General features: G+C 46.6%; 6 protein-coding genes, 1 non-coding gene and 2 pseudogenes across 35 annotated transcripts; 3 read left to right on the top strand and 6 right to left on the bottom strand.

Annotated features, from left to right (window-relative positions):
* Positions 1-15,716: 15,716 nt before the first annotated feature.
* Positions 15,717-72,175, top strand: TAMM41 (TAM41 mitochondrial translocator assembly and maintenance homolog). 5 transcript variants are annotated; one of them, XM_059076115.2, is made up of 8 exons: positions 15,717-16,098; positions 18,570-18,752; positions 21,407-21,499; positions 28,704-28,854; positions 45,402-45,547; positions 61,371-61,536; positions 62,800-62,862; positions 72,040-72,175. In XM_059076115.2, the coding sequence occupies exons 1-8, from the start codon at positions 15,964-15,966 to the stop codon at positions 72,114-72,116; spliced, it is 1,014 nt and encodes a 337-aa protein (XP_058932098.1). In that variant the 5' UTR covers positions 15,717-15,963; the 3' UTR covers positions 72,117-72,175. The 5 variants fall into 5 exon arrangements, with proteins under 5 accessions (XP_058932098.1, XP_066899519.1, XP_066899520.1 ...); XM_067043418.1 differs by having other exon boundaries at positions 15,726-16,098; positions 66,392-72,175; XM_067043419.1 differs by having other exon boundaries at positions 15,726-16,098; positions 70,331-72,175.
* Positions 72,176-133,069: 60,894 nt separating this feature from the next.
* VGLL4 (vestigial like family member 4) lies at positions 133,070-292,589 on the top strand. 5 transcript variants are annotated; one of them, XM_059076126.2, is made up of 6 exons: positions 133,070-133,425; positions 146,863-146,928; positions 252,997-253,186; positions 285,898-286,120; positions 289,339-289,459; positions 289,826-292,589. In XM_059076126.2, exons 2-6 carry the CDS (start codon positions 146,865-146,867, stop codon positions 290,095-290,097), a joined length of 870 nt encoding a protein of 289 aa, XP_058932109.1. In that variant the 5' UTR covers positions 133,070-133,425; positions 146,863-146,864; the 3' UTR covers positions 290,098-292,589. The 5 variants fall into 5 exon arrangements, with proteins under 5 accessions (XP_058932109.1, XP_066899540.1, XP_066899539.1 ...); XM_067043439.1 differs by lacking the exon at positions 133,070-133,425 and adding an exon at positions 133,874-134,082; XM_067043438.1 differs by lacking the exon at positions 133,070-133,425 and adding an exon at positions 134,453-134,514.
* Positions 292,590-293,577: 988 nt separating this feature from the next.
* Positions 293,578-613,387, bottom strand: ATG7 (autophagy related 7). Of its 7 annotated transcripts, none has more exons than XM_067043420.1 (19): positions 613,313-613,387; positions 515,520-515,689; positions 514,989-515,043; positions 508,474-508,591; positions 506,335-506,412; positions 502,664-502,780; positions 501,242-501,391; positions 489,999-490,087; positions 488,211-488,332; positions 484,063-484,153; positions 483,164-483,308; positions 477,778-477,936; positions 473,998-474,192; positions 470,664-470,867; positions 468,832-468,947; positions 463,744-463,819; positions 449,402-449,482; positions 412,188-412,310; positions 293,578-293,860 (listed from the first exon to the last, which is right to left on the bottom strand). In XM_067043420.1, the coding sequence occupies exons 2-19, from the start codon at positions 515,677-515,679 to the stop codon at positions 293,828-293,830; spliced, it is 2,112 nt and encodes a 703-aa protein (XP_066899521.1). In that variant the 5' UTR covers positions 515,680-515,689; positions 613,313-613,387; the 3' UTR covers positions 293,578-293,827. The 7 variants fall into 7 exon arrangements, with proteins under 7 accessions (XP_066899521.1, XP_058932080.1, XP_058932078.1 ...); XM_059076097.2 differs by lacking the exon at positions 613,313-613,387 and adding an exon at positions 532,473-532,614 and having other exon boundaries at positions 515,520-515,692; XM_059076095.2 differs by lacking the exon at positions 613,313-613,387 and adding an exon at positions 532,473-532,558.
* Positions 539,363-613,405, bottom strand: HRH1 (histamine receptor H1). 14 transcript variants are annotated; one of them, XM_067043426.1, is made up of 5 exons: positions 613,313-613,401; positions 564,600-564,910; positions 563,934-564,050; positions 557,352-557,424; positions 539,363-542,756 (listed from the first exon to the last, which is right to left on the bottom strand). In XM_067043426.1, the coding sequence occupies exon 5, from the start codon at positions 542,719-542,721 to the stop codon at positions 541,255-541,257; it is 1,467 nt and encodes a 488-aa protein (XP_066899527.1). In that variant the 5' UTR covers positions 542,722-542,756; positions 557,352-557,424; positions 563,934-564,050; positions 564,600-564,910; positions 613,313-613,401; the 3' UTR covers positions 539,363-541,254. The 14 variants fall into 14 exon arrangements, with proteins under 14 accessions (XP_066899527.1, XP_066899526.1, XP_066899531.1 ...); XM_067043425.1 differs by lacking the exons at positions 563,934-564,050; positions 564,600-564,910 and adding an exon at positions 612,204-612,812 and having other exon boundaries at positions 613,313-613,379; XM_067043430.1 differs by lacking the exons at positions 563,934-564,050; positions 564,600-564,910 and adding an exon at positions 612,384-612,812 and having other exon boundaries at positions 613,313-613,378.
* Positions 613,406-648,421: 35,016 nt separating this feature from the next.
* Positions 648,422-656,648, top strand: LOC131763661 (store-operated calcium entry-associated regulatory factor pseudogene; annotated as a pseudogene).
* Positions 656,649-714,787: 58,139 nt separating this feature from the next.
* On the bottom strand, positions 714,788-731,553 carry SLC6A1 (solute carrier family 6 member 1). The gene is made up of 14 exons (XM_059076103.2): positions 731,230-731,553; positions 730,466-730,597; positions 729,843-729,943; positions 728,958-729,067; positions 728,421-728,553; positions 725,320-725,454; positions 724,983-725,086; positions 724,605-724,729; positions 723,180-723,292; positions 722,692-722,823; positions 721,741-721,843; positions 720,482-720,582; positions 719,441-719,608; positions 714,788-717,148 (listed from the first exon to the last, which is right to left on the bottom strand). The coding sequence occupies exons 1-14, from the start codon at positions 731,465-731,467 to the stop codon at positions 717,044-717,046; spliced, it is 1,800 nt and encodes a 599-aa protein (XP_058932086.1). The 5' UTR covers positions 731,468-731,553; the 3' UTR covers positions 714,788-717,043.
* A 69,149-nt stretch (positions 731,554-800,702) lies between these two features.
* SLC6A11 (solute carrier family 6 member 11) lies at positions 800,703-928,925 on the bottom strand. Of its 2 annotated transcripts, none has more exons than XM_059076100.2 (14): positions 928,593-928,925; positions 925,541-925,675; positions 925,285-925,425; positions 921,931-922,021; positions 905,394-905,526; positions 876,347-876,481; positions 833,801-833,904; positions 827,728-827,852; positions 814,958-815,070; positions 812,094-812,231; positions 808,023-808,125; positions 807,102-807,202; positions 806,131-806,301; positions 800,703-803,267 (listed from the first exon to the last, which is right to left on the bottom strand). In XM_059076100.2, exons 1-14 carry the CDS (start codon positions 928,849-928,851, stop codon positions 803,115-803,117), a joined length of 1,902 nt encoding a protein of 633 aa, XP_058932083.1. In that variant the 5' UTR covers positions 928,852-928,925; the 3' UTR covers positions 800,703-803,114. The 2 variants fall into 2 exon arrangements, with proteins under 2 accessions (XP_058932083.1, XP_066899554.1); XM_067043453.1 differs by having other exon boundaries at positions 800,714-803,267; positions 925,541-925,606; positions 928,593-928,916.
* Positions 824,837-824,941, bottom strand: LOC131764725 (U6 spliceosomal RNA). The gene has a single exon (XR_009337927.1). It is a non-coding gene; the product is annotated as a U6 spliceosomal RNA (small nuclear RNA).
* A 22,578-nt stretch (positions 928,926-951,503) lies between the features above and the next one.
* On the bottom strand, positions 951,504-952,673 carry LOC131763694 (26S proteasome regulatory subunit 10B pseudogene; annotated as a pseudogene).
* Positions 952,674-1,010,311: the final 57,638 nt, after the last annotated feature.

Below are 1,010,311 nucleotides of genomic sequence, written 5' to 3' on the forward strand. Positions count from 1 at the left end.
TGTTTAGCATCATGGTTTTTACTTTCATGTAGTCAAATACATATTGATAGATCTTTTTCTATGTGTTATCTGTCGTTGCTAGTATACTTTAAAAGCCTTTTCCTAAATGGAAGTAAATATTCATTAAGGAGATTGCTTTGCAGGGAACAATATGGTTTGGGGTGTATAAACACCGGTATATTGTTTTTCAAGTCTTGGTGCTTTATAGTCACACTTATTAATGTATTCATTCAATCATGTTTCTCAACCAACATCAGATGAATACCTCTATTTTCCAGGCTCTATGCCTATAGTTGGGTCAGATATTTTCACAGATCGTGAAAATATTGTCACGGATCACCTGACCTCACTCTACTTTGGCTGAAGCCAAACTTGGCAACCCATGAGGCACAGGAAGAAAAAAAGCAGGGTCGCTCTCCTTAGTCTCCTCTCCTTGACCTCAGCGTGTCCCTTAGATTCATTGCTTCTTGGAGTTCTAGTCTAGGTCTTCCTTTCCTCTCACTCCTTACGAGGTCCCTGCATGGTCACCTCCGATGACTGCGGGGTCACCCTCCTGAACGTCAGGATATATGTTACCTTCATCAGCACCTGTGGGTCCCACAGGCACCTCACACCCAACTCATCATCTAACCCACAATCCTCACTCGCCTGTTCAGCTCAGGAATGGCCCCACTGTCTACTCAAAGTTCAAGCCAGCAACCTGGGCTCACCCTTCATTCCTAGCCTCTCTATTGCCTCTGTTTTCTAACCAATCACCAAATCCTGACAATTCTACCTCCTGTCATATTTCATCTCCACCCCCTTCTTTCCAAACCCATTACCATGACCTCACGCTGGGCCCGCTCATCTTGCACCTGCATGATGTCTCAGCCTCCTAACTAAACTCCATGCTTCCCGTCTGGTCCCCTTCCAACGCACCTTCCACATGGCAACCAGAATGATTATTCTAAAGAGCAGCTCCGACCGCATCACGTCCCTCCTTCAAGTGGTCCTCCCTGGCCTCAGGATAAAGTCCATGCTCCTTAGCTGGCCCTACAAAACCCCCTGTGATGTGGCCCGTGCCTGACCTCTCTAAACTCATCTGCCATATTCCTTGCCCTCCGCGCTTCCTCATTCTGACTACATAAACTACTCACAGATCCCTGAATGTACCAAACTTTTTGTTGCCTCTAGCGCTCTTCACATGCTGTTCTCTCTGCTTGGACCTTTTCCTCCCTCATCTTCACCTGGCTAACTCCCATTTTTCCACAGGTCTCGGTTTAGATATCACTTTCTCCAAGAAGCCTTATGTGAAATCTACCTCCATGTCCAATGACTTACATACCCCTCCTCTCTGCTCCCACAGTCTCCCTCCCTCCTTACCTTAAATACAGTAGCACAATGGCCTATTTACTAGTTTGCCTTCCTCTCTAGACTGTGGCATAGCTGCATGGGTTATACGTTGCACAACTCACAGGAGACAATGAAGTAGAGAGTGGCCCCTGAAGTTATGCAGCATCTGGCAGTCCTACCTGTGACCCCTTGAGGAGGACTCTTTCTGTTCACCCTCGTGTAACACATGTGCTCGGAAAATAATTGTTGAATTGAGGGATAGAGAGATGGATGATATGGGTTGGTGGACGGATAGGTAGATACAGAGCTTCCTCCTTGGCCTCCATGTCTGCTGGCCAGTGAAAGTCCACATCTTTATCCTAGTCGTCTCCCATCTGCTTTGCTCACCTCTAACCAATTCACCTTCTCACCTAGCTTCCAAGCGAAACCTCATTTATGGGGATTAGTCCTTATATTGCTTAAATTCAAGACTCATTGCTCTTTAGTTGCCACCCCAACTCCTAAGAGTCTCCTGAAGGTTTAATCAGGAGTGACTAATGACCTAGGGTTATGTGGGGTTTTGCCTTTGACATTGTGAAAAGTTAACTAGCCTGTCTGCTGTGTTTCCTAAGGCATAGAAGATTTAAACAGAAAACAACTCAAACCCTCCTTCCTCCTCCACCCCTTTTCCCACTGTTTAAAGAGAAATTTCCTTTGGAAAATTACAGAGTTGCTTTTTCCCCTGCATCCTAAGGAAGGGAAAAAAAAACTTTATGAGAATTATAACCAAGGGACTGTGCCTAGGAAACCTTTGAAGATATACTATGCATATACGCCAACTGAAAGAAGCCCGACTCCAAAGGCCAAATGTTATATAATTCCATTTCTATGACATTCTTGCAATGGCAAAACTGTAAGTTCAGAAAACACATTAGTAGTTGCCAGGAGTTGAGGGGCTGGGGAATTTGGGGGTGGGGGGGATAAAACTGTTCCATATCTTGATTGTGTTGGTGATTATACAACTGTATACATTTGTCAAAACTTGCAAAACTGTATACTAGACAGGATGAATTTTACTGTAAGTAAATTATACTTTAAGTTTTAAGAATGAAAAAGGTTGTAACCTCCAGAGACCATTAACAACCATGTAAATGTGAAGAATGCAGAAGGCAATGTATGGTAAGTTCAGTTCTGTTCATTTCTATTCAGTTTCTACCTCTGGAAATCCACTGAGAACGTCATTTTTTCTCACCCTTTACTCTCCCCACCTTTTCTCAAACAAAAACAGACTTAGGTTTGAAACTCACTTTGCTACTTCCCAGTAGATGAATCCTGGACATATCACTCAACCTCACTGAGTCTCGTTTTGGGGTTTCCTTATCTTTTGACCAGGAAAAATCGTATCCATCTTTGAGAGGGTTTCTGTGAGTGCAAGAAAAAAGATGATGTAAATTCAGGCAGGTACAGTGTCCTGGGATAACCTGTAGGACAGGTAAAGTGCCATTGCACCCATCCATCCATCCATCCATCCATCCATCCACCCACCCATCCATCCATCCACCCATCCATCCATCCATCCACCCATCCATCCATCCATCTATCCATCCACCCATCCATCCACCCATCCATCCATCCACCCACCCACCCACCCATCCACCCATCCATCCACCCATCCACCTATCCATCCACCCATCCATCCACCCATCCTTCCATCCATCCACCCATCCATCTATCCATCTATCCATCCACCCATCCATCCACCTATCCATCCATCCACCCATCCATCCACCCATCCTTCCATCCATCCACCCATCCATCTATCCATCTATCCATCCACCCATCCATCCACCCATCCATCCACCTATCCATCCATCCACCCATCCATCCATCCATCCATCTATTCATCCATCCACCCATCCATCCATCCATCCATCCATCCATCCATCTATTCATCCATCCACCCATCCATCCATCCATCCATCCATCCATCCATCCACCCATCCATCCACCCATCCATCCATCCACCCATCCTCTATTGATCACTTAGGGATTAAGGAGGAAAAGGACCAGTGAATTCACTTTGTTAAGGGTCTAGTGGTACTGTAGACCAAACACTTTCATTTAAAATTTCTCATTTAATCCTCCCAATCTCATGATGAAACTCAGATTCAGAATATCAGGCTGCATCCCCAGGAAAAGGAGTCAAAAGGATGCAAATTTTCTGAGTCCACCCACTCCTTCCCCAGCTGTCAGAAATCCTGTTTTTCCAACGCCATCTCCTTTGGCCCTCACAAGAACCCTACAAGGCACACAATCTCATCCCATCTTATAGCTGTGGAAACTGAGGAGCTGTCCCTTGCCCAAGAACACATGAGGCTAGTGAGTGACTTTCTTCTACAGCTCCAGTCAGGCTCCTGTCACTGTAACTGGTCCTGGTCATGTTGCCAAGGATGGCAGCCACCCTCTTTTGCCAGGCGAACACCTGGGCTGTGTGTGATGCAGTGCACCGTCAGGGCACATAGGAGGAAAGGCTGTCACTGCCCTGAGGGGTGGGAGACACTTGGGAGTTAAAACCACCCTGACAGGTAAACAGTCTTCATAGTATGTGGGCTTTTCCATTATTCAGAGTGTGACCCTGTACCTATTGCTTCCACCTTTGGAATCCCCGTGGCCTCCTCTGTTAAATGAGATTATATCATGCATACCTGTCAGAGTGTGATGGGGATTTAATGAGATACATATGTGAAATCACCTGGCACGGAGTTGGTCCATAGTAGATGCTCAATAAAATGTAGCATTTCTCTCCCTTCCTTTTCACAGTCCCTGTCCTCCCAAAGCTCAATCCACCTGTGAGCAAGTAGTGGTGATAGTCACGGCTCGTTTATGTGCAATGGTGGAGGGGAACTCAAATCAGCAACACCTGTTAATATGATTAGGATGGAATGGAATCATCTTAGCTCCTGTCCCCATTCAGGTCCCAGGCTTGGAAGAAGAAGTCTAAGGAGACAAGTTTATGGGGTTACACACGGATGTTGGGCATTCAGATCAAGGTCTCCACCGTCCATGTGAGAAGGATCAGGAGTGTCCCGCCTTAGATGTGGAAAGGGGAGTAGTTGCCATGGTTACCATGTGCCCCGGACAACGCATCTGGATGGGACCCGGCCAAGTCTTGGGGCCCAGGTGGGCATTACTCCCGCAGGACCCCGCTGGGTGCTGTTGAAGGAGGTCTTCACTCCTCGCCAGCAAGACAGCAGAGCCCTTAAAACGGAGGCTGGGAAGCCCCAGGGCTCCTGCTGGCAGGTGAGGGCCAGCATTCATGCAGGTAGAAGCTGGATGGCGGGGAGAGCCCGGCTCAGCACCTCTGCATGGGGTCCTTTCAGGCCCACACCCACAGACTCCCCACCTCCTCATGCCCTGTCTGTCTCTCTCCTCCTCTCTAGCACAGAGAGTCATTCTGTAGTTCTGAGGACAAGAGGCCTTGGTCAAGAGGCCTTAAATTTTTCTCTCAAATGTGTTGAGTGTGCCCTGAGTTCTTGTCATTCTCTTGAAAGTCTAGGCTTTGGGGACTCAAAACCCAGGAGATCAAAACGCTCTTTGCTCAGTCAACATATCCCCTCTCTGGGATAACCTGTCCCAGAATAATCTAACCCACCCTTCAAAGTGATTAGCAGTAAATGCATCACCAGGAAATTTGTTGCAAGTACAAGTTCTGGGGCCTCACCCCTGACGTACAAGTGGGAATCTCAGGCGGGGGGTGGGTACTGCTCAGGAATCTGCTGGAACATCCCTCTAGGCTTTGGTGACGCAAGTTACGGTTTGAAAAGTCCTGCTTAGCTGATGGCTCAGTGCGGAGGTGAAGTGGGTTGGGAAGGGGTCGAGGAGGAAGTAAAAATACTAAGAGGAACCAAAGCACTTACTATTTCAAATATGTTCTCCTCTTATAATAATGGCTAATAGTTGTATTTGTAACGACTAAGGCCCTTGACTGCTTACAGTGTACCAAGCACTAAAGCAGGCGCCTGACCTGCCTTGCTCACAACGTCCTGTGAGGCAGGCACGCTCGTAATTCCCATTTTCCAGATGAGGAAACTGAGGCTGAGAGAGACGGTTAGGAATTTGCCTTTGGTTATATAGGAAGTAGTGGAGTCAACATTGGGATCTTTTGTGTGTGTGTGAACAAAATGAATGAAGGCGATCGAAAGGTACAAACTTCCAGATATAAGATGAATAAGGCCTAGAGCTGTGATGTACAGCATGGTGACTCGCGTTCATAATACTGTGTATTATATTTGAAAGCTGCTCGGAGAGTAGATCTTAATGGTCCTCATCACAAGGAACAAAACTGTGTAACTTTGTGTGGTGATGGATGTCAACTAAACTTGTTCGGGTAACCATTTTGCAATATATACATATAAGAAATGATTATGTCATACACCTAAAACTAATGTAATGTTATATATCAACTAGATTGCAATAAAAAAGATGAGGATCATGTAAATATTCAAGAACTCCATTTGAGCCCTAACTTAAAAATATCAGATTACAAAACAGTCACTAGTATGGAAAGTAGCATTACAGATGACTTTAATTTTCTTCTTTCTAATTTTCTATATTTTCCACATCTCTCCATGAACGTTGTTGCTTTTTAATCAGAAAAAGCGTTGCTCTTTAAAAACAAAAAAACCCACAATTTGTACACTATGGTCCCTTATTGGTAAAAGAAAACCTATAAGACATATAATTATCTATAAATGCACATATATACTTACATAAATAGATATATTGATAGTTATTTATTCATTAAAGACTAGAAGGCTCGCATAAAATGTCAGCAGTGATTATCTCTGGGTGGTAGGTATCTAAATGATTGTAATTTTCTTCTATTCTCTGCTCAGTATTCTTGTATAATAAACATAAATTACCTTTGTAACTGGAAAGAAAAATATCTTAAAAAGTCAAAAGGCTTTTTTTTTTTTTTTTTTTTGGCGCTTTGGGTCTTCATTGCTGCCCGTGGGCTTTTTCTAGCTGCGGCGTGCGTGGGCTTCTCATTGCAGTGGCTTCTCTTGTTGCGGAGCACGGGCTCTAGGTGCGCGGGCTTCAGTAGTTGTGGCACGTGGGCTCAGTAGTTGTGATTCGCGGGCTCTAGAGCGCAGGCTCAGTAGTTGTGGTGCACGGGCTTGGTTGCTCCGTGGCATGTGGGATCGTCCCGGACCAGGCCTTGAACCCGTGTCCCCTGCATTGGCAGGCAGATTCTTAACCACAGCGCCACCAAGGAAGCCCTACTCTCTGTTTTTATGAGCTTGGCTTTTTTAGATTCCACATACAAGTGATATCATACGGTATTTGTCTTTCCCTGTTTGACTTATCTCAGCGTAATGTCCTCAAAGTCCATCTGTGTCGTTGCAAATGGCAGGATTTTCCTTTTTCCATTGTGTGTGATATATATAAACAGCATCATCTTTATCCATTCATCTGTTGACAGGCACTTAAGCTGCTTTCATTTCTTGGCTATTGTGAATAAAGCTGCAATAAACATGGCGGTGCATCTGCATCTTCAATATCCTGTTTTAATTTTCCTTGGTGTATATCCAGAAGTTGGGTGGCTGGATCCTTACTAGCAGATCTTGTTTCTGTCCAGGGGATTTACTTCTCCCCCAGGGAAGGCGGAAGCTGATAACCACCCTCAGCTCTAGGAGACCAGGTAGGAGATGAGACAATCCACCCTCTGGTGATTGGTTCAGGTAGCCTGGCTCAAGCCAATCAGTGCATGTTGTTCTCTCATCAACTGTTATTGGTCCAGGGGTGGGCATGTGACCCAGTCAGGCTGAAAGGAATAAGGAGGGCGGAGAGAGTTTTGATCTGTCCCACCAGAGGTGGAGTGAGGAAGCATGCCGGTCTAGTTGATACCAGCAACCATCTTGAGACCAAGAAGCCAAGCTAGAGGAGGCTAGAACCTAGAGGAGAAGAAAAGAATGGAACGAGAGCCTTGTTCTATACCTGAAGCCTACTTAACCCCTGAATTTATTTTAAGCTACTTTGTATCCAGACCTGTTATGTGTAGAGAAAGAAGCCAACTGGATACACCTCTCAAAGCATAAGGGTGGGAGCAGAAATTGTTCGTTTGCTAATCCTGTGGCCATCCTCTTACCCCAAGGGTTCTACAGATAAAGAAACGGAGTTACACTTAATAAATGCAGTTTGTGATGGAAGTTATTTCAAGTTTCCACAGGGTATAGCTGTAGTACATTATAAATTTTAATTTTTACATTTTACATTTTGTATTTTATAGTACAGTTTCATTCTAATTTTTTTCGCTGTTGTAAGACCCAGGGTCCAGCCAGTGACTGACATACACACACACTCATAAAATATGTGTTGAATGAATACATCACAAGAAACTCATAAAAATGGGTCCTTAGTGGTGAGAGGGTTGGGAAGTTATTTAACCATTGTAAACACAGAAACACTGTGTGCTTTGGGTTAAATAAGACAGTGTATCTAAAATGCCTAGCACAGAATCTGGCACCTAGTAAATAAATGAAAACTGACATTAAGATTATTGGAGTCATCTAAACCAGTCCATCTTGAAGATTCCTTTTAGATTTAATTATGTTGTTGTTCTAAGACATATAGTATAGTGACTAAGAATGTAGCCTTCATTCATAATTTTCTAAAACCAGAAACTAATCCAAATTCCATCAGCAGGGGAATGGATAAACAAATTGTGGTATAGCCATATAACAGGATACTACTCAGCAATAAAAAGGAACAAAATACTCATACATATATAACATGGATGAATCTCAAAAGTATTAATGTTAAATGAAAGAAACAAGAGACAAAAAACTACATTCCATGTGATTCTGTTTTTTAGCATTATGTAACATTCTCAAAAAGACAAAACTATAGAGACAGAAACCATATCGGTCATTGCCAAGAGCTGGGGATATGAGTAGGAAATTAACTAGAAAGGAGCATGGTGGAGCTTTTGGGAGTGATGGAAATATTCTATATATTATTTGCAGCGGTGGTTAAACAATCATATATTTACCACAACTCATTGAACAGTACCCCCCAAAAAAGTGACTTTTACTGTAACTGTAGCATACCTCAATAAACCTGGCTTTAAAAAAAAAGTAACATGCGGACTGTTTGTATAGCCTGAATTCACACAGACTTGGTTTCAAATCCTGGCTTCATCACTTTCTGTGTAGCTTCAGAGATGTTTCCTTAATCTCTTGGGGCCCAAGTTCACCACCTAAATAATATCAGAGGAGATTTTGTTCTGAGTAAGATGGATTAGACACATTCTACCCTCTCTCACCCACTGAATACAGCTGTAAAACTTAGGCATGGTGCTTGGCACAGATATTTGAGGTTTCTGAAAAGTAAATACTAGCAGTCAAATTAGGAAAGTAGACTAGAATTTGAAGTACCGCTAAACTGAAATACAACTTTTTTTTTAAACTCCTGTATCTCCCAGGCTGGTCTCAGTATAGTCTCAGCCTGGACGTCCACGTGGACAGAGAGAAGTCCTCTAGTTATGGTTCTGGGAGCAGGATAAGGGTGTCCTGGTGTTCAGAGAAAGTTAGGGAAGTCTCCTGGGGGTTTTAGCTTCTTTTTTTTTTTTTTTCTTTTCTCAGCTCCTGTGTACTCATCCCCAAGTAATTACGCGGCAGTGGCAGTGATGTCATTGGTAAAAGGGACTCACAGGTGCCTAAAACTCTGAGAGGGGAAAATTCCTCTCTGATTATAGCAGAAGTGGTCCTAGAGAGGTGGGGCAAACTTGTTTATTTTTCTCTTTCTTGATCCCAGATATGGGCAGTAGAACAGGATAAATAAATCCCCGGCTTTCTGGCTAAGGGCCAGAAAATACTTAAAGTGTTAAAAGAAAGAAACTACAAAAGAAAACTGAATAAACAGAGAGACTGACATACCATGTTAATGGATCAGAAGATCCAACGTAATGAAGAAGTCAATTCTTCCCATATTGATCTATAGATTTAACATAATCCCAATAAAAATCCCAGTGGGACTTCTGAAGAAAAAACAAAAAGACAAGCTGATTCTAAAATATAGGGAAAGGCAAAGGAACTAGACTACAAACCAATTTTGAAAAAGAAGAATAAAATTGAAGAAAACACACTATCCAATTTTAAAAAAATTATTTTATTAATTTTATTTCATTTTTTTTGGCCGTGCTGCGCAGCATTCAGGATATTAGTTCCCCGACCAGGGATCAAACCCATGCCCCCTGCAGTGAAAGCACCTCCAGCGAAGTCCCTAGTTTTAAAATTTTGTAAATCTCCATTAATCAATACAACTTTTTAGTGGTACTAGAGAAGGAACAGACATATAGATCAATGGAACAAAAAAGAGTGTCCAGAAATACACATAAAATATAACCAATTGGGCTTCCCTGGTGGCACAGTGGTTGGAAGTCCGCCTGCCGATGCAGGGGACGTGGGTTCGTGCCCCGGTCCGGGAAGATCCCACATGACGCGGAGCGGCTGGGCCGGTGAGCCATGGCCACTGAGCCTGCGCGTCCGGAGCCTGTGCTCCGCAAAGGGAGAGACCACGGCAGTGAGAGGCCCGTGTACCGCAAAAAAAAAATAATAATAAAATTAAAAAAAAAAAATATATATATATATATATATATAAAACCAATTGATTTTTCACAAAAGTGAAAGGGCAACTCAGTGGAGAACTGACAATCTTTCCAACAATCGGTGCTGGGTAAATTATATATCCATATTTTTCAGATTCTTTTCCGTTATAGGTTATTACAAGATTTTGAATATAGTTCCCTGCACTATACAGTAGGTTCTTGTTGTTGATCTGTCTTCTATACAGCAGTGTGTATCTTTTAATCCCAAATTCCTCATTTATCCCTCCCCCTTTCCCCTTTGGTAACCATTAAGTTTGTTTTCTATGTCAGTGAGTCTATTTCTGTTTTGCAAGTAAGTTCATTTGTATCATTTTTTAAGATTCCACATATAAGCGATATCATATGGTATTTGTGTTTCTCTTTCTGACTTTTTTCACTTAGTATGATAATCTCTAGGTCCATCCATGTTGCTGCACATGGCATTATTTCATTCTTTTTTATGGCTGAGTGGCATTCCATTGTATATATCTACACCACATCTTTATCCATTCATCTGCCAATGGACATTTAGGTTGCTTCCATGTCTTGACTACCCAGTGCATATTAATATATTAATGCCCTGAGAAATCCCACAGCAAAGAAATCTATTTACCTCTACTTAATCTGATTTCCCAAACTTAGGTGACTATGGAATTTTTTTCCAAATAACTCCAAATAATAATTCAATGAAACCCACTTTGAGACATGCTGCTCTACACCAAATCCAGATTGCAGACTTTGGTGGCTAGAGATAGACTAGGTATATAGTAATGAATTCTTTCTTCTCTAACTGGGTTCTTTGCCAATTCAATTTCTCCCAAAATTCAGGGCCAGTTTTGCAAAGAGATAAAGTAGACAGTTGCTGACTTGCTTGAAATTCAGGAACAGTAGATGATGATGATGATAATAATAATGGCAAATGCATACATAGTACTCACTACGTGTCAAGTGTTTTTCTAAGCACTTTACGTATGTTAACGAATTTAGTCATTGTGACAACCCGGTGAAGTAAACACTACTATTATCCCCATTTTATACATGTGAAAACTGAGGCACAAAGCTACTTGCCCAAGGTCACACAGATAATATGTGGCTGAGCTAGGATTCAAACCAGGAAGTCTGGATCCAGGGTCCATACTCTTGTTGGACACTTTGTTGACCACTGTATTATACTACCTCTCAGATGAGACACCTGTTCTGTTCCCTGAAATTCTACTATTATTCATTCATTTCTTTAGTACTGTAAGAGTGTGATCGTCCAGAACTTCATTGGAAAACACAGTGCCAAGAAGTTTTCCCAGAAATCTTGAAGAGCTGTCTTACCACAGGTATGGTACAGACCATATCTGTATTTTACTGTAATTGGTTTGTGTACATGTCTATGACGTTCTCAATTGCAGAAATTTTGTTTCAGGCACTGTGCTAGGTACTAAAGAATAGAAATATAAATAAGATATGGCCCCTGACCTCAGAGAGTCCCCAAGCCTTTTATAACTGTCCTTGATGGACACATTTCGTACTCAAGACCAGGGCTGGAGAGCTATAAGCAAAGGGTTACACGTGGGCATGGAGGACAGAACAGTTACTTCTGATTAGAAGAGGGTGATATTTGAACTGAGGGTAAAGGAAGAGGAAGATTTTAATGGGAGAATGAATGAATGAATGAATCCCTTGGGAAAATAAACGCTTTGCATTGTTTTTATGGTCCAAGAGGAAAAGAATTAGATTTGGCACTGCATAGGGACTTCAAGCAAATGACTTCATTTTTCTACACTTCAGTTTATCTATCTGTAAAATTGGACTAGTAACCACTAATTTCCCAGGATTTGTTTTAAGAATTAAATAAAACCATGTCTGGAAAAGTTCTTTGTGTGAAATGCTAAGTGCCATAAAGATATTAGGTATACTTATGCTTCTTAATTCCTCTTGTACATTGTCTCTTCAGAACCCAACACGACGGAGAATGTTTACTGAGAGCTTGCTCTGTGGCAGGCACTTTCTGGATACTATTTCATTGGTTGTCCCAACGATGCTAAAAGGTAGGTATTATCCGCATGGCCATCCTACAAATGAGGAGAAGAAGGCACAGAGATCTTCAGCTGTCTTGCTCAAGGTCACACAGCTATTAACTCCTGGGGCCCTGATTCAAACTCAGGTGGTCTCTCAGCGCCCCGATGAGAGACTAAAAATGTATTCAAGATGCTCTCAATCTGGCCCAGTTTTGACACATCCGTCAGCTGAGAGTGGACAGATGGGGCAGGTGACCCACCTCTGATGAGACAGATCAAGACCTTTCTCCTTTATGGCCATTAGCAGGTCAACTGAAAATATGGTTAATTGTAAGGATCACAGAACCTGAAGTTTCTTTTCCCAAACACTTAATGCCTTTTACTTAAACACCGATTAGAAGAAAAACTAAGGCATAAAAGTTTTAGAGATTTCACAGGGTTTTTTAGAAAATGGAATAGGTGAACATTGTCCTGGTGAAACCTAGCCTGACAAGGTCATTGTTAAGGAGCGCAAAGCCGACAGCGGTATAAATCAGAAAAATGAGATCCAACATGCAGTCAAGTGGCATTTATCTATATTTTAAAATGGCTCTCTAATGCTTTTATTTCATTGATATGAGAGTTCCAATAGAACCCTAAAGCGATTAGAGTTTTTTAAGAGCTTCTAACTTAGCAAGCCACGGTAATTTTAAAGGAAGTAGATGAGCTGCTAGGAGCAGGGAGAATTCTGATGAAGAATTCAAATGTGTTCTTTCTACATTGCTTCTCCCTCTTTCTGGGGAGAAGCGAAATGCACACAGAAACGTGATGGAACTTTCCAGTTGGTGCTTTTGCATTATCAGGAAGGAAAGTGTTTATGAAAACGAAAATTACTGATAATTACGTGTGAAAGCCTGCGAGGGAAAAAAAACGGAGAAACATTGCAGAATCTTTATTTATATCCAGGGCTGAACACCATTGGTGGGAGTGGAAATTGGTACAATTTTTTGGAGGGGACTTTAGCAATGTCCTGACACTTTGACCCAGCAAGTCCCCTTCTAGGAATCTCCTTTTTAGCAATACTTGCATATATTCCAAAGCTCTATGTAAAAGGATGTTCACTGTAGCATTGTTGGCATGTACCAAAAAAATGGCAATAATCTATATCCATCAACATGAAAATGTTGCTAATAAATGGAATGAGATAGATCTATATATTCTGATATGGAAAGGTGTCCCTGGTATTTTAAATGAAAAAAAGCAAATTGCAAAAGAGTATCTATCATATGCTTCCATTTTAAAATGTTTTTAATGTTAATATATTCATAGAAAATTATGTTGAGGAATGTGTGCCAAAGATTACCAGTGGCGATCTCTGGGGGAGGGTATCCATATTTTTGAAATGTTTACATTTTTATGAGTATGGATTACTTTTGCAAAGAGAGGGAAAAAAATAAAGCTGAATTATTTCCTCAAGGGAAGGAAGAAAAGAAATATGCCGGCAGAGATTTATTCACTATCTTTAGGTGAAAGGTTTCACTGTAATTCCACGGTGAGTGCATGTCAGATTCTGGCCTCTGGGCAAGGGTAGTGTTTAGTCAGAATGAACCAAAATGCCTGTGTTCCCAGAAGGAGAGCGAGCCGCACTGTGTCTCCCTTCTGCCGTCCTCTTTCCGGCCTTGTGGTGGCCATGGCAGCTGCTCCACAACCTTGGTTGATGGAGTAAAACCAGCTGGTTTCCCATTCCCTTCCCTTGCCTCACAAGCTGCCCACTTTAGAAGGCTCTGAAACAAGGTGGTAAAGAGCTCGGCCTTTGGAGCTCAGGAGCCCTGGGTTCAAATCCTGACTTCGCCACACTCCTAACCGTGGGATCGGGGAAATCTGCTTCTCCTCGTAGGTGGTCTGTTTCCTTTTGTGAAAAATGATAGTCTAAGAGAACCTGCCTCAGGGGTCTCTGGAATGAAGAGAATAGATAAGTATAGAGAATGCTTGGAATAGAAAATAAACAATTGTCACCTATTGTTATTGTCCTATCGATCCGATCCTTCCTTGGTAGAATCTCCCATCTGTCTTCTGCTTAATAATCTCCTACCCATCCTTTAAGGCCCGGCTCAAATGCCATCACTGCAAAATCTCCTCTGGTCTCTCCCTGCACATCCAGAACTGATTGACGCTCCCTCATCATAGGTCCTGCAGGGCACTGGGTACCCAGCTTCACCACCGCATGTTATATTCTGGGTTTGCTTGTCTGTCTCCTCCATAGACCCCGAGTGCCTGCAAAGCGTCATTCCTCGTCATCTTGATCCTCAGCACTTACCTCAGAGTTTGAATTCCAATAATCATTTTTCAAATTGAATTAATCCCATTCCTGCCTCTATCACCCCAGGCCAGGCAACTTAATTCACAATGAAACTATGGTAACAGCTTCCTAACTGGTCTCCCCGCCTCTCTTTCCCCACTCTGATCCAGGCTAACATTTGTGCCTGACAGGTCCCTGCTCAAAACCCTTCAAGGACCGAGTGGAATTGTAGGACATGGAGCCAGATTCTTCATTCCGGTTTTGCCACAGGCTGATGTGATCCCAAGCACATTGCTTTCTCTAACGCTTAGCTGCTTCATCTGTAAAATGAAGGCAATCACATCCTCCCACAAGGCAGTAGAGGGAACTCAATGAAAAATGCATGTGAGGCATCACCGTTACCCAAATTTAGCTATTACTACTTCTGTTATTGTTGAGAGGACGTGATCATCAGCGAAGAAGGGAAGAGTATCTGAAAAGTCTCTGTCTGGGGACTCAAACTACATCCTGAATGACCCTGTGACCTGGAGCAAGTTTCTCTAGTTATACACAGAGAGGTGAGCTCTTCACCTGGGGTCCCGTTTCCACCAGAAACTGCATTTACTGTGCCCTTTTGTGAGCCCAGTCCACAAAACGAAGGGGAAAATACTCCTCCCCATCCTTAAAATTAAATACAGATATCAGTGAACCTTGGTGCAGGCTTTTTGTTGTTGTTGTTGTTGTTTTTGCTTTTACCATTTACGGAACACTTTCATACCCATTATCGGATCTGAAAAGGATTTTTTTTTTTTTTTTTTTTTTTTTGCAGTACGTGGGCCTCTCACCGTTGTGGCCTCTCCCGTTGCGGAGCGCAGTCTCAGCGGCCATGGCTCACGGGCCCAGCCGCTCCGCAGCACCTGGGATCCCCCCGGACCGGGGCACGAAGCCGTGTCCCCTGCATCGGCAGGCGGACTCCCAACCACTGCGCCACCAGGGAAGCCCTGAAAAGGATTTTAATGCGAAGAAGGCACAGCAAACTCTTAACAGTAATAATCTCTGGATGGTGGGATTGGGGGTGATTTTAATCTTATTTGTGTTTTCCTAAACCTTCAAAATCTTCTGCAGTTTTGGAGCTGCATAGAGACATGGTTACACATGTTGCGTATACAGTAAATGCCACTGAATTGTAAAGCGTACAATTTTAGGTTATATGAATTTCACCTCATCAAAAAGATCGTCTGCAGTACTACACGCATGATTTCCTAGTCACTTATTAAAATGCGGTTTGAGGCGAGAACAAAAAGAACTTTTAAGGTTCAAAAGCAGTTCAATCTGCTGTTACTTTCCCTCTCTCATGTTCAGGTCACCGTCCCTGGCTGCCAGCCTGCAGTGCGCTCCTCCGACCACCAGGGGTCTCTGCGAAGGCCTCGCGTCCCTGCTCGCGCGCGAGCGCCTGCTCTTACTCTTGCGCCTTCGGGGCACGTGTGCGTGCAGGAGGCGTGGCCCGGGGTGGGTGCCAGCCTGGCCCTACCGATCCCCCACAGGTTCCCTGTCGGCTGCCTACCGGCCTCGTGTCTGACTGGTGCGCAGCCCCGAGTCCTTGCCAGCCCCTCCACTCCCCGCCCCCTCCTCCGGCCTTCTCCCGTCTGGGCCGGTCCCCGGCTTCCATCTCCCACCCTGAGCCGGTACTTGTTCCCCGCCTGCTGTCCTCCAAGGGTCCCTGTCTGAGCCCCGGCCCCATGGCTCTGCAGGCTTTGCAGAGCTCGGGGGTGGCCTTTCGCAAGATCCTGTCTCACTTCCCCGAGGAGCTGAGCCTGGCTTTCGCCTACGGCTCGGGGGTGTACCGCCAGGCGGGGCCCAGCTTAGACCAGAAGGTGAGCCCGGGCCGGCCCCACGCCGGGAATGTTCTCACGAGTTCCCTTTGCCTTCGGTCTCTCTAGAGTCCTAGAGCTGCCTGTCTGCTCTGTGCACTCCACGTATCAACTGGCAAAGTACAAACCGTACAAAAGTGCTCCTAGTAGAATGACAGCATGTGCTGAGTTTTGAAGGATACGTAGGAGCCAGCTTAGGGCTAGAGCGGGAGGTGCAGTCATGCGGAGGGAAGAGCTGATGCGGGGAGAAGATGGAAGAAAGGAAGAGAAATGTTTGCCAGGAGCTAGTTCAGTGTTCCCAGCCTTGGCTGAACAGTGGAGTTTTCTGGGAAGCTTAAAAAAATACTGATATCTGGGTTCCAACTGCGGAGATTGAGATTTAATTGGTCTGAGATGAGCCTGGGCTTCAGGAATTTTAAAAACTTCCCAGGTGATTCTACTACGCAGCCAAGCTTGAGAATCACGTCTCTGGTTGTAGGAGAAAATACAAAATGATTCTCCTGACTTCAGGAAGCTGACGGACTGATTGTAGGGTCAGGGCATGTGCAGTGACGTTAACTAACAGCAGAAGTTAGTGATGAGCAGTATATTTGCCCCTGCTCTGGACATTTAACAAGAGTCTGGTTAGGGCTAGGCACTGTTCTCTCCAGTGTTGGCTGAGCACAACAGTAGTGAGGGTACAGTTTTCCTTGTGATTGCAGTTTTTTTTTTTTTTTCTTCTGCAAGTGGAAAAAAAACTTTGCTTCCAAGGTGGCGACAAGATTCAAGACATAGCAGACAAGTGGCAGGCAGATATTTTCCATTTAAATGAGGCTTTTAATTGACTTTGATACAGCTTTTGAGGTCTTGCTGAATTAATGTAAAAGGAGCCGGAGTCTAGATAGAGATGTTTTCTGTCTGTGCAACTCGTGTTCTGGACTGGGTTTCTTTAATAAATGAAGGAAATGGTAGTGTGCAGTTTGCAATAGGGCCTCGTGGATTTGGACACCTGGCTGTAATCTGTCTTTCAGTTAACCTTCGTCTGTTCGCTTCCGGGTGAGGCCGTCTGTACTGGTGCTTGGATTTCCTGTTTCCCACCTATACTAGTATTTAAGTAATAGTTTTCTTTAAATTGAAAGCATGTGAGAAATTACAGACTTGGGGCATATACGTTGGGCAACCTAATTATAGTTTGCAATAGGCTAGTTATTTTCTTGTAACATACATTAACATACATTTTTTAAAAGCATGTCCATCCCAAATCTTAAGTGTCACCACTGGTTTGTGGATCACACTGTGGGAAACTCAGAACAGGCCTTGGCCTCCTGATTTTATAGCTGCCTCTTCATTTTCCTGTGGAGATTTTCCTTTGGGCAGCCCTGGAATTCCCTCCAAGAAAAGGTCCTTCGTTTTCCCTCACCCTCATTCCCTACAAGTTAGCAAGTAAACTCCAGCACCTTCGTCTCTGCCAGATGAGCCCCTGCCCTCAGTGCCTTAGTGGCAGTTAGCCTCTGCCATCCTTTAGTCTCTCCTCCTCCCTTTTTACTGCAGGAACATTTCTTAGCATGGCAACCAGCCTCCCTCTCTGGTTCCATCTCCCGCCACGCCCCTGCCTGCCTCCCATTGCGGTCCTCCTGGGTCTCATCTCCACAGGAGGGTTTTCCTCTAACGGTACTCCCTTCCTTCCTCGGGCCTCCTAGGACTTCACCAAGCCCGCTTAACTCTTGGCACTTTCTTTTAAGACTCAGACTTAACAGAGTCTGGAAGAATATAAAGCCGTAGGAAAATTCGTCCTTCTTCTCTGACCCCACTCTGAGTGAACTTAGTGCGTTTTGGGTTCTCCTACCAAGTCCTTTTGCTAGCAACCTGTCTGTTCTCCCCAGTAGCCTTTGAGGTCTTTACCTCTATCCCAGGACCTATCAGAGCTCATCGTAGGCGCCCAGTGAGTGGTTGGCAAATGGGTGAGAGTTAAGATAACTTATTTCCCTTTACATAACGCTTTATAGAGCTTGTCCACGTGGTGTTATTTGATCTGGGAGGAAAGTAGGGCGCGTTTAGCTAGATTTGGATGAAAGACAGTGCGGCAAAGTGGCCCAGCACAGAATCTGGAACCAGATTATGTCTGTCACTCAGTAGCCATGTGTCCTTGGGCAAGGAACGTACTCTGTGCCTTGGTTTCCTTTCCTATAAAAGTGGGATAATGACAGTACCTACCTTGTAGGATTGTTTTGAGGCTAAAAAGAGTTACTATATATATAAAATATATATAAAGTATTTAAAAGAGATCTGGAATGTCACTTCAATAAGTGTTACTGTTATTATGTGAGTTGACCAAAACGAAGCTCAGATTGGCTTCAGAGACTTGCTTAAGTTTCTGATCACAGCCCTGGGTCTGCTGTTAACCACAGCAGCACAGAGTCTTAGAGCTTTCCACTCCGCCTAGGTGCCTTTCTAGGAATTAAAACTAAAATTACTCTCTTTTCTTCACCTCCCAGAATGCCATGCTGGACTTCGTGTTCACAGTCGATGACCCCGTTGCATGGCATTCAAAGAACCTGAAGAAGAACTGGAACCATTACTCGTTCCTAAAAGTTTTGGGGCCCAGCTTTATCACCACTGTGCAGAATAACTACGGCGCCGGCGTTTACTACAACCCATTGATCACGTGTGACGGGAGGGTAAGTGACTGCGGGCCTTTGTCTTGACTCGGGTGGTTATTAACCTTTGTTAATAGAATACCGGCTGAATAAATGTGTTCTTACAGTTAGGAAATGTTCACACTTTCGCCGGATGAAGGTGGTGAATGTGACTTTTTATTTTTTGCCTTTGGCCAAATTTTTTTTGGTTCTCAAACTTCAGTGTGCGTCAAAATCACCTGGAGTAAAAAAAAATAAAATAAAATAAAATAAAATAAATAAAAAATAAAAAATAAAAAATCACCTGGAGTGCCTATAGGACTCACAGATTGCTGGGTCCCACCCCCAGGGTTCCTGATTCAGGAGGGTCTGGGGTAGGGTTTGAGGATTATCATTTTTTAAACATTGAGCGGTAATTGTCATATAACATTGTAGTAGTTTTAGGTGTGCAACGTAATGATTTGAGATATATATATATATATATATATATATGTATTTAGTGAGATGATCACCACAGTAAGTCTAGGTAACATCCATCACCACATGTATTTACAATTGTTTTTTTTTCTGGTGATGAGAACTTTTATGGTTTACCCTCTTTCCCGTTGCGGAGCACAGGCTCCGGATGCACAGGCTCAGCGGCCACGGTTCACGGGCCCAGCCGCTCCGCGGCACGTGGGATCCTCCCGGACCGGGGCACGAACCCGTGTCCCCTGCATCGGCAGGCGGACTCTCAACCACTGCGCCACCAGGGAAGCCCAAGATTTGCATTTCTAACAAGCTTTCAAACGTTGCTGATGCTACTGGTCTGAAACAGACTTTGAGAACCACTGGTTTGGGTAGTGGGAGGAAGAGGCAGGCCCGCTGCGGATCAGGGTGGAAATCAATCTTATCTACATGCAGAGGGGCAGACACTCCCGGAAAGAAGTCGGAAGTGGAGAGGGTGTCGTAGGAGAGAATTTCATAGGTAGATGGGAGCATGAGGTGCCTCTTGTTGCCGTCGGGTGGGTGGAATTTGATGAGGGGTATTGGAGGGCAGGTGAGAGCCCGGATCCCAGCAGAGGGCTGTGTGACAGCGGGAACCCTGCCCAGCCATCTTTCATGTGGAGGGCCCGGGCTCTGAAAGGGCTTCCGGGAACTAGGCAGGACCCCAGTCTGAGAGGACCAATGGGGACCTGAGCCAGGTGCCTCCTCGAGGTCGGCTGGGCTGAGGGAGACTCTGCTGTGCCCGCCTTGCTCCGCGCTGCTGCTGGCTTAGAGCAGTCGTCCTCTGGTGTGCAGGCGAGTCACCCGAGGCTCTTGTTGAAACGCAGATTCTGACCCAGTTGGTCTGGAGTGGAGCCTGATATTCTGCATCTGGTGATGCTGGTGCCGCTGGTCAGTGGAGCACACTTTGGAGGGCAGGAGGTTGGAGCACTGACTTGAGAAGGATTTTGAAGACCCATCTGAACGTGGCAGGAATGAGTGCTGTGTTTGATTGGTGACGTCTTTGGGCCATACATGTACTTTTCCGGTTAAGGTCCCATCCGACACCACCTGTGGTTTGCAGATGAGGAAACCAAGGTTCAGAGAGAGGAAATGACCTCCCTAAGGTCTTGCAGCTAGTTAGAGACAGGCCCCTGTGATGTTCCCATTACCTCTCAGCTGTTACGCACCTGCAGCAAGAAGGGCCGTCTGCAGTGCTGTGGCCAGAGTGGAGGGAAGAAGGTTATTCAGCCCAACCTTGCGCATCCACTCTAGTCCTGCCAGATGCCTGGCTTTGTTCTTTCCCCGTGTTAATATTACGCTGAGCCGATCTGTAACTACTAGTCTCAAATCATATTACGAGCTCCGGTAACCCAATGTTTGGGCATAATTATGTGCCAAAGGGACTGTACTTTTTAATTGAAATTCTTTAGCTACTTTTTAGAGATTTGCAGCCTGAGAAGGCTGTTCGGGTCCTGAAGTTCAGTGAAGTGAGTCTGAAGATATTTGTTGAAGCAAATGGGGTTTCATAACCTGGAACAAGTGCATTCAGGGTTCGTGTGAATTACTGCTGAAATGAGCTGGACCATAATTCCATGTGTTCAGCACTGATGAAGAGGTTTTATGTTTGAATGTTGTTTTGTGATTATCGAAGTGTTTGAAATAGTCTGTAGTGAAAGAGAAACTCCCCGTGTAAAGGATGTCAGTGGAAACGTTAAAGAGAATTTCTTGTGCTTCGTAACGCAGCGGGCGTTGGAAGCCCAGACTGAACGTGAGGGACCTAGGTGAACTCTGCCATCCGTGGTGCCAACTTGGGCACATCATTTATTCTCCCGGAGCTTCAGGTTTCGTATTTCTCAAATGAGAAACGTGAACTATATTATCACTTCTTGAAGTGTCTGTGGTGAAGGACCAGTTTTTTAAATTTCCAGTCCACTGAGGACCAGTACCAGACAGCCTCTAAGAGCTACTCTGCCTCTTACCGTCACAAGAGCCTGAGTTAAAACAGTGGTCATTTCACCCCGAATACCTGAGGAAACACACAGTCTTGGGAACTAATCCTTTGCAGAAGATTTTGTGGAGATGTGTATTTTCACAAGGTAGGCAGCTTGAGTGGCTTTGGAAATCAAGCTTCTGCTCTGGTCAGAAATTTATTTTATTTCTTTATGTTTTGTACTTGCATAAACATCAGTGTGGTATTTTGCTATTTTTCATGCCCATTTCTTTTCCAGCTTATCAAATATGGCATTATTAGCACTAGTGTTTTGATTGAAGATCTCCTCGACTGGAATAACTTATACATCGCTGGACGACTCCAGAAACCGGTGAGTGAGTGTTTTATTAGGGATGCCTCTCCTCTCTGAACCTCACCTGACTTTGATCTTCATGACTGCAGTGATGTAGAAATGAGTTTCACGCCCCTTTCCCTCCCTCCCTCCCTCTCAAGATTCTCCAGTTGTCTGAATGGATCAAGTTCAGAGTCAGTCCGTGTGGCTGGGGAGGATGGCAGAAGAGGTGTCCAGTGCCTTGGTGGAGCCTGTGTCAGCCTCCCCAGATCGCCGCCCCTTCTGGAATGCAAGTGCCATGGGGCACTGTTTGTCCAGTGACATGTCCCAGCAGTGCCTGGGACGGTGCCTGGCATGTAGCACGCATTCAGCACATATTGGTTGAATAAATGAATGAGACAGGCCATCATTCTGAGGCAGGTGGACCCTGATCCCCTTTATCCTCCTCCTCAGGCCCTACCCTCATTTGGGACGTTGCTGGAGGAGGCTGTAGGGGCAGGCTTCTCCTCCGGCTTTACTAGAAATGGAAACAAACAGAAAACAGGAAAAAAGTCAAGAGGACTTGAACTTTTGACTCGCATTCACAAGTACCAGGTTTCTTCTTTTTTACACTTGTATAGTCTGTTTTCTGAGAAGGGGTATTTTCGTAGTTTAAGAACTGTTTGAGGAATTCCCTGGTGGTCCAGTGGTAAAGAATTCGCCTTCCAGTGAAGGGGACTCACGTTCTATCCCTGGTTGGGGAACTAAGATCCCACATGCAGCGGGGCAACTGATCCCGCGTGCCACAACTATTGAGCTCGCGCGCCTCAACAGGAGAGTCCACGTGCTGCACACTACAGCGTCCACACGCTCTGGAGCCCGCGCTCCACAACCGGAGAGAGAAAACCTGCATGCCACAGCTAGAGAGAAGCCTGCACGCCGCAGTGGAAGATCCTGTATGCCGCAATGAGGATCCCACGTGCCACAACTAAGACCTAGTGCAGCCAAAAAAATTTTAAAGATAAATTTTTTTTTAAAAACTCAAAACTATTCGCAGTTGTCACAGTTGCTAATCTCCCAGCAAGGAAGAATTTTCCCTGTGCTGTCAGAGGGTCTTAGGTCCCAAAGAGGGTTCAGGAATTATTCCCAAATGCCTCTCATGGGTGACTGTGCTGCTCCTTTTTTGTCCCCTATGGCAAGAAATTAGAGAAACTTACACAGTCCTAGCTTGCTTGGTTGTGTCATAAAATCTCTGTTGATATGTGGGGGAGGTTAGATTCTCTTGCCTCTTGTCTGGGCTTAAAATTTAACAGTGTAGGTCATTAAGACATACAGAAGCATTTGATCAGGGTGATAGTTACATGGGTACATCCATGTGTAAAAATTTGTCAAGCCATTCTGATTAGATTTGTTTGCTTTACTGTATAGTATATAATTTTTACTTCAGTAAAAACACGTTTTAAGTCTGGAAACAATAGGTTACTGATTTAATTTCATATTTATGTAGATGAATTTCTAATTTCTAGGCTGGATAACTAGTAAGCCTCATAATTAAGCAAATAAATGTAATTGGAAATTTGTAAATACTCCTTTTCTTTCCAATTTTCTTTTTAAATATACAAAGTATGTAGTTTGAGGGGAAGATTAATGAATGTGGAATTAGAAGCCTTGGGCCTTATTCATTCCTGCTACTTCTTAGCTGTTTATGTGATCTTAGGCAAGTTGTTTTACCTTTCTGAACCTCAGCTAGTTTCTCTGTAGAATGGGAGTAGCAGTCCTTGCCCTGCCTACTTCACAAAGGTGTTGAAAATTGGAAGCAGATGGTAATGCTGGAAAGGACACAGGTGTTTTAGGATCAGACAGATCTGGGGTTTGGGCCCCAGCTCTGACACTCCCCAGCTGTGTGACCCTGCGCCAGTGACTAATCTCCCTGGGCCTTGGCACACCCTCACCTGGGGACAAGGCCAGTGACACCAACCTCAAAAGGTGTTTAAGAAATGCCTAGATCTAAAATGTCCGGCATCTAGTAGACACTCAGGAAAGTCTTTCTCTTCTCTCTGTCCTCTCCTGTCTCAGAGTTATTTTGAGATAAAATGAGATATTGAATGTGAAAATGTTATATTATTCTCTGTACTATGTTTTGTGCTTGGAATAGTTCAAGTTTTTTTAGAAATAGGCTGTAGGAAACTATAATGCCATGAAATCTCAGAAAGTAAGCACTGGAAATGACCTCACATTTCATCTAAATGTCATGTATCCTAAAAAAATAAAAACATCAATTCAAGGCAAGTAGTGACAGCTATACTCAGATCATACAAAACCTGCATTTCTCAGCTAATTTGGAGAAGAAAATGTTCTTCATAACAGTGACTGCCCCTCCGACTTATTAAGAAGCTTCTAGCACAAGAAAATTAAACAATCTTAAAAACCATTTGAGGTGTTGAACATGACATGATTTTTAAAAATCAAAAATCATAAATGGGTGAATTAACTCTTCCACCCACACCTGCCTCCAGTTTCCCTTTCCCGCAGAAATCACTGTTAACTGGAGAATTCTTAGGATAACTATCTTTAAACTAACTACTTTTACCTCTAGGTGGCAGCAAATATTAATCAAACTCGATGAAACAAATCCGATGAAAAGAAAGGGTTGGTAGCATTTTAGACAAAAAAAAAAAAAATGGGTGACTATCTTAAGAAAGAATTGTGAGAATGAGTGTGAATTTTTTGTTTTTTATGTGTTTTAAAACGAGTTACATTAAATTATATTGTCTAAAGCTCTAAAATTATCTTCCATATTGCAAATAGAGTAGAATTTCTCAGTCACTAGCAATTTAAGTCTTTAAAAGGAATATGCAAAGGATATATGGGAACTCTGTACTTTCCATTTGGTTTTGCTGTGGACCTTAACCTGCTCTAAAACATAAAGTTTCCTGTCAAAAAAATATATAAAGGAGTACTTTGCTTATAAAGATGGACATTTCTGGAAAAAAAAAAAAAAAAAAAAAAAAAGATGGACATTTCTGGAAAAAGTTGAGTGCAAATTAAATTTCTATCAGACTTTACCATTACCTTACCTCATAATTGAGGAGATAACCCATTTTTACTTCTAGTGCAGCTTTAAGTTTGAGTTATTTACCATGCAGTTTTCCAAGTCAAGAAACATGAAAAGTGTTTAATAGAACCTTGTTGTGGCCAATCTTTTTTTAAGTCAGAAGAAGTCTAAAGTAGTATTTTCACTTCTCTAATTTATTTAATGTAAGTTGGATTTTTGTATTTCATGTTGTTTTGTATTTCATGTATAGGTAATATGGGTTGAATTTTTAAAGCATTCGCATAGGCAAACAATGGTATTTTGCCCCCTTGTTAAGAGGATTTTAATTTATTTTAATGTATTCATTCCAATATATTTTCTCTTTTACTTGCTAGTCATATAGCTCTTTATAACAGGTTTACTGAGATATAATCACATACCATATAATTCAGCCCTTTAAAGTGTACAATTCAGTGGTTGTTAATATATTCACAGTTTGCAAGCATCACCATATTGTAACTTTCTTGATTTACTTTTTTGTAGATAGTAAAATCCCAGTGGTATAAAAGGTCCCTGAATGGGACTTGGAAAGCCTGGCTTACTAGTCTTGGCTCTGCCCGGCTGAGAGCAAATCTTTGGACTTCTAGCCTTGGAAATGAAAAGATTAAGCCATTCATTTACTTATGCAAAAGACAACTAAGTTTTTTTCTCTGTGCATGCCAAAAGAATTTTTTTTAAAAAACCACCACATTGCTAGCCTCAAGAGCCCGTAGTCCAGCAGGTAGATGATAAGGTTTTTGTTTTTTTTTAATCCAGCTCAAATGTTCACTGTTTCTTTTTGGTCCTCAAGCAAAAATTAGCCTTTCTGTTCATTTGGAATGGAAAACTACTGTGGGAAGTGTCATTTGGTTAATGGTCGAGTATTTGAACACGAGGTAGGACTGTGTTCTTTGTGACTGTAACTTCCCTCTTTGCGATTCAAGCTCTGTCTCCATGTGACTATTATAGGGGAGACCACATGTGACTTTCTCTTTTTTTCTATCTTGAAAGGTACTCACAAATCTCTCAAGTTGGGCTTTTGAAAGTCCCTTCAAGTGTTGCCCCTTCCTCTCTCCAGTAAAGCTTTTCCCCTTGGCAGTAGTGCTAATGCTATATCTGTGGTTCAGTTCGGGGCATTCCCAGTAAGATACAAACAGCTATTCACACATCTGAGGACTTTCTTTTTTTCCCAGGCCTCCCTGGCCGTGTCCCAAGAGTTCACTGGCTTTTCACTCTGAACAACAAATAACAGTGCTTCTGAGACAAGTTCCTAGTTCACCTTACACTGGAGAACCAGATCAGCACAGTAGCAGAGTCTTCTGAATTGACATTTTTCCTTTGAGTAAGGATGCTTTTATTTTTACTCTCTTAACCTTAAATAGCAAACAGACTGCCTTTTTTTTTTTTTTAACAATCTTACATAGACACTTTCTTGGAGAACAAGGGTATTTCATTGAAAAGGAAAATTTCCCCAAACTTACTCTTTACTTTGCATCTTTGTTAGTATCTCAGAATAACTTCTATTTTCATTGAGTTTCTGTAAAAAGTTCCCCTCACCCCCCCCCCCCCACACACACAAAAGAGGGTGAAGAGTTATTGAGCAGACCTGGTGAATGAGGATGAAGAATAGGAATTTGGAAGTAAACGGGCTTCACAGGCTCACTTCACGGATCCTGGCTCCTGGTACGGCGTGCCACTGTTCCTCGTGGGGAGATCTTTTAACCCTCTGGGCCTCAGTTTCCCCGTTAGTGAGATGAGGAGGTTGCCCTCCTAGCTCCTTGATTCTGTATGGAGTGTAAGGCTTGGGAGCGTTATTCAAGGAATAGACATAGGCATTATTATAGGACCTTAAATTTTGTTTTAATTATCTTTCAAGATTAAAAGTTAACAAGAAAACACAATGCATGAGGATAACTCAAAATATTTAGAGCTGGATTTGCCAAGTACAAGGGTGTTACGCTGATTTTTGCCATCAGCTCATTATGCAACCTAGGGCAGAGCATGCTCCTGGACTGCCCCTTGCTTTGACTCTCTGCAGCTGTTCGCAATAATACTGAACTCACCCAAGTGCTGCAAGGCTTCACTCAGGGCCATTAAGTCCTTGTAATTATGAGGGAGGAGGTGGTAGTATGGAATTGAGTGGCTTACCTATCACGTGAGAGGTTTACGTTATAAATATTCCCTTAAAAAAAAGTAGGGACAAAAGGTAAAAGACAGATTTTTAGGTTCTTAAGCCAGATTTATAAAATAGTTATGTTTTCTAACATTGCTTTTCACAATTAATAAAAAAGGGAAGAAACTATACTTGGGGATACACATCATTCCTGTCATTCCTTGCTATCTAATAAAATTTTAGTTTGGAGTTTCTCATACTGTATGTGTCTTTTATGTGCCATCTGAATTTTGTCAGCAATTATCTATATTTGATAAATAAAAGGCAATTTAAGCCCTACTTTCTAAAACACGAGAAAAATGTGGTGACAGCACTAAATGATTTAGAGATGGTGGTTACATTTCAGATACATGGGTGTCCTTATTAGGGATTTCTAGGCCCTTCACTTGTTGAGAAAAGCAGTCAGAAGCAACGTGATAGTTTAAGATTATGTCAGGAGTGCAAATGGGCACAATCGCTACAAAGAGCAATTTGGCAATTCTAGTTCAAAGTAAATATACACCTTAGAGCAGTGGTTCTCAAAATGTGGACCCTGCACCAGCAGCGACATTACCTGAGAACCTGTTAGGAATGTACATTTTCAGGCCTCGTGCAGGCCTACTGAGTCAGAAACACTGGAGGATGGGCCTAATAATAGGTGGTGGGGTTTTTTTGTTTTTGTTTTTGTTTGGCTACCTTGGGTCTTTGTTGCTGTGCACGGGCTTTCTCTAGTTGCGGTGCACGGGCCTCTCATTGCGGTGGCTTCTCGTTGTGGAGCACGGGCTCTAGGCGTGCGGGCTTCAGTAGTTGCAGCATGCAGGCTCTGGAGCGCAGGCTCGGTATTTGTGGCACACGGGCTTAGTTGCTGCGTGGCATGTGGGATCTTCCCGGACCAGGGATCAAACCCATGTCCCTTGCATTGGCAGGCAGATTCTTAACTACTGCGCCACCAGGGAAGTCCCATAATATATGTTTTAACAAGCCCTGCAGGAGATTCTGATGCTTACTAAAGGTGAGAGCCCCTGGCTCAGAGAAACGCTTGCGTTGTGCACCAAGAAACAAACAAGGAGTCTCACTTCAGCTGCGGCTTCAGATGAAACATTTCATTTAATCTTCCCAGCAACCGTATAAGCTTGGTTCAGTTATTAACCCTGTTTTACTGATAAGGAGTGATGCCCATAGTCACAGAGCTAGTAAGAGAAGGAGCTAGGCCTTGAACGCATTCTCTTAACTGCAGTGCAGTCTTTAAAACCAATCAGAACACACTGGAGCAGTTTGTCTCTTGATGGATTAGGAGAAGTCAAAGACAGCAGGTTCTACTGTAGCTAATTTTCTTTCCCTTTTCCTTAGTCACATTCAAAATCAGTTCAAAATAGAGCATGACCTGCTTAGGTTATGTATGTTTAAGAACAGAGGTGAGTTCTAAATAAAGAAGTAAAATGCCTCTGTCCACCATAAAATTAAGTGAAGAACAATGAGATTAAAAAATAAAAAAATAGGGCTTCTCTGGCGGTGCAGTGGTTGAGAGTCCGCCTGCCGATGCAGGGGACACGGGTTTGTGCCCCGGTCCGGGAGGATCCCACATGCCGCGGAGCGGCTGGGCCTGTGAGCCATGGCCTCTGAGCCTGCGCATCCGGAGCCTGTGCTCCGCAACGGGAGAGGCCACAACACTGAGAGACCTGTGTACCGCAAAAATTATAATAATAATAAAATAAAATAAAAAATAAATAAATACTAAATTTCCCAAAGGTCATTTATTCCATTTTATGCTGACTTATTTTTCAAAACTCATGTTGAGTTTCCTCATTTAAGAACAATATTTGTTTTTCTTTCCTTTGTCACGGGTTCTCTGATTTGAGCTTAAAACAGGAGACTTCAGAATTGCTTATTAGAATAATAAATATTTCATGTCATCTGGCGTAACACTCAAAGATCTTCAGGACTAAGTGTTTAGGACAGTTCCAGTGTATGTATAAACACATAGATTGGGCAATACTCCACTTCTGGAATTTTTCTTCTGAATGTTCTGCTTTTTCCAGGTGAAAATCGTAGCAATGAACGAGAATGTCGCTCTCAGGTCAGCCCTGGATAAAAATCTGAAGAGTGCTGTGACCGCTGCTTTCCTCATGCTCCCCGAAAGCTTTTCTGAGGAAGACCTGTTTATAGAGATTGCCAGACTCTCATATTCAGGTCAGTAGGTTTCATGTCCGTACTTTCTACAGGAAGGAGATTCGCTGTCGGAAGACTGCAGGCCAGACACCCCACCCCTCGCCCTGCACTGGAGCTGCAGCAGCCGAGGCTCGAATCCCACCACCTCTTTGAGGGTCGCTGCAGGAGTTCTTTGATTTGCCTCCTTGCCCCCAGGGTCTCTTCCTTTCCACATATCTACATAGGGTAACCTTTTCATTGTTGTTATTGTTCAGTTTTATTTTGAAACAGTTTCAAAGGTACAGAGAAGTTTCAGTAATGATCCAGAAAACTGCCATATGCCCTTTCCCCAGATATGTTTCGCCACACTAGTTTTATCGTTCTGTGGCCGTGATTTTCCAAAGCTAGCCAGCAGCAGAATCCTCGGGAGGGCTATTAGAACAGACGAGACAGCTGATTTGGGAGGTTTGGGATGGGGCCCAAGAGTCTGTACACCTAGCAAGCACCTGGTGACGCCAGTGCTCCTCCAGGGCCCCACTTTGAGAACCACCGCTCCCTCTGTACGTGTAAATGCGCCGTATTATAGATTGTTTTCTGATCTATTAGACAGTAGGTCACCGATATCACGTCCCCTTTAGGCCAGATACTTCAGTACGTGTTTCCTAAGAACAAGGACATTCTCTCACATAACCACAGTACAGTCACCAAATTCAGGACATTTAACATCAATACAGCACTTCCGTCCAATTGATGATCCTTATTCCGTATGTTGTCACTTGTCCCAATAACGTCCTTTATACTATTTTTTTCCTTCAAGTACATGATCCAGTCAAGGATCATATATTGTACTTAGATTCCATGTCTCTATTATCTTTTTTTTCTTTATGTTGGGCGTGGGAGTTTATTAATTAATTTATTTATTTTGGCTGTGTTGGGTCTTCATTTCTGTGCGAGGGCTTTCTCCAGTTACGGCGAGCGGGGGCCACTCTTCATCGCGGTGCGCGGGCCTCTCACTGTCGCGGCCCCTCCCGTTGCGGAGCACAGGCTCCGGACGTGCAGGCTCAGCGGCCATGCCTCACGGGCCCAGTTGCTCCACGGCATGCGGGATCCTCCCAGACCAGGGCTCGAACCCGTGTACCACTGCGCCACCAGGGAAGCCCCTCTTTTAGCTTTTAATTTGTAATGTTTCCTCAGCCTTTCTTTGTCTTGCATGACATTCACATATTTGAAGTCTACAGACCAGGGTTGTTGGTGCCCTGACAAGCGGCGTTTTCTCCTTTCTAAGCGAACTCTGGGGAGACATTTGACGGTGAGGCGAATATGCTGCTGCTTAGCAAACTGGCCCTCCTAGTGTGCGTTTCCACTGATGGTCCTTGCTTGAGCCCGTCTTTACTATGATGGGCACAAAGTGGAGACTTGCCTGCTCCGTCTTTCCTCACGTCAAGGAAAGCTTGCCCTCCTTCCGCATTCATCTCTTTATTTATCTAAATATTAACTTCTTTTCCCCTGAAACCAGCTGTGCTCCTCAGAGATGTCAGGGCACAGGGGAGGCTGCGAGGGCGGAGCCCGACCCCTCAGCGCACCCCACCGTGGACCCTTTTAATGTGTTAAGGGTCCATGTAAAACTCCGTTTACAAAACAGTAGCCTGCTACTTAAAAAATAGTTTGAAAACCACTATCTTAAATAAATATCCTCTTTCCCAACTTTTAAGTATGAGTCAAAAACTCTTTACTCACAAAATTGCAAAGGCAGTTGACTCATTTTCTGAATCCCTGTACAGATAAGATTTCATGGAAACACAATGCTGAAAGAGACGTGAAAGGTCTTGTTGTTCAGTCTTTTTTCCAAAATGTGTGTGCTGTGACCACAGCTGTCATTGCAACACGGCCGAGAAAGGAGGTGACATAACCTTGGTCTCGGTTGCTTCCAGCTTCTCATGGCACAGGCAGGGGAGCAAGCGTGGCGTGGCTGCCTCCAGGAGGAACGTGTGGGGAGGGCCTCTGGGTGCCTCCCTCCCCATGCTCCCCTGTGAGACAAGGGGGACCAGAAGCCTTTTTGTCAACTTTGTGGGAGAAGATGCAGAGCCGTTCTCTGCTCTGCCCACGTTGTCAAGATCAGCATAGTGTTAGGTGGGTTCCAGTTCTCTGTAAATTCGGAACACTGACTAAAGACATTTATCGAATCTTATAACTGCTCCCACCTATTTGCAGACTTTAAGTCAGCATTCAAGCTGCTCTCAGTCTTGAGCTGAGTTTTGCTCTGCCTCCTGGAAGGACTGTGTCTTATGCTCCTGGTTTCTCCTGTTGTTCAGTAAACACTTGCTGATTCATAGCAGTATCATCCTCTGTTTCGCTTCTTCTGTAATATTTATTAAGGGCTGCTAGATAGAGATGCTGTTCCAGACACAGATAAGGAAGTCAGTAAGTAGGTAGATAGATATGTAGGTAGGTGGATGGATCATTTATTCCTTTATTGCAGTACTGAATCCTCGTACTACGGCCCTGTGTGTTTAACAGATGTGTGTTTTATCGTGTGTCTTCCCTGTGGCACCCGCTGCGCTAGGCCTGGGAGCACATAGCAAGCGTGACGCGGGTGACACTCCTCGTGGAGTTTCGGGTATTTTAGGGAGAGGCAGGCAGTAAAGAAGCGCCATGGCCATTTCAGATCGCGCTGAGTGCCATGAAGAGGAGAAAACACATCAGGCTGAGGGCAAGGCTGTCTCGCAGTGGGTAGTCCGGGAAGGCGCTCTGAGGTCGTGATACGGAGCGTAGGTGGAAACAGTGACAAGGCGCCGGCCCTGGGCTGTTGGGGGAAGAGCTGGCAGAGGAAGCGGGCTGCTCCCCACAGCCGGGTCTCGCACCTCGCTGTGTCTGACTCCAGCCCCTCAGCCCCCGGTCGCTTCCATTTCTCATCTCGCCGCTTCCTGCTATTTGTGCTTGCTTAACTCGGATTTGGATCTGAGAATTTGGCCAGGTAGCCTACATTAATCATTTCAAAGAGATTGGCTTCTTTTTCCCGCAAAACTTAGGACACGATACTTGGCAAATCCTCTCCAGAGGGACTGATTGCAACACCGTGTAGTCCCTACCTTATGAATGAGACGTTTTCCAAAAAGTCTTCTGTTAAGCCACTCGTTAAGACTGGGGATGTATTTTCCCGTTGAAACAACATTGTATGTGATGGTTGTTCCTAAGCCAGGACACAGTATGATTAATGGTTACCTAGCCCATAGTATGATGGAGCTATACTAGGGGTGTGCAGATGGGGAAGGAACTAGGCCCTGCAGGCAGGTGTCCTTCATAGGTATGAGACTTGCCCCAGGTGATGTGTTGAAAGGCAAGCTTTTCTACCTGCCTTTCTTAGGCTTCTGAGAACCCAGTATTCTTGAATTGATCAGATTCTATCCCTTGGGCAAACTACCTAAACCTCCCAAGCCCTCAGAATATTCCAGACTTCAAATTACCCACCAATCTATTTTTATTTCCAGCTTAGACATTTATTTTCCACCTGGTTCCAGTTGAGAGAGAGAATATGTTGTCGCTAACCTGTGAAATTCAACATTTCTCCCGGGCGGGGTCGGGAGGGACACAGAGAAAACAGCGTCTCCGTGTTATTGGACACGTTCCTGCCAGTAATTACCGGCAGAGGCAAGGTCTGTCAGTATTGCTAGTAGTAATAATAAGCCCTATATTTTATGCAGTATTTCAGGATCACTTTAAGTGCCCTGGGGTCAGTATTTATGGCATTATTGTTATAAATGATGGTGAGAAAGGAGTGGGTGGAAGATGAGAGCCTGCAGAATTGGGGAGGAGAACCTTTCTGATCCTTTAGTTATTCTTAGAAGAGTCAGCATTTGAGTAAATCGAAAAAGAAAACCAAACGAACTTTAAAGGGCCACCTTGAACATTCTTATGGAAGTACAAACTATTAAAATGACGAATTTTAGGTAATGATCCTGGTTTAACGTTTATCAGGTGAATCAGTGTACCATGACATATGAAGAACTAAAGCTACAGTTTCTGCTGTAAAGACCTGCACATTAAGAAACATGTACAGTCATGGTGAGTCAGTGGTAGATTTAAAAACCAGCCCATGTGGAAAAGGCAGGGGAGTGTGAAAAGCATGGCTTGTTTAAGGGAGAAGGGGCAGATTGACACGACTCAGGCCCATGGCTTACGGCAGGGGAAAGTCGCATTTTTTATTGTGTACCAGGAATGACTGTCAGTACTTTTGATCTAATGACTAGCTTAATCCTCACCACACCCCTTCGACTGGGTGCTCTATTATTGTCACCATTTAACAGGTGAGAAAACCAAGGCCCAAATCCGTCTCAGGTCAGTTGTTTGGTAGATCAGTAGGTGGTGGGGCTGGAATCTTAGCCCACACTCTTAACCATTTAAATTCACTGCCTCTCTGGTATTTTGGAGAAGAGGTTAGGCCGGGGTTGGGCGGGGCATTGAATGCAAAGTGAAGAGATGGGAATTTGACAAGCAGCACACAACTAAGAGCCACAGAAGTTTTCAAGCACTGCAGGCTGGTCCAGGATGTGTTGTTGTGGGAAGATAATTTTGCCAGCAGTGTGCAGGAGGGAAGGAGACTAAAAACAGGAAAGTTTTTTCATTCAGCATGTCATTAGGGGAGTCTTCTCTGCCCGGCGCCCTTGTGAGCTCTGGGGATGAAGGAAATAAACAAGGCAGGCACAGTCCCTGCCCTCGTGGGGCTTTCTTTGTAGTTAAAAAATCAGACAGCAAGCACGTGGCAGCACAGAATAGGGGAGGAAGGAGAGCGTCACTTCAGTGTAAGCAGGGGAGGCTTCTCCCGAGGTGGCGCTGGAACTGAACAGCAGCACCTGAGGACCCGTGACAGAGCCCGGGTGAGAGCTGACCAGGCAGAGAGGAGTCCGTGGGGGGGGTAGTTAGGACCGAGTCTGTGTCCGTCGCCCTGCGTCCTTGGCCTCCCGAACTCTGCCGTGGCTCGTGGCGGGCATCTGTGCACGTGTGTTGGGTGGATGGACAGAGCCCAGCAAGTCTGGATGGTGATGAGGGCGCGAACTAGGGCAGTGCCTCAGAGATGCGAACAGTTTCACGTGAAAATAATCAAAGTCAGACCCTTAACTGCTTCAATTAAGTATTCTACTGATATTTAGTACTTCGCTTTTTTTTTTTTTTTTTCTAAATCTTAATATTACTTCATGGAAGAGAGCATGAGTAAAGTGTTAAAAACCCAGTCAGACTCCTGGGTTCACGTCTTAGCTGTAACCTTAATTAACTTTCTGCCTCCTGTGACTCAGTTTCTTTCTCTCTGAAAAAGGTTTTTATAGGGATTGAATTAAATCTTACATGTAAAGTGCTTAGCCCAGTGCCTGGCACATAGTAAATGCTCAGTAAATGTTAGCGCTTATTATTCTGGATACCTGTTTGCTTGTATTAACACAGACACTTAGAAAGGGCAAGAGTACAGTCAGACATGAGTTTGAACACCAGCCTTGTGGAAGTGCTGGAACCTTTCTGAGCCTGTTTTCTTCTTTGTAAAACAGAAATAACTATCTCATAAAAGAGTTTTCAATGAGATCATATTTATAAAAGCCCCCAGCTTCATACCTCATTGATGGTTGGGGCTCAGAGAATGACTGCTATGATTATTCACTACTCTTACTGTGTACTGTTGCTGGCTATAGAGGGTTTCCTCAGGCTGAGACACCTTTATTTGCTCGATCATTCGGTGATCGGTGGGCGCTCACGCTGCCTGTGTCCATCGTTGTTTTATTAATGACACTGCTGCCAACCACTTTGGCCAAATTCCTTTGGTATGGAAGGGGGCAGAGTTGGAAGTTGTCTAACTTCCTTGGACACATTGTCCAAATTGGAATAATGTTGTCAGTTATAATAATCATAAAACTTGTTACATGTTGACAAATAATGCCTGTTGAAGTTAGCAGAGAACTTAAATCGGGTGGATTCACTTGGCCCTTTACAGTCCTTAAGAAACAAAAAACACCTTCAAGCCGTGTCAGTAAGAGAGAGAATGGGTTTGTTTTGATGCCAGATTGTCTGAAGGCAGTCTCAGCTACTTCTAGGAATAAGACAAAGCAGTGAGGAAGTGCCAGTTGAGTGATTCTTGGAGAAAAAAATTAGAAATGGGTGCCCGAACTCTGAATTGTGAGTAAACATCCCCATTTCTGGATCCTGGTCAAAGCCAGGAAAGAAGCATTTTCTCTGGGGTGAGAGTGTAAAGATTTATTCCATGACAGTCACACGATCTGTGACCTTGCAAGCAGTGTCTCTGAATGACTTGCATGTTGAGGATTGACTCTTTGAATAATTTGGAAACGTATTTCTCCAGGCTTGGCAAGCTTGAGCTTTTGCTGAAGCCTCCCTTGGAACTCTTTTTACTCAGTCACTTGCTAATTTCTGAGCATGCGACGCTCCTGAAGGGATATTAATCACCAGTCATATCTAACGTTTCTGGATTACTTACTGTGTATCAGGTATTGTTCTAAGTGCTTTACATGTATTAACTCATTTAATCCTGGAAACTGGTAAACTAACAACTACTGCTGCTTCCATTTTACACTTGAGGATACTGAAACCCAGAGAAGTAAGTAGCTTGTCCTGGGTCATGTAGCTTCTAGTCCTGAGCTTGGATTAGAACACAGGCACTCTGGTTCTAGAACCCTTGCTCTTAGCCCTTCACTGTTCCACAGAGTGTCTGTGAGGCGTGTGTCCTTCCTGGTTTACACCTGGGACACTCTTCCCCCAGGGCCCCTTGTGTCTCGCTCCCCATTTCTGGTCAGCTTTCTCAGCTTGTGTTTTCTTCGGTGCACTTTCCATCATCTGAAGTACTGTTTATTTGTTGGGATTCTTGTCTCTGGTCTTTGTTCTACCACTAGGATGCTGAGGGCAGACATGTTTGCCTTGCTTTGCTCACTGCCCTCCAGTGCTTGCAGTGGTACCTGACATGTAGTGGGTGCTCAGTAAATACTTGATGAATGAATGGGTGGATGGTTGTGACATTGGTTCCTTCCTGAACCAGTATCGTAAATCCAATTCCTCCCCATCCCTCCCTACACCTCTCCGTTATGTGTTCTCTAAAGGAAGAGAAATTTTTATTGATTGATTTATTTAAAATACCTTTATTTTTGGCTGCGTTGGGTCTTTGTCGTTGGGTCTTTGTTGCTGTGCGCAGGCTCTTCTCTAGTTACGGCGAGCGGGGGCTACTCTTCATTGTGGTGCGTGGGCTTCTCATTGCGGTGGCTTCTCTTGGTGCGGAGTACGGCCTCTAGGTGTGCGGGCTTCACTAGCTGTGGCACGCAGGCTTCAGCAGTTGTGGCTCACAGGCTATAGAATGCAGGCTCAATAATTGTGATGCATGGGCTTAGTTGCTCCGTGGCATGTGGGATCTTCCCAGACCAGGGCTCAAACACGTGTCCCCTGCATTGGCAGGTGGATTCTTAACCATTATGCCACCAGGGATGTCCCAAGAAATTTATATATGATTCAGGTTTATATCACCGAGTACATCAGCTATTTATTCTTATCTCATTCTCTTCCACTTGCACTGATGGTATGTTTTCTGCAGCCATGGAGGTATTTGGGGGATGTATTTCGAGTGATGTGTTAGGCTGCCTCCTAGAAACACTGCCTTAGTCATCTTTTTAAAAATAAGAATTATTTTGTCCACATGCAAAAGAATGAAGTTGAACCCCCTAACATCCACCCTACACAAAATTAACTCAGAATGAATCATGGATGTAAGAGCTAAAACTGTAAGACTTTTAGAAGAGTCGCTTTGGGTTATGCAGTGGTTTCTTAGGTATACACCAAAAGCACAAGCAACAAAAGAAATAGATAAATGGGACTATATAAAAATTAAACTTCTGTGCTGCAAACAAAACTGTCAAGAAAGTGAAAAGGCAACCAACAAAATGGGAGAAAATACTTACAAATCATGCATCTGATAAGGGACTAGTGTCCAGAATGTATGAAGAATTCTTAGAATGCAGTAAAAAGACAACCTAATATAAAATAGATATGGGCAAAGGACATTTTTTCAAAGAAAGTATACAAATAATAAGTAAGCACATGAAAAATGCTCAGCATCATTCGTAATTAGGGAAATGTCAAACAATACCACAGAGACCCCATTTCACACCCACTACAATGGCTATAATCGAAACGACAGGGCTTCCCTGGTGGCGCAGTGGTTGAGAGTCCACCTGCCAATTCAGGGGACGCAGGTTCGTGCCCCGGTCCGGGAGGATCCCACATGCTGTGGAGCGGCTGGGCCCGTGGGCCATCATGGCTGCTGGGCCTACGCTTCCAGAGCCTGTGCTCCGCAACGGGAGAGGCCACGACAGTGAGAGGCCTGCGTACCGCAAAAAAAAAAAAAAAAAAAAAAAAAAAAAAAAAAAAAAAGACAGATGAGAACAGGTGGTGATGAGGCTGTGGAGAAACTGAAACCCTCATACATTGCTGGTAGCATGTAAAATGGTACAGCCGCTTTGGAAAAACAGTTCGGCAGTCCCTCAAAATATTAAACTTAGAGTAACTATATGACCCAACGGTTATACTCCTGGGTATCTACCCAAGAGAAATGAAAACATATATCCAGACAAAAAGACATACACAAATGTTCATAGCAGTGTTATTCATAAAAAATGGCCAAAAAGTAAAAACAACCCAAATACCCATCAACTGAGAGATGGATAAATAAAATGTGGTACATCCATCCAGTGGAATATTATTTAGTCATAAACAGGAATAAGTACTGATAAGTGCTACAACATGATAAACTTTGAAAACATTCTGCTCATCATAAGAGACCATATGTTGTGCAATTCCACTTACATAAAATGTCCAGGATAGGCAAATTACTATAGAGACAGAAAGCAGATTAGTCTTTGCCTGGGGCTGGGGGTGGATGGGTGGAGGGAGAGTGAATGTTAATGGTACAGGGTTTCTTATAGGGAGGCTGAAACGGTCTAAACTTATTAGATGGTTGCATAGCCCTGTAAATATACTAAAAAGCATGGAATTATGTACTTGACATAGATGAATTCATGGTATGTGAATTACATCTCAAAAAAAAAAACTGTTTCAAATGAGTGTTATGTTGCCATGTCGACTTCCAGTTTGGGCTCCTATTCTTGAACGCTTTCACATTGGGAGTCCCACGTTGTAACCTGCACTGAAATGCTCTGTTTTCATGTCACTTGCCGCCTGGGCAGAGCCTGTATCTTTGTATCCCCAGAGTCCAGCACGGCTCCTGGCACTTAGAAACCACCCAGATATTTATTGAACTGAGATGACAGCGGTAGTGCAGTTAGTCTAAGAGGGGAAAGTTACCCAGTCAGTGTCTTAAAAACTCATGGCTTCCTGCACCCTCTATCCTTGCCCTTCCCATATACACGTCATCACAACAATATCTGCTTCACTATTTACAAAGCATTTTCTAATACCTTAATCATTTGAACCTAAAAGCAATTTTGTGAGGTTAGTATGACTATTACAGACATTTTGCAGAGAAGGAAACTGATTGAGAAAGATTAAGTAACTCAACCGCAGCCACCCTGGAACATTGCCAGACTTGAGAGCCGGGGCCTTTCCACTCGCATCCCTACGTCCCTGACCGCCGCGGACATGCTGGAATCATAGAGCAGGCCAGCTACAGATGGGTTACAAGCCTCTGAGTTTGTCTTATTTCAGATCAAGGAGAGGTTACCCTTTTGGTTACCCATTGAATTAGACTGGCAGTTCTCTGGCTTGAGCAGTTAAGAGTTAAACCCACCAGTACAGGCATAAAAGAAAAGTCAGCAGTCAGTTTTTCTCAATCTCCGTATTTTGTTGTAAACATATATCTGCACGTAAGAAAAATTGAATCTTATGATCAGATGCTGGTTCATGCTGTGCTCACGATTTTATTCATTTTGTTCTGAAGCAGCAGGTAATAAGCCCATTTGCTTGCTGTTTCCCGTGGCTGAGCTGGTTCTGCTGCACAGCAGTTGGAGAAATGCAATTCAGCAGACATTTACTGATGTGCCTCCATGTGCCAGGCAGTGCGTGGGAAGCTGGCGGTTCAGGGACAGATAAGCTTCAGTCCGCGTTCTCAGAAAGTCCATGGTATTTTCCAGCTCCTTTCATCGTGGCTTGCACTTGTTCTTTGGGGAGAATTTGGATTTGTGTACCCTTACATTTTGGTAATGTACAGTCCCTCCCTCAGAAAGTTACTATCTAAAACATAAGAACTTTTTGTTTGTGGAATGTACAGGGGAGAAGAAATGGCACAAATATTTAGAACTCAACAGTGATGCAATGTGATCTTTCACTTCTGAGCCAGCCTGATAGATTCAGAGTTTGATGACATTTCACCCCTTCAGAGATTAATAGAAAACATTTATAGCCTCTGAATAAAAGCGTAAGGATTTACACAATTGAAAGTTAACCCAGCTGCCTCTCCATTCACATTTGCTGAGACAGCATGTCTGTGCATCTGTGAATTTATTTTAAAATGCTAGAAGTAGTGTGCCAACATTACAGAAGTGAGGGAAATGGAGGACAGTTACAAAGTGAAGTAAAGCTAGTACCTAAGACATCACTGCCCTGATACTAAGAGGTGGCTGGGCCTTGGGCAAGCTGTCTTTGCAACTCCATCTCCTCATCATTGAAATTGAGAATAATCAGTACCTTCTTTTCTTTTTAAAATTTATTTATTTATTTATTTTCGGCTGTGTTGGGTCTTAGTTGCTGCGCACAGGCTTTCTCTGGTTGTGGCGAGCGGGGCCTACTCTTCGCTGCAGTGCACAGGTTTCTCGTCGCTGTGGCTTCTCTCGTTGCGGGGCACGGGCTCTAGGCTCGTGGGCTTCAGTAGTTGTGGCACGCGGGCTCAGTAGTTGTGGCTCACGGCCTCTAGAGTGCAGGCTCAGTAGTTGTGGCACACGGGCTTAGCTGCTCCGAGGCATGTAGGTTCTTCCCGGACCAGGGCTTGAATACGTGTCCCCGGCTCTGATAGGCAGATTCTTAACCACTGCACCACCACCCGGGAAGTCCCAATCGGTACCTTCTTTACGAGGCTTTGCCAGCCCTGAACCAGACAGCCAGTGTGAAGCACAGGCCATTAAAAAGCCCACAATAAGTGTGTATCTTATCAGAGCAAACATAACCATTTAAAAATTGTCCTTTTGTCTTGCTTTTCCTGTTTTTTTACGGTTGTTTCTTTCTTGTAGTTTTGTATCCTGGTTCCTTAGCTGCACGTTATTACATGGCCATTTTCCAACTCACAGTGTGTTGTGCCTGTAATTTTTAGTGGTTGCACCCTGCTCCGTGGTAGGTGTGGGTGCACCGTTCCCCTGTCTCGGGGCATTTGGTTACTGCCAGGATTTCAGTGTGACAGATAGTGCTTCAGCGAACAGTTGTGTGTGTGGAATGTATTCAGTCTCTTCCTGGGAAACCTCAGGTGGGTTCCATCATCCCTGTGTCTCTTTTGCCTTCATGCTAGATCGGGATAGGGCAGCATCCACCCGAGGGGACAGGTGCGTGGACAAATGAGGTAATATGACAAAGCAAATGCTCGGTGAACTTTGCCTCCTAACCTCTGTTTGGGTTTACTGCTTGGGGCTTCCTCTCCAGAGATGAGGTTTCATCCTTCACCGCTTCCAGAAGTGTGTTAGCAGTTTATAAAGTCAAAAGCATTATGTGAAAGAACCAATTTCTCTACACCCTCACTAGCAGTCATCCCAGGGTTTAACTATGTAACTCTCTTCTCTTTAACATAATAGTGAAAAAGCAGTCTCGTCTGTATTTGAGCAGCTTGTTAGGACAGGGCTCACTTGAGCTCACTGCCCTAACCAGTCCCGACCTCTTCGCACAAAGGTTGGGTTCCAGAGGCTGTTTGTAAGTCTTTTTCCAAAGCTTATAGTCCCCACGTGCTTTCTACCAAATTGTAGTGTAAGTTGGTCCTTTGAAGCTTAAAAATCCAGTGTATTTTATTCCTTACTGAAGTACATACTTACTGTTGGATATCTTTTTATTTTTCCAAACAGACCAACAGTTCGCTCTAGAAGATCTGCTGTGGCTGGTCATAATTTTGATGATTCCCTTCCCTGCTCCCAAGAAAAGAAATCGGTGAGGGTAACCACGTGTCCTGGTTTGCCCAGTTTATACTTGTCCTGATGACTTTGCATTGCCCACTTCACCCTCAAAAGTGACCTAGTTCGGATGACAAGTTACACTGTCACCCTCCCCCCAGGGCATTCCTCAGCACCTGAGGTATCTGCCTTCTCTCTCCACCTCACTCCTCCCCCAGACTTCTTTCTGTCTGCCCAGCAAAGGCTTCAGCCACACGGCTTTCTCCAGGCTTCCCCAGGGGGTCCTCACGTGTGCCCAGCCTCTTCTGAGTTACCGTTAGCCCGATAGGCGTTCACACAAGTGTTCCCATTTCCTCACTCTTTTGCCCCCGTATCTTGCTGATGGCCGCCAGTGGCATGGGCAGGGTAGGGCACTTTAAGTTTGCTTCAAAAGTTGCTCTTTGTCCTTTGGAATTAGTATTTTGCAGCTCAGTTCATCCCACAGGCAAATGTAAGGTTCCTCATTTCTCACCACTTGCAATTTTTTTTAACTTTAAACTGAGCGTAGTCTTTTTTTTTTAAACTAAATTTCATACCTTTTTTCCAGATGCTTTGGCATCATATAGAGGCAGCCTTTTGGTGCTTTTTTTTTTAAATTGAAGTATAATTGACTTACAATATTATATTAGTTTCAGTGTACAACACAGTGATTTTATATTTTTATACATTACAAAATGATCACCATAAGTCTAGTTATCATCTGTCACCATACATAGTTACTACAACGTTACTGACTGTATTCCCTATGCTGTATATTACATCCCTGTGACATTTCTTTTACAAATGGAAGTTTATGCTTCTTAATCTCTCTCACCTATTTCACTCATCTCTCTACCCCCATCCCCTTTGGCAACCGTATGTTTGTTCTCTGTATCTGTGAGTCTGTTTCAGTTTTGTTGTTTGTTTTGTTTTTCGGTTTCCACATATAAGTGAAATCATACAGTATTTGTCTTTCTCTGACTTATTTTGCTTAGCATAATACCCTGTAGGTCAATCCATGTTGTCACAAATGGCAAGATTTCATTCTTTTTTTTTTTTTTTTTTTTTCCTGCAGTACGCAGGCCTCTCACTGTTGTGGCCTCTCCCGTTGCGGAGCACAGGCTCCGGACACGCAGGCTCAGCAGCCTTGGCTCACGGGCCCAGCCGCTCCGTGGCACGTGGGATCTTCCCGGACCAGGGCATGAACCCATGTCCCCTGACTCGGCAGGCGGACTCTCAACCACCGCGCCACCAGGGAAGCCCAGATTTCATTTTTTTAATTGCTAATATTCCAGTGTGTGTGTGTATGTGTATGTGTATGTGTATGTGTATATATATATATATATATATATATATATATATATATCCCATCTTATTTATCCATTCATCCATCAGAGGGCACTTAGGTTGCTTCCATATCTTGGCAGTTGTAAATAATTCTGCAGTGAACATAGGAGTGCATATATCTTTTCAAATTAGTGTTTTGTTTTCTCTGGAAAAATACCCAGAAGTGGGATTCCTGGATCATACAGTAGTTCTATTTTCAATTTTTTGAGAAACCTTCAGACTGTTTTCTGTAGTGGCTGTACTAACTTACATTCCTGAATGAGGGTTCCCTTTTTTCCACATCCTTGCCAACACTTGTTACTTGTAGTTTTTTGATGATAGCCATTCTGACAGGTGTTAAGGTGGTATCTCTTTGTGGCTTTGTTTTTCATTTGCTTAATGATTAGTGATTTGAGCATCTTTTCATGTGTCTATTGGCCATCTGTATAAAACTTCTTTGGAAAAATGTCTCTTCACATCTGTTGCCCATTTTTTAATCAGGTTGTTTGGGTTTTTTTGTTGTTGAGTTGTATGAGTTGCATATATCATTTGCAAGTATCTTCTACCATTAAGTAGAATGCTATTTTGTTGATAGTTTCCTTTGCTGTGCAAAAGCTTTTTAGTTCGATGTAGTCCCATTTGTTTATTTTTACTTTTATGTCCCTTGCCTGAGGAGACAAAGCCCCCCAAAATATTGCTAAGACTGATATTTAAGCTCATATGGACAGAGTTTTATGGTTTCAGGTCTTATTTTTAAGTCTTTAATCCATTTTGAGTTTATTTTTGTATGTGGTGTGAGAAAGAAGTCCAGTTTCATTCTTTTGCATGTAGCTATCCAGTTTTCCAGTACCATTTATTGAAGAGACTGTCTTTTCCCCATGGTATATTCTTGCCTTCTTTGTCATAGATTAATTGAACATATAAGTGTGGGTCTATTTCTGCACTCTCTGTTCTGTTCCTTTGATCTATGTGTCTGTTTTTGTGCCAGTGCCATACTGCTTTAATTTCTGTAGCTTTGTAGTGTAATTGGAAATCAGGGAGCATGATACCTCCAGCTTTGTTCTTCGTTTGCAAGATTGCTTTGGCTTTTGGGGGTCTTTTGTGTTTCCATATAAATTTTAGAATTATTCATTCTAGTTCTGTGAAAAAGGCCACGGGTACTTTGATAGGGATTGCACTGAATCTGTAGGTTGCCTTGGGTAGTATGGTCATTTTAACAATATTAACTTTTCCAATCCATGAGCATGGTATATCTTTCCATTTGTTTGTGTAGTCATCAGTTTATTTCATCAATGTCTTATAGTTTTCTGAGTATAAGTCCTTTACCTCCTTGGTTAGATTTATTCCTAGGTATTTTATTCTTTTTGATGTAAGTGTAAATGGGATTGTTTTCTTTATTTATCTTTCTGATATTTCATTGTTAGTATATAGAAATGCAACATATTTCTGTATATTAATTTTGTATCCTTCAACTTTACTCAATTCATTTGTTCTAATAGTTTTTCTTGGTGGCATCTTTAAGATTTTCTATGTGTAGTATCATGTCATCTACAAACACTGACAGTTTTAACTTCTTCCTTTCCAATTTGGATTTCCTTTACCTCTTTTTCTTGTCTGATTGCAGTGGCTAGGACTTCCAATGCCAGGTTGAATCAAAGTGGTGACTGTGGGCATCCTTGTCTTATTCCTGATCTTAGAGGAAATGCTTTCAGCTTTTTACCGTTGAGTATGATGTTGGCTGTATGTTTATCATATATGTCCTTTATTACGTTGAGCGTGTTTCCTCTATACCTACTTTGTTGAAAGTTTTGATCATAAATGGGTGTTGAATTTTGTCAAAAACTTTTCCTGCATCAATTGAGATGATCATATGATTTTTATTTTTCAATTTGTTAATCTGGTATATCACATTGATTAATTTGCAGATATTGAACCATTGTTGCATCCCTAGGATGAATCCCACTTGATCATGGTGTGTGATCCTTTTAGTATATTGTTAAATTTGATGTGGTGATATTTTATTGAGAGTTTTATATCTAAGTTTATCATTGATATTGGCCTGTATTTTTCTTTTCTTTTCTTTCTTTTTGTGGCCTGTTTGTCTGGTTTTGGTATGAGGGTGATGCTGCCTGCTTGTTTGGTTTGGCATCAGGGTGATGCTGGATGTTTCCCAATCTTGGAGGAGTGGCCTTGATGTAGGAGACATCCTGTGGGTCCCAGCAGCACTCTTCCTTCTGGGCACCAGGACTATATAGGGGTGCCCCCTGTATGGGCCACATGGGCCCTTCTCTTGTCGTGGGGCTGACTTCTTTGGGCATGCTCATAGGCAGGGCTGGTCCCTGGCCCAGTTAGCTGCCAGGCCCTGCCTGTGTGGTGGCCACTGGCCTGCTGGTGGTTGGGGCTTGTCCAAGGGTGATTGGCTGTAGGGCCTGGGGCTGGTTCTGACCCAGCAGTGAGCAGGCCTGGTGCTAATAGGCTAGAGGGAGGACTCCAGTATGGCACTTACCAGCACCAGTGTCCTCATGGTAGAATAAGCTCCTCAGAATGGCCACCATCAGCGTCTGTGTCCCCACGAGTCCCAGTTGCCTCTTGGCTTCTCTAGAAGATCAGCAAGTTCACCACTTGCAATTTTTAAAATTATATCTGCTTTAAAGTTTATCTTAAATGTAAACCTTGCCCTTATCAAATATAATAAGGTTATTTATATTCATAAAGCACCTCAAAAGCCCTCACGCAAACAGCAAGCAGCAAGCTGAGTAAGCAGTACCAAGGACACAGCTATGGTGAGGCCCACAACCCCCATCTCTGTGATTGGACACAGGCAGAGTTTTGTTCACAAGGTGAAAGTTTATAAATACAGAAACTTCTGCATTGGAAAAACAAATACATGTTAACCTCTCAATGGTGACTACCTTTTGTTCTTAGGTAACTGTATTTTAACTGGCTAGAGGGCTTTGTGATTTGAGAGGCTCTCTTTACCCCCAAACATGTGCCTGTGTTTCTGGGGTACTGTGTTCACAGTTTTAATGTGGAAAAGCAAGTGTTTTGAATGAGAGATCCTGCCAGGTTGAACTAGTGCAGTGTCAGCTGGGGGACTGTAGTTCACAGGTCAGAATGTGAATTCGCAGTGGAAAAATTCGTTTTTCTGTTTGTTTTAACCAGGTGACTTTCGGATGGTGGTCGGAGAGGATAAGGCAAAAGTGTTGAATATTGTGAAGCCCAACATAGCCCACTTTCGTGAGCTCTATGGCAGCATTCTACAGGAGAATCCCCAAGTGGTATATAAAATCCAGCAAGGCAGCCTGGAGGTAAACTATCTTTGGGAGATCTTGTGGATTTATGTTCTTCCATATATTTGAAATAAGGCTAAAAGGTACACAAATGACTAGTAAGTGACTAGTAATAAGAGGCTGCCTTTGGAGAAGGGGACTAAGGGCTGACATGAGGTGGGGGGATGGGGGTTGGTCTTCACCGTGTGTGTCTTTTTTGCCATTTGAAGTTCTTACTATGTATGTTAATTATTAATGAAAAATGAGTGAAAATAAACTCTGAAATTACCTTCTTTCCATACCCAAGCCCATCTGCCTCCCCAGAGGTAGCCTAATTAACAGTTTGGCATGTTTTCTTCCAGATCTTGTTGCATGTATTTTTGTATGTATTTATACATATACACATGTATGAAGCAGTTTGGTCTTTTTTGTTTGGTTTTATTTTACATAAATGTATTCATACAGGTTATTCTGAAGCTTGTTTTTTCCCCACTTGTTATATGTATCATGTCTTGGAACTTTTCTTTTGATACATCAAACAAAACTTTCTTTCAAAGCATTCTTCAAAATATTAAATTTTTTGAAAAGAAAAATCAAAGAGCCTTTCTTTTGAGAAAAGTAATTTGCATTTAAGATTTTTTTAAACTATAGAATTCATAGTTTTATCTTTAAGATAAGGAACACTTTTACTTTTTTAATGCTCTTCCTCTTCCACATAATAGGGGCCATTAATATTATGTTGAATGACAAATTAATGGCATTTCTAGAACTGAAAGGAAATTTTTAAAAAGTAGGAATTATTTTAAATGTAATGTTGGAGAATAACATGAACGACCAGAGTACCCACCACTCAGGTTAACAGATTTTGCCCTGTTTGCTTTAGATTGAGGTTTTTTGTTTTTAATTTTTACTTTTCTCAAAGTAATGCATGCATATTGTTTAAAAACCAAGTGGCACCCCAAGGTTTGTGACAAAAAGCAGCAGTTCCCTGCTGTACACCTTCCTACTTGTCTGTGCTACTTCCCAGAGCAACTGTTTCGTCTCCTTCACCGATTCTTCTTACGTTTACCTCCATATTTCTAAGTAATATGATTTGATTGTTATTCTTTTTTTTTTTTTTTTTTTTTTTGCGGTACACGGGCCTCTCACTGTTGTGGCCTCTCCCATTGCGGAGCACAGGCTCCGGACGCGCAGGCTCAGTGGCCATGGTTCACGGGCCCATTTGCTCGGCGGCACGTGGGATCTTCCCGGACCGGGGCACGAACCCGCGTCCCCTGCATCGGCAGACGGACTCTCAACCACTGCGCCACCAGGGAAGCCCTGATTGTTATTCTTGATTTTTTCAATTTGTACTTTATTTTTGTCATCTTTCTATGGAAAATGAGGATTTTTTACTCTCTTATGCACCACAGTCAACAACACACATACATTCTGTCTCTCTCTTTCTCTCTCTCCTCCTCCTCCCCCCCACCCGCTCCTTTACCGCTTATGCTCCATGTATAGTTAATATATAATTTTGGGTTAGGGTAATAGTCGATAATTACTTTAGTATGACAACTGACTTTCTTCATTGCTAAGATATACTACTATGAAATTTCCTTTCCTGTACAACTTTGTTTTTCTTGGAGTTAATCACTGTCTCATTTTTTTCACTAGCTTAATTTCTACGTACCTGTAACTAATTCACCCTCAAATTCTGCTACAGATCTGTAAAACATCTTCCACTGTAGACAAACACATCAGGTGTGTTCTCTGTTCCTTAACTTTTCTTGGGGACGTTCTTCCTGGAGCCCTGTGTCCCCTGTTGGGGCTGGTTGCGTTCTACGCTTGATGCACAGCGCTTCTGAAACTTTCTTTCATTAATACCCGAGATTTCTTCCCCTCTCCTTTGCAAGTTTTTGGTTTTCTGGATCTTTTCCTCTTTCACGGTTTACACTTTAATTTTGATGAAGTATACCTTTTAGTACTTCCTAACATAGGTTGTGAAGGAGGTAAATTTTTTGAGACCATGTACATCTGAAAATTCTACCCTCACACTGATTGATAGTTTGAGCTAGATATCAAATTCTAGGCTGGAAGTAATTTTCCCTCAGAAGTTTTAAGTCATAGCTTCATTTATTCTAGCTTCTCATGTTGTATTCAAAAGTCCAACACTAGAGACTGTCATACAAAGTGAAGTAAGTCAGAAAGAGAAAAACACATATCATATATTAACACACGTTATGTGGAACCTAGAAAAATGGTACAGATGAACCGGTTTGCAGGGCAGAAGTTGAGACACAGATGTAGAGAACAAACATATGGACACCAAGGGGGGAAAACCGCAGTGGGGTGGGGATGGTGGTGTGCTGAATTGGGCAATTGGGATTGACATGTATACACTGATGTGTATAAAATTGATGACTAATAAGAACCTGCAGTATAAAAAAACAAACAAACAACTAATACTAAACTTTCTTTGGGTTATTTGTATGGAAATATGTTAATATAAATGTTTCAGACATTACATGAAATTTCTAAAAATCTTATATGTTCTGGTATAACGTTATAAGTCGTAATTCTAGTTATTACTTTAAAATGTATATCTCAGAAATAACTAAATTTCCTTGTCAATGCATTATTATGAACTTTCATCAAATCTTTAACCGTGGTCATTTTTAAGTCTTTTGTCATTTACAGACAGTCTGGGTGTACTCTGATGCTTTTGCAAAAATGTTCCTATAAAAGGGTTTCATCTTCAAGAAATTAATGGAAAAGGCTCTGACAAGTACAGGTTTCTGGTAACTGACTGTACTGCTGAACTGAATGAATAAGCATTTTCAGAGCTCTGATGGAAAACTCATGAATTCATAAAAGTGCTAACAAAAGATCAAGAATGAAAAAAAAATTAATTACATGGGACTGAGTGAACTGATGAGGATGATTATAATTTTTGTGACTTTCTGTTTGAATTAAAAAATAATTTTTCCAACACTATTCAGATTCCCTATCCTTTGGATGTGACCTTTTTTATCTCTCTGACAGTATTTAGGATTTTTTCCTTTTTTCCAGTATTCTTAAATTTCATGATGATTTGCCTTTGTCTTTGTGTATATGTTTTTCATTTATTTTTTAAATTATTGTTATTTTTTTGGCTGCACCACTTAGCTTATGGGATTTCAGTTCCCCAACGAGGGATCAAACCCTTGCCCCCTGCAGTGGAAGGGTGGAGCCCTAACTGCTGGAATGCCAGGGAATTCCCATGTTTTTCATTTATTACTCTGGCATTTCATGAGCCTCTTCTGGAAATTCACGAGCTTCAGTTCTAGGAAATTTTCTTTTATCATTTCTTCATATCCATTTTCTTAGTTTGTCCTTTCTAGAATTCCTGTTAGTTGGTTGTTGGACCTCCTTGTTCGATTGTTTCTTTCCCTCATTCCTGTTTCTTTGGGTTTTTGTTCTGTTTTCCAGAAGAATTTTTTGAATCAATCTTCTAACACTTCTGTTGAATTTTTAATTTCCTCTGAATGTTCTTTTTTGTAGCATCCTGTTCTTGTTATATGAATGCATTATCTTTCCTCATCTCTTTAATGATCTTTATTATAATTTTTGAAGATTTTTCTTGTTCTCTATATTGTCTCTTTTTCTCTTAGTTCCTTTTTTTCTATGGATTCACTCTCATCTGTTGTGTTAGAAGCTTTTCTCAAATGTTTGCACATCCTTAGTGGCCTGTTTTTTAAAGAGCAAGGCAGTTTAAAAAAATGCAGACTGGGAGTTCTTTGTGATGGATAGAGCTTGTCAGCTGGTGAGCTTCACTATAGGATTTGGGACAAGGACCTGGCTGTTTCATTGGAGGACCCCAAGTTTCAGTATCTGTAGAATTTCTCCAGAGAGACATCATCTACTCTCTGGTTAGAGGATAGGGAAAGATAATGTGCCTAGCTGCCAACTTTTAGAAACTGAGCAAGGGAAAAGAGGTGGGAATTTCCTTTAACTGTGAAAATAAACTTCTAAATCCCTCAGTTTCACCTCTGAAAGCCTGGATGATCTAGGTTCTAACTGGCTTCTTATTGTGGAGAAATGCACAAGAATAACATCAGTGGGCTGAGCTTCAGTTCCCAGAGATGCATCTAATATTAAAGCTGCCACTGATACCCATCTTCTCCTTCTTTTGCTGCCCATTCCAAATTCCCCTCACCCTTTCTAGCATTTCGACTGGTCTAGGTGAAGTGGCCCAGACCCTCATCCCTGAGGAGTCTGAGACCCTAGTCACCATGCCCATCTCGGACTGTAGCTACTACAGTTTCCATTTACCATCAAAGTTGGGCAAGAGGTAGTAAGAGGTGTGTTCCAGCAGCCCTACCTTCTGATGGTCAGGTTTAATTATTTCTCCCAGTATGGTGATTGATTTCTTTGTCTTCTGGACTTCTTGTCTGCCTGGGATTCTGAAGTGATTGGACGGAAGTTATAGCTTTAAGTTGTTTTTTAAAAAATTAGTTATCCATTTAATACATATTAGTGTATACATGTCAATCCCAATATCCCAGTTCATCACACCACCAACACCCCCCTGTGACTTTCCCCCCTTGGTATCTATACTTTTGTTCTCTGTGTCTGTGTCTCTGCCCTGCAAACCTGTTCATCTGTGCCATTTTTCTAGGTTCCATATATATGCGTTAATATACGATATTTGTTTTTCTATTTATGACTTACTTTACTCTGTATGACAGTCTCTAGGTCCATCCACGTCTCTACAAATGACCCAATTTCGTTCCTTTTTATGGCTGAGTAATATTCCATTGTATATATGTACCACATCTTCTTTATCCATTCGTCTGTTGATGGGCATTTAGGTTGCTTCCATGACCTGGCTATTGTAAATAGTGCTGCATTGAACATTGGGGTGCATGTGTCTTTTTGAGTTATGGTTTTCTCTGGGTATATGCCCAGTAGTGGGATTGCTGGTTCATATGGTAATTCTATTTCTGGTTTTTTAAGGAACCTCCATACTGTTTTCCATAGTGGCTGTATCAATTTACATTCCCACCAACAGTGCAAGAGGGTTCCCTTTTCTCCACACCCTCTCCAGCATTTATTGTTTCTAGATTTTCTGATGGTGCCCATTCTAACTGGTATGAGGTGATACCTCATTGTAGTTTTGATTTGCATTTCTCTAATCATTAGTGATGTTGAGCAGCTTTTCATGTGCTTCTTGGCCATCTGCATGTCTTCTTTGGAGAAATGTCTATTTAGGTCTTCTACCCATTTTTTATAGGGTTGTTTGTTTTTTTAATATTGAGCTTCATGAGCTGTTTATATGATTTGGAGATTAATCCTTTGTCCGTTGGTTCGTTTGCAAATATTTTCTCCCATTCTGAGGGTTGTCTTTTCGTCTTGTTTATGTTTCTTTGCTGTGCAAAAGCTTTAAAGTTTCATTAGGTCCCATTTGTTTATTTTTGGTTTTATTTCCATTACTCTAGGAGGTGGGTTAAAAAAGATCTTGCACTGATTTATGTCAGTGTTCTTATGTTTTCCTCTAAGAGTTTTATAGTGTCTGGTCTTACATTTAGGTCTCTAATCCATTTTGAGTTTCTTTTTGTGGAATGTGTTAGGGAGTGTTCTGATTTCATTCGTTTACGTCTAGCTGTCCAGTTTTCCTAGCACCACTTCTTGAAGAGACTGTCTTTTCTCCATTGTATATCCTTGCTGACCATAGGTGTGTGGCTTTCTATCTTGCTCCATTGATCTATATGTCTGTTTTTATGCTAGTGCCAGTACCATATTGTCTTTATTACTGTAGCTTTGTAGTATAATCTGAAGTCAGGGAGTCTGATTCCTCCAGCTCCGTTTTTTTCCCTCAAGACTGCTTTTGCTATTCGGGATCTTCTGTGTCTGCATACGAATTTTAAGATTTTTTTGTTCTAGTTCTGTAAAAAATACCATTGGTAATTTGATAGGGATTACATTGAATCTGTAGATTGCTTTGGGTGGTATAGTCATTTTCCATGTTCTTGGATTGGAAGAATATTGATTCTTCCAATCCAGGAAGAGGGTATATCTATCCAGCTGTTTGTATCATCTTTAATTTCTTTCATCAGTGTCTTTTAGTTTTCTGCATACAGGTCTTTTGTCTCCCTAGGTAGGTTTATTCCTTGGTATTTTATTCTTTTTTTTGCAATGGTAAATGGGAGTGTTTCCTTAATTTCTCTTTCAGATTTTTCATCATTAGTGTATAGGAAAGCAAGAGATTTCTGTGCATTACTTTTGTATCCTGCAACTTTACCAAATTCACTGATAAGCTCTAGTAGTTTTCTGATGGCATCTTTAGGATTCTCTATGTGTAGTATCATGTCATCTGCAAACAGTGACAGTTTTACTTCTTCTTTTCCAATTTGTATTCCTTTTATCTCTTTTTCCTTCTCTGATTGTCGTGGCTGGGACTTCCAAAACTATGTTGAATAAGAGTGGCCAAGAGTGGATATCCTTGTCTTGTTCCTGGTCTTAGAGGAAATGCTTTCAGTTTTTCACCACTGAGAATGATGTTTGCTGTGGGTTTGTCATATATGGCCTTTATTATGTTGAGGTAGGGTCCCTCTATGCCCGCTTTATGGAGGGTTTTTATCATAAATGGGTGTTGAATTTTCTCAAAAGCTTTTTCTGCATCTATTGAGATAATCCTATGGTTTTTATTCTTCAGTTTGTTAATATGGTGTATCACATTGATAGATTTGCATATATTGAAGAATCCTTGCATCCCTGGGATAAATCCCACTTGATCATGGTGCATGATCCTTTTAATGTGCTGTTGGATTCTGTTTGCTAGTATTGTGTTGAGGGTTTTTGCATCTATATTCATCAGTGATATTGCTCGGTAAATTTCTTTCTTTGTAGTGTCTTTCTCTGGTTTTGGTATCAAAACTATGGCGACCTCATAGAATGAGTTTTTTTTGTTTGTTTTGTTTTTTTTGCGGTACACGGGCCTCTCACTGCTGTGGCCTCTCCCATTGCGGAGCACTGGCTCCGGACGCGCAGGCTCAGCGGCCCTGGGTCATGGGCCCAGCCGCTCCGCGGCATGTGGGATCTTCCCGGACCAGGGCACGAACCCGTGTCCCCTGCATCGGCAGGTGGATTCTCAACCACTGCGCCACCAGGGAAGCCCTCATAGAATGAGTTTGGGAGTGTTCTTTCCTCTGCAATTTTTTGGAAGAGTTTGAGAAGGATGGGTGTTAGCTCTTCTCTAAATGTTTGATAGAATTCACCTGTGAAGCCACCTGGTCCTGGACTTTTGTTTCTTAGAAGATTTTTAATCACACTTTCAATTTCATTACTTGTGATTGGTCTGTTCAGATTTTCTATTTGTTCCTGGTTCAGTCTTGGAAGGTTATACCTTTCAAAGAATTTGTCCGTTTCTTCCAGATTGTCCATTTTGTTGGCATAGAGTTGTTTGTGGTAGTCTCTTAGGATGCTTTGTATTTCTGCGGTGTCTGTTGTAACTTCTCCTTTTTCATTTCTAATTTTATTGAGTTGAGTCCTCTCCCTCTTTTTCTTGATGAGTCTAGCCAGTGGTTTATCAATTTTGTTTATCTTCTCAAAGAACCAACTTTTAGTTTTATTGATCTTTGCTATTGTTTTCTTTGTTTCTATTTTATTTATTTCTACTCTGATCTTTATGATTTCTTCCTTCTACTTACTTTGGGTTTTGTTTGTTCTTCTTTCTGTAGTTCCTTTAGGTGTAAAGTTAGATTGTTTGAGATTTTTCCTCTTTCTTCAGGTAGGCTTGTATTGCTTTAAACGTCTCTCTTAGAACTGCTTTTGCTGCATCCCGTAGATTTTGGATCGTCGTGTTTTTGTTGTCATTTGTCTCTAGGTTTATTTTTTAATTTCCTTTTTTATTTCTTAGTGATCCCTTGGTTATTTAGTAATGTATTGTTTAGCCTCCATGTGTTTGTGTTTTTTACGGTTTTTCCCCTGTAATTGATTCCTAATCTCATAGCATTGTGGTCAGAAAACATACTTGATATGATTTCAGATTTTTTAAATTCACTGAGGCTTGATTTGTGACCCAAGATGTGATCTATCCTGGAGAATGTTCCATGTGCACTTGAGAAGAAAGTGTAATCTGCTGTTTTTGGATGGAGTGTCCTGTAAATATCAATTAAATCTATCTGGTCTATTGTGTCATTCAAAGCTTGTGTTTCCTTATTAATTTTCTGTTTGGATGATCTGTCCATTGGTGTAAGTGAGGTGTTAAAGTCCCCCACTATTATTGTGTTACTGTCGATTTCCTCTTTTATAGCTGTTAGCAGTTGCCTTATGTATTGAGGTGCTCCTATGTTGGGTGCATGTATATTTATAATTGTTATGTCTTCTTCTTGGATTGATCCCTTCATCATTATGTAGTGTCCTTCCTTGTGTCTTGTAACAGTCTTAATTTTAACATCTATTTTATCTGATATGAGTATTGCTACTCCAGCTTTCTTTTGATTTCCATTTGCATGGATATCTTTTTCCATCCCCTCACTTTCAGTCTGTATGTGTCCCTAGGTCTGAAGCAGGTCTCTTGTAGACAGCATACGTATAGGTCTTGTTTTTGTATCCCTTCAGCGAGCCTGTGTCTTTTGGTTGGACCATTTAATCCATTCACGTTTAAGGTAATTATCGATGTGTGTGTTCCTATTACCATTTTCTTAATTTTTTTGCATTTGTTTTTGTAGGTCCTTTTCTTCTCTTCTGTTTATACTTAGAGAAGTTCCTTTAGCATTTGTTGTAGAGCTGTTTTGATGGTGCTGAATTCTCTTAGCTTTTGCTTGTCTGTAAAGCTTTTGATTTCTCCATCGATTCTGAATGAGATCCTTGACGTGTAGAGTAATCTTGGTTGTAGGTTCTTCCCTTTCATAACTTTAAATATATCATTGCCACTCCCTCTGGCTTGTAGAGTTTCTGCTGAGAAATCAACTGTTAACCTTAGAGTTTAGTTGTATGTTATTTGTCATTTTTCCCTTATTGCTTTCAATAATTTTTCTTTGTCTTTAATTTTTGTCAGTTTGATTACTGTGTGTCTTGGCGTGTTTCTCCTTGGGTTTGTCCTGCCTGGGACTCTATGCACTTCCTGGACTTGGGTGGCTATTTCCTTTCCCATGTTAGGGAAGTTTTAGACTATAATCTCTTAAAATATTTTCTCAGGTATTTTCTCTCTCTGTTCTCCTTCTGGGACCCCTATAATGCAAATGCTGTTGCGTTTAATGTTGTCCCAGAGGTCTCTTGGGCTGTCTTTAGTTCTTCTCATTCTTTTGTCTTTATTCTGTTCCACAGCAGTGAATTCCACCGTTCTGTCTTCCAGGTCACTTATCCATTCTTCTATCTCAGTTATTCTGCTATTTATTCCTTCTAGTGTATTTTTCATTTCAGTTATTGTATTGTTCATTTCTGTTTGTTTGTTCTTTAATTCTTCTAGGTGTTTGTTCTTTAATTCTTCTAGGTCTTTGTTAAACATTTCTTGCTTCTTCTCGATCTTTGCCTTCATTCTTTTTCTGAGGTCCTGGATCATCTTCACTATCGTTATTCTGAATTCTTTTTCTGGAAGGTTTCCTATCCACTTCATTTAGTTGTTTTTCTGGGGTTTTATCTTGTTGCTTCATCTAGTACATAGCCGTCTGCCTTTTCATATTGTCTATCTTTCTGTGAATGTGGTTTTTGTTCTACAGGCTGCAGGATTGTAGTTCTTGTTGCTTCTGCTGTCTGCCCTCTCATAGCTTTAAGTTTAATAGGATGCTTACTGTGTCCTCTGAGACAAGCATTTCTTCTTTGGAAACTAGGATCTCTAGACCCACAGTCCTAAAGTTGTGGAGATGGGAAGCACAGATTGCCTATGTGGTCCCTGGGAATGACAGTAAGCAAGGCTGTTTCTCCTTTTACCCTGTGGTTCCCAGATTCATGTAGTCTAGCAGTTGGGAACATAGTACTCTATAATGGCCATTAATTTAGGGCATATACTGTGCCGCACTGTCACAGGGTGTCATCTCTAAGCTGTTGCTCAGCTCTTCTTCAAAGCTCTTTCACTGGGTTTTTCAACAGTGACACTATTGACATTTTAGGCTGGATAATTCTTTGTTGTGGGGGCCAAAAATGTCCCCTTTTTGAGAACTATTGCTCTCCCAGGCTGGCAGCTCTGGCGCACTGTGTGGTAGGAACAGTGGAGCCGTGATCCTGTGCCCCTCCTGCACCTTTGCCCTGTGAACCCTGTACAGTGGTATTGGCTGAGTCCTATGGGAAGGAAAGGAAAGGCAAGCCCATGCTCAGAATACGAGTCACTTCCAAGCAAGATGAGTAGCTGCCTGTTCCCAGGTGGAAGGGATCCAGTGTAGTCAACTTATCACCAAGTGGCTGGTTAGTCTCAGGAGATGGTCGTGTTATGAGGATCTCAGCGTTGGCCTCTGTTGCTGTCAGGATAGACTTTCAACCGCAGCAGTGGCCCAGTCAGAGCCTTGGTGAGGAGAAGCCCCTGATATTGGATCTGGGCAGAGCCTCTATCCCTACCGCCCACTCCTCCTGCTACAAGCCGTTGTGCCGTCACTGGGATGACAGAGCCTGTTGAATCAACTGGCTAAATTGTTCTTTTGGTTGTTGTTGCTTCTGTGTTGGTTGCTCTCTGCAGGAAGCATTAATGTACAATACAAAGATCTTCATACTTTGTGTCCCCTCCCATAGGTCCATCCACATGCCTCTTCCCCCAAATCCTGTCTTCCACCTTCTAACCTTTTTCCTTTTAGGTCCCGAGCCAACCAGTGAACCATTGTCCGCTCTTTAAGTCTTTGTATGTTCTTATCTTGGGCCACTTTTTCCGTATAAAGCGGGTAACCAGGTGTGCCACCTGCAGCATACGCATTGGGACGACAGCTCCTCATCAGTGCCTTCCAGGGCTATCCCCGGGTGCGGCTGTAATGCATCATTTTCACCCCGCACATACCACAAGCCAAATCATCCATGAAACAAGCTCATCCTTTATCCTCCTCCAAAAGCCTCCTTGTAGCCATGTGCATGAGCCAGTGGAGAAGTAGAACATTATGTCCTTGTGCAACCATGGAAATTAAGGGGGTCTGGGTTTCCTGTTTGTGCAGGTGACTTGTGCCCTCTGGCCTTGCTCATGTCCAGTGCTGGTGTGCCTCTTACATCCTACAGTGGATTGCTCTTGAGCTTCCTGACCTTATGACTTGGTGAATCTGGCAGATCCCAGTTCATAATGGGCAGTCCTTGATACATGGTCATTTGATGTCCCATGGTTAGAAGCGCCATCTCTGCCAGGGTGTAGCATCTAGGAGCTGCTTTCAAATGGTGTGTGGTTCTTCACTACAGATGGCGTGGCCTTGCTCCAGAACCCTAGCAGTCTACATTGTGATCTCCTACTGGGAGCCCACTGTAACTTCCTGTGGCTTCTCTGTACACTGAGGATACCTTTAGTACCATAGTTGGCAGGGAGGTATGGCCCACGTGGTGGAGGGCTGCTTACCCTGCCGCCTGTATCTATTGCAGAGCTCGTTTTCACTCTGGCCCCTCACAGACCTGGCATCCTTTTATATCACTGGGTAAATGGCTCTGAGCATTATTCCCAAGTATGGAATATGCTGCCTCTAGAACCTGAAGAGGCCTATCAGGCAGTGTGCGTCAATCTTAGTGGTGAGAGGTACAAGATGCCGTAAGCTGATCTTTACTTTGGAGAGGATGTCCCAGAGTGCTCCAAATCACTTGACCCCTAAAAATTACCTCCCTGGTGTGGCGGCTCCTCAAAATCCATGAGCTTTATCTTTTACCCTCTGGAATGCATATATCTACCAAGGCCTCCGGTGTACTTGCCCTTCAGTGCTCACCAGGTGACAGCAGCAACATGTCATTGACGTAGTGGACCAATGAGATTACACAGAATATCCAAATAGTCTGGTTTTCTTTGAATATCTTATGACAGAGGATGGGGGAGTTAACTTAGCCCTGAGGCAAATCGTAAGGTGTACTCTCATCTGTCCTGCATGAACGTGGGCCGCTTCTGACCCTCCTTCCTCTTGTGGATGGCAAAGAACGCATTCGCCAGGTCCGTGGCCCCGTCCCGATTCCTGAGGTTCTGTTCGTACGCTTCAGCAGACTTACCACATCTGGCACAGTCGCTGCAGCGGGGCTTCTACTTGCTTGAGTCTGTGGTGGTCTGCTGCAATCCGCCAGAATCCATGTGGATGCTGTGAGGGCCAGGCTCAGTGGAGATATGGTGGGACCATCAGCTCTAGTATTGGTCAGGGTTCTCCAGAGAAACAGGACCAATAGGATGTATAGAGAAAGATTCATTTTAGGGAATTAGCACACAGTCCCGTGAGGGTCAGCAAGTCGGACGTCTGCAGGGCAAGCCGGCAGGCCGGAGACCCAGGGAAGAGTGCGTCGCACTCCTGAGCCCGAGGGCGGTCTGGAGGCAGACTTCCTTCTTCCTCAGGAGACTTCAGTCTTTCTTCACGAGGCCTTCAGCTGACTGGATGACGCCCATCCATATTAATGGGGGTCATCTGCTACTCAAAGTCTACTGAGTTAAAAAGGTACCTTTACAGTAACATCTGGACTAACGTTTAACCAAGCACCTGGGCCCTATAGCCTAGCCAAGTGACATACAAAATGAAACATCGTACCCCTGCATCCTTCAGGTCTATAGGTGGCATTAATCTCTGCCATTCCTCCCGTGACGTGGTTTTGTTTCTTCATTACTCTTGGCCAGGGGGCGAGAACGGCAGCTTCAGAGGCTTCCACTTGGCCTTCTACACTATGATAGCTCCAAAATGCTGTCTGAGAATGTGCTTTCTGGGACCACTCTTGGTACCAATTGTGTAGGATCAGGATTGGGGAGATGAGAAACAGAGACTTCATCTGATCCTGTGATGGCACTGTGGAGCTCCATGGCCCTTCCTAGCTGTCCCCACTTGGGGCAAAGAGGCCAGGCCTTTGTACTCCTGCGTTTTCTAGTCTTTGGATACAGGCAGCTCCCTTTGCCTGAGGACAGTTCTGGGAGGGACTCCGAGAGAGGGAGTGAGCCAGCTTCCCCAGCAGCTATAGCAGAATGAGCGCCTTGCCTCCAAAGCCAGGATCTGGTCGGTGCAACACAGCATCCACTATCATATGACCGTATCTGCTTTTTTAAAACATCAGCCCTATTGAGATATAATTTACATACCATAAAATTCAGTGGTTTTTAGTCTATTTACAGAGTTATGCAACCGTCACCACAGTCTAGTTTTACATTTTCATCACTCCAAGAAGAAACCCCATTCCCAGGAACAGCACCTAGCTTCCCCTCCCGCCAGGCAGCCAGTAATCTACTTTCTGACTCCGTGGATTTGCCTATTCTAGACACTTCCTATAAATGGAATCCTAGAACATGTGGTCTTTTCCATGTCTGCTTTTAAAATGCAATGTGACTCATAATTTAACTGAATGCTTTCATTTTTGTGTTTTAATGAGAATTAAAGAGTAAGGATAATCAGAATTTTGCAATTTATTTGAACATGTCACCCCTAATATTTTGTCTTTAAACACATGCTTTCAAACAAAAACTCCAGTGCATTCTTTTCCTCAAGAGAAAGCAGTGGCAAATACTGTTTTCTAATTCCTCATGTTACTCAGCCATTTTGGCATCTCTAAAACTCCTGGAAGTTTCATAGGTAAAGCCTTGAAATATAAGATCCTAGTGACTAATCTCAATACTTGGCCCCCAAATATGACTCTATATATGTCATTTCTAGCATATTTTACAGAAATATTCACATTTTTTGTCATTTATCTAGCCAAAGCTAAGCAGAGGTTGAATCCTGTGAATTTAGGACCATCTCAATGATAAATATGAAATATTTAGGTTAAAAAAAACTTCACCTTATTGGAGCCACTAAATAATAGCATTTTCTTCTTTTTTGCATAGATTTTATAGATAAAACTAGAAAATCTAGACATTGGCATATACCCAGTAAATATTTGTTGAATGAAAAAAAATGGTAGAATGAATGAATTCTAATTAAGAAAGTTGGTCATATCTGGAAAATCCCAATCTAAAATTTAATACATTCATTTATCTCATTTTTTTTCTTACTGTTCTCTTAAAGTTAAGACCTAAACGCTTGTTAAAAGAATACAAGGGCTTCCCTGGTGGCACAGTGGTTGGGAGTCCGCCTGCCGATGCAGGGGACGCGGGTTCGTGCCCCGGTCTGGGAAGATCCCACATGCCGCTGAGCGGCTGGGCCCGTGAGCCATGGCCGCTGGGCCTGCACGTCCGGAGCCTGTGCTCCGCAATGGGAGAGGCCACAACAGTGAGAGGCCCGCAAAAAAAAAAAAAAAAAAAGAATACAAGACGGATTCTTACTGGGAGAATAATGTGATGAGCTGCTGAGGGCAGTGGTACTGGTTTTCACCTCGGCAGGCAGTCGGTGTTTACATGATTTTGGAAAAATTTAGTTCCATGACGTAAAATATATTAGACTAGGAGTTAGGGAAGCTGGGTGTGGGCTTAGCTCTATGGAGAACTTTTGATTCACAGGTTTCCAAGTAAAGTCTAATGCATAGTTTTATATATGTTTTATTTCTGTATTTTTCTTTAAATTTGATGTATTTTAGAATACACTGGGAACAGAAACCATTGGTATAACTTACTGCTATTTAAGAAATAATGACAACTAAGCTTTATTGGTGCAGTTATTCATCCTCTTATTCAACCGATGTTTTTTGAGTACCTACTGTGTGCCAGGGGATTAAAAGTGAATAAAGATTAGTCTCTGTCACCAGTTTATTCCTATAGTTTATGAAATACAGCATGGTACATAAAAGGCCCTACAGACAGGAGACACAAATTTAGATCCCACTCTCTGATTGGCTGCATGTTACTGGCTATGTTACTTTGTGCCCCTGTGTTTAAAATGAGTACTTGGGGAACTTCCCTGGTGGTGCAGAGGTCAAGAATCCGCCTGCCAGTGCAGGGGACCACGGGTTCAAGCCCTGGTCTGGGAAGATCCCACATGCCGTGGAGCAACTAAGCCCAGGTGCCACAACTACTGAGCCTGCGCTCTAGAGCCCGTGAGCCACAACTGCAGAGCCCACATGTCACAACTACTGAAGCCCGCACGCCAAGAGCCCGTGCTCCGCAACAAGAGAAGCCACCGCAATGAGAAGCCCGCACACCACAACAAAGAGTAGCCTCCGCTCGCTGCAACTAGAGAAAGCCCGCACGCAGCAATGAAGACCCAACACAGCCAAAAATAAATAAAGTTTAAATAAATAAAGTTTAAGTAAATAAATAAAATGAGTACTTGTATGTGCCAGTGTGTCGATGAATTTTAGCTGAAGCTTTACTTTCTTTAACTACCGGATTTAGAACAAATAGAAAATTTTAAACTGAGAGTCAAAAATTGATTCTTGAAAGAAATTTCTCTTCTTAAGTACAGATAGAATGTCATAGGAAAAGAATTAACTTGTTCGGGGCTTCCCTGGTGGCGCAGTGGTTGAGAGTCCGCCTGCCGATGCAGGGGACGCGGGTTCGTGCCCTGGTCCGGGAGGATCCCACGTGCCGCGGAGCAACTAAGCCCGTGAGCCGTGGCCGCTGCGCCTGCGCGTCCGGAGCCTGTGCTCCGCAACGGGAGAGGCCACGACAGTGAGAGGCCCGCGTACCGCAAAACTTGTTCGAAGGAACTTAGAATCCTTAACACCTAGGCATTCAGTTTCAGAAAGGAGAAAGTCTCCTTAGCACGCTGCCTAGTCTACTAGGTGTGAGTTCATATATGTTTGTGTGGTTTTAAGGAGAAGCCATGTGCTTTGAATATTTATAGAATTCATAGCACTTTCCATAGACATCATCTTTTTTTTTTTTCCTTAGATCGATAAAAGCCCAGAAGGACAGTTCACTCAGCTAATGACATTGCCCAAAACCTTACAGCAACAAATAAATCATATTATGGACCCTCCTGGAAAAAACAGAGATGTGGAAGAAACTTTATTACAAGTGGCTCATGACCCCGACTGTGGAGACGTGGTGCGTCTAGGTACGTTCGTGAATCTCACGGGGAGGAAGTGTTGGCCGGAGGGGGTGGCTGCGGGGAGCAAACGTAGTTTGTGGCTGAGACGGGTTCCCTATTCTTTCTTGCCTGGTGAGATGGAGAGAGAGATTTCCTCTCAGAATAAGAAAGCGCTAATAGTCTGGGAGTTTTCCCAACCTAAATCCTTGTTTGTTTGAAGTAGGTGCTGAAAGTACTTCTATGTTCAGATCGCTGGGTCCTAAATCACTGACAGAGAGGGAAACAATGATTCTTTTGGTCCCAAGGGCATAACTTGTAGAAGTTATTTCAAAGACATGTGTTTGTTCTTCATGGTGGTCTGAGGAGGATGGAGACTGGTGACATTTTTAATGCTTTTATAACATCAAGAACGCCACTCTCCTCGGCCGACACGCCCCCTCGGTGTGGCTCCTGTGTGCACAGTAGATCTGCTCCAACACGGCCCCTGTTCCTCACGTCATCCCCACTGTGGACCAGAAATCTGAGCCTGATCTTCAGAGACTTGCTGCCTTTTGAGGTGCTATGGGTAATTTACAAGGTCAGTCAGCAAGGAAGGAAATCACGAAGTTGAAAATGATGTCCTCCGTCAGAGGAGCGCACCGTTTTCCGTAGAGTACGTATTTGCTGAGCTTCCCCAGGGAGCAGCCCGGCCACCTGGCGGGGGGCAAGTCACAGTGACGGTGTCCCGTGGAGAGACCTGCCCGGCGGGCAGAGCGGAGCATGTGCCTAGGGCGCCGGGTACCTCTTCTGAAGATACGTGTGGGGGCGTGGCTTTTCTGGTCGTGGTGTGAGTTCTGCCTTTCCGAGGGCCTGCAGGACTCTCCCGCCGTCCTCACCGAGGCGTCCTCTGAGTGATTGCAGAATCAGTTTTCCTCCTAGGCAGAAACGTTTGGTGTTTTTTTCCCCAATCTTTTCACATCTTGGAATTGAGAACCAGCAGACTTAAGCAGATTTAAAGTGAAAAAAATGACCTTCAAGGGTCACCTAACCCACTGGTTGTAAGACGAGGCGTGCCAGGCCCAGAGTGGGGCGGTCATGTGCTTGTGTCCACACAGCTGGTCAGCGACACAGCTGGCAGCTCCAGCCTCCTGGACCTCCATCCTGACTCTCCTCCCACTGCCACTCTGACACCGGAGATAGACTTGCTGGTTTTATTGGATAGCTGGGAAGAATATTTAGTTTCAAGTTTTAAAAGTGTTAGGATGACTCACATCTGGCTTTTTTGGCCTCGTTACTGTTTTTTTCTCACAGGGCTCTCGGCAATCGTGAGACCTTCCAGTATGAGACAGAGCACCAAAGGCATTTTCACTGCTGGTAAGAATTGTTAAAAAATCCACACTTCACGTACCTGCTGGATTGAGCAGCCTCAGTGCTCCTGCTTAAAATGTACAGCTTTATCTGTATCCTGCAAGTTGCCTGTGAAACGCTGAATTTTGATGGTCATAACCTAGGACACGGCAGTAACATATAGACAGGCAGGCAGATGGCGCTGTAATCTGGAGTCTGAGGTGCTGCTGGGAGGATTTGCTAGCCCTCTGTGTTTTCCCAGTTACTCCTTATGTGCAGGTTTCCCCTTGCGTTTTTATATCTGTGGGAGTTACGCATGATATTGTTGCAAAAACAGCAGTACCTTGCCCTCCCCCCGCCCAATGTTCCTCTGCAGAGACAACCACTGCTGACTCTCCTGGTGGGTTATTTTTGTTTTCACTGCTGTTCCTCTAGATAATGAGCTTATATTGCTGCTTCTCTCCTTTTAATTTTAGACATCACATGTGGACTTCTCACTCTAGCAGATTAGAATTCAACTGGCCCCCCACCAACGTGCGCGCACGCACACACACACACACACACACCCCTGCACCCATCCCTCTGTTCCAAATATGGTTGTGCCGTAGCTTTAGCGAAGCCAATCTTGAGTTTCCATTGTCTGACTGCGTTACTGTGATTCATAGCTGAGCCATGTGATACACTTTTCCTTGCCTGCACAGCTTTCTTTTCCCACAGAGGCTGTCGTCACCTGTCTCATGTGAGGAACCCTGTTTCCTGTATCTGGTGTCTTTGACTTTTGTGGCGCACAGCCTCATTTTGGTGAAACACACCATCCGGGAACTTCGTGGGAAAGGGTGCAGGGGAGGCAGATTTGGAGCCCGTGTGTGGCCAGGTGTATCTTTAGTCCACCCTCACGCCTGACTGAGATTTAGGCTGGAGATGATTAGAAATAGTTGTCTTTTAGAATTTTGATACCGTTGCTCCTATTATCTTCTGACTTCTAGGATTGCTGTCGAAGTCCAAAGCCGTTCTGATTCTTAATCCTTTGTGTATGTTCTTTCTGGAAGCCTTTTAGGTCTTCTTTTAACCCCAGGGCTCTGAAGTTTCTCAGTGGTGTGTTTCGATGTGAGGCTGTTTTTATCTGTTACACTGAATACTCATTGCCCTTCAGTTTGGAAACTCAGAGTATAAGAATATAGGAAAAATTTATTGTATTCGTTCTTCCCGTCTGTTTTCTCTCTTCTCTTTCTGGAACGCCTTTTATTCAAACATTGGACCTCCTAGACTAGACTGGTCCTTTGGTTTTCTTTCTTTTCGTGGCCTTTTGTTGATCTCTTTGTCCTTTTGCTTTGCTTTCTCCGCTTTAGTTTCCATTGAGTTGTTTCGTTTTTGTTGTTTTAATTTCTAGGAGCTCTTTTCTTTTTTTGTTCTCTGAATATTCCTTTTTTTAAAAAAAAAAATTTAAAACATCCTGTTCTTGTGTTATGGGCTTAAACATTTGAACACACCTTTGGATATCGCCAAGTTGCCTAAGTGGTTTATCATTTTATCATCCCATTAGGAGTAAATGAAAGTTCTTGTTTCTCCCCATTCTTTCCAGCACTTGGTATTGTCTGATGACGGACTTTTCCAGTTCAGTCTCTCTTTATGCAACTGCCTGCTGAGCGTCCCTTATGTGCTGGCCATGCAGGATACACGGTGAACCCTGTACCATCCTGCCTTCAGGGCCTTCATCATCTAGAAGGGGAGACAGACATAGAAATAGAAGTTTGCAGCACTAGGGATAAATGGCACAGAGGGAAGCTGAAGAAGGGAGTGGTCTTTCAGCCTGATTCTGATCCCTGGCTTGAGATTGCCAGGGAGCTGCACGATCACACCTCTTAACGCCTCGCCCCGGCTGCCTGGGGACACAGGCAAGTGTTGCCCTCCTGGATCTTTGGAAAGATTCAGCCCATCAGCAAAGGTTTAGTAGCACGTGTGCCAAATCTGCTCAGCTGGAGATTGTCCTACCACTCAGGGGTGCAAAGCTTTGCATTTCCAATTAAGATATTTATTTAGTCTGTTTTCTTGCTGATTTATCCTGGCAAGGCTGAAGATGAGGTGCTTTTGTTTGCTTGGGTGGCTCAGGCTATTAATGTGTGTTTTTGCATGATTGCGGCTCCCTTACCATAATCCTTGGGTGAGGCTGGATGCTTTGGCTTTTTTATTTTTGGCTTCCTGTGCTATAAGCAGCTACTAGATTTATTGATATTTTTTTTGGTTGTGATAATGGTGGTGTTATGGGGTTAAAAAATCATTTTCTCGTAGAAATGCATACTAAAATATTTACAGATGAAATGACAGGATGTCTGAGAATTGCTTCAAAAGAAAACATGTTGGAGGGAGTTGGGTAAGGGTGGGGATGACTCGAGATTGGCTGTGAGTTGATACATTGTTGAAGCTGGTGAAGATACATGGGAACATATTATGCTGTTCTTTTATAAGCTTGAATTCATCTCTAATAAGGGGTTTTTAAAAATCCACCCTCATCATCTCTTTTTTTTTTTTTTTTTGGCTGCATTGGGTCTTTGTTGCTGCACACAGGCTTTCTCTAGTTGTGGCGAGCAGGGGCTACTCTTCGTTGCAGTGCACGGGCTTCTCAATGCGGTGGCTTCTCCTGTTGCAGAGCACGGGCTCTAGACATGCAGGCTTCAGCAGTTGTGGCTCACGGGCTCTAGAGCGCAGGCTCAGTAGTTGTGGCGCGCGGGCTTAGTTGCTCTGCGGCACGTGGGATCTTCCCGGACCAGGAATCAAACCCGTGTCCCCTGCGTTGGCAGGCGGGTTCTCAACCGCTGCGCCACCAGGGAAGCCCATCCTCCCTTATCATCTCTTGACACGTCAACCTGAAATGGATCTTTGGTCCTCTTTCCTCTTGTTCTTCCTGGTTGCCAGCAGGGGGCAGTGGGTATCATCTCATGGAACCCGCAGCCCAGATTTCCTTGTGGCAGTGGAGTGCCCAGTGCTGCCTCCTCTAAGTGCTCACTGCTTTTCTCCCTCCCCCTCTAAAGATGCCTCTTTGGATTGTGGAACCAGAGTGACAGAAGGTGTGCAGCCTGCTCTGGGGTTGCAGGAACTGTGGAAGGTGAGGCGCATTCCTTCAGGTTCACTGGGTTTGCTTACCCCGTGCCCTGGCTTCTCTGGTTTATAGTGGTTGAGTGCTATGATGAAGGTGGCCCGGGCCAAGGGCAGGGGTTTGTGAGCCTCAGAGATTAGGGTTCGAACGCCAGCTTCACTACTGTGACTTGGGTAAGTTACCTAGTTTTTCTCAGTTTTAATTTCATAGGGGTAATTATGCCTGCCTCAGTGGGTTGTGAAAATTACATCTTAGGACACATAAGAGCGCCAGCACTGTGCCTGGTCTTTCCTCTTTGGCATCGTTACCTAAAACCTTCCTGACGTCTCTTCAGAACACGCCTCCTTGCACTTTCCTATTCAACCAGCAGTAGCCCCGTCACTAGGTCTCCAGCTGGAGTAAACCAGCAACCGCAGGCCCTGAGGGGCTGGTTTACTCTTTCTCTGTGCTCTCCCTCCACAGCAAGCTTCAGAAGCTCTCTCCCCCTGTGCACTGCTCTTTAGAAGTCCTCTGGATGTGGCCCTCATTGTCGTTGTTCTGCCTGCCTCGTGCTGGGCGCATCTTCCCGAAATCTCCCAGGTTCTGCCTCTGGTCAGGTTTTCAACCAGCTGATGTATCACCCGCGGGGTGAGAAAACCCCAGGTTATTTGGTTGCACTTTTCCTCCTTTGTAGCCCTTATCATTCCTCCCCTCTGCAACCAGCCACTCGTAGTGGGGGTAAAAAGGAAGGGTCTCCTTAGCTAGTGAATAACTTTTATATTCAAATATTGTTAAATTCAGAGAGAGCGAAGCTACGATTGTGATAAGAAGGCCTCGGCTCAGAGTTGCAGTTCACGTCTTCGCTCTGTAACCTTTGGTGCGTTAACAGCCCTTCTTCCTTGAGATGGAGGGGAGACTAACACCCAACGCGTGGCACGCTGTGACAGTGTCCAGTATGGACCCAGCGCCTAGTAGGTGCTTTATAAACTTGAGTGAGTCTAGATCTCAGTATCAGTCTCTTCCTGGAAGAGACGGAAGCCAGGCTGTATGTCAGCCCGAAGGGTTGCCCTTTCTGATGGACTGTGTTGGGTGACACGGCAGGTGTCCTCATGGGGTCTGACACTCTGTCTGTGTTAGCTCCCTGAAATTCCCCTACCATCAGATATACCCATGTTCCAAGGTGAGTACAGAGCTACTTCCAAAACCAAACACTGTTTTTCCCTTTAGCCTGGGAGTTGGTTATTGGGAAGGTCACACTGACTTCTTAGACTGTGCTGTTGATGGAGCAGCCTGGTTTTCATCAGGGTCTCGGGACAGCAGCTGCGGCCAGGCAGCTCGGGAGAGCAGGAGACTGTTTAGCCTCCCGGTCGGTCCTTGCCTGCGCCGCCCTGCAGGGCAGCAGCACACGGCATCACGGCTCAGCCCGGCCAAGCAGACATCGTGTTCTGATCGGCCGCAGCCGTTTATGTGTCTAACCTGAATGAGCAGAGAGGAGTGGAACTGTTTGCATCTTTGGGGTATGGCGGGAGCTTGGGGAGAAATGGGTCAGGGGCTTAGCAGTTAGACTGAGAAGCAAGCAGGAGCCAGACAGGGGAAGGCCTGTAAAAGCCTGAAGGGGAATCCAGAGTTTCACTGAGCGGAGAGGGAAGCCGCTGAACGATTGTCGAAACACTGCTGTGGCGAGAGGATAGAGAGCAGCTTGCAGAGACTGAGCGGCTACGGCCGCAGCTCGCCAGGCGAGGAGGCCTGGCTGCCCTGACTCGGGGTTTTGCAGGAGAGGCAGAGGAGAGACGCAGGCAGTACTTGGAAGGCGCATCCCCAGGCCTTGGTGGTGGGAGGGATTCGGGCAGTGAAGCAGAGGGCAGTCAGAGAAGCTCCCAGGTCTCTGGCTTGGGGAGCAGAGTCGGAGGTGCCCTTCCTGGAGGTGAGGGAATGTGGGGGAGGATGGCAAGTTTAATCTTTGAAATGTTGCTTTATTTTTCCCCACCTGACTTTCTGGTCAATCAGAATTAACTTTGGGGTCAAATACCTATTTACCTCTGTAACTTCAAAAGATTCAACTTTAACAAGACAGATTTAGTCTTGTTCCAAAAAAGATCCCGGCATGCCTTGGTCAGGCCTTACCAGCCCTTTCTTGAAAGTGACAGAATGGATCATTGATTATCCTCTCCTTCTCATCTCTTATAACTGATACATTTTATCCCCATTTTTTGGTATCTACATGTTTCAATAAGAAGAACACATGATAATAAATATTTTTCTGGTGATGTATTTATCACTTAAACCTGAAAGTTTAAAAAATAAAACTGCCTCAGAAAAGATTTTCTTTGTAGATGTAGCTGACTGTGGTTGGAAATTAATTGGAAGAATGTTTGGGGCTCACTGATTTTCTCTCCTGAAAATCTGAAATATAGGATTATGGGAAGGTAGAGACCTCTCACAACCTGGTCTCATCTCTGCGTCACATTGTTTCCTGGAGAATTTTGTCTGTCACTGGACCTATCAGTTTAAGGTCACACAGGGAATTCATAGTCTTACATATGTAGTCATTTTGCTGTAGGTAACATGAAACATGCTGGAAATCAACAGAAGAAAAACCTTAGGAGCCGTATATCAGAGTAGATTTCCATTTGCTTCCAAAACAAAATCTGACTTTGGATACTAATCAGCGTTCATAACGACCAGCTTTACGTAAATAAGGATCTGCCTAAACAGGATGTCACTAAGGAGATGTTGGCACCTTTATCCACTGGAGAAGGAGCAAAGTCAACAATGATGGTTCTCAGAGTACAGTTTCTCTCTTAGCAGGCTGTCTTGCTTCAAGACGCATTCTAAATGCAGACTTCCTAAGTCACCATCCTCTTCTTTAGAAAGGAAGCAGAAACCAAAGAAAAGCTCAGTGTCGGCCAAGTAGAAGTCTGTGGATTATGAACTCTGTGAGGGCAGAGGCCAGGACTGTTGTTCATACCAGTGTCCCCAGCAACTAGCTCCATGTCCCGTATGTGTTGGTGCCCAAGAAATGCCTGTTCAACGTATTTCAGTGACTGAATAAATGGAAGATTCTGAATTTTCTGGTAGTAGGGAGAGTCTCCGTATATACAGAAAAGTACACGAATCATAAATTTGGTGAATTTTCACAAAGTGAACAGACTCGTGAACCCAGTGCCCAGATGAAGAACTAGAATAGGGCCGGTTCCCCCAGAACCCCACTGTGCCCCGTCCAGTCACTGCTCCTCCGAGAGTATCTACTGTCCTGACCTCTAATGCCGTGCTTCTGTTTTGCCCATTTTTGAACTTTATATAAATACGTGCTCTCTCGTATCTTTCACTCCTTGTAACAGCAGTGAGATTCCTCGTGGTGGTGGGAGTGGTCCGTTTATTCTCATTGCAGCTCCTCTATCGTCTGACTAGAGCACAGTTCATCCATTCTACCGTTGGTGATTTCCCGGGCTCTTTCCAGTTTGGGGCTGTTTCACGGAGCCCTGCTATGCATGTTTTGGTACCTGTCGAGTGAGCATAGGTATGCATTTCTGTTAGGTTTTTAGTTACGGGGGGAATTGCTGTATCATAAAGTGTGTGAATGTCCAGCTGTGGTAGATGCTACCTAACAAGTGTCTAGGTTACACTCCAAGCAGCAGAGTTCCTGCTGCAGTACCTCCGTGACCAGTGCTTGATAGTAGGTCTTTCTCTTTTTAGGCCCTCTGGTAGGTGAGTGGACGTGTCATATTGGGGTTTTAACTTACACTTTCCCGATGACCAAAAAAGCTGAGCATGTGTTCGCATGCTTGCGTGGATATCCTCTTTGGTGAAGTGCTTATTCTACTTCCACTCATTTTACTTTGGAATTGTCTGCCTTTTTATTTGTTTTTACACTGAAATCTCTGTTTAGTGTGGATACGGGTCCTTCGTTGGACAAGTGGAACGCAAAAGTCCCCCACTCTAGGGCATGTCGTCTCACTCTCTCAATGGTGTCTTTTGATGAAAAGTTCTTAATCTTACTTAGTCCAGTGTATCAGTTTTGTCCTGTAAGATTAGCAGCTTTCTGTGTCCTGTTGAGGAAATATTGCCTGCTCCACGTTCATGACGTTTAGTCCTCCACCTTTGCTGCAACGAGAATATTAAGGCAGGGTCCTTCCTTCTAATCTCTTGGTTCTTAACCTTTTGAAAATCCTGGCTCCCGGTGAGACTCTGACTAAAACTCTGGGCCCTCTGCACAGACGTGCACGCGTGCGCACACTCAGCAAACCTCCCTGCAGCTTCAGGGAGTTCTCAGACCGAGGCCTGTCTGTGGGCCCCTCATTGGAGCACCCGTAACCTAGTGCAGCCTGTCAGTTTGCAGATGAGGAAGTCGATGCCCAGAGACGGGGAGCCTCCCTGTCCCCAGCGGGAACTAACATCGCGCTCTCCTGACTCCCTTTCCAGCGCCCTTCCCAGATCAGCCCCCCCTGCTGCAGCCATCCTGAGAATATGTCTCTGGCAGAGCTGTGGAAGGGAGAGACTTTTTAATTAAGGGAGGTTTCTATCCACTAGCAGCAAAAAATGGCTCCACGATGCCGCTCGTGGACTGTGGTATATTTACCTTAAATGTTAAGCTCCCCGGAGCCTGTGAGGAAGGTTTGTGAAGCTGAGCTGGGACTCATTATGGTCGATGCCTCTTCCTCTCGCTGTGACTCAGTGCCCTGGGGTTGCCGCATTGAGCCTTACTGTGTGCAGCTACCTCGGTGTCTTGATCGGTTCTGCCTGGAATTTTGAAAAGCACCTTACGTAATAAGATTCCAGTCCCGGTGCTCGAGTGGGTGAGGTTTACCAGAGTGGTTGCTCCAGGGAGAAAATTAAAAGGGGTGGAGGCAGGAAAAGGAGCTCTGAGTTTCTTGACGAGTCTCGGTTTGCAGGAGGCAGTCAGTGGACAAGCGAGGCCACAGCTTCTAGAAGCATTCACTAATGACTTTATCGGTACCCTGCCTTTTTACCTGCCGCTGCCTGCAGTGGCCTCGTAAAAGGTCCTAAGTGCATGAGGCGGCCTACAGGTAACATGATCAGGTAGTTTTGAGAGTGCTTACACGCCAGTGCTCAGAGCCTCCGGAACCGGTCCTGTTATGCCTCGTGAGCGGTGCCCACACTACGTGTCACACCTGCAGCGCAGACCACGGTCTGGATCCCAGGGTGAAAAAGACTGTTCGGATCTTTGGGCCACACCCTGAAACACAGACTGAATGATCTCATCCTCAACACAAAGAAGGTCAAGCCCATGGCACCGTCTGCAAATAGGATCCTGTGAGGTCTGACAGACAGCAGCAGCCCTCTTAGTCCATGCCGTCGGACTTCTTTCCTGTAAACCCCCCGAGAGCCTCTCCTCTTGTTTCATCAGGCACTTGTGACTCAGTAGATGGGGTGCTGGAAGGGTAGGTGTCTGAACAAGGTGCATCTGTTCCATCACTGCAGGTGTTTACTGAGCACCTGCTTTGTGCCGCGTGCTGCACCAGGTGATGGGGAACCTGGGATGAATAGGACAAGGTCCCTGTCCTCGAGGAGCTCCCGGGGTAGGCGGAGGGACAGGAGAGCACTGTGCAGTGTGGTGAGTGCTGAGCTGGGCGTCAGCACAGGCGCCGTGGGACCAGGAGTAACAGTGTCTGAATCGGCCGGGGAGCCCGGTGCTTCCAGAGGAAAAATCTGAACGGGATCTCGGCGTCTACCAGGCAGGGCGTGATGGGAACGCCCTTCACCACGGGCAGACCGTGTGCTGGGGGTAATTGGGAGGCATCGGAGGCATCGGGGGAGGCATCGAGGGCCAAGGACGCTCACTTACGTACGGCGCCTTGTTTTTGCCTTCCTTTCCTCTCCTTTTTCAAAGAGCTGCTAAATTCAAAGGTTGCAGCGTGCTCCCATCTGAAAGGACTCCCTTACCCCAGAAGCTTGGGTGCCTTTGGCATCTGTATCGCTGCTTCAGCAGAGGCGGAAATCGATCTTTTCCCTCACGTTGATCACGACGGCCCCCGGGCTCTCCTGGATCCCCAGTCAGCCCATAGCTGTTCTACTCCAAGGATGCGTCTGATCCGGATACCGCAGGACCTCCACTGAGCATCCACTCAGTAAGCCTCAGTGTTCTTACTCTCTCTTCTTTTCTCTTTTAGGCCTGAAGAAATCAGTGATTTATAGTTCTCTAAAACTGCATAAAATGTGGAAAGGATGGCTGAGAAAAACATCCTGATTTTGCTTGCTTTTATCTATGTTACGTGTAGCTGAATAAAATGATCCTTTTTGACAGAACAGCGTCTGTTACTCTGGCCTGTTTGGTTGAATTTGAAGACGTCTCGGTTTGCATGATACTGTACTGGATTTTGGAAATGTATGCGTCAGACATTTATCTGGGGGAAACCAATACCTTTGAGGACTCAGCATGAGAAGAGTCCTCTTTACACACAGCACCATCTGGGCCCTGCTTTTCTGAGAGCTTCGGCTGTGGTCTGTTTGGCAACGAGGGTCAGAGATCTAAGTGGCGGTGCGTGCGCTGTGGACTGGCAGCCCCATGCTAGGGCGGGAGCTTTGGCTCCATCCGCTCACTCGGTCTTCTCCAGTGAGAGCGCCAGTCAGCATCTTCCTGGATCCAGGTGTTTAACATTTCTCCTTGTTCTCCATGAGGGTGTGTGGCAGTGACTCAGGTGAGGAACCTGCAACAGACCGGTGCAGAGCTTTCCCATGTAACAGGAGTGTTTGGGGAGCAGGAAACGACAAAGGACTCATCAGCTCAAAGAATCGCGAAGTCAGAGTATGGTGGGCTTCAGACGTGGACTGATTCAGGGGGTTGACACACCAGTTTCCCTCCTTTCTCCATCCTTTGCCACGTTGACATCACACTAAGGCCAGTTCTCCACTTAACTCTGAGACCCCTGACAACAGCCTCAGGGGCTGTGTGCACCCCCATCTGCATCTGGGGAGACAGAGGGAGTTCCTTTCAGAAGCCCTCTTAGAAAAGCAGCGGAACTCCAGCAGTTCCCAGCAAGCCTCTGTCTGGATTCCTGGGCCCTAATGGGTAACTTTCCCATTCCTGCACCAGGAATGGCCAGGGGGAACCAGGCCAAGGAGCTTGGACCTGAGCCTGCCTCCCCTTCAGCTCATGGGCTGCAGGAGGAGCCGACAGATGCATGGAAATGGGGGGATGGGGGGGAGGCAACGTCTGTTCCCTTGCCCGACACATCGTCTCTTCAGTCCAAGCTCACGTTTTTAAATTTATTTATTTATTTTATATTTATCTTTGGCTGTGTTGGGTCTTCGTTTCTGTGCGAGGGCTTTCTCCAGTTGCGGCCAGCGGGGGCCACTCTTCATCGCGGTGCGCGGGCCTCTCACTATCACGGCCTCTCCCGTTGCGGAGCACGGGCTCCAGACGCACAGGCTCAGTAGTTGTGGCTCACGTGCCTAGCCACTCTGTGGCATCTTCCCGGACTGGGGCACGAACCCGTGTCCCCTGCATTGGCAGGCGGATTCCTAACCACTGCACCACCTGGGAAGCCCTAAGCTCAGGTTTTGTCTTTCTTTTCTCAGACCGTCTCCACCTCACCCTGTTTCCATTGTCCACTGCCCTAGTGCAGACCCTTAGGTTGTTTTGAAAATTTGAACAATAGTTTTCTACTAATTTTTTCTACCTTTCATTCCAACCCAAAAGAGCCCAGGCTTAAGATATGACCAAACTGGGTTGAATCTTCACTCCACTGCTGACTAGTTGTGTGACTTTGGGCAAGTTATTTAGTGTCTCTGAACAGTTTTACCATCTCTGAAAAGGGAATAACAGTACAGACCTCCTTGGGCTGCAGTGAAGATCCTGCAAGCCAAGTGTCCTATGTAGTAGGACACTGCCTGGTAGCATTCAGTAAATGTCGCTTCTGTCATTACTCTCTATTATTGTTTTTGTTACTGTTTTCTTCTGCAAGTGTTTTTGTTTTGTTGGGTCACATTTTTCCTCAAGAAGCTAAAATGATTCCCCACTGCTTATGGGATAAAAATAAGTATTTCTCATCAGCCTTGGTCAGTTTGGGCTGCCATGACAGATACCACACATTGGTTGGCTTATAAACAGCAGAAATTGATTTTTCACAGTTCTGGGACCTGGAAGTCTGAGACCAGGGTTGCTGATATGGCCGGTTTCTGGTGAGAGCTTCTTCCTAGTTGCAGAGGCCTGTTTTCCCAGTGTCTCCTCTCACAGTGGAGCCAGCAACCCAAAGCAAGGTCTCATGTTTCTTCTTATAAGGATACTAATCCCATTCATGAGGGTTCCACCCTCATGACCATGTTACCTGCCAAAGGCCCCACCTCTGAACATCATCACATTGGGGGTGGGGGTGGTAAGAGAATTCTGAGGGGACACAAACATTCAATCCATAACAAGATTATTCAAGACCTATAAGCTGCAAAATTGGTTCAAGATGGTGGAGTAGAAGAACGTGTGCTCACTCCCTCTTGCGAGAGCACCAGAATCACAACTAACTGCTGAACAGTCATCTATAGGAAGACACTGGAACTCACCAAAAAAGATACCCCACATGCAAAGACAAAGCAGAACTGCAGTGAGATGGTAGGAGGGGTGCAATCACAATAAAATCAAATCCCATAACCGCTGGGTGGGTGACTCACAGACTGGAGAACACTTATACCACAGAAGTACACCCAGTGGAGTGATGGTTCTGAGCCCCACATCAGGCTTCCCAACCTGGGGGTCCGGCAACAGGAGGAGGAATTCCCGGAAAATCAGACTGTGAAGGCTAGCGGGATTTGATTGCAGGACTTCGACAGGACTGGGGGAAACAGAGACTTCACTCTTGGAGGGCACACACAAACTAGTGTGCGCATCAGGACCCAGCAGAAGGGGCAGTGACACCATAGGAGTCTGAACCAACCTACCAGCTAGTGTTGGACGGTCTCCTGCAGAGGCGAGGGGTGGCTGTGGCTCACCGTGGGGACAAGGGCACTGGCAGCAGAAGCTCTGGGAAGTACTCCTTGGCATGAGCCCTCCCGGACTTGAGTCTGCCATTAGCCCCACCAAAGAGCCTGTAGCCTCCAGTGCTGAGTCACCTCAGGCCAAACAACCAGCAGGGAGGGAATGCAGCCCCACCCATCAGCAGACAAATGGATTAAAGTTTTACTGAGCTCTGGCCACCACTAGTCCCTCCCATCAGGAAGCTTGCACAAGCCTCTTAGATAGCCTCATGCACCAGAGGGCAGATCACAAAAGCAAGAAGACCTAGAATCCTGCAGCCTGTGGAACGAAAACCACAGTCACAGAAAGACAGACAAAATGAAAAGGCAGAGGACTATGTACCAGATGAAGGAACAAGATAAAACCCCAGAAAAACAACTAAATGAAGTGGAGATAGGAAACCTTCCAGAAAAAGAATTCAGAATAATGATAGTGAAGACGATCCAGGACCTCGGAAAAAGAACGGAGGCAAAGATTGAGAAGATGCAAGAAATGTTTAACAAAGACCTGGAAGAATTACAGAACAAACACCTAGAAGAATTAAAGAACAAACAAACAGAGATAATACAATAACTGAAATGAAAAATACACTAGAAGGGATCAATAGCAGAATAACTGAGGCAGAAGAACAGATAAGTGACTTGGAAGACAGAATGGTGGAATTCACTGCCATGGAACAGAATAAAGAAAAAAGAATGAAAAGAAGTGAAGACAGCCTAAGAGACCTCGGGGACAGCATTGAATGCACCAACATTCGCAATATTGGGGTCCCAGGAGGAAAAGAGAGAGAGAAAGGACCTGAGAAAATATTTGAAGAGATTATAATGAAAATCTTCCCTAACATGGGAAAGGAAATAGCCACCCAAGTCCAGGAAATGCAGAGAGTCGCAGGCAGGATAAACCCAAGGAGAAACAGGCCAAGACATAGTAATCAAATTGACAAAAGAAAAATTATTAAAAGCAACAAGGGAAAAATGACATAACATAACATGGGAACTCCCATAAGGTTAACAGCTGATTTCTCAGCAGAAACTCTACAAGCCAGAAGGGAGTGGCATGATATATTTAAAGTGATAAAAGGGAAGAACTTAAAACCAAGATTACTGTACCCAGCAAGGATCTCATTCAGATTTGACGGAGAAATCAAAAGCTTTACAGATAAGCAAAAGCTAAGAGAATTCAGCACCACCAGACCAGCTCTACAACAAATGCTAAAGGAACCTAAGTGGGAAACACAAGAGAAGAAAAGGAACTAAACAAACAAACTCAAAACAATTAGAAAATGGTAATAAGAACATGCATATCAATAATTACCTTAAACATGAATGGATTAAATGCTCCAACTAAAAGACACAGGCTCGCTGAAGGGATACAAAAACAAGACCTATATGTATGCTGTCTACAAGAGACCCACTTCAGACCTAGGGATATATACAGACTGAAAGTGAGGGGATGGAAAAAGATATTCCATGCAAATGGAAATCAAAAGAAAGCTGGAGTAGCAATACTCATATCAGATAAAATAGATGTTAAAATTAAGACTGTTACAAGACACAAGGAAGGACACTACATAATGATGAAGGGACCAATCCAAGAAGAAGACATAACAATTATAAATATATATGCACCCAACATAGGAACACCTCAATACATAAGGCAAATGCTAACAGCTATAAAAGAGGAAATCAACAGTAACACAATAATAGTGGGGGACTTTAACATCTCACTTACACCAATGGACAGATCATCCAGACAGAAAATTAATAAGGAAACACAAGCTTTAAATGACACAATAGACCAGCTAGATTTAATTGATATTTATAGGACATTCCATCCAAAAACAGCAGATTACACTTTCTTCTCAAGTGCACATGGAACATTCTCCAGGATAGATCACATCTTGGGTCACAAATCAAGCCTCGGTAAATTTAAGAAAATTGAAATTATATCAAGAATCTTTTCTGACCACAATGCTAGGAGATTAGAAATAAATTACAGGGGGAAAAATGTAATAAACAAAAATACATGGAGGCTAAACAATACGCTACTAAATAACCAAGAGATCACCGAAGAAATCAAAGAAGAAATCAAAAAATACCTCAAGACAAATGACAACAAAAACATGGTGATCCAAAACCTGTGGGATGCAGCAAAAGCAATTCTAAGAGGGAAGTTTATAGCATTACAGTGCTACCTCAAGAAAAAGAAAAATCTCAAATAAACAATCTAACCTTACACCTAAAGGAACTAGAGAAAGAAGAACAAACAAAACCCAAAGTTAGTAGAAGGAAAGAAATCATAAAGATCTGAGCAGAAATAAATGAAATAGAAACAAAGAAAAAAATAGCAAAGATCAGTAAAACTAAAAGCTGGTTCTCTGAGAAGATATACAAAATTGATAACCCTTTAGCCAGATTCATCAAGTGAAAAGAGAGAGAGGACTCAACTCAATAAAATTAGAAATGAAAAAGGAGAAGTTACAATGGACGCCACAGAAATAGAAAGCCTCATAAGAGACTACTACAAGCAACTCTATGCCAATAAAATGGACAACCTGGAAGAAATGGACAAATTCATAGAAAGGTATAACCTTCCAAGACTGAGCCAGGAAGAAATAGAAAATCTGAACAGACCAATCACAAGTAATGAAATTGAAACTGTGATTTAAAATCTTCCAAGAGGGCTTCCCTGGTGGCACAGTGGTTGAGGGCCCACCTGCCAATGCAGGGGACGAGGGTTCGTGCCCCGGTCTGGGAGGATCCCACGTGCCGCGGAGTGGCTGAGCCTGTGAGCCATGGCTGCTGAGCCTGCGCGTCCGGAGCCTGTGCTCCACAACGGGAGAGGCCACAACAGTGAGAGGCCCGCGTACCACACACACATACACACACACACAAATCTTCCAAGAAACAAAAGTCCAGGACCAGATGGCTTCACAGGTGAATTCTATGAAACATTTAGAGAAGAGTTAACACCCATCCTTCTCAAACTCTTCCAAAAAATTGCAGAGGAAGGAACACTCCCAAACTCATTCTACAGGGCCACCATCACCCTGATACCAAAGTCAGACAGAGATACTACAAAAAAAGAAAAGTACAGACCAATATCACTGATGAATATAGATGCAAAATTCCTCAACAAAATACTAGCAAACAGAATCCAACAACACATTAAAAGGATCATACACCATGATCAAGTGGGATTTATCCCAGGGATGCAAGGATTCTTCAATATATGCAAATCAATCAATGTGATACACCATATTAACAAACTGAAGAATAAAAACCATATGATCATCTCAATAGATGCAGAAAAAGCTTTTGAGAAAATTCAGCACCCATTTATGATAAAAAAAAAAAAACCTCCAGAAATTAGGCATAGAGGGAACCTACCTCAACAAAATAAAGGCCATATATGACAAACCCACAGCAAACATCATTCTCAATGGTGAAAAACTGAAAGCATTTCCTCTAAGATCAGGAACAAGACAAGGATGTCTACTCTCACCACTCTTATTCAACGTAGTTTTGGAAGTCCTAGCCAACGGCAATCAGAGAAGAAAAAGAAATAAAAGGAATACAAATTGGAAAAGAAGAAGTAAAACTGTCACTGTTTGCAGATGACATGATACTATACATAGATAATCCTAAAGATGCCACCAGAAAACTACTAGAGCTAATCAGTGAATTTGGTAAAGTTGCAAAATTAATACACAGAAATCTCTTGCATTCCTAGGGACTTCCCTGGTGGCGCAGTGCTTAAGAATCCGCCTGCCAATGCAGGGGACATGGGTTCGATCCCTCGTCTGGGAAGATCTCACATGCCACGGAGCAGCTAAGCCCATGTGCCACAACTACTGAGCCTGCGTTCTAGAGCCCGCCTGCCACAACTACTGAGCCTGCGTTCTAGAGCCCGCGTGCCACAACTACTGAAGCCTGCACGCCTAGAGCCTGTGCTCCTCAACAAGAGAAGCCACCGCAATGAGAAGCACGCACACCACAACGAAGAGTAGCCCCCACTCGTCACAACTAGAGAAAGCCTGCACACAGCAACGAAGACCCAACGCAGCCAAAACTAACTAAATAAATTTATTTAAAAAGAAATAAAATAAATCTCTTGCATTCCTATACACTAACAATGAAAGATCAGAAAGAGAAATTAAGGAAACAATCCCATTCACCATTGCAACCAAAAGAACAAAATATCCAGGAATAAACCTACCTAAGGAAGTAAAAGACCTGTACTCAGAAAACTATAAGACACTTATGAAAGAAATCAAAGATAGCACAAACAGATGGAGAGATATACCATGTTCTTGGATTGGCAGAATCAATATTGTGAAAATGACTATACTCCCCAAAGCAATCTACAGATTCAATGCAATCCCTATCAAATTACCAATGGCATGTTTTACAGAAGTAGAACAAAAAATCTTAAAATTTGTATGGAGACACAAAAGACCCCAAATAGCCAAAGCAGTCTTGAGGGAAAAAAATGAAGCTGGAGGAATCAGACTCCCTGACTTCAGACTATATTACAAAGCTACAGTAATCAAGACAACATGGTACTGGCACAAAACCAGAAATATAGATCAATGGAACAGGATAGAAAGCCCAGAGATGAACCCACACACCTGTGGTCAAGTGATCTATGACAGAGGACACAAGGATATACAAGGGAGAAAAGACAGTGTGTTCAGTAGTGGTGCTGGGAAAACTGGACAACTACATGTAAAAGAATGAAATTAGAACACTCCCTAACACCATACACAAAAATAAACTCAAAATGGATTGAAGACCTAAATGTAAGACTGGACACTATAAAACTCTTAGAGGAAAACATAGGAAGAACAGTTTGACATAAATCACAGCAAGATCTTTTTTGACCCACCTCCTAGAGTAATGGAAATAAAACCAAAAATAAACAAATGGGACCTAATAAACTTAAAAGCTTCTGCACAGCGAAGGAAGCTATAAACAAAAGAGAAAGACAACCCTCAGAATGGGAGAAAATATTTGCAAACGAATCAAGAGACAAAGGATTAATCTCCAAAATATATTAACAGCTCATGCAGCTCAATATTAAAAAAACAACCCAATTAAAAAATGGTCAGGAGACCTAAATAGACATTTCTCCAAAGAAGACATACAGATGGCCAAGAGGCACATGAAAACTGGTCAACAACACTAATTATTAGAGAAATGCAAATCAAAACTACGAGGTATCAGCTCAGACCAGTTAGGATGGCCATCATCAGAAAATGTACAAACAGCAAATGCTGGAGAGTGTGTGGAGAAAAGGGAACCCTCTTGCACTGTTGGTGGGAATGTAAATTGATAGAACCACTATGGAGAACAGTATGGAGCTTCCTTAAAAAACTAAAAATAAAATTACTGTATGACCTAGCAATCCCACTACTGGGCATATACCTAGAGAAAACCATAAGTCAAAAAGACACATGCACCCCAGTGTTCATTGCAGCTCTATTTACAATAGCCAGGTCATGGAGGTAACCTAAATACCCATCAAAAGATGAATGGATAAAGAAGATGTGGTACAGATATACAGTGGAATATTACCAGCCATAAAAAGGAATGAAATTGTGTCATTTGTAGACATGTGGCTGGACCTAGAGACTGTCACACAGAGTGAAGTAAGTCAGAAATAGAAAAACAAATATCGTATATTAACGCATATATGTGGAATCTAGAAAAATGGTACAGATGAACTGGTTTGCAAGGCAGTAATAGAGGTACAGATGTAGAGAACAAATATATGGACACTAAGCGGGGAAAGCAGGGGTGGGGGCCTGGCGGGGGTGTGATGAATTTGGAGTTTGACATTGACATATATACAGTAATGTGTATAAAATAGATAACTAATAAGAACCTGCTGTATTAAAAAATAATAAAATAAAAAAAATTTTAAAGCCCTATAAGCTGGCTTTATTTTAACTTTAACTTGTCCCCCCTGTATCTAATATAGCCTTTTATGACCCCAACTAGTTTAAACAGTATATACTCAGAAGAGCACAGAATATCAGGGTCATTTTCCAGTGTGGGGATATCTGAGGCCCCAAGAGAGAAAATGACAGCCGAGGGTCAGAATGCACATGAGCATCGTGGCTGAGGCTTGACGCAGGCCTGCAAACTCCCTGGTCTGGTGCCTTTTCCTACACACCCCATAGCTTTCATAATTGATGAATGCTTGAGTCTCTGTGTTCCACTTCTCCTAGATGTATTCTTATCTTCCTTTTCCTCAATGCATTTTGAAGTATAGATGTCTAAGTTGGGAGTCATCAAACAGGTATATAAGGATGAGGGCTGAGACTTCCTCTGAGGAGAAAGGAATTCTGTGGCAGGAAGTAGCTCTTCTCAAACTCCAGAAGACCCAAAAAATAAATGTACTTGAGAGTCAGACTTCCTTCCAGCCGTGTTCTTGGGCAAGTTATTTAACCTTTCTGAACTTCAGTTTCTGTGTGCTGAGGTAGGTACACTCATACCTCTCTGGCAGGGCTGGTATTAGAATTAAATGAGGAAGCATATGTTGAGCACCTAGCATGGTTCTTGGCACATGATCATAATTCATGTTTCTACAAGTCGCCCTACTATTCAATTCAGATGGTGAGTTTGGATAGCTCGGGATAGCCCGCATATATCCATCAGGAAAAGAGAAACAGTCCTGGGTATATCAAACAGAGGGGATTTTATCAAGGGAATTAGTTACAAAAGGGAGAAAGAGGAAGGGATGACTCGCAAGGATCAGGAAGTGGCTAACATCCTGGGCCTTCGATCTCCAAGCTGATCTGCTTGCTGTGATCCAGAGGTGCTGCCTGTGGTGGTTTCAAAATATGTTTGCAAATTCTTGGGCCATCTTCCCATCAGTAGGTGGACTCTTAATTCTCCTTCCCTGAATATGGGCTGGCCTCAGTGACTTGTTTCTAACAGATAGAATGCAGCAGATAAGATACCCTGACTTATGAGATCCTAAAATGTGGCACACCTTCTCCTTGGCTCTGAGGACACTCGCTCCTAGAGCCCAGCCGCCATGTTGTGAGGAAGCCCAGGCCACACAGAGGGGACGTAGAACTGCTCTGGCCGACAGCACCAGCCGCCAGGCAAGTGAGTGAGTGACTGCGGCCAAGCGTGAGACCCCAAGCCAGGACCACCAGTCAAACTCCCAGAACTCTGAGGGGGAATCACAAAATGATTATTGTTAAAAGTTGCTAAGTTTGGGGGAGGCTTGTTTTGCAGCATTAGATAATTGGCCCAATGCCTCTGCCACTGCGGGAGCTGCTAAAGCAGTCCCACCCCTGCCCAGAGGCCACAGGGGACCACGAATGTTGGAGGCAAACCCGGGAACTTCGCTCTTCCCTCACCCTCCGACCTCCTGCCACCGTCTCCACCTGGCAAAACCTGATAGAAAGTCATCAGGTAAGAAAGCCTAAGAAAGGTAGTTTACATTCCAGAGTGGAGTGTGAAGAATAGGCGTGTCTGGGTCCTACCAGATAAAAACTGCCACGTCCACTCCAGTGACAGGGCATCCGTGCACACCATTTAATCCATATGTGACCTTCCCACGGTAACAGCAGCACCAGCAGCTCCACCGACGCCAGGCACTGTCCTTGGTACAGAAGAAAATACTCTTGCCTTTTGGCAGAAAAGAACACGATATCTGTCTCTGGGTGATGCTAATTCCTCTTGCAATCACAGTCTCACCTGACTGTCGTGTAACCTAGAAACTAACCTGTGAAGTTCACCACCGCTTCTTACAGAAAGTAATAGAGGACAATAAAGGGGGTTGAAAATACATACGAGCCGGTCAGTGAGTGTGTGTAGTACGCATTATCAAGCAAGGAAGAAAATACACCCACCTCATTTTTCTGAACTGGTCACGGTGTCACAGCAGACACGTCCAGCATCTTTCTTTCCTCACCCATTCCATGTTTCTAGTGTCCTACTGGGGTGACCCTACCTTCCTTCCTGCAGGACCTGCATCCTTAGTGGTCCTGTCTTTATTGGGTTGTTCTAGTCTTTTATTAACTTTCACTGTTGAACATGGTTCCAAGTTTTGCACATTGAGCAGTCAGAATTTGATAATGCTTACTGTGCTAAGGACTGTTTCTTGCATTTACCCTCACAGCAACCCTATAAGGTCGGTACTATTACTATCCTACAAATGAGGAAACTGACGCTCAAAGAGGTTAAATAATTTACCCAAAGTCACACAGCTAGTTAAGCGGTAGAGCCAAGATCCACACACACGTTTGAAGAGTCTGAATCCAGTCTCAGTGCCCGTAACCACCGTGCTTATCCACAGCTGGGCACACAGAAGGTACACGGTCAACGGTAGCTGTTATCATTCATGTTGCTTCCATTTGACTAATACTTGACTTTGGGGGAAGCTTTTACTCTCTGCCCTATAAAAATGACTAGTTGAATAAATAAAGCCTAAATAAAGAAATCTCCCTGATATCTGGCTAGAATTCCTTAAAACACTCTTTGAGAATTCACAACTGTCTAATGCAAAGCCTGATTCCCAAAGTAGCGTCCCCTAGAATTGAGTCATGGCTTCCGGTCATAACATGTCTCTTTCTCAGCCGGGCAACCTCGGCAAAAGTTGGGGACTTGGTGACCCAAGACTCATGAGCAAATCCCAGGTGAGCTCTGCCCCAGACCAGCAGGGAGACATTGGGCCTACCTGAGGGAGGCGATGGCTGAACTTGCTCATGTGGTTGCAGGAGGAGCAGTCTTTGCGGATGGGAGGAAAAATGGCAAGGGCACACGTACAAGGCAGTGCGGCCCTGGAAGGCTGCCTCTGCACACTGAGTGTGCCCGCACGATCCCCAGGCGAGCGTTGGGAGAGCCGCATGCTGAGAGGCCTTCTATACTCTGTCACGTGAGCAGAACTCCTTACAAGTAAGAGGCAGTCCAGTTGTTCCTAAGGTGTCTCCATGGCCACAGTCCTGGGTTGCGGCTCCAGCTGAATCATGGATTCCTGCTCCACTGAGGTACTGTGTGGCCCTGCGTCTCCCCCCCTGAGCCCTGCCCTCCAGGACGCCCGGAGCTGGTGGTCCCCTAACTACCAAAACACCCTCAGTGAACAGAAAGAAGCAGGAGTGTGAATTAGATCAGACTCACTGTATCTGACTAAGAGAAGATGCTCGTCGACCCAAGCACTCTGTCTGGTCCTGACCAAAATGTTCCCGAGCTCATATAACCCACAGAAATGCCCACTGCCAACCTGTGCTGAGGAGCAAGTGGGTCCAGAGGCACAGGTACCAGTGAGTGTGCAAGTCCTTTAAATTAATGGAGGATGGAACGGAACAGGGAAATGACCCAACATTTGCCAAAGGCCTGTGAACACCAGGGGTCATACGTAAACCATTTTCTTTAATCCTTACCCTGCTTAAACAGCAGCCATATGATTCCTTTTTTTTTTTTTTACAACCAAGGAAACTCAGGGTTAAAGAGGTTCCATAGCGGGCCCACCACCCCACAGCTAGTACGTGGCAAGGCTGAGGTTTGCATTCGGGTCTGTCCGACTCAGAAGTCCACTTGCTGTTCAGCATCACACCCCACTTTGGGCCTGGCCTGCAAGAGGTGGGTAATTCTCTCCAAGTTCATCCAGATGATCTCTCCTGTGATTATTTTCAGCCATCACTAGCCATGGGACTAAAGTCATCTGGTTTAGCTTCTCCTACACTATTTCTATTTCTTCTGAGATTCAAGTGGAATGATAAAAACATTCCTTCCTAGAATGAGCGCCTTCTGGAGAGATGATGCATGAAATGTCAGACTCGCTGGGGAGCCTGGAGACCGTTTACCCTCCCTCACTGTCCGGGTGGGGATAAGGTCCCAGACGGGTTGCACATGTATTTGTTAACAGCCTGGACTAAAACCTGCAGCTTTTACATCCCACTTAACCCCCCTTTCACTTCAGCCTGCTCTTCTACCCACCCAGCAGGTAGGTCAATTATAACTGCACCTAGGGTTTCAGTAGCTTTTATGAGATCAAGAAGAACAAAATCTCTAGGCTCACATTCTTTTCAAAAATTACAGGACACCCCACCTAAATGTAACTACTGACTCTAACTTGAGTTTCATTATCCTCAACCCCTTCCTATATGACTGACCAACTATAATGTTTGGGCTACAGATAAAAGAAAGTGTTTCCCTGGAATTCCAGGTTACCACGGGTTACACGGAAGTATTATACATCAGGAACTGTAGCAGGTGGAAAAGCAGGAAAAGGCTAAAGGCTCTCAAGAGAATTGAATTCAACTGGTAGTAATTCAATGTTGCTTAGCGATGTGGGGCTGGGGTGAGATGGGATCCCGCCCTCTGTAAGATTAGCAAGTAGGGAGGACAGAGTTCATCCTCATAATACAAGATGAGAAGGGATCAATGCCATGAAGAGAAGTTCGTGGATTAATTGACTTAGTACTTAACAACTGTTTAATAAATGCTAACTACATGTCAACTAGAACACTAATAATGAATAAGACATTGTCCCAACTCTAAGGATCTTACAATGCAGAAAACTCGTGAGGTCAGTAAATTGTGAATTATGTTTGATAAATGCTGAATTATAGGGGTCACTATAGGCTGCTATGAAGGTACATAACAGTGAAGACAAGTGTTGTTTGAGTCCTCCCAGTGTGTCAGGCGCTATTCTCAGCATTCTCTCTGTATTTATTCATTTAATCCTCCCCACAGCCTTATGTAATAGGGACTCTCATTATCCCCTATTTTATGCCTGAGGAAATGGAGGCCCAGGGAAACTATACCCTGCACACTGTTTCACAGCTCATAGATGACAGCCAGGATTCAAAACTGGGGCGTCAGGTTCCAGAGTCCTCCCTTTTAGCCTCTCAGCTAAACCATCTTCCCATCACTTAGTGATCGCCTAGTCTGAAGGAAGGAGCAAATGATGCCCAGTCTATTACTTTAAGAACAAGTACAATGTACCCAGAAGAGGAGGAACAGTATCGCACACATGGGGATAAAAGCCCTGAGTGAAGTCATCACCGTGCATTTAGGGAACTGAAGTTAGCTCAAGAGCAATAAAATGCCAGGCTGATACCGTACAGAAGTGAGGCTGGAGAGATGACTGAAGCCAGATCATGAAAGGTCTTACAAGACCTGTTAGTGTGTTAATCATTATCCCCAGAGCAATGAAGAACCAGCAGGGATTTTGAGCTGGAGAGTGGAAAACGATTTTCATTTTATGGAAATGATTATGGCCTCAACATGGAGAATGGATTTGAAGGGACAGGACTCTGATCATCCAGTGGAGAGACAATGGTGGTCTAGGGCACAATCACCAAGAATGGACCCAGAGAGACAACTTCAACTGATGTTTAGGAAGCAGACTCAGTACAGCTTGATGGTTGAATATGGAGAAGGTGGTGTCAAGGTTCTAGCTGGAGCAACCAGGAGAATGGGGTGCTGTTTCCCAAGTCGGGGGTTGAGGAGGAGGAGTAGATTTTGGGGTGGCATGAGGACAGTGATAAATTCGGGCCCTGGCATGCTGAGTTCGGAAGGAAAACCAGGAGAATAAGGCATCAAGTCGTACAGGGGATAGTGAGGAAGTGTTAAATTGTATTCCTGTTCCCCTGAATAATCAGTGTTTCCTCCTTGGAGTGTCTACCCTACGGGAAGATTAATTTTCTTCCCCCATAGACATCAGGTTTAGCCTATGACTTGTTTTGGCCAATGAAGTGAGAATGGAAGAGACACATGTCACTTCTGGACAGAAACTTAAGGGGTCAGCCCAGAGTCTATCCTATCTTGTTTCCCCCTGCCATAGGACTGGCAGTGTTCCAGGGAGAGGCAACGCCAACAGTCTGGGTCGTAGAGTGAAGAAAATGTGGAGCAGAGCCACAGCTGACCCACGACGCACTCTTAGCATGAGTGGAAATCAAACTTTTGTGGTTGTAGCCTCTGAGATTTGGGAAATACTTGTTACTGCAGTATAACCTAGCCTACCCTGACTGACAAAGTGGGAAAGGTCACATTCAGTTGGGAGGGTCAAAAAAGCTGAAGAACCCTTACCTCACACCATACCAAAATTCACTCAAATGGATCAAAGCCTAAGTGTAACAGCTAAAAATATATAACTCTTAGAAGAAAACATGAGTAAATCATAACCTCGAATTAGTCAACGGTTTCTTAGACATAACACCAAAAGCACAGCAACAAAAGAAAAAAATATACTCGACATCATCAAAATTTTAAAATTTTTTGCTTCAATGGACACCATCAAGAAAGTGAAAAGACAACCCACTATGGGTTGTCTTTATGGGAGAAAATATTTACAAATCATATATTGGAGAAGGTCCTTGTACCTAGGATATATAAAGAACTATTTAATTCAATAATAAGAAGACAACCATATTTTAAAATGGGCAAAGGATCCGAATAGACATTTTTCCAAAGAAGATAAACAGCCAATAAGCACATGAAAAGATGCTCGACATCATTAGTCATCAGGAAAATGCAAATCAAACCACAATGAGCTACCACTTTACACCCACTAGGGTGGCCCTAATCAAAAAAACAGAAAATGGCAAGCATTGGTGAAGATGTGGAGAATCAGAACCCTCAGGCACTGCTGGTGGGAAATGAGGGTGCAGCTGCTGTGGAAAACCATCTGGCACTTCCTCAAATGGTTAAACAGTTACCACATCGTCCAACAACTCCACTTTAAGCTACGCACCCAAGAGAAACGAGAACAGATGCCCAAACAAAAACGTGTACGTAAATACTCACAGCACCGTGATCCACAATAGCCCAGAAGAGGAAACACCCCAGTGTCCATCACGTTGCGTGGATAAAGAAAATGCGGTATGCCCCTTACAATGGAATATTATTCAGCAATAGGAAAGAAGGAAGTGCTGACACATGCTGCAGCGCGGATGCATCTTGAGCACATCATGCTCAGGGAAAGAAGCCACACGCAAAAGACCCCACATTGTATGACTCAGTGTCTATTGCATACCCAGAATAGACAAATGTATAGAGAAAGTAGGTGAGTGGTTACCTGAGGCCGGAGGTGGGTAATCGAGGGGGCTTGGGAATGACAGCTAAGAGATGAGGGGGCTTCTTCTTGGGTTATTGAAAATGTTCTAAAACTGATCGTGGTTATGGTTGCACAACTCTGAATACACTAAAAACCATTGAATTGTACTTAAATTCAGTAGTTTAAGTACAGTGAATTGTATGGTATGTGAATGATATCTCAATAAAGCTTTTAAAAATAATCAGGGGCTTCCCTGGTGGCGCAGTGGTTGGGAGTCCGCCTGCCAATGCAGGAGACGCGGGTTCGATCCCTGGTCCGGGAGGATCCCACGTGCCGCGGAGCGGCTGAGCCCGTGAGCCATGGCCGCTGGGCCTGTGCGTTCGGAGCCTGTGCTCCGCAATGGGAGAGGCCACGGCAGTGAGAGGCCCGCGTACCGCATAAAAAAAAAAAAAAAAAAAAAAAAAAAAAAAAAAAAAAAAAAATCAGAAGAAATGTCTTACGGAGAAGTCCCTGGAGATGGCCTCAGAGGAATGGTGGGAGTTAAGGAGTTGACAGGAAACAGCAAGTAGGGCTTTCATTTTTTTGCCTGCGAATTTAGAGTTTAGTTTTAGGGTCTCAAACCAGGGCTGCCTCTCATCTCTAAGCCAGGCTAGACTTCAGGACACAGGGACAACTCAGAGGAGGTCCTACTCCATTTGGTTGCCCTCCAGTGCAATGCCAAGAAATGCCTGGGTACATTGCTTGCAGCCCTCTGCTGGAGAGTAGGACTCCTCAGCCTGCCCCAGAGCCGGTGGTGCTCTCAGAAGAGCTTCTGGGACTTTCGACTTGAGTATCTACACGCCTCACATGTGAGGCAGCAGTGCCGAAACGGGGGGCCCATTGTGACGTCCGATGACATCCAGTCTTACCGCAGTCGCATACTGAGTGCAAGTTTCTCACTGTCTTACAGAAATTGGAGAAGCAAGTACGATTCCTGAGACTGGAGGGGCTTTGGGGAGGGAATTTGCAGTGATGACGCACTTTCCTCGTTTGCTGCAGAGATGTAGCTACTCATCCTGCAAGAGGCCCACACTCCATGTCCTTGGGCAACTATGGCCGACGGAAGTCTCGGTCTGTTGATAGAGTCGCTTCCCTCGAGAAGGACTGAGCGTGTAAGTCCTAGGCGGGTTCCCTGGGAAACAGACTCTGAGAAGGGGATCGGCCTGCAGGAGGTTTCTCAGGGAGCGGTGGAGGAACAGCCCCTGGAAGAAAGCGAGGGCAGCGAGCGCAGGTAGAGGGAGAAGCGGGGCTGGGGTGCAGCCTCAATAGCGGCCTCCGCTGGTCCTCCAGGGAAGCTCCGGGGCCGGTGGCCTTGCGGAGCGCTCCCAGATTGGAGCACGGTAGCCGGGTCTGTGTTCCAAGGCAACAACTCTTTGCAGAACAGTTTCTCTCCTCTTCAGTTGTCTGGAACAACTCTCTTCCAGATCTTTTCCGCTATAACACCTCAGAGCCCCTGTAATATAGAGCAAACATTCAAATATTGGCTGTTTATATGTCAACACTTTTTTTAGCCCTTTTCTCTAAAGATCTCACAGACCTGTGCAGCCCAGCATGGTGGCCACTAGACACGTGGCTATAGAGCCCTTGACATATGACCGCTCCAAAGTGAGATGCGATGTGAGTGTAGAATGTATGCTAGATTTCGAAGACTTAGCATGAAAAAAATAATGTAGGATGCCTCATGAATAATTTTTGATATTGATTGTATATTGAGTTGATAATATTTTGGATACCTTGGCTAAATATATCATTAATGCTAGTATTAATACTAATTTCACCTGTTCCTTTTTACTTTTTTAAGATTTTTTTTTTCCTGATATGGACCGTTTTAAAAGTCTTTATTGAATTTGTTACAATATTGCTTCTGTTTTCTGTTTTGGTATTTTGGCCATGAGGCATGTGGGATCTTAGCTCCCCGACCAGGGATTGAACCCACACCCCCTACATTGGAAGGTGAAGTCTGAACCCCTGGACCTCCAGGGAAGTCCCTAGTTTTTTGTGTGTTTTAATGTGCCACTGAACAGTTTAAAATTGTGGCTCCCATGATGTCTCCCCTGGGCAGTGCTCCCCTGGACCTCTTCAGACAGTCTGTACCCTGGTTTCTTTCTGAAGTGCGATGAAGACTGTTCTCTCTTCGTGGAATGACCGGTAAGAACTCTATTCATTTCTTCTAGTCACCCATGCCTTGCCCATGGAAGCGCGCACAAAAGTTTGTTGGGGAGAATGATGGAGCAGGAACATCCCACTTTGTTTGACTTCCCTCTTTTAGATGTTCCTGTGCCATTGTATCAGCTTCATCACGGACGGGAAAGAAGAAAGATGGTGGGTGTGTCGAGGGTGTGTACAAGACAGGTAGCTTATTAGGACTTTGTGATGTCATTCAGAGAAAGCAGTTGGGAAAAGATTATACAAACACAGTGGCCACTATTTGTGCAGAGTCTTCAGAGCTATATACATGTGTCTGAATCCTTTTTCACGGGCATTATCTAACTTAAGCCTCATAACAGTGCTGTGAGACATGTATTTTTATTATTCTCATTTTGCAGGTGAGGGAACTCATCTCTCCAAACTCTAGTTTATATTACCTGCCTGGCACTGTGGGATCTGAGGTTTTGACACCCTGTTCCTTGGCCTATTACATATTTTTATATTGAAAACTTAATTGAAACCAAATGAGTAAGGTTCCAATGATGCTTTAGTCCAAAAACCTTGATTGAAAAATTTAATCAAATGCATTTATATTGTGATTTAAATATTTATTTAGACTTGATTCCATCCCTGGTACAGGAGATTCCATTTCAGTTTTTCTTTTGTAACTATACCCTAGTTGTTTAACATAACCTTATTATGCATCCTTCATAACTCAAAGATAATTTTAAGGTTTCCTTTTTGGGAGGACCAGATGCTGAAAGCAGTTTGGTTTTCAAATTTTGGACCTCTTCCAGAATCCGATGCTAATCGAAGCACATAACTGAATTTACTGGGAGGTGACCTATTTGCAAATCAGCAGGTCAGGGAGGGGCTTGGGTAATATTTTCATTATTTTTATTAAGAGTACAGCCACAGCCACCACAAATGTAGAGCTGTCAGTGGTTTTATTTAACCAGAACAACAAACATATGTTTCCCAGATATCTTTATTCAAGACAAAAGAAGCAGATTTTCTTCCAACAAAAGAATGAAAGTTTTAGAAATGTTTAACTCATTTATAAATGTAAAATACGTTTATTTTTAAAATATGCAATAAGCATATTTTATGATGTTTCTATCAGAATTCTTTTATGCTTTACTTTTATATATATTTTTATGTTTCCATCGGGTTTGCGTGTGAACCTTAAACTACATGATTATTTTACACGATTACGTACGTACATACGATTATGTAGCGAACGCTCTTCTCAGTTTCTCTTTCCTTTTTACTCACAGAACAGAAGAGAAAGCGTTTCTACTTCCAATTCCCAAATGATATTTCCGCATAGTATTAACTTATCTAAAGGAAATACATATTCCTTCTATGCTTATTGCTGTTAGAAGCTTAATTATCGACTCAGAAAGTGCGCGGTGTCACGGGAAAGGTGTGACCTCTGGGGGTCATTAACTGGGGTCCAAATCCCAACCCTGCTGCTTGTCAGCTGAGAGACCCCGGGAGGTCATTCATCCTCTAAGAAGTTGGGTTTCCTCGTCTGGAAAATGGGGATAATGCCTACTTTGCAAGGCTTGGCATGAAGCTCAAATTTAGTGACCGTGGTAGTATTTTATCCATTGTAAAGCTGATGTGTAATATCCTCTCTGATGAAATGTGGTGATGAGGAGGCAGAGTGGTATAATGGAAAGAGCTCAGAATCTGAAGATGGAGGGGAAGGAAGGCAACATTGCTGCTGCTCTCCTCCCCTTCACGTAAATTGTATCATTTTCCTACAATAACCCTGCCAGGTGGATGTTAATATTCCCATTTTGCGCTCTGTTCTTCCTACTGTACCTCTTAGATTTAAGTTCAAGTTTCCATTATACCAATTACTATGTAGCCTTGGGGACAACATTTATTCTAAGTCTCAGGGTTTGTTTTTTTTAACTGATTGATCGATTAATTACTTTGGCTGTGTCGGGACTTAATTGCTGCATGTGGGATATTTAGTTGTGGCATTCGGAGTCTTAGTTGTGGCATGCGGACTCTTAGTTGTGGCATGCGGGATCTCGTTCCCCTACCAAGGATTGAACCCGGGGCCCCTCCGCCCCGGGGAGTGCCGAGTCCTACCCACTGGACCACCAGGGAAGTCCCGACAGGGTTTTTTTTTTTAATCTGTAAAACTGTAGTGATATGAATCCTGACATCACATAGTAGCACCACAACTGCTTTTTTAGAGATGCCCAAACCCTTTTTAGAGCTAGATTAACTATAAATACAAAACTAAACGTTCAAATGCCTACCTTTAGGATCCAGTGGGATAGTATGCATCGTAACACCTTGCTTTCAGTAGGAGTTCAGTAAAAGTCTGGATCTGTACTAAGATTCCTGCAGCAGCACACACTGGCTTGACTTTGTTTTAAGACTTCTCGGCACACACGTCTCTTAAAATGTGTAGCAGTTTACGTAGTGGAGTTGGGACTGCAGAACGATTAGACCCTGGCCACCTTCCTGAAACAGCAATGCTGTCCTGAGAAACATAGTTGAAGGGTGAGTTGTGCACGTAGGTGTCACAAATCACCAGGACAGCAGCAGGGAATGTGACCCTGTGGGGGGGGGCTGCTGAGCAGGGCTCCAAGGCCTGCAGCGAATGTCGGAGGTCAGCAAGAGGAAAAATGCTCTGGCTCGTGGCCTGAGCCGGAAAGGGAGAGAGGTGAGGTCCGAGGGCAGCGGCGGAGTCAGGAGATCGTGGGTTCCACCCCCTGGGCCTGCGGGGTGTGGTCCCTTCATGGCAAGTGCCCCCCTTCTGTCCGTGGTCCAGCTAGTCCATGTGTGCTAACCCCGCCAGCTCGTCAACAGCCACCCTGGATCTCAGTGACTGCTCTTGCTGGCAGGGTGGAGGCCCTGCCTGTGTCAGTCTGCTTTGACAGAGAACTTTCCAGGTGCATGTTTAAAGGGAAAGGGCATCTTCTGACTCCCCGGGAAGAGGAGCAGACACCTCGCAGGTCTGGGTTTCCTAGGGTGCTGAGAGAGCTCTCCCTCACGCTGTTCGTCCAGGAAGTTCTCCTGCCCATAAATTGCACTTTCATGGAGTCAGAACCAGGGTGCGCAAACCTGTTTTTGGTCGCAGAGCACCTGGAAGTCAGCCTCCTTTGCAGAAGATGATGAAACACCTGCATTTCTATGTCTCAAGTGAGCCATGATTTAGCTGAGAATATGTTGATGTACTTAGCATATAGTTGGGTCAGAAATGTTCTGCTTGATTAAACTTGCACACTGACGTGCCTCGAGCAGACTGGTTCAGGAAGGAGACGAGCTGCTGAGGCTCCAGACAGGTTTCCTCAGGATCCAGTTTCCAAGAGTCTCCAGTACATTCGTTTCATTTCCAGTATTCATTTTCCAAGAGGTTTGGGTGTTCTGCTACTATTTGATTGTAGTCATCAAAGAAAAATATTGGGAGAAAAACATAAAATTGACCAAGTACTAGTCATTAGCTTTTTTTTTTTTTTTTTTAAGCAAATCAAAAAGGAAAAAAGTAATTATATTTGGGGAACTTTGCAGTCAGAAAGACCTGGGTTCAAATTAAGAGTATTAGCTGTGGGACGGTAGACAGGTTAGTCAATCTCTTGGAACCTGCTTCCTCTTCTGAAATGGAGATGATACCTACTTGGCAGGATTAGTCTCAAGATTAGCATCAGTATCTGTAAAGCCCCCGGCACAGCACCTGCCCCATAGCAGGAAGGTTAATAAACACCAGGCATTGTTAACACTTTTGGTGTGGGAACACCTCGTTTTGCCCCTGGAACACCAGTGTTCCATAAGCCTGAGATGGAAAAGGCCTGGAGATGATTGGATTGTATCCCGCGTCCCACAGGGGAGGCAACAGAGACTCAGAGAAGAGCCCAAAGGTCACACAGCAAGTCTGCAGCACATCAGGGGTAGAATGCCAACCTCAACGGCTCCCCTGCCACGCTGTGCTGTTCCTTTCTGCAAACCCAGAGCCTTTCTAAAATGCCCCACACACCGTCCCTTGAGGCCACCGGCTGTTTTGCCTGCGTTCTCTTCTCCTCTGGTCGCCTGCCAAGGGCAGAGGATGTGTGCAGTGACTCCCCAGGTGAGCCCGGCCCCAGCCCCTGTTGTGTTAAAGAAAACAGTCCTCCCCCGGCTAGGCCGACACGTTCGTGCTTCTCGTCATGTTCATTGCTCCCGCTGTGGCTTTGCTCTGTTGGAGAATTTGTCAGGGAGGCTGCCTGCCCCAGCACCAGGGCACAGCTCGAGATGCTGCCGGCATGGCGGCTGAAAGCAGCGAAAGCCCCGGGGGCTCAGCTTGCCTGGGCTGCCCGCCTCGGGGCTGCAGAGAGCAGGTTTGGGCAGAGAGGGGGGACTGGCGGTGGAGGCGGACCTGTCGGCACTTGCCTGCAAGTCTCCAGGGAGAGAGAGGGTGAGACACCCGGGATGGGGGAGGCAGAAGCGACACAAAGGAACCCAGGAACACCTTAGGGACCATGCAGAGATGTCACTATCTTGAACACCATCTTTATTATTTAAAACAGGAGCCCGGGTGCTTTACGGTGTGTTGGTTGGTGGCTCCCTCCACAATTCTGTTCCTTTTTTTAGGTTCAGGGCTCAGCAGCCGTGCCTGGCCCACCAATCACCTTCGTGAACTTCTATTATGTCACCAGCAGCCAATCAGAGAGGCTGGTGAGTGTGCGATTCCAGCGTTACTGCCTAGGTTGACTTAATCCCGGCCAAGAGCAAAGAAGCTTGACAGTTTTCATCAGCACGCTGAGCCTTTTAAACGGATTTTTGAAAAGCCTGCTTATTTTTTTAGGGCCACTTACAAACTTTCTCCGTGTCTCCACCCCAGGCTTATGGATGAGCCCTCCACACACCGAGGTAGAAAGCTGGCTTGCAAAGCCTGCAGCAGACACTGAAGTAAACAGGCACCTGCTTCCAACTGTGCAGCTCCCGGCTGTGGTTCAGGACCACCTGTGCATCCCACCTCCGGGTTCCAGGGGGTGCCCTGAACAAACTCTTTAAATTACCTGGAATCAAGCCTTCCTGTCCCAGACCAAGTTATGCTTTGCCAGGACTTTCTACTTTGTTATCCAGGCTCCTTCTTCCCGGACTGTGGTTCCTTGGCAGGATGGTCCCTGATTTAGGCTCCATATCTCCCACGTGGCTAGCACAGGGGCCAGCAGAGAACTCCAGTGGCCTGAAGGAATAGTGTGCTTTGGCAGAGCCTCGGAGTTCTGCCTTGCCTCGTACCAAATGCTGGCTGAGGGTTGGGTGGGACTGGGAGGCAGAGTTCCACTCTCCAGAGCAGCCCATGTTGAGGACCTGACTCTTCTGGCACTCTGAAGGTAGCATCTGCCTCAACTAAAACTTCCCTTGTGGAAAACCAAAAAATAACATGCAGAGGAATTCCCATAACGTTATCAGCTGATTTTTCAATGGAAACTCTGCAGGCCAGAAGGGAGTGGCAGGATACACTTAAAGTGATGAAAGAGAAAAAGCTACAACCAAGATTAGTCTACCCAGCAAGGATCTCATTCAGATTTGATGGAGAAGTCAAAAGCTTTTCAGACAAACAAACGCTGAGAGCATTCAGCACCACCAAACCAGCTTTACAGCAAATGCTAAAGAAACTTCTCTAAGCAGGAAACACAAGAGAAGAAAAAGACCCACAAAAACAAACCCAAAACAATTAAGAAAACGGTGATAGGAACATACATATCGATAATAACCTTGAATGTAAATGGATTAAATGCCCAAGCCAAAAGACACAGACTGGCTGAATGGATACACAAACAAAATCCATATATATGCTGTCTACAAGAGACCCACTTCAGACCTAGGGACAATACAGACTGAAAGTGAAGGGATGGAAAAAGATATTCCATGCAAATGGAAATCAAAAGAAAGCTGGAGTAGCAATACTCATATCAGATAAAATAGACTTTAAAATAAAGACTGTTACAAGAGATAAGGAGGGACACTACATAATGATCAAAGGATCAATCCAAGAAGAAGATATAACTATTATAAATAAGCACCCAACATAGGAGCACCTCAGTACATAAGGCAAATGCTAACAGCCACGAAAGGAGAAATCGACAGTAACACAATAATAGTAAGGGACTTTAACACGCCACTTACACCAATGGACAGATCATCCAAACAGAAAATAAGTAAGGAAACACAAGCTTTACATGACACAACAGACCAGATAGATCTAATTAATATTTATAGAACATTCCACCCAAAAGTGGCAGAATACACTTTCTTCTCAAGTGCACATGGAACATTCGCCAGGATAGATCACATCTTGGGTCACAATCAAGCCTCGGAAAATTTAAGAAAATTGAAATCGTATCAAGCATCTTTTCTGACCACAGTGCTATGAGATTGGAAATCAATTACAGGAAAAAACTGTAAAAAACACAAATACCTGGAGGCTAAAGAGTGTGCTACTAAATAACCAAGAGATCACTGAAGAAATCAAAGAAGAAATTAAAAAATACATAGAAACAAATGACAAGGAAAACACAAAGACCCAAAACCTATGGGATGCAGCAAAAGCAGTTCTAAGAGGGAAGTTTATAGCAATCAATCTCACCTCAAGAAACAAGAAAAATCTCAATCTAATCTTACACTTAAAACAGGTAGAGAAAGAAGAACAAAGAAAACCCAAAGTCAGTAGAAGGAAAGAAATCAAAGATCAGAGCACAAATAAATGAAATAGAAGTGAAGAAAGCAATAGCAAAGATCAATAAAACTAAAAGCTTGTTCTTTGAGAAGATAAACAAAATTGATAAACCTTTAGCCAGAGTCATCAAGGAAAAAAAGGGAGAGGATGCAAATCAATAAAATTAGAAATGAAGAAAGAGAAATCACATCTGACACTGCAGAAATCCAAAGGATTAGAAGAGACTACTACAAACAACTGTATGCCAATAAAATGGACAACCACGAAGAAATGGACAAATTCATGGAAAGGCACAATTTTCCAAGACCGAACCAGGAAGAATTAGAAAATGTAAACAGACCTATCACAAGTAATGAAATTGAAACCGTAATTTTAAATCTTCCAACAAACGAAAGTCCAGGACCAGATGGCTTCACAGGTGAATTCTAACAAACATTTAGAGAAGACCTAACACCAATCCTTCTCAAACTCTTCCAAAAAATTGCAGAGGGAGAAACACTCCCACATTCATTCTATGAAGCCACCATCACCCTGATGCCAAAACCAGAAAAAGATACCACAAAAAAAGAAAATTATAGATCAATATCACTGATGAACATAGATGCAAAAATGCTGAACAAAATACTAGCAGACAGAATCCAACAGCACATTAAAAGGATCATACACGATGATCAAGTGGGATTTTTCCCAGGGATGCAAGGATTCTTCAATATACGCAAATCAATCAATGTGATACACCATATTAACAGTTTGAAGAATAAAAACCATATGATCATCTCAATAGATGCATAAAAAGCTTTTGACAAAATTAAACACCCATTTATGGTAAAAACTCTCCAGAAAATGGGCATAGAGGGAACCTACCTCAACATAATAAAGGCCATATATGACAAACCCACAGCAAGCATCATACTCAATGGTGAAAAACTGAAAGCATTTCCACTAGGATCAAGAAAAAGAAAAGGACGTCCACTCTTGCCACTATTATTCAACATAGTTTTGGAAGTCCTAGCCAACGGCAATCAGAGAAGAAAAAGAAATAAAAGGAATACAAATTGGAAAAGAAGAAGTAAAATTATCACTGTTTGCCGATGACATGATACTATACATAGAAAATCCTAAAGATGCCACCAGAAAACTACTAGAACTAATCAATGAATTTGGTAAGATTGCAGGATAAAAAAATTAATGCACAGAAATCTCTGGCATTCCTATAAACCAACAATGAAAAATCAGAGAAATTATGGAAATAATCCCATTTACTACTGCAACAACAAGAGTAAAATAAATACCTAGGAATAAACCTGCCTAAGGAGGTGAAAGACTTGTACTCAGAAAACTATAAAATGCTGATGAAAGAAATCAAAGATGACATAAACAGTTGGAGATATATACCATGTTCTTGGATTGGAAGAATCAGTATTGTGAAAATGACTATACTACCCAAAGCAATCTATAGATTCAATGCAATTCCTATCAAACTACCAATGGCATTCTTCACAGAAATAGAAGAAAAAAATCTTACAATTCATATGGAAACAGAAAAGACCCGAATAGCCAAAGCAATCTTGAGAAAGAAAAATGGAGTTGGAGGAATCAGGCTTCCTGACTTCAAACTATACCACAAAGCTGCAGTAATCAAGATAGTATGGTACTGGCACAAAAACAGAAATATAGATCAATGGTACAGGATAGAATGCCCAGATATGGTCAACTAATTTACGACAAAAGAGGTAAGCATATACAATGGAGAAAAGACAGTCTATTCAATAAGTGGTGCTGGGGGTTTCCCTGGTGGTGCAGTGGTTGAGAGTCCGCCTGCTGATGCAGGGGACATGGGTTCGTGCCCTGGTCCGGGAGGATCCCACATACCGTGGAGCGGCTGGGCCCGTGAGCCATGGCCCCTGAGCCTGCGCGTCCAGAGCCTGTGCTCCACAACGGGAGAGGCCACAGCAGTGAGAGGCCCGCATACCATTAAAAAAAAAAAAAAAAAAAAAAGTGGTGCTGGGAAAACTGGACGGCTACATGTAAAAGAATAAAAGTAGAACACCTAACACCATAACCAAAAATAAACTCCAAATGGATTAAAGACTTAAATGTAAGACCAGATACCATAAAACTTTTAGAGGAAAACATAGGAAGAACACTGTTTGACATAAACCACAGCAAGATCTTTTTTGACCCACCTCCTAGGTAACAGAAATAAAACCAAAAATAAACAAATGGGACTTAATTAAACATAAAAGCTTTTGCACAGCAAAGGAAACCATAAACAAGACAACACTCAGACAACACTCAGAATTGGAGAAAATATTTGCAAATGAAACAACAGACACAGGATTAATCTCCAAAATATACAAACAGCTCATGGAGCTCAATATCAAAAAAATGAACAATCCAGTTAAAAAATGGGTGGAAGACCTAAGTAGACATTTCACCAAGGAAGACATACACATGGCGAAGAGGAACATGAAAAGATGCTCAACATCAGTAATTATTAGATAAATGCACATCAAATCTACAATGATGTGTAATGGCCAGTCAGAATGGCCATTATCAAAAAAGCTAGAAACAATAAACGCTGGAAAGGGTGTGGTGAAAAGGGAACCCTCCTACGCTGTTGGTGGGAATGTAAATTGATAAAACCACTATGGAAAACAGTATGGAGGTTCCTTAAAAAGCTAAAACTAGAAGTACCATATGACCCAGCAATCCCACTACTAAGCATATACCCTGAGAAAACCATAATTCAAAAAGAGACATGCGCCCCGGTTTTTATTGCAACACTATTTACAATAGCCAGGACAAGGAATCAACCTAAATGTCCATCGACAGATGAATGGATAAAGAAGATGTGGCACATATATACAATGGAATATTACTCAGCCATAAAAAGAAACAAAATTGAGTTGTTTGTAGTGAGGTGGATGGACCTAGAGACTGTCATACCTAGTGAAGTAAGTCAGAAAGAGAAAAACAAATACCGTATGCTAACACATATATATGGAATCTAAAAAAAAAAAAAAAAAGGTACTGATGAACCTAGCTAGAGGGCAGGAATAAAGAGGTAAACATAGAATAGAGAATGGACTTGAGGATATGGGGTGGGAGAGCAAAGCTGGGGTGAAGTGAGAGTAGCGTGGACATATATACACTACGGAATGTAAAATAGTTGGCTGGTGGGAAGCGGCAGCATAGCAAAGGGAGATCAGCTCTGTGCTTTGCGATGACCTAGAGGGGTGGGATAGGGAGGATGGGAGGGAGGCTCAAGAGGGAGGGGATTGGGGGACATGTGTATGCATATGCTGATTCTCTTTGTTGTGCAACAAAACTAACACAGTACTGTGAATCAATTATACTCCAATAAAGATCTATTAAAAACAAAAACTTCCCTCGTTTGGTTTCGATTTTTATCACCAATAAGAGAACTTCTGGAGAGTCAGGGCCTACTTGCTTTCATTCTTCCCTTGGCCTAATCTAGCAGTCAGTAAACCAGACAAATAGACTCTGCCTTGTTTTGTAAATGAGCTGTATTCGGACACAGCCTGGCTTGTACGTGTAAGTATTGTCTATGGCTGCTTTCACGCTACAGTAGTGCAGCTGAGAAGCTGCGATGAAGATCGTATTTTGGCAAGGCAAAACATGTTTACTATTTGACCCTTTAGAGAGTTTGCCAGCCTCTTAAATCATCTCCCTGGCTGCCCCACACTGATTGCTTAAAGCCTCAAATTCAATCACACCATTCTTCTGCTTTAAAAAAAATCTCCAGGTTTACACTGTGTAGACAGAAGCTCTTTCGTGCGGCTCTACACAGCCCGGCCCTCACTCCCGTCCATCTCAACTTTGCACCCTCTGCCTCAGCTCATGATCAGCCCTGATGTCATGCCTTTGTCCAGCCTAGAACACCCTTCCGCTTTCTCCATCTGCCAAGCCTCTAGACGTCCTTTAACACCAAATTCAAATGTCCTCTCCCCTATGCACCCTTCCTAGATGCTTAGCAGAATTAATTGCTCCCTGCTCTGTGCTCCCATGCCTGTTTGGACAGACAACCGCCATTGTCTTGACCATATGGGATGACAGTGGTGTCTTTCTGTGCTTGTCTCCCCCACTAGACAGTGAGCTACTAGAGATCAGGGAGCTTATCTCATTGGCTTTCTGCCCCTGCCAGGGATGAAGGTGAATCATCTGGATGATATGTCAAGTCAGAAGAAAACCTTTATAAAAGTGCCAGGAACCTGACTGCAACATCTTATCCATGCCACCTCTCATGATTGACGGTAGGGTTTTTTCTTATCTCTGTACCTCCTCGTAGCTGGAATATCATGGGTGCTCAGAAAATGTCTTAATAGTGAGCGTGTAAATACATATATATTTTTTCTTCTATTCCAACATCAAAATGCAGTAAACACAGTATTACATTCCCTTTATCATCAAGTACCTTCAGGACTTTTAAAAGTAGTCTATCTCCACCCAAAGATATACAAATGGCCAATAAGCACATTTAAAGATGCTTGGTATTATTAATCACTAAGAAAATGCAAATCAAAACTACGATGAGAAACTTCACACCCACTAGGATGGCCATAATCAAAAAGACAGATAAGCGTTGGTGAGAATGTGGAGTAATTAGAAGCCTCGTACACTGCTGGTGGGAGTGAAACATGGTACAGATGCTGTAGAAAACAGTTTGACAGTTCCATCGAGTTACCAAATGACCCAGTAAATGTGCCTCCACACAAAAACACACACAGCAGTATTCCCGGCAGCATTATTCATAATAGCAAAGAAGTAGAAATGACATAAATGTCCATCGACTGATAAATAAAATTTGTATCCCATGCAGTGAAATATTATTCAGCCTTAAAAAGGAATGAAATTCTAATATGTTCTATGAGATGGATGACCCTTGAAACATTAAGCTAAGTGAAAGAAGCCAATCACAAAAGACCACATAGCATATGATTGCATTTATATGAAATGTCCAGAATAGGCAAATCCACAGAGACAGAAAGTTCATTAGTGGTGGCCTAGGTTAAGGGGGTATGGAGGTGGGGGAAGAGATGAGCAGTAACTGCTAATGGGCAGGGAATTTCTTTTGGGGTTGATAAAAATGTTCTGGAATCAGATAGTGGTGATAGTTGTACCAGTTTGTGAATATACTAAAATAAGTGAACTATACACTTTAAATGGACTTATTTCATAGTAATGGATTATAACTGCATTGTGAGTGTGTGTGTGTGTGTGTGTGTTTTAAGTACTCTATGTTGAATAGAGCTAAAATTGGTGAATTTATCAATATCCAATTCAATATCCAAATCGTACTATAATTTTTTCATTGTACTATAGTTGATGTACAATATTAGATAATTTCAAGTGTACAATATAGTGATTCACAATTTTAAAGGTTATGCTCCATTTATAGTTATTATAAAATATTGGCTGTATTCCCTCTATTGTACAATATATCATTGTAGCTAATTTTATTTTATTTTTATCTTTTGGCCATGCCACATAACATGTAGGATCATAGTTCCCCGACCAGGGATCGAACCTGCACCCCCTGGAGTGGGAGCATGGAGTCCTAACCAGTGGACCGCCAGGGAAGTCCTTAATTTTATACATAGTAGTTTGTACCTCTGAATCCCCTACACCCATGTTGCCCCTCCCCACTTCCCTCTCCTCACTAGTAACTGCTAATTTGTTCTCTATATCTGTGAGTCTGTTTCTTTTTTATTATATTCATTTGTATTTTTTAGATTAAGGGATATCATACAGTATTTGTCTTTCTCCTTCTGACTTATTTCACTTAGCATAATAACCTCCAAGTCCATCCATGCTCTTGCAAGTGGCAAGATTTCATTTTTCCTTATGGCTGAGTAATATCCCATTGCGTGTGTGTGTGTGTGTGTGTGTGTGTGTGTGTGTGTGTGTGTGTATCACATCTTCTTTATGCATTCGTCTGCTGACGGACACTTAGGTTGCTTCCGTATCTTGGCAATTGGAAATAATGCTGCAGTGAACATTGGGGCGCATGTATCCTTTTGAACCAAGTTTTTCTTCGGATATATGCCCGGAAGTGGGATTGCTGGGTCATACAGTGGCTCTATTTTCCGTTTTCAGGTACATGTATCTTTTCGATTTAGCGTTTTTGTTTCCTTCAGATATATACCCAGGGGTGGAATTATTGGGTAGTTGTATTTTTAGTTTTCTGAGTAACATCCATACTGTTTCCACAGTGACTGCACTGATTTACTGTCCCTCCAATAGTGTATGAGGGTTCCCTTTTCTCCACATCCTCGTCAACATTTGTTGTTTGTGTTCTTTTTGATGATAACTATTCTGGCTGATGTGTGGTGATCTCTCACTGTGGTTTTGATTTGCATTTTCCAGGTGATTAGTGATGTTGAGCATCTTTTTATGTGTCTGTTGGCCATCTGCCTCTCCTCTTTGGAAAAATGTCTATTCAGATCTTCTGCCCATTTTTAATCAGGTTGTTTGTTGTTTTGATGTTGAGTTGTATGAGCTGTGTATATATTTTGAATGTTAACCCCTTATCAGTCATATCATTTGCAAATATTTTCTCCCATTCTGTAGAGTGTCTTTTCATTTTGTGGATGGTTTCCTTTGCTGTACAAAGGCTTTTAAGTTTAATTAGTTACCATTTGCTTATTTTTGCTTTTGTTTCCTTTGCTTTAGGAGACAGATCCAAAAACAATATTGCTATGATTTATGTCAAAGAGTGTTCTGCCTGTGTTTTCCTTTAGGAGTTTTATGGTTTCTGGTCTTACTTTTCAGTCTTTAATCCATTTTGAGTTTATTTTTGTATATGGTGTTAGAGAATGTTCTAATTTCATTCTTTTATATGTAGCTGTCCAGTTTTTCCAGCATCACTTACTGAAGAGATTGTCTTTTCTCCATTGAATATTCTTGCCTCCTTTGTCATAGATTAATTGACCATAAGTGTGTGGGTTTATTTATGGGTTTCTTATCCTGTTCCATTGATCTATATGTCTGTTTCTGTGCCAGTGCCATACTGTTTTGATCACTGTAGCTTTGTAATATAGTCTGAAGTCAGGGAGCGTGATTCCTCCAGCTATGTTGTTCTTTCTCAAGATTGTTTTGGCTATTCGAGGTCTTTTGAAATTGAGACTCAAAGAAGTTAAGAAACATATCCAAAGCCACAGAGCTACAAGAGGTAAAGACAGGATTCCAAACCAGGTCACCTCTGGGTTTCAAATTCTCATGAAACCCCACATTAAATATTAAGTATGTATGATACACACATACACACACACACACACACACACATGCACGCATGCACACACAGAGAAGTATATGAGCTGAGTTGAGTTACAGCTGACTGTTTGATGTAGGATCATAGTTTGTAGACATGTAAACATTTGTCAATGATTTTGTGGTTTTCTTTTCACCTTTTGGAGTCAATAAACATTTTTGGCACATCCAACACTTTGGTCAGCTCTTGAAAAATTCATAGTGTCAATGAACTGGGCCTGTGGTTTCCAAAAGCAAAAGATGCCACCAAATAGCAACATCATTTAAAGAACAGGGACATGCTGCTCCTGGAAAAATTCTTATTTTGGGAGGAGAGGAACAGGAAAGAGATTGAGTATGTTTTTAAATTATATTTTGTATTTTTAGATTACTGTAAATTCCATGCAGTTGTAATAAATAAAAGAGAGAGATCCATGTGCCTTTTATCCAGTTTCTCCCAGTGGTAACACCTTGCAAAACAAACTAGAACAAATAATTTTAAAATGCAATCATACGCTATGTGGCCTTTTGTGATTGGCTTCTTTCACTTAGGTTAATGATTTCATTATCTGTGTAAAGAAAATTGCAGTGTCTACTCCATAGAGGTGTTGTGAAAGTTAAAATTACATGAATAACTAATTCATGTAAAAGGCTCAGTAGATTACATGCCCCATAGTAAGGAAGTTATTATGATGATGATGTTACACAGGACAGTGATTTACTCACTGTTGACCCTGATGGGTATTTGTAGGTCACTGGGGCTGATGATAAAAGCCTTGATCCCAGGAGGTCCTTGGGTCCACATGACAATGGCTTTGTACTTCAGTGGAGCCAGAGTGATGGCTTCTGTTGTCAGCTCTGCTGGAGGAACAGTTGAAGCAGGAGAACAATGACCTGGTTATAGTGGAGGCTCCAGCTAACATTATTTTAAATGAAAGCTACAAAAACAGTGTGGAAAAACCACCGGAGGGGTAGAGCCAGCTAAGGTTTGCATCCTGAGGTCAGCTGGTAGTTGATTGAGTCACAAAGCATTTCATACAAATTATGATCTGACAATGACTGTATTTTCCTTGCTACAACACAGGATACCTATTTTTTGAAAGTTATTTTAAAAAATCTGTGTGATTTGTGGTGTCTGGCCTATGAAAATGTTTGCGTAGAACTTAAATCAAATGTGGTTATACATTTACTCAGTCATCTTTATTGAAAAAAGTAAGATTATGTGCCGTGGGACCTCCCTGCCAAGCCTGAGCTTTAAGGTTGTGTCACGTTTGGGATCACTGTTTAGGACAGCTCTGAAAACATGTGTCAGGGGCTGGCACCTCACTGAGCACTGAGGACGCAGAACAGCAGCTCTGGCACTCACAGTACCATACGTATAAAATGTAAAAGACAAACAATGATAAAGCAAAACAAAACAGTACAAAACACACAAAGAGATCTTTAACAAATAAAAATCAGTGATTCTGTGAATGTTTTATCCTATTAGTCAAAGACAATGTTGAAACCAAAATGAGGATGAAGGTCATATTCATGTTTCTGGTACTTGAAAAGTAGTGTTTTAGAAAAGCACTAGAACAGTAGAAATGCACTGATATACTAGGCAATACAAAGATTAGATATGAAAAGATCTGGGTTGTGTTATAGGTTCTGCCACTTACCTACTGTGCAACTTTAGCCAAGTCACTTAACCTCTCTGAGCTTCATTTTCCTCATTGGTAAGAAATGAACAATACCCACCTCACTGGTTTGGTGTGAAACTAAGTAAGAGAAGTTGAACCTTATTCAAATATAAGCAACATTATGGGAAGTTATAGCAAATGTTCTCAGTTGTGGGCTGTTTACAGATAACCAGGACCACAGAATTGTATTATTTCTAAATGTGTTTGTTTTTCAGGGTTTAGGCCACAATTAGAGTGTGAAGTAAAAATTCCAGGACAGTAGAAGGAGACCACTGCACGAAACTAATTTATAAAATTTTCCTGTTTTGTTTTTCAAGAGATTTAGGACCTTCAGTTGATGAAAGAAAAATTTGTGTCTCCTCTGGGAGACCAAATGCTCATCAACTAATAGTGAGTGTCTGAAGTGCTGGGTATGGAGGGGTCATGCATCAAGGTCTGGGCAATAAGAGGGAGTCTGAATGATTGTAATGTTTGCTCTGAGTGAGGGAAGGGCAGGATAGGTAAGAATTAAGTGTTCACTGACCTTGCATTTCTAAGGAGAGGGATACAGTGTTAGCTAAAGGAGGATTATGATAAATCTACAAGATAGCAATGGGAGTCTAACGTTAAGTCACTCAACAAACATCAAATGAGCACCTGTTTTGTGCCAGTTGTTTATTCCTCAGTGTTCTAGACAAGAGGCCTTGGAGTCAGTAGACTGAAGTTCAAATCCTGGCTCTGCTACTTGACCTATGGCTTTGGGCAAGCTGCGGAGTCAGCCGCGTAAACCCTTTTAATACCAGGTAGTTAGCGGGCTAACAGGAGTGTGTGGAGAGGATCTGGGAGGCTTCTGCTTGAGGTGGTGTCATCAGGTCATGGTCTGAGGCTTTGCGCTGCTCCAAATATATGAAATGACAGAAAAAAGTATGAAAAGAGAGAGAAAAAACATAGCCGCATTAAAAGACATAATAAATATCTCTGTGCAGCGTAAATGGAACACAGCAAGTGATAAATGGGCCAGCAGGGCTCTGGGTGGGAAAGCGGGCAGAGGTGACCAGGAATCGGCCTTTTGTGTAGTGACAGGAGAGGCAGGGGCACCAAGCAAGGGGAAGGGCCAGGCTCAAGCTCCCTGGGGAAGGGTGTCCTCTTTGTTCACGCACGTGCACACACACATATGCACACACACGTACACCCAGGAAAGGAGGCTAAGAAATCCACAGCTCTCTGCACGTGTGGCTTGTGAAGGTATGTTCCCTGGGAGACGGAGAGGCCAAGACCTGGGCAGCCTTTCCAGTGACTTGTGCTTGGATTGGCATTTCCCCTGTGTGGGTGGAGAGCCCAATATGGACACCCAAGGCACCAACGTGACACTTGATTCTGGAGTAGGAGCCCGAGGGGCTGGATGGAGGCCACCAGAAACCTGGACAGGGAAGAAGGAAGGAGAAAAGCAGAGAGACCGGGCGGGGGGCAGGGGGTGGTCAGGAGGGGAAATGCGGCCTCAGGATGAGCATGCAAACCAGAATCCCAAAGTCTATAAGGAAAGTCAACGCTAAGACACAGAGCCAAAGAAAATATATTTCTTTACTTCGGAAAGCTTCCTGGGAGTGCAGCAACTCGCCCATCCAGAATGACTGCGGTTGTGTGTTAGGGAAATATTATTAGGTCCATCAACTTATGGGTTTTCTACTAAGGAATGTTTTTTTAAACCTGATTTATAGAATTTGGTTTTAGTCTAGCTACTTAACCCTGGAGAGAGGAAGAGCTGGTCTGGGGTGGTGGGAGTGAACATTTACTGAGTCACTCACTGCCCTTGTTTTCCATACACTTCTCATTAGTCTCCACACCAACTCTGCAAGTTGGGTGTTTTGATCCCCGTGTTGCACGGACTAAAAGGTCCTTGTAACACGGTCCAAAAGGTTAAAGGACTTCAAATTTTCCCTGGAGCCCAGGAGGTGGTGAGGTGGGAATTTGAACCCATGTCCGCCTGTTCCAGTGCTCTTTCCACTTCAAAATCGAGACTGTGTCACATTTCTGTTTGTATTTCTGGTGCCTAGCACAGTGTTTGGCACATGAAAGATGCCTAATAAGTGTTGGCCCAAAGAATGGAAGCCCCGTTGATCAACCCATAGGTTCCTAAACGGGCAATCAGTCCTTCCCCTGAATAGTACAGACAGGAGCTGATTAATACCAAGCACAGGGACTTCCCTGGTGGCGCAGTGCTTACGAATCCGCCTGCCAGGGGCTTCCCTGGTGGCGCAGTGGTTGAGACTCTGCCTGCCAACGCAGGGGACATGGGTTCGAGCCCTGGTCTGGGAAGATCCCACATGCCGCGGAGCAACTGGGCCCCTGAGCCTGCGCATCTGGAGCCTGTGCTCCGCAACAAGAGAGGCCGCGATAGTGAGAGGCCCACGCACCACAGTGAAGAGTGGCCCCTGCTTGCCACAACTAGAGAAAGTCTTTGCACAGAAACAAAGACCCAACACAGCCATAAATAAATAAACAAATAAAATTTTAAAATCTTAAAAAAAAAAAAAAAAAACCCGCCTGCCAATGCAGGGGACACGGGTTTGAGTCCTGGTCCGGGAAGATCCCACATGCTGCGGAGCAACTAAGCCGGTGCGCCACAACTACTGAGCCTGCGCTCTAGAGCCTGCAAGCCACAACTACTGAGCCCATGAGCCACAACTACTGAAGCCCGCGCACCTAGAGCCCGTGCTCCGCAACAAGAGAAGCCACCGCAACGAGGAGCCCGCGCACCGCAACGAAGAGTGGCCCCCGCTCACCACAACTAGAGAAAGCCCGCGCGCAGCAACAAAGGCCCAACGCAGCCCAAAATATAATTAATTAATTAATTAATAATAAAATTTTTTTTAAAATAGATAATACCAAGCGCAGGCTGGTGAATCCCCGATGGATATCTTTTATGAGAAAGATGAAAAGGAGTTGCTGTTCCATCATCACACTCTGTAATCTCTCTCAAACCATTCACTCCTCTCCACGCCCACCACCTGCATCCCAGCCCGAGACGCCTCGGTTTCCCACTTCCACGGCCGCAGTGGCCTCTCGCCCGCCCGCCCTCTTCTCCCTTCCGTCCATCCCACGCTGCCGAGACGGTGGGATGCTTAAAACCCTTGAATGTCTTCATCACCCTTAAAAAACGAAAAGCCCTGAAACTGTTCCCGCCTTAACCTGGCCTACGGAGTCCTGTACAATCTGCTGTGACCCGGTGTCCTCTTCGTCTTGCAGTGCCCTCCCTCTGGCTCTCTACCCTTCAGGCAACTGGAATTGTCTCCGTTCCTTGGACGTGCTGTCTCCTGCCTTCGTACATGCTGTTCTTCCCTTCTTTTACCTGCCTCGCTCCTACTCTACCCCCAGCCTCAGTTAGACATCGACTCTGCAGGGAAGCATCCTCTGTCCTCCCAAGACTGGGCTGGGACCTGTGTTGTGGATGCCCAGGGCTCTTTGTTCACCTCCTTTAAAAACTCCTAATACGACTCTGTTTCTTCAATGTCCCCCTCTCCCACCTTGCCTCAGTTCCTAGCCCACGGGGACTGTCCCATCCTTACGCACAATCATCTCCTGAGCACCTTCTCGGTGAATGGGCGTGAAACTCTCCATGAATACATGTTTGTCTGCATGGATGACTTTCACACCGCACTGAAGAAGTGGTGACACGCCAAGTGATTGAAGGGAGATGACACAGAATTGCTGCTAAATCGCAGAATCAGAGCAAAGATTAAACAACCCTGTGATTTACTTGTGAGTGACTTTTAGCCGGGGAGCTACTGATGGTCTGAAGACTATAAAAGCATTGTCATCTGGCTCTCTGCGGCTGGCGGTTAATCAAGCCCCAGTGGGGCCCGATTCCCACGAGGGGAATAAACAAGGTGACATCATGGTGACACACTCCCGAGGGACTGTGCAAGCTGTCCGCTCTGTTTGCTGCTTGGAAGAGTCTGTCCTTGCTCTCCTGGGCCGCTCATCATCTTTGTACGGCTTCTGACTCTGTAGGTCTCCAGGGATGGGTGACAAACTTCATCTCCTGCTTCCTCTGCCCTCCTCGTGACCCTCAGGACCTAGCCCGCCCTTCTGTGGTGGTGGCCTCCACTGCACATGCAGAGTTCCAGGAAAACAGTGCCTCTGTACACAGGCTTTCAAACCCTGAGCCTATTCAGTATTGCCCCTCCCCTGAATTTCAGCATAACAGCTAACGTCAAGGTGTGTAAAACTTACCCACTTATTCCCTCTCTCATTTGGTTGTGGGTCTTATGCTCCTTGAAGAAAAAAGATAAATTGAAGAGTGCAGTGTTCCGCATGTTATATATACAAATAGATTCTGCTCACGGTCTGGACAAGTCATTTCATCTCCTATGCTTCAGTTCTTCTCTGAAAAACTGGATAATAATAGTTCATAGGGTGTTTGCAGAAGTTAATTAAATTAATACATGTTCAGAGTTATAATAATAATTCCCAGGAAACAGGTAATCACTAAGTGCTAACTGTTTCTATGACTATTATTGTTATATTGTAATTTTAATGAGAGGAAACGTGGTCTATTTATAAGGATACGGGCTTTGGAATCCAGAAGACTGGCTTTCTATCTTGACTCTCGCGATTACTGGCTGTGTGACTTCAGGGAAGTTATTTAACTTAGAGCCTCAACTTGGTCAGAGTAGGATAGAGATTAATACTACCCCCAAGAGTCATTGTGAATATTAACTGAGGGACTGTCTAGAAAACACCTGGTGAAGGTCAGACACAGAGTAGACACCTAGTAAGTGATAGCTCCGGCCTGTTACTCTGCATGGAAAATACATCATTTCCAGTACATAATAAATGAAAATTGCACACGTTAACCTGTAAAGGGAGGTCAAGGAAGAAGGGAAAGGCAGTGCTATCAGAAACTGCAGGTAGCATCCCACAGACTAGCTGTTCGGTGCCTCTAGAATTAGGACCAACATTTATTGAGTGCCTCGAGGGCAAGAAAGAGAGCTGACATTTACTGAGCACCTACTATGTGCCAGGCACTTTAAATAAGTGCATTTGAGCCTCAGAAAGACCCACAAGGAAGGGTTTGTCTACTTTCCTGGTAATAAGACAGACAAAATGCTTGCTAAGGTCTCACACTGAGTAAACAGTGTAGCCGGAGCTCTAATCCGGGACTGTGCGATGTGCAAACATGGCTTTCCTCCCCCTTACGTAATGCTCAGACATGGAATGGCGGTCGTAAGGAGGAGCAGAGCATAGCCAGGAGATGGACAGGGGTGAAGCCACTGCAGGTATGAGAACAGCGCGCGGGAGAAGCCAGAGCCGCAGAGGCTCACGGGAGGGTCCGAGTCCTTTGCAGGAAGGTAACAGAGGAGGTGGGAGAGGTGTGTGCGAGGAGGGTGGCCGCGGAGCGCCCTGCGCGGTGGTGACCCCTTCACAGTGAGAGGCGGGCACAGGGTCCAGCAGCTGTCGTGCTGGCCAGCGAGGGCGCATCGGTCACGTCGGTCACAGGGCCACGCAAAGTGGTCCTTCTCTTCAGGTTCAAGCTGAATGTTCCCACCCGACGGCATCCGGCGCGCACAGGGTCCTCCTGTCCAGATGCCGTTTCCCATCTCCTTGACCTGCCTGTGTCCTCAAAACCTAGATAGCGACCCTCTTTGCATAGCTCCAGTCTCTGTGTTGTTATGCTGGGTCTCTCCCTCTACCTTGAATCCCATCCTCAAGGCTTCCTTTTCTTATCCTGGCTTTAGGCATCTGCCAAGGTCAAGAAGAACAGGGCTGGGCGGAGGGAGAAAAAGTAGGTCCCGCCGTCGCCGCCACGCTGGCAGGAATTCGGACGTTTCCAGGTTCATCCCCGGCAGACTTCCGCTTTAGCACGTTCAGAGGACAGGACTGGGGCGATGCGGGGCGACTGCGGCTGCCCAGGGAGAGCCGTGGCCCTCTGGTTTAGGACTGTCATTAGGCAGGATAGTGAGGAAAAGTCAGACCTGAGACCTATTGACGAGACTAGAATAAATCGGTAATTGGCTGTGGAGGTGAGAGAGAGGGAGGGACTCAGGAGGACGCCCTGGTTTCTAGGTGGTCGTCTGGGTAGCAGGGAGCGTTGTTACCTGCTGCAGATACAGGGGTGGAGCCGGTTGAAGGGGAGGCTACCGAGGACCTTGCACAAGTTTGAGGGGCCTCTGGGCTAGATGGGGGGTCCGGCTGCATCTGATACATGGGCACCAGACCCAGGAGAGGCCTTGATGGCCAAGTGAGAGCAATCGAGGTCCCCCCACCTCCCTGGGTAGAATGAGAAAAACCAGGGTCAAGGAGAGAAGCTGGGAGAACAGCAAAGCTTAAGGGGCAGGCGGAGAGAAAGCAGCTCTCGGAAAACTCAGAGACTCACGAGAACACAGCGGGTATGTGAGGCTTCCCGCTGCTTTGACGGTAAGTCTGAACTCCTTACTGCTGCCCACAGGGCCTCCTTGATCTCCTGCCTCCTGCCCCTCCTGCCTGGATGTACACCCGACCTTCCTCTTTCCTCTGGCGCCCCCCAAAAGCTCATTCTTGTCTTGGGTCTGTCCTTCCCCACCTTCCAGGGCAAGCATTTATTAAGCCACTTGATTGAGGTATGATTGACATGCAAAAAAGCTGTGCAGATTTCATGTACACAACTCAGTGGGTTTGGGGATAAGTATACACCTGTGAAACCATCCCCCATCAAGGCTATAAACGTATCCATCACCTCCCCATTATTATTATTGGGTTCCTCCACCCCCCTTAGTTAGTAGTATTTGTGTGTGTGTGTGTGTGTGTGTGTGTGTGTGTGTGTGTGTGTGTGTGTGTGTGTGTGGTAAGTGCACTGAACAAAGATCTATCCTCTCAGCACATTTTAGGTTTGCAGTATGATACTGTCAGCTCCAGGCACTAAGCTGTATAACAGATCACTGGAAATTATTTATCTTGCCCAACTGCAGTCTGTACCCTTTGATCATCACCTCATTTTCTCCCTCACCAGCCCCTGGTAACCACCGCTCTACTCTTTCCTTCTATGAGTTTGACTATTTCAGATTCCTCACGTCACTGGAATCCTACATTATTTGTCTTTGTCTGGCTTATTTCACTTAGCGTAGTGTCCTCTAGGTTCATGCATCTTGGCCCCAAAGGCAGGATTCCCTTCTTTTTTTTAAGGCTGAACAGTATTCCATTGTCTATATGTGCATTTATCCATTCATCCGTCGATGGACCCTTCGTGTGCTTCCATGCCTTGGCCGCTGTGAATCACGCAGGGCAGACACTCCCGACCATCCTGTCTCAGGTAGCTCCTTTTATTCCTACTCACTTCCTCCTGAGCTACTTCCTTTCTAGCTCGGAGCACCATCTGAAATCTCTGGAACCTAAGTAATTTTTGTCTCTTTTCCCATCCCCCATTAAGACATAAGCTCCATAAAGACGTGAGCTTGTCTGCCTTGTTCGTCTCCATATGCTCGGCACCTAGTGCACACTCAGTACGTACCTGCAGAGAGAATGAACGGACCGGGAGGGGTGATGTCACAGCAGCCCACGGCAGTGGTTCTCCATCAGGGCTGCTTGCATCAAAGTCACCCGTGAGGTTTTGTAAACGTGCAGATGTCTGTCCCCTGCCCCAACCTCATACCCGTGGAATCTGAATCCCCTGCGCATGGGTAGTGTAAAATCCTCCACTTTGATGTACTTTGCTGACAGCCAGGTCGGGGAACCTGTAGAGTAGAGAATTTCAAGGATCAACAGTGCCAAATGCAGCAGGGGAGTTTCATGGATCTAAGAACTGAACAACGTCCAGACTGGACATGTTTTAGGGTTCAGCCAGTCAGTTCAAAGTATGGAGGAGGCTACTCAGGAGGGAATGCACCCCCATCTTCTCCTACCACCCATGTGGTTTAGAGGGTCTGACCCCCTCCTCCTCCAGAGCAGGCACTTACTGGTCGCGTTCAGCTCAGGGCTGGACACAGCCAGGGACTTCCAAGAGGATGCTTGCTTGGGCTCCCGAGTCAGTCTCTTCTGGAAACTCCTGGAGAAGACTCTTCCTCTTCCTCTGGATGTTGTGGTGTGAGAGTGTGCAAGCTGGACCTGCAGCAGCCACTTCACTGCCACAGAAGCAGAGAAGCTTGGAGCCTGCAGATAAACTAGGTCCCCCGGGAAGGGAGAGCTGAGGGAGGGAGAAACCGGGCCCTGTCTGGAGCCCGTCCCCTCCGAAGCTTCAGTTCCACGACTCGGTACACGAGAAGGAGCCTGACCGATTCAACCAGGATGTCAGCCTGCACGTGTGCCGAGTTGACAGTGAACCGGGGCTTTGTTGTTGTTTTATAAATTTATTTATTTTATTTATTTTTGGCTGCGTTGGGTCTTCGCTGCTGTGCATGGGCTTTCTCTAGTTGCGGCGAGGGGTGCGTGGGCTTCTCATTGCGGTGGCTTCTCTTGTTGCAGAGTATGGGCTCTAGGCACCCGGGCTTCAGGAGTTGTGGCTCGAGGGCTCAGGAGTTGTGGCTCAGGGAGTCTAGAGCGCAGGCTCAGTAGTTGTGGCGCACGGGCTTAGTTGCTCCGCGACATGTGGGATTTTCCCAGAACAGGGCTCGAACCCGTGTCCCCTGCGTCGGCAGGCAGATTCTTAACCACTGCGCCACCAGGGAAGCCCAACCAGGCCTTCGTTGATGTGCAGACCCTTCAACAGACTTTCCTGAAGCAGGATAGGAATCTAAGCCATGGGCTGCAGTCAGCAGAGTGACATGAGCAAATCACAACACCCATCACCATCTGTCCATATTTTTAGAGGGTTAGAACCTGGGTCTAAAGGGTTGGAAGCCTAACATGGCCTGATTCTGGGAAGTAGATCTTTTACAACTGATACAGAGAAAACTATTTAGAAATAGACACTCTGTGAAATCTTTTATCTTGTGGTCACACACCAACGCCAAGATGTTCCAAGATCCAGGATGGCCTCAGTACTCTTCACAACCAAAGTCAAGTCTTGACATCTTTAGAAACCAACATGGGAACAAGCAGAACCAACGGGTCTCAAGCTACTGTGGGTGCGAACGAACATCCCCTTTGGCTTCATGGCCCGAAAGCTGTACATCTGTTCTGGATTGTACATTGTGTCTGTGCTTTGATCCACAGTAACTTCGCATTTATGGAATTGATGTGCATTGAACACCACTGTAAATAAAAAGAAATACGTGTCTGAGGAAGAAAGCAACCTGCCAGCAGATCCTGACCAACAGTAGCAACAGTGGACTGTTTGTCCTATGTAGGTTGGAGTTGCACAGAATTCAGGGGCTCTCTTGGGGACCCTCATCATTGTAAAGCAAAGGAAATGGGCTTTGGTGGCAGGACCCACAGCATATGACCATAGGATTCCAGTTTCGGGGTTTGTGGTCAAAAGAGTATGGACTTTGGAGACAGATTTAAATTCAAGCCCTAGTTCCACCACAAGGAAGTTGTTTAACAGCTGGAAACATGAGTGCAGTCAAATCTATTTCTTGGGTATTAAGGATCAAATGGTAATAGATATCATTTGAAGGTGCCTTGCAGGCCCCCTCTGGGCTCTCAGACTTTTCATGGTAACAAAATAGTGGCCACAGTTTCAAATGTCAGGCTGTCCACCACAGCATCCAGATGACCCCTCTGGGTCCTCTTCTCCCCCTTCAAAGAGAAAACTCTGGAAAGTGTCAGTTTTTGCTTCTTTTCTTTCCCTATCGTTTTACTGCTGAATTATAAGAGTACCCCAAACATTTATAACATTATTGTGAGACATTCTAATTACTTTGAGGCTGAAGAGTGAGCTCTAATGTTTGAAACATAGATACTGAGTACACTTTCTCATCTGCGTCCTCCCAACGTTCTTTCAACTTTATCGACATATAATTTAGATCTGTTTTAGGTGCACGCCTCAAGGACTTTTGACAAACGCATGCACATATGCAACCACCAATAAAGTATAAATGATTTCTACCACTCCAGAAAGTTCCGTCATGCCTCTTTGCAGTCAATCCCTCCTAAGCCCTATCACAGGCAACCACTGACTGCATCTCCATCACCATAGATTAGATGTGTCTCTTCTAGAATTTCATAGAGATGAAATCACACATGTAGTCCTTTGTATCTGGTTTCTTTTTTTCACCATAATGTTTTTGAGATTCATCTCTGCTGTGCATGTATCAGTAGGTTATTCCTTTTATTGCTAAGAAGTAATCCATGGTGTCAATCTATCTCAATTTGTTGATCTTTTTACCCAGTGAGGGCATTTAATTTTTACTATTAAAAAGTTTTAATAGTTTTTTGCAGTTTTTTACTATTATAAGTAAAGCTGCTCTGACGTTTGTGTGCAAGTGTTTTTGTAACATTTCATTTCTCTGGGGTATCTATCTAGCAGTAGAATCGCAGTCATGTGATAAGTAAGGCTTCACAGCCTTTACAGCCTTCACAGCCTTTACCAGTACTTGACACCCTTTTAGCCATTCTAGTGGCAATGAAGTGGTAACACTGTGGTTTGTTACTAACCTTTTAAAACATTTGTGGAAAAATACATATAGCATAAAGTTTACCATCTTAACCATTTTTAAGTGTACAGTTCAGAGGCATTAAGTACATTCACATTATTGTGCAACCGTCACCACCCTCCATCTCTAGAACTCCTTTCATCTTGCAAAACTGAAACTCTGCCCCCATTGAATGCTATCTCCTCTTTCCCCCTCCCCCCAGCCCTTGGCAACCACCAGTTTCCTTTCTGCCTTTATGAATTTGACTAGTACTCTAGGTACCTCGTATAGTGGGATTGTACAGTGTTTGTCCTGTTGTGACTGACTTATTTCACTTCGCATAATGTCCTCAGGGTTTCTCCACATTGTAGCATGTGTCAGAATTGCCTTCCTTTCAATGCTTTAGGGTAAATATCCAAAAGTGGGATTGCAGGAGCATACGATAGTTCTATTTTTAAATTTTGAGTAATCACCATACTGTTTTCCATAGAGGCTGCACCATTTTACATTCCCAGTGTCAGTGTACAAGGGTTCCAATTTCTCCACATCCTCACCAACACTTGTTTTCTGTCTTCTGAGGTTTTCTTCTTCTTCTTCTTCTTTTTTAAAAAAACAGCAGTCCTAATGGGTGTGAGGTATAGCTCACTGTGATTTTTTTTTTTTTTTTTTTTTGCGGTGTGCGGGCCTCTCCCATTGCAGAGCACAGGCTCAGCGGCCATGGCTCACGGGCCTAGTTGCTCCGCGGCAGGTGGGAATCTTCCCGGACCGGGGCACAAACCTGTATCCCCTGCATCGGCAGGCGGACTCTCAACCTCTGTGCCACCAGGGAAGCCCGCTCACTGTGATTTTGATTTACATTTACTTAATGATGTGCTTATTCACCACTTGTATATCTTCTTTGGAGAAATATCTATTCAAATCCTTGGCCAATTTTTTAAAAATAATTTTTTTTTTTTTTTTAATTTTTGGCTGCATTGGGTCTTCATTGCTGCAAGCGGGCTTTCTCTAGTTGCAGTGAGCGGAGGCTACTCTTTGTCACAGTGCACAGACTTCTCATTGCGGCAGCTTCTCTTGTTGCGGAGCGTGGGCTCTAGGCGTGCAGGCTTCAGTAGTTGTGGCTCGCGGGCTCAGTAGTTGTGGCTCGCGGGCTCTAGAGCGCAGGCTCAGTAGTTGTGGCGCACGGGCTTAGTTGCTCCGCAGCATGTGTGATCTTCCCAGACCAGGGCTCGAACTCATGTCCCCTGAATTGGCAGGTGGATCCTTAACCACTGTGCTACCAGGGAAGTTCCTCTTGACTAGTTTTAAAAATTGGGATGTTGGTTTTCTGTTGTGGTCGCCACTAACTTTTCAACTGTCCTTTTCTTAGTGGTGTTATTCCATTTCATAGATGAGGAAACTTTAGTTCAGAGCAGCAAAGTGACCATAATAGTACTAGTCAAGGCATTGTTCTTATCTCATCAAAGTTAAAGGTGAGCAGTCATTTGAATTATCATTTGAAGATTGACTGAACATATACTAAGGGCAATAGGAGTGTGACACAGGCTGGAGATACCGGTTTACAGTTCCTGGAGGGAGACAGATAAGGAAACAGGCAATGTTATTACAGTGTGACAAGCACCGTAATAGGGGAAGTACGTGCCGCTCTGAGTATTTGGGAAACTGGAGGGAGTTTAGTAGAGCTGGAGCACTAAGTTTAGGAGTGGCTAGCAGTGAGGCTAGGGAGGGAGACTGGTTACAGTTCTTTTTTGTGTGTGTGTGGTACACGGGCCTCTCACTGTTGTGGCCTCTCCCGTTGCGGAGCACAGGCTCTGAACACGCAGGCTCAGCGGCCATGGCTCACGGGCCCAGCCGCTCCGTGGCATGTGGGATCTTCCCGGACCGGGGCAAGAACCTGTGTCCCCCGCATCGGCAGGCGGATTCTCAACCACTGCACCACCAGGGAAGCCCGGTTACAGTTCTTAATTGCAAATAGCAGATCCTCTCAAGCTTATTTGAGCCGAAAATAAATTTGTAAAAGAATATTAGAAATTTCCAAGAGGACCAGAGAGTGGGTGGGGCGTGGAGGCTACAGGACCAGAAACAATGCCCAAACCACCCCACGGGACTTTCAGCAAAGACCCCACTGCCACAGCCCAGCTTGTGTAGTCACTGAAGCTCACCAGCTGCAGTGATATGGACACCCAGCCCCCACCAGTGCTGCCCCCAAAGCCGGTTGCCTCTGCCCTCCTCCTTGTCTTTTTTTTTTTTTTTTTTTTTTGCGGTACGCGGGCCTCTCACTGTTGTGGCGTCTCCCGTTGCGGAGCACAGGCTCCGGACGCGCAGGCTCAGCGGCCACGTGGGATCCTCCCGGAGCGGGGCACGAACCCGCGTCCCCTGCATCGGCAGGCGGACTCTCAACCGCTGCGCCACCAGGGAAGCCCCTCCTCCTTGTCTTAACATGATTCCCTGGAGTGCCTGCTTCCTCACGCTGCTCACGTGTGAACAAAACCTTGCATGGCTGTGTCTGATGGACAGAACTTGCTCCCCAGATAGATGCAAGTTGGGAAAATGAGGTTTTCTGGCTCTGTCTTCAGTGAGCAGGACTCTAAAGGAGGGAATTCCCCAATCACAGAAAGGGTTCAAAACCAGTGGGCAGGTTCACACAAACACTTGTAACAGGAACGTTCACAGCAACTTTGTTTGTAGCAGCCAATAACTGGAGAGAGTCCAGATGTCCTTCAACATGGGAATGGTTAAACAAACTGGTCCATCCACACCGTGGAGTATTCCTCAGCAGTAAAAGGAGTGAGCTATTAATACACACAGCAGCTTGGATGGCTCTCCAGGGAATCACGCTGAGTGAAAGAAGCCAGTCCCCAAGGGTTGCATGCTGTGTGTGATGGAAGTATGACAAATAGGCTGCAAAGCTGCAAATCCAGCCTTGAGGCAATCAGGGAAGGCTCCACCGAGAAAGAGATCTTTTGAAGAAATGCTCGCAGAGGGAACTGTACTGCAGGTACCAAGGCCTAAAAGGGCCTGTCAAGTTTAAGACAGAGAGGAAAGTCTAATGGTGTTGGAGCATAAGAGTGTTTTAGGAGTGTTAGAAGAAAAGGCTAGAAAAATGGGCTGGGACCAGAACGGGAAGAGCCTTGAATGCCGTGCTAAGTCTGGATTTGTTTCTATAAAGCAGCAATTCTCAGACCATAGCATGCTTCAGGATCATCCGGGGGGCTTGTTAAAATGCAGATTGCTGGGCCCCACTGCCAGAGTTTCTGACTGAGCCTGTCTGGGATGGGGCCTGAGAATTTGCGTTTGTCCCTGCTCATGAAGGGACCCCATGTGGAGAACCACAGGTGTAACGAATAGTAGACAGACAGAAGTTTTCAAGCAGGGGAAGAATGAGATCATTTTTTTAAGAAGGATCTTCAGTGGAATTAACCTGGGGACTGAGTGACTTCCTGCAGTGTAAATCCCTCAGATGATCCACACAGATGGTATTAAAAGCAAAGGGCTGGGCTTCCCTGGTGGCGCAGTGGTTGAGAGTCCGCCTGCCGATGCAGGGGACGCAGGTTCGTGCCCCGGTCCGGGAAGATCCCACGTACCGCGGAGCGGCTGGGCCCGTGAGCCGTGGCCGCTGGGCCTGCGCGTCCGGAGCCTGTGCTCCACAACGGGAGATGCCACAACAGTGAGACGCCCGCATACAGCAAAAAAACAAAACAAAACAAAACAACAACAACAAAAAAGCAAAGGGCTAGGTGTTGAGAAAATTTGAGCTCCAGTTCTGTCTCTGTGACTAGCTGGCTGTCTGAACTGGGGCAAATATGTTAACCAATTTGAATGTCAATTAGGATGCCAATAACAATAATTACTACCATTTATTGAATAGTTACGTAATCATCTTGTGACATACAGCTGTTCTAAGAGATACGTTTTATTATTCCGTTTTACAGGTGAGAAAATTAAGACTCAAAGGAGTTAAGTTGCCCAAGATTCCAAGACTATTAAAGGGTGGGGTTAGGATTCAAAACTAGGATTTTTCTTTTTTTTTTTTGCGGTACACGGGCCTCTCACTGTTGTGGCCTCTCCCGCTGCGGAGCACAGGTTCCAGACGCGAAGGCTCAGCGGCCACGGCTCACGGGCCCAGCAAGGCACGAACCCGTGTCCCCTGCATCGGCAGGCGGACTCTCAACCACTGCGCCACCAGGAAAGCCCTAAACTAGGATTTTTGCGTTAAACTCTAAAGCTTGTGCTCCTAAACTGCTTTGTCATGATTTCTGAAACTGAGGTTTAGAAATGTAGTCTTAGGAAGTTACGAGTTTTCTATGAGAATTTTTAAACTCTAGTATTTTTTATGTTAGTCTTTAAAAATTTGGTATAAGCAAATACTGGGTCATCTGGATGACCTTTCTAGCTGATTTCAGGCCCTGCATTTGCATATGTGTTTACAGTGGCATTTAAGCGGAGTAGCATCATTGTAATCGTCCCAGCCAGAGCCAGAAGGACATCAGTGGTCCTCAGTAGTGGATGGTGTGCCCACGTGCAAAATAGCGAGCCAAGGACCCCAGGACAGGCTGGAGGAATGAAGCGTTCATGGTGCTTTGAATGGAGAAAAGGCAAGAGAGTTATACCGCCAAGGGGCCCACGGTAGTAAGAAGATACAAACACATGAGGCCACCGGTGAGTTCCATATTCACACTGCTAACAGATTTAGTTTCACAGAACAACATCATCTGTCATATTAAGTTAATGCTGTTAATTTCAACATTGCTGATTTAGTGGCATTGCATATATTTAGCTTGCAAATACGTTTGTGTTTTACAATTGCTTAAAAGCTACAAGGCAGGGAATTCCCTGGCGGTCCAGTGGTTAGGACTTAGTACTTTCACTGCCGAGGGTCAGGGTTCAATCCCTGATCGGGGAACTAAGATCCCACAAGCTGCACAGTGTGGCCAAAAAAAAAAAAAAAAAGCTACGAGCCTTTGAGAAAGGTACAAATCCTAAGAGTTCTCATCACAAGGAAAAGGGTTTTTTTTTTTTTTCCTATTTCTTTAACGTTGTATCTGTATGAGATGAGGGATGTTCAAAATGTATTGTGGTCATCATTTCATGATGTATGTAACTGAAATCTATGCTGTACACCTTAAGCTTATACATATAGGTCAATGATATCTCAGTAAGACTGGAAGAAAAAAAAAGCTGCAAGCCTCTAAGGGACTTACGTTGAGTTTTATGGTGTCCATATTCGAGCGACGTGAGAACAAAAACAATAGAAGTGAACTCTGGGAGTCCAGGGGAATTTTTGTTCATGAATGGGGGTCTGCAGATGACTTAAGAGTAGGCCAGGGTTCTGGGTTATAGTCAACAGAAAAGGTCTCTGGTTAATATAAGCAGAAAGAGAGGTTATAGGATGGTATTGGGTGGCCAAAGAATAGATGGGAGGCTAGAGATTCAGACTCAGAATGCGGTCAGGAGCTCGGGAAGGGAAGAAGCCCTGGCTCCACTTCAGCCCAGGCACCGGTGTCCCAGGACTCTTGACACGGCTGCCACCACCAAGGCTTCATATCACTGTCTCAAGAATGAAGAAGCCTGGCAGGAACGTCCAGTTGGCTAAGCCTCGCTCATTCCCCTACCTCCTGGCTGTCAGGGAGGGACCACGTGGCCCCCTTGGGATTCTGTAGACCCAGCCAATGGAGAGTTTCCCCCCCAAAAGGATAAACGTCTAGATGCCGGGGAGCCAAAACCCAGTCCAGTATACACACTCCACTGTGGATCAGAGAAAACGGGCCCAGTTCTAGGGATGTCAGCATTCAATAAGGCCACCTCAGGAGTACCAGCTAGAAAGCCCTACCCACACGTCTGCAGTTACTGCCGGCAGCGGCAGTGTCCTGCCCGGTCCCACCAAGATCAAGAGCAGAGATAAAACGCCCGGCCTCCACCGTGGCGAGTTTGGTTCCACGGCCTCACTGCAGTGGGCAGATCGGGAGGGAACCGTGCACAGTGATTGAACAGAGAAAACAGAAAAAATTTTTTCTTCCTGGAAAACAATTTGTTTTTCATTTAAATCAGCTTCTTCTGATGTTTATAAAAAACAAGCCAATAAAAGGCCGATTTTGGAGCTGAAATTCAGAAAACATAGTATTTATCATTGCAGCGCTTTTCTGTTCCCGTCCTCCTGGGCTGATCACGCAACTGGTTTTGCTGGGAGCAGGAGTGCTGGCGGGTGTTCGTCCGGGTCTCCGATGGCACTGGCTTCACACACTCCCCTGCAGTGCTTCACATGTGGCTGCAATTAACTGTGCAGCAAACCCACTGCAGGAGGAGAGATCGCGTGTCTCATACTTCGCGGTAGGAAACGGTGACCCTTTCTCATTTGGGTCGCAAATCCCCCACTTCGAAGGTGTTTCATTTGGGGAACTGCACAGGAAGTCCTTGATTGTGTGATACTTTTTTGGTAAAGATTTCTGCACCCGGAAATAGTGTTTTTCTCCCTCCTTCTCCAGTTACATGAAGGTGTTGGGGGGGAAAAAAACCTGTTTTGGCTACTGCATAACCTGCCCCCTGCCCATCGCTCTGACCTCATCGGTACCAATCTTCCCCTCCCACCCCTCTCCAGCTGCACTGGCCTCCTGGCTGGTTTCGAAATACGCCAGGCCCTCTTCTGCCCCTGGGTCTTTGCACCTGCTTGGTCCTTGCTTTGGCACACCCTCCCCCCTTAGAGACACACGATTTGCTCTCTCAACTTCCTTCCAGTCTCTGCTCACGTATTTCTTACCATAGAAGTCCTCCTGCTTCTAGTGTTTTCTTACTCACCCTGCCCTGTTTCTCTTCAGTGTACCTGATGCCCTATACTTACTTCTTTATTTGTTTATTATCTATCTTCTCCTACTGGAATAAATCTTCATGAGGCAGAGACTATGTCTTCTTCCTTGCTAATCACTAGTGGTCAGCACATAATAGACACTCAATAAAGTGTTGGATGAGTGAATGCATGTAATAGTAAAAGCTATCATTTCATGCGTAGTGGAATTATAAACATTATCTCTAAGGAGGAGTGAATTTATGCTGATGTAGTTAGTGCACTGAGGATGTAGGGCAATGGGGGACCCGTACCAGGATCAGAAGCCACCGGCAAAAGGGGAAATGCAATATTTAAATCTTCGCTCTTGATACCTCCTTTGCAGTCCCGGCTCATATACACACCTGCCTTTCCAACAGTCCCTTTTGGATATCTCGGAGGCAGCTCACATTACATACGTCCAAAGTGGAAGTCTTAATTCCTCCTGCTCCCAGGATAAATCTCCTTCCCGAAGTTCCCATTTCACTTAATGCCCACCTCTCACCTTGCTCACGCCAAAAGCCAAGGAGTCACCTTGGGTACCTTGCTTTCCTCCAACCGTTACGTGCTAATCCACCAAAAACTCTGTCAACTCTGCCATGACAGAAATGGCCAGCTGGATATGCAAATCCGTCCCCTTTCCACAGTGTAGGACCGTCGATGGGAAGTAGTTGCCCAAACAGGGGCTACATTTCCTAGCTCCTGTCATTTGGGTGAGGTCATGTGACTAGCTCTCATCAGGAGATGTAAGTGGAACGATCTGTGCCACAGCAGGCCCGCGAGTCCTTCTCCATCTGCCTGCTGGGTGAAGAGGGTCCTCAAAGGGTTCTGGGACCCCAGGGGTTGGCAGAGTCACGAGATGAGGACCCTCGGTCCCCGAGTCACCACTTGGAGGAGAGCCACTTGCACTTCTACAACTGCTCAGTGTTTAGACTTTGTGTCAAAAACCACTAAGTTCTGGGGGTCGTTTTGTTCAGTAGCTGACGTTACCTTACCTAGTACATCTGTCTCCGAACTATACCTCAGATCTGTCCGCCTGTCTTCATTAGTCTCTTATGTTATTTGGAACCTCCATCCTCTCTCATCAGAAAGATTGCAGAAGTCTCCTAACTTATCTCCTTCCTCTATCCCTGCTGGCTACAGACTGAATGCTTGTGCCCTCTCCCCCAGTTCATATGTGGAGACCTACCCCCCGGTGTGATGGCGTTTGGAGGTAGGGCCTTTGGGAGGTGATCAGGTCATGAGAGCAGAGCCTTCATTAATGGGATTAGTACTCCTATATGAGGCTCCAGATAGCTCCCCTGGCCCTTCTGCCATGTGAGGGTACAGCAAAAAGATGCCCATCTAAGAACAAAGAAGCCAGGCCTCGCCAGACACCAAATATGCCAGTGCCTTGACCTTGGACTTGCCAGGCTCCAGAACTGTGAGAAATAAACGTTTGTCATTTAAGCCACCCAGTCTACGGTATTTGTGTTATAGCAGCCCCGAAGGACTAAGACCACCCCCCCACCCCCGAGAGTCTATTCTCTACACAGCCATCAGAGAGACCTTTTAAGAATCCAAGTCATGTCACCCCCTCAAATAGCTTCCCTTTGCACGTAGAATAAAGTCTGAACTCGTTCCCATAGCCAGTCCACCGCCCCAGCTTTACCTCAAACCTCTCTTCTCCCCCGTTTATTATGGTCCAGCTACCCTGGCCTTCACTCAGTTCTCCAAACACAGCAGACTTGCTCCTGCCCCAGAGCCTTTGCACTTGCTGTTGCTTCTGCTTGGAAGTCTTTCCCCCAGATCGTAGCATGACTGGTTCCTTGTCACCATTCAGGTCTCAACTCAAACGTTACCTGCTCACGGGAGTCCTCCCTGGTCACACTGTCAGAGTGATGCCACTCTGCTGCAACGACGGGTCATTCTCTGTTTCATTCCCTGGTTTATTTTCTTCATTGATCTTATCACTGTTTTAAATGATCTCTTTTAAGTTAACTTACATGACTTAAACCACGTTTCCTGGCTAATCATGTCTCTCCCACCTCCTCCCCAGCACCCCTCCGTTGGAGCATTAGCTCCGCGGGGGCAGGACCTTGTCTGAGTTATTGGCAGTTGAATCTTCAATATCTAGAACAGTAAGACAGGAGGTGCTCTAGATCGAAGGAAGAAAGGGAGGGAAGGAGGGAAAAAGCGTGGCGGGGGGTGGGGGGGCGGTGGAAGGGAGAGAGGAAGGATTGCCCTAATCAGATCAAGGACCCTCACAGCACAACCCCAGGATCCACACGAAGTTGCCGGAGAGGAGGAGTGAGCTGGGGAGATGCAGACGGAAGGCAGGCTGGGCAGCCCTTCTGAAGCAGCCTCCAAGGTACAGAAACACATCACCTACCACCCCAGGCCATCAGCTTCCTATTCTCTGGGAAGCTCTCTCCCCCTTTGGAAGGAAAAAAAAAAAAACAAACCATACCTTTGCCCTTCTATGTTCCCTCTGTACAGAAACCTTATCTATTGTGGACCCAAACCCACTTTCCGGGCTGCCAGTAAGCGCTGGAAAGGTTTCCATGCCTCCTTGTCTGTGTGATTCGGAAGGATATGAAGCTGTGACTGTAGTATAAAGAAGACGTGGTTTGTCCAAGGTGACTAGTTATTTATCAATATAACTCAAATTCTTCAAAAAGTTTTGTACATTGTGGTGTCCTAAACACTAACACAGTCTGCTTACTGGGTATTCCAGGGCTGCAGGCAGTGGGGTCATTTTGGACTTTGAAATGGGACCCACTTTTATTGATTATGAGACTGTTCCAGTGTATACAAACACTTCTTTAAAAAAATACAAGCTAATACAAATTCATCAGTCTAAGCAAGGTTGACCTGGATTTTAAAGCTGTCCTAAGTAATCAACTGTAGGGTCAATCAGATGAATGATGAAGTGGAAGGAAAAAAAGCCATTAAAGAATTTTAATACTTTATAAAGTACTTAATAATTTTTAAAAACCTGCCTTTTTTTTTCCCACTTAGGCCTTCTTCTTTTTCTTTCTTTTTTTTCCAGTTTTACTGAGATGTAATTGACATACAGCACTGAAGAAGTTTCAGGTGTACAGCAGACTGACGTGACCTACGTATACCGTGAAACGATTACCACAAGTTTAGTTAACATCCATCATCTCAAAGAGATTTTTAAAAAGGAAAAAAAAAAAGTGTTTTTTTGACTCAGAAAGAGAAGTCTTAGGATTTACTCTCCTGACAGCTTTCCAATACACTATACAGCAGTGTTAATTATGTGGATCAAGATGTGTGTGTTACATCTCTAGTACTCATGTGCCTTATAATTGGAAGTCTGTGCCTTTTGACCGCCTTCACCCCATTCCCCCCCCCACCTCTGGTAACCGCACATCTGCTCTCTTTTTTTTTTCTTTTTTTTTGTGGTATGCAGGCCTCTCACTGTTGTGGCCTCTCCCGTTGCGGAGCACAGGCTCCCGACGCGCAGGCTCAGCGGCCATGGCTCACGGGCCCAGCCGCTCCGCGGCACGTGGGATCCTCCCGGACCGGGACACGAACCCGTGTCTCCTGCACCAGCAGGCGGATTCTCAACCACTGAGCCACCAGGGAAGCCCTGCTCTCTTTTTTATGAGTTTGGTTTCTTTCTTTTCTTTTTTTTTTAAGATTCCACATATAAGGGAGATCATACAATATTTGTCTTTCTCTCTCTGTATCTGTCTGTCAGTATTCGTCTTACAACACTTTCTAAGTGGGAATCATCCCTGTTGTATAGGTGAGAAAATGGCAGTTTGAGGAGGGCCCACGTTTGTGCCCGGTGTCATGCAGCTAGAAGATGGTGGAACCAAGGTTTGAACTTGGGTCTGTGTGATGCTGAAGTCTCAGCCATTCTCATGTGCCGAGGGCTTCTCCATCCGTTGACACACGACGTCAGAAACGTTGTTAAGACCCCGCTAAATTCCAATTCCACACGGTAGCCCACAGGGAATGGGAAACCAGGAGGAGATACTCCCCTTCAGAACTGAAGTGTCGGTCTAGGAGTGTAGATTCAGTGATTTATTTAGGGATCATCAAAGGGGTCTTTCCTGGGTGAACTGAGTGATATTGTTGAGAGATTATTGAATGAGGAGTCAGGCCAGGTGGTTTGAATCTCGGTTTGCCACTGCTCAAGTAGTTGCACTCAGGCACATGTTCTACCTCCTCTGAGCCCCCATTTCCTCATCCGCTGAACGGGGTCATCAGTGCTGCCTCACAGGATCCCACTGCATTAAATGAGAATGCTCAGCACGGCACAGCGCCTTGCACGTGGCTGGCACCCGGGAGGCCGAGCTCCTTCCTTCCCTGTTTACTTTCTTCTTGCCTGTGTACAGCACATGCTTGTGAGAGTTGATGCCAAAGAAGCAGTTGGAGCCAAGAGAGACACAGCAGTCTTGGTTTGAAGAATTTCTCTCTGAGGTGATGTCCTCTGAGTGTGTCCGCCCTCAGAAGAAAAACCCATGCTGATTTTTGGTGAAGTTCCCCAGCTCAAACCACTCGCCCTTTGAGAGGTAGGTAGTTAACCGTGGCCAAACTCTAGCCGGCCTTGAACCCAGCACCTGCAACATTCTTTTCTACGGAATATGGCTCTTCTTATCTCCCGCCCCGGCCCACCGAAGTCTGTGTCTAAGAAGGGCAACAAAAATAGATTGCCAGGCGCGATCATCCTTACAGTATTCGAAGGAAAATTCCTTGTGCGAGGAGGACAAAGCCGATCTTTGGACCAGCGTTAAACACCACTTAGAGATCTGAGGTCTGAGCGATTGTTCTGGCCATAAATGTGGTCTTGCTTAAGGGGACTCATTCAGATGCACGCTGTGAAAAGAGCTGACATTCAGAAAAAAGCTCACCACCGACTCCTTGACAGGTTTCAGATGGTACGTTCCCTTGGAACACAGCCCTGGAGCGAGGCTCTCCGTGGATTCGGCATGGGGCTCGAGGCTCAGGTTACTACTCCAGCGGCCCCACCATGGGATTCCATCCAGGTGTGTGTGGGGTAAAATCCCTGTTGGGTCATGGTGGAGGTGAGGCTCACTTCTGCGCTCTGAAACGGAAAAGAAGAAAGGGGACTGAGTGCTTACTGTCGCCTGTCTGGCACAGTTAGGGGCCTTCCTATACACCTGCCTAGAAATTTTGCAAATGTTTTAACCATTCACAGCTCTGTTATTTACCACGTGATCCTGTGAGCATATCTCTGAGATCTGGGCACCAGAGGACTTGGCAAGGAGCTCTGGGTTTGAATTACGACTGCCCGCCCAGGAATGACAGCTCAGTGAGGGCAGTGTGTTCCCTGCTGTAGCCAGCCTCCTTGCACATAGGAGGGCCTCCATACTCATTTGTTAAGTTGAATTACCCTGGGCCTGCTTACTTAGCCTCTCTAAAGCTTCTGTTTCCTCAACAATAAAAGTAGGAAAAATAAAACTTAGATCATAGGATTTTTAAATTATGCTTTAAATTGTGAGGTTGCTGTAGATTCATATGCGATTGTCAGAAGTAATACAGAGAGATCCCATATATCCTTTACCCCACCAGTAACATCTTGCAGAGCGATAGCTCTACATCACAACCAGGATGTTGACATTGATCAATCCATTGATCTTATAGGATTTCCCTTCTAGGACTTTTATGTGGATTAATTGCAATTATGCAGGCATAATGTTTAGCAAAGTGCATGAGTACTGTACACATTTAACAAAGGCAGCTAATATCCTTCTAGGAGACAATATGATGCAGACCAGTGCTGCTCAAAACATAATGTGAATATGAATCACCTGGGGGGCTTGTTGAAGTGCAGATTCTAATTCAGTAGGCCTGAGTGGGCGGGAGAGTGTTCATTACTAGCAAGTTCCCAGGGGGTGTCTGCTGTGGCTGACCGGCTGAACACGTGGTCTCTAGAATCAGACTGCCAGGGTTCAATTCTAGCTGTGCCCTTATTATCTTTAAGACCTCGGACAGGTTATGCAACCTCTCAATGCTTCCGTTTCTTTATTTGCTTCATAGGGGTATTTACAGTCCCTATCTCACAGGGCTGTTGTGAGGCTTAATTATCTTAAACACGTAGTGCCTGGGCCGTAGTAAGTGCTCATTAAGTGTTAGGTATCATTATTATTTCAGATTATTTCTTATTCTGTACTCTCTCACTGAAATAAGACCATTTGGGTTTTCCCACTAGTTACTTTGGCCCCCAGAAAAGTACAAATTCACCTGTTCTCTATGAGAAAAGAGAGAAGTTATTGCTAGAAGGTATTTGTAGAGCTCTTCTAGATCAAAAATGGCAAACATCTGATTCACCAGTTCCTATTCCCCACCCACAGCAGACATTACTAATCAATCTTGTCATTCTTTTTTCATTGAACCTCAACAATAGCTTCAGAGGCCTTCTTAAGGGAGGGCTCCAGGCACAGCTGGTGCTCAAGATGAAACCTGTGTGCGGAAAGTGATCTGGTCTAAGCTCCTCCCAGAAGTGGAGGCTTAGCCCCAGGGCTGCAAACTGACTTTCAAGGCTCACACTGTCACCCGGAGACTGAGTGTGAACTAGAACCCGCATCTGTGCTCTCTGAGGAACGAGTTGGAGTGAAGAAAGCCAGAAAGGAAGACCAGGAGACCTTCACGAGAGCACGTTAGAAGCAAAGGGATACAGGCAGAGAAAGACTTTCTTCATAGACAGGTTAGTGCATCTAGTAGAACAATAAGAGTCCCTGTGCACTGCGACCATTTCAGACTGGCAGCCGTTGGGGTTTCCCTTATGACCCCTATGGAGTGTGACATGGGAGGACACCCTGAAAAATGAGCTACTTATCGGGAATGTGGTGTGGAAAAGAAAACAGTCTTTACAGTACTAACTGGGGAGGCCTTAAAAAATCGACAGGAGCAAATGGAAAGGCAAAGACCTTATTCCCACTTAATTGAACTCCTGAGGGCTTTTCCACGTGTGTGAGTTATATCTGTCTTGGTGGGGCAGCCGTGCGCTCCACCCTGTAATCCTGCCTCTCCCCGCTCTCAGTTTTCATCCTGGACGCCGCTTGACTTCACAGACCATCGTGGACCCGGGACTTCAAGGTAGATCAGATTGTGGCCATTTTTGTGGATTGGTAGAAAGACAAGAATCAGATCTTCTCTTTGAACAGTTTGAATGATGGAGGTATGAACGGAGTCAGTTACTGGTGGGGGCAAAAGCCAAAAGTGGGAGTAGGGGCAGTAATGAGGGAGCCAAAGGGAAGAGGAAGCTCCTTGGTAGGGAAATGAGGAAGAATTAAAGTGCAAGGAGGCACAGAGAAACGGAGAGGGAGTCTGGGTAACGACTCCGGGGCCCGTGGGGGAGGCAGAACCGTGGTTCCCAGAGCAACCTTTTCCTGCACTTTCTTCCCCTTTTAATTAATATGGAACATTTCAAATCTGTGCAAGATTAGACAGAACAGGGACTTCCCTGGCGGTCCAGGCTGCCACTGCAGGGGGCGCGGGTTCCGTCCCCCCGTGGGTCGCTTGGGGAACTGGGATCCCGCATGCTGCCAGGCTTAAAAAAAAAAAGAGTAGACAGAATAGTATAACCCTCGACCCCCGTACCCATCCCTCCGCTTCAGCCGTGATCGACTCAGGGCCCATCTTGTTTCTTCTCTATCTCCACTCGCTCACCCTCTTGATTATTTTTATTTATTTTAAATAAACTTCTGGTGCACTCAGAAAATCCTTGCTTTGAAACACATTCTTATCAGTGGTCCATGCACAGCCTGCCTTATTATCTTTTTTAGTTACTTATTTAAAGTCGTTTTTTTGTTTGTTTTTCAATTTACAAGCTTGCCCGATTTTTTCGTTTACCTCCTTAAATATATTTTTTATTATGGTAAAATATACATAACATAAAATGTACTATTGTAACCATTTTAAGTGTGTAGTTCGGTGGCATTCACACTGTTGTGCAACTATCACTTAAGTGGTTTATTTTAATAGTGAACCCATCAACCAAAAACTAAGACTTTGACAATGACCTACATCTAACCAATGGTTCCCTGCCACCCACCCCGTGCAGTTCCCCCCCCCCCCAGGTAACCATCATTCTGAATTCCCTCATCATCCTTCCCTTACTTCTTTTTTACATAGTTTTATTGCAGGTGCATATACTACCACGATTAAGTTTTATTGCAGGTGCATATACTACCACGATTAAGTTTTACTGCAGGTGCATATACTACCACGATTATTTTTCATGCTATTTGTAACATTACAAATAGGATACTATGCTGCAAGTAATCTTTGGGGGCTTGGTTTTTTCACTCACTACTGTCAAGATTCCTGTCTATTGCTGCAGGCCTCTGTGTAAGTCACTCATTTAGACTGCTGTCTACGTTCCCTGGTGGGGACAGTCTGTGTCTGACACATTCCACCTGCAGCGCACTTCTGTCTTGACAGCATACCTTCCTTTTCTCATGGTAGCTTGAGCGTGTCTCTCATCTGCTTGATCAAGATATTCAGACTGAAACGACCCTGGTTAGATGTGGCCAGGGAGAAGTCACACTAATGCTGATGTAAGGGAAGCAGCGAGATTAGTCCTTGGAAAGGTTGAAGACTGGTCACATCCATGAGAAAAGGCCCTCTGTCCCCGTGATTCATCTGCAGAGTAAGGCTCACTCTAAGCAGTGATGGAAATTAAAGAGGCAGCTTTAGGACCTCCACCCTGACCCAAAATGGAAATCATTTTGCAGTACACAAATGGCAGAGCCGTCATACAGATCAAATGAGATAATGATATGTGGGGACACTTTGTAAACCCCGGAGCCGTTTTATAAATGTGCAGTTGCATGGTGATTGTTACCATTACTCATTTGTATGATCTGGACAAATCATTTCCCTACCCCTCCATGATTACGGTGGCTGTCTGTTCATACGGTGCCCCAGCAAGACGGGGTTTAAGGGAGGTAGAGAGAAGGGGAGACATGCGAATGTTCACCAAATATTCTGTCTGGTCTTTAGTCCCGGCAACAGCTCTTCACATTAAGAATTGTCTCTGTTTTACAGATGAGACAACTGGGCTTGATAACATGCCCGAAGTTAAAACTTAGGGCATGTTATAACTTCATAACTGACAGAGGTGGGGTTTGATTCAAATTCAGGTTTGTTCAAATCCAAAGCCCTTTCTCTATCGTCACACCTTCCGAAATCTGCCCCAGCAGTCCTCACCCTTTCCTCATTCCACGTCTTAATCTGGCAGGATGAAAACCTCCTCTTGATGCTCTTTCTCAGGATTTTTTTCCCCCTAGTCTGAGACTACCGATGAACTAAAATGGAGTCTAAGCAAAAATGTCTTTGGCAAGACTGGGAGCCTTCCCGAGCTTTAATCTGGGAACCAGGGAAACAGGAGCGGTTATGCTTGGGTCAGCTTGTCACCTGGGTCATCCTGTCTCCACTGGCCCTGTGTGGACAGCAGGAGAGTGTATTTCACGGGGGGCCGCAAGACCGTGGCTCCGGTTCAGGCAACGCCTCTCCGCGGCTTAGGTAAACCTCATCTCACTGTAAAATGGAACTATCTATACCTGTCCTGCTCCCCAACCCGGGGCTAAGATCAAATGAGGTAACAGGCTGTGACCCCATATAATTGGATGAGGTACTGGATGGGAAAACAGTTTGAAAACTGCGAAGCATTTCCCCCCAGCATCAACGTAAGCCGGTATTTGTTTTTGTTATCGTTCCATCTCAGCAGAGCCATCTCCCAGGGAAAGCCCTATATCAGGAACCCCTAATAATGACTGAGGTTTGAGAACAGCCAGAAGGCAAGCAAGTCCAGTCCCTATTTATTTTATGAAGTGAGCGGCTGGGTACGTTAAGCGAATGTTTTATTAATTGTGGCAGTATGAGAAAACAATGGGGGCAAGGGCTGCCGGGGACCGGGGAGGATCGGGCCTCCACCCCTCCTACCCACACCCCGAAATCTCCAGAGGATGACAGCAAAAAATTAAAGACAGGGCTTTGCTTTTCGTGGTCACATGTCTCCGCTGCCGCTGTAATAAGAACCTGCCCCCGATTAGAAATGTTTCGCCCCCTCCTCTCCGCCCCTTCCCGGACACGTTCCGGAGCAGGCCGGGCTGTGGCCTCCGGGAGTGTGCCAGACACAGCAAACACCGGCGTGTGAGCGCCTGGAGGGGGCTCTTTCCACCCCGAACTCTCTCCCTTCCTCCTCGGTTCCCTCCCTTCCACACTGACTTCATTGACTAGGACTTCCTCCTCCGGGCGAGGGAGGGGGAGGAAAGACGCTGCCGTGCGCCTGTGGGGTGTGTGTGGAGTGCGGGGTGTAAAATGCTGTAATGAGAGGCAGCCGCGCGGCGTCGGAGAGCGCGGGACTGACTGCAGCAGCCGTTCCGACCGCGGTCGCACCTGAGCGCTCACCTCCCCAGGCGAGTGCGACCTGTCCCTTCAGGTGCGTGTGTGGTCGCCGGCCTGTCGGGCAGAGCAGCCGGGGGTGTGCGGGTCACGAGCGGGCGAACCACTGCCCCAGGTCGGCGGCCCGCGGAGCGTGGAGCCCAGGCGGCGGGAAGCGCCGGCGTGCGCGGCGCTCCGGCGGCTGAGCGGGCGTGGACGCCGACCCCCGGGCGCCTTCCCTGGGCAGCTTAGCGAGACGGTCCGCGTGATAGGCGGGGACGCGTGCGGGTCTGGAGCCGAGGGCTGCGGAGGTGCCGCAAGTCCGGCGCGAATGCGCGGCCACTTGGCCGGCTGCGTGGCGGTTAAGGGGCAGGGAGGTTAAGGGACAGCGGGTAAGGGATCGGGTCGACTGCGGTCGTCGTGGTCACGTGTGCTGTGTCCACCGGATGCGAGAGCCTACTGTGTGCGTGCGGGGGAGGGGCGGAGGCGTGCTGGCTCGCAGCGGCGAGCCCCTGGGCGCGCACGAGAGGTTCGTTTACGTTCGTGCTCTGTGCACCACAGCTGTGTTCCCGCTGCCTGGGCCTCTGGGGTCCGGTCCGGTGTGTGTCAGAGGCTGCTGCACACCGCGTGCGCCGGGTCCGCGCGCTCCCCGGGGTCGAGCGCTGCCCGGGCCCCCTGCGGACACTGGCCGCCCGAGCGCGTCGGCATCCGTTGGGTAGGTGCGAGCTGCCGCCAGGCGCGGGGCGGGTGGGGGGACATGAGCCTCCCCCGGGCGCGCGAGGCCCGCCCCCGCCGTCCCGCTGGCTCACCTGGGCCCGGCCCCCACCTGCTGGGCCGGAGGGGCGGGCTCGGGGGCGTGGCCCGGCGGAGCCCGGCGGAGCCCGGGAGAGGGCGGGCGGCGCCTCATTCCAAGGATTCCTCGCGCTCCCGCGCTCGCGTCCGCCGCGGAGCCGGCTCGGCGCGCGCCGCCCGTGTGTGCGTGTGGGTGTGCGGAGCGGCGGGGGTCGGTGCGGGAGCGCGGGCGCGAGGGCGCCTGCGCGTCGGCGCGCCCCCAGAGTGCGCCGGGTCCCGCGCGCCCCGTGGTCCCGCCCCTGCCCCCAGCGGGGCCCGGCCGGCCCGAGGCGGGCGCGCCCAGAGCCGCCCGGCGGTGAGTGCGGGAGAAGGGGGCAGGGCGAGGGCTGGCTTGCGGGGAGCTCAGGGGTGGACTGGCTCGGAGCGGGACGGGGGCGTCCTCCTGGAAGGACGGACGAGGCGGCTTGTTCTTGCGGGGCAACTTGAAGCTCCTGGTGGGAACCGAAGCGCCAGGACACCCGGAGGGAGAGGTCTAGCGTCTGGAGTGGAAGCTGTCCTGGGAGTCGGCGGCGACGGGCCGGCCGGGGGGGCCCGCGCCCTGTAGCCGCTTGGTCGTGGCCAGCGGCAAAGGACGGCTGTGGTGCGGGACCGCGGGCCATGGCAGAGGATGGGCAGCTGGGATCGGCCCTTTCCTCTCTGTATACTTCCTGCCCCCTTTCCAAAACAAAACGGCACACTCTTCCTGCAGTGAGTGCAGGCCTCGCCGCAAAGCAAAGGTCTTTTCCTTTTTTGTTTTGCTTAAAGTCTCCTTTTATTCATCGCCCTAGACCTTTAAATCTCTTAGGTTAGGATGACAGCACTGTTGGGGCCGCTGGTCTTTATGCGCTTTAGTTGGCATGTGTTCGTCTGTTCAAGCCAGCTGACTTAAAAAAGTCGGTTTCACTTTGATCATTGGTGCTGTGTGTTTGTTAGTCGTTATTTCCTTCTCTGCGGTTAATAAGAACCAGCAGCCTGGGGGGCGGGTTGGAGGCGGCTCTTCGAGTTTTTACCAGCGGTTGGTTGCCCCCTCTATTTGCAAGGTCCTGTCTCCAGTAGAGTTTGAGTATCTTTCTTTACAAACCCAAGCCTACCTTGACGAAAATGAAGGCTCTCATTTGTTTCCTCTGAACTTTCGAAGACAAAGGCAACAAATGTTAATTTTCCTATTAGTATTTGAAGGTCAGTTTTGCGTTCCGTTTTAGCATACCAAACTTTTAACTCTTTGCACTAAGCCTCCCAGTCCACAGACTTGCAATGTTCATTGTTTCCTGCTTGCAGCTGATGAAGTCTGCGCATGAGCGTGAGGGGAGCAGTGTGGGTCGTTTAAAGAGCGCTTAGGGGTCAGCGCCTCAAGGCTGTAGGAGGGGCGCGATCTTGGAACAAGTTATTTATCATCTATCTCTAAATCTCAGTGCTCTCATTTAAATAATGCGTTTAGGAATACTCAGAAGTTTGTTGTCTTGTACTCAAGACAGTTGTGTGTGTGTGTGTGTGTGTGTGTGTGTGTTTCCTGATGTATCTGCCTGAAAAGTCTTCTCAGTCCTGGTAGAAATGAGGTAATAAACCCCTCAATTTGTTGTTAGACTTTGGCAACATTTTAATCCCAGGCTAATTTCCCCCGCCACGTTTTTTTCACACTTCTGGGCAGCCTGCCTTTGCTTTCCTTTTGGAAGGGAATGCAAACTAATTTTTATGTTGACCAAAACACAATACAATTAAGAAGATAATTCTGCTATAAATAACCATGAACTACATTCCAAAACTGTGAATGTTGTAGTAAAAACAGCTCTGGCTTATTTCTGGAGACTTGAGTTCAAGTCCTCTCTCTGTCACCTACTAAGTTTGTGACCAGAACAAGTTACCTCTAGTTAACATTTGTGCTTTATTTTCCTCTGTAAGAGGGCGAGAAATCTGTTCTGATACACCACAGAGTTAATTACAAGGAACAGTGTGCTTTGAAAAGTATTTTGTGTTACGTTATTTATAAAAGTCTTTGAAGACTTGAAAGCGCTTCCTAAAACACAGTTGTCAGCGCTTCTCCCACCCTGTTTAGAACTATGACTTTACCGTAAGATTTTAACACTTCTTACAAAACGATAATTATGAAATGAAATCATTCCCTTTCAAATGGTCTATTTGACAAGAGTTCTGCAGTGTGAAATTCCTTTTAACTCCTTAGGGAGTCAGCCTTGTCAAACCTCTGGTGGTTGCCCAGACAAATCCAAAGGAAGATTTTACTTTGTGTTTCTTCCAGGTGTCTCTCCTGGACAGTTTTGTTGTGCAACTTTTAGTTTGCCTTAATAAAATAACAAGTCATATAACCATAATAAAAGTTGCTTTGCAACTTTGAGTATGACTTAATAAAATAATGAGTTGTCATAAGTTTAGGAGGTAAGAGTGAAGTACATGGGGAAAGTTCTAATATAACTAAAATGATGACACTATGGCAATTTTAACATATCAAGTTGTCTCTTCATTGCTTGTGTTAGACAAGCTGTTGCAGTTCTGGGAACCTGGTGAAAGAGAGGGGTTTTTTTTTTTTTTTTTTTTTTGGTTAGCAGCTTCTGCAGGGTATGTTGACTGAGGCTTGTCTGTGATTCTTTTAGGGAACCTCTCTGAAGTTAATCAAGTCTATATGTGGGAGCTTAAGAGAAAAGGGGATAATATCAATCAGTCTATTGATAATATCAATAGCCATTTAGTATCTGTCCACATTAAAACAACAAACAAAAAACCCAACAAATTAGAAATCAGACTGCCCAATCTTGGTAGTATAGACTGCCAAGGTAAGGGAGGAAGAGTGTATGCAGGAAGTGCTGAAATCAGAAAAATTCTTTCCACCTGGGCTACACCGTAGTAGCTCTTTTGCAAAAGAAGAAACCCTTGTAGAATGTGCTTTCAGTATCTCAGGCCTCGGGTCTTATAACCAGATACTTCAGTCCTCATTGTTCGCGGCTCCCTGTATTTGTGTCCTCAGTAAAATTTAATTGTATCTCCAAATCAGTACTTGGGGCAGTTTCCTCCTCGGCACAGTGGTTCAGTACTCACTAATTTAGAGGTCTCAGAGGCTTTATAGAATATAATGACTGTGAATGATAAGAATTTGCCGTATTTCATGATGCCGATAGTGAAAGAGCTTCCTAGTGAGGCAACGTGTCATGGGTTAGAAGACTTTTCTAGGCTCCTAATAGGCTGGGAGTTGAGATTTTTGAACAGTGGGGCGCTCGACCTGGGTATTACGGGAAGTTTGCCCACTGAGGCTGTGATGCAGGTCCATGTCTGTCATTCTTGGGCGTAACAGGTCCCCAAGAGGACCTGGCACCTCAGTACTTCTGAATAGGAGATTCTAGGTATCCAAGTAAAATAAATGGCAGTAACAAGCATATCCAGAGTAAACTAGAAATGCCAAGGAGTTTCTTTTATTTCCTATGAGGTGCTGTAGAAGGCCGAGGTATTGAAAATGAAGAGACAGGTTCACAACAGCCTAAATAGGAGAAAGAAAAGGATAGTTCATCGTTTGTTTGACAACCGCGTTGAAGACTCGTGGCAATCGGTAGTCTGCTCAAAAAGTCCAGATCTGAATTTTATTTTTCCTCTTTGGACAGAGCGGTGGTGTCAGCGTGGGCCTGCATACGGGCACTTTCCAGGGGGCTCTTGCGGGAGATGGATGAACTTCAGCCAGCAGTAAGAATTTTACACCAGCGTTGGGCAGCCTCTCATGAAGGACATGAAATACGCTGTAACCCGAGTGTGGTTTTGCAGCTTTAAGTCCTGTAGGTGTGACCCTGACAGGCACGCGACCGCGTCCCTACAGTCCGTGGGTTTGCACAGCTGACACTGATGCCAGACTGTGCTACAGCCATTACGGATTTTACTGATTGTGTGGTAGCGCCGTTGGGCAGCTTCTGTTGCCCAGGTCGTCAAGATGACTAAATATCACATCCCTACGGTCCCCACCTGGGGGGGGGGGGGGCGGTTGTTGCCTAGGAGGCCCATGGAGCCTTGGGCCATTTTAGCATCAGAAAACCGAAGGTGGCTGAGTTGAGCATTTGTGCAAGGATTTCCATCCAGACTGGTACCTGTTTTTCAGCCCAGCTAACTCTGTGTTGATGTGATGGGAGGTGGAGATGAGCAGGAGACAGAGCTAAGTTGATGGCAGGCACCTGAGGTAATCTTGTTCCTGATACCCGATGTGTCCCACGGGGGGGGGTGGGGGTGCATGAAGAGATGGATGGCTGCCTAGCCTGCAGACCTGCCCTACTGAGGTTTCATGGGACGGGGAGGGGCGTTAAACCCTTATGGGAAGGGTACACACCCTGTAGTAGCTTACTGAATTCTTTAGTTTTCTAGGACGGGGCTGAGGGGGTGGGGGAGGAATTGCCAACAGAGCCGGCTCTCATCCTGGGACTTACACTTGAGGTTGACAAGCACCTGAAAGAAGCCTCGCAAGGGGTTTCACACAGATATAGATATATATGTGTGTGTGTGTGTGTGTGTGTGTGTGTGTGTGTGTGTGTGTGTGTGTGTGTGTGTGTGTGTGTGTATATAGTTTTTATTAGTTAATTTATTATTTTTGGCTGTGTTGGGTCTTCGTTTCTGTGCGAGGGCTTTTCTCTAGTTGCGGCGAGCGGGGGCCACTCTTCCTCGCGGTGCGCGGGCCTCTCACTGTCGCGGCCTCTCTTGTCGCGGAGCACAGGCTCCAGACGCGCAGGCTCAGTAGTTGTGGCTCACGGGCCTAGTTGCTCCGCGGCACGTGGGATCCTCCCAGACCAGGGCTCGAACCCGTGTCCCCTGAATTAGCAGGCAGATTCTCAACCACTGCGCCACCAGGGAAGCCCCCCCAGATACATTTTTAATTGTCTGGAAATAAGCATAGAACATGTAGATGTGTTATTCAGATTTCAGACATTGGGCCTTCAAATGAATTTTCAGAAATGATTATGTGTAGAAATAAGGAATTGGATATAAGGGGAAGTCAGGCAAGTCCTTCTGACCTTGTTCCTGGTCGGATGCTTCAAATTACGCAAGACACGTCCATAATTCATGGGTGGCTCATGCTTCGATAAGGAAAGTAGACAGGCAAAGGGTCCAGACGGTTGAAGGAGTATTTTGAATAAGGACTGGTTTCTAGTTAGGAGTGTGACATACAATTTCAGGTTGTGAGGAATACAAACAACGCGGTGCAAGTTTTCAAATATCATTCATTGAACCTGCAGAGTTATCCCCTGGCGTTTAATAGCAGGTTGTCTGGAACGTGACTAAGTAGGAACCATCCTTCCTGAATTCTGAACCTGCTCTTGGAGCTTGCCGTCCTCAGGGCTTATGTTAATTCCTGTGTGGCTGGAGCCCCAGGGATCCTTCGGCATGGCTGCCAGCGTTGTCTGTCCCAGTCTCACCAGCCGACTTGGTGTGAGAATCTTCTTACCTGCCTTGGTGGCTTTTCATGTGACTCTGTGCCGCTCTCTTTTCAAAGAAAGTGAAACGTGTCCTGGTTTTTACGTTCCTAGGAGAGGAGGGCTTGTCTTCCTTTGCTCTCTTCAGAAATTATCAGATTATTGCTTCATATATATCTCAAGGTATAGGGGAAAGAGCACAGGACTAGAAGTCTAGCTGGAAGGTATTCTTCATTTTGGGGTTTTTTGGTTTGTTTGTTTTTTAGATAAGCTAAAAGATTGCTTTTCTCTAAAAGGTCTTTATGAAAATCAGCTGAAAAATAGTTAAAATAGCGTTGGATGGTGAGTCAGGAGACTTGGATTCTAGAGTTAGCTTCTTCAGGAAGTCACTTACATTCTTGGCACCTTGGGTTTTCATCTGTAGAAAAATATAATAATCCTATCTGAGGATCAGTAAGCTAATGTATGTGAGTGTGTTATTAAAAGTATATAGGCTGCAGGGCGGTAAGGTGGCATAATGTGAATGTATTTCTCACTTGCCTTGATTGGGCACTTTTCAGTTACGTTGTATCATTTAATCCACGTGCCAAGCTTGTGACCACGTGAAGCAGGCAACGTTGTGACCGTTTTCTTTAGGTGTGCGAACTTGGGCCCAGAGAGGTTAAATGGGCCCCACAATTGGTGTTAGGCATTTAGAGTACAGTCTAGAACATCATCGCTTTCCAGGATGACGGATTGAATGAGTTCAACGTATTAAAATAGGGCTCAGGCTCAGGTTTTCTGATGCTAACATCCCAGCTCTGCTGATTTAACAGATGGTAAAGTGCGAGAAGAGAAGAGGGTTCCAGCAATGAGAGAGGTTTTGAGCAAAAACAGAGGGATGACCTGAGAATCGGATGGGTGTCAACAGAGACGATCTGTGTGTGTTGCCGGAAGTTAGTGGGGCCTCAGTTGGACACGCTGTGGGGAAGAAACAGCCAGGAGGTTAATTCACGTCTACTTGACGTGCCTGAAGCTGCGCTTGCACGTGGCCCCCGGAATCTGGTGACGATTCGGTGTGAAATTTCGTTTCAGTTGACCTCATTGAGACTCGCAGCTAGGCACATCGGCCACAGTGATCTGCATGTGGTGTAAGTTGCTCAGGGCAGGGGGTTCATGTTTTCTTTCCTGAAAAGTCTCTATGTAGTGTTTGCCAGACATAGGAGATACCCAGTGAAAGCCTCTGAATTCTTGATGGCCCCAAGGGCCACACACCCCCTGCCATAGTGAGATACTTCATACTGTAGGCTCGTCCTACAGTTGTATTTCTTAGCTGAGGCCAAGTTAGATGAGCTCAGGAAGTGGTCCTGTTAGAGTGGTGGGACGGGGCCAGCAGGAATTATGGATACCGAAGAGTGTGCATCTGGGAGTTGGACGTGCCATCAGGATCCCAGGAGAGTGACATCTTTCTGTTTCAGGCTTTTGGTCAAGTGACAGTGTGGCAGGGACATCAGGAGGTTTGAATGGGCCTCTCAGAGCCTCCACTGGTTTCCACCTCTGGCCAAGACTCTCACTCTTTCCTAAATTACACTGTAGTTGGGCCAGTGTTACTGGAGGAGCTGTGCAGTGAGCCAAGCTTGGTGCTGTGGTTTTCACCTTGGAAACCTCCTTGGAACACTTCTATGACGTATCTTGAAATTCTGTTCCCTTGCCTGAAAGAAACAAAATAAAAGCAATACACCCCATAATTCTATTCCCAAGATAGGAGTTCATGTCCTCTTGTTGATAAAAAAAAAAAAAAAAAAAAAAAAAAAAAAAAAGATGGTCCTTTGTGGAAGCCCAGAATAATGGTGTTCAAATTTAGAGCTGAGCTTTTCATTAGCACCGAATATCCCTAAAACGTAGTAGCTTTATCATTGATACCTATTATTCCCTAATTCTCAATCTTAAGCTCTTTGGAAGAATGTATTATTGCGGGTAAGGGAGCTTCAGGAAAGGAATATGGGCTGGCGGAGAAAATACCGACCATTGCCTGGGAAGAAAACAAAATATGTGTTCTCTTCACCATGAGTTAGGTTCATAATTGACAGCAACCACGAAAAGAAGATGAATGGATAGACCAGAAACGGGTTGCAGTGCAGTAGAACCCTTACAGATGGACTTGAGGTCTTTTTCCAGAAGCACATTCCTCTCCCTTTTATGGGGTTATTATGTTCCAGGTGTCAGTGTTTTAAGTGATAATGTTTTCGGTGATCACGATATTGTAGAAACTATCACGCCGAGCGGAACACATCACTGGCTTGTACTTAGATTTATTTTCCAGATGCTGTGTAATCTTTTGCAAAAGCTCATAGATGATTTATGGTTCATGAAGGATATAAAAGAAACCAGACGTGTCACTCCCCTCTTTAAAACCACTCAGACCATTCAAGGACTTTTCACTGACTAAAGCATAAGATCTCAGCTTTTGTCACACCCCGCAGAGAACGCATGATCCAGCCTGTGCCCGCTTCCCCGCCTTGCCCCGTCCTCTCGCCGTGGTCATGGGAGCCCCCCGCGTCCACAGGGCCAGCTTGGTCTCTCCCCCACCTCCCCCTTCACAAGCCCAGTTCCTCTTATCCTTTAGGTCTGTCATCTCAGAGGCATCTTCTCTGTCTCAAGTAGTGGCCGGTGCCCTTTTTCCAGTATGCTTACCATCAATTGCAGTTTATTTAATATGTTTACCTTTGTTTTGACACATAATTATTTTAATACATGTAAAGCCCGTTCACTTCTGACACCCTATGAGGGAGGCAATATCAACATCCCCATTTTATACATGAGGAAGCAGCCACACAGACATTAAGTCAGTTCCCAGGTCACAGAGGTGGGGAGTCTCTGTGCTCATTCAAGCTCACACGGTTAGTGTCCAGAGACCCCCCTCTTCAACCACCGTGATGCTCATTTCCCTCTCCGCACACTGTGACCCTCCATCAGATACTGTGACCGTAGTTTTTTCCCCCCATGTTACTCACATGTCTCACATGTTTTATTGGGTTTCTTGGACTGCGGATATTGTACAAGATGTAAAATTCAGTTGTTTTTTTTTTCTTCTTTTTTACTGTTATCTTCCACCTTTATTTGCTTAAGGCCGCTTGTGGCTAAGTAGTGCCCGCTGCCTGGTCCTCCTCTCCCACCTGTATCACTGTCCCCGCTCTCCTGGTCCTTATCTCACACCTGGCTCCTGCAGAAGCCTCCTAGCTGATGCGTGTGACTCCTGACTTCATCCCCGCAGGTCAGACCGCCCTCCCCACACCTGCTAAACTAAAACATCCTTGACATCCCCTCCCCAGCCCTGCTCAGGGACTCGCCACTACCCGTTGCCTCCTCCAGGAAGTGGACGCCCGTCTGTCCAGCCTCGCGCTGCCTCCTGAGCTCCCCCACCTCGCGCTCCCCGCGCTTGGCTGCCGTTCCTTAGCAAGGGCCCTCCATCCTGCCTGGGCGGGTCTCAGCCTCCCTCCCGGGCTCTCCTACCTGCCGCCGGGCCTTCCCTCAGGCTGTGGATCCAACAGGACTGTACACGTAAGGATCAGACAGGGTCCTTGCACCCAGGGAATATTCAGACCGTGTGATCCAGGTGAGTAGGAGAGATCAGAGCGTAGAGACTGCCCAGGGGAGAGGAATGGGAAGGAAACGTTTGAACTGGCTTTTTAAAACACACACACACACACACACACACACACACACACCCCAAACTGAGAAAAAAATGCATGTTCATGAGGTAAACACTTCAGCTGACCCTGATCTCTCTTTTATAACACACTACACATTTTAGTGTTAAATTATATTTTGTCTTTTATTATGCTCTTAAATTTGTCTATTGTTATCCCATTCCATGTACTTTAGTTTCATGAACAAGGGCATAATTCCTTAAAAGCAGGGATCATATCTTCTATTTCTCTGTGACCTCTCCCGAATACTTTACTGAACTCAATAATAATTGTGTAATAAAAATTGGTTGCATTAATAAGGTTGCAGCAGGTGGCAGGTGCCTTGTAGATGAACCTTAAACACCTAATCTTGGGCTTCCCTGGTGGCGCAGTGGTTGAGAGTCCGCCTGCCGATACGGGGGACACGGGTTCGTGCCCCGGTCCGGGAGGATTCCCACGTGCCGTGGAGCGGCTGGGCCCGTGACCCATGGCCGCTGAGCCTGCGTGTCCGGAGCCTGTGCCACGCAATGGGAGAGGCCGCAACAGTGAGAGGCCCGTGTACCGCAAAAACAAAAACAAAAACACCTAATCTTTTATCTACCTACTTTGAACCTAAGTTGCTTGGAGTGAATGAACTTAAATAATCTTCCACGTGCTAGAATTCTGGGTCTACTTTTTTGTCATTTGGTATTTTTATGCTTTGATATTTTGCTTCAGTGCACATACTTTGCATAAGAGGCACGTGTTAACATGTATCTTTTGGGGTTTGGGATTTTGAAAGCATTGTCCTTCAACTTAATGAGGCAATTAGTTTAAGGAATTTTGAGTCGAAATACTGCTTTACAGAGTGGAATGCTTATCGGCATTTACTTAAAATAAAAGACTTTAAAGTTAGGGACTTTCCTGGTGCCACAGTGATTAAGAATCCGCCTGCCAATGCAGGGGATACGGGTTCAAGCCCTGGTCTGGGAAGATCCCACATGGCATGGAGCAAGTAAGCCCGTGCGTGGCCACAACTGCTGAGCCTGTGTTTGAGAGCCTGCGAGCTGCAACTACGGAGCCCATGTGCTGCAACTACTGAGCTCATGTACCGCAACTACTGAAGCCCACGTGCTCCAGGGCCCACGTGCCATAACTACTGAAGCTTGCACACCTAGAGCCCGTGCTCCGCGCGAGAGAAGCCACCACAATGAGAAGCCCGAGCACCGCATCGGAGAGTAGCCCCCACTCGCCACAACTAGAGAAAACCCGCACGCAGCAATGAAGAGCAAATGCAGCCAAAAAAACAGACTTTAAACTCAAATCTTGCCTGACTGGGAAACTGGCTTGTGTGACGAGAATGTACATGAGTGCTTGTGAGTTCAGCAAACCTTTTCCTGTCAGTCTGTCCCAAACTTTTGTTTTCTTTGCCTTTGAACAAGTTTCCAAATCCTTACTCTCAGGAGGTGATCTTTTCTATTTTACAAGGAGGACAAGGCTTGTGAATGTCGTTCATTTTCCTCTCATATACCTCTGATTTTACTCACCTCCTCCTTGTCTCTGAAAAAGAAGAAATTTACTGTTTGCTTTACAACCTCACTGTCCTCCCTGTCACTCAGAGTCCTCTTGGACTCTCCTCTGACACCTTGAGACCTCCCAAGCTCCACCACTTCTGTCTGTGTTTTCTCTTATCCCCACTGCCCCCGACGCACGCCCCTCCTTACTTCCTGCCCGCTGTATCCCTGTATCTTCCAGACTGTCCCCTGCCTTTGGCTTCCTCTTCTGTAGCCTACGACTACAGGGCACCACCAGGAGAACTTCCCGGGAACACATCAATGGCCAAGTTATTGCTCGGCTCAGAGATATCAGTGGCTCCTTAATGCGGAGAAAATACAGCCCAACGCCTGTTCAGGCCCTCGGTCCTCCCCTGCTGTGGCGCCGGTCCAAGTTTCCATCCTCGTCACTTCCTGTCCCCACGTTACTTGTCTTCTGGCTGATTTGGGCAGCTTGTTCTCGAATGGATTCTGCTTCTGTCCTGCCCTTCCGTGCTTTTACATTGATTCTTCAGAGGCTCAGCTCGTCTTCTCTTTTCTCCACAAAGCCTTTCAGAATTCATTGATATTTCTATAGGATTTTGTTTATAACACTGTTTTGGCACTTAGCACATTTTGCCTTAATCCATGATTTCCAGGTGTCCCCTAAGAGGTGTTTCGGGTTAGAAGAAAGGCCAATGAAGTTTGAGAGACTGCAAGTATATAGAGCTGCCCTCTACTGCCTCTGCCCCTGCAGAAGGCACAGCAGCCTATCAAAAGCACAGGAAGGAAAAGAAACTGCTTAATTTGGTTTATTCCAGTGTTTTCCCAACTTATTTATCATAGAAAAATTTTTTTTCTTACAGAATATGAACATCCAGTGCAACACTTGGGGAAAACACTGCCTCAAACTAGATTTCTTGCAGGCATGCCTACTGTATGAATTGAAAGCTCTTTGAAGGCAACTGTTGGGCTCTGTTTATTTTTCCTGCCTTAGTACATAGTAGATAATGTTTGTTGAATGAAATCAGATAGCAAGATCAAGAGCTGATGTTTCTTTGGAGGCCTGAGGTATTAATATTGTAAAGTAAAGCTGGTCTGCTGTGTCTTGTAACTGGCACATGCATAGTAGGTACTCAGTAAAGGCTGAAGAATGCCGAGTCAATGCTGAACATCTCCAAAGGGTGCACTTAAAGTGTCTTCTCTCAGTTGTTGAACCAGTAGGGTGTGTCTCTTTTCCTAGTAACTGTGTGTGCGTGCATGCATTTACATAATCCTTAAAAAAAGGAGAACTGGGTAAAAGTGGCCTGATTCTCTAGGTTTTTCACCATCTTTAACTCTTTTTCAGTGTTTGCTTTTATAGGTGTGCTGTAGTTTAAGAAAACAGAGTTAAAAATTAAAATCCAGGTTTTATAAAAAAAAAAAAAAAAACATTGGTGTTAGGTGGTAGTGATAGCTATAAAACATGACATTTAGAAATAAAGATTCCTATTGGACTTAAAATACCATTTAACTCACCAGTGGAATTCACACACTTTTCATGAGTCCATTGCCTATTTTAAGCTACACAGTTTTGCGGAGTCTCAGCTAAGGTGGCAAAAGGACAGAATGGTTCAATCTTAGTAATGTTTGTTAAAACTAATAAACCAGCAACAGCAACGACTACCACCACAGTCTCAGACTGGTATCGTGCTGTGTTCATAGAGTAGCCTTTGTTCTGAGAACTGTGTTTTACTGGGTATGTCTGGACAGGCACGTTGATACGTTCGTACATAAACATTTATAAGCACGAATAACACGGGCATGAATATTCACAATATCCCTTCTTTTAGTTCTGACTTGAGCTGCTTCCTGGAATTGGCAAGGTTTGGCGGAGTAGATGGAGTGGAATTTAACCCCTTTCTCTCTCTGTTCCTGAACCACGTCCGTTGGATCTCATCACAGGCTTTCATCTTCAGCATTGTGATTTGCATTTGGTGGAGGCATCATTCTAATGGTTAACTGCCAAAACTCTAAAAAAAAAAAAAAAAGTCTTTGGAATTCCATTTAAAGTCTTCTTTTCTCTCTTTTTTTCCTTCTGGGCTCCAACCAGGAATGGAGACGCCATTGGATGTCTTGTCAAGGGCAGCATCCCTGGTACACGCTGATGATGAAAAACGTAAGTCAGGAAAATCCATTTTAAGTGTTTTTCACCCATACGCCCTTGTCTCGTAGAGTATAATAAAATCACGTGCTTTTCCACATGGTTTTGTGCCTATATACTGTTAACTTTGGTTGTTTTCTTCAGAGATAACAGCTTGGTATCCTTATTTTTGTTGATTTCGAGTGCCAGAACATGTAAGTCTTCTGTTATTTTTGGATGCTAGGGCTCGAGCTGTTAACTCAGGAAGTTCTTTTCCTCTGCAGCTTACTGTAGTGGGATCTGGAGTGGAGATACTCCTTACGTGTCTCTAGAAGTTTAGATAAATAGGTGTTTGTTGATAGACTCATTGACCCGCAGAGAACTAGAGATGCCAAGAATCATCCAAGATCATTCATGTCATTGGAAGTGTGCATATAATGGGAAATAGTCATGCAAATTCCACTGGCATAGCTAAAAGAGAACAAATACTGCGGGGGGTGGGGGAGAGCGTGCGCTAATGTGGTGGGGAAGGGGCACAAGAAGAGAGAACACGGACATTGGAAGGTCATTTGCCATTGTGTCAAAGTGATTTTCCTGCTCGTCTTAAGGTATATTTGTTTTTAAACGTTACTGTTCACAGTTGATATTTGCAAGAATGACAGTTTTCTGTGGAAGCAAGGTTGAGTGTTCTTTTGTAAGCACTAAAATGCTACTGACAGAAGATTTGGTGAGATTGAGCTTTTATACATGGTAAGTTCTTGAAGATGAGCAACTTTCCAGTTTCGTTCTTAATAAATCGGCAGCTGAAGTGCCTGTTGCTTAAGATGTAAGCCTTTCTACTCGCTGGTAGGACTTCTATTTGTCTAAGGCTCAGTTTCTTCATTAGTAACCCGGAAATAATAGTAGCTACTTAGAAAACATATGTGAAGATTCACTGGACTTTATGTGTATAGTACTTACCTTAACTGTCAACTCCTGGGGCGACTGGCTTGCCCTTTCCTCTCTAGGCACCTTGTCGGCCCTCAGATAAGACTTTCTCCAGTCCTTTACGTTATCCCCGTGCCTTCGGCTTCCTGCCTTCCCCCACTACCACCACTCACACAAGATGATCTTTAGAAGAGTGACTGAATGAAATAGCCATTGAAGTTTATTTGTTTTTTTTTTTTCTCCAACCTCTTTTGTAATTTACATTTATTTAGCTTTTGATTGTTGGGAGGTATAATTATCCTTTCCTAAGGAAACTGAAGCTCAGGGATGTTAAGTGTCATTCCCAGGGACATTGGGCTGGGGAGAGGCAGCTCAGGTTGTAGGCTTTTATCGAAACAAGAAACTCCTTTATGCCTCTAAGATTGCAACAAGCGTTACTGACTTGAGTAGCTAGTTACAGATTTCGTTAACCATTAATATAGCTAATTTAGAAGTTTTAAGACAGCATTTTGAATTTCTGTGTTTTATAATACCCACATTTAGTTAGGATTAGTAAAACAAAATGGTGTTTGTATAAATGAAAAATAAGTAGTGACCTCAGGGTAGCTTTTTGTGTCCCGAGTGAAGAGAGTAAGAGTTTCTTCTCTTTTTCTGCTGCCTTCTCAGGTTCTCTCCTGGAGCCCAGCTTCAGGGTCAGTCTGCTCAGGTTGGAGGCCTGAAGAGTTACCAATTCAGTGAGCAGTGATTGAAAGCGTACGGAAAAAGGGGCCTTTCTGGGGGGCAAGTGGCAGTCCTGCCTTCATGGAGCTTATGAACTGATTTATGCATTGACTCTTGCGGACGTAAAATGTATGTCAGGGGAGACTGGGTGTACTTGTGACGTAGATGCAGGGCCTCCGTGGAGCCTACAGTTTGAGAGAGCTGTTTTTCATAGAAACAGAACGATACTGCCAAGGGAGAGAGGAATTCTTACTTTCCTCCTGCGTTGAACACAGTATTAGTGTTTTACAGAGGAAGGATAGATACCTATGTCATTTCAAAGTGATCGCAGGGTAGACTTTATTCCGAACTCCAATTCATTTAGGAATGGGCTGGCATGATTCTGGAATCCCTCTCTAATGGTTTCAGCATCTCAGGATCATTTTTTTACATTTAAAGAAAAAGAAAAAAGCCCAAAGATGATGTCTGTAATCATTAACACGGAGGTGACATTTTTGAGAAACTGTTGTTTTACTGTGGTGCTCTGTGTACCACCCGCAAGAGCAGAATCCAAGAACCAGGGATTCACCGTATTTTCTCTTACCTAACGATGTAAGAATGTGAAAATTCAGGCAGTTTATAGACAAAGTTGAACATTAAGTTCACAGCCTTTCAGTAGATTTTTCAGACCTACTTGTGCTTGTTCAGCCTGATTCAGCTTTCTCTGCCCCAGATTAATTCGATTTTAGCTTTTGTTGAAAATTGCTCTTATACTTCACGTTCTCCTCAACTTTAAAAAAGTCTTGTGTATGTAATCTGATTTGGGTGTCTTATTACAAACCGAAAAATGTTCTACAGCTTGAGATCAGTTTTCCAACTTGTGTTGGTGACCTAAATGGTTCTCTTTCTTTTTTGCTCCTGGAGAACCAGCAACTTAGGCATTTTTGAAGATGTTATTGTTTTAGCATTTGGAGGAGAACAGTGTCTGTTAGGAATTGAGTATTTAATACCTGATAGCCTTAAGGCTTCATTATGTCTACCAGCAAAGAAAGCAATATCTCAATAGTACAGCGCAGAGCTGAAGTCAATAGTGAAATGGTGGTTTTGTAGTCACACAATAGCCACTTATCTGGATGGCCTAGAAGGAATACACTTCCTTAAAATCATCACTCCACTGCTCATGAGACATTGATTTAATCGGCATCCCGGGTAATCCTGGAAGGTACTTAATGAAAATACAACGTGAGACGGCCGATTTTCCATGTGCTTGAGGAATCTCTCCTTTCAGGGATCATTAATACTGGTGCTGGGAAGACCTTAACCTTTCTCCGAGTCTATTTTTTAGGAGTCACAATTGAACAGAATTTGTGGACAGGACACGTAGGCACCTATACCATCACCTGGGTGTGTCTTCAACGTGATAACTGCACGCCATCGGGATATGTACAGAACGTTCTCTTTTTGGTAGCTTTCTTCTTATATCTTCTAAGTTCTTGTACCTGCTGACTTCGTTACTTAGGCTGAAATAGTTTTAAGAAACACGTAGCTTTGCATTTGAGGATTTTGGTGGAGGGGGGGTAGTACTTTTGATCTGGTCTGACGCACGTGTGTATGATCAGGACAGGCTGGGTAAGGTCCGCACGAGTGACATAGAGTAGTAGGGGGAAGAAGGCGGCTTTTGCAGTGTTGCTGTTGCATCTGCTGCTAGAAATTCACTAACTCCTTGTTTGGTGAAGGTCACTGAATGTTGAGTGATTGATGGAGCATAAATTAACCATCATTCCCCAGGGAAACCATTCCTAGGAGCATAAGCTCTAGTTACTATGGGGGCCAGTGCCTCAGATGTGTGGGGCATTTTCATGTGTATAGGTTGTGTTCTGTTTTGCCTTAAAAAGGGGAAAAAAGAAACCTGTATATGCTTCATCGTAACATAAAGAGGAGTCGTGCCCACATACCGTCTCCTCAGATGGACTTCTGTCCTCTTAGATCACCATCACTTCTTGCCAGCCTCCTCGCCAGTCAAGTCACTGTGTGTATAGATCACGGTGCTTTAGCCAGTGCTTTCCTGTGACCAGACCAGTTGGGGCCGCTTCTGATTTTTTTTTTCCCATTCTCTCCTTCCCTCTTAATCCTCTTGCCTTTCCTCTCAGCACCTGTGGCTTTCAAACACTTTGGCCACGGCCCAGAGTAAAAAAGCATTTACCTTGTGACCCTTGTACTCATATTGACATACTTGATACAAAAGCTCCGTGAAACAATTCTTACCCTGGCTTTGTACAGTGTAGCTTGATTTGCCTGTCTTTCTTCGCATTTTACTTTGTCCAAATAAAAGTTGGGTCATGACTTGTTAAGTTGACTTTAGGATCCACGAATGAATTGGGACCTGCAGGTGAAAAAAACATGGTTTGGTTTACGTATCTCTTTCGTTGGGTAAACTTGCTTCTGGCTCCTCCGTGTATGTACTGGGGCGATTTGACTCACCCGTGGGGCGTGGAGGTGCAGTGAGCCACGGTATTCAGATGAAGTGGAATCCATTGGTGGCTGGACGGGGATGACATCCTCACGTGGCTCTCGGTCAAGAGCACTGGAGGACTTGGCGTATGCGCTGTGAGCAAACAGGACTGCCCCGTTAGAGGCAGTTCCTCTCTGCCCTAAGCCTGTATTGTTCCTGATTTTTAGAGTCAGTGCTCAAGAAAATGGTCACTCCCCTTTGGTTCAACCTACTGATTAGGTCCCTCTTGCTTGCAAAAGCGTGTTGCATTGAGACTGCCTAGCAGACACTGATGGAGAGCCTCCCGATCGGATCCTTGGCAGCCTAATTTGATGGCTCCGATCACTGCCTTTATGACTTTTCTCCTTTATATCCTAACACCTGTAGAGAGACCATGTGTCCAAGCCAGGGGCTCACCGTGGCAGCGATTCCCGGAGAGAGGAGGAAGGAGTTTTTGTAAGCATTTTGCAAACGCCTACCCAGGTGATTCTGAAACTGGGTCCCTTCCCCCAGATGTGACTTACGGAGGTGCTGGTCTAATAATACTCCTTCGGGAGTTCTGGATCTGCATCTTTAAGAAGGAGGGGCTAGATCTTCTAGGTATGAGATGCTGTAATTCTTTGGCCATCATAATCGTTTAACCAGGTTGTTTATATTTTGTTCCATTTCCTTCTCTCTCTCTCTCCCACTCTCTCTCTCTCTCTCTCTCTATATATATATATATATATATATATGTATAATATATACATATGTATGTATATATGTATATAGTGTATGTGTATATATACATGTATACACACATATATATGAGGATTATTTTTACTGAAACATTTGAGAGTAAATGGAAGATAGCATGCCTCTTTAGTCCTAACTACTTAAGTATGTGTTTCCTATGAATAAGAGCATGCTGTTGAGTGACCACAGTTTGGTTATCTTTATTACAGTGTGACTTAAAAACATATAAGCAGAACACTGGGCATAAAATCCTTATGCTTACAGTTCTTTTACAGCTGCGTAGCCAGAATATGAACTTACCATTGAAATGTAGCCCGTAAAAGTCAGCCATAACCCAATAGATGATGAGCTGCTGTGGCTGAGTTCTGTTGCCCTGGCATATGGTGCCACCCCTGCCGCGCTCGGCTTGATTCTTTTAACGTCACCATGCCCACAATTTCCCCACCGTTTTTATCTGTGCAAACTCTTGTGAAATATTTCACTGCATGCACCATGGTGACATAAACTGGTTTTCTTTTAGTGCAAATACCTCAATCTCACATTAGGTCTGTTTCTTCATTTTTCTCATTAGACCAGGAAAAAAAATGCAAACACAGTCACCAAAATCATGTGCCAACACTTGGTTATATTTATGGTAGGTGTCTGATCCGGGATATACTTACGTCAGATTTTTTTTTTTTTTAAAGATTCTCAGTGAAATAACAGCACAAGTGAAAACTCCTTCCAGATCCCTCAGCATTTGCCTGTGGACCTCAGTTTAAGGGTTACTGTGTTATCTCATTCAGTTCTCGCAACAGCCCTACTCAGGAGGCACTGTAATTAGTCCCATTTTATGACCAAGGAAACAGAGAGGCACAGCACTGAAATAATTCGCCGAAGGATGCTTAGCTGGTCGTGGCGGTGCTGAGGTTTGAACTCGGCAGCCTGACTCTGAAGCCTAAGCCCTCATTCGTCTGCTGTGTGCGTCCTCGGGTGGGAGGCCACTGAAGACGTGGCTGCAGATTAAAAACAAACAAAACTGTACATGCCTCCTCCACTAATAAGTCAGCAAGGAGCTTTTCATTTGGAAAAGGTCTCCCAACCAGTGAAACAGCATTTCCTAGGTATGCAGGAGCTGTCATCGGCCACATGTGGAGGACGGGTGTTAGCACGTATGCAGGGGCTGCCCGGACTGTCCTCACACACGCCGGTGGCTCGGCTGCCTGCCGCCCCAGAACTCCTCTTGACCCTGAGCTTGCTTTTCCTGTAAGTGCCTCAGTGACACACAAGGGGAGGATCTCGGCTCTGATGACATGGGCTGCTTACAGAGTAACAAGATCCCTCATTGCCAGAGTGCCCAGGCAGAGAGGAGGTGACGACTCTTCAGAGGCAACGAGGAAGGGAGCAGGCCCTGGGTGAGCGGCTGGACTTGAGGACCTAAGGTTCTGTGGGTCGGCGTCCGACCCCAGACCTGTTCACGGCAAGGGTTCTGCACGATCCTGCTTCATATTCCACTCGTGGACCATTTGGTGCATATGATCAGCCTTTAATCAACATCTGTAGGTAAGAAAGTAACTGCTGGAGTGAAAGGCTCATCTCTGAGGAATTAATTTACTGAACACTAGCAAAAATGACTCCCTCATTTTATCTCTATACTCACTCATATTATCACTATTACTACTGATAACATACAAAGTCAAAGGAGTACTGATTCCCTCTTGATAATACTTCATAGTTTGCAAAACATTTTCATTTGATTCTTACAACAAGAACCTTTGCAGTAGGCTGAGTGGGGGGTGTCAGAGAAAAAAAATGAAGCTTTAAGACTTTGGATGCCTAAGTCAAGTTTAAAGTTTAAAAAAAACCTTGAGGTGCTTCCCCCAGCCACCCCAGTGTCCTGACGTGCCATCACGTGCTAAGATGATCAGAATAGCGGTGAATAACTGAGCATGAGCTGTCGCTGGGCAGTGCACAGTCCTCCAGGCGGGAACTCACAGGTCCTGGGGGAGCTGGCTTCTTCTCTGGCTTCCTGTTCCCAAGCCTCCTTTTGATTTGCAAAATAAGGAGGCTGAATTTACTGCCTTTTCTAAAGGTTGGAGTCACTAATAATTTGTTTTCTGCATTCAGTTATTTACCTTTCATGAACAATGGCATTGAAAAGATCATTGCCCAGTAGCCCATTTTACTTTAAAAAGCTTCATAAAAACATAAGGCAGGATAGTATTATGTGCTTATTTTAAGACACTCTCTAGGTGTGGTCAGATGTTTTAATCACCGTTTGCTTCCCAGGGAAGGCACCTGGCATCTAAACAGAAGGGCTACCCCCGAGAGACAGCTACTACAAATGTCTCTGCTATTTTTGTAGTTTTATATCAGATCAAATTAGCATATTAAGTGTTAGAAATGGATCTCACTGGAGAAAATAATGGCTTGTTAATTAGCATAATGGATGTTGGAACTAGATTCTTCCACTGAATAGCTCTTTAGACACTTGAGGATGGTTTATTATTTCCTTTAAATGAATATTTTTCAGTCTTCAGAAATCCCTGCTTTCCTTTAATACACATAAAAATGTTTTGAACTATTTTAATTTCATTCGCAATTCAATTAAAAATATCAGAGTCAAAAATCCTTGGCTGATAAACGCATGCACATATGGTCACCTTAATTTTGATAAAGGAGGAAAGAATATACAATGGCGAAAAGACAGCCTTTTCAATAAGTGGTGCTGGGAAAACTGGACAGCTACATGTAAAAGAATGAAATTAGAACACTCCCTAACACCATACACAAAAATAAACTCAAAATGGATTAAAGACCTAAATGTAAGACCAGACACTATCAAACTCTTAGAGGAAAACATAGGCAGCACACTATGACATCAATCACAGCAAGATCCTTTTTGACCCACCTTCTAGAGAAACGGAAATAAAAACAAAAATAAACAAATGGGACCTAATGAAATTTAAAAGCTTTTGCACAGCAAAGGAAACCATAAACAAGACGAAAAGACACCCCTCAGAATGGGAGAAAATATTTGCAAACAAAGCAACTGACCAAAGATTAATCTCCAGAATTTACAAGCAGCTCATGCAGCTCAATATCAAAAATAAACAACCCAATCAAAAAATGGGCAGAAGACCTAAATAGACATTTCTCCAAAGAAGATATACAGATTGCCAACAAACACATGAAAGGATGCTCAACATCACTAATCATTAGAGAAATGCAAATCAAAACTACAATGAGATATCGTCTCACACCAGTCAGAATGGCCATCATCAAAAAATCTACAAACAGTAAATGCTGGAGAGGGTGTGGAGAAAAGGGAACCCTCTTGCACCGTTGGTGGGAATGTAAATTGATACAGCCACTGTGGAGAACAGTATGGAGGTTCCTTAAAAAACTAAAAATAGAACTACCATATGACCCAGCAATCCCACTACTGGGCGTGTACCCTGAGAAAACCATAATTCAAAAAGAGTCATGTACCACAATGTTCATTGCAGCTCTATTTACGACAGCCAGGACATGGAAGCAACCGAAGTGTCCATCAGCAGATGATGTGTTTTCCCTCCTTACAGAGCCAGTTGTTATCACTGGCTCCAGCTGACTACTTTTACATGTGAATGTGGAGCTCTGATTGTTCAAGACATGATGAGGCTGGATTTTTATATAAAATTTCTAGATACTTAAAGTTCCATGTGAGGCCAACAGTAGTTCCTTTGCCAGGATGGAACCTATAAGCATCTATCTAGTATGTGCTTTCTAGTCTAGTTCCGATACTTCTATTAATACAACATAAAAGAACAGATTTTTTTAAAAAGCAACTACCATCAGCTTCTCTTCCCTCCCCCTTTGTAGTTGTGAATTCCTATAGCAATTCTTTAAGAGCTGGAAAAGGTGATATTTAATATTGAAACATCTCCAAGTATCTGTCATGATCTCAGTGTGGACACGAATCCGGGTATGTGTGTTTTTCTCCTTCCATTCAGATTGCTTATTTTTAAAAGACAAAAGGCCACATCTTTTCTTCACCTTCTTTTGTTTTCTTAAAGATTTCTGTTACACAGTTATGAAATGCTTGTTGACTTGGCATTGTTTGTGGATATAATTTGTAGCAGCAATAGGTGTGGCATTTACACTTTTAGAGAAATCAAATTCAGTTCGAAAAAATCAAACTGTTACTTCCTCAGTGGCTTTTTGATTTACTGTAACTGCTTTTTATTATATCAAACTCTTGATTCCTTGTAAATGCAATGAGTACATCTTCTTTCCATTTGAAACCAGGGTAATTTACCATTTCTTTCTCTAGGACTGCCTTTTTCATCAAACTTCACCTACGTGTGTTTTTTTCTGCCTCTGAAAAATACTGCTTAGAAGTCCCTTCTCTCGTGGAACTTAACCTCGTTTAACTGGGCTGTAGTCACTTCTGAAATGAACTAGGCAAGGCAGAAATCCGTTTTGATCACCGGTAAGCAGGGCTTGAGAAGAATGATTTTTTTCAGTTCCCCAGCAAAGTGCTAGCTTAGGGTGCTTTGAATAAAACACTTTAAATTACAAAGGAAGGTTTCATTTAGGAATTCAGGAGGACAAACTGGATGTTAGGAGTAAAATGACGGCCTGAACACATGCATCAGGCTCCCCTCTTAACAAAAATCCTTTAAAATAAGAGAGTACACGATACATTAAAAAAAAAAAAAAAAACAACCCTGTAACACTGCTGGAAAACTAGCAAGGGTGCCTCCCTTCGTTAGACTAAAAGTTATAAAGAATTCCTGGAGAACTGAAAACAGATGGGATTAGATTGACAAAAGAAAACAAAAACAAAAGTAAAAAAAAAACAAACAAAAAAAACCATAACCCCAAACACAGGTGCAAAGCTGAATTACAAGCAGAACTTACAGTGGCTAACAACTGCCGATGGGAAGGGGCCCTGGAGCAAAAGTCAGGAAATTAAAGTATTCCGTTTGTAACAGTGAGCCCCTGGCTAAGGACCGACTGTGTTCACAAACAGTCAACATCCTGTTTGGGAGGGTTCCTCAAATGGGTTTAGGGACCCGAGAGAGAAGCGGAGTCGAGTTTAAGGTCACCGCGGACACCCACAGCAAAGAGCTTGCCGGGGAAGGAAGGCTGAGCCTCCCAACAGGCGGTATCTACTGAAAGCCTTCACACTAGAGGCAAGACTTTCTTATTTTGGCGGGTCTGTACTTGTCTCCCAACCTGCCTGCTGCTTCTTCCTCACTCCTACGGCCTCAAGCAAAGCCCATCATCAGACGCATCCGTAGAGCCCCACGGTTGAGCCTCCCCAAGGAGAGACCTCCTAGTGCAGAGGAGACAGGCGTTAGCCGCCCTTGCGGATCAGCGCGGTCTTTTACTCTTAAGTAGGAATGCATATCAAGGGATCGTGCGACATTTGAGGAAAACAAATAGGATGAAAGAAAAGAACCCGAGTCAGAAGACTCGGGAACATAGGAGAAGTAGAAACACGTTCGATCTTCAAAGAGATTTGACGGCATGAATATATTAAATAAAAGTACCCTGCTGTGAAGAAAAAGATCATTTAGAACAACAAAGTTCATGGAGATTAAAGCGATGATTATTGAATTTAAAAGATTAAGGAAGATCAGCTTGAGAATTGAATGGATGTGACTAAAGACAAAATTGGGGGTTTGGAAGATAGACAACAAAATGTTGCAGAACTTTACAAAGTTATTAGGATCTTACACATCTGCCAGATTGAAATTCTGGTGGGATGAGGCCAAAGCAGTATTGAGAAGAGGATGCATTTATTAGGAAAATAGGAAATAAGTGAGTCAAATGGACAACCGAAACAACAACAACAATAATAACAAACGTAGAAAGAAAAATTTATATCTGCTTTTACCTTTCTTTCTTTCCTTCTTTCTTTTTCTTTTCTTTTTTCTTTTTTTTTTTTTTTTTTTTGCGGGCCTCTCACTGTTGCGGAGCACAGGCTCCGGACGCGCAGGCTCAGTGGCCACGGCTCACGGGCCCAGCCGCGTGGGATCTTCCCGGACCGGGGCACGAACCCGTGTCCCCTGCATTGGCAGGCGGACGCTCAACCACTGCGCCACCAGGGAAGCCCCGTGCTTTTATCTTTATAAATGAAAATGAAAATAAACCAGCAAACCCAAACAGTAAAACCCCAAACTGTGTTTTTTTAAGTATAGTTTATTTACAATGTTGTGTCAGTTTCAAGGGTATATACTGCAAGCGATTCAGTTATATACTGAATATGTTTGTTATTAGAAAACTAGCCATCCTTTAAAAGAAACAGCCTTGTAGAGGTTTATGTATTTCAGAAACATTTAGAGAAGTCAAACTAAGACCAGTGAACAATAAAATTCAAAAAATGTATGGGCTTCCCTGGTGGCGCAGTGGTTGAGAGTCCGCCTGCCGAGGCAGGGGACGCGGGTTCGTGCCCCGGTCCGGGAAGATGCCACGTGCCACGGAGTAGCTGGGCCTGTGAGCCATGGCCTCTGAGCCTGCACTTCCGGAGCCTGCGGTCCGCAACGGGAGGGGCCGCAACAGTGAGAGGCCCGCCTACCACAAAAAAAAAAAAAAAAAAAAAAGAGTCTGTACGCTTCTGGGCTCTGTGATAAAGAGCCCAACTAAAGAAATTTGATCTAGACAGTTTAATATAATTCTTGCTCTGGTGCAAGCAGTGAGGGAGGGGATTTACAGGGTTTTTCATTCATTCAAAAAATATTATTGAGGGCCAAGTTTGTGTAGAGAGCCATGCTAGATTTGAACAGAACACATTAAAATGTGTAAGACAACATTTGCTTGAAAGCTAGCAAGAGATAGATGTTAATAAACAATTGTGTTAGTTTTCACTTGCTACTGTGACAATCACTGCAAACTTAGCAGCTCAGAATACCACCTGTTTATTTTATTGTTCCCTTGATCTTAATTTGGTTTCTCTAAATCTTCCTGAATTAAGCAATTTTTGTTTTGACTGTAGTACTGTAGGTCTACTTTGCCTTATTATTTTCCTTCTCTCTGAGCTTTCAGAAGAATTTCAGAGATAAATCACAAGAAGCTACTTTACCTTTGTGTGAATAGACCATTAAAAAAATCTTTCTGTATTAAATTTTAAACTTTTTTCCCTCTAAAAATGGGTCAGTCTGGTTCCCAAGGAGGTGGCCTTTTAGATAATTCAGTGTGAGGGCAGGCCCTGCTTGCCTTTCTCCTCATCACTTTTTTGTGTGTTGTGTAAATATACCCTTCATGAGCGAAAGAAAGGCCTTGTTAATATTTGTATCATAACTGAGCATATGCTCCGTCAGCAGCATTTTAACCAAACAGAGTAAATTATTCTTGAGACTCGTTGAAAACCCAGCTGCACTAATTGTAGAAGACTAGATGTTATTCATCTATTTTTCAAGAGTAATGAATTAAAATATAAAATAATTGTTAATTGTCCTTGAGGTATATGCATAGAGCATATTTAGAGAGTGAGTCAAATTTTGTTTTCTTCTGTGGGTTTGGTTATTTTTCATGGTATTGAACCTGAATTTCAGTTGAGATGTATGGAAGTCTCATTATTTGATATTCCCATTTCATATGTGTGGCGCAGATAATTTTATAAATTAATGTCCTAGTATTAATAGCATGAAGGAATAGCATGGTGAAAGGTTATCAGTTAGAAGATAACCAGTGAGTAAAGGAATTGTTTACATCTTGGAGGAGAGGGAAGGGTTTAAAAACGTTTAGTTGACATTTAATTTGAATATTACTGGTTAATTTTGGCTGTCAAACCTCAAAACCAGTGTCCTAGGTGAGGATTCTCAACCCCCTAAATTTTGCCTGTGGAGATTGGGATGGGATATTTCTATAATAAGAATGAAACTTGGTTCTTCTTTTATTAGATTTGTTTGTAAACGTAATGATATTTATGTGCTGTGATGTTTTCAAGCGAGACCAGCGAGCTACTAAATATTTTACAGCGCAGTGTTGTGAAGTGCCAGCATCTGGTTTTGGCATTTGACGTATGTTATCCTGCTGAAATAACTGATTCACAAAAATTTTACGGAATGCTTTGTCATAGATGCCATGCTGCTGGTTGTGTGCCCCCTGGCGGCTCTCAGCCAATGGGAGCCTCCCTCAAGGTCGTGCCCCTTCCCCGGTGCAGCCTGCAGGCAGTGACGGGTGGGTAAGGGGTGTAAAGGTCCAGCCAGCCCTCCTGCCCTGACTCCGAAGGTCGCTGTGGCCCTTGTGACTGCATTGAAGGCCAACTTCTCCCTCTCTAACTTCTGCCCTTCCCCCACGGGGATGATCCGGAGAGAACCCCCCAGCAGACTTCCTGCACACTCTCTCCCCTCAGTCTGCTTTCTGGGGAACTCACCTTGCAGCAGACCTCTCCTGCCCTCTGAGGACTTCTGTGCAAACAGATGCTAATTTAGGACCATAGGACTTTTCTATATAGATAGGACTTTGATTGTATCCTCTTGTTCTTATATCCTCTAATGCAGAGATACCCTAGCAGTGCTCCTGATGTTTGCCTCTCTATCCTCTGCTTGGCTGTAAGAGTTTATTACTTCACTGCCTTGTCCGTTGTTAAACACTGAGGAGCTAGGGCAGTTGGATTATTGAGTGGAAATCTACATTGCTTTAACTTTCACTCCTTGGACACATTTCTACTCCCAGCTACTTAGAACATTTAATCCTTGGAATTGTTCGTTTCCATCCTTGCAATATTTGAAGAAGATTATCACAGTCCCTTTAAGTTTTCTTTCTAATCCTGAGATGCCTCGTTTCTCACTTATTTCGTATATGATGTGCTTCCTTTCTTTTTTCCCCCAGCTTCATTGAGGTGTGATTGACAAAAGTTGTATCGGGACTTCCCTGGCAGTCCAGTGGTTAAGACTCCACACTTCTAATGCAGGGGGAATGGGTCTGATCCCTGGTCAGGGAACTGAGATCCCACATGCTTTGCGGCCAGAAAAATTTTTTTTCAAGTTGTTTATTTACTTGAGGTGTACAGCATCATGGTTTGATATACGTATACATTGTGAAATGATTACCACGGTCAAGTTAATTAACACACCCATCACCTCACATCGTTATCAGTTTTTGGTTTTTTTTGTGTGTTTTTTTTTTTTTGGTGGCGTGAACACTCAAGATCTACTGTTAACAAATTTCAGGTATATAATACAGTATTATTAACTTTAGTCACCATGTTGTGAATTAGATCCTCAGAACTTATTCATCTTTATAACTGAAATTTGTACCCTTTGACCAACATTTCCCCATTCCCTAACCCCCAAACCCTGGCATCTACTTTTCTGTTTTTTGTTTCTGTGTGTTCAACTTTAAAATTTTTATTTTCTATTATTATTTATTTTTTTTCTGGTTTTATTGAGATATAACTGACATGTAGCACTGTATAAGTTTAAGGTATACAGCATGAAGATTTGACTCACATACGTTATGAAATGATTATCACATAGGTTTCGTAAACATCCATCACCTCATGTAGATACAAAAGGAAAGAAGAAAAATTTTTTTTCCTTGTGATGAGAACTCTTAGGATTTAGTCTTTTAGCAACTTGCATACGTAACATGCAGCGGTGTTAATTATAGTCCTCATGTTGTACCTTACATCCCTAGTACTCATTTGTCTTATAATTGGAAGTTGGTACCTTTTGACCAGCTTCATCTAATTCCTCCAACCTCGACCCCACCCCCACCTCTGGTAATCACAAGTCCACTCTCTTTTTCTGTGAGTTTGTTTGTTTGTTTTTGAAGTATAATTGACCTGTAACACCGTGTTAGTTCCTGGTGTACAACATAGTGGTTTGATATTTCTATGCATTACGAAATGATCGCCACGATAATAAGTCTGGTTACCATCTGTCACCGTAGAAAGATATCACATTTTTATTGACTCTGCTGCCCTGACTGTACATTTCATTCCTGTTTCTCATTTATTTTGTAACTGAGAGTTTGTACCTCTTTTGTTTTGATTGAGATAGAGTTGATGTATAATATTATATAAGGTTCAGGTGCACAACGTAATGATTCACAATTTTTTAAGGTTATATTCCATTTTTAATTATTAAAAAATATTGACTATATTCCCTGCATTGTACAATATATCCTTAAAGCTTATTTATTTTATACATAGTTTGTGCCTCTTAATCTCCCTCACCTATTTCTCTCATTCCCTACCCCACCGTCGCCGGCAATCACCTGTTTGTTCTCTGCATCTATGACTCTGTTTCTCTTGTTACGTTTGTTCGTTGGTTCTGTTTTCCAGATTCCACGTGTACGTGAGATCGTATGGTATTTGTCTTTCCCTGTCTGGCTTATTTCAGTTAGCATAAGGTCCTCCAGCTTCAACAGGTTGTTGCAAATGACAGGATTTCCTTCTTTCCTGTGACTGAATACTATTCATATATATATTTATATAAATATATAATATCTCATATTCTTACATTAATATATATTGATATATTCTCACTATATTTCTCACAGTAATATCTACAAATATAAGGTATATTAATATATAAATGTCTTACATTTTTTGCATTGATATCGTGTATATTATATATACGCACACATATATATCACATTTTCTCTATCCATGCATCTGTTTACCGACATTTAGGTTGTTTCCGTATCTTGGCTGTTGTAGATAATGCTGCATTGAACATGGCAGTGTAGCTGTCTGTTTGAGATACTGATCATTTCCTTTGGGTGTATACCCAGCAGCGGAATTGCTGGATCATATGGTAGTTCTATTTTTAATTTTGGGGGGAGCTTGCATACTGTTTTCCGTAGTAGCTGCACCAATTTACATTCCTATCGACAGTGCACCAGTGTTCCCTTTGCTCCACACCCTTGCCACTTCTTATCTCACCTTTTCATTTAATTTAATTTTATTTTTTTTCGGTACGCGGGCCACCTCTCACGGTTGCGGCCTCTCCCATTGCGGAGCACAGGCTCCGGATGCGCAGGCTCAGCGGCCATGGCTCACGGGCCCAGCCGCTCCGCGGCATGTGGGATCTTCCCGGACCGGGGCACGAACCCGTGTCCCCTGCATCGGCAGGCGGACTTTCAACCACTGCGCCACCAGGGAAGCCCTCACCTTTTTTCTAATAGCCATCCTAACAGGTGACATCTCTTTGTGGTTTTGATTTGCATTTCCCTGATGATACAAAAGGTGTAGTTGAGCACCTTTTTATATACCTGTTGACCATTCATATGTCGTCTTTGGAAAAATGTCTATTCACCTCCTTTGCCCATTTTAAAATTTCGTTGTTGTTGTTGGTAGTTTTTTTTTTTTTGCTGTTGAGTATTGAGTATCATAATACTAAATTTAACCCCTTTATATAAAGGGAATTATATAATATTAACCCCCAATATTAACTCATAATATTAACCCTTTATCAGATACATAGTTTGACATTTTTTTTCTATTCCACGGGTTGCCTTTTTATTTTGTTGATTGTTTCCTTTGTTCTGCAGAAGCTTTTTAGTTTGATGTAGACCCAGTTGTTTATTTTTGCGTTTGTCACGTGTCCTTTCCATGTCATATCCAAAAAAATCATTGCCAAGACCACCGTCAAGGAGCTCATCCTTTATGTTGTCTTCTAGGAATTTTATGGTTTCAAGTCTTAATTTAAGTCTTTGATCTATTTGGAGTTGATTTTTGTATATGGTATAAAGGTCCAGTTTCATTCTTTTGAATGTGGATATCCAGTTTTCCCAGCATTCTTACTGAAGAGCCTATCCCTTCCGCATTGTATATCCTTGGCGCTCTTGTAATAGATTCGTTGAACTGTATTTGCATGGGTTTATTTCTGGATTCTCGATTCCGTTCCACTGGTCCTTGTGTCTGTTTTTATGCCAATACTATACTGTCTTTTTTATTCTAGTTTTGTAATATAGTTTGAAATGAGGAAGTGTGATGCCTCCCAGTTTGTTCTTCTTTCTCAAGATTGCTTCGGCTCTTCAGGGTTCCATATAAAGTTTAGGATTGTTTGTTTTATTTCTGTGAAAAATGCCAGTGGAATTTTAGTAGAGATTGCTTTGAATCTATGGATTGCTCTGGATAGTTTGGACATGTTAATAATGTTAATTCTTCCAATCCATGAATATGAGACATCTTTCCATTTATATGTGTTGTCAATTTATTTTATCCATGTCTTACAGTTTTCAGTGTACAGATCTTTTACCTCCTTGGTTAAATTTCTAAACCCCTTTTCGATCTTAATTATATTCCAGCTTGTCTTTATTTTAAAATGTGGTTCGGACCAGGCCTTGCCATGGTATTACATTTTCCACACAGACTGTTACCCCATTTGAGAACCTTTGCACAACCTGCTGTCTCTGCTTGAAGTGCTCTGCTTCCCCATCTGAGTGGCTGGCTCCTCCTTCATGGTCAGTCTTCACCTTGAATGTCCCCAGGGCCGCAGTTTGACTTCTGTGAGCCAGAGGCGTGTTTGCTCTTGTAGGCGCCTGCCTTCATCAAGAATGTTGTAAAAATTATATTTTACAACTGCTTTGGTATAAAGATGAATATATTGGTATTATATGTGAAAACATACTCTTCAACCTAATGGTTCATATTTTCCTTCTTATTTTGAACACAATCAAACCATTCTCATGGGCACCCCTGCTCTGCCACGTGATGCTACGGTACATAGCGTATTTACCTCTGTAACCTCAGTGTCTAGAGCAGAGCCAAGCTCATGAATGAATGAAGAAAGATACACTGGGCTCCAAGTAAAGAATTCTCTGACCAGAGTACGTGAGAATTGTATATTTTTAAAATGTTTCAACCCGTATTAAGTTTTTCTTATCTACCTAATACCTGCTCGTTGTGGAAAGTCTGATAAATTCAGAAAAGTAGGAAGAAAAAACTCATAATGCCACCATCCAGAGCGTCACGTGTCTCTTCTGCTTTGTTTCTTCTCACCAGTTTTCTGTGCCTGCTTTCTTGTTTCATACGATCTCTGTTAGAGGCTGGAAGCACTCTTTAATATCCCTTTCCACTTAACATAATGTAAGCATTTTTTAACGTGAGGAAATGGTCCCCAATACTTTAACGGTTGTATAATATGCCATCCAGTGCATGGGCCAAAACAGGTGCTCCTTTATTGTTGGAGTTTAAAGTTATTTCTAATTTTTCCCTTTTATACACAATACTGCAGTGAATGTCATTTATTCAGGCAGCTTCTTCTTCCCTTTCCCCCCTTTTTAGGGTTATTTCTTTGTGGTGAGTTCCCAGACATGAATTACTGGGTCCAAGAATGCATGTATGCTGTTATCACTGCTTCTATCCTGGCTGTCCTGGGGTCTTTTCTTTTTCTTGTTTTCTTTCTTTCTTTCATTTTTAAAAAAAAATTTTTCCCTGGCTCCTATCTTTATCACATAGAGCTGAATTTTCAGTTAAATGAATTTTTAATGGGTGGAATTAATACTTTGCTATTTATAGTTTATTGTTTCACACGTTTTAGTTTATTATTTCCAAGTAGGTATATAATTTTGAAGGTAGGATTTTATATTCTCAGTTTTTCATTGTGTGCAGCACAGTATAGAATTCATAGTGGGTACTTAGTTTTGGTTGATTGGTTGAGAAAAAGAGAATTTTAGAAGGGGACCTAATGCAGGGGAAAGATGACACAGTTTTATTGCTGTCAGATCAGAATGTCAGTGCTAGACATATGAATTTGGAATTTATTCTAATAATAATAATAATAATCGACTCCATGGGAATGGATCATCTCTGAAGGAGAGAAAACCACAGCAGATGAGAACAAGGGCAGGGGACCGAGCCCTGGGGGGGGGGAGGGCTGCTGCCCTCTACTGAATACCTGTTATAATGGTGTGAGCATTTACACGTTTAATTCCCACCCATCCATCCATTCATCCAGCAAATAGTTACTGAAAGCTTATGAAGTGTCCGATGTCGTGCAAAGTAGTGAGATGGAGAGTATTGTCTCCGCCTGGCGAAGATTGGGAGAGATGGGGTGAGAAGGCAGACTTGACTGATTCCACAGTGCATATCCTTTCCACTGGGCTGTTTCAGTGTAGGTGGAGATTATTAAATTGACTATTTGGAGTTCACCATGCAGGTTTTATTTAGAATTTAGTTAAGGAGCTTGTACAAGTGCTGTGGATGAGAAAAATAAATTGGCTAAATGGTGGCCACCAAGTGTGTGGCATCTTCCCACTCTCCCCCCGCTGCCCTTCTGGGATTAGTCTTAGAATATTACCGGAGCCACGTTTTGGTCTAGTCTGCCTTGCTTGTCACCATGGCTTGTCACCATTCAGTCTGCCGTCTGCCCCAGGCGTCTTGATCTTTTGTGTCGTACTTGAAGCAAAATAAAATTTTAATTTTAAGTTGAATATTATTTTTCTTAGTGGGTGTACGTTTGGTAGTGTTTGGGGATATTTGATTATCATACCTGCTGTAGAAAATAGCACATGGTTGTCATAGTAAGGAAAACTTAAAAATAAGATGGCATTTCTTAGGAACATCCCTTTGCTGTGATTTTTTTTTTTTAATGAATACACTTAAAATTTTTTGTCATGAAAAATTTCGAACATAAACAAGTAGGGAGAACGTCATAATGGACTCTCTTATTCCCTTCAACCAGATCAGGATGAGATGTTGAGGATCAAAGCTAAACAAAAGCCGGTTTAAAAGGAAAGGAGAGTCGCCAGCGGGAACAGAATTCCTGCTGAAAGATAATTAGTGCTTAGATCAGAATTAATATTATGTATCTTTGGAGTGAAAAATGCCATGATATTAAGGATTTAGCTGTGGGTCTGAGCCATTTATTTGATGTGACTCTTTAAGGAGCCTCTATTCTTGGGCTTCCCTGGTGGCGCAGTGGTCGAGAGTCCGCCTGCCGATGCAGGGCACGCGGGTTCGTGCCCCGGTCCGGGAAGATCCCACGTGCCGCGGAGCGGCTGGGCCCGTGAGCCATGGCCGCTGAGCCTGCGCATCCGGAGCCTGTGCTCCGCAGCAGGAGAGGCCACAACGGTGAGAGGCCCGCGTGCCGAAAAAAAAAAAAAGGAGCCTCTGTTTTTGAGAACTACCAAATGAGAACAGTGGCTTTCATTGAAGTAAGCCCATAGAATTGTTGATTTAAATTGTAAACGATATGGCTTCAACGTTAAGCGAAATTTTCAAAAATGACTGCCTGTGTATTCTCTCCTTTGTGTTCACATATATTCTACTCATTATAGCACTAAAAAAATTTGCAGTCAACTTGTTTTTTCTTTATTCTAACAAATCATATGCATAGTCACTGATGGGAGTACAGATTAGCAGACTGTTCATACTTATTAATTCACTAGTTCTGCTTCTAGGAATTTATCCTAAGAAAAGAATCTGAGGCTTACACAGTGATGCTAATGGTGGTATCACACGATATAGAAAACAACCTAAATCTTTAACAATAAAACTATACATGCGGTATGACACTAATTCTGCCAGAAATGTGTCTCACATAGGTAAAAACTCGTGTCAATTTTAGCTATAGTTACCTTTTTTTTTTTTTTTTTTTGCGGTACGCGGGCCTCTCACTGTCGTGGCCTCTCCCGTTGCGGAGCACAGGCTCCGGACGCGCAGGCTCAGTGGCCACGGCTCACGGGCCCAGCCGCTCCGCGGCACGTGGGATCCTCCCGGACCAGGGCACAAACCCGCGTCCCCTGCATCAGCAGGCGGACTCTCAACCACTGCGCCACCAGGGAGGCCCTGGAGTTATCTTTTGATCCATAATATTGGAGATGCAGTAAGCCCCTTGTATCTGGAAACTCATTCCTGGGGAAATTTCTTACATAATTTCATTGGTAATTCTTACCTTTTTTTTTTTCTTCTTCTTCTTTTCTCCTTCTGGAAGGTTTATTTTTCAGATGTTGGGCTTCCTGGACTGGTCTTCTCATTTTTCCACCCCGTTCTCCCTTTTTTCCTTCTTGACTTTTTATTTTACTTTTGGGAAGACATTTCTCAACTTTATTTTCTAATTCTTCTGTTATTTTTTAAACTTCTTCTATCATGTTTTTAGTTGCTAGAGCTCTTTTGAAAAATCACACCCTCTTTCAGGGCTGCTATGTCTCTGAGGCAATTGATAGAGTATTTTTAAAAGTTTTCCTTCTTCTTGCATAGTCTTCGTGTCCTTGGGACGCTTTGGGGGTTTGATTTGGCCTCCATCTTCCATGTTAGTGGCTTTCCTAAAATAAATGTCTGCATGTCTACTCATGGTTAAGGTCAGAAAAGAAATCACAGAGTTGGGCTTCCCTGGTGGCGCAGTGGTTGAGAATCCGCCTGCCGATGCAGGAGACACGGGTTCGTGCCCTGGTCCGGGAAGATCCCACATGCCGCGGAGCAACTAAGCCCGTGAGCCATGGCCGCTGAGCCTGCGCGTCCGGAGCCTGTGCTCCGCAACGGGAGAGGCCACAACAGTGAGAGGCCCGCGTACCGCAAAAAAAAAAAAAAAAAAAAAAAAAAAGAAATCACAGAGTTGAATAAAAGGGGGGGGTGGCAGCTTGTACTCTGAGCCCCACTGTGGAGGGACCTCTGGGGGCCACCTGTCTGTTGGAGAACCTGCAGTCTCAATATAGTGCGTCTTTCATCTTGGCCTGGTCATGTCTCAGAGCTTCCCAGAGTTTAGAAGTCTGGCTGCTGGCATTCTGGAAGCCAAGAGGGGGATGTGTCATCAGCCTGCCCAGTGAACTTGGCTAGGTGCTCAGCTAGCAGAAAACTGTCATTTTATACCCGACCCCTTGTTCGCTATTCCTTTACTCTGCATTTTTAAAGACAGCTTTATTGAGATACTTAGATTGATGTACCATACAATCGACCAATTTAAAGTGTACAGTTTGATGGTGTTAGAATGTTCCCAGGGTAGTAATATTTGTAGCTTTGTGTAAATATACCTTTTTCTTTTTCTTTTCTTTTTTTTTTTTTTTTTGTGGTACATGGGCCTCTCACTGCTGTGGCCTCTCCCATTGCGGAGCACAGGCTCCGGACACGCAGACTCAGCGGCCATGGCTCACGGGCCCAGCCGCTCCGTGGCATGTGGGATCTTCCCGGACCGGGGCACGAACCCGTGTCCCCTGCGTCGGCAGGCGGACTCTCAACCACTGCGCCACCAGGGAGGCCCTACTTTTTTATTTTTTTAAATTGAAACATATTTGACATATAACATCGTGTAAATTTAAAGTATACAACACGTTTGATACATTTATATATTGTGATATGATGGCCATTGTAGTGACGGCACCTCTGTCACATCACATAAATACCATTTCTTTTTTTGCGATGGGAATAATTAAGATCTAGACTCTTAGCAGTATTGTATTGTGATACAGTATTGTCTGTGTTCACCATACTGTGCGTTAGATCTCTAGGACTTACACCTACTCGTTGCAAGGTTGTACCCCGAAACACCATCTCTCCTGTCTCCCCATCCCAGCCCCTGGTAACCACTATTTTACTTTCTGTTTTTATGAATTTGCCTTTTTTAGATTCCACAAGTAAGCGAAACCTGCATTTCTTTTTAGAGCACTTATTTCTTCCTGATATTATCTTATGTATTTGTGCACTGTCTCTGTCCCTCTCTGGAATGCTAGCTCCTCACAGGCTGGGACTTTGTTCACTGCCAAGTCCCAGCATCTAGAACAGCACCTGGTCTGCGGAGGCTCTCAACAGTGTATGTTATCGCGTGGAGTTCTGCTTGGAAGGCTTGTATGGGCTTCCTTCCCTTTCCAAACCCCTCTGTACTCTCAGCTTTTGTCAATGATTGCGAGGCTGCTTGATGAAGTAGAAAAACATTGAACTAAGATGAAGTTTTGGGCTAAATATGTTTCAGAGACCTGTTTCACTTCTTGCTCTGGCAGTAACTGTGTTATTTATTTAATCTTTTTTGTATTCCCATTTTCTTAGTGGGACCAATACCTGCTGTGCCGGCTTCCCATGAGATGATCTTGTGAAAGTGCTTTAAAAAAGTATACAGTGCTGTTGTAAGTCAGGGCATTTACAAATTAGGAACAAATTTGTTGACTAATTTTCAAGCCCTTAACTTTGGAAAGTTGGCCATTGTTACCGTTGTCTATTACCAATGTTAATGGTAATAGAATAGCCTTGAAGGCAGTTAGAACAAGTAATGTACAAGCTGAGTTTATGAATAATAGCGGAGTCTCTTTGGGGATTAGGGCAGGCGATGGAGGGAATATTGTGATAATACAGTATTAGGAAGGTGATAATACAATATGGGTAGAGAATATGATGTTTATGTTCTGGGTGTTTTAAAAAAAACTCTTAAGTGGCCAAATTTGTGTCGTTAACTTAGTGACAGCTGGCTCGGGAGACAGTGCCGCGTTGCTTCTGAGAGCCAGCTGCAGTGTTGTTTGTTTTCTGCCTGAGGTTAATTCACGTGAACTTGAAAATGTGCACTTTTTTTTTCTTTTTTTTAAAACGGGATATAGGTAAATGGGATTCCAAAATTCCTTCTTTCCAAACTAATAAGTATTATTTGGAATTGAACTCCCTGTTGAGTGACACTTACTAATACATATTGGTCAGTAAGCAGGAACCGGGAGCCTAAAGGCAGGGGTTGGTCCTCAGCTTGGCTTTTTCAGGCCTGGGGGATGGAGAAGTCGGTTGCTAATGTTTGAAACTGATCATTCTTCTCCATCCCAACCTTTTCCTGTCCCGGCCCAGGGCTCTTCTCTTTCCCTTGGCTGAACCTCAACTCATGGCTTATTATCTGTCATTGATCCACACAGAGCTCAGCTCTGCTTAATCTAGTTTTCACACTTAATCCTCATTTTCCACCCATTCCCCATAAACAGCCATCGTAGTTTGCTCAATGTGTGTGTCCATGTGCTGCAACTTTCTTCTCTTTTTTCCCTTTTCTCTTTTGAGTCATTAATTCAACAAATATGTGTTGAGCATCCGTCCTGTGCTTGGCACTCTTTTGGGTACCGGGGCACAGCAGCAAACACCCCCAAACCCTGTCCTCATGGAGTTACATGGACTGTCTTCCATCTGGGATGCCTCTTTTAATTACCTCCAGTATAAAGTAAAAGTATATGATGAGACAATCCATGAATATCCTGGCTAAAGTTTATTGGTCTTTGTTCATATTTTAAAAAGTTAAGGTGATAAATTTTTCTGAAAAATTAAGCTTTAATTCTTTGACTTATGAATGATCCTTTGTTGACTTTTTTTTTTGGTCCTGCTTGGGTCAATGGTACTCAATAAAGAAGGATTTCTCCACTCTGGGTAAAATGCTATCAAACAGCATTGTCAAAACCTCCACCCAGATCAGTCAGCAGAATCAACTTTGAGGCAAGAGCCTCCACCAGCAAAAAAAAAAAAAATTACGATTTGCTGAAGGCTCTGACGATGCTTAGTACTTTTAGCATTAAAGTATTTTTAATTGAGATATGTACACTGAGTTTTTAGGCATAATGCTATTGCACAGTTAGTACACTACAGTATAGTGTAAATACAACTTTTATGTGCACTGGGACACCAAAAAAATTGTGTGACTCACTTGATTGCAACATTCCCTTTATTGTGGCATCTGTAACCAAACCTGCATTATCTTCAAGGCATGCCTGTACTGTTCTTTCTGTGCATTATTTATTTGCATTTATCAATACTATTATTTTATTAAGAACCTTCAAGATTGTTGGCATAAGTAAGATTGGTCTACAATTTTGTCATTGTTTGCTGTCGTTCCCTGAACTTTTTTTCAGCATTTGGGATTGATATTATGTTTGCCACACAAAATGAATAAGAAACTGTTACTTTTTCTAAATCACTCAGGAATAGTAAAACAGTTTTCATGTTAAAGAAAGAAAGAAAGAAAGAAAGGATTTCCTCCCTCTACTGAATAGTGGAGATTTGCTGTGAAACCTGGCCTGGTAGAATAGATGAGAGAGTACTTGCTGTTATAAATTCAGTTCTAGGACTAGTGGCCTGAGAATTCACTATGATGTTTGCCCTTTCTTTTTCCATTAAGGTAAAGCGCTCTGCGTTCTCTTTTTATTCCTTTTATAGAATTTTTTATCGGTAACTTTTTAAGTAAATGTTTATAGAAAGCTTTTATTTCTCATAATTGGCTGTCTCTGCAGGTCTGTGGATTATTAGAAAGTGAACAAATGAAGATGCTAGGGGACTTGGTTTCCATAGCAGTGTGGCTTTGAACCTGTTTGCTTCTCTGTGGTCTCACCCGTAAAAGGAAGGGGCTGCAGGAGGCTGTTTGCAAGGGTCTTGCTCTGCTAAGAAGTTTAGCACAGCCTCAGCAAGGGAGCTATGATAGAGGTCAGGATGCAGATGACACTTCCTTGCGGAAGTTTGACAGGTGATGTTTGTACAAACTTTGACTTGGAAACCCACAGCTGTGCTGGAAAATTCATGGGGAAATATGAAAAATTTGCCAGGATATTGAATGAGAATGAAGATGTTTTTAAAAATAAGAAAATAACAGGACAGTAAAATTTACAACAGGAAGAAAAAAACACTAAGTAGAAGCACATGTTTTCTTCTTGAGCTATTTTATTTTATTTTTTTGAAATCCCGTTCTTTTTTTTTTTTTGGCTGTGCTGTGTCTTCACTGTTGCATACGGGCTTTCTCTAATTGTGGCGAGCGGGGGCTACTCGTCGTTGTGGTGCGCGGGCTTCTCATTGTGGAGCCTGGGCTCTAGGTGCGCGGGCTTCAGTAGTTGTGGCCTGAGGGCTCAGTAGTTGTGACTCAAGGGCTGTAGAGCGCAGGCTCAGTAGTTGTGGCGCACAGGCTTAGTTGCTCCGCAGCATGTGGGATCTTCCCGGACCAGGGCTCGAACCCATGTCCCCTGCATTGGCAGGTGGATTCTTAACCACTGTGCCACCAGGGAAGTCCCTTCTTGAGCCATTTTATTTTATTTTATTATTATTATTTTTTGCGGTACGCGGGCCTCTCACTATCGTGGCCTCTCCCGTTTCGGAGCACAGGCTCCGGATGCGCAGGCTCAGCGGCCATGGCCCAAGGGCCCAGCCGCTCTGCGGCATGTGGGATCTTCCCAGACCGGGGCACGAACCCGTGTCCCCTGCATCGGCAGGTGGACTCTCAACCACTGCGCCACCAGGGAAGCCCTTGAGCTATTTTAATGCTGAGAATACAGTCTTAGAAAATCAAGTTACTTCCTGGATGCCTGAAGGATCTTTGCATCCTAAATTCCTTTGAAGTTGACCTTCTAACTTAAATTCTAGTTTTGTAGCATTTTTGCTCAGCAAAGAGGACCCTTCCATGGGGTGACGATTTGAAGCAATTACAAACTTTGAGAAAGTACAAAAGTTTTTGTTGGTTTCCTGATTCCTTAACTCTGCTGCATGATACTGTGTGTCGCTGGGAATCTAAAAGAATTTAGAGCAATAGGGAGAGGCTGGTAAAAAGGTTCCAGCTTTCAGCTATAAGATGAATAAGGTTTGAACATCTGATGTGAAGCGTGGTGACTGTAGTTGATAACTCTGTATTGTATAATCAAAATTTGCTAAGAGAGTAGAACTTAAATGTCCTCATTAAAAAAAAAAAAAAGATATGTGAGGTGATGGATGTGTTAATTAGCTGCATGGGGGATCCTTTCACCAAGTACATGTATATCAAATCACCACTGTGTACACTTTCAATATCTTACAATTTTATATGTCAGTTATACCTCAGTAAAGTTGAAACAGAAATAAATAGATGAAAGAATTTAGAAGTTGCAGGAGAGAAGCAAACGGCAAAAGGGGTTTCATATACGTGGCAAAAAGAACAGGGATTTGGCAATTTTGCGACACAGTTTAATGCCATGGTAGAGCAGGAAGTGAAAATTGAAAGAAGGATGAAGTTAATAAAAGAAATAATAGGGACTTCCCTGGTGGTCCAGTGGTTAAGACTCCTTGTTCCCAATGCAGGAGGCCCAGGTTCAATCCCTGGTCAGGGAACTAGATCACACATGCATGCTGCAACTAAGACCCGTCATAGCCAAATAAATAAATAAATAAATATATATCTTTTAAAAAATTTAAAAAACGTTGTCGGATTGGTGAGTATCAAGAACTTTGCCAGAATTTTAGGCAAATATCCTATTCTTTTTTAAAAAAATGCTCGGCATTTTGAAAACCTATTTTTAAGAGGAGTGTGGCTGGTATCCTGGGCTCTGAGCCAGGGTCTGGCTGCACAGGATTTTCCCAGTTGAAGTTTAAAAAAAAAAAAAAAAACACGCATTTTTAGATTACATATTTTCAGAATGCATCTGTTTAGGAAGCTTGTTACTGTGTAGAATATACTCTCTATCTCTTTGCCCCTCCAGCGTGGTCCATGGTGTCACCTGGGAGCTTGTTAGAAATGCAGCATCACGGCCTTCATAGCAGGGCTACTGATGGAGAGACTGCATCAGGACCACTTCCCTGAATGAGTCCTGTGCGCGCTCAGATTTGAGGAGCGCAGCTTTACAGCAGGGTCAGGTGTTCTCTTTACTTCCACATTTTCTTTCTTTTTGGGGGGAGCAGGAGAGGAAACTCAACCGTTTTTTTCTTTTCCCCAGCATGAGGTATAATTGGCCAAAATGTATATATTTAAAGTGTACAGCGTGATGATCTGATATCTGTGTACTTCGTGAAATGATGACCACCATTAAGTTAATTAATACATCCATCACCTCACTTAGTTACCACTTAAAATTTTTTTTTTTACATATTCTTACTGACTTGGCAAAATGGTATTGCAATGGTTTTCTTAAAAAAAACGTTTGATATGTTCATGTGACTGTCTCATTACTTCATAGGAACACTATTTGTGCTTGAGGCCAGATTGTAATCTTAAGTACAGGGGCTCTTGCCACAATGATCATCTCTCCTCTGCACAGAGCAGGGGCTTGTTAATATCCATGACTGTCTCTCAGTCAGGGGGCTCCAGGGACAGTAAGTTTTATTTATATTTATTTTTGTCTAAAAAAGAAAGTGAGCTTTACTAATATGAAATATAGATATTGATGACATTACTTATATGTACTTTTTAAATGAATATACATATTTGGGGTATGAATGTTGGACATTTTTAACGATGGGTCACTTGGTGAAATCAAATCCAGGTAATAACCATGTATGTGTCTGCATCCTGAAAGGGATGATGGGATTCAGGTCAATTAACATGTTCTCTGTTAACAGGGTTGAGGATATTTGAAATAGGTAGCATTTTAAATGGGAAGCAACCCAGGCTTTCCTTATTTTCGTAGAAAGAAACTGAGACCCAAACAGTAGAAGTACTTTCCTGAGGTTATAATACTGGGGACTAGGACAGAAGTTTTCTAGCCTATACTTCAGTTTTCTTTCCATTGTTCCTTTGGCTCCTGAATGTCTCCCAGGGAACCTAGGGGTTACGTGCCGCTGCCTCAGATGCCAAGTTGTGGACAGAAGGAGGAAGGGCGATAGGAGGGGTGTCAGGTAGCCTTTCTCTAATCTGAACACTTTTACTTTATCTGTTTTAGAAATAGGCTCTCGCTTTTGTACATAGTTCATTCCTGAAAACTCGTCTTAACAGACTTACCTGCTGGAAGAGGGATTCTGTTTTCCTATTTAGTTTTAAAGATGCATGCCAGAATTGATACATTCAAAAGAATGTTATTCTAAACATTATTCTAGAATAAATAATATTACAGTGATACTGTCACTGTTTAAGACAGTTTTTCTTTGTTTTTTTTTGTTTTTGTTTTTGTTTTGTGGTACGCGGGCCTCTCACCGCTGTGGCCTCACCAGTTGCGGAGCTCAGGCTGCGGACACGCAGGCTCAGCGGCCATGGCTCACGGGCCCAGCCGCTGCGCGGCACGTGGGATCCTCCCGGACCGGGGCACGAACCCGTGTCCCCTGCCTCGGCAGGCGGACTCTCAACCACTGCGCCACCAGGGAAGCCCTAAGACAGTTTTTTAGTTGCCTTGGGAAAGAGTTTATAGAATGCACCAAAATAATCGATTTTATTAATATGTGAGCTCTGTTTTGTAATTGCAATGGTATTACCTGTCTTAGCCACCCCTTTCATTCACACCACTTATATATATGTATAGTTATATTTGATTAAAGAAATTTTTACACCACTTATATGTAAATGATTAGGTATTTCTTAAAATTCTAATTGTGCCTTCAAACGACATTTTCCATCAGTTAAATGAATGCCATTAAAAAGGAAAGTCGGGCTTCCCTGGTGGCGCAGTGGTTGAGAATCCGCCTGCCGATGCAGGGGACACGGGTTCGTGCCCTGGTCCGGGAGGATCCCACATGCCGCGGAGCAACTGAGCCCGTGAGCCATGGCCACTAGGCCTGTGCGTCGGAGCCTGTGCTCCGCAACGGGAGAGGCCACTGCAGTGAGAGGCCCGCGTACTGCAAAAAAAAAAAAAAAAAAAAAGGAAAGTCACAGTAAGGATTTCCAAAGCATTGTGAACAAAGAAAATTTTGTCTCTGATTTGCTTTTTAGAAAACATTTAATTAAATGCCGATTTATTCCAAGCCGTGTGCTAGGTGCCGTGGCTATAACGATGAATCATATCTGGTCCTGCCCTTTAGGTGCACACTGCCCCACGAAGGAGAAAGAGATGTTTAAATACAAATCACAATGTAGGGATGACGCCCTTGCTGTGTTGGAGGATAATCGGAAGCCCAGAGAAAGGAGGGATTGTTTCAGCCTGATTGGTATTGAGTCAAGGACAGGGCGTCGGGTGGGTGGAAGCGACTTTGTCAATGACCAAGTGGGGAAGAAATTCAAGGTAGAGGAAACCGTGAACCTGGCATGAAATTGATAGCATGCACGGGTGTGTTCGGAGAAGGCTGGGTAAGGTCATCCGACTGGAACACGCAGGTGATGGGGTTGATGGGAATTGAGTGCCGAGAGCAGTTTAGCCCTGCCGGAAGGTAAGCTGTGTGGGGAGCAGGGGCCTCGGTTGCATCCTTGCTACCTGCCACCGTGCCTGGTGCGTAGCAGCGCGTCAGCATGTGTCGATTGATTTAATGGGAAGATTGTTGCAATTAAATTTTGAAGATACTTACTTCACTTTTCGCTAAGGTGTTTGGACTTGGTCCTGTGGCCACTGAAGGCTTTTTATGAGGCATATGACATGTTGAGGTGTGTTTTCAAAATGTAACTCCGCTAGCGGGATAGATGGGGTAGAATTGTCCTTCTCCAGTGTTTACCTAAAGAGCCGGTCTGGTGCAGCGGGTCTGGGGGGGGCCCATTCATTTGCATTTCTGACAAGTTGCCAGGTGGTGCTGATCCTGCTGGTAGCCTCACTTTTAGTAGCAAGGGGAGAACGGATGGGATCCTTTCAGTAAGGAAGTTTCCAGGAGCCATAGTGAGCACGATACATTTAGAAATTGTGGTGACTCTAAAAGACTGTCTTTGGGATGTAGAAGAGGAGAGTGCAGCTGTTTTGATGCTTAAAATTCTGTCTGCCTTCAAAGTACTACTCTTGAGTTTGGTTTGTCTGTCTGTCTGTCTGTCTATATGTAAAAGAAATGGATTGTTTCCTGTGGCTTAAAGATAGGAAGTTGAGGTTCTCACGAAATGTGTCAGGAAGGTTCCCTAGTTGTAAGGAACCTTTGCTAATTGCAGAATGAAGAAAACACAACCAAAGTGATAAGGATATTTAGAGAGTTTTAAAGGAAGTGACTTTAAGAAAGTTTTTTGAGTTGGCTTTGATGTTTGGTCACTTTCCATTGTCTTCTGTACATTTGTTTGTGATACAGTGAATTAAATATTTTGTGGCCCTTCTATGTGCAAAGTCTGTATACCGGTACTAGGCAGAAGTTACAGAAAGTGAATCAGTAGGTCCTGAATGATTGTATAGTATAGCAGGGAATATAAAGCAATCAGACTAGTGAAAAACTGTGTGTGTGTGTGTGTGTGTGTGTACACGTTCTAAAGATATATAAATAGATCTGTCACTTTTTACTTTTATGTCAGGTCAAAAGTAACACGAACCATAAAAAGAAGACAGATAACCTGTTATGTAAATTCAGAGGAAAGATAAGGAACGGCGGTCAGGAGACTCACCGATGTCATTTGGCTGCTTGTCAGTCATCGAATGAAGCCCAAGATGTGGTGCTTGTCACTCAACATCTCACTCCCCTGGCTTGAGCCAAAGAGAACAGTGAAGATGAGATACTCAGTTTAGGACTTTGTGAATTTGAGAGGCTGCAGGGTCCTAAGACGTGTCAAGGACGCAGTGTGAAGTAGGAAACTGTGGCCCAAAGAGAGTCAGGCTAGAGATGTACAATTGGTGTGCCCTCCACTTTGAAGGGGTTATTGCGCGAAGTGATTGCAATTGCTGAGTGGAAGACGGTGGAGACAGGAAGAAAGGCGAGGATAGATCTTTGGAAGGGATCGGCTGCGGGTGTGTCAGTGAGGCAGTGGGGTCAGGGAAGGACGTGGGAAGGCACGGGTCTGCAGGAGAGCACCTCCGAGGCTGCGAGGGGAATTGCATCGGGGAGGGGGTTAGCAGTCTTCACCGCACAGAGAGGTTAAGAAGACAGTGAGGGGCTTCCCTGGTGGCGCAGTGGTTGAGAGAGTCCGCCTGCCGATACAGGGGACGCGGGTTCGTGCCCCGGTCCGGGAGGATCCCACGTGCCGCGGAGCGGCTGGGCCCGTGAGCCATGGCCGATGAGCCTGCGTGTCCGGAGCCTGTGCTCCGCAACGGGAGAGGCCGCGGCAGTGAGAGGCCCGCGTACCGCAAAAAAAAAAAAAAAAAAAAAAAAAAGACAGTGAGAATTAAAGAAAATGTTGTTAGTGATTTATGAGAATAAATAAATTCCTCATAAATGTATATGAATCTCTACAAACAATAGAGTGGGAATAAGTAGAAGTATAGTAGCTTAACATTTTGTAAGTGACTAGTATTGCAGTGAATTTCTTTTGTGGGTTTGGTGTTATGGAGCCTTAGAAACTGTAGGTTTATAGTTCCCTGTTGATGACCTTTTATAGCTTGCGAGGGCTCCTTGGCTCTGGATTCCAAACCTGTTTTCAGTGTGAGTGGTAGTCATACCCAAATATATGTTTTTGAAAATCTTACATGGAGGCCAAAAAGCTTAGAGTCACCCTTGACTCTGTTTCTCTCACAAACTGTCTGCCAGCAAATTCTGTTGGACTTGCCTTCCAATAAATTCCAAATCTGACCTCATTCCACTGCCTCTGTTGCTGCCAGCCTAGTCCACAGACACTCGGATCTTTTTTTTTTAATTGAGCTGTAGTCGATGTACAATATTATGTAAGTTACAGGTGTACAATATGGTGATTCACACTTTTTAAAGGTTACGGTCCATTTGTAGTTATTATAAATATTGGCTGTATTCCCTGTGTTGTACAGTATATCCTTGTAGCATATTTTATACCTAACTGTTTGTACCTCTTATTCCCCTACCCCTATTTCACCCCTCCCCCTTCCCACTGGTAACCACTAGTTTATTCTCTGTATCTGTGAGTCTGCTTCTTTTTGGTTATATTCACTAGATTGTTGTATTTTTTTAGATTACACATATAAGTGATATTATACAGTATTTGTCTTTCTCTTTCCGGCTTATTTCACTTAGCATTATACCCTCCAGGTCCATCCACGTTGTTGCAGATGGTAACATTTCATTCTTTTTCATGGCTGAGTAGTATTCCTCTGTGTGTGTGTGTGTGTGTGTGTGTGTGTGTGTGTGTGTGTATCTCACAGCTTCTTTATCCATTTGTCTATTGATGGATACTTAGGTTGCTTCCATATTCTGGCATTTGTAAACAATGCTGCTATGAACATTGGGGTACATGTATCTTTCTTTTTTTTTTTTTTTGCGGTATGCGGGCCTCTCACTGTTGTGGCCTCTCCCATTGTGGAGCGCAGGCTCAGTGGCCATGGCTCACGGGCCCAGCCGCTGCACGGTATGTGGGATCTTCCCGGACCGGGGCACGAACCCGTGTCCCCTGCATTGGCAGGCGGATTCTCAACCACTGCGCCACCAGGGAAGCCCCCATGTATCTTTCTTTTTGAATTAGTTTTTATTTTTTATTTTTTTTCCAGATAAATACCCAGGAGTGGAATTGCTGGGTTGTATGGTAGTTCTGTTTTGAGTTTTTTGAGAAACACTTACTTCTTTTTTCTTTTTAATATTTATTTATTTGGCTGCACTGGGTCTTAGTTGTGGCACAAGGGATCTTTGTTGTGGCATGAGAGCTCTTAGTTGCAGCATGTGGGATCTAGGTCCCTGACCAGGGATTGGTCCCAGGCCCCCTGCCTTGGGAGCGCAGAGTCTTAGCCACTGCACCACCAGGGAAGTCCTGAGAGACACTCATTTCTCGCTTGGATTATTGCAGAAGCTTCCCAGCTGCTGTCACTACTTCTAACCTTTTTCCCTTTCAGCCTATTCTTAACTAGAATAGTGATCCTTTAAAAATGTAAATCAGACAACATTGGGCTCTTGAGGGTGGTATGGCCTTAGACTAAAAATGTAAATCTGATTATGTCGCTCCTCTGTTCAGAAATCTTCCAGTGGCTTTCCATCTCATGCAGAGATAAGAGCTGATGTTCTTCTATAACCTCTAAGCTAAGCTGACCTTCTTACGGTTCCTGGAAAGCTTGCCCCCCCTCTCCTGCCTCAGGGCCTTTGCACTTGCTGGTCCCTCAGATATCCTCCTGGTCTGTGTCCTCCCTTCCTTCACTCAGATGCACCTTCTCAGAACAGCCTTTCTTGTCTCCTGCCTCCCCCCCAGCCATAATCTGTGACTTGACTGCACTTGTATGCTTTATTTATCTTGTTTCTCTCTCACTTCATTACAATGTATGATCCATGAGAGCAGGGATTTTTTCTTTAGCAGTTTGAGGAATGTCCTTCATATTTTATTTTTCAAATTATTATTTTCATTGAAGTATAGTTGATTTACAATACTGCGTTAGTTTCAGGTGTATAGCATAGTGATTCATTTTGTTTTGGTTTGTTTTTGCAGCTTATAGTCCATTGCAGGTTAGTACAAGACATTGGGTATAGCTCCCTGTGCTATACAGTAAATCCTTGTTGCTTATCTGTTTTGTGTCTAGTAGTTTGTATCTGTTAGTCCCATACTCCTAATTTGTTCCTCCATCACTTCCTCTCCCCTTAGGTAACCATAAGTTTGTTTTCTATGTCTGTGAGTCTGTTTCTGTTTTGAATATAGATTCATTTGTATTATTTTTTAGATTTCATACATAAGTGATATCTTACAGTGTTTGCCTTTCTCTGTCTGACTTACTTCCCTAAGCATAATAGTCTCCAGGTACATCCATGTTGCTGCAAATGATATCATTTCAGTCTTTCTGGTGGCTGATACTCCACTGTATATATGTACCACATCTTAAGCCAGTCGTCCGTTGATAGGCACTTGAGGTGCTTCCGTGTCCTGGCTGTTGTCGACGGTGAGAGCAGGGGCTTCCGTCTTGTTTTTGTTCACTGTAGAATCTCCAGTGCCTGGGACGGTGCCTGGCCCGTGGTAGGCAGTCAGTGACACGTGCGGACTGCAGGAATGCCGTCTCTTCCTCCTCTCGCTGCTGGTGCATGGGTGGGTCGGGTGGGGGGGATGTGCACGGGCAGGACGGGGCTGCTTTCCCGGGGCAGCACCCTCAGTCCCTCCCTCCTCTGCAGCTGCTTGGCCAGCGCTTCCTGCCCACGTAGAAGTTACTCATCCTCCAGGCTGCAGGCTGGCAGCGTGCTGTAAATTGGCTTTGGCAAAGTTATAGGTGCATGAAGGCATGTTGGGATTTGAATACAGTGGAATTTTAGAGTAAATGAGGACATTCAGATCTCTTTCATTTTGGTAAGCAGTGTTTGGAACTTTATTTTGGAATTAATCATATGTATTAAAAAAGGTAAGGGGAGGCGTTCAAGAAAACCTCCAACAGTCGCTACAAAGGGCCTGCATCCTGAAAGAAATGCCGGAAGAGGCTGCCGGGCTTTGAGGATAACAGAATGGGAACGTACTTTGGCTAATTGGGGCTGTGACTGTTGTTTGGGGTCAGTTTTGTTTTCTGAGCGAGAATTCTATGGATTGCGGGGATCTGCGGCTGTATAGATTGAACATAGAAGAAGCACACTTTGGAAAAATCTCAGGGGTTAATGTTTATTTTCTTCCACTTATTTCTGGTGAGAACTGTGTTCTTTTTGAAAAAATTGTTCCTGTCATAACCCTTGACAAGCCTGTCTCTATCTCCTAAGGTCTAGACCAGTGTCTCTTTTATGGTGGGAAGCGTTTCACCTCTGGGCATATCAGAGACCCGTGCAGGAGAAACCCGTGTGTGTGCGTGTGTGTGCGTGTATACATGTATGTCTTCAGAGATTTTAACACAGTACACTTCTGTATCTTCTAGGTAAGAGACAAATGACAGAAAAGAAACCAATATTAGGGATTTAAAACTATGATTACAAGTTTATTGTCATTTGCTTCTTGCTCATTCATTGAAAATTAGATGTATAAAAAACAATCACAGAAACCACCTGAAGTCCTCCCTCCTGCTCACAAGATAACTTGCTATTAGTTTTAGTGTGCAGGCTTCAAACATTTTCCCGTACAAGTGTATAATATATCACAAAAATAGAATAATAGCTAATGTAATAATATTTATATGTTGTTAGCTTGATATACAATTATATACACTGTTTATGAAACAAAAATGGAATCATACGTATATAAACAAAACTGGAGTTACACTGTAGATATCGCCTGTTTTTTTCACTTAGAATTATTGTGAACATTTTTCCGTATCACTGCATATAGATCTACATTATCATTTTAAATGACTACATTATATAGATGTAAATTCATTAGTTTATAAGTTCAGGTCATTTTCATTTATTTTTTCAATTATAACAATGCTATTATGAATATTTTTGTGTTAGACATTTCTGTGTTTATTATATATGTGTTTTTTTTGGCGGGGGATACGCGGGCCTCTCACTGCTGTGGCCTCTCCCGTTGCGGAGCACAGGCTCCGGACGCGCAGGCTCAGTGGCCGCGGCTCACGGACCCATCCGCTCCGCGGCACGTGGGATCCTCCCGGACCGGGGCACGAACCCGTGTGTCCCCTGCATCGGCAGGCGGACTCTCAACCACTGCGCCACCAGGGAAGCCTTATATATGTGTTTTTAAACGGCAGTTTGCTAGATATCTAATAGGTATAAACGTTTTTCTTTAAATAAAATACTAAGACGTGGTCACACACACTGATTTGTGAAGATGTTACCTAAGTATTAACAATAAGATAGAGACATCTAGTTATATTTAGCTGTACTTTAAAAGAATTGCAAATACTGGGAAAAAAATAGATGAAGTTGGAATTGTCGTAGAAAATTGGGAGGGATGGTTACTAGTTATTAGTATGTGTTGGCTTAAGCCCATTACCTGCTTTACATGCACCCCTGCGCTAAGGTCATTGAGCTTCCCAGTGACGACCTGCTTCAAGCATTCCAGTATGTCAGAGGGAGGCCCGAGTTATCTTGCGTGGTTACGGTTCCACATGTGCTTTGATCTGAGTGTTTATTAAAGTAATTGTTGTGTGATTGTCTTACAAGTAATTGAAAATTAATTATTTACACTTGGTAACTTTCAGTTAGCCAGAGCATTTACTTAATACTCTTGTTTCTCCCAAACTTCAAATAAATAGGAGTTTACTGAAATTTCTTCTTATATTAAAACTACACAGTATAGGTAAGTCTGTGTATGTCTGGGTTATTGAGTTCAGATGTTTAGGTAATTTAAATTGACAAGTTAAAATGTTGATCTTGATGAGATAACACTAATTTTTAAGGAATCTACTTCTAAAACATTACACCGTAGATTTACTTGGCAAAATTCCACAAGCAAACAGAATTTCAATTATGAGGTAACTTACTCTCTGGACTCTGATGCATATGAGTTCTCTGTTCAGACAGGTCCTACCAGTTCTGATTTTTCTCAAACACACTTTAAAAACTTACCTAGTAAATAGTATCAATGCTGTGTGGGTTTTTTATTTGTTTTGATTTTGCTTTGTTTTGGTTTATTTCACTTGCTCCTGGGAGCAAGGGACAAAGGAATCTAAAGGAGACAATTAAGGGGATGTAATAAAAAACTAAAGAATCACTAGTAAAGAAGTGTCAGATTACAGGAAGCAACAATCCCATTCTACCGTCCACTTCTCTTCTGAAATATTGTGTGCAGTTGTGCGCTATTTTAAAAAGAATGTCAGTAACAGTCTAAACTCGCATGAAGAAGGAAATTAAATGGAATGATACAGGGTTAAGGCTGTGAAATCCTTTTTTTTCTCCAGAATTGAGAGAAGAGCCAGCTGCTAAATGACAAGTACCCTCGTTTTAGAGGAAGGATTAGGCTTATCCGTGTTGCTCCATTGGACCCCAGTAGGATCTGTGGGCAGAAATTCTAGGAGTTGATTTTAGTTCCCTGAAGATAACTGTCTAACATGAAGAGTGGTCCAGCAATGAAATAACAGGCTCCCAGGTGAGAGAGTGAGCCCAGAGCTGGAGCTGAGAAGGGCCCACGACCCACAGGTCTTCCGTACAGTGATTTTTTTTTTTTAATTCAAACGACTGAGCTGATTTTAATAAGATCACAAAAGCGATAGCACACTTAATGTTGATGGGGAAATTCAAATTCTAAACCTACAAAGAGAAATATAATCTCCCTAGACAAACAAATAAGTAGACCGTCATATTTAAAGTAGAATCTCATAAGATTGCTTTGTTCAAGTCAGGCAGTCTCAATTTTATGATGACAGATATCAAATAAGTGTAAATCAGTAAACCATCGTCTCTTCAGCCTGGCTTACCCTTAGTGTCCTCAGGATAGCTGACTTGTAAATACTCTGCCACTTCTATCCTGTTCTATAAAACAAGATAGAATGGCTAGCCAAGTGTTCTATATAATTTTTTAATCAGAAGGATTTTATTTGATATCTTCAGAGAAGACACAAGGCAAGACATAGTAATATCAAAAGAAAAAGAATGATGAAGCCATATTATTCACATCTGCCTTTTGTACAATGATTTCTTGAACTCTGGTGAGGAGATGAGATTTAGACAGCCCATAGGTCCCTTCTAATTCTGAAAGTTGGGATTTTATACGTCGGGTAGTGAAATGCCCAAACCAAATGCTTAGTCATAAAAGTGTATTTCCTGTCATTTAATTAAAAAATTTTAAATGCTTTTCCGTTGAAACTTCTGAGGGCTCTGCGGCTGCTTTCTGCAATGACACAGTTACTTACTTGAGCCTGGGTTGCATCCTAGTGCTATAAACAGTCTTCTCCAATCCCAAAATTTCTTTTTAAAAAAAAAAAAATTTAATACGTTTATTAAGGTACCTGAGGCTGTAGATTTACGGCAGAGAATATCTCAGCGTAAGAATTCTATCATTGCATTAAGTAACAGTGAAAATTCACAGTTAATTTCTAAGAAGTTGATTATGTAAAGATAGTGCTGACTGAAAGGCTGAATATATAAAGATGATTTCTGTAATTTATTCAAATGGTATATTCACCTAAGGGCATCAAGATGTATTTACTAGGTGATTCATCACAGCAATGTGTATAGAAACAAAAAATATTATAGTGAATAATATAACTCAGTATGTATTATTGGTGCTTTTAAATTTTGGAAAGAACAATTAACATGAAATCTACTCTCTTAACAGATTTTTAAATGCACACTATAGTATTATTAACTGTTGGTACGGTGTGGAACGGCAGATCTGTAGAACTTGCTCACTTTGGGTAGCTCAGGTTTTATACCTTCAGACAGAGCGACTTCCAATCTCCCCCGGCCCCTGGCAACCACCATTCTGCTCTGGGTTTCTATGAGTTTGCCTGTTGTAGAGTCCTCGTCTAAGTGTAATCGTGCCGTTTTTGTCCTGTGACTGGCTGACTTCACTGAGCATAATGCCCTCCAGGTTCAGCCGTGGTGTCACACATGGCAGGATTTCCTGCTTTTAAAAGGCTGAATGGTATTCCATTTGCAGGTATGTACCACATTTTCTTATTGTGCAAAGAAATAGAAGGGAGCTGACTAGGATGAAAACTGGAAACCATTTATGCATTAAGATGATGGTATTCTGGGTGAATTTTTACTCTTTGTATATCAAGTTGCTAATTATCCAATGTTTCAGAAGTTACATATATGTATATATGTAGTATATAATGTATTTTATAGTCATTCTAGGATTAAGGATTTAAGGATTATTAAGGATTCCCCCCACCCCACCCCACCCAGGCAGATACGAAGTGGCGTAGTACAGGTTCCTAAGTGTAGGACTTTTGAACTATTCAGGAAGTTGGAAGCAGCATGATTAGATTGCTGTGTGCTCAGGCGTCATGGGTAACCTGTTACCAGGTAGTCTCAGTTACTCACTTCCAGGTCTCCAGCTCTGCTCCCAGATTCTCTTAGCTGCCTTTAATGCCAGCTCCAAGGTTAAAGTAGACACAGAGCTGTAGACTTAAAAAGGACACTTTCGGTCCAGTTCCTTTATTTAGTCGATGAGAGTGCTGAGCTTCGGAAAGAGGCGGTGACTGCCTAGGACCACAGACTGGAGACTAGAAGCCAGGTCTGCAGACTCCTCATTGTGCGCTGTTTATTATTTCACTGTGCAGAAGTGGGAAATTGGACTCTGGCTGCCTTCCTTCTAGGGAATGGTCTGTGTCCAACTACTATTCTTTTTGAAGCTGTTTGGATGGAATTTATACCGAAAATGAAATGGAAAAAGAAATGGCAAATGTGTATTCTCTTAACATTGCAGTTCAGCATTGAGACATGAAATCCATCATTTTTCTGGTCTCAGAAATAATATGTAAAGAAATAGTGTGTGATAATAGAACTGTCCAAATTCTTTATCATTTGCAACAACAGAATTCCTTTTATCAAGTTCTGCTAATTTAATTTTGAAACCTGAGGAGAGAGGTGGGAGAATACAGCTAGAGAGGGGGGGCAGGGGCCAGGTCAGAAGAGACCATGAAGGCCTTGGAAGAAGTGTGGGTTTTTATTCTAAACACAGTAGGAAGCTGTAGGAAGGTCTCAGTCAGAGAAGGAGCGCATTTCATTCTTTATAGATTGCAGCTTCTCACTAAAGGACTTATAAATGGAGGGGGCGGAGTCAAGATGGGGCACTAGGAGGAGGCGGAATTCGCCTCTCCTCACGACTAGGGCACCTGCCAGGCGCCGACGGGGGACCATGTGCACCTAAGGGGACGGGAGGAACCCCCAGCGACCAGTTGTTTCAATTAGAGTTTTATTTTTCCTTATGTATTTTTTAATCTTTCTAATTTTATTTTGGTTTTTACTCTTTGTTATTGTACTGTTCCTTTTTTTCTTTCTTTCTTCCCCCCCCCCCCACCTTTTTTCCTCTTTAAACCGCACCACGAAACTTGTGGGATCTTGGTTCCCAGGCCGGAGGTTGGGCCTGAGGTCCTGTGGTGGGAGCTCTGAGTCCAAACCGCTGGACTCACAGAGAACCTCAGACCCCAGGGAACATCAGTTGGAGTGAGGCCTCGCGGAGGTCCTCATTTCAGCACGAAGACCCAGCTCTTTCCAGCTGCTGGCAGACTCCAGTGCTGGACGGCTCAGGCCAAACAACCAGTAAGACAGGAATACAACACCACCCATCAGAAAATAATTTTGCAACCTGAGAATTGAGTTGAATGAACTGGTTGTGATTGTCACTTCAGTTTTCTTTTGCTTCTTTCTCTCCCAACTGATTTTGTATCCTGGACTGAGCTTTAAACATTGTTTTTACCGTATTACTCCCTCCCTTTCCTCAAAACGAACCCATGGGACTCTTCACTGCTGTGCGTTACTGCACAAAGTCGGATTTGATTTCTCTCTGATTTATTGCTGGTCCTCAACCTCTGGCTGACTTTATCTTTTCAGTTATATTTTCTATTACTTTCCTCTCCCCCAAACCCTTTGCTTCAGTAAATTCATGACTCGTGTCATTTTGATTGCCTCAACGCCTTTTCGTCTGCTCTTTTGCTTTCACTTGTCCCCACTTTAAAACCTCCTAAGTACTCTGAGTGACCCCTAATAACCTTTCCTTCTGTATCTCTTAAAAAAAAAAACTTTATTTACAAGTTTTTGTTATAAAATGTGCTTTTCAAAAGAGATTCAGGAAAGAAAAAAACAAATACTGTATGCTAACACATATATATGGAATCGAAAAAAAAAAAAAACGTTCTCATGAACCCAGGGGCAGGACAGGAATAAAGACACAGACGTAGAGAATGGACTTGAGGACATGGGGAGGGGGAAGGGTAAGCTGGGACAAAGTAAGAGAGTAGCACTGACATATACACTACCAGATATAAAATCAATAGCTAGTGGGAAGCAGCCTCATGGCACAGGGAGATCAGCTCAGTGCTTTGTGACCACCTAGAGGGGTGAGATAGGGAGGGTGGGAGGGAGACGCAAGAGGGAGGGTGTATGGGGATCTACGTATGCATATAGCTGATTCACTTTGTTATACAGCAGAAACTTACACAACACTGTAAAGCAATTATACTCCAATAAAGATGTTTTAAAAAAAATAAAGAGATTCAGGCAGTGAAGAAAATCCCTCCTATCTCAAGTTCCTAGTTTTTCTGAGGTAACCACTGTTAAGTGTCTTTTGTAGCGTTTTCATGTTTTTCACTCATGGTCACAAAATGGCTGCCTTATCTCTAGGCATCACATTTGCATTAAGACAGTAAGTCAGGAAAAGGAGAAAAAAATGGTGTCATGACCCATATCTGAATTTTTTCTTTTTTAAAGCAAGAGCTTTCCCAGAAGCCCAAAGCAGACTTCTGTTTATGTCTCACTGGCCAGGTCTGTGTTACATTGCTATTCCTGGCTATAAGAAACTCTGGTATACAGAGTATGTATTTCGTTTTCACAGTCCCTCCAGTGGAGAAAATAAGGAAGAGAAGGGAGTTGGGAGTATATTTTGAATGAGCCACCAGATTTTGTCCGTTGGATTTTGATAAGTTAATTTTACAACAAGTCATTTTGCTATATACTCTTATTGTTTTGAATAACTTTTCAGCTGTTTCTCTTTTGTCTTTGTGGTATGTTATTTTAAAAATATGAAAAAGTTTCCTTTTTCTGTTTTAGTAGTATTAAAAATCTCTTATATGAAGAAGCTTATGATGTAGATAATGGAAAACTCAATCAAAATGAGTTTAAAGACAAAAGGAATTTATTAATTCGTATAGCGGGACAGTGTGAAGGTAGGGTGGGCTTCAGGTGCAGTTTGATTCAAAGGATCCTGGTGTTTTCAGGTTCTGGCTTAATTTCTCTGTGATTTTCTTGGTATGTGGCTTTGTCCTTGGCTGACCTCCTTTGTAGGAGCAGAATGGTTGCACCACGTTCACCAGAGAAGAATGTCCCTTCTGATAGCTCTCCTAGGCTTCTTTCCAGAAAGTCTACAGAAAACATGGACACGGTGTCTGCTCATTCTTGAACCAATCCCTGTGATTTCCTGAAGCCTGCCTGTCCTTTATAGACTGAATTGAGTTTTCATCAATGTCTCTGTTTCTTTTATTGTTTTTAATGTGGTATCCATTTCTATCATAGCCTAATTCTTCTTTTCTATTTCTTCCCTGCACTTTGCTAGCTCTCTTCATTTCCCCTTGTTGTCTTACTGTTTCCTCTTTGAGCTCTGATTTCAAAGAGGTTATGCCTTGTTTTTTAATCTCATAGAGAAATGTTGGTTCATAAATTTCAAATTCTTTGCAGCATGATTTCTCTGCTGTGTTTTCTTTAACTGGTTGTTATTTGTAACTGTCCTTTCCTTTACCTTGCACATCACTTGCATCTTTCAGTGATGGTTCCTGTCTCGTTATTTCTCAGTTTTGAATGAGATTGTTCTTTCCGGGGTAGCAATTTGCTGCATGATGTGTTTGGGAGTGCAGGAGCTGCAGGCAGCTGCCTCAGAGTACTTGCTTAGCAGCGCTCCATCCCGAGGGTCCTTCTCTCCAGTATGGCAGGAATTTTGGCTGTGAAATCAGTTTGCTCAGGTCCTTCTCACTTAGTGTCTGAATAGAAACAAGCAGGGTATATGTGTCCATTTTGGGGAAGACCGTAGTGTGTGATCATCTTGCTGTTTGGTGCCACGGCTGCCCTGATGAAGTGAAGTGTGCGGTGGACTGGTCACCCTTTGGTGTTCTGCGTTTTCCTTGATTTGTGGGAGCAAAGCTGAAATGCAAGTTCAGTTAACATAATGCTTAAAAGTCTTCTCTTAGGACCCCACAGTTACTTAGTAATTTTTAATTCTGAGAACTAAATTCAAATGACTTTCCACTGGCATTTCGTATACCCAAGTCCCCAAAGAAATATATACATATTTTAAACCTGTAACATTAATCAAACAAAAAATCCTAGTGGGATAGAGGTGCGCTGACGAGTGCCAGGTAAAACTCAGATTTTGAAATTGGCATATTTCACAACTTGAAGAACAAAGGAAAGTATTTTCATAGTAAATAGAAATTCAGTGGAAGGAGGAGAATGTGGCAATTATGGGGTGTCTGCTAGTACTAGCACTGTGCTGAGTGTTTCAGACTAAGCAGAGGACCCCAGGAAGCTCTTGGTCTGTAGGGGAGGTAAAGCCATTCGAGACCAGAGCAGGCTGTGTTTAGTGCCCTGCTAAGAGTGCTGGCATCCACAGAGAGGAACTGCCTTTTGGGGGTGCCGCCATCATCCCCATTTTCCGAAGATGGAGAACTAGACCAGAGAGGTTAAGTTATATGCCTCAACTCACAGAGCTAGTTCGCAGCAGAACCGAGATTGGAACCTGCTTCTGACTAACTCCTGCCCCCCGGAATTGCACATTTCAGATATTTCTATCATTTAAGTTGCCCTTGTCCACAGCAATCAGAATTCACTTCATATACCTCTGGAATAATTGATGAGTTATATCAGATATTTACTTTTGTTTATGTCTAATGGAGTACTCAACCCCGCTTTGGAATTCTGTTCTTTTAAGGGCCCAGACAAATGCCACTTTCTTCACAAAGCTCACCCGTAAGTTCCTTCAGAATATAGGGTTTCTCCCTCCTCTGCCTTCTCTTTTTGTTTGTGGTTCCTGTGGTCTCTCGTCAATTATGAGCTCTTCAGAGACAGGGACAGTGTTGGCTTCATCTTTGGACCCCATCCTGTTCTAGACCAGTGAAGTGGAACCTGGGTTAACATGGCACCCTGTCCATACTATTTATTGGGTGTCTTGCTTCCCATATGTCTAGGGTTCTGAAGACAAGTGCATACTTCTTGGGGGCATGAAGATTGTATCTGTGTTGGGTGTAAATTCTAGATTTTTACTTCTCTCCTGACCCTGGACAGGATAAATTTGCATCTGAGGCTTGGCGATAAGAGGAGCGTATGGAGAGCGTCGCTAGACGGCTCTGCCTCTGGGGCTCAGCAATGCTCTTTTAGAAGTAGTAATAATAATAAACTCTGCGTGGTACGTTCTGTGTAGTGCCTTCTATCAACAGCCAAATAGCAAACTTTCTGGGTCTTCAAACTATTTTCACATTCATGTACTAAGTGTACACTGTCGGCCTTTAAACATTTTAAATAAGTGCCTATGGGGCAAGTTATTCAGATGCTCTTTTCATTCAGTGCGTTTACGAGTGAAAATTGAGGGCATGATTTTCCTCTTTCACGAAGAATAGCGGGCCACGTGCCAGATGAATAAGAGGAAAGGTCCAGAAAGAGTTCATGTATTCTTTTTCCTCTTTGGCCTTCCCAGTTTGTTAAAACGGGCAGCTGATTCTTTCATTAATCGTGACATTAAGACAGCAGACACACTGTGGTGCTCTGTCAGGAGATGATTCGAAGGTTCGCTTTGGTAAGAGGAAGAAGGGGACTTCCCTGCTGGTCCGGTGGTAAAGAATCCACCTTCCAATGCAGGGGACACGGGTTCGATCCCTGGTTGGGGAACTAAGATCCTACATGCCGCAGGGCAACTGAGCCTGCCCACCACAACTACTGAGCCTGTGCGCCTCAACGAGAGAGCCCGTGAGCCACAACTACAGAGCCCACGCACCCTGGAACCCGTGAGCCACAGCTAGAGAGAGAAACCCACACGTCACAACTAGAGAGAAGCTCACATGCCACAAGGAAACATCGTACATGCCGCAACTAAGACCCAGCGCAGCCAAAAATAAATAAAATAAATAAATAATAAATGCATCTTAAAAAAAAAAAAAAAGAGGAAGGAGGCTTCTGTTTTGTGTGTCCGCCCTCCAGAGGAAATCATGTCAGTTACCTTTCCTTGGTGGTTGCAGGTCAAACTAGAAGTGGTCCACAATGAGGTATCACCTCACAGGTCAGAATGGCCATCACCAAAAAATCTACAAACGATAAATGCTGGAGAGGGTGTGGAGAAAAGGGAACCCTCTTGCACTGTTGGTGGGAATGTAAATGGATACAGCCACTATGGAGAACAGGATGGAGATTCCTTAAAAAACTAAAAATAGAACTACCATATGACCCAGCAATCCCACTACTGGGCATATACCCTGAGAAAACCATAATTCAAAAAGATAGGTACTTCCCTGGTGGCTCAGTGGTTAAGAATCCACTTGCCAATGCTGAGGACACGGGTTTGATCCCTGGTCCGGGAAGATCCCACATGCCGCAGAGCAACTAAGCCCACGCGCCACAACTACTGAGCCTGTGCTCTAGAGCCCGTGCTCTGCAACAAGAGGAGCCACCGCAATGAGAAGCCCACGCACCACAACTAAGAGTAGCCCCTGCTCGCTGCAACTAGAGAATGACCGTGCACAGAAATAAAGACCCAATGCAGCTAAAAATAATTAATTAATTAATTAATTAATGTTAAATTTATTATTTTTTTAAAAAAAGAAAGATACATGTACCACGGTGTTCATTGCAGCACTCTTTACAATAGCCAGGACATGGAAGCAACCTAAGTGTCTATCGACAGATGAATGGATAAAGAAGGTGTGGCACATATATACAATGGAATATTACTCTGCCATAAAAAGAAACGAAATTGAGTTATTTGTAGTGAGGTGGATGGACCTAGAGTCTGTCATACGGAGTGAAGTAAATCAGAAAGAGAAAAACCAAATACTGTATGCTAACGCATACATATGGGATCTTAAAAAACAGTACTGATGAACCTAGTGACAGGAATAAAGACAAGACGCAGACGTAGAGAATGGACTTGAGGACATGGGGAGGGGGAAGGGGAAGCTGGGACGAAGTGAGAGAGTAGCACTGACATATGTACACTACCAACTGTAAAATAGATAATTAGTGGGAAGAAGCCTCATAGCACAGGGAGATCAGCTCGGTGCTTTGTGACCACCTAGAGGGGTGGGAGGGAGGGAGATGCAAGAGGGAGGGGATGTGGGGATATATGTATATGTATAGCTGATTCACTCTGTTATACAGCAGAAACTAACACACCATTGTAAAGGAACTATACTCCAATAAAGATGTGAAAAAAACAAACAAAAAAACCCCCAAAAAACCTAGAAGTGGGTTAGCCTGTGCTCCAAGCTGTTTGTACCTTTAGCACGTCTGCAAATAAAGTAAGGCCATTTGGTTGTTGCTTTGGGGAGTAGACACCACGAAGTGTGCAGGTGCAGTGCTGTTCTTTCTCGTGTTTCCCTCTCTCTTTTTAAAACTTGCTTTCCTGGGGAAATGGGGAAGAGAGGGCAGGAAGAAGCATTTACTTAGATGCAGTGTAAATTGGCATTACTGCCACGAGGGTCATAATTTTCTTCTTGGCAGCTCGCACAGGGCTGTTAGCACAGATATCCTGTCGCGGTGATCCTTGAATAACCAGACCGTCACAGAACACCGGTAGGCATTCAGAAGTAATAGGATTATACCTGACACTTTTATGGGTGAAGTGGTTAGGCTCCTTAACTCTCTCGTAACTAGCCTCACCTAGAACTAGAGACAACTGGTAATTTTAGGTTTTTTTAATTCTTTTTTTGGAGAGAAAAGCCAGATTTCTTCTAGGTAGCCTTGGTGTTTTCCCCGAAGAAATGTAAAACAGGCACTTGGAGGCCTCTCACAGTTACTGTTGCTGAAAATGAGCTAAACAATATTGTTAATGTCTGTTGTGATAACAAATGGCTCTCTCTAGTTCTCTGTCTCTTTTTTTTGCCCTGGAGGGACAGCTCTAATTCACTCTTCACATCCCTTCAGTAACAAAAACCAAAGAGAAGCTCATTAGCTCATCCAGAAAGAACCATCTCTAAATAATAATCACCATCACTTATTACAAAATATGAAACTATTGAGATTGCAAATGAAAGTGGCAGCCTGCAGGTGGTTGGGGGTGAGGGGTGAAAGGGAAGAGAGGGATTGTCCAGAACCTGAGAATTTTAGCGCTGATTCTGATACGAGAGAGGAGGAGGAGGAGAGGAGAGTGTATCTATGAAGCGGGGTGGACGGGAGAGGGGAGACGAGGCCTGGGGGTGGGTGGGTTGTGGTAAACGTGGTGCGTCCTGTGTTCCATCAGCAGAGTAACTCGTGTCCGGTACTAGACCCTGTTTTTAATGCCGTCTTCAGGATGTGCTTTTGTTTCATTTAAGTGATGGATGAGTAGTCCATGTGATTTTTGAATATTTGACAGCCTGTAGGGTAAGAATGCTAAATTTAACTGAGCATGACTTATGATCATACTTTTAAAGTTTAAAAAAAAAAAAAGGTGTGTGCTGATACCTTCACAGGTCCCCTGCAGGCTTGAATTAATGCCCCGGGACTGCTGGCCTCTCCTTTCAGAAATCCATGTACTATGGCCTCATTAAGCTGGAGGAAAGGGCTACTACGACCTTTGTTCCCGCTGCTTTTTTATGTATGTTGTTTCTGTTTGAGGTTCTTGGGGTGGGGCAGGGTGGGGCTGTCTCCTTGTCTGAACAGGCCCTGCTTCTCCTCGTGGGATACAGAGAAAGCCTCATCTTAAGGAAGAATGGTGGCCCTCGTTCCCTACGTTTGTGCGCACTTTGTGGTTATGGACCCCTGTGATAGCCGGGGCTGTGCTGGGCAGGGGAGGTTCGATCTACCCCTTTTGCAGATGAGGAAACTGAGGCCGGGAGGTAGATTTTTCTTGATCACCGTCCCTTGATCGTGGGTCCGAGCAGGATAGGACCCTGGTGGTTCTGACTCTGGGTCTGGTGCTGGGAAACCAGCGTGAGGTGCTGAGAGCTCAGGAAATTGGGGTTCCTCACCCCCTCGGCTTCTAGCTTCTTTCTCCTCCTTCGGGGGAGGGGAGCCACTGCTGGCTGCACCTGTAGGTGACAGTGGTGACCTAGAGCCCTTTCCTGCTTGCATTAGCCCCAGGCCCTCCTCTCTCCTTCCCTAGGGTCTGACTCCCTTCCCAGGGCTGTGGTTCCTGTTACTGGGGCCACAGTCGTTGGTAGTTGGTGCTTCCCTGGGAGGCTGGGACGTCGCCCGTCCGCTAAGCCTACTTGGAAACCTCGCTCCGCAGAGCCCCCCAGCTGCTCACGCGCTCTTCCCCCGGCTCCCCCAGACTCCATCCGGAGCTCAGGGTGTCCCGTCCTTCCTGGCTTTCCTCCAGGCCCAGCTTAGGTTCTAGAGTTCTTCCTTCTCATTTTTTCTTTCAAAAAAATCTTCATTCATCGCCTACCGGGTGCCAGGCATTGTGTCAGGTGCTGGGGAAGCAGTGAGACGGGAGCTGGGAGGAGGTGGGCGTTAATCAGAGGCGCACGTGTGCCGCTAAAGTCCTCGGATGGGAGGTTCCTGGTGCCGCGAGTCACTACAAACTCGCCACCATCAGCCGTAACTAGACACGCGCTGGCGACCCTGCTCTGCTCCTCCAGTGGGCGCTCTGTTTCGTTCCCGGGACCCCTCACACCACAAATCCCTACGCACGTGGGGATAAGCAGGAATCCTGGCGCACACATTTCTGGGGTTAGTACAGTGGAGTATTGGTAGTTTATAAAACTCTAGTCCTATTCTGGCTACAGAGCGTTGGTAGTTAAAAGAGAGGCTGAGAATGTAAAGCATTCCCTTCCGTGTCAAGCAGGATTGGAGCTGCGAGAATTCGAAGGAGGGGGTCGCTTCCTCGTGGGGAGGAAGTTGAGCTGTTTCTTAGGTTGGCTTATGTTACCCCCTGGTAGTGCCCATGCGTGGGTAGCTCACTGGGATGCCCGTGAGCTCTGGAAGGTTTGGAAGGGCTGGAAGGCAGGGGGTGTGAAATTCAGTTCAGAACCCCCAGGACGGTGGTCCTGATCCGCAGGGGTGGGGAGTGTGTCACAATTACCTGGGGAGCTATTTTCAAACTAGTCTGAGTATAGTCGTTTCCTGGGTATAAATTCAAAATATGTCTTTCCACCGCCACCACCCCCCGTGCCCCACCCCAGCTTTGCTCAGTCACCTGCCAGATCCGGGGCCTGGCATCCATGGCCTGGCATCCGTGACTCTCAAGGCTTCGTGGGTGATTCTAATGCACAGCCAGGGTTGTAAACCTCTCTTCCAGTGAATTGATTTCTGGTGAGCCTACGATTGCAATGCCCTAACTAACAGAAACATCAGTAAATAACGTCCAGAGGATGGTGAAAAGGCCATGCTGGCAAATCCATCCTTGGAAAAATTGAATTGTTTGTGCTGTGAAAAGAATTTGATGGTACTTTTATTTGATTTAATCGAATATTTTCAACCAAAACATCTAATTCTGTTTTATGTTACTAAAATATAGTTGACTTGGTGAAAAAAATAAAATCAAATCTGAACCATCTGCTTGCTTTTTGAAGACCCTTTCTTCCTTCTTTGGTGATTTTAGGTCAGTAATTAATCCAGGAAACTTTAAATATCTACTCCTACAGGCACTGGGGCATATAGAAAGAAAAGTAAGGCACAGACCTAACTTTAAAGAGATCACAGTGTGGTGAAGAAGATGAATTTGTTGAAAAAGTTTAGGGTACAGTTCTTACAGGTGCATGTTAACTTAACATTTGCAAATGATCTAGTTTTCATACCTAGTTTTTATTCAGCTGCTTTTTGCAAATCTAGAGTGAAACTCGCCCCTTGCAAGATAAGTCATTGTAGACTTTAAAAACTCTTCTTATTTTTGGCTACAAGTAAGACCCTGGGTAGAGTGGAAAATCACAGCTTCAGATCCCAGTTCTACACGCTTTGTGTGAGTTTGGACAAGCTTCTCAGCCTGATATGTTTCCTCATTTATAAAATGGTGAAAGTACCTCCCAGCATTGTTGTGAGGATTTAACAAGAAACAAGATACCTGAGAGAACCTAGTGCTCTGCCGTGTGCCACGCCCAGCACGTAGTAAGTATCCTTTGTCTTTCTGTTCCTTCAGCTTGAGGAAATTGAAGACAGTAGGAAATTGACCTCTTGAGCTGTACCGGCCATCGATTACCTTGATTACATGACTAAGGGAGATGATTCTAACAGCAGTCCGCTTAGATGATGGTTTCTTGGCAGCAGCATTACTGCCATTTTGGTCCCGATAATTCTTCGCTCAGGGAGGCTGTCCTGTGCATTGTGGTGTCTTTGGCAGCATCCCAGGCCTCCATCCACTAGATGCCCGTGGTACTGCCAAGCTGTGACAACCAGACATTGCTAAAGGTCCCCTGGGTTGAGGGAAGCAAAATGGTTCTGTTTGGGAGCCAGTGGATTAGCCCCTTTCCCCACTGTTCTGTGTGGTGAATCCTATCCCTCTGCCTCTTTTGGGCATTTAAATGTTTTTACTCTCGGTCAGAGAAGTGTGAAGTAAAACCACAGCAAGGCTGCTCTGTACCTACCATGTAGTAGGAAGGAAAGGATGAAAAAGTGCTGGCAAGCCTATGGAGCAACCTAAAATCCCATAAATGGCTGGCAGGAGTATAATTGGTACAAATACTTTGGAAAACTATTTGACAGTATCTACTTAAGCTGAATGTATGCAACAGAAATGCAGTCTATGGTCACCAGGGACAGAGACTAGAATATTTGTAGCAGCACTATCTATAATATCCTCCAGATAGAAACTACCTAAATGTCCATCAACTATAGAATGAAGTGTGGTCCATTAGAGCGATGGAATACTATACAGCCATGAAAAGGAATGATTCTCACCTTCACTTAAAAATAAGGATAACATTCATAAACATAATGTTAAGTGCAAGAATCCAGTCACATAAAGGCACATACCATATGATTCTATTTGTATTAAGTGGTCACACTAATCTAATGCTCTTAAAAGCTAGGATAGTAGTTACGTCATGGGGGTAGTTACTGGAAGGGGGCACAGGCTGGGAGGAAGCATGACAATTCTATTAAAAAACAGGTGTGTTGTCTGTTTTCTAGACTGGATCCTAGTTGGTTGAAAGGGTGATTCTGGAGGTAGAAAAATGGTGCCTCATAAATGAAATACTGTGAAGGCAAATTAAACTGCTAGGTGAGGACTGAATCAAAAATTGGGACTGTCAGTGACATTGACCTTCAGATGTTAAATATTTAGGACTCTTCCTCCATTGGACTTCTCCTGTTTTTACCATGGCAGTAAGTGCTAGCCAACCTGGCAAGAATATGTCTGTGGATAATTATAATTGGTGAGAATGTGAGTATCAGAATAATATTTTATTTATGAAGGTTCTTTGAACAGGATTTACTGAACTAAATTGTCTGCAATAATGAAAATCACTAAAATAATCATTTTTGTTAATAAGGAAACATTTGTTTCAAGCATATAAGGCACTAGTTTAAAACTAGTAAGTTAGAGTGTTTTGCAAGAGATTCCTCCTTTTTTGGGGAATGTTAATTAATTATATTCCCTTCCCCAGTACTGATTTATTTGAAACATCAATCCTAGTCTGAACTTTTAAATGCTATTTTTATATTAAATTCATGTTAGTAAAGCAGATTTCCTATTCACTCATTTGATATCAAGTGAATTGGTTTTGTTAGGATTTTAAAAATTTTTGCAAAGCTTAATGAGAGTGGAACTGTTTGTTAAAAGATATTCACTGTGACTTTTTAAGTTAAATAAGAGGCTTATTGTGTTTGAACTCACGTGAGAAATTAGGCACTTTGCTTTCCCAAAATTGTCTTTGCAATTTAAAATTCACCCTTAGAGGGTGCTGTTGTACTGAAAGTTTAAATCTTTGCTTTGAAGAACCATTTTAAGTTTTTTAAAAAGTACATACATTTGTGTTAAAATCCCATTATATTATAGCACATAATCTAGTATACTTAATAGAAGTTGAGAGTGTTTTAGCTTAGAAATGTTACTATTTTATAAACAATAAAAGTCAAGACATACAGCTTAATGGCATTTTCTTTTGTGAAAAATTTGACAAAATACTGTATTTTTCATCGTCATTTCAGTGTGAGCAACTCCAAGTTAGAGAAATAAGCAATGTTTTGTGATATATTTAGGAATTCTTTCCTTGACAGAAAAAGTAAAAAACACAGAGAACTTAATAGATATTCAGGTTTATATCCTAGATACTTGAGGCATTTGAAAATTGTTTTGTTTTGGTGTCTTCTTTGATTCAACAGCTACACTGTTGAAGACCTATTGTGTGCAAAACAGTCTTTATAATCAGGTAGGGGAGAGCTACACAAATCATCTCATAGTCTGCCATGTTTTAGAATTCAGTGCAGTATAAACCTAAAATACAGTGGACTCATAAAGAGATTAATCCTAGCTAATGGGGTTCTTGTGCAAGGTGGGATTTTAGCTGAGCTTTTGAGAAGCCACAGAACTTTGCATTCTAAACAGTATTTAAAAGAAAAATTTCGTTCCGTAAGTCGTCTTTCTTACCACTCAGTGCTAAGTTTGTTTTCACTTAAACACTCTTCCATGCTTTCCTTCTTTTACAACCTTGTTTTAGTAATTAAGAGAATCTAAAAACGTGTGAGTGCCTTGACCAATGAAGTATTTAGCAAACATTATCATCACCGTTGTTACTGTTACTGTTCATATTATACTGAAGAATGTGCCCGTACATCGCAGTGGGGTCTAGAGATGCTCTTGAACTTGGTACTTTTGCACATCCAACCTTTTGGTTAGTTGATAATGTAGATCAAGTTACAGTCAGTCTTAACTTTCTTCCTTTGGTACGGTTTTTGATTATTAGTCACATATCAGGTTAAAGTGATTTGAAAAAATAAATGTGTGGTAAGGAGAAAAAGAAACTTAAAAATGAAAGCATTAGTTAAATATATTGGTTACTTAGCATCCTGGAAAGAAGAGGGCAGTTGAATCCACTGCGGGGGACCAAGTAGCCCTGTAGGGTTATTTACCTTTCCTAGTGTCTGTGAAAAAATAATTGTTAGACTTAACATTAAAATATTCCTTGCTAGGCAAGTGTGCTAATGAAAGCATTTTATTTTATTTCTTTATTTAAATTTTATTTCTTTATGTATTTATTTGTGTCTGTGTTGGGTCTTTGTTGCCGCATGCGGGCTTTCTCTAGTGGTGGTGAGCGGGGGCTACTCTTCGTTGCGGTGCGTGCGCTTCTCATTGCGGTGTTTTCTCTTGTTGCAGAGCACGGGCTGTAGGCGCGTGCGCTTCCGTAGTTGTGGCAAGTGGGCTCAGTAGTTGTGTCTCGCAGGCTCAGTAGTGGTGGTGCACGGGCTTTGTTGCTCCGAGGCATGTGGGATCTTCCCGGACCAGGGCTCGAACCCACGTCCCCTGCATTGGCAGGTGGATTCTTAACCCCTGCACCACCAGGGAAGCCCCAGCATTTTATCTTTTAATAAGTGTCTCGAGAGTGATTTTGATCATTTGGCTTTTATGAAGCAGCTCACAGTTTTGCTGATTCTATTCGAAACTGGTAGTCAACTCTCTAGCAAGTAGAACCATTTAACCTAGTAATTTGCCTGGGCTTCCTGCTGTCATCATTTTACCATCATTTTTCCACCAAGATGTTGAGACGCTGCCATAGTGAACATTTATGGAGCCCTTATTTTATACTGTGGGGAGCTTTATACCAAGAACTGAAGCTTAGTTTTCCTTTTCTCCAAAGCTTATGGTCTAGTTTGGGGAATTGTTACTAATACATGAAATAATTAGTAAATAATAGAAGACAAAAAGCACATGCATACATGTCTACATTCTCTGAAAGTTTAAAGTACAGGGAGTTTCTCCTTGTAGACTGTTTTCCTTAGCCCCCCAGTTTTACTGAGATATAATTGACGTGCACCGCCATATTGTAGACTGTTCTTTAGGACAGATACCTCATTATAAACATCTTTAAATCTTACAGAGTTCTAAATAAGTGTTTAGAATTTTTAAATCTTTAGCTGTTAAATCTAAATGAAAAGGACATACCACGGTGTTCAAAAACTAGATATAAATGATCCATTGCTTATGCCTCACCAGGGCCTATTTTCTCATATGTCCCTGTTTTTTAAAAAGTGAGGACCTTCCTTCACCCTCACATTGATTATATAAGGAATATAGTCTTTGCAGGTAAATTAGAAACACAGGAAAATGTAAAAAATACCCACCCCTGCAAGATAGACACTGTTAACATTTTGGTATGCTTTCCAATCATTTATTTATTTTTATTTATTTTTTTCCTTTTGACTTTTTCCTTTTCTTTTTTTTCCTTGTTTTTTTTTAATTTAATTTTTATTGGAGTATAGTTGCTTTACAATGCTGTGCTAGTTTCTGCTGTACAGCAAAGTGAATCAACTATAGCTATACATATACACATATCCCCTCTTTTTTGGATTTCCTTCCCATTTAGCTCACCACAGAGCACTGAGTACAGTTCCCTGTGCTCTACAGTAGGTTCTCATTAGTTATCTGTTTTATACACGGTGGTGTATATATGTCAATCCCAATCTCCCAATTCATCCCACCCTCCCCTTCCCCCCGGGTATCCATATGTCCGTTCTTTAAGTCTGTGTCTCTATTTCTGCTTTGCGGATATGTTCATCTGTATCATTTTTCTAGATTCCACATATAAGAGGTATTATACGACATTTATTTTTCTCTTTCTGACTTACTTCACTCTGTATGACAGTCTCTAGGTCCATCCACGTCTCTGCAAATTGCACAGTTTCGTTCCTTTTTATGGCTGAGTAATATTCCATTGTATGTATGTACCACAGCTTCTTTATCCATTCTTCTATTGGTGGACATTTAGGTTGCTTCCATGTCCTGTCTACTGTAAATGGTGCTGCAGTGAACATTGGGGTGCATGTATCTTTCTGAATTATTGTTTTCTCTAGGACAGTCCTTTAAATACATGTGTGTGGGTATTTCTTTCTGCATATGTGTGTATACTTACAAATACATAGCAAAATTGGTGTTTAGTGTACATACTATTTTTATATTTTTTATTTGCTTGTTTTCATTTAACATATGTAGTTCCATTAGCATATGTTTTGAGTATATCATTTTCTCCTGTCATTATATTTTTTAGAAGGAATTATAATGGTTGCATACTATTCTGTCATTGATATACCACAGTTTTCATGCATTCCCTTATTTTTGGACTTTTAGGTTTTCATATTTTCATTATTATAAATAGAAGCATGATAAGCATCTTTATGTAATTCTTTGACCAAATCTTATTATTTTCTTAAGACAGAGTTCTAGAACTAGAGTCCAGAGCAAGGAAAGTATGTGAACATTTTCAGCACTGCAGACAGCTTGATGTGTATGTTGACTGCTTTGTAGAAAGGCAATGACTACTTACACTTTTACTAGCAGTGACACAAATTCCAATGGCAGCTCACCTCACCAGCATTAAATAAGATTGAAATCTTTCTCTTTTTGTTAATTTGGCAGGTAGAGAATCACTTAATTTTTTCTATTTTTAATGAGATTGAATAGGCTTGGTTTTTTTTGTTTGTTTTTTTTTTTGCGGTACGCTGGCCTCTCACTGTTGTGGCCTCTCCCGTTGCGGAGCGCAGGCTCCGGACGCGCAGGCTCAGCGGCCATGGCTCACGGGCCCAGCCGCTCCACGGCATGTGGGATCTTCCTGGACCGGGGCACAAACCCGTGTCCCCTGCATCGGTAGGCGGACTCTCAACCACTGCGCCACCAGGGAAGCGCTAGGCTTGTTTTTAAGAAAAAAATTTAAAGTGTATTTATTTTATCTTTTATTTGTTTATATTTTTGGCCGTGCTGTGTGGCTTGCGGGATCTTTCCTGCAACCAGGGCTCGAACTTGTGCTCCCTGCAGCGGAAGCATGGAGTCTTAACCACTGGTCCGCCAGGGAAGTCCCTCGAATAGGCTTTTTAAAACTGTATTGACCATTTGTTTCTCATGTTCTTTGCTTATTTAAAAATAATTGAGATTAAGTTTTTTCTTATTTTCTATTTTTTAATGTTTATATACCAAGAACGTTCATCCTTCACCCACCATAGTATATGTCACAAATATATTCTTCCGTTTTGTGTTTTGCCTCTCTACTTGGTTTTGGTGTTTTCAGATGTATGAAACATAAAATTTGTATATTCAGTCAAAGTCTACAGTAGTTTCCTCTGTGACTTCTTTCTTTGATTTAATTCTTTTTCAGGCTTAGAAAATGTTTCCCTATTCCAAATTAGATAGTCTGACCATTTTCTTACAGTTTTTAAAGTTTTTTACTATATGACAATATCTGTTTCATTTTTCTTATTCTCTTCCCAGTTCCACCACAAAAATGTTCTTTGCTTTATGTTTTATTTATTTATTTTATTTTATTGAAGTAGAGTTGATTGACAATGTTGTGTTAGTTTCAGGTGTACAGCAAAGTGATTCAGTCATGTGCGTACATATATATATGTATATATATGATTCTTCTTCAAGTTCTTTCCCATATAAGGTTATTACAAAATATCAAGTATAGTTTCCTATGCTATACAGTAGCTTTATGTTTTAAATATCTGATAGATCAAATTTCTTCATCCAGAAAAACCCAACTTTCTACCTGATTTTTTTTTTGGTGGATAAAATGTAGAACCATCCTTCCAGTTTCGTGAAGGAGAATCCTGTAGGTAGTTTAATTATGACAATGTTAGTCTGTGAATGAACTTGAGAAACACTGACATTTTCCAGCACTTGGAGTTTTTCGGTGGATATGTTGACCCTAACCTGAAGCCTGATCAGAATCTACATGAGTTTTCCTCAGATGTGAGGACTTGTGTCCCCAGAAGATTCTGACAGAATCCAGTTGGAGAAACGCTGAGTTAGAGAATCTGGTATGTGCTGGGAGTAGGGAGCAGGAGATGGAGAGTCTACCTTTGAGGTGTTTTCATCTTAGAGATTTTATTCAATAGGAATCTATTGATGGCCTGCCATGTGCCAGGCTCCTGCCAGACCAACCCTGCAGAGGTACAGAAGGCATAACAGCCCTTGCTCCTAAAGCCTAGACGTGCCTAGGATGGAAGCATGTCTGTGGGCAAATGATGGCCCAGGCCTGGGAGTGAGGGCTCAGAAGGACAGGGGTCCCACAGGACAAAGGAGACGTGTGCCAAGTCCTGAAAGGAAGAATGGGTGTTTGCTGGGAGAGAGGCTGGAAAAGTCTTGTACAAAGAGGGGACGTGTGCACTGAGACATGAAATAATTTGGTTTTCGGGAGTAACTGTAGGTAGTTCACTGCTTGAAGCGGAAGGTGGACGATGTGGGGAGCTGCGATAGGATAGGTCCAGCCGCGGGGACAGGCTGCCTGGCGGAGTCGGCGGGTGTGGCCGCGACCCTTCAGGGCGGGGCTTCTCGAAGGGCGGGGCTTCTCGGACTGTCTGCCTGGAAGATTTACAGGACCTAAGATTACTCTGTCAAATCGCTATCAAAGTTTCTACCTGTTCACTCTCCTCATCTGTAGCTCTAAGTAGGACCACAGTAGCGTCCAGGTCAGTGGGAAACACGCGGTGGAGGCCAGGGATTTTATTTTCCCACAGCTCATTGCAAACACGGGTCAAGGTGTACCTGTGGGCCTGTGTCCACGTGGGTGGTTGCCTCTTGGAGACTGAAAACTACATTGTAAGTGACACTGAGTCATTAAAGGGAAGTTTCTAAATATTTTACTCATATCGTTACCACTGGATTGTTTGGATCTGGTTAAATCACTGTACTTTAAAAAGAAAACTTTCCTTCTCAAAGTAAGTTGTGCAAAATGAAGTATCTGAAGGCAGGTGATTTTTTTTTCCCTCTGAGATAAAAGCAGTGGTTCTCAATCTCGGGCGCATGTTAGAATCGCCTGGGACTCTTTAAAATCGATCCCAACACTGGGCCCCACCCCCTCAGATTATTTTGGGGTGCACCCACAGCCTCAGGGTTTTTAAAAACTCCACACTGATTCTAAGGTGCAGCCAGCTTCCTCCCGTATGGGGTGTGCTAATGACTTTATAACGTTTTCTGATTGAGAACTTACGTCAAACAGTGTAGCACAGTAATTGTTCTCCACAACCAACTGGGTAATTGAATTTGAACCAAAACTATCATCAGTTGAACTTGAATCTGTACCTAAAGATATTAATATTAAGTACAATAATATATATTAGATGCTGTAAGAGTTTTCTTCTGACCCTCCCCATCAAGTACCATCAGGTATTTTAATTACAATTGATGGTGTACATACCTTTCAGTATAGCTTATTCAGATTCTAGAGTATGTAATCTAGCATTAATAGATAGCCTTGTAAATTAAATCTTGTGAAATCTCGATTTTTCTGTGGACTCCTTCACCTGCTGCTATGCCAGTTACTACTATTGCAGCAGGGACGGCAGCAGTATTGGGTGTTGTATTTATCTCCAAATAGGATTCAGTTAGAACAACTTGTCATGAACATGCCTGTTACCCAAAGTGCAACTGCTAATCTTTTAACATGTAAGCCCTTGAAATTATTTATCCAGTTCTTATTTTAGAGTATTACAGTGTCAAGTCTTGGTCTACAGTATAGCACACGCTTTGGTATTTTCTAAATCTCCAAATAGCATACACTAGTATTAGTATAGAAACACCTCCTGTGGTGAATTACTAGTCTTTGCATGGTGTCAAAAGCTAGGTGCCACCTCCAAAGGGAAAACTATTTTTTTCCCCTTTATTTTGCTAGCGTGTTCTTCATGTGCTGAAGATTCTGAACTTTCAGTGATTTACTGACTCAGTAAATAGCTTTTAGGCACCACTTGTGCTGGATATTGGAGACGTGAAGTTTAAGGCCCAAGTCCTTACAATAAGACGTGACATGGCGGCATGCTGTTCTCTTAGCCTCTAATACACAGATGCAACAGCTTTCCCATGTGCAAAATGAAAAGAATTTTATCCCTCCCACCCATCCTGTCAGGTAGGCTTTGCGTTTGGGATATGTAGTCTTACTGCCTTAAACTCTCTCTTTCTCTTCCCCTCCTTATTTTTTAGAAGATTATAAGGGAACAACTCACTCTAAAAGTAGTTCTACCAACTATCTTGGGAGCCACATATACTATTATTTAATTCCTCTGAGCCCCAGTTTCCGCTGCTGTAGAAAGGTGATATCATCATCCCAGCCCTGCGTATGTGAGCTGTTAGGAGAATTACGAGAGAAGTTATATGTAACATGACATCGAAATTTTAAATATACAGTTGAAGTGTAAATGGACCTTGTAAAACGACTTTTAAAAGAGAAGGAAGGGAAGAAAAGAAAAGAAATATGTGGTATATGTACCACAGCAAAGCCCTTTGGGTTTCTGAAACCCTAAAGCGAAGCTCCACCAGAGTCCAATTCCATGGAAGTTTGCTTCCATGATGGATTTTTGACTTTGTACTCAGCTCCTGAAAAAGCGACTTCCTGGGTTTTCTCTTCCCTCCTCCGGTTTTGCAGCGGCAGGGCTGCTTCCTGTCAAGAGCAGCTCTGTCCCGGCCCCTCCTGCCGTCTCTCCACCTCCTCCTTCTCTTTCTTTCAAACGCTTAGTACATTTAGAGCCTGATCTTGTGCAGAAAACATCCCCGACATGTGAAGAGCCCCGGGGATTCAGTGAGCATGCTCCGCGCTCCCTCCCGCTGGGAAGAGGAAGCTCTCCGCATACGAGTCATTCCAGGCATAGTCGGCGTGTCAGCGCAGCGAACTCGCAGCGGGCTGTGAGCGGCGCGAGCGCGGCTTTGTCCTAGGAAATGGGCTTCGGGTTTTCCTTCCTTGCTCCTTTCTTACGTCGAAGAAAGACCCGTAAAGACTTCTGAAACGATTTTTAAATGCTCGATTGAGGATCCAGGACGTATACCGTCTGCCCACGAACCCTTGAAGGGTTTTCTGCAAGTTCGATTTTGTGTGCGTCTTTTTTTTTTTTTTTCTTCCACTTTTACTTTGTTTTGATCCGAGGCCGGGCCTCCGTCTTTGTGAAGTTTAAGAGAAGAGCCAGGAGCTGCTCAGCGCTAGTTGATTTTGGAAACGTACTTTTTTGGGGCGAAAGCAAAGAGCTGGTTTTCTGTGCTAGCCCAATAAATGCTATTTATGAAGATGGACCTGTTGAACTACCAGTACTTGGACAAGATGAACAACAATATCGGCATTCTGTGCTATGAAGGTAGATGTTCCCTTCTAGAAACTGCTTACCCCATTGCTTTGGTCAAGGCCACTCCTCCTTTCCGGTTCTGATTGCCTTCTGTGCGTTTTGTTCTCTTTCTTGAGACTTCAGGGTGCTTTGAAAGGCAAGAGGTTCTTAGGTACTGTTTTCAGTACAAAGTTTGTTGTTTGTATCTTAGCCTTCAGGGGTTACAGTGGAGGGGGGGTGCGGGGCGGGGGCGGGGAGGTGGTAAAATATACATTGTTAAAAGTTTGCTTTATGCTTGCAACATACTAACTCCTCGCATTTTAAACTCTTAAATTGTATTTCTTTTTTGATTTCTGTTGGTGTTTTCTTTAGAGGAGGAACTTCTGGACCCAAGTAAAAAGTTAAACATGCCAGGTTTTCTCTCTCTCTCTCTTATTTTTTTTTTGTTTTTTTTTTTTTTTTGCTTTCATACTTATTTTAAACATACACTATCTATTTCTGTTGTAGTCCAACAGCCAACAAGAACTTTGGATTTTCATGTAGAGGGGAACAGAAAGTTACAGTGCGTTTTTGTGTTCAAGAGCGATTGTCCCAAACAATGAAGAATTTTTCTATTCAGTTTGGGGGCCTGGAAGGGCACCCATGTCACAGAGCACAGACTGGCTCTTTGTCTGATTTCCCATTTCCTGTACAGCTCTGGGAGAGTTCTGACATTGAAGGATGTTCCCTCCACACTCCTGTCCCTTGTGGAAGCGATTGCACAAGCCACCAACCAGAAAGCTAAATTAAGGAAAAAAAAACCCCACAACTCTGAAATCTTATCATTTATTACCTCCTACTAAACCATGAGGTATTTCCCCACTGCCCTGTAGTATTTCAAGCTGTCTCTATTAGTAGTCAGAAAAGGGAATTTCTCAATCCAACATTTTCTACGTGCGATTTGAAAAAGTGGTAATGGTCTGAGTAGCCGGAGACACATCTCGGGGGGGAAATCAGCTTGGCAGGGGAAGTGTTTTTTGTTGTTACCACATACAAATCAAGGGGACATCTCCCATCTGATTCAGCAGGAGCAGTTTCCATGTCTCTGCGTATAGTGATTGCTCTAGAAAAAACATGGAAGAAACTTGGGTGAGCGGATCCACTTGTATTTTTCGTGTAAAAACTTTAGCCCTGTTGCCCAAGCAGTTAAAAACTTAACCTTTCCCCTTCAAGGAAAAATCTCATTCTTATTGTTTTTTATTTAACTTTATGGATAAAAATCTCGTATTTAAAGTAGTCTTTTTTTTTTTTTTTAATCCTACTTGTTCCAGGAATGCGAATTTGGGTGAATTGCTTTCTTTGAATCTGCTGCTTTAGGTATCATCTTGCTTCTAAAGTCACTCATTTAAAAGGCACACTTTTTTTTTTTACATCTTTATTGGAGTATAATTGCTTTACAATGTTGTGTTAGTTTCTGCTGTACAGCAAAGTGAATCAGCTCTATGTATACATATACTCCTATATCCCCTGCCTCTCAGCCTCCCTCCACCCTCCCTATCCCACCCCTCTAAGTGTCATAAAGCACCGAACTGATCTCCCTGTGCCATGCGGCTGCTTCCCACTAGCTATCCACCCTACGTTTGATAGTGTATATATGTCCACGCCACTCTCTCACTTCATCCCAGCCCCCACCCACCCCGCGCGTGTCCTCAAGTCCGTTTTAGATTGGTCTAAGCAGCAAGCCACCAGGCGTGTTTCCTGTGGAATTAACATTGCAGTTAGTTTAAAAGACTTTTTTTTTTGGTGAACAAGAAACTGAAAACTTTTAAGGCACTTTCTGTTGGATTGTCTTTGTCATTGAGTAATAAGATATTTTCAAAGTAAAACAAAGCATAATAATCAGCCTGAGAGAGGAATATAAGGATTATTAGGAAATTGATACCACATTAATTTTTTATGTCTGCAGGTGGTGAGGAAAAGCTTACAGAAAGCTTGTCCAGGTTGATCTGTTGTTTAGTAGGTACCTTACAGGAGACTGGTCTTCTAGGCTCCCTCCTTAATTGGGAGGAAGAAACTTTGATTCTGAAAGTTGAGTAGATGTGTGGGATGATGTGTTGTAGTCTGTTTGGTTTAAACATCTGCTGCTATTTTCCTTATTATGAAAGTTCACATTATTTTAACACCAAAATAAATACACAGGAAATGAAGAAAAGCACAGCAAAATCTGAGTGGTGTTTATAGTGGGTTGTTTATGTCCTAGTGGTTTTCTCGGTGGAAACATTGCACACATCTGCTCTGAACTCAAAAGGGTGTTTAGAAGATGGGCTTAAATCTTAGATGGGATTTTTTTTTGCCGTGTGTGTGTGTGTGTGTGTGTGTGTGTGTGTGTGTGTGTGTAAGAAAAGTTGGAATAGTTATTGTTCCTTTTAAGTCCAGCACTTTGAGAGTATTTGTATTAAATCTGTCAGCTCACCAGCATTCCAGGGAAGTTATTTGGAAAATGGAATGTACAGTTGGTGGGCAGTGTTTGATTTCACTTAGGGCCCAGGCATGTTTCACGTCTCTTAAAAATAAGGGACAAAATAGCTTTCTGAATTTTTAGTTTTAAGAAGGTAAGATGTTGACAGTCAATTATTCTCTAGGTTAGTTGTACTGTTTTCCTTATTTGTATTAGAGCTCTACTCCACAAAATAAACCATGTGTCTGCGCCATCTTTCCTCAGCCTCTCTAGGAACTTATACACAAGTAGGTCTTTTTTAGCCAATTATCTCATAGCATACAAGGTCTTCCTAAAACCCCACATTTAGGGTAGACTCCAGATGGCTTAGATATGGACTCTCTGCTTGGTGTCTGCTCCTGACTTTCACCATAGAAATCCACAAGCATAATTGGAAAGAGAATTAAGGAAAAAATGAACCACAAATCGATTTGGGGTGGGGACCTGTTGGGATAGGAGAAGATAATTGGCAAAGGGCAGGAAGAATCTGCATTTGGCTCCCTTATGGAAACTAGTTACCTTCATTGGTGATAAGCCAATTAGCAGAACTCTGCTTGGATATTAATGTGTCTTTTCAAAAATCTCTGGTTTATTACTGAAATTCTCAACAGTTAAGCCAGTTTGTCATTCGTCACCCTTCCTACTGTATGTTCAAATTATACCCACTGGAATCCCAGTTTCACCTCTGTCTCCTTGAAGAGGAGGCTTCATTTCTTCCCCTCTGCACTGCTGAGAATGCGCCACTAGTGGAGCGACGGAAAGCCTCACGAAGGCGGGGCTTTGTCTTGGTCACTGTGTCCCTGCGTCCTGGCACAGTGCCTGGTGTGGCTCTCCAGAAGTGGTGGACTCAGAAATCACTGAAATCTCTCTGTCGGCAGCTGTAGTCGCTACTGTGTAATTTAGCACTTAATTTTATACTGTCTCATGTTCTCTAATTATCTAATTATTGCAGAGCTATCCAGGGCCTTAGATATAGCTAATGCATTTGCCTTGTTTTTGCCAAGAAAACTGAGACCTAGAGAGGTAAATTGTCTGTCCCAGTTTATTCAGAAAGTTTGTAACAGAATTGAATTGAGGAACAAAGTGGTTTCATTTAGTCTGTGATTCTTCTGTACCATCCCACCTCTCTAAAATTATTTGATGTCTTGCCTCCTTAATTAATCATCACCTCCTTGATGTTAGGGGCCACGCTGTGTCCCGGGGACCTTCACAGCTCGCAGCACAGGGGCAGCATCTTGGATCGCGATGCACAGTTGAGTCTGACCTGGATTCTTCTTGGCTCTGAAACCAGTTGTTGCTCTAGGTTCCCAAACTGTTGTGATAATCAGGGAAGATGGTAATCAGGGCTCTAGGCGGGTAGCGTCGTTGGAATTCGCTTTCCTCGCTCCTCCGGGCACGTAGCTTTGCTTAACTTTGCTCTGAGTGCAGGGGAGGGTGTGGATTCCAGTCACAGAGAGTTTCCTTAAGGGACCAGGGAGCTGATTCGACCGTGGACGTTTCTCAAGATGGCTGATAGTTCTATTTACATAATTACTTAGTGCTGAAAACTTAGGTCCTAATAAATGTACTCGTGGTTGGCCGTGGCTTTAAGCTGCTGTTAGTGATACTTTAATTATGGGTTAAGAGCCATTAAGGTGTAATTTGGTAGAAGAAGTCTCCCGTTTTAATTTAATGGTATGATTTATATTGGGAGAAAGGAAGAATAGATTGTATCTTCAGCTCTTCTGAAAGCTTAAGCGAAGAGCGTTATAAGTTCCTGGACTTTTAGAGTTGTTCATTGTTTCAGAACTTAATTATCACTTGTTTCATCACAGGCTACATGTAAATTAATTTTCTAGAATTGAAAGGAAAATGTACACAACGGGAGGGTGGTTGAGTCAGTGAGACCCAGCTGGGGATGTGAGCAAGGCCTCTGCCTGGCTGATGGATTTCTTTTGTTTTCTGCCAGTTTAACCAGCAGCAGTTTAAATGGAGTCCTGGTTTCATTGTTCTTTGTCTGATGAGCTCAGAGGCTGCAGGAAACTTAGGAGTGTCGGGTACTAGTGAGTTGAAAAGGGCACAGAGCAGAGCCGTTTTGTACTGGCTGTATTCTGTCCCCAGCCCCGAACATCAAGTGACCAGCTCTTCACCCATGGGTGAGGTAGAATATCTGCAGCTGTTTTGCTGTGGAAATTCATTTTACTGTAGCTTTTAATTTGTAGGAGAGGGTCGGGAGTGAGGGGGGCAGGGTGGGGGAAGGAGAGATGGAGGGGGGGAGGGGGGAGATGAGGAGAGGGGGGGAGGAGCTTGGTTAATAAAACAAGCTCAGGTGAACCCAAGAGCTCTCCTTCAAGGACCTGGCCAGTATGTATTGCTTCTGTCTACAATTTGGGAGGGAAGGTGGGATTATCCCCTCCTTCCTTCCGGCTCCCCTCCCTTGTTTCTCTACCCTTTTCTGGAAGGATTATTTTACTTGGCTGTTTCTTGGAACCTACACCAGCTTTGTTTTGGAAGGCGGATTTCTCTTCCTTCCTTCTTCCTTCCTTCTCTATCGTCCGCAGGGCCTTCAATTCCTAGGGTGTTTGGATTCGTCGCTGTGAAGGAAGATTATTTTAAAAACACACCGTAAGATATGAAGAAATTCCCCCTCTGCATGTGAGAAGATTCAGTACCTCTCCTTAATAGTTTGCTTCTGCTTTATTGTGAGGATGTTACTGAAAACTGGGTTTTGTCGTGAAGAAATTAGATCCAGATTTAGCACTCCTGCATGTACACAAAGATGTAGAATCAGTCTTACCAGGGACTGTTTCTGACTGTATCTGTTTTATCATCTCTCTGTAGCTGCACATTTATTCCGTGACTGTTTATATTTAGTGGTATCTCTGTGTATATACTGGGCTCCTTGGAGCTGAGCTCCAGCCCTCCTCAGCAGCGTCAGTCTGGCTTACAGAATAGTCCTTCTCCCTTTTATTTTTTAATGAACTCATATATCAGCCCCCACCCCACCAACCCCGGCCCCGAAAAAACTTCAACCGCTTTATTTTAAAAGCAGAGTCTGAAATGTTTATTTTCTCTCTTTTGCTTTCTTTCTCTCTGCCTTCCTGAATGTTACACGTTCTAGTAAGTTCTAAGGGATTATCGCCATCAGTTTGCTTTCTTATCTTGCCTTTTCTGCATTTTCTTTCTTAGAATTCTGTAGATTGTTTTAATTTCGGGGTATTGTATACAGGATATGTTTTAATCTTAACAATGTGAATCGCTGCTAGTTGAAAGAATGTTTATTTATGCTAAATAAAATAGAAAATCCATTCTGAAAGTTGTGTTTAATTTGTGGCTATTTATATGATCTTTTCTGAACTCTTAGCATTTCACCCATCTGTTTGCAAAGAAGTCTGTAAACATAACAAACTGAAAAATATTTATTAAGTGATTGGAGAAGACTCAGTACTGTGCTTTTGTAACCCAGTATCCATTCTCTTAAACATGTATGGAATGCCTCTGCTGTGCTAAGGAATGTGTTAGGTCTTGGGTTCTTGGGTTGATCTTTTTCTGTCTGTGTCTGTCTGTCTCTCTCTCTGAACATTTTTTATTATGAAACATATCATATAGACATAAAAGTACATAAAACATTTATAGTTAAAAAATAATCAACCTCGTAATCATCAGCAGGTGAAGAAGTATTCAATCGCCTCCTTCAAGTATTGTCTCCCAGTCAGGATTCCTCCTGACCCCAAGAGGGCGTCGCAGTTGTAACTTGCTTTTCTTTATATGTTTACTACCTGTGTGTGCTATTCTAGACACATTAGCTTAATTTTGTCTGGTGGGTTTTTTTTTTTTCTTTTGTGTTTTTTTTTTAGCCCTGTATAATTGGAATTATCCTGTAAGTCTTCTCTGTGTCTTGTTTATGAGATCTTTTAAAGTAGTGGCCATGTCCTAGGAGGTTGTCTTCTCCATAGGAAGCCTGCTTCTCGGGTTGGGGGCGGCTTCACCCTGGAACTTTGGCGGATGTCCCAGCCTCCCTTTTCACTCACCTGCTGCTCCCCTGTTAACAGACGTGGGGTTGCTTTGGTCTGAACTTTTTTTCTCAGTCAGTATTTTGGTCACAGTCTTCACCACTGTTAAAGCCCACCAGCATCCACGTGTAATGGAAAATTGAGTGTTAGAAAAATTCTGCCCAGCACAGATGTAGAGAACAAAACCTGTGGACACCAAGGGGGGAAAGTGGCGGGGGAATGAGGGGGTGTGATGAATTATTGGGAGATTGGGATTGACATGTAGACACTGATGTGTAGAAAATGGATAACTGATGAAAGCCTGCTGTATAAAAAGATAAATAAAATAAAATTCAAAAAAAAATTCTGCCCAGTTTCGGAGAGTGCAGGAGTGGGGGGATGCTTCTGGAGATACGTAGGTTAATTAGGGTCTGAACAGGAACTTTAGTTGTGCATTAACGAGCAGTTTGCTTAAAGGCTGAGACTTGTTACAAGTCAACTTTGTCGCAGCGCCAGGTTTCTTTGGATGGTAATCCGGGGACTTTGAGATATACAGAAAAAGCTTAAATTGTTTGTTCCAGAACTCAAACAATACTCTACATTGTATAGAGATGGCTGCTGGAGAGCAACAGAGAGCTGAGACAGTGGTCGGCCTTAGGCACCATCTAAAATGATGAATGAAGGAGGATCATCCGTGTGTATCACTCTTGGTGTTTATTTGATATCTGTTTTGCATGAAAAGAGTTGCCTGTTAATTCTTCTTGGCTAATGATTAGATTTTAATAGAGCGAATTCCAGAATTTAATGGTTTGATGCAGACGCTTTCTGCAGAGCAGTTTGGCACAGTGCTCACGTCCCCTCACCTTCCGCTGGACAGAGACTGTGCTGTTGCCCTGTTAACAGTCGAGGGAGTGATGAGAGCAGATTTCTCCATGTTTTCCCCCCTGTGAAAACAAACACATCTTCCATGATGTGGCAGCGCTATTAAAGTGACAAGGGATTCATTTAGAATTTTATTTCATCGTCGGCAGCTTTCTCCTGTACCCATTTTCTCCCTTTCTTACTATGCGTGTCCTTTTAAACTATTATTATTATTATTATTATTATTTTTTGTGGTACGCGGGCCTCTCACTGCTGTGGCCTCTCCCATTGCGGAGCGCAGGCTCCGGACGCGCAGGCTCAGCGGCCATGGCTCACGGGCCCAGCCGCTCCGCGGCACGTGGGATCCTCCCGGACCGGGGCACGAACCCGCGTCCCCCGCATCGGCAGGCGGACTCTCAACCACTGCGCCACCAGGGAAGCCCTAAACTATTATTTTTTTGATGAGCAACTGGTAAGCTACTGGCTGACCCCACAGAGAACCTGTGTTTTCTTTCCCCGCTGAAAAGCTCTGACCTCTTTGCCAGCGCTTAAAATCACCCGGGAGAGATTTGGGTAGCTTTGTAAAGAAATACGTTACAGCAGCTGTAGTACCAGGCTTGAAGTTCTATTGAGTGGAGGGTAAAAGGGAGGGAAATTCGTAGTCATTCTCGGTGTGAAACCTATGTAAAGTTTTGTGACACTGCCCCACTGAATTCCCAATTGGGAACAATTACCACCAATTTCTGGAGATGATGATGGAGCCCTTTTTCCGTTAGAGGCTTTATTTCAATAAAGAGAGGGAAGTGGTAGAGTGAAGTAGAATTCCAGGGCTAACAGCAGACATCAAATATTGCTCTTAGGGTCCAATAATAAATATAACACGTAAAATATATATATAATGTATATATATATATAAATATATTTTTACATATTCTCTCTCTATAAATATATAAAATACACACACATAGACGTGTGTACCATACATGATTTTATATTGTGTTCGACAGAGAGAGAGAATGAGGGAGAGCCCTCTTGCAGAGTGGAAGAATCCTTATACACCATTTAAGGAGAAAATAGGGGAACCACCACATCTCCTGGGCTTTCCTACCTGTAGGCTGTTCAGAACCTGACTTCACCCTTCTTTCCTTTCCCCGAGGCTCAGTGCAAGGCTGGTTCTTCTATTTATCCTCACAAGTCCCTACCCTCTGGCCTCAGGGACTTATCAGTGATTGGTTTCTTTTCTGATTTCCTTTCTTCCTCTTTTTGGGTCTTTCTCCTCATCGTGTGCTTACGCACAAGTCTCTCCCAACTTAAAAACAAAAACTAACCCATCTCTAAACCTTGTGTTCCCTTGTTGCCTATTAGAGCTCTTTTCCTTGCCATCCAGGTTATCGGAAGAAGGTCAGTGTTCTCTGTTTACCTCTGTCCATTCGCTCCTCATTTCTCTGTCATCTGATTTCTGTTCCCACGACTCCATTGAAATTGTTTTGGACGAGGTCACTAAATGTTACCCTCGTGGCATGTTCAGTGGACACTTGTTAGTCCTTAGTTGCGTCTCTGTGCCTGTGGTGCTGACTCAGTCCAAATTTTTAAAATTCTTGCATCGCTTGGCTCAAAGACTTACCGGGTGCCCACTCCGTCGTGATCGAGGTGCTGTGCGCAGCACCGGCAGGGGCTCTGTGTGCTCCTGGGGGTGGGTAGGACGGTATATAAGAGGGAGGCAGGCTGATAAACGTTTGTTCTTAGCTTGAGAATAGATTGGAAGGAAGTAGGAGAAATAGGAGAGGACGTGACTGTGCAATGCTTTGGGCAAGAGGTGGTGGAAACCCAAGTCACAGCGGTGGTCGTGGAGGAGAAGGGGGTAGATTTTAGAGATGTTTGGAGAGAAGAGCGAAGGGCGTGGTTCTGGATGGGAGCAGGGGAAGAGGCAGACGATGGCGAGACAGTGAGGCTGCTTCCCCAGCTTCCGGCTTGTGCACGTGCAGGGACGCTGCTGCCATTTGCAGAGACGGGAAACACGGGGCGGGGAAGACTGGCTTCTGTGGTGAGATTGTGAGTTTCATGAGTTTAGTTTTGGGTGTGTTGAGTTGGAAGGATCTTTGAAATTTCAAAGGAGAGGTAAGTATTAGAAAGTTGAGTGTATGGGTCTAGAGCTCAGAGACGTGGCCGCTGCCGGAGGTAGTCATTTGGGATAGAGAATAAGAATGGCCACCTGGGAACAAAGACTGGAATAAGAAGTTGAAGAGGTCCTAGGAACTCTTCTCTCAGTCAGGTGTCCGTGGGTTTTCCGCGTTATCACTAAAATAACCGCATCGCCGACCCCACCTCCCATCACGTTCTCTCTGGGCCTCGGTCTGTCACTTCACCGGTGTGCCGTGCCTCACGTACCCCTCCAGCCTCATCCCCCACTACTCCGCCGCCCACGTCACGTCTCCCATCGCTCCCCGTCACCTACACCTGTGGTCCAGACACACCCGACTCCTTCCTTCCAGTGAGCCGTGGCCTCTTCCTGAAATTCCACCTCTTCTTTCTCATGACTCCTGTTAGCCTCTCCCTCGCGGGCGGAGGCTTCTTCTGGAGGGCGACCCTCTTCACCCCTACCTTCTTGGCGGGGTTAGCTGTTGTGTTTGTGTCTGCACGGCGTGCCACGTGTGCTTCTGTCACAGCGTGCGTACTCACCTGTCTGCCTTGCCGTAAGCTCTGGGAGGGCCAGGCCTTTGTCTTTCGTCTCTTTGTTCTTAGCATCAAGCACCAGTGGTGTCTGCTTATGAGTGAATCCACTCCACTGTCTTTCTTTCTTTTTTTTTTTTTTAACATCTTTATTGGAGTATAATTGCTTTACAATGGTGTGTTAGTTTCTGCTTTACAACAAAGTGAATCAGTTATACATATACATAAGTTCCCATATCCCCTCCCTCTTGCGTCTCCCTCCCTATGCCACCCCTCTAGGTGGTCCCAAAGCCCCGAGCTGATCTCCCTGTGCCATGCGGCTGCTTCCCACTAGCTATCCACCCTACGTTTGGTAGTGTATATGTGTCCATGCCACTGTCTCACTTTGTCACAGCTTACCCTTCCCCCTCCCCATAACTCAGTTTTGTTTCTTTTTATGGCTGAGTAATATTCCATTGTATATATGTGCCACATCTTTTTTTTTTTAACATCTTTGAGTATAACTGTTTTACAATAGTGTGTTAGTTTCTCCTTTACAACAAAGTGAATCAGTTATACATATACATATGTTCCCATAACTCTTCCCTCTTGTGTCCCCCTCCCTCCCACCCTCCCTATCCCACCCCTCTAGGTGGTCACAAAGCACAGAGGTGAACTCCCTGTGCTATGCGGCTGCTTCCCACTAGCTATCTAATTTACATTTGGTAGTGTGTATATGTCCCTGCCACTCTCTCACATCGTCACAGCTTACCCTTCCCCCTCCCCATATCCTCAAGTCCATGCTCTAGTAGGTCTGTGTTTTATTCCCATCCTACCACTAATCTCTTCATGACATTTTTTTTTTAGATTCCATATATATGTGTTAGCATACGGTATTTGTTTTTCTCCTTCTGACTTACTTCACTCTGTATGACAGATTCCAGGTCCATCCACCTCATTACAAATAACTCAGTTTCATTTCTTTTTATGGCTGAGTAATATTCCATTGTATATATGTGCCACATCTTCTTTATCCATTCATCTGTTGATGGACACTTAGGTTGCTTCCATGTCCTGGCTATCGTAAATAGAGCTGCAATAAACTTTTTGGTACATGACTCTTTTTGAATTATGGTTTTCTCAGGGTATATGCCCAGTAGTGGGATTGCTGGATCGTATGATAGTTTCTATATGTAGTTTTTAAAGGAACTTCCATACACTCCACTGTCTTTTCATTAAAGATAAAGAGACATTGGAATTGTGTGATTAGCCCAGGGTTGCTGAGTTAGTTGAGAACACAAGGGAGTTTGTTAATTCTTAGAATGTTCTTAGAGGGGGGACAGAGAGCCAGGAAAAGGAGGTGTATGAAGGTTGGGGGGCACTCTTTAGGGCTCAGTGTCTGTAGAGAAACATTTTGAAGTGGGCTGGTTGCTTAGAAGTAACTGCCCCTACTCGTCTGGGTTTTTTTTGTTTTTAATAGAAGGGGGACAGCCCACTGGGGAGACACATCGATCTCATCATTTTATTTTTATATTTATTAGGTTTTGGCTGTGTTGGGTCTCTGTTGCTGTGCCTGGGCTTTCTCTAGTTGCAATGAGTGGGGGCTGCTCTTCGTTGCGGTGCGCAGGCTTCTCATTGCGGTGGCTTCTCTTGTTGTGGAGCACGGGCTCTAGGTGCGCGGGCTTCAGTAGTTGTGGCGCGTGGGCTCAGTAGTTGTGGCGCACGGGCTTAGTTGCTACGCGGCACGTGGGATCTTCCCGGACCAGGGCTCGAACCCGTGTCCCCTGCATTGGCAGGCGGATTCTTAACCACTGCGCCACCAGGGAAGCCCCTCATCCTGTTTTCTAATCACTTGCCTATAGTCTATGAAGTGAACTGATCAGTTATGGGAAAATATTTGATACCTGTTTCATGCCAGGCACTGTTGTATGTGCTGGGGATGTAGATGTCAACACAATGGACAGCAGGATCCCTGAGTTTTTGGAGCTTAACAGCGAAGATGGGAGGCAAACAATGAAGATATAAATAAAGAAGGTAATTACAGATTATGAAAAGTGTTATTATTACAGGTTGCTGTCTCTTAGCTCACTTACCGTTTTACAGTAGTTTTATCCTTTCTCAAAAAGTGACTGCTTTCATTTCCAAGCTTTGAGTGGATGATTTCCCTTATTGTCTTGTGAAGGACTTAAACGTATGTTGAGGAAACTTGAGAAAAGTTTCCTTTGGAATCTTAGACGTGTGGCGTCTCCTGCTTGGTCTGTTCACTGTGATCGGAGCCAGGCTGCCTTGCTTCATCGTACGAATAAAATATATATTTAGAATTTACAAATTCAGTGATTTTTTTTAAAAAAGCCCAGGAAATCAGTGGATTAGTCGTATGTTCTTTTTAAACGACTCTAGTCAGACCTTAAAAGACATTGCCCTGTCTGGGATAGATGCTCCAACAACCCAAAGGAATTTTTATTGTGAGCTCTTCTTTTGTGATCACAGAGTATCTGCTGAGGGCTAGACAGAAAGTCAGTCTTGGGCTTCATGTGAACGATGGACTGGAGTGTCCCACCTGGTTGGTTTTCTTTTTTCTTTCGTTTGCATTGAGACATAATTAATTACGGTGAAATCTTAAGGGCCTGGGTTCATGAGTTTTCCCCCTATGTTTTTACCTTTCGTAACCACTGCCCAGATCAAGACATAGCACATTTCCATCACCACAGAAGGTTCCTTCGCGCCTCCTTGCTAGGCAGTGCCCGCGCCCCAGCGGTCACGCCACCGCCGCGGTGACTCAGTGGTCACGCGTTACTGTTGCGTCAGGGGAGTCATTTGATTCCGACTTCCTGTGCTCGGCGTAATATTCCTGAGGTTGGTCCACGTTGTTGCCCAGGTCAGTAGTTTGTTCTTTTGGATTGCCGTGCTATATCGCCTGTCCTACGAGTATATCACAATTTGCTTCTCTGTTCTCAGGTTGATGGACGTTTGTCTTGTTTCCAGGTTTTAACCACTATGAATGAAGATGCTCCAAACAGTTGCTTTACTGTGGTGAAAGTATACCATAAAATTTGTCATTTTAGCCGTTTTTAGGGTACAAGTCAGTGGTATTCAGTCTGTTCACTTTGTGGTGCAGCCTCCGAACATTTTTATACAAGCCTTTTTGTGGACATGTGTGCTCCTTTCTCTTGGACGAATGCCCGTGGGTGGACTTGCTGGGTCATCGGGTAAAGCTGGGCTTTTTGTAGAAGCTGCTTACCTGTTTTCCAAAGTGGTTGTACCATCTGACGCTGCCCCCGGCAGCAGCTTAGGGGCCCCAGGAACTCTGTGTCCTCAGCGGCACGTGGTGTCGCCAGGCTTAAAGTGTAGCCCTGCTGGGGGTTTATCCTTGGACAATATCCAGGTGTTTTTCACCGCGAACTTATAATCCGTTACTTGTTGGCATACCTCCTCTGACACTGCTGATGGGTATATGATGTGTGAAAATACAGTCTCTGCTTTGGATGAGTTGACGGCCTCAGTTAGAGGCTGGAATATGTACGTTTGTTGTCTAATTGCAGGGCAGAGGTAGTGATTTTGATGTTGTTCAAAGGAGGGGTTGTTTTTGCAAGTGGGTAAATCCAAAGCCATGGAAACCAGCAGGCAGCCAGATTGAGAGATGTGAGCAAACACCAACGTGGCACAGAGGACTCTTTTTTTGGGGAACGCTTTCCTGTAGTACAGTGTTGCTTTGCTTCAGTTCATGTTGGGTAATGATTCATCTACCCACTGGCCTGTTAAAAGAGAGCTCAGGGATTAAGCTCTCTCAGCTCCAGTTTGATTTATCTCCTGGTTTGCCTACCATTCCCTCTTTAGGTTCTTTTAATCTGTGCCCCCCCCCCCCACTTTAGAATGCCCTCCACGCTCCTTTCCAGCAACATGAATTCTATAGGTCCTTCAGCCTCCGTTTATAAAACTTTACCTGAAACTTTTTATAGGCAGGAATAGTACTGTAACCTGTTAAATTCTCAATTCCTGGCAAGATGCCTTGTTATCTTTCAATGTGTGATGATGTTTATATCCTTTTCTTTTGAGTTTCTGTAGAGTTTACAGTCTGTAATATTCATTTAGCAGTTATATCACCTTGTGTTTTGTTATCTGTAATGTAAATACAGCGTGACATTGAAAGCAAACAAATGTAACAGCTTCCAAGGTGCTGAAGCTTGTCTTCAAAATAATTACCCTGGAAAATAACACACTTAACACTGTGATGATCTCATTCCCAGAACGCTGCTGGTGATTTAGAAGTTGCCTTCATGGTCTGAGATACATTCTTTTGAACATTTTAAACAGTTACCAGTAATTAAATATATATATATTAGATACTTGTAGAGGACTTACTCTCTGCCAGGCTCAGTTCTTTGTAAGTGTGCCTATAAAATGATGAGCTGCTTTGTCCTATGTCATTCTAAAGCCAGTTCCACAAGTGGAGTTGGAAAATACATTTTAATCAGTGACGGTTTTCTTTGGAATAAGTAGATTCAAGTCATTCCACAATGACTCCCTTGAAAATGACAAAACTCATTTGCATGCTTACCAATAATTTTTAAAATGCAGTTTTATTGGTGTGTGTGTGTGTGTGTGTGTGTGTATACACATACGCAAGGCAAGGAGTCTACTATCTTTTGTGTATCCCGCTGCCAGTAAGTAGCACATCTCGTTGTGACCTGGCAGGCACCAAGTGAATGTGCGGTGATTTGAGATCAGAGCCCTTATTTTAGAGGGCTGAGATAATTTGGCTGTTATGCAAGGTAGGCTGACAATCTCTGGCTTTATCTGTGTACTGTTCAGCTTTGCTCACTCATTTGTATGTTTGTGAAGTTCTAGCGACATGTTCTTCAGCTCACTTTATGGAAGATTTGAAGGCTGCCTAGTTTGCCGGTGAGGGATTTTCTGTAGAACGACTCCCCCATTCCCATCGCTGATGGGGGATAAGCACAGCTTATAGTGGCCACAATGGTGTCTAGAGTGCAGTTCAGGGAATGGTTGGTGCACCTTAAAATACTTATTGCTGCCTTTAAAGGTTTTGAAATCTTCAGCTGTGCTAGGTCTTACGTGTCATGAGAAAAAAAAAAAAAAAATCAAGTTCCTGCCCTTCCCAGGGCTTATCTTTTAAGTAATAAGAGGGAGAGTGAGAGAAACTCTGGTGACATGAGTGACACTGGGACACATATATACCCATACAGGGACTCATGTTGTTTTGATTTTGTGGTGTGTGTGTGTGTTTCGCACAGTTCATTTCTTTGGGTTTAGAAACTTTCCCTTCTGTGTTTGATTCATCTCACTTTGGTTACATTGCAGCCGTGATGGTTGATGGACTAATTCTTCTAATGCACAGGGTTTATCTTGAGAATCTTGGAAAGATAAGGAGCCACCATATTTACTGTCCTCCATGTTGGCTCTGTTTCTGCTATAGCTTTTTATTTATTTATTTTTTTGGGGGGTGCCTCTCACCGCTGTGGCCTCTCCCGTTGCGGAGCACAGGCTCCAGACGCGCAGGCGTAGCGGCCATGGCTCACGGGCCCAGCCGCTCCGCGGCACGTGGGATCTTCCCAGACCGGGGCACGATCCTGCGTCCCCTGCATCGGCAGGCAGACTCTCAACCACTGCGCCACCAGGGAAGTCCCTGCTATAGCTTTTTAAAGATGATAGTTTTTTTTTTTAAATCTAGTGTTTTTTTAACAGCTTTCCTGAGATATAATTTGCATATCATAAAATTTTCCCATTTAAAATGTACAGGCTTGCCTGGTGGTGCAGTGGTTGAGAGTCCGCCTGCCGATGCAGGGGACACGGGTTCGTGCCCCGGTCCGGGAGGATCCCACGTGGCACGGAGCGGCTGGGCCCGTGAGGCATGGCCGCTGCGCCTGCGCGTCCGGAGCCTGTGCTCCGCAACGGGAGAGGCCGCGACAGTGAGAGCTGCCTGTGTACCGAAAAAAAAAAAAAAAAAAAGTACAGTTCATTGGTTTTTTGTATATTCGCAGAATTGTGCAACCATCACCACAATCTAAGATGAGAACATTTTCATCAGTGTCAAAAGAAATCTTGTTCCCATTGGCAGTCCCTCTTCATTCCTTCTCTTCCTCCCAGGCCCTGGTAACCACTAGTTTACTTTCTGTCTCTATAGAGCTGCATATTCTGGATATTTCATATAAATGGAATCATATAATATATGGTTTTTTGTGACTGGCTTCTTGCCCTTAGCATAATGAAAGACTCAGTCGTGCTGTAGCAGGTGTCACTACGTCATTCTTTTCTGTGGCTGAATAATAGTCCCTTGTATGGATAGATCACATTTTATTTATCCAAAAGTTAATGTTTTTTAAGAAGCAGTAATAGCTCCTGGATAAAGGTTAGACTGAGCAGTTATACAGACTGTGATGTCTTCTTCAGCCCTGAAAAGCGAAAGAAAAACAAACCGTTTTGTTTGCTGATCTGCCCTTGAACCCCAGCAAAATGTCACGGTCACAATCCAGTGGTATCACGGCCTGGAGCAGTAGCATTTTCAGTATCTGAGTGATCATTTCTGCTCACAGGTAGACTGACAGTCTCTGCCTTTGTCTTTAATTCTCTTCCGTTTTGGTCACTCACGTACATGTTGCACAGATGGCTCTAGAGAAGATGGTAGATTCCTTGCTGTCAAGTAATTTGCACTTTAGATGTGATTTATATACACACATCTCTGTGTGTGTGTGTTTATGTATGGCAGTGAAATTGGAGTTTCTATGTTAGACCTCTAATTTTACATGGATGTCTATTGGTAGATACGTATATTTAGAACATTTCTATTATATATAAAGTTAGAAAGTATATATCTATACACATGTACCCAGATAGGTTAGATAGATAGGTAGGTAGGGAGAAGGAAGGTCTTTGGCATTTCAAAGACTTCAGAACCAAAATGTCATTCAACCTAAACCATGATGGATTATCAATTAAGTGTTGTGTAGTTTTGTCCTCAGTTTTCGTGGGGTTAGATAAGATAGCCTGCTGAATAATACTAGCAGTCCTCCCTAGGAGGCCCACTCGTCGGATAAAAGAACTGTGCTACTGACATTCACACGTAAGTCCTGCGTACTGTGTTTCATGATGTCACCTGGTTGTTCAGTTTATTTGTGCTTTTTAATAAACTTCATAGGGCTTCCCTGGTGGCGCAGTGGTTGAGAATCCGCCTGCCGATGCAGGGGACGCAGGTTCGTGCCCCGGTCTGGGAAGATCCCACGTGCCGCGGAGCGGCTGGGCCCGTGAGCCATGGCCGCTGAGCCTGCGCGTCCGGAGCCTGTGCTCCGCAACGGGAGGGGCCGCGGCGGTGAGAGGCCCGCGTACCACAAAAATAAATAAATAAATAAATAAATAAATAAATAAACTTCATACGTCTAGACATTTGCAGGTTTCTTTAAAAGAAAAACAACCACCTTGTAATCAGATCTCTGCAAGATGACTTCTAGTTTAAGTGTTTCCCTCGGTACAGATTCTCTTTGGATTTTTGTTAAAAAGCCTTCACATATTTAAAATATCTAGAAAGGTTCTATACTTTGTGTCTCTGACATTCATGGAGACATCACCTCTTGTTAAAGCCTTCCATAAGTGTTGCAGTCTTTGTGTCTTTTCCCCTTTAGAGTGTTCTAGTGTGAATCCAACTGGTACAAAAAGATTTCTGAATGCTCAGAATCCCGATAGGACTTTCTCACTCATGTGAGCTTTTTGGATGTCTAAATGATGGCTACCCTGACAGATATTTCCTGACATTCATTGTACTTATAGGATTTCTCTCGTGTGGTTTCCATGTTGTACAATGAAGTATGACTTCTGGGAAAAAAAGAAAGAAATGTGTGGCCACAGGTCAGGAACCATTCCTCTGTCATGAAGTAGCGTTGGAAAAGCAATCTGGGACTAAAGGAAGAGCCTCTGGTACTTTTGAATTAGCCTGAGATTCTTTTTGTAAATTATTTTATTTCTTTTTTTTTTTTTTTTTTTGCGTTATGCGGGCCTCTCACTGTTGTGGCCTCTCCCGTTGCGGAGCACAGGCTCCGGACGCGCAGGCTCAGCGGCCACGGCTCACGGGCTTAGTTGCTCCGCGGCATGTGGGATCTTCCCGGACCAGGGCACGAACCCGTGTCTCCTGCATCGGCAGGCGGATTCTCAACCACTGCGCCACCAGGGAAGCCCTATTTTATTTCTTATTTTATGACTATCCCCAGCCTGAAATGAGATGTCTTAAAAGGCAGATCTAGCAAAGGGCGTTTTGATCTCCTCCTCTGACGCCACTAAGCCGGGGCTGTTCTTAACCCAGTCCGCAGCTTGCCCGGGAGTGATCGCCGTGGCCTTGAGTTAATTGTGGGGAGCCAGCTGGGCGCACGCTGGCTCCCTCCTGCTCAGCGAGTTGCGACTGGCGTCTGCAGTTGGAGTCCAAGTTCCTGTGCTTCCCTGCCCCTCTCAGTTTTCTAGGCTTGGAGAAATTTACAAATCAGTAGCCGTGGACTCCTTCTGCAAAGCTTTTATCGAACATCTCACCGTCCTAATTGAAAGCTTTTGGGGGAATGAGTTGTTTTATTATGTAAAAGATAGGTAGGAACTATATGGCAGTAAATGCATTACAGGGTGTATAGGGCAGCAGATGGTGAACCCATGTTCCTCGTGGGGAAATTGAGGTATTGGTGAGGGTCCCCTCGCTAAGGTTCTGACCTCTAAAGAGGCGAACATTTAAAATAATTAGGTAGAGAAGTTATCAGTACATCATTGTTTGAAAACAGGGTCTCCTAAAGGTGGTTTTTAGGTATTTGACCTGTTACCGTTGGCTGGAGGAACCAGGACGGCCTAAGTCTTGCTCTCTGTACCCCTGGCTCTTCGGGCATTTCCTGATCAGATGCTTGAGCCTTGAGATGCTCCGTCATCAGTTCTCCTTTCCAGCAACCACATCGCTGTACAAACACCCCTTCGGCAGTTGGAAATGTTTGATCAGAATATTGGTGGATCATAGTATTGATCAGTTTTGAAAGTGGAAGAGGCACAAGAGAAGATTCCCACTAGTGTGCATGGGGACGTCTGGGGGGGGGGGCGTGCTTAATGGCAGATTTTGAGGGTCCCTGGACCCACTGGGACTGGGTTTGGGCCTAGGAGTATGCATTTAAGCAAGCATCTCAGGGGATTCTGATATAGGTGGTCCGGGGACCACACTGAAAAACACTGTACAGAGTGCTGAGTAGGAAGGAGCAGCTGAATGAGAGACAATAAGGAAAATTCCCACAGATGGATGAAACGAAACTGAGAACCACTTTTGCTTTAAGTAGGAGCTTGGCGTAGGTCACGATCAGACTTAACCAAAAGTTAATTTACTCCCAAATTTTCAGGAATACATTTGTCACATGAAGTCAGTTTCACCTGATAAATATTCAGCATCAGCATCTTACAGAAAACCCCGAGAGAAAGAATGTAATTCCTCCTTCGTATACAACACCTGTTTTTATTTTTGGCTGCGTTGGGCCTTCGTTGCTGCGCGCGGGCTTGTCTCTGGTTGCGGCGAGCGGGGGCTACTCTCCGTTGCGGTGCGCGGGCTTCTTACTGCGGTGGCTTCTCTTTTTGCGGAGCATGGGCTCTAGGCTCACGGACTTCAGTAGTTGCAGCACGTGGGCCCAGTAGTTGTGGCACGTGGGTTCAGTAGTTGTGGCTCGCGGGCTGTAGAGCGCAGGATCAGTAGTTGTGGCGCACGGGCTTAGTTGCTCTGCGGCATGTGGGATCTTCCCGGACCAGGGCTCGAACCCGTGTCCCCCGCATTGGCAGGTGGATTCTTAACCACTGCGCCACCAGGGAAGTCCCTACAACACCTATTTTAAGCTTTTTACTAAAATACGATCCTTTGCTGCTTCTGCTTCATAGATCCTTTCTCTTACTCCTCCCAAGCAAGTCCCTGGTGCCTTGACAGTGTCCCAGTAGACCATCTGTGGCGTCAGCGGGGTACCCTGGTAATGTGTGGTGAATGTGGAAGCAAGGGTTTGGATGTGAATGAGTTGGCATCCCTTTCTCCATCTCAGTTTTATCGCCTCTGGTCTTTCAGCCACCTTTGGGATTCATAATAGGTCTGACGTGAGAATCTTCAGTGAATGTCCGTCCGCCTTTGGCAAGAGAGGTTGGAGCATTAGCCATTTAAGTTATTTGCTGAAATACCGGGTGCTTATGTTAATTGGATCATCAAAGACTGAGCATCTCTGAATGAGTATAAGAAAGAAAATGAAATGCAAGTCTTTCAGGCCTCAGTTCTCAAGGCAACAGATGGAAACCTCTCAATTACATGAGCTCACATCTGTCCCTCTGATTTGACTGGGGATGGGGCACAGTGTGCTGTAGAATTAGTGATTCTGTAATCCCTGGAAGGTGCGGTTGAAGTGAGATTGACAAAGAGCTAGACCCTCAAGGTTAATGGCACAGGGAGAACAAGAAGCCTGGAGAACTAACAGTGAAATACACGTCAGTGGTTGCAGAGGGCTCATCCTTTTAATTTGCTGGAAGTTAGTATAGTCTAGTAGACCCCAAATTGAAATGTTTCAGTATTGCTTTGTTTCTTCATTAGTCTAATTCTCACTGACCTTATGTCAAGGCTAAAACAATTTAGAAGCACGCTGGCATGGGAACAGTTTTAATGACAATTGTCAGCATGGTTTTAAAGAAAATAGGTTGGCAAAACACATGTAGGTTCTTAAATCTGTTAATAGTGTGAAATTTTATTTCTTTGTTTTGTTAAACCATTAAAGTAAGGCTTTGGGAGATGGATTGAATTTCTGAAATGCCAGAATGTCCATGGTGAATATCACTGTTATTTATTATTTAGGAGTTTGCTACCCAGGTGTGTGCAGTGGGTATTTAGCAATGGATGGGGCCTCATTCTATATAGGCCGGCCTATCAAGAAACGTGGCTTTTAGGAGAGCATTTCTAATAAAATTTGCATACCTTATAAAAGAAGTAAGAGTAAGGATCAGATTTTTGTTCCTATGCCTGAAGGGCATAGATAAGGGGAAAAATAGATTTGAATAAAAAGACAGAATCGGAGGACATTTTTACAAATCAAATGATAGGGCATTTGTGTGTAGAAGGTATAAAAAAACTCTTGAGACTTCAACTTTAAGAAGATACACAGATGGCCAATAGGCACATGAAAAGATGCTCTACATCATTAGTCATGAGGAAATTGCAAATCAAGACTACAGTGAGATACAACGTCATATGCCCTAAAATGGCTAATATAAAAAAGACAGGGCTTCCCTGGTGGCGCAGTGGTTGAGAGTCCGCCTGCCGATGCGGGGGACACGATCCCACATGCCGTGGAGCAGCTGGGCCCGTGAGCCGTGGCCGCTGCGCCTGCGCGTCCGGAGCCTGTGCTCTGCAGTGGGAGGGGCCACAGCGGTGAGAGGCGCGCGTACCGCAAAAAAAAAAAAAATACAATGACGTGTTAGTGAGGATCCGGAGAAGTTGGAACCTCCTGTGTTACCGGTAGGAATTTAGGAATTTAAAATGGTGCGAGCCCCTTTGGAAAGCAGTTTGGCATTTTTCTCAAAATGTTAAACACAGAGTTGCCATTAGACCCAGCAGTTCCATTCCTAGGTGTATAGCCAAGAGAACTGAAAACATAGCCTCGCACAAATCTGTCCACGAACATCCGTAGCAGCATTATTTGTAATAGCCGAAAAGCAGAATCAGTCCAAATGCCCATCACCTGATAAGTGGATGACTGGAATGTGGTGTATCTCATAGGATGGAATATTATTTGGCAGTAAAAACAAATGTATTGACGTATATCATGGATGAACCTTGAAAACGCTATGCTAAGTGAAAGAAGTCTGACGCACCAGACTACACGTGTGATTCGGTTTCTATGAAATATGCCCTGAATAGGGCAGATCTATAGAGATAGAAAGTAGGTGCATGGTTGCCAGAGAGTAGGGGTCGGGGACAGCATGGGGAGTGGCTGCTAAGGGGTATGAGTTTCTTGCTGGGGGGATGAACTGTTCCGCCCCCAGACTCTGCTGATCGTTGTACGACCCTATGAATACGCTAAAACACATGGAATCGGGCACTTTATTTATGTATTTATTTTTAAACGTCTTTATTGGAGTGTAATTGCTTTACAGTGGTGTGTTAGTTTCTGCTGTATAACAGTGAATCAGTTATACGTACACATAGGTCCCCACATCTCTTCCCTGTTGCGTCTCCCTCCCTCCCACCGGAATCGGGCACTTTAAATGGGTGAATTTTATGGTATATGAATTGTATTTCAGTAAAGCTCTTGTAAAATTTGGAGATTTGAAGTGGAGAATACTGTTTGTTACTGTTACTCCATTCATTTGATTCTCAGCAAGGTGCTACGTGTGTGCATTTGCTCACATGAAAATATTTTGGGAAGTACTGTTAGCTTGATTATGAGCCTCACTGATGGCACCTGTAGTCCGTGCCGTGGGTGTCTGAGAGCTAGGCTTTGTGTCTGGTGCTAAGGGACCTTCCCTGCTGAACACGATACAGCTCTTCTCAAGGAGCTGACAGTCAAGTATCGTGCTTTCTTTATCATCACTACTAGCTATCTTCTAAAGAAACAAATCAGTGCCATGCATGTTGTAAATTAAGATAATCTTTACAGAGAATAAATTGTGTGTTTGTCAGGGTCGGGTGTTGGGAGGCTGGGGGTGAGGAGAGGAGGGGATGGAATTCCAAGGGAAGCAGTTGACAAGGATAGGTGTGCAGATGGCCACGTGTCCATGTGAGTGTGCTGCTTTCCGGCTGGAGCCTAGCCGTTTGCTCCGCGTGGCCTGCGGGATGAAGTCCACACTCTTTCCTGAGTGTGGCCAGTGAAACTGGCCGCTCCGGAACTTCCATGCAGGGCCGCTTCTGTGGGGGCAGTCTGATTGGAAGCAGGCGGAGGGAGGGCTCACGGACTTGCGCCCACCTGCATAGCAAACTAAGTTTTTACTCACAGTCATTGATTTGAGGGGCCCTTGGAGGCGCCAAAGCCTTTGGATGACCCAAGTCTAAGCTGTCCCCCCTACACCACTGTCTGTGGGGCTTTCTTTTCTCTGCCTTGTCCTCTCCTGTGCTTTCACCCGGCCCTGTGCGCTCCAGCAGCTCAGGGGTGCCATGCTGTTTCCCACCACCCTGTGCCCACCGGCAAACTCCTACTCATCCTTCAACACCCAGCTGGAGTGCACTCGGATCCACTAAGCCTCTCCAAAGGCCTGTGACATTGGCCAAGTTGCCAAGCCACTTTTTGCTTCCATTTTCCCTTCTGAAAGGTAAGACTAATAATAGTACCTACTCCATAGGTAATTAGGAAGATGAAATGAAAATCGTTCACATAAAGCTGTTGGAATACCTCTTGGCCCCAAGGAAATGCTCCTGAATGGTTACCTATCCTCCTGCTTATTCATTTCAGGCAGAAGGGGGTGGCAGGCTCCCTCCTCTGCTTCCTGGGCACTAACATGCAAGTCCTTTACTAACAATGAATTACAGGGGAAAACCTGTAAATTCCCTGAAAAGTCTGCAGCGTGGCCACAGCTGTACAGATAAGGCTGTTCCCTGTGTTAAAGGGGTTGGGTGGTGGGGTTCACAGTCACCTGTTTTATTTATTTATTAAAAAAATTTTTTAAAAAATTTTTGCGGTACGCGGGCCTCTCACTGTTGCGGCCTCTCCCGTTGCGGAGCGCAGGCTCAGCGGCCACGGCTCACGGGCCCAGCTGCTCCGCTGCATGTGGGATCCTCCCCGTCCGGGGCATGAACCTGCGTCCCTTGCATCCGCAAACGGACTCTCAACCACTGCGCCAGCAGGGGAAGCCCCAGTCACCTGTTTTAATAGTCACTGCAGGGAGTCTGTTTGAGGGAGGAGAGTCGATTAAGTGACTTAAGGGCCCCTGAGAATGTAAGACCTTTCCTGCCTACAGGAGCTTCTGTCTGCCCAGGTGCCTGGTGTGGGAGGGGGAGTGGATGGGGTGAGCTGAGGCAGACTTTGGTGGAGCCAGAAATGGACCTGGTGTCCCTGCTCTTCTCCGTAGCCCATCGTGGCTCTAGACCTGCTCTGCTCCCACCCGAGGGCCTCGAGCAAGTCTGGGGGGCCCTCTGCCTCAGCGCACTAAGAATCCTTCATTAAACTCCTGGGGAAACCAGACTTCCTGCTACGGCCAAGATCTCTCAAAATTAAGGTTTATTTCAGGACACACCTCAGGGGCATAAGGAAAAACTGTTTAAATATAATTGTACACGGCTTTAGACGTGCCAACTTTTTCAGCAGTCCTTGAAACTTGTTACATTTAAAACTTTTCATCTTTGCAAGTGCGGACCTGATGTATGTCACTTGATGTTTTGGGGTTACCTACGCCCCTGTACGTGCAGGAGGAAAACATTTGAATTTGTGTTCATTGTTGTGGTTCTCCTGTGCATAACCGATCCCGGGTGTATCTGGCCCTCGGGAGGCCACCTTGTGTCCCTCACAGCCGCCTGCCCTCAGGGCCCAGCCTCTCGCTGTTTGTGCACCTGAGCTCAGCTGCCCCTTTGAAGTGGAGGGCAGGCCTTTCATCTGCCTTCATTTTCACTTAACGACAGCCCAGCCTTTGATCCGCTCCATTTTCCTCTTTCTTTTGCTTCTTAATGAGTCACTTGGAGGTGAGGAGAGACCTGAAGTATGGGCCCCCAAAGGCCACAACTTTTTAAGCACAATGGTTGTTTGACCTTCATATCTTAAGCAAACATGCCCCAGGGAGTCCGCCCTCCTTGGCCTCCCATTGATAAAATCCTCTCACCGGGATAATGTAAACTTAAAAGGAGAGGTCTGGGTGGGGAGGGGAGCCCAGAAGTAGAAGGAAAATGTCAACAGCACAGGCCCCCAACATTTGAAGTTGTTTCATTTGGGGGACTTCCCCCGCCTTCACACTGAGCAGCAAGTGGGCGTTTCCGGTTTTGGAAACACATTCAATTCTACCTGCCGATGGAATATTTGTTTTCAGATGAACTTTTAGGACTTTTTAGGTTAGTATCTAACAGTCTCTTTTCTTGGAACTTGGTGAAGATACAACAAGTTCTCCTTGGTTGGATATGGATTTTTAGTAAGTATCTTATAAGATTTCATAAGGAAATCAAAGATTTCCAATTAATATGAAAACCTAGGGGACGGATCCTGCAGTAGTCCCTTCAGAAAGCAGCTCTCACATTCCCATATTCTTTGGTTGTGCTGTACACCGTGGCTATGCATTTTTTTTTTAGTGGTACACGGGCCTCTCACTGTTGTGGCCTCTCCCGATGCGGAGCACAGGCTCCGGACGCGCAGGCTCAGCGGCCACGGCTCACGGGCCCAGCCGCTCCGCGGCACGTGGGATCCTCCCGGACCGGGGCACGAACCCGCGTCCCCTGCATCGGCAGGCGGACTCCCAGCCACTGCGCCACCAGGGAAGCCCACTCTTTTCTATATATGAAATTAGCTGTGTGCCTCTCCAGTAAATCGCCAGGAAGTGTTGTGGTGCTGTCTCAAGCTGGTCAGTATACTTGTAGACTTCAGTTTCAGTAGTCTCTTCGTTTTCAGTTGGGGAATGCAAACATCTTTTAATAATAGCTTATGCAAACTATAACTATTGAAATAAGTTTGTATGTAAAAGGACTCCAAAATATACTGGGTACTGTGAAAAAAACCAACATAACTCGATGTTAGCTTGGCATCAATTTAATGAATGATGGCCTGTGATCATTTTTTTAGGATTGGTTTATTTTAACATAGGGTCAGATTCATATGAGTCTGTTTTAAGTTACCATTCCAAATTTTTCTTTTATAAATATGCATTATCATTTGAGGTATTTGATAGTTGTTCTTCACAACTCAGTTGTTACCCAGAAAATATCTATTGAATGAATGTCAGTTAATCATGGGTAATCAGAAGCTGTTAGCACAATCCCTGCCACTGAAACACTGGACATCAGTATTATTTTACTTCAAGAAAATTTGGTATGCTGATTTTTTTTCTCCAGTAATAAAAGTAATCTTATTAGAATACTAAAAGTGTCCACTGACAGTGGATGTAGAAGGTTAATTAAACTTTGTTAGATCAACCTGTGGAACTTAACATATGGAGTTATACTGCTAACTCAATCTTTATTTTCCCTCTTAATATGTTGATAAGTCAGAAAAAATGTAGCTCTCCGGCTTTTTCAATTCATTTTAGTTCCTCAACTTACAAAGAAGCCAAGATGAGCGTGAGTGTTGAGGGAAAGATAGGAAGAAGATGAGGGTGGCCCGTTTTGAAAGGATCAGGTGAAGGTACAGGCTGAAACACTGTCCAGTCCTCTGCTTATCCCTTAGAATGTCCCTTGTACTGGCCTCTTGTCCCCCTCATGGCTGTGAACATTGGTGCCGCACCCCCGATGCACTGCTGCCCTGTCCCCTGGCTCAGGTGCGTCCATCCGAGCAACTCAGCGTCAGCAGACCGCCCTTCTCGGAAGCTCGTCTTCAGCTGTGTGGGCGCTCACGGTGGCTCTGTGCAGTTGTCTGCCATCAGGTCCGAACTCTGCCTGTGCTCAGAGCCCCTTATTATCTGACCCATTGATCTATTTAGCCTTAACTCTTAACCAACAGAAGAAACGAGCCCTCTGTTCCAGTTAGATCGATCTCACACACACGCGAGGACGCCGTTCCTGCTTTCTGCCTTTATGTGTGTAGCTCTCCCCACCTGGAATGCCCATTCCCACCATTTCCAAGTGTCCAAATCCTTCCTATTTTTGCAATCCCACTCCTGACTAGATTATTAGAGCTAGAATTGATATCTTCCTCATCTAAAATGTTCATAGCTTCTGTATTTTTCTTTTTACATGTAATGAGTTTATTTTTATCTTGAAATTAATATTTGAAAACTTTCTCCATTTTAATTCCTAATATGGTAATTATTGATAGATAGAAATTATGTAAGCAAAAGTTCTTTGTGGTCCTCGGTAATTTTTTTTTTTTTCTTTTTTGGTAACAGCTTTATTGAGATACGATTCGTATACCATACAGTTCACCCACTTAAAGAGCAACTCTTTTGTTTTGGCTTTTACGTTCTCCCTTATGATTATTTATCACCGTGACTTAACACTCCTACTAGAACTATGGTTCGTGAGGCAAAGACCAGATCTCAGTCATTTTTGTGTTCCCCTCAGTGCTAGGCATAGTGCTACAGACATACCGGGCACTAAAATGCCTTTGAATGATCCACGTTTCTTTTTTCCTTCTGCCAGTTGTAAATTCCATACCTTCTTCAGGTGGGGACTAGATTCAGCAGTTAGCAGCTAGCCTTTAAAATAAGGGCTGTTGGGCTTCCCTGGTGGCGCAGTGGTTGAGAATCCGCCTGCCGATGCAGGGGTCACGGGTTCGTGCCCTGGTCCGGGAAGATCCCACATGCCGCGGAGCACCTAAGCCCGTGAGCCGTGGCCGCTGAGCCTGCGCGTCCGGAGCCTGTGCTCCGCAACGGGAGAGGCCACAGCAGTGAGAGGCCCGCATACAGCAAAAAATAAAAAAAATAAAAAAAATAAAAAAATAAAATAAGGGCTGTTATGTCAATTTCCAGGGCGATTCGGCAGGGATGCTAGTTTCACTTAACTGTCATTTGGGGATGAGGGCTCTCTCAAGAAGAGAGCTTGGGTGGCAGCTTTCAGAGCAAAGGGTAATGCACTAGGGTTTGCCCCTGGAACTTGCCAGGTGATGGGGAGATGCAAGAGTGTTCGCAGGCTGAGTAAGTAAACAGCATGAGCGGTCGTTTGACGGGAAAGGGGGGTGACGCTAGAGGGCTGGGCTGTGGAGGTCTCCACCACCAGGTCGAGAACTGTTAGACTTCATTTCAGCAATCGAATCCATCAGGAACTTTAAACTCTCATGGTGGAAGGCTGGGTGACCACGTTGAAGGACTTTCTGCCAAGGTATGAGGTGATGTGAGAGGGATAATTGAGAGGATGAAGTTAGTGCCAGTAGCTTTTATTTGCCCGAACTGTACAGGCTCTTAACACAGCATTATGTTTATTGAATGCCTAGTGTATTTCAGGAAGTGCAAAATATTTTTCTTTCACTGTCTTTTATGTAAAAATGCTGCGTGTCCCATGTCAGACCTGTGCCGATTTGTAATCGGTGGGAGGAGGGCGCCATGTTTTATCCAGCTTAACTCTAGTCTCTTGCAGAACAAATAAAAGGAGCTTAATAAATGAGCAGGAGATTGAGGGGGAGTGACTAGATGCTCACCCCCATATTACTATGAAAGGGAAAAGATTACTTTTTTAGGATAGAAAATTCTGTGGGCATCACTGTAACCAAGTACTCAAGTTTAGTGGCACCTGCAGTGGGACACAGTGGCATCAGGTGCCTTTGATGTGATGCCACGTGCTATGCACATCTCTCTCGTACTCTTGCCGAAAATGGTCACCTCGAATCGAATCATGAGGAAATGATCAGATCACCAGAAATTGTAGGGCAGTTAATTGGTCTAGATTATTTAAATACACCAATGTCACGGAAGAGGAAGAAAGACAGCAAAAGTTCCTTTAAGAAATTAAAGAGATGCAGCTATGCAGCTGCTTCCCATTAGCTATCTGTTTTGAATTTGGTAGTGTATATATGTCAGTGCTACTCTCTCACTTTGTCCCAGCTTCCCCTTCCCCCTCCCCGTGTCCTCTACATCTGTGTCTTTATTCCTGTCCTGCCCCTAGTTTCATCAAAACCATTTTAAAAAAAATCCATATATATATATGTGTTAGCATATGCTGTTTGTTTTTCTCTTTCTGACTTACTTCACTCTGTATGACGGACTCTGGGTCCATCCACCTCACTACAAATAACTGAGTTTCATTTCTTTTTATGGCTGAGTAATATTCCATTGTATATATCTGCCACATCTTCTTTATCCATTCATCTGTCGATGGACACTTAGGTTGCTTCCATGTCCTGGGTGTTGTAAATAGAGCTGCAGTGAACACTGGGGTATATGGCTCTTTTTGAATTATGGCCTTCTCAGGGTTTATGCCCAGTAGTGGGATTGCTTGGTCATACAGTAGCATGCTTTGTGACCACGTAGAGGGGTGGGATAGGGAGGGTGGGAGGGAGATGCAAGACGGAGGGTATATGGTGGTATATGTACGCTTATAGCTGATTCACTTTATTATACAGCAGAAACTAACACAACATTGTAAAGCAATTATACTCCAGTAAAGGTGTTTTAAAAAAAAAAGACACTGATGAAGGAAATTAAAGATGATACAAACAGATGGGGGATATACCATGTTCTTGGATTGGAAGACTCAACATTGTGAAAATGACTATACTGCCCAAAGCAATCTACAGATTCAATGTAATCCCTATGAAACTACCACTGGCATTTTTCACAGAACTAGAACAAAAAATTTCAGTTTGTATGGAAACACAAGAGACCCTGAATAGCCAAAGCAATCTTGAGAAAGAAAAACGAGCTGGAGGAATCAGGTCCCTGACTTCAGACTATACTATAAAGCTACAGTAATCAAGACAGTATGGTACTGGCACAAACACAGGAATATAGATCAATGGAACAGGATAGAAAACCCAGAGATAAACCCATGCACATATGGTCACCTTATCTTTGATAAAGGGGACAAGAATATAGAATATACGATGGAGAAAAGACAGCCTCTTCAATAAGTGGTGTTGGGAAAACTGGACAGCAACATGTAAAGGAATGAAATTAGAACACTCACTACCACCATACACAAAAATAAACTCAAAATGCGTTAAAGACCTAAATGTAAGGCCAGACACTATCAAACTCTTAGAGGAAAACATAGGCAGAACACTCTATGACATCAATCACAGCAAGATCCTTTTTGACCCACCTCCTAGAGAAATGGAAATAAAAACAAAATAAACAAATGGGACCTAATGAAACTTAAAAGCTTTTGCACAGCAAAGGAAACCATAAACAAGACCAAAAGACAACCCTCAGAATGGGAGAAAATAGTTGCAAATGAAGCAACTGACAAAGGATTAATCTCCAAAATTTACAAACAGCTCATGCAGCTCAATAACAAAAAAACAAACAACCCAATCCAAAAATGGGCAGAAGATCTAAATAGACATTTCTCCAAAGACAACATACAGATGGCCAAGAAGCACATGAAAAGCTGCTCAAGGTCACTAATTGTTAGAGAAATGCAAATCAAAACCACAATGAGGTATCACCTCACACCAGTCAGAATGGCCATCATCAAAAAATCTACAAACAAGAAATGCTGGAGAGGGTGTGGAGAAAAGGGAACCCTCTTACACTGTTGGTGGGAATGTAAATTGATTCAGCCACTATGGAGAGCAGTATGGAGGTTCCGTAAAAAACTAAAAATAGAACTACCATGTGACTCAGCAATTCCACTACTGGGCATAAACCCCAAGAAAACAATACTTCAAAAAGAGACATGTACCACAGTGTTCATTGCAGCACTGTTTACAGTGATCAGGACATGGAAGCAACCTAAGTGTCCATCAACAGATGAATGGATAAAGAAGATGTGGCACATATATACAATGGAATATTACTCAGCCATTAAAAGGAACGAAATTGAGTTATTTGTAGTGAGATGGATGGACCTAGAGTCTGTCATACAGAGTGAAGTAAGTCAGAAAGAGAAAAACAAATACCATATGCTAACACAAATATGTGGAATCTAAAAAAAAAAAAAAGGTTCTGATGAACCTAGCGACAGGACAGGAATAAAGATGCAGACGTAGAGAATGGACTTAAGGACATGGGGTGGGAGAAGGGTAAGCTTGGACAAAGTGAGAGAGTGGCATGGACATATATACACTATCAAATGTAAAAGAGCTAGCTAGTGGGAAGCAGCCGCATAGCACAGGGAGGCCAGCTTGGTGCTTTGCGACCTCCTAGAGGGGTGAGATAGGGAGGGTGGAAGGGAGACGCAAGAGGGAGGGGATATGGAGATATATGTATATGTATAGCTGATTCACTTTGTTACACAGCAGAAAGTAACACAGCATTGTAAAGCAATTATACTCCAATAAAGATGTTTTAAAAAAAATATTCCACAAAATAAAATAAAATAAAATAAAGAGATGCAGCAACTCCATCGACCAGTGTGTGGTTCTTGATTGGATCCTGGATTCTCTCCACTACCTCCCCACAAAAGAGACGGTTCAGTTGAGGAAATTTGAACCTGGATTGGGTATTAGATAATGATGATATATCACCTTTAACTTTCTTGGGTGTGATGATGGTTCTGTGTCTGTGGAGGAGAGTGCCTTCACTAGTAGAAGACACTGGAAGTATTTGGGGGTATGATACGATGCCTGCGAGGTACCTTAGAAATTATAGCAGTTATAGTTTAAAAGGTTCATGTGTGTAGACAGACGAAATGAATCAAGGGGAAGGGGATGGGATGTTCACTTACTAAACTTTTCGGTAGCTTTAAAATTATTTTAAGAATTGGAAAAAATCAACTTCTGTACTTGGGCACTTGTCTCTCTGAGTGGTAAGGCTGACAAAATCCTACTTTAACTGGCTCGTTTTACCAGGCTTCCCGGTGATTAGGCCCTCGGATCACGTGTGTGCCTGAATGCCCAGTGCTGCTTTCACTCTCAGCGTTGTGGAGTCTTTGAGGTTTGCGTCCTATTTTAATCCTTGGAAAAATCACGCTGGCTTCGGAAAGCAGCCCATTGGGCAGCAGTAAGTAACACGGTGGACTGCTGCCTCTCCTTGCCTTGGCAGAGTGGCGTTCTGAGACGTCGGAGTTAGGGTGTCCGTCACGCCCCGGTGACCTGCCGGCTTCCACGCTGGAAGGGGCTTGGAGCTGATGTGCGATTCCGTGTTTGGGGTAGGTTGGCCCATCTGTGGCCTTCAGGAGTTTATATGCCAGTTTATGTATGAATTCTGAGTTGGTTCCTGGGAGCCTCACCTTACTTCTGCAGGTCTGGACTAGACTATATTGCAGAGAACAAGACGGGGCCCGTCTGTCTCTCGAGAGACAGCAGCAAACACCATGGTATGGCCCAGAAATCTGTAGTTTGGGAGCTGGAGCCGGGCAGACTCCAGCCGGTGGTATCAGAAGAGGTGCTCTTGGGCTTCCCTGGTGGCGCAGTGGTTGGGGTTCCGCCTGCCGATGCAGGGGACGCGGGTTCGTGCCCCGGTCCGGGAGGATCCCACGTGCCGCGGAGCGGCTGGGCCCGTGAGCCACGGCCGCTGAGCCTGCGCGTCCGGAGCCTGTGCTCCGCGGCGGGAGAGGCCACAACAGTGAGAGGCCCGCGTACCACAAAAAATAAAAAAAAAATTAAAAAAATAAAAATAGAAGAGGTGCTCTTGGGCGGCAGGCCACCTTGAGATTGCATGTTGAAAGTGGCGATGACTGAATTGGTCAGGAGGAATTCTAGTGAGGGGAAAGGCGTCTGGAAACAAGCAAACGAGGGGAGCCTGTGTGTATGTGGGGGGAGGGGCACTAGAGCACCTGGCACTGTGCCAGGTGTCCCCTTTAACGCTTAAGATAGATCTGGGCCTCTGTGTGGGTTCACGTGGTCCTTTTCACACACGTGGAAACAGTCACAGGCAGTCAGGTAGCTGCCCCGAGATCCCCCACTGGCTCTTGATGGAGCAGGTTTGGAAGGTCACTGACCTGTGCTCCTGGCTGGCACTGTGTCTGATTTTCGACTAGTTGGTGGAAACTGCGCACGTGCCAACCTCTCGTGAACAGTGGGAGCGACCCTGGAGAAGGTGCTTTGCCCCCATCACTTCATCCTCTGGATGGGAGTCGTATCAAAGGATGGAATCGAACAGATGGTAATAGTAACAGATGGCCCGTGCGGGGCTGGGAACTTCCTGGAAGTTGGCACTGGTTCCCCCAAAGAAGACGCTCTCAAGGTAGATGAAGAAATAGAGGCTCGAGAGAGACGAAGAGATTTTGCCGAGATCACACCTTTGATCCGAAGGCCCACGACGTCTCTGTGCACTGGGCCAGCGCGGTCGGGGGCCCAGAAACGAGTCACGGGGCCGCACTCTGAGCGCACGCCGGCGGGAAAAGGAGGAGTGGGACCCAGGCAAGCCCGAGGGTAGCCAGGGTGTGAGAAGTCCATTCTGGAGGGTCAGTGTGACGGGAGGCCCGAGGAAGGAAAGTTGAGTTTTCCCGTCTCTCCTTCCACGCCCCAGACTCTCTCTCTTTTTCCTCCTTCAGTGGTCAGTGACTGACTCTTAGGTTCAACCCTCCCAGGGCCTCCGGGCCCCGGTCATACCCTCTAGAATTCCCTTAAATTTAAGAATGTTTTGACAGTGCCGATACTAGCCTGTTAACCTAGGATGTTTAACCTGTTACATGCCAAAGGGCTGGAAGAGGGGGTTGCTTAGGGTATCTTCACCCACTTACACAATACCTCGAAGAGGTGGTACCTCCCCCAGGTGGCTCTCCTGTTGAAGAGGTTAGGACAGCCTCTTTCTTGCTTCACGTCGTTCGGCAATGCCTTCTGTAGGCTCCACTTGAAAGAAAGTCGAGTCCCCGGCAGAGTGCCTGATTCCAACACCACCTGCAGACACTTTGCGTTCATAAGTCTCCTCTTTTTTATTAACAGAAACGTGTTACAGAAGTAGATTTGCTAGTAAACACAGTGAAGAATTTCTGGCGGGCTTAGAGAGTCTTTTCCGTTAAGGAGGGTTCTGTGCCCTTGGCATCCAAGGTGCTTGAACTGCTCTTACCTCCTTGGGGTTCACAGGTCATGTGTCAGTGCTGGGGCCTCAGACAGGGACGCGTGAGGGCGTGTGACTCACTGTACTGAGGTTCTAATACCCAGGCAGGCACCATACAGCAAAAGCAGGGCTTGTACTTTGAGACCCAGCTTCTCTGATTTACTCTGAACCCTCTGCAGCTCCCGTCAGAGCCACAGTCTGGGGTTCGAGGGCCAAGAACAGAAGCCAGTGTGGTTACTAGGTCTGGCTCAGGAAACCAAGGATGCGAACGGGTGTTCCATCCTGTTAAATCCCGGTCATGATTTATGAAGCCAAAACCCAGCCTAACACTGATTATCTCACTGTCAGGTACCTGAAATTTTCTTTGAGCTGAGATGATATGTATGTGGTGTATCTGTATGGATGATATAGATAGTAAGATTAATTTGAGTTCTCTTACTTTGTGATAATTTTACCCCAGGTTAGTATTACATAATCTATGAAGATACGGTTCAGGTATAAAGTGAACTCAGTAGGGTAAATGAGATTGCACGGATTTTTTTTTTTTTAAGCCCCGAGCACAACACAGTTATTTTAAATGATGTAGAACTTGGCTAATTCAATGAATAGCAACATATGGATGCGAATATGACAATTTTTAATTTATTTTAAAATATTTTCAGTTAGTGCTTTTTGATATCAGATTAACCTTTCTCTTCACCTTATTAAAACATCTTAGTGTGTATTTAGAATGTATATTGGGAATCTATAGACATCTTACCGTTTCTTTGGGATTGTCTTTTTACCCTTTCTCCTCTTGCCCCTGGAGAATTACAGGTGTTTAAAAACCATTAGGAGCTGTCTACAGTGTCCACCCCGGCACACCGGCGGCTTCGGTGCGGTCTGGGAGCTGCCTGGGTGAGACCCCCGCCTGGTCTCCCCGACCCTCCCCTTCACCTGTGCTTTGCAGAGAGAGCCCTGGTCTCTCCTGTGCGTTTGTTCTCGCCGAGACACAGCCTGAGTCTCTCTGCACTTTTCCTGGTACTGAGCCAGGGCTTCCCTTGCTCTCTTTGCCAGCCCACGGGTCTCGTCCCCTCCTGGGCAGGTTCTAATCTGGAAGTGGCCTCCAGGCGTTAAATTGCTTCCATTTCTCCGCTTACATGAGGTACCTAGAATAGTCAAATTCATAGAGTCGGAAAGTACACTGGTAGATGCCTGGGGCCGGGGGTTGGGGGGCGGGGGAATGGGGAGTTCGTGTTTAATGGGGACAGAGTTTCAGTTCAGGAAGGTGACAAATTCCGGAGATGGATGTTGGTGAGAGCTGTACGACAATGTGTATGCACTTAGTGCCACTGAGCTCTACAGTTAAATAAGGTTAAAATAGTATGGTTTATATTATGTGACTTTTACCACAGTAAAAAAAAAATTGCTTCCATCTCAACCAGGGCCACTAGATTAGGTGGGTCAGGACAGACCAAGCGGTGGAAGCTGTTTGGTCCCAAAGTGAAGAGCTTTATCCTTTGTGTCAGAGCCAAGTGTCCGCCCTGACCCTGCCTTCCCTGCTTCCTCTCCTTCTTCCCTCCTTATGTCTCACTTAGCTGGGGCTGTGGGATCATAGTACCCCAGACCGGGGGCTCACACCGCAGGCATCTGTTCTCACAGCTTTGGAGGCTGGACTTGGAGGTCAAGGTGTCGGCAGGGTTGGTTTCTCCTGAGGCCCCTCTTGTCGGCTCGTAGATGTCCATCTTCATGTTTCTGTGGTCTTTCCTCTGTGTGTGTACTTGTCTGTGTCCCAGTCTCCTCTTACAAGGACACTGGTGCTGTTGGATTGGGGCCCACCCCCAGGACCCTGTCTCTACCTACAGTCACATTCTGAGTACTGGGGTTAGTATTGCGACCTGTGAATTTGGGAGGCGCAGTTCAGTGCACAGGTCCCCCGTCCTGCCCTCACCCTGCACCCCTCCTCTTCCTCTCCCTTCCCTTCCACTCTCGGTCCTGCTTCCTCCCTTCAAGTGTCTTCTTCCCGCTGCTTTTCCTTAACCTGTAAAGCATCCTGCACAGCTAGAAAGATATGAAAGCTGGGAGATCGAAATGCCAGCTTTCTCCCTCCAGCCCTTCTATTAATCAGCTTTGTGACTTGAGCTATTCACCCATTATTATTATTATTAATTATTTTTAATATTTATTTATTTTGCTGCATCGGGTCTTAGTTGTGGCACGCGGGCTCTTCGTTGCCCCACGGCACGTGGGATCTTAGTTCCCCGACCCGGGGTCAGATTGGCATCCTCTGCATTGCAAGATGGCTTCTTAACCCACTGGACCGCCAGGGAAGTCCCTTCACCCATTCTTGAGACACTCAGTTCCTTGGCTGCAGGATGGGAGTTATTCTTCCCCTCTTCCCTTACAGGACTGTCGTCAGGAAAGCCCAGAACACCAGCTCGGATTTTTAAATGCTTTTAAAGTAAACTATGCTGATATAAGATAGAAGAAAGCTCTGACAAAGTGTAATGTCTACAAGATTATCTGGAGTACTTGAAATTCTAATTAAAACAGTGTGTGTTTCAACTCCACAAGTTTTACTGTGGTGTTGTTATCCTGAATTATTAGCAGTCAGTCATACAGGTTGTGGGGTTGCTTTTTTTTTTTTTTCCCTCCTCTCTCAACAATCTCATTGTTGCTCTAAAGAAAAGGTGAGAGCTGCTGAAACCAAGCTCAGTTCGGGGGTCTGGCATAGCCTCCCCTGAGCCCCCTGACCCTGGCCGACTGGACAAGAGTGACCTTTAGCTGAGGTTTGGCCTCCCGATGTATGATCGGGCTGCGCGTTTAGAGCCGTGAGTCTAGGGTGACGGTGGGGAGGGCACTTGGTGGGGCACCGCAAGCGGAGGCGGGAGGGGTCCCCGTCACTCAGTCGTAGAGTCCGTCGCTGGCAGACGCTACGTCACATCTTTTATCTCTGCTGGCTCTCCTGGGTTTCATCGTATTGCCTAACAGCCTTCCTTTTTAGAAAGAAGAAAAAAGTCCAGAATAGCCACAAGTTGGACTGTTTGAAAGAGGTTGACTTCTCTGTCTTCCCCCCAGCTGCTGGTCCGTGAGACAAAGAAGTATTCTTTGAAAGAAAATGAATAGGCCCCGGCTGCGGGGCTTGGGAGATGGGAGATGGGCTGTGAAATGTAGAGCGCGCTTGTTTTATCAGGTGCTCCCTCTGCCTGCGGGGTGATGTCAGTCTGTCGCCGTGGGCTGTGGTCCGACAGGAGCCGGATCCCATTGCCGGGCAGCTGGCTTGGGGGACTGAGCCGTGGTTTTACTTCTTTGGTTTAGGTTTAGAAACAATAAAAGGGGTGAGGAGGAGAGTAGAACATAAAATCTTGGACACAGCAGAGATTTAAACTGTGGCAGAAAACTCTCCGTTGGGCGAGGCATAGAGATTTTTGTGAAGAATCCTTAGAAGTTATAGCAAGAGACCCCTTAGTATAGCTGTCCCTTCCCCTTTCCCATAAACACAGACATTGTCATTTCGGCCTTGTGCTGTCTAACCTCCATAAAACGACAATAAATGCCCTTATTTTGATTCATTTCCCCCCAGTCATGCCCGCCTTTTGTGCAGCCACAAATCCCTGTCTGGCCTTTGGCCCACAGAGCTGATGGAGGCGTTGTGACGGGGGCTGAGACCGGGAGTGACACCGCCCCTGCTTTGTCCCGGGACCCGTCTGTCGCTCTGAAACCGGATCAGTTGTCTCCGCTCCGTGGAGAAGGTCTTAGTCTCCGCCATTCAGCTCAGTAACAAACTGGACAGGTACATGTAAAAGTATGAAATTAGATCACTCCCTAACACCATACACAAAAATAAACTCAAAATGGGTTAAAGACCTAAATGTAAGGCCAGACACTATCAAACTCTTAGAGGAAAACATAGGCAGCACACTCTATGACATAAATCACAGCAATATCCTTTTTGACCCACCTCCTAGAGAAATGGAAATAAAAACAAAAATAAACAAATGGGATCTAATGAAACTTAAAAGCTTTTGCACAGCAAAGGAAACCATAAACAAGACCAAAAGACAACCCTCAGAATGGGAGAAAATAGTTGCAAATGAAGCAACTGACAAAGGATTAATCTCCAAAATTTATAAGCAACTCATGCAGCTCAATAACAAAAAAAACAAACAACCCAATCCAAAAACGGGCAGAAGACCTAAATAGACATTTCTCCAAAGAAGATATACAGATTGCCAACATGAAAGGACGCTCAACATCACTAATCATTAGAGAAATGCAAATCAAAACTACAATGAGGTATCACCTCACACCAGTCAGAATGGCCGTCATCAGAAAATCTAGAAACAGTAAATGCTGAAGAGGGTGTGGAGAAAAGGGAACCCTCTTGCACTGCTGGTGGGAATGTAAATTGATATAGCCACTATGGAGAACAGTATGGAGGTTCCTTAAAAAACTACAAATAGAACTACCATACGACCCTGCAATCCCACTACTGGGCATGTACCCTGAGAAAACCGTAATTCAAAAAGAGTCATGTACCAAAATGTTCACTGCAGCTCTATTTACAATAGCCAGGACATGGAAGCAACCCAAGTGTCCATCGACAGATGAATGGATAAAGAAGATGTGGCACATATATACAATGGAATATTATTCAGCCATAAAAAGAAACGAAATTGAGTTATTTGTAGTGAGGTGGATGGACCTGGAGTCTGTCATACAGAGTGAAGTAAGTCAGAAAGAGAAAAACAAATACCATATGCTAACACATATATATGGAATCTAAGGAAAAAAATGTCATGAAGAGACTAGGGGTAGGACGGGAATAAAACAGACCTACTATAGCATGGACTTGAGGATATGGGGAGGGGGAAGGGTAAGCTGTGACGAAGTGAGAGAGCGGCATGGACATATATACACTGCCAAACGTAGGGTGGATAGCTAGTGGGAAGCTGCCGCATAGCATAGGGAGATCAGCTCGGTGCTTTGTGACCACCTAGAGGGGTGGGATAGGGAGGGAGGGAGGGAGACGCAAGAGGGAAGAGATATGGGAACATATGTATATGTATAACTGATTCACTTTGTTGTAAAGCAGAAACTAACACACCATTGTGAAGCAATTATACTCCAATAAAGATGTTAAAAAAAAAAAAAGTCAAGTCTGCTTTGTGGACCACATTGCATTTATCTCAGGCTTCAGTTGACTAAGGACAACTTGCTCATAGCATTGGAAGAAGTAAATGAAGCCGGGACACTGGGACTGAGAAGGGTGCTTGGTTTTTAACTAAATCTCCTTCAATTACGAGGTGAACTGTTAGTCAGGAGTTCTTAGTTGAACCAGCTTTTGCTCCCACCATGTCAAGGGTGTCCTGTAAAAGTTGACCATTTCTCTATCAACCGCCTTTGGAAGATGTACCTACCTTATGGAGAATGTAGATTTGAGAGCCAAAGGTAGGCCTTCAGGATGAGCTAATGGAACCACTGAATTTTACAAATGAAGAAATCAAGGCTGAATAGACAGGTGCTGTTCTGAAGGCCCTCCAGTCAGGTTCTGTATTGGGTCCAGTCTAAGATGAACCACTGTGTCAGGTCTGCCGAAGAAAAACAGTCCTATCAAAATATGCCACTTGATGATAGACAAACTTCAGTTTTAGCTATATTATAATGTAGGAAATAAGGAGTCTTAGAAGCTTTTAAATATGGCAAGAATGGGGTTCTGAAACGCGGCTGCAGATTCCTGGGTCTCAGGGCCCTGCCTCGGTCTCTCTTCTCCACTCCATTTCTGACTTTGAAAGCAGGATTTTCCTTCTGATATTTCAGCAGAATCATTATATAGCACATCATAAATCTAAGTGGTTTTCTTTTTTCTTTCTCTCTGTTAAACTTTTTTTAATTGAAATTAATATATGCTGATTCTTGTGAAATCTTGGGCCCAAATCCTTGCTCATCTTCAAAATTGGGAGAAACACTTAAGGAATATTTTTGATCCATATACTAGAACTGCTACCATGACTAAACACAGCAATTAAGTAAATTTTTTGTATCCATTAGGCATCGTTCCTTCTTCAGCATCACATAACCTGGATAAGATTATCTTCTGTTAAAAAGGCCAAATACATTTTAAAAGTTGAGCCTCTTTAGTTATAATTGTAACTTAAAAAGAAAAGTTAAATTTGACAGTTGTAGCTAAGCCAACTCGAGAAACTTAAAATACTGGCTTCCTCAGCTCCAACTCCCTCCTCTTGTTTGCTCTTGACAAAGAAAGATCATTTCTCCTTTTTCAATTACCAGACCATTGTGAGATTTAGAATACACATAAGCACAAAAGAAAGAAGTCTTTTATACACCAAGATAAGTTCCTTTCGGTGTGTATTTTTTTTCCTTGCCTGCTTGTGGTCAGGGTCTGTATAAGTTTCATCATTTGTTTTTCTGACAGCACTTTGCACAGCCTTGGGCATGTAATAGACACTCAAACACAATCTGATTAAAAGCTGAGCTGGAGCTTAATAGGACTCTGATGAATCCAAGTGTCTACATAACCTCAAGCACTTCTGCTTTGATTTGTTTTAACTTGATAAATATTTAGAAAATTATCTGACTGACAGAGAGATATAGCTATAATAACAAAAGGTTTATTTTTATTTCAGGGAAAATTAATGGATGCTTGTTCTTATTTAACAGTTAATTGTGGAAAAACCTGAGAGAGAAAAGAATCTCATAATACTGGGATCTTCTTTCATCTACTTATAAATACAGCTTTATTGAAATATAATTCACATTACCGTGCAGTTCCCCCATTTTAAGTATACAGTTCAGCGGATTTTAGTGTATTCACAGAGCTATGCAACCTTCACCACAATAAATTTTAGAACATTTTCTTATCACCCGCAAGAGAAACCCTGCTCTCAGTAGCAGCCATGTCCCACCCCTCACTTCTCCCAGCCCCCAGCAACCACTAATCTACTTTCTGTCTCTGTGCATTTGCCTTTCCTGGACGTTCCATAAAATGGAACCCGATGGTATGTGGGCTTTTGTGTTGGCTTCTTTCACTCAGCATACTGTTTTCTAGGTCCCTCCATGTCGTAGCGTGAACCAGTACTGCACGCCTTCTTGTAGCTGAATACCATTCCATCGTATGGATATACCACATTTTTTTATATCTGTTCATTGTTGATGGATATTTGGGTTTGGGGCTATAATGAATAATGCTGCTATGAACCTTCATGTATACGTTTTGTGTGAGTATATGTTTTCATTTCTTTTGGATACGTACCTGGGAGAGTAGTCGCTGGGTCTGTGTTTAACCATTTGAGGAACTGCCCCAAGAGGTTTTCCCCAGCACCTGCACATTTCACATTTGCTCCAGGAAGACACGAGGGTTCTAATCTCTCCACATCCTCAACACTTGTCCTCTGTCTTTTCATCCTAGCCCTCCTAGTGGCTGCGAGGTGGTGTCTCATTGTGGCTCTGTTTCGTGTTTCCCGGACGTCTAGTGATGTTGAAGATCTTTCGTTGTGCTTCTCGGCCATTCTCTTCTTTGGAGAAAGTTCTTGTCAGATACTTTCCTATTTTTAAATCGGCTTACCCTTCTATTGTTGAGCTGTAAGAGTTCTTTATGTAAATATATCCTTAAATAGGTCTTTAAAAATTCCTTATTCTACATTATCTTTGATTTTTAACATACCTCAAAACTCTATAACCTGGGCACCCCTTGCCTCATTTACTCATTGTCAGTGTATACTAACCATCTGCTGCATGGAATATATTGTGCCCTGTGTTCTAAGGATAGAAGATGAACAAAATGTCCCTTACTTCAAGGGGCACAGAACAAAGTGGGAAGGGAAGGGCCACAGTGATAAATTTCTTTGGGTATTCAGGAAAAGAGATGGCTTTCAGGTTGAGGAATCAAGGAAGGCAACCTGACGGAGGTGGCATTTTAAGTGGCCTTTGCAGGATGTGTAGGATTCAACACAGGAAGATTAGGGGAAGAGCCTGAGTAAAGATCTTTAGTTCTCTGTGGAATGGTGACTAGTCTAGTTTAACTTTTAGGACTGAAATTTTCAGAGCTTAGAAAGAGGAATACTAGGAACACAGATGAGAAACGTAGCTGGGACCAGATGTTGACTTTGAATGCTGAAGCAGTCTGGATAGTGTTTTATCAGTGGCTGGCAAGCTCCTGGCTGTTTGGCTAAGGATAGGGTGATGTTCTCACAATGGAGCCTTGCAAGGCTGTGTCTACAGAAGGTGTAGGATGAATTGGGGATGGGGTGATTGAAGGCAGCGCTGCTGTGTTTCTCTCCTGGAAACTGACACATGCATTAGAAGACAAGAAGGAACTCCTGGGAAAATTATTTAATCTTGTGGTTTCCAAATTTATTTGACCATGGATTCACTTGTATTTTTTTTTTTTTACATATAAGGTCCGAGGTACGTACTTTGGGTCTTGATGTCTTAGTTCAGTATTTCACAAGTAATAATTTCATAGTAAATGTTGGTTGGTTGGTTGGTTACTTAATTGATTACAGGATTGTGGACCATAGAATTGGGTCTGAAGGAATATGAGATATTAGCTAGTCTGTCCCCTGGTTGGGTGGAGGCCCGGAGGGGGTAAGTGCGTGCCCATATTTGCCTGTTTCTAAATAAAGGGAGGGTATCCCACAGGTGCCTTGACTCCCAGATCAAATGTACTCCTCGGGCTTCCCTGTTGGTGCAGTGGATAAGAATCTGCCCGCCAGTGCAGGGGACACAGTTTCGATCCCTGGTCCGGGAAGATCCCACATGCCGCAGAGCAACTAAGGCCCTGCACCACAACTACTGAGCCTCTGCTCTAGAGCCCGTGAACCACAACTACTGAAGCCCGTGTGCCACAACTAGTGAAGCCCGCGCGCCTAGAACCCGTGCTCCACAACAAGAGAAGCCACCGCAGTGAGAAGCCCGCGCACCACAACAAAGAGTAGCCCCCGCTGGCCGCAACTAGAGAAAGCCCACGTGCAGCAGCAAATACTCAATGCGGCCAAAAATAAATTAAAAATTTAAAAATGTACTCCTCAGGGCTTCCCTGGTGGCGCAGTGGTTGAGAGTCTGCCATCCAATGCAGGGGACACGGGTTTGAGCCCCGGTCCGGGAAGATCCCACGTGCCGCGGAGCAACTAGGCCCGTGAGCCACAACTACTGAGCCTGCGCGTCTGGAGCCTGTGCTCCGCAACGAGAGGCCACGACAGTGAGAGGCCCGCGCACCGCGATGAAGAGCGGCCCCCTCGCGCCACAACTAGAGAAAGCCCTCGCACAGAAACGAAGACCCAACACAGCAAAAATAAATAAATTAATTAACAAACTCCTACCCCCAACATCTTCTTTAAAAAAAAAAAAAACACGTACTCCTCAGTTTTACTAAAATAATTTTAACCTTGTTTTGCTACGCACACACTGACGACAGCAAATCCTGCTCTGCGATGCCCGCCGTGGGGCCAGGGCCCTCTCCAGGGGGGCCCGGAGATGAATGCAGGCGTGTGACTGGGCAGACCTGCCTGCCCTTCTGACCGTGGCTCTTTTCCTTCTGCCCCTGGTTCCTTTGTGCTGAGCCCCGTGTGGGGCTTGCACGGTGCTTAGGAGGAGCAGGTGTTAGCCTGATAGGCAGAGGCCACGGTTCTGGCTACAGTTAACCTGTTCGTGTGTGACCCTGAGTAGGTGACTCCATCCGTCACACGAGGGAATCCAGCGCTAACGTCCTGCATGTCCCCGTCATCTCTATAGAGGAGCTGCCCTTCCCCCCAGGGGAGGAGGACCTGCTGTGGTTCCTTCCTGGGTCCTTTGCCCGCCAGGTTACCAATCTCCAGTGTTCTCATAGGATTCCTGCGGACTTTCTCTGCCAGACACCAGCAATTCAGTCTTAAGATAAGCAGTGCCTGTACTTGATGAACTTAAGTGCAAACAAGCCCAAGAACTGGTACGAGGACGGAGACTGGGGAGTGAAGCGGGAGTGTCATCCTCACCCCAAGAGTCTTGCTCTTCTCTCAACACCGGTCGCTTGTGTGATAATGAGCGACTCTTCCATTTCTGGGGTGATTCGCCCTCGTGGGTGGGGTGGCGATTCTCCATGGCAACTGTCATTGCCTCACATCTGGCATCTGATGAGATGGCTCCACAGCCCAGGGGTCACACAGAGTACTCCCCATGCCGCTTACCCTGCCCAGGATGTGGAGAAATACGGCGTGGGGGGTGCGCTGGCGCCGTGCCTTGTGGATGAGGCTCGATTCGCGGTTGCTGGGTTTCTCAGGGTATCACCAGGGCTCCTCCGGAAGTTAACCGGGTGACTGATGCTCTGTGGAGAAGGAGAGACTGAGAATGAGGGGCAGATTTCAAAAGGATATTTTCTAATTTATTAAGGTACAGAGAGTAGCACTGCTGTTGGTTTGTTTAAATCAAAAATGACTTAATCGGAAGTAGAGGTCACCCAAAATCCTACTGAGTTTCTGAGTGTAGCAGCCTAGCATAGGGCTTGTTTTTTAGGTATTTCATTTAAGATGGAAAGTTCCAGTTTGCTTTGGGGCCAGAATCCTTAAAAGAAATCCTGACTGGAGGTGTATTATGGGTGACTGTATATTTGCTAGTTTACATCTTGCTGACTTAAGTTGGCAAAGTTTTTATTTTTCCTGGTAAACATTAAGAAGACACTTTTCCCTCCTTTCCCTAACAAGATCGTATTTGTTACATGTGTGTGAAGCAAACGGCTGTTAAAACTGTCCACCCATTCTGTGACGATATGAAAAATTGGTGGTGGCAAACAAAGATTTCCTTTCTTAGGTACCACAGGCCTCAGATGAAGTCGACTTTATCCTAATGTGACTCTCAGATTGTGACCAAGTGGAAACAAAATCGGTCAGGCCTCAGAGGCCAATATGAAAAGCACAACAAACAGATTATTATTTGTGAAAATTTCAGGTACTCACCGCCCCCCCATGACTTAGAAAGCTTGATGTTTTCTCTTAAAGTAAAACTCTGGCTTATACATTTTAGAAAGTATACAGCCATTCTTGTAATGAGAGGTTATGCTTATTTTAATTCATAACAGGGCACAAAGTTATCTCTTCGCACAAAGCCTTTCTAAAACAGGAATGAAAAACAGCAAGATGTGGAATCAGATCAAAATATGAACTCTGATTGTGAGTGTCTGACTTTGAAAATATTTTGAGAACAGCACATGTGCATTAAGCTGGTGACAAATTATCCACAGAAACTTAGTGCTGATAATAATCATATATGTATATATATATATTTTGAGTTACGCGGGCCTCTCACTGTTGTGGCCCCTCCCGCTGCGGAGCACAGGCTCCGGACGCGCAGGCTCAGCGGCCACGGCTCACGGGCCCAGCCGCTCCGCGGCACGTGGGATCTTCCCGGACCGGGGCACGAACCCGCGTCCCCTGCATCGGCAGGCGGACTCTCAACCACTGCGCCACCAGGGAAGCCTAATAATCATATTTTTAACTTGCTATTTTTAGTGTATCTTAAGAAAAAAAATATGTATTTCCCAGTTAAACAACGTATATTTGTTTGTTTTAACGTTGGGGGCGAACATGTAAACTATTAACCCATAAATTTTCCTCATTCTTAAAAGAAAAAATAACATGCCAAAGACATAATAAAAGTGTAACACGCAAGAAAAGTGAGTTCAGGGGTTTAATGAACGCACGGTTAGGTCATCATACTCTTACAGGTATGCAGTTGAATACCCACAAATCAAAAGACCTCTGTTGTTTTCAGTTAACTTTTGAGATGGTTTATGGTTGATACTGCCTCTGTCCCCAGTTACTTTATTGCAACTCTTTATTTTAAACTCTCCCCTAAAACGTTATTGAGGAAATGGTAGGTATGTGAAGTGATGGAGGTGTTGGCTCCGGTGGTAACGTTTTGCAATATATAAGTGTATCCAATCAACTCGTTGTTCACCTTCAACCGACGCAGTGATATGCGCCAGTGATAGCTCAACAACGCTGGAGGGGAAAAGAGCGCCTGTGCTGGGAAACCGTGTTTATGTAGAAGGGCCCACGCTGGGCGGCTCCCCGGGGCCTGGGCGCGTTTGGAGAATGGCATCCCGTCCCGCCGCCAGAAGCTCTCCCCCGGGAGTCGGGAGTCGTTTTGCGAGGGGCCGGGGTGGGGCCGTGTCTCCTGCTTGGTGACAAGTGTGTGTCTCCTCCTCTCTGCTCAGGTGAAGCTGCTCTCAGGGGGGAGCCCCGGCTGCAGACCCTGCCCGTGGCCTCGGCCCTCACCAGTCACCGCACGGGGCCCCCGCCCATCAGTCCCAGCAAGAGGAAGTTCTCCGTGGAGCCCGGCGACGACGAGCTGGACTGTGAAAGTGACCATGCTTCCAAGATGAGTCGCATCTTCGCCCCCCACCTGTAAGTGCCGCCCCTGAAGCGGGTCCTGCGCCACGGTTCTCCAGCCGCTCTGTGCCGCCGGCTCGGGCTCGGAGGGGGAGAGGTGCCCGCTGCTCCCCCGCCAGGAGCGGGCATTACAGCGGCGTTAATGACGCCAGGAGAGGTGAACCCTCATCTCCTTCCCACGCACGTGTGCGGCCGTTCGAGTGAGATCCCCAGAGGAGCTGCCTTTCCCCAGGGTGGCTTGGGGCCGTTGTCTGGAAGCCTTGGCTTCTCTGGCCTGGTCCCTGCCGGCTGCCTGCGCGGGAGGCCGGTCGCCACCGAGTGTCCTTAGGGGCCGGGGCGGTGGCCCAAGGGGGGGCGAGCGCCGGGCCGCCCCTGTGAAATGCTGGCTCAGCTGGGCACCCTGCGAGGTAGGTGTGCAGCCGCAGCTGTGTGTCCCACGCTGGGGAGGCCGCTGTTCGCGCTGGGGGTGCGGGGCCGCTCCGCGCGCAGAGGAGCCGTGCCCGGGCGGCGGCCCTGCGTCCCCGTCGCCGCGCGCGCCTGCGGCCTCCCCGCGAGTTGCCTCGACTCCCTGCGCCTCAGTGTCCTCCTTTGCGGAGATGAAAGTTCTGCGACCCGATGCGGCATCACCACGTTTGTATTTGGAAACCGGTGCGCTGTGTCTGGGCTCCCGCGGTGTGTGTCTCACGCGCCCGCCTCGCGGAGGGAGCGGATGCTTCTTTGGAGGTCTGGCGGCCTCGGAGACCCCCAGGCAGCGGCGCGGGGAGGCCGGCCTGGCGGGTGGGCGGCCGGTGGGTCGTCTGGGGTCTTGGCAGAGGGCGGAGGCCGCCCTGACGGCCCGAAGGAGCGGCGCTGTCTGGCTGGCTGCAAGGCCCCGCTCCTTTCTCCTTCCCACACGTGAGTTAATGTGTAGCGATTGCTCCGGATGCTGCCGATCCTGGCAGGAACGTGGAGCTCATAGGCCAGGCTCCTCACTGGAGGCGGGGAGCTAGCCCGGTTCGAGGGGGCCGATCGCGCCAGCAGCCCTCGGCATTGCCGGCATTCCAGCGCGCTGGCCTGTGTGTGTAGTCATAAGACACACTGACAGCGCTATTTATCTGTCCTCAGTAAATCACTGTAGCGTTGTTAGTCAGAGGCTGAGCCTGCAGTCTGGAGCCCTGGAATTTGCTACGGATCAGGAATCCAGCAACAAGGCTCTGCACAACAATGACCTCTCGCAAAAAGGGAGAGGCTCATAATTTAGATCCTGGGCGTCCGACGGTTCGGAGTTCATTCTTTTGTTACTAGGAATCTCTTCCTCTCTCCAAACCCAAATAAGAGACATTTGGTCCCTTTTTTTTTTTTTTTTTTTCCTTTTCTTTCTCTCTCTCTCTCTCTTTTTTTTTCTAAATGAAGAAAGGGGGAGGTGGCTCTGAGATAGTAGGTTTTGTGATCAAACATGCCTTAGTTTAAATGCCAATCCTGCCACGTACCATCTTTGTGGCCTTGGACAATCTCTTAATTTATCTGGGCCCGATATCCTTCTCTGTAAAATGGCAGTGCTGACAGTTCACGCATAGAGCTGCTGTGAGCAGTAGCGTGGAGATGTGCAAGGAGTTGGGTACAGCACAATACTCAGTTGATGGTAGTTACTGCTTTGATTATTAATGGGGCCGTTATTCAGATACTGGTAATGACAGGGAGCAAGAGCACGGTTACAGTGAATGTCACGTGTGAAAGCCATAATGTCTGGGTTAACATCCCAGCTTCCTTATCTTTCAATGGGAGTAGCAGTGGTTCCTTCCGCAGAGGATGATGGTAAGTGCTCAGAGCAGTGCCTGGCAGCTGATAAGCAGAGCTTTCGTCATTATTAGTATTCTTAGAATGTCGAAGCATTTAGAGAATGATTTTGTAACTCCTTGGCTGGTTACAGATGTGACCTCGATGCACAGATCTGTGGTGACGCCGTAAATAATTTAAAGTGTAAGCAACAGAAATGGAATTGCAGACTTCACGTGCAGCTCACAACGGGTGTCATCATGCACAGCTTTAGAAAAACAGGAAGGGCAGCACCCCCTGGGCCAGCTCCCTGGGCTCAGAGAGGAAAGGTGGGCGGTGTCACTTGTCCGCCGCAGGTTAACCCCTCGTCTCGGTAACGTTACCGACGTTTCCACGCGTGTTTTCAAAGCGCTGAACGACCCGTCTCACAGGCGGGTTTAAAAGATGCTGCACCTCTTACTTCTTCATGGGTCAGGGTGCTTAAGTGCATTGTTTGACTTGATGAAGTGTTTCCTGTTTGCACTATAGTGTGTCCCCTCCTTTGTATTTAAGATATCCAAGAAACCTTCTCCACTAAATTACAGATTCATATGAAGTGGTTCTCAGAGATGCATGCTTTGGCTGCATTTCACTATAACCATCGTATTGAGATATTTTCCAGTAGAGAGATGGAGAGATTGAGCCAGGGTGGGAAGCTACAGAGTATGACTAACTTTCATTTGATTTGATTCGGGGAGGAGGGGGAGAGAGGAGAGGTTTGCCTAGTGGTTTCTCCGGAATTTGGAAATTGAGGATTCCTGGGTCATTTGAACTCTTTCTTTTCTTATTGAAAGGGTGACCTTGAGAAATTTTTTTTTTTTTTTTGGTTCCCTAAGTGTTAAGAACATGAATGTCTTATTTGGGAGTTGAAAATTACTCTATCTGCCATAGAAATAAAGTAGATTAAGGTATGAGGCAAGGGGTAGAGTGGGATTCGTCTTGTGGAAATGTCAGTAAGTAATTTTTTTCTACGACCTTGGTATTCAAGTGTGATCTGGTGAGGAAGAGCTCTCCCTTCCCCCTGTCTGTCATCCATATGGACTCAGGGATTCCTGTTTTATTTAGTGAGTTGAGCTGTCCCTGATGTGGCAGATAAGAGCCCCTTCAAGTGATTCATGTGTCCTTCTTACATGCCTTCACCCCACCCCACCCCTTTTTTTTTTTTTTTTTTTTTTTTGTGGTACGTGGGCCTCTCACTGTTGTGGCCTCTCCCGTTGAGGAACGCAGGCTCCGGACGCACAGGCTCAGTGGCCATGGCTCACGGGCCCAGCCGCTCCACGGCACATGGGATCCTCCCGGACCGGGGCGCGAACCCGTGTCCCCTGCATCGGCAGGCGGACTCTCAACCACTGCGCCACCAGGGAAGCCGGCCCCACCCCTTTTTTGAGCACTTTCTTATTGTCTGGCAGACCAGATGTTCATCTTGTAACTTAACCTGCTTCAGCCATGGAATCGGCCATTTCTCCTGGGGACCCTAATTCCTTTCAGTGGGGAGTGGTATTTAGAAGCCAAGATCTGGGTGCTAAGTGTAACTGTGGTGTCATTGCCTCTAGACCTGAGTTGTCTAATACAGTGGACACAGTTGCATGTGGCAGATCACACTTAACATTAAATAAAGTTTAAAAAAATCAGTTCCTCAGTTGCAGTAGCCCTGTTTCCAGCTCAGTAGCCACACGTTGGACAGAGCACACACAGAACGTTTCTACTATCACAGAAAGTTCTGTTGAACAGCATGGTTTGTAGACTCTGTGGAAAGAGCCAGGGAATCATGAGTTCATTTAAATACTCCAGTGGTAATCCAACCCCGTGGAGTTCTCTCTCAGCCTCCCCTATTCCATATTTGTATCTCCCTGATTCCAGCAGTCCTACAGTACACTTAAAAGAGTTTCAGAGGGCTTCCCTGGTGGCGCAGTGGTTGGGAGTCCGCCTGCCGATGCAGGGGACGCGGGTTCGTGCCCCGGTCCGGGAAGATCCCACATGCCGCGGAGCGGCTGGGCCCGTGAGCCATGGCCGCTGAGCCTGCGCGTCCAGAGCCTGAGCTCCTCAATGGGAGAGGCCACAACGGTGAGAGGCCCACGTACCACAAAAAAAAAAAAAAAAAAAAGAGTTTCAGAATTGCTATGCCTGTACCACTCTGAAAAACAAACCTGCTAAAAAGAGTTCAAGATTTGTTGGTGTTTTTTTTCCCCTGGTGCTGAGGGTATAATAGGATCGTCTTTTGAAGTACCAACTTCAAAAGTTACCTCCCCTCCCCACTTCAGTGTTGTGTTAATTACAGTCTATAATTAGTTTCTGTTGGCACTCAATTGGAGATTTTTTCCCATCCTTGTTGATTTCACTTTTTGAATATGTAAACTGTTAACATGCTTCTAAAAGTCAAGACTTGTGTAATCATATTGCCCTATAAGTAAGTGAAGTCATTATGCTGTACACCTTAAAGTGACACAGTGTTTTCTGTCAGTTACGTCTTAATGAGATTGAAACCAAAAAAAAGTCAAAACTATACTTAGAAGCCCTAGAGGAGTATTATTCCCTTCTCTGTCTCCTTCACTGCTCTCCTCCCCTGCCCCTGAAGGTGTTTACCCTTCTTGTGTGACTTTTTGTGAAAGTTAGCAGATACATGAATGTTTTCTCATTTCCTTTCTTTCTTACACACAGGGTGCCATGCTTTGTATAGTCACTTGAGCTCAGGTGTTTTCAGTGAGCCACGTATTGTGGAAATCGCTTCGTGCCAGTTTCTCATCCTTGTTTGCAACTGCATAGTACTCCATTGCATGCACGTGCCATGGTGGGTTCAGCTAATCCCCTTTGTTTGGACATTTAGATAATATTTTATTATAATAATGCTGCAATGGATAATCTTGTGCATTTGTAATATCTTGTGTATTTGTAACACAATTAAAACTCTTGAAGTCTAACAATTGATGCAGTATAACAACATGCTAAATTCATACTGGTTTTGAGACTTAGTCTAGGCTGCTTGGCTGGTAGAACCTGGTGAGAGTTCTGTGCTGAAGAGTACAGTCTCAGGTGGCTTTCAGTTTTCACCTCTGTGTGTGAGTGATGGATATGTACCTGTGAGAGGAAGGGAACGTATATTGAGTGCTTACTCTATACTGGCCCTATGCCAGACACTTTAAGTGTGTTATCTCATTTAATCCTTGAAATAAATGTGTCCCTTTAAGACGGTGTGTGTGTGTGTATTACAGAAGTAGAAACAGAGCATAACGTGTCCAAAGTGATGGAGCTGGGATTAACCTTGCTGTGTGTGACATGAAACCAGTCATCACCTGATTGTGTCACAGCTGTATGTCACCTGAGACAGGATGACATGCATCTTAAAGATGGACATCACATTTGACCATTCTAGTGTCTGGCACATGGCAGGTGCTAAATAATTTCTGTGTTGAATTGAACATTAGACCCACCATCCAGAGAATGTGCTCTTTGAGCTCATTTCCCAATTGGAAGAGGCATCCTCTTTTTGATCAGTGCTGTATAAATGTGCAAAATAGTTGCCCCTGGCCTCAGAACAGGGCAAAACCCATAAGCTCACACTGAGATCAAAGCCACGGTCCCTGGCCTTGTGCTATAATGGCTATGCTCGCCCCAGACGGCGGTAACAATCCAAGCTGAAAGAGGCAGGGCCCAGCGAAAGAAAACATGACCCCTCTCGCTGGTGCTGCTCCTTTGAAATCCTTTCCTGGTGTGAAATATGTCCCCTGATGTTGTCTCTGCTTCTGTGGCCGTGCCTTTGAAGTTTTTCTCCAGTCTGGTGGAGCCGATGCTGGTGTATCCTTGAGTATGTTCTCCAGGCTCGGGTCCTCTGTTGCCTTTGCCCTTACCCTTTCTCTTCTTCCTTCCTCTTTCTCAGAACTTTGCTTTCTTCTTCCCTTAACCTCCTATTCTTTTTTTTGTGTGTGATATGCGGGCCTCTCACTGTTGTGGCCTCTCCCGTTGCGAAGCACAGGCTCCGGACGCGCAGGCTCAGCGGCCATGGCTCACGGGCCCAGCCGCTCCGCGGCACGTGGGATCTTCCCGGACTGGGGCACGAACCCGTGTCCCCTCCTGAATCGGCAGGCGGATTCTCAACCACTGCGCCACCAGGGAAGCCCTAACCTCCTATTCTTATTCTCTTTTTCTTTTTTCTCTGCTGGTCTCAGTCACTTCCCTCTTGACCCCATAAGAGTGAACAGAAAAAGAGGGAAAAACAGACTCAAAACCGGTAGTTCTTGCAGCTCGACAGAAGGTTGGAGGAAGCCTTTGAAATCACGTTCTGGGCGTGTAATAGAAACTCGGTTTAAAAAAAAACAAAACAGGGCTTCCCTGGTGGCGCAGTGGTTGAGAGTCCGCCTGCCGATGCAGGGGACACGGGTTCGTGCCCCGGTCCGGGAGGATCCCGCGTGCCGCGGAGCGGCTGGGCCCGTGAGCTGTGGCCGCTGCGCCTGCGCGTCCGGAGCCTGTGCTCCGCGACGGGAGAGGCCACATCGGTGAGAGGCCCGCGTACCGCAAAAAACAAACAAAAAACAAAACTTTATTGATTACTGACTAAAATGGATATTTTTTCCCCCAGAAGGATTGGTTGTGTAGATGGTACCTCAGGTGTTCAGGAGTATCTAGTTTGTAGAGTGTATGCATAATCGTCGGCAACAGCGTCATGCTCTGTTTGGAGATTCTCCATTTCTTGTCGCTCTTTAGGACCTTTAGTAGGGATGTGTATGAACATGCTTTACCAGAGGACTGTTAGTCCACAGACTTCATGAAAGGAGAGGAAGCAATTCCTCATTCCAATTTAAAACCAGACCCAGACGGAATGTAAATTGGTGCAGCCAGTATGGGAAACAGTATGGAGGTTCCTTAAAAAACTACAGCTAGAGCTAGCCTATGATGCAGCAATCCCACTCCTGGGCATCTATCCGGAAAAGATGAAATCTCGAATTCGAAAAGACACATGCACCCCTATGTTCATTGCAGCGCTATTTACAATAGCCAAGACATGGAAGCAACCTAAGTGTCCCATCAACAGAGGAATGGATAAAGAAGATGTGCTACATATATACCATTGAATATTACTCAGCCATAAAAAAGAATGAAATATTGCCATTGGCAGCAGCATGGATGGACCTAGAGATTATCATACTAAGTGAAGTAAGTTGGACAGAGAAAGACAGATGTTATATGATAGCACTTATATGTGGAATCTAAAAATAATACAAATGAACTTATTTATAAAAGAAACAGACTCACAGACATAGAAGACGAACTTACGGTTACCAGAGGGGAAAGGTGTGGGGAGAGGGATAAATTAGGAGTACGGGATTAACAGATACACAGTACTGTATGCAAACTAGATAGACCACAAGGATTTACTGTATAGCCCAGGGAACTATATTCAATATCTTGTGATAACCTATAATGGAAAAGAATCTGAAAAAGATTATTTATATATATGTGTGTGTGTTTATATATAGTTTTATCTATCTATCTATCAATCTATCTATATATATATATATAAAACCTAGTCTCTGGGCTTCCCTGGTGGCGCAGTGGTTGAGAGTCCGCCTGCCGATGCAGGGGACATGGGTACGTGCCCCCGTCCGGGAGGATCCCACGTGCTGCGGAGCAGCTGGGCCCATGAGCCATGGCCGCTGGGCCTGCGCGTCCGGAGCCTGCGCTCCGCAACGGGAGAGGCCACAACAGTGAGGGGACCGCGTACGGCAAAAAAATAAAAACAAACAAAACAACAACAACAACAACAAAAAAAAAACCCTAGTCGCTTTGTTGTACACTTGAAACTAACACAATATTGTAAATCAACTATAGTTTAAATTAAAAAAAAAAAACCAACTAGACCCAGAGGAAATTGAAAAGTTGGGGTTATTTTAGTCCCTTGACCTAACAGCAGCTGAGACTTTAAAAGGTAAACACTAATGTGTTTTTATTAGGTAAACAGTAATACGTATTTATAGGCAGAGCATGTTATTGCTGTGTCCATGTCTACATAAGCCTTAGAGGGGGTCACAGTTTTCATCACTGAGAATGGTGATAGGTTAGGATTCCCAGCATCCAGAGAATCAGGAGAGCCTTTGTATCAGGGCTTATTCGCGACCGTGACTCTCTGTTGAGCCTGATTGTGTACCAAGAACTGTGCTGAATGTTTCATGGGCGTGGTGATCTCCTTGCGTCCTCTCAACCCTCTGATGTGGATGCTATGATTATCCCTCTTTTGCAGGTGGTAAAACTGAGGCTCAGAGAGGTTTGTAACTTGCTCAAGGTCACAGAGCTAGCTGGCTGGTAACGGAGCCAGGAATCAAAACCCAGCCTGTCTGCTCCTGGAGCGAGCGCTGTTAGGAACCATGTTACATTGCTTTTGAAGAGCGTATGCATCCAGCTGCTGTGAATTGTTTCATGCGGGAGCTTAACGCCTTGTGGTTTCGGATGATCTGCTGTGAGAGCATTCTCCGCACAACGGATTGATGCTGTGGAGATGACGGGTGGAGAGTGGTCTTTGGAGCACGCGGTGACGGGATGCAGGGGCATGAGCGTGGAAGGGCTCTGAGAGCGCTAGGCAGGTCCCTCCGCCCTGCACGGCGAGGCTTCCCTGCAGGGATGATGGGAGGAAGAGCAGCCGTCGAGCTCCCCCTGAAGAGGCTGAAAGGGCATCTCTTTGCAGGTGAGAGCCCCACGTGAACAGAGGAGGGTTTCCTTCATGCTCAGGAAAGTGCCTTTGAAATTGTGTTCTGGGGACTTCCCTGGTGGCCCGGTGGTAAAGAATCTGCCTTCCAGTGCAGGGGGCGCGGGTTCGATCCCTGGTCGGGGAATTAGGTTCCCACATGCCATGGGGTGGCTAGGCCCGTGCGCCACAACTGTTGAGCTCGCGTGCCTCAGTGAGAGAGCCCGCGTGCCACAACTACAGAGCCCACGCACCCTGGAGCCTGCGCGCCACAACTAGAGAGAGAAAAAACCCGCACGCCACCGCTAGAGAGAAGCCCGCACGCTGCAACGAAAGATCCCGCATGCCTCAACGAAGATCCCGCGTGCGGCAACTAAGACCCAAGGCAGCCAAAAAAAAAAGAAATTGTGTTCTGGTTTAAAATCTCTGACCCGATATTAAGTTAGTGGCACAGGCCATAGTGTAACGTTAGTCTGAAAGACGCAGACCGGGGCATTTTAAAATTTGCTTTAAATATATGAAGACGTTTCCCTCCCCCCTACAGATTTCATAAATCAAGGACTTTTGAAATAGAATCCCTCAGACTATGTGCTTTCTATTTTTCTCCCACATCCTTTTTGGCATCGTCTGAACTTGGGAAGTTTTAGCCCCGAAATTCTCTCCTCTTCTGCGCTTTTCACACACAGCCGTGTAAGTCTTCCCACAGCGTTCTGGGATTTAAGAGGCTATTTTATAGCCTTACTTCTAGTTATCCTAAATAACTAACTCAGAAACTGAGATAGTGTTAATTTTTTTTTTTTGTAAATACCCCCAACGTACAGCAAGTATATGTATTTATTTTGAAAAGCAAATGAGAAAGGAGCCTGGGTCCTTCATGAGTGCTTCTGTGGGGACATAGTGTCAGAAGGGCTTCGTGTGAGGCTAACTTTGCCCTGCGCTGGAGCTGGGGCTGCGGGTCAGCCTGACGGGGGGGTGGAAATGAAGCTCTTTTTTACAGCCACTCTGTGCGACATTAAAGGCGCATCTGTGTGTTGCATGTGAGTGTTTTGCTAATGAAGTGTGGTACCTTTAAATAAAGGTCACCGGCCGACCTCTGTTGTGTGGGTTTCTTGTTTGTCAGGCTAGAGGCATTTTCTCATTTTCACAGTTCAGCCGAAAACAAAGACCTCCTTATCCGACCAGGGCGCTATGCTCCTAAGAGCTGACATCAGCCTTTTCCCAGCAGAGGCATCATTTCTGCCTTAAGAGTCTTTGCAGAGAGCTCGGGAGGCAGAGAACCGTCCTGCTACTGGCGTTGTTCTGGCCACATGACACATGGGATGAAGAAATGCCAAGGGGTGCCAACAGTCAAGGCAGCCGAGTAAAGGACCCTCGTCGCGTGTCTCTTCTCATCTGCTCCGGGGACCCCTGGGCTCTTCCGTATCGCAGAGCTTATAGAAGTGGGACGAGAACCTTGAAAAGGGGGGACTTCTTTACTAGAGAGGCCTTAGAGAACCTTTGGGGACCCATCAGAGAACTTTCATTAGCATGTGTAAAGGCACTTTTTAATAAAGAGGACACACTAAGATGGAAAAAAAGAAAGAGAGTGTTTTTAGGTTGATGGATGAAGTCAACGGCATTTGTACAGAAGTTGAGGAAACAACACAACATAGGGTTTGGCCGGTTCCCCCTCCTGCCCTGATTCTGCAGGCGCCTCAGCTGCTTGTAGAGCACTGTCGCCAGGAGGGAGCATCTACGCCGGGCACACAGGCGGCAGCTATATTTACACGCAGAGGATTAGTCTTGTTGCTTTGTGACCACACAGGCCTCCTCTTGTTGCAGTATGGAGCCAGCCTGTCCTGAGAGCATATCAGGTGCTGTCACTTTAGTAGATCTGACTGAGGACCAGGAGGAGGACTGCTCAGAAGTGTGGCTCGTGTGAGTGTCGGCGGTTCTGTGATTTTCCCCTCGGGTCTTGCTTGTAAACCCACGGTCTCCTGTGCTACCTGCGGCTGCCACACGGTGAGGGGCCGTCCAAGTCCCGCGTGCTGTGTTCGGTGTAATTTTTGTTTCATGACATGACTGCCAGTACTTTGGTCCCTTATCTTCTTTGCTAAACCTTTGGGGACACACACACGCACACACGCATTCATGCAACACACATTCTCTCTCCCTCTCCCTCCGTCTGTCTGTCTGTCTCTCTCTCTCTCTCTCTCTCTCGCACGCGTGAAATTTCTCCACAGGTTGTCTGCAAAGCATCATTAAAGAGCTCAGTGTTGCAGTAAGGGTTTGGGTCTGGCAGGAGCTAGAAACCTTGGCAAACAAGGGATCTGGATTCTGGACCCGAGCCTCCATGGCCCCAGCAGAGGCCCCGTGCACCGCAGACTAGAGGGGGATGGATTTCGCTACCGTGCTCTCCTCTGACTTCTCGGCCTCCTGCCTTGCTTTCCTTGAAGAGACCTGAGAATACAGCTAACAGATCCACAGAGAAACCGGATCAGGGCCAAGTGGAAGCAACAAACCGACTCCTGGTTGGTCAGGTCACTTCAGAAGCACGTCTGAGGCTGAGCCCTCTTTGCTCCCTCAAACCTGTCCCTGTCGTTGAAGCCGTCGAGGGAGGGTGGTGGGCCCTTCTGACTCAGCGACCGCCAAGGTGAGCCCTTAGGGCTGCGGGGCACTGCTGCCCGTCGAGGGCCGCAGGGCCCTCTTACCTCGAGATGCTCGAAGGACAGAGCGCGCTCCCGGCCAGAGTTTGGGAAGCACCCAACCCGATCTCCGGAGTCGCCCGTGCGGTTGGCGCCAGTGAGGCTCGGAGAGTCTGAGGGGCAGAGACCTGGGTGAGCCCGGGGTTTCTCAAACGTAACTCGCCACGGGGTCCTCGATTCCTTTCTCACGAGCCCTGTTAGTACTATTCCGGGGGGCATCCTTGCCTAATAAAATGAGCATTTTATTTGGTTGCAAACTTCCGTTATGAACGTGCAGACTCCCGAGGCTCTGGTGCCGTACAGCTTAGGTAAGTGACGACAGGATCGTGTGATCGCTGGATTTGGGGCTGTAGGATGCCCGCGTTCATGCTCAGCGCTTTCAGCGAGGTTCACTGAGGCCAGAGAGGTTGAGGAAGCCGGGGGCCCCACTCTCCCCTGACCGCGTGGCCCTCACCTTCTCTCCTGACCCACCTCCTTCCCTCTGGGCTGCTTCTAGGGAGTGGATTGTCTCCACTTCCGTATCCATTCCCCAGGCCAGTGCTGGGATCCTGACCATCAGCGTTAATGAAACTTCTCTCCCTCCCTCCCTGGAGCCCGGCTGATCGCCAGGTGCAGGGGGAACCTGATCCGGGTTATCTTATTTGACTTCCCGTTCCACGGAAGCCTCTTCGCCCTCGGTTTCCTTGGCCCCTTTCTTGCTTTCGCTGGTTCCCCTCCTAGTTCTCTGGCTCTCCCATTCAGGATCTCCCAGAGGCTCGTCAGTAATCCATCCTCCAGGGCTCCGTCCTTGGCACGGCACAGACCCTGGAAAGAAGTCACGCGCCAGCCCGTGCCTTGACTTACCACTGGAGGTGGAGGGTTCCTAGATCTTCATGTCCGGCTGAGGCCAAGCCTCCACACGCACAGAGCCGTCTGCCTTCCGGATAGGGTACGTGCCCCTCAGGCTCAGAACTGCTCCACTGGCCATGACGCTATAGGCCCTTTCTCCGCCAGCGCTTCCCTCGGCCGGCCCCACATCTTCATGGCAGGGCAGCCGTCCATCTTTGCACTTGCCCTGAAGTCACCTCGCTCTTCTTCGATCCCGTCTCCCATGTGTCCTCTGTCTCTGCCCCCTGCTAAGTCAGTCTGCTGAATCTTTTCCACGAAGCTCCTGGCCCCGGCCGTGGCTTAGACCCCCAATCCCATGGCAGTGCCCTCCCTACTGGTCTTGGCACTAGAGTGCAGAAGAAGGTTTCTGAAGTCTTCCTCTCTGCTTGGAGTTCTCCCGCGGCTCCCAGGTAGCTGCAGGGGGCCCCGAGCAGACCCCCACCTGCAGGAGCCTCTGCGCTGCCTGCTGAGGTGTTGCTTGATGCTGTCCTTCCTCTCTTTTCTGGCCTCCTTCTCTTGGCAAAGGGCGGTTCCTTCTGCTTCAAGGCGAACGGTCCTGTGCATAGAAAGATCACACTTGGCCGTCCCTTATCGTGTCTGTCCCACCGGGGCACCCAGCGTAATGCCCGATGCCTTCTAGGTGCTAAGTAAACGTTTCCACGAAAAATGTGCCACTCTGAGGGCACTGCCAATGCTCTTCCCTTTGGAAAGGATGGTAAGAATTGCTTTCTTTCTTTTTTTCTTTTTTACTATTTATGGCTGTGACGGGTCTTAGTTGCGGCGCGTGGGCTTAGCTGCCCCTCGGCATGTGGGATCTTAGTTCCCCGACCAGGGATCGAACCCGCGTCTCCTGCATGTGAAGGCGGACTCCTGACCACTGGACCACCAGGGAAATCCCAAGAATCACTTTCAAATATGCAATAAGCCCTGAGTGGTACCACTTACTGTACTTCTGGTTTTTTTCTGTGTAGCCCTGATGTTTCATTCAGGGAACCCCTGGCACAGAGAATTCCACCACCACGACCTGTCCTGCCTTCCTCCCCGACCCCTGTTCCCCCCAGACAGGAACATGCAAATCCCTAGTACCTGGGCACGTGCATACCTAATAATCTGAATCACTGGCTCTGCCTGAGACAGACGCTGGCTTTGGATCAAATGCTCTTATCCCAGTGCTGACCCTGAGTAATGAGCCTTCAGAGTTTATTGTATGAATGCATTTTCCCCCGCTTCTCCCTCTGTTTAGATTTCTTCCTGTGCATCTTGCTCTGATCCCAGAGTGAGCTTCAGGTAAGGTGCATAGAAATGAGAAATCCAGTTCAGGTGGGTGCCTCCCGCAGGTCAGAGGGGTGGCTAGACACTTGAGGGTGTAAAGAATAGTTCTGTCCATGCTAGAAAAGCCAACAGATCTCTGCTCAGGTGTTTATTGCTTCTGGAGTTTTTCCAAATCTACCTAAAAAGTTCTCAAAGCCAAAGCGTTTTTCAACCATCTCGTAGTAGAGCTGTGGTGTGTATTTTATTTTTGTGCGACCACTTTGGGTGCCAGCTCTAGGGCAAGTTATGTCAAATGACCGCGGTGCAGAGGCTCCGTGTCCTAACCGTGTAACACGGGTACATGGTGCTGATACCCTGGGGCTCTGTGATCGGCATGTATTTCTCGAGAGCCTCCGTGGAGGGCACGGCAACGTTCGCTGATGGGCGATGGCTCTGGCTCATTTTTGACGGTAAGATAAAATCCAGGTTATGTAGGGTGACCTTCAGGCACTTTGGTGAGCTGTCCTAAACTCCCTTTCCCAGAATTATTCTCAGTAGATGGCCCTCTTGGACTGTCAATTGTCAGAAGCCTCCTTTACCATGATTACGTTAAAAAGAAGTTACCGAATCCTTTGAGCTCCACTCACACAGTGTGAGAAGCGATTCTCCCCCAACTCACGGTGGGCGGTCCGGGTGGTTCACCTGCTTTGGAACTTCCACTCCGAGGCTGGTATTTGAAGCCAGCATTTTCCCTGCCCGGGGCATCGTCGTAACGTGTGCGGTGAGGCCCTCGCCACCCCCCTGTGTCAGGGTTCCCAGCCTCCCTGCTTGCCTGTACTTTAACTGTGATCTTTCCAAACACGCCACCGAATTTGGTGAGCGTCTGACCTGCCGTCCTCCCCGACGTCTCATTTTGGAAAAAGTTCAGATCTGCGGAAACATTAAACCACTGGTACCACGAGCACCCACACATCGTTCACTGGCTTCACCAGGTGTGAATATTCTGCCACATTCGCCTTCCCTTTTGTACGTGTCGTAGACAGTGATGCGATCTCACGTAGTCCGTGCGTTCACATTCGAGAGTGCCCTCGATGGGTGTTTTCCTTTCCATCCGGGGTGCAGTTAGGAGCCACACGTTGCATTTCATTGTTGTGCCTCCCAGTGATCTTTGATCTAGGACAGCGTTCCCCATGCTGCGGGGTGGGTGGTGGTGGCGTTGGGGGACGAGAGGGAGGCGGGGTCCCAGGCAGGGGCGGCCCGGATGTCACTCCTCGGGAAAGTCGCCCTTTGGAACCAGCCAGACGTTGCCGTTCGTGATAAATGAAGCACGTATTCAGGATGTGGTCGTTACGTGGGGGGAAGGGTGAGTTCAGAAATGGACAAGGCAGAGGGAGAGAAGTCAGGTTGAAGGAGGAGACGAAGCGAAGCGATTCGAACAGGACGGTGGCTGAGCTGTAAGGAGCAGATGTAAATGTCCCTGCCTGCTCCGAGATAACTCATCAGCTTTTCATATATTTTTATTGCTGCCCCACCCAAAGGCTCATTTCTGTTTCTAGCCAACAATCCCAGTGGTTTTACTTACCACAAAAAAAAAAAAAAAAAAAAAAAAAAAAGGCAACAACCCAGCACCTTCCCTCGTTCGCGGCAAAGGTGGGGCATTGCCCTATTCTTCTCCTCCCTAAACTTGCAAAACTCTAATAGACCGCTTTCCTGTAAGACCCCTGGTTTCTTAGATATAATTGATTCGAAGCTCAGGGCAAGTCTCTTGACTGTGAAAACTGGTAGCGTTTGAGGGAGTGGAGGGAGGGTTCTTCTCATTTTCAGTAGCCAATTTGATGTCTAATAAAACCGACCTCAGAATTCCTGAGACTCGATGTGAACTCCTTGGGGGTGCCGTGATGGAGACCTAGACAGTGGCTGTGGGGTTTCTCACCCGAACTTGGAGCGCCTGGTGGGCTGGGTGGGTGGCAGGGTCTCCCAGGCGGGCATCTTGCCCCGGTGCCGGGCTGGGGGTGCCTTCCTCCTCCTGTTGCCCAGGTCCCGGGACGCCTAATTTTTATCTTTTTGAGCATTGCTTGTTTGACTCTTCTTTCATTTCCAAGAAATGTAGCAGAGTATCCTTACAGTAAATTCCCCCACTTCGCCTAAGCTAGCAGGCCTTGTTTTATGTTGCTTGTGACCAAAAGAACTTGTTGACAAATACAAACACTGGGGCTGTTTGCAGCGTTTCGCTATTATTCGGGTTACTTCTGGGGCTCTGTACATCCGTTCTTGTTCACACCTCGTAATTCCCCTGTTTCTAGAAGTGGGATTTCTGGGTCAGACAGCGCCCATTTCTGCTTCCCTGCACCCTGCCAGCTCCTCTCCAGTAGGTTAGCTGACTGACATCCCACTGGCAACGCTATGCATGCATCACCCACAGCATCACAAAGGTGACTGTTCATGTGTATTTAATTTTTGCAGGTTTCATAGGAGAATCATTGTGGTAACTTGAATGGTCTTTTCATATTTTCATTGACCATTTGGGTTTCTTCTTTTCTGACTGTTTCTATCCTCTTGTTAAAAAAATTTAGGGCATTCATCTTTCTATTGCTGTGGTATAACTCTGCTTATTAAGGACCCTCCATCAGATGAGTTAGGAAAATAACCACTTTCCTAATTTGTTATTTGCTTTTCAACTTTACTGTGTTTTTGAAATACAGATTGTTTTAAATTTGGAAGTGGTCGAATCATTAAACCTTTTCTTTAATGGGAAAGGCTTCTAAAGTATAATAGAAAGGAGCGAAACGTGCTGCCTAGTACCTTGGGACACACGTCTAGGCTGGGTGTGTTGACGGTGGTGGTATGTGCTTAATACACGTTAGCTGTGCAACGAAGAGATGTATATTGTGCGTACGTTGCTTCATTCGTTCACTTAGCCAGCACTTCCTGGGTGCCTGCTTCTCTGGCTGCACTGGGTGGGGGGGATGAAGGTGGGCGTTGGAGGAGCCCTCCCGGGCCTGAGGACGTTTTGGGGGTGGCGATGTGCAGGGAAGAGCCCAGGAACGGGGGCCCTGCCACCCCCCCACCCCCGCCAGCGTTTCTGGATTGTCGGCTTATTGTCCCCTCCCCCTTCGAGGACATTTTCCACAGTTGCACTGAGCGTCCTGAGTGGGCAGAGGGGGCTTCTGGTGTTTGTTTTAATGGTCTCTTGCTGGGTACCGTGAGCAAGCTCTGAACTCAAACGTTTCAATTCTGGTTTTATTTAACCATTTTACCAGATGTTTCCTGTGGTTTGAGAGATGAACCATTTACTTGAAAGTTACACTCCTCAGAGTTTGAATGTTATGGACACCGTTGCTATAGACAGAGATTCAGTCAGGGCAGGATCTGGGAGACAACTTCCGCATCTTTTGGGGGTCGGAGATGTGCTTTTCCCCAGAACAGTAATGCCATCTTCATCTTCAGCTTTTATCTTCTCTGTTACTGTTCTGATCTCTGGTTTATAAGAGACTGTAACCCATTGCTCGGAATTTATTCCCCTAAACACCACTGTGCCGCCGCGGGTAGTACTTTCTGAAAGCAGCTGGACCCAGGTACATCTAGGTTTTGTCTGTAAAACTCACCTGGGTCGAAAAGAAAGTTGACGAATTGGCCAGAAATGCGACTGAGGCTGGCTCCTGAGGGCTCCCTGATGCTGGGCGGGGTGAGAAAGCTGCAGACTTGGCATCTTCTGCACCCACCCCAGGCCCCCAGGCCTGCGGAGACAGACACGGCGACCGCGGTGGCACCTTTACGGTCCCCAGCTCTCTGCGGCCTGAGCCCCCGCCGAGCGGAGCCTCTCAGCCAGGCTTCTGCCGGCGGGAAGAAAGCAGAAGGAAGCCGCTCCCTACCAGGCACGAGGGAACCTGGGGCATTTCGACCCTCCTGCCGTGGCGGGGTGGGTGGGGCGGGGGAGGGAGAGGGGGACCGTGTGGGGCGGCGCGGCTCCTCCCCCGCCCCAGGAGTCTTCTGGCCTCTCTGGGTTCTGCTGGGCCTCGTTTTAGAGAGTTTTATAAAAGCCTGATGTTCTGGCAGACGGGGAGACAAAGAAAGAGGAAATGGCATGCTGTCCTCCTGACAGCGGATCTCTTTTCTCACGGGCTGGGACCGTAACGATGCGTGTCGCCTTCTGGCAGGAAGGCCTCTGTGAAGGAACCTCGGCCCGGCCCGGCCCCCGAGCCTGGCCCTCGCGCGCGGGCGGAGGCCCTCACCTTGCCGCCTCCCCCGCCCCCGGCGGGGACTTTTATTCTGACGGGCCTCCCGCCCATCCAGTTTTGCGCCTGGACCGCCTGCCAAGTTTGAGAGGCCCAAGGCTTTCTTGTGGGAGGACGCTGGGCTGTCTTCATGCTCTTTGGCAATGATTAAAGTGAGGTTAGTACCAAAAACCCTTTCATTTTATTCCCTTATCCTTGCTTTTGCAAACCAGATGGCAACCCTGTATTTTCAGCTGTAATTAATTTAAACTCTGAGGCAACAAGGCTGGGAGAGGCGGCACTGCCTGTGCTCAGAAGGGCAGCAGTGACTTCCCTGCTCATCTCTCTCCCCTCACCAGGCGGCCCCTTGTCCCAATCAGATCCCCGTCGTATCCGGTTTCTTCGGAGAGGGGCCTGGAGAGAGAGGGCTCTTAAAGGGGCCGCAGCCCTGCCGCTGTGAGCTGAGGGGTTAATGCTCATGGGTCATTGTTGCCTTAATGGGGTGGAAGCAGCCAGGTTCCAGGTGACCGCTGACCTGCTGTTGCCGGGCCATCACTTGACCCACTGCAGACAGTGATGCATAGTTGGTGAGGCTGCAGCTTCGGGGAGGACAGGGTGCTTTTTCTTCCCACTCAGTTCAGCCGCCAGGATTGCCTCCGGAACGGGGTATGTTTTACGTTTAACATTTATTCTTAAAGAAAATGACAAGGCAAATAAAAGCACTTGGGCACAACTGAAGTCTGGAGGTTCCGACCTCAGCTGTGTGACCACTGCCCTCGGTGGAGAGGGTGCTGGAGGCCCTCCTCTGTGAGTTGCTTTAGGGCACGGGACCCACTGCAGAGGAGGCCCCTCCACATGCCTCAGGACATGAGGCTCTTGTCCCGTCCCTCGGGAACTTGCCACGTAACTCTGCGAGCAGCCTCCTCTCTCCTGGCCCTGAAAGGAAGCTGAGGTTCAGATGCAGACAGGTCGAGAGGTCGCCGGCCTGGGAGCCGGTGTGCAGGCGCCCTCACCTGTCCACAGGGCAGGCCGTTTGAGGACCACGCTTGCGGGGCAGCGAGGGGGGCCGCAGATTGAGGCGGATCTGTTACCAAGGACATGTGTGCGGGACGCTGTCGAGCTGTACGCTGATGTCACACAGACGCTGTAGCCATTACTGTTCTTAACACTAGCCGTCCTTAGGCGGCCTGAAGCCATCTTTAAAGGCCCGTAGTGCGAAACGAGAACCGCAAATGTGTAGCTTGTGAGTCTCCAAATGCTCCCCGGCGCTGACCACACCCCTGACTGCAGTGCCCGAGTGTGTGCCTGGAGCTGGTGATGGGTGGTGTTTGTTTATTTACCTTTTTACGTCACATGCTTACATTATTCTTTGGCATTTCTCTCACGAACCACTTGGACTGTGTTTACAGAGACTTGTGTTTGTGTCCTTGTTGTGAGCCAGACCTATCCTTCTGGAAACCTATCATTTTTCTCTAGTAGACAGGGACATTGACTACCGATGATTGGTCAAAAGGCCTCAGGACTGAGAATTAAACACAGAGTTACCATATGATCCAGCAAGTCCTCAGGTGGGTGTAGACCCACAAGAAGTGAAGGCAGGGACCTGAAACAGGTACACTTGCCCGAGTTCACGGCAGCATGATTCATGGCAGCTGGAAGGTGGGAGCAACCCACTGCCCACCAAGGAATGAATAGATCCGCACCATGGAATATTATTCGGCCTTAAAAAAGGAACGCACGGTTCTGGCACCTGCCGCTGCATGGATGAACCTTGAAGACATTATGCCAAGTGAAACGTGCCAGTCACAGAATCACAGAGAGCCTGTGATTCTTCTTGAGCGAGTGTCACATTCGTAGAAGCAGTGAGAGAATGTGGTTGCCAGGTGATGAGGGAGGGAGAACGGGGAGTTGGTATTTAATGGGTACAGAGTTTCACTTCGGAAAGATGAAAAATTTCTCGATGTGGGTTGTGGAGATGGCCGCACGGCAGTGTCGGTGTGTTTCATGCCCCTGAGCTGTATATTTTCCAATGACTAAAATGGTAAACTTTATGTGTATTTTACCACAGTTTTTTTGTTTTTTTGTTTTTTTTCAGTACGCGGGCCTCTCACTGTTGTGGCCTCTCCCGTTGCGGAGCACAGGCTCCGGACGTGCAGGCTTCAGCGGCCATGGCTCACGGGCCCAGCCGCTCCGCGGCATGTGGGATCTTCCCGGACCGGGGCAAGAACCCGTGTCCCCTGCTTCGGCAGGCGGACTCTCAACCACTGCGCCACCAGGGAAGCCCTTGCCATAGTTTTTAAAAAAGATTAAAAAACCTTCCAAAGACTAATGATTAACTTTGGTTCAGTTGAATAAACAATAACGATTCCGTTATGTGTTCAGCCTTTGGGATGAACAGTGTGTCAAAAGGGGGTAAGAACTTGAAGGACAGACGTTCAGCTCTCAGGATGTGACATTTGGGGCCTCATGGTGGGGCGTGGCAATGTGCGAACTCTGGGGCATGGGGGTCATTTTAATTTAAAGGGTGGTTGGGAGTCACCGCTGCCATTTGGTGTGGGAGGTCCTTGTGAAAAGGAAAGGGGTGCATCACTTGACGTATTTGGGGATGGCAGTCCTGGATTCTCCGAAGAGATTTTTAGAATCATCCACTCAGGAGGTTGCAGGGGAGATGCCATTTCAGTGTTGAACAGTCATGAGGTTCCCCTGGGTGCCTTTTCCAGGTCCCAGGTTTAGGATTAAATATGATTTTAATAGCCAGATGTTAGTGATGTTACAGAAAAACTAAGCAGACACTATAGGGAAAGTCAGTTCTGAATTCTCTGAAGAGTTTGAAAATAAGAATATTTGTCAAGAAATGCATTTTTGTAACTTGGAAAATGAAGTAAGCCATCAGTATTGGTTTTTTTAGATCCCCTGGGAACTTTGCTTCAAGAATAGGGATTGGTTGGTAATTTGCCTCTCAGTTGCCAATACATTAGTAGCCTTTCTAAGCACCGGAGAGTCCTCAAAACAACCTTTAAGAAATTCAGATCATGTTCTTATCCTGTAATCGAAGTAAAGAGAAACAATGGCTTAGCTAGCCTTTTCCCCTAGTTTTTGAAAAGATGGAGTTCAGCCCAGACCACACGGATACTGAGAGGGAATTAGTGCCGCCCGTACTGTGCTCTCAGATGCAAGGTCCTGAAGGCCCTTTAGTCGCGATAATTTTATTACTAATAATCATAATAACTAGTAATTTAATAGTAACAGTAGTAATCTAAAGAATATTTGGTAGATGCCTCAGTATCTTCTATTAAATGAATATTTAATCACTTTATATATTCAATACTTAAATTCTCAAACTTTTTAGTATAGTTTTATAGTAATTTAATTCAGTAAGTAATTTAATTTTGCCTGCGAAGTTTCTGATGTCAGTCAGGGTAGGTGGGTGGTTTTAAAAGAAAAACTGGCTTTCTAATTCTTGTTTAGTGTAGAAAGAATGTGTTGAATTAGAGCATATCCTCTATTGTCAAGAAGTCTACGGCTCCAAAATATACAAACAGCTCATGCAGCTCTGTATCAAAAAAACCAAAACAACCCAATCAAAAAATGGGCAGAAGATCTAAATAGACATTTCTCCAAAGAAGACATACAGATGGCCAAAAAGCACATGAAAAGATGCTGAACATCACTAATTATCAGAGAAATGCAAATCCAAAACTACAGTGAGGTATCACCTCGTATCATTCAGAATGGCCATCATCAAAAAGTCTAAGACCAAATGCTGGAGAGGGTGTGGAGATAAGGGAACCCTCCTACACTGTTGGTGGGAATGTAATTTGGTAACAGCCACTGTGGAAGATAATATGGAGATTCCTTAAAAAACTAAAAATAGAACTACCATATGATCCAGCAATCCCACTCCCAGGCATGTATCTGGAGAAAACCATAATTCAGAAAGACACATGCACCCCAACGTTGATTGCAGCACTGTTTGACAATCGCCAAGATACGGAAGCAATCAAAATATCCATCGACAGATGAATGGATAAAGGAGATGTGGTACATATATACAGTGGAATATTACTCAGCCATTAAAAAAGAACGAAATAATGCCATTTGCAGCAACATGGATGGACCTAGAGATGATCATACTAAGTGAAGTAAGTCAGAGAAAGACAAATATATGATATCACTCATATGTGGAATCTAACTTTTAAAAAATTGATACCAACGAGCTTATTTACAAAACAAACAGACTTACAGATATCGAAAACAAACTTATGGTTACCAAAGGGGAAACATGGGTGCGGGGGAGGGATAAATCAGGAGCTTAGGATGAACACACACACACACACACACACACACACACACACACACACACACACACACACACACACACACACACACTAATATATATAAGATAGGTAACCAACAAGGACCTACTGCCCAGCACAGGGAATGCTACTCAGTGTTCTGTGACAACCTGTGTATATGTTTAACTGAATCACTTTGCTGTACACCTGAAACTAACACAACATTGTAAATCAACTCTACTGCAATAAAATTAAAATTTAAAAAATAAAGAAGTCCACAGAATAATTTGGAACTGGTTACTGCCACCAGCGGGGCTGGACGCTGGGAAGGTACTTGCATTCAGGCGTAGGAATGTGACTGTGTGGGTATGTGAAGGGCAGGAGGGAATTGCGGCAAACCAGAGAGCATAGGGAGGAAATGTGCTGCTCTGTCTTTGACACAGGCATTCGCATGTGATGCAGCCGTGTGCGGTCACTCATTTATCTCTCTCTTTGGCCAATACAGGGTCACAAGTATAGCTGAATTAAAGTTAAAAAAAAAAAAAAGAGTAGGAGGATTTTAGGAGGCTACCCATTACTGTGGGACCAGGCTGCTGGCAGAACTGTTGTGTCTTGGGTCGAGCTGTCCCGGATGGAGTCCCAGTTGACTGCAGGTCTCAGAATCGTCCTGATTTCCATACTCTATTGTGTTGACCTTGGTTCTTATTGGACCTTCTGCACTGACTTTTGGTTTAAAATGTGCTACGTACATTGAAGGGAGTTCTCTTTTCTCGTGTGCTCTGTCCTTCAGATTTCCTCTGGAGTATTATACCTAGTTCTGGGTACCACGCGTACAGGTGGATGTTGCTTTGGAGAGTGCGTGGAGGTGGGTGACAGGATGGTAAGGTGTTAGGATGGTATGAGGGTCATTGGGAGGGATTCTTGTTGGGTGAGGAGAATTCTGGGCATGGCAGGGCTGGCACAGAAGCAGTTTTCCAGTAACTGGAAGAAGAAATAGACTTGGTTGAGTTTTTCCAAAGAGCAGACCGTCAGTCAAAGAATCGTACTGGAATGTCAGTAGTAGGGGAGGGCCTTTCATTGAACCCTTCCAGGAGTTGAGTGAATTGCGTGGAGGGGGCGTAAGCGAGCCGCCCTACCCTGGGGGGTGTGTGAGCAGCGGCCGCAGGGCGTCACGTGAGGACGCTGCTATTCGCACCCCTCTCTGGGGTTCACAGCACGAAGCTCCCTTCCTCGGAGTAGGACACAGCATCCACTCTCTTCACTAAACAGTGTGTAATGCCTTCCAGCGACCTGTCACGGGTGTGGAGCAAGAGCTGAGAGTGAGCCTGCCGAAGAACTTGAGTGCAATCAGAGAGCGGGCCGGCCCCCACCCGGAAGAAGGGAGCGGAAATGACACTGGAGGTGTTTGCAGACCACTGCTTCCTGGTGGCCTTGCGGGGGCCGGGATTGGTTCTCCAGTGACCCTTGGGCCAGATGCCGCCCTGGAGCTTCATGGGTTCCTGTCTCATTCAGACCAGTCGGTGCTGCTTTTTCCTAAGAATCCGTTTGCTTTTTGGTCGGTTCATTCTTGAATTCGATACTGTGTGTCTGGCACTGTTCTCCGCGCTGGCTCATGGGGGCTTGGGAGCAGGCCGCCGGGCAGGAGGTCCGTGGGTCTCAACGCAGGCATGTCTAGAAGGGCCACCGTGACTCCCCTCTGAGTCCCGGGCTAGCGGGTGGCTCGGAAGGGGACTGTGCCTGTCTTCCTCCTGCCCGAGCGGCCGGTTCCACGCTGCACGTTTCTAGCATAAGGAAGGCTTCGTCAGGGGATCTTAGAATCGGGCTGAGGGCTGTCTGTTGGTGCGGGGAGCTGCCGCCTTGACCCCAGCAAAGCTGCTGCAGACACCGTCCATTTAAAAACCACTCTGGGGGCTTCCCTGGTGGTGCGATGGTTGAGAGCCCGCCTGCCGATGCAGGGGACCACGGGTTCGTGCCCCAGTCCGGGAAGATCCCACGTGCCGCGGAGCAGCTGGGCCCGTGAGCCATGGCCGCTGAGCCTGTGCGTCCAGAGCCTGTGCTCCGCAGCGGGATAGGCCACAGCGGTGAGAGGCCCGCGTACCTCAAAAAAAAACCCAAAACAAAATATAAAAGCCGCTCTAGGACTTCCCTGGTGGCGCGGTGGTTAAGAATCCTCCTGCCAATGCAGGGGACACGGGTTCGAGCCTTGATCCAGGAAGATCCCACATGCCGTGGAGCAACTAAGCCCGTGTGCCACAACTACTGAAGGCCACACGCCTAGAGCCCGTGCTCCGCAACAAGAGAAGCCACCGCAACGAGAAGCCTGCGCACCGCAACCAAGAGTAGCTCCTCTCGCCGCAACTAGAGAGAAAGCCCGCGCGCAGCAACAAAGACCCAATGCAGCCCCCCAAGATTAAAATATAAATAAATAAATACATTTATTTTTTTTAAAAAGCCACCCTGGACCGTCTCTGTGGGCAGATCTCTTAGCGTGACCCCTTTCTCCATCACCCAGCCGTCCCAAGTGGTTGGATAGCCAAGCAGAGCAGTGCCGCAGTGATACTTCTGCTGCCGTGCAGCGATTCAGACGAGCTGCCCCAGGTTTGTGTGCGTTGCAGACACTGTAGCTGTTGTGCAGAAGGGGAGACGTGATGTTTCTGTCCCTTCTCTGGTGCAGGGACTTCCATGCCAAAAACAGGACAGTGGTTGTATTATTTTTTGATATCATTCATCAAGAGGATACATAATGACAAAAATGACTTACACATTTAGAAGCAGTAGGAATTTTAAATTAATTTGTATTTTATTAGTCTCAGCAACATCTCCATTCATTTGAAAGGGATGCATGTACGCGTGTGGCCCACGTGACCCCTTGAGTCCATAAGCAGAGCTCAGGCTGCACGTGGTGGACGCCCGCCGCTCGCATGGCAGCCGCGGCCCACCCAGGTTGCGGGGAGGAGGGGCGAGTGGCTTTCCCCGTCGCGTTCTCGGGGTTGACCTCTTTTCTAAAACTTGGGTTTTTCCTCTTGTCTCAGCTAATGACGGAAAACATGCACAGACTGTCCTAGTCAAAGAAAACTAGTCCCTGATTTTCACCGAGTTGAGCTGTTGGGAGAGGGGCTCCGGGTGGTGGTCCGACATCACGGGTCTCGCCCTCTCTGGGCGGCGGGTTGGGGAGCTCGGACTCCCCGAGCGAAGAAGGCCCGAGTGCGGGCCCTGTCCTCGGAGCCGGGGCGCAGCATCTGGCTGCCTGGCCTCGGGGCCCACCACAGGAGAAGGCAAAGCAGAGGCCGAGCAGACGGGCAGGGACCCTCCTGCCAGGCCTGCGCCCGGGATGCCCAGGGAGGAAAGCAAAACACGAGGGGGGCGGACGCAGCGCCGGCGGCCGCCGCACCAGCCGAGGAGCCTTCACGCAGGGCAGACGGGCCTGCTGCGGGGGCATCACATCCCGAGACAACGTTTATAATAAAGATCCCAAGTCACCAAGAAAGAAAAGAGGTCAATTGTAGGATGTTTCAGATGGGTTTCTAACTACAGCAGTTTTAACATGTCTTGTTTCTTAAGGCTTACGTGTCGGTTGTTCAGAAGCTTTACGGAAGTGGCCGCCGTGGGCCCAGGTGACGGCTGTAGGGTGTCCTGGGTGCCCTCGGTCCCCACGCGGGTCTGCGCAGTGACTGCGCCTGAGGGAAGAGAGATCTATCGTCTGGGGGACAGAGCGGGGCAGGGGGAGCGGCCAGAGCAGCCATGAAATGTCTCCTGGGGCTGCCCCCCCCCCGAGGCCAGGGCAGCCTGGCATCTCAGGGCTGGAGACCGTGGAGCTGTGCGCGGTGCTCTCTCAGTGCTTCTCGGTCTTGAGGGCGGCGACTGGAGATCCTTGACTCAGCCACAGAGACAGAGCGCAGTGAGGACGGCCGAAGCCTTCCTCAGATGCGCGTGTCCTCTCCCCGACCCAGAGCTGGCCCCCCTCCCTCCGGCGCCGAACAGTGGGCAGCAGTTGAGGCAGGAGGGGGAGGACTGGCCGGATGGGAGCCCCCGTCCCGCCCCCGCCGGCCTGTGCCCTGGGCGCGCCTCTTCTCGGCTCCGCCTCCCTCCTCCTGCCCTGGGAAGGGTGCGGGCTCCCCCGAGGCTGGCGCGGGCGCTGGGGAGAGAAGGCGGGCGCTGGACGCAGCTGGCCCGGGCCTTGGGGTTGGTTATCGACAGGCCCGTCGGCGCAGGACTGAGGAGAAGGTCTGCTGGTTCGTTCTCTCTCTACCTGCAGCGGTCCTGAGCTGGACGGCTGGGAGGACGGCTTGGCTCATGAGGGTCTGCGGCCCCGCACGTCGGGGTGGGCGGGCGCCTTGCCCTGGCTTCCTGAATTGCACTTGGAGGAGCAGTTGGGGGGCAGCTGGCCCTCCGGCTTGTCACTGGCAGGCCTGGCCTCACACACGCTGTGACCTCAGTGCTGATGAAATGTCCTCGTGATGACAGGCATGTGTGACAAGGACACCTCAGGTCCGGTGGATCTTAGGGGCCTCTGAAAATGTCCAGACCAAGTTTCAAAAAAATTGCGGGGGGGAGAGATTAATTACAGATGAAGCAGAAAAAAACATGGATGTGGAGAATATCTAAAGAAGTGAAAGCACTGGGGGTAAAAGCCATGGAAACTGCATTAGTTTCTGGGGCTGCCGTGACCAAGTGCCGCAGACTGGGCGGCTTCCACAAGAGAAACGTATTTTCTCCCAGTTACGGGGGCTGAAGTGCGAGATGGAGCCGAGCGTCCCAGGCCTCTCCCTCAGCTGCCGGCGGCCGCGGGCATTCCTTGGCTTATAGATTGCATTCTGCCCACGTCTTCGCATCTCACGTCATCTCTTCTTGGTGCGTGTCTGTCACTTTGTCCAATTTCCCCTTTTTAGAAGGACACACCAGTCATTGGCTGAGGGCCCTCCTTCATGCCCTCGTCTTAACGTGATTCTCTGCAAAGACCTTGTTTCCACATAAAAGCACAGGCACTGAGGTTGGGTCTTCAGCCTCCTTTGGGGGCAGGGGACGCAATTCAACCCATAACTGATAAAAGGTGATTGAAAGAAGACAGTGGGATGGCTGACAGATGTATGAAGAGGCCCTCCGTCGCGCTGGTGCCAGGCGTGACCGAGGACGCAGTGGTGGGAGGAGTGCCGCGGCCGCCCGCTGGCCCTGCGGCCAGAAGGCCTTCCCTGCGGACGGGCACCTGCCGGGCGCAGCAGTGTCAACGCCGTGGGCTTGTTGATAACTAGGAAAACCCGACGTGGCCACCCAGACGCCTGTCGGGGCAGCAGGGGATCAACAAACTGGTGGATTCCTGTGAAGGAATCCTGTATGGCAGGCGACCCACATGAACGAACCGGATCTCTAGGCCAGAAACACGTGAGGGGGAAAAGCCCGGCTGTTAAGTACACACGGCGATGGGAATGTACAACGTGCCGCTCTGGTTTACAGATACGTTCACAGGTGAGGTCAGAGGACAGAGGCGCAGAAAGGAAGAATCTCCAGATCCAGGCCCGCGGGTGTCTCTAGGGATGAAGAAGGCGCAGGGGCCTGGCGGGCGTGAAGGGGGACCACGCTCTGCAGCTTCAGTGCTTCAAGGGGGAAGGAGAGGCCTGAAGGACATAGGATGGTGAGGTTTCACCTGTCAGTTCTGGGCGCTGGGTACGTGAGTCTTTGTAGTTTTCTCTGCGTCCCTCTCTTGAGACAGAAAGGTGAAAAGGAGAGGCTTTGGAGCCAGTCAGATATAAATGGAACCCTCGCACTGTGCTAGTTTTGCAACCTTAGACAAGTTACTTAACCTCTCTGAATCTCAGTGTCCACGTCTATACGCTGGAGATGCTGACGCTTGCTTGGCAGCCTTGTGGTGGACTTAGTAAGGCGATAATGATAACCGTCTCCAGTAACTGGTAGTGGTAGTTGATGGTAATACAGATAATCCAGGTAAGCAGTTTCCTCGGGGGGGATTCTCCAGCTCGTAACGCTCTCTCTCTCTGAGGGAAGCGATGCAATGGATGTGCTTCTCCCTGGCACTGCAGGTCACGCGTGTCATGGGACAGAGCCAGTGAGGAGCGTGTCGCTTAGTTCCAGGTAGTGGGTTTTTGACATGTGAACTAGCAGAAAGGGTGCTACCTCTGTGAGAGTTAGTCGGGGGTGGGTGGCATGTTACTCGGGTGGAAAGATGGGGCAGGGATGTAATCAGCCAACCGCATGGTCCTCCATGCTCAGGTAGGGTTCCCTTGAACCTTGGATGCGGTAGGGCTGTGGCTTTTTTCTTGATTATTAAGTGACGTTAAGCGGTGGCAGGTGTCATATACGATACAGTCTTCCCTCCGGTCCAAGGCAGAGACAGCTGCCCCCGTGTCACTGGCGAGCGGGACGTGCTGGGCACGGCAGCAGACGGACCCCGGGCCCTCCGTGTCTTTGGGATGCTCTGAATGCCAGTATTTCTCAGCTTTTTCCGGCCCATGCCACGCAGCTCACCATTTTGTACCAGGAGGGCACCTCTGCCTCGCCCCCCACCCGCTCCCCATGCCAGCGCCTTCCCTCCACGCCGCACATCCTGGTGGCGCCGTCTTGCCCCGCCCGCCGCTTCCCGCCTGAAGTGGGTACCTTGGAGGAACGACACTGAACCAGGATGTCCTGGACACACCCACGCCCCCCCTCCCCCCGCCTGGTTGGAAAGCTGTGAATTCTCCTGCTTACAAGGAGAAGAGGGTGTGATGCGTGAGGTTTGGATGAGCTGGGGGACACTTAGAAGCGGAGGGAGGGGAAACAAAAGATGGGGGAGGTAATGAAAGGGAGGAACTATTTCACAGCTATTTATGGCTGATGTTGAAATGCTCCCTAAATTCTGCATTTTTCAGAGAAAAAGTCTTTCCTGCTGGGACTTTCCTCTGAAATTGCCATAATTCCCTTTCGTTCACTGCAGATCCTCACTGGACTCAAATCACACATGATATGTGTTCTTTAATAGTTCACTTAGGGGGCTTCCCTGGTGGCGCAGTGGTTAGGAGTCCGCCTGCCGATGCAGGGGACAAGGGTTCGATCCCTGGTCCGGGAAGATCCCACATGCCGCGGAGCAACTAAGCCCGTGCTCCACGCCCACCGAGCCTGTGCTCTAGAGCCCATGTGCCACAACTACTGAGCCCGTGCGCCACAACTATTGAGCTCTGCGATGAGAAGCCACCGCAGTGAGAAGCCCGCGCACCGCAACGAAGAGTAGCCCCCACTCGCCGCAAAGAGAAAGCCTGCGCGCAGCGACGAAGACCCAGTGCAGCCAAAAATAAAATAATTTTTTAGAAAAGATAGTTCACTTAATGAATGGTGGTTAAAACACCCGCTCTGTGCTCAGCCCCGTGCCTTGCACCGGGGAGCACGCAGAGCGAGCAGGGTGGGGTGCCCTGCAGGGCTGTCCCCTCACACACGTGCAGGTCCCCACCGTGCCCTCCGGCGCTGCAGTGTGGGGGGTCAGGGAGGGCCTCCTGGAAGCTGGGGGTGGAGGGGCGGGCGATGCGGGGGCCTGCGGTGAGGATGGCTGAGCGGCTGGGTGTCTGGCTGCCGTCCCGCCTCCACCGCTCAGGCTGTGCGTTTATCCTCCTCACCTGGGGCCTGTTTTTCTGTGAGTCAGGGACGGGGCCATCTACTTGATCCACGTCACAGAGCCAGCAACTCAGCAAGTAATGGCAGGGGAGAGACATTTTCTGGTTTTAATCTTTTAAAATTATTATTAGTTTTAATTGTAGTGCATACTGTGTACCATTTTAGCGATTTTTAAGCGTGCAGTTCGATGGCATTAAGTACATTCTCCGAGGAGGCTTTCTAAAATTAAAGATGCTTTAACAACTTTATTGTGATTCGTGTTGGGCCGTGAAGGTGAGGGTTTGCTACCATCCTGTAGGTTCCCCAGGGCGGAGGCTTGTGTGAGGGATGGAGAGGGAAGCTGGGTGAGTCGGAGTCAGGGCTCGGTCTTTGCCGCGACCCTCACGGGCCCTGCTCCCTCCTTCCTTGAACCTCCATATACACCTCCCTCATGCACAGTGGGTGTTGCCACAGACCTCCAGTGCACTCCTGCCCGGGGGGTGTTCTGCATCCCATTGGCCGGGACACCCCGTCACCTCAGGGATGTTCCCGTATTACGGGGGCCGGGCCGGGCCGAGGGGCCTGCAGCATGGGGACCCCCGGGGCCCCAGAACATTTCCTCCAAAGCACTAACTAAAATGCCTCATCTCCACCGCCCTCCCCTGTGCTAAGAATTCAGACTCCCTTTGGTTTAGTTAATTGCTGTCCGGAGGTCAGGAATTCAGTTGAGGCCCGAGATTGTCAAGTAAGACCTTCCCGAGGGTTTCCTTCACCTCTGAGCCCCGGTTGGTTGGAGGGCGGGAAAACCTCACGTTGATGAGCGTGCACGTGGATGCATTTCCCCAGTGTCACCGCCTGGAGGTGAGTCTACTTTTCCCCGACCCCGGGGACACCGGTGGCTTCTCGGCTCAGGGCAGAGTGGCAGCGCGTGGCACCCGTTTCCCGGACGCCTTTTTGCTTTGGGGCCCCTTCCCGTCTTCTCTGTGGAAACGCCCTCCCCGGCGTGAGGATGGGTCCCGGGAGGGGCCGTGGACCCCAAGCCTCCTGTCATCGGCTGCTCCTCCGCGTGCAGCCCCCCGCGCGAGCCCCCCGGACTCTCCCGGGCAAACGTCGTCTGTAACGAGAGCGGAGGCGCCGCGGGGCGCGCGGGCAGGAAGCGTGTGGTTTGGGTCCGGGAGCACAGGACGCCCCGGGAAGCAGCGGAGCCCGGGGTATGAGTCACTGGGGGAAGGAAAACAACGTCTGTCTTCCAGCTCCGGGAACCGGGAAAATGAGCTGGAAATCTGAGTAATGTATAATTTTACTAAAATTAACCGGCCTGGTCTTCAGATGGTTTCTGGGTGTTTCGGTGTCTTTTCCGGCCCTTGACGCCTGCTGTGTCCTGCCTGCAGGGGCCCGTCCTCCCGCTGGCCCCCCGCGGGCCGCCTGGGGACAGGCCCCTCCGCTCCGCGGGCCGTGCTGCTGCGGCCCCGCGCCCCTCCCGCTGCTGCGGTGGTCACGCGGGAGCTTGTCGCCCCTGCCCGTGGTCGTGAGCCCGTGAGAAGGGCTGTGTCTTCCTCTCTGTGACCGTCAGAAAATAGGGGCTCCGTTAACACTGGCCGAATATCGTGGGGCCTGAACTGGACGGAGGCGTGTTCCGAGCGGCGTGTCCAGTCCCCGAGTGTTCAGCGTTCACGAAGTGACGACCTCTGGAAACCTCATCTTGGGGGGGGAGGTTCCCTGACACAACGACAGGCCTCACTGTGTCAGGGAAGCAGTTCACATAGCTCATCAGGTACTGAATTTTATTCCAATTTAGATGGAAGCCCGATGCTGGAGGTGACTCTGTGTGACAGCATAAGTCATTTCAGACACTGGTCACCTGTACATTCAGTCGTAAATACCCGTTCAGGGAAAAGCCAGGTTATCTTGGGCTTGAGGGGCCTGAAGCCCATGGAGCCAGACGTCCCCGCTCTGTGACGTCCTGCAGGGACATTCGGCGTTTGCGGTCACGACCGCGCAGCCCTTCACCGTAAAGGCCTGTAGTGGCATCTGAATCATCACAGGAAGATGAAATTATGGACAGGCTGGTTGCAGAATTAAGTGCGCTTTTCTTCTTTTCTTTTCCTGTTTTTGGTATTGTGATTCTTTGAAAATTGCCAGGATCCGTGTGGTGTGCGTGGAGCATCTCCTCTAGACCGTGACCAGAACATACTCGTCCGTGATTGTCTTCATGGGCTGGAAGTTTATTGTCTAATTGCTTCTAAGTCATTCTGTACAGTCGACCAGAGAATAGTGGGGGGCCAGGGGGCCACCCAGAAATTACATGCTGTGCCGTATGCGGTTCGTTGCCCTGTAGTTGATGAACTGAGCTTACAGCTGATTTGGTTCCACTCATGTCCATTGACCCCTCCACTGTCCCAGAAGTCACTACCACATTTTAGTTAAAATACTTGCTCCTTTGTTACGAAGGAAAAGACTGCTTTGGCAGCAGAGAACACCGCGGATGTAAGGGCTGAGACCTGAGGCACAAAGAACCCCTGGGCTGGGTGGGGGGGGTGAGACCTGGGCTGCAAGTTGCTGGGCTTCTGCCGCTACCGTGCAGGGTCCTTCTCCCCCTTCTCGAAGAGACGCAGCGTGTGTCGTTGCCCCTAGACGAGATCTATCAGGTTGCAGGCAGGGCCCGTGCTGCCGCCTCGCCTGGGTCCCCCTCGGCACTTGCCCGTGGTTGGACTTTGCTACGGCAGGGCCGTCCCGCTGGCGCGCCAGCCTCTCCGCGCTCCACACCAGCCTGATCGCCGCACCGTGAGCCAAACACCACGGCTCGCGGGCCGGTAGCCTCGGCCAGTGACGAGACTGCGCTGGGTCTTGGTCCCCTCGTGCGGGGCGGGGCGGGGCTGGTTACAGCCTCCCCTTCTCAGTGCTGTTGGGAAGACGGAATGAGCTGAGGCCGGTGGAGCCTCAGACCAGGACCCGACAGGCAGGAGGCATTGGGCTACTTTGGCGTCATCACCACCTTCATCCTTCTGAAGGCAGATCCTGGTGCAACCAAGCCAGCCTGGGGCACACAGGTGACATCTCTGGGCTCCGAGCGAGTGGAGTCTGTTGGAGAGGCGCTCAGCCAGACTGCCGAGCAGGGCAGGGGGCTGACTCTGGACCCTGCGAAGGTGCTTCTCCCCAGCACCCACCTGGGTTAGCATCCTGGCCCCTCAGTTACCGGTAGGCTATTGGATCAGAGCCTCAGGCGGTGGGGTGATGCTTGTGTAATATTGACCCCCACCGAAGTGAGGGAGGAAATGATCAGCGTGAGTGTCTCAGCACGGTCGCCAGCCCCCTTGCCTCCCAGGAGCCGCCAGGTTTTCCTGTCTGAGCGCTCACTCCTCTTTTTCAGGAACAAGACGGCCAACGGGGACTGCCGGAAAGACCCCCGGGAACGGAGCCGCAGCCCCATTGAGCGAGCCGTGGCCCCCACCATGAGCCTGCACGGCAGCCACCTGTACGCGTCCCTCCCCAGCCTCGGCATGGAGCAGCCCCTCGCACTGACCAAGAACAGCCTGGACGCCAGCAGGCCGGCCGGCCTCTCGCCCACCCTGGCCCCGGTGGAGCGGCAGCAGGTACGCCCTGGTCCGGGGGGGCTCGGCCGGCGGCCGGTAGTGGGTCCGGGGGCTTGGGGGTTCTGTACCCAGGGTGGTTTTAATTCTGACCTGGGCCTGCCTAAGCCTCACCCCTTGGGACTGATGGCCTCAGACAAGACTTAATGTCTCTGGGGCTTAGTTTCTTTGCACGCGGCGGGGTTGGTCTAGACTAGCCGTGTATCTAGCAGTCTTGCTTGGCAGCCGTGTTGAGGGATCAATGTAATGATCCTAATGGGACTCTTACGTTAACCCGTTACAAGGCCACACGGATGGAGTTGAATGCCAGGTTGCTTTGCTTTGGGCCGGAATCCTATAAAGTCAGTGGTCACAGTGGCTATAAGCTCCTGCTGTTCAGAAACCTGTGATTGGCAGATAAGGATTATTATTATTATTATTTTTTTTTTTTAGGAAATTAAGTTGTTATTTAATAAACACAGATTGCTTGGTAGGAAAAAAGACTTTAAAAAATGGGGTTCCTGGGGCAAGAGCGAATAGCAGGAGGCATTAGCCTTGAGGTTCAGAAACACTGCATGAACCCATGGCTTCTGTCTCTGCACCTCTGGGGCCTGTGACCTAATAGGGCCTCGCTCAGTGTTTGCTTCAGACTCTTGGACGCAGACAGCGAGCAGAGGAGGTGCTGGGGCCGCCGGAGCCGGGCTCAGCCTCGGCCTCCAGGCTGCCGCTGTGTCCCCTGCCCGCTCCCGGTTCTGACCCAGCCTGCGACACCTGCTCGTGAGGGGCTCCGGGCGTCGGGCGAGGTTGCGCTGGTGTCTGTGGTTCCCAGGGAGGCTGATGAGCAGTTGTGCTTCCTACCTCGGAGCCCCAAATCACAACCCCGTCTGTTTCCTTTGTTCTTTTAACAAAACTGCGTGGACACTTGCTTTGTGCAGGGAGTGTGTTAGAAACTGGCCAGGCTGGACGCAGGCGCTCGCAGTTTGAGTCTGGAGGAGACAGGGAGTCAAAGAGCTAAACTCTTGATGCGTGAATCGGCGAGAGCCAGGGTGAGTGATCACGTAGTGAACACTCACCAGGGCTGCTGCGCCCCGGCGCTGGGAGGCCCTGGAGCTACAGGAAGGAAGGGAGTTGCACTGGGAGGGCCCGGGGCGTCTCCCGTACCCAGGGTCGTGGGTACAGCCGGGCTCAGGATGCGAGGGGCGGCTCTTGCCTGGGCGAGCAGATAGGAGGCAGGACCCTCCTTCCTCCCCTGGCCCGGTGCCTGTCTCTTCTGCATCCTTTTCTCTCTCTGCTTCTGATCCCGTGGCCAGCTCGGCGTGGCCGTCCCCCAGCTCCCGAGCTCAGCTTGAATCTTCTCCTGAGGGGGCCTTGGTAGTTGAGCTGCAGCCCGAGGCAGATCTCCAGCCTGGCCACGGGGCGAGGTCACTTCTGAACATGGCTGCACAGCCCCATCTCGAGGATGGAGGGCACGCCGCTACGCCTCCCAGAGGGCCGGCGGGGAGATGACGGGCTCGGGGGTTTAAACAGGCCCTTCGAAAGGTGGGCTGCACACTGCAGGCTGTCCTTCAGGTGCGGCATGACCAGCACCTGCAGGGCGGGACTCCTGGACGTGACCACGGGCCAGGCCCCCACACCCACCTCGGGCGACGCGCCACGCCCCTCAGGTACGAGTCTTCCTGTTTCATACTCGGAGAAATGGAAGCTTAAGCGGGCCGCAGGTCCTGCCTACTGACTAGAGCTGGTTCACCCGGGTCCACCCGGCCTCAAAGCCATGTTCTCTCCTCTCTGCCATCGTCGTCCACACGGGGGGGGGGGGGGGGGGGAGGTGTCACAACGACTCTTTCGGTGGCTCCGTGCCATGGCTCATGTGTGGAATTAATAAAGCCCCAGGTTCTGTGTTCACGTGCTGCTGCGGAGCTGTATCTTCCCCCATCCTGGATGTGTGGAATTTCTCGTTACAGCCAAGCACATCCCCGCTCACCTGGGCGGGGGGGTGCGGATCCTCATCACAGACGCGTCCTTATCCTTCCTGTTCACTTCCCATCGCAGGGACGTTTGATGCGCAGACTTCGCAGGGGCTACCGATCCAACTCTTTACGGGAAAGGCTGGGGGTGGACAAGACTCGATTCCCTTGTTGGCACTGCCTTTGGGGTGACCCTTCAGCCAGCTCCTGCTAGCTGTCTCGTCGTCCGGGTTTTCAGGAGTTAAGTTTCCTGGCTGGAACCTAAGGGAGCTCAGTTGGTTCACAGATGTTTTCTCTCCGGGTCTGGGGATCCAGCCGCTCGCTGGTCCCTGCTCTGAAGTGTGTGTGGTCCGGGAGACAGGTGCCTCTGGGAGGCCTGGTTTACTGGCTGAATGGGGGGCGGGTGGGAGGCGGGTCATGCTTCACAGAGATGATATTTGAACGGGGTTGCAAAGGACGAGCGGAGTTTGCCAGGCAGCCTCTGCGCGGTTTCGGGGAAGGAGGGCGAGTGTGGGCAGGCGCACGGGGTGCTTTGTGTCTAATTCAGGCACTTGGATAGATTCCTGCGTTTCTGTCTCCATCGTGACTTGCATGGTCGTAACAGCCACCGACTGGAGCTGGCTTGGCTTGAGAGAAAGCAGGAGTATGTTAGAAGGGTCCTGGGACGGCCCAGGGAAGCCCGGGGGTGGGGGGGGGTCCGAGGATACACTCTGAGAAGGGCAGGGCCAGGCGCTCTCAGGACCCTGACGGTGGCAGCTGTGGTCCCTTTACAGCCCTCTGCCGTCCACACGCTGGCCTCCCGACTCAGCGACGGTCTCTCTTCGGATCCGAGAGTTGGGACAGGCCAGCTCCCAACCGCCGAGCCTCTGTCCCACGTCCCTCACCGATCCACCCCGCCACTGCCTCACACTGAGGGTCACTGCTCGGAGAAGGGAGAGCTTGGGAGGGGGCCGAGCGCACCCCCCCAAGACTCTCGTTCACGGTGGGTTCGGGTCGTTGAGCAGTGTGGCCCCCGGCGTGAAGCGGGAGGCGGCGCCTGGGCTTGACTGGGTCTGCCGTTGGGCCGGCGGGGCTCCAGGAGGGGCTCCCGCGCCGAGGCACCCCTCCAGCGCCGAGGCCGCCGGCACTTGGTTCTCCAGGCGGGACGGGTGCCCGGCGGGGGGACAGAGGGGCGCCGGGGATATGAGGATGGGGTCGCCACTTGGGGCGGGGGGGCCGAACCGCTGCCGCCGCCTGTGTGCTCGCGCCCCCACTGACGCCAGCCCCCTCCTCCCGCAGAACCGGCCCTCGGTGATCACGTGCGCCTCCGCCAGCGCCCGGAACTGCAACCTCTCCCACTGCCCCATCGCGCACAGCGGCTGCGCGGCCGGCCCGGCCAGCTACCGGAGGGCCCCGAGCTGTAAGTGCCCCGCCCAGACCACTGCAGGGGACTGAGGGCTATTTCCATGTCCTCCTGGTGCCAGGAGCGGCTGGCCTACGGGCCCATCTCGGAGGGAGGTCGACACCCGGTTCTTTGAGCCCCGGCGCAGCGGCCTCGTGCTCGGCGTGGGGGGGAGGGGAGGCGGGGGAGCAGCACGTCGGCCCCGCCCTCCAGGCCCCCCCTCTAGCGGGGCCCGCCGGCTGCCACACGGGGGTCTGAACGCGTCCACGGCCCGGCGCAGCAGGCGCGCCGCCCCGAGGCAGGCTCAGAGAGGTGACCCGTGCGGACCCCCCCACTCCGGTGTCTCCGGGTCCCAGCCCTGATCGCTGTCCCCCCCCCCACCAGCCGCCACCACCTGCGACCCCGTGGTGGAGGAGCATTTCCGCAGGAGCCTGGGCAAGAACTACAAGGAGCCCGAGCCGGCGCCCAACTCCGTGTCCATCACGGGCTCCGTGGACGACCACTTCGCCAAAGCCCTGGGTGACACGTGGCTCCAGATCAAGGCGGCCAAGGACGGCGCGTCGAGCAGCCCCGAGTCGGCCTCTCGCAGGGGCCAGCCCGCCAGCCCCTCTGCCCACATGGTCAGCCACAGCCACTCCCCGTCTGTGGCCTCCTGAAGGGAGCACCGCCCTCCAACGCCACGTCCATCTGCATGGTTTGCCTGAGCTTCGAACAGTCAGTGCTTAAAAAATGGAAAAATGAAAAAAAATCGTGGGGGTGGGGGGAGGGGGAGGGATGGTTTATTCGCAAAAACCACGTTGTCGGGATTTTTGTTCTGTTTTGTACTTGCTTGGTATCCGTACCCGGGGCCCTCAGACGTGATAGCAGCACCTGCGTGTGGAACCTCTGTCCGCTGTCGCCCCCCAGTCCCTGCCTTGGTTACCAAAGAAGCCTCAATGCAGGTCAGCTGCCCTACAGGGCCTGGACTCCACGGCTTGTGCTTTCTCAGTCACAGGCCAGGCCACTGGTGACCCAGACGCTTTGTGCTTTTTCATTTGCTTCTCGAGACCGGGGCGTGTGCGGCTCAGCTTCCAGCCCACGTGTGTGTGCGCGCTTGTGTGTGTGCGTCTACTTGAAGAGAACAGAACAGTCGTGTCTGATTTGCACTATGGGAGGAGGACTCAAGTTGCCTGCCTGACAACTTCGTGCGAGATAGTACGCTGAGGGCAAACTGCTGAGAAACGGAGGGTTTAAGGATGACGTTTCTGACCATGGGTGTGTTTTTTCGTTGTATTAATTAATTTAGACAAAACCGCTTTGGAAGGGCAAGTCTCATGCAGGTTTATAGGTCTTTCTCTGTCTAGATTTTCAGGTGCTTGCAACTGGACTGCAGACTCTACCAATCACGGGCATTTTACCTTTTCTAAACACTGCAGTTTGTTAGACTAGAGCTGAAGTTGGAGGATTCTGTAGTGCTTTAAACGTGATGCATGTTTTAATGGATAAAAATAGCTGGTTTCTATTAATAGTATAAACAGTAAACAAAAAGCTTCGTACTTACTAGCTTCTTTTCAGAATTTGTTTATTTTTGTCAGTTACAGTCCTAGATATACTTACTGCTGGTACAGTTGTACTCTGAGATTTGTGTTTCATATTCACGTTACTCGCGAGTAGCGTGGGGGCCAGTCGGTCCCTGGCAGGCCCTGGACACGGGCGGGCGAGTGGCTGATCAGCTGCAAAGTAGGAGGCTGGAGTTGTGGCTGCAGGCTGACAGTTACTTTTTGCATCCCTGTCTGCTTCTTAACTCGCTCCCAAGGGAGTTGGGACTCGCGTCTTCCAACTTCCCTCGATGTAGAAACTGCTCCCTTTGAACTCTTGGCTGAACAGCAGATTGCTGACAATCTGTGAGATGGTGTTTTGTATGCTTCCTCGTACGCTGGGGCCAAGGCAGTATACATTCCTCTGACTTTATACAGTTATTACTGCATTTATTATCGTTCGCTATAGTAATAGCTACTAACTAGAAATTAGGTGAAGAAGAAAGCATGACAGACCCAGCTGTGGATGTTCGACAGCTGCTCTTCTTTCTGGTAAACGTTTCTACGCCCCTGCCCCTCCCCTGTGCTACTGCCCTCCAGCCTTGCCCGCCACAGGGCTTGAGCAGCCACCTGGCCAGGTGACTCCGACACGACCACCTCACCTGCGAGGCGCCGTGGACTCACCGGAGCTCTCGAGGCTGGGTGTCAGTATGAGAGGAAAGTACAGGGGTTCGCTTGTTGGCATTGGGTGAACAGGCAGGAGGATGGGCTCTTGTGGCCACAGGGTGGCTGTAGGTATTTGAAAAGGCGGGAGGGAAGCCTCCCCCTTTGGCCCCCGCACACGTTTCCCTCCCACTTAACTGGGCTTCCAGGCTTCTGCATTCAGGCCCCTATATTTTCTGTAGGAAAAATCGTTGAGAACACTTTTTTTATATAGGTAACTTTAAGACCATCATTACGCTGTGCGTAAAGAATGTACAGAGAAATTTGTAGGTATTTTTTGAAGAACAATTAATTTGTTAATGATATGTAGCTATTTAATTTTTCCCTTTCCTATTGTAATCATTCATATGTTTTTGTTGTTTGGAAAAAAAAAAGTTGATCTTTTTTTTGTCGTAGATGAGTCTGTAAAAGTGCAGGAACACAGTTATTCTATGAGAACACTGCATCTGCCTTAATAGCCACTAGTTTGTTATTGCTACAGGCTACTGAGCGTCGCCCCAGGAAAACCAGCGCACTGCCGGCGGCTCTGTGCAGAACGGGCTCCTCGCGGGCCCGCACGCACCAGCGAGGCCGTCGCTTTGCGAGGGACCGTGGCACCGAGGGCCGGGTCCCTGGTGCGCTGACCTATCTGGGATAGGCAGCACCTGGGAGGGGCCTCGGGCAGGAAACCAAACGGTCACCAGGAAGGGACACTCCCAGGCCTCGGGGGGCACAGAGAGGTTCTTCACAGAGCCACGCCATCTGCAGTGCGTTCTGACCATTCTCTCCATGTTTGTAAATCTGTAATATACCATTCTCTGTGGCCTGTTTTTCCTGGAAGAAGAAGAAAAAAAAAGGTTTGGCAGGCCATCTTTTTTTTGTACTTAAAAGTAGCCTTAAGAACAATAATAAAGTGCTCTTAAACCACAGACTGTACGTGTGATTCTTGGGTCCTGCAGTGACAGAGCCAGGCTGGGCGGGGCCTTTGCTTGAAGCCCCGGAGAGCGAGGGGCAGGCTCAGCAGCCCTGCCCTTTGGGACAGTGGCCCCCGATTGAAGCCCCACTCAGGCTGGAAAGCTGTAATTTTAATAACTCTCTCTCTAGGAGAAACGTCACTTAAAACCTAACTTACAGAAATCCAACTCTTGTACGACTCAGACTCAATTCTGAGTCTTCGGTTCCAGGCCCGAGACAAAAGATGAAATAAAAGTGTGGAAAGGGCCCCTCTCCTGGGTTCCATGCCCAGCTCTGAGGCTGGCACGGACATGCTCACCCGGGAGGAGGAGGCAGATCAGCCCGAGGGGCCCACGGCGGAGCCCTCCGGCCACCTCTGACGGACACCTGGCCACAGGCTGAGGCAGACGCACCACGGACTCGGGCCTTCCGGGCCACCACCAGGGAGGAGCCTGGGACGGGAGGCGCAGCCGCCCCTGCTGGCGGCAGGAGGGGCCCCACGCAGGCAGCTTCGGGGATCTGTGCCACCAGCCTGGAGCAGCAGACACTTGTGTCCTCCCCGGAGCCCGCGGCTGAGAACAGGCCCGCAGGTGGAGGAGCCGTCCGGGCGGCAGACTCCGTCCTCAGCGGGGGTCTGGGCTCACAGGGACAAGTTCGGTCCCTTCTCTCCCGCACGTGGCTCAGCTCTCCCGCCTCCCCCACCCGCGGGCCAAGCCAACGAGCACTGACGAGCGCCCCAGCGCTCACACATGCCCGGGGCCCCGCTGGGGGCTTTGTGGCGCTGCCCCCGCGACGGCTGCTGCAAGGAGCTCGCTTCTCACTTCCCTACCTGCTCTGTGTCGGGCCAACTCCTCCCTGTCCTCATTCCACCCCACGGGGGTCATGGCCAGGAGAATCCCGGGAGCCTGACTTCCAGACACTTGTGACAAGAAGAAGAAAGAACTGCTCGTGGAGGGAACCGAGTCCCAGATGAGTGGCGAGGCCGAAGCCAAGGTTATTATTTAGCTGAGAACTGGTGGGACCATGAATCATAAGAAACTTCTGGAGAAGCTCCCGAGCAGTGGAGGGAGGGCCCCAGTCCTTAAGGTATGGAGACGAGGGAGCCACAAAGGTTGGAGGGGCCCGGGGCCCGGAATCACCAGTCCTGGGGGCGGCGTCCTGCTCCGGAGACTGAGAGCCCCTCGGTGGGCCGGCAGCCAGGGTGGGGGGCGTGTCAGACGGTCTCGTCGTCGCTCATGTCCCAGATCTGCGTGGAGAACGGGAGACGTTCAGAGCGTTACTCACCCGGCGCCGCCCGTGATGCTGTCTCAAAGCCGCGCGGCTGTGGCAACGGCAAAGGGAACACGGCTGCCGCCTACAGTGCCTCACGGCCCCCCTGCCACCAAGGGACTGACACCCCGTTTCCTGTATGACGAAACCACGCCTCAGAGCCCTGCGGTCACTTGCCCGAGACCTCCGTGGTGAGTGGGCCCCCGGTGGCCGAGACGGGGAGCTGGGATTTGGACCGGGCCGTGCAGGCCGTCCCACTGCCGCAGCATCCCTGCCCCGCCCAGTCCCCCGCTCGCTCCCGTTTCTCAGGCGCTGACCACTGCCGCCCCTCCAGAGTAAGCCCCCTGGCCACCACCGGCCCCGAGGAACGAGAGGAATGGGGGGGGGGCCCTGCCCGCTGGCCCCCACAGGCCCGACTCTGTCTCTGCACCTCGGCGTGAACCTCCGGGAGAAGGCCCAAGGCCAGCATGGAGCCCCCAGGCGCTCCTCGCACCCGGGGTGCCTGGTCCCTGAACTTAGGCCTACAGACTTTCAACATTCCTAGAACTGGTTGCAGAAGGCCACCTCGATGCTGGCAGAGCCGAGGACAGGAACATCGTGTTTACGCGAGGCTGGCCCGGAGAGACGGGGAGTCCGGCCAAGGTAAATATCAACACCAGCTTGGCCTTCAGCGTCCGGGGATGTGGAAAATACAGACGGAGAAGGAAAATTCCTCTCTCCCGAGGACCAACCGCCGGGGGCCGAGGGCGGGTGGTGGGTGTGTCTGCCACACCCCCCCTCACTTCCACAGGCACCCCACTGTCCAAGGACACGGGGGTGAGACTGCCAAGGTGCAGATGCCGAAGCGGCGGGGAGGGCGGGGGCCCAGCAGGCTGAGGGTGGCCCGGCGGCCCCGCACTTCTCTGGGCCAGGCCCCCCACCCCATCATCCTCGGCAAGGCTTGAAACAGAGCCCCGGGCCTGCCCCCTTGGGCGGGATGGGAGCTGGTGGTGGAGGAGCGGTTGCCTGTCCAGCGGAGGCCGCATCGGACGCCCCTCCGGTTCTATCCGTCCGAGTGGGGGCAGGGGCCAGCGGCGGGCTCCCTGGCACAGTTCATTCACTCTTTCACTCTCATTCCATCAGCACACGCTGGCGGAGCCCTGTGCCACGGGCTCTGCCGACCTGGTGCAGGTGCTCCCCCTTCACTCCTCACAACAGCCTGTGATGAGGTGTGGACGGAAACAGGCTCAGAGAAGGGGAGTCAGCTAGCCCAGGACCACACAGCAAGTAGGGTACAGAGCTGGGAACACAGGTGAGAGGGACAGGGTTATGTGAGTAAAAAGGCTGCCTGGGCTTCAGGGCTGGGGCTGCTCGGAGGAGGGGCCGGGCCAAGACGAGGCGGGTGAGCGCCGCGGCCACGGCCCTCTCCGTCCTCCCGCCCCGCCCCCGGGGAGGGGGGCCGCCAGCCAGGGCCGGGCCCGAGTCCCCCGTCAGTGAGCAACGCCCTCCTGCAAGTGGGTAGCCAGGGCTGTTCACAGGACCCTGGGGGGCCAGGCCCTGGGAAGGGCTTTAAGGGGAGGGCAGGAGCCTCAGTCCATTCTGTCGTCCGTCTTATAGGCTCTCAGCTCTGGGCAAGAATCCTCAGCACCCGGCAGGGCGGGGAGAGAGCTGGCTGGAGCGTGGGCAGAGGGGAGGGATGCTGGCGCTTCCCCTCGTTCCTGGCGCTGCCCAGGCTGCGGAGGGGATCAGGTAAGGCACCCAGAGGGCTGATTATGACGGGACTCTGCAAAAGCGGGGTTGGGGGGAGGCAATGGCTTTTACAGAACTGCTCAGGGATTTTCCAGAACGCGCTCTCTGGGCCGGAGATGGGGTTTCTCTGCTCGGGCAGCCAGTCCTTTTGCTGTCGCATGGGCTCAGGAGGGCAGCAGCAGTCTTAATTGTAAACCTCCAGAAACGTCGGCCTCAACAAATACTGTACGATATCACTTAACGTGTAGAATCTAAAAAAGCCAAACTCACAGAACCAGAGAGTAGATGGATGGTTGCCAGGCCCTGGAGGGGATGGGGAGATGGTCACAGGGTACAAGCTTTCCGTTATAAGAAGCATAAATCCTGAGGACCTAGTGTATAGCCTACTGACTATAGTTTACAGTACTGTATACTTTTTAAATTTGCTACGAGGGTAGATCTTAATTGTTCTTACCACAAATGAAAAAAGGGTTGTGAGGTTGAAGGATGTGTTAATTAACTTGACTGTGGCCATCATTTCAAAAGTATATGCATATGAAATGATCACATTGTATACCTTTAAAACATCACATGTACAACCTAAATGTACAGTTTTAATTTGTTAGCCATTCCGCAGTACAGTTGGGGGCAGGGGAGGAACTTAGGCCTCGGCTCGTCTGAGGCTGCGGACCCCCAGGTTAGTCTGTTCCCTGCTAGGCCCTCAGCCGTCTGCCCAGCACCTGGGGAAGACGGGGCCATGTTCTCTTAATGAATAAAGGTTGTGATAAACTGGCAAAGATGTTAAAAATGTTAACACTCAGTGCTGGCAAGGATATGGTGAAACACTTCCAGGAGGATTATAAATTGGTGCCGTATTGTTTTAAGGGAAGAGATTTGGCAATATGTCACCCAAACCTTTAAAAATGTCCGCATATCCCAAGGGAGAGATAAATGACCTTTTTTGCAGATGATACGCAAGTATTCCTGGAAAACCCAAGAAATTACATGCTAAGATGAATACAGACAATAACGAGTATTCAGTAAGATAACAAGATATGAAATTAATGACACAAAAATTATAGCCTTCCTCTATCTATACAAACAACATCCAGTTAGAAAACATAATGAAAGAGAAGAACCCATTGTAAGAGCAATAAAAAAGATAAATTACTAGGGAGTAAACCTAACATGAAATGTACAACATCTTTAGGGAGAAAATCCTTCAAAACAGTCCTGTAACAGTCCTCACAAGCATTGTATGAAAAGTAAACTGGGATAAATGGGGATACACCCTGTGTTTTTTGCATGGGACAATTCAACATCAATAAAGATGTCAACTTTCCCAAGTAAACATATAAATTTAACACAATCTCAGTTTTTAAAAAATCAAGTATCTTTCCTGGAGCTAGACAAGCTGGTTTTAAAGTTTATGTGGAAAAGGAAATAAGCAAGACTATCTAAGAAAACCTTTCAGTATGAAAAGAGCAGTGAGGCAGTTCTCCTACTCTGTGTTTAAACATGTCACAAAGCCTGTAACTTGGAGCGTTGTGTCAGCAGGAGCACAGACAGATGGGTCAGTGGAACCAAATGAGTCGAGAAACAACAGAATAGAATGTCCAAATACACATGGAAATTTAGTATTTTGATAATAAAGGTCTGAGGAATGCGATCTCAAATCATTAGAAAAATATGAGCTTTTAAATAAACGACATAGGGGCAACTGGAGAGTCATTTGCAAAAAGATAAAATTGATTCCATGCCTCACTGTATATCAGAATCAAGGCCAAGTGGAGCAGAGATGTAAGTGTAAAAAAATGAAACCATTCAAATACTGGACGCAAACATGGGTGAATCTCTTTATAACTTGGGAGTGGGGAGCCGATGACACAAAATCTATAAACAATAAAAACAGATACAGTGGATGATGTAAAAGCACACGTGAGGGAATATTGTGCAGGAAAAAACACTGTAAGCAACATTGAAAAGACACATGACACACTGGGTGAAAACATCACAACACACCGTGAAGGGCTCATCCCCCTAACATATAAATAGCTCTTAAAATCAAGAAGAAAAAGACCAATAAACTGATTTTTGTTTGTTTGTTTGTTTGTTTTTGCGGTACGCGGGCCTCTCACTGTTGTGGCCTCTCCCGTTGCGGAGCACAGGCTCCGGACGCGCAGGCTCAGCGGCCACAGCTCACGGGCCCAGCCGCTCCGCGGCATGTGGGATCTTCCCGGACCGGGGCACGAACCTGTGTCCCCTGCATCGGCAGGCGGACTCTCAACCACTGTGCCACCAGGGAAGCCCTAAACTAATTTAAAAAACAAACAAAAAAACAGACCAAAGACATGGGCAGTTTACAGAAAAAGTTAAGCAAATAGCTTTTATACATAAGAAAACGTGTTCAACCTTACTTAAAAGAAATGCTAAAATTTCTTAGGACACAAAATTCAAAATTTCTGGTCTCTTAAAGACACCACTATGAAAATGAAAAGGCAAACGACAGAGTAGGAGAAAACATCCACACTGTACATAAAGAGGACTCACATCCAAAATATATAATGAACTCTTCCAGCTCAATAAAGAGACAACCTGATTTTTTTTTAAGTGAGCAAAAGGATTGAACAGATATTTCACATAAGAGGAAATACAATGCTAATAAGAACCTGAAAAGATGCTCAGCATCCTTAGTCTTCAGGGAAATGCAAATCCAAACCACAAAGAGATGGCCAAAGAGCACATGAAAAGATGCTCAATATCACTAATTATTATAGAAATGCAAATAAAAACTACAATGACATACCACCTCACACTGGTCAGAATGGCCATCATCAAAAAATCTACAAGCAGGGCTTCCCTGGTGGCGCAGTGGTTAAGAATCTGCCTGCCAATGCAGGGGACACGGGTTCAAGCCCTGGCCTGGGAAGATCACACATGCCGTGGAGCAACTAAGCCCATGTGCCACAACTACTGAGCCTGCAAGCCACAACTACTGAAGCCCACAGCTTAGAGCCCGTGCTCCGCAACAAGAGAAGCCACCGCGATGAGAAACCCGCACACCGCAGGGAATAGTAGCCCCCGCTTGCCGCAACTAGAGAAAGCCCACATGCAGCAACAAACACACAACTCGGCCATAAATAAATAAAATAAATAAATTTTAAGAAATCTACAAACAATAAATGCTGGCGAGGGCGTGGTGAAAAGGGGACCCTCCTACACTGTTGGTAGAAATGTAAATTGGTAGCGCCACTATGGAGAAGAGTACAGAAATTCCTTAAAAAATTAAATATAGAACTACTCACTCCTGGGCATATATCCGTGGGAAAGCATAATTCGAAAAGATACATGCACCCCAATGTTCACTGCAGCACTGTTTACAGGAGCCAAGACATGGAAGCAAACAACGTGTCCATCAACAGAGGAGTGGATAAAGATGTAGTACATACATACAATGGAATATTACTCAGCCATAAAAAAGAACGAAATAATGTCATCTGCAGCAACATGGTTGGACCTTGAGATTGTCACACTGAGTGAAATCCGTCAGAGAAAAATAAATATATCACTTATATGTAGAATCTAATAAAAAGGGTACAAATGAACTTATTTACAAAACAGATGTAGAGTCACGGATGTAGAAAAAAAACTTACGGTTACCAGAGGATGGGGGGGACGAATAAATTGGGAGACTGGGATTGACATATACAAACTACTATATATAAAACAGATAACTAATAAGGACCTACTGTATAACACAGGGAACTCTACTCGATACTCTGTAATGACCTATATGAGAAAAGAATCTAAAAAGGATTGGATATATGGATAGCTGGTTCACTTTGCTGTATACCTGAAACTAACAACATTGTAAATCAACTATACTGCAATAAAAATTTTAAATTAAAAAAAAAAAACCACAAAGAGACAGCATACCTTACCTTCTAGAATGGCCAAAATGAAACATTGTGGCTGGCAACACCAAAGGTCTGCAAGAACGTGGAGCAGCAGGAATTCACCAGCTGCCGCTAGTGGGAATGGAAACGGCACAGCCCCTGAGGAGAAAGGCCTGGCGACTTAAGAGTCCACATACACATCACAGGCGCCCCCGCGACTCCACTCCCATTTACCCCAAGGAATGCAAACACGGGTCTGCAAAAAGACTGTGCAAGAATGCTCGTGGCAGCTTTAGTCCTAATAGGCACGGACTAGGCTCAATCCGATATTCGTCCATCAGCAGGCAAACGGTGACATCCAGCCAGTGGACGCTGCTCCCCATCAGAGGAACCAGCCACCAAGGCACACAGCAGTGTGTATACATCTCAGAGTCCCTATGCCGGGTCACGGGAGTCTGACGCAAGTCTACGTGGATCCATTCATCTGAAATTCAGGAAAGGCGAGACTAACGCTACGGTGACAGAAAGTAGATCACTTGCCACACTCACCAAACTGTGCACTTTACACGCGTGTGTTTTATTATATGTAAATTGTACTTTAATGAAGGTGACACTTTCTAAAAAGCTACACAGAACATTTCTCACCTCGCAGATTGGCAAAACCCCAATACAAGTGCTTGGGAAAACGGCGCTCTCCTGTAACACTGCTAGGACGGAAGTGGTATGTCCCACAGATGAAAATGGGGCAATATCCTACAGAGCTCTTTAGGTGTCAACTCTTGACCCAACAAGCTCACTCTTCATAAAATTTGCAAAAAAGCCAGAAATTAAAGTAAGTGGCTATCTATGGGGTGGGTGGAATGGGCGTGAGGCTACTCTGAGCATACCTTTTCACTTTAGAATTAAGTGACTGTTTTGTGTATTTGAAAAACTAAAAAAAAACCAAACAAACAAAAAAACAAAAGCACAGCAACAAAACCAAAATAGATAAATAGGGCTTAATCAAAATATTGTGCATCAAAGGACACTATAAAGAAAGGGGAAGGACGACGCAGAGTGAGAGAAACATCTGATAAGGAACCTGTATCCAGATCATTGACAACTCAATAATAAAAAGACAACCCGGTTTTTAAAAATGGGCAAAAGAGCTGAATAGACATGTCTCAGAAAAGACAGATAACTGGTTGAGAAGCACATAAAAGACACTTGATCATTAGGAATCAGGAGAATGCAAATCAAACCTACAAGGAGATAACACTTTGCACCCATTAGGATGGCTTTAATCAAAAAGTCAGATAGTAACAAGTGTTGGTGAAGATTTGGAAAAACTGGAACCCTCATACGTTGCTACTGGAAATGTAAAATGGTGCAGCCACTTTGGAAAGCAGTCTGGCAGTTCATCAAACAGTTAAACATAGAGTTGCCAAATGGCCCAGGAATTCCACTCCTGGGTGTAGACCCAAGAGAAATGAAAACCCACATCCACGTAAAAACTTGTACACGGGGCTTCCCTGATGGCGCAGTGGTTGAGAGTCCGCCTGCCGATGCAGGGGACACGGGTTCGGGACACGGGTTCGTGCCCCGGTCCGGGAAGATCCCACATGCTGCAGAGCGGCTGGGCCCGTGAGCCATGGCCGCTGAGCCTGCGTGTCCGGAGCCTGTGCTCCGCAATGGGAGAGGCCACAACAGTGAGAGGCCCGCGTACCACACACACACCAAAAAAACTTGTACACGAATGTTCGTAGAACTATTCATAACAGTCACAAAGTGGAAACAACCCAGTTGCCCACCAAGCAATGAATGGAAAAATGTGGTCTCTCCCTACAGCGGAATACTATTTGGCCAAACACCTGCCTACACTCCGTCTTCTCGAGAGCCTGAGGACACTGGGGTGACTGGCAGCTCAAGTGCAGAGGAAGTTACGTAACCTGTCAAGGAGGCCAGGCTAGTGAGGGGGAGAGCAGAGGCTTCTTCACTTTATCTCACCATCTCCTTACCGTTGAGCATCATTCCTTCCAGAAAACAGTAAAGGGCAGAAGCTGACATTCTGCTAGCCGGGCACCCAGTGAGTGGCCCCACGGCCAGTGCACAGTACCCACAGCTAACCCAGGGCAGTAAAGGCCAGGGCAGCTGGCACTGGCCCCCAGGGTCCCTGACCTCTGTCCTCCGACACTGTTCAGAAAGTGGAGCCTAAGCTCCTGCCCCTTGGCTCGGCCTTCGGGCCACCGCAGGAGAGGACTGGCGGAAGGTAGCCTGTGCTGGCTGGGGGGCCTGGGCCCCTCACGCTCTCCCCCAGCCCCCGCCCTGCAGCAGTGACGGGGCACCCCGGGAGGTGCTGCAGCCCTCAGGCCAGTGTAGGTGCGTCGTCGGCGGGGCTGGGGGCACCGCTGTGCATTCGGGGAAGGGGAGCCTTCCAACCGCTGGGGCCCATCACACGGGGTCGGGGAGCACGCGTGCTGGACCACACACACCCAGAGGGCCTCCAGGTTTCACTCTCCACTCTCCCAACGAGACAGACGCATTTCAGAGGAGCCATTTGTCTTTCCACTTCGAACCTGTGTCCCATTTCTGGACCACACTGTGCCTGGAGCTTGCCGTGGACTAAGGCTTTTCTTTGATAAGCACTGTAATTATCCTGTAAATGGCACGGTTATATTTGTGTGTGTGTGTGTGTGTTAAAAGTGTTCATTTGTTAAATGTAAACATTTAAAATCTACCACCATGTTTGAAACCTAGTTTTAGCATTTCTTTATCTTTAAGATAAAAATTAAAATACCCAGATCTCTCTGGGCCTCTGAGCAGCCCTACTCCCCACACCTCCTCAGTGGGATCCTCACAGGCACGATTTGTTCTACTGGGAAGGACTGAGAGCAGAGGGGTCTGGGGTGGCACATGCTGGGCACCCGGTGAGGACCCTGGATCGGGCTTCCCCGGCAGACTTCCCAGCCGGGGCTCCCTCCACTTGCGGGGAAGAATGAAGCTCCCATCGTGTTTCCAAGCGGGTAACACTACAGCCGTTCACTGATTCACTCACGTATGTTCACTCGTGCAGAAACGTTTACCGGGGAGTGCGGCATTAGGCGAGAGGAGGGGAGGGGGGTCCTTCATTTCCTGCCTGTCTAGGTGGTCAGCACTTTCCTTAAACTTATGGGAAACAACGGCGGGCCGGGGTCTGGCGGTCAGTGAGCCCAGACTGAGCGTTTCCAGGGGACCACTGGGACCAGAGGAGGAAGGGGACAGGAGGCACTCAGAAAAACGCTCCAAAGAGGTTCGGCCGGAGAGACGCAGGCCCACGGGAGGGCCGGGCCAGGCAGGGCTGCTTGCGATCGTGGCCGAGGCCCGGGGAGAGAGCAGGGGGACTTGCCGGGCTCCCCCGGCCGGTGGACTGCGGGCCTGTGCTTGGTCCCCAACATTCTAGGTCAGAGTCACGGACAAGGAAGGTAGGGGAGGAGGTGACCTGGCAGGGGGAGGGGAGAGTGGGGAGGAGCGGAGGGCAGGCTGCAGGCCAGACTCCAGGCATCCCCACAGGCGTCCACTTTGTCCCCCTGGGTGGAGGCACTGGGCTGGGATCCCAAGGAGGGAGGCGGGGCTGCTTCCAGGGTCACTCTTCCACCCTAGGTGCCCACCAGACAACAGGGCCTCCTGTCCACAGGCATCACTGGCCCCGGGGGGCTCTTTCCGGTCTCCACAGACCCTCTGGTGCCGTCTGCACAGGAAGAGTGCGATCCGGGCTCGTTTCCGGGCCACTGGGCTCCACACCTCTCCAAGCTCACCTCGCACGACCTTCCCTCCAGCTCACCAGATTCTAGCTGCCCCAGCTCTCGAGCCCTTCCCTTCCTCTGGGCAAGGGAGACCCCTCCCCTCGATCTGATCTGCGCGCTGAAGGGCTGGCTCCTGTTCCAGCGGGCGTCTCAGACAAACAGCCTGTTCGGTTCCTCCCGACTCCTCCCCTCCCTCCTTCGTCCCCTCGTTTTAGTTTGCGCATCTGCCTGCCTCCCCAGAGGACAGCAGCCGCCTGAGGGGGGGCCCCCAGTCCTGGTGCGGAGTCTGGCCCCATACGTGGCTTTTGAATGAACAGTGATTCAGAACCATCTGCCCTGGGTGCGATTCCACAGTGGAAAAAAGAAAGGGGAATGCTGGGTGTGAACATAATACCCAAGAATCAAGCAGTAAAGAAGGGGTCCCTCAGTCCACCTGCTGGCGGGGGTCCTGGCAGGTCACGCCTTTGGCCTCCACGCCCACAGGACGATGGGCCAGGGCTGTGGGCACCTCCTGCCCGGTAGGCGGGCAGTAGAGCCAACTTTCCGGGAGGCCTTGACTCCAGACCACTGACGCCCTGTTCTCCTCTCTGGGCCCCGCCCCGCATCGAGCCACACGCCAGGCTCTGGGAGAGCAGCGTGGTGGGCAGTTCTTGCTTCGGGACTCCCGGAGGCCTGCGGGCGGGACTGGCTGGCTGGTGACTGTGCCGTGTGCGCACCAGCCGTGGGGCTGTCCGATGGCGCCTCTCCGGCTAGCCAGTCTGCCCCGGGGCTGTTCGTGTCACATGTGGCGAGGGTAGCAGGAGGGGCACCTGGGTGAGGGCCCAGGTTCTGAGCCCACTCCCAGATTTCCACCTGGAGCTCCGGTCACAGCACGGGATTAACCCTGCCCTTGCACCGTAAGTCCAGAATCTCAGAGCACAGAGCACACGCCCCCGCGTCCCTGGAGGCACCATGTGATCTGAAAGCTTCAAGATCCTTCTCCCCTCAGACAAGGGTGACCGAACGGAGCTGCCTAGGCTGCCTGGTGTGAGCAGAAGACAGCTGTCAGGGACAGACGAGAGGGAAGAGAGAGGGTACAGCATCTGTGCACGGAAGCCGGGGCAGATGATGAGGGCTCCCAGGGGACAGCACCCACGCCCGGCAGGGGACTTCCAGGGGCCCTTGCTCACACCCCATCCACCGGCCTTTCACCCTCCTTCAGTGGAGATGAAGCAATCCCCCCACGTGCCGTCCTCAGGGGTCCGCAGGCCCCTCTGATGCACCACCACTTTGGTAGGCACCAAAGTGCCTTTTGAAAGACCCTCACCTGCCACTCCATCCCTGTGTCCCAAACACTCTCGACCTCCTCTAGCCTGGCCTCTGCTGGACGCCAGATCTGGGAGAGGAATTAAGGCCGAACCCCTCTTCTTGGGGAACCCCAGCCCCAAACTCAGCCTTCCAGAGACCAGGCAGTGGAAGGCTAGTGGAGGGGAGGGGGATGGAGACATAGCTAGAACTTGTGTGGCAGCATGGAGCTCTAGAGGCTGCGGGTGGAGAAATTCTCACCAGCCTTTCTCACTCCCCCTGGCGGCCCCCCACCGGCACTAAATCAGGGGCCCCGCGTGCACTGCCTCACGGTTCCAGGAACAAGGTTAAGGTTTCACTAGAAAGAACCTGTGGTGGCCAAGGGAGCTGACAGGATGCAAATAATGATTTACTGCAAGTACCCTGGGCAGCTGATGGAGAGGGAGGAGAGGCAAAGGGCAACGCTTTCTGGGGGCTGCAGCAGCGGCAGGAGTGGGGTCTGTCCCCCCACCCCGTGTGGCTGCAGCCCCCACAGCCGATCAGAGGCACACAGCGGCCCGCAGGCCACCTTCAGGGCCTCTGCCCCCGTCCTCCCTGCTCCTCCCGCCCACAGAGATGCTCTGGGCTCCGAGTGACAAAGAGGAAATGATCTGAAGGAGACAGCCTCACGCCTCAGAACCTAGATCCAGAGCAAAAGGCCAACACGCCAGGCCGGCACTCAGGAATGCTGGGCGGCACCTGGCCGGTCCTCACGTCACCGCTCCAGGCACCAAGAACTCAGCTGACATGGGATACAGGGACAGGATGCCCTGGACGGGGTGCCAGGGGGCCATCATCTTAAAGGAGGCACAGGAGGGAAGCAGAGGAAAAGAGGCTGCTGCGAGCAGCGACCAGACTGGAGATGCAGACCTCAGGTGACACCAACCGGTGACAGGCCACCCAGGCTTGTTTCCACCTTCTGGGGCTCTGTGGGCCTCAAAGCTAAGGCAGAGGGACGTGGGCGGCAGGGGAGAAGTCATGGCCACGGCGGGCAGGGGATCAAGCTGCTCCCGGGCCAGAGAAGAGAAACTGGTGGCCTCCCCACTCCATGGGGGGACTGGGTGGGAGAGCGTGGCCATGCAGCGGAGGGAGTACTTAGGCAGGCGTTAAATATGTTTTAATGATGTGAGAAAATGATCAGAAATCTCTGAAAAGAGAAAATAAAACTGTATGCTCAGTCTGACCCCACTGACATACATGCTTGGTGGAAAAAAAGGACTAGGAGTAAAAAGCGAATCAGAACAATAGCCTCCGAGTGGTGGAGTGATGGGTGTGCGTTTTGTTCTCTATTTTAGAATTTTTTTTATGATGCTCACTTATGACTTCCATGATAAGAAAAAACGGCTGTGTAAAGAGGGGGGATCCTGACGCTCCCCAGGGAGTGCAAGGCGAGGGTGTGGCTCTGTGCACAGGGACTCCGTGCCTGTCGGTTCCTTGTGTTTTTCCCTCCCAGGAAGTGCTGAGAAGCAAAGTAAGAAACCTCCCGCTAACGGCGGTGGGTGGGGGTGGGGTGCTGCCGTTTAACCGTGGACCCCCGGTGGGATTTAAGCGGAAGACCCCAGCCGGAATTCCCAGCCCACAGTGCAGGCTACCCACCACCTCCCGCTGTGATTAGTCTGGAAAACAGGGCTCAGGGCCCTGCTATATATGTAGCCCCCTCCCTCCAGGCGTGTCCTTAAATGAGGACCAACATCTCAGAGCTCTAAGCAGGGTTTACAGCCGGCTGAAAGACGGAGGTGTGACTGAGCTCTGCTGTGGGGAGGGCCAAGAATGGGTAGCAGCGGGTTTGGGCTCTGAACCCCTCATCTCTAAGGAGGGAGGCTCTCAAACAGCAAAAGCAGCAGCGACTGACAACAGCGTGTGGATTCTCCACCCAGACCGGGGAGTCGCGGGGATTCACTTTGGAGACGACACGAGGCATGAAGGAAGGCGATGTGAGGGAGAAGGGTGGCCAGGCCCTAGGCCCGCTCGCTTTCTTCCTGGCTTCAAAACACATTTTTCAAATTAGGTGGTAAGAATACAGGGCAATTTCTGTGGCACCAACATACTTTCTTTCAAGATATGATTTATACGTTTGGCCCACATTTTAAATGAAATGGTTATTGAGATAAATGGCCGTGCTGGAGGCTGCAAAATGTTTTCCATTATGTAGTTCTTCTTTTCAGCTCCTTAGAAAACTTTCTGATAGGGGCCCCATAAAAAGGCGGACACCTTGGCATTTTTGTTCTCTACCTCAAAGCGCTTTTGGGGTCAACACTGGAGAGGGGTAGATGGAAGGGAGGAAAGCGTGAGAGCTCAGAGCTCCAGCGTGAAGTGAACGCAGCATCTAAACAGACTCAGGCCAGACTTGACTTGCTACCAAGAGGGAACTGTGAAACTTTAAATATGCAAATGCAGGTGCCCTGGGCTATCCGCAGAGGGCCAAGATTCAACCCACCCCCCCACCCCCACAGGCTTTCTCCTGAGGGCCTGGCCTCTGGGCCTGACCACCAGAGACTCGAGATGAGGCAGAAGCTGTCCCCTGGACTTTGTACCAAGCTACAGGAACCCGAGAGTGCAGTACTGACATAAGGGTGGAAAAATATAGAGAGTGAGAAACAGACGCACACATATATGGGTCGAACGACTTTCAACAAAGGTGCCGAGGTAAGGGGAAAGGAGAGTTGTTTCAACACATGGTGCTTGAACAATTAGATATCCACATGGAGAAAAATGAACCTTGACCTTTATCTCAAATCATAGGTAGAAATTAATTTGAAATGAATCATGGACGTATATGTAAAAGCAAAAAGCATAAAACTACTTCTAGAAAAGAACATTAAAAAAATTAATGAGACTTAAAGGTAGGCAAAGAATTCTTAGGATACCAAAAGTATGGACCATAAAATAAAAAGTTAATAAACTGGATTTCATCAAAATTCAATGCTTTTTGAAAGACAACATTAAGAAAATGAAAAGGCAAGCCAAAGATATTGAGAAAACACATGCAATGCATGTGTCTGACAAAGGACCTATGTCCAGAAAATATAAAGAACTCTTACAATTCAATAAGAAGATAAATAACTGATTGGAAACGGGCAAAAGATCTGAAAGAAATGTCACAAAAGAAGATATACAGACAGCAAATAAGTACATGAAAAGATGTTCAACATCCACTATTATTAGAATACTGAAATAAAAACCATATACCCACTCAAATGGCCAGAATGAAAAAGACTGCCAGCTCTAAGTGTTGGCCAAGATGCAGAACACTGCTGACGGGAAGAGATGGTACAGACACTTTGGGAAACAGGTCAACAGCTTCTTAAAAATTAAATATACACTTATACAATAACCCAGCAATTCCAGTCCTAGGTAGTCACTCAGAGAAATGGAAACACATGTCCACAGGAAGACTCGTTTAACGAGCACACATTGGAGCTTTATTTTCAATAGTCCCAAACTGGAAACAAATACTCATCAATAGATGAGTGAATAAACAATTATGATATAAAATGGGATACTATTCAGCAATATGAAAGGACAAACTACTGACCCATGCAACAAAATGGATAAATCTCAAAAATTTACTGAACAAAAGAAGCCAGACAAAAGAGTATTCAATATATGATTCCAAAAAACAATCCTAAAATTTGTATGGAACCACAGAAGGCCCCAAATAGCCAAAGAAATCTTGAGAAAGAAGAAAAAAGCTGGAGTCCTCATACTTCCTGATTTCACACTATACTACAAACTACAGCAATCAAACCAGTATGGTACTGGCTTAAATACAGACACACAGACCGACGGAACATAATAGAGCTATTATTTGACAAGGGAGCCAAGAACACGCTGGGAAAAGGAGAGTCTCTTCAATAAATGGTGCTAGGAAAACTGGATAACCACATGCAGAAAAACGAGATTGGATCCCTATCTTACACCGCTCACAAAAATTAACTCAAAATGGATTGAGAACTTAAACATAAGGTCGGATACTAAAAACCTGATATGGAAGAAGCTCCTTGACAATGATTGCTCCTTGGTAATGATTCTTTTTATATGACACCAAGAGCGCAAGCAACAAAAGCAAAAATCAACAAGTGGGACTACATCAAACTAAAAAGTTTCTGCCCAGCTAAAAAACCATAAAATAAAAAGGCAATCTACAGGATGGAAGAAAATATTTGCAAATCATATATGAGATAAGGGGTTAATATCCAAAATATATAAAGAACTCATACAACTCAGTAACGACCACCACCACAACAAAACCAAACAATAAACCTAACAATCTGATTAAAAAATGGGCAGAGGAACTAAACAGACATTTGTCCAAAGACATCCAGATGGCCAACGGGTACATGAAAGGACGCTCAACATCACTCATCATCAGGGAGAGCAAATCAAAGCCACAGTGAGATATCACCTCACACCTGTTAGAATGGCCGTCATCAAAAAGACAACAAGTAACAAATGTTGGCGAGGATGTGGGAAAAAAGAGAACCCTTGTGCACTGCTGCTGGGAATGCAAATTGGTTCGGTCACTATGGAAAACAGTATAGTGGTTCCTCAAAAAATTTAAGAAGAGAACTACTTTATGATCCAGCAATTCCACTCCTGGGTATCTATCCAAAGGAAATGAAAACAGGATATCAAAAAGATACATGCACTCCTGTGTTTACTGCAGCATTATTCACAATAGCCAAGATATGAAAACAACGTGTCTGTCAACAGATGAACATGTAAAGCAAATATGCTGTATATATACTATTCAGCCATGAGAAAGAAGGAAATACTGCCATCTTCAACAACAAGGATGAACCTTGAGGGCACTATGCGAAGGGAGATAAGACACAAAGAGAAAGACAAATATTGGATGATATCACATATGTGGAATCTAAAAAAGCTTAACTTCTTAAAACAGAGAATAGAATGATGGTTACCAGAGGCCGAGGGGCTGGAGAATTGGAGGGTACAAACTTGGAACTTGTAGATAAACAAGTCCTGAAAGAGCTAGCTCACAGCATAGTGATTATACAAAATGATACTGTATTATAAACTTCAAAGCTGCTAAGAGAATAGGTCATAATTGGTCTCAACACAAAGAAATGATAATTATGGGACATGATGGGGGGTGGTTAGCTAACACTGACATTGTAAAAATAAATATATCAAATCAACAGGCTGTATACCTTAAACTTACACAATGTTTTATGTCAATTACATCTCAATAAAAATAAAAATAAAACAAATAATATGTTGCATTTATATGAAACCCTAGAAAATACAGATGGAATCTGTAATGGCAGAAAACAGACCCTTGATTGCCTGGGGCTGGGTGGTGGAGGATCTGAGTGTGAAGGGGCCCCAAGGAAATGTTTACCTTTTGGGGTGATACACACTGTCCATATTTTGATTGTGGTAGTAGTTACACAGGTGTGTAAGTTTGTCAAAGATCATAGAAAGGTACACTTTTACATATATTTTACTGTATGTAAATTACACCTCAATAAATGTGATTTTTAAAAATTCAGCAAAAAAAAAGCTAAAAGGTGGGGGGGGGTTCACAGAATATAAATACATATTTATAATAATTGCCAAGATATATAATAAGAGGAATACTGTGACTTTTCCAAAGTGGGCAAGAAGGCAGAGGGTGGGCAGTCCCCAAGTGGGGCCCCCTCTCACCCTTTCGGCACCCAGACTCTTCCCCAACCGCTTTACTCCGAGTGTAATTTTCCAACCACTTTGAGCAGAATAGAATCATTACGGTCTAGCATGCTTGCTTCTTCAGCTAGATGGCAGGCCTTCTCTTACCCTGGGTAGGAGTTCCCCTTTAAGTCACCAATCGACACCCCATGGTTTGGCCAAGGGGTAACAAGCTCTGCCTCCGAAGCCAGGTTTCTCGGACTGCATGGCGCTGCCACTTACTAGCTGGGTGACCTCGGGCTATTTACCTAACCTCTCTGTTCCTCTGTTTCCTCATCTGAAAAACTAAGGCAAAAACAGCATCTCCCGCATAAGGTTGTTGTGACAAAGGAGTGAAAGTGCTCTGAACAGTACCCGACACTGGCTGCAGAGTAGGTGCCGTTGTTTGTTTGAAATTATTGAGAACACAACTTAACAACCTGGGGAAAAAAAAAGTCCCTGTTGACATCATGAACCTTTTTTGGTAAACTCTTATAAGTTGTGGGTAACTGATCTCATAGAAGAGCTTAATTAAAGCTTTTCATGCTGAAAATACCACAAACCTGTTTCCTCCTGTCTGTGATGTCATTCCTTCACCTGCTCAGTCACAAGAATTATCCAGGGCCAATTCTGTGTCATATCCAAAGATGACCCTCTTTAATCTCTACCACACCATGGTGTCTTTACAGATAAAAGACTGATGGCTCAGAGGGCAGATGACTCAGCCAGGGTCACACAGCTAGACAACAGCAGAACCCAGATTCAAACCCAGGTCTCTCTGCTTCCATGCCCTATGCTCTTTCGCCACTGTGGCTTCTGGCAATAAGTCACTGTGAGGCTCCTAGGGAGTATCTTGCCGGGAGAACTATCCTCTGAAGGGTACCCGTATGATAGAGTCTGTGCTCGCCTCAGAAAGGCCTTCTTGGGACTTCCCTGGTGGCACGGTGGTTAAGAATCCACCTGCCAATGCAGGGGACATGGGTTTGAGCCCTGGTCCGGGAAGATCCCACATGCCGCAGAGCAACTAAGCCCGTGTGCGACAACTACTGAGCCCGTGTTCTAGAGCCCACGAGCCACAACTACTGAGCCCATGTGCTGCAACTGCTGGAGCCCGCGCCTAGAGCCCGTGCTCTGCAACAAGAGAAGCCACTGCAGTGAAAAGCCCGCACGCTGCAACAGAGTAGCCCCTGCTCGCAGCAACGAGAGAAAGCCCACGTGCAGCAACAAAGACCCAACACAGCCAAAAATTTAAAAAAAAAAAAAAAAAAGAAAGAAAGAAAAGAAAGGCCTTCCTGAAGTAGCTAACAGGTCACGCAGAGAGGGCAGGATGGCTGGGCCTGTCCTCTGGGCTCTCGGCTATCACTCATGCCAACAGAGCCCCCACGCTCTGTATGACACTAGGGCTAGACATGCCACAGACCTTCTGTCAGGTTCCCGTGATGCTCCGCATGGTCAGTCAACCCTGGGCTCCAGGTTCCTCCTAGTGGGGTGGATAACAGAGGCCATCTGAGGTCACACACACCCTTCCCAGGCCGCCACTCTGTTACGGCTACGGCTTGGCTCGGCGGCGTTGGGTAGGAAGGGAGCGAGGTGCTCCCAAGTTCAGACCTGAGCTCTCCCGCTGAACAGCTCTGTGATCTCAGGCGAGGTTACTTAACCTGTCTGAGACTTCGTTTCCACCACCACCCTCACAAAGGTTGTCACGGGTAAATGAAATATGAACGGAAAGCACTCACCCAGAACCTGGCATCAGGCAGGCCCTTAAGAAATGTTAAATGAATCTGAGTCCAAGTGCGCCGAGGCCACAGGAACACAAACCCTCTTGGCTACTGGCTGAGGACTTCATAATGGACACTGGGGTTTTACATAACATCTCCCTCATTGCTACATTCAGACCCTTGAGGGAGAATGGTGCCTGAGACTGAGAGATCAGGAAGAAACACGATACTCTTTATGGAGTATCCAGCCAGCCAGCCACTCAGCCATTCAACAAACAGGGAACACCCATAGCATCCCAGGCCCGATGCGAGGCTCTGGGTGTGCAGCAGTGATCGGGACAGACACGGCCCCCACTCTCAGGAGGCCTCTGACTGCGCGAAGCTCACATTCTAGTGGAGGCGACGAGAGACGAACACACAACCAGAACTAAGAAGATAGCTCCAAGACATCTAAGTCCCATGAAGGAGAGTAAACACGGCGTGTGAGATGGAGTAACAGAGGAGCGCTTGCTTTAGACAGGGATTTTCTGTAAGCCCTCCTGGAGGCAGCATTTAAGCCGAGATCCGAAAATGGGACGGAGCCAGCCCATCAAAGAGCAGAGGGAGGGTGGCTCTTGGTGGAGGGACCGGCAGGCGCAGGGATCTGAAGGCAGGAACGGGCGCGTGTGCTCCAGGGACTGACGGCAGAGGGTGTGGCTGTGGTGGGAAAGCTCAGGGCAGAGGGTCTACGACGGGAGGGTCCATGGTGAGGAGCCTGGGTTTATTCTAAGCCACTGAACCTAAGCAGGAAGCGACACGATCACCGACGGTGCCCGGAGAAACCGAGCAGTGTGCGTATCTGAAGTCTATCTTGGAGGGAGAACCAGCAGGCTTGAGCGTAAATAGCTAGGAGCGGAGTCCTCAAGTGTCAGAGCTGAAAATCGTCTCACACGCGTCCAGTCCTCCCCGCCCACCGTTACAGAAGGGGAAACACAGGCCCAGAGAGGGGACACGGCCTAAGCAAGGTCACAGGCGGAGCTGGGTGTGGAACCCTAGACACCAGGGTGGTCCTCGGCTGCCCTGTCCCGGGTCAGAGCCACAGGCTTGGTCCACACCCGCGGAAGGAGAGGTGAGAGGGCCCACTCTCCCCGGAGGCCCCCCACCGGGTGCGCTCACACAAACGTTTACTCTGCAAACAAGGGCAGTGACCTCCACGGAACACAAACATCCTCCCTAGGTGCGCGTGAAACTCTGCACCTCTCTTGCGAAACGGAGGTTTTGGCTTTCTTCCTCTGCAGTCCCGGTAAAGGTCCTGGGAAGGCACAGAGCCATCCTGAAGTCCAGGCTCCGTGGCCAGGACAAAACTCCAAGCATCAGTGGTGACGGTCACTGTTGCTGGAGCAGGGTGCGGGCAAGGTGGGGCCCGCCCCCCGCCGTGCTGTCTCCAGGCCCCCGGCTGCACATTTCTCAGAGGGTTTATGAGGCGCTGACTGTGCTCACTAACGCCAGTCCATAAAGACGTTCCTCTTGCTACCTAACTTGTCTCTAATGAGCTACTTCCCAACTCACCAGAAGCCCTCAGTTCCCCTCCAGTCCTGCTCACCTGGGTCCTGGGAACTGTCCTTCCAAACTCCCACTACCCAGGCACTAGCGCTGAGAGGCCCAGAGAAGCCAGGGCCTGGCTGACCTGCTCCGTGGAGGGGGTCTCATCCCCAGCCGGCCCGCGTGGACGGCAGGCTTGGGCGGGGTGGTTGGGTTTGGGGGCTCTGCCCCTCCCACGTGGAACCGCCTTTTCTCTTCTGAGGGTGACAGGCTCCGGGCTCACTGTTTGGTGGGACCAGCAGAAATTCTTTACAAGGGACAGATGTATTTCACCCCGAGAGCAAGGGTATGAGGCTGGCGGGAGCCCTGGTCCTGGGGGTTCCGAGGTGCTCTGAAGGCCCCGGGAAGGCAGGCTCGAGAACGGCCGCACGGCTCCCCCAGAGACAGAACGAACCGAGCCCCGTCCCGGGCTCCCCCATCCACGTCTGTGCCAAGGACCCTGTGAATCTGAAAACTGACAGGGCCGAGCGCTCCTCACAGGAAGCCTGCGTGCCTCAAATGCCAAGTCCACCTGCAGAGCTGGTTCCTGCCACTGGGCATACAGCTGTCCCCTCAGTCCACGGGCCTGAGAGCCCCTATCAGGGCGGCTGTTCCATCACCACCTCCCACAGCCTGTCCAGCTCTGTGCGGGGCCGATGCAGGCGACAGAAGTTGGGACTCCCCCGTAGGGACCTGGGAGCCGTGCGAGGCGCTCCCGGGGACAGAACGACCACTACGATGGGAGGGCCTCTCCCCTCGGCAGTGCTCAGTCTGGCCAGCGGGGGAAGGCACAGCAAGCAGGGTGTCTGACAGACGGCCCAGGGCGGCGGCCTGAGAGGGGGGGCAAACGGCCGGGCACTCCGCTAAGGCTCTGCAGAGGATGGTCTGGATCTGAGCCCTGAAGGATGGAACATTCCAGAAGGAATGCCAGCATGGCCTCGAGGGAGGCCCCCACGTAAGGAATCCCAGGAAGAAATCAATTGGCCGTTTTGCAGAAGGCTTCCTGGAACAGGTGATTCACAAGCAAACGGGGGTGTGAACGGGACCCACAGCCGGGGTGATAGCAGGCAGCCAAGGCACCGGGGCGAGGAGTGCAGGCGAGGACTGGAGGCCAGGAATGAGGCTGCTGCAGGGAGGGCCGGGAAGGCTTCCGGGATGGGGGCTTGAGGCCGGGAGAAGCCTCCGGGCTGCTGGTTGGCTAAGGCCCGCTGAGCCTGGGCCACCCTTCTGCAGGTGGGAGGTTCTTAGGTGGTCCCGAGGTGGCCAGGTACGTGACGGCAGGCAGTGACTGGGGCTCTGTCTCCAGGTGGCCAGCAGGCCCAGCAGACGGAGCCAGGAGAGAGCAGCTGCCCGCTGCGGGTTAAAGGACTGCTGCTTCAGAGAGGCAGGCGCTGGGCCACTGGACACCCCGGGTCATCCGGGGCTCCAGCACACGGCCTGCTAACAAACAGCGCAGCAACCTCAGTGTGGAGTCCCTGCCGGGTGGCACGTACCACCAGCATGAAGGACAGCCGTCCAGGAAGGGCGCTGCCACCTTCCAAACTGCTGGGCTCTGGGGAAATGCCTTCTCCTCGGTGACAATGTCTACCCCGGGGGCAACGCAGGGCCTGGCTGTGAGCAGAAGACGTGGGGACAGGCGGTGAGGGCCTCTGTTCCAGGACAAGCAGCGTGCCGAGGCAACAAGGACCACGCCTTCCTTTACCTTGGCAACATCCTGCCCACACCTGAGTATAGGCGCCTGTGCAGAAGGTGCATCTGCCTGCTGCCCCAGCATCGGTGCGGCCCGACTCACAGCAGAAAGGCTCAGTGTTCAGACTCCAGAAGCTTTTCACTGTGGGTCACTGGAGTCTCAGGTGCCTTTCTTGCTTGGCTTGACCATGCTCAGAGGCAGGTGAGACTGACAGCCCGCCTGGCCGAGGGGCACAGCTATGCCAGTGGGCTGCAGAAGCCCGGAGGCCCACGGCCCCGGCTCAAGGCTTTCCTCTGGTCAGTACTTTTCCAGCGCAGACAGCTCAGAAGTGCCACAATTCTTGACCTCTCCTTTGTGGCTACACATTTCTGATGGTGAGAAATCTGGGCCTCGAGAGGCGCTCCAGGTTGTTTCTAATTGGCCATAACTTGAAAGAGTTTAAATGTTTAAGGGTGAAAAGGAAACAACGGTTCATTCTCTTAATATTTTTTAAAAACCCACTTCATAAACCGTTCAGACTTTTCCGCTTCAAGCCTCTTTCATTTTTCTCTTTTCTCTCTCTTGGTCCGATGATAAACAGCAGGCACTACATTCAGAAAGTTGCATTTTGGTTCACAGAGGAGCAAGAACTGTGGCTACAAGAAAATAACATCTTCAAAGGATCAGCTCCGCGTATTCCCTCCCATCGCTTCTCTCTTCTCAGAAAGTATTTTGTAGTGATAGTTTTCAGTCATCTCGGAAAAGTTTCTGCCTCAGTGTGTTTATGTAATGGCTATTTTTTTTTTTACAGAATGGGGATTTTTCTCAGTGGTCCCAAACTATCAGGAGAAGAAGGTAAATCTAAGTTCATTCTGGGAACAACATCAAACCCAAGCAGAAGAACAACAGAAAGCAAGCTATGTATGGGCCTAACTCCTTTAAAATCACACTTAAAAATCACTTTATCTTTCTTAATAAATTACTGCAAGCTGGACTGGGAAAAAAATCGCTCCAGAGGAGGTTTACAATATAAATAACCGCTGAGAGATCATTTTCTCTGTTTTTCTTGGCAAGGGTCTTGCTGGGTCTAAATGAACACGCACAGCCATGCTGAGAGGCGCTGGGGATGAGGGCTGGGGGCTAAACAGCTCAGCCCGGGCCAGCCCAGACCAACCTGCCCTGCAGGCGGCACCGCGCTGAGCCTGTGTGTGTGTGTGGCGGGCGGGCGGGGGGGCGGGGGGGGGCGATTCCAGGTCCGGGACTCCAGGTGAAAAGCCCACTCTCTGCTCTGCCTCCAGCCCCTTCTCCCAGTCCTCCCCCAGCCTGGGGCCTGCTCCCCTCCTCACCCCTCTGGGAAAGCCTCCAGGTACCAAGCGGGGTATTCGAGGCAACAACGACACGGGCCGGGGGCCAGCGTGCAGGCCAAGGAACGGACTCAGGTCTCCTCCAAAGCCCTTTCACTCCATTAACAAAGTAGATACACCTTCCTGCCTGCGGACTGCCTGTCAGGCACTGTTGCTTAACATGCCGGACGCTATCTAGACGGTTCCTCACCCCATGGGGAGATTACCATTAACCTTGGGAGAGAAGCGTGTTCTCAACTACCAGCTCACAGCCCTCCTCGTACCTCCCACTCGTCCTTCTAGACTAGCCCTCTCTTTCGGGGCCCAGCACACCGCACTGCTGGTTTATTCGTTGCAGATGATGGGCTCCTTAAGACCAGTGTCTGCGGCGTCTCACACAGCGCTCAGCACCAATACCTCATAAACCAGGCATAAATCAACAATCAGGCTCAATAAATGCCTGCTGAATGAGGGAACAAAAGAACAAGCCTATTCTTGGCACCAAATCAGCTGTGAATTCTCTTCTTCCCATTTTGAATCTCAAGCACCTGGAGGGCAGGGACCAGATGCTCCCTGCAGTCTGCGTCCCTCACAGAGTCTAGCTTAGTGATGGAGTGGTCAGTGTGTTGGTATAAAATGCAATTTTTTGTTTCACTTTTTTTTTTTTTTGGCCGCACCACACAGCTTCTGGGATCTTAGTTCTCCAACCAGGGCTTGAACCTGGGCCCTTAGCAGTGGAAGCACTAAGTTCTAACTACTGGACCGCCAGGGAATTCCCCGTTTCACTAAGTCTTACGTGATCACTTTCTAAAGTGATGATTCTGGGGAAGATTAAATAAATTTGATGATTAAATTAAATGACGCCAACAAAGTATATGTGTGTTTGGCACACAGTAAGCACTGGATAAACGTTAGTTGCTGTTATTATCATTACTAGACCATTTTAAACCATTTAATAAACTTCAAAGTGCTTTGTTGTCAGGGTGGAGCTTACTGAAAGCCAATGCATGGGCTTGAGGGCATTTACAAATGAATGGGCACCGCGGGTGGCGCGTCCCGCAAAGGACCAGGAACCAGGGCGAGGAGGTGGGGAGTCCCGTGAGGAATGGCTTTGCCTCCCCAGGCGGGCTGCACCCAGCTGCTCACCTCAGGCCGAGAGGAATCGCCAAGCGTCAAGAGAGGGTAAGGCCGCTCCTGCTTCAAGCTCCAACCCCCGCCACCACCACCCCCCCACCGCCCCTCAGGCTGATAGGACAGGAGTCCCAGCTGCCCGCCCTCACGCTCCTCCTTGGCCCTCACCCTGCTCCACTGGCTGGGCCCCGTGCACAGCCTCCCGCTCCCAGGGGGTCAGCATGACTCCGCGCGTTATAACCTACTAGCTGAGAGCACCGCCCTGCCCCGCCCTGCCCCGCCCTGCGTTGAGGGGGCTCTCAGCTGGGACCACGGGAGGAAGGCACTCCTCATTTTCAGGAGTAAAACAAACGTGAAGGGTTACTATTCATTACTCAGAAGAACCAGAGAGACAAAGATCACGGCCAGACGGGGTCACAGATGGAGGTGGTGATCAGGAGGGTGACGACCCATCTCGGGGGCGGGGACACATTTCATAAGGAGGTGAGGTCCAGGTTGGGTGCCAGTGGGAAGAATTTGCATTCTCCTTACATTTCCGTTTACAACTAAAGCAAACCTTTACTTCACAGTTCAGCATCCAAGTTTCTCAGAAAACCATGAGAGGAGGGACGGAAGTGACTCCTGGGCCAAGATGCAGCTCAGGTCATTATGACTCTTTAAATTCAAAAGTTTATCTTAGTGAACGGATAAAGAAGATGTGGCACATATGTACAATGGAATATTACTCTGCCATAAAAAGAAACGAAATTGAGTTATCTGTAGTGAGGTGGATGGACCTAGAGTCTGTCATACAGAGTGAAGTAAGTCAGAAAGAGAAAAACAAATACCGTATGCTAACACATATATATGGAATCTAAAAAAAAAAAGGTTCTGATGAACCTAAGGGCAGGACAGGAATAAAGACGCAGACGTAGAGAAGGACTTGAGGACACGGGGAGGGGGAAGGGTAAGCTGTGACGATGTGAGAGAGTGGCATGGACATATATACACTATCAAACGTAAACTAGATAGCTAGTGGGAAGCAGCTGCCTAGCACAGGGAGATCAGCTCGGTGCTTTGTGACCACCTAGAGGGGTGGGATGGGGGCGTGGGATAGGGAGGGTGGGAGGGAGGGAGACATAAGAGGGAGGGGATATGGGGATATATATATATGCATATAGCTGATTCACTTTGTTATACAGCAGAAACTAACACAACACTGTAAAGCAATTATACTCCAATAAAGATGTTAAAAAAGAAAAAGTTTATCTTAGGATGTTCAACACATTGGCTGGCAACCCGTTCCGCAGAAGGAGGCCTATGGACACACAGCCAGGACTTTTCCTGCTGAGGACGTGCCGTTTGCTCACTCGCCCTGTGAGCGGCTCTGACAAGTGAATTGTTCACAGCAGACAGTGTTTCGTCATGTCTGCAGATGTGGGAAGAATATTACAGCACACCTGTGGCAGCTCTGTCCGTGTGGGTCACCCAGGCCTCAGGCCTCCCTCCGCCCCACTCCCTCCAGCCAGGGCCAGAGGGCGCCCCACAGGCCAGCAGCTCCCAGTGAAAAAGGAGTAAGCCTGAGGGAAGTCGGCAGGAGGGGATGCTGGAGGACAGTCACTGCAAGGGAAGAGCATGAGAGAGACCCGGCCTGTGGCTGACTGACCCGCACAGAGCTGCCTCGGCCCCAGCACCCTCGGGTGGAAACGCACCCGCACCCAGTCCGGCTCTCCATTCCTTGTCCTTCCTTCCATCCCTCTTCAGGTGCCTTCTCATCCAGCTACACTGGCTGGTCACGACCACTGTCACCCGGCTGTACCATTCCCTGTTATCAACCGTGCTTGCGACGCAGTGTTTCGCTTCCCTGAAACGCCCCCCAGGCCCACCTCTCAAGTGCCCATCCAGTTTGCAGAAACCCTCCTCCCTGCCCCTCGCATCCCCACCAACGGTCTGACAGGTTATGTGGTTGTGAGTCTGGCAACATTGTACATATGACTCCTCCGCTGCTGTGTCCTCTCTTGTAATGTTGTTTTTAACTCTCCATGTGTGCTTTGTATTGTCTCCCCTACTGGACTGGACGCCGGGCCATGGTGTCAGAGATGAGCTTTTTTTGCTGAGGTCTCACGGTCTCTGGCAGTGGCCGCCACACAGGAAGTGCACATCCATCCGACTTACTGGATATCAGTGCTAATAAATGGCCGACCGTAAGCTTTCTGAAGGCAGGACAGAGGATGGGTGTCTTTTGTAAGGTATGTGCCGTTATAACTCGATATACCTGGACATATTAACAGGGCCTGATACTTGCTGACTTAATAACAGCAGCTCAAGAAATATTTGTTGAATGAAGTCAACATTCTCACGGGCTGAAAACAAGAATCAGTACATAAAACCTTGCCTTGTGAAATGATTACCTTTCATAGTAAAAAGTAAGCAGGACCTTGCTTCACTCATGTGTTTGTTTTCTTTGCCATGCCTATTCCCATGGTCCCCCAAATGAGAAGACAACAGAAAGCCCACAGCTGACGAAGAAATTATTGCGTGGGTGATCTTCAACCAACAGGCAAAGTAGGAAACATTTCATGATTCAAACCAATAGGCAGGGAAAGAGGAGTTGTCCCAAATCAGTTCACTGGTGCATTTCTGTGTAGATAAGGGTGAGAAATCCTAAAGCAGGAAGGTAGTACTGCTTCCTACACAGCTAAAGTCCTTTGTAGGATAGAAGTTTCTCAAACTTTGATATGTTTGCTTCCTGAGTAAACTCTGTGGGGTGTACATGGTCACAATCATGGTCCTGAACACCAGCCCCAGCGCTCCTTCCCACACAATCCTAACACACCCGGCTGAATGTTGTAAGGCGCTGGTGTAACATGAAAAATAGTCCGGTGTCACTAATATCCCGGGAGTTAGTTCTTAGCAACGCAAATTCTTAACTACAGGAATTAGTCACTCTGGGACAAAGGGAAGAGAATATTATCTCAGAAATGCAAAGATGGTTCAACATTTTTTTCTAAAAATCTAGTAATTTAATATACCACACTACTACTTTTTACAAAAGGACAAAAAAATAAACATCTCAACAGACGCAGGAAGTGTTTCTAACATTGAGTCACAATTTTAATAAAACTGCAAATCTAAAACCAAAAGGAGATTCCTTAACCTAATAAAACCTATGGTGAGTATCAGGATAAATGGTAAAACTTTAGAAGCATTCTCAGTAAAGCTAGGAACAATTCAAGGAATCTGCTATTAGGACTTTAATTCAACATTATTTTGGCAGTCTTAGCCAAAGGGGGGGGGGACAAGAAAAAGAAAGGTATACAAATCGGAAGAGAAGAGCCCAAACTATTTCTACTTGCAAAAGATATGATGATCTACATAGAAAATCTGAAAGAATTCTCAAACTATTAAAACTAATAACAAAGGTCAACAGTGTTGTTAGATATACGATCAACATACAAAAATCAATTTTGCTGTGTACCAATAATAATTAGCAATTTGAAAAAATGTAATAGAAAGAGTCAGGGATGTTCTTAACAATCCTATTGTTTATAAGGATTATTATTGTTTAGCAACTTAAAATATAGTCAAAACTCTACCGTGGCAGGGGTTCCTGAGTGCAGGTTATGGTCCAAGAATCTCATACTCTGCCCGTGAATCTAGGAAACAGGGCAGCAGTAATCACGTTTGTATCAGCATATAGTGCTTACAGTATACTGAGTGTGATACTGTGATATAACAAGAAATATATTGCGTGAAAGAAGGAAGAGTTGAGTGACTGTTCACAGGTATGGGATTTCTTTTGGGGGTGATAAAAATGTTCCAAAATTGATTGTGGTAATGGTCGCACAACTCTGAAAATACTAAAAACCACTGAATTGTATACTGTAAGTGGATAAATTGTATGGTATGTGAATTGTATTTTAATAAAGCTGTTTTTAAAAGACAACAAAAAATAAAACAAAAAAGAATTTATCTAGGCAAACACATCTTAGAACTGACAGTAAAATGTCACCTGCTTAATACCTTTTCCCTAAAGGTATACAGTCTTTTTTTCTTTTCTGCTTTAACCTCACAACAATCTTTGGAAATATTGTTAGCTCCCTTTGGGCTTTATTTTACAGTTGGAGAAAGTGAAACACACAGCCCAGGTTGGCCTGGAAAAACCCCATGAAGAAAGGGAAACTTGGGTTGACTCTTGCTTGCTCTAGAAAGTGAGGAATCTAAAGAAGGAAACAGTACTGGAGGATAAAGTTGACAGCTTTATTAAAGAAGGGAAAAAGTGAAAGAGGTGGTTAGGCTGCAAACTCCCTGAAGGCAAGAATTCTCTTTCATCTGTGGCCACAGTACCTAGTCAGAGTCTAGCCTAAAGAAAGGTTCAGTAAATATTTGTTTAATGCAGAAAGGAACAAGTGGGTGAATAAACAAACAAAAAAGAAAAATATGTTTTGGTCTTTGTCCTTGGCTCCTGGCCAAGCTCTTAAAACCTTCACAATTTCCTAAGTGATACAGGTGCTAGGAGCATCTTTTGTTCTAATATTTGCTCCTTGACCCAGCTTTGTGACACAGAGCTCCTAAATCCCTTGGAATTTCCTTGGCGACAGGAGTACCTTTTGTCCTAATGAGGTGACTCTTGATGTTTTCCTGGACGGCTTCAGGATGGGGGCTGGTCCCCAGAAAGACCAGGCCATGATTATAAGCTTGGAACTTTCAGCCTCGCCCCCATCCTCTGGGGAAGGGAGAGGGGCTGGAGATTGAGTTAATAACTGATCATGTCTACAAGATGAAGCCTCCATAAAAGTCCCTAAAGTACGGGGTTTGTGAACACCTGGGAGGTGTTGAGAGGGTGGGAGAGGGCATGAGATCCGTGCCCCCTCCCCCATACCTTGCTCTATGCGTCTCTGCCACTTTGTTGTTCTTGAGTTGTGTCCTTGTATCCTGAGTTCTGAGAGCCATTCTAGCAAATTATGAACCTGAGGAGGGGGTCGTGGGAACTCTTAATTTGTAGCCAAGTCAGACAGAAGTTGTGGGTCACCTGAGGAGAGAGTCTTGTTGGAGGGGGAGAGTCTTGCAGGCCTGAGCCCTTAACCTGTGGCATCTGATTCTCTACCTCCAAGCAGATGATGTCAGAATGGAATTGAATTGTAAGACACCCAGCTGGTGTCTGCAGAGAATTAGAGAATTTCTTGGTGTGGGAAAAAGACCTACACATTTGGAATACCAAAGTTTTCTGTCAGTAGGGAGAAACGGAATTTTTCCTTTCCCGGTGTCTAGTCAGCTATCACAATAGCACTTCTGATCTCTGAAACAGTCTTGTGAGAGAGGTAGAATCTCTATTTTTTTTTTTTTTTTAAATTTTATTTATTTATTTATTTTTGGCTGTGTTGTGTCTTCGTTGCTGTGTGCAGGCTTTCCCTAGTTGTGGCGAGCGGGGGCTACTCTTCATTGCCATGTGCGGACTCCTCACTACCGTGGCTTCTCTTGTTGCAGAGCACGAGCTCTAGGTGCATGGGCCTCAGTAGTTGTGGCACACGAGCTCAGTAGTTGTGGCCCAAGGGATCTAGAGCACAGGCTCAGTAGTTGTGGCACACGGGCTTAGTTGCTCCGCGGCATGTGGGATCTTCCCGGACCAGGGCTGGAACCCGTGTCCCCTGCATTGGCAGGGGGATTCTTAACCCCTGCGCCACCAGGGAAGCCCTAGAATCTCTATTTTATACACAAAGTTTGCTACAAAATTTCTCAATACCTGGTCATCTGATTAAAAAAATGACTATACCTAGATAGTCATACCAGCTGAATAAAAGATGCTCAATCCATCAACAACCAAGTAAGAACCTATCGAATACAAGGACAGGGAGTAAAAAAAACCCACCAGTGATTTCCTGTGACCCCTCTATGAGTCAGTCAGTCACTCAGGCTGGAGAGGAGAGCAGTCTGTCTCCTCCTCAGGAAATAACTCATGTGAGGTTTGAGCAGACAGAGGGATAAATGCCCCTACAAATTCCACCCCGATCCTGAAGCAGCGAGGGGAAACGCAGAATATGTGGAGTTTGTTTCTGTGTTGTCGTGTGAAGTATCTGCTCACGGACGGAGAGTCATGTTCTTAATGATCTGCAAAGTACAGACCCTCACCTGGAAGATGACAGGATGATGGAGGGTCTGCTATGGACTCAGAATGCATGGTATTTATTAGGAGCATTAAAAATAGACCGTACATTCTTTATCAGAATTCTTCGGCTTTTCTGACAGCCGTGGAGCAGCTGCCACCACTTTACACGGTGCTTTCTACCTTGTAACCGCCCCCGTTGCAGGGAAGCCCTGCACCCCCGTTTGCAGCGCTCCGGCTCGGGTTTCCCTGTGGTGACAGCAGCAGGACAGGCTGCGCTGCCCATGGCTGGAAGGCAATACCTTCCTTCATTTTACGCGCTTCAAAAAATCAGCTTAACTGAGCCACGGTTCACCCAGGGGAGCCAGGTAATCGGGCTAGTCAGTGAACCTGGGGGAGCCTGCCAGGTAGGCAGTCAGAGGAGGGGCACACAGGACAGTGGAGAGATTTGGGGTTCCTTTTGATGGAGACATTCATGTGAGAAAATGAGAGAATGTTTCAAACTGCTTTTGAATTGAGACTTTAAAAAATTGTTTTGTCTGTTTTGGCCTGGGGCTGCAAACTCGAAAAGACAAAAGCAGTGCTTTCACCCCGACTTTAAGTCACACGGAGTTCCCACAGCCGGTGTCCACACCCGGCAAAGTGGAAACACGAGACTGTCCCACCACTGCCCCCTCTCTCCGTCCCTGGCCATGGGTTTGGCTGATTTTCCCTCCTCTTTTCTAGTTTTTCCATGTTAGCTGGATTTAGCAACTGTTGTTTTAGCTGTAATCGGAGATCAAGTGTGGTTCAATCATCCTAACATCACAAGGTGCAGTTTTGTTTCCAGAGCTGACGTTTTAAACCCTTTGTTACTTGCTCAGTGCCAATAACACCAGAGCACTTCCTTTAGAGTATGTGAAAGGAAATCAGTACCAGGGTGATGCTGTAAATCAGGTTTCACCGAAACCCCCGCCCTCCCAAAGGCAAATCAATGTTTAGGGCTCCCTGAGGAACAGCGGGGTGGATTTCCTGATGACTCGAAATCAAACACCGGAGCCCTCAACTCTGCCTAAACGTGGACTGGGAACAGGTCACGCATATGGTAAAAATTAAGAAGCATCCTCCCCCTTCCTCTCTCTTGGCCTAGAGATAGGTTAAATGGATATGCCTCATATGAGATGGGTCACCAGGATAGAGGGTAAAATAATCTTTGGGTAAGAATTTTCCGAAGATCATCTTAACAGAAGTGATCATCTACCATCACGCACTCCAAAAATGAGAAGGGAAAAATACTGATTTTATTTTATAGGTCAAACATGTACAAAACCACCATCACAGGGCTTCCCTGGTGACACAGTGGTTAAGAATTCACCTGCCAATGCAGGGGACATCGGTTTAAGCCCTGGTCTGGGAAGATTCCCACATGCCATGGAGCAACTAAGCCCCCGCGCCACAACTGCTGGGCCTGCGTTCCAGGGCCCACGAGCCACAACTACTGAGCCCGCATGCCACACTATGAAGCCCGTGCGCCTAGAGCCCGTGCTCCACCACAAGAGGAGCCATCGCAACGAGAAGCCCGCGCACTGCAACGGAGTAGCTCCCGCTCGCCGCAGCTAGAGAAAGCCCGTGCAGCAATGAAGACCCAATGCGGACAAGGATAAATAAAATAAAAAAACAAAACAAAACAAAACAAAAAAACTACCATCACAACTTCTGGTTGATCCTTACAACTCAGGGATGCTCTCGGGAAGGACTTGAGTTGGGTGTTACAAACACCAAGGAAGCATTTCCTATATGACATAAAATTGCTGGCAACGTTTACAAGGTGCTTCACAAAGTGTGGCCACACAATTTCATTAACGCCTCTGAAGAACCCTAAATGTGTGTCCATTTTACAGGTGAGGAAGCAAAGCTGAGAGAGGAAAAGCAAGTGGCTAGAGGCCACAGGGCTGGTAGGTGGCGGACTGGGACTGGGCCTCTGCTCTATTTGACTGTAGATCCAGAGATGTCTATTAATTTGTGAAAAGGCGCCTTCAAACACCAAGTCAAAACAGAGCGGGGATTCGCAGCCTGCCTACGATTCCCGGCAGCCCCGCCACGGTGCACCCACGCTTAAGTGCAGGCACGTGAGGCTCGGCGTGGAGAATACACAGCGGGCGTTCAACAGGCTAGCGTGACTATTGTGCCTTGTTTGAATCCACTGTTCCCAGTCACGTGGAACTGCCCAGTAAACACTGTTAAAATTGGCGTCAGCATTTTAATATAAAAGAGCACTAGAGTCTCGTCTCAGTTCCATTCAGAATGACGTCTGTCACCTTGGGGCATGGCTGCTTCTGTTCCCAGCCGTCCCAACCCCGTGCAGCCACTCAGGAGGCCTTGCCCCCCCCCCCCCCCCCCCCCCCCCCGCTGACTGCCTTAGCCAGCTGGAGATGGGGACTCCGCTGTGACGCTCGCGGGCTTTCCTGACTGATTAGTAAGTCCCGAGAGCGTATTCAGGAATTCCTCAGGGTCTCCTAGCACAGAATCATCTTCCACATTTCTGTAAAGCCACCTCTAGTTAGGAAAAAGGAGTGAGGACACAAAAGGGGAAGGTGGGAAGTTCCCAAAAGACATGACTCCGGGCTCAGGATGTCAGGGCCCCCCGACGCTACACCAAGGACATGTGCCGTCTCCAGGGGCCGAGCCCACCACGGGGAAGTTCCCACGCAGAGGAGACCCAGATGGACGCAGGCGAACAGGCTGGGGAGGCACGAAACTCTTCTCCTCCCAAGAACCACCTTATACTGCTGGGTTAAGGGCTTGCATTCTGGGGAGACACGGATCTAAATGGAAGCCCGGCTTGGCCACTTACTAGCTGATGACCCGGCGGCAAGTCAGGCAAGCTCTTTGTCCCTCGGTGTCGCTTTCTATAAAACGACGATAATGACGGTAGCCCCTCATGGGTTAGCGGTGACAACAGTGACTCTATAAAGAGTTAGCACAACACCAGGAGGCATTCAGACGGTCACCGACTTTGTCACTGTTGGTACAGCTGCCATCTAGAGCCACAAGATGCCTGGAAAATTCCCCACAAAGCTTCCTGGGACGAGCATCAAAGTTCACCCCACGGCAGGCCCCGGTAGCATTAGAAAGAGACCATTTGGGTGCCAAGTCTGGCATCTGAGGGTCTCGAACGCCCCCCACACAGCGTGCTCCCTCCCGCTCCCCTGCCACCAGCGTGCCTGCCCCGCCCAGAGCCCAGACTGTCTGCCCGGCCCACACTCGGCCGGCGAGTCACCACTCGGCCGCCGCTTCTCCCCACCAGCCTTTCGCAGGCTGGTCCCAGCCCCCGTGGGATTTCTGTTAGCACCGTCAGCCCGTGGCCTGCACGGCCAGCGCTCTCAAACACCGAGTTGTTTCCTGTGCTGCAGGCCCTCCTGACTCAGTATTAGTAACGGCAACCAAGCTCTGCCGAGTGCTCTACAGATCTCACAAGTGCTACGCCTGTTACCCCATGATCGGCTAACATTTCTACCATCATCCCCAGGTTACAGAAGAGGCCACCATGCTCTCCCTCTCCCAACCCCGGTGTGGCCTGGAGCAACAGTTCCCTCCCCTTATGCGAACAAGGCAGCCACAAGTGCTAGAAAATGCTCACCTGCCCGCAGGATGTTGACACCCCCCACCCCAGGACTCACAACAACTGTGCCTAATTCTTGGGGGTGGGGTGGGGTGGGAGATGTAGGGAACAGAGGAGGGCGAGGGCTCCCACTAGATGCTGTTTAAGGGCTTTTCAAACACACTGTTGGTCGCTGACACGCCGAGGCCCAGATCCACAGAGTGATTTCCGTGACTGAGCTTGTCGGGTCCACGTCACCTCTGCTGCGAGGGAAGGGGTGATGTCAGAGACGCAGAGGCTGCGAGCTGAGGTTCTGCTTTCGCTTGTTATTTGTTTTGGAGCCATTTCCTCCTCTGCTAGCTCCTCCAGGACAGGGGGAGACGCGTCCACCTCAGTCTGATTTCCCCCAGCCTGTCTGGTCCGGAGCCTGGCACAGAGGCCACTGTTAGTAGCCATAAAAACTACCGTTGAGCAGGCATTTACTGCCCAGTTACACGCCAAAACTCTTACAGGGATTACCTCTCTTTAATCCTTAAAATGTCCTCATGAGGGAGGTGGGTGCATCGTCTCCACCTGTTTGTTCAATGAATGAACGCTAGGAAGACAGTGGCATTTCAGACATGCTGGCTCTCTACCGGAGCACTGCTGGAGGGGGGATTCTGGCCAGGGTCCCCCAGTCACGGTAGAGCAGCACGCTGGGCGGTGGGGTCTGCCCAAAGTGGGTTCAAGCCCCTGCTCTGCCCCCTTTCAGCTGTGTGATCCTGGGCAAGTTTACTGAGTTTCGCCGAGCCTCAGCGTCCTGATCTCACAACATTCTTAGGAAAATCACATGACTTTACGTGCAGAGGCCTCAGGCACAGAGCCGTTTAGGCGTCTGGCCGGCTCCCTCCTTCCCTTACTCACTGCAAGACCAGCACAGCCGCAAGCTGTATGAATGTGGCCCCCAAACGATTTCCCTTTTAAAATGCCCCCCGAAAGTGTCATTATCTGAAAGTGGGGACGGGAAGGAGAAAGTGAAGGTAATTGTGTTGAGACAAAACATGTTTCAGGTCGCAGGACAACGCCTTTCACCGGCTGACTTCAGTGGCGACAACAAACGATATTGTGGGCGGGAGTGAAGGACAGCTCGTCCCCAGACCCCCGTCTGCTCTGAGGGAGGGAGCTGGGGGCGGCTGCTTCTCAAGTCAATTCTAAGAGTCGCATCAGAACAGAATCTGAGTAGGACTGACTATCCAGACACGTTCTGCCAAGGAAGCACAGGGTCTGAAATAATCACCTGCACCTCTATATTTCTTCACTAATAAAATGGAGATTATAATTGTATCCGGGTTCCTTATATGACACAAGATAGCTGTTAGCTTTGCATTGTATTAGTATCAGGAAATTCATTGCTGAAAATGTGGAACTTTATTGCCTTCCTCCCTTCCTTCCTCTCTCCTTGCCTTGTAAACTCAGAACACTTCAGAGGCTACAGTATTTTCAAATAATAACACTTTACTGGTCAGGGGATTTAAGCTCTGGGAAATCTGGCAAGTTGGAGTTTCAAAATTAAAATTTTGGATTAAAAAAATGTTTGAAGCTCAATAAGGGATAGCAATGTACTCTGTGCGTTTATTCACATGAGTCTTTTTAAAAAAATCTTGGTGAAAATTTTTATTAGGCTAGAATTTCAGAGCTGGAAGGGAACTCTGAGATCAACAGGTCTTCCTTCATTTACCAGATGAGAAAACTGGGGTCAAGAGAGATTAAGATTGTTTCTATTGTTTGCCTTACAATTGTTAGAATTCAGCAACAGGTATTCTCTTTTAACCAACTGCATCGGCTCTGAGGCTCACGTCAAGTTTCTCTCCACACGTCAGCAAGCCCCCCACTGTCAGTTTGGGTACAGGCCACTTTAGGACTGCAAAGGCTGTCAAATGTTTATTCTGGAATCTAACAATTCCCAGATGTCCATCTATATTCCAGGTTCCGGCTAAAGCCTGATGTGTCAAAGAAAAGAGTGCTAACAGAACAGAGACTTGCAGCAAGACTGTGCCTTCCGTGGGTTTTCAGACAAATTCTCTGTGCTGGCGTTCAGCGCCATCACAGCACAGCACAGCTCTAATCAACCTGGCTGGCTTTAGTCCCTCACCTTCCTCTCCCAGATGCTCATCCTTCTCTCTGTGCCCGCCCCCCCCGGCATCCGAGCGAGACCCAGAGCCCAGGGAGGCCCCACCACCTCACCACCCACCCGCCCATCCGGTCATAGGGGCCTGGAGATTATCCCCTCTCACTTCCTCCACTTCCCTCTGGCCTGCCCTCAGCCCAGCCACTATCCCTCTTGGGCCAGCACATCATCTCCAGTCTGTCCGGCACTCTGGGGCCATCGTTCTGAAGCAGCAATCTGATCATGTCACGCCGCTCAAAACCCTCCAGTCCCCACAGCTCTCCTCGTGAAGTCCCCACGTCCTCGTGTAGCCAACCAAGCCCTGCGTGGCTCAGCCGTCTGGCCTCGGCCTGCCTGCCCAGGCTCCTAGCTCTGCTGAGCCATCTGGAGTCACATACGGTTTGTCCTCCTTTCTCTCACCTAGTCTAGGCCTTTCCACGTGCAGTTTCTGTGGCATAGAATGGTTTTCTTGCTTTCTTTCTGTTTGCCGCTCTTTCTAGTCACATCTTAGATGTGCCTCTTCCTCTAGAATTCGCTGGGAGCCCCCCAGGCCGGTCAGTTTCCTCCTTTGACTTCCTCTAGGAACAGAGGAAGAATCCATAGTTCCTCCGCTCCCTCTGCACTGTCTCTGTCTCCCCAGCTGGACAGATGTCCTAAAGGACAGGGATGGAGTCTGTTTTTCTCCACTGCCCTAAAAATCCTCTGTGCTCTGCCAACTTATTTATCCTCTCTCTCCCGTGGTCCTTGGCAGCCAATGAGCTTTTAACGCCTCCATGTTTTTGCCTCTTCCAGACTGTAATATCACTGGAATCGTACAGTGCATAGCCTTTTCAGACTGGCTTCTTTCATTTACTAACATGCACTTAAGTTTTCCTTCATGGCTTGATAGCTCCTTCCTTTCTAGCACTGAATAATATTCCATTATCTGGATGTATCACAGTTTGCTTACCCGTTCACCTATTGAAGGACATCTTGGTGCCTCCAAGTTCTGGCAATTATGAACAAAGTTGCTATAAATACCTATGTGCAGGCTTTTGTATGGACATAAGTTTTCAGTTCACGTGGGGAGACACCAAGGAGTGTGATTGCTGGATGGATGGAAAGAGCATGTTAGTTTTGTGAGAAGCTACCAAATTGTCTTCCCAACCGGCTGCACCATTTTGCATTCCCACCAGCAATGAATGTTCCTGTTACTCCACATCCTTGCCAACATTTGGTGTTGTCAGTGTTTTGGATTTGGGCCATTCTAATGGGTGTGTGATAGTATCTCATTATTGCTATAAGTTACAATTCTCCAATGACAGATGATGTGGAACATCTTTTCATGTGCTTATCTGCCACCTGCATATCTTACTTGGTGAGGAAACGTGAGCTGTCCCGAGACACGCCCCCGCTCCCGCGCCTCTATTCCGGCCACCCTCCACTCTAAGATCACGACGCAAAGGCCACCCAGCCGTCAGGACAGGTGAGGTTCCCCGCAGCCAGCAGTGCTCCACACTGGCTCCAACACCCCCCAACATTCTTTTGTTCAACCTCTCTCGTGGCAGAGAATGTATTTAACTACGCCAGACAGTTGACTACCTGATCTCGCGGGAAGCCGTAAGCTCTTTGAGGGGAAGGATCCATCTTTCACACTTTAAAGCAATAATTATTTTTCAAACTTACATATGGTAAAAACCCTGATTTTCTGGTGAATAACTCTATGAGCTTTAACACACACGTGTCTATGTAACCAGTGCCACCACAACCTTGCTCACTTTCACTTCCCTCCTACAACTATTCAGTTAAGACATTGAAGAAAATTGCACCATGTCTCACCTAAGACATGAACACTGCAAAGTGGCGAGTTTTATCATGTGCCTTTTCTTGAATTGGGATTAAAATGCAAATTCTATCAAGTCCTCTCAGGAACACTGACCAGAGACACTTGGCTGTTTCTCTCACTGGGAATATCCTTCTCTCCTCACAATTCTACCCATATACGCCAGCGCCAGATCAAACGCTCTTTCATGGGGGCTTCCCCAGAGCCTGTATCCATCTCTCCCCTCTCGGAGTTCTCCGTTGATGCACCTTGTCCTTTACTGACAAATATACACACGCTGGTGAGTCCCAGGGCCTGTTCCGTCTTTTCGAAAGCAGAGTGGTTCTAAATGCCCTATTCGGTCCATTGCCCATCGCCCGCCCCGGGAACAGAAATGCAGTGGCACTTTCTGAGCCTTAGTCATTTTGACAGCTAGCGGCTTACACAAGAGTCATCGTTGCGTTGGCTGAGGCATAGTCAGCGCGCTGGGAGGTTCAGTGTGGGCGACGAGTGAGCAGCGGCTCCCGGAACAAGCAGCCACGTCTCAAGCCTCCCTCTCCCAGTGGGAAAATCACCAAGTTCCTTCTGCTGAAGGGATTAGGGGTTGAGCACAAGAAACTGCCTGTTGATCTGAAAATGGAAGGTAAAATAGGTATCCCAAGAAAAAGAACTATAAATGCCCATCTTGAAAGTTAATTATGCTTCTCTTACCAATCCTGAAACGGGGAGGGGAAAATTCTACTTAATAGCTGAAAGCATAGGCCGTAAAGTCAATTGGCCAGACTCAAACTTTGATTCTATCACTTTCCCCAGGTATGGGATCCTGACCAGTAACTTCATCTTTTCGAGCCTCGCTTTCCTTTCTATAAAACGGGCATACTGGGACTTCCCTGGTGGCGCAATGGATAAGACTCCGCACTACCAATGCAGGGGGCCCAGGTCCGATCCCTGGTCAGGGAACTAGATCCCACTTGCATGCTGTTACTAAGAGGTTGCATGCCACAACTAAGGAGCCTGCCTGCCACAACTAAGGAGCCCATGTGCTGCAACTAAGGAGCCTGCCTTACGAACACCTAGTACAACCAAATAAAAAAACCAAAACAACAACAACAACAACAAAAACCCAGCATACTAATACTTTTAAAAACTAGTTGTCAAGATTAAATTAAATGAGATGGATCCCGTGAAACACTAAACACAGTACTTGGGACACGACAGATACTTATAAAACAGTAGCTACTATATTTATTCTTGCTGTTGTTATGCTCTCTACCTTTCATAAGGCATTTCAAGCATTAATACATTGTTTCATTTGATCTTCATAGTTATTCTGAGATGGAACATTAATCCTATGCCAAGGCAGAACCAAAGCTCAGCGCATCACTGGTGACCTGGTTTTGTGGTCCCTCTGGCCAGACCACAGCACCAGACTCTGAGCTTCTGGTGGAACTCTGAAATCGAAAACAGTCTATCTCCAGCACTTGGCCCAGGAAGGGAGAAGGGGTCCAACACTCAGGGCTGGCTGGCGGGTAGAAGGGTGGGGGAGCTCCAAGAGGCAAGCCGGTTGTAAAGTTAAGAAGACACTCAAGGCCACTGGGTGGGTGAAGCCACAGATGCTGGTAAATTACCCAAGGGAGCTAGGATTCCAAATGGCATTTTGCCAACCCATTTAACAAATTCACACTTTAAGCTATCAATTCTACCCTCAAGCCTGGCAGTTTGACTGCCAAGAACAGCATGGTCAGAAACACAAGGTGAAAAAGAGAGCAGAGTCAGTTTTTGTTTCATGTGGAGAATGTGCTGTTTTCAGCATGAAAAACCTGGGAAAAGGATGCGAGGAACGGCAAGCTTCTCCCAGCTGACAGAGCACTTACTGCGGTGGACGTGGGCTGGGGGGAGGCCCCCATAGGGAGGGAAGAGAGCTTTGGAGGCCCAGTGGGGCAAAGATGTCCTCTGGGAAGGCCTGACCAGGCACCACTGCCTCTGCATCACCTGGGGCGGGCATGCAAGGCTGGGCACAGGGAGGCTGGGGTAGGGAAAAAGTAGGGGACCTCAAGGGAGGCAGTTTGGTTCATTAGCAGTGACTCTACTTAGGATCTTTTCTAAAAACTTGGGGCAGGGGCAAACCTGCAAAGACGAACAAGAGGTAATACTGTAAAATATATGTTCAGATATGAAGTAGGGAATTGTTCTGTTTGAGAGCCGGTGGATATCTATTTCAGACAAGGCATCCAGTCCCAGAGATCCTGTGGCCTGATGGGCGGGGCAGGTGCCATTCTTGGGCCGGATAAAAGAAAGATGATCCTAAAAGGGGGAGAAGATATTCAATTTCAGGCAGCTCTGTGTCAGGCACGTACCCTCCTTCTGATTTCTGCAGACACCAGCTGGCTGGGGGAAGGGAAAGATAGGCAGGAAGAATGAAGAGAGGATCTCCCCAGCCCTGGAGGAAAACAGGGGAAGCCAGAGGGAGGAAGTTGTTCTGGGTTCAAAGAAATCAACTTAGAAAGCTTCCTTTATAAAAATAGCCATTGGCAAATCCTACTCTATTTATATCACCCGTCCAAGATCACTATCAGGATCCTGGGCTGAATCACAAGACCCAGTAAATAATCCTCACAAGTACGGGGCGCTGGCTGCCTGATTTATGGGAAGATATTTGAAACACCATGGGAGCAACTAAGTCAGGGAAAATTTGAGCGCTGGCACCAAAAGGTGCACTTGCAAGTGGATCTCACTTTACATAAATAGACAGGTTCCTGAAAAGTTGGCTCTAAAATGAATTCAATTAACGGAGTCATATTTTCCTAGTGAATCACATTTTAAAACCAGAGATGGATTAGGGTAGGGGTGGCTGAACAAACACAACAAAACAATGATGACCCTAAGAGTAAATAAAAACCACCCTTCATTCACCAAACTTTAAAATGGCGCTTTCTTAAAAGGCCATTATAAATGCTCATAAAATACGAACGATTTGTCAGCAAACATAGGCCTAGCACCAGTGACACACAAGAGTTTGCACCAGGCTTTGTGAGGGCTCTGAAGGCTCCAGGGCCTGCCCCTTGGGAGCTCACAATCTGGGACTTTAAAGAAAATGACACTAAACAGTCATGTTCCATCAGAAAAACAGCCCCCTGGATGCAGACGAGCGGTGTGCAAGGGGTCGCCTGGCCCTCTAAGTGCTAACTGGCCTTGGAACAGCTCTGCCTCCTTCCTGCCAGGAGAAGCCAGACCAAGCTGGCCTCTAAATATGCCTTTTCAAACCCTCCGTTTATAAGTTAAAAGCTGCTGGCCATGTGGTAGTGTGTCATAACTGCTATTTATTTAACTAACTTGAAAAAAAAGAAAAGGAAAAAAAAACCCATGATCTGGGCACTTTATAAATAAGAAGAGTTAAGGTACTTAACGCTCTCTGAGAAGTTAAAGGCCGTACAACCCAAGGGGTTGTTATTTTAAACTTTAAAGGGCATTTGCTCAGGGATCTGTTTGTTTGGAAAAGGCCTGCCTCCTTCTACTTGATGTTCTCTTGCACACAGAATACTGGTCATTGGTGACAGGAACAGACACCTAATTTGTTATTAGTTCCCTAAGTGCAGATCAGGGCGTACTGAATTTAAACAAGGGACGACATACTTCTGGCACTGATAAAAATGGTATCTCTGTGCTAATGACAATGTTGCCAGCAACTATAGGCATGTGCACAGAATTGGGGGACACTGGCCCCAAATGTGCTATATCCCTTAGACACTGCATGGCCCAGGAACTCGTACCACACTGGGGGCCTGTCAACAGCTAGTAAAGGTGAAACTTTTCCTGGCATTTTTGACTTAGCCCTGAAAGTGTACGAAATAAGCAGTGCATTTTTTGAAAAAATACTGTTTCATAATTATGAACAAAGCTATGGCAGAGACAGTTGGTTATCCTAATATCCATTCTTTCCTTCTTCCTTTAACTGATAGAATTCCTCCCAGCTTTTTTACTAGCAAGATACAGGGCTGCCCTGGAGACTACATTTCCCAGCCTGCCTTACACTACTGATGGTCATGTGACTAACTGTCGGCCAATGAGAGGCAAGCAACTTTCAGGTCATGTCCTTTAAAAGGGAAATCATTTGCCCTCAACTGCCTCTTTCCCCCTTTCCAGAGCGTGGACTTGGCATTGCCAAGCCAGCTTTGACAACACCCAGCAGGGTTTCTTAATCCTGAAGTCCACAGACTGCAAAGGGGTCCATAAATAGAATTGTTGGCCTATAAACTTGGATGGGGAAAAAGGCTATACAAATTTATTTTCACTAACTTCTATTTGAAATTTAGCATTTCCTTCAGTTATCAGGTAGAGAAAAAAAAATAGTATATTAGCAGTATCCAAGACCGTATCAGCAACAGACATTTACAGATATTCTCATACCACATGATACTTGTTACGGATTATCTTGAAATATTATATGAACTCATCAATATTTTTTTTTATTTTTAAAAATAAATTTATTTATTTATTTTTGGCTACGTTGGGTCTTCGTTGCTGCACACGCGCTTTCTCTAATCGTGGCGAGCGGGGGCTACTCTTCATTGCAGTGCACGGGTTTCTCACTGCAGTGGCTTCTCTTCTTGTGGAGCACGGGCTCTAGGCCCATGGGCTTCAGTAGCTGTGGCTTGCGGCCTCCAGAGCGCAGGCTCTGCAGTTGTGCGCACGGGCTTAGTTGCTCCGCGGCATGTGGGATCTTCCTGGACCAGGGCTGGAACCTGTGTCCCCTGCATTGGCAGGCGGATTCTTAATCACTGCACCACCAGGGAAGTCCACTCATCAATATTTTGAAATTATAGTAGTCATTATACTTGCCACTAGATCATTATTTGATGTATTAATAAAGCATATATTACTATGTCATGAGCTTGTTTCTTTTTTTTATTACTTTGATCATTGTACTTCAACATAATTACTTTCCTTTGTAATTCGATGTATTTTAACTAACACATTAAAAAAATCTCACTCAAAAAAAATATTACTCTTTGAAGTGGTCTGTAGGCTTGGTCACACTGCCAAAGGGATCCATCGCACACACACAAAGTATTACGAAGCCTTACCTAGGGAGGGGCAGAGCAGTAACATTTAAGGAACTCAGGTCCACGGATGTCCTTGTACAGCAGAGCCACCCTTCAAGCTCTGGACCACTCCTCTAGAGCAGGGCTGCCCAATAGAACTTGCTGGGATGACAGGAATGTTCTTATGTGCCTTTCAATACAACAGCCTCAGTCAAGTGGCTACTGAGCATTTGAAATGAGGCCACTGCAATGCACCCTGCGATACATCAGCTGGTAGAGCGGAGGACTGCAGAGGTGAAATGAGGCCAGTACCACTGAGGAACTAAATTTTAAATTTTATTTAATTTTAATTCATTTAAATGCAAACAGCCACACGTACCTAGGGGCTACCATGCTGGATAACACAGCTCTAGACTGTTCTATGAGAGAGAAACACATTTCTGTCTGGTTTGAACTGCCATATTTTGGGGTCTCTCTGTTACAGTATTTTAATCTATACCTTAACTAATGCAGAAGCTGACTTGGAGTCAATAATAGTAAATATACTAGGGATAGAAGGCACATTTGTAGATACAACAGGTAAAGAAACTCATTAACTGAAACCAAGGTTTAGAACAGGAAATTGCTATTCACAAAGCATTCCCCTGCACACTATTTTACCTGCTGCCTCTCATCACCCTGTGCTTATTACTGCACCTGTCTTACTCTCAAACTGGTTAGGCAACTTTGTTGAAGTTACAAAGATGGTAGAGCCAGAAGTCAAATCCAGATCTTACCACCACACCTTGTGCTTTCTAGCCCTTCAAATGCCTCTGGATGGTGGTCAGCAGTGAGAAGTGACCCAACAGCTGCAAAAGACCTACAGCCAGCACTTAGCCACCCCACCCCTCTCCTAGATGCCCATTTGCCTCTAGGGCACACACAGCTGCCAAGTCCTTTTTCTGGCCCCGTGGGCTGTGGGATGCTGCAGGCATCTGAATTTCCCAAATTCCTGGCAAAGTGCCCATTTCCTTTGGAGTCTATTGTCTTACAAGGACTTCTGAGTGCTGGGAATGCCGGCTAAAACACTCTTCCTCAAGTCAGGTAAGGACTTGGAAATGACACAGTCTTTTCAGCAAACCTTACTGCAAGTCATTTCAACGACAGCTCATTTTCCTCCCTTTGAAATTAGTTCAAAGAACACTATTATTTTAGAACCACCACCAAACATAGTAATACGTTATAATTTTATCAGTTAACAAAAGGGCCATGTCTTAAATTCTAAACAACCTAGACACCAAGAGGAGAAAAGCCAGTACTGAGGTGTGACTACGCCCCACGTGTCAAGCCGTGGAGGCCCGGCAACGCCCCCCCTGCTCGCTGCCAGCCTTGGTTCTCTCTATCTGCCAGCACAGCCTTCTGTCCCCTCGGCCCAGAGAACTCCTACTTATCCTTCAAAAACCCACTCTGTCCATTCTCATGGTCACTTCTTCCATTTTGTTTTGTTCTTTTAAAAAAGTTTTCATTTGATTCTAAGTTATATATGAGCAAAGTTTAAAAAGCCAAATAATTCCAAGACTTGTTATGAAAAATAGCAGGCCTCCACCTTCTACTCCCCATGGCGAGTCACCTGACGCTATATTTACCTCTATGTTAAAATAATATGTCTACAATATTGTGACATAAGAAATATATATATATATATATATATATTTGGTCACTCCGATGACTGAAAGATATTTCTCATACATATCTGGTCTTCATCCATGGTTCTTGGCTCACAGCTCCCAAAAACCTTGGCCTTTCCTGAGTGATAAGAGCAATGGGAGCATCTTTTCTTATAATATTTGTTCACTTGTCCTCAGTTCCTGAACACTCTTCAGAACCATAAAGGTGAAATGGGTGTCAAGTCTCTTTCCACCATAACTGGGTTCATGTTTTGTTTTGCTTCGATTTATTTTTTGGCCATGCTGCGCAGTCTGGGAGATCTTAGGTCCCCCACCGGGGATTGAACCCAGGCCACCGCAGCGAAAGCACCGAGTCTTAACCACGGGACAGCCAGGGAATTCTGGGTTCATGTTAATAAGGTGACTTGTGGAAATCTCCTAAAGATGGGGGCAGGGGACTGCTTGCCAGGGGAACTAACCATGAATAGAGGACTGTAATTTTCAGTTCCACCCTCTGATTTCCAGGGAGGGGAGGAGCGGCTGGAGGCGGAATCGTTCACCAATGGCTAATGATTTAATCAATCATGCCTACATAATGAAGCCGCCATAAAAACCCAGGAGGAGGGGGCTCAGAGAGCTTCCATGGTTAGTAAACCAGATTGCTTCCATGTGCCAGCATGCCAGGCCCCATGCTCCGCAAGGACAGAAGCTCCTTTGTTTAGGACCTCGTGCTATGTATCGATTCTTTTGGCTATTGATCCATATCCTTTAATATCCTTTGTAATAAACTGGTAACCTAGTAACTTGGTTTCTTGAGTCCTGTGAGTTGCTCTAGCAAATTAACTGAACCCAAGGAGGGGGTTGTGGGAACCTCTGATGTAGAGCCAGTCAGTCAGAAGTACACGTTAACAACCTGGACTTGTGATTGGCATCTGAAGCACGGGGCAGTCTTATGGGACGGAGCCCTTAATCTGTGTAAACAGTGTCAGAATTGAGTTGAATTGTAGGACACGCAGCTGGTGCTGGAGAATTGCTTAGGGTGGGGAAACCATCACGCCACATTGGAATTGGGTACAAAATCTTTAATGTCTGTATTGTTACTTCTTGGTTTTTTTTTTTTTTTTTTCAGGTTTAAGCATTATACGTCTATTTCTCTTTTTGGTAAATGAGGACTTAGCTCTCTTCCGCCGTTAAGCACGCCCTTACCCGCTGTGATCACAAATTCTTACCTTCCTATCCTCTCATCCTTACAACATAATTATAATTCTGATTAGATCAATGTCTAATCACTATACCTAGGTGAACTGTGTAATATGCTAGGATTACTTTTTTTTCCCTTCTACAACATTGCTTTCTCTGGAGTTAATTGCCTTTTTTGGTTTGTTTTACTTAGTTCCTAAGTACTTTTCCGTAATTTAATCCTAAACTTTCTGCAATTATCTCAATCTCCTAACTATACGCTCAGACACATTAGGTATTCAAGCAATTTCATTTCCTTAACAAAATCTGTGCTAGAGACTTATGGCCTGATCCAATCTGTTCTAGTTGCCCTTAGTGCTTCAGGCACAACTGTAATCCTGAGCTTTCCCTTCGCCATTATTCTGAGGATTCCTTTGACTCTCTCCTGTGTACCATTCTCCACTTCCTACATTCCATGTCTTCCTCTTCCTTGGTTTACTCTTTTGTTTTTCTGGAGTTCATCCTTCAGTGGTTTCTTCAGAAAGGGTGAACAGAAGGTAAATTTTTTGAGATCTTAACGTATCTGAAAATATTTTTACCTTCACACTCAATTAACAGTTTGGCTGGATATAGAATTGTAGATTAGAAATAATTTTCCTTCATGGTTTGAAAGCACTGTTCCATTGATCTCTGGTTTCCAATGCAGTTACTGAGAAGGAAAAACTGTTCAGATTTTAAAAGTTCTTTATACATGACCTTTTCTTTCTTTAAACTGTAGGCATTTTTTGACCCCACTGTTCTGAAATTTCACTGTGATGGGCCTTGGTGTTACTATTGTTATTCTCTGTTCTGGGCAGTCAGTAGACTCTTCCAATCTAGAAACTGTATTTCTCAATTTTGAGAAATTTTATTTAATTCCTTCTTTATTTTTTCTTTTCTGTTTCCTCTTTCTTTCTGGAACCTATATTATTTGGATGTTGGCACTCCTAGCCTGACTCACTAATTTGCTTATCTTTTCTCCCCTATCTTCCATTTCTTTGTCCTTTTGTTTTAATTTCTGGAAGATACTCTAAATTTCATTGTCAAATTCTTCTACTGAATTTTAAACTTATATTTTTAATTTCTGAGAGCTCTTTCTAATTATCTGAATATCCATTTTTATAGCCTTTTACTCTTATTTCATGAACATAATATCTCTCTTATCTCACTGAGAACCTAAATGATGGTAGAATTTTTAGGAATACATGAAATTTTCATCTCCTGGCATAATCTATTTCCTTCAAATTTAGTTTAGTCTCTTTCAACTCAGATGTCAAGTACTACTTGGTTTCTGCTTCTATGCAAGGAGGTACTTGATTTTAAGTCCCCCGTGGACCTCACCGTGGGGCTGTCTGGCTGAGCTGTCATCTCAGAGCTCCTGACGTTTTCTCTTTAGTGTTGGTCAGACCCCCAGGAGGAGGATCAGCCACTCTCCCATCTGGAAGGTATTTAAGCTGAAGGACCTGTGTTGTGGGAGCCCAGGATGAGGAGAAGGTCTGACCTCTCTGTATTTGATATGTAAACAGTCATTTACTTCCACGTTTTCAGCGATACATCCTATTTTCAACTTTGGCTGATGTGTCCTTGTCTAGAAACCCTGTTTTACTCTGACTCTTAACCAAAGTTGTACAAAGCTAGGGTGGGGATCTAATTGCTTCTTATGACAGACTTTCAACTAACCCTCCTGTTTTAAGTCTCATATTGACTTCCCATTTTCAGATGTATCTACTGTCCCCAATTCCCAAGTCTTCAGGTGGTTCTGAGGAAAATATTGGCTTTCTCTACCGGCTGGCTTAGAATTTACCCTTCTTGTTGTCCATTTGTCTGGGTCAGTTCAGGCTGCTACAGCAAAGATACCATAGATTCAGTGGCTTAACCAACAAACTTTTATTTCTCATAGACCTGGAGGCTGGGAAATCCAAGATCAAGGCACCAGCAGATTTGGTGTCTGGTGATGGCCTACTTCCTAGTTTACTGATGACCCTCTTCTCACGTTGTTCTCACCAGGTAGAAGGGGCAAGGGAGCCCTCTAGGGTCTCTTTTAGAAGGCACTAATCCCATTCATGAAAGCCCCACCCTCATGACCTAATCTCCTCCCAAAGGCCCCACTTCCAAATACTGTCACACTGGGGACTGGGTTACAACTTATCGAGTCTGAGGGGACATTCAGTCTACAGCACCACCTTTCCAGATTCCAAATTTTTTGTTGTTATTTGCTCTCCCATTCTTACTATCTTTGAAGGTTTTAAAAAATATTCTCTTTACTGTGATTTTAGGACATGACAAGAGAAATAATAAATACATAAATATGCTTAATCAACTTTTTTCTCAGTATTCACATGGTTCAAGTTTCAGAAGGAAAAAAAAAGCATATATAATTATGTCTCCTTCTCATCCTTAATGACCAGCCACCCAAGATCCCTCTCAAGAAGAAAACAATGTTATTGATTTCTGGTGTCCTTCCAGCCTACCTTTATCATTTTAGATCCTACTCTATATTATCAGCCTATTTGTATCATTTTAGACTTCGCTTTATTCCTAAAGTACTTTTCACAATGCACTAAGAACTTCTTGAGGAAATAGATAAAAGAAACCTAGCTCCTTGGGGAGGATTAGAACAATGATAAAGTTTATCTTTATAGTTCCTTCCACTTTATGTACATTTTCCCACCTTTTATGGCCCTTTTCACTGCCTCAGACACTAAGAAGTGACCACAGAAGATTCTCCCCACCTATTTTTAAACTCGCTCCCCAAGAAAGGATCTGCTAAACTGTTCTCATGTGAATGACTAATACAGCCTACTCTGTCAATCTTCCCCAAAGTGGCTGAACTTTCAGAGGAGATAAAACTTAAGGCCAAAGGAATCAAACTCTAGCAGCTGCCATTTCGAGAGCTGCCCGACAACCGGTCAGTTTTGCCAAGATGTGCTGTTACTAGGACTATGCTTACCAGGAAAATTAGGTCAAGCCAGAGTGGACTCTCAACACTAGACAATTTCAAACCAAGCAAATACCAAAGATGCTATCTCTTAATATAATGAGCAACATAGCTGAACAGGTCAATTTAAACCTTTCTACATTATAAAAAATAATCATTTTCCATCTAAATGATAATGGGAAACATTACTGAATAACAAAATTACCATGAAGTAAATTTAAATCAAAATAAAAATAATCCACAAATTATGCCTTTTAAAATGAGTATAAAGAAATGTACCTGAAACCAAGATAGCAAAATGCTGACTTCCAGCTCTGACTATAATAAAGTAGATGGTATCAGACCTACTTTCTTGCCATAAACAATAATAAAATCAACAAATACACATAAAATAACTGTTACCAGGCTCAGAGAGCAACCAATACAGGAACTCAAGCAGAGAGCAATGGTTTTGATAGAAGGACAAGGCAAAAATCAAAGTTTGCTGCTGCTGAGGCGGCTGGGATTTGGGGAGCAGGTAGCAGGGATGGGTAAAACTTAGAAAGGGAACCCAGAAACCTACATGGAAATTGCCCTTGGATCCCTGGCTAACTCTTGGGCTGCAGAGTAAAGAGTGAGACTCCTAAAAGTCTGGAAGAAAGCTGGGACGCTGAAGCTGAGACAGTGAAAATGCCAGATGTTAAACGTACTGGAGAGATGTTGGATATTGGCCCAAGTCAGAGTGGAAGACATAGGTGAATACACCAAACATTTATTTACAACTCAGAAAGACCTCCTCCAAGATTATCAACAATACTTAGGATTTAAGGGGAACACTAAAATAGATCTTTCCTAAGAAGCCCAAAGCAGACCTTAGCAGAACCAAAGTGAACTTCTAGTAACTTAGCTGACTGTCTGAACAAATTTAAACACCCTAGAAAACTATAACATAATGTAGCGCAAATCTATCATTCACAGTATATGACGTATAATAAAAAATTATTAATATAGCCCCTTGCAAAAAAATTATAAAAAATGACCCAATTATCAAGAGATAAAATGGTGACTAGAAATAGGTCAGAGATAACCAGATATTAGATTTAGCAGACAAGGAGTTCAAAATAACATAATTAATATATTTTTAAAAAGATAGAAAAACTGGGTAAAAGAAAGAATATTTGAACTTAAAATTTACCAAAAAAAAAAATCCAAAAAAGCCTTCCAGAACTTCCAAAGACAATAACTGAAATTAAGAACTCATTGGCTTCATTAATAGTGGACTAGATACAGAAGCAGACAGGATTAGTGAGCCAGTAGATAACTCAATATTAAATATCCAAAATAAAGCACAGAGGAAAAAAAAACCCCAGAATTACAATTACATGGAAAAGAAAAACCTATACTCTGAAAACTATAAGACACTGATGAACAAAACTGAAGATATCACAAATAAATGGAAAGAAACACCACGCTCATGGATTGGAAGAATTAATATTGTAAAAATGACCATACTACCTAAAGAAATCTACAGATTCAATGTAGCCCCTATCAAAATACCCATGGCATTCTTCACAGAACTAGAACAAATAATTCAAAAATTTGTACGGAACTACAAAAGACCCCAAATAGCTAAAGCAATCTTGAGAAAAAAGAACAAAGCTGGAAGTTTCACATGCCCTGACTTCAAACTATACTACAAAGCTACAGTAATCAAAACAGTATGGTACTGGCACGAAAACAGACACAAAGATCAACGGAACAGAATAAAGAGCCCAGAAATAAACCCACACACATACAGTCAATTAATCAACAACAAAGGAGGCAAGAATAGACAATGGGGAAAGGAAAGTTTCTTCAATAAATGGTGCTGGGAAAACTGAACAGGTACATAAAAAAGAATAAAACTATACCATTTGCTTATACCACACAAAAAATAAAGTCAAAATGGATTAAAGATTTAAATGTAAAACCTGAAACGATAAAACTCCTAAAAGAAAACAGGCAGTGTGCTCTTTGACACTGGTCTTAGCAATATATTTCTGAATCCATCTCCTCAGGCAAGGGAAACAGAATAAAAAATAAAGAAATAGGACCACATAAAACTAAAAAGCTTTTTCACAGCAAAAGAAACCATCAACAAAACAAATAGGTAACCTACTGAATGGGAGAAACTATTTGCAAATCAGATGTCTGATAAGGGGTTAATAGCCAAAATATATAAATAACTCATACAACACAATAAAAAGAACACAAATTACCTGATTAAAAAATGGGAAGAGGACCTGAATAGACCATTTTCCAAAGAAGACATACAGTTGGCCAACAGGCACATGGAAATATTCTCAACATCACTAATCATCAGGGAAACGCAAATCAAAACCACAATGCGGTATCACCTCATGCCAGTTAGAATGGCTATCAAAAAGACAAGAAATAACACGTGTTGGTGAGAAAGCAGAGAAGAGAAAACCCTTGTGCACTGTTACTGGGAATGTAAATTGATATAGCCACTATGGAAAACAGTATGGAGGTTCCTCAAAAAATTAAAAATAGAACTACCATCCAATCCAGAAATCCCACTTCTGGATATTTATCCAAAGGAAACAAAAACACTGATTTACAAAAATATATGTAATCCCTATGTTCAATGCAGCATTAATTACAACAGCCAAGATACGGAAGCAACCTAAGTGTCCATCAACAGATGAATGGATAAAGAAGATGTGGTATGTATGTATGTGTTTGTGTATACACACACACACACAACGGAGTATTTCTCAGGGATAAAAAAGAATGAAACCTTGCCATTTGTGACAACATGGACGGACTTAGAGGATATTAGGCTAAGTGAAACAAGTCAGAAAGGATGACAAATACTGTATGCTTTGACTTATATTTGGAATCTGAAAAAAAATAAAACAAAAATAGACTCATAGATACAGAGAACAACCTAGTGGTTGCCAGAAGTGAGGGAGTGGGAAGAAAGAAAAAAATAAGTGAAGGGGATTAAGAGGTACAAACTATCAGTTATAAAATAAATAAATGATGAGGATGTAAAGTACAGCACAGGGAAAATAGTCAATAATATTGTAATAACCTTGTGTGGTGTGCAATCACTATGTTGTATACCTGAAATTAATATAATATTGTAAGTCAGCTACACTTCAATTAGAAAACTGTTTATATTGGGCTTCCCTGGTGGCGCAGTGGTTGAGAGTCCGCCTGCCGCTGCAGGGGACACGGGTTTGTGTACCAGTCCAGGAAGATCCCACATGCCGCGGAGCGGCTGGGCCCGTGAGCCTGCGTGTCCAGAGCCTGTGCTCCGCAATGAGAGAGGCCCGCGTACCGCAAAAAAAAAAAAAAAAAAGAAAACTAAAAAAAAAGAAAACTGTTTATATATTTTTGAATTCTATAATATTCATTGTATGTTATAACTGTTTAAAAGAAAAGAAAAATATCTCTATTCATTATTGTCATTCAAGCAAATAGCTACTTATGCTATAATATGGAAATTATACATTCTTCAAAGCCAGAAGAATATGAAACTGATCAAAATGCAACAGTGATAATAAATTCAATTAGTGGCATCTACTTTTCATTGGATAACATATGGAATAACAAATTAAGTGATACAAAAAATGAATTATGTTTTGCTAAGAATTTTTCAAATTGACTTGTTTTAATACTGTACTGATATAATATTGTATTGGTTTCTGAACATATTATATTTGAATAAGCCACAATAAAATGTCAACCATTAAAAAAAGAAAGTAATACAGATTTGAGACACGGTCAAATGATCTAACATGCATGTAATTACACTTCTATACAGGAAAAAGACAGAATGGGAAAGAAACCAAATTTGAAAAAAATAATGGCAAATAATATTCCAAGCCTGAGGAAACATACCTACCCCACAGACTCAAGCTCAGTGATTCTCAGGCAAGATAAATATAAAGAGAACCAAACCCAGGTACAATACTAAATGATAAAAAGTAAAGATAAAGTCTTAAAAGTAGCCAATGGGAAAAAAAAAAGACATTACCGTTTGGGAAACAATAATACAAAAAAATATTTCTTAAGAGAAATGACATAAGGCAAAAGACTTGAAAAGTTCTGAAAGAAAAAAAAAAGTCAGCCAAAAATTCTATACCCAAGGAGAATGACCTTTAAAAAGGAATGCAAAGTAAAGATGCTCTCAGAAAAACAAACACTGAGAGTATTCATCATTTCTTGCAGAGAACTTCTCTACAAGTAATACTACAGGATATTTAATATGACAGTTATAGGCTGCTTTTCAGGTTGAAAGGCAAGTGATCTGATATGGAAGTATACAGTCATAAGAAGGAATCAACAGCTCTAAAATGGTAAATATATGGATAAATATAAAGATTAATGACTATTAAAAGCAACAATGATAATAAAGTCTTGTGGGGTTTGTTACTTATGTAGAAATAAAGTATATGGCAATTATAGCCAAAAAAATGGTAAAAAGTAAACTGAATGCACTACTTTAAGTTTCTTGCATTGTTTAAAAAATAAGGTAAGTTGTAAAAGATTAATTTGGAAATTTCTACAGTAACCACTAATAGATTGATATATAAAGGTATAACAAAAATGTTAGTGGAAAAGATAAAACAGAATTTTAAAATTCTTGACTAGTTAAAATAAAGCCAGAGAAAAAGGAATAAAGGAAGAAAATACAAAACGAACAAATATAAAAGAAAGGACAAGAAAATTAAACCTAACTATAGCAGTAATTACATTAAATGTAAATGGAATAAACAATCTCATGAAAAGACAAAGTCTGGTTGGTTAAAAAAAAAACATACAACTGCAACTAAAAAAAAACCCCAGCAGCTGGCAGTTTACAAGCAATACAGGCAAAATTTTTTTTTTCAAGAAATACACTTTAAATACAAAGGTTGAAAGTAAATGACTTATATCATGCAAATAATAACAAGAAAAGTTTTGTCATTATATTAATATTAGGTAAATAGATGTTAAAGTAAGAAATATTATGACAGGTAATGAGGCATTTCACAATGATAATAAAACGGTCAATGCAACAGAAAGATATGACTACCTGGAACATGTATGCATCAAATAATATAGCTTTAAAAGAAATAAAACAATGTTGAGAAGAAAAAACAAGGTATAGACAAATCTACAGTCATAGCTTGAGATTTTAACACACCTCTCTGACAGAATGAGCACACAAAAAACTTCTAACAAAGGAAGCTAGAAAAAGAATTAAATTTTAAAAAAATAGAAGGAAGATAATAATAAACATAAGAGCAGAAATCAATGAAAGAGAAAACAGAAATAAAAGAAAATCAAGAAAGCCCAAAATAGGTTACTCTAAAAGATTAATAATTCAACAAAGTTGCAGGACACAAAATCAGCACACAAAAACCAGTTGCATTTCTATACACTAACAATGAATAACCCAAAAATAAAATTAAGAAAACAACTTCAAACATCAAATGGTGGAGTAAAAGGATGTGCTCTCACTCCCTCTTGCGAGAGCACCGGAATCAAAACTAACTGTTGAACAATCATCGAAAGGAAGACACTGGAACTCACCAGAGAAGATACCCCACATCCAAAGACAAAGGAGAAGCCACAACGAGACTATAGGAGGGACGCAATCACAATAAAATCAAATCCCATAACTGCTGGGTGGGTGACTCACAAACTGGAGAATGCCTATACCACAGAAGTGCACCCACTGGAGTGAAGGTTCTGAGCCCCACGTCAGGCTTCTGAACCTGGGGTTCTGGCAATGAGAGGAGGAATTCCTAGAGAATCAGACTATGAAGGCTAGTGGGATTTGATTGCAGGACTTTGACAGGACTGGGGGAAACAGAGACTCGACTCTTGGAGGGCACACACAAAGTAGTGTGCACACGGAGACCCAGGGGAAGAAGCAATGACCCCACAGGAGACTGAACCAGACCTACCTGCTAGTGTTGGAGGGTCTCCTGCAGAGGTGGGGGGTGGCTGTGTCTCACTATGAGGACAAGGACACTGGAAGCAGAAATTCTGGGAAGTACTCTTTGGCTTGAGCCCTCCCAGAGTCCGCCATTAGCCCCACCAAAGAGCAGGTAGGCTCCAGTGTTGGGTCGCCTCAGGCCAAATAACCAACAGGGAGGGAACCCAGATCTACCCATTAGCAGACATGCAGATTAAAGTTTTACAGAGCTCTGCCCACCAGAGCAACACCCTGCTCTACCCACCACCGGTCCCTCCCATCAGGAAGCTTGCACAAGCCTCTTAGATAGCCTCATCCACCAGAGGGCAGACAGCAGAAGCAAGAAGAACTACAGTCCTGCAGCCTGTAGAACAAAAACCACATTCACAGAAAGACAGACAAGATGAAAAGGCAGAGGGCTATGTAACAGATGAAGGAACAAGATAAACTCCCAGAAAAACAACTAAATGAAGTGGAGATAGGCAACCTTCCAGAAAATGACTTCAGAATAATGATAGTGAAGATGATCCAGGACCTCGGAAAAAGAATGGAGGCGAAGATCAAGAAGATGCAAGAAATGTTTAACAGAGACCTAGAAGAACTAAAGAACCAACAAACAGAGATGAGCAATACAATAACTAAAATGAAAAATACACTAGAAGGAATCAATAGCAGAATAACTGAGACAGAAGAACGGATAAGTGACCTGGAAGACAGAATGGTGGAATTCACTGCTGCAGAACAGAAAAAAAGACAAAAGAATGAAAAGAAGTGAAGGCAGCCTAAGAGACCTCTGGGACAACAGTAAACGGAACAACATTCGCATTTTAGGGGCCCCAGAACGAGAACAGAGAGAAAGGACCCAAGAAAATATTTGAAGAGATTATAGTCAAAAGCTTCCCTAACATGGGAAAGGAAATAGCCACCCAAGTCCAGGAAACGCAGAGAGTCCCGTACAGGATAAACTCAAGCAGAAACATGCGGAGACACATAGTAAATTGGCAAAAATCAAAGACAAAGAAAAATTATTGAAAGCAGCAAGGGAAAAACGACAAATAACATACAAGGGAACTCCCATAAGGTTAACAGCTGATTTCTCAGCAGAAACTCCACAAGCCAGAAGGGAGTGGCATGACATATTTAAAGTGATGAAAGGGAAGAGCCTACAACCAAGATTACTCTACACGGCAAGGATCTCATTCAGATTCGATGGAGAAATCAAAAGCTTTACAGACAAGCAAAAGCTAAGAGAATTCAGCACCACCAAACCAGCACTACAACAAATGCTACAGGAACTTCTCAAAGTGGGAAGCACAAGAGAAGAAAAGGACCTACAAAAACAAACCCAAAACAATTAAGAAAATGGTAATAGGAACATATATATCAATAATTACCTTAAACGTGAACAGATTAAATGCTCCAACCAAAAGACACAGGCTCACTGAACGGATACAAAAACAAGACCCATATATATGCTGTCTACATACAAGAGACCCAATTCAGACCTAGGGACACATACAGACTGAAAGTGAGGGGATGGAAAAAATATTCCATGCAAATGGAAATCTAAAGAAAGCTGGAGTAGCAATACTCAAATCAGATAAAACGGACTTCAAAATAAAGAATGTTACAAGAGACAAGGAAGGACACTACATCATGATGAAGGGATCAATCCAAGAAGAAGATATAACAATTAAAAATATATATGCACCCAACATAGAAGCACCTCGATACATAAGGCAACTGCTAACAGCTATAAAAGAGGAAATCGACAGTAATACAATAATAGTGGGGGACTTTAACACCTCACTTACACCAATGGACAGATCATCCAGACAGAAAATTAATGAGGAAACACAAGCTTTAAATGACACACTAGACTAGATAGATTTAATTGATATTTATAGGACAGTCCACCCAAAAACAGCAGATTATACTTTCTTATTAAGTGTGCACAGAACATTCTCCAGGATAGATCACATGTTGGGTCACAAATCAAGCCTCAGTAGATTTAAGAAAACTGAAATCACATCAAGCAACTTTTCTGACCACAACACTATGAGATTAGAAATCAATTACATGGGAAAAAACGTACAAAACGCAAACTCATGGAGGCTAAACAATACATTATTAAATAACCAAGAGATCACTGAAGAAATCAAAGAGGAAATCAGAAAATACCTAGAGACAAATCACAATGAAAACATGACAATCCGAAACCTAAGGGATGCAACAAAAGCAGTTCTAAGAGGGAAGTTTATAGCAATACAATCCTACCCCAAGAAACAAGAAAAATCTCAAATAAATAATCTAACCTTACACCTAAAGGAACTAGAGAAAGAAGAACAAACAAAACCCACATTTAGCAGAAGGAAAGAAATCATAAAGATCAGAACAGAAATAAATGAAATAGAAACAAAGAAAATAATAGCAAAGATCAATAAAACTAAAAGCTGGTTCTTTGAAAAGATAAACAAAATTGATAAACTTTAGCCAGACTCATCAAGAAAAAGAGGGAGAGGACTCAAATCGATAAAATTAGAAATGAAAAAGGAGAAGTTACAACAGATACTGCAGAAATACAAAGCATCCTAAGAGACTACTACAAGCAACTTTAGGCCAATACAATGGACAACCTGGAAGAAATGGACAATTTCTGAACATGGTATAACCTTTGAAGACTGAACCAGGAAGAAACAGAAAATCTGAACAGACCAATCACAAGTAATGAAATTGAAACTGTGATTAAAAATCTTCCAACATTGGGCTTCCCTGGTGGCGCAGTGGTTGAGAATCCGCCTGCCGATGCAGGAGACACGGGTTCGTGCCCTGGTCCGGGAAGATCCCACATGCCGCGGAGCAACTAAGCCCGTGAGCCATGGCCGCTAGGCCTGCGTGTCCGGAGCCTGTGCTCCGCAACGGGAGAGGCCACAACAGTGAGAGGCCCGCATACCGCAAAAAAAAAAAAAAAAAAAAAAAAAAAAAAAAAAAAAATCTTCCAACAAACAGAAGTCCTGGACCAGATGGCTTCACAGGCGAATTCTATCATTTAGAGAAGAGTTAACACCCATCCTTCTCAAACTCTTCCAAAAAAATTGCAGACGAAGGAACACTCCCAAACTCATTCTATGAGGCCACCATCACCCTGATACCAAAACCAGACAAAGACACTACAAAAAAAGAAAATTACAGACCAATGTCACTGATGAATATAGCTGCAAAAATCCTCAACAAAATACTAGCAAACAGAATCCAACAACACATTAAAAGGATCCTACACCATGATCAAGTGGGATTTATCCCAGGGATGCAAGGATTCTTCAATATATGCAAATCAATCAATGTGATACACCATATTAACAAACTGAAGAATAAAAAGCATATGATCATCTCAATAGATGCAGAAAAAGCTTTTGAGAAAATTCAACACCGATTTATGATAAAAACTCTCCCAAAAGTGGGAGTAGAGGGAGTCTACCTCAACATAATAAAGCCCATATACAACACACCCAGAGCAAACATAATTCTCAATGGTGAAAAACTGAAAGCATTTCCTCTAAGATCAGGAACAAGACAAGGATGTCCACTCTCGCCACTATTATTCAACATAGTTTTGGAAGTCCTAGCCATGGCAATCAGAGAAGAAAAAGAAATAAAAGGAATCCAAATAGGAAAAGAAGAAGTGAAGCTGTCACTGTTTGCAGATGACATGATACTATACATAGAGAATCCTAAAGATACCCCTGAAAACTACTAGAGCTAATCAATGAATTTGGTAACATTGAAGGATACAAAATTAATGCATTAATGAAATCTCTTGCATTCCTAATCACTAATGATGAAAAATCTGAAAGAGAAATTAAGGAAACACTCCTATTTACCACTGAAACAAAAGAATAAAATACCTAGTAATAAACCTACCTAGGGAGACAAAAGACTTGTATGCAGAAAACTGTAAGACACTGATGAAAGAAAATAAAGATGATACCAACAGATGGACAGATATACCATGTTCTTGGATTGGAAGCATCAATATTGTGAAAATGACTATACTACCCAAAGCAATCTACAGATTCAATGCAATCCCTATCAAATTACCAATGGCATTTTTTACAGAACTAGAACAAAAACTCTTAAAATTTGTATGGAGACACAAAAAACCCCCAATAGCCCAATAAGTCTTGAGGGAAAAAAAACGGAGTGGGAGGAATCAGTCTCCCTGACTTCAGAGTATACTACAAAGCTACAATAATCAAGACAATATGGTATTGGCACAAAAAGAGAAACACAGATCAATGGAACAAGACAGAAAGCCCAGAGATAAACCCACACACCTATGGTCAACTAATCTATGACAAAGGAGGCAAGGATATGCAATGGAGAAAAGATAGTCTCTTCAATAAATGGTGCTGGGAAAACTGGACAGCTCCATGTAAAAGAATGAAATTAGAACACGCCCTAACACCATACACAAAATTAAACTCAAAATGGATTAGAGACCTAAATGTAAAACTGGGCACTATAAAACTCTTAGAGGAAAACATAGGCAGGACACTCTGGCATAAATCACAGCAAGATTTTTTCTGATCCACCTCCTAGAGTAATGGAAATAAAAACAAAAATAAACAAATGGGACCTAATGAAACTTCAAACCTTTTGCACAGCAAAGGAAACCATAAACAAGACGAAAAGACAACCCTCAGAATGGGAGAAAATATTTGCAAATGAATCAACGGACAAAAGATTAATCTCCAAAATGTATAAACAGCTCATGCAGCTAAATATTAAAAAAACAAACAACCCAATCTAAAAATGGGCAGAAGACCTAAATAGACATTTCTCTAAAGAAGACATACAGATGGCCGAGAAGCACATGAAAAGCTGCTCAACATCACTAATTATTAGAGAAATGCAAATCAAAACTACAATGAGGTATCACCTCACACCAGCTAGAATGGACATCATCAGAAAATCTACAAACAACAAATGCTGGAGAGGGTGTGGAGAAAAGGGAACCCTCTTGCACTGTTAGTGGGAATGTAAATTGATACAACCAATGTGGAGAACAGCATGGAGGTTCCTTAAAAAACTAAAAATAGAATTACCATATGACCCAGCAATCCCACTCCTGGGCATATACCCAGCAATAACCATAATTCAAAAAGACACATGCACCCCAACGTTCACTGCAGCACTATTTACAACAGCCAGGTCATGGAAGCAATCTAAATGCCCACAGACAGACGAATGGATAAAGAAGTTGTAGTACATATATACAGTGGAATATTACCAGCCAGAAAAAGGAACGAAATTGGGTCATTTATAGAGACGTGGATGAATCTAGAGACTGTCATACAGAGTGAAGTAAGTCAGGAAGAGAAAATATCGTATATTAACGCATATATGTGGAACCTAGAAAAATGGTACAGATGAACTGGTTTGCAGAGCAGAAATTGAGACGGAGATGTAGAAAACAAACATATGGACACCAAGGGGGAAAAGCAGTGGCGGGGGGATGGTGGTGGCGGGGTGGTGGTGGGATGAACTGGGAGATTGGGATTGACATATATACACTAATATGTATAAAATGGATAACTAATAAGAACCTGCTGTATAAGAAAATAAAGGCATTTCCATAGGGGAAAAATATCATCAAAAAGAATAAAACACTTAGGAATAAATTTAACCTAGGAAGTGAAAGACTTGTACACTGAAAACTACAAAATGTTGTTGAAAGAAATTAAAGACACAAAATTCATCAAACTGTATACTTAAATGAATTTTATTATATGCAGATTATACCTCAGTAAAGCTATTTCTTAAAAGGTATAAAAACTGAAAAAGTAGTAAATTAGTCTTTATTCACAGATGACAAAGTGCATACACTGAAAATCCCCCCCAAATGGACAAATAATTGGAATATATACGTGAATTTGGCAAAGGTCATTGGCTACTAAGTCAACATGCAAAAATTAATTGTATTTCTATATTATGGCAACAAACAACAGGAAGATGAATTTTTAAAAGTGCTATTTATAAAAGCATCTTTTCTGTTCTAACAGTAGCAGGTCCCATTTAATGAGCATGTATCATCTTGCCAGGTACTGACAAAATCTTTTATATATATGGCTTTCTTTACTGAACCTCCAAACAACTCTGAGAGGTGGGCATTATTAACCTAATTTTACAAATGAGTAGACAGAGCCTTAGAGGTGTGGTACTTGCCCAAGATTACACAGCTCCTAAGCATCAGTCAGGCCTGGGGTTCAGGTTTATATGACTCACAAAGCCCATACTCCTTCTGCCTACTTGGGTATACACACATGACAAGGGGACAGATGTGAAGATGGGAGACTTACTAAAGGGATTTCTTTAAGGCTACCTTCTCTCTACTTCCCCTGGCCATATCTGTAGTGTAGCACTTACCACAACTTACTGCTTCCCAGACTCTCTCCCCCACTGGATTGAGAAATGCCGGTACCCCCAAATAACTGGCACAATACCTGATACATAGTTGGGACTCAATAAAAAGCTGAATAAATGGATTCAGCAACAATCCTTTATTTTTGACAATCCATGTGTTTAAAATTTTGATATTTTCCTGAGTGGCTGCACCATTTCACAATCTACAAGTAACACCTGAGGGTTCCAATTACGGTACATCTCACTAGCAACTGCTACTGTCTGTCTTTTATTTTAGCCATCCTAGTGGGTGTGAAGTGGTATCTCACTATAGTTTTGATTTGCATTTCCCTAACCACTAATGATGTTGGATATCTTTTCAGGTACTTACTGGCCATTTGTGTATGTTCTTTGAAAAAAGTATATTCAAATCCTTACTTATTTTTATTTTTTTGTTGTTGTTGGTCGTAAGTTCTAAGATTTATATATTATGGATATGGGCCCTTATCACACAAATAAATGATTTACAAATATTTTTTCCCATGCTGTGGGTTGTCTTTTCATTTTCTTCAAAGTGTCCTTCAAAGAACAAAGGTTTTAATTTTGATAAAGTCCAATTTATTTATTTTTGCCTTTTGTTTCTTGTACTTTGGTGTCCTATCTAGAAATCATGGCCTAATACAAGGTCATGAAGATTTACACCTCTGTTTTCTTCTAACAGTTTTATAGTTTTAGCTCTTACATTAAGTTTATGATCCATTTTACATTAATTTTTGTATATGGTATGAAGTAGAGGTCCAACTTTCATTCTTTTGCATGGGGATATCCAATTGTCCAAGTATCATTTGTTGAAAAGACCATTCTTTATCCATTGAATTGTCTTTCACTTTTGTCAAAAATCAGTTGATCAGGGCTTCCCTGGTGGCGCAGTGGTTGAGAATCCGCCTGCCGATGCAGGGGACACGGGTTCATGCCCTGGTCCGGGAAGATCCCACATGCCGTGGAGCAGCTGGGCCCGTGAGCCATGGCCGCTGAGCCTGCGCGTCTGGAGCCTGTGCCCCGCAATGGGAGAGGCCACAACAGTGAGAGGCCCGCGTACCGCAAAAAAAAAAAAAAAAAAAAATCAGTTGATCACAAATGTATGCGTTTATTTCTGGACTCTCAATTCTAATCCATTGATCTACATGTTTATCAGTAGTACCACACTATGTTGGTTACTATTGCTTTATAATAAGTTTTGAAATGAGGAAGTGTGAGACCTCCAACTTTATTTTAGTCACTCCGAATACTTGCATTTCTATCTGATTTTTTTTTTAATTAAAAAAATTTTTTTTATTTACTTAATTAATTTATTTACTTACTCTTGGCTGCTTTGGGTCTCCGTTGCTGCGCGGGCTTTTCTCTAGTTGCGGTGAGCGGGGGCTACTCTTCGTTGCGCTGTGCAGGCTTCTCACTGCGGTGGTTTCTCTTGTTGCAGAGAACGGGCTCTAGGGTGCACAGGCTTCAGTAGTTGTGGCACGCGGCGCACGGGCTTAGTAGCTCCGCGGCATGTGGGATCTTCCCGGACCAGGGCTCGAACCCGTGTCCCCTGCATTGGCAGGCGGATTCTTAACCACTGCGCCTCCAGGGAAGCCCTCTATATGATTTTTAAAATCAGGTGTCAATTTCTGTAAAAAAGGCAGCTGGGATTTTAATACGGAATGTGTTGAATTTGTAGAACAACTGAGGGTGTATTGCCACCTTAAAATAATGTTAATTATTCCAATCCATGAACATGAGATGTCTTCCATTTATTTACGTCTTAAGTTCTTTCAATCATGTTTTGTAATTTTCAGTACACAAACCTTATACTACTTTTGTTAAATTTATTCATGACAATTCCATTCTTTTTGATGCTATCGCATATGGAATTACTTTTTAGATTGTTCATTGCAAGTGTATAGAAAGAGAATTGATTTTTGTATATTTGCCCTGTATTCTGCAACTTTGCTGAACTTGTTTATTAATTCTAATACTTCTTTTGTGGATTCCTTAGGCTACTGTAAATATAAGATCATGAATAGAGATAGTTTTACTTTTCCTTTCCAATATGGATACCTTTTGTTTCTTTTTCTTGCCTGACTGCTCTGGGCCTATGTCCTTTGGACATGTCATGTCCTGCTAGTTTTGAGAGTTTAATTTATGTATTTTGGCATGGAAAGATATCACTCCAGATCTAGAAACAGTCATTTCTCCAGGAACTCTGCTGTCTAGAGATTCTGAAGATGCATGACCTTCTCTGGCAATTAACATCTCTACCGTGGAGAGGGAACACTGGCACTGAAGATCATCCAACTTGCTCTGACCTATAATCAGCAAGTTACCTGATGATGACTTGGCTTTCCACGTAGACGGTGCCAACCAAGGGATTCTGATGAAAAGACTCTCACAGTTCTGCTTTTCTGTAGTGAGTTCATATGTGCCAGCTCTGGGTACTCTGCAAACGCCACGCTTCTGGGCCTTCACAGTTGAGAGCCAGACCTTGACACATGGAGATGGAACCTAGCTGAGCAGTCAGCTGGCAGCCTGAGAAACCTCTATCTCATCACATCTAAAACACAACCGTAGTCTTCAAGGACAGGGCAGCATTCTGAAGCAGGCACATCTAAGGGTGTCTTGTCATGTTTTCTGCCCCACTTTCATCGTTAAATGCCAGTTGAAGCATAATCCCTCTTCAGAGTTCACTAGCTTTTTATATTAGCTCCTTAGCCAAAAGATAAGGTCAAGTATACCACAATCTGTTTCGTGAATCCTTTATAAGCTTTCTTGCTCCTAAACCAATGTGGGTCAGATTGAGAACTGAATCATATGACTCATGGAAGTAGTTGGCAGAAATTCGGGAAGCAGTTCCTCTTTTTGGAGAAGTAAAGGTGAGTGGTATCCAGAAAGACATGCCCAAGGGGAGAGGCCTAAAGTGCTGTCAGCAGAGTCTGTACGACGTTAGGTCTGGAAGGGATCCCGGGGCAACAGACAAACCCTGCTTTAAGATGGAAGGGACCGCAGTGTAGAAAGGTCAAGTGGCTTGTACAAGGTCCCACAGTCAACAGGCACAGCAGGGACACTAAATGCTGGCTCTGAGTTGAGTCGGAATGCGGAGGACTTCTCTTGTTTCCTGACTTCAGCACGTGCAGAAATCAACACACAAAAAGTTAAGACAAACGGGATGGCTGTTTAATATTTTTAATTGACGCTCATTTCTTTCATATGCCTCAAACGCTTTTCCTTATTTAGATGTCTTGGCAATTATTTCCACATTATACTCCATTTTGTTTTCCCTTATTTTCATAGCCTTGAGTATTGATACAGATATTGCTGCTATTTACCTTTCATCTGACCCCAGTTTGACAAAATGAGTAGAAACAGAAAAGGAATAAGTAACCAAAGCTGCCCTCTGTCTATCAATCTGCCTTTTGCTTACCCCTGACAGAGCAGCTGCCTTCGAATTCATCCTTTCCTTTGTTTTGTGCTATTGCTGTGCCTCTTCCTGTCTCCCGATCAGGCTTCCAGCTCTCCCTTTTCCAATGAGTGCCTTTCCCGGCCGCCAAAGTCATTTTTCTAAACAGTCCCTACCCCTGCCTCTCATGAGTCCCCCACATCTTCAGGAAAAATTCCATTCAAAATGCTCCTCAGCCTACCCTCAACCCACCTACCTTCCCGCCTCGCAAGCTCACCTCTCTGCGTCATCCCCACATGTACCCTATTCTCCAGTTACCTGAAAAAGGCTAATCTGTGCCTTTGAACCTGCTGTTCTCATGTTCATCTGCTCTGCTCCAATCCTACCATGGCCCCTCTTCTGTGACGCCTTCCCCATCCCCCAAACTAGCATCATTCCCTCTTTGACACTCTGTATCTCTCCTTTATATGTGTCTAGTGGTCTTTATATTATTTCTTGGGTTACGGTTATAAATGTATATATGTGCAGCCTTTAGCACCAAAACCCAGTCTCACTGAAGGCAGGCTGTAACCCCTGTATTCGGCATGATACGGGGATAAAGTGACCGCCCTAGTATTTGGGGTCAAAGAGGTTAAGCCTTTTCCAACACAGAAGGAAGAAATACAAAGATCATCCAACCTGCCATAGATTCAGGCACCCGGAAGGGATGACAGAGATGGAGGTCCAACGGCGAAACCGACAGGCCAGGAGCGCCCCGCAGTGGCGCCCACGTTCACAGCAGTGACTCTGCTGAAAGGCCGCTTCCTCTCGTGGGTGGGCCCGCTCTCCGGAGGGCTGTGACCAGAGTCTACTGGGACGCAGTCCGGGACGGACGGGCCTTACCTCCTCAGCTGTGCAGAGGACAGCCTGCCCGAGTCCAGCTGGGCTGGTAAATCAACGGGCGGCCCCTGTCACTAGGAACTTCTCCAACAGGACCGCTTTTTCCCCCCGAGAAATGTCAAGCTCTCTAGGTCTGAGGTGAAGCGCTGAGTTTATTTTCAAGGAAGACGAAACCAAAAACAAACCCCCAGGTGACTTTAATGCACCACTCTCTAAGTTAAAACCCCTGAGGTAAACCAGTGCGCCACGTCTCAGATAAACTCCCACCTTTATGAATCATGGGTTTCTGGAAGAGAAAGCGAGCTAACCCAGCCATTCGGGGTGCTGACCAATGAAGGATGCAGTGAGAGTGAGAAAAGGCTCAAACCTTCAAGAACAGGTACTGTGTGCGTAAGCATGTTTGTTGGGGCATAATTTTCATCCAAAGCTTGGAAACAAACCCGATGTTTTTCAACAGAAGAATGGACGGATTTTCAAGCGAGTAAACATGTGGTAGAAGTGGCTGAACTGGAGCTACATGCGGCAACATGGAGACATTTCAAAAAATACACTCTTGAACGAAAAGAAGTTAAGTCGTGGAAGTTCAGGATATGTACAACCTGACACCATCTGTCGGTATATAAAGTTTTAAAATATGGAAAAGAAGGTGATACAGTGTCTAAGGAGACGGCACACGCGCGGTCAGAGTACGAAGCCGGCACAGATGGGCCATGGGGCTGGGGCTTCCGCTCGGTATCTCCCTTCACTCTGTGGCTCAGCCGTAGTTTGCAGGCTTTCAGGATCTTCCCTAAGTCCTTTTGCACGTCTGAAGCATTCCATAACAAAGACAGTGGTGAAGAAAACGCTCTCAAGTGTTTTATGTAACAATCTCCAGCGTTAGGTATTTTAATGCACTGAGGGCAAAGGACAAAATCCCCCACAAATTTATCAGTCTTCTCCTGGTAGGAGGCGAATCGGGTTCCTGGTCAGGCCGTGCAAGGGCAAAACTCGGTTTTCAGGAGCCGTGCCTCCCTTCTCATCCCCCCTCCCTCCCCGCCTCCTCAGCTGTACGCCTCACTCCACCCTTTTCTTCTGGAAGCAAACAAGCACATCAGCTGCAGCGCCAACGGTCCAGGGTCAACCTGTCTAAGGCCTGTAGGAGGTGTCGGCGCCCGGACTCCCTGAGGGCTTCTCGGGCCCTGCAGTGTCACGGAAGCACCGGACATGGCTCAGGGGACGTGTGGGTACTGGCTGTGTCACTCAGCCAAGTCAGTGGACCTCTCCCGACCCACGTGTCTCCATCTGTAAAGCAACCGGTTCGCACCCCTCGGGACAGTCTCCTCCAGCTCTGAAATCGCTGGCACCACAAGCCGCGTCCAAAAGACCCGGTTCCCTCCACAGCGGAACCTCAAGGACCCGTGCCTCTCGCCCTGAATTCTAACCCTGACACTGAGGCGTTTCCTTGGTGTCAGGGTAAACAAGTTATTTATGAAGAGTATTCTGCAGAAACGCTCTCCCACATGCCTGAGTCACAGTGAAAACAGGAAGCCCACACCTTTTTCTTCTAAGGACCGTCCCATGTGCCCCGCACCTTCCACCAGCTGTAAAAATGCCTTCATGAAAACCCCACAGGGCCACGGCCGGGGGGCTGCTCCTTGTGGGAAGGGGCGGGAAGCACACAGGCTGCTCAGAGCAGCACAGCCCCGACTCCGAAGAGAAACCGTCTGCCTTGAGGGGAGGCATCTCCTAAGTAGTTCTCGGCAGCCCCAGTCCCCAGGCATTCTTACTTCATTTATGGCACAACAGGGAAACTGAGCACAGGACGTGGAGTTATATGTTTCTTTTAAATGTGTTATTAGCTTTTTTTTTTTTTTTAAAGACAGAAAATGTAACCACATAGTACAAGTTTCAAAAGCTAAGTCTCCTTCCAGTCCTTTTCCCCAGACAACCAGCTCCTCTCCCCAGCAAGCAACCACTGTTCTCATTTTCTAGTATATCCTTTAGAGACAGTTCATGCACGTACAAGCCTGTGAACACACAGCCACACACATATACATACACGTGATTTTAAAAGCATACTATATATGTTCTATACCTTGGTTTTTTTTGTAATAATATCTGTTCTTTCACTTTTCAAAAGTTTCAAACTTACAGAAAACTTGAATGATCACCTCTGTACTATTTATGCAAATATACTGATTAGTATTTTCCCACATTTTTCTCTTAATATATGTTTATCTTTCCCCCCTGAACCTCTGAAAAATACACAGTGCCGCAGGTATCGTGACACTCATTTTCTGAATACATGAGGGCATCACCTCTAAGAACAAGGGCGTCCTCCTGCACGCCCACAACATGATCACACCTGTGAGAATTAACATGAATTCAATAATATCGCCTAACATGGAGTATGTATTCAAACTGTCCCAGCTGTCTCAAAAATGAAGCTGCTTTTTAAAATCAGAACTTGATCCTGGAGATTTTCCTGTACCATTCAAACAGAGACTCCTCAATATTTTTGATAACTAAATAAAAATAAAGATTAACATCTATTAAGTGCTTACTGTGTGTCCGATACTTTTAAAATATTTTTCTCGTGCCATCCCTGGGCTAATTTTCTTGTTCTTTTTATAACTTTTTAGTGCATAATTTTTTTTCATAATTTCTTTTATTTTCATTCATTTTTGTTATTCATATAAGAACTTATGTTGATGAATTTTCCTAAGCTGTATTAGCTGTATCAAAAAAGCATTTACGTGTAGAATTTTCACATTATTTTCTACAGAGTCTACAGTTTTGATTTTGGTTTCCTTACTGACCCAAGGGGAGTTTTTAAATTTTCCAGTGATGTTTTGTTTTAAATTTTTAAAATTGGTATTTTTCAGTTATATTGCATAGTGATCAGATATGGTTTTTGTGCTCTTTCTACTTTTTTGGTATGTACTGTCGTTTTCTCAGTGTCCTACTATATGGTCAATTTCTGTGACAACCGAAAAGAAGAAAGTTTTTCAATTAATCTACCTTGTTCATTAAGGGGAACAGCAGTTTTAGGTCTCTACCTCTTTCCTCCACACCAAATTCACGTTAAAAGTCAAATAGTTTTATATTTTTGGCATGGGGTTAGGACATTTCATCCTCACCACTGTCATGCAGTTGTGCTCAGATTGGTCATATATGACATGTCACTGTCAATGAATTAAAGAAGCTTAGCAATGAAAGGGAATTTAAAAGGCATCTAAGCTAACCTCACTCAGGAATTTCCTTCTCAAAAAGACGTTCAAGCGGATTTAACCTGAATTATCGCCATGCCAGAGAACTCAGTACATTGCTGAAGTTGTGGCATGTGTGGCCTCTATCAGGCAACTCAAGGGTTAAGATTGTATTAACTGGCTACCACCATGAGGACTGCATTACCCAACACACTTCGGGGACACACAAGAGAAGGATGATATTACATGTGTGCTCTACAGCTGTGGTCCCCAAACTGTGTGCCTTCAGGCACTGCAGTGAATTTCCACCACGAGGTATTTAAGATTTTTGAAACATGACACACAACACGTGTCAGGTCCCACACAAACTACTAGATCAAAGTGGTTTACAGCTTCACATTAGTTTGTGCTACAATCGTTCTGATGATCTCATATCTTTGCAAAACTAGGGTTTTGGCAGTCATTTTATAAAAGCAAGTATTATGTGAAAATCAACCCAGAACAGCAAAGGAGTCTGGCAGTGTCCCACCGGATTCCCAGGTGTGGGAAGCTGTGCAGTGCCCAACAGGAGCAAACATCCTTTTAGTGAATAACTGGTTATTTCAGAATAAAATGATATTTTCTTGCAATTTATGTGCAGTATTTTTTTGACTAGTTACTCAATTGTCAGGACACAGCTGCTTGTTAAGTTGTTTGGTCCTAACTACTTAATGAATGGAATTGTGATGTTTTTCTTTTGGCCTAGGATTCCATGAAGTAACTCCTGAGACTCCAAGAGCCCCGTGAACTGAGAGAGCTGGAGAACTCTGGTGGCTCGCAGCTGAGTTTCAGAGACCAGAAGTCACGCCAGTGATGTAATCGGGATGTGAACAGTTAGCCTTACACGTTCACTGAAACAGCAGACATTTCAGGAGTTAGACTGCAGGGAGCACAGCTTAAGACAGAGTCTAACAGGTGGGACTGGCCTGCCTGCTGAGAAATGGGAAGGGCTGAACCCAGACAAGAGAAGGGCCTTTACAAGACCGAAGAGGGTTGGGAAGGAATACGGCCTGTTCTGGTGACAGTGAAGACGCTGCCCTGGCCGGGGGCCTTGGAAGAGCAGCTGAGAACACGGTGGGGTGGAGTTTGGTCATCAGAACGATGCAGTAAAAACCAGTGTTTTAGGAAGATTAATCCTGGAGGGATGAGAAGGTAGGAGATTCTATCACCTGAAAAAGCAATTCTCCTACATAGTCCAAGCCTGATATAATTCAGAGCAGGTGGTGGTCCCTTCCTTCAACGCCCCATGACATAGGGGACCACACTGCAGAGTTCCCCAAACTGTAGTTCTTGACCATAAGAACCGTACTCCTTGACTGTGTGCTTGGAAGACTGCTGTTTAAGGATTCTCTCTGGCTGGGGCATGCTGGAATCAACTGTTTAGAAATTCTGCTTGGAGACCATAGCCTTCCTTCTAGGAAAGCAGGTAAAATGAGGGACTAAATATGCAATAGAGAAAAAAATACTGGATAGAGACTTGGAGTTGAATCTCGATTTGACCACAGAGAGTGGGCCGAGGCCCTGGCTTCTTTATTCTTCAAATGAGGGCTCTATGATTTGAGATGCAAAGAAATACCAAATTGCCAAACAGGGCTCCGACCAACCTGATGGCTGAGGTTCAATTGCTTTGTGTACTGATAAGGGGAGCCAAAATTGTGGTTTTACTATTTCATTTCGATTTGCAGGAAGCATTTATACCAACAAAGGACTCTGTATTATTGAAATATCATAACCTGGGCTCCTATAAACTATTATTACTGTAATAGCAGTGAATCTATACAACAGACAGGAATATCGGCAGAGACCTCTGGGAACAAATATCAGCCTCATGTACCAAAGCTGCCCCACGATGGTGACTCACAAACAACATTTAAAATAAAAATTAAGCCACTGATCTGCTTTGGGTCTTGAGGGAACAAACATGATCTGTACAACCTACGTTAAGACAGGGTAGGAATGTCCAGGTATGGCGGGGGGAAGACAGTGGAAACTCAGCGGGCGCAGAAAAACTCAGAACTTGAAATAATTACAAACACAAGAAATAAAGGCTGCGTCAGAAAGGACGTGAGCAAAGTCCTACGGAGTTTTGTTTAATTCAAGGAGTAACTTTATTTTTCCTTTCTAGCTTCAGGAGGAATGGCACTGCGCCTTAGAGAATGTGCCCATAAAGCACTCCTGATTCTTTACTCCGACTGCGGACAAGGTCAAATGAGACGGCATTTGGGACCCCCTGCGGTGATAGGATTCTTAACCGGCAGGACTTGGTGATGAGTCACAGAAGCGGCCTCTGGCTATTCCAGTCTCTGTGATACCCCTGAAATGTCTTTTCAGAGGCACTGGTCTAGGGGTGGCACGAAGCTCCAGCCTCGGCAGCCCCCAAAGAAGACCAGGGTAAACATGGCCACAGTCAGCCCTTGCTGCAGTAGGGAGGCCGTGGTTGCTTTACAGAGGAGGAGGAGGGGGAAGAGAAAACATTCTCTCATCTTTGGGAAACTTGCAACATGACTTCCCTCCAGGAGTTTGTGCACGGAAACGCTCTACCTCCCGCCCCTGCCCCCAGGTCAGTGAACCCATTCATGGATTAGGAAGTGACCCGAAAGCACCAGTGTGAGGAGAGGGGCGCGGCGGGGGAAACGCTCCGAGAGAATGCTGTATCCTGTTTAACTTGGCCTTGCCAATGCCAAACCCTTTCTCTGTGAATGTTTCTTTAGTTAAAGAGCGATAACATCCTCCTTCCAGCGGCCTCTGCTCTCACAAAACGGGCTATTCTCCATTCCCGTGAAAACACTCTCACCACCACTCAGCTGCTCCTACAGCCGCCGCCAAGCACGGAGGAGGCCCCGACTGACTCCCATCCCAGGGCTGCCTTGTGCAAGTTGCTGGAAGCACACGTGCAATGCACACGCACAAGGTCAGGCTGACAGGCAGCCTGGGTCCTTACGGTGCAATGTCCACTACAGGCACTGCATCTCGCTGTTGCCCGTTCAGTTAAGGGGAAATGATGGGTGAAAGGGGGGAGGTAAAACTAAACTAGATAAAGTGTGCTGGTGGCCTGAACTACGGAAGTGTTCTCGAGAACCATGCTTACGAACAAGGGCAAAACTGACACGCGGTACCCGCGGCTGCTAGCAGCGCGGCAGACAGTTGAGAGAGTTAGCGTTAGGAGAAACCCCAGACACCCCACGTGGCCGCAGGTGGAAAACGAGGCCCAGTTCCCCGTGTCCTAAGCAGGCGCCTTTCTCCCGGGGTCTTTAGGAGCTCGCCTGCGGTTTGGTCTGGGCACCTTACTCTCTATCGACCAACACAAAAAGGAGCTGACATCACCAAGGCTGTGGGATCAGGGTCTCTGCCACCTGTCTGCCTGCAGGAGACCACGCGAGAGCACGGGGGGCCAAGGACTTCAGTGCCTGTCTCCCCACAGGATCACGCACCTTGCCTCACCCCCAGTAAAAAGCCCGAGCAGCGCACGATGGCCTGCAGCAGCAAACCCGTCTGCGTCCCCAGCCTGGGCCTTCTCTGTGGCCACACCTTATCAACCCGAACTTCCCACTCCTCATCTCCCACCCCTCACCTCACCCCCACGCATGTCTACCTCTGAGGCTTCAACCACCTCGTGCTCCTTAATTCTGTCCGCACGTCAAGATCCATGACAACCTCTGCCCCCTTCCAGCCCAGGGCCGGCGTGCCAGAGCCTGGATCGTGGGCTACCCTGGAGTAACGGGCGTCGAGGAGGGCTTGCAGCGCATCTGCTCCACACACCCCCACGGAGGGCACACACTGGCCCCACGGTCCCTCCGGCGAGCGGCTGCCGGTGCCCTACGACCGGCGTGCGGGATGCCCTCCACACCCGCAGGGCCACGAGCCCACCTCCTCCATTCTGCCCGACAACTTCAAGGGCGGGTCAAAGAACTGGAGACTCTTCTCTGTGAGCGCCCGCTACTCCCTGCTCGGCCCTGAAGCACAAGCCGCGCTTGCCCCACAGGTGGGACAGCCGTCTGGTATCCGAGGATGGGACAGGGCACCCCTCTGGTTTCCTCTTCCTCCACCTAACTGCTCATTCTTTTATCTGAGGATGTTGCTGGTAACAAGGTTCCCAGTCCCGGTCCTCCACGCCCCTCGCTTCTGTAGGTGTGGTGATCTGAAGTCAGCCCGCCAGGTGTGGGTTCTGGCCACTCGGTTCCTAGAGACGGAGCTGCGCGGTGCAGAAGCGATCTGCGATGCCCCTTCACGCTGCTTCACTCGTCCTGTGCTCACGAGCGTTGAACCCCTCTTTTCACTGGTTCTGTTTGTTGCATCTCTCCCAACCTATGCTCATGGAAACTTTAAAAAAAAAAAAAAAAAAAGATCGAAGGGGCTTCCCTGGTGGCGCAGTGGTTGAGAATCCGTCTGCCAATGCAGGGGGCACGGGTTCGAGCCCTGGCCTGGGAAGGTCCCCGCATGCTGCAGAGCAACTAGGCCCGTGAGCCACAACTACCGAGCCTGTGTGTCTGGAGCTTATACTCCGCAACAAGAGAGGCCGCGATGGTGAGAGGCCCCCGCTCGCCGCAACTAGAGAAAGCCCTCGCACAGAAACGAAGACCCAACACAGCCATAAATAAATAAATAAACATCTGTCTGTTGTACTTCAACTTTTAGGTTCAGCCTCAGGTCTGTCATGATATCTTTAGATCCTAATTTTAGTGTTCTTTCCCGGTTTGGCATCCCAAGAATTTAGTAGATGTACCAATTTTGTCCTAATCTAAATCATGGATAAAAATGCTGAAAAAGACAGTTTTTGAGGACGGAACCTTTTTGGCCTATCACCTTCCCTTTAGGTTGTGAACTGTGCTTTGTGCAATACTGTGCATATAATAAATGATTAAATATAACTGTTGAATTACACCATATTCTACTCCACATCAAAGAATGTTACAGTATATTTTTATGGTAATGATGGAGTCCATCTTGATTCTTTCTTGCTGGTTTCATCTTCTCTTTCTCTCTCTAAGCCTCCCTCTCTCTTTAGCCCTCAGAACTCTGGGAACAAGATGTAGCCTGCAAAGCCCAAGGAATAAACATTATGTCAATAACATGTTCCTTCAATCCTTCTGTAGAGTCTATCCTGACTGGCTGCGAAGTCAGTCTGTAGAAAACACACTGCATTAAAGCAGATAACATCTGTGAATCCTCTGATTTCCTGTTTGGCTCCAGTGTCAATATAATAATAGCTTCTTGTAGGTATTTTTACTGTAGGATAAACGGACTAAGCTCCACTTTTGAATACAAGGATTTGAGTGTGGCAGAGCACGCCAAAATGGGGGCTTCTGTGTGCCCCCTGTAAAACAACCTCCCATCGTATTCCTCGAGAAGGTCAACAGTAACATGTTGAAAGGGGAGTGTAACGTCGCTAGCGCTCTTCAAATGCATTTCCCATCCCCAAGAAAATGCAAAACGTAAGCAGGGGAAGGAAAAACCCTCGTCTGACAGAAAATGGAAAGCAGGAATCTATGCACTTTGGGAGCTCAGTGGATACTGGATGATTGTAAGAACCATACTCTTATTTAGCTTAGAAAACACTCTACTGTGAGGTTTGAGCACCAGGAAAACGGGACGAAGGTCCCGGGGGCCTGTTTCTCTTCTCTTCCAGATTCTGGGATTAAGCATGACTGACCAGAAAGGAGGAAGACGGGTGCTGGATGGTGGGCAGAGGGTGTATTGGAACATGTGGGGGAGGAGAGGGCAGGAAAAACATTTCTAAAATGATCACTACTTTCTTTTTGGTCACAATACGCAGTAAATAATCTTGAATCCTTAAATGATATTAAGTAGGAAGGTGAGCAGGACTTAGGGGTGGGCATAGGTGGAAAAAAGTTGAGAACCCACACTAAGGTGATTAGTCAGATGAGTGATCCTTGGGGGACTGAGCGCAGAGGGTTCAAGGGAAGCCCTAGAGTAACTAGAAACGTTCTGAATCTCAACCTGGATGGTATTTACACGAGGGTATAGCTAGTAAAAATTCATGGAGGTGTACACCTAAGATTTATACGTAATTGAGATTTAATTGTATATAAATTATAGAATCCTCAATAAAAAGGTTAAAAAAAAAATAGAAGGATTGAGAAGCACTGGCTTAGCAGCCCGGCACTAGCTATCCCCTTTAGCTCGTGGAAGGGTGTTTACAAGATGGAAAAGGATATCACTAACTTGGGAGGCTGGTAAATTTGACCACCAATCAAACTCATCTTCCAACAAACTGAAGAGTAGCTCTTGGTGAGGCCTGATGCAAGGCCAGACGGTCCCCTGGAGCTGGGAGGAGCTGTGTGGACCCACAAGGAAGGAAGGGTGACAGTTGCCAGACACAGCTTTTCACACCTCGGGGACGAGGGGCCCACCGGGGCCAAGCTACCTGCCACAAAGACAGGTCTGAGGTAACAGTATCTTTCTTTACTGCTGGCTTTAGACTGAGGGACAAAGAGGTCAAATCAGAGGGTACCAAGGGGAAGAGACTCTAATCCAAGGTGGTGGGCCTGGTGGGAAGCGAGACAGTGAGGCCTCGGGTCCTAAGAGAGCAAGAGGCCCGGACATCAGACACTGAGCGCCGGCGTGTTTCCACCGCTGCCGCTGGCGCCGGGCTGGGGGCTGAGGGGCGGGCCGTCTCCCCTCTCACACACACAGCATCAATCCATTCATAGCATGAACTTCCCAGGCCAGTTCAAAGGCAGGCAGAGTGGGAGCACAGTCTACAGAGTGAGCAGAGAGGGGACTTGGCACCGGGAGAGGGAGACAGCATCTCAGGGGGTGGCTGCGTGTTCCACGCGTGCAGGAGGAAGGGCTCCCTGGAGCCTGGCTCGGACGTCCGTTGCGTTACGGTCCTCGGACTGCCACGGAAGCCTCACAAATGTCTGTACGCTTGGCCTGACGACCCTACAAGGCGGGCACCTTCACTGCCGTTTTGTGGGTGAAGACGCGGCAGTCCACGGAGATGAGATGACCGACCTGCTCATACCACTGGCCGGAGGCAGAAGCAGGAACCAGGGTCGTCTCCACCTCAGCACAGCCTCAAAACAGGGTCTGAACCTCTGTTCCCCAGGCTCAACGGGGCTCCCGTCATTTGGGGGCACTGCGGTGCGGACATGAAGTCTGAGGCCTAACTCAGGAGTTCAGTTCATTAGTTCACAGTTCATTAGTTGACACTCTGTTTTCTACTTCTGTTGTAGAGGATAATCATTTGTTAATTACGATCTTATAAAGTATTCTCATAATAGGAGATATCAGTGGAATCATGACCTCAGAACCTGCTATGTGAAACACAAGAAGTGTGGAATTCTAGGTTTTTGCAGTGAATCACACACACATATTTTGATATAGCATATATGAGAAACTTATAACTTATAGCAAATAATTAATCTTGACTAAAAGAAAAATGCAAGAACCCTAATTTTTTTATAATGGTAAACTATACATAACAAAATCTATCCTTTTTGCTTTTTTTTTTTTTTTTTTTTTGCGGTACGCGGGCCTCTCACCGCTGGGGCCCCTCCCGTTGCGGAGCGCAGTCTCCGGACGCGCAGGCTCAGTGGCCATGGCTCACGGGCCCAGCCGCTCCGCGGCACGTGGGATCTTCCCAGACCGGGGCACGAACCCGCGTCCCCCGCATCGGCAGGCGGACTCTCAACCACTGCGCCACCAGGGAAGCCCTTGGCCATTTCTCAGTGCACAGTTCAGTGGTAAGTATACTCTGACCCTGCTGTGCCACCATCACCACTATCCATCTCCAGAACTTTCTCATCATCCCAAACTGACACTCTGCCCCCTTGAAACACAAACTCCCGTTATCTGTTCTCAAGCAGTGGCTTCCACAGCACTCTGCCCAGAGCACATGCTTAGGAAATGCTTGTTGAAGAAGAGTGAGATTTACAGGCCTACAAGAAGACCTACTATCATATAAATAAAAGAGATTAAAGGGAATATATTTTTCCATAACTAAAGACTAACAGCATCGTAGCCAGGAAGCATTAAGAATAATTTACAACTTGTTTATACGTCTGGCATCAACTCTAATCACCTATAGTAACCAAGACCTCCGGCTCTCTTTAGATGCACTAGCAGGTGACGGGGATGTCTAATGATGGGGGTGGGAGAGAAGAGACACCTGGCCAGCCGGCACCCGGGGCTAGCCGTTGAACTGTTACCTAGTGGACAGGGACACGGACAGGGACACGGTTCTCTCCTAGGCAAGCCTCCTTTGACAGATTTGTGTGACTTGGCAGTGACCCTGTGACGGAAATTCACCGAGAAGCCTGGATTTCAAGTCCTGGTGAGCAGAGCTTTCAGAGGTCTTCTGTACAGAAGCAGCCTAGTGAGGAGGCAAGGCTCCCCAATCCCCTTCGGGTGAAGTTAGAGAAGCAAAGAAACACGGACTGCAAGGCTTCTTACCGACTCTGGCACTGCAGAAGCATGGAAAGCCTGAACACACGGTCCCTTCGCTTCCGAATCTCCTAATCTGGTAAAGGCACACGGCCCTAACTGCAAAGGGTTGGAGGTAGACAATTTGTTGGAGGGAGGTTAGCTAGGTTTTCAAAAACTGACCAAGGAACCAGGCAGGCACACATACAGCAAATGGCCACTGTGCCTCTGGTTGGCCTCCCTTGACTTTCTTTGGGTAAAGAATAATTAAAGAAACAGATTTTACTGGAAAAAAAATTATCCATTAGGATCTGTGGTGCTCTCTGTGGTCTGTGACTCATCTGACAATTGCTCTTCAACAGCTTTGCCTTTGCTTCCTGGAGAACACGCCTTACCCAATGCTTCATACTCAAAACCCTAGGCTGGGAAGGTGATTCTGAGCTGGCGGACTTGGACTGGTTCAGAGATGCTCTGTTCCAAGAGATGGGACCAATAAATATCTGGGCTTTGGAAGTCACTTTATGATGTTTGGATTTTGTGCTGGCACCAGCCTCTGGGTTTTAAGCACTTTGCTGTCATACGGTGTGCAGCCTTTCCAAGAAAAACTCTATAAAATGAAAATACTTTATTGCCACGGCCTTTGACTTCTTTAGAGTGACACAAATACTGTAATCTCTTGCAACATTTAATTTAATTTAAACTAGGTTCACCTAAATAAAAAAATTAGTTCTGAATCAGCCCATTTCACTTCTTAAAAAGCACCAGTCTTCTCTATGTTTCACTGTTTTGTTTGCTATGTGCCAAACTGTTATTTCGCATATGTGAAAAGAAAATTGGCATCGAGTCCAAATGAACTAAACTACTGGCAAAGGCGATGCTGGAGCTTGCCATAGAGAAGATTAGATTCCCAAGAAACTCCTCTAGCAGCATCCAACATCCACAAACTGAAAAGCGTGCGTGTAAACACACACATACTCATTCAACTGAAAGAAGCTGCCTCCCCGCCTCCGAGTTCAGGTAGTATCCTATGAGTGGTTCAATTTACCCTGAGCTTCAATATCGCAGTTGTACAAATAAATACATTAAAAAATGTGCATTGATTAGTAAGATAAATAGGAAACTGAGCATTTATTTTCATTCAAGTGTGAGCTTGCCCATTTCAGTCATCTTTCTTATTTGCTTCATAAACAGGATGATTCACACTTTTCCTGTAAATAAGATCAGGTTGGGGGGGCAGTGAGGGTAGGAGGGACACTTCTCTTTTGAATTTTCAATTCATGTTTTCCTTTACTTTCAAGGCTTTGTTCTCTTTAAGTCTGCTACTTTGCAGACGGCTTTGCCTTTGCACTCACAGATTCAAATATGGAGCTAAACCAGGAGGGAAATGGAAAATTTTATTACCCAGAACTGTGGTAAATAAATGGTTGAATACTTCAAGGTAGTTGAAAACTGCTCCCTGGACCCCTGGATCCTGAGTTGCTCGTGATAACGCAGCCAGGGGGGCCATGCCACCAGAGCAGGCATCTCTATTTGTGCCTGTCCCAGCTCTCCAGCGCCCTGCTCTTAGATCACACAATTAAGGGGTCTCTGGCGCGCAAGAATGACTACAAGTAAGGTTAGGCAATCATTTGAAACTCAAGACACTTTTTCAACTCAGTCTCACAAAGGTGGAATATTTCTAAAAGAAACATGGAGATCCACACTTGGGGGAAACATGTAGAGAATGGTGTTTAAGTTTGGATCCTTCAGATTTTCACATTCATTTTCTTTTTTAAAAAAAATATTTATTTATTTTTGGCTGCATTAGGTCTTTTTTTGTTTTTGTTTTTGTTTTTTGGGGGGGTTATATGAGCCTCTCACCGCTGTGGCCTCTCCCGTTGCAGAGCACAGGCTCCGGACGCACAGGCTCAGCGGCCATGGCTCACGGGCCCAGCTGCTCCGCGGCATGTGGCATCTTCCCAGACCAGGGCTCAAACCCGTGTCCCCTACAATAGCAGGCGGATTCTTAACCACTGCGCCACCACAGAAGCCCCTCGTTTTCTCAAATAATCGTTGGTTTTCTTAGTCATTGGGGTACCACCTATAGGAACATATCAATGTCTCTGAGAGGACTGTTAACCACAGGACTTTATCTTCTCTACCTTACACCCAGGGTAACATGTGATCCAAGCCTGGCCCATCATATGGTGCCATTTCCTTGGCAACAGTAATCAGTCCAGGGGGTGGGTGTATGACCCACGTAGAACCAATCAGAGTCCTTCCCTGAGACTGATTTATGAACGATGGAAGACACAGTGTTGCTTTCCACTGGAGTTGTTCAGCTCAGAAGGTGGGAATCTGGGGCGACTACGGGCCATAGTTCCTGACACAGAGAGAAGCTGGAAGCCCATATTCGGAATGAGGCCAAGCACAGGCAGGCTCAGCTGAGAAGTAGACAGAAAGTCTCAGAGGGACTGAATCCTAGTTCCTAACCCTGAGGCCTGGGGTTCCTGCAGCTCTTCCTTTAATCCTGTAAGCAGTTCCAGTAACATTCCAGCTACATAAGCTGGGAAAGTTCCTCTTTGTTAAGGTTGGTTAGGATTAGGTCTTTGACACTGAAAGAGTTCTGAATAATGCAGGGGCCCTTCTTAACCTGGGAAACACACCATTACTAAGTTCTTCTGTGATAAATGGCTTCCCAGCTGTCTGTTAATGAAAGCCACTTATCTTTTATACCAACTTTTTGTTAGCGGCATCTCATGTCAAGAAAGAAATGCTGAAACTTTAGAGTGGGGAAAAATGCTTGCGTTAAAAAAAAACAGCAGAATTATATTAATATACTTCTGCACATTTAGCATTTCTCAGCACATGGGAAACATTCATTACGGAGTATATTTACTGATTCAGGAGTTTGTAGCACAAAAATTCTAATCCACGTCTTATTTTATCACCATTGTTCATCTACCCTGTGAAACGAAAGAGGCCAAGAACCACACTGGGGAAGAAGCAAAGAAAAGCTTCCATTCACAGGAGCGCTTGATTCTTCCTGCCCACATGCTTGGGTTCTTCCCCTCCGGAGCTGAACATCACGGAGCGGCTGGCAGGTACTAACATGCTCCCTTTTAATTACACCACCAAATCGCTGCAGTAACTGATCGCCAGTTAAATAATTATAATCAAGTGGCCATTGTGCTTAACAATCGTTTAATGACTGCCATCCCAAAGCACTAGAATAAAGAGAGCTTTAATGAAGAAATCTGGAAAGGGGCCAGGGTTTTATGGCAGTTTGCTTAAAGGGAAAGACAGCCATAATCTGTATTTAAGATTAAAAGAAGCCTTTAATCCAGATGCTCGACATTAAACAAGGGAGTAGAATCATGTTTTGATCAAAAGTTACTGCATGCATAAAAGAAGTAATGTAAATGTTCTTTTTAGGAATTAAAAAAAAAGCCTCCACTAAATTATATAAAGGAAGTGTTCGTAACCATTTGCTCTGGAAAAAAATGAAAAGGAAGAACATCTGATTTTCATTTTGGGCAAGAATACTTAGCTAAAATAAAATAAAAGGGAACAGGATTTTTATTTGATTTGTATAATATCACTGAAAACAAGGGAGCTGCCATTCAAGCTACCTTGTACCAGTCATGATTCTCCTACTGACTCTATTTTTTACCCTCACTTTCCTAGGCCAGGCCTGAATCTTTGGGAGGTGTAATTACATTCTCACACAAAGTCCTAATTGAAATGGTTTTGATGATCTCAGCTCTAGCAAACAGTAGTTCTCATCTGAGGGGAAAAAAACAAAACAAAACAAAACAAAAATCTCACCACATAAAACTCAGATCAACTGGCAGCTACTGCCACTGCTGATGCATGGAATATTTGGCTAACAAATTAAGACTGCAATTCCTAGAATTGCAGCCATTTTCTACACACTGCTATGTAGCTTGGCCAATGATAAACACCAGAGCCTCCAGATTTTGCTAGAGTGATTGCTGGGAGAAAACTAAAAGCAACATAAGTCCTCTCAATGAAGAATAGGAGGGAAAAAGCAAAACCAAACCAAAATAGTCCCTAGAGATATAAATAGATATAGACCAGATTTGGGCTCCAACAGCTTTCCTAATACCCCAGCATAAAGAAACAGGACCTGACCCTAGTTACCTGCCCACAGAACACCCCAGCCCTTAGGAAATCCTGATGATGGCTTGGGGCTATGGAAAGACTCTGAGAGTCTGAGGGAAACAAACCACACCTGGGATCATTCTTGTCCCAAGGTGAACATTCAGAATGGAAGAAAATTGCTCTGGAGCTCTTGAGGTGCCCGTGCCCCAGCCTGTCCAGGTTCCGGGGTGTGTGTGACAGAGACAGATGAACCAGGGTTAGGAAAATGTCCCCACCGGCCTGACTGTCTGGGGTAGAGGACACAGGTCAGGACAGATTTACTAAGACCATTTCAGCTTAAAATTGACCTAGGAGAAGGTGTAGGATTCCAATTATGACATCAGAACTTTTCCTGATATTCTAAGTTAAGGGTATTAACAAATTCTCCTTCAAGAAGTCCCCGATTTTGAACCCTCTTACACTGTTGGTGGGAATTAATTTGATGCAGCCACTATGGAGAACAGTATGAAGATTCCTCAAAGAACTAAAAACAGAGTCGCCATATGACCCAGCAATCGCATTCCTGGGCACATACCTGGACAAAACTATAATTCAAAAAGACACATGCACCCCGACGTTCAACGCAGCACTATTTACAATAACCAAGACATGGAAACAACCTAAATGTCCATCAACAGATGAATGGATAAAGATGATGTGGTATGCATATACAATGGAATACTACTCAGCCATAAAAAAGAACAAAACGATGCCATTTGCAGCAACATGGATGGACCCAGAGATGATCATACTAAGTGAAGTAAGTCAGAAAGAGAAAGACAAATACCATATGATATCACTTGTACATGGAATCTAAAATATGACACAAATAAACTTATCTATGAAAGAGACTCACAGAGAATGGACTTGTAGTTGCCAAGGGGGAGGGGTGGTGTGGGAGGGTGGGGTGAGCAGATGCCAACTATTATATATAAAATGGATAAACAACAAGGTCCTACTGTATAGCACAGGGAACTATAGTCAATATCCTGTGATAAACCACAATGGAAAAGAATATGAAAAAGAATGCATATATATACATATAACTGAATCACTTTGCTATAGAGCAGAAAGTTAACACCACACTGTAAATCAACTATACTTCAATAAAAAAAATAAATAAATAAAATTGAAGAGAAAGAAGTCCCCGATTTTTAGTCTGTGTTAGAGGTGTTCCCTCAGCCGCCCGGCTCCTCCCCCAGATGCTCACAGGTCTGGCCGCCTCCTCTACATTCAGGTCTCAGTTCGGAAGCCGCCTTCTCACAGGGACTGCCACCAACCCACCAGTCTAAGCTGTCTAACTCCTGACCTCTATTCTCTCCACTTCCCTCCCCACCCCAATTCATTCTAACCCAATACCCTGTTTCGTTTTCATCTTTGTACTCATCGCTAGCTGAAGGTTTCTTTTTCTGCTTGTTTGTGGAACTAGGATGTAAGCTCCTGCAAAACATGGAGCCTTGTGCGCCTTGACTACCACTGTATCCCCAGAGCTTGGAAGGGGCCCAGCACTTAAATGAACATGCTGTCTCCTCCACAGCCTTGCACACAGGCTGCCACTTCCCAGGCACTCGGCCAGCTGCAGCTGAACTGAACTGCACTGAATTCAACCAAGGGGCAGATAACTAGGGCACAGATAAAAATCTAGCCTTGGCCACTGTCTTGCCGTATCAGATGTATAATGAAGGGCTCATAACTGGGACCTGTGCTTATCAAGGAGTTCAGAGGACTGAAAAGGCAGTGGCCATGAGCGTGAACATATGTAAACATATGTAGGGCTCACCAATATTTCTGGGTTCAAAAGAAGTGCGAGGAGACACAAATGTCTAAATTCACAGCACAGAACAGCTGATTAGCACACTGTGAAACCGGGGCCAAGGTTACATTTAAAACAAAGTCTTGATTTAAATTTATATATATATGCGCCAGTCAGGTTCAGATAGAAGGAGACTGGGAGCTGGAGGGAGAATTCACCTTTTTCTGAAGTTTTAGAGCACCATAAACGACACTGTATCACACGGCACTTCGCAATGATCCCACCGTAAATTTACTCTCATTGTTTCAAACGTGTCAGTCTTATTCCTTCCACTTCAGGTAAGAAATTGGATCTTATATTTTTCCAGTATGTTAGCACTCCTAGCCTAATTTGTGGAGAGTTAACTTTGAAGGTTAGCAGACTCAGAACTGAATTCCAAGGTCTTCTACCAGTTCTAAGACATTTGGCAAATTATTTATCCTCTCTTAACCTTAATTTCCACATCTTTTAAGTAGTGATATTGATACCCATCCCACGAAGGGTTGCTATGAGAAATAAATGGGATTATTTGCAAAAAAAAAAAAAAAAGTCCTACTGATGTACTCAACAGAAAGTAGGTGCTCAAAAAATTAAAATTTCCATTTGGGTCGATGGCAGGAGCTCAAAATACACTAAATAAGTGGCAACCAAACTGGGGTGGAAAGCATGCCAGGAAACACGTATATGAAGAATGGCAGGAAAAAAAGAAGTTACCAATTGGAAGACACAAAACACGGCCCAAACTGCTATGGTGTTTTGTTATTATTCCCCACAGAAGCAGGATCTGCAAACAGTCGTATTTTATGGCTCGATCACAGTGACGTGTGGCAAACAGAGTTGAGGCTCAATCAGAAAGTCACTGAATATGCGAAATCACTGGTTAACAGACAAAAGAAAGCAACAGGAAAGTATGTTCCTGAGAACAGTATTTACTTCATTTATTTATTTTATTTATTATTATTATTATTTTTGCTGTGCCGCAGCTTGCGGGATCTTAGCTCCCTGACCAGAGTTTGAACCCAGGACCATGGCAGTAAAAGTGCCAAGTCCTCACCACTGGACTGCCAAGGAAACTCCCAAACAGTATTTACTTTAAATCTATATAGTATCAGAGAACTCATGGCAGGATTCCAATTTAAAAAACACTGGGATTCCTTGATCTTATCAAGAAATGCAAGTCATCCTGAAAAACTCTTGTGTTCACATCACTCCCTTTGGCATTCCAAGGCTCCGACACAAACACTGGAGCTGCTGGACCCATCACAAAGTCTAGGGCGAAGAGTCAGTCAAAGAAAGCAGTAAACCGGCTATTTTAACTAATCCTGGGGGACAGATATTTCTTTTTTTAAAAAAAAGGAAGACAAGGCCACCTGCTTGGGGTCCATCATACCATTTAGCTCTTGGAAATAAGAGAAATATTAGCAACAACAAAAAAAGGAAAAGTAACCGTAGTGGACAGCTATCACCCTGGCTACTCAGACTGCGGCATCTTTATCCCTGTGAAAATCAGACCAGTTTTCTAATATCTTACCAATTTCTCCCCGGCTCTCAGGGCATGTGATATAGGTGGGTCATTCACCCCATGTACCACTGGTGATGGGAACATATCCCAGATCTGACCGGTGAGAGTTACCCCCTGCCCCACCGCTGTGACTGAGCCATGAGCGACCAGTAAAGCAGGACATGAGCCAGTGCCCCTGGGAACAAGGCTCCCTTTCCATGGGAGTCGCTCAGCCCGGGGCTCCCAGTGCCCACTGGCTCTCATAAGGAGACAGCCGGCCTCGGAACAAAGCAATGCAGAAAACAGCCAGGCAGAGGAAAGAAGGCAGAAAGGTCACTACGGACACTTTTTGAAAACTTGCATCTAGTAGTGCCTAAGGCTAGAACTGTCCATGAATTTTTCAGTTACTAGAACAAATAAATCCCCATGTTTGCTTAAATCTCTGTGAATTAGTGTCGAACTTTCAACCAAGAGTGTGTGACCGATACAGGAAGTAACCTTGTAGAGTTGAATCCTAAAGGACTTATCTAAAAAGGCAGCCTGTGAAGCACTTTTCTGAGTTCTCTTTAAAAAAAGTTAGAGTAGAACATGTGAGATGCTGGGGAACCACCAGCATTTCTTTCTTTCTTTTCTTTTCTTTTCTTTTTTTTTTTTTTTTTAATTTTTATCTATTTATTTTTGGCTGTGTTGGGGTCTTTGTTGCTACGCGCGGGCTTTCTCTAGTTGCGGTGAGCGGGGGCTTCTCTTCGTTGAGGTGCGTGGCCTTCTCACTGCGGTGGCTTCTCTTGTTGTGGAGCACGGGCTCTAGGCGCACCGGCTTCAGTAGCTGTGGCTCGCAGGCTCAGTAGTTGTGGGGCACATGTTTAGCTGCTCTGCGGCATGTGGGATCTTCCCAGACCAGGGCTCGAACCCGTGTCCCCTGCATTGGCGGGCGGATTCTTAACCACCGCACCACCAGGCAAGTCCCCACCAGCATTTCTTGAGCCAGCAATTCCATTTAACCAAATACAAACGGAATATAAATGAGACAAGTGCACTGTGAGGTCACTGTGGACAGAAGGAGAACTTCTATTCATTACGTCCCTAATCCTCCATCTTCACCTCCCATCAAACACGTTCACTCATTGTTTCAAAAATGTTCTCGGTAAGCACCAAACATGTGTCAGGTATTATGCTAGGTACTGAGGATACAGAGATGATTGAGACACAGTTCTCATTCTCAGGAAGCTAATGAATAATTACGATCCAGGGTGACAAATGTGAGAAGGGACCCGACAGAAAGGACGAGTGTGCGTTTGCCAGGTGGGGAAAACAAGAGCAAAGGGGCGGTGGGAAGCGTGGGAGGTCCAGGGCGGGAGGTAGGCTGGAGGCGGGCTGTAGGGGCGTCTGCGACTGCCCTGTGAGGGGCTGACCTGATCCTGAAGCCAAGCTGAGCCTCTGGAAGTCCCTGAGTCACTGTGTGTGCCACCAAAGGCCTGGTAACCTTTGCGGAGGCTGAGCTGGAGGGGACAGAGACTGAAGGCAGGACTTACTGGGGCCTGTGGTCATCGATGAGAAATGGCCACGGGGACTCTGGTGGAGAAAAGCCAGACTGGAGTAGAAGGCAAGAGTCTACAATCCTAACCCAAAAAGCCCTGAAAACCAACCCCATGCCAATGACTTGAGAAGAACTCTGGTCTAGGGGATTATCTGCATCTTAAAGGACACAGACTGAGTCGGAGTAACACGGGGAGAGGGTAATAAATGCCTGTGCCTTCTCAGACTCTGGGTCTCAGCTCCTCCATCCTAAGTTCTCTCCCCACCCTAAATCCGATCCTCCCACAGAGCTCCGCTTCAGGGAAGGCCACTGCTCCATATCTGCTGGTAGCTTGTTGGGTGCCCCCTTGCCACGGATCCTACACTTGTATGTCAGACCTGATCACTCATGACATGTCTCCGAACCACAGCTTCCTCATCTTGAAAATGGGAAGACTGTCGTTTATCTCAGGATAAGGATCAAAATAAGAAACATTTCAGAGCGCTGTGCACAGAACCTGGCATGTGACAAACCCCCGCACACAGGCGCTGCCACACACCCGCAGAAGATGAAGGAGGCTGCACCACGCACTAGGAAGACGCAGACAGCCTCACGCCGAGCAGCAGCTGCTCACTCGCCAGGGATTTCCAGGTCGTACAGCTAACCGAATGCCGCTCTAAGAACAAGGCAGAAGCCCTTTCGTGGTAGTCAAAGCACGTGGACTAACACAAGTGCACAACCTCTGAGGGCCCCTCAGAACCCCACTCAGGCCGCTGTGAATGGGGCCGGGGAAGGGGGGTGTCGGTGCTCCCGGAGGTGGAAACGCAGCTCTCAGCCAGCACTTCCACGGGCGAGGCGGTCAGATGTATCACGGTTCCTCGTCCAAGAGTGTGGGAACGGCCAGGGAGCGTTTTGTGACTGAAGGGAGAAACTCCAGACTGACACACAGGCTTGTTGGTGGTGTGGCCTCATCCTTGAAGCTGAATCCAGAGATACCTTGTTCATAGAATCTCCTACTACCTTCTTCAACTGGGCCCTATGCCGACAAGTCAGGACTTGGTTTCCAATGCGCCTGACTTCATCGTTCGTGCAAACGGCAAGCTCAGTAAGAGATGAGCGAGCCATCGTGCAAAAGCGCAACAAGCGGCTGTGCACGGCTTCTGCATTTCCATCCTCAGCCCACCCACACAGAGCTCTGAGTGCCAGGGGGCAAAGCTGCAGAGTTCGCAAACACTATAAAAATATATCAGGTCCACTTAAGGCAGGGGTTCCAAACCTATTTTAGACCAAAGATCTCTTGAGAATTTAATGACACAAATCCTTCCCCCATAAAACACACACACGAGACCTTCTGTATACAACGCCTGGGGGTTCAGAAACCATCCCCACCCCACCCCCTAAGCCCATCTTAGCCCAACAGGAATTTAGAAGAACCAGTTCATAGGTCTTGAAAGAATGAGGTAGGGGGCCCAGTTTTCTCGGGGCTCAGTTTTCTCCATGACACAGTTCATTGCCGTGAATGCCACCTCTTCAGAAGGGGAGGGCTAATGAATGATGTGACACTCAGAGCCCGAACATTTATCTGTCTGCAGTGCCTACCTCTGAGTGACTGTGGAAAACCTTGGAATCTTAGTGGTTTCCAAGTAGATAAAAGTAGATAAAAGCTGAGTAGATAAAAGTCAAAGTGGCTGCTCTGGGGGGTCTGGGGTGGAGAGCAGGGCAAGTGTGGCCCAGGCCCTGGAGAAAGATGCCAGGCTCCCCGGGAAGCAGCAGGGAAGCCTGTTCTCCCCTCAGCTCCCCTCTGTCCTTCCACTCTCATCCCTCACTTATGCAGAGGCTGCAGATCCTCGGGTGATCTGTACCAAATCCAGATGGTTGAAAATAATTCGCCAGATACCTTCCTAGATAAACTGAAATCCAAGACCTTTTTGAGTCCCGTCCAGCCATCCCTCAAAGGGCGAGCCGGGCTGCAAGTCATGTTCTTTTCTAGCTGGATCCCTGAGTCAGACTCCTGCCTGTCAATCTTCTGATGTCACAAGTCAAACTGGGCCATCCAAGCCTGAGTAAAGCACCTTCAGGAAACAGAAACTCGACTGTAAGAACACAGGTATTTCCAAACAGAAAACAACTGTGCCTGGTTTCTAACTCAGCTACTGTATATAAATTTAGCCATGACACTGGGAGGGGAACTTTTTAAAAACAGAAGTCAAAGGCGAAAAGAATAAATAACAGTAATGTACCAGTCACTATCTTTGGCAAGACATATAAAATGGTAAACAAGACATTTATAAAGTTTTTGCCCTTATGTGGATTGTAGCTGAGTGAGGGCTGCAGTGGGAGACAGAAAATATACAGAAATTTCAGATAGTGATAAATGCCATTTAGAAAATAAAACAGTGTAAACGGATAAAGAAGCCTGAGGAACTATTTTTATATACAAATAAAAATACACAGATGAGGAAACGGGGCTAACAGAAGTTAGGTAAACTGTTCAAGGCTTCATAGCTAGTAAGTAGTGAATTTAAACTCAGGTCTTTCTGATTCCTCAGTTGTTCATAACTACTACCCCATGCTATCTCTATAGCATCCGGAGAAACCAAAGAATCTGCAGAATAGATAAGGTGAGAGACTACCTTTATTTTTTTAAAGTCCCTCTTTTGGGGACATTAGCAAAATTCTGAGATCTATGAACTCATATGAGTGTGCGACAGGTACCATTTTGATGGTAATGCAACTAACATTTGAGTTTCTACACATGATAGTTAACATACTTTAAACCTTAGAGCCACCCTCTGAGACGGGAATTACCACTCCTATATTTCATAAAAGGACACAAGGGCTCAGAGGGTGTAACCTGTTGAAAAATCATAGAGCCTGTAAGTGTGGAAGCTGCAATCCAGGCCTCACGCCTCTGAGTACATTGCTTTTTCCATTACACCATGCTGCCTTCCAGAAGACTCCCCAGGGAGCTACATTTGTCTCCCACTGGGAGACAGGGCAGTAACTATCTTGGCAGTGCAGACAGGAAGGAGTGACTGACTGTTCCGCGTCTCCGCCAAGCAAATATTCATGCCCTTTGCAATATGACTTGGACACAACACCCAACTGAGCTCTAGGAGCTAAGCATTCTAAAATTGGCTGAAGAATTTTTTCACCTTCTCCGTATGGGGTCCAAAATTAAAAGGGGAAAAGCACATTTATGTCTCATTCAGAATTCAAAAAGTAATAAATCCTTCAAGGCCCTGGCAAGTTTCTCTAATCCACTGTAATCATGTTTCCTTGTATAACAAGTCTTGTGATGTCTGAAGCAGCGTCTCACTATAGTAACGGCAGCCTGAATGTTGGAGTTCTTCTCAGGCCTGGGGGATTATTCCATTTTCCACATTAGGAATAAGCCGCAGACTTTAGGTTCTAAAACGGAGCCAGAAACGCTGACTAGAATCCAGATGCCCTAAATGTAATTAGAACTAAATTTTACTGCCTTCTGTGAAAGACACAAATGAAAAGAATGTAGCAACTTCTAGAATATTGGTCCAGAAAGCAAAGCTATGAATAGAGCCAACACGGGTTCTTATGCACTTAGAGGCTCCTTAAAACTTCCTGGAGACTTTCCAAATCTCTGCTGCTTCATATCCTTGGCTTTCTAACTTTTACAAAAGCCAAACATAGTAGGGATGGAGGATGTACTACAGATTCATCCTAATAAACCATGTTTTCATGGAGATAGCCTATTTTTATTTTTTAAAACTTTTTGTTGGAGTATAGTTGATTTACAATGTTGTGTTAGTTTCTGCCGTACAGCAAAATGAATCAGAGGTAGGCCTTTTTAAAAAATAAATTTATTTATTTTTATTTATTTATTTTTGGCTGTGTTGGGTCTTCGTTTCTGTGCAAGGGTTTTCTCTAGTTGTGGCAAGCGGGCGCCACTCTGCATCGCGGTGCGCAGGCCTCGCACTGTCGCGGCCTCTCTTGTTGCGGAGCACAGGCTCCAGATGTGCAGGCTCTGTAGTTGTGGCTCACGGGCGCAGTTGCCCCGTAGCATGCGGGATCTTCCCAGGCTAGGGGTCGAACCTGTGTCCCCTTCATTGGCAGGCAGATTCTCAACCACTGCGCCACCAGGGAAGCCCCAGAGGTAGGCTTTTACATTAAAAAAAAATTATTTAGGTTTTCAGAAATTGAGTTGATAAAAAATGATTTATCTCTATGGTCAGACAATTACTTCTGCTATTAAAAGAAACACATTTGGGACTTCCCTGGTGGTCCAGTGGTTGAAAATCCGCCTTCCAGTGCAAGGGATGGGGTTCAATCCCTGGTCCCAGAAGATGCCACGTGCCACGGAGCAACTAAGCCTGAGCGCCACAACTTCTGAAGCCCGCGCACCTAGACTCCATGAGCCACAACAAGAGAAGCCTCCGCAATGAGAAGCCCGCGTACCACAACAAAGAGCGGCCCCCTTTCGCCACAACTAGTGAAAGCCCGCGCGCAGCAACAGAGACCCAACGCAGCCATAAATAACTAACTAAATAAGTTAATTTTAAAAAAGAAATACATTTATTAAATTCTTTAATGGAAATGACACCCTCTTATCATACCATTTAACATGAGCATTGTGAAACAGTATAAATATCTATGTCTCACTTCAAATTGCGATTGTTAATTATAATGATGATGATGATGACAGTTGTCCCATTTCTGAGTGCCTACTATGTGCCAGGAACTGTGTTAAGTGCTGTAAATACATCATCTTATTTAATGCTCAGAATTCCCCAACAAAGTTAGTATTTCCTTTTTACAGTAAAGGGGCTATGTCTCGGGAAGATTCCACCTCTTGCGCAGGGTTACAGAGCTAGTTAGTGGTGATCTAGAATGTGTATATAGGGGATCAGACTGCAGAACCTATTCTAGAATGAAAGGTAAAAGCCCTCTCCCCACTGCAGAAGAGCCCTTGCTTCTAGCTACTGTCATGGAATCTTCCTGAACTAAACTTGATTTTCATAGAAATAACTTTCTTTTTGCATTTTTTCACTTGGGGGATATTTACTTAAATGGTATAATTACAACAGTAAGTCAGTCCATCTGGCATTCCCAGGTCTGGCAAGAAACACGAATGACTCTTGGAAAGCGTATGCCTCAACGGGTGGGAGCAGAAATGTGCAGGTGTCCTAGAAACCAGCCTGCTGGCTGGGAGCATCCAGCCTCCCATGGGCACCAGATCCTGCTGTAACAGGGAGTGCAGAGTTCATCAATCAGGAGGGTCAATGAACGGGAAGCTGGTTAGGGAAGCTTTATTGCTTAATCATCCCTCTCCTAATGGCCTCAGGTTTGCACCAGACACCTTTAGCTCTGTTTGCCCAGCACCTCCTGTCTCCTGGTAACGGCAAATACCTTCTAATGGGAACTGCTCCTTCCCCTCGTGCCAACCGTGTTCCTTTACAGACCCTGCCTCTCTGGCCCAACTCGACTGACCCCCAAATCAGCAAGAGACGCAAGCTGGGCCCTGCGTTTTGAATCTGGGTTGTGGGCCAGCCCACGTCAGGTGAATGAAGCCATGGATTAGGAGGAGCTGCCAGTAGCCATGCTTCCTGCCTTGTGGAAGAAGCCTGTCTCCAGGGGAGAATACCTGCTCGTCCTAAACTGCAGCTTTTCCCAAGGTTTGCTTGATCTACCTTTCTTTTCATTGTGTTCAAGGCTCCATTATTTCCATTTGCCTCTGACAATTCAAGCTGGGTGTGTGTCACTTGAAACCAAAAGCATTCTGAATAATTTAGAAATGGTACCAGCAATGGACAGTTGAAGGCGACCAAGTGTAAATGCAGAAAAGGATGAGAAATACTCCGCCCAGAGTGGAAAAATTTACCCACAACTGCTGTTACAAGGTGGTAAAAACAATTGGTTTAACGAGGCTGAAGGTTTAGGGGACTTAGGGAAGCATCCAATTATTGGAGACACTGTCTATTTCTTGCAACATCACAAAAGGGGCAGAAAGAGATGCTTCAGTGCAAGCTGGCCCGTCCGGAAGCAGATAAGGACAGCCGAACTGGTATATAACACCTTAAAAGGAGGCCTCTTCTGCTTTTGGTCGGCAGTCTGAGTCCTTTCGAACTGCAAAGTCTGAATTTTCTGCTGCAAACTGAAGTCAGGGGTTGTTAGGGAGATGGTGAGAGTCTCATAAATGGGCGGAAGTCTACAGGGGCAGGGGACGGGGAGCCAGGAGGGCCCTTGGCAATGGCAAAGGGAAGGCCCTAGACTCAGATGCAGGCTGAGGGCAGGGGGACCTTCCAGGGCCCCAGCAGATGTCTTAAAGTGAGTTCCTAGAAGGATAGGCAGAGACTCTTAAACCGTTGCTGGAGGCATTTCTAGTTAGAAAAGGAAACCACGAGGGCTGAGTAGGTTTAACACCTGGACCCCTCGAGTTATTTGGGCCTGTCTCTTGGATTCAGATTCCACATCTTAGAACAAGAGCACCAGATGAGATGATTTCCAAAGGGTCCCCTTGGTAGAAATGTTTTGTTTCTTGGTGATTAAATATAGTATAAAGCTTTATTATTTTCTTAAAACCACTGAGGAGAACTCTCCTCATTCTAAGCATTAAATTGAAGAGCAAATGTGGGGTAAGAGAGATTAAACACTTGTGAGTCTTTGTTCAATTCACTGTGGGATCTCAGACCACAGATTTGATTTCCTCACCTGCAGACACGGATTTTGGATGCCTGTCTTCACAAGGCAGGGAGAAGGGAAAAGTGAAAGCCTTTGACTTCTCTTCAGAAAATATTCTGTGGAAATCCTAAACAGGATTAGGGCAAAGCTCTCTCTGAAATCAAGGGTTAGCTCCAAAATGACTTTATTTGGGGTTTTTCGGCCCCAGGGGTGCCATTTCTGACCCCAATCACTGCTCCGTGTGGCTCTCATGTGTCTGGAGAAAACATATTTCCTAGTGGACACAGAACAGGCCTTGGTGGAAACACCAGCGCTGGCCCACCTCTGGCATTTCTGACCTTCCCTTTTAGCATCCGACTCCACTTGCTTGGGACTGACTCCCTAGACCCCTGGCTTCATCTTCCCTGAGGATCGTACTCACAGCCAAACTTGAAAAATACTGACTAATCATGATAAACTCCTTTCATCCTCTCTTCCGGGGTGTGTAACTGCATCAAGACCCAAAGAGATAGCTTACTAATGGTGGTGCTGTATGTACTGTGAACATGACAGTTGCCAAAAAAATTGGGGACGCTGGTCATGCCAGGTGGCTATCAAAACATACTCCCTCATTGGCTCCAAACACAGGGACTGAGCCAGGGTGTGGACTCACCAGCATCATCTCCGTGATGCCTGTCTGCCCTTATTACACAGCACTTTGTAAGAATAATTATTACCTCACTGTATGGAAATGATTTGTTAAAATTCATGTTTGTAGCTAGAATACTATTTTTGGAGAGACTTTGACTTATTCATCTTAGTATTGTTTGTCTTGTACAAAGAGAGAATTCATTAGATTTTTGTAGAATGAATTAATGAACCACGTGAAGCCATTCAGTGTAGAGGGAAGCCCTGATCTTGAACTAGACCATGGCTGGCAAAGACGCGCACTCGTGCTTGCCCGTGGCGGATGTTACTGCTAAGCCAGGAACCTCTCTCATCACGTCTGAACCAGGCCTGAGACCTCTTCTCAACACGGTTTCCCTAAGCACCAAAAAAGCAAGCATCAGCTACTATTATTATGTGTGGCCTGGTTAAAGTCTACCACACAACTAGTAAAACAGCCATAATTGATTACATAAGGCTTTTGGCCTATGTCGTCACTCTTGTTTGCAATTCAATGTTTCATTATTAACTGATGGCTCTTGCCTTGGTGACAGGCTATTAGAAGAGGCCTGGCAGGCTGACGAATTTTGCCCGCGTTTTCTTTTCTCCCCCCAAAGCCAACCACCCTGGCTGTTGGCAGACAACTAAAACTAGCTAGTCCAGGAGTCATGGACTTACACTTCACATTCAACTTTGGAGGCTTTCCTTAGTTTAAGTTTCCTAAAATAATGACTTCAAAAACACAAAACTGGGCTTCCCCGATGGCACAGTGCTTAAGAATCCGCCTACCGGTGCAGGGGACACAGGTCCGAGCCGTGGTCCGGGAAGATCCCACATGCCGCGGAGCAACTAAGCCCGTGCGCCACGACTACTGAGCCCGCGCGCCTAGAGCCTGTGCTCCACAATGAGAAGCCACCGCAACGAGAAGCCTACGTACAGCAATGAAGAGTAGCCCCCGCTCACCGCAACGAAGACCCAACGCAGCCAAAAATAAAATAGAATAAAATAAATAAATAAATAAAAACAACACAAAACTTCGCTCTTGTCCTTTTAATCTCTTTCTAAAGGTTTTTAGATTTAGTTATGTCTAAGGTTTTGACTGTAACTATCTTAAATCTTTTTTTGGAATCAGGCAGAATGTACATAAATATTAAAACATAGTTGTCAGATTCTTGATGCTGAATGTCAGCCAAGACATGTGTTTGAGGTGATACATTATGTTTTTATACATTACATGTACCACAATCATCTTGGAATACAGGGCAAATCTCATGGAACATTCTGCAGAGACACCAAAAAAGGCTTTCATTATGTTGATGTTCTACTGCTGTGGTCATCGTTAAAAATTTCACTCTCCTACCTCATCCCAGGATCTCTGCTCCTTGGACGGAAAGTGAATCTGGAATCAGAGAAGCTATCAGCTAGGCTGAAGGCAGATTATATAGTTGAAACCAGTTCCCTTTTTCATCCTCCATCCTGACTCACAGAATCAAAGAGCTCATTGACTTCAACTGTCTCATTTTATAGAGGACAGTGAGACCCAGAGAGGAGAAGTGACTATCTTAAGGTCACAGAGTAGGTTAATGGTTGGGCTGTAAAGTAAAACCCAAATCTGACTTCCAGGCCTGTGTTCTAAGATGCCAAGATTCTTCTCTAGACCACTGAAATAGAAAATGAAGAAATTTACTTGGAGGAGCCAGTTTAAGTTGAAATTCTTGAAATATATTATTTTGTTGTAGCAAAATAGAGGGCTTTTTAAAAAAAATATCAAGGCAATAGCTCCAAAAAAATCAAAGTTCTCTGGGAAACACTCTGTTGCAAAAATTAATTTACTGTTACGGCCTTTAGTGTGTGTCATTTACTTAGAATCATGCGCCCATTCTAAAACTAGGAAATCAAGTCACTCATTCAACCAATGTACACTTCATGGTTAATTACTACATACAGGCAATGTGCTGGGTCCTGAGGATATGCTATTAAGACACTGTCCTTGTCTTCACAGAGCTCAAGGTCTAGGACAAATATTCAACACAATATGCCATCCTTAGTATCTTAGGCATCATAACAAGACGGTCTTTCCTCACTTATATGACCATGGTTCTTGCTGACCCTGAAACCGGCCTCAAAAATCCTTCCCAACACAACCCTCTAAGTGCCCGAGAGCGACTGATAAGAGGGGCATGAAATGAAATCTACCCGTCACCCCTGAACTAGTATAGTTATTACCCCGTGCCTGTAAAACGTTACACAATGTGAAGTTCTTATTGTATCTACTAGAATGCTGATTTCCCCCCATTCAGAAGAGAAGAATGTAGATCCTTTCATTCATTTAGCATTGATTAAACTGGGAAGGACAATTCTTCTAGGTACTGGGAGAACCCTTGATAACAGCTCATGAAAGACCAATTATACCCCAACAAGAGACCCCAGATCTCTCTCACTTGAAATTTCCCTTTCATCCTGGGAAGCACAGCCCTCTATCTCCTATCCGTCATCACCCACAGCTGCCATCTGCTGCTGGAGCATCAAACAGAGGTGCTACACCACTCACTTCAAAGCAGCTGCTTATCATGCCCGGTGATATACCAACCGGGAAAAGAACTGGCTACTGACAGTGCTGCTGAGCGCAGTTCTCCCTGCCAGCAGGAGTTTGGGAAAAAAATACTTCGGCTCTCACCTCAAGGTGGACCCAAAGACAGCTGCAGGGCCTCCAGTTTATAAACCTGGCGTCATCCCCCTCCTTTGTTTCAGCTGTCTTCTTAGGGTCTGATCAAGGGAGAAAAGCAGGAAGACGTCTTTTCCTCCTAATGGCTTTGACTGTGTCTTTAAACATTTTAATTATGGCTGATGAATGAGCAATGACCCCGTGAAGCCCTGCCAGTAGAGGTCCACTAATGCCCCACGGCTGACCTGTCTCCACAGCACAGAGCACTGCACAGCGTTGTCTGGAAGGAGACACGGTAGAAGCTGATCCTCCTTCGTGCTCCCAAAGTACATCCCCCTCGGGACGCTCAAACCTGTGGGAGCCGAACACTAATTACGTGCATTTGCAGATCAGTCCCCCTCCACTACCTAGGCCGCGGAGAGGCCAGACACTTTTAGAAAAGAGAGCAGATGCAGCACAAACAGAAAAAGGTGACAAAAATCAGGGTGAAACAAGGAAGAGAACTTTACAAGTCTCTACCTCTTTGCATTACATTTTCACATCCAAATAGCAGTTGTGTTTCTTGTTGGGCAGACATGCTGGTGGGGACTGGGGTGGAGTGAAAAGGAAAGTGGGCTTTTTTCCCTACTCCCAACGGTTTAGGTCTCCTAAGGAAGCCAAGATGTAGTAGTGATCAACTAAGTACCATGGGATTTAAACACTGGAATATTTCATGTTGCCAAAAGAATGGTACAAAACACAGTTACCACATGACTCAGCAATTCCACTAAGTATATACCCCAAAGAACAGAAAACGTATATTTACACAACAACTTGTACACCGACGTTCACGGCATCATTGTTCATAACAGCCAAAAAGTAGAAACCACCCAAATGCCCAATGACTATTGGATGGATCAACAAAATGCGGGATGTGACTTGGCCCTGCAAAGGAATGAGGTACTCATTCATGCTACAACATGGACGAACCTTTAAAATACTACGCTAAGTAGAAGAAGTCAGTCACAGAAGATCACATATTACAGGATTTCATTTTTATGAAATGTCCAGAATAGGCGAACCTACAGAGACAGAAAGGAGATCAGTCATTGCTTAGGGCTTGGGGAGAGAGGTGGAGCTTAGAGAATGAGGGCTGAAGGTTGCTTTCTGGGGTGATGAAAATGTTCTAAACAGGTGATAGTGATGGTTGCTACCCTGTGAATACATTAAAAACAAAAACACATTGATTTGTACATTTGAAAAGGGTGAACTGTGTAGGATGTGTGAATTATATCTCAATAAAACTGTTACCAAGAAACCAGGAGCACGGACCATGATGTTAAGGCTTAAAGGAGGGATCAGAATTTCTGGCTTGGATGGTTTGAAAGACCATCATAACAACAGGTATTTGAGGCAAGGTTTTTTTTTTTTTTTTTTTTTTTTGAGGCAAGCTTTGAGGAGAAATTAGTACCTGGAGGTGGGGGAGATGGGTAGGGACTCCGTGTGAGCCAAAGGACAGAGATGCTCTGGGACTGCGAGTAACCAGTGTGGTGAGGGCGAGAGCCTTCAGTGGGGAACGGAGGGGACCAGGCTGAAATGCAGTCTGGCCAGCGTGCGCTAACCTGAGACGCTGACGGTGGCCCCTGGCGAGGGCAGAATCTCTCACGCTGCCAGCCTCATGGTCAGCTTCTGTCAGGAGAGCTAGACGCCGCCGGAGGAGGGCACTGTGGGGAGGCTTTCATCCTCTCCAGAATGAGTACATCATAGGTCTGCGCATGCCTCAGACACCCTGCAGTGAAGGAGGGGGGCAGCAGAGGGCCGGATGTGGGGCACAACAGAGGAGAGGAGCACTGAGATGCCCAGGAGCGCCTGCCAGAGACAGATCTCTCTGCTCTCACCGTCTCAGAATCGTCATCATCACGCGAGAGAAGGAATAAGCTCTCTGAGAAATTTTAGGACTTTACTACTCGAGTGAAGGTCCAATGACTTAATATTAAACCAATGACTTATTTCTTGAAAAGGCTCCAAAAATCAACACGGCATTCTATTCTACATATCTTCAGCTTCCAGGCCCAGTAAATGCTAGTTCCCCTTGCATGAAAGAACATTTAAGCGAACCACACTTTGTATAATGAGTGGCTCTATGTAGTGACTTTTTTCATTAAACTACTTCGTCAGAATTTATATGTAAATAATTATACGTGGGAAAAATAAAGCTGGCCTTTTATAAATGAGTCTTTTCACTAAGTCAGACTATCATTCTGTATGGGATGCTTTCTATGGTTATAATTTGAAAGCAAACAACTGCAAAAAATATAGCTTCTTAGAGGCATGTCCTGAGTCCTGCGCACGTTTGTATTTTCTGCAGTAGCGCTGTCCTCCAGAACTTTCTGCAATGATGGAAATGTTCTATATCTGTACTGTCCAATACGGAGGCCACTGGCTATTGAGTGCTTGAGATGTGGGTGGTGTGACTTAGAAACTGAAGTTTTTTAAAATTTATTTTTCACCAATTTAAACGTACAGTTAAAGAGCCACATGTGGCTAGCAGCTGCCGTATCGGACAGCGCACCCCTATAAGATCCAGAACAAGACTTTGTTCCTCATAAGTGTTCAATGAACAGCTGTTCAACTGAATGCGAATTTATGCAATAAACACATACTGGACTTCCTCTACATGCCAGGCACTCCGCTAGATGCTGGGACTGAGTGAATGAGTTAGAACTCCTGGTTGCAAGCGATAGGAAACTCAACTGAGCTCTACTCAAGCCAAAAGGGGACTTGGTTCACAGGCTGAGAAAGACCAGGATAATGGTGCCTTCAGGGTAGCTTGGTTCAGGGCTTAGAGGATAAGGCCATGACTGTCCTCACCCTCTCCCTCCTCAGCTAGACTCAGCTCTCTTCCATGCATGGTTTCCATGCACAAACTGTCTCTCCACTCATAAGCGCTAGAAGGCCGCACCGGGCCAGACCTCACACTAGCAAAGCCCGGAGTCCTATTCCAGCCTCTTAGCCCAAGTCTCACTGGATCCCACTGGCTGTGACTGGGTCATCATTATGACCAGGGAAATAAGAAGTGTTGAATGCCTTGGTACACAATTACAAGCTCCAGCCCTGAGCCAAGGGTGGAGCCAACTGCACCAGAAAAGCACATGGGATGAGAGCAAGGTCCAGGATGGTCTCTTAGAGTAAAATCAAGGTAATGGTTAGCGAAGAGGAAATGTCGCTAGGCAGCAGCAACAGCATATATCCCTTCTAGTCTCTACTTTAAAGAGCTCAGTGTCTCTCTAGGGAAATTTTAAATAAGAATGCTGGTTGGTCAGATCTGAGGGCCAGATAGTGAAGAAAATACTAAGAAGGAAAAGCTCAACTTGGCAAGATCCAGGCTGAAAGGTTAGTAACATTTATTGACCCAGAATTTCCTCTGATGTTGTCTACTTTTTCATAGATAATTCTCACAAAATCCTGTGGCAAAGGTTACATCTATGAAATCCAGAAACCTTCAGGAGGGAGCCATCAGTGGGCGGGGGCCCACTGTCTACAGCCTGCCTCAGCTTCGGAGTCCAGACACCTCCCTCTGTACTCCCCTGTCACTCGGCAGGCACACTGAGGGTGCGCTCAGACCTTAGAAGCCCTGACATGTGTGGATGCAGGCGGAGCAGACGCAGCACAGCCCACCCAGGGAAGGGACACACAATTGCCAGTTCACACAAGGCAATGTGAACTGTCTATTTTCATAAGGGCTGCTCCAAGAGAGGTTATTTGTGGGCAGGATGACTCATGAGCGAGCCAAATGAATGCGCCTCACATAGAAGACAAAGAGCTTGGAACATCGCTGAGATGAGAAAAATTAGCCAAAACAGCTGCAGCACTTTAGGGTCTTTGAAACAGCCTCCTGTCTACTTCTCCACCCATTTCTAGCTGTTCTCTCTCACTCATTAAACAGTGACTGAGGTCTTGCTTTTGTTGGCTCAAAGGGCTAGCAGAGGCTGGGAAATACTCTCTTTAGCAAGCGTATCTTTTTATCCCTCTGAGCTTTCTGGTGTTATCTTTTGTGAAGATCATTCTGGATTATTCTGAGAATTACTCAGAAACTTCTTGGCTTCTCTCTAGGTGGAAAAAAAGGTAATAAAGGTTGTGGACAGCACTTTCTACACTTTAAGGACATTCGGTGCTCAGGCCACATGGCAAGAAGGCCCGTGACTCCGCCCGTGCTCTTCTCCTGGGAATTCAGAGAACCCTGAGCCCGCGCAGCATCAAACCGACCACCCCTACTTTAACTGTACAACGAACCTTCCAATTTGAGCGCGGCTCTCTTTTGGACTATCTACAGAGCTGTAGACAGTCCTGCTTGGTAAGAATTGAGAGTTGTTTGTTTTCGATATCTTTCCTGGGTTTTAACACATTGCTCAGTTCAGCAGTAAGTGGACCTGTCCCCCGCTGGACTGGCCCTGGAGCCCAGGAGATTAGACACTTCTAGCGGCCAAGAACTGGTTCTCCCTTGGGTTGGCAACTGGCACATAGTAGATGCTTAGTGAATGCTGGTGAATTGTGGAATATTGTTGGTAACTTGGAGATGTTCCTGTGCATAAAAAATACTAAAGAGAATGGGTCTGAACACTAATATCTGCAGTATTTGTGTTCTAGAAAAATGTTCATCTCTTCTACTTGACTCTATAAACCTCAGTCCCCCAGTCCTAACAAATTTTCAACCGTAAGGTGACTCAACTTTTAACACGGTCCTTATTATGGATCTCAAGCCTATGTAACTAGTTAATTGATTAAGTACAAATAAGCTAGTCAACTGGTTCTCTATTCCTCAAGGGTTAACAGCCCAGGACTCCAGTAGATTAGATGAGCAGGAATGAATCTGCTTTTCAAAATGCCCCTTGTCTTATCCCTATCATATCATCTGCTTGATGTCTAGTGGGACTCCTTATGGGTTTCACCTTCTCATTCATTTTATTTATGTCAAAAAAATTATTGCAGCATCGGCGGTAATAACATAAAATCAGAAATAATCTAAACATCCATCAATAGAGAAATGGAAAAATAACAAAGTAACATATATACAACAGAATATGCTATTACAGTTAAAAAAGATTTTTATAAAAGATAAAAGCATTAAATCTATATTTAGCAACATGGACAGATCTTTAAAGCATCAGCCTGAATGAAAAATGCAAGTTGCAAAACACTGTTATAGTTTATGCAACTTATGTATTGTTTTAAAACACCGGAAAAATAATGCAATTTATTCAATATAAAAATATGAAAGCGAGGACATGTACTAGTAATAGTGATTTCCTCGGGGGAGAGGGAGGGATGTCAAGGGGGGGGTTTCACCTGTAATATTTTATTTCTTTTACTTAAAAGAAAAAGTTGAAGCAAATAATACAAATGTCAGTTACTGCATGGTAGGAACGTGAGCGTTTGCCACATTCTTTATACTTTATTTTTTTTTAATTAATAGACTTAATTTAGAGAAGTTTTAGATTTACAAAAAATTGAGCAGATATTAGAGTTCCAATTAGAGAAACTACTTTTCTCTCCTCGACCCTCAGTTTCCTAAGTAACATCTTGCAATAGTGCAGTATACTTGTTACAACTGATGAAACCATCCTGATACACTGTTATTGTTAACTGAAGTCCGTAACTTACATTAGGGTTCGCGCGACGTGTTTCACAGCTCTCTGGGTTGGGACGCGTACCATCGTTACCGTGTCATACAGAACATGCCGCAAAAACCTCCTCAGCTCCACCTATTCATCCCTTCCTTCCTCCTCCTGATCCCCTGGCAACCACTGATCTTTTTTACTATTTCTGTAGTTTTGCCTTTTCCAGAATGTCAAGTAATTGGAATTATACAATATGCAGCCTTCTCAGACTGAATCCTTTCTCTTAGCAATATGCATTTAAATTTCCTATCTTTTTGTGATTTGATAGTTCATCTCTTTTTACTGCTGAATAATATCCCACTGTATGAATGCAACACTGCTTTTTTAAAAAAATCCATTCACCTACTGAAGGACACCTTGGTTGCTTCCAGTTTGGAAGATTCTATTCTACAACTCCCCTAAGCACTCATGTGCAGATTTGTGTATGGACGTTAGTTCCCAGCTCATTTGAGTAAATACGTAGGAACACGATCCTGAATCAAACAGTAAGAGTTATGACTAGTTTTGTAAGAAAGGTGCCCAACTGTCTTCCAAAATGGTTGTACTATTTTACATTCCCACCAGCAACAAATTCTCATTCATTTTAAAACTAAATTTACTGAGATATAATTCACAGGCTACATACTTCACAGACCATACAATTCACCCATTGAAAGTAAATCTAAAACGTTGTGGGTTCACTATATTCACAGAACTGTGCAACCATCATCACTATCCAATTCCAGGACATCTGCATCGTCATGCAAAGAAACCCGTTAGTACTCACTCCCGATTTTTCCCCAACTCTCCCTCCACCTCGAAGCCCCACCCCACCAGCTCCTGGCAACCACTGATCTACTTTATGTCACTACAGATTTGCTTACTGTGGATATTTCACTTAAATGGAATCTCATTCATTAAAAAAAAGAATTATTGTGTTTTCTGTGGCATGCCAGATACCGACCAGAATCACAGACTGGAGTAAAATCTAGTGACTGCCTTCTAGCTGCTCACGGTCCAATAACAAACATTTGCTGGGTGCAGATCTCCCAGGCCCTTCTCTTGGGTATGACAGCCACACACACATTAGCTGGCGGAGGCCCTTGGTACCCGTGGGACGCTCAGGCCAAGAGGCCCATCATTTCCCTTTGGTTTCAGCTCTGTTGGGTGGATGCTACCCAGTGCTCCATCTTGTGTGCTGATCAGGCCTACAGATGTTTATCTTTAGTCCTACTCATCAAGTACTTGTACTTGACCTGTCCTCTTCAAAAGACACCCTCCTTGGCAATGATTCAGAAGCTTTAGTAAGTTTTTAAGTGCACCCAGTTTGCCATCTTCTTTCCATTAAGATCAAAGGAATGTTTCTCCCGGTTTCCAACAAGGTATCTGTGATGTTCCCCTGCGATGACTATACTTAGCACATATGAGGAGGTATACTAACGTCTCTCTGCAGATCTTGAAAATAAGGTTAGCTTTAGAGAATGGAATTAGTAGAACTGACATGCACTGAAGGACACTGGCCATGTGTGGAAGTTAGTCATCTGAAGAGACTGTAGAAAAGCAATTGGGGAGATAGGGAATTTCCAAAGTGACAAAGGAGTGATCTCAGAAGACATACTTTAACTAAGAAAGCGAAAATCTGCATAACTGTACAAGATTCTTCATAGATGGTATCAGGTTCCACGTGGAGTTTGAAAAGGGAGCCCAGAATTTCTGCAACAATTTGTTAATGTCTCTACCTTTGCCTAGAAATTAGCAAGATGATCTCACTGGAAAGCAAATCCCTTCAGTTCTTCAGGTATCACAGTTCCATGGGGGTGATCGTGAAACCTTCCAACTACCAACTGTCTCCCCATGTATGTATGGGGAGTGGCAGGCAGAACAAATTTAACAAGCTGGTTTATACATCAATCTCTTATAAGTTTGGCTATTGGGAGTTAGCCCTCATGCTCTGGCAAAATTGAGTTTCTGACCCAAAGGGGTAGGATCCATACACCATGATGGTCTACCAAAGCACAAATCTGGAGAACAGAGGTTTGAGGAATGTGAAAACCATGGCCAAACATAACAAAGGCCTGCCATGTAGAAGAGGAATTTAACTCACTCTAGGCAGGCCCAACAAACAGAGATACTACAAGGGAGTAGTTAAAAACACAGGCTCTGGAGCCAAACTACTTGGCTCCAACACTTACTAGCTACATAAACTTGGGCAACGTAGCCTCCAGGCACCTCAATTTCCTCATCTGTGAAATAAAATGGTTGTGAAGATTAAATGAGATAACCCAAATAAATGCTTAGTGTGACATCTGGAACACAGAAAGTTCTCAGAAGTTAGCCAACACATCATCATTGTCCAAAGGAGGAACAGACCACCCTTTGAGACGGGGAGCCCCCCAGAGCTCAACTGGCAGAGATTTGTCAACTGAGGGCCAGATGTTGATTTTACTTCAACTCCAGGACTTCCAGGTAGCTCCACGCCCCTACAACGCTTACACACAATTCAAAACAAAAACATGGTCTCAGTAGTTGATGTGTTTTCATGTAAAACTTTTTTTTTGTTTTTTTTTGCTGTTCAACCAATGTATACTTTTCTGATCATTTATGTGCAAAGCACCTGTTAGTCGATGAGAATGGGAAAGGTGGTCCTTTCCTTCAAGAAGCCGAACATCTAACTGAGAAAAGCAGATTAGAGAACCAGGCAGTGACGCAAACGTGTGCTGGATTGAAGCCAACCATCCATTCGGCGCTTGCCCTTTTATGAGAGTGGCATAACCAAGAGAACGGTCAGGGAAACCTCCATCTCCAGAATCACTCTATTCGAAGGAACATGAGAAGCTCATTAGTAAATGAAACTGAAATCAGTCACATTCGTCTCCCGCCCTCTCTCAATCTCAATCGCTCCTTTCCACTCCCTTCAAGGTGTAACAAAGTGGCATGATGGCTCTGGGACCTTTCAGTCTCAGATTCTCAGGCCATATTGGCCGCCCCACGGCAGCAGTTGGTGAAGGTAGACAAGCAGCCTCCATGCTGCAAGTCCATGGGACACTAAAGGCTGTCCATTATTTACTTGTAACTACTGCTCTAATGCCCCTCTTCCTCTCATCTGTACGTTCAATGGGAGAAGGAACGTGGGCTTTCTTCATGCGGCACAGGAGGCTCTCCAATATTCACGGACTGAAGCAGGTTCATCCTGTGGCTCTTACAGTTCGCATGTGCAGGAGAAACCCCTGATTGGCATTCTCTGAAAGCATCCTCCCCACCAGTGACAATTTCTTTTTGTGACATTCGAACCACAGTCCCAGACTTCTTTTAGGTGCAATGGGATCTGGTTGCTGCATTTTAAATATATTACTCTCCTTTAAAATATCAGGTAGGGGAGAGAGGCCCCTGGGGTCTGCCTTGCACTTTGTGGACAAGCATCCAGGGCCAGGGACACCGGGAAACTACTCACAGTGGGACAGCTGCCAGTTAACCAATTGCTCTGTTGCCTCAAGAAATTCACGGCACCTTCAGGCAAGGGAACAGCAGCGTGGTGTTTATTGAAATCTACATCTGGTAGCAATTTGTCCAACAGCAACCAGCTTTCCCTCCTCCTTTTCTTGAGTCAAATAATCCACAGGGGCCCATAATACTCTACAACTGTTCATCTGTGCAAGACCTGTATTGTGTCGTTTCCGTTCCTAATTACAGATCTGGGTTTATCAACAAGTTTCAGCAGGGCAAGTAATTTTTTAGACTGCAGTGGAGACTGAAGGCACATGCCCTGAGGCAGTGACACGTAGGACCATCACCATCTGGGCTGAAAGACGAAGCCTCATGCTGGCTTCTGGGCCCCCACTTGGTCTGCACAGACGGCCAGAGCCCTCCCCATCCCCACCCTAGGAGGTGTGGCCTCACAACCTGTGTGGAAGCTTGCAACAGCTGAGCCTTAACCTACAATGAGAAATCTGTATTCCGTACACAAAGGGAGAAGCCCTATACTCCATTCTTGGAGAAAATTCTTTCCTCCTTTGGAGCGGGGGGTGGCGGTGAGGGAGACTGAGCAGCGGGTCTGCTAAAGGACTCAAGGAATAAAGAGTTCTTTTATGGAACCTGTGGTTAGGTGAGAAGATGGCATGTATCTAGAATGCAGAGTAACTCAAGCTAGGGGGACAAATCTGGTGACTGGAATTTCCAGATTTACAATAAAGTCCTCATAGAAAAGCAGAACTGTTTAGAGAGAACAGACACAGGAATAAAGAGTAGGGTGGACTTAGAATGGACTTTTGTACACACACCCAACACCCATCCACCAACATCAGCCCCTCCTCTGGGGGGAATGTGCCCCTCTTACCCTAACGGTGTGGTTCTAATCACTGACCCTGCCTGTGGCCCAAGGTGGCCAATCACGGCAGCCCATGCCTGCTGGCTGCAAGTGGTCCAGAGAAGGCATGTGAGTAAGGGCCTGGTCAATCACAGTCTGGGTCTGGGGTTTTCCTTTTAGAGCCACTGGAGAAGATGCTCTTAAAGGAAAAATGAGATTTTGGAACTTCCTGAGGCCATGGTTTTTGCTAAATGGGAGGGAAAAAAAAAAAAAAAACCTGGTTTGCAATTAGAGAGAATGAAGCCAACAGAGAACAGAGATGAGCAGTAACTACAAAGGTGGTTGCAACACGAAAAGCGCCAATGTAGAATCCCTGGGGCCAGGGTTCCATGGCCTGGTTATAAATTCCTCGTTTATGTTAAAGCCAGTTTGAGCTTTTGGTGTCTGCCACCATAACCAGGGTCTGGATGGCTACAGAAGGCTTCTCATTGAAAACGATTGCTATCCCACAGCAATTCACTGTATCTGTAATGGGGAACTCAATGCTTTTGTGCTGCAACAAGATATAAATATTTCTAGTTTATCACTTACTTTAAAAATCAGATATCTAAGTAAACGCAAGTGGGGGCAAGCTCTTAATTTCCCTTTACAATTTAGGAAAAAAGGCCAGGAAGAAAGAAGTTCTCTCTTACCTGCCCTTTTCCCATTGGTGTGTCTGGAGATGGAAACATGAATGAGTATAAACGTCATTCCCACAGAGTTTACTAAAAGCCAGTCTACTCTTAAAAACTGTTCAGAAGTAAGAAATAACAGTGATGCTGGTTTCCTAGGCCCTGGGAGGGATGGCAGAGTGCGAGAAACCATGCTACCCAAGGACACGGTTGCAGGGAAACAGACAAAGAGCAAAAGTGCTTTCTCAGCGTTGATGCAGCGGTACTCTCTACAAAGCAGCGCACACCCGTGTCACTCCGGGCCCAACTCCCTCTCTGCCCCCGGGCTCGTGAGTGTACTGTAAGCCTCAAGGTGTAAACACGGAGCAGAGCTATGTTTCACTAGTCCAGTCAAGTTAGCAAATCAATTCACTTCTCTGAGCCGTGACCACCACATCCACAAAACGGGGTCAGAGCCGCCCCGTGAGATTGTTTTGAGCGTCAAAAGGCTAGGTCCCAAAGCGCCATGAACGTAACGACTGATGTAATCACTCGTGGTTGCTGTGCCTCTTGCGGTACTTTCTGACAGAGATCCAGGCTGCACCCTGGGTCGCGGGCCATTCTGGAATGGCTTCTCTCATTCTCCTTTCCTGCACTCGGAGTCCCATCTGTGGGCCCAGCCCAAAACCCCCCTCTTGCCCAGAGCCCTCTCTCTGTATCTGATGCCCTGACATCCCGCAGGTCTTGCTGTGCCGCGTGCTCAGCTCCTGTGCGCGCCCGGCGCCCCGCAGCCATCCTGCACACACGCGCCCCGGGCTACCCACTATCAGTCTCGTGAAGGCCTGCCTTGTACCTCTTTGAAACCCCACCCGACCGGGATACTGGAAAGGGGCCAGTAAATATTTGTTGACCAACAGAAGCCACGATTAAATACGAACAACATTTTAAAAAATATACACCTTAGAATATTTCATATTCCCTTCCCTCCCTGCTCTCCCACAGCTAAGTGAGAAGCAAGACAGATCAAAACTAAGATTTCAGAACCAAGAATCAATTTAATTTTACAGTATCAAAACATGGAAATTCCCCAAATTCAACACATAGCGGCTGTTATGTTTGCAAGTGAGAAGGGTCAGCTGTAAAAATATAGCCCCTAGAGTCATGGTCACAGGGCAGACTGCACGAACACCCCCCCGGGACCCTCCACTGCAGACGCAGTCAGGAAGTCCACGCAGGTGCACCCTGGGCCAGCAGCTCTCTACTTCCTAGTCCCCACTTTCTCTTTCACAGACTGAAAAACCCCTCCTACCCAACAAAATGCACTATTTCATCTTCTTTTTTAAAAATTATTCAAAGTCACACATAACTGCCAAACAGAGCTTCAGAACGGGTCAAGCTGTTCAGTATTCTATTCTACTCAGAGACAACAGAATTCAGGGGACAGGGAGGGTGGTGCGGGAACAACTTGACGGTTTAGTCAGTGTAATCTCACGGTTTAAATGCTTTATTTCTGTTTGGCTTTTCCAAACCTCAAAAATAAGCTCCACAGTTCCATTCCTACCTCCTCAAAGCCTCAAGCACCGGAGGGTGGATTGGCTCTCAGGGCTGCTTCAGTCAGACCGGGATGCTCAGGTAACACCTGGAGACAACCTCACCTGGAAGAGGCCTGCCTGGGGCAGCAGGATGGCTGGGGCACCTGCCTCACAGAAGAACTGTGTCTCCTCATGTAGAGAAGAGGGCGCCAAGAGGGCTTAACAGATGTGCTCAAGTTTATATACCAAGTGACAGATGCTTAATTATTCTTTAAAAACTGTTTATGTATAAAGTTACAAACTTAAGGAGAAAGCAAACAGTGGCTCAAAGGGTGCCTTTAAAATCCTGTGGACTATTGGGAAATTCTGAATCCGTGTTGGATTTTAGGTGGTGTTATGGAATTAGCGTCCACTGCTCTGTGACGATCACAGTACTCGAGTGTCTGTGTGACTAGCAGATTCATGATAAAAACTTAGGGGGCAGGCGTCACCGTAGATGGAACTTGCTTTCAAATGGTTCAGAAAAAGGAAGATTGTGTGAGTATGTATGTGGTGTGTGTGTGGAAAGGGAGTGCAAGAGATGAACTAGGCGTGGCAAGACGCTAATAGAGGAATCCAAGGGGAAGGTACTGCGGTATTCATTTTACTTTTCTTTAAACTTTTCTGTGTGTTTGAGAATTTTCAAAATAAAAAGTCTTGGGAAAAAATAAAATCCTGTGATAAAGAGGGAAGTTAAAAAAATTCAGAGTCAGGTTGGGATGTGGATCTGTCCAACACCTGCTTCAACTTGCAACAACAGAGCACTCCCCTCTTTCTCTCGCTCCTCCATCAGGGGCTGACATTTTGACTGTCTTCTCCCGGAAAGCCCACGGGGGGGGGCACTTGGCCAGTGGGCCCCTTCAGCATTCCACCCCCAACAAAGTATTCACTGGCTACCCGTGTTGCAGGAAAGGGTTAAATGAGGCGCACAGAGACTGAGGCTTTGAAAGCTAAGACGCAATAAGAACATGAGAAATCACTGTTGCATCTACACCAAGTTCATTCCTACACACAGCGAGCACGCTGTCACCAACAGAAAATCACCACCACCACCAGGAGCTGGACAGAGAGAGGAGAGGAGGCAGCAGCACAGAGAGCCCCAGCTATGTGCCTTGGGGCTGTGTGCTTGCCTTCTTTCCTTTTTAAAACATCTTTATGGAGAAGTCATTCACATTACCACACAATTCACCCATTAAAGTGCATAATTCATTGGTTTTAGTACATTCACAGTATGCCATCATTATCACAATCCAAGATTAGAACACTTCAGCACCTCAGAAAGAAACCCTTACCCATAAGCGGTCACTCCTCATTTTCCCCCCAAGTCCCCACGCCCGCTCCTCGGCAACCACTAACCTGCTCGCTGACTCTACGGATTTTTAAATTCCGGACGTTTCATATAAATGATATACTAGAATATGTGGCCCTTTGTGACTGGCTTCCTTCACTTAGCATAATTTCAACCTTCATCCGCGTTGTAGCTGTCTTTCCTTTTTATTACCAAATAACATTCCATTATGATTCCAAATGTAATATCCACATTTTATTGATCCATTTACCGGTTGATGGGCCTGTGGGTTGTTTTTACCTTTTAGCTGTTATCACAAATTATGCTGTTGTAAACATGTGCGTACAAGTCTCTGTGAGAACATATGTTTTCATTTCTCTTGCTTATATACGTAGAAGTGGAAGAGCACAACCACATGTACCTCTGTTTAACTTTGGGAGGAGCTGCCAGACTGTTTTCCAAAGTGCCCGCACCGTTTCACATTTCCGCGAACAGTGTGCGAGGGTTCCAATTTCTCCACATCTCGCCGACACTTACTACCGTCACCTTTTTGATTACAGCCATCTTAGTGGGTGTGCAGTGGTATCGCACAGTGGTTTTGATCTGCATTTCTCTGGTGGCTAATGATGCTGAGCATCTTTTCATGGACTTACTGGACATCTGTGTATCTTTGAAGAAACGGCTCTTTATTTTTTAAAATAATATACCTATATTTATTTAGGCTGCATTGGGTCTTCGTTACTGCACACGGGCTTCCTCTAGTTGCAGCAAACAGGGGTTACTCTTCGTTGCGGTGCACGGGCTCCTCGTTGCGGTGGCTTCTCTTGTTGCGGAGCAGGGGCTCTAGGTGTGTAGCCTTCAGAAGTTGTGGCATGTGGGCTCAGTAGTTGTGGCTCGCGGGTTTAGTTGCTCCGCGGCATGTGGGATCTGCCCGGACCACGGCTCGAACCTGTGTCCCCCGCACTGGCAGGTGGATTCTTAACCACTGCGCCACCAGGAAAGTCCCGAGAAACGGCTATTTAAATCCATTGCCCATTTTTAAATTGAGCTAGATGTCTTTCTATTATTGAGTTGTAAGAGTTGCCTAATATATTCTGGATACTGGTTCCTCATCAGATAAATGAATTGCAAAAAACTTTTTTCTCTAATTCTATAGGCTGTCTTTTCACTTGTTGATAGCATCCTTTGAAGCACAAAGTTTTAAATTTTGATGGAGCCCAATTAATCTGTCTTTTTTGTTAGGTGCTTTCTTATTCAATGCTCACAGCAATTGTGAGGAGTAGAAATTACTGATCCCATTCTACGAATAAGGAAAATGAAGCTCAATGAAGTAAATGACCCAAGGTCTCACACAGGGCCACTGCACACGGTTCTGCCCGGCACAACCCGTAAGGGTGAACAGAGCAGTCCTGGCCATTTGTTGGAGCTGGGCTGTGAACTCAGGCCTTCTGAGCAAGCCAGGGTTCAGGCACTCATACACTCTATGAATGTTATCGTGTAATATGGCCGATTTTTAAACAAGCTCCTCACATATCATACACTTAACATTCTAAGGATGTGGCCGTTACTTAAAACTACAGGATTTTGGAGTCTGTCTTTGGAAGCTGTATGAAAAGGTAGTGAGTGGCATGTTTTATAAGCATATTTAATTAAAGTGAGGGGAGACTTGAGTTTATGAAGAAGCCAAAAGTCCTCAGTACCAAAGTCTGGAGAAGAAGTTATTAGGCCAGAGCGCACCATTTTGGATTTATATACTGCTACACAAACCAACCAGTACCAAGTAGGAGAAGTGATTAAAAGGTTCAAAGTACAGGTAGACCTAAGTCTCAAAAGAATGCAACCAGAACTGTTTCTAGCAATGGCAGCCAGATATGAAAGATACCAGAGAATATGTGTATAATGTATTAAAAGGAATCAGTCTTGATGCATTTGAAAACATTTTGACATAAAAATTGGCCGTCTCTTTACTTCTTGGTCATACCAGGTACACTGAATCAAAATCACTGAATTACCAGAGCTAAGAAGGATTTCACATTTGGTTCAATCTCCTTCTTTTAATTTGGTAAAAGCTGATGCACAAAACGTTCTCATGACTCCAGTGCTCATGACAACACTAGCAGACTAGGGACTCAAATTTAAGGAGGACGCAGTTTCCATGTTCTATTTCTTGATATTAGCTGTGTGAACTCAGCATTTATGGTTCTTCCCCTCTCTCTCCCACAGACCTCCAAGGGGACTGTACCATCCCAGACTCCTCTTCTAAAGGGTGCGGAACTCTGCCCAGGCTTCACTGTCCACCCTCCAACTGGATCTTTCCCTAATACCAACTTATCTAAACATCTCAAATCCATGTACATAGCTCTGACGGCAAACACAAGTGACTCATTTTATAAAGTGAGCTCTGAAGGGATACTGCCAAGCCTTATTTCAAAAACCAGGCTCCAGTTTCCAATGTAAGAATTAAGTGGCTTTCTGCCTGCTGTTTCTGCCTTTCCCCCCTCACTTAAGGAAAGAAAGCCAAAGCTGTGTCTTGAGGGATTGCTCCATAAGGAAAAATCAAGGGAGGCTACAGTCTCAGGACAGGCCAGTGCAGGTTGGAAGTGGGCTAGCAGAAGGCTTGGGAAAACAGAAGTGGATTCACGAGCAGGCTAGGTCAGCCCCCAGAGTGATTTCTCTCCATTGGCAACAAGTTTAAGTGCTGACACGGGGGTTTCCCACAGCTTCTACTGGCCTCCAAAGGCATATTTGTCATCGGAGGCTCTTGATGAAGCTGTACATAAATATCTGACTGTTGTTAAATACAAAACAAAACAAAACAAAAATATTCCACAGGAACCAAATCAAAACCAGCTGTAAGGGGGAGAGGCCAAAAACTCAGTGTAAGTGCAAAAGTCTCAGCAGAAACACTTGTTAATTGTGCTATTTACTTTGCTAAATAGTAAACTGTCATGCCAATGAGGTCATATCACATGACTATAATGTTTTTCATATGACTTTCCTGCTATGAGAGAAATGGGCATTTTATTTTCTAGAATTCTGAATTCTGTAGTGGAGGAGTCAAAATCTGAGTTTTAATTCAAAACTCAACCCATCGGGCCAGCCCTCTTCATTTCTAGTCTGTTTATGATTTTACATCCTATGTTATAGTTGGTGTGCTAAACTTACCTTATAAATGATCATTCATTAATCCCCAATTCTGCAGAAAGCAAGTTCTGCTTAGCAAAAATGCAAGCCTTTTGAAAGAATGCTGTAACTGTAATCCTAAAAACATAACTGTATGATACAGCATCAGTCAAGGGGAGAAAACATAGTCTAAAATTAATCTTGGAATCATGAAACTTGCAAACTTTCAAGAATGACAATATTTTAGGAAAGCTGGGTCATGGAATTTTGGAATGTGAGTATCTCGAGGATATACCAATATAGTTTGTTTCATTAACTCCTATAATCAGTGTTTTCTCTCTAGTTAGATTGAATTTGAAAATTATTTGGCGTTTCCCACAGCACTATGTTGAACTCACAGTTGGAACTAACTCAGTACATGTGAACTGATACTTGATGAAAAATAACCCTAAGAAGATAAGTCACAGCACATTTTATGACAAGATGGCTAAGTCATTCACATGCTGGGTTTAGACTAAGTCTTCCTTCAACAAATTCAGCAATTTAAACAGTATTTGGTGAGCACTTCAACAGCTTCGTGACTTGGATATCTTGTGTTTCATCAACTTTAAGGCCACTTCCTTTGGTTCCAACTGGGATAAACAGCCACCTAGGAGCCATACGGACCTGGGGTCGATCTCCAAACATCCAAACCCATTCTCAGTCAGGGTCTCGAGAGGAAAGGTCGTAACGCCATGCAAAATTCGCTACTCAGCCAGCAACATTTTAAGAGGGTAAAAAGCTGAGTGGGGCCTTTTAATACCTCATGGGCAGATGCACCCACAATTTGGCAGCTAGATGGGCTACAAAGAATACGAATCTCTGTCCAATACCCTTTCCTTATGGAATGTTAGCATTACCAAAAACATTTCTGATGTGGGTATTTAAAATTTTTTAATCTACAGCTCGAAATACAATTAATATACCGCACACATTTCTCATTTAAGTATTCTTCTTGCATCCTAGCTCTACAGCTTCTCCTCATTGCACTAAATGGAAGAGAAAAATCTTACCTGCGAAATCAATCTACCAGTTCTGTCCTTCTTCTCCAAACTCTATCTCCATCCTATCGCTAATACCCTCTCGTCATTTTCCCTCATTTATTCCGCTACCTCGCAGTCATCACACCCCAAGACAAACCTCCCCTTGTGAGCCTGGCGCCCCCTCCGCCCCACTGCCTGTCCCCACTCTGCACCTTGCTCCTCGACCCCGCCTCCGACAGAAACCAATCTGGCAATTTGTTTGTTAATCTCTACAGCACTATCATTAAACTAGTAACCTGGACTCAAATAATGGCAATCTTTTTTTTTTTTTTTTTTGCGGTACGCGGGCCTCTCACCGCTGTGGCCTCTCCCGTTGAGGAGCGCAGGCTCCGGATGCGCAGGCCCAGCGGCCACGGCTCACGGGCCCAGCCGCTCCGCGGCACGTGGGATCTTCCCGGACCGGGGCACGAACCCGCGTCCCCTGCATCGGCAGGCGGATTCTCAACCGCTTCGCCACCAGGGAAGCCCAAGGGCAATCATTTTTGTATACTTGATGATGGAAGGGAGATGGGTGCAAAAAACTGGGTTGCACTGGTCAATCTCACTAAATCTGGATGATTCTGTCTTGAGTATCTCTCTCAATCCATTCTCTCTGGGCCCCTTTCTATGAAAATAAAGGGATTTGTAGTCTCTAGCGGGATCAGCTTTGTATCCATCCTTCATAAAGGGGATATATTTAGGGAGATAGACCACAGGTGTTAAGGGACAGGAAAAAGTTTAATAGCATCAAAACATTTTTTTTTTCTTTAAATTGAGAAGAATTACCTTGCTACAATATGGATGAACCTAGAAAACATCATGCTACGTTACAGACATCAGACACAACGGCCATGCATTGTTCGGTTTCATTTATGTGTTACGTCCAGAATAGGCAAATCCACTGAGACAGAAGGGAGATGAGTGGTTACCAGGACTGGAAGGAACAGGTGGGAATAAGAAGCGACAGCTCAATGGGTCCAGAGTTCCTTTTTGTGGGCACGAGAATGTACTAAACTTAGGAATAACAGTAGCATAACAACTCTGTGAATGCACTAAAAACCACCAGACTGTATACTCTTCAAGGGTAAATTATAGGGCAAAACAACTAACAAGTACATTCTCTGATTTCAGGTAACTCCAACTAAATGCTCACAATCCGAGTAACACACTAAAGACTCCTGGCCTCTAGTCCTTTATCGCTAGGATGCCCTGGCCCTCCTCTCCTGCCCGACTCCTTCCGTACACTTTCCCTGCCCAAATCCAACTCTTATTTTTAGAGAGCGCCTACTCACCCTTTCAAACTAAATGGAATATCTGGTCCCTGGGAAGTTCTCCTTGACATCCCTACTCCCCCAGGGAGTAACTTCCCCTGCTCCCTCAGCATCTAATATATAAATGACTAAAACATTTCTGATGATACTAGAGTTCACTATTGACGTCTCTGCTTTGCACACTAGACTGTGAAATCATTTCATTAACTTCTGTATTCAGTCACTAGCATAGTGCCTTGCTACCAAGTTTTCAAAAGATGTTCCGTAAAGGTTTTTTTTTTTAAGCTAGTATTTGTACAAATACATATTTTGTAAACAATGTATCAAATGATACTGTCACATATCTTTTACAATTCCAGTGTTGATGGGAGAAAACAGTTAGCCCAAGATGAGAATTAACTGGGCATTCCTGATTGCATTGCTAAAATAAGTAAGTTGGGACCTTTCTACATGGGACACAGAAGTTTGTATTTTTATTACTGAACATCTGTAAATGCACTGGGAATCAACTATACAAATCAAAACACTACCTTTACACAGTATAAATGTGTATATTTTTGATATTCATATTTATTTATTTACACACACATTTTTCACAGTAAAGTAAAATAATATAGGCAAGACAATGATTTTTGTTGCTCTGAGGTCTGCTGGTGAGAATTATCTTTTTTTTTTTTTTTTTTTTTTTTTTTGTGGTACGCGGGCCTCTCACTGTCGTGGCCTCTCCCATTGCGGAGCACAGGCTCCGGACGCGCAGCCTCAGCGGCCATGGCTCACGGGCCCAGCCGCTCTGCGGCATGTGGGATCTTCCCGGACCGGGGCACGAACCCGTGACCCCTGCATCAGCAGGCGGATTCTCAACCACTGCGCCACCAGGGAAGCCCGAGAATTATCTTTTTAAAACAGAGTCCCATTTAGAGCTTTTTAAGAACAAGAATAATCCTTTCCTAAGACAGGAGTTGCAAATTCCAATACCAATAAGGGTCATCAACTGAAGAACATCTTTAAAAAAAAATTTTAAACATCTTTATTGGAGTATAATTGCCTTACAATGGTGTGTTAGTTTCTGCTGTTCAACAAAGTGAATCAGATATACATATACATATATCCCCATATCCCCTCCCTCTTGCATCTCTCTCCCCTGCTCCCTATCCCACCCCTCTAGGTGGTTGCAAAGCACAAAGCTGACCTCTCTGTGCTATGCGGCCGCTTTCCACTAGCTACCTATTTTATATTTGGTAGTGTATATACGTCCATGACACTCTCTCACTTTGTCCCAGCTTACCCACCCCCATCCCCGTGTCCTCAAGTCCATTCTCTACTAGGTCTGCGTCCTTGTTCCTGTCCTGGCCCTAGGTTCTTCATAACCTTTTTTTTTTTTTTTAAATTCCTTATATATGTGTTAGCATACGGTATTTCTTATTCTCTTTCTGGCTTACTTCACTCTGTATGACAGACTCTAGGTCCATCCACCTCTCTACAAATAACTCAACTTCATTTCTTTTTATGGCTGAGTAATATTCCATTGTATATATGTGCCACATCTTCTTTATCCATTCATCTGTCGATGGACACTTGGGTTGCTTCCATGTCCTGGCTATTGTAAATAGAGCTGCAGTGAACACTGTGGTACATGACTCTTTTTGAATTATGGTTTTCTCAGAGTATATGCCCAGTAGTGGGATTGCTGGGTCGTATGGCTGTTCTACTTTTAGCTTTGTAAGGAACCACCATACTGTGAAGAACATCTTCTAAACAGAGCATCCTCACCTAAAGAACACCTTTGGGCAAGAAACTAACAGCAGCGTTTGTCTCCAGGAAGAGAACTGGGTGTTAAGGGACAGGTGCAAAAGGAAGGTTTTCTTTCCACACAGAATATTTTTATGCCTTTAAAACTTTGTATCAAGTGCATTATTTATCTATAAAATTTTCTTCTTGGCTCCAGCTAACATCACTATTAAGGAATGCAGGCCTGGGGTTGCCAGATCTGATTTTTCAAAGAAGCTGGAAATGGGAACATTCATATTTTTAGGTAAAACTCATAATTTTTAAATGTTGGCTTTATTCAGAATTTAACACATAGGGTAGGCCAAACAAAACACACCTGAAAGCCGTATCTGGCTCAGAGGCCAACCAGTTTACCACCTCTAATCTAAAATTGGATGTGTAACTTATGATTCCAAAATTATAAATGTAATTTAATAGAGGAAAACTTCAAAAAGAAAGCTAAGACTTGTGGATGAAATCATACCCCCTTCTGCCCTACCACCTAGTTGCTATTGCTCTCAAACTTCCCCTTCTCCTTCTGGTTCTTTGAAAAGATTACGAATGTCTGACCAACCAAAACGCAAAACAAGCCAGGTTTAATGAAGGAATCTGCCCAATATCCTAGCATCTGCTCTGTTTTTAAAGAGTGAAACATGGGATCAATTTTAAGTTGCAATTCTTCCAGGCAGTTAAAGAGAAGTATGTGAATTATTTCTAGCTCGGTGGAAACACTCTCCCAGGCAACTAGTCAAATGACCGTGTGGTTGAAAAGACCCGTAAGTTATTTTTCCCTTTTGCCATCAGCTCTGCTCAAAAGAAAAAATGGCAGCCATGATCAACACAATACTCTGAACCATGCCCGGGAAGCCAATCACAGCTCTGAGGAACATCTCAACGTCTCTTAAAGTCCTGTAGAGATGCCATTCATCTCCTGAAAATGAAGCCAAGACACCCTATGTGGGTCTAACTATTGGTCGTACGTGGAAGATTGCATCTGCTGAATGCCCAGAGGACACCAAAGCAAGTCAAAGAAGAATACGTTTCAGCTCTACATCTGGCACTAGAAGAGCACTATCATGGATTTTCTGGGGTGGCTAAAACTTACTCCGGTCTGCTGAAAGCTTCAAAAGATTTCCTTCTGCTATTTCTACATGGTTTTCCTATACTCAGGGCTAGTTCCCGTCTTCTAAACACCAGCCTTTTCACCACCAGCTAGTGCAGTATAGGGCTTGACCATCACTCACTGACCACTAGGGCTTCCCCCAATGTTGAACATACAAAACCCCAGGCAGAAATCAATGAACTATGTTACTCAACATCTGTTACTCAACAGAGGAACTATGTTACTCTCAACGTCAGTTACTACAGGACTGAGGGTAACTTTGCAAGTGTTCCACTCCCATAGGATACAGGCAACTCAAGGTTTTCCTTATGCAGCCTGCGGAAACTCTATGACAGGCCACATTTTTCCTAAGAGCTTCTTTACCTAGGCTACTGGGTGTGGGGGGCGGGAGGTGGGTAGGGAATGGCGGCGGGAGATGTTGGTTTAATCTCATTCATCCATTTTGAGGAACTGTCTGTCTGGCCAATAACCCAACAGTGCCACACATACACAGCATACCCTTTTCTAAGTACAGTGAGCATTTGGAAAAGCAAAATGATAATCTAGTTTGTAATTCCAGTCTTAAAACACACACACACACAATGGTAGCAATCCAGGAAATTACGATTTGCAAAATATTCTAAATGACAAGCAAACCAAAACTCTCTTAGGTTGTAATTGAGGAAGCCATTTCGTGGTGAGGTTCAGTGGCCTACAAAGATGGGTTCAGTTGTGAAATAAAAGACATGGCCAGAGTCCAATGTCTTCCTTGACTTGCATTTTGCTGTACGGACGTCACAGCCAACCCTTCATGGGCCACAAGCATGCTGTTCTTCAGTAAGGACCAGAGGCGCTTGGAAATCAATAACCTGTACTTCCTTTATCAGCAATTTTGTGCATTTGGAACCTACCACACAATAACCTGCATACTGCATCATCCAGCAACTGCAGAAGGTTCATTTTCTGATAACTAGCAGACTTGTTTAGCGATTTTGTTTTAAGGAAAAAATGGTAATGAACTGCTTCCTTCCTTTTCCATAAATCCGATTATCAAACAGGTTTGAAACACATCAGTCTTCTGAACAAAATGCTTGTTTTAGTCTTACCTCAGCAGCCTGGGTCTCTTGATGCAGCAACGTAAGACCAGTCAAATCTTCTAAGAAGGAATGTGAAGAATTAAACACCTTCACCAGGAAATTAAATCCTTCTCGTTCATACTGATCAAGAACCTGTAAGATATTTATACATATAGATGTATTTAAGGGGGCTGTAGGCTTTAAATGCATATTAAGAGTTTCACTTCTAATAATCACTTGTCAAAAATGGAACTAAAACTAGAATTAAAAATTAAATATGGGAAAAATCAATATGGTAGGCAAAAAACTGTGAGGGCTTAGGATTTATTATTTTCTCTTTCTTAGAAAGAATGACAATATCATCTTCCAATTTAGATGATGGTATTTCTCAAACAAAGTAAGTTACATGCAAATTCAGTAAAACTTCTAGAAGAGTTGAGGTTGCTGATTCTAAAGTTCACTTTTTAGGAGAAAAATAATAGTCGAGAAGAGCCAAGAATTTTTTTTTTTTTTTTTTTTTTTTTGTGGTACACAGGCCTCTCACTGTTGTGGCCTGTTCCATTGCAGAGCACAGGCTCCGGACGCACAGGCTCAGTGGCCATGGTTCACGGGCCCAGCCGCTCCGCGGCATGTGGGATCCTCCTGGACCGGGGCACAGACCCGTGTCCCCTGCATTGGCAGGCGGACCCTCAACCACTGTGCCACCAGGGAAGCCCGAAAAAAATTTTTTAAGGATAAAGGGAAAGGGGGAAGGTGGACAAAAGGGTGAGAAATGTGGCCTACCAGCTAGTAAAATGCATTAAAAAATTTTTTTAATGTAAAAATGAATTTCACCAGGCATATCACAAAAGAAGTTGCCTAAATAGTCAATAAACAAATGAAAAGTTGCTCAACATTACAAGTTAGCAGGGAAATGACAACTAAAACCACAATGAACTACTTCTTCATACCTACCAGAATGGCTAAAATGAAAAAGACAGAAAATACCAAGTATTGACAAGGAGGTGGAACAAGCATGATTCTCATGGGAACTGCTTTCGAGGTTCAACATGTATATGCCCCGTGATCATGAAATTCTACTCCTAGATACATACATCCAACAAAAAATATGTACATATGTGCATCAGAAGACCTGAACGAAAGTATCCATAGCAGCACTATTCATGATAGCCTCAAACCAGGAACTACACAAGTGTCCATCAACAGTAGAATGAATTAACGACCTGTGGTTTATTCACGCAACAGAATAACATACAGAAATAAAAACAAACGACAACTCCATGCAACAATATACACATTTCTCATAAACATAATGTGAAACAACAGAAGGGAGAAGCAGTATGTGCTACAGGATTACAATCACATAAAGTTTTTTTTAAAAAAATGAACCTGTGGTGTAAAAGTCAGGAGACTTATCCATTGAAGGACTGTAATTGGAATGGGGCACAGGAGAGGTCCTGAGATGTTAGTAATATTTGTTCCATTATCTGGGTTCTGGTTACAAAAGTATACTTTGTGAAAAACTATCAAGCATGTTTTCACATACATGTTGTCCTTCAACAAAAAGATCAAAAGATAGGAGAACACTAGTCTTCTGAGAACAACGTAAGAACATATGACTACCTAAAAGCAAACCACACACACACACACACACACACACACACACACACACAAAATGACTGTCACGTTTAGGAATTCAACGATCATAAGAACTATGAACTGCAGAAAGCAAACACTGAACCACTAATGCCTTGGAAATTCTCTCAAAACTCAGAATAGGGCTTCCCTGGTGGCGCAGTGGTTGAGAATCCGCCTGCCGATGCAGGAGACACGGGTTCATGCCCCGGTTCGGGAAGATCCCACATGCCACGGAGCGGCTGGGCCCGTGAGCCATGGCCGCTGAGCCTGCGCGTCTGGAGCCTGTGCTCCGCAACGGGAGAGGCCACAGCAGTGAGAGGCCCGCGTATCGTAAAAAAAAAAAAAAAAAAAAAAAAAACTCAGAATAAATAAAGAGATGAAAGTTTCAAAAAGATACAGACATTGAAGATAAATCTAAGAAATCAACACATGAACAGAAAGGCTGGAGAAGCAATAACACACGATATAGAAAAAAAATTAGAAAATCTTCTCGATTCAGAAATGAAAATGTATAAGCCTTTCAATCCAGCAGTTCCACTTCAAAGACTTTTCAAAGACTTTTTGTTGTTGTTGAGGGCTGGGAAATTGTGATTTCCTTTTTTTCAATATTCTTCAATATTCAATTATCTTTTAGTTTACATAGTGAACATTTTAAAGAAAACCTGATGATGAGAATGTTGACTCTTAAGCAGCATGCCCACACCATTCCTGCTTTTACCCTGCTTGCAGGCACAAAGACTGATGTGTAAGGACACTCACTGCAACATCGTTTGCAGCAGCAAAAGATTAACTACCCTTTTAATGAGGACTGATGAACTAAACTGTGGTATATTTACAATCAAGGACATAATCAGGATACATTAAAAGAATGAGGTAGTTCTACTTTTAGTTGGTTGTTTTTTTTTTTTTTTTTTTTTGCGGTACGTGGGCCTCTCACTGCTGTGGCCTCTCCCTTTGCGGAGCACAGGCTCCGGACGCGCAGGCTTAGCGGCCATGGCTCACAGGCCCAGCCGCTCCACGGCATGTGGGATCTTCCCGGACCGGGACACGAACTCATTTCCCCTGCATCAGCAGGTGGACCCTCAACCACTGAGCCACCAGGGAAGCCCCTATTTTTAGTTTTTTAAGGAACCTCCATACTGTTCTCCATAGTGGTTGTATCAACTTACATTCCCACCAACAGTGTAGGAGGGTTCCTTTTCACCACACCCTTTCCAGCATTTACTGTTTCTAGATTTTTTGATGATGGCCATTCTGACAGGTGTGAGGTGATACCTCATTGTAGTGCTAACACATATATATGGAATCAAAAAAAAAAAAAACAGGTACTGATGAACCTAATGGCAGGGCAGGAATAAAGACGTAGACATAGAGAATGGACTTGAGGACTCGGTGCAGGGGGGCAGGAAGCTGGGGCGAAGTGAGAGCAGCATCGACATATATACACTACTGAATGTAAAATAGTTAGCTAGCCGGAAGCAGCAGCATAGCACAAGCAGATCAGCTAGGTGCTTTGTGATGACCTAGAGAGGTGGGGTAGGGAGGGTGGGAGGGAGAGGCAAGAGGGAGGAGATACGGGGATATATGTATGCATATGGCTGATTCACCTTCTGTACAACAGAAACTAACATAGTATTGTGAAGTAATTATACTCCAATAAAGATTTTTTTAAAAAAAGAATGAGGTAGTTCTATAGTACTAACATAAACTGATCTCCAAGACACAGATATATTAAAAAGCAATGTCCAGACCATGTGTCTAGTATTAATATTTTTAAAATAAAGGTGGAGGTGGAGAGAGGAAGAAAGGGAAACGCACATACGCATAGGCTTGTTTTTGCATATAATATCTCAGGAAGAATAAACACACACACACACCCCTGACATCAAGTAGTTGCCTCTCTACATTCTCCTACACTACATGAATTTTTAAAACCATGTGCACATATTACTTAGGCAAATAATATTAAAATCTCAATTTCGTTTTTATTTTTTTCTTCAGTGCTGGAGAAGGTTCTCAGAAGAAGAGGAAGAAGAACTCTGAAGTCCTGATGAAGAAGTTGGAGTTAGAAACGAGGGGTGGCTCTGCCCTAGGCACAGAAGTGTGTAGGTAGGGACCAGCAAAGCAGCTGAAGTGTTAAGTTAGGAGAGTAGGGAACTGGGGGCTGAGGAACTCTAGGGTCTGAACAGCAGGCAGCAAGGTCATCTGCTGCCAGAAAAGGAGATGGGGCGGGACAAGGAGCTTGAGGCGGGTGACGACAGTCTGGGGCAGCTGGGTGGGGAATGGGAGAAGGGCAGCTGACCAGCAGCACATGAAGAGTGCTGGACAATCTAAATCCCCTGCTCAGAACAGAAAATATAAGTCTGGGGAGAAAGGTAGTTAAGGACCCACCTAATAAGCTTGAGGACTGGCCAGAAAGGGTCAAAGAATTTGAGGGGCTAGTGAGCAGTGACGAAGGGACCTGAGGCTGGTGGGACAGAGAGCTGGAACGTGGAGAGCTGGAGAGGCAGGGGATGACTGTTAGGCCCCGAGGCATTAACGAAGCACAATCTTTGGCTGATCAGCCACAGTAAATTAATTTGACAATCCAATGGCTGGATAAAAAGGCACTTAATAACTGAATGCCTCAGTAATTATGGGAGTCCTTGCAAACCAGAATGTTATTCAGGAAAAATGTGCATAGAAAGTAAGTGATCTTTTTTGAAATGCTAAATGCTGTGTGCTTAGTGAACTTACTTTTTTTTAAGAGGCATGATATTAATATTGCTGATTTTATTTTTTTTAATTTATTTTTAAATTGACATATAGTTCATTTATGATGTTGTGTTAGTTTCAGGTATTCAGTAAAGTTGATTCATCTATATATATATATATATATATACACATATATATGTATATATGTGTATATATGTGTGTGTGTGTATATATATATATATATATATATATACACACACACATATATATATATTCTTTTTAGATTCTTTCCCCATACAGGTTATTACAGAATACTGAGTATAATTCCCTGTGCTATAGAATTGGTCCTTGTTGGTTATCTATTTTATATACAGTAGTATATATATGTTGATATCAAACTCCTAATTTACCCCTCCTCTCTTTTGCCCCTTGGTAACTATATGTTAGTTTTCTCTGCCTGTGGGTCTAATTCCATTTTGTAAGTAAGTTCATTTCTTTTTTTTTTTTAGATCCCACATAAGTGATACCATATGGTACTTGTCGTTCTCCTTCTGTCTTAATTCACTTAGTATGATAATCTCTAGGTCCATCCAGTGATCACTTATTCCTGGGTGAACTACTAAACTAATTAAACAGCTACTTTGTGCTAGGTTTCCAGTAAGGTTAAAAAAAAAAAAAGACGTGGGAGTGAAAAATGGGCAAAAACTTTGAAAAAATATTTGGAGTAACTCCAGAGATGGCACTTTGTCAGACCTTAATCATTCTGAGATCTCAATCCTACGTTTCCACAGCTAACTGTGTAGTGCTACAAACCTGGACAGTGAAAAAACTAACAGCGAGGGCAGAACGAGTGAAGGCCTCCCCCATAATCAGGATGTACAGCAAGTTTAAGGCTGCAACATTATTAATAGCTCTGGCTTGAAAAATATGTGGAAAAACTTAATCCCCTAGGGGCATATTTAATCATGCAAGAGTTTTCCAGTATTCCCTTTATGTGCAGGGAAGTTAATCTGTGTTACAAGTATAAGCAGCTTATAAAACGTAGGAGGAGTTTTTTCTCCTCTACAAACATCTTAACCTTCTTAAAGGGGAAAAATGTGTTTTAAATTATCAAAAAAAAAAAGATACTATCCCAATGAATTTGAGCACTGCAACAACCTATCATAAAATATATAACACCTCTAAGTAAATTATGTAATATGTGGTCTTGTACACATTACATTTTGGAAGGTTGTTAAGTATTCTAAAGGTACTTTGCTAAGTAGAGAAATAATAATGACTCTTTCAGTATAAAGATACAGATCCTTTCCTAATGGACACAATTTTCCTTACTTAACTATTCTGTAAGGCTAGGTTATCGTTATTCATGATGTATATGAGCACATACCCCTGGACAAAGATGGTAGAATCTCTTCATAAAACATGATTTTAGGAATATCACTTCTCTTGCTGAGACTCTTTGGTGGCTACTAGATCAAAACTATTCTCTCCAGCTAGGCATTTAAGTCCCTCCAGAATCCTCCAATTGTTGGATGGTTCTCTGTAAAATGCCTTTCATAGAGTCTAAGATCTCCTGACTACACCATGCAATGACTTTCAGCTCATGAGAAGCAGAATGGATTCACAGTTTGCAACTCTTGTCTGTTTTTCTTAAACAAGGACAGGAGGAACTGTGTGCCCCACCTAAAAAAAATAGCTAATATATTTTCAAAAGGGGATGGGAACACACAGAGTCTGAAAAACTCTTATTTTAAAGTCTCTGTTGTTTAGAAATTGTACTTATTTGCTCTTGATGATTTAAAAATATACATGGGTCATGATTTCTAAAAAAAACTTAGGAAAAGCTTGCCCAATATCCCAGATAGGGTAATAAAAGAGTATGGCTAGAAATCACCAGGACCCTTAGTTCACATCCTATGAGAATCCATGAAAGAAGAGTCAAAACACTCCCTTCTGAGGGACAGTCACCCAGTCGTCTGTAGAGACTTTACTTCAAGTTGAGGGCAAAACTCTCTGTTTTCTAGTACTTTTGCTGAGGGAGCCATGCCAGGGTAGAGAAGCCCCCACTTTGGATAATGAGCTGGAAGCACTGCTAATAACACCAGGAAGCCCCTTGATTAGTTTCTGTCTCTTGGTGCCCTGGGATTTCTCTCATCATCATAAAAAAGAATCAAAGAGGAGGAAAAAAGCCCTGATTTCAGCAGCCCTTACAACACGACTGTTCCACCTTCACTACTCCCAGCTCCTCCCTGGGACCATCACCTTGGAAAAGCTTCAGCTCCCTTCTCATTACCTCTTGGTGCTGGCCTACCTAGAATGATCTCTTGTCTTTCCTATCAAATGAGGTCTTGCACTTCAAAGTTCAGCTCAAGTATCAACTACAAGAAGTCTTCCTTGATTAATTCCACTCCCGATGATCTTTTTTCCCTTTTCTATTCTCTGACCCCACTCTCCATGGCACACCGAGTTGCCAAAGGGATTGAAAGAAATATTCTGCCTCACTATCCCTGGTAATCAGCAGTTGATGGCATTTTCAAATATCAACCAGATGTTCAGTAATTTTGTTCCTATTTCTATATATGTCAGTGATATAAAGCAGATAATGGATGAGAAAACGGCTTCAGATGGAAACATGCAGCTATCATCCTAACTGAATCAGCTGCTGTTAACTTACTCTAGACACAGGTAGGATTTATAAGGTCAAACTTCAAAAAAGGAGGGCAGCTGTGAGTTCAAGATATTTAATAGCAGGGGCAATACAGGGTTGGAGTGGGAAGTACAAAGTATTGGGTGTAAGACAGGTTACAAGGATGTATTGTACAACACGGGGAACATAGCCAATATTTTGCAGTAACTGTAAATGCAGTGTAACCTTTAAGAATTGTATAAAAAATTTTTTAAAGTGAGTCTGAAACGATGTCAATGAGACTTTTAAGATTAGTTCTTCTTTCCTGTAAATTGGTCTAATTTCATAATATAAATAAAAATAAAAGCAAAGTTAAACATATAATAGCATGTCAAAAAGTACAGCATTAATCAGGGTAATTACTGGCATGTCAAAAATATAAAACAGATAAGTCTCTTGTCCTTTCCCTAAAGTCACTGTATAGTGGACCTTTTTCTTAGGCATCCAAATGTAAAATGGGCACCATGGTAATTTAAAAGGTACAGGAGATTTTAAATCAAAACACTGAAGAGCTTTCAAATTGAGATAATTGACAATGGTATGAAAGTTCCAACACTTTAGTATTTTAACTAAACACTTCTTATGGTGCAACATACAACTGTACTAAAAAAAAGCCAAATAATATTACATCTTGGTATCTTCACGTACCAAAATCACAAATTTACTGAGGCCAACTGAGTAGAAGGAAAGAAACTGAAAACGGGGAGTCAAAATGCAATGGGCAGTAATTTGGCAACACTGGGCAAAACACCTCATTTTTCTGAGTCTGCTCATTTCTACAATGGGGATCCAACTCCATGCCTATCTCCCCACTTAGATTAAAAAGAAAGATTATGACTTCAATCACTGACAAAGAATGGTTTACAAAGAGCAACAGAAATGCTATTCATTTATTACCTTTTTTTTTGCATTTATTACTCAGAATACAATTATTATCACTAAATAGGGCTTGATAAGTACAGAAAAGATGACACATAGTGACGTCAGTGAAAGTAGTGGAGTAAGGACCTCTGAAAAGGCTCTCTTCCATAAAAGAAAAGAGAAAACTAACAAAATCTAAGGAGAAATTAAGAAAAGCAGCTGATTCACAGTAAAAACAATGAGGTTTGTGGTATTTTAACTTGCCCCATTTCCATCCCTCTCCCCTTCTAGCTTGACTGTAGCCTTGAAAACCAACATACTACCACAGTGAAAATCAGCCTGGCAGCCACTGGAGCAGGCAATTTGGAGCTCTGAAGGAGCTCTGACCCCATATTCACAAAACTGTCACCTGTTTGGAAGGAAGACCCTACTTGCTTGTTGTCTTTATTCAACCAAACTCAGAACTCACCCTGTGTGAAAGCCGTTTTCCTGGGACCAGCTGTTGAAAAGTATCAGGAGCAACTGTTTAACACTGTGATCTCCTGAGATGGTAAATAACAGTTGAAGCAACAATTAGCTGACTAAAAAGCTTAAAAGGAAAATCTGGGGGAGTTCCATAATCTTAGGAATCTAGAAGACTATGCACAGGCACAGAGCTAGGTGCATGCTCAAAGTCATGTACATGCTCAGGAAAGATCTGAGAAGGCCTTAAGATCTCACCTCTAGCTGATCGTGAGGATGTGTGCAAGTAGGACATGAAGGGTAAGGCAGAGTTCTTAACTGCCCATCTGAGCACAGAAGGTATGCCCCAATATGCACACAGATCCCCCCAGCAAAGACTGGGGGACTTAACTGGTTCCAGGCATTTAAGAAAATCTCTATCCAATCATTAGATGGCCACTAAGCTAACTGAGCAGAAACCTGATGGCCACACAGGACAACTTAATGAAATTAGTTTAGAGAAGTCAGTAAATAAAAAACAACAGGAGTAGCAAGGACTGACAATAAACCACAGAGAAGGGGGAAAATCTGATTCCCAGAATTGTGGCATGATATTATTGAGAATGTCCAGTTCTCAACAAAAATGTACAAAGAAACAAGAAAGTATGTCCTACTCACAAAACAAAATCAGTCTATAAAAACTGTCCCTGAGGAACCTACTAGACAAAGACTTTAAAACAGCTATTTTAAGTATGTTCAAAGAACTAAAAAAAAATGTACAAATAACTAAAAGAAAGTATGAGAACAATACCTCACCAAAATACAGAATACCAATAGAGAAATTATAAAAAAGAACCCAAGAGGCATTCTGGAGTTAAAAAAGTACAACTGAAAAATTCATGAGAGACACTCCACAGTAGATTTGGGCAAGTTGAAGAAAGAATCATTGAACATGAAGATAGGTCAATTGAGACTATCCAGTCTGAGGAACATAAAGAAAAAAGAATGAAGAAAAACGAATACAGCCTCAAATACCCATCAAGCATACCAACATATGCATAAAGGGAGTTTCAGAAGACAGGAGAGAGAGAAAAGGGCAGAAAGAATACTTGAGAAAATAATGGGAGAAAACATCCCAAATTTGATGAGAAACATTAATCTATATATCCAAGAAGCTCAACTCCAAGTAGAAAAAACTCAACGAGATCCACACGTACATACCACATAACCAAACTGTAAAAAAGACAAAGGGAGACTCTTGTAAACACAAAAAAGAGCCTATCATGTAAAAGGAACCATTAACAGCCAATTTCTCATCAGAAACCACAGGGGCCAAAAGTAGTGTAATTAAATACTCAAAGAGCTGAAAGAAAAAGAAACTCTCAACCAAGGATTCCATGCCCAGCAAAACTAACCTTCAAAAATGAAGGAGAAATTAACACATTCCAAGAAAAACAGAAAACAAAGAATTCATCACTGGCAAACCTGCCCTGTCAGAAGCACTAAAGGGAGTCCTTCAGGCTGAAATGAAAGGATACTAGACAGTAACTCAAATCCACATTTAGAAAAGAACACAGGTAAAGGTAACTGTATAGATAAATATAAAAGACTAAATATATTTCTGTTGTAATTTTTTTCTCCTATGTGATTTAAAATACAAATGCATAAAACAATAATTATAAATTTGTGTTGTCATATAATGTATAAAGATGTAATTTCAAAGGAAATTACACAAAGGAAGGAAAGAGAAACGGATGTATACAGCAGCAAAGTTTCTGTATACTAATAAAACTAAGTTGACGTTAAACCAAATTGCAGTTATAAATTAAGATGTTAACTGTGATTTCCAGGGCAGCCATTGAGAAATTAACTAAAAAAATAAAAAGAATACAAGGGAATTTAAATGGTATGTTAGAAAATATCTATTTAACACAAAAGAAGGTGGTAATTGAGAAATACAGAAAGAAAAAAGACATGCGACACATAGAAAACAAATAGCAACATTGCAAATGTAAATCTTATCAGTAATTACATTAAATGTAAATGAATTAGACTACAACTAAAAAGCAGACATAGCAAAATGCATTAAAAAACGTGATCCAGGGCTTCCCTGGTGGCGCAGTGGTTGGGAGTCCGCCTGCCGATGCAGGAGACACGGGTTCGTGCCCTGGTCCGGGAGGATCCCACATGCCGCGGAGCAACTAAGCCCGTGAGCCATGGCCGCTGGGCCTGCGTGTCCGGAGCCTGTGCTCCGCAGCGGGAGAGGCCACGGCAGTGAGAGGCCCGCATACCGCAAAAAAAAAAAAAAAAAAAAAAACGTGATCCAACTATACGCTGTCTACTTGAGATTCATTTTGGAGTCAAAGACACAAATAAGTTGAAAGTAAAAGAAGAGAAAAAGATATTCCATGCACTTTCAACTATGCAAGATGAGTAAGCTCTAGATATCTAATGTATGGCATGGTGTTGACAGTTAACAATACCATATTGTATACTTTAGATGTGCTAATAGGATAGATCTGAACTTAAGCTTCTCAACACACACACATACATAATGGTAACTACTGGTGCTGGAGGTGACGGATATGTTGATTAGCTTGACTGTGGTGATTATTTCACTATATATATATCAAAACATTAATCTGTATACCTTTAATATATATAATTTTTATATATCAGTGATATCTCAGTGAACTCTTTTTTTCGGCCGAGCAGTATGGCTTGCGGGATTGTAGTTCCCCAGCCAGGGATGGAACCCAGCCCCAGCAGTGAAAGCACCAAGTCCTAACTACTGGACGGCCAGGGAATTCCCTAAAATTGCTTTTTAAAAAAAGATATTCCATGCAAATAGGAGCCAAAAGAGAGTTGGAGAGACTACACTAATATCAGACAAAATAGACTTCAACATTGTTAAGAGACAAAGAAGGATATTATCTAATGATAAAAGGGTCAGTCTATCAAAAATGTATAATTATAATCATACATGTACCTATCAAACAGCTTCAAAACACATGAAGCAAAAACTGAAAGACTCAAGGGAAAAATGTAAGTAAACAATAATAGTTGGAGACATCAATACTGCATGTTCAATAATGGATATAACAACTAGACAGAAGATCAGCAAGGAAATAGAAGACTTGAACAAAACTACATATGAACTAGATCTAACAGACATCTATAGAACACTATATCCAGCGATAGCAGAACACATGTTCTCCTCAAATGCACATGAAGCATTCTCCAGGATACACCGTGTGTTAGACCATAAAAAAATGAAGTCATACACTATATGTTCGCTAACTACAATGGAATGAAAGTAGGTATCAATAAAATAAAGAAATCTGGGAAACTCACAAATATATGATATTAAAAAACACTCTTCTAAAAGCAGTGAATCAAAGAAAAAATCAAGGGAAATTAGAAAACACTTTGAGATGAAAAAAATAAAAAATAAACACAACATACCAAAATGTATGAGATGCAATGAATGCACTACTTAGAGAGAAATTTATAACCATAAATGTCTATAATAAAGAACAATTTTAGGGACTTCCCTGATGGCAGAGTGGTTAAGAATCCACCTGCAAACGCAGGGGACACAGGTTTGAGCCCTGGTCCGGGAAGGTCTCACATGCCGCAGAGCAACTAAGCCCATGCGCCACAACTACTGAGCCTGCACGCTAGAGCCCATGAGCCACAACTACTGAAGCCCGCATGCCTAGAGCCCATGCTCCACAACAAAAGAAGCCACCACAATGAGAAGCCTGAGCACCGCAACAAGGAGTAGCCCCCGCTCTCTTCAACTAGGCAGCCAAAAATATATAAATAATTTTTAAAAATCTCTAAAAAAAAAAAAAAAAAAAGAGAACAATTTTAAATCAACAACCTTTCATGCTAACAACTAAACAAAGCAAAAAGCAAACTAAATACAAAGCAAGCAGAAGGAAGGAAACAAAGAATTGAGTATAAATAAAATGCTGGTTTCTTGAAAATATCAACAAAATTGACAAATCTTTATCTAGATTGACCAAAAATAAAAGAAGACTCAAATCACTAATATCAACAGTGACAGAGGGGACAATACTATCAATCTTAGAGAAATAAAACTGATAATACCATGAACGAACACATGCCAATAAACTAAATAACCTAGATGAAATGGACACACTTCTAGAAAGACACAAAGTATTGAAACTGACTTAAAAAGAAATAGAGGGACTTCCCTGGTGGCACGGTGGTTATGAATCCACCTGTCAAGGCAGGGGACATGGGTTCGAGCCCTGGTTGGGGAAGATCCCACATGCTGCGGAGCAGCTAAGCCTGGGCGCCACAACTACCGAGCCTGTGCTCTAGGGCCCCTGTGCCACAACTACTGAAGCCTGCGCGCCTAGAGCCCATGCTCTGCAACAAGAAAAGCCACCGTAATGAGAAGCCCGTCCACGGCAACAAAGAGCAGCCCCTGCTCGCCACAGAGAAAGCCCATGCACAGCAACAAAGACCCAAAGCAGCCAAAAATAGATTTTAAAAAATTTTAGAAAAATTTAAAAAAGAAATAGAAAATCTGAATAGACTTATGAAAAGTAAAAAGAGCGAATGAGCAATCAAAAAACTTCCCACGGGCTTCCCTGGTGGCGCAGTGGTTGAGAGTCTGCCTGCCGATGCAGGGGACACGGGTTCGTGCCCCGGTCCGGGAGGATCCCACATGCCGCGGAGTGGCTGGGCCCATGAGCTATGGCCGCTGAGCCTGGGCGTCCGGAGCCTGTGCTCCTCAACAGGAGAGGCCACAGCAGTGAGAGGCCCGCGTACCGGAGGAAACAACAACAACAACAACAAAAACCTCCCCCCACCCCACGCACAAAAAAACTAGGATCAAGTGGCTTTGTTGGTGAATTCTACTAGACATTTAAAGAAGAATTAACCAAACTTTCACAAACTCCCAAAAAACAAAAAAGGAGGAAACATGTCTTAACTCACTCTCTGAGGCTAGTATCCTGATACTAGAACCAGAAAACACATCACAAAGAAATGTCCCTTATGAATATAAATGCAAAAATCTTCAGTACAGTACTAGCAAACTGAAGCCAGCAACATATAAAAAGAATTATATACCATGAGAAAATGGGATTTATCCCTGGAAAGCAAGGTTAGTTCAATACACGAAAATAAATCAATGTAATACACCATATTAATAGAATAAAGAACAAAAACCACATGATCGTCTCAACAGAGACAGAAAAAGCATTCAACAAATTCCAACACCTTTTCAGGACAATAAACACTCAACAAACTAGAAACAGAAGAGAATCTCCTCAACCTGTTGAAGAGCATCAATAATCATCAACATTATACTTAATGGTGAAAGACTCAAAGTTTTCCTACTAATATCAGGAACAAGACAAGGATGTCTACTTTCACCACTGCTATTCAACATTGTATTGAAGGTTTGACTCTGGGTAATAGGCAATAAAAAGAAATAAAATAAATCTGGGGAATTCCCTGGTGGTCCAGTGGTTAGGACTCAGCACTTTCACTGCCATGACCCATGTTCAATCCCTGGTTGGGGAACTAAGATCTCACAAGCCACACACAGCGCAGCCACCAAAAAAAAAAAAAAAAAAAATCTGGATTCGAAAGGGAGAAGTAAAACTATCTCTATTTGCAGATGACGTGATCTTGTATATAGAAAAGCCAAAGGAAAGCACACACACAAAACCCCTTAGAACAAAATAAGTACAGCAGGGCTGCAGGATACAAGAGCCATATACAAAAATCAATTGTATTTCTACACACTAGCAATGAACAATTCAAAGAAGAAATTAAGAAAACAACTCCACTTTCAACAGCATCAGAAAACAATATCTAAGAATAAATTTAACAAAATAATTGTAATACATGTACACTAAAAACTACAAAACTCCACTGAAAAAAATTAAAGAACAAAATAAATACAAAGACATCCCAAGTTCAATGGATTGCAAAACTTAATACTAGTAAAATGGTAACAATGCCCAAACTGGTCTACTATTCAATGCAATCCCAGCTGGCTTTTAGTAGGGATGGTGGATATTGACAAACTGATCCTCAAATTCATCTGGAAATGTAAGGGACCTAGAATAGCCAAAATAATCTTGAAAAAGAACAGAGTTGGAGATCTCACACTTCATGATTTCGAAACTTACTAGAAAGATACAATAATCAGTACTACGTGGCATGAGCATAAGGACAGACATACAGATCAATGGAATAGAATGAGAGTCCAAAAATAAACCCTTACTTTTTTTTTTTAAACAAGAGTGACAAGATAATTTAATGGAGGAAAGAATAGTCTCTTTAACAAACAGTGCTGGAACAACTGAGTATCTACATGCAGAAGAATGAAGTTGGACCCATACCATAAACCTTTATACAAAAATTAACTGAAAATGGATTATACATCTAAATGTAAGAGCTAAAACAATTACACTCTTAGAAGAAATCATAGTAAATCTTTATGACCTTGGGTGGGACAAAGTTTCTTAGCTATGAAAACAAAACCATAAGACGACCAAAGGAAACAAAAATTAAGACTTCATCAAAATTAAAAATTATTGTGTCTCAAAAAGTGAAAAGACAAGCTACCGGAGAAAATATTTATAAATTATGTACCTGACAAGAGTTCAGTATCCAGAATAGATCAAAACCCCTTACAACTTATCAATAAAAAGACAAACAACTCCATTTAAAAATAGGCAAAGGGGGCTTCCCTGGCGGTGCAGTGGTTGAGAGTCCGCCTGCCAATGCAGGGGATACGGGTTCGTGCCCCGGTCCGGGAAGATCCCACATGCCACGGAGCGGCTGGGCCCATGAGCCATGGCCACTGAGCCTGCGCTCCACAACGGGAGAGGCCACGGTGCGTACCGCAAAAAAAAAAAAAAAAAAAATAGGCAAAGGAATTTAACAGACACTTCTCAAAAAAAAAAAAAAAAGCTATACAAATAGCCAACAAGCACATGAAAAGATGTCAACATTATTTGTCTTTAGGGAAATGCAAATCAAAACCACTATGAGATACCACTTTATACTCAGTAGGACAGTTATAATAAAAAGCAGACAATAACAAGTGTCGATGAGGAAGAGAATCAAAACCCTCCTACACTGCTGATGGGAATTTAAAATGGTACAGGTTGTGGAAAACAGCTTTGGCAGTTTCGTTTCACAAAATGTTAAGCACAGAGTTACCATGTGACCCAATAGTTATACTCCCAGGGACATAGCCAGAACAACTGAGAACATTTGTCCACACAAAAACTTGTACACAAATGTTTATAGCAGCATTATCCATAGTAGCCAAAAAACTCATAATAGTCAAATATCCATCAATTGTTGAATGGATAAACATATAGTATATCTGTACAATAGAGTATTATTCACCCATGAAAAGGAATGAAGTGCTGACACATGCTACAACATAAACGAACCTTGAAAGCATTATGCTAAGTGAAAGAAGCGATTCACAAAAGACCGTGTTGTAATTTCCTTTACACTAAATGTCCAGAATAGGAAAATCCACAGAGACAGAATGTGCTTGCCAGGGTCTAGGGGAAGGTTGTGAATGGGCATACAGCTTTGTTTTGGGGGTGAAATTATTCTGGAATTATATAGCATCATGGCTGCACAAACTTGTGAATATACTAAAAAACCAATGAATTTTACACTTTAAAATGGTGAATTTTATGGTGTATGAATTTTACCGTAACTTAAAAAAAGAAAGACATACAATCAGCTGTTAGTATGAGGACTCAATGTAGGGTGTCTATAAAGCAGCCTGAGTAATTAAAAACACTATTTGGATGGCTGCAGGGAGGGAGGGTCAGAGAGATGAACTTAACCCTGCCCCCATCAATCGGTGGACTGCTAGGGAATGCTTACTCAATGATGTGTCATTTCCAATGAGAGTTTTTTGGAGCTAAATAAGCACCAAGTCTAGTTTATCATTTTAAAAGATTAACAATACTTCTGAAGATTCTTGGGAAAATAAAGAAATACATATGGTGAAGAGAAAGGGAGAGAATAAAGAGTAAGTTCTCTTGAGGAGGTTTCATAACCTTCAAGTTTTGGGAAGTAGAAGAGGATCAAACAACTAGTGGAGATCCTCTGTAGAAAATCTAACCTGCACCCTCCGCCTCCGACAAAAAAAAAAAAGGAAAAAAAAAAAAAAAAGCCATGAGTAACTTTATCCAAATCTATAAAAATAACTCTTTAATTCTCAAAATGAGATTTTTCTCAAATAATATGACATTACAAAATTGAACTGATTAAACAATTGAGTTGGTTAATGAACAGGATATTATAATGACCAAAATCTTTACAAATGGATGCTCTGACCAATTAATCTACTCTTCTAAAACTTATTGTAGGTAATAAATGTGAGGAGGGATTATTTTAAACACTGATAGAAATCGACAAGAAGGCAGACTGGAAAAATGCAAAAGAAGCCACTCCAAGAATAATTACAGCCCAAATCACTCAATACATTTATTCAAATATTTACAAAGAGCCTGCTATAGGTTACAGCTTTCTTCTGGAAATTCAGTGTTTCTGTATAAGGGGTACCATCTTTTTTTCCCCAGTGTTTTTATTGGGGTAAAACGTATATAACATAACTTTACCATCTTAACCAGTTTTAAGTATACAGTTTAGTATCAAGTCCCTTAACCCTGTTGTGCAGTCATCCCCACCAGCCAGCTCCAGAACTCTTTTCATCTTGCAAAACTGAAATCTACACTCTTTAAACTCCCATTTCCCCCTACCCCCACCCACCAGGCAACCACCCCTCTACTTTATGAGTCCCACGACTCCTCCAAGTACCTTATTTAAGTGCAGTCATACAACATTTGTCTTTTTGTGACTGACTTATTTCACTTGGCCTAATGTCTTCAAGTTTTATCCATGTTGCAGCATGTCAGAATTTCCTTCCTTTTTAAGGCTGAATAATATTCTGTTGTGTGCACAGACCACATTTTGTTTATCCATGCCTCTGCTGATGGACACTTGGTTTGCGTCCATGTTTCAGCTATAGTGAGTAATGCTGCTATGAACAGGGGTGCTCAGGGGTGCCAACGCTTGTCCGGGAGACGGCCAAACACCCACTGTAACACACAGTGCAAGCGGGACTATTTCTGCATTTGTGAAATTCATTGTTTGGTCTCAGGTTTGCTTATACACTAACATTTTGCTGGTTTGTTTTTATTTTTTATTTTCTTTGCTATTTCATTAACACTCTCATGAATTTCTAAAATCAAGTCGGGGAAAAGGAACCAGGCTACCTTACATACTTAGGTATTAATTAATAGTAACATATTAAAGGAAGATTCTTCCCCCAATTAAATGCAAGTAACTCACAGGAGGAAAAAAGTATTTAAAAATACCTAAGTTAAAAGTTTACATTAGGTACAAGCTGTATTTCCTAAATGACTTCTTTTCATCCTTCATTATCTAAACAGAAGGAATCAGACAAGAAGTATCCCTTAACATTTTCCTCTGAACACAAACAAGCTGAAATGCCTACCATTAAAAAAACAAAAACCAAAAAACTCTCTCACTTCCTTCCCCCTAATGCCCTTAACAATAAAAAAATACCCTTGAAAAATACATCTCTCTACTTAAGCATGAGTAGCAGACAAGAAAGGCGGAAAGAGGATATAATTGCATCTATTGTCATACAAATCTCACTTTAAAATGGAATTTTTAGGGATGCAACTTTTCTTAGTCATCTTTTTTTTTTTTTTTTTTTTTTGTGGTACGCGGGCATCTCACTGTTGTGGCCCCTCCCGTTTCAGAGCAGGCTCAGAGGCCATGGCTCACGGGCCCAGCCGCTCCACGGCATGTGGGATCTTCCCGGACCAGGGCACGAACCTATGTCCCCTGCATCGGCAGGTGGACTCTCAACCACTGCTGCCACCTGGGAAGGCCTCTTAGTCATCTTTTTAAATGACTGTAACATCCTGGAGATATTCTTTGAAGGATCATTTACAGGATTCCAAGACTTTAAAAAAAAAAAAAACACTTGAGGGACTTCCCTGGTGGCATGCTGGTTAAGAATCCGCCTGCCAATGCAGGGGACATGGGTTCGACCCCTGGCCTGGGAAGATGCCACATGCCGCAAAGCAGCTAAGCCCGTGCGCCACAGCTACCGAGCCTGTGCTCTAGAGCCCGTGAGCCACAACTACTGAGCCAGCGTGCCACAACTACTGAAGCCCGCATGCCTAGAGCCCATGCTCCGCAACAAGAGAAGCCACCACAGTGAGAAGCCCACGCACCACAACGAAGAGTAGCCCCCGCTCGCCGCAACTAGAGAAAGCCCGCGCTCAGAAACAAAGACCCAACGCAGCCAAAAATTAAAAAATATAAATAAATTTATTTTAAAAAATGGGTGAATTGTATGGTACATAAATATCCCCAAAAAGCTGTAATAAATGTTAATTAAAAATACACCTGCAACCTTAATATAACAAAGTAAAACTTTCTAAATTCATTCTTCAAAATAAGTCACAAAGCCCAAAAACTACAGAGCAGTGTTTCTCAAACTGGACCACGCATCAGAATCCCCTGGAGAGCTTGTTACAACAGAGATGGGTTCCACCCCCAGAGTCTGATTAATTACATCTAGGGTGGGATCTAAGAATTTGCATTTCTAGTGAGTTCTCAGATGACATGACACAGATGCCGTGGGTCCCTTTGAAAACACCTGCTATATCCAAACAGGAGCACATTCTCTTGAGACTCAACCCATGAAGAAGCATGTACATTCCCTTTAAATTAATGTTAAAAACTCATCTTTAGCTATTCCTCCTAAAAGAAATTACTTTGTGTGATATTACTGTTTATTTAGCAGTTTTAGTCAATCCCTTTAATAAATTCTTTATGATAAAAAGCTTTTAGTACCCCTTCAGAGAGAGCCAGGTCTCATTAAAGAAACTTATTACCCCAAGTGAGTCTTGTAATGTGTGAATTTTGGTTCAGAGAATTTCTTTTAATTTGGGGGCTGATAATTATACTAGCACATATTTGGCAAGCAAGCTCCATTGAGAAAAATTAGGTACTTGATTATATTGCATTATTTTATACATTATTCTCTATCTCCACCTGCACGGCCCTTGAGCTTACTGCCATAAACTAACAGCCACTGGACGGAAATAGCCCAGACACAGATCTGGTTTGATACATGGAATACTTGGGGGAGGGGGAAGTTATGCTTGATCCAACACTTAAAAGTCAGGTGCTTTCACATTAAAATTCAGATTTCCACGTACCCTTAAAATTAAAAAAAAAAAAAAAAATCAGAAAATCTGGCAAGGTCATTCCCAATTTTGCACGTAAATAATCAGCCAGAGTTGGGCCACAGCCGCCCTTCATAGAGAATTCGAGCTCTAGCTGGCCACAGTCCCCATTCATTTCCTGTCGTCTTCAACCTAGTCCTCTCCACTCTGTTTTATCGGCCTAGCATCTGTAGGCATGTGCATTTGAGTGCTGGGCGTAAGAGGAAACAGTAGTCTCAATTTCAAAAAGTAGATATAAACTGGGTTCAATTCAGTGTGGTGCAGGTAGTTCCTCTGGACTCTGTCTCTTATGGCCTAAGGTTGTTGAGTTGTGTGATCTACCAGTAGGCCACCTCTGCTCTCTGGAAATTCTTACATTAGCAACTTTCAAGTGAATGACCATTCTCTGAAAAGCAGTTGTGTCAGGTCTTTTTGCCACCCTTCGTATGTGGCAAAAAGAACAGCGTAAATGATGGCCGTGCCTGCAAAAACCTGCATGCAGAATGCCTATCTATTATTTTAACCTTTTTTCTTGTGAAATAACACAGGAAAGTAAAATGGAATACACAGCTTAAAATACTGTAGACTACTCTACAGTAAACCTCTACTATGCAGTCAAGAACATCAGCACATCAGAAATCCCTACAAAGCCACCTCCCAATCACCACACCCCGCCTGCCTTTCTGAGGTAAACACTGACTTGTATAATTATTCCACCTAAACCTGCTTCCCTAACAGTATCACTTAGTTCTGCCTGTTTCTAAAAGCCAAGTTTATAAACTTTGTCTCTTGTAAATGAAATAAAAATTTCAATTCTATGTTTTTAAGATACATGTTAATGTGCCTTCTTTTTCCTCTTGATCAGTCTCACCAGAGATTTATCAACTTTATAGGTCCTTCCAAAGAGCCAACTCCTAGCTTTGTTGATCTTCTTTCTGCTCTTGTCTTTAGTAGTTTCTACCTTCTACTTGTTTTTTATTGTGCTGCTTTTTTGACTTCTTGAGATAATATTTACTAGTTACTTTGAGGTCTTTTTTCTTTTAAGGCTATACGTTTTTCTATTAAGTACTGTTTATATGCTATAAATTTTATATGAAATATTTTATCATTTATTTAAAATACTTAATTTCCATTGTATCTTCTTTAACTCATTAGTTATTTAGGGTTATATATTTCAGTTTCCAAACATATGGAGAAAATATTCTATTTATCTGTTACTGATTTCCAGCATAATTACGTTGGAATCACAGTACATATTTTAGATACAATATCAATCTTTGAAATATGTTGAGGATTAACAATCCAGTCTATCATAAATTCTTGTAAGATATTATGTGCCTGCTTAAAAAGAATATGCACTTCTGTTTGGTGTAGTGTGTTCACTAGAATATGTTTATAAATCTTGTTGATCAAATTTTCAATACCTTTACAGATTTTTTTCATATGCTTCTATCATCAGTTACTGAGAAAGATCTGTTAAAATTTTCCACTGTGATTACATATTGTCTATTTCTCCTACAGTTCTGTAAAATTTTGCTTTATATATTTTGCAACCATGTTATTAGGTACATACAAATACAGAATTCTATCTTCCTGGTGAATTAAAACTGATAATTGAAAAGTAATAGTATCACATAGTGATGCTTTTTGGCTTGAAGTCAATTTTGTCTGCTACTAACAGAGCTACACCAGCTTTCTTGTGGATTAGCGTTTATATTGTACACATTTTTACATCTTTTTATCTCCAATCATTCTGTATCCATAGATTTAAGGTATACTGCTTGTATAACGCATAAAACTGACAAAACCTAGTCTGAAAAATCTTTGTCTTTCAACCACAATAGTTAGCCAATTTATGTTTAATGTAATTACTGATGTATGAGTTTAAGTCTACCACCTCTTCTTGTGTTTTATATATTTCACTTGTTCTATGTTCCTTTTTCCTTCCTTTAAATTGCTTTCTCATTAGGGTGTTCCTTTGGTTAGTTAGAGGTTATAAAATTTTTCTATTTGTTTAATGTTTACTGTATTACAACATATATCCTTGATTTATCAAGGTGAAAAGTTAATCGACACCTTCACCCTCCTCCAAAACAATGCACAAATCTTAGAACGAGTAATTCCACTAACCGCCTCCCAGCTTTTATGCTATGTTTTCCCTGTATTTTAAATCTCTGTATTGTAAAAAAATCCACCACTGTATTATCTTACACAGTCAATGTTCACTTTGAGTTGCCCACATATTTATCACTTTGTTTTCATTTTTTTCTATACTTCTGACCTCCCATTTGGATTACTTTTCTCCTACTTGAAGAATACCCATTAGGAATTCCTTTTGTGCAAACAACTGGTGGTAGACTCTGTTTTGTTTATATAAAATACCTTTAACCTTCACTTTTACCTCTTTCTTTTCATTCTTGAACACTATTTTTTGCTGGGTCTAAAATTTGGGGCTGGCAGTTCTTTCTTTCAGCACACTGAAAACATTATTCCACTGCCCTTTCCTTTATACTCTGTGACAGAAAAGTCAACTGTGAGTCTGACCATCACTCTTCTAAAGTTAATGCCATTTCCCCCACTCACTGCTTTAAGGTTTCTCTTTGTGTTCTGTTTTCAGAAGTTTCACTGTGAGGAGTCTAGGTGTGGATTTCATTTTATTTATACTGTTTGGGCTTTGTCGGGCTTCTTGGATCTTAAGTTTGAGGTCATTCATCTGTTTCCAAATGTTTAGCAATGATACTTCCAACATCGCATTCTTTTTCTCCTCTCCTTTCTAAGACTCCAGCTACATGATAGGCCTCACTCTCTTTTCTTACCTTCTCTTTTATATATTTCACTTTTCCCCCCTCTCTCTGTGCTTCACTTTGAATAGTTTCTTCTAACCAATTCGTCAGTTCACTATTTGCTTTTCAGTTGTGTCCAACTGCCTATAAACTTTTTCATTTTGTTCTTACATTTTCAGTTCTGGAATTTGTTTCTTAATCTGCAAAGCCACAACTTAGAGTTTTCACTCCTTGCTGAAAATAAAATTTGGTGTTTATTTCCTTTAATACTGTAAGCATAGTATTTTATACTCTGCATCTGATAAGTCCAATATCTAGAATCTCTTGTGAGTCTATTTCTGTTGTCTGTTCCTTTTGCTGGTTCTCACATAGGAGGTCTTCTCTTTTTGTGTACCTGGTTATCTACAACTGTGGCCAGATGCTGTAACTGAAAATTTATTTGTAGAAATCATTTGAGAATACAATCATTACACCTTTCTCTGAGAACATTTCATTGCTTTTACCTGTTACCTATGGGCATTAGCTAAATGGAATCACCTTATTCCAAGTAAGCCTTATAGTTTCTGGGCCACTCAGATAATGTGAAACTCAGCTGCAGCCCATGTGAGAGTTGGTTTACTACTAGTTCACCCTTATTCCTAGACATCTCTCTTCAGGGAGTCCCAATCCAAACTAAGGAATAGTTCACCAGGTTTCCAAGACTCAGACTACAATTTTTATCTCCCTAACTTTGAAAGGACATCAAAGGTGAGCTCAGACTTTCAACTTCCTTTTCCTGGTCAGCAAATGACCACAAGATGAATAGGATACCAGTGCTAGGCTCACTCCTCTGTGTTTACATTCTCTCCCAAATCTTAACCCATCTCCTTACAATTTATTAGTTCTTAAATGTTTAAGATTAAACAAATTTTTATCTACCTTCTTTAAGTGACTTCAGTAAGAGAGCTGTTTGAATTACATGACTTTCCACTAGCTAAAGTAGAAACCTCCCAGCATTCTATGTTATAACATTGGTACATGGCCTTAGCTTGACAACACCTACCTCAAGGTGAAAAGTACAAAGTCCCATGATATTCTTTGAAGAACAGGGACAGTTCTTCTTGGTAGCAACTTACCACTATAGTGCAGAGCAACTATAAAGGATGAAATTTCAAGTTATAGTTCCCTTCCATCAACAGGTGAATGAATAAAGAAGATGCGGCATGTATGTGTCTGTGTATACAATGGAATATTACTCAGCCATAAAAAAATGAAATCATGCCATTTGTAGCAACATGGTTGGACCTAGAGATTATTTACAAAACAGACTCACAGACATGGAAAACAAACATCGTTACCAAAGGGGAAGCGGGGAGGGATAAATTGGAGTAGGGGATTAACAGATGCACGCTACCACATATAAAACAGATAAACAACAAGGATTTACTGTAGAGCCCAGGGAACTATATTCAATATCTTATAATAACCTATAATAGAAATACATACACCTGAACCTAACATAATATTATAAATCAACTATGCTTTTAAAAACAAAGTTATAGTTCCTGTAATTTATTCATTCTATGACCCTGGACAAAGATTTGTCTGCAAAATTGGGTAGGGAAATAATACTTCCACACTTACCAGAATATCAAGTGAAGGAACACAAAAGAACTTGAAAAAGCCTATAAAACCAACTAAAATTGTAATTCCCTTCCCTCCTTTCTCTGCTCCATGGGTGAGCCACTCACCCATGGCTCTGGGTAATTCATCACGGCGGGCTAGTGCTCAACTGGCAACTCGGGTCACTCACCACTGGCTGGCAACATTACACAAGACGCTGTATTCCAGGAGCCAAACAAGAGCTTCCTATTACTATACTATCTATGTTTTTAAATACTTCAGTATACATAGTGTGCTCACAGATGATGTACACACACACACTCTTAACCACTAGGGGTAGGTAGGTAGTATTTCAGGTACCTTAATAAAAAAAAAAAAAATGCATACTCCAGGTGTGGTTGGTTCACATTTGAAAGACTAGAAGTCCAACCTTCAGAGTCAGGCTATCTTAACTGTATCAACTACAGCTATCTAAATCTATATTAGAGGGTTCCCTAATGAGAAAAGGAGGGTAGAAATAACTTTTCTGATTAAAATAATAGTGTTTAATATATATATGGGTTGGCTAGAACGATTGTACAGGGGCACTGAACCCTGTGTGTACATGTGGGTTCTAAGAATCTGGCAAAGCAGGCAACCTGACACCCTCTGGGCCTAGGGCTCTGGTCCTGGGTCTGGACACTTAACAGAGAATTCCATCACCCGACCCAATGGAAAGGTTAGATATATCCCGTAAAGAGAATATGTCCACACCTGTCTCTACTGAACTTCTGATGCGGGCTACACGGCCAGAGCAAAACGGTTGGGGCTTTTGTCTGTAAGCACAGGTTGTGTGCTAACTTTTGTGCCTGCTTGCTAATAAATATTCATATGTGTGGCAAAATGTGGTCTGAGTCTTGACTTTATTGTTGCAGACCACATGGTAGCATAACAACCTCTAATTAATGGAAGCTACCGATTTCTACCAAAAAGATTTGCCCTGTTGGGAGCAGTGAGACCGGCTCAGTTGAGTTTGCAACAACTGTGGTGCATCAAATTTCCCAGGCGAATATACTGCTGGGAAAGAACCTCAAAGCAGGAACATCACGCTGATCAAGCTGATGAACTAACTTGCCAGCCTGGACCCTCTAAGAGGAAGGCTGTTTCTCTTGAGTGGGAAAACCACAGGAAGCTACGAAGACAGCCTCGGGGTGTGGGTTTTGCTGGGAGCCTGCCCAGAATACCATCATTCTGTTTCTTGGCCCCTAGAATGCAATGATACCGAAGCTTTTTTCTTTTCTTTTTTTTTTTTTTTTTTTTTTTTGCCTCCAATGATTTCCCCCAAACCACCTGGACTCAGTACTCTACGCAAAATGATGTCACTTAAACAGTATCTGTATTCAAAGGAATATATTAGAGGCAACTATCCTACTTGCTTAAGTAAATGCAAAACAGAAGCATTTGTACTTTCAAAACAGCACTTGTCTTGGATTCTTAACAGCTGTACGTCCCTACACTCCAAATGTTTTAAAAAATTTAGGCTAAAAATTTACCAAAATAGGAAAGTGAACTATGTTTGTCATAAACAGAGTTTTGAGGAAAACCTTGGAAACTTTCACCACCCACCCTGCATCCGGGCGGTGGGGAACCAGACGTTGCTCCAGCCCACACAATGTTCCTGATGGTACAGTCTGAAGACACAACTCTCAGAAACACATTCCTCTTGGTATCAGGATTCCCCTTTAAAAAGACAAGTCCCCCAAGAGTAGTCAACCAACTGGTTCACCAAGGAGCTTAACTAATCTGTTCTTGAAACTGCTAAAAATTTAAAGTGGCTGAGTAATATTCCATGGTATATATGTGCCACATCTTCTTTATCTATTTATCTGTCGATGGACACTTAGGTTGCTTCCATGTCCTGGCTACTGTAAACAGAGCTGCAATGAACATGTTGGTACATGACTCTTTTTGAATTATGGTCTTCTCAGGGTACACGCCCAGTAGGGGGATTGCTGGGTCATATGGCAGCATGATCTGTGACCACCTAGAGGGGTGGGATAGGGAGGGTGGGAGGGAGGCTCAAGAGGGAGGGGATATGGGGGTATATGTATATATATAGCCGATTCACTGTGTTGTACAGCAGAAACTAACACAACATTGTAAAGCAATTATACTCCAATGAAGATGTAAAAAATAACAATAAAAAAATTTAAAAATCTAAAGTGGGATCGTCCCCCAACCCCAAATGAGTACACCGGAATTCTCTGAGTGTGAATTAATCCTACCACCTCATTGTCTGAGAGGTGTTTAATACGGTGGGTAAGTGAAGTGGGAGCTGGGAGTCCTGGACTCTCCTGCAATTTCTCTGAACCTGGTGACCTCTCTACCTGATAGACTGGTAAGCCCCCTTGCTAGCACCTTCACAGGAAGCTTGAAAGAGAGATTGGGAAAACACCCATCAAGTGATGCCAAAGGAAGGCAGAAATGCCGCAGCGAAGGCAGCTGATCCCCTCTGCTCCTGCCGCACTGGCCCACTCACGGTACAGCTCCAGTAAGAGGCGGCAAGACGAATGAGGCTAGAGACACGCCTGTGGGCAGCAGTGCGGGGCAGGGACCAGAACCACCTCGCCAACAGGCAGCAGCCTGGTGCTGTCCCAGAAGCGCCCCCGCACGCTCACGTCCTGGCCTCCAAGGGCACAGAGAAACTCAGAATCCAGAGGGAACACAGGCACGAAGTCTTTACCCTAGGTTCACGTCAGCTCCTCTCAAGTTATGGGCCCAACACTGGCCCCAGATCACCAGCACAGACCTTCAGGAAATAAGAGGATTCACCCCTGCCCAGAGCGCACGCTCCTGGGAACATTAAATCTCATTTCATTTTGGTTAATAATCAAACCCCTAGCTTAACAGCTTACTTGAAAAGGAAGAAAAGGAAAGAAAAAGACAAAGAATCCAGTAGCCTGCACATTTAATATTTGCTGACCTCCTGAGGCCACGCCCCTTTTAAAAGAATTGCTCCTCCTTCTTTATTCCCCTCCTTTTTTGTCAACTTCTAAAGACGGCATGTTTTTATGGCTGTAAATGACACGATGAGGGCATTTATAAAGGACACAGGAATGGCACCGGATCTCTGCTCGCTCGTACAAAGGAGCAGTCGAAAACATTTACAGAGCGCCACGCCCATGACACTCGGCACACCAGCTCTTGTTTAATCTTCATCGTCACCAAAAAAGAATTTTTAACTATTTTCTACCTGAGGAAACTGAGGCTCAGGAACTTCAAGAAACTTGTCATAGGTCACGTAGTTAGTAGGTGGCATCATCTCAAAAGCCAGTGCTCATTTCTAGTGTACAAACCATGTCCAAGTGTCCTGTTACCTTTCTGCCAGCGTGTAGTCAAAGGCTGGTATACTTGGAGTTCCCTGGTACTGGGGCTCTCGCCTGTTCAGACCTGCAAGCCATTTGAAGCCTCTGCAGTTCTTTAAAAAATTTTAAAACTTTTTCTTGCAAACGGCTCATTCCCTTTATTCAACACACAGCTTCAAATTACTCTTGGCCTTTTCCAAAAAAATCAAACCCACTCTCAAAGGTCAAGAATTCACCACTGCTGAGGCTACTAAGAGGAAAATATTGTGAGATCTGAAGCAATATCCCAAGAAGAACTTGTCAACTGTTTTGAGCCACCACAGCAGAACTGAAACAAGGACAATGCCCCCACAACTGCACCCCGCCCCCAGGGGTCACCGAAAGGGCCCATTCCTTGGGACTTGCAGTCCTTTTGCAGAGAGCATGATATTGCGATGCAGGACTCATTTTTCAGGTATTAAGTGCCCACTGGAACATTCTCAATAATAGGAAGCAGTGAATGATTAGGCAAAGAAAAGCAGATGTTGTGAAATAAAACTCTTACTCCTCCAGTAGGGCCCAGTGCTGCGTATGTGTTTCTGCTTTCTTACTTATGCATGTTAATCTACCAGGAAGTCATTTTGCTCTCAATTATTATTATTATTTTTAAATCCACTTGCACTGTGACTGAAGTCAAGTTTGTCAGGTCAGACTGAACTAACGGAAAATCTAGATACGGGTACAGGAGCAATCCCACAGACGGTTTCTAGTCAGGCTTTCTTTAAGAAAGAGCGACGTGGAGCTCACGTTCCACGCTCGGGATGTGTGAGGGGTTTTAATGCAAGAGAGAAACACTGCCACTTCCTTCAATCCCTCTTTTGTTATCATCTCCCTTTAGGGTCCTTGGTGAAAAAGTTGACATAAAAGGTAAGGGAAATGTGAAGTTCAGCTGAGAACTGGGGAAAAACCCAAGTCTTCTCTCCCGCCTTCACAAACACCACAAAAATATACTTTTGCACAGATTTCTGTTCCAAGTTGGAGTCCTGATAAAGGTCTTAAAAATATCCAAATGCTTCAGTAACTCGAGTCAACTGCCAAGACACCTAGGCTGTCTGGAGCTCGGACTGTGGGCCTTGTGACCGTGCAACACACCCTTCAAGCAGTCCTCATGGGGACATGCTGCCGTTCCTTAGAACTCCGTTGGATGTTCGCTTACTTCGCGTCAAGATAGTTCTCCGAATTTACAAGATTTGCGACGTCTGTCCTCCCATTGACTGTTCACCTTTGGCACGCCTGCAGCCCTGTCAGGACCACAGAGCAGCTCTCTTCCCAGTTTTAGTCTGATAGTTACAAGTTTCAGATATCTAACTTTGGTGTGTGCTTTCAGAAAACAGAAATATGTAGTCTTTTCTTCCGTGTTAAGAAAAAAGTTTAATAAAACTTTTATGCTGGAAGAATTACTTAAAACCAGTGAAGGCCAGATGCTTTAGGATTTATCACTATCACCACATAAGATGTTATATAAACAAGTTATAACAACAGTAACTTTGGGAATAGGATGTTCTCAAACAGTTCTTTCAATCTTCTCTGGCAAGAAAGGCTGTAGAGATAAGTACTTTTAGAAATACCTGGACAGGATATTAGAAGACCTTTTAGGAAAAATAAAATGGACTTTTAAAAATCCTGCAGGAGAGCAACCAAAAGCCTGCAAAAAGCTCACTGCCAGAATGTGTCCTTTCATAAAATGTTAAGTCATCTCTGATGAATCCCAAAGGCTCCTTATTTTAATACACTTTGGAAATGATCTTCCTACACAATAACAAATCATCGAAAGCATCAACTACAGCAAATGAGATAGTAAAAGCTGGAAAGAAGCTCAGGTGAACAAATATTCAGAGCGCTGAAATGTAACATTCAATTATAGCTGCCACCTATGGCTTCATGATAAATCATGCCTCTGCACGAGTAGGCAAAGCGCGTCTGCTACGAGCCTTAGCTTCCTGCCCGATGAGTTCCTGGAGGGCACAGCCTATCTTCCCTTTCTTCCTGTTGTGCTCATTTATTCACCTACAAAAACACCTCATTAATGTTTCTCACCGTTGGAAACATATTTAACTAGTTCCTACCTTTTGCTAGGAACTAATTATCCCCTCTAAGCTTAGGAACGTTGCTTGGGTCAAGATATTTAAGTGAGTTGATGTGCTTGAGGTATATAATCGTGTAGTATAATTTTCCTATCTCGTCCAGAAGGATATCATCAGAAACTTGAGAGAATGTCTTACTGACCTCTGTATCATCCAAAAATATATCATGAAACAGAAGCTCCAACGTTTGCTGAATTGCTATGACAAGAATCATTAAAATAAACCAAACATATATTTACATGAGTTTAAGTACTCAATTTAAATAGTTATTTATATATATATATATATAATATGCAACCTGTGCATGTATAAGCATGTACATCCATCAAATGTTTCCCAATTCAAGCTGATGGCACCCTTATTTCAAACAACCAGCAGTTACTGCCACGCTCTTCCCTCCCTACCTTACACAGGTACTATGGGTGGAGGGAGGCGGGAAGAAGACACATGTATTACATAAATAAGAAGAAAAGAAGAAACGTGAGCAGACGACAGCGGGGGCTCTTTGCCCATCAGGAGTCAAATCAATGCACCACTAGAGACATGACAAAGAGCCCTGGGAGCTCCGAGCAGCTTCGCTCGCTGTCTCTCCCCTCCCCCACCTGGATGTCGCTTGGCCGAAAGAAACAAAGTAAGCTGATCAAGAGACCGCAACAATGTCAGAGCCAGGTAAGAAAACCCAGTGGTAGATCAGCCCAGGCACCTCCCTCTACTACAGTTGAGGAAAATGAGTCCCCAAAGAGAGAGGGCTACTTTCCCAAGCCACACAGAGAGGTCACGGTGGGGCTCGTCTGGGAGAGTGTGGGAATGGTACCAAAGAAAAGCTCAGAGCAAGGATGCCTTCCTAGGATCCACAGGCATGCTTCAGGGACTTCACAAAGCCAATGAAATTGCCTGCAACATTGTGTGGCTTCCATTTTTCAGGGGAGCAGGTTTACTTCTTTTATCAGCCTGAACAAGGTCCATGACTCAGAAAATTTAAGAACCACTACGTCAAGGGTTGGGCTTGGGGGAGAGGCTAAAAGTGAATGAGATTAATTCCAAACTAAAAGGAACTCAGATTTTCAAAAACCTAAAGACTATGCTTGGGCCAGGCAGCCAGTGGAAGCATCTAAGGAGAACACAGCCCTAAATTTTCTGGTCTGGATGTTAGAGATCCTCTAAGGAAAAAATAAAATGTGTTTGGACAGGCGACGCATGTCTCTGTGACCTCAGGTGACACAGAAAGGAGTAAGCAGCACAAAGTTTAACTGCCGATGAGGTGGTCTCAGGTTAGAAGTAACTAGCAAGACTGAGTTCTCTGGAATCACAGAAAAGGTTTTGGCAGTAATAGTCATCATGAACCATGATGGAAGGTTTCTGCAGCCTTTCAAAGCCAAGGCAGACTTGACTTTCAGTCAGGCCTTTGACGGTACCTGCTTGTGAAGAGTGACCCCAGAAAGGGTGCCACACACCCCGGAAGACCTAATGCAATCACAGGGGTCTTTGTTTTCCTCTTACTTCTGATGTCAACATCAGTCCCAGGAGTGTGCAAAGGCCTTGGTACTTGGTCACAGGGAACTGGATACACGTCAGCCATTGCAATTTCCCTGGGAAACAGAAAATATTTTCCCCACTCTATGGATGAGGAAATTGAAGCAAAGGGAGAAACGTCCAAGGTTTTTCAAGGAGGTGAAGAGCCAAGAGTTCTGAGGTTAGGGCTTGTAGCTAAATACTGCACACTGGCTCTGGCTGGATATTCCATCTCCTTTTGGGAACCGAGCAGTTCTGGAAGTTGGGGGAACTCTAGTTGCTAAGGACAAGATATGAGATACAGTTTACACCACACAACTATCCATATGGAACCCATCGCACATTAAAACAGGAGACTTGAGGCCTCACTAGGTAAATGAGAGAGAAAAAGGGAACCTGGGGGTTACTCATCATTTTCCAAACAGGAGATTTATGTCCCTTTTGGAAAGAAGAAGGAACACCTGGCTGCAGCCCAGTTTTGAGTAATATCTGCCACTGAGAAGCCGTATGCAAAAATTCCTGGCACAACTTTGGAGAGCTCTTCCGATGGGGCTCTGGCCAGTCCTTGTAAATGACTGAGATTTAAAACCCTATCAAATCAGAGAAGCAGAGAGTAAGCTTGATGCAGCACCATAAATCCCTCTCTGTAAAGCTCATTTCAAACTTACGATAGCAATGTTCAGAGAGAAAAATTATCTGCACATACCCATAAAAGATAGGGTTGGTTTTTTTTTTTTTTTAAGCCAAGAAGGGTAGACATCAATGCCTAACAATGATCTACGTGGCTGGAATACAGTCGATTACTTCCTTGAATATATTTTCTGATTTTTCTGCAACGAAAATGCATTGCTTGGAGAATAAAGAATTAAATAAAAGTAAGTAAAGGAAATATAAAAGCTAGCAACTTCAAGTGTCAATAGACAGCCAGAGCTTATCTCATCCGACTGCCTCATGGAACAGAATAAAGGGAGGCGGGCGGAGGGGGGAGCACCTTGCTCGTGGCCCCTCAGCTGGCCAGCAAGGGATGGAGAATCCCCTGGCTGCCTTCCCGTCCTCTGCGCCCCACGCCCCAGCCCCACTGGGCTGCAGCTGCTGGATTCCTTAGGCTGGGAAACCCCTAAGCCCGATGCGAGGTGAGAAAGACCCTCAAGTGCTAGACAAAGGACAGCCAGATGCCAACTCAAGAAGAGCTGAAATGAAAACGGTGCTCACCAAGACAAGAGGACAATGTGAAGGGAACGAGGGTGTCCCGGGCTCTGTCACAACTGCTACACAGAACAACTTCATACATGTGCCATGTTTTCTTGCCTCTGGCTGGCACACGTGTGATCCCCCCACGCCTGGAATACCTTCCACTTGTCCTCTTCTCCCATGTATTTCTACAAATTCCTACTCATCCTTTAACATCAACTTACAAGTCCCTTGCAAGACCTTCCCTGGTCTTCCCCATTTACAAAGCTAACTGGTACCAGGACACCTTAAGAAGAGGATACACCTTGACTGTAGAGCACATACCAACGTTAGGGACATCGGCATTGGTTTATAGGTCTCCCTCACTCTCTTGATAGTGTTCTTTGAAGGCAGTGGCTATTTTAATCACCTCCGTATCTCTGGTACACGGCAGGGACTCAAATGTCCGTTGAATAAACGTATGTCTGCTAACAGACATACAGTAAGAGTGTAACCTCTCCTTCCAAATCTACCATTTGTCTTTCTCTCCTCAACGGTGCATCTGCAGAACTTTTAGGTAATAGGTTGCTTTGGGATAGACGTTTTTCTTTAAAGAAAGTTTAAATACTTGAGCTTAATTTTTGGCATTTCACGCTTCGCTTTTCTTAACAAAGAGAAGAGAAATGCGAGAAGAAAGGTAGGATTATATTAATATCAAAATATAAATGGACAGGCTGACTATGACAAAGGCAAAAAGCAAGCACAGTTTACCGTATGATGATACCAGCTGGCACACATTCTACACCACCACCCCAAGACACACATGCACAGGTGCACATAAAAAGCTAATAACAACAAGTCACTTTGGGAAGTTTAGTCATAACCTATCAACAGAAGACCCCATCATAGAGTAAACACCAGGATGAGTATATTATTAGGGTTGCTAATGGCTAATTAAAATCTGAAGATCAGGTTTCTGGGCACATCTTGCTACACCTGTGCACTAGGCAGTCCCAGACGGTATGAAAACCAAGTCTGGGGCCTGCTTCTTCATAACAGGCTGTTCCTGCAATATTGCCGAGGTTGGGACAGAACCGTGCAACAAGATCAAGAATCACCTGCCTGCAGTCTCCTCAGGCAGAGCCCTGCTCCTGACTCTGCACATCTGAGAGAAGATTCCAGTCAACTTCTAGGTCCCAGGAGCAAGGCTACTGTTACATAAAACACCAGAAGGGGCCTAGTTTTACTCCTTCTAGGGAAAGAGAACGGTCACAATACTCAACATACTGCTTCCCCTCCCCCAAGACTGACTGGGAACGGGTACACGGGAACTTTCTGGGGTAATGGAAACATTCTATGCCTTGATCGAAGTGTAGGTCACAAGGGTGTATGTGTTTGTCAAAATTATAGTATTGTCCTCTTAAGATTCACACATTTCACTGTGTGTAAATTTTGCCTAGAAAAAAAGAACCATGCACAGTGATCAAACTCTAGGTAGTAGGTTTACTATCTGCAGTAGTATAGACTAGCAATTTTGGAACTACTTTCTGTGTATTCTAGGCTTGAGCAAGTAAGTGAACATATGCGGGATACTGGGAGCCAGGTTTCTCACTGTTGGGGAAGGTGGTTACAAATATGGAAAGGGGAAAGTGAACATTACCAAAGGGAATAAAATATATCACGTGCCTCCTGACATGAAGATACACCACCATTTCTTTGGTATTCCTGCCAAAAATTCATAACCCGAGTCTAATCATAAGGAAACATTAGACAAATCCAAATCGAGGGAAATTCTACAAAATAACTGGCAAAATGTCAAAGTGGTGAAGTTAAGAAAGACAAAGAAAGGCTAAGAAACTTTTCCAGATTGAGGGAAGCCAAAGAGACAGGACAACTGAATTCTCGATCCTGAACTGGATTCTGGTCTGGAGAAAAAACTTACGAAGAGCATTACTGGTACAAATAATAACATCTGAAATATAGACCGTGTATTAGATAACAGTATTACACAGACATTAAACTGCTTGAATTTGATAAGTGCATTGTGCTTAGGTAAGATAAGAACCTTTTTCTTAGGAAATATATGCTGAAGTATGTAGCTATCAACAATCATGATGTCTCCAATTCACTCTCAAAGTTTCAAGAGAAAGAGGAGAGGCGGGGAGGGAGAAGAGCACATACACACAGATGGGGAAACATGTAAGCACCTGGGGGGTCTGGGTACAGGAGCTCCTTGTACTATTCCTGCAACTTGTCTTTAAGTTTAAAAGTGTATCAAAATAGAAAGGTACCCCTCCAAATACCCTAAGTGCCCCTAAATTACTTAGGTGAAAATCTAAAAACAACAAATTCACTGAATGTACTATAAGAAATTCTTTCAAGAATATCGGTTTCAAATTTATACTTTTCCCTTTGGTAGCAATTCCACAAAACGGTTTGGCCCTGAATTCCTTTTTGAAACTAAAAGAGGACTTACACCTTCAAATAGGGTTTTTTGAAATTCTAGTGACGTATACTATCATTCTGGAAAGTCTTACAAGGCAATAAATAGAAATTGGAATGAAAACGACTCCTCACCACCCTCCTCCCTCCAGATTCTTCAATATTTCTTCTGGAAGATGCAACAATTCACCTGGCTGTATGCCAAGCTAAAATCGAATAGCATAAGGAACAATTTGCGTGTAGATGATTTAGCCTTCCCTGCCGCAGAAGCAGAGGACTGTACTCTTCCCCACCTCAGGCCTTATAAAAAGGTCTATATTTTATTTATATAAATAAGGTAATGAAGGCATTTTACTCAGCATAGTTTATTCTACCTCCCCAATCTTTCTGTACTTGTGCTTAAATCAAGACACATGTATGGCCTTAGTGCTAGGGGAAAAAAAAAGCCAAAATACTGAACACTACCAAAGGAAAAAATTACTTCATGGATGTCAAAGGAGAAATTTTTAAAAGTCATTTTTAGCCTCAAAGAATTTTTCTCAAACAATAACAACTATGATATGACTCAGTATAAAAAAATATTATGCTAAGTATGAATTAAGAAAAATTCACATGCACAGAGATGAAAATGTAATTGGATTTGTCATTTCAAAGTATTAATGCTGGGTTTGCAGATAATAGAGAATGACATTCTCCTAAGCGAATAAATAAGTTAGCCAAGTAAGTAAATGCTGTGTTTCTACTGTAAGGAAATACATGCACCAATGAAGCAACCTTTTCAGCACAAAAGAAATTTAATACCCAGACCACATGAAAAGTGATCGCTATGGGAATAGCACAGCTGTTAAAATCCAAGTCAGTCTGTATGAAACCGTCCAGCGTGTTTATGTAAAGCAGGACTCTCAGAATGGCCACCAAGGGGAAATCATTTTGCTAACAAAAAAGTAATACCTATAATTAATTTAATGCTTACAATAAGTGTGAAAGAAAAAGGCAAAGCTATTCTCTTTCAAAGAATATAAGGGACCTCAGCTAGCTGGTATGCTTGTGATCCTTTTGTAAACAGTATCTCAAGGGCTAATTTAATTAGAAATAGAACGAGAAAAAACGAGTGTTTGCATTTCACTTAGAGAACCCAATTATCGTTATTTCATTGACTAACCAGATTTACATAAAGCCACAGAAAAACCTCTGGCACCCGTGCCAAACAATTTCAATATGAAAATTAATACTGCCAAGTTATTTTGACACCAATTAGCTTAGCCATTCCAAGAAAAAAATGTGCTCCACGAAAGAGCACGTAATCCTAAAACCTGCATTTCTGAAGACAGAAGTGCACACGGACGTCCTTGAGGGCCTGACTCGAGCAGACAGAAGATGCCTTAAAGAACCTACAGAAAAAAGGAGCTCATGGATAACTACTAACAAACAGCTTTAAATCTCAACAGAGACACTTGGGATGCGTAACGATAGAACAGGAGCTGAGTTTACTTTTGAAGAAGAGAGAGAAAGAGTTACTCTAAGTTTTTGAGCACCTAAAATTAACCACATTTATCAACATTGTCTGTCAAATCTGAGTTAACTTTTTTTTTGGCCGTGCCGCACGGCATGTGGGATTTTAGTTTCCCGACCAGGGATCGAACCCGTGCCCCCTGCATTGGAAACTCAGAGTCTTAACCACTGGACCACCAGGGAAGCCCCCTAAGTTAACTTTTTAGAGAGACTGACGTGTCAGGATTGTCCTTCTCGTAAGACAAGACCCAGGTAAAGTTTTCAAAGAAAGCTTGTCATCTCACGGTGGAGAGACTATCCCTAGAATTCAATCCCTTTCAGAGTGACAGATGTAGGCTACACAGCAAAGTCCCAAATTATAAGTGAGAGGCCAGAGTTCAGGATTAATGACCCCAACGCTATTTTGCATAACACTTGAACATGAAAGTCTTATCAAGAATCATGAGTTTTAAAAGCCCAGGTTAAATCAGTGGGCATTAGAAGGCTTAAAGAGGTATCCAAAAGGAAATCAGCTATAACACACAGTGTACATGTAAAAATAACTCAGACTATCTCAAAGCCTATTAAAAAATGAGATGCCATCACTGTAGTTTTGAGATACATCAGCCGTTTCCCATTACAATGGAGGACATACCAGCTCTATTTTTAGAGCCTCTGGAAAGATCAAAGCTGAATGGGCCCTTTTATTGGCTCCCCATCCAGGGCCCTAATCTCTGTTTACTCTTTCTTTGTCATTATGTAGATCTCCGAAAGACACACCACCAGGACCGCCTGCTACCCATCATCCTCTAAGTAACACTTAAAAATTGCCCTGTGACGGTACAAGCGAGGAGCTCTCTGGGGAGGAACAAAGACGAGTGAAGTTCAAATTCGAGTCAAAATTACCATCGGGATGCAAGTACTGATACAGAACTATAGTAATCTAATTCAGTCTCTCTCTCTACACTATAAACCACACTTTCTCAGGCTGGTTTCTCTGTGAGAATGAATACAGATAAATGAAAACACAATGCTTTCTGGTTGGGCTTTTTTAGGCCCTCCCCTCCTCTACAGAAAGCCCTCAATTGGTTTCAACGCCTCTGGCTAGTAAGGCTGAAGAGCTCATTTTAAACAAGTCCCATGAATGTAGAACGACTTACTTTGGAAGAACAAGCTGTACATTTGTCAAATGCCAGGCTGACAGGAAGGACATTATCAAATCGCGACAGAAATCCTCGGATCTAAAAACAAACACAACAATGCACATCAAGCCCAGAATGACACACCTGTGAAGTACGTGTACAGCTTCTGACAAGAAGCGGGAAACACTTAATGGGGTGCTCTTTGTACAGATTAACAAACATGAAGTTCAATGTGGATATTTTCCCTCGTACTATATAATCAGTTTGAGGAAGAACTATATGAGGTCCTTTATTCCACTAAGAACTAACTGGTCTACAAGCTTCGCACATATTTGAAACCTAAACACAAACTGACTCCAAAGTATAAAAAGAAAGCTGTAAAATCTGAAGTATTGTTTTCATAAATGTCTTCAAATACATCACCAGTCCACTAGTTTATTATTCACAATTCTCATGTATGTTACCGTGAATAGAGGACAAGTGTGCATTTTTAGGATGTGGTATTGGGTGGGGCCTCACTAGGTAGGAAGGGCTGGGGACTACAGAAGGGAGAAACGGTCCTAAATATAGATCCAGTTACTTGCCTGCGCTGGAACAGACAGGGAGAAAATGGAGCGCATTACCAAGTTTATGGGCAAACAGCGCCACCTTGAGCACCTCAGTTCTAATTTCTCAATTACAACTCACTTCCATTTACGGGGTATCAGTTATAAACAGGTTTCGCAAACTATGATTCAAGTAATTCAGACACTACGCTTCCAGAACTACACCGACACCAAAAGGGGACTTTAAACTGTTACATATATCATTTCAACATTACTACTAAAAATATGTATGGTGAAATCTCTAAAGTCTCCATAGGACTCAGCATTTATAATAAGCCAAACACCACCAATCTTCTCATGAGTTAATTTATATGACCTTGACAACTACCCCACTGATGAAACTCCGGCTGGGAAGGGTGAAGCAGCCTGGCTCAGATAAACAAAAAGTGACACCGTTAACATTCAGAAGTGGGGCCCTGATGCCAAACCTGGCCAGGCCCTGGCCTGGGCCCCCTCTCTCCTTCCTTCCCCTTCCCTCCCTCTCAGGACAGCACAGCTTTTGTCTTCGATGTGAGGGCTCACCACACATTTAACAGCCTCACTTGAATACAGCAAAAGAACCAAACTCCCCGCTGCTTCCCCCCCACCCCGCCCCGCAATCTTTGTTGCCTTTAGCCACCCTACCAACACTCCTCCAGAACAAAACCAAGGAAACCTGGCTGACTCTTTAAAGAGACAGGCTTCCTTCTGAGCGTGGGCAACTCCACCTTTAAGCCCACACTGCAACTAGTCTAGTTACATTTGCATACTTATTGCTGGAAGATCTAACCTTAAAGAAAACGCCTATAGCGTCTTTTAAATGTCCTTATCTATACGTTATGAGATTTCAGTGTAATCCCAAGATCAAAAGAGTATTTGGTAGAAACCATAAGCTAGATAGCTGGGCTAAGTTAGCCGGCCTCACGGTGAACCTTTGAAAATGTGACAATCTTTAGTTCTCTGTATCTCAGGAAGGTGGTGACCAGTTCCTAACACAGTGCTTGAGGCACAAGCAGGGTCCTAAGTTGGCTCTCCAGGTCACCAAAACAAGAGACGGCAAACCAGCAGAAAAGACTATAACGGCAGGTCACGAATGGATATGTTGAGATCCTCATGAGATCTGGAAGTTACAGGCCCCAATAATTCTCATAGTGAGTCTCCTTCTATCTCAATGGCTTTAATATTAAATTTACCTAGAAAAATATTTATCATATGTAGCATATTTTCCATTAAAGTGTTCACTGATATGGCCTACAGGTTCATGTCTCCATATAGGCTTCATGAGAAGGTCTCCTGATTCTCTTTTCTCTCATACAGGTAATAAACTTTCTTTGTGTTGTGCAAAGAAATACTGGTATTTTTCTCTACTAAACTGTTCCACGATTGGAGGTGCGGAGTTAAAGGGGAAGGGAAGGGAGACAGGAGACCCAGTTAGGAGCAGAAAGGAAGGGAGAAAAAGGAGAGGAAGGAAGGAAGGAAGGAGAAAATATAAACCAAAAACACAGGTGGTGAGCAACAGAAAGGAGCCGAAGTGAATGGGGTGGCCAAGCAGGGGCACCCACACCATTGTTTAGCACCCCAGACAGCTCTTTACCAGGAAACTGACTCATTTTCCCAGGAAACTAAGTAGAATAACATCTGTGTGTGAGGCCTTTCAAATTCCCCAAGTTGGCATCAGAAGGCTCAGAACTCAACCAAACGAATTCCAGTTTTAGGAAATTTAAAAGTGGAAGGCCTGTTCTCACGCCAACTGCGACAGCCTCCTAAAAGGCACCTCCACAGGTAAGCTCTCTCCTGCCCACTGAATCCAACACTCTGCTATGGATTAATTTTCCTAAGATACAGCTCTGAGGGGCGTCACTTTTTAATCAGCTTCCTAGAGTTGACCAAGAAAGCAGAGAATTCCTCATGCTGGCACTCAAGGTCCCCCCTAATCTGGGCCCATTTTGCCTTTCTGATCTTTTCACAGGCTTCATACAACGACTAAGCTCAAGTACAACGTCCTTCCCATCCCTCCCAAGGGCATTCCTGCGTTGCTGACCTTGTCTCATGCCGAATTCTGCGACTCAGAGCTCTTCCTTTGGGAACCAGCTATATAACCAAATCTACATCTTCCACAACAGTCACTCAAGCTCAAACACATCTCTTTCATAAATACTCAATCCACCCACCACTTGACTTAGAGATAACGCCTTCATTATGTGAAATCCTTCTTTTTAGTATTTATCACCAAAATAACTTACGTAATAGTTATTTCTTTAAAAAATAACAGGTTTACTGAGATAAAATTCATGTACCATACACTTACTTTAGAGTATACAATTCGGTGGCTTTTAGTGTATTCATGGAATTTTGTAAACATCACCAATACCTAATTTCAGAACATTTCCATCACCCCCAAAAGACACTAATAAGAACCCCTAAGAAATTAGTCCCCATTCTCCACTTTTCCCAGACGCTGGCAACTACTACTTTCTACTTCTACTGATTTGCCTAATTTGCCTATTTACTACAAATGGAATCATACATGACTGGCTTCACTTGCTAACTATATTGTGTCATGTGTATTTCATTCCTTTTTATTGCTAAATACTATTCAATTACATGGATATACCATATTTTGTTTATTCACAAGTTGAGTAACTTTGGGGTATATACAGAGTGGAACGAATGGATCTCACGGTATCTATATGTTTAACATTTTGAGGACCAAAGTGACTGCACCATATTACTTTCCTGCCAGCAACATACGAGGGTTCCAATTTCTCCACCTTCCTGTCTCTGTGAGGTAGCCATCCTAATGAATGTGAAGTGGTAGCTCACTGTGGTTCTGACTTGAATTTCTCTAACGACTAATAGTGTTCAGCATTTTTTCATGTGCTTCTCGACCATTCATATTATCTTCCTTCAGAGAAATGTAGATTCAAATTCTTAGCCAAATTTTAAATTGGGTTTTCTTTTTATTGTTGAATGTTAAGAGTTCTTTATATATTCTGGATATGAGTTTCTTGCAGATATGATTTTGCAACTATTTTCTCCCATTCTGTGGGGTGTCTTTTCACTTTCTTGATGGGTGTCCTTTGAAGCACAGAACTTTACTTTCTTGATGTCCTATTTATTTTTCCTTTGGTTGCTTGGCCTTTTGGTATCATAGATAACAAACCAATTCTCACCCAAGGTTAAGAAGAGTTAGTATGTTTTCTTATTTAATAGTTTTAGCTCTTATATTTAGGGCTGCAATCCATTTTGAGGTGTTTTTTTTTATATGGTGTGACATAAGGGTCCAAATTCACTGTTTTGTATGTGGAAATCCAGTTGTTCCAATACTGTCTTGAAAAGGCTCTTCTCCCCCCGTTTAACTGGCAAGAAATGACCATAAACGTCAGGGTTCATTTCTGGACTCTCAATTCTATTCTGTGGATCTACAGGTCTACCTCTATGACAGTACTACACTGTCTTGATTATAGTAGCTTTGTAATAAGTTTGGAAACTGGGAAGTATGAGTCTTCCAACTTTGTTCTTCTTTTTCAAGATTATTTTTTTAACTATTCTGGGTCCTTTGCCTTGCCAAATGAGTTTTAGAATCAGCTTGTGTAATATAATTACTTAAAAATTATTTTTTAATTTCTCTTGCTTTTAGAGGGCAAGATATAGGTTGAACTATTTGCATCTGTCCATAGCACAGTGATTTGCTCATAACAAATACTATTAACTATGAAATGAGTGGATGAGAAAAACACAAACATCCCAAAGCCAACCAAATTATTCATACCTGAAGTATTCAGAGAAAACACATCCCAAATAAACCACAAGAAAAACTCCATCTTACCACCATTCACATCTTCCAGGCAATTTGAAGCCCTTCCCCATCAACAACTCTTTAAATCCCCTGTATTACAAATGCACTGAGCTTCCACAATATGCTCTGTATTCCCTAAAATCTTACAAGAAATGCATAAAATTTAAAGAGCGGAAGTGGCTCCTTTAAATTTTAGCACCTTCCTTTAGACTTGCATAGAAATCGCAGAGCAAATCTAAAATCCAGGCACCTGATGCAAAATCCTAATAAATATATTCTACCTGTTTGGAGAGGGCAGGCGCCAATTCACAATCAAAGAAGTTAAAAGGATTTGTCCCTTGCTTGGGTGGAGAAAAATTCACCATCACCTTCCTACTCAGAAGTGTGCAAAGTATATGAAGCAATGTGTTCATTTGGTGTTTTTCGAAGCCTGCCTGATCAGAAGAATCCCCTGGAACTTGACTGAAAAGATCTGAAGTAAGGCCAGAGCATGTGCATGTTTAACAAGATCCCAGGTGATTCAGAGCCTTTGGAAAAAGATGCTTTCAGTTACCAACCTCCTTTACCCCTTCTCGTGGTTTAATCTATACACTCAGCATCACCTGTTGGATGTCAGAAAGCAGATGGAAGCAGTTTGCAAGCCTCTCCCTCCTTTCCACGTTTTTTTAATGCATAGCACCACCACACCCGGCTAATTTAGCCACATCTAAATAACAAGATTTTATAAAGTGGTTTCTCCATCCACTCTAAGGCGTCTCGGCACTGCTCAAGGGACAGTCTTGCAACTTTGGGGACTGCACACAGTTTACGCTAAACCCTTATTTGATTATAATATTTGCTGTCAATCTTTCCTTACAGGAGGGTAAGTATTAAATGGCTATTTAAAAAAAATTTAATTCGACCTATTATAAAAATAGTAAGCATGACAGAAAGCAAAAGAGCAAACAAAAAAAAATAACCTGTACTCCCATAGCATATTTACTCCTGTCTTCCTATTTTTAAAAATATATTTAAATACTTAACTTCCTTTTAAACAGCCTCCCGAATACTACTGGCTTCTCAAATCTCTCCCCTCCCTAGAGGGGGAAAAACTGCCAATTCCACGAACACACACACATGCGCCTCTACTAGAGGGGCCAAACTTTGCCTGCCTCGCTGCATATTTTATTTTCTAAATTACATTGATGAAGTTTTTTTTTTCCTCTTAATGCTAAAAAGAATAAAGAAGATATTAAAATGGCCTGTATGAAAATCCAATCAGTGGTTGCCTGGGGCTGAGGGTGGGGATATTACCATAGAAAAGGCACAAAGTCAGTTTTGGGGATGGATGGAAAAGCTCCGCACCTTGTTTGCAGTGGTGGTGGTCACATCCAAGTGTACACACTCATCTAAACTCATTAAAATGCACGTTAAAACGGGTACATTTAACTGTACATAAGTTGTGCCTCAAAAAAAGGTGACTAGGGTCTTCCCTGGTGGCGCAGTGGTTGAGAGTCCGCCTGCCGATGCAGGGGACACACGGGTTCGGGCCCCGGTCCGGGAGGATCCCACATGCCGCGGAGCGGCTGGGCCCGTGAGCCGTGGCCGCTGAGCCTGCGCGTCCGGAGCCTGTGCTCCGCAACCGGAGAGGCCACGGCAGTGAGAGGCCCGCGTACCGCCAAAAAAAAAAAAAAGTGACTAAAAAAAGTTCATAACCTCATTAACATTTCCCAAACAATACAGAAAAGTACAAAATGAAAGCATAAAGTCCCTATTACCCCCAATGCCTCTGCCTCAGAAAAAAAAAAAAAAAAAAGCCCCTCCAGCATCAGTTTCCAATGTAGCCTTCCAGGGAAAGAAAAAGTGTTTTATGAAAAGACCAGCTCTACAACATGCGTCTCTTTGCTACCCACCCCCGAATATCTAGAAACCCCACCTGGGAAGCTGGGAGAAGGACAATTACCTGCGGTTTCCTGGCTCCCTTCCCTCTCTTCACCCCCAGGCCCCACAAAGGGCAGAAGGAGCTTGCGTTGAACCCCGGCCTTCAAACGCCAGCGAGGCGCATGGCTGTCCCGGCGCTTGGCTAACAAGGCCTCACGCCGCCGCCCCCGGAAGGCGCAAAGATGAGCGCCGAAATGACGCACAAAGCCTCAGAGCAGGGCCGATATAGGCTCCCGGCCTCCCTCCTCCCTCCTCCCTCGGGGCGGTTCCCAGGAGGGCAGTGGGCGGCGCCGGCCGGGTTCACTAGGTGCACCTGTGCGCATCTAACCAGCGTCCAAAGGTTGGAAGGCAGGAACACCTGTTTGGGGGTGTGTGCTAGGGACTAGGAGTCCAGGGCCCTTTTGGAAAGAGAACTCGGGCCGGTGGGAGCGCAGAACTCAAAAGCCATGATCAACGAAACGAGCAGGAATGGTCCGTGTTAACCTGACGAGTTATGTACTTTGTCCCGTAGGACGCCATCAAGAAACCATCTTTATAGAATATGCAGTTGCTGTTCTCAAACGCCTAACGTCCCTGGAGGTTGTCATTCGGCGGGTCCGGAACAGGGCTGGGAAATGTGTACTCTGCAACGGCTCCCGAGGTGCTTCTGATGCACCATGCCTGGATTAGGCTGTCTTCCACTTAAAGGCTCAAGGACTCCAATTCGATGCCCAGATCCTCTGATATCTCCTCCGGTCTATTCTCTGTACAGCAGCAGCCAAACCTGACCACGTCACAGCTCCGCTCATGGCTTTTCAACGGCTCCCCGCTGCCCCTGGGTTTAAGATGGCCTGTGAGGTCCTGCCTCTCCTCCTCTCCCCCTGTGCTCTCCCAGTTCTCTACGCTACAGGGACACTGGTCGCCTTTCAGACTCTCAAACTCACCCATCTTCTCCGCCTCTCCTGCGCCTCCCCTAAAGTGCTTACCCCTCTCCCTTCTCCCTCCGCAGAAACAACTGCTCCCTCCTAACCTTGGAAGCTGTGCACAAGGGCACGTCCTGACATCCTGCGGAAATGGTGGCCTAGGGGACTGAGCAGAGGACCGACATCTGCTACGTGCCATCCCTGTGTCTGGCTCTCTGGAGTGTTTTCACATACTCATCTCGTGTTGGCCTCACCACCATTCTGTGACTTTCCCCTGTATTCTAGACAAAGAAATCGAGGCTCAGGGAAGTGGCTTGGCTCGCCCAAGATTCCACAACTACCGAGTGGTAGAGCCAGGGATCTGAGTTCTGTTCCTTCTCTCCAAAGTCTAGGGGAAAAAGCTGAAAATCAAGGAGAAGGTAAAAAGGAAGGAAGAAAGAAAGAGAAAACCAGAAGAATTAAAAAATAAACACCCCCTCGAAACCAAAAACTCAGTATCAAGATGGCTGCCATCAGGGTCTGAGTGGATTAAATTATCTTCAGTCATTTGTGCCCAGTCAGCTACAAAATAAATAGATCAGGAATAGAAAGGGGTCTCTTCCACTCTGGGCAGCCCCTCTTGGTGTTTACACCTAAGCTGAGTGAAAGCGGCTTGAGCCCCAAGCTCACCTGGAGGTGGGAGATAGATGGGCTCCAGGTTAGACATTTACAACTGGCCTTCTGTTAACATTTCATGGGGCAGGAAAAAATGGGCTTCAGGCCGGACACTTACAACTAGCCTCCTGTTTGCATTTCCTGAGACAGGAGATAGGTGGGCTTCAGGTTAGACATTTAAAATCAGCCTCCTGTTTGCTCTCTGAAATGGAAGCAATGACAGAGACGGGGTAAAAAGCCAAGCTGTCTCTTGTGGATGCCTTAAGATAACAGTCATGGTGAAAACGAAGAGGGGCAAAGCCTTGTTTGAGTAAAGGATCAAGGAATTTCCGCTTCGCCCCTCCTTGAGGCAAGGGAGACACTACACATGTGTAGAAAGGCTCCTTAGGGGTCAAAAGTCAGGGGACAACTCCATGCCACGGTGACTCTTGCTTCTCCCAGGTGCCTTCACGTCGGGGTCCATCTTGACTGTGGGGTGCATGTGCACCTAAGGGGAGGGTCCCGAGACAAATTAGCCAGGGGGGGACAAGGCAAGATGACTGGCCAGAAGGGAGACAAAAACCTGAAAAACTGCCCCCTTATAAAGGATTTAAACTTCTGCAAGGCGCTACTCTCTGAGTTCTCCCATGTGTCTTTCCGCACGTACTTTGCTTTTCCAATAAACGTTCTACCATTCTCTTTACTTTCTGCCTCCTTGCCTGAATTCTTTCTTGACAAGGCAGGCAAGAACTGTGGGTTCAGGCCCCAGCCGTTGGCCCCTGTGGTCGAGCACTTAGGGCTCCCGGCCGGGGGACTAAGATACCGCTTCCAGCTACTGCCAGCTGCCGCGTGCTGCTGCGCGCGTCCAAACTCAACCTCCCCTGGATGGGAAGTGAAGAGCCAATGCCCAGAAATAGACAGCCATTCTGAGGAGGCACAGTTGCAGCCACAGCAGAAACCTGCTGCTCTGACTTCGCACCAGTTTCCAGCAGGCCTGGCAGTATTTCTAGAGCTTGGAGTTTGCATAAATAAGAGCTAACTCCAAACTCCGCATTGCTCTTGGATGTTGCAGAGAGTCTTAACCAAATTCAACGCCAAAATAAAGTTCAGCAATTGCAAAACCTCAGGCGCACCACAGAGGACTTTGTTTCAGACAACAGCTTCAGCTACCACCACTGACCCACCTCTCACTGTCAAACAGGGGCCACCAAGGGGCAGAAGAAGCAAGCTGGAAATGAGCCAGCGCCATCCTTAGAAAAATAGTGCAGGATGGAACTAATCTCTCCATCCCTTCCCTGTACACTCACTGCTTCCAGAGTTTTACGAGATTCCTTGTAACTTTCTTTTTAGGAGGCTAGATAGGCGCCCACTTTACCATTTTAATTAAAAGTGAAAGAGAAAGATAAAAACAACATTTACAAATGTCCCTTACTTGGCCAGAACTGTGCTAATGTAATTTAAGCTATAATGTAATTTAATCTGTACACGAATCCCAGGTGTTTAGTATATTATGCCCGTTTTAGTAATTTAAAATATAAAGTTCAGAAAGGATCAGTGACCTGCCCAAGGTCACACAGTGACAAGCGGCAAGGACTGCCTTAAACCCTTTTGTCAAATGGGTGAAAATGAAATTCCGAGGCAAAGCTGGGATTCTAATCAGATCTGTACGACCACAGAGCCTTCTGGTTCCCTCCCACGCGGGCCTCCCAAACAGGACAGCCCCGTCGGGTGAGCAAAACTCGTGGGGCACAAGTGACGTCCCTCAACTGATAAAATTATGCCCAAGTCCTCGTGGGCCAAGAGATGCTACCCGAGATGCTCTGGAACTCTGGCACTGTGTGTAATTTATCCCCCACTTTGTGTGCCAGGAGCGGGAAATGCCCCTCTCTTCTTCTAGGGCCTTGCACGCAGGGAAGCCCAAACCTTGTCGGATCTTGTACCCAAATCCCTCCTGTATTCAGGGGCCGCCCCATTGGAATTAGACTTCACCACATCTGAGTGGCTTGGGGGTACATCCGCCACCTTAGAACCTCCAAAGGCAAGTGGAACCAAACGCTTGCACTGCGTGCCGGTCACCGAACTTCTCTGAACCTAATGGCGCTTTGGCACAGCGTCAGCGTTTGGGGGTCATCTGCTGCAGGGATGACTGGAGCGGGGGGAAGGGAGGACAAACAGGTCACAAACCACAGCAGCTGAAATGGTGAAGCAGCAGACATTTGCAGTGCCCCTTCTTCCTGCCCGTTCCACTGCCATCAATTCGAGGGGTACGGAATCAGAGGGGGAAGGAGATTCCTTTTCTCGGGCTACATCTCAGGAGATACGCTCTTGGTGCTGCTCTTCTTAACCTCCTTCCTCAGCAGTCCGTCCGTCCACACCCCCAGAGGCACACTGAGATGAGCATTTCGGGGCACAGTAAAGAGACCTTACTGAAAGCGAATGGCCTGAGGATTTGTGGGACACAGCCTGTGCAGTCAGGCCAGATCAAGAGCAGGCCGAGGCTTGGCTAGAGACCACAGCTCCAGCGCAGCTTTCGTCTCACTGGGAGATTTCCCAGGCTGGTTCCTGCCCAGGTCCTGTCCTAGTTTGGGCTTTGTTCTACTCTTCTGAAAGTAACTAAAACAAAGAACTTGAAAGCCCAAGAGAACTACGGGGTTGGCAGGTCCAAATCCCTCGGAGGGGCATATACCCCTCCAGGGTCTTCATTCAGTAGGACTTGAGGACCAACAGTCCATTTGCCCAAAGACAAAAAACGTGAACTGCCTGGTCCATGGTGGGATCAAAGCAGGACTGCTATATTCATGACTGTGGTTTGCAGACAACTACTGAATTGCCAGGATGCTTTTCGTTCTCTGGGGGATGTCCAGTCAAATGACCAGCAGCTACGTCGGCTGTTAATTTCTGTCACATTTCTGTCTCACCAGCCTGCACACCAACTTCCTGGAGACATCAGGAGGGGCCTCTACATTTGATAACTCCTGAACGGTGCCTCCCACCAAAGAACCAGAAAAAGGGCTCTGGCCTCACAGAACAGTCACCACCCCAGGAGCCAGGAAAAGACAGCCCTACCACCTTTTTTTTTTTTTTTTTTTTTTTTAAATAAAAGATCCCACTGGGAAGCAGAGGGAATAATATATGCGCTAAGATCTACAGTGAAAAAGTTCTCTCTACCAAAGAAGCCAGACTCCAAAGACCACGTAGTATATTATTTCATTTACAGAAAGTTCAAAATTAGACAAAAGTCTCCCAAGGTGTTTGGAGCCAAGAGCTGCGTGTCTCTGTGTGGGAAGGAGGCGGTGATACCTGAGGAAGCATGGGGGGAGGTCGGGGTACTTGATAACACTTCATTTCGATCTGTGTGCTGGGTACACGAGCGGTGTTCATTTTGTGAGAAGCCAAGTTGTATACTTAATGATTTGTGTGATTGTGTATATTTTATATATAGATAAAAATGACAAATTAAAAAACCATTCCCTTTATAGACAGAAAGTGGCTGATACTCATTGCTGCCTGCTTGCAGAATCCCATCCACACACAGTGGGCCAGAGACTTTTTAAAAAGAACAAACCCATAAGCCTATTTTGTCACCTTCAAATGGTTTTTTCACGGTTTTCAAATGCAATAAGAGTTTGTTTTAGGCTGAATATCACTGAATTTCAGAGACTAATCAAGCCTTTTTCTGCACTTGGCCAATCTCTGGATAAGCCAAATTCTGCCTGTGGTCCCATGGAGAGACGGACTAAATAATCCTCCGGCCTCCCAGGTCTGACACGGGGGAGAGCTGAGACGCAGAGGGCATGGGCGGAGTTAAGCAACTTTCCCCAGCTTACACAATGAGCTGCTGGTGGGGGGCCTTGTGATTCTCAGTCCAAGGACTATCACTTTTCTACTACATCTCATTCCACAGGGGCCAATTAATAAACACTCTCCTTTGGAGAATGGAGAAAAAAGGAGACCAGGGAACGTCACTGGCTATGCTCTGTATACAAAGCACACAAAGGGGTTTACCGAGTTCCTCTCCAACAGGAAGTCATTTGTCTCAGAGAGCCAGGAAAAGGAGGGGGTAAGTGCTGAGTCTGCATTGCAACACAGCCCAGTGTTTTTATGGAAACGGTGGTCCCCTAATCAAAACACAGTTGCATAAATGGACTCACTCCACTTCAAAAAGAAGAAAAAAAGAAATGTAAAGCCTTATAAAATAGGGACCACACAACCCTGACTAATTTTAAAGCTCCTTCTCCACTGTCTTTTTTAGAAAGCAGCTAAAAATAAAGGCTTGAAACTTGAAATAATGTAAGCAAGTAATCACACACACACACACACACACACACACATGCACACACACACACACACGCACGCACTGGGCTTTTCCCATATATGGCTGCATTATTCTTCAGACTTTGAAAAGGCCAAATGAAGAGATGGCCAACAACCAAAATAATCCTTCAGACATTTGAAAACGAGGAGAAAGAACTAGAAGAGTGGGTGAATGACAAACAATTGCCAGGCTCCATGGGGGCAACTAACACTGAGAGGGATTAGTTGCCATAGTACTTTAAAAACATGGGCACATGCATTTTGACACCGGGCCCCTTCTATAAAGAAACTGTTTTGCCCTCTGGCCTCAGCACTGAGAAAACTACAACTGCGGTAATTTAACATAAAGGACTTAAAGAAGGAAACCAGTGCAGGGGCATGACTGAAAATTTAATTAAGGCCCTTCTCAGCATGAAGTCTGTAAAGGAGATGAGGGCACATCTCAAGGTCAGAAGAAAGGGAAGGAGACATGTGAAAAGGGATGAGGGTGAGGATTCAAATGAGCGCGTCCACAGCAGAGGGTGGCTCTGGAGGACAGCTTCCTCGTGGGGCTGAGGGGGGCTTATTACAGGGCCTAATGGGTCCTACTTGAAGTGTTTCTGCAGAAAAGATTAACCCATTCATGTCAACTAAATGCCGTCCGGAGTGAGGCAGGCTGGAAAAGTCACATTTGTATGGTGTTGTGTGCTTTACCAAGCCTCATCATACACAATTCTGGACACAAGGTAAAGCACCTGCTTTTACTGATACAGAAACTGAGGCCCAGGGAGGTAAGTGAGCTATCACAAATCCATGACAGGTGACGTAGTGCAAGCGGCCCAGAGCAGCGATTTGAAGCAAACTCTCCCAAAATGCAGGTCGGGGCTATTTCCACTCACAAAACCTCAGAAGCAGCCCTGGTCAGAGTGCCGAGTTTAGGTATGGATTTCGGTATATCCACTACCTCTGTGACTGTGGACAAGTAATTTCCCCTCTTCTGATTCAGACCCTCAACCAGAAAATGACAGGGCAGGTGGGCAGAGGCAGAGAGAGAGACGAATGCGACCTGCGTGAGTCACCCTGCTCTCTGCACATGTCTGTGAGTCTGTCCTCACAAACCCTCAGATGGACTGTCGGGTGCTCTCACTGCTCCCCTAACTAGACAGCCTTCCTGCTACACACTGAGATACACACACCGAACCCAGAGAAACGATTTCCGAAAAGTAAGACCAGAAAACCTCCAAAAGCACAGTGACAAAAACTGGTGAAGAGGCAACACGAATTTAACATTTTCATTCTACTGCTTTTTTTTTTTTTTTTTTTTTTGCGGTACGCAGGCCTCTCGCTGTTGTGGCCTCTCCCGCTGCGGAGCACAGGCTCCGGACGCGCAGGCTCAGCGGCCATGGCTCACGGGCCCAGCCGCTCCGCGGCACGTGGGATCTTCCCGGACCGGGGCACGAACCCGCATCCCCTGCATCGGCAGGCGGACTCTCAACCACTGCGCCACCAGGGAAGCCCCCTTCCACTGCTTTTTCTTCTCTCTCACTCTCTATGGGTGGACCTTCCCTATGATGCCTCAGATTCTTTTTCTGAAAAGACACTACACTGTCTGGTGACACTGTGCACTTCTAATGGCCTTCCCATGCATGCCCAGAAAGGCTTCTACTATTTATTATTTCTTAATTATTATTAAGGAGTCAATAATAATAAACAACAGCAACAAAACTAGCAGCACCATTTACTGAGAGCCGTGACGTACCAGGCACTATCGCTGAGCCCTTTCTATATATCATCTCTCATCTCTACTGCTACCACCTGAGGTCAGTATTCTTGCCTCCATTTTCTAGATAAGAAAACGAAGGCTCAGATAAGTTTAACGACTTGGCCAAGGAAGGCCATCTTAAGGACTGCAGGGCTGGGATTTAAGCCGCTGTCTGGTTGGTTCCAAAGCCCATTCCCTCTACTTCTACCCCGTTACGAGGCCCCTGGTCAACATGTTAAATGCTACATCAAGACTCTGGGTAATGCTGCCTGCTCAGGATTTCTTCTCGTCACCATCCTGCAGAACGGGATCTCCTCCAGGTGCTCATAAAGAATTCCCACTGAAAGTGCAGGGAAGCTGGAGGGTAGAGAGGGTGGAGAAGAGGTGTGCTGGGATGACCCCAAATACGTTCCCACTGCACCACTGGGATCGGGTCCAGAATTGAGATTTCACTCCCAGTCACTCACCTGGTGAGGCACGAGCCCGAGGGAGGTTGGAGGCTCATTCATGCGGTCGTCACTGCTGCTGGCAATGGCGTAGCCCCTGAGAAAAGGAAACCATTAGAGCTGTTCATTTCACAAAAAGCTATGTTTAATTCCTGTGAGGACGATCTGGAGGAGGTCCACATAAGATTTATAAGGATAACGGAAACATCCCTTGCTAGGCAGCATAAGCTAGGGGAAAAAAACACCCTAATTTCCCTGGGAGGAAGGCAGAAGAATAGTTAAAAAAAAAAAAAAAAAAAAAGCTTGTGTTTTAAAGTCAGAAAGACCAGAGCTTGTGAGCACAGGCAAGTTGCTTAATTTCTCTGTGCTTCAGGTCCATCACCTATAAAATAGGAGTAAGACAGTTGTGAGAAATGAATTAGGAATAAGTTAGATAAATTGCCAAGTGCAACAGCTCACTAATGTTAATTCCCTTACTCTGAAATAGTCTTGTAAAACACCGCAGCACATTGTTGAACTGAATTGAAATTTTGAAACAGAAAACCTTCCAACCTTAACTTGTTGAGGTGATGTAAATGCTACCATGATGGAGGAAGGAGAAAGAAAAGCGAGGGACTCATTGGGCAGAAAGAATACTCCCTCCCGAGGACAGTCTGATGTTTACTTATGTGACAGAAGAGACGTGACACAGACCCTGGTTTTAGCCTATGACCGAGGCAAATGTGGCAGACAGAGGGGTCAGTGTCAAGGACTCAGAGACAGCTCTGAAAGATTTTAACCCAAATGCTTCCTGTCAGGGGGCCACAATAAACATAGGTGCCAGGGGGATGACAAAGATGAGAGGAAGACAAAAAGAGCTGCTTATTTTCATTTAACTCTGAAGCATCTATACTGTTACATATGCTGCCAACACTGTAGAGAAGCTGTCTTTTCAACTTCAGAGAAGAACTCTGAGTTATACAGTAAATAGAATATTCATGTTGATTTCTGAGAACTGGAAAAACAAATCTTTCAAAATTCAATTCTTTCCTGCCTGTATTACAAACAGCGTAGCAGAGTGATTAAAAACAGAGTTTGGAGCCAAACTGGGCTGTGCTTAACCCCAGCTTGACTACTTATCAGCTAAGTGAATTTCAGCAACTTAGTTATCTTCACTATGCCTCAATTTCCCCTTCAAAAATGGGACAGATAAGAGTTCTTTCCTAGGGCTTCCCTGGTGGCGCAGTGGTTGAGAGTCCGCCTGCCGATGCAGGGGACACGGGTTCGCGGCCCGGTCCGGGAGGATCCCACGTGCCGCGGAGCGGCTGGGCCCATGAGCCATGGCCGCCGGGCCTGCGCGTCCGGAGCCTGTGCTCTGCGATGGGAGAGGCCACGACAGTGAGAGGCCCGCGTACCGCAAAAAAAAATAAAAATAAAAAAATAAAAAAGAGTTCTTTCCTAATCTGTTTGCTATGAGGATTAAATGAATTACTATTTGTAAAGTGCTTAGAATAATTCCTAGCACACGTAAGCACAAGCACTACGTAAGGGTTGAAAATAAGATAAATCACAATGTGTTTGTCACACAGTCAGGTGTAAATACCTGTTTGGCTCCAGTCTGCCTTCACTACATCACACTTGACAGCACGGTCTCCAGTGGATATTGAGAGAGTCTTGTTTATTAAGTTTTCTTTTGCTTTTCTCTTTTCTTCATTTTCTTTCCTTTCCTTTTCTCTTCTTTTCCATCCTTCTTTCTATTTCTAAATGACTGACTCTATTTTTAAAAATTAATTTAATTTTTGTCTCACTTTTATTTATTATAAGATGAATTACTTCTGTTGTTTATAAGTCATAAAGTAAGATCTTCTCCTTGCTTGGAGAAGACAGGGTGTCTAGACCACAATTGTGCTAATTTTTATACCTGTAATATAACATATATACAAGGTGTTACACATAGAGACTACTGAAAGGCCCAAGGTCAAGTTGAAACAAAACACACCAGCCTACTCCTTGCCTTCCTCTCACATGAAAGCCTAACCCTATGAGTGCTTAATAAATTAAAAAATATTTTTGTAACTAGTGTGGCATTGGTGGGCTAAGTGGTCAGGACCAGTCCCCCCATTGAGAACAAACAGGAAAGCTAGATAAAGTACACAAACCTCTGTTTGAAAGCATCAGAGAGCTACCACAGTAGGGGAGAATTACAGAGCTAAGGTTAATAAGAGAAGGGAAGCCCACAGTGGTAAACCAGGCATTTGCAAGGGGAGTTTTCCCCCATAAAAATGATTGTCAATGTCCAAAAGCAGTGGCCACAAGATCAGAAGCTGAACAGTGATACTCACTGACTCATGGGGCTGATGGGAAAATCCAGAGTCGAGGTCTGCCAATAAGGAGGAACCATGGAAAATATGGCCGGCTTTGGGTTGGGATCATAACAGCCTGCATCCTCAGACTAACGGTGAACCGGAAGTAGATAAGCCCTAACTGGATAAAATGTTCTAGGGTGGTAGTACCCTTGGGCTAGCAGTTTGCCAGAAAGAAATGTAAATCACATCTCTGTAATTTGTCAACTATAATGTCCAGTACTCAATCAAATATAGCCAAGAAGATACAAGGAATTGAGGAAATTTAAATACTGACTGGCTATGTGGTAATATTAGGGAATTGCCTTTTATTTGTTTTTATATGTAAAACTAGTAAAGATACATACTAAAAAGATATATTTTTATGAATGAAAAGCTATGCCTTGGGCTTCCCTGGTGGCGCAGTGGTTGGGGGTCCGCCTGCCGATGCAGGAGACGCGGGTTCGTGCCCCGGTCCGGGAGGATCCCGCGTGCCGCGGGGCGGCTGGGCCCGTGGGCCATGGCCGCTGGGCCTGCGCGTCCGGGAGCCTGTGCTCCGCAGCGGGAGGGGCCGCGGCAGTGAGAGGCCCGCGTATCGCAAAAAAAAATAAAAAATAAAAAATAAAAGCTATGCCTTGGATTTGCTTTAAAATAAGTCAGTGGAAGGAGAAAAACTGTGGACAGTAGTAAAGATAAATGATGGCTGGTAATTGTTGAAGCTGGATGGTGCATACAAGGTGGTTTCTACATATATACACACATTGTGTGTGTGTGTGTGTATGTGTGTGTGTGTGAAAGAAGATATCTATATCTATGTATCTATATCTATCTGCATATATATCTTTTCATATATGTTTGAAATTTCCATAATGAAAAGGTTTTGTTTTTTTTAAAAAACCAACCAGGTATATGAGGAGACAATACATAACTGAAAGTCAATAAAAACAATAGACAATAGGAACAGACTCATAGGAGATCCCATTAATGGACATAACTGATAAGGTCTTAAAAGAAAAACATGATCAAATATGTTCAAAGAATGAGAAAGACCAAAATCACAATTTTAGCAGAGAAGAGGGAATGTGTAAAATAAGATCAGATGGAAACTCTAAGAGTGAAACATATAATTATGAAATTTAAAACTCAATGGATGGTTTAAAACATAGACAAAGAAGAAGGAAGAATTAGTAAACTGGAAGATAAGCCAAAACCAAATAGCCAGACTGAAGTAAGGAAAGACAAAATTATGGAAAGTACAGAAAAGAACATAGGCTGATTCTAACATGCAACTGGCGACTCAAAAGGAAAGAATCAAGAAAGGGGCGGAAGCAATGTTTTAGGAGATAATGGCTGAAAATTGTCCACAGTGGGTGAAAAACATCAAGCCATGGATTCAAGGGGCACTAAAAAGCACAGTCAGAATAAATAGAGAAATAGGTATACAATAATAAATAACAGAATTAGGTATGTATTCCCGACTTCTGAAAACCAAAGACAATGAGAAAATCTTAAGAGCAACTGAGGGTAGGGGAAGAGGGAGAAAAACAAACTGTATCAAAGGAGTAGCAACGAGGTACACACCTTCCTCCTCAACCAGGATAAGGGCAGCCAGAGACAACAGGAGTACACGCTCAACTTGCTAACGGGAAATTACCACCAGTCTGGAATTCTGTACGCAGCAAAAATAGCTTTCGAGCATAAAGATAAAAGAAAGACATTTTTGGGCAGACAAAAACTGAAATATCTTTGTCACTAGCATTTCTAAAGGCAATAATAGAGGGTATTCTTCAGGCAGAAGGAAAATGCCGTTGGATGGAAGCTCAAGGTCACAGAAAGAAATGAAAAGTAACAAAAAGGGAAATACTAGCAAAATGAAATGAGTACCAACGATATAACAGTATCTTCTAAGGGTTAAAATACATAGAGAATTTTTTTAATGAATGTGCAGACAGTACCGGGCGCCTGCCCAACCGAGTCTCCACTTCGACCTCGCCACAGTTTCACTGAGAGAGGCAACAGGCCCGGCCAAAGAACGACATTTGTCCATCCTCCTTGCGGTTGCGAGTGCGAGGTCATGTGATATAGGAGTTTTAGAATCAGTGGGTAAGTCTTCCCGGAGAGCCTTTTAAAAGGGGGCGGCCTCAGCCGAGTGCACCTTTCACCCGTTGGTCATTCCTTTCCTCTGAAGTGTAACACAGAAGCAACGCTGTTGGCAGAGCAGTCGTCTTGTGACTACAGGTGACAAGCATAAGGAAGAGCTACGAGTGGCCGAGCGAACGCTAAGGAAACAGCCCCTGACGGCACATCGGAGCCTTTGTACCAGCCCTGGCTGCTGCCTCGGAGCCTCCTGCCGCATGAGAAAAATCAAGCTGTACCCTTTTGGCCAAGTCACTTCAGATGGACCTGTTACACACAGCTAAATGCAATTTCTATCATATGTGATCCACGTGTTGCCTGACAAGTGCTCAGGGCTCAGGAGATCAGAACGTATTAAGAGAATAAATGCATGAAGTTCCTAAGGCCACGACCAAAATTTTTATCCTTCCTCATTATCAATTACCAGTTAACTCTAGGAGAGTTCAGCTCCAGAAGGATGCAGAGATACAGATGCAAAGACCACAACGACAAGCTCTCCAGGCCAAAGAATCACGCTGCGTTTTTAAAAAATCCTGTTTTTCTGAGGATGGAAAGAGCAACGTAATTCTCAGAAAATTCAGACTGAGAAAAGGCCAAGGGAGATACAAAAGCTTTCTTTGTTGAAACACCCATCTCTAAAAGGCAAACTCACCCTTCTGGATGCTGCAAAACGGAAACCATCAACTCCACCGCCAGGGCCCCTGCAATCATGGCCAGTCCTGGGCGACTCACAGTGCACTGCTGGTCCAAGGTCCGGTCTCTGGTTGACTGCAGAGAACAGGCACTGACGTGAGTGCAAAGTTCTGTTCCACCCAACGCCAGCTGTGTGAAGCATGAAACTCCTCCACGATAAAGCTCTATCACATACCAGACGCTCACTGTTGGCAAAGATCAGTCAGCCTCACATAATACCATTTCTTGCAAATACCAAGAAAAACAAAATATACAAGTTAGGTAACTAAATGAGGTAACACACTAAAAAGGATTGGCAGTTATAAACAAATTAACGATGGGGGGGCCTAGCTGCCTCATACATGGCGTGGCATCATGTACTCTTTTAACTGACTCAACTCTACTGTGCTTGTGAGTTGAGAGCCAGAGGCACAGAGAGGAAGAACATTTGAACAGAGCAAATGGTCCTGCCCTCCCACCATGACTGCGCTAGCCCTCGGAGCGCCCGGGAGACGGAAGCACTGATCTGCTGGCCCTGCCACCCTCTGTTTCCAGGTGCCCCTCACAGTGGAGGCATCCTGTCACCCTGAGCGTGATCTCAGGGCTTAAGAACAAGTATTTTTGCTACAATGTGGCTCCAAACACAAGCCTTCGTTAGTTCAACCTACGAAATTCTAATTTTCCAACTCTGGGCAAATTTAAGGGGTTGTTAGGGATAACTTTGACTCTGAAAGTTTTGCCTTACGAACAGATGTAATTTTACTGCAGCTGATCCTTAATCCTACTTGTTGGTAATAATGAAATAACAGGGTCAGCTGTATATTATAACCCATGACGGAGATAAAGCCACCCTTCTTCACGTAAGAGGATATTTTTTTCTTTACACTGGGAAGACACAAAAGCCAGTCATCCAAAAGAGGTGTAAATTAGTAAGGAACAAGTTTTAATAGAAGGTGAATATGGAGGGGAGGGTATAGACAACACCTCTGCTTTGTTTTACTAGAAGTGATCGCCTTTTCTGGTGAAAGACCATTCCTGCTCACCCCGCTTCCACGGCAGCATTAAGAACACAGAACCTCACGTTCGAACAGCGTGGCGCTTGCTGCTCAGAGCACTTCCGTGTTTGAACCACCCTGCACTGTTAATAGTCAGGGAAAGTAGCCGTCCCTCCCCTACTGGGGTTGGCAGATAAAATACAAGATGCCCGGTTAAATCTGAACTTTACATAAACAACAAATAATCCTTTAGTATAAACAGATCTCGAATATTGCATGGGGCGTACTTACACTAAAATATCACTCGTTATTTACCGGAAATGCAGAGTTAACTGGAAATCTTGTATTTTGACATATGCTGAGTCTGACAACCGTCTGGGCCTCAGTCCCGTCCTGCAGAAGCACAGGGAGCCTAACAGACTTATCTGGAATTACCCCGTGAGGCAGTGTCCAAGGCTGGACTGCAGTCCGGGTCTTCAGACCCCTCATTTAACGCCCTCTTCACGAAGACACACACAGGATACAGCGCTAAGCGCTGTCAGGAACCAATCTAGCCTGCGGTTTCCTTGCTAAGCTTTCCATAAAAATGGTTTGTTGCTGCGTTTACAATGGCGAACAGGGAAGAGCTGGACATAGTTGATGGTGTCAAACAAGGCTCATAGAGGGATAAGGCCCTGCCCCGCCCCCCAAATGGAGAATTTTTCTCTTTGTTAAAAGACAATGTCTAAATAATCGTAAAGGAAAGAACTGGGTCTCTCCACTCTAGTGGGCGAGATGGTTGTAGGAAATATTTGGAATAACAAAGAAATCCACTTACATCTCCTGGGGCCACCACATCATTGCAGAAATAGCAGCCAAGTTTGTAGCCAGGGATGTTGGCAAAAAGTGATGGGCCCAGGAGGTCGGCAGGTGCCACAGGGTGGCTGGGACACAAGTCCCCGGCTCCCTGCTGCTTAGGCTTCTTCAGGCCATGTCTCATGACAACAAATGTGTCAAATCCCAAGGCAGCATTGATGACCAGCTGTGAGTTTCAAGGAATAAAAGGCTAGAGTTAAGAGACACATATTTTAAGCCATGGCTAACTTCATATTTGGTCCACTTAAAAATTTTATTTTATAAGTGTTTGCAATAAATGTTTGCATATGACTATAATTAGAGTCTAGAAGCTAATGTTGGTAAAAGTTACCCAAGACTGAGGGCTTATTAAGTGCAAAAGACTTGACAAGTGGTTAACATAAATTGCCTCATTTGGTTTCATTTTAAATTCCCAGCAAACGTTTCCTATTGACAGATGAGGATACTGAAAGTCAGAGAGGTTACTTCTATAACTTGCCCAAGGTCACTTAGCTGGTAAAAGGTAGGTGTATAAAACTGCGTTGAGGGCTTCCCTGGTGGCGCAGTGGTTGGGAGTCTGCCTGCCGATGCAGAGGACGAGGGTTCGTGCCCCGGTCCAGGAAGATCCCACATGCCGCGGAGCGGTGGGGCCCGTAAGCCACGGCCGCTAAGCCTGCGCGTCCAGAGCCTGTGCTCCGCAACGGGAGAGGCCACAACAGTGAGAGGCCCGTGTATCGCAAAAAAACAAACAAAAAAAAACAAAAAAAAAACTGTGTCGATAGTTCTCAAACCCATTCTTTCCAGCATTATGCTGTCCCCTGTCATTTCTACAGAGATTTTTTTTTTCAAAATAGCTTTATTGAGATATAATTCACATACCATATAATTCACCCTCCATATAGGATTTTTTTTGGAATATTTTCTTTCTTTTTAAAAATTTATTTATTTATTTATTTATTTTTGGCTGCATTGGGTCCTGGTTGCTGCGCGCAGGTTTTCTCTAGCTGTGGCGAGTCAGGGCCACTCCTCGCTGCGGTGCATGGGCCTCTCATTGCGGTGCACGGGCCTCTCATTGCGGTGGCCTCCCCTGTTGCGGAGCACGGGCTCCAGGCGTGCAGGCTTCAGTAGTTGTGGCTCACGGGCTCTCGAGCACAGGCTCAGTAGTTGTGGCGCACGGGCTTCGTTGCTCCGCGGCATGTGGGATCCTCCCAGACCAGGGCTCGGACCCACGTCCCCTGCATTGGCAGGCGGATTCCCAACCACTGGGCCACCAGGGAAGCCCCCCACATAGGTCTTTGAGGACAATTTTTTTCATTTATACTGTAAGAACTTCTCTTAGTTGTAACTTAACTTATTCTCCCAAATTTATGGTTACACAGAAAGTTGGAAAACAATCAAGGAAAACCATACCAGAAAAGAAAACAAAAACCACTCACTACCTCACAGCTCAAACAATTACTATTAATAGTTTGAGGTATTTCGCTGTTATTTTCTCTCCTTCTCTCCCATTCCCTTCCTCCCTTTCTTCCTTCTTCTTGCCACCCTTTGATAAACGTAGATACCTTTACATATATAAACATAGTTGATAAAAATATATACAATATTATATCTTGCTTATTTAACATGATGTGCTATTTTCCATGTTATTAAAATTCTTTGAAGACATAACCATGAACGGCTGCATACTATTCCGTCACACATACGTACCGTGATTTATTGGGTTGACCAAAAATTAGCTCAGTTCTTTCCCTAAGATGGCTCTAGTGGCACTCAGTTGTCTTTAACGTCATTCGAAACAATTTTGTTAGATTGTGACAGCTGTCATATCAGCGTGCGTTTAAAAAAAACTTATCAAAATTGGTGAATTTTGGTGTAGCCATTTTAATATTGAAGATGGAAGAAAAAAGCAACATTTTTGGCATATTATGCTTTGTTATTTCAAGAAAGGTAAAAACGCAACCGAAACGCAAAAAAAAAAAAGATTTATGCAGTGTATGAAGAAGACGCTGTGACTGATCAAATGTGTCAAAAGTGGTCTGCGAAGTTTTGTGCTGGAGATTTCTTGCTGGACGATGCTCCATGGTCAGGTTAAGCAGTTGAAGTTGATAGTGATCAAATTGAGATATTAATTGAGAACAGTCAATGCTATACCACGTGGGAGACGGCCGACATACTCAAAATATCCAAATCAAGTGCTGAAAGTCATTTGCACCAGCCTGGTTATGTGAATCGCTTTGATGTCTGGGTTCCACGTAAGTTAAGCAAAAAAAACCTTCTTGACTGTCTTTCCGCATGAGATTCTCTACTAAAACGTAATGAAAACGCTCCGTTTTTAAAACAAATTGTGACAGGCAATGAAAAGTGGATACTGTCCAATAATGTGGAAAGGAAGAGACTGTGGGGCAAGCGAAATGAACCACCACCAACCACACCAAAGGCCAATCTTCGTCCAAAGAAGGTGATGTTGTGTATATGGCGGGATTGGAAGGGAGTCCTCTGGAAAACCAAACAATTAATTCCAACAAGCACTGCTCCCAGTTAGACCAACTGAAAGCAGCGCTCAACGAAAAGCATTTGGAATTAGTCAACAGAAAATGCATAATCTTCCATCAGGATAACTCAAGACCGCATGTTTCTTTGATGACCAGGCAAAAACTGTCACAGCTTGGCTGGGAAGTTCTGATTCATCCGCCATATTCACCAGACATTGACCTTCGGATTTCCATTTACTTAGGTCTTTACAAAATTCTCTTAATGGAAAATTTCAATTCCCTGGAAGACTGTAAAAGGCACCTGGAACAGTTCTTTGCTCAAAAAGATAAAAAGTTTTGGGAAGACGGAATTATGAAGTTGCCTGAAAAATGGCAGAAGGTAGTGGAACCAAAGGGTGAATATGTTGTTCAGTAAAGTTATTGGTGAAAATGAAAAATGTGTCTTTTATTTTTACTTAAAACTGAAGTCACTTTTTGGCCAACCCAGTGTTTAACCATTCCATTCTTTTGGCCCTTGAAGTTGTCACTGACCCAACATTAGTGAATGAGACAAAATCTTTGCCCTCTTGGAGCTTACATTCTATTGTAAGTAGAATGTCCCTTCCAGTAAAGGACCTCATAGGGTGGTTATGAAAATTAAACAGTAAAGGGTAACAATTATGCTGGATGATGGCATATAAGGCAGAGACAGTCTCTGGAGGAAGTCCTCTTGTACCAGGTCACTAGGCCACACAAAGCACCCTCTGCCGTGGAGGGGGCGGATTGGGGACACTTCCCCCTGGGGAGATGACGCATCAAGTCACCACCAGAGGACCCACACTCTACCTTTCTCTTGCTCGCGGCGATGACGGCGGGCAGCCATCGGCTCTCCCGGGTGTCCATCAGCAGGAACACGACATCATGGCCTTCGACGAGCTGCTCCAGCCGCTCCACATCCCTGCGGGCCTGCTCCAGGGTGACGCTGGAGAAGTTCACTGGGTGTCCCGGCATGGGGATGCTCATGTTGAACCCTCTGGCGTTCTGGGGACACACCAGAGAGAGGGGGTCTGAAGCAAAGGGACAAGGGGGATCTCAGGGCCCGCATCTCCCGGTCGCCGCAAGCATGCACGCACAGTCGCTTACAGTCCGAAATCTCTCTGTCAGGACCACTGCCTTAGCCTTTTGCTGCCTGTGCCCCCAACCCTCTTCACCTCTTCAACCTAGACCACCCTTTCCTGGCTCCCAGGGTCCCTGAAGCTGGACAAAGCAGCAAACAGAGACACACGGATCCTATTCCAAAGTGGGTGGGGGGCACTTCCCATGTGAGAAAAGGTGAACACTGGAGAAAACGGTGTACCTTGGGCTCTTTCCTACAATCTGAGGCCAAGAAACTTCATCAAAATGCCCTCTCCCTGCCCAAGTCCCTCCAGCCAGCCAGGCTGTCTCTCCCCACGTATTCCCAAGCTGCCCTCCCCTCCACTTCCTTATGGTAAAATACCTCCAAATGGGATGTAGAACAAAAATAATTTAATAGATTCATACAAGATTAGAATGACTGCTAGTCTTGCCTTAATCTTTTTAGGAGTATATGCATTAAAAACAAACAAAAGCCTCAAAACCAAAAAACTCTACCTGCTGACTTGAACTAGAAAACGGACTTAGGAGTGTATAGATATTTGTTTGGGGGGGCGGGTGACAGCTATGTGTAGTAGTGAAGCTTCATTTCCTGTCCAAAAGCAAAAGCTGCCCAGCAACCTGGGTTCTCTTTGAGCGTGGGGACTCAGGATTTCTCACGGGGGCTTTAGAACATCTGTGTCATTTACCTTTTGTCCCCTGCTGGCTCCACCATGTCTTGGCAGCTGAATTGTGAGCCGCGGAGGAGTGCCAATGGGCTAAAAAGTGTCTGCATGCAATAAATTGGGACAAACATTTCTTTCTGAGACCACAGTCTTTCACCGCATATTGTTGAGTGTCTGAGGAGCCATTTTATGTGATCTGCCCAGGTGCAGAACTTTTAGGTGCATAATGGTAGGAGAGCCAGTCTATCAGTTACTCTTCAGGGTTGGAAGCAGATGTCCAGAGCTGGGTTTTAAAACCCCTAGTGTGGCTCTACAATCCTACATTTTATTGCCTTACCTTTGGGGAAAAAAAAAAATGGTAACCTCAAAAAGTTATTTGATTTATTAAAGGTCAGGTTTTTTTCCTATTCAATTAATTCAACCCCAGGATTAGGCATGGTATTTGTAGCCGAGCAGTTCTTTTCATGTCTTCTTGACTTAGGACTAGCCTCTGTCCATGGCCTGGTGTAAGGAGGGCGACGAGTAAATATTTGTTGAATGAAAATATCGACAGTATTGATTGTTGAACACTAAGGTGAACACACAGAGAAAATTACATAAGACTGGCTAACCAAGAAGTGAAACAGTTTCACAAGAACTTTTCACGAATTTGATGAATTACACGAGTGCTTAGATGCATTCTGTGTTACCTATTATTACTTATAAGGCAAGAAGGATAAAAGTATCAGAGACCTGGCTCCCAGCGGTTAGGAATGCATAATCCGATAGGTAAAATGGAGTCACATGATGTAAGTGCTGAGGAAGAGGCTTGATCCTGGTAGGCTGATGTTTTCAAGAAAAGGTGAACTTGACCTCTAAGGCCCAGCATGACCTGGCCTTTGCTGATGCCCTAGCTCTGTGTCTTTCTTGACCTCCATGCTTCAGCCAGCCTGGCTTTCTTTCAGTCCACAAAGGCAGCACGCTGCTTCCTACCTCGGGCCTCTGCACAAACAGCTCTGCCCCACCTTGGTCTAGCTAACTCCCACCCATGCTTCAGGACTTAGCTTCCTCAAGGAAGCCTGGTTTAGGTCAGGCCTACCTGTTAAACATCTTCACAGCAACTGAGCTCCTGCCTCGTGAACTTGTTACAAGTGTAACCATTTAGGAAATTAGTTTATTGACCGAGCCCCCAGCTAGACTTGAAGTTCCATGCAAGGGAGGGGGAACTTCGTCTGCCTTGTTCCCCAGTCCCTAGCACACAGTAGGCCTTAAATAAATATGTGAGGAGTAAGTAACTCACAGAATAACTGAACAGAGAAATAGGGGGAATTGCACTGGGTCATAGACCATGGCTAGGATTTGGGCAAGCAAAACTTTCAGGCAGAGCTCAGATTCAAAGCCAGGTCTGTCTGGGCCCAGAGGGGAGTTCACGATACTCTCTGGTGATAGGATGAATTATTCTTCGTGACTGTGCACTGCCTCCCTCTAACAGAATTATATGTCCATGCCCTTTGCCATACGACTTTGCAGGACCTCCCACTAAGAAGGCAGGGTACACTGACCAACCAACCCCATTGACTGAGGGCCTGGCCCTGTGACTAGCTCTGGCAATGGAGATGGAGGACACTGCACGGTGCCATTTCTGAGCTGAGACTTTAACAGGTATAGGTATGGTAAGCCAGCCTCACCAACTCCTTTACACTTTTACTTTCCACCATAAGAAGAGTAGGACCAGCTGACTGTTGCTCGTGGAGCATAGATTTTGAAATAATGACATATAGGGCAGATTGGAACCTGACTCGAAGCCTGAGTCCAGCCTAGCCTACAGCTAAGCTATGGCTAATCTGCAGACCCATGAGCATGAAATAATGTTTATAATCATAAGCCATTTAGATGTTGGGAGTATGTGATATGCAATACTGTCCCAGCAGAAACCTAACTCAGATGCCTCCTCAATGATGGGGTGTAACTTATTCTTATCTCTTCTGGCATCCAGCACCTCACTGGGTACAGTGGGTGTTCAATCAATACTGTTGAATTAAACCCAATAAGTGACATTCCTCTGGTACACTGATGAAATGGGCAAAACAGTCAAAGTTGCTTTTAAAGCGAAGACTGTTAAAATGAATGAATCGAATGCTGAGTGACTGAACAGAGAAATTCTGAGAAAGCAGTTTTTAAATTTTTAGCCAGGGCCAAGAGTCTCTTGTGGCACTTTAAGTACAAACAGATACTTTGGAGACACCTGTCTCATAAACTGTTAAGCATGCAAGATGCAGAATGTCTTTTGCTGGATGACCTCAAAAACACTGGCAAGATTTTGAATCAAATGGGCTGAATGACTTGCCTCATTGTTTTTAAAATAAATGATGAAAGTCAAAAATAAGAAGCAGCTGGAATAAAAAGCTAAACATTAGCCAGATCTTTCTTCTGCAGACTTACATTCAATTTAATTTCATAAACTGGTACTAACTATCAAGTATTCTGGTGATGAGGAAAAGAATATCCTACATCTGAGCCACCATAAATCCCTTTGGAACAAGGCAGTATCTAAAAATATTCGTACCCCCAATTCCTCAACTCAGATAATGCTTTGCAACTTATAAAACATTCTTTTCATGTACTCTTCATTTTATTTTCATAATAATATATAAGAGTTTTGTTTTGTTCTCGTAATCCGCATCTCTGAGATGAGGAAACAGAGGTTCGGCCACATGATGAGGGCCTGGTAGTAAGTGACAGATGTCTGACTCCCTTTCACCAATACGACAGGGTCTCATTCCCCAAGACTTAAACATTGAAAGATCCAGGAGAAAACCTCAGATGTTCTCAAACAGCATCAACGTACCACTCCGGGGAATATTTTCTGGAGCCGGTCTGCTGCAGCCAGGGCCTTGGGCTTACCACCCGCCAGGCAATCTTCAAATTCATACAGAGGCTGCCTCACAGGGTTGGAATAGGAGATCTTGGCATTGTCCACGAATGTGATGTGTCTGACGCCCCAACCCTGCATGGAAACAGGAGATCATGGTGTGTTTTCTGATGAACGTTTCACAGGGTGTCTCCCTTGAAATCCCTAAAAGGGGTTTTATTTTGGAGCAGCTTGGGAACCTCAAAATACAGGAAACTCCAGAAATTGAATTGTGCAAATTCAGTTTTTGACAGTGTCAATTTCCTTTAAAAGACAAAATAATTATACACACAGTGCCTGGCTTCCTACAGTAATGAGATTAAGAAATGTCATTGTGGGTCTGACTAATAATTCATTATTTTTGACAGTGGCACCAGAGGAAGCTTTGGGGGTGAGTCCCGTAAGAACTGTCCCTGTTACTGTCTTAAAAGGATTAGCAAGAGCCACCCAATGTCCTTGCTTCCCCTGAATGAATAAGTAAGCATAAGTAACAGCTCATCCTAAAATTCACTTAAAGTCTGAATTAGCTCCTCGTAAAAATGACTTATAAGTTATTTCCAATTGTATAACATCATAGAAGATTTTGTACTTTTTCCCCAAGAGGCAAAGCCCTTATTAATAGTCTGGAATTTAGGGGACAATTCTACATTCTCAGAGATAGTTTTCATGATTTCATACACTTCAATTCCATCTCCTATAAAGTCTTATAGAACCACATGATTTTAAAATTAGATAGGCTCTTTAAAACCTGTAGTTCAATTACTTTATTTTACAGATACAGAAACTGAAGCCCAGAAAAGATAAGTGACTTATCTTAGGTCATAGATCTGGTTAATGGTGGGGAGGAAATGAGATAACCTGATTGGCAACCAAATGAAAATGCCTACTTTCTGGGGTGAGATGGGGTATGTGTATCTCAGTAAACTATAAACAAGCACAGGGATGTAAGAGAAGCCCTGCCAGGATCGGCTGCAGAGTTAAGAGTCTGATCTCTGTCTTATTTCAATATCCTCCCATTAGGCACTTTGAAATTCAGTGAGTCTGATGATTCCAGGGGCGCAGTCAACAACAACCTAAGATTCCCTGTCGGGGTGGAGGATGACGGGCCAGAAACCGCTCTTTTGAAAGCATAGTTTAAGTCGGCTATTTGTTTTAAAGCCCACTGGTAACTTTGGTCTACCCACCCAGTTTTATAAGTGACTTTCACCAGGTAAGCAAACTACCATGGAGGGGGAGTAAAGGTATGGAAAATCCGAAAGTCACTGGTGCTTGGCTTGGGGATATTTATTTCGGGAGCATTGTTGCATTCCTTAAAGCAATGCTGAGTGGAGAGCAAGGAAGGCAGTCTGGGAACATGCTTGGCAGTGGGAAGAAAGCTACATAAATTACAAACATGCCACAGGTCAGTCACGTGCATGTGGACTCTCACACTTAACTTTCAGTTTCCTGGAATGCTACACAGTTTAAGTGGCTAATCTGTAAAGGTTAAAGAAAATTACAATACTCAGTGCTGGTGAGGATGGGGTGATGAAAAAACTATTTTACTGATTGAGAATGTAAACTGGTATAATTCTTCTGGAAAGCAATTTGGCAATAGGTTTCTAGAACTTTTTAAATGTTCATATCCTTTGACCTACTTCCAGCAAACTATTTTAGGAAATAATCTGAAATACTGACAAAAATGCAATCACAAAGATGTTCTCTGTAACACAATTTAGAGTTGTAAAACACTAGAAACAATGTTAATGTCCAACATTAGGGGAATGTCACAGGAAATCATGTTTTATCATACAAGAAGGCATATTCTACAGCCATGAAGGAAGCTTTTTAGGTATCCTTCTCAATGACATGAGAAAGTGTTTACAATGTTCATTGGTAAAAGTAAGGGGCATTTTTAAATATCAAATAAGATTTTTAAATATACATTAAACAAACACTGAAAAGAAGTGAAAATGTAGTCAAAAAATGGGTCTTCTTTTCTTGCTTTACAACTCTTATACTCTACACATTTTCTACAATGGGTCTATAATGACTTTATAATTTTAAAAATGTTAAGAAAACTTAAGTACCTAATTCTGGAAGTTAGGAAAAGAATGAAATAAATTCCACAAAAAAGGAGGAGGAAATGAATAAAGATAAAAGTAGATATTAATGAAGCTGGAAGCAAAACAAAACAAAAACAAAAATTATGGAATAAAGAGATCAAGGATTTAGTTCTCTGGAAAGACTGATAAAATAGACAAGCCTCTCTGGCAAGTCTGAAAAAGAGAAAACACAAATATTCAACATTAGGAATAAGGAGAGACAAAAGAGAGGATAAAGAAAAGATTGAAAAGTTGGTAAGAAGGACGTCCCTAGTGGCGCAGTGGTTAAGAATCTGCCTGCCAATGCAAGGGACTTGGGTTCAAGCCCTGGTCCAGGAAGATCCCTCATGCTGTGGAGCAACTAGCCCGTGTGCCACAACTACTGAGCCTGCACTCTAGAGCCCATGAGCCACAACTACTGAAGCCCGCGCACCTAAAGCCCGTTCTCCGCAACAAGGGAAGCCATTGCAATGAGAAGCCCGCGCACTGCAACGAAGAGTAGCCCCCACTCGCTGCAACTAGAGAAAGCCTGCGTGCAGCAACGAAGACCCAACACAGCCAAAAAAGAAACAGAGAAATAAAGAAATTTATTTTTAAAAACTGAAATAAAATAAAAGATGGTAAGAGAATACCACATGTATTTTATATAAATTAATTTTCAAATTTAGATGAAATGGATGATTTTCTAGGAAAACAACATGACTAAACTGACTCAAAAGAGGTATAAAATCTAAAAAGGTCAATGACTATAGAAACATTTGTAAAAGTTCCCAAAGATTCCCTGCCCTCAGTGCCAACAAAATTCCAAAAGGCATCAGGCCCAGATGGATTTATAACTGAATTTTGCCAAACCATCAAGGAACTGATAAGTCATACACTTAAACTGTCCTGAAGCGTAGAAAAAGGCAGAAAGCTTTTTTTATAAAAGTAGCGGGCTTCCCTGGTGGCGCAGTGGTTGACAGTCCGCCTGCCGATGCAGGGGACACGGGATCATGCCCCGGTCCGGGAAGATCCCACATGCCGCGAAGCGGCTAGGCCCGTAAGCCATGGCCGCTGAGCCTGCGCGTCCAGAGCCTGTGCTCCGCAACGGGAGAGGCCACGGCAGTGAGAGGCCTACATACCGAAAAAAAAAAAAAAAAAAAAAAGTAGCGTAACTCAGCTATAAGATATACGACACCACAAAGAAAAGGAAAAAACATTACTATAAACCAACTGGACTTACGAATGCATATGTAAAACCTAGCAATAAAACACTACCAGTTGAATCTTGAATCCCACAGTATATTAGGAGAATAACATACCATGAACAAATAGGGTTTTTTCCAGGAATGCTCAACATTAGAATACTATTTTCTTGATAGATGTATTTGATAAAGCAACAATCATTTCTGATGTAAACTCATAGTAAACTGGAAATACAAATCTGCCTCAATTTATGAAAGAGCATTAGCAGAAACTAATATCACATATCAAAATTAAAGGAAAAAACAAGAAGTTTTTCTCATCAAAGTCAGTAACAAAATGAGGACGCCAACTCCCACCACTATTCCTCAGCAAAACCATGGAGTCCTCGCCAATGCTAGAAATAGGTGTAAGTGTTGGTGAGGAATACTTATCAACCTAGAAAATTCTAAAGAATCAAACAAAAAACTAATATAACTAAGAAAGTTTAGAAAGATGGCCAGATAGAATATCTTTCCTATATATCCCAGTAATAGTCAACTGGAAAATTTAGTGGGAGGAACATATCTTTAAAAGAAAAAAGTACAATTAAACATGTGAAAATAAACTAAATGAGGCATGTGTGAGACCTAAATAAAGAAAATGCTACAAAGATGATCTAAATAATTTAAGAGATATACAATGCTTCTGGAACTAAGGATCAATATTGTAAAGATGTCAATCCTTCCCAATTTATCAATAAATTCATTGTAATTTGAGTTAAAGCTGTGAGTAAGAATGCAGGAACAAACAAATGGAATGATAGAACAAAATAGAATCCAAAAAGAGACTCAGGTACATAAGGAGATTTAGTATTTGATAAAGGTGGAAAAATGATGATTTGTATTATTGAACAAATGCCATTCAATCAAATGACTATCCACTTTGTGGAAAAAAAGTTAGATATTTAACTCTCATAACACAAAAATAAATTCCACATTGATAAAGATCTAAACAAAAACACAAGAGTTCTGTAAACCATAAAGAAAAAGATTGACATATTTAATAACATTGAATTTTTAAAAACCTTTATGTGGCTAAAGATAACTTAAATTGAGAAATAAATTTGCATTATATTACAGAAAAAAGGTTAATATCCATTCAAAAAAGAACTCCTAGTCAATATATAAGAAACACAGCCCAAAGGACATGAATAGAAGAAATAAAATTCACAAAAGAAATAAAATTAAATACTAACCCTCACTAATTAAAGAAATGCAAATTTAAAAGCTCTGTTTTACGTTGTCTCTAACACAGGAATTCTACTTCTAGGGCTTTTTCCCTAAAGAAATAATCCCATGGACATGTAAAGATATAAGAATGTTCACTTCAACAGCGTCTCTAAAAAAAAAATATGCTGAAATTGATTAAATAAATTGAGGACAAGACATATAATAAAATCCTACATATCCATAATATGGAATATATAGAAAGAGAACCACAATTATTGTTATATTAAGTTAAAAATAAAAACGTGCTATAGACAGTATGCTATGATCCAATTTTTGTAAATATAAATAAATAAATAAGTAAGAGCAAAGATGACAAATGTCTCTGCATTTGCACATGCCTACGAAAACTTCAGGGAAAGATGCTGTGTAACGATCTGTGAGGTCTGCTTAATTCTGGTAAGTGACTTGGGATGGCAGTGGACGGAGAGTTCCTGTTTCTACCTTATAATAAAAGCATGTATTCCTTTTATACTCAAGGAGATACTGAGAAAAGAAAAAAGGGAGGGAGACAGGGCGGAAAAAGAGAAGGGAGGGAGGGAGAGAGAACAGGGGGAGTCTGGGAGAGAGAAGGCACTCAGGTGTAGTTGTCGCTTGGTATCCGTGGGGGACTGGTTCCAGGAGCGCCTGGGGATACCAAAATCCACAGACGCTCAAGTCCCTTACATAAAATACAAGGCCCTCCATATCTTCGGATGCGAAACCCACAGGTATGGAAGGTGGACTGTAAAGTAAAATAAGAAGAGAAGCCACAGCTTTAGAGGCAACATCTGACGCCCACAAACTTACCATCAATGTCCTGGCTACGTTACAACCCAAGGTGCCAGCTCCGAGCAGGAGACACTTGACAGACACAACCTTGTCTAAGTCCAAAGTAGGGACCAATCTCCAACACATCAATTTGAGGTTTAGATCCACTGATGACTCAGCTAACCTAGAAAATGAGAGAATTATTTATTTATTTAGTCAGTCACTCACTTATGCCCCAATCTTGTCCTTTTTAGATAGAAAGTAGCTGGATGAGAAAATAAGACACAAATACTATGGAAATCAGTATCGAAGGAAAAGTAAAACAAAGCTTGAGGGTGAGCGAGAAGGAGAAAGGTGAGCACACAGAACACATGCCACCATTATCCTCTGCAACTGCACGGTGACGGGCCACCCACCTGATCCTGAGCTCCCAGCAGCCGAGCTGAAATGGGGAGCATGACCAGGTGTAGGAGTTACAGTGTCCAGGGATAAAAAACACACCAGCCACTAATGAGGAAACATTTTCCTCGTACTGAAAACAGAGAAATTTCCGTCTTCTCAATAAAGGGGTTACATATACGATGCCTTCAATACAGTACTGGTTTCTGTGAAATACTTCTTACAATGTCCTTCAGTGTAGGCTAATGGACAAAATCAAAGGGCAGTGAATAAAGAACTAAAAGGTGGTGTAGGTACACAGGTCTGAGAGTCTGAGCTTGAAGCAAGAACGAAATTTAGAATGTCTAGAGAAACATGAATTGTGTGTCCTTCAGGATGTCCGCCATTAATATTAATTCTCACAGCCAAACAAATCAAGAGGCAGCCAAGAGTGGATTAACACTCGTCAGTGTGGAGGCGCCCCCGGACCGAGCTGGGCAGTGCTCTCGGCCTGGCAGAACCTGCTGTGCGCCCTGGAGAACACGGCTTCCCAAGTGTACCTTTTAGGGTCCATACACTCGCTGAGGTTCACCATCCTCGGTCCCATGCCTCCTTTCTGGTTCTTCTCCCATCCAACTGCCTTGGGACAATCTTAAGGCAAACAAAACAGGAAGTTTAGGGAAGGAGGGAAAAATAAAAAATAAGTCAAAGCAGCAAGACGGCTCACGCATCGATAAGCTTTTAGTTCACTTCTTTTTCAAGGAGGTTTGCAGGCCAGAATGTGCATCTACTTGCCTCCGTTGCCCCCTCATTTTCCTGAGCCACTAGGAGTCTTGTTCAGAGACCCTCAGACCCCAAGCACTGTCTTCCCGCAGGAGGGCTTCTGAAACAGCCCTGGTCTCTGGCCCGAGTTGCCCTAACTTCTGTAGTTACTGGAAGTCGCTCCAAAACAAGAATATATCTGGAGCGGGCCTAACCCTGTGAAGGGCTTTCTACCTTAGGGAGACAAGCCAGCGTGGCTGCAGCACACCTCCTGCCGAGTTCGCACCCGGGCCTGCACCTCTCCGCCGAGCGCACCCCTTCCGCTCTGCGTCCTTAGCTTACGCTTCTACCCAGCCGCTCCGCTCCACCGCTGCGCCGACCTGTCTCCAGACCTCAGTCCGAGGGACTGCTCTTCGGGTAAGCTGCCCTCTCCTTTAAGCACATCCTTGTCCATTCAGACTGTCCTCTCCTCTGACTTTTCCCTTCCCCGTTGACCTCTTTTAACCTCTGCAATGGGTGCCTCTGTAACTCCAATTCCAGCTGTGCTCAAAATGTGCTCCACGCAAAGCTCTGAGAGGATACAGACCCCACGGCTGACGGGCCTGGAGATGCTTCTGTACACCTACCTGTGCTCTACCTCTGCTGCGCCTCCACCCAAACCTGGAGCGTCACATCGCACATGAGGCAGATAGAGCTCTGGGAAACCCGCAGTAAAGGAGCCACTTTGTCTGACTTGCCTTCGAGCTTTCCAGTCTTACCTGGCTCTCCATTATCTCCCTCAACCAGTAACACCAATTAAAATCTCACAGGACACATTCAGGGTAATGCTGCTCTATTCCACTGTTGCAAAATCCTCTTAAAAATCTCAACTGCTTTGCAGAATACTTCTGCTACCTCGTCACCTTAATGGAAACCTGGCTTCCTTGGTGGGAACCTGGCTTCCTTGGTGGGAACCTGGCTTCCTTGGTGGGAACCTGGCTTCCTTGGTGGAAACCTGGCTTCCTTGGTGGGAACGTGGCTTCCTTGGTGGGAACCCGACCTTGTAAATCCTGCTAACGGGGGCCACCCAGTCTTACACTCCCCACACCCTGGGACCTCAGTTGTTCTCCCTTCCTCACTGAATTCCCAAAATTCACAATAAAGCCTCAACTCCTTAGCAGGGAATTCACTCAGCCACCTACGCTTCCAGCATCACCTCCAATATCTGCTTGAAATAACAGTCTCTGAAGGAACAGAAGCTCCTTGACTTAAGGTTAAGAGATACAGAACTATGGCAGGAATTTTACATTTGTCTCTAATTGTACACTGGTTTTCTTTGGACATTCTCCTACTTTTATATTTCTATCAACACCTCTCTTTTCCTTTCCTTGGGCACTTTTCAGCTTTCAACCTTTGTTTCTTAAAATAACAGTGCTCAATATAATTATGGGACCTAGAGGTGTTGATATGCTTTACACAATTTTTTATTTCTGGGACAGGAGGACCAATGGGAAACAAGGCGGTCAGTTATCTTCAAAGGCTACCTGGCTGAGGGTATCTTTCACAGCAAGGAGCCGAAAAACAAATGACCCTTCCTGTTTTAACTCAGGTGCTCTGGTGTGGTCCTTCTTTACATCACAAAAAATTAAAACTGAAATAATAGATTTGAGTTCTTAAAGAGGATAAGAACTCTAAAATCATTTTTCTGGGGAAAAAAAAGAGTTCAAACCAGTTACTGACTCATATTTTGTTTGATTTTCTTACTATTCTCATGTGAAATTTAAAAATGCTTCTCTAACACATGCACAGAAATTTGACAAGAAATTCAGAAACACAGTCTAGCACTATAACTAATAACTCCAGCCTCAGCTTTCTCTTGTGACAGATAAGAAATTATAAGACAAACACAAAATGTCATTGCAAATTAAAACATCTCTGTACTCAAGATGTTACAGCCATTTTAAGAAAATTAGATGTACTTTAAACTTACTGATGATTTAAAAAAATACTATAGGTGACCATAATATTTAGTCTATCATATCTGCTTCCATATCTACATCTACATCTACAATCTACATCTATTAGACATACCCCAAATTAATGAGAAAATATTGTTTAGGGGAAAGTTGGGCCCTGTCTTCCCCCAGCTGGACGAAGAGGAGGAGCACGGCAGGGGCAGGAATTGAAAGGGGGGCTCGCCCGCCCTCAGCAGTGTCCGCCGCGTCCCTCAGCCAGCTGCTCGAATACTCTGCATCAGCAAAGGGGAGTGAGCCTCACTGCACCACCAAGAGCAGAAGAAGACACAGGATATTGAAAATTGCATTCCTTATAACACTGTCATTGCAGCTATGGGATGTCTTAGAAATATTAAAAGACACTACCATACGAATACCCTCAGTTCACATTACGATACAGAATAACTTGACAAAGTTTTACTTATTATAAGGTTTTACTGACAGCTAAGAGGGGAAACATTAATTTACATGAAAAAAGAGGCACATCTGCCTTTCTTAAACTAAACAATCTACACTCAGTACCAAGTGTAAAGACTTGACAGCACTACTACGCTACAGAAAAGCTCTTTTTCAAACGGACTTGCACGGTGTTTCCTGGGTTTGCCAGCTTCACCACGCATCAGTGATTTACCACTGGGAGCAGGGAGTAAGAGTAATTCAGTGACTTTATGTAAAAAAATGGAAAGAAGAGTGCCTCCCCCAGAAGGCGGTTGGCAGGATTAAGTGAGTGGCATGTGGAAATAGCTGGTGGCCTGCCAGGTGGAGACCAGGCCGCATTACTGGTTAGTTCACGCTCACCTCATTCCCCTGGAGCTACCTTCCAGTGGTGGCTTAATGAAACACCACATGGAAGCTATTTTAGAATGTGCCAGAAGAGGGTGCTAAATCAAACGTATTAAATATCTAAGGATGGCAAGAGAGGCGATAGATATTTTAAGGCTCTAAACTAACAAGTAAACAGCCTCCCCTTTTGCCCGATGAAGCAGAGATCTTAACAACCCTCACCCCCAAACACACACTCACATTAAGGGACATGATCCACGGATTAAACAAAGCAATGTTCCTTGGAACAATGCAGGTGCTGTAAGGAGCAAATTAAACCATGCAGGTACACACAAGTACTCTGGACTGCACGTAAGACATAGAAATCTGAGGGATCATCTTGGAAAGGGTTCTCGGCTTTGGGTAAGATAGGAAATTACCATAAATTAGCATTTATTAAGCAACTATAATATGCCACCATTGTGTCTGTCTTTTACATAGGAGTCAGATTCCTCATAAGGGGGTACTCCATGAGGTGGGTATTATTATCTTTATTTTACTCAAATTTGGGTATGTTATTCTGTCTTTGTGATGTGTACATAAATATAAATATATAAATAAATGCATGTATGTACATCTACACACACACGCACACGCACACGCACGCACACACACATCTATATAAGTAACATTATCTGTGAGCCCAAGTTTCCTAACTTATGAAACAGCACGAATAGCTGATGCCTACCACACAGGATCAGATGAAGAATATTCAACGTGGAAGGAGAAATGGCACTTTTGCTGACTGCCTTACTATATGGAGAATAATATCACACACGACTTTTTGTAACAAATAAGTATGTAGGTACATTAATACTTCATTCTTCCTGTAAGAAGGGTAAGGAATAAAGATTTTATGTTACGCAAAAACAAAAAATAGAGGGAAAAAAAATTCTCAGGACTGAAAAAACTGCCTAGAGGAAATATCCTGAGGACAGTCTCTGCCTTTGTTCCTGTCTGAACAGCAGAGCATGCCCTCTGTTCCAGGGAAGAGTTCCTAGTGGCAAAGAGGTAGGAGCTGTACTTTTTTCTACCTCCATTGCCGCTGTGAAGGGATGAAAGAAAAGTTATACCTAATTTGGTTTCTGGTAAATGATAAGCATATGCATTCTCAAAGACTGGCAAGTTACCTGGGCTAAATGCCATTTCTGGAAGCTTCACTTCGAAGATGATGCTGTGGGTGACGTCTCTCACCCCCTGCAGAGTGCGGTCCCGGAAGCAGAGGACTTCAACAGACTGGAAACTGCTACTCCTGACGTCGGGCCCAGATTTTTATTTTTTATTTTTTTTAAGGAAGGAAAAGAAAGAGCTCATGTAAGAGCTTCGGCAAACCCAGGTGGAGAGGATTCAATTCATTGTACTTATGCCTCCCTGACACCCCCGGGGGATGACCTTAACCTCTGAGAGATTCTGAACATATCCACGCAGGCTTCCTTTGTCCAAGTGTTTAGAGGCTGAGCGCTGAACTGGCTATGATTTCTTTTTAGGTGAATTTTATATAACAATTTCACATTGCACATAAATACTTCTGACAAATGAATCTTAAATGCAGAAAGAAAAAAAAAAAGCTCACATGATATTAAAAAGAAACTCTAAGACAAGCATGGGCTCCTCTGGTCCCCCTTCTCCCACCTGAATGTACAGTCTACGAGACGGCAGCTCAGGCAGTGGCGAGGAAGCCCACAGCTCTACAGACTCACCACCAGGCCAAGCAAGTATAACACGCTCCCTCTGGGGACGATCTGTAATCTAGCTATCTTCAGTGAACACTGTTGTTTATGTAAAGCAGACACAAAGGTAAACATCCAAATATCCTAAATATAAGGAGCTTGCCTCACGCCTCCTCCCAGTCAATAACCAGCCCCTTCCAAAGTAACTCCTACTCCATCTTCTAAGTCCAGACATGGGTTTTGCCTGTTTTGACCTTTACATGCATGGAACCAGGCAGCACGTACTGTCTCAGGTCCAGCCTCTTTCACTCAACATTATGCTTTTAAAATTCATCCATGTTGATACGTGTATCAGTAGTTCATTCAGATTCACTACAGCATCGCATTCCATTGCAGTGAATATCCCACTATTTATTGTCCACTTCATTGTTCAAGGACATCTGGGTTATTCCCAGTGTTTGGTTATTAAGAATAGTGCTGCTATAAACGTTCCTGTATACGTTTCGCTTGCATCTGAGTATGCGCTTCTGTGCTTTATATACCCGAGAGGGAAACTGCTGAGCTACAGATATTTTTAACTTTGGTGGATACCGAAAAACAGTTTTTCAGCAGTGTTTGAGGGGTCCAATTCATCCACATCTTTGACAACACTTGGTATTCTCATCTTTTTAAACTCATTCTGGTGAGTATCTCATTATCTGGTGAGTATGTAGTAGTATTTCATAATGGTATCTTATTACCTTTATTAATGAGTAGTATCTAGTTATACCTTATCTCCTTGATGATGAATGATGTTGAGCATCTTTTCAAATGTATATTACCCTCTGTTTTATTTAGTCTAAGGTTGGGAAAAAGGGCAGATGGTAGCAACAGGAAAATCCTATCTGAACGTGACTCCGATAGCTGAAGGGAGGGCTAGAGAATTGCAGGATGGGGACCTCCAGCTGTCGGCCCTGCCCTACTCTAAAATATCTTTAGGGCTGTATGGTCGGAGTCTGAAGCCCCATAATAGATCTGCTTACAGGCTCACCACTGATGGAAACCGGATCACGACTGATTTATTGATTTATTATCTGGTTTCTACGCCAGCAGTGAAAAAAATCCATTTGGGAAAACAGAAATATAGATATAGTTAGGCACAATGTCAAAAACATATAGACAAAGACAGAGACAGACAGACACAGACACAGACAAACACACACACACACACACACACACACACACACATACACACACACACGTAAATACCATCTGTGGGCTGCTAGGACCAAAAAATTCCTCAAAGGCCATCCAGGGTACTGGGCTAAGTTACAGGGATCATACACACCAATAGTTATCTGTGAACAGAAAAGACTTTCTGAGTGAGGCAAGTATCATGTCAGATTCACAACACAAACACTGCTAATCCCTCCTCTTTCCTATTTATGCTGTTTTTCAAAATCATCAACAATTAGACACTTGGTGAAAGGCTAGAGGGAAGAGAAGAAAGCCAAAGGACCTCACACCAGACAAGAGAACTTCTTGATGGCAGGGGCTGTCAAATTCTTCTCTGCACACCCCTGTGCCTTGCATTGGGCCTGGAAGAGAATAGGAACTAGATACATTCTAGTTCCTAGAAGGAACTAGAAAGGAAGGAAGGAAGGAAGAAAGAAGGAAGGAAGAAAGACTGAAAGGAAAACTGGGAGGGAGGAAGGGCTGTCAATTGTCAGGGTTCACACAGAGAAAATCCTCTCACAAAGAGACATCATCTGCAAAAACTGCTAATTTTCATGTAATGAGAAAATGAAAGAAGGGTCACTACCATTGTAAATCCATAGTGAGTCCAAATTAAAAAGCCGGATGCCTTTGATATTGCTAACATATATTTCCTCTCATTCCTCCCTCCTCAAGCTCCCCCAACCCTGATCTCCAACTGGAAAACTCAACTGAACTTCCAGCACCACGTCTTCAGTGAAGACTGCCCCTGGTGGAGGGTGTCACACTGTCCTCTCTGCCTCCATAGCCCTCTGTACGTCATACATAACATCTTTCACCTTTTTTGTCTCCTTCCTCTCAAAAGACAGTGAGATCTTGATTTCTGCATACCATTCTCCTGCAAAAGGAATCAGGGCTCCACGGCTACGTGGCTAATTCTAGGGCGGCAGCAAGGAAGATACAAGATGAGCCTGAAGCACCTTCTACCCCAGAAAGTAAGGAAGTGCTCAGTAAACAGCAGGACGGGGGGCATGGGAAGTGGGTGCCTGAGACACCTGAAAGAGCTCTCAGTGGCCAAGGCTGGGACAATCTGACCAACAAAATAAATAACGTGGTATTGGATTATAAAGTATAAGAAGTTATAAAGTATAAAACAAGTATCTGTGAGTCCATACTGATATAAATGATGAGATAAATAAATACGAAGGTGAAGGGACAAATCTTCCTGACAGAAGATTTCCAAACAACATATGTAGATACCTCCCCCTCCAGGAGCAGAGCTGAATCGTTCTCCTCCTTGAGGGAGGGCTCGACTTAGTGACTCACTCCCAAAGGAAAACAATAGGAGTTTTGCAGTAGAGAAAGCTGGCAAATTCTGCCTTAAACAAGTGATCAAGTTTAACACCACCAGGGTTGCCATGTGAGTGTCAGGTGGTTTGGGTACAATGATGACAAGGGCACGTCACCTTCGTGGTGTTCTTTCCAAAAGTAACCCCGTCTAACATAACCCCTCTAATCATAAGTAAACAGCAGACGAACCCAAATTAAGAGGCATTAGACCAAAATAACTGAACCAGTACTCTTCAAAACTGTCAAGGTCAAGGTCACTAAGAACAACCAAAGTCTGAGGAACTGCTACAGACCAGTGCTGAGGAAGGAAACGAGACAACAGAATGCATCTGGGATTCTCCTGGGTGAGGTGAGAGCATGGTCTAAGAGGCAAGTTCCTATGAGAATCAAGAGAGCTCTAAGAATAAGGCCTCTAGCCTAGTGCTCCTTCTGAAGGAAGACACTGCCTCCCTGGAACTCTTCTGGTCCAGCTGGCCATCGCCACCACGTGGGGCACCTTTTTATTTTGTTCCCCTCTATCGACTGTGACAGAGGGCATCTGCCAGGCATACTACATGATTAAGTAATCATTGCTTCAACATCACATCTTAAAAAATTCGCCGAAGGCGTTTACCTCTCTGTTATCCAGCAGAGAAGAGAAGAGAAGAGAATGGCCTGATGCAGTGAAAAAAGCACTGGCTGGAGCGCCAGCGGGCATGCGTTCTAATCCTGCAGCTAATTGATTTTAAGACCTTGGGGAAGGTCTTCCCTCACCTGTAAAATGAAGCAGTAAAATAATTTCATCTCAAAGGATTCCTTCTAGCTCCAGAATTATAGAGCTTTATAAACCATTAAAGAGAAAAAAAATCCTATATAGCTTACAAAACAACACAGTCTCTATTAAGACGCAATCTGACCAGGTGTCTAAAGGCTCTTCAATTTTTATTTGGGAAGAACCCAGATAGTATCAATCCAGGAAATGTCATTCATATAGAGATGCTGAGTTTCAGTTTTCAAGTATGACTCCATAAACCTAGGCTCTTATCAAATGTCCTGTCACTTACTCTCAATTTGACCTTCAGCAATTTACTTCACCTCTCTATGCCTTAATTTTCTCATCTAGAGGGTAACTCTCACCTGCACTTAGCACAGAGACTGGGGGCAAGACAGGCGCTCAACAAATGGTAACTGTAACAATGAAGTAAATACAACAATATAAATAAACTCTATTGTGGTAGATTCACTGACGTCTTTGTTCAGTTCAGTCTGTCACCCTCACACAGTTACCTATGTTCAGTTTCAAGGCTATCTTTTCTCAACCAGCAGAGAAAAAGGAGGCTAAGTTCTAGTTTATTAAATATTCTCTGGGTCTAGGGTTTTACCATCTGCAATTGTAGAGTTGGGACTAAGTGATGTTTAAATTATATAAATTAGAATGTTACTTTAGATACCACAAGTGGATGCCTAATTTCAAAGAACGATCATATTTCTGACACTAAATACAAAGGCAATGAGGCAGGAAGGTAATAAGAAAAAGAAATCTTTTTCGAGAAGACCAGGAATAAATTTCTTAGAGCAACCTGACCTAAAATGAGCTACAGAGAAGGAATGAACCACTAAAGAGAAATTTATCACTTACTCCTAAAGAGAGGTCGGCTTGAAAATGCCTTAAAGTAACTCCCCTACCCGCGTGAGGCATGCATGAGTACAAAAAGCATCGGGACTGGAAAATGACAGAATCCATTTGACACTCGGATGAATACCATTTAATTTTCCTTTGATGATTCAAAAGTGACTCCAAAATCTTCAAGTGCTTTAGGAACCAAATCTGGAACCTCAATCATTGTAGGAATTAGTCCACACAAGGCTGGGTAAGCCAGTTTAACTAAATGGGTAAACAGATTTTTTTAAAATGGCAGTCAGAAATAACCATTGGCTAGGAGATCTGGATTCTAGAACTGGCTCTGCCACAAATTCATTGTGTGAACTTGGGCAAATCTCTTCCTTTTACAATACATCAGCAGAAAGAAACAAAATGTCATTGCAAAAAAACCCTTTGTTTAGAAGGTTCACGAAATAAACACTCTTTTCTCCTTGGCTGAGGGCATACAATTCATTGAAGTTGTTCAGTAATGATCTGGCTACAATCCACCCAGCAATTTGCTGAAAAAGTACAAAGTGAGAAAGAAAAGAGGGCAAAATTGTCAACTTGAGTGTGTGGAGAAATTTCCACAATGATGCCAAAAAACATGCTTATCTGACAAATGGCTGTCTATTACCCAAACACTAAATATAACGGGAACTGCACAAGGGAGATTATGTGTCTTAAAAGTATAGGGGAAAAAGTTCAGATACCTAATGCATGGCAGTGTCATAGATGGCTGCCAAGATGCTGAGATCACTAAGAGAAGAAAGAGCCCCGCTAACAGCAGACCGATTATTGCTCCTTTGCTATTTATTGCTCTTGTCCAAAGATTTTACAGCCTTAGAATTAAAGGCTAATGTTGTCAAAATTACAAAACATTTCCCAAACATTTAATCTTCAATAATTGCTCTGGGGTTTCCCTGGTGGCACAGTGGTTGAGAGTCTGCCTGCTAATGCAGGGGACACGGGTTCGAGCCCTGGTCTGGGAGGATCCCACATGCCGTGGAACAACTGGGCCCGTGAGCCACAACTACTGAGCCTGCGCGTCTGGAGCCTGTGCTCCGCAACAAGAGAGGCCGGGATAGTGAGAGGCCCGCGCACCGCGACGAAGAGTGGCCGCCGCTCGCCGCAACTAGAGAAAACCCTCGCACAGAAACGAAGACCCAACACCGCCAAAATAAATAAATTAATTAATAAACTCCTACCCACAACATCTTTAAAAAAAAATTAAAAAAACCCAATTTCTCTGAAGAAAGAAGAAACTCAATCAAGCAAGCTTTCCTTGAGGATTGGCAATGGGATAGTGACAGGGGCTGTTTCAGCGTAACCGCCAGAACTGCTGCAACAGTGCGGTGGCCCCGTGACCCACAGTGGAGTCATTTCTTTGAGGGAAAGCAGAACTTAAACAAGGCCCATTTTCAGCCAACCAAATGTGTGGCAATGTATGGAACGTCCAATGCGGCAGGAGAAAAAGTGGGCGGCTTGTGGCCACAGTTACTGCAAGCAGTGGTGCCGGAGGGGCCCCAAGGCTCGGGACAGCCGACTGGTCCAATCTCCCCCCAGCTCCGCAGCCTGTGACTGCACGCTGGGAGCCCTAAATGGGCCACGGTGGGAGAGCTGAGACCACGGAAGTAAGCAGACACTACAAAATCAGGGTACCCCCATCGCCAAGAGCCCGCTGTCAAACATTTACCAGCACACGACCGATTACAAACCTTAAAATGTTCAAACTCTTAACCCAGTAATTCCACATCTAGAAATTTTTCCTAAGGAAATAAATAATTCAAAATACAAGGGGGGGGGAATATGGGATTTCATGTACAAAGAAGCTCCTAAAAGTGAAGAATTATAAGAAACCTAAATGTCAAAAACTTGGTAAATACATTATCATACAAATTTATTAAAAAGGATGTTAGGGCTTCCCTGGTGGCGCAGTGGTTGAGAGTCCGCCTGCCGATGCGGGGGACACGGGTTCGTGCCCCGGTCCGGGAGGATCCCACATGCCGCGGAGCGGCTGGGCCCGTGAGCCATGGCCGCTGAGCCTGCGCATCTGGAGCCTGTGCTCCGCAAGGGGAGAGGCCACAACAGTTTCATATTATGCTAAAATACTAAAATAAAACAGGATATAGTAGAATCTTAGCCTTTAGAAAAATGCACTTAAGATTAGAAGGAAATACACAAATGTTTACTTAAAAAAAATTCCCAAAACTTAATTGAAGAGCTTTGTGAGATTTTAAAAACAAAGATACAGCTGGACATAAAAATAATGAATGGAACCACACCGCGTGCAGCTCATTTACTTGCCAGTATTCTCAAAGTGGGCACACGGCACTGTCCAAACTCTACGTGATGAGCTATTCGTGAGTCCTAAATCACTCACTGGGTCTCAACTAGCATTTTTCAAAAGATAGAATAGGATAGAAAACAGAGTGCATAGCCCCTAGCAAAGTATTATTTTGTGAAAGTTTTGCTTCAGTTTTCTATGCGTGTGTATATACATCTAAAGACACACACAAATATGATTATAGAATCATAATGTAACAGGTATTTTTAACTACAAGTAACAGTCAAAGGAGTTTGACATTAAGCGATCTCCTAGCGATCACCCTTAACAACCGTTAAGTCATCCAAGAAACGAGAAGAAACCAACCAAAGATGCACTTGCTACTCAGCTTTACTTTAAAGAAACCATCATGAGTGAACTGGTCAAACCTTCCTGGATGCTCCGGGGCCTTCTGAAAATTTCTGGAAGGGCTTCTCCTGCAGGCAGGCCATGACTAATTTCTCCATGTTTCTCTTAAAACCAAAAAGGCAAGAAAGTGTGCCTTTCTTTGGTAAAGGCAAAGTTGGCTGCATGACTCAGGACCTCAAAATTCCATCTATACAGAATAGCGGGAGATGGAGGTCAGTCCACAGAAAATCATTTTCCTTTGAAAATGAAAGCTGACAAATGTATTCTAAGAAAATACAATGAGAACAATTATAACACGTGAGTAAAACCTAACAAAGCCTGTTTATATCCATCACCTCTTAATTCTCACAACCATCTACGAGGAAGAGGGGGAGGAAACTGAGACTCAGAGGTCACAGCCCACCAGGTCGCAGGTAGACCCAACATCTGGCCCTCCTACTCTGTCATGTTGTGCTGTGAGCTACTGAGAAAAACATGGATGCTCTTTTTCCCGCTGTGGGAAGCATTCTGACTACAGGAGGCAAGATAATTCACATGTGAAGGGGCCGCCACGCCCCAGCCTCATTTCCAATCTCCTTACCTATAAAATGAGAACTACACTACTCTTTCCGCAGGGTGCTGCAAGGGCTACTGATATCACGCGTGAGTGACCAGCTCTGTGCAGGACATGCAGCCAGAACTCAGAATGTGGTAACCGCAGCCGCTGCTGAGTGAGCGGACGGTGCGCCCTCTTCAGGGACAGGCACCCACCCCCTCCCAGCGAGCTGGGGCTCCGGACCCGAACAGGCAGTACCTCCAGATGCAAAGGTCCCAGCTCTGGCTGGGAACAGAGGTGGGCCACCCAGCTCCAGATCACAGCAATCCCACAGCCTTCTCTCCCCACCAGGGCAGGCTCCCCTTCATGTTTCTCTAAGTCAGGGACCCAAAGAGGATCCAGGAATGCGTTTCAGTGTTCTATGGATCTCCTGACGTTAGATATTAGATGCTTATTTTTTGGTGGGTAAGGATCGATTGCTTCCACCAAATTCTCAGAGGTTGTACGTTTGACCATCATCCATCCCTTCCTCAAACTAAGAACTACTGCTCTAAATTATCCACAGCAGATCACACACCTCCCCCATCCTCTGTCTCCTGTCAGACCACCAAGCACATGTACGACTCATACTACATACTGACTTTAGGTGCATAGACAATTTGGGAAAGCCTTCATAAGCAACATAGCCTTAATCGGAAGACCATAGGAAAGAGAACACTTATAATGAGCCCTGTTAGGAGTAACCTGCTGCTCGCTGGAGGCGTCCTATGTAAGGGGCACTGACCGAGGGACTTCACATATGTGAGCTCCAATCCTCACAACTCAGGCACTCACGCCCTCAGCCCCCCTTTGTATTTACACACCAGACATGATAACCACGGGACGTAGATGCAATGGTGAAAAATCAGACAGGATACCTGCCCTCATGGAGCTCACTCTGACATGGGAGAAGAAGATCAAAGGTCACTCAAGAAAATGTACAATACAGTTGTGCTAAATATTACAAAGAGGAGCCACACAGCACTTTGAGGACCCACTATGGGCAGCATAACCCTCTTTACAGAGGTCAGGGAGGGCTTCCCCAAGGAATGGTGAGTTAAGTTTCAATCTGAAGGAAGAGCGAACACTTCACCGGGCACAGGGGAGGTGTGGCAGTGGGGACAGGAGAGGCAGAAGAAGAGAAAGGAGACAGGAGTTCCGGGCAAAAGGCACGGGCAAAAGCCCTGCAGCAGGAGGGCACCCAGCGCCTCTGCGGGGAGCACAGAAGGACTTGGGTCTGGACCCACACAGGGGCCAGGCCGTGCAGAGCCCCGTACGGCCCGCGAAGGAATCAGGTGTCTGTTCTTAGAGCGGAGGGGAGAGAAGGCACCGCTATGCTTCATTCTGAGAGTGACGTGATCAGATCTGCTTTTCGGAGGGTTGCCTGGGGTGAAAAGGGGACGGACTGGGGGGAGGCCTGAGCAGCACAGGAGCCCCGTTAAGAGGTGCTGCAGGAAAGCAGGTGAAAGACCACGAAGCTCCGATTGGGGTGGTGGCAGAAGAAACGCAAAGGCAGCAGACCGACAGAAGTTTAGGACACGACACCTATGGGACACGGGGGGGGGTGGTAAAGGACACGGAGGTGTCCAGCAGGCTGCCCAGATTTCTGGCTATCGTGACTGGATGGATGACGGTGTCATCAAGACAGCGATGCCCAGAAGAGGGCCAGACTCGGGCGAAGGTCATGAGTTCAGCTTGGAGACAGTGAATTCGAGGAGCTGGAGAAGGCAGCAGGGGGTTGGATGATGCACTCCGGGGTCCAGAGGAGGTTCAGGCTGGAGAATGTGGTCACCAGGGTCGTGGGCACCAGACTCCCCCAGAAGAGAAAACAAAATGAAAAGAGAGAAACCTGGAGAGATTCCAACAGTTCTCCATCTTATCTGTGAGGACACCAGGGCTCACAGAGGAACGGTGGCTTCTCGGGAGTCCAAGTCCTGGTAAGGGGAGGCAGGAAATAAAATATGAAGCCAGAGCACAACTGCAGGAGCTCACACTGAAAACAATGCCTATTTGTGGAAGAATAGGATAAAAAATTTCAAAGAAACTTCATGACTCAAGGAACACGAAAGAGCAACTGGAATTATGTGAAAGCAAGTGAACAAGATCCATGCCACAAAGGCCGGGGTGACCTCAAGTGACGTGATCCGTAGGTTTCACAGAAATCATTTCTTCAGTGCTCTGCTCAAGTCCACAAGGGATTCTGCCTGTCCACAAGGCACTCTCTCCTCTCTACATGCACACACCATGTGTCCATTAAGTGTCCGGCATTACACTAAATGCAGAGGACGCGCTGTGGGGTATAACACGGTCTCTGTGCTAACGCTGTTTGCGGGCTGGTCGGTGATACGGGCGAGGCAGACAAGCAGCAACCCAAGACTACGTGCGAGCCCAGTCACTGCCAGGAGAGAGGCTGTACCAGGACACAGAAGAGGGATGTCAAACAGGACGGGGAATCCGCCAGCGCCTCCCAGGGGTGATGAACCGAAAAGGGGGTGGGGTGAGGCATTAGCCAGGTGCAGGAAGGACAACGGACAGGCGTGACTGAGGGTGGGAAGATGGGGGGAGGAAGGGGGGATTAGGGGCGTCTGGAGGTCACAGTTGCAGCCACAGCACAGGATGCATCTTGCGGAGCATCAGAAGAGGCACTGGATGCTAATCACCTCTGACTTTACCTTGAAGTCAACAGGAACCGCACGAGGGTTTTAAGCAGAAGAGTGACACAGTGCAATTTCTGTGTTAGAAAATGCGCTTGGGCAGCAGTGTGGGGAAAGGATGGGACGTTCAGGACCACAGAAGGGAGGTGTGCCAGGAGCCCATGAAACTCCTAAGAGCCCACCAAGCTGCACAGCTGCTGGTGATCCTGTCTACAAGACTGGGCACAGATAAACAACCAAAAGTATCATCCATATTATTTCGTTGGCACTTCTCTTCCGTGACTTGCGTTTCTAGTTAACCTTCCACAAGTCAATGTCTCATCTCCCCTAGAAGGCAAGAACAGGTATAATCACATTTCATAATTTCCGGCTCACAGGAGGTGCTCGGTATATGCGCTGAGCCATGCCAGGCTTTCCTGAGATCGACCTTAACCAAGCGAAGGATCTGTGTCTGACTTGGCCAGCGGCTGGCCTCCAGGTCAGGGCCCTGGCAGACTCGCCAAGACCGCTTCAGAGGAGACTCCAGAGAGCCGTCCCGTCTCTAAAAACTGGCTGCTGCTGAGAAAGAAAGAAGGCGCGCACCTGCTGAATGCTGGGCACTTTATCCACATCATCACATTTCACCTTCAGCAGCCGTGTGGGAGGCAGGATTAGTAGCACAGAACAGGTAGACCCGGGTGAAGAAAGGTGCGCAAATTCACCAAGGTCACGGAGCTACTAGGTGGCAATGCTGGGTATCAAAGCCAGACTTATTTGATTCCAAATGCCAAGCAGGGACCGCCTCTCCCCCAGTGACATGAGAATGAAATGGAAGCAAGTGCAAAGGCTTTGGAAGGACATGATTCGGCCGTGTGACTCTGAGTCTCATTTTTGTCAAACAGAAAATGCAGATACTGAGAATACCTATTTCACCAAGTTATTACGTGATCCAGTACATGAAAGCCCCTTTTAAACTGTCATGTGCTCTGCAAACTGTTATTTCAGTAGAGCTGCCCTCTGGGGGGGACCATGTATTCACCACACGTAACATGAAATTCCAGCTGCTTTGACACCCAGGACGTTTCGCCCCGCCTGCCACCACAGCACAGTTTCGCCCTCGACCGGGCTTCAAATCATCCATGGTTGGTCTCGCAGCTACTAATTGAGCTACGGTTCTGTGAACATGCCTGGGGTGGTGAGGGGTAGAATTTAAATAAAACTCCAGTACTCGGTAATCAATTTAAACAGGGCTCCCTCTGAAAAACAAAATGCTAATGTGTTTGAGAAAAAAAGTGTATTTAAAAGAAGGTATCTGAAGTTCAGGCTAAGAAAGAGTCAGGGCACCAGTGAGAGGCCTGTCTCTTCTCAGCTCTGATATATATCTGCATAGCGACTGAAATTCTCCCACTTAATTTCAAAACTGCGTGATAATCACCATGAATTTTTTTATTTTTAACTTTCAGTGTCCGATAGGGCTAAGACACCTTACTATGTATCTCATCACACCTAAAACACACAGTATTCTTTCCCTCATTCAAAAGAATTGTATTCAGGGCCTGGGGCAAGGGCTGGCCACTACGTGGACATGGATACGTCAGGCTTGGTCCCTGCCCTCTGAGAGCTTACAGTCTAACAGCACAAAAGGCAGTGTATGCAAGCAAGTGAGTGGAGCAGGCAAGGGGGGGCGGTCAGGGGGCAAGGGCAGCGAGTTCACAGGGGACAGGTCACACCTGCCACACCGTGAGAAGGCCTCACCGTGGAGGCAGGGTTTCAACAAGGGGAGAGGGTTTCTTAGAATCCCCACAGGCAGGACCTATTTCAGGAAGATGATAACAACACCAGGACACAGAGAGATGCAGGGAAAGTTCTAGGTGTATCTGCTTAGGGGGAATGTCTGGTGGGAAACAGAGAATCTTAGCTGGAGCAATGGTTTGCGAGGAAAACAGTGGAAGATGAGGCAGGCAAGGTGGTTTGGAGGCAGGAGGAAGACACCATGAACTCTTGATCCGTGAATGACACGGGGAACATTAGGGGCCTGAGGGACATGCTTCCCATGGGGAAGCAAGAGACTCTCACTGTCCAGGAGTGAGAGGACCAGGACCTGAACTACCATGGTAGCTCTGGCAATAAATGAAAATATAGATACAAAATGTATCAGGAAGAAAAACTGAAATAACTTTACCACTAAGAGGAAGTGAGGAATCCAAAATTACTCTGAGGTGCCACAGAGCTAAGAAAATCTGGCGGAGGAGCTGATTTGGGAACTGCAGGGCTAGAAGAGGGTAAAGATGAAGAGATGTTCTGAAACGTTCTTTGTAGGGCTTAAGAGACCCAAAGGAGTACAAATTTTGCAGTGGTCTATCATAACATGAACATCAGATTTTCTTACTGGATAATAAAAATGATACTCAAAGTTTCTCTGACCTTGGTCCTCTGACCTTGGAAGAAATCACTGTAGTGTTTAAGCAAGGAAACCAGCACCACGTTCTCATCATACTTGATTAAGAAGTAAGGCAGCGCTGGGACTCCTTCTGTTTGACAAAGATCATCATACGCTCGTTCAAGGGCTTGAATCTGAAAACAGGAAACACTGAGTTACTCTCTAGACAATTACATATCTAGTTCCGAGCTAAAAATTAACATAAAAGTTATTACTTTCAAGCCAGAAGACTGTAAATGACTGATCACACTTCTGCAGCAAAGAAACGTAAGAGCGCCCCACATCATACCACCTCACTTTTATATGATGCTTTCCACGTGCATGCTGAAGTGTCTCAGACAGGGGCACACAGGGACATTGTACGGAACAGGATGATGGCTCCCGATTCCCTAAGATGTCACCACAAACGTGTAGAGAGGTAGCCGAACATTCTCTCTCCTGTGATAGCCAAGCATGAATCTACCACAGATGAATTTTTCCCTGACCCTTTCTATAATTTTTAACAGCTTTATTGACACATGCTTACTTCACTTACAATACAACTGACTCATTCACAGTGCACAGTTCAATGGTGTTTTTAGCATGTTCACAGGAATTTGCAACCATCACCCCAGTAACTTGAGAACATTTTTGTCCCCATTGAAAGAAACCTCAAACCCATCAGCAGTCAATCCCCAGGTATACTCTTTTTCTCCCACTTACATTTCTCCTTAGAAAATTAATTCCACAAAACCACAACCTTTGACTTGTCTTAGTCACCGAGCTTACTATTATTTTTAATTAATAAGGGCTGCTTCCCGGCTTCGGAATTCAGGGTTTTAGCGAATGACGCGCTTCCACCTGCCACTCAATCTTTGCCTCAGCAACAGTCAGACTTTGGGGCTTGAGGGTCTGTGTTCTACCAACCTGATTTATTTTCATTGCCCTTCTGGGAACCATCTCTAATGACCTTATTATCTTTCTTCAACTGCAAAGACTAGCTCTGCATGTACTGTTCTTACTGTAGGAGCTCTGCAACCTGGCACAAAGGAAGGAGGACATCTTCTACTTGGTTTCAAGGACTCTCTCCCCAAAGTATACTGCCTCACGGTCCCCACACTGAGAGCGGAGACCACTATTTGGCAAATTCCTGCAGTCTTTCAAAATGTTTCTGTAATTCCTCCCCACTGGCTTTCAGCATTTCACCAAATGCTCCCAAGAACCTGGAGGAGTGCTGCTCACTACTCTTCAAAACACGCTTGCAGACGCTGTGCGAGTAAGCCTGCTTCCAGTACCAGCTTTGGAGGATTCCACGGGAACCACCTCTTCATCCAGACAAGCGCCAGCGTGTCTTTAGAATCAGCTCGATAAACTAGTCATGCACGTTAAACCCAGTTTTACCTGCATTTTGTCTTATTTGTTGATACCTGTGGCAGTGAGAACCTTTGATCCAAGCCCACTGGCCCCCGAATGAGGGGTATGCTCTCTGGAAGGCAGAGGGCAGGGGAGCAAAACCAATAGTAGAAGTGGTACTTCTTCAGGTCCTAGAAGAAGCAACGGAACATATCAGAACAGCGCCGATGGTGAAACTGAAACGCACCTATTAATTTAACTTCCCAGTAGCTACATGAGACAGAAAAATTTGATGCACGCAAGATACAACCAGCCTGTCAGAAATTCTCATCTCCGGCAGAACTCACGATAGGATGTGGAAACTCTGTGTTCATCCAAAATAGTTCCACACACCACACACTAATACATCATGGAAGACATAATATATTTTATCGGCCACTTGCTAACAGGAAGTGTTCAGTAAGTAACTGACATTGTCCGCATCATTGTTTAATACACAAAATCACCCTGGGAGGTAACCGTTATCATCCCATTTTATAGACAGGAAACTGAAGCTTAGAGAGGGGTGAACAAACTTGAACCAAACAAAGATACCAAGTGGCAGAGAGGAAAGCAGAATTCTACTTCCAATACTTAGGCTCCTGACCACGGTTCCACACGTACATAGTGTGCCATCTGTGGAGGTACGACCTCCAAACAGTTACCACTCTTTTCACAACTGAATGAAGTAAGCATGATATTAAAGTTATTAAAATGTGCTATTCAGGGCTTCCGTGGTGGCGCAGTGGTTGGGGGTCCGCCGGGGACAAGGGTTCGTGCCCCGGTCCAGGAAGATCCCACGTGCCGCGGAGCGGCTGGGCCCGTGAGCCACGGCCGCTGAGCCTGCGCGTCCGGAGCCTGTGCTCCGCAACGGGAGGGGCCACGGCAGTGAGAGCCCCGCGCACAGCAAAAAAAAAAAAAAAAAAAAAGTGCTATTCATAACCTATATATGCCTGAGATAATATAATGTGGTTTTCAGAAATGCCATGTTGGTGAAACTCAAGTCAACGACTAAGCACTTGCTGTGTACAAGGCAAAATGTTAGACACTCTGACAATAAGAAGATGAATAAAACCCAGTCCAGCCCTCGGGCAGCTCAGTCTCTGCAGGGAACAGAGATAAAGTAAGTACATGATTAGCTGTATGAGTCACAGAAGAGGTTCTACGAGCTAAGGAGCATCAGCATCGATGACATGAGAGGTCACATCTTCAGGGGTGTATGTGGCTGCGCCCTGACCAGGGGAGGTGATGCAGGGGCAGTGACCTGTGGGGCTGTTCTAGATGCCATTCCCACTCAGGTCAAATGCTCTCGCTTCTGAATTCCTACAGCAGGTGTGGCCTGAGTCACTCACATGCGAGGACCCCATGGTTACGTGGGTATCTGACAGCTTCCCCGCCAGTCCGTTACCACTGACCACTATGCAGTTTATTTGGATACTTAATATTTCCTCTCGAAACTTGCTAAGAATAAAGAGGGGGGATGGCTGGTTGATGACGTTTCATTGAGACATAATTCACGCAGCATGAAAGTTGCCACGTTGAAGCATACGAGTGGTTTTCTACTATAGTGAGAAGGTTGTATCACTATCCCCACCAATTTCAGAACACATGCATCACCCCAAAAAGAAACCCCAACAGCAGAAGCTCCCCACTGGTTTATTAGTTAGAGATACCAGAAACTCTTCATTCACCTCACTCTCATTCCCTGGAAACTCCTAGTCTGTTTTCTGTCTCTACGGATTTGCCTGTTCTGGGCTTTTCTAGGAAATGGAGTCATACTAGATGGCTTTTTAAATATAAACTTACACATAAACGTGTGTCCACATGAAAAAGTCTAGTAATTATAGTTTCCACAGTCTTTAATTCTGCCCACTAATTGATCAACTACGAACAAACTCCCTTTGACAACAGCAAAGCAAACTGCAAAACTGAAATTAATAAAGTGTCTGTACCTTTGAGTCCTAAAAAGAGTAGAAAGGAAAGCAGAAAACACCTCCAGAGATTATTCTCTCTTCTTTGTATTTAAATGATTTGTCATAATTGATCTTTAGTAAAAGGTTAAACAATTCAAGATGAAGGACTTCACAGTTTCTAAGAAGCTTCATCAAGTCATCTTCAAAAGTCAAAAGGCTTGAATTTCTTAGAATTTTGGGGGGATACAAAGGATCTCGATTACATTAAACATAAAGCCCTTTGTGTCTGATGATTTTTTAAGACGGAGACTTTTAATTTTTTTAAAGTCAGGCTACGAATGCTCAGTAGAAAGCGCAACAGGGCCAATGCACATAATGACTCAGGGAAATGCCTTAAAGCTTTAAGTGGGAGCTGATACTATTTCCTCAGTTAAATGCAAATTGTCAATTAGATTATACTAACTACAATTCTTGGGACAGAAAATGTATTGATGTTAAAGTAAAAAAACCAAGTCTTTAATTAGCACTGCTTACATTTATCCTAGTAGTGAGCTTACAGAATTACTCAAATTTACAAATTATCAATGACAAATTGGGCCTAGTAATCCCCTGAAGAATTTGAACCTTTTTCTATCTCCCCACGATCACACAGAAAGCATTTTAACTTGTTGGAAAATGTGCTCCTTGTAGATGGCGCCCCGGGGTATCGCTTCCAGTTTGGACCCTGTCTCTCTCTCCTTTGCCTTGGGCGGTACATCGGAGAGGCAGCATGAGGAAGAAATGGAGGACTAGTTTGTGGGGGACGAAGAAGGCAAGACCTATAACTTGGCAAACGAGAAAAAGAAGAAAAATGTAGGGAAGAGGGTTAATAACCGAAGCGGATGAGGCTGGGGTGAAACAGCCAACACACTTAATATGTGTCAACATCGGTACGTTTACATGCCCACCCCAAAGAATGTATTATAAAGAAATAAAGAAGAAAAGAAAATCAGCGTGGCCGACATTGTTCACTGTAACATTTTTTTATAATAGTGAAGACTGAAAACAACCTAGACACACCCGAGTCTAAAGAACATACACTTGACAGAATATTATACTGTCGACATAATTATAAAGGATAAATTAGTTTTATATGTAGATATATGGATACACACACACGTGTCTGCACGTGTGCATGTAGCTGGTACTTCTACAATCAGCCCTTACCTTCCTCCCACTTTCCCCATCACCATGACCAGATCCTTTCCCTGCTTCCCTAGGCAGCAGATGTCACCCTAATGTGATTTTTTTCTCCTCTTCAAGGCTGCCCTTAAGGTTCACTTTAATTAGGTCTCACTTGCATAAAATATTTTTCTTTCTTAAAAAAACACAGTTGTGTGGACAAGCTATGTAGGGTGATCCCCTCTCATCTAGAAGCCACCCGGGGATGGCTAAGATCTCCGAGTCACCACCTGTTCCTCGTGTCGATGGACCCAGCAACTGGGCTCTGCGGAGCTGAACTTAACAAAGACATGAGCAATGATGAACTGTTGCTCTGGAACCCGACTTTGTCACGTCCTAAATGATGAGAGTCGGGCAACAACCACCAGCACGATCAGTAAGAATGAATTAATCTTGCATCAGTGGTAAGCGCGCCAGCACCATCCGGCCACTAACAGGGCATTTCTTCAACAGCCATGACTTGACTAACACAAGGGAGAAGCTTCAGGGAGAAGAGAGCAGACTGACCGCTGGCGCACTGGGCTTGGCCAGGGCAGTCAGCAGTCTAGACGCAGCCGAGTCCATGGACTTACCGCAAATGTCAAGAGGAGGAACTTGTTGAGGAGGACAGGGTTGTCAAGAGCAGCCCCCGATCTGATGGATTCCCAGATCTGCCAGAAGAAGGAAAAGCATCAAGGCAGGTTCCAGGGTCTCCTCCCTCCCAGACACACGTGGAGCGGCCCAGCAGCAAGCCCTTCCTGCCCGCAGCCCAGCACCACTCCTCATGGGTGGTGACGTGCCGTCACCACTCACTCTGCCCCCTTCACACTGCCTCCCCCCCAGCCCCACTCCCTGCAGAGACTGAGGAAAGTCAGAGAACCCAGAAGCCTCCTCCCAGGGGGGCTCAGCATCAGAGGAGGCAATCGGCCTGTTTATGGCTTCGTTACTTCCCTCAAAAAATAGTTACTTATTCTCAACTACAGAGCAAGCACTTCAGGGCTACAGAAAGAGGAGACGCAGTCCCCACCCTCTAGAAGCTAACAGGCTGTGAGAGAGCCAGGCGTCAATGTCTGTACACCACTAGGCAGCAGGTGCCCTCACAGGGGGGCGGACAGTGCCCGGGAGGAGCCCTGAGCTCGGCTAAGGACACGGGAGGGAAAGGAGCCAGGGAGGCGCTCCGGAGGCAGTGATCTGAACTATGTACAGGGATTTCTTAAGTCTTATTTGGGATCATCTTTCCCTGAAGAAGAAAAGAAGTCAAGAGTGTGGACACTCGGCAAGGGCTGTGGCTGGGAGCAGAAGCTGGTCCTGGTCAGCGGCTGCTGGCTGCAAGGTGTGGTAGCAGCGAAGATTAGTGGCTACACTTTGTGTCACTAAGCAAGACAAACAGTTGTGTCAGTAAGAGCCATTGCCCACATGTGAGTGGAAGAGGGGAACAAGGAAAGAGAAGCTCCTGCTATTGAAATAATAACCTTGGAGAAGCTGGACCACAGGAGAGCAGGCCCTGCTTCTGAAAAACCAGGGTGGGGTGGGCGTTGCTGGGGGTGGGGGAGGTTGGGCCTCGGATGAGGGAGGGGGTAGGATTCCTGTGGGGAGCAACGTGCTCTTTTCGATGATGGCCTAAGACCTGACCCACCTCTTTGGAGTCAGCCTTTGACATGTGCGGCCAAAGCAGGAGCCCAGGAGCAGTCGAGCCGCAGGCCAAGTTAATCGACTATGGTCACCCATCCCAAGGCATGGGAAGGAGTCCCTCCTCAGGCCAAAAGCAGGAGACTTCCCTCTCTGACCACGACCCTCACATAAATCAGACTCTTTGGGCTTCCCTGGTGGCGCAGTGGTTGAGAGTCCGCCTGCCAATGCAGGGGACATGGGTTCGTGCCCCGGTCCGGGAAGATCCCACGTGCTGCAGAGCAGCTGGGCCCGTGAGCCGTGGCCGCTGAGCCTGCGCGTCCAGAGCCTGTGCTCCGCAACGGGAGAGGCCACAGCAGTGAGAGGCCCGCGTACCTCAAAAAATCAGACTCTTTTCTAAGACTAATGTGAAGACCATCGACTAAGTGGGTGTTAGAGGGGCTGGGATAAACTGCCTCTCATTTATTCCTCACACTAACTCAGATGTGAAGAAGTAAAAGAAAGACATTCCAGGCAGAGAGAACATCATGTCCCAAGGAGAGAGGAGAGAACAAAAAGTGGTGAAGGAAGGAATTCTAAGTGATTTGCTATGACTGGGTCAAAGACAGCGAGGCCAAGAGTGACAGGACAGAAAGGCCACAGGACCACAGGGAGGCCAGGCCACAGGGAGCCTTGTAAATGAGATGGAGCCATTTAGATTCACCCCTGAGGACACTGGAGAGACTACATGATCAGCTCTGACAGCATCACAGGGCTTGGAACTAGAAAGCCTCTTCAAGGGGCACAAAGAACAGAGAACCCAAATGCATTCAGACACAGGAACAGAACTCTCTCACAGAGAGAGGTCAAGCTGCTGCAACATGCTACCTGGAGATCGGCAGCAGAGCTTTCGCGCCCTGCCCCGCCCTGACCTTCCAGCCTGTCCCCAGGCGAGAGCCTGGCTGCCTCCTCCCTGACCTTCCCATCAACGCGGAAGCGCACAGTTACGCAGAATGCCGACCGGGCACTAGCTTCTATGACAGACTCGCGCCCCTCACGATCAGAGGGACCGTGCCTGTGGGACCACGGAAAATATGCCAGGCACCTCATGTTTCCCAGCTAACCTCGTTTGCTGCTTGTTCCAGAAGTAGCTTCTTATCTGCAGCCTTGAAAGCCTCGAGCGTGTTGGTGTTATACAGCGTTCCAACCGCCGGGCAGCAGCGGGCTGGTGTGGGGGCATTCCTGGATACAGAGAAAGCTGGTTAACAGGTGCGGCTGGGACTCAGAGCCACGGCCACGGACTGCAGACCAGGCTGCGATGGGAGACAAGGACAGCGCTCTGCAGGGCAAAGAGAACACTGCTTCATATGTCTTTGGAAAAAGATGAATATCATTGCTTAACAGGCACACTATACCCCCCGACAAAGCCTCTGCATTCCCCTTCCCCTAATCCCTTGGCATGCTCTTCTTCCACTGCCCCCCAGTATCAGTTCTTTTCCCATTTAAAAAAATTCTTTCCCATCTCTCACCTGAAAGGAAAACATGATTCATGGAGCTTCTACCGTGCCAAGAACTATACAAGGTTTCAGTCCTCAGAAGAGTTTGTTCTCTGACTTCAGGTTTAAGTAACTTGCTTAAGGTCACACAATAGCCAGAGCCGGGGTCTCACATCAGAACTGGTTGACTCTAAGGCACTGTGTTGCCCACTCCCCACTCAAGCACTCCCAGGTGTCAACGCCCTGCCGCAAAGCTTCCTCTTCCGGGAAGCCGACCATCCTCCCTTTCTCCGGTAACGAGCATAATTTATTTTAGAGTGTTTTCAAGACCGACATTCACACGCCCGCCCTGAGGACCGCCAGCCCCCTGAGAGCAGAGGCGCGCCCCCCTCCTCTGCCCGCCCCGCGCCCCCCCCTGCCGCGCCAGGCTGTGCGACGGGACACGCTGCGCCCGGGCCACCTGTGTGGCCGTGTTGTGCCACAGGTGTGCCACATTCGGCACTGTCGCCGAAGGCCTCAGAGTAATCCAGGTCAGGGGAGGGGAAGGATGAGATGATTCTGAACACAAACTCAGATGTGGGGAACCCCGGTCTCATCTCTAAAATGATTAACGTGTGTTTCAGAGGTTACAGATGCTAAATGAAAACAGTGCTGGCTTCATTAGTAGTTGAATGCTGTGCTCACTCACAACTATTGCAGAGAGGATACGAATTTTTACTGATCACACTGATGTAGCTGTAGGTTTAAAAGACCCGGCGTTTCTTCCTTTGGTGTCTCAGTAAAACTGGGTTGGGGGGGGGGCAGTGCTGCAAGGAGAGATATAAACCTAGAACAGGTGTGGAGGTTCCACCAAATGCTAGGTCCTGGGAGAGAAGTAACTTCCAAAGGCCAGAGCCTTCCTTCGGGAGCGGATGAGTCAGCGGATCACAGGCTGTCTGTCAGCACTCTACTCCAATAGAAGAATATTCTTCATCCAGGTGAGATAAGGACATCAAGGATAGTCTTGAGGAGAAAAAGAAATCACAAAGGGACAAGATTAAGCCTAGAGGGAAGAAGAAGGAAGCAGAGCAGTTGGTAAACTAGGCCTTCCACATTCAGACGTGGCTTTATGAAATGACTGCTGAAACAGAGGGAAGGATGCTCTGATAGAATCTGGTTCCCTCCCTCCTAGAGTCCAGATGTCCCGGGTGTGCGAATGCCAGGCCAAAGCCGACACTCCTAGGACATCAGCCCTCAGGCGAGTTCATTACTGAGGACAAGCTGAGTTTCAAAGGAGAAGCATTTTTCATGACTAAAGTTCCACCAGGGGAGGTGGCCAAGGGAAAGAATTTAAGAAGTGATAATGGGAGGGAAAGCCATTCTAGCAGTTTCTCCAGGTTCAAGTTCCACTCGTTCTACAAAGAGGTGGTTCAGATAAGGACTGGAAAGAGCCCTAGACTTGGAAACGACAGAATTTAGTCCAAATCCTGATCCTGGATATTTATGAGTTTAGTTTCCCATGATTCCATTTCTATGAAATATCCAGAAGAGCCAAATCCATAAAGCCAGAAAGTGGATGCATGACTGCTTAGCACTGAGGAAAGGGAGAAGGGAGGAATGGAGAGTGACTGCGAGGGGGTGCATGGCTCCTCTTTGGGGTGATGAAAATGTTCTGGAATTAGACAGTGGTGGTGGTTGCACAACCTCATGAATAATACGAAGAAGTGCCGAATTGTACATTTTAAAAAGGTTAATTTTATGGTGAGTGACGCGTATCTCAATAAGGCTCTTTTAAAAAACCAGAATTAGAAATCTTCCCCAGCTCTTAAAGCCCACAGTGAACTCTCAAAAATGTACACACTAACCAGGTAAAGAATGGATCCTACAAAGGCCTGAAGCCTGGGCCTGCCTGGGGATGTTCCCTCTGGACATTTGGCCTTCATGTCTCTCAGTCTCACAGTGATAATTCAGGAAAAGTACCGTGGCTGTTCTGGAATCTCCCGGACGATGGCAGGCATGCGGCCAGAGCCTCCAGGACAGACAGGCAGTGGGGGTGGCTGGGATGGAATAGATTCCCCCCAAAGAAGCACAGAGGTCGCTTTTCACACCCAGAGAAAGCTTTGCTACGTGTGCACAGCTTCACATGCCCGTGGGGAGCTTTGGGAACCTAAGTCACACTCGGTCTGGGGGCACGACTGCATTACTTACTGCTTTCTGTAACAGCGTCTGCGTTTCTGTCCATAACATCTTGTAACAGAGTCCATTGGTGCCTTTCCACCAACCACACCACATCCCGTTTGGACGGCCAGGGCCTCAGACTGCTTGTGCAACTGACCCTAGCAACCAGTACACGTCAGACCTGAGTTAGGTGCTGGCGAGACAGCGGAGAATAAGGGAGCCTGTGCCCTGCACAGACAATTTCGCACCTGAGTCTTATTTCCTCAGCTACTACTTAAGTTCTTTGAGGGCAGGCGTTATGCCTTCTATTTCTCTTATTAAGTCCAACTTGACGCTTAGAAAAGGAAAATCTTTCTTATGACCACATAGATAAATGTTCCTCAAAGGAATGGACTTTTTTTTTTTTTTTACCAGCTTCAAATTTGTATAGAGATTGTCCACCAAAATCTATTTTCCTTTCCTTCAACAGCAATAATTCCCTGATGCTTGTAGCTCAGCACCATGTCTCCCAGTCTTCCCTGCGAGAAAGGTGAGGCCTCGAGCTCTCCCTGATGGAATCTGAGGGGGGTGATGCACAGCCCCACCCCAAGAGGGCCTGTAAGAGAGTGGGTGTCTCTCTTCTGATTTTCACTCTGGTTCTCCTCCACCTCTCTCTGTTGCTACCAGAAGGTGACAATTCAGTTTTCAACAGCACACAAAGGCAAGCCCTCCAGGACGATGGAGCCATAAGAGGGAAGAAGACTGGACTCCCACCCTGGACTATTAAGGGGGTAAGAAAGAGACTTCCTCTGTGTTTGGGCCATTACGTGTTGGGGTCTGGTTCATTATTATGCCCTACCCTAAGACAGCACCCTCCAGTGCAGGACGGTTGGTGCCTGATAAAATAACTACTTGTCCGATAACTCACTTAAAACAATGTAGAGAACGGGATCCTGTGTTGCTAACTGCTGGCAGAGGTCCATCAGGCTCCCAGGGTCTCAGAGTAAAAGAGATTTATCTCGTCCTGAGCAAAGCTGAGGTACACTTGGCGTCTATAAGAGAGTACTAGGACTGTTAGCTCTTCGACTGTACCTTATTCTTCTCTGTATGTCCAGGGCCCATCACAGTCTATTATCAAGACACAGAGGAGGCAATCAGTAAGTATTTCTGAAATGACTATTAGCTCTCCACGTTTATTCCAGCACTGCATTCACTGTAATGCCCATACCTGTCTTCTACCTCCATCCAGAGCCCCTCTAGAGTTCCCCATTTCTTAAGCCTTTTTATTCCTAACACCTACACGTCCTGCATACAAGAAGCATTCGGTGTTGGATGAATAAGTTCATAAAGATTTTCCCTACAAACCCATGCAGATGTTCAGCAATAAAAGCAAAGAAAGAACAATAATAATGAAAATAATTGGGATGCAAAAACCTTGTTCCTCCTGAGGAGCCCCAAGTGTCTGTATTAAACTTCCTAACTGTCTTGGTCTGCCTGAGTGGCTGTTAACACGACACCACACACTGGGTGGCTACTAAACATCACACATTTATCCCTCACAGTTCTGGAAGCTGAAAGTCCAAGATCAAGGGGTCCGCACAGTCAGGTTCTGGTGAAGATCCTCTTCCTGTTGCAGACTGCCTGCTTCCAGTTATGGCCTTGCAGGGGGGAGGGGGAGAGCTAGCTCTCCGGGGCCTCTGTTAGAAGGATACCGATCCCATTCACGAGAGCCCTGCCCTCATGCCCTCACCACCTCCCAAAGCCCCACTGCCTCAGACAATAACCCGGGGCACTGGCTTTTCAACATATGCATTTTTGAAGAACACAAACATTCGAATCACAGCACCAACCATCCTAAGAAGAGGGGACCCAGAAAAATCACAAACTCTGAAAACTGGAAGGAATATTAGAAGCTGGGAGCTACAGGTGAGGAAACTGAAGCTGAAAAAATGAAAAGGACTTATTGCAGGTAACACAGTTAATCAGCTGCAGATACCAGGCCTTCAAGCTTCCAATCCAGGGCTCCTATGTCTTATTCTTGCTCATCTCCCCCAGCGCCTACCACGGAGCCTCACACGAGTGTACAAAAGCCAAATCACAAATTATTACCAGGAAAATAAAGCAATTTGTGTGAAAGCCATAGCTGCAGGATCACAGATTTTCTTTCCTCCTTCAACTAAAATTTCTGGATTGCTAAAGTTTAAGATGCTTGGACTTTGAAACAAGATCAAACCTAACTTCCGTGAACTGCATTTTTCTATAATTAATTGTGCCAAAGAATAAAATTATTGAAACTCAAAAAATAACAACTTTCAGTCCAGTATCAGAATAGACGGGAGCGAGGGTGGCTTGCAATAAATGCTGGACTCTCCAGATTAATGTAGCAGACTACACTCTGCTGCTATTCGCCCTCTACCAGCTCCAGGTAATTCAAGGCTGCACAATGAATATATTTTCCTCGTTATCTGGTAACTGCTCCAAAAGTAAGTTAGTCTTTGCCAACACAGGAGAAAGATAACTAAGACGTGATTTGTTTTCAGAAGCGATCATAAGGATTTATTATGGAGCAAGAAAGCTCTGAAAGGAACAAGAAACATCAACACATACCTTTTAAAGAGAGAAAATAAAAATCTCTTCAAAAATCAATACATTTTATTCCTCTATCACAATCAAATTGTGAAACTGAATTGTACAACATGAATCGAAAGTGATGTTAGTCTTTATATCTTTGAAAGGTATGTGTTGATGTTTCTTGTTCCCTTCAGAGCTTTCTTGCTCCATAATAAATTCTAGGGAGACTTTATTTGAGATGCCCTAACCTTTGACTACCGCCATGTTCAGGCGGTCCTTAGCAAACACCTCTTCACTTTCCCCAGACCTCCTACCCTGACACAGCTGACACACGCAGGAGCAGGAAAAAGCTGCCCTCCCTCCCTGAAGCCTTTAACCCTTTAACTTTCAGTTGTCCTAAAGCCTCTCAGCATGGTTTCTGCTCCATCCTTTTGTGCAGAACTTACTTTCTCAAACAACCCAATCAACAATTCCAGCAACCCCAGCACTGAACTCTGATGCTTCTGCTTCTGATGCTGTTGACCCTCTCTTCCCTTCCTGAAAACACCTTCTCGGGTTCTACTTCTCTGACAAGTCCCATCTCTTTGGTGAGTTCTGTGTCCCCCTCTTGCCCACCCCAATCATGTCCATTCACTATTCCAGCCCTTCCCTCTTCTTACGCTATAGTCTCTTCCCCTCTTACAGCCTCAGGACCTCTACGTGGATGACCCTCCCTCCTGGATGCCAGTGCTCCCTGGTCATTTCTACTGGATGCTGTCACCTCAAACTCAACATGTTCTAAAACAAACTTACCTCCTGCCCAAACTGTATCTCCCTCCTGGCTTCTCAGTTTCTACAGAAGACAGCAAAATGCCCCCCGCTACTCAGAGTGCAACTTCAGAAATACAGTTTATTTCTCTCTTATCCTTGCTTCCTAAATTTAGCCACGTGTAACCTTGGGCAAGTCATTTTACCTTTGAACCCATGGTTTCCTCATCTGTAAAAGAGAGAAGAACCACACCTGGCAGGTCTGAAAGGATTATGTATGGAAAATAAGTCAATAATTAAGTCAATAAATGTCTCTCTTCTCTTCAGCAACTCCCCACAGCTCCCAATTAGCCAAAAAAATCTCTTTGAGGGCAGATGTCATGTTTCTTTGTGTATCTCTACAATGCCTTGCACAGTGACTTGTATACAAAAGTAGCCTAATAAATATTCATTGATGTAGCTAACAGGCTGTGATAAATTATCTGCTGAAAAAATGAATCAGATAGTCCTAAGCCTCTAGCACTTGTCTCTGTGCCACGGGAGGTACAAGAGAATCATGAGAAGCTGGCCCTGCTCAATGAAAGCTTCTGTAGTGCCCCACGTGGCCCACCTACGATGAAGGTTAAGAACGCTCATTCCTTGCAAAAACCAGTGCTCTTTATTTTAGATTTTGAGCAAAAAATACTCACATGTCAAAAGCACTGAACTCCAATGTTAAGCGAGCTGGCAGCCCAGCAGAATCACCTGGAGAGAAGCATTATCAAATAGTCAGTTATGAGTCAGTAATAGTGGCATTTATAACACAAGCGTTTATGAGTAATTTTGCTCTTTTGGTTGAGCCCAAAGTGCCCCATCCAATACCTGGCCATCCAAACTAAACAGGGACATAGCAGAAGATGACAGATTTCATGAATTCAAGGAATTTGCCAAGAACACAAAAAAAGACTCATTGGGAAAAATATTTCCAATCCCATCCCCCAGCAATACTAAGTAATCGGTATTAATTCTTTGGATTAATAAATTAGGTTCTCCCTTTCTTTTCTCCATAGGAGAAAAGAAGTGAAAGTGAACTTGGGTCAAAAGTCAGGAAGTAAAATAGAAACCAGTGAGTAATATTAATGATAAAAGTCAAGGACATCCCTTCGTGAAGGAAAGCGGACCCTACCATGGGCAGGGAAGGTAACAGAAGAGGGCAGAGGAGGGCGTTCCCCATCGCCTACCATTGTAGTAATGACCCTTAATGTCCCTGGGAGCTTCATCCAGCCGATACTCATTCAGCTTCTTCTGGGTCAACTCATGCCAGAATCCAACATCCAAGGCACTGCTGAAGGGGGCAAACTGCAATTTGGAGAGTCCGGGATCCCCCATAACTGCAGCCATTATTTACTGCCTGCTAAAACCAAAACAGAACACGGCAACGATGCACAAAACATGGTGAGAAACGACATCTGTAATCATGGGCTGAACCAAAACAAACAAACAGAAAGTAACGAGAGGCAGACGGTCTGCCTGAAGACACAACTTGGGGTATCAACCTGAGGAATCTGGCTACGTGGCCAAGTTCAGCCTCCTCAGGACACAACTGAACTTCCCGGCCTTCACTTTGGTGCATCTCCCTTTCTCATTAAAGTCAGTCTGACTGATGCACTAGTGTTATTCCTCCTTCGACACGGTCACAGCCTCAGAAGTTCCTGCCAGCCTGTGTTGTCCTAGGGAACTTTACAAGCACAGAACCCGAACGAAGTCCAGCCAGTTGGCATCACAGCCATGCCAACTGTCTGGATTCTGAGTGAGGCAGTGCTTGAGCGTCCCAGCCGAGGAGGATGAAGACGTCTCCCCCACCCTACCCACAGTACCAGAATTTCTTCGAAATCTCACGTTTTCTCTTTCAAATGCAGAAAACTTGCATTTTACTCTACCGTATATATTTTAATATTTCATTCTCCCCCTCAAATCATCAAATAAATTTGACTGTCCCGGCAATCAGGCATGTGGACACTGCAACTCCCTACATGCCCTGCACACTCTCTGGGGTACACAGACCCCAGGGGGAGAAGCACGACACTAGAGCAACTTCGCAGTTCCAAAAGCACAAGTTGATGAGGTCACTTTCCATTCTGTCCAACTGCCTCAAGACAGATGAATATTTCTGCAGTAGAATGTATGAATAGTCACAGCAGATGGATAAATCCAAAAAAAACAAAATGAGACGGTTCACATCTACTCAGAGAGGTTTTGTATGAGTTTTGGCCAAGGTTATTAAACCCCTTTCAGTTTTCTAAACTTGTTAAGATATTGGAATTAGAGACAAGGAGCTTTGGTCCAATGGTGACGATATGGTAAAATGCAAAGCGAGCACTACATAAACACGCTAAAAACCAAGAAAGAGGGGCCAAGTGTGGGTCAGAGCAGGGCGAAAGCCTCTGCGAAGGGGCTGGGCACATGGCTGCCCTGAAACCCTCCGCGGCCTCAGTATGGATTTGTGGCATCACACACCAGACAATGCCCGACTGAGTGTTTTCAAACGCTCACCGCCTTGAGGGCTTATTAAGAAATGAAGATGCAGGACTTCCCTGGTGGCACAGTGGTTAAGAATACGCCTGCCAGCACACGGGACATGGGTTCGAGCCCTGGTCTGGGAAGATCCCACATGCCGCGAAGCAACTAAGGCCGTGTGCCACAACTACTGAGCCTGTGCTCTAGAGCCCACGAGCCACAACTACTGAGTCCACCTGCCACAACTACTGAAGCCCGTGTGCCTAGAGGCCGTGTTCCACAACAAGAAAAGCCACCGCAATGAGAAGCCCACGCACCGCAACGAAGAGTAGCCCCCGCTCGCTGCAACTAGAGAAAGCCCATGCATGTGCAACAATGAAGACCCAACACAGCCAAAAATAAATAAATTAAATAAATAAATTTTTTAAAAAATGATGTCTGGGCTCCACCTGCTGGGGGGGCGGGGGAGAAAGGACGGTGAGGGTGGCCGGGACTGGGGCCCCAGGGTGATTCGTATTCGAGTTTGACGCTGTCTTGAAGCCTTCAGGCCATTGTCACTCTTACTTTTGTAGTCTCCACCTCTAAATCATTTCAAACATATTTAAATGAACACTCATCCCATACTAAATAATTTCTGGCTTTTGTTCGAAAGGATCTTTATAATTTTGCACTCTCAAAATGTTCATCTTGGGCTTCCCTGGTGGCACAGTGGTTGAGAGTCCGCCTGCCGATGCAGGGGACACGGGTTCATGCCCTGGCCCGGGAAGATCCCACGTGCCGCGGAGCGGCTGGGCCCGTGAGCCATGGCCGCTGAGCCTGCGCGTCCGGAGCCTGTGCCCCGCAACGGGAGAGGCCACGACAGTGAGAGGCCCGCGTACCGAAAAAAAAAAAGTTCATCTTTTTGGGTCACTCCTGGGTTCATAGGCCCCAGAAAAGTTTGTGAATTCTACGTACTGTGGCTTCAGAGCCCAGTGGAGAAACAGACCCTCATGCAGATGGCCCAGGGCCCACAGTTTGAGAAACGCCAGTCTAGAACACCCTAACAGCCTCCTGCTTGGTTTAGCGGGCCTCCATTGCTGCTTTCTCCCCTCTTCCTCCACAACACAGCTAGCATTTTCCTTCTACTGTTGGTGTTTGAAAGTTCCCATGCTCAGCCCTCTCCTTAGTCTATAAACTCTCCTCAAAGCAAAATTATTCATTTTCTACATCCATTTCCATCTATATGCCAATGAATCCCAGGACTATACTTCCAGTGCTAACCTCCAACCATACATTTAAGTGTCTTCCAAAGCCAGGACGTGAATTTCTCACAGATATCTCGAGGTTGACAAATTCCAAACTGAACGTACCTTTCACTAAAATTTGGCCCATTTTCCTGTATGTCTTAGTTTACTAGAGAGTACCACCATACACCCATGAAGAAACCTCAAAGTCATCTTCAATTTTTCCCTCTCACATCCAATAAATCACTAAATGCTAGAGGCTCAACTGTAAACAGTCCTCTGGCACTGAGATGAAGGTGGCAGCTATTGAGTATTGGCCAGGAGCAGGCACTGCAGCTTGGGTGTGCGCCTGAATTTTCTCCTCCCCGAAGCCCTAAGAGGAGACAGTTCCAATTTCACAGAAGAAGAAACTGAGGTTCAGAGAGATAAGAATCAACAGAGCAGCAGGCAGTGGTACAAATGGATCTCATGTGAAATCCTCCGTGGGACGGGTCATCAGGCCCCTACACACTTCAATCATTCACAACTTAGTCTTAAACGTCAACAGTAACTCATCATCATTTTGATGACCTGCTAAGGTCACCAAGATGGAATTTTACCAGTGCCAGCGACAAGAGAAAATTTTATTCCATTTTTCTACTCAGCAGCTAGGAAAAAGTGACTCAGGAGTACCACAGAAGAGAATGGACGGGCATGCCAAGAAAGAAATTTGCGTAAGAGGCATATCCTTCATTTTCTGACATATTTGGTCTTCGAGAAATTCTGAACAGAACCCAAGAGGCTATTTCACAAGAGGATGTGGTTGGTGTCCAGCTGCTAAAGTGTTGCCTGACTGGTTAAGGCAATGGAAAGGTCTTAAGCGACAACAGCAACAAGTGATTAGGAATCTGCTGGAACCATCTAAATAGGATACTCAATATAAAGGTATCACTTAGGAACCTATACATCTATGTCACATTGCCATCTTCCTTAAATTAGAAGCGAAGACTTAAGTCAGAAGGGAATTCGGGTGGAAGAGGAAGTGAGTCTCAGGTGCAAAGTCATCCATGTGTAACTAAGCTAGATCCAAACATTACCTGTGTCCTGAAAAGTAAGGCTTGCCCACATGACCCTGAACCGTGCAGATGAAACTTGAGGCCTCTGCTTAGCTTAGAAAACTAAAAGATTATTTCTATCACACTTCAACGTTCTATTCAGCATGTGAAACCCAAGTGTTACACAAGAGGGGATTGTGCCACTTCTGATGAAAGAGGAAAGGCTCTGAGGATTTGAAATTGTAATGAACAAGAACCGCAGCAGTAGAAGAAACCCAGCAGTAACCAAAATATCCGGTTAGGATTTAACTGAAATAGCATGTGGATGTAAAGCAATACAAACCTTCTGGGGCTGCGTCTACCGCCCCAACTTATAAATTTCAGGCTTTTATGGAAATAAAACTAAGTCACGCTCGGCAACTTAAACAAGCAAGAGCTCAAAAAAAAAAAAAAAAAAAAGCCACTGTATGTTACTTATCAGAAGTTCCTGTCGAAATGGACCTAACCGTTGTGTTAGTGCTGCTCTTTACCATCGAATCCCTACAGGAAATGTATAACAGTGGTTGCCTCCCAGGAAAGAAGCTCTGGGGTCAGGAGACTGGGGTGTGGAGAGACTTATTTTCATTGTATAACCTTTTTGCCTTTTGAATTTTATACTGTCTGTGTGAAATAATAATACAGAAATAAGTAAAATAATGAGAAAAAAAAAAGTCCTAACCAAATGGCAAGAAGAGAGGGAATGACAGATGTAAGATGACCAGCTCAGCTGCTTTGGTTTCAAGAAATAACACCTGGGAAACCCTGATGCAAGAACCTAGTCTCATTCATCTGTGTTCAGCACTTAGCGCAGTGCCTAGAATAGATTAGGAGTTCAGTAAATGTTGACATGAAATAGCTTTCTTCTCCCAAAAAGGGCCAAGGAATGGATGCTACAGTCAGACAAGATTTCAGCAGAGTTTAAAAACTACTAATGGCCTGTCCAAAGAGGAAGTAGACTGACCAAAGAGATGGTGAATTTTCCATCAGTGGGAGTGTTCAAGCATATATCAGGCGATCATTTGCCAAGTAACACTGCAGAGAGGATTACTGTATTAGGCAGTCAGACGAGAACACTGGTTGGCAAGCTTTTTCTGAAAAGGGCCAACTAGTAAATATTTTAGGCACTGTAGGCCAAAACAGTCTGCCATATTTTCTTCTTTCTTTCACTCTTAAAAAAAGTAAAAAAGACATTCTTAGCTCATGGACTGCACAAACAAAGGCCTTGGGCGGGGCCATATTTGCCAACCTTGGACTAGAAGATCTTTGAAGTCTGCTGTTTTTTTGATTCTTGGAAGGTGTCAATAATGCATTTTGTTTCTAGGGAGACTGACCTCTCTGGCAGAATCTTTTCAGAGGGCAGTAGAGATCTGCAAGGGCTGCTGAGGGTGAAGCAGATTGGAAGACCAAATTCCGAGGCCACGTCTGCCATCGGACACAAATCCGTCTTGATGGACCGCCAAATGTGGTCTCCACAGAACTCTAACACAGATGTGAGCATCACTAAGCCAAGACGGAGCTCATTCGGCATTTCCTGAAGCTCATCACGTGCGAAAGCTCGCAGCCGCAGCACTCCACCTCCCCGGCAGGCGCATGACTGCACCCCTGGCGGTTTCCTTCATACCTTCTCCTGGACCCCTGCTACCGCCTCCCAACTTCTCTAGTGCCGCCCTGGGGGACCTGCCCCTCCTCACCTCTGACCTGATGCCGCAGAAACATCGAGCTGCTTTGTGCTCCGCTAACTCACCTGCTGTCTTGCCTCTGCAACCGGGTCTGAAAGGCACCCCCAGCCCCCGTGACTGCCTGGCCCTCTCCAAATCCCAGCACAGAGGTGACCTGCTCTAGAAAGCCTTCCCAGAGCTGCCGCTCACTCTTTACTCCTGTCCTGCGCCTCCCGTCAGCCACAGCTAACCACTTCCCCCCACGGCCACCTGGACAGTGAGTATCGTTCAACTCTGCGTACCTGCCTGCCTCCATCAACCTGACTGTGAATTCCATAAACAAAGACCCTGGTTCACATTCCTCTCGATATATCCTCGTCCCTTTCAGAGTGGCTCTCAAATGTTACTAAGATGAATTCTGGAAACTTTTTACGGGTACCTTCCCCAAGAGAAACAAGAGAAGGAAAGAACCCAGGCTTCTGTGATTGGGAGGACAAGCTCCGGGCTTATTACCATCTAAGATGGAGATTGGAGTAAAAAAGTCATGAAGAACATATGGAGATACACCATGTGACAGAGAGGGTCTCTAAACCTATGACTTTTTCAGGATTAAGATCTTAGATGACAGGAAATATGCACATACAAATCAATTTTTTAAATTAATTTTTATTGGAGTCTGGTTGCTTTACAATATTGTATTAGCCTCCAGTGCACAACAAAATGAATCAGCCAGACACGTACAGATATCCCTACCCTTCTGGACTTCCCTCCCATTTAGGTTACCACAGTGCATTAGGTAGAGTTCCCTATGCTGTACAGTATGTTCCCATCAGTTGTCTATTTTATACATAGTATCAGTAATGTATATATGTCAATCCCAGTCTCCCAATTCTTCCCTCCCCACCCCTTTCCCCCTTGGTATCCATACATTTGTTCTCTACGGCTACATCTCTATTTCTGCTTTGCAAATAAGATCATCTATATCATTTTTCTGGATTCCACACAGATGCGTTATTATACGGTATTTTTCTCTTTCTGACTTATTTCACTCTGTATGACACTCTCTAGGTTCATCCACATCTCTGCAAATGACCCGATTTGATTCCTTTTTATGGCTGAGTAATATTCCATTGTATTATGTACCACATCTTTATCCATTCACCTGTCGATGGACCTTTAGGTTGCTTCCACAACCTGGCTATTGTAAACAGTGCTGCTATGAACACTGGGGTGCATGTGGTTTTTTGAACCATGGTTTTCTCAGGGTATATGCCCAGTAGTAGGACTGACGGGTCACATGGTAGTTCTATTTTTAGTTTTTCAAGGAACCTCCATACTGTTCTCCACAGTGGCTGTATCAACTTACATTCACACCAACAGTACATGAGGGTTCCCTTTTCTCCACACCCTCTCCAGCATTTGTTGTTTGTAGATTTTTTGATGATGGCCATTCTGACCAGTGTGAGGTGATACCTCATTGTAGTTTTGACTTGCATTTCTCTAATAATTAGTGATGTTGAGCATCTTCTCATGTGTTTGTTGGCCATCTGTATGTCTTCTTTGAAGAAATGTCTCTTTAGGTCTTCTGCCCATTTTTTGATTGGGTTGTTTGTTTTTTTTGATATTGAGCTGTATGAGCTGCTTGTGTATTTTGGAGATTAATCCTTTGTAAGTTGCTTCATTTGCAACTATTTTCTCCCATTCTGAGGGATGTCTCTTCATCTTGTTTATGGCTTCCTTTGCTGTGCAAGAGCTTTGAAGTTTCATTAGGTCCCGTTCGTTTATTTTTGTTTTAATTTTCATTACTCTAGGAGGTGAGTCAAAAAAGATGTTGCTGTGATTTATGCCAAAGAGTGTCCTGCCTATGTTTTCCTCTAAGAGTTTTACAGTGTCTGGTCTTAACATTTAGGTCTTTAATCCATTTTGAGTTTATTTTTGTGTATGCTGTTAGGAAGTGTTCTAATTTCATTCTTTTACATGTAGCTGTCCAGTTTTCCCAGCACCATTTATTAAAGAGGCTGTCTTTTCTCCATTGTATATTTTTGCCTCATTTGTCATAGATTAGGTGACCATAGGTGTGTGGGTTTACCTCTGGGCTTTCTATCCTGTTCCATTGATCTATATTTCTGTTTTTGTGCCAGTACCATACTGTCTTGATTACTGTAGCTTTGTAGTATAGTCTGAAGTCAGGGAGTCTGATTCCTCCAGCTCCGTTTTTCTTTCTCAAGATTGCTTTGGCTATTTGGGGTCTTTTGTGTTTCCATACAAATTGTAAATTTTTTTGTTCTAGTTCCATACAAATAAATTTAAATGAAACTTTACTTAACCAAATATAAAAGTAGTAAAGAAGGGAATTCCCTGCTGGTCCAGTGGTTAAGACTCCATGTGTCCACTGCAGGGGGTACAGGTTCAATCCCTGGTTGGGGAACTAAGATCCTGCATGCCTTGCAGTGCGGCCAAAAATAAAAATAAAAATAAATAAAAGTAGTAAAGAATAAGTCTCCCTGAAAGGTTTCCCATGGTTATGTAAGTTAAAAGCTACACTCACAGTCTCAAAGTATCTCTTCACACACACACACACACACACACACACACACACACACACAATTATTAACTACAAAAAAGAAAAAGTGACAAAATGTGGCAGATACCATCTTAATGAAGGGTGATCAAAGTTAACACCAGTGTTAACAGCAGTGATGGGACCAACAGACACTGTGTGCTATCTGATAGAAGGCAACAAAAAGAACATAGCATCTATGGTATTCGGCTGAAAACAGTGGACCTGGGCCTAGTCAGGAGGAAACAAAAGATAAACCCAAACTGAAAAACATTCTACAAAATGACTGGGACTGGCTTATAATCTTCAAAAGTGTCAAGGTCTTAAAAGTCAGGAGAAGACTAAGGAATTGTCCCAGGGATTAGAAAGACTTGACAACCAGGGGCAATTCATGATCCTGCTTTGACGCTCTGCTATGAAAGATGTTACCAGGATAAAATTGGAACACAGTCCCCGGGAGAAGGGTATATGGAAGGTCTTTGACTTATTCTTGTAAGGTTTCTGTAAGTTTGAAAATGTAATAAAATAAAACATGAAGATGCGCCTGCACAGACACAGCTTATTCTATATTCAACAGGCAAAACCAATCAATGTGATAGAAGTTAGAAGAGTAATGACAGGGTGGTGTGGGGCTATTGACTGGGAAGGGGCATGAGGATGCCTCCAGGGGAGCTGGAAATATTCTACATACCTCAAGCTGGGCAGTGGTTACAAACCGTGTGCATACATAAAAATCCATGAGCTACATATTTACGATCAGTGTACTTTACTATATGTATGCTATACCTGAACAAAAAAACCCAGAAGATCCCATATTTAAGCTATACCAATCCCACAAAGAACCTTCCTTTCTCATTCAACAGTTAACAGATTACCTATTTAAATCTAGCTTTGTGGAAAAGAAATTCACTGTTCTAAATAAGGAGTGGAAATGAAATATTTCCATAAATTTTCTGGCATTTTGTTATTAAAGATGCTCAAGATGAAAGTATTTTGGTTTTGCTGCTTATAAAATTAATTGGAGCATAAGTGCTTCCTAGAGTGAGTCTGTCCAACCATTTTCCCTCTGCGGGCACCTATAGGACTGGACACAGCAGGTATGAAGCCAGTATAGGACTTTTGGAAAGGAAGAAGTAAAATTGGTAGAAAATAAGCAACAATCATAGAGATTAAAAAACAAACAAGGGGCTTCCCTGGTGGCGCAGTGGTTGGGAGTCCGCCTGCCGATGCAGGGGACACGGGTTCGTGCCCCGCTCCGGGAGGATCCCATGTGCCGCGGAGCGGCTGGGCCCGTGAGCCATGGCGGTTGGGCCTGCGCGTCCGGTGCCTGTGCTCCGCGACGGGAGAGGCCGCGGCGGTGAGAGGCCCACGTACCGCTAAAAAAAAAAAAAACAACAAACAAACACCTGTCTTTAGGGACACTAGACCCTTGGTGGGGAGAAGAGAGAAACAGACCAGCCCGACTATCCAAAACATCTCTCACTATAATTTTTCATGCGTGCATTCTTGGGGTTTTGTTTGTTTGCTTTCGGAGGGCAGAGGAGCTTTGAACCATTCAGACAAAAGATGCTAAAAGCTAAGGTAGTTGGGAGCCTGGTCTTCAGTCAGATAAACCCACCTTTGAGCTCCGACTCCACCTCTCCCTGGCTGAGTAGCCTTGGGCAGGTAACTTCATCCCCTGTGCCTCCATTTCCTCTTCTGTAACATGAGGATAATCATACCGAACCCACGAGGTTGTTGGGAGAGGTAAATGAGAAAGTGTGTGACACACCTGTTCCGGTGCCTGGCTTACAGTCAGTAGTCAATACATGGCAGCTGCTCTTAGTCTCTGTCACCTCGCCCTCCCTCACCCCCCATCAGCCAACAGTACCTGAGAATGTGGTCGCCCCTCACCCTGCTCATCACGAAAACTTCCTCTGCCTCAAGCAGGCCTCATATAAGTCTTCCCTCCCTCACAGGAGCACTGCAGACACAGCAGAGGTTTAATTAAAACCTGCAGGATGACCTCCTGCTATAGGTCATCCAGGGGAAGTCCAGAGGAGCAAGTGCTAAGGGTTAGCAGCACTCTGTGTTCAGCTTCTCCGAGGCTGCATGGGGCCATTCACTGAGCAGAAGTGCCAGAATAACCACGATTTGGCCCTGAGGTACCATCTTTGGGCCAAAATGGAGCATGTAGAGCAGACTTCTGTTCTCATTTTCCCAGCTGCGGGGCTGCGAGCTCTGGCAGTCATTAAAATAAGCACCAAACCACATGACCAAGTCCCACTGACAAACAGAATATGTTCTTAGCTGCTGATGGGTAAAAAGGCGGTCGACATCGCCAGGAGTGGGGAGAGGGCTCCTCTGGCAGGCAGAGCCAATGCCCGTTTTGTAGGGCAGTGATGTTTTTTGCAACTTCAGGAGTTTTGGAAATAATCTGCAAGGCTGCTAAAGAAGGAGGTTTAAAAAGCCTTCCCTTCCAAATGGAGGGGGGAAAAGTTCCAAACGTAGAAGAAAAAGTAGGCTTTACCAGAAGATGAAAACCCAGGACTCCTACAGGGGAACCAGCTGGGTACAGAAGCCTCAATTCTTTTTAAAAACTTTGTTAGAGTCAAGATGCCCCTGAGCCAAACTGATGCCTCTGCAAGACACCAAGTCACCCAAAATGGCTTTTTGGGGGCCTGTGCTATTAGGTGGTAACAACTGAGATGAGCAGGCAGAATAACTGCTCTTACGGACGGGTTGTCTCCCTCACCCCCGTGGGCCACCTCTGCCCCAACAGGATCCACGTTATTTGCTTCTTCAGGAGGTCAACCAGGGAACTGGCAATCGCCTCCACAGGCTCAAACTGTAACCTTCATTCTCAATAGTTACTTCTGGGAGTTGTTCTTCTTTTGTTTTATTTTGTCTTCCCTCTGCTATAATAACTTCAACCTTCACATACAATGTGCTGTCTCGTTCAGGCTCAGTTTCTGAGCGTGGATACCCTGGATACCAGTATTGTGCGGTGTGGCAAGCCTATGAGAGGGTGAGAGTGAAAGCTGAGAAAACACGGGTAGGAGGGGAGAGGAGATCATACAAGGAAGATGGAGAACACTGTGCCCACCTTTGAGTCCTCTGTGCTACGTTCACCAACCAACAGTGTCACTTTGGTCCATTCTGTACGTGAGGGACAGCCACCTGGATTCATCTGAATTGCTAAGGAGCCCTCAGGTCAACCCACAACTAAAATCCATGACGGTTTCCTAAAAGCTGGCTGAAGCATGAAGGCTTGCTTCCGAGTAACAGTCTTTATGGTTTTCATTTATGGTGATCTTTAAGGAGTCCTGGAAAATGAGAGGTGCTGAAAAACTGGGCCAAGCAAACACTTGATTTTTAAAATATTTGATTTCCAAAGATGAGAACATAGATGTATTCTACAGCCCACTGGACAGAGAATCTGCTCCCAGGAAAGGTGTCATATAGTCCATTCTGGTTCACATGGCATCTTTATACAATAAGAAAATTACATACCTTCCTCAAGACATTTTACCTCCTCTTCTGAGAAAATTGTTGTTTAATATATTGATTAAGTTAGCTCAAGATATCTTTACCCTTGCCTGCCAGAAAACTGTCACTACAAAACACACCCATGACGCCTATGATCTAAATGGAACCCTCTTATATCTGGCCTCTTGTGCAGTGTACCACCTGAACAACTGTATGCAGCAACCCTGAGTATTCACAAAAGACCACTATGGTTTCTCCAAGAACAAGTCACGACAGAGTTACTGCATTTCTGCCTTGATTATGGAAGAACCACAGACAAAGGAGATAGACTATGTGGACCTCAGCAAGGTCTCTGACAAGTCTTCTTCAGACAGCCTAGTAGACAAGGTGAAGATGTAGGAATTGGACACTGACATAATTAGAAAGATTTAAAACTGGTAAAAATAATCTTATTCAAACGGTGTTACTTAAGGAATGAACTGATGTTAATAAGAAAGGAGCTAATAGGGAAGTCTTTGGCTCAGTCTCAGGGCCTAGCCAATTTATTTTTATTTTACTTATCTATGTGAATGAATATTCATCAATATTTACCAAGTATTTTATGCATGCTGAACCTTGTTACAGCAGGGAAGCTGACACATAAACAAATACATTCAGTAAGATATTCTAATAACCACATATTACCAGTGACTTGGATGACGATACAGGTTTGCTTATCAGTTCTACATATGACATGAAGCAAGAAGGAACAGGCACTATAACAGATAACATAATTCAGAATAAAAGACTCTGACCACCTAGAATGACAGGTCTATTTAACAAGATTAAAATTTTCACAGAGGGAAATCTAGGGTCTTAAATCTTAGTCCAAAAAAACAACTGGACAACAATGTAGTCTGATCTGCTGGAGTTGGTATGGTAGACAGAAGGGTGTAGCTTCATGAGCCAGAGAGACCTGGGTTCAAAGCCCACCTCTGCTACTTCAAGCCACACAACCTTGGGCAAATCGCTTTCCTTCTCTGAGCCTGTTTCCTCATCTGCAAGATGGGACACCACCTATGGTGCAGAATTATTGACAGCATTCAACTAGAAAATGCATGTATCTGGCACACAGGAGGCACTCAAAAGGAAAATTAATACCATCAACAAAGCACATGCCAAGAAAACACTGGGGTTTCCATTTCGTTATTACTTCAGTAAACATTTATATGACCTACTAGTCCCTACGCTGTATCTCAGGACTCAATGGCAACAAGTCATGATCCTCGCTTTTAAGGAGCTAACAGTTTTGAGGGTAAGACAGGCCAGGAATGACAACAGAGCAAGCTGCGGGTAACACGAGCACGGTAAGGGTGGTGAAAGCGTTTCGGCAGGGTGCTGTGGGAGGAGAAGGAAACCCTCGAGCGCAGATTTCGAAAAGAACTGGCAGTGGATTCTCAACAGGGACACCACGTGACATGCTGGGTGGGACAATTCTTTTTCACTTGCTGCTAGCCCCACACATTGCAGAATGTCCAGCACCCCTGGCACCCTCTTAAATGCAGTAATGCCCCGTGGTCACGTCACAAAACACAACAGCTCCACGCACTTCCAAATGTCCTTTCGATGGCTGGGAGAGGGGAGTGGTGGGCAGCGCCAGCCCAAGCCGGTCCCACTGGATGAGGAAGGCTACAGTGGGGAGGAGGGACACTCCAGGCAAAAGGAGGAAGCTGTCTCAGTTCCACGTCTCCAATTCTAGAAACATTCCCATGGCCTCTGCACAAGCTTAGAATGTTCTCGTCCGTCCACATGCCCAGCGTCTACTGAATTCCTCTTCTCCCATCAAATCTGAGCTCAACCATCAGTAGAGGGAAGCCTTCCCTGACTCCCTCGTCTCCTGCTTAGGTCAGTTCTCCTGTATCCCACCCACACAGAGCACCACTACCTCCCGCCTCACAGCACATGCGCAGTTATCTCACACATACTGATGAATTAGCACTCTTCCCTACTCGGAGAAAAGCTCTTTGAGAAAGGAACTGTGTCAGTTTCTCACTGTCCTCCATCCGTCATTGTTTTCCCAGCACCTGACTCAGTCCTAGCACCTCACAGGTGCCCAATAAATACCTGCTGGTGACTGAATCTATGAACAAACGAAATAGCAATGGTATGTTTCAGAAAACACAAAGAGTTCTGTACGGCGAGAAGAAAAGGTTCGTGTGACAGAGTAGCTGGAAACCACACCCGAAAAGCAGGTGAATGCCAAATCATGAAAGGTCTTCCATGAAAAGCTACTGATTTGTATTTTAGCAAAGGTCTGTATTTTAGAAAGGGCACTCCAGCACCAGTTAGGGCCAGACTGCTGAGGCAGGGCAACCAGCTCAGAGGCTGCGCAGGAATACAGGCAGGAAGTGAAAGGGCCTGACTAAAGCAGTGGGAGAGGAAATGGAAGCGGAAACGCGTCAGGAGATATCAAGGACGGAGAAGCTGTAGAACCCCGAAGACTGCCCAGCTGGGAAGGAGGAAGGGAGGGATGGGACGAGAGGGAAAAGTCCAAGATGACTCCCAGGGCTCAAAATGTTTACTCACTGAAATGAATCAATGGAGAAAGTGAATGAGGGAGTGTAAAGAATGGAGAGAGAATCACAGGTCTGGAGAGAAGATGATGAGCTTAGTTTCGGACTCGCTGAGCTTTAGGGCTGGCATTCAAAATCCAGAGCAGTGGTCACTGGCACAGAAATGAGAGTTCACACTGTGGTTGAGAAGAGCAATGAGTAGAAGGCAGGGCCTTGGAGAAAACTAGCATTTAAAGGGCAAAACGAGGCAAAGAGCCCACAATGGAAACTGAGGGGAAATGGCCAGAGAGAGAGCTCAAAGCAGGAGTGGATTTTATAAGTGAAGGAGTATCGGCAATGTCAGACGTGCTGAGAACGCAAAAAAACAAGGAAGGAAAAGAGTTCAGGGGTTCTGGCAACACCAAGGCCTGATGACTCTGAGGACAGCAGGTTTGGGGGAGGGGCGACGCGGAAGTGGAATTTCAGCGAATGATGACTTCAGGAAGTAGAGGTGGCACCTTGTCCAAGAAAAGTGGCTGGGAAAAGGAGGTGTGACAGGGTACAGCAGAGGTTAATGGGAGGGCGTTTTGATTTTTTGAAAATTAGAGTAAACAGGATATTTAAATTAGAGGGATAAGTTAAACAGGAAAGAAATGGGACAAATGACGGAACCAGGTCCTGAGGAAAAGGAGGAGACAGGATCTCAGCATACGCAAAGGAAGTAACCTTAGAACAAACACCATTTTTTCACAGAATTAGAATAAAAGGCAAAGCAATAGGGTCAGCTGGAGATACATCTGTAACGACAGAAGTTGAGGAGCCTTGACTGATGGCTGCAACTTAGTGAAGTCAAAGGCGAGGTAGGAAGCTGGGAGAGGGAAGAAGACGTGAGAGACAAGGAGGGACATGTGGGCAGTGCTGAGAGCCCGGCTGGCTCTCAGATAGTGTGACAGTGTCAAGAGCGTGAAGCGTCTACAACGAAGCCCCGCAGAGTCGCGCGGGGGGCCTTAGGTTACGGAAAGAAGAGTAGAGTCCTGCTCTGCACGGCCAGACTCCTGGAGAAAAGAGGACTTGCTTTCTTTGCCACACACTCACAAAGAGACCGACACGCAGGAACACGTTCAAAGGATGGTAACCAGAAAGAAGAAGGTGTGAAAATCCCAGAGGCGACCATTCTGTGGCTGGACTGAGACCAGGTGGACAGGTTGTCACCCAGCCTAACGAGACCATGGAGATGCATGTCGTCTGCCTGGCAACAAAGCAGAACCTATTCACTCTCCCTTGAACACACAGTGGGGCTTTACTTACACTGGAGAAAGCCAGGAGGATCTGGAGGTAGACGGCAGGAAGGCATTAGTGAATCTTACTTCCATGGGTAAAAGTGGAGGACAGAGGCCATTCCTACTTCCAAATAAAATCTCTGAGGCCAGGGAAACCAATCAGGGACCACTGATCAAAGAACTTATTACTTATTTCCACGAAGAGGATTCATTCCCCACTCCACCCCCAATATCCTGACTCCCGACCCCCGAGGTATCATCCAATCAGTTACCAGTCCAGCAAATCCCACTTCCTTGGTCTCTCAAATCCACCCACCCCTCTCCATCCCCATGGCCTCTGCCTTGGTTCTGGCCTCCCTCCTCTGTCACCTGGACCACGGCAAAAGTGCCCTGACTGGTCTCCCTGTGGGTCCTTCCCCACCCAGTGTAATCAGCACATCACCACCTGGGTAATTTGAAACAGACGAGACCATGTCACACCCCTGTGTAAAATTCCACAGGACTCCACTCTTCACAGCCACATTTTCAAATACAGCTTCTTAACATGGCAACAGTAACTGCTACAGCTTATTGTTTACTACCTACTAGTGCCAAGTGAGTAACACATCATCTCATTTGCTTCTCACAGCAACCCTAGGAGGTAGGTTAATGTTTGCCCTTTTGTTGTTGTTGTTTTTTGTTGCTGTTGTTTTGTTTTTGGGGTTTTCTTTTTTGCAACACCACACGGCTTGTGGGATCTCAGTTTCCCGACCAGGGATTGAACCCGGGCCACGGCAGTGAAGGCCAATAATCCTAACCACTAGGCCACCAGGGAACTCCCTGCTTGTCCTTTTTATAGATGAGGAAACTGAAGCTAAGAAAGGAAGTGACTTGCCCAAGGTCACGAAACTAGCTCAGGGGCAAAGCCACAAATAGCATACAAGTATCACAGCTTCCAAAGTCTGTGTTCCTCACATGCTATCGCCCACAAGAGCCTTCATCAACTGGCTTTCCAGAATCACCTCTTTTATAAATGGACACTCCAACTTGGGTGAACTACTTGCAGGTCATTCATTGTATAGGCTTCTGTTTATGGCACTCCCAGTGTCTGCGATATGGTCCCAGCTCCCAGTCCTCTTCACCTGACTAAACCTGCTCATCCTTTAGGACTTGGATAAACCAACACCTCCTCACAGAAGCCTACTGATGCCTCGGCCTGACTTACAAGCACCCTAAGTCCTCCTCCAGCACACTTCTACAATAGCTTCATCCTATAGTGCTGCTATCTCCTTGACTTTAAAAAAAAAAAAAAAAAAAAAGTCCTTGAAGACCGGGATGTGTACCTTACTTACTTTGGTATTCCAAGCTTGCAGAGCAGTGCCAGGCTTGCAGCAGAAGCTCAATTAATGTTTACGCTTATTCTCTATTATGAGAAGCTGGCTGGGAACAGAAAAAGGACCCTGTGGTTCAATGAGACCCCTGTATTCAACTCCTTAAAGGGTTTCCAAATCAAGTCACATAAGGAGAAGAGAGAAGCTGGCCAGAAAAGACGCGCCAGTCACACAGCAAAACCGGCAAAGCCAGGAGGAGAGCCCAGGCGGCCTGTCTCCCGTGCTTCCAACACTGGAGATTCGGAGCACCTGCTACCAGGGGACAGGCGGGAATGACATCGTTAATCAGCAGGAGCTTCCTGGTCTGAAGACCCTGCGCTGCACCAGTCTGAGGGGACGTGACCGGAGACACAAGGAGAGAGCCGGAGTCAGTGACTCCCTCGAGGAGGGAGGACCAGGATCCTCAGACCCGCCGTGACCCTCGCCCTCACCGCCGAGCTCGCCCCTTCTCCCCAGGACTCCAAAACCGACCGCGCAGGACCCCACTGCTCCCTCACCAACGCGGCTCACTTACCGCGGCCCGACTTCCGGCAACCACGGCGCTGTCCGCCGCGCGCGCCCCGATGACGCAATGTGACCCCGCCCACTCCAGCCGGGGCGGGGGTGGGTGGGTGTGGGGGAAGTGCGCACATGCGCACCCAGAGCCACGAGCCAACCGGGGAAAGGAGCCCCTAGCACCCAGCTGAGTGGGAGGAACTTGAGCCGTGGGGAAGGCGGGGCCTCAGTAGGTGGGCCAGGACCGCTTGTGAGAGCTGATGTAGAGACTTACTCTCATCACACGTGGGAATGTGTATATGCCCCTCAGGATGTTAAAAAAGTGCTCCTCCTTCTCTCTAGTGATTTCAGAGGATGACAGGAATTATCATTTCCGTGTTCCAGGAGAGGCAGCATCAAATGTATCACAGGGAGCGTTAGGGAGGCAGGCGTGGAGAGACGGGCCTTTTTAATGCGTAAAGGCCGGTTGAAAGTCAACAGTGACCAACCTGCTCTTTCTAAACCAGGTATTATTCTCAAACCCCACCCCCGCCCGCTATCAGTGGGATAAAGGTATTCATTCTAAATTCTTTACGGAGCCAAGTGCCAAGCATTGGACAGGTGTGGAAGAGACAATAGTGAGTGTAAGCCTAATCTGACATGTAAGGCCGTGACTCTGATATAACTCTATTGACTACTATTTATTGACTATCCTATTTCCATGGTTTCCCATCTTTAGTTGTCACAAAGGTCCTACAAGGTAAAGGTTATATTATCCCCATTTTACACATGAAAGAACAGAGGCTAGGAGAAGTTGTGGCTTGTTGAAGGTTAAAGAGCTTTGGGGCTAGGACTCCAACGGAAGCCTGGTTGCTAAATAAGAAAACAAATCCAGACTTATTAAGGAGAACTTTATTCAGAAGGATTATTGCAAAGGGTGGGGGAGGGGAAAGGGCAAGACTTGGGGAGACCACTCCAGCCGAAAGCTCTGCAGGTGTCTCAAGGGTTATGCAAAAGAGTTCTTCCTTCCTTCTAAGGGAGAGAACTGGATGTGGAAGAGTGGGAAGAAAGGGTGGCTTGATCTGATGGTAGTAAATCGGAGAATGTTTTACCTTGAGGCCGGTTATATGCTGGCTCAGGCTGAGGGTGGGTCAAAATTAAGGAGCCTGGGGAAATGAGAGAAGTTTAAACTTTGGTTGATCAGCATTTTGTTCTGACTGATCAGTGGAGACCAGCAGTTCAGCAAATCACTTAAAAGGTAAAGAACGGGAATTCAGAAGGACTGTGTCTAGCCTTGCCACAGGTAAACAAGGGAAGCATTTCCAAATCTTAAGTAGGTCCTATGGAAACGGATGTCTCTTTGCAGTAAACCATTTCCGGAGCACAAAAGAGTGGGGGGATTTCTTCACCATCGCTGTTTCTCAAGAGTGCAGGGCTCAGGTAGAATTCAACTTTGTCAACTCTTTCCATTTCCTCAGGCTCCTCTCCTGCCACTGGCCTCTCGCACCGCATGCTTGGGTCACACTAAACTAATTCTGGCGTTTAAAACACACTCTACGCATTCTGCTCTTTTACGTCTCCATCCCTGCAGTCTCCTCCCTCTTCCTGTTAGTCTTCGAAACACAGTTTTGAAATGTGGGTGAATGTCAGACAAAATGTTGATGGAAAAAGAGTCCATACAACATGATTCCACATATGGAAAGTTCTAGAATCAGCAGAACTAATCTATAATGATAGAAGTCAGATCAGTGGTTGCCTAGGGTATAAAGGGGAGCACTGTCTGCAAAGTGCCATGAGAAACTTTCTGAGGTGATAGAAATGTTCTATATCTTGATTGAGATCGGGATGACATGGGTGTTCACATTTCTGAAAACTCATTGAACTGTACATTTTAAATGGGTGCATTTTACTTTATACATTGAATGTAACAAACTTGGTTTAAAAAAAACAGTGGGGATGTCACCTCCTAGGTGAAGGCATGCCTGACATCCACCTACCCCTGTGTTTCACTTGATTAAGCACCTGTGAGGCTGAGTTGAAGTTCTTTATAAGGTTTCCTCGGCTGGACTTCGAGATCCTTGTAATGAACACATTTTTTTGAGTTTCCACCCAGCTCACAATGATTCCTGCTTCTCTGGGAACTGTTGGTCCTCCAGCCATGTTTGTACCAAATGTGCCAACTGGCCCCCACCTCCCTTTACAGTTGATTGCATCAGAGGTGGATATAAGATGATTCTACCCTCAGCTTTGGACTTATGAACTGATACTCACAGCGAGTAGGAATAGGAATAATTCACATAGGTCAACAGCAGCAGTCTAGCAGGAACTTCCTTGGATTCTGGTTGTTGAGGTTCCTGCGGCTGCCTTGGCTCAAGCCTTTCAGAGGTGAGGTCATCCAAAGTGTTACTGGATTCGGTTAAGAATCCGCCAATGCAGGGGACATGGGTTCAAGCCCTGGTCTGGGAAGATCGCACATGCTGCAGAGCAACTAAGCCCGTGTGCCACAACTACGGAGTCTGCGCTCTAGAGCCCGCGAGCCACAGCTACTGAGCCCTCGTGCCACAACTACTGAGCCCACGCTCCTAGAGCCCGTGCTCCACAACAAGGGAAGCCACCGCCACAAGAAGCCCATGCACCACAACGAAGAGTAGCTCCCATTCACCGCAACTAGAGAAAGCCCACGCACAGCAATGAAGACCCAATGCAGCCAAAAATAAATAAATTAATTAATTCAAAAACCAGAAGTCATATTCACCCATGTGCACTGCACCACCAGTTAAAAAAAAAAAAAGTGTTACTGGATTCCACAAAACACCCCAGTAGCCATTCACAACGCTGGTTTCTGTCACTTGCAACCCTGCAGTAGCTCCATGAGGTAGAAGCCATGTCTGTATATCCTCCACTGTCTCCTAAGGCCTGGCCCCAAGGACTGGCCCAAGAAGTGCTCAAAAGTGTGTGTTAAATTATTAGATGAGGTCTGGGCATCCAAAGTAGATGGTCACTTAGGTCACAAATGTGGCCTCCATGTTAGCAGGGAATTAGGGTGAGGCTCAGAGCAGAAGATCTGCCCCTGCTGCCCAGCATGGGGGAGACAGACCACTGGGGCACCAAGATGATAGAGTATCAAAAAAGATGCAAGACAAGGAACCATAAAAAGGCAGAGAATGTTCTCAGAAACAGCAGGGCAACGAAGCCCATGACACTTACTCAAGACCACAGAGATCCAGGTCAATGTACCTTCATCACTTGTCTTGCAGCTCAGTTGAGAAACCCCCAAACCCCAATGGGAACCACTGCACAACCTAGACTTTGAAAGCCCAAGAAATTGTGGCATGATATGCTGGCAAATTAGGTCTTAACAGCATTGTTTCTTTACAGCACTTAGAATGCATCCCAGCCAAGAGAGCCCAGCATCTTCTTTGCCCTGCTGTTAAGACTTGAACTACCTTCTAGAAGATCCATCTTCAAAAGAGAGACAAGCGATTTTCTGCCAGCCAAGTAACCAAATGACCAATTTATCAAATGGCTAATCTGCAGACTCATGGATTTTCTAAATGGACATTTTGCTAATGTAAGCAGATAGGGTAGGGGGCCCCCAGAGAAAGAGAACTATGCCTGGCTTTCTTGACATAAGAGAAGCCATTTTTGGCCTAAGCCATTTTGTGATCTGAGCCTGGCCACAATGCTTATCTTTGAACAGGCCTCTGTAATTAATGATCTTAAAGGAACAACAACAACAAAAAAAAAATGCAGAAACAAACGACTGTTATCAGGCAAGAGAAGCAACAACAGCAAAAATAACATATCATTTGTAAAGACTCCTACTTCTGTTCCAATGGTGAAGACTAGCCTTCTGAAGCACTTTCTTGAGCTGTTTTGCAGAATTTAATTCGCCCCCACCCTCAGGTGCTCAACCACCAGATCACCTGGAACCTAATGGCTGATGATGTGGACCTTTTAGGACCCTTGTGACTTCATTCAATGTCCACGCTCCTTCATGGATATATATGTACCCCTAGCTTAAAACTTCCCCAATTTTGCTGTTGGGGAGACACTGCTTTGGGAAAGATCTCCAGGGTTCTCCTTACTTGCTGCAAGGAATTAATACTTCCTTCTCCTGCTCTTGGGCTTGGTTGTGTCTTTCAGATCGATACGCACCAAGAGGCAAACCCAGTTTTTCGCATAACACTAACTTACCAACGTCTAAGGTTTATGGCGATTTCTACTGGATGGAATGGCTTTGCACGCTTTTATAGATTTACATGATGTTGTAGTTGATGCTTTTCATGTTGCCTTCAGAGAGGCATTTGAAAGAATTTTCTCTTTACCAAAAATTAAGCATGGCTTTATTCTTCCTTTGACTATATTTAACTTATGAACACATTAATGAAGAACATATATATTTTTTTTTATTTTTTTATTTTTTTGCAGTATGCGGGCCTCTCACTGCTGTGGCCTCTCCCGTTGTGGAGCACAGGCTCCGGACGCGCAGGCTCAGCGGCCATGGCTCAGGGGCCCAGCCGCTCTGCGGCATGTGGGACCTTCCCGGACCGGGGCACGATCCTGCGTCCCCTGCATCAGCAGGCAGACTCTCAACCACTGCGCCACCAGGGAAGCCCAAGAATATATTCTTGAATGTAGATTTTTCTTGTGTATTAATATCATGCCACTCCGTTTATGCTCTTTTTTTTTTTTTTTTTTTTTGCGGTATGCGGGCCTCTCACTGTTGTGGCCTCTCCCGTTGCGGAGCACAGGCTCCGGACGCGCAGGCCTAGCGGCCATGGCTCACGGGCTTAGTTGCTCCGCAGCATATGGGATCTTCCCGGACCAGGGCACGAACCCGTGTCTCCTGCATCGGCAGGCGGATTCTCAACCACTGCGCCACCAGGGAAGCCCCGTTTATGCTCTTTCTGTCTCCTGCTTTTCACTTCTCCTTCTGTCTCCTTTCCCATTCCTCAGTTTCTCACTTTGTCTTCCCCTAAATGTCTCCATCTCTCTGCCCCTTAACCTCTCCCCATCTCTGTCCTCTACACTTCATTTCCCCCTTCCTCCCTCTTGTTCCTTGGTGTCCCCCATCTCTTCCCCTAGACCCCTCCTCTCTGACCCCCCTCACCCCATAACAGGGAAGAACTTTGTATTCTATTACAAATTAATCACTAAAGGGATGTTGCCTAGAGGTTTAAATTATACATAATGGCCCATCTCTGGGAACCCTGCCTCCCAGGTCATGAGTGTTAAGTGAAAATACTTTTGTTTAGCTCACAGGAAGCATCCTGACCAGGCCCATCTGCGAATGGCTGCAGGAAGGAAGAAATAAACACATCCCCTCTGGAGTCAGGCCAGAACTAGGACTTGATCCCCTCTCCTTTTAGTATAAAATAAGCCTGAATTCTAACTCAGGAGGATGGCTCTTTGGGACACTAGTCCACCTTCTTTTTGGTCCGCTGGCTTCCCAGATGAAGTCACCATTCCCAGCTCCCACAGCTCATCTCTTGATTTACTGGCCTGTCATGCAGAAGCAGCAGGAGCTTGGACTCAGTAACACCCTTGCCTCCCCTAGTTTCCTCTTATTTCTACCCCTTGTTTTCCCCTCTGTCACGTGAAGTCTCTTCACCTCTATTTTTCCCCTCTCTGCAACTCGGTCTCTCCCTGCAACAGCAGTGATGTGGGGACAAAGCATATTGAACCTTCTTCAATATGTGGCTGTGAAGAAAAACAAAAATCTGTTACTTTAACTTCACAACAATTGCAGAAAACTTTTCTTAAAAACCTCACCCAGCATGCATTGTTGTAAACTTTGTAAATAGTTAAAAATAAGCCAACATTTGGTCAGTTTGGCAAACTGGTCAGTGGAGGAATTGTCTTTAAGCTCATCAGCTTTAAGTCCATGAAAAGAAACCCAAAGGGGCTTCTGAGTCTGCAAGTTTTAATCTATAATCAAGGTCTCTGACAGCCTTTTCCAAGAAGGTCTTTATTTTCATATTTTGGGCAGAGAGCCTGGTTTCAACTGGATCTTGTGTAAGCCATCAGCCACTGATTCTTTCCTGAGTGGGCTGGGGCTGAGTTATGTCTGCACTATAGTCCCCTGCCTTTCATGAATTTAAGAATCAATTCAAGCATACAGACAGGCATAGGAAGACCAGGCTGATACTGTGGAAAGGAAGCCCATTCCACAATCAGATCTTGGACCTGGTCCTCATTAATCCCTCTGTGCTTTGGTTTGTCTATTTGTAAAAACACAGAAATCTGCCTCAGGAGGTGTTGCAGAGATTACATTAGATAACAGTGGTAAAGCACAAAAGTATACGCTCGGTATATTTTAAAACTACTTGAGTCCCCACTGGGCACCATTCACTCTGCAAGCACCATGAACACTGTACACAATAATCCATGGACCTTGTTTATTATGCTCTGGCAATCTATAGTGACCATTTTTTGTTCTTGTCAGATTCGAATCCAAGTCTCTCGCTGACCCAAAGTCAGGGCTGGTCGCCACTCCTCTCCACTAGCCGCCTCGGCTGCTCTTCGACATCAGTCACGGGCGCTTCGCCACCGGTCCACGTGCGGCAGTCCCTAAAAAGCCTTAAAAGTGCTCCTCGGTCCTGAGGGGCCCCGGGAAGCAACTCTTCCCGGTTTCTGACCTGGAAACAGACCAGCTGCAGGATAACCTAAACCAGGATAAAAGTCTCTTTAACTCCCCCAGTTTTCAGAGAGAAGAGCTTTGGGAGATGCAAAGTAGAGAGTGAAGCTTGTTATAAAAAGTAAGCCCTTTTCTAAAGATGCTTACATATGTGAATGTGTATGTCCTTACAAAACCAAAGAGAAACCTTGTATCAGATCTTGGAATATTTGACATGACATTTCAATACATCTTCTCAGTCCAAGAGACTCAGAAAGGTAGGTATTAAATCAATCAAACTTGGAACAGTATAGTTTCAAAGGTCATATTTTAGGTAGGTAAAAAATCTCTCATTTTAACAGATCATGCAAATAGGAACATAAAACATACAACACCAGCTTGTACAGGTACTCCCACTAGCTACATATATTACAGTTTAGCATCAAGTATACATCACAACCAGATTGCAACATAAACACCAAGTAAAACTGAGTGTTCCCATGCCTTTGCTAGTTTTGACTTAAAAGGTGTGCCTATGGGCTTCCCTGGTGGCACAGTGGATCCCACATGCCGCAGAGCGGCTGGGCCCGTGAGCCATGGCCGCTGAGCCTGCGAGTCCGGAGCCTGTGCCCCACAACGGGAGAGGCCACGACAGTGAGAGGCCCGCGTACCGCAAAACAAACAAAAAAGAGGTGTGCCTATAAAAGAACATGATGACTTTTCTTGGATAAACAGCAAAACTCACAGATGAAAATGCACACTGTCCGTTCAAAAGTATCACCTCTGTGGCTGCAAACATCTTCTATGTCAGCTCGTCCTGCTCTCAATATACCCTTTAAAAAATAATAATAATAAATTTACTTATTTATTTATTTTTGGCTGTGTTGGGTCCTCATTGCTGCGTGCAGGCTTTCTCTAGTTGCAGTGAGCAGGGACTACTCTTCGTTGCGGTGCACGGACTTCTCATTACGGTGGCTTCCCTCGTTGCAGAGCACAGGGTCTAGGCATGCGGGCTTCAGTAGTTGTGGCACATGGGCTTAGTTGCTCTGTAGCATGTGGGATCTTCCCTGACCAGGGCTCGAACCCATGTCCCCTGTGTTGGCAGGCGGATTCTTAACCACTGTGCCACCAGGTAAGCCCTCCATATACTCGAGAATTGCCACCACTCTCAGGAATTGTGTGTGTGTGTGTGTGTGTGTGTGTGTGTGTGTGCGTGTGTGTGTGCGCGCTGAATAGAACAAATTTTTGCCTTTAGTAGAAAAATGTGTTACGATGAGCTGAAACCACGGGATGTGCACTCTAGCTCTCCTATAACTAGCTGTGTGATCTCAGGCACCTTATTTCACCTTGCTGCACTTCAATTTGCTTCTCTAGTAATACCACCCTCCTGTTGTGGGATGTCATAGGGCTTAAATGACATCAACCTAGCACAGCCCTCAAGAAATATGGCTTTCTTCTCCACACTCCCCTTTCTTGTTTTTAATGAACAACCATTTAAAAAATATTCTTTTCTCTTTGAGGGCAGCATTTAGCCTTTTTTTTATGGCAAAAAGGGAATTGGGGTTTGAAAATGATGGATGTGTAGACTGCATAATTTCCTATCAACTCTAAGATGTGCGTGAGTGAGAAATAATAAGGCAGAATTTCCAAGGTGGTTCAAACACTGGGTCTGGAGAAAGCTGTAAAAGAGGCTCAGAGGAGAGGTGTTCTGAGAAGTGGCAGTCACAGTGGAACAGCGGTCCTGCCTCTCAAGGTGACCCCTGGCAGGGGACAGCATCTGTCTGTGTGTATCAATATAAGGTCTCTGCACAGTCGTAGAGCTCCATTCCAGGAAGGCTCCAGAGTTCTGTCTATTTCTCTACTGGAACTCTACCCACGTGTCCCTTCGGTTGCCCATTAATTCGAGTCTGAAAGCTTGAATTACAGTGTGAGTCTGGGGCGCCCACATTCCCCGAGGAGCAGGAGAGCTCAAGCAGACTGAATTCTCTTGGAAGTGTTCTGCTCTCAGGACACGGTCTCTCTGCTGACCGCCGCCACCTGCTGTCCTTCCAGTGGTGCCTATGAACCTTCCAAACTACCCAACCCCTAAGGCTATTCTTTTGGCTCCAGAAAGCCCAGGTGTCTGGCAATGCACAGCCTTCCTCCTCTATTTCCTTCAGGGACATCACAAGCATCACTTAGTCACAACCCCTTGTAGCTTCCCTTAGGAGCGAATGTGCAGAATTTTCTTGAACGTCTTCTTGAAGTTCTCGTTGCACAAGGGGTAGATGAGGGGGTTCAGCGTGGAGTTGATGTAGCCCAGCCAGATGGTGAACATGTGCACATGTTGGTCACAGCAGCTCTCGCAGAAGGCAATGACCATGAAGAAGATGAAGTAAGGAATCCAGCAAACGACGAAGGCCACCATGATAAAACCCAATTGTTTGGCGGCCTTCCGTTCTCGGTTCATCTGCAACACAGACATGTACTGTCTTGAATGTGAGCAAAGCCTCTTCCAGGTGAACTTGATATAATCCAGGCCTCTGCTAGACTCATTTTTCGATTTGATTTTCCCTGGTGCCAACTCTGGGGGGGTGTCTGAGTCTGTCCGAGAGAAGGAGTGGCTGTCACCTAGGATCTGATCCTCTAGTATCTCCTTGGCCCCACGCATGTTCAGGCCCTGCTCACCCGTCTCGAGCTGGCTCTGGCTCTGGCTGATGGCTACGTATTCCCTGCCCCTCCCGTCTGCCTCCATCTGCGTCTGCACGATGTTAAGTGGGGAGCAATGGAATTTGTCCAGTTCTCCATCCTTCTCTTGGCGGAAGACACCTGGAGACTTTATCTCCTTTGGGTCTTGGGGTGCTGGCTTCAAGACAGGTCCACCACCGGCATCTTTCGGCTTCCTGTTCAGAACTTCCCAGGGAGACTCCTTCCCCGGTTTCTTAGCGCCCACCTTGAGGTCCTCTGGCTTCAGCTTATCTTCAGAGAAGGACGGGAGGGATCCACTGATGAGCTCCCGGTGCTGACAGTGCTGCTGTACAGCCCTGTAGATCTTGGCATAGAACCAGAGCATGAGCAAGGTGGGCAGGTAGAAGTTGACGATGGCAGTCATGACCTTGAACCAGGTGACGTCGTAGAAGTCCGTCTCGCACTTGTCCTCCCGGGGCCCTGAGGTCTTCGACATGAAGCGATGCCAGCCCAGAATGGGAATCACCCACAGGAAGGAGAGGAACCAGGCTGCCAAGATGGTGGCCGACGCTCGGGTCTTGGTACGATACCTCAGGTATCCGAGGGGCTGCTGCACAGAGCGGTAGCGGTCGATGCACAAGATGAAGATACTGAAAATGGACGCGGTGCTGGCCACATAGTCCATGGAAAGCCAGAAGAGGCAGAGAGGGCGCCCCAGGGACCACCTGGACATGAGGAGGTAGAGGATGTTCATGGGCATGACGACGGCCCCCACGATCACATCAGCCACCGAGAGGCTGACAATGTACAGGTTCCCCACCGTGTGTAGCTTCCGCTCGCTGCACACAGCATACAGGACCAGCAGGTTGAGTCCCACCGTGACCAAGGAGATGGCGCTCAGGACCACCACCACCAGGGGCATCATTTGGGGGCTGGGCGTGCTGGTCTTGTTCCCCTCACACATCTTGTCTTCCAAGACGCTGGAGGAATTGGGAAGGGTCATTGGCACAAGAGCAGCCTCCAGCTATGGCTCACTCCCTGGGAGGAAAGACACAAAGATTCAGGTCAGAGCCCTGGTGATCAGTAGAGTCACTCAGTGCTATCACAGTGATCAAGCCAGGGTTGCATACTGTCAGGGCTGATGGACACTGCTGGTTACCTGCAGCCTATATCCCCTGCTTCTTTAGCCATTGCTTCCTCCCTTCCTTCACTTGATGACTATTTACTGCATTCCTGGGCATTGTTCTAGGTATTGGGAATAGAGCAGTGAACAAAACAAAAACCTCTGTCCTCAAGGAGCTCACATTCTAGTGAGGGGAGGGGTGAGCAAAAACAAGGGGAGGTTTGTACAAGTCCCATGCTGCACATGTCCCGGGAGACGGGCTGCATGATGACTGGTCTCAGCTGCATATGCCCCCTCGTTGCTCCTTGCCAGTGGCTGGTCTAGGAGTGGGTCTGAAACACAACTCCTAGAGGCCAAGGAAGTAGATGGGGAAATCTCATGGCAGATATGCGGTTCTGGAAAATTCTTCCTCTCTGACCGATGAGCAAAACAAGTAAAAGGGTGTTTCCCACTTGCCCTCTTCTTTGTGACAGGAAGTGATGTACGGGGCTATGGCAGTCATCTTGGGGCCATCAGGGAAGCACCACTGAGACACCAGCCCAGAGACCTGTTATTACTGAGCTGCTGAACTGACCCTGGAATCATCTTCCTCAAGGCTGGTTATTATGGGAAATAATTAAATATCTTGTTTGCTTAAGTCACTGTTGTGGGAGTTTTTACTTGCATCTAAAAGCACTCCTAACCAATACAGAAGAGGTTACCAGGACACACAAAGCATGAAATAAATCTAGAAAATCTCCTTAGATGAATGGTTCTCAAATGGGAAGAGAGTTATGTTATTTGAGAAAGCATATTCATTATTTCACTTTTATATTTGAAATCTTTTTTCATTACATAAAATATGTAAAGTCATATGTAACAAAGCCTTTGCTAGTAGGACCATACTGAAAACAGACTGGATCCTGCTATACGTGATCCTCAGTTGGGGAGGGAGGTCGGAGTAGGTATTGAAACTTCCAGAAGGCATTGTTAGATTTTTATATTAATCTAAAAGTGGTATGAGTTTAAAGAAAACTGAGAAATACTAACAGAGTGTAAATGTCTCTTTAGCAAAGACATTACTTTTACATTAAGACAAAGCCAGATAAATTCTTGACTAGAAGGCCAAATTCTTATGATTTTTTAAAGATAAAAAGCAAGACCCCAAATAAGCAAATGGACCTAATTAAACTTAAAAGCTTTTGCACAGCAAAGGGAACCATCAACAAAATGAAAAGACAACCTACTGAATGGGAGAAAATATTTGCAAATGATATGACTGATAAGGGGTTAATATCCAATATATATAATTAGCTCATACAACTCAACCTCAAAAAAACAAAGAGGGCTTCCCTGGTGGCTCAGTGGTTTAGAATCCACCTGCCAATGCAGGGGACACGGGTTCAAGCCCAGGTCCAGGAAGATCCCACATGCTGTGGAGCAACTAAGCCTGTGCACCACAACTACTGAGCCCGCACACCTAGAGCCCGTGCTCTGCAACAAGAGAAGCCACCTCAATGAGAAGCCCGCGCACCACAACGAAGAGTAGCCCCCGCTCGCCACAGCTAGAGAAAGCCCGTGTGCAGCAACGAAGACCCAATGCAGTCAAAAATAAATAAATAAATTTAAAAAACAAAAACAAAGAATCTGATTAAAAAATGGGTAGAGGACCTGAACAGACGTTTTTCCAAAAAGGACATGCAGCTGGCCAACAAGCACATGAAAAGACGCTCAACATCACTAATCATCAGGGAAATCCAAGTCAAAACCACAATGAGATATCACCTCACACCTATCATAATGGTTACCATAAAAAAAAAACAACCCAAATAACAAATGTTGGTGAGGATGTGGAGAAACGGGAACCTCTGTACGCTGTTGGTGGGAATGTACATTGGTGCAACCATTATGGAGAACAGTATGGAGGTTCCTTAAAAAACTAAAAATAGAACTACCATATGACCCAGCAATTCCACACCTGGGTAAATATCTGAAAAAAAACAAAAACACTGATTCAAAAAGATAAAGGTACCCCAATGTTCATAGCAGCATTATTTACAATTGTGAAGATATGGAAGCAACCTAATTGTCCATCAACAGATGAATGGATAAAGAAGAATGTGGCATATATATATATAAATATATATATATATATATAATGGAATATTACTCAGCCACATAAAAGAATGAAATTTGCAACAACATGGATGGACTTAGAGGGCATTATGCTTAGTGAAGTAAGTCAGACAGAGAAAGACAAATACTGTATGATATCACTTATATGTGGAATCTAGAAAATAAAACAAACTAGTGAATATAATACAAAAAGTGCAGATTCACAGATAGAACTAGTGGTTACCAGTGAGGAGAGGGAAGGGGGAAGAGACAAAATAGGGGCAGGGGATTAAGAGGTACAAACTACTGTGTATAAAATAAATAAGCTACAAGGATATATTGTACAACACAGGGAATATAGCCAATATTTTATAATAACTACAAATAACCTATAAAAATAGTGAATCACTACACTGTATGCCTGTGACTTTTACCCATAACAAATATAATATACTTCACCTAAAAAAGAAAAAAAGCAAGACCCCAAGGCATTTGATCCTTGTGGAAGGAACCCTGTGAGTTACTTTGTTGGAAAAGCACCACTTGGATAGCACGGAATTTGCTCCAGCTCTATCACTAATTTTCTGAGTGATCTCTCAGGCTGCATCTCCTCCGGTGGCATATGCGAGAGGTGGGGAGGTGACTGCTAAAGACTTTCAGGTCTCCATTTCAGAGGCGCACTTTAGGTGTTTTTCCAACTTCTCCTCCAGCTCTGCACTGCCACAGCCAGGGTAGCCGGCTGACTCCTCCTGGTGTCCCTCCTCCGGCTGCTTCAACACCATCACCTTCTCTTCCTGTGACACGGTCCTGCCCTCTGCTCCCGCCACTTCCTGCTGTCAGCCTCAGGGGTCTCACCCACTCACCCGACTCCACTCCAGCCATTACCTCTGTCAGCACAACCCCTGAATCTGTAGCTTCAGCCTGTACCTTTCTCCACTCCTAAAGCCAACACCCAATACCTTACAGCTTCCCCCTTCAGCCCTGCCCAAGTCCAATTGCTTGGAACTGTCCACAGTCACCTCGGGAAGGAGGAAAGGAGGCTAGGGCCGTATGGTCTCAGGGATTTTTATTTTTTATTTTGGTTGGGAGGAAGCAGGAAGCACTTCCCTAAAATGCTCCCCACTCAGCGTTCCCCAGGTGGCTCTCACCTCCCACTTCCACAGGAGTGTCTCATTTCTCTCCTTCCTCATCGCCTTGAGGAAATTCCTCTCTTTTCTTATTTCTCTTTGCCTCATACACACAGAGGAAAGCAAATAATTTTTTTCATTGTGCATATATACTATTTATCATTCCACAATTCTATATGACAGAAAATGATGTTTTTATATAAAAATCTATGTATTTTTTTCCTTTTTGATTAATAACAAAAGTTTTCTTAATTGAGACGAGATCACTGAAATGAAAATTAGTGTGAAATTAATTGTTTAGGGGTGAAGTCTACTGCTGTCTGCAACTTACTTGAAACTAATCAAAGTTGGATGGATGATTGGTTAGAAGAATGGATAAATGAATAGATATATGATAAAGCAAAAAGAACAAAATGTTAATTTATGACCTGGGTGGTAGATATATGGGTGTTCACTATACAATGCTTCTAACTTTTCTATTTCATTGATACTTTTCATAATAAAATGTGGGAGAATATATAATAGATAAACAACAAGGTCCTACTGTATAGCACAGGGAACAATATTCACTATCCTATAATAAACGATAATGGAAAAGAATATGATAAAGAATATGTACAACTGGATCTCTTTGCCATACACTAGAAACTAACACAACATTATAAATCAACTATACTTCAATTTAAAAAAGGGTAAAATGTTGGAGAAAATTAATACAGCATAAGTTTATCTTCCTCACTTAACTACTACTATAAGCTCCCATTCTTTATCACATTTTCTCCTTCATAGCCTCGGCATGTTATTTTGCATAAAGCTAAAAGCAGAAAAAAGATCAAGAAATATTTGTTAAGTGAATAAATAAGTGAGCGAGAGGCAGAGTGCTCTGAAATATCTTAGATCGGAACGTATTCATTCAACAGAGATTTACTGGTGAAAGGTTCCTTTTCAGCTCAGTGACCTGTTTTAGGAACAAGAAAACCCACTTTTGTTCTCTGAAACCTGAAACCATGCAATTCGGAAGAACGATTCCTAGAAAGGCAAGTGCAGCACCCACGTGGCTAGAGCCGCATGAGGAACTGCTGCTGGGGGCCTGGCGGGTCCCACTGGGAGGGAAGCCAAGAGGGCAGCAGGGGCGGCCACACCTGCACCTCCTGCATGTCCCACTCAGGACCTGCTGCATAATTTGCGGGGCCCAGTGCAAAATGACAAACTAAAAAATTATTAATCATTTCAAGACGGAAGCAGCAGAACACTGAACCAAGCGCGGGGCCCTCCTGAGTGCAGGACCTGTGTGACTGCCATTCTGATCTCTCCTCTCTCACCCAGACACTGAAAAGGCTCCACTCAGTGCCACAGCTAACATACGGCACTTTCCTCTCCCTTGGGGATCTGCGTTCCTTGGAACGATCCGTGAACAGTTTTCCCTCTCTAAATGCCCGAGGCATGCCAGGCACTCCAGCAGAGGGTGGAAGGTATCTGAGGACACAGATTCTCATTTCACCCCATGCCGCACAGGATGCCACACTCCCCTTGGGCTGCCCAGAGCCCATCGGGCTCTGAGGTGTCCTCTCTGGGGTCAAGGTCGAGCCTACAGAGAGGATGTGCCCTGGGGAGAGAGAACTGAGCCTAAGGAGGTACTTGGGACAGGGCATCTTGAGAAGAAAGAGCCAGGGCACCAAGGGGTGTTTCTAGTACCATGTCCCTCAAGGAGTGGGCCCTGGAAGAGAGCGTTCTCAGCCGGCTCTGCCACTCGATGGGCTGTGTGGAGCCTGGGAAAACAGCCAGATCTCCAATTTCCTCATCTGTAAAGTGGGAAAATAGTATCACCTCCATCCCCGGGCTGTCGGGAGCCTCAGCGGAGACAATGGGGTGGGAGAGCTCTGCTGACCCCCCATGATGACAACTGGTGGCAAGGAGAAATGGATCCCTTCTCTCTAAGAGGCTCACGTACACAAGCAAGCCATCATTTTTGAGTTAAGGCAGTGGCTCCATTCCAAAACCAGGGGACTTCCCTGGTAGTCCAGTGGTTAAGACTCCGAGCTCCCAATACAGGTGGCCCGGGTTCGAGCCCTGGTCAGGGAACTAGATCCTGCATGCCGCAAACTAAGAGACTACACGCTGCAACTGAAGATCCCACATGCTGCAACAAAGATCCTGCGTGCCACAGCTAAGACCCAGTGCAGCCAAAAAAAAAAAAAAAAAAGACCATGCTTATTCAAAAAAAAAAATAGCTGCAGTGGAATTTTTACTGGAGTGATTACAAATCTAATCCAATCAGGTCCATGTGCCAGCAAATAAACAAAGGTAGCCAACAGTCCGTCCACAGCCTGGGAGCGATGCCTGTGGCAGCTAAGATGGTAAGTCAAGCCCTGGGCTTTTCAGATATCGGTTATCAAGTGCCCACCACGAGCCCATAGGGAGGTCTTCTGACGATCCCAAGGTACAGAGGTGAGCTCAGGCTCAGAGGGGTGAAGCAACTTACTCAAGGTCACAGAGCTAGAAGTGGTTGGTGAAGCCAATATTCAAAGCTAGGTCTAGGGGCTTCCCTGGTGGCGCAGTGGTTGAGAGTCCGCCTGCCGATGCAGGGGACACGGGTTCGTGCCCCGGTACGGGAAGATCACACGTGCCGCGGGGCGGCTGGGCCGGTGAGCCACGGCCGCAGAGCCTGTGCTCCGCAACGGGACAGGCCACAACGGTGAGAGGCTCGCGTACCACAAAAAACAAAACAAAACAAAAACTAGGTCTAAGTCAGAATTTTTCAACCTTCGTTCTACTGACATTTTGAGCTGGATAATTCTTTGTTGTGAAGGGGTGTCCAGTGCATGGTTGGATGTTTAACAGCATCCCTGGCTTCTACTCAATACATGCCAGTAGCACCCTCCCCCCATTCCCAGACATGACAACCCAAAATATCTCTAGACATTTCCAGATATCCACTGGGAAGCAAAATGATCCGTAGTTGAGAATCACTGATCTAACTGAAGAATATGCCAAAGAAAACAGCTTTCAGCCCAAAGTAAGGAAGGAGTTTCTAAAAATAGATGTTATCTAACAGTGCAATGAATTTCCTTGAGAGATACTAAGCGCCCCATCACGGGAGGTATCCAAGAAGAGGTGGCTCTGGCTCCAAATTAGAAATACTCCTGCTTTCTCAGTGGCAATTGTTGGTTTTAGATAAAAGGGGTTGACGGGCAGGAACTTCTGTTGACAGCCAGGAAGGGGAGGCAAGAGGAACTGGAGGATTTGGAGAGATACTACCAGGAAACGAGGCTCCCGGTGGCCTCACCCTCTCTACTTTCCTTCTCATTTCAGCAGTGCTGGTCCACAGGAGGCCTGGAGCTCTTTTGGGTAGGAGAATGGTGCAGCGGTTAAGAAGCCAGGCTTTGTCAATGAGCCGACCTCTGCTCTCAGCCTGCTTCTGCCCTAATGAGCTGGGCAAGATATTTCACTTCAAGAAGCTGCAGTACTCCTCACCTCTAAAATGGGGATAAACACCTAGTACAGAGCCTGACATATAAGAAGTGCTCATTTAAAAGCGGCTGTTGTGTTTTCCATTTCTTGGTGAGTGACACACCGACCCCACAGCCAGCCCCACTGAGCTCAGAAGAATCATCCTTGACCTCTCCCTGTTTTTCACTGTGGCAGAAACTGCTAATAGTTTCCCAATATCAGTTCTCTTCTATTTAGAAATAGACTTCTGTTATTTAACTGAAAACATGGCTGCCTAGAATAGAGACTACATTTCCCAGGCTCCTTTGTGGCTGGGTATGACCATGTGACTAAGTTCCAATGAAATGGAAATGGAAACATAGTTTGCAACTTCCAGAAAGCAACCCTAAAGGAAGGATGTGTTCTTTTCTTTGGCTCTTCATTCTTCCAGCTGGCTGGAATGCTGACAGGATGAATAGAGCTTAAGCAGCCATCTTGGGGCCATGAGAAAGAGGCTCAAAATGAGGAAGGTGAAACAGTAATTTGGAAGGAGTTGAGGTCCCTGATGATCATGGAGCTGCCATACCAGCCAGAACCACATCTGGATTAGCTTGGCTTTTCTATCATGCACACCAAACCAAATCCTAACTGATACACTGCCCCTGACTTCAAGGAATTTGTCAATTAGGATGAGAATAAAAGCAAAAGATAAACAAACAGCATCAAAAAAATTAAATTAAAAATTCTACAATGCAACTGGGACAAGTGTGATAACTGAGGTAAGATCAAAGCAGGTGGCAGGACAGGGGAGGGAGGAACAGCCTCTCCCAAGGTACAGTGGGAATGTCAAGAAGGACATCACAGAATGGGTGATGTGTGACTGGGCTTTGAAGGATGAGTAGAAGTTTGCAGGGAGGAAGAAAGAGGAATTTAAGGATGAGTAAAAGAAAGAATAAGTGTACAGAGCTGAGTTCGAGGAGCTGGGAGGGAATTGCTCAAAGTGACTGGAGCACAGAATGAGGAGTCTGTAGACGCAGGTTGGGGCTTAGGTATAAGGATTCACTTTTACCCTCTATGCCTTTGCCTGTGCTGTTTCCCCTGCCTGGAGCACCCTCTAGCCTTGAAGCTCTTAGCTGCTCCTCTTTCCGTGTTCCACAACAGTTCTAACACTCCCCTTTACATCAGCTATCTTATCATTCTTTCTTTACTTGGTTCTCCCCAACTACAAGGGGGTACCTCTAGGACATGGAGTGTGCCCACTGTTTCTGAAGGTCAACACCCAGGGCCATAAAGGGGACACGCCCTCCTTGACGGTAGAGGCCACACCTTTTCCTTGCTGCCATTCTCCTGTGCTGGCACACGATAGGTGCTCAAAAGAAGTTTACTGGGGCTTCCCTGGTGGCGCAGTGGTTGGGAGTCCGCCTGCCGATGCAGGAGACACGGGTTCGTGCCCTGGTCCGGGAAGATCCCACATGCCGCGGAGCAGCTAAGCCCGTGAGCCATGGCCGCTGAGCCTGTGCGTCTGGAGCCTGTGCTCCGCAACGGGAGAGGCCACAACAGTGAGAGGCCCGCATACCGCAAAAAAAAAAAAAAAAAAAAGAAGTTTACTGGATGAGCTCTGAAAAAAAGACACACATGGATAAAGCAGAGCAGAAGACACAGGAAGTAGGACCTAAATGCAGAAGGTGTGGGCATATTTTTCACAGGGATCTTTAAACCAACAAAAATCTGAGATAAGATTTGTCCTACTGATGAGTATTAATACCTTCCCGCAAACTTTCCTACATTTTCTTGGAAACCTCTGGAAATTTCTTTCACGTTAATCCAAAACATGAATAAATATCTATGCACAAAAATGCTTACTGCAACATTATTCATGGTAGGAAATAAAAGGAAATAATCTAACATTTGGGAACTACACATATTATGGGATAGCTACAGTCGTCGATAATCACATTTATGCGGCACCAGTAATGATATGGGAAAAGGCTTATGATGAAATTAAATTTACAACAGACATTGTTTGTACAGGATGATGTCAACTCCATTAACAGGCTTAGAGAGAGAGTGAGTCTCTGCTCTGTTATGTTAACAGTGGTTTCCTCGGGGTAGTAAATTATGTTTATCACCTTTGGTATTTTCTAAGATTTCAACAACGAAGACATCTTAGCTTTATAATAGGGAGAATAAGAACTAACTGCACTCCTTTTAGAAAACAAAATAAAATAGAGTTATTCCACTGGAAAAAAAATTTTTTTAATGTCTTCCACATCCTTAGAACATCTTTTATTTTCTTTAGTAAAAAGTGAGAGTTTGGGATTCCTTTTTTGATACATTCTAAACTGCCACACGCATCACTCTCCATTCCAACTGCTCTGCCCTCTGCCCCACTTGCACTGGACGATTATTGTGGTCAAGTAAGCCAGAACATTAAATTCTTTGCTCTAATTCTAAGAAAGAGATGCCATGCACGAGGGGGCCCCAAGGACTGCATATTCTCATTGAGTCTGTCCCGGACATCATTTCCATAAGACACCCACGTTTATCAATGCCACTGGCAGTGGTGCAGAGAGCTGAATGCAAATAGCAAAATTCTGTTAGGAGCCCAGTGCTGCGGGAATGTGGCTGACTTGGAATCTAGGGCAATGCTGGGCCCAGTTTGCTTCTGCGTAAGACACAAGGGGCAGATGACCTTGTGGGCAGGCAGTGGCCCTGAAGATTTTTCAGGGGTGGATGGAGGTACATATTCAAATGTCTACAGAGTCAGGCAGGGAAAGTTAATAAGAACAGAGGACTGTGTGTGGAGCATGACCGAGTGGTGGGGACTGGGGCAACCAGGAGACGATATCCTTTGTCTAAAGAGGACAGCTGCCACTCAGATGCCACCAGCCGCAGCAGGCCCAGATCTGCCTAATTTAAAAGTGAAGCCTAAAAACTGGATTTTCGCATGACATCTTTTAGTTCTTAAATGTTGTCAATTAGTCAGTTGTTTCATTTGTTTTCTTGGACACTTAAACACAGGTCAAGCAAAAACACATTTGGGGGATCTGACCTGTGAGCCCTGAACTGGAAGTGTGACTCTAGTTCACAGGGGATCCAGGGTGCTGAATATGAGGTAATGACCCTGGAGAGACACCTTTGCGGTATTTGCCCAGCTCACACCAAGCCTCCTCTCTGAGAACCACCACCCACCTAGGGATGGGCCCTGGCAGCCAAAGTCACATCATGTAAACTCGACACCTAGGCACACGTGACCGGACCAAAGGTTGTCTTCTGATCCCAAATGGGCCAATCAGTCCAATTCTTCCTCCAGAAGACTGGAATCAGAGTTGTGCAGTCAAGACAGTCTGTTGGTCTCGTGAGCTGAAGTGACAGGGACGTGAGGGCTGAGGCTGCCGCTGGGGGGCGGTGTTGCTCACCTCCAGGCAGAAGGAGAGGAGGTGACAGAAGGCAGCAGACTAATGTAATAAGGCACGTGCTGGAGTAGCTGATATCCCCGTGCACAGAGATGAACTCAGACCTTTTTTCCCTTACACCACACACAAAGATTAACCCAATACAGACCAAAGTCCTAAATGTAAGAGCCAATCCTCTTAAAAGTTTCAGAAGAAAGAAAAGGAAATCTTTATGACTTTGAGTTAGCCAAACATTTCTTAGACACAACACCAAAGACACAACCAATAAAGGAAAAAAATTGCTAAATTGGACTTCATCACAACTAAAAAATTCCCTAAGAAACTGCAAAGCTACAGAATGGGAGAAAATGTTTGTATATCATATATTCGATAGATCATATATCTGACGTATCCAGAGTATATAAAGAACTCTTATAACTCAATAATAAGAAGACAGATAACCCGATGTAAAAATGGGAAAAGGATCTGAATAGATATTTCACCAAAGAAGATATAGGAATGGCTCACAAGCCCATGAAAAGATGTTCAACATCGTTAGTCATTAGGGAAATGCAAATCGAAACCACGATGAAATATCACTGCACACCCACCAGGATGACTGTAATTTTAAAAGAAAGATAGTAATAAATACTGAGGAGAATGTAGAGAAATTAGAAGCCTCATATACTATTGCTGGGAACGTAAAATGGAACAGCCACTGTGGAAAGTCTGGCAGTTCCTTAACAGTTAAACATGGTTAGCAGATGGTTCTGCGATTCCATATCTAGACATATGCCCAAGAGAACTGAAGATATATGTCCATGTATTTGTGTGTGAATATTTCTAGCTCTATTCATAATAGCCAAAAAGTGAAAACAACCCAAATGTCTATCAACTGGTGAGTGGATAATCAAAATATGATATATCCATATATTATTTGTCAATAAAAGGAACAAAGTACTAATCCATGCTATAATACAGAGGAACTGCAAAAACATCATGCTAAATGAAAGAATCCAGACACAAAAGGTCACATATTGTAGGATTCCATTTATATGAAATGTCCAGAATAGGCAAATCCATAGAGATAAAAAGTGGATTAGTGGTTGCCTAGGGTTTATTATTAGTGGTTGACTGGGGATGGGAATGGAGGAGTCTTTGGAAGTGTTGACAACGTTCTAAAATTGGATTCCGATGATGACTGTATAACTCTGTACATTTGCTAAAAAATTTGTATTGTATGATTCACTTAGAATAGGTGAACTTCATGGCATGTAAATTATACCTCAAAAACGTTGTTTAAAAAGAAATTCAGTGGTCCAGGAAAGAAGCTGCCTGGGTTTCCAGATCTGTCTGTCTGTTTTAAAAATCTATTTTGGTGCTCTAGTGTTGCACCCCAAAACACCTACCACAGGATTTTTTTTTTTTGAAGGAAATAGAGACTTGTTAGACAAAGAAGGATGAAACTAAAGGTGGTTCCTAAAGAACCAGTATAGTTGGGCCACAGTTTTGACTCTGAGTTTCCCACGAGCCAGAGCAAAGAGGAAAACGGGATCAATTACAAGATTCTAGTGTCATTTAAATGAAAGCAAACTAGTTGCTTAGCAGAAGGACAGCTTTAGCTGGTACTAAGTTTTAGACAAAATGTATCTCATGGTTTCTTATAAAGGAAGCAGAGCGAAATGATACACATAACTTCTTAGTTAATCATCAGAAGTGGAAACACGGAAATGATTTAGCTACATCATCCCTTTCTTCGTGCACCTCTATGGTTTTCTCTCCCTGTATAATTTGGTTTGAGAGTTTTGGAAGGTTGGACTTGCTTGGTTGTTTGTCTGCCCCTTCCATCCCCCACCCCTGGTGTGACAGGCTGGGATTTTTTAAATTAGGTACAGGAGAGGGAAGCTGCAGGTTAATCAACACTAAATGGCCAAGAAAAGAAGTATAAAAAGTCCGGCTCCATTATCTCTTATTCTCTAGCCTAGAAAAGCAATGGAGAAACAGAAAAGTAATATTTCAAAGACTTTCTACATACCTGCACTGGGCTGGGAGGTTTTCCTCATTCAATCCTCACAGTGCTGCTAACCTCATAAGAAAGGAATCGTTCTTGCCCCCATTTTAGAGATGTGCAAACAGAGACTTCTGCAGTTTATTGGTTGCCCTGCACTAAGCTCCAAGGGTGACTGAAGAGCAAGTTTCATTTAAAGGCCCAAGTGATACCTCCCTGCTAAGACATTTGAATGAGCTGCAGACACCACCCTCCCCACCCTCACTAACCTTCCTTTTCACTACAGTGAGAAAGAGAGGAAAGTGAATAAATGCTTTAAATAATGATTTCATGGAGCTAGAAATATGAACATCCGTGCTGACATTAGTCAAGGACGCAGCAAACACGGTACCAGGCCCAGCACATGCACACGTATCATTTCAGGACATGAAAAATGTTTTCTTTCTGTTCCAAATCCCTGGAGATTAAGCTGCGAGAAAGGCTTTTCAAAGACCAAAGTTATCCAGACTGTCCTCCTCTTAAGAAAAAAAATTTACGACACTGAAGTAAATAAAAGAGCTAGCAGAAGAGAAAGGAGAGGCAGATGCAGTGTTCCCAAGCGAGAGCTCCCAGGTGATCAGGACTTTCTTTAACGTCTCTTCCTCCTTCACTCAGGTGACCGGGTGCCTGGCTGTGCAGAGGCCACCCCAACCCCACACCAGGGCTCTTCAGCGCCACCAGCTGGTCAAGCCCTCCCACTGGTTCAAGGGCCAGACTTGGCAGTGACAGGTATATACTGGGGCACAGGTGTGTGTGTGTGTGAAACAGTCTGGCTGCTGGTTCCATTCTGCCATTCATTCATTCGCTCATCCATCCATCCACCTACCTACCCACCCATTCTCCCTTCCTTCCATCCATCTATCCGTCTGCCCCAAAAGTCTCTACGTATCAAGGGATCAGGTACAAATGTTATGACAGGTGAAGGATAAACACAATCCCTGTCCTAATGGAGCTTACAGCCTATACCAGTGGTTCTCAACCTTGGCCTGGAGAGCTTTTAAAACATACCAAGATCCTGGGAAGCTTTTAAAACATACTAAGACATCTGCTTCAAGGAAGACGGGGTACAGATACTTTTCCCCTATTCTTCTGCTAAGTACAATTAGAAAACCCTGGACATCATATTTAAAATAAACATACGATGACTCTGAAAAATGGAGAGGCAAAGGCACACTAGTTATTCTTTGGACTTCTTTGGAATCCAGGACCCAAAGAATGACACAGCAATCAGTCCCCTGGGTTTTCATTTGGCCAAATATATCTGAGACTTTGAGCTAAAGAAGTTGGCAACTCAAAACACCAAAGGGCACAGACCAAAAAAAGAGCCACAATAAAAGCCTGCTGTGTCTACACAAAAACACAGGAAAGGTGCAGGCCAGGAAAAAAGAAAACTTCTAGATAATAACTGCTCTACTGCAGCCAAACACCACAGAAAACACTAGATCCCTGTTCCCATCCTCGCCAGCAAAGGCTGAGTGGGGAGCCAATATTTCTATCCTTGTCAGGCTATGACAAGGTGACCCCCCCCCCACTGGGGTGGTGTCCCTACAATCCCTAGTAGGGACTTTCATCCCCATCAGGTGGAGACAAGCCTTGCATCCACCTCCACAGTGCAAGTGGAGGCACATCAACCCCTCCCAGCCAGGGAGTTATCCCTGGGGGCCTGGCGGGGAGCCAGAACTCCTCCCCACCCACCCCACTTAGCAGTAATGAAGACCCCCTCCCCCTTCAACTGTCACAGAAGCCAAGTGGGGAACCTGGACTTCTATTCCCACCTGGAAGTAATGAGCCAGTGATGACAGAGATGTTCGGATTATCTGACAAATATTTTAAAGTAATCAACATAAAAATACTCAATGTCCAAATGGGAACATGTTTGAAACAAATGAAAAAGTAACAAGTCCCAGCAAAGAAACAGAAGATAAAAAGAAGAACCACATGGAAATTTTTGAACTGAAAAATCTAATAACTGAAAAAAAAAAAAAAAAACCCTCAATGGAAGGTTTCAACATCAGGATGGAGAAAGCTGAGGAAAGAATCAATGAACTAGAAGACAGAACAATAGAAATTACCCAATCTGAACATCAGAAGAAAAAGAGACTGAAAAAAAAAACAAAAAACCCATAGTCCCAGGGACCTGTGGCACAGTAACAAAAGAGCTAACATTCCTGTAATCATAGTCTTGGAAGGTGATGAAAAGGAGGGTGGGGATGAAAAGATACTTGAAGACATAATGGCTAAAAACTTCCTAAATTTGACAAGAGACATAAACCTACAGAATCAAGAAGGTAAATGAACCTCAAACAGGATAACCGCCCACCCCCCCCAAAAAAAACCACCCACACCAAAACACGTAATAATTAAACTTCTGAAAATTAAAGACAAAGAAAGAAAGCTGCCAGTGAAAAAACATCTTACCATAAGAATGACAGCAGATTTCTCCTCAGAAAATATGGAGATGGGCCGGAAGTGACACAATGCTTCTCAGATGCTGAAAGAAAAGAACTGTCAACCCAGAATCTTACACTCAATGAAAATATCCTTAAGGAATAAAGGAAAGTCAATACATTCTCATATGAAGAACCTGTACAGGACTTTTATGCTGAAAACTACAAAACGCTAAGGAAAGAAATAAAAGATCTAAATAAATGGAGAGATACACATGTCCACAGCTTAGAAGATTCACAGTAAATAAGTAAGCATAGTAAATAAGTCAGTTCTCCTCAAACTGATGTACAGATTTAATGCAATTTCTATCCAGATCTCAGCAAGGTGTCTTACAGAGAAGGACAAGACTATTCTAAAATCTATATGGAAAGGCAAAGGAACTAGAAATAGCTAAAATAGTCTTAAACAAGAAAAATAAAATGGAAGAGATCAGGCTGTGTGATTTCACGACTTATTATATAGCTACAGTAATCAAGACTGTGGTATCAGTGGAGAATAAAGGAACAGAATAGAGAACCAAGAAACAGACGCACACATATATGCCCAAGAGATTTTTGACAAAGATGCAAAATCAATTTAACTGAGGAAAGGGTATTTTCAACAAACGGTGCTGGAGCAATTGGACATCCATAGGAAAAAAACTGAAATCTCATACTTCATTAAAAAAATGTACTCAAAATGGTTCACAGACATAAAGGTAAATCATAAAACCATAAAACTTTTAGAAAAACACATTAGAGAAAATCTTCAGGGTCCAGGCCAAGGCAAAGAGTTCTTAGATCTGACACCAAAAGCATGAACCATAAAAAGAAAAACTGATGAATCTGCTCTCTCCTTCAGTTATTTACCTACCCCCATTATAATCTTCACTGGATCTATGTGTCTCTTATATCATCATTTCTTTTGTATATTTTCTAATGGATCCACCTTTTTTTAAGCTTAAATTCATTTTACTGTATATGAAAAACTAATCATCTGTTTTTTGTCATCTATAGAAACCTTCCATAAGAATAAACAGAGTGGCAAAAAACAGTGTGACTGAATTCTAGCCAGACATTTCGAGGAAGGCTCTGCTTTGTTTAAAAAAAAAAAACAAAAAGATGAGCAGGTGTAAGATAGGTGTTAAAGACCTACCAGCACCAAATGGAGACTCTCCTGGATGTAATCAGAGGGACTGCAAGCCCATGTGAGTCAATGTTAATTAATGCCACATCTGAGTACCATTTAGAGTCATAAAGTACCACCTAAAATGCAGTAAATACTGTTTTAAATCTCATCATACAATTGTTTTGCTCCTAAATGCCTCTAAGGAAAAGTTCAAACTCTTCAGGCTGCTGGCATGGCATTTCCTTCGTGTCTGACCCACTCAACTCCAGTAAAAATGAGTTCACTATCCCCAAACACTCAGGTTCTTTCAGCCTTTGGGCTCTGTACATGTTACTCCCTCCTCCTGGAAGAGAATGTGCCTTGAGACTTGGGACCACATCTTTGTTTACTATTGTCTCCTTCTGGGCCGACTTCAGAGCCTGCCTGGAACAAAGTAGGTGAGAAGGATGAAAAGGGAGGGGGGGTTGTGGAAAGGTTGATAAAGAAGATGGGAAGACAAGAGAAAGGAAGGGAGGAAGGATGGAGGGAGGGAGGGACACAGAGAGGGAGGAAGGGAGTTATTGATGAACTTCTATTTATTGTACAAAACCCATCTTAAAAGTTCCTTCCTCTGAAGCTTTCCCATATCATTTAGCCACCTCTAAGCATTCCTTCCTCTGGGATCCCACAGTACTGTTTCCTTATCTCTATCAAGACATTTATCTCTGTTCTCTACTGAATGAATAAATGAATGAATGAATGAAATCAGGTCTCCTTCATTAGACTGATCCTTACAAGGGCAGAGGCAATATGATATTCACTTATAATTCAGCACTTAGCCCAGTGGTTTTCAACCTTGGCTACACATTGGAATCACATGGGGATCGGAAAGAGAAAAACAAATACCGTATGCTAACACATATATATGGAATCTAAGAAAAAAAAAGGTCATGAAGAGCCTAGGGGTAGGACGGGAATAAAACACAGACCTACTAGAGCATGGCCTTGAGGATACGAGGAGGGGGAAGGGTAAGCTGGGACCAAGTGAGAGAGCGGCATGGACATATATACACTACCAAACGTAGGGTGGATAGCTGGTGGGAAGCAGCCGCATGGCACAGGGAGATCAGCTCGGGGCTTTGTGACCGCCTAGAGGGGTGGGATAGGGAGGGAGGGAGGGAGATGCAAGAGGGAGGAGATATGGGAACATATGTATATGTATAACTGATTCACTTTGTTGTAAAGCAGAAACTAACACACCATTTTAAAGCAATCATACTCCAATAAAGATGTTAAAAAAAATACGAATGCCTAGGTCCCACCCTTGGACACGATTCTGATTTCATTGGTCTGGAGTGTGGTGTGGGTCTTAGGATTTTCAACAACTCTCCAGGCGCAGCCAAGATTTCGAACCAATGTCCTAACCCAAAGCAGAGTGGTAGGGGGAGCTCAGTAAATGATGAATGAGTAACTGGAGGAATCCTGCCTTTAGCACATAAGAGTCCTGACTCAACACGCCGTTTGCAGGGTTTCATGTGATGCTAACTCATTAATATATTCAGGAAGTATTAATTAAGCAATAATGCGGTACCAGGTGTTACACAAGGCCAAGCTGCTGGAGATGCAAACATGACTAAGACGCCCACTTCTCCCCCTCATTCCAAAGTGCTTTAGGGAATGCTGAGCCTGGGTCCTAGCCCATCCACGAACTTTCTGTCTTCCTGATTAACTGGCCAGTCCACAGCCATCACCCCCCTAGTGACTGACAGCAAACCTTACTTTGGGCTGTTTCCTTCAGCAAATGGAGGCACAGACTCTATTCTTCACTCCCAGAGAGAGAGAGTTCCTGGAGGGTGTGTGTGAGTCAAGAGACCAAAAAAAAAAAAAAAAAAAAAAGTGTTTCTCTCTAGACTTCTTCAAACCCTGCAGAAGACAAAGGCAAGTCTCAAGGGTCAGACCAAAGTCCTGTGCTGCTCAAATAAATTTCTTTCTGACAATCCAGGGCCTTAGGATATGATTAAGATCTTAATTACCCCAAGGTAAAGGCACTTTCCTTCCCAGCTGCTGCCCCCTCACTGCTTTAAGATTTTGCACCGCAGATAACTGAAGGGTGGAGGTAATGACCATTAGTGCTACCTTCTGTGGTGCAGACTTTGATAACACATATCTCCTCCTCTCGACCGTCCTAACAGCTTCCCAACTGGCCATCCCGATCCTGGTCTTGGCCCCTTCAGCCCATTCTACACACAAAAGCCAGATAATCTTTCTAAAACCACTAGTTCAACCACTTCTTCCTCCTCTTTGAAACTATTTTAGTGCCTTGCCACTGCTGTCAGGATGTAACAGGATACATAGGGTAAGCCCCCGAGGTATCATTCAAGTGTAACCCAAATAAAACTGGGCTGCCTTGTGTCCAGTCCAACCATGGTATTACATTCAGAAGAAACTTCAGTCCAACATCCAGGGGGAAAAAAAAAAAAAAGAAAGATGGAAAATAACTTAAACTTTTACTGAAGACTCTCAAAGAGGCAAAAAAAAAAAAATTCTAAAGAAGCTCTTCTCCCATCTGTCACGCAATAGTGCCACTTCCTGTGTCAGCTGCTTGCCCTCAAATCTCCCTTCCCCCCAGCAAAAAACTTGACCTTGCATTGGCTCTGCTCAATTCTTACCCACTCTCCAATCTCTCTGACCTGTGCAAGGGCACCATAAATCCACTTAGCTGTCGCAGTGCCTCTTCTCTTGTTTATTCATTCCTGCAATAAGCACAACAAAAGCCCAAGAGACAAACATTCAGAAACAGATCCTACTCTGGAAACTGAGGCAGAGGGCCAGGCAGTGACTGGACCCAACTTACTGGGTAGCCTCATCTTTTTTTTTTTTTGGTGGTACACGGGCCTCTCACTCTTGTGGCCTCTCCCGTTGCGGAGCACAGACTCCGGATGCGCAGGCGCAGCGGCCATGGCTCACGGGCCCAGCTGCTCCGTGGCATGTGGGATCTTCCCAGACCGGGGCACGAACCCGTATCCCCTGCATCGGCAGATGGATTCTCAACCACTGTGCCACCAGGGAAACCCTCATCTTTTGACACTCCACTTTCCCTGAATAGGCCTGGCTCTTTCATCCCCTATACCTTTGCAAATGCTGTTCTTCCTGCTAGGGATGCCTGACTCTAAAGCCACACCTGGTTCTCACCTAGTCAAAAACAAAAGGAGTTAAAAGCAATGCAGAAACAAGGTATGGAGACAAAATAAAGGCATTTAAACTTGAAGGAAGATGTAAAACTGTCTCTATTTGCAGATAACACAATCTTGCACACAGAAAATGCTAAGGCATCTCCAAGACAACTATTAGAGCTAATAAATGACTTCAGGGGAGCCAGGTCCTCAGTTTGGGGTCAGAGGGGCCCCTCTGTTGCCTGGATCCACTCTTCCCAGCCATTTCCCGCGCACGTGCTTTGCTCTCAGCGAGAGTGGGTGGAGCACCCTGTCCCACACCGCCCGCTCTCCCCTCTCTGCGCCGCGCCTGGGCGGTGCCTCTGTCTGCACTGCTTCTCTCCCACCGTCACCTGATCTCTGCAGCCTAGAAACAAGAGCCACGTTTACTGAGGCTGAGTTGCACAAGCATCATCTCATTGAATCCTCACAGCACCCCCTGAGGTCGGAACTATTATTATCACCCACAGTTTTCAGCCGAGACTCTGTCCCCATCCCTTGCCCAAGCCCACACTATTATATGGCCCTGCTGGGCTGCCTGACTCTGACCTCCGAATTCCCAACCTAAAACTTGGGAAGATAAGATAGGCCCAGCTCCAATGCCACCTCCCCTGGCTACACAGGTCTCTTCTCTCCCCCAGCCAAACACCAAGGCTGCAAAGGTATCAGTGCCTCCTTAGGACGTTTAGTGCTGACTCTGTAATGTGGTCAGTTAAGTAGAGCTTTTATCTCTTGAAGTGGGAAGTTACTCAGAAGCAGAGCCATGTCTGGATCAGCCCGGGCCCTCCCGTGTTGGCACAGCCTGGCACACAGTAGGTACACACAGCACATGAAACAGTACGGGAGGAGGGGGATGACAATACACTAAAGAGAAGGCACGTCTGTTCCCTCTGGCGTGTCCAGGGGAGACGGTGTCACTCCTGTGGGGCGTGAGGGCCGCGTGTCGTGGGTGGGGAGGGCTGCTGCGGAGTCACCCTGCACAGAAGAGCCCGCTCTTCATGGCACGGGATGTGTGCGCACATCTTTGTCTACTATGTATTTGGCCCATGGCACGTGCTCGGTGAGAATCTGTTGAGTGAATTTGCTGTGAGACTTTGAACCCTTCTCTCAACTTCTCTGCGTCTCCTCCGTCAGACAAGGAGTTTGCGCCAGATCAGAGGCTGTCAAACTCCCGTCCCCCAACCCCCTTCCTTGGGAGTGCCACTACTGGTGCTGGTAAAAGTGTCCGCCACACACATAAAAGCAGACGGCTCCGGTTGGAGTGAGGAAGCGGTGGACCCGCAGCCCCATCTGCCACGGGCTCTCCCTTTCTCTTTGCCCTCAATTCCCCAGAAGCCCCTCAGAGCACAGTTTGATAACCACCAAGCGAGGTGAACCCAGAAAGTCCTTATTGCTTGAAAATTCAGTTTGCTCTTTATGGAGCATCTGCATTTTAAGAGAGTAGCTCCGAAAAGGGAAAATTCTTTCTGACGCATCTGAACAACTATTACTGCTCGAAGGGTGGAAGGCGAGGCAGCTTGACTGGGAGAAGGAGAGAGGGTTGTTTCAGGGTGGAGGGTGGATGCTTCCCAGGGCCTTGAAACCACCCTGGACACAGGGGCCACTTGCTCCCCCTCGACCGCATGTAAGTCGGCCTGCCACACACAGCGCTCGGGCAGCCGGCAACCTGGACCACCGCTGCTTCCTGTCAGTCTGCGGTCTTTTTCCTAAGCGCGCATCTGCTTCAATCCTGCTTTTTCTCCACCAATTTTTCCCTCTCCTTGTTTTCTAGAACTCGCTAAAACCTCCACAGGTTATAAGCAACTTAAATAGTGCCGTGAACTCGGAGGAAGTTGAACAAAGGGATAAGTGACAGGCAAAGAGCCTTAGATTTTGGTATTTTAGTTAAAATTCCACACAACACCTGGGATTTGTAATCACATGTAAACCACTTAGCTTCTTACAGAAACAATCACGGACATCATGAAAAGGAAAATAATCACAGTTTTCATAAATGGCTGTCAAGAGAAACCTCCCAATCCAGGGAAGTTCCAGATGGGAATGTACCCCGTGCTCTGGTTCCTTTGTCCCTCACCCCCACCTGGCCCCTGCCTCCTGCTGCTTTGCTATTTCTCCAGGTCCTAAGCCCAGGGTCTAAGTGTTAGAGACGTGTTAGCGAACTATGAGTACCTGTTCGTACTCCACAGAATCACAACAACTACCCAATAACCGGAATAAAGGATTGATGAACAATTTTAAGGAAAAACTTACATACCCATGTTCATAGCAGCATCCGTCACAATAGCCAACGGGTGGAACCGATGCAAGTATCCATCAACGGATAAATGGATAAACAAAACGTGGGTATCCATACAATGGAATATTATTCAGCCTGAAAAAGGAATGGAATTGTGACACGACACCTGCTACGACATGGATGAACTTTGAGGACATTATGCTAAGTGACATAGCCAGTCACAAAAAGACAAACACTACGATTCTGTTCATACCTAGAAGAGTCAAATTCATACAGACAGAAAGTAGAATGGTGGGTGCCGGGGGCTGGAGGCGGGGGAGCGGGGAGTCGGTGTTTAACGGGGACAGAGTTTCAGTTGTGCAGGAGGAGAAAGTTTCTAGAGATGAATGGTGGTGACAGTTGTACAGCAATGTGAACGCACCTAATGCCACTGAACTGGACACTTCAAAACTGGTGAAAATAGTAAATTTTACGCTCTGTCTATTTTACCACAAGAATTAATAAATAAGTAAGTAAATAAATAAACAAGAAAGCAGGCGGCTCCTTGCAGCATTCGAGATGGAGTGGAGGCAGCCTCAGGGTTTCCTAGCATGAAAGGATTTGCCACTTGCAAGCGATCTTTAGAGGGAATCTTCCTGGGAATCCAGGGTAGGGTGAGTGGAGGTGTCTAGTAGCTGCCAGTACCTGGACTGAACTGTTAGACGTAAAATTAAATTTTCTTGCAAACGTATTCCTCTGTCCAGATACTTCAGGGAGTGGCGACTCCAGGCTCTCCGTGTGACTTGATTTCCCCCATTCGCTCCGTTAAGCGACCAAGGACTGGCCGTCCCTTTCACGTCGCCGGGGAAGCAGGATTCTGCCCAACGCGGCTCCGACGCGCAGGTAACCCCGCCCCGAGGTTGCTGTCACTGCCCTCCACTCGGCTGTTCTTCGTGTTCGCCCAGCCCGATAAAGGCAGTAGAGGGCAACCGATGCTTATGGGAGACAGCCCAAGCCTACTGAAGTTAAAAACAGCATGATTCTCCCTGCGGAGAACGACAGAAAGCAATTTACTGTCTCGGTCCTGTGTCTGGGGGTGCGTTTTCACCTGCCGGTGACATGGGAAGCGCCGACAATTCCACACCTCTCCTCGCCTGCTGCTTCCTGGGATGACCGAGGCTTTGTTGGAGGAAACGCAAGCTTGGGCAGGCTCAGCCTTGAGCTCCACGGGTCCCAGCAAGCAACCTACAACCTCGGTTAGCAGTCTTACACACGACGGGGATTATCGGGGAAAGGAGGCATCCAACCACAGAGAAGCAACTTTACCAGGATGACACAGCAGGTCAGAGTGGAGAGGAGAATGGCATTTGGGGCTTATTTCCAGGAGCATAACAACTCACGTTCACAGCACTAACTCTGGACCAGGCATGGTGCTAGGGGACTGCATGCACTGTCATATTAAAAGGCCAGCACAATGCTAGGAGCTAAGTACTATTATAACTTCTTTTCCAGATGAGGACACTGTGAGCTTAAGTAACTCCCCACAGGTCACGGAGCTGACAGGAGGCAGAACCTAGGTTTTATCTGGATCAGTGTGACTCTTCTCTCTGTCAGTATCCAAAATCTCCTTTCCTTTTTTTTTTTTTTTTTTTAAAAGATTTATTCTTTTTTTTTTTTGGTTGCGTTGGGTCTTCATTGCTGCGCGCGGGCTTTCTCTAGTTGCAGTGAGCAGGGGCTATACTCTTCGCTGTGGTGCGTGGGCGTTTAATTGCAGTGGTTTCTCTTGTTGCAGAGCACAGGCTCTAGGCGCACGGGCTTCAGTGTTGTGGCACGCAGGCTCAGTAGTTGTGGCTCGCGGGCTCTAGAGCGCGGGCTCAGTAGCTGTGGTGCATGGGCTTAGTTGCTCCGTGGCATGCGGGATCTTCCCGGACCAGGGCTTGAACCCGTGTCCCCTGCACTGGCAGGCGAATTCTTAGCCACTGCGCCACCAGGGATGCCCCTGTCCTCCCTTACTTTTAAAAAGGGTGTTTTTTTTTTTTTCTGATTGTTGTTGTTGTAAAATACAACATAAACACAGAAAACCACACATCTACAGTATGAATTAGTGGATTATCATAAGGCAAACACCACTCAGAAAAGAAACAGCACTTCGCCCCCATCCCTGGAAGCCCAGTGCACATGTCCCATCCCACTCACAGCCCACGTGGTAACCACTATCCTGACTTTTAAGGAATCACTTCCTATGTCTTTTTTTAAAAAAATTGTTTTATTACCCAAATGTGCATCTCTGGACACTACATTCTGGTCCATCTGAAAACTGTGATCTGTCTCTTGGGTCTCTTTTAATTTATGGGTTCCTCATCTACCCTTTTCATTTCCTTTCATGTGTTCACTGGAAGAGCCTGGGAGTTTGCAGCACCTCCCAGTCTGACGTTGCCAAATGCACACCCAGCGTCCAGTTTAATGGCTCCTCTGTCCCTCTGCAAACTGGCAGCTGGTTCCAGAGACTGGATCAGACTCAGGTGCTTCTTTAGGTGGTACACAATGTCTGCTTGCCTCATTTTTGGATAATCTTAGCAGCTGTGGATACTTAATGTCTACATCTACTCACATGTTTCCTTTAAAAAACCTTTTTCTAAATTGTGGTAAAATACACATAACATAGAATTTACCATCTTAACCATTTCTAAGTGCAAAGTTCAGTAGTGTTAAGTATATTCATACTGTTCCACAACCAATCTCCAGAACTCTTTTCATCTTGCAAAACTGAAACTCTGTCCCCATTAAATGACAGCTCCCCACCCCCCACCCCCAGCCTCTGGCAACCACCCTTCTACTTTCTGTCTCTAGGCATTTGACTGTTCTAGGAACCTCAGATAAGTAAAATCGTATGCACTATTTGTCCTTTCTGACTGGCTTATTTCACTTCACACAATGTCCTCAAGGTTCATCCATGTTATCTCATGTGTCAGAATTTCCCTCCGTTTGAAGGCTGAATAATATTCCACTGTTTGTATAGACCACACTTTGTTTATCCATTCATCTGTCACTGGACACTGGGTTGCTTTCACCCTTTTGCCATCGTGAATAATGTTGCTATGAACACAGGTGTACAAGTATGTCTTCAAGACACTGCTTTCAATCCTTTCAGACAAATACCCAGAAGTGGAGTTGCTGGTCATATGGTGATTCTATGTGTAATTTTTTGAGGAACTGCCATTCTGTTTTCCACAGAGGCTGCACCATTTTACATTCCCATCTTCCAGTCCCTTTTACCGTCCATCTCTGCTCCTCACCACCCGCACTGTTCATAGCTCTCCACTACCCACTGGACGAACTGAAAGGCAACGTTCCCTGTAACAGTCCCAAACTGGAGACTACATAAAGGTCCAGCAAAAAGGGATCAACTGAATGGTAGATCCCTACCACTAAATCCCAGGTCGCCATCTATAATACTGTTGTGGGAGAGTATTTGATGGCATAAAAAGATGCCTCTACTCTTTGTTTAAGGGGAAAAAAATGGTTACAAAACAGAATATGAAGAGTGAATTCTTTTTTTTTAAAGACAACTATTTGTTTACAGGAGAAGCTCTCTTCACTAACCTCCACTTAATTGATTCACTAGATTAACCAAAATTCGCCACCCTCCACCCCCAAGTAAACATGGTGACCCAACACCTCTAGTTTTACACCTTCAGTTCCCAACCATTGTGTTGTACAAAAACTAAGAGATAGCTCTGTTTCCAAATTTGTGTGTTCTGATTGCATTTACTGTATACCAATTAGCAAATTACATATGACACAGGACGGTGAAATATGAGTGCAAAAAGAATGCTTCTATGAGAACAAAGTTTAATGCTTGGGGAAGATGCATTAAGCGAGTGTCCACTGAGAGATGGATGAGACAACTGTAAAAGTCTGGGGACACCACCCCTTTGAGGGGACCTACCTTTCTGAGTTACCATCCTGGGGCATCAATTCCTCCCCCTTTGTTATCCTGAATGCCCACAGCTCTCCATGGTGAGTTATCAGCCACATCACGCTCACCAACTGTGCAGACTCAAGAAATTATTTTCTTCTGTTGCAAACCCTCAGGTCAGCATCTTATAGGTGTATATACATCTCGTTCCTGCAAATGAGTGGTATTTGACCTACTATTCTCCCGCTTAGACCCATGGCAGACATTACTAATCAATCACCAGATTCCTTTCTGCCGAGTCCACACTGCTGTCTCAGAAACCCTCTCTGGGCAGCCATAATAAATCAACTGGAGTTGACATTAGAGATGAAACCTGTGCTGCCTCCCCAACTTCCCTAAAGTTACAGAAACTTCTTTTTCAATCAGGTAGAAAATTAAACATATACAAAGCGTCTGAAGTCTTGGCCACTGGGCCCTTGGCCTGAATATACTGTCTCGTGCATTTAAGTGCTCAGTGTTCATTGAATGAATGAATGAAAAATGCTAGTCCTCCTGTTTTCTTAAGTTAACCATTTAGTCCTTCTGCCTCACACCTTCCTTCTTGGTTTCCCCTTACACCTGTGCTTTGAATTTCTTCCTAGTCTACGAGACAGAAGGATACCACCGTGCCTAGAAATTCCACCGTAACCTTTAGGGATGTGATACTCCATTCAGGGTTATTTGCAGGTGACCTCCAGAGAAGAAATACAAACACCTAATAAATCCGTCCTCCTTGGAGAAGGAGTTGTGGAGAGCCAACAAAATGATGCCCAGGGATTGCTTACTGACTGCAAAGCCCTCTGCCCTAAAAAGGAGACCGAAAATCAGACTTACTCTTCGTTCTATTGTTGCACTCGCTGGTTTCTCTTCTCCCAGGGAGAAAAAAAGAAAATGCTTCCACCCCATTCTGCTTCCCCCCCGCCCCCGTGTTTTGCAGTCCCTGAAGCTCAAGAAGCATGCCTGACCACGCTCCCTTTTGCCTCTTCACTCACACTGCTCCTTATTCCTGTGCTAGTGTTCCGCAAACCGAGGATGACCTGCTGAGAGCCTGTCCCACCCAGAGGCCCGGCTCCCATGCCGCCCCCGCCGAGAAGCCTTTCTTGATTCCAGCCATCTGGGCGGAACCGCTGCCACCTCTCAACACAACAGCCCTTTGGCAAATCTCTTTCATTTTCTTTAGCACATTCTGTCTTACTCTGCTGGTCTAAGTAAGAATAGCCTAAGGTCAGTCATCATTTACTGAGGACGCTGAGTGTGCTGGTCTCCATGCTAAGTACTTATGCACTGTCTCATTTACAGTGCAAACCCCCATAACCTTGCTCATTTTATAGACTTGGAAACTGAGGCTCAGAGATGCTAAGGAGCTCCAGGTCACACAGCTAGTAAGGAAGAGAGCCAAGCATTCATTCATTCAATCAACCGATCATGACTTATTAAGGGCTTAAAATGCACTTGACATACTCCAGATGTTGGGAAAACAGGAGTAACCAAGTCAGAGTTCCCATCCACAAGGAGCTATCATTCTGACGGGGAGAGACAGATCATAAAAAAATAAAAAATAAAAAACCAACAACACAAGTAAATAAATACTATGTGAAGTGTTGAGAAATGCTGTGAGGAAAACAAGGGGTTAGTGATGTTTGGGGTGAGTGCTATTTTGTTTAGGATGGTCAGGGTAATGTGGTGACTTCTAAGCAGAGACCTAAAGGAAGTGAGGGAGTGAGTCTTGCAGAGATCTGGGGTAAAGAGCATCACAGGAGGAGGAAACAGCCTGTGCAAAGGTCCTGGGGTGGACACATCTTTGACGTGTTCAATAAACAGCAAGGAAGTTAGTATGGCTAGGGCTGAGTGAGAGGGAGATGAAGTTAGAGAGGTGACAAGGATTAGATCACAGGCCTTGCAGATGTGGGAGGGACTTTAGCTCTGACTTTGAGTGAGATGGAAAGCCACTGGAGGATGGCTCCCAGAACCCGTGCTCTAGTTACTATGCTACACAACTGATGGATGCATGAATGAATGTCAGAAGGTACTTGGGAATGTTTTCTCATTAAAACCAGCAGGATGGCAGCCAGACAGTCCGAAAACAAGACAAGAGAGGGCAAGATGTGAGCTAGAAAGGATGGCTGGTTGTTAAGGGGAGCACGACCACCCCTCGGTTGTCAGGAGTCTCTGTGGCTCCTCCACAGCACAGGACTGGGTGGGGCTCTGTGATGGCCTCACTGGATCCTCTAACTGGACTTGGTGAAGGGTAAATTTCCCAGTCCTCTCCCTGGGAGGTTTCAGCCTCTCCCTGAAATGTGTCCTTTGTTCATAAGAGACGGCGAGAAAAAGGCAACTTCTAGAGTGACTCACCAGAGAGAAATAAAAATTGTGCCCAGGCTGGAAAGAATCCATCTGAAAGTGACACGTTTGCCTCCAGAATATATATATCAAGTTCTTTTTTTCTTCTCCTTTGAAGTATGGCAGAGCCTTCTCACACGCACTGCCTCACAGCCTGACAGACACAAACTTCTGAAATTCCTGCCTTTATTCCTGCCGCAGTTCTCTCTGAGGCAAAAACACATAAAATACATACCATGGGATGTGGCCAGCCTCCCGCCCCCCGCCCCACCCCACCACCAACCTGGCTGGGAAGTGCCACCTGCCGGCAGGACAGCAAGCGTATGCCCTGGCAGCCCCAGGACGGTCCCAATTACAAATATTCTTCTGCTGGGTGCCCTGACCTGTCCACCGTCCCCCAACTTTGCCGTGCGTGAGAACCACTGGGGAGCTTGTTAAACGCAGATTCCAGGGACCTGCACTCAGGAGGTCGGGGACAAGGCCTGGAAGCTGCATTTTTAATAAGGAGTCCCAGATAATTCTGTTATCGGTGGTCTAAGAAACACTGACCCAAACAACAGAGACTGGCCAAGAGCCCAAACTTTCTGCATCTAAGCCCACAGGACAAAGCGGCCCCCAGTCCTTTCTCAGACCATGAGAAGCACACTTAGACTCCAGGTAGGGCTGTGAAGCCTTCCGGGCAAATGAGAACAGAAGAGAATCTTGAAATCCCAGAGTCTCTGTCAGTGTTCGTCTAAATCCTCTGCATGTATCATCCTAACTTGAGCTGCCCAGGGTTTGCTCTCTGGTCCTACCCGGGAAAGCCCAAGCCCTGCGGTTTACAGCTGCCCTGGATGCAGCCATAACTGGAGAGGGTGCCAGACCTAGCCGTGATCGGGAAAGATAACCAAAAAAGGCCTACTTGTGATTATGAAATACTGTTTCATTTCTCAATTTGTCAAATTTACATATTGACAATAGGTACTCCCATAATAGCTGGAAATAAAAGAGCTTGGCATCGACGGTTGCAATTCACCAGAGTAGGAGCCCGCATATAGCGCCTGGCTGCACCCTTTCCTTACGACTTGACAACGCTGGTTTGAGGGCCCTGTTAGCTGCCTGCTTTGGGCGCAAAACTGCTAATTAAAACCTTCCCATGATGCACTCCACCCCGTTCACATCTCTGCTCAGATGCCACCTTCCTTGTCCGTCTGGTCTAAATAATTCTCCCCAAGCCCTCTCTCGTGTCATATCTAACCTCTTAGCCTGCTTGATTTCTCTTCAGAGCACCCGGCTCTCACGCAGGGGCTCCTGACGCACTCCCTCCACCCCCTCGCCCTGGCCAGCAAGAGGAAGCAGTTTGTGCTGATTCACGGTTCACTCCGTAGAGACTGTGCTCTGTTTTTGTGCATCTCCTCACAACTACCCTAGGAGAGAGGCCTTTGATGATTCCTCCTCCATTTTATAGATGAAGAAACCAAGACTCAGAGAGGTAAAGGGTCTTGTCCAAGGTCACACAGCAGGTAGCTGGAGAAGCTCAGACTCCAGGCCACCACTCCCGACCTCTAGTCAGTTCTGACTTGGCCAGGCCTTTGACTCTCAGCATGACCTGGCCGCTACCTACCTCTCCTGCCTCTCCCTCCCACCGCTGCTGGCTGCCCACTGGCACTCCCGGGCCCCTAAACTTCAGCGCACCCCAGCACCTCACACCTCAACGCCACTGCTTCCTCCAGTCACGCCCTTCCCACTGCAAACCTCCAGAGACTTCCACCCTTCTTCAACTCTCAGGCCAAGTGTTCCCGCCTCTGAGATTCCTTCCTTTCTTGACTCCTCCCCAGGAAGACGAAGGGCCTCTCCACGCGCCCGCACACGCCACTCCCCTGAGTTCCCTCCACCACCACACTTCCACCCTGCTCTGTCATTGTCTGTCCCCTCCTTCAAGTCTTTGTGCCCCGTGAGGATAAAGACAGCTGTCTCTCTCGGCCCCAGGCGCAGGGCACAGGGCCTGGCACACAGCAGGCACTTGGGAACTGAAGAGCAGCCTGACTAGAGGGCTTACAAATGAGGTGAGGAGTCAGACAGACATGGTCTGAGCTCCAGTTCTACCCTGTACCAGCTGTGTGACCTTGGGCAAGTCACTCGCTGAGCCTCAGTTTCTACATCTGTAAGTTGTGGTGAGGATTTAATAACATAATTAAAGGTAAAGAGCTCGACACAGGGAACACTCCAAAAATATCAGCTCTAATAATGATGATGTCAGTTGAATAATTTATTTATACATCTGGCCACAGGTAGAGGGGCCACAGAGGTGGTGGTGGGAGGGAGTGGGGTCGGGTGCCAGAGGTAAGTGCAGGTTAGCAGGCCAATTCTGACATCTAAAATGGGAAACCAGCCAACCAACGGGTGGCCATCCATGCGAAAGGGCAGGTATTGGGTGTACCCCAGCTTCACAGCCAGATGGACCACAAGGACGGGGCATCCAGGACCTGAAGAAAGTCTAACTGTAAGACAGTGGGCCTCTGACAGCAACAATAAGAACTCTATTAGCCTAGGCTTTGTGGGTAGAACTACCCATACGGAATCTGGGGAACTGGCAGAGCTAATGAAAACATCCAACATTCATGGGCCAGGTGCTTGCCAAGTGCTTTCCATGCACTACCTCATTTCATCTTCACAGCAGCCTTATCAGGTGATGCTATCAGTGTCTTATTTCATGGAAGAGGAAACTGAAGCCCAGAGAGGTTAAGAAACTTGCCCAAAGACACACAGCCAATGAGTGGTAGAGCTGGGATTTGGACCCAGGTGGTCTGGTTCCAGGGAACTGCTTCAACCCCTCCTTGCCCACATCAAGAGGCCAGGACAGGGCAGAGACTGCAGGTGGGGTTCACGGAGCCCAGAGGGGAGGAAGGTGGCAGGAGCCCGGAACTTTGTGCTCCCTACATCGGGGTCACGTGATCCGAACAGTTTCTGCACAATGTGTTCTTCCTGAGGTGGGTTTTCTGGCTCCGGCAGGAAAAATTTACGCCTGGAGCCCTGCCAGAGGCAGCTTGGTGGGTGGCAGAGCATACACTTCCCCTATCCTCAGACCTACCGACCAAGCAGAGAGGCACCGACAGGAGAGTCTTGTGTCACGGGCGAAATTGCCTCCAAATTACCTTCTTCATTAACTGTACAAATTTGCATCTTATTTAGGCTTAATGGAATACAACTACCAGACCCCAAGTTTCTTTCTCTTATTCCAAGCAAGGATGCCACAGAGACAGACCAGAAGCCAAAAGCTGGGGCCGAGCAGAGCCCGGCTGGGCTCTCCCTACAGGAAATCTCACACCTGGAAAAGGAGGGTTGAGGTACTGGGGGGGAGGGCTGGCTGCTGGTGGGTCCAGGCCTGAGATGGGGAGCTGAGGGGGGCCCAGGCTGTGGATCAGGGAAGGCTGGCTCTGCCTCTGACTAGCGGAGTGACCCGCAGTCACCTGCCCTCTCTGAGCCTCAGTTCTCCCATGTGGAGATGGGATGGGTGGCTTGGGGGAGCAGATGAGATCACACCTATGACAGCCTGGTACACAGTGGGTTCTCTTTCTCTGTGTCCTCTCTATGCACTCAAGGCCCACGACGTTGTCTGGAGCTGATCCCCGCCTACCTCTTCAACGACTCACTGAGCGGCACCTTACATCACGCCCTCGCCACACACACACCTCTTAGTCCTTGGAAGACTCTAAGCTCCTTCTTGTCTCAAGGGCTCTGTTAAGTGCTGTTCCGTCTGCTTGGATCACCTGGTGCATCCCTCTGTCTGGTTAATACCTGCTCGTGCTTCCAATCTCGGCTCGAACATCACCTCCTTCAGGAAGCTCTTCTCAGCCCAGACTAAATTCTCCTAACACCATTTATCTGTGGGGTGATTTCATCTGGGCCCTCTCTCCCCTCCCAGACAGTAAGCTCCAGGAGAGTACAGAACACTTTTATTCTGTTCTCTGTTGTATCTCCAGCTTCCACCTCAGGACTCATCATATACCAGGTCCTTAATTCACATCTGTCTAACGGATGAATGTGCACATCTCACTGAGCCTCAGTGAATGCATCTGTCAAATGGGAATCATGACTCCACCCCCCTCATGGTATTGTGAAATGATTAAATGATTTTTGGCACATCGAGGTCAAGAGGTCCTCGAGAGACCACCTCTCCATCTCCCCATTCCTTTTGATTAAGGAAGAGGCAGGAGCAGGAGTGTAAGGAGCTCAAAGACCAGCCTGGCCCTGGGTGGAGGCGGGCGGGCAGCCCGGGGTCCAACGCCGCAAAGGGTCGGGATGCTGAAAGCTGGAAGGAACCTTAGAAATGATCTAGTTAATTGGTTGCCAAACAAAGGCTTCTTTGAATCTTTCCTGCATGAAATAATTTCATCCACCACAAAAGTAAATGTATTAAGGGAGACTCCACTTTCCCAGCTTTGAATTACTCAAAGCCATCCTGTTCCATCCGCCCGGCACCTACCCAGTGTCAGGGTGCCGTGCGGAGACGCCACGCCGAGGCAATTCCGGCAACAACGGAGGCCTGGGCAGGAGGTAAATGATTTCCTTTAACTTCCTGAAATGTTAACAACAGCCCCTGGAGGCTGGGTACAGGGGGCCCGCGTTAAGAGCCGCCATGTGACCACACAAAGCGAGGTTTCTGCTTTTATTTTTCCAAGCTGGCCAAGCTACCTGAGCTCAGCGGGCTCTGCCTGAGACCAGATAGGAGAGCTTTCTTCCCCGGGTGGTTCCCTCTCAGGGGGGCAGTTCCCTGTCAACGACCTTGACCGACAGAGCCTGAGGTTGCATCGATTTTTCAGTCTGGTTTCTGGAAGCCCGCGTCTGATGTCAGGTCCTGACAAACTTCTGTAGAGATTTCCCACCCTGCTCTCCACTCTTGGCACACCCCAAAGGACCCTGTACCCGGCCCCCCTCCTCTGGGCTCCTCTCCCACGTGGAATTCCACCCCTTCCCTGCACTCCACCACCTCCCCTGCCCACCTCTCCAGCCTCCTGTCCCGCTTTGTTCTGGGGCACAATTACTCACGTTCCATAATACGAGGTGCCTTCCCCACCTTGGGGTGTGTGCCTTCCTCCCTCTGAGCACCTGTCGAACTCCTACACCAGCAGCAGGGCCTTCCCCTGAATTCCCGGGCAGCTCCAGTCCCTCTCCTGGAGTCCCCAGGGCTCGTTTCTGTCAGCACCTCTGGAAGTGGAGATGCTGCCTCCCCTTTTGCCCAGAGGGACCCTCTGGAAGGATGGTATTCTTCCTTTGTTTCCCCTGTTCCAGCTCAGACGGTGCTGGAAGGCAGGGGTGGGCCTCGGCATGCCTTTTTCTAGTTGAATGGATCCCCTACAACTGTCCGTGGCATTTTGAGGGCAGGAGCAGTTTTCTGGGAAGAGGCCACCAAAGGGATCTGTTCCCTCCTTAAAGGTAAAGAACCTCCACCCTAGACCCTGAGCATCTCGACAGACGGGAATGTGTCTAATTCCCTGTATCGCACAGCCTGGCACATAGCAGTCCCTTACTGTATAATGCTATCGAGTCATGGAGTCTCTTTGAGCTGGAGATCTAGTCCAACTCTGCCATTTTACAGATGAAGCAGCTGAGCCTCAGAGCCAGGAAACGATTACTCATCTGTCAGCCAGATGGAATGCTTAGGGGAAATATCTTCTCTCTTATGAGTTAGGAAGTAGCAATGTTAATATTAATTTACTCATCCTTCCACTTAATGCCCAATGATTTTTCAAGCACCTACTATGTGCAAGGTACAACCATGGTGATACAGAAATGACAAACGCACAAGCCCCACTCTCGGAGAGCCCATGAGTCGCAGGGAGAGGAGACGCAAGCAGGGGCCACAGAGACACACAGACAGATGAACCCAGAGGAGGGAGGACCCACCTCCTGGTGGGCCTGTGCGAAGGCTTCGTGGAGAAGTCGCATCCGAGCTTTGCACAAGGAGGTCCCAGGCCGTCAATGCCGGAGCTGAGCCCACATCCCTGCTCTGTTCTCCACCAGGTCTCACTCAGGCTGTACTCTCTCTCCACCACAGTGTAACTGCTAGGATGATTTAGGCTAAAATGGATAGAAAACCCCAATTCACTCGGCTGTAGTAATAAGGAAATGAGTGTGTAATAAGGAGATGAGTGTGCACGGCGGGTCCGACCAGACCATGGACACTCAAGGGCCCTAAACAAGCATGAACACCCATCCTTCCAGGGCACAGCATCCGGGGCTCCTTGGTGGCTACTACAGTGTCACCACCATCTGCCTGGGGACCTCTCGAGCTGGAAGTCTCAGATGCCTGGGACTCAACCCACCCGAGCTGTCTCGTCACCTGTCGCAGACCTAGCGGACCCCTTGGGCTCCTCTGAGATAGCTGTGTATTCTGACAGGGGCTCTCCTCCTGAGGACCCTCTCTCCCCACCCCCCGCTGCGGAGCAGGCTGCAAGTGCTGGAGGGTTAACCATCCCCTCAGGAGTGATGCTTAACCAGTTTCAGGCCTGGCCCACAGGGTCTCAGCAGGCCCCCAGGAGGACTGAGGCTCCGTTGCCCGCAGCAGTAATCTGTGCATTAACTCTGTTCATCAGTACCCTCCTTTCCCACTCACCTCCCTAATAAACTCCTTACATCCAAATCCTGGCTTCAAGGTCTGCTTTGGGGACATTGCAAACTAAGCCATCATCTCTCCCCCAGAACTGCTTCTTGTCCCGTGGACTGCACTGCCCTCCTCTCAGATGCTGTGGCATCTGGAAAACAGGGAGTCAACTTTGATTTTTACCCCCATCTCATCTTCCACATCCCGACCATCTCCAAGTGCTGCGCGTTTTACCTCCTGAATGCTTCTCAATTCTATCCACTCTTCTAGATCCTTTTGCTACTGCTTCTGGGCTGGGTCACCGACATCTCTCATCTGGAGAGTGGCTCCTGTCTTCTGTAACCCTCCCTCAACCCCCAGATCTGCCCACATCTGCCCAGCCCAGGCCCACATACGCAAACACCTGCTGGACTACTCCTCTGGGAGCGGCACCTCACGCCTGGCATTTCCCAGTCTCCTCCTGGGGCACCTCTGACCGTGCCAGCCACACGCCTGTAAAGCAGGAAGTCATCCTCAGTCGTCCTCTTTCCTCACCATCCCGCTTCCGCCTTGGGAAGTTCCTTCACGTTAATCCCCTTTCATTTCATGTCACTGTCTTGGTTCAGGTGGCAGGAATGCTATGACCCTCCGCTAACTGGGCTGCCCTCCTCCAGTCCTGCCCTCTCTGATCCTTTCTCAATGTTGCTACGAGAGGGACTGTCCTGAGATGCCATCAGATCATTGCAGCATCCTGTCTCACTCCTCACGGGCTTGCCGTGTCCCACAGGACAAACTCTGTCTTTGACATGAAAGACCCCTTACAACTTGGCTCCACACAGCCTCAATTCCCACCCCACGCCCCCAACACCCATGACTGCAGCCACTCCTAGACCATTTGTACTCTTTCTTGCCTTGGGCTCCACAAACACTCGGGGTGGGCCCAGAGGTGGCAGCTCCCTTGAAATCTCAGTCAGCCATCTTGGAAGGAAGCCCACTTTCCTCTCTTCCACCCCAGAGAACAGCACCGCCGGCCACCTGCACATCCAACCCAGAAGCCAGGCAAAACCAGGTGTCCAGTACAGAGCGGCAACTGTTATTATAGTAAGAGATGGGCCTTCAAATCATGCCTATACTTTTGTCATCCAGTCCCTTCATTAAATAAAATTCTGGCAGCAGGGCCCTGACAAAATGGAAATTAGATCAGAGAGAGAAATGTCTGGAGCGTGGGGAATCAGAAAGTGAGGGTGGGGAATGGAAGCTGCTTTGGGGGGGACTTTGTGGAGAGAGCAGTGAGCAAGCACTGTGGGCGTGCAAGGTGGAGGGCGTGCAAGGTGGAGGCTGTGCAAGGTGGAGGGCGTGCAAGGTGGAGGGCGTGCAAGGTGGAGGGCGTGCAAGGTGGAGGGCGTGCAAGGTGGAGGGTGTGCAAGGTGGAGGGTGTGCAGGAACAGGAGGCGTGGGGGCACAGAGGACCGACTGCAGCTCTTACGACCTACAGCTTTGCTCCTGTGCTTTAGATAGAAGAGGCTACAGGTGGTGAAGGAGGGTAGTGACTGAGGGTCCTGGGGGGTAGCTGGACAACTGACGCTTCAGCTACACACTGGACACTGACATGAAATGAAAGGGGATTAACGTGAAGGCACTTTCCAAGGCAGAAGCGGGATGGTGAGGAAAGAGGGTGATGCCGAAAGACGAGGGGACTCACAGGGCAGCATCCCCATTTTCCAGGCACAGGATGAAGGCTGAAGTTGAAAACGCGCCTGCAGTCACCAGTCTGCAAAGGCAGAGCAAGGACTTTCCAGTCACAACCTCTAAACGTGGTCCTCTTGCTCTGTCCCTAAGAGCGAACGCTGTGGCGTTAGAGACTGTGCAGATAGGAGGGCAGCCTTCGGTGAGCAGTCTTGTTTTTCTAAATTCATTCTGTGCATGCAGCCTGTGACCCCACGGCATAAGCACACACTTCCACAGATGATCTTCAAAGGGCACGCATACGGCGATACACAGCAGTTACAGCTGTGAAGTCACACGGAACAGAAATGACAACTAAATAGCATCGCATTTCTTTACCTCAGTATCCTCTGGGCACTTATATTCTCTCTTGGGACTTGCAGGGCACAAGTGGGTGTTCCTGGGCCTCTGGCTAAATACCACACTTAATCTAGTTAAAACAAATAACCTGTCAGATCTTGCCATGTGATCAAATTGTTTTAAGAATTAACTATTTAAAGTTTAGGTTTGAATAGACAATAGGTTTTTTTTTTTTTTCTTTTTGCGGTACACGGGCCTCTCCCTGCCGTGGCCTCTCCCGTTGCGGAGCACAGGCTCCGGACGCGCAGGCTCAGCGGCCACGGCTCACGGGCCCAGCCGCTCCGCGGCACGTGGGATCTTCCCGGACCGGGGCACGAACCCATGTCCCCTGCATCGGCAGGCGGACTCTCAACCACTGCGCCACCAGGGAAGCCCCCTTCCTATTCTAATGTTTTTACAACTTTGGCCTTATTTCTGGGTTACAATACTTGTGAAATGGCAAACAGCTTATATTAGGAATTCTTCTTGCTGGTGGGAGCAAACAGCAGGGGTGTGTCTGACAGATATTAATAGCATCTACACATGCAACACGTAAACAATGTTTAAAATGGCATTTCTGTCTCCAAAACACCAGCGTTCTGAATGGGGATCTTGAACCTAGATGTTCCTCCTCATCGGAAACTAAGGCCCTCCCCTTTGTCCCACTCCCCCAGCCTCCAACCTTCGCCTGCAGAATACATTTTCTTGTCTAAGGTCTCCTGAACTTGAAACGAGTTTAGGAAGAAACAGCAACCTTGAAGTCAGACAGACCTGAGGCTGAATCCTGATTCTGCAACTTACGAGCTGCATGACACTGGGCAAGGCTCTCTGAACTGCTCCTTGTCTGAGAAATGGAGATGATAATAAATAGCTCTCACAGGGCTGCAGTGAGGATTACATGAAATCAAACAAGTTAAGTTCTTGGGCATACAGTAGGCATTCAGTAAATGGTAGCTCGTATTACTGAGAGTAGGGACTGCATTAGTCAGCCTAGGCTAGGTTATGCTGCAGAAACAAATTCACACCCAAATCTCAGAGGTATAACAAAGCAAATGGCCAGTCCTGGTCAGCAGGGCGTTCTGCTCCACGCGGTGACTCAGGAAGCCAGGATGAAGAGGCTTCATCACCTGAAACACTGTTGATCAACACCACAGGGGAAGTGAGTGCCGTAGGGTCTCCAACAGCCAGTTAAGTGCTATGGACTTGATTGGTTTGAACTAGTTACTGGCCCTGATTGGCTGCCAGGGGCTGGGAAATGTTGGGGAGTGCATGGAGTATTAGATGAGCATTACTCTTTGCGTGATATGGAGCCAAATTCTGTTCACCTTTGGTTCTCCCACAGTGCTTAGCACAATGCCAGGCTTATTAGAGAAATTAAGGCACAAGGCAAAAAGAAGCCTTCTCTGATGATGTAATAATTTTCTAGCCAAAAGAATTTTCTCTCTCTCTTTTTTCCCCCTTTAATCAGATGCTTATTCTCATCCTGAAGTTTATCACTGAAACAAGTATTTCAGAAGTTTTATAAATAATGTTCATTTTGAGGAAGTTTGCCAATGCCCTTCGAATTAAGGCAAAACCCTAGGTCATGTCTAGGCCATGAGTTTATACTTGGAAGAGGAAAAAAGAGAAGAGCAGATGGGACTGCCAAGGATAAGATGACAAGAAGTTTTCATTTCTTAACAATACTTCCACCCCTTCTCGGACCCTTGAGTGACACGGGGATAGGTGGGTGGTTCATGGCACGGAAATCAGTTTAAGGAGGCAGTATGGCTTGCCCATGAGTCCCAAATGAGTCAAGGGTAGACCAGTGTTCCTTCCATACTTTCCCCTTCTTCCCAAACCCTTGCATTCTGCAAAGTCCTCCTTCCTGCCCTACATCCATTGAAACTATTGTGGGTCATGACGCCTGGATACATCTACCCAAGAGAATTCCTGAGAGTTGCTGCTGATCCCCCCCACCCCTTACCCTGGGTGGAGAAAGGGGAGCTCAGGAAAGATCCTCTTCCACGGAAGGAATGGCCTGTCACCGTGTTCTCTTCTGGGCTCAGAGAGGTACTCTGGTCCTGGCTCTGCCACCACGTCACTAGGTCACCTTGGACAACACACCGCTCTTCTCTGGGCATCCCTTTACTCACCTATAAACTCACTTAACAAGCACGCAGTGCAGCCTAAGAGGAGCGCTAGGAACATGCAGGTAACTAAGCCGTGAACCTCACCTCCAAGCAGAGGAGTAGGGCGAGCAGGGGTCATGAGGACTTCCTATGCCAGCAGGCTAGGCGTGGACAACAGGGAGGGTGGAGGCCAGGGGCCGGGGAGGGCTGTGGACAGCTTGCGTGCATGCTGCGATCAAATGGGCCAGCTGCCTCTCAGCTCCGGCCACACTCGCCAAGTGCGAATGTGGGCCCGGTATTGGCAAATCTCTTGATTTTTTTCAAGAGAAGCAGGAAAGACAAAATTAAATATGAAATGTGAGCAGACCAACCAAATCAGTTTCATCTGTTGTCTGGCTGAAGCCCACGGCCCAGCCCGTGCATTTGCAACTCCTAATGGATGTCGATCAGAGGACTTATGAGATTATAAGATTATACAATCCTATTTGATCTGATAATCTGATTAGTTTTCACAAGATCAGGCTTTTAAAAAATATGCATTGTTTCACTCTAATAGGAAAAGAATTACTACGGAAAATTGAAAAAAGGTATAAAAAGAAAATTAAAATACTCTTAATTATTCCTAATCCCATTCCCCCAAAGTTAACATTTTGATGTATATTTTGGTGCGTTTCCTGTCAGCCTTTTCTCTATGCATAAATTATATAAATAACATTATATGTGTGTATATGTTTATGCATGTGTGTATACATGTATATATAACGTTACATAAGTAAACTGTATAACATGAATCTCTTCTAAAATTAGGAGAACAGTATTTTGACTGTTTGGCTTTGCATCCTCATGACATCGTGTCATTATGGATTCTTCAAAAACATGATTTTTTTTTTTTTTTGCGGTACACGGGCCTCTCACTGTTGTGGCCTCTCCCGTTGCGGAGCACAGGCTCCGGACGCGCAGGCTCAGCGGCCATGGCTCACGGGCCTAACCACTCCGCGGTATGGGGGATCTTCCCGGAGCGGGGCACGAATCTGCGTCCCCTGCATCGGCAGGCGGACCCTCAACCACAGCGTCACCAGGGAAGCCCCCAAAACATGATTTTTAACAGTTACATAAAAATTCCATTAATACAGATTTTCCATAATTTATACCTATAACTTACACCTCAACATTTGAAGGTGTTTCTAATTTTTTACTATATAAATAGAATTGCAATGCACATTCTTATATATAAATATTTGTGCATGTATCTGATTATTTCTTTAGGTAAATTTCCACAAGTGGAATTACAGGGTCTAAAGGTATGAACCCTTTTAAGGTTGCTGATATGTATACACTCAATTGCTCTTCATAAAACCTGTAGTACCTTTATGCTTTCACTATATTCTTACTGACACTGGATACTGTCATTTTCAAAACTGAATGTTAATTTGAAGAAATTAAACAAGTGATATTTCATAGGTATCTTAATTTTATCAGTGAAGTTAGATAATTTCCTTCCATATGTTTTCTGGCCATTTATATCTCTTTTCTGACTTGTCCTAAGGCCCCTTTAAAAAAACATTTTCTGTATTATATGCAGGAAACCTTTGTATCACATATGTTTATAATGGGAAAAATGAGATGAAATCTAAATGTCCAGCAACAGGGAAATATTAAATCAGTAAAGGCACAAGTAGTTGATAGACTATTATGTAGTTATTATAATTTGAGGATGCAGAAGCATTGTGGGAAAACACTCATGACATATGTTAAATGGAAAAGAGCAGCTATAAAACTAAATGTGTACCATGTCCCATGTTAACAACCACATAAAAATAACAGTTAGAGTAGGAGCTGTATTTAAGGGTTGGGATTTCTGAAGACATTCTTTTGTTCCTTTTATGTTTCAAAATGTTTTGCAATTCTGTTATATAACCTTTGTAGTTAAGAGAAAAAATACTTGAAAGACACATTTTCAGTTGACTTCCCAAATGCACCTTCCTAGTTTCTTAGGATTCCCCTGTATCCATTTAAAAACATCTATGTTTGTGTCACAGAAGATTAAAAGCTTTTGATTTACTTAAATCTGTTGGCACTTTAATCAGCAGAGAAAAAGATAGCTTTGTTATCAGTAGCAAGCAGGGCTCACAGTAATGACCTTGAGGTTGGGATATTCCAGGCCTTTGGGTCCCCCCTCCATCCTCACGTCACTCTGAGGTTTGGGAAGAAGGCGGTTCTGAAATGCATAGACCTGAGGGGCCTCCAGTAAATAGGGGCCGGGGGGAGAGGAGTTGGGCAGCTCCTGTTGAAAACGAGGAAGCCTTCCACACCTGCAGGGTCAAGAATCACCCACATTAGGCCCAGAAGGGCCCACTTTATAAATGATAAAATTTATAAATGATAAAATTGAAGCCCATAGAGGAAGAATTTCAGGACAAGCAGACCAAGCCTGTGGGATGCCCGAAAAAACCTTAAGCAACGACAACAACATCATCATTATTACTACTAATGTTCCAGCATCAGACACCTTTCAAACCATGTTCTTTTTTTTTTTCTTATTGGAGTATAATTGCTTTACAATGTTGTGTTAGTTTCTGTTGTACAACAAAGTGAATCAGCTATATGTATACACACACACACACACACATATATATATATATATATATATATATATATATATATATATATACACACACACACACACACATATGTATATATCTCCCCTCCCTCCTGGACCTCCCTGCCACGTACCCCCCTCCGCCCCCACAGGTCATCACAGAGCATCTAGCTGAGCTCCCTGTGTTATACCTCAGGTTCCCACTAGCTATGTATTTAACACTTATGGTAGTGTATTTATGTCAAACCTAATCTCCCAGTTCAGCCCCCCCCACCGCTTCCCCCTCTGTGTCCACATGTCTGTTCTCTACGTCGGCATCTCTACTCCTGCCCTGCTAATTATTAGAGAAATGCAAATCAACACTACAATGAGGTATCACCTCACACCGGTCAGAATGGTCATCAGCAAATAATCTACAAACAGTAAATGCTGGAGAGGGTGTGGAGAAAAGGGAACCCTCTTGCACTGTTGATGGGAATGTAAATTGATACAGCCACTGTGGAGAACAGGATGGAGGTTCCTTAAAAAACAAAAAATAGAACTACCACTACTGGGCACATACACTGAGAAAACCATAATTCAAAAAGACACATGCACCCCAATGTTCATTGCAGCACTATTTACAATAGCCAGGACGTGGAAACAACCTAAATGTCCATGGACAGATGACTGGATAAAGAAGATGTGGTGTGTATGTATATATATATATATATATATATATATATATATATATATATATATATATACATACACACACAATGGAATATTACTCAGCCATAAAAAGGAACGAAATTGAGTCATTTGCAGAGATGTGGATGGACCTAGAGTCTGTCATACAGAGTAAAGTAAGTCAGAAAGAGAAGAACAAATATCGCATATTAACACATATATGTGGAACCTAGAAAAATGGTACAGATGAACCATGTTCTTTTTCGACGGTTGCACTTGTTATTCACAACAGCTCAGTGAGGACGGCAGCACTGGGATTCAGCATTCCACTTTAGCAGAAGGGGAAACTCAGGTGCGGTGAGGGGGAGGGGAACAGATATATTAAACACCTCTTATGTGTCAGGTGTTTGTGTGTTGTTTTGTTCTTTTATTTATTTATTTGGACATGTGATAAATAAATTTATGAACAGGGTTAGAAAAAAATGATACTAAAGAAAATAGAGTAAGAACCAAGCCCTATCCCCCAGCCACTCAGATCTTATTCCCAGAGCATCTGTCACTAGTATCCTGTGTGCCCTTCCAGGGCCAGGCTAAGTGCACACACGCATATGCATCGTATGCTCTTTGCTTCCTCCTTCCTCCCTTTCTTTCTCTTCTCCTCTCTTTCTCATGCCTTCCTTTCTTTCTTTTAAACAAATGGTCCTGGGGAAGCATTCTATATCAGTTTATATGGGATGGCTTCATTCTTTTCCATAGATGCACAGTAAGCCATATATGGATAGATGACCACTTATTTAGCCAGTACCCTAGAGGTGGCTATTTATGGTTGTTTCCAAGCTTTGGTCACTTCAGACTCTCATACAATCATCACTTCACACATGTGCAAGTCTGTCTGTAGAATGGACTTCTAGAAGTGGAACTTCTGGGTCAAAGGATTTGTGCATTTAAAAATTTGTAAGATCCAAAGTAATCTCCACAGAGGCTGTAGTATTTGCGCAGCATTTGAAATTTGTGAGTGTCTGTTTCTGCACAACCCTGACAACAGGATGTCTTGTCTAACTTTAAAATTTCTGCCAATCTGAGATAATTATACCTCATTGTAGTTTAATTTACACTTATAATAAGGGAAGTTGAATATCATTTCACATGCCTAAATGCCATTTGTATTTCCTTTTCTGTTCACTTTCTTTCACCACTTCTTTCCTGTGAGGTTAGATCTTTTTTTATTGATTGGTAGGGACTCTTTATATATTAAGAAAATTAGCTCATGTCTGGGATATCTGTTTGTCACTATTTTTTCCAAGTAACTCATGTGTCTTTTGACTTTGCTTATAGTATTGTAATGAGGACATTTAAAATATTTAGGTATTAGAATTTACCAAAAATTTGGTATATTTTTGATTATACACAATATTTAGGAAGGCCTTCCCCACTGTGAGATTATTTTCAAAGTCTCATTTTTTTCAAGTAGTTGTAGTTAAGCTTTTAGAAAAATGTACATGTTGATCCATCTGGAGTTAATTCTCGTGAAAGAAGTGACTCGCATCCAGGTGGTTCTCCAATTGTTCCAACACCATTTATTGAGTCATCTATCTTTTCTCCAGTGATTTTTCCATGTCACTTTACTACTTCTGGACTCTCGTCTGTTCTGTGTAACTGTCTGCCTATTTATTCTAGAGCCACTTTTATACATGATCACATTAAACCAAAGCACCGTAGTGCTGTAGGTGAGGCCAGAACCAGGTCTCCCAGCCTGTGTTACTGTACCTCCCATAACTGGGTGGTCTCCTAACTCTAGGGTGGGTTGGGGAAAGTCAGAGAGGTCCCAGATCCTGATCCTCCAAAGCAGGGAGATAAACAAGCATAACACACAGCTTTCCCTCCCCTTCACTCACTCAGAGGCGGTGAGTGGCCTCTGCCAGCTCCGAGCTGGACTCCAGCTTTCTCGAGAGTGAAGTGGTTTGCCCTTGGGTAAGTCAGCCCCTCTCTGAGAGCCTCAGTTTCTCAACTGCAAAACGGTCATAGTGATAATAACACTGATGTCATGTTTCGAGGATGCAACCATCTGATGCTGGAGCAAGATGCCCCCGTACAAAGGCCCGGTTACGATGACAGAGGACGCTGCGCCGCGGCAGAGCCACTCTTCTTCCTTCTGAGGCAAATAACACCCATCACTTGGGCTACGATTTAGCAGGGACTGAGCTACGCAGCTTTCGGACAGCCGGGTAATCAGTCTAAAGGTCTGGCTGTCCACACCCCAAGGACACAGGACTTGCAAGGCCAGGTCCTCCAAAGAGAGGAGGGCGGAATCAACTCTGACCTCAGAGCCACTGAGGTGTAAAGGGCTCAGCGTCGGGCCCCATCTTGCTTGGCAGGGGCCCAGGAACCCTTGAGGAGCCCTGCAAGGTGGGCAGGAAAGGCAGGGAAGCTGGGCAGAGTGGCAACACTGAAAGGTGGTTGGAGGTTGAGTCTTCCACACAACACCCAAGACCCAGCAGTGCTGTTCCCCAGAACCGTCACCTGCATCTTTTTGGCACTTCCACCCGCCCTCACCAACTGCTGTGAGCCCAGGGAAAACCAGGCCCAGAGCCCAGAAGTCGTGTGAACAACATCTCTCGGGGCACCCACATTCCAGAACAGGAACAACACAGCCCCCAGGACACCCACTCCCACACATACCAGCACCACACCTCGGGTTTAGGCACCACTGCACTGTTTGCCTATATCAGCTGAGCTCCTCCGAGAGGGAGGGATTAATATTATTCCCATTTTCCAGATGAGCAAACTGAGACTCAGATGGAGCACATGAGCGGCCCAAAGTCAAAACGACAGCAAGTGGCAAAATTAGAAATCAGGTATTTTCAGCCTGAAAGCCTGACCACGATGCGCTCCGAACAGGGGCTGCTGCAATGGACTGCTGAGTCATCTGTTTGTTCAACAAACAGTCATTGAGTACCAACTTTATATTTGGCAACGGAATAGGTGCTGGGTGTACAGAGGCACATAAGACACAATTCTTGTTCAAAAGGACCAAATACAATAGCTATTCTATGATGTCAAGTCTAATGGGTATACAAAGGGCTGCGGGAGGTCAGGGAAGAAGTGATTAGCTACTTTGAATCAGGGCAGGCTTCCCAGAGGAGGCAACTTGTAGGATGGAACTTGAATCACGCTTCCATTGTCAATGCTGAGCAGGAGTTTTATTCCTCAGTGGCTGAAAATGCAGGTTCCTGGGCTCCAGTGCTATGTTCCGGGCTCCTGCCCTCTCTCTTTAGAAGTTCCAGGGAAGCTTGTTAGAAATACCCATTTCTAGGCCTCTCCTCAGACCTTCTGAATCCAAATTGCAGCCCTAGCATCCAAGCACTTGCATTTTTTCACAGCCCCCTTTTTAAAAAATTTAATTTAATTAATTTATTTTTTATACAACAGGTACTTATTAGTTATCTATCTTATACATATTAGTGTGTACATGTCAATCCCGATCTCCCAGTTCATCCCACCACCACCACCATCACCACTGCCCCGCCCCGCATTCCCTGCTTGGCATCCATACATCCGCTCTCTACATCTGTGTCTCTATTTCTGCCTTGCAAACCGGTTCATCTGTAAAGCTGATTCACTTTGTTATAAAGCAGAAACTAGCACACCATTGTAAAGCAATTATACTCCAATAAAGATGTTAAAAACAAACAAACAAACAAAAAAACTAAAAATAGAATTACCATATGACACAGCAATCCCACTACTGGGCATATACGCAGAAAAAAAACAGAATTCAAAAAGACCGGGCTTCCCTGGTGGCGCAGTGGTTGAGAGTCCGCTTGCCGATGCAGGGGACAGGGGTTTGTGCGCCGGTATGGGAAGATCCCACATGCTGTGGAGCGGCTGGGCCCGTGAGCCGTGGCCGCTGAGCCTGTGTGTCCGGAGCCTGTGCTCAGCAGCGGGAGAGGCCACAACAGTGAGAGGCCCATGTACTGCAAAAAAAAAAAAAAAAAAAAAGACACATGCACCCCAACGTTCACTGCAGCACTATTTATGATAGCCAGGTCATGGAAGCAACCTAAATACCCATTGACAGATGAATGGATAAAGAAGATGTGGTACATACATTCAATGGAATATTACTCAGCCATAAAAAGGAATGAAATTGGGTCATTTGTAGAGATGTGGAAAGACCTAGAGCCCCCTAGGTTTTTATTGAAGGGTGTGTATTTGGGACCTGCCATCCAATGGGCAGCTATTGGCAGGTTTTTTTTTTCTTTTATGAATGTCATTCATTTTAAGAAAAACTCTAAACACAATGGAAAAAATAAAGCCAGAAGCCCCAGGGACAAAGCCCGCACCCAGTTAGCCTGTCATAATGAGTCTGATTCTCTCTCTCCCTTGTGCTTGGAAATCATTATCTGAGCACCTTAGGAAAGTGATTCCTCCCCTCCTACTGTTAATGCCTGACATGGTGAGAGAGAGGCTCTTTCTCCCATGCCTGCTTGGGAGAAAGGGGGCCTCCTTTCAAGACACGAGGGAGGGAGGGTGGGTTGTGTTTCACTGGCAGTTTTTAAGAAAGGGAGCAAAACATCCAGTGGTAAAGAGCATGGAGCCAGACCACTTGTGGACAGATCCTGACTCTATTACTTCTGAGCTGTGCAATTTCAGACAAGTGGCTTAACTTCTCTGTTTCAGTTTCTTCATCTGTAAAATGGGGATAACAGTAATATCTATCTTATAGGTTGTGTGAAGATTAACTGAGTTAATACATGTAAAGGACTTAGAATAATGCCAATCAAATACAGTAAATTTTATATAACTATTTGCTTTCATTACATTAACATGTCAGTTGGAGGTGGCAAGTCAGGGGCTGACCACAGTTAAGACTTAATCAGCAGAAGGCAACTCTCTGACCAACTGTTATCATTCACCAAGTGCTGCCTGAGAACCAGATACGATGCTTTACAGCGCTGGGCACTGGTGATACAGAAGAGAAAGAAACGGAGCACCCGCCCCAAGAGACCCCACCTCCACCCCCAGTGAGGAAGCAGATTTGCCTGACTTCTAGAAAGAGAGGCCCAACGGATCTTTGCCCCCAAACTCAGCACAATCTAGGCTGGGGTTGGCCTTGGAGATGGTTAAACTTCTGGCCTCCCCAGGCCATCACTTTAAAAAGGTGGCTCAGCTAGGCCTGGATTGCATTTGAAAGTATCAGGTCAGGAGATCTAAGAAGTGACAAAAGCATTTTCTGTTCCCTCAGGTTTCCTCTGTGGTTATTAGAAAGTTTATGACATAACCACAGTAAATACCAGAAAAGGTAGAAAAAGGGAAAAGTGCTTCTCAGGAGGCACAGCAGAAGAGAGGACAGGTGTTGGTGTTGGAAAATCCTGGGACTGAATCCTGACGCTGTCACTTCCTAGACATGAGCCCCTGGGCAAGGGACTTCACTTCTCTAGGTATGAGTTTCCACATCTGTGAAATGGGCAGGTGGGAACACCTACGATTTAGTTAAGTTGGGAGGACTGCGCAAGATTACATTTTTCAGACAGCCCTTGAACACATGAGATGCTCAGTGCCAGCTAGCTGTAACCCCCTGCCTCACCTCCGTTTTGCAAATGAAACCACTGAGGTGCAAGGAGAGGAGGTGACCTGCCCACATGGTCAGGGCTCCATCCCAGATCTGCTTTATGCCATTTCTGAAGCCAAGAGAAGGAAGTAACCTCTCTCTGGCCTGAGTTGCTTCATCTGTGAAATGGGTAGAGAGAGGGGAGGGTCAGATCAGATAATACCTACAGGCTTATCTGGCCCTGTGAATTAAAAGGATGTTCTAGTAATGAAAACAGCTAACAACTACCCAGGATGTGTCAGGCCCCTTACATACTCTGCGCCTAATTCGGGGAACACAGCAAGTCACAAACAAAGGAACTGAGGCCTCATGTAGCTGATAAAGGAAAAATATCCAGAATATATATATATATATATATATATATATATGCAAATCAACAATAAAAATACATTTAATCCAATTATAAAGTAAGCAAAGACTCTGAATGGACATTTCTCCAAAAAAGATATATAAATGGTCAATAAGCACCTGAAAAGATGCTCAACGTCATTAGCTATCAGGGAAATGCAAATTAAAACCACAGTGAGATATCACTTCACACCCACCAGGATGGCAACAATCAAAAAGACAATAACAGGTGCTGTCAAAGATGTGGAGAAACCGGAAACTTCAAACATGCTGATGAGATTGTAAAATGGTGCAGCCGCTTTGGAAAACAGGCAACCCCTAAAAAGTTAAAAACGCAGTTACCGTACAACACAGAAATTCTACTCCTAAATATATACATATATGCCTGCGAGAAATAAAAACGCTTGTCCATACAAAAACCTGTTCAGAGCAGCACTATTAACAATAGCCAAAAAATGGAAACAACCCAAACGTGCATCAACAGATGAACGGATAAACAAAAGGTAGTATATCCATGCAGTGGAATATTATTCAACCGTGAAAAGGAATTAAGTACTGACACATGATACAACGTGGATGAGCCTTGAAAACATCATGCTGAGTGAAAGAAGCCAGCCGTCATCAAAGACCACACACTATATGACTACACTTATATGAAATATCCAGAATAGGAGAATCTGTACACACAAAAAGTAGATCAGTGGTTGTCATGGGTTTGGGGTGGGGTGGGAGGAAATGGGGAGTAACTGTAATGGGTAGGGGCTTTCTTCTTGGAGTGATGAAAATGTTCTAAAATTAGATTGTAGTGATGGTAGTACATCTCTGTGAACATACTGGAAACCCCTGAATTGTTTACTTTAAATGGGTGAACTGCACACTGTGTAAATTACACCTTAATAAAGCTGAAGAAAGAAAGAAAGAGAGAGGGAGAGAGGGAGAGAGAGGGAGGGAGAGAGAGAGAGAGAAGAAAAGGAAGGAAGGGAGGAAGGGAGGGAGGAAGGAAAGAAGGAAGGAAGGAAAGAAGGAAGGAAGGAAGGAAGGAAGGAAGGAAGGAAGGAAGGAAGGAAGGAAGGAAGGAAGGAAGGAAGGAAGGAAGGAAGGAAGAAAGGAAGGAAGGAAGGAACTGAGGCTTAGGGAGGCAAAGATATTTACTAAAGGATGACCAGCGATTTTAGAACAAGAGTCAGGCCTCCCATTCCCAGGCCAACGCCCCTCTGGCTGACTTTCTGAAAAGAGGGATCACTAAAGAGGAACTGTGCACTCACTACCTGCCCCACGCCAGGCACCCTGCATACTATTTTATCGAATCCTGCCAACAAGCCTGAGAAGTATACACGACTAACCCCAAGTTACAGATGAGAAAACCACCGCTCTGAAATGTGCAGCGACCTGCCCAAGTCACTATCTTAATTCAGCTTCCCCAGAAGCAGACCCAGAGACAAGAGATACATGAAGGAAGTGCTGTGAGGAAAAGGCAGAAAAGGGGTGGTTGGGGAGGGAGCGGAGCAGGCGGGCATCTCAGGCAGAGTCCTGCCCACCCCACAGGGTGAGTCACCCCCAGGCTTGGCCCCAGCCAGGCACGGGAGAGGGGCCCTCCGACTCCCGTACTCCCCAGCGCTTGGTAGTGGGAATCGGGGATGGGTGTGGGAGGTGTAAATTCCTGGGCATGTCTAGACTTCTGCATTTGTGGACAAATGGCTCATAGCCCATCAGCAGCCTCCAGAGGAGGGTTGCAGGTGCAAGCCTTGGGTGGCAAAAGCACAGCTGAGTTGGAGGAGGGTTCCCCAGAAACTGCAAAGGACCCAAGGGGCTGTGGGTGAAGCACCAACACCATCTGCCCAGGCACCTAACTAGGAAATTAGGGATCTGGGATTTGTACCCAGGTCTGCCCCCATAGCCCATGACCTCTTCACCCTCTTTGAGAGGGATGCGTCCATAGACTGAGCTGGGGAAGTGCATGGCCCCCAGGGGTGAGGATGAGAAGCAGAGCTGGAGGAAAAGGAGGACGGTGCCCAGTGGCTGGAGAGGGTTATGGGCCTGGATCCCAAGGATGACAGAAGAGGAAAAAGCAGGCATGAGGTGGGAGTTGCGTGCTATGGGGTGACGACAGGGTCAGGCGAGCAGCACCTCCTCCTTCCGTGGCCTGGAGCTAAATGCAGTCCAACCCCCTCTTCTTGGCTGCTGAGAGCTCTGGTTAGGGGGTGGAGGGACCCAGATAACAGAGACAACTGCAGGATGCAGACGTGTTTGAAAGAAACCCCATGGAAAGAAACTTCTTCAGAGGAAGGCTGGATTGAGGCAGGGACACGCTGACTCCTGTCTCCATCTGTGCCAGTAGAGAAGCTGCAGTGTTTAAAGAGAGGCCATCAACAGCTGGTAAATCCCAGGTGCTGTGACCTGTTCCACTGCGTCACCCAGTACGAAGGGTCTGCTCTGAGGGCAGCTCAGCAGGCAAAGGGAGTTGATTCAATCAAACACTCCTTCATTCTGCATTTACCCATGCCTGCGATGCACCCAGCTGGCATTAGGTTGGACACTGGGGGTGAAGGGAAGGTGCTGGGGGTCTTAAAAATGAATCAGATAAGGTCTCTACTCTCAAGGAGCTCATCATCAAGTAAGGGAGACAGAGCAGGAATCACAACACAGGGTGCCTGGTGCCATGGTGAGAGTTATGGATGGGAGCTTAGGAGCCCAGAAGAGGCAATACTCCCTCGCCCTGGAGGAGTCGGGGATAACTCACAAACAAGGTGAAGTTCGAGTTGGGATTTGAGGGATGAGTAGGAGTTTACCAGAAAGAATGAGAGAAATGCCATTTCAAAGTTACTTGGCTGCTAAAGAGTAGGATTGGGGTTGTGCTTGGATCCAAGTTGTGCTCTGAACACTGTACAATACTGTCTGTCTTGAGACTCCCATTCCATTAACCCCCCAAGTTACAACCTTAACTTTTGAAAGTATGATAGAAATCATCCCCTTTCGAGTCAGTCCTGTTTGAATCCTGGCTTCACCACTCATTAATCATATGACCTTGGGCCCAGCTGAGAGTAAACAGTGTTCATTAATTTTTCCCTCCTTTCTTACTTGGCTACAGGCTTAGCCTGCCCACTCCTTGGCCACTTTCAGGTTCACCAGGAGGTGGCACCTGAAGCTGTGGCCAGAGGGCCTGGAATTCACTGTTTGTTGGAGGGGTGGGAACTGTGGGTGCCACGGTGCCTCTGTAAACCTCAGACCCCCACCTAGCCCCACCATGCAAGCCTAGGAGAGTAACTTCAAGCAGGGGGTGGGAAGGCTACCACCTTCTATAGTGCATCTGGAAACAGAGGGGGCGTTCTGAGTTATCACAATGATGTGGAAGACATAAGTGGCATTAGTGGGCAGTGGAGTTCCACACAACGGAGCATTGTCCTCTGTCCTGCCACCTTCTAAACATCCCCAGAAGACACGTAGGTGGAAAAACCTGTTTATGACTATCTAAATCCAACCCCCAATCCATTTACATATGAACATAAAGGCTCACTGCACAGCTTTAATCTGCTCTAAACTGTCTAAGATTGCTCTGATGATGTAAACTGAGGGAAGGTGATGGATGCACTGTTCTGTTTGGAGCTTTCCCATTGGTTGAATCACTTGATGGTGTTTGCCAGCTCAACACATTTGTACCCATCTGCATTGGTAGCTGTGCATTTACCGGATTCTAGGTGTGACTACGAGCAATGACTGCTTCAGAAAATCTTCAAGCGTGGGCGTGCCCAAGCATTTATGTAGTGGAATATATATTATTATTTTATTACAAATGGCATTCTGGGCTTCCTTGGTGGTGCAGTGGTTAAGAATCCGCCTGCCAATGCAGGGGGACACGGGTTCGAGCCCTGGTCCGGGAAGATCCCACATGCCGCGGAGCAACTAAGCCCGTGCGCCACAACTACTGGGTCTGTGCTCTACAGCCCGCGAGCCACAACTACTGAAGCCGGCGTGCCTAGAGCCCGTGCTCCGCAACAAAGAGTAGCCCCGCTCGCCACAACTAGAGAAAGCCCGCACGCAGCAACGAAGACCCAACGCAGCCAAAAGAAACAGAAACAAACAAACAAAAAAATGGCTTTCCTTTTATTTCTCCTTTACCATGTGATTAGCATATTATTATTATTATTATTATTATTACTATTTTCAGTATTTGTGGATAGATTATATGATCTATGTATGAACTGCATTTCAGGATTGTAAAGAGGGCATCACAAACTATTTGTTATAAAGGTAACATTGACACTGAAGGATTCAGACCCACTGACCTGGTCTAGACAACTGGGAACCTATCCAATTTCCCTTGGGATGACAGACAGACAGTACAGCCTAAGGATCAGAGCCAGGGTCTGGGAGCCAGAAAGACTGAAATTTGAAACCCAGCACTGTTGCTTACTAGCTATGTGACCCAGGGAAATATGTATAATCTTGCTAATTCTTAGCAACCTCATCTGCAAAATGGGGATAAAACACCCACCTCAGAGCGTTGTAGTGGGGCTTATATGAGGTGGACTGTAGAAAGACACCAATTAAGTGCTCAGTGATAACAGAAGCTGCTGTCACCGTTGCTGTTGCTGTTACTATCATTTCTCCGGGGAATCCTCCCCAGCTGGGACCGTGAAATGTGACCGGGCCTTGGCATCCCCCACCCTCCACTGCCCACACCCAGTCTGGCTCAGCACCCTGATCTCCAGACACTGATGGGGGGGGATGGGTCCTGATCCGCAGGAACCATGAAACTAAGCCCTCCCCCATTGGGACCCTATTCGACCCAGGTCTGAATCAGGCCTCACCCTCTACTAAACGTTGCCCTGGGCGGTGACGGGGGAGCAGACTACTGCCCAACGGCTCCCTGAGTCTCCACGCTGGCTTCCAGCTCACCTTCCCCGCGTTTCCGCCCCCCCCCCACCCCCCGCTGCTGGGGCCCTGGCAGGCCCTGCGCTGAGCCTCTTGGCTGTGGGGGCAGCAGGGTCCGCTCCCTGGTTCGAGCTTTGGCCTCTGAGCCTCCGGATCAGCCCCTCTGCCCTAGCCCCGCCCCTGGCCTGCAGAGCTGTCTCCTCCCAAGGTTAAGCATCCACAGGGCCCTCACCTAGCTCTCAACAAAGCACCAGCATGACAGGTCATGGTGTGTATGAACTCTGGAGCGGGCGCTGGGAACTGCCCTTGCTCTTTTAAAAAAAAAAAAAATTATTTATTTATTTAGGCTGTGCCGGGTCTTAGTTGCAGCATGAGGGATCTTTTTTCAGTTACAGTGTGCGGGCTTCTTAGTTGCAGCATGCTGACTCTTAGTTGCAGCATGCGTGCGGGATCCAGTTCTCCGACCCGGAATCGAACCCAGGGCGCCTGCACTGGGAGCGCAGAATCTTACCCACTGCGTCACCTCTGGGGTCCTCTCTACCCTTCCACAGCAGGAATCCCAACGTTCACCTCTGCTCCCTGGGCCTCTGCACTCAGGGACCCCAAGAAGGTCTTGAACCGTGCATTTGGCAGTCAGAGGGAACTGATTCTTTCCCCCAAGGCAATGGAAACCAGCAGAGCTGTCAGAGCTGAGATGGTGCCCCCCAGCCTCGTAAGACCCGGAGCTACCTCTTCATTCCTCCTGTCTTTGGTGGAGTCGTTAGGAATCCCTAGAAGGTGATGGATGAAATCTGGTCTTGATCTGGTGCTGCCTGAGAGTACTGAGATGACACACACGATGCCCACCCAGAAGAAGTTCACAGTCCAGCTGGGAGAGACAGTCATGTAACAGATAACTGCGGTTTTGACATGGTCCGTGTTGAGTGTGAGGTATGCACTAGAGGCCGTTGGCCTTCTTATATGGGAATGGCCATCTAACTCTGCCTAGGCAAGATGGGAAGGCTTCCGAACAAAGTTAACATTGGAATGGGGTACTGAAGGATGAGCAGGAGTTTTCCAAGGCCTGGGCTACTCTCAAGCCTCACCACCTATTTCTAAGCCCTACAATCCTGGCATGGTTAGCCCATGCCTTTCTTCCGAAATGACAATCTTGGGGGAAGAAGAGATAGAGGAGAAACTGAGGATGGAACACAACTCTTTACACCCAGAAGGATCCATGTTTGGACTGGATCCTGGTTCACAGACATGGGCTTCCCCAGACTATTCCCAAAACACAAAAATCAGTATTTCCCAGAGTCCCAAAGGGCATGAATTCCTTAGGAAAGTCCTATATGTAATGTGAAAAAGGAGACGCCAAGACCAAATACATTTCAGAAACACTGAGTAAACAAAGCCAAGCAGATTTTACTGCAGGACTTCTCAGAGCCTTTAAAGGTAAAATAAGATAATAATTTACATATTTAAAATAAATTTTGACAACTAATAATTTAATAAATATTAAAAATATAATAATTGTACAGCTACCTTTTATTTGGTGTTTCCTAATGTGCAAGACGTGCTGTGCATTATCTCATGAATCCCCACAAAACTTTATGTCATCAGTACTGTCATTATCCCCATTTGTCATTATCCCTATTATCCCCATTCAGAGAGGCTGAATCAACCCAAGAAGTGAAGTTCACTGCCCAAGATCATACAGTAAATGGTGGAGCTGAGACTGGGTCAAGCTCTGGTCTGACCCAAAGTCTCCACCCTTTCCTGGGTATTGTGAATCCCTAAGACGGGGATGCGATATATAGCATTTCCAAACTTCTTCAGCCACGGACCCTCCTCATACCTAGGGCTCCACAGAGCAACTTTGGGAAACACTGCTCTAGTTTGTTCCCAGAAGATTCAGCAAAAGCAACAAAAGGACTTCTGAGGCTCTGCTTCTCCTCTTCCTCCGCTCTCCACAGCTGGGCCCCGGGTCCAAGTCCCTCAACAGGCCCTCTGTGTTCACTCCAGGGGCTGGTGTGAGAATTAGGAGGGGTTCCCAGGAGAGGCTGGGATTCCAGCCGACAGCTCCTAATCTGTCTAGATCTAAACAGCTGACATCATTGGCCACATATGACCCACAGAGGGTTCCGAATTTTCATCCCAGCCAGTTCTGAGTTGCTGCTTCAAACTTAGCTGCTGCTGGATTGCCAGCAGACTAGACAGGCTATGAACTCAGAATCATTGAGCCACTGCCCCACTTAGCAAGAAAAAAGATGGGCCCTCTGAGGCCTAATGCAGTTGACCAAAGAAGGCCACTGGCTGAACCCAGGCCTTGTCTTTCACACTTGGGCCCCTATGTGGCCTCTGCACTCACGTCTCCAGACCCTTCTCACCACCTCCTCACTGCTGGCAGAGTGGTCTTTGAACAGGCAACATTCAACTTGTTACTCCTTAGAACTCTTCTATGGCTCCCTAGTGCCTCCAGCAGAAGTCTAGATCACTGTGCCTGATTTTCAAGGTCTTTGGAAGTGGGGGAGACTTTGCAGTCATCTTCCCTTTCTCAAGAGAACATGTAGATGAACAATTGGGGGCCGGCAAGCAAGTGGCACTCACAAGGTCTGGGTGCCCTGTCCTTACAGATAAGCCATCTCATGGAAGGAGCCAAGCAGCACTTGCCGACTCTCCTGCCCAAATATCTTTTAGGTGGAGGCTGTTTTTATCAAGGAGCAGAGAAAAGATTTCCCTTGGCTGAATACTTCAGAAAGTTGTGTTTAGATGTCCCACTTGACCCTGCTTTAGATGAGGCCACCTTACCAGCGGGCGCGACACAGACTGGGGGACGTCCGCATGCCTCTTGGCACCACGTGCACCTCAATCTGTAAGGTGCATCCGTGTCACCTGTTGAAACGCAGCGTCTGATTCTGCAGGTCTGGGTGAGGCCTGAGAGTCTGCATTTCCAACAATCTCCCACGTGATGTCAGTGCTGCTGGTCCTAGGACCACCCCACAAAGAGCAAGGTTCCTCCCACAACCCTTGGTCCCATGGTGACCCTGAAACTATCACTCATTGCCATTAAAATATTCCAGGTCCGGGGACTTCCCTGTTAGTCCAGTGGTGAAGACTCCACGCTTCCAGTGAAGGGGGCGTGGGTTCAATCCCTGCTCGGGGAACTAAGATCCCACATGCTGTGCGGCGCAGGCAAATAAAAATAATTAATTAATTAAAATAAATTAAAATATTCCAGGTTAGACCAAGACAGGGAGGGAGGCGATCCCTGATGGCCCTGCTTACCCCTCTAGGAGGGTCCCTTTCCCCCCACCCCCTACTCTTAGGCTTTACTTTATGCCCTGGCAAAACCTAATCCCTTATGTTTTCCTGCACACGTCACACTACTGCGGATGCTACGTTGCTCGGCTCAGGCTGTACCTCCTGCCTGTAAAGCTCTTCTCACCTTACTCTCCTGATTTAAGACCAATTCACCTTTGAAAACCCTGCTGGCACATCCTCAGGCTGAGATCGGTGCCCCACCCCTCCACCGCTACCCCAGCTTCTGCACACACATAACCCTTGTGAACATCTAGACCATAACGCGCATCTTACTACATGGAGACTGCCTGAGTCTGGGTCTGCCTGCCCCCCAGGCTTTCAGTTCAGAAGCACGGGATCGTGCCTTGTCCGCTCTGTCTCCTCGGTGCCTGGCACACAGCTTGGCACACAGCAGGTACACAATAAACGTTTGCCGAACTGATCCAAAGCTGGCAACATCGCTGAGGGAAGCGTTTAGTAGATTCTCTCCATCTCAAAGAAAAATGACTTAGTTTCGTAAACAAAATGTGTGTGTGTGTGTGTGTGTGTGTGTGTGTGTGTGTGTGTTTTCTGCTTCCTTCTTTGTTCTTGAGCTTAAAGAAAGGTGTGAAATGATAATAATAGTAATGCAGTTTGCAGGTGCCTAACCTGGGTTAACCCACTGAATCCTGTGATGTGGGTCCTGCTATCAACCCCCTGCAACAGATAAGAAAACTGAGACTCACAGGGACCAGGGAGCTGTCAACGGCACCTAAGTGGCCGAGCACTTGGGGATTCCAGCACAGCTCTGTGTGACACCAAGCGGAGAGGCCCTTCTGCTGAGTTCCCAAAGCTGCAAAGCTTGAGGTCTGCATTTGAAATGGGGGAGGTGCAGGCCTGACAATGGTTACACGCTGCAGAGGAGGAGGTGGTGAGAGTAGGAAGATACTGGGATGGTGGACCAGGTCCTCAAACAGAGCTGTTCCTGCCCGCAAGGCAGTGAGCACCTCACTTGGACATCTATTCCGAGAAGCAGCCAGAAGTGCCATAGCTATGACCTGGTGGAGATGGGGCGGGGAGGCTGTTTCAAAGGGAAAGACAGTGAATGCGTCTCCTCTGAAGAGGGACCGGCGGAGGGACAGTCACATCCCACTCCAGCCGGCCCAAGCCTCGGGGAGCCCCGAGGGGGCCACACGTGGCCCTGCAGCTGGGCCCCTGCATGCCACACTCTCTACAGGAACCAAGCCTCCAGGGGAGCCCGCGGCCTTTGTCTCCATCACCGCCTCCACACCCGCCGGCACTCCATTCCTCTGAGCCACCACTGCTGTAATGAGCCAGCGGAGGTGGGCCGCAGGGTGAGCGCCACACTTCCTCTGGGCCTCTCCTATTCCCCCACCCCTTGGTTTCCATGGCAGCATCTGGCAATGAGGTGTCTACTTCAAAACGCTGGCAGGGACGCCAGGCGGGAGCCACAGAGACACAGGCCTGGGGGTGAGGGGAGGGAGCTCTCATCTGTTGAGCGCCTACTCTGAGCGGGTCCTGCCCAAGACTTCACACCCAGCCCCTCCCTTAATCCTCAACCCAGCTGGGCGAGGGACCTATTATTATCTCATTTTAAGGATAAGGAGACTGAGGCACAGAGGGGTAAAGGCCATGCCCGGGGTCATACAGCCAGTCAATGGCAGGGCCAGGATTCAAACTCAGATTTCTGTGGTTGAAGCCCAGGCCTTTAATCACTTCCTGCCTCTTGGCAAGGGCTCAGCTGTGCAGGCCGGAGCCCTGCCTTGTGCTGCACGCCCCTGGGCGAGTCCCTTCGCCTCTCTGAGACTCTGTAAAATGGGGTGGTGAGTCCAACTGCTCTGACGGGCTGGGAGGACTGAAGCAAGTTGGGGGGAGACCTGAGCTCCCGGCTGGGGTTCGGTAAAGGGCTCTGCTCCTCCATCTCCAACTGGAGCGACTCCCATCCCAGGGTTCCTGGACAAGCAGAGCCACAGCTGCCCGGATCCACTGGGAGAAGCCGGCCCAGAAGCCCCCCTGGCGTGCTGCCCCCGACCCCGTGCTCCTCACAATACCAGCTCTGGGTATCAGTGAGCACTCAACATCGGAAACCCAAGGCTTAGTTTTGTGACTTATTCCTGCTATGTAGCCCGGAACTCGGGAAAAAGGGTACGGACAGGGTCTAGCACCTAGGAACACCCCCTTTTTATACTTATAGGACGGAATGAATGGACAAATGCAACGTAAGCTACCAAGCGAAAACGTGGAAGGGTTACCTAAGGCTGAGCAATTTCCCAAAACACTTCAGGCAATTAGCATCTCACCACGAGGGGCTTCCGAGCACAGAAGAAAGGGATCCAAGTATCTCAGTTCAAACCCCAGCTGGGCTAAGCTGGCTGTGTGACCTTGGGCCAGCCACTTAGCCTCTCTGCGCCTCTGTCAGCACGGTGCTTCCCCACCTGAGAACATCACATCCCACTTTGTTGTTATTCTGTCTTCATCACCCCACAAAGCCAACGGCTGTGTCTGCCTGTCCACTGTAGTGTCATCTGTGCACAGCAGGCGCACGATCCCTACGAACTCTCCAAATCCAGCTCTACCTTCCCACTCCTCTGCTGCTGGCCCGGACGTTGCCTCTTCGGGTTTGGCAAAGATTTCATTCAGCCCCAAGAACTTAAGTGAGGACTTTTTCTTCTGCAGGCCGCTGGTCAAAGGCCAATGTCATTGTCTGACCCAGTAATGAACTGCAAGGCTGTTCTTGTTTCTGACTTGATTTAAGAACTGCATGAAGGAAGCAGAGTCAGGTGAATGGTTTGATTAAGTGGAGAAGCTATAAATCATCTACTGCCAGAAGAACTGGAGTGACTTCTACTAGGATCCCGATTCAGAACACACAACACAATCTATGTCTGTACCCCTATGTGGCAGAGAAAAAGCAGGGGTGGACGAGGAAACAGCTTATCTTTATGGGCAAGAAGAGTTTTAGAAAAAAGAGGGGAAAAACACCATACATTTCTATCTCTCGAGGAGTTTACAATTTGCTGATGGAAAGAGCCAGGTAAAGCAGGTATCTATTTTACATTATGATGAGTACATGGTGTCAGAGAAGCACGTGGCCAGTCTGGGGGAGCAGGCAGAAATGAGCGAAGGGGACGGCGGCCCTATAGACCCCTTCCTTGCCCACGCCCACCCCCATTACCTCTGCTTCCCCTACACAGGACGCCTCTCGTGCCCCCGCCCACCTGGCCCACCTTAACCGCTTCCCGTTACCCTCCCTAATCACACACTATGATGTGGCCTGACCAGGTCACCTGCTGGTGACCACGTGCCTTCCCACCTCTGCCCGGAATATCCTTCCTCCACATCTCTACCCCTAGAAACCTTATGTTTCAAAGCCCTGCTCACACTCATTCATTCTTTCATTCAAGAAGTATTTCTGAGGGCTTACTATGTCCCTGACACTGTGGTGGGCACTAGGGATATAATGGGGCAGCCGCAGCCCATGTCCTCAAGCTGCTTAAAGCCGTGGGGAGACAGACAGTCACAGTAAGGAGTAATACGTGCGTGGCAGATGTGAGTCCAGAGGAGGGTCCTAGCCCAGCCTTGGTGGGGTGTGTTCAGGGAAGGCTTCCTGGAAGAGACTTCTGAGCCCTGACAAATGAGGATAAAATGGAGAGAGGTGCCTATTGATGTACATGAACCTATACAGTTATAATAACAGCTGACGTTTATGGATGCTACTAGGAGCCAAGCAATGGGCTAAGCACTGCACACACACTAACTCCTTTCCAGTCCTTACAACCCTATGGGAGTGAGTACTGTCATCATCCCATTGCCAGGTGAGGAAGCTGAGGCACAGAGAAGTTAAGAACTTGCTCCTGCTCACACAGCTACTAAGTGGCAGAGCCAGGGTTCAAAGTCAGTGCAGCCCAGAGCCCAGGCTTCTGACCACTGCATCCTGTTGTCTCCGGCTGTCAGGGTTATTCTGACATCCCTCTTTTCATTTAACCACGAACTTATCACAGACATCCTTCTAAATGGTACAGCCCAGGCCCCGTTCTACTTAATGGATGCAGAGGGAGGATGTCACTGCAATTTGAGCAGGGAAGTGATTTGATCAGATTCTTCCCTGGGAAACAGGCAGGGGGCCACCTAGGGGCAGGGGAGCTCTCTTGGGGTCCTGCGGAGGGAGGACCAGGCCTAAGCTCAGGCTGGCATAGGGAGGACGCTGAGGGGGGCTGGGCTCCGGGAACATGACCGGGCAGCAGGGTGCAGCACTACAGCTCTCAGGGGATTGTGGAAGTGGAAGAAGGGGTCCTGAGACACCCCCTCCCCGCCTTCTGCTTACAAGCCTCTTACAGACCCAACATCTTTCCCTCTCGCCCCACCCTAGCCCGGCGTCTCTGATTCTCCCTGAGCACACCCCATCTGGCACTTCCAATTAGGAGTTATCGACCATCGGGGCTTCCCTGGTGGAGCAGTGGTTGAGACTCCACCTGCCAGTGCAGGGGACACAGGTTCGAGCCCTGGTCCGGGAAGATCCCACACGCCGCTGAGCAACTAGGCCCGTGCGCCACGACTACTGAACCTGCGCTCTAGAGCCCGCGAGCCACAACTACTGAGTCCACGTGCCACAACTACGGAAGCCCGTGCGCCTACAGCCCGTGCTCCACAACAAGAGAAGCCACCGCAAGGAGAAGCCCACGCACCACAATGAAGAGTAGCACCCGCTCGCCGCAACTAGAGAAAGCCCACACGCAGTAACGGAGACCCAAAGCAGCCAAAAATAAATAAATAAAATAAATAACTTTTTTTTTAAAAGAGTGATTGACCATCAGTTTCAGTTCAGCTGACATGTGCAGATGTGGTGTCTATGGAATTCTTAATTCATTGAATATTCTTTGCCCAGGAGGGTCACATCTATTCTATCCAAAGTGCAAAAAACAAAACAAAAACACCACACAAGTTACCCAGAAGCACTGCTTTAACACCGTCCTCTAGTGCCACCCCGTCCAGCCCCACCACACTCGGCCACCTGTCAGTCCTACTGCACCTGCTCCAAACAGTCTTAGTCTGTCCACTTCTCTCCAGGGCCACCACCGCTGGTCTCAGTGACCTTCCTCTCTCACCTGGACGACTGCAATAGCCTCGTTCCTGTCTCCCAGCTCCACTCTAGCATAAGCTAGTCCACATCTATAGCCTCAGTTTTCTTATCTCTAAAACGGGCACACTAACACTTCTCTCACAGGGCTGTGGAGAGGACGGGGTGACACAATGAACCAAAAGCCCTCGCCGGGAGTGCCTTCTCAATAGATGACAGTTCCTTTCCTCCATCAGCTAGCTGCGAGGGATGAGAAAGGTGAGGAACTCTTCTGCTTTCGTACTCTGCTGGTGCACATACGAAGCAGGCACCAGCGGCCTCTGCACCTCCCTGCCTCTCTTGACCTCACTCCCCCAGCTACAGGGCTTCTTGCCTGTTTCCTGCCTCTTGTTTCCTTCCATATAGTGGGAGCTCCCCTAGCTTCAGACCCTGGCCTCTCTCCCACTCCTCATTCACTCTCCGGGGCCCGTGCACGGTGCCACGTATTTATAAGAGAGTTTGAGAGGTGAAATGGGCAAGTCATACTCAGGCTCCTCTGGACTGCTCTTAGGAGCCAGCCTGCCTACTGGGAGCCTGCATCCGACTGGGCTCTCAGTCAGCCAACTGAGCCTAGGAGAAAGACCTAGGCTCTGCAGGGACCCAGCCCTGCCCACCCCTGGGGCAGGTGGGAAACCCATCCGATTCTAGCCTTCAGCATTAGCCAGCCCACATGCTCCAATGTCACTCGGATCAGTAATAACAGTGACATTTTGTTCTCTGGCTACCTTGCTTTTTGTCTTAATACTCAGTTGGTCCAGAACTCAGGCCGGGCAGAGGAGTGCTATTTACTGGCCCCTCCTGCCCCCCAACAGGACTGAGCAGCGGGAGAAAACCCTGTCTTCTCTTCCTACCTTGTTAATGGAGATTCTCAGGGCCTCCCTCATCAAGCCCGGTGCTGGGTGCTGTGAGAACCAATCAATAAATGACTGACAAATACTTACTGAGCTCCTGATACAACCGTGAAAATAACTCATCTTTGCTCAGTGTTACTTACTACTTTTAAGATGCCTGAAAAGCATTTTCAGGTACTCGAACGCTACGAAGTGCTGGTATCTTCACCAGCTTGGTGCTCTTTACTGCCATTTCCATGATCAGGGCACGCCCTTGTCTTTCAGGATCTAGCTGTGAACTTACTTCCTTCATCCAGTAAGTTTTCATTACACACCTACTAGATGCCAGGTGCTATTAACAAAGGCACTGCAGGTATAGCTGTCAACCAGGCAGATGACACCCCTACACTCCTGTACTGGTGATCTGGTAGCAGTGATGAAGAAAATCAACAGACAGGGACTGGACTGGGCAGGGGTCAAAACGGGGTAGTCGGGGAAGGGCTCTCCAAGGAGGGGACAGCTGAGTCCTCAGTGATGGGAAGGTGCCAGCCATTGCAAGGCCTGGGGGAAGAGGCTCTCAATAACGCTGTGAGTGGTGGTACTATTATTAATATTAGGATTCCCCTTTTACAGATGTGGAAACTGACGCCAGGGAGGTTAAAACGCTTCCTCCGAGGCCAAAAAGGTAACTATTTACGGCACCAGGTCAAAACTCTGAAACCCCAACTATTGCCACCAAACCCACTTGCCTGTAGGTTCTAGAACTTTTAAAAAGAATCTTAACCTCGGAGATCTTCAACAAAGCAGCGTGCAGCACACCCTCAAGGACTCTCCAGTTTGATGGGAGAAAACATCTTTACACAAAAACACTCATCACACAAGGTGGGTCACACATTAATGTACAGGATTAACACACTTTCAAAAATTTTAAATCCAGTGGGATTTATTTTGAAACCTGACAAAATGACCCCCAATTTCTTGGGGAAAAAGAAATCCATGTAAGACAGTTATTTATTCATCGGTTTGTTTAATAAACACTTACGAGTTGCCAGGTTCTGCTGTCAGTGCTTTTCAAACATTAATTCTTTCAAACCTCATGACTCATTTAATACTCATAACAACCCTGTAAGTTAATACAGTCACTAACCCCACTTTCTAATCAAGGGAATCAAGGCAAAGATAGGGCGGATGGCCTGCCCGAGACACACTGCAAAGTGCTGGAGCCAAGATCCAAACCTACGTCGTCTGGCCCTGGAGCCTTTGCTCTTTGCCAGAAACTGAATTTACAAGTATCACTTACACAACTGAATTTATATGTACAATTAATTACATTTTGTCTCTTTGTCTCTTTCTACCTGACATGAACTTGTTTTCAGAAGGTGTGACTTAAATGCAGAATTCATGGTTTCCCCCAAATTTGCTGTGGGGAGCCCTCGAGAGGCTCTTGGAAAAGTTAGACCATCATCTTCCAGGGAGGTGGAAACTAGCTCTATCAGGGGCCCCTCAGGGTGGACGTGCCGTACGAACAGTTAGATGCTTTGGACAAAGGAAAGAAAACAGGCTTCCACTGGGGGCCAGCATCAACAGTCACACTGGCTGACACTCAGGATCACGTGTGTGCGATGGCAATGGAACTGGGCTTCGCTTGCACTGGCGGAGAGGGCCAGCGGGATGGATTTATTGAGTGATGATTCTCCCCAGGAACAGAGAAAAGCCATCTAGTAAATAAATGAAGTTCTCCTAAAAGAATAAACCGAGTGAGAACTGCCTAGAAAGTTTGAAAGAAAGAAAAAAAAGAGAGAAGAAGAAGGGGAAAGCAGATGCCTTTGGGAGCTGTTAACGTTTATGCTCCGCAGAGAATCCTCCGAGCAGCATGGCACAGACCTGCACTGCTCTCCTCCACCTGCGGGGCGCCCAGCCAGCATCTGCCCTGGTCCTGCCATGACCCTGTCTGATGCTCGGCCGCCCGAATCAGCAGGAAGTTCAACACCTGAACAGCTGGGAAGGAGAGCCCTTGCTGAGGAGTGGGTTTACCAGGTTGCAAACCCTGAAATAGAAAACCATGTGAATGGCGCTCCCTGGAGTTGTACGGCGCTGCAGCTCTGCCTCCAAAGATGCAGAGCAGTTGAGGCTCTGATGCAGGTGGCAGCGGCGAGGAAAGGAAGTGAGAGCCAGTAGACGGGATGGGGACAACTAGAGAAGTATGTGAAGAGAGAACTGAGAGAGACCTTCATCTTACACCCAAACGCAGACAGGTTAGACAGTGATAGATAATTTACTGTGAAAGATGAAACTATTAAAACAATTCACAACTAGAAACCTTGTCTTCCTAGTCTGAATAACGGGGGTAAGAGTAGCTACCTCATGGCCTTGTTATGGGGATTAAGAGAGATGATCCAGATTAGCACAGGGCCTCCTGTTTTAGTAAAAGAGGATTGAGGGATGATTCAGCTGAGAAACTTGCCCAAATCTAGTCACGCCGGTGGGGGGGGGGCGGTCAGAGGGAAATGGCTGGAGGGGTGTAGCCCCAGGTCATAATCTGGGGATTTCGGGCAAACTGATATCACAGAGGGGGAAAGAGGACGTATGCATGGATGGAGTCAAGTCCCTTCATCGCGGGCACCGGAGAGTAGTAATTCACAGCGTACACTGTCTGCAGACGCAGCAATTTTAGAAGCAGGAGGAGACGGGTACCAGACTTTCACCCTGGGCTGAATTTCCTTCATCTGGGATCCTTGGCTGAAAGAACCCTACCCAGAGTCCAAGGTGGGCTCTCTCCACAGCACTCAGGACAGCTGGGTTCACAGACTCTGCCCACTTCCCCCTGAGGCAGCCCGAGCCTCTCCCGGTTGGAAAGTTCTGCCTTGGACTGAGCTGAAACCAGCTGTCCTCCCCACCCTGCACTTAGCTTCCACCCAGTGGGGGTCCTACTGCTCCATTCTACCAAACTCTCCACCCAGCTTACATAATCTCTTCTAGAGGACCAAGGAAATGCGAACACAGCCCACCTTGTTGTATGAGGCCAGCATAACAGTAATACCAAAGTGTGACAAGTAAACACCAAAAAAGGAAAACTGCCAATGAATCTCACTCATGAACTCATGATGTTAAAGTCCTCAGCAAAAAGGTGATGAGAAACAGCCCAGCAAAAAAAGATGCAACAGGGGCTTCCCTGGTGGCGCAGTGGTTGAGAGTCCGCCTGCCGATGCAGGGGACACGGGTTCGTGCCCCGGTCCGGGAAGAGCCCACATGCCATGGAGCGGCTGGGCCCGTGAGCCATGGCCGCTGAGCCTGCGCGTCCGGAGCCTGCGCTCCGCAATGGGAGAGGCCACAACAGTGAGAGGCCCGCGTACCACAAAAAAAAAAAGATGCAACAGGACAACCCAAGTTGGGTTTATTCCAGAAATGCAAAAATCAATGTAGTTCACCGTGTTAACATATTGAAAAAGAAAAATCACGACCATCTGAGCAGAAGCAGGAAAAACATCTACTTCCATTTATGACTAAAAAGAAAAGAAACACTTGGCAAACTAGGAATAGAAAGGAGCTTCTTTAATCTGGTAAAGATTATCTGCCAAGGAAATTCCCTGGCCGTCCAGTGGCTAGGGCCTGGTGCTTTGACTGCCGGGACTTGGATTCAATCCCTGGTCAGGGAACTAAGACCTCACAAGATTATCTGCCAAAACCCTAGATAAACATTATACCTAACTGTCAAATGTAGACAGCTCTTCCATAAGAGAGAGAGAGAGAGAGAGGAAAAAAAAAAACCCAAAGGGAAGAAAGGATTGGAAAGGAAGAAACAAAACTTATTTGCACCTCCTATAACTGTATACATAGTATCTCCAAAATAATCTACAAATACATTTTTTTTGAATTAGAGAGTTTAGCAAGATTTCTGGATACAAAATCAATGTGCAAAATGCAAAAATATTTCTCCAAAAAAGCAACCAACACAGCATAATTTTTTAAAGAAATATGTGTAGATAGATATAAATATACCATTTACAATAGGATACAAAATATCAAATAACTAGGAATATATCTAACAAAAGATGTGCAAGACCGCCAAGGGACATTAGGAAACTGGACCTAAACTGTATCCTAAATACTGAAGAGAGATGTCATGTTCATGGAAGTCTAACTACTGCACCCTCCACCCACAAGGGGCAATAGAGAGCTCAGCAGGAACACCCGGCAGATCAGAGTAACCTGGGCTTATATTCTACCTCCTGTTGCTTCTAAAATGTGTGACTCTGGTGTGTTCGACCAAGCCCTCTGAACCCCAGTTTCCTCACCTGTAAAACATGGATAGCCATTCCTGTCTAGTTGTGAGGAGTCAACAGATAATAAAGCCCTTTGTGGAGGGTGGGGAGGGATAAATTTGGTATTGGGGATTAACAGAAACACACTACTATATATAAAATAAAGAAAGAACAAGGACCTAATAGGAAACTATATTCAATACCTGTTTTATATATATATATATACATATATATATATATGACTGAATCTCTATGTTGTATACCTGAAACATTGTAAATCAACTATACTTTAAAAAAAAAGAAAGAAAGCACTTTGCAGAGTGCTGTATAAAAACAGGGATTCTTATGACTAGCATTTTTGCCCCTTGTTGGTCTAAGGGTGGGGAAAAAGCTCTCTCTCCCAGATTAGGCCAGCTGTGTCTTTGCTTTTGCTCATCAACTTGTCATCAAAGGCACTGCTGAGCGCTTATTCTGTATACAACATTTTTTTCATTCAGTGCTAACAGCAACCTATAAGGTGGGTGCTATGTTAGCCCCATTTTACAGATGAGAAAGCTGAGGCTCTAACAAACAACTTGTCATTCATATATTCATTCATTCATTCGACATTCATGAGCCCCTTCTATGCACCAAGAGCTGTGAATACCCTGGGGAAGAAGATGGACAAGGTCCCTGCTCTTTTTCCTTTTTTTTTTTTTTTTTTTTTTTTTTTGCGGTACGCGGGCCTGTCACTGCTGTGGCCTCTCCCGCCGCGGAGCACAGGCTCCGGATGCACGGGCTCAGCAGCCATGGCTCAAGGGCCCAGCCGCTCCGCGGCACGTGGGATCTTCCCGGACCGGGGCACGAACCCGCGTCCCCTGCATCGGCAGGCGGACTCTCAACCACTGCGCCACCAGGGAAGCCCGGTCCCTGCTCTTTTAGAACTGATAGTCGAGGTGGGAAGAAAGACAAAAATCATACCACAACTAACAAGCTGGCAGAACCAAGATTCAAACTCAGGTCTGCTGGACATGAGAATCCATGCTTTTAACCCCTCCCCGAGGTGCCTTCCTCACCTTTCTCTGCTCCATCCTCTGTTGTGATATGGTTTCTAACATCAACTCTGCTGGCAGCAACAAGTTTCAATGGGTCTTGCCATCCAAGCTGCTGCCCAAATTGAGAGCTGTCAGCTTCGATCCTGGCCCATGAGATTCTCACGCATTACCACTGGAGAATTACAGCAGGAGAGATGAACGCATAAAGAGGAGAGGCATCCTGTACCCACCCCCCCCAGCATCAGCAGCACCGTTCCCAGTGAGTGTGCACCTCAGTCCGCTGCCACCATTAACGGCAGAAGTGAGTCACTTATAAGTAAGATACAGGAGCTTTATTATAATTACATCCCGAGATTCAGAAATGCTCAGCGTCACTGTGAAAGGGAGGGCAGCAGGTGACTGGGCCTGAATGATCCTCTGCAAGGTACATCTTTCAGATAAGACGTCTTGGATCAGGAGTAATTACAGCTAATGCCCAGCCTGAATGCTAATGAGAATTACTTACAATTGCTTGTAATTCTTTGCCATTTACGCTACGTGCTTTTTTCCTTTTCTTTTCCACCCTGGCGTTAACCCTGAGAAACAGACACTAAGAAGATATGATTCATGGCCATTTTGCAGGTGAGGAAATTGATGCTCAAGGTCACTCAGCTCAAAGGGCCAGGGCTGGGGTTCTAATCCTGAACTTTTTTTTTTACTACACCATTCTGTCTTTAAGGAGGAAAAAACCCCAGAACTCTGGATATGTCTTCTCCACCTGGAAGGTGCACAAAATATCAATCTGAAAGGCAGCTGGGGTGGCGTGTTCTGCTGACGTCTTTGCCTTGGTGAGGACAGGGCAGACCTTATGAAATGAACTTCACACCTACCTTCTGCCTTCCCACAACCATCAAGAGGCCCACACTTGTGCCTGAGAAATGACCACGAAGCGAGAACCTGGGCAGAAAGATAAGAAGGATCCTTCTCGTGCCCCACAAGCCAGAAAACTGTCCCAAATCCATGCCCCTCAGAAACATGCCAGAGCATCAAGTTCAAGCTGCAGTGTGAAGGAGTGAGGTTTGCCGTTAACAGTGGTAATCATGGTAATGCACAGCATTTGCTGAGTACCTCGGAGAGCACCAGAAGTTTTAAATAAGTGCACTGGGACTTGAGGTTTTAGGCTATTTAAAGCTTGAGCCTACACTGAGACTTCTTACATTACATCTAACACTAGACTACTCGCACTTTATAGACGAAAAAGCAAGAGTCTTAAGGAGGTCAGGCAGGTCTTAAGGAGGTCGCAGGTGGCACAGCCAGGTTACCAAGCTGGGCCTGTTTGGCCTTAACAGTAACAGCAGTGACAACTAACATTTAAACAGCACTTTTATGTACTGCCTCATAAAAGTGTATTGTATCTCAGTGCTTTCTGTGCATGAGCACAATTAGTTCTCTCACCAACCCAGTGAGGAATGTGCCAGGAACACTCCCATCCTAAAAATGGAACAGAGAGGTGCAGCAACTTGCTCAAGGCCACAGAGCCCATAAGTGACAGCGCTGGGATCTGAGCCAGCTCCAGAATCCACACTATTGATCTCTTTGCCATGCCTCCTCTTTGTTATAGAAAGGCCACACCATTTCCACCAGGCACTCCTGGATTGTAAAAAGGAAAGCGCAAACAGGAACATGGAATTCTGAGAGAGTCCGAGGAAAGGAAGATCAGATACAAGTTCTTCCTACCTCGGACGGTCAGCCAAGGGGGGACACTCCCAGCCCAGCACTGTCCAAACTCCTCTGGGCTGCAGGCGCTTGGAGGCAGCTCCCGCCTCCACCAGCTCTGAAATCACGTTCAGGCAGTGCTGAGCCACCTCCGCCCTCTATCCTGGAGGGATTCTCTCTCACACATGAAAATGCTATCAGGCTTCCCTACAGACTTTCCCTCCATCAGGGGAAATGCCTCTTGAGGCAGCAGGGTAGGCTCAGGCAACCTCAGGCTTCTATGTGAGGGTCCAACTAGCCCTGGATCAGATTAGGGAATTTACGTGGGGCTGTCAGGGATTCCTGTGACTGAAAACCACTCAGCAGCAGGCCTCCTACATGACACCTATCACAGAGAAAGGAGAGCGGTGCAGGGGCAGCAGGGACCCTGTTGCCTGGCATCTCTCTATTTTCACCTTTGCCGTTGCCAGTCACAAGCAGAAGGGACCTAAGGTCCCACCTACAGCCTGAGTGTCACTGACAGTCTGGAAAGAGTCAAGGAGAACCTGTGTTCAAATCCCAACTCCTCCACGGACCACGTGGGCAACCCCAGGCAAGTTATTTAACGTCTCTGAGACTCAAAAGACAATCTGTTCAATGAGCCTAGTAATAATAGTGCCCACTATGCAAGGCTGCTGTGAAAACTAAGTGGGATAATGCATAATGATACTCTGACGGGTCCATTCTCGCTCTCGCTCTCTCTCTCTCTCTCTCCCAGTCTCTGTTCCTGCCTGACTTCAAGATTAAAGCTAAGATTGGGGCATTCAAGACCTCCCTATCAGATGCCCAGCTCTGCTCTCCTTCATGCTCTGGAGACACACTCCATCTGTGCTCCAGTCACAGGGACCTAGCCCCCATCACGGAATGAGTGCCCCAAGTACCTTCCGGCCGGGGGACCTGGTTCACATAGTACTTACCCCCAGCACCATTCCTTCGTCATCGGGTTACAGGCCTGAGGTGGGAGCCCCCTGCCGGAGGACAGCAACCCTGCCTGGAGCATCTCTGCAGTACCAGCTCCCAGGCGGAGCGGACACCTCAGAGAGATTAAGGTATTGGTGTGGGGTCTCTTTGGGGGGCGGGGGGGAGGGGAGAGTCACCCAGAGAAGGAAAGAAGTTTCCATGAAGAACTGCTGCGCTCCAGCTCCTGACTTCCTTGGCTCCTTCCAGAAAAATCGAGAGTAACTTCTGGAATTTGGCTCCTTTCACCTTAAAGGGCAGCCCCAACGGGCTTCTGCCGCCAGAATCCACTCCCTGACAGTGAGGGCCACTCATCTTTCCAAAGGATCCTCCGTGAGGCACAATGAGGCGGTGGTGGTCCGCCCGGGGCTTGCAGCCGTGCTGTAGGAGAGCGTGGGCAGTGGTCTCCACAGTTCCCACACCAGACCCCTGGTGACGCTGAACCTGGGGCTTGCCCGCATGTGATTAGTGGTGTGGGTCAGGCTGACTCGGGTTCAAAACCCTGGCTCTCTCCTTGCCTCGGTGGTGCTCCTGGTCACAACTTGCCCTCTCTGAGCCTCGTTCCTTCTCTGTAAAATGGGTATAATAATGCCGGTTCATCAAGTTAAAGGGAGAACCTAAAGAGATCACGGATACCCAGCGCCTGGCACATTCAACGCACTCAAGAGGTGGGCTCGGACTGTGGGGAACATCAAACTCAGAGCGTAGGGCAGCTCTGGGAAAAATGGAGACTCGCCCTCCCCTGCCGGAGCCGGAGGCAGATGCCTGGGGCGCGCACGTTGGCGAACCCAGGCAAAGCCACAGCTGTCTGCGCGTCGGGGCGGGGGCCACAGCTGGGTATCAGACAGGGTGCCGCGGAGCCAGCCGCGCTCCGGGACCCTACCCGCGCCGTCCACAGTCGCCAGGGCCCCGGAGCGCGCCCACCCAACGCCGGCGGCTCCGGGAACTCTGCGGCTCCGTGGGGATTCCCAGACCCAAGCCCGGCCATGCACAGCCTCGCCCCGCAGCCGCGGCCGCACTCCAGCCCCTGCCCGCGCCGCGCCCGCGCCCGCGCTCCGCTCCGACTCACCGGCGCCGGCTCCCGGGAAAGTTTGGTGATGAGGCGGCCGCGGCAGCCAGGCTGCTCGGTGCTCAGCGGCGGCGGGGGCGCCGAGGGAGCGGACCCGGAGGCGGGGCGCGGGAGGAGGAGCTGCGCCGAGGGGCGCCAGCCCGGAAGGCGGGAGGGAGGCGGAGACCTGGGCTCCCGCCTCCCGCTCTGCACTCCTAGGCCGCCCCCGTCTCCGCGCACGCTGGAAGGGGAGCGAGGGGGCGCCACGGGCTCGGACCCCTTCTCCCACACCTGTTCCAAGGTCAAAGCTGCTCCTGCAGAGCTCCCGGCGTCCGGCTCCGCACGGTGCGGAGGTTTCTGGGGTCTGGAGGGAGAGGTTGCAAGCAGGATCAGAACTCTGGCGAGAACACCCTCCCTGTCACACACACACACCTGAGGGCAGACAGAAATAGATGAGTCAAAATAAAGTCATGATGAGCTGCTCCCCTCCCTGTGGTGGACAGTCTAGAGTGATCAGCATTTTTAGAAACATCAGCATTTGAGAAACAGTATGTCAGACATTATTTGAAGCCCCTGGTGACCAGGGTATGCATTGTTTTCTTGTGCCATTTGAAACTGATGTATCATGAGATAACTCAGGCCATATCCTGAGTGTGTGGGGTGGAGAGGGAGTAGCCAACTTACTAAGAATATACAGACAGCAGAAGAAAAATGCTTAGCCCTTGTGTCAGATTTACTCTGTGTCAGGCTATTCTAAGAGTGTTACATAATCTAATTTATCTGCTCACAACAATCCCAGGAGGTAGGTACTATTATCATCCTATTTTGCAGATGAGAAAACTGACGCACAAAGAGATGAGGAGACTCGTTCAGAGAATACAGCCAGTGAGTCACTTCAAGATCGGACAGGTAGGAAGCAGCTAAACCAGGTCTGGAACCTGGATCAGTCTGGCTCCACAAGCCTATTCCTACTTCTGTGGTTTGCGAAAGAAAACTAAAAAGGGGGAACCACTTGAGCCCCTGCATAGAGACTAGAGGTATGGATTAAAAAGAAGCAGAGATAAATCACAAGTTTGGGATTAACATATATGCACTATTATATATAAAATAGGTAAAAAACAAGGACCTACTGTATAGCACTGGGAACTATACGCAATATCTTGTAATAACTTATAATGGAAAAGAATCTGAAAAAGAATATATGTATAATGAATCACTTTGCTCTACACTTGAAACTAACACAACATTGTAAGTTAATTATACTTTAATTTAAAAAAGAAGTAGATTAAAAGTATCTACTCTGCCACTTGTTAGTTCTCTGCTTACTTTGCTTCTCTGAGCCTCAGTTTCCTCACCTGTAAATGAGAATAATAACGCCTATGGCACTTCCAGAATTTTAGGGATGATCTTTTGGTTGCAGGGTACATTAAACCCACTTATAACTAGCTTTAGCCAAAAGAGGCTTTAAACTGAAAAATGCAGGAAGTTATTCTGGATTCAGACACAGTCCATGTCAGAAGCTCAAGGGAAGTTGTCATAAATCTGTCTCCCTCTATCTCTTGACTGGTTGCTTCTGTATCCGTTTTATTAGCAGGCTGGGTCTCTCCACAGGGACGCAGAAATGGCCAGTTAAGCAAGAGCAAGCCAAGAGATCACTTCCTTCCCCAAACCTCCAGCAAAAATCCTAGGGTTGACTCCCATTGGCCTGGCTTGGGTCACATGCCCAGCCCTGAAACCATCATGTTGCTCTGATTGGCCAAACCTGAGTCACATGCTTACAACTGGAGGAGGGGGTCAGAAGGGACTAGAAGGGGTAAATGATGGTTTGGTAAAAGAAAATCAGAGTGCTATTAGCAAAACAAAGGGCATCGGTGCTGGACAGGCACAGATGTCTACTTTCTCACAGAGCCATTGTGTGTTAAATACTCTTATGTGTGCAAAGTGTTTGGCTCTGGTGGGTGCTCAGGAACTGAGTCCCTCCATTCTTTCCTTTCCTCTAAGAAACAGGATACACATACCACCAAATCTAGGCCAACGGCTTCCTTGTTCGTGTGGGGAAACTAAGAAGGTCCAGAGAAGGGAGGGGACTTGCCCAAGGTGACCCAGCAACCGGCCACAGAACCCAGCTGATCAGTTATAGAATCTGTGTCTTTTGACCTGAAACAAATCTCAGTTAAAGTCTTAGTTGAGAACATTGAGATCCCCTACTAACCAAGGGAGTTACCTTCTCATTTGCACAGGGGAGACTGGAAAACTGCGAAGCGCTTAAGACCCAGAGGAAATGGTGCCACTCACATCGGCCTCCAACTGTGCACCAAGCTGCGGACGGGCAGATCTGGCAGAGTGCCAGGCCAGCTGCCCACCCATCACATTATGAACCTGGCCTCTTCCTCAGGGGACTGCACTCTGGAGGCTGAGAGACCCAAGTGGGCATTTTTCATACACCTGCCCAAAGCAGGCAAGATGGGCTTTTCCCTTGTTTACTTTCCCGGCTAGTTGGTGGGAGCAGCTGTGCCTCCTTCAGGGCTAAAGTGGACCAAGTAGCAAGCATGTGATTTAGAGTTGTCAAAACTGATCCTTTCAACTTGACCCTTGACTCAGTTCTAGAGTTTCTGGCCTTGGGCAAGGTAGTCTAACTTCCCCACTCTAAATTAAGTAGACTGGCATGCTGTGAAACTCTCTGTGTCAGGGAAGGTGAGCACGAACGGCGCACATCAAGCTGGAACGGCAAGACTGCTCCCTCCATCCCCACTCAAGTAAAGCACATGGGTTTTGTGTACACACTGCTGCAGGGGCTGAACCTTGCCACAGGCTTCCTGGAGGGCAATTTGGAGCCAGATGTTGAGAGCTTTAAAAATGTTCAGACTATTATTCCACAGTCTAAGCATTTTTCCTGAGAAAATAATCATGGCTATCACCAAGATATGCATAAAGATGTTCATCGCAGGATTGCATAGAATAGTAAAAGACTGAAAAGAATCCAGATGTCTAACCATAGGGGATTGGTCAAATAAATTACGGTACATCGATAGAATGAGCTATTATACAGATAAGATCATATTAGAGAATACAGAATTATGTGAAAACTGATTATAATATGAATGTTAAAGGAGCAAGTTATAAGTGACTAGGTATGCATAAACTCATTTTGTGAAAAAATATACATATTTATGTATTAAAGAGCTTAAAGTGGCTGTATCAGGGATAGATGGGAAGGAAAGAAAAATTTGTGGGTGCATTCGGTTTTCACTTATCTGTATGTTTTCAAACATTTCATTAATAAATTTGTATTACTTTGTTAATTAGGAAAAATGCCCAGTAATTTTTTTATTTTTTATTTTTTTGTGGTACGCGGGCCTCTCACTGTCGTGGTCTCTCCCGTTAAGGAGCGCCGGCTCCGGACGCACAGGCTCAGTGGCCATGGCTCACAGGCCCAGCTGCTCCACGGCATGTGGGATCTTCCCAGACCGGGGCACGAACCCGTGTCCCCTGCATCGGCAGGCGGACTCTCAACCCCTGCGCCACCAGGGAAGCCCAAGCCCAGTAATTTTTATAAAAGAGTTTGTGTTGGTTTCCTTTTTAAAAAGCACTTTCACTTACTAAAAAATCACAATCAGAAGTGAGGTTAAATTGATATCTCTCTCCCTCTCTCTCTCTGTGTTTCTCTATCTCTGGCTAGGATGTGTGGAGAAGAATGGGGAGCTGAAGGCTGGAAGAGCAGCAACAGCTACAGAGCGATACAGAGCAAGAAGGGGTTGCACTAGGAGGCTGTACCCTTTTGCTGTATGACCCTGGGCAAATCACTCAACATCTCTGGGCCTCAGTTGCTACCTCCACAAAATGAAGTGTTTGGTTACATTATCTCTGGACTTCTTTCCCATGCGGAAATTGTAGTATGGATAAGTTCTGTGACCTCCAGTGAACATTCATATATGCTCCAGTGGAACATGTAATGGCCCAGAAATGTGTTCAGCATAAATTATTTTTGTCTCTCCAGCCCTGTGAGACTATGGAAAACTCTGCTTGGCCTCTCTGTGTCTTAGCATCTGCCTTCTGCTCAGTCTCTCCATCCAGCTCCTTTGAAATTGGCAAATTCATGGAAAAGAAACCTCCATGTGTTTCTCTTACTCTGGGATCTTGATCCCTCAAGTCCTGGCTTCCTGGATAGCTCTTTGAAGCCTTCTAACAGATTTTATTTTTCTTTTCAACAATTTTATCTAGGTTTTCTAGTTGTTTATTGAGAGGATTGATCTCTACAAGCTAGTTTGTCATGGACGTAAGCACAAATCACTTCATATGTTAGTTAAGTGAAACAGCTGTTTATAGAATGGCATGTACAGTGGGTTCTATTTATATGCAAAGTATATATATATATATGTGTGTGTGTGTTTATACAGAAGAATCAGAGAAAGAACAAAAGCTATACACAGTACCTAACTGGCAAGGTTTTCATTTTTTAACGTAAATATTTCCAATTTTACATAACGAACACTGAGTATGTCCAAGCTGGGACTGACTTTTGAGGTCATTTATACCCATTTTGAAAATGAGGAAATTGAGGACAATAACATGTAAATTTATTTCAACTTAACAATTACTAGAGGCTTGTTGTGGGCAGAGAACCATACAAGGGGAATCAGGACTTCCAAAGAAATGTAATACCTAGTCACCTATTCCTCCATTAGAAGTGTCTCCAATGTGTGCTAGACTTTGGGATATGAGGATGCAGATGACAAGAATCTGCCCTCAAAGAAATTCTAGCTGTGGAGATAGATATTCAAATAAACTATCCCAGATATGATGTGATCATTGCTAAACTGATGATATGGCAGAGACTGATTTCCTTCTTAACAGCCATTCTCTCAACATCCAACTAAAAGATTGTATTTCCCAGCCTCCCTTGTAGTGAGTTGTGGTCATGTGACAAAATTTTGGTCCATGAGATGTAAGGGGAAATGTTGTAGGGGTTTCTGGGAAGTCTTTTAGAAGGGAACAGCCAATCTCCTTTTCTATTCTCTGCTACCTGGAATGTAGATGCAATGGCTGGAGCTTTAGCAACCCTTTTGACCTATACTGTCACCTTGTGAAGGGATCACAATACTAGGATGATGGAACAGATAAAATAGCCTTAGTCACCAACACAATGGAGCCGCTCTATCAGCCCTGGATTATATATCTTTATACTTATTTTACATAAGAAAAAAACAAACTTCTTATTTCTTATGCCACTATTATTTAGGATTTTCTCTTACATGCAGATAAACAAAATCCTTACTTATACAAATCCTAAAAATAAAGTGTTATGGGAGCAAAGGAGTGAAGGAGGGAAGAATGAATATTTCCATTCTTGAGCATCAAGGAAGTCAGAGTAGGTGTGGAGGTTGTGAAGAGTTCACCAGTGAGATGGGCAGGGATTAAAGAGGAAGAGTGGACCATGCAGGGAGCATGGGCACAGGGCTGGGAATGGGCACAGGGGTGTTGGAATCATGCAGCCTGGATTCAAATCCCATCACAATCACATCAGTGCTCTATGCCTCCGTTTCCCCATCTGTAAAATGGGGGTAGTAATAGTGTCAGCCTCATCGGCTTGTAGTGAGGATTACATGAGTTAATATCTGTAAAGTGCCTGGTGCCTGGTGAGTGCTCAGTAAATGCTGGCTGTTAATGCGCTTATCTGCAAAATGGGATAATCATCGTCTGGCCTCTTATAGCAGCCAATGTGGATAACATAGCTCAGGGCTTTACCCATAGTAGGTGCTCAGCCGTGTAGCCCTCTTTCTTTCCCTGCCCTCAGGGAGCTTACAATCAATATTTAACAAATTGTCACCAAGCCCCTACTCTGGGTCAGGAGGTCCCTGACTCCAGGATGAATGAGACCTTATCCCTGACCTCCAGTTACAGTCTCAAGGAGAGGAAAGGAATATAAAGAGACAAGCGTAATACCATGTGGAAAGTGCAACAGTGGTCCACGTTCAGTCCATGAGCTCAGGTGAGCAAGAAAGTTAACTTTATTTTGGATAAACGAGCTCAGTCTCTGCTATGATCTCCCATATTGGGTGGGAAACCTTAATCTCAGGTAAGTTGAGATTTTCCTGTTTCTCTGGGGGTGGTGTCTCAGTTCTAGGGATCTTGTGGGGAGCATCTGGGGTGCATCGTCACTTATCCATGCTGACATCTGTTGAGACATCTTTATTCCTATCTGAGGAGGGGTCACCCACCCACGCAGGCCACTGCTAAGTTGCCCCTTGTTCTGAAGTCTCATCCCCTCTCTCAGCTGCTTCCAGGGCCCTTCCAAGTGCACAGGAACCATTGCTCAGCTCCCATGGCCCCCAGGGCACAGAGAACTCTGTTAGACATATGAGATTCTTCTGCCCAGCCACACACAGCCATTTTTCTACTAGAGAGTCTGCCTAGGAGAAGAACACAGGCCCTTTCCACATTTAATTTTCTTGAACTTATCTGGGGATTCTGTGGTCTCTCCAAGTTTAGGGCTGTGCCCCTAGAAGAGGCAGGTTCTACTCTTACTTTCCTCAGGGGTTACACCATCCATATCCCCCTTTGCTGATGCTCCAGCCCTCTCCTCACTCTTCTCTAGAAACTTTTGTCTAGTTTCAGGGCAGCAGAACCTTACTCTTAAACTCCCTGCATTTTCCCATATCAATCATGTCATCAATGCACAAAAGCCTTTTCCTATTGCCTTGAGACCCTAGATTTTTGAAACTGAAAAACCAGGAGAAGATTCTGGTTTTTTTTGTCTGCAGGGCCAGAGAAGGACAGTAGCCTTGAAACAATAGCCTACTATTTTTTTGTTGTAATGGTGGCGGCAGGGGGTTACATGTAAGGCTTCTGGGTAACAGAAATTAGCAAGAATGAAAAACAATCCAATGAGCTCCCTCCATTTCCTCCTGCCCCCAGAATAGCTAGAATTAAGAAGATTGACAACATCAAGTGTTGGCCAGGATGTGGAGCCACTGGAACTCTGGGAATGCGAAATGGTATAGGCACTTTGGAACACCACTTCACAACTTTAATAAACATAGATCTACCTTATGATCCAGAAATTCCACTCCTAGGTGTATCTCCAAGAGAAATGAAAACATATGTCTACAAAAGACAGTGCACAAATCATAACAACTTTCTTCATAATAGCCCAAACTGGAAACCACCCAAATATCCATCAACAGGAGTTTGAAAAACCAAATTTTGGTAAGTTCATACTATGGGATACCAAACAACCATCAAAGTAGATGAACTATTGCTGTCCACAAAACACAAAAGTCAAAATCATCATTCTGAATAAAAGAAACCAAATGTGAAAGAGTAAATATTATATAATTCTATCAATACTTATATGAAGTTCAGTAACTGGCAGAACTAGGCTATAGTTTTAGAAGTGGTTACCTCTTGGGGAGAAGGAGGGTGACTGATATTGACCTAGGAGGGGCACTGGAAGTGAGTGCTGGAAAAGTTCTAAACTTTGATCTTTGGGATGATAACACAAGTATATAGATAGGTAAAATTTTTAATATTTGTGCATTTTACCATATGTAAATTATACCTATTTTAAAAAATCAAATTTTCCTTAAAAACACAGAGGCTAACATTTCAAAAATAACATGCTACGCTGGTGCCACGAGGAGGTAAGCCCACAGCACTCTTTGAAAGCCCAGGAGAGGCGGTAACCACACAGAAAGAAAGAGATGTGTGTGCCTGATGATATTGCTTGGGTTCCTAGATCCAGCCACGACTGAAGACTAACCTGGACTTTTCACCTATGTGAGCCAATGGATTCTATTCCTAGAATTAATTGTTTGAGTTGGCTTTTTGCCACTTGAAACTGAAAGAGTTCTAATGAACATAGCCTCCACTAAAAAGCTTTTATATGGATACAGAGCATCTATTTGGGATGATTTAAATTTATGGAAGTGGATAGTGGGGATATGAATTGTGAATGTACTTAATGCCAGTGAACTGTACACTTAAAAATGCATAAATGATAAATTTAATGTTATGCATATTTTACCATAATAAAAAATGTTAATAAAAACCTTTAGGGCTTCCCTGGTGGCGCAGTGGCTGAGAGTCCGCCTGCCGATGCAGGGGACGCGGGTTCGTGCCCCGGTCCGGGAAGATCCCACGTGCCGCGGAGCGGCTGGGCCCGTGAGCCACGGCCGCTGAGCCTGCACGTCCGGAGCCTGTGCTCCGCAACGGGAGAGGCCACAACAGTGAGAGGCCTGCATACCGGAAAAAAGAAAAAAAAAAAAATATATATATATATATATATACACAAATAGAGAGACAGGCAATGTCATTATGAAAGATATGCATTTTGAGATGGAGCTTGAAACATAACTGAACAAGATCTGGTTCAGAGAGGCAAAGTATTTCAGGTGAAGGAACAGGGTGAACAAAGCCCTGGAGGGAGGAAAGTACAGAGGGCGTTCAGGGATGGTGAGAAGCTGAGATGTCCTGAGCAAGCTGGAGATCATGAGAGATGGGTCTGGAAGGTAGACTGGGGCCCAGATTGGGAGGCCTTTGAATGCCAGGGTGAGGGAGTTTATGTTAACCCAACCAGAGGTCAATTCCCATTGTCTAGAAAAGGCACTGCAAGTTCCAAGGCTGTTTGGGAAAACTTCATGGAGAATTCAAGGAATGGCTTCTGGGGCCCAAGCTCCAGGTTGCCTTTCCTGGCAACTGGCTCCGCTGGAGCCAACTTCCATGTCCCACTGGCCCTGCAAGATAGATGGCTGGTGAGCTCGGGGACTGGTGATACAGGGTGTCCCTGTCTTCCACGTCCCAGTCTGGGCTGTCTGGAGGTCTTGGCCAAAAGGAACCCAGACCCTTGCCCTCTGCAACCCACTCCCCACACAACAGGCAGAGGGCCCTTTTGACACACAGCAAGCTGCTCCTATTGAAAACCCTCTACAGGATTCCCAACCCACTTAGAATCAGCCCACATACCTCCTACACCCCTCTGTCCTCATCTCTCACCCTTGTGCCTGGACTTACTCCCTCCAAGCACCCCGGCATCCCTGTTGTAAGCAACACAGGAAACTTGTGTTGACTTGGGGCCTCCGCCTTCCGCTCCCTCTGCCTGGGATGCTCGTACTCCCGCCTCCCCAGAGACACCTCATCATCAATCAGTCTGTGCTCGGTTGCTGCTCTTTGGAGAAGGCTTCCCTGGATGAAGTCATGCTCCACCAATCGCTTCACCCTTCACAGTTCACAGGCTGTCTGTAGTGGTCTTTTTCCTGGTTTGTTTATTGTCTCTCAGCCTCCATTTGGATGTGAACCGCTGGAAGGTAGGGATTCTGTCATGTTCTAGCTCTGTCTCCAGCACTTAGCACAGTGCCAGGCCCACAGTAGGTACTCAATAAATGATAACTGAATGAATGAACTATTCACACAGTCAGGGTCCTTACAGGTAATTCTGAAAATGGGGAAGGTGAGCCCAGAGAGGAAGAGGGACTTATCAAACGCATTCTGCAACTCAGTGTCAGAGACAGATCTTGACCCAGGATTTCTGGCTGCAAGTTCAGTTCATTTTCTGTAATTCTCCTCCACCTCCTTTTGCTAAAAGAGTTGCCAAGCTTCAGTGATTTCCCCCTGTGATGCAAGCATCCCAGAACAGAAAAGGTAGTGAACTAGAAGCCGGGATGCTTCGGAGCTGGATCTAGCTCTGCCACCCACACCTTCCAGACTGTGAGTCTCCTTGAGGGCAAAGACATCACCGGCATCGAGCACACTCATAGTACAGTAGGTGCTTAGACAAGGGTTGTTGAATGAATAAGTGATTGCTTACATGGAGACCATGGGTGTGAGCATAGGGTAACGGTTAAGTTCTCGGAGTCTGAGCTAGACACACTTGAACTAAAATCCCAGATGTGCCACTTCCTAGTGGCTGGACACGTCTCCCATGAAAAATATACTGTGGTAGCTAGTCCCAAGATGGGCTTCAATGACCCTCACCTGCTGGTATTTACATTCATGTATAGCCCACATGAAATTAGGGCTGACCTGTGTGACCAACAGAATACTGCAGAAGGGACAGTGTGCGACTTCTGAATCTAGATCATAAAAAGTATTGCATCTTCCCCCTTGGACTCGGATCGTTCGCTGGGTAAGCCAGAAGCCATGTTGTAAGGACACTCAAACAGCTCTGTGGAGAAGCCCACCTGGAGAGGAACCAAGCCTCCAGCACTAATTTCGGGACACGTGAGTGAGTCACTTGGAAATGAATCCTTCCACCAAGTCAAACCTTCAGATTGGACTTCCCTGGTGGTGCAGTTGTTACAAATCCACCTGCCAATGCCAGGGACACGGGTTTGAACCCTGGTCTGGGAAGATCCCACATGCCGTGGAGCAAGGAAGCCTGTGTGCCACAACTACCGAGCCTGTGCTCTAAAGTCCGCATACCACAACTACTGAGCCCACGTGCCACAACTACTGAAGCCTGTGCGCCTAGAGCCCGTGCTGCGCATCAAGAGAAGCCACCACAATGAGAAGCCCACGCACCGCAACGAAGAGTAGCCCCCGCTCACTGCAACTAGAGAAAGCCCGTGCACAGCAACGAAGAACCAACGCAGCCAAAAAATTAATAAATTAATAAATTATTTTTTTTTAAAGTGGCTGTACCATTAAAAAAAAAAAGCCTTCAGATGACTAAAACCCAGCCTCATGAGAGAACCTGGGATAGAACTGCCTAGCCCAGGTGCTCCTGAACTCCTCACCCACGAAAACCATGAGAGAGAAAAAGTGATTACTGACGTTTTGAGTTACTGCATGTCAGACTGATTTGTTATGTAGCAAGAGACAACTAATTCATCATCTATATCTTTTTCTTCTTTCATCTTTATCTTCATCACCAACATTTATTGCGAGCTTACCCTGTGGTTTTTCATTTAACCCCTCCCCCCAATAATGCTATGAGATAGGTACTCTTATTATCCCCATTTATAGACAAGAAAACTGAGGTTTAGAACAGTGAAGTCTCTCCCTGCAGAACCCCCTGACCTTAAGGACTTTATGCTCAGGCCTGAGAGTCAGAAACTCAAATGCCTATGATCCAAGGCAAAACACGGCTCTAGGATCCCAGGAGGGAGAGAATTTTGGATTCTGTCTTCTGGTAGTCGAGCCTCACAGGTTGAGAGAACACTCCAAAAGCAGCAGACACATCCCCTGCCCTTGAGCACCAGACTAGTAGAGGTCAGATGCTTACAAAGAGTGTTTGGTATTTCCCTGAAGGGAAACAGGGGTCTGGCACTTTGTACTTATAAAGCTTTACACATCCATAATTCCATGGAATCTCATCTGGCAGATAAGCATAGTGTTATGGACTGAATGTTTGTGCCTCCCCCCTCCCAATTTTTTTTTTTTTTTTTTTTTTGCGGTACGCGGGCCTCTCACTGCTGTGGCCTCTCCCGTTGCGGAGCACAGGCTCCGGACGCACAGGCTCAGCGGCCATGGCTCACGGGCTTAGTTGCTCCGCGGCATGTGGGATCCTCCCGGACCAGGGCACGAACCCGTGTCTCCTGCATCGGCAGGCGGATTCTCAACCACTGCGCCACCAGGGAAGCCCCCCCCTCCCAATTTTATATGTCAAAGTCCTAACCCCCAATATGATGGTATATGGATGTAGGACCTTTGGGAGATAATTAGGGTTAGATGAGGTCATGAAGGTGGGGCCTCATCATGGGATTAGTGGCCTTATAAGAGACAGCAGAGAGCTTGTTTTCTCTCTCTCCATGCACATACACAGAGAGAAGGCCATGTGAGGACACAGTGGGAAGACAGCTATCTGCCCCAAGCCAGGAAGAGAGTTCTCACCAGAATCCAACCATGCTGGCACCCTGATCTCAGATTCCAGCCTCCAGAACTGAGAAAAGGTAAGTATATGTTGTTTAAGCCACCCAGGCTGTGGTATTTTATGGCAGCACGAGCAGACTCTGACACAGGGCAATGTGCATTTTATAGATGAGGACACGGAGACCCAGAGAAGTTATATGAGTCTCACAAAGTCACACAGGCTTTAAGTGGCAGAGCCCAGGGTAGAACCCGGCAATTGGGTGTTCTTACAAGTGCAAATGGTTGATGGGAGGTCAGTGGGTTTCCTCTAAGAGAGGTTCCAGGAAGAGGTGAGCAGGCAGCAGGGTTTTAACATGGGGAGGTGGTTTAGTGAAAAGGGTGGGGGCATGGGAGGGTCTGAAGGGGCAGAGTGAGTCCCCGGGAGGCTCCCCGGGTATGTGAAGTCAAAAAAGGAGCATAGCTGCAGTGACAAGAACAAGCAAGGCTGGGTGTGTGGAAGAGGCTTGGTTAGGGAATTTGTGCCGGTGGAATTTCAGCTGGAGGACTGTGCAGAGAGATCTTGGAGCTGGCGCCAAAGTCAACCATGTGCCTAAAGGGGAAGACGGGCTTCTTTTGCTCCTTGGGTGGCTTAAGTACATTCACAATTTTGTGCAACCATCCCCACTATCCATTTCCAGAACATTTCCATCACCCCCCGCCAAATAACTCCGTATCTCCCAATTCCCCTCTTGCCCCATTCCTTCACAACTGCTAATCTACTTTCTGTCTGTACAGATTTCCCTATTCTGCACTTTCATATAAATGGAATCAACTCCACAGTGTTGTCTGATGTGACGGTCTTCTTTCATTTAGCATAACATTTTCGAGGTTTAGCTATGTTGCAGCATATATAGGTACCTCATTCCTTTTTATGGCTGTATAATATTCCATTGTGTGGATATTCCACATTTTGTGTATTCATTCATCAGTTGAGGGACACATAGGTTGTCACCTCTTTTTGACTGTCATGCAAAATGCTGCTATGAACATTCTTGTATGCTTGTATGAGTTTTTATATGAACCTATGTTTTTATTCTCTTAGATATATACCTGGGAATGGAATTGCTGGATCACATGGTGATTCTAGACTTAATGTTTTGAGGAATCACCAAACTGCTCTCCAGGGCAGCTGCACCACTCTACATTTCCGTCAGCAATGTTCAAGGGTTCCAAAGTCTCCACATCTTTGCCAACTTATCTGCTTTTTGTATTGTTTCATTTTGTTTTGTTTTTCCTTTTACATATCCATCCTAGTGGGTGTGAAGTGATATCTTATTGGTTTTGATTTGCATTTACCTAATGACTAATGATGCTGAGCATCTTTGAAAGTACTTATTGGCCGTTTGTATATCTTCTTTGGAGAAATGTCTATTCAGCTCTTTTGTCCATTTTTTTTAAGTTGGGTTGTTTGCTTTTTAGCATTAATTTTAAGAATTTTTAATATATTCTAGATACTAGACCCATATCAGACATTTGATTTGCAAATATTTTCTCGCATTCTCTGGGGGTCACCTTTTTCTAATTCATACCAGGGTTCCTTTGAGTCTAATGGGGACCTTAACCCTGGTGCCACAGCCCTGGTCACTCTCCTGCCATGAAAACAGAAACAGTCTCTCCGAGGTCTCACCAAGAGGACATGGAAGCACTTCGGCACCTTAACAACCGGTCTGCCACGTGCTTGGCATTAGGGGCTTAAATCTGGAGATAACATAGTCCCTTTCCTCAGCTTTCCCATCTCCTCAACCAGTGTCTACAATCAATCGCCCAGGCTCTCAAGCCAGATACTCGGGCGCCCTTGACTCCACCCCCTCACATCACCAGCCAATCAGCTACCACAGCTGTCACCTCTCCTCCCTCCTCCTCCCCACACCACAGCCTGCGCCGTGGTTACCTGAATGGTCTCAGGCTTCACACTCACTTGGCAAAACCACAACTCTGGTCAGGTGCACTCTCAGCCACCCCTGCCCCACCCCCGCACAGCTACCACTGGGTGAGGCTGGAGAAGAGCTCACTACCACCCTGGCTGCTTTAAATTTGTGACCTCGAGCATTAAGAGAGCCCCCGGTGCCTTCTGGCAATTGGACTCTACCTCCCTATACATTCATTCTGCAGCTCTGCTCCACGGCTGTTTTCACTCCTCCGCTCCCTAAACCCTTCGTGCCTTCTCCCCCGTCCTCACTCTTGGCTTCCTGTCCACTGAGAAAATCATAGCAATCAGAACGGAAGACGTAAATAGACAGTTCTCCAAAGAAGACATACAGATGGCCAACAAACACATGAAAAGCTGCTCAACATCACTAATCATTAGAGAAATGCAAGTCAAAACTACAATGAGGTATCACCTCACACCAGCTAGAATGGCCATCATCAAAAAATCTACAAACAAGAAATGCTGGAGAGGGTATAGAGAAAAGGGAACCCTCTTGCACTGTTGGTGGGAATGTAAATTGATACAGCCACTACGGAGAACAGTATGGAGTTTCCTTAAAAAACTAAAAATAGGGCTTCCCTGGTGGCGCAGTGGTTGAGAATCCGCCTGCTGATGCAGGGGTCACGGGTTCGTGCCCCGGTCCGGGAAGATCCCACATGCCGCGGAGCGGCTGGCCCGTGAGCCATGGCCGCTGAGCCTGCGCGTCCGGAGCCTGTGCTCCGCAACGGGAGAGGCCACGACAGTGAGAGGCCCGCGTACCACAAAAAAAAAAAAAAACTAAAAATAGAGCTACCATCTGATCCAGCAATCCCACTCCTGGGCATATACCCAGAGAAAACCATAATTCAAAAAGATATATGCACCCCAATGTTCATTGCAGCACTATTTACAATCGCCAGGACGTGGAAACAACCTAAGTGTCCAACAACAGATGAACGGATAAAGAAGATGTGGCACATATATACAATGGAATATTACTCAGCCAGAAAAAGGAACGAAATTGTGTCATTTGCAGAGATGTGGATGGACTTAGAGACTGTCGTACAGAGTGAAGTAAGAAAGAGAAAAACAAACATCGTATATTAACGCATATATGTAGAATCTAGAAAAATGGTATAGATGATCTTATTTGCAAAGCAGAAATAGTGACACACACATAGAGAACCAACATGGACACCAAGGGGGAAGGGGGGGTGGGATGAACTGAGAGACTGGGACTGACATATATACACTACTATGTATAAAATAGCTAACTACTGAGAACCTGCTGTAGAGCACAGGGAACTCTACTCACTACTCTGTGGTGACCTAAATGGGAAGGAAATCCCCAAAAGAGGGGGATATGTGCATATGTATAGCTGATTCCCTTGGCTGTACAGCAGAAACTAACCCAACACTGTAAAGCAATTACACTCCAATAAAAATTAATTAAAAACAAACAAACGAAAAAACCCAAAGCAATCGGAACATCCACAGACCATACACCGACCCTCCCACCAGCATCTGCATCCACTACTCAGCCTTCCTACCTGTTGCCACAGGTGAGATGATCACTCTCTTATGCATCTGTTTTGTGCACTGGACCCCATCCCCCTTCCTCTGCTCAAGGACTTCTCTCCAGCAACCCTCTCTCTTCTTCCCCAGCATCATTTTTAACCTCCTGCGGATCATTCTCATCAGCATACAAGCACACCATTATTTTTCCCATCTTTAAAACAATAACAACAACAACATACCAATGTTCTTTACTCATCTTACCCTTCTAGCTACCCCTTTAAGTCACCCTGTTTGGGTTAGTTATTGCTGTGTAATGATCCACCCCAAACTTAGTGCCTTTCAAACAATCACCATTTTATTACCTCTTCAGCGCCATGAAATCCTGTTGGATCTACCTTCAGAATATATCCAGACTCCAACCACTTCCCATCTCTTGGCTGCCACCACCCTGGTGTGAGCTCCCATCCCCGCTTAGCTGGATGACTTCTCATTGCTCTTTCTAGTTCCACCCTAACCTCCTAAAGCCTGCTGATTTATAACAGAGTGGCCAGAGGGATCCTTTTAAAACCTAAGCCAGATCACAGCCCTCCCCTGCCCAACATCCTACTAGGACTCCCTTGGTACTCAGCAAAAATGCCAAAGTCCTCACCATCACTTACAAGACCCTTTGTGGCCACCCTGTGACCTCTGACCCCCTTCTACTCTCCCCTTCACTCCCTCCGCTCCAGCTGCTTAGCCTCTGATACCATCCTTCAAACTCAGCTGGCACACTGTCACCCAGAGCCTTTGCACAGGCCCTTCCCCCAGCTTGGAGGCTCTCCCCCTAGATCTCTTCAGGGCTCCCTCCTTCGCCTCCTTCAAGTCTTCGCTCAGAGGTCACCTCCTCCATGAGGTCTTCCTCGATCTCCCCATTTAGACCCCATCCCAACCCTGCCTCTCTGGCTTTTCCAGTCTCCCTTTCCCCATGCTCTTCTCTCACCAATAGCTCTTAGCCCTCTAACATACCCTATAATTTACTCATTTATTATCTTTATTGTTTATTGTCTGTCTCATGCTGCTCATATGTAAGGTTCACAAGGGACACACCTTTGCCTCTTGTTCATGGATGTGTTCTAATGCCTAGAGCAGAGCCAAGTACAGAGAGGGTGCTAAAATTTTAGTTTTTAATTTTACCATAAGTATGTCAAGTCCCTTTAAGTGTGTCAAATCCTTTGTGACACAAGGTAGGGTGTAGACACATTTATTCTTGCATTCACTCATCCATCCATCCATCCATTCATTTGTATCCATTTAACTGCTTATCATCATCCATTTATGTCTGTCTCTCTGTATATCCATCCATTCATTCGTCCTGCCTGGTATATAGCTAAACAATCCTACAACAAACATTTCTGAAACATCGAATTTTGGCCAGCCCTGTGCTGGGCCCTGCACTCAAATCCGTGACAGTGACATTCCGACTCCTGGGACGGCTGCTGAAAATAACCGCTCCAGGACGTCTGCATGTGTTACAACCAAAACAGAACAGAACAGGCCCTCCAGCCTTAACGTAAAGAATGGCACCATAAGTGACAGTTGTGAATTGCTTGGGTGGAGGTGGGCTGGGGGAGGGAAAAGAAGTTCGTCTCCTCCTGGGTCTCGGCTCCAGGCTGCCCCTGCCCAGCACCAGACACAGACCCGGGACATCTGGGTGCGTTCTACTTCCTCCAGGTCCCTGAGCCCCAGGTTCATTTGCAAAATAAAAGAGTACTGCTCATCTGACCAAATTGACCAAAGCATGTGTGAAACTTCTTGTATCAGTGGACCCTGACCCTGGCTGCACATTCTAATGCCACAGGAAGCAGACGCCCAGGCCCCCTTTTCAAACAATGAAATCTCAAAATCTTGGAATGGGGCCTGGGCATCAGCGTTTTAACTGTTCAGCTGTGGGGCCTGGGCATTGCTGCTTTTAGGGAGTTTCCAGGGGAGTCAAATGTGCGGCCAGGCTTTTGTACCACCAGAGCTAGAGCTGTTTAATCAATGCCCTTTATCTATTTAACTGATCTTGAATATTGCAGCTGGAGAGAAGCAGATTTAATTAGAGCAGGCGCGGCATTTGTGAAGATGCTGATGACAAGGTCTGGACATTTTCAAGGGCTTCACAAGTTGTATGTTGCTTGTTATTCTACTCTTAGTTGTTTTCGATTTAGGTTACGTCACGGGAAAAATTCAAGTTCATAAGGCTAATTCCTGGAGGGAGCAGTTAGAGAAAGAGTTGGAAGCTACCAATGGTTGAGCCCATGGGGAAGAAGATAAAGCGAGAGAAGCAGAGACAGAGACACACAGAGGGAGAGGAGAGAAGTTGAGGAAGAAATTTTCCTGAGCTCATTGGGCAAGAGTAAGTAGAGACATGGCAAAGAAAGATCTGTGAAAGCACGAGAGAAGTGGCCCGAGGTCACGCTGTCCGGCTGCTGGCTAGGAGCCACGGGGGAGCAGGCTGGGCTGGGGCGCCCCTCCTTCCAAGGGAAGGGCTGGGTCTCGGTGGGGACACAACATTGGACCCTGGTTCCCACCTCACAGTCTTACTGTGATGGAACACCTGTTCAGGTCCTCCAAGAAGCCGAGCTCAAGACAAGAGGCATGCGAGGGATTTACTGGGGAGCTCCTCGTAAGGAATAAAGCAGAAAGAGAGCACAAAGCAGACAGGAGAGCCTCGGGTTGCAGTGGTGGTTGGACACCTGTGAAAGGAGAGAGGGAAGAAGAGGCTCAGGCGGAGGGAGCCCCAGGCTGCCGTGTGGCACTGAGAAAACGCTGGCTGGGCCCACAGGGCTGGGGGCCCCGAAGAAAAGACTGGCTGTTAGAGGAGCCCCTACTGGGAGGGGAAGGCCCAGCTCTGGTAGCCGCCCCACCACGCGCACTCACTGTCTGGGAGCAGCTGGGGCAGCAGCTGGAGGCTGTCGGGCAAATGCACTCTTCCCGGGAGGGAGTCTCCAAGGGGCAGCTCCACCGCCACCGCCACCACAGACACTTACAAAGTAATGAAAATATTCATTACCTAACCAATATTTGTTGAGCTCACATTAAACATAAAGCACTGTGCTAGGCATTGTGGATATAACAGTGCACTTGACGGGCCTGTCCCTGCCCTCGGGAGCTTTTCCACCACAGCTGCGAGACAGACATTATATGATGTCTTAGTCACAATTAAGAGACGCTCAGAGAATCTGTAATAGGTGGGACGAACTTACGGTTTACCTTTGAAACCTGGAGCCCTCTGAGATGAAAGTGAGTGCTACTAATAACTAGGCCTGGACAAATGGCATAAACCGGGACTATCTGGGCCAACTGGGATATATGGTGGTTCTGAGATAGAGAAACGTGATCTAGTCCGGGAAATCCGGGAAGGGATGTTGGAGCTCGGATCTGAAGGGTGTGTAGGAGTTAACTAGTTGCTTAGGTCCCATTATATGTTATCAGAACCTGCTGATCGCTCCTAGATGGACACCACAGGTGTTCATTGACCATTTGATGGTTAATTTCTCACTGGCTCAGGGACTCCCATATCGGGGATATCACTGTTGTCTGAAAAAGCCCTGCCTGGGATTCTTCTGATGGCACCAAAAAGGAAATGCAGGCACTGAGAGAGAGTCTGTCCATGGCTTTCCCTCCGCCTTGGATGATGTCATCCTGGACAGAGAATATGGGAACGTGATAACATGGATTATTACCCACTTTTCCCTTTGTAGAGACATGGGTGGACCTGCTTCTCCCTAATGTCCTTTATTGTTGTAAAACACATAACATAAAATGTACCGCCTTAGTCGTTTTACAGTTAAATGACAGCAAATGCCTTCACGCTGTTGTGCAACCATCACCGCCATCCACCTCCAGAACATTCTCATCGTCCCCAACCTGAAACTCGGTACCCATTAAAGACCGCGTCCCCATTACACCTCTCCCAGCGCCCAGCCCCCAGCACTCTCCTCTCTGTCTCTATGAATTTAACCACTCCAGGGACCTCACATACGTGGAATCATATGGTATCTGTCCTCTTGTGCCTGGCTTACTTCACTTAGCGTATTTACCACATTTTATTTATCCACTCACCTGTCTGTGGACATTTGGATCGTTTCCACCCTTTGGTTACTGTGAATAATGCTGCTATGAGCGTGGGTGGACGGATACCTCTTCGAGTTCCTACTTTCAATACACCTGGATATACGCAGAAGTGGAACTGTTGGATCATGTGGTAATGCTGTGTTTAAGTGGTCGAGGAACTGCCTTACTGTCTTTAACAGTGTCTTCACCATTTCACATTCCCACCAACAATGCAAAAGGGTTCCCATTTCTCCACATCCTTACCAACACTTATCTTCTCCTCTTATCTTTTACAGGGATTTGAATTTTTTTTAAATTTTGAGATAACTGTTGATTCACATGCAATTGTAAGAAGTACCGTGGGGAGGTCCCACATACTCTTCACCCATTTCCCCCAGTGGTGACATCTTTCATAACTTTAGCATGATATCATGACTAGGATATCAACATTGACACAACCCACTGACCTAATGCAGATGTCACCACTTTTACATGTACTCGTTTGTGTGTCTGTGTGTGTAGAATCAGTTTTTTGCAAATGTATCCCATGCATGGATTCATGTGACCACTGCCACAGTCAAGACGCAGAACAGTTCCATCACAAGGATCTACAAAAACGGATTTTAAAAAATCTTTTATTTTGGAAAAACTAAAGCTACGCCGGAGAAAAGAGTGGAGTGTAACGAACACCCATGTACCATCGCCCGACTCCAGCAACTCTCAACTTATGGTGGATTTCGTTTCCTCCGTAGCCTCACCCACTCCCATGTTACTACGCAGTAAATCTCAGCCTTCTTATCGTCTCATTATAACCAAGCATTTCAGACTGCAACTCTAAGAGACTCGTCATTTTTAAGCAGAACCATATCACTATCATCAGGCTCCACCCCCTCCCCACAGCCAACAGTAATCCCCAGAGGCTTCACAGAATTTGCAGATATTCTAGGTTCTCCTTCCCCAAGTGACCTCCTAAAAAGGGCGCTCATGGGCTGTAAATAAGTTGCTGAAGGATAACAGACAAGAGTAACAAGTTCTTTTTCTCCTACCACCCACAGCCCATCCGTCAGAAAACTCCAATCCACCACCTGCAAAATAGAATCAGAATCCAATCCTGTGTCACCACCTCTGCTCCCATCATCCCCGTCCCGGCAACCATGTCTGTAACCTGGGCTGCTGCCCAGCCTCCTCCCCGCTCTCCCTGCCTCCGCCTCTGCTCCACTCCGCCTGGTCTCTGCACTGAGCCAGAGGGATGCTGTCAACACCTAAGCCAGAGCACGCTCTCCCCTGCCCGGCACCCTCCAGGGCTGCTCATCACATTCAAGAGCCTAGACAATCAGTCTCTTCCCAGCACCCCCGCCAACTTGGGATTTCATGCACTCCTCTCTCTCTCTCTGCTGCCGCGTAGACATGCCAACCACTCTCCCATCACATGGTCTTTGCCCACGCTCTGTCCTCTCTGCCTGGAATACTCTTCTCCAGATATCTGTTTGACCTTGCTTCCTTCAGGTCTCGGCTCAAATGTCACTGTGCGAGTATCTTCTATTTGCACACCCGGATCTACTCAACACCTATTTCGACCCTGCTCTGTCCCCCAGGTGCTGACTATAGGGACTAAGCCCACAGACTCCTTTGTCCTCTGGCTCCCACTGGGTTTGGCCCATGGCGGGGGGCGGGGGGGACGGTGAGAAGGTTGATGAGGGGAGAACAGAGCGAGGTCGGGTAGTTATTCCCCAGGCTCCCTCCCCAGATGACTGTTGCAAGCCGCATGCACACAGCCTTCCTCCTCTTTGTCCTCTGCCCTGTCTCCTCTTCCCCACCCTCAGTGGGACGGTGGCCCCACGCCGCTATCCCCGTGGCTCTCCTCCATCCTGGCCATACTGTTGTAAGTAGTCCCTCTGCTAAGTCTCCTCCTGTGACCCGCTTGTCGTGCCAGCTGTTCCCTGCCGGGATGCTGACTGATGTAGTCGTTTTCTCAGGAAGCCTGTCCCTGGCTATGCCAGCCTCCAGGACCACACCCTCCCCGTACTCTCTGCCTTGTGTTCCTCGGCATTTCTCACCATCTAACGTGCTACATACTCTACTCACCTGTGTTTATTGTCTGTCTCCCCCAGCTGGGTCAGCTGGGTCCTGCTGCACAGGCCGTGCACTGCACAGTTCCTGAGGTCACCGTTTACACAGACTACAGGGTGATAGGGCAACGTCACCTCCTGGAGATGCACAACCGGGTGGCCCTGCTACCCACTGGAATATAAGCTCTGCCTTTTTCTTTTTTCCACTACTGTATCTCAAGGGCTTAGAACAGTGCTTAGCACACAGTAGTTCCCACAACATTGTCTTTAATGACAGTTCATCCTTTTTTGCTTCCCATGAGAAGTGTAAGCATCCTTATGGGGTGGTGCCAGGAGGTCTTAGTGAGTTTGGGGAGGGTCTCCCTTGATATTTACCCCACGACTGTCAGGCCCTGACTGTTTTCCTTACCTACCGTATACCTGAGGTAATGTGTGCTCTTACTGCCCTTCTCGGTTCTCCTGAGAGTTGCTCTTGGCCAAGGAGGAGCCGCCTTGCCTGCCACACCTGGGACAGAGAGCCCATGGCCAAAGACGGACACAAGTACAAAATCCTACCCGCTTGCCTCAAGGTGAGACCGACTCGGTGGTGCCGCCCTACAGGGCCAGGTGTCCTCACTTAGTACCCACCCCACGGGCATAAGCATCCTGACTCGGGCTCCCCTTCCCGGGAACCTGCCCTAAGACACCCGTGCACCCTCCAGGCCTGGCATACTGTGCAGTGCACAGCACGACTGGTAAACATTTCTGGGTGAATGAATAAAAGCAGTATGGGTTGGCTTTCCAGCTCTGTAACCTTCCCGAGTCACTCTTGATCCTCTCAGTTTCCCGAAAGGCCTGGTGGAGATAATCCTGTTCACCCACATGACCCTACAGAACTGTGAGGGACCAACGCTTGTTGGGAGCATTTAGACACACCCAGCAGAGTGCCGAGAAAGTCACATCCCCAAATTTCTCTGACAACTGCGAGGCGGGTGCAGCGGACTCCGTCACCTCGGCCTGCTCCGCTCTTCCCTCCTCTCTGAATGTTAAATCTCGTCTGGCCAACTTACTTGTTAGCTCCTGGTAGGGTGGCTTTCTGTCTCATGGCCTCTTCCCCCCAGGGGCTAGGGCTCAGAAGCTCTGTGTGGATGCTCTTTGCCTGATTGAAAGTGCTTTGGGAACCAGGAGGGACTCGGGGAAAGACAAGCAATTAGAAGGTACCATTAGGTATTAATGCCACCTGCCATCAGTGCGCCGGCCAGACTGGCTTCCCTTGAGTCTGCCGGGTTGAGGTTAATTAGTTTTTGGATTTCTTAGCTGTGGGGTGTCTCTTTAATCATCTGTCACCTGGCCCCAGCTCAGCCCCAGCGGGAGAGAGGCCTCTAGAAGCGTGAGCGGATGGGAGGCTATCCTTGTGTAGGGAGAGCCCCTCAGAGCTGAAGGCATGCTTCGGCGGCCGGACTGCCCACCTGCTCACCCCACTTGAGGACATGGAGGCCTCCGGAGGCGGGACTGACCCTCAGCACACAGCAGAGCCGGATGAGAGCTCAGGCTTCCTGTGTTACGGTCTGGGGTCTCGTGCACTTCTGAATCCCTCCATCCCTTCCCCAAACTCTTCCCCAGCACCTCCGCAGGCTGGGACGCTGGGATTTCATGGCTGACTACGCCACAGCAGCCCTCCCGTCCCAGGCTTACACAGCAGTGGAAGCCCCCGCCAATCAACAGGCAAGCAAGCTAATACACTGATGATGGCAAATGGCGAAAAGGCCACGGAGGAGACAACAGTGCAGTGAAAGAATCTACCGTGGATCGCCTTACACAGGGACATCGGGGAAGACCTCTCTGAGGGGCTGACTATTCACTTAAGAATTTTCGTCATAGAACGGCAGTGAATACATAGATGAAACAATGGAACGAGAAAATCATAATTTTGCAACCCCTATTAGTGGATCCAGGCTTTGGGCACCAGTGGTTGCAAACATCACTAAAAGGGAGGCCAGCAGACACTAAGTGCCTCGTGATGGAAGAACACCACAGGGCCCTGAAATTGCCATAAAATTAAACGGAAATCTGATCAAGTCCCTAGCCCAGCACTATCCAGTGAAATACACACGGAGGAGAATCAATTTATCACATATGTAAGTTAAAATTTTCTAGGAAGCCCATTGAAAAAAAAGTAGAAAGAAACAGGTGGACTTGATTTTAATAGTATGCCTTATTTAACCCAATCTATCCAAAATATTATCATTTCAGTATATAATCAAAATGAAAAATGATCAGTGAAATAGTTTCCATGCTTTTTTCACGGTTAATCTTTGAAATCTGTTGTGTGTTTGACACAGCACGTCTCAGTTTGGACGGGCCACATTTCAAGTGCTCAGCAGCCGCACGTGGCCGGTGACGGCTGTCCCGGACAGCACAGCTGTAAGCCAGCCATCGGTCTCCAGGAAATTCAGAGGACAAAGGTGAAACAACACCATGCTGATGCAGTCAGCAAAATCCAGATACTCCGGATTTCTGGAAAACTACAGAAAAAGCAACCCAGCTGTTTTTCTGTTTTCTTTAAAGAAATGCATTGTAAGTGGGAAAAATAACGGAGACATAATCCATAAATTAACAGTCTTCAGAGACATACATATCAACCAATCACAATGTGTAACCAATTCCGAATAATACATAAAACATTTTATAGTGTTTATGAAATAACTGGATATCTGAACACTGAATGTTTGATGCTATTAAAGGGTAGTTGTTTGTCGTAGGTGTGATAATGATATTGTGGTTATTTATTTTTTTGAGAGAGTCACTGTCTTTTAGAGAGACATACTGAAATATTTACGAAGGCATACTGAAAATAATATGAAGTCTGGAATTTGCTTCAGAATAATACAGGACGAGGGAGAAGAACAGAGGTGGGGGTAAAATGAAACGAGCTTGATAATGGGTGATGCTACGTGATGGATACATGGATTTTATTATACTATCCTGTCTAGTTTTACATATGTTTAAAATTTTCCATAGTAAAAAAATTTTAAGGAAACTGGGATGATATTGGAAAGGAATAGGGATAGTGGAGGTCACAAAACAACAAATTCCACGAGGGCAGGGATGTCTGCCTTAGCCATCAGTGTTTCACAGCAACTCACACAGACATGACACATGGTAGATACTTAGCACATTTTTTTCATTTTTTGCAGTTATTTTTGTCCTTAGGGCTCTTTGGGTATATCCTACCAGGGATGTACCAATTACTCTGTTTTAAAGAAATAATTCTTCTCTATGCAGTTATATCACCAACTTTTGCAAAGGTTTATTTGTTACATTTTATTTTTTACTTAGTGAGTTTTTTAACTTTAATTTTGTTTCATAATTGCGTAAAATATTTGAATGTTTCCCAAGTCAAATCTACAAAGGAAGGCACAAAGGAGCTCAACCTCAATCCTGACAATTTCCTTTCGAGGATTTATCTCTACTTTTTGGCTACAGCTAATGGGAGTGAAGTCACGGACTCCTAGCTAAAGGGGGTTGACCCATGGCCCATCAACTAGCCCACTGGTCACACCCCTTTGGAATCTGAGACTCTAACAGAGGGACCAAGAGATGAAAGTGGTTGGCTTTTACTCATCGGGGATGGCGGACGGACCAGAACGCCCTTGCTCTGGTCTCACTCCCAGGGTCCCGGCATCCAGCCCTCTGACTTTGCACTGGATCCTGCACGGGTCCCAGGCAGCTCCTCCAGTCTTCACAAAGCTCTGAGCCTCTGAAACGAATTCACCGAATTCCCTCTGCCGCACGCTGGCCTGCGTCTGTCTCTGTTGCTTGCACCTCAAGAAACCAAACTCATGCCGTTAGCCGTCAGCAGACTCTCGTGTTGGGGTCCACGAGAGTCACACCCATCCCTACACGGGGCTGCCGGATTCTGTTCTTGGAATAGTGCTGCTGAGCACTCACTCCGCCCTGGGTGAGGGACTGCATTCCTTGGTCCACAACGCTTACTGTCTGGGTACTCAGGTCTGAGGGCCCGAGGGCTACGGCTTCCTGTGCTTTCCCGCTTTGCCTGGCCTCTGAGTATCTCTGTGCCCCCAGCCGCAGCAGGGAAGCAGCCTACCTGGCCCCCACCGGTCTCAGCCCAAGGAATGGAAGTCACAGCGGCTGGGCCAGGAGCGGGCAGGGAGGGGGTCTCCCCTTGGTCTGCCCTCATTTGCTTCCTGCTGGCTTCCTTTGAGGAGCTTCTTCCTCCCCGGCTTCGCTGCCCACTTGGCTGTGAGGACACGAGAAGGCTCATCAGTTGCTATAACAACACCCACCGGCTTCCTCTGCACTTAGCCAGGCTGTTTATTCCCTCTCAGATAATGGATCTGCCTGCAGTGACCAGCCTCCCTTTGGCCTCAGAGTTGGCTTTGAGCAATGATTATTAGTACTGTCAGTCGTGTTATTATTGTTATTGCTGGTTTGGAGCTGCCGGTTACTGAGAGCTCACTGTGATGAGCTCAGGATGACAACTAGGCCTTTACAAGCACTATCTCATTTAATCTTCCCAGGGACACTGTGAGTCAGGGACTGTTGCTCCCAATTTATGGCTCAGGAGACAGTCGGTACGGTCTAGTTTATAACAGCAGGGGCCCTGTACCTGACTGCCCAGGTTCAAATCCTGACTCTGCTGGATGCGAGCTGTGAGGGCAAATTACATACCCGCTCCCTGCCTCAGTTAACCCATCTGCAAAATAGAGACAATAATGGCGCCTGGAGTAGTGCCTGTGATATAGCAAGGGCTTGTCTTGGTTACCCCAGAAGCATTTCCTGAGACAAGGATACCAGCAGAAGTACAGGTCTGGGGAGGTCTGAGACCGGGAGTAGGAAATGAGGCAGGGAAAGGAAGGCAGCCCAGAAGGTGTGCTTTATTAATTAAGTGACCGCTGTGGACAACTGGAGATGAAGCCCGCTGGGAGCAAGCGAAGACACACGTGGAGTTACAGCATCTCCAGAGTGGTGGACTTGGGGTATTCATCCACCAGCTCCCGTCAGCTATAGGTTGAGGATTGCTCCTGGGTGGGTATGAATTCCCCAGCACTTCTGCCCTTCTCCACGGGCTCCGCAAAGGTACTCTCACAGCTGGAGAAAGCCTCCAACCAGGCGATGCAGGCGGTGGCAGCAGGCGGTGGGCATGTATTGAAGGCACCAATGGTGTCTGCTACAAAGCTAATAAACACTTGTCGAATGAATGAATAAAGGAAAGGAAACTGTGGTCCATCGGTCGCCAGAATGCACCACCCAAGCCCCATCCAAAGATGTTAATGGTCTAATCCCATCATGAATATGTGAATATGTTATGTGACATGGCAAAGGGACTTTGCAGATGTAATTAAATTTACAGATCCTAAAACAGGGAGATTATCCTGGTGGACTCGATCTAATTCCATGAACCGTTAAAAGCAGACTTTCCCTGGTTGGAGTAGGAAAGGAACCACAGGAGAAGCTGGAGAGTTTCAAAGCATGAGAAAGACCTGACCTGCGTGAGAAGGAATGTGGGTGGCCCCAGGAGCAGAGACTAGCTCCAGGTGACCACTGGCAGGGAAACAGGGCCTCAGTCCTACAGTCACAGGATCTGGATTCTGCCTACAACCTGACTCTAATTGGAAGCGTGTTCTTTCCCAGAGCCTCCAGGTAAGGGCCTGGGCTGGCCGACACCTCTATTTCAGCCTGCGAGACTCTAAGCAGAATAGCCAGCTGAGCCCCCGGACTTCTGAGCTACAGACTGTGAGATAACAAATTTATGTTGTTTTAAGCCACGGAGTTTGTGGGATTTGGTTACAGCAGCCCTAGGAAACTAGCACAGAAACTAATGCTCAAAATGCGTCAGTGACTTGGCTCGACGCCACACAGCCAATAAATGACAGAGCTGGGATGCGGACACAGAGTTGCTTATCTTCAGTTCCCAGGTTCCTGACCTCTACGTAATGCTGCCTCCTGCTCCTTGAGGGGAAGGAGGGGAGAAGGGAACCCTGAGAAAGGGGAAAGGGGGAGAGTGAGGAGAGCCCAGGTGAACAATGTAGCATCAGCTAAGAGCACAAATTCTGAGCCAGACAGGTTTGTGTTTCAAGTCTGCTCTGTAACTAATCAGCTGGGTCATTTTGGGCAAAATCACGTTGCTTCCCTAAGCCTTATCTTCCTCATCTATAAAATGGGGACGATACTCCCTGATGCAGTACATTGTGACGGTTAAATGAGACTGTGCTTGTACAGAGCTGTGTGCAATGCCTGGCACACAGGAAGCACTCAGCAAACTTTACCTATTATTACAGTCGTGTGTTCAGCGTCTAGATTGTGTCAGGTGCCTTAGAGGTGCCCCAATGCACACGCCCACTCTCGAGGTAAGTACTGCTGTGCTCACTTTACAGATGAGGCAACAAGGCTCACGGAGATGAAGGGACTTGTCAGAAGTCACATAAATGGTGTCAGAGCTGGACTCAAACCCAGCTCTGCTTGGGTCCCAGACGCCGTGTCTTTCTCCTGCACTTCCCGGCGGTCCTGACCTCTCTGTACAGGGCCTGAGCAGTGAGCCTGGGGGACCGTCACAGCGTTCCTCTCTCTGCCCTGAGCGCAGCCATGTCAAGTCCAGAGGCTCACAGAAAGCCTTCACCTCCCAATTTCCTTTTGGTCCGGCTGTCTGACTCATGGTCCCTACCTGATGCCAGAACAGGGCCTCCTGGCTTCACGAAGCAAACACTCAGAGGGCCCTTGGCTGTGTCACACCCTGTCCTGGGCACTGGGGGGCACCGAGCTTGGACAGCTCTGGGCACATCCAGCCCTCGAAGAGCACCCAGTCTCATGAAGGAGACAGACATGGGGGTAACGACAGCACCACGTGCCCAGGTTACAAACCAGGTCTGAACAGAGGGTGGTGATGATGGTGGTAATAATAACACACTGTATTGGGATTTTCAGAGCTGGCTAGTGAGATAATAGAAATTCAAGAGGAATAATGCAATTCCAGGGCATCGTTATGTTTGTGAGAGGTGATAGGAATTTAAGGAAAAAAAAGGAAGGAAATAGGAATGATTTGGAAAGGGTGTTGAAATTTAGACTGTTTCTAGAGGAGGCCTTACAGAGAAGATCCATCGAAATGAAGTCCCGAGGAAGCGATGGAGTGAGCTATGAATATACCTAGGAAGAGTTCCCCAAGGAGAGGCAAGAGCCAGCTCAAAGCGCCAAGACAGATGTTTTTGGTTTTTTTTTTTTTTTGCGGTATGCGGGCCTCTCACTGTTGTGGCCTCTCCCGCTGTGGAGCACAGGCTCTGGACACGCAGGCCCAGCAGCCATGGCTCACGGGCCCAGCCGCTCCGCGGCATGTGGGATCTTCCCGGACCAGGGCACGAACCCGTGTGCCCTGCATCAGCAGGCGGACTCTCAACCACTGCACCACCAGGGAAGCCCTAAGACAGATGTTAAACCAGCATGTGAAAAGATGCTCCACATCATTTGTTATTAGGTAAATATAAGTTATTCAAAGTGTGGTATTGAAGTCTCTGACATTATTGAGTTTTCTGTTTCTTCCTTCAATTCCGTCAGTTTTTGCTTCATGTCTTTTAGGACTCTCTTGTTAGGTACATATATGTTTATAATCGTTACACCTTCTTGATGCATTGACCCTTTTATTATTATAAAATGTCCTTCTTTGTCTCTACTAACAGGTTTTTTCTTAAAGTCTATTTTTTTCTCATATTAGTAAAGCCACTCAAGCTCTGTTTTGATTATGGTTTGCATGATAGAGCCTTTCCCATCTTTTTATTTTCAACATATTTTTTTCTTTGAATCTCAAAAAACAGCACAAAGTTGGACCATAGTAGGCCTTAAAACAAGTCTTTATACACTTCTAAAAGATTGAAAATCATATAAAACATGTCCTCTGACCACAGTGGAATGAAATTAGAAATCATCATAGCTGTAAATACTTACAAAAAAGGAGAAAGATCTCAAATCAATAACCTAACTTTACACCTTAAGAAACTAGAAAAAGAAGAGCCAACTGAACCAAAAGCAAGCAGAAGGAAAGAGGAAGGAAGGAAAGAAGGAACGAATTATTAGAGCTAATAATTAAATTCAGGAAGGTTGCAGGACATAAGATCTGTATCTGAAAATCAGCTGTATTTCTATGGACTAGCAATGAATGGTCCAGAAGTGAAATTAAGAAAACAATTCCATTTACAACCAAAAGATTAAAATACTTAGAAATAAATTTAACAAAAGAGGTGAAAGACTTCTTTTACATTGAAAACTACAAAGCACCTTTGAAAGTGACCAAAGATGTAAATAAATGGAAAGACATTTGTGTTCACGGACTGGAAGACTTAATACTCTTATGATGGCAATACTGCCCAAATTTACCTAGAGATTCATGGCATTCCCTATCAAAATTATAGTTGCCTTCTTTTTTTTCTTTGCAGAAAATAACAAGCCGATCCTAAAATTCATATGGAGATGCAAGAGACCCAGAATAGTCAAAACAATCTTGAAAAAGAATAACAAAGTTGGGAAGAATCAAACTTCCTAACTTCAAAACTTAATTCAAACCTATCAAGGAATCAAGACTGTGGTGCTGGCATAAGGGTAGACATACATTTGGAATAGAATTGACAGTCCAAAAATAAACCTCTGTCTTCATGATCAATTGATTTCTGACAGGGTGCCAAGACAATTCAACAGGAAAAGAATAGTCTTTTCAACAAAAGGTACTAGGAGAACTGGCTATCCACATGCAAAATGAATCATAGACCCACATGTAAGAGCTAAAACTGGAAAACTCTTAGAGAGAACATAGGTGTTAAGTTTAGAGACCTTGGATTAGACAACAGTTTCTTAGATATGATACAAAAAGCACAAGCAAAAAAAGAAAAAAATAAATTGGACTCTATCAAAATTAAACCCTTTTGTGCTTCAAAGGACACCATCAAGGAAGTGAAAAGACAATGCACAGAAAGGGACAAAATATTTGCAAATCGTATATCTAATAAAGGGTCTTATGTTCAAAATACATAAAAACTCTTAGAACCCAACAATAAAAGACAAATAATCCAATTTTTAACTGGACAAAGGATTGAATAGACATTTCTCCAAAGAAGATATAAAAATGACCAATAAGCACATGAAACAATGTTCAACATTTGGGAAATGCAAATCAAAACCACAATGAGATACCATTCCACATCAATTATGAGGACTATAATGAAAGAGGAAAAACCAGCAACAGCAAGTGTTGGCAAGGATGTGGGAAACCTGGAACTCCTATACATTCCTAGTTGGAATGGAAATGGTACAGCTGCTACAGAAAACAGAGTGGCAATTCCTCCAAAAGTTAAACACAGAATTACCACAAAACCCAAAGATTTCACTCCTAGGTATATGCCCAAGACAACTGAAAACATACGTTCACAAGAAAACCTTTACACAAATGTTCATAACAGCATTATTCAAAAAAGCCAAAGAGTAGAAACAACCCAAATGTTCAGCAATTGATGAACTGATAAACAAAATGTGGTACCTCCATACAAAAGAATATTATCCAGTCATAAAAAGGAACGGAGTACTTACACATGCTCAACATGGATGAACCTGGACAATATTATGCCAAGTAAAAGAAGCCAGATAGAAAATGTCACTTATTGTACGATTTTATATATATACATACATACATACATACATACGTATATATACCAGAATACGCAAATTCAGATTCCGAAAGTAGATTAATAGTTGCCAGGAGATGTGGGGAGAGGGGAGTTTGGAATGACTGCTAATGGGTACAGGTTTCCTTTTGGATGATGAAAATGTTCTGGAATTAAATATTGGGGATAGTTGTACAACCTTGTGAATATACTGACAACATTGATTGTGTACTTTAAATGTTATATAGTTTAATTAAAAAATTAAAAGAATAGCATGCATACCCAGCACTTGTATTAGGACCCTTTTAGCTGCGGATAACAGAAATACACCCTCCACTAATTTAATCAGAAAGTTTACTGGGGCTTCCCTGGTGGCGCAGTGGTTGGGAGCCCGCCTGCCGATGCAGGGGACACGGGTTCGTGCCCCGGTCTGGGAGGATCCCACGTGCCGCGGAGCGGCTGGTCCCGTGAGCCATGGCCGCTGAGCTTGCGCGTCCGGAGCCTGTGCTCCGCAACAGGAGAGGCCACAACACTGAGAGGCCCACGTACCGCAAAAAAAAAGAAAGAAAGAAAGTTTACTGGCTCGTGAAACTTGGAGACCAGAGGCAAAAGGAGCCTTCAGGATTCACTGATCCGGTAACTTAATGTTGGTGTCATGAATCCTGACTTTTTATTCTTTTTATTATTATTTTTTGCGGTACGTGGGCCTCTCACTGTTGTGGCCTCTCCCGTTGCGGAGCACAGGCTCCGGACGCGGCTCACGGGACCAGCTGCTCCGCGTCATGTGGGATCTTCCCGGACCGGGGCACGAACCCGTGTCCCCTGCATCGGCAGGCGGACTCTCAACCACTGCGCCACCAGGGAAGCCCCTGACTTTTTAAATCTCTCTGCTTGTAGTTCTCAGTGTCAGATTTTCTTCAGGCTGGTAATAAGATATCTCAAGTTACTCCGGGCATCACCTCACAAAGCACCATCCAAGGCAAAAAAGAGAGCTCATCTTTTTGAAAGTTTTCTCTTAAGAAAGAGGAAACTTCCCCCAAAGCCCCCAACAGACATGCCCTCACAGCTCACAGTCAGAATTGGCTCATGTGTTCATACTAGGGCAATCAATGCAAACAGGAATAGGATTACTTTCAGACCACTGAGGTCCAGTCTGGATCTTGGGGTGCAGCAGTTGGCTGGGTAGGGAAGGAGTGGATACCGAACATAGTAAGAATTAGGAAAGAAGGGGAAAATGGATGCTTGATAGGAAGCCAAGAGCTTAATTAAGTTATCTCAACAGAATATGATTGATTCAATTTTTATAAATTTGATTAACCTAATATTAATATATTGAATCAATGAACTAGAAAGAAGTGCACGGACAGTGTGGAATCCAGTATTCTCTACAGAGATTTTAGAGGTAATAGTACCAACCAAGGATGCATCATAACCTCCATCCTCACTGCAAGAGAATCTCCTGAGAGGTTCCACCCAATAGCTGGAAATCCCCTAGCAAGGTACCTTAGCTACAGAATAAGAGGAACCCTTTGGAACTACCTACGTGTGTCTCAACAGCACAAATGAGTTAATTTCTAATCATTCCTCTCTAAGAAAGGGTGATTTGCAGAATATTTCTCTCCTATTTATAAATGGAAAAATAGTTAACAAAAATAAAAATAAACACATTTTTTAAAAGTAGGCAAGGGGGGCTTCCCTGGTGGCGCAGTGGTTGAGAGTCCGCCTGCCGATGCAGGAGACACGGGTTCGTGCCCTGGTCCGGGAGGATCCCACATGCCGCGGAGCGGCTGGGCCCGTGGGCCATGGCTGCTGAGCCTGTGCGTCCGGAGCCTGTGCTCCGCAACGGGAGAGACCACAGCAGTGAGAGGCCCGCATACCGCAAAAAAAAAAAAAAAAAAAAAAAAAAAAAAAAAAAAAAAAGTAGGCAAGGGACTTCCCTGGTGGTGCAGTGGTTAATAATCCGCCTGCCAATGCAGGGGACAGAGGTTCAAGTCCTGGTCCGGGAAGATCCCACATGCCACGGAGCAACTAAGCCCATGAGCCATAACTACTGAGCCTGTGCTCTAGAGCCTGTGAGCCACGACTACTGAGCCCACGTGCCACAACTACTGAAGCCCGCGTACCTAGAGCCCATGCTCCGCAACAAGAGAAGCCACCACAATGAGAAGCCTGCACACCGCAACGAAGAGCAGCCCCCGCTCGCCGCAACCAGAGAAAGCCCACGTGCAGCAACGGAGACCCAACGACCCAACACAGCCAAAAATAAATAAATTTATTTTTAAAATAAATAAATTTATTTTTAAAATAAATAAATTTATTTTTAAAATAAATAAATTTATTTTTAAAATAAATAAATTTATTTTAAAAATAAATAAATAAAAATAAGCAAAAGACTTGAATAGATGCTTCACAGAATAATATATACCAATGGCCAATGAGCATGTGCAGAAGTGCTTCACTTCATAAGTCAACAGGGAAACGCCATTTCTAAAATTAAAAGCACTGACAAGCCAAATGTTTGTGAGGCTATAAAGCAGCTCAAAATGTCAAACATTGCTGGTGGGAGTGTAGAATGGTATGTCCACTTTAGAGAACAGTTTGTTAGCTTCCTATAAAGTTAGTAATACCACTTCCATGACCCTCCAATTCTTCTCCTAGTTATTAATCCATGGGAAATGAAAACATATGTCCACAGAGTTATTCAAGAATGTTCATAGCAGTCTTATTCATAATAGCCAAAAAGTAGAAACGACCCAAACGTCCCTCAGCAGGACAATGGCGGAATAATTGCAGTGTATTCACACAATGAAATACCACTCAGTAAAAGACAGGAGTCACGACTGCTGCCTGCCCAGCATGGACGAATTTCACAGATAAGATGCTGAGTGAAAGATGCCAGACCCCCAAAAGTACATACTGTGTGGTTCCATTTATAAGAGGTTCAAGAACAGGTACATCGAATTCATGGTGACAGAAATCAGAATAGTGATTGCCTACAGGGGTCAATCAGAAAGGAACACGAAAAACCTTCTGCAGTGATGGAAATGTTCTATATGCTGAGAAGTGTGTTCATTACACAGGTACACATTTATCCAAATCCATTTACTGGCACACCCAAGACTGGTACATTTCAGTGTATGTAAATTTGACTTCAATTTTTAAAAAATGAAAAAGTTGAGAGCCAGAAGTTGTGACTGGAGGGAGGGTGTCTGGAGCCAAATCGGAAGAAGCAGGGATTCGGGGGTCAAGAGTTTGCCTCTCATGTTCTGGGCCCTGGGGACATGCAGGGGTGTGTGGCTCAGCCTTTGCTGCATGTTCTGGGGACACTGTCTCCCGTTACCCTGCTGTGCAGCTTTGGTGGCTGAGCCAACCGAGCTCCGGGTACCTGGGTTTTGCCATTTGCCCCATCCTTCCTGAAACACCTTGGAGAGTCTGTCTCTGAGGAGAGGCTCAGGTGGAGGAAGAGCAGCCTCTGGGTCTCCCTGCCTCCGATCCTGAAGCAGCCAAGCGCGGGGAGGAACATCCTGCACAGCCCCTGCTTTCCTGAGCAGAGCTGGACGGAGGCTTCTGAGAAATCTCATTTCAAGTGCCTGCTGCCCGCCCAGTCCTGCTCCGTGACTTCTCACCGCTCTGCATGGCTGATGACTCGGGGAGGGGGAGCGAAACAGGAAGCGCGCTCTGCCCAAGGAAGCCTGGGCTGCAGCTCGGGGAGGAAAAGCTGCCCATCGCTGCCAGGACTTGAGGTTTCCCCTCCTATCTGTCTGCTGTCCATTCTGTCCAGGCAGGATGAAAGAACAGAAAGGGCTTGAACTTTGGGGACAGACTAAGCGGGGGGGGGGGCATCCTATTTAAGCCTCAGTTTCCTATTCTGTAAAATAGGGTGGGGGTATCTTAGGACATTGGGTGATTTATTGAGGAAGAGCACTTAGGAAAAACCTTTAAGGGGTGAGGGAAACCAGGATAGGGAACTAGGGAGCCAAGCGGGGAAGTGGCCCCAGGTAAGGTCCAGCCTTCGCGTGATCCCCTGTGGGCTGTGGGATTGATCATGTCACAAAGTCGTTACCCACTCCAGATGCATCCCCATGGCAGCACTGACTGTGGGGTGCTCTTGAAAGGACATAACCACCTGGTGAAGCTCCTGTCCACAGACGGCAATTCTCTGAAGAAGGCGGGGTGGCTGAGAGCTCTTGGCAGCCAGCGTGCCGGAGAGGGGGCACGCTGGCCTGGCGACGGAGGCCTACTGGTGCTGGGACCCCAACAGCAACTACTCGAGGGGTAAAATACCCGTCGCCCAGGGCTTTTGTGAGTTCACACAACAGGCAGTGAAGAAACAGTAACTATTTCTTAGCTGCGTGAGAAAGTGTACCTAGTACCATAAATGTGTATGCTCTGCCTACTGCAGATTCAACATTTTTTAGGGATCAGGGCAGAGTGAGAACCCCATATCTATGTATCTAAGCATGAACAATATAAAGAAACACTTAGCAGATGCGAACTATTGTATACAGAATGGATAAACAACAAGGTCCTACTGTAAAGCACAGGGAACTATAGTCAATATCCTCTGAGAAACCACAATGGAAAAGAATATGAAAAAGAATGTGTGTGTGTGTATACATATATATGAATTACTTTGCTGTACAGCAGAAATTAACACAACATTGTAAATCAACTATACTTCAGTACAATAAATTTTTAAAAAAAGAAAGAAACACAACAGCCAGAAGTTGGCAGAGCAGCTGTGTCCTGAAGACCCCCTTTTATTCCTGGATCACAGGAAAGTTTGTGGTTCCCAAGGAAGGTAGCTGGAGCAGTGTGGGTGACCCTTGAGAGACCTGAGGCAGTGGCTGCCTACCATCTGGTCTTACCGCCTTGCCACATAATTCTGCCTTCCTTCCATGTACCTGGAAGACCTTCATGCACACCTACCTGAGCCTCAGGTCATCTGTATCAACTCCTCCCCTTAACATTTCTCTATTTTGTGCTTCTAAGAACTTGAGAATTGACCGCTAGGTACCATCACCTGGTCCATCCAACCCAAGACTCTGCTTTTGATGGGGCTTTCCAGAAACAGTGAGTTGGAAATGTTGCTGGGATGTCCACATTTCCTCTAATAATGTACGTCATGGGAGGAAAGAACACTGACTTTAGAGTCAGACACACCTGGGTTTCAATCCAGCTCTGCCATTTGATGGCTGTGTGCTCTTGATCAAGTTGCTTTACCTCTCTGAGCCTCAGAGTCTCCCTCTGTAAAAATGTATAAATTAATGTGCTTGCTCAGAACAGTGATTAGGAAGATTAAGAGCCTCATCACGTGAGGTGCTCAGCACATAGTAAGACCTTGATAAATATTGACTCTTTGCCCCTTGTCTCCTCTGGAATGATGTTATGTGTTCAGTCCGGTCACCCCTTGGGGGAGCAGCTTTCCTAGGTTAACCGCCTGCACTAGGGGGTCTGGCTTGTTTAGCCTAATGAACTGCACCCTCTGGGAAGAGGCCCTCATCCTGTCGGTTTCTGGCCCCAGTTCCAGGAACTGCCCCACAAAGCCTCAATTTCCTCTCCGTTGTTTCTTGCATCTCCCAGGAGACTATCTCTATTACAAGCATCCTCTTTGTTCCCTCATCTGCCCTTTCCTTGTAAAGATGGTTTGGCCAAGGTGGTGCCTTTGCCAGTAAGCTGTGTCTTTTGTTTGGATTCCTGGTAAGATGGTATGGAGCCCTCGTGGAATTGGCCATCACAGAGGAGGACCTGAAAGGGGTCAGTGGTCGGGTGCCTGAGCGCCTGTTTCCTCCCTATATTAGAGGTGCCTCTGCAGGCAAGGAGGGACTTCTAGGTCTAAAATGTCAGGGCACAGACAGCAATATCCCAGCCTGACCTTGGGGTAGCTAACAACTAAAATCTGTCTTTTGACCCAGTCTGGGGGTTCAGAGAAAGTGGGACAGAGACCCAAGCGTGGAGGGGCCCTGCCCTGAGTTCTGGGACGATCACGTGCAGCGGGAGGGGATCTGGGTTCAAGTTCTGGCAGGGCCACTTACCAGCTATGTGATGTAGGGCATTTTACTGAACCACTCTGTGCCTCAGTTTCTACTCCTATAAAATGGGTATGATAATGACAAGGAGCATTTTCCCCCAACACTGGGTTTTTAACTCCTTTACACATGTGCATCGTCACTTCTATAACAGCACCTGCTTTCCCTGGGGAAAAGCCCCTGCACACCCAGGCCCTGTGTTTGGGAAAGATTGGCCTTAACCTCCAGGCTTCAAGTTGGGCATGTATTTCAGCCCCAGCCTATGAGCACATTCCACCCTCACACCCTCCCTGATAGTCCAGATATGGATGCTAGACTCCTGGGGGCTCAATGAGACTCCAGGGCTTCTGCTGGAAGTTGGAAAACGGAAGGTCTCTTTCCCCAAGGATTTCAGAGAGATTAGGGTTTCTGCTCGGAGCTGCTCATGGTCATTTTGCCTCCACAAAAGGAGAACATGATTGAGAAAGAAGCCAACACAAAGCCAGGAGATGAAGAGACAAAGGTTCTTTTTTTTTTTTTTTTTTAAGCATTTAAAAAAATTTATTTGTTTTTGGCTGTGTTGGGTCTTCATTGCTGCGCGTGGGCTTTCTCTCGCTGTGGTGAATGGGGGCTACTCTTCATTGCGGTGTGCGGGCTTCTCATTGTGGTGCTTCCCTTGTTGTGGAGCACGGGCTTTAGGCACGCGGACTTCCGTAGCTGTGGCACACGGGCTCAGTAGTTGTGGCTTGAGGGCTCTAGAGCACAGGCTCAGTAGTTGTGGTGCATGGGCTCAGCTGTTCTGCAGCATGTGAGATCCTCCCAGACCAGGGCTCTAACCCATGTCCCTTGCATTGGCAGGTGGATTCTTACCCACCACGCCATCAGGGAAGTCCCGAGACAAAGGCTCTTGATAACATCCATCCAACGCCTGGATCCAGCTGGGCCTGAAGATCAACCTCAGGGTTTTTAATCACTGTTTTTCGCTAAAGCCAGTTTATGCTGGGGTTTCTGCCCCTTGCAACTGCACAGTCCTTCAGCCATATTGTATATACAATAGTATTGTACATCCCTCTCTGGTTGTTTGGAGAATTAAGGGAGACAAGCCATGTGAGGCTCTTGGCACAGGGCCTGGCATGCAGTAGGCACTTCATAAATGCCCCTTTCTCCCAGGGCTTCAGTTTTCTCATCTGTCAGATGGGTGCATTAAACTATATCCTATCACTTGTTAGTAGAGGTGGAGACCCTGCAGGAGAAGTCTGGGCAGTTCTTTTAAAGTAACAATGAAGCACTGTGGTAGGAAGAGCAACGGTCCCACACAACGTCCCCATCCTAAACCCTGCACCTGACAGTAAGTTACGTTATGTGGCAAAAGGGCTTTTGTAGATGTGAGTTAATTAAGGATTTTGAGATGAAGAGATTCTTCTACATTATCTGGGTGGGTCCAACCTAATCACATGAGTTCTTAAAAGAGAGTTAAGAATTAAGTCAGAGAGATGCAACATTGCTGACCTTGAAGATAGAGGAAAGGGGCCTTGAACCAAGGAACGTGGGAAGCCTCTAGAAGCTGGAAAAGGTAAGGGGATGAATTCCCCCTATATCCTCCAGGAAAAAATGCAGCCCTGCCAACACACTGATTTTAGTCCAGGGAGAATGGCGTCAGGCTCCTAACCTCCAGAACTGTCAGATAATCCATTTGTGTTGTTTTTAGCCACTGAGTTTATGGTAATTTGTGTTAAAAAAGAGACAACAGGCCAAAAATGGAGTCACTTATACTAAACTCCATGTCACCAAACTGAGACTTACTACCTAATTTAATTATAATTACAGACTCTCCCAGGAATAGAATCTTAAACCAGTCAGGAATGACTTGGTCAGCACTACTGAACCTGCCTGATAGAAGCCTGTGCCCCACCTAAAGGAAGGTGACCTTGCATATCCAATTGTCTTGTGCTAGTTTAACTTCCTTGTCCTGCTCCCTTCATAAAAGCCTTTCATTTTGTACAGCTCCTCAGAGCCCCTTTCTGTCTGCTGCATGGGATACCACCTGGCTCATGAATCACTGAATAAAGGCAGTAAGAGCTTTAAAGTTTACTCAGGTGAATTTTGTTTTTTAATTTTGTAGCAGCAATGGGATCTGGAGGAAACTCCCAACAACCTTGGAGGCAACAAGAAACACAGGCAGTGGTACCCACAAATGCTTTTAGTTCTCTGCCTTTCTTGCCATTTCCAAGGGTTCTCCTTGGTTCACAGCTATGTTCTCTTTGCAGTGAGCCACTGATGTAATTGGCTTTCTAGCCCAGGGCAGGTCAGCTTGAGTTAGCAAAGATAGGTCTACTAGAACCAAGTTCCAAGCTCTTGGCCCAGTCCCTGGTTCCACTTTGGGAAATGCTGGTGGTTTAGTCCGCAGTGCCCCATTTGACTGGAATCCCAGTCCACAGCCCCCATTTGTTGGGGATGTGCTGGTTCAGTCCTTTCCCCAATTCTACACTGGAATTGCTGGTGATGTACACAAGACCTTCTCTTGGCCAATCCACAGTAACAGCGCTTTGGTAACTGCTGGTGTGTTAACATGCACAGGAGGGAAAGGCTATTTCTTATGGTAATCTCAGAAGCCAAAAGCTGCAACACTGGTGGAAATGGATTGAGCACTTCAAAGCTGTTAGAGCACTCACCACCTAACTCCAAGACTCCTGTGTTAGAATACGTTGCTCACAGAATGGGTTAGATTAACACTAGGTCACTCAACATCCTCAAGAAAATTTCTGTGCAGCGAGGTACACTGTAAAACACCACACAATCCCCAACCCAGTGGCACATGCTTCTTAGGTGTTTATTTGGCTCCAAGAGACCCAAGGCTTAGCTGAAGAAATGGGATCCTGAAATTCCCAAGAACCGAGCACACCTTCTAGCACACCCGCTTGTTTATGTCTAAGAACTGTGGTCCCAGGAGCTGTGGATATCCACAAAAATGGCAGAATCTTATCAAGACAATCTAGAATTATAATGGCCTTTATGAGGAATGTTCCAAGACAAGATCAATTAAGAAATGTACTTTAAAACAAGGGCTCCAGTAGCAGGATACAAAATTAATGCACAGAAATCTCTGGCATTCTTATACACTAATGATGAAAAATCTGAGAGGGAAATTAAGAAAACACTCCCATTTACCATTGCAATAAAAAGAATAAAATATCTAGGAATAAACCTACCTAAGGAGACAAAAGCCCTGTATGCAGAAAATTATAAGACACTGATGAAAGAAATTAAAGATGATTCAAATAGATGGAGAGATATACCATGTTCTTGGATTGGAAGAATCAACATTGTGAAAATGACTCTATTACCCAAAGCAATCTACAGATTCAATGCAATCCCTATCAAACTACCACTGGCATTTTTTTACAGAACTAGAACAAAAAATTTCACAATTTGTATGGAAACACAATAGACCCCGAATAGCCAAAGCAATCTTGAGAACGAAAAATGGAGCTGGAGGAATCATGCTCCCTGACTTCAGACTATACTACAAAGCTACAGTAATCAAGACAGTATGGTACTGGCACAAAAACAGAAATATAGATCAATGGAACAGGATAGAAAGCCCAGAGATAAACCCACACACCTATGGTCACCTAATCTATGACAAATGAGGCAAAAATATACAATGGAGAAAAGACAGCCTCTTTAATAAATGGTGCTGGGAAAACTGGACAGCTGCATGTAAAATAATGAAATTAGAACACTTCCTAACAGCATACACAAAAATAAACGCAAAATGGATTAAAGATCTAAATGTTAAGACCAGACACTGTAAAACTCTTAGAGGAAAACATAGGCAGGACACTCTTTGGCATAAATCACAGCAACATCTTTTTTGACTCACCTCCTAGAGTAATGAAAATTAAAACAAAAATAAACAAACGGGACCTAATGAAACTTCAAAGCTTTTGCACAGCAAAGGAAGCCATAAACAAGATGAAAAGACATCCCTCAGAATGGGAGAAAATAGTTGCAAATGAAGCAACTGACAAAGGATTAATCTCCAAAATTTATAAGCAACTCATGCAGCTCAGTAACAGAAAAACAAACAACCCAATCCAAAAATGGGCAGAAGACCTAAACAGACATTTCTCCAAAGAAGATATACAGATTGCCAACAAACACATGAAAGAACGCTCAACATCATTAATCATTAGAGAAATGCAAATCAAAACTACAATGAGATATCATCTCACACCGGTCAGAATGGCCATCATCAAAAACTCTAGAAACAATAAATGCTGGAGAGGGTGTGGAGAAAAGGGAACCCTCTTGCACTGTTGGTGGGAATGTAAATTGATACAGCCACTATGGAGAACAGTATGGAGGTTCCATAAAAAACTACAAATAGAACTACCATACAACCCAGCAATCCCACTACTGGGCATATACCCTGAGAAAACCATAATTCAAAAACAGTCATGTACCACAATGTCCACTGCAGCTCTATTTACAATAGCCAGGACACAGAAGCAACCTAAGTGTCCATCAAGAGATGAATGGATAAAGATGTGGCACATATATACAATGGAATATTACTCAGCCTTACAAAGAAATGAAACTGAGTTATTTGTAGTGAGGTGGATGGACCTGGAGTCTGTCATACAGAGTGAAGTAAGTCAGAAGGAGAAAAACAAATACCGTATGCTAACACATATATGGAATCTAAGAAAAAAATGTCATGAAGAGACTAGGGGTAGGACGGGAATAAAACACAGACCTACTAGAGCATGGACTTGAGGATACGGGGAGGGGGGAGGGTAAGCTGTGACGAAGTGAGAGAGTGGCATGGACATATACACACTACCAAACGTAGGGTGGATAGCTAGTGGGAAGCAGCTGCATGGCACAGGGAGATCAGCTCGGTGCTTTGTGACCACCTAGAGGGGTGGGATAGGGAGGGAGGGAGGGAGACGCAAGAGGGAAGAGATATGGGAACATATGTATATGTATAACTGATTCACTCTGTTGTAAAGCAGAAACTAACACACCATTGTAAAGCAATTATACTCCAATAAAGATGTTAAAAAAAAAAAACAAAAAACCAAGGGCTCCCAAGTCAAACAAGCAGAATTGGTTACCTAATTTAGTTGTCATGCAGAAGCCTCCAGAGGGCTTCAAAACTACAAAATAGTTTCATTAAAAGAGTCATTGCCAAAAGCTAATGAAAAATTAAAGATATAAGATGCACATTAAAAAAAAAGACTATGACATAACTCATGCCACTCCCCCTCCATCCCTCTTTTTTTGCCGTCTTCACCAAGCACCCTGGCCAAGGCTGGCGGGCTGGAAGTAGCCAGACGCTGCCCTCTCCTCAGCTTCCTTTCACTTCTGCTGACCGTGGGCCCTGCCCAGGCCTGGAACGACTTAGACAGAATATTGTTGTGGGATGTAAAAGCTCTTACCCTCCGCTAGGACCGCTATACCACTTCTCGTGGGTTGGCTCCAATTCCACAGTGAAATGTACTGGAGGCATAGCTGGATGGGATGCTTATACCCCCAAATTCATACAGTGTCAGAACAAAGGGTGGAATGGTTATCATATACAGCGGGGATGTAAGACTGATTTAGATATCAAGTACAAATTTGGAAAAACTGCCAGGCTGTAAAAGCTATGAATCCTCTGAAGGTATATACTAAGAGGCTCCTATAGCTTGGAGTATAACTTAGATCACGTGGAACTTGGCCTGAAGCAATTGAGAGAGTCTAGGGAAAACCATGGCTTTAACTCTTTCTCTGATTATTATCAGAGAAGTTGTACTCCCCAGATTCATGTGGCATCAGTGGAGTGATTACCATCGTGGTGCTACTTGCTATTGACTTTGGAGGTTATATATTGTTCCTTGTCAAGATTCTCCTCCACCATATTCTGAGTATAGTCCACATTCTCATCGTTATCAGAGATTCACCAACTCAGCAGGAGCCCCTCCTGTGGGCTTTAAGTCTGAGTTCACAGGTCAACATGGTGCAACCTCTGGTTTTGGCAGCACTTGCATGGACAGCAAGGAAATGAACATTCAGGACCAGGGTTCTGGACTGGCTTGGGAACTGGAGGAATATTAGAATATTTGGCAGCAATAGAGCAGCAACACCCTTCTCGGACTCATGGTACCACCCATCTCACCCTCCCTCATACTCCAGCACGTGAAAGAGCCCTGCTTACCACTTCTTGGAGGCACAGGTAGCTCTTTGGCATATTCAAGCTCAGAGACCAGACCCGGGACAGCAGCAGGATATGGTGGTACTAGATGATAAAGGAAAAAGTTGAAGTCAAACACTGGTTGCAAAATTTCTGATTTTTCATCACTTTCTCTTTAAAGCAGTGCTACCTGCTAACAACTGAGGAAAGGGAATATACAAAAGTTCTGTGGTGTTTTGTTCTGTATAGATTTTTGTATTATTTGAGGCTAAGAGGTGATATATGACAAAATGCTTATGTAGAGAATTATATGTTTGTGTAACATGTAGATGTATATTACAGTTTTTGAAAGTGATGATTACTACGGAATGCTAAAAATGTATTGTTTAATTTATAAAACCAGTGATGCCATAAGAAGCATTAAGAATGAAGTCTTTATACCAATAGACACTGAGTACAGAAAATTTCAGACTTAGGTGGTTTTAGTTTATGAGTCATCACCTCATAGAAACAATGATAATACACTTGGTATTTATTACTGGGTGTTTATTGTTCACCATATATTTAAACCAAGCTTTGGACTACTAATTATACTTATCTGTGTGTTTTGATCACTTTTGAGCTCAGGAGCTTTGAATTCTTCAGTGGTGGGTGAGGTTCTAGTAAATGAGAATTACCTTTTTTGGAAAAGTAGAAAATAAGTATCCAGAAGGTTGTTGTGAATGTTTGTATGCTGAAAAAAACACGTGAAACCTCCATTTCACTTTAAAAAGTGAAATATTTCAATTTTTAAAATATTGATTTACAATATTATATTACTTCCAGGTATACAACATAGGGATTCAATATATATATATATATATATATATATATATATTTTTTTTTTTTTTTTTTTTTTTTTTTTTTTTTTTTCTTTTTGGTACGCGGGGCCTCCCACTGCTGTGGCCTCTCCCGTTGCGGAGCACAGGCTCCGGACGCGCAGGCTCAGAGGCCATGGCTCACGGGGCCCAGCCGCTCCGCGGCATGTGGGATCTTCCCGGACCGGGGCACGAACCCGTGTCCCCTGCATCGGCAGGCGGACTCTCAACCACTGCGCCACCAGGGAATACCAATATTTTTATATATTATACTCCATTTCAAGTTATTATAAATTATTGGCTATATTCCCAGTGCTGTACAATATATCCTTTTAGCTTAATTAATTTATGGCCACGCAGCATTGAACCTCATCAGGGACTGAACCCAGGCCCTCAGCAGTGAGAGCACAGGGTCCTAACCACTGGACTGCCAGCTTACTTATTTTATAGATAGGATTTTGTGCCTCTTAATCTCCTAACCCTATTTTGTCCCTCCCCCCTTTCCTCTCCCCACTGCTAAGCTCTAGCTTGTTCTTTATACCTGTGAGTTTGTTATATTCATTCGTTTTATTTTTTTTAATTCCACATATACGTGGTAACATACAGAATTTGTTTTTCTCTGACTTATTTCACTAAGTATAATACTCTCTAGGTCCATCCACATTGTTGCAAATGGGAGAATTTCATTCTTTTTTATGGCTATTCTGTTGTAGACATTTTATTTATATATGTATATATATGTATATATACACACACACACATACACACACACCACATCTTCTTTACTCATTCATCTGTTGATGGAGCATATTCATTTTTTTAAAGAGGTAAAGTTCAAATACTTCAACAAATGTCTTCTAATAGCAAAAGCATGCAGTTCTCTGTGGAATCTCAAGTGTTGTTGTCACAGCCTGTTCAATCTTACATTAAAATGACAGAAAATTAAAATAAAATAAGACCACCTGTGGCTGCAGGTGATCCTCTTCACTTCTTGGTCAAGGACCAAACTAAGGATTAAAGAATTTTCTAAACCAAGGGAGGATTCCCCAAAAGTTTTCTGAAAAATTTAGAGCCCTTGTTGAGGCCTATGACCCCAGGCTGCCAGGTCTTTATCAGCATGTGCACATGCCGGTAGGACCTGGCGAAGGCCAAAAATGGATGCGGGAAGCAGAACGGCACGACCCAAAGACGACGTGGGAGATCCTCAGTCTTCAGCACAGTCTCCTTAGGGACCAGGAAAAGCTTGCAAAATAGCAACTGATCTTTTAAAAGCTATTTCTAGAGTCTTCCCTGCCTGCACTGATTGGTCAAACATGCAAACAAAAGGAAGGTAAATCTGTATCGGACTTTAAAGCCCATCTGGAAGATCTCTTCCTATGGCGTTCTGGGTTCCATACAATAAATGATGTCACCCAACCTGCTCTAGCTGCCTTCTTTGTAAATGGATTATCCCTTGAGGTTAGTGGTTTGATAAAAGGCAGAAAAAAGGATGGGAGGCCCTCGGCCTGACTGGACTTGTGACTACAGCGGAGCACTTTGAAAGGATTGTAAACAAAGGTCCATCAAGCTGCAATCACCCCAAGGCCGGAAACCGAAAATAATACCCGGGCCTCCTCCATTGTAATCTGCTAGGGATCCATCATCAAAACGCTGGCCCATGGGTCAAGGTCTCATTTGTAATCACCTGGGACAGTGGGAAAATATTTTCCTCAAAGGTTTTATGCAAATCCTCCACATCAAGTTGAATGCCCCCACATACCTACCATTGAAGGAGGACTCCCAACGGGGTCACTCCCAGGGTTGAAGGGTCTCTGAAGGATTTTCTGGTAAACTGCTATGCTATTCCCTTAAATAGCCAAGGGAAACTAAAATTAAAATTAATGGAAAACCATGCCAAATTCTTGTAGATACTGGAGCCTGCAGATGGGATCCTGGGAAACTGGCAGAAGCCAGTGAAGGGTGAGAATTCTTACCAAAAACAGCTCTCCTGAATCTCTGCCTGTAGTGCTTGGTGGAAAGAGGAAAATACAATTTCACACTGTCCCTTTCCAAATCCAGAACCATTGGTTATTGGTCCTTTCTCTTCCAGGGACAGCTGTAACCTTCTTCTTTGTCTTCTTTTGTGTCCTGACAGCTTGGCTTGGTAACTGCCAGGCTGGGGGCCTCAAAATATGGCCAGACAGAAATGTGGGTTGAACATCTGTGGCGAGGGTCCATTGTCAGCCCTCCAGGGAATTGTCTAGGTCCTTCTTTCTTTTGGCTATCTTTGGGAGTGGCTCTAAATCTTGGGAGAGTATTATATTTTGCACCCTCTTTGAGGATGCCTCTTGGATCCATGGGATTGTTTAATACTGCCAGAAATATTTCCTGTTTGTCCCAGCTGAAACCTGGCAAGATATTTGAAAAGACTTTTAATGTAGCTCTATTGTCAGAAGTTGGCCAAATTGGAAGCTAATATTCAGAGCCTGACAGGAACTTTTTTTAGGCCTCTTCCCGTAAGCGAAATGTATCTAGAGAGAAAGTAAAACCTTCTGAAAACCTTATGGAAACATTTACTAAAACATTCCAAAGACAAACAGCCCTATACCCAGAACATAGAACTCATTTAATTTCCATCTTAGTTCTCCCTGATATAAAGAAGTAAATTGAAGATAATGTAGTTGGAAGGGCAGGTCAGCCCCTAGATATCATTTAGGCGACAGCCCATTCTTTGAAGAATTAAAAGTCCTTGGCTTTCCAATTTTTGCAAAACCAGAAACGCAGCTCTAGAAACAATTCAGAGTCCACTTATCCTTACCATCTCCAATTCCCAAGATTGAAAAAAAGAGGGAAAGAGGCTTTTTAAAAATACAAACTGCCAGGGACTTCCCTGGTGGTCCAGTGGTAAAGAATCTGCCTACCAATGCAGGGAACGCAGGTTCGATCCCTCGTCAAGGAACTAACATCCCACGTGCCGCAGGGCAACTAAGCTCACGTGCCACAACTATTGAGCCTGCATACCACAGCTACTGAGTTCGTGCACCTCAACTAGCGCCTGCGGGCTGCAAACTACAGAGCCCACATGCCGTGGAGTCTGTGCACCACAACTAGAGAAGAGAAAACCCACACGCCACAACTAGAGAGAAGCCTGTGCGCCACAACAAAGAGCCCACGCGCCACAACAAAAGATCCCACATGCCTCAATAAAGATCCCGCATGCCACAACTAAAACCCAATGTAGCCAAAAATAAATGAATAAATAAATCTTTTTTAAAAATAATACAAATACAAACTGCCAGAGAGGCTCCCTTGCCCAAAATCCAGTCCACAGCTTCCATAAGATTACTTGCCAAGGATGAATACAAATCTTAAGTGTCTTCTCTAAAAATATTAATTAAAAAATCTTCAGCCATCCTAGCAGGTAAACTTAACTTATTGCAACTTGCAAAAAAAAAACCAGTTTGAATCCAACTGCTCTTTTATAAGCTAGTGAGTTTTGCATTATCGTACCCATTTCACAGCTAAAAATGTTAAGTTAAAGCTATAAGATCTCTGCTTGCATTTGTCTAAATGTTTATGTATGTCTATGAATGTATGTTGTAGCTGTGTGATATTTTTCTACCTTTGGGTGGCATTGCTAAGAGCAATTTGTAAAAGAACTTTAACTCACTTAAAGGAAAATAAATGCTTCTAGACTCTCAAAAATACAGACATTAACCCAAATGTTTTTCAACTTAACATGATTTAGGATAAATGTTTAGTAAATAAAAGCTAGTTTAAAATTTTTGGTTTAATTAAAAGAGGCCTGTCTTTAGACTTATCAGCATTAAGTATAAAGCTTTTATTCTACTTAAGTTTACTAAAGTCAAATAAGCTCCTGTTATCTTTGTTACAGAATTTGTCAGCAAGAAAAATAGCTTGGGATGACAGCAGACTTTGTCCAACGTCCCGAGAAGTTTTCGTGGATAGTTAAAACATAATTGTTAAGAACAACTGATGTAGACAGATATAAGTGAGATACAAGTTTTTAGGTGAACTTTCTGCAATAACTATGTGTAAAAGTATGTCTACTAAAAAAGTTTGCTAAATAGTTTTATAAACTATAACTTTAAAGTTTTGATAAGTTAGCTTAAACGATGGAAATTCACTGAAAATCTAGATCATTTCCAAATACAGAAACATTCATTACTGAATACAGATTTATCCACTTTTAGCTTTTTATCAGAGGAACTAAAGCTATTTGGGTCTACCAGTAAACATGTCTTCTTCCACGTTTAAAAAATTGTACTGTGAGAAAGCATATGCTTCTAGAGGTAATTCATGTATTCATCAATTTGCCAATCTAAAGAACGCTAGTGTAAGAGACAATCTACAATTGCTTCCTTCTTAGTTTTCCCTAGAAATTAAAGGTCCTTAGAGTTAAGAATTCTAATCAATATATGTACTTAAAACTACTTAGAAATAATAAGGATGAAAGGAAACAAGTGTTGATGGAAATTAGGTAAAGAAAGCAAAATGATTGATCCAGGATGAGAAAGAGGAAAAACATAGGACAAAATCTGAAGGGATATTAAAAAAAAACTTGTGGAAGTTTTGTGGAAAAGGAATCTTAGGAAAGGAATTTTATGCATGGTCAAGCTAAGACTGGAATGAATTAATTTAAAAAGGAAGTTTTTATATCAAAAGTACACTGGTACAAAATCAGAATCTGGTTTTCTCTTTCAAAGTTTTTTTTTTTTTTGACTTTTGGTCTGCTTTTGATAAGAATGATATTGTGAAAGGTTTTTCTTTGCCTTTTGAGTAATCTGCCTAGAAAGCAAAGATTTTATGTCTTACCAAAATAATTTCCTGTGCTTCATGTTGTCTTAGGTCTTTGAATATTTAAGGAAACTGAGTTTTCTCAATTGTAAAAGAGCTAAATTTTGCTTACAACTATGTAACCTTTTGTATATGCCTTGGAAATCTTTTACTGTCGCTTTGGTTAAATATCTAAGCGTTGTTTCATGACGATCTGTGAACTTTATTTAGTCAAGGGTCAAAAACTTTCTATATTTATTTACAAACTTCGCCAAATTCCAAATGAAGTCTTTTTGACTTAGAAGTAACTTTGGGATTTTTCCAGAGGATCCCTGGAACATCTCAGAAGATGTGTTCTCTCTCCTTATATTGATAAAAAAGAAGATGTTGAGCTAATTAGGCTTATTTAATATGTTAAATTATATGGGAAGCATTGTTAAATAAAAATACCAAGCCTTCTTTATGTTGTACTCATAAAGGTATAAGTTGTAAGTGTTCCAGAACTTAAATGAAATTCCTAAAATTCTGATGTGTCCTGGAATAATGTTATCAGTCATAATTCTAGTTATTATTTTAAAATATTATATGTCTCAGAAATAACCAAATTTCTATGTCAATTGCATTATAATGAACTCTAATCAGATCTTTAACTATCGCCATTATTAAAATCTTCTGTCATTTACAGGCAGTTATCGTTCTACTCTGATGCTTTTGTAAAAGTGAGATTCATGGAAAGGACCCTACCAAGTATTCTTGACCCCTGACACTACAGCCAAATTACAAGGTGTTGAAACTTTGGGACATATTTCACAGCTGAAGACCCCATCTGACATCTGGTCTTGTGTAAATGCCAGAGACCTCAAAATCAAATTGACTAGGAAGAGAAGTAGTCAACATTGAGGTAGACTGCTTCCTCCCAAAACGTCAGATCAAGGCGACCAAGCACGTTTCCTTCCATTCCTCCTTCCCTTTCTGACCATTCTTTTCTTAAGTCTTACACCATGAAGCTCTTTATGATTCTTTTGTCCACCTTCTTCCTTGCTCTGGCCTGAAAAGTTTACTGTTCACATATCTCAGGTCACTGTAAATGAGGATAAACTGACTGTTGGATTTGCTTTGATGTTGGTGATCCTGTAGTTCTTTCTGCTTGTCACAAATGTCTTCCTGATTTCCAACACCTCAGTTTCTCAAAAACAAACAAACAAACCACAAAAAATAAAAAGCAAAACTCATCCCAATCTCTACTGTGTCAGACTCTCTGACCTTGGGAGTCCAGTTCCTTGTCTCTGGTTAACAACCCCAAACCCAGAGAAACTTGCATCCAGACTGTGTATAAGGAAAGGAACCCAAGGCAAAGGTAAGTAGAATAAAACCTCCTGTGGAGTCTACCGACTCTTAAATTTTACTGACCTGGCTGTCACTTTCTAGGCCTGAGCCACAGACTCAAACGGGAATTACCAGGAGGCATTCGTGATTCAAAATTAGCTTCCATTGGTAGATCACTCCTCCCCTTACTCAGAGTAAATGCAAACAAAGCTATGATCAGAAACCTCTCCTTAACTTTTGAACATTTTGTAGAATCTGCCGCTAAAGCAATAGCTACCCCACAAAAATTCTTAAATTCTCCGGCCACAGCTGTTCTTGCTAACAGGCTAGCCCTTGATTATCTTCTAAGCTGAGCAAGGAGGTGCTTGTGCAATGGCCAACACCACTTGCTGAAACTGGATCAATACTTCTGAAGAAATTGAAACTCAGCTACATAAAATCACTGAACAAGGCACTTGGCTTAAGAAATTGACTCCTTTCTTTGACTTATTGGATTTTGATTGGTTTGGGACTCGGGGAACATGGCTCGGAAGCGCACTCCAGACATTGAGAATTATCCTGCTTTTAATAACCAAAGTAGTTCCCCTGGTGTACTGTATTCTCTCAGAAGCTTTAAATTCATGTTTGCAATTGCCAGTCACCAAGCAAATGATCTCCCTAAGACCAGAATGTCCAAAAAGGAATGAAGAGAATGGCCAACCAAAGGAATGAAGAAATGAAGAGAATGACTGAAGTTGTGACCCGCGAATACCACAGAGATCCAGCAAAAAGATGTCCTGACCTGTAAATACCACACAGAGGGTCAGGAAAAATGGTGAGAACTCCAGAGAGGTAGCTGGGAGTAGTACTAATGGCTTAAATTTTGATAGCATCTCTGTTAGACTGACAGCTTGACCAAAAGGGGGATATTGTTAAAAAAGAGACAACAGGCCCCAAATGGAGTCACTTATTCTAAGCACCACATAACCAAATTGAGACTTAATACCTAACTTTATTATAGTTTCAGCCTTTCCCAGGAATGGAAACTTCAACCAGTCAATCAGGAATTACCTGGTCAGCACTAGTGAGGTCATCTGCTTGACAGTCAACTGCCATCCTCTCTAGGAAGGTGACTTGCCATAACCAGTCGACTTTTTGTTAGTGTAACTTCCTTGTCCAACCCCTTTCTGCCTATACAATCTTTCATTTCGTACAGCTCCTTGGAGCTCCCTTTTATCTGCTACACGGGACGCTGCCCAATTCATGAATTATTGAATAAAGCAAGTAAGACCTTTAAAATTTACTCAGTTGAATTTTGCTTTTTAACATTTGTTACAGCACCAACAGGAACTCATACAAGCATTCACATATATTCTTATTCTTTTCTTTCATTCATTCATTCATTCATCATTCAACAACTATGTGCCAGGCCCTATTAGTAAAACACAATGTCTGCTCATAATCTACGTGGGGACACAGATAATTAATACCCACTGAAAATCTCTGTAATGGAAAAATTAAAGCTCAGTTTGATGAGCACTACAACAAAGGGCAGACAGATTTCTATGGCAACACAGAGGAGGCACCTAACACAGCTTGGGAGTGGGGCTGACGGTGGTCAGGGAAGACTTCCTGTAGGAAATGCCATTTAAGCAGAGACCTAAAAGGATGAGCAGAATTAACCAGCATATGAGCAGTGTGGCCTGGGGCATGCTAAAAAGTGTATGGTGGTGTATTAGCTACGGTTCTCCAGAGAAACAGAACAAACAAAATGTGTACATATGTATACAGAGAGGTTTATTTTAAGGAATTGGCTCACATAATTGTGCAGGCTTGATAATTTTAAAATCTGCAAAGTAGGCCTGCAGGCTAGAGGCCCAGGGAAGAACTGCAGTTTGAGTCCAAGGGCCAACTGCTGACACAATTCCTTCTTGGTTGGTGGAGGTCAGTCTTTATTGTATGAAGGCCTTCAACTGACTGGATGAGGCCCACCCCCACTATGGAGGGCAATCTGCTTCACTCAGAGTCCACCAATTTAAATGTTGATCTCATCCAAAAAATGCAAACATCCAGAAAAATGTTTGACCAAATATCTGTGGTCCAGCCAAACTGACATATATAACTGACCATCACAGGTAGGCACCAGTTTGCTCCACAACATATGGACACACAAAACATCACATTATCTTATTTGTCTCGATCGCATAAGGATGTCCCTCTGCCCACACTCACCCGATTGGCAAGCACTCAGTCTCAGGCATGGTTTTGTGAGCTACTCTGTTTTAGGCTCAAACAAGAATCAAGGATGGGGGCTTTCTGTGACAATGGGAAAACAGGGATGGGAAACAGGGATGGGGCCTGTTCTCCAGCTCACTGAGAGGCTACTGTGGTCATCTATTCTTCTGCTCCCCTTAGCAGCTGTTTAGCCTGCTTCTCTGTGCTCCATTGACCAGCCCCTGTTGACTCCAAAACTTTCCCTCACCACCAGCCACATACCTGGCCATGGAAACCCACCTGCCTCAAGCACTCTGGGCAGTCTCTCCTGCCTCCGCAGGCATTCTGGAAGCACAAAGACACTCCTTGTCTTCCTGCTTTGCAAAACCAACAATGCTGAGAAACCCTCCCTTCCCTTCCAGGCCCTTCCTCCCCTGTCAGATCTCTGCCTCTGCCACTACCTCCCTCCGTGGAGCCCCTCCCATCCCCACATTTGAAGTCTGGCACAGGTAAGGGCCCTTCCATAGGCCTGGAAAGTTCTGTCTGAGGTACTGAAACACAGAAGTTCCTGGAGGTATCAGAATCTACCCTGAGAATTATAAAGGGGTTTGGGGGAGAGAGGAGGAATTAATAAAAGCTTCTCATTTTTTGAGCCACGTGCAGGGGTAAGAATCAGTCAGAGATGAGTTCCTCAAGACACATGGGCACATTAGACAAAAGGACTGCTTGTGTAAAGGCCCCAGGGCAGGGGCGGGGCAGCAAGGAGGTGGGACTAGACAACGAGGGAGAATGGTGAGAGATGAGGAGGGTGCAGGAGGCAGGGCCAGACCACCGTTGGGCTTTGAGCCAGGGTGAGAAATTTGAAATGTATCCTGAGGACTGAGGGGAGACATGGAATACTTCTGAGCGGGAAGCAACACAATCACATTTGTGCTTTGGAAAGCTCCCATTGGCAACTGGACAGAAAGTATCCTTGATGGGTGTTATGGGCTGAATCGTGTCCCCTCAAAACTCATATGCTGGGGACTTCCCTGGTGGTGCAGTGGTTAATACTCCACGCTCCCAATGCAGGGAGCCTGGGTTCAACCCCTGGTCAGAGAACTAGATCCCAAACGCATGCCACAACTAAGAGTTCACATGCCACAACTAAGGAGCCTGCATACCGCAACTAAGGAGCTGGCGAGCCACAACTAAGGAGTCCACCTGCCACAACTAAGGAGCCTGCCTGCTTCAACTAAGGAGGTGGAAGCCGCAACTAAGACCTGGTGCAACCAGAAAATTAAAAAACCCATATGCTGAAGTCCTAACCCTGGTACCGCATAATGTGACTGCATTTGGAAATAGGGCTTTTAAAGAGGTGATTCAGTTAAAATCAGCTCACATGGGTGGGCCCTAATCTAAGATTTCTGGTGTCCTTATAAGAAGAGGAAATTTGGACACACACAGAGAAGACAGTCACATACAAGGAAGGAGAGAGGCCTCAGCACCTTGATCTTGGACTTCCAATCTGCAGAACTGTGAGGAGACACATTTCCGTAGATTAAGCCCTCCAGTCTGTGGCCCTTTGTCACAGCAGCCTGAGCTGATTCATACACTGGGGCAAGAGCAGCCGCCATGACACCACCGAGGCAGCTGCTGTGGTTTCTCAGAGGAGAACTGACTGTGACTCAGGGTGGGGCTCTGCCTGGGGGTGATGAGCAGATGCTCCTTGGAGGTGCTCAGAGGCCTGCAGCTGGGCAGGGCCTGGACCAATCGCGTCGCTTCCCCTTAAAGGATCTGAGAAAGACGGGGTTTGGTGGTGATGCAGCCACATCTGGAAAACAAGTCTCCCAGCCCCATTCCCACCATGTCTTGCTGAGTGGGCTCCCCTGAGCCTTAAGCAGACTTCCTCAAACCTGAAGCTTTCTCTTCTCTCGTCTCTTTGACAAAGTGGCATTTTCCAAAGCTTGGTCATACCGAGAATATGACCAAGTTCTTATCAAAAAGGATCAGATCGTTTTTCTTCCTTTTAGAGCGTGAGCACACCCAGGGGTATACTTTGTTTTTGTGAAAACTTGGCATTTGGACACTTCCAGTGGTTTTTATTGTGGACAGCTCTAGAAGCAATATACACACATATATGATTATATATATGTTTATATACACATACATAATATTTGTGTATTAAGATTTATATAATTATATATTACTAGTATTTTACTGAGTTGTTATTAAAGTACAGAAAAAATGCATAAATCTTAGGTGTACAATTTGATGAATTTTCACCTCTGTTCATACTGCTGTAACCCCCACCCAGATCATGGGGTTGAACACCTTCATCCCCCCCAAAAGTTCCCCATGCTCCTTCATAGTCGATAACCACCACCCCTCCACACTCACAAAGCAACCCCTCTGACTATTATCACTACAATTAAGTTTTGTTTGTTTTTAACTTTGTATAATGGACTCTTACAATCTGTAGTCTTTTGTGTCTAGTTTCTTTCACTCGATATAATATTTTTGAGGTTCATCTATGATGTTGCACTTACCAGCAGCCATTCTTTTTTATTGCTGAAAAACATTCCATTATATGACTGCACCTCAATGCATTTACGCAGTCTCCAGCTGATGGACAGGGGCCAAGTTATTTTGAACAAAACAGACATAGGTCATATTGAATTTCAATGAACAAAATGTCAGCGCTGAGTAGAGGGAAACTTAGAGATCATGTTTCTATTTTCTTATTTTGTACATGAGCCCCAGGGAAGGAAGGTGACTAGCCCAAGGCCTCACGGCTTTGTCAAGGCAAAAATAAGATCCAAACCAAGTCTTCTTCTTCTCTGGACAATAGAGTCTCTTTTTTTATTCAACTCCATATCTCACTATGTCTCTTAAACAAATGTGAAAAAAATCAATCTTTTACATCCTAACTGGACATTAGGCATGTAATGGCAAAGAAATGGGAATTCGGTCTGGAGTGTGTGAAACACAATTTTCTCCCTCTAAATTTTGACATTTTCCTTGGCAAGAGCTGCAAGCCTTTCAAGCCTCTGGTGCCTGGCCTTGTCTATCTGCTTTGCTCTCCCTAGCGTTCCATCTAGAAAGGGAGGCTGGAAAAAGGGCAAGGTTCCCATTGTCTGGAGGGCATAGGGCTGGGCAAAGACAGCCTTGGTGTACAGCCCTAGCCTGGCACTGAGCCTGGTGAGGGTCAAGCAGCAAGAAAAAGGGAAGAGAAAGGCCCCAAGTAGGTGACTGATGTGTTGTGTTTTTTAAAAAAATAAATTTATTTATTTTATTTATTTTTGGCTGCATTGGGTCTTAGGTGCTGCGCGCAGGCTTTCTCTAGTTGCAGCAAGCGGGGGCTACTCTTTGTTGTGGTGTGCAGGCTTCTCATCACGGAGGCTTCTCTTGTTGCGGAGCACGGGGTCCTCAGTAGCTGTGGCAAGTGGGCTCAGTAGTTGTGGCGCATGGGCTCAGCTGCTCCACGGCATGTGGGATCTTCCCAGACCAGGGCTCGAACCCATGTCCCCTGCATTGGCAGGTGGATTCTTAACCACTGTGCCACCAGGGAAGCCTGGTAACTGATGTTTTCTTTAACTTTTCAGGGCCTTAGGAGACCCTCATGAATGGAGCTTCAAGATTTGGGGTGTCCAGAGCAGAGAGAGAAACCCAGCTTGCTGGACAGCCCTGAATTGGGATACCTGCTTAACTAGCTGTATGGGCTTAGGTGAGTCATTTTCCTTCTCTGAGCCTCCACTTCTTCCTTTGCAAGATGGGGAGAGTCTTTCCTACTGGGAAGGTTCCAGGATCCAGTGAAAAGACAATGGGAGAATGGAGATGGGTCAGGCTGAGTTTCCTTTCCCTTCCTACAGTTGATGGCTGAGAAGACTCCAAGGCACACCTACTAATTGAACTGCTAAGTTACTGAAGCCTCCCCACACCCCCATCCCAGATCCATGGCAAGTCTGGCAGCTTCCACAATTCTGTCCACAATTCCCATCTGTCCAGCTCCAGGACAAGTAGGCAAGCCCAGCACCATGGTGGAGGAACATGGCTGTCATTTTCCAGGAGAATCAAGGGGTGTGCCTCTGGGACTTTCCTCAGGGACAGATACTACTTGCCATGTGACTTGGGCAAGTGTCTTCCTCTCCCCATTTCTGTTGCTTTAACTGTAAAGTGGGATTAAATAATTCTCCCTATATTGCAAGATTATCACCAGGATCAAGTGAAGTAATGATTGCAAAGCACTTTACACAGAACGCTGTTAAAAAAGAGAAAGCAGACCCAAATGGAGTCACTTGCGCTAAGTTCCATGTTACCAAACCAAGACTTAATACATAACTTAATTACAGTTTCAGCCTTCCCCAGGCATGCAGTCTTAAACCAGCCAATCTGGAATTACCCGGCTAGCACGTGTGAGGTAATCTGTCTGATAGAAGCCTGCTGTCCCCTCAAGAAAGGTGACATTGCCACAAACAAACAGCTCTTCGGCAGTGTAACTTCCTTGTCCCACATCCTTCCGCCTATAGAAGTCTTTCACTTTGTACAGCTCCTGAGAGCTCCTTTCTTTTTGCTAGTTGGGATCCTGACGATTCGTGAATAATTGAATAAAGCCAATAAGATCTTTACATTCACTCAGGTGAATTTTGTTTTGTTTTAACAGCCCAGCAAAGCACAGTGCTTAAAAGAATGGGCCTGGGATTCAGTTTGGGTTCAAATCCTGGCTCCACCACTTCCTAGCCGTGTAACCTTGAAAAACTTGCTTAAGCTCTTTGGGCCTCAATTTCCTCCTCTGTAAAGTGGGGCTAAACCCCACTTCACAGAGTGGTTGAGTAGCACCGATAAGGTAACAGATGTAAAAAAAATAAAACGATTTGAAGATGACCAAAGGTTCTAGAATGGCAGGACACAGACATGACCTGGGTGGGATGACAATGGTTAAGGATTCTCTGTTCTTAATCCCCCTGTCTACCAATCACAGCAGCATAATGTAGCTTTAATCAGTTACAGGAATGCAACTGCATTCTACACTGCTACGGCAACCTCTTTTTCATTTTTAAAATGATTCTCTTTCTAGCAGGGCCAACGTGACAACAGGAAAGAATGTGGACTTTGGGTTCAGACTGCATGTGGAAGCCTAATTCAGTCACAGACCAGCTGTGTGAAACTGGGCAAGGGTACCCCCTCTCTGAGCCTCACTTTCCTCCTCTGGAAAATGGGGGTGCTGTGCTGATCTTGCAAGAGTCCCCTGAGGGTGAGATGACACATGGGGCCCAGCCCCCAGGCCACCCTCTGGCTGAGGCTCAGGGCCCGCACCCCCACCAGACGGGGCTTCCTGATTTGCCTTTGTGTTGACGTTGCCATGGGAGTGGAAATTTGGCTCAGGGCGGATTGACTCCTGGCCATTAAGGGAATGTTGGTTTTCCTTTACTGTTCTGCGGACTCAGCCTGCACCGTTCTCATCTGCATTCGGCAAATGGACAGGAAGGCGCAATCCCGGATGCCAGGAAGTAATCAGGATTCCTGGCCTCCTTGCTTTCCTCTGGCCATCCAGAATCAGGGCTCAGGAGGCTGCTCCAGGGAGCCGCAAGACCTCTGGGCTTTGATATCAGACAGACCCGGGCTTGAATCTGTCTCCTTCATTTTAAACCGCATGCCCTTGGGCGAGTGACTCTGAGCTCCGACCCTAGGTTTCCCCATCTGTCAAATGAGGATAACAATGGTCCTTACCTTTGCTACGGGGGTGACTTGCTCGTGTGGAGTGATGGGTGTCTTCTATTCTTGCTGTTGAAGAGGGGCCTGGTGTAGTTTTCTGACACAACAGTGAGTCCGCCAGCATGAGCAGAGCTGTGCCTTCCTATCACACCTCTCCCAAGGCTCCAGGGAGTGTGGCGGGGCACATGCGCACTTGACAATGTCCACCGAGTGCTTGACACACAGCAGATGCTCATTAAGTGCTAATTCCTGCTCCTCCAAATCTCCAAGACAGGTCTGAGAAGGTCTGAATTTTGGGGGACGTCATGGTCATCATTTCCTTCTGCTCAGCCCCTTCCAACGTTCCAAGGGCCTAAGGTCTCCTTCCCCCAGGACAGCCCCGTGAGGCCTTGTTCCCTTGCAGGGGAGAAAACTCAGCAGGGAGACGCTCGGTGAGGCAGAGCTGGTGTGTGATAGTAACTATATCCTCTTCATCTGCTTCCCGTCCATCAACCATTCATTCAACAAATATTTACTGAGTACTTCCTATGTGTTCTGGCCATAAAGTGGTTAACAGGACAGACTCATCTTGGCCTGTGGAGTTTATTTTCTAGCTGGGAGAGAGACATGAATAACTAACTACACAAAAGTGAAACAGCACCAGCTTAAACTGGTTTTGCCTCCTTAAATAGGTTGTTGATTGATCAAACAGTGAGTTATTTTGCAGAAACAGCACTGCGCAAGTGCAAGACGGGAGCCCAAGCCTCCAGGATGACCCCAGATCCAAAAATCTTCGGTCTGCAGAACTCAAAGCACAGAAATGTTGCCGCTGGAGCCCTTTACAATGCGAGAAGTCCTTCAATAAGGAAAATATGGCCTCCAGCAGCACAAGTAGCTTATATGGATCCATTAGCCAGTCAGCTTCCAAATTTGAAATTCCCCTAACCCTCGATCAGGGAGACAGACTTGAGAGCCTCGCCTCCTGTCTCCTTGCTGGTCGACCTGACAATAAACGTCTTTCATCAGAAGCTGGTGCCACAGTGTTGGTTTCTATGTGTGTTGAGCAGCAGGCCCTTGCCCAGTAACACAAGGATGACGGATGTTCTGCATGGAAATGCAGGGGATGGCCAGTGTATGGGGGTGCCCCAGCCTGCTCTGAGGGGGTCACGGAAAGCCTCCATGAGGAGGGTTGTGGCGAGCATTGCCCTCTGAGGAAGGCGCCATTAAGACCCTCATAAGCCTCAGGGCCCGATTGTACTCTCCTTGGTATGCATCCTGGACTTTACAAAAAAGGGGATGGCCTTTGGCCATCTCGCTCCAGGGACCTGCTCAGTTACTGAGAGTCCCTGGTTGTTCCCTAAAGCTAGGAAAAGCAACCCTGGAGGGGAAGTTGGTGCCTTTGTGGAAGAAGACGATAAACCCGCTGATGCCGATAAGGTGGTGACTAAGCCGAGATGAAAGACTAGTTCTATAGAACAATGACTATGCAAAGTCCCTGCTTTAGGGGTATATATATGGCTATGCTTTGTTATTAAATTTGCCTTGCAACCGTCAGTTGTTTGTGCCCTTCTGATCCCATACTTTGGTGCTTTCCGTTCCCTACCCCCTCTCGGTCGATTGTTGCTGCACTTTGAGGACCCGCCGCGGCTGGCGGCAGAGGGTCTCAGCCCAGGTCCCTGAGAGCACAGCCTGAGGCAGGGATTTGTCTACAAGGGGTTTATTTGGGAAGGGTTAGGGTTAGGGAGGGATTAGAGAAGTGAGATGGGGCAGGAGGGAAGCCAATATAAAGAGGTGTCATCAAGGCCATTACTGTGGGCACCCGGGCTAGCTCTCCTGAGACCACCTGAGGAGGGGACAGAGGGCCTCCTGGCAGTGTCTCCCCAAAGGGAAAAGCAACGTCCTTGTAGGAGGCCCAGCCAACTTCCCCAGTGTCCCTCCCATGGAAGGAGCCCAAGGGCAGCCATCCAGCTCAGCCCCATCTGGACCAGAGCTCGGACCCGGATGAGATGGATGCAGGAGGTGACATTTTCCGTTCAGCTTGGAGGAGCCTTAGGGAGTGTGCCAGGTGGAGGGACAACTCCAAATTCACAACCTGGGAACCAAGCATTTCTACCAGCCCCTGAGTCTTGGAGTGGAAGTGTTTTCTGGAACAGCACATTTTTCCAAAGTCTCAGCTCCTTCTGGACACCTACCCAAAGCTGCACTTCTCGGAGTGTCCAGCAGGATCGCTGTCTCCACCAGCAGATCTCTGGATGTGCTATTGATCTAGGTGGGCATGGGGGGCATTGGTGAGAAGTAGATTTGTTCCCTTCTCCTCCTCTCTGGACTTCCTGCCTCCTTGACCCTCAAAGGCTTTGGACAGCAGGAAATTCCCAGACAGGCTAAGGAGGACAGAGGATGGCCTGTGCCTGGGGTTTGGGTTATGGAGGGGTAGCTCTGGAAGGCCCTTGGTGACCACAGAAACCCAAAGAAGACACTTCTCAAACACAGATCTCTCTCACGAAATTCAGGAACCCCAAGGCATTTTCCACCCTTGCACTGCTCTCCCCCAACCTTGCTATTTGCTAGACAAATGGCTTCTGGCCAGTGGCCCAGTCCCCAGTTGTGGGGCTGGAGGGAAGATGCCTTCAAGGAGGTGACAGAGCTGCATTTTGGCCCCTCCCAACTGGCAGGGACAGAGCAACGGCCTGGGCGTTAAGGAGGACTGGTCACGGGCTCACTGATTCCTACGATCATTAGTGCAAAGAAACCTAAGCCAATCTGAAATGCACAAACGAGGTTCATTTTTGTGGGATTGTGTGAGAATTTGCAACTTTCCCACAGTCTTGCTACCAGGCTACAATGAAAGCAGGTTGTGGACAGAATTCTGTCTCCACAGTGACATTTATTAAGCAACCATTATAAGCAAGCAGGCCCCAAACAGTTCATGCAACACATTATTTTTTTAATTAAAATTTTTTTTTTGTTTGCGTTGGGTTTTCGTTACTGCACGTGGGCTTCCTCTAGTGCAGCGAGCGGAAGCCACTCTTCATTGCGGTGCGTGGGCTTCTCATTATGGTGGCTTCTCTTGCTGTGGAGCATGGACTCTAGGCATGCAGGCTCAGTAGTTGTGGCGCACGGGCTTTGTTGCTCCGCGGCATGTCAGATCTTCCCTGACCAGAGATCGAACCCGTGTCCCCTGCATTGGCAAGCGGATTCATAACCACCGCGCCACCAGGCAAGTGCCCAGATTAAATTATTAAATTCAATAAATCTTAGACAGAGATAAGAATATTCCAGAGGCACATTCTGTGACAGTTGGAGTCCCCTTCAGGCAACCAGAATTGCCCTGCATCGGTGGCCAGATGTAGATGCAGAGGAAGCAGCCTGGACTGCCATCCCGAGAGCTCATGGAGTCTTACACCCTCTTCATGCCAGGGGAGGGAGTGTCTCTAAAGGGTTTTAGCCAAGCTACATACTCTCAATGCCATCAATTTCAACAACAAGTGCCTGTTTCTAGCATTCATTAAGCTGACTAACAAGCCACTGATTTCACCTCTGAAAACCCATTTATTTTTTTATTTTTATTTTTTGAATTTTACTTATTTTTTTATACAGCAGGTTCTTATGTTACTTATTTCATACATATTTGTGCATGTATGTCAATCCCAATCTCCCAGTTCATCCCACCACCACCCCCTTTTCCCCCTTGGTGTCCATATGTTTTTTTCTCTACTTCTGTGTCTCAATTTCTGCCCTGCAAACCAGTTCATCTGTACCATTTTTCTGGATTCCACATATATATGTTAATATACAACATTTGTTTTTCTCTTTCTGGCTTACTTCACTCTGTATGACAGTCTCTAGGTCCATCCACATCTCTACAAATGACCCAATTTCATTCCTTTTTATGGCTGAGCAATATTCCATTGTATATATGTGCCACATCTTCTTTATCCATTCATCTGTCAATGGGCATTTAGGTTGCTTCCATGACCTGGCTATTGTAAATAGTGCTGCAGTGAACATTGGGGTGCATGTGTCTTTTTGAATGATGGTTTTCTCTGGGTATATGCACAGTAGTGGGATTACTGGGTAGTATGGTAATTCTATTTTTAGTTTTTTAAGGAACCTCCATACTGTTCTCCATAGTGGCTGTATCAATTTACATTCCCACCAACAGTGCAAGAGGGTTCCCTTTTCTCCACACCCTCTCCAGCATTTGTTCTTTGTAGATCTTCTGATGATACCCATTCTAACCGGTGTGAGGTGATACCTCATTATGGTTTTAATTTGCATTTCTCTAACAATTAGTGATGTTAAGCAGCTTTTCATGTATATGCCTCTTGGCCTTCTGTATGTCTTCTTTGGAGAAATGTCTATTTAGATCTTCTGCCTATTTTTTGATTTTTTTTTTAAAAATAGATCTTTATTGGAGTATAACTGCTTCACAATACTGTGTTAGTTTCTGTTGCACAACGAAGTGAATCAGCCATATGCATACATATACCCCCATATCCCTTCCCTCTTGAGCCTCCCTCCCAGCCTCCCTATCCCACCTCTCTAGGTGGTCACAAAGCACCGAGCTGATCACTCTGTGCTATGCTGCTGCTTCCCACTAGTTAACTATTTTACATCCAGTAGTGTATATATGTCGATGCTACTCTCACTTTGCCCCAGCTTCCCCCTCCCCACCCCGTGTCCTCAAGTCCATTCTATATGTCTATGTGTTTATTCCTGCCCTGCCACTAGATTCATCCATACCATTTCTTTTTTTAAGATTCCATATGTATGTGTTAGCATATGGTATTTGTTTTTCTCTTTCTGACTTACTTCAGTCTGTATAACAGACTCTAGGTCCATCCACCTCACTACAAATAACTCAATTTCATTTCTTTGTAAGGCTAATATTCCACTGTATATATGTGCCACATCTTCTTTATCCATTCATCTGTCGATGGACATTTAGGTTGCTTCCATGTCTTGGCTATCGTAAATAGTGCTGCAGTGAACATTGTGGTACATGACTCTTTTTGAATTATGGTTTTCTCAGGGTATACGCCCAGTAGTGGGATTGCTGGGTCATATGGTAGTTCTATTTTTAGTTTTTTAAGGAACCTCCACACAATTCTCCATAGTGGTTGTATCAACTTACATTCCCACCCACAGTGCAGGAGGGTTCCCTTTTCACCACACCCTTTCCAGCAGTTATTTTTTCTAGGTTTTTTGATAATGGCCATTCTGACCAGTGTGAGGTGATACCTCATTATAGTTGTGATTTGCATTTCTCTAATAATTAGTGACATTGAGCATCTTTTCATGTGCCTCTTGGCCATCTGTATGTCTTATTTGGTGAAATGTCTATTTAGGTCTTCTGCCCATTTTTTAATTGAGTTGTTTTTTTGATATTTAGCTCCATGCACTGTTTGTATATTTTGGAGATTAATCCTTTGTCCGTTGTTTCATTTGCAAATATTTTCTCCCTTTCTGAGGACTGTCTTTTCATCTTGTTTATGGTTTCCTTTGCTGTGCAAAAGCTCTGAAGTTTATTTAGGTCCCATTTGTTTACTTTCTAGGAGGTGGGTCATAAAAGATCTTGCTGTGGTTTATGTCAGAGTGTTTTTCCTCTAAGAGTTTTATAGTGTTCAGTCTTACATTTAGATCTTTAACATTTGGAGTTTATTTTTATTTTTGTGCATGGTGTTAGGGAGTGTTCTAATGTCATTCTTTTACATGTAGCTGTCCATTTTTCCCAGCACCACTTATTGAAGAGACTATCTTTTCTACATTGTATATCCTTGCCTCCTTTGTCATAGATTAGTTGACCATAGGTGCATGGGTTTATCTCTGGGCTTTCTATCCTGTACCATTGATCTATATTTCTGTTTTTGTGCCAATACCATATAGTCTTGATTACTGTAGCTCTGTAGTACAGTCTGAAGTCAGGGAGTCTGATTCCACCAGCTCCATTTTTTTCCTCTCAAGATTGCTTTGGCTATTGAGAGTCTTTTGTGTTTCCATACGAATTGTAAAATTTTTTGTTCTAATTCTGTGAAGAATGCCATTGAGTTTGATAGGGGTTGCATTGAATCTGTGGATTGTTTTGGGTAGTACAGGCATTTTCACAATATTGATTCTTCCAATCTAAGAACATGGTATATTTCTCCCTCTGTTTATGATCTTTGATTTCTTTCATCAGTGTTTTATAGTTTTCTGAGTACAGTTCTTTTTCCTCCTTAGGTAGTTTTATTCCCAGGTATTTTATTCTTTTTGTTGTGATGGTAAATGGGATTGTTTCCTTAATTTCTGTTTCTGATTTTTTGTTGCTGGTGTATAGGAATGCCAGAGATTTCTGTGCATTAATTTTGTATCCTGCAATCTTACCAAATTCATTGATTCGTTCTAGTAGTTTTCTGGTGGCATCTTTAGGATTTTCTATGTATAGTATCATGTCATCTTCAAACAGTGACAGTTTTACTTCTTTACCAATTTGTATTCCTCTTATTTCTTTTTCTTCTCTGATTGCCGTGGCTAGGACTTGCAAAACTATGTTGAATAAGAGTGGTGAGAGTGGACATCCTTGTCTTGTTCCTGATCTTAGAGGAAATGCTTCCAGTTTTTCACCATTGAGTATGATGTTTGCTATGGGTTTGTCATATGTGGCCTTTATTATGCTGAGGTAGGTTCCCCCTATGCTCATTTTCTGGAGAGTTTTTATCATAAATCAGTGTTGAATTTTCTCAAAAGCTTTCCATGCATCTATTGAGATGATCCTATGTATTTTTCCCCTTAATTTGTTAATGTGGTGTATCACAGATTAATTTGCGTATACTGAAGAATCCTTGCATCCCCGGGATAAATCCCACTTGATCATGGTGAATGATTCTTTTAATATGTTTGATTCTGTTTGCTAGTATTTTGTTCAGGATTTTTGCATCTATGTTCATCAGTGATATTGGTCTATAATTTTCTTTTTTTGTGATATCTTTTTCTGGTTTTGGTATCAGGGTGATGGTGGCTTCGTAGAATGAATTTAGGAGTGTTACTCCCTCTGCAATTTTTTGGAGAAGTTTGAGAAGGATCAGTGTTAGCTCTTCTCTAAACGTTTGATAGAATTTGCCTGTGAAGCCATCTGGTCCTGGACTTTTGTTTGTTGGAAGATTTTTAATTACAGTTTCAATTTTATTACTTGTGATAGGTCTGTTTATATTTTCTAATTCTTCCTGGTTCAGTGTTGGAAAATTGTACCCTTCCAAGAATTTGTCCATTTCTTCGTGGTTGTCCATTTTATTTGCATATAGTTGTCTGTAGTAGGCTCTTACAATCATTTGTATTTCTGCAGTGTCAGTTGTGTTTTCTCCATTTTCATTTCTAATTTTATTGATTTGTGTCCTCTCCCTTTTTTTCTTGATGAGTCTGGCTAAGGGTTTATCAATTTTGTTTATCTTCTCAAAGAACCAGCTTTTAGTTTTATTGATCTTTGCTATTGTTCTTTTTGTTTCTATTTCATTTTCTTCTGCTCTGATCTTTATGATTTCTTTCCCTCTACTGACTTAGGGTTTTCTTTGTTCTTCTTTCTCTATTTGCTTTAGGTGTAGGGTTAGATTGTTTATTTGAGATTTTTCTTATTTCTTGAGGTGAGCTGAATTGCTATAAACTTCCCTCTTCGAACTGCTTTTGCTGTGTCCCGTAGGTTTTGGATCGTTTTGTTTTCACTGTCATTTGTTTCTATGTATTTTTTTGATTTCTTCAGTGATCTTTTGGTTATTTAGTAGCATACAGTTTAGCCTCCATGTATTTGTGGTTTTTACAGTTTTTTTTTCCTGTAATTGATTTCCAATCTCATAATGTTGTGGTCACAAAAGATGTTTGATATGATTTCAATTTTCTTAAAATTTCCAAGGCTTGATTGTGACCCAAGATATTTTCTATCCTGGAGAATGTTCCATGTGCACTTGAGAAGAAAGTGTATTCTGCCTCTTTCACGTGGAATGTTCTATAAATATCAATTAAATCTATCTGGTCTATTGTGTCATTTAAAGTTTGTATTTCCTTATTTATTTTCTGTTTGGATGATCTGTCCGTTGGTGTAAGTGGGGTGTTCAAGTCCCCTACTATTATTGCATTACTGTCCATTTCCCCTTTCATGGTTGTTAGCGTTTTCCTTATGTATTGAGGTGCTCCTATGTTGGTTGCATAAATATTTACAATTGTTACATCTTCTTCTTGGATTGATCCCTTGATCATTATGTAGTGTCCTTGTAACAGTCTTTATTCTAAAGTCTATTTTATCTGATACGACTATTGCTACTCCAGCTTTCTTTTGATTTCCATTTACGTGGAATATCTTTTTCCATCCCTTCACTTTCAGTCTGTATGTGTCCCTAGGTCTGAAGTGGGTCTCTTGTAGACAGCATAGATATGGGTTTTGTTTTTGTATCTATTCAGCCAGTCTGCGTCTTTTGGTTGGGGCATGTAATCCATTTACATTCAAGGTTATTATCGATATGTATGTTCCATTACCATTTTCTGAATTGTTTGGGGTATGTTTTTGTGGGTCTTCTTCTCTTGTGTTTCCTGCCTACAGCAGTTTCTTTAGTATTTTTGTAAAGCTGGTGTGGTGGTGCTAAATTCTCTAGCTTTTGCTTGTCTGAAAAGCTTTTGATTTCTCTCTCAAATCTGAATGAGATCCTTATTGGGTAGAGTAATCTTGGTTGTAGGTTTTTCTCTTTCATCACTTTAAGTATATCCTGCCACTCCCTTCTGGCTTGTAGAGTTTCTGCTGAAAAATCAGCTGATAACCTTATGGGGATTCCTTTGTATGTTATTTTTTTGTTTTTCCCTTGCTGTTTTAAATATTTTTTCTTTGAATTTAACTTTTGTTAGTTTGATTAATATGTGTCTTGGTGTGTTTCTCCTAGGGTTTATCCTGCATGGGACTCTCTGTGCTTCCTGGATTTGGGTGACTATCTCCTTTCCCATGTTAGGGAAATTTTCCACTATAATCTCTTCAAATATTTTGTTAGACCCTTTCTTTTTCTCTTCTTCTTCTGGGACCCCTATAATTCAAATTTTGGTGCATTCAGTGTTGTGCCAGAGGTCTCTGAGACTGTCTTCAATTCTCTTCATTCTTTTTTCTTTATTCTGCTCCTTGGCAGTTATTTCCACCGCTTTGTCTTCCAGCTCACTTATTCATTCTTCTGCCTCAGTTATTCTGTTATTGATTCCTTCTAGTGTATTTTCCATTTCAGTTATTGTGCTGTTCATCTGTTTGTTTGTTCTTTAGTTCTTCTACATCTGTTAAATATTTCTTATATTTTCTAAAGCCGGCCCTCCACTCTATTTCTGAGAATCTGGTTCATCTTTACTATCATTATTCTGAATTCTTTTTCAGGTAGATTGCTTATTTCCTCTTCATTTATTTGTTTTTATAGGTTTTTACCTTGTTCCTTCATCTGTGACACATATTTTTGCCGTCTCACTTTTTTTTCCCCATTTTTTAATGAGTGGGATTGTGTTCCTGTCTTACTGATTGTTTGGCCTGAGGCTTCCAACAGTGGAGTTCGTAGGCTGTTGGTTAGAGCTGGGTTCTGGTGCTGAGATGAGGACTTCCGGGAGACCTCACTCCAATGAATATTCCTCAGGGTCTGAGGTTCTCTGTTAGTCCAGTTGTTTGGACTCGGAGCTCCCACCGCAGGAACTTTGGCCCAACCCCTGGTTCAGGAACCAAGATCCCGCAAGCCGCGCTGGGTGACAAAAGAAAAAAAAAGAACAATAACAAAATAAAAAATAAGATTAGACTAGGAAACTAACAGCCATGTTAGAAAAAATATAAAAACAAAAATATAGATGAAACAACAACCGGAAGGTAAAACAGAATCACAATAATAAAAAAGAGGAGGAAAAAGAAAAAAAAAAAGGTGGAAAAGGCCTTGGCTGTGGAGGGTGGGGCCTAAGCAGGGGTGCGGTTTGGGAAGTAGGCAGGGCTTATGATTAGGACCCACAGGGCTAGAAAAGGCCCGGAGGTGTGTGTGTGTGTGGGGGGGGGGACTTACACTCAACAAAACAGAAAGGGCCCAGGTGAGCCTCCCGCTTCTGGTCTCAGAGGGCGGGGGACCCCACCGGGGGTCCAGGCTTCCCGGGCTCGAGTGGGTGGGGCAAACACCCTCTGCTCCTTTCCTGCTCCTCTGGTCCTGGAGGGACCCTCCCGCCTGCCTCTCTTGTTCTCTCCTGGCCTCCCACCTATGCCCCCAGGACCAACACAGCGGGGAGAGGACCTCTGAGGGTGTAGGACCCAGCCCAAGAGCTGGGCAGACTTCCCCAGTCAATTGGGCAAGGGAAACACTGGGCCCACTCCACCCTCAGCTGAGCCCCCAAGGGTCCCCTCCAGGCATGGGAACCCCTCCCCCCTCTCAACCACTCCTCAGGGGTGCTGGTCCTTCCACTTCTCCTCTTCCCTCAGTTCCCCCACATTCTACTGGTTTGCTTGGGGGTTCTTCCCATCTCCCTGGGCATCAGGGTCTCCCGCCAGCATCCGGCAGGCACCCTAGTTGTGGGGAGATGCAAACTCTGTGCCATTTTGACTCCACCCTCCGGGTTGTTCGTTTTTTTAATATTGAGCTGCATGAGCTGTTTATATATTTTGGAGATTAATCCTTTGTCCATTGATTCATTTGCAAATAGTTTCTCCTACTCTGAGGGTTGTCTTTTCATCTTGTTTATAGTTTCCTTTGCTGTGCAAAAGCTTTGAAGTTTCACTAGGTCCCATTTGTTTATTTTTGTTTTTATTTCCATTACTCTAGGAAGTGGGTCAAAAAAGATCTTGCTGTGGTTTATGTCAAAGAGTGTTCTTCCTATGTTTTCCTCTAAGAGTTTTATAGTGTCCAGTCTTACATTTAGGTCTTTACTCCATTTTGAGTTTATTTTTGTGTATGGTGTTAGGGAGTGTTCTAATTTCATTCTTTTACATGCAGCTGTCCAGTGTTCCCAGCACCACTTATTGAAGAGACTGTCTTTTCTCCATTGTATATCCTTACCTCCTTTGTCATAGATTAGTTGACCACAGGTGTGTGGGTTTATCTCTGGGCTTTCTATCCTGTTCCATTGATCTACATTTCTGTTTTTGTGCCAGTAACATATTGTCTTCATAACTGTAGCTGTGCAATATAGTCTGAAGTCAGGGAGTCTGATTCCTCCAGCTCCATTTTCTTCCCTCAAGATTGCTTTGGCTACTCGAGATCTTTTGTGTCTGCATACAAATTTTAAGATTTTTTTGTTCTAGTTTTGTAAAAAATGCCATTGGTAATTTGATAGGGATTGCACTGAATCTGTAGATTGCTTTGGGTAGTGTAGCCATTTTCACAATATTGATTCTTGCAATCCAAGAACATGGTATATCTCTCCATCTAGAAAACCCATTTATTTTTAACAGTTATTATGCTAATCAGCAAAGTCTCTGGTGTTGATCAACACTGAAGGTAAAGCTCTTGTCCGAGTGTCTTCTGGAGACAGCAAGGCCTTGCTGCAGAGGATGCCAGCTGGACTATGAATTCTGGAATAAGCAACTGAAAACTCCTCTGGAGCTGTAGCTTGAACACAAACACATGTTCATATCACATTATCTTCTCTGAAGTGTTTTAGACTTCACATCTGACATCATGGTGGTAAACTTCTGACAGTCAGCTCCCCCAGTGGGCCTCAATGTCCCCATCTCTAAGGCAGAGCTTTGGGCAAGGCTGGTTCTAGGCTCCCTGTGGACAAGCCTGGGCATAAAAACACCTACCTTTCTTCCTTTTTCCCTTCCTTCCCTCCCTCCCTCCCCTCCTTCCTTCCTTCTTCCCTCCCTCCTTCCCTCTCTTTCTGAGATATCATTGATATATAATATTTTATTAGTTTCAAGTGTACCGCATAATGATTCAATATTTGTATATATTTTGAAACGATCACCACAGTAAGTCTAGTTAACATCCATCACCAGTTACAATTTTTTTTTCTTAACACTCTCTTAGCAACTTTCAAATATCCAACACAGTATTGTTAACTATAGTCACCATGCTGTACATTACATCCCATGACTTACTTAATTTACAAACTGGAGGTCTGTACCTTTTGACGCCCTTTTCTCATTTCTCCCACCTCTCACCTCACCCGCCTCTGGCAACCATCGATTTGTTCTCTGTATCTGTGAGCTTGGTTTTGTTTGTTTGTTTAGATTCCACATATAAGTGAGATCATACAGTATTTGTCTTTCTCTGACTTATTTCACTTAGCATAATGACCTTAAGGCCCATCCATGCTGTAGCGAATGGCAAGATTTCCTTCTTTTTTATGGCTGAATAAATATTCCATTGTGCATGTGTTACATATGTCAATAAATAAAATGTGACATATGTATATATCACATATCAACATCACATTTTCTTTATCCATTCACTCATTGATGGACACTTAGATTGTTCCTAAATCCTGGCTATTTTAAGTAATGCTGTAAGGAACATAGGGGTGCAGATATCTTTTTGAATTAATGTTTTTGTTTCCTTCAGATAAATACCCAAACATGGAATTCCTGGGTTGTTTGGTAGTCCTTTTTCTTATTTTTGGATGGCCTCTATACTGTTTTCCATAGATGCTACACCAAATTATATTCCCACCAACAGTGCACAGGGGTTCCCTTTTTTCCACATCCTCACAAACACCTGTACTTTCTTGTCTTTTGTGTGACAGTCATTCTAACTGGTGTGAGGTGATATCTCATTGTGGTTTTGATTTGCATTTTCCTGATGATCAGTGATGTTGAGCACCTTTCCATGTACCTGTTGGCCATCTGTAGGTCTTCTTTGGGAAACTGTCTATTCACATCCTCTGCCCATTTTTTAAAAATTAATTAATTTATTTATTTTTGGCTGCGTTGGGTCTTTGTTGCTGTGTGCGGCCTTTCTCTAGTTGTGGTGAGTGGGCTTCTCATTGCTGTGCCTTCTCTTGTTGTGGAGCACGGGCTCTAGGTGCACGTGCTTCAGTAGTTGTGGCACGTGGGCTCAGTAGTTATGGCCTGCGGGCTCTAAACCTCAGACTCAGTAGCTGCGGTGCACAGGCCTAGCTGCTCCGCAGCATGTAGGATCTTCCCAGACCAGGGCTTGAACCCATGTCCCCTGCATTGGCAGGCAGATTCTTAACCACTGCGCCACCAGGGAAGCCCTCTCTGCCCGTTTTTAAGTCAGATTCTTTGTTAACAGCTTTCGTTTTGGAACAGCAGTCCTGCCAGCCAGTTGGGCCTCCCTTTGTCAGAGGTCATAGTTGGTCATCCAGAGGCTTCCATCCCAGAGTGCTCATCCTTAGGAAAATGTGCCTGATGGCTGCTGGAAGAACCAAGCCTTACCTCCAACACTCTTGTTCAACTAATCATTTGTTCATTAATAATTTGGGGGGTTATTTTCCATGTGCCAGTGACTGCTGGTGTTAATTTTCTGTCTCCCCTGCTAGACCATATGCTGCACCCTCTGTGCCTAGTACAGTGCTGGCACTCAGGAAATATCGAACTAGAGCGTGAACGAATGGCAAGATAGGAGAAAGGGCTGTGGATGAGGGGAGCAGGACCCCTGCCTCTCTCTGAGGTTTTCTTGGCCCCTCTGTCTTAATGCTTCTCCCAGGTTGGGTTAAGCCTTGAGAGAGACGTAGAATTAAGTGTGAAGCTTCCTTCACTGAGTGCCCAGAGCCAGAGGCAGTTTGCCTCATCAGATTCCCCTGGGACTCTGAAAAGCCGAGGCCTGGTGAGGTTTCATGGATAGAAGGAGACAGAGGACAAGGAAAATCAAGGGCAGATTGAGAGACAGAGTCAGAGCCAACTAACACCAGTTGAGATCTCACTCCATGTCAGTCATGCTGGGAGGACCTAGAGGTCTGTTGGTAAAAAACAATCAGGCCCTGACTTAATGGAGTTTGGAGTCTAGAACAGAGGCTGGCAATCTCCAACCAGTGGTCCAACTCTGGCCCACAGATTGTTCTTATAAATTAAGTTTTATTGGAACACAGCCATGTTCATTCATTTGAGTACTGTTTATGGCTGCTTTCATCCAGTGACAGCACTATTCACAATAGCCAAGATATGGAAGCAACCAAAATGTCCACTGACAGAGGAATGGGTAAAGAAGATGTGGTACATACATACAATGGAATACTACTCAGCCATAAAAAGAATGAAATCATGGCATTTGCAGCAACATGGATGGACCTACAGATTATCATACTAAGTGAAGTCAGTCAGAAAGAGAAAAACAAATACCATATGATATCACTTATATGTGGAATCTAAAATATGACAGAAATGAACATATCTAATAGACTCACAGACACAGAGAACAGACTTGTGGTTGCCAAGGGGGAGGAGAGGTGGGGGAGGGATGGAGTGGGAGACTGGTGTTAGCAGATGTAAGTTTTTGTAAATAGAATGAACAACAAGGTCCTACTGTATAACACAGGGAACTATATTCAATATCCAGTGATAAACCATAATGGAAAAGAATTTTTTAAAAGAATATATACATATGTATAACTGAATCACTTTGCTGTATAGCAGAAACTAACACAACACGGTACATCAACTATACTTCAATTAAAAAATTTTTTATGAAGAATTAGGATGCGTAAAACAGGACTTTGTTCAGGTATCTGCTGCTTAGCGTAGCTTTTCATTTGGGCCTTATAGACACAGGGATTCTGATCAACTTTATTTTGTATGTTTCCTATCACATACTTGGATGTGTACTTGGAGTGATATATGTTGCAGATTTGGGCATATGCTGCATTATCAAACATACGCCCAAAAAATTTTTGACTAGGTGTCAATGAGAACTGAATCCAACTATAATACTACATGTCTGATGATTACAAGAATCTTTCGCTTCCATTTCCAAGACTAACTTCTGGCTCTTGCTTTGCTTCCTTTACCCACGTATTCCTGGCATGTGAGGCACCAGAGCACACACTGAGATAGCTCAGCCCAACCGCAGGCCTCACTCCTCCATGTCCTGATGCAGTGGGAGTTGGCACCGAGCAGCAGAGCGATTCCTGGAGGCCACTGCTATGCCAGGATGGCTAATGATAAACTGTCTGTAAGGGCAGACAGTGAAGCCCACACATACACCACACGGTCCCGTGTACCCTCAACTGAGCTTCCCCCAAATGCTGCTGTCATGACGGAAGTATGGCCGAGGGGAAGGCAGAGCAGTCTTGACCAACTGTGGGATGTGTTACTTTTCCTGAATGTTCATCCACTGATGAACGCATAAAGAAAACGTGGTCTATCCATACAACAGGATATTATTCAGTCATAAAAAGAATGAAGTACTGATACATGCTCAACATGGATGAACCTTGAAAACATGCTCAGTGAAAGGAGCCCAACACAAAAAAACACATATTGCATAATTCCATTGATACGAAATGTCCAGAAGAGGCAAACCCGTCGAGTCAGAAAGTAGATTAGTGGTTGCCAGGGGCTGGAAGGAGACGAATGGAGAGTGACAGCTAATAGGTATGGGGTAATAAAAAAGTTCTGGAATAAGATAGTAGTGATGGTTGTGCAACTCTGAATATGTTAAAAAAAATACTGAATTGTACACTTTAGCTGAGTCTAATGGTATGTGAATTTAATCTCAAGCTATTATTTTAAAAAGATTACTTTTTCAAATTTTATGAAACCATATCATCAGGTGAACACATTGCTAGGGTGCCCTCCCAGCTCTCTTAAAAGGCCCATGCACATCACCATAAATTCTCCTTTGGTATATATACGTATCCGTTATCTACTGGTACAGTAATGCTGTGTAACAAACAACCGCAAAACCTCAGTGGCACCTAACAATAAATACTTATTTGGCTCATGAGTCGTCTATGCTCCGCTGGGTGGTTCTGGTTTTAGCTAGTGTCCCACTTGTGATGGTCGGCCACGGGCTGGCTGATCTAGGTTGGATTCAGCTGGGACCCTTGGGGTGACCTGGTTCTGCACCATGTGTCTTGTCTTCTAACATTCTAGGCATGTTTGCACAGTGAAGGCCAAGAGCAAGAGCAAGAAGAACCACACAAGCACTTTTTCAAGGGTCTACCTGAATTGTGTCTGCTACCACTCCATTGGCTAAAGCAAGCCCCACGGCTGAGCCCAAATTCAATGGGTAGGGAAACAGATCCCCATCTTGGAGGAGAGGAACTCAAAGCCCCATGTCAGAAGAAGTGGATACATGGAGGGATGGTAACTCAGGACCATTAAGGCAATCAATTCTATGTGTGCTTCTATGTATATACAGGTATGTGCCTGCTTATGCATTTGCAGGTGTATGTCCATGTGAACCTGCTTCTGTATGTTACATTTTCTCTGACTGTGTATACATGTGCTACATGCATGCACATATGGACACATTCTGGAAGCTTTTCTGCTTGTTGGTCTGTGCAAACGTGAACTTTCCTAGAGAAGTGCCAGGTATAGTGGGCCAGAGATAGTGTCAAGTCAATGCATGTGCCCCCCAACCCCAATCCCCATGGGGATTCTTGAGTCTCTGTGTCCTTGCCTGTCAGTTCCCCCAAGACGGGCAACTATTAGAGGAACAAGAGCACAGGCTTTGAAATCAAATACCAATCCTGCCACTCACTGACTGGCTTAGCAAGTGACTCCAGCCCCAGTTTTCTGATCTGTAAAATGGGGACACCACTTCCTAGCTTCCTTTTGAGTACCCTGTGAGGTAACGCTTGTCAAAGCGCTTTGTAACAGTCACTGTGCTATGGCTTTGTTAGTTACAAGGATGCAGGGGGAGTGATTTCCCTCCCTCCTCCATGTCGCAAAGGCTTGACCCTTTTCAGATGCTACAACTGGAGGTGGCCCTGCATCTCTGACTGGGCAGCCATGGCAACCACTGCCTCCTGCTCGTATGTCAATAGTGCAGGATGGGGTTCTGTCGCCCCATTGCTGCTGGGCCTGGGCGTGGCAGAGGAGCAGGCTCATGGGCAGTCTTCCCTTCCTTCCCTTCCGAAGTGGTCAGGGAAGGATTCAGGGAGACGCTTATCTATCTTTGTCTGCTCTGCCCCCTCCAACAGCAGCTCGGTTTGGTGCTGGAGCAATATCTTCAAACTTTAGCACACCTCAAAATCACCTGGGCAGCTTTCAAAAATGCAGACTCCTGCGCCTCACTCCAGAAAGTCTGATTCAACAGGTCTGAGAGGGTACTGGGCACCTGCATTCTTACTATGCTCCCCTGGAGCCATACCTGCCATACCTGCAAAAACCCGCACAGTGGGGCAACCCACTGGCTTATACTGCTAGTCTCCACAACATGGTCAGTCACTTCATAATTCATTCACTCTTTCATTCACTTATTCACTCATCAGTTTATCTGCTTAATCATTCAATTATTCATTCATCCACTCACATGTAAATAATCATTCCCTCATTTGTTTTCTTACTTATTTAAAGACATTTATTAATATCTTAAACTCTGGGAGATGAGAAGAGAATTAAGGTTGCAATCCCTGCAGCCCTGCAGGAGGTTCCAGGCAGTGTTTTTCAGACTGTAGCAAAATGAATTTAATGGATCCACTAGCATATTTAAAAAGTGAAACATAATAGACTATAATGCAAAATGTTAGTGTGCATAGCCGTTAGCAAGGGAAAATAGCGTTTGGGAAACTTTTGCATCCAGTGTACATGTGGGTGTGGGTATTGGATTTTAGTGTGAAATGCATTTTCCGCTGGGGGGCTGGTGTCATGGAAAGAAATGTCAATGCTGCATGCTGGTTGCTATGGGGGGTGTGCTGGGGGCAGCACAGCTCAATCCCTCTGCCAGGGTGACACTGGGAGGCTTCACACAGAAGGTGACATTTGAGCTGGGTCTTGAACCATGAGAGGAGTTTTTCCACTGAAGAAGGAGGAAGGGGGTTGCAGGTGGAGGGAACAGCATGTGCAAAAGCACAGAGTCATGGAAAAGCAGAGAGAAGAGCCAGGTGACCAGTGGGCCTGCAGTGTGGAAGGTGTAGGTGGAAATGGAGCAAGTGGAGGCTGCAGAGTAAGAGAAGACTGGATCCCAAAGGGCCTGAATGCCAGGGAAAGAGCTTGGGTTTTAGTATGATACCATCAGACTCCCTGGGGAGACAGCCAGGAAGTGATGTGGTCAGAGCGGCCATCTGGAGACACCACGCCAGCAAGGCTGGGGCAGGGAGGCCAGCGGACGACTGAGGCTGTTAGGTGGTGTGAGGTGGTGATAATCAGAGCCAGGCAGTGGTCTGTGCTTAGGGCTGGGAGGTAAGGATACACGTGAGAAGGACTGGTGGGGAGAGCATTTGGAAGAGTCTGCAGTGATGCCTGGGTTCCTGTTGTGGGAAGCTGGGTGGATGGAGAAACCGCTGATTCTCCTCCTCTTAAGGGTCCCCACGTGATCTCAGCACAGACACTCTCCCCGGGAAACGGAGGTAGTCGCTCAGTCCTCCAATCGGGAGAGGAGGTTTTATAGCCTTATAATTAAAAAAATTAAGTTGGCAATAGAGGCTCATTATAGGAATCATAAGAGCAGTGTGGTGTCCATTGCTAACCCTACTTCCCCTATTCTGAGTATCTGGAGGATTACACTTCCCCTCACCCCTGGGATGGCTAATTTTATATATTAACTTGAGTGGGCCATGGGGTACCCAGATATCTAGCCAAACATTATTTCTGGGTATGTTTGTAAGGGTGTTTCCAGAAGAGATTCATATTTGTGTTGGTGGGCTTCACCCAACCTGTGAAGGGCTTGAATAGAACAAAAAGTAAGAGAAAGGGAGTATTTTCTCCCTTTGCCTGATTGCTGGAGCTGGGACCTTGTTCTTCTCCTGCCTTCAGACTGGGGCTCACACCACTGGCTCTCCTGGTTCTCAGGACTTTGGACTCCGACAAGAAATATACCATCAGCTTTCCTGGGGCTCCAGCTTGCAGACAGAAAATTGTGGAACTTCTCAGCATCCATAATAGCACAAGCCAATTATTATAATAAACCTCTTTAGACAGACAGTTAAATAAGATAGAGATGCAGACAGATATCTATGTATCTCCTATTGGTTCTGTCTCTCTAGAGAATGCTGACCAATGCACCCTTAAAGTGGGGCATGTGCCTATGACTCATTCTGATCAATGAATTAGGCAGTGAGAGGCAGTGCTGTGTCATTTCTATCCAGAAGCACCTAGTTGCTACTGCTGCTGCTCAGCTTTGCAGTACTCACTTCCCCTGGCTCAGTAACCCTTAAGTCCTATGTTGAAACATCAGTGTCATAAATGCTTGGCCCCTCAGTCAGTTGGATCCCTAAGTGAAGGGTCCCCCCACCCACCTGGGCCAACCCTTTGCTGGACATGTAGTGTGAGCAAGAAATACATTTTTGTTGCTTTAAGCTGCTGAGACGTGGGGTTATTTGTTACCCAGCATAACATAGGCTGTCCTGACTGGTAAAAAAAAGCCACCATGTATTGAGTATCTACTATGTTCTAGGCTCTTTCCTTATCAAATAGTTAGAAGGACCCTGTTAACTATTTAAGAGTCCTAGCACTCCATGTTGAAAGTCTTCTTGGCCTCCCATCTCATTCAAAGGGAAAGCCTGATCCTTTCCACCAGGACCTAGAAAGCCCTTCATCATCTGGTGCCTGCTCTGCCCTCCCCTCCTCCTAGCCCTGCCGGCCTCTTTGCTATTCCTCCAGCACACCAAGCACGCTCCCACCTCAGGCCTTTGCCTTTGCTATTCCTTCCACCTGGAATGCTGTTCCTTTGCATATCCTCACAGTTTGCCATCTCACCTCCTTTGCCCAAACGTCACTTTCTCAGCGAGGTGTTTGTGGGCTAAATGCTTAACCCCGACTACACACTTTGCATCTGCTTTCTCTGCCTTATTGTTTTTCCTTATCACCGTCCCCCGATTTAACATGTACCTTATTTCTCTTGTTTACTCTCTCTCTCCCCACTGGAATGGGGTCTCCCTGGGGCAGGGATTTTTGTTGGCTTTGATGCCTGCTGAATCCCCAAGGCCTGGCACATAGGAGGTTCTCAAGAAATTCATTTGAATGAATGAATGCATGAGCTCCTCACATCTTCCCAAGAGTGTGTGAGGAAGGGATTTTTAGTTCCATCTTCAGAGGAGGAAGCAGAGACAAGGCATCTGCCCAAGGTCACTCAGCTGTATGACTCACAGGGCTGATGTTCTAAAACTGGCCTGTCTGTCTCACACAAAGGGTGTCAGCAATACTGTGTGAGGATTCTCATCTTTATCTGGAGTGTCTGGAGGGCTATCACTTCAGACTGGTCCCACCGGCCAGGTCCCCCTTCCCAGCCTGGCAAAGACTGATCAGCGGGGTGGAGGGCTCTGGACTGTCGCTTCTGGGGCTTCTGAGTCAGGCAGCAGTGCCACCTGCTGGAGATATGAATCCCTCTGCATCTCCTGCTGCCTGGTGGCGGGGAGGGAAGGGGCCAGGCAAGCTCTGGGACTTAGCCCTGAGGCCCTCAAAGATTTGAAGTATGTGCCTACAGGGCATGAGCGAAGAGACCCCATCATTCCCACATTTATTCACAGCATGGTTAAGAGCTCCAGAGCTGGGCTCTGAAAGACCTGGGCTCTGACAGACCTGGGTTCAGTTCCTAGCTGGACCGTTTTCTAGCTGTGGAACCCTGAGCTACCCCCGAGCCTCAGGTGCCTCATCTGTAAAACGAGTGTGATCATAACACCTACCTCATGGGTGTAGTTAGGGTCAACCTGGTAATGCCCACATAACACACCTCAAAAAGGTCTTCCCAGACTATGCCCTCCTGAGAGTTCCCCCATCTCCCTCCAAGCCATTTTAATCCTTTTACTTTGCCTTGTTTTTTTCAGTATATATATATATAGCACGTACCACCATCTGACATTTTAATATTCCTTGTTCACTATCTTTCCCACAAAATGGCACGTCTGTCATGGTAAAGATTTCATTCACTGCTGTATCCCAAGAGCCTCCTACAGGGCTGGGTACATCGTACAGCTAAACAAAAATATTTATGTGTTGAAACACACTTTGTATTTTAACACTAAGTATTCAGTAAACACTACTGTTACTGTGATTATGCATTCATTTATGCATTTATGCATTTATTCATTTGCTCATCTCTTAGTTGATTCACTCATTCACATATATATTTTTTTAATCGTGGTAAAACATATATAACACAAAACTTACCATTTTAACCATTTTTTCCTATTTTTTATTGGAGTATAATTGCTTTACAGTGTTGTGTTAGTTTCTGCTGTACAATGAAGTGAATGAGCTCTATGTATACATATCTCCCCTCCCTCTTGGGCCTCCCTCCCCACCCCATTCCCACCCACCTAGGTCATCACAGAGCACCGAGCTGAGCTTCCTGTGCTATACAGCAACTTCCCACTAGCTACCTATTTTACACATTGTAGTGTATTTATGTTAAACCTAATCTCCCAATTCGTCCCACCTTCCCCTTCCCTGCCCTGTGTCCACACGTCCGTTCTCTACATCTGCGTCTCTATTCCTGCCTGCAAATAGGTTCATCTGTACCATTTTTCTATATTCCACATATATGTGTTAATATACAATATTTGTTCTTCTCTTTCTGACTTACTTCTTATTTCAGACTCTAGGTCCATCTGCATCTCTACAAATGACCCAATTTCATTCCTTTTTATGTCTGAGTAATATTCCATTATATACATGTACCACATCTTCTTTATCCATTCATCTGTAGATGAACATTTAGGTTGTTTCCATGTCCTGGTTATTGTAAATAGTGCAGCAATGAACACTGTGGTACATGTCTCTTTTTGAATTATGGTTTTCTCAGGGTATATGCCCAGTAGTGGGATTGCTGGGTCATATGGTAATTCTATTTTTAGTTTTTTAAGGAACCTCCATCCTGTTCTCCATAGTGGCTGTATCCATTTACATTCCCACCAACAGTACAAGAGGGTTCCCTTTTCTCCACACCCTCTCCAGCATTTATTCTTTGTAGATTTTTTTGGTGATGGCCATTCTGACCTGTGAGGTGATACCTCACTGTAGTTGGGATTTGCATTTCTCTAATAATTAGTGATGTTGAACATCTTTTCATGAGCTTCTTGGCCATATGTATGTCTTCTTTGGAGAAATGTTTATTTAGGTCTTCTGCCCATTTTTTTGATTGGATTTTTTGTTGTTTTGATATTGAACTGCATAAGTTGTTTGTACATTTTGGAGATTAATCCTTTGTCCGTTGCTTTATTTGCAAATATTGGGGTGGCCAAAAAGTGCCTTTGGTTTTTAAGTAAAAATAAAAGACACATTTTAAATTTTCACCAAGAAGTTTATTGAATAACGTATTCACACTTTTGTTCCACTACCTTCTGTCATCTTTCAGGCAGCTTCATATGTCCATCTTCCCAAAATTTTTATCTTTTTGAGCAAAGAACTGTTACAGGTGCCTTTTATAGTCTCCCAGTGAATTGAAATTTTTTCATTAAGAGAATCTGGTAAAGACCAAAATACATGGAAATCCGAAGGTGCAATGTCTGGTGAGTAAGATGGATGAATCAGAACTTCCCAGCTAAACTGTAACAGATTTTGCCCGGTCATCAAAGAAACACAGTCCTGTGTTATCCTGATGAAAGATTACGAGTTTTCTGTTGATTAATTCTGGACACTTTTCATCGAGTGCTGCTTTCATTTGGTCTAATTGGGAGCAGTACTTGTTGGAATTAATCGTTTGGTTTTCCGGAAGTAGCTCATAATAGAGGACTCCCTTCCAATCCCATCACTTACACAACATCACCTTCTTTGGATGAAGACCAGCATTTGGTGTGGTTCGTGGTGGTTCATTTCACTTGCCCCACGATCTCTTTCGTTCCTCATTATTGTACAGTATCCACTTTTCATTGCCCGTCACAATTTGTCTTAAAAATGAAATGTTTTCATTATGTTTAAATAAAGAATCACATGTAGAAATACGGCCAAGAAGGTTTTTTCCGCTGAACCTAAACATCAAAGCGATGAACATAACCAAGCTGGTGCAAATGACTTTCAACACTTGATGTGTATATTTTGAGTATGTCGGCTATCTCCCACGTGGTATAACGTTGATTGTTCTCAATGTCTCCATTTGATCGCTATCAACTTCAACTGGTCTACCCGACTGTGGAGCATCATCCAGCGAGAAATATCCAGCATGAAACTTTGCAGACTACTTTTGACACATCTGATCAGTCACAGCACCTTCTCCATACACTGCACAAATCTCAGTTGTGTTTTTACCTTTCCTGAAATAATCAAACATAATACGCTGAAAATATTGCTTTTTTTCTTCCATTTTCAATATTAAAATGGCTACACAAAAATTCACCAATTTTGATACATCTTTGTTTAAATGCATGCTGATATGACAGCTGTCACAATCTGAAATTGTTTCAAATGAAATTAAAGACAACTAAATGCTACTAGAGCCATCTTATGGAAAAAAACAAACAAACCTTTTGACCAACCCAATACTTCCTCCCATTCTGGGGGTTATCTTTTCATCTTGTTTATGGTTTCCTTTGATGTGCAAAAGCTTTTAAGTTTCATTATATCCCATTTGCTTACTTTTGTTTTTATTTTCATTACTCTAAGAGGTGGATCAAAAAAGATCTTCATGTGATTAATGTCAGAGCACTTTTCCTATGTTTTCCTCTAAAAGTTTTACAGTGGCTGGTCTTACATTTAGGTATTTAACCCATTCTGAGTTTACTTTTGTGTATGGTGTTAGGGAGTGTTCTAATGTCATTCTTTTACACGGAGCTGTCCAGTTTTCCCAGCACCACTTACTGAAGAGACTGTCTTTTCTCCATTGTATATCCTTGCCTCCTCTGTCATAGATTAGTTGACCACAAGTGTGTGGGTTAATCTCTGGACTTTCTATCCTGTTCCATTGATCTGTATTTCTGTTTTTTGTGCCAGTACCATACTGTCTTGATTACTGTAGCTTTGTAGTATAGTCTGAAGTCAGGGAGCATGATTCCTCAAGCTCCATTTTTTTCCCTCAAGATTGCTTTGGCTCTTCAGGGTCTTTTGTGTTTCCATACAAATTGTAAAATTCTTTGTCTAATTCTCTGAAAAATGCCATTGGTAATTTGGTAGGGATTGCATTCAATCTGTAGATTGCTTTGGGTAGTACTGTCATTTTCACAATATTGATTCTTCCAATCCAAGAATATGGTATATCTCTCCACCTGTTTGCGTTATCTTTGACTTCTTTCATCAGTGTTTTATAGTTTTCTAAGTACAGTTCTTTTGCGTCCTTAGGTAGGTTTATTCCTAGGTATTTTATTTTTTTTGTTACATTGGTAAATATGATTGTTTTCTTAATTTCTCTTTCTGATCTTTGTTGTTAGTGTATAGGAATGCAAGAGATTTCTGTGCATTAATTTTGTATACTGCCACTTTACCAAATTCACTGATTAGCTCTAGTAGTTTTCTGGAGGCATCTTTAGGATTTTCTATGTACAGTATCATGTCATCTGCAAACAGTGACAGTTTTACTTCTTCTTGTCCAAATTGGATTCCTTTTATTTCTTTTTCTTCTCTGATTGCCATGACTAGGACTTCTAAAACTATGTTGAACAAGAGTGGAGAGAGTGGACATCCTTGTCTTGTTCCTGACCTTAGATGAAATGCTTTCAGTTTTTCACCACTGAGAGTGATGCTTGCTGTGGGGTTGTCATATATGGCCTTTATCATGTTGAGGTAGGTTCCCTCTATGCCTACTTTCTGGAGAGTGGGTGTTGAGTTTTGTCAAAAGCTTTTTGTGCATCTGAGATGATCATATGGTTTTTATTCTTTAATTTTTTAAGTGTGCAGTTCAAGTGCATTAAGTACGTTCACACTGTTGTGCAACCATCACCACCATCCATCTCCGGAACTCTGTCATCTTCCCAAACTGAAACTCTGTCCCCATTAAACACCAACTCCCCATCCCCCACCCCCAGGACCTGGAAACCACCGTTTTACTTTCTGTCTCTATGATTTTGGACACTCTAGGGACCTCATACAAGAGGAATCACTGTTTTATCTTTTTGTCACGTTTTTCTGAGTCCCTACTACATACACAGGAAGTGGTTCTTGTAGTGTTACAGTAAGGGTTGGATGAGATCAATGCAGGTAAACCACCTGGAACAGGGCCCGTCACAGGAGCTGTGAGGTGCTGCAGCCTGGGCAGGGAATTAATTCTCAGATTCCTGTCTCTATTTTTCTCTGTGGCTGCTATACTCAGCACAGACACCAGGTGGCAGCCTCTCGCCACGAAGAGGCCTTTGGTTGCTGCCTTTAGGGGAGCAGAGATGCTGGCAGAAGAGGGGGCCTGTCTGGGGCTCCAGGGATAGCAGGAAGTGGTTAAGAAGAAGATTCCAGGGGGTGGGATACAGGGGCCTATGTCCTTCAGGGTTTGAATCCAGTGCAGATGGGTGGCAAGGCCCCAACAAGGAGCAGGCAGAGGAGAAGAGAAGAAGGGGCAGCATGTTGTAGGGGAAAGTGCACGGGCTGGCACGGGACACATGTGGGCTCAAGCCCAGCTCAACCGCTTTTCTGCTGTGTGGTGTTGGGTGAGTCTCTTCACCTCTTTGAGCCTCCACTTCAGCGTCTGTAAAATAGGTCTCCTGATAAGACCCTCTGCAGGGTGGTCAGGAAAAGGTGAAAACACACCAAGTGTTACTTGTTTATTGGCATTTATTTGTGTTTACTGATGTGGAGGAGAGAAAGTTTCTCTCTGCGACCATCGCAGAGCCAGGAGGTGAGGGGAATCTTTATTCCTCTTCCCGTCGTTCACACTAAAGGTCACCCTGGTCCCTACTTACTAAGTTCGCACTGCCCGCCAGCCCCTGAGCCCAGTGTTTGGCCACCCTGGGAGGTCAGCAGTTCTCCAAACCACTTTATAGCCTGTGGCTCTGGAGGCTCTCCTGCCTGCTTCTCAGCCCCAGCTGCTTCCGTACGCTCTTTTTCTTTCCAAGCAAGAGCAACCAGGCAGGAGTGGTCATATCCCCATTTTACAGATTCCTTGCTAATCACAGAAACTAGTTTTTATTGCCCACAAGAAGTCTGATTTAAGAACCAGACACAAAAACTCACATATGGTATGATTCCATTTATATGAAATGTCCAAAGACAGTACATCCATAGAGACAGAAAGTAGGTTAGTGGTTACCAGGGCCTGGGGGAGGGGAGGATGAGGAGAAACTATTTAGTGGGGTTTTATTTTGGAGTGATGAAATGTTTTGGAACAAGATAGAGGTGATTGTATAACGTTGTGAATGGACTAAACATCACTGAATTGCTCTCTATAAAATGGTTGATTTTTTGGTAATTTCACCCCAATTAAAAAAAAGAAGTCTGATTTAAGAATATGTTACTGTTATTGTGACTATCAAAGATAAGGCTGGTGGACAGGTGCAGTGGCCTTCCCAACCTTGAAATCCAAGACTAGAGCTTTACTCCCTCTAATAATTGAGGAAGGACCAACATCCATTCATCTGTCTATGTGTCCACGAGCCTTCCAATCCATTCATCTATCCACCCACTCACCTACTCACCCACAATTTACAATTAATCTATCTACACTCTTATTATTCAACCACCAATATATCATTCCCTCTTGCCACTCAGCTACTTGTCTGTTCATCCACCTACCCATCTATCCAGCAATCCATCCACACATCAATTCATCCATCCACCCCATTCATCCACTAGGCAATCCATCTACCCACTCATCCACCAACCGCCCATCCATCCATCCGTCCATTCATTCACCCATCCATCAGACCTTAAGCACCTTCTCAGTTCCAGGCACCATTATTTTAATGATAAGCAGCCCCAATTTAGTCCCTATCCTCAAGGAGTTCCCTAAGTCCAATGGATGAGACATATTTTTAAGCAATTACAACAGAGTATGCTAAACGCTCAAGGAGGGACGCTTAGAAGTTGTAGAAACGCTTAGCAGGAGCAGCTAACTCAGCTTGGAGTTAGGGGAGTGTTAGGGAGGGTTTCCCCAAGTGCAGCAGTTTTCAGGTGGGGTGGGGTGGAGGAGGAGCAGGAAGGGAGCTTCTTGCAGAGGGAACCGCACAGTCAAGTGTGGAGGTGAGACAGCATGGCAAAGTAATGTTCAGTGAGGTCGGAGTTAGTTAACAGCTGACGTGAGGGAGGGCAGTGACCAGAAAGGACGGAAGAGGGACCGCAGCCCCTGACCAGCTGGATGTGGGCTTCCCGGGTCATGGCAAAGAGTCTGGGCTTCATACAGAGGGATGGAGGGGGATGGGGAGCCTTGGAAGGTTTTAGGCAAGAGAGTGACAAGATTAAATCAGATCTGCCTCCTAGACAGATCCCTCTGCTGCAGCTGGAGGCTGGGTTGGAGGGAGCGGGACTGGAGGAGAAAGGTGGGGAAGAGCCAGATGAGGGGGTCTGGGGCTGCCTAGTTGTCTGTGGAAGTGACAGGACTGCAGTGGCCAGTGTTGTGGGGTTCTCACTCGCTGCCTCCCAGCCCCAGCTGCCCTCAGCAGGCCCCCCTTCCCTCCTCTAAGCCCAGCTGACTGGGCCCCTGCTGAGATCTCAAGTGATGGGAGCCTCAAGCTTCATCACTTTGCATGAAGTGGTGGTTATGGGGTCCGGGGTTTTGCCTCTGGCTGTTCTGTGGACTCAGGACCACTGAGAGGGGCAGAGAGTGGAGGGGGAGGACGATCCCCTTCCAGCGGCAGGGGTCCAGGATCCACAGGGGACAGGCCCTTCTTCTGGTGGTCATACCCTCCCCACCTCGTGTCACAACCCTGCACAAGGGCTGTTCCTGCAATGCCTCTTACTCTATTGCCTCCTTGAGAAGGGGCAGGGTTCTCATTTCACAGACAAGGAAATGGAGGCACAGAGAGGCCGAGGGACTTGCCCAAAGGCACACACTGAGAACGCAGCCCCATGGAGGCTTGAACACACCTGCCTGACCCCTGAGCCTCCGCCCTTTCAACTCCTATAGCCACACCCTTAATATCTGTCATCTTAAAATTGCTACAAAGTACAATCTATGCCTACATTTCCACATCCAGATGTCCACACTGAGAAGCAGAATAAACTGAGGACCAAGCGTGCAGGCCAGGAGCCCTAAGGCCTGGCCCTGAATCCTGCTCCTCTCCTTACTAGAAGAGCTGTGTGACCTTGGGCAGGTTCCCTAGCCTCCCTGTGCCTCTGTGTTTTCATTTGCCAAACAGGATCATGAAAGTGACTACCAGGTGAGATACTGGGATGGACCAACGAATTAACTTGTATAAATGTTTTAATAACAGTTAGTATTTATTGAGTGCAGGTCAGGTACCGGGCACTGTTCTAACAGTTCACACATATTTATTAATTTAATTCTCACAACAGCCTTATGAGACAGGACTCACTATTAACCCTATTTTACAGATGAGGAAACAGAGGCCCAGAGAGGTGGATCACGGTGCCCTGAGTCACACAGCTTGGGAGAGCAGAGGCTGAGCTCTTCAGTCCGTTCTCTCACTGGTGCACCCTGAGGGACAACCATGTTCAATAACTGCTGGCCACAAGGACTGCACCCATCACCACCACCAGCACCATCGTCACCTGAACCTCCAGCCCTGCTGCCAGGCCTCTGGGAAGATGGCTCAAGAGCAGGGACAAACATGAGCAGGGAGGGTCCTTCCTCCCCTTCATTTTGCCTGAGTAGACAACCCGAGAAGCCAGGCTGGCCAGAAGGTGGGGCAAGAGGGAGCAGGAGAAGGAGCAAGGAGGCCTGGAGACCCAGAGCCCCTGTTCGCCCGGTGTGGCCCACACCACATTCTCCCGCCTCCCCTACACCCCTGACAGCTAGTAGTCACAGTAATCTCATCTCTGGGGAGGGGGCCTCTCGGAGGGTCCTGAGTTCTGAGATCAGCCACCCTTCCGCACTGCAATTAGAAGATCCCAGTCCTGCAGGGGCCTCAGGAGGGAGCTGCAGGGATAGGAGGTGGCTCCCTCCCCACACCCCTGCTCCCTCCGGCCTCCACCCCTGCCTGCCCTGCCCTCCCTGGCCAACTTCACCATTCAGCAGACAGGGGTTTCAGAGCCACCCTGATCCTCACTTTAGTTAAAAGGAAATGTCCTCCCCAGAGTTGCTGGGCTGGTTTTTCTTTTCCTCCTTGGCACATTGGTTCAGCCTCTGAGCCAGAGCCTGGTGCCTGGTTAATTGAAAGTTACAGATGAGCAAGGACACAGCCCTCTTGGGAGGGAAGGAGGAGAGACACAAGCTGGTGTTGGCATTTTTCCTGCAAGGAGGAGCGACCAGGGGCTGGGGGGCAGAAGGCGAGCAGGGGGCTGGAGGCGCCAACCCCACCCCCCCTCAGAGCAGGCCCCCTCCAGCTGCTGCAGACGCTGTGGAAGCCCCAAACACCAAACATATCCCAACTCTAAATAATGCCTGTGCTCACTTTCTATAGAAAAAATGACAAAACAGAGCAAGATAAAGAGACCAGAATGCTCTAGTCCCCCCACCAGCTGAAGATAATTGTTGCAAACACCTGGGTATTATACAGCCTTCCAGAACTTCTGGACACTTTGCCTAAACAAATCATTTTATTGCCTTCCCCGTCTTCATTATATAAGTGATAGATGCTCATTGTAAACAGCTTAGAAAATAAGTTTTAAAAGCATACAAAAAGTTTTAACCTCCTACCCATAAAGGCACACCAAGAGACTGTGTATAGAGAAGAGTGTAGAAAATGTGGGCTCTGGAGTCGGACAGTCTTGGCCTTGATGAGAAATTTAATTTCTTGTGCCTCAATGGTCCCATCTGTGGAATGGGAATCATAAAAGTGGCCATCTCAGGGGTTGTTATGAAGAGGAATGAGATCAATGCATATCCTGCCTTGCCCTGCTCAGTAAATTTAGCCAGTATTGCTGCATACAGTGTTAACCTTTGGGGAGATTTCCTTCAGGCATACAATAAACGCAATACAACCCAACCCAACCCAACCCGAATACCATGTGAATGACGCTATGTACATATAATTTTGTATCCTATTTATTTTTACACATCATTGAATTTTCGACACTTTCAGAAAAATGACACTGACTTTTCTTTTACCACATCACTTTTAATAGCTGGGTCATGTTTCATGGGCTGGGAGTGCCACCATTTATCCCACACACCCTATTGCTGAACTTATGGGTGAATTCCTTTCTTTTGTTGTTGTTATATATAATACTGTAATGAAAAACTTTTAATTTAAATTTTGCCCAGCATTTCTGAGTATATTCTAAGAGATTCCTAGAAGTGGAATTGCTGAGTCAAAAAGAATGAGAATTCTTACTATATTGCCAAATTATGTTCAGAAAGTTTTAAAAAAATCAATTTAGGTATCTGTCCTACATCTATAAATGTGTTCATTTCCCCGCATCCTTGCTGATACTGCCATTTATGATTTTTTTAAATTTTGCAGATTTAATGATGAGGAAGATTCCCTATAGAAGCTTTTTTATTTACTAGGCGAAAAGATGAGTATCTTGGTATTTGGTGTTGAGTGTTTGGTAGCTAACAGAGCAAGTGTCTCATCTCTCTGAGCTTCTGGTCCCTTAACTGTAAACTGGGGAAAATAATAATGTCTATTTCATAGGGTTGTTGTGAAGATAAAATGAGTTAATACATATAAACCTGCTAGAGTTCTTGATAAATGTCAAATAAAACTCACCAAGTATCATTTTCTTTGTTGCTGTTGCTGCCAAATTTCACAGGCATAATTCAGGGCCTGTCTGCTAAAGGAAAGAACACTGTGTGATTTTGTGTAGGTCTCATGTCCTCTCTGGTCCTCAGTTTCTCGATCTGTCAAGTGGGGCTGAGAATGCCTGCCTTGTCCATCTTGGAGGGTTGTTGGAAGAAATCAGTGAGGGTTTCCCTCTCAGAGGGCTGGGAACATGTGAGGGTTTACGGCCTCTCTTCTTCCTTTATGGGCCTCATATTCCAAAAAGAGCTGCAGACAGTCCAGGAAGTCTGCCTGGAGGAAGGGCACCAAAGCCAAGACTTGAAAGAGAAATTGGAGTCAGCCAGCTGGACACAAGGAGGAGGGAGCTCCAGGCAGAGCAAACAGCATGTGCAAAGGCCGACAGTTAGAAGAGCCTCAGGAGCTGGGGGAAGTGGATGGTGAGAAAGAGGATGGGAGCCTGAAAATGCGAATTGTGACTGAACAATTGATCATTTCAGTCTTGGGCTGTTACAAACAGTGCTTCTATGAACATTCTTATACACACCTTTGGGTGAACATGAGCATGCATTTCTGTTCTACCTAGGATAAAAATGGTTGGGTCATAAAGTATGCATATATTCAGCTTTAGTTGATACTCAGGCTTCATTTTTTAAAACATTTTGCTGTGAAAAATTTCAAACATACAGAAAAGCTGAAAGAATAGTACAGTGAGCACCTATATACCACCACCTAGATTCTATCACTAATATTTTATTATACTTGTTTTATCATATCTCCATCAATCCATCCATCTTCCATCCATTCATCCAACCTTTTTTTTTCCCAGCATCTATATATTTTCAAGAACCAAAAACCTCCCCTACCTCTCTCACCATCTGGCTCCTCATTGGCCATAACTACTCCCATGCCTATGACTCTACCAAGCACTGCCTAGGAGAACAAAATCACATGATTGACATAGACCAATCAAGATTGACCCTCTGGAGCTGGGGACTAGGATCAGGGTTTGGTACTGAGGAAGAAGCAGGGAAATGGCTGTTGGTTCACTGTCTCCAGACACCACCTTTGCAGACAGAAAAATGGGCTGCATGGAAGCTGAGCATCTCCCAAGGAACGGAGATCCCATATGGCTGAGAGCTGGGTACCTCCAGTTGGCCGCCTTGCCTCATTTACTCCTAGTTGTGACCCCCTTGGGTCTTGGCAGGCCTTGGGGGGCCCTGGAAGCAGGGGATAGATCTGCTTCTTCCATCAGGGTATGAGAGAAGCAGGAATACTGGTCTAGCTGAGTTGGTGCTGAGCTGCCATCAGGGACCTCCCATCCCTAGGTTCTGTTGACTGAAAAAAAAAAAAAAAAAAAAAAAAGCGCAACCTAAAAGTTGAGAATTCTGTTTCATTTGGGGCATTACTGAGGACTTAAGCCTGAGATAGGCTCTCAGATAGCTCTCGGGGACTGTTCCGAAGAGTTAAGTGAGAAGTCAGGATATACAGAAGTTAAAAAAAACAAATCCAGGTAGTTAAACATCAAAAGATGACTGCTAATTAAAGAAAAACCAGACATGTCAAGTTAATGAATTTAGTGCTTTTCTATCTATGGGAAGATGCAAGAGTCTGGGCCTATTGAAATTATTCCTTTGATATGAACCTTAACTAGACAGGCCCAGTATCCTGTTTTTCTCCATTCTGAATCCCATCAGGGTGCACCATCGGGGTGGCTGCAGTGGCTGAAGGCTTGATGGCCACAACACCCTTTGTTTACTGAAATGGCAGGTCACATTCTTTGTCCACAGTTCCAAACTTGGGGTGCTTGTGTCAACCTGGAAGAGGGCAGGTCTGAGTTAAGAGGCCTGCCCCCCTGTTCAGAACCATGCCTGGCACATAGCAAGTGCTCAATAAATATGCCACTAAATCAATTTTTTAAAAGATTTGATTCTAGGCTTTGGGCAAATTACTAATCTTCCCCAGGCCTCAGCTTCCTCATCATGAAAATGGGAAAGTAAAGAAAAAGGAGAAAAATTGATAGAGCAATCCCTGTCCCACCCTTACGCAGCTTCCTGCCCCAGGCCTGCACGCATTACTTGTCACCCCCTCCCACCCTTCTTTCTCTATAAAGGACTGGAGAGAAAGGGCTTCTAGAACCCTAGGCCTCCAAGGGCACCCCAGCCAGTAGCACCAGCAGCATCTGGGACCCACTCCAGGCTTCTGGAATCAGGTGATGACCATGCTCATGCTGGAGGAACACTGATTTCCCAGGTAAAGTGGATGCTGCTGGTCCAGGGACCGCATCCTGACGGCCACTCAGCCCTGGCTGCATGTTAGAATTGCCAGGGGCTTTAAAAAGTCTGAAGCCTCAGCCTCCCCACTAAAGATTCTGAGTTAACTGATCCGAGATGAGGCCTGCCAGGATACTTTAAAAGCTCCCCAGGTGATTCCAACATGTAGCCAGGGTTGAGAACCATTGCTTTAAACGATTTGGGGGAATGTTCTGTCACTTATTTACTTACATTTATGTATTCATCTATTTAATCATTCACTTGTGTTTATATTTGTTTATATTTGCTGGTTTGTTTCTGCCAGGAATACTGTATAATCTGTCTTCGTGTATTCTCACTAGTTCATCCATCACCCCATTTCAATCACCACATGGTTACTGAACTTTACAACCTGACAGGCTTGTGCTTGGTGCTGGGGAAACAGTAGCGAAACAGCTCCTGTCCTCATGGGACTGACAGTGTATCTGGGGAATGAGAATGGGAGGGGACATATCAATACAGTGCATTTGTGCACAGCCAGGCAGGTCTGAAGGCCCGCAGGGCATGCATGCAAGGGGTCAGGCTCAGAAAAGGGCTCTGGGGGAAGAGGATGCCCCAGAGGGCTCTTGAGGTATACGCAGGAGTTTACAAAGCAAAGCACAGTGAGGCACAGGACGTACCTGGCAAAGGACAGGCACATGCAAGGCCATATGAGTGTGCAGAGGACCAGGAGCAGCTGGATGTGGCCAAAGGTGGGAGACCAGGTCAGAGAGGGGCTTGCAGGGTACAGCCAGGAGCCTGAACTTAATTCTCAGCACAGCAGGAGGCTGTTGGAGGGTTTTCAGCAGGTGAGGCTCATGACTTGTGTAAGCTTTAGAAAGAGCTGACTATGCGTAGACAGTGGGTTAGAGTCAAGAGTGGAAGCCAGAGACCAGTGAGGTAGCCATTGCAGCCACTGCAGGTGAATTGTGAGATGGGGGAGAGGAGGGGTCTGAGCTGAGCTATATTTGGAGGGGGGAACTCCCAGATCAAGGGCTGGTGGGGGTCTGGGGTGGGAGAGCTGGGTGGGGTGGAGGCTGAGAGCCCGATCCTGCCTGAGGCTCAGAAGATGCAATTTTGAATGTCCTAGTTGGCTCTCAAGCCCCAGATGGGACCAGCTGTGGGCCCCATGTGACCCTATTAGTCTCACTGGGGGTTGGCTCCCTTGCTTCAAACGAAGTCTAACGAGGCCATCGGTTTCTTAAAAAGCTTCAGCTTGAAAATATTCTAAGTCCAAGGGCCAATTTTTCAAATTAATGTTTTAATGGGCCAGGACTTGGCAACAAGCCCTTGGGGGAGTGTTATTCTTGGAGTGGGGATAGCAGGATGAGGAAAGAGAGTACATGCTTATCTTCAGGTATCTGGTATCCCAAGTCCCTTTTCCTACAGGACCATTTCAGAAATCATCTCTGCCGGGAGAATCGTAGAATCAGCCCCTCCCAGGTGTGCAGCCAACTCTCATCTTCCTTTCATCTCTATCAAGTGGAGCCCTCTGCTTGCATACCTCCAGGGATGGGGAGCTCACTCACTACCAAGGCAGCTTGTTCTATTGTTGGAGACTCCTGACCAGGGGAATGTACTTCCTTCAGTTGAACTGGAGTCCGTCACCCACCCACCCCGAATACACACACCTTTGGCCCCTCTGGGGTCACAGAACACTCTGACCTTCTACCTTATTTGCTTATTCATTTATTCAATAAATGTTTTGGATTTTTTTAAAGAAAATCACTTCATTTTTCTAAGCATTATTTTTTCATCCATCAAATGGGAATAATCAGGCCTACTGTCACCAGCAAAACCTGTGAACAATTCCTGGGGAATATAAATGGAATCTGGGTAACGAAAAAGTCTAACCTTTTTAAAAATTTTCCTTTGACCTTAATCTAGTTTCACTTGCTCATAGGGTGTTGCATGCTGAGATCTTGCACCCAGTTCCTCAGACCAGAGCTCCTAGTGCGACAAGGCTGCACCTGACACTTCTGCACCCGACACTGCAATTCGAGATGGTGATGTCAGGCCGTGTGCAGAGACGCTATGCCTGGCACCTGGATCTGAAGCCGTGAGCAGCACAACTGCGCCCAACCAGTAAGAACTCCGCCCCCTCCCTGCTGGGGAGAACCCTATAAAGCAGCCCCACAGGTGGCCTTTTGGGGACAGCGTGTGCTCTAGATCCCGAGCTCACACCTCTCTATTCTTTGATCAAAGAATAAAACTTTCCTTTGCTCCTGAACCAAACTCAGTCTCGTTCTATTGACGCAAGTGACTCTGGGCAGGAGGACCCCTGCTGGGGCCTGACTCAGAAGGGCTGGTAATAAGTTTTGGTGACCCAGATGGGCTGGACCATGGCCTTTTGCCTGCACCTATCCACTAGGCTCCGGGCTTGCCCCGACTCCAGCAGAAGGATGGCAGAGGCTTTGGGAGGTTCACATGGGAATGATCTCCTCTGACTTGAGGACACTGATGGGGTAGGATGGCAGCAGCCTTCTGCTGAATACAGAGCAACTCTGCCCAGCAACCCAATACCCAGGTGTGGTGCACACACAGTATAGCCCCAGAGTCATCTGGACTGTGCCCCTTAAGGGGTCACACTGTGGCATCACTGGGATCAGAGAGTGAAACTCAGGCATGTCTGTCTCCTGCCTCTGGATAGCCTTCCGGTGGTACCAAACGCCCAGGGAAGGTGGGGACCTGTGGATGAGAGGGAGGTCTCTCACTGGTGCCACTTACTCGGTTCTGAACGCCGGATCAGGCAAACTCGGTCACAAGAGTTGTAAAATTATTGGGTATCAGAAAAGGCCCAAGAACAGGCGTTCATAGAGCCATTAGAACGTAAAATGGATGAACACACTCTCATCCATTTCTTCCTATGTGTCCCCAAATGCCCTATACCCCCCTGCTAGGAAGCGGTATCTTACATAAATTAGGGGCTACTATCCACCTAATGGGAGGCAAACTGGAGATTGTTGTCCCCTGAGACAAGGGGCACAAGATGTTAATGTTAATGACTGAGGACAAACCTTCCCGGACAGAGCAAGCCAACCTCCCTGGAGTAAATCCTGAGGTCTGGCCCAGGCACGTGTGGGATGAGCTGTAGGAGCCAGTCCCGTGATGGTCCATCTAAAAAGCCTGGACATACATGGCCCAGCAGAAAACAGCACCCTCTCTGCTGGGAGGCCTGTTGGGCATCGCCTCTGGGATACAGGGCCTAAATGACCAGGGCCTTTGCAGGCCAGGCCAATGAGCCTGTAATACGCTCAATCTCCCCATAAAGAAACCCAGCGGGGGATGTCTGATGGTACAGGACCTCAGGGTAGTCAGTGAATCCACTGAGAATACACATCCAATAGTCCTTAATCCCTACACACTGCTGGTCACTCTACGGTCCACCAGGACCTCATATTCTGTATTAGATTTAAAAGATGCTGCCTTCTGTTACCCATCAGCCCCAGAGTCATGAGAAATTTTTGCGTGGTAGGGCCCAAACACACAACAAAAACAACAATACTGCTGGACAGTCCTGCCCCAAGCGTTCAAAAACTCCTCCACCATCTTTGGGGAAACTTTAGCTGAAGACCTAAAAGATACACTCCAACAAAACTACTGTAACCACCCTGAACCACCTAGCCGATAAAGGATATAATGTGTCCAAGAAAAAGGCGCAAATGTCACAAACTAGGGTGACCTACCTAGGCTTCATTCTCACAGAAAGTCAGAGGAGCCATCCCAGGAAAGGAAAGAAGCCATTTGCAGCCTCACTCCTCCTAAAACTAGAAGACACCGTACATGTTTCCTGGGGGTGGTTGGATTTTGCCGCATCTGGATCCCTAACTATGATCTAATAGCTAGGCCTGTATATGAAAAGTTGAAAGCAGAGGATGATGACTCTGTTGAATGGAATTCAGAATGCAAAGGGACCTTTTAAGAATTGAAAAAGCAATTACAGCAGGCCCTGGCCCTCCCAGATTTAACTAAACCCTTTGCCCTTTACTTTCATGAGAGAAGGGGAAACCCCTTGGAGTGTTAGCTCAAAAACTGGGATCCCTTACTCAGGTGGTTACTTTTTTCTCTAAACAATCAGATCAAACCACTAAGGGGTGGCCTCCTTGCCTATATGCCGTAGCAGTTAGCACAGCCCTGCTAAAGGAGGCTTTAGTTAAGAGTTAATGTTTGGTCAGCCAATCACTATATGGACCACACACCAAGTTCGGGCTTTAGTTAGTTCTAAGAGAACAGAATGGCTATCCCCCAGGTGGTCAGTTCAGATTCAGGCTATGCTTTTAGACAACCCAATAGCTACCACAAAAACCTGTCACACGCTAAATCCTGCCACCCTACTACCCACAGAAATGGAGCCCTTGGAGCATGACTGTATAGAAACCATAGACACGATCTATTCCAGCCACCCCAACCTAGGAAGTGAGCCTCTCCCCAACCCCAAAGAGGAATGATTCACAGACGGGAGAAGCTCTATGAGCAGGGAAAATGGCTGGTGGGACACGCAGTGACCTCCCAGACCCAAGTCATAGAAGCAAGAAGCTTACCTCCAAGGATTCTGCCCAAAAATTGCGCTGAGAGCCCTCACCGGAGCTTTACAGCTTGGTGATCTTAAATGTTTACACAGATTCCCAGTACGCATATGCCAACCTACATACACACGGGGCTATTTGTAAGGAAAGAGGTATGCTTACTGCAGAGAATAAACAGTGAAACCTGACTTAAGCATATTGAAGCTCTTAGCACTAGTACAGCTTCCAAAAATCATGTGGCAGTGATTCATTGCAGGGGTCACCAACAGGGGGATGAAGAATTAATAAAGGGAAACAAGGTGGACGCAACTGCCAAAAGGGGGGCCCTAGAACCAGTAACTTGGTGACCGCTCCTCACACCCTGAAAGCCAGTCCATCCAATTATTCCCCAGTCTACACAAAGGAAGAATTAGACACAGCCCCCAAATGGGGCTTCAGCAGAGATCCAGGGGTGGCTAAAGAACACGGGCGATCCTTCTTTGCCCCAACTGCAGCTTGCTAAGCCATCAGGGAGGCTCCTCAAGGAACTCACTACGGGAGGAACGCCCGCCATAATTGCTTAGTTGGTTGAGGTCGTGGTAACTCCTGGCCTGAAAGGTAACACCCCCAACATAAGACCCCCAAGAGGCCCCTAGATAAGGCCCATTCAGACCAGAGGAACATATTCCGGAGAAGACTGGCAGATTGCCTGCACCGTCGGGCCGAGGGTACCGGGCAATGTCAGGCATCTCTCGGTGCTAGTAAGACACATTTTCTGGGTGGATAGAAGCATTCCCCGTTCGAACTGAAACGGCAGCTGAAGTGGTTAAGGCCTTATTCAAAGAAATAATCCCCAGGTTTGGGCTCCCAGGATCCCTACAAAGTGATAATGGTCCAGCATTTGTGTCTGAAGTGACAAAGGGGATGATGAGTGCCCTGGGCAAAGGATGCACCTTTCAATCAGTCACCGGGGAATGGCGCGAGATCCCCTCAGACCCGGAAATGGGCCTTAGCCAAGCTATGTCAGAAAACTCAAGAAAATTGCATTAAGTTGCTTCTGACTGCCCTGCTCCTTGTTCAATCAGCCTCAAGGGATGAGTTAAAGTTAAGTGCATTTGGGGCTTCCCTGGTGGCGCAGTGGTTGGGAGTCCGCCTGCCGATGCGGGAGGCGCGGGTTCGCGCCCCGGTCCGGGAGGATCCCGCGTGCCGCGGAGCGGCTGGGCCCGTGAGCCATGGCCGCTGAGCCTGCGCGTCCGGAGCCTGTGCTCCGCAACGGGAGAGGCCACAACAGTGAGAGGCCCGCAAAAAAAAAAAAAAAAAGTTAAGTGCATTTGAACTCACGTACGACAGACCCATTCCCCAAGCCCGAGAGATGGGGCATCTTAACCTCCTTGAAATGGAACCACCCAAGTGTGCCCTCCAGGTAGAAGAAACCAGGAAGCTCCCACGGAATATGGTGACCAGGTGCTGCCTGCACCCACCCACCAGGCCCCCAGCCCATCCGGCCAGGAGACCAAGTGCACCTGAAACCCTGGAAAACCGGCGGCCCGCCAGCCCAGCTCGCCCCTAAGCAGACGGACCCCACTCGGTGACCCTAACAACCCGTCACACCGGAAGTCACAGGGATCACTCCATGGGTGTCTCACACTCGAGGGAAGAGACCCCCCCCCCCCCCAACCTCCACAGAGACGACCTGGAGCAACGGCCCCTCGACTGCCTGGGGAAACCTCTCTCTGAGCTGAAGCTTCTCTTCCGAAAAACGACCGAAGTGTGACCAGGGAGATTCAGCCCCAGCAGAGTTCTCGACGTCAGGGCACGCTCGCCCACGGGCCGAAGGCTGAGAGACCCGCATTTTCAGGAAAACTTGACATGTGACCATTATTCTCTTGCTAATATTTGGGCCACGGATCTTAAATTGTCTGGTGTCCTTTGTCTCCAAAAGGTTAGACAAATGGGGGTCGCTCAGGAATGCGAACAGGCAGGGCTGAGGCCTGGGCCAGGGGCAACCAAACGTACCTAAAGGCAGCCGCGGAGCAGTTCCGCGCCTCCACCGGGGCTATGATGATGCCCCAAACCAGCAGGAAGCAGCCACAGAAGACGAGCCAGGGCCCCCGCCCCCCCGCGCCCCTCAACAGTGCGGAGCAGGACACAAGACACAGGAGGGATTTGTCACCAGCAAAACCCATTAACAATTCCCCGGAAATAAAAAGAGAATCTGGGTAATAAAATCAAGTCTAACCGTTTTCCTTTTTTTTTCCTTTGTGCTTTGTGTAGCTTCACTTGCTCAGAGGGCTCTGCATGCAGACGCTTCGCACCCGGCTCGTCAGGGCAGTTACTGGTACAAAATGGCGGCGCCGACACCTCCGCTTGCGGGCTGTGTGCAGAGGCACTGCGCACCGCACTGCCACCTGGAGCCGAGAGCCCCGTGAGAACTCCGCCTCCTCCCCTCCCCCGCCCAGGAGATCCCTATGAAGCAGCCCCGCCCACAGTCTGTAGGGAGGAGCACGCGCACTAGAGTGAGTTCGCACCTCTCCAGGCTTTGGTCAAAGAAGAAAGCTTTCTTCTGCTTATGAGTGGAACTGGGTCTTGTCCTATTGGCTTGAACAACACCAGGCAGGAGGACCCTTGTTGGGGCCCGACTCGAAAGGCTCGGTACCTTATAGGTTTTGTGGGCATTAATGAGATAGAGGCTAGGCAGGGCTTAGTTAGCTAGTGTGTATTGTGAAATGCTGGATTTCAGGAAACCGAAAGCGGATCTCTTTTTGCGCACTGGCGTGTGATAAACTTCATGCCGGGACTAGGGACCCAAAGACCCATGAGACACAGCCACTCCCCTCCGGCCCCCGGAGGTTCCTGTGCCGGTGGGGAGACAGTGCGTGAGCAGCCAGGGGAGGACCCTGCCCAGCAGCTCTGACGGAAGCGAGGGGCCCCCCAGGCAGCCTAGGAGGTGATGAGCCTGGTAGGATCCAAGGAGGTGACTTCTGGGCTGAGACCTGAAGGCTTTCCAGGAGAAGAGGGGCCATTACAGCTGTGGGAGTGCCTGAGTGGGGAGAGGTCCTGGTCCAAACCAAAGACTGTGTCCATCTCTCCGCCCCCCTCACCCCGGCAGGAACCCCCATCCCCACAGCCCTGTACAGTGCTAATCAAATGAAGGTGACACCCAGGCCCTTCCTAGATTGTTTGTTTGAATAATTTCACAGTTAGAAGTTGCAAAACTAGTATAAAGAGTTTCTGTACAACCTTCTCGCAGATTCCTCAGGTGTTATTTCTCCACATTTGACTGTTTCATCACTCTCCCACTCGACACATACAACACATACATACGCATACCACATATGTATAAGTTACCTTTCCTCAATCATTTGAGAATAAATTGTAGGCAAGATATCCCTTCACCCCTGAATATTTCCTAAAAGCAAGGACATTCTCTTACGTATCCACAATGCATTAATCAAAATCAGGAAATTAACACTGATAAAATATTATTATCTAATCTACGTAGTTTATTCAAGTCTCACCTGGTGTCCCACTAATGCCCTTTATAGCAAAAGAAAAAAATTTTTTTCCCTCTGGCCCAGTGTCTAATTCAGGATCAGGCATTGCATTCAGTTGTCCTATCTCCTTCTTCTGGAACTCTTCCGTTTTGTCTTTTATGACCTTGACTTTTTTTAAGAGCATAGGTCGGTTGTTTTGTAAATGTCCCTCAATTTGGGTTCCTAGATTCTTTTGGAACAGTGTTTGATGTGATTGGCTACCAACTTTCTCCATCAGAAAGGCTTGGAGTGCTTTTTAGAAGGCGAAGCCTCAGCCCCAGCCCGATGGCTCCAGCAGGTCCAGCACCTGCGGGCTTCTGCATCAGAATGACTTCCTGCATCAGAATGTTTGAGATGGGGCCGGTGGCTTGTGCATTTCTCTGCTCAAGTAGACTGTTGTGGTGTCCAGTCCTGTGACTTAGAGCTGTGTGGCCTTGGGGGAGTTGCTGTCCCTCTCTGAGCCTTGGCATACTCATCTATAAATGGAAATAATAGCCTGCACCTTTTTGCAGGTTGGTGGTGGGGAGTAAACAGCATTCCAGGAGAAAGTGCTGGTCAAGTAGAAGGCCTTCAGAAATGTAGACATCCTTTCCTCGTCCCTGCACTCCTGGAGAACTGCTGAGGGGAGTGCAGCTGGCTAGCGGTCTCCAGCTGCAGCTGTAGCATTTGCACAAGTCCACCTTCCCCTGGCAGCCCAGTCAGGACCCAGCATGGTGGAGGTGCTGTGGCCTGGGCAGTTCTCCATGTGGGGCTTCTTTCATGACAGCCGTGGCAGTGGGGCTGTCCTTTGGTCTGGCGGACACCATCCCAGCCCTGCCCCATAGCCTGAGGCTCTTCCTACTCAAGCCTCCTTCCTTCTCTCTCTCCTGGCACAGGTGCCCGAGTTTTTCCCTGCTGGCTCCTGCCCTTTCTCCCCTGTACCATTTAAAGACATTTACCTCCCCGTTCAAATCTCTTGCACTTCTAGCTCTGTCTTTGATGTCTTCTTCTTTCAGAGCTGAGCGGACCCAAACCTCAAGGGAAACAACAAATCCCCTTGAAAACATCAGGCGACACCTCCAGCAAGCAGGTCTCCGGAGCCCCTGATTTCTCCTTAGTCAGTGTTATGATGTTACTGTCTTCATCGTGGCTGGGCTCCCCCCTCCATGTCCCCATTAGCATTTTTTTTTAGCACAAGAAGACTTTCCTTCAAGAGCAAAATATTCAGTCCTTAATCGTATGTGCATCATGATGAGATGTTCTTGTCAGCAAATTGTCCACCTCCACACTGGCAAGCCCACGTGGCTTTGTGTTTTTTTTTAAAAAAAATACCTTTTGTTTTGTATTTCCCATTATAAAAGGTAATAGCCACGTTTGTGGCACAGAGAGGACGTGGTGGATATCGGAGCCGGTGCGCGCAAAAAACGGAAACAGGAAGGGAGCCAGAGCAGGGGTGAGGCCAGGGCATGAGCGTGAGAGCGTCGACACGTCATGGGGGTGTTCTGAGGGTCAGCTGAGAAAATGCTTGGGAGGAGTTGGTGCAGGGCCTGCTGCTTCGTGGAACCACGATGGATCTGTTATCATCATCTCTGTTGTGACCCTCCCCACGGCCAACCGCCCACAGGGCAGCTCCCCCAAGCAGCCCCACAACAGCTCCGTGAGCCTGAGGCGTGTCCCGGGGAAGGGTCTACGGAGGACCAGGAAAGGGATGGTTTGCCAGGACCGAGAGGGGAGTAATCCGCTGGCGCTATCGTGGGCACTCACAAAGCCGGTCATCAGAATGGCCCCATCGGAGCATCGATGTGGACCAGGCCTTCTCCTACCTCTCCTGCTCACCTGGTTAGTGTCTTTCCTCTGATCTCCCAGCTCTCTCTTTCAGACCCTTACTTCCTACCTTCTCCCACAACTGTATAGGACTTGTTCCTCTAATAAACGCCTAATTCCATAACACTCATAGTGGTTCTGCTTCCCAGACTGAACCTTGACAGACAGACTTAAGGAGGCAACGTGTCAAAACCTGGTGAACCTGCGTGATTGTGGAACCTTTCTTACAACTTCTCTGTAGAATTCAAATTTTAAATAAAATTTTAAAATCAAATATTTTGAGGAATGAATCATGAGGGAATGAATGTTGTTAACCGAGTGTGCTCCTATTATCCTAGTTTTAGACCTTCATGTAGTTGACCACATTTAAGTTTCTTAGAACAGTGAAAGCACCTCCCTTCTGTGGCTCAGAATCATTTTCTCTCCCCTCATTCCAAGACTTCTGGGGAATTCCAGTTCCATGTCCCTGGATTTTGAGCCCAAATCTCTCTCTGTTGGGGAGAAATGTTTTGTGTGTATCTCTCGCTGTTTTGATGAAAGAGGCTATTGTGACCCCCACCCCAAAGAACGGAAGGTCTGACATTGTATATCATAGAACCTTTATTATTTTTCCTCTATATTCTTATAAACGTACATAACGCCCGTGCTCTAGTTATAACACCATTTATAGACATTTAAAATGCATCTTCATGTATAAATATTTTACATTTGGTCCATAGAACAGATAATTTTACTAAATAATACTGTAATTTTTTTAAAACAGGCTCTGTATATAGTTTGAATATGTATATATTACATATATTTTTTTAATATAGAGATAGATTTACTTGGTGTTCTGAGAATAAATCCTTATTGCAAAAAAATGCATATATGATAATACAATATCTTTCCCTCCCCAGGGCAAATACTAAAAAAAGTTACACGTATTCACAGTTCTCACAGTAATTGTACGACACATAATATTGTGCTATATAAGTAGGTTTGGATGGAAATCAGTTAAGGGATTCCTTGCCAAACATCTCACTTAGATTTGATTACAAACATTAAATACGCTGCATTTGTCTTCGAAAGACTTGTTCTTAGTTTCAGAATGAAGAACAAAGAGAAAGTTAGAAGTCTTCCTGCCCTTATTCTAAAGGAATTCACACAAAGGGTGGGGGATGGGGCCATGAGACACAGTGAAGGGTTCCTTTTGTTCTAAACCCTATAATTTAACAATACATACGCATTTTGATCCTGGATTCACCAGTTGGCATTTGGGATGCCTTAGTAATGAGACTATTTTACAGATGACTTCAGGAAAAGCTTTTAGATTTCCTACACAATATCAGATGAGACCCTAATGTACCAAGCGTGAGGATGAATGTACATATGTGTGTGCACTTATATGTGTACGCAGACTTTTTGTTTTTTCTCTACAAGAATGTGCTTAATATTCTGAGGGTAATACCTTATTGCAAGAACCGGTATGCTGGTCACTTTTGGACGAGGATGACAGATTAAAAAACTCACAGTCACAGTTATTTACCATAGTTATTAAGGATTAGTCGTAAAACACAACTCGTGAGTTAACTAGCTAAGGAGTACAGGGCACAACATACGATTTGCTACATGGGAACCCATATTCCTGGCAAATGAGAAGCGCTGAGTTGCTGGAGCTTGCAAGAAACTGTCTTCACCCGATTTGCTGCCACCACTGTGGAGCCCCGTTCTGGAACGGAACAAATACTACTTCCCCACGAAGCAGCTTTAATCTCGGAAGCGCTTGGCGGGGCAGGTCTGGATTAACACTAGCTCCTCAGTTACTGGGCCGGCAGATTTTAGTGGCAGCGAGGAGATTCTCACTGGGGAACTTCAGAGAAGGGGAGAGGGCAGCAGCCTTGACTGGGGTTGCAGTGAGGGAGACATTTTAAGAAGGAGACAGAAAGATCACTGGACCCACTTTGCCTCAAGGACAGAGCCTCACTTTGATTTCCTCTGCAGCCGTTCTGTGCTCTGCAAAGCCGGGCAGCCTAAGAGAAACTGGGGCTCCTGATTAGGGAATTTCCCCAGCGGGATCTGAAGTCCCCGGAACGGTGATAAAAAAATCAATTGTGCTTGTAGCAGTTTTCCAAGGAGCAGCGCCCATCGGGAATGATCGCTGTTGGGCCGGGCGCAATCAGAATGGCGTGGTGAGGAGCCAGGGGCAGGAAAGCTTAGTGCAGAGATGCTCATTCCGCCGGGCGGCAGGGAAACAGGACACTGGGCAGAGTGCTTGAGAAAGCAGTTCTGGGAGTACTGAGGGGGCTGGGGGTTGTCAAGCTGCCTCGGGAAGGAGAAAACCAAAAAATGAAAGAGCTCTGCTGGCTCTCTGCTCTTAAGAGTGAGCTCTCCCTGGAAAGGTCCATTATACAAAATGCCCTTTTCATGTGCACAGAGCAGTGTTCCGACGGAACCGAACTCCTGCCAAGTCCGAGATAACAGTCATGGGTTTCGGCAGTAAGAGAACAGTCAGGAATTCAACTAAAAGCCAGGAGTGTGCGGCCTCTCCGCGTCACACTCACTGGCGGGATAAAAATGATCTATCACAGCGGTCACACAGGCCGACTGCTTGATGCTGATGGGGCCCAGATTAAAAAGGTCACCAGCCCGCAGGTGCTGGAGCCATCGGGCATCTTCTTTGCCCACGGCGGGGCCCATGGGGGTGTGACTGTCCCCACCTCCCTCTCTTTGCATGGTGATGGTGTCTGGACTCGCCACTCGAGGTAGGTTGAGATAGACGGTATCTTCAGACATCAAGTGGTGGTCGTCTGCAGCCAGGGTCGGGGTGAGAGTGTGGGTGGGCGAGCCACCCTGCACCCCTAGATGTAGGCCTCTTTGCTGGCTGAGCCGCTGGCCTGGGGCTGCTCTGGACCATTCTCGGGGCGGACAATGTCTTCACTGGGCTGGATCATGACCTGGATGCGCTGTGGACGGTGGGAGGATTCAGGCTGGGATGGAAGGGGGCTGGCCTCTCGTTGGCCCACCCTCTTCTCAAGTCCCCCCTGTTTGCTCTGCCTGCGAGGTGTTCCCGGGTGCCAGCCCCCTCCTGCACACCTTCCAAAGCTCCCCTGGGCCACACCCTCTCCCTCTCACTCGGGTCACTGCAGTAACTGCCCCCAGCCCTCCACTTCCATTCTTGCCTCTCACCCCCTTCATTCTATTCTCAGCACCCCAGCCAGAGGGGTTGTGTGAAAACACAAGTCAGATCACATCCTTCTGTCTCTCAGGACCCCACAAGGGCTCCCATTTCACCAAAGTCCTACAAGGCCCCACAGGATCTGGCGCCCATCACCACAGACCTCAGAGTCCTCCCCTCACCCCCTTGCTCACTACACTGCAGCCAAACTGGCCTCCTCACTGCTCCTTGCAAGTACCTGTCCCAGGGCCTTTGCACTTGCCGTACCCTCCTCCAGGGACATCCCTCCTTTCAGACAGTGACACAGCCCCGTCTCTATCTCCTTAGGTCTTGGCTCAGCGTTGTCTCCTCAGCGAGGCCTTGCCCAGAACCCCCTACACCCTCTTTCTCCATATTCCTCATCCCCATCAAATGTGACTTTATTTTGTTAATTGCTGATCTTCCTCTCTCAGAATGTAAGGTCCAGGAGGGTGGGATTTTGCCCATGGCTGTGTCCCCAGCACTGACAAGAGTGCCTGGCACACAGCAGGTGTTCAGTGCATGTTTGCCGAAGGGGTGCAAACCCCCACCTTCTCTGCACAACCCCCCTGCCGTCCTGCCCCATCGGCTCACTGTCCTCAGACGAGTCTTCCCTTTCCCACCGCTGGGCCTTTGCACAGGCTGTGCTCCCTTCCACAAACGCACCCCTTCTGCCTCTCCGCCACTCTAAGACCTGGCTACCTTTTGAGACACAGCAGCGAATCATGGTAAACAAAAGTGTCGGACCTGGAGTCGGAAGAAAGGGCTGTAAGGCCCCAGCTCTGCTAATACCTGACTGCAAGGGATGGGGAAGCAGCTTCCCCAGCCGGTGCCTCACGTGCTCTTTCTGTGAAGGGAGGAGGCTGGCCCAGCAACTCCGGGGGCTGCGCACAACACACCACCCCCAAGATGCAGACCTTACAGACCCTCCTTCTGGCTCTGAGTGTGTCTGGCAGGGACATCTTGGCGGGGAGTAAGGCTGAGAGGCACAGATCTAGGTCCTCCCAGCTGTGGCCTTCCGCCCCTCCTCCGTGAAATCTCCCCAGGCTACACTTACTTCATCAATGTCTCAGCACCTGGACCTCCAGCACCGCCTTGTTTCACTCAAGAATTCAATATAATTTAACAAAGAGCTGATGTGGACCTCGCATGTGCCAGTGGGTTCCTGCTGGGGGCAGCCTGTCTTACATGAGGTCTCGAGTTAAGCTCTTAACACATCGGATCCCACCCTTCACCTGCTCTGAAACCTCAACGGCTCCCCATTTGCTATTGGATACACTCAGGATAAAGTCCAAATTTCTTGTCCTGATTTTCAAAGCCCTTCATGATCTGGTCCAACTTTCTTACATTCCCAGCCTCATATCTAATCACCTCCCTGCACCCCTCCCCACTCTACCCTCCAGCCTCACTGATCAGTTTATACCCCTGGGACTTTGCACACACTTCCCCTTCCAGGAACATTCTCTCTGCTTCTACTTTTATTATTTCTTTATTTAAAAAAAAATTGAAGTAGAGTTGATTTTAGGTTGGTTTCATGTGTACAGCACAGTGATTCAGTTATATATATATACACACACACCATCGTTTTTCAAATTCTTCTCCCTTACAGGTTATTATAAAATATTGAGTATAATTCCCTGTGTTATAGTATGTCCTTGTTGTTTATCTATTTTATATATAGTAGTGTGTATATGTTAATCTCAACCTCCTAATTTATCTCCCTTTGGTAACCATAAGCTTGTCTTCTATGTCTGTAAGTCTATTTCTGTTTTGTAAGTAACTTCATTTGTATCTTGTTTTTTCCCCCCTGCTTCTACTTTTAAGTCTGCCTAGTCCTGAGTCCTCTTCTTTGCTGTCCCCCCTTTAGGAAGCCTCCTCTAACCCTCCACAGTGCAGGAGGATGTCTCCCTGGTTCACCCCAATCATGACTTCGGACACTCTGCTTTCACTGGCTATCAACTTGTCTGTCTCCCCAAATAGACTGTGCTCCACGAGCATAGGCATGGTGCCCAACCGAGCGGGGAAGGGGCCCAACGACAGGAAGGGTGAAGAAGGGACTTACCTGCTTCAGGGAGCCCTTTAAGGTGAGGAACATGTAGGCCATGTACCCCGGGATGAGGACCATGGAAGACAGCGCCATGAGCCAGCCCACACCCTGGCCCCACTTGGGAAAAACGTAGCTTCCCATGGTGAGAGGGGTCATCTGCACAGCACTGAAAATGAACACACCCTGGGGAGGGACGGGAGAGAGAGGGGCAGGCAGTCACCCGGACTGGACTGCCAAGGCCCCTCCCTAGACCCTGCAGCTGATAGGTCCACCGCCCTCCACCCCTGCCCTGGGGCTGACCCTCACAAGGGCCCAGCATCTTGGGAATCCTGCACCCAAGGCCACTGCTAGGACGTAAGGTGCCTTTGTGTATAACAGAAGAAGCCGCTGTTTCTGGGAGGACCAACAGAAAAAGGTGCCTCCTCTGTGGCAACCAATAGAAAAGGGCATCCCTTCTGGGACAGCCAATACGAAGGAGGTGCCCTCTCCGGAAGGACCAATAGCAAAAGGTAGCTTCTCCGGGAGGACCAATAGAAAAAGGCATCCCCTCCTCCAGGTTAACCAGTTTGTCAAGCAGAACAAGGGTGGGAGGTCGCCCCCAGTCGGCCATTGGCTGAGTGTCCCTGTGCAGGACGCAACATACGCAGTGGCCCAGCCCCACTGCAAGGACCTGGGCAGCCCCTCCCAGGCCTGCTCATGCCTCGGCTTCCCCTTGCAGGAGGAAATGAGGGATGCTGAGGATAAGAGGCCTCCCCGTGTGACTGGTTTGGCTTCAGAATCAGGTTTGAGCGCAACACCAGCCCACTGGGTGATGCCGGCTGGTGAGCCCCGGTACCGACAGCAGTAAAGTGGGGCAATAACGCCTATCGTGCTGATGTTTGAGGATGCTGCAGCGTGTCTGGTACCATGCAGGGCACAGAGTAGATGCTCAGCGCAAATGAGAGAATAGTATTACTAGGGAACAGAGGTCTGTGGGCCTCTTCCACCTGCCTTTGGCTCCAGAAGTTTCTCTCTGGACCTGAGTCACCCCAGGGCCCGGTCTGGCCCTGCCCTTACCGCCACAATGATGGGGGTGAAGAAGGACCAGCAGAGCTTCCACCAGATACAGGGCCTGGAGCCCACCATCTCTTGGATGTTGTCATAGAATCGGTTGACACCTGTGACAATTGAAGCAAGAGCAGGAGGGAGAAGCGAGCTGTGGGGACTGCAGGCTCAAGGCCCCGACCTGCTGTCTTCTCACAGTGTGACCACGGCCAAGTCACCTAACCCCTCCTAGCCTCAGTTTCCTCATCTGTAATGTGGGGCTAATGCTCTGGGGTGGGGGTGGGGGTGCTTAATAGCTAAGTATTCAATAACCAAATCCCTCAGCAAACGGGTTGTATGGGAAAGCAAGTCACCTGAATGTGAAAGCATCCACCAACGAAAGGAGGTACTTACAAGAAGCCCCCCCATCACTCTCAGGGCCCCTCCCCCGCAACATCTCTCCCAGCCATTCCTTCAGAGCTTTGCTGGGCAGGGGCGGTTTTCCCTGCTGATCTGATGCGTAAGCAACTGGTGATAGATCACAAATTGCAAAGAAGAACTGCCAATCTTAAAAAAACAAAAAACAAAAAACAAAAAAACCAAACCACTGCAGATGTCCTGAAGTTCATGAGAGTGACACTGGGCACTGGGCACTGCTCAGATTATCAGCAAAGTCACTGAGAGTGAGGACCTGCCAGCGCTAGGCCAGTTAGAAAGCAAGAAGAAAACGATGAGGAAGGGTGAGGTGGCAGGGCTACAAACAACATACACAGAATACCAAGGACCCAGAGGGACCCTGGAGAACACTTCTTCCATAAACATCATCTTGCTGGGACATCCAAAGCGCCCGGAAGGACAGCCTTTTCACTATCACGCAGCTGGGTCTGGAAACTTGGCCCACAAAATCAACAAATAAAAATCATCATGTCCTACTTTCTAAGAAAGTGCATACTTTTAATTATAGCCTACCTTTTAAAAAATATTTAACTTCAGAACTTTTTTATACTTTCAGTTTCCTTTCTCTAGATAAAATCTCAAACAAGTCTTTTATAGCAAAATTTATGAAGAAATTTTGACTCCCATTTTAAATGAGGTTATTTAACTCTTCTTCTTATGGTATCTTCTAAACATGGGACGTCCTGTGCTAACTTCATCGAACTGCAGTGAGGACCAAATTAAATTAATGTATGGAGAGGGCCTGGTGTTCAAGTCGTATTTGCTGAATGATGACTGGAGAAAGGCAGGAATGGATGAATGAACGAATGAACGAGGGAAGAGGGGTTGGTGCTTACCATAAAACCAGGAAATGGAGACACATTCAAAGAACACGAGGAACAGCAGGCTCATGCCGCTGGCGGAGTAGTAATCAAAGAGTTTGAAGACATAAATGCCCCCCTGCGAAAGCAAAAGAGGTGAGAGAGGGTCCACTTCCCCTGGGGACCAGTGCATTCAGTTCACGGTCAACACAGGCTGTGTAGGTTGGGATTAGGCTACACTGCAGCAAGAAGGCTTGAGGGTAGATTAGAGGAAGCACAGAGGTCTTTGCGACCCTGCAAGGATGTGGGCGTGGAGTCTGGGGACTGGGAAGAAAATGCCCAGGTGGCGGAGGGAAATGCCCCATTTCTGGGAGGGCCGGAGGGCAGAAAGAGGAGCTGGTCATCTGAGCCATCTGTTCACAATGTTAAACCAGTCATGTCTCTCTCCATAAACTCTCCCATAGCTTAAATGAGACTGTAATGTAATATATAAAATGTGAAGAGTTATAAAGTAAAATAAAATAAAACAGAATCCAAATGCCCGCTCTGGAAGGTCCTGCATGATCTGGTTCTGCATCCACTACCTACTCCCCCACTCCCTGTGTCGCTACCACGCCGGCCTTCTTTCTGTCCCTCAAGCTTGCCAAGCCCATTCCCACCCCAGGGCCTTTGCACCTGCTGTGCTTGCCTCCCCTAGCTAGATCTTCCCCTGGCTGGCTCTTCCTCGCCATGTGAGTTTCAGCTCAAATGTCACTTCCTCAGAGGGACTGCCCTGCCTACTCTGTCCAAGGCACCGTCCTTCCCACCCCTGCTGTTCATTCTCTGTCCCCCTATCCTCTGTTCTTCATGGCGTTTAATGATCTAATTTGCACGTCAGTCTTGTCCACCAGAATGAAAGGTGGGATGGGATGAGGCCGGGGCACAGAGGGCCTGGGAGTGGCCCCGGGCAGGCAGCAGCAGAGGTGTGCCAGGTGCTGACGCGCTCACCTGGGTGATGTTAGACAGGCCGATCAGGTAGGAGACGATGCAGACAGCGGCGATGAAGAGCTCCCTGCGGTTGCGGAGCAGCCTGGGGTACTCATCCACCAGGGCAGTGATGAAGCCTTCCACGGTGCAGAACTGCGGGGGGCGGAGGTCAGCCAGCCCAGGCAGCCCCAGCCCCACCCACCCAAAGCCTCACCCTGTGGGGACAGCAGGGCCAGGGGAACCCTGGCTTCCAGGCCTGACTCTCCCTCTGCCTCCCTCTGTGACCTCAGGAGAATCCCTTCCCCCCGGGCATCAGTTTCCCCATCTGGAAAATGGGGAAGGTAGCCGGGCTGAACCCTGAAATCTCATGTGGTAGAACATCCTAGGGGTTTGCAACTCCTGGCCAGCTTCTAGTGGGGCCTAAGACAATGGGCTCCTCTCCCTGCTTGGCCCTGGACCAGTGGGGCTGGGTGGGGGCTCCTCGAGGCGCCAGGGAGGGGCCTCCTCACCTGGCTGTCAATGCCCAGCATGAGCAGCATGGAGAAGAAGAGGATGGCCCAGAGGGGAGAGATGGGCAGCTGTGTCACCGCCTCCGGATATGCCAGGAACGCCAGCCCAGGGCCTGTGGCAGGAAGGGCAGAGAGGAAAAAATACAAGGCGCTGAGCACCTGCGGCATCCCCAGCGCACCCGCTTCCTATGCTTTATTGCACCTCATCTCCGGAGTAAACGTCTTGGTGAGTGTCAGCAGCCTCCTCTCCCAGACAAGGAAACAGTTGCGGGGAGGGGCCGAGGCAGCGGGAGGCAGGAGGCTACAGAGTTGGGTTCAGAGGCAAGGGGAACCAGTGAGATAAGAGGAGGGACTGCGGTGACCTGGCCAGCGGTGGGGACTGGGGACAGTGCAGGCGCAGAAAGGGGGCCGGATGGAGAGATACTCAGGAGGCGGATACTCAGGCAGGCCCTGGTTTCGGTTGGTTTGCCACGGAGGGTGAGGGAAGACGCAGGGTCCAGGATGATGCTGGGGGCCTGGCCTGGCCACTGGCCACTGGAACCCTTTGCTACAATGGGAGAACAGGCTAGGAGAAGGCTTGAGGAGTTTGGGACACTGCGTTTGAGTGTCTGGGGGTGGGTATTCAGGAGACCAGGGGAAACCGTGGAAGAAAGAAAGAGACTGTAACCTCTCTGGGGTCTGGCTCTGGAAAGGGGGTTGGCTGGGAAGTTCCAGAGAAATGAGATGCTGCGCTGCCCGGGCAGGGGAGAGCAAGCCCTTGGAGGGGAATGTTCCTTTCCACACGACACGCCCAGCTCCCCACGACAGAGAAGGGACAGTCACATTGCCTCCCTGAGCCTCTGCTGAGCACACAGTGGCTCCCCCGCGTTTGAGCAGGGAAGGGGGTGTGCCCGGGGCTGTCCTTGGACCCTGTGGCATGGATGACCGTGTGGAGAGCAGAGCGGGCACAGCCCACTCGGTGAGAACCTTTTTGGAACTGGGACAAAAGCACCGATGGCAGTGCTTTGAGTCACTATGGTGAAGGTATTGGGTTGGACCGAGTTGACATCCCAAGGGGCAAGAGTACATCAGCTCCCCCCAGATGTCCAGGATCGTGCTGGAGGGGCCACTATGGCCTGGCTTTGCAACCAGCCAGGTCTGGGGTCAACTCCAGTCCTACCACCTTTGAGCTCTGTTAATTCGGGTAGGTGACCTTGGTGAGTCACGGTTTCCTCACCTATGAGATGAGGATAACGAGGGCACTGACCCCATAGTGTAGGGAAGATTCAGGGACACCGTCCAGGTAAATGCTCAGGGCACTGCTGGCAGGTAGGGACACTCAACGCCAGCCAGCGAGCCACGGTGGTGATGACGGTGACAGCGATGAAGATCGCAAAGCCCGCGGGGTTAGCCCCTCCCCCCAGCCCTCCCCAGTGCGGTGCTGACCTGAGGCCGCCACATCAGCAATGGACCTCTTGGTGACATGGGCCATGAAGCCCACGATGGAGAAGATAACAAATCCTGCGAACATGCTGGTGCAGGAATTGATGCAGCAGACGATGATGGAGTCCCTGCAGAGAGGGAGGGGTGGGGTCAGGAAGGGTGGGGCTGGCGGGAAGGTGAGCTAGTGGGCTGTGGTTATCAAGGAGCCAGGCGGAGGAGGGTACCTGTGAGCCGAGCTACTGGTGTGCCCACCCCGCCCCCCCAGGGAAGGGGCGGAACCGGAAGGAGTGGCCAGAAGGTTTTGGCTCAGAGATGGGTGGAGTTCACAGGCCAAGGGGGGCGTGGTCTCGAAGGGGCAGGGGCGTGGCCGCGGCGAAGCACCTGTAGACGTTGTTGTGGAAAGAGTTGTAGCTGCCGAGAGCGATCAGGGATCCCAGGCCCAGCCCATAGGAGAAAAAGATCTGGGTAGCCGCATCCAGCCACACCTATAGGCAGAATGATTAAAAAACAAAAAAGTCAAAGTCATAATCATAGCCCGGAACGCCCCAGGGCCTTTTACACGTGCTAACCAGCTCTACCAGGCAGCAACCCCAGTTCACATTAGGGGGTCCGAGAGGTGCGATAACTTATCCTAAAGGTGGTAAACGATGGCTCAGGACTCAGATGTGCTCTTAACCCAGCGGGGGGCGCTCCAGGACCAGGTCGGGAGGTCGCTCACCTCAGAGTCCGACAGCTTGCGGAAGTTGGGCGTGATGTAGAAGAGAATGCCCTCCTTGGCCCCGGGGAGCGTCACTCCGCGGAAGAACAGGATGATTAGCATGATGTAGGGATACGTGGCAGAGAAATAGACCACCTGGGAGGAAAGGGGGCGAAGGGTTACGCCAGTTCCAGCGCACCCATGCTTTCCTTAACCACTTTGCCTACATCCCTACCTGTTGTGGCTCTGGGCTTGGTTCCAATTCATCTTCCTCCAGGAAGCCTTCCTGGATTCCTAACCTGCTCCTCTTGGCCACTTTTCTGAAGCTGCTCCTTGGGTCTGAATCAACCAGCTCAGCACCCATTTTTCCCCTTTCCCTACCCTTCCTATTTTTTAATCTTTATTTAAAGTATTCAAATAATATATGTGGTGACAAGGAAATTGTTAAATTACACATGAATACACACACAAATTAGAGTTCCTTTCAACAGCCTGTAGAATACAAGTTACATGAGGGACAGGGCTTGTCATGTTCACTTCTCTGTTTTCCCAGTGCCTAGAACAGACCATGGTACATAGTAGACACTCAGTAACTGCCTGACAAATACATAAGTGCACGGATGTTAATATTTTAATGTTTTCTTTTGAGACTTTCCTTTGCATATATGATTACATTTTCTTACAAATGAGGTGCAAATTATATACTTGCCTTTTCATTTAACATGTTTAAAGTTAAAAAACGCAGTACGTACAGCTTTGTTTCTTGTTTCGTTTACTGAATGCTGTTTTACTGTCTCATAACACTGTGATTTTTAATTATACAAAACAGTCCCTCAGGAGGTCCCACCACCCTTTATAAAATTTCCCCTACTGTTATCCATTCAGGTTATTTCCAATTTTATGTGAGTCTCAATACTACTACACTGGACATCCTGTAGGTAAAACTTTGTCTACAAAATTATTATACTATTCTCGAGAAAAATTCTTAGAAGTGGAATTACTGAGTAAAAAGGAATAAACTTCTCAATGCTTTTGATCCACATTGGCTAATTACCTCCCAGAAACTGAACTTCGTCCAGTACTACAGACAGTGCCCTTCCCACATAGGGGCCAGCACTGAGGATAAACACCTTACAAATTATTTTAAATTAATAATCAAGAGACTGACATCACTGTCTGAAATGGCATTTCTTTGCTCACCAGTGTGAAAGAGCAATTTTCAAGTTCAATAACCTCTGTACCTCCAAGTCTGATGTGCCCCTACTTCCCGGTCAGCATGAATTGTTCTCTGGGTTAGTCTCATCTCCCTGACGACTCTGAGACTCTTCAGGCTTAGGAAAGGCAGCCACGATCCAGCAGAAAAACCACTGTACTTGGAATTAGGAAAAGGGCATTTAAAACCATCTGTGTCACCTACAAGCTGTGTGACACTGGGTCAATTTCTTATCCTCTCCGAACCTAGCTTTTTCTTATCTGGGTACAATCAACCTTTTTGCTCAGAAAGGTTGGGTGTATGAGGACATACAACATGCTTAATCCATGTCATCTATGTCTTGCTCTTCGCTGGGTCTTTGGCATGGAGCCAGGTATACAGTAGGAGCTCAGTAAATGCTCGTTGATAGACTGGTTGACTCACTCAAAAGATGCAGTGAGAGGGGCTCTACTCTCTGTCCCCAAGAAGAAGTCAGTCTCCCAAGGTAGCAGGAACTTTAGGTACTACCCACAAATAATTATAATAGACATCATGTATTGAGTGCCGACTGTATGCTAGGCATACGCTCTACATTCTATACAGACTGATTTTCTCGCTTCATCTTTGAGACAGACCTGTAAGGCGCTATTATTGTGACCATTTAACAGATGAGGAAACTGAGGCTCGGAAAAGTGAAGTGACTTGCCCAAGTGCACACAGCTAGGGCCCAGGGGACTGACATTCAAATTCAGCTCTGTCTCCTCCAAAGCCCTTGGGCCCTACATTCTTCTGCTACCTAAAGTTGGGCTGGGAGACACCTGTGCCCTCCTCCTGCTCATCTAGCCTAGGGACAAAGCAGAGATGTTTGACAGCGGCCTTGGTTCTGAGAACCCGGTGGGTCCAAAGGTCCCACCTGACTGCAATTGGGCAGCTTTTCGTTAGCTGGGTCCGTGCCCAAGTGTGTAATTCACTAAGGTTCTGTTTTGCTCGTTTCAACTTCTTGGGCAGTCTGGACCTCCCCGTCTGAGCCTGATTCAGTTCAATTCCTTTCTTTCCCTTACTTGCTCTAAGACCTCAAACAATACCCTTGCCCTCTGAGTTTCCTTCCGGTCCAGGCCAGTGAGAGACTTGGCCATCTTCCGTCCCCCGACTCCTGGGGTGGGGCTTGAAAACAGAAAGAGGTGGGATGAGGACAGTCCCTACCTCCCCCCGGATCTGACTGGCAATTTAATCCCCAGGTACTACCTTTGCCAAAAACAAACACAAAAACAATAACAACTCCTCTTGCTAGCTTCTGATTTCTTTACAAAATCGGCAGCTCCTTTGATTCACGCAAGAAACCAATGGATAAGCAGTTATTGGTCCCATTTTACAGAAGAGGAAACTGAGTTTCAGAGAGGCTAAGTGATTTGTTCCAGGTCACACAGCCACATAAATGGCCAAGATGGGCCAGAACTGTTTGAACACAGGGCCTGAGTATTTAACCATGAACCAATCCATCTCTATTACCTCCTCAAAGGCCAGGATGTAACTGTGCTCACCTCTGGATCACCTGCACCTAGAACCAAGCTTGGAACAGAGTAGATCTCAGGGATGGTTTGTCAAATGGTCCAGGAGCCACATTCGCCCTCTGCTTGGCGATGGCTCTGCCCGGCCCAGGGGAATCTCGATCTCAAGGGACTCACCATGAGCCTGGCACTGCACTAAGAGTATGACTTGCAGTATTTCCTTTAATCTTTAAAAGTGCCCAGAAGGTAGGTAATGATATTCTTCCTATTTTACAGAAAAGGAAACCGAGGCACAGAGAGATGAAGGCACCTGCTTAAGTCAAAGTTGGATGGGGTTCCTGGGAGCTATCGACTCCTCACCCAGAGCAGAGATCCTTCTGCAGACCCATCCCCCTTGGGTCCCCACTGTGCACACCTCTTACCTTTCCAGTCCAGCCAACACCCTTCCAGATACAGAAATACACAAGGATCCAGGCGATGGCCAGGGTGATGGCCAGAGGCCAGCGGATTTGACCTGGCTTATCCAGCCCGTCTGTCATCTGATGCATGTTGCGCCTGGTGGAACATCGGAGGGAGGATGAAGTTACGTGGGGCTGGCAGGGGCTGGAGTGACCCGGGGGTGCCCAGGGCGTGACGATGCTGACAGCTGTGATCACTGGGCTCCAAGAGCTGGGCGGGGACCATGGGCCCGTTACACTAATCGGGAGAAAGTGCCGTTTGCTCAAGGGACCTGCCGGTGACTTAGTCCTGCCACCACGGCTGCTCACCTGGATGTCCGCAGCGGCCTCCCAGCAGGATCCCCCCCCCCCCACTTCACTTCTGCTCTGTCCCCACTCCAGCCCCTTCTAATGTCTGATTATGTCACTTTCCTGCTTAAAATCTTGCAGTGAATAGCTTGCTGTTGTTCTCACTGGCCCTGAGTGATACACCCCCGCCCCTGGGGATGGCCCCGCACTCACTCCCAGAACTCCACCACGGCGCTGGTCATGGTGGTGGTGTTGACGATGCTGTAGTTGGAGAAGCAGCGGTCTGTGTTCCAGGGGTTGTCACACTGTTTCCACGGCAGCGTCTGCAAAGACACAGCGGCACAGATAAAGCACATAAGCCCCCAAGAGCTGCAACAGTGGTCCCAGCACACCCCGTGCATCCTCACGGCCCTCTGAGCCTCCTCACAGCCATTACCTCACCTCCCATTCCCAACAGCTCCAGATGCAGGTCATGTTGTGATCCCCATTTTAGACATCAGAGAGGGTCAGCAACTTGCTCAAGATCACACAGCTCCTACGTGTCAGGGCTGAAATTTGAACCTCAGCCTTTTCACTCTGAAAACCAGCTCTCCGAGCTGTACCATAAGGTCTTCTGTGTCCACCCTGGGGCCACTTCCCAGCTACGTGACCTTGGGTAAGTAACCACCGTGCCCGTCTGAGCCCGTGCACGATGAAGTTAACAGCGAACACTTAACAGTGCTTGTTCTTTGCTGGGTGTGGTTCTAAGCACTTTACACGTATTACTCCTTAATCCTCACACAACCATATAAGGTGAGGTGAGTTTTACCTTAAGCCCCATTTTATCAATGAGGGCACTGTGGCTCAGAGAGGTTAAGTCTCTTTCCTGAAGCGGCACAGTTGGTATAGACTAGGGTCAGGATTTGAACCCGGGCTGTCTGGGTCCATATAATATGGGCGAATGGTGCTATGACGAGGACACAAGGGCTGCTAAAGACGAACCACGCCCGCCACCCGGAGCAACGGCCCTGTCGGCAGAACGGTGGTCCCAGTGGAGGGAGGGTGGGGTCTGGGTCTGGCTCCTTCTGGGGGGGGCGGGTGGTCCAAGGGGCCACTCACTGTGGTGAAGGAGTTGTACAGGTAGTAGATGGCCCAAGAGATGATGACGATGTAGTAGATGTTCAGCCAGAACGACAGCACAGCAGCGGCAAGGCCCACACCTGGGACCAGACACATCATCATGACCTTCATTTAATAGAGTAATAATAATAACCATCCCAGCTCCTGTCATTGTTGTTATTTTCCAGGACATCTACAGTGTCATTGGACCTTGGAGAGAAGCAAGGACTTGGCTAAGGTCACGCACACAGGTCAAGTGAGGGAGCCAGGACTCCCGTCTGGGGCCCAGCACAGGCCGGTTGCAGGGCGGACTGGGGCCTTGGCTTGCCAGGCAAGCACGACCCTGCACGTGGCCACCCGAGGGTCCGTCGGGCACTGAGCAAGGAAGCAGAGAAAGCCGCGCCCGGCCCCTGCTGGGGAAATGAGCTCACAGGGCAGGGTGGGCCGACGTGCATGCAGGGCCTCTGGGCTGGGCCCTCCTCTGACCAGCATTGCCATGGGTCACCTGGGCCCTGCAAGGGCTCCCCGCTGCTCAGACGTGACCCAACAGCTCCCTCTGTCCGGGGCCCGGAGGTGTGGGCTGGAGGACGACCGAGACCCACAGCTCCACTCTGCACACTCACCCTTGAACATGGGGGCCAGCTTCCACACCCCCAGGCCCCCGACGGACGTGTACTGGCCCAGGGAGCACTCCAGCAGGAAGAGCGGGACCCCCGCAAAGATGAGCGTCAGGAAGTAGGGGATCAGGAAGGCCCCTGCGGGGTCGACAAGAGAGGTGCTCGTGGCCTTGAGCTTTGAGAAACGCGGTCGGTCAGAGAGAGCGTCACAGTGGGCATTCTGGGGCCCCTGCCGCGATGTCATTGTATTCTTCCTTAAAAGCAGCACCTAAGGGCTTCCCTGGTGGCGCAGTGGTCGGGAGTCCGCCTGCCGATGCAGGGGACGCGGGTTCGTGCCCCGATCCGGGAAGATCCCACGTGCCGCTGAGCGGCTGGGCCCGTGAGCCGTGGCCGTTGCGCCTGCGCGTCCGGAGCCTGTGCTCCGCAATGGGAGGGGCCGCGACAGTGAGAGCTGCCTGCGTACCGAAAAAAAAAAAAAAAAAAGCAGCACCCAAAGCCAACAAGACCCACGCCCTGCACTTTGCAGAATGAAGACGGGAACTTTCTGGCACCATTAACAGAGGACGACTGCCCTTTGGGAATCCTTTGGAAAAGGACAAGAAACAGGAAGTGGGGCCTGGCACTCCCATTGGAGTCTTTAGGGGACCCATTTCCCCAAGGTCACCCCAGAAAATGCCTAAGCAGGACACTCTCCGTGTGTGTGTGTGTCGGGGGTAGGGTGTGTGTGTGTGTGTGCAGACCCATTGGGAGGTCACCAGGCCAGCACCTACCGCCACCGTTTTTCCCGCAGAGATATGGGAACCTCCAGACGTTGCCCAGCCCGATGGCGTAGCCCACGCAGGACATGAGGAAGTCGAAGCGGCCCTTCCATGTGTCCCTGTCTGGAAGGTCCGCCGCCTTTTTCTGCACCTTGACCACCAGCGTTTTGGGCTTGTCGTTGGCCACAGGGACCTCGCTGACCTCTGTGGAGATCTGCCCATCGGCCACCTTGCTACCATTCGTCGCCATGTCTCAGAGTCTGGACGCAGGGGTCCTGGCAGACAGACGTGCGATGTCAGCCTTGGTCCACGTGGACAGCAGTTTTGCGGCTCAAGGTCACCCTAGGAGAACAGAGGCATAGGGTGACAGGCACTGAAGGTGTTAAGATCCTGGAGTCGCCCCAAAATAACAAAACAAAATAACCCACACACCAAGGGACAAAGAGGTCTCTCCCTCTTTTTCCTGCCAGCTCCTGCTCCAGGAGGAAGGAAGATTTTGCTTCCAAGGTCAGCATGTGAGAATGCGGTCTTGACGTCTCCTGGGCTAGCATCAACGCTGGCCATCTGTGTCACGTGCCGTCAGTTATGTGTCCATGTCAGAGAGTAGCCCCAGGCAACCAAAATTCCAAACAGAAGTATTATGTGCACTTCATCTTTGCCTCCCGGGATGCAGTTGGGAGATTTTCCATTCCCTGGGGCCATAATAAGCCAAGGCAGGGTAAGCAATGCAGGATTTTCCTGTGGGACTGAATAGGGAGGTGTCCTGGCTGCAGGGGTAGGTGAAGGCGGTACGTGAGCAAGCACAGACTCTGATCATGATCAAAGTCCTCTTTGCCACTTTGGAGCTGTGTGACTTTGAGTAAGCTTCTTAACCTCTCTGGGCCTCACTCTCCTTATCTTTTAATTTGAGGATGATCGTAGCGGACCCCTTATCGGGCTGTTGTTCTTCACTTAGTGAGCACCCAGTAGCTGCAAACAGTGAGGACCTGCTACTATTTCACTAGCAGTCCCCAAGCCTGGCTGTGTTTCCAAGTCGTTTAGGAAGCTCTGCAAAGACACAAGTCCCCAGGTCCCTCCCCAGATGTGCCACATCAGAATCTCTAGGAGACAGCCCCAGATCTATACTTTTAACAAATCCCGATAAAGGAGATTCTTAGGCTGGGAGCCCAGCCCAGCCCTCAGGCAAGGAAGGACTACCAGCTTGGATGACCTCTCTGACCCTCGGTCTGCCCCAGATGTTCTACCTACATTCTGCACCCTTCTAACCTCTTTAGTTGCAGAGGCAGCATGGGGTAGAAGATAGCATATGACACTGGATCAGACCTGTCCTGGATTCAAATCTCCAGTCCACCTTTTACCAGCAGAGTGACCCTAAGTACTACTCTTGATTTCTCTGGCCTCAGTTTTTCCACCTATAAAATGGGGGGATTCCTATCTGGCTTGTAGAATCATGGCCAAAATAAACTTTAATGGCTGTGAGGGTGCTTTTCACCCAAATGGTTCAGAAAGGAACTCCATAGATGGTTGTTTTGATTTTGGTTGTTGATGTTACCTGATGGTTTTCTGGGCTGGGTCAGCTCCAGAGCAGCTCCCCCTGAAGCCCCTGGGTGAGAGCCTGCAAAGCAGAGGATGGGAGGGACGTTGAATGGACAGACGGGCTGATGGCAGCCCTGGGCAGAGAGCAGCAGGGGTGCAGGAAGCCTGCCAGCATCTGAGCTGTGGATGGGCCCCATGGAGCCACCCCGCAGGGGTGACCACAGCAAGTGCACACGGCAAGGTGCCAGTCCCCGGCGCTGGGAACATGCAGGAGTGGGCTTGCTGCCCTCGGGACAGTAGTGGGGGTGGGCATGAGGGTGGCGTGAGGAAGACGTTCCATAATTTTACCAGAAGGAAAAGAGAAATCAAGAGAGGGGCTGCAGCTCTGAAGGGCCCCGTGGGGAGCCAATGAATGCGGCAGAGATTTTTCTCCATCCTCCATCCAAACTAGCAGAAGTGTTGTCAAAGACCATGTACGAATATGGGAGAGAGTGAAGAAAGTAGGTTTCAAAACCGTTCAGTTAGTGTGACCCCATTTTTGCCCCATCCCCCCAAAACTGTTCGTTAAAAATAAAATCAAAACCTAAAATACCAGAAGGATGTATACCCTAAGACGTTCACAGGGAGTAGTTTCTAAGTGAGTTGTATTTTCTTCTTTGTGCTTTTCTGGATTTCTATGATGTTCCACCTTTTTAAAAAAAATTAAAATACCAGAATAAACTTATGGAACCCTCAGAGCCAAGGGAGCACGTGAGCACTTGTTAGTGGGCTCTCAGGTGTAGGAGCTGAGCCAAAGCAACGCGTGGCGTGGGCCTGGCCCTGTCCCAGTGGCCCCGCCCCTCAGCTCCGCCCCCCCTGGGGGCACCCTGTTTGCTGTGCACTCATCCCCTCACCACATGCAGTCCCCGTTACCAAACTCCACTGTCCCTTCCTGGAGTTCACAGAGAACCAGACCACCTTCGGATAATCCAAACATTACTGGCAACCCTGCTTCTTGTTCTCAAGGATGGTCTCCGATGCCCATCTAGATCCTGGCCCGAGCAGGGGAACATCAGAGGGAACTCCAGACTCGGGTAGGGTAACTGCCTCCTAACATCAGGAATGGCAGGGGGCAGCCGATTCTATGTCCACCAGGGAATCCTGGGGACAGAGCAGCCTCAGGAAAGCGGGGAGAGGCTAAAGCAGACCCTCTTTTGGGGAGGAAGGGTCAACCATTAACTGTTAAGACAAGGATGCCCTTAACTGTCTCCACGATTTAACCTTATGGGAACCAGCCTCCATATTTGTTCAAAATGATCCAACCACTTTGCACCAGGGCTGGTCACCTGACCCCGGCAAGTCAATCAAGCCTCCTTCCCTGGGAATCTGGCGCGGGGCCGAGAAAGAAGGCAGTCTCTCCGGCGACTTGGGAACTCTGAGGCAGCCATCTTTTGCCCACCTTGTCCTCAGAGCAGCAGAGAGAGTTGGTGTGCTGAGGAGGGAGGAAATCAGAGATCACACGACAAAGAGAGGGTCTTCAAGGTATTCTGCTCTGTGGTTCCAGGCGTTCTTAAGACTGGCTACGTTCCTGCTCCTGGAGTTTACAAAGCATCCCCATGGTTGTAAAACAAATTCCCCATTTTTGCAGGCTGGGTCCGGGGTTCCTGCTACAAGCCTGAATCTCTGCACACACCCCTGTGTCCTGCAGCAACAGCAACTTCTGGCCTTCATTCTGGGTTTACCTGTTGATTCTCAGGGAGACCCAAATCAAACCAAACTCTAAAATCTACTGGGCTTTGGAAACTGGCGTGTGCACTGATTTACAGGATTATCTGACACCATTCAGAGAGAGAGGTAGAAAGATGGCAGGGCGTGTTGAGCCAGGTGGAACGGAGTGTGTATATCCTTTGAGGCTGAAGGAGGAGAGCTCCGGTTCACCAGGAAGTTTATTCTGTCGTCTTCTCCATGAGTATATCGAAGCCCTCCGGAGAGATCAAAGAGGGCGGCTGCTCCAAAGAACTCACAACGAGGAAGACACACGTGCAATGTCCAGAACTAGGGAAAGTATTCAGATTCAGCCAAATGTCTGTAACTTCCCTATGAAGAGCCACATAACCATATGTGGAGTTTTCCAGGGTCAAGAATGTAAAGCCAGGAATTAATATAACTGATGCTTCTTTGAGGAATCAGACTGAGAAGGCCCTTCTTGCAAGGACCAGCCCAGGCCTAAATCAGACAGACCTTCGCTCCCTCGGACGCTTACGTTGGGCAAGTTACGTCACCTCTTTGATCCTCATCTGTAAAATGGGGGGAAAAGAATGCCTCCCTCCACGGGTTGTGGGAAGCCTAAATGAGACATGCCTGGAAAGCGTGGGAAAGCACGCCCGGCTCACAGCGAGGGTGAAGGGGATCTCGGCCATTATCATCGTGATGATGGCTGCCAACTGTGTATGGATCGGGGCTCTTAATCTCGTGTTCTCAGCCTCCCAGAAGGCCACAGAGATGACGATGATGTCACAACAATAACTGTAATAAGAAGAGCAGCTAACATTTATTGAGGGCTTATTATTCAGGCCCTGGAGCGACTTTCAGCATTTTCAGAAGCCAGATATAAATCAATCTTCTAGTCGTCATGGGGAATACCAGCTAATAAAAATGTCAAGCCCTTTGCTTTGGGCTGTCTTTATACCAGCTCAGAGGGGTCTAGCTGATCACCTCGGGCCAGGGAGAAGCCCGCAGTGGCACCTTTGTGTGTTTGGTTAATAAGAAAATGTATTATTCTGTAGTAAATAAAATCTGGTAAGAAAAGAAATTCCAAAACATCTCAGTGATGGGAGGAAAATGATAAAGGGCCCCCATTAGCGAAAAAGCCTGGGACCCAGTGCAAACCCGGAGCGGCTCCAGGAAGCGGCCTCATTCACGCACTGCTCCGGGAACTTTAACTGCTGACCCGGCTGGTTCACCTGTCGCCCCCTCCCCCGTGAAGAACAGCACACAGAAAGCACAGGCACATGCATGTTCATGGCAAGGGAACCCACTGTCTTTCTAGAAAATGAACGATCTCTGAAGCGGAAGCAACCTTTTCACCGGGGTTACTCTCTCTTTCCTGAAAGTGGCACCTGTGCTCTGCAGTGCCGGTACCGCTCAGGGTCAGAGGATGGCTCCGCGGGTCGGTGGCAGGGAGGCCCCACCCCTCTTTCCTCTTCCTCCTTTATCTGCTGGCGGAGCTGGTGGAAGGAGATGCCTCACCACCTCATGATTTGAAACATGTTTCCAAGGACTCCTTCCAGAGTCTCCCCGTTCTTCCTTGTCAGGTGGCAATATTCTGCAGACCAAGAATCCAGTCGTTCATGTGCCACCATTCACTGAACTCCACCAAAGCAATGTTCTAAATGGTACAGTTAATGTGAGACCACAAGCGACAAGTCCTCTGTATTCACTCGCCTTCACACCTTCATTCATTCAACAAGCATTTACTGAGCTCGTTCCAAGAGCTGAACTGGCAATGGGACAGTTGTTCCAAGCGTTTTGCATTCTGAACTACACACTGGTCACCAGAGTTTGAACCAGTGATCTGACAGGTGCCAGCAGAAAGATTCTATTTTGTAACTACATACTGAGAGCCTAGTGTGTGGACAGAGCTGGGCTGGATGGTCAGGTGGCAAGGATTAATAAGACAAGGTTCCTGACCCTGACAAGGTCACAGCCTTTAAAGAGAAACAGCTCTGCTACAGTTATTCATAATACTCTGTGATAAGTGCTACAAGTCTGTATGAATCAGACAGGCCTAGAAGGAATGATTTAATTCAGCCAGAGAAGGTATTCCAGATGAAGGGACATTTGAGCTGGGTTTTGAAGGTTGTATAGGTGTTCATAGGCTGAAAAAGAGGGAAAGGGCATCCCAAGTAGAGGGAAACACATGAACAAAGGTAGGGAGGTTTGAAGCTAGGAAGTTTAGTTTGTGAAGGGACTCAAAAGCCAGGCTAGGGAACTTAGGGACCAACTGCAGGGATGGGACAGGGGTGAGAATGTGCTCAAGTTCATATTTTAGAAGAAGACTCATTCAGGGAGGCTCCGGGGAGGATGGAGTTAGAGAAAGAGATTCGAGACAAGAAGGTGCTAAAGATGTTCCCATGATGCCCCATCCTTCCTCAATGAGCACCATCGATAAAAATGGGGCCAAACCAAACAGGAAGAATATGTCTGCCAATCCCTGAATGAGGAAATGCTTTGTAAGGAAAAGAAAACATGTGGAGTTTGGAAGCTCTAGATCAGGAGTGGCAAAATGGGTCAAAATTGGCCCATGGGCTTGTTTTATTGGGCCTGAACAACATTTTTTTTCAGTTTGAATTAGGAGCCAGAAATGTGATGCTCTAGGATACAGCATTTTAACGAGAGGGAACAGCAAGTGCAAAGGCCCTGAGGCAGCAATAAGTCTGGCATGTTTGAGAGATGGCATGGAGGCCAGGGTCACGGGAATCCCAGGGCAGGAGGGGACAGATCTAGTTAGAGGCAGGCAGGGGCTAGATCATGCAAAGGCTCAGAGACCACGGCAAGGAGCTCAGATTTTATTCTAAAGGAGAACGGAGAAAGCGGAGGGTTTAAGTGGTGGTGGTGGCCTAACTTACATTTATGAGTCTCACCCTGGCTGCCCAGAAGAGGCTGCCCAAGAGCAAGGGTGGAAGCAGGGAGGCTCCTTAAGAGCTGAGAGTCCACGCGAGAGATGATGGTGACCTGACCGGTGGCAGCTAGGCCAGAGATGGTGAGGAGTGGACGGGGATCTATTTTGGAGGTGGGGCCCCGCAAGCCTGGCTGGAGGATTGGCTGTCAGTAGCCCAGCGCTAGGCCAGATGGCAGGCTGGGGGAGGGGAGCATGTGGCAGCTGCCTTGGACAATCCCTCTCTGTCCTGCTGCATCAGAGGGATGGGTGGCTGCGTGGGGTAGGGACCTGGGCAGAGGCAGAAAGGCCAAGGCCTGGTCTCAGGCTGTCATTGTCTAGGGCCAGGGCTGGGCCCAGAACCCACTGAGAGCCAGTGGGGCACCGGGAAGAGCCAGAGGCGGAGCAGCGGGCCGGGAGGGGGCTGCTCCCTCCCATGACGCTGTGCGCACTCCTGCTTTGTTTTGCCCCCGTTCTGTAATTACAGAAATTACAGAGCCTTGCTTCAGACTGCAATCACTCTACTCCCTTTCATTTCTTTTTGAAACTCTGAGGTTCAAGAAAAAAATTAATATTGGGTTTGGCACCATGCCAAGGGGAAACATAATACAGTTTATTCTCTCCTTCAGGGAGAAACGCTAGGCTCAGTCCATCGGAGGAGGCTTTACTGAGCGTCTGTTGTGCACCCAGACCCACGCCAGCTCCTACCAAGGGAGAAGAGCCAGCATTTATTGAGCGCCTGTTGTGTGCCAGGCATTTCACAGGCACTACATCATCCAGTCCTCCTCCCATCTCTAGAAGCCAAGGGCTATTTCACCCATCTGACAGATGAGGAAACTAAGGCTTGCCAGCCGGAGGCTACTGTGAAGGAGTCTCACACGACTCAGTGATTCAGAGCCTTGCTACTCAGAGTATGGTTCTCCGTGGCAGCAGCAGCAGCAGCACTGGCAGCCTGTTAGAAATGCAGAGTCCTAGGCCCCACTCCAGACCCACAGAATCAGAAGCTGCACTTTAACAAGGTCCCAGGGATTCAGGTGCACACGGCAGCTTCAGAGGCTGTAGACTATGGGTGACCCTGATTAGTTCATGGAGCTTGATTCAAATCCCTGCGTGACCAGGGCCTAGATATTTAGCTTACTTGAGCCTCAGTTTCCTTGTCTGCAGATATGGACCCTTATACTTCATAGGATTGTTGTGAAACTCTGAAGTGAGATAATGCATGGAATGCGGCCAGGGAAAGCAGAGGGCCTGGCACACAGGAAGCACTCAATAAATAGCAGCTCAGATGGCCATTCAACAAGATGAATGGCCACGGAAGTGCTTTGTAATCGAAAAACGCCATACAAATGTGAGGACCAATTAATAGCTGATGATCCGGTGCAGAAGGGCAGAGGGAGGGTGGATTGTGCAGGTGGAGGGCAGGTGCTGTGGGCAGCCCTTGCCACGCATTGCCCTGGAGGTCAGTGGGAGAAGGTGCTCTGATGGAGAAGGGGCACCTGGAGAGGATCTCCAAGGCCTCAGGGCTTAGGCCTCAGAGGCCTGAGCCCGGTCTGGCGGTGAGGAGTCAATCTTTGCCAGGGTGCAAGCTGAGGCAAAACGGATGGCTGCAGGTCCCGGCGTTTGGCTCTCGTCCTTGGACCAGTGGGGCTTGGGGCCAGGACCAAGGCAGCCTCCTTCCTGGTTCAAGTCTGCTCCATGCCACGCGGGTACACCTGGCCCATAGCAACAGTCTACAGATGGAAAGCAAGGCCTGGTGGCTGGTCCAAGGTCACATAGCACGTGAGTCATATGACCCTTACAGACCCCCACCACCCCAAATCTCAGCCCCCTGCACACTCTTCCTTAAGACATGAAGGAAAGAAGCTTCACATCTAGGTGCAAACCCCTCTGCTGCTTCAACAAACCTGAGGTAATCTGCAGCCCCAGGCGCATTTCCCACTGTTAAGTGTTGAATGCCTCTTCTCTGCAACATCCCAGTGTGACTTCCATGTAAGTTACATATTGTCTCAAACTTTTTGTTTTAACAGGAAATGTGGCCAATGGTCACCACTTTACACAGGCCCAGGGCTAAATTTAGATTTTCTAGCCCTTGGCCTGGCCCAGCAAGTGCTAAATACAGTGAAGCTAAAATGATTATTCGTCCCATTTTGCAGATAATGGTACTGGGGCTCAGAGAGGTCAAATAACCTGCCCAAGGTCACACAGGATTTAGCCCAGACCCTCTGCTCACCTACCACCTGCCTCCCAGACACTGGCCTGGGTGAAACTCTCTGAGGCGTCTGTCTGCTGGGTTCTGGGGAGGAAGAGAGGTGACAGCATGGAAAGGGGTTTGCCTGGTCCCACAGCCCTCGACAGACAATGAAACCGAGGTGCAAGCCCTTCCCCTCGGCCTGCAGCCTTGGAGAGCCTGGAAGTCTGGTTTTCTAGGGTGCCCCCCAAACCAGAATGTACAAGAAGGTTAGCGGGCACCCCACGCCAACAATCAGAGTGAGGAAAAACATCAGGTTTATAACAGCTGGAGGCTTCCTAGACTCATTCAAAGGTGAAATAAGTCAGGCTGCTATTTTCTCTGCGGCTGCACACAGGAAAAAGTCCCCAACTTTTCATTAACGAAAAGGAAAGAGAAAGGAGAGCTCAGAGTACCAGAAAGAAGTCAGCTGAGTGCTTAACTAACAATGCCAGGGCCTGCTCCAAACGCTTTATCGATAGTAAACGGTCAGTCTCACCCCTCCCCCACATTTTACTGATGGGTAACCCAAGGCAGAGGGAGGGAAAGGGAATTGTCAAAGGTCTCCCAGCTAGGAACATGGGGGGCCAGGACTGGAAGGAACCCAGGCAGCTGGGCTCCTGTGTCCACACTCAACCACTGTCTCCAGTGGGGTGCCTGTGGAACCCCTGAGCCCCACCTTTAGGGTGTGGGAGAACGGGAATTCCCTCCAGGGCAAAACCCCAAGGACAAGGCCTGCTGCCCTTTATAGGAAACCCAAGAGAGCCTGCTGACACTGCATCCTCTGAAGTCTGTCTTCGTGAGAGGCTAACTTGTCCCCGTGGTCATACTGGGCAAACCCTGCAGGGGTCGTGGGAGCCGACAAGAGGTCACGTGGGACCCAGGCTGAGCAGCTCTCACCAGGCCCCTGGGGCTGGGGTGCTAATGAGAGTCCCCCAGGAGACAGCCAGCCCCAGGGGCGGTGATCCCCTCTGGGAGTCCCCACCTCTCCTCCACCTGCAGACACGGCCTGTGCTTGCGGCAGGGAGAGGGCCTTTCTAGGGCGCAGCAGAGGAGGAAGCACGGTTAGCTTGAGACTCTGGAGTCTGCAGACCCCGGTCTGAATCCTCGCTCCACACACTACCGGCTGTGTGATCTTGAGCCAGGCCCTTTCCCTCTCTGTGCCTGGCTTCCCTTCCGTGCGAGAGGACAGGAGTCAGACTCTGGCCGGCGGCCTCCTCAGCCCCACCGCCTCGCTCACACAATCAGCGGTTTGCTAACATCTGTCTGGCCCCTAATTGTCCAGGACGCCCAAGCGAGCACCTCGCCTTGTCGAGGTAATTTTCAATCTCATCCGACCTGCATCAGCCTCGCGCCTCCAGGGAGCCAGGTCCCAGGCTGTGTGCGGAGGAATTGGTCTGAGTCTGCCGCCACCGAGCGCTGGGGACAGCTGGCGGATGGGCCGCGCGGGTAACCAACGTCCAGGCGGTAAGTTCTTCCGTGGCCCAGATCAGGGGGGCCTGGGTTCAGGCAAGAAACTGGGAGATGATGGCATTTGGGCTAGTGGCAAGGGGACAGAAATGGGGACATTCTTTTCTAATCACAGCTAGAGAAGCAGGACTGGAGTCCTTGCTCCTAACCACAAGCCTGACTGCTTCTGGTCCAGCTCAGGCAGAGAGAGGACGGGGGAAAAGCATAACGTTTTTAGAGGCAGTGAGGGGCCTGGACAGAATCTGGGGTCATTGGGGGAGCATGGCTGGGGAGGTGGCAGTAGCAGGAAAGGGCTCTGAATGCAGGAAAAGGGGATGCACTGTGTCCTTTAATAAGAACAGTGATCATGCCAAAGGTTTATTCAGTGCTTACTCTGTTCAGTGCATCTCATAGATGCTCGTATTTACTTCTCACAGATATGGAGACTGGGGCTCAAAGGAGGATAGCAGCTTGCCCACGGTCCCAGATCTGGAGATAACAGCTCAATTCCTGAAGCCGATGCTTTTAATTGCCCCTCCCCACAGGGAGCCCTGGGAAGCGGGGAGCTTGGGGACCTTGGAGCCTTTGATGGTGGAGAGATTTGATCTGATGGTGATTTAGCAAGAATCCGTCAGCTGTGTACGTGGGGGGGGGCCAGGCATGGAAGGCCAGTGCCTGAGCTGGGACTGTGGGCTGGGGCGGGGGGCATGCGGAAGGCCCCGTCACTCTACACAACTTGGCTCCTATCCTGACGCGTAACTAATTCTTCTGTCCTATCTCCCCAGCTCCCTTGTCCCCTCTGTACCAATGGGACCTGGGTCTTCAACTTGCTCTGCTTCCCCCACGGCAGCTCACACAGTGCCAGACGCACATGTGCTCTCCCGAGTCCCACCCTGGTGGCAGAGGATGTTGCTATTACAAGTCCTCGAGAAATGTCTGCTTCAGAGGAGGTGGCACCTGTCTCCAAAGCAGTGGTGTGCTGGTAAGCTCTAACAAAGGTCTCTCCGGAAAGCAAGCGACAGTCCTGATTGGGGGCATCTACTGATTTCTGGGGTGCCCAGGTTCCCACCAAAGCCTGGTTAGGGTCCACCATGAGGTCACAGGATCAGAAAGAGATAAGCATACTCAGCAAGCCTCACAGGCTCTTGATTGCTTCCTGGAAGGAAAGCCCAGGACATCAGAAATGAGAGACAGAGGGAAGGAGGGAGGCTGGAGGGGAGCAGGAGCGTGATGCGGAGAAGGGGAAGGAGGCAGAGGGAAGGAAAGAGAAAAAGGAAGAAAGGAAGAGAAGAAGGAAGGAAGGGAGGAGAGAAGGAAGGAGACGCAGGTGTGCTGTTGATTTCCTCTGTGCTGCACTAGGCTCTGCTCTGTGATCTCACAGAACCTGCCCGAGACCCCAAGGTCAGAGGGAACCTATGTTTCAGAAACCCCCGGCAGAGCCCAAGGTCGCAAGTGGTTGAAGAGCTGTGATTGGAAGCAGGCCGCAGGGCCTCCCCCCCCCGCCCCAGCTCCCTCCAACCTTCCTACCTGGCTGTGCCAGGGCAGACTCCAGCACCCCTGAGAACCACCCAGGGGCACAAGGGGACGGCCCCGCAGTGGAAGAGCCAAGGCTGCTGGCTTCCGTGCCCTCGCAGTCTACGAGGGAGTCTCTCTTCCTCCCTTCCTCTGCCTGGTGTGGGGAATTCTGGAGAATTCTGCTCCAGGGGATGCCTCTGAAAAGACCCTGCACCACCAGCCGGAAAGGATTAATTCAGATCAGGAAATAAGAGTGACAGGATGCCCACCCAGCATGCTTTCACATTGCTCTTTGCCTTTTAAGACACACTTGTAAGAAAACCAGGGGGTTAAATAACCATTCTCTCCTGCTCAAGATGTTTTTCAAGGGCTCTGAAGGGCATTAGGATTAAGGCCCTTTAAGAACTCAGATTTGGGAAAAAGAAAAACAGAACACTGCAGGGACTGGCTGAACTAAATGGTGATCCGTAACAAGTCACGGGCAGACGCGTAGCTGGAATGGAGAGCTGAGTTCGTGTCACGGAACGGTACTTTGGTGACGGTGGCCCTTAGCAGCTCCACGGTTCCTCACCAAGCGTCCACACCTGGGACTCCATTTTCTCCTCTCGACAGCTCCGCAGCCTTTATGGGCCCCATTCTGGAGATGCACACACCAAAGCCCCAAAGACAAACTGTCCGGACTAAGATCACACAAAGTCACAGTAAGAACCACCAGGGATGTCAAACTGATGGTCTGCGGGCCGAATGGGTCCCACACATGTGTCTGGTTGCGTGCTTTGGGGAGGGGGAGTAGGTATGTGTTTTCCAGTTTACTACAAGTCCCACCATGACTGTCACCTGTTCCTGACCTCTTTACTCATTTCTTTGACCTGCATGGCCCTCCATGGCCTTTGAGTTGGCCCTCCTAATATATAGGGAGCGGTCTGGTCACTCCAGAGAGCTCTTTTCTCAAAGTGGTAGAAGAAGAGGTTACTGTTGCCCTTTCCCTAGGAAATATGCAAAATTTGGGGGGTGGTTAAAAAAGCGAGGTCAGCAATATGGGTTTATATCTGGGAAACAACAAATCCTATTGTTTTTTTTCTATTGTTCTTTTAATGCAGCTCAGTTAGATTTTAAAAAATGTTGAGAGACACTGCTTCAGAATATTTTGCAAGAATGAGGAGGGAGTGTATTTTCAGAGTCGAATAAGGGTCAGATTCCTGGGTCTCAAACATTTCCTACAAGAGAAAGCTAATTTTGTTTTTAAAAGACTCAAGCGAATTCTCACTTTAGCCAACACATCTGTTCTTGATTCATTCACCAAGCTTTCTAAAGGAATCTTTATAGTATGCATCCCCCCTTCTTCGTCAAGAGAAAAATCCCATGTAGTGAGAAGCACCTATCCATTTGGGAAAGTGAGATTTTTATTAAGTAAATGTTCTTAGGTCCCACGAACAATGAAGAAATTCATGAGTAACTTCCACTTGAGAAGTCAAGGGTACTCAGAGGTTTACTTGTCATGAGCCAAGACAGAATAGGGCAGTGGTTAACGGCACTGGCGCTGAGGTCAAGAAAACCTGGCTTTGAGTCTCAGCTCAGATGCTGCGTGACTACAAAACCTCTCTAAGACAGAGGTGACGATATCTACTTCCACGGCCACTGTGAGAACTACATAGGAGACTGTGTAAAGTGGTTCATACAGAGCCTGCTACATAGTAATTGCTTGTTACCTGGTGGAGATTATAATAAATCACCTGATTATGGCTAGTATTATTATTTTTTAAGATGGCTTTGGGAAAAATGTCCTGGGCAAAATGCCACACTTCTCTTAACGCACAGGCAACCGATAAAAGGGAATGGTTGAACCACTGGCAGACGCCAATCACATCAACTTCTCAGAGCAAACTGCTCATTAAACACGGTCCCTGAAGTGGTCATGGGTACCTATCCCTGTGATTAGCACGTTTGCTCAAATCTCATTAAATGTCAACCGTCTTCATCTGTCCAGAGAATGAATCTCCCCGACTCCCTCCTGCCTGCCGATGATGGCGGGGTCAGAATCTGGGGGGCTTGGGCTCACTGCTTTGCACGCACCCTGCCATCCAGCCTCAGGACCAGCAGCGAACAAACGACGCGCCCTCTCCAGGGATCCAGGAACAGGCTGCTACTCGGGGGGTGGATCTGCTTAGACAGGTTTGTGGTAACAAACAAAATGGTTGCTTGCCTCTAAGTAAGCAGGATCCCAGCTCTCAACACTGCTTTTGAAATAGCCCAACGCCTGAGTCCAGCACCCTCTTTCTGCTTCCAAAATGGAGTGGGGTTGTCTGCCAGCTTGCATCCCATCTTTGCCAGCATGCAAGTGGTGCACTTTGGGGTTTCTTGGGGTGTTAACCCCATGATCCCCAACCCCCAACTCGGGAAGTGAATATATTGCACCAGCAGTTCGGGATAGAGAAATGAAGAGTGTGGGTGAGAGTATTTATTTTCCGCAGGGCTGCGGCGCAGGGTCATTTGGATAGCCGGCGTAGAGCAAACACCGTTTCCCCTGATGTGGTTGGCACATAGGCTTTCAGGGACAGTACATTTAAAGTGAGGTACGCCAATCATGCCTTACAAAGACAAGATATTTATATTTTTGGTGATGGGGACTGTTCATTTGTTGTGCTGATATTCACTAGCCTGGAAGGAAGATCCCCGTTATTTATTGCTCTTGCACTTTCACTCTTACAACACCACACCTTACAAGCTGATACGTGGTTGGGAGCAGACGCGTCTCCAAGCCTCCTTCTCTTTGATTAATAACAGTGACTGTTGGTGCTCAGCAGTGGGGCTTGATGCTCTTCCTACCTTACCTTATTTGGTCTCATAGCAATCATAAGAAGTCGGTCTTTTATTACCCATTTTACAGATGAGGACACTGAGGCTCAGAGAGGTGAAGTGACTCGCCCTGGGTCACACAGCTAGGATAAGGGAGGGCGGGCCTCGACTTTGGACTTCCTGTTTCCCATTCCTCTTGGGCTGGAATTGTTGCTCCTGGCCCACCGGAATCTTCATGTTTGAGACTCTTCTCAACAGTCTTTCGAGAGGTCCACGTGCTCCGAGTACACTGTGTCCCCAATCGCCCTCCCCCTCGCTGTGCCCCCTTACGGGTCCTCCGTAGCCTAGACTCCCTGCAGCCATTGGAGGTTTGAACCCCAGCTCTATCTCTTGCCCGGGTATGTGACCTGGGTGAAGTCACTTCCCCCCTCTGCACCTCACTGTGCACCTCTATGAAGTGAAGGAAATTATCCCTTTCTGCGAGGTTGTAGCAAGGATGCTTCCAGACAAAGCGAGTTTCCCCGCAGCTGCCCTCACTACCAGCCTCTCTCTTGGGGAAGCTCAAGCCCTAGACACAGTCCCCTCCACTCACTCGCTCGCTCTAGCAGCTCCTGAATCAGCATTCAACACACATCACTCTGCCTTGTGCAACGCCATTATCTCCTGAGGACACAGGCTCCGTTGCCATGGCAACCAGAGTCCTTCCAACAACTCTATTTAATGATTTCTCAGCAGCAGAGCTGGGCTGGCTTGGGGCAGGGGAAAGAGCACGGGGTTAGGGGTTAGGAGCTCTGGGTCCCAGCACCTGCAGGCCTTAGACCCCCTCCTCTCTAGGCCTCAGTTTACCCATCTGTAACAGAGGTGTCTGAAATGGGTGGCTTTTGTGACTTTCTCTGGCCTAGAAAAACCTGAGACACAGAGTCCGAGGTCCAGGAAGCAGGAGGCAGGGAAACAGAGTTACTGAAGAGGATTGAAGGTTTGAGTGACATCTTAAATCCACAAGAAGAACCAGAAGCTGCCTTTGGTGACCACACTCTCTCCTGCTGAGTTGCCTCTAAAATGTCACTTTTCAGACATTCCTGCAATCTCTGTGACCTGCCACGATCAGAGCTAGGGTTGGTTCAGAGATGAAGTTTTGACGACAGCCATCACAGCCCTCGCTGCACCCAACTTGCAGATGTGCAAACTAAGGCTCAGCGAGGGCAAAGGGGTCCGTGGGCACCGGCACGTAAAAGGTCCAGCTCCCGGAAAGGCAGGAAGGGTGGTGCCTGGGGAAGTGAGACAGTCCCCTGCCTGTCCCTCTGCTCCATTCAGCCCACGGCTGGTTTTGCTCTGGCCCCCACTTGTGTGGCCTCTGGCTCCCACTTAAGGAGCCACATAGACAATCGCAAGCAAAAGCTAAGCACCTGCTATGCGTCCCCAACTATTTTGGGCACCAGAGACACCAGAAGACAAGGCATTCCTGCTCCTGGTTTGTCTCCATGACCCACAGTAGGGCCCAGCACACAGTAGGTGCTCAAAGTTTTATTTGGTCCAGTTGTTGGCCCACATCTGCCTCTGACCCCCCAGAGGCCTCTACGAAAATCTCCCAGAGCAGATACCGATGTCCCAGCTCCAAGGAGCCACTGCAGACCCATGCTGGGGAGGGGGCCGGTGCGAACCACGCTTTGTGACTCCTGGCTGGCTCCCGGGTTGGGCAGGGGGCGGTTCTGCCCTGGCGCAGGCCGATGGCACCGCTTTTAGGCACGGCGGTGGCCAGCCCAGTGGCACTACGTAACTCCTCCCAGGCTGGCGTTTTCGTTCAATACCCGCAGCATAATTAACAGTGCTGCATCTGCTCTGTCATTAGTGGCATTCACTGCCATTTGGAGAAAGGGCTCTTAGCTTCCCAGTCATTAGTCTCAGGGACGCTATTATGGGGAAATGGAGGAGGAAGTGGGGCATGCAGCCCCCCTTTACCCGCTTGGAGAGCTGGCGCTGGGCACAGGAAACAGCCAATCGACGTGTCCAGTCGCAAGCCCTTGGCTTTACGGACTGAGAAAGACACCCAGATTAGGGAAGGACCCGGCCCACTGTCCCCCAGGCTAACGGACAGCCCACATAGGAGGCAGCTCTCCCACCACTTCCCGGGGTCTGCAAGCCCAGGCCTCGCGTCTCCCAGCACGTGTCAGGCAGGGGGGCAACCCGGGCCACCACAAGAGTGCCCTGGGCTCAGTGTCCTACTGAGGATCCTGGGACATGGCTTGTAAAGTGCTGGGCTCAGTGGCTGCATCAAAGTCAGAGCTCAAACCTGGGGCTTGTACGCGTCTGATGACTTGGTGTCACGGTGCCGAAACAACCTGTTAGGAGCATACGTGCAATACAACGAGTGCATTTAAATTCCTTCAGTAAAAAATAATAAATAAAGTCCTTCAGTAAGACTGCTTCTTCTCCATGCCCAAGCCCACTTAAAAACAAAAATCATAGGTGGGTTCTTGAACTCAAGCTCTGGAAACAGCCAACATGAGCGCTGAGAGGCTCGGGCGGCGGCGAGGGCTGGACGCAGGTTGGAGAGCGCACAGCGCAGGGGGAGCGGCGGCCTCTGGCTGTGGTCACTTTTGTTTCGTGTTGTTTATCCTCGGCCTCACTGAGGGAAAGCCCCATCTCCCCCTACTACGCTCTCACTCAGGTACTCTCCAGAGGCAGCGGGTGGCATGGGAAGGCACAGGGGGCCGGCATCAGCAAGTCCTGGGTTTGAACTCTGCTGTGTACCCCGGGGGGAGCAATTCCACCTCCCTCAGCCTCAGGGTCCTCCTCCGGCCTATGGGGACAGCGACACTGACTCCCCAGCACTGCTCTCACCAGCCTCGGGCGGCCCACGACTGATGCCTGGGAGGCGCTCCTGCCCCAGTGGTCAGGGCTGGGCTGGCCACGCAGCCAGGGGGCATGTCAGGCCCTCAAGTTTCCCTGCCACCCCCAGAAGGAAGCCCCCAGACCTCGTGATATTCCAGTCTTCGGCACGGGCAGCAGTCCATGGGCAGACGGGAAGGGGGTACGGGCCAGGATGAGTGGTTTGCATCCCATACCCCCATCCCTTCCCTTCCCTCTTGCGTGGGCAAGACTCCAAGCCACAAAGCGGGTCCCAAACCGCCAGAGGCTCACATACGAACACTTGCCCACACCTTTGCTGGTTACCAAGGCCCTTGATCTTTCTAGATGATCTCACAGGACCCCTGGTGTTCATTTTCATCTAAATCCATCTAGATACACACACGTGTGCATGTGCCCAAGCATCTGAAAGCAACCATCCTTCCTTTTCCCGGGCGCTGCCACCGCTGGGGTGCCCTGGCCAGATGAGCACACTTCAGACCCCAAACTGGATGCGACGGAGGACATGTCAGCTGCTGGCCAGAGCTCAGGGGAGGCTAGAACAAGATCAGGGACCCTGTCCTTCAAACCTCACGCTGTGCCTTTCCACACTATCTGGCAGGCTTGACCCCGGTGCTGTGTTCTGCCTCCTACAAATCGAGGCTCCTCTCGGTTCCTTCCAAGGGGCTACCTGGTGAATTCGGATTCGGGCTTAGGAAAAGTGATTCCCCTCAACTGGGAAACCAGAGGTCAGGGGTGAGGGTGTTTAGGGCTTGCAGAGCCCCTGTTTCCCCATCCAAAAGGTGGAGATAATAATAGTAGCAATAATAATAATAATAATAATAATATTGCTTTCACCTGGAGCTCCCAGGGCTAATGCAAACTTCAATGGAAAGCATTTTGTGAAATTCTCCTTAAGCATTAAGTGTGTGCATATTTCACTTGTATGCAAAGAGGCCTCATCTGAGTCAAGGTCATTCTTATTTGGGGTTTTTGAGAAAAGTCACTTACAGAAGATGTGTCTTTTTGTTTGACAGAGCACTCTTCTGCACGATATCAGGGACCATATTTTCTTCCCCTGGCATACTTCATACAGGAGCAAAAGAAAGAACAGCCACAAGAGCTTTTTTTTTTTTTTTTTTTTTTTTGTAAACTGTGTTGTTCTGATGACTGGGAGAATTGTTATCAGCACTAAGTTCCAGAAAACTGCAATACTGATACCAAATGTCATTTCTCACCTTCTTGTGACTGCTGCCTTCTCCCTGCACAGAACCTCCTTACCAAACAATAAGGCCATGAAAGCAACCTGCTGTCAATGTCTTTCGGGGCATCTTTGACCTTGAATGTTCCTCTGGTAAGAACTCAGTTATCTCCAGAGTTGGCATGCGACACCAATCTTGCAGACACTGGGCCGCTGACAGGTGGGCAGAGCTGCAGGTCACTGACCGAAGCAGCCACTAACTCCTGCATCCTCCAGGCTGACCTGCATGCCAGGATCCCATCCGGCCCCAGAAGCTGGGAGCCCCTTTTGTAGCCAAGAGGGCCCCTGGCACCCTAATGTGGCCCGTTCCACCTAGCTGCACACCCCCTGCTTGCATAGGGCTCCAGCCAATCGCTCCACAAGGCCTGGCCCCCTTGTAATTTCCAATTTGTGAGAAATGTAAAAATAGAAGGCCATTCACTGCAGGCAGCTCTCATCAAATCGGATGCCACTTTCGTGTCAAGTCAGATCATGGTACACAGAGCTGATGGCTTCCTTGGCTGCTCCCGATGGCTTCCAGAGCAGCAAGAGCGTGGTGACAAACTGGGGGGCACCGAGAGTTAGGGCAGGATGGCTGGGCGCACAACATCAACACCAGCTTTAAATGAATCTGAAGCATAGGTCATGAATGTGCTGTACAGGGGGGCACCTGAGAGCACATCCAGCAGAGGGATTAGTAACTGAGGGACACTGGGTACAAATTCACCTCTCTGCCTCAACCTCCCCAGCTAGCAAAGAGCAGCTATCACGCTACCGGCCTCCTGAGCTGTGGCAAAGCTCAGTGGATGGAACGAACTGGGAAGTGCTTTCTATCGCACAGTTCCTTAAACAGGGCATCGTGGTCCTTGGCAAGTGAGCAAGGCCAGGTCCTTTTCCGTGGCAGGGGTGTCGTCACGATGTGGCCGCCTCTGGGCTCCAGGGCCATTTCCTAGGCCAGCGACCTTGCAGCAGGTGCCTAAACCTCTCTCTTTCTCAGTTTCCTCACCTGTACAGGGACAACTCCACTGCGTAGCTCACTGGGGTTTGTGAAAATTAAATGCAATACTAGCAGGAAGGCACGCAGCACACTCCCTGGCAGATCACCAACTTGCAATAACTCTTAGTTATAACTGTTGTTGATGATATTATCATTGGAACAACATTTAGTGGGTTTTCCTTTCCTCTTTATGACTGGATCCAAGTCTGTGCTGAAATATCACAGCTTGCATTCACAGCTACGGTCTATGCCAGGCAACCCTATCTCCGCTATTAGCCGGCTGGCCGCTGACTCTCACCCCCTTCCCCTGCTCCGGAGGCCCTCAGGTGAGCTCGGAGTGAAGGTGCTGGACATTCGTAAAGCTCACAGAGGCACATTTTCTGGGAAGCCCTATTTTGGGGTCCACATAGGGCCTCCCAGCCTTTCCCCCTTTCAAGTACCACCCTGTTTCCCACCACCTTCCAGCACCCTGCAGAGACTGGGCTAAAGGTGGCAGAAAGGCCCCTGGGTGCTGGGGCCATTTGGGGAGCTGGTGCCGAGGAATGCCACAGAGCAGTGGATGAACGGCTGATGATCTCCTCGCTGAGGGTGGGTGGGGGGCGGGGGCGGCGGTGGGCTGTGGCTGCAGCTCTTTGCAATTGTTGTCGATTCAAGGTTGTTTTTATCGTGGCAGGTGTGCCCTGCCCACCATCCAGGCAACTTGGCCCAGTTGAATGGAAGGGGCGGTTCTGACACGGGCAAAGTCAGGCCGGTTGACACATCTCTGTTTCCATCTGGGGAACAGGGGGATCAAGAGACTCTAACTGGGTTTGGCGGTCGAGATATGGCTGAGGGAGAGGGCTTAGGTGATCAAAGGGAAGGAAGCGCTAGGCACGCCTCAGGCCAGGTGACAGGGAGGGACTCAGGCACCCCACCTGCTCCCAAGGACAAAGGGGATGGACTTTAGGGTGCAGGGGGCTGGAGGCGACAGCAAGGCTTAATCAACCGGGGATGATGCTCAGCCTGTGATCCACACCCCACAAGACAGGGACAGAATGACATCTCCAAATTCCAAGCGGCTTGGGATGTCTCTATCTCAGATAGTGAGCCCACAGTCAAGCGTAGGAACAGCGTCTTTATGTGAAGGCAAGAAGCCGCCTGACACTGTGCTTTATTTAAGGTTGCTCTTAGCATAAGCTGGGAAGGCAAGGCAGCAGCCACTGCTCGGACGGCAGTCCGGAGGGGCCCCAATGTCAGTCATCAAATCCTGACCATCGCCCCCCCACCTCACTTTACGGAGGTGAAAAACAAGGCCCAGAGACCCATCAAGGGGGTAAAGCGTTGGCCTGGAAGTCAGAAGAGTGGGGTTCAAATCTCAGCCCTGCCTCCTCCTGGCTCTGTGACCTTGGGCAAGTCACTTTCCCTCTCTGAATTGCAGTCTCCTCACCTCTGAAGGGGGGGATTAGAAGAGTACCTGCTGCGCAAGGTTACTGTAGGAATTACAAGCTGGATACATTGGCAGCTTTCAATACTGCATTCCTACCTTCCCGTGGGGATGAGAACTCGCCCAAGGTCACCTGCAGAAAATGGCAGCAGCCCAGCTCCAAGCCAATCCTTCTAGGGCTCATTCGTGGCCGAGGTCTCAGAGGCCGTATTTTGTAGCCTTCCAGCTCAATGACGCAGGGAGGTCCATGCTAGGCTGTCCTCACCTGCCTTCCATCTAGGTAGGCTTTATCGTAAGACATTTACTGAGTGCCTGCTGGGTGCTGGGCCACGCGCAAACACATTCATAGCACTTGGAGCTCCTGGTTGCCATGCATATAAAATCCAGGGAGAGACAGATCTATTGTGCTTCTTTCAGCTTTGAGGGACTTGCTCTTTCCTTTACCCTCTGAGCTGCCTCCTCCTTGGCCTCTAGACGCCCCTCCCAGCCCCATCCTGAGTTCCTAGGGGACCCAGTTCTCACTGAGCCTCCAGCCTGGACTAAAGGGTAGAACATCAGCAGAGATGGTTGCTTCTCCTCTCCCACAGCGGCCACCTCTCCACTGTAATGCTTAGGGATCGCCCCACTCTCTAGATGCTCTGGCAGACAAGCGGGGCTGCGTCCCATTGCCTGGGACTCACTGTTTGTCCTCTGAGGACTGGCCACTGAGCCAGCGCTTGGCTAGAGAGAGAGCGCTTTCTTTGTTTGCCGCCTGCCTGACAATTTCTTTCTGAGGCTCAAGGGAGGCTCAGCCATTTTGCCCCATTGCTGGTGGTGGTGGTGGGGGGTCTCTCTCACTTCTCCAGGGACTTGTATCATCCTCTGTGTGTGGGGAGGAGGGGGAGGGAGGGTCTGAGGCTGCTCTGACCAGGACCAGAGCAGGGGCTGGGTCAACCCTTCCCAGAGAGAGCATTCCAAGGAGAAAGAGAGAGTACAGATGCCTGTTGTTCCCACTGACTTCCTTTGTTCTGGAATTTGGGAGTTGGGGTACCTTTTCACACTCCCTTATGAATGCATTTCCCCCAAAGTTCCCAAAGAGAGAATCTAAGCAATACCCAGCACCCAACACCCCCTCTCTTGCCAAACACCCACCTTGCCTGTCACAGATAAAGGTTTACCCCAAAGTCCACTCACTTAGCCTGACACAGTCTCTGATTTGGGGGTGTCACCAAAGCTCAGGAGCCATTTTATTCAGAGCCCCCAGTTCTTCACGAAGATGAGGCTGAGCTTCCCGGGAGAGGGCGAGAGAGCTCGAGCCCCACATCGGGAAGACACGGGGCATCAACACTGGGCTTTTAAAAACCCAATCTTCTCCTTGGGGTTCACATCTATCTGGGGAGTAGATTAGCTCAGAGCCTCAGTGCCGGGCTGCCAGGTCTGAGTTCCTTGTCCAAAAAGCAAGCTACGCTAGAGCACGGCATCTGTGGGTGCCAGCCGTGGGGACGTGTGGGTACAAAGGGACCACGCACGCATGAAGACCCGCTGATCATCGCCCCCGGGGCAACCTCGGGGACCAGGGCCGTCCCTTTTTCCAATCCTCGGAAAGTAAATGCCAGGATGTAAGGCAAGAAGCTGAGAATGGTCCCTGTGGCAGCAAGGAGACACAGTCCTCAAACCCTCTGAGGGACCCCCCTCACCCCACATTCCTCGGGGAAAGGAGTGGGGAGACCGCATCGCGAGCTTCAGTGCGCTCAGCTCAAGCCCCAGCTGTGGTGTGCTTTCTAGCCAACATGTCTTGACAGCTTAAGCTGCCCTAGGACAGAAAGGTGTCCCATTCTCAAGTCGCCTGGTCCCCAGAGCCCGGAGAGAACAGAAGAGGGGCACAGCTCGACCTCGGCGCAGCTGACCCCAGACGGAGAAGTGGCGCACGACTAGGCAAACGTTATCATTCTTTCCCGGGTCCCCCGCCATCCCCTGGGGATGAACGCGGCGCTTCGACGGCTCCAGCAGAATTCAACACCAGCTGGGGGTCCAAGGGGCCCGCGACCAGGAAAAGGCAGGAGATTCTAGCGACCCTCGTGCGAGTTTCCCCGGTCCCCTACGCGTCCCATGGGGATGGCCGGGGTGCGCCTCGACTGTCGGAGCGGCACCTCAGGCTCCTTCCTGTGGCCCGAGGCCGGGCGAGGCGCCGGGGCTGGAAACTCGGCGTGGCCGACCCCATCCCGCCCGGCCCGCGGCGGCGGCTCTGGGCGACCGTCCGCGCTGTGCAGCCGTCCCGGACTCTGCGCCCCGCGTCCCGAAGCCGGCAGCCCCTTCCTACCTGCGGCCGGGGCTGCGCTGCCCGCGGCGGGCGCTGCGCGGGCAGCTCGGCCGCTCCGGTGCGCTCCGGACGCGGGGCCGCTCCCGCCTCGGGCCGCGCTGCGCTCCCCGGCTCCTCGGTGCCTCAGCTCCGCGTTTCTCGCCCGCAATCTCGCCGCTCGCTCAGTCTTTCGGGGGCGGGCGGAGAGACACGGGGAAGAGAGGGGCGGGGAGTGCGGGGGGCGGGGCGAGCGGGGGGCGGGGCGGAGGGCGCGCGGGCGGGGGCGGGGGCGGGGCTCCGGAGCCCGCCCAGCCCGGAGAGGGGGGCTGCCGCGACCCCCCGCCAGCCGCGCGCCCCGTTCCCGCGGCTTCTTCGGCGTCCCTTCACCCCACTCCCTTCCTTCCACTCCTGTCTTCCCTCCTTGTCTCTCCCGTTTCCCGCTTCCAGTTCTTCGCTCTCCATCTCCCCTCCCTGCCCCCCTTTTCTCTCCTTTTCTTCTCTCTCTTCTCTTCCTCGCCCCATCCGCCTCGCCCGCTCCCCTCTCCCCCTTCTCCTCTCACTCTCTCCTTCCTTCGCCTTTCGTCTGGTGGCCTCTTCCCTGCCTTGGCCCGTCTGTCTGGGACTCTGTGTCCCAGTCCTTTGCAACATGGATTTCCCTCTTGGCTTTTCTCTCTCCAGCCTTGCCGATCTGCTTCTGATGCTCTTTTTCGTTTCTCTCTCTCTCTGTAGGTCACAAGGCCCCCTCAGTGTGGGTGGGGTGTGGGGTCCTGCCCCATCTCTGCTCCCCTGCCTGTTACACAGGGAACAGTTTCGGAGCCGAAGCAACAAGGCTTTTGATCCCAGGCAGGATGTGTGCATAAGGTGGGGAGGGCCGGGTTGGTGAGGACTCCCTCTCTGCTGCCAGGGGGTGGTGGTGGAGACACAAGTGGCTGTGCGTGTGGATGGACAGATGGATAAACAGATGATTAAAAAGAGAAACACAGCCTGCAACAACACCCAGGGATGGCAGCAGAACACCCCCTCCCCCTCGCCCCCGCCCCGTCCCCCAGGTACCCTCCTCCTTCCAGTTCTTGAGATTTGAGGGACTGTCCCAGAGAAGGCTCTCTCCCAGACAATGCTCAACCAGCACCAGAGGACTCCCTCCCTACCCCTTGCCAAGTCCTGACCCCTGACTCATTTCACAAAGACGCCTGGTAATGGGGCCATGACTGCCCCTCCATCTGGATCCCCCAAGGACTCACAGAAAGGATCCCTTCTCTCTACGCTTGACCTACCCTTTGCCTCCTCTCTGTGTCCCCAGGGCTGGCATTTGCTGATAGACTTGCCATCCCCCACCCCACACTGTCCGCCCGTCATCCATCCTGGGTCCCACAACACACAGCGCTCCCCAAGGTGACCCTGACTGCTCCTGTCTCTTTCCCACACTCTCACCCACAAGCATGGAATCTTGATATCTTCCTTGACCCATCCACTCCTCCCCTCTACCGGTCACCACCTGGAGACACCATGGTGAACAAGACAGGCCACAGACCCCAAGGTGGTCCTGGTCTGGTGTGGGAGACAGGCTTCTGTCAAATAACCACACAGGCCCAGAGTGACAAGCTCTGCTGGGAGCACACATTTCAGGCGATCCAGTCCAGCTTGGGATGATTGGGAAAGATTTCCTCAAGGAAGTGCCATTTGAGCTGATGGCCAAAGGATGAATAGATGCTATCTGGATGGAGATGTGGGACCCAGATTTGAGCAAGGGTATGAGAGTAGCAAATATGGAAGCTATTTTTTTTTTTTTTTTTGCCTGACATTCATTTCAGCTTGTTCAGGCGATAGCACCTCAATTTTGATTGGGGGAACTTCCCCTTCTCCACTCATATTCGTATGGTTGGGTGGAGTTCCCTCCTTTCAGGGTGGACATGTGACCCAGGCACAGCCAGAGCACATCACCCTGATCTCAATGGAAAGACCGTGTGACATATACTGGGTTGATGAGAACTCTTCCTGGGACTTTTGCTAAAAGTTCTGTCAAACACAAGTTTGATCTCCACCACGGTTCCTAAGCCTGCAACTCCTGGCAGCCGGCATTGTCACTCCTTGAACAGATCATATCTGAAAGTGAAGCCAATACAGAGGAAGGCAGAACTGAGAGATGGACAGTGGACAGAGTCCTGATGAGTATAGTTTGAGTCCCTGGACTCAGCCATGCCTGAAGGCAGTTTCGTTATTTAAATCACACTAAGTTCCTTTTTTGTCACTTACGCAAGTTTGAGTTCAGTTTATGTTGATTAAAACCAAAATAGTGCTGATGGATCCAGTTCTGGATTGAGAAATAGGAAGCATTACTGATATAAACGAATTATAGTAACCGTTTCCACTCCCCTTTCTTCCTTCGAGTCTCCTCGATAATCTCACAATCATCTCTCTTTTTTATGTATTCCTATTCAGAAGTTAATTCCGCTCTATTTTCATTGCTCTAAATGTGCTTTGCAGGGCCTTCCCTGGTGGCGCAGTGGTTAAGAATCCACCTGCCAACGCAGGGGACACGGGTTCAAGCCCTGGACTGGGAAGATCCCACATGCCGCGGAGCAACTAAGCCCATGCGCAGCAACTACTGAGCCTGCGCTCTAGAGCCCGTGAGCCCCAACTACTGAAGCCCGTGTGCCTAGAGCCCGTGCTCCGCAACAGGAGAGGCCACCGCAATCGGAAGCCCGCGCACCGCAACGAAGAGTAGCCCCCGCTCTCCGCAACCAGAGAAAGCCCGCGTGCAGCAACGAAGACCCAACACACCCAAAAATAAATTAAATAAATAAGTTTTTTTAAAAAATGTGTTTTGCCTACATACGAAAGCAAAGTCTGGCCGTCAGGTCAGTTTCATAGACCGACCATCTAATGCTTGAATTATCTCCATAACATCCCCTGCTGCCCGCTCCCCTCCCTCCCTGCCCGCCCATGACTGCCTAGCATCTGTCTGCACGTCTCCAGCGATGGGAAACTCATTATTCCACCAGGCGGATGGTTTCAAACCACAAACTCTTATCTCACTGGTGTTCCAGGGACTGTCTCCTGTGCAGCGGGGAGCTTCAGATAAGGGACCCTATACTATAAAGTTGAGATGTCTGATGCACCGTCTCCATGTCCTTCCTAAAAGCCTGGTTAAAGTCTTCCAGAGAACTCACATGCATCCCTCGTGGGCTAGAGGGATGGGTTCTGTTCGCAGAGTTCCCAAAATGCGGACTGGCAGCCATTGGTGGTAGCTAGGATAATTTTCAGTGAGGCGGACTAACTTGGTGCACAAAAGCTCTTCCATACTCATCTCCCTGTAACATCCTTGTGATTTCTGTCCACGGGCAAGTCTCAGGTTGGGGTAATTTGTCTTTAACACCTCTCACAGTACTGAACCATCCCATTTTAACCAAGAGAGATAAGCCCTATAGGACTGTAGCCCCGGTAGACACCAATATCTAGTTAGAATTGAACACATTGCTCAACTGTCCTTGTATCTATTTTAGTGGAGACCTATTTCTGGCAAGTGATACTGATCTTCTAGTTACAGTGTGATGTACAGTTTCCTTTTCAGATACATTTATTTAATCTAAAAAAGGAAAATACTTAAGTAAATAAAAATAGACACAATGCACAGATTTCTGCAAAACTCTTGTGGCTGGTTCGCAAGTGACTAAACTTTGCGTAGCCTAATTTAGAGAAACATTTCACCCATGTGTTCGTTCACTCAACAAATGTTCATTGAGCCCCTCTGAGAAGAGACACGGAGGAGGACTCGACAAAGAGACAACACAGCTGGTAGGAGACTCCATTAAAGAGGGCAAGGCCTGAGCACGGAAGGTTTAAGGACCACGTGGAAGAACTGGATTTGACCTTGTGGGGCACTGGGGAGCCATTGAATGTGCTGGAGCAGAAGCAGCAAGGTAGGATTTAAGATTGTTGAAACTGGCCAGGTATGCAAGGTGGATTGCAGGGGAGAAGATTGGAAGCCAGGAGACCAGGAGGGGGCTGCTGTAACATTGTAGGCGTGACGTGAGGCAGACTGGCACCTAACAGTGGGCACTCAATAAATGGTTGAAACTATTACTGTTAATATTATTGTTTTAGTCCCCTCCCTTCCCTTGACTTGGGGTAGTGCAATGAGTCATAGACTTACAGGGCATCAGATTGGAGATGGCCCTGAGATGTTACATAGTCGAATACCTTTATTTTAGAAATGGGTACATTGAGGCCTGGAGAGACACAGTGACTAGCCTGAGAGCACCTGGCTACCTGGTAGCAGAGCCAGGAAGGTGATGACCGCTAGCTGTATTTTGGAGCACTGCTGTGTGCTAATCACTGACCCAGGGGGAAACAGAGAGTCACTGGCCCAAAGTCACACGGTAGAAGAGGAGCAGAGCTTGGATCCCAAATGAAGCCCGGCCAACTCCAAAGGTGGCACCCTGGGCCGTAAAGTTCACTAATCTCGCCCCTGCACCCCCAGGCAACCTCTCAGCAGGCCACAGGTGATGCTGTGGGAAGAGACCTGATTTGGGGGGGTGCGGGGGGTGGAGGGTTGGATGTCCAGATCTGTCATCAGCCCTCTGTGTGTCCTTGGGCAAGTCCCTTTCCCTCTCTGAGGCCCAGTTTCCTCACTTTCGAATTAAAGAGATTTCACTTCCCTTCTGACATCCCAAGTCCTCAGGCTGCTGGGTGAGGGGCTCAAGAGGAAGGCCACTCCTGAGTCTACTCCCCACACCTTGCCCGGGCCTCCTGTCCTGAACCCTTCAGCTGCTCGTAGCAGACTCTGTTTGTTCCACAGACAACACAACGCCATCATCCAGCTTCTCCAAAATTCTAGTAACACTGACAAGCCTCCCTTCGACCGAAGAAAATATCCCCTGCAGGGAAACAGGGCTTCGTGTTTTGTTTTCAGAAGGGATGCTATTACCTTAACCACACCCCCTCCGTACCAGAAATTCCCCCATTAGCAAAAGAGCTGCCACATTAATGTGTGTAACCACTTGAAAAACCACAATAAACCTCGCGGGGGATAATAGGACATAATATCATTTTGTTATCCTGTCCATGAGTCACGCTGGGGCAGATCCTTGGCAGCTGCCTTGTTGCTGAATGTTCAAATATTTGTGCATGTCATACCATGCTGGGCTCAATAATGCAACACCCTGACAGACTGCCACTTCCAAAGAGGCAACCCCCCAAAAGATGGGGAGCAGGCTGTTCTCAGGGCAGACAGGGCCTGTCCCAAGGAGATGGCCCAATAAACATGTCTCCACAGCGTACAGTTTGTGGGTGACGTGCAGGCTTTGGAGCTAGACAGACCTTAGCCAAGTGACCTCACGTTCCGGGGCCTCAGTTTCCTCATCTATAGGATGGGAATAATAAGAAGAGTTACAGCTTCTACCTGACAACATGGCTGGGAGGAAGCCAGCTCACGTTCTGGTGCATGGTAAATGCTCAAATACTCTTACTATGCAGGTGCCATTTGCAATCTGCTCTACCCCCGAGTCAATAAGATTCTCACTGAGCGTTGAAGGCCACCTCAAATGCCACCACCTCCAAGAATCTTGCCTGGCTTTTGCCCAACTGCATATGATTTCTTCATGCCTCCAATTCCTACACAGATCTCGTTCCTGCTTCCCTTTAAAGGCACTCACCACTCTCCCTTCAATGGGGGCACAGACTGCTGTTCCTTAGAGCCCTGAACACAATAGGGGCTCAATATTCGTTGACACTTTGTATCTGCTCCCAGGGCAGAGAGCCCAGGGCTATTGGGTTTCTTCCACACTCATTGCCAACATCCAGACATATGAGACTACTTTCAGTGCTCCTCAAGGGTCTCAACCTCTGGGCCTTTACATATGCTGTTCCCTCTGCCAGGAACACTGTTCCCTTATCCTCTTCTCTAGAGGACTTACCTTTACTCTGCAGGTTTGGCTTGGATGCCAGTGGGATGACCCCTGCCCTCGTGGCCCGGCCCCGTTCCCTGGTTGGACTCACTCGGCACGTTTCCCCATCATAGAAATGCACACACCGGGTTGTTTAACTCCTGGTTTCATCCTCTCTCTCTCTCTGGACTCTAAGCTCTGCGAGGTCAGGAATGGGTTCACAGCCCAGTGCTTGGCACACAGGCAGTGCTCACTGAATATCTGTTGAAGAGAGAAATGCACACATGAAAACCATGGGATCATGTCTCACTCATGGGGCGGGTTCTTGGGGACCCGCCCGTTGGCTCCTCAGATAGACAGGGTGTGAGAAGGGCTCGGAGTTCTGAGAATTCTGACTTTTTCTCCCCTGAGCGCTGCCAGGCTCCTGGAAGTGAAAACCCCGCCTGCTGGCAAGCGTCACGGTCACTCCCAGGACGGACCTGAATGTCACTGTCACCTGCGGGCATCTGACAACCAACTCAGGCCGGTTCCCATGTGTAGGGCACTGAGGATCCCCAGGAGGAGATGGGGGGAGTGTGGTGACTGTGCTGGAGGGAAAGCCGAGGCCTGGAAGAAAGGCACCAAGAGGCAGCTGGCGCTGCCAAAAGAACACGGGCCTCAGGGTGGGGAGACTAATTCACATCCCAGGAGCTGCATTACCATGGGCAAGTCCATGTCTTTAAAATTCTAAGTACCGTAACTACGCGAGTATTTACTGAGCTTCTACTTAGTGCCAGAGCCCTTCGCATGAATCACTGCAATCACCCTCCCGGTGACCCCACAAGATGGGAGGTGTTATACCAATTTTACAGCTTAAACTAAGATACGCAGGGTGTCTGGATCTTTTTTGGGTTCCCCATAGGCCAAGCTGAGGACAAGGACTTGAGTGCAAGTAGGTTATTTGCGAAGCAGAGCTAACACAGTAGGGAAGTGGGATGTCAGAGGGCAGGCAGGGCTTCCCTGGTGGCGCAGTGGTTGACTGTCCGCCTGCCGATGCAGGGGACACGGGTTCGTGCCCCGGTCCGGGAAGATCCCACATGCCGCGGAGCGGCTGGGCCCGTGAGCCATGGCCGCTGAGCCTGCGCGTCCGGAGCCTGTGCTCCGCAACGGGAGAGGCCACAACAGTGAGAGGCCCGCGTACCGCAAAAAAAAAAAAAAAAAAAAAAAAGAAGAAGAAGGGCAGGCAGCCGGCATAGGGTGTTTGATCCAGTCAGCTACCAGGTGGGCAGCTGGCACTTAATTCCAGGGACAAAACTCTAGGAAACAGGGTAGCACATGCATCTCAGAGTTACCCCACCTGAGGGGAAAGGGAGCTGGGGTACTGATACACCAATTCTTGCCAGCCTTCGGTTGAAGACTGCTCCAAGGGTGTTAATTTCCTGGCACTTCTGCACCAGGAGGCACTTGGCCGAGCAGCCTTCTGGGGGTGCGGGGAAGCCCCCAGGCACAGCATTACGGGTAAGAGAGTGGGAGGTTGGCCAGAGCCCCTGGGAAAGGTCAGGTGCAGGGTTGTGGGTGACATACTGTGTATCCTCCAGTGGGGAAGGGGTGGACACTGCCAAGGTAGCTGAGGCCTGATGGGGCTGAGGCATGGGGCATTCTCCAGAGTCTACTCAACCTCATCCACTTTCTGGAATTTTCGCCTTCCGAGGGTGAGGGGCAGCTGGGGTAGACGAGTGAATCCTGATCTTAGACTCAGGAGCTCCTGGCTCGTTCTAGGACCTCGTAGCTGAGTGAATACCTGGGCCACAGTTTCTTCCTCTGTTACACAGGAGCAGCTGTGATTACCTAGGAGAGCTGTTGAGAGGCAGAGGAGTTCATGGCACTCAAACCCTGGCATCAGGGCTTTGGCATCCATACATCTATCTCTATCTTAGGAAATCCAGAAGCAGCAAATGCCTGCTCCACTTTCATAATCTGCCATCCAAATGGCAGCAAATCACAATATTGTTATTTATAAGAGAAATGGATTCAGCATTTTTATTCCAAACAGAAGCTATTGACATTCCTAGAATAGTCCCGGGAGAGGGAAAGCCCATTGCAAAATGCTCCTTCAGAAACAATTTGCAATCTGTGGCCCAGGCATGGATCCAGAGATGTGGTCCTTGCTGGCTCTCACTGACTGATAAGGAGAATAAAGCACTCCACCCGAGGCCAGGGCTAGGGGCGGACAGCAGCCACGAGAGAGCTGACACCTTAATGGGAGAGGCTATGGCAGAGCCCTGGGATTGCAGCTTGCCTGTCCCGGCTGATGTGGGCCGGAGACATCTTGGCAGGTGGGTAAAGAGGGGGCCACAGGGCGTTTCTGCTCTCTTCTGCTTCCCCCCCCTTGCCCTCCCCCTCCGTCCCTTTCTCTATGACCCTCTCTTACTTCTCTTTTTTTTTTCTTTTTTTTTTTTTTGCTGTACGCGGGCCTCTCACTGCTGCGGCCTCTCACATTGTGGAGCGCAGGCTCAGCAGTTGTGGCCCACGGGCCCAGCCATTCCGTGGCATGTGGGATCCTCCCAGACCGGGGCACGAACCCGTGTCCCCTGCATCGGCAGGCGGACTCTCAACCACTGTGCCACCAGGGAAGCCCTCTTACTTCTCTTTTTACCTTCCTTTTCTCTCCCTGCCTCTCTTCTTTCTTTCCTTATTTTGTTTTCCTTTATTTTTCCTCTTTAAAAAATATTATTAATTAGCCGAGTACTTCTGGTATTTATACCCTATAAACGATCACAATATTTAAGACAAAAGTTCCCTTTGATCTTCCCATTTCATCCTCATTTACTCCTCCTCCCCTTTGCAGATATAATAGGAACAGTTTCCTGCATGTCCTTCCAGACCTTTTTTTCTTCCCATTTGGGTACATCTATAAATACCCAGTAAACATCTTTTTGTTTGTTTGTGTGTTTATATTATAAAAATAGCATTGTACTCTAGTTGTCACCCTGCCACGTGCTTTAAAACAACAACAAAACCTTTTTTTAAAAAAGTTTTCACTTCATGCAACATTGAGAAGAAGGGACAGACATTTCCCTTATACCTCCTGTCCCCGCACATGCACAGCTTCCCCCGTGATCAACACCACCCCGCAAAGCGGTACATTTGTTATGACTGATGAACTTACATTGACACGTTATCACCCTAAGCCCACAGTTTACCTTAGGGTTCACTCTTGGTGTTATTATGTATGTTCCACGGGTTTGGACAAATGCATAATGACGTGTACCATTATTATGGTACCCACGGCCCTACAACTCCTCAGCGCTGCACCCGTTCATCCTTCCCCTAGCCCCACTCTCGAGTAACCAGTAATTTTTTACTGTCTCCATAGTTTTGCCTTTTCCACAATGTCGTATAGTCAGAAGCATACAATATGTAGCCTTTTCAGATTGTCTTCTTTCACTTAGTAATACGCATTTAATATGTCTTTTTATGGCTTGATACTTTATTTCTTTTCAGTGCTGAACACTGTTCCATTGTCTGGATGTACCACAATTTATGTTTCCATTCACCTACTGAATGGACATCTTGGTTCCTTCCAAGTTTTGGCAGTTATGAATAAAGCTGCTATAAATATCTATGTTTGGTTTTTTTGTGGAGGTAAGTTTTCAACTCCTTTGGATAAATAACAATGAGTGGTATGGATGCGTAGCATTATAAGAGTATGGTTTTGTAAGAAACCAACAAAATGTCTTCCAAAGTGGCTGCACCATTTTGTATTCCCACCAGCGATGAATGAGAGCTCCCATTGCTCTAAATCCTTACCAGCATCTGATGTTGTCAGTATTCCCGATTTTATCCATTCTAATAGGTGTGTAGTGGTATCACACTGTTGTTTTAATTTGAATTTCCCTGATGACATATGATGTGGGACATCTTTTCATATGCTTAGTTTTGATCTGCATGTCTTCTTCGGTGAGGTGTGTGTTAAGATCTTTTGAGTTTCAGATTGGGTTGCTTGTTTTCTTATTGTTGATTTTTAAGAGTTCTTTGTGTATTTTGGACATGTCTTTTGTAAATATTTTCTCCCAGTCTGTGGCTTGCCTTCTCATTCTTTTGACATTGTCTTCTGCAGAAGTTTTTGATTTTAATGAATTCCAGTCTATCAATTACTTCTTTCTTGAATTGTTATTTTAAAAGTCATCACCATACCTAAAGTTATACAGATTTTCTCCTACGTTATCTTCTAGGAGTTTTCTCATTTTGCATTTTATATTTAGGTATATTTAGGATCTATGATCCATTGTGAGTTAATTTTTGTGAAGGGTATAATGTCTGTGTCTGGATTCAATTTTTTGCATGTGGACATACAGTTAGTTGTTCCAGCACCATTTGTTGAAGAGACTATCATTGCTCCATTTCATCTCCTTTGCTCCTTTATGAAGGATCAGTTGATTCTATTTATCAGGATCTTTTTCTGGGCTCTCCATTCTGTTCCATTGACCTATTTGTCTGTTCTTTCACCAACAGCACACTGTCTTGATTACTATAACTTTATAGGAAGTCTTGAAGTCAAGTAGTGTCTGTCCTCCAACTTTGTTCTTCTTCAATATTAAATTGTGTTCAAGGTCATATAGTTAGTGAACAGTGATGCCAACTCAAGTCTTGGACTCCTAGTCCATCATAGAAGAGTGGAAGAGACAAGGCTGAGAAAAACAACTAAAGTGAGATCACAGGGGGCCTTGAGCACCAGACTGGGGCACGAGGACCTTGTCCTGATGGCATTGGGGAGCCAAGAAAAGTTGTTGAGCAGGAGACTTACTGGGAAGCCTTGCGAAGATTAATCTGGTGATGGTGTGTGGTGTGGGTTGGATGGACAGAGAGTGGCGGAGGCGGGGACCAACGGGCATTCAGGAGGTGGTTGCGGTTATCCAGGGAGGAATGATGACACCATGACCATGAGGAGAAATCCTAAGGGCAATCCCTGCACAAAGAACCTCCAACTGTCCACCAGGAGGGCCACATGGACGTCTCTTGATGTCCACTCCCAAGGCCACTCCATATACTACGGTGCCTGTCATATCGTGGAGCTGGACTCACCTTTGGCTCTAGAGATGGGCACGTGACCCAGGCCTGGCCAATCAGGGCAAATTCATCATCCCCACTTGAGTGATTGGTTCAGGGAGGAGCACATGACCAAAGCTGGCCCAATCAGAATGAATCCCAGACCTCTGCTGATGAAGAGTGCCTGCCTAAAATCAAGGCCAAAATAGAGGCAAATGTAGTCAAGGAGTAGTGAGAGTGAAACTCAGTCATAATGAGTCTTATTGATATCATCTGAGCCCCTGGATCCAGCAATGCCTGAAGCCCCGCTGGGACTTTTTTTTTTATATGACCCAACAAGCCCCCACCCCTAGACAATGTCTAGTGCAAGCCAGTATGCATTGGGATTCTTTTGCTTGCAACCTAAATTGTCCTGACCAACACACCAGGAACCTAGATCAGGAGTCAGCGGTCTCTAGTCCATGGGCCAACGTCCACCTACCACCTATTTTTATAAATAAAGTCTTTTTGAGAACACAGCCATGCCCATTTACTTACAAATGCCTCACACTGCAAGGCAAGTTGAGTAGTTGTGACAGAGACCCTACAGCCCACAAAGCCTAATATGTTTTTTATATGGTCGTTTACAAAAACATACATCAATGCCTGACCTAGATCAATCTCTCTCACCTCCTATTAAGGTGGAAACTGGGGCCCAGAGAAGGGCTGGCCTAACGTTGTGGCAGAGTCAGGCCTAGAACCCAGGTTTTCTGATGCCCAGGCTAGAGTCCTTGTCCCCAGACACTGCCCCAAAGTGTTCTGGGTCCTTCTGGAAGGTGTCTGATTCACTTGACAGTTGAATCCCCCTCATAGGCTCAGACAAAATCCTTCTCTGCAGCCTCGCCGTGAGGCTCCTGGGAGTTGCAGGGAGCATGGGAAATTGAATTCCATAAATAACCCAACCTGACAGTCCAGCCAGTCCAGCCCAGCTCCCCTAGCGACCTGCTAACTGGAGCTGGAGCAGACACGGAGGACAATTGTCCTGATAGGGACCCCATCCAAATCCCACAGATGCTCTCCTGGCCATGGGACCCAGGACCAGAGGAAGGTCCCCTTGTAAAATGCTTGTACATCATCCAAATAAGACAAGGCAGGGGTGTGAAACTCACCCATCATTAGGGGGCTGAGAGGTGATTTGGGTCACACGGGGTAGGGCTGGGAGGGCTCAGAGACACGAAGAATGTGCAGTCAGAGAAGGTTCTCTGGCGTAGGCAGTCCGGAGCACTCAAGGACAAAGTTAAAAACGTTCAGAAAACCCTTTGCTACCTCTCTGAACCCTCCCCCCCGCCCCAGCTGTCTACACTCCAGCCACATGAGCATAACCCAAACATGCCAAACCCACTCCTGCCTCAGGGCCTTTGTACTTGCTGTTCCCTCAGCCAGGAGTTCCCGACTCTGACCTTCACGTTGCTGGTTTCTTCTCATCCTTCCGGCCTCAGCATACTTGTCACCACCTCTGAGAAGCCTTCCCTCGCCGCCTATCTTAAATCTGCTGGCCGAGCCAAGTCGGTCTCCCTCTCATCCTCCTTTCTTGTATCCCCGGCCTCTAGGACCGTCCCTGGCCTGGGGCAGGGGGAGATCAATAATATCTGTGCCATGTGCCCCGGGTACTTACACCTCAGTGTGGGAGACACAAATCCCCTGTGGTGTGAGAGGCTCCAGGAAGGGAAGGGGAAGGGAGGGCAGCTTGGAGATGGGCTCTGCCGTGGCCTTGGGGGGCAGCGAAGACTTCCGTGAGGAGGGCAGGGTGGGCAGGAGTGAGCTGGGAAAGTGTGAAGGAGGCTGGTGGAGGGAAAGCAAAGCCTCCGAGGTGAAGGAGCGTGGGTGAGGAACTCAGTGCAAGAGCGGAGGGGAGGTGGGGCTGTGAGGCTGGACGGTGGAGGCGAGGCCCAAGGCCACGGCCAGCTGCGGCGTGTTAGGGAGGCTGGACTTCATTCCAAGCCAGGACGGTGGTTGAGCAGGGACATGGCAAAAGCAGCCGTGGGCTTGAGAGGCTCATCTCAAGGAAGCGTTGGAATCAGAAGGCAGGACCAAGCGGGGAAGGTCTCTCTCCTGGGAAGGGGTACGGTGGTCACCAGAGAAGAAATGGGGGTGACCTGGACCCTCTGTTCCACCACCTCCCCCAGCATCCACATCCAGGGCTGCTGTCCTGCCACAGCCCAGGCCTGGCCCCTCCAGGCTGCTAGTTGGGCAGCTTCCTGGAAGAGGTAACCTGGAGCAGCCCTGGACCCATTCGAACAGGGAGACCTTAGCCCAAGACTTGGGCTTTCTACCAGTGGGCTGTGTGAACGTGTGCACCTCTCCGTGCCTCAGAAGAGGGGCACCAACATCTTGGTCTAAATGACAGAGTGCACGTCAAGCGCTTAGCGCAGAGCCTCACACAGGATCAGCGCCCGGAGAAGGTGCCTATTAGGGGCTGGCTTGTTCTGGCTGGAGGTTCCCGTAGGGGAAGGAGGGGCGAGCTGTGAGTAGGGGAGGGTTGCTGGAGGCTTGGGGGTGTCTAAGGCATTTTGGAGACCCCCAAATCCCTTCCGGAAGAGACTTATCTTGGGGGATCGCTCAGGGCTGGGTCTGTCCCACCTGAGCCCCCATCCCCCAGGGCAGCTCTGAGAGAGTCAGTCCTGGGACTGGAAGGGGCCCTCAGTCTCTGGAGCTCGTAGCTGAGGACACAATCCCTGCCTGCTGTCCTGCCACCGTTCCTCTGCAGCCACAGTGCGCAGGCCAGGTGGAGACAGCCCAGCTGCCGTGTGGAAGGTGACAGATGGCCACAAATGAGGGGTGAATGAACCCGCTAAATCATCAGCTGGGAAATTGAGCATCTCACCTCCCATCTGTGAGAGCTTCTTCCCTGTGGAAGGGAGCGTATGTTCGGGTGTGAGTGTGGGGGGCGTTTGCTGTACATACAGATGGACTCAGTGCCACGGCTAGGGCGTGTGGCATATGTGTGCACACGTGTGCGCACACGCACACACATATGCACACGCATAACTTGCACACACATGCTCACACCACCCTGACTCACATTCTTCCCGTCACGTGTGCACTCGCACTTGTCCATTCACCTACAGGCTCCTGCGCACACCCCTTACACACTTGTTTTCCATCCAGAGACACCTACCTACACCTGTCCACACCCAGAGCACAAGGTATCCCAAGAGGTAGATTTGTGCGGCTGCACTCTCTCACACTAACCAAGACCCGCCGAGACGCACAGTTTCTCACACCGCTGAATCAGAGTGGGGTAGGCTGGCTCCAGTTCAGGGGGGCCTCCTGGCTCTCCCTGAGGGAGGGGCCCCTTCCTGTGATGACAGACTCAGCCACGTGACCATCTCCAGCCCCTGAAATTGGAGGGGAAGAGCTGTGTGTCCCTCTGGGTGGGAGCCTCCAGAGCCAGCTTCCAGGCCCCCGGGCTCTCTTTTCCCTCTGCTGTGGTGACCGGTGGCACTCCACGTAGAGGCTGCCCCTTTACTCTGGCTCCCAGGGAGCTGCTGACAGGGAGCAGAGCCACAGGTGACCCTTGAAGTAATGTAGATGCTGAGAAGTAAGTCTACATTGCTGTGAGCTACTGTGCTCTGGGGACCACTTGTTACTGCAGCACGGCACAGCCTTGGCTGAGAGAGACAACACACACACATACATGCACACACACTGTGAGATAATATAAAAAATATATATACTGATCTCTGCCCCCAGTTCCTGGCACAGAGCTCCTGAAACCCTTAGAATTTCCTGAATAATAGGAGTGATTTTTTTCTAATGACCTGACACTTGGTGGGCTCGTGGATGGCTTCGGGATGGCGGCTGGTCCCCCGAAAGACCCAGCCATGATTAGAAGCTTGGAACTTTCAGCCTCGTCCCTCATCCTCCTGGAAGAGAAGAGGGGCTGGAGACTGAGTTAATGATTGGCTGTGCCTCTATGACGAAGGCTCCATAAAGACCTCAAAGTACGGGGTTCCTAGAGCTTTGGGGTCGGTGAACATATCCACATGGTGGTGGTGCACTCCAGCTCCACAGAGATAGAAGCTCCTCTACCTGAGACACTTCCGGACCATTCCGTACATACGTCTTCATCCGGCTGCTCGTCCACATCCGTTGTTATACAATAAACTGGTAACCTAAGGGTTTCCCTGAGTTCTATGAGCCGTTCTAGCAAATTATCAAACCCAACGAGGGGGTTATGGGGACCCTTATATCTGGTTGGTCAGAAGTGCAGGCGATAACTCCGGACATGTGATTGATGTCTGAAGTGGGGGAAATCTTGTGGGACTGGGAGACAGCGTCAGAACTAAGCTGAATTGTAGGACACCCAGCTGGGGTCACAGAATTGCTTGATGTGTGGAAAACCCACATGTCTGGTGTCAAAAGTTTGTGAATGTGGTCGTAATGTGAGAGTAAAGGAAAAACACAAGGGGAGCATGTGTTCTTATGTACACACACGCGCACATTCCTGCAGGGTTCACACACACACACACACACACACACACACACACACACTCTCTCTCTCTCTCTCTCTCTCTCTCTCTCTCTCTCTCCACAGCATACTCCAGGCTAGTCTGACAAGCAGGGCGTCCAACCTCTGGTCAGGAACAGGGAAAGCAGCGGGAACAGGGTGAGGTGGAAACAGATGTATGGTTTGGTGATGGAGCTGTGGTCGAATTATTTCCTTAGGGAATTTTCTGTTGTCAAAAGATGCAGAACTCAAGTGAGCCTGAGTGGGCAAGTTCCTGAGGGTCAGGGAGCGCTTCCTGGGGAGTCCGGAAACTTGGCTTTGGGCCTCATGTGGCCATGTGACCTTTTCTGGTCTGCACCTCCCTGGGGACAGGAATTGCTTTGAATCCAGGAAGGGAGGCTGGTCGAATCCAAATCATAATAAACAGCCCAACAGCAGCCTTCCCCCGGCAGTGAGCCAGCCTCTTCCTGAGTGTCCACTCATGGAATCCTCCCAGCAGCACTCTGAGATCTCAGGTTCCATGGATTAAAGTCCCCTTGACAGACATCTGGGGGTGGCTCCCAGCCTGCAAAGCCCAGTGCTGGGTGTGGGTGTGGGTGATGCCATGATGACCCTCTGCCCATAGACACAGCTGATCGGAGCCCACGGCAGGAGAGGCAGGCGTGATGTTGGGGCGGAGTGATGTGGGGATCCCCAGGAGCGAGTGGCCACATCTTGGGGAGCTCTGGCAGGGCTACTTGAGCAGGGCCTTCAGATGCTGGTGAGAACATGAGTTTTGGTGACAGAAAGACCTGGTTTCAAGTCCCCACTCCTTTGCTTCCTGGCCATGGAACCTTGGGTAAAGGACTTAGCCTGGCTGGGCCTCAGTTTCCTCATCTGTGAAGTAGATATAATCATTGCTATAATCATCACTGGATTGTTATCATGAGGATGAAATGAGAAGATGCTCAGAGCAGCCCCAGGCAGGACCAGTCTGTTCCTCTCTGCATAAAGGCTCATTTCTGATGTTCCTTCCTCCAGGAAGCCTTCCTGGATCTCTTTTTCCTCCGAGCTCATGGAGCAGTTTGTACCTGATTAAAACACCTGTTCCCACTGGACATGAATTAGAGTTCACTGAGTCATGAATTTCTTCTACATTTTATCAAGCATGTCTCTGTATCAGGACCAGTGCTGGGGGTTAGGGTGTGGAGCTGAATAAGAGATCACTGCCCTCCCCAAATGCCCCACCCGTGTGCCTATAGTCAGGCTTAGGGCCGTGGCCCTGCTGTGTCGTTTCCCACTGCTTCTGGGGCTCAGTGACTGTCACACAGGCCTGCATCAGGGGCCGGGAGACAGAAGAGTGGGGTGCGACGGGCTCAGGCCTGGAGTCAAGTCCAAGCTCTGTTTCTTTCTTGCTCTGTGACCGTGGGCAAGTCCCTGCACCTCCCTGAGGCTTAGTGTCTCCGTCTGTGAAATGGCAGCAATTGGGCCTGATTGTCTCTAAGTGCCCCTGGGCGCTGGCCCTGCAGAGTTAATGAGCATGAGCTTGTCCTCGCATGGGAGGTTGGTGGGTGGCCCAGAGCCAACCCCAGGCTCACCCCCTCCAGGCCCCAAGTGCATCCTGCAGGGGAAGCAAGGGAGGGTTAAGGCCGAGCTCTCAGGAAGCCACCCTTTATTTGGAGTGGCTTGAATTAACACCTGCAGGCCGATCAGAGTCCGGGTATTAATGAGCCATTGAGTCAGAGGCAGTTTTCCAGTGCACCATGCTGTTGATGAATTAATCACTTCTGACAGCTCCGAACGCCAACTCCATGCTTACCCCCAGCAAGCCTGGGGTGGCCACTGGCTGAGACACCCAGCGCCCAGGTTGGCTGAGCTGCCCTTGGTACCCCCTGCCCCCAGCAGCATTTCAGTGGTTCAGCTTGGGGTCTTGGCTTCTTTAATCTGAATCCAGCCTCTTTCCTTTCAATCCATCACTTTTCCCTGATTCCTAATCCAGTCCCATCCAGGCCAAATCATTCAGCCTCCCCAGATAGAACAGTGGGTGGCCTCTTCCACTCCTGTCCTCCCACTGCATGAAAAAACACTCTCTCATCTCTTGGGTAACAATGTGCTGAAAATCATATGCTCTCAGAAGCTCATTTTCTCCCAAGGAAGAGAGGTTTTTATTTGGATGAATACTTGTATACTTTTGGAGGGATTGGGGGTGAGGTCTCCAACAGGAATGCAAATTGAGGGCAGAGCAGAATTGCTCCAGCAGTAAAGGGGATTTTTAGACACTATGTGGGGAGAAGAGAAAGGAAGAGATGCAGACACGCTTTGGTTGCTCCTTCTGCCTTGACCTTTTGGCAATTCCCTGGCCACTCTATGACCTTTCGTACCCCTCGGCCTTTGCTTGAGCTGTTCCCTCCACCTGGCATGCCCAGGTGTGTCTTCTTCGTTCGACACAACTCCTAATCATGCTTCAAAGCCCTCTCTACCTTCTCCAATCAACCCTTTCTGGGTTTCCACTTAACTCTGAAAAGATTGCCTCACAGGTGAAATTAAGGAAACAATCCCATTTACCATTGCATCAAAAAGAATAAAACACCTAGGAATAAACCTACCCACGGAGGCAAGAGACCTATACTCTGAAAACTATAAAACACTGCTGAAAGAAATTGAAGGTGACACAAACAGATGGAAAGACATACCATGTTCTTGGATGAAGAATCAATATTGTCAAGGTGACTATACTACCCAAGGCAATCTACAGATTTAATGCAATCCCTATCAAATTACCAATGGCATTTTTCACAGAACTAGAATGAAAAATTTTTAAATGTGTATGGAAACACAAAAGACCCTGAATAGCAAAAGCAATCCTGAGAAAGAAAAACAGAGCTGGAGAAATCAGGCTCCCTGACTTCAGACTATGCTACAAAGCTACAGTAATCAAAACACTATGGTACTGGTGCAAAAACACAAATATAGATCAATGGAACAGGATAGAAAGCCCAGACATAAACCCACGCACCTATGGTCAACTAATCTATGCAAAAGGAGGCAAGAATATACAATGGAGAAAAGACAGTCTCTTTGATAAGTGGTGCTGGGAAAACTGGACAGCTACATGTAAAAGAATGAAATTAGAACATTATCTAACACCATACACAGAAATAAACTCAAAATGGACCAAAGACCTAAATGTAAGGCTGGACACTGTAAAACTCTTAGAGGAGAACATAGGCAGAACACTCTTTGACATAAATTGTAGCAATATCTTTTTTGATCCACTTCCTAGAGTAATGAAAATAAAAACAAAAATAAACAAATGGAACCTAATTAAACTTAAAAGCATTTTCACAGCAAAGAAAACCATAAACAAGATGAAAAGACAACCCACAGAATGGAAGAAAATACTTGCAAACAAAGCGACCAACAGGGGATTAATCTCCAAAATATACAAATAGCTCACACAGCTCTATGTCAAAAAACCAAACAATCAAATCAAAAAATAGGCAGAAGATCTAAATAGGCATGTCTCCAAAGAAGACATACAGATGGCCAAAAAGCACATGAAAAGATACTCAAAATCACTAATTATCGGAGAAATGCAAATTAAAACTACAATGAGGTATCACTTCACATGGGTCAGAATGGTCATCATCAAAAAGTCTACAAACAATAAATGCTAGCGAGGGTGTGGAGAAAAGGAAAACTTCCTACACTGTTGGTAAGAATGTAAATTGGTACAACCATTATGGAGAACAGCATGGAGTTTCCTTAAAAAACTAAAAACAGAACTACCATATGATCCAGCGATCATACTCCTGGGTATATATCCGGAGAAAACAAAATCCAAAAATATACATGACTCCAATGTTCATTGCAGCACTATTTACAATAGCCAAGACATGGAAGCAACCTAAGTGTCCATCGACAGAGGAATGGATAAAGAAGTTGTAGTACATATATACAACGGAATATTAATCAGCCATAAAAAAGAACAAAATAATGCCATCTGCAGCAACATGGATGGGCCTAGAGATGATCATACTAAGTGAAGTAAGTCAGACAGAGAAAGACAAATATCATATGATATCACTCATATGTAGAATCTAATCTAAAAATGATACAAATGAACTTATTTATAAAACAGAAGCAGACTCACAGATTTTGAAAACAAACTTATGGTTACCAAAGGGGAAAGATTGAGGGGAGGGATAAATCAGGAGCTTGGAATTAACATACACACACTACTATATATAAAGTAGATAACCAACAAGGACCTACTATATAGCACAGGGAACTCTACTCAGTATTCTGTAACAATCTATATGGGTAAAGAATCTAAACAAGAATGAATATATGTATATGTATAACTGAATCACTCTTCTGTACACCTGAAACTAACACAACTTTGTAAATCAACTATACTCTTACTCTAATAAAATTTTTTTTTAAAGTTTGCTTCAGGGCTTCCCTGGTGGCACAGTGGTTGAGAGTCCGCCTGCCGATGCAGGGGACACGGGTTCGTGCCCCAGTCCAGGAGGATCCCACGTGCCACGGAGCGGCTGGGCCCGTGAGCCATGGCCGCTAAGCCTGCGCGTCCGGAGCCTGTGCTCCGCAATGGGAGAGGCCACGACAGTGAGAGGCCCGCGTACCACAAAAAAAAAAAAAAAAAAAGGTTGCCTCAGAGGCATTTATGATCCTGCTCTGGATGTATTTGTGTACCCATCTGCCTCCTCTGGTAGCCTGGCTGAGAGCCCCTTGCAGGCAGGGACCTTGTCACATTCACCACTGTAGCCCCAGGGGCAGGCATGGAGCCTATCATAGGGAGGAGCTCACGCTACGGTAGGGAACGGATAGAATTAGTCAAATCCCCACTGATGGAAGAAGGCCCTTTGGGAGGAGTTGAAAGCTTCTAGCCTGGGTTTAGGTCGTGTGTGCCCCCTGGATTGGTGGCCCCATGAGGGCAGGGCTGAAGTCTGATTCCTCTCGGAGTCCCCAGCATGGCCTTGTCCATGGGTGGTGGCTGAGTGGAAAAACAAGGGTGCGTGGAGTTGAATGAGGCCTGGTGGCTGGACCCTACTCCTCCACCCCGCATCCTTCCCTGTCCTTGGCTCCGTGACTCACCTGGGCCTGGAGCGGGGCTCCGGGGATCTCAGGCTGCCCAGCCCCGACCCTACACAAGGACCAGGCACAGAACGTGCCACTCATCGACTGTCGTACGCAGGCAGCGTCAGCATTAGCATACAGAACCCCAGCCCTGCCACTGCCCCGCTCTGTGTCCTTGGGCAGGTGATTTAACCTCTCTGAGCCACGTTTGCACCTCTGCGAAATGGGCACATTAATAGGCTCTGCTTCATAGGGTTGTTGTGTTGATTAAGTGAAATAGTGACTAGAAAGTCCAGGGTTGATGTTCACACAGGGCCTTCCATTCCTTTTCTTCTTGCCTGTTCTTCCTCTCTGCCTTCCTTCTTGTTCCTCCCCTTTCAGCCCCATCTCTTCCCTCCTCTCTGTCAACTTTCCCAATTTACGGTCCAAAGGTCGAGAAAGAGAGAGCATGAGAGAGAGAGAGAGAGAGAGAGCATGGAGAGAGGACACAGTGATGGTTCCAAGGATGGATGCCCTGTGGGGGTCAGGCATCTGCGGCCACACTTGGACCAGCCTCACCTGCAGCTATGGGCCTCCCCGTTTCAGAGCAGGACTCCCTTCATCACAGCGTTAGTATTTCAACAACCGTGGACTGTTTCTCCTGTTGCGTAGAAGTGTCACGGCCTCAGCCTGCTGCTTAGGGGGCCAGTAGGCAGCCCAGGGGGCTTGAGGAGGATGAAAAGGCCTGCCCAGATGGCCTGCGGCCTCTCAAAAGCAGTGTTCTGGGGGAAAACAGTTGTCACAAGGCTTCTCATCGTCCGCCCTGCATGGGGCTCCCTTTAATGTCTATGATCACACCAGTCCCCCGAGGCTCTGCTGGTGGTGAGAACACAGGGGCGGTGGGAGCAAAGACCGTCAGCCTCCTGCCAGGCCCAGCTGCCTGTCTGCTGGGCCTGAATCCCAGACTCTGCGTGCGGTGCGGTTTCCACCAGCTCCTCACCCTCTCCCGCCTCCTGTCTCTCCACAAAGTAAGTGGTTAGTCTGTGAAGAGGGACGAGGATGCTCACTCATTCATTCATTCACTCTTTACTAAATTCTCTTCTCAACCTGCTATAGAGCCAGAGGGGTTCTGTTAAGGGGCCAGACCAACTCCTCTGCTTGGAAACCACCTCCCTCCGAGCAGAAATCAAAGTCCCTGCCATGGCCTTCGAGGCCCGGTCTCGAAGGGGCCACCTCCTCTGGGAAGCCCACCCCTCGTCTCAGCCACACTGGCCTCCTGGCTGCTTCTGTTCACACGCTGGCAGGCTCTGGCCTCAGCGGTTTATATTTACCATTACCTCTGCCTGGAACGTTGTTCCCTCACGCGAATCCTTCCCACCCTCACCTCCTGTAAGTCCTTGAATGCTGCCGTCTCTGTAATCTTTCTCTGATCACTTTATTTCATTTCGTACCCCTCCTCCAGCAGCCCAGTCCCCTTTATTTTACATATATATATATAAAAAACTCAAGTTTTCTCCACAGCACTAGTTGCCTTTTAAAGCCCTACGCATTTGCTTGTCTAGCTACATCTGAGGATTTATGGGACATCAGGGCAGGAATTCTCATTGACTTTGTTCGCTTTCTAGCTGTCCAACCTTACAAAAGCCATGTAATCTCTATGCCTAGGTTTCCTCATCTGTCAAGGGCAGACGACTGTTAGCACAACCGCACCACCTCACAGGGCTGCGTGAGGACGCCGAGACAGGATACGTAAGGGACAGATCCTGGCCCAGATGGTGGCCATGCAAACCCATGGCCACAGCCATGACCAGGACCCACATCTCAGGAGGCTCCGCCCTCTCGTGCGGGTAACCGAGGGTGCATTTCAGCTGGAGGGGGCACAGGTAATCCCCACCGTGGGCCCTGTCACTCCGCACCCGACTGCTTTATCTTGGCTGTGCAGGGCAGGCCGGGGGTGCTCCTGGAAGCAGCCCTGGCCAAAGATGGACAAGAGTGGAAGGACGGCTCCCAGCTTCTGGCCCCCCCCAGCGATGGCTCGAGGTGAACGCTGAGCCCCAGCTGCCCACAGTGGGAACCTACTCAGCAGTGAGCTGTTTCTTTACTCCCTTCCCTCCTCAGCTTCCTCGACTGGGGCTCCCTGGGGTCACCACCTAATAAGCTGCTTCCACTCAGATCCCTGTCTCAAGGTCTCTTTTTGGGGAGTCCATCCTGAGACAGGCGGATTCTTGGGGAGGTCTTCATGGGGCACCTCCACATCCCTCCTTTACCAGCCCAGCCAAGCCTTTCCATCTCAACAGTTGTCTCTGTGGCTTTCCTCAGTGTCCATGGGGACTTCCCTGGCGGTCCAGCGGTTAAGACTCCGCGCTCCCACGGCAGGGGGTCTGGGTTTGATCCCTGGTCAGGGGATTAGATCCCTCATGCCGCAACTAAGAGCCTGCATGCTACAACTAAAGATTCCACGTGCCACAACTAAAGAAAAAAAACAAAAAGATCCCACATGCTGCAACTAAGATCCGGCACAGACACACACACAAAAGTGTCCTTGGCGTTTTCCTTTGAAATTCCACCTGCCTCTGCAAAGGGGCTCCTGGTCAGGACCTGGGCTGCATGGGAGAGGAAGAACTAATCAGAGTGGTGGAAGAAGAAATCTTCGCTCCAACTAGTACTGTCACAGGTCAGGGGAGTGTGTATGCAGCTGAGTCAGAAGGTGACCAGGAGGAAGATAGATGCCTTGCGTGTGTGGGAGATTCTTCCACAACATCCTCAGGCCAAGCGTGGAGGGGAGGGAGACTGTGTCTGAAATAAATTGGGTCTAAAACACAGGAAGAGCTCAGCTGGCTCTTGTACGAGCTTATGGACTCAAGTGTTCATTCATCTGTTCACCCATTTATTCACTCAACACGCATTTAAGGAGTCCCTGCTCCATCTGTCAGGATCCAAGGATGCAGTGGAGAGCAAGACAGGTATGGCCCTAACCCCAACCCTAACTGAACCCTAACCCAACAAGGCCATCCCAAGTCTGTGATGGCTCCATGGCTTGGGGGGGTCTATGCAGTTGGGAATCCAGTGGATTTGGGCCCCAGTGAAGGGAGCAGAACCTGCCCTTTGCGGGTCCCTGCACTTCTGAGCAGCGGCAGGGATCAGTTGGCATCCTTGCTGACGGTGGCGGCTCCATCTTGGCCACACTGGCCTTTTTACACTCCCTGGTCTTCCGTGGTCTCCTGATTACACCTGGGAAGGGGCAGTAGAGCTGTGGGGTGGATTGCCACCCAAACAGAGAGACAAACCAGGCCCTGGCTTCTGTCTTTTGACGTAGAGCCCATGTGTCCCAGAGGAGGATCAAGGCTGCAGACACCCGAGTCTTGGATGGTAGTGAGGCGTCCACAGGCCAGCTAGCTGGCTGGATCTTCTTAGAGGGAGGAGGGAAGAGAAAGGGAGAGAGACAGAGACAGAGACACAGGGAGAAAGAGAGAGAGAGAGATTCCCAAAGTGAGAATTAATGTGCGTTGGTGGGATAGTGGTGAGCATAGCTGCCTTCCAAGATGAGTATCAAAGAGCAGCCTAGAGCCCATGAGCTGGAAACAAGAGGTCCTTGGGAGCAATTTACATTCCAAACTTCACTCCCAAAGCTGGAAACCTCTAGACACAGCTCTCTCTGGTTGTCTACACTCCACCAAATGAACTGTTTTCAGTAGAGTGGCTTGTGCATGTGCGTGTGTGTGTGCGTGTGTGTGTGTGTGTTGGGAAGGTTGTGGCTGGCTAGGATAATGGCTAAGAGCTTTAGGCCTTTGGAGCTAGATAACCAATAGTAATACTGAATTTTCGCTCAGTGTGTACTGTGTACCTGGACCATGCTGAATGTGTTACATGTGGGGTTTTTCCTAGCTTTCCCAATAACTCCATGGGAGAGTGTATCAGGTGGGGTCCTGACAGGAAAGAGAAGGTACATACATAGGGAGAAATTCAGCAGAGTTTTACAAAAGGTTCCGGAAAACCAACCAAGGATGATGCATCTGAAGTCAGCAGCTAGGGGCCTAAGTGGACCAAGGGAAGGAGACGTTACTGGACCACAGAGAGAGTGGCCATAGCTCCAGGAGCAGGCTGCCTGCCAGGGCACGTGGCTTCGATAGAGGAACGTAGGCAAACTGCAGTGACCCAACAGGGAGGGAGCCAGGAAAAACACCCCACTGAGGGATGGGTAGCATGCCCTTGAACCTGAGCACCCATTCTCCTCCTGCCAGGGTGTCCCGTTGGCTGAACCTAACTGTTCATCAGAGGACAAGGGAGCCTGAGGGTTAGTCCTTATAAGGCAACCTTCCGGGCCATAGGGCAGGGGGAGAAGGCTGGAGAGTAGGCCCAGAGTGGAAAACAGAGCGTGTCCAGTAGAGGGAGGTTCTATGATTATCATTCCCATGCAGGACTAAGGAGCTAAGTGAGTCCCAGGGCTCAGTGCAAAATGAAAATGCCCATCCCCCGGTGAAACAATTATTAAGAATTTCAAGACAGTGACAGAAGAGAATTAAACCACATTACATGCCCATGAACCCAACCTTGGTCCCTTGTTACAGATGAGGCACAGAGATAAGCACCTTATCTAAGGCAGTTACACCTGGGCTTTGGGTATGGCTCTGCCCTTCTAGCTACAGCGCTTCAGACAAACCACTGTACTGACCTACAGGAGCGTCTCAAGACATCTAACTACTGTGGCGGTGTTGCTAACAAGGAGGGGATGAAACCCGGTGAGGCAGGCCAAGCCTTTGGGAGCTGTCCGGGGTGCTGATATGGCATTGGGCTCCCCGGGCCCCGCACGGCCCTTGGATGCTTAGGTCAGCAACAACTTTTGAAATAACCCACTTCTACTCTCAATCTGTCTCTGGGCTCCTCTCAGTGTCAGAGCACAGAGATCTGAAATGTGATTGCCTGGAGTTTGTGATGTGGTGAGCTGGAAAGAGCACAGGAACCGGAGTCAGGAAATGGGCATTTAACAAGGGCAGCGTTGACACCGTCTCATTTCAGCCTCGCGACCACCCCTCAGAAGGACCACTGTAGCCACATCACAGGCTTTGTTGAACACTTACTACTTGCCAGGCACAACCACTGCACGGTTTCTCTGTCATGTAAGTGCTGTTATCATCCTCACTTACAGATCAGGAATCTTAGGGCAAGAGAGAGTCACCACTGAAGTAGATTCCATTAGGGCATCAGCCATTAAGCTTGCCCTGTGCACAGGGTAAGCTGAAAACACTGGAGTTGATGCCCATGGAAACATCTCTCAACCAATGATGGGCAAGGGTTGGATGGAGGAATACCCTTGCGTCTTCACCTCAAGGTCGGGACGCCACTGAGGCATGTTCTACACTGTCTTCCAGAGTCCGCCGTGCGGTTAAGCTCTAGTTGCCCACAGTGGGATCTGGCTTTGATAACACACCCTCTACCGGCTTCCTTTGCTCCCCCTGTTTCACTTTCTGTCACAGCCAACCTCTAAGATGACCCATGGGATCCTCACCTCCTGGTATTCACACCCTTGTAGCCCCTCCCACACTGTATCAGGGTTGGTCTATGTGACCAATAAAAGAGGACAAAAGTGATGGAATGTCACTTCTGATATTAGGTTATGAAAGACATTGTGGCTCCTGTCTGGAGAGCTCTGTCTCTGTCTCTCTCTCTCCCCCATCACTCACTCTGGGGAGAGCCTGCTTCCACGTCATGGGAAGCAGTATGGAGAGGCCCACACTGTGAGGCACTGAGACCCCCAGCCAGCAGCCAGCAAGGAGTCTGGGCTTTCAACAACCATGAGAGGCAGCTTTGGAGTGAATCCTTCAGCCTCAGTCAATCCTTCAAATCGTCAGCCCCGGCTGACAGCTTGATTGAAACCTCATGAGAGACTCTGAGCCTGAACCACTCAGCTGAGCGACTTCCAGACTCCTGACCCTCAGAAACTATTAGATAATAGAAGTTTGTTGTTTTACGCAGCTAAGTTTTGGGGTAATTTGTTATGGCGATAGTTAATTAATACACGTTCTTACTCCACTATCAAGGTTTCCTGGGTTCACCTCCCAAATGAACTAGTTAAACTTGAATCTTCATTTCAGGCTCAGCTTCAAGAGGAACCCAAACTCAGACCTTTACCCAAGGGCATCTGACTGGTCAGTGGAGGAGCCAGGATTCAAGCCCACAGTATATGAAGCGACTGCTCAAGGGTTCAGTGCTATATGTGTGGGTCGCCCTTGGCTGCAGCCTGCACGCACCTTGGTTATAGAGACCAGGGCTTGGCTCCCTTGGTGGTCTCCATACCCGGCTCAGTGCCTTCCACATACTAAGTGCTCAGAATATGTTACTTCCCTTCTGCTCCCCGCCCTGCCCTTGATTATGGACGTTTGACTTCAGAACATAACTTTCCAGTTTAGACTGATATTTAAGTATGTGAACCCTGGATTTAGGCTGTCTGTGTTCAAATTCTGACTCTGGAACACACTAGCAGGGGAACTTTGGGCAGGTTATGTACTCATTTTGAGCCTCAGTTTCTTCCTCTATAAAATGGGGTGATAACGGTACCTACCTCACCGATAAGACGGTACATACCTAAATAAGTGTGTATATAGTACTGGTCAGTGTCAAGCACTTGGGAAGTGTAGTAGAAGCGTTTGTGTAACTAGGATCATTTCATGCCTGTCCCCACTCTCTCACCTGAAGGGCACACAACCCAGGCAGCAACTGATTTCAGAAATGACCTTGAGAGACATGAGAGCTGATTTCTTTCAATTCCCAGAGCCCCTTGGGGACCCTTACGAGACATGTATAACTTAGAATGAGCTCTCACCTTACCCTGACAACACAGAGAACAAAGCTCTTTGGGAGTGGGAGGGGAGATGACGGGCTTGGGGGACGGGGAGCATGCTCTGTGAACTTCAAAAATTTTTTTTTTGCCAAGAATGAATCCTGGCTGCCTCCCCAGCAGGTGCTCAGTAAATACACATGAAAGGATAAATTGGAAAAATGCTAAGATGAACATCACTGCCTTGAAGACAGGGTGCGTTTCACATAAAACAACATCTCCTGGGGACAGTCACATAGCACCTCTCCTAACCACACACTTGCCCTCTTCTCCTCTACCTTCTGAACTGGTGACCCCACCCCCTGGCTGGTTTTGATAACTCTACCAGAGACCCTGAAGGCACCATAATTCATATTCATCTCCCATGTTGGGTTAGGAATATTGGCCATTTCTGCCCTGATAATGCTAATTAACTGGTTTTTTTTTTAAAATAAAGGAGACAGTTATTCCCTTCAGTTTGACAGCTTCTAACTGCATTAGCAGTCATAGCTGCCAACATCATGGTGCTGATTAGTTACCTTGAATTGCTTGGAGACAGACGATTCTCAACAGGGTGCACCCCCAGCGTCTCCTGCGTTATGGGGGTGCCGGGCTCAATGATTTCAACAGTCTAGGGAGAGGAGGCCACAGCCGGCATGGTCACCAGCTCTGATCACGGTTTAGGCAAAGGCAATGCGTTTGGAGCAGGAGGTCACTAGAGCGGCGGTCCAGACGGCTGTGGTGGCTGCTCTAGGATCAGAGGAGCCACGGTGACAGGAGAGCCACTTTCCCCTAAACAACGTCGCTTTCCATGGTCCTGAAACACTCTGCACCGGGGTTCCTGGTTTCTCTTAACTCTTTGCTCCTGATTCTGGAAACCCATGGGCTACAATTCCCACAGCTCATATACTTTAGTTTCTTTTCTTTTTAAAACTCTTTACGTCTTGATAAACATTTTTGTCATTTTTTGTACTGTCGCCGATTAGTTAGGCCCGTGACTTATTAATAATTCACGGGAGCGATTTCATATACCTTTGACAGTTCCATAATGCTTCTGACAGTTACGCACTTTATTTTTGTCTCTGAGAGGCTGGGAGGGGAGCTTGGGTGACCTTAGCTGCCTTCCCTGAGGTTCTGCTTTTGAGCAGCGGGTGCATCTTGGGGAGGGCGAGGATGAGGCCTCTAGGAACGCTGACTTCCAACTTAGGGAGCCGAGGGCAAAAGTCTGACCCGTGTCACCAAAGGGACAGGAATGAGGGAGAAGGGGGCCTTCAGCAGGAAATGGAGTCAAATCCGCCTGCATCTTCCAAGCAGTTGTACGTCAGAACTGTGTCCTCCCACCGGAGTTCCCTGGTGGCCTAGTGGTTAGGATTCTGGACTTTCACTGCTGTGGCCCAGATTCAATCCCTGGTCGGGGAACTGAGATACCGCAAGCTGCATGGCACGGCCAGAAAAAAAATAAAAGAGCTGTGTCTTCCCAGAACTGCCCCTTGACTCTTGTCCCCCACGTGTCAAGGGTTGCCTGGGATGGGGTGCTGATCCCCCAGAATCTCTGAGCTGCGCGCGCATGATGTCCCCGTGAGCTCCATGGGCACCCCCTCATTTAGGCAAAGACTCTGGCATGTCCTTGAGCAAAGTGCAAAGGGGCCTGCACAGACAGCCGTGGCCGAGATCGGGGCCGGGGTTGGGGGGGCAGTGAGGGGTGGAGAGCGTGTGAGTCAGAATCATTCCAGGCACCAAAATGCATCTGCCATTTACACTGGCTTCCTTTCGGTAGGTGCTTGATAATTCCCTGTCTGCTCTCCCCTCCCTAGCAGAACTGCTCACTCGGACAATGTACCAGATAACACTCAGGAAGCTTTGCCATGTGCAAGTCCTGCTCTCATTGCTTTACATCTGTGAACTCTTTGAAACTTCCCGACCATCCTGCAGGCTCAGTACTATTGTTGTTGTTGCTTCCATTTTACAGATGAGAAAACTGAGGTCCAGGTAGTAAGTGGTATAAGTTGGATATAAATTTGGCCCTGAAATCTGTCTCTAATTATTCTCCAATGATACCCCAAATTCCAAGTTGCCTGACCCACCAGGAGGATATGTGGGATATTTCTACCTCAGCAGCACGTGGCTATCCGCTGGCTCAGGTCACTTCCTGGGCAGGGCTTTTGGGCGGAGCAAGTTCCCAGCGCTGGGGTGCTGAGGAGAATGGGGCTCAAAGCCTGGGGGAGGGTATCTTTTTTAACCCCTGCAGGCCTCCCGTGGGACTGCTTTTGCAGACCTTGCCCAGCCCTTTCTTCTGTCTCTGGCCATTAACGTGGGCCTGGGTCTCAACAGAACCTCCTCTCGCATCCTGGAGGTGTGGGCACAGAGCTGCCAGTAAACAGCCACCCAGATCCAGTGGCCTCCACAGCGTGACTCCCAGCAGCTGTGGCAGGACAGCTGCCGGGTCATTGACAGCTGGGAATCTCTCCAAGCCACAGGTGCCTACCGACTGCTTCTGAATGCACCGCTCGGGACCAGCTCCCCTCTGCCTACCCGAGGAGGGGCCGCAGCTTATCAAGGGGAGCAGGGGTGGTGTGGGAGGCAGTGCGGCGTCCTGGGTTACCTGGCCCCCCACCCTGGCTGGCTGACTGACTCGGGGTCCATTATCCTCCCTTGGACCTCTCTGGAGAGAAAAGAGATTGGGCTGCTCCAGGTCTCCCCGCCCGGGGTCACAGAGGACGGAGCAAGGTAATCCCTTGCACTAGGATTGTTCACCCACTCGTCAGCAAGCTCTGTCTCTGGACCCAGAGCCAGGTGTCTTCTTCCCTCTTAGATCCCAGTGCTGTGCACTCAGGTAAGTGCTCCTTAAATGTGCAGTGAATAGATTCACACACAGTTCCTGATTCTCATTACTAATAGCTATTGCTGGCGGGGAGTTTACTCTGCACGAGGCTCTGTTACAGCGTCACTGCATGGGACCCTCACAGATCTGGGAGGGGAGAGTCTCCATTTTACAGATAAAGAAATGGAGGGTGAGAGACGTTGAAGTCACTTGTCTCAAGTCTCACAGTGCTCCAAGGGCCAGAGCCATGATTCCAGCCTATAGGTCTGGCCAGCTCCCAGAGTAAGAATCACAGCTGCTCTTTGTGGATCCGGCTTCTCAGCAAGTCCCCAGGTAAGGATGTGTATAGATACCATATCATTTAACCTTTGCAACAGCCCATTTTATGGATGAGGAAACAGAGGCTCGGAAGAAACAAAGCCAGTTGCACAGGAGCACAGAGGGCCTGGCAGTGGGGGAATTGGGTTTAGAGCTCACATCTGGCTGCCCGAAATCCCGTATTATTTTGACCACCATACTGGCCCCCCCCGGAACCCCCACTCCAAATAAAGTTGGGACACGTGGGTGACAAGCCCTCCTAGAATACCCAGCGTAAACCATAAGGCCATCCCTGCAACCCCCATGGGCTATGCTCGAGTTGTTCAAACCTGCGTCCCCCTCCACTGGCAAGAAGTAGAAAACGGGGTCAAAGTCTCTGGCAGAAAAGGAGCAAATGCAAGATGACAGCCCCGTGGCCGGCGGGCCTGCGGGCAGGAGGGAGTGGAAACGGGTTAGTGTCCAGGGCAGCACTGACCCACTTTGGGGCTCGTTTCCTCTCTCTACGCCTTGCTCAGGCCCCTCCTCCCCTGTCCATTGGGACTGGGTGAGTGTGCTGGCCCCTACCTACAGGGGAGCCAGGGACATTGGGAAGATCCTTCCCTCTTTGCCTCTGCTGGGGAAATCATGTGCCTGGTACCCTCAGTGCCAAGGAGACCTGCCTGAGAGATTTCAGCACGCCCATCTGAGCAGGAACAAGGGGCTGGCTCAGCGGGCCCTGGGAATCATTCGGGCAGCCATTACCAGCTAGTGGTTTCTCTCTAAACATCCACAAGAAGGACATACCGCAAAGACAATGGTGAAAACTCCTGCCCTATGTGCCGGGAGCTTGAAATACCTCATAAGGAATCTGCAGTAGGTGAAGGGGCCAGAGTAAGATTCAATTTTCCCATTACAGGTGAGGAAAGCAAGGCTCAGAGAGGTTCTGCTACGTGCCCAGGATCCCACAATAGGTCTGCTAGGACGTATCCCCGGCCTTTCTACCTCCAGGGCCCCCAGCTTTCCCCTCTGTCCTGAGACTTGCCAGGTCTCTACTCCAGAGCAGTGGTGCCCGGTCACAAAGAAACGCGTTAAAAATACAGGATTCCCTAGAAAACTCTGAACTGGCAAGTCAGGGATGGGCCCTGGGAAGCTGGATTTTTTTAGACGTTTCTGGTGGGGTTGGGAGCCCCATTTTAAGGAGGCCTTGATCTGAATGTGGAAGGTGCGTTCTAGGGGGTGGTCTCAGTAAGTGGGGACTGGGTTTCCAGCTGCCTCCACCCTGTTTGATTCAACTGGCTTGGAAGTCCAGGGGACCACATGGCGGAACTCCTGGAACATGAGGGAATTTGTTGTCTGAGCACCAGATCTCTTTAAAGCTCTCGTTTCAACCCCAGCAGGTGGGCCTCCGATGAGCGTCTCTGCCCAGGGCCTGCATGCCTGGAGCGGCTGAGGGTCAGGTGAAGGCAGCAAGGAGGGGATATTTTTGCAGCTGCTGCCCTGAACAGCTGCCTGGGGCCCCATCGGGCCTGTGGACACAGTCTCTCGGCTGGGGGGCAGCCATGGACCACCCCCCGACCGCCACCAACTTGATGAGGCATCTGGGTCTGGGGCACAGTAGACCCTCAACAAAACACGGCAGTGGCCTCCACTTGCCCAAGGCAGAAATCGACTGCTCCCTGATTCCATTTTCTCCCCAGCACCCCTGGCTCCTGGCCGCCACACCTGCCCCCTCACCAGGGCCTGCCCACCCGTCCTGCCTACATCACGCCTCCGCACCTCCCGCCCCACCAGCCTCCTCTCTGTAATTCACACCCACTTGGGCATTTTGCTCCTTGCTTTCCCGATCGATCACGCTGTCCTCTCCACTCAGCCTGGCCAGCTCCTTCTCCCGCTCGTGTCTCCTTCAGAGCAGTATTTCCTGGCCACCGTCAGGAGCAGCCCAACCCCGGCCTTAAGACTCCCTGTCTGAGGCCATTGAGCTCCCCCTTCCTAGCGCACATCGTTGTCATTGTTTTGTTTACTTACAGACGGATATATGAAGGTATATACTCCATGCAGCAAGAACATGCATCTAGCGTGGTGGTTGGCTCATAGTAGGTGCTCAAGAAGGTTTTATTTAGTGAGTTAATGAATAATTAATGAATGATCTCCAACCCGTGCTTCTAGCTAAATGTCTTCACTCCTGTTCCTGGCTCCCTGTCACTTCTGGATCTTTTGAAAATGGAAGATGAAAGGCACTGACAAAATCATAGTGAAAAGATGACTTTCACAAAATGTAAAGAGAAATCTGGGCAAGGGTGGTGCTGGTGAGAGCCCCCAAGCCCAGCAAAACAGACACACCAAGGCTGCGACAAAGTCCCCTCCCTCTAAATGAGGAGCGATGAGAAGAGTGCAGTTGGAGCAAGAGGCTCACAGTCGGGGGAGCCCCTCCATCCCCCAGTAAGGACTTGGGTCCCTCCCTGCAGATGAGCCAGGCTCACCAAGCCCTGGGGCCGAGCAGAGCTGACCACCGGGGGCCCTAGTGCCCGCTGCCCGTGGTCCCTCACCTGCTCTCAGCCACCCCGCATCCGCAGGACCTGTGCTGCCAGCCTCAGCCCCCTGCCGGAGGCCCTGGCGGTTGCGGCCCAGTGTGGGAGCCGAGCCCCTGTGCTCCTTGGCCGAGTCAGAATGATCACATTCGAGATGAGACGAGACGATCAAGAAGACAACGGAAACATCTCAGGGGGAGAAAAACCCCAAACAGCTCTGCAGGAAAAGTCAGCATGTGTGTGTGCGCCTGATGTGCTATGTGTGTGTGGCGTGGCGTGTGGTTTGTGCGTCCACGCTCACGTGCAGGTATACTTCTCCCAGACCTTCCCATTTCAAGTCCCCCCCCCCTCCTGCTTAGAAAATCTTCACAAGAATCTTCTTCCAGCATGATTCTCCTCTGAACACCTCTCTCAACGCTCACCTCCTGGTCCACGGGGCAAACAATGCCACGACGCCCTTCCTGACTCAGGCAGAGGGCCTGTCCGTGACAAAGGACGGGACCAGGTGGACCCACACACCACAGCACTGGGGTGGGGAGACTCTCTCCCTCCCCTTCCCCAGAGCAGCTGCCTCCTAATCCAGCTGCAAGCAGAGGGCAGGTCTCGGGAGTTATAAATCACGTTCAAGGATGCTCTGAACTGCAGAACCCAAGCATCTGTTCTGGATTCTTATTTGACAGATGAGAAACTGGGATCAGGGAGGGGAGGCACTTGCCCAAGGCCGTACAGACAGCGACGGGCACAGGCAGGGCCAGAACCCAGCCCCCTGACGCTCAGCTCAGCGCCTGAGCCAACACACAGCCCGGCTCTCAGCAAGGTTACAGTCCAGCAGGCACGGAGCTGGGTTCGTTCATTCATCCACGCGTGTGTTCATTCGTGCATGTGTTCATTCACTCACGCACGCGTGTGTACGTTCAGCCCACGCTCGCTGCGCGCCGCTGCGTGCGCTTACCGGAAGCACCGACTGTGTGCCCGGCGTGCATTGCGCGGGCTAAGCCAAGAGCGGCCTTCAGGGCGCCCCGCCTGTCTGTGGAGACAGGACCGACGGCGGGTTTGAGGAGAGCCCTCGCCTTCCACGCTGAGCGCGGATGGGGAGGGGCTCGCGGGCGGGCGGGATTGGTGGTGTGCTGGTGCCCGGTGTGTCCCGCATGGAACAGAGGAGCCCAGATGGGGTGGCCAGTGACTCTTCCTGTGTCACAGGGTTGAATAAGCTCACTTGAGATGTATGCGCGTGGGGTGTGTGTGTGCGTTATGTGTATACGGTATGTGTATGTGCTGTGTGTGTGTGTTGTGGTGTGTGTATATGCGTGTGTGTGTGTGTGTTTGAAGGGGGAGCCCTTGCCGATCTCTCCCCCAGCAGCCATGACGAGGCAGAGCAGGGGTAGAGTCTGAGTCTGGGAGACAGAGAGAAAAAGAAGTTGAGGGAAGGAAGTTGCTGACTCCAAACCTGAGCAGCCAGCCAGATGCTCAAGGACCCCAGCAGCCAGGCAACCTTCCCCCTGCCCAGCCGATACCTGTCCCCCAGCCCCATCTTTTCTTTCCTCCTCCAGGGACCCCAAGGCCAGGCGCTCAGTTCTGGCCCCTCCCTCTGTCCTCACACTTAACCCCACTTGCTGGGCAAACACCGGCCCCAGGCACAGAGCAGCTGGCAGAGCTGGGACTGAGGGACGTGTGTCCTGGGAAAGCGGACGCCTGGCCTTCAGCCCGGCTCCTGCCGAGCCCTGGAGGAGACGAACAAGAAAGGAAAGAAGGGGTCAGACATTCCTCAAACACCACCTCTGTGCCCAGCAGCGCCTGGGGAGTGCCCGCACCCGCTCGCTGGTTTAAGTTTCACAGGCGGGGACTTGCTGTCATCAAACCCATTCTACAACCGAGAGCCTGAGGTTCAGAGAGGTAACGGGGCTTGCCCAAGGTCACACAGCAAGACGGCACATGGCTTACACCTGAGCTTATCTGACGCCCAGGCCCCAGGCATGTTTCGTTCTGCCACATTTCTCTGGGCCTCAGTCTATCCATCTGTAAGTGAGAGGGTGGGAGCAGGTACGAGACAGTAAATTGGTTTATCTCTCATGCCAACTCTGGTCCACTGTTAGAACTACCTGACCACTGTGTTGAGAATTCTGAGCTAAGGCTGGGCTCAGTGAGAAGGAGTACGGTCATCCACTAGCAATGTCACCCTGGCTCGGGAACTGAGGGTTATAGCAAGCATGTTCTGTAAGAGCCGACTTTCTAAGGGTCCTGCCAGCTCTGGCGTTTCGGTGCTAGGATGAGTTAACCCTCACCTCTAGTGGTCTTGGGGAAGTCCCTGCACACCTCTGAGGCTCAGGTCCTCACTGGGTCTGGCCTGGGAACGGCTTCCACCAGCCCCTTTGTGAAGGACAGAGGCAGCCGCCCAGCCTCCCTCCACTCAACCTCTGCTTGTACCCTCAGCCTTGAGCAGCTGTTGCCTAGCAACAGGGGGTGGGGAACTTGGAGGGGTTTGCAGAATCCTGGAATCTGGGCAAACATTCTTTCTATCTCCCACATCCCAGGCTTGGGCCTTGGAGACCCCAAAGTAGCCCCGTGATGGTCCCCAGAGCTGGGGCCCAGGACCAGGTAACGGAGGGAGACAGTTCTCCAGGGGCCATGCAGCTGAGCTCAAGCCCTGGCCTTGCTAGACCAACTGTAGACCTGGGGCATGTGGCCTCACCTTCCTGAGATGGGTTTCTTCACGTATAACACTGGGGTGACTCAGCCCAACCCAGCCGAGGCACAGAGGGAGGGTTACGAAGATGATGGATGTGAAGGTGCCTTATGATTCTTAACCCTCCAGACCCTTCTCCCTCCGAGGACCTCTGTAGAAACTCAGAGAGCGGCTCAGACGTTCATTCCCCTGCCCAGAGGTCAAGCCTGGGACCAAGGTCAGTCTCTAGCCATCTGTTACAGTTCCCAAGCACCACTGTGTGTCAGGCGGGTGCTTAGGGCATCAGGGGAAGACTTAGGACTCGTGTCTCCCTCCTCAGGTGTGTGACATTGGGGTCCAGCCTGGCCTGGCCTGGCACTTGCAGCACTCCCTAGGACCCTGGGCAGGATGGACAGAGGTCCTTGGTCTCAAACACAGCTGGGAGCAGGGTCAGGGGAGGGGATCTGCAGAGAGAGAGATAACCAGGGACGAGGTCTTCAGACAAAGAGGGGTGTAAAATGATGGGGAGGGGAGAGGAGGTAGCAGGAGAGGCAAAAACCTATGGGAGAGGGGGGAGGGAGCAGAGATACCGAAGAGAAGAAGAAGAAGGGGGTAGGTGAAAGGCTGGCGGATGCTGGAGAGAGAAGGGGCCTCAGGGTAGCAGAGAGGAGAGGGGCGAGCTGATCTGCACACTCCTTGGAAACCTGTCGGGGCTGGAAGGGCTGCCAAACAGGAGTTGGAGTGTTCCGCCCCCCCCACCCCGAGCTGCCCAGGACCCAGGGACCAAGAGGGAAATAGAATGAGAATTCCAATCTCTTTGCCAGAGCTCTGGAGCCCCGCTGCTGCCAACAGGCCTTCGCTTAGAGGTTGCCTGGGATTCTGAGGACCAGGGCCAGGTCTCCACTGCCCCTTCGCTCCCCACACCCCAGGAGGGCAGGGCACCCTTGTCCTAGAGGCCCACAGGCTCTCCCAGGTAGGGAGAGGGATCTAGGGCTCAGACCCCAAGCAGACATCCCCTCTATGACCTCCTTCCAAGCGGATACTCAGAATCTTCTTGCACTCCGCCCTGCAGGGGGAGCTTGCTATCCCCGGGGCAGCCCAGTCTCTCCCAGGACAGTCCCAGGAAGTGAGGCTTAGTCCCATCTAATGAATGGGCAGGAGTTAACTGGAAAAAGAAGGGAGAGGAGGCGCTCTAAGAAGAAGAAAGAAACAGCGACGCAAAGGCCCCCTGGTGGACCTTTGACTCACACAGTGGGTCAAAGTCTGAAATCTGAAAGCAGACCCGGGCACTGCGGGGAGGGGCTGGGGGTTGGTGGTATAAAATGAGGCTGGAGAGGGAGCAGGTGCCAGGCCCTGCAGGGACGTGTAGACCAAAGAGTGGGCTCCAGTCTTTGTACCTGGAGCAATGAGGAGCCATTGACGGTTTAGGCTAGGAGGTGGTGCTGGTGTTTGGGTTTGCATTTTAAGAAGATCCTTCAATCTACAGTGTAGAAGACGGGGGAGAGGGGCCAGACTGGCAGCAGGGAGTCCAGGGAGGAGGCTGCTGCAGTGCTTTGTGCACGTGGTGATGGGAGCTTGGGCCGGGGGCAGGGAGTAGTGGGGGGGTGCAGAGAACCAGCTGGACTGGAGGTCCCTTTGGGAGAACAGATAGGTCCTGTGGATGGATGGGGCTGGGGCGGGGAAATGAGGAGCCTGGAGCAGAGGTGACTGCTGTCAGACAGAACGACTGACCCACCCCTGTAGTGTCTTAAAACACTGCTTCCCGGGCCCATCCAGGCCTACTGATTTCAGATCTCTATTGACTGGGTCCAGAATCTACATTTTAAAAAGGTACTTTCAGATTATTCCAAGAATCGGTCCATTCATCACGGGCAATGGCTAGAACTCGGGATGCCCTGAGTCGATTCCCCATTTTAAGGAGGAAGAAACAGGATCACACAGGACTAGTATAGTAGAAACAACTAGCATTAGATGTCTGATCTAGTCTTCTTCTTCATGGTTTCCCTTAACCCTGGCCAAGAGCCCTGGGCAGGCTCTGGGGTGCTGGGAAGCCCAGGCTTCGCCCTCTCAGTGACCTTGGTTCCAATCCAGATTTCACCATTCCCTGGTTGGGTGGTCTGGGCAAGTCACATCACCTCTGGGAGCCTCAGGAACCTCACCTGCACAGGACATGAAATAGGTGCCTCAGAAGATGACTGGAGGCGTTGGCACACGAGACAGTGTGCCCTAGGTGCCTAGCACGCGCTTAGTTAAGGGAAGCTCTGGTTATTAAAGTTCATCCCACTCCACCAAGGGCAGCCTCAAGTACAGGTGGGAGTGAGTGTGTGTGTGTGTGTGTGTGTGCGTGTGCGTGTGTGCATGTGTGAGACAGAGAGAGAGAAAGACAGACAGAGACAGAGGGAGAGGGGGTGCTTTGAGGTCTTCCCTTCTGCTCGTGACAATCACAATCACACTATCTGAAAGCCCACCGTTAAAGCCACACTTCCCTAGGCACCCTTTTTTTCCTTGCCCTTCTTGAGCACAGGATTTTGCAGTGGAGGGAATAGAGGCTGGAGAGGGGGGAGGTGACCTCCCCAAGTCCCACAGGCGGTGGAGGCTGAGTGAGGACCTCAGCCCGGCTGTGCTGCACTCCTCGCGGGTCCAGGGCCCCCGGGTGCCGCGGGGCCACGGTCGGAGCCGGAGCATGGACTCCCCGCGGAGCCTGGGTAGGAGGCTGGGCTATGCGCTCGCCATAATCAAGGCGCAATCAGCGCTAATCAGCGTGTTCTTGAAATAGACCCAACTGGATGGGGGAAGCGAGCAGCCGCCTGGGTTTGTATAGCGGCAATCAGAGGGAGGCAATTTTAGATCTGCGGGAACAACAGCTCTTTGTCCGTGCGCAGGGACTCTGCCGAGCTCTGCGGAGCCCACTGCGGCTTGGGGATAAAAACACTCCAGTGGGGGCTGCAGCTGCCCCCACCCAGGAAGGGGGGTGGATTCAGGCAGTGGGGCCAGCTGCCTCCAGGGTGAAGTCCAAACTCTCTAGCACTGTGGCTGGGCACCTACTATGTGCTGGGTGCACGGACAGCTGCTGTTTTAGTGAGAGGTGGGCTCCCTTTTGCAGGAGAGGGGGTGGAGGCTCCGAGAGGCGGTGGCTTCGCTGTGGGTCACTGGGCTAGTAAGTGGCTGAGCTGGGATGGGAATCCAGTCTGTCTGACTCCAGAGCTTGAGCCTATTCCTTTTATGGGGGACCATCAGACCCTAGGAGACCTTATCCTAAGTTAAGCGAACGCCCTAATCGAACTCTCAGGTCTTGCAAAAATCACAAAGCCCGGGGATTATTGGTTCCAATTTGCAGATGAGGCAAATTGAGGCTCAGAGAGGCAGAGAGACTTGCTTGAGGTCACCCTGATGGTGGAAGTGGTGGAGCCAGCATTCAAACCACATGTGTGAGAACGCCAGAGCCCCCAGTTGAAATCACTAAGCTCTGGACTTCTTCAAGGGCCCAGTCCCCACCACCGCTTCCAGGAAGCCTTCCCTGCCAGCTCTGGGGCTGCCATTCTCTACCCCTCTGAATGACTCTTGGTCATGGAACCGGCCTGGTGGTTAGGGGTGGCTGGGGGATGCACCTTTGGGGCTTTTGGGGACGCAGCATCATTCCCCGCCCTCTGATGGTGCTGGCACCCCCTGATTTCCCTTCGGGGTAGCAACTCTCAGGCAGAAGGAAAGCTCCCTGACAGCCGGTGCTGAGTGAGGTGGGAAGGGCTCCAGAAAAGCAGAGAATGCACCGGGGAGGGGCAGTGCAGGCCAGGCAGGAAGGCCCAGCAGCGGCCCAGGTGATGGCGGGTAGTTCAGCAGTGGCTGGAGTGGAGGAGTGCGTGAACTTGAGAGGGACCGAGGAAGAGGAACGGGGAGACTGGCTGCTTGGTGGAAAGTGGGGAGTGAGGAGGATTCTCAGCTGAGGAGCTGGCCCACACGCCGGGCACCCTTGATCCCCCTCACACCCACTTCCAACCCCCCAGGACATCCTACCTGCAACATATGGCCACAGTCGGACAACATCTGCCCTCCCTCTCCAGTCCCACCCCCAAGATCTCTTGCCTGGATGACAGCAGCCTCCTCACTGGTCTCCCTGCCTCCACCCAAGCCCCCCACAGCAGCCCGTTAAAGCAGAAATCAGGTTACGTTCCTCTTCTGCTCAAAACCCTCCCGCAGCTCCTTATCCCACATCTACACCAGCCTCCCAGCTGGCGATCTGCCCACCACCTCTCTCACCTCCTTTCCACGCGCCCTCCTTGTTCCCCTTGCTTCAGCCATCCCGGCCTCCTAGCTGCTCTGGGAACAGTGCAGATAAGCCCTCACCCCAGGGCCGTTGCACATGCTGTTTCCTCTGCCTGGAATGCTCTTCCCCAGACAGCCACAGGCTCCCCCGCCCTTCTCCCTCCCCCCCCTCCCCTGACCATCCTATTTAAAATTCCAACACAACTCCATACTCCCTGGCCCTCCCTATACCTCTTCCCCACTTTATTTCTAGCCCCATTATTTATTATCTTCTATACTGTATATTTTCACTCTTTAAACTATTCAGTCATCTTGTAATAACCTATAATGGGAAAGAATCTGAAAAAATGTATATATGAATCATATATATATGATTCAGTTTTATAAATATAGATAAGATTGAATCTCTTTGCTATACACTTGAAACATTGTACCTCAACCATACTTCAATTAAAAAATATTCATTGTCTTGTCCTCCCACTAGAATGTAAGCTCCGTGAGGGCAGAGTCATTGTGGGTCCTCAGCCAATATGTGCTGAATGAAGGAAGTGGTTGGATGGTGGTGTCATTTATTGAGACAGGAGGAACAGACTGGTGGGTGTGGGGTTAGAGGAGATGAATTCAACTGGGAAACTTGAGCTTGAGATGCTCCCAAAAGGAGCTGTTCAGAAAGTAAACACACAAGCGCGGACCTTAGTTTCTTCATCTGTAAATTGGGCTACTAATCCCAGCTCCCTCAGTGGGTGTGTGTGGGGAGGGCAGGGCTGCGGAGATAAAAGGGCGGCAGTAATTAGCACGCAGTCAGCCCTCAACAAAGAGTGGCTTCCTTGCTTGTGTGTTTCCTTCCCCGCTCAAACAGCTGAGAGACGCTCGCTATGGACAAGTTCCCTGTAACAAGCTTGAAGCCGCTGGCGCGCCCATAAATGTTTAGGGAGTTTTATGGCCCAGAGGAGGGGTCCTGCCCCGTTTGCTTCTCCCTCCTCCTGAGGCTTAGCTCACTGGGCGCCCAGAGGCCTCAGCAGAGGCTGGAGCCGAGGCTGAGGAACGTATGCAGGGGCAACATCCTCCCCGCCACCCCCCCTCGCCATTTCTTCCAACCATATGAGAATCATTTTCCATTCCCTGCGGGCCTGCGTTTGTAACCAACCTCCCAGCGGTGAGGAGAGGATTTTAAAAAATAGCTTCAGTGATTTTATTTTTTGGAATATAAAAGCAATAGATGTTCTTTGTTAAAGAAAAAATTAGATGGTATAGAAAAAAAGGAGAAAATTAAAATCAGCCCAGACCGTATCACCCTGAGATAATCATCATCTACGTCTCAGTGTCCGGCCTTCTCATCTGTGCGCTACATTTTTGTGTCCAAATGGGTTTGGGGCAGGACACCAGGGCAGATGGAGCAAGGTAGGGACGAGGGAGAGGCTGCGCAGGTACCAAGGCGGGGCCTAGTGACGGGGGCTCTGTAATTGCTAGTACATGGTCAGAGCAAACCCACGGTCTATCCCACATCAGGTCCATCCCTGAGAAGCTTCCCTGTGCTACTCATATTTTATCATCATTTGCATATTCACCTATCCACACTCCCCTGGAAATTTTCATATTTTTAACATCTTTCCTGTTTATTGGGAGCTCTATAAAACAAATGCCATACAGCTGCTATCTCATTTAATCCTTAGAATAACCAAAAGAGAACATTCCTGTGATTAGCCCCATTTTAGAGATGAGGAAACTGAGGCCCAGGGAGGCAAAATGACTTTGTCCAAGGCACAGAGCAAGTTCAGAACCAGGATGCAGGTCTCCTGACTCCAGCATCCTGAGCAGAGCTACATGTAACAAGAGGCACATTCTCTCCACGTGCCAGACCCTTTAGGTGCACACCATTGTCTCCTTTAAGCCCCTCAGTGTCCCTGACAGAGGGGCTTACTCTGTCCAGTTGCACAGATGAGGAAACTGACATCAGAGAGGTGAAGTCATTTGCCTAAGGCCACACAGCCAGTGAGTGAGGCTGTTGAGAACTGAAGGCAGGAGCATCTGGGTGTTGCGGTAGCACTGCAGACACAGCTCAGAATGGGGCGGGGTGAGAAGGGTGAATCGTGCCCTTCTGTCAAGGGCAGCCTCTTGGTCCCTCATGTGGAGCCCCTGGACCCTCTAGTCTCGCGTTCCAGTCTCTGCTCCAGTTCTGACCTTACTGGTCAGAGCCTGGATCCCAGGGACGGGGGTTGGGTTTAGCAGCAGCGCCACCTGGTGGCTGATCTGCTGCCACCAGAGCCCGTCTGAGCCCAGGACTCCGGGCAGGAGGGCAGTGATCAGGGGAGGGAGGTCCCCCAGCTCGTTCTTCTTTGTGGGAGCCCCAGGTCACCCAGTAGCCGCCTGGTATAGAGAAAAAAACCAAGGGCTCTGGGTTTGATAGACTTGGCTTTGAATTCCAGCTCAGTCTGTGTGATGCCGGGCAAGTTCCCCCACTTACTTCTCTTGAGTTTGTTTCCACAACTGTAAAGTCGGAATGAATCGCAGTTGCAGGGTAGTTTTGAGGCTAATGGACAATACCTGGCCCTATCCCAGGTGCATGGGAGGTGCTGCATAAATGATACTCTCAGGCATCGGTAAATGACACCTGCCTTTGCTCCGCTGTCTCCTCTGACCCCTCTCCCCACTGTCTGCTCACGGGGACCCCCAGACGGGGCCCAGACCCTCTGCTGGGCTCCTCCTAAGTCACCCTTCTTTGGTTTGGCCCAAGCTCCTCTTCAGACCGGGCTATGAGCACCTTCTCACTCTAGTAATGGCTCGCTTTGGGAAGATACTCAAAAGGAAGGCAGAGAAGATTCCTGGGAGAGCAAGAAAAGCCAAGTGTTGGCTAGAACTAGTCTGACACACCTAGGTGGGGGGTGGGGGAGTCCCTCTGGAAGAGCAAAGCCTGCGTCACTCTCTCAAGGTCAAGGTCGTGGAGTCCTTAGCCCAGGCCCCCCTTTGTCCACCGCCTCCCGTGGTTTGCAGTTCAGGCTGGGCCTCCCCATCATTGCCCCGCCGGCAGTCCCCTGCCTTCATTCACATTCATGTCAGATTCACTGCCTTCCCCCGCCCCCCCGAAAGCATTTCTGAGCTCCCCTCCTCCCCTTTCCTCAAGGCTGCATCCTGCAGGGCGCTCTCCAGAAACACGCTTACCGCAAGGTGACCCCAAGTGCCCCCTAGAACTCTGGATGGCTCCATAGCCCCGGAGTAGTGACCAAGGGCCCTGATATTTTTACAACTCTTGATGGCCCTCAGTAACTCTGACATACTCTCCAATGACTGTACATTTTCCCCAGTGGTCCCCTATATACGTGAGTATGGGTACCATCCAGTACCCTCAACCCCTCCTAACTCCCCAAGGGCTCCATCACTTACTGGTGGCTCCACACAATTCCACTGGATTCCTAGTACCCCCTAACTTGTCTTTTAGGTCTCCAGGGGTCCCAATGGTCCCTTCTACTATCAACACCTCACTGGCCCCAAACATTCCCTTGTCCCTCTCAGTGAAGCCCAGTGGCAGGATATCAATTCTGGGAAACTATGGAGACTTCCAGAGGTCCCTAGTGTCACCAGAAGTGTTTCAAGGCTCCTGAAGACCCTCAGATCTTTTTCACACGGCCTCCACGACCATCCGGTTCCCCACGGCCTTGAATGATCCATCAGTGCTCATGGTGGCACTCAGTGCCTTCCAAAGATGGTCTATGGAAAGTGCACGGGCCTTGGAGCCGGAGACCCCAGGCCTGTTACCATAGCTCTGCAGCTATCCAGTTCTGGGACCCGGGGCAGCCAAATCGACTTCTCTGAGCCCATTTGCTCATTGGTAGAATGTGACCACCATTCCAACCCACACGGGGAACGAGAGCAAGGTGCTACCTATGGGGGAGCCAGCATGGCTTCCAGCACCAGGTAGGTCTTCAGTGCCTATTCATTCCCTTTCCCATAGCTCCCCAACTCTCAGGCAAGCTGGGCGTTTATTCATCGAAGCCCCTGCCCCAGGAAGCATCTGCTCGGTGCCAGGACCTGCACCGATGTTGGTGTCACCCAAACCCCTTACTCTGAGAAACTGGGGAGGGCTCACCACAGCCGCACAGCAGGTGAAGTTGCACCACGCGTTCGTTATAAGAGTAAACCGGGCCAAGCGGGGGGACTCTGGTTTTCACCACGTTTCCCCAAAGACATTTTTCTGCCTCTGCCTTTGCTCAGGCTGTTCCCCCATCTCAAATGCATTTCCCTGCCTGGCAAAGTCTTCCCATCCCTCAAGGTGCAACTCAAGTCTCCAGACCTTGGTTAAATGCTTTGGTATGTGGGCTCTAGGCAGACCCGGCAAACCTTGGTCCTACTCGGCTCCTCCACTTTCCAGGAGGCGTATCCGGTATCATTTTCTGGCAACTTATTTATGGTCTCTAAACATTAGTTCTTTTACATTAAAAAAAAATGGGATGAATATCACTTACCTGTTCGGTTTGTTGTGAGGCTCTGATGAGGTAATGCAGGCGTGACCCCTGGAACATAGTAGGTGCTCAATAAAATGCTCTGATCCTGCCCTTGGCACTCCCTGAGCACTTGTCCCTGGCACGTTCTGCCCTGGAGTTTCTCGTGGGGGTGGTCCTGACAGTCCAGCTAGCCTGAAGCTCTGAGGGCAGTGCCTGTGTGGCTCCTCTCAGTATCCTTCGCGAAGTGGACCTTATTCAAAAGTGAGAGACAGAGAAGGCCAAGAGTTGGCAACAAGGACTGACTCTGCTCCCTAGCGGGTCACGAGGTGCCCAGGCCAAGGGCTCATTTGATTTTTCACAGCCTGAGAGGGGTGCAGGGGGCTGAGTATGAGACGGGAGGGCAGAGGACTTCTAGGGGCATCTTGAGCCAGCTATATTTCCTCTCTGGGTCACAGTTTCTTCCCCATTCTACTAATGGCCAATCCAAGGCCCAGAGAAGTGGGCACACTTGCCCGGGGCCACACTGCAGAGCTCAAACTGGCTGGAGAAGGCTGGGGAAGACAGAGCAGCTTCTCCCCATGTACTTGCCCCTGTCCAGAGGAGTGTGGGCACCTCTCCTCTTGACTAGGCAGGGCAGGGACACTCAAGACAAGGGGCTGTTCCACTTTTCTCAATACCCCTAGTCCTGGGTCCAGGCAAGGAACACGGTGCATGCTCAGTAAAACCTACCGAATACATGACCCTATTTTCCAGAATTTGCAGTTCTCAGCCAAAAGTGCCAGCTATTTGGTGGCTGATCCCCTCCCTCACACCAGAGAAAAATATCTTAGGCCTCCCCTCTCCTCTAGTTAATTGCAGCACCTAATAGAGCTAGGCTGCAGAGTCACACGTGGCCAGCAGGGGTTGCTAGACACACTGCAGCCTGCAAGGCCTACCGGGTGAATTAATGCCACAAGTTACCAATTCTATAAGCTCGAGAGTCTGCAGATCAGATTTCCTGGGAATGAGGGATACCCGCATTTCCGTGACACAGCCTCTTTGTGTCTTGCTGCTGATCACTGCCTACCACAATATACTTTCAGACACAGGGAGGGCACGTGGGCAGGGCACAGGTGACTGAACCGATCCCTGTGGCTCTGTGAAGTTCTAAGGTACTCAGGGACCCTCTAGGGAGTCACAGGGATTTTCTGAATTCTGGATCTTTGTGGGATGCTTTCCCTGTGAGCAGATGTTACCACCTCACAGATGGCAAGAGGCCAAGACAGGTTCGGGTGGACCTGGATTTTAAGCAAAAGAGCCAACCAGACAGGAATGAGCAGACCCTGTGTGTAGACGACCTTGCTGTGCCATGTGCTAGCAGAGGACAAAGCAAAGCATACTCCATGGTCCTGGACAAAGCAAAGCACACTCCATGGTCCTGGACAAAGCACACTCCATGGTCCTGAGCCACCGTTTGGAAATTTCAGACACAGATTTAGAGATTTTTGTCTAAGTTCTGAGCAACAACACACTTTGAGAGCTTCGGCACAATTCTTTCAGGATAATGATAACCCGTGTGAATACAAAGCTTTACCATTCACACCCAGAGTTCACAGGATCTCACAGTCATCTGAAGTTTGAAGCAGGAGGTATTATCCTCATTTTAGAGATGAGAGAGCTGAGGCTGCCAGAGGTGGATCCCAGAGCCCAAAGCAGAGCTGCATGCTTCAAATCCTGTCTCCTTCCACCCCCCGTCGCCTGCCGCCGACACGCAGGGCCGCCCCCTAGGACAGTGCGTGAGCTTTGTGGCAACCATTGCTGCCATCACGAGGTGGCTCTCGCCTTCTCTGGGTCCTGCAGCCTGAGGGTGAGTCAGGCGTAGTGATAAGGGGACTGGGCTTTGGGTTCAGACAGAGCTGACTTCTCTTTCCGGTCCAGCTATTTACTAGCTGTGAGGCTCTGGGCAAATGGCTTGACTTCTCTGCGCCTCAGTTTCCCCTGTCTGTAAAGTAGGGGGAGTAAGAGACAAATAAAGTGGGGTCGGGGTAGGATTAAAGAGAGAAGTTTTGTAAAGCACTTAGCACGCGGTAGACATTCAGTGCATGGGGATCACGTGAAAGGCGGTGCGGGCTCCTCAAACAGCCCTGGGTGTTTCTAACTTGTAATCCCCAGTTGAAACAGCAACCTCCAAATGCCAAGACGGTTTGGCAGGAATATCACAGAAGTAATAAGACAGGAAGAACCAGCCGATGAATGTACCACTCTACCAGGAACAGCAACAGAGACTTTGTTCACTTCTTTAATTCTTAAAAATGAGTAAGCTGACAGTCGTGTACCCTTTGAATACCCAATAAAAACGTTCATTATGCAAAACAGTACAACCCTTTTCATTTTTTAATAATACTGTCAATATTTCAGAAAGGATGTATTGTTTCTAATGAATATCAAAAAAGTCACTGCAATGACGTTTCGCCTGCCCCCGCATTTCCCTCCCCGCCCCCCAAAGTTACCCAAATACTAGTAGGAAATTACAAAAAGCAAAGAACAAAAACCCTCCCTCCGCCCTGCACCATGAGTCCTGTGAAGTAAGTGAAGTGTTAAGTGCCACAAGTACAATGCGGCATGTCCCCAGCTAGGTCGTGGGGCTGTGCACTGGTGACAGTGGTTGGTGGAGAACCGGTGGCAGCAGCAGTGGGGAGACCCCCTCCCCGACCTGTTGGGAGAAGAGCAGACGAGGATGGACACAGGTGGGGGCTCAGCTGGAGCCCCGGTCTTCCTGAATCCATTTCCTGGGTCCACCGGAGCAGACAGCTCATCCCGACTTGCCTGGGGGGCGCTTGGCATCCCTCTTAGCAAACGCGGGCTTCAGACCGGGGCTGGCCAGGGCAGAGAAGCTGGGCATTTGGGCCAATCAAACACGCAGGTTTATTACAGGAAACTAAATCCTCCGTTTGGAGAAAACTCGCATTTCCACCGAATAAGATAGGGAACATAAAGGAAAAGGATAATGTGCACCCTCCGTGTCCCCATATAACTCAGGATCCAAGGCAGAGGCTTGACGTCAATCCAATGAAAGAAGACAGGGGCTTCCCTGGTGGCGCAGTGGCTGAGAATCCGCCTGCCGATGCAGGGGACGCGGGTTCGTGCCCCGGTCCGGGAGGATCCCACGTGCCGCGGAGCGGCTGGGCCCGTGAGCCGTGGCCGCTGAGCCTGTGCGTCCGGAGCCTGAGCTCCGCAACGGGAGAGGCCACGGCGGTGAGAGGCCCGCGCACCGCAAAAGAATATATATATATAAAATAAAAAAATAAAGAAGAGAGGGGTCAGCCAGGGAGGCCTGGAGCAGCACCAGCCACCTCCCCAGACTCCAGGGCTGTACCGAGGGAGGGGTGGGAGCCCCCATCTCCCCATCAGTGAGGCTGAGGCTTCTCAGCTCCCTGGCCAGAGAGGCAGGTGGGTTGGCTCCTGGGAAAAAGGTAGGGAAGAAGCCTTGTGAAAATTCCAGGGTTCTGCTGGTGACAGGAAGGATTGGGAGGGACTGGAGGTCACAGGATGGCAGGAGAGGGGGACAAAGAAGGGGCCGGTGGAGGAAACCAGGCTCCAGGCCCAACCATAGCTCCCGCCCTGGAGGCTGCCGGAAGGTCCTACAGTGCAGATCCCGGCGGGGGCAGTGGCAGGACAGACAGCCGCAAGCAGAAGAGAGGCTGCTGCCTGGGCCTGAGGACCAGCGCGCAGGCAGCTCCGGCCAGCCCTGCTGAGGAGGACAGAGAGGCAGACGGCCAGGAGGAGCCCTGCCACAGGGCCGAGGACCTGGCTGGTCTCGAGGATGGGAACACGCTCACGGATGAAATCAAACCGCATAATTTCCATGATAAACTTGATTTTAAATAAGGGGGCGAGGGGCGAGGGACTGCCCACCTGCAAGTCTTCAGAAGAACCCAAGATCAACAGCAGGTCTGCAAGCCAAGGAGGCACGCAGAGCATCTCCAAGAGATGAAGCCAGGTGGGCAGAACCTCAGAGGTCACGTGACCCAGCCCTCCCCACTGGGGACGCGCAGGAGCTGAGGCCCGAGAGGGGAGGGAAGTGCCCCAGATCACTCGCGGGACCAGGGAAGAGGAGGGCCTGCCACCCGGGAGTCCTGAGTCCGCTGCGACTTCTTCTGCTCTGACACAGCCTTGCTGTCTGCAAACCCACCTCTAGGAAGCTGGGGATGGGAAAGGGAGGGGCTGAAGGGGAAGCAGGGCGGCGCGGAGGAACCGCAGCTGCGCGGCCAGGGACAAAGGTGGGACACGAACCCGGTCGGTTCAAAGGCTGACCGAGGGGGACAGGCATTGCTCCCGCCCACCTGCCCCACAGCCCGAGTAGAAAAGTCTGACCCTATGATACAACTTCCTGACCCCTAGAAAATGCTGCTTAAAACCGTCCTAGCCCAAGAGGATGATACTAGTCCCTGTACAGGATTATCTCTTCGTACTGTTACTCACACGGCCACTGGGGGGCGAGGAGGGGATGTGACTTGAAACCAGAGTGGGTGCGGCCACCTTAAAATTAACTTGTTAATAAATCCTGTGCAAAACGAGCAAGCCTCTACCATTAGGTGAAGTACGTGGTTCAGGTATTCATTTGTACACAGGGCGGGGACGGCGGGGACGGCGGGGACGAGGAGCAGGAGAGGCATCAAGGCGGCAGTGGCGCTCAGAAGTGCGTCTCCTTCTCTGTGATAGCTGCAATGGTCCCATCACCCTTGAGTTTGGCGTCACAGTCATTAACCATCACCGTCCGTGGGCCTGCCCCAAGCCTGCCCCGCATGTTCAGATCGGCGCTGGGGGTCGTCAGCTTCTGGAATTTCTACATGGTTGGAGAGGAAAAGAGCTGTCTGAGAGTGGCTGCCGGGGTCCTGGGCCTGCCTTGGCGCCTCCCAAAGGCACGGCGGACGCCTCGGGCCAGTGGAGCCACCAGCCCCGGCCCGGCCACTCGGAGCTCTGTCCTGGACGATGCGTGGACCTCCGGGTCTCAGGTTCCCGCCCCCACCCCCGGACACGGGGACACCAGGGTACCCACTGCTACCGCTGCACGAGGAGTACGGAGACAGTTAGCGGAAGCGCCCACGCTGTACCTGGCCCGCTGCAGGCGGCCAGGACGTGAGAGCTGTACCCGGGGCTGCTTGCTGCCTCCCTCCTCCCGTGGAGACAGAGACGCTGGGGTGTGAGCCGCTGCGCAGCCTCACTACACGGGAGGCAAGTCACCTAACATCTCTGAGCTGTGTTTTCCCATCTGTGACATGGGATAGGGGTACCTGCCTGAAGGGCTGCTGTGAGAAAGAGCTACGGCACCTCCAGAGCCGTTCATACAATGATCGCTGGACAAACGGGTACGCTTCCCACAAGAGGCTGTCACCACGCTGCCCCATGCAGGGGAACAGGCGGTGTGTGTCTGAAGCCGGAAACGTCATCCCTGAGGCCACAGCCTCACGCCGCCTGGCAGAGTGGCCGGCTCCGGGCTGGGCGCAGACAGGGTGGCCATCGTCTACTCTACCGATGACGGAGTGGAGGCCACGGGCAGACCCTGGACACACGCTCCTGCCCCCTCGGCCCGGACTCGGGTCCCACACCTCAGCCTCATGTGCACCTCCGGAAGACATCCGGCCAGGACTGGGGAGGCCTTTCCAAGGCTGGGAAGACTCTGGGGTGGCTGGTTTCTTTATGATCAAGGTTCTGTTTTCTCTTTCAGATCCTGCCGTGCCTGAGAGAGGCTGGACCTATCCTTCCCCGGGTGGGAGTAACAGGCAGATCCCGCACCCCCGCCCACCCCTCGGCAACGCCGAGCACCTCCTGGGTGCCAGGCACGGTGCGAGGCCCTTGACACAGGACAGGAGCTGGGAACACGGGCTCTGGAACCAGACGCCTGGGCTTGACTCCCAGTCCCACCACTTAACTCGGGCAAGAACTTAACCCTCTGTGTCTCGTTCCCTCATCTGTCAAAGGGGGTCACAGGGGCACCTGCCTCTAGCGTTGTCATGAGGTGGCCTCAGATTTGTTGACCCATCCACAGCTCTTAGCACAGACTACCCACCCTCACAGAAATTCTCTGACCCCATGTTTCCTTCCAGATCCTTCCCATCAGCGGACAGAACCTTCTGGAAATGGAGGGAGGTGAATTAACTGGCAGGGGCCTGCCACGGCCAAGGTGTTAGGGCTCCGGGGATGCTCTCCTCTGGACACGTCTGGTCCCAAACCAGAATTAACAACTGCCCTTGACCTACATTCCCTGCAGGAGCAGAGGACCCTGACTTGCTCCGAGGGCACGAGCAGGCTGGAGAAAGGGACCTTCCCTCTCAGCTTGCTCCTCCTGGCTGGATGTTGGCTTTTCTGGAGCTCAGGCCCCTGGATGGGCAGGAGAGCTGGCTCTTGCCTGTGCGTGTCTGCACACAGACCCCATGCTGGTGAGACACAGGTCGGCCCCGAGAGCCCTGGGGTGCTGCGTTGGGGCAGGAAAGAGGTGGGGGTGGGGGGCACAGGGTACCTGCTCCATCACTCAGAGGCTGTGTGCCCTTGGGTAACTTGCTTCACTTCTCTGTGCTCAGCTTCCTCACCTGTGACATGGGGACAGGAAGCTCCTCCACCCCACAGGACTGCTGTGAGGATCCAGTGGCCTAGGGCTTGTAGATGGCTTAGAGCAGCGTCTGGCACACAGCAGACAGTTTGCAAAATGGGCGAGAAGCTGACTCAGACCTTCTGATCTGCCAGCGGGTGGGAAAGGAGAGTGAAGAGAGAGTGGGTGCGGGGGGTATGACGGGTTGGGGTCCGAATTCACTCTGCTACCAAGAGACCACATACTGCAGGATTCCACTGGCAGGAAACGCCCATAAGAGGCACACACACAGAGACAGATTTATGCGTGTCTGGATTGGGAACAGGGCTCACTGGGAATGGGCACTAGGGATCTTAAAAATAAAATAAATAAATTAAATAAATAGAAATATTTGCAAACTGATTTACGGTGACGACTGCACTACACAGAAAGTTACTAAAAAAAATCCCCACTGAATTGTATGCCTGAAATGGGTGAATTTTATGATATGATATAGAAAACATACCTCAACAAAATTGTTAAAAAATTTTGGTTTGCTAATTTTTGGCTGTGTGATCCTAGGCGAATGACTTAATTTCTCTGAGGACTAGAGGAGATGCAGCACGGAGAGAGCTTGGCACAGCGACGACAGAGGATAGATGTTCCACAAATGTCAGACCCTCTCCCTGTGCCCTGGGAATGGGGGCCTCAATGAACAGAATCAACAGAGCAGTTAAGAGCTGACACTTGGTCTCTCCTCTCTCTCCCAGGTCCTGGTCTAAGTGCTTTCCCTCTGCATACTCACTGAGTCCTCAAACAACCTCTGTAAGCGAGGGACTGCTGTTGACCCATTCTGCAGATGAGGAAACTGAGGCTGAGCTCAGGGAAAACGTCTCCACCCGAGGCCTCAGCACAGCAGTACTGACGAATGCCCGCCAAGGAGGAGCTGGCCAGGCTTCCCCGGGAGACACGCAGGGGCACGTTCTCATCACACCCATTGCCCAGATGAGGAAGCGGGGACCCAGACGTGCCCATGGCTGTGCCCACACTCGCCAGCCCTCCCAGCACAGCCAGCCCTGCCCTGAGCCATACCCCCCCCCCCCGAGCCGCCCTTGCTGACCCCTCCTCCCAGGCTGCTCACCTCCGGCAGCGTCCCCTCCGTCTTCCACACCTTGATGGAGAGCCACAGCGGGATGCAGAGCATGGAGGACAGGGCCATGAGCCAGCCGATGCCATAGCCCCAGGCGGGGTAGGTGTAGATGTTGTTGTACTTGAGGGGCTTGTACTTGACCAGGAAGAAGATGAAGATGCCCTGCGGGGAGACGGGGAAAGGTCCCTGGGGCGGCCCTCAGACTGCGTGCGGGCAGCCGGCAGGGGAGACGGTCAACCCCGTGTGGCGGCCTCGGAGACGTGAGGCCCCGCTGGGTCCACAGCGGGCAACACGGGGAACTGACCCCCACAGATCCCAGGAGACCCTCCCCGACCCCCAGGAGCCTCATCCCCAGCCTCTGGCCCAGTCAGGAGTTATTATTGTTTCCTATAGCTACTCCTCAGGGCTGCTTTCAAACCTCCCTTTCGGAACGAAGATGGTTTGTGAAGATGCTCTGAGATACTTCCAGTGCCAAGAACTGGGTGAAGAGCAGGGGGTCTTGCTGTTTTAATTAAACACCCTCTGGCAAAGGCCTCTCCCGGTCTGATGTGAGGGGCAGAGCGCGAGCCCCTCTTTACCCTCACGCTGTTGCTTCACTGTGAACCGCAGAGCCAAATGCCTTTCACGGGACCCTCGGCCACTGCAGAGGGAGGTGCCAGCCGTCTTCTATACACACGCAGGCATAGAACCTTAGGTCCCAGGAAGGGAGGTGATTTGCTCCCAATCACACAGCAAGCGGGTTGCAGGGCTGGGGTCCTAGCGAGGCCCCCTGGCCAAGCCCGGAGACTGTGTCCCCACAATGCCGGCTTTGAAAGGTGTCAGGTGCCTCGGGCTTTCTGAGGGCACAGAGGGTCCCCAGGGGGACATCACCTCCTCAGTCTCGGCCTCGGCCAGGTCTGGGCTCTGGGGTGCAGAAGTACGTGGGTGGGTGGGCTGCAGGCGGCTCCCGGCAGGGCCCTTACCGCACAGATCCCGGGGGTCACGACTTTCCAGCACCATTTGATGAGCGACAACGGCCGGTAGCCAATCATGTCTTCGATGTTATCGTAGAAGCGGTTGCTTCCTGTCCAGAATAGAGAAGACGGGCACACACACCCCAGAAGATTTCTGTACAAGACTCAGAGGGAAGGCTATGGGTGTCTGGTTTCCCCAGCCCGAGACAACTTGCGGCAGGAACCCTATTTCCCGCTTAAAAACTACCAAGGTGTTACATACGTGAGGTGTCAGGATAAACTGCAGTGGAAGGGACTCTGGTTCAACACTGGGGAGCGCCCTTCCGACCTTGCGCAGTGAGGCCCAGGAAACGGGCAGGAGTTTCGGGGGGAAAGGAGGAAGGAGGTCCCTTTGAGGCCGGGCCAGGGGCTGGCTGACCCGCGCGGGGGCGGGGCTCAGGGCTCTGAAGGTGAGCGCCGGACGGGTGGCCTGTGGGGTGTCTATGCCTGAGCCACACTGGGGAGGGTGAATCATCATCCAGCCCGGCAACCCCCACGCTCTCATACGGTTTGGGGAACCAGAAGGCACGTGCTGACTGAGGGCCAGGCACTGGGCTGGCTGCTTTGCCTACATTACCTCCTGCTCGGAGACAGGGTGATTTTTTCATAGCACTCCATTTTGCAGATGGGAAAACTGAGCCTCAGGGGCAGAAGGACAGAATCAAGGTCACAGTGCCTGAGCCTGGAACCTCTCCCTCTGCTGCAGGGATATAAGAGCAGGAGGGTCTCCCGACAGGCGGGAAAGGACAAGAAGTCCCTGAGGGGAGGACGAAGAGGTTGACGCAGATGGAGACCAGCCACGGGGAACCCAGGCCCCGCCGGGTCCCGGGTGCCCACGTGCTGGGCACCACGGTGTCCTGTGGGGCGTGGGAGGGCTCAGCCTCGACTCACCATACACCCAGCCGATGCAGATGCATTCAAAGATGGCCACAAAGAGAAGGCACATCCCACTGGCGGCGTAGGAGTCAAAGAGCTGGAAGATGTACATGCCACCCTGGGAGGTGAGAGGACAGAACTATGGACAGGGTGACAGACACACTGGACGGCAGAGTCAGCCAGCTGGCCTTGGGAAGGGGCTCTCTGCCCTGCGGCTACCACCAGCCGGGACTCACTTCCACCAGGACAGACTGGTCTCCCCAGGGTCCTGGAACACGTCGCCCAGCATAGCTGGGCACCCCCTAAGACCACCCTCTGGGGCTTGCTGAGATTGCGACGGTTTGTCTTGTCCCTGCTCCCCAAACGTCAGAGACAACACAGAAGACCAGAGACTGGAGGTTGGGCAGGCTCAGCACCTCTCTCCAGGTGGCTGTGACAGCCTCCCCACTGGCCTCCCTGCCTCCAGCCTCCCTCTCCTACCCTTCCCCACACCAGCTTTCACAGAGACCTTTCCAACCTGCACATCCAACCATGTCACCCTACAGTTTACAACTACCCCTTGGCTTCCTTCAGCCTGCCAGCCAGGGCTGCCCTCCTCACTGGGCCTCCGCTCCCCTTCCCACAGTCCCCCTCAACATGCTCCCTGCCTGGACACACCAAGGGACCGTCTCACTTCTGTGCCTTTGCACATGCTATTCCCTTTCACTGGATAAGTTCCTTCAAAGCTCATCTCAAAGGTCACCTCCTCCAAGCAGCCCTCCCTGACAGCCTCGTTCTTTCTTTGGGCCTCCATAGCACATTTTAAGGATTCACAGTTAAAAAAAAAAAAACCAGTGTTCCGCCATCAGCTACTCTGTTAGCTCTGAGCTCCCGCTGGGAAGGCCCCTGCACTGGTCCTCTGTGTGCCTCCCACCCTCAGCGCAAGGCCCGGCTTGCATTATGTCCCTGTAAGTGCAAGTTGAATCATATGGAGTGAGTGCCCCATTGGGGAGGGACTCTGAATGGCTTGTCCACAGCTGTGTCCCTGTTTCTGGCCAAAGACCCGGCACATAGTAGGTGCGCAATCGTTGTGGGATGCAGGGTTGGGGGGGAGAGGTGGGCCAGCTCTGTGATATGCAAATCTCTGATGATTAAGCTCAGTGGAAGGCCAGGGAGGTGCAAGCTTGGCTGGCCAAGGTGATCTGGGAGGATCTCTGGGAGGCAGGGGAGGCGTCTGGGTGGGCAGAGGAGGGGAGGCCAGATGCAGGTGTGGGAAGGGTTGGGATCCCTGAAGAAAATCCTACAACACAATGAGAGTCCTTAGCGGGACAATCAAAAGCAGCAGAAATAAAAGCACAAAAGGGAGGGAGGGTCGGGTTGGGGGAGGTGTTCCAAATGGCAGGACAGGACGGGGTTAAGAGGCCAGGATGAAGCCTGGACAGCCTCCTTATGTGTCTGCCACGGGGACCTCTTGGGACTAAGCTTCTCCTCTGTGTTCCCAAAGCGCCCGGGCCTCCTTCTGTCATGTGAAAGACCACACACCCTGGGACTATTTGTCTCCTCATTCATCTCTTCAACTAGATCAGGGGCAACACCTCAGTGCTGAGTCCAAGTGGTCCTAGTGTGACAGCAGGGAGTGGTGGAGACTGTGGCTAACTGGAGACCACAGGCCCCACGTGGCCACACAACTCCAGTCGATTGCTGCTGGGGGACGTAGGCCTGGGCAGCCAGGCCTGCAGATTTTCTGGAAGATGCCAAAAATCCAAATTTTCTTGAGAAATCTTTCTCTTTAATTTTGGTAACCTCTTCGTCTTCTTAAAAAATCACAGTGAGGGGGAAACAACATGGATCACTGGGCCATATCTGGTCTGGGGCCTCCTGTCTGTGACAGATATGGCAGGCGTTCAGGTCTCTGAGGGTAAGGAGCTTTCTGAGTTAAACCTAGGACTGCCCTCCTAATTGCTCTCCCGAGGGTCTCCTTCCACAAACATCATACATTAAAAAAACCCAGAAGGGGCTTCCCTGGTGGCACAGTGGTTGCGAGTCCGCCTGCTGATGCAGGGGACACGGGTTCGTGCCCTGGTCCGGGAGGATTCCGCTGTGGAGAGGCTGGGCCCGTGAGCCCATGGCCGCTGAGCCTGCGCATCCGGAGTCTGTGCTCCGCAACGGGAGAGGCCGAGGCAGTGAGAGGCCCGCGTACCACACAAAAAAACAAAAATCAAAAAACAAAAACAACCCAGAAGGAAGCCTTAACGCAGTGCTCTCCAAATGCCAGCTCTGTTGTAACTGGTCCCCAGGTCTCAGTCTAGCTGTTCCTACACAGTGTGATCACAGGGCAGGCGCTACAGTTACCCTCAGTGCTCACGTGGGGGAAGCCGAGGCCCGGGCCAGTGAGAATATGCACCACAGGTCACCTAGCTGCCCAGCTGTGGGGCTGAGGACTGAGCCCAAGTGTCCGGCTGCAGAGCCCGTGCCCTTCACCACCCGCCACACTGCCTCAGGGGAAGATCAGATATTTGCGGACTAGTTTTTCCCTAGAGCAGAGCTTTAAATGTGTTTAAATGAGGGAGAAGATCCTGCCAGCAATTACTGAGGCCGACAGGGCCCACTTGGCAGTTTGAACTTCCCGGTGTGATCACTCAAGGACACGCTGGTCCTGGGAAGACGCAGCGCTGGCTCCCTGAGGGGCTGGGGCCCCAGGTGCCCCAGGGCAGACCCGAGGCCTGGAGGAGGGTGGGCTGGAAGGCTCTGTGAGCAGGGCACCCAGGGCTGGTGTCCAGGAGGGCCCTCCACCTGCCTGCTGCAAGCCTGGGACGCCCGCCAATGTCTGCTCTTCTTGTAGAGTCACCAGCCTTTTTAAGGCATCAGGTAAACCCCCAATCTGTGTGTGACAAAAGACTCTACTTTGCATAATTAATCAGCACTTCATGAGGCCCTGCTCACTGCCTCCCTGGTTCTCCATGTGGGGAGAGAAGAGGAGGAAACGGGAAGTGCTGCACCATTCATTTGCTCAAACGCTGATTATCACTCCTAGGAGCAGTAATAACACCAGCCACCACGCCCCAGAGCCCACCCCATGCCAGGTCCCAAGGGTGCAGAGCAGGTCAAGGCCAGCTCCTGTTCTTGAGGACCTCGGGGCCTGGTGGGGGTAGCAGGTGAACAGACAGGTCATTGTAATGGCCAGAGGGAGGCTGAGCTGAGCTTAGAATGAAGTCCTGAATGGGAAGGAAAGCAGAGGAGGCTTCCAGGAGGAGGTGGCATTTGAACTGAGAAGTGGAGGATGACGATCAACAGACCGACTTCAGTACCGAATCAGCTGCTTTGACGGATTCTGAATTCCCTCATTTCTTTCCATGTTTCTTACAAAACCTCTTCTTGTCTCTAGACAACAGTTTTTAGGCTTTTTGGTGGGGGGTGGCTTGGCTTTTAAAATTAATTAATTTTGTGAGTGTGGATAAAAAGATATCTAATTTCACCTTCCCAAGATACTTAAGAAAGTATTTATTAGACAGGTTGGCTGCAGGAGGGAAGAGAATCATGGCTTTATAAGACAGTCTTAATTTAGGGTCATGATGAGCCCCTCCTGACCCCAGGCAGAGACAAGAAGAGGGTACCACACGCAGGGCTGGGGCGGGAACACACAGCGCCTGAAGGTGCCCAATTCCTCATGCCTATTCTCAGTGATGCCCCACAAAAGCCTCCTCTGAACTTGAGGCCGATCATAGTAACTAGTTGAGGGTTCCGTAGCTGACACTGTCCCCTTCGCCCAGAAGTTACTAAAAGGGGCGGCCCCGGCATCCAGACGTTCACGATGACCAGGTAAACCCAGCCTTTCCCTCTGGGAGTTTCATTCCCTCCGGCGGTAAAGTGGAGACCTTGAGCTAAGCACTTACACACGCAGGACACTGCGCTAAGGGCTTAATGACAACTTCCATGGGGTCTCACAACAACCCATTACAAACATAAGAACACGGAGCCCCCGAGAAGCGCTGGACCTGGAGCCAGGGTCACACAGCTAGTCAATGTCAGATCCGCTCACCCAAAGCCCAGGCGCTTAACCCTTGTGCCACCCTGTTCACGTCACTTACCTGTATTCTTATCACTCACCTCCGTTAACATCACGAGGCCCAGAAAATAGGAGGTGACCGACAGGCCGAGGATGAGCAGCTCCCGCCGATAGCCCCTCCGGAAGACCTCGGGGTACATGTCCACCACGGCGGTCACCAGGCTTTCCACACACACAAACTGGACCGGGTAGAAATGATGGTGTGAAACCCACGAGAAAGGCCGTTCTTAGTGGCCCTGGCTCCAGGCAAGTGCAGCAGCCTTAAACCCTGGGCTTCCTTTCCACCGGGTCTCACCTTCATTCCCACACTTACCCTGATGGAGGACCCAAGAATAAAAACCATAATCCTGGGGGTTTACAGAACTCCAGCAGAGGCCCATTTAACACATGAGGACCCTGAGGCTCAGAGAGGGAAAGTGACCTGCCCCAAGTCTCTCAGCAAGGAAGTGGCAGGGTCAGGACTTGAAATGAGGCCTCCTGACTCTAGAATTCCTTCTCTCCCCCATGCTGCCTATCACGTGCCTATGTGCTGGGCCCTGTTCTGGGGTCAACGACTTAAATGAGACCCAGCCTCTGCCTGGGAAGCAAGATGGGAGTCCCTGTAACTGTCCTGAGAGCTGAGGGCTTTGCTGCTGGCAGGCTCTGGTCTGTGGGTCGGACTTGACTTCCTTTGTCCTCCAGGCCTGTGACATTTCCCCTGCCCTTTGCTTCTGGTGGGCAAGTGACCCTCTGCTGGGGGGAGAACAGTCAGGTGAGCTAACACCTAGCTCTTGCGTTTGGGCTGGGCAGGCTTCAACGGCTGAGCCTGAGCCACTAGGCATCTGTGCCCCGCCATGCTGAGACAGGGCTGGGTACAGGATAAGTTACACTCCTACTCACCCATCAACACCCAGCCCAAATATCCCAGCACACCCCTACCCCCCTGCCCGGGTTCTCCCAGCACTGTGGGCAGACCTCCTGCACGAGCCTCTTCCTGACCTCTCCTCCTTGCCTCCTACTTGGGCAGAACAGATCTCCCCTCTCTTCCGTGCCTAGTCCATATCCCTTATCTCGCGGGGCCCGTGATTTCCCTTGATCTGTCTCCTAGTAAGAAGGTGAGACCCTGGAGGGCAGAGGCCACATCGTTTTCATCTATTTCCAGTGGCACAGAGGAGATGCTCAGAAAATGTTTAATAAATGAATAACGGCAAACACGTGGTGCTTGTCGTGTGTCAGGCTCCGTTCTAAGCAGTTAACAGATATTAATGTATTTAATCTCTAGGTGTTAGGTCCTATTATTACCCGTTTTGTAAATGAAGACACGGAAGCATAGGGGTGTAAGCAACTTTCCCTGAGATCAGAGGTATAACATATTAGGGCCAGAATTTGAACCAGGCAATCTTGTTCCAGAGGCTGGCTGTCACCTCTGTGGGGCACTCCCCCACTTCCCTGGAGCCATTCTTTGGCTCCAAATCCTTTCTGGTTCATGTCCACCTCCTTAGGGTACGGATTTCTATCCTTATTGTGCAAAGGGACTGTAGCACAGAGAGGTGAGGTGACTAGTCCAGAGTCACACAGCTGGCCAGAGCTGTGCAGCTGGGACTCACACCCAGGCCTGTCTGGCTTCAACACCCGGACTCCTAGCCTCCAGACTGCCCTGCCTCTGCAGCAAGGCTGGCCGTGCTCGTCCTTTCTCCAGGGTCCCCAGGGAAGGAAGGAGATTCCAGGGAGCCTGTTGATCCAGCACCTAAACTGAAGTGACATCAGAGCAGGTGGGCTAAGAAGCACACAGACCTGGGCGCATGTCCCAGCAAGTCACTCAGCATCTCTGAGCCGCAGTTTCTTCCTCTGCAAAATGAGGATAACAAAAGGGGACCCCCAGCCCATGTCGTTATCATGATTGAGAACTGGGGACACAGCCCAGGCACAAAGCCCAGGCCATTTACACCTGGGGGTGAGCAGGGCAGCCATCCAGGCCAGACCTCTGGGCCCCCAGTTCTCCTTTGCAAACCAAGTGTCTCTGTCCTAATGCTGACCTGGCTCAGCCCGGGGGCTCACAGAGCCACACCCCCTGCGGAGGCAGGCCTGTCACTGTCACACAAGCTGCCAATCCCTCCTGAGGCCTCTGCCCGCAACAATGGATGCAATGATTATCAGCAAAAACACCCGGTGCTTCCGCAGCTCGGCTTAGCAGTTTCTGAGAAACCATCCGGGGGAAGAAATAGGACTTGGCTGAATAGACAGACACACCAGCCACCAGGCCTGGGTGCTAAGTGACTCGCACAAGGTCACAGGAAGCGGGGTGGGCAGCAGCTCGCCAAGGGACCCCTGTCTGAGAGCAGAGCACCTGGCTTTGGCTGGCAAACCTTCTCTGGGGCTCTTAGGAGACGCAGCCACGATGGAGCAGCATGGCAAGGGGCAGATTTCTGGGACAGAAGAGAGACTGGAGGCCACACGTTTCTGGCAGCAAAACCAAGGAGAGGATTGGTGGAGGGTGGGGGGTGCGGGCTGGGTGGGTTTTACAGGGTGAGAAGGTGTAAGTGCCCGTGTTCACGTGGAGAGAAAGGAAAATGTGCACAGATAAATTGCTAGTTCTAACTCTGCAGCCTTCACGGAGGAAGGTGGGCTGCCAAGTGGAGGGTGGGTCGGGAGAAGCCTACGGTGAGAAGAGAGGCAGGCAGGTGGAATGTCGGGGCAGCGGTAGCCGGTGGTGGTACCGAGGACCCATGTGGCCGCCAGTGGCATGACACGGGGGCCCCAATCCAGAGATAAAGGAAGGAAGAAGATGCTCTTCCACCTCTCCGTGTCCCCCAGGGTCTGGGTGGCTCTGACGACAAGGACCAGGACGTGGTGTGTAGGTCTCCGAGCTGTTCTGGAGAGCAATATACCCGGCTCCCTGCCCTTCCAGCCTGGGCTCCCCTCTTACCTGGCTGTCCAGGCCCAGGAAGATGAGCATCATGAAGAACAAGGTGGCCCACAGTGGGGAGAGGGGAATCATGGTGACGGCCTTGGGGTAAGCGATAAAGGCCAGGCCGGGGCCTGGAGAGGAAGGAGAGAGAAAGGCGCTGAGTGGAGTTCAATGCCGCGTTCAATTGCTATTTTAAATCCAACATGTATTGAGTGCTTCCTTTATGCCAGCTGCTGTGCCTAATTCTCACTCAAATCATGTAAATCTCCCAGCCACCTCATGCTATTGGTACTATTATGATTCCATTGTACAGATGAGCAAGCTGAGGCAGAGAGAGGGAAGCAAGGGTCTGGAAGGGTCAGATTCGAGCCCAGGTTGGTCTGACACCCAGACCTGTCTCTACTCTTCCTACTGGGCTAGGTGGGGGTAGGTGGGGGACATTCTTATTAAAATGCAGGCTCTCAGGCCCACCCCAGGGATTCTAATTCAGTCGGTCTAGGGTGAGGCAAAGACCAGGCACCCGATGATTCCTATATAAGTATTTAGAAGTCCAGGCTTGGACAAATGCCGGTCCCCTCCCCAGGCCACCTCTTCCTTTGGGCGTCTCCTCTCATTTCCCAGATCCACACTCACTTCTCTTGGCTGCTCCCATGAGAGGGCTTGTTAGCACATCCTCAGGACAAGCTTTATTAATGTCAGGGGTGAGACTGTGATGTTCTAGGCCTGCAGCACGGCGGTCAAGGGCTCGGCTCCTCACTCTTTACTGTGAGCTCTACCTCTGTCTCCTCAGCTAGAAAATGGGAACAGTGTCGTCCTACCTAATGGGGTGGTTTGCGGAATTCAGCGGGATGATACAGAATACGGAAAGCATTTAAAAAGGTAAATGTTCAAAAAACATTCATTCTGACTGTTTTCTACCTTAAAAACAGCCTTGTTAAAGTCTAATTTACCTATAATAAGCATTCATTTTAAGTGTACAGTTCAATGAGTTTTGAAAAGTGGATACACCCAGATAACCACCGCTGAAATCAAGATATAGAACACTTCCATCATCCCCCAGGGCCCCTCTGCAGTCTCTCCAACCCTCATTCCCTGTCTTTGCCCTGGTCAGCCACTGATCTTTTTTCACCTTAGATTAGCTTTATCCATCCTACCTGGAATTACCAGGTCATACGGTAATTATATGTTTAACTTTCTAAGAAATGCCCAGCTGACTTCCGAAGTTAACTGTGCCATTTTACATTCCTACCAGCAATGTTTGAGAGTTCCAGTGGCTCCACATCCTTGTCAGCACTTGATGTTGTCATTTATTTATTTATTTATTTATGCATGTAGCACTGGCTCTTAGTTGTGGCACGCAGGATCTTCATTGAGGCATGCGGGATCTTTTAGTTGCAGCATTCAGACTTCTTAGTTGTGGCATGTCAACTTCTTAGTTGTGGCATACGGGCTTCTTAGTTGTGGCATGAGAACTCTTAGTTGTGGCATGCACACGGGATCTAGTTCCCCGACCAGGGGTCAAACCAGGCCCCTTGCACTGGGAATGCGGAGCCTTACCCACTGGACCTCCAGGGAAGTCCCTGATGTTGTCAGTCTTTTAAATTTAAACATAGCAGGCCTGAAGTATTATTTTATCATTCTGTTTTTAATTTCTATTTCCTTGATGACTAACGATGTGGAGTATCTTCACATATCTTTATTGCCCATTCATATAACTCCTTTTGTGAAATGCCTGTTGAGTGTTTGCCAATTTTGGTTGGGTTGTCTCTTTTTTATTGAGTTGTGAGACTTCTTTATAACATATTTGGGATATAAATCCTTTCTAAACATTTTTTTTGGTATTTATTTATTTAGTCTGCACTGGGTCTTAGTGTGGCATGCAGGATCATTAGTTGCAGCATGCAGGCTCTTAGTTGCAGCATGCATGAGGGATCTAGTTCCCCGACCAGGAATCGAACCTGGGCCCCCTGCATTAGGAGCTTGGAGTCTTACCCACTGGACCACCAGGGAAGCCCCTGAGATATAAATCCTTTATGAGAGAGAAATATTATAAATATTTTCTCCAAGTCTGTGGCTTGCCTTTTCATTTTTTAAATTGCGTCTTGTGAAAATCAGAAGTTTAAAATTTTCCAGTTGTTTGTTGCTAGCATATACACAATACAACAGATTTTTGTTTATTATCTTTTTATCCTGTGACCTTACTAAATTCACTTAGTGATTTTTTTCTGTAGGTTTCTTAGGCCTTCTCTATGTGGTCAATCATGAAGTTTATGAATGAAGACAGTTTTTATTCTTCCTTTCCAATCTTAATCTTTTTTATTTATTTTTCTTGCCTTATCACACTCCCTAGGAATTCCACTATTATATGGAATAGAAGTGGAGACAGCATACATCTTTGCTTTGTTTCAGATTTTAGGGTAAAGCATTTAATATTTAATAGCTAGGAAATTAACATTGGTACAATACTATTAATTAAGCTTCAGACTTTACTCATATTCCATCAGTTTTTTCCTTATGTCCTTGATTCTGTCTCAGTATCCAATTCAGGATTCCACTTTGCACTTCATGGCTGTCTGTCTTTAGTCTCTTCCATCCTGTGACAGTTCCTCAGCCCTTTCCTGTCTTTCATGACCTTTTGATGAGTACTGGTCATTATTTTGCAGAATGCTCCTCAATGTGAGTTTATTTGATGTTCTCATTATTAAACTGAGATTATGCATATTTTTGGCAAGAAAACTATAGAAGTGATACTGTGTCTTTCTCAGTTTATCATATAAGGGGACACAGGATGTTAATAAAACTTAGTACAGGAGATGTTTACCTTCATCATTTGGGTAAGTTGGTGAATGCCAGTTTTCTCCACTATAAAGTTACCATGCTTCCCTTTGTAATTGGTAACCATCTTGGGGAGGATACTTTGAGATCATGAAAATATCCTCTTTCAAGTCAAAACTTTACCCATTGATTTTATCATCCATTGGTGGCTCTTGCCTGCAACAATTATCTCTATGGTGTTTGCCTAATGGGTTTATATTTTCTTCATTCCATCTATATTTACTAATTAGAATTTTTCTGTAAGAAAGAGCTGCCCTGTCACACCCACTTATTTATTCAATTTTTATTAATTTCAGGTATGGACTCCTGGGTACTTAGTTTATTCTAGGGGTCATAATCCAATACTATCATTATTTATTTTGCTATTCAAATTATCCCTGGTTTGGCCATTGGGAACTTCTTCAGATTGATTCCTGTGTCTTTTTGACATACCTCCAACATTTTTCTGAGTACTTTCTTATTTTAGGGGCACCATAATATGTTCCAACTTCATCTTGTCCTTCCCCAGCACTCAAATCAATTGCTTCTCCAAGGGGCTCTGGTTCCTTTCTAAATGGCATTTAGAAACCAAGATCTGACCACTAGGTATGCTCATTGCTACTGGAGTATCATTGCTCACAGACCCTCTCAGCACACAAAGCTAGGAAACATGTATACGTATATTTACCCACACAAACATACATGCTTATGTGTCTATATCTACCTGTATAAATATTAAAACCATAAGTCCATACTTATACTTCCAATTCTAATACAGTTCATTGTAGCTTCTTTACTTTCCTTATTTGTAACTTCTTTTTCAGGCAGTGAAAAATCTGCCTCAAATTATCTATATTGACTTGTTTGTTCAATCCTAACATACCCATGTAATAGTTTAGAATTGCTAACCCATTTCCTTTTACCAACAAGGGTACAGTAATTTTTTTTAGCCTTACAGTTTCCGGTCAATATACTGCTTCCTGAAATTCACTTATGTTAGCTCTTTTCTTCCCCATTCTCTTAAGTTAAGTATGGTTGCATTGTTCGTTTGTAATATAGTTAAGTTCGTTTGTCACTATTTGTATTACATTTTGGTTCCACCCACAAAAGGCAACTATTTATTTTGGGTGGTATGTGAAATATTAATGTGACCCTAAGAGTCAGAACTAATAAAGATATATACTCAGGGAAGGGGTGCTTCCTTCTCATCCTTACTTCTTATTCTTCCCCCTTTTCTATCCTTTTACTACCCACCCCTTCAGGTAACCATGCTCTTTCTTTCCTAGTTTCTCCTACTTATTTTTAAATAAATAAAGAATAAGTTTATTGTTAATAATTAATATTTAATAATAATTTAAAAATTTAATAATTAATTGAATGTTAATAATTAATATTATTAATATTTCTTAATTATTAATAAATAATAACAATTAATTATTGATAAAACTTGATAAGTTTTCTACTTTCTATTTATTTTCTGTTTATTTTTACACAAACACACAGACATATCTTCTTTTATCTCCTTCTTTCTTACATGATGGGTGGAATATCATAGATCCTTGCTTTTTAAACTTTGATATGCATACCGATTTAAAAAAATATGCTTCAATTTCCATTTACTTGATTTTTTATAGTGAATAAATGTTGAATTGTTCAAAGATTTTTTCAGTATCTATGGAGATAATTTTATGATTTATTTTATTTGGGCTATTAATATAGTGTGCGATATTAATGGCTTTCTTAGTGTTAAATCAACCTTACATTACTCCTGTAATAAATCCTACTTGGACATGGTATATTACCTTCTTAATGTGATTGTGGATTCTAATATTTTGGATTTGAGTTTGCTAATATTTTATTTAGTATTTCTGCATCAATACGCATGAGTGATATTAATCTGTAGTTTTCTTTCTTTGCATTGTCTATTTGGTTTAGGTATCAATATTATACTTTTCATATAATGAGTTAGGAAAGTTTCCTCCCTTTTCAATGCTCTGGAATAATTTATAGAGCACTGGGCCTAGCTGGTTCCAAAGGTCTGGTACAATTCTTCTGAGAAACCATCTGGGCCTGTTGTTTTCTTGTGGGGTAGTTCCTCAATAACTTTGTCTATCTCTTCTATGGAAATTGGCCTGTTTAAGCTTTCTAAATCAAATGGGGTCCGTTTTAGCAATCTCTATTACCCTAAAAAATATTCATTTCATCTAGGTTTTCAAATTTATATGCAAAGAGGATTGCAAAATAATCTCTTATGATTTTTAAAAATGTCTTCTGCTTCAATGGTTATTTCCCCTTTTGTCATTTCTAATTTTGCTATTTGCATGTTCTCCCCCCCCTTTTTTTTTTCTGGATCATCTGGTGATTTGCCTATTTTTATTTCTAAAAACCTAGAATTTTAATTTATTATTATTATTATTTTAACTTTTATTAGAGTACAGTTGACTTACAATGTTGTGTTAGTTTCAGGTATACAGGAAAGTGAATCAGTTATACATATATTGATACATAAATCAACTTTTTGGATTCTTCTCCCAAATAGGCCATTACAGAGTATTGAGTAGAGTTCCCTGTGCTATACAGTAGGTCCTTATTAGGTATCTATTTTATATATAATAGTGTGTATATGTCATTTCCAATATCCCACTTTATCCCTACCTCCTGATCCCCTGGTAACCATAAGTTTGTTTTCTATACCTGTAACTCAATTTCTGTTTTGTAGGTAAGTTCATTTGTACCTTTTTTTTCAGATTCCACATATAAGTAATATCATATGATATTTGTCTTTCTCGGTCTAACTTACTTTACTCAGTATGACAATCTCTAGGTCCATCCATTTTGCTGCAAATGGCATTATTTCATTCTTTTTTATGGCTAATATTCCATTGTATATATGTACCATATCTTCTTTATCCATTCCTCTGTTCATGGACATTTAGGATGCCTAATTTATTATTTTTAAAAAACCAGATCTACTATTTTTCTATTTTCTACTTCATTACTTTCTGCTTTTATCTTTATTATTTCCTTCCCTGGGCCTTCTTTTAGTTCATTTTGTTGTTGTTTTTCTTATTTTTCTAAACAGGGGGTGTAATTAATTTATTTTCATTCTTTCACTTTTATTGATAAATGTGTTGAGTAAAGTTTTCTCTTATTGTTAGTTTATTTCTATCTCTATCTCCTTGTATCTCCTGCAATTTTTGCTTCATAGAGATTAGTGCTGTGTTATTTAGTGCATACATTTTTGTGTGTGTTATATCTTCATTGTGAATTGTGGCTTTTAACATTAAAAAGCACCCTTTGTCATGCTTAATGCGTTTGGGCTTGAATGCTACTTTGTCTGATATCAGAATTGTTATCATCATCTATCCCTTTATTTTTAGGCTTTGTGAATCATTTTGTTTTAGATGTGTCTCTTATACACAGCACATACAGGCATACCTCAAGAGATGCTGTAGGCTCAGTTCCAGAGCACCACAACGAAGTGAATATCACAATACTGTGAGTCTCATCTATTTCTTTGGTTTCCCAGCAAATATAAAAGCTATGTTTACACTATACTGTAGTCTACTAAGTGTACAATACCATTATGTCTAAAAAAACAATACCTTAATTAAAAAATACGTGATTACTAAAAATGCTAACCATCATCTGAGCCTTCAGTGAGTCATAATTTTTTTGCTGGTGGAGGGTCTTGCCGCAATGTGGATGGCTGCTGACCGATCAGGTGGTGGATGCTGAAGGTTGGGGTTGCCGTGGCAATGTCTTAAAATAAGACAACAGTGAAGTTTGCGGCATCAGTTGACTCTTCTTTTCCAGAGCGATTTCTCTGTAGCATTCCGTGCTATTTGATAGGATTTTATCCACAGTAAATGGGGCATGCAGGGTTGCTACAAAGCATTAATTTGTAAAATATGCAGTATCTGTGAAGCACAACAAAGTGAAGCACGATAAAACAAAGTATGCCTGTGAGTAGGTCTTATTTTGTGAGCCAAATTGAAAACCTTTCTTTTTTAATAGTTAAGGTCATTCACATTTATTGATATATTTGGTCTTAACTGACAATGTATTTTATAATTATGTATATTTTTATATGTATCTCTATGAGTAGTGTATTCTTTGTTCTTTTTTTTTTTTTTTTTTTTTTTTGCGTTACGCAAGCCTCTCACTGCCGGGGCCTCTCCCGTTGCGGAGCACAGACTCCGGACGCGCAGGCTCAGCGGCCATGGCGCACGGGCCCAGCCGCTCCGCGGCACGTGGGATCTTCCCGGACCGGGGCACGAACCCGCGTCCCCTGCATCGGCAGGCAGACTCTCAACCACTGCGCCACCAGGGAAGCCCCGTTCTTTTTTTATACTTTTACTATTATTATTATTTTGGTATTTAGGAAGGTTTATGTTTTTATTCTAGTGGTTACTTTTATACTTGTACCTTTAAAAAATTCTCTTAGGCCCTTGTTCTCTTATGTAAATCTTTACTATCTGGCTTTCCAGGTTTCACCCCCATATCCTTTACTATCACCTACTGCTCATACATCAGTGAGCTTTTTCTACTGATATTTTCTCTTGCCTCTTCTATTCTTTGGTTAATGACTTCTACTTTGTAACAGTATGTAGCCTATTTCTACATTAGTCCTCTGTCTTTTTCCCCACCTTTGTTTTGGTCTTATATGTATACTTATATTTATTTTAAGGGCTTACCATCAGTCCTTTTTCTGAAGTTTTCCCAGTTGTTAATGGGTTGGAGGAAGTTCACCCTCTGGCAGATTCTTCCAAAGGGCTGAAGACTGTATAAGTCTCTAAGTTCTTGTATCTTGAAAATGTTTTTTCTATAGCCTTCACATTTGAAGACGTGGCCGGATATCAAATCTTTGGTTCACACTTCTTTGTGTGAATTAAAAAAAAATGCTGCCCCGTAGTTGTCTTGTATGATAGTTTTGAAAAGTATGATGGTAGTTTAATACTTTTGCTGTTATAAGTTATTTGATCTTTCTTTTGCCTGGAAGTCTTGAGGATTTTATCTTTATCTTTGAAATCTAGTATCTTTACTAACATGTCTCGGAGTTGATCACTCTGGATTAATTTTCCCTAGTACCCAGGGAGTCCCTTCAATGTGTATATTCAGCTCTTTTTCTGTTTCTAAAAAGTTTTCTTGAATTACAGTTTTAAATATTACCTCTGTTCCATTGTTTTATTTATTTACTTTTCTTTAGGGGCTCTGATCATATGAATATTTTCTTCTTTGCTGGTCTTCCCTCTACTTTTTTGGAGGGATCATTTTTACTTCTTTATGTCATTTTCATTCACTTGGTTGTTTTCCTTCCTTTTAAAAATGCCTTTTATTGAGACTATTCTCCATCTGATACTTTTTTTTTTTTTTTTTTTTTTTTTTCCGGTACGCGGGCCTCTCACTGTTGTGGCCTCTCCCGTTGCGGAGCACAGGCTCCGGACGCGCAGGCTCAGCGGCCATGGCTCACGGGCCCAGCCGCTCTGCGGCATGTGGGATCTTCCCGGACCGGGGCACGAACCCGTGTCCCCTGCATCGGCAGGCGGATTCTCAACCACTGCGCCACCAGGGAAGCCCTCCATCTGATACTTTGCAATTTATTCTTCATTTCTGAGATAACAATATCTTTCCTTTTTTCTCATTTTTTCCCTGATTTCAATCAACTCCCTTTTCATTCATTCCTGTTCTCCCCCTCATGCATTTGTTAAAATTTCTGGTTCAAAGAGTTTTTTCACATCCTCAGATGCTTGTTTGAGTACATTTAATTCTGTTTGGAGTGTTGACTTACAATTTTCTTCTATTTCATGGTTGGTTTTCAGAACCACAGTGTGGTTCTTCATAGATACGTGGGAACTTTCTACTCCTAATTTTCTATAGTAGTTCTACAGGGACTTGACTTTTCTCTTGTTCCTGTCCTTGGGTATTTTACAATAGTCCCAGCTTAATAGTGCCCTCTTCTGCCAGTATTGCAAAGTCCAGGCACATTAGTAGCCTTTTGTTCTGGTGATGGGGGAAGGGTGAGCTCCCATTTTCACACCCTGACTTTATGGTTCTCTTTTGTTTTGCAGGTATTTACATTTTATCCCCTTTTCTTGGTTTCCCTTCACCATCTCATTGTAAAAGGGTGTTTTTCCTTTCTTTTTGCCTTTTTTCTCCCCAAGAAGCTTTGTGTTTCAAATGGTATTTCCTTTAAAATGTTCCTGTCCCTTTAAATGGCCCACGCCCCTTGAAATCACACCTACATTGAATCTCTTCTCTGTAGTCCCTGCTAAGGGATGTGTCTGGATCCTTTCCAGTATATTCAGGTTTAGAGTAGATTTAATCTTTCTGGTGGGTGCTCCAAATCACTCTTAGGTCCTTTCACTAGCCTCTATCTTCTGTCTCTCCCACAGTTTTTCTCAGTTTGCCTTTGCGGTGGAGATTGTGAACTGGGATTGGTGATTTTTCTTTCTGTTACATTTATCTGCAGCTTCAACATTTTCTGCTTCAGATTATGCAGGGGGCATAGTTTTCTGTAGAATATACTTTTCTCTTCTTGTTTTTTACTTTTTTTGGGAAAAAAATGGGGATATATGTAGCTCTATAGCTGTCATCTTCAGATACTCTTACTTCCTCTAATTTTTAAAAGAGTTTGTGTAAGAGTGATATTATTTCTTCTTTAAACGGTAGAACTCGCCAGTGAAATCAGCAGGGCTTGGAGTCTTCTTGGTAGAAAGATTTTTGACAATGAATTCAATTTCCTTTCAAAATATAGGGCCATTTAGTTTTTCTATTTCTTCTTGACTCAGTTTAAGTAAATTATGGATTTTTAGGAATCTGTCCATTTAATTTACATTATCAAGTATATTTGCTTGAAGTTGTTCATGATATTTCCTTATTCTCATTTTTAATGTCTATAGTATCTGTAGCCATATCTCCTCTTTCATTCCTGATATCAGTAATTTGTGTTTTCTCCTGTTTTTTTCCTTAATTAGTTTTGCCAGGGTGTTATAAATTTTGCTATCTTTTCTAATAGCAAATTTTGGCTTTGAAAATTTTCTCTATTGTTTGTATGTCTTAACTTTATTATTTATTTATTTTAAAAATATGGAACACTTCATGAATTTGCATGTCATCTTTGTGCAGGGGCCATGCTAATCTTCTCTGTATTGTTTCAATTTTAGTATATGTTCTGCCAAAGCAAACACACCTTTATTATCTCTTTGCTTCTACTTACTCTGGGTTTAATTTGTACTTTTTTTTCAGCTTCTTCTGATAAAAACTTTAATTTTTTACTTTAAACCCTTCTTTCTAGTGAGAGAGTGGCATGGACATATATACACTACCAAATGTAAAATAGATAGCTACTGGGAAGCAGCCGCAGAGCACAGGGAGATCAGCTCAGTGCTTTGTGACCACCTAGAGGGGTGGGATAGGGAGGGTGGGAGGGAGGGAGAAGCAAGAGGGAGGGGATATGGGGGTATATGTATATGTATAGCTGATTCACTTTGTTATACAGCAGAAACTAACACACCATTGTAAAGCAATTACACTCCAATAAAGATGTGAAAAAAAAAAAACCACCTTCCTTCTAATTAGGTATTTTAAAGTTGTAAATTTCCCTGTAAGAACCTGCTGAGAAGGGTGACCAGGGCTACATACTTGCAACATGCAATTTATCCAAATGGCTGGGACTCCTAAAGAGGATCTTGGTCTGATTCACACCCCTAACCACAGAGCAGGCTTACCTGCTTGGCACCAGGAGTGACACAGGAAGGTGAAGCAGAAGAGGCTAGAGGCAGGCTGTACCACCCATGGGCTGTGTGGCCTTAGGGGAACCACTGCATGCTCTGAGTTACAGAGTCCTCGTCTGTAACGGGCAGTATAAAGCCCAGGACTGCTGTCTATGTGCATGACGCCCCCTGGAGGTGTGCAGGGCACATTCTGCACAGCCACAAATGCAGGCCTTGATAAAGCATGCCGTGCGGAGGTGCTATGAGCATTTCAGGAGGTAGTATATGAACAACTACCCCAGGGCCTGACAAGTGAGACACAGTAAATCAATTATGGTACATCCATTCAGTAGGACACCACACAGCCATTAAAACACATGATTGAGATCTTTAGTTACTGTGGCAGAAAGCTCTCATGCTTCATTGTGAATTGAAAAATGCAACCTAATATGACCTAGTTTTCATTAATATAGATATAGCTATGTATGTATGGAAAATCCTGGCAGGAGAACCCCAAAGTGTAGTGAGATTCAGATCGGAGACTTTCCTTTGTCAATGTTTCAGCATTTTTCTACAGTGAATATGCTTTCAATTTGAAATAAGAAAAAAAAAACAATAAAATTTATTTTTAGTTGGCTCTTTTGCTTTCTATCCACGACTCTTCTCTGAGCTTCATCTGTAAAACGGAAATAACGATAAAAAGCATAACGATAGTGCTGTAGATATCGTATAGCGCTCAACAGCTGAGGTGGGAATTGGTTTGCCCATTTTACAGAGGAGGAAGCAGATTCTCAGAGAGGGCAAAGGTCCCTCAGAGAGGGCAAAGGTCCCTCAGAGAGGGCAAAGGTCCCATAGAGAAGGTAACGCTGCCTCCTCACAGGGCTGCCCCATGGTTTAATGCGAGGGAGGAACATGAATGCTTTGTGAAGTGCCAGGTGCCTGCTCCCAGTGGGCAATAGGATGGAGTGGTGAGAGCATGGCCTGGATTAAATCTAGCCCTGTTCTTTCCAGTCTGTGTGACCTTGGATAAGTGATGGCATGTCTCTGAGCCTCAGCTTTCTCATCTGTAAAATGGGAGTAGCAAAACTGCCACCTCGGAGGGCTGAGTCGAGGATCACATGAGACAGTTCCTGCTCAGAGCTTCGATCGTATTAAAATCCTCTGGTCCAGCTCCGGCCCCCTGATTTCAGCAGGCACTGTCTGTCCCTCTGACAGACACCATGCAGAGGAAAGTGGAGCCCGAGTGGTCACGAAGCAGAGCTTGGCAACCAGCTTCCTGCTCCGGCGTCCACATCTACCACCTTGCCCTGCTTGGTGGGTCAGAGGGGTGCTTCCCTCTCTGTGCCCGCCAGGCAAAAGGAGCCACACCCTAGACTAGGGTACTCAGTGGAGGGAACGCAGCCCCAGGGGTGCGTCATAACAAATGGAGGGCATGACCGGCATTGAGTAGATGGAGGCCGGGGAGGCTGGGCCCCCTGTGACGCTCCTGACTAACTGTCCTACCAGACATTCTTGCAGGTGAAAAACCAATTTAGATGTATGGGAGGTGAGAGGCTAACTCTGTTATGTAAATGCAAACTATTTTTGTACTTTTAACTATACACTGAATTTTCCCAGAATTCAATGAAATGTAAATCAAGGGGAGAGTTATTCACCATTTTGCACAATTACCTTAGCAGCAATAACCCTACCTGTGGTGTGTTTGATACAAACACATGTCATCTTACACTAGGAATGTCACACTCATGGTGGTTCTACATCTAGAACAAGGAAAGGGAAAGAGGTCCTCCAAGCAGAGGGAACAGCATGTGCAAAGGCCCTGGGGCGGCAGGGAGGGAGAGAGCGATGTTGCAGAAGTGAAAGCAGACCACAGTGTGGTGGCAGAGTGAGCACAGGGGAGCGAGATGGAGGGTGAGACCGCAGGAGCTGGGCAGTGCAGCGCCTTGGGGGCCACACTGAGAGGTCAGCCCTAGGAGAAGCCAAAACAGGCTGTTCATCAGGGAACGACATGTCCAGGTTTGCGTTTTGAAAAAAAAAATCACTCTGCAGGGTCAGAGGTGCATGGAACAGAGGGGACAATAGGGGAGGCAGGGAGGCCAGTGAAAGCTCCTGTGGTCGACCAGGTGACGGTTCTCTGGGCTGGTGGCTCCCTCCCAGGAGCCTGGTTTGTGGATGGACAGTGGGCCCCCTCCTGAGACCTGAGCCCAGGAGAAGAGCGAGTTGAGGAGGAAAATCATAGTTTCTCTTCGGCAAACTTACCTGACTCTGCTACCTCGGCAATGGGCACCCCTTGCTCATATGCCATGAAGCCCAGGACTGAGAAGATGGCAAACCCGGCCAGGAAGCTGGTGCCGCTGTTCAGGCAACAGAGCATGATGCAGTCCCTGTGGGGAAGCAGTGAGAGAAGCTTGGGTCAGGGCGGGTGGAACCAGTGCAGTACTGGAACATTCTGTCTGAGCACCATGGCTGTCCCGCTGCTTGAGAAAGCCCTCGTGGTTCAGAGAGGGTAGGTGGCTGGCCCACGATCACACAGCTTCTCCTGCATTCCTAGAAGGTAAGGTAGGTCACAGACCGGAAGCAAGGAGAGGGGGTGGGAAGGAAGGGAAGCTGGCAAGTGGGAAAATGCACAACTGGTGAGGAAAGACTTGGAGACAAACCATCACTCCTCCAAATTCCTGGTAGGAGAGAAAACCAAGGGAAGCAAGAGAGGATTGATTTTCTAGGAGCTCAAAACATGAGGATATGAGCCTCTGGGAGAAAGGACTGCTTCCCCGACAGTGGAGCAGCCTTGGGAGAGACACCCCTCCTGGCCCAGCTGTTCACCGGAGCGGCATCTCCCAGACCTCACTGCAAGCCTCTGCTCTTCTGCTGTGAGGGGCAGCCCCTCCCAGGCCAGACTCCTCATGGGGGCTTCACCAGAGCAGTGAAAGCTCCCTGCTCTTGGGAAGGGCTCACAGCAAAGAAGCAGCAGCATAAAGCCGTGACCCAGGAGAGTTCAGACTACAAACGACAGGGCTTTGCCAAGATGAAGAAGATGGAACCCTCACATCCGGGTCCCTTCAACCTCGGTCCCTGCACCCTCATGCAGACGGATCTCAGCCGCCACAGAGCGTGCACACAGGAATCGGGCTTACGACACCTGTGACGCTCCACTTCAAAGGGAGGGGCTCTGGGTGTTCTGTCCAATCTCCTCCCTGAAGCATGACCGGCCTGGAGCATCCCTGCAATGGTGGAGAGCTGGCCTCTGCTCCCACCCTCGCAAGCAGGACCAGTCACCTTGCTCCGTGGTGCTTTGCTTCCCGGACCGCTCTTGCCTCTCACAGTGTAAGAACTTCCTCATGCTGTGCTCGACCCAAATCCACCTCCTCTGGGGAGTCTTAGTTCTATCCTCCCAAACAGACTACAGATCTGAAGATACCCCCTTCAGATCCCCTGGAGGTTTTAGCTCGCTCATTTAGACCCTCCCAGTTTCCTTATCAGTGTTCCCCATCCTGCACGTGATTTGAAATTCACTCCAGCTTGTCCAGACCCTTTTCCAATGTGACATCCAGGACTGAGCACTAGACTCAGGAACAGAGCAGGACTCTCACCTCCACTTCTCCTGACACCATACTTTTTGTAATGCAACCAAAGGTTACACTGATGTTGGTGACTGTGACCCCCAGTTGCATTGCATTGACCCTGGGAATCAAGGGCATGGTGGAAAGAGCATTAGACTGGGGGTCAGGAGCCTTGGGTTCCAATTCCCCTTGCAATACCTTCTCTCTGGGCCCGACCTTACCAGCTACATGACAAGATGGCTTGGATAAGAGGGTCTCTTGGGCCTTGTGATTGATTAAGTCATTTTTCAGCAAGTGGTCACTTCCATACCTTCTTCCTTGGGGTAGAGTATATTTCCCTGCCCCGGTGACTTTGGGCTTAGCCACATGACTTGCTTTGGCCAATGAGCTATCAGCAGGTGTGACACAAGCGGAGGCTTGAGATGTGCCTGTGCAATTGTTCTTGTCCTTTATCCCTTCTGTTATCTGCCATGAGAAGGACTTTTCCAGGGGAGCTGCTGTCTCTGCAGCCTGGACCCCAGAATGTACACATGGAGCAGGCTTGAGCCTGGCCTGGACCCTGGAGCCAAACCTGCCCAACCCACAGCCTGAAGGAGAGAGTCCCCAACTGACCGGCAGACTGGTGAGCAATAAAAGCGAATGCTTGTTGTGGTGAGCTACTGAGTTCTAGGGCTGCTTGTTACACAGCATTCTTGTGGCAGTGAGTGACTGATACACGTCCCTTTACAGAACTCTTCAGGCACTGTGGACAGAGGCTGGGCTGGCAGGCCTGGAGACTTTATCTGCAAGACTGATCACCTCCTCTCTAAGGGAATTCAGCTCAGCCCAGGAGGGTAAAGTTATTCCTAAGGCTGGGGTAAATCTGCCCTGCATGCCTATTTCTGGCCCCTGACTTATCCAACAGTGCAAAACAAGGCAGCACTGATGAGCAAAGTGTTTTCTCCATAGCCTCTCCATTCTGGAATTCTCCTGTGCTTTTTTTTTTTTTTTTTTTTTTGCGGTATGCGGGCCTCTCACTGCTGTGGCCTCTCCCGTTGCGGAGCACAGGCTCCGGACGCGCAGGCTCAGCGGCCATGGCTCACGGGCTTAGTTGCTCCGCGGCATGTGGGATCTTCCCGGACCAGGGCACGAACCCGTGTCTCCTGCATCAGCAGGCGGATTCTCAACCACTGCGCCACCAGGGAAGCCCCTCCTGTGCTTTTTGGACCTGCAGTGTTGAACATTGTCACTGAATCCCGAGGCCCAGGGAGGATAGTCACACACTCAAACTCTTTTGTCATCTGCTGGGGAAGCTGGGATGTGAACCTAGTTGTCTCAGACACCAAAGCCCACTCTTTTTCTAGGAGCTACACAGTAACAATGCTCCCTAAGAATTCAGACTTCTAAACCCTGACTTTTGGAAAACAAATCTTTGGGTGTCCATGTGGCTGTTGAAAACAAATGTCCCTTATTGCAAGGTTCTCCGCCCCCCGCCCTGAATGACGTCCTCACATCACAGAGGGACAGAAGCTCTGAGCAGACCCAAGGTGCTTCCAGTCGTGTGCCCTGCACCCTCTTCCTCAGAGCACCCCGACCTCCAAGCAGAGAGAGCTTAGTGGCCTGTGTTCTGAAGTGAGGCTTTTCCCCGCCTGGTTTGCTCCATCTCCGTCCCTCTAATTCCTTCCCCACGGGGCACCTTCTAGGTGAAAAGCTACGTAAGAAGCGCTTTGAAGTTGGCAGGCGCTGAGCTGGGCTTTGAAGACCTCCAGAAGCCGTTATGCTGTCGGAAGAGAGGGTATTAATTTATTCCCTCTGAGTTGGGAAGATCTGCTCAGGGAACAATTTGGAAACAGAAATAAATGGAGCCCTCAGATTTTGCAATGCCACCTAGGGGATTTGCTTTCTGCTACTGACGGGAGGGGAAAAACCCTGCCTGTTGGAGGGGAAAGCAGAAGGGATCTGGGGCAGTCAGCATATTGCACCCACGTGCTTGGCGAGGAAGAAAGTTGCCATCGCCACTGCCCTGAGACACAGCCTGATAACGAGGCCTTCTCGGCCAAATCCTTGTTGACTGTAGTAGTTGCGGAAGAACTGGTCAGGCCTGGGAGGGAGAGATAGGGGTGCAGGAGCCAGAAAGGCCCAGGTTCAAAGGCACGTTCCATCGAGCAAGTGGCCTACCCCCAGCCTCAGTTTCCTCATCTGTATAATGGTGTGGCTCCTTCCTTGCTTCCTGACACTTCAGCCAGCGCTCTCCTAGGCTTGAGGAATGGTAGTGAACAAGAGGACCCAGACTGTGTCCTCACGGAGCTGACGGCCAAGCTGGAGGTGATGGACGGTGACCTAGAGGTTTCCGCAACGCCCGGCAGAGGGCCCACACTGGACGCTGGCTGCTGACGTGCTGACAGCTGTATGCAGACAGCATCCCTCTCCAGCATCCGGAGGGTGTCACACTCAACCCAGACCAGAGGTCTGCCCGCTGCTCTCCCTGTGCCTGCGCCCTTCTCTTCTTACCCGTGGTTCTATTTTGTATCGTGGCTGACAGTGTGCTACATCTCATCCCCCAGACCCACCTCCCGTGAATGCCTTGAAGGGTGAGAGGCTCTCCTGGACAACCTGGTGTGACCTCCCGCCTCTCTAACATCCCTCTGTCCGACAGTACCCAACGACTTCTCTGCCTAACGGCCCAGGGACAGCAGAGCTCGCTGGCTTCCCCTGTGGCCTCTCCTCCAGCGTGTCGGATCTGCCCCGTTTCATTGCCTTGGTTTCCCCAAGCGGCAGTCTCTATAGACTGGAGCTGTGTCTCCAAAGGTGGCGATTTGGGCATCTCGCACTTAGTGACACATACAGCACACGGCTGACTTAACAAGCGGGCTGGTAAAGTGATCACGAAGGCAGCTTTCGGGGAGGATGCAGCGGAGCGGCAGGATGGAGGTTAGAAGACCGTGGCCAGAGTCCAGGTCTACCACCTGGAATGACATCCATGAGCCTCAGTTTCCCTCCCTCGAAGATGGGGATAACACGGGAGGGGCTTCATCACTGACAAAAGTTCTCTGAAATGATGCTCCCGCTTGAGCCACACAGCAACCAAGCGATGTGGCTGTCACGTCCAAGGTCCCATCCCACCAACAGACTGTGATCTGGCCCCTCTCACTGTACCCTCACCTGCATCAAACAGGCGTCATTTTTAGACCACAGCTCGTTTGCTAGTTAAGGAAAATAAGCTCATTATTTTAAGAGTGTGTTACTGATTTTCCTCTTGGTGTTTTAGGGTTTTTCATATGGACCTGTTTGTAATCTTTACATATTAGGGGTGCCAACCCTTTGAGTATCATATTATATGTTGTTAGTATGCCCTTTAATTTTGTAGATGATTTTCATAATGTTTTGTTTGGAGATGTAATGCAGAAGGTAGATAGATAACACTCGTATTAATGTGACTTTTTAAAAATTATAAAAGCAATACGTACTCAAAGAGTAAAGACAAGGCAAAACAAAACATTTAAATTGTACAGGAAGGTATAGGTAGACAAAGCCTGTCTCCCTATCTCTGACTTCTCAGTGTCTCTCTTCAGAGGTGGCTCTTTTTCATAGTTTCCTGTGTATCTTTCCAGAAATTTAGAAGTTCTAGATACTTATGTGAATCAATCTGTCACTTCCTTCCTTTCCTTTCCCATTATGAAAACAATATTTTATTCCTCATTTTAGGATGGTTTTTTTTAAAAAAATATTTAACTGTTGAACCAATCTGACACTTATTATGGTGCATATATATGTGGGGGCAAGGTGAGGATCTATCCTAATTACTTCCACCAAAATACTTATCCTATCTCAGAAGCATTTGCTGAAAAACCCTTCCTTTTCCAATGAATCTGTGTTCAGGGACGGCTTCAGTGACTTTACTCCACGAGTTTCTACATTAGAATAAGGAGCTCTGGAACTCGGGAGCCGAGATGTGCTGTCCAGCCATCTCTGCGTATTCACCGTCTGTGACCAGGCACTGATTCAGGGGTGCAGCGACCTCAGCAAACAGGCCACTGGCCTGGAGCTAGAGACCAGGGTGCAAAGTTCACTTCCGCCAGGCACTGCTGGGTGACCCTGGCCGAGTCCCTGGGCCTCTGTGGACTCAGCCTCAGGGTAGAAACCAGGCTGCAGGCATGAGGACCAGGTAGCCAGGGACACACAGCCTCAGGCTCACCTCCCCATGTGGGCCCCTTCCCCACGCTGGGTGCGGCCAGCTGCAGGAGGCCCGGGAGGGAGGGAGGCCTGTCGAGGGAGGGGCAGCAGGGCACGGGCCATTCCAAGTGGGACTGGACAGGACCCTACAGTCAAGTGAGAAGAAGCAGGCAAGAAATTCCTGAACAGAAGGCAGAAGAACAAGGCCCTTGGTGCCAGAAGACCTGGGTTCAAGTCCCAGCATTGCCACTTACCAGCCGTGTAACCGTGGACCAGTCATTTATCCTGGGATAAAGCTTTGCTGTATAGGGTAGGATGGAGGCCCGAATGCCATTCCCAGAGTAGACTCACTTTGCAGCCTGGAACGCACTCTGATCACGTTATTCTCCTAGCCCCTCTGTTGGGCCATTCTTTGACCCTGGGGTGGGGAGAGGCTGACAAATAGCCCAGGGACCTCTCCAGTTCCACCTGGAATGGCTGGTGCCATGTCGCCCCTCTCTTGACAGGCCTCTTTCCCTCACCCAGACCTGCAAGGTGGGAAGAGGACCGTGAACTAGCCGGGCAGCATGGAGGGCTCTCGGGTTTGGCGGAGAGCTGGCAGGGCCTGGGGAAATGCTCACCTGTAGCAGTTGTTGTTATAATTGTTATAACTTCCCAGAGCAGTCAGACAACCCAGGCAGATGGCATAGGAGAAAAAGATCTGCGTCCCAGCATCTACCCAGACCTGTAGGAAGGCACAAAGAAGTTGGCAGAAAGAGAAGTCAGATGTGCAGCGAGGGGGTGGGTGGGTGGGATGGCCCTGTTCTCTGAAAGCCCCCACCCACATCCAACCTCCAAAAAGAGTCCACAAAGGGACAATCAAATGTCCTCATCTCAGGAACGCGTTTGTTTAGAAGTTCTATTCTTGGGGTGATTAAATATAAACGGCCTTAGTTAAAACCAGAATTTTCTGGACTTTATGGACAGTAGTTCACCAAATAGCAAGAATTTGGGCTTTAGGACTCTACTCCAGCTGTGTGACCTTGGAAGAGTTACTTAACCTCTCTGAGGCTTAGTCTCCTGAACTGCAAAGTGGGGAATAAACTTCCCTCTCAGGACTGCTAAAGCCAAAACAAGTGATTTTTCTGCTTTGGGATTAAGACCATCACGAGAAAAGCTCTCTCGGGTGTTTTTGAACTCACAGAGCTTACTTACCATATATACTAGGGGACCATTCACCATGGGGCCCAGTTACAATGAAACCCCATTTTTCCTACAGGCCTGGAGGCTTCTCTCACTCTGCCCCGTGCGCTTGGCCAGAGGACAGGGAAGTGAGATGGGGGAGGCCGTCCCACCAAATCTTTACCACCTTTCCAAAGAGGTGCATTTGGGCTTCCTGTGCGATACATGTGCAAACTACTTTCTTAGTCTCCAAGCTTCCCTCCAACAAAACCTGCTGTGGAAGGCCTGACACGCACAACAGGAATTATGGTGGTTTCCTTAACACTCCCCTGGGCTCTCTTTGAGCCCTGCTCCTAGAAGCTACCAAGGAAAATCCACAGCTAAAACCCAAATGCAGCTGATGAGACTGAAGCTTGAGAAGCGAGTGCCATGGAGAGAACGGAGCAACTAGCTCAAGAACACACAGCTGGGAGTGGCAGATGAGAGTCCAAGGAGACACACCTCTAGAGAAACATGTGTAACCAACCCCAGAATTTCAAAAAACATGAAAGTCCAAGGAGACACACCTCTAGAGAAACATGTGTAACCAACCCCAGAATTTCAAAAAACATGAAAGTCCAAGGAGACACACCTCTAGAGAAACATGTGTAACCAACCCCAGAATTTCAAAAAACATGAAAGTCCAAGGAGACACACCTCTAGAGAAACATGTGTAACCAACCCCAGAATTTCAAAAACCCTCTGGTGTAACCGCTCACCCAACACAGGACTCTCTTCTGAGTACTTCTGACAGAATAGTCTCTGCTTGACTACCACCAGTGATGGGGAGCTCACTACCTTTGGACACAGCCCCTTTCTTTTTCTTTAGAGAACTCTGACCATTAGAGCATTTCTTAAAATGAAAGAAAATCTCCCTTCCTGTTTTCCTAGTTCTGGGGCCACCCAGGCCACATCTCCCTCTGCCATGTGGCAGCACTTTACAGATTTGAAGAACCCTCTGGAACACAGCCTTTTCCAGTCAAATTATCTTAACTTCCTCTCTCTTGGGGATTTGATTACACAGTACAGGTCACTCTACCCTGGATTTGCTTGCTTGTTAAAACCATTCAAGAACCACTTATTAAAAGGGAAGATCACAGTGCTGCTTCTCAACCTAAAAAGTGGTATGTCTTCCTCTAACAAAGAGCCTTTGGGTTTAGGGTCTCAGCGCTAAATGAGGAACGTGGGGAAAGCTCTTTCATGAAGCGTGTGTATGTGTGTGTGTGGAGGGGGTGCCAGCAGATCAGAGTGGGCTGAGACACGGTGAGGAGGAAATGGGAAAGAGGGAATATTAAAAAGCTTTTTCAAGAAAGGGGAGTTGGGAGACAGGGTGGTCGTGAGAGAGAAAATAATTTAGGGAGGATTTTTTTAAAATAGCAGAAACTTGAGGATGCTTGAATGTTGACAGGAAGGGCCCAATGCAAAAAAAAAAAAAAAAAAAAGTTGAAGATTTGGGAGAGAAATGGATGTATTTTAAAGTCCTCCTGTTCTGCCTCAGTCTCCCCATTTGCCACCTCCGTGCACTCCCCCTTCTCCTCGGTAAGGCCAGTAAACCATATGGAGAAGCAAAACACGGGTCAGCTCCTAACCCAGAAAGCAAAGCCAGGTCCCAGCAGCGAGGTGCTGGCATGCTCAGCACCTGGACACGTGGGGTTTCTAAACTCTCTGCAAACGGGGTGTCCCTCTCCCCAGAACCTTCACTGAGTGCGCAGACCAGAGTGACAGAAGCCTCCAGACCTGTGGGAAACCTGGGGGCTTCATCACAGCTGGGCCCCATGGCGAATGGTCCCACCCTCCCCACATGGTAAATAAACCCCTCCGTGAGTTCAAAAACACCCAAGAGAGCTTTCCATCCACATGTCCCAAGGATGGGGCCTCAAACCACGCTTTCCACCTGCAGGGGACTTTTCTTGCAGCTTGCTCATCGCACCCAGCACTAAAACAGGCATCTGCTGTTTTTGCCCACCCGGCACCCATCTCCCCTTTTCAGGTAACAGCACCCCAGTTTTCCCCACCCAGGCCAATCAAAGCATTTCTCTTGGCCACAGTGACTGGTTCGGGGATGAGCATATGATGCAAACCAAGCCAATGAAACTCAAGCCTGGGACTTTTAGTGGAGCTACTGCAAATGGGACACATTCTTTTCTCTTAGAGATATTAAGCTTGTAACTGCTGCGGGTCATCGCTGACCACGAGTGAAGAGCCTGCCTGAGTATAAAGCCAATGCAGAGGAAAGCAGAGTTTAGAGCAAAGAAAGACGAATACTGGAGCTACGACTCAAGTCCCTGGATCCAGCCACACCTGAAATCAGTCCTACCTGAGAGTGTTTCAGTTTCAGAGGCCTATAATTCCTCTCTTTCTTAAGTCAGTTTGAATGGGACTGCTGTCACTTCAAGCAGAAAGAATTCTAACTAAGAGCAACATTAAGATCTTAGAAAAACCCAGGGGCTCTAAGCCCAAATTCTTCTTCAATCAATCCCGAATTACCGATGACCCAGCATTTATTGAGTGTCTTCTGTATGCAGAACCCTGTGCCAGGCTCTGAAAGAGGTACTGTACAATTATTTATAGCACTCCATCTCTGTCTGCAGGTGAGATAAAATGAAACGTTCAGAGAACAAAATACCCAGTACCTGGGAGTGGTAGAGGAGGGGAAAGATTAACATGTGCTAGGGCAATCAGAGGAGGCTGTCTGGAGGAGGCACACCTTTAAAGACTAGAGAAGTGGGCTTCCCTGGTGGCGCAGTGGTTGAGAATCCGCCTGCCGATGCAGGAGACACGGGTTCGTGCCCTGGTCTGGGAAGATCCCACATGCCGCGGAGCAACTAAGCCCATGAGCCATGGCCGCTGAGCCTGCGCGTCCGGAGCCTGTGCTCCGCAACGGGAGAGGCCACAGCAGTGAGAGGCCCGCATACCGCAAAAAAAAAAAAAAAAAAAAAAAAAAAAGACTAGAGAAGTGATGAAAGAGGACACATTGGGTATGGAGGTTCACGTGAGAGAGGAATGTGTTCTCAATGATTTTTTTTTTTTCTTGCCCCCCTATCTCTGTAGGAAAAAGGCTGTCATTTTTATTCACATGATTACCATTAAATCAACACCTTTATACAATACCCTTAGCCCTCCCCCTGTTGGTTCCCTACTATGAGGAATATTGAAATTAGCCACGTCTTCTCTTTCTTTCTTCCCTTTCCTCTAGAATCTAATTTGAAGAAATATTCATTTGTTTCCAGTTAATACCTAAAGGCATTATGTGAATTTACTTTATTTTTCATATACACACTCCCTTCTCTCCCAATTTTTAAAACTTGTACTGTATCTGCATTATCAGAACATACAACCATTTCATATTATATTGTCCCCCTTTTGCCATTATTTCGTGTGAGTTCTACAGGTGACTATAAATTTAATGCTCACTCCCAGCCATTTATGCTAATACCTCTCCAGACAGTTCTGTTGTAGCTTGTTCTCTAGTAAATTCCTCTGTAAAGGCTTATGGGAAATATATTTCCTGGGTTCTTTCATATTCCTAACAGTTGATCTGTGGCTTTTGTACCTGAAAGTTGGTTTCACTGCATATAAAATCCTTGGTTCTCTTTTTCTCTTCCTGAGTACTTTGATGTTGCTTAGTTGTCTCTGGGCACAAAGTGATGCTGTAGAAAAGTCTGATGCCACTCCAATTTGTTTCCCCTTATAAAAGCATTTACTCTTTTTGTCTGAATTATCAACAGGTTTGTTGTTTTCTCTTGGAAGTCCAATAGTTCTAATATTATTCTAATAAAAACATTTCTTACTGTTGATGATTCTTGGTTATTTTTCCCAGGCTTGTGATATACTTCTTCAAGATGCAAATTCAAGTCTCCTCTTTTATTTGAGGAGGAAAAATTTCCTGAATAACTGTTTTTAGTATGCGTTCTCTTCCATTACTTTGGGTTTCTCCTTTGGGGACTTGTTTGTATGTTGGATCTTCTTTATTTCTATACCTATCACTTTTTCTTACATTCTTTAAAAACTGTCTTCATTTTTTTTTCTTTCATAAGCTGTCCTTCCAGTCAGCTCTCCTTTCAAATCTTCTTTTTGCCTAACATTTCATTTATGCTAGCGTTTCATAGCATCTATTGTTTCTTCATTTCTTTTAGCTTGTTGTGAAATATTAAGTTGCTGGGTCTTTGTGGAATGCGTTCATTATCTATAGGAACACTATTCTGCCCCTAATTCTTTTTCTTATAATAGCTTTGTATGAGACTTGATTGTAATCCTTTTCTGGTGCTCACATGTAGGTGACATGCTTTTTTTTTTTTTTTTTTGGTACTCTTAGTAGGAGGTTTTCTTGTGTAGAGGATCCAGGGAGATTTTCTGGCCTCACAGGTCTAGAGTTGCCTCTTCTGACAGTACCAAAAAGCCTTTAAAACTATAGCCATGGGCTTCCCTGGTGGCACAGTGGTTGAGAGGTCGCCTGCTGATGCAGGGGACACGCATTTGTGCCCCGGTCCGGGAGGATCCCACATGCCACGGAGCGGCTGGGCCCGTGAGCCATGGCCGCTGAGCCTGTGCGTCTGGAGCCTGTGCTCTGCGACGGGAGAGGCCACAATGGTGAGAGGCCCGCATACCGCAAAAAAACCAAACAAACCAAAAAACAACTATAGCCACACAGAGAGTACTTTCTGAAATTACTGTTCTCCACTCTTATCCAGAATTTCTTTTTGTTTCCTCTACTGTCTTTGTCCTTTTCAATTTGGATTCTGCTTCCAGTGGTTTCTCCTCAATGTGGGGTTCCTCTCTGACCACAGAGCCTCAGCTGGTCAGTCTGTAGAGTTCCCAGATCCCAGACCCCTGCCTGAACTTCCCACAGTCCTCTCACACTCACCTGTGACTTGCAGCCTGAACACAGCCCTCCTAGTTTCAGCTGACATTCTCAGATGGGTGCACCAACCTTCTACTCCCAGAGCCCTCTCCTTCTATGGGTGAATACATGTTAGAGATTTATGGGTTTCCTGTCTCTCAGCCTTCTGTATCCCTTTGCCTTCCTCTTCCTCTTCCTCTCATCCCATAGAGTGGATACCATGCAGATGTTATTGCTGTTGGTGTCTGACCCTACCTGTTCACCTTCTGTGGTTCATGGAGCCACCTAGTTATGCTGAAGGTACCATCCATAGGCTTTTTGGTTTACTATCCTAGTTTCTCTGTTTAGGTGTGGAGATTCTCGAAAATTAAAAAAATTTTTTTTTCTGTTGCCATCTTGTCTCCTTCGTTCTCAAGACATTTTCAGAGGGCAGATTAAAGAAGATTGGTCTTGATTGGAGGTAAGAGATGGATCCCCAGAACTGAGGGATGTGGTGGATGGGGGTGTAACACTAGAGGATGAGCCAGTTTTTTAAAGGGAGGTTCGAGGTACAATGTTGGGGAAATGGGTACGAGTATACTCTAGACAAGGCATCAAGTGAGCTATTCAGGGGATAGGCAGAAAGGCTAGGGCTAAATATTGCAGTCTGGGCTTGAGACACAGATTTGCAAGTCATCAGGATTTTAGTACTAACTTAACATCTCCTTGACTCCAGATCCAAAGCTTTCTCCACTGGCCTTTTCTATTTTCCACATTTGATAAACCAGTGTTGATTCAACTTTTCTGCTGAGATACATGCTTCTTGGGCCTGCAGAGCCCGAGAACCTTCAGGATTAGATTTCTTGAAAAAGTCTCACAAAGAAGCATGATATGTCTTCACATGGACTCTACACAATCGGACTCCTTAGCAGACAAGCATACCTGATGCATGTCTATATTCTTAAACACACCTGTGGCTGCGAAAATGCCACAGGGTTCCACCTGGTAGCCTCCCTACGAATGAACTCACTGGGGGAGCTGTATTTGTTAAGGCTATGCTGAAATAAACAATAACTCCCCGAGTCTCAATGGCTTAGCACAACCGAAGTTTATTTCCCGCCTACACAAATCACATGGCAGATTGTGGAGCAGTTGGCTCTCTTCCACCCAAAGACAGCGAGCAAACCCTCCTACCTTATCATGATACCCCGAGGTCAGCAAAGCCTCTGACGCAGAGGAACAGACTACTAGACCTTTGCTTGGGAAGGTGTTTTCGGTTTTTTTTTTTTTTTTTAATTTATTTATTTTTTGCTGCGTTGGGTCTTTGCTGCTGCACGCGGGCTTTCTCTAGTTGTGGCGAGCGGGGGCTGGCACGTGAGCTTCAGTAGTTGTGGCTCGCAGGCTCTAGAGCGCAGGCTCAGTAGTTGTGGTGCATGGGCTTAGTTGACCCGCGGCATGTGGGATCTTCCCGGACCAGGGCTCGAACCCGTGTCCCCTGCATTGGCAGGTGGATTCTTAACCACTGTGCCACCAGGGAAGCCCCATGCTTGGGAAATTTTTAGAACCAGACTTGGGAATTACTAATACCACTCTGCCCACACACCACTGACCAGAACCAAGTCCCGTGATCCCGACTTAAAGACAAGGAAGTCTGGGGAAGTCTCTTCCCATTTCACTCAAAGAGAAAAAATAGACGGTTAGTGAACACAAAGCACTGCCTCTGCTGCAGGCATTATCCCAAGTCTTTTTCATCTAAGGCGATTTCTTTCTTCAACTAGGAATTCCACAAACACCCAGAGATCAAACTAGATCATGGTGGCCACTGGAATGATTTGACAGAATGATTTGCAAAGAGAGGCTAATGAAACAGGCCAACAGGACATTCATGAACCTTCTCCCAGTTTGGTGATGCCTTAGGAAGTGGGGATCTTGAGTCACCATTTGTTGAAAACCTACTGTGTACGCAAGGCTTTCATGGAACATTCTCATAATTTACATAACCATCTCACTAGGCAGTATTGTCACCTCCATCTTTAGAGAAGAGGAAACGGATCCACAGATGGTCAAACAGTTAATAAGGGACGGAGTCAGGTTTGAACCCCAGGCGTTCTGGCTCCACATTTTAAAGAGAAAAGCTGGGGCCTCCTGGTGCACTGAGCAGGCCTGGACTCTCGGCAGGGGTTTGAACAGCTCTGTGGCTGTGAGGTCAACAGGACAAAGGCAACCCCACCTCCGTGAAAGGAAGACCAGGCAGCTGAGCCCCACTGACCAGCATCTCCCAGGACGCCACAAAGGGGGCAGCTCAGTGGAGAAAGGCTTCCTAGTTCTCAACACAATCTGAAGAGAAAATAGTCTGCACACAACAAACCCTAAGGAAGCCGGGTCAGTAGCTGAGAAACGGATCGCTCTCCATATTCTGCAGCAATGAAAGGGGGGGGGTGTTCTGGCTGCGTGGCAGGGGCGGTCCACATTCAGAGGTTTGGAGGACAGATTTGCCTGGGAACCAGGGAGCAGAGCCCCTTTGGATGAGAAGTGGTCCCGCCCTCCTAGCTCTGGGGCAACTTCACCTCTTTCAGAGCAACTTGCTCCCATGAGCCCCAGTGCACAGTAGTTGCAGAAAGCAATGGATCAGGGTGTAACCCTCCTTCCCAACTGGATCAGTGGGGCCCAGCTGGGAGAAGCAAGGAAGGATGGACGGACAAGGACACACTCTTCCCTACCAAGCTCAGGAGCTACACTGTCAAGATGGATGCCTAGTACCCGCTGGCCCTGTCCACACGGACAGCACTTTACAGTGTACAAGGCATCGTCCTACATCCTGTGACCTGCCCACCGCCCTGGGGTGGGCGCATCACGCCCAGGTTAGAGACAGCTGTGGGCGGGGGGGACACAGAAAGCGCCTGCCCTCTCTCCCTATTCCCACTTTGACCTTATATGTAGAATGTCTAATCTCCTAGAAGCTTGAGGGCAAAAGCGTCACGTCTTTTTCTCACCCCTTGGAGAGAAGAGCCTACCCTGACTGGGAAGACCTGGGAGAGGGTCAGTGTACATAGTGGTGAGCTCGTCCCTCCTTCTCGTGCGCACAGAAGATTAAATAAGATGATGTGTGTGAAACAACTACGCAGCACAGAGCCCAGCTCTTGGAGAGCACTGAGGAAGTGCTCAGAAACCCAGCCGTGAGCTCCAACAGCAGGCACTTAGTCGATGTTAATCCCTTCTCGGGTTCTACTGGCCTTCACAAATCTGGAGGAGAAGGAAAAAAAGCCCCTTTTCCCTTTTCTCCCCACAATGCACAAGCACTGAGTGTCCACTATGTGCCAGGAGAAGTTCCAGGAGCTCCTGCCCTCAGGGAGCTTACCTTCTAGCAGGAGAGACAGACCACAAACACGGGCAGATACGCTGGAACACGGCATCTGGTGGAGACGAGCAAGTGGGCAGACGGTGGGAGGCAGGGGCGTGGGGCAGCGGGGCCAGGGCCCTGCTCTGTGAAGGGGCAGTTGCAGATGTGACCTGCTGCAGCAGGTCATTAAGGCAGCGCGGGCTACAGAAAGAAAATTCCCCCAGAAAGGTGCTTTCACGTCTACAAACAGCCGCCAGTCAGAGCACAAGGGCAGCAACTCTGCCAGGGATCAAAGCTGGCGCCGGCAGGTGGGCCCGGTCCATCTGTCCCTGTGCCCTGGAGGAGACGCTGTTTGCTGCACCGATGCTCTGAGGTCTCTGACAAACACAGCGCTAACCCGTCCTGCCAGGAAAGCACCAGTGGGAGGAGCCGGTCATCAGAGCACCTGCTCACCTTTGGAAGCACCGGTGACACAACAGGGGCTGTTCTACACACTTACAAATATTAGACTCACTGTTGAGGTCAGTGCAATTATTATCTCCCTTTTACGGATAAAAAACTAACACTCAGAGAGGGCGAGTTTGTTATCTATTTAGCTTTGGAGAGATGTACACACTGGCCGCTGTGTGAGGAGCCCCCTTGGGCTTAGGGACAAAAGCTCCGGAACCTGGCCCGCCTTGGGGAGAAGGCACTGGAGCATCATGCGAAGGGGACTAAATCAAACCTGGGCTTTTTCCCGGTGCCTGGGTTTCGCACCTCACTGGGGCTTAATGGAAAGGGCATGAGCTTCGGGGTCAGGTAGACCCAGGCTGGAGCCCCGCACTGCCATTTACCTGCTGTGCAACTCTGGGCAAGTTACTCCACTTCTCTGAGCCCAACTTCCTTGTTCACAAAAGAAAGATACAATGAACGTAAAGTACGTAATGGGGTACCTGGTACAACTCCCTTAATCTGCTTCCTTTTGGTGGCTGATGCTTTTCCACTTCTAATGTGGCGCTAATGCTATACATAGCATGTATAGTAGCTTCTCCACTGTACATGTTATGAAAACAGGCTCCCAGGTCTTTCCCACCATCCCAGCCCCCTCCCTACCAGGTGAACTAATCAGATTTCTGAGCAGTACCAAATGCTGCCACCGTCCATCACTAAAGCAGAGTCACCTGCCCTTAGGGCTGTGAGCTAGGGTACAACAGGGAGGGGTGGAAGAAGCCAGCACCCCACTGCTCCCGTGCTTCTTGCCCTGCCAAGAAGATGCTAAAACCTCCAGACCCAACAGCACATGCGGCGTCTGGCTCTCGGATCCAAGTAGCCAGGACAGGGCTTGGTGGCTGTCCTGGGCTCATGACCTACAGCCTTTTTTTTTCTTTAACATTTTCTTTTCAGACAGACAGCCGCACACAGACACACAGACACACACATGACACCACTTTTGCAAGCAGAGCCTTCCACTGAGGTGAAAACATAACGTATATGGCCTGGCAGAAAATAGCTGAATTAAGCTCTTTCTTTTGGCCATTTATATTGGCAGATAGTCTCAGAAGATTAAAAGTAGGTTAGGAGAATAATACAACAGCTGTGTTTCCAGTGTGTACCTGACAACGGCTTTTGTAGAAGTGAATAATTACATGAATATCACTTCCTTCCCACCTCTTTCGCAGCCCCCTCTGGGTTGCTAGGCGCCCTCTCTTCTCCGCTCAGCTAATGCCATATACAGACGCTGATGAATACAGTATGGCCATTATGAGGAAGGGAGTCGAGGCAGGAGGATTCAAGTGCTCCCTCCCTGGTGCATTCAGTGAGGGGAGAGGGCTTTGGGGGAGATGATTCTGGATACATTTAAATGCTAATGTGCTGGGCAGCCGGGCAGGGCCAGCGGGAACAGTGGTGGGAAGGGGCAGAAGCTCTTGGCCTGGAAGCTCCACTGGAAATATGTTCTGCAGCCTCTGGCTCTGGTGCCAGCCCTTCCCCGGGCAGGCAGCCTTGCCCAGAGGCCCTGCCAGCAAAGTGTCACTGGGCTGAAGGGTTGCACTGTGGGCGGCGAGGGAAGCCTGGGTGTGTCGGCTGACCCTGCTGGCCCCTTTGTGTGGAGCAGGGAGCGGGGTCACTGTGCTGGGCCTCTGCCCGCAGGCTGGACAGCTGTGTCCTGTTCACAGAGTGTGCAGGGTGTGGACGAGCGGTTGCTGGCACTGGGCTGATGGCACTGACCTCCATGCCTTATGTGATAGAATCCTGGAGCCATGCACGTCTACTCCTTAGACCATCGCATGAGACAGTGGAACCCCATTTTGCTAAAGGGCTAAAGAGAGGAGGTTCGGAGCACTGGAGGGCATGAGCAAGGCCCGAAGACAGCACGTTCTTGCTCCTTTGCTGTTCCCGGGACTGTCCACACAGGCTTGGGGGCTACGTTTTAGGGCAAGGTCTTCCCCCTAAAGTGTTCCTCTAAGAGGGTGCTACTGGTCTTCTGGACAGGACATTCATTGTGCAGGACGGTCCTGTTCATTGTAGGAGGTTTAGCATCACCCAGTCCCACTCTCTGAATGCCAGAGGTGCCCCCGTCATAGAGGAAACCAGAATTACTCCCCGACGTGTTACTAAATGACCCCTGGGCAGTGGTCCCACCTCTCCCCCTGGGAGAACCAGTGAGGCAGGGGAGTCTGAGCTGGCATCAGCGGTGGGGCTGCAGAACCCAGCTGCCATTGCTGGGAACACAAGGCCAGGGTCTTCTGGTCCAAACTGAGCCCCAAGCAGGTGTGTTCTCCTGTGTCATCTGAGCAAGCACTGAGATGGAAACGAAACCTTGTCATCTCCCAAATTAACCACTTCTCTCCTAAGAACCATGGAGCTGGTATAGAGGCAGAGAGCCAGGGAAAGAAAGGGCACACAAGGAGGCTCTAGGCCCTGGGAGAGCCAAGCAGTGGTGTATACTCCAGTCTAGAGAAGGGACTTCTCAAGAGGAAAACAAAACAGCAAGCAGCCACGGTTGGTGCAGGCAGCCGCCTCTGCGTCTGCCCAGAGACAGAGAAGTCAATACATTTCATGACATCATTATATTTGTTGATTTTTGTCTGTCTCCCCACAACTAGAACAGAAATGCCAGGAGAGCAGGAAGTTCTGTTTTTTCACTGATGCATTCCCCAGCACTTTGCACATTGTCAGCACTCAAAAAATATGTATTGAATGCCACAGCTGCTTAGAGTCTCCAGTACATAGGAATGGGGAATTCAAGGCTTATGCAAAATCCTAGCTACCAGGCCAAGTGGAGAGTATGTTAGACTGAGAGGGTGAGGACACCTGGTTCCAATTCTAGGTTGTCCTGAAAGTTCCTATGTGTTTTCCCTGAAGTTCTTTCTTTCCTCCTGGCCTCAGTTTTCTAATCTTCAAAATAAGGAAACTGGAATGCAATGAGATGACAAATATATGGCATGCACATCCCATCTCTATTCCTGACCATGGCAGACATTACTGATCAATCCCACCTATCATTCCTGCCCATGGCAGACATTACTAATCTATCCCACCTATCATTCCTGCCCATGGCAGACATTGCTAATCAATCATACAGTTCTTTTGCCCCCAGGTATGGTGGAAAAAGTCCACCACCAGTCAGAGTTGGTAAGCGAGTTAAAAACCTGACAGTGATGTACACCGCAGACCTGTATACCAAGGATATGTTTGGGGGTCAGCTGTGACTCATTTTCCTTGGGGTTTTCTGCTGGAGTGTTTCAATCCTACAGTCTTGAAAGCCTAGGAAGGCACTGTAACACCACGGAGTTTAAGTTCCTACCCCACATTAGGAACATACTTCAAGTCAAATGCACAGGGCAGAGAATCTTTATAAAAGCAAGAAGGAGAACAATACCATGCTCATGGAGATTCACATTTTCAATGGATTTTTGGTACTTGTCCTGGGCTGGAAGGCTGGCGGTAAGTGGCATAAGCAAAGGCCTGGAGGTAGGGAAAAGAAAGGACTGTCTTGAGTTTCCTACTGGGAATGCTAAGGACTGAGAGAGGGGATGGAATGCTCCTTCCTGAATCGCATGCATTCATAGAACTGGTATTTTATTCATCACTTTGTCTTTGGCCACAGTGGGAAAATGCCTATGGTAGCCACAGGGTGGATGCAGAAGATGCTACTCAATTCCACATGAAAAGAATTCTGACAGGGCAAGGGAAAGTGCTCAAATACCGGCCCTGAGCAGCCTCCCAGAGGGGATTCATGGCGGCGGGGGAGGGGTGGGGAGGTCAGTCACAGTCAACAGTGGAAGAGCTTCCTCCCTGGCTGAGACCCCCAGCCCTGGGATGAGTTCCCTGTTAGCAGAGGTAACCAAGCAGAGTTGGGGATGCAATTCTTGCATTGCCTTGGAAGTTAGGGCAGAAGACCTCTGAGGTTTTCTGCTGGTAAGAAACTTGGTGGTCAGTGGGTCAATTCCCCTCAACAACGTTTTCTGAGCACCATATATATCTGCCAGGCATGGCCAATACGGAGATAATTCAGAACGCCGATCCCCTGCTCAGAGGCTAGCAATCTAGCAAGTGTATGTGGGAAAAGGAAGTCAGCCAAGTGCCTTCCCTGGTCACACAGACTCAGGCAGATCTGGCTGAGGGCCAGCTCTGCTGGGCAACTTCAAGGAGGTCACTCTTCGAGCCTCAGTTTCTTTGTGTGCACAATGGGAACAACAACAGCTCCAGGGGGTTCTGGAGACATGAGTCAGCGTGTGTAGAGCGCGTGCTGGCACCTGGCTCACAGTAAATGCTCATCCAGTGGGCGGGGCTGAGTGGCCACGGATGGCTCATGACGTCCGGCTTGAGAAGCATCTTTGAAGGGTCTGGGGGCTGAGTAGGTGTGTCCCAGGAGGGTAAGCAGAAGAAAAGTCAGCTCTTCTCAGCACAGCCGGGGGCTGGTCCCAGAGCCCCACCACCTCCCCACCTGGTAGGAAAGCTTCACCAGCGGCAGGACCCTGGCCCCCTTGCAGAGGCTCAGAACTGCCGACGGCTGCCCAACAAGCCTCCTTCTTAGTCACACCTCCTTCCTCCCCCAGACTCACAGACAAACCCCAGGGAGCGGGGCTCTGAAGGCCTCAGGGCGCCTCTCTGTCTTCCTGGGGCCGTCGCCTCCGGGTGGCATTAGGAGTGAGAACAAAGGGGAAACCCACTGAGGCTGTGTGGGCCTTCATGGCTGCCTGTGTGAGCATTGCCTGGGGATGCAAAGCCACCCCTTGCTCCTGAAAAAAGAAGGTGGGTGGGTTCTCTTAATCATCTCAGCCACAGAAATGCAGGATCGCACGCCCTTGCAGATTCCCTCTCTGCTGGGGGCTTACGAAGCTGACTGTTCATCTCAAGTGGTCCTCGCCACACCTCAAGTCAGACGCTGTTATTATCTCCACTTACAGACCAGGAAACAGAGGCCCAGAGAGGCTACAGAAGTGGCCCTGGATCAGCCAGCCAGCAGGGGGAAGACCCAGACCCAGACTTGTTGACCCCAAAGCCCTCCCTTTAATCTCCCCAACAGACTTCCACCATCTCAACCAAGAGGAGAGAACCCCGGGGCGACCAGCCTATCACCCGAGTCTCTGCCCCTCCCAGGCCCCCATCCCCGTGGAGGTGGTGCTTGACATCCGCGCACCTGCCTGCGCCCGCTCACAAATTCTCCCTCCACTGCCCACCCCCACCCCACGTCCTTGCCAGCCTTCACGGCCACATAGCCGTCTGCTCCACACCGCCTCTCCTCTGCTCATCTGAACGGAGAGGTGGCAGCCTTAAACGACACCAGATGCTCGGGAGGCTGACTAAGAGAGCAGCAAGCCCAGAGCGCCCAGGAAGAGGGCAGACGCAGGTCCAGAGACTGTGTGAGCGCACGACCATCACGGTATGGCAGACTGTCCCCCACCCATGAGCTGCGAGGCCGTCTTCCTGAGCACGCAAGTCAAGGTCGCGTAGGGTGAGAAAACACGAGGCATGGCTGACCTCACATGAGCACTCAGAGGGGACAAGACAGGCCGCCACAGCACCCCCTCCCCGGTGCTGCTACAGGAGGGTGGCCTCAGCTCTGGGCAAAGCCGCCTGACACAGGGACTGTTCTCACTCCTCACGCCTCTCTCGGCGACGTCCCTGGCATCTGCTGGAGCAACAAGCCCAAGAACGACAGAATGACCAGTGTAAAAATAAATCAAGACATGAATGTTGAAGTCTTCGGGGAGCGAAGTGTGCCAGTGTCTGCAACTCACTCTGAAATGGATCCAGAGAAATAAAATGGATGGATGGATACAAGTCTTGGGAAGGTCTGTGATGAAGCCAACACAGCAAAATGTCGATGGCAGAATCTAGGTGGAGGGTAATATGTGAGTGTTCCCTGGGCAGGTAGAGCCAACAGGATGCTGGAGTGGACGCTCCCATCCAGCAGCGGGAACTGTGGACTCACTGCAGAGGTGGGTCCATAATTGCCAGGAGGGAGGGACACGCTTCCCAGGGACACGTCCGGGAGAAGATGTGCGTCTTGTGGGCAGTACCTCACGAGCGCGTCGGTGGGGACTAAACTGAGGAAATCCTAGCTCTGCCCAGCTGACAGACAGGAACCAAACCCAGTGTTCAGTCAGTGACCAGAAATGTAGGAGTTTTCTGCGACTCACAAGTCTCCTTGACCTCACGTCAAAGATTAAAAACACATCTGAATTCTTTAAACCCTTCAACTGCCATTTGTGGATTTATCTGAGCAGGGCTTAAACCTCACTGTCAGCCACAATTCCTTTTAGGCTGAGGTGGAACAACCTTCCAGGGTTCAAAAGAGGAGCAGGAGTGGTGACCAAGAAGGCACAAGGACACACCCCCCCCCGTCACCCTCTGCACGGTTTCACGGATACATCTGATGCTCTGTCTCTGAGGCATTCACTAAGATGTCCATGTCTGTAATGTGTTTTCCTCATCTGTCTCTCTTAGAGAACCTTTACTTTCTTCCTCCCTTTGTGTCTTCTCTACTCTGTCACCTATTTCGAGGTATAAACAATTATCATGGCAGCCCCTTTCTGGGCAGGAGCCTAGCGCTGCGATGATGGCATTCTACAACAGGTGTTTAGTGAGCACATACTGGGTGCCTGGAAGCCCCCATGGGGGAGGTATGGTTGAAAGAGATGCTGTCCATGTTCTGGAAGGGTAGTCTTGGGCGGTGAGCCCGTGTAGTTTGGATTAAGCCCCCAAGGATGTTAATCACATATTTGCTTAGAATGGCATTCATCCAACCCTCTTCCCCCACTTACTCACATGGCCTTGAGAACTCTTAACGTGCTATCATCTATAACCTTGGAGACATGTCGGTGATTTATAACATAAAAATATTCACATGCTCATAGATAAATCATCTCCAATCTCTGGGTCTAACTTTCATAGAAGGACATTGCAAAGACTAATTCCTGGGCTCTGGCGCCTTTATTAATCATACACATACAACCGCTAATAGGAACTTCCTGTCAGCATGAAATAGCCCAGCATGGGTCATAAAGGGGACAAAGAAAAGTCAAGGGTCATTGATCGTGAAAAGATTGAAAACCAGTGATTTTACTTGATGCCCTCATTATGGCTGAGGGAACTCAGCACAAGGGGGGACAACGACCCTTCAAGGTGAATGATGGAGCTGGGTCCCCTGATCCTGAGCCTAGGAGTCTCCCACCGGGCAAGAGTACCTCCTGCAGGCAGGAGAGAGTGGGAACCGCAGGGAGGGAGCAGCTGAGCCAAGTGGGTTGTCTCTCGGTGCTAATCAAGGAGCCAGAGCAGCTTCCACCCTCTTTGTGAATGTCATGCAGGACTCAGTACTGGCCCTGAGGGTCTTTTCAGCTCTTGCCTGCACATGAGAAGTGAGGCAGGCAGAACATGAGATTCACACACCAGTGAGTTTTCAGCATCAAAAGTCCCAATCGCCAGCAAACTCAGATGTATCAAAGCCCTGTCATCTTGCTGCTCGCAGACAGAGGAAAGCCTTGCTCTCCTTGCTCCCATTTGTGCTGGGTCAGAAATCATCAGAGTATGTTGCATTTGCAAAGCATGCGCCTTCCTCACTAAGGAGGTATCTCGGGAGGCAGTCTCAGCATCTTCCAGAAAAGAACGGCATACACCTCTTGGCAGCGCTATGTTCCTCAGAGCTCTGTCGTACAGGTCAGCCCCATCGGTACTCTCAGCAGTCACTTGAGGCAGAGAGGGTCAGGCTTACAAAGATAGAAGCCCAGGGGCTTCCCTGGAGGCGCAGTGGTTGAGAGTCCGCCTGCCGATGCAGGGGACGCGGGTTCGTGCCCCCGTCCGGGAGGATCCCGTGTGCCGCGGAGCGGCTGGGTCCCTGAGCCATGGTGGCTGGGCCTGCGCGTCCGGGGCCTGAGCGTCCAGAGTCTGTGCTCCGCAACAGGAGAGGCCGCAGAGGTGACAGGCCCGCGTACCACAAAAAAAAAAAAAAAAAAGATAGAAGCCCAGAGAGGTTAAGTGACCTGCTCAAGGTTACAAAGCTAGTGAGTTAGGACCTTATTCCATGTCTGTTCTAACCTCTCGATTTCATAGTTGGGGAAACAGGCTCAAAGGGTGGAAAGATAATAGACATTTCAAACTGGAGGTTCTATGTCCTCGTCCTGTTCTCCCCCAGCTGTGGCCGTGGGTAAGTCATGTCCTCTCTCTGGGACTCAGCAGCTTGTCCACAAAAGAAGAAGGTGAATCTAGAAACTGACTCTCAAATTGGTTAAAACAGCAAATAAATGGGGCCCATGGGGCTTTTTGTCAAAAACCTTGACGAATATGATTTTACTCCATGTGCTAGAGACAAATTCACTGTCAGAAAACATAATCATGGATAGTATGAAATATGAAATCATCACCACAAACATATGACTATATGAACAAAACTGAACTGTTGAATTCAGCACTCGGGGCTACTTCCTTTAATATTAATTTCCTGCTAAAACATTCAGTATGTCATGTTCAAGACCAGCAGATGGAGAAAAGCAAATACCAAGGGTCCAACATATTTTTATGAGAGATACAGAAAACAAATAATTATGAAATATAATAGATATTGAAAATTCATAACCTGTCTGGAAAGGGAGATAGAAAATTCTTCCAGATACCAGAAATGAGAGTCAAAGCTAAAAGATGAGGACTAGGAATAGAACCAGCAACCCATGGGGATATCCAAATAGAGACACCTGAGGATCTAGAATTTAAATTCCTTCCCAAGGACAGAATTAAGATTTCAGGCCCTGGCAAGAACACACAAAGGAGAAAAGACAGTCTCCTGAATAACTTGTGCTGGGAAAACTGGACAGCTACACATAAAAGAATGAAATTAGTATATTCTCTGACACCATGTACAAAAATAAACTCAAAATGGATTAAGGATCTAAATTTAAGACTGGAAACCATAAAATTTCTAGAGGAAAACAAAGGTAGATCATTGCCCGACATGAATCACAGCAATATTTTTTTAGGATCTGACTCCTAAAGTAGAGGAAATAAAAGCAAAAATAAATAAATGGGACCTAATTAAATGTAAAAGCTTTAAAGCAAAGGAGACCATCGACAAAATGAAAAGACAACCTACTGAATGGGAAAATATATTTGCAAATTATATGACCAAGAAGGGCTTAGTATTCAACATACACAAACAGCTCATAAAACTCAACATCAAAAAAACAAACAACCCAATTAACAAATGGGCAGAATAGACATTTTTCCAAAGAGGACATGCAGATGGCCAACATACACATGAAAAGATGCTCAACACCGCTAATCATCAGGGAAATGCAAGTCAAAACCATAATGAGATATAACTTCACACAGGTTGGAATGGCTACCACCAAAAGAAACACAAATAACAAATGTTGGCGAGGATGTGGAGAAAAGAGAACCCGTGTACACTGTTGGCAGGAATGTAAATTGTTGCAGCCAGTGTGGAAAACGGTATGGAGGTTTCTCAAAAAACTAAAAATAGAACTACCATATGACCCAGCAATTCCACTCCTGAGTATATATTTGAAAAAGACAAAAACGCTAATTCGAACAGATACATGCACCCCAATGTTCATACCACCATTATTTACAATTGCCAAGATATGGAAGCAACCTGGGTCCATCAACAGATGAATGGTTAGAGGATGTGGTACGTTTATACAATGGAATACTACTCAGCCATAAAGAGAATGAAATAATGCCATTTGCAGCAACATGGATGGACCTAGAGATGATCATACGAAGTGAACTAAGTCAGACAGAGAAAGACAATAATTCCATGATATCACTTATATGTGGAATCTAAAATACAATACAGAGACAAATATTATATGATAGCACTTATAGGTGGAATCTAAAAAATATAACAAACTAATGAATATAACAAAAAGGAAATAGACTAACAGATATAGAGAACCAACCAGTGGTTACCAGTGGGGAGAGGGAAGGGAGGCAACATAGGGGTAGGAGATGAAGAGGTACAAACTATCATATATAAAATAAACTGCAAGGATATATTAGACATCACAGGGAATATAGCTAGTATTTTACAAGTGGAGTATAAACTTTAAAAATCACTATATTGTGACTCACTATATTGTACACCTATAACTTACATAATACCGTATATCAACTATACTTCAATAAAACAAATTATTTAAAAAAAAAGATTCCAGCCCCTGGGCACGACCAGAAACTGAGTGGGATTACTGCAAAAGCCTAGGAGCCAGAAAGGGATTGTCTTATAGTGAATGAGGTGTCAGAAAACTCTGCCCCTCAGCCCAGGACTCGATATGGAAATATCAGGTATGGGTATGATCACACGGTGCTCCTGCCAAGTGGGCATCCAAGTTTAAACTGACACTTTAAAACTACTGTCCTAGAAATGCATACCCAGCTAAACTCCCATTCCAGGGTGACAGTGAAATAAATACCTTTTCAGATATGAACTATGAGAGCTCAGTTCCCAAAGGCCTTTGCTGAAAGAACTACTAAAGGATGTACTCCAACAAGAACAAGTTTAAACTGTTAGAAAAGAGTAAAAATAACAGGAAGCAAAGAAATCAGTAAACACATTGTAAAATCCAAATAAGTACCAACTCTATACAGTAATAGAGCAGAATTTAAAAAGGGGTAGAAAACAATAACAAGGATGGGGAGAGTGTGGAAGCTGGAGGGAAATTTGTGTCCTATGGTATTTCTTGCTCAGAAAGAGGAAAAAGCTAGTTAAGAGCCACTCTGACTAACTGGGCACCCGCGTCTTCTGTCTTCCCACTGCTCTGTGGGGAGACCCTTTCCTCCCATCCCGGGGCCACTGCAAATGCAGCTCACATAGCCTCCTCGGCATGTCACTGGATGGAACTCCACTGCAGTCCACTCTGCCCAAGTCAGCTGTGGCCACAGTTCTGGTCCTGACTCTTCAATGTGCGTTCTTTGAACACTTCTGGAAATAACCAGGCCCCTAAGGGGTAGAGGAAAGAAACCCACAATGCCAACAGCATGCCTTCAGAGAGCCAGGGCTCACTTGGCACCCGGTGCAATTGGAGTTTGAGTTTCCACAGACTCTTCTGCTTCCTGAGGCTTTATCCCTCTAGAGCACAAAAGTACAACAGAATAGTCTGCAATGATAGAAACGTTCTATATCTGCTCTGTCCGATATGGGAGGAACCAGCCACATGTGGCTGGCTATTGAGCATCTGAAATCTGACTCTTGAACCTGAGGAACGGAATATTGACTTTAATTTCAATGACTTTAAATTTAAATGGTTCGATATGGCTTGTGGCTCCTGTGCTGGACAGCGTAGTTTTAGAGGGTATGCGATCCCTGAAGGGATCCACTCCATTCTCAAATGACCCTGAGGGACGTGGGTACAGGAATTCCCGGAGTGATCTCCCCCACCCTCTGCTCTGGAACATGAGCGAGAGCAGGTAGGTGGCCCCAACACCGAGGAAAACCTTGCTCACCTTACTTGGCCCCAGGACCTCTTCCTCCCCGACCACAGCCTTCACTGATGTGTCTGATACGTCTCAGCCAGACCTGAATGCTCTTAGACCAGTGCTCCTCAAACCCCCACATTGTAAAACCAGTGAAGATGCTGCTGAGATGCGGACTCTGATGGGGCAGGTTGGGGATGGGGCCTGAGAATCTGCATTTCTTAAAAAAAACTCCCAAATAAGGCTGATGCTACCGCTGGTCTGGGGACCACACTTGGAATCAGAAGGTTTTAGACTTCTTGAAATGTCAGTTAGCTCTGCCTACAGGTGCGATGACAACTAGCATAATAGCTTACATTAACATCTGTATCTGTTCTCTAAAGGCGTTTAAAAGCATATTCGGTGAGAACAAGATGGGTTAACAAGTTCATACTACGCAGCACCACAAAAATGCCTGAAGTTTTGGTCAAGAAAATAAGATTAAAGGCATATTCATCTCTTAAAGAAAATAACAGCTAACATTTACTGAGCATTTACTATGTGCTGGACACAAGGCTATGCACACAACGAGTGAGGATTATCTCATTTAATCCTCACAGCAACCCATTTTACAGATGAGGAAATCGAGGCACAGAAAGGCTAAGTAATGTGCCTGCGGTTACACAGTAAGCAGATGAGCCATGAAATCCAAGCAGTCTGATGGGACCCCACGCTGTACCTGCAGCTTTGGTTGAAAGCTCAAGAACAGGGATCTCTGTTGGGGGTGAATGGACTCTTTTTAAGAAAAAGATGCTAACAAAATACCTGCCCACAGATACTCATAGCAGCTTTATTCACAATGATCAAACTTGGAAGTTCCCAAGATGTCCATCAATAGGTGAAAGGATAAACAAATTGTGCCTCATCCAGACAACAGAATATTATTCAGGGACAAAAAGAAAAGAGCTATCACGACACAAAAAGACACGCAGGAACCTTAAGTGCATATTATTAAGTGAAAGAAGCCAATCTGAAAAGGTTACATAATGCGTGGCATTCTGGAAAAGGCAAAACTATGGAGACAGTAAAGATCAGTGGTTGGCGGGGGTTTGGTGAGGAAGGAGGAGGGCTGGCTAGGTAGAGCAATATTAAGGCAGTGAAACTGTCCTTCCTGTATGACACCATCATGCTGGATACGTGACATGATGCATTGTCAAAACCCATAGCCTGCACAACACAAAGAGTGAGCCCTAATGTAAACAATGGACTTATTTAGTAAATACTGCAGTAATAATGTATCAATACTGCCTCATCAATTTTAACAAATGTACCACAGAAATACAAGATGTTAATACTAGGGAAAAGTGGGACCAGGGGAGAGGAGATACAAGGGAACTCTGTATTTTCTGCTTAATTTTTCTGTAAAGCTAAACGTGCTTTAAAAAAGTTTATTAATTGAAAAAGAACATGCTTAATATACAATATTTTATGTCTAACTTTGGGGAGGGGTGGCCAAAGACCCTCCCCCAATGAAAAAACTCGTGTCCTAGAATATATCGCTCATCCACCCCCCCCACCCCACTCCCACAGAGCCCAGGAAATGGTCTGGCAAGAGTGGATACTGTGTACATTTCTGTTGTTTCATTTTCAAAGCAAAGACCAGGCACAATACCTGGCATACAGTATGTGTTCAGTGATACTTGCCGGATGAATAAACATAAGACTGGAATTCTAAAACACTAGCCTAAGAAGCCCTGGAGACGGGCTCGCAGCTGCTCCTCTCCTGTGCTGTAGAGCTGGAGTCCTCACTCTCTGCGGCTCTCACCAGCCCCAGCTGTGGCTACTCCCGGTGACACGTCAAGGGTAAAACCAGTGCCTGATTCATCCCTCAGCCCTCCACCCCGTGGGCAGGACTTGCACACAGCACAGGTGCATCCTGAATGTTTGCTGACATCGGTCTCTTTTCTCTGTAGCGCCTCTTGGGCTCCTGCAAGTAGCTAGACAAACTCACACAATGGCACTAACTCCAGCCACACCTGCCCATACACCTGTGACATCACATCTGGAGGGCTGCTTCTCATATCCCCTATGACATGGCAAAGCTTCCCCTCTCCCCCGGATCAAGGTCATCTGGTCCGTATGTATCTCTTCTTCTTCCCTCTTCGCCTCCAAACATGCTCTCTTTTTTTATTTTTTCCGGTACGTGGGCCTCTCACCGCCGTGGCCTCTCCCGTTGCGGAGCACAGGCTACGGACGCACAGCCCCAGCGGCCATGGCTCACGGGCCCAGCCGCTCCACGGCGTGTGGGATCTTCCCGGACCGGGGCACGAACCCGTGTCCCCTGCATCGGCAGGCGGACTCTCAACCACTGCGCCACCAGGGAAGCCCCAAAACATACTCTCTTTTATCACTCTTTCTGTGCACCTGGAGAAGTTCCCCTGTGCTGTTTCATCTAACCTTACCACATCTACGAGGGGGCAGGAGGCGAGTAAAAGATGGGACCCTGCCTGCTAGAGGCTTACAAGAGAGGAAACTGAGTCTCAGAGAGAGTGAGTCACTCGCTCAAGGTCACACAGTGGGTGAGGGAGAGGCAGGCACTCAAGTGCAGCTCCGTTTGACTCTAAAGCTCTCTGATGGCAAGCTCTGCTGAGCCTCTCTTGTCTGCATAATCTTCTGACGTTACAGCTTTGTTCATGCCGGTCAACCTCTTGCCCCGAAATGCTCAACAGCTCCCTACCGACCACTGGATGAAATCTTCAGCTCTCTGGCCTTGACACATGATGCTCCCAAAGGGAGGCGTGTCTCAGTCTACTGTCTCAACCTTATTTCCTGTGATTCCCTGTCACAAAACCTATCCTGTAGCCACACTCAACTACACACCATTTCCTTCGTATATGCAGACTTTCTGGTCTTTGCTTATCTCCAGATAGCCTTCCCTTCCCCATCCTTCAAGGATGAAATGAAAGGCTACCTGTTTCATAAAATCTTCTCTGGGACATATAACTGGAAATAATTTTGTTCTCTGTTAGCAGTCTTTCATCTAAACCACCATATGACATCCACCCACCCACTCACCCGTCCACCCACCTACGCATCCAGTATTGACTGGGAGCCTAACATATGCTCTGTGCTAGGTGCCAGGGAGTCCACATTCTAATTGAGGGAGGCTAACAGTGAGGCTTCAACAAATGAACACGCGATTGCTTTAGAGAGCCATCAGCCCCACGAATAAAATAAAACAGGGGCTTGGTTAAAGTCATGGGGTTTAGTGGGGATGTTTGAGCTCAGCTGATCAGAGATGACTTTGAAGCGGACACCTGTAGGGTGAGAAGGAGCGGGACATGGGAATATCTGACGGGGCAGTGGTCCAGACAGACAGGGTCTGTGGTAGGAAAGAGCCTGGGATGCCCAGGACCATGTGGGACATGGGACCAGGCCACAGAGGGCTCCTCAGCCTCGGCCATGGTGAGTGATCTGGCTTTTAATCCTAGTGCGAGGGGAAGCTGCTAAGGCTTATAGGCAGGAGAGTCAGACTTCTGCTTCTGGTTCTGACTGAGTGACTGGTAAGGAATGGCCCTCCTGTCATAAGCAACTATCAGAGCAGACAAAAATAGAACCATTTTTAGGGCTTCCCTGGTGGCGCAGTGGTTGGGAGTCCGCCTGCCGATGCAGGGGACGCGGGTTCGTGCCCCGGTCCGGGAGGATCCCGCGTGCCGCGGAGCGGCTGGGCCCGTGAGCCATGGCCGCTGAGCCTGCGCGTCCGGATATATATATATATATATATATATATATATATATATATATATATATATACACCATTTTCAGGCAGTAGATAACATGCAGGGCAAGCCCGCTACCCCTGAGAGATGGGAAGACGCAAGAGGGGGTGCTGAGCCCTCTGCCTGAGGACAAGAACTAGAGCCAAGCAGAACACACAGTCCCGTCAAGCTGAACAGGCAGGGCCAGAGAGTAGGGCAGCTGAAATAGCTGGAATCTACAGTGTGGGGCACAGGAAAGGGGGAACTGCACAGAGCGGATGCCCCAGATGTCCATGTGGAGGTTCCCACGAGGCTGTCGCTGATGTAAACATCCAGGGTGAGACCACCAAGACTTCCCAGATAGCACCGCTTGTGCTTGAAAGTGCAACAGAGACACTGGAGGCCAGACGCTGCCAGGGAAAGAGCAGCACCAGGGGATCGGGGCTCCCTCCTGCCCGAGTAGACAGATCTGGTCAACACCAAGTATTCACCCTTGGTACCTATAGCTAAGACACAGAAAGACCTTCCTTCAGGGGGAAGAACCATGTCCTAAAGCAGGGTTTCTACACTGTGGCACTATGGACATTCGGGACCCGCAATTCTTTGTTGCAGGGGCTGTCCTGTGCATTGTAGAATGTTTAACACCCTCCCTGGCCTCTACTCACTAGATGCCAGTAACCCCCCAAGTCGTAACAATCAATACTGTTTACAGACATTTCCAAGTGTCTCCTGGGAGGCAAAATTTCCCTGGTTGAGAACCATCACTCTAGAGTAATCACTACTCTAGCTCCATCCTAATAAAGCCTAAAGCCAAGCCCTGGCAAGATCTACAGGGGAGACAGAGTTCAGAATCCCATTAAGTCCTATCCAGTCCTATTAAATCAGAGGAGCTTGGGAAACAGCTTGGGATTTCCACAGATCCACATTAAAAAACAAAGTTGAACCTATATAAGTTTAAGGTGATCAGCCAGTAACTGAACTACTTATTAAAATAAAAAAAAAAAACACTCTGCAGAGGAAGATAACAAAATCCAGAGTGTGTACAACACGTTATTCACAATATTCAGTCAAAAACTACCAGACATGCAGAAAAACAAAACAAAACAAAAACCCAGAAAAACATGATCTATATCCTAAAAACTGTCAGATTTAGCAAAGACTGTAAAGTAGTTATTATAGATATAGTCAAAGCATTAAAGGAAAATACATTTGAAGAACAACTTAAGGAAGTTGCATGATCCGGGATTCCTTTTTCAGAGTTCCCTGCGTCTGCTGTGTGAGGAAGAGAGTGAGTAAGAGGCCCACCTTAGAGGATGGGGCCCACCTTGGAGGCTATTCTATTAGCCCAGAGGAGGCTGGCTTGTGCCTCAGTAGTTTAGGCTCCATTTAAATTAGTGTGTTCAACCCTGGTGGATACTCTCAAAGTGGGGGACTGACAACTTAGAGCAGGTGAGTCAAGAAAGAATAAGCAAGTGACAGAATAAATGAATATTTATTATCCCAATTCTCAACATTGGGACCCAGGTGAGTAGAAAGCTGTCCCAAAGTAGAGGTGAGGGCCTTCTATGTCACAGGAGGGGCCAATCAGTGGCTGACCAGGTTACTACAGAGGGGATTCCTGCACTGGGCATCTCGGGTGGGCATCTCACCCAATGCTGAGATTCTAGGATTCCTGCAAAATAGTCACATAGGTCTGGGATGCTCAAAGACCCCAGAACCAGGACTGTCAGCCCAGCGCTGGGCAGAGAGAGAGTGAGCCCAGAAAAATCAGATATGACAGAAAGTTTCAGCATTGAATCCTCTACATGGCCGCGTCAGACTCACCTGGGTTCAAGTGCTAGCTGTGTAAGCAAGACGCTACTGCTTTAACCTCTTGGAGCCCTGACTCCTCATCTGAAAACCTTTAGGTCATGGGTTTTAAGATTCTCAGGTCCTATAAGATAGGACTTTCCTCTCAGTCACAGAATCTAAGGACTTATCGTATCGGTCATCAGAATGTAAGGTACTTACATATAGCACTTAGCTCCTGAGTCTGGAAGAGAATAATTTTCAACACCTGACTATTTGCTGATTGAGTGAATTGGATAAATTAAATGACAAGTTTGTAAAGCACAGTAACTGACATAGAGTCAGCCATCAAGAAATGATAAGCAGTAACCAGTATCACTACTCTTATGGATACCTGAGCAGCTCTTCAACCACCAAGACTGCAGATTAATAAGGTGCTGCTAAAACTGCTGAAAACTAAAAAGCACAAACCTTCACCTTGAGTCAACCTGTGGCTGGAAGAATTTCGTGGGCGCCCAGCGATGTACAGAATCTCACTGGCGTGTACAGGAATTCTGATTCTAACAGCAGGCAATTCTTAAGGAATTTCAAGCAGTAAAGAAAGAAACGTTCACTGTCTTTAAGTGTACATGATGTTAGATCAATAACACATCTCTAATTCCAGAGTTTACCTGATGACTGGAAGGAGCACACCTGTGTCAGGTGAATTCCGACCAACGCACAGCCCTTCACCACTGACTTGATTGTTATTGCGTATCTTTCCTAAGAGACTGTCATCTCCTTGAAGGTAAGAACAACGTGTGATCTGATTCTGCATCCCCCTGCTTGGTACTGAGACGAAAACGAACCAGCATGGTGGAGCAGTGACCCTAACCCAGAATCAAACGTACCGAAAGGAGACCTTGGGGGATTTTCAGTCCCATGGCGTGAGGTTTGCAACCCCCATGTCAGTGAGGTTTGTAATCTTTTCCAAAACACATCCAATGTCTCTAAGTCGATATCAGTTTTGTATATATTGGTTTGAACGTCCAACAGCCAAGAGGCCCATTTCCCCTTGGGCCCCTGCCTGGAATCAGAGTGCACTGCCAATTCCATGGTCCCATTGCTGAGGTTCATCAGGTAGGGTTTTCTTTCTTTCCTTCCTTCCTTCCTTCCTTCCTTCCTTCCTTCCTTCCTTCCTTCCTTCCTTCCTTCCTTCCTCCCTCCCTCCCTCCCTCCCTCCCTCCCTCCCTTCCTCCCTTCCTCCCTTCTTTCCTTCCTTCCTTCCTTCCTTCCTTCTTTCCTTCCTTCCTTCCTTCCTCCCTCCCTCCCTCCCTCCCTCCCTTCCTTCCATCTTTATTGGAGTATAATTGCTTTACAATGGTGTGTTAGTTTCTGCTGTATAACATAGTTAATCAGCTATACGTTTACATATATCCCCATATCCCCTCCCTCTTGCGTCTCCCTCCCTCCCACCCTCCCTATCCCACCCCTCTAGGTGGTCACAAAGCACCGAGCTGATCTCCCTGTGCTATGTGGCTGCTTCCCACTAATTATCTATTTTACATTTGGGGGTATATATAAGTCCATGGCACTCTCTCACTTCGTCCCAGCTGGGTAAGCAGGTAGGGTTCTAAACCGGGGTCTTGTTTTCCCTGATTTGTCCTCCTTTGGGGGTGGGGAGGGGGATAGATTTGATGTTCTACGGGCTCGCACTGTTTGGGCATCCTTGGACCCCATCCCCAGGATCTGACACCATAGCTACAGGCTCCAGTTCCCTCCAGAGAGGAGGCTGACTTGGAGAACTCGTACACGCCCTGGGAAAGCAGACCCCCGCGACTTGGATCTGTGACACGCTTTTCTATTCTTGCCCTGAAAACACACACTTGAAACACAACGAAGAGCGAGAGTGGCAGGAATCTGGGGCAGGGAAAATGTGATTTCCTGCAAGAGCCCCTCCGCTCCCCAAAGGCTGAACAGGCAGAAAATAAAAATTTGAGGGGAAAAGAAAAGGAGTGGAAGCACTTCACACTTCAGAGAGAACACAGGGCTGACAGAGAAGACAAATAGATGTTTAGAAAGTTATAACGGACCACGGAATGCAAATTGCCGGGGGACAAAGGCGGCAAGTTGCTGTGTAGCTTCAAGGGCTTGACAAGAAACTTAATTTACCGGACCCATGATAAAAGCTCTCGGTTCTGAGTTCAAGGCCTCCCCTTTGGGCCGTGAGGCCTAGGCTTGCCCTGGCCAGCGCCAGTGGCGTGCACACGGAGCGAGGAACACCGCCGACTTCCCGGTGCCCCGCTATGTGCCCGGCACCCGAAGTGAAAACTAGGAGTACGTGTGCATTCCCAGGAGCACTGGCTTCACGGCTACTCTGTGCAGGAGATACTCACACCTGGACGGACAGGTGAGAGCCTTGAGCCCAGAGAAGTAAAGGGATGGGCTGAAGGCCACCCAGCAGCTCCAGGGCAGTAGTGTCTCAAATTTCCTTCCCTGGACACCAGATCCCACTGCACTGAAAAGGCCTCTCTCTGGACAGCAGACCCCCAAAGCACAATGTATGCTGTGTCACCGCAACGCAAAGTCACACGGGCTCTGGCGGGAATCGTCCTTCTCTCACTCATTCAAAAACTACTTATCGAGTGCGTACCGCGGGGCAGGCACAGTTCTGGGGGCTGGAGCTGCACAGCGAACGAAGCAGGTCACCCGCGCCGGCTCACGGAGCCCACACTGTAGCGTGCGGAGGAGAGTGATACACAGTGAACGACGTCTGAATGTTGGCAAGGGTCAGGGAGAAGCCAAAGCCGGGAAGGTGGGCAGGACGTGTGGAGCGTGGCAGGGGCCTTCGGTGTTAAACCAGGCGGTCGGGAAGCCCTCACGGACACGACAGCCTTTTAGACCTGGAAGCAACTTCCATGGCTCTCTCGGCCCCGCGTTGCCCGGTGGGGAAGGTGTTCTCCCAGCTCCCAGGCTCCCACCACTTGGCTGTTCACCTACTTCCGCTTTCTGGAGTTCTCTCTCCTGCTTCCCTAGCCGGCAGACAGGAAGAGGCAGCTGTGGTGAACACTCCCCGACCCGGCCTGACAGTCAGTTCTGATGGACAATCCCTGCCACACAAGCCCAGAGGGGACAGGAGGGTCCCTCAGAGGGAATTTTCCCTTGTCCAAGGCCCCGCGGAGCAGGGGTCCAGAGCTTTGCACCGGTCAGGCCCCCCGTGTCCCTCTGTAAATGTAAATGACATGGCAAATAGGCGTGTCTGAGCCCCTTGTATGCAGGGGGGAAGGGGAGCTGGGCCCGGGCCTGGAATTAATGGAGATGCTGGATCCCGGGGAGGCTGCAGGGCTGCATCTGGGCTCATCATTCTGGTTGGGCTGCCGGGAGAAGAGCGAACTGTGGGGCGGGAAGGCACCCTGCGGACAGTCTTTCTCCTGTGGGTCACTGCTTCCCCTCCCCCTGATGACCTGCATGGGCACACCCCCCACCCCAGGCCCCAGACTTCAGGGAACCCCCAACACATCTGCAGAGAAGTGAAGCTCTGATGGTAATGTGCGGCCCCCAGTTATCATTGGAACCCCAGGACAGGGCCGGTGCCTCGGGCTGCAGGAGAGACCCGGAGACTTGGGGGCTCCAACGCGTGCAGCCTCGGCCATCAGCACCTCCCGCCCCTGAGGCCCCCACCAAGTAAGCCTGTGGAAGGCATGAGAGGGAAAGGCCTGGCAGGAGTGCAGCCGCTTCCCATCCCCTTGGACGTACGTATAGAAGAAAGCTGAATCATTCACTGGCTTTGGCGCAAGGATGGTTATCGCGGCAACAGGCTGCCACATCCTTCTCAACTGACTGGACGGAAGGACAAGAAGCTGTGATCTCGCCCCGTCCCTCTTCCTTCTTCTTACAGCGAGAGGAACTCAGGCGAGGAGGGGTGACTTGCCCTCTTACGCCAGACTGTGGGCCCCCTGCGGGGAAGGGGGGCTCCTTACTCATTCTACACACTGATGTCTGGCACGTAGGTTCATGCAACGAGCATCTGGAATAAGGTAAGGTGCAGCTTTGCCAGGCTCTGGTGACAGATGAGTGGTACACAGGACTATCGGATGCCTGTCCTCGTGGGGTGTGCAGATCAGGAGGGACTCCCAACCAAGCGCTCACTTCACCCCTGCAGACCCCTCAGTGCACCTGAGATCACTGTCCCCACTCCCCAGGGACCGGATGGAGCAGCCCAGGGGACCAATGGCCTCCCTGTGGCTCACCTGTCCCCATCACCTCTCTTTTCCCAGCTCTCCACCCAGGTGGCTCCACAATCAACCCCCGAGTCCCTCGCAGCCTGAACACTGCAACTTCTAGATCATCCCCACGAAACAAGTGTGTTCACACTCCGAGAGCAGCCAAACAACTGGACCGAGTGACACTTTCCAGGAACTTTCCTTCTTGGTGCAATTTGAAGTACAAATGGGAAACTAACTTAAGATGATTATTCAGAAAAAAAAAATCTGGACTTGCTAAAAGAACACTACCAAGAGACACAAGACCGAGGCTTTTACTGACCTCCTGATAAAATATTTCCAGCCAGCAGCTCTCCGACCAACCTTCTCTAACTATGAGAGCTGGCCTCTTGTGTTGAGCCGGAAGAATATGGCCACCTAAAGTCCTGACGCTACCCAGATATCCCTCCAGCCCCGGCTGTGGCCTAAATTTCAGCCAACCACCTCTCACTTGCACTAGTTTTGCCATGTCCATGTTTGTTCTAATATTTATTTAATACTGCCTTACTAACACAACACTGTAAAGCAATTATGCTCCAATAAAGATGTTGAAAAAAAGAACGTTATGACAAGATAATAAACATAATTTGCAAAATAAAAAAAATTAATCTTGTTTATTTTATCATGCATATATACACACACACACATATATAGATATTTTATCAGTCATTATTTAATGGATATTTACTTCCAATGTTTCCTATGATAAACTATTTTTTTTCTTTTCTTTTTTTTTTAGCAAACCTCTATGTGCATGCCTCCTTATGCACACGCATAAGGGATGTTCTGGGTGGCAGTCTATGCTCACTTCTGATTTTCAAAGTTCTTGCCAAATTACCCTTCAGAGTATGTGTGTGAGGTTGTCGGGAGGGGTGTCACATATATACATGTGAGTGTGTACACTGTCGGGCCTCTGTATTCAGGGGTTCCACATCCTCAGATTCAACCAATTGCAGGTGGAAAATACTACATGGTCTGTGGTTGGTTCAATCTACAGGTGCAGAACCTGTAGATATGGAGGGCCAACAGTAAGGGACTTAAGGATTTGTGGATTTTAGTATCTTCACAAGACTGGCTCCAGGACTTCACACAGAAACCAAAATCTGCAGATGCTCAAGTCCCATAGTCAGCCCTCTGTATCCAGGGCTCTGTATCTGGGGATTCAGCCAACCACATATTGTACTGTAGCATTTACTGAAAAAAAAAAAAATCAATGTATAAGTGGACCCACACAGTTCAAACCCATGTTGTTCAAGGGTCAACTCTGTGTGTGTGTGTGTGTGTGTGTATTTTGATTTGGTTGATATCCCAGATTTTTTTCTAATGCACATTAAAATAAGTACATAACTATAGATGAGGACCCGGCCTGAGGAGCAGGGGCAGGAGCTTCGAGAAAAGGGCAGTGTGAAAGCTTGAGAGAGGGTATATTCATCTGTGTTAATCACTGCTGTGTTTCCTGAACATGCCTATGAAACATACTGAAGAATGGTGCCTGAAATTTGCCATGTGGATTAAAGGCTCTTGGTGCTCCAGCCAGGCGTCAGCGCTGTGTCTCTGAGGTGGGAGAACCAACTTCAGGACACTGGTCCACAAGAGACCTCCCAGCTCCACGTAATATCAAACGGCGAAAATCTCCCAGAGATCTCCATCTCAACACCAACACCCAGCTCCACTCAACGACCAGCAAGCTACAGTGCTGGACACCCTATGCCCAACAACTAGCAAGACAGGACTACAGCCCCATCCATTAGCAGAGAGGCTGCCTAAAATCATAATAAGGCTACAGACACCCCAAAACACACCACCAGATGTGGACCTGCCCACCAGAAAGACAAGACCCAGCCTCATCCACCAGAACACAGGCACTAGTCCCCCCAACCAGGAAACCTACTCAACCCACTGAACCAACCTTAGCCACTGGGGACAGACACCAAAAACAATGGGAACTACGAACCTGCAGCCTGCAAAAAGGAGACCCCCAACACAGTAAGCAAAATGAAAAGACAGAAAAACACAGAGCAGATGAAGGAGCAAGGTAAAATCCCACCAGACCTAATAAATGAAGAGGAAATAGGCAGTCTACCTGAAAAAGAATTCAGAATAATGATAGTAAAGATGATCCAAAATCTTGGAAATAGAATAGACAAAATGCAAGAAACATTTAACAAGGACCTAGAAGAAATAAAGAGGAAGCAAGCAATGATGAGCAACACAATAAATGAAATTAAAAATACTCTAGATGGGATCAATAACAGAATAACTGAGGCAGAAGAACGGATAAGTGACCTGGAAGATAAAATAGTGGAAATAACTACTGAAGAACACAATAAAGAAAAAAGAATGAAAAGAACTGAGGACAGACTCAGAGACCTCTGGGACAACATTAAATGCACCAACATTCGAATTATAGGGGTCCCAGAAGAAGAAGAGAAAAAGAAAGGGACTCAGAAAATATTTGAAGAGATTATAGTTGAAAACTTCCCTAATATGGGAAAGGAAATAGTCAATGAAGGCCAGGAAGCACAGAGAGTCCCATACAGGATAAGTCCAAGGACAAACATGCCAAGACACATATTAATCAAACTATTAAAAATTAAATACAAAGAAAACATATTAAAAGCAGCAAGGGAAAAACAACAAATAACACACAAGGGAATCCCCATAAGGTTAACATCTGATCTTTCAGCAGAAACTCTGCAAGCCAGAAGGGAGTGGCAGGACATATTTAAAGTGATGAAGGAAAAAAACCTACAACCAAGACTACTCTACCCAGCAAGGATCTCATTCAGATTTGATGGAGAAATTAAAACCTTTACAGACAAGCAAAAGCTGAGAGAGTACAGCACCACCAAACCAGCTTTACAACAAATGCTAAAGGAACTTCTCTAGGGAAGAAACACAAGGGAAGGAAGAGACCTACAAGAACAAACTTGAAACAATTAAGTAAATGGTAATAGTAACATACATGTCGATAATTACCTCAAATGTAAATGGATTAAATGCTCCCACCAAAGACACAGACTGGCTGAATGGATACAAAAACAAGACCCATATATATACTGCCTAAAACAGACCCCCTTCAGACCTAGGGACACATACAAACTGAAAGTGAGGGGATGGAAAAAGATATTGCATGCAAATGGAAATCAGAAGAAAGCAGGAGTAGCAATTCTCATATCAGACACATAGACTTTAAAATAAAAACTATTACAAGAGACAAAGAAGGACACCACATAATGATCAAGGGATTGATTCATGAAGAAGATATAACAATTGTAAATATTTATGCACCCAACATAGGAGCACCTCAATACATAAGGCAAATACTAACAGCCATAAAAGGGGAAATCGACAGTAACACAATCATAGTAGGGGACCTTAACACACCACTTTCACCAATGGATAGATCATCCAAAGTGAAAATAAATATGGAAACACAAGTTTTAAATGATACATTAAACAAGATGGACTTAACTGATATTTATAGGACATTCCATCCAAAAACAACAGAATACACATTTTTCTCAAGTGCTCATGGAACATTCTCCAGGATAGATCATATCTTGGGTCACAAATCTAGCCTTGGTAAATTTTAAAAAAGTGAAATTGTATCAAGTATCTTTTCCGAACACAATGCTATGAGACTAGATATCAATTACAGGAAAAGATCTATAAAAAATACAAACACATGGAGGCTAAATAATACACTACTTAATAACAAAGTGATCACTGAAGAAATCAAAAAATACTTAGAAACAAATGACAATGGAGACACGACAACCCAAAACCTATGGGATGCAGCAAAAGCAGTTCTAAGAGGGAAGTTTATAGCAATACAATCCTATCTTAAGAAACAGGAAACATCTCGAATAAACAACCTAACTTTGCACCTAAAGCAATTAGAGAAAGAAGAACAAAAAACCCCCAAATTTAGCAGAAGGAAAGAAATCATAAAGATCAGATCAGAAATAAATGAAAAAGAAATGAAGGAAACGATAGCCAAGATTAATAAAACTAAAAGCTGGTTCTTTGAGAAGATAAATAAAATTGATAAACCATTAGCCAGACTCATCAAAAAAAAAAGGGAGAAGACTCAAATCAATAGAATTAGAAATGAAAAAGAAGTAACAATGGACACTACAGAAATATAAAAGATTATTAGAGATTACTACAAGCAACTCTATGGCAATAAAATGGACAACCTGGAAGAAATGGACAAATTCTTAGAAATGCACAACCTGCCGAGACTGAACCAGGGCGAAATAGAAAATATGAACAGACTAATCACAAGCACTGAAATTGAAACTGTGATTCAAAATCTTCCAACAAACAAAAGCCCAGGACCAGATGGCTTCACAGGCGAATTCTATCAAACATTTAGAGAAGAGCTAACACCTATCCTTCTCAAACTCTTCCAAAAGATAGCAGAGGGAGGAACACTCCCAAACTCATTCTATGAGGCCACCATAACCCTGATACCAAAACCAGAGAAAAAGTCACAGAGAAAGAAAACTACAGGCCAGTATCACTGATGAACATAGATGCAAAAATCCTCAACAAAATACTAGCAAACAGAATCCAACAGCACATTAAAAGGATCATACACCATGATCAAGTGGGGTTTATTCCAGGAATGCAAGGATTCTTCAACATACGCAAATCAATCAACGTGATACACCGTATCAACAAACTGAAGGAGAAAAACCATATGATCATCTCAATAGATGCAGAGAAAGCTTTTGGCAAAATTCAACACCCATTTATGATAAAAACCCTGCAGAAGGTAGGCATAGAGGGAACTTTCCTCAACGTAATAAAGGCCATATATGACAAACCCACAGCCAGCCTTGTTCTCAATGGTGAAAAAGTGAAACCACTTCCTCTAAGATCAGGAACAAGACAAGGTTGCCCACTCTCACCACTCTTATTCAACATAGTTTTGGAAGTTCCAGCCACAGCAATCAGAGAAGAAAAATAAATAAAGGGAATCCAAATCAGAAAAGAAGAAGTAAAGCTGTCACTGTTGGCAGATGACATGATACTATACATAGAGAATCCTAAGGATGCTACCAGAAAACTACTAGAGCTAATCAATGAATCTGGTAAAGTAGCAGGATACAAAATGAATGCACAGAAATTTCTGGCATTCTTATACACTAATGATGAAAAATCTGAGAGTGAAATTAAGAAAACACTTCCATTTACCACTGCAACAAAAAGAATAAAATATGTAGGAATAAACCTACCTAAGGAGACAAAAGACCTGTATGCAGAAAATTATATGACACTGATGAAAGAAATTAAAGATGATACAAATAGATGGAGAGATACCATGTTCTTGGATTGGAAGAATCAACATTGTGAAAATGACTCTACTACCCAAAGCAATCTACAGATTCAATGCATTCCCTATCAGACTACCACTGGCATTTTTCACAGAACTAGAATAAAAAATTTCACAATTTGTATGGAAACACAAAAGACCCCAAATAGCCAAAGCAATCTTGAGAACGAAAAACCGAGCTAGAGGAATCAGGCTCCCTGACTTCAGACTATACTACAAGGCCACAGTAATCAAGACAGTATGGTACTGGCACAAAAACAGAAATATAGATCAATGGAACAGGATAGAAAGCCCAGAGATAAACCCACGCACATATGGTCACCTTATCTTTTTTTTTTTTTTTTTTTTTTTTTTTTGCGGTACGTGGACCTCTCACTGTTGTGGCCTCTCCCGTTGCGGAGCACAGGCTCCGGATGCATAGGCTCAGCAGCCATGGCTCACAGAGCCCAGCCGCTCTGCGGCATGTGGGATCTTCCCGGACCGGGGCACGAACCCCTGTCCCCTGCATCGGCAGGCGGACTCTCAACCACTGCACCACCAGGGAAGCCCAAGGTCACCTTATCTTTGATAAAGGAGGCAGGAATGTACAGTGGAGAAAGGACAGCCTCTTCAATAAGTGGTGCTGGGAAAACTGGAGAGGTACATGTAAAAGTATGAAATTAGAACATTCCCTAACACCATACACAAAAATAAACTCAAAATGGGTTAAAGACCTACATGTAAGGCCAGGCACTATCAAACTCTTAGAGGAAAACATAGGCAGAACACTCTATGACATAAATCACAGCAAGATCTTTTTTGACCCACCTCCTAGAGAAATGGAAATAAAAATAAAAATAAACAAATGGGACCTAATGAAACTTAAAAGCTTTTGCACAGCAAAGGATACCATAAACAAGACCAAAAGACAACCCTCAGAATGGGAGAAAATAGTTGCAAATGAAGCAACTGACAAAGGATTCATCTCCAAAATTTATAAGCAACTCATGCAGCTCAATAACAAAAAAAACAAACAACCCAATCCAAAAACAGGCAGAAGACCTAAATAGACATTTCTCCAAAGAAGATATACAGATTGCCAACAAACACATGAAAGAATGCTCAACATCATTAATCATTAGAGAAATGCAAATCAAAACTACAATGAGATATCATCTCACACTGGTCAGAATGGCCATCATCAAAAAACCTAGAAACAATAAATGCTGGAGAGGGTGTGGAGAAAAGGGAACACTCTTGCACTGTTGGTGGGAATGTAAATTGATACAACCAGTGTGGAGAACAGTATGGAGGTTCCTTAAAAAACTACAAATAGAACTACCATACAACCCAGCAATCCCACTACTGGGCATATACCCTGAGAAAACCATAATTCAAAAAGAGTCATGTACCAAAATGTTCATTGCAGCTCTATTTACAATAGCCAGGACATGGAAGCAACCTAAGTGTCCATCAACAGATGAATGGATAAAGAAGATGTGGCACATATACACAATGGAATATTACTCAGCCATAAAAGGAAATGAAACTGAGTTATTTGTAGTGAGGTGGATAGACCTGGAGTCTGTCATACAGAATGAAGTAAGTCAGAAAGAGAAAAACAAATACCGTATGCTAACACATATATATGGAATCTAAGGAAAAAAATGTCATGAAGAGACTAGGGGTAGGATGGGAATAAAACACACACCTACTATAGCATGGACTTGAGGATATGGGGAGGGGGAAGGGTAAGCTGTGATGAAGTGAGAGAGCAGCATGGACATATATACATTACCAAACGTAGGGTGGATAGCTAGTGGGAAGCGGCCGCATGGCACAGGGAGATCAGCTAGGTGGTTTGTGACCACCTAGAGGGGTGGGATAGGGAGGGTGGGAGGGAGGGAGATGCAAGAGGGAAGGGATATGGGAATATATGTATATGTATAGCTGATTCACTTTGTTATAAAACAGAAACTGACACACCATTGTAAAGCAATCATACTCCAATAAAGATGTTTAAAAAATAAATTAAAATAAATAAATAAATAAATATTTTTTTAAATAAATAAAATAAGTACATAACTATAAAAGGAAAAGCATATTCCTCCACGGCTGGGTCAACATCCTAGACCTTCAAGGTCATCTGATGGGGCGGGCAAGTACAGCCTGGGATCCTCATTCTAGAGAAGAGGGGACTCACCCCAGAGAGGTGAGGAACCTTGCCTGAGGCCACATCTCCAATAACGGGAGAGTAGGAATCAAGACCAGTGGCCTCTGCTTCTTCATGGTCTGGAATATGTACAAATGGGAACAGCTGTAACTGGGTGGTGTGGATCTGTTTTCTTCTTAAGACCTCACCTCCCTTCATTTAGGAGTTGTCCTTCCCAGAACCCTGGAACCCTGGGCTCTAAGTCTTCACTGGGTTGCTAAGCTGCTGTGTGGCCACAGGCAAGTGGCTCAGCCTCTCTGACCTGGATCTCTCTATCTGTCGAGTAGACATTCCAGCTGGGGCATTGCGATTCTACTGACCTGCTCGGATGCTGCCCTCCCTCCCCACAAGGAGACAAGCTTTGCGTGATGCACCAGCCTCCAAAGTTTGAGGAGCCATCGGAACCCTTACGCAGACTCATCATGACTGTACACTCCACTGCCTGCCTTTCAGCTCCCAGAGCAGATCAAGAGCAGGTTCAGGGATGCTCCCAGCTCCCTTTCCAGCCATGCTGAGCCTTTCCTGCGACACACCCCAGCTTCCGAAAAACACGAGTTACCTGGAATTTTGTTTTCCTTTCCCTTTGGGGTCACTATCCATATCTCTGTCCACACAATCAGCTATGACTATTGCTTTTTGGTGGAGACACACACAAACATATCCATTTTCTGGCCATTACTGAGAGAGAAACAAAAAACATTACAGCTCACAGATCTGGTGAGCTGGAGGTTTTTAGACTTCTTACTAAAGCAACAAAATCTTTCTTTAAAAACCAAAATAGCTCTGGCTCTTATATTCATTCAGCAAACATTTACTGCGCTGTTATGTACCAGGCACTGAGCTATCCAGGGCCTAGGGACACAGTGGTGGGCAAGGCAGATACAGACCCAGCTTCCAAGGTGCCTTCTTAGAGAGGCCCTTCCTGGCCACCTGCTGGGAATCACAGTCCTTTTCCCCAGCACTCTTTCCCCACGTCCATACTTTGTCTCCATGGTTCTTGCCACCATCTAATGGATGGCATCTTTTACTTGATTTTGTTTACTGCCTTCTTCCCCAACCAGCATATAAATTCCATGGGGGGGCAGGGATCACTCTTTTGTCCACTGTCTAATTCCATATGCCTAATACCTATAATAATCTCTGACACAAGAGTAGGCACTCAGTAAATATCTGTTGCAAATAAATGCAAAATAAATAAATCATAGAGGTCATACATATATATGACATATATATGTGATTATTTCACCACAAACATGATAAGTGCTTTGGAAAGTCAGTCCAGGGGTGCAGGGTTGGTAGTTGGGACAGACTTGCCTGACCAAATAGTGTTTAAACTGAATCCCAAAGGGTGGCTGCGTGTTGTTCAGGCAAGGTGGGGAAGGAGGGTCTCGGGGAGAAAGTGTTCTCAGTGGAGAAACAGCATGTGCGAAGGTCCTGGGGCAGAAAGGAGCCCCAAATCTGGAATTCTAAGGTCTGGAATGATAGAGGAGGAGAGTGATGGGGGATGCAGGAAGGAGGCAGCTCACGGAGGACCTTAGAGGCCCCTCCACTTGGATCTTATACCAAAGACCACAGGGAACCCCAGAAGGGATTTAAACAAAGAGGTGCCCATCAGATTTACATGTCAAAAAGATCACTCTGCTGCTGGGTGGGGAGTAGCCTAGAGGGGTTAAGAGCCACTTCTGGATGACCAGTTAGGAGGCTTCTGTAGTTGTCAAATGGGAGATGGTGGTGGCCTGAATGAGGCTGGTGGCAGTAGAGGCAGAGGGCAACAAGGATGGAGTGGGGGGATCAGGCGGGGGCTGGAGCCCCTCAACCTTCCCCTCACAGGTGTCTGAAGGTTCTTCAACTCAGGGGTCAGCAGACTTTCTCTAGAAAAGGTCAAACAGTAAATATTTAATGTTTTGCAGGTGTGCAGGAAAGTGTTACCATAGCAGGCCTGATGCTGCTCTCCAGGAGGCATGGCTTGCCCTGGTGTCTGGGAACTCCGCTACGACATTCCCCATGACGCCAAGTGGGGCGGTTGTCCGCATGCCTGGGCCACTCAATTCTGCTGGACCAGCCCGCCTGGACTGTCCATACAAGCAATGCAACTTCCAGTGAATGCCTGCTTTCCTGCTGGGGGTCTGGAATCCAGAGGACTGTGGTCGATCATGCACTTAATAAAATTCCCCCATTAAAAACCCGGACTCCAAGTCCCGAGCGGTCTCCTCGGGGCAGAAGAAGTGCTGCCGCATTTCGATCCTGGGAGAAGGAGGACGTTCTGTGCAGCCTCTCCCGGCAGCAAGGGGAGAGACCGCTCTACGCCTGGTGCGGATTCCTCCAGACTCTACCTGGTGTGTCTTTTTCTCCCACTGATGATGGAAATAAACCGAATCCAAGAGAATAACTTCTTCTACGTCTTGCAAGCCCTTCTAATAAATCACTGAATGTGGGGTGGTGATGGGGGGAGGTCTTAGAAGCCTTGATACAGGGGGTCATATGGTTTCTGCCTCAACTACCCAGTTCTGCCTTTGAAGAGCCACAGACAATATGTTAAAAAATAATAATAATACCACGGCCATGTTCCAAGAAGACCTTATTTATAAAAATGGGCAGAGGGTTGAATTTGGCACGCAGGTCATAATTAGCCAACTCATGCTCATGGAAAACTCAGGGCTCTCCAAATCTACTTTGAAAACCATTGACTGAATTCACCCTTTCATGTCATCAGCGGAGAACTGAGGCCCACAAGGAGAAAGAGAGAAGGAACTTGTCGAAGGTCACTCAGGACCAGGGGCAGAACCAGAGGAAGAGTCCACGTCCTGACTCCCAGCCCTGTGTGCTTTCCACCTCTCCAAGCGGCCGCTCCATAGAACAGCCTTGCAGACACGTGCTGGCCTGGGCCTCAGAGGCCTAAAGGAAAGATCCGGTAGGAAACTGGGCTGCTTAGGGCAGGTGGTCTGAATGGTGAACCTCCGGGCCTCACTTCTGTTCTGCCTGTGGAGGTGGGTGTGCCTGTGTGTGCACACGTGTCTATGTGTAGGGCTCCAACGCTGTAGGTTATCCATTGGGTTTTTGCAAACTTTTCCGATCATCAGAATGGCCTCTGAAGCTTCTTAATAATACAGATGCCCAGGTGCCATCTCAGCCCCGTGAGAAAATGCATTTCAGCGTGTGCCAAGGTGTTCTGAGGTCAGCCGGGTTTGGGAACTCTGGGAGATGCTCGGGACTGGCCAGCCCTGAGGACCAGGAGAAGGAAGCCGGTGGGCAGAGGAGAGAACAGGACGGCCATCCTGGATCAAGGCAGAACTTGTGGACCTAACAAAAATGCACAGACCAGTGATTTTGGAAATCTGTTTTCCAAAACGGCTTCTTCAACTGAGCCTTTGGCCTCAGAGGTTGGAGTTAGTGAAGCCAGCCGTCAGGAACTAATTTCCTTCTTCCTAGGGATTCTGTTTGCAGCTCAGGCTGCTGCTGTTGGGGCCTAAGCCTCGGGGCCTTCACGGCGGGGACAGCTGAGACAGAAATGAGCACACGGGCCCAGCCACCGTCCACTTTAACCCACCGTAGTGAGCTACACCTGAGCTGCGCGAACCAGCACTCCTCACACCCCCATTCTCCTAATAGGGGGCAGCCGCAAGCCAGAGACGGAAGACTTGCCATCTCTTGCAAGCCTCGTGATCAGCTGAATGCAGATTCCACACTCTACTGCACGATCTGTGTTTGTTTTCATAGAAAAACGAGCTCCTCTTCACCCACTAGGATATCTGTTGAGTATGTTATTTCACACATTGGAATTGCCAGGAGGCCTTTATAAGATAATAAGACCTGAGACCCACCCCCAGAGAGTTTGCTTTAAATGGTATGGGTTGTGCTCTGGGTGGGAATCAGGATTTTCAAAAGCTCCCCAGGAGTTTCTAACAAGTAGTGGAGGTTGAGAAGACCTGGGCCCCTAAGATGCTGCGTTCATCTCTTGTCTAACACCCCCTCCAGGCACACCGCCCCTACCCACCTGGAGAGGCTTCGGCATAAACAGTTCTACCCAGAATTCAGAACGGCTGATGCCTTTCCAAAGACAACTGACAGCTTAGCCAGGTCACCAGTTATTTTGTTACTGTGACCTACCCCCGCAAAGAAAATCACCAACAAAGACCCAGTTTCTCTCAGAGAAGCACGCCTGCAGAGATCTGTGTTGTTAGGTGGAGAAAAAAGTGTATTTTTATTTTAAACGACCTCTAACTGAAATTTAGCATTTCCTTCAATTACAAAGGCAGGCAACAGACCACAGTACTGTAATCGGTAGAAATCCCAGATATTTTCATATCACGGTACAGAGTTCTCCAAATATCATGTATGCTCATCACTGCTTTGAAATCATGGGAATTATTCACCTCATGCTGGATCTTGCTACATTACCATGTCATAAATCTGTCTTTTTGTCATGTTTTGGTGATTGTATTTCAATGTATTTGATTCCCTGTGTATGTAATTTATGCACTGAAAAGTATTATTCTGAGAAGGGGCCACACACTTCCCTCAATGGGTCTTTGAGTCTCCATGTAGAAGGCTTCCCAGAGGTGGAGGGCGGCTGTGCACGGAGCCAGCGACTCTTACCTGTGGGTCGGAGAGCCGGGAGAGGTCGGGGTATAGGTAGAACTTGATGCCTTCAGAGGCCCCAGGCAACGTGACTCCCCGGATCAGGAGTATTAGAAGCATGATGTAGGGGAACGTCGCGGTGACATATACCACCTGCCGGGAGAGGAGAGGAAAGAATCAAGAAGGAGTGACAGTGGCAGGCGACGTGGCAGGCCCCTAGCTTCTCGCTGGCAGCAAAGGGCCACCCAGCGCAGCGGTAAGAAGTGAGCCCTAACACAGCTTGTTCTCTCACCCACCCCCTCAAGGCTGGGTCTTGCAGTGAGCCTCCACTGAGAGCCCACAGCGGTGCTGTATCAGTGCTTTCCAATCTTTTTTTGACCAGAACGGAAGAAATATATACGATATCACAACTCATACACACATAGAGCTGAAACAGGAAGTTTCACAAACTCATGCTCATCTCACATGTGTGATGCACTCTAATATTTTCTATCATACTGTGTTATTTTTAAAAAACTGGTCATGGCCCTTTAAATTCATCTCACAATTCACTAATGGGTCAAGACCCACATTTTTTTTTTTTTGCGGTACGCGGGCCTCTCGCTGTTGTGGCCTCTCTCGTTGCGGAGCACAGGCTCCGGATGCGCAGGCTCAGCGGCCATGGCTCACGGGCCCAGCCGCTCCGCGGCACGTGGGATCTTCCCGGACCGGGGCACGAACCCGCGTCCCCTGCATCGGCAGGCGGATTCTCAACCACTGCGCCACCAGGGAAGCCCTATGGGACCATCTTGATGGGACTAAACGTGCTGGTTGTGTTCTGTCTGGTCTGTGGTGAGTGGACTGGGCCACTGGTATGTCATTAGGGGTCATTTATAACCTGGCCACACGCACCCTGCCGTGCCCCTCCCTGGCAGTACATAGAGCAGACTGCTCCTGTCAGCACGTGGGCAGGATTTATTAAGTGGCTGATGATTATTCTGAAGCAATTCCAATGTTCAGAGTTCTAAATGGATGCTCTGCTTCTACATGACATTTAGGAGAACTCCACTCTCTCCACTGGCACCCACACTCTCCTTTTCACACTCATTTTGTAAAATCATAAGGGAAATAAAATATTCAGGTAAATAGCCCGAAGACCACAGTGCGGACAAGTCAGGCTGCCAAAATGAAACCACTGGGTGTCGGGCGTTAGCTAGAACAATCCCTTTGTAAGCGGATGTTTGAGAGCCCGGAGCCAGGGTACAAAAGGTGCTTCAGGAAGGTCATTATGTAATGCACACAAGCGGACAGCAGTATGAAAACTGAGATGCGTTGCCGGTCCAGCTCTCCTAAAAGCCGCTTGCAATCTGTCTCTACCCTCAGCCATCCCAGACACGTGCATATCACCGTTGATTTCTCCCAAGAGCAGCTGTAGACTGTCAAGCAATACAGGTCTTGTTATTGAGAACTTGTACATAAATGGTACACATGCTGCCCCATCTCTCCTGCGCCCATGCCAGACATCACTAAGTGATCATGAGACCCTGCAGCTAAGCCTGGATGTGGCCCCAGAACCCTCCGCATGGGACTCCAGGCAGCCCCATTATCAGCTGGGAAGAACCCGCGATCTGCTCCCCTTGCTCTAGTCCATTTCTCACTCATGCCTTCACCGTCCACGGCGGGTCCTTCGTCCCGCCCCTCAGAATGGTGAGACCAGGTGTTGTGCTCAAGACCTGCTGGATGTGTGCACACGGATGAGGTGCTTAGGGCCGTGAATCCACCACAGCAGCGTGAAACCAGGAAAGGGGGCTAGAGAGACGGGTTGGAGGGTCTCCAGGAAGGGCTGTGGCCTTCTCCTGGCCATGACCAGCGGGGTTGGAGCTGGGTCTCCAAGGCTAAGCAGGAACAGGAGAGGTGAGGCAGGCGGGGAAGGTACGGAACCAGCCAAAGATGTGGAAATGAGCACAGACCTGGTCCCCTGGGATGTCTAGGCACCTCCAGCTTGTCCTGCGGGCACTCAGGCTGCAGTCAGCCTCACCGAGGCTGCCCTCACATCCCAGCAGGAGCGTCAAGTCCTGCCAACTTGATCTCCAACTATATTCTGAAATCACACCCTGCCTTCATCCTCATCGTCTGGGCCCTTCATCTCCTTTCTTCTCAGTCATGGGACAGCCCCATTCCGTAGCCCAAGTTTTCAAAAATAAGAATCTGGCCTGTGTCCTCCTGCTCCTGAGTCCGCCTCCCAGTCTCTCACTCAGGGTCGTGGGACACAGAGCGAAGGGCTGGGCTTCACGTCAGGGACCCTGTGCTCCAGCCCTGGCGCTGCCCCCACTTGCTGTGCGACTCCATCAGTCTCCACCCCTCCCCCAACCACTCCGCTCTCGCTGTGCCAGGTTCCTCGCCGCTGGGGCGCATGCCAGGCCTCCTTCAGGCCTCCCTGCCTTTTCATGCCTCCCTTTGTCCGAACGTCCATCCCCGGCTCCTGGGCCACCCAAGGCGTTAGTCCTGGGTGTGCCTGAATCCCCATAGGGCCGAGGACTCCTCAAAAGTCAGGGGCCCTCGGGCTTCCCTGGTGGCGCAGCGGTTGAGAATCCGCCTGCCGATGCAGGAGACGCGGGTTCGTGCCCCGGTCCGGGAGGATCCCACGTGCTGCAGAGCGGCTGGGCCCGTGAGCCGTGGCCGCTGAGCCTGCGCGTCCGGAGCCTGTGCTCCGCAACGGGAGAGGCCGCAACAGTGAGAGGCCCGCATACCGAAAAAAAAAAAAAAAAAAAAAAAGTCAGGGGCCCTGCCTTCCAGCTGCGATATCGTCCAATCTACTGTCCACGTCAGGCAGGGACGCCCCCGGTGGTGGGTTTGAAGTACCTCAGTCTTACGTCAGGAGGCGCCCTCCTCACTATAAACCACGCCCGTCTGCCACGTCCTCCCTGACCCTCACTCCACGTCCATCACCCAGTCACGCCGGCATCTGCCCGGCACTGTAGCTGTCAGTGTTTCATTTTCTTGCAAGTTTAACATTTCTAAAATGTAAGTTCCACAGAAAAAGGGAGTTGGGACTTTCACATTCTTTGCTGTATCCACAGTGCCCAGCCTGGCATAAGGTACATACAATGTGCTCAATAAATATGTGTTAGAGAAACAAATCAGTAGTCTGATATCGGGACCCCGAGGTTAGAATGCAGGCCTTCAGAATAGCTCTTGTGCTTTGTCCACTTGAAATGCTAGAACCACATAAAATGGGGTTCAGAAAAATTGCATCAGATTTTAGGGAGTGTTCATAAATAAGGAAACCACAGGCGATGTGGCTTTAAAAGACAGGCGGGTCCAATGATGGAGGGCAAGGAAGTTCAGGTGCAAAGTTCAGTTTCAAGATGTCTGAGGCCCGAGGACCTGTCTGGAAGGGAGCCAAGCAGGGCTCAGGCATTATGCTAAATTACGCGGGGTCTGGTTACGGGCATAATAAGGTCACTGACAAGGTACCATCAAGCCTGGCTGTTCCCGGCCACTGCCAGGGGTGGTTTGGACCCAGAGAGGTAGATGTGATGGAAGGAGGGTCTCAGCTGTCAGACCTCTCAGGCCTCTGAAAGGAGACTCCTGACCAAAGCGCATACCCTTTGGTTCAAAAAGAGGTTGTGTTGTGGGTTTTTTTTTTTTTTTTTTTTACTATTGTTTAACTTCCTTTTAGCAGGTCAAGTCCTACTGAATATAAAGGTTAACACAATTGGTGGTAATTATACTGTATCCTGTTTTAATTGACTCTAATTGCTCATTTGCATTCCAATGCTGGAATTGTGGGGTGTTTTCTCCCTACTTCCAGGACAAAGCTACTTATTTCATAGGGGGGAGGGGACGGTCCGATCACTGAGAATGCCACAAAAGTTGAAGGAGGGCTGCCTCTCCCTACGTTTTCTAGGATAATGAAGTCAACTGGGAAGCTGAGCATTGTTCAAAAGGCGTTGAGCTGGCAGGGGGGTGTTGGGGCAAGGACCCAAGACCGCAGGGTCAGAAGGTACAGTTTGCTGAGCAGTTTGGCCAAGTTCCATACTCTCCCTGGGCTGGCATTTGACCATCGACAATGGGGCGGGGTAAACTAATCCACACTGTAATCACTCGTACCATCTTCTCAATTTTTTTTGCCACATACATTTATCATCTTTGCACTAAATCAATATGCCCTTTTACATTAAATAAATATTACATAATAAGAACACTCTACATTGCCACAATAAACTGAAAACCATTATCTCTTACCACAAATAGAAGATAAGTGCAAAAATAAATGCAATGAAGATAAAACGTGATTAAATTCTAGCCAAAGGTTATGAGTCTGAGCTGTGTTCTCTCTTAGTTCGAAAGCAAGAGTAGCAAGTGTCAGAGAGGTGCTAAAAAGTAAGCCAGCTTACTGCACCTTTTGCCTTACGACACATGAAGAGGGAACACTGTCTCATTATGTGATGGGATGTTCTTTCATCTGGGCTCATATATCACTAAAATCACCCCGTGGACTGCCAGGAGAAAGAACACTTCCCCTGTTTGTGAGAAATAAAGGATGGATGAAGCTGAGGTCCATCCCAGCAACTGCAGTGTTTCCTAGAGCGGCGGTCCCCATCCTTTTTGGCACCGGGGACCGTTTTCATGGAAGACAATTTTTTCACAGATGGCCAGGGGTGTGGGGGGAGGGGGTGGGTGTGGAGATGGTTCAGGGGTTAAACGCAAGCGATGGGGAGTGGCGGATGAAGCTTTGCTCGCTCGCTTGCCCACGGCTGTGCAGACCGCTTCCTAACAGGCTGTGTACTCCGCAGCCCCGGGTTCGGGGACCCCTGTCTAGAGCACGACCCTCTTCAAAGGACCCGGACTCCCTGGAGCTCTCCAGGGTCCTGATCCTGACTTCGGCTGAACCTTCCGCGAGCCAGCTACCTGGAGCTTGGAAGACACTGAGGTTAACTGAGCACCTACTGGGTGCCTGAGATGTGTCACAGAGTATCTCTAACTGATCTTAATAGCACTTGAATACGTCCTAGCCCCGCTCTGCAGACAAAGAAAAAACTGAGGCTTGAAAGAGAAGTGTCTTGTTCCAGGTCACAGAGCTGTCAGGGATCAGGAGTTTGCCCTCTCCACCACACGTGCTGGGCTCTCTGCTGCAAACCTGGCCACACAATACCTCCCTGTTTTCAACTCCTGTTTGCTCCTCTGTCTGTCCTCAACCTCAGGGGCCCAGCTTGGCTGACTTTTGGCAGCAAGTCATCATTGCCTGCTACCCCAGCCATGTTTGCCTCTGTGTCTGGGGTGCATCTGCCCAACCCATGTGGTTGGAAAGCAGGGTGCTGAACGTCCAATCCTTAGAGAATCATTGTTTCGAACACCAACAGATTTTTCCCAGCTTTGGATTTTGAGAGAGCACTACCTGAATTCCTAGGAAAGAACGCTATAGCAGGCACCAAACAGTCTGGCATAACTTCCATTAAGATGTTATTGATCTCCAGGAACAAGTTGCCAGGAGAATGAATCTGAAAAGGGAGGTCACCATGGACACATCTGGCCTCTTCGTCATTTTTAGACGTGTTTTTAGACCACGGTAGCAGAAACAGTAAACGAAGAGAAAACATTCTGTCTGTTTCAAGTAACCAAATTCTAAACAGGTGGAGGGAATCATGTTTTCAAAAGAAAATAGTGAAGGTATTCACTATTCAAGGAGGTAACAGTACTTTAGCAATGCAGCAGTATTTCCATGAGGAGCTAAAGTTTTGATTTCTGTGCAGTGACAGTGGTTTGTCACGAGCACATGTGTGGAGCCTAAAAGAATATGCCAAAACATTGGCTTGCCTTGGGATCCAGGCAACATGGCATCAGCCCTGAGCTGGGCTGAGGAGCAAGTGAGGGAAAGTGACAAGGGACAGGATTCGAAATGAGAGGCAATGAGGGAAGGAGGGGATGGCTGGGTTCTAAGTCCCCATCCCACCACAACAGTAGAGACTCTGAGCTGTCCCCCACCAAAGAGCCACTCTCCCGTCCTGAGCAGTAACAAAACCCCTAAGTTTCAACTGGATCCATGGCTGCCTAGAATAAAGACATTTCCCAGCCTCTCTTGTAGCTAGGTGTGACCATGTGACTACGTTCTGGCCAATCAGATACCAGCAAAGGCGCCGCGTACAACCTCCAGGTTTGTATCCTTAAAGGGAAGGGCTGTACCCTTTCCTTTCCTTCTTGCCCTTCCCACGGGCTGGAACGAAGACCAGGTAGTGAGCCATCTTAGACCACGGAAATAGGGACACCACCCACGGGAAGGTAGAGGAACAAAACAGAAGGAGCCTGGGTTCCCACGAGCAGGCAGCTTATGCCCGGACTGTTACAGGAGAGAGAAGTGAACCATCTTCTTCCTGCTGTCGCTCTTTGAGGTCTTCATTACAAGGAGTCTAACATGTAACCTAAATAGCTAACCCTTGAATCTGACCCCTGACTACCTCTGTGACTGCGGGTAGGGCCTGCTCCCAATCGTCGTCTATGCCACCTTCCCTTAAGTGAATGCACCCGCCCAGATGATCCACCCTGTTCCTTTCTACTCAGAATGAAGCGAAGAAGATGCTGAGGACAACCTGAGGACCTGCGCGTGGACTCTTGAGGGCGACCGTCCTACACCTGGACTCAACCAGGAATAGGAATAAATAGAGTCAGGAAGCCTGCAGGAAGGTCCAGTCCATCATATTAGAAGAGAAGTTAGAACAGACCTGCCCGAGATCACCATTTCTTGGAAATCCACAGTTTCAACCTTCTCTGTCGCAGTTGAGACTGACCTGACAGCGTGGACCCCATCGCCAAGTACAGAGCTGTGTGCCTGGGTTAGACGGTCTCTGCAGCCTTCCAGGGCCTCCGTCTTCCTCGGTGTAAAATGAGGATAACAGCTGTTTCCAAGGTCCACGTGAAGATCAGAGAACACCACGCCACGCGCGTGACACAGACGCCGACCGCTCAGTAACCGGAAGGATTCTGACTGCCTTTGCTGGTGTCACTGGGGCAAGACGCAATGCCCTCCAGCCCAGTGGCCTTGGCTGGCAAAGAACAACATATCTGGGGGCTCAAAAAATGCAAACAGAGAGGCTGTCTTAGCTACATGGGGAGGGACGGAGTGGTGTCTCCCGAAAATCCCCATGGGATCCCCTTACTGCCAGAGGGAGTGCCTGGAATTGTGGTAGCAGGGAAAGGCTGGTGTTGAGAGGTGGCTATTCAGTGGCTGGAAAATCTGGGTGAGTTGGGTGAACAGGACTCAGAGATTAAAAAAAAAAAATCATCAGGACAGAGAGACGTGCGCACAGCCATCCTGAGGAGCTGTAGCAGCCAGACTCCGGGATAAAGGACGGAAGGAAGCAGGAGTGGGCTACAGTGGCCACTACGGACGGAATCCTCTGAAGTCCTGGCTCCAGCGGCTGCTGAGGGGCCAGGGTGCAGAGGGTGCTTAGATGGGATGGAAGACATTCTATCAGGCTGGACCAGTTAAGACAGAATTCCGATTTAAAAGAATAGAAGGGATTCAGAAGCTGAGCTGAAGGGAAGGACGGGTCTCAGATGTGTCATCACAGACAGGTTTATGTCAGGGATGACGCTTGCCCTGCAAAGCGAGAAGCCAGACTTCTGGGGAAGCTGAGGACGGTGGGCAGCAGCAACCTCGGTGGGGCCCCAGGAACCCAGCTAACGAGGGAGGGGCTCATGGGCTCCCCACTGAGGGGTACGTGGTGGCCGGGGGCTCAGGTGCAGCTTCTGGAGAGGAACTTGCAGAGACTTCTCAGACATTGACCCCAAAAGGCCACTCCCGGCCCTGGTAGTTCAGGAGAGAAGGATTCACTCCACATCTAATCTCATCATCAGGGTTGGGGCGTTGTGGGCAAGAAACCCCACATCTTAGGAGACCAGGCAATGGTGTTACTCTTCCTTCTTGCTGATAGTTGGCACGAGAAAGATCATCCACACCCAGGGCCTATTCCAACCTTGAGATCCCAGAGCTTTATTATTTCGTAGTCAGGGACATCCTGGTTGAAAGCAGAAAGCTCAAGAGGGAAAGCGCTCAGTTTGGGAGAAATGGAAGATCAGGAGATACTTAGTAACGAGATAATGATGGGACTAGTATTTATTGCTGGCTCTACATGCTTTACTCTTATGCTATCCAATTCTGAACAGTAGAAAGTAGTATTATCATTCCCATTGCACAGAGGTGGAAACAGACGCACCCAGAATTAGAGTATTTGGCCCACGGTTGCCCAGCTAGAAAAAGGTAGGATTCAAGCTCAGGTGCAACCAACTCCAAAGCCGACACTCAGCTACTACCCAGCCGCACGGGGAATCCAAGTGCAGCTTCACCTCACACCACATCTCCCTGTGTTCCCTGAACAAACCCTGCACTTTCCCGCGTGCAAGCCTTTGCTTCTGTTCACCCAGAAGCTCCTTTCCTCCTTCTCTACTTACCAAAATCTTGCCAATCTTCAAGACCAATTCAGTTACTATGTCTTCCAGGTCTCAGCATGAGGCCATCCAGGAAGGACAAAATGCTCCTTCCATAGCCTACAGCACACTGTGCAATGCAGCACACAGATACGGGATAGGCCTTGACTCCAGAAAATCCAAGTTCAAAACCCAGCCTCTGGTGCTTTCTATGTATGTTGCTGAGTTTTGGCAAGTTGTCTTTCTAGGTCTTGATATTCTTTTCTGTAAGGTGCGGACAATAATGCGGCAGATTGACTCAATCCCTCTGAGCCATGGGTTTTGTTTTGTTTTGCAATTAATTAATTTATTTTTGGCTGCATTGGGTCTTCGTGGCTACACGTGGGCTTTCTCTAGTTGCCATGAGCATGGGCTAATCCTTGTTGTGGTGCGCGGGCTTCTCATTGCAGTGGCTTCTCTTGTTGCGGAGCACGGGCTCTAGGTACGCGGGCTTCAGTAGTTGTGGCTCGCGGGCTGTAGAGGGCAGGCTCAGTTGTGGCGCACGGGCTTAGCTGCTCCGCGGCATGTGGGATCTTTCCAAGGCCGTGGCTCGATCCCGTGTCCCCTGCATTGGCAGGCGGATTCTTAACCACTGCACCAACAGGGAAGTCCCTGAGCCGTGGGTTCTTAAGTCCATGGAATGTGGATAACAGTTCCCACCTCTCACGGCAGGTGTGAATTATACGAGCCAGTGTCTACACAGCACCAGGCACAGCAGCCCTTACTCAACAGCTCTCCTTCCTCCTGAGCTCTTTTTCATTCTACACCCTCGTGCACCTGCCTCTCCCTTACTGAGGGTAAGGGCCTTATCTTTGTGTGCTCTGTGTGCTTCTCATTGAGGCCTATGAAGGCTGTAAACGTTTGGTGAATGAGCCCATTCTGACCCCACTAACCCAGTGAGAATGAATGGGACAAAACAGCACATAAACCCATGTGTCTGCAACGGGCTTTCGGTGCAAACAGTCTCTGCTCTCGCTCGAGCCTCTCCATCTGAAGGTAAAGGACTTTCTGTCCAATTCAATTCACCAGCCATTTATTAAGCCCACTGGATGCCAGGTCCTGTGCTGGTCTTAGAGATCATGCTGATGGACGAGCCAGATCCAGACAGTGAGTCATGACGAAGGACCATTCGGGGGACAGCAGCAGTGGGAGCTCAGGGACACAGAGGCAGCTCAGGCGGCAAAGTGTCGCCAGAGAGGTCCTCCTGGAGCTCGGCTTTGAAGGGGAACAGGCTGTCCTGTTGCTCCAAGGAGTCCTGATCTAGAATGTGCTGTGTGAATAAATTCTTTAGAACAAGAAGGGTCAGCACACAGGGCGCTTCAGCCTAGGAACCTCACCTCTAGGAAAGAAATAAGATCTGCATGGTGGCAGGGAAGCTGTGTCTGGAGGGGACAAGAGACTTGAAGAACAAGCACATGCACAAAGATTGCTGAGCCCGATTCAAGTCCTTGTCCACAGGATACCTAAAAAAAAAAAAAAGTCACTGGAAGGGGGAGTCTGGTGTTTAAGCCTATTTCATGGTGAATTAAGATGAGCGAAAGAGTCAATGCTATTGATTTTTACACGTCTCCACCATGAAGACCACAAAAATGAAAACGAATTCCCAGAATAGCCCAAGCAACATAAATATTCCATGCAGTGCCCAGCCAAGCTTCCACCAGCATTAGGAGCTATTATTTACTGCCTGGAAAACACATTGGTACCTTGGCTTATAGTGATTTAAACACCATCCATCTCTCTTGGACTAGAAGGCTGCTGTCGCCATGGCAACCAAGGGCACCACGAAAGCACACCCTTCAATCCTGGGCAGGGGTTTACTGGTGCAGGGAGGCTGTCGAACAAGAAACACCACTCCATGTCCTCCTACTTTAGTCTTCAACACACTCCTAGTGACGGAGGGGAGAGGAGAGCATCCACGCTCAGGGGCTGTGCCTGCAGCCACACAGGGCAAGATGCTGCCTGGATCCTGTTCCCTAAGACAGACCGCATCCCATCCACCCCACAGGACAACGACTGGGGGGCTCTCCTGGGCCCTTTCTCAGGCGTCCTGAGCAACACGGGTCCCTCCCAGACCGCCCGTGCTAGCTGCAGCACGCTCCTTCCCAAACAGCTTCATTGGTTGCAAGAAGAACCCGTGCTTGCCTCCTGTTCTTGCCTCAGGTGATGGCCATCTGTCTTGTTTCCCCAACTCTCCACTCAAGGGCCACTCCCCAAGGACACCAGGGCACCTCATCAAGGGACACCTTGTCTTTCTCCCAGTTCCCAGCTTAAAAACTTTCCCCCATTAGATGCTTCTGCTTTCCTGCTTCCTTTCCTCATGTTTGTTTTAGTCTTTTACAAGCTCATTTTTTCACACATTCTTTCCATCAATTAATCAACCAGTCAGCCAACTCTGCTTAGCATCTGTTATGTGCCAGACACTGCAGTAGGCATAGAGGAGGCAAAGGTAGATCTGGAGTGAGCCCTGCCCTCTGGCTGTCATGGTGGCTGCTTGCTGGGTCTGCAGATTTCTGAGCTGTTTCCCGGAAGTCCGGCCTCCTCCCACCTCTGTTCTTCCCCTACACACTTCTGGGGCTTTTCTTAGCTGCTCCTACGCTTCTCGGGGCCACTGATGTGCTGATGATCTCCAGTGTCTCTCAACAGCCCAGTGGTATCTCTTGAGTTTAAGACCCGTACTTGCAACACCCTTTTGTGTACATCCACCTGCATTTCCTACCTACAACCGCACGCCCCAAACACAAATTGTTACTTTCTCCCACAATCTCTGCCTCCTTCTGCGTCTCTTTCTTGGATAACAGTGTCACCTACACAACAACCTCACTGTGTCCTCTTTGAGTTCAACTTCTGAACTCAAAGGAATAAAACCTTTGAAAGGGAGAGACGCACAGTGAGGATCCACTGCCCTGCAGCCCCGAGGCTGCCCTCCCCAGGCGTGGCCGGCTGCAGGGGGCCCTCCCTCTCCTGCTCTCCTCCAGGTCCCCCCGCCCCCGCCAAGCCTTTCTCTACTTCCCAGAGAACCCAGTTTCCTCCACCGCTCATCTCCCCAAGTCCCATATCTTTTTTAACATCTTTATTGGAGTATCATTGCTTTACAATGGTGTGTTTGTTTCTGCTGTACAACAGAGTGAATCAGCTATACATATACATATGTTCCCATATCTCTTCCCTCTTGCGTCTCCCTCCCTCCCACCCTCCCTATCCCACCCCTCTAGGTGGTCACGTATCTTTACCCCTCCGTCCTTCTCTTGAATTCTCTCCCTGGGTATCCCATCCCGTTCCCAGAGCTTTAATTCCATCAACTCTAAAATGCATTCTTTTAGCACTATTTATCTTGTTATCTCTGAAATCAGGATGTCCTCCAGGTGGCATGTAGTTACCACTCGGAGTGTAAGGGACCTGGCTCAGAGCTGATCCTTTTATCACCACTTTGGCTGAGTTACGGGCTCTGTTGGTTAAAATATTTTTAAATCAATTGCTGTTTGACGTTTAGAACGTCTTTTTAAAAGATTACACTGTGTTTCACAGACAGAGGGTTAAAGTTGATACTGTAAAGCAAATATAAATCATTAGAGAAATGATCACGGTCCTGTATTTTCTTGCAAAGAAACAACCAAGTACTTTATGGATCTGAGAAGGTACACACCAGTAGACGAAGCTGGATTATGCTGTTACTGCAGTACATGCAAACTGACTGCTGTCCTACCCCAAACAATACAGCTGCAGACAGGAGAACCTGGGATTCTTTTGGGAGAGATAAATAATCTTCAAAGCGACAAGAGTCCAGTGTGGTTATTTCATGTGTCACAAAGGAATAACCAACGTTAAGGTAAGGTAGAGCAGATTAACTAGCAGTATTTCTGCTTCTGATGTACATCCTTCTTAGTTGGACATATTATGTACCTTCTGGTATATAAAATAACAGTGTAACTTAGAACAGGTAAAATATGGCATGCCAGAGGTTTCTCATCTTTTGGGGGACACAGGCCCTTTTGAAACTCAGATGATAGCTATGGACTCATACCCTAGAAAAATGTACTTATTCACATGATCCCATCATTTTTTAAAAAGATTTCTTTTTTTTTTTTTTTTTGATGTGGACCAATTTTAAAATCTTTATTGAATTTGTTACAATACTGCTTCTGTTTTTTAATGTTTTGGTGTTTGGGGCGCCGGGCACGTGGGATCTTAGCTCCCCAACTAGGGATCGAACCCACACCCCCTGCATTGGAAGGTGAAGTCTTAACCACTGGACCGCCAGGGAAGTCCCCTGATCCCATCATTTTTATACAATTCCAAGGGGTTTCAGGGCCCCCCGAAGCATCCCTGGGCCCCAGGTAAAGAAATACTAACACACACACTGATGACTCTACTCCGATTCCTCTGTCCGAGCTCCAGGCTTCCCGTCCACCACCCGCACATCTCCACTTGCAGTCTCAGAGGCACTGCAAACGTAACGGGTCCCCAAAGAGAGGCATATCTCCCTCAGTTCTGGCCCAACCTCTCCCTCCCCTGACACCACCCCGTCTCACCCAGCAGCTCCACCAAGCACGGGCACTCAAGCCAGGAAGCTGCTTGGACTTCTCTGCCCCCGACACCCTCTGCGTTCAGTCACCCAGGGTGGATTCTCACCCTTGTGTATTTCTCCAACCATCCTCTTCTCTCCGAAAGCTGCCACCACCTCCTACCGAACGACTTCTACGTGGAATGCAGCCTCAGGTCCCATGTACCCATTCCCCATGCCACAAGCACAGTGGCCTTTCTCTAAAGAAAGCCCGGTCACGACACCCCTCTGCCTTAAGCCTTTTGTGGCTCTCCAACCACTTTCATCTCATCAGGTGCCTTCCTAAGCCACCCCTGCCTACCACTCCAACCTGTCTCTCTCCGCTCCCTCTCAAGGACTGTGCACTGCCCACCCTGAACTTCTTTCTGTTCCTTTCCTGAGCCATGACCCCCCCACACACACTCCACCCTCTCTCTGTACCAGCCCACAGGTTGCACAGGGACTACACATCTTAGATATTTGCCTCTGTGTCTCCAGGACTTACCGGGGTGCCTGTAATCCAGCAGGTGTTTAATAAATGCATGTTGAAGTAACCTTAAGGCACATGGTTCCATAAAACACTAATGCAGTACTAAACGCTCTGGTGAGGCAGAAAAACGGAGAGGGTTCTGGTCCCAGCTCTGGGGCCTTGAGCAGCTTACGGCACCTCTCCAAGCCTCAGTGTGCACATCCAGAAAATGGGAATGAAAACATCTACTTTAAAGGGTTGTTGCAAAGGTTAAACAATTTAATATAAGTTGGCAGTTGCTGCAAAAGCAGAATTGTCATGTAAAGGGCAACCTGGAGACACATAGGGCTATTTTAGGTGACCCCAAAGACTGAGGGTCAGCATTTAATGACTGAGGCCTAGGAAAGCTGGCAATCCTGCATGCACGGGGACACTCTCGCACAACAACACCGCCCTGTTTTTCACGAGTTCTAAACGTGCCACCAGACACTCGTGTGTGGGGGTTGCTCATCATTATTAAGCCTCGAATGTGATCCTGCTTTACATATAACCTCAAAGTATATTTCACCTCATTTTAATAGAAACTGAATTTTCCAGAAATGCAATTAGCATATAAATTGAAGGTGGATGGTACTATCTTTCGTTCGGTGCTTTACCAAATGTTATCCACCATTTCAGAAAGTCATGTCACTGCCGGCGATGCCACCAGTGGAACCTCAGTAGTCAGTACCACTCCCTTCTATCAGTCCACGTTTGTAGCCATGGCTACAATGTAGCCATGTAGGTGCTGGCTCTTATTTCAAGATGTAAAACTTAGAGGAAAAGTACAGACAACATTTGGCTCTCTCATCTCGCAGCCAAATGCAATCGCTCCAGGGTGGTGCTGGTACCCGTCGACTAGATTATGTTTGTGTCTGAGCCTTTACAATGTTGAGACACATGCTGCTTTATTGTACGTTGCTTCCTTCCTGCTTCTCCTTTAAAATACAGCTGGGGTATCATATAGATTTTCTCAGACTTACCTGTGCCGGTAGATTATTTATGACTCGCATTTCCAGGTGGCTAAAGGCAGTGTTACAATCCTCCTCATCAACAGGGGTGCTGGGTCTATAAACGGGGCTCGTAAGGCTGTGGTGCCAGTGCTGGCACAGAGTCAGCACCGGTTTCCTGGTGTCAATACGACAACTGCCAGAGCACCGGGCCAGTCATAAATGTGACACAACATACTTGTGATTCAGGACCACAGCAGCGTCTGGCTTGTGCAGAGTGAGTTACCATCTGCTCCAATGTTCTCCCTGGGGGGGCGGGGGGGGGGTCTCGTTTATTACCCACAGGCGGCTGTCATACAGGAAGGAAGGCAGCTGCTGCCCAGCACACAGTGCAATGTGAGGCCTGTCGGGGACCCCTCCACTCTCCTCACATACACCCCCTGCTCAAGAACTCTCAATGGCTGCCCATTGCCCACCCGCCCATGGGACCTAGTCTAGCCCGAGCCTGGAGTCTGGCCCAGCCTATCGCCTCCAACCTCCACATCCACGCTCGATGGTCCCTTTCCTCACCCCTCCTCCTCCATGTGGCCATCCTTCAGCGTGAAGCTCGCATCCCACCTCTCCCAGGAGGACTTTCCAGACAGCTCTGGGCCACGGCAACTTCTTGATCCAAACTCTGTACCAGCACTGACCGAGCCATCATTTGACAGTTCATCTATACTACAGAATGCTGTTAATTATCTTCAAGTGAGTGAAGCCAATCTTACTGCCCCTCTAGACTGAAAACTCTTTTAAGCTGGAGAATGGGTTTATAGAAATGACAAGCCATAAAATAAAAACGATAGCGATTTGTGTGTTTACTGTGTGATCAGCAGATAATTTAAAGGCACCACCTCACTTAAGCTTCACAGCAACCCAACGAGATGGGTGCTCTTACTGTCCGCAATGAAGGCCGAGGAAACAGCTCAGAGGCAAAGAAAGGCCCACCCCCAGGGTCATGCCGGAGGCAGAGCTGTGCCGCAAACCACTGTCCACTGGGCTCTGCTCTCTCCCACCCTCCCACCACCGGTGGGTGGGCCCGTGGTGAGCACTCGGGCCGGTGGGCGGCTGAAGGTTCACTTACTGAGGGATCCACCTTGGCAGACCTGGGTTCGAATCCTGCCTCTGCTGCCACGTGACCCACGCCCATCACCTACGCCTCCGGGACTTCATTCATAAAGTGGGCGTGCCGACCCTCACCTGACCGTCTGCTGTAAAGTTAAATTAGACAACGAACAGAGAGTGCCGAGCCCAATGTCAGGCATACGGTAGGTGCTCTCTGTAGGAGGCATTTCCTTAGCTTGGGGGAGGACCCGAGCTTTGAACCTGGGCAGCCCGACCCCTTAGCTTCCGTGCCCCCTGCTCATCTCCCTGCACCCCCTCGACCTGCAGTCACCCTCCATTTGCTCCCCATCCCCAGAGAGGGTCTCGCACCTGCAGCTGCACACAGATCCCACGCCACTGCCATCCACCCTGCCTCATTTTCCACTTCTCTGCCCCGAGAAGGGTTTTCCCTCCGCTGTTTCTTTAGCCACAGGGAGGGCGGGGGTGGGGGTGGGGGGGCGGGAAGAGAGCTTGGTCGTGTGACTGCCAGGAAATGCTTTAGAACTTTCACCTCAATCAATCAAACAGGTCTTAGCATGTGACAGGCATCACACACTTGTTGGCTGATTGAATCAACAAGCGATAGTTCCCAGCACCTACCCCGTGGGTTACCCTGGGGACGGAGAAATGCACAAGGGCCCCCGACAAGCCACGGATGCTCTGTCAACATATATGAAGAGGAAGAAAGAGGGAAGGAAAAAGAGAGGAGGGAGGAAAAAGGATGTAAGGTAGCTTTTTGGCCTTTGTACATGGTTCCTTTTACCTGGAATCTCCCTTCTCCTCTGCCCCTGGGTAATTAGTAACCACCTGTACCTCCCCAGCCAGCGTGGACCCCACTGCTGCTGGGAGCCGCACTTATCCCTAGCGCGGAAATATTTTGTAACTGCCTATTTACTTGTCTTCTAAACTCTAGCCTCTAAACTTGTTTAGAGTTGATCTCTGTGGTCCTGGGCACAGGGCATGGTACACAGGACATGTTTAATAAATATTTGCCCTACAGGGTAAGAAATCACTCTGGGCCCACAGGCCCAGCAGTCATGAGACAATGAGAGGCAAACTCAGGACAGCTGGACGCTGGCGAGGCGAGAGCCATCAGGGGAGTGAAGAGAAGGACGAGGGTGGGAGGGGCCCCTGAAGGCTTCCTGGAGGAGAAGAGACAGCAGCAGGGTGAGGAAGCAAGAGCGGGAAGGGGGCAAAGGGCCCCCGGTCACCCTGCTCATCTGGCGAGTGAACATGGAGAAGGGAGCCCTGATGGAAGGCGGGGACAGGGGGGGCGGGTCTGAGGGCACGGGTGTTCGGGGTGAAGGAGATTTACCTCTTTCATCCAATCCTAACAGTTCCCAAATGCCAGGACCGGACTTGAGCTGGGCCTTCCACCATGAGCATCTGGGCACGAGGAGAGAGATGGTGGGGGGCCCAGCCTGGCTGGAGGCAGCGGGTGGGAAGGGAAAGTAGGCATAGATTTTGGGGGCAGATAAGACTGGTGATTCTGGCAGAGGTTTCACACCCTGTCACCTTCCTAACAAAATGATCTCCCATAGGGAAGGAAAGCCACACAAATCAAGCGCTTCCATGAGCATTTTCAATGACTGGAAAAACTGTAAATATCTTGAGTCCAATAAGTCATGGAAGAGTTTCCTATGTCATGAAAGATTTATTCAATGGAATTTAAAAATCGTCTTTTGGCAAAATGGGGACAACGGGAATACTTTGTGATGCAAAAGGCAAAACATTCAATTCTATCATGTTATGATTAAATGAGGTACAAACTACGGTTATACGAAACGTGTACAAGGATTGGAGGGCAACAGGGAAGCGATTTGTGGGGGGGGACCATTTTTCACTTTGAAATAGCTATTGTTACAATACTGTTTGGGCAATTTTTAAGGCTCAGAGTAGGTGCTACAGATGCTGGCAAGCTATGGTAGAGTTCTGAGGGAACAGGTGTACAACGGAAGCCATGGTTAAGGAAGCAGAGTCTGGCAGCGGTCAACACGCGGCCTGGGTCTGGGTGGCCTGCTGTGCCAGCATCCAGGGGTGAGGGGGGGGGCATGTGGATGAAGCTGCTGGGAAGGCTCTGCCAGGTGGCTGGGCTACAGTCCCAGTTATTCAAGCAAACACTCATCTGGGCGTTGCTGTGAAGGTGTTTTATAGATGTGATTAAAGTCCATAATCAGTTGACTTTAAGTAAGGGAGATTGTTCTAGATGATCTGGGTAGGCTGATCCAATCGGTTCAAAGGCCTTAAGAGCAGAACCGAGGTTTCCCTCGTGGAGAACTCCCACCTGTGGACATTGTTTCCTGCAGAGAGCTGCAGCCCACCCTCTGGACGCCAGACCTGCCCAGGCAGCCCTCGCAATCTCTGAATCCGTATCTCCTGGTGCTGCTGCTCTGGCTGGATGCTGACCGACAAAGATGGCCGCAGGGGTGGGGAGCAGGGGGGATCTGCAGACACCCTGACGGGAGACCAGCGCAGCGGAGTGACGGCCGCCTCCACAACACGCCGGTCCCCTGCTTAGCCCCCGGCCTGCATTCTGCACAGGCAAACGCCATCCCTCACCGCTCCCCCAGACGCCTCTTTGGGCCTCTGCCTGTCACTGTTCCCACCGCATCCGTCAGAGCCAGCCCACCCGTCACCTGCCCGGAGCCTCCTGGACATGCTGACCCCTCCCACCCCACCCCCGGCATGCTCTGGCTGCCAGGCCCCCAGGACTCAAAGTTTCTCTCCCTGGCGACACCAGCGCAGCCGCCCACCTGTCACCACACCTGTCACGCTACCCTTGAAAGAAGGGGAGACGGAGGCCCAGGGAAATGGAGGAACGTGAACAGCCAGAGAGGGCGGTGGTGGCCGCACTAACTCCCACAGCTGGCGAGTGAGTGAGCTGGGGGGCAGGGCTCTTGACGCCAAACGTCGCCTCACTCCATTCTTCATCACTAGCTCTGTCTTCGGCTTCTTTGCCCAGTTCTGGAGGGCAGGGTACACAGCTAGCAGTTCTTTTAAACTCCCCCTTTGCAGTGCTCAGCCTGGTGCCAATATTCAGGAGGCACAACGTAAATACCCCTGCCCGTTTCTGGTTCAGTCCATGGCACCTCGCTTTGGTCTCCTGTGGCGTGCAAAGCCGACTTGACTCCTTGACGCTGCCATGCGGGAGGGCGGCTCGTTTCCCAGGGAGGCGGCCGCACGTGGATGGGCTGCGGGCAGGGCCGGGCTCCCCGGGGTGCTCCGGAAGGGTTAACAGCGCCCACTCCCCTTGGGCCCCCCTCTGTGCTCCGAGGGCTTTCTCAGGAGGCGGCCAGCCCCGTGGGACCCCTCCCACCCAGAAACCACTCAGACTTTGGGGGGCCTTTGTGCTTTAATAAAGACGGTATTACTGAGTCGCAAAGCTTCCCTCCTTTCCAACCCTCCTCGCTGCCAGGGTTCCCGCTAAAGGTGAAGCGCTGTCATTCAAGGCCAAAGAAAGGGCTGAATCAAGACGCTAAACTCTTTTGACTTAATGTTACAATCTATGGCTCTCCCCGGACCAGTTGTGTGAGAAGTGCTCCCAACTTTGCACAAAGGCCCCTCAGCAGTGGCTTGGGGTGTCCTCGGGCTCTGGGGGCGGAGGGCAGGGGATCTGCCTGCGGGGCTCTCTGCATGCATCTCATGAACGCTCTAGTTTCCTCTCTGAATGCAGACAGCAGTCGGGCACTGGAAGAGCCCCACCACCAGCGCCGTCCCCGCTTGCTTCGGGCTGCAACAAAGGCCACTTGAGGGCCGAGAGACAGCACTGCCCAGTTCCTTTCCTGGGCCTGTTCTCTCCCCTTTCACACATCTTTCCCTTTTATTCCCCCCTGCCCCCTTTACTCCTGCTTTATGCCTCATTGAATCCATTAGCCACTTTACAGGGTGCTCCTGAAGAATAAATTTTCTGTGGGGGGCTCCTGATGGTTTCCCTGCTGGCAGCTCCAAACCCCCTTGGTGGTAGTGGGAGGGAGGGAGAACAAGGCACACACTCGAGGGAGGAGCCCCGGATGGCCCCTCCAGGCTGCATCTCCATCTGGCAGGTCTGGGATAAGCTGGAGGCAGCAGGCACCCTCACCTGTCGAGAGGCCCCGCCCTGCTCCTCCCTGCTCCCGAAAGGGTGTGGTCCCTCATGATCTTAGGGCAAGCAGCTTAAGCCCTGTGAGCCTTTGTCTTCTCATCTGTAAAATGGGGATAGCGATCGTACCTTTCTCATAGGGTTGTTTTAAGGGCTCAGTGGGTTAATGTAGCAAGCGCCTTAGAACAGGGCCTGGATCAAAGTGCCACCGAAACATCTGCTTCAGCACTACCATCATGCAGAGGATGCGGGCTGTTTAAGAGCCCTTGCACAAATATAACAGAAACAGACTGTGGTTATCAGTGGGAAGACAGGTGAAGGGGATTAAGAGGTACAAACTACTAGGTATAAAATAAATAAGTTACAAGGATGTAAGTACAGCACAGGGAATATAGCCAATATTTCCCAATAACTTCATATGCAGTATAATCTATAAAAATATTGAATCACTATGTTGCACACCTGACACTAATATTGGAAGTCAACTACACTTTAATAAAAGAAAGAGTCCTTGTACTACCTCCAACTCCTCCACTTGTTTGTGAATGAAGGAAGGAAAAGAAAAAAAAAATCAATTCAAGGCTATTTGCAGCTGTTTCTGTGTGAGTGTGTCTGTCTGTGTGTGTTTTCTTTTTTCCTGCCTTGGTGTCCTGGAGCTCTGAAAAGAATAAAAACAGTGGCCTAAAGCAGTGAAAAGGCAGGATTCTTCTTAAAATCCCAGCTAATCCTGCAGCTTCCTTTAAAGTGGCACTAGGAGGAGGCAGGGAAGGGGCCAGAACTGTTTTTGTAGCACCCTCCCCTCCCAACCACTGCTCCTGGAGACCAGGAAACGAGGGGGAAAAATCCATAAATCATCCTCTGAGAGGAGGACAGAAGAAGGAACCGGCAGGGGGACAGAGCAAAGGACAGGAGCCAGCTGGGCAGGGAGTGTGGGCGGCATGAGGGGGCACCTGACTATCTGGTGGGCAGGGAGGGCTGCCTGCAGAGGGCAGAGCATCTAGGCAAGAGCTGGCCAAGTCACCCCATTCAAAACTCAAAATCGAGAAAGGTCTTAGACTCCTGTGCAGCATCAGGTCCCACAGAAGGAGGAGGCCACGCCCAAAGGTGTCTCTGATCGGACACTTCTCTCCGGCCTGCTGCACCTTCAGCCCGGTCACCCGCTACTGGAGCTCCCCAGCCGCTCCGCTGCCACCTGTCTGTTGGCAACAAGTAGCCAGAGCCAGCTTTTAAGGATGAAAGTCAGATCATGCCACCCCGGCTTAAAAATTTTCAGTGGCTCTCCACTGCCCTTAGAATAAAATCTGCGACCCTGCACCGTGGCTGTTAGTCTGTCCCCTGCCCCATCACATGCTAACATCGACTCCATTTGGTCCTCACCTCTACTTTGCCTCTCAAATTCCCCAAGTCCTTCCCACTTGAGAATTTCATCTGGGCTGCTCACCAGGCCAATCCCTTCCCATCCTTCCCATCACAGATGGGGCCCTCTCTCAGGGAGGCTTTCCTGACCCCCCTGAGAATGTCTCCTGCCCTAATTCTTCCCCCCCAAGGCCCCCGTCCTCCGCCCACAGCGTTCCAATAGCTGTTCGTTCTCCATCTCCCCCGGCAAGAGTCAGCTTCACAGTCTGACTCACTCACCACTGAAAAGAGCCCCCAGCCTGGTACCTGGGCACAGAGCAGGTGAGCAATAAACATTAAATGAATGAATAGAAGAATCAATGAGTAACATCCATAGCAAGTGGGCATCTGGATACAAGAACCAGAACATTTAGGAGCTGGAAAGGCTGGGGTGAGATTTTAAGAATCCTTCAGAAAAGCTCTCCATTGCAAACCATCACTGTAGCTTTTCAGTATCTGAAGCGGTCCACGTCTTGGGTGACAGCAATTTAGGTGTTAGTTTCTTGTTACATGGCAAATAGTTTGCATTCATTAGTTTAATAGATGAGAGATCCGTGAACTTTTTCTGTGAAGGGACAGAGAGTGAATACTTTAGCCTTTGTGGGTCACACAAACTCTATTGCAACTACTCAGCTCTGCCACTGTAGTAGCACGAAAGCAGCTGAAGGCAAAAACGCAGAAAGATATGGATGTGGCTGTGTTCCAACAAAACTTCATTTACAAAAGCAGAGGCCACAGCTGAAATCGGGCCAAAGGCCAACGCTGACCGATCCCTGGGTCAGACTAAGGCCCAGCAAAGCCACAAGAGAAGGACACACAGTAAGGACCGGTTTTTTTCCAGTCTTCAAAGAATATGCATAGCAGGTACTAGGACATCACCATTCCCTAACGTTGCTTCCATGCTGTAGGATGGCAACATAGAATAAAGACCGGAGCACCTTGAATTCATTTGAAATTATTGTTTCATAGAATATAAGGGATTTCAGTTGTGTCATTCTGCATGTCAGCAATATGTTCGTGCAAATGGGAAGTTCTAAGAGCAATTTTCACTCTGGAGGTCCTGGGGAGCTACTGTTGAATGTCTAGGTGGGTGGGTGAGGGGATGGATGGACAATAAAAATGGAGAAGACAGGATGTTTTCTAGGGTGATTACAAAGTAGTTGGTCAACAACCGGAGAGGTTAGGTGAGAAGTTGTCAAAACAAGTTACTGGTTTGAGGCCTATGAGACCAGAGGGAGGACCTGGTGGTGGCGATGGACAAGATGGATTTGGGGGACAAATAAAAAAAAAAACAAGGAGGGGCTTCTCTGGTGGCGCAGTGGTTGAGAGTCTGCCTGCCGATGCAGGGGACACGGGTTCGTGCCCCGGTCCGGGAGGATCCCACGTGCCGCGGAGCGGCTGGGCCCGTGAGCCATGGCCGCTGAGCCTGCGCGTTCGGAGCCTGTGCCCCGCAACGGGAGAGGCCACAAAAGTGAGAGGCCCACCTAGCACAAAAAAACAAAAACAAAAACAAACAAAAAAAACCCCCCCAAAACAAGGAAAGAGCAAAGACAGTCTTTTCAAGAAATGGACATCCACATGCAAAAATGAATCGAGACACACACCTTACGCCCTTCACAAAAATTAACTCAGAACGGGTCATAGATCTAAATGCACAACTATTAAACTCCTAGAAGATAACATAAGGGAAAACCTAGATGACTTTGGGTATGGCAAAGACTTTTAGATAAAGTACAACACCAAAAGCACCATCTATGAAAGAGCTAGTTGATAGGCTGGACTTCATTAAATTAAAAACTTCTGTTCTGCAAAAGACGATGCCAAAAAAATGTGAAAACAAGCCACAGACCAGGAGAAAATATTTTCAAAAGATCCATCTGATAAAGGACTGTTATCCAAAATACACACAGAGCTCTTAAAACTCAACAATAAGAAAACAAACAACCGATTACAAAATGGGTCAAAGATCTTAACAGACACCTCACCAAAGAGATATACAGACAGTAAATAAGCATATGAAAAGTTGCTCCACATCACCTGTCATCAGGGAAATGCAAATTAAAACAATAAAGAGATACCACGACATATCTATTAGGATGGCCCAAATCCAAAACACCACCGATGCCAAATGCTGGCAAGGAGGCAGATAACAGGAGTTCTCTCATACTACTGGTGGGAACGCAAGATGGTACAGCCGACTTGGAAGAGAGTTCAGTGGTTTCATACAAAACTCAGCATGCTCTTACCCTAAGAACCGGCAGTCATGCTCCTTGGTATTAATACAAAGGCGTTGAAAACATATGCCCCCACAAATGCTTGTACGTGCATGTTCACAGCAGCTTTACTCCTAATTGTCAGACTTGGAAGTACCCAAGAGGTCTGTGCAGAGGTGAATGGGTGAAGAAACTGGTACATTCAGACAATGGAACATTACCCAGTGATAAAAAGAAATGAGCTATAAAGCCATGGAAAGACACGGAGGAAACTTAAACGCACATTACTAAGCCAAAGAAGTCAGCCTGAAAAAGCTGCATACAGTATAATTCCAATGACACGGCATTCTGGAAAAGTCAAAACTATGGAGACAGCAGAAGACTGTTTTCGTTTTGTGTGGTTGCCAGGGACGGGGAAGCGGGGAGAAGAACAGGTAGTGCCCAGAGGATTTTTAGGGCAATGGTACTATTCTATATGATACTATAATGGTGGATCCATGTCATGATACCTTTGTCCAAACCCACAGAATGTACAACACCAAGAGTGAACCCTAATGTAAACTCTGGACTTTGAGAGATTAAGATGTGTTTAAGTGGGTTCATCAGTTGTAACAAATGTACCACTCTGGCGGGGGATATTGATAATGGGGGAGGCATTAATAATAATAATGTTGTGGGCAGGGAGTGCATGAGAAATCCCTGTACTTTCTCCTTCATTTTGCTGTGAACCTAAAACTGCTCTAAAAAATAAAATCTTAAAAAGAAACAAGGACACAGGAAAATCACAAAGATGTCTCCATGTCTCAGCCACTTGATTTCAATTATCAATCGAAAATGATTATCATCCAGAAGATGACCAGTTATAAATAGCCTGGAAGTTTCCTCCTGAAGAAAGCAAGTGTTTCAGAACCCTATATTTTCTCAGGACTTAATATACAATTGAGAAAAGTTCTTATTTATTTTGTTAATCCAGACTTCTGAGAATTTCTAATGTTGTCCAGAGAGAGAAGAAAAATAACCTTGTAGAACTAAAACCAGGACAAGAAAATAAATGGCTTACTAAGCCCCTGCCACGCGCTCAGAAATCGGATCATGTGTTCTCTTTGAACCTAGACATGAACCCACAGCTGGAGGTATTAGAGCAGATGAGGACCAGGCCTGGGGAAGGCAGACAGCTCTGGATTTGGGTCCCAGCTCCGCTCTTTCCAAGCGGGGTGGTCTTAGGCAAATCTTGTGGCCTCTCTGGACCTCCACTTCCTCATTTGTATACTAGGGTTTGGACTTAAACCCTCCCAGCTCGGACAAGCTATATTCTAACATTCCAGGGCCGGTTCTCCGCCCTTAGAACCCCCATGTTCATAGGACCTGATTCCCTAACTGTTCCCCAGCGTGTCCCAGCACCTTGCAGGGAGCCCCTGCACAGGCAGGATTCATCCGTTCCTCAGATGTTGACTAGGCAACAGTCACGTGCCACTCGCTATGTACCGAAGCTGGAACCTAGCTACTCTCCCTCCAGCCAGAGCAGCTTCTTCGGAGAGTTCATGTTGCTCGCCCGGACTCTGGGAGACCCTGCATGCAGGTCTCTGTGATGTCAGAAGGACGAAAAGCACAGAGGAAGGCGCAGGAGGAGATGGAGTGAAGGTCACGTACAGCGACTCTGTCCTTGGTGGGAGCAACGATTCCAACACAGCGTCGGGGCCCACACACCGCCCCTCGGGCCGCTGGAGAGCGCTGCCACACCTTCACCTATCGCCTTGCCACGCCTTCATCTGCGATCTACTTATTTGTGACGTGATCCGAAATCCCCACTTACAGAGCCACCTGCCAAGAGGCTGAGCCTGCAGCGTCTGCATGAACTCCTGAGCAGGGGATGGGCTTCTCAGTTGAGTTAAGGCTGGGGTTATAGTTTTTGCCTTGGAGACAGGATGGGGCCAGGAACTTGCTCTCAAGTTAATGAAATTTCAGAAATTTCTGGTGAAGCCCAGGTATGGCTCGCACGCTGGAACTCGGGATGAAGGGAAAGAGCCAGCTCAGGCGTGGCCTGGACAATAGCAGGAAGGTGGAGTTCTTGCTGCTTCCTTTAACTGACTCTTGAGAGTGGCTCTGGCCAGGGTCCCGCAGGCAGGCGGCAGGGGCAACCTCTGCCCACCCAGGAAGACTCAGATGACCCTGTGGTTATTTTTAGCTGTTTCTGTACAAAATCCGAAAAACCTCTGGACACTGGGCTCACGTTCAAGGTGACATGAATGATAAACAGTAACAAAAGCATCAGACCCTCCCCTGAGGAGCCCACATGCTGATCCAGGCTCTCCTGGTCTCCCCAAACTTACAGATGCGACCTACAGGACCTTGTCATTTATAAACAGCCAGGGAGCTGGGCCACCACCAGACCAGGTCCTAACCTGACACTTACTCACTGTGAGACCATGGACAAGTCCCTGCTGCTCTCTGAGCCTCAGTTTCCTCATGCATAAAATACGGGTGCAGATGGACCAGATAATCTCTAAGGAAACTCGCAGGTCCAGCAAACCACATCTCATCCTGGACACTTACCCTGGTCTTGGGCATGAAACGTGGGGAAGAGCCCATGAAACCCAGTCTTGAGGAAAATACTTAACTGTTCATGTGACTTCAGCATTTCCCTTAATAGCACCATTCAGATTCAGCTGCAACCAACAATCATGGAGCACCTACTATGTTCTAGACAGTCTCATCAACGGCCTCTTCACAACCAATCCGTAAGGAAATTGTCACTGCCCTCAGGTCACAGATGACAGGAATGATGGTACACTCACCCAGAGGCAGGGGCTATGTGGTCACCGAGGCTTGGGGTTAATCCCAGCCCTCCCCTCCCTACCTGAGTGTCCTTGAGCAAGCTACGTAACCCCACGAAGCCTCAGTTTCCTCATCTGTAAAATGGAGATAGTGCTAGCCCCTGTGTCTCATGGGGTTGTTTCAAGGTCTGAATGGAAGGGGCATGTGAAGCACCCCATAACCATCATCTTGCCTTCCCTAAATCTTTCCTCAAATCTCTCGGAACGCAGCCTGCCAGTTCTTCCGTGATACCTGGTCCCTGCCTTGGGATTCTCGGACACACAGGCTCGATGTCCCAGCCAATGGCAAGTGGCCCCACTTGGGGATTGAGCTTCCTCCTGAGGGCTGAGTGGAATGAAAGAATTCTGCCGTGGCCCAGGTCCAGGCCCAAGAGCTCAAAGCCACACGTGCACGTGGACAGCCCGTGCGTGTGCACACGCACCGAAACCTCATCACCACAGCCCTCGCTGGCCCAGCACGGACTCCCGGAAAGATGGTCATCACAGTAGCAGCAATAAGAGCACCACCCATGATACCTCCTCCCTTTTTTCTATGGTTCACAAAGCACTTTCACGTATGTCACCTGGGTAGGGTAGAGGCTGTGTTTTATTCATCTTTACATACCCACTGAATAATGCTAGGTATGAAGCAGATACTCAGAAACTACTCTTGAATGAATAAGGTTTGTTTTTTTTTTTTTTTCGTGGTACGCGGGCCTCTCACTGTTGTGGCCTCTCCCGTTGCGGAGCACAGGCTCCGGACGCGCAGGCTCAGCGGCCACGGCTCACAGGCCCAGCCGCTCCGCGGCATGTGGGATCTACCCCAGACCGGGACACAAACCTGCGCCCCCTGCATCGGCAGGCGGACTCTCAACCACCGTGCCACCAGGGAAGCCCTTGAATGAATAAGTTTTATAACAAGATGTTTTAAAAATCACCATCTACTCAGCACGTATGATCAGTTCCCCATTCTGCTAAGTGCTGAAATGTGCAGCCTTGCATTTCATTCCTACAGCCATCCCTAAGACGAGCTCACTCATCAATCCCTGTTTTGCAGAAGAGGAAACAGGCTCAGAGAAGTTAAATGATGCACCCAAGGTCTCAGCCAGTGAGAGAGAGACCTGAGATGTGGACCATGGTTCCAGACCCTGGTTCTCACCCCCTCCAGTCTTTCTTCTCTTCTTTAGCCAGAAGAGGCAGCAAGGGTGGCATGGGGGCAGGATGCATGGAGTCTGAAGTAGTAGATCAATAATGCAATGAATTTTATGTTTGGAAAAACAAAAAAATCCTATTGTCTTTAAGATACAAACCAGAGAAAGCAAAGATCAGCAAAATCACCTTGGCTGAGGGGACATGAGAGCCTCTGTTCTACTCTCTGGTTCCTGAGGCACATTTATGATGACTTTCTAGTCCATCCTTGGCCTCCTTATAGCCCACAGCATGGGGCTTGTTGGTATCTCTTCTGTGTTCTCCTAAGTCCCCTCCTGCAGGTCTGCCCATCTCCCACATTCTAGAAGGTTCCTCTTCATCTCACCTACCACTGTGGGAGCCAAGGGGGCCATCTTTTGCAAAAGGTCCCGGAGTTATTAAGTTCCTATTTCCTTGGACCTTTTGTCTTCACCCACTGCCCCAACCAATAACTTAGAATAAAGTTTATGAGCAACTGCCTACCAGAAGCAGGCAGGCGGGGAGTGACACGGTCAGGGTGACACAGGCATTTAAAAAAAGCCTGGGGGGCTCCTCTGGTGGCACAGTGGTTGAGAGTCCGCCTGCCGATGCAGGGAACACGGGTTCGTGCCCCGGTCCGGGAAGATCCCACGTGCCGCGGAGCGGCTGGGCCCGTGAGCCATGGCCGCTGAGCCTGTGCGTCCGGAGCCTCTGCTCCTCAACGGGAGAGGCCACAACAGTGAGAGGCCCGTGTACTGCCAAAAAAAAAAAAAAAAAAAAAAAAAGCCTGATTTTCCTCTTTTCCACAAATGAGGAAAGCAATGCCATTGACACTCAGCCACAGGACCAGGGGGGATGGAAATGCTGGGGACTGTGGTCGACCTAGTGTCCCTAGAAGCAGGTGGCTGCTGCTCAACTCAGCCCAGTGCGACCGGGTAGGTTATCAATCCCAGCATGGCCCAATCTTCCAACTTTCCGAGAGACGACAGAGTCCTATTTCTTTTTTCACATATTTCACATGAAACTTCCTGATTTCTGATTGTTGGTAACTAATTCTCCCCCACCTCTTTTCTTTTTAATATGATACATGAGTGGGCTGGACTTGGCCATGAGCTACCCATTTACCACCTCTAGAGAGCCTTGTGGCACAGATGGCTGTACTCATCAGACGGCCCTTTGCTCTCCTCACTTCTAAGCCTCCCTGGCGGTTGGTAAGCCTGTGCCTTAGGCTCAGGCCAGTGGCCTGTGACTGGAAGAGCCGCAGTAACTTCCAGGCCAGGGCAGTTCAGAGCTGGCTGTCTCCCCCCATTTCTCCTCCCCTGTGAAGCACTGGTCCCGGAGGCCTCCTGCTGCAGCCGGCACAGCAGGGCTACAAGACGGAGGCGGGTGAGAACTCGGGATCCGTAGCGGAGGCACCCAGCACCACCTGCCCTAGCGCACGCCTGGAGTGCAGGTCTTCATTACAAAAACCCCATGGTAGTAGTTTAGCATTTCCCGGTTTCCAGAGCACCTTAGCTCTGCTTTCCTGATACGACTCTCGACCCAGTTAGAAAACAGGACAAGGCTTCATTAATTCACAGGTGAGCAAACTGAGGCTCGGAAGGTAGGACCGAACAGCCCTGAGGCGTGCGGCAAACAGGTGGTGGACGGGGATTCCAGCTCTGGACTCCCTGTCTAGCGCTCCTCCTAGCCCCCAACTCAGAAGTTGGCCTTTGCAACGTGAGCCCCCTGGCATTCTCTGGGTCACCTGTGGCTTGCACAAGGACGACTTGCCCCTCCCCTGCCCGCGGCTAGCTAAAGATCCACCTCTTACTTTTCCTGTGGACTTGGTCCCCTTCCAGATGCAGAAGTAACAGATGGTCCAGGCTGCCAGCAGACACAAGGCCAGCTCCCAGCGAAGGTTCCCGATGTGTTCTATCCCATCTGAGATGGCCAGGACCCGGCGCCTGCAGAAGGGAGGGCAGAGAGTCACGGGGGTTGGAGGTGGCCCACACTGACCCCACCATAAGCAAAGCTAGTGCTTCAGAGGGGCAAGGACAGCCCACTTGCTCATTCGCCCACCATTCACCAAGCGTCTTCTCTGAGCCAAACTCAGGGCTGGGTGTGGGAGGGAGCCTCAGAAAGGAGCAAGACTCACCCACGGCCTCCATGGACTCACTCCATGGGGGACAGGATGCGGGTTAGCAAATGGCTTATGGAAACAGTATGGTAAGAGCTGCCATGGGAAGACAGAGAAGTACCCAGCCCACCTCAGGGGTGCTGGAAGACGGCAGGACGGTCCATAAACATTCCAGGTCCCTCCCTCAGGGGAGATTACACAACCCTGCTGAACTCAGCGGTGGCCAGAGGACTTGCTTTGGCCAGCGGCACACGCTTCCCCTCGGACGGAGGCGTTCAGAGGCAGGCGGTGTGGTCTGCCGTGTTCTCTTTGCACTAGTGTTGCTCTCATCACAGAAGCATGTGTCAGGGTGGACCTCTAGAAGCCCAAGTTCCTAAGTGAGTACTTGAGCCCTCCTGCCACCCCACATGAGCGGGGTGGCTTTTCTTAAATGCCTGTGTCACCCTGACCGTGTCACTCTCTGCTGCCGCCCCACATGAGAGCTGCTGTGTGAGCAAGAAGCAAACTCTGCTGAAAGACAAATGCTGGATGATATCACTCTACGTGGAATCTAAAAAATACAAGCAACTAGTGAATAAAACAAAAAAGCTGGCTTACAGATACAGAGAACAAACTAGTGGCTACCAGTAGGGAGAGGGAAGGGGGGAGGGGCAAGACAGGGGTAGGGTTTGTTTTTTTTTTAAGGGGTTAATTATGGGATTATATAAAGCCATGGGTGTGAAAACTTTGAAAAATTGTACTGTAGAATTTAAATAACCTTTCATTAAAAAAAAAAAAAAAAAGCCACAAAAACACCCCCAACTCTGTTGCTTCAGGCTAGTAAGATCTTTGTTACTGCAGCATAACCCAAACTCTCCTGACTGCCACAGGTGTCAGAGAAAGCTTTCTGGAAGAAATGATAGCTGAGCCAGATTTTGAAGGATGACGGAGTTTAGCCAGGAGAAGGAGGGGGTACAGATTGTTCTAGGCCCAGGGACTCGCACAAGCAAAGGCCAGAAAATGGAGCATGGATACTTGGGGAACGAGGAAGCCCAGAGACCGGAAGCAAAAAGCAGGACAGATAAACACAGGAGGCATCCTCGGGAGCCTTGAACAGTGTGCCAAGGGGCAGGGGTGTCCCAGAGGGCCCAGGCCACAGGAGAGGGGGACCCTGGGTGCGCTGAGCCGACGTGACCAGCCGTGGCCCTCCCGCAGAACCCACCAGTCCTTCAGGGCTGACACAGGCCTGGCTCCTACAGCCCAGCCTGGGGTTTGTGTTTCTCTAAAGTCAGACTCGCCACGCTCCATATTGTGCAGAGCCATGGCACCAACACAAACCCCCTCCACACTCGCTCCACGAACCCCGTGCCGGCTGCCAAGCCACCCCCACCGGACCACGCCAGTCGCCTGGGCGCTCTGGGAACATCCTTTGAGAAAGCAGCTCCCATCCCACCAAGCATGAAAGCCTCCCTCAGTGTCTGTCTCCCTGGGAATCCACTCGCGGCCTGATTTGGCATTAATTACTCAATGACACCAATTAGCGCTGGTCTGCAGGCTCCCTCCAGCCCCAGCCCCTGTCAGAGAAATCAGGCAGGCCCCCAAATAAAATTGGGCTGTGTGCAGCCGGGGATTTACTCGAAAGGAAGCCAGCTCTCACATCTATAGGCAGAAGGGGGGAGCACCCACTAAATATACATTTATTGAGCACCTACTAGGTACCAGGCACTATTTTAATACTGAGGATAAAAAGGCACGCAGGGTAGGGTCCTTGCCCTGTACTGGGATAAGCTGGGCAAAAAAAAAAGTCCAAGTTATCTGAGAAAAAAAGGAGACAGCTGCTTAGCTATAACAGTTACTTTATTTGCTTCTTATGTCTTAGCAGGCTTTGGCTTTAATTCATTTTAAAACGACAGGCTGTATTAAATGAAACCTTTAAGAGTATCTATCATTAAAACAGAGCAGCAGGCCCCAGAGCGTGGTCCTTGTGGGGTGCTTGCCCAAAATACAGAGACTCCTGTGGGCCCGTCCTGGACACACTGAGTCTGAATGCTTACAAAATGGTTCCCGGGAGGCTGCATTCTCCTATGTTTCCCGGAGGACTGCTCACACACAGCAAGGCCTGAGCAACACCGCAGAAGGAGAATTTCCTGGTGTTGGAGGAATGATGTATGGACTCCAAGGCTTTGGTTTTGTTTGTTTGTTTCTGAGAGGACGCGGAGAGGGAGTTAGGGATCCTCTGAGAGGGTACTGAAGGGATGGACTTTCTCCCCAGAGAAATACCCTGATGCATCCATTCACTCCCCAAATCCTGCAGGAACTTCAGCGTGCTCACAAACTCCCGTCTCCAGACTTAGAGCCTCGTGGCCGAGGACGCACGAATACCCCCTTACAAACTGCCCCCCGAAGCTTCCCAAACACCCATCGGGGGGCGCATGGGAAAGGACAGTCCGGAGCAGGAAAGAAAGTGGCCGACGGAAATGCCTGGGGTCCTCTCTGTGCCTGTCACTGCAGCCTCGAGATCTCCAGTAAAGAAACACCGCCACAGCTCTAGCAGGGCTGCATGCACACCCGTGCCCTCTTGCTGATGTTGCTGCATCCTGAACAGAGAATCTGAAAACTGGAAACAGCACAGGGGCAGAGGGAGAAAGAAGGGGGCAGACCCGCCAGGAGAGAGCTGGTGCGGGCCCCCCTCTTCCACATTTTGGATGCTGCAAACTTTTCAGTCATGCAGCTGGCTTCGGTGCCCTCTCGCTTAATTGAACAATCTAATTCCCAAAATGGGAAGCAGATTACTAAAAGCTATGCAGGATGAATTGCTCTTTTGTTCCACCAGACATTATTTGAAAACATCCTCAAACTGTTTTCTTTAGGTTTTACCATCACTGACTCTAAGTAGCAAGGGACGTTGAGTTTCCAAAGAAAGGCGGCCCGGGGACCAGGTTCTCAGCCTGCGGGGCTGCGGGGTTGTTTTCCGATCTACAAGGGCAGCCTTTGAGAGCATGGGGGCTGGGACACTCAACTCTGGAGACTTGGAGAAAGCACAGCTCTTCCTGGGAAAAAACTTTCTTAATGACCTTCCCCCGTGAAGTGCTGGGACAGAAGAAAGGTCTGAATAAGGAAGAGTTTGCTGCCAACACCCTGGCAAAAAAGGACCCAGGAACAGACTTCCCGACACCGTTCAGGGGGCGGGAAATGTTGAAGACTGGATGGGGTCCTTCGGAGGGATTCATTTACCCGAGTAATACTGTGCACCTACTACGAGCCAGGCATGAAAGCAGGTTCTTCATGAAGCATTTTCTTCAGGCCATAAGACTATTTCTGGAGATTTGCACCCAACACTTGAAGGTGTGATGCCTCTGCTTCTCCAGGCCTAGGCACACACAGAGATGGCTGAGCTCAAAAGCCAGCTCCGGGGCTCCCCTGGTGGCGCAGTGGTTGGGAGTCCGCCTGACAACGCAGGGGACACGGGTTCGAGCCCTGGTCCGGAAAGATCCCACGTGCCGCGGAGCGGCCGGACCCATGAGCCGCAGTTACTGAGCCTGCGCGTCCGGAGCCTGTGCTCCAGTAACGAGAGGCCACGACAGGGAGAGGCCCGCGCACCGCGATGAAGAGTGGCCCCCGCTCGCCGCAACTGGAGAAAGCCCTCGCACAGAAACGAAGACCCAACGCAGCCAAAAGTAAATAAATAAATAAATATTTTTAAAAGCCAGCTCTGCCCCTGACAAGCTGTGTGACATTGGGAAAGGGACATCACCTCCTTTCCATAGGGTTTCGAGCGGAAACTCATCTCACCCTCCCAACAATCCTCGAGGTAGATGCAACTGTTATCATCATTTCAAAGATGGGGAAACCGAGGTGCCAGGCGTTGAGGTAACTTGCCAAAGTCATGCTGAGAGCAAGTGACGGGCGGGCTCTGAACCCAGGGATCCTGGCTCCAGGGCCCAGACTTTCAGCTGCAGTGCTATAGCTCCTAGACTCCCCCATGACACTAAAAACACCCCTTCCTTCCTTCTTCACAAATTAAAGCCATGGTGAATGCACCCCCCACCCCCAAAGCTACCTCACGTGACTTTGTGTGCTGGGCGAAAGTAGTACACAGCACACATCCTTCACGCATTTATTAATTAATTCAAGTGATACTTATTAAGGTGTTTTCAGTGTGTCAGGTGCTGTGCTACACTTGGGGTCCTTCAAGAGCTCCTGGTCCACAGGGGAAGACAGACAAGTGAACAAAGCAGAGTGTGGAGAGGGTCAGGACACGGAAAAGCAGGGGACCCTCCCTGCAGATCTGGCCAGTATCCGGGTGTGGGAGCGGGGCTGTGGAGGCCCTGGAGGGTTAACAAAGAAGGAGGAGGCATTTGGGGCAGAAAGTCCACCAAAGGCAAAAGCCAGGAGGCTGGAACAAGGGCTCGGGAAGGCCAGACAAGGGCTTGAGGTGCAGCAGGAAGAGGGGTGAGAAGCGGAGGCAAGGATGAGGCTGGAGTGATGAACAAGAGCCGGACTCTGAGCCTTGCTGAGGAGCTGGGGCTTCGTCCTGAGGGTGATGGAAGCCGAGAAGAATCTTAAAAAAGAGGGAGACTCCATCAGATGCATGTTTCCGAAAGCTCTCTTTGGCCGCACTGGAAAGACTGGATGGTAAGGGTGGAATGGAGCAAGGTGCCCAGGGTGGAGACTTTTGCCTTAATTTGGACAATAAAGAGGGAGGGGCTGGACTAAGGTAGGGAAATGGCCCTGGAGGGGAACAGATGGGCTGGAGAGCAGCAGGGGTGCAAGGTGCCTGCCTGGGGGCGGCAGGTAGCGGGGAAGTTGGAGGTCCAGACTGACGCCAGGTTTGTACCTTCATGGATGGCGGTCATTAGCTGAGCAGGAATGAATTGTCAATCGGGGTAGAGGAGGAGGAGGTGGAGAGTCAATCTTTTAGATAAGGTGATTTTGAGATGCTTGTGGAACACCCAGCTGGCTGCAAGGCCCAGAGGCAGCTGGGTGTCTGAGTACAAAGCTCACAGCAGAGATGCAGGGAGGAGATTCGGACCTGAGCCCTTGGCCATCAAGGGTCCTGGGAGAGCATGAGGCCGCCTGGGGAGAGCTGGAGAAACGGGAGGGAGAGGGCTGGCCACAGAGCCCCCAGAACCCCATCATTTACAGGGCAGATGGAGGATGGGAGGAGCCCTTTGAGGAGACAGAGAAGGGTGAGGCATCCTTGAAGAAGGTGGCATCCCCAGAGGCTGAGGGAGAGGGCGTTCCGGCAGGTGACGCAACCCATCTGCCAAGTGCCTCCAAGCAGCCTGGTGAGAGGGAGAGCATTGCGGGGTTCGGGGCCAGCGTGGCAGGTGAAGCAGGGAGAGCGGCTCAGCCCTGGCGGGGCAGACTTCAGACAGCTGCACGCAGGGAGCAGAAGGGAGGTGAGACCTGGTGAGGCGGCTCTTTGGGGAAGTTGCTGTGATGAGGACGCGAGCTACTAGTTCTTGGCCACAGGGCACCAGAGCTGTCTTCCCTACCTTTGTTTTATTTTCAGGTTGGCATGACTGGGATACTTAATGGGAAAGAGTCAGGAGGGAGGGGAAGTTTCAAATGCAGGAGGGAATGGAGCGGGGGGCGAGGGAGGAAAGAAGCAGGTAGAAGTCTCTGAGACGGGCAGCAGGGAAAGAATCCATGGGTGGAGACGTCATTTCTGCAGGAAGAAGAGGGAAAGAACTGGGAATCCAAGAGGTGAGTTGAAAAGCAAACTATCCTCATTAAGAGACTCTCAGCGTAAGGAACAAGAAGGAGCTGGTAGCAGAGGGGACTGTGGCAGATGCCACCCAAGAGCCCTCACATCTCACTGCATTCAGTCCTCACAGCAACATAACCACCATGAGGGCATTTTTATACCCATTCTACAGGTGGAGAAACTGAGGCCCAGAATGGTGAAGCAACTGGCCCAGATTGGGACCTGAAACCAGGTTCTTCTGATGGCCACACATCCTTCTGTCTCGGCAGAAGCTGACCCCGGAGAGAGGATGCCTCCCGCTCAAGCCTTCTGCTATGTCCTCCTCAGTCTGAAGGAAGTGGCTGGAATCCGATCCTGCAACACCCTCACTGTCCTCTCTGTGTCTCACATACACAGAGGGGCTGAGTCCGGAGGGAAGGAAACAGCCTCATACCTGGCGCTTCCCTTCCAAACACTAGCTTCCAGAGCCGAGAGGGGTCTGACCAGAGAAAGCAGAGATGGAGTAGACCCCTCTCTCCCACCACCGTAGAGGGCCCGGGAGGGGCGGTGTGAGAAGAGGTCCCAAGCCGACCGAGGAGGCCTCATCTTAATGTCCAGCACGGAGCCGGCAAACGCATCACCTTTCTTTAACCTGCCATGGAGGGGAGCACTGCCAGGGACGCAGAGACCGCCCTAAAAGCTGGCGCTGAGGGACTGCGCTATAAATAGCCTTGCTCAGGCCTCCTTTCTGGTCTCCCAAAGCAACAAACAAACAAAAGACAGCCCATCACCCAAACAAATGCGTCTTCCCTGCCCCCTCCATAATCCCTCCACCTTCGGGGTCCTGCTCTCACTTCCCCAGCCCAGTGCAGGCCCCCAACAACCCTCCCTGTGTATGGGGTCTGCTCCTGCAGAGCCCTTGGCCGAGGCCCTAAACCGAGCTGGGGACTCAGGGCAAGGGCCCTCCTAGGCCTCTGCGTCATGCATTCACTCAGGAGAGTGACTGGACGCTACCTGTGTGTTGCTGGGGGCCCTAAGAGCAGGGCCTGCAGTGATGAGGAAGGCAGGTGAGTTCTGCCCTCAGGGAGGAGAAAGGTGATGACAAGGTCGGTGACAGTCTGCACTTCCTTCATGCTTGCTGAGGCCAGTGCAACCAGGATTCCAACTTTACTGAGGGGAAAACTGTAGCTTAGGGCAGCAACATGCCCAGAAAGGCAGAGGCAGAACCTGAAGCCACATCTATCCAACTTCAGAGACAGCGCTCGGACCCATGGCCCCATCTTGGGGAAGATGGACTAGAAATGTGTCACCCAGGGAAGAAAACTAGGCAACGAAGCTGGTCCGTGGGGTCTGGGCCTCCCATGCCAAGTTCTTCTATCACTGCAGAAATCCTCCCCCCGGGTCGTGCGGAAGTCCCCTCCAGTCCCCTCCGCTTTCCAGGATTCAATCCACCGTTCTCTCTGCCAAGAATGTCCCTCTAAATTCTCACATGCCTTAAAAATTCTGCCTGTCCTTCAAGCACCAGCTCAAATAATACAAAGCCTCACCAAGTGCTTCCTTGGTCCCCACCTGTACCCTGAGGACGGGTCCCTCCTGCCCCCTGAAGGTGCAGTGAGCATCTACACGCACCAGGCACTCCTAGGTCAGGGATCAACAAACGGTTACTGTAAAAGGCCAGGTAGTACAGATTTAGGTTTCGCAAGGCATATGGTCTCTGTCCCAACTATTCAACTCTATCCTTGCAGTGTGAAAGCAGCCAGAGACAACATGTAAATGAACACTATGGCTGTCTTCCAATAAAACTTTATTTACAAAAACAGGCAGCAGATGGGATTTGGCCCATAGTTTCCTGACCTCTGTCCTCGGCTAATGCTTCCCAAAGAACACTAATCCTTTAGGACACCCTGAGGTCACACTGGGCCCTCACTGAGAAACGGCTGCACATTATAGCCCTCCTTAGAGAGTCCCAATGGTCATTAGACTATTAAAGGCTCTGAGAAGTCCTGCAATAAAGACACCTCTATAGCTCTGTCTAACCCAATGTTTCCCAATCTTATTTAGAACTATTCCCCATTCAAGTGAGAATTAAAACCACAATGAGATACCACTTCACGCCCACTAGGGCGCACCCAAGAGGACGGATGTAATCAAAAAGACAGACAGTAACAAATGTCCTCAAGAATACAGAGAAAAAGGGCTTCCCTGGTGGCGCAGTGGTTGAGAATCCGCCTGCCGATGCAGGGGACACGGGTTCGTGCCCCGGTCCGGGAAGGTCCCACATGCCGCGGAGCGGCTGGGCCCGTGAGCCATGGCCGCTGAGCCTGCGCAACCGGAGCGTGTGCTCCGCAACGGGAGAGGCCACAACAGTGAGGCCCGCGTACCAAAAAAAAAGAATACAGAGAAATGGAACCCTCACATATTTCTGGTACGAATATAAAATGTTCTAGCCACATTGGACAAGTCTGGCAGTTTGTTAAAAATTTAAACATAAAACTCAGCCATTCCACTCCTAGGTTATTCAAAAATAGCCAAAAACTGAAAACCACCCAAATGTCCATCAACCAATAGACAAATTGTGGTCTATCCATACAATGGAATATTATTCGGCCACAAAAAGGAATTAAAGCAGTGATACGTGCTAGAATATGGATGAACCCTGGAAACAGTATGCTAAGTTTAATCAGGACAGTGACAAAGACCACACATTGTACGATTCCACTGAATATGCGATGTCCAGACTACACAAATCCACAGAAGCAGACAGAAGGTGAACGGTTGCCTGGCAGTGAGAGTGAGATTAACTATAAATGCCATGAGAGATCTTGCTAGGGCAATGGAAACAGTCCACACCTATCTTGCGGTGACAAGTTTCACACTTGGCAAGTTTGCTCGAAAATCACCTACCTGTACACCTAAACAGCGTGCAGTTTATGGCATGTAAATTATACCAGAAAGCTATTAAAAAGTTGTTAAGAAGGAAGTGCCCCACCACGTTTCTGCCTTCCAAAGCAATACCTCCTAACTCTGTGCAGAACACACTTTGGCACAGAGCACCGGGCAGTCTCGCGTATGTGATCTTGTTTTACACCCACTGCCCAGAGCAGGCTGAGGCTCCCAGTAGATATGGGCCTTGCCGTAGGTCACAAACTGGAAAGTGGCAGAGCCTGGCCTTGCACACCAGTCTCCTGACCCCAAGTTCAATGCCCGTTCTGGTCCTGCATGGCTGGAGGGTAAGATCCAGCAAGATAGGAAGCAGTAAGGAGAGGTGTCTGTAAGTAGGAATCCCACACCACAGAAGGGGACTCACTGCTCCGTGGCTGGAATCCCAGCGCCCTCGGGTTCCTGCCCTTCTCCTCCTTACCAGGACTCAGCACAGCCTTCCCAGACCTCCCGGTTCCCCTGGTACAGCAGCTCTGCGTTATGCGTGGCCGAAAGCTCGGGGAGGGTCTGACACCTGGCAGGGTCGGCCCCTCCAAGACACTCCGTGTTAAGCCTGGCAGATAGCCACTGTCTGCTACGGAGGGACTGCGGGCAGGAGAGGCACACGTGACATCAGGAAAAGCCCTGGATGAGAGATCCGGAGCGGGAGCGGGCATGTGCCCCCAGGTCCGGGGTATCCCACCAGGAGGCCTCTGTTTTTTGAATGACACCTCATCCACCTGAGCTGTGGGGTGGGGGAGCGGGGACAGGCTGAGAAAGGGCAAGATGCAGGGGTGAGAGGAGCCACCATCGACTGGTTACTGCCCCTCTGGTTACTGCCCCCCTGCTTCCGTCACTTTCTGCTGACTGCACCTGGAAGGGTGGTGAGGTGCACTTATTTGCCAGGGAGGAAACTGAGGTTTAGAATCACCTGCCCAGGGCCCCCATGAGTGAGTGGGAGAGTCAGGTTCCAGCTCTGGGGCTTCTTCCTCATCTTAGGGGTCTTCCAGGGAAAGCATGGAGCAGAGACAGAGAGAGAGAGAGAGAGAGAGAGAGAGAGAGAGAGAGAGAGTGAGTGTGTGTGTGTGTGTGTGTGTGTGTGTGTGTGTGTAAATCTGGAGAGTTTCAAACACTTTCTCCTGGTTTTATTAGAAGTAATAAGGAATCGAGATAACACGCTAAAATTTGGGAACAACCCCTTCTGAGTTACTCTGTGCCTGAGCCTGAATTCCAGTCATTCATTAACCTCTTGTGCCACCAGCTGCGAGGCCACAACATACTCCAGGAGGCCAGCATCAATTTCCATCTGTCATCACAGCAGATCAGAGTCCGCCTGCCTCACACTCAACGCCTGGCTCAGCTGGAAACCACAGTACTCTGTTAAAAGCAAGGTTCAAGTCATTTCCTAATGGTACCTCTTGAAATCCAACAAGACAAAAGCCAACAGGTGTTTTGGGTTTTGTTTGTGCCGGGCGCTGGAGACAAGTCATTCCTCATTCGTTCCTCCCTCCCTCCCTCGGTGATACATCTCCATCTACAGCAAAACTCTCTCTTCAAGAACCTAGGGCCACAGGGCTGCAGACAGAAGGGACACACCAGTCGGATTCTGCCCTGTGATAAAACAGGAAGCTGCTGGCATCTCAGACACGGGCGGGAGGAGCATGTATGAAAGGGTGGAGACGTGCAGGTGGGATCAGAGAAGGCCGGCTCTCAGCCCAGCTCCAGCTCTTGCTGGCCAAGAGAGGCACTTTGGGTAAGTCCCTTAACCTCTCCCTGCCTCAGAACCCCCTGAGTGAGATGGCAATCTGTTCAGTGATGCTGTACCACGTATCCCCTGGGCGGGTGGATTAAATGAAGCGATAGGCCTGGAGGGCCATGCTCAGCGCCAGGGTACACAGTAGCTGCTTAGCCACTAACTGCAACTTCCCTTCCTTTACTTCATCCATCAGGACGTAAAAGGAACCTCAGTCAGAACCCTTGTGGTTCAGCAGATCACTGCTTCCCACTACTCGGTGTAAGACAACCACTATTTATGAAAACAAATGCCCTCACAGCTGATTTTATATACAAGGATCTTTACTCTAATGATCAAGATTGGATAATAATAGGAGTTCTATAAAAGGGAGCTGATCTAAGAGATGAATTATGTTTCTGAACCTGGGAACTTATACTCTTCAACAGACAGGACAGGGCAAAAGCAAAGTAAGAGGACACAACTCCACGAGGTTAAAAAAACATTCAATCGTTCATTCATTCAATCTTCCATCCATGTGTTTCCATAAATATTTTTTGAGCACTTAGAATGTGCTGGCAGGACAACAGGGAACAAAACAGGGCAGTCCTTGTTGCCATAGGGCTTTTAGTCCAATGGAAGGAGAGAGACAATAAACTAGTAAAAAAGACACAAGGATTTCAGATAAGTCCTAGCAGACAATAAAACAGACAGATGGGGTTGAGAGGGACTGGGGTGCCGATTCAGCGGATAAGTGGAAGCAACAGGATGGGCAGGGAGGGCTTCCCAAATGACACGTGAATTAAGACTCAATGATGAGAAGGAGCCAGACACACAAGGACTTGGTGAGGAAACGTCTAAGCAAAGGGACTCTTCTATGCCAAAGCTGGACACTGAGCCTAGGACAAGCCCAGGACATACGAAAGACAGAAAGAAAGCCGGGGCGGAGGAGGGCAGAGAGGAAGATGAAGGAAGCAGGCGCGGCCCTGGGCCCACAGCAAGAATCAGACTTTCACTTCAGCAACGTGGAGCCCAAATTTTGTGCCCAAATTAAAATCAGTTCAAGTGGCCACATGATTTAGAAATAAACAACATTTTAAAACCTCCTCCAGGAAAGATAAACCAGAAAGACAAGACTGCATCCTTCTGGATAAAGATAGAGAACTGAATACCCTTAGAGCTTAATGCAGGCTCAGCACACAATATGCTCTCAACAAATGTGTGCTGAGTGGATGCCACGCAAAAGCGATTTCAATTGTATACATGCAGTTGCTTGCAAAACCCTGGACGAGAGGGATGAGAGGACCGAGAAAGGGAAGTGAAAATAGACCAAAGCCCATCTGATGCTACAGTGCCGCTTACACTCTTATAGCACTCAATCCCTCCAGAGGACACAGGCTCAAAATGTAGAACCGCAAACATATTGAGATAAACTCATGGGTGCCAGATGCATAATGAGTTACTAAGGGAAACCAGGGTGGCCTGATTTTGAAATCTGACATGAGGAAGACAAGCCGCCCCTGCCCCACAGGCCCCCTGCCTGAGCCAGAACCCAGGACTGACCCAGAGCCTGAGCTGTTCTCACTGGCTAAGCCAGTGACATTAATTATTCCCTGAAAAGGAAAATGAACGTTCAAGATGCCAGATGCCCAAGGTCAGGGTAAAGCCATGGGCAGCCCTGTGCAGGGAAACAGCACCTTGTAACTGACTTTATGGGAATCTACGGGCTTGTCTCTCCTCCGCTTCTAGAGGGCTAGAACTGCATCTTACACTCCCACCACTCCCAATTATGCCAAGTGTCCTTCTTATGTGCACCAGGAGCTCAGATGTTTGTTGAATGAATGAACAAGCATACAACTGAGGCAGTCCATTCTGACCAAGCAACGTGGCCCTGAGTAAGGTCCCTGGAGTTAGAGGCAGTGAGAGCAAGACAATAAGAGCACACTGTAGATGGAACCAGCCACACAAGGAAACAGCAAAGAGAACTAGGAAAGAAACATTTTTAAGGACACTTGATCCAATACTTGAAGGGCCGTCACGTGGGAAAGGAATTAGGCACGTTCTATCCAAAGCCCCAGAAGCCAAACTATGACTGAATTCGAGGAAGAACTGTCTCCTAGCAGAGCGTTTGCAAGGCTGTGTTTAGTGGAATGCTAGCATTCTGGGGTGGGGGATGGGTGAGGGATGAGGGGAAAGAGTCCAAATGACTGCACAGGAAAATATGTTTGGGAATTTGAGTTAGTCAAAGGTAATGGATATTCTTACTGAAGGGCATGGCTTTCAGCCGTTCTCAAATTTATGTGGCTCCAAATAGCTTTCCATAGGATGTTACAAACATCTCACAGAGTCTCTACATACCAAGTTCACTTCTGAGGAGAAGATGAATTAAAGCAGTCTGATAAGAACACCTTACGAAGGAAAGAGTGTCACACCAGCATTTAAGTACTTTTAGGATGCAGAATTCAACATTGCATAGACGATACAAATGCAATCAGAGTAGAAAACTAGAACCATGGGTTCATTCTCACATTGACTTTCATTTTGAATGACCAAGTAGCAGACAAAAACGTCCAGTTACAAGTGAGGACACAGACTAGCCATCCCCTCCCACCACTTGGTGTCGAAATGAGTGGGTGACATGGATATGACAAAGGGATCCTCAAAGCCATCAGTGCTGTTCTGGGGAGCTTAGGGACAGGATGAGTTCTTGCCAGAGCCCACTTTGACTCTCCTCATGTAGTATTTTCTAGAAAATATTGCCTGCCACCTTCCTCCCATGTACCTGTACATTCTGTAAATATTCACTGGGGGCCTTCCACCGACCGGCAGTAGTGAGCAAAACCAGAAAAGGTACTGCTTCATGACTGCCTCCTGGGGAATTCAGACAATAAACAAACATATTGCACAAATAATAATTTAATCGAGGTTTTCCATACATGTTACAAAGGAAATGAATGGCACAAAGCAACGTAAGTTACACAGAGAACTTATCCAGTGTAGGATTTGAGGTTCCATTCCCTAAGGGAGCACAGAGACCATGTTTTGCAGACACTCAAATGTGCAGGTCCTAAACATTCCACTGGAAAACCATAGCCCAGTGAAGCTGGAAAAGGTCACACAGCACCTCCTCCCACCCCCCAAGAGCAGCCTCTGCTCTAGCATAATGTCATATGGATGCTCTATTTGGGACTAAGACTCAGTAGGTCTGGAGAGAGCTAGAGAGTTTGCATTTCTAACCAGGTGATTCTAATGCTGCTCCTCTGACAACCACATCAGGCAGCACTACTTCATCAGGCATTTTAAAAGACCTAAATAAATGGAGGGCTATACCATGTTCATGGACAGAGAGGCTGAATCACAAAGATGTCAGTTTTCCTCAAATTAACCTGTAAGTTCAATATTCTCCCAACCAAAATCCCCAAAGAGTTATTCTGTTCTTTATTATGGTTTTTAAACTTGACAAGCTGATTCTAAAATTCGTTTGGAAGACTAAAACAATTTTGGAAAAGAGCAAAGTGAGGGACTTGCCTTATGAGGTCAAGGCTTAAAATTAAACTATAGGTATAGTATTGACACACAGTTAGCAAAAGAGATGGGCAGGACAGAGAGCCCCTAAACAGACATGTGCTTGTAGGAAAACTTTATATGCAAGATGGCATTACAAATCAGTAGGGAAAGGATGAACAATTCAGCAAATACATATAATATATATATATTATATATATATATATATATATATATATATATTATATATATATATATATGGCTGGATTCCTACCTTGTACCATATGCAAAAAGAAAATTCCAGGTAGATTATATTCCTGAATGTAAAAAAACAAAACTTTAAAACTCTTAAAAGAACCCCGCCCCCAAAAAAGAAAGAAAACCCAGAAAAAAAATTTTTTTACAACTTTGGGGTAGGGAACTATATCTTAAATAAGACACCAACTGTGAAACCAAAAAGAAAATTATTGGTAAATTTGAATTCAATACAATTTATGCCATACATAAACAAGAAAGAAAAGCCACACACTAAGAAAAGCTATTTGCAGCATGGGTACTAATACCTACAATGTATCAAAAACTCCTACCTATGAGAAAAGAGAAAAGGATATGAGCAGGAAGTTAATGGATGAGGAAACCCAAATGGAACAAAAAAAAACATGAAAAGATGCTCAACCTCATAAAGTAATTAGAGAAATGCAAATTTAAAACAGTGGGATACAATTTCATATCCATTACACTGGCAGAACTTATAAACTCTGATCAGAACAAGTGCCTAGGTGTAGAATGGGGAGCAGTAGAAATTCTCGTTCTACTCTTGTTTGGAGAGTAAATTAGAACAATTCCTTTAAAAATCAATTTGACATAATCTGATAAAACTGACAATGCATGAACCCTACCTCCCAGTAATTCCACTCTTAGGTATATGGCCTAGAAAACTTCATTTGTGCAGAGAAGCACAAACAAGACATTCACTCAGTGTGCTTAATCATAGTGGGAAATGGGGGACAGTCTAAATGCCCATCAAGAGGAGCCAGGTAAACACAATGCAGTCTCTTTATATATGGAAATACTATACAGCAGGAACAGAATGAATGAACCGAAGCTACATGTATCAATATGGAGACCATCTCAAAACCAATATTGAGCAAAGAAACAAAGCTATAAGAAAAAAGTGAGTAATGGATACCATTAATATAAAATTTTAAAACATGCAAGAAAGACTTAGCTATTATTTGGGACATATACATAATATGTATATATATGTATATATGCACATAATATGTGTGTATGTATAGAGGAAAGTATTTTATTTATATTAATATAAATGTTATATTTATAATTATAAACTTATGAAAAATATAAAATTATATTTATAATTATAAATTATATATATTCATTTTATAGAATGATAAATCTAAATTCAGCATAATGACCTCTAGAAAGGGAAGGAGAAGAATGGTATCTGGGAATAGAATAAAAATCACTCATAAAACCACTGTCCCTCTACACTATCATTAAAGAGGGGAGGGTCTTCAATGAAGCCAGACCTTTCCAGATTAAAAAGCCTCAGAAAGCCTTTAGCCACCCTTCAACCCATAGAGGAAACTTCTCTTCAATTCCTGGGGCGCTGGACAATTCTGCACATTCACAATATAAATCATGCCCTCTAGGGCTGTGCAGTGAACAACTTATACAACTGTACGTGGCAGCTCTCTTAACTCCAGGGCCACAGACCCCTTTGGAACACTGATGAAAAATGCCCGTCTCTGGGAAAATGCCCACCCACACAACTACTGCCTATAACGTCTGTGGATTCAGGCACCTTCCCAACAACCTTCAGCAGCCCTACATTGGTCAAACTCTTCCAGGAACAAGGGCTTACAACCTTTGGAAGTACTTGCAGACAACTCTGTGAGACTAAAGCTCTTCCTAAGTACATTGAAAACCTGCCTCTTTACAACCTCTACCTGTTAATGTTGATGTACTTCCTTTCCGCATGACATTGCTGCTACTGAGAGAAAGCTAACCTGTCCCCCTGGAGACTTCTGCTTTCCAGGCTAAATATATTCTTGACTTAGTTTATTACAAACATGCCAAATCTTCTCTTTTGTTAAAAATGAATTTTTAAACTGCCCATCATTTTACCAAGCACTTCTTGTCCCAGTAAGTAAACAGGCATGCTGACATGTCATCGAAGAACAAGAAAGCATTTCTCTCAGCTGCCCCTTTGGGAAACCTCTCAAGATCTCCATTCTGGCTTCCATAGCAGCCAGATGCCCACAGAAGCCAGGAAGTACAAGGCTGGGGGCAGGGTCAGGCTTTTTCCAAGGGTGGGGGCAATGTTAACTGAGCAGCGCCAGAACAGAGCCCCCCAGGGCCAAAGGAGACAAGGTGTTTCCACTTACTCCCAAAACTCCATGACGGGAGAGGTGGCATTCTGTAGGGACACGTGGCTGTGGTTGGTTGCGTTCAGTTTCTGGAACTCCACGCAGTTCTCTACAGTGGAAACAAGACAAGAAACACAGGAAAATTACCCTCTGCGAGGGCTGGATCTTGGAAAACCTTCAGGGCCGATGGTGCAACCAGGCCGTTTCACCAGCCACTCCAGGTAAACATGCCTCAGAGAGCACTGTGGGGAAAATCAATCCCTTACAAACAGTTTAAAGGGGAGGCTTGGCTTGATTCAAACAGGAGAAGTTTGGGGGGCAGGGTACCTCCTCTCTCCTGTTCCCACGAATATGGCCTTTCCAATTCTTTCCTCTGGCCTGGTTCTTGAATCTTTCACCTTTTCCACTTCCCTGCCTAAGGCCTGTGCATAGCATTTACCTGTTCTGCTCAGTGGCCCTGGCAGGAACAAGGGGGCTAAAGGGGGGCTCCAGCCATGGTGTCCCTGGGCCAGTAATGCAGGGGAGACTCAGTTTTTCTTCATGGAAGAAGAGGCTAATGTCACAGCTGCCTCATAAAGACCCGATGACTGGATGAAATAACATCCAAATGTGTAAAGAATCCCTAATTCCTTCACCATTCCCTCAATCCAGGAAAGGATTTATTGAATATCTCTTCCCATTTCTTGAAACTTGATGACCAAGAGAGATTTGAATCTCAAGTTAAAAACATCTGAGTGTTCATCCTTTAAGGCCCAGATCAGCCCATGAACCTCTCCTCCAAGAAGCCTTCCTTGATCTCCGTCTCCTGAATTCTAAGAAAGTGAGAATGTAAAGGTCCTCCAAGGAACCTCCTTCTCCATGCCCTTTATTTTGAAGAGGAGGAATCAGGGTTCAGAAGTAGTCAAGGGACCCCACCCACACCCGTTCCCCCTCTCACAAGTCACCAGCCAGTTAGGGGAAGAAAACGGAATCAACTCCAGCCAAGACTCCACCTCCTTTACCATGGTTATTGCCTGGTTCTGTCTGCCACCATGGGATCTGGGTCTCCTTCCTGCACCTCCCTGTTCACAGAGCTACCGCAGTCACCAGACTGTGAGGTCTCAGAGGACAGGGCCTCCTGCACCCGTGCGCTTCACAGCCCGTGCACCCAGCGCAGTGGCCAGCCCCACTCTGGCCCTTCGCGCTCCTCCAGTGTGCACGAGCCCTCCAACTCCATCTATAATCTCCAGAACAGGAAGCCTTCCTCTATGTGATGTTTCACACAAATGTTCACACGCCTTCAGAGAAGAGGGAATGCCATCAGTGGAAGAAAGCTTTGCAGCCCACTGGGGAAAAGTTCCCCAAGTGTCTGTCTGCCCCCTTCCCACTACTCTGGGCGAATGCTAACCATATTAGTAAAGGAGATGGTCTGTGGGGTCCACAGACAGTCCTAAGAGAAGTCTGGAAACCTAATATTATAGGCAAAATGCCTGAATGTACACTTGTGCCTTTTTCTGGAGAGGAGCCCTTAGCTTTGATCAGATTCTCTAAAACAGTGTTTCTCAAATATTTTTTCTAGAGTAAAAAATTGTCTCAGACACCCAAGGTTGACATGGTATTTTTTATTAAAATGACATTTAATCTTTTACAAATAAATAATGAATTATAAAGTCTTTGTGATTATAGTATTCAAACACCTATAAAACCAGAATTTACAAGTTAAATACCAACTATACCATGGAACCAACACAATTCAAATTGATAGCATAAAATGGATGTGTATGATAATGCCATCTTGTGAAATTAAATCGATTTCCCAACAGGAAAACAAAACTGACAGGCAGGAGGCAGGGTCTATGGAATTAAGCTTGTGTATTTTTCCATGCACTATTTGAGATTCAATTCTACCACCATTTTTCTCCGGTCACACATTTGCAAAACCTTCGTTCCTACAGTTTGTTGCATTCTTGGCTGGACTTAGTATCAATGACCATTTATGAATTAAGTCTCTCTGCTCTTTTTCCCTTGGCCACCATCATCCTGTTCACCAAGAATGTATCTTAAATTGTAAACATGGACAAAGTCAGGCACTGAGATCCCCCAACTGTCCTCATTTATAAGGTGGCTGTGCACATGATCCAGAACGTGCACATATTTTTACAGTATCCTCAAAATAAATATGCACAATTAAATTATCATGGAGGACTCACAGCCCTCCAAGAATATTTCCTTGAATTTTAGTTTGATAAACAAGACCCCACAAAATGTGGTGGGTGGGGGGAAGCAAGGCAAAGTCATGCAGGGATAGAAGCTAGTTCACAGCGTTTTCTTGGTCTAATGCCCACTGTTCCTTCTGCTGGTGACCAACATCCTACCCAGTCTCACTGTGTCTCAGCTTTCAGGATGACTGGACACTTCCAGGGACAACCTAACCACAGATTACAACACAGATGGCGAATAGGTTAAAGCATGTGTGCTGATTCCAGTCAAAAGGTGGTGGCTGCCTAGACTACTGAGCGGAGTTCTGAGGCCAAGACTAGACTCAAAAGGAAAGTGTTCTACAATTGACTAGTGATGTCTGCACTGAGCACAGCCTCCAAAGACAGGGGTTGCGAAGTATTTGCCTTCCCTAGATTGTAAGATTCAATCCTGACAGGATGACAAATTGATAAGTAAACAGTATATTAGAATCCAAAGTAATGTAAAATGTTACCCATTCAAGGCAGGAGGAGGGTGGTGAATTCAAGTATCTACCTGGGTAGGACAGGTAGAGTAAATGAGCTATGTGAGCTGGGTGGGGACTGTGGCCAGCTTGAGGACAGAAGCTTCAAGCAAAGGCAACAGACAGTTCCCAGCTGCAGCCATTGCTGCCAAGTAAGAATGTGGGAATGTGGCTCTGGTTTTGCCAGGTCTTTTTAATTTTTCAAGAGAAGCTGAAAATCTGGATTTTCATGTCAAGCCTTCTGATTTTTCAATTTTGACAACCAAATACATTTTTGAAATTTGCTAGTCACTGATCTAAGCCTAACTGGCTGACAGGCCCCCCTGTCTGCAACTCTTGATCTAATCTAACCCCTTCATTTTACAGAGGGAAATCTGACACTCAGAGGCAGGGCTGCCATTGCAGCCCGAACCTCTGAATCTCAGTTCAGTACTTCTTCCTTGCATCCCTACTCTGTGCAGGAAGGGTTCAGTCTCTGTACTTGGCAAAGCAAGGAAAGAGCATCACAGTTTTTCTCCCTGTGCCAATGCTCAGCTCAGGTTCAGAGCTGAAGAGTGTACAGAACAGGTACACTTTCAGTGGAATCTGGACTCATGGCAAGAGACATGACATACCACCCATCCCAGGTCCCCCAGCAGGACCATCAGAGAGACCCTCCCTGGAGGCCATACCTGTGTTCCATTCGTGCCCACAGGTGGCCCAGGGGAGTTCGGTGGTGAAGCAGTTGCTCAGGTAGAAAATGGCCCACGCCAGGATGATGATGTAGTACACGTTTAGATGGGCCTCAATCACCTGCGTTGCATAGCCAATGCCTGAAAAAAACAAAGGAAAGGCAGTGATTTGTCTCTCTCCGCCTGTTAAAAGCTGCCCTTCACAACCTGACATCACCCAGGAACCCGATGACTTTCTTATTAACTCAGCACTTACCTTCAAATAAAGGGCACACTTTCCTCCAACACGTAATGCCACCTTCACTCGTAAATTGTCCCAGAGCTGTTTCCAGGAAAAAAACAGGAATCCCACAGCATATAAAAAACACCACATAGGGAATCAGGAATGCCCCTGCAAGGATGCAAAGTAAGCGAATGAGGTTAAAATTGCCTCTACCACTTCATGTTCAGCCCTTTAATGAGCACCTACTAGAGGCAATACATCACGTGCTCTGAGCTTGATTTCAAGTTCCTGCTATGAGGACCAGAGTCAGAGAAGGTGAGCCTGGGTTTGTGCTGTCTGCCGCTTACTCCCTTGAGTAAGTTTATGTCACATCTCCCAGCCTCAACTTCCTCAACTGTAAAATAGGGCTTTAATACTTGATATCTGCACCACTTATCTCACAGAATTGTTGTGCAGCTCAGATGATAATGTAAAAGAAATTGTGTTATATGTTTGATTCTTTTATTTATGCATTCTACCCTTCAGCACAGGTCAAATTCATTCCCTCCCTGAACGCTACATCCTTCTTTTTTTATTCTAAAGTAACCTCAACAGGCCAGGGGAGGGGGACCTCTTCTTCTTACTTGGGAAGGGACCTGCAAAAAGTCTTCATAAAGAAAGGCATTCTCAACGAGATATACAATGAGCAGTAATAGGCCCTTGTACATGAGCCCCAGATATGAAGCTGAGTTATGAGCAGTTCGTAGAAAGAATGTGTCCAGAGAGGCTGGCTTTGAGTCAATCTGAGAAAAGACCATCGTAAGCTTTAGTGCTCCCATCTTGAAACACAATACCCATTGCCTGGGCCTTTCTGTGAAACAAATTAAATAACTGAGGTGAACATGAGCCATTACAAGAAGAAAGGGATTTTTCCAAATCCCTCATTCTCTCTCTCTTGTCTAATAACAAAGCATGAAAACACACGCTATTCCCCACCATCTGATCTCACAAATGAAGGCTTTCACTGAAATTGCTTTTTGCTAAATGAAGTCCCTTTAACCACAGGATTAATAGCAACGATTTTGATCAATCCTGATAAAAGGACAATATTAACCAGGTTTTGAAAAGGTCTTAGTTTTCTATTTTTACAAAGTTTCACATTGGGAAAGAAATACTAAACTATTGTTGCAATTTATGAGTAGAGCTGTGTAGATTTTTTTAAAAAGGTAAACAGTTGATAAGCAGATACCCCAACTATATTAGAAGGCCAAAAATGTGTAAAAGAAGATAAGGGGTCTGTTTGCTGAATATAAATCTAAGTGATTAAAACAAGCCACAGAAGTTTCCCAAATAAGCTGTAATTTACCTGTGAATCCTCTAGAACCTAACAGATGACACTTTCTGAAAGCCTTGTGGCCTCTCTGTTCACAAAGCTAGTAATCCTTAAGATAACTAGCTCAATTAAACCAGGATATCTGTGCACCCAACTGGAGACTCTTGTCTCATTAGAGTAAAAAGGAAATGACTCATTTTTAAACTTGACTCACTACAACCTTGTTTTCATCTGAGGCAGAGTTTGTAATTAATGCAACTTACACTATCTTCTGATTTTAGGAACGCATTTTTTGTTGTTGTTTTGGCATAAGAATTTCCCGTATTTAAAAAGAAAAAAGTTGTTAAAACAGCTCTTGCCTGGGACTATGCTAAAGGGTTTCCACAGGCATCTAAGTGGACACGGCAGCTTACACAGGCTGAACGTGCAAAGAGAGGAGGATTCCCAGCTGAGGGCACAGGGCACGTTCAGGGTCTCTGAGTCTGCTCCCTCTCTCCCCCTTGCCAAGCCACCAACACTGGCGGCCACTTCATTACCAGTGCAGGGCAGGCTTGGAGCAGCCTGTGCCTTCAGGATGAATGTCTCCAAAGAAAGGGCCCTGGCCAAGCAGTACCCTTTTCACCCTCCCTGCAGCTGCCCGCACAGGAAGTCCTGCTCCACGAAGCCTAACAGTGTGGGCCCTGCCAACCTCTGAGCCACCTTCACTGGGGTCTGGGGATCTGCTGGAGGCACACAGCAAAGAGAAGGAGGAATGCACAGACACAGGCTTCTCCTTTTGCAGAAATTGTGCCACTCAAGGTTTCACAAAGTCCTTTGCCATGGAACTGCCAGCTGTCCTGCTGATATGACAGGTCGGGGGCTCCTAAAGTCTGGAGCCCCTGCCTTAGGCTGGGAGATTTGAGGACTCACTGCTGCATCTCCACCAAACTGACTCGGACATATTGTCTCTAGAAACAACTCTCTCACCACCTTCCTTTCCCTGACCCCTGCAAGCTGTAAGCATCTTCTAAACATCCAATTATTATTGTTGCTACTTGTCATCAGTGACTTTGAGACCAGTAAAAGAAACTGTTTGGTGCCCATTTTCCCACCAGACAGTTCTGAAAATAGGCCCTAGAAAAGGCCCTACGGGCAAATGAAAGGCAGGGAATCAAACAGCAATGCCTCACCTAAAAGTTCTCCCTGTTTTCATCCAATCCCACTTTAAAACCAGGCCTTTGGTGTCAGAATCCCATCTTTACCCCTTATTAAGTGAGTGACTTCTCTGGCCCTTAGTTTCCTCATCTGCAAAACGGGTATAGCACTACCTACAAAGATGACTGTAGGATGAAATGAGATGATGTAAGTAAAGTTTAGTACGGAGGCTGGCATTTCAACAAGCGCTCACATCCCAAGACTACTCAGATTATGAGCCCCTTTCCTTCATGCAGGCTTCCAGTCAGGAAAGCTGAGGCTCAAAGGGGCTGTCTCCTGCCCAAAACATGAAGGGCTCCTGGTCTCAGTCTGCACCTCACGCGGGGACAGAACACACCCCGCGGCCAAATCCCTGCGTGCTAGCAGGTGGTACACGCAGGTGCGAAGCGCGCATGCGCACTGGGACGGCGCGCCTTGCCCAGGGGTAAGCTCGCTCGCCAGGTGGCCCGGGCCGGCGTTCTCCGCGAGGGTCCCCCTACACGCAGGCGCGGGAGGGGTCTCGCGCTCACCCCTAGCTCCCCGCCCCCACAGGGCTGGCTTCCCCCAACCCATTCTCCTCAGGGCCGCGCACCGCCTCACCTCCGCCGTTCTTGTAGCACAGGTAAGGGAAGCGCCACACGTTGCCCAGCCCGATGATTTCCCCTGCCACACTCAGCACGAACTCCACCTTGTTATTCCAGTGGCCGCGCTCGTGGACTGCCTTGTCGCGCTTGTCGCGCGGGTCGCGGGCGGACGCCGCGCCCCCGCTGCCGCCGCCGCCGCCACCCAGCACCTCGGACTCCCGCGCTTCCTCGGCAGCCTTCCCGTTGCCCAGAGGCAGCGCCTTCTCCGCCGTCATGGCCGCGCTGGCTGCCTCGTGCGCCGGGCCGGCTCTGCGCCGCCGCCCCGGGCGGGCTGGCTTTTCAGGAGGCGCGAGCAGGCGGGAGGGGGAGGCAGGGGGTGGAGCTGAGGGGCCGGGCCGGGCCAGCGCAGGCACGGGGACGCTGCGCGGCGGCCCGGCGGCCCGGCCCGCCCGGCGCCCGCGTCGCCTCAGCCGGGTTAGGCCGGGCCGGGGAGCCCCGCGAGCACCTTGCGCGCGCCGAGCACCTTGCGCGCGCCGAGCACTTTGCGCGCGCTACCCCTTCCTTCTCGTGTCCTACCCACATGGCCTCTTAAGAGTGGAAGGGTCCATTCAGGCCTAGGCTGGGCGCCAGGCACCAAGCCCTGAAGTTCCACCACTCCGTAACCTCCAACCTCCTGGGCCTCAGTGTCTCGTCTCTAATAAGAGAAGTGGCTGTAGAACAGGCTTCTCCGACTTTAACGTACACACCAGGCACCCGCGGATCTCGTTAAACGGCACATCCTGGTCCAGTGGGTGGGGCTGGGCTGGAGTTCTGGCGTTTGGAACATGTGCCCAGGTGATGCTAATGCTGTTGGCAGGGACCACACCTGGAGGAAGAACGGAGTAAATGAACTCCGGGTTTCTTCCCAGTGCTCAGACTGTGCGCTCCCCTAGGGAAGGGATACCTGCAGACGTTGTCCATCCTGACGCCTAGTACGCTAAACACAGTGACTCAGGACCGTGTGGCAGTTAAGCGCTCCTGTCCAGACTGGCAAATCTAATTTAAATCTCATGCTCCACCTATCTTAGTCTTCTTAGTCCTGTGAAGAAGTCATCTGACCTCTCTGTGCCTCAGTTTACTGATTTGCAAAAAGGAATACCAACAGTGCTTTTCTTACGAGTTTGTGTGTGTGTGTGTGTGTGTGTGTGTGTGTGTGTGTGTGTGTGTGAGTTCATAAGAAAATGCTTATGAGGTGGATTAGACCTGGAGTCTGTCATACAGAGTGAAGTAAGTCGGAAGGAGAAAAACAAATACCGTACGCTGACACATATATACGGAATCTAAGAAAAGAACTGTTATGAAGAGATTAGTGATAGGATGGGAATAAAACACAGACCTACTAGAGCATGGACTTGAGGATATGGGGAGGGGGAAGGGTAAGATGTGACGAAGTGAGAGAGTGGCAGGGACATACATACACTACCAAACGTAAATTAGATAGCTAGTGGGAAGCTGCCGCATAGCACAGGGAGATCAGCTCCGTGCTTTGTGACCACCTAGAGGGGTGGGAGGGAGGGTGACGCAAGAGGGAAGAGATATGGGAACATATGTATATGTATAACTGATTCACTTTGTTGTAAAGGAGAAACTAACACACTATTGTAAAACAGTTATACTCCAATGAAGATGTTTAAAAAAAAAGAAAACGCTTATAAAGTAGTGTATTCGAAGTGCTCTATGAACATTAGCGATTATTAGTATTATCATACAATGTGTAGTCACTCACAAATATATTTGTGCATATTCTTGTTTAATATCTGTCTTTCCACTCAGTTGAAAGGATGATGTACACTGTCTTGTTCATAATAACAGGTACAGAAGCTAGCACAAGACCTAGCACATAGTAGATGCTTACTAAATATTTCTGGAGAGAAGAAGGAAAGGCCAGAGGAAGGAAGGGAGGAAGGAAAAAAAAAAGCAAAAGAAGATGAGGTCTGCAAGAGGCCACAGAGATAATCAGACCCACCTCTCATTTCACAGCCCTGAAGAAGCCCAGCCACATGAACTGTTGCTAACACCACCCACTGAGCTCTCCATCCATCTCTTGGAGCTCTCCCGAAGCTCTGAGGAAGAGCCTCCTTGTCTTGTGGCCTCAGCTTCTCCTTCATTCTAGCTAACAACTGCTCCAATCTCTCCCCACCTCCATGCCTCCCAGAAAACCCTTCCAGCCACCATCTTCCCCTTTCAAGCTTCCTTCCTCCCCTCCCTCTCACTATCATATTTCTTGAAAGAGTGAGTTTACATGCCGCCTGCCCTATCTTCACCTCCCACTCATTCCTCAGCCCACAGCAATCTGGCGCCCACCCCCGCCACTCCCCTGAAAATGCTGTCTGTGAAGTCCTGGAAGCACTCTTAAAGGGGCAAATCCTACAGTTCCTTGTCCACCGCTATCCTGCCTGACCTGTAGGTATCTTTCTGCACCATTATCCCCATCTTTCCCTCTTAAGATTCACACCTGCTTGGTTTCCTTGGTACTGCCTGCCTCTGTTCCTGTTTCTCTCTCTGCTTCTCTAGTCTTCCTCTCTTTCCACTTAAATTGGGTCTTTCTCACGCCATTGGCCGTCCACCTAAATGCTGACAGCTCCCAAACCTCCACTCCCAGGTGCTGTCCAGCATATGCTCAAAAGCAGAGATCCTGCAGACTGTTAGAGTGAGAGTGAACTGAACTCAGGTAGATGCAGGCTCTGCCCCTTATTAGCTGTGTTACCTGTGCCTCAGGTTCCTCCTCTGTAAAGTGGGGTTCATATTAATTCTGACCTCATGGGGTGTGTGTGAGGGATAGAAACCTTGAGCACAGGAGGTGCCCTGTGAATACTATTTATTATTTTTATTGTGATCATGATGATGATGATGGTGATGGTGGTGTCATTCCCTTGCGTAGAAGTCTTCGCTGGGCCTTCTTTTCCTACAGGATAAAATCAAATCGCTGACCCTAGCATTTTGAATTACCACCACAATCTAATTGTCCCAGACTTTCCTTCTAAATTAATTCCATCTTCTCCCATGCTAAAGGTCCACATCAGTATTTTCATTTTCTTTGCAGTGATCCTCAGCGTTGCATATAGAATGGACAATCAAGATCACCTTCGATCTTCGTGGCCCCTGCACATAATAGGCACCTAGGAGTTCATTTGTTAAATGAACAGCTACATCAAAAGTTAGAGATAGGGCTTCCCTGGTGGCGCAGTGGTTGAGAATCCGCCTGCTGATGCAGGGGACACGGGTTCGTGCCCCGGTCCGGGAAGATCCCACATGCCGCGGAGCGGCTGGGCCCGTGAGCCATGGCCGCTGAGGCTGCGCGTCCGGAGCCTGTGCTCCGCAATGGGAGAGGCCACGACAGTGAGAGGCCCGCGTACCACAAAAAAAAAAAAAAAAAAAGTTAGAGATATATTCCTGGATTTTATTATTGCAATATTAGACTATACCCCAGGATCTGTGTAAGCCTCCTTGGAATCTAATTACATTTTCACTTTGTACAGCTGGTCAGCATAATTAGCTACAGGAATTGACTTCCTCTGAGCAGCTATGATTTTATAAGGCCTGCTTGGGAAGTAACGTGAACCAGCGGCACGAGAGGGCGGGGACCCCAGCTCAGTTCTGCTGACGAGTTCTGTGGCCTCGGGTACATCCCCTAGCCTCTGAGCTTTGGTGTCCTCAGTTCATAAAGTGAGCCTGACTGTCATCTCCCATGGTGGTCGTAAAGACGAAGCAAGACCATATGTGGAGAGCGTTGTACAAATACTAATGTCCCAAACTCACCTCTCAAGTTTTAACACTTCCCTTTATGAAAGTTAACCAGGTCAGTGTCCTCCTGTTAGAATTTAGTAAATAAATATTTAAAGTCCATCCCCATGATTATTTCATGGGTCTTGAAAAGGCTTCGTCTTTTTCTCTGTCTTTATCCAAAAGAGACCACATCTCCCTTATCATTTCACAGCCTCAACTCTGGACCTTTGCTATTTGGTTATTTCTTTGTTTAGGTTCAGTGACCTGACGAGCACACACCGTGTCCATGGGGTAGATTTGCTTAGGGTGGAGCACAGGTGGGGATATGAGCCAAGTCTCATTTCCAGAGCTGGTCCTGATGCAGCATAGCGTAGTGGTTAGGAACGTGGGCTCTGCAGTCATACTTCCTGGGTTCAAAGCCCAGCTCCACCACCTTGGCAAACTACTCTCAGCCTCAGTTTCCTTATCTGTAAAATGAGGGTACCAGTAGTATCTGCCTTTGAATTGCTATGAGGGTTGAATGGGTTAGCATTTGCAAAGTACTTGGATTTGTGCCTGATACAGACATTTTGTTAAATAAATATAGAAATAGTCTTCAGGGAACAGAAATGTCATGACTCCCTATTCCCTTCTTGGGCCAAGCATTCAAAGTCTTTTATCTTCTAGAAACAGCAGCTGCTGTCCTGAAGGCCTGTTTAAACATCAGGATTGCTCATTCATTCATTCACCAAGTACCTGTGGCTCTTCAGTTGTTTTTAAGATACCGTATTGGTCATGAGGGGACCAGCACAAGGCCTGCCCCAGTGGGATATGCTGGAACCAGCTCAGACCACCTGCTGAAAGCTGATGATTAAGTTTTCAGGGATTTCGCAAGCCACAGTTGTGGGTAGCTTGAACTCTGCCGTGGTGGTTGTATTTACACCATGGGAATCTGCCGACACTACAGATGCTACCAATCAGCTCCACCCCACTCAGCCAGTGTACCACCCACGGTTATGGGAGGAGACAGCTGCTAGTCAAGTGGTCACAGCAATGACTGGGAAGTTGCTGCTATGTACCACGGAGGAGAGATCTGCGGTGCTGAGAGACCTTGTAACTGAGAGGTTGGACCTTGTCAAGGAGGTCAGGGAGAGCTCCCTGAGCAAGTGACAGGTGAGCCGCAGCCTGAAGGGACAGGAGCAGTGACCTGGATGAGGAGGGGTTTGGGGGCCCTGAGTAGCGATCTCGAGGGCTGGGGCTGGAGCACAGAGTGCAACAGGATGTGCCTGAAAGGGAAGAGTTTTGAGCAGATTTGCATTATAATGAGATTACTGTGACTGCAGTGTGAACAGTGGATTACGGGGCAGGGTGGGGGCAGTGAAGAAGCTACTGCAGTGGTCCCCGCCAGAGATGATGGCAGCTTAGAGGAGGGAGGGCACAGTGGAGAGCGACAGAAGGAAGTGGAGGAGAGTGAGATGGCGGGGGCGGGGGTCTGGGGAGGGGTGAAATCCAGAGGGCTCAGCCTGGGACTGGATATGGAGGGCAAGGGAAGGGAAGCTGTCAGATACGTCTCCTGGTTGGTGGAGCTCTAGCACCCCACCGTGGGGTGATGGTCCGGCTCCACTTTGTGCAGGTGTGCCCACTGCTGGCCCGTTGGGGGGCCGGAGCACTGTCCGCAATCATGGGAACGGCTGCTGGACCAAAAACGTACATGGCAGAACCAGGATCAAAGAGAGGAAGCAAAAAGGCATATTCGGCACCAGAAAGAACTTCCTGCAGATTGTCCATTCTGAACAGTCTGCTCCAGGAGGCGGTGAGCTCCTCAGAGCTGGAGATGTCAAAGTGGAAGCTGGATGCAGCGCACGGCAGGGACACCGTGGGGGGGACTTAGGGATGGGGTTTCCCAATCATGAGAGTCAGAGAGAGCACAGTTTCCCGGAAACACCTTGCCTCATCATTACCACCATCCTTTTTTTAATAAGTCTGCTTCAAGAATCTCAATTCTTCACCTTTTGTTGGACTACGCCATTAGCCACGCACTTCTGCAGGACCCTCCCGGCCCTGGAGTTTGGCCATCTGACTTGCTTTGGCCACTAGGGCGAGGAAGAAGAGGTGACGTGTGAGTTCCAAGCCTCGAGAGACTGTGTCTCTCTTCACCTGCTTCTTGGAAAGGGTGTCTCTGGTCAGTCTGCGGGTCCAGGAGGAAAACAAGGTACACATAGAGCAGAACTGCCCCAGCTGAGGTGCCTGCCCCCAGACAAACCCAGACTGAAGCAGAGCCTGCAGCCCCCCACAGAGGGATGAGCAAACCCAGCCCAGGCCAGCCCACCTCCCACCTCCTGACTTAAAAGCTGTAATAGTCAGTGCCTGTTGTTTTGAGCCCCTGAGTATAGGGGAGGCTTACACACTTTTGTTCAAGTCCTTCCCTTTCTTGAACACCCCTATTTGCTCATCTGACAGAGATCATTCCCTCAGGCCCGGATTAATGCTCACCTTCTTCATGAATTCTAAAATGCTTTCTCTACCTCTAAACTCTCAGGGCTCCTTGATGACTGAACCTTCCAGCATGAGTCATCCTTTTGCCACCCTTTCACGCGAGATCTGGGACATGCCTCCGGGGAAGGTCCCTGTGGAAACATTCTTCCCTAAATGCCCTCAGTGCTGGCTTTGGGCAAGGTCTTTACTGGTAAGGCCAGAATTCAGATGGAAGGATGGGGAGGCCTGCTGGCAATGCTGCCCTCCCCTTGACCTCTGGCAATCTCTGAGTCTTCGCTCCGTCTGTGTACCTTCTGCCACAGTGTCTGGCACAGCCTTCTTTTATCGGAAGGAAATGCTGAAAGAACTGCAATGTTTGGATGAATGGTTACGAGTAGATGATGACTCTGTCTGTATACTGTAGCAGATTGAATGATTGGTCCTGACTCTTCACTGCCCCGTAACTGTGTTTACATCCTCTTTCTTGCCGCGGCCCCCCGATGGACAGACTGTCCTGCTCCTTGCCTTGGTTTTGGCCTCGGCCACGTGATTCACACTGGCGGTCTGACGTGGGCTTGCACAGTTGGGTTTGCCCTCTTACCTGCTGACACTGCTGTGAGAACACAGCCCACGAGGCTGCTGCCCACCCCACCTGCCCAGCCTCAGCCCCAGAAGGAGACAGTGGGGCTTGTTCCACAGCCAAAGCTGACCGATATGCTTATCACAGGCTGTGCTTGGGACCCTCACACACCCCTTCTCTGTTATGCCGCACGACACCACTGTGGGGTAGGGATGGTAATACCTTTGTTCTACGGTTAACAAAACCGAAGCTCAGAGACGTTGAGCACCTTGTCCAAGCTCACACAGTGGAGCCAGAATTCGATCTCAGTTTTTTGATGATCCTCTTTGACCTGCCAGGTTTGGTCGCAGTCCTCTTCTAGCCAGTGATTTCACCCATATGAACTCTGTCTTTCCCTGTCTGATCTAAGCAGAGAAACGAGGGGACAGAGGAGGAAGTCCATGTCCTCTTCCTCACCTAAGCTTGAGAACATTAGCTCAAAACTTAGTCATTATATCCTGGATGCCAACCCGAGAATAGGAGCCCCCATCTGGGCCATTTCTGGAGGAAACTGTAAGTTCCCAAACCCGGATTTTACACTTGGACTCTGAGCTGCAGCCCTTCTGGAATTGGGCAGCATCTGTGTTGTGAATGCAAGTGGTTCCTCACTCCTGAGTTTCCCTGTACTTGTACCTCATCTCCCCGTTATCCTGCCTCAGATGTCTAAAGCCAGTGGCATATCAAGATGTGTACATTTACCTACAGGTGGGGCTTCCAGAACCACTGCATCCGACAACAGGCTGTGTGTGCTCAGCTCCAGTGGCACCATTCACGTTGTCACTCGAGAACTGTGCAACGTGGTGGCCCTGATCCTGTTATGACACATGTCAACCCTGACCCTGGGTTACCCAGCTGGGAGACTGCTACGCTCCCCACGGGCCCCAGATATACAATGCCTCATAGCTGTATATCAAGGTTCCTCAAATATTTCCTGTGAGGACCATAAACTAAGAACTGAATGACTATTGACGATATGTCCAGCCCCAAATCATAGCTCTCTGGGTCCGTTTCTCTGGTAACAATGATATCCCAAGCAACATTTTCTACACCACTTTCTTTATTGTGATCCATTACCTCCCCCCAAAAAAAAAAATTATTGGGGAACTTTTAAAGAAATTTTCCTTGTGCCCTCACATCCTCATCCCAGAGAGAGCCCACAGCGGCCCCTAGGGTCTGCCATGTGCTAAGCAAGGCGCTGAGTGCTGGTGATGGTTCAGAAGTGGTCTTGGCCTTTCAGCAAATTGAACATAATCCAGCATGGTGGGCACTCGAATAGAGGTGGAAACAAGGTCTTACGGGAGCATCCTAGGGGGCTGCATAAGACTTCAGGGAGGAGGTGACATTTGCACTAAGCCCTTGAAGTGTGAGCAGGCGTTCAGGTGGGCAAAGGAGAGGAGGCTGTGTCAAGCAGAAGGAACACTGTAGGCAAAGTATATAATGTCTATAATGAAGACTCCATAAAAACCCAAGTGGACGGGGTTAGGAGAACTTCTGAATGAGTGAACACAGGGAGACATCCTTCCCCATACGTTGCCCTAGGCATCTCTTCTATCGGGCTGTTCCTTAGTTATATCCCTTTGGAATAAGCCAATAATCTAGTAAGTAAACTGTTTCTCTGAGTTCTGTGAGCCACTCTAGCAACGTAATCAAACACAAGCAGGGGGACATGGGATCCTGCGATTTATAGCCTGTTGGTCAGAAGCCCAGGTGACAGCCTGGACCTGTGATGGGCGTCTGAAATGGGGGAGGGTTCAGTCTTATGGGACAGAGCCCTGAACCTGTGGAATCTGATGCTATCGCCTCAGATAGTGTTGACTTGAGCTGAATGGTAGGACACCCAGCTGGTGTCTGAGAATTGCTTGGTGGGGTGGAAAAACCCCACACAGATTGGAATTGGTGATCAGAATCATCTGTTGGGTTAAGTATAATATAACATTAAAGTTAATTTCATCTTTCTCCTGATAGTTTTTAAATGTGGCTTCTGGAATATTTTAAATTACTGATGTGACATATTTCTGTTAGCACTGGGCTAGAAAAACTGGAGCCGTAGAGGCAATAAATTCAGATTCGAGCCTTTAGTTCAGCTGTGGGCTGAAGTGAGCCTGTAAGCACGCCCGATTTGCTACATAGCTTAGAGTACCAGCCACTCCCTGTTATATGGCAGCCAGCCTCTTCACACTGTTACATGCTCTCTGCCCAGTCCCTGAAGCATCTGTGCTTTAGATGCTGCTGTGAGCACCCGTGGTGGCCGTACTCCCCGGAGCGGCAGCCAGAGCGTTCGTGTCCCAGCTTTTCTGCACCAGTGCTGTCCTGTTGAGATTTAACGAGAAGATTTCCAGACTCTCATTCTTGGGCTGCCTGGGGAAAAAGTTGGTCTATGCTGTAAACCCAATCTGAGTCCCAACCAAGTAAGCTCTCAGGGGCCTATGTGAGGTCTTGAATCAAAGCTACTGCCAAACCCAAGACAGACAGCTTCCTGCCCGGGGCTGAATATTCAGCCGTGACTTAGGGATCAGGCCCCCCCGTGGGCCATTTGCTTCTCATCAAGCTGTGAGTTACGGAGTGCTGTGCCCATTTCTAAATGCCCATCTGTTCTCCTCTTTAGAGAATGGCAAGGGGACAGGTGTCTGTCGCCGCCCCAAGTAGATTTTTCTCAGCTGTCTTTCTTGCAGATTCCCTCATTCAGTTCACACCGCAAATAGTGTGTGGTTTGTATTATCATCATCTCCAATTTATATTTGAGCGAACCGTGCTGAAAGAGTTTGAACGGCCCACGTAGCTTGTAAGTGGGGTTGCGGGAGCTTGGATTTGGGTCTCCTGGCTCCAAAGTCCTCTTCGCATTGCCTGACCTGGCCTCAGCCTTGTTGTGTTATCTGACTTACCAAGCTGCAGCCATGAAGCTCTGTGTTAGTTAAGAGGATGCTGGCGGCTGTAACACATAAACACTGAAATCCCAGTGCTCTCACACATTTGAGGTTTACTCTCAGTAGGCAAAGCTCTAGCAGATGTTTGAGAAGCAGCCTTCCGTGCGGTGATACAGGGACCCAGGTTGCACCCGTGTTGGGGCTCTATTAATTTCAACATGGGGCTCCCAAGGTCTCTGCTGGTCTCCTCTACGGCTGTCACGACAAGACAGAAAACCGCCGACATCCTGTTGGGGGATGCTGGGGATGGAAAATACCTCAGGCAGCAGTGGCGTTCCACTTCCAGGAAAATACATTCGGCAGCGATGGCATTCCACTCCTAGCACAGAGACCCCAAGTGACAGTGTCTTCAAGAGAGGAGGCATGGCCCTTCTTCCCTGCCTTCTTCGCCCTGCTGCTTAGGCCATACACGTGGTGGTAAGCCACCTTGAGCCACATGGTCGAGAAAAACGCCCTAGGGATGGCAGAGTGCAAGAGCAGAGGCTGGGCCCCTGAATGACTCCACGGGGCCGGGTCACCGTGCCAGCTGGGCACCTCCCGCCTCCAGACCGTATGCAGGAGAGAGGGATTTCCGTCTCGTTTAAGCCACTGTTGTCGGGGTTCCTGTCCCATGCAGCTGAACCTGTATCCTAAATACAGGGTGCCCAGTCCTTTTGTCCACAGTAGGACCCTCACAAGCAGTGGCTGGAAAAAGAGTCAGTCAGCCCACAAGCCCCAGCCCTTACCACACGTGCTTAGGGAGTCAGTAGAGGCAGTAACAACCTTCTGGGTGTATCATGACAGTTTTTATTATGATAAAATAGGTATAACGTAAATTTACCATTTTAACTGTTTTTAAGTGTACCGTGTAGAGGCATTAAGGACATTCACACGGATGTGGAGCCATCAGCACCATCCATCTCCAGAACACTTTTCATCTTCCCAAACTGGAACTCTGTACCCATTAAACACTAACTCCCCCTTCTCCCGCCCTCAACCCCCGCCGCCCCCCCCCACCGGCAACCACTATTCTACTTTCTGTTTCTGTGACTTTGACTGCTCTAGGGGCCTCATGTAACTGGAATCACATAGTCTTTCTCCTTTTGTGACTGGCTTATTTCACTTAGCACAATGTCCTCAAGGTTCATCCACGAGCCAGAATTTCCCTTTTTTAAGACTGAATACTCTTCTCTTATGTGGGTGGATCATATTTTGTTTATCCATTCATTTGTTGATGGACACTTGGGTTGCTGCCACCCTTTGGCTATAGTGAGTGATGCTGCTGTGAACATGGGTGTGCAAATATCTGGGAGGAAAGAAAAGATCTCTGTGGGAAGGGGAAGAGAAAGTAGAAAAGGCACATTCATATCTTGGACCTGGAAGTAGTGTGTAACTTTTCGGCTCACATATCATTGGCGGGAACTAGTCATAAGGTGTACTAGTTATCTATTGCTACATAACAAATTACCCCAAAACTTAATAGTTCAAAACAACAAATACGCAGTACCTTATGGTTTCTGTGGGTCAGGAAATAAGGAGCAGATTCACTGAGTAGCTCTGGCTCGGGGCTTCTCATGAGGCTGCAGTCAGGAGATGGGCTGGGGCCACAGTCGTCAGAAGGCGTAGTGGGGCCAGAGGGCCTGCTTCCAACATGATGTACTCACATGGCTGTTGGCAAAAGGTCTCAGCTGTTTGCCGTCTAGATCTTTCCACGGGGCTGATTGTCTTCAGAATGTGTCCGCTGGCATTCTCCAAAGTAGGGGATCCAACCTGGCCTCAGAAATCATACGCCATCATTTATGCGATATTCTGCTGGTTACGTAGGTCACAGCTGTAGGTGATGCTCACTGGTGTAGTTCAGACCCAAGTCTCAGAGAGACACCGTTAGGGGAGAGGCATCATCAGGGAAAGTATGGGTGGGAGCTAACTTCAAGGATGGGAGTCTAGGAAGCAGTGTACCTTGTCGGATAAGAGCACTGGTTTTGGAGTCAGTAGCCTGGGTTCGAAATCCACTTAACATTCTTCGTTCTTGGATGAACACTCACCTCTCAAGAGTCCAGTTTCCTGTATAACAGGAAAAAACAGCCTTTACCTCATAGGATTTTTAGCATTGCTGATCTAATCCAGTGTTTCCTAAACTTTGCTTTATCTGTGTCCTTAATGCTTTTTTCATATATGTATGCCACCTATAGTATTACTTAGTATTTTTATATATTTTATAATATCTTTACTGATATATAATTCACACAATACAACTCACCCATTTAAAGTATACAGTTCAGTGGGTTTTTTTTGTTTTTTTTTTTTGTGTGTGGTACGCAGGCCTCTCACTGTTGTGGCCTGTTCCATTGCAGAGCACAGGCTCCGGACGCGCAGGCGCAGCGGCCATGGCTCACGGGCCCAGCCGCTCCGCGGCACGTGGGATCCTCCCAGACCGGGGCACGAACCCGCGTCCCCTGCATCGGCAGGCGGACTCTCAACCACTGAGCCACCAGGGAAGCCCTGTTCAGTGGTTTTAATATATTCAAAGCTGTGTAAGCATTACCATAATCAGTGTTTGGACACCCCAATTTTCATCACCCTAGAAAGAAACCCTGTACACTTCAGCAGTGACTCCCCATTTTTCCCCAGCTCACCCCTTCTCCAGCCCTAGGAAAACACTGATCTACTCTCTGTCTCTATGGATTTTCCCATTATGGACCTTTCATATAAGTGAAATCATAAAAATACGTGGTCTTCTTTGTCTGACATTTTTCATTTAGCATAATGTTTTCAGTATTCATCCACACGGTAGCATTTATCAGCACTTTATTTTTTATAGCTGGATAATCCATTGTGTGGATATGCCACATTTTATTGATCCATTTATCTGTTGATGAACACCAGGATTGTATTCAGGTTTTCACTATTATGACTAATGCTGTGAACATTCGTGTACAAGTTTTTGCATGGACATACGTGTTCAGTTCTCTTGGGTATACCTAGGAGTGGAATTACCTGGTCGTATGATAAATCTATGTTTAGCCTTTTGAGGAACTGCTAGACTGTTGTACAAGGGTTACAATTTCTCCAACTCTTACTATTATTTTTTTTCATTGTAGCCATTCTACTTGGTGTGAAGTGGTAGCTCATTGTGGTTTTGATTTGCTTTTCCTTATTACAGACTCATTTTGTTTATATTTAAAGGAGACTTTACATTGCTACCCTAAGTGGAAAGACAGTATCATTTACCACAAATAGTTGGTAACCTGCTAATAATGTAACTATCAGAATGACACTTGTCTGTGTATCACATGCTGTAATTGATGTTTATTGCATTTTGGGAAATACCAATATAGTCTATGTAATAAATGTGAAGCTATCATTTTATTATTGTTTGTGAGTCATAGGCAAAGGCAGAAGAGGGTCTTTTGTTGTGTTTTGGTTTTTGGGGTTTTTTTCCAGGGAGAGGGTGGGGTGAGATTCAGAAGATCTGTATTAAAGAGGGAAGACTGGCTAGTGCGAGGGAGCAGCCTTAGAAAACGGAAAACAACCAGAATGTGGATGGCGAGAATTTATGAAGTAGTGTTAAGTATAAAATCTGTTGGATGGCAGAGGTGAGAGCTCAGGGATTCTTTTCTCCAATGTATGTTGATCTTAACTCTCTCTCACATCCTTGCAAGGCAGGCTAAAGTGTATATTCTTAGAGCTCATGGATGGTGAGGGGGCAGCGCTGGGTCTGATTCAGCCTTAGATACCCTGCCCTGCCCCCCAATGCTGCAGCTCAAGACACCCTGTGTGAGGAGGGTAGGGCTGGTCAGGGAGTCCTGACCTGGCAGCTGCGACTGAGGTTCAGAGGGTGCAGAAACTTGTCCAAGTTCATGGGCTTATAGACAGGACACCTGGGACTAGAATCCGGCTCTCCCGATCCCCCTACCATGATTGTTTCTGGAAAGCTCTCCTTGGCTCTTTATTTCACCTGTTTGTATAGTGAGACGCCCACGGATTTCCTGCTAAGAGACTGAGCTTTGCTACTCACAGTGAGGTCCATGCCAGCAGCAGCAACAGCACCTGGGAACTTATCAGAAACGCAGACTCTCGGGCTCCACCCAGACCTACTGAATCCGAATCTGCATTTTAACAAATCTCCAGTGAATTTGAACGCACATCAGTGTTTCAGAAGCACAGACTAAGATATTACCGTTGGGTTTATTCATCCAAAACCCTTATTTCAGCACCTACTATCTGCCAGGCTCTAGTAAGTGCTAAGCAAGCAGACGGTCCCAGGCCAGTCAGTGAGACAGATGAGAAACCAGAGATCACAGACCTACCACTGACTTTATTTATTTACTGCTCACTGAAACAGTAGTTGCTTTATTGATTTCCCTAAAGATGAATCGCTAAGAATTCAGTGGTGGCTGCTGTGGGTGGTGTATGTCCGTCCAGCATGCTTTGCCTTTTATCTTCTTCCAGATCACTTGGAAACTCCTCCCCTACTCATTTTTCTTTTAATTCAAAAATATTTATTGAGCACCTTTGTATGCCAAGTCCTGCTCTAAACACTTGATACAGTGGTCAAGAAATCAGACAAAGCCCCTCTTTTCAAGAAGCTTCTTTATATTCTAATAAAGAACGAAAAATAAATAATATCAAAGAGTAATTAGTCTTCTGGAGAAAAAGCAAAGTGACAACAGGGTCACGGAGGAGTGTTCTTTGGGTAGAATGGTAGAAGAAGGCCTCTCTGAAGATGTAACATTCCCACCCGGGACCTGAGAAGGAGCCAGTCCTTTGACATCTCAAGCAAGAGCAGTTGGTTGGTTTTGGTGGGGCTGTCACTCAAGGCACTAGAGCTGCCCTCTGGCGACAGTGATTGGTACAAGGATGAGCATATGATCCCAAAAGAGCCAATAAGAGTCTTTCCTGGGGTTGATATATAGACATGGGGAGAAACCAGTTGCTAAGGAGATTTCTTTGTGACCTTCAACAAGTCACTTGCCTTCTCTGTGCCTCATTTTACTCATCTGTGAAATAGAAGGGTTAGCCCACATGCCACTTCAGCCTCTGCTACCTCTAACTTGCAATTCTGCCAGATCCTGCTTTTTGAAACAAAGTATCACAATGCTGGCTTCTTTGTGGGGGGGTCTGTCCTCCCTCCCGCCTTCTCAGATACATCTGAGCAACAGTCTTAATAACTGAAGCTGACTCCTATTTGAAAACTTTAAATGGTCAGCCTCTGCCCAGCAGGGATTCTGTCTTTTACAAGTTTGTTGAGGTCCATCTACCATCCCTATATTTGTTTCACAACTGGAGGTTGGGAAGAAGGATCTAGGCTCAAATCCTAGTCTGCTTCTTACTCGTCAGGTGACCCTGAACAAGAATTGTAACTTCTCTGAGTCTCAGTTTCTTCATCTGAAAAGTCAGTATAATAGTAGCATCCATCTCGTGGGGCCCTTTTGAGAAGTAAATGAGCTGTCACAGGCACCTCTCATGCCCAAATCTGTGGTCTGTGGATCCATGTCCTCCTTTCCTGCTAGACTGTAAGCGGCATGGGGGCGTGAACTGGGACTGATTTTACGTACAGTACAGTTAGCCATTATTTTCCTTTATTACTGTTGAGAAAGTTATTGTTGACTTTGGTCCTTTTAAATAGCTATGCCAATCTGCTACCAAGATTGTAGAAAGGCCTGGGGTAAGATAGAACTTTTTAGGGGTTTCTAGTGAAAGTGTTTGCCTAGAGTACATGGGAATAGCAAGAGGAAAAGAGAACAGACATCTATTGAGCACCTCCAGTATGCCAGTCAGTGTGTAAGGAGCCTGTACATCCAGTGCCCATTAACCCCTCACCACAATCCCAAGAAGTGGGTAGGGTTGTTTTCCCCATCAGGCAGATAAGAAATTGGGAGCTCAGAGAAGTTATGAAACTTGTCCAGGGTAACACAGCTAACGAGTGACTCAGATGAAATTCAAACCAGTCTGGCTCCAGGGCCAACTTCTTCCTACCTCTTTAAGATGTCGTTCTTCGGAGGTGATAGGAAGAATCCATACTTGGTCAGGAGTCAGGGAAGTAGGTGTTCTCTGGTAATCAAGGAGGGGAAGAGAGACCTTGCATGTAAACTGAGGCAGAGCTTCTGTGGTGAGAGGGTGATCCTGGGCTGAAAACAGGGGGCATCTACCTGTGTGGTCCTGTAGTGACCAGATCTCAGGTACTGTTGGTTGAATGTCACTGCGTGCTATGCTCCATTTTTAGCTTTACAAGCATCACTCACAGGAGTGCCAGGAAATAGGGATGTTGTAAGCCAGATCTTACAGATGGGGAAACAGGCTCAGAGAGGTAAAGCTATTTAGTGGAGGTCACACAGCTAGTAAGGAGCAGAACCTGGGTTTGAATACTTGTCTGCCTGATTCCAAAGCCCATGCTGGTTTTTGTTTTTGTTTGTGTTTTTTTTAAAGGAAAGCCAATGTTGGGGGAAAATGTAGAATCTTTTTTTTTAATTTAATTAATTTATTTTTATTTTTGGCTGTGTTGGGTCTTCGTTTACTGTGCGAGGGCTTTCTCTAGTTGCGGCAAGCGGGGACCACTCTTCATCGCGGTGTGCAGGCTTCTCACTATTGCAGCCTCTCGTTGCGGAGCACAGGCTCCAGACGCGCAGGCTCAGTAGTTGTGGCGCAGGGGCTCGGTTGCTCTGCGGCATGTGGGATCTTCCCAGACCAGGGTTCGAACCCGTGTCCCCTGCATTGACAGGCAGATTCTCAACCACTGAGCCACCAGGGAAGCCCGCCCATGCTGTTTTACAGAACAAAACAAAACAAAGTAAACGCTGCCTTTTCTAATGCAGGGTCTTCAGGGGTAAATCAATAGACCAGAAAAAAGGTGGACAGCAAAAGGGATCCCCAAATCACTTGGGTGTCATCCACACACCCCTTCACATACTCAGACATGCTCCAGCCCACCTTTCCCGGGCCCTATCACTACTGTAGGCGAGTGGGTCCCTTTCTGTGTGCCTGGACCTCTGGGATTCTGTGAAGACGGTGATGAGATTGGGCTAGTGTAAACATTTCAGCAACATTTCAGATTGCGCACTTCCCTACATTAGGAACGTACCAGAAAACTCACACAGTAATTGCCTTTGTTGAGGGTAGCTGGAGGAAGTCTGTGCAGTAAACAGACCTGTGTGTGGCAGTTTGCTTTCTACAAGTCACTTTGCCTGTCCTAAGCCTCGGTTTCCCTGTCTGTGAAATGGGAGAGTAGTAGCACTTTACTTCAGGGGCTGCTGTGGTGATTATCCAGGTTGAGTGCTTAGCCCAGCACTATACAGTCAGTACACAATTAAGCATGTCACTTTATAGGTGTGAGAGTGATTCTGGAAAGCTCAAGCTCATCAGAAGAGCTGACAGCCCATTATTTTTGTCTTTGACTAATAAAATATTATAGCACACAGTGATTGCTTTACCAGAGGTGGTGGGCAGCAATGGAGAAAACATGGGATTTAGAGACAGCAGACTAAAGCTGAGTACCGCCCCCGCCTCTCCCTAGCTGTGTGACCCTGGGCAGTTCAGTCTACCCTGCGGGGCCTTGATCTCCCCTTCGAAGGGGTCTTGCTGTCCAGAAACAAGGAATGTGACCAGCAAGCAGCCTTCAGCCGTCACCTCTTTTAGGGTCTGCTTTAGCTGGAGAGAACCCCCTTGCCAAGGCCATGGCCTTCCCTGGGCATTCTCATCTACTAAGTAACTGAGGCAGGGGTATAAAGGTCCAGCCATTTCTGCTGGCGCAGGACGCTCTGGTGGTCAGAAAGGCACCAGCTCTCCCCCGATCAGCCAAGGCTTCCTCAAGCTTTTGTCAGACCTCCACTTCACCTCTGCCCAACCCTGCTTTCTCCTTCTTCCTTCACAGGTGTTGATCCCTGGTACACATCTTGCACCCCAGACTCCATCTGGGTATCTACTTTTGGAGAACCCAACCTCCAACATTTGGTACCAGGGCTGGTCTGGGAAGGCAGGTGATAAGATGGGCTTTTGGAGCTAGATCACTTACTTCCTGGGTGGTAAGAGGGCCCCATCACCGGTGGCTGACAGAGCAGAGACAGCCCACTTGTTTTAACTTTCACAAGTGGGGAATCAGAGGGTGGCTCTGTGGAAGGAAATGCGCTAGCAGGCGTGGTGCATTGGGTAATGGACATGGATAGAGGACACTGTGGGATAAATGGGGTTGATGACCATGCCCAAGTACCACTGAAGCTCTATACCCAGAGTCTATAGACTCTTTTCCTTCAAGGGCCAGATAGCAACTATTTTAGACTTTGCAGCCTATGCAGTCTGCTGCAACACTCAATTATCCTGTTGTGGCACAAAGCAGCAGTAGACAATATGTAAACAAATAAAACCTTCCAGAAACAGGCTGTGGGCAAGATTTAACCCATAGACTGTGGTTTGCTCATTCTTGCCATCTACTAAAGAAAAAGACGGAACAGCTAAGTGTGACTAATGGACAAGTGGTTGCTTTTGAAGAAAGAGGCTTTCATTTTGTTTCCAGTAGCAGAGAGAAGAAAGCTGAGGACCAAAGTCAGGACCCCAGGATGTGATAAAGTTAATTTAAAGACAGCTAAAGGACCACCCCAATCAAATGCTCTTTCCAGAATTCTGCTGGTTTTCATCATGGCACTTTGCACACAGCGTCACTTTTTTGTGGAAGTGTGACATACATGAGAAAAATGTACAGGTCGTAAGTGCACAGCTGGGTAAATTGCACAGGGTGAGAGCCCCTCATAACCAGCACCCAGGTCAAGTAACAGAACAGGACCAGCACCAGCAGCGCCCTCATGCCCCATCTCGGTCACTCCTGCTCCCAAGAGGACCACTGCCTTGACTTTGACCGTGTGTAGGTTACCCTTCCCTGCTTATGAACGTTACAGAAATGGAGTCCTACTGTGCGTGATCTTTTGTGTCTAGCTGGCTCTTTTACTCAGCACCATCAGGGTAAACTGCATCTATACGATTGTAGCTCGTTTGTTCCCATGGTGTGAATATTCTGCACTTCATTAATTCTATAGTTGATGGACATTTGAGTTGCTTCCACTTCTGGCCTCACATGAGGAGCGGTGCCGCTGTGAACATTTTTGTGTGTGTCTTGAACACGTGCACACATTCTTGTTGGATGTATTCCTAAGTAGAAATGCTGGATCATAGGGTACATGTATGTTTGATTTAATAGATCCTGCAAAGAGTTTTCAAAATGTTACACAATTAACATTTTTACCAGCAATGTGTGAGAGTCCTAATTGTTTCGCATTCTGGTCAACACTTAGTATTTTCTGCCTTTTTAATTTTAGCCATTCTGATGGGTGTATAATGGTATTGTATTGGGTTTTTAATTTACATTTTTATATTTCTTTTCGCTTTTCACATGGCTATTGACAATTTAGATGTCCTCTTTTGTGAAATGCCTGTTCCGGTTGTGTGCCCGTTTTTCCACTGGGTTTTTTGCCTATTTTTTTACTTGTAGGAGTTCCTATTAAATTCTAGATATGAGTCAGATACATGTATTACAAATATCTTCTCCCACTATTTGGCTTTCCTTTTTTTTTTTTTTTTTTTTTTTTTTTTTTTTTTTGCGGTACGCGGGCCTCTCACTGTCTCATTGTCATGGCCTCTCCCATTGTGGAGCACAGGTTCCGGACGCGCAGGCCCAGTGGTCACGGCTCATGGTCCCAGCCGCTCCGTGGCATGTGGGATCTTCCCGGACCGGGGCACGAACCCGCGTCCCCTGAATTGGCAGGCGGACTCTGAACCACTGCGCCACCAGGGAAGCCCCTGGCTTTCCTTTTTAATAACTTTAATGCTATGTGCTTTTGTTTTTAGTTTAAGAAATCTTTGCATACTTAAGGGCATATAGATATTTTCTTATGTTTGCTTCTAACAGTAATATTGTTGTATCTTTCATATTTAGATCCACTTATTTTTGTGTATGTGTATGATATGGGCTAGGAGAAGGATTCTTTTTTTTTTCCCCATATGGTAATCTAATTCCTCTGGCAGCATTTATTAAAAGGATCATTCTTTCTTCACTGAGTTGCAGTGACACCATTGTGTTACCATGTATGTGTGGATCTTTTATGGTTCCTCTTTTGTTCCATGGGTCTATTTGTCTGTCCTTGTGCTAATACCACACTGTCTTAATTGCTATTGTTTTTAACTACCAGTTGAAATCTGGTAACATAAGTCCTCCAACTTTGCTTGATTCTTCAAGATGACTATCTAGATCCTTTGTGTTTCCATATATAGTTTAAAAATAATTTCTCAATTTCCATAAAAAACCAGTTAGGGGTTTTCATGGAGATCGCATTGAATGCAATCACATGGAAGAGAATTAACTTCTCGACAATATTGAGTCTTTGTATCGTGAACATGGAATTTCTCTCCATTTATTCAGTTCCTCTTTGCTCTCAATCATGTTTTGCAGTTTTCAATCTAGAAGTCTTAAACATCTTTTGATAGATTTATTCGTAGGTATTTGACATTTTTGATGCTCTTATAGACGGTATTTAAAAATTTTTGTTTTCCCATTTTTTGCTGCTAGTCTATGAAAATACATTGAAGCACAATTGATTTTCTTACAGCTTTTTTGAGGTATAATTGAGGTACAATAGCTGTACATGTCTAAAGTGTACAAATGTTAAGTTTTTACATATATATACACTGTGAAACTATCACCATAATCAAGATAATAAAGATATCCATCACTCCCAAAACTTCTCATGCCACTTTATAATCCATACCTTCCTACCCCAGGCTGTCAAATGCAACAGCAAATATGCTTTCTATCACTATAGATTAATTTACACTTTCTAGGTTTTTATAAATGGAAATTCATATTATATGTACTTTTTGTGGGGGGAAGGAATGGGAGAGTCTGAGTTCTTTCACAGAGATAATTATCTTGAGATTTAGCCATGTTGCTGCATGTATCACTAGTTGATTCCTTTTTTGTTGCTAAGTATTCATTACATGTATATAACACAGTTCATTTATCCATTCATCACTTGGTGGATATTTGAGCTATTTCCAGTTCTGTGCTATTACAAATAAAGCATCTGTGAATATTCATGTACAAGCTTTTCTGTGGACACTTGCCTTCATTTCTCACATCTTGGGTATGAAATGGATGGGTTAGTGTTTTTGGCTTTTTCCAATACATACTCAGGAGTGGAATTGGTGGGTCATATGTTAGTTTCATTTTTAATTTTTTGAGAAAGCTCCATATCATTTTCCACAGTGACTGCACAAAATTACAGTCCCGTCAGTACAGTACTGTACAAGGGTTTCCTTTTCTTCACATCCTCACCAACGTTTGTTATTTGTGGTCTTTTGATGATAGCCATTCTGACAGGTGTGAGGTGATATCTCATTGTGATTTTGACTTGTGTTTCCCTGATGATTAGCAATGTTGAGTACCTTTTCATGTGCCTATTGGCCATCTGCGTTTCCTCTTTGGAAAAATGTCTATTCAGTAATTATGACCATTTTTTAATCTTTTTTTTTTTTGATGTTTAGTTGTATGAGCTGTCTATAAATGTGGGATGTTAACTTCTTATCAGTCATATCATTTGCGAATATTTTCTCCCATTCAGTAGGTTGTCTTTTCATTTTGTCAGTGGTTTCCTTTGCTGTGCAAAAGCTTTTAAGTTTAATTAGGTCTCATTTGTTTATTTTTGCTTTTGTTTCCTTTGCTTTAGGAGATTGCTGTGATTTATGTTAAAGGCTTTTCTGCCTGTGTTTTCCTCTTGGAGTTTTACAGTATCCGGTCTTACATGTAGGTCTTAAATCCATTTTGAGTTTATTTTTGTATATGGTGTTAGAGAATGTTCTAATTTCATTCTTTTACAAGTAACTTCCCAGTTTTTCCAGCACCACTTATTGAAGAGGCTGTCTTTTGATTAATTGACCATAGTGTGTGAGTTTATTTCTCGGCTCTATTCTGTTCCATTGATCTATGTTTCTACTGTTTTGATTACTATAGCTTAGTAGTGTAGTCTGAAGTCAGGGACCATGATTCCTCCAGCTATGTTCTTCTTTCTCAAAATGGTTTTGACTATTCAGGGTCTTTTGTGTTTCCATATAAATTTTAAAATTATTTGTTGTAGTTCTGTGAAAAATGCCTCTGGTATTCTGATAGGGATTGCACTGAATCTGTAGATTGCCCTGGGTAGTATGGTCATTTTAACAACCTTAATTCTTCCAATCCAAGAACACGGTATATTTTTCCATCTATTTGTGTCATCTTCAACTTCTTTCATCAGTGTCTTATAGTTTTCCAAGTAAGGTCTTTTACCTTCTTAGGTAGGTTCATTCCTAGGTAGTTTATCCTTTTTGATGTGATGGCAAATGGGATTGTTTTCTTAACTTCTCTTTCTGATAGTTCATTGTTAATGTATAGAAATGCAAAACATTTCTGTATATTAATTTTGTGTCTTGAAACTTTACCAAATTCATTGATGAGCACTAGTAGTTTTCTGGTAGGGTCTTTAGGACCTTCTATGTATAGTATCATGTCATCTGCAAAAAGTGACAGTTTTGTGGGCATAGAGGAAACATACATCAACATAATAAAGACCATATATGAAAAACCCACAACTAACATCATACTCAATGATGAAAAGCTGAAAGCATTTTCTCTAAGATCAGGAGCAAGACAAGGATGTCCACTCTCACCACCTTTATTCAGCATAGTTTTGGAAGTCCTAGCCATGGCAATCAAAGAATAAAAAGAAATAAAAGAAATCCAAATTGGAAAGGAAGAGGTATTTTTAACTTTTTTTTTTTTTGTAGGAGAACTGAATCAAACAGATTTTATTAAACTTTTTGGGATGAGGAAAACAGATGATATAAAATAAGTCATAAGAAATGCTATCTGATACTACTGCCTCAAACCATTTTCAAGGTTTTACAAAATATACAGCAAATATGAAAAGCTTCAACATACTCTTCTTTTATAACTTCTGCTGCAATAAATACAAATTAACAAACATACAAATTTCTTCCATACTTCTTAAAAGTAGAATTACTGAATTACTAATTTTTACAATGTTATTCATAACATTTTTATTCATACACTTTTAATGAGATCATTGCCAATACGTACATTATTTTCCTTAACTTTATTTTTACATTAAGCCAATATCTGTCATGCAGCCATCAAAAACCTTACAGTAAATTACACAGGTTTGTAGTCCAACCTAGACTCTAGCTTCTTAGAATCAGCCACTTTTCTGACTGCTTTCGTGAAGTGTTCCTGTACTATAAAATCATGATCAGCAAGCATTGCAAACGTACTCGCTTCAGTACAAACATTTCTAAGTTCTGCTCCATTAAGGCCATCTGAAAGCTTCACAATTCCTTCATAATCTATTTCACCATGTTTTGGAATTGGACCTGCATGGATTTTCAATATATCTAACCTTGCTTGTTCGTTTGGTAAATCAAAGTGTATTTTTCTATCTAATCTGCCTGGACGAAGCAAAGCAGGATCCACTGTATCTGGCCTGTTTGTAGCCATGATCATTTTAACTCTATGTAGAGTATCAAATCCATCCACTTGACTCAGTAGCTCCATTCAAGTTCTCTGAATCTCTCTATTAGCTGAAGTACCCTCAGGAAACCGATGACCACCAATAGCATCTATTTCATCCATAAAAATGATGCATGGCTGATGGTCCCTGGCATAATTAAACATTTCTCTGATCAAACGAGCACTTTCACCAATGTACTTGTCTACAATAGAACTAGATACAACCTTTAAGAAATTGCAATCCAGCTTGCTAGCAACAGCTCATGCCAAGAGTGTTTTTCCTCTACCTGGTGGTCCATATAGCAAACAGCCTTTTGGAAGTATTATTCCTACATGTTGGAATAATTATGGGTTTGTAAGAGGTAATTCTATTACCTCTCTTAATTCCCGAATCTGTTCTGACAGCCCTCCCATCTCAGAATAAGAAACATTCCCAGGGTCCTCCTGAGACATGTTGTAAACCAGTGGATCTGCCTCTCTTGGCAGATACCTCATGATAGTTAGTGTAGTCATATCCCAAACAACTCTTGTTCCTGTCTTCAGCTTACGTTTGTCGAGCTGTCAACAACAACCCACAACGTATCTTGGTCCATTTGTAGCTTTAACAATGAATCTTTCTTCAGTTAATTGCTTAAGTACTTCACCCACAATCTGCCTAACGCTTTGTAGGGCCTTCACATCATTTTCATACTTTTCATACTGCTTGGCAAGTTCTTTTAATTGTTCCCTTAACTCCTTGAGACGGCCGTCGATCTCTTTGTGCTCCAGCAGCTGCTTGTGGTAGTCCTGAAGCACCTTATCTCTAGGGTCCTCCATGATGGGAAACTATTTTTAACTTTTTAAGCAGCTATGATCTGTTTTCCAAAGTGACCATAGCATTTTATATTCCCACCAGCAGAGTATGAAAGTTCCGGTTGCTCCACATACTCACTAACGTTTGGAGTGGTCAGTCTTTTAAATCTGAGCCATTCTAGTGGTTGTGAAGTGGTATCTCATTGTGTGTTTGTTTTTTTTGTGTGTGGTTTTGAATTGCTTTCTCCTAATGACTAATGATGTGAGGCATCTTTTCCTGCACTTATTTGCCATCTTCTTTGGTGAAATGTCAGTTCAAATCTTTTACCATTTTCATTTGGCCATTTGTCTTACTATTGAGTTATACATGTAAAAAATATATATTATACATACAAATTCTTTGTTGATTATGTTTTGCAAATATTTTCAGTCTGTGACATGCCTTTTCATTTTTATAACAGTATCTGTTGAAGAGCAAGTGTTTTTAATTTTGCTGGAAACCAACTAAATTATTTTTTCTTTTATAGTTTATGCCTTTTGTTTCCTATTTGGTTTTTTTTTTTTTTTTTTTTTTTTTTTTTTTTTGCCAAATATAAGATTACTAAGATTTTCTCTCATGGTTTCTTCTAGAAGTTTTATAGTGTAAGCTTTTACATCTAGATCTATGATCCATTTTGAGTGAATTTTTATATATGGTGTGATATGATAATGATCTATTCATTTTTTACTTCCAAATATGCAACTGTTCCAGAACCATTTTTTGAAAAGATTATCCTTTCTCCATTGAACTCCCTTGGCACCTTTGTTGAAAATTAATTAACCATGGGTATGTGGGTCTATTTCTGGACCTTCCATTCTATTTCACTGATGTATGTTTACATAGATGCCACATTGCCTTGATTAGAGATGCTTTATAATAAATCTTGTAATCAAGTAGTCTAAGTCCGCCAACTTTGTTCTTCTTGTTCAAAATTATTTTGGGTATTCAAGGTCCTTTGCATTTTAATATAAATTTAAAAATCAAGTTGTCAACTTCTACAAAAAAAAAAACCTCCTGGGACTTTGATTGATTGTACAGATTGAATTGGTGAGAATTGCTATCTTAGTATTGATTTTGCCAATTCATAAACATGGTATATTTATCCATCTATTTAGGTTTTCTATCATTTCTGTTAGCAATGTTTTGAAGTTTTTGAGGTACTAGCCTTGTGTATCTTTTATTCAAACTTTTGATAAGTATTTTATATTTTTGATGCTATCCTTAATATTGTTTTCTAAAAATATGAATTCCTGATTGTTTCTTTCTGGTACATAGAAATAGAATTATTTGTTTTATGTTAACTTGGTATCCTGCAACCTTTCTAAATTCACTTATGCCAGCATTTTTTTGGTAAGTTCCGTAGGATTTTCTACAGACTATAATTTTACCTACAAATAAAGACAGTTGTATTTCTTCCTTTCGAAATTGTATGTCTCTTATTTGTTTTTTCTGGCCTATCGCACTGGATAGAACCTCCAGTATAATGTCCTGTACAAGTGGTAAGAACAGACCTCTTTGTCTCTCTCCTGATCTTTGTGGGGAATGTGTTCAGTCTCTCAGTAAGGTGATATTAGCTATATGTTCTTATGGATCATCTTTATCGGGTTGATGAAGTTCCCGTGTATTCTTAGTTTGCCTAGAGTTTCTATTATGAATGGTTGTTGGATTCTGTCAAATGCTGCTGTTACATCTGCTTCCTCCTCTTCCTACTCCCCCTCCTCCGTCCCCTCTTCCTTCTCCTCCTCCTTTTCTTCTTTTTCCTCTTCCTTTTCCTCACATCTTTTGAGATGATAATATGCATTTTTCTTCTTCTTTTCCTTACATAAGTATGGTGAATTACATTAATGTTACATGTAAAACCAACCTTGCATTCCTGGGATAAACTCCACTTGGTCATGATCCTTTCACATATTGTAGTTATGATTTACTAAACTTCATTTTTTTGCATCTATGTTCATGAAAGATGTTGATCTGTAGTTTTGTTTTGCTTTTTCTTGTAACGTGTTTGTCTGGTTTTGCTACCAGATTAATGCTGGCTTCATAGAATTTGTTAGGGAGTGATTTCTCCTTCTGTTTGATTTTCCAGAAGATTTTATGTAAAACTGATGTTATCTTTATTAAATGTTTCACAGAATTCACCAATGAAACCATCTGGGCCTGCAGTTTTTCTTTGTGGGAAGTTTTTTGTTTTTTTTAAAATTAATTTATTTTTGGCTGCGTTGGGTCTTCGTTGCTGCATGTGGACTTTTCTCTGGTTGCGGTGAGCAGGGACTACTCTTCGTTGTGGTGTTCAGGCTTGTCATTGCAGTGGCTTCTCTTGTTGCAGAGCACGGGCTCTAGGCACGCAGCTTCAGTAGTTGTGGCATGGGGGCTCAGTAGTTGTGGCTTGCGGGCTCTAGAGAGCAGGCTCAGTAGCTCAGTAGTTGTGGTGCATGGGCTTAGTTGCTCCGTGGCATGTGGGATCTTACCGGACCAGGGCTAGAACCCGTGTTCCCTGCATTGGCAGGGGGATTTTTAACTACTGCACCACCAGGGAAGCCCCTATGGGAAGGATTTTAACTACAAAAGAAGTTCTTACTAGATATAGGGCTAGTTAAGATATATATTTATTCTTGAGTGAGCTTTGGTAATTTGTATCTTGCAAGAAATTTATCCATTTCATTAAAATTGCTGAATTTATTGGTATATACTATTATTATATTATATATAATATTCCCTATTAGCCTTTACTCTCTGTAGGATCTATGGTCATGACCTTTTATTCCTGATATTGGTAATTTATGTTATCTTTTTTTTTCCTGATTAGTCTGACTAGTGGTTTGTCAATTTTAATAATTTTTTAAAATAATCAGTTTTGCTTTGCTTTGTTACTTTTTTGTTTCACTTTCACTGCTGTTTAAGTTTTTTTCTCTTTATTTTTTTTCTGCTTATTTTAGGGTTAAGTTGCTGTTCTTAGTTAGAATAACTTTGAATAGAATAAGTTAGAAACCTAGGTCATTGATTTGAAACTCTTCTTCTTTTCTCCTATAAGCATGTATTACTATAAATTTCCCTCTAAGCAGAGTTGTAGCTGCATCCCCGAAATTTTGATGTGCTGTATTTTTATTTTCATTCCATTCAAAATATTTTGTAATTTTCCTTGTAATTTCTTGTTTGATCCATAAGTTAATTAGAAGTGTGTTGTTTAGTTTCCTATATTTGAGGACTTTCCAGATCTATTACTGATTTCTAGCTTAATTATATTGTAGTTTAAGAACATAATTTATATTATTGAAATTCTTTTAAATATAGTAATTTTTATGTTCATCCTGTATCTAGTGGTCTTGACAATTGCACTTGTTAATTCTAATTGTTTGCTTTTCCCCCTAAGATTGTGAATGAGATTGTGGACATCCTTATCTTGTTCCCAAACACTAGAGGAAAGAATGCAGTATTTCATCATTAACTATGATGTTAGCTGTGGATATCTTATACATACTCATTATATAGTTAAAGAAGTTCCCTTCTATTCATAATGCTGAGGAATTTTTTATAGATAGTTATTGATTTTATCAAATGTTTTTAATAAATCTTTTGAGATATGATTTTTCTCAGTATTGTGAACTGTATTGATTGATATTTAAATGTTATACCATACTGGTATTTTTGAAATAAACTTCACTCAGTCATGACAGATTATCCTTTTAAAAAAATATATCACTGTATTCAATTTGCTAATATTTTATAGAGTATTTTTGCATCTCTATTCATGAATGGTATTGTACAGTACTTTTATTTTCTTATAGTATCCTTGTCTGGTTTTGGTGCCAGGGATGTGTTGATCTCAATATGTTGAGAAATGTTCCCTCTTTATTTTGGTGACAAAACACTGTTTTTTTTTTAATGTGTAGAAAGAGTTGTTTGTCTTTTTTTAAAGAATATAGGACTATTCAGATTTACTGCTTCTTCTTGTCTTCATTTTGGCAAGTTATGTTTTTCAAAGAATGATGGCATAAAAATTCCCCTTTTAGCAGCGTGAACATCTGCTCCATGTAAAGTATCCTAAAGCACAGAGTGTTGGTTTTAGTTTATCAACACACCCACTGGCCAATGGCAAGACCAGGAAAGTCGTCCCAACACTTTAGGAGAAAAATTTACGGTAGTATATAACAACACTTTACACATTGTTAAGTGCATGTGTACAGTTTGTTGTTGGTTTTTAGCGAGGTGAGGACATGTTTGGGAATGCCCAAGGTGCTCTTTGGCTAAGCCTGTCAGCTGTCCTAAGATGGGTTGGAAAATATAGGTTGCTGAGAGTCTCCCAGCATCCAAAGAAAACTATTATACATATTTGTATTACGAGGTTCACAGTAGCCAGTAGTTGGGCTCCTTTCGAGGGGTGACCGTACCTCACTGGAACTCACTTCATTCAACCAGCAGCTCCCTGGAAGCTGGGACCAGGAAAAATAGTGCATGAATTGGAAACCAGAAGAATTCTCCAGAATCTGGCTGTGAGCTAGAGGTAGCAGCAAGGTCAGGGTGAGGGCCAGATAGGGCCATGAGCCCCTGAGCTAAAGTCACCTCCTAAGTGAGAGCACTGGCTTCTCACCGGCAGCCTGCCTGTCTTCCCATCTCAGGGAGTAGGGACTGTCCTGGGTTCCAGGGTCACTAAGTGGGCCATCTCTGGCTGGAGCGGGTCAGATGTTAGGACATTCATTTATTTACCCACTTGCTCATGTTGGGTCACCACTGAGGTACCAGGGCCCTGGTGACTCCTAGCCAGGTGAACACAAACCTTCCCCCCCACCCCCGCCCGATCCCCATCTCATCCCCTTTTCTTCCTCAATTCATGTTTTCTCTCCTTTTGCATCATCCCTGCTTCCTCTCTCCGCCCCTTCTTTTCTCCCCTCTCTCCACCTTACCCTCCCTCATGTCTACCTTCTCCCCCCACCGCACTTAAGACACATTTCTCCCACTCCTCCCTCTGCACTGCCTTTCTTGTCAGACAGTAAGAACCTTGGAGGTGGTTGCCAGGATACTAGACTAAAACAGTGACAGAAATGCAAACCAGGAGTTGTTTGAGCAGAAATAGGAATGAAACAAAAATTCAGATCAATAGATGTCAAGCCACAGATCTTTCGGGTACAACCTGCGTTTCTGATCCAGGAAGGAAGGACCGATAGCTCTCTAGCCCTTTAAGGGGACTTAATGTTAAAGAACGTGGTTCTCCTCGTTGGGCAGAGAAGGAGCTTTTAACTGTACTTCTGGTGCTGAGTGCCCAGAAGTCAGGAAAGAAGAAAGAAATTGGGAGATTCATTACCCAGAATTCAGGAAAAAAGGGCAAATGTCCTTCCAGAGCCAGGGGTTCCACTTCACAATGGAAGTTCCAGGAATGTCATAAGGATGTCACGGTCCTATTAATTGGAACCTTTGGAGCATTTGGTACTCTTGTTCCCACGTCATTCGTACCCTGAGACAAACACAGACCAGCATTCATTGTAAAACAAAACTCAGTGCCTTTGCCAAGGGGCCATGTGAAGACACAGGCCTGCAATTATGGATATGGCCACCAGGGGAGGTCGTGATTACTGCAGATTGGGGGCAATGGACCAAGATATATTCTCTCTCTCTCTCTCTCTCTCTCTCTCACATACACACACACACACAGATGTGTCTATCTCTTTATCAAAACAATAGAAATATTACTCAACTGCTGTATCATATTTAGACTAAGACAGGGAATATTATAAATATCTAGATCCAAATTGCATCTTTTCTCGTATTAGTTTCTCACGTTGACGTTGGTCCTTGGTGTGACACTAGGAAGACACAGCGGCTTTCTGGGCCTCCTGGGTCCCCAGCTCAACATCTTGCTTTTCTGTGTAGGGATTTCAAATTGATTATTTTAAAAGCCTTTAACTATTCATTTGCTCTTTCAGATAGAATGAGGTAATTGCCCTTTTGAAACTATTTCTGCTTGAGAACTTCCTATGCTAACTGTCTCTCCTGCTTCACTCCCCCCGCCCCATTCAAATACGAGAACTTTTCTTTCCACTTGAGAGCAAAGCTGAATTCTTATATGCCATAATACAAGAAACGTTTCTTAAAACCTGGGATTATATACCTGAATCCTCACGCCAGATTCTTCGTGATTTTTTTCCTTTTCAGTCAGGAGGGACATCCCAGGCATCTCACTCCTTACCTCTCCCTTCCTCCCACTATCCAAGTTCAGGCTCACCATGATGGAATACAAAAATAAATTACTTATTAAAACTCTCTTAGGCCCCTGTCCCTCCGGCCTAACATTTTGCATTTTTCTTCTTCTGAATATTTAAAAACCCACTTTGAAAACATTTGAATAAATGAGTTTTTAGCCGAAATTTAAACAATGATTCTTCTTACACAATCACAGGTTCTTGGGAACAGAATCGCTGAGAAGCCAATGGGCAGTGCAAAGAGGCTTCTCTTCTGAGCCAGCTCATTTATTTGCTTGGGACCGTGAATGCTCTAATCACAACATATTTGGTTTCCTTTGTAATACTGGAATTCCTTAAGTGTCCTTGGCCCCTTTCCACCCTCCAAATATTAGTCATGCCGCTTGGTGCTCAAACAAATCCCGAGCTCAACACTCCCGAACACATCCTTTCCTATTTGCATGGAAATTAGATTTTTAAAACTTTAAAATGAAAACAAGTTTCACAGCCCGTGTCCGCAAAATGCCTCTTTGTCGGTGAGTGCACTGTCAACTTTGCTTCGAAGCAGTAGTTTTCGATTCCATCCGTTTATGAGGCTTGAGGAGCTGAGCTGGAGGCACAGCCCGGTCACTGGGGTGCTTCTCCCTCAGTGCCAGCTTCGCCGGCTTTGGCTCTGCTTCGATCTGAAGTGAAGCACCTGTGTGTCTTTTACCTTGGTGCTTTTATTATTATTTAGTAAAAAATTAAATCAACTTTGATCTCAAGTCTGTAAGATTGCACATTGATTTTTTTAAAATCAGAAGGTAAGAAACCCTCACCGTCTTTGGCAATGGATAGAAAAACTCATTGTCTCCAGTGTGGGCGCTAGGAACAATCGTATCTCACAAGTCCATCCTGTCTAAATAACTACTGAATATTTTGTTGAGCACCTAATATGTACCAGATGCTGGGGATGTGGAGAGAAAGATGAGGGTGCTCATGCTGGTAGGGAGAAAGAGAGATGTGAAGAGATCTGAATAGAGACCATAGCCTGATGGAATGAAAGCAGAGGGTAAATGAGGTCTGTGGGGAAGTGGATAACGTTCTGGAGAAGAGGTAAGTCTTCCCAGAAGAGGTGGCATTTGAGAAGCGCCTTGAATAAGGAGCAATGTCCTTGCTGGAAGTGGAGCATGTGGCAATTGGAAGGGGAGTCTGGGTCAGATGTGTGAAGGTCTCCAAATACCTGGCCAATAAGTATGGCCTCCATCCTCCTCACGTTCATTTAGAAACGTTTATTGGTTCGTAAGTTTATTCTGCTATCTGAGTGGTTGGTCCCTGGGTGCCAGTGGTGCTACGGTGTGCTGGGGTCTTCCTTCAGGTCCACCAGGCACCTTACTCTGCACCACCCTGGCCCCTGGGAGGCTGACCCGCGCACACGGCATCAGCAGGCACTGTGCCCTCTGGGTGCTGGTTAGAGGTGGCAAATTAGAGGCACTCGTAAGAGATCAGGGGGTAAAGGGAAAGAGAGATCGGGGTATTTGTCACCCCGGTTCCCTGCCTGTGGGGTTACAGTGCCCAAATCTCCCAGGCCACAGCTGCCGTCAGTCTACCCCCTCCACATAGCTCTCTTGGGGTCTAGGCAACTGCTGCCTCTTCTTGGTCCTCAGGCCTCGTCTGGCAATGGCGATGACTCCCTGCTGATACTTGTCCTGGGCGCTGCACCATCTCTGTTGCTCTCTCTTTTTTTTTTTTTTGGTACACGGGCCTCTCACTGTTGTGGCCTCTCCCATTGCGGAGCACAGGCTCCGCGGCCATAGCTCACCGGCCCAGCCATTCTGCGGCATGTGGGACCTTCCCGGACCGGGGCACGAACCCATATCCCCTGCATCGGCAGGCGGACTCTCAACCACTGCGCCCCCAGGGAAGCCCTGTTGCTCTCCTTAAACTCTGCCCACACCTTTCCAAGTAGTCCCTTCCTTAAGCTGCCCTCCGTTACTCAGCTTGGTGTGCGTGCCATCTGTCTCCTCCCAGTACCATGACTCATGAAAGTGGCAAATGAGGTCCCAGCTGCCATGCAGCTTATCATCTAATCCTCTTGAACTTGTTGAATGATCAGATTGCATATTTATGTTTTGGGAAAATCACCTGGATGGCAGTGAGGAGAGAGATTTCAGTGGAGGCGAGGACCGTGAGGGAAAGGGTGCTGCTGTCGTCCTCGCAACAGATGCAGGCGGTCCACTTCAGGCAGGGACAGAGGGAGAGGAAGGCGGTGAAAGAGTGAGAAGGAACAGTCCAGGGTGGCGCTCACATCCTGGCTGGGGCAACTGGGCAGATGTTCGGCCCTGAGCTGGGGAACCCCGGAGAAAGAGTTGTTTGGCCGGGAGGGGAAATGAGAACTTTGGTGTTGATGTGTCTTTTGCCAGTGGCACAGCCAGGTGGGTGTGTGTCCAGCCAGCTCTTGGAATTGTGGGTTTGAGTCTGTGGGAGAGGTCAGGGTGGGAAATATGCATCTGGGCGTCCTTGGAGTCGAGGTCGAGGGGGTGGGTCAGAGCCAAGAGAGAACATGTTGGGTGAGGAGTGCAGCGGGCCTGCGAGAGGGCCTGTGGGGCTTGGATATGTGCAGAGCAGCTCAGCACTGATGCAGGTGCCTGGAACTCCCCACGCTGGGTGGTGAGTCCCCTCATCTCAGCCCAGGGCTCATGGGGGGCCTTACACCACCCCCATGTCTAGGGAATGCCATCGAATCTGTCCTTGGTGCCCCAGGTTTGCCAAGCATCCAGGCTCTTCATTCTGCTGAATGTGGAGATGGGAAAGGAAGAGGCAGGACATTTAAGCTGATTAAATTAAACGCTCCATCCACGAGCGTTTTCTTTGGTCTTGTCCTCTCATTTTGGTGCCACGGTGCCTGCTGTCTTCTTTGGGAAGCCCTGTGGCTGGGAGTTAGGGTGGCTCAGCTGCGTTTTGAGTTTGGTACGAGGGAAACTGCTTGCCCAGCCTCACCCACAGATGCAGCGACCTGGCAAAGGTCACACCCGTGGCTGGAGCTCTTGAGCTGCTGTGAGTCTTGGGAAACGGCACTCCTGAGCTCGCAAGAGAGCCTGAAACCCCATGTTGGGGAGTAGTTACAGGGTTGGAAGGTGTAATAGGTTGAGGTGTGTCCCCTCAAAATTCATATGATGAGGTTCCAACCCCCAGTACCTTATAATATAACCTTATCTGGAGATAGGGTCTTTAAATAGCTGGTTAAGTTAAAATGAGGCCAGTAGGGTGGGGCCCTAATCCAAAGGTTCATTGATTACAAGTTATCTGACCTTGACTGCGGTCAGATGTGACTGGCGTCCCTCAGAGAAAGAGACCCCAGAGGACCTGCACGTAGGGAGGGGTGCCCGTGTCAAGAGGCTGCAGGAGGGTGGCTAAGGGGAGAAGCCTCAGAGGAAAGCAACCCTGCTGACACCTTGATCTTAGACTTCTAGCCTCCAGGACTGTGGGAAAAGAAATTCCTGTTGTTTCGACCGCCCAGTCGGTGGCACTTTGTTACGGCAGCTTGAGCTGGCACAGAGAGAATGCGACAGTGTGAACTAGTAAGTCACCAGGCCTCTGAGTCACACTGATACACCAAACACAACCATTCACCTCCTGCGTCTGCTTTTCGCCCCAAAAGAACAGAAACGGTTTGAAGGATGAGACACTCTCTAGGCCTGCATGCCCTGACTTTTTCAAATAAATAAATAAATCATTCAGGAAAAGCAAGCAGTAACCAAACTGATTGATAAGGAAGAAGGGCCAGCAGATAGTGACCATATGCAGCCCAGCTTCCCTGTGCTTTATATGCAATCCCGTTTCACCCCAAATCCCTTTGCAGCGCACCTTATGAGCCCCTGGGGTGCAGACGGGGTGGGTAACTTGCCCCAGTTCACAGCCATAAGTAGCAGAGCTGATAACAAACCTGCCCCGGCCATCTCTAGAGGCCCAGCTATTCCCACTCTCTTCTGCACTTAGCTCCCGGGAAGTTAAAAGAAGCCCGGCCCCTGCACCCCTCTCTCCCAGTCTTACTGTCTGGCTCACAAGATGAGACGTACACAAGTGGAAAAGTGATGGCCAGTCAAGATGGTGGACCTACTTGCCGTGTGGTCGGAGCTCTTGGACTCTCTGCTCTCAGAAGCGCCCCACGACGGCTTGGTGCAGCCGGGCTGCACAGAGAGACCCACAGCGAGGTGGCCCTCTCAGACTTCACCACAAGATGTGCAGTCTTCTTGGCTCTTAACACCCAGCTCAGTCTTGCCTTAGCAACTGGTTAACTGTGGCTGTGGCCCTGCATCCTCAGCTAAATATTCCTGGTCCCTCGACCTTGGGCTCTAACCTCCCCACCTGTCCTGGCTGCAACCACGGACCCCTTTCCCTTTTGACTCCAGTGCTGTAATGATGCCACAGCTGGCTCCGCCGCCTCCTGGATCTGATTCCACGTGGTGATAAGAGGCAGAAATCTTCCTGGGCAGGTAATGACCAGGTGTAAGAGGAGGAAGCACCGACGGGAGACAGAAAGCCAGAGGCCTTGAACAGAGCCTTTTTATTTTTATTTTTTTATAAGTTTATTTATTTTATTTATTTTTATTTTTGTCTGTGTTGGGTTCTCCTTGCTGTGTACAGGCCTTCTCTAGTTGCGGCGAGCAGGGGCTACTCTTCTTTGCGGTGTGCAGGCTTCTCATTGTGGTGGCTTCTCTTGTTGCAGAGCACGGGCTCTGCCCCAGCCTCTCTAATGCCTTCCTGACACCAAGGCTCTGGGCCGCCACTCCCCAACCCCTGTGGACCTGTGAGTAGCCGGGGAGGAAAAGGAAGCAAGAAGCAGATGTAAAACGGAGGTTTGGACACATTTGCTGCAGGTGTGATCTTCTCCCTTCCCTGTCCCCACAGAGCCTGTATGTTGCCACTTTACCTTGCTGCAATATTCCAATGAAACAGAGGTGTGCTTGGGTTAGTCAGTGTCTTTGTTCTTTTCTTTCTTTCTTTTTTTTTTTTTTTGGATGCATTGGGTCTTCGTTGCTGTGTGCTGGCTTTCTCTAGTTGTGGCGAGCTGGGGCTACTCTTCGTTGCAGTACACGGGCTTCTCATTGTGGTGCCTTCTCTTCATTGTGGAGCACGGGCTCTAGGCGTGTGGGCTCAGTAGTTGTGGCACGCGGGCTCTAGAGCGCAGGCTCAGTAGTTGTGGCGCACAGGCTTAGTTGCTCCACGGCATGTGGGATCTTCCCGGACCAGGGCTCGAACCCATGTCCCCTGCATTGGGAGGCGGATTCTTAACCACTGTGCCACCAGGGAAGCCCCCAAGAGCCTTTTTAGAAATAAAGTGGAAAGACTTGCCACTTCAGACACTCTCCATAATGGCTTTGGCATTCTGCTCTATACAATTCTCTCCTCCTTTCTGAAAATCCATGCGCCCGCTCGACCTGACTCACTGACAGAGCCTGTGAGAAGGCACCAGCACACACATCAGCAGTCACAATGCACACAAAACAAGGAGAGCAGAGGAATTTATGTGCATCCTGGAGTGGAGCACGCTCAGATGAGTGGAGCAAAGAAATACAAAAGACATACGTGAAAAAGAGGGGCGAGGGAGAAGAGACAGGCAGTGTCTGGGTAAAGCAGAACACAGACAGAATGCCGGTCCTTGCAGGGCAGAAGCTTCTTATTCTTCCTACATTGTGCTCAAGGTGGCATGGAGTAAGTGGCCCCTACTGGCTGGCTAATTGAGTGATGGCTCCGGGAAAACATAAAATGAACAGTTCATGCTTAGAGAAGGCTGGAGAAGATGGCCACAATATGCCTGATGAAGCTTGGCTTTTGTCCGACTTTCAGAGGTTTCAACCTTGGCTCTGCACCCTCAATTTTTCCCAGGGAAGCTCCTTGGAGGTCAGACTCAAGTTTGCACACTTTGTCACAAATATCTTCTTTGGAGACATCCCAGCAGCAGGGTTGGCCAGCTTGGTTTTAGGAAGAAGGGGCTGTTGGAGAGCTGACTCCATCCAATACATTTTCCAGATGGGGAAATTGTGGCCCTGTTTGAGTCAGGGGCTGTCGGTGGTCTCTACCACCTCCCGCCTTTGCTCAGCTGCAGCTCTGGTGCTCTTGAACGTGGAGACTCAGCCCCCCGCTGCCTTCCTTAGTCAATTCTGGCCCACAGGGGTGTGTGTGGGGAAGGAGGCATTAGGAGTCCCTTCCCTACTGGCGTGATGAAGCTGAGTTTCATCTACGGCTGGGGTCCAAGAGCAGTAACCCCAATATCAGTTGAAGGACTCCAGCCTCTCACACCCACCCCTTCTCCAAGGCTTCATCTGTAAATACAAAGACAGCAAGTTGATTTAATTTCATTTGACAGCTCTCACTGAGAAGGATTGGGAGACTTCCAGGGACCACTCTGTTATGGATTAGTTATGTCTGCCAGAGACACAGGCTGCAGAGTGGGGTTAGGCAGACCACGGATTTGGCATCCCAATTCAGCCACATCCATTGCCTACTAGACTTCAAGTATCACTGCAACCTGGGTTCTCCGGCCCTACCCATCTATGTCACCTCTGACACAGATGCCTGCTACACCCAACCCCAAGCGTGGTATGCCCAGTGTCCCCTGCTGACCACCCACCTGGACCCTCCCTTATGTCTGGGTTAGTTTGTCCAGTCTCCACTTCTACCTGAGCCCAGCTTCCTGCTTGAGAGGAGTAAACAAGCAAATGACCCTAGAGTATTTGGCAGTGTCCACACATAGTAGGTACTCTGTAAGGTACTAGTATATGTATTATATCACAGCTGTCTGTCTTCCTTAATAAATAATTGATTGTCTACTACATATCAGGCATTTTTTGTAGCTTGTCCCACTTAATCCTCCTGACCCTGGGAAGATAGGTACTACTATCATAGTTCCAGTTATACAGATAAGGAAACTGAGGGTCAAGAGGTGACATCACCTGGTCAAGGTCAGATAACTTGTAATCAATGAACCTTTGGATGTTTGATTCAAAGCTCTGTCTCTTTTCGGTGTTTGCCATGTGGGCTCTTTCCAAGTTGAACCACCATCGCCAATCAGCATTCTTTTCCTCTCAGCCCTCTATGCACAGGCTAAGGAGTTTCAGTACTGACACTGCTGGGTGTCAGCCTGCACTTCTCTACGGAACACCGAGATGCCTTCCGGGTGTCCTTGTGCATGTCTGATAGGACAAAGTCATGGGCTTGTACCCAACAACCCTTTCCACCCCCCCAAACTCACCAAACCTCTCTGGCCACCAATCTGGGACCTCAAGAATTGGCTGAAAGATGCTGCTGTTCCCACCAGTTCCCAGCTGCCTTTGCATTTCTGGCAGGGAAATTACACTTAATGACCTTTCTGTGCATTTAATTCCACATTCATTCTGGCTGATGTCTTCCACGGAACCTTTTGAAATAGGGGAGGAAAGTCCTCGGACGTGTGACTTAAAGGGCTTTCTGCCCTGGGGCTGGGCTGGCTCGCTGGGGGGCACTGCTCCCCTCAGAGGGAGGTGTCCTGGCCACCTGGCCACCAGGCTTGCATGGGTGCTGGCTTGGCTGTCCTGCTGTGCCACGTGGTGAATTGCCGGGAGCTCTGGGCTTGCTGAGGCCATCTGGATACGGTCTTGCAAAGAGCAGAGGGAGAGCGGGAGAGGATGTGACCTGCCGATGGTGAGCCTCGGCGCAGCGTCTGGGGTGCCTCAGGCATCCTCCGTGCCTTCGTGCACCTTCTTGGAGGATACTGTTACTTCCCTCCCTCCCACATCATGGGGTCATACCTGCCTCTTTGCTGCCTGTACACGGTCATGGATTCACCCCAATTTCTAAGCCAGTCCTAGCCAAGGCAGGAAATACGCCAGCCACCCTGGCACCGCACCCAGCTCCTCCCCATAATTCTGAGCCCTGGGATAATACCCAGGGAGCAGATGCTGTTGATTCCGTACTGGTACCCCATCTCTGTGCTGATGGTGCGTACGGTGGGGAACTGGTGGATTAAAACTCCTCTCGGGGGAGCTCTGAGGCTTGTTCTACACTCTGTCCCCCAGAGGTCCGCAGCACAACTGGACTCTAGTTGCCCACAGGGGTCACCTGCTTAAAAACAGCCTTCGCCTCCCTGTCTCCTGCCCCACCTCCTTCACCTCCTGAAAGTTCCTAGAATCACCTGCCAAATACACATGCCTCAAGTCTGTTTCTGGGAAAACCAAACCGAGACGCCCTCCACACCAGTCCTAGAGCCTGCTGGCTGCCCCCCGGCTCAGGGACCAGCTCCCCGGAAGACACATGCTGGTTCAGCCCAGTGGGCTCGGCCTCTTCTCCCTGCCCTTCATTTCTCACCCCTGCCACCTTCAGGCCTGGGCTCTGGCTCCCAGCCAGCATCTTGCCCACTGAGGCCTTAAACGTTGGCCACTGTCTGGGTTCCTTGCATTCCACTCCATCTGTCCCAGTAGCAGCCTTTTCCAGTGTCAGCTAAGACGCTTGAATGTGCTCAGACCACGTGGCTGGTGCAGCCACAATTTCAGAGTCAAGTCCTCACCCTTTTCCCTCAGACAGGAGGAGAGGCAACGCCCCGGGCAGAGGCAGCGCTGCTCGACGGAAGGACAAGTTTAGGAGGCAGATGAACTTGAGCTCAGGTCTCAGCACTACCGTTTACACACTTCTCTGCGTGGGGAAGTCCGTCTCTCTGAGAGTCAGCATTTTTATCCTTAAATGACAGGTGGCCGAGAAGGCTAACTGTGCTGCGTGGATTGTGCTCTCCCTTCCATAGTACAGAGCTGGAGAGGCCGCCCAGCCTGGGACAGGATTTCCCAGTGCTCCTTGCACTTAGGTGATGGGTTCTCACCAACGGAATGTGAGTGGAAGGACTGTATGTTCCTTCCAGGCCAGTGCGACTAAGAAGCAATTGTACCTTCTCCATCATCTCTTTCAGCTTCCTCCTAGATGCAGAGTTGTAAGCCTGCGTCCCTGAAGCACCATGTGGAGCAAGGCTACCTGCCAACCGGAGACAACATCATTGGAGCACGTGAGTAAAAAATATTTCTAACGCTACCGGATCGTGGGAGTTTATTTGTGCCAGTAGCTGGCGTTGTGCTAACCGGTACATAATCATGTCTGCACGTTGTAAAAACCTAAGTAGATAATACAGAGAACCTCTGCTGTGATGAGCACTTACTGTGTAATGAGTACTTACACGTACTGTGTGCTGGGTACTGTCCTTTCCATGCACGGTCTTACTGAATCCTCAAAGCAGCCACATTAGCCACATCTTGGAGCTGGAGAAACCCTAGCACAGAGAGGTGAGGTGGCATGGCCAAGGTCACACAGCTTGGAAGTGCTAGATTTGACGCTAAAGCTATTTTTTAACCATTAGGCTAAGCTGCCTCTAGTGCCTGCCACAGAGGGACGCTTCCTAACTGGGTACCATCGTTGTTAATCGGGCCGAGCAAAGTTTGGCCAGGGCCTCCTGCCACCTAGACGGAACCTTTGTCTACATGGGGTGAAGCGCCACCCCCTGGGCAGATGAAGGGGACAAGGGAGCCTCACCAGAGCCCTCTTGGTCTGGCACTTGCTCAGGACACAGCCTCACCCCTGAACACTGACGCCCCAGAGTCACCGCTCCCCAGAGACGCCCTGAGTCCTTCCTCCACTGGACACCTGGCTGGTGGGGCGCCTGAGAGCAAACCCAATGTCCCAGGTTCACGGAGGTGAGGGCATTCCCTCAGAGTCCGTCCCTGCAGCCAGCAGCCCCCGGGGACCTGGCAAGCAGCTCCCCTCGAGAGGCCTCCCTGGGCCCCCTGGGATGGCTTCTCTCAGCCTTTGGCCTCAGCCCAGCCTCCAGCAGGGCTATTTCTGGCCAGGCGGGTAATAGATTTCTGTCTCCTTTTTGAGAGCCTTTTGTGTGCCCTCAAACCCATAGCCAAATGCTCCCCCTCCAAAAAAAAAAAAAAAAAAAAAAAAAAAGCCGCGTTTCCAGCCCCCGTGTGAGGACACTGCTTGCAGAGCTGGAAGACCCTGCGGGAGAGCTGGCCCGAGGTTTTATTTATGTTAATTGCCCACCTCTCTTCCCGAGCCCTCGCTTCACAAAGCTCCCTTGTGGGGCACCAGTGAAGCATCTAATGTGTGGTATATATCGAGGCAAGGGTGCTGCCCTGCGTTTCCTGGCTCGTGATTTATGAGGTGGGGCTGGGCTTGCCGCCCTGACCCTGCCTTGTCCAGGAGAGACAGCCTAGAATCCTCTCTGATGGGGATCTGGGATCTGGCGCCCTGCCGCACCGCTCCAGGAGCTTACTGAACCTCTGCCGGCCGCTATTTCCATGGTATGACGGGGAAACTGAGGCACGGTTAGGTAGCTAGACGCGGGTGCCAATTAGGGGAGTTTGGGTCAACAGAATTTGTCTTAACTGGAGCCCAGTGTTTCTCACACCTTTACTCATGGCACTTCTCTGGGAGCTGCTTAAAAATCCTGACTCAGTCACGTTTGGGGCCTGTGGTCCTAGAAGGTCAACATGGAACATGATTAGGCACCAATGAGTGTTTCAGGGATCATGTTGAAACACACAGACGTCCCAGCCCCACCGGAACCTGGACCCCATCTTGAATCTTCAGGGATGGGGCCTGGGTGTTTTGCTTTCCCTGAGGTCTGAGAAATACCCAAATACAAAAGCCAAAAGGGACTATGAAATTCATATAGTCCAGATTTCCTATTTTCTAGATGACAAGAGGCTTAGAGGGAGATGGGTATTTGGCCAAGGTAATACACCAGAGTTACTGAGAACCAGAGGAGAGAGGGGTGAGGATGGTCCTGGAGGAGGTAAGAGGAAGCAGAGGTATCGCCTCACCAGCTTGAAGCCCCCAGACCTCTGGGAGGCTGGAACTGGCACCTGATCCCAGGCGTCCTGTCCCTTTACCACTCAGTCTCAGAAAACCCTTTCCCACTTTCTCCAGGTGGGAAAGAGTCCTGCTGTCCAGTTTGGTCAGGACTTGTCATCCATAGAGGTGTTTTGCAGGTTGTATCAGGCCAATGGGCAGGGGTTCTGGCTGTTCTAGAGGAAAAAGACACAGCTGCCCTTAGACTGTGGGGACATGGCCCTGGTCTGCCTTTCCCTGTCACCCAGCCCAACATGCCGGGGACCCCTGAGGCACCCGGTCCCTGGCACCGCAGGTAGACTGCTTTGGTCGTGGCTGCATGTGTATTTGTGTGCCTTAAACAGAAATGGAGGGGTGGAGAGGAAACTACTCATAATTAATGAAAGATGGTGTTTGATTTAGAATTTCCTTTCCTTTTGAATTTCAGAACTTTTGCTCCAATGTGAGCAGGCAGCGGTGACCTGCCAGAGGAATGCTGGACTCAGAGCCAGATTCCAAGGGCTCACATCCCTGTCTGGCACGTGGCCATGTGGTCTTACGAATGCCATCCACCTTCTCTGAGCCTTGGCTTCCTTATCTGTAAAATGTGGGTCATTATCTCTCCTTCACAGGTTGTTGGGAGCATGACATGAGATGCCATGGGTGGAAGTTCCTAGCACACTGTGGGTGCTGGGTATTTGCCGAGCGAGCTCTCTCACCTGTCCACACAGAGATTCTGCAGACCGAGCACAGTCTTTTTGGAGAGGCATATTTTAGCAGACATGGTTATTCTTTCATCGTTGCCTAAAGGGGCAGGAAAGTTGTCAGGTAAATATTTTTCAGGAAATATATTTCTCTCAAAACTTTCTCTGCCCTCACACATATGTGAAAATGGAGGGAGTGAACACAGAAATACCTTCTTAAAGGTTTTCCCCTTAATTTTTACTAAAGTCTTATAGACATGCAGAAAAATGCACACATCGTACATGATTTGTGCTAATGACACTAGCTGATGACATCCATGAAACTAGCACCAGCTCAAGAAGGTTCTAGAACCAGAACCAGCATCCCAGAAGCCCCTGTTGTATCCTTCCCAGGCCACTCTCCTGAGTCCCGCTTTGGAACTTTGTAAGAACAGATTCTAGAGTCTGTAGTGTTTGTGTCTGGCTCCTTTCCTTCAATGTTGTGTTGGTGAGATCCGTCTATACACTTCCAACATGTACTCCCCCATCCTTGCAAACACCTGTATTGTCTGTCTTGCATTTTAGCCATTCTGGTGGGTGTGTAGAGGTATCTCATTGTGGTGTTAATTTTCTCTTCCCTGATCAGTAATGAGGTCATACCTCCTTACATTTACTTGTTGGGCATTTGGACATTCTCTTTCTACAGCACCTGTTGAAGTCTTTTACCCAGATGTCTACTGGGCTAGCTGTCATCTTATTGATTCGTAGGAACTCTTTATATATTTTGGATACTCTTTAGGTTTTTAGGGCTTTAGAAGGCTTCCCACTGCTTTCCCAGACATTTCACCCTGAGTACATCAGGAGCTCTGGTCTTGATGGAAACCCATTGAGTACGAGCATTCAAGAGATGTTCTCCTCCCAGCTTGATGCTGCCATGTTGCCCTTCAGAGTGCAAGGTGCTCCTCTGCATATAGAAGCTGGAGAACCTTGTCTTTTTGGTGCCCACTACCTAGTTTCCCTTCCCATGGGCCTTGTGCTCAGCTGGTGGAAAAAAAAAAAATCATTTTCAAGGTATCTTTTGCCCCAGAGGCTCCAATCCTTTGGTTGATAGATGAAGGAGAGGGTTGGGGGGAGTGGACCTTACAGAGTGTCTGGGACCTTCCCACCACTGGTCACTGCACCTGAGACTCCACCATTAAAGCTTTAATCCTCAAAGACAGCAGCTAGTTACAACATGAGGGCAATTTCTGTGTCGTAGCAGAAGGTTTAGGTGCCCCGATAGATACCAGCTGAATACTAGCCATGCTCAGTGCTGAGCCCTGACCAGGTCTGTGGCACCAGGCTTATTCTTGTCTTAGGCTCCCCCTTGCCTGGTTCCGGAAGGAGCAGCTCCAGGTGACTCCTCCGGCTCACTTCCATCCCATAAAGGATCTAGCCTTTAGATCCTCAAACCTGATGCCAACTGCATATCTCTATTCAAAAGACAGCAGGCTCACTGTCCCATTCTGCTCAGTTCCATCATAGGGCCCTGCGGGAGGCTGGGAGGAGTAAAGCTTCCCTGGTGGAATTACAGGCCTCATGGTAGCTGATTGAGGGAGGTTCGCACAGGAGGTCCAACCGAGGGGATCCAGCTGGCTTAAGTGGACCAGTGAAAGGATGAGCTCCATGCTATTCTTGGACATCTTTCCAGAGGGTGGATATACATTACTCTCTGCTGCCTAATTGTCCCCAGAGCAGGAAACCGAAAGGTCTTGTGGAAGTTATTGCCTTGACATTTTGACTGAGCTATTTCCCCTCCAGGTGGGTGACCCAGTGCCTGTGTGTGTTGGGCAGAGACCAAAAATAAGATCCACTGGTTTTAAAGCCATGTCCCCCAAAGTGTTTCCTTCTGCACATCGAAGCGCCGAAAGGATATCTTTAAAAGGTTAGGCATCTCCGCCAGGAAAGGCATTTTGTTGTCTTGCTTGAGCAAAAATGTCCTTAAAAAGCTTCTAGTTGACCCTGCCAGCCTGAGCAGAGAAAGATTTCATCTACAAAGGTCAATATGAGGGTAAAACTTGAAACACATTTTAAAACACATTAAAAAAGTAACGCAAGTTACTTTTTTAATGAAATACATGCTCAAGAGGCAAAATTCAAATAATACAGAAGATCTGAGTACTCAGCCTAATTTTTCAGCACTGTATGGCAAAAAAAGCATGTTACTGGCACCATTTCCGTGGGTGCATCAGTCAGCATAAGCTAAGTTATGCTGTGATAACAAGTAACCCCAACATCTCAGAGGCTTACAACCACCAAGATTTATGTCTTGCTCAAGCTAATTTTCCAGTGGGGATTGACATAAAAGTAAAAGGGAGAACTCAGTGGCACCAGGCAATGACTCTTAAACCTTCTGCCTACAATGGATATGTGTCACTACCTCTCATGTTTCATTGCCCAGAGCAAATCACATGGCCACACCAGAGGTCAGTGTAGAGAGAGCAAATATTTTGATCAATTATACAACCTTTCATCATAGGAAAATGTCAGAATGATCTGTCTCCGTAGGCCCTTTATTCCCATCACACCACGGATGCCTTCACCCTGGAGAATACTCTATCCCTGGCACATCCTAGACATGTTCTGCAGAATGCTGTTTTCCCGATGTCAATAAGTGCTGGGAGATGAAAGGGTTCCATGGTTAAATAAGTTTGGGAAACACTGGGTTAAAGAGAGGTCTTCAAGACAGGGGCTCTCAGAATCTGTAGTAGAGTGTGAATTGTTGCTTTTAAAGAAGGAGAGAGTCAGTTGGGCCTACTGCCTGGTCCCTCTAGGTCAGTGTTCCTACCTTTGGCTGCACATTGGAATCACCTGGGGAGCTTTCAAAGAAATCCTAATGCCCAGGCCACACCCTAGACCAGTGGCCTAAGCATCTCTTGGGGTAAGACTCAGTATGGGTACTTCTTTTCTTTTTTGTTATATTCATTAGTTTGCTTGATTTTTTTAACATCTTTTTTTAAACATCTTTATTGGAGTATAATTGCTTTACAATGTTGCGTTAGTTTCTGCTGTATAGCAAAGTGAATCAGCCATACATATACATATATCCCCATATCCCCTCCCTCTTGCGTCTCCCTCCCACCCTCCCTATCCCACCCCTCTAAGTGGTTACAAAGCACCGAGCTGATCTCCCTGTGCTATGCGGCTGCTTCCCACTAGCTATCTATTTTACATTTGGTAGTGTATATATGTCGATGCCACTTTCTCACTTCATCCCAGCTTACCCTTCCCCCTCTGCGTGTCCTCAAGTCTATTCTTTACACCTGTGTCTTTATTCCTATCCTGCCCCTACATTCTTCAGAACCATTTCTTTTTTAGATTCCATATATATGTGTTAACATACGGTATTTGTTTTTCTCTTTCTGACTTACTTCACTCTGTATGACAGACTCTGGGTCCATCCACCTCACTACAAATAACTCAATTTTGTTTCTTTTTATGGCAGAGTAATATTCCATTGTATATATGTGTCACATCTTCTTTATCCATTCATCTGTCGATGGACACTTAGGTTGCTTCCATATCCTGGCTATTGTAAATAGTGCTGCAATGAACATTGTGGTACATGACTCTTTTTGAATTATGGTTTTCTCAGGGTATATGCCCAGTAGTGGGATTGCTGGGTCATATGGTAGTTCTATTTTTAGTTTTTTAAGGGACCTCTATACTGTTCTCCATAGTGGCTGTATCAATTTACATTCCTACCAGCAGCGCAAGACGGTTCCCTTTTCTCCACACCCTCTCCAGCATTTCTTGTTTGTAGATTTTTTGATGATGGCCATTCTGACCGGTGTGAGGTGATACGTCATTGTAGTTTTGATTTGCATTTCTCTAATAATTAGTGATGATGAGCATCCTTTCATGTGTTTGTTGGCAATGTGTATATCTTCTTTGGAGAAATGTCTATTTAGGTCTTCTGCCCATTTGGGGGTTGAATTGTTTGTTTTATTTTCACATTGAGCTGCATGAGCTGCTTGTATATTTTGGAGATTAATCCTTTGTCACTTGCTTGGTTGGCAAATATTTTCTCCCATTCTGAGGGTTGACTTTTTGTCTTGTTTATGGTTTCCTTTGCTGTACAAAAGCTTTTAAGTTTCATTAGGTTCCATTTGTTTATTTTTGTTTTTGTTTCCATTTCTCTAGGAGGTGGGTCAAAAAGGATCTTGCTGTGATCTATGTCATAGAGTGTTCTGCCTACGTTTTCCTCTAAGAGTTTGATAGTGTCTGACCTTACATGTAGGTCTTTAATCCATTTTGAGTTTATTTTTGTGTATGGTATTAGAGAGTGTTGTAATTTCATTCTTTTACATGTAGCTGTCCAGTTTTCCCAGCACCACTTATTGAAGAGGCTGTCTTTTCTCCATTGTGTATTCTTGCCTCCTTTCTCAAAGATAAGGTGACCATATGTGCGTGGGTTTATCTCTGGGCTTTCTATCCTGTTCCATTGATCTATATTTCTGTTTTTGTGCCAGTACCATACTGTCTTTATTACTGTAGCTTCGTAGTGTAGTCTGAAGTCAGTGAGCCTGATTCCTCCAGCTCCATTTTCTTTCTCAAGATTGATTTGGCTATTTGGGGTCTTTTGTGTTTCCATACAAATTGTGAAATTTTTTGTTCTAGTTCTGTGAAAAATGCCATTCATAATTTGATAGGGATTGCATTGAATCTGTAGATTTTTGGCGGTAGTATAGTCATTTTCACAATGTTGATTCTTCCAATTCAAGAACGTGGTATATCCCTCCCTCTGTTTGTATCATCTTTAATTTCTTTCATCAGTGTCTTATAGTTTTCTGCATACAGGTCTTTTGTCTCCTTAGCTAGGTTTATTCCTAGGTATTTTATTCTCTTTCTTATAGTGGTAAATGGGAGTGTTTCCTTAATTTCTCTTTCAGATTTTTCATCATTAGTGTTTAGGAATGGAAGAGATTTCTGTGCATTAATTTTGTATCCTGCTACTTTACCAAATTCATTGATTACGTCTAGTAGTTTTCTGATAGAATCTTTAGGATTCTCTATGTATAGTATCATGTCATCTGCAAACAGTGATAGTTTTACTTCTTCTTTTCTGTTTTGGATTCCTTGTATTTCTTTTTCATCTCTGACTGCTTTGACTAAAACTTCCAAAACTATGTTGAATAATAACAGTGAGAGTGGGCAACCTTGTCTTATTCCTGATCTTCGTGGAACTGGTTTCAGTTTTTCACCATTGAGAACAATGTTGGCTGTGGGTTTGTTATATACGGCCTTTATTATGTTGAGGTAAGTTCCCTCTATGCTTACTTTCTGGAGAGTTTTTATCATAAATGGGGTGTGAGTGCTTCTTAATGCTCCCCTGGCAGCCATTGATTCCAGTAGGATCCCCTTCTAGGGGGATGGTAAATCTGGGAATTGACCTTCCACCAGCTTGATCCAAAAGCCAACACTCAGAGGGGACTAGCATTGATTTGTAGCAGTTTCTTGCATCTGTTGTGCAGATAAGCTCTAGCCAGAATGTTCAGGATGGTCTAGATGGGCAAGAGGAGTGTAACTACCCCCAAAGAACCCAATGATTTAATATTGTGATGCTGACAGAAGGCTTCTACCATATAATTAGTAGCACGGATGACTTGGTGTCTCTTGGGGGAGATTTAGCAGTGCCAGGGGCATGAGCCCCCATCAGGCACGTGCCAGAACATCACCAGGTTTGTCTCTGAACTCCACACAAAAACCAGGTCCCTTTCTACGACCTTTGCCTTTAAGGAAACATTCCACTCTTTCATGACATCATTGGTATCTTTCAGTCAATCCCAGTCCATCCTGCTGGGACCCCTGCATGTTCTCAGACTTACTGGATCATAAACGTTTTCCTGGAAGGTGTCAAGGCACTGGCGTTCACTCCACAAAAGAAGCTTTTCGAAGGTGTGTAGGAGAAAGTAGGAGCCCACTTAAGGAGACACTCACTCTTCTCCTCTTGAATTGTGTCTCCTTGGCGTTCCTCTCTGGCAGGAAGGATGAGCTGTTGTCTCCAGGAGATGATGTTGACTAAACGCCTCCCTGGTTTGAGTGATCTCTTGGCTGAGCCCTGCTCTGGTTGAACAGGAACGTGTTAAAGATGCCTTAGCTTCCAGCTGGGGTGCTCTCCCCAGTGCATCAGAAGCACTGAAAGCCCAGTTGAAAAATAGAGGGCGAATCTCTGAAGCATCTTGTGCTCAGATTCCTCTCATCAGTTGTCTTTAGAAATGAGTCTGGAAAGAGTGAGAAAGGGGCGAGTGTAGAAACTGCCCCAGGTGGATTCTGCATCAGGTTCAACCTGGACTCGCCCCAGGGTGGGCAACTGAGTGTCGCATCCCTCAGTACCTCATGGTGCCAGGGCTCTGGGCTCAGGGGCATGCCCTTGACCCTCGGACATCTCCCCATCAGTCATCACATGCACCGCATGGTAAGGAAGGCACCCACTGCTCTGTCTGTCTCTCCAGCCATGCTGAGGTGCCCAGTCAGGGCTGGTGCTCACTTGCCTATGCATCCCCATGACCCAGCACCATGCCTAGCACATAGTACATGCTCACTCAATGTTGCAAACACAGTGCAAAAACATCTCCAATCTCCACGGACCCCTAGTGAACTCTAGGCTTCAGTTGCCATGTGTGTTTTGGGGGCTAAATTCAGATAAGCTCCAGGGAAGCAAGATGAGCTTTTAGATTCCACTGATGTCCACATGAGACCCAACAGCGCAGGTTTAAAGATTAACAGCTTTAAACCTCTATTTCCTCTGTGGCTGCAGAGGAAATAGAAAATTAAGGCCTCTGTTTTGGGTTACAGAATGGAATTGGTTCCCTTTATGCCTCTTTGTGGGAGAGAGAAACATTTCCATCATCTCAATTTATAAAAAGCAATCGTAAGGCCAAGAAGAGATAAGTGGAGTAATTTCAGAAACTCTCAATTTGGACAGTTTCTTAAATCCTCAAAGTCTGAAATTGCTGCACGTGAACTTTTCTGCAAGCATTGCGTTTCCTGGGCCGGCTGTTTCTTGGAGAATAATTGGGCAGGTTGAGGGGGCTGTAGCGTAGGGGGCTGGGACGGGGACAGGGACGGGAAGGCAAGGGTGGGAGGCGAGTGTGGTGTCAATTGTGAGTGGCAGCCTAGCATACAAGGAGTCTCCTCGGCCAAGATTTTAGTGGACGAGGATCATATGAGACTGTCTTAAAACCACGTCTGCCTGTACCTCCCCACCCCCGCCCCCCGCCCCCGCACAAGATTCGTGTTCAGCAGCTGTGGGGTGGGGAGCTACTCAGCAAGTGAATTTGAGCAGGCAAGTGACATCATAGCGTCGGAAACCCGGCCAGCTGGGTTTCCCAGCGCTGTCATCGGCATCCTGCTCTAGCCTCCCACCCCGACCTCTTTAGTGCGCACCGGCCTGACTTCGGCCTGCCAGCCCTGCATCCCTTGCTTGAGGGCTCTCTCTTGCCCCAGAGCCCCTCTGCCCTCCCAGCAGCAGGCCAGAAGTGCCAGGGGAAGTAACACCTTCCTTCCCTGTCGCACTTCCTACTCCCCAGCTGTGTTTCGGGGGATCATCTCCCAATCAGCCATTCGCCCTCAAACGCTTGTCTCAGGCTCTGCTTCTGGGAGAACCCAAACCACACAGTCCGTGGGAGCTGTATGACCTTGGACAAGTAGCTTAAACACTCAGAGTCCAAGTTTCCTCATCTGTGCAATGGGGATAATGTTACCTGAGCCACAGGGCAGGTGTCACAAACAGGAGGCCTGGGGACTAGACGTGGCTTCCAAGTAGGTTTTATTTAGTCTCCAGGTGGTTTTAAAATAGTTTATTATGGAGTCCGTGTCATGCATTCCAAAGAAAATGTATGATGTTTATATACGGTATAAAGATTCATGTAATAAATATCCACATACCCACATCCTAGCTTAAGAAATAGACCAACCCCAAGACTACTGAGCGCTCTGGATACCCGCCCCCCAGTCTGTGATCCCAACCCCCAAGAGGTCACCACTATGATGAATTTTGTGCTTATCATCCCCATGCTTTAGGCACAGCTTTACTTTAGATATAAAATGACATACTGTTTAGTTTTGCATTTTTACAAGTTGATATATTTCACATCAAAATCCAAATTTCCAACCTCCTCTAAGGACAGTCAGAAGATCCAGCCAGGGGACTTCCCTGGTGGTGCAGTGGATAAGACTCCATGCTCCCAATGCAGGGGGCCCAGGTTCGATCCTTGGTCAGGGAACTAGATCCCACATGCGTGCCGCAACTAAGAGTTCTCATGCCACAACTAAGGAGCCCACATGCTGCAACTAAGGAACTGGCAAGCTGCAACCTAGGAGCATGCCTGCTGCAACTAAGGAGCCCGCCTGCTGCAAGTAAGACCCAGCATAGATAGATAGCTAGAAAGATAAATAGATAGAAGATCCAGCCAGGCTGGACCCCCATTGCCGCGTGGTAACAGTTGTAGGCACTGAGTCGTTGGGGACCTACCAGGTGGTGCGGGGGTCTTTGAGGACCCACAGTTGCCAGTCCCTGCTGTCCCCTCCCTGGGCTCCGCACTCCTGCATTTACCTGCCCGTTGTTCCCCGTGGACGTCTGGCCTGGTGAGTTCTCATCGTGAGAACCTTTCCAGTGAGACAGCCCACAGGACACCCTTTGAGGAGAGCCTGGCACAGGAGCAGTACTACATCAAATTGCTCTTTGTTACTGCCATTATCAGTGACATCCTAGGAGGCAGCCAGGGCCAGCAGCCTTGTCTTGAGGCTGATGAGGTGACGTGATGAGGCCAAGGCCACTTGTGTGGACGGAGGTGGGATCCGGACTGCACCCAGCGCTGGGGCACAGGTGGGAGTGTCTGCAGATCCACTGGGCCCCAACCTCGGGCCGGGGTCTGGGCCGGGCCGACCTCCCCCAGGCCTCACGTGTGTAGCAGGTGAGTTCTGCTCATGCCTCTCCCCTCCCAGGCCCACCTGCCTCTTCCACAGCCCTCACTCTGAAACCAGAGGCAGGGACAGGTAGGGGACACCTGGAACCGGTGGCTCACATCTCATCCTCCCGCAGGAGTGGGAAAGGGCTGCACCGGAGTTCTGCATCCCTGAGTAGGTCTGCTGGTGCCTCTGGGCGTGGAGGTGGGCACTGGGGCCTGTGCATCATGGCCAGCAGATGGAGCTTTGTTTGCCTCGCTGAGTCCCCAGACCAGGGGCCGGCCAGAGAGAGGGCTCTTTCCTGAGGGGCTGGACTTTCCCACAGGAACAAAGTGGGGCTTGTTCGCTGGGCATGAATCTTGGCGTGGGGCAGCCCAGGCTAGGCTCGGCGCTGCCAGGCGGCGGCTCCACGATATCAGGCAAATTCCGCCTTCCCCACAGCTGGGGCTGACAGCAGGAAGCCCCAGGGAGGCTCCAAACAAAGGCAGAAAAATGGGCCACGTTTATTCATTCACTGACCAGCCCAGGCCTGGCTGGGCCACAGGGCCCTGTCTCCATGGCGACGGGCGGCCTTCGGAGCTCCCGGTTGGCTCGTCTGTGACCACTGCCCCTCGGTTCCTGCACACAGGGACACAGCATCCCATGGCTCCCCCGGTACGGCCTTGCTCTGTGGTGTCTGGGGGAACGTGGGCCAAGCCAAACGGGAATCAAGGGCTCATAAACAGACAGGAGGGAGCCTGTGTTGAGTTCTGAAAGCCAAGCACATGGCCAGTCTTGGATGAGTGGGGTGAAGGTGATGGTGCAGATCCCTACACTAGCCAAACCCCTACTGTGTGCCTGGCCAGGGGCTGCCCACATCAAGCCAGCTCAGCTTGGCCTCTCCAGTCTCATTCTAATATAGCAAAAATGGAGAGCTGTTTGAGCCCAGAGAACGACTACTACTTCTGCCTGGGGGAGGGGATATCAGACAGGGAGGCCTTCCAGAAGAACTGACATGGACATTGGGTCTTGAAGGATGCATAGGAGTTTGCCAAGCAAGGAGGGAAAGGGCACTCCAGGCAGAAGGACAAGTACTGAGACCTGAAAGTACGTGGTGTGATAGACAGTAACTGAAAAAATTTTTTAACTGGAATGAAGAAGGGACATAGCTGGAAATGAGGCAGGAGTAGGGGTGGGATGGCTGTGTGATATGACTCAGGGAAGCAAGGCCGCCATCTCCCCAGTCACTGCCCAGAAGGGGCCCCTGGGACTGACTCTGAGTTGTGAATTCTGCATACTGGCCTCTTCCCAGAGTGGTTTTGGTTTTGGACTGAAGAAGAAATGACAATAATGATACCTTACAACCATTTAGGTCAAAAATGGCAGATAGACAGCATAGGAGGGAGTGCCCTCCCATCTTGCCCCTGTGGCAGACATAGCTAAGCAATCACAGCATGCTTTCTGGTCTGGCTTGGCCTCAGCTTCAGAATCCTTCTCAACACAGTGATGATCTGGCAGCCACTACCAAGCAGAGGTGACACCCGAGAGAACATGTGTTTGTCATTCCCTCTGTGCTCTCCGAACAGCTTGCTCACATCTGAGCCTCATTTTTGCCCCATTCGTCAGGGCGAGTGTAACTGTCTTCGTTTCACAGATGAGGAGACTGAGGCCCAGAGTGACTTCCTCTGTAACACACAGCAACTCAAGCACGGAATGAAGGATGAGAAAGGAGGGATCTTGGCTCTTACTCGGTTTAGGATGTATTTAGAAGGCCCAGTGCAATCAAGGTGGTGGCATTCAAGTAGATTTTTCTTCCTTTTTTCCTCTGGAAACCCACCCAATCCCATCTTCCACTGCTTTGGCCAGGACACGAGTCCCCTGATATCATCCAGAGATCTAAGACATCACTACCTCTGGCCATTCCCCGAAGCGCCCGGCCTCACCGGCTTCCTGGGGCGTGGATGACGCTGTGGCGTCAAACGTGCTCTGACAGCTGCTGACGAGGACGGAAGAGCAACGTTTGTGCAGCTCCGCTGGGCCAGAGAGAGCTGCTCGGGGAGGCTCCCCAGGCTGGCAGCCGGGGCACCTTGAGAGCAATAAGGGCAACGGAGGGCTGGGCTCATGGCCCCCAGCTGACTGCTGATTCCAGGGTGCGGGCATGGATGACCCAGCCTCCCTGACCTTGTGCGTTCGTTTGCTGCTGAACTGAATGAAGCCTCATTCTTGGAGCCAAGCCCCTGCTGGGTACCCCACTCTCTCCTGTTCTCCTTCACACCCCCACACTCAGTGAGTGCCAACTGACTACCAGCCACCTGGATCCCTGCCCATCACCTGCTCCCAGGTGGCTGTGTCTCACCTGCTAGGACATCCACCAGGCACCTTCTCCTTGCTGCTCTGCCTTCACCTGGGTGGGACTGGCTCACCTGCCCCATCCCACCTTCCAGGCTTGCCTTCTTCCCCATCACCTGCAGGTCGGTACTTCCCCAGACACACCTGCCCTGCTCTGGCCAGTTGGCATGGCGAGACCCTCAACCCCCTTCTCTCCTGGGTACCATGAGCTCTCTAGACACAATCTCAACTTTTCTTGATCTGGCTCTGTCCCAGAAATTGCCACCTTTGCAGTAACAAATACCTGTGTTAGCTGCCAGGTGAAGTGACAGGTACTTATCATGCACTCACTGTTCTCAGGCACTGGTGGGTGACTTTTTTATTCTGTGTCAGGCTCAGGGGAGCATGTCTGGCTTGTGAAATTTCATATCAGGAAAAATAGCAAAGAGGTTTCATTTCAGCTTTCAACACTGATTATCTGGGGATGTCTATTTGAGTACGTTGTGAGATAGGCATCTAAGGCAGCCATGGACTCAGTGGGAAAAAGTTCAACAATCAGTTATTAACATCTGTTTGGGGCACAAGAGTGGGTAGTAAATGTCCATGTGCCACGAATGTCATTTCTCTCTGTCTACACAGTGGAAAACATGGGAGTTTCTAATAAGTTCCTAATTATGTAAAGCAGACAATAAAGGAAAGAGAAAGAGGTGTCTCCTAGGAAGGGCTGCTTGAGGAAGGGAGGAGATGAGCTTTTGGAGTCATTGCACCCCCTGGGGTCTGAGGTATCATCTGGGCCAGGTTGAATTTACTTAGATGTGATAAAAAGTTTGATTCTTCCCTCTGCCTTGGTTCTGCTTCTCTAAAACAAGTTAATTCTGTCAAACGAAGATCTGGAAGGTCCTTTCTGACTCCAGTGTTCCTAAGTAATGATATCTCATAAGTGTAGAACGCTTTACAGCTCCCAGCCTCCTCTCATACCCACTAGCTCACCTGGACTTCACAACAAGCCCATGATGCAGCCATTCCAAAGATGAAAAAACTGAGGCCCAGAGACCTTATGTACCTCTTCCCAAAGGTCTGCCCAGGTCTGCAGAAGAGTTACCTGAACTCAGTTCTCCTAACTCCAGTTATTCTACACCTGAAAGATTTATACGTTTCCAAATAATCAGGCCATGTAGGTTACGTTTAAAAGGTCCTCGGGTGATTCTAGTGTTCAGCTATGGTTGAAACCATTGCTAAAAAGTTAGTTTTATGACTGACTTCAGAGGAGGACGTAGAGGCTCAGAGAAGTTAAGCAACTTGATCAAAGTCACACAGCTAGAAGATAGTGAATTCCATGCCAGACAGGATGACTGTGTAACCATGTGTTTATTGTGGTCCAGGGACTCTTGTATATTGTTTCATTTCATGCTCTTGACAAGTTTATTCTTTAAAAAAAAAAGCCTGAGGAAACTAAACCAGAAAGGTTAAATAAGCAGCCCAGAGCTACAGAATGAATAAAAGGCAGCAAATAATGGTTTATGCCTTGATTAAATTTGGGTACACAGGTGTGTACTTTTTACAACTCATGCATTGGGTCATTTAAGATCTGTGCCTTTTACTATGTATCAATTTTACCTTTAAAAGAGCATGAACTCTAGTCATGCTTTAGAACAGAGAGATTTACAACTTATTTTGAAATGCACAAAAAAAGTCGAATAGATGAATAGAGGAAGAAATAAGTGGATAGATATGTGATAAAGGTGTTGGGTCTGTGGGTGTTCACTACAATTTTTTCAACTTTTCTGCATGTTTGAAATTTTTCGTAATAAAATATGTGGGGGAAGGCAGCTAATAACTTGCATTAGAGCATGAGCTCAGTGAGAACAGGGATCTTTGTCTGGGTTTTGACCGCTGAGTCCCCGGCACCTAGAATAGTGGCATGAAACAGGTTTTCAGTAAAAAATGGCTGAATGGAAAGTGATAGGAGAATATTTCGCTTGTGTCTTTAAACCTTAAACTAAGCACTTACATTACAGAGAGGACTTGGTGGTATCTGTAAAGCACAGGGCAGGGAAGAGGAACACTGGGCAGAGTAGGGTAGGTGGGCACAGTGGGGAGGGCTCTCCCCACTTTCTGTGCATGAGCTCAGCACCCACTTCCCCTGGCAGCAGCAGTAAGAGCCCCTTGCCCCCGAATTGCTGTGCCAGGAGCTGGGCGTTGCGTGGGTGCCTGCTGCCCTCATGTGGCCAAGGCGAATATTGCACTAGTGTTGGAAGGGCCTCTGCCCCTTGAGCCCCACTGGGCAGTACTCAGGGGGCCACAGACACTGGAAAACCAACACTGGGTAAAGAGGGGCTGCATCTCTGGGCCTAGGGGCACTTGTTGGCACGCTCCCCTATCAGCTAATGGTTCTCCCGGTGGGGGGTGTGGATCTCCCATGACCTCACTGCCGTCCTGAGGTTTGGGAGAAGTAACTGACATGTGTTGGCACCCCTACTTCCTAATGCTCTTCCATGGTCTGTCCGATATGATCATCACACTGACCCTGCCAGGTAGGTGGCATGATGGTTCAGAGAGATCAAAGCCACACAGCAAACTAGGGACAGGGAAACTGCCTCTAGGAATTCCAGAATATGGCAAAGAGGATGCTAGCCTTCCTCTGGCAGGATTCAGAGGACTCCAGCGCTGGAAGGGGCAAGGAGTCAGGGCAGTTTGGAAAAGCCCCAATACTCACATCCACAGCCCTTCAGCTGTCACCAAGGCACCATAGGTGGGCTCTTTACCTGCCCCTTCCATGCCTTGCTGGACCCAGCTGTGTGACCCTGGGGAAAGTTACTTAACCTCTCTGAGCCCTGCCTCCGTGTGCCAAATGGGGATGACAATGTCCTTTACCTTTCAGGGTGGTCATGTAAACAATTGAGTGAGTGTAAGCAAAGTACAGTGCAAGCTCAGAAATTACCCCCCATCCTCCCTCCACATTGCAGCTTCCACATGGGCAGGGATTGTATGTGTTGTGTTCACTCCTGTAACCCCAGCACAACTGGAGGGGTCATTTCTCAAAGAAGAGTAAGGCTGGAATTATGAGTGGGGTCTTTGCAATCAGATACCTGAGTCTGGGTCGTGGTGCTGGGTAACCTTGACAAGACACCTGGCCTAAGACTCAGCTTCCTCCTCTGTAAAATGGGCATAACCGTTGCTGTATAGCCTGGTGCAGTGAATGGGTTGATGTGACTAAAGCCCCCGACACAGAGCCTGGAACACAGTAAATGCCCAAATAAATACTGGCTAGTAGTCGGATGGTTCTAAGGTGGCTATTCAACTTCAGCTGTGGCCGTTGTGAGGAGTAGGGGTAACAGTCCGTCGGGCAGACTGATTTCCTGTTCGAGGCTGCACCAGCCGCAACTCTAACCTGACCCTGTCTGGATTCACGTGTGGGTGGAGGGGGAGGAAGGGCAGTGATGGCACGGCCCTCTGGTCCCCTGGGCCCAAACGACCCTGCACAGCAGCACAGGGTCCCCAGCCCTCAGTAATGGTGGTCCCGGGGAAGAGGAGCGGGCTGTGGACTTGCACGCGACGGAGACATTGCTCTGCCTGACCTGGGGGGCGGGGGCGCTCAGGGCTGGGACACGAGGGCCGCTTCCCTCTTCCGGGGCAGATCAGACTGGTTGTAGTGCTGGGTGCCGAGCCAGCCTGCAAGGCGGGAGGAGAGGGTGATGTGAGTGTGGTCAGCTTTCAGACCGTGAGCCTTGACCTCCGCATAGGACTCGCCGGGGGTCTTACGGGAACGCAGACCTCCTTCAGTAGGTCTGGGCGGCGTGGGGGGCCTGGGGTTCTACGTTTCTAACAAGCTCCCCAGTCACCTCGATGCTGTGGGGTCCAGGCCACACTTGGAGCGTCAGGTTTAAGGAAAAGCAGGCTGACTTATCTTACAGGTACGGTGTGGGAGGATTGCAGCAGGCCTGGGGTCGCCCTGGGCTGTTTTGCTGAAGTAAGAGGGGTACCTGCCTGACAGTGAGCCCTGGTCAGGGCATAAAGGGCACTGATCTGTGACCACGAGTCCGAGGCCACCAGCTAGTCAACAGTGTTTATGGTTAATAATGGGGTCAGTGGGCTTCCCTGGTGGCGCAGTGGTTGAGAGTCCGCCTGCTGATGCAGGAGACACGGGTTCGTGCCCCGGTCCGGGAAGATCCCATGTGCCGCGGAGCAACTAAGCCCATGAGCCATGGCCGCTAGGCCTGCGCGTCCGGAGCCTGTGCTCCGCAACGGGAGAGGCCACAACAGTGAGAGGCCCGCGTACCGCAAAAAAAATATAATAATAAAATAAATTAAAAAAATAAAAATAATGGGGTCAGTGACGTGTACCTGGCCTCAGAGAGCCCCTCCAAGGACTCTGCTGTCAGCCTGGTTACCTGGCAAGAGCATGCCTGCCTGGCCAGCGGGGCATGGGAAGCTCTGGTCTACACCCCGTCGTGAGCCTCCTGCTTCTAATATCCCATGCGTAGACATCAGTGGTCCCTGATCCGATATGGCTGCGCCTTGTTGGTGTGACAGCTGGAAGCCTCACCTGGCCTCTTAGGCCCCCGTGGCTGTGAGACAGCCTTTGGCTGTGATGCACATCCTTCCTTGAATACTGCTACTGTCCTTTTCCCCCAGCTTTATGGAGGAATGACTGACAAATGGAAATTGTGTACGTTTAAGGTACATTTAAGGTACACAAGGATGTTTTGAGATACAAAACATTGTGAGAAATGATTGTGAAGTATGAAATGATTACCACAATCAAGCCAATTAACATACCCCTTGCCTCACATAGTTATTCTGTGTGTGTGTCAGGGGGGAACACTTGAGATATACCCTCTTGGCAAGTTTCAAGTGTGTGATATGTTACTGTTAACTATAGTCAGGTCACGTGTGTCTTTTTCCTGCAATAAACCTTAGACGCTGTGAGTCTTCTCTGCTGTGGAGCCCAGCCTAACTGCCGCTAGTGCAACAGGCATTGACATACTGCATCCTGTGGGCGTGTCCTGGGCTCCACTCAGTGGGGACAGAGGTGGTTCAGGTTCTGCTCTGCCCTCCCAGGAGAGCTGTGGTTCTCAACCTTGTATATACATTGGTATCACCTGGGGAGCTTCCAAACTACTGAGGCCTGGGCCCCATCCCCAGAGATTCTGATGTAATGTTGTGGTCGGGGGCGTGGCCTCGGCACTGGGGTTTTTAAAAGCCCCGCAAGTGGTTCGATAGATAGATTATATATGTGTGTATCGATATATGTACATAAAATCTAGGATATCTGTCTATCCATCTATCTATCTATCCTATTGGTTCTGTTTCTCTGGAGAATGCTGACTAGTGCACTATCCCACTGCCCAAGGCTAGAGGGCAACCTTGGAAGCCTTTCACCTTTGAGGTGCTAGCTGCATTCTGAATGAGCGCAAAGAGGAGAGCAATACCCAACCCCAAAGAAAGACTGTCATCTGCAAGAGTGGAATTTCTGACTTCATCATGCCTAGATGAGGGGACACTTGGGGACAGAAGACTACTTTTTTTTTTTTTTTTTTTGCGGTATGCAGGCCTCTCACCGCTGTGGCCTCTCCCGTTGCGGAGCACAGGCTCTGGACACGCAGGCTCAGCGGCCATGGCTCACGGGCCCAGCCGCTCCGCGGCACGTGGGATCCTCCCGGACCAGGGCACGAACCCATGTCCCCCGCATCGGCAGGCGGACTCCCAGCCACTGCGCCACCAGGGAAGCCCAAGACTACATTTTTATGCCTCTCGTAACATACACTCGGGATAAGACCCAGTGCCAGACACTCAAAAGCATCCCACACGGCCCCGAAGATGAGTAGTGATGGCTTTGCTTTGAGACGTGATTGTCTCTTCCCGGCTCTGAAGCAGTCCCTGTCCACAGCTCTGGGTCACAGAACTGTGTACTTGCTCTTGACCTTGAGCATTTTCTCTCTCCAAGCCATATTGTGATGCTTGCTTCAGAGAGTTGGCGCCAGGATCCAGCTGTCTGGCGTTGCTGTGGTCACCAGGGCCTCGCAGCTCCTCCTGCACTCACAGCTGACTAGCTGCACAGGGATGGGCCCCAGAAGGGACTGAGCTTTATCCAGACCAGAACCAAAGAAAATTTTGGCGATGTGGGAGCTCATAAGTCGTCCAGCCGGCAAGGAGTCAGGACAGGCCCAATGGCTATGACTCACAGAAAGTCAACCATTTGTTGGTTTGTAAGCGGCTTCTCCATTGTAGGCTTTCTGATGGGAAAAGAGGGAAAGCAAGATAAAGAGAAACACGAAGACCTTTAGAGCCTAGAGTCTTTGTGCACCGCTGGTCTGGGGCTGTTAGGTAGGGACACCTGCAGGAACTCCAAAGGATCCAGTGCGGCCCTCTGAGGAATAGTCATGGTGCAGCAGCCCCCCCAGATCTTTTTTGCACATCTGCTTCCCCTTTAGAATGTGAGACATCGTCTCAGGATGGCTTGGGGTAGTTCACTTTCATTTCTCTGGGGCTCGGTTTTCTCACCTATAATATGGGCGGAGTAGGGGACCAGTGGTGTCTAGAATCAAGTACACACAGGACCCAGAAGTCGGCAATGAGGTGGGGTGGTGGGTGATGTAGTTGGATCTGAGGTTAGGCTCAGAGGGAGACCCGTGACAACCACTTTCAGCTCCAAGCTTCCATTTTTCAGTCTCTGCATCCCTGGTGAGCACAAGGCCTCAGCCAGGAGGGCAAGTCTCCAGTCCTAAATCCTCAGAAGGGGTTTGGGAGAAGGAGACTTCTCCCCGCCTGGCCAGATTTGCTGGGCAAGCTGAGCGCCTCCCAGCCTCCTGCCGGCTCGGCGCTCTCCAGGGTCCTGACCCGGCCCTGGATTTCGTTCCGTGTCCTGGAGGCTGGCGGCTCCGCCCAGGTTCCTGATGGCGGGACCCGGGGCTCAGGGGCAGCTCGGCCACACCACCCTAGAACACATTCAGAAACCGAATAGCAATCAACTTTAAAAACGGTTTTTAAAACCTGGTTCTACCTTTCCCTGCCAGTGTCTTAAACTGAGTTATTGAGATGTTTTCAACATAGGTCTGGAACTTTTTAACTTTTTTTTCTTAGATTGCATTTGTCCATCAAGTCACATATTCTCTTCTCTTATCTGTCTGTTCTCCCTTTCACCTTTCTCTCTCTTTTCTCCCCTCTCATTTTCTCTGCCTTCCCCCTCTCTCCTCAGAATGAGTGTCCCCTTTCTCAAAGGAGAGAAAGAAACACTTCTGATCATCTTCTTAAAAACTGATTCTCAGGACTTCCCTGGCAGTCCAGTGGTTAGGACTCCATGCTTCCACTGCAGGGGGCATGGGTTCAACCCCTGGTTGGGGAACTAAGATCCTACAAGTGGTGCAGTGCGGAAAAAAAAAAAAAAAAAAGAAAGATTCTCAATGACTTCACTTTATTTACAGTCTGGATTTGAACTTGAATAATCTAAAGTTCTCCAGACTAGAAAAAACATATTTCTCCATAAGCTTTCATGTTGTTAGAACACTGGCTTGCCCTTTGGGGCTAAAAGCTATGATTTGTAATGGCCTGACCCCACTTCCTACACCAGACGCAAATCAAAGTGGAGGAACTTGGGGGCAACACCCACTCAACACACGTATGTGCCGAACCCCTGCTCTGTGCCCAGCACTGGTGTAATGCAGGACCTGCACTGGTGGACAAGACAGATACAAACCCCTGCCCACAGGGAGCTGACACATGTCCCTCGTGGGGGAGATAGTATGATATGCTCCTGGGTGAAGCTGAGAAATCATGTGGAAGAAACATACCTGCTTCTTCAGAACTAAGAATAAGATACTCCCAGACATCCATAGTGATCTCAAAGGGTGCCAGTTCTGGGTGCAGTTTCAGATTCCCCTCCTGGTGGGTGTGAGAGGCACCAGGTCTGTAGGCCTCCTCGTTAGCGGAAAGGGAGTGATGTGACAGGTGCACAGGAGGAAAAGCAAGCGGGTAATGTTTCTTTCTCCAAAATCTTTTGCTCGTTTCAGGCATCAGAGAATTGGGAAGAAGGAGGAACCAAGATCTGGGTAAAGAAGGAGAGTGTTTGAGGCCCCTGGGGCTTTCAAGGGGTTGGCTTTGAGCCACATCACGGATTTGCTTGAAGGTGGACCAGCTTTTCCCCTTAAATTCACATCTTCCTAAAGCCGCCACCTGTCTGAGATGTCTCAAGAGGGTTCCAGATATTCTTGCTGCTAACATTTATGGCCCTTTCCTATAGCCACTCCCTGGTACTATGTGTGTGGTTGTGAAGTGGTCTGAGCCTGTGGGGGGGCCGTTGGCCAAGGAGGATTAGACCCACATGCTTTGTTCCAGGAATACCAATTCTGGACGTTTATCCTGTGAAATAATTCAGAAATAGGGGAAAATGCTCTTATGAGGGGAAAAACATATTTATAGCAGTGGGAATTAGAACTGTGAAAGGCCAAAAAGTATATGAATGTTCCATAGTGAGGTTAAGTGAGTTGTGATGTATTAATTTAGTGGGATATTAAATTTATCACTAAAATGATAAACATAAGCTCTCAACGGATTATAAATGTCAAAAATCCTCCGTATCACCTGCTGCTCTCAGTGGTGAGGAAACCGAGTTCCAGAGAGCAGAAGTGAGTTCTCTGAGATTGTGTGCAGGGCTGGAACGGGGCAAGGACCGGCCTCGGCGTGGCTCACAGCCCAGCTCCCTTTCCACCATTCTAGAATCTTCCAAAGGGAGGCTTATGCCTGGCTCAGAAAATGAGTTTGAATTGGGGGAGGGAAGGCAGGCAGGACGTTAAGTGCCATGAATTCAGGGACATTAAATGCCATTGATTGAGAATGTCGGTGCATCTCCAGGGTCCTCCAGTCCTGATGACTCCACTAGAAGGTGGGGAGAACCTAGAAGAAACTAGAAGGAACTCCTGGGTCCTTTTTTTCTCCCAGCTTTATTGAGGCATAATTGACAAATAAAATTGTGTATATTTAAAGTGTGCAGCACTTTGAGTTGATATATGTACGCTTTGCGAAATGATTACTACAAGGTAATTAACACATTGCTTAAGATCTACTCTCTTAGCAAACTTCCAGGATACAATGCAGCACTGTTAACAGCAGTCACCATGTGACGGCCCCGGGTCTCTGACGTGTCTCTCACACTTCCTGATCTCTCTTTCCACAAAGAGCAAAGAAGGCGAGGGACGTTGCATCCCAGAGCCCCCAGCAGGTGACAACCTCCATCTAGAATTTAATCACTTTGGTTTTGTTTTTATTTCATTTTTACAGTTGCATTGTAATTATGGAGAGTCACACTGATTTCCTATTTCTGGTAGCATTATAAGATCTCTTTTTAAATAACTTAAATAAAGAGATGAGTTGTTTAAAGAAAGGTAATGAATTGAAGAGTGTAAAGAGAGTGCAAGGATGTGGCAAAAGCTGGGAGGTGCATCCAGAGTTGGGGAAACATGGGAAGCCCTGCCCCAAGCCACCTGGAATCTAGAACATTCGTCAGCATATGCAGGGAATGGTGAGTTGAGAAGGGGAACTCCAAACTGTATGTGCACATTAATAGCAATTATGGAAAAAAGCGTTCTGCATCTGGGTGGTGATGAAAGGAAGAACAAAGATGGTAAGCTAAATAGGCAAGGGGAGATTTTTGTTTTGTTTCATTTGTTTTAAAAATAGATGCTTGGATGTGTTTGTAGGCTGAAGGGAGAGACTGACTGGGGGGGGCATTTATTCATTCCTGCATTCATTCATTCCATAGAGGTATTGAGCCCCTACTTTGTGCCAGGCACTGTGAGAGATGCTGCAGGTACATCAGTGAACAAAACCAGAAAAAGCCCCTGCTTTCAGGGGTTTGCATCCTCATGGGGGAAGACAGCAACAAAGAGATAAAAAATGCATTATGTGCACAGTGGTAGAAAATGTCATGAGAGAAAATAAGGCAGGGAAATGAGATAGGGAGTGATGACCGGTGAGATGCTATTCTTTGGTGGTGGTCAGAGAAAGCCTTGCTGATGAGGGATATTTGAGTAGGTCTCAAATGAAGGGAGAGGGTGAGCCATGGGAGATCTGGAAGGAGAGGGCTCTAGGTGGAGGGAATTCCAAGTGTAAAGGCCCTGAGGTAGGTGTGTGTTTGAGAAACAGCGAAATATGGTTGACGTGGAGTGATGCGGGGAGGGCAGCAGGAGCAAGTGCAAAGGCCCTGGGGTAGGTGTGTGTTTGAGAAACAGCGAAGTATGGTTGGCGTGGAGTGATGTGGGGAGGGCAGCAGGAGAGTCAGAGATCAGAGATCACGTGGGCCTGGGTCGACACTGTAAGGACTTCAGCTTCTGAGTGAAATGGGCTCCACTAGAGGGTTTGGAGCGGAGAAATGTTAGCATCTGACTGGCATTTTATGTGGAGAACCTTGGATATTGTGTTGAGAAAGACTGCAGGGCAGCAAGAGAGATGAGTGAGGAGGCTACTGCAGTGGTCCAGACCAGCGTCTCAGTGGCTCAGACCAGAGAGGTAGTTGTTGGATATGAACATCAAATAGACAGTAATGTGGGTGGTAATCACTTGGGTAATTAATGGTAAGGCAAGGGGCCGCAGAGGGCAGGAAAGAATGAGATGAAGAGGACTGAAGTGAGGGGCATGAGGAATTTGCCTAGAAAGGGAAGTGCAATGGCCTTACCCCTGGGGATGGAGCAGATGCAGACCAGTGAGGCACAGAGACATGTAGGGGAGGAGGTAAGGGAAAGTGAGGTTGGGCAGGGCAGGACCTTGGGTACCGCGGGAAACAGGACCCGTCACTTCCTGTAAATAGTGGCAGGGGAGGGGAGATGCTCAGCCAGAAGGAGAACAAGTATCTGTTCCTGTCTGTCATCCCTATTCTATTGTAAGCTCCAGAAGGTTAAGTCCTTCCCTGCTGGGTTCAGCACTGACTACTGAGCCCCCAGGCATGGGCATGGCTTACAGTGGCGCCCAACCAATTTTGAGTGAATTAATGGATGAAATGAATGGATGGAAGGAAGTTTGGATGGAAAGGTGGATGGAAGGATGGATGGAAGAGAGGATAGATAGATGGAGAATGGGTGGGAGATCGGATGGGCGGAAGAAGAGATGGAAAGGATAGGTGGATAGAGGGACGAAAAGATAATATGCTAGAATCAGAGTTAAAACTCCTAGTTCAAAGTTACTTTGAAATGAAGGAATGGGTGAAAGAATAAAAAGTTTTGAATAGTGCTTTGGGGAATAATTTGAATCAGATTTGAATGGATGAAAACCAATTTATAGGTCAAAGTTTCCTTGGAGGATTGGAATTAGAGCAGAAAAACGGATGCTTTAATCAAGCTGCCTAGCCTGACAAGTGCAGTTCTTTATGCGGTGTGGGGATGGGAAAATTGCGCTATTCTTAGAGTTAAGGAATCTGGATTCTAGTGAAGCAGTTGCTCCCCTTAAGCAGGTAAAGAGCTCAGAGCCTAGTCTGACAGAGCTCAGTCCCCTGGAAGAATATGGGCTGGAGAGACAAGTCATCAGGCTCCCAGCCAAGCAGAGCTGCACTTCAGACTTGGGTAGAATCAAAGCTTTCAACATAAATTGAGTCATATGACATACAATCTTTTTCTCCCCTACACCTGAATTTATTTCTTCTGTATTGCATTCCTTCAAGATGGTCCTAGGAAACTAAGCTAATCAGATAGGCTAATTTATACTAAAGTGTTAGTGGCTACTGGGGGGGGAGGAATCAGCCATTCAACTACTTTCCACCAATTACAGGCGTTGAAACCGAGACCCAAAGAGAGGAAGTGACTTGATCAACCTGGAGTAGACACCTGTTTAGAGGTCACACCTGTGCTGAGTTTGCAAGGTAGAATAGGTGTTAGTGCAGGAGAAGAGAATCCCAGGCAGAGGGAACAGCATGAATGAAGGGAATATAGGGAATATAGAGGGATGAATGGGAATATAGGGCTCTTCAAGCGGTTCCTATGCATGGGGCAGGGGTGAGGCTTAGAGAAAGATGAGGCTGGAGAGGTGAGATGTACCAAGTCACAGATGCCATTGTGTGCTGAGCTAAGGAATTTGGACTTAATCTTGTAGGCTGTGGGAAGCTCCTGAAGAATCTGGAGCCAAACATATTAGAGGCAGTAAATTATAGTGGCTAAGAGCATGGACTCTGAAGTCAGGCTGTCTTAGTTCAGATGTTGCCTCTGACACTCATCACCTGTGTGACCTTGGGAAAACTACTTCACCTCTCTGGGCATCAGTGCCCCACCTGTAAAATTGTACCTTCCTCATAAAGGTTGTTGTGAAGATAGTAGGTGTTATTTAAGTGCTAAGAACCATGACTAGTATATACTAAATACTCGGTGTTTCTATGCTAGCAGCTATCTTCTTATCATCATCATTATTATTACTATTAGTTAGGTTTTAGAAAGCATGTTCTAATATCCAACGTTTTTGTGTGGATAGAAGCAGGATTAGACTGCACATAGGAAGACCAGGCGTGGTCATTCAGGTGGGATGGAATAGATTGTTACCTGAAAGCCAAATCCAGACTGCTGCCTGTGTTTACAAATAAAGTTTTATTGGAACATGGCCACACCCACTTATTGACATCCTGCTATTGCCTTCATGCTACACCAGCAGAATTGAGCAGTTGCAACAGAGACTATCAGGCCCTCGAAGCTGAAGATATGTACTCTCTGGCTCTTTACAAAATAAATGTGCTGACCCCTCAGGCCGGGGGGCAGTTCAGCTTTGGGGCAGTGTCATGCTGCTGTGCACCTCCAGCCACCTTCAGAAGGGACTGCCACCCTTTAAGGCTCGGGACACACACCTGGTTCTGCATTTCCCAGCAGGGTCATCCCCAGCAGATGGGCGAGACGTTTACATTCTCCCAACTCGGTTTCCTCTCTGACTACTTTGTACTGCTTTATTGTTCTTTTGCAGATTAGTGCTTGTATCTTCAAATCTGTAAAGGAACAAAATATTGAGAGCAGCCCATGACCTTTCTGGCAGTTTTCAATTTCTTTCCTCTTCATTTTTAGCTTTCATTACCCCCAGGATAGCATCTAATTATTTCCTGAATAATCATGTCTCCCGGGCTCTGAGGAAATTTGAGAAGTTTGCTCCCTATTATGTCTTCCAAATTAGTTTCTCTTCAATTTTGGTGCACTTACTTTTGTCTTTTCATCTTGGTTCAGCCAAAAATAGTCTCTCAAATTGAGTGCTAAATTCTTTGGGATTTCTTTCATTCCAATTAACTTTCCTCAGGACTCTCTTTGGTTTTATAAACGAGGTCTTTGCTCCTTGGGATCTTGGTCCTAAGCCGCTGGGCTGTCTTTTCACGCCAGCCTCGCTTCTTGTCTTCATCCTTGTGAAGGATGGGGGCCCGGGCGGGGGGAGAGCAGGGGGAGGTGTAGAAAGAGGCAGAGAATCTGGTGTGTCTGGACTCTGATGCTTACAGGCTGAGAGATACCGGCAAGTCAACCTTAGCTGACTACCAAGTGGGAGGAAATGCCTGCTGCATTGGGGAGCATAGCAAGGAGAGGAATCAGCATTTTGATAATGGGAGCTGGGGAGCAGGTGTGGGGGAGGATTAACACTCCTTCCCTGTTTCTGAGCCCCTATGAGTGTTACGGAGATCAGGCCCACTCTCAGATTCTCATAGTCCAATGACCAAGCCCTTAGCACCAGCTTCATTTACAGGAGAAATTCCGAAAGCTATCAACAATTCTTTATTAAAAGTGTAATATCATCTGTGTAGTGAAATGCTTTTCAATTTACAGATTGCTTACATCCCTGTTATGTTATTTCCCAGCCTTCTGGAGTAGGCTGAGCCAAGGCATCAACCCGTTTTACAGATGAGGAAACTTAGCTCAGAGAGATTAAGTAACTTGCCGAAGGTCACACAGCTAACCAGGACGGAGTCACTTAAAACACTGAATCTCACCTCTTTTTCTTGACATATGCTCACTCCTTCCTTTGTTAATTTTTTTAGTGTCCAAGTGGAGAGCATTGTCTTCTTAAGAATCCTTTTGCTGGGTGTGTAATATTCCAACAGTCTGAAAGCCAGGACTGGCCCAGCCTGAACCAGGAGTCTGGACACACGAGCCTCACTGGACATGAGGTTCCAGTCCAGCCCAAGATGCTGGAGGCCAGGAGCTGGGTCACGTTCATCTGCCCACTTCCCCCACCCCAGCTCCCAGCATGTGCTGGTCTCACTCCAGGGGCTCAGAGAACATGCATTGAACTCCACACAAGAGATTGAGGAGACTGGGTGTGAATTTTGGTTCTACCACTTTCTAGCTGGGTGGCATCAGACAAGTCTCTGCACCCATGGGAGCCCCAGTCTCTTCATCTTTTAAATGGGGGTAGTGCCCATTCCATAGGTTGGCAGCAGGGTTCACATAAGAGAATATGAGAACATATCTGGAACCATGTCTGTGCTCAATAAACCCCAGGATTCCCTTCCTCTCCCTTGCCTCCCTCCTTCTGCCTGAAATTCCACCTTTAAAGCCTTATTTGCTATCACTCTTTTTTGATCCATTGATCAGGACTTTTCCTGAGAGCAAGTGTTTAAAAGCTAGGAAGAGGAAAGGCTGAAGATGGGGACAGGATCCTAACAAGGGAGAGAAAGAGGACAGAGAGCAGAGGTTCGGAAGTCAGCATTCCCTCCACAAATCCACCGTGGACCAGCCCTGTCGGTGGTGGAGATTTCTCTCTCCCCCCCCCTCTTTTAAAAATATAAAACTATTCATAAAGGATGACTAAAGAGGAGATGTATGAAACTATTTCTTGGTAGACCTTTAAAAAAATTCTTTTTCAAGAAACTATCTTTTCCTCCAGTATTTGTATTGATGACCTGAAGAAGCTTGTAAGACCATGAAGCCACTATGGCATCGTGGCTTAGAAGCCCAGGCCCTGGGGCCAGGACCAGGGTTCAAATCCTGGCTCTGTGACCCTGGACCAATTACTTCACCTCTCTGTGCCTCAGTTTTCGCATCTGTGAAGTGGGGGAAATGATGGTTCCTAGGTCACAGGGCAGCGTGAGGATTAATGAGATAATGTGTCTCAAAGTCCTAGGACAGTGCTGGGCAATGTAGTATTAATAATAAAATAATAATTAAAATTTTAAATTAAATAATATAAAATATAGAATGTATAATTATATAAGAACATAATAAAATAGTGAAACATTTATATTTCATATATGTATATATAACTATATATACTATAATAAGTATAAAAGGAGAATTCGTGAGCCATTCTTCCACCTAATCCAAATGCCTATGGACAGCAAGGATGGACCCAGCAGAAAGTTGTTCTCAGGCTCTTTGCCTTTCGGATAGAGCATCAAGGACACCTTGGCCATAAGCTCCCAGTCCTCACAACCATCATTTTTAACGGGTGCCTGATAGTCCGTCGAGTCCTCTGCCCGTGGCCGCTCTGGGTCCTCGGTTATTTCCTGCTGTGAGTCACTCTGGCCACACGGGACCTTCTTCGCACCTTCTGGGCTTCCCACCCGGAGTCTCAAGCCCCCCCGTTGACCTGTGAATTGATTGAAGAGTCAGATGTGAGAATGATTTCTCAGGTGAGGAGGGGGGAGTGGCAGCCTTGGGTCATCAGAGCCCTAAAGGCCACTGTGGTGCCCAGGCCCAGGCCCGGGCTGGGGGACACACGGCGGAGCCAGGAGAGGCGGCTGCTCGGCCCAGCTGCTGTGGTGGCACCTAGCAGCACTGGGTGGCAGGCTTGTCCTGCTTTTATGGACACCAGTGTCCCCACAGTGTCCCTGCAGTGGAGGAGGCTCTGCAGGCATGACACCGCCCCTCCTCTTCCCTTGCTCATGCGCTCCCCTGTCCCCCCCCCACCTCTGTGCCCACCGGGGGGCTCACGCCTCTCACTTCCTAAGAAAGTCTGGGAACCATAACAGCCCTCACCGCCAAACAGGCACGGGGCTCACGGGTTTAATCTCATCTCCTCCTCGCCACCAGCCACATGGTCCAGGAGGGTACACACTTCACAGAGGCCCAGAGGAGTCAGGGTGCTTTCCCAGCCAGGGGAGGAACGTAGGTCTGGTTCCAGAGCCTGCACCCACGGCTGTCAGAGTTTCACAACTGGGTCACGCCCTCGTTCGGTGGCCTTGGCTCTGAGTGACTGAAGGTGGTCAAGGACTGAATCCAAGGCTGAGGGGCGGGGTTTGCATATCTTGAATATATTCAAAGGAACTCAGTGTCATCATTTATTAGCCCAAATGCCCCTTCCACCAGGCGTGGGACTTATGAGGCAGGATCACAGCTTATTCACTTTGAGTCTCAAGCACAGACCTGGAGCTGACGCCTGAGCCCCGCTTCTGCGCTGCTTTCGGAACGGGAGTTCCCAGAAGGGAGCCACCGGGGCTTCTTGGAGGGAAGTGGATGCTCTCCTCCCAAGGGTCCCGAGGGAAGCTGTGGGACCACCGTGGTTTGAGCACCTACTGTGGGTCAGGAACCGTGGTGACACTTCTCATATGTCCTAGGGCACCCCCCGCCACCTTCAAGGCTGGATCACTGTCCCATCCCACAGATGAGGAAACTGAGGCAGCTGTGTATATGCAGGGGCAGGTGCAGGAGAGGCTGGCAGCCTTCCACCCCGGCCAGGCTGCTGTTGTGGGCCCTGCTGCTTCTGCCCACAGTTTCCTAGGCTTGAATCTGAGACAAATCCCAAGTCCCGATCAGTCATTCTAGCTGCTTCATCTTGGTCTTTCCTCTCTGCCTCCCAGGGAGACGTCCCTATCTCATCCTGGCAGACCCTGCGCTGTTTCCTCTTGGTGCTAATTCCCGTCGTCTCCATTGGGACCCCTCGGCAATTCCAGGAGCTGACCATCCACTAGCAGGGTCTGTGACCGCAGCCCTGGCCTCCGCTGACACCCCATCTCTTGCGCTGGTCCTGCCCAAACCCATCCCGCCAGGGCAGGGTCATGTCAGCATCCCAGCTCCATAAATCATGTGTGGGGGGCTTGAAAAGGTTTGGGGCCAGCCCACCCTGATCAGCCCTAGCCCCCAGACAGTCTCTACAAGCCCCCTCCCCATTCTGGGGGACTAAGCTTTTGCTTCAAGTCCTGTCCTGAGGTCCACCTAGGGCCCTGCCTCGACCCTCAGTCTCCCTCTAGAGGCACTCCCACACCCCATGCAACAGCCAGCCCATGCTGCCTGACCCCAAGTCCTGACCTCCTACCTGCCCTCTATCACCACGGGACTGGTTCTTCCTGGGATCCTTCCTCACCTGCATCTAGCCGAACGCCCATCCACAGGCCTGGAGTCACACAGACTTAGCTTCTTGGCCCAGGTCCCCTTACTGCTGTGTGACCCTGGGTAACTCAGTCTCCTCACTTAGCTGAGCCATCATTACTTTTAAAAAGGTCCAGTAATTGCTACTTTGCAGCATGGGTGGGAGGATAGGTATAAAATCATCCAGCTAGTACTCATGGTCTCCTCCGCTGGTGGTACAATTCATTCATTCATTCATTCACGATTTACTGAGCGTCTCCTGTGAATCCAGCACTGGGAGTACAGTGGTGAGCAAAGCCCAAGCCTGGTCCTGGTGCCTCTGTGCTCCTTGCCCTCTGGTGAGAGAGACGTGCGATAAGGGACACACAGCAAGTACAGCGATGAGGGTGATGACTCGTGCTGCTGTGGGAGAGGACAGCAGGGTGTGGGGAGAGGGCTGGGAGGGGCTGCCTTGGTGCAGGTGTCTGGGAAGGTGGCCTTTGAGCAGAGACCTGAATCACTTGAGGAACTAGCCATGCAGCTCTCTGGGGAGGAGGGACCGGCCGTGCAAAGGTCCGGAGATGGGCCTTGCCTGGTGCACTTGGGGGTCGCGAGGAGGCCAGCGTGGCTGAGCAGACAGAGTGAAGGGGAGCACGGGGGAGGCGGGGTCAGCGAGGGTGGCAGGGGCTGGACTGAGAGGGAGTCTTGTTGTTTTCCAGGTATGGTGGGCGCCAGCGGAGGGTGGTAGTGTTGAGGACCCAGTGCCTGTTACTGGTCCGTGCTGGGTCAGTGACAACTCCACCCCATCACTGTGATGGCCTGGGAGGATACGGGCCTCTGCCAGGTGGGAAGGGGAAGACAGGCAAGCTCCCGAGGGTCCCGGCCCCCCAGGCCCCCCACCCTTGCAGCCAGCCCGACAGTGCAGGTTCCCAGCTGCTGGCCACATGGGAGAGTGAGGAGGAAGGCTGGCAGCAGGCAGGGCTCCAACTGTGGATTTGCATCCTAGGCTGACTCGCTTCAGTGAGGAAGCTGGTGAAAGAGGAGAGGAAGAGGAGGGGGGAGGTGGAGGAGGAGGAACAACAGGAGGAGGAGGAGGGAGGAGGAGGAGGGGAAGGGGAGGAGGAGAAGGCGGAAGGGGGAGGAGGAGGAGGAAGAAGGAGCTGGAGGAGGGAGGAGGAGGAAGGAGGGGGAGGGGGAAGGGGGAGGAGGGGGAGGGGGAGGAGGGGGAAGAGGGGGGAGGAGGAGGAGAAGGGGGAAGGGGGAGAAGGAGGAGGGGGAAGAGGGGGGAGGAGGAGGAGGAAGAAGGAGCTGGAGGAGGGAGGAGGAGGAAGGAGGGGGAGGGGGAAGGGGGAGGAGGGGAAGGGGAGGAGGAAGAGGGGGAAGAGGGGGAGGAGGAGGAGGAAGAAGGAGCTGGAGGAGGGAGGAGGAGGAAGGGGGGAGGGGGAAGGGGGAGGAGGGGGAAGGGTGAGGAGGGGGAGAGAGGAGGAGGGGGAAGGAAGAGGAGGGGCAAGAGGGAGGAGGAGGGGGGAAGGGGGAGGAGGAGGAAGGGGAGGAGGGGGAAGAGGGAGGAGGAGGGGGAAGGGGAGGAGGGAGGAGGGGAAGGGGGAGGAGGGAGAAGGAAGAGGAGGGGGAAGGAGGAGGGGGAAGAGGGAGGAGGAGGGAGTTTTAGGAGGAGGAGGAGGAAGAGGGAGGAATTGGGGAAGGAGGAAGAAGAAGAGGAGGATGAGGAAGGTGGGGGAGGAGGGAGAACAGGAACAGGAGAAGGGGGAGGAGGAGGAGGAGTGAAGCACCAGTGCATCTGCTTTACTGGAACAAGATTTCAAATTCTATGCACCACTCACACTTGGGGGAAACCATGTCAAAACTCTTCTGGACCCGTCAGTATAAGATGCCCACAAGTTTTAGGAGTTGGAAACCAAGTAGTTTTAGGAAAAAAACCACAACTGTCTTAGTTCTGTAATTGGCTCCCAAGGCTCTGCTCAACGATTGTTAAGATACTGACACAAAACCTCCGAGAAAAATTGCTCCAGGCCCTATATTTATCATCGTGTTGATAGACAAGCAGAGGCCTTCCCATGGAGTGTCAGCTATGGCATGTTTCAAGGTCAGATAATTAACTTTATTAAGGAAGAGCCAGATTTGCAAAGGGAGCAGGGACTGAGACTCAGGTGTGGTCCATGGACCCTCCCACTGCCTGAAGCTCCGCGAACCTCCTGAAACCACAGGTACCATATTCCTAGGTCGGTAGTTCTCACAGCGTGAGTCCACAGCAGCAACCTCACCTGGGCATGTGTTAGCAAATGCAGATTCTCAGGCAGTGCCCCAGACCTTCTGAATCGCACACTCGGGGTCTGGGACCCAGGCGTCTGTGCTTTAATGAGGCCTCTAGGGGTTCTGATGCATGCTTCAGTTTGATGGTAGCTAGGGCTGAGCAGTACAGAAGGACACTGGCCTAGAGTGGGGCTCTTGAGAATCACACTGTCCAGGGTTCAGATCCCAGTGTTGCCACTTAGTAGCTGTGTGAGCTTGGTCAAGTCACTAACCTCTCTGAGCTTCTGTGTCCCCACCTGTGAAGTGAAATCATAAAAACCTTGGGACACAGAGGAGATTTTTAATCCAACAATGATGATGGGTTCAGAATTCATCAAATAGGAGTCCTAATGGTAATAATGTTTTGAAGAGGGGAGGGGTGTGAACGGAAGTGTGTTCCGAAAGACAGCTCTCCAGGGCGGCCTGAACGCCTGAGTGGCTACAGGTAGCATCGCCGATGAGTAGGGTCTTGGCTAGAGAGGCAGCAGAGAGAGGCATGAAGGGGGGCTTGTGAAAGAGTCATCGGAGGTCAGGTAGAGGGGGATCACAAGCAAGTTGATTCACCCAGCAAACCTTTCCTGAGCACCTATGATGTGCCAGGCCCTATTCTGGACCCTGGGTGTGCAGATGGCAGAGTTCCTGCCCTCGTGGAGTTCATGTGTCTGCAGGAGATAAAGTCGATGAGCAAGCAAGTGTGAACGCATGAGGATCTCAGCACGTGGTCGGTGCCACAAAGAAGCCTGAACAGGGAGGTGGGGCAGAGGGTGACGTGGGACAGGCAGGGTGGTCAGAGCAGGTGACATTGAGCTGAACCCTGAATGACGAGCAGGAGCCAGTCAGGAGAAGCTTCTGGGGAACGAACAGAGGGCAGAGCCCGTGCATAGGGATGAGCGTGGTGTGCTAGAGGAGCAGGAAAAGGGGCTGAGGCTGGACGGCGGACCCAAGCGTGTCCAGGGCACCACGGTTCTCACCTCTGAGACCCCACTCCTCCACGAAGGGCCGTGGTGAGGAATTGCCGAAGTAATGAATGTAACCGAGGCCCGGCACAGGCTGGGCCCCAGGAAATGTCCACCACTGCCCCGTGATGGCCAGCTCCATACCCCCTGGCATCACAGGAGGAGTCCGGCCAGATATCAAAACCAAAATCAGCTTGGGCATTGGAGATAAAAGTTCTGATGGCTTTGACCCAATATCAGGTGTTAAAACAAGAGGCAGTTTCCTTAAAGCAACAGATATTGCTTGAGCCTCCACCAAGGAGGATGGACATGGGTGACACGGAGAAAAATGCAAATGTCCTTGATCCCAGTGCACATACTGGCCCTGCTGTCGCCAGCTTGTGGTTCACTCCGGTCTCCTCTGAGATGGGAGGAGATGTCCAATAATCGTTTAGCTTACAAAGTACTAGGGAGTCAGGCCCCCAGAATGTGCAAGGTGATGGGATCCGAGCTTATCTTTGAGATCAGTGGAGACCTTCCCGGGGATGGAACAGCAGGGAGAAAATGGGGAAAATGAACGCAGACCACGTGGAGCTTCGGACTCAGTGACTGGAAGGTGATCAGCGAGATTCCCTCCTTAACTTCACTGGGCCTTAGTTTCCTCATCTGTAGAATGGGCATAATCTCAGCGGTAGTGGTGAGGATTACATGACATAATATTGTACAGCTCTGAGCATGGCTCCTGAAACAAACTAAGACTCACCAACTGGTAGCTGCTATTATTAATATCAATGCCACTGTTGTTGTTATCAGTACTATAACCAGCAGGGGAAGTTATGCCTCAGGGCTGCCTGGAGGGACTCGCTGAGCTGTGATGCCTCTGTGGCCAGGTGTAGGACCCCGGGACAGTGGCCCTCTGTCAGCCAGGCCTAGACAGAGCCAGAAGCCCCCGAGAAGAGAGGAGGGTATGGGCTTTGGAGAGCTCCCGGCTGGTGACAGCAGGGGGCAGAAAAGAGAAGAATTGTGGAAAGACTGACTCCTGGAGGACTTCCCAGATTGTTTTGGGTGCTCCCAGAGCCCCTTGCACTTACCTTTAGCAGGGCACAGGTCCTGATGTGGTGTAGAAATCAGTCCCTTTATCATACTGAGAGCTCTTTGCTGTTACGTCCAGGGAATGACCCGTGTTTGTACTTGCTGGGTAAGGCACAGCCGCGTGGAGATCAGTGATTGCTTGAATGAACAAATAAATGAACACACTAACAAAATAAAGAATTAAAGCCTAAATGAATGGGAGTAAGTGGGCTGGCTGGTCCAAGGAGGAGTAAATTTAGGGTGGGGACGGTGGGGAGGTATCATGCCTCTCTCCCCCGCTGGAAGGATCTTGGCTTGAGGCAACTGCACCTCTTTCCTTGGACACAAGGGGGCGCCATCACTGCAAACCCCACATTGGGAGGCTGAAGGAATCGGAACACTTGCCTGTAAAACTGACCTGATGCTTCAGTCAGAAGGGACCCAGTCCTTCTAGGGTGCAGATCAGCCTCCCTCAGACCTGAGCTGTCGGTTACAAAAGGAAGAACTTGCTAATGATGACAGTCAGCTTACCACACAGGTGGTGAGCTCGGCGTTGCTGCAGGTGTGCAGGCAAAGGCTGCCCTTAAACCTAGGTCTCTGGAGTGAGCCCCAGGCCTTTTCCTGACATACCTGCAGCTGCTGGCGCTGCCCAAGGTGGGAGGAACCTGGAAAGCACCCCCAACACCTGCCTGCCTGCCTGCCTGGGAAGGGAAAGGAAAGCCTTTCTGTGGGTCTCCTCAGAAAGTGCCCGGTCTCCTTCCCACGGGCAAACACCTTCATTCTATAGTAGCTGCGGAAAGTTTCCCCCAAAGTAGCTTTGTTTCCTTTTTCTTTTATGGAATCATTTCAAATTTTACAGAAAGTTGCAGCAGTCGTACAAGGAGCTTTTCCCCCCAACCATTTGCTAACATGATACCCCGTCACTCCCAAATATTTTGTATTTCTTACAGACAAGGATGCTGTCTACCTCACCACAAGCTCGCACATCAGATTCAATACTTGATGCTTGCCTGAATCAAGTATTAGTACTAAGACGGTTGCCCAATGGTGATTTTCTGATTCCCCCTTTCCTTCTAAATTTATCGATCGGCAATCCAACCATACGGAAAAACTTTCTCCTCTCCCATTTACTCACGCATTTATGTGTGGACTCAGTGTGTACGCATGGATTCCCATTGTACTTAACAGGTTACGGTGATTGTTTATTTTGATGCTCAAGTGGTCCCAGGTCTGGCCAGTGGGAGCTCCTTCACACTGGCTCCTGTGTCCTTTTGATGTGCCCCCCTCCCACATTCTTTGGATACATCTTTACTTTCTGGCACAAGATATTGCAGGCTTACCCTGTGTTCCTGCCCGTTTTCTCTGTGTAAGAGGACCGTGAGTTTATTATCCTGCAGAGGGGCATTTGCAAACTGTGTTGCTCTAACCCGCCCACCCTAAGAAGCCTCACTGTGCAGGAGGGAAGGGACTGGACGCTGCAGTCAGACTGACCTGGGTTCACATCCTACCACTTACTAACGGTGCTTCCTCGGGCAACTCTTTCAACCCCCATAAGCCTTGCCTCATCTGTAAAATGGGTATAATTTTCCTACAGCCTCACGGGGAAGAAATGAGGGAAACCTCTCCTAAACGTGCGTGGCCATCTCCTGGAGCTCACTTTGCTGCTGCTGTTTTGACACCACTAGCACCAGCCAGGTGGCCAGTGGCTGGGAAGTTGACAAGGGGATTCCTGGACCCGCCGCAGAGGGTAGAGAGCTGAGTTAGAGACCCTAACTCAGTTGGGCTCACCGGTGGTATGCTTTACCTATCCAAGTTGCCACTTCTTTCCTCCCAACAGGACTTGACATTGATTCCCTGTCTTCCAACACCTTATCATGGGGAAGGATGGACGTTTGTAGGAATGAGAAACGTGCACCTGGGATTTTGTGAGGGAGAGCCCTGACATCTTAGAGATGCCCTGAAAGCCCGGCTGCAGGGACAGCACCTGGCATTCAGCGAGTGCTCAATAATTGACAACTGCTGCTATGCTTCTGTTCTTTAAATGGTCGAATGAGTTTGGGAAATGTTGCATTCTGGAGCATTCTTAGAGATTCATAATGCAGGTTGGGATAATACAGATGCTGGTAATACACACTTATATTTTGCTTCTGGAAGGTGGGATCGGAGCCTTCCCTATCTCTGAACTGTCCCCAGTGCCAACAACTGAAGGCTTGTCATATAATAGATGACAGTAAATGCTAAATGGATCAGCATCCTTCCTCCAACTCGAATTTTCCCACCCACTAACCATTCCTCCTCCTCATTTTCCCATTTTTACGTTATGGACCTGTCTCCTGGTCCCTTTGGCTCAGATTCTCTCCTCCTTCTCCTGTCCTCTACCTTCTGCCTTTCAGTCCCTCCTCTGAGGTCTCTCAAACACATCACGCATCTCTAGCTGCCTCTGTAGTAGTCCAAGCCTCCATAACCCCTTGCCTAACTGCATCTCAGTCTCCAGTCCCCCACCCCCACGCATTCCAAACCCTGCAGGGAATCTGTTGCCTGGTCCATGCCACCTCCTCAGCCTGGCATTTTGAGGTCCACAACCTCCTAGCCCTGTGGGGTGGTCCTGTCCCCACATAGAACCTAGGAAGCCACATTTTAATCAGTTTTCCCCAAGGAATCCTGCTTCACTGCAGGATATTAATATAGCCACCTCGGTTCTCTTTAGATAAGTCTTTGCTTGGTAGATCCTTTCCTGTCCTCCCTTTAAACGGATTTGTATCTGTATATTCAAAGTAGGTTGCAGTAGACAACATATGGTTGGGTCTTGCTTTTTTATCCAGTCTGACAATATCTACTTCCTAACTGGGGTGTTTATGCTATTTAAATTTTATGTGCCTATTGGTCAGATTGGGTTTAAATCTACCATTTTGCTGTTGCTTTCTATTTGTCCTACCCATTCTTTATCCCCCCACCTTTTTCTGTTTTTTTCTTTCTCTTGGCCAATCAAACTATTTTCTTTTTTTTTTTTTTTTTTTGTGGTACGCGGGCCTCTCACTGTTGTGGCCTCTCCCGTTGCGGAGCACAGGCTCCGGACACACAGGCCCAGCGGCCATGGCTCACGGGCCCAGCCGCTCCGCGGCACGTGGGATCTTCCCGGACCAGGGCACGAACCCGCGTCCCCTGCATCGGCAGGCGGATTCTCAACCACTGCGCCACCAGGGAAGCCCCAATCAAACTATTTTTATAGTTCTATTTTATCTCCCTTGTTGGCTTATTATAAGCCCAATTGTTAAGCAGTTGATTTAGGGTTTACATACTACATCTTTAACTTATCACGGTCTCCATTCAAGTATGCCACTTGTCATGGGATGGAAGAATCTACAACAGGACATTTCATTTTCCACCTCTTGGCTTTTGAGCTATTGCTGCCATGCATTTGATTCACCTTCTTTTATAAACCCACAATAAATTATTTTTGCCTTAAACAGTTAATTATCTTTTAAAAAGATTTTTTTAAGAATATTTCTTATTAACCCATCTGTTTCTCATTTCCAGTACTCCTCATTCCATTGTATGGGTCCATATTTTCCATTTGATTATAATTCCCCTTCTACCTAAAGGAGTTCCTTTAACATTTCTTGAGGTGCTTGTGATGCAGTCTGAAAAAAAGGGTCTGAAAAAAGTCTTTTTTTAAAATAACAGCTCCATTGAAACGTAATTTACATATAAAATTCACCCGTGTAAAATGTACAGTTTGGTTTACAATTCAACAATCACCACTGTCTACCTTTAGAACATTTTTATCACCCCCCAAAAGAAACCCCATACCTGTTTGCACTCACTCACTCTCTCTTCATTCCCCTCTTCTCCCCAGCAACTATTGATCTACTTTCTGTCTCTGTGGATTTGCCCACTTTGGACATTTCATATAATTGGAAACACACAATAAGTGGCATTTTGTGTCTCACTTCTTTCATTTAGTATGTTTTTGAGGTCCATCCATGTTATAGCATGAATCGGTACTTCATTTTTCTTATGGCCAAATATTCCATCATAGGGATATTCCACATTTTGTTTATTTATTCATCAGTTGATGAAGATTGGGGTTGTTTTCACTCTTGGCTATTACAAATAATTCTGTTATGTATGTACATGCTTGTACAAGTTTTTGTGTGGAAATTTGTTTTCAGTTCTCCTGGGTAGATACCTAGGAGTAGAATTGCTGGGTCATATAGTAGCTCTATATTTACCCTTTTGAGGAACTGCCAGACTTCTTTCCATAGCACCTGTGCCATTTCACAATCTCATCAGCAACGTACCAGGGTTCCAGTTTTCCATATCTTCACCAACCCTTGTTGTTTGTTCTCCTTCATTTTTGAAAGACATTTTCACTGTGGATGGAATTATAGGTTGACAATTTTTTCTTTCAGTACTTTAATCATGTTGTTCCATTTTCTTCTAGCTTTCATTGTTTCCAGTGAAAATTCTGTTGTTATTCTTTTCTTTCCATTGTTTCTCCATACATAGTGTGTGCTTTCTCTCCTGCTGCTTTTAAGATTTTCTCTTTATCACTAGTTTTAAGCAGTCAGATTATGGCATAGTTTTCTGTTTCCTTTGCTTGCGGTTGGTTGAGTTTCTTGAATCTGTGGATTAATAGTTTCCATCAACATTTTAAAATGTTTCACCATTGTTTCTTAGAACTTTTTCTTTTTTGGTGCCTCTAACAACTTCTTTTTTCTTTCCTTTGAGGATTCCAATTATATGAATATTAGGCCCCTTGTTTCGTAGCTCCCAGGTGCTTTATTCTCCCCCCCTTGCCCCCCCTCTTCTTCTTCCTTCTCCTCCTCCTCCTCCTTCTTCTCTCCCTGTATTTCATTTTGGGTAGTTTCTACTGCTATTCATAAAGTTCACTGATATTTTCTTCTGCTGGAACTAACTTGCTGTAAATCCCATCCATATCCCAGATATTCTACTTTTAATTGCTGGATGTTTGATTTGGGAGGAGGTTTTTTTGTTTTTGTTTTTTAAAGAAGATGTTGAGGGTGGGAGTTTATTAATTAATTTATTTATTTTTGCTGTGTTGGGTCTTCGTTTCTGTGCGAGGGCTTTCTCTAGTTGTGGCAAGCGGGGACCACTCTTCATCGCGGTGTGTGGGCCTCTGACTATCGTGGCCTCTCTTCTTGCGGAGCACAGGCTCCTGACGCACAGACTCAGTATTTGTGGCTCACGGGCCTAGTTGCTCTGTGGCATGTGGGATCTTCCCAGACCAGGGCTCGAACCTGTGTCCCCTGCATTAGCAGGCAGATTCTCAATGACTGCCCGATTTGGGAGTTTTTATATCTTCCATATCTCTCCTTTACATGACTATTCTTTCCTTTATCTTCTTGTTACATATAGAGTATTTTCAAATAGCTGTTTTAATATTATTCTACTAACTCTCTCACCTGCATTATTTCTGGATCTGTTTCAATTGGATTAGTTTTCTCCTTAGTATGGCTCGCATTTTTTTCTGCTTCTTTGCATGCCTAGTAAATTTTTTTAAAAGTTATTGTGGGGCTTCCCTGGTGGTGCAGTGGTTGAGAGTCTGCCTGCCGATGCAGGGGATACGGGTTAGTGCCCCGGTCCGGAAAGATCCCACATGCCACGGAGCGGCTGGGCCCATGAGCCATGGCCTCTGAGCCTGCGCATCCAGAGCCTGTGCTCTGCAACAGGAGAGGCCACAACAGTGAGAGGCCCGCATAACGCAAAAAAAAAAAAAAAAAAAAAAAAAAAAAGTTATTGTGGATTTAATGTTGAGTGATGAATTTCTTGAATTTTCTTTAAATCTTTTTGAGCTTTGTTCTGAGATGCAGTTATGTTAGCAGGAAACAGTTAGATGCCTTTGCGGTTCACCTTTAAGCTTTGTTATGTGGAAACAGAAAATCCTTTCTTCTAGGACTAATTTGACCCCACTACCAAGGAAATAGCCTTCTGAGTACTCTACTTGTTGCCCTGTGTGTGAGAAAGGTGTTCCCTGGCTGGATCTTAGGTGTGCTTATTTGAACTTAGTATAAGTAGAATCATGGGATATATCTCTTTGTGTCCAATTTCTTTCATTCACCATTATGGTTGTGGGATTAGTCCCACATGTTGTTGCATGCAGTAGTAAATGTTTTCCATTCAGTATTTGTGAATATACCACAATTTATTTATCTGTCCTACTGTTGATGGAAATTTAGGTTGTTTCTAATTTTTATCCATTTTGAATAACACTGCTTTGTTTTATCTTTCACATTTAGATCCAGAGTCCAGCTGGAATTAATTTTTGACTGTGGTGTGAGGTAGGCATCTGGGCTCATTTTTCCCTGTGTGATTACTCAGTTAATCCAGCTCTGTTTGTTGAGATCTATCCCATTCCACTGGCCTGTTTGCCTACCTGGGTTTTAGTACCACAGTCTCCATTACTGCAAGTTGATCATATATCTTGATATCTAGTAGTGTACATCTTCTAACAGCGTTCTTTCCGTTTGTTACCTTTTGTTATTGCCCATGATCACATACATGATCAATTGAGGGGAGCTCTGCTTAAGCTTAGTCTTTGCTTCTTGCTCAGTCTGCCATGGATGTGAAGATCAGTTTCTTCTCCTTGCAAACCAAAACACTGGTAAAACTAATTGTGCCTGAATTCTCCACTATGGAAGCCTCCCAGTGCTCACACCTGCAATCTCTTAACCCACACTCCCCACATACGTCTGCATTTGAGACTGAGACTCTGGAGTCTGACTATCCTGAGGCTGAACCTTACCTCTGCCACTGTGAGGCCTGGGGCACAGGTTCGACATGGGGCAAGTTGCTCCTTTTTTCTGGACCTCGATTTCATCATCTTTAGAATGGGAGAGGTCATAGTACCTAACTAACAGGGTTATTGTGAGGACGAAATAAGATTATGTAAAATGTTTAATACATGGAGTAATCAACAGATACTATCACCATCATCATTGTCTTTATCATTATTGCCCCATAGTCCCTCCCAACCTGTCACCAGGAGGGGCCAGACCCCAAGCTGACCATCCTGCTACATTGACACTGATCATGTGGTCCCTTCGAGAACTGGGCTTCTGCCTTCCTCTTGGGTCAAAGCATGCCTAACCTGTGACCCATCTCTACTGCCCCCC

The sequence above is a fragment of the Kogia breviceps genome, chromosome 10 (assembly GCF_026419965.1).
Source record: "Kogia breviceps isolate mKogBre1 chromosome 10, mKogBre1 haplotype 1, whole genome shotgun sequence".
Taxonomy (NCBI): Eukaryota; Metazoa; Chordata; class Mammalia; order Artiodactyla; family Physeteridae; genus Kogia; species Kogia breviceps.

What these genes read in the sequence shown, in the direction of transcription:
- SLC6A1 (XM_059076103.2), bottom strand. Translation starts at nt 731,467, where the DNA reads ATGGCGACGAATGGTAGCAAGGTGGCCGATGGGCAGATCTCCACAGAG. An exon ending in TTCCACAACAACGTCTACAG is followed by an intron (nt 724,730 to 724,982) that starts GTGCTTCGCCGC and finishes CCCTCTCTGCAG; the next exon opens with GGACTCCATCATCGTCTGCT. An exon ending in GCCTGTCTAACATCACCCAG is followed by an intron (nt 721,844 to 722,691) that starts GTGAGCGCGTCA and finishes TTGCTTTCGCAG; the next exon opens with GGGGGCATTTATGTCTTCAA.
- VGLL4 (XM_059076124.2), top strand. Translation starts at nt 207,098, where the DNA reads ATGCTATTTATGAAGATGGACCTGTTGAACTACCAGTACTTGGACAAG. An exon ending in CGGCATTCTGTGCTATGAAG is followed by an intron (nt 207,180 to 252,996) that starts GTAGATGTTCCC and finishes CTCTCTGCTCAG; the next exon opens with GTGAAGCTGCTCTCAGGGGG. An exon ending in CGCATCTTCGCCCCCCACCT is followed by an intron (nt 253,187 to 285,897) that starts GTAAGTGCCGCC and finishes CCTCTTTTTCAG; the next exon opens with GAACAAGACGGCCAACGGGG.
- HRH1 (XM_059076105.2), bottom strand. Translation starts at nt 542,721, where the DNA reads ATGACCCTTCCCAATTCCTCCAGCGTCTTGGAAGACAAGATGTGTGAG.
- TAMM41 (XM_059076115.2), top strand. Translation starts at nt 15,964, where the DNA reads ATGGCTCTGCAGGCTTTGCAGAGCTCGGGGGTGGCCTTTCGCAAGATC. An exon ending in TCCAGCAAGGCAGCCTGGAG is followed by an intron (nt 45,548 to 61,370) that starts GTAAACTATCTT and finishes TTTTTTCCTTAG; the next exon opens with ATCGATAAAAGCCCAGAAGG. An exon ending in TGGAGACGTGGTGCGTCTAG is followed by an intron (nt 61,537 to 62,799) that starts GTACGTTCGTGA and finishes TTTTTCTCACAG; the next exon opens with GGCTCTCGGCAATCGTGAGA.
- ATG7 (XM_067043420.1), bottom strand. Translation starts at nt 515,679, where the DNA reads ATGGCTGCAGTTATGGGGGATCCCGGACTCTCCAAATTGCAGTTTGCC. An exon ending in TGGAACAAGCAGCAAACGAG is followed by an intron (nt 506,413 to 508,473) that starts GTTAGCTGGGAA and finishes TTCTTCTGGCAG; the next exon opens with ATCTGGGAATCCATCAGATC. An exon ending in TCCAAGGTCAGAGGACCAAG is followed by an intron (nt 490,088 to 501,241) that starts GTCAGAGAAACT and finishes TTCTGTTCACAG; the next exon opens with ATAACTATTGGTGTGTATGA.
- SLC6A11 (XM_059076100.2), bottom strand. Translation starts at nt 928,851, where the DNA reads ATGACGGCGGAGAAGGCGCTGCCTCTGGGCAACGGGAAGGCTGCCGAG. An exon ending in AGTGTGCCCTTTATTTGAAG is followed by an intron (nt 925,426 to 925,540) that starts GTAAGTGCTGAG and finishes TGTTTTTTTCAG; the next exon opens with GCATTGGCTATGCAACGCAG. An exon ending in TGGGCACGAATGGAACACAG is followed by an intron (nt 922,022 to 925,284) that starts GTATGGCCTCCA and finishes TTTCCACTGTAG; the next exon opens with AGAACTGCGTGGAGTTCCAG.